This window comes from Apus apus, chromosome 1, assembly GCF_020740795.1.
Source record: "Apus apus isolate bApuApu2 chromosome 1, bApuApu2.pri.cur, whole genome shotgun sequence".
Classification (NCBI taxonomy): domain Eukaryota; kingdom Metazoa; phylum Chordata; class Aves; order Apodiformes; family Apodidae; genus Apus; species Apus apus.
In genome coordinates, this window is record NC_067282.1 from 49,735,820 (window position 1) to 50,889,252 (window position 1,153,433).

The 1,153,433-nt window shown below is 37.5% G+C and overlaps 1 protein-coding gene and 1 long non-coding RNA gene across 2 annotated transcripts; both read left to right on the forward strand.

Moving 5' to 3' along the window:
* Positions 1–152,321: 152,321 nt before the first annotated feature.
* On the forward strand, positions 152,322–165,607 carry LOC127393887 (uncharacterized). The gene is made up of 3 exons (XR_007891545.1): positions 152,322–155,084; positions 162,142–163,967; positions 164,305–165,607. It is a non-coding gene; the product is annotated as an uncharacterized LOC127393887 (long non-coding RNA).
* Positions 165,608–177,010: 11,403 nt separating this feature from the next.
* GPC5 (glypican 5) lies at positions 177,011–863,288 on the forward strand. Its single transcript, XM_051639362.1, has 8 exons — positions 177,011–177,179; positions 188,554–188,715; positions 288,054–288,748; positions 310,713–310,846; positions 315,515–315,640; positions 417,661–417,781; positions 567,514–567,676; positions 862,946–863,288. The coding sequence occupies exons 1-8, from the start codon at positions 177,011–177,013 to the stop codon at positions 863,101–863,103; spliced, it is 1,728 nt and encodes a 575-aa protein (XP_051495322.1). The 3' UTR covers positions 863,104–863,288.
* The last annotated feature ends 290,145 nt before the right edge of the window (positions 863,289–1,153,433 follow it).

Below are 1,153,433 nucleotides of genomic sequence, written 5' to 3' on the forward strand. Positions count from 1 at the left end.
CTGATGTTTTAAACAGTAGACTGAAATTTAGAAAACCTGAAATTAATTTCTGAATTCAATTTCGGAATTCAACACTCTTTAGGGATCAGTTGAGTAATCTGGACATCCATAAATTGATGGGTCCGGATGAAATGCATCCAAGGGTGCTGAGGGAGCTGGCGGAGGTCATTGCTAGGCCACTCTCCATCATCTTCGGTAAGTCATGGGTAACAGGAGAGGTGCCTGAGGACTGGAGGATAGCAAATGTCACTCCAGTCTACAAGAAGGGCAAGAAGGTGGACCCGGGTAACTATAGACCGGTCAGCCTCACCTCCATCCCTGGAAAGGTGATGGAACAACTTGTCCTTGGCACTATCTCTAGGCATATCAAGGACATGGGCGTCATCAAGAGCAGTCAACATGGTTTTACCAAGGGTAAGTCATGTTTGACTAACCTCATAGCCTTCTATGAGGAAATTACTAGGTGGATAGATGATGTGGTCTATCTTGATTTCAGTAAAGCATTTGACACCATCTCTCATACAATCATAGAATCATAGAATCATAGAATCTTAGGGGTTGGAAGGGACCTCGAAAGATCATCTAATCCAACCCCCCTGCTAGAGCAGGGTCACCTAGAGCACACCACACAAGAACGCATCCAGGTGGGTTTTGAATGTCTCCAGTGAAGGAGACTCCACAACCTCCCTGGGCAGCCTGTTCCAGTGCTCTGTCATTCTCACAGTAAAAAAAAAATTTCTGATATTCACCTTGAACCTCCTATGCTCCAATTTCCACCCATTACCCCTTGTCCTATCACTGGTCAACACTGAGAAAAGCCTAACTCCATCTCCCTGACACTCACCCCTTACGTATTTGTAAACATTGATGGGGTCCCCCCTCAGTCTCCTTTTCACCAAGCTAAAGAGACCCAGGTCCCTCAGCCTCTCCTCATAAGGGAGATGTTCTACTCCCTTCATCATCTTTGTAGCTCTGCGCTGGACTCTCTCAAGCAGATCCCTGTCCTTCTTGAACTGAGGGGCCCAGAACTGGACACAATACTCCAGATGCGACCTCACCAATGCAGAATAAAGAGGTAGGAGAACCTCTCTTGACCTACTAACCACACCCTTTCTAATGCACCCCAGGATGCCGTTGGCCTTCTTGGCCACAAGGGCACATTGCTGGCTCATGGTCATCCTCCTGTCTACCAGGACCCCCAGGTCCCTTTCTCCTACACTGCTCTCCAGCAGGTCAGCCCCCAACCTGTACTGGTGCATGGTGTTTTTCTTCCCCAAATGCAGAACTCTACACTTGCCCTTGTTGAACTTCATCATGTTTCTCCCCACCCAACTCTCCAGCCTGTCTAAGTCCCTCTGAATGGCAGCACAGCCTTCTGGTGTGTCAGCCACTCCTCCCAGCTTGGTGTCATCAGCAAACTTGCTGAGGGTACATTCTGTACCCTCATGCAGGTCGTTGATGAAGATGTTGAACAACACCGGTCCCAGTACCGACCCCTGAGGGACTCAACTGGTCACACACCTCCAACCAGATTCTGCCCCATTGACTACAACTCTCTGACTCCTTCCTTTCAACCAGTTCTTGATCCATCTCACTACCTGATCACCAAACCCATACCTGATCAACTTATCTACAAGGATGCTGTGGGAGACGGTGTCAAATGCTTTACTGAAATCAAGGTATACCACATCTACCGCTCTACCATCATCTATCCACCTAGTAATTTCCTCATAGAAGGCTATGAGGTTAGTCAAACATGATTTACCCTTGATAAAACCATGCTGACTGCTCCTGATGACCCCCATATCCTTGATATGCCTGGAGATAGTGACAAGAACAAGTTGTTCCATCACCTTTCCAGGGATGGAGGTGAGGCTGACCAGTCTATAGTTACCCAGGTCCTCCTTCTTGCCCTTCTTGTAGACTGGAGTGACATTTGCTATCCTCCAGTCCTCAGGCACCTCTCCTGTTACCCATGACTTACCAAAGATGATGGAGAGTGGCCTAGCAATGACCTCCGCCAGCTCCCTCAGCACCCTTGGGTGCATTCCATCCGGACCCATCGATTTATGGATGTCCAGATTACTCAACTGATCCCTAACCCAATCCTCATCTACCATGGCAAATTCCTCCTCTATCTTGACTTCTTCTGGGGCTATATGAATCTGGGGCTCATGGGGAAATCCTGCAAGAGTAAAGACAGAGGCAAAGAAGGCGTTCAGCACCTCTGCCTTCTTTATATCCTCTGTCACCAGGGCTCCCACCTCATTCCTCAGTGGGCCAATATTGCCTCTAGTGTTAGATTTGTTAGCTATGTATTTGAAAAAGCCCTTTCTATTATCCTTAACCTGACTTGCAAGGTTAAGTTCCAAGGAGGCCTTAGCTTTCCTAGTTGCCTCTCTACATCCTCTGACAACAGACCTATATTCCTCCCAAGTGACCAGCCCCTCCTTCCATGATGTGTAGATTTTCCTCTTCCACTTGAGTTTGCCCCGTAGTTCCTTTTTTAACCATGCAGGTCTCCTAGCTCCCTTACTAGATTTCCTAACCATTGGGATGCTCTGATCCTGTGCTCGCAAGAAGTGGTCCTTGAATGTTGACCAGCTATCTTGAGCCCTTTACCTTCTAGCACCCTGTCCCATGGGATTTCCCTTAACAGTTGATTAAGGAGGCCAAAGTTTGCCTTGTGGAAGTCCAGGGTTCTCATCCTGCCGGGTATTCTGTTCCTTCCACACAGGATCCTGAACTCCACCATCTCGTGATCACTGCAGCCAAGGCTGCCATTGACCACCACTGCTTCAACAAGGCCCTCCTTGTTGGTGAGCACAAGATCCAGCAGCGCTCCTCTTCTAGTTGGCTTGTCCACCATTTGCATTAAGAAGTTATCATCAATGCACTGGAGGAACCTCCTAGACTGTGAAAGGCTGGCTGTGTAAGTCTTCCAGCAGATATCGGGGTAGTTAAAATCTCGCATGAGGACTAGGGCCTGTAGTTGTGAGGCTGCTTTCAACTGCCTGTAGAAAGCCTCATCAACTTCCTCATCTTGATCTGGAGGTCTGTAGTAGACCCCCACAACTGTATCACCCACACCAGCCTGCCCCTTAATTCTTACCCACAGACTTTCAACTTGCCCCTCATCGGCCCCTGCACAAAACTCAATGCATTCTAGTTGCTCTCTCACATAAAGAGCAACTCCACCACCTCGCTTCCCCGCCCTATCTTTCCTAAAAAGCACATAACCATCCATGACCACATTCCAGTCATGTGAGCTGTCCCACCATGTCTCTGTTATTGCTACCAGATCATAACCCTTAGCCCGCACACAGACCTCTAACTCTTCCTGCTTATTCCCCATACTGCGTGCATTAGCATACAGGCATTTCAGGAAGCAAACAGAGCACTCTGGTGGGACCAAATCCTCCTCAGACCACCTGCCTTTGGGCCCTGGTGTGTTCCTCTTGGGCTTGTCCCTAACAGACTCAGTTTTCTCCCCTTCCCCCATCACGCCTAGTTTAAAGCCCTCTCGATGAGCCCTGCTAAGTCCTGCCCCAAAAGCCTCTTCCCCCTCTGGGACAAGTGCATCCCACCTGCCACCATCAGGCCAGGTGTCTCATATATCAGCCCATGATCAAAAAAACCAAAACCCTGTCTTTGGCACCAGTCTCTTAGCCATTCGTTGACCTGTAACCTCTTCCTATTTACCTCCCCACCCATTCTTGCAGGAGGAATGGAGGCAAACACTACTTGCGCTCCAGACCCCCTAACTAGCCGTCCCAGGGCCCTGAAGTCTCTCTTCATTGCCCTTACGTTTTGTGTAATGATTTCGTCACTGCCAACCTGAAAAATCAGCAGTGGGTAGTAATCGGAGGACTCTACAAGATTAGGGAGTTTCCTTTTAACATCCCTAATCCGAGCCCCAGGGAGGCAACAGACCTCCCTGTGGGATGGGTCCGGTCGACAGATGGGCCCTTCTGTTCCCCTCAGAAGGGAGTCGCCCACCACAATTACTCTCCTTTCCTTCTTGATTGAAGAAGTCCTAAGGACTCGGGGTGACTGACGAGTCCTAGGTGCTTCATTAGATAAGTCTACTCCTTCAACTTCATTTTCCTGTCCCTGAATTTCTAAGGCCTCATATCTATTGTTCAAGGGCAATTGGGAGGGCGGAAGAGGTTGGGAGGATTTTTTCTTGCCTCTACGAGGTCGGACCTCCTTCCATTCCTTCATATCTCTTAAGTCCTCTGCTTCTGTCTGGTGACAGGAGGGGAGAGGATCCGTCGCTTTCTCAACCTCCTCAACCTCTTGCATCTGCCCCTGCCTCAGTGTACAACTCCACCAATTTATTTCTCTCTCACATTCTCTAATGGTCCGTAGTCTTTCAACCTCCTCTGTCAGTTCAACCACCTGCCTGAGGAGATCGTTTACTTGTTCACACCGCACACATGTGTTCTCACTGTCTCCCTCCGATACCAGTGTCAGGCTCAGGCATTCACTGCAGCCAGAGACCTGCACGGCTGCGTGCCTGCTTGGGAGCTCCGTCTGAGTCCCCACATTCTTCTTCACTATGGTTTTCGGGCGCGTTGCGACCATGATCTATCTAGCTACTAGTTTGCCTGTCTTGCTATGAGAAGGCACCCACTGCTCCCTGCCTGCCCTCGCGCCTGCCCTCGTGTCTCCCCTCTGGAAGCTAGCTGCCACTCTCTGCTCTGCCCTGCCCCGTGCTCAGAGGAGGCTGCCAAATGGCCGCTTTTTAAACCTTGCCGCCGTTCACAGCCACACCTCCTGCCACGTCAGCCTCCCTTTTCTCTCAGGATTCCCGCTCAGACTCGGGTCTCCTGGCTCTCTCCTGGCTCTGCCCCGGCTTCACCATCTCCAGGAAGCCCGGCTCCCTCTCAAATCCTCAGCAATTTAAAGGAACAGCTCCCACCGCTGCCGGTGCCACTGCCGCTCTCTGCTCTGCACTGCCGCGTGCTCTCACAGCATCCTTATAGATAAGTTGATCAAGTATGGGTTTGATGATCAGGCAGTGAGGTGGATCAAGAACTGGTTGAAAGGAAGAAGTCAGAGAGTTGTAGTCAATGGGGCAGAATCTAGTTGGAGACCTGTGACTAGTGGAGTCCCTCAGGGGGTCAGTACTGGGACCGGTGTTGTTCAACATCTTCATCAACGACCTGGATGAGGGTACAGAATGTACCCTCAGCAAGTTTGCTGATGACACTAAGCTGGGAGGAGTGGCTGACACACCAGAAGGCTGTGCTGCCATTCAGAGAGACCTAGACAGGCTGGAGACTTGGGCGGGGAAAAACCTGATGAAGTTCAACAAGGGCAAGTGTAGAGTTTTGCATTTGGGGAAGAAAAATGCCATGTACCAGTACAGGTTGGGGGCTGACCTGCTGGAGAGCAGTGTAGGTGAAAGGGACCTGGGGGTCCTAGTAGACAGGAGGATGACCATGAGCCAGCAATGTGCCTTTGTGGCTAAGAAGGCCAATGGCATCCTGGGGTGCATTAGAAAGAGGGTGGTTAGCAGGTCAAGGGAGGTTCTCCTCCCCCTCTATTCTGCATTGGTGAGGCCGCATCTGGAGTATTGTGTCCAGTTCTGGGCCCCTCAGTTCAGGAAGGACAGGGAACTGCTGGAAAGAGTCCAGCGCAGAGCCACAAAGATGATTAAGGGAGTGGAACATCTCCCTTATGAGGAAAGGCTGAAGGAGCTGGGTCTCTTTAGTTTGGAGAAAAGGAGACTGAGGGGTGACCTCATCAATGTTTACAAATACGTAAAGGGTGAGTGTCAAGAAGATGGAGTTAAGCTTTTTTTCAGTGATGATCAGTGATAGGACAAGGGGTAATGGATACAAATTGGAGCACAGGAGGTTTAAGGTGAATATCAGAAATTTTTTTTTTACTGTGAGAATGACAGAGCACTGGAACAGGCTGCCCAGAGAGGTTGTGGAGTCTTCTTCACTGGAGACATTCAAAACCTGCCTGGACGCATTCCTGTGTGATGTACTCTAGGTGACCCTGCTCTGGCAGGGGGGTTGGACTAGAAGATCTTTCGAGGTCCCTTCCAACCCCTATGATTCTATGATTCCCTCTACTCACATGCTTGTTAATTTGATCATGATCTAGTCACCAGTGAATTCTACCAGAGCATCCCAAGAATCAGCCCTGGATCAGGTACTTCATATTCTGGCTGTGAGAACTGTGCTTCACTGGTACCTTTAGCCTTGCAAATCTTGTTTACCTGTGTTTGCAGGGAGTGCATTTTCTACAGTTTTGTCCAGAATAAAGCTGCACTCAAATCAGTCTGCTGGAAACAGGTCCAGCACTCAAAAAGGCTGCTACCAGGTGTATCTCCTACCTTGGGTGTAGTGGGATCCCTCCCCATCAGAAGTTGATAGCCCTCAGTAAAATTTGGAGTTTCATTTCCCTCTTGGGCTAAAGGCAGATGGCATGTGCTAGCACCACAACACATGACAAAAGGAAATACACAGTAGCACAGCCTAGACTTCAGCTGTGGTCCCCCTGGCTACACCCAAAATCACAGAGTTGTGTATGCACCAACATGGACTGAGCATGAAAAACAGTGAGTTACTTGGTTCTGCTATTCCATTTATCCTGTGATTTCATGCATGAGGTGATTTGTGAGGCTTCATTCTGTAACTGTGCTTTGACACTCCTTTTTATGACAAAACTGAATGACAGATTTTTGGTACTGAAGGAATACACTCAGTTACAGCATTACAGAGTTCCCATGCACCTATGCTGCATGTTTCTGCATCTGAGCTGTGGACCTCAGTGCTGCCAAGTCCTGGTTGTCCCCAGGTTCATAGAAACAGGCATGTTGCAGCACTGACTGAACATGAAAAGAGGCAAACAGGAGAAAGCAGTAGTGTCCATTATGGTCATTTTGGGGGTTCCGATATATAACCATTAAATGTGCTCCTTGAGTTAGTATTGTCATGATAATTTAGGTAATATATACTGTTCTTGTTTTTTCATGGTACTGTGCTCTTAAATTTCCAGTGTCTTACACAGAAGCATGTGCATACACACACCCTTACCAGAAAGTATTATTTTCAGATCCCCAGTAGATAACAAGCACTTGAGCCACTGCCACTTGCAGACACTCATTTGCAGTTACCAGCCCTACAACAGCAGTGGTGAGAGCCCTCTGTGACAACTCCTTACCCCACTTCAGAAAAAAAAATAAAATTAACCAAAGCATAAAATAATCTTTGTCACCTGTTTAAACTCCACTGTATTTGACATGAAGGAGGCAAGGAGTATTCACATGATCCCTTATTTTCCTGCCATTAAGAATCTTAGAGGTAAGGATTATAACATCCCTGAAAGAAAAACATTTTATCTAATATCCTTCAAGATTTCTTATGTGACTCTGAGATTCAGAGCCTGTTCTATGTGCAGACACAGGACATTCCCTTCGGCTGCCAGATAAGGTAATGAAAGACATCAAGGCATAGGGTAAGGCATAATATCTGCCTGAATGCTGTAAAACCTGTAGGAAATGTAAAGTTGTTCTGACTGTGATACATGACAAAAATGCACATGGCATGCCACGGGGTATCTGTAAAGTACAGTAGCCAAAAATGTTTTGAAGATATCAGATCAAGGAAACTACATTTCCATTTTATTGGAAACATTTTCAAATTATAGTGCTGTCTCACTGTCATGAATATAAACTTGTGACTTACTTGGGTTTTCTGTGTCACTTTGTGCAGATTTTCTACTAAGTGCTTGTGAGACATAAATGTTTTCTGAGAATAGCCCTATCACAGAAGCTCCAACTGAGCTTTCATGCAGGGTAAAAACAAGTATTCATTTGAGCAGCTTGGACTTTTATCACATTTATTATCTATTGTCTTTTCTGCTGCAATCAATAAGGTGAATGTCTGTGCAAATGAAACATTTTCAGAGCTGAGGTAAGATATATTATTGCAGGAGGTCACTGTACAAGCTTTACCTATCTGATACAGACTTCAGCATTATGCTGTTGAAATACAAGGTAGCTCTCAAACTCTTCGCTTTACCAGACCATGCTGTTGAATAAAGAAGTAAATTTAAAGCAACACATACTTTGTCATAGTCCAGAAAACTATTGCAATTTAATCTTGGGAATAATAGATTATTTCTAACCTGGTGTAAAAATAGTCACCAAAAACTGCAATTGCTCATTTTCAGGGGCCTGGTGGAGATGAAGGGAGATAAGACATTGCAAAAGAAGTAAATAAATAGAAGATCAAACTTGAGGTTTCTTTAAATCTTCAGAGAGGACTTTCTGAGGAAAAGAGAAAGGAAACATTTCTTGATTTATGTCCAATAAGATGTGGCTTCATTTCCTCTCTTACATTACGCGGAGTCAGAAAAACAACTTATTTAAATCTTCTATGATCAGTCTGTGATGAGGGATCTTGTTTTCACAAGGCATGGTTTCTAACTAAAACCCTAAATTAGTGCATACTGCTTCATACTGTGCTTCTGAATATACGTTACTCTATAGGCATTAGTATTACATGCTAAGCTTTTTTTTCCCTTGTTCTTTGCAAACACAAAAGATCTAACAAAAGCCACTTTTCAAATAACCACACTGCACTATATCCTCCACAGGCTCACTCAGCTCCATTGAATATGCACTGTATCACCTGAGGATATGATCAGAACTTTTCAGTGTGTTTTTTTCCAATTTTTCTTGGTTTTCTCCTATCATCTGATTGATAGTTTGACTGCTGAAAACTGGTAAATCTTGTACCTGTGGACTTTTATAGGTAGCCAAACCAAAGTCATATTACTGAATTAATATCTTAATCTCAAAGTGAGAAAAATACAAAGCAAGTTAATAATTACCTCCTATATTCTGGAGCAATGCAGAAAAGAAAAATAAAGCTCAACTAAAGCCAGAGTGACTTGCATTTTATAAATCATGGCCTTAGTCAACAAAAATAAATAATTAATGTTGTGCTTCCTAAACATCTCCCTCTCCTAATCAGATCAGACTTGCAGCTTTGTAAGTTTCACATCTGTTTATACTGAAAGAGAGGAAGAGTCTGTTGCTGTGTAATTTCATAGAGCCCTGCAAAATGAGACTGTGAGCTCAGCTGGGGACTCCAAATGTTCTTGAAATGTTTTTCAACATATTGTTGATCATAATAATTTCTGACAATAATAACGGGCAGTAATTAATACCAGTGGGATCTCTATACATACAAGAACTCAGGAAAGTATTACAAGCCATTCTTGTAATTTATAACTATAAAAATGATATAGATAATTAACAATAATATTTATAACAACTACTAACAGTAATAGTAAATAAAATGGTATGTCTAGATGCCACATTTAAAGAAATTCATCAAATATATTTGCTGAGAACTAAAATACAACTCTTTTAAAATGGCAAATAATTGGACCTGATGCCTAAGAAGATTTGTATGCCCTGAAATCTTCAGCAGCTGCTTAAAATTTAATGGATGTAAATATCAAGAATGTAAGAGTGCCCTTACCACTATTATCATAATTTACATGGCAATTGAGGGAAATAAGCTGTCACCTGAAAACCCTTACAGAGCACTACAACTTGCAAACTGAAGACTACTCTGCAGGCTACATATGTATGTAGCTCTTCTGACTTGTATTTTGCAACCAAGTGAATCTTGTGTCAAAAGAAAGTGCAGGCAGCTTCTCTCCAATATTGGGATTTCACTTAAGTCTGTTATTCTCTTCTTGAATTAAGTCTAATTGACTTTCTAGCTTTATATATCTGCCAAAAGACCAGAAACACTTTCAGTTCCTAAGAGAGACTGTTGCTGGTGGTGGTGAGATGGGTGTGAGTGCATCAGCTAAGAACACTGTATAAAAAACTGGCTACCCTACTTTCATGTTTCAGACTGTATCTTAGAGGACTGGACACCTGTAACCAGGACTGAGTAGTGTTTAATAATAGCCACAACACCAAAAAAAAAAAAAAAAAAAGAAAAAGAAAAAAAAGGCTCAGATTTCTTCCATCTAACTTTTATTTCCTAATTGTAAGTGGATATTTTGTCCATGTTTCTTCTGTTTTCAACAAGGAGGAATTTCCATAGACCAGATTTTACTTGAGCTGAGTTGTCCTCTGGAAGTGCCTCTCTCCATTGACCATAGAGAGATCGTGCACCCTTGACACCCAAAAATTAGTTGTCCAACTTCAAGTAGGTCAAATATCTGACTTATTGAATGTATGTTATCTTCGAAGTTGATCTTCATTTTTCCTTTCTGGTGGTATAACTGTCTTTCATTGTTTTAAACAACTTTTGGATGAACATATTTTTGTTTTCTTTTATGATTTAAAAAAATGTGTCTTTCTAAAAATACAAAAGTAACAAGTATTAATTCAGGCTCACAGTGAGGTCCTGGGAGTTAAATTATACATGACTATCAGGTCATGTCTGCTGTTTGTTTCATTTCATTTCCACAACATGTAAGAGCATGCCCACAGTCCACTGTGAATTGTAGAGGAAGCAACTTGGGCTCACCCTGCCCTTAAATGTAAGTCAAAGGTTATTTCTAGTTGCAATTTAGACACATACACAGTCTGCTAAATTGACTATGTTAAGCAGACATCCACTTAGTGTAATTGCCCTGCTCAGCAGAACAGCAATGCATAATGTATCTTAAAAAACTGAAACAAAACAAAGTAAAACAAAACAAACAAACAAAAAAACAAAACCAACACAAAACCAACAAAACAAAACAAAAACCCAAAACCAAACTACATAAACAGCTGAAGTATTTTTCAAGGCCTAATTCAAAATGATAGCTCAAGATGCTTTCAGCTTCAGCAGATAATTAACTTCTTGCTTGAAGGATGACCATGAACAAAAGACATTCAAGACTTTAAATACAGTGAGCAGAATTAAATCAGCATGACTGCAGAGTCAAAGCAGATGGACTAGATCTACAGGAATCTCAGTGTTTAATTTGAAATAAATTACATAATTCAAATATATTTTCACAATCTCAAATTAGTGCTGAGTGATTTTTAACATATGAATACAAATGGACACACAGTTAAATACAAGGAAGGATCCAGCTATTCCACTGTTCATGGAAATGTTTATCCTGTGATGACTCCAGCACCCCAGTAAATAGTTAGCAGAGTGCCAACAGAGGTGAGAAGCAGCCTCTCAGCCTAAGTGGCTCATGAAGGAAAGTTTCACATTATTATAGACATCATTTCTACTGAGTGTTTTTGGTGGGACTTTTTTCCATTCTGTGGATGACCCCCCCAAAAAAAAAAAAAACAGGACTGCAGTACCTTCTTGTAATTAAATCTAAAATGTGCTTTACATGCTGTCAATCCCAAATAGAGCCTCTATAGTGTATAAAGACAATTTTACATTCAAAATGTAACCCTGATTTTTCTTTATACAAATTCACTTCTTGTTCCTTATTTTATATACTGATTGTATGCTCTGAGAATGATTTTTGCTTTGTCTTTACAGTACTATGCTGAGTGGGAATATTGGGACTGCAGTTCTTAGATTCTATGATAAGACAAATAATTAGCTGTAAGAAAAACAGAAAACAAAAAACTGATTCAGTTATTCCTTTTTTCTTATAAAGGATGAACAAGAGATTTGCTTCTTTGTTTGTTAGCGGAAGGAACATAATTAGATTGAGATTCCAGGCTCCAAATGGCCCTCTAATGGGACTAAGGCATACAAATGGTCACAGAATTTGCTATTGTGCTCTACTTGGTGTTGCAAAACATTGGTAATTGATGACAAATACATTCAACAAATATTAACTACTATCAAATAGTCCAATCAATTGGAATAATCTGTACTTTGCATAGGAAGAAGGTATGGTGAAGAAGGGAATATATAAAAAGGAGGGGTAGCATGCTCTTTTTTTTTTTTTTTCTTGTACTAAAGTAGAAAACATGTTAGGATAGGATCCAGCATCACTACTTTAACAGATTTTGTTCTTGGTTGCAAGAAAAGACTTCTCATCCATTCCAGTGACAGTTGTAATTGTTACATAAAGTGCTCAGGCTATTACCTAAACAAGAAGAATTTATCATGCGTAGATATTCCAGCATTTATCTTTGATTTCCAGCAACAGCAATCATACAAAATGTGTAGCACCCTTGGCTAATATGACAACAGAGCCATCTGATGAGCAAGGACAGAAGGAATGATGAAAGAAAAAAAACAACTATACTTGCTTTCTGCAGTAGAATTCTAAACAGTTCTTTGAAGAACATTTGCACAGCAAGACTGCAACAATTACTGAAATATAAATTGTATAGAGAACAATATAGAAGATCCTTCCAATCCCCCTTGTAATTCTACTGATTCCATCGCAAGCCTATTAAATAAGCAACCACCATTTCTGTATTCTCATATATGAGTTAAAATGTCTATAAATGCGATCTCTTGAGACAATGGTGTTTCACCCTTTTGCAAAAGACCCAAATGTATGCAAAATAGAGCTAATAAAAAACTAGAAGTCCTACCACAGGAATTCAGGACGCATCAGATCTCTCTAATTACAAGGCATATTTCTTGGAGTGTGCCTTTTCTAGCTCATATCACTGTGTGTCTGTGCATTGTTTTAATTGCCAAAAGAAACTCACACACATACTTGTCTCCTTGGGAGAAGCTGACAGTACAAATGTGCAGTGGATGTTGATTATTCAGTGCACTACCATAAGGCACTCGGGTATTATGATGCTAAGTACAGTGTAAGAGTACACATAAAAAATATTGGAACTACTCACACTGCAAGAGTCTGACAAAGCTGGAATAAATTAAAAGCCGAAGAAGCAAACAAGCATTAATATCGCTCTTAGAAAATGTTCTTTAAAAGATTTTGAAAACTTCATGCCTGTGCTTCTTTCCTGTCATTCATATTAGCACTAGCCCTCACTATTTTTTCAGACTGATTCACTTTTCTTGGTCTCTTAGAGTACATTAGAATTATGTGCCTCTATGAGGTCATCTATGGCTCAACGAGACACGTAGTGTCTACCATGTCTCCACTAGCTGCCACTGAAAATGTATGTGTAATATGTTAAATTGTTCTTTAAAATTCTGCAGCTGCAACTCTCTTCTAATCAACAGTGGTTCTGTATTGTTGCATATAGCTACCAGAGGAAATTAAATGAGGTCAGACAACATACTCAATGCTTGATCAAGCATAGTGCTTGTTATATATGAAAGGCACTGTTCTTTTACAGAAACATTTTTGCTCTTACTTAACTCCAGGAAAATGAAAACAAAACATGAACAAGTTTGACTTCAAGGTTAATGTGGCAGAAATCCATTATCATTCTAACCTGAGATTTATTATTTTTCAGCACTGTAACAGTTTAGTGATACCTAGAATCTTTTAGGAAGAAATAAGATTTTTAATATGCTGATACTCCTAAACACTGATACAGATTTTTAAAAAATAGGATGACTCCTGTTTAAATACTGACAAATAAAATTACGAATATGTAGTCTACATCTGCCATCTACTGGAAGAAAAAATATTGCAGGTCTTCTACTTGAACCAAAAATTAAAGCAAAAAAGAAATATTATTAGATTCTCTTTACCGTTTTGACCTATTTCTGAAATCACAGTTTATTTAAATATACATCAACGGAAAAGAGATTACAGCATATTTGTAACAAATAGATAAATTTTAGGCCATTTTCTTAAAAATGCCACATTTTCAATTTGTTGTAAATTTAAAAATGGGGATTGAAACAGCACAAAGAAAATGAGGTTATAATTTTAGAGTTTTTGCACTGCTGAGAGACAAAGCATGAGTAACCACTGTTACTCATGTAACATCATAGTGAAAGTATCAACTATTGGACTTTTTCCTCAATGCTTGCATACTTAAAGTATAAATACAGTTCCATCTTTAAACTTCATTAATATGTCCAGCTTCCAGAAATAGTGGGCAAAGATAACTTTAAAGTTGTTGTATGGTTTGGTTATTGGGCAGCCACTATAGATACGTCCATACTCCAAGGAGAAGTCCAAGGAAAGGTTTCAAGCACTGCTGTCTCTATTATCTATACCATTTTTTAGCTTTCTCCCTGGACCTCTGCTGGATAGAGTCCGACTATGTATCTACAGGTATATAAGCTTTGATCTTTTTCTGACCATCCTATGTAGCAGCAGAAACCAAACGTGTGAACTGACTGCAGTGGCACATAGTTCACACAGTGTGAACTGACTGCAGTGGACATCTCCCACTGGAACCAGGTTGCTCAATATATTAAATATGTTTAAATGTTACACATGGTTTATGTAAATATACTACTGTTATGTAATAGTGGGTAGGAATAGATTCATAGAATCATAGAATCATAGAATCATAGAATCATAGAATCATAGGGGTTGGAAGGGACCTCGAAAGATCTTCTAGTCCAACCCCCCTGCCAGAGCAGGGTCACCTAGAGCACATCACACAGGAAGGCGTCCAGGCGGGTTTTGAATGTCTCCAGAGAAGGAGACTCCACAACCTCTCTGGGCAGCCTGTTCCAGTGCTCTGTCACTCTCACAGTAAAAAATTTTTTTCTGATATTCACCTTAAACCTCCTATGCTCCAATTTGTATCCATTACTCCTTGTCCTATCACTGGTCATCACTGAAAAAAGCCTAACTCCATCTTCTTGACACTCACCCTTTACGTATTTGTAAACATTGATGAGGTCACCCCTCAGTCTCCTTTTCTCCAGACTAAAGAGACCCAGCTCCCTCAGCCTTTCCTCATAAGGGAGATGTTCCACTCCCTTAATCATCTTTGTGGCTCTGCGCTGGACTCTTTCCAGCAGTTCCCTGTCCTTCCTGAACTGAGGGGCCCAGAACTGGACACAATACTCCAGATGCAGCCTCACCAAGGCAGAATAGAGGGGGAGGAGAACCTCTCTTGACCTACTAACCACCCTCTTTCTAATACACCCCAGGATGCCATTGGCCTTCTTAGCCACAAGGGCACATTGCTGGCTCATGGTCATCCTCCTGTCTACCAGGACCCCCAGATCCCTTTCACCTACACTGCTCTCCAGCAGGTCAGCCCCCAACCTGTACTGGTGCATGACATTTTTCTTCCCCAAATGCAAAACTCTACACTTGCCCTTGTTGAACTTCATCAGGTTTTTCCCCGCCCAAGTCTCCAGCCTGTCTAGGTCTCTCTGAATGGCAGCACAGCCTTCTGGTGTGTCAGCCACTCCTCCCAGCTTGGTGTCATCAGCAAACTTGCTGAGGGTACATTCTGTACCCTCATCCAGGTCATTGATGAAGATGTTGAACAACACCGGTCCCAGTACCGACCCCTGAGGGACTCCACTAGTCACAGGCCTCCAACTAGATTTTGCCCCATTGACTACAACTCTCTGACTTCTTCCTTTCAACCAGTTCTTGATCCACCTCACTGCCTGATCATCAAACCCATACTTGATCAACTTATCTACAAGGATGCTGTGGGAGACGGTGTCAAATGCTTTACTGAAATCAAGATAGACCACATCCACCGCTCTACCATCATCTATCCACCTAGTAATTTCCTCATAGAAGGCTATGAGGTTAGTCAAACATGACTTACCCTTGGTAAAACCATGTTGACTGCTCTTGATGACCCCCATCTCCTTGATATGTCCAGAGATAGTGCCAAGGACAAGTTGTTCCATCACCTTTCCAGGGATGGAGGTGAGGCTGACCGGTCTATAGTTACCCGGGTCCTCCTTCTTGCCCTTCTTGTAGACTGGAGTGACATTTGCTATCCTCCAGTCCTCAGGCACCTCTCCTGTTACCCATGACTTACCGAAGATGATGGAGAGTAGACTAGCAATGACCTCCTCCAGCTCCCTCAGCACCCTTGGATGCATTTCATCCGGACCCATCGATTTACGGATGTCCAGATTACGCAAATGATCCCTAACCGAATCCTCATCTACGTGGGCAAACTCCTCCTTTATCTTGACTTCTACTGGGGCTATACGAAACTGGGGCTCATGGAGAAAGCCTGCAGGAGTAAAGACAGATTGTCTCCTAAGGAGTTGTGAAGACAGTGGAGAGTGCTCAGCAGGAGCCATCCCTTTCAGGCAGGTTGCCTTCAGCATTGTCTGTGCCAGAGATGCTCAATGTGGGGTTCTTCAGCAGTACTGGACACCAGCTAGGCTGCCTGTCTGATATGGCCACTGGCTGCCATTGCTTTCCTCCCCGGGGCAAGGGCTTCCAGCAGGATTCACCACTGTTCAGCACAGCACTTTTCAGTGTCACCCATAGAAAGAGAGGCAAATTGTATTAGAAATTTTCCTCTTACCTGGATATGTTATAGCACTAGGATATTTCTGAGTTTATCCCATCCAAACAGGACATGCAGGAAAGCTCGAGCACTTGAAGCAGCACATTACAAAGCAGTGAAATAAAGTCATGTAGCTGGAAATTTTTAAATAATAGTCATGAACACCCTCCAACAAAACTAGCTGGCTCTAGCCATTACTTTTTTCACAAACATGATTAAAAGGAGGTTTGCTATGTTTAAGCACATTGGGTTAGGCATCCTTGAAAATTCCAGGTTGGTGCGAGATAGTATGTGAGTTGCCACTTGCCCACAGTAAACTCACAGTCGTCAGCTTCATTTACCTGGTTAGGCCAGTAATTACCACCTGGGAAAGAAGATGGCATGAAAACTGTATTAGTGCTATGTTAGTAGAGCTTTTTTTTAGAGCACAGGCAAATTTTAGTGCCTACCTAGGCAGATTTGGGCATGTTCCCTGTTGCATATCCATCAAGGGACCCAGATCCTGAGCAGTGAAGAAGCTTCCTCAGCTCCTCCTAATAGCTTCTCTCTGTCAGCTTTGGAGAAAACTAAAATTACTTTCTTAGGCTGCAAAGATAATTTTTTAGAATCCCATCTGAAGAAGAGCACTAGAAAATCAAGTCAACCTATAATAAGATGGTGACGACCTCTCACAGAGGTACTCTTCAGTGCCTCTTCTCTGCAGCATTCAAAGGCAGATATCTTCATCTCACTGCACAGCAGAAATTTGAAGGCTCCCCTTTGACAAACTAATTCCTTAATAAGACCATCTGCTAGATGAATTAAGCATCTTCCACACCATAAATAACAGAATTATTTTTTTTAAATCACAAAAATTATTCAAATCTATTTCTACCTGGGGAGAAAATATTATGCATTTTCAAGGTATCTGTCTGCCTGCCTGCCTGCCTGCCTGCCTGCCTGCCTGCCTGCCTGCCTATCTATCTATCTATCTATCTATCTATCTATCTATCTATCTATCTATCCATTTATTAAAATCCGTAAGATATTTCTTATGGACATAATTGTAAGACTTAATATAATTATTTATTTATGTGAATCTCTCAAAAATGAGCCCTCTATCTTGAAAATTACAGTTTTGAAAAACTGCAGGTTTTATTGAATGTATTTAATTTGAAAAAATGTTGACTGTTTCAGGAATATATATAGAATATATGTATTTTTATATAAGCATCTAAGATTTATACTCCTTTTTTTTCTTTTTTTTATAGTTAATATTGCTCAGAATGCTTTTATATGATGAACATACAATGTGCCGGTTGTGGGGATTACATCAAACAAAAATTAGTTTGTTCTTTCCCTTTCTACTCTTGGTTAAATTTCAGTTCCCATCCTCCAAGTCCAACTATCACACTCGTCTTTTTTCAGGAAGCAATAAGACTCACTAAAATACCAGAATGAACAAAGTTACTTTCATTATTTACTTCAGTTCTGCTAGTAGGGAAAGAGACACTGAGGATTTTGCTTTTGGTAACACTGTTGGCAGTAAGGCAGATGAACGTGACAGGCTGCTTCCAGAGTTATCTAATGGGCACTTTGATCCTCCAAGGTGCTTGTTTTCCACTTTTTGGGATCAGGGAGATGCTGGCATCCAGTCACAGCTCAGATACCCATCTTACTCTTCCATGGAGACTGGGGAACAAGAAAGCAGAAGGTGATGTACACTGCACATCACACTTTCTTACAAAATAAGGACATGACAGAAGCAGTCACCTGGACTCAAAAAAGTTGTCACAGGTCTGGCAGTTCATTTCTGTCCCACTTGCTGCTTCTTCTCAGGTATTCAGTGAAAATCCCAACCCCTCTTATACACCACTGCACTCATTTCTGCTGAAAAAATAATGTGAAGAAAAAAAAATCATACTAATATAAAAAGGCCTATCTTTTGCTTAAAGACCAAATAATTCTGCATGACAAGAATCCCTCCCAAACATGACAGTGAGCTACATTACTCAAATAATGAGGATTCAAGCCAAAGTAAGTCAGGGAAACGCATTGACTAGTATATGCATATTCAATGCCTCATTTAATGTCTAGAATATACAGACAAGTGCAAGAAGGATCAGTGTTAATCAAAGCATATTAGAAGAGAATATTCAAAATCCGATCACATTTTGCAACAGACATACCTGTCCTAGAAATTCAGTATAGTCTTTAAGGGATTTACTGTATATTTCTGAGCAGCAGAGCAAGTACAACATGGTTTGCAAAGATTTGCTACCATAAAAATGGAGAAAGTAGTGACCTGTGTAACTGCATAGAAGGCTGCTACCCAAGCTTTGCATTAAGAGAAATATCCTCTCTCCCTGTGCCTGTACATCTGGGGAAGGGGATTTGAATGGCACATAGCATCACTCATCATAATAATATAATAGCTATCTGTGTATTTCAGGTACTAGACCTTAATTTCAACAGAAAAACTGCTCTAACACGAAATGTAACATCTAAGAAATACCCCCTCAGTTTTCCTTATTTGGAGGTCATTTTCCCTGATCTTTCAATTTCGGAAGAGTCCTTAACCTCTGTGCTACAAGGCACTGGAAACTTCAACACTTATTGGAGAGGGTTGCTTTGAAAATCAGAGATGAATGCTGTTGAACTGCCCAGACTCATGGGAAAAGAGTGCCTTGATCTGTTCACAATTCAAATGAAAATTGTATATGGGAGAAATTACATATGCCCGGACTTTTCCCTCCTCACATACACAGAAACTGAAAAGACATTTATCAATTAAAAGTAAATTTTTCACTGCCGTTGTACTTTGAAGACTACACATTTGATTTTTTTTCCTCAATTATTCCCCCCAAAATAGTTAAAATGGTAAGACTACATAAGGTAACTATTACTTTATTTACCACTTGAAGGGCTCTTATAGCACATCTTGGTATAAGTACCACCTACCACTTGGTTTTCTTAATTTTAAGTCTGCAGGGTGAATATACAAACACCCTTTCTCACATACCGTTGCAGTATCCTCAGGCAGCCAAACAGCTGCAGTAACTTCCTCACCCCACTGCTAAGTTGCTTAATAATTGAAGGAGTTAAACAAGAAAAGCAAGAACAAGTTGATGTATTTCTCACTAAAAGAAGTCTGGTTTACAGTTATTTCAACAACTGTCAATGAGTTCAGGAGTATATAGTAATACATAAATAAATTTAAAATGCTATCTAATACATATTTTAAAAAATATTCCTGATGTCATAGAAACATAACCCTCATGGTAACTGCAGTAGAAGGTAGAGAGGAAAGCTGCTGCAATATTTATCTTCCAGATATTGATCCAAAGCTTGATTTCTATATTTCTGACACAGAACTCAAGTTCATATCTTACATGTATATATAAACCTTGCTACAAATTTTGCCCCAGAGATCTGTTCTTTAGCACAAAAGGGCTAAATTTGGTGCAGTACTTTGCTGCAAATCATGGCAACTAACTTTTAGAATAGCTGGTGAGCTTCTATTCACCACTTTCTTTAGGGCCCTTTATTCAAAATGGAATATAAAACAAGTTATCAATCCAGGAAAAAAATATATTCTAAATAAATAATAATTAAAAAAAAAAATTAGGCTTCTGAAGCCTCTGTCCCAGACTGACTTGTGGTTTTAATATGTCACTTAAATTACCCTACAACTGACGAAACCATGAAAAATAGATCAACCCACTGAGTGTCGTGGCCTCACAAAGGCAGGACTATGTTATAAAAGGACTCTTTGCTAAGAAATTACCAGGTCTCAGGGTTGCCACTAGAGAATGCAACAAAGACACAGATCTTTCGAAAATAAAAATGTCCATTGTTAGAATCACAAAGATGGGACTAATTCCCTTCACTCTCTTCTCAGTAATCCTGGGTCAGTGAAACATTCTTGCTCCTAGTTACACGGGCAGTATTGCAAAATCATTCACTTAAGGTTGTATGAGGTGATAAAAAAAGAAAGTAAAAATTTGGATGCTTTACTCTATTTCCACATATATTGATAAAGCAAGCCATACAGCTGCTTTCTCACCTAGCATCCCTGTGTACTTTATCATTCAGATTAAATGGATTATCCCAAGCAAAACACAGACACGCATATGAATCACAGGTTCCCTCTGAAAAAAAAAAAAAAAAAAAAAGCTGCTTTGTGCTGCGCCTGTGGAGCAAAATAGTGATTAAGTCAGTGAATCCATCTTATTTAGGAACCCTTCTTTCCTCTGCATTGCTTTTAAATGAGAAAACTACCTACAAAATATTATGGCAAAGGAAAAATAAAATGCATTTTTAAATACCATACAACAGGTTCTCCTGATCCTGAATTTCATAGCACTCTTAGCCATAAAGTATCGATTTCAGATGCTACCCACTGGGAAACAAGGCTATATAAAATATGGTCCTGCCTTTACCAACCCGCAGGAGGGGCAAGATGAGCAAGGGACATTTGAACTAAAGTCAGTTTGTCTGTACTTCTATTTTTAGGGACAGCCATGGAAAAGTTACTTTGATAAGTTTTGAAAAAGAACTAGTTCCTATAACTAGTGATGTCTTCTCTGTATACAGTTTTGATAAGAGTACACTGCACTAGCATATGCACTTCTTTCAATGGAAATGGAGAGTAGAAGTGATGGATTCTACATAATATCCATAAATCTGTCACACAAATGAACCAACTTTGTAAAAGCATATGAAAAAGAGATTAAGTAGTCATACATAGCCCTCTCTGTGCATTAAAACCTTGGAAAATTCTCTTTTACTTGAAGTGATCTTTTCAGGTTTTTCTGTTTTAAAGATAAGAATTATGGCATGACATGTTACAGTTAATGCTAAAATTAACAAAAAAAGATTGTGAAATTTCACAGGAAATACCATGTAAACTGTCTCAGAATTAGTATTTTTGTCATTCAGAATTAATATTTCTCTTTGTCATTACTGATTAAAAGTCAAAGATACAAGATCTATGTGTCTTACTCCTTCACAAAGACATTGCGAGTGAGCACAGTGTAAAATGTCACACAAAAAAATGTTGTTAGTATATTTTACTGTGCAAATGCTTGCACACGGAGCAAATCAGCAAGGGGAAAAACCACATCCAGCTTGGAGCAATGGGTAGATATCACAAAAGAAATCATGTTTAATACTATTGCATAGAGCACTACAATAGTGTAGCCTGCTCCTCCACATTGAGAACTGGCCTTTGTGTGCATGATGCTCTGCTGTACAGACACAAAGGACAGTGTTTGTCTCACCTAACCTGAGATCCCAGCCTCCCTAGCTGTTCACTGCAGGCTGCGTATAATATTCGGGGAGACAGATAGGCAATTCTAGAGCACAATCCATCTAATTTATTTTAGACCTACAAATAGGGTAAGATGAACAGCACCCTAGAAAGAGGCCTGGGGGGATTAGATCAGCTGCAGGAGTCTGCAGTTGGTAAACCAACCCCACCCACGCTGTCTGCTTCAGAGGGCCAGTTGTCTCAACAGACAAGGCAGGCAAAGGGCAGAAGCTGAAGCACTGGCAAGCTGTAGCACTGCTTGTATGGCTTACTGCTGTATGCACTGAACACACTGGCTTTGGAGGGATTTTGTGTCCATAGTTTCCTTCTTGTTTTTAATTAAAGGATTCCAACTTCAGTGAGTGAGTTTGTCCCAAATCCAAAAGTAAAGAAATAAAAAAAAACTAATAAACCAGTATTGTCTCTAAAACTGACCTGTGCCCTAAAGCTGTCTTTATGCTTCATCTAAGAGCCTCTGCCTAGAATTTTGTTCCAAGCTGGCTCATTTCCTGATACAGCTGTAGAGAAAGATTACAAATATGGTCACAATTTGCACTGTCATTATCCTTCTACAACCAGTACATTAGGGTCGCAATTTACCTGCTATTGTGAGACTCAGAACATTTCAGCTACTATTTTAGCAAACTGCCTTAATCATGAAAGTGATGGAGTGATAATAAATTGAAAAAGTCTGGCATTTGGGGATTCTGATGGTCATTTTGAACTCAGACTGAATCACAGCATGACAGGCAGGCTTAGAGTGGGCGGAAAAATTTTATCTATTGCTGCAATTGCAAAATATAGGAGCTGTAGACTGTATTAAAGCTTTTTTGGAGGATCAGAGGTTATATTTTATGCTAATGTTGAACTAATAGTTTTGTTCATTAAATCTTCCTAAGATATCCAGACATTATATTAATCTCTGCTGATTCACCAGGGAATTTTAACAGGTAGCTAACTACAGGCACACACTCTCTAATTTCAGAGGGACTATTTGAGCATATTTGCAGTAATATACCTCCTTCAGTACCCTAGTATACTGGGACCTAAATGAATAAAAAGCTATTATGAATTCAATATACCGAGGCTATTATGCGTCCTTATTGAATTGGTTTGGGTTTTGAAGAAGGCGAATACTCTGCTCTCCCTAAGATCAGTTTAGTGGATGTTACATCCACAGAGCATAAGTGGTCTATTACAGCTCTTCTAAAAAATCTGGAATTGAAGTTTTGCTCTAAGGATAGCAAAATCCTTTCAATTTCATGAGGATAATTAAATGTTCAGTGAACTATATTCTTAAGGTGGCATATAAGGAGAATTTAGCTTTAGTGTGCACCACAATCATATCTGTATGCATATCAGACAGATTGAACTTCACTAGAAGCAGTGACTCATTTAAATTAGGGCAGTTATAATTTAGACATACATCTACAGACACATTCCACTAGGGCTTTCCACTAGGGCTTTCCTCAGACAAAAGCACAATACTAAGCAAGTTCCTCAGGCAACGCACTATGCACATCGATACATGCTACTTGTCTAGTCCAGTAATTCACATATAAGCTCTGCTTTTGGGATACCAATCAATCCACTGTTAGCTTGAATTATTTTGGTGCTGGTTTAGTATCAGAAAAACCTCACTGTAAGCATCAAAAAAGTTCTTAGGTACTCATGGCTTCAAAAACCTTCAAAAATTATACTTTTTCACTCCTTACTCTGGTCCTACAAAAGCATGTCAAGCTTACCCATATAATCAATTTTTCTTGCCCTTATCTAAAAGGATTCCCTGCTGCAGAACAGTCCTGTACTGCAATGAGAATGGCAGGAAACTGAAAATAGTCTCTTTTATAACAACAGGAGCTTCATTTATAGTGTACAAATACTGTAAGAGCAGTCCTGGGTTTCCTACCAGCATGCCTGAGCCTAATTACACCTGCTGTAGTCCTGAAACACTAGCCAAAGGCCCAGAGTAGTACTTCAGTGCCTTGCTGAATTCAAAGAACAGCCGAGATGGAGCCTGCAGACAACTAATGTGCTCTAAGAACAATGCAACAGTCATTTCATGGAGTGAACAGAGGGATTTTGAGGGACCTGCTGCAGAGACTACACATTGCTTTGGAGCAAGAGGTACTGTTTTGTGTACTGCACTTCGCTCTAGCATTTACACTTGGAAACTAAGCTATTCAAACACAAATAAAACACAGAGTGTCTTGGACTAATTTTTAACATCAGGGGGTTTGTTTGTTTGTTTTTCGGCTGCTGCATTTTTTTTCTGTATATACATCTATCATTTTTTTACCTCGTAAATAACAGTCTCCTTCCAGTTTTCCTTCTTTCTGCAGTTTCCTATGTTTTCTTCATCTTTTGTGTGTTTGTTACAATTCCTAACACACTTGCTCGTCTCAGCCTCAGTTGCTGCTGCACAGCACAAGTGAAAATTAGAGGCAGCATTCTGGTTTGCCCTCCAGTTACTTCTGTAGTCCAGAGCATCTGCTTCTTTTGGATTTCACCTTTCTTGTAACACAGGGGTGGAAAGACTCTGGCTCCTGGGTAATTTCTGACTCTTGAGACATCCAAGTCACAAGACTTGCTGCTGCCACAAGCAATATACCTCGTTTGTGAAGGCCAGTACCTTTTGTGAGGCCAGGATTCCCATCTGCCCTAGCTTTAGATGGGAGAGGATCGCTTTTTTCACGTAGCTGTTGCTATCTCTGGTGTCCCTGAAGATGCATTCAGCATCTGGAATGTGTTTTAAGGCTCTCAGCCAAATAAAAATATTCATCTAATTGTCAAGAAAGCTGCAAAATCCTGCTCTACTGTGTCCTTTTTCTAACTGCCTCTTGACCTTTTTGTGCTAGGTCAGACAAATGTTTCATTTTGTCCATGTTTCACTCACACAAGCTGTTAAATTTCTCAGTTCTTCATTCCAGTAGAACACTAGTTCTGCATAAAACACACTTGTAACTGTTGTAATTGTAATCCCTCTTCCACGTCCTAAAATAAATGCAAGAGAATATAAAGGGAATAGAAATACCACAGTGAAAGTCACTAACAGGCTGTGCTCAGTCCCTGGTTTTGTATGACATTATAGACAGACTGTAAGGTACTCCAGCCAGGACAGCATCCCTTACATCTCCAAGGCACAGAAAACTGAGCAGATAGCATATCAAATACATTTTGCCTAGACAGTAGACCAATAAAATTAAACTTATATATTCTAGAGCAGAAACAATGAAGGAGTAAGGGAGGGTCTTCATACAAGGATTTAAATATTTAGGGAGAAAGAGCTCCCTGATTAGCTTACTCTAACCTGAAACAACTTCAGGATATAAACATGGCTTTATAATAATAGAATACACAGCCATGCTTGACCACACCTTAAAAACTTACACAGGGATTTTTCTTTGGATAAAAAGTCAGTGCATCACATTTTTAAGTTCCCCAGAACCACAAACAAGCCATGTTATAACCTCAATGAGAAAACAAGGTTTCATTTTGTCTGTGTGTGTGAATTACTGCTAATTAAAAAACACTCAAGGCAAGAAGCTTGATCAGTGGTGGTCTCATAACCTAAACTGCTTACCTCCTAGCTACAGAAGTCAGTTTAACTCTCGCCAATTAGCAGTCTCTGGGACAGGGCCTGGGCAGGTTTCAGGGGACTGCACGTGCCATCTATGCCATTCCCAAAATGTAGTCTGATCTAGACTGCACTAGGTTTGGTTCCCTTCACACTCCACACAAAGTACAATTTGCAGAGCCTCTGGCATTCCTTCTGGCCCTCCAAGATTTCTGCTGAGAGATCGTTGATAAATTTCAGCTCAATTATGTACATATAGGAGGTATATCAATAGACTTTTCTGTTATCTTTGTATCTTTCATCATCTGCTTTTACTGTCCACTTTTAATAACCTGTAAAACAAACTCAGGAAACTAATAAGTAGGTTAAAAATTATATCAAAGTAAAAGAAAATAGAATCATAGAAGCATAACATTGTTTATGTTACAAAGGACCGTTAAGATCTTCAAGTCCAACTGTTAACCTAACACGCTACCAATTCCACAGCTAAACCATGTCCCTAAGCATCACATCTACCCGTCTTTTAGGTACCTCCAGGGATGATGATTCAACCACTTCCTTGGTCAGCCTGTTTCAATGTTTGACAATGCTTTCTGTGAAGAAATCTTTCCTCATATCAAAACCAAACCTCCCCTAACATGTGAGGTCATTTCTTCTCATTCTATTACTTGTAACCTGGGAGAAGAGACCAACCCCCATCTCCTACAACCGGTTGTTGTAATGTTAGGGTCTCCTCTCAGCCTCCTTTTCTCCAGACTAAATAACCCCAGTTCCCTCAAGTGCTCCTTGTAGGACTTATGCTCTAGACCTGCTTTGTTGCCCTTCTTTAGACATACTCTAGTACCTCAATGTCATTCCTGTAGCAAGGGGCCCAAAACTGAACATGGGATTGAAGGTGTCTTATAAAATTACATGAAAAATATTTATTTTCTTCATACTACCAACTTCATTGAACAAATAATACTTAGCTACAGGAAGAAAATATACACTTTAGCTCATCAGTTACACTTCTAACTTTTTCAGATCTATGATCCCATGTTCTGCTGACACCTCAAGGCTGATTCTGCACTACGAACAAGTTATAAATCTTAAAGCTCAACGAGGACTAGTGTAAGGTCTTGGACCTGGCAAAACATAATCCAGGAATTCAGCACAGACTGGGATCTACTCAGCTGGGGAGCAGCTCTGTGAAAAGGGACCTGGGGGGTCTTAGTGGACAACAAGCTCAATGTGAGCAAACAGTGTGCTGCAGCAACAAAGAAAGCCAACAGGATGCTGAGTTGCAACAACACGAACATCACCAGCAGAGGAAAAGAAGTCATTATCTAATTATTCAGGGCTTGTCAGGCCACACATGGAATACTGTGTTCAGTTTTGGTGCCCTCTATGCAAAAAAATGTGGACAGGCTGGAGAGGATACAGAGAAGGGCCACAAAGATTGTCAAAGGACTGGGAAGTGTGTCATAGGAGGAAGGGCTGACAAAATTGGTTTTGTTCAGCCTTGAGAAAGGAAGGCTTAAGGGAGACCTTATCACCATGTTCCAGTAGTTGAAAGGTGCTATGAAGAAGATAAAGTTTCCCTTTTTACAAGGAGTCACATGGAAAAGATGAGGGGTAATGGGTGCAAGATACTCTTAGGGAGATTCCAACAGGACACAAAAGGAAAATTTTTCACAATGAGAACAGTCAGCCATTGGAATAATCTCCCCAGAGAAGTGGTGGATTCCCCAACATTGGACACTTTTAAGATATGACTGGACAGAGTGCTGAGCTATCTTCTATAGACTGTGCTTTTGCCAGGAAAGGCTGGACTAGATGATCCTTGAGGTCCCTTCCATTCAATTAAATTCTATGATTCTGTGAAATCAAGAGCAGAATAACTTGAACAGTATGTCTAGTCAAACCCAATATACAAGCTTCTACTTACAAAATGCAATAGTGGCTATACAGAAGCACAATTCTTCATCATTGTTTCTGTAGCTGCAGCTGCACCTATTTATTTCTCTATATTACTCATAAGAAAACCGTAGTGTTTTCTGTCCCCTTTGCATGCATACAAATTACTTCATAAGCAACAAGCCAATGATGAAGCCTCCTTTTTCTACTATCTCCTCCTCTATGTCCCCTGGGACTGTACAAGACAAGCCTTTTGTCCCGCATAACTTACTTTTAGATGGAAAAAACAGTAATACATTTAAAAAAAATAATGAAATATTAGAGAAGATTGTGTGAAGTAAAGATTTTTATTTTCAAAAGGTAGAAACAAAAAAAAAAGAACCTCCCTGTCATATAAGCATTTACATACATGTAAATACAGTAGTTCAACAGCAAAAAAATAACAAAGCAATTCCATGTGGCAACAGTTTTCCAAACAGAAGACTAAAGAATTCCCTATGAATCTATGCCATGTATTCCTGACAGACAATAGTAAATTAAGATGTATTTAATATAACTGAACAGAGACAGCATTCAACTTTTATTCAAAACAAATTCATAATATATTTAATTATTCATTAAATCTTTTTCCTTATCAAACTGTCATTTCCTATTCTCAGCCTATAATTCAAATGTAAAAGAAAAGGCTACTTTTAAAAAATCATAATTCAACTATCATTTTATTTCTCTTCTACTGAATTACATTCCACAGAGCAATAACTGTCTTTATTTGTACTTAATAACTCATTTTTCATATTATACAAGTGCTTTCAGGGCTTTTATATTGTGTTTCTGAGGTTTGATTTTATTCATTTGTAATGTAACCATTTCAGAGTCTAGAAAGAATAATTCAGACAAGAAATTGGCACAATAATGTGCCTTGCATTGAAGAGAGCTGACTTATGGAGAGAGGGCCACTCTGTGAGATGTGCAAGTTATCATTATCCTTATAGGGTCAATTCCATTTAAAACTTCTCAAGTTAGTTATGCACTTTAGAAGGCCTTCCAAAGAACAGAGAAAAGACTATTTAGAGCCTTCAAAAAATGGTGATGATGTTAATAAGAGAAAATGCCCACATAATTTAATATCTTTTTTTCAGCACATTACTGTTGTGTAAATAGTGCACTTAATTTCTGTTTAAGAGCAGTTAAATACTGAATAAGATCAAGTCATCAGAGACTGAGTTTTCTGTTAAGTTCTAGGTGACTTTGTAGGATCTCAAGATATATAAAGAAAGGATCTAGGCAAAAAGAGTGGGCTTTAGTTCAGTTTTTTTCTTTCCCCACTCTTGCTTGTATTATACAAATGGGCTCATCATTGTAGATTGGCACTACCAGTTGCTCTTGCAATACAGTGCATAGACTCGTCATGTATTTCTTAATATTGAAAAGAATATTAAGAGGATCAAAGCATAGGGGAATTAAGTGCTGAGGTCAACCCATATGTGTCCAGTAAATCCTGGGCTTCATTTTAGTGCACAGCCTGAGAAGAAACCCACTGCTTGTTCTCATCTGAAGATCACACCTTAGTACATGATACACAGTCCTGTCTGTGGAGCAGACCTAGTCTGATCCTAGGCTATGGATTACAGGTAAAGATTTGCAGGATCCTTACTTTCATTTCTGCATCAGAAGCTGTATGTCATCTGGTATGTGCCATTTTTAGGTACACAACGTTTGAATGAGGAAAACAGTTGCAATGTATTAAAATTCCATTTTTTACCAACCTTAAGACATATTTTTGTGCTATTTTAAACACTACAAATCTAATTAAGCAGAATCATGAACATGATTTTAAGCTATGCAAAGCTTAAAAGGTACATAAGAGGATATTTTCAAGCTCAATGATGCTTAAAACTATGACAATGTACCACACTCCCCTATTTTCATTGCCCACAACAAACAACACGGTTTGGCTGGAAAATGAAAAATAAACTATTTCATAGTAGTGGTCTCTATGAATTTGGTGGATAAAGACCTAATTAGTGTGAAGCTGCCCTATTATGTACAGCATGTCTACAACTTTTCAATCACTGGAAAGTTAGTTGGTCACAATCTTGTGCCATGTAGTTTATACAGATCTTTTAGCTTTTAAACACATTTAAACACTTAAGAGCAAATCCATTTATATAATTTCTTCATAAGAGAAGAGAGACAGTTTAGTGTCACCAGCATTCACCTTCCTCTTCTTTCTAGACACACAAATGCAAAACCATTTAGGATGGTAAATTATGAGCAGCCTGACAAATGCAGGCTCAAATCTGAGACCAGGAAGCTATTTACTTTAGTTAGCTACTATCTGGCTATGTAAAGTCAGATACTGTATTCTCCCTGTCTGCTGAATCAAGTACTAACTTTCACAGATTTTTTCCTGAGTTAAATGGTTAAATTATCTGACTCCACTTTGAAAATTTAGTATTTATGTACTGGCATCAGGCTTTTCACGATATAGATTAATAGAAGAAAAAACCTGCCCAGACATAATTGCTGTATTAAAAGACAGCAGGTAGCAAGTTTTTAGAAGCATTTTTACTTAGAATGCAGCAGAGGGCAAAATTAATTTCTCAATTATCTTAAGCCAGCCTGTTATTATAACACACTTCTGAGTCATGGGTACACTTATGAACAGCATCAGTTTTTCACTAGATTTCTCCATTTTTTCAGTCCCAAAAACATTAGCTAGACCTACTGGTGAGCATTAATCACAGTTAGCATTGTGCATTTTTCAAAGTATACTTTTTCAAAGCCAAACTGTATTGCTCAGTAGTAAGAGTGAGAAAATGTATCAAGAGGGGATTTTTGTTATTCCCTTTTCTCACCTCCTCCTTTTCTCTCCTATTTCCTTTCTCACCCTTCCCCTCCTCTTGTTCCAGGAAAGAATCACATAGAAAATTCCACAAGATCTCAATTAAATGAAACTCTGGCTGATCAGAAATTATTTTTAAAAATAATATTACTGAAAAGTTTTAAATATCAAAATACAGCCACTTACATATTTAAATATTTCTATAGTTGATCAAATTATTTTATATTTTTTTTTCACAACAAAGCCCCGTATACCACAGGGCAAGATGACAGACTTACTCAGTATGTTTGTGACTTACTCAGCACCCTGTTCATCGTAGCAGTCCAATTTAGTTTGTGAGTTTACTCAAAGAAGTGAGCACTTGGCAAACTTCAGTGTTGAACTGTCCAGTAATTACCTTGCAGCATCTAAAAAAATAGAACATCTGAACACCTGAATCTGTCACTCTCTGATTTAGACAAACAGAGTGATGAAGAAAATAGTTAAAGTAATCTGGCTCTGGCAGTCTTTATGGAGAACTCTCATTCAGTTCATTAGCAGCTATGTGACCATGAAAAGCCACAGAGAAGGAAATTAACAAATCAAATTATTGTCGGAGTCCCCCACAGGCTACAGCATTGTGACTTTGCCAATGTTAGCTATGATAAAAACTCAACTTGTCTTTCATAACTACAATATTAAAGACTTTGCAATTTCCTAGTTATAAATAATGAAACTACCATTAACATCTTAAACAGAAAGACAGAAGAGGAGGAACAAATGCACCTCTGGAAGGAATTAAACACATGTGAAGATGATGAAAGAAATGGATGTGAAGATTTATATTAAAAACACTGAGACTGAACTTTCAAGTACAGCTTATGTTGTTGTTTTTTTTCTTGATTAATAAATTCTGTAACTGAAAAAAAAATAGTAGCAGTAATTAAGACAAAGTAGAGCTCAAAAACAGATTGCCAGGAGTAGAAAAGGGACAAACACTTTGTATATTCATTTAGAAATTTAGGGAAGCAAAACATTAAAAAAAGACCTGAAAAGAATTAGTACCTCCTGTATTTTTCTTTTTCCTGATAATATGTGAAGGCCATCATCTTAGTTGCATGTATTGGTAAAAGGCAAAAGTAATTAAGACATTAAACAAGTGATGTTATTGAACTTAAGCTGGTGAACCCCTGACTTCATCAGGATTCTGTGGCTGTACGTGAAGAGCTTCATATGCTGCAGGCCCAGGGGCAGGGTCCTGTATGATCTGTGGCTTGCATGTCTTGTAACTACGGACTCAGCTCCACTGTGTGTGTTGTGGGGTGTCACAGATGTGTGTCCATGAAGCCTGGCACAGGCTTGCCCAGGCCATTCCCAGAAATTTGCTGCTCTCAGCCAGTGCTCTCTGTGCCTATGCCTAAAGCTGGCACTGCAAAGACTCATTATTGCAATGAGGACTGCTAATGATTTAGCTTAGAGATGAAACTCTTACACCAGTTTTTCTACTTGTCTTAGAGCAAAAATGTTAACATTTCTTTAGCTTACCTTTACCACATGTAATATGGAAGTTATGCCATCCTTTGGTAAAACACTGTAAGATCATCTGAGACAAGCAACTATAGAAAGCAACTATAATGATATTATGCATGTTGTTTTTCTGCATAAATTTCAGAGGCATCAAGTGAGGAGATAAAAGGCACATGGCACTGAAAACAGTGTGCCACAACTGTAGCCAAAAAGCCTTTTTTATTGCATGCCTTAAATTTCAACAGTCATGAAAAATATAATGGGAAATGCAGCAGTCTTTCAGCTAAACGGAGATATTAATGTTTCACATTTTTAGCTTGTGGAATGTTAAGTCTGAATACAGTATTTTTCTTCAGATTCTTCACAGTTAATCACTGTATGGTTACTTATACCCTGCTACTTCTGCTTCTCTAGAGTTCCTCCACACAAGAACGTGGATGCACACACACACACCACAGAGACAATCTTGTTTCTGTACCAAATTTTAAAAAAAACACAACAAAACAAACAAACAAAAAACCCCAACCAAAACCAAAAAACAAAACAAACAAAAAACCCCTGCCACAAACTAACAAAAAAAGACACACTGCGTGTGGTGACTGAAAGATTTCCTGCATCTAGTACCTAAGATGACCCAGAATAACAATTATACCATAGGTACAATTAAATATGATACTTCCTGTGATCCCAATCATTCATATAAGCAGGAAAGATCTAGCTTTTGTTGCTATGGGAAAATAAGTAAGTAATTTATCAGCTTTTTTTTTTTTTTTTTCCTCACACTTACCAAAGGGTAATTATGTACAGTAGAGAAGTAGTCTTGTCAAATAATCGCATTTGGAACACCAATATTTTATCCCATGCCATGGGTTTTGATACAGAGCCCAAAATTCACAGTTAGCGTGTGACAGAAAGTGGGAATAAAATGTTATGAACATGTGAGAATAAGAAGCTAGGGATTCTGTTTCACTGTGGCTCTTTATTGAAAGAAATATTCACCTTAGCTCAATTTTATTTCTTACATTGTATTTTTAATACCCAGATATTCAATGAGCTCAACAATGAGATGCTACAGCGGCAGTAGTTTGAGGAGCAAAACTATAGCTTCGTATTTTTCTGTGATTATCACTGCAAATAAATCATTATTCTCAAGACACATTGTTTTGTTTTGTTCTGTTTCAGAATGACTGTAGAGCAATATCTTGTTTAGACTATGAGAGTGAAACACTACTTCCCTGCACGATTAACCCCATAATAATTTTTAGAGTTCTCAAGTTTAAATAAAAGAATTAAATTAATAAACCACGTAAGTGACAATTAGAAAATGATACATTTTGAAATACAGAAAATAAACTGAAAATTAAATGGAATGAAGAACTGCTAACAAATACAATAAAAGACAGGTGTTTAGCAATTAGAAGGAGTAATTGCTATAACTGGGGCAGCTGAAAATGGTAAGGAACAGCTGTTCCTTAACATTATTTCTATATTAGTTCTGCATTTAAAAATAATGCTTGTTTTTCATTTACTTTCCTCAAAATATGACATTACTGCTAATTCAGAAAAGAAATAAGAAGCTAGTGATAATATTTGCATATTTATTCAGTAGACTGACTGAACATTAAACAATGCTTCTCAGCTAGACTTTCTAAAGAAATCATCATATAATGGAGGTAACAACAACCAAAAAAAGTCTGCTATAGAATCATCTGTTGCCTTAATTAATGTGCTTTCCTCCCTCATTCTTTCTGGTCGAAGCAAGCCAATATCTCACCTACATTCACAAGGAAACAATGTCTCAATATTATTCTCTGTCTCCAGAAGACTTCATAACCACCAAGTGTTTTGCATTATTTATTTTCCAACTGGTGAAAAATTTAGAAGAATTATATTGCCATATATAGCACTAAACTCATAAGAACGATTCACATTTTATCAGGGTAGTTTGAGAGAGATTGTCTAATGACCAGTGCTGACATTATATATATCCAAACATACAGCAGATACAAGGTTGGATTTCATAGCCTTAGCTTCATATTTCTGTAAATGGCATTTTACACACACAGAGCTTGATTGAAAAGGCATTTTTATACTCTTGATTGACTACCCTACTGCCAAAGAACCTGACAGCAAGCTGAAGACTTCCTACTTCTGTAGAAAGGAAGACTGATTTATGACTACATCCAGAAGTCATATGGTAGATAATGTAGGCATAGATCACACAGATTATGTCTAAATCCTCTTTAAAAAAGAAGTGAAATGCAATGATGAAAAACACACACAAAAGAAAACATTTATCTCAAGCTTAACTGTACCTTATGAGAATTTATCTCTTTTTTTTTCCTTTTTTTATCTAATTCTCCTCTGCCTTTGGTATTCCTGCCCAGTCTGCTTTTAAGAATTGTGTGAACTATACTGGCAGGACTGAACAGACTGAGAATAGGCCTGTGCTGTTCTGTGACAATGTGATCTAACACCCAATCATTAAGGGAGTAAGTACAGACATAACCTGCTGATTGTATTGGCTGCTTCAAAGGAGAGGGTTCACAACAACCATTATTGGTTCTCCTCTGAGCTCGTGTTGCCAAAAGCACAGCCCTAACAGAGGCAGAGCTCCTTGACAAACCCCTAGCAACCATATACCCCTACACTCTGGGATGTAGTCACTGTGTGTTGATGTCTTCACCATTGCTAAGCAGTTTTAAGATTATATACTGTGTTTCGTCTTTCAGTTCTAATTGTGTGCCTATGAGGAAGTGGGCATGCTCCTTCTCTGAACTAGCTTGACTTGCCCTAACACTTAGCATAGCAACTGGACCAATTTTTATGTTGTTTTTTTGGTTTTGTTTTTGTTTTTTTTAAATCTTGCATTAAGATGCATTTTGAAGTTGCCTTGTTTATTTACATAGTTATTTCATTACTTTTGTGCATATGGTTGTTTACAATTTTGAGAGAACTACCAGCAAACTGTATCTGAATGCACTTGTTTATTTTTATGCAGTTGGAATTAAACATGCATGGACTAGGTTGAAGAAAAAAATACTAATATTTTTACAAAATATACTAAACATAGATGTTCAGAAGTTAAATATCCATATCTAGTCTTAGCCTGTTGAAGTGTGTTTAAGCTAAACTGAGATTTCTGTTTTCAGTGTCATTAGTTAGACCTAATACAGCATGTATGTGCCTAAAACCCAGAGATTACAATGCATAGCAATTAAATGCCTCTGGGGTGTTTTAAGCTTATATACCACACCAAGAAAATATTGGGACAAATGAAATAACTCTTGTGTCAACGTTGAGCAGCTATATTATTTAATTTCCTGAAATGAGATTTCAAGTGTCATTATGAAAAAAAATATTCAGTTAGCAAATGGTACCAATGTCACTTTTTAGATGGGAGCTAAAAGAAAATGATAAAATAATGGAAAACAAGGGAAATGCCCAAGACAAGTGAGAATAATCTAATACAGCATATAGATTTTTCTAATGCTTGAGGCAAACCTTCAGAATGACATGGATTTCTCAGTCTACTTAGATGGATGTGGTCAAAGAAAATGCATAATAAAATTGAGAGGTCTTTTTGTTTTCAGTAATTGATTAGAAATAACTGCTTAATGCAAAGCAGCAGTATACTGTTTACATCTTAATTAGTAATACAAGTTGACATGTAATTTAAACATTTAGAGGTGCACACATTGTTCAAATAGTATAAAAAGGATTTTGGTATGAAAAGTAACTTGGAACTGAGTTTAAGTATTTCACAGAATCACAGAATTTTTTGAGTTTGAAGGGACCTTAAAGATCATAGAGTTCCAACTCCCCTGCATGGGCAGGGACACCTTCCACTAGATCAGGCTGCTCAGAGCCCCATCCAACCTGCCCTTGAACACCTCCAGGGATGGAGCCCTCACAACATCTCTGGGCAGCCTGTTCCAGTGTCTCACCACCCTTACACTGAAGAATTTATGCCTGATCTCTAACCTAAATCTCTCTTCTTTCAGTTTACAATCATTGCCCCTTGTCCTCTCACTGCAAGTCCCTGTAAAAAGACCCTCCCCAGCTTTCCTGTAGGCCCCCTTCAGGTACTGGAAGGCCACTATGAGGTCCTGCCAGAGCCTTCTCTTCTTCAGGCTGAACAAACCCAACTCCCTCAGCCTGTCCTCATAAGAGAGGTGCTCCAGCCCTCGGATCATTTTCCTGGCCCTTCTCTGGACATGTTCCAACAGGTCCACATCTTTCTTGTGTTGGGGGCACCAGAGCTGGATGCAATATTCTAGGTGAGGTCTCACCAGGGCAGAGTAGAGGGGCAAAATCACCTCTCTCGATGTGCTGGCCACACTTCTTTTGATACAGCCAAGGATAGAGTTGGCCTTCTGGGCTGCAACTGCACAGTCATGGCTCATGTCCAGCTTTTGATCCACTAGTACCCCCAGGTCCTTTTCCACAGGGCTGCTCTCAAGTGTGACCTCCCCCCAGTCTGTATTCATATCTTGGGTTGCCTCGGCCCAGGTGCAGGACCTTGCACTTGGCCTTGTTGAACCTCATGAGGTTCACCTGTGTCCACTTCTCTAGCTTGTCCAGGTCCCTCTGGATGGCATCCCGTCCCTCTGACATATCGACCACACCACCCAGCTTGGTGTCATCAGCAAACTTGCTGAGGATGTTCTCAATGCCACTGTCAATATTGTTAATGAAGATACTAAACAACACTGGGCCCAGCACTGACCCCTAAGGGACCCCTGAGGGACATTTATATTGTCTAAGACTGCTAAGTTAAAACTGCAGTTTAAAAAGAGAGATTAATATATTTCAGTGGTTCTAAACAACATATAAGTTACAAAAGCAGTATGTTTTTCATTGCCATGTCCAATGTGTTTGGCATTTTGTTAAAATACTTAATAACACATTGAATTTAAAAGGCCTCTCATGCAGTGACTCCAGTGTACTCTGCAGTTAATAATAAAAAAAATAATTAATTACAACATAGGAACTAACAAATATCCTGAGACAAAGCTGTTCCTTCAAATGCATAATTGACTTTGCTGGGTTTGTGCCTAGATGGCTTTTGGACCTAAATGGGACAAAAATGTTACACTTGTGATTATCCATACCTGAGGAAAAAGAATTTACTCCTATTCAAACTGAGTGTCTATCACAGAATCAGAAATTAGTGTGGGTCTTCCTCAAACTATTTTTAAGACAATTTGCAATCCGAAAGCAATGAGAATGAGACTTCTCAGCAACTGTATGTCAGCATGGTGAGTTAAATGTTTTAGTGATTTTGTACTGTTACTTTCTCACAGTGCACACAATAAAAATGAGTCTATGCCAGCACAATATTTATTTTGATTCACCAAGACCCATTCGCTTAACAGCAAGAGAGATGCCTATATGAGGTATTTGGAACAAAACTTAACTCTAGAGTTATGCTTTGTACAAGGAATATCTTAATTAAGTTCCATTACAATATTGAAACTTGAGAATGAGTTTGTAGCCTCCTGTAGCATGAAAGCCTTTAATTTGCACATTTCTGTTCTATTGAATAATCAAGGAAAGTTTAATTGAGCACTCCAGAGCCCTGGGTGTTCAGAGTCTCTGTGTACTCATATTGTGTTCTCTGTGCTGTGGTTTGACTCCACATAGTTATTTAGGAGCCTATTTAAGGCAATTAAAAACTACAGCTGGGGTTTTGTTGGTCTGGCTGTGCTCAACCTGGTTGGGTAATTAGACTCAAACGGATACCTTGCACCCACTTCAGCCCAGACTAGCAACGCTTTGTGCGTGAAACAGAAAAGCTTTTTTTTTTTTCTGGTTAGTGTTTTTATTCTCCCAAAGAACAAACAAATTTAGTGTGTGCTTTACACTAGACTCATAAAAATTATTTCTTCACTTTTGATAGCAATTCACACTAAGGTGACATTTTAAAAAGAATCCAAGGTAGTGTATATTACAAATATTTTGGCACTTATTGGGACTTCTGAGTATTGTCCTAAATCCCATTTTAGATTATTTGAAAAGCTTACTAGCCTTAGATCTCAATAACTTGAATTGTTAGCTGGTGCTCATAAAACTACAAAAATGCCATTTGTCTGTCAGTATTTACTAGGTCTAAAAAGTAGTTCCTCAGGAACCTGTCTCAGCTGCTGGGCATCCTCAGGGCTCTTGCATTACTTACGCAAACAGCTTCTCTAAACCAGGTAGTAGTAGTGGAGCCTCTGCTTCCAGCCATGCCCACAAATCCTTGGGTAACACTCTGTTCATAGCCATCCAGATTATTTCACAACTATGTCCTACAGGAATTAAAAAACTATATACTATATATATATATATATATGTCCTACCTGCTCTTCCTCAAGCAGCTGGGAGGTACAAAGAGAGAAGCACTCCAGAGACATCTGTGCTACTAGGTATGCAAGAGCCAGGAATCCAGGTCAAGCGCTGGGCCCTTGAACATCTAAACTGTCCCTTCATTTATTCCCTGGCCATGTTTTGTACCGCTCTACTCCCTTAAGGATAAGTCTGCAACATAGGGCTAGCCCTCCCTAGCCTGGAGGCAATCTGTGCCACATAACTTATAAGGCCAGGGGTCAATTTTTGACTCAACAGTGACTGGCTGTAGCCAGAAAAACCCTCCCTGATGCACTGAGCTTCCTCCTTAATGCAGCCAGGGAAGGCAGCTGGGTCCACGTCATCCTGTGATAACGTACAGAGGTTTAATTCCCTAATCCAGTGGAGGAGATGTAGAACATCCTCAATGCTCAAATACCAGCCATTTTAAGGCAGAAGACCCTTCCTGAAATTATTTAGTAGGGAAGGGAAACTTCATCCAATAAGAAAAACAAAAAGGAACACAAAACTGATTTTAAAATCTTGTACCCTGTCCTTGAGTTGTCAAGCCTCAGCTGGAACACAGGAGGTACAAGTTTAAATCATGTCCCTCAGGTGCTGCATATTTTGTATGAAGTGGAATAAATTCATCCAAGAAGAGGCATTAAGAATAAGCTGCCTCAAAACACCCCATAGCTTGGCAAAGAGAGACAAGTTTTGAAAGGCTGGAGCTGGGATTAAAGAACCTACTCCAAAATGGTCAAGATAAAGGCTGAAAAACAATTTTCTGGTCTTCAAAACTACCTGAAATCCTTTTGTCCTGCTTCATTGAGGAAGAGCCTGAGGGACCTCTCCTCTTCTTTAATATTTCCTGTTGAGTAGTTTAGACATCCTCCTTCTCAGTATAATGACCTCTGCTAAACTCATCCTCACAATCTTGCTTTCCCCAGGCATGTTAATACACAGATGTGTCTTGGAGTCTTCAAATGGCAGAAAATCTGCTTGCACCAATTCAGCACACCACCATGGCTACCTACATTGAGTACTGGAAGCAGTATAGGTATTTTTTCCCCCATTAGGATTCACACAATACACTTCACAGGGTTGGTTAGTCTGTATGGATGCAGCAATGTCACTATACTGCCTTTTGATCTGAGCTCCTTTGTATCTTTCCATTGTATTGTTATAAGATACATAGAAATTTCTACATAAAATTTGGGCTTCTGGCTTTAGCTTTTGGAAAAGTATATATTTAGATCTAATAAAGGATGTAGATGCCAATTATAGCTAAGTATAGAGGCAAATATTCAAAGAGATGACAATGAGAAATATAGTAAGAGCAACAGAAAAAAAAAATCTCCTCCTAATTGCATATTTTATGTGTTCTAAAGAGAAATAAATTTTGGCGGTCTAGGAGAAAGAATAAGATAGTTGAAGTAGTAGTACAGAAAGAGAGAAACTACTTGAAAAATACAGGAGACAATGTGAAAGTTCCCATAAAATATTTTTTTTCTGTAAAGTATTGTAGTTGTGACTTGCATTGGAGAGAAAGTTGGATATTAAAGCTTATTTGCTTTATGAAGAGGTTTAGGCTTTCTGTTCCATTTAGTTATTCTGTATGGTGCCAAACTCTGAAAGAAGAGCTCAGACTGATAATCCTATTATGCAAGATAGTAAGAGTAGTAAATGTCTCCAGTAAGGAAACTACATAAATTTTTTTTAAAAAAAATATCTTTTAGTGATTTCAAAGAAATATAAATAATTTGTTTTCTCTCAAAGGCACAGAATTAGTCTAAGTTTTTAGTAGTAAAACTACAAATGTAATTTTGCTTAATCCTTCTGCTTCATTCTGGACCTGTAAAATGCATCAGTTTTCATTGTGGGTTTTTTTTTTATCTCAGGCAATCTAAGAAAATTCTGATTCTAACTTCCACTTCCATGTAAACAAGTCAAAATTAAAAGAATTCTGAAGGGGGATTAAAAAGGATATGTATGTGCCTGCATATGCATTCATCATGACCTATCTAGTTATGTTAATAGGAAGGAAGGTTGCAATAAAACTAAAGCAGCCCTAAAGTCCGCCCAAATTGTTGTTAGTAGCAGACTCATGTATCACTCATTTTCTTTAGTAATTTCATACCTCAGTAGCGTTGGACATTTAACAGTATTTGGACACAGTTGTGAAAGGGTGACTAAAAGTACACAACCTCTTGGATTTACAGATAGCCAAAGAGAAGCCATTAAGAAACAAAAGTTTTCTATGGGAAGTTTTCACAAAAGAGAATTTGACCTTCATTCCAGCACATTTGTTATTCAGCAGTAAAATAGCATTTTTAAATTTACTTGTGACTTCTTTTCAATTTCCTGAAATTATGTTGATTGAGACAGTTAAGATTATAAACATGTTTCCAATAGTAGCTGATAAATTACCTGTATTATTAATATAGAACATTAGAATTAAAATCTTAATTAAATAGGCACAATTAAAAGACAGTTCGTGTATGCCCCAGTGTTCCACCAATGAAAAAGGAATTTCATTCAATGAGGAAGAACTTGTTTTGAGAAAATATTAGTTCAAAACATGATTAATAATCTTTAGAGTTTAAAGTTCTTGAAGGTAGATAGTGTAAAACCTTCACAGATTCTAAGTCCCTTTAACTACCAGTTGGTTTACTTCTCATTCATGCCTTTCCTCTACATGGTTTAACATCTCTGTATTTTATTCCTATTCACTTTTGGCCTGTACCCAGAAATGAACTGTCCATTAAATAAACCTGGGTTGTTTTTTTTTTTTCATACTTAAGAAAAGCAAGCACTCTATGAATTCCCACTTTCATACTGGTTCAGAATTCATTTATATGTATTATTTAATATAGAGGACAGCTGGATGGCTATGATAAAACTGAAGGGAAAGAAAGCTCTTCCATTTTATAAAGTTTTTGAGAATACTAGTTCACACCAAAGCAACTGACCTGCTCAGGACAGCAGTCAAAAATTTGTAAATACTATATAATGAGTACTAGATAGAAAAAAAAAAGAAACAATGCAAAATAGGATGCCAGCATAGTAACAGTTTTCTGGTTTGCTACTCTTTATATTGTGCTCCAGTGAAGTTAGTCCCCATTCCTGCCTCAACCCTATCACATCCATTGGTCTGAGTTTGCATCCTATACTTCCCTGTCAGTAGCGTTAACTTCAGCTCCAAAATGTGAGAGTGAATTCAAAAGATTTAATCTTTCAAATAGGAGTTCAGCACCAATGTAACTCTATGGTTTTTGAAAGAGTCACAGAGTGAAATCTTATGACCTGCTCTGTGTCAGGGGTCAGGCTAGTTGGCCTTAAAATCTATTATTCCTAGAGTTATTCCTATCAGGATATATTTGAGACATTATCCAAGGTGCAGAGGTCAGAAATTTTTTGATCACATCTTTTCTTTCCTTGGGTAAGGAGAATACTCTCAGCTGTCATACATCAAGTCTTGTACAAGTACAAGGTATCTCCAGACACATTCACCAGAAAGCCAAACCAGCAAAAAGTCCCTAGTGTATCTTGAAGATCTGTTGCTTTACAAACTTGAGAGAGCAGAGGGCCAGGGAGCAGTCACACCACTATGTCATCAGTATATCTGCAAATATATCCACTGTGATGGGAAATAACTCATAACAGCACTGCTCACACAGTGCATTAGGGCAGAAATGCCTGAGCTCTGAGCATTTGCAGTTATTCTCCCCAGTTTCCAAACAGACAGGAGGTGTGCTAGCTCCCATTCAGAAGACTAATATCAGCATTAACTTTATATGCTCTGCCTCTTTGTGTGTCAGCCTTGCTGATGTCAAGTTTTTTATTATCTTAGAATAACCCTGCACTCTCACCAGACTCACGTCTTTGGCTACCTAGGGAATATTTCAATGAACATTAGCCAAAGAGGAGAATAATTCTAATGCATCTTCCCTCATTAACTACCAATGTAAGAAATGTCACAATTAGGAACATACTGAATTAGATCAGCACTTATAGAAAGTTATAATGATTTAACTGGAAGGGTATATAGCCAGGAGCCACATGTAAAAAAGAAGTAAAGCTCTTGTTGAATGTCTAGAAATCCTAGTTGTGAAACTTGGATAATGGTGAAAAAGTGAATGAGGCAAAGCCCATAAATATTAGGAGCAATGAATATTTGCAGTGCTAGTGCAACCTTACAATAGCAGACTTACTTTTACTAAGATAGAAGAATTCTGCAAGTCAGGAAGGAAAAATAATGGCCTCAAATATGTCAAAGCTATGAAGAAAATTGATGCAGTTATCTTAGAAGTGTCTGAAACTTGATAGCTGAATAATAATTAAAGTAATAAAATTAGAAAATAAACTTGTACTTAAATGTGCTATAGCTAAGGGCTGTGCTAGAGCAGAAGACTGTACTGCAATCTTCACTGTTTGAAATACACAGGAAGACAAATTTACATTTCAAAAACATTCCCCAATCATGGCTATAATTCCTGTAATGTCCTTTGGTGTAATAGTAATAATTACTAAGAAAGTCATAACCCGAGAGAGAGAGAATATTTAATAAGCTCATTTTTTTAGTTAGTATTGTCAGCTGGAAATGAACAAGAAAAAGACCAATATTTGGGGAATTACAAAACATGGCTTCCTGGGTATTCTTGTCATGAGCAGTCATCAAAATTTAGATCTGTAATGTGACATATGTGACTGTGGTTGAATATACTATATTATTTGACAAAACTAGAATTTGTAGTAAGGTTGCAAGGTCTACAAGCCTAAAATTTTAAGTACACACATAGAAGTCCTAAAAGAAGTCTAGGAAGTATGCTTAGAGTGCTACCAAAACATGTAAATCCCTTTATTATAATAATTTCCTAGGGTGCTTCTTTCTGCTTCATCTGAACAACTCAATATTTTATCTGACAAATTTTACTGACATTTCCACACTGCCTCTACAGAACTTTGAGAAGGGGTAGCTCATCTAGGTAGATCAACACCTGGTCTTCTCAGGCAGTTTGTAACAGCTGGACCACAGAAGTGACTATCCACAAATACCAAGCCATCAAAGTTTGATTGGCTTTGCTCTTTTTCCCAAAATACAATTAAGTTCCTGATGCCCCTTGGCAATGTCTGGTTAACTCATCCCAATCTGTAGATTCCTACGCTGTTCAAATTATTTTGTAACTGCTAGGATTATTAGTCTATGTCAAATGCCTCTCTGATACAAAGTTGCCACAGGGAAAAGATGAGAAATTAGACTAGAGTGCTGGAGGCATGAAAGAATAGAAGAGGAACAGTTGAGGGCCGGTCTGCACAGCCTGTAACTACCTGGTGTGGTACGGCTGTGATGGGTGCAAGCTGGCTGGTTTTCAAGGGGCATAGTATGAAAGACTTAATCGACTTGTTCTATTGATCCACATGTGACTTTTTGCCTATTAAAGCAATTCTCAAAATGAGTAAAATGTTAACAATCTCTTTTTAGCTTAGCAAACTGCTCTCTACAGTCTGGACCTAAATTAATCCTTTGAATGTTTTAGTGCTTCCTACCTTCTCTGTGCACTTCCAGTTGCATTTTGCATTCTGCTCAGCAGGAGACTCATATTGAACTGGGCTTAAGGATAGACTTTAATTAGAAATACCTCAGAGAAGACACTCTAATAACAATCCCCAAACATCACTGTAACAAAAATTAGAACGCTTTTTCGTTTAAAAGTATCATCTGATTCTACCTCTTCCACATAATTTCTGACCTGCTGGAGAGCAGTGTAGGTGAAAGGGACCTGGGAATCCTGGGAATCCATGACCATAAGCCAGCAATGTGCCCTTGTGGCTAAGAAGGCTAATGGCATCCTGGGGTGCATTAGAAAGGGTGTGGTTAGTAGATCAAGAGAGGTTTTCCTCCCCCTCTATTCTGCATTGGTGAGGCCGCATCTGGAGTATTGTGTCCAGTTCTGGGCCCCTCAGTTCAAGAAGGACAGGCAACTGCTGGAAAGAGTCCAGCACAGAGCTACTAAGATGATTAAGGGAGTGGAACATCTCCCTTATGAGGAAAGGCTGAGGGAGCTGGGTCTCTTTAGTTTGGAGAAAAGGAGACTGAGGGGTGACCTCATCAATGTTTACAAATATGTAAGGGGTGAGTGTCAGGGAGATGGAGTTAGGCTCTTCTCAGTGATGACCAGTGATAGGACAAGGGGTAATGGGATCAAATTGGAGCATAGGAGGTTCAAGGTGAATATTCAGAAAAATTTTTTTACTATGAGAGTGACAGAGTACTGGAACAGGCTGCCCAGAGAGGTTGTGGAGTCTCCTTCTCTGGAGACATTCAAAACCCACCTGGTTGCGTTCCTGTGTGATGTGCTCTAGATGACCCTGCTCTGGCGGGGGGGTTGGACTAGATGATCTTTCGAGGTCCCTTCCAACCCCTAGGATTCTATGATTCTATGATTCTATGATTCTATATATTCATACTGAGTTGCATCTCAGGTTTCCCTTTCAGAGAAGATAAATTTTCTGTGGATTGTCTAAAATGTTTATTTGGATTGTTTAAAATTGTATGATAGTGCAAAGGCAACATAGCTGGATAATGGTAAATATTGTTTAGTGAGGAAATCTTATATCTGGAAGAGGAGATGTATGCTTGCATGACGTTAATATATTTCTGCAATTCATGGAGTATGAAATTTTTAGGTTTTCTGTTGTAATGCATTGTTTATTTATTTGAAAATATCTAAGAAAGAAAATATTATAAATAAACACTGTCTTGCACAATATTGTATAGAATAATGTATTTCTGCCTCAAATAAACCTAAACATCATTAAAACAATGCTTTGTATTTTGTTTGATTTAGAGTGTCTATAGCCTGATTCATTAAACATATCTAATGTATGTCTCCTCCAAATTATTACTGCAATTATTTAAAGATAAAGGCTCCCTGAAGGTACACAATAAGATAAACTACAATAAATCCTCTAAAATGTATAGTTTGAAGATATTCCACTGAACTACAGGTAATGATTTATGGTCTGTTGGTAAGGGATGCAATTTAATTGCAGCTTGGAACATTCCTAAAGCAGCAATCATCATGTCACAGAGTACCTGCAAAATGTCAAACTCTAATTATTTCCATGAAAATGTTTCTTGGATTTTACTCTGGTAATCCTTCACTCTGAAGGCTTATCCACAGAAAATGAAACATCAAATAAATTATGCTAAGCTGTCATCTTTACCATGTGCCATTTTGTCTAAATTCTGTCAGAGTGTGAAAACAGGGAGATGATCTGATCTGTTATGGGGCTAATCCTAATTCCCTTCATACCTGTGTTGATTCAGTTAGCTTAGAAAACTATGCCTGGGGATTGATAGGTAGACACATAGAAAACATATTAATTTGGAAAAAACAAAAGAATTTTTAGCCCTGTGGTCAGGTTTCAACCTGCTTTCCTGTTTTTTGACACCTATTGAGCTGTACTGCTTTTAATGGCATTAAGGTATATGCTAATATGCATCCAGTCAGAATGAAGTCTATCTTTCTCAGTTTCATCAGGAAAAAAAAAACAACAAACAAAACTCACATCAAATAAAATCCCACAAAAAACAAACTAACAAACAAACAAAGAAAAAACCCACCATATTACCTACTCTATGTAATTCCCATACCCTTATCTCAAAGTCTGTTTGCAAATAAATTAATTCAGTCTATCCTCTTCAAGTAGATTCCCTGGATCTCTCCCAGTATTTCTTTACTGTTGTGGTGAAGTCTCTGATGCTTTTTTTCCCATTTGGAAGGGCCCCAGAGATTTTCCCTGTTATCTTTGATCACAAGATTAGCTCTTCAGCCAGTGCTGCAGGTCTGCACTAGGATTACCTCTTGGTATTGCTCCCATGCACAATCTACATAGAGATTGTTCTTGGCTGTCCTAGAGGCATGTTACTCACATCATTGGAATTCAAACAGGAGCCTGAGGGCAGTTTGAACTGTGGGCCTGCATTAAAATATTATTCATTGTTATATTCGTCACATGCCTCCAAAAATCTCTACTCATGGGCACACAGCACAAAGTTAGAACACAAATAACAACCTTGAAAGGCCTACAATCAAAAGAAAATGGAGTAAGGCAGGGATGAAAAAGTGTGGAAGAAAAGTGCTATGACTTTGGTGAAAGCAATGGTATTTTGTGTCTGAGCAGTGCAAATGGCTCTCAAATGAGACACTGCCCCTGTACATACTTTACCCAGTAACTGAACCACAGATCTGAAAGGAAACTGAGAATTACTCCCTTCTTTAAAGACAATGCCAAGTACATGTAATGTGATTTATAAACTACCTGAATATTACATAAAAAAACATGTGGAAATGCAGAGATCATTGCTTAAAAAAGTTTAGGCAAGCAGGTCTCCAAGAAATCCCAGAGAAAATTTATATTATGTGCCTCATTGCATGTAATGCAGCTTGGTTGCAAAGGCTTTAAAGTTACTTTATATGTAAAGTTTTTGTAATCAAAAATTAGCAAAATAGTCTCTTTGAGGGGCTTAATGTTTAGGTGCCCCCTAAGGATTTTGAAAGAATTGTTTGCATCACTTGTTAGTGCTCTGCCACTGGGAAAGCAGCCTCACTTCACATTTATCTGAGAGGTGGGCTGATTCACCTCAGGCTTGCAGCTGAGAGGACTGGAGAAAGTTTCCTGTTTCTGTATTCCACAGTGTTTTAGGCACTGCACTGATCCATAGTGAACTGCAGAGCAATAGAACTGAAGAAGCACAGAGAATTTAACTGCTGGGTGCATATTGGGTATTCAAAGTGGTACAGATGTTAAACAGGAATTTTGAGAATCTATATTTTGCACATATATTGCCTCATTTTTTGGTGATTCTTTTCCGTATTTCTTACTCATGGCACTCTACAAAGACCTGGTCTTGCTTGACGTATATGTATAGGGAGAGAGAAACAAGTCAACATTCCCAGCTGTATTAATCAAATGGCCTTTTTATTATCCTTTTATCAATGAGCTACCGTTGTAACTCTTAAAAAAAAACAAAACAAAAAACAAACAAACAAACCAAAACAAAAACAAAACAAAACAACAACAAAAAAAAGAAAACAACCAAAACCAATTAAAAACAGTTTGAGGAAACAGAGGTATGTTGCAAGACAAGAGGATATGTCACTGAAAAGTGTTCTGTAATGTAATATTAAGCTCTAGAATTTATGGCTGTTTTCTTCCTTGTGGTGTTTTTCAATACACTTTTATTACAGGCTCTAAATTATACTTTCACAGAAAAGGTCTCTCTTTAAACCTTTAGGTCAGAATTGTTCAGATCTTTTCACACTGAATCAGTCAGTTTTAAAGCTGGCACAATCCTTGGCAGGCTTGTAAATCTTTCAAAAGATCTTATCCAATTACCCTTCATGGTCCACAGGCTTCTATGGTGTGACTGTTTCCTTCTATGTGAGGAATTAAGTGCTCGTGAAAGGTTAGGAACCAATGGAGTTGAAAAGTAAGCCAGCACATTTTTCTGCAGTTCAGATACTACAGCTGTACCTACAGAGACAGTGTGGAGATGTATAAAGAAATTTCATAATGGTCAAGAAAACTGTTGGTCTTTTGAGACAAGAAGGGTAGGATTGGAAAATTTTTATTTATAAAAGACAACCAGTTGTGTTAAAACTGGAAAGTTATGCACACACGTTCAAGGTCTTAAATCTTGCCTAGGACCACAAAATATATTTCATTTTAATTGTTGTAAACCTTGGTCTTTGTTGTATACAATAAAACTTCTTCAGGAAAGGTGGCAAGAAGTCATAGACATTCTCAGTTAGTAATATGAAAAGGCATATAGTAAAGAGGCATTTCTGAAGAAAGCAGGGTTTTTTTGTTATTTTATAAACTTATTTAATACCTATATTAACTAAGGGAATAATAATAAAAAAATGCTAAGATATACAGAAAGAATTTTAAATATCAGCAGTTTTTAAACTGCAATATTTATCCCAGTGACATATACATTGAAATTATGAGGCCATAGCAGAAAGGGAAGAAAAGCATTATGTCAGTTTCACATGTAGTATAAAAATATTGTTTTATCTCAATCTGTGGGTCAGGATTATTAGAAAAATGCCCTTCAAAAATTTGACATTGGTAATAACATCACAGTTGAGAGCAAATGAGAAAATGCATGTTGTCTCTTTGAGGGAAACTTAAAAATAGAATTTTCTTTGTAATGCAAAAAAAGGAGGTTGCCATGAGAGCAATCCAGCTGCATCTCAAACCTGTGTTAGTGACCTGCAACTTTGACATGCTGTGATTTCCCAAATTTATATATATATATATATATATATATATATATACACATACATAAATATACACAGACACACATATTAAGAGATAAATATTCATTTTGTTGGTACATATATATTTTTTCCGCTTCACAGGAAGGAAGAATTTTTGTTTCTCAGTTGAACATCTGAAAAGTGACATAGCAATCAACTGCTACTCAAGCACTTTTATGTTGGTGCAAGACAGAAATGATGTTGAAATTTGAAACTTCACATACTGGAACTAAGTGAAAAGCAATCAAGTCAAGCAGAATTAGGCGCTTGTTAGTTCAGTTGTTTCTAATACACTTCAGTTCTGAATAGGGAAATTAAGTTAAAAGGAATTTTCATATGCAGCTTTTAAAAAGCATTCAATTTTACATTTTGAGTGCTTCATCATATTGTTACCTCAACAGAACTTCTACTCATTTCAAACAACAATCTGAAATAGAGAAAATAAAATAACACTTAATATTATCCCAAAATCTGTAATTAGAGGGTTTATGTATATGTATGTATGTATACACGCACATATACATTTATGTATATGTATATAAATAAAATCACAGAATCATAGAATGGTTTGGGTCAGAAAGAACCATGAAGATCTACTTCCAACCCCCCTGCATGGGCAAGGACACCTTCCACTAGACCACGTTGCTCAGAGTCCCATCCAATCTGGCCTTGAACATCACCAGGGAGGGGTTCCCTAGGCAACTTGTTCCTGAGTCTCACCACCCTCACTGTAAAAACTTTCTTCCTTATATTGAATCTAAATCTATTCTCCTTCAGTTTAAAGCCACTACCCCTCATCCTTACACTACATGTCCTCCCCAGCTTTCCTGTAGGCCCCTTTCAGGAAATGGAAGGCTGCTAGGTCTCCCAGGAGCCTTCTCTTCTCCAGGCTGAACAGCCCCAACTCTCTCAGCCTGTCTTCATAGGAGAGGTGCTCCAACCCCCTGATCGTATTTGTGGTCCTCCTACGGACTCACTCCAACAGCTCCATGTCTTTCTTATGTTGGTGGTGACAGAAATGGACATAGTATTGCAAGTGGGGTGGGTCTTCCTTGACCTGCTAGCCACACTTGTTTTGGTGCAGCCCAGGATACAGTTGGCTTTCTGGGCTACAAGTGCATGTTGCTGGCTCATATTGAGCTTTTCATCAACCAACAATCCCGAGTCCTTCTCCTCAGGGTTTTTCACAATCCATTCTCTGCCCAGCCTTTATTTGTACTTGAGATTGCCCCAAGCCAGATGCTAGACCTTACACTTGGCCTTGTTGAAGTTTGCTTGTGCCCACCTCTCAAGTCTGTCAAGGTCCCTCTGGATGGCATCCCTTCCCTCCAGTATGTTGACCACACCACACAGCTTGGTGTTGCCAGCAAACATCCGATGGTTCACCCAGTTCCACTGTCTATGTCACCAACAAAGATGTTAAACAGCATGGGTCCCAGTACCAACCCTTGATGAACACCACTCGTCACTGGTCTTCATTTAGACATTGAGCCGTTGACTGCAACACTTTGAGTGCGACCATCCAGCCTATTCCATAACACTGTTAGTCATAAAAGAAATATGGAGATGGTGTAGGTTTTTGCAAAGTTCAACCTTTCTGTGGCTTTCATGTTTACAGATTAAAAAAAATATTCCATTTAGTGAAAAATTGTCCAGTGTAGATTCCAGAGAGCTTGTCAATGTCTTGTTTCCCAAGACTAAGTTGCATTTATAAATTCATCTGTCAAATAAATAAAAGTTCACTGCTTGGTTTCCAGCCTATTATTTAAAAGGAAGTGGGAGATTAGTGCTACATTCTGAACAGAATAAAGTGCATTACTAATTCTGTTGCTCATGGTTATTTCACAAAATTACAAATTATGACACAGAACCAGAATGACGCAGGCAAGATCTTTTCTACATGTTTTATTTACCAGTCCTGTGCTTTGAATTTTGAGTAGCCACCATAAGTTGCTGACACTTGTATAGAAACTTTTTTGTATATGATGTTTAACCATAACCTTGGAATTTTTCATCCCGACCAAAGGATAAGAACAACAAATTGAGAAGTCTGCATAGGATCACTAGACACAGACTAAAAATTCCATGCTCATCATCTAGATGAGGCAACTGAAACTTCTGAATACAAATGCACTTCATTCTAATCACTTGCAAAAAGATTTCACCTCAACTAGTCATGTGTGTTACATCAGGATCAAGAATTATGTTTATGATAAATGTAATTAAAGTCTGGTAGAATTTTGATATTGTTAAAGAAAAATTAGGAAAAATATTTCACTTTATGATTCAGAAAGGAATAGAATTTTTTTAAATGAACAAAAATTAAAATATTTCTCTAAAAATAATATATTGACACTTTTATTCTTCCATTATTTCCATATTTTTTTTTACTACAGCAGAAGAAAATCAATACTATGTGTGTTCCATAAACATTTCCCCAACATTTGTCATGGCTTTGATTTTTGACAGATCGTTTGAATTATATTTACTTAAAATAAATGACTGAACACCAAATAATGAGTTTGATCTTGACACTATTGCAGTGTATAAAATACATTCCATGTCCTCCATTTTGAAGGCCAGATGTAACCACTCTAGCCTCTCATCTGACCAGAGATCCTCATTACTGAGACAAACAGCCTTGCCTGATACTCTCCATAACAGAAAGAAGCACTTCCATGAATGTGAGATGGGTTTCTTGATCTAGTAACTCATTTTACTGTCTTCCATCCTACTGACTCTCTTACTGCTTCTCCAAGTGTAAAATTATAACAGACTTAATCCCTGAGGAGTGATTTGCTGAAGTCAGATGTATCCCGTGGACATTTCAGCAGTGTTCTTTTCCATAGTAAGATATGACATATAATGAAAAAATGCAGAATGAGATGACTATATGAAGAAGGCTTTGCTGACTTCCTTATACATCTTTTCTTTTTCTTGTTTAAGTTTGTACTTGGTTTTCATGACAATGGGTCAGCTCAGTTTATTTGAACAAACTTCTTAATTTAGTCAGAAAGTGAGGTAATATTTTAAAATATTTTCAGGAATATTAATATATTTATTTCTCTTATCTAAGCCTTTGGATATTATGACTCAAATCCAAAATGGTGTCACAGAGAAAACCATCAGAATGAAGTGAGAAACTGAATATTCTGATCTATCTTTTATGTTTTCCTGACTCTCAGACTCTGACTCAACTGATTTGAGTAAATATGGAAGCCTCAAGTATAAAGAAAACTTTTGTTTACATCTTGTATCTACAGTTGCTCTAGTTTCTTTATGAACTGCCTATGTTAAGAAGTTTACAAGGCTCAGTTATCTAACTTTAGCTATGCAGATGGCAAGATTAAGTTATCATTTACTAGATATAACTTTGGGTAATAGTTTTATTGTTATTTCATCGCTTTTCCTTGCCTTGATTAGGCATTGCATGAACACTTGCTACATAAATTTCCTGGAATAAAAAAAAAAAGTCATACTTCCTCAAATCACTAATGTTTTATGTAAAATCATCCCATTTAAAAGATTATATAGCCATGTTAGTCATAAAGATGGAAAGTGCCTGCTCTTACTGTTATCTCTTGCTAACATCTTTAACAATTTGAGGTCTGCTCTTTTATTCTTCTATGGGCTGACAATCATTGTTGATGCAAATGTATAAACTGCCAGCTCAAGTTACATGCAGATATCTGTATGTCATCAGAAATACTCTACACAAAGTTGTTATGAAGAAGGCATGCACAAGACAAGCAGAGGCATACCTGGCCAATCAAATGAGATATTGCAGTTCCCAGTATAATTCAGAATGGTTTTCGAGCTAGTCCAACTTCTCAGTGGCTACATACAGGTCTACAGGCATTCAGTGATGGCTGGGTTTTTGGAAGACCTATTGGCATGATCCCTGGCCCAGTGAAATAATAGAGTTTCATTTCTGAATTATTTCTCCACTGTGAACATTCACTGTGAAACTGAATAATCAGGTTTTTCCCCAGAGTCTGCTTAAGAGGGACGAAACTTTTTATTTGCATCTCCTACAATTTCAAACTGAGCTTCTGACATTTTTTTATTGTCAGGTTTGAGTTAAACATAATATTAAAAAGGATTCCATATTTTGCCAAAGTTATGACTGACTTCAGTAATTACTGTGTTCATTTTTATTCTTTCACTTAATCTGTCATTTTGATTTATTAAACTGTGACTTGTGCAAAACAGAGTAAAATTTTTAAAATGTTGAACAGATTTTAAATAACATCATTCAGGTAAGCTCAAGATCATTCATTTATATAGTTCTTACTACTTCAGAAAAGGTGAGGTAAATAATTTCTGTTTTTAAAATGTGCATTTCTTCTGAAATTCTGGTCCTCTTCATCATGCTTGTCAACATTTACCATTTAGATTTCCCAGGATTCATGCGAGTAAATGCTAATCTTCACTTCCATCTCACAGAATCACTCAACGGTTGAGGTTTAAAGGGCCCTCTGCAGGTCCTCCAGCAATCCTCCTGCTCAAAGCAGGGTCAGCTACAGCAGGTGGCCCAGGAGTTGAGTTTTTAATATCTCCAAGGATGGAAGCTCCACAGACACTTAGGAACCATGTAATTTGTATTTCCATAACAGACTCGTAATTATTGGCTATCTATTCTGAGATCACTCCTATCCATGTTTTGCTGTTGAATAAAAAACCCAACTAATTTCAGTCTTATTTATGTATATGTGCAAATTTGTATTAAAAAAAACCAACAACACAGGGATTCAGGCAAGTTTTTCTATATTGTAATTGTATTTATTTGATACTATTCTGCTAATATGCTTCAGTATCAGAGACAGCAATTACTCAAAGTATCAATCAGTGCAGCAAGTTCTGCTCCTGCCTTGATGCTGCATGGGCAACATCATATTAAGGAAGTTAAAAAACAGTGCAGAGCTAAGAAGTCCTGCAACAACTGAGGTTTAGGTAATCATTACTTCACCTCCTACTGGCTTTCACTACTTCAAAGGAAAAACTTCTAAAAGAACTTAGCTAGGAATCCTTTGTGCTGGTCAATGACTTCCTTATGTGTAGACATGGAAATCTAGAGTTACAGACATATGACCCCTTCATTTCAGTCTTGAACCTAATTTGTCTGTTGCCAAAAGAGTGACTCGAGTAAGCAGCTTTAGCACATACTGGTAGCATAGAAGGTGATACTAAGGCTTTTTGAGTCCCAGAAACTTCAGCTGAAGAACATGGAAGATGAATGTTCCTCATATTTGGGAAAAAAAAAAAAAAAAAAAAAAAAAAAACAAACAAAAAACACCACAAAACAAAACAACTTTTATTGTGGCTAGCAACGGAAATGCTACGTATTAGGATTTGCAGCTCCCTCAGTGTCCAGCGATGCTCACACATAAATACAGATTTGTACAGGATCACTTAAACCCTCCAGAAAAAAACAGGAAAATGATCAGTCAATATTTTTGTGACCTTACAAGCTTTCTAATGGCTGTGTCCGAGTATATAATCAGTTATTTGTAGTACTGTAGTGTCTAAAAATTCTCTAAGGGTTATGAAAGAAGGAATCCATTGTGTTAGGAGCAGTCAAATTAAAAATAAAATGCAGTCACCATTCCAGAGATTTTTGTATTATGAAGATTAGATTAATAACTTTTCACCTACTTGTCTTACCTTTGTAATTCTGTTAAAAACATAGGAAGAGGAATTATGTACTTACAGTACTAGCTTTAAACCATCTGAGTTAAAAGTATCTCATGGCATGCCAATCATTTTCTCCCAGAAAAGAAATAACCCACTGCTAGACTGTCATCTGTGATCCAGGAAACTACTATCAAAAAATGAGGCACTGAATATAATACATCACAGACGACAGGAGTCATTCAGAAAAGGTTACCTGAGAAAACACAAATGAGCCTCAGCAGAGGTCATCACCTTCACTTGATCTGATGAACTTTCCTCCTTAAACCCATTTATCCTTGGCTAAGTTATTTTATTCCCCACTGGACTTAAAAGAGATCCAGCTGGTATTAAAAGAGAAATGTGCATTGTTTGGTGACTTGAAAGTCCTGAAGTGACAATGGTCACATTGGGTGTAATGAGAAGGAAAAGTTTTTTGTCACTGATCACTTCAGTAGGATAAATTTTCACATTAAACCTTAAATTTCATCAACCAACAAAATGCTATCACTAGGGGTTACTTCTTTATATGATCTTTTCCAGAACACTTCAGATCTTCCCTGCACAGTACAAGATAATCATTACTGAATAGTATATCTTTTTTTCTCAGGACAAAACACAGTCACATCTCAGATTACTTCATATTAATTATCTCTCCTAGTTGGCTGTACATAATTCATATAGTGGCATAGAACATGGCAATAGCACTTTACTTCCCCTGGATTTTTTTACTTAGCCAGCTCTAGTATTTCCCTTAGGTGCTGGAACCCTTTCAGATTAACAGGAATGGATAAATCCCATTATTTTCAAGAAGGCTATAAAAGTCATCAGAAGATTTCATTAAGATTGACAGGAGTCTTTTCATTGACCTTAATGGAAAACAGATTATGCAGAGAAGCAGGTGATGCAGATTTGCAAGATGAACCGTACCCTTTCCACACACATAATGTGTGGAGAAATACTTTAAAGGTAGAGGACAAATGCTCTGGGAATGCATTTGACTTTCCAGTGAAAAGCTGTGGCAAAGACAGTTTATACATGACCGATTACAATCATGACTTAAATCTATGGTTAGCCCTTGCAGCACAATATTGCTTCCCCATCATTCTGTGATAATCTACCCTTTAATTCCATTTATCTCAATGTTGCAATAGTCCTCAAATATTTTGATTTATCAGAAATGGGCATTGGGAGATTCATACATTTTAAGTCCTTAAGTAATGACTGGATACAGCTTTGATCTTTCCTTGACTGTGGGCCACTAATTTTCATCTATTTGTTGCTGAACTTAATATACCTGCCTTCATTATACTTCTCTGGGAGTTCATTCTAGTATTCATCCACTTGTGCTATCAAAATCTTCTGCTTCTCCCTTTCCTTTGGGTTTTCCTGATAATCTCTAATATGAAATTGCTGAGTATGGGCTAAAGGACTATCTTCCTTCATGTGCCTGGGTGAACAGAGCCAAGCACTATATCCATGATATCCACTGCTGCAGGCCTACTATCACCAACAATAAAAACTAAAGCTCAGAGTGTGTGCACTACTTCCGATACCAGCATTGCAATTTTTGAAGGGTTAACTGAAGCCAAAGGAGCCTAATTTAATACAATGAAATAATGGGTGTGATCAATTCCTGGTGTTGTGCATCCTCACTTAAGCTATTTCAGTGAACACAAGGCTACATTCAGGATTTCTTGTGATCAGACCAGTTCTGGAGAGGTCAAGCACTGCTGCAGTCTCAGCCTTTGAAATTGAAAGTGCAAAGGAAGCTGCAGAGAGTCAGGCCTCTCCTGCAGTGAAGAAGGAGAAATGGCCTTTACTCTGTATCTACTATCATTTGATTATTGTTTCTTTTGTTCTCCTGTTAGTGGGCCTGGTCCTACCCACCTTCCCAGGGACAACTAACTTGAAGTCAGAGGACTTTCTGATTTTCAGGACCAATACATTTGGGCATAAACTATCTTAGTGGAGTGAAAAAAAAATTATCTTGCTTTGCAACAGAGTGATCTGCTTTCTTTATCAAAATGTAGTGTTATTTTCTTTTTCTTGAGTATATGTTAAAACAGTACATAAAGAAGAAGCAGAATGATTAAAAAATAACCAAAATTGTTTGGATCATGTGTAGATTCATTACTTTCAGGAAATGTATACATTCTGTAAAATAGAATAAATCAAAAAATCATAAGTACACTGAGATCTTAGGAAAGCATGATATTAAGCTTAATGATCCACTTATATATATACATATGAGACAGTATTTGAACTCAAATTTATTTGTCATTCGTCATTTTCTGTTACCTTTGTAACAACCAACAACAAACACTCAAGAAGTGAGAAGCCACTATACCACCCCTAACCTCGTATTTTAGAAAGGGTAACTCTTCGTTAAACTAGTAGAAAGCAGTAAACCATGCTATTACAGATCATTAAATGACAGTGATTCAGAAAGTTTATTGCAAAATTCCTGTTAACTTGTTGGAAATCCTAAATAGTTTTACTTCTAATGCTGAATTTCTAAAAAAGTCTAAATTTTCAGAAAACAAACAAACAAACACAACAAAAAAACAATGTACAGAGGGAATGGGAGGTTATGTTGAAGTATATTTGAAACTGTTTTATCTACAATATGAAAATTTGCTTTGTGCCTGGAAACAAAGTACTAGTATAGTAGGTTTTGTATTTCTAAGTGTAATGCAAAGAGATTGCTGCTAACATTAATGCAATTCAGAAGAGAGAGCATGAATAAAAATGAGAATTAAAAAATGGAAATGTATTCTACCTAAACTCACTAATAATGTGGTTTTGCTTTTAGAATTCTGCTTTAGAAAAGATTAAGAGCATGATTCACCTCTGTAACTGAGCAGAACTCTGTAAAGAAAAAAACGGTATAAGTACAAAAGTAAATTTATACCTCATCTATAGAGGGAGGGCCAGAGGCTAAAGAGTGTATTTTGAGATTCTCTTGGCTCTGGGACCTCAGATGTTGGGACACCTAAGGAAGTCAGCAAGGTTGAATCTAAGCCTTTTTGTCTCTGCTTCCCCAAATGGGAAAGCTGCAAAGGCTGCCACCATCGCAAATCCTGTTTCCAAAATCAAGAGGATCACACCATGAGGACCCCAAGAGTAAGAGGCTTAAATCTCAGTCAGATGTGAGCCAACAGTGCATATTTGGAAACAGATAACTGCACCTGAAAAATACATTTGTTACCTTTTTTTCAGCTGCTAAAACTTTAGAAATGACATTACTACTCACCTGAAGTAAAAGCATCTTGAAAGCATCTTGAACTTGATCTTGCAATATTACAGAAGATCCAATTAGCAAGGTATTAGGAACCTGTTCTTACATGGAAATTTTAAAGCAAAACTTCTGTGTCTTAGTTCACCACCACATGTGCCCCATACACTGACTGAATGAGAGAAATAAGCATTTTCAGGAGGTCATACATCTAATTTTAAGCCAGACATGTGAGATAGATGTACTGCCTTTTGGAAGTGACATTTTTTTCTCTCCATTGATCACTAAGGTCGACTAGGATGAACTAAATCATGTTTTGATGTCTTCTTTGTAGATAAGTTGAAAGAGAAAAATGTTTCTTGACTTAGGTTTTTGCCACTTCTTCCTGAAATAAAAAGTTCCAGTCCCTCCAGTCACAGAGGAATCATGAAAAATATTTTCCTTTAAGACTTATATTTCACTTTCCTGGTAATATTTTTTCTTATCTATTTGAACATGAATCAAATCACATAAATTACAAAGACTGTGACAGAGTCCTAAGATACTACACTTGTTTCCCTCATTCATTTGAGAAAACATAAAGGATTCTTATCATGATTCTGTGTTTTCATTTTATCTAGAAGTATATAAAAAATAGAAAGTCCCACTGAATAGGTAATTCATTTAAAACTGTCATAGATTCACCAAAAAACCCATTTTTAAAGAAACATATGCTTCCCAAAACAAGGAAATGTATAATATATACTGAATATATACATTTTTTTGCCCTTAATTTATTTGCTGAAAAGTTGGTAAAAGAGAGCCAAGGGATTTATTTCTTTATTTTTATCTATAAATTGCCAAAGGAGAAATTGTGAATTATTTTTCTATGTTAGTGTAATGGGGTTGTGTGAGCAGAGTGACTGTGATCACTTTTTAGTTTTCCTCCTCTTGACTCCATTATCTAGTTCTGCACTGGGGTGAAGTGAACACTAGATCCAAAACACAATTCTTGATATTTATTTTTTTAAATATTTTTGTTATTGTTGTTGAAAATGACACTTTAAAATTAATCCTACTTCTTGTCTGAGACTGTTTCTTTTGAAATCCTAGGATCAGGTGCTAGGGCAAATTACGGCAACAGAAAGTGTCTGCTGGGAAGTCAGAGAAGTTTTAGATTGTCATTTTCAAAATTAGTTTCCAGGTGAGCTGAGAAGAAACTTTTGGTAAACATAGTATAAACTTACCATGAACAGGAGCATGAAGACCTTACCCAGTATAGCTTTAAACTTGAGGTGAAGGTGTCCTAAAACAAAAATTAAACAAAAGCCATTTCTTGCCATTCATTATATGAAGAACCTGAAGGCTCCATATCAAAAGCAGACTAGCAGACCTTACTCATTTCCTTCATGGTGGTCACTTTTGTCCATGCACAATGTCTCCATGTCAAAATGCTAGTGATGACAATTACAGCATTCAAAATTTATGGTGTGAATCATCCACTGATGTAAGTATCACAGCTAAGCAAAAAAAATTATGAGCATTTTTAACAGCAGAAGAGCTGCTTAAAGTAAATAGAATGTCTTTCTTTAAAATGGCTTGCTAGCATGGTTGAACCTTGTAATTTCTTAAATTCCAAAATGGATGGGTTTTCCACTCATATGAACAATTTATACAGGCCTTAAGAAAGAGAACTGGATCCTGTCTTGACTCAAGTTTATATGGTAGGTCTTCAACGTTTTCAGAAGCCTTAACTTCTGAACAATTTTTTCTGATTAGACTATTTTGTTAATTTAGAAAACTAAATACTGTAGCTAGTTGCTTTTTATTTATTGATTTAGAAGTTCATTTCATTGTATTTAGTGCAGAAGAGTACTTGCTATTCTGACGGGTGAAATATCCAGAGGAGAAACAGGATAAACAAATGTTAAATGCTTCCTTTTTCCTTAAGAGAGCTCTAAAAAATATCAACCAAATGCCTATGACACTCTCCTCACCCAGATACTGCTTTTCTTAAATAAATAAATAAATAAATAAATGTGTATAAGTTTGAAGAATTAATTGCAGTTCTTGGTATCTAAGTGGTTATGTTCAAATACACTCAATATAGTATTCCAAAACTTTAGGTTTTAGTTTGAAGATTTGTGTTCCTCAAAGACTAGGCACTTTTAAATGGAATTAGGATAGCACATGCAGGTGAGCTCTTAGTTTGACTGAGAGAAGGGAAGAAAAATAAAATATAAAATAAGGGAGTCAGTAGCAGGAAGGAAGGACCTAAATTCTTACTTTTTTTTATTTCGCCATGCATTCTTCCTTTTCCTTAGCCAGAGACTAAGCGGAGGCATATGGTTCAAATAATGAAATAGGCTTTTTTTCTTTTCATAGAGTAACCAAAACTGAAGGAAAATGTTAATACTGAATTTTAAGTTTTAGAATTTAGACATGAAAGGTTTTATTTGTAAAAGGGAAATTACTCTGCAGTGTCAAGTCATCCTAAATTAGCCATTTAAAATGGGTCAGCTAAAAATAACCCAGAAAGTGTCAAAAACTCATGGAATCACAGAATGGCTAAGATTTGAAGGGACCTCTGGAGGTCATGGAGTCTAAAATCCCTGCTGAAGCAGGGCCACCTAGAGCCAGTTGTCCAAGACCATGTCCAAATGCAATTATTTTTAATATCTCTGAGGAGGGACACTCAAGAATCTCCTTGGGCAATCTGTGCCAGGGTTTCAGCCACCCTCACAGTAAAATACTGCTTCCTGATGTTCAGAGGGAACATTCTGTGTTTCAGTTTGTGCCCATTGTCTCCTGGTCTGTCACTGGGCACCACTGAAAAAAGCCCAGCTCCATCCTCTTTGCACCCAGCCTTAAATTATTTACATACAGTGATGAGATCCCTCCTGAGCCTCCTTTTTGCCAGGTTAAGTGTTCCCAGCTCTCTCAGCCTTTCTTTGCATGTGAGGTGCTCCACTTCCTTAATCATAAGTCCATTTTCTCTGTTTTCACTCCGCTTTTTCTCTGAGGATTGTAAAATTAGTAACTGAGACACACACAATGGGGACATCTACGCTTAGTCACACTCAAGAGCTGAAATTACCATACTTCTTAAGACAACATTGACTTGATTGTATAGTGCAACTATTCATTTCTACTATATACTTCAGACCTATTATCATGTTAGATAGGGAAAGCTTCACTGGAATCTTTGGCATACATAACATAAAGCTATTTGAGCAGTTTATGTTTTGAATGTACTACCTTATTTCCTGTCTCTAGAGAATTTGTTTTCTCAGTGTCTCAAGATTATATCTTTTTATATGATTCCTTCTGATTGCCATAAAGAATTCTCAAATACTTTATTCCAAAATCCTAGTTTGTTCTGTATCAGTGCATGATCTGGTCCCTTCCTTGAAGCTGATAGGCTGAGCTTTAGACAAAACCTAACCAAGTAGCTTAACATGACCACTGACCTTTCCAGCAGTTTCGCTGTAAAATCCTTATAGTGAAGACAGTGTGAATCCTGACATCTTTGGACTTAACAGTCTGTATCAAACAGAAAGAAGGAATACATGAGTCCAATATAGAACCTTTTCAGTTTATAATGTATTTATTTTTTTAAAAGCAATAATACAAACAGAAGAAAATAAATTGCAATCAAAGAACTTCACAGACATGGGGAAATGAGATTACTAGCAATTTGATTTTACATTTTAAAAATAAGAATAATCTAAGAATATTAAATCTCAGTCACATTGAGATCTAAACATTAAAATTCCACATTTTTATTTTTTAAATCTTTATTTTAATTATGAAAAATCAGATGAGGCAGTGATGTGCTTTTGTCTCATGCCTCATTACACCGATAAGATGTGCATAAATCTGCACTACCTGATGCTCTGCCTGGCCTTGCCCTCATTGCTTAAATGAAGGTTTATTGGAGAAAGTATAGTGACAAAGACTAAGCTGTATCTCTGAAGTAGTCCTGCAATGTATGATGTTATAGAAAGAGGATCTCAAGTGGTTTTTATTTGTGGTTTCTTTTAGTGCTGTTAAAAGGAAAAAAAAAAAAAAAAAAAAAAAAAGTGTTTAAAATAAGAAATAAACGAATGTATAGAAATACACAAAGACTTACAGTTTCCAGCAGAGCTGCAAATATACTGTCATATGAACAGTGCCATCTAATGGGCTTTTTGAGACCAGCCCAACTATCAGGTACAACTATTTACAAAACTGACTAGCAGCATTCTCATCATGTGGCAGAGCAGTTACCTGAACATGATTAGGAACATTAGCAATTCGTTTATTGGTAGAATCCTGCATTGTCATAATTGAGCTAAATTACATTTATATATAATCTTACCATTTCAGGCACTGTTCTTCTTTTAATATGTCATGCTTACACTTGATTTCAACAGGAAACAATCACACAGTTATTTATGTTTTAAAAATAAACTGCAACAGTTTCAATACTGAAACTATAAAAAATAAAAACATTTTTGAAACAGTAAATTATTTTTTTTCATTGAGAAATAAAAGGTCAGAATGGAAGATATAGGAGGTCTTGACGAAGCAGGAGAACAGTGAGAAACCTCTGAACTGGAATGTTTTATGCCACTCTTAGATAAATGTAAAAATTTAGTCAGAATCGCTTAAGAACTCCTGCTTCTTCTCTAATCCTCTCGATCTCCGGCTTCTTATTCTGTCTTCCTTTAATCTTAAAATACATATAGGGGTGTTCTTACTTCATTACTTTATTTCAAGTTGATTTTGGCCATGCAACAACCTTTTCAGTGTAGTGATATTCATGGAATTTAATATTGAAAAATAACTTTTATATACAGCAAGAATTCCACAGCAGGAATGTGTCTCTGTTATATTATCTAAAATGGCTTAGAATAAATAGAAAAAGAAGCTATAAACACAAGTTTCAGCCACAAAATAAGCTAGCTCTCTTTAGCCTGCCCCGCAAACAGATATATTTCCAGACACTATAAAATATCTCTGAGCTTCTAATTAATATAATTCTAAGCTATAACCTGTGCAGTTCAGGTAACTCAGTGAATGTCTAATAATGATGTGTACTCAATGCTACCCATAACAATGTTGCAATATCTAGTGGAACTTTCACAGCATTTAGTGAATTGTAATTATGGATGACCTTGCTTGTGAGGGCTTGAGTTGTGCATGCATTGTGCATGCATTGTAAAGCAAAATTCCATCATAGCATTTCTATTAAGGGAAATCCAGTACCCTCCTCTCCTTAAAATGCAGATTTGCTACCAGTATTAGACAAATATAAAAACAGATATAGATATGAAAAAAATATTTAAATCTGTTGTGTTTCATATCTGCTGTACCACAGAAATGAGGTCTGGAAGATATTTCAAGAGACCAGAAAGTATAGAGACAGACTTGTCTCTAAACTTATAGTACAAATATTCAGCAAAGTACATTTCAGAGTGTTGCACCATTCTCAAATGTAGAATAATATTTCTCATACTAAATATTAAGCTGTTTTTTTCCTTCCAATTAAACTAATGGCATACACCTCTTCTCTATACTTACCTGTTAGACAGAGGGAACAGCTGGTCATTTCCTAATAATGAGAGTCTCAAACATCTGAAAAATCAAATTGTGCAGACAGTGCTTTTTCCCCCATTTCACACTTACCAAATCTTTTAGTATTTTTTATTTCTCACCTCTGAATTCTGCCTAAATTGTCTATGTCTTCTATAATATAAGGGAACCAAAGTGGAAAAAGTGCTGTCTAATGTCCCTACTATGCTGGTTAAAGTGTGATTATTAATTTCTCCCCATGGTTCATGTTGCTCCTAATGCATCTAAAAGCGAGAACTGCGCATTTTGCAGCACAGTGTATGGATGACTCATTTTTAATTTGTGTTCAAGTATGATTTCAAAATTATTTTTCCTAGTACTGCTGCCAATCCAGGTTTTTCTCAGGCTGGGGCTCTTCACAGGGCAGCAGAGCAGGGGCTCACCAGCGAAGCATCATCCCATGGCCTCAGCCTGGAGGGTGCAGACTGTGGGGGCAGCTGGGGCAGCTCCAGCCCCAGGCATTAGGCACCTCTCTGCTGACAGAGACAGGCAAAGGCCAGACCAGGCCACCAAGACAGCAAGCTAGGGACAGGCTCAGGATCAGCAGAAATAAGGCCAGGCAGACTCATGGTAGCTAAGAACCAAAGGCCTTGGCTCCAGTGCAGCTCCCAAGAGCAGGAAGGGGGAGCACCCCCACTTCTCCCTAGTTTCTTTTAGCCCTTTCTCCTCTCACTCTCCCCTTTAACTCTGGTTAAAGGCCACAGACCCATGTTATATTAGAGTTGGCTTTGTGTGCAGGCTGCTAAATCCCTTTCTAGGGCGAGTGCAGCTGGCTTTGGTGGTGCTGTTTGACAGACCTTGGGCCCAGGACACAACTGCTCACAGTCCCGCCTAAAACTAATTCCCACTTTGACCAGAAGTGACCAAAACCTCTACTTTGTCTATGGTTTGGTAACCATGCTGTACATTACCTTAATGGCAATTTCATCACTGTAATGAAATTTTGATTCATCACCACGACTCATATTTTTATTGAGAAGAAAGAAGATCAAGAGCCTTGGTAAGTCAATACTGGGCATTTCTTGCTTGCCTTCTATTGAACAAACAGGTTTTGGTCACAAAGGAAGTGACCTGGTTACCCTGGACTGCAGTTCAAAATTCATGGAGTTTTGACCACATTATTAGGTTTCAGCTGCTCAGAGGCTGATGGCTTAACAGGTTGCTCTAGTATCTTGTTAGGAATTGAAATGTGACCAACAGTTCTGTGGCAGGTATGCAGTCAGATGGATCTCAAGGTAAAAGGTTCTCTTGAAGACAACTATTGCTGAGAGTTGGGAGTGACTCATCTGGGTGAGTCGTTTTGCTGTCAGGCATCAGGATCTCATGAGTCAAGAAAAAAAATTGTAATGACGCATTTTGAACACCCAGGCATTGAACAAAGGCTGCAGAGCTCATGGCTTCATCATTGTCAAGTATAGAAACAGTAGTGAATGCAAAAAGACTAATTTTTTTTATTATTATTATTTTTAATAGCAGTAGGTGAGTCAGTTAAGTGATCAATACGTCACTAATTCAGATACCTAAAAAGTGAAATCTGTTGTTTGGATGCCCGGATTCTTTGCTCAAAACCCTGTGATTTTTCTACTACCCTCCACTGTTTTTTCTGTCATACCCTGTGACCTCTCCAAACTTTACTCTCCCTTTAAAAATTTGTATCTCCTTTATTCCTTCCACCTATATTACTCCTATATCAAGACTTTGTTCCTTTTCCCTCTCTTTATTTTCATGAGGTTTTTTATTCATCTCCACTATGGAAGTAATATTTGCCCTTGCCTGTACCACTTACATGAACAAGTGATTATTTTATCAAGTCATACGCCCTGGCACCTTCATATACATGTAATACATAGTTAAACTGAATTTTCCTTCAAAACAGGAAAAGGATACCTATAAATAAATGTTTCACACCATTTTCGGAGGGTCTTTTTTAGTTCCTTAGTAAAATACAGTAGCGTAATGTCGGCTTGAAAGTCTTGATCAATGCTGCCATCTGGCGTTCTTTGAAAAACTTAAACATTTAAATATTCCAGCTCCCTGACCTATTGAAGATCTACCTAGCTCTTTCCTAGGCTCAGTTACTTCAGAGCAGACATTCAGTGAAGTATGTAAGGAGTTAGCTCTGAAACTGTCATTTAATATTATACTCTGGTTTCATGTGATGAATTTAGGTTTTGTGCCAAATAGTTACTAGAAATACTTTTTTTCTTTTTCTCCAATAAAGGAATGTATATAGACAACATGAGAAAAAAAAAAGCACAAAAAATAACAGTTTGCTACTTACCAAGTGTATTAATATGTTTATCCTAAAACTTTGTGTGTACTTGTTTTCTTGAATACTTATCTTTGCCACCATTACTTTATATAAGAAAGATTTGGTTTAGAATCTTTAAAAACAAACAAACAAACAAAAAACCCCATGCAAACAGGTAAATATGATTGATCTCAGGGAATCAAAACCAGACGTATTTCAAAAGATCTACAATTATTGCAAACATACATTTTTATTTTAGAACAAACTTAAAGCATGAGAGCTCAAACATTTCATGGTAAGAAGTCCATCTTGACAATTCATGAATCATATTCTTTTTCTCCCAGGATAGATTCATTCATGTCTAAATTAAAGGTAGAACACTGAATAAATATCTCTCAGGAGTATTTTGTCCCTTGATTTTATAGATAGCTAAACATGAGATTTAAGAGGACTAGGTATTAAAACTTGAATTGCCTTCTTCCAACAAAATCTCTGTTAGACTGTTTTTACCACTAAGAACCTCTGTCATAGTTTAAGAGCAAATTGGTAAGCAAATATGGCATTGCTTTCATATATATTTATGTCAGTGCATGGATTGGCAGTCAGATAGTTTGGTGGACTGAAGGGAGATGGAAGTGCTGTGCTTTTTGGGCACAAGCTGGCTGAAACATCACAAAAAAATGTTACATCTCTGAATGACTATGAAAAGCGTGAGCAGAATCTACTAATTATCCTCCTAAAGAAGTTATAATTTGTTTATTCCAAAAGTATCTCATCACTAAGTATATTATTGGTCTTCCTCCTACATTTCCATGATGACTTCCCTAGAAATCCAATCTTTACTCCAATTGCTGAATTAGTAAACAACATAGATATTGCCAGTGCAGCTGCTTGTCATCAAAAAGTCATCTTCCCTAATTCATAAAGTTCTGGAATGGAAAAGCAATTTATTTTCTAAAAGCTGTGTTTCCATACACTTCTGTAAAGCAAATTGAACAGTTTTATAGAATTATACTATGGCTTAACTCAGCTATAAGCATAACTATTTTAGATACTTTCAGACCTAGTCATAATACTGTGAATCATTATCACTGTGCTAAACAGCTCCTAGAAAATAAGAAGAGTAAAATAGTTCAGTGCATTTAATAACTAGGCTTTCATTCAGATACATTGTTTTATTCCTTCCTCTCTGACAATCGTCAGTATGAGTCTAGCATTAGAGGCAGTTCATAGGAAAGGGGATGGTGAAATGGCTGTTTCTATTCTTAATTCCATTATTTGATTCACAGTGATGACAATCAGCTGCCAAATGAGAAAATTGTGACGGAATCAGACAGAGGATGGGTGGAAAGGGGTGAAAAAGATCCCAACTATATAAAATCTAATAAAACCTTTCATGTGATGCCATATTGAAAAGTTGTTCATCTAACTGAGAACACTGAAATTAGTAGATGCATTAGTGCATTAGTTGAGCTCAGTAAATAAATTCATGAATTAACTAAGGGACTGGACAAAGTGGAGGGAGCAACAGGTTATGCAGCAAGGGAAGTTTCACCAGCCAGATTAAAAATAGATGTAAAATAGATTCTTCCAGACCATTCTTGACATTGATTTTATTTAACATTTTTTATTGTGGGAGCCTCACACTAAAAGTTGGGAGATGTAAATGGAATCTGAACATGATGTAGGGGCTGGAGATATTCAATACTGGTATCAGTATCAAAGGCTGGACTAGCAAATAGGAAGAAGTACAGAAGTAAGAAATATTGGTTGGAGCATGCATTTTGAGACCCATGCTAGAAAACTTATATCACAAACTGAAAATTTAGCAGCCTAAAATGACAGATGAAGGAAAACAACTATGTTTCCCTGGATCCTGTGCATTGCCAGCCAAAGCATATATAATCCTTTTCAGCTAAGAAGCTATTAGTTCTTCTGTCCTACTGAGAATTTGAGCTACTGTATATTATTCTGATGAAGCCACTGGAGAAAGATAAAATTTCAGACAGATATAGAGGACATAATGCAAGCTTCAGAAGACAAAGAAAGAAGCCCAAAAGACCAGGCTTGCCTAGTCTAGTGAAGCAAAGGCTGAGAAAGGATGTAACTCATAGTCCTTTACTTCTACTGGAAATAAAAAAGTGAACAATGAGATTTTTTGGCTCTCCTTGTGATTAAAACCAGATATATACTGTCTATTCTGCTTTGATATGTTCTACTGAAGAGAGAATTCCAGGGGAAAAGAGGAAGTAAAAGGCTAGTGTTTTGGCCTGACAAAATGATACCTGAGGGATCATTCCACCCAGCATCACTTCAAAAGTAATTGTATCTTTTTCATAAAACTATTTTTTGCACTGTATTACTAGGATCATGGGGCTTTCACTCTTCAACTGTGCCTACCATGAGCTGAATCACAATGTAAATGTCTAATTATATCAACTAATGTCACACATTCAGATTGCAGATCTCTCAGCTGTCACTTAAGGCTCCATTTACAGTCAACAGAAAGGAGTGGGACTTAACAGGCACAATTTATCTGCCTTATCTTAGATTTGTTCTGCAACATCGGATAAATGGTGCCCCAGAATTGCATACTGAATAATTAGATGAGAAATGGACTTCTAAACTCCAGTAGGTGAAATTAATCTTCTGTGTTTCTTGCACACATATGTTAAAACAGAGTCTGTGTGGGGTACTTCCCTCCCCAGGTATCACAATTTCAGGAGAAAATTAAAGCCATTCTGTGAAAGAGATGCAGAAAGAACTCAAAACAGCTGTGGTTTGAGCCATTTATTTAGTACACATTATAGTAAGAACTGCACATGCTATCTGCAGTTCTCACAGGGTAAAAAATTAGCAGCAGAATTAATGCAAGCACCGAAATTATTTAGGGAGTCCCTTTATCATCGTAAAGTAACATCATGAGAATAGGACTAAAATAAGTTTATATTAATCAGCAAATCTAAAGCAATGAATGTAGCTCTGCACACACTTTGAAACTGCATTATGCCTTTTATAATTTCTTGTTTACAGCTTGGCATTCTGAATCATCATATAGAACCACTGGCCTTCACCATTCACTGTACATGGTTTGGAAATACCATGAAATACTATGATGAGCAGGAATGAATACTGTCCAATTAACATCATTTATAGACACATTCTGCCCTTGCAAGCCCATTACATACAGACTATGCTTTTGGTATTTCCCTTCTTTTATGCACAGATTGCAAAGGGATGAACATTTTTCTGTGTTTGTAGCTGTGATGATAATTATTTTAACCTCTTTTTGTTAGCTGTATGCAAACAACAATGCTAATGACTGTGGGTTGACAGACAAGCAGATAAATGAAAACTCTCCCCTGCTATTACCAGTTGGTTAATCAACTCTCAGATGAATTAAAAAATGACACGGAAAAACATAGCCATTTAATATTCTGAGGACTATCCTTTACTAATAATTGTTCCTTTGTACATGCATATAGAATGTAGGTCACTGCAATTCTCATTTCATGTTGTTTTTTCTGACTTCAATACAAAACAAAATAATAACAATTACCACTGTGAAACCAGCACATCCAACTGCATACACCTGTAGATAAAAGTTTCAGGAATTTGAGGGGTTGTAAAGCCATATTTTCGAACACTTTATTTTCTGTTTTGAGTAGCACATGAATTTCCCATAGACAATTTATTTTGATAAGTTTATTTCTTGCACTGTCCAATGAACCTCTGAAAGAAATCTTACGGTGTTGTGAACACAGTGACTACCCAAGACACCTATGATACTTTTCATTTAATAAAATCCCATAACCTAATAAATAACACAGCTATTCTTAAAATGATACTCATTGAATTTTAAATATCTTACTGCCTTTACTGAATGAAGTGCATTAAGAGATACTATTTTATGGAGTTACAAAACTTGACATGCAACAGAGGAGTATGTGACATCTGAAATGGAAAAAAAAGATATCTTCATTATCAATTTTTTTATAATTTAAAAAAAAAATTTGTTTCTGGTATACTGACAACATAACTAAGAATTCTGCCATCAAAACAAAATACGTCACTGTGAGATACTACTGTACTGCTGTAGACCAGTAAATCTCCATATACAAAATTACCCAGGCATTTAATTACTCTGAGATCAATAACAAGGTGCTTGTCTATGTCAGCTGAGGTGTTGATCTAATATATGAAAGTCATAAATAAAAATACTCAGTTGTCTTATCTCTTTCAATTTGTCTAGTTAACAATGATCTCTTATATTTAAAAAATAAGAATGTTATTCCCTGCATTTCATGAGATGAATGTGGTAGGGTTTTTAAAAGAAAACTTGTGGGAAAGCAGAATGGATCAGAGATGGCTAGTAATACCCTTTTTAAATTCCTAAAATCACCAGCTCCTTAGCTTCAATGAACTTAAAGACCAGCCATGCTTCTTATACCAACCTGAATGGATTTATATGCACATGTCTTCAGACTTCCTGTTGATCTAAGATGGTGGTTGACTGGTTTTGGTGGGGGTTTTGAGAGTTTTAAGAAAAGTAACAGTTTGAGTGTGGGGATTTTCTTCACCATATAGTATTTGCTGATTAATAGAAGAAATGTAGGGGAAAAAATCCTTTATCTGGTAAGTAAATTATTAAAGAGTAAATTATTCAAGAATCCATCATCAAATAAAATTTTAAAATTATACACTTATTTACATTTTGGTGTCCTGAACTGACTGTACTAAAGCTATTGATACACCTTTTTTTTCCCACGTCCTTCAAGTTTTGGTGCTATGCAAATTAATAAAACTGTAATTGATGTAAAATGTAATGTATTATCTAACTTCCATCATTACTCTGTTGCTTCTGTATGATTTTCCCAAGTCTTAATGGTAGGTCAATGTTAAAAAAAAAAAAAAAAATAGTAAAAGAGAGGGAAGAATATTAAATAAGCCATGGATCAAGTCAATTGCACTCATATTTCTTAAGAGATCAGAGCTGAATTCTAAACAAATTCCCCTTTGATCTACTTCTTTGTCCTGTCTAGAAACTATGTGAGCAGGAACAAATACAAGGCAGTGATGTGGCTTATCAAAGAGTATGGGCCATGACTCTACATGACTATAAGCAAGTTGGGTTGACTTTTTTAGTACTTGGTCTGGAAAACAGGAAATACTTCCGTTTCTCTGCTTCTTTTCAGTTCTTATTTATAACTTGGAACAGTTGGAAATTATGTTCAACACAATCAACTACAAGTATCCAGTTCAGGCATTAAATTGTTATACTAGCCTTTCACACCTGTAAATGTGATTTTAAAGTCCTCTGAGACAAAACATGAAAACGAATCAGTAGACAGATCCAATTACTATTTTTACCCACATTGCAATAACGTTTATCTTTCCGGTGTAATGGAGTTTTGAGTTTTGTCAAGTCGAGACTCAGGAATAAAATAGAATTCAGTTATCTCAGGACTGTTAGCACAAATTGCCAGCTGACAGCAGACAAGGCCATATTCATAAGAACTCCACAGTCTGCCCCATATTTTACTTGTTTCCTCTTATAAGATAGAAATGTATTTTGAAAATATTACAAAATAGTAAGAGGAGCAGTAATTTTTTCTCCAAAAAATGCTTTCAAATTTTCTATGACACTTGGTATCTGTATAAAACTATGATAACATAAAATATTGTATCCATTGAAGCCAGGACCAGCTTTTCAGCAGCTCTCAACAGTGTACTTTCCCTGGTCTTCAGTTAAAAAAAGACAATTTACAAGGAAAATGTGTTTCGTCTAGTTGTCCCAGATGTTCTTGGTACACAGACCAAGCATGAAACACTTCAGCTCCAAAAGGAAATATTTCAGAGAGTTGTGAGAACGCTGGGATATCAAGGGAATTCTTCTATGACCTTCACAACAGTGGAAACAGGTAACAGTTGCTACAATTAAGGACTTCAGTGGAAGCAAAGTCACAAAAATCAAACTGTGTATCCTTTTTGATCTCTCTACAGTCCTGATGAAGAGATAAAAAATGTGTGGACTAAATTCTATCACTGTGATGTTGAGTTTCAGAAGAAACTCATGTTATACATATCTGCAAGATAATAAACACTTTGAGTCATACTGCCACCATCAGCTCTGACTTTAAGATAACTATTTGTTCTATTATCATGTGTGTGATGCATTATGTTCACTGCCATGAAAATGGATTTCTACATTGACATATCAAAATCACATTTCTGGTTGTTGTTTTAGTTGTACTCTGAACAAAACTGAGGGTTAAATTTTGCTGTTTAAAACAATATATAAATTATCATTAAAATTGCTAATTATAAAAATTCTGACAAGTCAGAAAAACATTAGAATATGGAATAGATGCAAAGCAGGTATTTTAACATCTTGTCTGGCTAAGAAATTATGAATGTCCTCTACCTTCAAGTTCCTCTTGTTTTGATTTTCAGTAATTTGGATAATTAAGATTTTTTAATTGCTAAAGAATTTAAAGTCGAACTCTGACTCTTTTTTTTTTTTTTCCTAATCCATTTAAACTGAATCCTGGAATGACTCATGTTATTTTCTTTAACCAAATTTTTTTATATTTTCTTTACTCCACTTCTTGGATTTTTTATCACATGTAAAACAATCAAACCTATCCAGAAATATTAGGCATATTTATTCTCCACATGATAATTGTAAAGCTTTCTTAACCACTTAATTGTACTGTTCAGCTGTCTATCGAAACTAATACCTCGTATCACTATCTAAACCTGATCCTGGTATCTCTCCGTACAGGCAGTGCCTGAATGATACTTAGTAATGACAAGGATGATTCTGGATGTGATGAATACTTGTGCCTTCATGAACAACTCATTAATTCTAGAAAATTGTCTCTTACTGGCATTTGTAAATACTAAAAAAACCCCACCCCAACGTATTTGCAAATACTTGTAAAAATAGTCTAGATTCCTGATCTGACAAATAGATTTTTCATCAGTGATAATCCAGAAGCCATTCCTAAATTTCATGGCAGACGGAGGAATCCACCTAAACTGTCTTGGAAAAAGAAAATTTAACAGTTATGGCACTGATTTAATGGTTTGCCCTGCTGTGTGATTCAGCGTGTTTTCCCTCTGTCTCACTAGGTGGCAGACTCAAGTATCTCTGGTTTGTAAGGATCATCCTTTCAAGGGTCAGAACGTAGCTTCATTGTTACATTAAAGATTCTTCAAATACCCAAATGTAAACTATTTTTAAGACATCTACTTAAGCTGAACCAATTCATGAATACTTAGCCTCGGGTTACTGTAAATTATGTAACAGAGTAACTTCCCAAGACAGCCTATTACATCTGGTGGAATTTTGGCACGTGTCCACTCCACAAATCCTGTGCAAAAGACACACTCTGTACTACGTCTTACACAAAATAGTCAGTTTTACCCTTAAAATAGCTATATGTACTTTCAGCATTATATTACAGGCTTTAAATCCCACGTGTAGAAAGACTTGCCTTAAATGACACGGAAAGAGTAAAATAACTGTGACATCTCTATTAGCTGGGAGAAACAAACAGCATAATTTTTTATTATTTTTTTTTTCTATTACTACATCAATTTAAAAAATATGATTTAGGATGAAGAAGTTTTGAAAAGAAAATGCATTATGGACAAAGGAGGACTAATAAATTAGTTCCATACAAAGACTATGGGTCTAAAACAATACCGTATTAATTAGTGCTCCCATGTTCCCACACTGGGCCTACAACCATTATGACAGCATCACTCTGGTTGGAAAAGACCTTCAAGATCATCTAGTCCAACCACTACCCTAACTCTGCTACATCCACCACTAAACCCTGGTCCCTGGCCCCACATCTGTCTTTTTAGATGTCTCCAGGAATGGTGGCTCAACCATCTCCTTGGACAGCCTGGATCACCAAATCCAACTCCCACCCCAGAACAGGACAACCCCAAAGTTCACACCGTGTCCCTGAGGGTGTCGTCCAAATGCTTCTTGAATATTGTCAGGCCATTACTGCTTCCCTGGGGAGCCCATTCCAGTGCTCCAACGCCCTTTAGGTGAAGAAACTCTTCCTAATATCCAAACTAAACCTCCCCCTGCACATCTTCCTACCATTCCCTGGGGTCCTATTGTTGGTTACCAGAGAGAAGAGGTCAGCGCCTACTCCTCCTCCTTCCCTAATGAGGAAGCAGTATCTGATAAATAAGTTTTAAACTGAAGATTCTGTAAGTTGTGAATGTGCTCAAACTGCCATTATTGCTAGCGGAAGGTGCCTACACACTCCCTAGCTTTTTCTTTTTCTTTTTTTTTTTTTAATTTCCTTGAAAAGTACATTATCTAAAGCACTTAGCACTGTGGTAGCTAATAGTAAACATGATTTAAACAGAGAAGCACTAATAATGTGGAAAAAAGATCTGTTTGTCTGCTCTATGTGATTCAGAGCTTCCACTGTCTTCTCTCATTTTTTTCCATGATGTGAAACATTTTCATTTACACTGAATGTATAAATGACACAAAAAATCCAAAATTGCGATGAGAAATAGGTTATTGTTCAGCTGGGGAAAGTACTATAGTCATGGCTCAGATGTTTCATGTTGTCAGCTCAACTGACAAGAAAAATTTATAGCATTATCAGTGAGATGGGAGCCTGACCCTGTTTGTTTAAGCAGAAAATAACTGTCCTACCAGCCTCTGCCAGTCTGACCCAAGAAGCTCTATCTGCACAGGGAATCTCCTTCTAGTAATATGGGGCATTACCCAAAAATTAAATTATAGAATCATAGAATGGTTTGGGTTGGAAGGGACCATAAAATTAATTTATTATTGTATGGGCAGGGACACCTCCCACTAAACAGGTTGCTTCAAGCTACATCTAAGCTGACCTTGAACACTTCAAGGGAAGGGGCATCCACAGCTTCCCTGAGCAATCTGGTCCAGTGTCTCACCACCCTGACACTAAAGAATTTCTTCCTTATATCCAGTCAAAATCTCCCCTTTTTTGGTTTTAAACTCTTACCCCTCATCTTATCACTACATGCCCTTCTAAGAAGTCCCTCTCCAGCTTTCCTGTAGGCTCCATCAGGTGCTAGAAGGCCACCATGAGATCTCCCTGGAGCCTTCTCTTCACCAGCCTGGGGGTTGTCCCCCAGCTCTCTCTGCCTGTCTTCATAGGAAAGGTGCTCCAGCCCTCTGATCATCTTTGTGGCCCTCCTCTGGTCTTGCTTCAACAGTTCCATGTCCTTCTTATGTTGGAGGCCCCAGAAACGGAAACAGTACTCCAGGCAGGGTCTCACAAAAGCAGACTAGAGGGGGAGAATCACCTCCCTCCACCTGCTGGCCACACTTCTTTTGATGCAGCCCAGGACACAGTTGGCTTTCTGGGCTGCAAGTGCACATTGCCAGCCCATGTTGAGCTTCTCATCAACCAACACCCTCAAGTTCTTCTCAATCTATTCTCCACTCAGCTTGTATTTGTGTGTGTGATTGCTCTGACCCTGTACTTGACCTTGTTGAATTCCATATGGTTTGCACAGGCTCATCTCTCAAGCCTGTCAAGGTCCATCTGGATGATTTTCCTTCCCTCCAGCGAATTGACCTCACCACACAGTTTGGTGTCATCAGCACACTTGCTGAGGGTGCATTCAATTCCACTATCCATGTCTCTGTCAAATATGTTAAACAGCGCTGGTCCTAGTATCGACCCCTGAGGAACACCACTTGTTACTGGTCTCCACCTTGGACATTGAGCTTTTGACTGCAACTCTGTGAGTGTGACCAGACATGCAATGCCTTATCCAACAAGTGGTCCATCCACATCTTTCTAATTTTGAGACAAAGATATCATGAAGGACAATGTCAAATGTTTTGCACAAATCCAGCTGGATGACATCACTTGCTCATCTCTTATCCACCAACTCTGTCATAAAAGTCCACCAAATTTGCCAGGCACAATTTGCACCTACTGTAGCCATGTTGGCTGTCACCAATCACCTCCTTGTTTTCCATGTGCCTTAGCCTAGTTTCTAGGAGGATCTGTTTCATAATCTTGCCAAGTACAGGGGTTAGACTGGCCTATAGTTCCCTCAGTCTTCTGTTTTACCCTTTCTAAAAATGAGGGTTATGTTTACCCTTTTCCAGTCAGTGGGAATTTCACCAGGCTGCCACGACTTCTCAAATATGATGGATAGTGGCTTAGAAACATCATCCACCAGTTCCCTCAGGATGTACATCAGATCACAGAATCTTAGGGATTGGAAGGGACCTTGAAAGATCATCTAGTCCAACCCCCCTGCCAGAGCACAATCACCTAGAGTACATCACACAGGAAGGCGTCCAGGCGGGTTTTGAATGTCTCCAGCGAAGGAGACTCCACAACGTCTCTGGGCAGCCTGTTCCAGTGCTCTGTCAGTCTCACAGTAAAGAAGTTTTTTCTGATGCCATGGTCTTATGCACCTTCAGGTTCCTTAGAGGTCTCGAATGTGATCTTCTCTTACAGTGGCTCCCAGTCCCTGCCTTTGCCTTCTGTGACTTGGGTGGTGTGATCAGAGCCCTTGCTGGTGAAGACTGAGGCAAAAAAGTCATTGAGTACCTCAGCCTTCTCCATATTTTGGGTAATCAAGTCTTCTCTTTTTTTCTGGAGAAGGCCCACATTTTCCCTAGTCTTCCTTTTATCACCAACATAACCACAGAAGCTTTCATTTTTGTCCTTGACATCCCTGGCCAGATTTAATTCTATCAGGGTTTTAGCTTTCCTAACCTGATCCATAGCTGCTTGGACAGTTTCTCTGTATTCCTCTGAGGCTATCTGTTCCTACTTCCACCCTCTATAGGCTTTTTTTGTGTGTGTTTGAGTTTGTCCAGGAAAGCCTAGTTCATCCATGCAGGCCTCCTGCCATTCTTGTCTTCCTTTTTGTTGGGACACAACATTCCTGAGCTTGGAGGAGATTATCCTTGAATATTATCCAGACTTCTTGGGATTCTTTTCCCTACAGGTCTTTATCACATAGAACTCTGCCAAGCAGGTCCTTGAAGAGGCCAAAGCTGGCTCTTCTGAAGTCTAGGGCAGTGAGCTTGCTGTGTGTTCTTCTTGCTGCACTCCACCATCTCATAGACACTGCAGTCCTGGCTGCCCCTGAGCTCCACATTCCCCACCAGCCTCTCCGTGTTAGTGAGAACAAGATTCAGCATAACACCTCTTCTCATTGCCTCCTCCATCACATGGAGAAGGAAGTTATCATCAATGCGTTCCAAAAACCTTCTGGATTGCTTATACCCTGCTATATTGGTCATCCAACAGATATCAGGATGGTCTAAGTCCCTCACAAATATCAGGACTTGTGAATGTGAGGCTACTCCTACGCATCTACAAAGGACCTCAGCCACTCAGTCTTCCTGGTTGGGTGGTCTATAGTAGACTTCCACTGCAATATCCCCTGTTCCTTGCGCTCCATCTTCCTACACCTTGTACAACTTTTTCTTCAGCCAAGCTGCATGACTAGAAATGAATTACATTCCTGTCTCATTAACACAGGAATATGCCAAGGTTTTGTTTTATATCTTTATTTTATCCTGGACTACATTTGTGTGATGTCTGTAGACATATCAGCAGAGGAGACAAACTACTGCATCACCTACAGGGAGTCATGTCTTCGAGAAACCACATTTTCCAAAACTTTTATATTAATATAGTTAGCTTACATGTGTGTATGGATGCCTCCTTATAGTACACAGTTTTATCTGTGGTCTTCACATTTTCTAAAGGCAGCCGGAGTCAGAAATCCCTCCTCCCAGGGCCATGACTGATGTTTCTTGCATGGCTCAGCAGAGATGGTAGTCTTTTATTGTGTGGCATCTTCCCATATAGATCTTTGTTAGACCATCACACAAACTGGGCTGGCAGGCTTATACCACTTCAAAAGAACATTGCATAGCTCTTTAAAGAAGCATGATGTAGGATCTGTATAAGAGTGGAAAAGAGGTACAGAGACAAAAGGTTGTTTATTCAAAGGAATTGTGAATTATTTTATAATATGCAAGAATGTGCTTTGATTCAAAGTGCGATCATCAAGTATGTAATGTTAAGTATAAATCATTTTCAAGTCACATTCCTGAAAAGTGCTCTTTTGTGTCTTAACCCAAATGTAAGTGGATAATCTCAAGATATGTAAAGTTATTTACAAAGATAACTTGTCAGATGAGCTGTTGTTGCTCCTGGAAATGAACCATTATTAAGCACCTTGGCAGGTTGTTCCCAACAAAACAATATAAAACAAAACACACAAAAAGAAGAAAAACATTTTTTTTATTATTTCAGGCATCTCTAGTACAACTCTTTATTTTCAAAGGAAGGTTACAGAGTATCCTTTCTTCAAAGAGAATAAACAATAGGAGACCATCTCTTTATTCAAAAAAACAAGTCTGTTTTTACAGTCAGTTCTATCCCTAGAATAAATTCTGTTTATCTCTCTCCTGGCTTCCTAGAGGTACACTCATAATGCTTCCCTCACTGTTGAGTTGCTTTCATAGGGGATTAGAAAGTTATTCTGTGCATTCAAGTGGCAGCAGTATCTTTTAACACCACAATTTCCAACCTCTGTCTCTCCACATTATCTGTCTGAAGCCATGGATTTAAAACTTTTTGTTTATTGCATGACACGTATGAAATTCAGTCAGTATACAACAAAATAGCTGATCTAATTTGTGTTTTGTTATGAATAAAAAGGAAAATATATTTACTGGAATTGACAAAGAGGTATTTTCTTATGAAAAATTCTATCTCATTTGCCTTTGTGTCTTTCGTTACTTTTGTAGATTAACAGGAAGAAGAAAGGTCACAAGGAGTTTATAATATTGCTTAGCTCTCATTTAATATCTTTGTCTTTTATCTAGAATTAGTCATCTCCCGTGTTGACCTGTACAAGTGCCTGAAATGGACACTAATTGGGGGACACCTCCCTTGTCCTGTTCCCATTTTCCTCAGCTTTTTTTCACATGCTGCTGTGACGGTTCTGTTTCCATCCTACTGCTGAAGTCCCTGTACTCATGCAGAAGGCAGTGGTTTCTGACTCTGGGCATATCTGCTGACTTCCTAGCCTAGCTATCCTGGAGCTGTCTTTATGAGGCTGTGTAAACTTGTATGCCTTTTGAGGAGGAATATTTCTGCATGGGATAATCTTGTGAGTTGTAGATTGGGGTGCACTGAGACACGGACCCACAAGGGGAAAAAGACAATTTACTGTAATCTGTGTAAAAAATAAAAATAAAATAAAATAAAATAAAATAAACAACCCTATTAACTGGAGCCCCAAAACTATTCCTTGCACAGCTGACTTTAACATAGGCTTATTTGCATTTTAAGGTTTGTTTTATTTTTTTTTACTGTTTTAAAAGTGCCCAATCTTGGTTATAGAATTAAACTATTGCCTTGACAATGTTACAGCTTTTCATAAAAGAAGAAAAAAAAAATTATGACAAGTAATTTATTTTTTAAGTCAGTTTTTAAAAAGGAAGTTAAAAAAGGGTCTAAATTATTATGTTAAGAATACTTCAATTAGGAACTAAGGAGCAAGAGACATATTTACCTTTTGTTATATTCACCTTTACACCTTTCTTTCAATTTGTCTAGTGCATGCTCATCTCTCCTATTCAGCATATCCATGAAAGCCAGACACTTTCATGACCTCATTTCAGACCTTAGTACCTCTTGTTCTATTGCTCTACAGCTGAGAACTGTGGAAAATGGATTAGAGAACACGGATGAGAATTGTTCCGTGTCTAGAAGCAGTGATCTGGCAGTAAAAGAGGAAAGAAGCAGATTATTAGCAAGTAACCAGGAAAGAGATGACAATCAGCTAGTTGTTTTTAACACTTTGAGTGTGGCTGTGATGCATGCATCTTGCATGTGATGCTGTATTGATTGTGCATTCTCTGCAAGCAAACTGCAATACAACACACTTTAATAATCTACCTGCAGGTAATACTGTACTTCCTTTGATACCCAGGGCTTCAGAAATTCTGGAAAGGTATGTCCTCCATCTTGTCAGTGAAAAAACCAGCCAAAATCATAGCAAACATCCTTAAAGTAAGTTGTCTGACAAGGACTGAAATCAACACATTTATTTCTATGACTGACTGAAATGTTTATATTATCTCTGGTACCACTCTGTTAGGAAAGCCTGACAGAAGATGAGCACAACTTCTATCCTTCAAATAAATGTTCTTATTCAGTTATCAAAACTTAAAATAATTGTCCCACCCATTCTTTGAAAGTGCCATTATTTGTCTTTAATTGCCTTTTTTGTTCTTTCTCTTTTCTTAAAGATCAGTTATGCCAAAAAAGTCAGTATTATAATTCATTCAGTTTCCAAGTAATTACCAGATATCCTGGTACCATCTCTGGATTTGTGCCTGTACTATATAGAATCACTCAGTGGTGCTAGGGAGAAGTCCATTTGGGCCCAATTCTATTTAAACTGTGCCAGACTGCACCTACATAGACATACACCTATGTTTTTACATGCTGCCATCCCCTGTTAAAATAGAGCAACAATGGGACTGGATATAATGTGCCAACTCACACTGAGATCGTGCAGATCAAACGTGGTCTTAGAAGTTCAGCTTTATATAGATGTAGTTGTTATTGTAAGAGTTTCCTAATGAAATACCAAGAGTTAAATAGATTATTCTGAGAGTCAATAAAAGACTTCACATTAAGATACTAACGTGTATCTCAAATACACTTTTCCCAATGGAGTTCCTCTGAAGTGTATGTCTCTTTTTTCTGTTCCTATTAAAAAGTTTCCATTACAATATTTAATTTTTCAGTACTATATTCTGTTCATTTTCACTTCTTAGTGTTCCTAAATTATATTTTTACTCTCTTTCACAAGCTGGCACTGTTGTTGAGGACAAGGAAGTTCACAAAAAATGGGACAAAGCCATTCAAATTAAAATATATAAATGGTTATTTAACAGAATTTCCATCAGTCAATACTAATCTATAGTAAGTGTAGCATTTAAGTCAATAAAGACTGTTGCATCACCACAGGTAATTTTAGCATGTGAACATATGATCATTTGATTTAACCTTCAGTGATGAAAATTTTCTTTTGTCCCTTAACTTATCTTGGAACTGGTCCATGGATAAAATTGTGATTAAGACTATCCTGATGATCTCTTGCCCTGTCAATCATTTCCTGTATCCTTGCATACATTATGTGTATACACGGATAAATACTTCCTTTTTTCATCTGTAAATTGTAAGAATCTATACCTACTCATTTCTTGTGGCGCTGGAAAAGTAGGGCTACTTCTGTATTTGTAATTTTATTTGAGAATCATGGATTCTAGCCAAGTAAATTTAATTACTGTGAGTAGCCGACATCAAGTAGGTCCTTAAATTGCTGTCATCAGGCCTCTAGTGATGACATAAGTAGCTCTCTCTATATAAAATGTGTCACTCTATAAATAACAGGATGTACACCGATGACGACTTTAAAAAATCTGTCATCCTAGTCTGACTTCTTGGCATCTTCACAATGTACAGTTGTACTTGTTCTTTATAAATCAGCTGCTTTTTGTGAACTAACACCAGTGTAGTGATTTGGGTCAACACAACAACAAAAGGAACAGCCCCATGGCTGCTCACTCAGTTCCCCCCCACACACAAACACACACACTCTGGGATGAGGAGGACAAAGCTCATGGGTGGAGACAAAGGACAAGGAGGGTTCTTCACCGACTAAGGTCCTGGGCAAAACAGGCTCAACTTGGGGAAAAAAATAATAATTTAATTTCACACTCATCAGACACACACAGGACACAGACAACACAAAGAGCAGGGCTTGCATATGTTACCCCACCCTTCCCTTCTTCCCGGGCCCAAATCACTTTGTTCCTGGTTTCTCTCCCTCCTTCCTCCCAGCAGCACAGGGGGACAGGGGATGGGGTTTAGAGTCAGTTCACAGGCTGGTGGTTCTTGCCGCTCCTTCCTCCTCAGGAAGAAGGATTCCTTACAGTCCTTCCGTGCTTCCCCTTGGGTTCCTCCTATGGGAGAGAGTCCTCCACGAACCTCTCCTTCCTGAGTCCTCCCCACGCTGCTCCAGCCTGGGCTTCCCCGCCTCTCCTGGCGCCGGGGTCTTCCAAAGCTGTGCAGTCAGAGTCCACTGGCAGCAAATCGTCTGGCCACAAAATACAAGTCCACTGGCCAAGTTCACCCGTCCTGGCGCCTTCAGGGAACGCTCCACCACGTTTCTCCACGAGTGCAGGGGGACAGCTGCCATCTCGCCCTAGGTTGCAGGGAAACTTCTGCTTGGGCACCTTCTTCACCTTCTTCCTCACCAACCACCAGCACCGCTCTCCTCCACCAGCACAGCTCTTCTCCCCCCTCCTTCTCTGCTAAGGTGTTGTATCAGTTCTTTCGTATGTTAATCACTGGGGTGTATCTATTGTCCCTCTAATGGCTCCTTGGCTGCTTTTGGAGCAGGGGAAGCTTCTCAGCTTCTTACCAGAGCCACTCATGTGGCTCTTCCCCCCCTACCAAAAAACCCACCAAACCAAACCAGAACAACCAGTAAGCTATAATATTTTTATATGCTGCTGAAAAATAAACATTCATTTAGTTACTGTAAATAACTGTTGGATGCTATATTCATCAAGAATACTCATTATCTGAGCTGCGCTATTTTTACACAGATAGACTAAATATGCTGCTGCTTCTTTTCCTATAAGCTAAATATACAGGATGTATGAGTTACTAATTATTTAAAAGAATGAGCAATGTTAGACTTGCTTCATTTCATGCAGAGATAATAAAACACACAGTTCTTAACAGCTGCTGGCTAGTTAAGTATGGAGAGTCCAACCTCACTTTTATTGAGACAAGTAAAATAACTGTTCCTTTGATATGCTGTGAATACCCCAGCCTATGTTCCATCAGGACTTGTAAGAGTAGGGGGAAAAAATAAAAATAATTTCTAAATTTTGATCGATTTTTCTTCTAAATTTTCTTGGCAAAATAAGACTAAAACCCTGCTTTCTGAAGATATTTTAAAAATGAAATAGTTTTTCAACAGAAGAAAAAAATCGAATCGAAGTGCTTATACAAAACTTTTGTCCTTTTTTTTTAATAGAATCTCATTATTTACTTTTACTTAATGTATCTATAGAAAGCCTGCACTTATTCATCATTGTCTAATTCTGAACATACAACACAGGGTGAAACAGGAGTGCAGTACCAGATACAGCTGAAAGTCTCCATTTCATCATTGCTAACTAGATTACATAACAAAAAAATATATTTTCTAAACATCTTTCTCTAATTACAGTCTTATGTATTCTCCCACCTTTCAGGACTTTGAAATGTATGTTACTTTTGCTTTGTCTATAGAACATACATATGTAAATTACTGGCTTTCAAATATTTCATTTACTCTAAAGCAGCCAAATGTCCAACACGCATACACCAGGAGTGATTTGGAGCATTAAAGTAATAAATTAAAATCTTCATAAAACAGGAAAAGAAAAGCTGTTTCTTTGAGAATGTCTCTGGAAAACCCGTTCTGTACATCCAGGTCATTGTCCATGTCTCAGTTCCTTCCAGCATTAAAAAATGAACCAAAAGTTACCACAGTGCTACCCTCAGCTGCAAGTTAAAAAGCCGTTTCTCATTTTTGCCTCTGCTACTGTATCTAAGTTTTATTAAATGCACAAATATCTCTCCAGAGGTTGTAAAAGGTTTCCTTCAGAGTCAAAGAGGTGTGACCTGTATGTAATATAACTGAACTGAAATCCCTTGTCCTCCTGGAGACAACGGCCAGCAATAATCAGATCCAGTGGTATTAGTGGTCTTCTGGTTATGATTGACATGTCTCTCACCACATCCTTTACCGTTTCCAGGATATAAAATCACTTGGTTTTGAGGGTTTGGTTATGAAACTAAGCAACAGTTTTCTTTTGTATTTATTTATTTTAGATAGAGATGCTAACTAAGCTATTAAGCTAACCAGCTAAGACCTAGACTGTTCTTAACATCTTCATGATTAAGAGAGTCAAACAGTTCATGGATACATAAATAATTATAAGTATAAATATATAAAATTCAAAAGCAATCACTGTGGTACAATGGAGAGGACATGCTTAACAAGACCAATTAAGTGTACTTAGCTCTAATTTATTAAGGATAACAGAGAACAACCAATTCTTGTTTTTTTCAGCTAGTTCTAATTACAATAACTAGAAGTGGGGACAGGGAGAAAAGAGCTAAATGTCTCCAAGGACAGAGAGGGGAATATACCCAGATCTTATTGGCAAGTAAACTGTTTTCAGAAACAAAATATAACTGTAGTAAAAAAGCTGAAGCTCTAATTCTTTAATGACTAGGAACTTTTCAGCTGTGAAAAACTGATGGAAAGCAGTACCAAAATGGAAATGAGCTGATTTGTTTCATTACAGTCAGTAAACATAGCAGCCAAAGGTTTCCACAGAGCCATTAACTCATCAGATGCACACACTATTAATTGAAGCACACAGTAGGCCAGTCGACAGTTGCAAACTCTTCAGATCTGCAATACTGGTAAACTGCTATTGCTATGGAAACCTTCATCTGCATTCTCAATTTATTTTTACGTTAGTTTTACAATGTAAATAGCCTACAATACCATTTTCTATTGCACGGTTAACTAAAAAGGAAAACAAAAAAATTACTAGAAAGTGGTTTGCTACAGCAAGGTATGCAAGTATTAAATTTCCGTACACTTTTCTTTGGCGTCAGCCCACAAATATTAGTTTTTCTATTCTTTATGGATTCTCCTTCTTAAAATGCACATATTTCTTCCACTTAAAAGAAAAAAAAATAAAGTAAGATTTAGAGAAATGAGACAAATGGGAAGCATTTCTCTAAATACAGAAGAATCACAGGCTCATGCACACAGAAGAAATTGCCAGCTGTCATACTTATAGAGGCCAGGAAAAAACAATGAAAATGCTATTCCACCTAAAAGGTAGAAAGATGGCCATAGCTGGAATACAGAATCAGTGCAGAATGTAGATTTATGTTTAGATTACCACTGATTTTCCCCAAATTTTGTTCAAGAGCATTTTCAAGGATTTTTCACATTTCAACATGATTTCAGATAAATTACAGGTAATGAACAGTAGCTTCATCAACACATGGCAGACCCAAATATTCATACTAGGCAGGTATTCCCACTAAGAGATCATCAAAGAAATAGCCTAGCTGTGCAAGTGCAGAGGTTGCAAAGTTAAAGACTGATACTCCCAGGGAATATTTTTGTGTGTGTTGTCTGCACATGCACTTGAAGTTCAACACATCCAAGTTTGGATTTGAAGTTCACATCCCAGTTTGGATTTATCAGCCATGAAGAGAAACACCTATGTGCTTCATACATGATACCATACATTAAACTAACACCTTCTGTAACATCCAGATGAATTGCATGGGATTTTTAAAAGTGTTCTCAGCACAGGAAAAGCATAGACCTGTTGGAGCAGGTCCAGAGGAATGCCACAGAAATTATCAGAGTAGACTTACACTAGATACACATAAGAAATTCTTTACTGTGAGTGTAGTGAGACACTGGAAGAGGTTGCCCTAAGAGGTTATAGAAGCACCATCCCTGGAAATACTCAAGGTCAGGTTGGACAAGGGCTTTGAGCAGTCTGATCTAGCTGAAGAGATCCCTGCTCACTGCAGAGAGGTTGGAGTAGATAGCTTTTAAAGGTTCCTTCCATCTTATCTCATGAATTAGGGCACATCCTTAATGCCCACTAAAATTCAACAAAAATTTAAGATGGTAAATCCTTATCACACAAGTTACTATAGCACAGTATACCACTTATGGACATCTTGAGCCCAAAGCAAAACAATGAAAAAAAAATTACATCTCTGGTCCATGTTCCCAGCACTTTTAGTTTTGGCTTTGGTCTCTCTGACTTGGTCAATGATATCTTTTGTTTCACAGAAAACTGCTTACATTTTTTTAATGTTAACTAATCATTAATAAATGAAGGACCAGTAAATCTAATGCCATTACAGAGTGATTAAATAAAATCATGGAATAAAATCTGAAAGTCTTATGCAAATCTTACAGTCTTATGCTTACAAGAAAAGCCTTATTTATTCAGTTAAATCAGAGATGCCACAACTGTGAAACTGTCATTTTATTATGACATTCTGTTTTCCAGCCAAAACCAAGAAATCTACAACTTGTGAAAGAGAAATTAAAATATATTCCAGCTCTTTGGTATTTTTGTTTATTTTATTCACATGAAAATTCACCAACCAGTAAGAATTCAGTTCTACCTAACTGCCCGCTACTTCTAATAGTTTCACAAGTTTCCTTAACTTGGAATGTCATAAACAGGAAATGCCTTGCCACTCTTGACTAAATATGTTATCGTATCTGAAGGCAATGATGTTAGCAGATAATACATCAGAACAGATGGCAGTTGGTGTTCAATGCAAACCACAGGGCAATGTGGCATACTGTTAGTAGCCATAATAAATCAGTAAGAGGAACTACCTAGGACACTTCCAGGATGTGTGTTAGCCCCACATGGAATTTTTATATCACAATCCATAAATATCTTCTTAATTACATGAAAACTGACAAAATAATGTGCAACAATCTATAACTGTTTAGGTGTTAACTAGAAATTACTGACGGAACTTAAAAGTCTTTTGGGGTTTTTTTTTCTGTCGGTTTAACTTTTCAGGCTCATATGCTTGACTTAGGCAATTCATTTTAACTATTGAAATGAGTTCTTGAGCTATGTGCAAAATGTACAGTCCATCTCTTAACTTCTGCATGAAAACTAATTAAATGCAAATTTATAAGCAAATTGCCAGTAATTCATATAAAAACCTTGGATATAAGTTCTTCCAAAGCTGCTGTCTCATTTCTGTTAAAATTAAAAGGGTCCATTTTAACACCAGGAAAAGACATTCTAATGGTCTAATATTGTAAGACATGATATTGTTATAAAATAATGCTTTTTTTGACCAATAGCAAACAATCAGTAGGTTCCTAGACATTAAGCATCTCAACTTTATCATTAGCCCAACACAAAACAGGCACTCTTCACATAAAGCGCTTTCCAGATATAAATCCTTGTGCTGTTAATGTAGCAGTCAGTCTGTATGATCCCACATGCATACTGTAATCCCATCTGTGTGGACTATTTTGCTTTCTGAAGAACATCCTGAATCTCCATGACTCACAGGGGCCAACAAGCCCAGTGCTTTTTGATTAGCTCTTTTAATGGATAGAGAAGTTACATAATTTTGGATTAGTTAAAGCAACTTCAGGCATGCCACTTGAATTGTACTTAGTTATTACAGACATTTGCACTTCAGTTATATTCTGAGGTACAGCCTCTGCTCATAGATCAAGTAATCTAGTCCCAGCCATTGCAGTGGCTATCCTCCAGGTTTGCTCCAGTCTGACAATGCCTTTCTTGCTCTGGGAGAGGAACTGTATGCAGTAATCTGTATGTGGCTTGAAACATGGAAGACAAAAGGGATTATTGAGTCTTCTGGCTATGGTCACACCAGTACACTGTTAGCCTTCACCGCTGCCAGGGCATGCTGTTCACATCTGTTTAGTCACTTCCAGAGCTCCCTGATTTTCCCAGAGACCAAAGGAAGGAATGTTATTTAGCCAAAGGACCACCCTCTAGTTTACCATATATCATTCTCTTCCTCTTTTAGAATATAGCTGTAACAGTTACCTTTTCCATGCACTAGGCACCTTCCCCAATCTTCACAACTTTTCAATTACCACTGAGTAAAAACATCCCAGATGTTGCAATGCAACAAAACTCCCATGAAAGCATGTCTGGCTGGCAGATGGGTGCCTCCATCTCCTGCAGGAGGGAATCTCTGACCTCTATCACCCACCACTTCCTTCTGAAGCTCATGCTGGCAGAGCACTTTGAAAACCCTAGACAGCATGTTAAAAATTCTAAGTAGAATTTCTTTTAAAAGCCTTCAGATGTGGCATATATTGGTTGCTTTTGAAACTGAATTACAAAACGTACACTGAGCATGAGAAAATGAGCTAGATCAAAACTAAGAGCCCTTTGCAAATTCGACTCTGTGTGCAAGCCTCTTCTACCACTTGAGTAAAATAGTTAGTGATTACTTCACAGAAATTACTATTATAATTTTGGTTTAAAAGTTTTAACTATTTCTCATTTCAATTATTTCTCAGTAAAAAAGTAAAAATCCCATTTCCTTGCTGTTTGTCAATGTGCTGTGGCTAAGTGATGTTTCTCCATGCATTTCATTTCCAGGTCATACTGAATCCACAATGACTAGCTATTCAGACTTTGCTCCTATTATACTATCATTATCTGTATCTTTTACTTTAAAAATTGTTAGGCTCATAACTTCAATGTACCACAAATTTTTACTTTATATTCTCCATGGTGCTGAATGGTTCAACTTCAATGGTCTGTAGAAATCAGCTTGAATTCTCTTTTGGAGAACATTCTATTAATCAAATACAAATACTTTATCAGCACAGGTTGTCCTAATAAGATCTAGGAGGCCATTCATGTCATTAAAAGAACTTATCCATGTATGCTGATATGAAATGAAAAGTATCTATTTTATTGTATACATTCAACAAACGTATAATCTATTATAAATGGTGCCTATTAATTACTTGATTTGATTTTTTCCCTCTTTTTCCCCACAAACTTTTTTACAGCTATCCATGACTATAAAATCTCTTAACTAAAGCAATGCCAGTTTTCCCACTTGATAAATATATATTCTGTCACACTATCTAAACCTTTCTAAACTTCTAGGGTTTTTCTACATTTATATTATCAGGTGTTCAAAATAAAAATTTCCTTCACTGTGTGTACACCTAGGGTCTCACAAATTACTGCCTTAAAAGTAGTAATTTTTTTTCTCTGATCAGACAAATCTCCGTGAAAGTAAATACACCCCACAGATAATGATGGGCCATATTTTGTCTTCAGTTTTTACAGTTATTGCTCTATCTCAAAAATATCATGATACAAATATATTTAAATTGGAAGCAAAGAGGATGTTCATATGAGAAATTAATCTTCTTGGCTCCATAAGGAAGCAATTGCAGTGGGAAACAAAATAAGGAAAATAAGGGAATAAAGAGAACCAACCAAAAAAAACCCCACAGATTAATTTTAGGATTTTGAAGATAAAACTTACTATAAGTCTTCTTGGTGACATTGTCTCAAAAAAATTAAAACTATATATAACCAAAGAAGGAGACGGACTATTTTCCTACGTCTTAGCCTTTTAAAGACACCTAGAGGTATATCATCTGGAATGTCTTGTAATCAATATATAGAGAGTTTTTCCAAAATAAGGTCTTTCCCATGACTGCTGAGTTTTCCAGAGGTAGCCACAGTTTTAAGGTCACATTATAACGTATAACTAGAGATTAAATGGTCCAGTTTCTTACTGTTTTTCTTCATTTCATATTCTATTTAATATTTAACCTTCAGATTGAAAATATATTTTTAAGACTTCTTCAATTTCTATTGATATTGTCTTCTGAAAAATAAAAGGAATCTTCAGAAAGGAGATGTGTGTTGGGTTAAATACTACAATTAAATGTTATATGTTCTATTAAGCAGTTTATGAGCTAAACAGATATATTTCACCAGCTAAGAAATGGACTCCCAATTTTAGAACACTCCCATTTGCCTTCATAACTATTACAGATAATGCTGTTTTTTTAATATGCACAAGTTTATCCAGATATTTTCATGGACTCTAAATTGATTGTGCATACACCAAAAACATCATGCTTCTTAGGGACTTCCCTGAAAATCATTATTACTTTTTTGTATCTCATTATTTTATTATTCTGAACCCATACATTTGTCCAAGGTTTGCCTTTAGCTTAATTTTCTTCATATCTGGAGCAAAGGTATGCAAAGGATAATGATGTAAAAACTACAGATGTTCCAGAACCACTGGAAATAAGGCTGAGCCTTGCTTTCAGTGATTTTAGTCTTTTGTGACTCACAGAGACAAAAGATTCACACAATAAATACAGCTAGTGACTGAAGTCCCAAACTCATTGTGTTCTTGCAAAGACATAAATATATTCTGTCTTCCTACTTGCTTACAACAGGACTACTCATATAAGTGAATGCAAGCACATGCAGTTTCCTAAAGCTCACTCATTGTGTTAACCTTAGCAGCATATTTCCTGCTTTTACAGGACTATTTTCCCTCATTACTGTGACATTCAAACTGAAAACATTGAGCTTTTGCATTTGTTTGCACACAATTCAGCGAACCTCTAAAATCTATTGAACTATGTCAATAGGCTTTGGATCACATAATTTGCTCCCAGTCCTAACTAAATTTTGTATCACACACAATACATTGTTTTCCTAAAAATCCCTGTCCAATCAGTAAAAGCAAGGTACAATGTCAGAAAGAGTACGTTTTTAACTGAAGGGGTTTTGTTCCTTAGTCCATACGATGGGCTTAAACAAATAAATAGAAAGAAGGCTGAAGAGCCTTTTCAATTTGCTCCAGTTTAGCTAAAGTGGCAGATGGCAGCTATCTCTGTTCTTCTCCCAGTCCTGTGCTCTGTTTGGCTTCTCTCTGCTGTTCAAAGGAACTCCACACTCCATACAAATTATTTCAGAAAAAGGAATATTAAGGTGCTGGCTGAAAGAAGGGCTTTCATGAAAAGCAGGAAGCTGCTTCTAGGAGAAAAAACAGCTCTTTGTTGATGGAACAGGACAGGGCAGGGTGCAGAGCAGCTCTAGTTTGAGTGGCAACAGAATGCACCAGAATTTTAGTATCCCCCTACAGCACTTTCTGGTATTTCTGACTAAGCCTAAACTACAATAATATCGAAATAAAAATTGATGCAAGCATTTCTTAGTATTTTGCAACATTAAGAACAATTGGTCACCTACACGATGTTTTGATGAAAAGGAAATTCAGCTTTTTAATTTCTCAGGACAAATTGTGTGCTAATTTTTTTGAATGTTCATTTGATTAAAAAAAAACAAAACAAAACAAAAAAACAACCAAACACCTAAACAGTTCTATGTGGTTCTGTAGTCCTTCTTAACTAGCATCACAAATCTGAATTCACGGCATTTCTTTCAAAGAAAGTGTAAAATTCTGACATGAATATGTAGTGCCTTGAAATACTAACTCCTCAGAATTTAAGTAAAAACAGATATTTCTGTAAATGTAAATTATTTCAAGTATTACATAACTTTTTCATATACATTTTCAATAGCTAGCTTCTACATTAGTATTTCTACCTATTTTTGTCCACTGCAACATAATTAAAGATTGTATTACCTACTGTTGTTTCACCTACTGACAACAGTTTGCTTCTGGCATGCCTAAGCTTTTGAACATCATTCAGATTCCACTGTGCTGGATGCTGTACAGATGCAATAATAGGACATTCTGAACTACCAGCCTTAGTCTGAACAGAGGAAAAAGCTAAGAGAATGGGAAAAAAATATTTTTAAGTTAAAAAATAATGGGGCTAAATACGTACTATGCAAAATGAATTTGCAAAAGATTATTATTTTGAATTACTTTTAATTTTTCTAATTTTGAAACAATAATGTTTCAAAGGGGATATTTTTTTCCTTCCACATTCACTTTCACTTTTCCATTAGACAGGTATGAGACAAGTGTCATAAAGATGAAATTAGAGAACAAAACCAAACCACTCACTTTTTCCCTTTTTCTTCACTGAAAAAAAAAAAAAAGTGCAAAGCTCAAAGAAAACTGAAAGAAAGGATAAGGATAAAAAGTGGAAGGCAGAAGTGGGATTTGAAAGGAATGTTTATAATCAGTTTTCCAGAAGATAGAAAAATAAGCTAAAAGCATGGAAAGAACATTTAAAAGCTTCAGTTTTTTCTCAGGTTACTTTTTCCCCACAAATGAATCTTCTTCTCTAAGAGGAAGAATAATAATCAAAGGAAATACAAAGAATGCTGGCTCCTATTTTTTTCAGTTACCTATTCCATGAACCAACGTATTTATGCCTCACATTTGTTCTGAATATATGGCAGAAGTTACATTCATAAGCTTCAGAAACATTACTATTGACCCTGTGGGGGAAACATCCAGTTGCCCACATTTCAGGATATGGTTTTGCAGCATGGTCTGAATTGAACAGCTTTCTCTCAAAGCAGAAAGTTTTGCTTTTCCCTTGCATCTGCACTACCCCACACTCCTACAGCTTACGTAGAACAAGTGCCGGTGTTAGTCTGATCACAAGATAAACTGATTCACCTCCTTAAAATAGCAAAAATCCCCTAATTTTCCAGAAAAGAAAAAATAATGGGGGCAGCAGGGTGGGGGTTGGCCAGAATTTAATCTGCTGCAATCACACAAAATGATAAAGCCAGAATGATGCAGGAATAGATGATGGAGCTGATAGCAGGAACAAGTAGAAAGAACCAAATAAAAGATTCACTAAACAAACTGATAAAAAGTGAAATAATTTATTTTTCACTTCTGTTTTCTTTTTCTGCTACTGCTAGCCAGTAATTTGGAACAAATCTAAAGAGAAATCAATACAAATTAAACTGAGGAGGTGTCTTCTATTAATATTTAGCTTTGAAGTCTGCTGCTTCTACACCAGACTGTTTGGCTTGGTGAGTACAATAGGACACATAAGGCTGCTTGTAATACATTAATGTATGGACAAAACAATAAAGTTGCTCATTTTTGTTGATGCTGTCAGTTTCAGCTGACATTAAGACAGTGGCAGCTATTTCCTTATGAGAGACAAACCCTATGAGTCAGATTTTTTAGGATTAGGGACTGCAACAGTTTGCAGAGGCCAACCAGGCACTGATTGGGACTTCTATGAAGTGATGCAAATAATATTTCCAGTGTGTTAGAGAATTCCAGGCAGATTACAGGTTGTTAATACTTTTGTAATGAAGCTTCAATACTCTCTGTAGCATAGAACATTTGCAGGTGACTAAGAAAAAATAGGTGTAAAAAGGTTGAAGATGCAGCTGAGGTATGGGTTATGTTACAAATGGGGAGCTAACTGGGAAACTACAATACAAAAAAGTGTGTCAAACAATTGCAGAAGTCTTGGCTAGCAGACAAGACCTGCCAGTCAAGCTCACCACAGGGAAAGTGTTGGTACTTTTCTATGGGAATATGTTAGAAAAACTGCTGTCATGCAAAAGAAACTGATAGCTCTGCTCTCATTGACAGGGACATAGAAGCCTCACTGTAGAGAAACAGTGACAGTCTCAAGTCATGTCTAAATTATTTTAAACAACTGTTCAACTTAACTATGTTGCCACATTGATATATATTCTGTACCTCACAATGTACTTCAGGCTATGGAGAAGCATGCCAGTGCATGCCCCATTGCTCTCCACCTATAGCATAAGACCAAAAATGTTTCAAGGTTCTGAAAATGGGAACGCCAAAGGTCATTTCTGGGAAATGCACATTTGAGAAACGTTTCATTAATGAATTCTAAAGCAACAAAAACAAAGGAGAAGAGAAGGAAACCTCAAGGTTGTTGATGTGGGAGAACAACAAAAAAAAGCAGTCTTAAAGGACCCAGAGAGAGTGAAAGAAACAAAATATTGCCAGATTCTGCTTATTTTTTTTCAGATATCTAAAAAGCCTCTTTGCTCTTTTTGATTTGGTTAATTACATCCATGTTATTTTGAAAATGCAAAACTCACCTGGATAGTGTCAGGATTGTATTATTTGCTCTTAGTTGAGCAAAAGATACATGCTGGGGCTAGTGCTACCAGAAACTGAATTCCTCAAGCTTACAGGATAGCATTTTGGGTGACAGTTATAGCTTTTCTGCTTGCTCAAGAAGTATTGTTTGCTACGATACATCTATTACGTATTTGCTGTACCTACTTTTAAAAATACCAAGTATTTGAGTTTTCACTGCTTCCCTGGAGAGACAGTCTATAGCCTAATATATTGAGCTGTCAAGAAGTAAAAGGCTAATTCTGAGTATTTTCCGTTTTGGGCTGAATCTTGTGTACAATTCTGCCTACTTTCATACTCAAGCCTACATGAGCTACCTTTTATCCTGAAAATTTGGTCCAGAGTTTTACACAGGCATTGCAAGTCTTAAATAATACATGAATAACCCACATCAGGGACCAACTACAAGTACTAAAGCTGGAACTGCTGATTGTTTCTAAATATTGTATAATCTTGAGAGAATGAGAGGAAACACATTTTCTTTCAAAGGGCTCTGCAGAGGTAGACCTCTTAGTATGTGTCAGATTACATCTCTGACATCCTTCTGGTTGAGCCTCAACACTGTTTGACTTCCTTCCAGATCAGTATGTAGTTTGATGTAGATGTTTACTTTTTTATCAAACCGTGTGAAGTTTTTTTTAATAAATTTCATTGTAGTGCTTTTTCAGTGTGTTATAGATTTTATACTTTGAAAATTCTTTGGAAATTAAATTCAGTCAACTTGAATTAATTGCTATTTTGTATTTTATTTCTTCTCAATCCAAAGAGAATAATAAACATTTTATACATATATTCATCATGATCTTCCATAAGTCACCCTTTAGACAGATTAAATACTCAGAACAATTTTTAAAAATTTTATTTTTAATTCTTATCTATTTTAAATAGCTTCATTCACTCTGTGCTTAGCTGTTTTGCCTTTTACAATTTGGTGGCACCATTACTACCTACTCATAATCTGGTATTATGTCTTACAATCTCAGTGTTTAAATGGAATATATATTTTAGTATTCATATTTTAAAAGTAAAAAAAATAATAATAAATTCCGTCATTGATCCTTTCAACAAGTAAGAAAAATACATCAGAGAGGCCTAATTTTGTACCATTTAATATCTGTTTTGCCTTAATTCTGCAACTTCAAGCTATAAAATGTATTTTTATATCCATGAAATACTATTGCATTAATCCTTTCAAAGATTTCTATCTTGTTCTAAATGCAGAGAAGATTGTTTTATTACCCTTTTGTGAAGAAGCTGACCTTGTACCTTCCTAAATATGTCACTTTGGAATTAGAGCTCATTTTTAAGTTTAACTGGAGGAAACCTAAAATACTGCTATAAAACAATCTGTCCTAGTACCTTGTGAACAATGGTAACTCAAATTATTGCCAGTAGCTGATATTAAGGTTAACCATCTCCTCAGGAACTGCATTAAGCCTGAGGTTGATAGATATAACCAAAACCAATTTAAGTAAAGTAATTTAACAGGCAGCAGATGATATGCACAGATGGGATTTCCCAATTGTATCACTTTGGGGATAGAACTAGGGTTATGAAAAAAATCAGTCATGCCATTTTGTAGATGATTTCCATAGGAACTCCCCTAAAGAACACTGGAACTGACAAGATTTTTGTTTCAATGCATTTAATCAATGTTTTTTAACCTGGAGGGGAGTGAAAGGTAGAGAACCTTTCCAAACAAATCAGCATTTAATCCAACTTAATTTATACCTTTATTTTTTGACAGCAATATGTCCAAACTACAGCTAAGCAGAAAAAAAACCTATTGATTTAGTTGCCTTCTTTTATTACTTTTTTCAAGCAACTTGTTCACCCTTGCTTCACACACTAATGAGCAGCTGTTCCACTTAAACTACTAGCAGATCATCTGTGAGTAAAATTAACACCTAAAATTACATAGTTTAGATGTAACAATAGAAAAAAATGTGTTTAAAAATGGAAACTCATATTTTATTCTATGTGTATAAGTACAAATACAGAAAAGTTTACAATTCTCATTGAGTTTCAGTGCCCTTGTTAAGCAAGGGTGTGAATGTAAATATGAAGTGGGAATTTGTATCATCAAACCAAATTATAAAGGACATAAATATTTATGGTCCTTATTTATATAAATACAATCTTGTATGATTTAGCAACAGAAGATCAGGGTCCCAATGTACTTAGTATTCAATAAATACAGAAGAAATGTAAGGCATATCCCCATTCCTCAGAAGTAAGAATAAGATCTCTCCTTATAAATTGAGTATTTACAGTTTTGTCAGCAGCAGTGTTTGTTTGTTTGTTTCTAAAATCACATATATAAGACAAGAATATTGAATATAATATTGCAATATATCCTCACAAAAAGACACACACACACACATTTCTCCTTTAGCTGAAAACTACACGTTCCCAAAAACTTACAATCTAAGGCTTGTTCACACTGTAGGTCATGCTTGACCCCAGGCCTCACCCAAGAAGTTCCAAAGAACATGGTTGGAACCTACTCAAGCCATAGCTGAGATTAAAATAGAGTAATATTTGGTCAACAACAGTTTGCTGGGTTTTTTAAAAATAATTAGCACACTCTGTTTTACAGCAATATTGAAAAACACACCAAACCATGGGAAATCTAGCTTACCATTACCGTCAGCAAACTGCACCTGCTCAGGAACAAATGTAATTCTGTTTAGTACAATACCATGAGAATGACAGACTTTGGGAAAAAAAAAAGTGGGCTAGACCCAGCCCAGCTAAATCCATCCCATAATTAAGTCACTGTCCTAGTAGTTACAGCTAACTCTCTAGAACTCAAATTAAATCTCTCCCATTCTGATTCTCTTGCATGGAGCCAGAAGCTTCTTTTTTAAAAAGCCGTAATACCCAGATCACCATTTGGTGTAATGGCTAACACAGAAATCTATCAAGTTAAATGTTGGCATATGGAGTGTGTAATTAGAAGGTAATGTCTACAAACACTTCATTTTATGACATTGAATCTTACTATGTTTCAGGTATAAAATGAAGGGGAAATAGAAAAAAAGAGTTAAAAGAAAAAAAGGGTTGAAATTGATAATTGAAAACAACAATGAATTAGCAAATGTTTTCACTGTATTGTCTTCATAACAAGAAGAGAAAACATGTGCACTTGATTGAGGGATTCATTTTGCAGACCAAATGATGTTAGGGATATTCAGTAACATTTTTGGTTTCAACGACATTGAAACTGGCAGTAGCAATAGACAGTACTGCACTGTGCCATTGCAGCTGGGTATGAACCCAAGTGCAAGCTTTTTGAAAACCAAACAAAGCTTCTTTTGGACTCTTCACATTTCAATTTAACTGAACTGAAGTACTGGCACATTCCAGTGTATCTGCCATCCTTTCTGCCAGTGCAGGAGCTTTAACAGTAACGGTTATTGCATTTTCGCTGGGTAGTCGATGAGAAAACATTCACATTTTCACTAAATTTGGTCTTTAATAACTACCATATCATCCAAATACATTAGCATCAAGAACTGCTTTAAAAAAAACAACCATAACATCTCCAAATAAAACCCACAGTGAAATTCTGTGTGTACTAAACCTATAAAGAGACAATGATGCTAGAAAATTTACCCTCTCCCTTAGCTATATCATAAAGAATTTAATATGCACAATCAAAAAATTGTTCCTCCAATCATTTTTCCCAGAGTAGTAATAAAAAAATATCTTTTTTTTTCTTTTTTTTTTTTTAATAAGCTGTGGAAAAGATACATATTAAGGACAAGATTACAACAACCTTACTCACTCTGAATAGTAATGTTCATCATAACTGGTTTCACTGTAGTCAAAGGGATTGCCTACAGAAAAAAAAAATAATAAAAAATTCTGCTTTCCTAAACTCATGAAATAAAGGTATGGAGTATAAACTTCACTTTTTCAACAAAAAAAGGTGGCTTACTAAACACTTAAGTTTAGGAGGTTAGGCAAGAGAAGGAAAGGAAGGAAGGAGAAATGGAAAAACAAAAAAAAAAAGGAAAGAGGAATGGAAAGAAAAACAGGAGGAATGGAAAAAAAAAGGAAGGTAAGAAGGAAACAAGAAAGAAAAAGAAAGAAATAAAAGAAAGCATGAAAGGATGGAAGAGAAAGAGAGGAGAGAAAGGAAAAGAGAAAGGGTGAAAGAGAGGGAGAAGGGGAGAGAGAAAGGGAGAGAGAAAGGGAGACAGAAAGGGGGAGAGAGGGGGAGAGAAAGGGGAAGAGAAAGGGGAAGAGAAAGGGGGAGAGAAAGGGGAAGAGAAAGGGGGAGAGAAAGGGGGAGAAAGAGAGAAGGAAAGGGAGAGAAAGGGAGAGATAAAGAGAGAGAGAGAGAAAGAGAGTAAGAGAAAGAGAGAAAGAGAGAAAGAGAGAGACAAAGAAAAGGAGCATAACCTTAGCTAAGAGGAGAATCAGGTTGTCTTTAATTGCACCCATGAATATACTTTGAAGAGGAGAGTGCTTGTAAGAGCTGGAATACTTGACACCATGAGGAAGGCAGTCATGCCAGAAGCCTAAAGGTAAGGAGATAAGTCAAGTAACTGAAGCAAAAACTTTACTGTAACTAGATTAAATTAATATTTTGTTTAATGCATTCCTTTAAGTCTTTTATAAAGAAATACTCTTTTCTCACTTTTTTTCACCTTTCTTCACTGAAAGGTGCAACAGACATGCAAAATGCAACAGACATGAAAATTCAGAGTGCACCAGCTCCCCAGCACATCTCACACTGTAGTCAAAGATGAGAGTGGCATCTCAATTCAATAATGTGGGCTAGAAGAACACCGGGTACCATGGGAATGCTAGAGAGCACAAGTGTCTTCCAGTGACTATGGCAGCGACTGGAGAATCTCCAGCATGCAGTGATGTACTCAGATTTCCCACTGAACCCTGAAGACTCCAGAGGAGATAATATGGTATATCTTATCTGCTCAAATTTCCTTTCAAATATTAATTTTCAGGCAGACCATGCTTTTTCTGCTTATGAACAATCGAATGGTTTTCTTTCATAACTATTATTTACTAGCTCATTAATAAAGCAGGATCTAAAACTTTCAGTTTCTGCACTGTCCAGTATTTTTTATTTTTTCCAAGATGCCTCTGTGTGTTCCTATCATTATCATTCAACTATGATTACTTAATAAACAAATAAATAATGTCAGAGGAAATTTCTTGGCCAGCCTTTGTTCCTCCAGGTTTTTCCTGCTGTAAGAGTTCTTAAAATCTAATAATATTCAAGTCTTATTGACTTTGTATTTTTAACAGCCCTTTTTTTGGATATGTTTTCATCACTTACCAACTCTCAACTATTATGCTTCCATTATTGCTACCCTCCCTTGTTCCACAAATTGAATTGAACATGATTAGTCAATTCACTCAAAAAGCCAAAATAATTTTCTGTCACAGGATTCTACTTCTAAGGCTTGTAGCTTAGCAAATTTCACAAGTCAGGGTGAGCTAATCTTATTTGCATTCAATTTCAAGTGCAATTCCAGTTCTACCTAAATATTTAAAATTAACTTCAAATTGAACCTGCTCCATCAATGTCTCCGTTTACAAAAAAACAAACAAACAAAAAAGGATAACTGCTACAAAAAAAACCAACCAACCAAACAAAAAAAAAACAATTCTATGCAAATTATTTGGGTAGTCCGAATGTAAAACCAAGTAGATCTTTTTCCATTAAGTCTATAACCATCTTATTTTTCAACTATGTCAGTCTTTCCTACAGCTCATCTTTGTTAGCTATTTGACCAAGTTTTCTTTAGAAAAAAAAATGTTTTCTAAAGGGCAGTTATGTTGCTGGCCAGTTGTTCTATCTGCCTGTTTAATTATGGAAGTTTTTCTGTTGTGTCTCCCTGGCCAGCTAGAGCTTACAGTGGGCCAGAACTTCCTAGATATTTTTCTTAAAGAAAATGCATCTCCAGTCTCTCTGGAACACCAAGTCAAACAAGATAACTCATGAAAATTCAGAATCTATCCAGTAGGACAGGTGAAACAAAGTGTAGAAAAGCATTTTGTGTACATCTTTCCAGTCTTTCTCTCAAACTAGCAACTTTCAGTTGTTCTTTCTGGTTGAAAAAAAAAAAAATGCACACTTCATCTAAGGTCTTCATCCCTAGGAAAAGGCTCTTGATACCTGTCTGAAGTTTGGCAGAACTTGCTTCCAAGTCTGTTTTTTAAAAAGAATTCCAATCACTGACACTTTTGTTATCCCTTCTGTGAGCTAAATAGGTATAAAATATTAACAGCACATAAACTGTTTCCATTCAGAAAAGAAAATGAATCAGTCACTTCTTTGGTATAATCTTATTTTTGTCTTTTAAAGGATGTACAAAGGCTTCCTCTCTACAGTTGGAAAGTTGGAACTATTAGCATTCAACATAAATAAACACTTTTTCTTTAGCTTTTCCACAATGGCAGATACATTACCAGAGGTTTTACATCATACTTTGTTATTTCCTTCTTTAATGTTCTTGGTGATTTTCTCTCTCTAGGAGTGTAATTCAGTGACAGATCTGAACCAGATGCTGCTACAGGAGGTGGCCATGAATGGCTTCTGCCTGCACGCCCCACTATGCCAAGGACATCCCTCTTTTGCCACGTCCCTGGCTCTTCCTGGAAGTTCCCTCTTGGTGGATTTCAGTCTCTAAAAGAGCTGAAAACTATTTTCCTCTTAATCACATTAATTTTCTGTTATTTTGTCAAACAATTTGTTCAGCACGTCTGATAAGTGACAGAGTGAATGCAGGGCCTGACCCTGTGGATGGGGGTAGGAGTAGGACTGTCCCACTTTGGTGGCAGCTGCATATTACATTAGCCATTTTGTTGATCTGTATCTACACATAAGCAAGTTTTCACTATAACAATCTTTACAACCTCTAGACCTTCTTTATTTACATTTCTGTGAGATAACCTCATGTGGAGAATGCCACTGCTTCATGACACCTCACAGTTGTGTCTGTTCTTGGTGCTGACATGAAGGTTTGTTTGAGCCGTGGGCTCTTTCTCTTTTATTATGGGGAGGTAATTATGAGGGATTTTAGAGGGCCCTTAAAATTAAAGCAATTTTAAATGATCACACCTCATTCACTGCACATTAACATATCCAAAATTTGTTGGGCTTTGATTGATGAGGCCAACAGTAGGCATATGTTACAAACCTTTGTTGATAACAACTCTCCACCACCACCAACAAAGACATTAAAAATTTAAAATAGTACCCTCAAAAAAAGCACAGAAATAAATCTACAATGCCAAAAACCAGATAACGGTGAATGCACAGTGGTATTTGCTGGCAGTATGAAAGTTAATTTGCAGAATTCTCTACTTGGCCACAATATGAGATACAGTACGTCTCCCACTTAGTCCCACTGTGAATATTTTATGTCCAACCATGTTTTATAACCTGTTCTGGTTTTGGATGCAGTCCCATGTCTTTTATTCGTTTTTGGACCATGTTACTCCCTCCTTGTTGTTGTTATTTTCTTTGAATGCTATAGTTTTTCCTTTTCTGCCAGCTGTAGCTCTTGCTTGATGCTAAAATTTCCGTTTGGTTCTTTCTATTTAGCAATAAAATAGAGCATTTAGCTAATGTGTTTGTGCCAGACATAGGTGGAGAAAGATAGCTGCAGGCTGCTTTTTTGTTCCCTGAACTCCTGACAAACCAAAGGCTCATCTGTGTGATTTTAAGCTGTGTGGTGTTATGCCATTATGTATAAAATGATGCACAAATAAAATTTTGGCACAGCATTTCATCCATTGCTTATGTCTCTGATTTACCTTGTCATGAACAGTACAACACTATAAAAATTAAGTAGATCTCAATATCTAGAAAGCCAACTTTTTAATTGGGTTTTTGTTGTTGTTTTTTGTTTACATTCTCTATTTTGTTGGGGTTTTTTGCTTCTTAAAAGCAGGCAGAACTTGTTGCTACAATTGCTTCCTTCTCTTAATAGGTAGTATTTTACATGACATATTTAGCAACTGAGGCACCGTGTTAGGATTACAGTCAAACATAGAAAGAATACAAGTTCTCTGTACACAAAGTAAACAGAAACAGGCAGATTTAAAGGGTAATTCAACCCATTTACAATTACTTCTGTCATGAGAGATATTAACTTATTTTAATTGGATATTCAGGAAGATTTGAACAGTTACACTCTCAGGCATTTCTTTTAAAGTTAGCTAGGTTGATCTTTATTTAAGCACTGAGGCAAAATGCATCTTTGCCTGTTCCTTTGCTAATCAAGGCACAACTCTTGTTTTACAATTGTGTGTTCAAATCTTTTCCCATAATGGTCTGTTCTATAAAGAAACTAACTTCTTTACTGTCTCTGAAAAGAAAAGTCAGTTCTCAACATATGGAAGATGAAGTTTCCTTCATAATAATCACATGTCAGGTAGTTTCTGTTCCATATCAGATGCATGCTATTCCATTTGCTGTCAATTAGTTTCCATGATGTACAGAGTTTTAGCAATTCTGGATTTGTTTTCACTTTTACAGATTGATTGATACTTACACATTTGGCAGAATATTTTGGCAGAATATTATCTGAGTAACATACTCAGCTCTTTGGAACACTATTTGTATAGCATGAATGTGACAAATTTTCCATCTGTGGATTTCAAAGTATTTCCTAAATATTAGTTAATTATGTCTCTTTATACCTCTGTGAAAAATTATTCCCATTTTACAGCTGAGGAAATTCAGGCCTAGATCATACAAAAAACTTTCAGAAACATATTCAAGTATTCTAACTTTTAAAATGTGACTTAGAAATAACAGAATGTTTTTTCCCTTCATTAAGTAATAAAGCAGCAACAAATAATAAGTCAATGAAAATAAATTTAAGCACTCCAATACATTTTATTTACTGTCTCTGTCTGACAGAATATTTTATCTGGTCAAAAAACAGTGCCTCTCTCTTACTGATGGAAACAGAATCCCTTGGCAAACAGTGTCTTAAAAAATATCTGAAGCTATAACATTTTCCATCACTCCTTTTAGGCAGTCCTAATGAAGTGCCATATAATTAGCCCAGAGAAGTAAGAGCTGAGTACTAGTCAGTATCTCCAGGCAGATGGAAACCCAAATGGGAAAACAGAGGAAGAGGTTGTGATCTGACCCACTGGGTTTCTTTTTTTCTTTAAATTATAAATATACTGTCAGAATATTTGACTGATTTATCTTCCTTTCAAATGTGGAAACGACATTATTCTGGAAGTTTTAACATTTTTTTCCACCAGGAACTTTAGTAATATGATGAGAAGAACACACTAGCTATGTGAAACTTTGAACTATAGTGGTACAGACTGAAGACAGTTACCTTAAATAAATTAGTGTTGCTGATGAGACGGTCATCCTTCCCTTGCTCCAGGTGTCTTCCTTAGGCATACACAAGGATTCAGGCATTGACACAGCTCTGGGAACAGATAGTGCTGGGTCCAACAACAAATTTTTTCTATATGGTGCCAGGTCGCTGCCAGAGTAGCTCCCTGGTTTTTTAATGGTCTTGAAAGCAACAGTACCAGAAAAAGCAAAGTGATGGAAATGGTGGTGCAGGCAGGAGAGGACAGACACCACTTTTGCAGGAGGAGAAAGGCTAACCATCATTTTCTCATTAAATATCTTAAAGAAGAAAGCAAGCACAATTCAGTCTAAAACTTGCACAAAGCATACTTCAGATTTAAGGACTCAGAGTACACATACTTGGCAAAAAGTGGGCCATTCTGTATCCTACTTACTTCACTGCTGGGGATAACTGTGTGTAATCCTCTGGCTCAGAAGCTGGTATCCTCTAAAGCAGCTCATTTGTGAATATTGTTGCTCTAGACTATGGATTTCATTAAGATTCTAGCCAAAGACAAGTTAGTCCCCTTCTAAGTTCAGTGACCAGATCAAATGAACCTAAATTTGATGATGATGCTCCCTGAGGAGCACCTGCTCCTCAAAAGTTATATGGAATTTTCCTAATTCCTGTTATTTCAGCTGTATACTAGTTTTGCCCATAGTGTTCTGGCATCCATCTTACTTTGATTTTAAATTAATCAAAGATGTTCCATCCTTTCTGGAAGTTGCAACAGGTCCCCTACATTTTTATAGATACTAAATGAGATCTTTAAAAATATAGGTTGTGAATTTCAAAAATTATACATTCCTTGTTATGTCAGAGGTGTCATGAGAAAAGAGTTCTTGAAAGGAAATCTACAAAATGAAATAATCAGAAACAATTTTTATTTTTTCAACAGGACAAAAGTTAAGTTTCTCAGTGAACAATTAACTGTATGATTATGATTCTAGCACTAACATTAAAGGCTGGATTTCTTAAGGAATAGTTCATAAGAGTAGTTTCTCCTCCAAATGGGGGGTAAAAAACCAATTCGTTAATGAATTAATTCAATTTTCTACAGCCTTTTGCAATGAAATAATATCACTGTTGTTATAATCCATGCCCTTTATCTCATTTACTACCTCTCTTCAAAAGAAGTGCTGACTAGATACTGCTGTTTTACAGCATTTTACATTCAAACTTAGCACAGACGGAAACGAGCTGAAAAGGTTCAGGGCAGTAGGGGTATTATTTTCAAGGTATCTCTGGATCTGTCTTCATTAGAGAAATTTCCATATGAAAATATCTAAAAAAATCAGTTGCCTTAGTGCAAACCCCAATTTAAAACAATTGAGCAAGCATATATTCCAAACTGATACTATTCCAAATAAACTAGGGTAACTTTACCTAATGCAGCCAGCACTGTAACCACATTGCAAGCTGGCTCTCCCCCACTTCAAACTGCTCTAACTCTGATGTAGCTTTGTTGGAGTTGTAATAAAAGTCCTAATATGTATAGATCTTAGAACAGTTACAGGGTTTTATTGCCAACACATACCAAATCAGACTAGGGCTGTTCAGAGCAGACAATTGACTGAGATTCCCTTTGCCTAACTTTAGTGCCTAAAACTAGACAATGGAGATAAATGGTCACTTTCTGGTCAAATCTGTCCTAAATGCTCAATTTAGGATCAAATTAATTACTTTTTCATTGTTCTTGGTTTTTCATAGCAACAACCAAAGAAGACTGAGGTAGACAGTTTTGACAATGGATGGCTACCTCTTAGAAATCTAGTTTAGCCAGATGAATCCCAACCATTACTCCTATGCAGCCACCTCCAATTTATAGTTAAATTTCAAATAACATATATGGTTTATAATTACTGATCAACTCTTTGGCATAATAATTCCCCAATTTAATATTTCTAAGTAATATAAATGCCAAAGATGGTGGTGAAAAAGACAATCTGATGTTTTGTTAAATGGCTCACTAATTTTAGAGAGAGACAAAGATTTCAGTAGTGACAGGAGGAGCCTGAGACTTAAGAGTTATCCTATAGGTCTGGTCTAGCATATGGAGATCATAAAAACACCGCAGATTTCCAAATACACTTTTCTTAGGCTACAAAGGCAAGTAGGGAATTGCTAGTGCAATGCTAGTGCACTAGAGTTTTAAGGAGTTTGAGAAACAAGTATTGCATGAAGCAACAAACACCAACACCTTCTGTAGAAGATGCACCACTGCAGCAATGTCACAATAACACATCAAGGATTACACTACAGATCTCAGCCCCAGTGTTGCTTGGACACCACAAACAGGTTCCAGAAGCCTGAGTACACCATAGTAATTAATTAATTAATTATATTCAGTAGTTTCCAAAACTGCTACCATTAAAAGTGGGGTTTTGTACTCCAGGTAGCTGAGAGAATCCCTGGAGTTCTGACTTTTTTCTTTCTTTCTGCATTAACTTTCCTGTTTCACCATCATTTGTCCACAGAAAGATGTATAGCTCTCCCTTTGCTATTTATATCTTACTCTGAACAGCTCAGCTCCTCCACTAGTCTTTTAACCTTCAGATTTCTATCTCAAAGAAACCAGCTAGCAAACTCCTCTACTGCACTCTTAACTCTCATAAATCTGTAGCCTTTATCTGTTTGCTACAGTGAAATCAGCTAGCATTTTTTCTACTATTTTCCTAGCTTGAGTCATCATAAAATCTGTAGAGTCAACAGTAAGGTCATCTTCATCCTTTCACGATCTCAAAGGAAATGCTTTTCCACTACCAGTATCCACCAATGCCCAGCTGCCTTGATCTGTGCCTTCCCTTCTTGTACTTACTAGCTTCAGGTAACATCCATCTAATCAGATCCAAAAGGCAAACAACACCAGTTCAATACAAGGGTTTTAGATACATACTTTTCAAGAGAGCAAACACACAGTGATGAGAAACCAAGCCCTAAACCCACACAATTTTTCTGAGGCAAAGTATATGACTAAATTACATAAATTTGCAGACATGTTGCCATAAAACTGCCCTTTCAGCCCTCTTCTCCACCCCCCCAGCGCTATTCTATCTTATATCCATATTTCACAGCTGGTTGACTGCCCCAGCTGCAGAGATTATCCTCAGTGTCCTCATGATCACACCACCAGAAAAGTGAAGTAATAACATTTCTTTTGAGTAATTCCCCACGAACTTGTATCAGAAGTTTCAAGGGATGATAAAAGTGTGAATAAACCTTCTGGGCTGATTTACTGGTCTGTTAGATTCTGCTGAAAAGAGTGAAGGTGAAAATCTTCCAGGAAAGTATCAGTATTTGTTTTTCTTTTCATAGAGAAAACAAACAAACTTATGTATGACAAAAGGATATCTTAAGTGGGTTAGTTTAGTTAAATTCAAATATTGTCTCAGTTAATTTATCTTTCAATAGGTGCACACACTGTTTTCTAAAAACACATAAATAGATAAGTTCCTGATTTCTATATGCTGGTGCACTGCTATCATGAAACCCCCGAGTTTCTATTTAATGTTTTCATCTTTTTAGTATAGTATGCTAGAACAGAAAAAGAATAGCCAGGATTAAAATATATGGATGGGGGAAAATACAGTATTACTATTTTTTACTGAGATACTTGGAAACATGTCTGGTTTAGTGCCCTCCTTATATCAACCAGTGTAAGAAAGATATTATCTCTCCTGACATTGGCTCTTGCTATATCCTTCAGTCACCAAACCTACAACAACATTGCTACCTTTAATATATTGTACGTCATTTTCCATTTTAGTGTTACTCACAGTTTGGGAATATTATTTTGGCTATATTGTATTGAAATTAGTGATCAAACCAGGAAATTTAATGTCTGAATATGAAATTTTGAAATCTTCATATGGCAATGTAAAAGCCCCATTTCTTACAGTAATGCACGTTAAAATTACTAATACACTTGGGAAATACAGACTACCTTGATATGAAAGTCCTTGTGACCATCAATTATAGCAAAGTATTTAAGTACTGTGAGTACTATAACTGATTATTCAGCTCATTTACTTCTTCCAATTTCATACCTATTTATCAATTATGTATTGCATTACACTTAGCAACCCTCAAAAAAAATCAAGTGAAAAGAAAGTAATTTCACTTTAAATACCTTCTGGATACTGTCAAATTCAATGTTTAAAAGACTGCAAACAGATTGACAATATTTCTTGCAATATATTGCCATCTAGAGGAAAACAATGTTTCTTGCTGCAAAATAAATATGAGGTTTAGGTGTTCTTTAGAATTACTATGTTTTAGCACAAAAAAGGTACTTTGTGGTTTTTAGGCAAAGTGATATGCCATATTCACAAAATCAGCTGGACATAAATGCATAAGCCCAAAGCATTCATAAGCCCAAAGCATGCATTAAGACATATGTATACATATATTGAATACTGTATGTAACCAAATCATGTGTGTGTGTATATATATATATATAAGCTAAACAAATGTTATAGGAATTTTCAGTCCGTTGGAACAAATAAAAGAAAAGGGATTTTAAATAATTCACTGTGCATCCAAAATCTGTAACTGAATTTCTAATTAAGGCTAAGTAGCACTCTTCAGATAATGGCAACAAAACCACTACATTTGTTGATTAGATGGATGGAAGTAAGTCTGATGCACCGCAGGATAGCTGTGTACCTACATAGTTGATTGTACCTGGAAATAAATGGGATATAAGAGTCTAACACAAATAACTGAAGGTATTATGTATGAGTTCTGTCTCTTGTGTAACATATACTAGAAATATAAAGCATATAGTACTAAAGCAGTTTACACACTGAATTCATTTGGACTATCTAGGCCTCAAAACTAAATTGTGTATTTAAGTACTTTTCTGAATCTGGACCTTTCTTTTCAACTGTTCTTGATCATAAATGTGACTGCCTCAAGTATATTTACATATGAACTAATGGCAAAAGAATTATTATTTTTTTCTTAATTTACAATTCCTTTGTATTAAAGGCTTCTACTTATTGTTTTAAATGATTGAAAAATATGTTCAAGTATAACAGAGCATATTAGGAAGACATCAAATTGAGTGTAAAAACCCCGGAATCAGTATGAGGTCAATTATTGCAATCTAACTCACGTGTAGCAAACGTCATTGTTTGTACAATGTACTCTTTATCTCAGATTCCTAAAGTGCAGTTAAATACAGGCTGATCTGTACGTGCAAAGCAGTGATCTTACTTTTTAAAAAAAAGTCACAAAAAATATGAGTATTAACTCTCTTAAAGAAGTAGGATTTTGAATTGTTTTTATATTAAAAAAAAAAAAAAAAAAAAACCAAACAGCAGCAAATACTAATATTTAGCCTCATGAGGCCCCACAAGGGAAAGAGCAAAGTCCTGCAGCTGGGGAGGAGCAACCCAATACAGGCTGGGGGCTAGACCAGCTAGAAAGTAGCTTAGCAGAAAAGGACCTGGTGGTCCTGCTGGACACCACATTAAACGTGAGCCAGTGATATGCTCCTGTGGCCAAGAGAGTTAAAGGTATCCTGGGATGCATTAAGAAAAGTGGTACAAGCAGGTCCTCTGAGATGATCCTTTCCCTCCATGCAGCACTGGTGAGGCCACACTGGAGTCCTGTGTCTAGTTCTGGGCTCCTCAGTACAAGAGAGACATGGACATACTGGAAAGAGTCCAGCAAAGGAACATGAAAGTGATGATGAAGGAACTGGAGTATCTCTCCTATGAGGAAAGGGAGAACTGGGATTGTTTTGTCTGGAAAAGAGAAGGCTCAGGAGGATCTCATACCTGAAGAAGGGGTGCAAAGAGAAGGGAGCCAGGGTCTTTTCTGTGGTGCCCAGTGACAGGACCAGAGGCAATGGGCACAACCTAAAACACAGGAGGTTCCCTCTGAGTGTCAGGGAACACTTTTTCACTGTGAGCACTGGCACAGGTTGCTCAGGGAAGCTGTGGAGCCTCAGTCCTTGGAGACACTCAAAAGCAGTCTGGGCATGGTCCTGGACAATCTGCTCTAGGTGGCCCTGCTTGAGCAGAGGTTGGACCAGATAACCTCCAGAGGTCCCTTCCAACTGTTGCCATTCTGTGATATGAATTCACATAGCTGGCATTCTGCCACTTCATGAAGGGAAATTACATATATTGACAACCAGTGCTGATAGTGGGGGAAACCTCAGTTTCCACTGTTTTCATTATGGTCTTAGTATCTCTCTCAGAAGAGGTAGAAAAATCACTAATTTTCACTTCAGGTTTCCTTCTGAGATACATGCTATAAATTTATTAAGTTATTTTTCACTGAGGTAAAGCAATACAAGCAATATACAATATAATTTTTTATTTTGTCAGGAAATCAAGCAAATCATGCATTCACAGCATGGAGCTTGGTCGAAGGTCATTTTGCTCATGAAAACCACAAAGTGATAAAACTTGATGTCTTTTATGTATTGCTTACTTGCATTGCAAGCTATTTGATTTCCAAAATTACAAACCAGGCCACAAACAAATGTAGACCTGAGTAGTTTAGCAAGGGACTAACTGAACAATTTTTTTCACTTAAAGCACTTAGACTTTATTAAAATAAAGGAAAATAAAAAGTTTTCTTTGCTGACATGAGTATTGCTATTGGATGGCCTCTGGAAACTAAATTATTACAGTTATGTCTTCTTCACTTTTCCTAAAGCTGTGCTTTCTATAAGATTATCACTAGTAACTTAGGCAAGGATATAACAATAATATTTGTAACAGAGACAATTTGTCAGCAGATGTTTGTAATAAATATCGATAATACTAATTGAAAAGAATTTATTAATAAAAATCTAATTTTATTCTGTTTTAACTTTAAATTCAAAGTCAGGTGAAGTCAGTTTTTAAGTTTATTTCTCTAAAAATATCTCAAGAAATTACTTTTGATGGGAGTTTTCAGTGAGCAAAAATTGTAGCTAGTAGAGCTACCAGAAAAAGTGGGAGAACAAAAATTAAAAAATAGAAAGTCTAAGTTTTACTGATTTCTTGGATTAATACTTAAATAATAAAAAAACAAATTTAGGACAAATGACAGTAAATAATAGACTTCAAGAAAATATCATAAAGAATATGGAAACTGAAACTGTTAAGCTATTTTTTAGACTATCTGCAGAGACTTACTGGCTGATGATTAATACGTATTGTGATAAAAACAGGCAGTCTATGAGACTAGCAAAAGGTGCAATTTATCTGAAATAGTTTATCCTAATTGTTAGATTTTGTGTATACTGACATACATTAGACATAGTTTCTGTTACAGTCCTATGGACATAAACAAACCCAGCATCCACCTGAACAAGAGGACAAGACAGGGCACTTATCTAAATAATTTATATAGGTTTGTTATCTTGCCTACGTGTGCTTTGGCATTGCTAGGAGCTAGCTTAAACATGCCCTGACAGCAGTTTTGAAAATTCTGGAATTGCCACATTTTGAGATTCTTCAGAGCTTTCCATAATATTCTTGACTTGTTTAGAAAATATATCTCATATGCACAATTTATTTATTCCTGTGTTGCTGTTACTATATAGAACTTACAGCTTTATCTAAAGTGAATTGCACTCACGATGTACTACTACTCTGCAGTCCTGACCCTCCATCCTCCAGACCAGGATGCCCACTGGAAAACACTTCCAATTACACAATTGTTTTAAGATCACCCAGAAGGACGTTAGGAGCATACTCAGGGGTAGTGTACAATCAGTTCTTACTGTACGTGTCATTGATCTACTGAGACTAGTTAAAGAAAACATTGTTTGTTTGGGTTTTTTGGGGGTTTGTTTTTGTTTTTTTTTTTATTGCAGTAATTTGTACGCACAAAGAGAAACGTGAAGAAAATAAGTGGTTTACAGTCTAATCCTGAGTGAATCTAAGATTAAAGATTGGGTGATCTTGATAATATCCATAAATTTGAGATCAGTGGTGTTAGATAAAAACCAAACCACAGCCAAATTTAAGTATTCATTGCTTACAAGGCATATTCTGATAGTCAAAATGAAGTTTTTCAGAAGTGGTTTTTGGCTGTATTGGTGTGGCAGATCAATGCCGAAATAGAGATGCTGTGACAGAATCTAACTGGAATAGACAGAGAATCAATAGACGCAGAATTAATTCTGAAAATTAATTCTGAAAATCCTGCCTACAGGCAAGCCACCAAGCTTACAGAAAAATTAGCATCAGCACAATGTTTAAAAAACTTATACACAGACACCTTATACATTCCTGAAAGCAAAGATGTATATAATTATATATACATTCAGTGTGTGACTGCAGCACACTGAGAAAAAATGTAATGTCAAGTTCCTTCACCTTATTCAAACCTCATCTCTAAACCTGTGTCATTATACAAGGTCTCCAAAGGCACCTCTTACTTCCTCATCAGTATTTGAGTGATTTGAAGCAATGAGAGCTAGCATGCTTTACATATAAAAAATAAGCAAATGTATTACAGTCCATATATTTCTTTTGTCATACCAAACAGAGAATAGCATAGAGGTTTGTTGTTTGTGTTTGGTGTTGTTTTTTTTAATTCAATGCAAATATAATAGTAATTAGCCATTTAATAATTAATAACTGGGTATCATGTACAGTGCCTGTGAAAGAAGTGACAACCAAAAACTTCAAATATTTTTCTAACAAAATCTTTCTTCCCAAGACTCCCAAGTAACTTACGAGGTCTTACTCCCTCACAGGCCTGTATGTCACTACAAGCTGTCCCTGCATAGTTTTCTTCAACGTGCTTCATGGCAACCTGTATTTTGGTTTTGGCTTGATTTCTGTATCTTGCTCGCATTTGTTTACCACCTTCTCTTTGCACCGTCACTCTTTCTCCGCAACTCTGTTTGCTGTAAAATGCTACCTGCACTGCTGTGCCTGTAATTAGCCTGCTTCAAATTTACTGGAAACAATTGACTGTAGTAGCCATTTTTTTCATAGTATAAAATTAATTTCCTTCACCTTTATGGAGTAAAAAATGTGTCCCTTTTCTAGTTTCAGTGCAATTGAAAACACTGCAAAAGTATCTGCTCTACTAAACGCACGTAAGAGACATCCTGCCACTTCTGTTACTACAATGAAGTTTAAACAAAGCAAAAACCCCAAAGTCTACAAAAAGTAATTTCACTCATCATAACACTGAAACATTTTCCAGCCGTATTTTACTATTTTGCTACCTGTTATCATTGTAAGCATGAGTACCGATCACTTCAGAAAAAATCTTGGGAATTTCATAATCAACATGAAAGCGCAAAATAGAAATGTCTTCTAGATAGACAAATACATGTAAAATTAGTACTTATATTTTACTGGTGTTTTATTTAGTACTGTTATTTTAATTGCAGTTTTTAAATGACCAACAAAAAGCTGGTTTCAATACTACAGCTGAACTCACCCTTATTCTTGCTTCCAAGTTAACTGACATTTGTCTGCACCGTGAGAAGAACTGTAGGTGACAGGGGTCATCTAGAGTGAAAGAGAACATGGAACTAAATTACCTGACTTTAATAGGCACATATTAAAAAAAAAAAAAAATGTCCACGACAGGGATGAAAGAAAAAAAAACAAACACCACAGAGATTAAAGGAGATCATACCAGAAATATCAGTTATGTTACTTTCAGTGGTGTTTTAACACTTCATGCATGCTCTTGACTCCTTAAGGAAAATCTGATTTCCCACTTTTAACAGTTTAATCAGGCCTTCTTTGACCATAGCTACAGTATCTGAGCATCTGGCCCTATTTTCAAAGAAAATTCAGTAAATAGTACAATAAATTAAATAATCAATATTTCCTTTAGTGATAAGGTAAGTGAAACCGCTGAAGAATACTAGCCTGTAAATTCTGTGCAAACTTAACCTTAGTACAAAAGTTATCCCAGCTACCAGTGCCCAGATTCTCTTTACTGGGCAAGTGTCAGTGACCAGATTTCAGTAGCTTCTGACATTAATTTTTGGTCAAAGTTGAAATTGGGACACACCAGAATGAACTTGTGTTGCACACTACAGGTGTGGAGGAACACAGTCCTTCATTATTGCAGTTCTGGGTGTCTGAGCAACTTATACAAATATATGGGAGGAAATTAAGAAATACTCTGGCTTCTGTGATTTGTTTTGCTTTGCTTTGTTAGTTTGTTTGCTCGTTTCAGGTAGATCCCAGAATATATGCTTCTATGTGCCAGAATTCTCAAGTTGCAAGAGTATTAACATTTTACACATTCCCACATACAGCATCTCTGAGAGCACATGCAATCTAAAAAAATAGTTTTAATGCATCCATAATAGAGTGGATTATGCCTTTTTTATTCTATACACTTCTTGTATGTTCTTCAAAGACATTTATTGCCTGAGAGAAACGCACAAAATCAAAATCAATCTTTAAACTTAAGAAGTGCTATAGTTTGGACATAGCTGCCATCCTATAGGACAGCTGCAATTGCAGTTACACTTCCTAATAAAACTGGAAAGCTTTAGGGAAATTATAAATGTCCCAGTCTTAAAAAGAATATATTTCATGGTTCGGAAAATAATCTACTTTTCTAAGATTTTATTTAATTCCTAAACAGAGTGACACTAAACTTACCAAATTTTAAGCTCACTGAAAAACTGGGAGAGAAGGAAAGCTGTTTCCAAAGTGAAACACTTATGTCCGTGGTTCTGGGAGAGTCAGTAGGTCTGCTGTCCTGGGGATATAGGAAAACTGGGATTGCACCATGGTCATTTTGTAGGGCTGCTCAACTGCTGTTTCTTCAATTCTCAGTCAAATTGAAAAGTCCTGTTACTCAGGATCCCAAATCAGTTCAGGACTAAATAGTTGAGAATCTACTTGCAAAATTGCCAAAGAGCTAAACCCCCAAAGTTGTAACTATTATATACCCTGGGGGAAAAAAAAACAACAAGTTCCAAACGGCAGGACACCTGTTACACAACTATTTACCAAAGCAAGTAAAATTGGCTTTTATCTTGAGTGTATTCAGATCAAGAGGTAGAACCCACCCCCTTTTTTCTTCTGGTTTCCTGTTATTGCTGCTGCAGCTGTATATTTCTTCCATTTCACATTGTTCTTTGAATAAAGAGCTAAGTTGTGGCTCGGCTTAAAATTGTGTTAAAATTGTGAATATTGGTTTTGAATTACTTTATTACCTGGAGATCATTATCAAAGTGACTGTTTCTTCTTAAGAAAGGAGGTAAGAATATATCTGTTCTACCTACATCATGCTCAGATTCTTGAGATTGCAGGAATCTCTCTTGGATTTGACAAATTAAATTTGGAGTAACTGATGAAAAAATAAGCTGAAAATAAAATGCTTGTCTCTCCTCAAAATATTTAAAAATAATTTCCTTAAAGTTTTCCGTTTTTTATTAGAGCAAGTTAAAGCTTCCTTCTTAAGAGGATTTTTTTTGATCTTACTAGAGAACCATGAAAATCTGAGTAGGTTGCTAATATCCATAGAATATCCATTTCCACTATATTTTACTGGCAATTTTTCTGGAAGATAACAGATTTAGTTCTACAGCAAACAAAACATGCATATGTTATTTTTCTTACTAGAAGTTTTTTCAAGGAAAATGGTTACATTTCCTCCTAGACTCTTCTAAAATAATCTAGAGAATTTCACATTCTTTAGGTTCCAATGCAGACAAGTAAAATGGCCAATAACTGAGAAACATTTTTTTCTTCTTTCACAGTACAATTGAAAATACATCTTTCAGTTGACACAGTTAGAGCATACCTCTGCAAGCACACACCCATGCACAAATACATATCCACATTATACAAATGAGAATAGCTTTCACACTAAAAGTTTAATTATTGTAGGAAAATATTTGTTATACTTTTTCTTGGGTGTTTTGTTTTGTTTTGGTTGGTTGGTTTTGAGTGTTTGTTGTGGGGTTTTCTTGTTGCTGTTTTTTGGGGTTTTTTTTTTGCTTTATTAGCTTCTTTGAAATTCATCATACCTGGAGCTTTTTATATACTGTTCTCAAATTAAGTAGAAGCCATTTGCACCAGAATGCTGTGGAGTAAAATATTCCAGGTTTGTGACTGGTTGAAAATAATTTTGGAAGAAAATTAGTTGTATTTTTAGGGAAAAAAGTATTATTATGTACTTTATCAGTGATTAGGAACATGAAATTTGGAAAAGCAGTAACACTGGAGTCCAGAGGAAAAAATATACTGCCTCCTGTTTGGTTACAACTGAGCACTCAAAATTTAGGTTTTTTTCTCATTCCTTCAACATCTATGACTTTGTTTCCCTTCCAGATGATTCATCCAAGGGGAAAAATACAACCCTTTTGAAGTATAATTACAATTTGTTCTCCTACTTCAAATGCTATCAGGCATAATATGACTTCCCCTAAAGAAAACAAACCCATTGAAATCACCATTCCTCTTGTCATTTAACACTGGTCTGGGTTCGCATTAGAAAGCATACTGTGAGAAGGAATAATGTTCAATCTTAATAGTTATTAAACTATTCTGAAATTCCAGTTCCATTAATATGAACCTCAAGGGTAATTAATATGATGAGGCTGTTCTGTATACTACCTGTGCTGCTGATACTTTGTTAGGTGCATAGTAAGTGGTACCTACAGCTGATACGGGTAATGATGACAGAGCTAGGAATATTGAGACACGAGAGACTAAATAGGTTTTTTCTCTGACAGGCAGCTGCCTATGAATTGTGCTTAAACTGCCTAGCCTAGACTCTTATTTTTCATTTTGCAGGACTTGATGGGCAGCCATCTAAAGCCAGCAACCTGATTCTTAGCACATGAATTAGAAGCCTGTATTCTGAATATAATCAGTAGGAAAAAAACCCAACAAAACAACAACAAGAAACAAACAAAACCCAAACCAAACCAAACCAAACAAACAACAACAGAAACAAACCAAACCAAACAAACAGCATAACTGGTTCTTGAAGAGGGTTTGGTTGAAATTCATCACCCACTATCACAGACTACGTGTTGTTTGTTAATGTCAGAAGCTGCGATGACTGAGACATTTCTCCTTCCCTCAGAAAGCATTTTTCCTGAATGTTTTTCTCCAACCTGTTGCCATATAAAACACTCACCAGATAGAAAAATTAATTCAAACTCTTTACTAGCATATCAGTGAAGAAAACTCTACAGCCTCCTCCTAAGGCATCTCTGAGATCCTACAAAGAGTAATTGGCTGTCTAAATTAGGAGACAGTTCCTCTGTGCTTATTGTAAGCCTGGGTGTCTCTGCAGAGGGATGGAGTGCTACTGTGCTGCATAGTGAGTTTCCCAAAGCAGGCCAGCAGATGTTAGAAGCAGAAGTGCAACCAAAAAAGGTCCTGACCCCAGGCTTCACAGCATTTCTCTTCATTCAGGAAGCAAAATCTTCCCAGGGTGCAGTGCAGGAGAAGCAGGAGCATTGCAGGGGGAGGTGTTGATGGTAAGAGCACCCACTTGGGAAATGGGGAACCTGTGATACTGGCCAACCTCACAGAATCACAGAATCACAGAATCTTAGGGGTTGGAAGGGACCTAAAAAGATCATCTAGTCCAACCCCCCTGCCTGAGCAGGATCACCTAGAGCACATCACACAGGAACGCGTCCAGGCAGGTTTCAGATGTCTCCAGTGAAGGAGACTCCACAACCTCTCCGGGCAGCCTGTTCCAGTGCTCTGTCACCTCCTTCAGAGGGGATTTCAATCAGTAACTTGGTTTTCCTGGAAGGAGTCTTAAGAAGCAGGTATTAAAAGGCTGCTGGGTCACACCACAGGAAACAGCACCATGAGCTTGAGAGAGAACACCAGCAAGAAGCAGCCTTGTTCTCTGGTCTCTGTGGGAAAGCGGAAGCCCTGGGGTCTGCTCACAGTAACTGAAAAGAGCAAGTAGCTTCTGACTGGTGATCTGGGGGTATCATGGACCATAGGGCAGATTGCAGTTGTGATTACAGAGCTCCAGGAGCTAGAGTAACGGGTGAGTTTTGGGTTCCCTGGGTTCCTGGGTGTTGATGAAGTACTCCTTTGCATAGCAAAAGGGTGTTACAAGAAGCTGTGGCCCCATGGACAGTGAAAGCTGTGTTTCCTCCCCCATCCTGAAGCTCTTTCACATCACATCAGCAGCTTGCATGGGAATAAAACAAATCATGATGAACTTTTACTCCAGTCATTCTCAAGGGTTTATGAAAAAAGGGGGAAAACACAACCCTAAAACAGCAGGTATAAACAAACTAGTCCTCAATGAAAATTACACATTTTGCTTACTTTCTTGAAAACTAGTTTTTGTCTCAATTGTATACATTTTTCTGGATGAAAAGAGATTTAAGTGTAGGTAGTAGGGCAAATCTGTGACTTCCCTATTACAGAGGAATAGGTATCATAAAACACCTCCTACTCACTTGCTGGGAGAACTAGAATATGTGAGACAATTTTGGGTTGGCAAGGGGAAAAAATAGGAGAAAGACTGACTGATACAATACTGAAAAGGCAAGATAAACAACATAGGATAAAAAACCAAACAAAACACCAAAAGTAAAGATAGACCAATCTGCCTAGTGTATAATAGGAAGAAGAGAAATAATCCATTAGATAACTCTTTTCAGGCAGTTACCAGAAGATTTAAAACTTGAATTTGTTAAATAAAACAAAAAAATTCAATCTATTTAAGAATTATAACTGACTTAAAAATTATTTATCCAGCCACTTCAGAAATAAAAAACTGTAATAACTGAAGCAATATACCACATGGACAAAATTACTCCAACGAATTTCCTTATAAATCATTGTGGTATTCAAAACTGATGTTGAGTAAAGTACTATACCGTAACACCAACCTTAGGCAGGATTTGTGTTGACTGGTTTATGCCATCTGTTCACAACTCAGATGTCACTTTCTCTAGCTTTCAGACAGGGAAAATAAAAATGAAACTTGCTCTTCCCAGTATCAATTAAGGTATTTAGTGAACTTAGTTGAATTTTCAACATTTTTTTTGAAAAACAGTGTTTATTTGGAAAATAGGACTGAAAGTGTAAGGTTCAGCTACACTTAAGCAAACTGCTCACTCTTCAAGGTATCAACGTCTCAAAGAGAATGAAGGAACAAGTACTGCAATCAGCAAATGTTTTGCTAACAGCTAGAAAACATACATCCACTCTGTAGACATGTTGGAACATAAAACACTTTTTTTCCCTACATCTGGTATGCATTAAAAAAAAAAATTAAAAAAAAAAAATCTTGCAACCAAACTTTACATATAGCAGTTTGAAGAGGCAGGACACAATAAACTGTGCCCCAGTTTAAATAACAGGAGAGCCTTTTCCTGAAACTATAAGCAGAATTAACAGACCAGTGCTTATTTGAAGGGTCAACCAATTTAGACAAAAAACCGCTGCAGACTTTCGTTTTTCGGACAGCAGCAGGTTGAGTCCGGGATTACTTAATTTGCAGACGAAATTCCCATCTGGCTCAACTTCTCCGACTTCATTTAATTCCCCTGGTTTCGGCCGAGCTGGTCCCTCAGAGAACAGCCCGCTGCTCTCCGCAGCCTCTCTCCCACCGGGGCCGAGGCTGAAGCCAACGATTCGTTACCGCAGCCCGCAACGGGCACTGCCATTCCCTTCGGCGCCCTCCTGACCGCACCAGGCCTGCCGGCCCCTTCCCCGCCGCTCCCAAGGCCGCTCCCCGCCCGGCGTCCGGGGACAGCTCAGCGGGGCCCCTCCCGCCGCCCGCCCCAGCCGGCCCCGCCCGCGCTCCCGCGGCGGCCGCTGGAGGGCAGCAGAGGGCGCGGCGGGGCCGCCCTGCGCCGGGCGGGGCGGGGCTGCGGGCCGGGGCGGAGGCGGGGCCGCCGCGGGGGGAGGGCGGGGGCCGGGGTTGCCGTTCGAGGCAGCGGAGGGGCTGGTGGGCGCCTTGTCCGGCGCCGGGGTGGGCGGCTGCACGTCGAGGCCAAGGAGCGGGCGTCCGGGGAGTGGGGCGAGCTGCAGGGAGTGGGACTGCGCTGCCCGGTGGGCAGTGGGTGGTGTTAGTACCCGGTGACGCCGTCTCGGCAGGTTATAGCCCTGGGGAGCCAAGGGCGAGGGGAACATCTGCCTCAGCATCGTGCGCTCTGCAGCAGCACCGTTCCTTGGTGCAGGCCCAGTGCTGACATCGCGCTACTTTCTGTTTTGAAAACAACTCTTTACTTTCAAACAGTCATGGCTTAAATATTTCCCGTCTGGTAACGCTGCTGGAGTAGTTAGTTGTTCCGTGTTAGGTGACCCAGAAGAAAGCTCTCAAGCGAGGCAGGGCCAGCAAATACCACCTGAGGTTCTCTCAGGGGAAAGACCAAGGTTTGCACCTGGGATGGCATCACCCCATGGGCCCCCTGGTCCCTGAGCAACTAGCCCAGGCCTGGCATCCAGGAATGCACTGGGCTTTATTAGCCATGCCATGGCAAACATGAGCCCTGTGTTTTCATGGGTCACCCACCATGAGAAGGATGACCAACGGGTTGAGGGGGGTAATGGTCACAAACTGGCACACAGGAGATTTTTTTTTACACTGAGGGTAACAGAGCACTGGATCAAGCTGCCCAAGGAGGTTGTGGAGTCTCCATCCCTGGAGACGTGCAAAACCCACCTGGATGTGTTCCTGTGTAATCTGGTCTAGGAGATCCTGCTCTAGCAGGAGGGTTGGACTAGATGATCTCCAGAGATCCCTTCCAGCACCTACCATTCTGTGTGTCTGTGATTCTGTGAAGTTACTGTTCCACTCTACTTGACACTGTAGGCAGGAGCTGGACACAACAGTCAGCGTCAGGTCCCTCCCAGTTACAGGAGAAACTGGTCCAGTGATGGCTGGCAGAGATGGCCAGGGCCTAAAACATAGCCTGCAAAAAAGGGATTGAGAGAGTGGACTTTTGTGGACTTGGGAAAAGGAGGCAAAGGAGGGATCTAGTGATTGCCTGTAACTACTTGAAGGGCTATTGTGAAGATTACAATAGTGCTAGAAGAGGTAAAAAGTGGTAAAATACTACACATTTAATCTTGGGAGGTTCAGTTTGGACACTAGGGGAAAAAAAGTCAGGAGGGTGGTTCAAGATTAGAAGTTGCCAGCAACATCAAGGAGTCTGTCCTTGGAGGGTTTCAGACATCAAGGCTGACCTGGGAGGAGGGTAACTGTTTTGTTTCAAGTAGGAGGTAGGACTCAGTGATCTCCAGAGACCTCTTCCAACCAGTCTTTAGTGATTCCATTATTTGTATGCTTATCAAGTTTAAGAGTTCTGGCTTTCTACACAAATTAAGAATATACAAAAAGCACAAAAATGTACTGTAATTTACCAACAAGTTTTTGTACTTTTGTTGAACAAAGCATATGGTGTAACACATGACTTGTTACTACTGCATATTACTGCTATATGTCCCAGCATTTAGAATTGAGTGAATGAGATTAAATATTCATTTATTTCTATGGTGGAAGAAAATTCCTCTGGGATAAACTTAACACAGGAATTATTGGCTTATAAGCATCCCTCTCCTGCAACTACTTATGAAATAAATTAGTTTACCTCTTTTGAATCTCTTGGCTCAATAAGTATGGGTAGGATTTTTCAAGCACTTTAAATATAAAATATAAATATAAAACAATATTAAAATATATTTAAATATAAATACATTAAAATATATTATATAAAATAATTATATAAAATTATATAAAGTATATGACTATACAATTATATACTATATATAATTGTATAATATATAGTATATTAGAATATAAAAGATAATAAAATATAAAAAAGAACACAACTTTGCCTTAGACATCACATGCTTTTAAAAGATATTAATTCCGTGAAGTAGGTGTTATGTTATACCTCTTGCTTGTAAGCTGTAAATCTCTGAATCTATATTAAGCGTAATCAAATAATAGATCTGAATCTAGACAACACAGAAATTTTACTTCAATATCACCAAGGACCAGTATTACCAATGAGAAATCTAGCTATTAACTCTGTACTACAGAGCCTAATTTATCAAGATGCCATATAAAGCACAAAATTAATTGGATTTTTGATAATACACTTGACTATATTCAAGTGGCCTCCTCCAAAAGTAGACATGCATCTTGAACAACAAAAACCTAATCTAGCAAATCCCACTTTAGTCCTGAAAGGTGAGGTTTTTCATGCTTTTCACCTTATGAAGCAAAATCGAGTTTGTTTCCTCAGAAACTACAGCTTTAGTCAAAAGTAAAAAAATGAAGCAATACTATCAGCACCTACAATGAAAAATATCCAAATGCAGTATTTAGTAAGGAGGGAAAGGGTGAACAGCTGAAATCATCTTACATTTTTGCAAATACTGTTTAACAGTGAAAGTTAAGAAACTAGAGTGTTTTTATCAAATTGTTACTGATTGGTAAGTAAAGGTCAATACATGAAAAGAGGTTCCCAGGTTTGCTGCATTTTAGCCAAAGGGAAAAAAAGTGCTTTTTTGTAAAACCTAAAAGTGTGAGGATTCATGATTGAAATAACAAAGATTTGACCTGCAAAATTATGATTCAACATTCTTTATGATTCAACAGTCATGGGCTAAACATACACTTCAAGGTGTTAATAAAAAGACACTTTATAAATGAAATCTACAACTCAGAATATTTTTTCTTTCATTCTTCAAAAAGCTCAGCTACAGAAGAAGTCACTTCAGACAGCTTACAATATTTGTTTCCTCAATATCAAGATACCTGCTGAATTTTTTTTTTAGCATTAGTGTCTCTGTATCAATTAGAATGACTGGAACTAAAATTGAACTCATCCTACATCGGATCTCGTGCTAAAATATGTTTACTATTGCATCCTACATCATCTCTATGCTCTAAGCTATCAGCTGGCTTCAGTCAGAAGGGCCATGGCTTAGTCTGTTAACTTTCTCCATAGAAGACAACGAATAACACGTTTTCCTTAGGAAGCAGATACTACCTATGCAGGCTTCTTTTCCAACATGTAAAATAAATAAGTGAAAAACTTGTATTAACACACTTCTAAGAGGTGAAGAATGGCTTAAGCGAATTCCTTACGCATGGATGTCATGCCAGTACTCAATTCTCTCTGAAAGCAAAGTGATAACAGAAAAAAGTAGTATGTCTGAATGACATTTTTCTTCACTTTACTGACCTTAACACTGTTCTACAGCCTGTGCCAAAGCACAAAAAAATGCTCGCTGATTTTATTCAAGCACTATTAGTGATGTTAATTATTTCTGAGGCAAGACAAAACCTTTAATATCACCAACATAAATGGAGAAATATGGGAATGTCTGAGAGCACCAAGTAGCATCAGAGGAGGAGAAGGGGAAGGGCTGTGGTCCCATCTGTACAGCCCCCTCAGTGAGCAAGGGGGTGGTTCTTCCTTCGCGGATGGTGGGTCCACCCCCTTAAACCTTCTTAAGCCCTGTTAAAAACTTTATCAGTCTTAGCTTCCCTCTTGTGCTAAGTGTAGACAGTGCATGTGCAACCAGCAAGCCTGTCACAGCAACACATGGGGAGGAGATATACACACCAGAGTGGGTGTGTACCATCCTCCATGGGGATTTCATCAGCTGTTGTCAGTGCCACAGAGACAGGCACGCAGCAGCTCAAGCTAAACGTGGAAAAGGGAACATAGGAATAAGTTACCAAGCCTTTTACAGGATAAAGGCCATTTTTAATGTTTTGTGACAGGAAACAACTGAATGTTCTCTTGTTAGTGTTGTGATAATGAATAACCAGTACTGTTTGTGCTTTGTACAGATCTGTTTTATCAAACCTGTAGTGTGGATATGCGTTTGCATGTGTGCACAAGTCGCCTACAAAGCTTTCTGCTAAAAGCCATATAGTGTTACATCTAAAACACATTAGAGCTGCCAGTAGCCTGAACTGTCCACCAAACTGTATCTAGTTTTGTTACAGAAGAAACTGGGTTAGTTTGGTTTTTTGTTTGGTTTGGGTTTTTTGTGTGTGTTTTGGTTTTTTTGTTTTGTTGTGTTGTGGTTTTTTTTACAAAAGAAAATCTAATATTTATGTTGTGAGACTGATGAGGAGATGAAGGCTCAGGAGTCAACTGGGCAGATGTGCAGTTTGATACTGCTGATGTACTTTTTGAGATTTTAAGATTTCCACAAGCATCTGAAAGTAAATTAAAATAAGGTTTAATGGTTTATATATGGATTTATTTTTTTTTCAGCTTTTCAAAATGGTACGGAAATGACAACACATGAATGATCAAGTTAAAACATAACTTGTATAATGGAGAATAGAGTTGAGCACTTCTGGAATTAAACACAGCTGACCTGTAAGTAGCCTTAGACAAGTGCTTTTAATGATATTTGAACAGAGATCAGTTTCCCAGTTTCATCGAGTGGGAAATTTGGTTATTAATAATGTTGGATCCTACTTATTTTTATGAAAGTGCATTTTTGAGGCAAGGCTATAAACAGTGGTTTTATTTTAGAGATGTTTCAGTGGTTACTTAAAAATTGCCATATCCAGTCATACATCAAACATTGAATAGCTTTCTGATAATCAAAGGATTATTCTTCATTTTTCAGAGTGTACCCAAGGCCTTATGTTTAAAGTTTAAGAAATTAATGAAAAAAACACCACTTTACTGGTTTACTAAAAGACAATATATACATACAAAGATGGAAAAAAAATAGGTTTAATGGGAAGTATAATGTTGGATCTCTTCAGAATATAAAGAGAATATAATGAGTTTTAAAATGGTAGGAATAATTTTACAGATTGTAAAATCTATTAAGACAGGAAAGTGGTGCTTGTCAAAATTAGCCATAGAGTCCTTATTCATTATGTGGACAAAGTGGTAATTAAGAAAGGAATTTTCGAAAAAGACATATTTAGAGAAATTATTTCAGCTAAATTTAACATTGCATTGTTAATTGTGTAAATAAAACAAAGCTAATACCCTCACTTTATCCCAGCTGCATAGAGACCATGTTTATGCTCCATAGATTATATGCATTACTTCCAAAACAGCTGGAAATAGTATCAGTTCACGGTACTTTTTAAAATTAAAACTGGAAGACAAGCTATTCTTTCTGTTAGTAGCTTACTCTGCATGTTAAATTAATCTCTGAATTAATAAATAGAGGGTTTCAATTTTTTACACTTAAAACTTTCAGGTATACACAAACAATGAACCTTGGTTCCCTAGTGATTTTTAGGGTAAATTTCATCTCAGCAGATTTAATGCATCCATCAGGTAAACAATTGCATCTGAGCTCATCATCCTAGGCTCTAATTGCAATCTCCGTGTAAGAGAGAATAATTTTTGGGGTGTAATTTGTCTGGCCAGCTGTAGGTTTCTTCATTAACGTGTGATTAATTACATCAAAGAATCACCTGTTTCTTTCCACTGATTGCCAAAGAAATGACTGTCACACGTCCTACCCTTTGTCACCCAGCCGTTCTTTAGAGCTTTGCCTTGTATTTAAATATAACCACTAGAGTAGATTTTGCCTGCATTCCTAGAAAGCTAGATTTTTTTGTTTATGTATTGTGACATATAAGTTTCACCATCATTTGAGTTAAATCTATTGGAGACTAAATTACTGTGAAAATACACCAGGATGAAATTAATGTACAGTACTTTGGATTACTGAATATTAGCCTTTCTTTTCTCATTTGTCTTCGTTTCTCTTTTCCTCCGTTATTTTTGACACTTCTTATGAAATATTTACAAATACTGTAACGCTCTTTCTATGTTACAACCAGAAATCTTCATCACTTCAAGAAAATGAATGCAGGCTTGAAAACCAAAATTCACACAGAAATAGCTGAACAGGCAGATCTGTGTATGTAACTGGAACTGTGTTATATGAACTAGCAATTGAGTGTGGGTTGTACTAAGTATTGAGTTTGGGAAGGGTGCAGTGTAACAAGAGCATGTTCCAAAGATGCATTTATCCAAAGCTCCTCTATGCTTGGAAGATGTTAACACTACCTCAAAATCATACATATACAAACAGTACAAGACTCACAGTCTGTGATTTTAAGGTATATCTAATTAGTATTAACTGACAGCAATACCAGTTTACAGAATTTTACCTCATAACTTTATCTTATAGGCAAAGCTAGAACATATGAGCAAAGCCACTGCAAACTGTTACAGTAAAGAAGGGTTATATATATTAATGAGAGCTTTTGTGAACAGTCAGTATCAACTTGTGCATTAGTGCAATAAAATTCCTTGTAGAAAAAAGAAGCCTGAAAATTAAAAGATTTTTGTCTTGCGTAAACGTGAGGTTTACTTCACCAAAACCTAAAAAAACCCCAACAACAACAAAAAACAACAAACAAACAAACAAAAAAACCCTTGTACAATGATCAGACTTAAAAAATATATATTTTAAAAAAAGGTGTTATTAATGTCACCTGAATTTCTAACAACTAATTTTGAACAGATTGTATAGACCTTTTCCCTCCATACAGCAGTATGCAGAGAAGAGAGAAATATTCATTTAAGTAACTCTAGCCTTGCAAATTAAACATCCATTGACCTGACAATTATTCCCTTTTCTACTGTCTTCTCACTGCTATTTCCATGTCTGAGGTTCTGACTATGTTGTCTTGCTCTGCTCTTCTGTTTCATCCATTTTACATCAGAATTATTTCAACAAAATCTTGTGCCCCAGCTTCCAGGCACAAAAAGTTCAGATAAGTATCCATGATTTTTTCTGGCCCTTCAGATTTTTAGGAGACTCACTAATTGTGTTTAGCTATCTGCTAATCAGCATGAGAAGCTGTTTCAGTCTTTGTTTTACAATACACCCGTTCTCTTAGTATTTCCCCTAATGGAAAAACCTGCAATATTGGGTGATTATAGACTGAAATCTACTGCAAAGATAGTCATAGCAGGTGTGGACAGATCCACCAGATGTCAATGTGAAACACTGATTAATACATTATTAATATTTTCATAGATAAATATATAGATCTTCTCCTTTAATTTCCTACTCTTGCAGCTCTAAAGTTTTCAGTAGCACTGTCACCTTCAAGTGACATCTGTATCAAAATATTACCAATAGAAACTTTAAAAACCCCTATTATTTAACTTACTAGCTTTCCTATTTTTAGAAAGTAAAAATATAGAACGGACAAAGTATGTGCAGAGACTGCTGCTATGTCTGTTTGGAAAAGTACTTTCATTTTGGCTGGCTTTGCACCCACTTGCTTCACTTACTTACCCTAAAATTTCTGTCTGTCTGAAACAAATTTTTGACCAGGAACCAAAAAATACATGTATCAGTTTTACCCCACTTCAGACTGCTTGAAATTTAAATGGTGGCACTCACAAATAGTTTTGACTTAGGAACTGACAGCCTAGTATCACATGTATCTCTTAAGGATGCTTGAACTCGTTAGAGAAAGTATTGCATATGTGACTTTACATACAACACTTTGCCAACCAAAACTGAATTAAGTTGAATTATTTGTTAGCTATTGCTTTCCAATGAGTAAAAGAGATCCCAGATATTATAGATTGGAAAATCTACTGAATCCTTATGTAAGTGTCGAGTAAGATGAAATCCTGCCTTCAAACAGGGTTGATAGTGGCAGCTCATCTGAATTAGATTCTTTGGAAACCCATGATGAGCTAAAACTCTTGATTCCTGGTTTCAAGCCAAAAATTGCACTACTGAAAATACAGTGTTGAAAACATAGATCCACTTCCAAACGTGTCTGTTCCTTTACTTATTTAATTACTTTTTTCCTAAGGTATAAAATTTGATGAATGCAACAGCTTGTGAATACTTTAAAATATTTTAGGTATGTGGCATATAATAGCTAAACCAAGTAATACATTGTACATCATTAACGAAAGTAACTGATTATTCTGAATATCTTAAAAATTTAGCTATCTCTAATGTCATATAATTTAATTTGTTTGTTTGTTTGTTTGTTTTCTCAGTATCACAAATTAATAAAGCTGGTCTTTTTTATATGTTTAAAGTAGGATTTTCTACATAACTCCACTGCTGTATTTGTGGCTTGGTTTTGGTTTTATATTGGAAATGGTGAATTTAGTATGAAATGTTGCTGTTTCCCTCTTTTTTTATTATTTTTTTTTCCTGGCAATCCTTTTGAGGAAGGAGATGGTGGAAAAACAAGCTTGTAAAGAGCCCTACAATACTGAGGGGTGAGGTGGAGGGTATTGTTATTTTTCTTTCAGCTCTACTTCTCGGCTCCCAGTATGGGGATCTACTACCCAACAGATACAAATGCTGTAAAAACTTAAGGAAATTAAGGAACTAGAATTATTAAATATGCTATCCCCTGAATCGTGCTTGGACTCTGTTCCTATTCTATAGTAGTAATGAATGTGGTAAGGGCATTTTGCTCAAGTGCTACCAGCGTGTCATCTCCCACGCAATGTGACATGCTAGCACATGAGCTCCGTAGGCTCTTGGTCCTTGCTAACTAAGGCCCTGTCAGACAATGTTTAGGTGCTATCTAGGAAATGACCACTGGACAGAGACTGTTCTCTCCTAGGCGGTAAGCTTGAGGCCATCCTGTGTGGGACTGAGAAATTATTTTAGCTTTATGGGTGGTTTTGCCACTGTCATCAGGGCCAGCAGGCCAGCCCTCATCCTTTTACTTATTCATAGACATGTAGCCTCAGGGTTTGCCCGAGATGATTGGTAGCCAGAGGATAAGCAAATAAAAGAGCATTGCTTTAATGGGAGTGCTTGTGACTTGCTTGTTATCTGAAATTCTGCTAAAGGTTGCAGACAAGCATAAAGAAGGAAAGTCCTAGCAAAGCAGAAGGACAAACTGCTCAGTGAGGGAACTGGAAACAAAGTTACAAAAGCCATTAAAAAAAAAGAAAAAAAAGGAAAAAAAAAGAAGGAAAAAAAAAAAAGCCAAATGCAGATTATGCCTTAAAATAGCTCCTTAAAGTCTGTTCATGATTGTCCATAAGGATTTCCTAATGTGTATGTTACCCATAAAAACTGAGGAAACAATTCAGCTACAGCCCATCCCAGAGTATTGGCTTTTGGAATCAGTTCCAAGCCTCCCAAGGGACAGGAAAACGCTACCATTTCTCCCAAGCCTCCACAGTACTGCAGCCTTGAGCAATTTTATTTCCCTATGGTACAAATGTATCCTCTTTTATTTAGTTATTTATTTATTTTCATCTACTATTATTCTCAGCCTGACTTATTCTGCTGTTCAGAGCAAATTCATCACATAGACCTCAACCTACTTTCAGGGAGGTTGTTTGTTTCCTACAATATTATTTATTTGCACATTGCTTCTAGCTTAAATGACTTCTTAGTTAACAAGATGTTTTCAAACCTCCTATAATGCTTCACGAATATATACTAAAATAAGTATTTGTTTTAATATATATGTATGTGTGTGTGTGTATACACACCCTCCCACCCCCAAACTGACCTTCTTCTGTTTAAATCTTCACAGCCTAAACTATGAAGTGTGCAAAAAAGGGCCCTTCTTGAACATAACACAGCTTCTTCTCATCCAAAGGGCTGTAATCAATGTCATTCAATTAAGAAGCAGCTGAATTATACACCTGGACCCACTAGCTGGGAAATATTCCTAGGTTCCCCAGTTTAGACAACTTCATAATGTCAATAATACAAATTATTTTAATAATACAGGTGAAAAATCAGATGTTTTATAAAGTTTTGTCTCCTCCTGGATGCCTTTTGTCATTTTTTGATCTTCTGCCATTGTAGTAACAGATGGTAAAAAAATGACAGTATAAACATTAATTTTAATACTAGGTATTAAACTTTAATGGCTCTAACGATATTAAGGTTCTTCGCTGAGCACCAGAGCTAATGAAATCTGAAAGATATATCAGCTCACCTATATTAGACACCTTACACATAAATGCCCCGAGTTTGTTGAAGCTATTTTTCTAAAACAAGTGCTTAAGTTTCTTGGATAGTCAACAGTAAGAGTTTGTTTCACGTAAAGGCCTCAAGAGGGTGATTCTGCCTGCTGCAGTTTAACAAGCAAAGTTAAGCTAATTGGATTTCCTTATGGTATCTTAAAAAAAACACAACCTGGGCTTCCTCCTTGACTATACAAGGAACTCGGGTGCCCTGAGAGGGGTTCAGTAGCTTACAGGATGGGATTAATCATACCTAATTTAAACTGTTTAAAAGCTGATTGTCTAGTCTAAGCTTATTGCTTACATTTCCACTATGATCAACAGCAGAGGTAAGTCTCTCTGAGGGTAATTCATCTCATCTTCTGCAGATGCCCGTTAGCTCCACCGACTATAGATGTCCTGCTGTCCAATAACAGATTGTCAGGGAATGAGCTCAGGCACTGGATACCTACTTACTCACACTATTTAATTGCTTACCATCTTCCTGGAAGTGCCTTGGATTGTTAAAACGTGTTTTCTCCCAGTCAAATCAATTGCATAAAATGCAGATGCAATTAATAATATTCAAGTTGTTCAGTGAGCACTAGAATCAACTAAAATCTGAAGCAGACCTCAGTCCGTCTTTATTAGATGTCTTACACCTAAGTTTCATGTGTTTGTAGAACCAGTCTTCTAACAAGTACCTAAGCTTCCTGGAAAGCCCACAGTACTATTAGTCACTGCTAGTCAGTGCTACTCACTTTCAAGGCCAAGGGCTTGTCCAGCACTACAGATGTAGCCTGAATGACTAGTTTGGGGTAAATAACTAACTTTCACATGGCTAGTGCTGGTGAGGTAACATATCTGAGCTGTAGGTGGAACTAAGAGGTCTAAGTCAGGTACATGGAATTATCTTATTGACAAGTTTGTAGCTGGCAGTGAATTGGGAGCCCTTATTGAAGCTGTTGGTTTGGTTTGGTTTTGTTCCCAGTGGTACATACATCTCTAGTCATACACCTCTTTTCCCTCTCCATTCCCTGGTCTTTATGATAGGCTGAGTTCCTGCTGAAGCCTTTCTTTTAGTTAGATTAATATGGTCTTCTCTATCCAGACACCAGCTTTTATGAAAACTAAAAGAACTTACATATTTTTGATGCTTCCAGCTCTGTCAGAAGTGACTAATGCTAAGCAGTAAGTGACTGAAATTAAGCTAGTAGCACTTACACCACCATACCCACACAGTGGATGTTGCCACAGGAGTCTTGTTTACTTAGGGGATCATCTGAAAACTTTTAAGCAATGTTCAGTAAAGGCAATGGCAATGTAATATCATGCTAAGTATTTCAACTCTTTTATTGTGACAGAATAAATACCCTTGTTCATTTCAGAAACTTAAAAAAGGTTACAAATGTAACTATTAAATGACAGTAGTCAAGAATCTATGGCCTTTTGTTGGGAATGATGACTTTATTTCTGGCATTATCTCTTTATTGATAGCCGGTTTCAAATATTTGTGAAGAAATAAGTGTTCTTTCAGGATGCCTTTAACTTTTATGAGAATGGATGCAGAGTTGGCCTGACAATAGTTTATTGTCATGTAACATGCTTGCTTATTAGTACCAGTAGTTTTATAACTAGGTTTATTAGGAAAGAACCGAAGAAGAAAAATTATTGGAATAATGAAGCATGTTAAACATACAGAGATGTATCAGACATTATATTATTAAATTTTTCAAAAGTTATTGTCGTCCACCTCCACCCTTAGAGTCACAGGACTGGTATTTCTGAAGGTTTTCTACATATATTCCCTTAGGTTGAGTGCTCACAAACTATTACAAGTGAGAGCCCAACAGGGTGATAATAGGCTTAAACAGCAGTACATTTTTTCCAAGAGTTACAGCAAAATGAAGTCTTCATAAGTATAGTTGTTTCACATATCACAAAGCACACAAAAGCCCAAAAATGTGCTTTTCTCCCAGCTTATCGTGCTGTGAGGTTACTGACTCTCTTTGAGACCTTTCAACTTCAGCTAGTGTAATTTTTACCATTTCATAAGACCAAAGGCCTAAAATGTTGTAACCAGCTGGAAGCAGCAATATCCTATCATAAACAGAATGGAAATTTTTTGTTTGTTTGTTTCCATTCCTTCCCATAAAACTTTTGTCTAAAACAATTAATTTAAAAATCTCTTACTTTCAGTTTCATGGTTTCTTCTATGCTGTCCATTATGTCTGGAAGAATGAATCCATGTCACTGAAATGTTTGTTTAAAACAAACTTTTATGCCTTTCAGCAGAAATCCATGTTATAATTGAATTTAAAATAAGATGCACACCAATTTTAAACTTGGTCTTTAAACTGGACAGCTGGGAAATTTTCTGTTTGGACTGTGTTATCTGTCTAATTGAACTGCTTTCTGAGCAATGCAGATTGTGGTGAAAGGTGCCCCCTAGCAAGATGGCATTTCCAATTGACTGATCTGAACTGTAGCAGTATTGCTGTCTTTTATTTGCTTGGATCATTGTGAGTACATCATGATTCTTATGATCTTTAGGAAGGATGGATCACCTTCCTAAATTTAGGATGTGATGAATTATGGGATACAAAAGTATCATTTACATACAAACAACCAACTGAATTCCTTCCTGACATGTTCTGGTACTACAAAGACAATAGAGATGCTATTTTAAGTCACATGTGCAAGCTGTCTGGCTATTATAATCAGGTTGAATTATCAGGTGGCATGGCAAATTTGGACTGTTGTATGGTACATTGAGTCCCCTGTCTTTGTATTCAACTCTAATATTTTTCACTTGCTGGGGAGATAAAATCTCCTTTCTCTTCACTTGCATTTAAATTCAGTTCATCTAGAAAAGTGGGTACATATTTGAACTGAACACTTGTCAGTTATGTGCAAGCATCAGATATAGGATAAAACCTTGTAACTAGGGACTCTTGTAAGTATTATTATACTGCATCTGCTCTATTTTCAGAGCCTTGAATAAAGACACAATGAAGTCTGTGTTGCTAATGGTTTATTGGTTTGTGGCTCATTTGCTAGTACTCCCTTTCCAAAATATTGCTTGCATATTTTCTAGTCCATGATTATGCAGAAACAAAACCACAGATGTTTATATTACTGAGGTTTCCCTCTTCTAACTGCATACTATCTTAAGCACATCCCATAAAAAATATATGTCTTATCCATTCATTTCGTAATCATGTTAGAGATCTTCTGGAAGCAGCATTTTATGGTCTTTTTGTGATTTCTCCTACATCTCTTTGCCTCCCATTCTTCATTTCTTTCCTTCCTACGTGTCTTTTTCTATCTCACTGGCATATCTGACTGCTGGTGGCACTGTCAAGTCATCCATCCTCTTTTGTTGCTGTGCTTTAGATTCATTATACAATCACTGGAGTGATTATCCAGTGGCCAGACCTTGGCTTGATGTTCCTCACAAATTAGTCCTCAGTGGCACAGTCATACCGATGGCAGACACTTTGGAACACAAAAGTATTCTTGTCATTCTCCAAAAATATAATATGAAGACATATGGTATTTGTTTTTACCTTCCATTTAATCAAAATATTTCTGGAGGGAAAGGAGTTTGGATAGGATAACTAATGGGAGTAAAATTCTTGAGGACAGAATTCACATGGTACAACTGCAGCAGTCTAAATCTGTAGCTGGCCCGTACTAGTCATCCAGGCTTGTCAATGAGAGAAACAAGAAATCCTAGGGGTGCTGCAAGAAATTGTGGAGGAAAGGCTAATTATTCCAGACACCTTCTATGAACCTTGGGGAAAAAAAGTAACAGGAAGGGATTTCAAGTTATGACAACAAAAGGATGCTTGCTTTATCAAATAATTTCAGAAATCATGGCTCTCTTACTGAGTTAAGAAAGCATATTTTATCACTGTCCAGAATCTGGCTAATGTGAGAATAATGAAAGAGCAACTGCTATGCTAACAAGAGGCTGTTGCATTATTCAAGGAGCTTGAGATAATACTGAATGTATTTAACCACACTTTTTTGTAATTTATTGTTTGCTGAAGACATAGCCATATACTCATAAACATCTATATAAATATTGTTGTGCTGTATAAATATTGTTTCTTCAATTAAGGTGCTATTGTTCTTTTCAGTTTTAAAATAGTCTTGAAATACATTTTTCTTTCTCTAGCCTGAACAGCATAGCTGAAAGAGAGAAATGAGAAGGAGTGGGGGTGAAAGGACAAGCTTGTTGGTACCACGGCTACCTTCATCTGATGTTAAGATTGCAGGTGAGTACCATGCCAGATTTTCTCTAATACTGTCCATGATAATTATAAAGAAAATATCTTCTTTTTATGAGAATGAGCTCCAAGCCCTTGTAATTCATTTTCAGTCTGAACAATTTCTATCAGGTTATGTTGTATTGAATCTTTAGAATCATTCAACTGACAAAGCTACCTATTTCCTTACTTTAAGTGAAGCTAACTGTTCACATCAACGTTCTGCACAACTGATCATAAAACTAAAAATCGTAGGGCACCAGAAGATGATTATTTCTGCCTCTGCGCCTTTCTGTTAACATACCTTGAGCCTTTTTATCTTCTCTCTACAGAAACATTCTGTCTGTGTAGTCCTAGACTGGAGTATACTTTGACACAATTCAATACTGCTCTTTGAACTTTTAAAGCTGCACAGTTTTCTCACTTCATTTTGAAGCTCTTCAAAATTCTTCTATATTCAAACAGTAAGTACACTGAAGTTGTAGTAATAATCCTCTTGTTTTAAACTCTAGAGACAAAAAAACTGGAGGAAAGACTGAGCAAAATGGGAATGTAGGCACTAGGGAAGCTGGAAGTTGGAACATATTTTATCAGAGTTCAGATCACATATTAAATGCCAAAGCATAAAAGTGTGTTGTTCAACAGATGTGTTGGAAGAGTCTGAAGATCCATGATGTATCAGTTATTGTGAATGACTACATAGAGTGTTAACCTTTTGGAAAAAGAGTGTGATCTGGTACTTGTGGTTTGAAGGGCTGCAAGCTACTTTTGTTAGATTAGATCTTGGTGGCTGATATTGAGGTATAATAACACGCTATTTGGAGTGGAAAACAGAACAAGACATCTTCCCAGTATGTAGTAAATACATCTCATGTAGCTTTAGGTCTCTACAATATCTAAACTTGAGCTAGTCAGGGTAGACTTCCTTTAGAGTTTAAGCAAAGGAAAAGGCAGTCTTCAGATATTTTTTTTTTTTTAACTTTAGTATGCAAAAGCCTACTCTACTGTGTAAAAATGCAGCCTTGATGATTAGATCAGGTGTAGACATTTACAGTTTACATATATGTGTTTAATAAGGTGAATTCCAGCAACAGTGTTGAAGATTTCATCTGTGGCCAACAAAAGTCCTGACTTATATTGGCTGATGACCTGATAGTAACTAAACACTGGACATGTTTCTTGGTTACTGACTGATGAGGAAATGGGTTGGATTGCATATTAACTCTTTGGTTATTTTTAGGTATGGGAAGTATTTAACAGTTCTTTTGTTGGTCTTTTTTTTTTTTGGTCTAGTTTGCAGCATGACCATGGAAAGATAGTCCTTCTTAAAAAAAAACAACAAATCAAACATGTATACATCATATTAACTGCACAAGAATATTAGAAGGTAGAGATAAACCCTATAGACTTTAGAGAAAACTTAAGATTAATTCTGTACAGGGTGGGAAAACATCTAGACAAAAAATATTGGAATTTATAAAAAATACAATATGTATTAATGGCCACAATAGGAACCACATAAAAAAGACTACAGTACTTCTTAATTTGTGCAATTTGATTAAAAAATGGACAGTGTTTATTCAGTATTCAGGATCCACATCCAAAAAGTAACTTTATGTGGTAAGATCTTATCTAACTATTAAATGTGTGAAATGGAATTGAATGCACTCAGCTAGACTCCCTTGGTGTCAACCAGAAGGACCTACTCTCCTATGAATGAGCTAAACTCTGCTGTACACTGAGAGGGCATGTTGACAACAGAAGTGAAGGCATCTCATGCCAGCACTAGTCAGTTATGTGACTATTCTTTTCTTTTTCTTTACTTGTATTTTGTTTTGTTTTTTCTTTTTTTTTAATCTCCAGAAAGCTGAGGATTAGATTCTTCTTAGACTTAAGGACACAAGTCAGTCAGTCTGTAGTCAGTGATAAATTAACTTAGCATTAGCAAAAAGCAGGAACCAACAACCATATTGAATAACAGAAATCATGTTGATTGTAATCACATTCATGTGTTATTCTGGGATGTAGCTGTGGAGATGCTTAGTTTATGAGTCCTAAATAGCTATAGGCAAGACAGTTGAAATTATTTACTCCAAAATTCAGCATTTTCAGGCTTTAGAACTTCAGCTATAGGAGTACATCTGGCAGCAAAACAAAGATGCATTTTTGGACCTCATGCTTATCTCTGATGGAGCTTGCAAGAATTCTATTCTATTTATTACGTGTTGTTCCAAGAAAATAAAGATAGGATTTTCATGTTGGGACACCCAAATTCCATTCTGTGAAGCTTGTCTTGGCAAAAGACATTGTCTTTTGTACCAAACAAAAATGTAACATGCCAAAAACGAACATTAAAGTAGTACATTACATGGATACTTACAACCAGCTCCATACTAACCATGCTAACACTGTGGGAAAGCAGTCATTAAGAGCCCTCCAGAATTCCAGTCTTGCTGTAGCCTGGAGATGTTAACCCTGGTGTACTGAGTCTATGCATTTCCACATGCTCTGAAGCTTTAAGGGTTAACTTATTTTGATTGTCCACTTTTTTATCCACAAGTAAAAATGACTCTGGCACTCTTATTTTCAACACATCCAATGTCAAGAGAAGACAATAGATGCTTTGTAAGTGCTATTCCACAACTTAAATGCTATATTTGGACTAGAAACTGTTTGGACATCAGTTTTTACTGTGTACTTTAATAATGAACACATTGTATTAGATAAGTGTGGACTCATTCTTGCATATTTAAACTAATATTTCAAATCAAAGAAAGTTTGTAGCCATTAAATCACAATCAAAGTGTCAAGCATCTATAAAAACAAATCAGATGTGCAATCACCTATTTAGTTTCTAGTCGAGCAGCTGCTTGAAAATGTGAAAAAATCTCGTAAAACAGTCACGTGTCTATTCTATTTTTTTAAAATGTAGAAATATATATTATTGGAGAGCATTTATCCTCTGTCATCCTTGTGGATTCTTCCACTTCATTTCATTTTTATGTGGCCTTTATGTTCTGTATTTATAACCATGAATAAATAATCTCTATATTCTCAGGGTATGGGAAAGCATTTGCTGGATCTTCTCTGGCAACAATGGTAATTGTTTTCTGGTTAACATCAGTTAATAGCACACACTCCTCCATAAGCAAAGAAATAGAAATAGTTACATGCATGAAAGAAAACCAGAATTTCCTCTCTATTTGAGCTTGCTGATGCTCAGGTATTGTTAATATTGACGCATAAGCCATGTGTTATATTTTATCCATGCAAAAAGAAGACAGTTTACTAACACTCCTGGAGCTATCCAACATCAACTCAGAGAACTGCACACACTGTTGTATCAGCATCTGGGCATCTAAATTATGCCTTCAAATTTTCAGCTTTTCCTAGCTGAAGATGCCAATCTCACTATTTGCCTTTTCATTTTTGTTGGATATCTTTGTACAGAAACAAGCTCTGGTTGCCTATATTAATATTAATTTTGCTGCATAGGTTAACATTGCAAGGATTTACATGTAGCATCCAGATGTCATACAGTGTTTGAAGTGCTTAAGAGTTATTTTTTTAGTCTAGCAATTTCCAGATATGTACATTTAAGGACAGGGCACTCAAGCAGGCTGTCCAGCATGTCTGGGAAGCTCAGTCCTTAATGGCAGTCTCCAGTATCATAATCAGCAGCCTTCTCTTATTTTTTTAATAAGTTTTTATCTACTATCAAATTAGATATGCATGTCTATCTATCAATTAAATCATCATTTATGAGATGAGACATCAAAACCCAAAAAAAAAAGAGACAAACTAACAAAGATGAAACATCAGTCAACACTTGAAATTGTACTGGAAGTCCAAATTGTTAAAAAGTCAAAATACAGCATCAAAATACAGCCCCATGAAACCAACCCAAAACACCAATGCAAAGTAATAAGAATATTATTTTCTTATTTACATTCAGTTTCACAGGTTCCAAGTTTTATTCGGCATCCAGGAAGACAAAAACTTTTAAAAATGAAAGTTGAACTATCATGATTGAAGAGGCACCTAAAAACTTTCCACAGAAAGGTGTCTGTATTTGGTAAGACATGGGAATCAAACAACCAGATAGCACACTATATGAATTTCAAGTTCAGCTCTACCTAGCAGCAACTCATAATTGGAGAAAAGCTAATTCTCAAAACCATGGACTGAGAACAAGGGAATTCAAAGAAAAGCTGTAAGGTTGCTCATACAGTAACTTCAATACATTTCAAGGAAATAGGTGAAATGGATTTTATTATGTAAATGAAGATGCAAGAACAAGGAAAGCAAATTTTACATGTGGGAAATTAAAATATATTTTATAAAATTTAGTCTTGAAAACTTTAACAAGTACAGGATTGTCCATACTAAAAAATTCAAGGCCTTCAAAAGAAACAAGATGAAGATACCAGGAAAGGTAGCAGCATGAACAAAAAGGGCTAAAGGTGCTGAGACAGTACTTTCTGTTGATGTAAGGAAAGATGACAAAAAAAAAAAAAAAAAAAAAAAAAAAAAAGAGGACTCTAATAGATAATTCTGTTTACTGGCTTTTAAGGTCAGGAACTTGTTTTTAACCTCCATGCTTGCAATGAATGTAGCATTTCTTTGTTCTGAAGATTTGTTAGAAAACTGTAGGCAAGCAGAAGCTGGTTTTGAACTCCAGCAGAAGATCAAGCCAGCATGGCAAGAAAATAGGCTGTTCGTAAAGGTCAAAAGATTTGAATTAACAAGACAAAAATATGTTTAATTGCTTGAATATTAACTTAATTTACAGAAATGTACATTGATTTATAAATTTGGAAACAAAAATAGCACTTTCTAGAGTATAATGACATTAAAGCCAATAGTATAATAATATAATGTCTGGTGCCTTTAAATCTAAAAATATATGTGCATATGAACAAACACAATTTCCTCAATGGACTATACTTGGGGATTTGGTTTCCATAAACTTATAGCATGGCCATTTGAAAAAATTCCACCCATGTATCATCTTTTTTTCAGAGAACAGTATAGTTTAATGTCCTAGTGTATGTAGAAGTCTACGACTGTTAATTTTAATTGTATATAGACAGTATGTATAGCAAGATGCTCCATCTCTCAATATGCCTGCCTCAGTATCCCTCTGATTCAATAGCTTTTTGTCTCTCAATTTTGCAGGCCCACACCTGTACATAGAATCTGCCAGTTCCAAAGATCATTTTTTGAAATCCACAGGTCTGGATAAAAGTACATGCCAAGTACTTGCCAAGAAAAATACTTTCTATTGTAGATCTCTTTACAACAGACTCTGTAGCTCAGTCCTGGTCTGACATTTTCATCTTGGTGTCGTATCTGGTCACCTCTGCTGTTTTCCTGCAATGTGGAATTTTTTTGTAAGGTTGTCCTATCACATTGTTTTACCACATTCTAACCAAAATCAAGGATTTACAAATGTAGCGCAACTCATTGGAAAATCCAGTTTAATTAATGTATTGACCTTGTGCTGAGGTCAGAAGTTTTGGACTGGGTTTTTTGATGTTTGTTTTTTTGGTGGTGGTGGTTATTTTTCCTCTTTGATATGTATAAAGACAAATCATTAAATGCTGTTTAAAAAAAAATATCTGTAATTAAGTGGGAAATTTCTAGAAGACAGATTTCTACAGAGTTTTCCAAAGAGCTGTCTCTTCATTCCTCCTCTCCCCCCAAATCAGCATATTGGAAGTATGCATTTGTTCTGTAGTAATGAGAAGTTAATTTACAGTTTCCTCACTCCTTATTTGGAGAAATGCATATGAAGAGAGGAAACTATTTTTGATATAGGAACATATGGAAAGAAATGAGAGAAATCACATCTCACATTAACCACAATCTTCTAAATCAGAATAAAGACAAAGATATTAAAGGTTAACTAACCTAACATCTTTCTATCTTTTGAAAGTATAGTTAAATATAATATTTCTCCCATTGTTCTCTCTAGTTCTTATTATTGTGATTACTTCTACAACATTCTTAATCTCTTCTGCTATGAAAGTTGATTCATCAGTTTGATAGAGCATAAGGACTTGGGTTGTAATTCACTTGATATTGTCAATATCAGTTTGACTATACCTTTTTCTACATTCTGGAAGGAATTTGTTTTTATCTTCAGTCTTGCATTTGTTGGATCAAGTTACTAGCTACCATAAGGTGTCAAAAGTCTACTAAATTTATGCTATTGATAAATGTGTCCCACTGTTTCCAGCCAGAAAAAGCTATAAAGAACAGTCAATGTTATATTAAATAAATATTTAGATACTGGGCTGTGGAAAAAGATAGTATTGCGATTTTTTTTATTTTTTTTTTGTAAAGCAGTATCTTAAAATAGTTTAGATTACAAACTGGACATTTGTACATATTGTACATATTGTTATTTCATATTGCTTATGCCTCTTATCCACAAGAGTTTGAGCCGGAAGTTCTCATTTCAGAGGTCCTAAAAAAATTCTTCCTCATTGTGATAAAAAATAAATCTTCTTGCAGTGGCCACAATAGCCCAGGTATATTTCAATCCCCAAATATATGCAGTTCATCCTACACAAAATGCAAGAATTCAGATTACTTTTAATCTGTTAATATTGCTTGTCTGCTCACCAGATACACTGACTGGAGGAAGCTGACTGGTGTAACTGACTGAAATAAAAATAAAAGTTATGGGGAATTTTCTGTGCTGCATTCATCAGAGAAAAATGAGGAGATCTCTAAAGAAATATTCAGCTTTCTAACCACAATTATCACTGCAGATTTCTTGTCATCAGTACCATTTTATGTTGTCATCAGTATCATTCTATCGATAGCACATACATATATGCATTTGAAAATACATCTGTATATTTTTCATTTTGACATCACATCCAAGCATCATTTTCAGTCTTCAAGACTGACAGACACAATAATATATGCTGGTCATATCAGTGTGCAAATACAGCTATAAGTAGCTTTCTGAACTTCATAATAACGAAGTAAGATGCCGTGGTCAAAACGCTGCACTCCGATTTCTGGTTTATTCTTATTTGGGCACACAGGGAGGCAATGAGTGCATTTACACCACAGCGAGAGCAATCAGGAGCAGGGCGCTTTGAATCTTGCAAGTTACTTACACTCAGCTATTTGGGGAGGAAAAGAAAAAAAAAAATTACTTTGCAAGTGTGTCCACAGGGTACTACGATGCAGTGTGATGCTGCAATACCTAAAGTAGCTGTTAGGGAGCTTAGTTTGTGTACCAGAAGCAGTATCACTATGTTAAATATGCTGAGGCTAATTATAGGGCTGAAAAGTCTCTTTGAGGGAAAACCTAGAAAGTGTGATGCAGATGGAAGGAGAGAAGAAGATGGAACAAACTAAAATGAGAAAATATTTTGAGGATAAATAGAGAAAGTATATACTTGAATCTCTTCTTGAAAATGTTTTCATTGAAACACTTATCTTACAAGGTGGAACAAGAATTGCTCATTTTGATACATGGTTTAAAAAAGAAAAAAAGGAGGTCAGGACATTTTTAGACAATTAGCATTTGATCAGAGCTGAAAATATAAAATATAATATTGTTTGCAGATGTAGGAAAATAGTGCGGCTGAGCTCAAAACCAGCTTTACCAAAAGGAACATGACAAAGCTTAATGTGTAACTCAACAAAACATTTTTAAAGGTATATCTAACAGTCATAAACACTGTGTCTTAATTCCTGTAATTTCTTAGAGAATTATGAGATATTTTTATTTATTTGTCTTCTCTTTTTACCTCTGCATTTGTCTTGTATTTGTTTCATTTAAATCATGTGTTAAGGTAAAATATTTAAAACTATTTGGCACCATCCAAATTATTTAGAACACTTTTAATTTTTAGTGTATTGTTGCACAAGAAAAACACCAGATTTCTTCAGTGTCTAATGTCTACTTTTTTTTCATTTTAATAATTCTGAGTGACCATAGTCTATTTATTAAAATTAATGCTATTGACAAGATTTTTTTTCATTGTAAAAATGACCAAACAAATAACTGAAACCACAGCAGTTTATTTTCAAAGCTGCTTGATCTTTGTTTTTACATGCACACCTGTATAATGCTGACAATTTAACACTATTGGCTTCAATTTTGAACTTGCCAGTTAAGATTAACATAACACACTGTTGTGCAAGTCCCTAACTGTATTCATGTGCTTTCTTTCATTTAAAGAAATTAGTAACTTGAAGTATCTGTAGTTGAATTTCCCTACATAAAAGGATGAAGATAGAAAATCTAACTGGTGGCATAAAAGTTTGGGGTAGTTTTTTAATCCTACGATAATGGCTTCTGAATGTTGAAATATATGAAATCACACTGTTGGTGTATGTCTTTGAAGAAGTAAACAGCTTTTACAAATAAAACTCGTTTAACAGCTCTGTTGATGAAAATAAAATTGGGAAAAATATACTGCAATCTCCTATGGACACTTTTTTTTTACATTTAATAAATAAGGATTAGATCAAACAGATCTTGTTAATCAATAGAGTAGATACAGATTACATACAAGGAGATTCACTGAATAAGCAGAGTAAATTTCTACAGTCACACTTCACACTATAAAATAGCTTGGTCAAACAATCCTACTGCAACAAGAACTCCCCAAGTGTCAGTGGAATCTTGCTTCTTCCACTAAAACAAACTATGTGCTCCCTCATTGCCTTTGAAGACACACATAGCATATTTAATAGCAAAATGTTACACTTATGTTAAAAAAGATATTACTTGCTATAGAATTTGGAGGAGTCTATTAAAGCAAAGCCATTAACAGTATGCTTGAACAAAGGAAACTTTTTTTAATTAAGTCCTATTATAGCATTTAATAAAAAGGTATCTGTCTCTGAATATGGAAGTTGTGCTTTCTGAATTTTTAATTTAAAAATATCGTTGGATACTTCAAAACAGCATTTGTTTGTATTATTGTATCTGTATTATCACTCACTCAGTAAATTCAAATTTATATGTATTCATATAACTATTCCTATACTTTGCTATTTTCAGATAAATTTATGAGTCTAGAAAAATGTGGATTTATTTTGTTCTGAAAAAACAGTGAGATCCAGATTCAATTTTTTTCAAATTTCCTCTGCTAATAAACACCATATGTAAAGGGCGTGAAAGTGACTTGTAGTATCTGAAAGCTTGTGGAATGTAACATTTGTTTTGCTGTAGTTCAATATTTTAAGTTCCATGCTACAATTTGGCATAGGTCTTGAACACATTCACTATATTCAATTAAGTTGAATCTCTGCTTATGAAAGAACCTGGACTAGTTTCAGACTAGCTGACTGCAGGCTGCACTGCAAAAATTTAACTGAGATACAACAGTGATGTGCACAACTGGAGAAGGGTTCACTGACAAAAAGGTGATGGAATTTGCCTAAATGTAGTTGAAAACACGTCTTTATTTGCTTCTGATATGTATCCATCTATCCGCACTATTAGACTGCATGTCTAAAATATGTGTCACAAATGGTGGTCAAACTCACTAATCAAAAGTGATGTCACAGAACCATTTTTTCTTCTGCTGCTTTTCACTCTGATACTGCAGTGTTAGCTGACCAGATACCTCTTATCCAAGCCTCCACCTCTGGTAGACATATTGTATTATCTTTGCTACTAAAGCAATATGAATCATAGAAAAAGAGACACAGGGAATTGCGAATTGTGTGTTATCAGCACAGAGACAGCATCTCACTTCTAAACCTCTCAGGGTTTCCCTGTTACTTTGAGTAGCAGGAAAGAAGAGGGCCAAGGAATAGTCATAGAATTAGGCAAAAAGTTCTCTACACTGACCGAGGGTTCTGGGCTAGTCAGGAATAGCTTCCAAGCAGCAAAGCATTCAAGTCAGGTGAACTGACTGATACAGACAACCTGTTGTTAGTAAAATCTAGTGAAAATTACCATTATAATAATGACAATATTTTTAATTCAGTGCCCGAAGCTATCCAAAATGGGAGTTAAGCAATTCAAGAGAATTCCCTTATCTCTTACGGAAGGTCCAATCATCCTTCTTCTAGAACCAGTGTATTCAACCCAGCTCGCATCAGTCACAAATTCTCACAAGCTGCTGACCCAACAAAGGATATTCATCTATGTGTGCACTGATGTCACCAAGAACCATTAGTTTCACTGACACAAAGCTGCTGAGAAATCTAAAATCTTGATCAAATATTCTACAGTTGACTAAGGGAAGCTGAATGATTATGGCATCACTATCATTTTTTATTAGTGTCTACAAGCATTTGTACATATGTTTATCTTAGTATAGTATTTTAAGGGCAGTCTCCCAATAAAGGGTAACTTCACTGTGGGCTTCAATAGACACAGAAAGAGTGCTTTTTAAAAGTCTGCACATACCTAGCCCAGCTGCCCAGGAGATACTGGAAAGAATGAAATTACTATATGCTATATGCTGTGATAGATAAGAATAAGATGGTTGAGTTAAAACTACATTAAAAGAGGAAATAAATACCTGAAGTTTGTGCCTACCTTGACTAACATCTTAAATTATTTAAAATTAGAAGAAAATACAGTTGTATGTGTATCTTTTAATCTATATCTTTCTCACACTTCCTCACCTTAGAAGGGACAATTGCATCACAGGGCTTTGTAGGAGCTAATGATGGCACTAGAGACGACAAGAACTGAGTATTTGCAGAAGGGCAAAAAAGAGCAAGGGGTGACATTGATGGGCAGCATACAGCTCACAGAGGCTGGACAGATTCATTCTCCCTTGGGATGAGGACACCCCAGATCTATCTAGCTCCAGATGCACCCCTAGGAGAGGATATCAAAGGATGTCTCAGATCTGTAAAAGTCATTGCCTGTAGAGATGTGTGCAATAAGTGGAAGTGTAATATTTATTACTGCACATCATCCCTGAACAGATGTGTCTCAAGCCACCTCAGTCCATTGTGCAGCACAAATATTCTGGCCTCTGGTTAGACAGAAGGATTAAGTTTGGTCAACAAAGTTGCCAATTGCTTTCAAAAACATTAGCATTGGCTCCTCTCAGTTATTACTTTGCTCCAGGTGTCATGGTGGTGCTTTACTCATTGACTAACTTCAGGGTCAAAGGCCACCAATGGAGTAGGGATCTCAGAACACGACCTGACATGTAGAATTTAACATTAGTTCTGCAGATTCAAGGACAGCCAGAGGTGTAAAATTATTTCATTTTTTCACCACTCATAATTGGCTCGTCATTACACAATAAGTCCCTCTTCCATTCTAATTCTCTCTCTCCCTTAGTCTATTAATCCTCATATTCCCAAATCCCTACAGCACATATGTTGTCCCAGTCCTTCCATCTACCATTTTAATCCTTTTTCACTCCTTCATTGTTCCATCTTAATTCTCTAATTAATCCAGGAGACAGGTAGCTGCATGAAGCACTTGGGTTAGCTAACCAAGGTACAGGAATCCCTAAAAGATGACCGTGTAAATGCATGTATTTCACTAACTGTTTGTAAACATCAGTGCAGGCATAATACATTATTATATGAGTTCATGTGTTAATGCACCAGGATTCATTCCTATATAACAGTGGAAAAACTATCCCATGGAGCATGGAGAAAAGAGCACAACAGCCATTTTGCTTTATCTCTCCCGGCACTTTCTTTTATGTAGCCTCAATAAAGCACCATGAGGCTTGAAACCATGCTCTTAGCCAGTTGAAATGCTTGCAAAGCAGAAAAAAAAAGCACATGCTTTTTGCATGGATGCAAAGGGAACAGAAGGCAAGAATTACTTCTACCACTACGTAGCAAGGCTAAAGTATGGATGGATTTATAGGACATCTGTAAAAACAGTGTCAGAGCACAACTTCATCCTGGAGAGATGTTGTCCCTATTTCCCACAAGTTTTTCTTCCCCTTTTTTTCCAGAGCCTCTTCTTTAGCATCTTTTCCATACTTTGCAAATCTCTTCTTTTTCAAAATCACAGACCTGTGCTTCCCCTGCTGCCCCCCCATGTTTTTATATCTGATTTGCTCAGAAGTAAATCCCATGGCTTCTCCTGTTTTCCAGCTGTTCAGTTATTTTCATGGTGCCTCCCTCAAGTGCACATTTCAGAGAGCACAGGGATGATACTTAGGAACTGAGAAAAGACAAGGCAGTGAACAGCTTGAAACAGTAAACAGTGAAAGAGTTTCAGCAGCCGAGAAAAGTAAAACTGGGAGATGGAGGATAGCACAGTTGAAGATGAAGCAGTTTATCTTCAGTCTCTTTCCCCAGTGACACGTTTGCTTCCTGTAGCTGAGTCTGGATCACACCGAGTCACATGCCTCCAAATTATTTCAGAATAGCCCAACATCCTAATGAGGAGTATTTGTAGTTTCTTGTTAGCATTCTCAAGGCACACTTTGCAGCAAAACCTGGCTCTATAAAAGTCACAAAAAAGTAGGTGCTTTTGGCCAGTTTGAGAGAGAGGGTGATAAGAGTCCTCCTGCCTGTACCCAGCCAGTCCAGCTTCTCAGCGTGTGCAACTTTTGAGCCACAGGGCACAGAGGCAAGGGAAACACCTCTGCAGATATAACACTCTCCAGTTATAAACATTCCTTCTTTCCATGCTTCTTCAGCTCTGAAATTTTAATTTCTCTGCAGATGGTGAAATATATCCACAAATTAGAGACTTCTATATATCAGATGAAACTAACATATAAAGGAGAACATTTTTACAAGTTAAATGAATAGGTAGAGTCTGTGCAAACACTCATCTCCAGATAGGATAACATCATAAACACTGGGAAATAAAATTTATGGTTAAATGATAACAGTACTAAACTCCCAAGAATAATAATCAGATATAGATGTTTAATTGCCTGTGACTGAGGACTCCTGCATCTTGTTATAACTCACCTCCCTACCAAGTACATGCCTCCTTCTAAACATAAGTATTTGAAATTATGATTTGTGTGCTCAATTATGACAAAATGTGCAGGAATTCAAGGCCTGATTCTAAAAAATTGTAGGACTAGAAAGTATATTTTAATCCTACAAAGAGAAGCATCTTTTTACCATTTTCTGTTTGCCGTTCTGTCAATTTTTTTTAGTGTTCTTGAAACTGTAAGTGTAATAATAAGAATTAGCTCTGAAAAATCAGTAATTGCAAAATGCTTTACTTTAGAAAAGTTCTTTTTTTTTTTTTTTTAACTGACTCATGCATTAGCAACAATAGTTAAATATAAAAAGGTATTTGTGGGATTTTTCATCCTGTTTCCTTATTTCTGACTGAAATCTACTAAATCTGCCACCTCTGCTACACATAAATCCTTTATCAAGTTTTGAAATAATGATACTAATTTTGAAAAAAGAGAATTTTAAAAGTTGGGAGTAAAATACCAAACTAGAGCAACTTCTGTTGGTCTGTCACTATTCACTTGTTTTTTGGTTTGGTTTGCATTTTTTCAGACCCTAAAATCACCAAGAACAATGTTGCAAACTCTTTTTTTTAAATACTCCCCACTCTTTAGTTTAGGACCTGCAAATGGACCTAGTAGGTGGCATCACCACAGCACATCTTGTTAGAAAATGATGTTTAACAAACTTAGAAAACTCAAGTTTTATTTCAAGTATTTTCTTTTTAGGGGCTGCTTGCTAAATTAGCTACTTCTTCATATTTCTTAGTAGTGTGTGCATTGCGTGACATACACATTACCTGTGCTCTTGAGTGATGTATAAAAGATACTGATTTATTCCATATTCTTTCTATCTATTAAAACAGAGAAAACTGGCCTTAGCTTAGGTGTCAGCCTTGGCTTTGAAAGAGCTAACTGCTGTTCCTTATTCTGTCAGATTCATCATCTGTAACATGGGAATAGTAATTGCCATGCCACAGTGTTGTGATGGTAAATATGATGTCATGTGCTCAGCTACTGTAGTAAAGAAAAATAAGATGGGCAGCACTCCATAAAGGATAAACAGATGAGTTCGTACATGTTAAAGGAGAGTGACCTTAGGGCCTTCACTTCTGAGTGTTTTCTGCAAGATACACAACGGTATTTACTACTTAACAAATTTCCACTTTAAGGGAAATCATAGTCATGTCACTTTTCCTCTTAGGAAATCTGTTCTCATTTAGTGGATTCTACCCTGAAGCTACATTGAAATTTATCTGTAGGAGAATCCAGTGGAGCTTTTAAACACAAAACACAGTGACAGGTTGGGCTCGTGGATGACCTATGTGCCCAGGGGTTTTATGAAGACCACGCCACTGGTTTCAGCGGGACACAGATTGGATGCTATGGGCATAACCATTTGGATCTGTGAAAGAATACATTTAGTCTTCATCAGTGACATGTTTTCTAGGTGTGGTGAGAGGAGCACAGTCACTTAGGTCCTGAATTCCCTTATTTTGCAAATTAATAAAGTCAGTCTTGTGTTCTTTCTTACTTACGCTTTTGTTGGCTCTTTTCAGCCAGTGGACAGCTTGGTATAATGTGTTCCCTATCACTTCATTTACTCCAGATACTGAGATGAGATTCTTGCCCAACCTTGTGAAAGCAATTTGGAATCTTTGGCTATAAAAAAGGATTGAAATCTTACCTGTTTGATCAGCAGGACTATGGCAACCAACTTTGCTAGAGCCTGGAGTTCATCCAAAGCAATAAGAAAAAATATTATGCTTATATTTGCATTTTATTGATTACCTTTTGTTGGCCTTTTTTGTCAAAATTTAAAGGAGAACAGAAAAAAAAAAAAAAGAAAATAAGATTCAGGAAGGGGGGTAGCAGAGAATAGCTTTAAGGATTGGGAAAGGAGCCTCAGATGCAAGACAGAACTTCAGTATTACTAACACACAATACAAAACCAACTTATTTTTTAATTACTTTGGTTTTAAAAGGCAGCTATAGTTTTCAGCTGAAATGGTCCTCTACCAAATATAATTTTTTGTGTGTATGTTAGTAAATATATATTTAAGTTAAGCTTAAGGGTGTGGATGAAAAAACCCAACAGTCCACTTCCATGACACAGAACATCACCTCTAAATACTAAAAATACTGTCTGATGCATTACTTTCTGAAGGCTCAAATATAGCAAAGCTACCTAAAAGATAATGTTGTAGCTTTCATGAATTGTCACTATGAGCTTAGGAAAAATTAGCGTCTTCTTCTGAACAACTACAAACCAAGAGAAACGGAGAACAAACATACTTTTTTCTGCTATATACTGAAGGTAACCAGAATTGATAAAAACACAAATACTCTGTTATCTGCAGGCATTGTTGGAATGGTACAAAAAATAAATCCTCCAAGTGCTTTTGGAAATGGCAAATGCAGACTACATTTTTCTGGTCTTTTTATTCAGAAGACAAAGTGATTTCTCCATTTCTAGTAAGGAACGGTAGAAATGCTGATCTATAAAATATCAGTGTTGTGTAAAATATACTCTTTGGTAAAATAAGCATCTGTGTCATGGAAAAGTATGTTGAGCTCCAGCTACAATTTTCTACCTCAGTCCTGAAAGCTGCGGCGAAAAAGCAACGATGCCCACTGGATAACCTACTAATTTTTTTCGCACACGTCACTTAAAACACTTTTCCCTCGATCTACGCAGCTTCACTGCGAGCATCCCACAGGTCCTGGTACTTTCTGCTCCCGCCGCACCACGCTGCTCAGCCTCTGGCGTCCCTGGCCTCGGCTCCCCGCCCGCGCCGGGGGAAGCCGCAGTTAATGGTGGCTCGGGGAAGGGCTCATCTGCTCGGGGAGCCCTCCCGGAGCGCAGCTGCGGACCGCACCGGGCGGCACCGGTCAGAATCCAGTGCAGCCCCCCTGGGACCCCCGAGTCGCGGGCGGGACTCGGCCAAAACCGGCGCCCCTGGAGCTGCGCGGGATGCTGCTGCTGCTCCCCCGCCCCGCCAGCTTCCCGCTCGCATCCCTGCCATCTGGGTTTCCTGTCGCCGCTTTCGGCCAGGCGCAAGTGCAGGAGTTTCCCTAGGACAAGTGCAGCCACACGCGGGACCACCCTCTCCGCTCCGCGTGGGGCCGGACACACGGGAAGGAGGGGAAGACGCGGGCGCGCCGCTCCCGCTTTCCCACCGCGCTCAAGTTAGCGGGGCGGGCACGGCCGGGCCGGGCCGGGCCGAGCCCGCCCCCCGCGGCCAGGCCTGCCCCCGGCCCTCCCGTGAGCGCGGGGCCACCATGTGCATCCCCACCCCGCTCCTACCCTCCCCTTCCCCACCGCCTGCGCAGGCAGGATGCGCGCAGCACCGCCATCCCCCACCGGGAGCCCTGCGCGACGCGGGGCGGCGGGCACCGCGCTCCCCCTCCCCACCCCCCCCGCGGCGGCCCAGCCCGCGGCGGAACGGCGGAGACAAAGTTTTTGCGGCGGCAGCAGAGGTGCCCGGGCGGGCGGCGCGGGGCAGGCCGGGCGGCTGGCGGTGCATGCCTGGTGTGTGGATGAATCGCAGCAGGCGGCGGGCGGGGGCGGGGGCCCGCGGCCGGCGATTGGGCGGCGCGGCGCTCGGAAGCACTTTGTTTTCTATTCTAATGAGGGCGGAGCGGGGCTTGTGGATATTTACGTTGAGGCGGGAGCCGCCGCCCTTCATTCACCCACATGGTCCCCGAGCTCAGCCGCTGCTGCCGCCGGGACCTGCCTTCGCGCCACTTCCCTCCCCCCCCGCCCCGCCGGGGAGCGGCGCGGCTCCGCTCGGCCGGGCTCGCCCCGCCGCGCAGGGCGCCGGGGGCGGCGGGAGGAGGGAAGATGGTGGCGGCGGCCGCCGCTGGCTGGTGAGTGTCGCTGCCGCGCGCGTGTTGCTGACAGGAAACCTGTTGTGAGGCGCCGGCGGCCGCCCGGCGCGGGGGGCGAGCCCGGGGAGGCAGCGCGGCGGGGGGCGGGTGGCGGAGCGGGGCGCGGAGGCAGCGGTAGCGGCGCGGGGGGTGCTGGCGGGCCGCTGTGAGTGGCCGGGGCGGCGGGAGGGGGTGTGGGTGGGCGGCGGGGTGGGTGGGGGGGAAGCGGGAGCAAGGCGCATGGCCGCGGCCGCCGCGGCGGCGGCGCCTCCCGAGCTCGCACACGGGGCGGGAGGGGCCGGAATGAGGGAGATTTGAAAAAGCGTGCGCGCCGCTCGCTGCTGCAGTGAGTCCCGCCGCCCCCTTCCCGCCCCCCCACCCCCCTCCTGCCGCCGCGCTCGGGGCCCTGGGCGGCCCACCGGGACGGCGCGGAGAGCGGCCGAGCCCCCGGGGCGGGCAGGGCGGCGCGCTCGGCACAATGGCAGCTGCCGGGGGCCGGGGGTGGGAGCGGGCGGGCGGGGGTTTGTGCTCCCGCGGCCCGCGGGGGAAGGCCCGTCCGGGAAAGTTTGCGCTGTGCCCGCCGCGGCCGCGGGGGGGGAGTTGGCGGCACCAGAACAAAGCCGCACATGGGGCAGAGGCCGCGGCGGCACGGGGGCTCCGCTCGCCGCCCACGCCCAGCTCGGGGAACGGCAGCGGCGGTAAAGGAGGCGGCGGTCGGGGAGGGGGGGAAAGAGGAGGGGGGGAAGCTCTCGCCGAGTTCCCGGTGGAGGCGCTTTGTGCTCCGCGCTTCCCCCCCCCCCCCCATCTACGGGGGAGGGGGCGCGGGGCCCCGGGGAGGGGGCAGCCCCGCGGGCTGCGAGCGCGTCCCGGGCCCCTCCGCATGGGCTTTTGTTCGCAGGAGGGGCGGGGGCGGCAGGCCCTCCTCTTTTCCGCCCCCCCCCCCCCCCGCCGGGACGCGTGCGGCCGGGCGCGGGCTCCCTGCCTCTCCCGGGCAGGCGGGCGAGGGGCAACGGGCGGGCCCCGCGCCGCCGCTCAGGAGCCGCGGGCTTCATTACGAAATCGGCGCGGCGGCAGCTGCGGGGCCTCGGCGGCGCCATGTTGCTGGGGAGGGGGAGGAGGCGGGGGACATGGCGGCGGCTGCGTGCTGGGGCCGATTGTTCCCTGTTAGGCCCGGAGCCGCGTGTGGGCAGCGGCGGCCACGGGGAGCCGCTTCCTCTCCCCCCACCGCGACTCCTTGCCGGCCCGGGCAGACCCCGGGACCGTGCGGGCCCGGCCGTTCGCCCGACGTCCGCGCTGCGGGGCTCGGCGGGCTCGGCCGGGCCGTTGGGGGCGGTGGAGTGGGGGGGGCGTCACGCCGTAGCCGGGCTGTGACCTCCGCGCTGCCGGCAGCTGCGCCCCCTGGCGGGCGCGGCGCGCGCAGCCGCCCCTGTGTTCTCGGCGGAGCACGTGCTGCGCGGTGAGGGGAGCGGGCCCGGCCCGGGCTGGGCCTGCGGCGGCCACTCCGGCCCGGCCTGCCGGGGCCGGCCCGGGCCGCCCGAGCAGCTGCAGCAGCAGCCGGCCTTGGGGGGCGTGGGGGAGGTCCCGCGGCAGGGGGTGTGTGGGGCGGATTAGTTCTTGGGGAACGGAGGGAGCCCGCGTGTGCGCTGCGCATGGGGCGATTTCTTGGTGCCCGCGGGGTTACCGGAGCGTTTCGCGCCCTCCCTGGGTTGGAGAGTGGATGGGGAGCCCTGGCGTTAGGGAACTTGCTGGGTGACTTTGTTCCCTCCTCGGCAACAAAAAGCAAATAACTTGGTGTGATGTGTTTTTTTGTGGTGTTTTTTTTTTTTTTTTTTCAGTATCGACACGTGCAGCGGGAAAAAATGAAGCTTTCTGTGGATGCTGCAGTAGCGTGTTTGTGGAGGAAATAGCCTTTTACAGAAAACGGTAAGTTTTTATATTTTAAATATTTGTTTTTAAAAATGTAGAGGCAGAAGCAGTGCTTTTGAAGCAGCGCCTTTGAAGCTGAGCCTGAGACTTTGGTTAGGAGTACAAAATTCCAAAGAGTTTCTTAGGATTGGAGGCATGTGTAGCAGTCATTTAGAGAAGAGTAATGCACGTTTTTAAAGCTCTTATTTATCCAACTAAAGCACCTGGACAGGGAAAGAGTCTTAAAAATTTTTAAATTAATTTGCTGGGATTTTTTTCCTTTTTCCAGAAAGTTTATTTTTTAGTCTAACAGAAATTACAGTTTTCTTGTAGTTCCAAAGTATTACACTAAGCTTGCTATAAATACTGAGAGAAACCTTACATGATCCTTCAAGTCTATATTCTTATTAAAGAAGGCACAAAATGTGGTTTCAGATTTCAAATAATAGTTGTTTCCTGCTTCATTGACCCTTAAGAATGTAGTAAGTAGCTGTAATTTGCTTGTGGTGGTATATTTTATAGCTATCATTAGAAACTGTTTTTTGTTGCTAGATAGAGCAATCTAAATACAGTGGTAGGAGCTGTATTTTGAGGCAGGGTGTCTGTGGCAGCAGCAGCAGATTTTCTAATCTGCTAGCAAAGGAACTAATGGGAAAACTTGAAAAAGCACTTTTAATGTCATAAGGTGCTTTCTGAACTTCAGAAACCTGATGGTGTGATCTGCTGAATAAAATTTTTGAATTTTCAGTTACCTACAGTTGGGCATAAACTTTGTTTATACTTGCGGAGAGGTGGTGGGAGTTCTTTCTCTATTCCAGATTGGTCTTTGGAAACTTAAGTTATTTTTATCTCTACATGTTCTAATGGCTTTCTGAAAATGGTATGGGAGAAGCAATTAACTAATTTTTACAATTGGGCTCTTATACTGTGAAGCAGTCTTGATTTTGATACTCCTAGTACTGTGTATGAGAGTCCTGGATTGGGCTAATGCTCTGGTTCAGCTAACTTCCAGGGAGGTCTTCAGCCCAGAAATGAAGTGTGAAAAGTTTCAAAGCTTTGTTGTCCAAGGTGTGCAATTCAAAACCTGATCAAATACTCACTTTGTTCTTTTTTTTCAGCAGGTGCAAGGTAGACAACATATCTTGAATTACTAAAAACGTGGGTTGCGTCAGAGTAATGTCAAAGTGCTTACAGTGCAGGTAGTGATATATAGAACCTACTGCAGTGAAGGCACTTGTAGCATTATGTTGACAACTGCCTCAGGAGATCTTGCAGGACTTCAGAGATTGGAAAGGTACAGTGTGGTGGTGTCAAGTGCTTTTTGTACTAAGGTGCATCTAGTGCAGATAGTGAAGTAGATTAGCATCTACTGCCCTAAGTGCTCCTTCTGGCATAAGAAGTTATGTCTTCATCCAGTCACTCAGGTTAAGACTGTAGATGTTCCCGTAGTTTACTGCTTTGCAGTCTTCTGTTAGTTTTGCATAGTTGCACTACAAGAAGAGTGTAGTTGTGCAAATCTATGCAAAACTGATGGTGGCCTGTTATAATCTACATCAAGGAGTTCGAATGCTTTCTGCTGGTTCTGGGATGTTTTGTGGCCTGCCTTATTTTAACAGCAGTCTAGTGAATGGACAGCTCTTGTAGCACTAAAGTGCTTATAGTGCAGGTAGTGATCACTAATCTACTGCATTATAAGCACTTAAAGTACTGCTAGCTGTAGAACTACATACTCAGCGTGTCTTACAGTTTATTTGTTGTTTAATTGAACACTGTTCTCTGGTTAGTTTTGCAGGTTTGCATCCAGCTGTATAATACTCTGCTGTGCAAATCCATGCAAAACTGACTGTGGCAGTGACAAGTCAGTCAGTCAGTGTGGAGATACTGTACCCCTTTCTACACAGGTTGGGATCAGTTGCAATGCTGTGTGTGTCTGTGGTATTGCACTTGTCCCGGCCTGTTGAGGTTGGTGGGGATAGAGGCTGAAACACCTTCATAGTTTTAAGGAATTTCGCCTTCACTGATCCAGGAAACTTAAGATTTTAAGTTTCTTCTTGAAAAAAATGTCATGTAATTTTCCGTGTAACTAGATTTTGGTTTTCTGTATTTGGCTTTTTGTTTGTATGTACCGGATTTATTACTGATAATATGTATTTACTGAAATCTTGAGTTTGGATTTTTTTTTTTAAAGGCTGTTATGAGCTTTCTATTAAACCAAGGTGGATACTTATTTACACTTTCTTCATGAATTTGTTGGTAAGAAATGGATCTTGGGTATTAGAAAATCTGAATGAAAGTTCTGACTTGTTCAGTATAAGGTTGCTTTTAAAATTAAGATTACATGAAGAATTCAGCAGCTTTCTTTTGTAATGCTTTTTATTATATTGAAACTGGTAATAGAGTGCATTTTTAGCCCTAGTTCCTCCATCCAGAACTTGTTAAGTTAAAGAGTAATAAATCAGGTTACAAACAGGTTCTTAGTAATTTCTTAGCTATGGAATCTTTAATACTAGTCAGGTGCCCACTTCTTCTGGGTTATCTACATCTGTGGTGAGCATAACAGTGGTCAAATCTTAACCTTTAGAGTGAATCACTTACCATGTGATCCATACCAAGAAAATGGGACATCTCTTGAGCTACCTGAATAACTTTACTTATGGGAAAAACTTGTGTGTATAACTGCTTCAGAGAAGCTGAGGTTGCTAAGGGGAAGATGTAACTGGCTCCATGAGGAAGTGTTGATGTAAAATCTAGAAGTGGAGCATTCAACATGAATGAGTAGTGTGTTACTAAACTTCACTTGCAGCTTAAGCATTAAATGTTTTGTTTCCTAAAACAGCCTTCTAGAGAACTAATGCTGTAAATTCAAAGTACTAAATTGGTTGCTTAGTCACCAGACTATATAGTACTCTGAAGTACCTTTGTGGTAGGAAAATTAAGAGTATTTGGGTCAATGCTGCCCTTGCTATTCTTGTGTTAAGTTAAAAGGGAATACTAAGCTATATGGGTCATTGTTCCTAAGAGTGCTGAACACTATCCAGAGTCAAGCAACAAGCACAATGTTGCCTTGGAATATTGCTCTGTCCTCTAGCAAGACATGAAGAATTCTTAGATGGGTTTGGTGTCTTGTAAGTTTCTGAAGTAGCCAAGCCAACTTAGGCTTCTGTGTGCTACTCAATTTCTGCCTGTTTTTTCTACTCCTGTTACTTTAGAATGTATTGCTCAGATAGCGTTCTTGACCAAAGTCATCTTTCCCATGCTTAAAATTTGCTTTTTAGTTTAGCTGATTAGAGAAGACTTTTGTCAGTAAAGTCAGATGAAGATGTGTGTTTTCATTCTGATTTCTATACAATAAGCTTCTGTAGTAATTTGGTGATGGCAGTTTAACTCCTTTTGAGTGTAAAAGCAGGAAGCGTTTTAATATGCGTTCATATTTACACTGCCATGTAGGCAGTTGGAGTTGTATATTACAGTTAAAAAAAGAAGCTTGTTAAAAATGAATGCTTGCAGAAGCAGTTTTTATGCCCATGGAACCTTAAATTAGCTGTCAGATAAGTTGAAGTGTACAAAGTTCTAATACTTTGTGTGAAAACTAACTGACAAGAAGTGTTGCCATCATTTATTATTTTAATTACTTGGACTCCAAAAAATACTTTTACATGGTGCAAGTGTGAGGAATAACTTTGTGACTGTCATACAGCATTCTAAAGACACAGTAATCTGTGCTTAATTCAAGGGACAATTATAACAGTGCCTGTGTAAACTGTAGAATCAGTCTTACTTGTATGCTTTCAGTACAGCTTTGGCATATTAATAATATAATTTATGCTATCAGAAGTTTCAGGTTAATTACGCATGCTCTCTTCCGAAAGTGTCTAGAGCTTTTTTCCAACTCATTCTAATGTATCATAGCTTTCTAATGGATATGTGTGAATAGAATATTGCCCTGTACATCAAGTTCAGTGTAAATTGTTTTTCTCCTGTTTTTTATAGTCACTTGAGTATCTCCTAAGGAATGATGGTTAATCCTGTGTATGTTAGTTTCAGTGTAGCTGAGACACAGAACTGTAGTTGACATAAAACTGTAGGAAGGGAAGTAATGCTGCTGAGTTCAGCTGGGCTTAAAGAAAAAAGCTCAGCCTTGTCCCTGATGTTTCTTTAAAGGTTGACTGGAGTTGGAGTAGTAAGGCAGCTAAAACAAGTGCCAGTTTGAAAATGCTGCAGAAACACCAAGAAGCATTTTCTGCAGATGTGTTCAGCTGACTATTAAAACTGCCATGTGGATGAGAAACTTATTTTTTTCTGCTGGCTTTGATACAGGTAATAATTTTTAACATAAACTGCTGTGAATTAGTCTGAGGCATATGAACTCCTGTGAGCTTATAGGAATTGTCTAACATTAAAATTTTAACAGATGTAGGAAGGGCGTAACTTAGTTCGTCTTTCTAAACAAAAAGCAGTATTAACACTTGCCTGAAGTTCTGGTATAGCACAGTTACCCTTATAAGGAAAACATTGTTAACTGTAGAAAACTTCTGTGTACACTCCTAATATCTGAAAGCATGCTGGGAAATGAAGCAGTTTTTCACTACAATTTGTTAATCGATGATACTGAAAAAACTGCTCAGTTCTTAAGAATTGACTTTCCTGTGTTGATTTCAGCATATCAAAGAAACTAGTGAGATGACTGTCAGGAGCAGACATTTTGAGTAACAGCTAGTTCATAAGCCTTAACTGAACATAGGACTAGAAGGGGATATCCCTTGCTGTGGTGGTGCAGTTGTATCTCTTGCATAGCTTACATACTACCATGAGGAAATTAATGCAACACTCAGTGTTCTGTTTTTCACTAATTTTTTCTTTATAATGTATCACTTGTATTTGGAATTCATAAGTGGTTTTGTTTGCAAAGTCTTACTGACAAAGACCCACAGCTTTCTTCAAATCTAGGGTTTGGCTTACAGGATTTGTTTGCACACCATCTTTATCCTCCCTACCTTCCCATCACTAAACTAGAATTTGTTCTCTTGACACCTCTTTAAAGGTTTGGTTTTCGTAGCTTCAGACAAGTAGGAAAATAGCATGCAGTATATAAAACAAGGAAATGTCATGGATACTAGAGATAGAGCAGCTGATCATAAAGCAGTGGACTGCATCATGTTGAGTCTTCATTATAGCCTTGCTGTGAAATCTACAGTTTTGTCCTCAGGAAGTCTTAAGTGCTGGTCATTCAATTTCCTGTTCACTTTTTTGGATGATGTCTAAATGAGAACATACTGGGGGGAGAAAAAAAAACAACGTGCCATTAAGATTCTTCTCTACTCCACTGACTACACATTGCTCTTCCTGATGGATTATCTGCTATGCTGGTGTCTTGTTACATCTGTAGCAGTGTTAACAAGCATCTGTCTTCCCCTCAGTTGAAAGCAGAAGAGTTGAGGCTGGTAACTGTTAATATAGTGCATGAGAGTTGCCAGTCTGGAATTGGAGAGGCTGGATGTGCATTCCCACCCTGATGTCATTGCACACTGTTGGTTTTGAAGCTGCCCATTTTAAAAGGTTTAAACAGGACAAAAAAAAAAGGCATAAATAAAATTGGGTTTTTAACAAGGTTATTGCTTGCTACAGCCAGTAGGATTCCTAGATGGAGGAGAACTGACTACTGGCTTTATGAGTAGAGACTGAGAATTTTAAAAACTGCTGTTATTCTATATTTTTCCACCTTCCTAATAAAAATTAAAACACACAATGAAACACAGCATTTCATTCTTGCTGTTTAATACAACTTAATTTCTCGTAGTTTCCCAGAGTGATTTAATGGATGAACAGTTCTGTGAATTAAGTCTCCATTTGAACTCTCCTGGGTTTTGGGGGCTTTTTATTGTTTAAGGTTTGAGTTTGTTTGGTTTGTTTTTTTGTTGTTTGGTTTTATTGGGGGGGTGGGTGGGTGAGGCATTTTTTTTCATTACACTTGAAATTACCCATGTTTTATGTCATCCTAGTAATTTTAAGTTTCCAAATGCAGAATGTTTGGTTTAAAGTTGACTTCAGACTCCTCAGAAACTGAGTCAGGTTCTTTAAATGGGTAGCAAACTACAGAAAAAGCTGTAAGTGTAACTAGTTGAGTAGCCATAGGTGGTTTTCTGTGACTTGAGGAGATTAGGACTTCTGTTCGTCACTAGGGCTGGTTCCTTCAAACATCACAAATTGTACCACATTAAGACACCCACTGAAGTTGAGGAAAGGCATCTCCCTAGTTCACAAAAAAAAAAAAACCAACAAACAGCTTTTATGTGTGGTCAACATGCTTTGCATGGAACAGGGTTATTACACAACTTTGGCGAATAGGGCTAGCTGAGACTTTAACTGAATAAATGCTTATTTTGTTGATGGGTGTATTGTGCATATCTGGGATTCAGACCACGGGTTTGTTTTCTGTTGACTGGGCTATCTAGTTAATGCTAGCTGTTAACATGGATTCTGAACACTTAATGGAGCAATGACATTTGAAAGGCAAAAAGTAGTCCATGACAAATGCTTGAGTGCTAGTCTTTGCATATTGTGGTCAATGGAACATAAGCCTGCTCTCGTGAGTTCAGTTGAAGAGATGTGTGTTTCAAGGAATCTGACCTGCACATAAATGGTGGCAGGTCATGTCTTCCTTGCAGGAGAAATATGCAAGCCTTTTTCCTGCTGGAAAAAATACAATATTCCCTAGGAGATGGGAGGTGATCATGGGTGTGATTAAAGGTAGGGAAGATGAAGTTGGGAGGAGAGAGTAGAAAGTTCAGTTAAGGCAGGAGATGGGTTAGGTTACTTAATCTGTATTTTCTATGCCTTGTATGCTACTGTGACTGACAAGAATGTTACAGCAACTGTCCTGCTGTGGGGCATGTCAGCAGTTTGGATAGAAATGGTCTGGATTTTAACAATGGATAAGGCATTGTACAACAATAAGAAATCCTTTGGGTGACATGTTATAGAATCTTTAAAAGATTCCAGATACCCACATCTTTTAAGTGCATTTATGGCAATGATTTTTTTCCTGCAATAGAACAAATTAACTAATTCCTGCTTAGTGTACTTGATGCAGAAGGAAAGCTGCCTCTACTGTTGTACAGGAGAGGCACTTTTCTAGTCACTTCTATCTTTAACTGTCTTCTACAGAGGTGTAAAATACGAGCACTTAGGAAGTATTGAGTCACCAGTTAGTTGTTCTGATACGTGTGTAGCTTTTTTTTTTTTTTTTTAACTCATCCCATACTACTTTGGCAAAGGCCTATGTTTTGTATGGGAAATCAGCCTTAGCTCCATAGTTTGAGTATTACTGTAGTACTTGGAAAGCTTACACATACTTTGAAGTAGAAAGTCTTTGTGTTAAACCCCTGTAAATCTCTGCAGGCTTCAAGGTTTTTTTTTGTTTTCCTAGTTTTACAAAGACAAAAAAATGCTGTGTCTTAAGGAGAGGCTTAAGTATTTCATTCTCTACAGTCAAACTCTAGAAATTGCCATTATTAGGTGGCTGATCAGATTTTTTGTATCATTCAACAATTGCATTTAAAAAAAAGGTTTCATAATGAAACAAGGCATTAGGGGCAACTTCCTCATCTCCATGAGAGTGTTGGTGTGTGTGATAAGTCCTGCTAATGGATTTTCAATTTAGGGGAGAAAAAGCAGGAACCCTTAATTCTTACCTGCTAGAAGCTTTTGAAAAACATGCTGGTTGAAGAGTAATTGATAGCTAGATTATATGACTGGAAGTTACTGTATGTGGGGTGGAGCTGTGTTGCTGCTTTGTGTTAAATAGTTCTTGATATAATGTAAAATAAGCATGATAATACAGTTGTGGGATTAGTTTAATTTGTGTCAATGTGATCAGATTAAGTGTAAAAGCATGTCATGAGTAGGTATCTGTACGTCTGTCAAACAAACTTTTTCACTACAAGTAATGAAATTCTTTGAAATTATATCATGCTTATGTTTCAAAGTCTGTGGCAGGAAATAGACTTTCTTAGTATTTTGTGTTAAGAAGTGCCCCCTTGCAGCCATCACAGAAATTCTGCAAGTAGAAAGATACCAGTTTGACATTGCACAGGGTGGTTCATTTTCATGAGCATGTTTTGCTTTCTGAACTGCTCGGTTCATAGTTCGATTCCAGTCTGAAGGTAATACAGCTGTTTTTTAACATTCTGTTTGTTAACAAATACATGCTCCTGGTATTTGTCAGCATCTTCTGGTGGAGATTTAGCCCTGATCTTCCAGTAACAGATAGCTAGTGTTTCTAATAGTGTTGGACTGGACTTCTGTTCAGGGGAATATGCTGATTAGGTGTCAGAAAGCTCAGATATGCTTGCTGACATAATTGCAAGAATAATGTGTGTTTTGGAGTTGTCATGATTAACAAACACACCAGAGCTCCTTGGAGTGTTTTCCACAGCCAGCCTGCAAGCTTGGAACATCTCTGACTTTGTGGCAAACTGGGACTAGAGATGCTGAAAAAAAATGGCTCTTAAATCTGCATTAGTCTCTGTGCCTTAATATCTGAGTCTCTAGGGAAGTAGTCATGGAAGTAGTTCTTTGCCATTCTCTCCATTCAGATGTCTCCATTTGCAGGAAACTCTATGATCTCAGGTGAAAATCAAGTGGTTGAATTATGAATAGATCCTAGGCATTTGAGAGGCTCCTTTAGCAAGGCAGTGAAAGCAGGTTTTGCTCAGGGAGGCTGCATGAGGGATCTGTAATACAGATTATCCAAGGAGATCAGCACAAACAAAAATAAGCATGCTGTTTGGCTGGGTCTGAGTCAGCTCCTGTTTGAAGCTGTATTCTGAATAAGGATGTTTCTTTTTACCTTTATTTCCTAGCAACTCATATCTAAGGATTGTACTGATCACTTTGACAACTGATGTTCACATCTTGGTATCTAGTATTCAAGTTTTGTTCTTTTTTTAAAGGTATGTTTATTGAATACAGCTAGTAATTAAGTACCCAGTCAGTAGAAAGATGCAGTTCTGTATGGTTTCAAACATGTATTGCACTTAGAATTTGGAGGAGAAAAATACCTTTATTCATACCATATTTGTGTGACTAAAGCATTTCTAAACATGAGATTGACATGGATGTAGGCTAAAACTTAGGGCTAGAGTAGGGGAGCAAAGAGGAGAAAATTGATGACGAGAAGAACCGTATATGTTGTGAAGGCTAGAATTTTGCTTTCCCCAAGAAAGTGCAGAGGTAGACTGCTGGGAGTGATAAGCAGTGTTTTGCCACTCGGGGCTTATAATGCTGCAACAGTTGTATTTATTGCAAACCTAGTTTCATTAAAAGTGAAATACATTTTTGTGCTTTTGTGGTTTTTTGTTTGTTTGTTTGTTGCATTTGCCTGTGGTGGTTTTATTGTGGGTGTTTTGTTTGTTTGCCTTTTGTGTTCTGCTCCAAAGAAATGAGAGGTGAAAAAGCCTGCAGTGCTTTGTCTGCCCAACTAGTGGACTATTCTCAGTTTGTACTCATATCCTAACATGGCTATTGGGTGTGTCTGACATGATTCTGACTTTTTCAAGATATCCCTTTCTGCTCTGGCAGTGTATTACACATAGGGAGACTTAGAGTTGTGGGGCTTTTGTCTTACTGCTTTGTTCTGTGGGGAGTTTGTTTTTTGGCACCTAGAGGAGGAAACGTGTTAATAGTTGTGAAGTATTGTAAGCAGAGGGTGAGTGAGGAGTTTCACTTGTGACTTGAGTTGGTTGTAGTTTCTTGCATACTGAGTATCCTTACTGGTTGCTACTTCAAACTGGTGGTTTTCAGAACACTTCACAAAAGTAAAAAACTTTTTTCTTCATAATTTTTCAGTGTGAGAATGGATAGTAGTGGTTAAAAAGGAATCAAAGCCTTGGATAGTCCATTCTGTGGTATCTTCATAGAATCACCGACTTCAACAAATCAATTTTGTGATGGTGTGCTCTAACTCTGTCCTGGATTCCAGCTGGAGATTACTGTACCCATGTATTAACACTTTCTACCCAAATTGTAAAGTTTAGTATTAGGCAGCATAGCCTAATATGTCAAAACATAAGCCTTCTTACACTGATTGGGTGCTTCTCTGGATTACTTTCATGTAGCAATTGTCAAAATGGTGTGTTGGGATGCACTCTGAAATCTGAACTCTACCCTTGCATCTATTGGTATAATTCCCACCCAAACTCAAGCAGCATCACTGACCTTGGCAGACATACTTAATGCTCTGACATGTTAGTGGTTCCCTGGGGAAATATTCTATAGGAGCTGTGAACATTACATACCAAAGCATTTTGTATTAACAACTGAGTAAGTGGTGTCAGTATCCTGGAGCCACGTTTGGGTATGTGCAGCCACATGGAGTTACACTTGGAAATTACATGCTCCGTCCATGTGTATGTGCAGTTCCACTTGGTAAGTGCTTCTCTGGTAAGAAATTAGGAGTTCAAAGTTTAAAATGTGTATTGATTTGTAGGCCTCTTCCTCTTTGAGGATAGGGAGAGTATAGTAGTACATGTGGAATGCCTACTAGAAGTCTGCAGATTTTGAGGACATCTAAATTGGGTTACGTTTCACCTTGTGCGTTTTTTTAATATGATGCATGGGGAGCCAATAAGAAAAAAATAATATTCTTATGGTCATTGCAGAAACAAAATAACTGTCTAGCATTCAAGATAAATTTAAGGAACATGCTTTGTTCATAAAACATGGACTACATATGAGTTCTGCTAGTGCTAAACTGAGTGGTCCCTCTGCACCCTGAAAGCTTGAAAATTCTGCTCCTCCCCTCTCCTTTCTAAAAGTTAACTGTGACAGAGCCTTTACCAAAGAATCTAAATAACAAACGGGGGGGGGGAACCTGTTTGCGAGTGATACTCTGGAGAGTGCTGATAAAGCACAGTGGAACAAAACGTAGATTTAAGTTGTTTTAATACGTATATCTGCATTTCTTCTGTCTGCAGAGAGAAGGAAACAACTGAGAGCTAGATGCTCTGGGAGGAGTACCAAAGTAGTGTTAAGGGTTCTTTAGTCTCTCAACCACATACTCCATGCAGAGCAACTTTTTGAGAGTTCGGGGGAGGAAGCAGGGAGGCATAGTAGAACTCTCCTTGGTAAAGACTAGAGTTTGGTTATAGCAAGTCACCTTAACATGCTGAAAGGAGAAAAAGCTATACAAGTGAAATTAAGGTGGGACATAAAATAACTTTCTTTGTCTTCAGGTTTGTGGTTTGGTGGTGGGTTTTTTTTGTATTGGTGTGGGGCAATGAGCAACAGTGAGAAATGTGTTGTTTTGCTTTGTGCCTGAAACTGAAAACTCCAGATCAAACACTATTCTTACAGCCTTTGTTCTGGCTTCCACCAGGTGGTACTCTTAGACTGAGATTCTGGATTGGTACAAGGTGGTGCTATGGCAGAAGCATTCCTTGGAATTTAATGGTCCTTACCATTGTGATGAGACCAGTCCTGTGCTTGGAAGCATGACCTTTCAAAGTTTCCTCACCCAGGTTGCCTAGAACCTCTTTGTGAGTATCTGGTTTTGGCCTGATGTCCAAATTCACCACTCCTTGGAGAAATAAAAGCAATATATTAGTAGACTGGTGGGGAGGTTGCCTTGATGATCTCCTGAAGTCCCTTCCAACCCCTACCATTTTACGATTCTATGACTTCAGCTGATACGTAGTGTGCTAAAGAAATCAGTGTTGCTTCTATAGGGCAGTGACACCACTGTGTGTTTGGCAAGGCAGGGCATGTAAGGTGTTTTTTCATGTGGTAGTTTTAACCTGTAGAACTGGTGCATTAATCAGTTGAATCTTCTGTGTGATTTAAACACCCTGTCAGCCGCAGCTAGCTGCTGCACTCTTCTGTTCTCAAAGGAGAGATCTATCCCTCTTACTCAGAATGGGAATATCCTCATCTGTTTACTTTTCATGGTCCCAACAAAATCAGAACATCTCAGGTCTCTGGTGTGCTCTCTACAGTTGGGAAGTTCATGCATACCTTATTCTGAGAGCGTGGTGAATGGTAAGGACAGATACTGATAATCCTGATTTACCTGGTCTGTCTGTTTTAAGTTTTGGGGTAGTTTGCCTTTTACTAAAGAGTTCTCAAGCTCTTAGATCTCCCAAAAAGTCTGAAAGTGCAGCATTTGTGCCAGTCTTCCTTGACGTCACGTTTAAAAATGATGCTACTGTAAAATGAGACTTTTGACCTAAAATATCAGAATGTTAAGCATACTTCTTGGACATATCTGGAGGGAGTACTAAGGACAAGGACTGTTTTGTGTGCAAGTGGAATGGAATGTTGTAGCACTGTTTTAACAATAAAAATTAGTTACATGGGAAGGAAAAAAACTTAGAACATGATAAGTAGGAGAGTGTTAATAAGGAGGAGTAGCTGTTTAATTTCTTATTTTGCTTAACCTCTAACAAAATATGTTTTCAGACCTGTAAGTGATGCTCGGATTCCTTCATTTAGGAAGCCTAATAAGCAGGTAAAACCACAGCTTATTGGTGTCTATCTAATGTGTTGCTTCTAACCTAAGTGCCTTTTGGAGCTTCCAGTCTTCCTGACTAATATGTCCAGGGATACCAGAAGTGAACTCAGAAACTTAGCTATGATCTCACAGATTAAACACTGTGACTTCAAAAAATACATGCTTTTTTGGATGTATAGATACAAAACCACACTCTGATGAAGATTAACCTAAAAAGATGTGTATAGCATTTGTTGTAATAGACCTACTTTTATTTAATGAATCTCAGTTACTTCTAAACTAATCAATGCTTTTGATGAAATGTTTGATAGAAAGCTTTTCTTTTACAGCTGCCAAATTGTCACGTTCCAATCCCAAGTTGTCCAGTTTTTTGAGCAGGTAATTTTGTATTCATGTATAGAACTTGCACAACAATGTAAGTAGCAGGAGTCAAGGTACAATTTGGAAGGTTCTTTATCCACTGTATGGAGGTGTGGACTGTTTCAGCTTCTATGGTAAAGGTATATATTGCTTCCCCACAGGTTGCAATTTCAGTATTCTAGGACTGAGGCTGAAGGGTGTAGGTAGATGATCTTTCTGATTCTCTATTGTGTTTTGATTTTTTGTTTGTTTGCTTGTTTTTTAAGATGATGGGAATCCTGTTTTAAAACTTGAATACAACTTTGGAATTTCGCCTTGAATTAGCCTCAAGTGAGGTAAATCATTGGACATAAGCACTGCTAATATTTCATACATTTGTTTGTGTAATCACACCACAGCCATGCTTTTCCAGAGTTAGAATCTGTCATTGCAAGAAGTGTAGTGTTGCTCCCCTTACCTATAACTATCCATCACAGTGTTAATGTATAGATCGTTAATAAACTTCTATAGCATTGCTTAGTAATTTTAAAATGTTAGTTTAAACTGGCTGTATGTTAGGATTTTAATAAATACTGTGTATTCCAAAGAACATTGTTGGGAGGCATTTAATAAAGCTTCAGATATTTGCAATTTCTGTTAAATTTCTCTGATTTCCCTATTTTTCACTACTAGGCTTTCCCTGAGCATACAGAGTAAAAAACTAACTATGCTCACAAATGACAGTACATCTTTGACCTTGAGGGGCCTGAGAAATGTGTTACAAACAAACCAGGAGCTTTCCTAATTTCATCAAACTTCAGGAAATGTTTTTCTTCACAGCTGCTTCTTGTTTCTTCAGTCTGCACTTTTTCTCTCTTACAATATGTATATGTGGCTCTGTACAAGTGTGTATACCTATTGTGTGTGTAAATGTATGTATATTGGGAATGCTACTAGTACACAAATACTAGTCTGTATTTATGTCCACACAATGTAGGAAAAAAAGCCAGTTCATTAATAAAATTACTTCCTGCATAATACCTGCTATAAATGATCCGGAAACAGAAGGAATCTCTGTAACCTGGCAAAACTTCAACCTTTCTTCTGTATTCCCTCAGTCTCATTGGTGGTGTCTAGGAAATTAAATTCTTCCCAAAAAACCTCTGTGTTAGGAAGGGGAAGAAACTGTTTTTTGCTTGAATGCATTTTCTGATTACTGAAATCAGCTGTGGACACTACAGGTGCTGTACCTGGAAGCACCAGAAGTTTTCTGGTTTTTAAATCCTGAAATACTGGCAAGGTTGAGGGCGTTTTTTCCCTAGCTGGATTGCAAACGTGGAAATGCCCAGAAGTGTTAAAGAGTAGTGGGGGGTGCAATTGGACAAAATCAGGGGAAACTGACTTAGGGATGTTTAAAGAAAGTGTGACTGGTAATTCAAGTAGTTGAGAAGTCACAGATGGAAGTACATGGAGGAGGAAAGTAAGGCTTTTCCCTAGGACTCTGCTATTACATTTCAGATACTGAGTGAACAGAGCTGTAGTAGGACCTTGCTACAGCCCTTATGTGCTCATGGGGGAGGATTTTTTCTCCATCAGGGAACTGGGTGTCAATACAGTCGCAACAGAGTTAGGATGGCTTAAATATCTGAAGAAAGATTTATGTAATAAAAATTATCATAGTGGATCTAATAAGGTATTTCTTGCTGTGGAGTCTGTCTTAGTTATAATGGTTTTCTTAGATGCTTCAGCTATTACTTCATAGTACTGTGTACAATATTGTGTTAATACAAAGAAAAAGTTATCTGCTTTATAAGAAGTTCTGGGCTTCTCACAGTTGAGCTGTGTGCTTGACTCATCTAGTAGCTTGCTTTGTCTTGTGTGCTACCTCAGGACAGCTGTGCTGTATTATAAATTCAGCTTGTTCCAAGATGCTTTGCAAACTGAAATTAGTACTAGATAATGTTGTTAGCTGGTCACAATTCTCAATAAACTTAAAAGCTTGCATTGTCCAGGTGTTTCTTCACTTGCGCTGATTGAATTCAGGTGAAAGTAGAGTAGTTCAGTTGGAAGGGACCTACATTGATCACCTAGTCCAACTGCCTGACCACTTGAAGAAGTTAAAGCATGTCATTAACAGCATTGTCCAAATGCCTCTCAAACACTGATGGGCTTGGGGCATTGACCACCTCTCTAGGAAGCCTGTTCCAGTGTTTGACCACCCTCTTGGTAAATAAATGCTTTCTAATGTCAAGTCTGAAGCTCCCCTAGGTCAGGTTTGAACCATTCCCATATGTCCTATCACTAGATACCTTCCTCTCCATTTTCCCTCCTCAGGAAGCTGTAAAGAGCAATGAGGTTGCCACTCAGTCCCCTTCTCTCGTAACTAGACAAGCTCAAAGACCTTAGCTGCTTCTCACAGGACATTCCTTCCAGCCCTCTCACCAGCTTTGTTGCCCTCATCTGGACTCATTCAAGGACCTTCACATCTTTATTAAATTTTCAGCCCCAAAACTGTACACATGCCTTAATGTGAGGCCACACTAAGGCTGAATTCACCTCTTGTGACTGGTTGGTCAGGCTGTGTTTGAAGCACCCCAGGATGCAGTTTGTCCTCTTGGCTGCCAGAACACAGCTGATGTGTTGTCTGCTGCCAAGCAGCACGCCCAGATCCCTGTCTGCAGGGCTGCTCCCCAGCCATTCTTCTTCCAATTTATACTGGATGCAGAATATGGTATTTGGACTTGTTAAATTTAATCCCACTGATGACTGTCCAGTGCTCCAATCTTCTCTAGATCCAACTGCAAGGCCTCTTGTTGCTTGTGAGAGGCAGCAGCACCTCCCAGTCTGATATCAGCAAACCTGCTAATGCTGCATTCAACTCCACAGAATGGCAAAGCTTAGAACAGCTGAGACATTTGGCCACATCAGCTGAGTTGGTACTGCTCAACAACATCAATTTATGGTTGAAGTATGCACTGTGAGGAAATTAAATAGGGGGAATGAATACATACCTGGGTTTGAAGATGAGTTCAAGATAAACTTTAAAAATCAAGAAAAATTATTTGTGATTGTGTCAAGATATAGTTTGAGCAGAAAAGTATTATGAGACTTTCCATTTTGATAATTAATTTTAAATATTTGAAAATTATTATAATTATTTTTAGTAATAATTGTGAAATTCTTTATAAAAGGTTTGTATAAATTTGGTTTTAGTAACTGGTGCACAAGGAACTGCATTTGCTGTATACTTTTATCAGTAACTAATTTGAGTGTCTAACTGAAGGGAGAACTGGGGGAGTTTCTAGGGTATTAAGTTCACATCATGTCTTTAGAGGTAGCAATATAATAATTTGTGACTATATACGTTTTTCATTAAATACAGAGTTTTCAAAATTGTAATAGGGTAAATATGATAATAGTGTGTCTTAAGTAATGAATGAAATTCAGCAGTGACAGAACTTACATTGCAGGTTGTGTTCTATATAAACTACACCCGAATACTAGTTAGGTAGCTGTTGCCATGTTTGAACAGTTGGTGGCTCCAATGCTTTGCAGCTGTCTCTATACATAATGCCAAAACAAGTTAATACAGTTCTAACTGTATTGAATTAGAAAATTATAAAGAAAATCAAAATCAGGAATTTAGTGAGTAGCCAAGCACTTCCAACTTGCGTTTTAAGCTACTGTGTAAATACTGTTCATAGTTCTTAAACTCCACTATTCCTGTACAACTTCAGTTGAAATCTAAGGGGCTCCTTTTAAAAGTTCCAGTTCAGAATCAATAGCAGTGCTGTGTCTAGCTGAGCAGTCCTGCTCCATATTGCAGGATTATGCTGGCAAGGCAAATGACAGCTCTCCTGACCAAAAAATAAGGAGGAGGGAATAGTCGGGAATCCATTTCTGGAAAAGAGGCAGAGATGAACAAATACCACATAGATATTCTTTAAACTGAGACTCACAAAACTGCTTACGTACTTAAAAAGCAAAGTGCTTTCGTAAAGGATTTAGTGGGCAGTGGAGTTAGAGCAAGATGATAAATTATTAACAGAAGAGCAGGTGCTGACAAGCTGTGATTTTCAGTGATTGCAGGGACATGTAATAAATACAGGATTTGAATACGATGGACAGCTCTGTAGAAGTGTAGTCCTAGAAGTCTGGAGGAAGGCTTGGATAAACATGTAGAAATGAGACTAGAGACTAGAAACTTGCAGTGATTAATTTTTCCAACTTTTTGATCCCAGAAAATGTTGGACAAATGGTAAATTCCTCTTAGAGTTTTCCTTGTTCTAGGGAAAAGTAAAATGTAGCCTTGCTTTTTTACTACTAGAAAACTAAAGTTTGTCTGTTTTAACTGAAATATTTGTATTAAAGCATCCCAAACTACTCTAGGCACCCTATATTATTACCATTCTTCATGCCTTCATTCTCATCTGGATTGTATTACCATGCTTTGTTCTCGAAACTTCTGTAGCTAGCAGTGGCAATGGTGCTGCAGGACAAAATAATGGGGAATGCAGCCTTGCAGGTACAGTTTAGCCCTGAGAACTAGAGCGAGGCAAAGAGCAGCTTGAGATGACACAGGGCAATGAAATAATGTAGTGACTGCAAGCTACGTGTGAGTGCAGTCTCTCTGTAGCATTATATTTCTATTGCATTGAATGTTATGTGCTGATGAAGATCTGTTCAGGGTTGAAAAAAGTGTGTGAGAAGCCTTTGCAACATGCAAACAAAATTCCTTACCAACACCCTTTGTTGTTTTTTTCCTTCTGTCTCCTGGGGGACACTAAAGAACAGAAATAGCCCTGCTGATTAGAATTTATATGTCGTTTTTCATTACCATACAGCATCATGCTATCTTAGTGATGTTTCCACAAGCAATATATTCTAGCAAAATGAAACCAAAAAAGGGTATCATTCCAACACCTACACTCACATACCTTTTTCATTTTGCTTTTAATAAGCTTGTTTCCATACAGTGGTTTCACTTATCTTTTTAATACAAAATGGGAAGTAAACTTGAAGTACAGCTTCACAGGTAATTCAGGGGCAGTGGAATTAATAAAACCTTATGAGGTCATTTGCTTTGGTATCTATAGTAAATCAGCTTCCACTGGAAGCTTTTTCTGTAACTGAGGCATTTTTGATACCTTATGCCTATAACACCATAGAAATACCCATTAACAAGTTAATATCAGCAGACAGGTATTAACATCATTACACAGTGTGATTTTTATTTTCTAAAAATGAAATGTAAGGTTGGAAACTGACTTTTTGCATTGTGAATTTCATCCGCAACTATATCAAGGTTTTGTGTACTGATGGAAATTACATCTTGCTAAATATAGTGTGATCTATAAAGAAGAGCATGGGATGTAGTTAAGGAGATCTGACAGCCTTTCAATAGAAAGTTATGGCTGTATGTTGCTTCAAGTTGCACCAGGAGAGATTTAGATGAGCTATTAGGAAAATTTCTATACTGAATGGGTTGTCAAGCACAGGAAAAGGCTGTTGAGGGCAACTGTTGAGTTACTATCCCTGGAGGTGTTAAAAAGATGTGTAGGTGTGGTGCTTAGGGACATGGTTTAGTGGTGGACTTGGCAGTGCACTAGGTTAACTGTTGGACTTGATTTTTAAAAAGTACCAATATTTTGCCAAAGTTGCTGCTTTCCTTTTGCTGCAGTCTCCTCTACTGGGCATTCCCTCTTAGACATTCTTTCTGATAATGTCTTAACTGTACAGGCCTGAGTTAACTATCTTGCAAGGAAGATGAGTGATATTAATGAAAAGAAAACGAGATGAAGAATGTTCACACTAGAGTGTCTGAGGAAGTCTCCATGGAAACAGAGTACCTAGCAGTAAGAAATACTTTTCAAAGTAAATGGCTGACTGCTGAGTTATGCTTGAAATATAAATTAATAAATAACCTTTATGGAGATACAGGTGGCATTATGTTCTAGGTACAGTACTCATAAGTGAATGCTAGAACTTAGAATCATAGAATGGTTTGGGCTGGAAGGGAGCCTAAAGATCATCTAGTTCAAACCTCCTGGCAGGGGCACCTTCCACTAAACCACATGGCTCAAAGCCCCATCCAACCTAGCTTTGAACATTTCCAGGGAGGGAGCATCCACAACTTCCCTAGGCAACCTGTTTCAGTGTCTCACAACCATCAGACTAAATAATTTCTTCCTAATATCTAACCTACATCTTCCCTCTTTCAGTTTAAAACCATTATCCCTGGTCCTATTGCTTAATGCATTTGTAAAAAGTCCCTCCCCCAGCTTTCCTGTAGGTCCCTTCAGGTACTGGAAGACTGCTATAAGATCTCCCGAGAGCCTTCTCTTCCTGAGGCTGAACAGCCCCAACTCTCTCAGCCTGTCTTCTCAGGAGAGGTGCTTCCACCCTCTGAACATCTCAAAAGGCCCTCCTCTGGACTTTGTCCAACAGGTCCATGTCCTTCTTCTGTTGGGAGCTTCAGAACTGGACACAGCACTCCAGATGGGATCCCACAAGAGGAAAGTAGAGGAGAAGAATCATCTGCTGGCACACTTACTTTGATGCAGCCCAGGACATGATTGGTTTTCTGGGCTGCAGGCACATATTGCCGGCTCATGTTGAACTTCTCATCAATGAACACACTCAAGTTGTTACTTAGAATTACTTGAATCCAACTTGGAATTACTGTGAAGAACTGAAGCTCTTTTCATGCATGTGTGTGTTTAAAGCCTTTTAATTTTAAGGACAGTGGCAGCAGTGCAGAGCTTCTAGCAACATAACTCCAGGGGGAAGTATGCAGTTTTCCCATGGTCTGTCCTGAAGCTGAGGGAACGCTTGTGGAGCAGGGGTTGGTGAGGGCCCTGCCAGTGGGGCGAGGCGTGTCTGTCTGCTCCTGGGTCATGTTGGGCACACAGCAAGGGGCAGCTGTTGCTGAAATCCTGTGGGAACTGATCCTGCTAGCAGCATACAGGAGGCAATTGGCAGATAATGGAACAAGCAGGAGCACTGCTCATGTCTGCCAGTATTATTTTGGTTGGCCCATAATGGTTTACTGATATTACTGGGAAGATGAAAAACGTGAGGAGTTACACAGATGAAAAAAATGGGACATAAGGGGTGCTAGGGCCATAGAGCACTGGTGGAAGCAGCAAATTAAGTTTAGATTAGGACATGGAATAATAGAGTACCATTTGTTAAGCACTTACATGTGGGAGTAGGCAATGCTGATAGTGTGTGATAATCAGAATTGTCATGGTTGGAAAGGACCTCTGAGATCACTCGAGTCCAATCATCAACACAAAGCAACAGCCAACAAAACAAAAAAAACCAAAAAAACCCACAACAACACAATGCAATCCAAAAACCACACACCCCACCAAGAGACACCCACAAAAAACCCCATGACCTCGACCACTAGAGCATGCCCTGAAGTGCCACATCTACACATTTCTTAAATGCCTCCAAGGATGGTGACTCCACCACTTTTCTAGGCAGGCCTAGAAAAGTTCCAGTGCCTAACTACTCTCTCAGTATTGATATTCTTCATAATATTCAATCTAAACATCCTTGCTGCATCTTCAGGCCATTTCCTCGTCCTATCATTATCCACTTGGGAGAAGAGGCCAACACCCACCTCCCTCCAGTCTCCTTTCAGGTAGTTGTAGAGGGCAATGGGGTCTCCTCTCAGCCTCCCTTTATTCAGACTGAAGAACCCAAGTTCCCTCAGTCACTCCTCATATGACTTGTTCTCTAGACCCTTAGCTAACTTCATTTGCTCTTTTCTGGACACACTCCAGCACCTCAATGTCCTTCTTGTAGTGAGGGGCCCAGAACTGAACACAGTACTCAAGGTGCAGCCTCATCACTGCTGAGTACAGGGGCACAATCACTTCCCTATACCTGCTGGCCACACTGTTCTTGATGCAAGCCAGGATGCTGTTGGCCTTCTTGGCCGCCTGGGCACACTGCTGGTTCATCTTCATCCAGCTGTCCACCAGCACCCCCAGGTCCTTTCCTGCTGGACAGCTTTCCAGCCACTCTTCCCCAAGCTTATAGCATTGCCTGGGGTTGTTGTGACCAAGATGCAGGATCTGACACTTGGACTTGTTGAACCTCCTGCAATTTGCTGTAGCAAATTGATCCAGCCTATCCAGGTCCCTCTTTACAGCCTTCCTACCTTCCAGTAGATCCACACTCCTACCCAGTTTCCTGTCATCAACTCATTTGTGGCCTGAAGCTTCTTCCCCAGCATTCTGTCATCTGTCCCTACCTGAGGTCTCAGCTGACAATTCTTTGTAACTGCAAGCATGAAACACAATATTGTATTCTCGTTACGATTTCATAAAGATTTTAAGTTAAAATTAATAATTCAGTAATTTAAAAGGAGAAAAAAAACTAAGCTCTCTTTTGAGAATTTATTTCCAAATACAAGCCAAAATTTTGTAATACTAGTATTGACTTTTCTTCAGCACCACAGTTAATGGACTCTGAGATGTGTTAAACTTCAGAGTTGCATGTGAAGTTGTACTGCCCTCACTGTAAATTTATGGGGTCATTGATAACCATGTAGTAGTGTTACAAATCAAAATGCTTCATCACTTTGTACTGGTCTGCAGCCCTCAGCACAGGAAATGCATAGAGGTGTTGGAGAGAGTCCAGAGAAGAGCCACCAAGATGATCAAGAGACTGGAGCCCCTCTGCTGTGAATGCAGGCTGAGAGAGTTGGGGCTATTCAGTCTAGAGAAGAGAAGGCTCCAGGGAGACCTTATAAGCAGCCTTCCAGTACCTGGAGGGGGCCTACAGGAAAGCTGGGGAGGGGCTTTTCATCAGATAAGATAGTGGTAGGAAAAGGGGTAATGGTTTTAAACTGAAAGAGGGGAGATTTAGGTTAGACATCAGGAAGAAATTCTCCACCATGGGGGTAGTAAGGTGCTGAAATAGGTTGCCTAGGGAGACTGTTGATGCCCCCTCCCTGGAGATGTTCAAGGCCAGGCTGGATGAGGCTTTGTGCAGCCTGGTCTAGTGTGACGTGTCCCTGCTCATAGCAGGGAGGTTGGAACCTGAAGATCTTTAAGGTCCCTTCCAACCTTAACCATTCCATGATTCTATGACCACTTTTTGTCCTAGTTTACTACCTTAATTATCTCAACCTAAAATAAGAAGACTTTATTTTTCTTTTTTATGGTTCTGTATATCCGAAGAAAAAGTTGGTGGTTGTTGTTTGCTTGTTTTCCTGTGCTGTAGCTGTAGCTTCAAGAAGGTCCACTTGAGTGCTAGGATTCCTGCTCTGTTCAAAGCTGTATAAAAAGCAAAAGGATAATATCAGAGCTTACAGAGATCATGTTTTAGATGAGAAATAGATGGGTAGAATTTGCCAGTGAGTCATGATGTGAATATACTAGTCAACACAACAGTCCATGTTATTAATCAAAACCTTTAGTTGTAAAAAAAATAAATCAATAATAGTTTAAAGATTCATAGTAAAGAAGGCTTTGAAGAATGACACAGAAGAATGAGACAGCTTAATGGATGTTTGAACTACTTGCAGGTATAGAAGACAAAATAGGAAACAGTGTGAAAGTATTTGATCATTTCAGAAGCTGGAAATGGAGACAGATGCTGTAGTCCTCTGGAAGTGGAAACTATGCTTTTCATCCTGAGATGGGAACAGTAAAGGGATATGCAATAGAAGCCAAGCAACTTGTCTTTGACATGGAAAAAAAAATGTGACTGAAGTTGATGTGGTCAAAGTGACAAATCAAAAAGGTTATTTTTGTAGTAGCTGTCTGGAAGGATACAAACAGGGAAGATGTCTGTTGTGGTTTAGGCCCAGCCAGCAACTAAGAGCTACTTGCTGACACCTCCCCCCACAGTGGGATAAGGAAGAGAAAGTCTAATGAAAAGCTTGTGGGTTAAGACAAGGAAAGGGAGGTTTCACTCACCAACTATGGCCACAGGCAAAACAGACTTGACCTGGGGAAAAAATCAAATTAATTTGTCACCAATCAAATCAGAGCAGGACAAAGAGAAACAAAATGAGATCTTAAAAACACCTTCTTCACGTCTCCCTTCTTCCCAGGTCCAAATTACTTTACTCTCGATTTCTCTACCTCCTCCCCCACAGCGGCACAGGGGTAGGGGGAATCAGTTCATCACACTTTATCTCTGCTGCTCCTTTCTCCTCAGGGGAAGGATTCCTCACAGCCTTCCCCTGCTCCAGCATTGGGTCCCTCTCATGGGAGACAGTCCCTCATGAACTTCTCTAATGTTAGCCTTTCCCATGGGCTGCAGTTGTCCACCAACTTCTCCAGCATAAGTTGCTTCCAAGAGGTGCAGTCCTTCAGGAACAGACTGCTCCAGCATGGACTTCCCACAAAGTCACAGCCTTCTTTGAGTGCAGTCACGTGCTCTGGCATGGGGTCCTCCATGGGCTGCAGGTGGATATCTGCTCCATCGTGCTTCTCCATGGGCAGCAGGGGGACAGCCTGCCTCACCATGATCTTCATCACAGGCTTCAGAGGAATCTCCGCTCCAGTGCACCTTCTCCTCCTTCTTTACTGACCGTAGTATCTGCATAGGTGTTTCACTCACAATCCCACTCCTCTCTATGCTGAGGGTGTTTCAGTTTCTTTTTCATCTTCTTAAATATGTTAATCATAGAGGCATTATCACCATTGGTGATGGGCTCAACCTTGGCCAGAGGTGGGTCTGGCTTTTGGTGACAGGGGGGACTTCCAGCAGCTTCGCCTAGGAGCCAGCCCTGTGCCCTACCCAACACAGAGACTCAACAAAATGGCACAGCCAAATAAACTGTTTTCAGTAGTTAAAAAATGAAAGTCCAAAGAAGAACATAACCTGTGTAGATGAGCAGGAAACTTAGTGCTGTGTACCAAAAATAATTGAAAGTTTCATTTAAGCTTGATGTGATTCAGAGGGATGTGTTGAAGGTGTAACCCCCAATATTGCACCAGCATTTCAGGTAATATGTTGTTTGTGATAACTAAGTAAAGGCAGCAAGGGAGGATTTGTGGAAGTAGTATTCTTCAATCATCTTGAGCTGATAGCTAGATATCCATGAAAAGCCACGAAGGGCACATGTCAAGACTTTTGGTACAGCAAAAAGATGCATCTGTAGCAAATGTTAATGTTGTCTCATCAAGTTCATATATGTATATAATAATGTTAAAAATAGCAAATCACTTTCTTCAGCATATGGTTGCATGTATGCAGTAGCCTTTTCTAGAATATTTGATTAACGAAACTAAAATACACATTTTAGCTCTAAAATTATGGAAGCTTTGAAGCATAATACCCGCAAGAAAATTGAATTCAATCTTAGAATTAAACAAAAGTTAGTAATTTCCTTCACAGTCCCTATGCTAGAGTTATTTGAAAACAAAAAAACCAAGAAAAAACAAACCCCAAATACCCAACAAACAAATACAAAACCCACCCTACTTTTTGGACTAAACTGGCACCTTCCTCATTTTGAAAGAGCTACTTAAAACATGTATATTCTATGTCTTGCCAAAAAGCTCTATTTTCCCATGGCCTATAGAATTGGAAGGTGCAGGTTTCCCTAACTTGCCACTAGTGGATTCTAAAGTTTTTCCAACATAATCTGATGCTGTTGGCAAACTTCTGTATGTTTTTGAGGTAAGCAAGAAACTTACTTTTTAATTTATTATTTTTTTTAAGTAGGAATGCCTGTCTGTATTTTTTAGACTGCAAGAACTTCTCCCTATCTCCTGGTACTTTATTTTAATATGCTTATTGTGAGTGTACCCGGCTTGTGCTAGATGTTTGGCTTAGCATTTCATGATTCCCAAACTTTATCTACCATCTTCAAGTTGCTGAGTAAGTTCCTACATTGTCTGACACTCATATTCAGATTGTTCTCCCCAGTGATGTATTTCAATTTTTTTGAAAATGAGCATTCTGTTTAAGAAAGAGTGTTTTACTGACTCTCAAGGGGTTTGCTGCCTGCTACCAGCTTCCACATGAGATATTACATTTTTTATTATTTGTATTTTATTATCTAAAATGAGACTTTTTATTTGCAATGGGACTCCCTGTTCTGTTTTTCTCATGGAGGGCCTAAAATGACTTTTGCTGTAGTTTGCTTTAGCAAGAACATTGTAACCTGTAATTTGTGTTCACTCTTTATATATCAAAGTATAAGAACAGCAGAACAAATTGTGTTACATGACATCCCATATAATATACGTTGGAGCTTGCTGACAGAAGGAAGTTGCCAAGTCCAGGAGTAGAGATGGCTCCAAAAAGGGAAACATAGTCCTCTCCACTTCTTATGAACTAAGTTATCACTTTGTAGACTACGTAAAGTTAACATAATGCCATCCTTGAATTGCTTTGCTCAGCAGTGAAATGGTTGATCTCTAGTGCAAGGGTTAATAGATTACGTGTCAGTTTGTACCAAAATGGATACATAGAATAATTCACACTTAGAACTGTTTTTGCAGTCTTGTGCTGAAATGGCTGCCATAGATAAAATAAATATTTTAAAGTGAAAGCTGGAATAGACTAATGTTGCACAATGCTGAATGACCACCAGCAGATTCAAAACAGACCAAGAACAATTTCCAGATATAAGGGTAAGGTGTGCCATTTACATTTGTGCATGGAGGGGATTCTTAAATCTGGCATCAAGGAAGCTACTTAAAAGATAACCTGGCAAGTCCCAGCTGCTTCCTTGGCTGCTCTAACAGACACCACTGGATTTTGGCTTGTAGACATGACAGGATTTTGTAAACTGGTCCTTTGTCACTCTTGCTTAATAAAACGGATTTTTTTTTTAAATCTCTTGTAGATGAATCATTGGAGACTTTTGTCAGAAAAACAAAAGTTGAGGCATTTGAAGCTAAACTGATTTGTGTGTGTTACTGCCAATTATTAAGCCTATTCCGAAAAGCATGACAAAGTTGTTTGTTTGTTTTTGTTTTTTGTGGGGTTGTTTTTTTGTTTGTTTGTTTTTTTCAGTCACTCTCTTTGGGGGTTATTGCTTACAGAGCCACGCACCGCTCCCTTTCCTTGTAGCTCTCCCCCCGCCCTGTACCCTCACCACCCCAGGTGTAGGTGGGGTCTCCTCCCGCCCCTCCGTTCCCCAAACAGGCTGTGCCCATCACCAAGCCCCGACGGGGCGTTGTGAAAGCACCGTGGGACCGACGGTGGGCAGCGCCCTCCCGCCGTCGCCGTCGGGGGGCCCCTCCTCGGGGCGGGGAGCCGGCGGGGGCCGGGCCGGGGGAGGGTCCCCGCGGGGCGGCGGGCGGTGCTGGCAGCTTCAGCCTCCCCCCGGCGGCGGCGGACACGGGCCCGGCGGCGGTAGCGGGTCTGGGGCGGCTCGGCCGCGCTCCCTGAGACAGCGGGCGGCAGCCGGCAGGCCATGGGGGGGAAGAGCCTCCGCCTCGGCGTCCTCAACCTCGGCGTCCTGTTGCTGGCCGCCGCCGCTTCGGGGGGTGCGGAGCCGCCGCCGAGCTGCGAGGGTGTCCGGAAAGTTTTCCAGCTGCGGCAGCTCGGTCCCCTCTGGAGCATCCCGGAGTCCCCGCGGGCAGGTAAGGGAAAACTTGAGGAAGGCAGGATGTGGGATGAGCGGAGGGCGCCGGGGATGCCCTGCCCCCGTCCGGGGACTGCGGGTTTGAGTTTGGTGCCGGTGGCGGTGACGAGTGGGTGGTGCCGCGGCGGGTGGGTCTCGGGCACTTCGTGTCATCCTTGCCCCGCCGCCGGACCTGGCTCCGCAGCCGTTACAGGGGCTGACAGGGTCGTTCTCGGGGTGGGACGGGGTGGTGTCTGGCACCTTGCTCGAGAGAGAAAGTGCTCTTCCCGGGGGTGTGGGCTCTGCCAACACCGGAGCACCCCGACACCTGCCTAAAATCTCTTTGCGCCCACTTCACGCCGTATTGCGTGCGGCGCACGGGGAGGCAGGTTGAGCTGGGGGGGTGACCCAGCTTCCAGCCGCCCGTGGGCAGGCACAGGCGTCTTGGTGCCAGAGCAAACCCCGGAGGAAGGGAAGAGCCACCGAACTGCGGCTTGGACTGGTGGAGTTACTCTTGTGTGAGATGAGAGCGACTGATGCCACTGCTGGATCTGCACCTTTTCTCTACTGGATGCCTGCCTGAAGCTGTAACTGAATAAAATTCCCCGGAAACTAATGTCTTAAGTAATGGCAGTTTGAGTACATCCTAGCGCTTATAGCAACAATGAAAATAATGAAGCGAATAACAAATGACAAAGCGTGTATGTATATGTAATAACCGGATCTTCTTAGTTTTGGCGTTTGTTTCGAGTCTCGTGAGAAACTCAGCTGATTTCAGTGGTGCTCATCACAAAATTAAAATGCAGATATTTCCATGGTTGGGGTTGTAGGGCTGGATTTATTTATTTTTTTTTCACACACATCTGCGAAATGTGTTCCTGTTTAGATGGCAAGTTAACTGGTAAATGTGTGTCAGTGCTTTCCTGACAGAAAATTACATCTCAGTGTGACAAAAGCTGAAAGAACACACCCTTTACTTTAAAATATCAATAGCTGCTTTTTTTTTTCCCCCCTTTTTTTTTTCGCTTTTTAATTTTTTTTTCTCTCATTTAAAGTAATCTGTGTAGTTTTTATTAACTCTGCAAGTTGAGATAAGGCATGCTGTCATCATTTTGAATCACTTCAAAATACAGCTTTTCAATGACTCTTAATTTTAAACACAACAGGACATCCTAAACTTAACACACAATATTGCAGTGTGCAGTTTACAAATCAAAATACTATATTCAGGCTATCAGTACATTTGACAACATTGCATTGTTTTCTTATATTGTCCTTAGCTAAAGATTTTATTATTATCTTCACTAAAAATGAAATAAACACTTTAATGGGAAAGCCTGATTTGATAGGTGTGGTGAAAATTAAGATGTCTGGAAAATAAAATCTGAGTCAAAGCCCCATCAGTGATTTGAATTTTTTGTGTTGTTTGTGTGTGTAGCATCAGTAAGAATGTTACAGTATCAGCTTATCTATGTTCTTCTCATCCAGTAGTCTCGTGTAACTATTACACTTTCTCTGCCTTTGTAATTTATTTTGATACTGTATATTCACTTGTATGGGATACTGCTTGTATACTGTTCTCTGATTTGCTCCTTTCCCCTGTAATATTTTTATGACATCACTGGCGTTTTCTTCTTTTGGCTTTTCTGTATTTCGTGTTCCTGAAGTAGAAGTTGTTTTTGAATTGTAAGGGTGATAAAATAATTCCTTTCTGTGCTGCTGCCCCTGCAAGCAGCGGTCAGCAGGAGGTGCGGTGCAGCTGCGTGGTCAGCAGCCTTTCACTCTTCACTGTCTGAAAGAGCTGCGTTCATGCGGGCAGCCTGGAAAACACCAGCCCTCCTGGAACTGAGTACAGGCAGCAGAGTTTTGCTCTGAGCAGCTTTGATCTCAGAGGTACATTAAACAAATAATTGCGAACAGTAAAATCTATTCAGAATTGGAGATGACAAGAAAATGAGGATTTAATTAGTATTTTAGAAGGTTTGGGTGTGATTAAAGGTATTCATAGGCTGGAAACATAATGTGAGGAGGAAAGAAATGTCACTTTTGCTACTAATCTTCTATATTAAGCCTTCTTTTGGGGCAAAAAGTGAAAAATATTTCAAAACCTTTTCTGGTGGCACTTAGAAATGTGCTTGGTGTAATGCTGCATACACACATATAAACACTTTCTGCAGGTGTCAAGCTTGCCTTTATAAAGTTTAATTTGGTTGCTTAAATGTAGGCATCTGGCACCATTTCCCTAGGGCCTCTGGAATATGCCCTCGGGGCTTGCAGATACAACATCTCTGGGAGTCCTCCGTCCTTCTGGAGCAGTGGTGGGTGATGTGTGGGATACCTTTGGCATCTGAGGTGCTCCCGGTGAGTGCAGCCAGTGGCATCTAGGAGCTACTCAGCTATCAAGTGATAGATGTCTACTGCAGAATGAGCTGTGTAGGTCCATTGCCTCTATTGTATTGCTTACATTTATTTATTTTAGACTTAGCTTCTGTAAGGACACCTTCATTTGAACATCTTAAGCTGAACCACATCTTTTATGTGGAGAAGGGTCATTAGGCGAAAAAGAGTGGGAATGTTAGTTTATGTGTGGATTTGTATCCAGTAGAAGGCTATGTCTACAGCCAATAAAATTACAGGGAAGAAGTTGGCTTATATTAGTCTTGTTTTCATTGCATATAGTAAAAGAAAACACTGTATCATTCACCATTGTATTTTTTCTCTTCTTAGTGGTAATAAAAACTAAACAGCCATGTATGAATAAATCATGCAAATTGTAATTTTGTTTCATTTGGGGACTGCCATATGTCCATATTTTGAATATATGTTAGCTCAAAAACCTCCATTATTTTATATAACTAGTTTGGGATCAGTTGTATGTAGTTCCTGTATCTTTAAAAAGCAAAATGTCTCTATCATCACATGCAAAAATGCCAGGTATATGCAAGAAGGTGATCTTGAAGGATATAGGAACCACAAATTTGAGTTTGCTATCATCCACATAACACAGGATATCATGGTGTTGAAATTGTCAACTAATAAACAAGATAAATTAATATTTTTAACAAAACCAATACTTTTACTTCTACCTCTAGCAATGAAGACACTTGACTAACCATATTTAATCTTTTGTAGCAGAGATTTGTGCACTATAGTACAGACTTATGGTCAGCCCCATCTCATACTATATTGAAATATTTATCACTTCCATTCTGATTTTAAATGTTAGTTGCAAAAAATACTTAATTTTTTCCTGCCTGGTTCTATGTGACAAGAGTTTTTGGATCTGTAAAGAAAAACCTTAATAGTTAAAAATCCTAAAAGACCCTTTTCATTGAGTGGAGAACCAAGCAATATGCAAAGCAGGAAATAAATATAAAGTGTCTCACTGTTCAAGCAATCTTAAAAATAGGAAGGCTTTTCTCAGGCAGTGAGTGTATTGTAACATGAATATGTATTTTGTGCCATGAGCTGTAGCGTGGGTGTATGGATGGATGCTTGTATCTTGCTAGGGTGCCTGCTAGTGGTAGGATAATCTTAGAAGATGTTGGGAAGGACCCAGGCCTGTACTATAATGTTGCCCATGGTGTCCTCCAAAAGCAGTGTGTAGAATGCACCATCTCTAGAAGTGCAGCTGCGCACCTCATTGAGTGAAGTCCTGGAGACATCTGAACAGAGCCATGTGCTTGAGGATGATGCCTCCCTCTTTTATTTAGCAATGCCTAAGTACTTTACAGCAATCACTGTGATGACAATTAATGCTAAGTCTGGAGTGGCACTTCTAACAAAAGTGAGTTAATAGATATTGAAGGGCAAGCATGAGAAGGACTTATGTCTAATACAGGTTGCAAGTCCATTTTGCAGTAAAACACTGGTTTGAACAACTGCTTTCAGACCTGTAGTATTTCAGTGCTGACCTTTAAAAGACTGTTTATCATTACAATCCTAGGTCTGTTTTGAGATTTTTCAGATTTGGATCTGGATTTGATCTCACGGAAGTATTTGTCTAAGTGGACAGGAGGAAATTTACCACACATCTGGTATTTTATTTTCCTGGTAATTAACATCCTCATCTTGTCAGTTCTTGTTTATCTCAAGGTAGAGAAAATGTGGATTTGTACGGCTGAGACCATGAATGAAAGTTTGAAATCAGTTCCAGATCTTCTGGAAACAGATAAACCCATACCTCAGAATAATTACATTTTATTCTTGTTGAACTGTCTTTTCTATGCCTATCTAGATGGTTTTCAATTGTAACATCTTTCCTGTACTGTAACTGTTTATGTTAATATATATTTATTATAGGCTAAGTTAATTCACCTCTTGTTCTCTTATGACCTTGTCTAAAAACAGATTGCAGTGTAGAACCTTCAGAATTTGGTACTAAAAAGATACAATATTCTTTATTGGAGTGGAAAAATGTTTTCTCACTGTATTTCAAAATAATTGGTTATTGACAAAACAATTATTGTGGAAGAAAGGAAGATTTTTAGACGTGAAAATACAGAATATAAGTGTGTGGGGTTTTAACATTGGTTATGTTGAAATGGAATGACCTGTTTCACCAGCTAGTTTATATACCCTCTTCTGAAACATTATCTGTAAGCTGTTGCTTGTTCTGTAACTACATAAAGAAACAGCTTCAAAGGCACTCTGCGGATTTTGAGCAACAACTTTTTTTTGTCAGTTGGGTTCTTTTGCATATTTTTGGTTACCTGGCCATTAGAAGCAGCTGGAACAGAAGTAGGTCAATAAAATGCACTTTATATGTACATGATTATCAGTCCTAAAGTATAAAGCAAAGTTCCCTTAGGTTTGGGGGTGATAAGATGCTACTTAAAAAAAAAATAATAATAAAAAAAATATATATACCATAAAAATAAAGAGAATAAAATAATATTGAAGAGTTAGCTGAAACTGTAGACAAATACTTAATATTAGAGTTTTGCTAAAAGCCTAAATGTCTTCCTGAAGCTATTCTAAAACCCTTAATAAGCCTAGATAAAATTTCATATTAAGTCCTGCTTTACAAAAGCAGGTTTCAGAAGGTTTCAAAGTTAAGTATTGCCTAACATTTGCTTAAAAGATTAAGAAGTTTGGACAACAGAGCAAATCTTTAGGTTATTTAATTTTAATACTAAAAAAGTATTATGGATATCAGTGCTATATACATATGGAACTGCATGTGAGCAGATGCTGTGTATATTATTTGTTAATAACTAAAATGCAGCAGTTTGAAAGTCATACATATTGGAAAAATGACAAAAGGTTTTGTGCAAAATCTATTTTTTTCTGAATGTTGTAGGAAGAAGGAGAGCATAGTTTCTGAGAAATAAAGCTTCTGCTTACCTGTTAAAGAGACGCATATTAAGTCTGTAGGAGAATGAGGAATAGTACTTACCAATTCTAATTTTTGCTTGGTTTGAAAGCTCAGCTACACACTTCTGATCCTAAAATTATAGTTTATTGTACAACAATGCCATTGACTAAAACAATGCTAAATGCAACACAATGTTATCTGAATTTGAGGCAAATTGATAATAACACTTTTCCAAGTTTTCCTCTCTTAAATGTTCAATTTAAAGCAATGAGAGGAAATTTATATGTAGTTACTATCCATTTGGAGGCTAAGGTAGGTAATCTTATTTGTATGCAAGTGACGTGTTTTCATACTGCTTTTAAATATTCCATGAAACAAATCAAAACTCCCCAAACTCACCACAGCTATATTTTCATTGTGAATAGTTGCAAGTCTGCTGCTGGCATTTTGGCCCATATTTATGCTGTGTTAAGTTTGAAGATTGAGCAGTTGTACTGGGGAGGCTTCTGTAATGCACAAAAATGTATAATGTCTTTCTAATAAATCACTTATCAGGAAACTGTAAGACTATAGTGATGTAAGTGAAGGAAAATATATCTCGTTGGGAATTTTTCTTTTTCAGCCTTTTTAGAGTTATTTTTATTTTAAATTATTTAGTATCTAGATTGTGTAATAAGTTTACTGAAGAGCTTAGCACTCATCCTCTGTAGTATTGTCTGGAGTAGTGTGAGGACTAGTAACGATTATGTCATGTCGTAGAAGGCAAACTCCAAACTTTATTTCCAAATCTAGAAAGAATTCTGGGCTTGTAGAAGTCTTTAACACTGAATTATCAGATCTGCTATACAGTAACAGAGTGTAAGACCAACTGGCCTGCAAGTTCCTCAATAGCATTCTTGCTGTTTTGAAGCTAGGTGCAACATTACTTTTTCTCTGTCACTGGGGGACTTGAACTGGGTCAAGAGCCTTTAAAAACAATAGGGAGTGGTCTCACAGTGACCTCAAACAGCTCTATCAGCACCTTTGGATACAGCTTACCTTGTATTGGCCAAGATTTCACAAGAGATCCTACACTCTTTCACTACTGGTTCATCTCCTACTTAACTCTTATTTCTAGGCACAGAGGGCTGGGAATGTTGGTGAATACTTAGGCAAGGAAGGGAGAGAGTACCTCAGTGTAATCTCCATCTGTGGGTACTAAATCAGTGGCACAAACTCTTGCCCATGATATGTTCTGCCATTTTCAACTCTAGTTGAGTTTTGGCTTTCCTAACACCACCCACACCTGGGCAATATTTCTGTATTGTCCCTTATAACCTGCCCACATTTTGACCTCCAGTTACATCTTTTTTTTGCAATGAACTTCAGTAATGAGTTCCCTGTTTACTTGAGCCAATCCTTTGAGAAGTCTACCCACTGGAGTGTCAGAATGGACTGGAAGGGGGTAGATTTAGGTTAGACATAAGGCAAAAATTCTTTACTGTTAGGGTGGTGAGGCATTGGAACGGGTTGCCCAGGGAGGTTGTGGCTGCCCCCTTCCTGAAGGTATTCAAGGCCAGGTTGGACAGGACTTTGTGCAACCTGATCTAGTGGAAGGTGTCCCTGCCCTTTCAGGGGAGTTGGAAATAGATGGTCTTCTAGGCCCCTTCCAACCCAAACCATTCTATGATTCTATAATTCTATGATTCTAAGAAGATAAGGATAGACCAGGATGCTCAGGTGCAGCGCTCAGTGAAGCAAGTGTATTAACTGGCTTTGCTTACATGCGAGCAACACCTTTTATCTCCCTTTCCCCTCTAGTGTTCCATGCTTATTTCTCCTCTTAACCCACCTTTTCCTCACCCTTGACTCTTTACCCTAAACTTCCCACAGTAAGTTTTGTACAGTCCCACAAAATGCTTATGATATAACAAAGTAAGTTTTCCACAATCCCAAGTACATAAAATACTCAGGTTAGTCTTACTTCCCTTCCTCATCAGCTACAAAGTTCAGGCTCTTAAAAGATCCAATTCCCTTTGTAGCCCATCAGTCAGTGGCTGACAAGTTCTGGTCTTTCTTACCATCCCTGTTATAACCTGCTTCTTAGTGTTTGTGTGTCTGTGTTTGTTTAATATTGTCATTTTTCTTGTTGATTACCATTTCTTTCATGCTGAATAGTCCATACCCAGGCAACTTAGTGGGCCAGATAGCATTACATTTGATGTAGCCTTACACATGGGCTGTGTGTATTTGTGTACCTGTACTAGAGGTGAGCCCTTTTCAACCTAATTTATCCTTCCTGAGGGGTCTTTTGCACCTGTCTCTGCGCCACATGCAGTCACCACCACTGACCTCACTTCCCATGCTTACTTGCAAACTGTTGCCAATGTCCCCCTGACATGCGTATTTCAAAGCCCTCTTTGCCAGGCTTACCAGCCTCTTGGCAAAGCTGCTCTTACTGCACTCTGCCAATACAGATCCCATCTTTTACTAACAACGCTTCTTCTTTTAAGAGGGACCCATGGTCATAAAAGCCTAAGTGCTGTGTATGATACTTAATGGGAAAAACTTCTCAGTACAAGTCATCTAAGACAAATGAGGATGAAAGTAATTTACTGGTATGTGGGAGATGTCTGAAAATTGGTTAATTACACATGAATCATAGAATCATAGAATGGTTTGGGTTTGAAGCGACCTTAAAGATCATTTTCTTCCAATCCCCCTGCATGGGCAGGGTCACCTCCCACTAGACCAGGTTGCTCAAAGCCCCATACCACCTGACCTTGAAGACTTCCAGGCAGGAAGCATCCACAGTTTCTTTGGGCAGCTTGTTCCAGTGTCTCACCACCTGCACACTGAAGAATTTCTTCCTAATGTCTAACCTAAATCTACACTCTTCCAGTTTGAAACCATTTCCCCTCATCTATCCCTACATGCCCTTGTAAACCAGCTTTCCTGTAGGCCCCTTGAGGTACTGGAAGGCCACTATAAAGTCTCCCCAGAGCCTTCTCCAGGCTGAACAGCCCCAACTCTCTCAGCCTGTCAGTAATACAAGAGGTAAACACAGTATTAGACAAAAAATGTTAATAAACACCTGCACATTTCGAAGCACCTTTCTTTAACCAATTCCAAAGCTTTCAAGTCTTCTCTCCCCACTGGGGCTACATCAGCCCCCACACTGGCGGTGCAGGCTGTCCTGGGTACACACCCATCCTGCAGGACATGTGTCTGCTCCAGCTTTGTGAGCACCCCTGCTGCTCCCAGCACCCCACTCATGCACCCCCCCAGTGAGGAGGTATATCTGCAGTCCAAGGTAGGGTCCTTGTGTGCTGTCCCTTCTCTGCCAGCCCACTTCTGTGTACAGGTTTTTCTTTGGAGGTTAATAAAAAGAAAGGGTATGCACAAATAATTGAAAAAACCCAAACAAACTAGATAATCTATTTTTAAATAAGCAAACATAACTAAAACTTTTAATAAAAGAAGAACTTATATAGGGGAATAAAGAATACAGTAAGTCTGAAATTAGTATCGTAGTGAAATGTATCCAAACAACATAATGACTTGGTTCCTCTTTTACAGTGTCTGCTGCATGATTAAGTAGCTGCTTGTCTTTTTTCAAAGGTCATGAGTTGTTTTTTGTTACAAGCAGAGGATAATATTCAGTAAACAAAAGGGAAAAGGCTGTTGTAATGCAATACCATAAATATTGCTATCAGAATAAACATTTTTTCACTTGGTGTTTGTTGGATGTGTTGCTGCTGGCATGCTACAAACTATGCCTTGGTTTATCTGGTACTGCAATATTCTTGTGTGATAAACTCCTTGAAAAAAAATAAAATGGGAGAGAGAGAACTGCATGTTATACCTGTGGGTAGACCTTTCTGGTATGATGGGTAAATATTGCTGCAGGCTTATTTATCGTTCTTTTAATTTGTTTGTAGGTGGGTGGTATATTAGTCCAGTTTGGTGCTTGCTGTTTTAACAGGATGTTATCTTAAAATTTGTGTTTACTGTAGCTAATATTTAAATTCATTAGTATTCAGTATGACAGCAAATGTATCTAATCACAAGCAAGAGGTTCTAAAAGGTTTAATAGAAACTTGCAGTGCTTTATTTCCTTAAACAATGTCAACTTAGACATGCTTTGCATTAGAGTTATTGTACCTGAAGTTTTATGTTTGATACACATGCAGCATAACTCACCCCAGGAACAGGTAATACTAACACAGCTTTAATTGATTTGAGTCATGCACCATTGATCTGTTCACTTGACCCATTCCCTTGGGTCTGTCTCTTTCTAGAACCAAAGTTTGCTGAAGCTGTCACCATTGCCCTGATAAAATGTTTTAACTTTTAAGCAATTGTTATATCACTCTTAAATGATGCAGCATTTTCTACACCTGCTTTCTTTTATCATGGGCTGCAATTTGGACTATTGCAGGTCATGTCATTATTTTGTGAGGAGAAATGGGATGGGAGCATAGGAGTCTTGAGGAGTTTGGGTATGGAGTTGTGATGTCTAAGACTGGGAGTGTGAGAATGCTGTAGGAAGGTAGGGATGGTCGGCAGTGCAGGGACCTCAGTTTGGAGACTGGGAGGTTGAATTAAGTGGGGTCAAAGGACTGAAATGTGGTTTGGGGAAGCAGGGAGCAGGTAGTGGAGATGGAAGAGAGGGAGGCTGTATATAGGTAATCACATGGATTCAGAGGTTGTAGAGCACTGGCGAACTGTATTTTTAATGCTCATAATAAAAATTAATTTTAGCTGCTCATTAATGTTGCTTGGAGGCAAGCAACTTTGTTAAAGGCTGGCTCTGACACAAAGTACTTTCTTTGGCATGCATAACGTGAATACTAGAGTAGCTAATAAAGAGATAATTTAATAGACTACCTTAATTTTACAGCTTTATTTTCATTCTTCAGCTGAATTGAAACTGTTGGAGGATGGAAAATTAAAGTCTTCACATGGCAAGAGGTTTGTAAAGGCAGCTGGTCAGGATAAATTAATTCATTTGTAAATTGTAAAAATGTACATATTGAAGAACATTGACATTCTATTTTTAAATAAATGATGAGGATAGATAGCCTTCAAAGACATCACACCATATGAGGAAAAATATATCTTGTAGCAATAGTGCATCACTTAAGAAATACATTTTCATAATCTCAGAAGTTCAGTGGTTCATACTTGCGTTTGAATAGAGTTTTAACTTTCCGTTGTGATAGTGAACATGTTAATCTTCCTGGAGAGTGGGTTGTATGTGTACTACTCACTATGTGTTAATCTGTAGTTACAGGGATATCACTTGCCTTAGTTCGTTTTCACATCCAGAGGTTACATTCTTGCTTGGCATGCTACCATGAAGGCAATCTCAGATTTCTGAATGGTAGTAGGATTTCTAAAAGTATCTACTGCTTTTTGTTTAACATAATGATATTCACTGCTCCTCATGTCTGTGAAATGGATTTATTTCAAGGTACACATTTTTACTGTGGGCAATAAACTGTTCTTGTGTATATGGAGTCAAACTTTTGTCTCCGTAAATCACAGAATCACAGAATTGCTGGAGTTGGAAGGCACCTCTAAAGGTCATCTAGTCCAACTCTCCCACTGAAGTAGGATAACCTAGAGCACTTTACACAGGACTGTATCCAGGCAGGTTAGGGAAATTTAAAGGTGATCTAGTCCATGTCTGTGCAGTAAGCAGGGACATCCTCAACTAGATCAGGTTGCTCAGAGGTCCACCCAACCTGACCTCAGATGTTTCCAGAGATGGGGCATCTGCCACCTGTACAATAATGTACAATACATATTCAATGTATGTTACCAACATTATCAGTATTCACAGCTGGAATAGGGTTACTGTGTCAGGGAAATTATATGACAGTAATTAACTGTTATGAGTATAATCTTCCAACAGAATTTTAGTTAGTATTCCTTTCTATTTTTTGTTTAACAAGACCAGATGTAGTTAAGGCTTTGAGTATTCCTCTTATGTGTCTATACCTATGTAAAAAAAAACCAAACTGTTTTCTATATATTTGTGCATTGGGTACTTCTGTTTCATAGTAATCAATGTAATTACCTCTTTCTCTAGGGGTTGATCTTCAGGTTTGTACTTCTAAAAATCCAACATGCTGTACCAGAAAGATGGAAGAAAGATACCAGACTGCAGCAAAGCAAGATATACAGCAAGTGCTTCAAACATCAAGTGCTACATTAAAATTTCTAATATCTCGCAATGCAGCTGCTTTTCAAGGTAAGACTTTCTGCTTTTTGTTTCCAAACTTGTTCATGCTTTTCTTGATTTTCATCTTTGATTAGTTTATGCATGTAATAAAATTTACCTGTTAATTTTTACACTCTCTGTTTGCTTTTATGCTTTCAAAGGAAGGTTATTAGAAACTGCATTGCTTTTGGAATTTGTGACTTAAAAAAAATATATATTTGAGGGAAAACAAGAAACTGTTTCAGTAAGATGCTTTGATTTGAATTGTAAATCAGTAAGTTGGTGTTTCTCTTGAACTTTTTTTTAATTTTGGCATTACTAAAATGCAAAATTATTGCCTTTAGTAGTAGAAGAAAGAGATTTTGTTATTCCATTATTTCTTCCCACCACGCTTTTTGTCTAGTTCTAATATAAATACTTGGTTAGTTTGTTTTTGAGGTTCATTTTTGGGATCTGGTTTTGTAAGCTTTTGGGTTTCTAAAAAATTCCTGAGTTTCTAAAAATGATTAAAAAAAAATAATTACAGGTCAAGTGAGATTTGCTTCAATACAGAATAGGAAGCTACCTGACAAATAAATGAACAAGCAAACAGTTATTTGGGCTGGAGGTAGGATTGCTTTTTAGCAATTACCCTGTATACTAATCAGTTTTCTCTGAATTAATAAGGCATAAGTTAATGCAGAAATTGGTTGGGAGCTGGGAAGATGTGGGAAATAGTGGCAATATGAGGTTATATCTGATAGAAAGGAATATAGAGTTCACATGTGTTGAGGACAAAACCCTACAGTCCTGTCATTTGTCTAGTAATGTGTACCTATGGCCTTGATGACCACTTGACTGAACAGGACAAGATGGTAACTTCTTGCAGGCTTATGAAGTTGTCCTTCTGATGACTGTCTTTGTTTTAATCTGTAAAACTAAACCCAACTGCCTAGGGTCATTAAATGGTCAGCAAATTTAACTTGGGGGTCCTAAAACCTTCATTTTTTGAAATTTAGGCTATCTGATGCTAAAAACAAGTTGCTGTTGCTCTCTACCTTCTGGGAGTATTGCCATTTAGCCTGACTAACACAAATGTCAATGATTGTCATGATGTTTCTTGGGTTTTGAGCTCTAGTAACATAATAAGAAATTATACCTGGTTTGAATTTAGTTTTGACCCTGCTTTGAGCAGGAGTTCGGACTGGAGACCTCCTGAAGGCCCCTTCCAATCTGAATTAGTGAATGACAGGGTGTCTATTTCAGCATTCACCACCAAATTTTCAGGCATTCCCTTTACATTTAGCTGAGGCTGGACTGTGCAGCTGGGAGTGCCATTACCTCTTCTGCTACTTTGGCATCTGGAAAAAGATCTCAGCAGTCCCAAAGAAAGCATGAACGGGATTATTAGGGTGTTCACAGAGGGGAGCAGGTGTCCTGGACATTGCCATTGTTGTCACCTGCCTCTTTTCAAAGTCTATTGAGTTTTGATACCTTGGCCTAAAGGAGGTGGACTGGATCCAAACAGAACAAATAGGTAAAGTTATCTTTCCATTTCTTACATATTTGGTAAAGAGAAGGAGGTAGGTAGGTAAGTAATGTGTATCTGCCTCTGGAGGTCTTCAGGGGTGTGTTTTCCCTCTATGTTAAATACAGTCTAGAGATACTGTGTACTTCAGAATGACTGAGTACTTTATGATGTCTGTGTCTGTGAAATGAGGCATTTGTCTGCCTATCTATCTATTAACTGTGTGTGCCTGTATCTTTCTATGAGAGTAAATATAGATATATATATTGACATATCCTTGTCACCTTACGTTTGTTAAAATCCTGTGGTTCTATGTTGTGGTAAGTGCTGCCTGCTGATAGTAGCCCTCTATTGACAATTTTCAACTGTTGCAAAAATCCCATGTGTCTTAGAACACGTCAAGTTACATGGTGCAAATTGCACCACTTGTGTACTGCTTCCTAGGAAGTACTGTTTCAGGCTTTTTCTTTACATGCAAGTGTTTCAGAGTCCCTGTTTGCTTTTTTTCTGTGTATCTTGTGAGGAGTGGTAAGGGAACAGAAGGATAGATAAGAGTTAATCTGGTGAGTGGGAGATATATTATGGAGAACAAAAAGTAATTCTTCCCTTGGGAAAGGCGATTAGAGAACTTAAACTGTATTATAATCATGTTTTGAGACAGTTATTCTGATAGGATAACCCTCTTGCATATCTCTGCATTTTTAGTATTTATTTTCTTAATAACAACTGAGAAAAAGATTGTGAATTTTCTGCAGGGATTGCCATTAACATCTCCATTCTAGTGGAAACCATAGAAACAAATGTTTTTTAAACTTTATTTTATATACTGTAGACACCCCTCTCCCTACATATATATAGCTATACATATATATACACACACAGTCCTTTTACACAATCCTTAGATGTTACTCAAAGTTCACACTGACCTTTGTCTATATCTCCAAACAAAAGACAAACAAATGCCACCAGGGTCAACATCTGTGTAGTCACAGTGCAGTGCCAGTTTTTGTGTAGGGAAAAAAAAAATCAAGGTAGTTTGTAAAACCTTGCTGAAGAATTGAATAGTCATCTAAGAATCTGGTGATTTGGAATGGTATGGAGCTCTGTGCAACTGAATAGCAGATCTTGTGTCATTTCACTATTTTTCCACACAAAGAGCTCATAACCCTTTAAAAAGTGACAATATATGACATAGAACAAGACAGCAGCTTGTCTGGTGGAATAGGAATATAGTGATAATAATTAGGTTGGAAAGTCTGAAAGTTAACAGACTTTTTTTGTGCTATTACATTTGGCAACTCTAGTACTGTACAATTGATTTAAAAATACAGAACTGTGAATCATTTATGAATGGGGCAATGTGTCACCAAAACAGTGGACTTGACAAGTGTGCCTCTGTAAGAAAGAGGTAATAAACTGCATTCTTCAATACAGCATTTCCTGAGACTCTTCCTATTGTGTAGGAAAACTCTAATAATGCCTTTGTGATGTAAGTTCTGGAGTATATTGAAGCAGGTTTTGCTGATGCAGTTTCATGTTCTTCTGTGAAATTATTACTGCACAATAGATCAATGCTCACTTTATCCTCAACCAGAGTTAAGCGAATTCATAGTCAAACTATTATATCATATTGTTTGAGGTCACAGTACATTGACTACATTAAAATATGATAAAGTTGTAGTCAGTAGCTAAAATAAATGGTGTGAATTAGAAAATATGTTTAAATCTTCTGAGCTGCTTTCTCTGGTTGCATGTTCAGAAAGAATGGACTATCTGCTCATCCTTGTAAAAATACATCTGCTCTGGCACTGATTCAATTGTGTTCCATTTGTGAAGTTTTCTGAAGAATGATTTGAAGATCAGAAATCTTTGAGCAAGACATGCTGTGTCTCAGTTTTGATTGATACATTGCCCTCTAGATCATTTGCAATGCGAAGAACTACTTTGAATTTCCAACATTTTCTTCTTTCTTGGCTCCATAATCCTTTGTAAGTCTGGTATAAATAAGCTAAAATCCAAATACCTATAAATCCCACCTTCTATTAATTAAACAAAATTGAGGGATTCTATTAAAGTCAAAAAAGTGGACAGGCTAGGAGACCTCGTTGTCACTCTGTTGTTATATTGAGGGATAAAGGGTCTCAAAAATGTCTCTCGTTCAGCAGAGTTATGCTTCTAGTGCTCTGTTGCTCTGCAGACCTTCCCCGCAGCTACAATCATGTCCCCCTATGGTCTGAGGAAGTAGGGAATTTTAGTAATGCAGAAAAATCATTATACCCCCTGGTTGGTTTAAGGAGAAAAGCTGTTATACAAACCCTATTAACTTCAGGAGTAATCTATTCCAATAGTATTTTAATTCCTTTATAATACAAAAGCAGGATAAACAGTATGTTAGTATAAGTTAGAATTGGACCCAGTATGTCTAGATATACTTAAAACACAGTATTAAGGGGCTGTTGAAAGTGCCAAAATCTGGAGATTTAGATTAATACTTAAAATTTCATTATTAATCCTGAGTTTTATTTCTGTGTTGCAAGCAAGTCTTTTATAAATCTAGAGGGATTTATTTCCATTGTATCTCATTCTTATTTTTTAGATCCTTATTTACAGACATGTATCCTGTGCTACAGGCATTTCTAGCATATATATACACAGGGATTTAATGGGCTTCTGTAATAACAGTTTTTACCACATCAGTCTTTTCTGAAATTATACTTTTTTAGCGTGCACTTGAGCTTACAGATTCTTGTCTCAGCTTATGTTTATTTACCATCACTTTCTCCTAGTTGCAATAATACCTGAGTTACAATTAAGCTGACATATGTACACTGTTCAAATGGACATACTTGGTGAAAGTCTGATATTTTTTCATGATGATATTCTTTTTAGGATGGAGCTAACTACTAGTTTGATTTACCTCTGTGTAACACAGTGATCAGTGTAGACATATACAAATTTAGAATTTTTATACTTTATGTAGTGCTCATACATTAAAAAATGAACAAACCCATGAAGTACAAATTTAAAGCATCATTCCCTTGGGAGCAGTGGCTATAGAAAGTCTGCATTTTCACAGAACTCTGGATGTCTGCTTCTTGCTTGTTCTGAGAATTTTGGGAAGCTGCTGGCAAAATGTAGGAATTTGAAAGAAGACTGAACTCCAACAGAAGTAGGCCATATGAAGTTGGTGGTTTCAAATTAATATTAGGGTTTTTTTTTTTTTAAATATAGCATTTTCTGTAGCCTTTTAGATTTTCAAGATTTCCAAGTGCATGTAGAAAAATTTTCACTTAGCATTTTTAATCTCTCTGCTAAGAAAATGGAAAGAAAAGTCAGCAAGTCTTATTGAAAGAACTCAAAATAATCTTGACAAGTTGGAGACAAAGTCTGAAAAACTTGTTGTTCTGTATGAATAAGTGCAAGGTGCTACGTTTAATTTGGGATAAACAGTGGAAGGCAACAGGATGGAGGATAACTTGTGATAGATCTGTTCTATACAAAAGTTCTGGATCAAAAGCTGACAGAAGTTAGCAGCTTCGTGCTGTTGTGACAAACAACTATTGTTGTAAGATTCTTAAACAGAAGGACAGCGGAGATTTGTGAACTGAAACTTTTCTGTTTTGCACTGGTAAACTGGAGAACTGTGTTCAGTTTTGGATAGCTTACTTAAAGACCGACATGGACCAATTGGAAAAATGAGCAGAAATGTGCTCTGAAATCTAAACATATAACTTAAAAAAATGGAAACACTAGTTCCTTTAAAATGAGAAACCTACAGAAGAATTACTATTTCTTAAAAAAAAATAAATAGGTGACAACTGCAGAGAAGAAAGTACTTGTCTGTGCTCTGTCATGTGACAGATAAAACCAAATGGTTTCATACTGCAGCAAAGAAAATTTAGGTTCAGTGTGAGGAAATAGTTTCCAATGACAACACTAAAATGGTTTTGATTAAACCATGGGAGGCTTCCATGTCCACAGGTCTTAGAAATAAGCTAGCTGCCAAGAATTATATTGTAGATATGACTGATTCTGCTTTGGGGTACAGGTAGACTAGACTGCTCAACAGACTTTTCTCAGCCTTATGACAGGTTTAAAATGTGATTTACAAAGAAAGGTTAAAGGAATTGAAAGTTTTAACTAGTTTTAAGCTTCATCTGTGGATGCTGTGCTCTAACAAAGAAAGGGTTTATTAATTAATTTATCTCCAAGAAGATAATACAGTTCTCTACTATAACATAGCAGGATTGACTGCTTCAGTCGTAAAGATGGTTGCAGAATGGATTTTAATTTAGAATACTATTCAGTATTAAAATAATGTGAATTTATTCAAAACTTTATACACTTTTTTTTTCCTTCCAATTATGTATTATTCTTAAAGTGGAACTGTTGTGTATAGAGCTACTAAATCTGTACACCGTCACTTGAATAGATAATTATCAATTATGCTGTTATGAACTACATACTCCACATTTTGCAGTTTTTACGATATAGACAGTATTATTTTTACCTCGATTTATTTCAAATCACGTGTCAGTGAACCCAGCATATTGCTTAGGAAAAATGGAGTAATATAATGCATTTTCAAAGGCTTTGTGAGAGGTAAAAATTATTTTATTTTCCAGCAAATGTGAACTAAAATTATCTGGCTTTAGGTGGAATTTTTAGTGGTAGATACATTTACATCCAAACCAGGTAAATCTGATTGTATTTTAAGAGACTTTTAAAATTAGTAAACTGTCATGTGAAAACCGCAAAAAGGAAAAGTGGGGGAGGGTAGAATTGCATCAACTTGGAATTTATCAAATAAACATTAAAAAACATTATTACAAAATGTAATGAAACAATGCTAACTTTTCCTGTAAATAACTACACCTCTACTTAAAAAAAACAGGTGATGTGTAGAGAGAATTAAACCAGAAAACATGCAAAAAACCCAACCAAATCCTGTGCAGTAAATTAAACCTGGGAGGAGAATTTTCCTCCTGTGGAGAAAAAAATCCAGTTACTGGTAGATGCCTTGGGGCTTGTCAGATGTTGCTAGAAACTTATGGTTAGACAACTGAGCTGAGCCTAGCATCACCTTTGACTGTAATCAAAGCCTGGACACTTGGTTAAATTTCAAATATTTAGATACCTACGCTCAGGTGTCTGAAGCTGGGCCCCAATGTCTATGTTATACACACCATAAGTAGCAGCTCTCAGAAGTTCCCGACTCTCTGAAACCTTACAGCCACCCTGTCTAATGTAGGGCATGAATAAGATCTGGGAACACAAGCAGGTTGTTAAGCAATAAGCTAATATTTGAGTTTCCAGCCTATCAGCTGCTTAGAGGTGAGTGCTTTTGTCCTCAAGTAAAGGAAAGCTGGCTTACTGGTCAACGTGAACTGCTTCCTTCCTGCCAGAAAGTAGGTTCTGTGCACGTGATGTGAAATCTTGTTTGCTTATTTGGCAATTCACTTATATGCAAACTAGGAAGTGATTATCTGCTTTTCTTTCTGTTCTTCTGGAGTGAAGCAGAAAGGTATGCCTGTGTCATGCAATTAAGTAGTGGCACAGTGATTTTAACAGTGGTAATCAAGCAAACTTTTACTGATATTAAACAGGTTATCAGCAGGCATAGGTAACTGCACTTTGAGTCTTTGATACAAGTAATGTCAATTTTTAATAAATCTACAAATCTTAGCTTGCGTTAAGGGCTTGAACTTAGGTCTGTGCAGACTAGACAAGTGGGATGATAGAGATCTGCTGATCCTGGAGTTCCAGAGAGAACGTTTTTTATTCACTATTTAAGTGCATATAAAATGCATATGCATATGCAGGTCACAATGCAGAATGCTACACATACACTGTAGATCAGCTGCACAGCCATTCAGCATGTGTACAGTAGCCAGTTATGTAGGGTTTTTATATGGTGTCTAAAATACAGCAGATTACTGAGGAGAGGTAGCTGTCTACTGGGTTATTTATTTTGCAGTGTGTAACTTTTAGTCTTCCTGTTGCAATGGTGCTGGTTGTTATAACTACTTAATATTCACTAGGACAGAAGCAAAGTACAAACTTAGCTCTGCAGGTCAGTGGTTAGGATACTCATCTGCCACAAAGGAAGGTTGCATGTTGCTGCTTCTCCAGTGAGTAATCTATGAATATAGTCTGCATGGGCATAGTTTCACTTGCCAGGCCTGAATCATTTCAGAACAAGTGTTTTTCAAGGCATGTATGAACCCTGGGCCAGACATACTTCCAGTGGTCTGTATCTTCTCAATTTTGTTGTCCTTTTCAAGGGATTCTCTACAGTCACCAGGACTTTAAAAAGAAGGAATTATGTGATGAATGGGAGCCAATTAACTTATCTTAAAGAATGAGGACAGAAGTGTCTCAATTCCATTGGATATTTCCCTCCAGTATTACCATTGTGATAGCCATGGGCTGGCTACTTGTTTTGAATGAGAAACTTGTGCTAAGTATAGCATCGATGTTCTTCAGGATCAGGCTTGTCATGTGGCTGAGAAAATTTATTTCAAATAAAATTAATGTGTTATTTTTTACTCGTGTATAGCTTTTTTTTTTTTTTTTGTTCTGTGCTTCTGTGGAAAGCATGATGTATGTATAAATGTATTTATTTATTGTTAGAAATAATTTATTGTCTGGAAATAATGTATTGTCTAGAAATAATTACATATTTCAAGTATTTCTTGTTCTTTATGTTGTATCTACAAGGTCTCTGTGATTTGAAAATGGGGTAATATAGCTGTAATTTTAAGGTTTGTATATGTACAGACTGGGACTTGAAATTTTAAGTAATAGCACAGCTTTACATTGTGCTTCCACTATGTCATGGCAATTTTAAGCTTATGTAGCTTGTAAGCTAATTTTCTTGCTTTTGCCCAACACAGTTTTAATCTCATGTTATTTTAAACAAATTGCTGGTAATGTCAAATATCTGATTATCACCAATGAGTATTTAGTTTTGTCACTTCTGATATGTTACTTCAAAGCTGCAAGCAAGAATTCTGTAAGCAAAAAGTAAGGCCTAATTCAACCATATTCAAATTCTGTTTACATTTTAATTTGCTTTCTAATGTGTGACTGTGTTGTACTGTAGCTATGACTTGGCTCAGTGGTCCCCAAAGACAATTTCCCTTCCTCGTTTTGGTTTTATTGTAAATGATTGTCAGCATAGTACAGGAAACTGCAAATTCTGTTTTGATCGGTCTCATGAGGGACTTGATTATTCATGACTTACTTTTCTTGTTTTAAAAATAAATAGAAATTGCCATCTAATTTAAGGGTTTCCTTCAGAGTGGAGGAGTAAAATCTGTGATTTCCTTTATGCAAGGGTTTTCTCTTTACTGTGTAATTATGTAGAAGCTAATATTTAAGGAAATTTTGTAGTTATTATCCCCTTGGGAGAGATTTAGTTTTTAGTTTAATATTTCCATTTTATATTTAATGGTTTATTAAGCTGGCTTTTTTCCTTTCTTTCACACCTTGTGATCATAAACCTGCTGTTTTCTTTTGAAGATAGCCTTCTTCAGTATTTATTATAATTTAAGATTTAAACTTCTTGCACTCACTGCACACAGTCATTACTGTGAAACAGATTAATGATGCCTTTGGTTTAAAGAACCTTAATTTTGCTTCCTCTCCCTGTGCTGTGTTATTATGAGAGAAAATAGCCAAGATGTGGAAGATGAAATAGTGTGAAGTCAGAAGAGGACCATGAGAAGATATGCAGGTGACTGCCTGCATAAGAACGTAAAAGGTTAGTGTTACAGTGCAGCATGTCCCTCCCAGAGGCAAAGGTGTTATTCACTGGGATGAGAGTCAGGGCTTGATTCAGCCGCACAGCAGACATCTATCTAGTGCTGTTTTAGCTGTCACAGGGTATCTTCCAGGTCTTCTTCCAGGCCTACCTCCATAGAGAGGTGTTGGTCCTGTTTGTCCTCTGTCATGCCTGCTGAACCTGTGGACGCTGTCCTGCATAACCTCAAGAAAAGCAAATGACACTATGGTTTAGGCAAAATATTGAAGTTCACTCTTTTAGACTCTAGATGTCTGCATCCAGTGTGTACACGTGGAGGGGCATTTGGTCCCATAATGGTCAAAGGCAGTAAGATCAAGTTTGTCTATTTTAAATGAAATTAAGTAACTCCAATGTCTACATCTATATTAACAGGCTTTACTTACATAAACTGTATATAGTTTATATTTTAAAGTAAAGGACTAAGTTATCTTAAAGCCTTGGACAATGTCACCATTACAGAGCAGTCACTGCAGCCTGAGGGGGAAAGGATTAAAAAAAAATCAATTCAAATTGCTGCTACTCAGGAACATCACACTTTTTGAATTAGATACAGAACAGAAAGGTAGTAGGGTGAAAAAAAGAAATAATGATCATAGGTTTGTTCTTGCTTTTAACTGCAGATTTGCTTCCCTAGCTGAAACAGTTCTTTGATACTCTGCTTCCTTCCCCACAGTTGCTATGGTACCTAATGCAACTGGAACAGAAGCACACTGTCAGGCAGGTTTGGGAACATGCACTGAGGCTCAAGCTTTTTGCATATCTTCTTAAAACTCTGCTCCTCTTGCAAAACTGATCACGAGCACTTCTACTAGTGACATAAATAATTAAAAATATCCATGTTAATTAAAGGTCTTAAAAAAAATGACCAAGCATAACCTTATGTCTGTGTACTGATCAAGGCAATCCACAGGGGAATGGATTAAAAAAAAAAAACACCAAACAAATATACAATTCCTAAAAAACCAAACCTTACAGAAGTAATGAATGTATAGAAATAGGGCATTAGGAAGAAAGAGAAGAGAAAAAGGGGAAAAGAAGTGTGGCCTTTTTAATTTCTTCTGTTCTATAGAACTTTGTCCCCTCAGTTCCCTCACCTGCACAGTACGACCATAACCAACAGGCATTTCTTGAGGGTATTACAACCTAAAATGACTCTTCAGAGCATCAGAAAAGAAGGGGGAAATCAAAGACATAATTAAGAATTTAGCACATCCAGTTAACCAGACAGTTTTTATAGAAAATCTGGAAACTTCTCTGCTCTCCAAATGAAACAGTACTACTTATGTAATACAAAGAGAAAAAAATACAATTGTTCTTTAGAGACTATTATTCCTATCTTCTCTGCTCCATCTAGGTTTACATTTCAGTGAAACACGTTAGAGCTAGGAGCTGCACAGAGCAGTTCCTTAACTTCATCCATTTATGTGCAGTATCTTCTGTAACACTAAAATAAGGCCAACCATGGCATCTTCTCACTGTGTATGCTGAGGCTTCAGAACAAGAGATAGTTTTCCAGTTTATCAAATGAAAATATAAAATCTCATGCAGCGTGAGAACAACATTATAACATTTTCCTGAAAAGCTGAAATACAAATTCTTAAGACCCAGAAAAGTCTGTTTGATATTATGGCAAAATGAAGCAAGAAAAAGCATTCTAAATAGAATGTGTCAAGTTTAATTCATTGTGTAAGTAGTTTCTCAAAAAAAGGCTGCTAACCTGCTTCTTTTCCCATAATAATACAGGAAAAAGGACAAGTGGTTCATTTTACTGAGAACTTTAGAGCTTGTACAGATGCTGCAGATTTTCTATTACCTTAAAGTAGATTTTCCATTACCTTTAACTTCAGAACTCATTACTGTTTAATACAGAGATGCAGTGTTAGTTGCATCCTTTTGCTGTCACTTTGTATCCAGTTTCACAGAGTAAATACACAGTTGGGAAGGACCTGGCATATGAAACCAGTCAATGTGAGCTATTGAGCAAATCTATACTGGAAAATGCATCTTACAAGCAGAGTGATCTCAGGCCACAAGGAGGTACCCAGCTTGGCAGAGGTGCATATGCAATATCGTGGAATCAGAACCATAGAATGGTTTGGGTTGGAATGGAGCTTAAAGATCATCTAGTTCTAACCCCCCTCCTGCATGGGCAGGGACACCTCCCTCTAGACCAGATTGCTCAAAGCAGGGATAAGCAGTTTCTAGGCCAGTGCTTCCACGGTAGACTAACAACATCTGTATGCATAGCATTGAGCTGCACCATTTCCCACCCTTATAGTCTGTGATGTGATTATTGTCAGAGGTTTTATTTTAATTTTTACTTTTTTTTTTGCTTGATGATGTCTGAAATAATGATGGTAACCTATCAGAGTAGTGTTTTTAATGCATGACACTAAACGTGTGTGTTGCATGCCCTTGGGTGAGGTGCTGGGGCAAATGGTGGTGCTTGAGCGGCAAAGGCTGCTGGAACAATAATAAAGGACTATATAGGACTATAAACACATCTATACTTCTTTCTAGTCACAGGTTCCTGGCGTGAAGTGGGGTTTTGTTTCAGTGGGCACAGGTTGGCTCACATCTATGTCAGGAGCAAGCCAGCGTTTAGACAATACAGATGATTAGGGTAGATGTGAATGAACCAGGAAACTAACTTGCTTGGCCTTGTAGACATAACTATACTCTTATTAGTCTTCCAGGCAACTTTTGACAAAGTCCATCACAGAAGTAGTTAATAGTCAGGATAAACAAGATAAAAGATGAAATCCTTGTATGACTGACTTATGGAGGAAGAGGGGTGGGGCTGAAAAAGACAAGTTCACAAAAGAGTATGGGAAGAAATGGTTGACTCTTACAGTGGAGGGAGGTCACCAAAGCATTCTTCAGGGGTGTGTGCTGCTCATTATAGAGGAAAAAAAGCCTGGAAATAGGAACAAAAAATAAAGCAACACTCAAATACTCATGATTTTAAGTTAAACAGGGTAATACAGAAGAGAGCCAAATACATAAAAGTTGCAGAAAGGCTTTACAAGGTCCATTTCCATTATGCCACTAATATACATAGCCTATGGGATCTTAAGTAGAGTAGCCCAATCCAGCAAGGAATTTCCCATCTTTATTACCACTTTTGGAAGTGAGATTATGTACCACTTCTGGGGATCACATTCTTTAAAGTCTTCTCAATTTAATTCATCAAAACATCTTTAAGACTGATGTCTGCCTTTATCTTACTGTGTGTTATATCATGATGGTAAGATGGCAGAAGGCCATTTAAGATATCTTCTAGTACTCCAAAGATAACTTTAAAGCAGGTTAAGCAGTTCATGTGTTTTGCAGTGACCCTTTCACAATAATAAATGTTGTGCATTATAGAACTGTCACAATTCACCATTAGGGCAACAAAGCTGGTGAAGGACCTAGAGAAAAAATCTTATGAAGAATGCTTGAAGGAGCTGGGAATGTTTAGTTTGAGAAAGAGGAGGCTGAGGGGAGACCTCATCAGTCTCTACAACTACCTGAAAGGTCATTGTAGAGAGGCTGGTGCTGGTCTCTTTTCACAGGTAATTAGTGATGGAACAAGAGGGAATGGCTTCAAGCTGCAACAGGGGAGGTTTAAACTGGACATTAGGAAATTTTTTTTCACAGAAAGAGTGCTTACACACTGGAATAGGCTGCCCAGGGAGGTGGTTGAGTCACCATCCCTGGATGTGTTCAAGGGTCCTTTGGATATGGTGTTGTTGGATATGGTTTAGGGGAGAACTTTGTAGAGTAGTGATGATGGTTGGACTTGGTGATCCCAAGGGTCTTTTCCAACATGAATAGTTCTATGATTCTATGATTCAATATCTTTGGGTAAAATTATTGCTACTCAAATAATAGAGAAAAAATCCATTATATTTTATATACATTATGGAAATGAGAAGGATGTATATTCTAGCAGGAATAAGGTAAGTAGTTTTCATAAAACTACTTTTGCACAGAATCTTGGGATATTTAATAACTACTAGTGGCCAGGATGTTGATTTAAAATATTTTCCTTATCACAAATTAGGATATTATCTTGTTATAATATCTTGTTATAAAAATAGAGTTACATGAAGAGATAAGGCCCTGGATGGAAGAAAGCAAGCCAGCACAAGAAAGCCTGTTGATACTCAAGGATCACCTCCTCCCATCTGAGGAGCATTTCATCCCAAGAAGCAGGAAGTCAGGCAAAAACTCCAGGAGGCCTATGTGGATGGACAAGGAGTTCCTAGTAAAATTCAAACACACTAAAGAAGTGTGCAGAGGGTGGAAGCAAGGATGAGTAACCTGGGAAGAATATAGAGAAGTGGATAAGTATGGACTGAATGAGCAGCCAGTGAGGTGGGTATCCCTGGTCCAGGCACTAGGTCCCATCATATCCCTGGCCCAGGCACTAGCTCTTCACAACAGACCTACAAGTAAGTATAGATTTGGCTTAGCTCAGCATAAAACAAAGGAATTTTGTAAAAGGAAATTTGTCGGAAAATCAAAGTATCATCAGCTTCAGAAAACACAGGACATAGCAGCTGTCATTTTGGGAGAACACAGCTGTGATAGTGGTTTATTATATAAAACATGTTAAGGAAAGGCCTGTGAGGCACACAGGCAGGTAGAAACATGACAAGGCTGATGTCATGTTGATGTCATGTTGTCATGTCATGTCATGATGACCAAGGCTGATGGCAATGGTCATAGGGACTGTAAGATATTTTAGAGAGTCATGGAGCACTTATCCCTGAATTTGGGATTTGGAAAAAAAATATATTTTTAAAATCAATACTTAATCTATAATAATTTTGTTGCTTTTCCTCTGAGTTGTGTCTTGATCCAGTTTTATTGATTTGAATACATCTTTGAGAAAACAGGCAATGTTTTAGGTGTTAGATATTTTAACAACATAGAAATCCAGATCTATTCTATTGCTGCTTTTTTTTCTGTTTATGTACAGCACAGATGTCATATTCTTCCTTGCCGGAGGAGGCCATAGACAACTGACTTGGCTAAGGAAAAAGCTAGTAGGGCCATGCAAATAGGAGAGCTTTAACAACAAGCTAAAAATTTATTGAAAGATTTCTTGCTAAGCTGGAGGGAGAAATATATTCTTCAGGGAAGAAAATTAAAACTTCATTCCCAAATATTGTCCTTGGACGCTCTGGCATATCTAACTTCAGGAGAATGCTGCAGTGTGTGTACAAGACCTTTTGTTTCAGTAATTTTCCTTTGTCTCTATGGATATGTTGTTTAAAAAAAAAGAGAGATTATGATCTGTCTCTGCATCATCTTTACACCAATTTCAGATAACAAATCTATTACAAAGATAAACTGCATTATATTGCCACAAAAACATAGGTGATAATCATTCTCAGGTTAAAGTGAATCCTTGGTAATGCCTTTGATCGATGTGCTGAGTTCCTCAGCAGCAAAAATGGGGAGGAACAAAGACATATCCAGTCAAAAAAATGTAACTGTTTATAGCCAGATCACAGAACATGAGGAGTCCTAGTTCTTTTTTAACTTACTTTCATTTTTATTTTTTTTTTTATCAGTCTGTCCTGGTTTGTCAATCATAAAGAGGTACCATCTTACTTCTTCAAGTTGAATACTTCATCCTCTTGCTTGTGCATGTACGCATCCTGTCTGATCTATGTGGTGTTCCTTCTTGTGCTCATAACTTTCTTTCCTATATTCATTTTTGTTTTAGTTATTTTTAGTTAATACTTTCATTTGACTGTGAGATTAAAATCAGTAGTATTGAAAGCAAAGCTGCTCTGTTCCTGTGCATTAGACAAATGAAGCAGTTTTGTGATTTGGTTTCCTAAGCACAAACTTCTATTAATATACTTGGTGATGTGGAAATTCTTACCTGACTTCAGTGGCTCTTTGGGAGGAGTGCAAGTCTCCTGTGGATCCTGTGCCAGGTCTTCCTGGCTATCACAGGTACTCTGGGGCTCTTCCAGTAACACCATATGTTTATGGCTAGGTAGTTGAATACTATTCAAATTTGCTTTAAGTGGATTTTATTGACAGTAGTGTCAATGGCAATAGAACTGATGGACAACAGCATTTTTAACACATATATTTAGGAATTAGCTGAACACAGTAAAAGTGAAAATATAACCTGTTCTTTACTTGGCAGGCATGAAAAGCTTAGTCTTTAGTTTTCTGGAATGCATACAGGAATTTGGCTTCCCAAGGAAGAACAAGTAAGATACATGATATAGTGGCATCAATATATCAATATGTGATATAGTGGCATCATAGAATCATAGAATGCCAGGTTGCAAGGGACCTCAAGGATCATCTTGTCCAGCCTTTCTAGGTAGAAGCATGGTTCCTTATTAAACACGAACTAATGTGAAAGATTGAAAACTCAAGCAGGTTTCCTTTTATATTTTTAAGGTCAAGGAAAGAGAACAAAACTGAGACAAAAAACCTCCTTAGAAAGAAACCTAACTTCATTGATTATGTCAGTGAAGAGCAGATGCTAAAAAGATGCTGCTAGCAGAAGACATCCAATGTATCTGTTGAGGAAAAATAAGATGGAAGAGAGGATAACTGGTTTAGGAGGTCTCTGACTATTAATAATGCAAAAGCAGTTTTAAAATAGTGAGGTTTTAACTGTTATTAACAACACAAAAAAACCCCAACAAAACAACAAAACAAAACAATCAAAAACCCAAACAAGTAAGGAACAGGAGTTCATTCAGCCAAAAAGAAAGGACATAACTTGGTGAAAGCCCATGCAGCAACAGGCCCCATATGGGTGGGTCACTCTCCTCATCCCGAATGTGTCCTTGGCATGAAAGCATCTCAATCCCTGCAAAGAGACATTTGCTGTCAGAGGTGGAATTGCACAGACAGGCTAATATCTAGTCACATATTTTATTTTAATTTTCCTTTTCTGGATATTGTGGCTCATTAAAATAGCTAGGAGCCAGATCCAAGTCCTGTCAAGGGCAGCGTTGGACAATGCCTTCATGTGGATCAAGACTTGAAAGATGAACCTGTTTGGCATGCCATATGTAGATACAGAATCATATGCTCTTAATGTTTAGTGTTAATGTATCAGAAACTGAAAATAGCATAATAAATGTACATTCATTATTTCAATGTACTTTTTTCTAACCACACACCATTTTGTTTCATAATTTAAATTGGTAGGTCTTATGATTGCATTTTCCTGCATCCTGTACCAGAAGGGTTTAGAAGTCAAAAGAAAGATAATTTTCTTAGGTGTCTCTGAACCTCTTTAAAGAAAACAAAGAGCTTTCTTTTTAGACAGTGAGAGCATTTCATTCAAAACTAACTTGATCAAATAAAACTGATGACAGAGATTTTAACTGTGCTTTCAAAAGTCAGCTTTGTTGATAATGTGAAAGTTAAGCAATTAGTTTGCTTTCCAGACTACTTAGCTGTTATTCACAAGGAAAGTACTGTGAGAAATTCTACTCTTGCCCTTGACCCTTTCCCTCACACTTATAAATACATGAAAGTGAAAGCAAATGTTCTCTGTTCTTCATGATTTTTTTACTTAAAGCTCTCTTAAGAATAATCATGAAAGTCTACATGTTATGGTTTATAAATATAGTTTCTCTAATACTTCTCTTTCAAGAAGAATAAAGAAAACCATTTGGTTATATTTGCTTCAAAAATTAAAACTATTTGTATTGAAGGCCTGCACTATCAGTCTGAAGGAAAAGTAATTTGAGGAACATTTTATAGCTAAACATTTTTTCCTATTGTACCTCTGAATAAGCACAGTTATCCAGCAAATTTAAATATATGTTTTCTCTTTCTGGTAGAGAAAAAAAACAGGAGTTTTTGCAACACAAACAATTAATTGTGTTTGGGTTGTAATTTTTTTGTGTTTTATAAATTCTCATAGAAAAGCAAGGGTTTTGTTTCACCTTCCTGTTCATACATTGAATGTGTGAAGAATTTGAAGTCCAGGATTTATATTTTTTCAGCTGAGATGTGGTAAGTGGAGGGTACACCTTATGGAAATTAGTTTGATAGCATGGTGATGTGGCATTGAGGTACTTAAGACAGCTGAGTGGTGAAACTACTAAGATAATTAATTCATCTGTTGAGGATGTGCTGAAAGGCTTTTCTGAGATAAGTCATCTGAATTTGCCTTCAAAAGGTGCCTATTTCTTACTGTTGTCCACTCACACTTGGTGATTATATGCTTTAGAAAATTTGCTGAAAGTAGTTGTGTCCTAAATTAGGCACTTTAACTCCCAGTGCCATGTGCATAAAGAGAGGATTATGCAGTGTACCCAAGTTAGGCTCCTGGAGATACCTTTGTCCATTAACAACAGAAAGAGCCTAGGGCCATGAGACTGTGTACTGACTGTACTTAAGTGGAGTGCATTTGAATGGCTAGACTAAATTTATGAATTTATAATTTAATTATTAATTAAATTAATGAATTAATAAAAAAGTCAGCTTCTTTCCAGTTAACTTGGATACCTAAATTAGAAACCTAGCATTCCTGGGCTCCTTTTGGACAGCAGTGAGAGAAAGGTATTTGCAGAGGAAGATTTGCCTGCTTCTTCACCTCCTGCATTAGTGCCTCTATTGGTGCTTGAAGTTAGACAATATGAATTCAAGTATCGAGTCCCATTGATTTCAGTAGAAATGAGGTTGCCATTGTGATTTTATGTATTAGGAGGAGTATTCACTATCTTCAAATATTATGGTTTCTAACATCTGTGTTCAGGTTTCTTGTGCAAACAGAGGTTCAGCCAATTCAGTTAGGAATCTGCTTCTCTCTGTTGGCTTTTTGGAGTGCCCTATAATCCTGACCTGATTGCCTTATTTAACGTTGGTTCCTACATTGTTGGTATGAGTTTCATCTTTCTGTGAGCATGGCTTTGGCTTTAAGTTTCCATGCTTGCATATAATACCTCCTTACCTTATAAGTATTTGTGGTACTGGAAGGATAAAAAAAGGCTTGTAAGCCAGCTGAGTATTGGAGGTGTTTTTTAACAAAAGTAGCTAGTTTTATCTTGTTTGACTTGCTACATTTCATTTTAATTGATTTGTATCACAAACATTTATGCTAAAGGACAGTATTCTGTTGAAAGAGGATGGGATAGCTTCATAGGGCAATTTTTCAGCTAATTACCAGTTTTGATCGTGGGTATTCACAAAGCTCTTTTTAATTTTCTATTTATTTGTTTTTAGCATTGATACAAACTTCAAGGCATTCCTTTTCCCAGTTCATACTCTTGCCTCTTTGGCAGCATGTGCTGTCTCCTCTACTCTTTGTAGTAACCCAAGAACTTTTGTGGTTGCTTTGTGAGCTAAAGTGGGAAATTAACACTGGATATTTTTTTCCTTCTATATTATATTTAAATTGGATACTTTCCCTAATCTGCTTCATGGAGCAGCTGCACAAACAGTTGTGTGTCTGTCTGGTACTGCAGACAAAGACTTTTGAAACCATAGCCTAAGTCACAGTGCTTTTTGAGCTACTTCCAGTGCTTATAATTAAAAGGCAGCTATGATTACAAGTCTGTCATAACTTCTGTTTTTGCAATGTTTCTTATTAGAACAGATATTCACATTCATCCCAAGATTAAATTTAATTATTAATCACACATGTTTTACTATAAATTAAATGTGCTACTTTAAGTTCAGGGTAGGGAGAAGCAGGGTAGTCTTGCCCCTTCATGTGCTTTGTATAACTAAAATGTATTAAGTTAAAAGATTGACATAGTTTGTCTGTAGCATGGTATAATTCATATTGGATATTTATAGTCAAGTAAGTGCATCAGAACCATATTCTACTTCATAAGGATTTGTTTGCAAATTTGTTCTGTACAGAGTAGACTGAAAATATAGTAGCATTTAATTAATAGACAGCAACAATTCTAGTATAAAATGTGAGTGATCCACAAATTACACCTCTAAGTTACAGCTGAATTTTTGAACTAAACTCTGAAACTCATCAGAATTTGAACTGGGAATTAATGCTAAGGTGCATTGAAGTTACAGTGATGGAGGATATAATAATATTTCATTTAATGTATTTCTTCCATCCATAAAAGTCACATCCATCTGGAAAAAAGCAAAATTTTGAAGTTTAGCATCTATCTCATCTTAAAAGTAATAGATATCTGGTTTATCCAATATAAATATCCAGATTTAAGGTGATAAGTAATAATTCAGAAGACAGTTATTAATCAAAGGAAAAAGGAAAATGTTTCTTTACTCGTGGCTGACCAGAAAAATCTCAGAAGTGGGAATTAATCTCTAATTGAATATATATTTAGAAATTAGCCCAAGTACCAGTAATTCTGTGCTTTGACTTAATTTCTATTTTACACGTTTCTTTTAAGTCTTGCCTATCCAACTCTTGGTTCACATATACTCCAGACATTCAGTGTTGGGAACTTCTGGAGAGCAGAAGCTTTTGAACAGATATACGTTGTCTTCACCTTCTACATGAGGATATTAAAGAGTTCCTGCATTTTCATTTTATCAATAAGTAAGCACATATATGTTGTCCTTAGTCAAGGTATATTGCATGATGTGACTACCTCTCAGCAGGTTTATAATAATAAGTAGTGTTGTACCCTGAGTCTGCTTTAGTATTGTTGTTTCTTAAGATTGTATTTTTTATAAATGATGAGTGTGAAAGATAGTTATTTTTGTCCTTTTGCCAGGGAGCAAGCATTTCACAAACTGTGGTGTAGGCAAATCTTTTTCTAGGAAGATTTTAAAAGTGAAGTAAACAGGCAAATGTTAGCTGCTGTCACAAACATCCTTTTTGATCCAGATATGACAGGTCCTTCTTAGATGTCTGTTGTCCCAACCAAGAAAAGTTTCTTCTGCTTGCAAGTGCATCAGCTCTCAATTCTTTGTAAACAAAACGGTAGCAATTGAATAAAATGAGAAACCTGCAGGCTTCCAAACAGAAAAAGAAGAATAATTCATCTGGAATCACAGAGATGTGGCATCTGTCAGAGACCGTCCACTGACCTGCAAGTGTACATGGAATCACAACATCCCTTGTAGTGCCTCAAACAACTCAGGACAGTCCTGACAAGCACAAACAGTGCAGGTAGGATGGCAGGCCATCCCCTTCACCCCATCTCTCCCTCCCCCTGCAGCTGCTCTGCGCATGTACCAACCAGGGCTCGCCTTGGAAGAAGCTCCCTCCCTCCCCCCTTCCAGAACTCTCTGGAATGTCTGACTGTGCAACTGGACCCCAGAACCTTCCAGAATTACGAACTGTGTAAGCAGAAGCTCAACTGTGTGTCTCTGCCCCAAGGGTGGTCTCTGGGGAGCAGCATGTTTTAAGGTGCAGGACGTTATAAAGGGGTGGAAGCGCGTCAGGTGTTTGCTGACCCAGCAGCTGCAAAGCGGTAAGTTAGCCTGGAGGTTGGCAGAGCAGGATGATGCACCAAAAAAGACCTCGCCTGAACGAAGGGTGGTGATATATCTGTACTATCTTCTCATCTGTTTTTCTGTTCTTTTCTCCTACAAGTTAGAGGGTTACAACATCCTAGCCTTTTGCCTAGTTGGATCCATTGACTGGTTACAGGAGTAGTAATTCTGAGTTAACCTCATCTCGATTGCCCGCCATTAGCATCTGAGTAGTGAGCTCTCAGTAAAGCATTTGTTATGGTTCCTCTAGGCCATTTGCCGTGGCTTCTTTTTCACCCTGCACTGCTGCTGGCATGGCACTCATGTGCTTCTGGAATATAGAAAAGATTCACTTGCCTTGAAACCCACTGAGTGCGGTGAGACAACATCACACCATGACCATGCCGGAGCACCTGGATACTGTCACCCAGGGTGAAAATGCTACGATCTTATGCTGATAGTCATCCTCTTTTGCTTCAGTTTGAGCTGCATCTGTACTGATACACGTAGCCTGTGAGGCTACTAGTATTTTCTCTGATAAAGTTTTGTGCTGTGTTGCGCTCTCTGAAAAGGTTCATCACAGACACTAATCCCTAAGAGACCATTTGGATGAGGTAAGTTTGGCTGTCTTCACCCTACATGGATCTCAGACATAACTGTCAGGACACACTATACTCTGTTTTTTGCTATGAAAGGCACTGCAACTGTCTGGGACACACCTTAAGACACTTTTGAACAGAAAGTGAACACTGAGAGCTGATGCTATAGGGTTCACTAGAAGGCATGTGCTTCAGACAGAGGTGGTAAAGCCCCACCCAAGCTGACATGCTCTCCAGGCTGCCTCTCTTCCTTCATTGGTGCAGAGGCTGGCTGGTGTGCCTATGATCTTCATTTTGGCACTCCACCCCAAATTTAACGTAAGATTAACTCGCTGAGTTTTTACATAGCTGAAATTCCTGAGCTTTATGACAGTTTTTCTGAATACAAAAAAAGTGAAAGATGGAGTGATACTTGCACATTTTTTATGTATATACTTTCACTCTATTATGTATAAAAGCTTTCTCATTTTCTATAGAGGCCTGTACTTGAGGTATTGACGAAAGAGGAAAAAGTATCTCAGTGTGAATACAGGTTTTTCAGGATGACAGCTGGAGCTTGTCAAACACATTAGATTGACTTAAACTTCAATTCCCAACATTTCACACACCACCCCCAGCCTCCCATGTTCGCCCCTCAAAAAAAGGCTCAGTTCCAGTCACCTATGCTGGAGGTGAGTTGAGTTGCATGTTTGTTTCCATTGATTTTGCAGGGTCTAAAATGATGAGGTCAGATGTGGTTGTCTACACTGGAGACATCTAAAATAAAATGTGGGGGGTCTCATGTGATATATCTGGGCATAACTTTTTGTCATCACACTGGAAATGTTGTTGCTAGTGAGAAAAAAAATCCTGTAGTGGATAATACGGATTTGCACTTAAAGTTTCAGTTGCTATGATAAATAACCTAGCAGTAAACCTGGGAACAGTTGCATGGTATTTGGCGTTTATCTTTGCAGATTAAATCAAAGGGACTTTACCCTGAAGCAGTGATAGGTGGAGTTTAATTAATTAATCAGTAGCCAGTTTGTGTCAGTATTTGTGCTCTTAAAGTTATAAGCAGGTTGTGAGTTTTTCTAAACACAAAGGAGTAGTGCTAGATAGAACAAAAAAAAAAAAAAATAGCAGTGGAAATTAGAAATTACTTATATACTGTGATGATGAGAATGAATAGAAAGAGAACCTGACTCATTTTTAATTTTTTTTTTTAATCCTTGCTGCTTTTTGTGGCTGGCATATTTTAAGGTACTCTTTTTATTATTTTTTTGTTAAGTCAGGATAACCTGGTTTCTTGCATTTACGACATATTTTCCTTTTCCACTTACGGTCACGTCTATAGAGATGCATTGTGGTTTTTATTTCTGTTAAAGTTTTTTTTTCCCCTACTCAGTTTGCTATATGTGACTTTTGGTAATGCACATTAAAATTATGGAGTCTAGAATGTTAATCTTCCTGGTCTTACTGTGCTGTGTGGAAATTAGCTCACACTGCAGAAATGGATTTTAGAGCTGTCCTTCAAGTCACAAAATATTCCTAGAATAGTTAAAAATACATAGAATCTCTTTTTGTTGTGTTAAAATCCCATGGATTTAAATGCATGAGCCAGTGTTCCAAGGAATGAAATACATTAGAATAAATATTATGAGATTTGGATTAAAGGTAGTAAGAATGAGGAGCAAATTTCCATTTACTTTTGTAACAGTTGTGTATATTCATTCCATTAGAACTATATTATTAATGTACAGCTTCTGGACTGTGAATTTGAGAGGATATGCATGCTAAATGAGGTCAAGCATGCAAGGCTGAGTTATACCTGTTGCGCCCATTACTGCTTCTATAGAAATCCAGGTATTTTAAGACACATGGACACTACTTCCTGTGTCAGTTTGGATGTCTTTCTCCACTGTAGTACTAATGCATAACCCTGGCGTGTAGCTGGTTCATACTTTTGGGTGAACAGCTGTTAAGTTTTGGAGAGTCATCATTGCTTTTGTAAGCTGCATGCAAAGTGTATTATTCTCCCACAGACCTGTTCATGTAATTCCCTACTTGTAGTTTTTGACAGCTGGAGCTCTGTCTGAACTGTGATAAAGTCTTTGTCTATGAGATAGCAGTAGATAATCTAGTCAAAACACTATGCTTTTAGATTTATATTGAGTCATTATGTAGAATTTAGCTAAAGATATTTTCCACAGAAATATCAAATGTTGTTGCTGGGAAGAGTCAGGGAGAGATGAACCATTATTTTCCTCAGTAATTTGATCCAGTAGGTAATCACACTGCATGTGAACATCTTTCCTGTTAGTGTCTTGTAATATCCAGCATTTTCTCTGAACAAATGCAATAATATTTCTCAGTAAGAGTTCCAGTAAGCTAAGCAACTCTCGAGGTGCCTTATTCTAATGCATTTTATCCAACTGTCAAATAGTTTTGCTGTTATAAATTATCTATGATTTTATGCTATAAATCACCACAGTGCTATATACAGAAATTAAATTCTCTCCATACTTCTCCTGCATTCTTATGTATTTGTGTATACCTGGTCTTTTTCCTGAATTGGCCTGTGATACTTGTTGCCATATCTTGTATTGCAGCTTTTCCTTCCATGATTAGCTTAATGTGATGAGAGGGGTGATCGCCCATCTTCCTCCACAGTGTCACCTATGGTGTTTTTGTCCTAAAATCTTGAAACTTTAAGTTACTACTTAGTGGAGCTTTTGGGGGAACTCTGATCCTGAAAATCTGCAAAGTAGGGCTGACACTAATAAAAAGTTAAAGGTAGAAAGTTGAAAATCCAACCGAGCTAAGTTGCGTGCAAATGAAAGCTAAGCTGCATACAAATAAAATTATCATCCGAAGTACAGTAAGATGTGTTTTTTCCTATAATCAAGAAGTATTAAGCCATCTGAAAACACAGAAACTCTGTGTTTACCGAAGTCTGATTGTGAGCTTTGTGCATCCATGACGAACGCACGATGGGATGATGGTGTCCTTTTACTGTTGTTAGGGGCAGTAATTCCCATCATCACTTCCTGACATGAGAAATTACGTGCCCTTCTAACCCATCAGTCTTTTTCCAACAGCAAGAGAATGAAGGGAGTTCCTTGTTTTTTTCTAACTTTTTTGAAAATAAACTAGCAGAAAAATGGGGTTCACATCCTTTTTTCCATGTCCCACGCTGGATGAGGAGAGGAAGGCAGAGAATCTCCAGGACTTTTTACTTGAAAGTATGTCACAATTAATTCTGACATTTCAGAGGTATAAAGGAAGTGTTGGTATCCATATTGCTGGAGTTTTCTGCAAAGGTGGTAGGTGAGAGGTAAGAAGCATTGCATTTTTTCTACATTTTATGGAGGCCATGGAGAAGAATATACAGTAGGGATATAGTGAGAAATCAAGTTGGAGGTCAAGAATTTTGAAATACAAACAAGTATGGAGTGCAATGAAGGGTAACCCTGGTGAGAGACTATACAAGTAGTTGAGCAACTTTTAGATAGAAGCCAGCTCACGTTGTGCATATATGGGCTCAGTCTGGAGGCAAAGCAAGCTTAGATTACTCTGTGGAGTCCTGTGTAGACATTTCCTTTGACTCAGATGCTTTCCTCCTGATTCTAGTAATATAAATTATGAGTATAAACACAGTGACTTATTCAGTTCACGGAGAGAAGCAGACAGGGCCTTTAGGGCTGCAGGCAAATGACTAGTCCCTGATCTAAGGCTGAGATAATCAAACAGGTTGTTAAAACTACTGGATGTGACATGAGAAATAGGCATTTGTGACAAAAGACAGTGTGTGAAGCTGACAGAAATTGCGAATCGGGGATGGCTGGATTTGCTACATCGTTAAGGGGGAGCTATGTGAGAAATGGCTGTATGTCACAGATAATTGGAGGGAAGCATTGAAGACCATTAGGGGAGCAGAGTCTCACCAATCTGGCAGTACATACCAGTTGTGACTACCTAGGTAATGGTATTAGATGTTTGAAATCTGTGTACAAATGTAGCAAAATGAGGACCAAAGGGGAAAATCTAGGGATAGGTTTTGTATGTGAGAGAAGACTGGGCTGGAGAAATGGAGACTCAAGAATGGTGAAATGGGAGGGGTAAAAAAATGGCAGAGGGGATAAGAAGCCAACCTTGTACCACGTCACCACAGACAGAGCAGGACAGTGAACCAAAATGCTTGTTCTCACCATACCACAAGTCAAACCTGTGGCAAGGGCTGGATGAGAGGAGCGTCCTGTGTATAATTTTTATTTCTCTCAAATCTTTCTTAATATTTACAGGCTTTGTATTGATAAATCCCTTCTGCAGATTTGGCACACTGAATTCTGATTAATTTGATAACTGAAAGTGGTCTGCCTCTGAACAATTATGCATCTATGCATATTGGTCTTGCACGGTAATACTTTACTGAAACCTCTTCTTTTTATATGCCTATTACAATTTTTTCTCCAAATAATATATTCTGTCTGCATCTAATAAATTAATCTAATTCTCATTCATTTACACGTAGTTTATTGAAATGAAACTGTAGCCTTTGCCCTTAACTATTGCTCATCTTCTTTTAGCAGGCTAAATGCAAAGTATTTATGCATACATCATCCTAAATTAAGAAGGCTTTATTTTGTAGGGGAGTATTACTATCTTCTATTTATTAATTTACAGAGCTATTCTAATTCCTTTGGGTAAATATGATCTTTTATTTTCATTACAATCTTGCTGGATCCCTTTATCTTCTGACAGCTTCAATCTCCAGGGAGGATATGGTATAACAGAATAGTATTTTTAAAACATTCTAGTAATTTCATTCTGGAGTTTCTGATACTCTATTTATTTGTCAGATGCTGGATGATTTACAAACAATTTGGATCATAAGCTATTTTATATTTCTGATAACATACCTGTTTTTATGTGTGTATGTGGGATTTTAAAATTTATTTTAAATTTTTAGGTTATTTATAGTAACCAAATGTCTTGGTTTTGCTCTTTTCACACAAAAGATAAAGGTTTTGTAAGGATTGTACCTTAAATGGTGCATTTATGTTTCTGCTTTGCATTTCTGGGAAGAATTATTTAGGTAGTCAAGGCCATGGACCACTTATTTTTACAAAGGTTAATGAGTACAAATGCTTCTCCAGCATCTGGCATCCTCTGAAAAATTACATATGCTAAAAGTGACTGTGGTGTGGCTGTTCGTGGAGATTTCTGTCCTGGTTTGTCAAACCATGACAATGTCATTTGTTAGTTAGCAGTAATCTCAGATATTAGCTAATAATTATTAAAGCCAAGCAGGAGGGAAGAATCTAAGGTTACATAGGATGTATTTGTACAGGATGTATGTGGAAGATCTTGCTTTGATTTGAGCACACATATATTCTGTGTGTACGTCTTTTGTTGAGGTTGATTGTGGCAGTGTGGGCAGTTTATATGAAAGATTGCTTACAGTCATACACCAAAATCATAATTCTTTACCTTAGATCTTCCCTGTAAGATAGACCCCTCTGTTCCAGTGGATTTCTGGTTCTATTTCTTTGAACCCCTAATGACTGAACAAAGTAACTTCTGGCTGAGATTTTCATTGTTTGGAGATCTCTTCAGTTGTTTCCACAGAAGACTAATGGATCAATTTCCAAAATAATATTTTTTGGAAATAATTTTTCTTGAGATGAAAATCAAATTTGCAGTGAAAGAAAACAGTGCTTGAAGATGAGTTGATAGTGGCAATTGGGAGTTAACATGGGAGCTCAAAATTCATCTAAGTTTGTCCTATTTTTTATAGGTTAAAAGGCATTAATTAATAAGAAAATGTAATGCTATGAGTGTTCCTTTTTATACCAGAAGATACGAACATAAACAATGCTGCATTCTAATGGAAATGTGCTATGTGAAGTCTTGACAAGTTACATTTATTAAAATATTTTTCAGTTACTGTGGAAGTTAATTTGGACTGAGGGACAGGATTTCTGAAACCAGTGATAGTGTGACCAAGCTGCTGTTAACGTGAGACACACAGTGTAGTTTTCCAGAAAATATTGCACAGGATGAAGTTGGTGGGAAGGCAGCAGATTGTGGTTGGCAATATGAAATCTGATTTAAAAATATGAGAACTTTAAGGTAGAAGAGAAAGAAGAAAGGGGAACTTGGTTTTCCTATTAAGGTTTCATCAAGAGGAGCTTCAGGAGCTATAAGGAAATCAATGTCAGAACTGAAATTCTTGTTGATTTCTGTTTTCAGTCCTCAACACACTTGTATTTTGTTGGAAATCCATTGCAATATTTTTCAGTGATTTATAGGATACTCTTGTTCTGGAAAGCTGGCTGCTGCTACCAGTTAATGAAAATATGATTAAGTGCTGATATACATTTTTATAATATAAAATAACACTAGAAAAAAATTCTCCATGTCTTTGTATTTAATAAAGTACTGTGGTTTCCTGACAAAATTACAGCTGATTGTATATTGAAATTTAAAATTACCTGAGGTTTCTCATTGTAAACCACCATTTTATTTATAGATTGATTAGTGACTTCAATCCTTTAGTTTGAAAAGAAGTTAGTATTTTCTTTTAATATGGGAGTACAGGTTATAGCTGCACTGAGGGAATTAATTAAGGGTAGCTTATGTAACAAGCCTTGCATCAAACAGTATATTGAGTTATCAGTGCAATTCAGAACACATTGAAGAAACAAACACTTTACATCAAAGTGTAAAGAGAATCTTGGATATTTTCACAGAAATGCTTAACACTGTGCTACTACAATGAACAGTTTTAGTATTTTAATGCTTCTCTAAACTTTTTGGGTTTTTTTGGTAATATTTTGTTGATTCTCATGTTTTTTACAAATACTCAAAAAATGTGTGCCCTTGAATTATGTGTTGTAAAGATATGTGATGTATAAAAACATGTTGACTCCATAAAATTGGCTTTTACTTATACTTCTGGATTTCAGCTTGTTCTGTATGTCACCAGAGCTACTATAATTTCTGTTACACAAAGAATCAAGTATCATACTACTGATCTTGGAAAGTTTTCCGTGCATTTGGGTGCTTCAACAGTCTTTTCTATTCAGTTTAGGGCTTGCAGCTGAGAAAGGATTTACTGAGCAAATGAGTAGATGCTGTAGGAAAGAACAGAGTTATTAGTGAATACATAGATGAGTAACGTGAGAGGAGAGTCAACATGGGTTTGTAAAGAGGGGTCATTCTCCACATGTATTGCAGTTTTTGGAAGGAACCAGCAACTAACTGGATAACCAAGACAGACTGCATATGATCTACTTGGATCACCAAAAGATTTTTGACAAAACACCCATAAATAAGATGCTGCTTCTTGTATGGATAAATAATTGGTTAATATAAGAGGAATGGTGAATATTAATAAATATTCCGTTCTCAGAGTAGAAAGAGGTCACCAGTGGAGTTCTAGATGGGTGTGTTTTGCGATATAGTTCATCATATATTTAAGTAACCGGTAAAGGGGATAGCAAACAAAGTTTACTTACGATACTGTTTCAGGGTAGTAAAATAAAGACTGCAGTAAAAATAAGGGGCTGCAGAGGTATCTTTTGAGAAGTAGCACAGCTGCAAATTAGAATGCAAGATGGCACTCGGTGTAAGTTTAATGACATTATAAAAAAAAAAAAAAGAAAAAAGTATTTTAAGAAAAAAATCGTGGCTCTGAGCTGTTTTCAATTAGTGCTGAGTTAATTGGTTTATGATAGTTCTTGAGTATGTCAGTTCAGTGCCCTGTAGTGGTCAAAAAAACAAAGTACTTAGAAAGGGGCAGGGAGGAAGGAACCCCGAAACAAAACAAAGAAGGAAACAGCATTAGGATACTAAAGCAGAAAGCCATAGTATACTTGAATCTTTAAAAACTAAGCTTTTTTGTATCCATCTCAAAATAGATACTGTGATCTGTAGAATGGGAAAGGTTCAGAGAAAGAAACAAGGTGGTCACAGATGCAGAAAGGCATCTATCTGTATGACAAATGACAAGGTTCTGCAATAATCTTTAATAACAACTCTTTGGCCTAGAAAATTGATTAGCAAGGATGAATATGATAGAGATATCAAAAATCTTGAGTGGCTTGGAGAGAATAAACAGAGATCCATTTTCCACTCTTCTGCACGAACTAGGGGGCATCAGATGAACTTCTTAGAAAATGGTTCTCACAACACATAAACTGTAACACTAGTAGCTTCAGGATGGAGTAGTTGCGAAAATTTTACATCAGTTCCACAGAGAAGTTCACCAGTAAATACAAAAATACCAGCTGTGGCTAAGGACTTCCAGTCTCAAATAGTTGGAAACTCAGAAAGTACTCTGGAGAATGACTGCCCTATTTTATGAATTTCAGAAGGGATCTATTTCATCATTTCAGACAGAGTATTGTTATAGCTGGATCTTTGTACTGATCCTGTCCATATAGTTTCATAAGCAGATGCAATTATTTCCTTTGATAAGGATCATAAAATTACATAAACTTTAAGGAGATTACATGTAAAATTAAGATAATGCGATTGTGCTTTTAAACTCAACTATTTAAAGACGGGAAAATAAAATCCAAAATGATGATAATTTGACAGAGTTCTTTCTTGCAGAGAATCATTAATAGATAATTTAAAAATGCAGTAATTTTTAATAAATAATGAAGTGTCACAAGGTACACAAGAAAATTTTGTATATTCGTTATATAACTATTTCCATACTGTAAAAAGTATTTCCCATCAGGGATTTCTAATTACTCTATCCAACAGAATAGGCACCAGCATCATTAACTTTTCTCCAGAAACAGATATTTTTGCTTTATTTTGAAAGACAAGCATGTAAAATCTTGCAAACTCTAGCCAAACCTAGTCTATTCTAGTAACAAGGTATGTAACATCTTGCAGTGGCATGTTGCCAGTGTATGTCAAAAACAGTCTTTTAGAAGTTTTTGCAAAGTATAATAATCTGAAGGATTTAATTTAATTTGGTTATTGATACATACTTTTGGATTTTAAAATTGAAATATTTATGGAAGTATGACTTGTCAAAAAACTCACTTAAATTTGTAGAGTCAGATCAAATACTGTGTGCAGCCCCTCCTTGCAAATCAAGTTCCACAGTGCCTAGTGTTTTTCTTCTGGTCCTTAGACAAGAATCTTAAATGCAGATTGCTCTAGGGAGTTGAGAAGGTTAATCTTGAAAATACAGGTAGTGATTTGGACTGCCTCATATTTTTGCTGTGCCAGTATAAGGTGACAAAAAATAGGAAAGAGGTGTGTCTGATCCTGTGTGCCTTTTAAGTACCACTGGTAAAATAAAAAAAGCAAGAGATAATCTCAGTCTAATAAGATGCAGTTTAGATTTCTCTATTTGCAGCAGAAAATTTAGATTTTTTTTTTTTCATAAAAATCAATAATTATTTTTAAAGAAAACCAGAAATAATGAGAGGAAGAGCTGAAATTCTGCTTTATGGTTGGGTGGCCTAACCTTAGGCATTAGCTCCCCTTTCTGTTTGTACTTGCTGTTCTGTGAGGCTCTTGTTCTTTCTCTGAAGCTCCATCCAGAAGGGTGAAGGGAGTTATCCCTGCCTCCACTTTTTCTTTGGCTCTTCAAGTGTCAGAGGTAAGAAATGGATGTAGGTTTTATCATCCACTTCACTGCAAAAAAAATATTTCCTGTTGTGTCAAAAATAGTATGTTTTTCTAATAGACCTGTAGAAAAACAAAAAGCAATGGCTTCATAAGCAGGAGCTGTATTTTCTTTGTAATATTATTAGCTTATACATTGAAATACAGTAATTTTAAATATCAATACTATGAACTAATTTTCTGCTGTTCGTTTTATCTAGGATGACTTGTTTCCATAATCCTGTAGTATTTTTTTTTTGTACATATCCTTGCATTTAATAAAAGTGAAATGGGTAGTCTTGTAAACCAGAACATAATAAACAAAAAAACCCCTCCATTAGTTTCTTACTGGGACAGGATAATTTATTCTAAGGTGAAGGATCATTTTGTCAGCACAGCTTTATGGGAAGGATCACATGCCGGATGTTGAACTTTCACATCTTGGTGATCTGGCCAATATCCTTTAAAGCTCATAAAACTCTTTTATTGGAAAAGCAGGAGAGCCTAATTATTCTATTCAGCTTCTACATCAGCAGCAATGGGAGCATTTCAACAAGGGTTTTTTGTGTTTTGTTTTTCTCTGTTAAAAAAAACACTTTTCAGAGCATAGAGTCAAGTAGTTTCCCCCCAACATCTTTATATAAGTGTCTTAAGATGGAAAAATATTTTAGCAGCAAATGTTCAAAAAAGGATAGCAAGACAGAAATGTTGCATTCTTACTAGCAAATTAGATGGTCCACAACCACTTCAATTAGGATAGAAAAAGACTGGAGCCAACAAGACTCTTAGGAAATTAAATGCCATGTTACTCTGAGTGGAAAAATCATTATTTTCCTGTAAGTATCACATTTGTGAGAGTTACACTAAAAGATGAATTTAATTTTCTTACAGTTTGAGTGGTCCCTTGATAACGTGTTAGCCATGCCATCTAGCACAATATCAAAAGCTACTTGTGTATACTTCTGTGGTTAGACTGGGTCAAGAACATACAGTGCTGGCAGTCAGCATGCTGCTTCAGAGTGGATGTGGGTCATTCCACATAAATGGTCTTCTTTGACAAATGGCAGTCACAGCTGTGCCTAATTTGTTAGTAAAGATGAAACTTACATGTCACAGGTATCTGTAGACTTGAGGTTCTGGAAATTATATGACTTTGATCAATCTGCTCATAGTCTGCTTTTAATAAAACACTATTATACCAGCACATAATGATTAAAATTCTTAGAATGTGTAACTGCATTTGCATTTGGAGTTTGTTGGGTTTTTTGTTGAGCCACAAGAGGAGGCTTGAAGACGTATTTTAATACGTCTGCTTTGTTCTCACCTGTGATATCTAAAGCAAAAAGCTTTTATATAGGAATTCTATCAGAAGCTGCATCTGATTAGCAATTGTGCTAATGTGAGTTTCAGATTCAGTCTTTTTTTCCTTGCCTTTTCTCTCTTGACTCACCGTGTTAGAAGTTGACTGTAATGATTAAATGCTCTAGTTCAAATCTTCCCTGTAAGAATCAACTTATCAAATCGCTACCAAGCAACATCTTGGTCAATTGAGTAAGTCTCCTAGACTTGGCAAAAGAATGTGCTGAGCAAATGTGAAGGGTTCACAAAGCCATTTAATAGCAAAATGTTTGCAGAGCTGTTCATTTTTGTTTGAAGGAATCAAAGTATAGTAGTCATATGCTTTGTATTTCATAAAGGCTTTTAAAACAATCCTCAATCCAAAGGTGAGCCAGACATAATTCAGAGAAGATTTGTGAAATAGCATGTGATAAACCATAGCTCAGAGCTTCAGTAACTTCACTGGAATCAGCCTATAATTCGTTTCTAACAAAAGTGATTAAGTCTTAAACTTCTAATGAAAAAGTAGTTAATTAGCAATGGCATGACAGTGTATCTCCTTCAGAAATGAAGAACCAGTCATGGCTCAGAAAAGTAGGGAAACAATCAGCTTGTTTTTTTCTGATAAGTTCTTGGAAGTCTCTATTTATTTACTTAATACAGGTTTAAATGTTAATTTATTTACAATTTTTTCATTATTTCTCAGTAATTAAATGATGGCTTAGGTGATTCTTGAGTCTCCCAGGAGGCTAGAATCTCTGTAATAGTAACTTACTCTGCAGTCTTTGCTCTTTGTCAAAGAGCTAGAAGAAGAAAACTTACACTGAAACTATAGAAAAACAAAGATGAGAAGAACTTTCTTTTCATCAGTTCTGCAGCTTGTCTAAAAAGAAAGCATGTAACAATGTGTAGTAAAGTTATCTAAGCTTCAGCATGTGTAGCATCCATAAATGGTTGCTTTTGCACATACTCTGTTCTCCATTGGAGTTAGGTGTGAAGTATTGGACATGACTCAATTAGGATGAACATTGACATTTTATTTATAATCAAAGGATGTGATCTCTCATAGGATAATAAATAAAAACTTAGAACTGAAAATATTTGCACTTACATGAAGGAATGTTATGTATACTCCAGGTATATAAAAGCAAAAACATATGCTTCAGCCATTCTTGAAATTATGTATTTTGTATCCTGTAAGACTTATATGTGGCTTTTTTATTAGCTTCTTTGCAATGTACTTGTGGCATAAATATATTGCATAATTGTCGCATCTCGACATTTTATCAGAACTCACTTGTTTTGATATTTCAGATTACTTTGCAATTAGTATGGAAGCATAATACTCAGAAAATAGCAACTAGAAGAAAGTGTAACCAAATAGGATGAACTTCATAAAACAGTATTTACACTCAAATTGATTCTTATTGTCACAGTTGATAAAAAGTGGCTGGGCAAGGAGATTTTCAGAAAGATGATTTTCATGAGATTTGTTTACACTGTTAGAAAAATCAGCCCCTCTAATAAAGCAAATAAACATTTGCTAATGACAGGAAGCATAAAGAAAATAAATTTGATTCTTTAAATTGAGGTAAGATTAGAAGGAAAAAAGCATGAATAAAATGAGCTTAATCACTAATTGTGATCTCAGTCTTTGTTTCCCTACAGACAGAAAAGATAATGACTTAAAATGTCTTGCTTGTTTTTGTTGTCCCTGAGATGGTGAGACAATGTGTTACTGCTCAGAGTAATCTCTCCCTGTCTCTGACAATGGTTGAAGCAGGTATTTCTGTCACTATTAAACACTCTAGAGAAAATGTTGCAGGAGAGAATGTGAGGTATATGTGTTATATCTATTCCACCTCTCAACCTTGAACTCACAATTTATTTGTAAACTTTGTGATTAGTAGCAAAACTTGGGCATAGCTGATACAGGATAAATGTGATTCCTTCTATTGTAAATGAAAGTTCTTGAATTGATGATTTAGGTTACCTAGTTGTAAGTACTTTATCCTAACATTATGTTCTTGTATATGCACATAAAATCATAGGTTACCAATATTAAATGCAGCTTATAAGAGCAGACATTTCACAAGTTATTTTGTCAGTAGTTGCTGTAGTTGTCATTGTCCTTACACAAGCAGAGTCATGTTTTTTTCCCTTCTTCCTACAATCTTCTTACAAAGGTTCTATTATCTCATTACCTGGAAAAAAAGGTACTTTCAGTTCATGTTATACCTTCATTCCTATCATTTTTATGAACTTGCATATTCTTATTGCAATCTTATATCAAATAATACTGCAAAACAAGAAGCAGGAAAAAATAGGAAACAAAGACATCTGTTTTATGAAAAGCAGTAAGATACAATTCCATTGAGTATGCAGCCATTCAGATATATGTAATACATTTTGGAACCAATTTGATGTTCCTTAAGGATCTATTAATCTAAAGGATTTATACAGGGAGCTTTAAAAAACCCATGGTAATCTAGTGTTAATAGCTGCAATATAGTTGGCATCAAATTTCACCTAGTAATTTTTGCATAGCTTGTTTTTTTTGTTTTGTTTTGTTTTGTTTTTTTTAATTCCCCAATAGCATATCTTATAAAGAGCTCTCCTTTCTTGAATGAAAAACTTCAAGTTATGAAGGATTAATGGTATTCTTTAGGTAGGTTACCTCAGTGACCAACACCCTCAGTACTGAAAAATGTGTACCTTATTGCTGATGTAATGTAGCCTAGTATTAGCTTATTAGCTGTTGTTTGCCCCGTCATTGTTTTTACTGCTTACTGTGTCAAGCATCTCTTAACCATGTAGGTCAGAGTAAGCCATTTCCTAGGCATGTTTTTGCCTGTGCTGACAGTTTTTAAGATTTTGCACTTTTACCACTGTATTTTGGCATTTGGAATTCTGTGCATTATGCATGAGGAAATAAACTGTTAATGCACTGGTAGTGAGTAACTGTGATGACTTAGTGCAAATGTCCTAAGCCATCACCCTCGTCTACTCCTTAAGTTTGAGGAATTCAGTAGGCATAGCAGTCACTATTCTTGTGCAATTAAAGCTATAAAAATATGGAAAACCCAATGGAATTGTATTACTCATGGTCATGTTATCTCTTGACTTCTCTTCCTTGATTTGGGCTGTACTTATTAAATCTCTCAATATAAAGGATGGGTTGTAGGTTTTATTTGATCTTGCTGCATTTTTCTGAACCCTTTCTAACTATCTTACATTCTCCTTAAAAAGATGGCACAGGATTTTAATACTGGTTTTACTGATTTCTATATGCATGCATCAGTTCTGACTTGATGTGCTCCCAAGGACTTGGTTATCCTTTATAAATGCACTGTCCTAAAAGCACTCTTAGCTCAGATTTTATGTATACCAATATTCCTGGGTCCCTCAGTATCAGTTTAGTTCAAATAATTGCATGACTTGTCTTAAATTCCTCTGATCCTGCACTTGACAGCTCTATTTTGTCTTAGGCTGTGTAAATAACTGTGTATTACCAAAATATCCAGATTTAGCTGATGCTTGGCCTGACCACGTTGCTATTTGTATCTACAGATAGTATCAGCAATGATTTTTTTTTTTTTTTTTTTTTTTTTTTCCCCCTAATACATGCAGTTAGTTGCAACACAGGGTCATCAAGAACTTGGTTAATCTTAGTGATCCAACAGGGATATTTACTCCATTTTTACTTCAAAGAGTGCTTGTTCTCGTTTGAAGTATTAAATGCATAGATTTTAGTTTCTCATCTAATTTACCTTTATCAATTAAAAGATCTGTGATCTCATTAAAAAATAGCAACCTTGCCAAGATGATCTATTTTTCATTAAGTCATTCTTCTTGGAATTAGTAGTGCTCTTATTCTGCACCTTCTAAGAACATTCTGGTTTCATTTTTCTAGAAATACTACATATTTTTGCCTGCACTCAATATCAGAGTACTGTAAGTTATATGAATGAGCACTTTATTTTTTTTATAATAATTGTCACAATACACTTTTTTAAAACTTTCAGAAATTCTGCAGAATCAAATATTTTATAAAGATCCAAATTATTTGGTCCAGAGGCAATTTGTAATAGCCTTAGATGAACACTATGTAGTTCTGTTCATGTAATAAAGTGTAATACTTGGTAGTCAGCTTAGTTATTATATAGAAAAAAGTGTCTTTATCACAATATTGTTTCATTTTTCATTTCTATAACAGAGTTTTCCTTTTTCTGACAGTTTTCCTGAAGGTTGTCAATACTTGTCTTTAACTGATGGGTTTAAACTGGTTTGATGGTGCTCTCACAGAGGTCAGTCCTTCACAACAGGTCTGAGTTATTTTGTGTGGAATCATACAATGGTTTGGATTGGAAGGGACCTTAAAAATCATCCAGTTCCACCCCCCCCGCATGGGCAGGGACATCTCCCAATTAGACCAAATTGCTCAAAGCCCCATCCAACCTGGCCTTGAGCACTTCCAGGTATTGTGCATCCACAGTTTCCCTGGGCAGCCTGTTCCTATGTCTCACCACCCTCACACTGATAATTTCTTCCTGATATCTAACCTAAAGCTGTCCTCTTTCAGGGTAAAGCCATTACCCCTTGTGCTCTCACTGCAAGCACTTGTAAAAAGTCCCTTCCCAGCTTTGCTGTAGCCCCTTCCAGTACTGAAAAGCTGCTATAACGTCTCTGTGTTAATTTATTTGGTACCATGGACAGAAATTTCTTTGCCAGTTGAGGCTGTCATGCAGAAAAATGTCAACAACCAGAACAACTCACTTTTCAATTTGGAAGTCTCCAAATAATTATGAAGGATCTGAACTGAGTGCTGTCACTGATGTCAAAGAGCTGTAAAAAGCTTCTGCACTTGAAACACGCCAGGCTTGTCATTAAGCACTGATATGTTACTTCCTGTGTGCTGTTTATCCCAACAGTTTGAAGTATTTCTTGCTTTATTTATTACAGGATTTAAGTGTGTGTCTTGGAGGTATAATGATCTTAATATCTTTCTCATTGATTAACTTGGTATCTTCTCTGTTAAAAACATTAAGTATTCTCTGTTCAAAATCTGGTATTATATATGATGTAAATCATCACCTCTATTATCTGTGGAATAATTCTGTGTAATAGTGTGAAGAGGGAAAATATGAACAGCAGGTTTGCAGTATGCTAGACAGTAAATTTTTTTACATCTTATAGGTAGCTTTACCTCCCTGGTAGTATAATATTTGAGGTAGGTGTCTAGTTAAAATTTAGATTGTCAGGACATAGGGTTTTCCCACGACTTTTAATCAGGCCACAGTTATCTTCTAACTCATCCTTATTAATAAATGAAGTAGAGATATACAATATTCAAATTTGCAACAGGTAAAGAAAATTTGAGAGCAGGTAATTTCAGAAGAGAAATTTTCAGGTTCTCTGCTTTCACTTCCACATTGGTAAATGTTTTATCCAACACCAGTGATGTTTTATGTTTCCTAATGATGTTGAGTAGTATTTGTGCAACCTGTGTACATATCAGATTGCACCTTTGCCTGAAATTTTGCTATAAATTCTCATGAGTTTCATAGCTTTTAATATTTCTTGTAATATTCCTTGCATTATTTCACAGTATTCTCAGCTGACAGCAACCAAGCATTACAAGCACTTGGGGCTGATACACATATGACACAAAAGTTCACATAGATGAGAAGATGCTGACAACTAACCTAATTTCAAAAATGGTTCCTGAATTTCATCTGAAATGTTTCATTTTGTATTTTCATTCTGAAGCTACACTCGATGTCAAGAGAAGTTGTTTGTCCTGGTAACTTTTAGATTTATATGAAAGGTCAAGGGATCCACACTGTTCAATAGTTCATGCTCAGTTTTTTAGCTGAAATTTGACTTTTTGAATGTGAGGTCATATTACTTTAGATTGTTGAAGCACCAGTTACAGTTTAACCTAAATTTGCTTGTTTTTGAGCATCTTCCCTTAGCAGATTTGCTGTCCCAGAACTCAAACATTACACTTTGGACTCAACTGAGATGTGAGATGAAAGTGTAAAAAACCATTAAATGCAAAATTCACAGTTCAGGCTGCTGCAGCCTCATTTTATCATCTTACTGGGTACTGTGCAGCAATAGCCTATAGTTAAATTCACTTTTCTGAATACATCTTGAAGAAAGAAAAATGGTCACCTCTTGTATCAGTGTGGGTCTTCTGTTCATGTTTTTCGAAGTCCATCACCACTAGGTTTTTGAATAAATAAATAAGGGACACTCATGAGTAGTCTGTTCTTTATACTTTCACAACGGCACATGAGGTTGTTATGAAGACCTATTGCTACTCAGAAAACTGTGATCAAATTATTTAGAATTCACATGAGAAGACAAATAGTAATTTATCAGAACAGTGATTCCCTGTAGGCATAATTAGTGTTGCGATCACAGTGAATCAATTGCTGTCAGGAACTGACAAAGATAAGTGCTCTCAACTGGAAGCTCAGGGACAAGGTTTACTGTATTTACATGCTCTTGTACTTTTTGGTGTTAGAGACATCTCTATTGCATGCTCATTAACTTGAGAAACATTAAGGACTCTGTCTTCACGTGGTAGCTATTTAAACAGAAGTCTTCACAGTAAAGCTTTGATGTTAGGTTCTGGTCCATGCAGTTCTTCAGAAAAATAACATGCATTTGGAAGCTTATATATGAGGAACATACCTAAATTTACTTCTCACTTGGCAAGAATTACTCCACAAAGCTATTTTTAAATTCATATTAGTGGTCTTTTTCTCTCATTCATGTCGTAAATAGAGGCTTCTCAGCGTTCTGTGAAAGAAAAGAAATACCTGGATTTAGTCTGTAGAAGAGAGTTTTGAGATGAATTAAAAATCAAGTAATTAAGGGAATTTATGCTGTTTCATGTCACTTTTATCTGACTACAGTTCATTCCTGAGTAGCAATAACAAACTTTGAAACCAATGAGATTTTTCAGCAATGACTACACAAAACCAGTGACATCTTATAAGACTTTGATGTTAGATGAATTTGTTGTACAAAATGTCCGGAAAGTTCTTTGATCCACTTAAAATCCAAAGAGAGTTAGGAGCACTGAATGTCACACAAATATATTAATGCTCTTATTTCCTTCCCTTGTGCTTTTTCTTCTTTGTTCCAGGTTTCTGAATTTTGTGAGGGGGCAATTTAAGGAAATTCAAATGGGAAAAAAAAAAAAGCTATGCATATAGCAGATGAATAAAATGAGGAAAAAACAGCTTTGGATTGATTCTCATTGTATTTTGCTTCTCATGCCTTTAATCATTGCAGTTGAGGGCAGGAGAAGAGAAGAATGGCTTTAACCAAAAGTATCAAAATACTACACATTTGAAAGATGGAGACATTCCTAAGTTGTGGAAGCATACAATTAAATTAAATTTTAATCTGCTCTTTTTTGTGATCCTTAAAATGTTCAGTGGCTGTACAAGTACTTAACTTCCTCTGGGTTGTAGGTCCACTTTAGATCTGTGATTTTAAATTAGTCCATATCTTCAGAATTAGGCCATTATCTCCAGAATTCACTTGGTCTTAGAGGTGGCACTTGTATTGGCCTTAAAATGGCTTTCTTATTTAGCTTTGGAGAAGTGATTTATGAATATGACATTCTCAAGCATTAATTAAAATATTCTTTAATTTAAAATTATAATTTATTAACATGGTGGTGTTATTAGGCTAAGTGATTAACATGGGTTAGTGTTTGTTTGTTACAGAGTTTCTTAGTTATAAAACATACTGTGTTGCAAAACTTCGAGAAAAATGAAAATTTCTAAAATCCTTTCCTGACTTTTTGGTGATCATTATGGATTAAACATGGATTGATTAAGATTTGTGGAAGCTGTTCTATTTGCTTTTAAGGAAATAAAGAGCAAAAAAGATTAATAAATATGTTGACCTCTTTTACCGTGAGTCTGTATAAACCAAGGTTTGTTACATATTTTTTCTACCTAAATTATATTACAAAATAATGATAGTGAAAAATCTGATTACTTGGTATTAGGTAAGGGTGAACCTCCTGGAACATGACTACAGAGTGCTTCTGACCTAGAGCAGCTGAGCATTATCAGCTGAGTGAGTCTTTCAGGATGCAGGGGAGGACAGGTTGAGAAGAAACAATGAGTATCAGAGAGAGTAGGAAGCAAGAAGCAGGTATTTGACCAGGCTAAAAAAAAAAAAAAAAAATGACCAAAAAAACCCCAACAAACCTTTCTTGAAGAACTGTTGTGGTGGCAGAGATTTCTTAACCAGTTCTTTTTTGCTGTTCTGTCTCACTGAAGAGTTGGTCTATTTTAAGAAGTGCACTGCTGTAGTAGAACAGAGGTATTGAGATTCAAAGTATTTTGGTGCCTTTGGAGTGTTTGCTTTATAGAAAGAGTACTGGCAGACCTGTCTCAAAATTCTTGATAACCGTGGATTGTCTTTGCTAGAAGTCAGGTGCAGTCTGTCTGCTGGCATGCTGGGATCTGTTTTCACCTAAGTTCACCTATTAAGCTATAAAAGAAAACTGCCTTACTAAGGGGCTTACAATACCATGTTGTTGCAAAATTGGCTGCAAATACTGTGTTAGCCTTCTGTATTTTCATTGTCAGTTATACATGAGGTTATATATTCAGTACTGAATTTGACAGTGTAATAATGCAAGTATCTTATTTTGCCCAACTTGTAGCCTTTATATTTTTGTTTCTTGACTTCCCTATTTTCAACTTCAGTTTTCACTGTTTGTCCTTTGCTATTTTCTGTGTTACTCTTAGAGAAGGTAAGAGTTAATCAGTCTCATACCTATACTTGTGGGTTCGAGAAGCTATTGGGTACACTCCAACCTGTGTTGTAAAGGACTTTATGGGTATGGTATGTTTTTATAAAATGAAATAATTCCAAATGTTCAAATATTTGTTACCTTCTTTACACAGTCTGTATATGTATCTTTTAGATATGCTAGAAAAGAACTTGGCATTTTCCTACTGTTCTTTTTGTGGTAATGCTGAATTAATGCATTACTGATTCTCATTCCTTGGATAATAAAATGAACCTGGACCCCTTCAGCTCTTCCTGTAAGCTCACTCAACACACAGGTTGAAGTTTTAATTAATTAAGTAACCTCATGGAGGTGAAAAAAAAGGTCACAAAAGAATACAGTTTGGAATACATTTTGTTAATTTAAAATGTTAAACTAGGCATTTTCTCATTTCGTGTTTAGATTACTGGGAATAATCAGGTCTGTGCAAAACTGTGTGATTCCTATATGGTTAATGGATATGATGGCTTCAGGCAAATGGTCCAATCTGCCTAATTTAGATTCTTTCTTCAGCTGAAAATACCAAATCAGTTTCAGTGGTCAGGTTCCAAAAAGATTCATGTTCCTTCAATTTGCACAGGAGTTAGAACCTGTTTCTGACATCAGAAGTATTATGGAAAATGTTGGTAATACCTGTAACCCATCCTGCTGCAGATGACACAAGTTTTTGGGATTTCTCTAGCAATCTTGGGTGTAGCTTGGAAGCCTGTCTACCTAAACGTGTATTGAAATGCTATTCTAGGCAGGAGAAAAGAGCAGGTCTTTCAGAAATAAGAAAATGCAGCAGATGGCAAAGAAGCTTCCAGAGCAGAGGCCACTGCATGAATAGGCACTCACAAAGTTAGGCAGACCCAGAAAGTAGGGAGGTGTATAATTTCCTGGAATATTTTTGGTAACTCTGTAGAAACATAAAGAGGATTTACACAAACTAGTTTGCATATACTTTTTCTATTATTCAGAGAAAAATTTTCATTTTAGAAGTGGATGAATTCACGTCTGGTAGGCTTTTTGCTTTAATTTCGGGACTGGTCACTTGGCTAACGTGAGCAATAGTTAGTATTCATGGCCATCCTTTTAGTAAGTGACAACTTTTTAGTTTCCAAAGACAATAGTGCCATGAAAAACAATGTCCCTCACACTCTCTTTGCCTTCCATCCTCCTTCATCAATTTTCAAAATATTGAAAGTGCATTTAGAAGCAAATAGTAGATTTTATTACCAAGAGAATCGATGAAAAGTACCTTATAATGAGAACAAGCTAGATTTTCTTTTTTGTTACTCAGACTGATGTGCAGCTATCTGCAGCAACCATCACTCAATAGTCAGTTGGGTCACACAGCTGTAGCAGTAACATGTTTGCCATGCCATTACTTACACTTCTTGTACCTTGTCTAAAGCTAAATGTGAAAGAGAAGAGCCACACTTCTATCATGAGGATCTCTGTAAATAATTTCACTTCCTTGCAGACTTACAGATGTATGCTTTCAAATATATTTATGATAATTATTGCTATATTTAGTAATATTACTCACTTTGTTTTTCACTATGCAACATGTGATTACACAGTGTATATTTTTTTAAGCTATAAAAAGTACACTTCAAAAGTTGGTGATGACAAAAGGCTTTCAGTTTGCTACATTGTAAAAAATAATGGGTTAGGCAGCAATACACAAATACTGTTCTTTCAGGATTTGGTAAAAATTTACACATTTAATTGTTAGTGATTAATAACTGTAACATTCTTCTATCACTTTCTTGCTGACCTCAGGCCCCAGTGAAGCTGAAGTGTGTCAGGTTTTGTGAATAACGGCAGTGGAAGACATTAGTACAAAGTTTCCTTAATCCTAGGACTGAAAACACCAGCTTGAACTCTGTAGCATTTTGTGTATGTGTTCAACATCAAGGCAGCTTTTTAAGAACCAGCTGATTCTGTTCCCAGCAGTGTGTTTTGCTTCAGCTAGTGGGAAATTATTTCAGAAGGATTTAGATGGTGAAAGAATAAATTGGTTTAATAAGAAAAAAAACCCCAAACAACACAGTTAAAGTAAAGCACATTCATGCATTGCTTCTTGCATCAACTGTTTGTTAATAGGCAAGTGTTAAACCCTATTTTGTTCTTTCTTCCTGCTAATTCAATGGCAGCAATTAAAAAAATGGACTACATTATAGATGTCTTCTCAGTTATTACAGTATTACAATTTTAATAATAATTTTACTGGTGCACATTCTGTAGTATTTTAATGATCATTTGTTTCGCAATAAGGAAGACTTTCACATTTCAGTTTCCCATATTCTACAAATAAAAAGTTCACAATTATTTATGTTTTACAGAAAATTAATCTTAAATACTGTTTTTAAAAATAAAATAAAAAAAAATAACATTCTAGAATAAAATATAGAAAATACAGTGTGCTGGTGAGGCAGAGAGTTACTACAAGCAGAGATATTAGAGAGATTAGTACAGCTAGTAAGGAGTATAGGAGCAGATTTTTAAATTGGGGAGGAATTTCTGTTTCCCTTGTAGAAATGCATTCTTCTTGTAACGTCTTTTTTCAAACAAAAATCACCAGAGATTCCCTCTGCCTGAGAATAGAGGTTAATTCTTTAAGGACATCAATTGCACAGTATGTTAATCAATTTCAAAGTATACGAGGACACAGAAGATCCATTTTCTGCATTTATTCCAATTGGTAGTTTCAGGCCCCTGCGTCATCCAAAATCAAGTGGTATCACTGTTTATTTAAAAATACTCATCTCTCCAGTCTTGTTCATCAGAAATTCTTGAATAGAGAAAACTGAAGAGATAATTCTAATGTTTTTCAGGATAGCATTGAAACTTTTGTAGAGCTGGGAAGCCTGAACAGAGGTGCCTGTCCACAGCTTCTTTTTTGCCTGAATGTTAGTGCTTTTTTTCCAGTGGCAACTGTGTTGTGGCAGTTAGGACAACCATGGAATGCACGTCCAGATCTCATCACAGCATGCACCGAGGACACAGCCATGATGTGTGTCCCTGGAGAGCTGGAGACTCTCTGGAGCTTGCCCGCAATTTGCCCATAGAGACAGATACCGCAGCCTTCCAAACAGCATCTTCTCTGTTTGCAGAGTCGCCCATGCACTACAAATGTGTGTATTTGAAGAACAGTTTTTACTGAGTTTATTCACTGTAGTGTCAGTTATACTGAATAATGAGTTTATTTGAAATTTGCAAAGTTGGTTTATATATATATATATATATATATATGTAATTTGCAAAGAAAATTACTCTCTCCTCTGTGGATGCCAGGCTTTGTGGCTTCTTTGTGGAACAGGTAAGAAGTGTCTTACTTTGTGGGAGGTCAATAGCTTTTACCAGTTGTAAATAAATAAGATCCTTACATGCAGGTATTTTTGCAGTTATTTATGTCTGACTTTTTGTATTAATTGAACCTTCAATTTAAAAGTTAAGTGTATTTTGGGAGTGAAAGCAATGGAAAATTTTTGTTTTGAAGTAACTTTCTAGAACCGTCTTGGTCAATGGACTGTGTGCATACTGCTGTACAAAGTTGTTTGCTGTCTGGGATTTCTGTAAGAGTAATTTTTGGTGGGTGAGGTGGGTACTACAGTTTCTAGATGGTGTAAAGGGGTGTGCATCAGTTTTATTCTTCTCATGTCATGTACAGTATAATTACTTATACAGTATTTATGCTAATGAGTCACAATTTTAATTTCATTTAACCCTCCCATGATGACAGTTACAAAATATCTTCATATCCCATTCTTTGATCCTGCAGTAGATGAAATATTCAATTGGATTACACACAACAGTCACAGAAAGCTTAAGTTTTGGTTCTACACATGCAAATACTTAATCCATAAAGTTTATTTAAATACCTAGATTAATGTGTTACCAGTACAGAAGGTTCTGTGGTAGCAGAATTTTCTGCGGTTTTTAATAACGTTGCTAGCAGGAGTCTGAAATACAACATTCCCCAAGATTCATACTGATTCCAGCGTGCCTGATCATTGCGTTTTTTTGGGTCTTGGACACCTGCAGTATTCCTAAATCCCAGCCAGCAGCTCAGTCTGTGTCCAACATTCTGTACCAAATAACAAATTCATTAGGTGGTTTCAGATTTTGGCTGAAAATCACTTCTTAGCTCAAATTTTGTCTGTAACTAAAGAAGTACCTATTCTAGGAAAGGGAAACACCTGCCTTGTTCCATAGTGGATGAGTTCTACAGACAACTAGAAGCGACCTCATACATATTGGTCCTGGTCCTCATGAGAGACTCAACCACCCCTCTATCTATTGGAGGCACAACACAGCAGGGCATAGAAATGTAAGAGGCTCCTGAAGAAAGTTGATGACAACTCCCCAACACATGTGATTAAGATACTAGTGAAGGGAGGTGCTCTACTGCACCTCATACTCCCAAACAAGGAAGGGCTTGTTGGGGACATGAAGGCTGAAGGTAACCTTGTCTGCAGTGACCATGAGATGGAGGAGTTCAGAATCCTGAAAGGAGGGAGCAGGACAAAAAGCTGTGTGGAGAGGAGACTTTGGCTTCTTCAGAGATCATCTTGAAAGAGTCCCATAGGATAAGGTCCCAGAGGGCAGCAGGACTAAGAAAGCTAGTTGGTGTTCAAGGACTGCCTCCCCAAAGTTTAAGAGTGGTCCATCCCATTGTTCAGGAAGTCAAGCAAAAATGCTAGGAGGCCTGCATGCTTGAACAAGGAGTTCCTGACGAACTCAAATGTAAAAAGGAAGTATACAGAAGGTGGAAGAAAGGGACATGTGACCCAGGAGGAATACAGAGTTACTGTCCAACCTTACATCAATGGAGTTAGGAAGGCCAAAGCCCACCTGAAGTTGAATCTGTGGAAGGATGTCAAAGGCAATAATAAAAGACTCTATGAGTACACAAACAATGGAATGGAATGATGACTAGGGAAAACCTGTACTTTTTGATGATGATCCTGGTGACACAGGACATGCAATACGGTGAGGTATTAATTTCCTTTTTCTTCTCAGTCTTTACTGGTGAGACCAGTCTTTAGAAATCTGATGATCCAGAGACCGGGGAAAAGTCTGGCTCTGGGAAGACTTACCCATGGTGGTAGAGTGGGTTAGATTAGAGAACACTTAAACAAATGTGACATACGTAAGTACATGGGCCCTGATGGATGCATTCGTGAGTGCTGAAAGAGATGACTGATGTAATTTTGAGGCCACTCTTGGTTATGTAAGTGATCATGGAGGTTGGGAGAGAGATTTGAGGAAAAGAGAAAAGCGTATGATGCTCCTATCCTCAAAAAAGGCAAGAAGAATGATGTAGAAATCTACAAGTTGGTCAGCCTTAGTTCCATCCCTGGGAAGATGATGAAACGAGTAGTCCTGGAAATAATTTTCAGGCTCATTAAGGACAAGACAGGAGTAATCAGCATGGATTTACTAAGGGGAAGTTATGCTTGACCATCTATCTATCTATCTATCTATCTATCTATCTATCTATCTATCTATCTATCTATCTATCTATCTATATCTATGTATATATATGAAATTGCTGGCTTGTTAGATGAGAGGAGAGCAGTGGGTATTGCCTTTTTGGATTTCAGTTAGGCATTTGACACACAGGATCCTTATAGAGAAGCTGATGAAGTATGGGCTGAATGAGCAGACAGGTGGTTTGAAAACAGAACATTCGGACCCAGAGGGTGGTGATCTGTGGCATAAAGTCTAGCTGAAGGCCATTAATTTGTGATGTATTCCAGGGTTTGATACTGGGTCCAGTCCTGTTAAACATCTTCATTAATGATCTGGATGGTGGTGCAGAGTTTACCCTTCTCAATTTTCTTGATGGCACAAAGCTGGAAGGAGTAGCTGATGCACAAGAGGGTTTTGCTGCTATCCAGCATCCATCTCGTTTCTCCAGCCTGAGGCAGAGATATATGAATTCATCTAATTACAACCTGAGAAACCCAAAAGTTAGATGTGGTCAAGAGTATAAACTATTTCAGTTAATTTTCTTTACATCCTACAAGAGGTCTGTCATCCCTGGACTAGCTTATACTGAAGATAGTACTTTTCATCCTTTTTTCTTGTGTATTTTCAGCTGGCTATTTTTATGTGGGACCTAGTCTAGTATAGGTAGGTGAGAAGCTGTTTTCAGTGTAGATGCAGAATTTTGTTTGGAAAGGGAAGTCTTAAGTTTCTGTTCATAGGAGTACTTTTGTTTTCAGAGTATATGTATTCAAAGAGCAAATATACAAACCCAATTCTATTTTGTCCATACTGAATGCTACAACTGTAGAATTACGGACCAGAAGAAGTGCTTTACATTGCAGAAAGTTTATGATGAGGGAACGTTATTGTTGGTGTGCCAAAGATACCTATAACCTTCTTTCCCTAACCTCCTACAGTGGGGGGAAACAAATTTTCCACCATGAGGATGAAGGTGTCTGACATTTTCTGTTCATTCATTATGGCCTTAGCAGGTCAAGTGTTACTTCATGCGACCTCTTGGCAGTAAATGGAGGGAGGAGATCAGTGGTGGCACCTCTGCACTGTGGGTGGGGGTCTTCAGTCTCCCAGAGAGTCCATAGGTAAGGGACAGACCCACACAGTATTGGGTTCATCTGGAAAACAGTATTTCCACAAAATAAAATACCACTGGGGTATTTTATTTTGAACTTATTATTGAGAACTGAGTGGTTCTCAGTTTTGTTAGGAAGCTGTGTAGAATGAATCCTGAGGAATCACATATCCCTGGTGTAATAGGTCTGTTTTGGAAATTTCTGCTTAAAGTAGTACAGAAGGAGAAGGTGGACATTTGAAATGCTGCATAAACCAGTAAGTTGTAGCCCAGCTGAAAAGTAGAAGAAGTTTGGAATTTCTACTGTTTGCTTAGCTCGTTTAGTAACACCTGCATTGTGATTTTCATGAAGATTTGTTTTTACTGTGACAGCTAATCATCTTGGCATGAGCCAAATAGTATATGTAATTTCTGATTTAATGAGATAAATTAAGAAGAGCTACATTTGTTGCTAGCTTGGGAGCATTTGTGTGACTTTTTTAGGAGTTTCTTTATGTTGAATAATAGTAACAAAAAAACCCAAAACCCTCAGAAGAGGCCACAAATGACACTGTGGTTTTATAACTATACCTAGGGATCTTTATAGGCTCTGTCCTGCAGATATCTGAACTCTGAAAAAAGAAAGCCTCCTGGTGTGAGTTGAGGGCTGCACACCAGGTGCTTCTGGTAGAGCTCTTCAGTGTCTGACACTTAAAAAACCTCTTCAAATCATTATATGTCTTTGATTATGACAACTAAACAGCCAAATATAATAATGGAATAAGTTACTTTATATGACTTCAGAAATGTTTAGAAGAGCTTGTAATATAAAAATGATTTAGTACTTTGGATTTGCACAGATTATGTCATGGCACACCAAGCATTTAACCATGTGCTTAAATCCATTCCAAGGCAGCAGTATACATAAGTCTGTATGTAAATGCTCAGTTTAGTTGGAAGCTTTATCTTGCCAACTCAGTGACCTTAGCAGACTAATATAAGAGTTAATGCAAGCCAGACACGTAGTAAAGGTAATGCACCTGAACAATGTTACAGGAGGTTTCCAGGTGCAGTTTGGGGTGTTGGCAGTTTGGGATTCTGCTTTCCATAAGGACTGCAAACACAATTAATGAGTCCCCTTTGTCAGTGGTCTCTCAATAATTTTAAAGTTCAACTGTTAAAGAAAAAGTGAGAGGACCAAAATTTTAACTATTGTTAGTCAAATGGGTGAGTTTTGGCCACCAGCTGAAGTCCAGCTTGGCACATGGAGGAGACAAGTGGCAACCGGTCCAAGTTGCACTGGAAGATGTTTCATTTCATTAAAAGAAAGAATTTTTTTTTTTTTACAGTGAAAACAGTCAATCACTGGAGCAGCCTCTCCAGGGACATGATGGAGTCCCTATTGCTGGAGGTTTTCGAGATGCATTTGGAGGTGCTAGATAATCTTATCTAGGGTCCCTTTCCTACAAAATGTTGAACCAGATGATCTTTCAAGGTCCCTTCCAACCAGGCTGTTACATGATGATGTGTCTTATTTAAATCTTCTCTTCCTTTTATGTTGCTTATTCGATCTCATCCAAGTCACGATCTTAATCACAGTGAACCAAATAAAAAAATGATTGTATTATCAAATAGGACATGATATTTTTGCAGTTATCTCAAAAATCCTTTCTGAATTTCCAGGATGATAAATGGTAGAGTGTCAAAGATTTCTTTCCTGAGGCTGAAATGAAGAAAAGAAACCTCCCTTTTTCTTTTCTAAGCATTGGCAATTTGAGGGAACTGAAAATAGCATCCTTAAAAGACTGTAAAGGAAATCCTTGATTTTCTATTTGTTGATTTTAATTTTCAATTCTAAGGTGAAGTTGATCTTCCTTGTTTAGCTTATTGCAACATACCATGCATAACATGAACGTTTACAGTCCTTGCACAAAGAGAAAAAAGATGGTAATGTTTTAAAAATATATTGTTAGTGTCCTGGTTTGAGCTAAGATTAAGCCAATTTTCTCTTTACTGATTTTTTTTTTTCTTCAGTGAACTCTCTTAAGCAGCACACAGGTTTTCCAGCTAGTGGACTGATAATGCTTGGACATTTATAGTTAGTGCCAAGAGACCAAGGACACTTTACGTTGAATCTACTACTTTGGATACTAAGGGATCAGAAGACTTATATCTACAATGCCCCTATAGGGAGGAGCAGAGTAGACAGACAGCAAAGTTGGTGAATCAAAGTATTGCATTCCGTATATCTACGTAAGACTTGGTATAAATTCAGGGATAACAGAAATCAAACCTCTCTCTTTCTTCTCTTCCATTCATGGCCGGCATCCAGAAAGGACTCTGTCTATCCATCTCCTTTGGTCCCCAGGCCCGTGCGTTCCTGTCCATCATAACTCTACCCTCAGCTTCTGTCTGCTCTGCTGCTATCTCTGAAGTAGTCCAGGACATTTCAAGACTCCTCACAGCTAGGGAGAGTGCCATGGGAGTTGCTGAAGTTGGGGAGAGAGGTGATAGGGGTTTTGCACATTCCAGCACATACTAGTGTATATTTGTATATGTTTTCTTTTAGCATTAGTATTTAAGGCTCTCTAGTTTAGTTTTAAATCTGGAAAGTCTCCTTATTCTCTCTCTTCTTTCCCTGCCTCGATGGGAGAGGGAGGGGATTGAGAGCATTATTGTCATGGGTGTAATTGCGGATCCAGAGTCAAATTGTGACAGTTAGTGCTTTGCATATATTTGCTTTTGATATTTTTGAAGTATCTGGAGGTTCAAAAGCTGATGTATATTTATCTGAACTAGGAGCATTATTTTGCATGCATGTATGATTTAATTAATTTATGCTAAAAAGATAAATATTAATTTTTCCCTCCCTCTCCCAGCAGACTATAAGCAGCTAAAATATACTTTGTGGATGTTGTAACTTAAATGTTTTTTGTTTACTAAATTCTTTTCTATCTTTTTCATGACGAGTCATTAACATACCAAAAATTTAAACTGAAAATGAGAGCTGTAAGATTAAAGATTTTACACTGTTGCCAAAAAAAAGAGAGAGAACTTTCTAGGTATACATTGCTGCTAACTAGATTTCATTCCAGGCTGAGTGCAAAAAATTACTGTGTTGATAATCTGGGAAAAAAAAAATACATCAAGCAGTTAGAAAAGAAATAAGCCAGAGGCAGATACAATTTCTCTTTGTGGAGCACTTAGGCATTTTACATGAATCTCTGGATAGAAAGTAAACCAGAGTTCTAGTTCTCTCCCTTTCAGCTTAGTGTCCTTGTGACAAAGTCAAAGTCAGATTTCCTTCTTCTTGCTCTCCTTTGACACAATTATTGTTGCATATCTGCCCTTGTCTCCAATGTCAAAAGGAAGGCTGACGAATCATCTGAGTCAATACAATATGGTTTAGGGCTGCTGGGTGTTGTTAGGTTTGCAGGTTCAACGGACACATACATGTGGGAACACACATGCACAGGGGACACTGACACAGCTGGTCACACAGGCTGCCACAGAAGGTCACCAGTGCAGCACACACACCACACTGTCCAGGTTCACAAACACATGCACATTCTTGAATTCCCTGAGTATCAGCATAGCCCCTCTGCCTAGCCCCTCATACCTGCCTGAGTCCCCAGCCCACTGCCTGGTCCAGCTGGGTGCATGCTGCAAGCATGCAGCACTCTCACACACGTCCCACAGGCACCCCACACTCATGGGTCCTTCCACATACCAGCACAGACCCCCTGCCCATCTGGTATTCCGGCAGGGACCTGAGGCCCTCCTCACACTCACTGGTGAGACCAGCTTGGAGTTTGCCAGTCACGTTCCCTCATCATCCAACATCATATATCCTTATCAGTCCGGGTTTGTTTTTATCATAACCTTCCTTTATCATGTGTTGGTCAAGTCTTTGTGGCTTCTTTGACTAGGCATTTTCAAAGGAGCAGATACCCTCTTCCTTTCGTGTGCCCTGACAAGGGCATCCATCTGAGATAGAGAATTTGTGTTAAGACTTTATCAAGTTGAAGATCTAGGTTACAGTTGTTTTTCTTTCTAAGAAAATGGTTTAAACGCTTGGAAGTTAAGCAAAATTATGTCTAACTCACATAACTTTGTAGGAGATGCAGGTAGTTGCAGTGAAAACTGTGAACAGTTTTGTGGGAGTTCTTTCAGGGATTTAGGCAGGAGGAGGATGTAATTTGATTTGAGATTAGATTAATTTGGAGTGTAAGAGGTAACCAGCCAACTATGTTCTTGGTTCAGGCAGCTCTGGTTTAGGATGTGTGAATATCAAATGATGGCTATGCAGAAAACTCTTGGGACAACTGAGGAAGTATATAAACAAGAGTCTGAACTTGTAAGATTAGGCAATGCTAAAGAGAAATAGAAGTGCTCATTAGTACTAAAATAGCTATTGGATCACATCAAAGTACCTATATCTCTGAGACGTCCATGCTTCTGGTGCTGTGCAGACGTGTAGTCAGGGAAATCTGAATCATCATAAGTTCACAGTGTAAGTAAAGAAGAAAAAGAAGCAGAGTGCAAGCAGTAAAATTATTTATTTTAAGCCTCACAGGTCATTAGTGGATGATTCAGAAGCAAAGCCAGTCTTTCTGAATTTTGATCTAGTGTCCATCAATTATATTTCATTACATATATGCTATTACTGTTACTCCATTCTACACCTCATACTCTTAATGAATGATGCAATATAGTATGAAATGTAATAGAGGTTCCCCCTAGTGATACTGAGTCACTTACTTCTTTGGAAATGTTGTTGCATGCATATTAAAAAGTGATGTTTTAATAGCAGCATAGTTTGGTGTTTTGCATGTCTTTGTGGTAGGATTTTTCCTAATCTTTCCTGCCAAATCTTGGATTATACCTGTCATGCTTTATGTAGATCAGTAAAGACATTCTTGTAGTATTGTAGAATCCCTAAGCTTTATTTGCGTCTTTTGAACTGCATTGGGCTGGTTTTTTTTAGTTCTTTTGTTCTTCAGGTTGTCTATCGAGTGTGGAATTCCTTGAGTAAGCAAGGACTTTTGTCTGATAGCCAGGGGTAGCTGGAAAATTCATATCATTGTGGTTAACCGGGAGAATATCCTGTAGCAGTTTGTGACTGTGTCACTAGAAAAAAGTCTTACTTTGAAAACGTTGATGTTAGTAACTTGTAAAGAGCAAGCTGCTTATCAGGTTGCCCTTTACATCCCCATACAGCATGCATGAGGGTTTCACTGTAGGGGAACATGTAGAGCTGCCCAGTCCCATCCCCTGCAAGACATGAGAAGGTCACCTTCTGAAACTGCAGAGATAGGGAAATACAGAATATTTATGGTTAATGCAAAAGTAGATGTAAAAAAAGGTACTTAAACCAGGTATAAATGGCTAGACTGTAATGGACATGACTGCTCTAGGCTGTGATAGGCTGTTTGCATTTGACAAAGAAGAGGAATATACTGTGACCTTAAGAATAATTATCTGTTAGCTTGTTTGAGGTTTATTTTTAATATGTAAGTGAATTGCTGAAAGTAGAGTTTAGTGTTTTCATTATAGAAATATGAAGGAGGAATAGAATCAGTTTTCAGTTACTGGTAACATTTTCAGTGTTTTTGTGATACAAAATATTTTCCCACTTCTGCTGTTAACTTTTCATCAACCATGAAAAACCAGGAAGAAATATTATTGGAAATGAAATTAAAGTATATATGTGAAGGAGTTCCAAAAAGTACTCAAAGTGATAAATCATGTCCAGACTCTCCTAGAGAGTCAAAATTACTTTGAGCCCTGTACCCTCTCTATGTTCCTATGTGCTCTGGAAAAGAATATGAGAAGCAAAATTATTTACAGATTCTTCCTATACTGAAGCCTCACACCATCTGGCAAGTGATCCATAGGCAGCATCCAGAAATTTCCACTGGTGGATGTATTCTTCCTGATTTCTGTAACTACTTTAGCAACTAATTTTTTCTTTTGGTCTTAGCAGCATCCTATAAGAATAAGATAAACAGAAGCACTTGCTTCTGTTTCATTATGTTCTGTGAGATATTTCGTGTCTGTGTTAGAAGTTATGAACACCTATTCTCTGTTAACTGTCTTGGTGGTTTTTTGTGTCTTTGTTCATTCCCACCCTCCTTTCATTTCTCTTTTCCAGACTGAAGAGTTCTGGTCCATTTAATCACTATGGAGGAGCTAGTCCATACTTGCTCATTACTGCCTTCCTCTCTCCTTTTACCAGTCCTACTGTTTACTTCTGGATATGTGGCAATTAGGGCTGTGTACAGTATTCATTATTTGTAATGCTTCATGCCTAATCATTTAGGCTGTGAAAGATGGTATTAGTTTTCTTCTGTTTCTCTTTCACAGTAATTCCTAATATCCCATGTTCGATAATTGCTAAGACAATATTCAACACTTCTGGGAAATTACTCACTATGATTCCAAGATTTCTTTCCTGACTCCTAATAGTTAATTTAAACTTAAAATACTTAATGTTTAATTTAAATTTCAAAGTGTGTTTATTTGCCTACGTGCATGCATTTGCCACTTGGATAAATGCCACTAAGATTTTGAGATCGTTATACAACTCTCTTGTATTAGTCATGGTTTTGTTCTTTGAGTGAAGTCCCAGGGACCTGGACCAGGCCATAACACATCTGTAGAGGCTGCAGCTACAAGCATTTGTAACTTCATTGAACTCAGATGTGGTGCTTAGTCCCACCAGTCTGGCACAGGCACACCCTGCAGCAAGGGCAAACCCTCTGTTTTTATGGGTCTTTGGAAGAAGAGGTGGAAAGTGCATTAGCTTGGAGTCATGGGAGTAAACCAGCCTGAATCCAACTTTGCATGACTCCTATCATTAGAATATTTTATTTTGAGGTGTTTTTATTTGGCTCACTTTTCTAGAAAGAAAGAGTGATGCTTCATCTCTGCAAAACCAGTATCAACATTTTGTTTCATGAGGAAATAGTGTAAGGGCATGGCTAATTTATGCTGTAGAGATATACTAGTAATGTAAGATTCCTACCTACAGATTTTCTGTCATCTCTCATTTACATTCATATTTTCATCTTTGTACATTGACATATAAATCTCTCGGCTAGAATTAATTCTTTGTACTGTTACTTACAATGTGTCTTTTTAACCTTTTTTGTCTCACCTTCACACCAGTTTAATCTTGTCCAAGTGCCATCCTTTATACATCCTCTCACTGTTAATCCTATCCTTCTGCCACACAGCTGTATTACACTGTTTTTGTAGCTCCTTATGACAGCAGCCTACTTACTGGTTAGAAAAAGTTACTTTTGTGTTCTTCTCATGTAGGATATGAAGTTGTTTCTGTTAGAGGATCTGTGTCATCCCACTAAAACTACTTCATGCCTTTGAAGAAAATGTTAAATAAAAAAGATAAATAACAGAAATGAGACAATAGTGCTATCAAAAATACATCCCTAGTGCTTCTATGGTAAAAAATGAAATACGGCTTTGAAGCCCCACGAAGAGGACACAGGATATAGTGGGTCATTCCATCTCCACGTGCCTTTGCAAAAGCAGTGCAGCTGCAGGGCACTGCTGACTCTGGAGCTGAATCTGTTCCAGTAGAATAGACCTAGCACAGAAGTTCTGTCTGTCAAGAAGTAACAGCGAGTAAGAGTATGTATTTAGCTAGTTCTTATCTCTTACAGAGATTTCACTGGTTAAATTCCCAGCAGAATAGAAGTTACAAGAAGTATTACCATTTCAAAATCTGTGTAAGAATCATGCTAAGAATATGAAATAATCTGTGTAAGAAGTATGATAAAATTTTTGATAAGAATATTAAATACAGCACAAAGCTAGATTTTAGAAAGAGCAAAAGGTCAGGTAATTCAGACCTATTAAAAACATAGAAGAAATATACAGTTCATTCTCATTCTATGTAAAAGAATGGGAAGAGAAATCAAATCTCTAAAATGTTTTAAATTAATGTTTTATTGTAGTAATAAATTAAGTCAGCCCTCAGGTTAAGTAAACTAGTTAAAAACAGCAGAAAAAAAATCCATAATCAGCAAATCTATTACTTATTGACAGTACTTGTTTCCTTTTAAAGATTACTGCATTGGCAAAGGTAATAAATCTCAGCAGGAAGTATACCAGCTTACCTCAAAAAACAGACTAGCTTTGGCATTGATGATAACATTCCTCTAAACTGGATATATTTTTGCTTATTCTTACATGACACATAAGCTCTTAATTATGTAGGTTCTATTTATCAATTAGAACGTAGCTTGTATTTTCTACAATGATGCTGTGATAGTCACGTTTATAGAAATTAGAATTGTTATTTCTAGTAGGAATATGGTCTAGTAGAACTGTTTTTGAAGCTATATGTGAAACTCCTATGTGGCTAATTCTGCACATGAAATCTCATGTTCCTTTTTTGTCATTTTCTGTTCAAGGTTTACACAGCATTATACTTAAGTTCTTTGCATCAGTTAGGTGCAATCATCAGGGCACACTGAGGGACAGATTCTCCTTACTGCACTTACAGTTCAGTGCTGTGAGTTTTTTTTCCAAAGAGCAAATAATGATTTTATTGTCTTGCAAGCTTCTGCAAGTATCTCTTAAAAACGGTGGAAAAGAAAATCTCGTCTTGCATCAAGCGGTGGGCTCTGTGCCCAAAATATTCCAGATGTAAGAATATACTTCAAAGAATGACTATTGTGTAAAAAAAAAATTAATTCTTGGAATCAGCATACATTTAAACCTGCAGAGTTGAAATCTGCATGAATTTCATGTTGCTTTTCATCACTTATATGCTTTATTTTACCTGTAGTTTTTTTAATCACTACGATTTTGTATTTTATTTGTTAAAAGATGCTGCTCATTTATTTATAATTGAATGAGATAAGAAACTGCTGTAACTGAAAGTTGATCAAAGCTGAGCAACCAGACTGCAAGCTTCTTGATTCACTGTCATATTTCTCAGGGTATCTGACTGATTTTATAATTCCACAGTCCCAAAACTACTTTGTTGCACATAGGCTTCTCAACCATCTGTATCTGCTGCTTTCAGCTGCCCAGGCTGCAGCTGTTTCAGGAAGTACCCTGCCAGGTGACCAATAAGAGGATAATGGGGGTAGATGCTGAATGTGTGGAGCAATAATGCAATAACTATATATGCAGTCTTTCGCTCTCTTATATAATATGTAAACATGATACTGTGCAAAAAGAAAGCAAGAGACATTTAATTAGCCCAGTCAGTTTCTGGGGTACCTCTGAAAGGACACAAGGTCCTTTAAAATTCAGGGAAAAGGTAAGGATAGCAAAACATCAGTGTCAAATGGAGCAGTTAGAGTCAATACAATTTTTAAAAGAATATCAAGGGAAAGTGAAGGACTTGAGAGAAAGTAAGCTTATTAATAAATTAAAAGGTAGATTTAAATTAATGATTAATGACTCTGAGTAGCCAAGTGCCTAAGTGATTTTAAAAAAATCAATCTTGGAGGTGGATGGGGAAGAAAAAAGAAAGTAATGAGCAAGTAGAAGCTGGCTGGTACACTGGGATCTATCTATCCAAAGTCTCAGGCAAGAAACAATTTTACAATCCTGGGCAGAAAGCAGGTACTGAATCAGGAGGCCCAGATCTGCAATCTGGCCTTGGCTTACTTTTTGTTCTCAAAGCACACTCAGTTTATCTGCCAGTGGACACCATTTCAGCTACACCGATTTGCTGCACGCTGTGCAGCAAGGAATGACAGCTGATGAGGAATCGCTGCCTCTGTGGTGGCTGGCTGTTCGATACCTGGGTTTGTTTGATCAGTTGAACTCCTTACACTGCTTTTCTCTCTTACAGCCCGAGTTATGATCTGGCCCTTATACAATAAGAGAGCTGAATGGCAGTTGGGCATAAGCCAAGTCAGACAAAAAGAAGTTTGAAAGTTGTATAAATATGAACGGACCCTGTGAATGTAAACACAGTTTATTAAAACTGTAATTTTTTGTAAAAAGTTAAAAAAAAAAACACTTGTGAAAGCACTGGAGGATTAAGACAGAAAGCTAATGTGGCATTGACCTTCAAAAAGGGAAGAAGGTGGGAGGGAAATGATCCTTGTAAATCTGTTCTGTCAGTCTAAACGAAATCCTTAAAGTTGTCCAAAGAAGAACACCCTAAGAAACAAACAGTAAATGAAAGAGTAGTAGGCGACTATTTTAGAAAAAAAACAAAACATGTGCACTAAGTAGAATGATATTTTAATTTTTTAATCAAATTCACAGAATGTTACTAGCTTCAGTGATTTAAAATGAAAAGAATGAAGGGGGGATAGAAGTATTGTACATAAAAGTTTTCTTTCTCAGATGGTGATTTGTGTTACTCATCTTCAGAACCCTAGGCAATCTATAACAAGACAACCAGAAGGCATCTCTCACCCTGCATTGACTCACAGAATCACAGTGTTAGGGGTTGGAAGGGACCTCTGGAGATCATCAAGTCCAACCCCCCCTGCCAGAGCAGGACCACCACAGAATCTAGGGCAGGTCACACCAAAACACATCCAGGTGGGTCTTGAAAGTCTCTGGATAAGGAGACTCCACAACCTCTCTGGGCAGCCTATTCCAGTGGTCTGTAACCCTTACCGTAAAGATGTTCTAACTCTTCATGTTGAGGTGGAACTTCCTGTGCTCTAGTTTGCCTCCATTGCCCCTTGTGCTATCACAGGGCACAACTGAAAAGAGGTTGTCTCTTCTTTCTTGACACCCACGCTTCAGATATTTATATACATTAATAAGATCCCCTCTCAGTCTTCTCCAGACTAAACAGCCCCGGGTCTCAGTCTTGCCTCATAAGACAGGTGTTCCAGCCCATTAATCATCCTCATAGCCCTTCATTGGACTCCCTCAAGTAAATCACTGTCCTTCTTGAACTGAAGAGCCCAGAACTGGACACAGTACTCTAGGAGGGGTTTCACTAGGGCAGAGTAGATGGGGAGGAAAACCTCCCTCAACCTGCTGGACACACTCTTAATGCACCCCAGCATACCATTGGCTCTCTTGGTCACAAGGGTACATTGCTGCCCCATGGATATCTTGTTGTCCACCAGGAGTCCAAGGTCTTTCTCCGCAGAGCTGCTTTCTAGCAAGTCGGCTCCTAGAATGTTGTTTTTCCTCCCCAGGTGCAGGACTCTATGCTTATTCTTGTTGAACCTTGTTAGGTTCCTCTTTGCCCAGCTCTCCAGTCTGTCCAAATCTTGCTGAATGGCTGCACAGCCTTCTGGTGAATCAGCCAATCCTCCCAGTTTTGGATCATCAGCAAACTCACTGAGGATACACACTGTCCCCTCATCCAGATCTCAAAACAGTTGTTTTGTTTTTTTTTTAAATACAATTTATTTTTGCTTTTATGTATGCATGTGTATACTTACATTATATATCTACACATAACTTAGCTCTGTATGTTTGCAGTATTATTTTCTCTTTGTCCTGGTTTGAGCTTCAAAATATTTGTTAGGCTGCACAATTGAAGTGGGACAGTCAGACTAATAATGTTAATTCGAGTTAATAACTTACTAGTCTATTAGAGAGGGTTTTTTCTTTCTGTTTCATCTTCAAATACCAAAGGCAAAAGTAGGAATTACACCTATTGTCAAGTCTGTAGTTGTTTCCTCTTTAACAGATTCTGGTTTTGCTTGCTGTGGGAAGTGCTCTGATAACCAGCAGCAGTTCACATGCTGATGAAACTTAACAGTATTACAGGCTTAACCTCACTTCAAAGTACAGCATGTTATACTTGCCACACACGATATTATACATATGCATTGAATGACTGAAAAGCCTTCAGGCACTTAGTTCTTGTTACCTTTCTTGGTTTGCTACATCTGGAGTTCCTTCTAAATTTTACTTGTGGACTTAGGGTCATTACCTTAAGATAATATGCTTTCACAGTAATTTAGAAATTGAAATAGACAGCAAGCATCAGAAATTAAAATAACATTTGTGTTTAATATACTTAAACACACCCCACCCTCCCCCCCCTTTTTTTGTGTGTCTTTCTTTACACTGCTGTAGTTCAATAATTAGCTGTTGAAAAAGCACAATGAAGTAACTTGAGAAGGAATATATAAATTGGTTTCCATACTGAAAATTTCTTTTAAACATTCTTCTGGAAAAAAACAGCTGATCATGGCTTGCATGTGTATTTGCTTTGCTGAGTGAAAACCTGGCTGGATGGCTGGGCCCAAAGAATTGTGGTGAGTGCAGTTAAATCCAGCTGGTAGTTGGTCACAAATGGTGTTCCCCAGGGCTCAGTATTTGGGCCAGTTTTCTTTGATATCTTTATCAGTGATCTGGATGTGGGGATTGAGTGCGCCCTCAGTAAATTTGCAGATTACATGAAGTTGGGGGCGAGTGTTGATCTGCCTGAGGGTAGGAAGGCTCTGCAGAGGGTCTTGGACAGGCTCTGCAGAGGAAAAGGACCCCCAGGTGTTGGTCAACAGTTATCTGAATGTGAGCCAGCAGTGTGCACGGGTGGCTTAGAAGGCCAAGAGCATCCTGGCTTGTATCAGAAATAGTGTGGCCAGCAGGGTAAGGGAAGGGATTGTCGCTGTGTACTCAGCACTGGTGAGGCTGCGCCTCAAATACTGTGTTCAGTTTTGGGTCTCCCACTAGAAACACCTTGAGGTGCTGGAGCAAGTCTGCAGAAGAGCAACAAAGCTCCTAAAGGGTCTGAAGAACAAGTCTTTTGAGGAGCAGCTGAGAGAACTGTGATTCTTCAGCTTGAAGAAAGGAGACTCGGGGGAAACCTTACCCCTCTACAACTGCCTGAAAGGAGGTTGTAAGGAAGAGGGTTGTCAGTCTCTTCTCTCAAGTTACAAGTGACAGGACAAGAAGAAATAGCCTCAGATTGTGCTAGGAGAGGTTTAGATTGGATATGAGGAAATTTTTTTTCTGGAAAGGGTTGTCAAGCATTGGAACAGGCTGCATAGGGAAGTGGTTGAGTCACCATCCCTGGAAGTATTTAAAAGATGCATAGATGTGGTGCTTAGGGACATGATTTAGTGATGGACTTGGCAGTGTTAGGTTAATGGTTGGACTTGATGATCTTAAGGGTCTTTTCCAGCCTTAAATAACTCTATGATTTTTTTTTTTTTTTTTTTTTTTTAATGTAGGTAAAAAGTGCATAGATGTCAGTGATCCTGAAAACAAGCATCCTGGGATACCAGGATGAAGAATAGCTCATGCAGGTAGTCTGCAAACAGCAGTCTGGCTACTGAAGAATGTTTAATAAGGACATAAATGCTAATGGATTAAAACTTTTCCCAGAACTATATTGACTAGAAGAAAACAATCATGAATAGTTTGTTTACTTTAAATATGTTGCTTTACATTAACATACCTGGGACCAGACTCTGGTCCTTTTTCTTGGAGTAGTATTTATTTTATTTCTGCTGCAAATATTCTTCTATAGGCATTTTTGTACAAATGGCCTCTACAGTTTGAAGGACATGAGAGATCTAAAATCGCCCCCTTTTTGCCTTTTCAAATGCTATAGAATCTAATCAAGTACACATTGTCATCAAGTGCGCCATCATTTCATAAAGGGGAGCAATCTGATCCCACAAAATCAACTCAGATGCAGCAAACGCTGCTGTGTTTTCCTCAAAATAATTCTGAATGAAATTATATAATATTTTAAAATAAATACAGCATTTAATATATGTGAATATGTAATGCATAGATACATGTCTTATCTATGAAGGTAGTATTTATTTAGAGTAGATAAAGTGTTTACAATTGATATGGATAGTGTCGAAAGTTAGTCTTTAGAAATTTCATCAGTATTCCTCTGAATTTAAAACTTCATTCTGTGTATCAACCATGTATTTAATACAAATCTAGATTTCTGTGTATGTAGTATGTATAGGTTACACATACTTTATGTGTAGACCAAAAGGGTGTGTAGCATATGCCTGCAATACTGGGAATCTTATTAGTAGCATCTGTTGGGGCCAATAAACAAAGATGAAGAATCATACATAATAGGATGTGTTATGCATATCATAATATCACTGTTTTCATAAAGCCACTGTTTTCATTGTAACTGAGAACATTTTCCAAGTCATTTCTTATCTCAAATTCAATCTTAAATATCTTAATAAGTGTATTTTCCCATATCAGTTGGGTTTACATAGCTATTACATTTATTCAGGAGAACCCATAAAATCTGAGGACTTGAGGAAGAACTCAAAAAGAAGCACAGACCTCAGTGTTAGATATATTTAGATTATATACTGCACAGTATTTAGAGAATGAAGTATATCTAATGTATATTTAACATTGCTTAGGATGGCAAGACTCATATTCTGATTGTGGTGAATGAGTGTTGTAATAAAGTAAAAACTATTTAAATAGTACAAAACTACCAGTGAGATCAGTTTTGAGTGAGAAGATTGAACCATGTTTCATCTTAAATTATAATATTGAAGAATAAAAAACATCGATATAACATTGATATAAAAGAAGAAACAATCCTTTTTTTTTTTTTTCTTATTTTATTATTCGTATTTCCTCAGTGATCTTATTATTAAATCCTAGTTCTGAGGGCTTGAAATTCATATTTTTTAACAACCGTAAGCAACCTTGTGTTAAAAAAAAGTCAAATAGATGCCTGTTCATTTATGTAATAGGCAAGCAGATTCTTACAGATCTACTATACAACACTATACCTATATACCACTGTAAGTGGTGTTTTCTCTAAAATAACCCAGAGAAACCAATAAAAGTTTTAGATTAATGGCCTTGCTTAATTTCTGTGTGAAAGCAAAAATCTCATTTATATTATAATTATGTTACTGAATTTATTACAAAGCTGTTAAACTGTGTTAACTTATTACAGGTGGTTCCTTAGAGCTACTGTATACAAAAATATAATTATGTGAGTAGGTATTGTTTTCTTTGCTGCATGGTATTGGAATTTAAAATGAAAAATGGAACACTCCCTTTATAATTTGGTTTTCTTTTTATATGTCTGTTTGCTAAAATCTGTTCTCTGAGATTTTTTTATGATTCAGATTTGGGGCAAGGGGACAGTGTATAAATTTGCTGTAACATTATGATCAACATCAGAAGACAAATTTTTAGAAATCAGGTTGTGAAAGTTGACATAATGACTTACGCTGCTCACTGAAATGTAATACATTTTCAATATGTAATTCGTAACTCAGCTTTACCTGTTGAGAGTGCTCTGTAGACAACAAACTGTTTATTTTGCCCTGGTAATTGAAGATGTGAACAGTCCTGAGTTTCTGCATTATACACATGCTGTATACATTTTGTGGGATCCTAGTTTCTGATACATACTTTATGAAACAGAGAAATTCAAGGGACCCAGTTGTGCACTGAATGATAAACCAGGTACTCTTTTACTTGCTTAAAAACCTGAGTCTTCCAACACCTAACACCAACTTACTTATTTAATGAGAAACTCTACGTTGGCCAAAGTGACTAGAAGATGGAAAAACCCCTGCAAGCTAGAGCAGAAAGAAAAGAATTCTATTTTCCTAAGTAAAATAACTTATTTTAAATTTTGGCTTTTCAGTATGTAATTGAGGTTGTTATAGCCTTGGTAGCAACTTGAAAGAGTGCACATAAATGCAGGGAGATGTAGGTGGACATAGGGGAGCACTAGTATGTATATATTTGAATTTTGTCCCATCTCTGTATCAGAATTCAGATTCTAAATCTGAAGCACTAGCTGGGTAATATGTAACAGCTAAAACCCAAATAACTCAGGGAATACACATTGGAAGGAAAAGTTATACAACAATAGTATAAACTGGAAAAACAAATAGCTAAAAATAAAACAACATAAACAATTGAAGTTCTTTAACTTTTTGATAAAAGCTAGCTACCAGGTGGACTTGAAAAGTTTATTCACATGCAGAAGGAAAGAATCCAATCTTATGCTTAGAATTATACCTTAGTTTTGCAGCTTGTAATCATGCAATCAGCTCATGCAAAGAACTCATCTAAGTTAATGATACGGCTCAAGAGTTCTCAGGATTAGGACCCTAATCAGCATTTTCCTGCTTTCTCACTCTTGCAGCATGTGTGCAGCTAATTGGTGTTTTGACTGAGTCAACAAAAGAATGGTAGCACCAATGAATCAAAGGAAATTGTTCTCATTAGAAAGTGAAGCTAGAGAAAGAAGTACTGCTTTCCAGAACAAATATTATCCTCCAAAAATATTCTCATTAAAACAAATTGCCCTTTGTGGCATAGTAAAATTTGTGTAAAGAGAAACATCTGGCAGAATCATATAACCTACTGTAGCATGACATTTGGAATGAATTAATTTATGTTATTGTCAAACTGATTTTTGTGCTTCTCCACATTTTATCCAGATTTAAAAGTGTTAGTTTGTTGCTTTATGTTGCTTTATTATACTCAGCTTGTATTTCCTTTAAAAGTAATTTTATTTGGCACATAACAAACCCTGGAAGATGGCTTAAGTTGGAAATGAAGTTCAGACAAAGTTTGTAGACCTTACTTTGTATACAGTAGCACATTTCATCAGTCAGTGTTTTACAAGGCTTCCAACATGTGGAGGCACTAATATGCAGGTGTCAAAGTGTTGGGAAGAAAGTTTACCTTTCAGTAAGCAATAAGGAAAATAATGTTCAGAAACTTAATCTAGATTTTTTTTCCATTTTACCCTGCATATTTATAATATAAGCAGTCCCCACTCCTTTTACAGTGAACGGAAAAAAAGAAGCATATTCCAGACATAGTCCACTGGAACTGCATTGGATGCCACTGTAAAAAAAATCTAGAATTGGTACCTGGAATATATGTCTACACTGCAGATGTCTATCTTTGCTTAGATTAGTCATGCCATGAGTTGTGTACTTAGAATTTGATGAAGATATGAGATAAAGAGGTGACTTTGCTTTTCGACATTATTGTGAAATGTGCTCAGAAAGGTCACAGATTTTTCGCCATGTACAGTTGTTGAAAATCTGTAGTTCCTACAGATTTTAAAGATAACATATTCTGAGTAGAGATTTGAAGCGTTTACACACACAATAATATGGAATGTAAATAATATAAAATAATACAGCTGCCAAAGAGATGCCAAATTAACTGACTGAATTTCATACCTAATCTTTGCAGTGTTTCAGACCTGAGCTTGTAATCATCAGACCACCCACTTCAGAAGCAGGAGAGTAGGTCATACATTGCTTATCCATCTCTGCTATATGAGCCAGTGGTTTTATGAATTAAGCACTGGTTCATTGTACTAAGTACCAAGAGAAGAAAAAAAAAAAAAAAAGCTGCTTATTTAAAAGAAACAATTATTGATTGAGAGAGCAAGAGAAATTCAGAAAGATTTAAATGCAAAATCTAGAAACTCAGAGCCCTCTGCCCCACCCATACCGAAGGACAAGAAGCATTAGCTACAACTGTTAAATGGAGTTCAAGGGGAATTACTTAGAGTAAAAACACTGTAAACTAGTAGGTTGTCTCAGAATAAATTATGCATAATGAAACCTTTCACACAAGAACAGTATTTATAACATGTAAATTCAAGGGTTGACATAATCAGGATGTATACAAAGATATTTCTCAACACAAAATTAATTTCAGTACTCTGATGCTCTTATTTTCTTTTAGTCTGTACCTTATACCATTTTTTCCCTAGACCAGCCTGTTTTAAAAGTGAAACTGTTGCTCAAAACACATGAACATAAAAATGAAGCTGCACAAAGACATTTTCTTAACTACATTTTATAAAAGTTCATTTGCTCATCAAATTAGTGGTGTTTTAGTTCAGTAAATAGTGTTATAAGCTGTGTTTCCACTGAGTATGTGTACAATAATATGTTCAGATGTTATGTAAGTTACACTTACAAAGCTGTTTTTTGAGAGGAAGGAAAGGGAGTAAAATAACAGTATTACATTATATGAAATAGAGCACTTCATCTATTGTATTTTCTAACAGTCAGATAAGACCACCCCACCAATTATCTTCTTTGTTAAACTGGTCATCTGTTTTCCATTCAAATATGTTAAAAAAAAATCCTTGTGAACAAATCTTCAAGCACCAGAGAAGTTTTTCATAATTCAAAAGATTAATATAGTAAAACATTTATTAAAAACAATAATATATATCCAGATTCTAAGTTACTTTTCATCTGATAAATGCCTTTAGTTTGCTGCAGCTGGCAAAGCAGAAAGTGAATGTATAATTTCTCACAGTTGCTTTCTAGCAGGCTGCTCTGGGCTCTTCAGACAGCCATGCAAGAAAATGAATAAGCATGACATTCATAAAGCAGCTGTGATACAAAAACTTAAGGGTAAAAGGAGTTCCACTAAAAAACTCACATAGTGATGACATACTTCTAACTGTAATGTCCTTTATATATATATATATAATTTCTTTTTGTGTGTGTGGTTTGTTTTTGTGTTTTGTTGTGGTTTTTTGTTTGTTTGTTTGTTTTTGTGAACCTAAAAATTAGTTTAATGCATGAAATTTTGTGCACTTTGCACTTCAAAATTATTTTGAAGTATATTATTGGAAGAAAATTTAGTCTTCCCATAGTATTCTTCGATGTGATATGTACTTACTACATAGTTAGTGTATACAGAAGATAAAAGCAGGTTTAACATGTGGTCCAAAGTCCGTTCAAGTCAGCACAAAGAATTCCATTGACTTGAATAGGCTTCAGGGAGAGATGTCTCTCCACAAAAATGTGTAATCTGCCTAGCTAGTTTATACAAACCCTATTAAAAACATGCTTGCTAGGAACATGAGTAATTTCTCTAGGAATTGAGTGGGTTTTATTTCAATTAATGATAATTTGACTTTAATAATCCCAGTAATTGTCCCACTCTCCATCTTCAAAGTTGTAAGGGGTATTGTCAAGTAACTGGGATAGTATGAATACTGTGTTATTGGCAGCTTTGGTAATTATAAATGCTTTTAGCAGTATCTGGCTTTTTGTTCAAGCATGTTATGTCAGCTAATAGAGTTACAAGTGAGTCTGAAAAAGTTTGAGGAGAAAACAGATACTGCTTTTTCAGTAATTGAGTTATTTTAAAGCTAATTTTGTTATGCTTTTAATATTACTTCTGAAGCAAGTAGTAGTATTTGAGACATTTAAAAAGCGAGCTAATTATGTTCTTAATTTTTTTTATTATGTTCACTGTTACTATATTTCTGTCTTGGCATCAAGATTATGACTGCATTACATAGAGAAATGAGGAATGAAGAACACTTATTTAAAGTATCTTGGAATATGAAAAAATTGCAAGTATAATATTGAAAATCCTGTCTGAAAACAGCACCTGTGCTTTGTGATTTAGCTGTTGTAGAGAAGTTCTAGAAAAATAATTTTGTGAATTCAAGATGTTTACTTTCAAATGCCTGATACAGAGCAGTAATTTCAGATGAGACATTGTTACATTATGTTACATTACATGTTACATTATCTTGCATTTTTAAAGTACAGATAAAGTAATAATAGAATATATATAGTAAAGTGATTTAACATAATATTGTGATGCGCTTTCATAAGCAATTATGATAATTCATAAGAATAATGGAATCATAGAATGGTTAACGTTGGAAGGGACCTTAAAGGTCATGAGGTTCCAACTTCCCTGCTGTGAGCAGTCACTGAGACCAGGCTGCACAAAGCCTCATCCAACCTGTCCCTGAACACCTCCAGAGAGGGGCCTTCCACAACCTCCCTGGGCAACCTGTTCCAGCACCTTACTACCCTTATGGTGAAGAGTTTCTTCCTAATGTCTAACCTAAATCTCCCCTCTTTCAGGTTAAAACCATTACCCCTTGTCCTATCCCTGCCCTCTCTGGTGAAAAGCCCCTCCCCAGCTTTCCTGTAGGCCCTTCAGGTACTGAAAGGCTGCTATAAGGTCTCCCCAGAGCCTTCTCTTCTCCAGGCTGAATAGCCTCAACTCTCTCAGCCTGTCTTCATAGCAGAGGTGCTCCAGCCCTTTGATCATCTTTGTGGCCCTGCTCTAGACCCTTTCCAACAGTTCCATGTCTTTCCTGTGATGAGGGCACCAGAACTGTACACAGTACTCCAGGTGCAGCCTCACCAGAGCAGAGTGGAGGGGCAGAATCACCTCCTGGCCCTGCTGGCCACACTTCTTTTGATGCAGCCCAGGATGCAGTTGCTTTCTGGGCTGTGAGCACACACTGGTGGCTCATGTTGAGCTTCTCATCTACTACCAGCCCCAAGTCCTTCTCTTCAGGACTGCTCAGCTCTGACCCAGGTGCAGGACGTTGCACTTCACGAGGTTGGCATTGGCCCACCTTTCCAGCTGTCACCGTTTGACTCAGGTCCGACAACAATGCTCTCGATCCCCTCCCCCCCCCACCCAGTCAGGGAAGGAGAGAGAGAAAAGGAGAGAGACTTGGCTGGATTGAAAACTAAACTACACAGCTTTAATTAAAACACTAATGAATCACACAAGAAAATATATACAATTATATACAGATATATTCAGATATGGGCAAAAGCCTCTCGCCTCCCCCCACCCCCAGCAACTCCCACAGCACTCCCCTGAACTGGCAAGAGTCCCGAGAAATCCCGGAGCCGCTGCTGGAGAAAGCTGAGAGTTATGAGGGTCAGGAGAGCTCGAGCCTAAGGGTCGGCGGTGATGGATGAGCAGAGTCCTCCCCGGACGCCGGCCATGGACGGAAGAGAACAAGAAGAAAGAGGAAGCTGTCTTCTAAGATCTCTGTCCTTCCTCTGAGCTTACGTAGATATATGGAATGGAATATCTTTGGCCAATTTTGCTGTCTGTCTAACTCAGCCTCCCACGGGGGGGTCAGAGATCTCCCCATAGTGTCTGAGCCGGCGGAGTGAAGGTGTAACCTTGAAGCCTCAGTAGTTAGAAAAACATTCCACTGTCTTATCAGCCTAGCAGAACACACAGTTGCTAGTTACAAGAAAGCTTACTGAAGGAAAAAAAAATCAGTGAAAAAAAAAATTGGCTTAATCCTGGCTAAAACCAGGACACCAGCCTGTCAGCACCACTGAGGATATGCTCAATCCCACTGTCCATGTCTCCAATAAAGATGTTAAACAGCACTGGTCCCAATACTGCCCCCTGAGGGAAACCACTCATCACCTGCCTCCACTTGGACACTGAACCATTGACCACAAATTTCAGAGTGTGGCCATCCAGCCAATTTCCTATCCACCAAGTGGTCTATCTGTCAAATCCTTGTCCTGTAAGTTTGGAGACCAGGATGTCATGTGGGACAGTGTGAAAGGCCTTGCACAAATGCAGGTAGATGATGTCAGTTGTTCTGCTGCCATCCACCATCTCTGTAGCCTTGTCATAGAAGGCCAGAAAATTGGTCAGGCTTAGTGAAGCCATGTTGGCCGTCACCAGTCACCTCCTTATTTTCCATGTGTCTTAGCAGATTTTCTAGGTGGATCTGTTCCGTGATCTTGTCTGGCACAGAGGTGAGACTGACTGGTGTGTAGTTCCCTGGGTCTTCCTTTTTTCCCTTTTAAAAAATGGGCGCTATGTTCCCTTTTTTTTCAGTTGGCGGGAACCTCACCAGACCGCCATGACCTCTCAAATATGATGGACGGAGGCTCAGCAGCTGCATCCGCCAGCTCTCTCAGGACATGTGGATGGACCCCATCAGGTCCCATAGACTTGTGCACCTTGAGTTGTTTAGATGGTCGTGAACCTGTTTCTTCCCTACTGCAGGCGGTGCTTCTTTCTCCCAGTCCCTGCTTTCACCTCTTGCGGCCTTTGTGATGAGGATGGAGCACTTGCCAGAGAAGACTGATGCCAAGAAGTCCTTGAGAACCTCAGCCTTCTCAATATCCTGCTTAACTAGGTCTCTTTCAAGACAGGGCCTGCATTTTTCTTGGTTGTCCTTTTATCCCCAGCATACCTATAAAAGATTGCCTTGGCATTCTCTGACAAGAGTGAAAGACAGGTGTGTAAGTGTAGAAATCTAGCTTTATAAAGTGGTTGCCATCCATTGATTAACTGTTTGCATACATGACTGATTTTGCAAAGCCCAGCAGAGTAGTACTTCCAAATTACATCGATAAAACAAATGACATAATGTTATTAGTTAATAAAGGAAATTTCAATCCAGTATTGTAATAACAAATGTACATGGGGAACACTGGCAGCTGCTGTTGGAATGCAAAACAGAACAGCTTCTGAAGCTTGATCTGCTTGCCATCATTGTCTTTCCTGGGTGATAAGCAGAAGTTGTGTTACATTCTTATGGTCTTGCAGGGTTTCATTTATTGACTGTGTGAGTTAAAAGGAACTGCATTCATGTGACAAAGAGTAGTAGTAAAGTTTTATAAATCACCTTCTTTAATACGAATTTTAGGTATCCAAGTCTGAAGACAGTCACTATATATAACCTATATATATATATATTTAATTCTAGCATGAATTAATCTGTTTTTTAGGCACATAGCTGAAGTACTAATGTACATGAATGGTTCTGAGTGACATTTTTAAAAGTGGTTTTATAGTGCAAAGAGCTGGGATTCAGCTAATCTAAATACAGATTTTTTTAGTCTTGGTTTCTACAGCTAATGTAATATTTTTTACAGCTGCAGAGAGAAATGGACATCTGCAGGTCATGACTGATCTATTCCATATTAGCTGTAGATTTTAGAGTGGGAAGATTCATACAGTGGTATATTTCACTATATTTCTCTCCATAAAGACAAGCTATACAGCTAACTCATGTCTTGATGTTTACACTGAAGATACTCAGAGACAGAAATAGTCCTCATAAGTTTAAAGTTCAGCAGGGAAGCTTTTGAAAGTGAGGCATCCATCTGAGCATGAGATTCAGGGTTCCATAGGAGGTAAAATTACCATAATCTCTATTAAAAAAGGAGAAAAAAATAGAGGAACATGGAAAGAAGGTTAAACAATACACAGTAGTTTCATGCCAGCTCGAGAAGGAGCTGTGTTTTTTTTGTTCCCTCTTCATACCAAGGTTCTGGTTACAAATGATTAGAAGGAGGAGGGAGTTTTTGAAACTTGTTCTCCTGACCCAGAGCCTTTCACATGCTAAATCAGAATTATTCTGCCCAGAATTGAATTATCACCACAGCTGCTCTTGAAGACTTTTCAGTTCACTAAGTCTCATATAAGCCTTCCTATCCTGCTAGTTCTAAGGCCTAGGTGTTTCTAAACCAAAGTCCCACAAGACTTCTTAATCCCCTCTGTCTCACACTAGCCCAAATTCCATCCTTTCTGAGACTCCAACCTTATCCCTACCAAGTCCCTCAGTATGGTATGTCCTTATCCTGCTTTTTTGTGAACCCTCTAATACATCACAGGGCTTTCCCATTATTCCAAATCCGTACCCTGCCTGTGCTGATTGCTCACCTAAGACCCTTAGCAGGGCTGCTCAGCTCCTCCTGACCGATATGGTACTACCATCCATGTCTGTGCCCCCTGTGTGCCACTGGCAGCTGCTGTACTCCCCCACTGGTGCAGCCATTGGGAAAAATAATCCCTAGGTTGATTCTTCCAGCTGAAATTTTGAGGCAGGTAAGGAGTACAGAACCTTTGGGGTGAGACAGTAAAACATGATTGACCCATGATCCAATCAGTCCTGTAATTAGTTTCACATCAAAAGTGATGTAAGAGCACCAAACATTAATAGCCAAAAATTCTCTCACAGTTCTGTACTCAAATGTTACTCACATTCACTTAACTGAGATTCTTGTTATATCTGAAAATAACAAAAACTTCATCACTCCCTAACATAAGTGTTTAAACAAGAAACCCAATTCTTTTAACAAGAGCCTGTGAACTGGTGTTTTTCAGACAGAGGAGTGTTTCAGTGTTTCTTTTTTTTTTTTTTTTTTTTTTTTTTTAAATTGTGTAACAGTTCTTAAGACCTAAGCAGTAGGAGAAACAAAGGTCCCTTGCAACTTGCTGAGATCTCTTTCTGTTACAGAAAACTGCTTTTCAATGTTTTGTTAAGGGGAGCAGTTTCATGGGAAAATGCTGATCTAGTCAGTGTCAGTCTACACATTCAGTAGGCATATATTAGAATCATAGAGTAATTCTGGTTGGAAAACATTGAGTCCAACTGTTAACCTAACACTGCCAAGTCCACCACTAAACCATGCCCCTAAGCACCACATCTACACATCTTTTAAATACCTCCAGAGATGGTGATTCAACCACATCCCTGGGCAGCCTAATGCTTGACAAGCCTTTCTATGAACAATTTTTTCCTAATACCCAATCTAAACCTCCCCTGCCACAACTTCAGGCCATGTCCTTTTGTCCTATCACTTGCTGCTAGAGAGAAGAGACCAACCCCCACCTCCCTGCAACCTCCTTTCAGGCAGTTGCAGAGAGCGATAAGGTTTCCTCTCAGCCTCCTTTTCTCCAGACTACACAACTCCAGTTCCCTCAGACACTCCTTGTAAGTCTTGTGTTCTAGACCCTAAAGGAAGGTTCCTGCAGCCTTTTCCTCATTCTATGTCACTATGTTTTCCCTTGAATCCAATAAAAAATGGAGATTCTCCTTAGCCCTTGTGTTGCTAATGTATTTAAAGAAACATTTTTATGGTCCTTTACAGCAGTAGCCAGATTGATTTCAAGTTGGGCTTTGATCCTTCTAATTTTCTCCCTGTGTAACCTAACAACATCTTTGTAGTGCCCCTGATCATAAATACTCCATTTTTTCCTGAGTTCCATGCAAAGCTCTCTGTTTAGCCAGGTTGGTTGTCATCCCTGCTGGCTCGTCTTTCAGCCCACAGGGACGGCCTGCTCCTGTTCCTTTCAGGTTTTCTTCTTAAAGAGCATCCAGCCTTCCTGGTTATCTTTGCCATTTAGGACTGCCTCCCAACGATTCTGTCAACCAGCCTCCTAAACAGGCCAAAGTCTGCCCTCTGAAAATCCAAGGTAGCAGTTCTGATCCCCCTCCTTACTTTTCCAAGTAGCAAAAACTGTCATCTCATGATCGCTATGCCCAAGATGGCCTCCAGCTGGACACCTGGCTGGCATCACGTTCCCACCAGAGTTGTCTGGGAAGCTGCATCGGTGGTGGGTGCTGAGTTTAGAGCAGACATGGCTTTATGCCTTGGCGACAGATTGATTGAAGAAAAGCTTTCCACATAAAACCCAGCAAGTGTTTTCTTGAGTTAGCTTGTTTCTGGTCCCAATTGCTACAATTCTACTGCAGTCTCTAGGTACTTCAACTTTTTGATCTTGTGTCTAATTTACTCCCTCTTCCAGGCTCCTCACTGTCCTATGATTATCCATGTTGAACAGTTCATTTATCAGATATTCTGGCTATCACACTGCTAAGCTCAGGTAGACCCATGGTCTATTTGCTGGGACATTTGCTAGCCCATCTATCAACCTCAGCTTCTCATCTCTCTCGTCTTTTCGACCAACAGTCAGCATGTCCTCCTTTCCTTCCCATCTCTACATGATCTCATGGATCACCAGAATCCTGGTTTGTCATGAGGCTACTGAGCATCTCAGCCAGCTCAAGAAGTCAGAAAACTGTAAAGTCTGGGAAACAAATGCAGCATCATGCTTTTAAGATACAAGCTTTAAAAATTTTGTAGGTTAGAGAAAACAGCAGAAAAAAACAAGACAGATTTTTTCTGTATTGATTTTTAAAATCTCTCTGATGGGTACTCTGCACCCTCATAAGGCAATCTGTTCCAGACCATAGCTGTCACTTCTAGTAAGCTTTTCTTAATGTTTCATTAATCTCCCTTTCCACAGTTAAAGCTTATTCTTACTTGTACTGCCCATGATGGACATGAAGAATAGTTAATTTTATTCCTCTCTGCAGTTACCTTTTATCATGTCTTTCGTCAGTTTTAGGCTGGATTCAACTTTTATTACTTGCATTTTTCATTACAAGTCACTTGTAAATCACAATCTCTGATTATTTTTTGTTGTGCCCTAGAAGGAACACCTTCTAGACAATCCATATTTGAGATTTTGGTACCAAAAATCAAATATAATATTCCAGGGAAAGGAGTCTTAAAGCCAGCTATAGCATGAAGATTATTTACATATTTTATAAACTATGCTCTCTTTTTTATACACCAATAGCATAGTCTTTTCCTTTCCCACATGCCATAGAAGACTTATGTTAAATTTGATATCCACTAAAGCCCCTGGAAATTGTCTTCCCTGCAGGCAGTTAGTCTAGAGTCTGAATTTGTGCCATTGGCCACTTCAGTCTGAATGTATTATTTTTCTCTTTGGGGAAATTCGTCCTGTTTTTACAGAAATGTATCCAGTATACAATGGTCATTTTGAATTTTAGTTCCATCAGCAAGAATGCTTACAGCTATCTGCAGCTTGGCAACGCCTTCAGATTTCAAAATTTTGTATTTCTTAAAACTTTTTGGCCACCTGGGCACACTGCTGGCTCATGTTCAGCTGGGTGTTGACCAACACCCCCACGTCCTTTTCTGCTTGGGAAGCTTTCCAGTCACTCTTCCCCAAGCCTGTAGCGTAGCCTGGGTCTGTTGTGACTGAAATGCATGACCTGGTACTTGGCCTTACTGAACCTCATACAGTTGGCCCCACTCATCGATTCAATTTGTTCAGATCCCTTTGCAAAGCCTTCCTACTCTCAAGCAGATCAACACTCCCACCTGACTTGGTGTTGTCTGCAAATTTACTGATGAAGCCCTCAATCCCCTCATCTAGATAATTTATAAAGATATAGAACAAACCGGCCCCAAAACTGAGCCCTGGGTGACACCTCTAGTGACTGGCTGCCAACTGGGTTTAACTCCACTGATTATAACTCTTTGGTCCTGGCCATTTAGCCAGTTTTTTCCCAATGAATAGTACACCTATTTATGCCATGAGCCACCAGCTTTACTAAAATCCAGGTAGATAGCGTCCACAGCCAACTTAGACCATTTTTAGTCAGCTTATGAGAGCATTATATTAGTATCAGAAGCTTCACTCAATCTTTTTTTGCCTACTAAACAAGTAAAATCTTGCTTTTCACTCTCTCTCTTACTCACTCCCCTTCACAGCTACCACCAGCCTACCCCCCCTTAAAGAAATTTTTTTTGAAGAGTTGTTTAAGTTTTTAGTCATCATCCTTTTTGCTGAGGCTTGCAGTCTTTTTGTTTGCTAATAAATTCCAGTATTTTTCTAGAAATGAGAAGTAGTTTGACTGATGTATAGTTTTCCAGCTCTTTTTACTTTCCCTTTTTTAAGGGTAGATAAGTGACTTGTTTGATTTTTTTTTTTTCCAGTCTTCAAAAAATCCCATTCATCATCTGAGTTTTTTAGTGCTTCTGAAATGGGTTCAGCAAATTCTCTATACTCCCTGAAGTGTATCGTGTCTGGATGATTTAAAGCCAACTAACATGTTTAAACCTGTTCCCTCTTCCTTTTTTTTTTTTTTCCTTAAATGCTTTGTTTGTGCTAATTACATTATCTGCCTGATTGTATCTAATCTTTTTAGTGAAGGCTGAAGCAGTAAATGCATTACATGTTTAGGTTTTTGTTAGTGCCATAAATTGAGAGCATCCTTCACAAATGAGAAGTGGACCAGCTTTTCCTTTTGTCTTCCTCTTGCAATGAATGTACTTATTGATCTTCTTTGTTTATCTTGTGTGTACCTTGCTAGTTGTTTCACATTCTGTGCCTTCGCTTTTCTCAGCGTATCTTTCCATGTTCCTGGTAGTTCCGTTATTGTTTTGTTCTTAATTTCTTACCATAGTGATTTGAATAGTAGTCCTTTTTTGTACGTATGCTTGTATATGAAGTAACGATTTTGTGATTTTACAAAGTTGGTCTTGTTCAGTGTCCGTCTTTCTTCTGTCCTAGATAATTTGCAGTCACATTTAAAATAGAATTTCTTTAAGGAAGACATTCTTAGTTGTGTTTTTTTCCCAAGGTATCTTGTAATTTGAGTTTCTGGAATTCTTGCTTTTTTTTTTTTTTTTTTTTTAAATGTCTTTTGTGTTTTGTGTTTATTTTATATTCCTCCTCCTTGCCATTCTAAGAATTGAAAACACTTTGAATCTGTGGACACCCACCTAACAATCTCTTTTCTTTCATAAGGCCTAGGTCTTCTTGCTTTCTGTTTTGTGGAACAAATTGCTAACAGTCCATCCAAAAAAATTCTTGGATAGTCTGCATTTCAGTATATTCCTTTTCATAAAAATACTTAGCTAGAGATCAGAATTATCTTTGTTTTTGTCTTTCAGGTAATATTCCTCAGCTGCTTGTAAGAATTATAATTATCTGTTAATTCTTTCTTGCTTGACACTAGCACAATAGCCCCCCCACCTTCCTTTCCCCATTGTTACAGAGGATAACAGGTAACAGAGAAAGCAGTCAATAATAGAAAACATGATAGTGACATGCAGCAAGTCATATACTTTTATCTCTCTTTTTAATGTGAAAAAAAGATGCAATATTAATGATGCTTCAGACAAATTTTATGGCTTCATGTAGTCATAAAAAATATCTAGAATATTTATACACTTAATATATGAAACATGCTGATAAAATAATAAATAATCCTCCCAATCTTTTTCTAATTCAAGTAAGTATATTATCCTAACATTGCAAAGGAATAGAAATAAAGGGAATTACAGGACTTCTGAGTCTTCACAGCCAGTCAGCCTCAGGTCAGTTAGGGATTCCTGGAACTTGAAGCTTCGATTGCTAATACTCTTCAGCGATCCAAACTGCCTTGCATTATTGTGGGAAATATTATTTTACTTCTGTTTCCATATCCTCAGTACTAAGTAACATAGCACACATCCTAATCTCAGAATACAGCTTCCTGCTATAACTTAACTATAGTGCAGTACTATGAAATAGATTCTGTACAATACCCTATCATAACAACATCTATGTTGAGCACCTACTAGTTTTGAATGGAGTCTGCTAGTATTTTTGTTACTGAAACACAAATGGATGGCAGTGCTTTTTAACAAAGAGCTATTAATTGCTTTTAACACAAATAAGGATCTAACATCAAATTTTACATTGGATAGCTTTTAATAGCATAAGCAGTCTTACCTGTTTACTCAATGAAATACACAGTTCAGAGTGCCAGTTAATCACTTGCTATGCTGTAACTTTGACTGACAGGCCATTTGTATGCTGCATTCTTTATTACTGCACAAGAAGAAAAATGGAAATTTTTTTTTTCAGATTTTAGTGCTTGACATTCAGTGAAAATAAACTTCTAATTCTATAAATAATCTTAAAAAACCATTTGATTATTAAGAAGCTAAGTCCACAAAAGTAATTAAACACCAAACACGTGACAGCCTGCTGAAGCATATATTCTGTATCCACCCACAAACTGGCAGACATTCTTAATACAACTGTGTGAATAGGCTTAATGTGTACAGTGGATAACTGACTTTCATGTGATGCCAGGAAGAAGTCAATTATATTCAACGGTCATGATTTTGGATGACTTACTTATTCACAAACTTATATTTGATAGTGAATGCAAGAAGCTGAATAAAATGTTGATTGTCTGCATTCAGAACTGCAATCTGAAAACCTGACATTTGGCTGTTGCCTAACTCTATAGGTGCTGCAGTTTGTAAATGCCTGATGGTGCTCAAAAAGTGTGCTTCCATAAATATGTAGAAACACTTTAATATCTATGGTTTTAAAAAGTTTTACCCTGACAGAAGTGTCATACAAAAGTTAGAGGTCCCCATTGCAAAAACCTGGTTCTCACATAATGTGCAGAACCAACTATGAAACATTGTAGCAGCCCTGGCTCTTCTTGAAGGCTCCTGCAGAACTGATAGACTTATTTTGTGTACTAATCTGTAACACTGAACAGAATATAGGAGATCCAAGTACAATTGATTTGTCCCTGAAGGAATTAGGTAAGTTTCACTATTTTTGACTCATTCAGCATGAAAATTAAGGCTGAAACTCAAGCAGCTTTGAAAACTTTTCAAACTCCATTCTCCAGAATAGATTTCTTTCCTGCCTGCTAAATAAAAGAAGAGCCCTGTTCTCACTATTAATACAAATAATTGTTTTCCTTCAGAAAAGCATACTTAACACATTATTTGAAAATGCAGTAGCTTTGCTTGTCAGCATTTGATCCAGGATCTCTGGCTAGCATCCCATGCACAGTTTTTCATTCCTGGGAAGAAGTAAGCACCAAGTTCCACTAACACACAACATGAATTAATTTTTTATGTTTCACAGTCAAGGATCAAACCACAGCTCAACAAAACAGATCAAGGACCGGTAACACCAATAAGCAATGACTTCCTTATCAGTATGAACAGTACGTGATTTCCAGGCTCATTCTCCCCTCTGGCCTTTGAGATCAAAGATCAACAAATGATTATGTGATAAAGAACAAGTAAATTATCCAACCCAGCAAAGACTTGTATCATTTTTCTCAGAGAAACTTAGAAACTCTTACTGGTCTGAAAACCATTATCTCTGGAGCATTAGTGGAACAAGGTTATTTATTCTGTCCCGTGCTGTACAGGAGGCCACTGTGTGAGATAGATGGATGCTGCAACCTTGGTTGCACTTACACATTAACAATACATTAGGTTGTGTCTTATTTTCAACTGGTGTACATAACTAACTGTCAGAATATCTTTGAGATATTAGCTTTTAAATAATAAATAATCTCCCTCAAGAAAGGCAGAAGTGATCATCAGAAAAGGCAGTACTTTGAAGGATTAGGCTAGCTGTTTTATCCATCTTCTGCTGAAGGCAGAAATCTCTGCTAGCCCAGGTGTTAGTAAAACCCACAGTCTTTGGATTTCTTTTAATCATTCTGTGATTTTTGCTAAGTTAGAAAGACTGGAGAGTATCAGTTTACAAAAAGGTTTTATTTCACCCTCAGTATGCTAGGATGCTGCTTAGAAATCTGTCTCTATAGCTGGCTGAACTGAGTATACCAGCATTCTTGAAAACTTGAATTATTATGTAATAATCAGTGGCTTCCTGCCTTCAGGTCTTGCTCTCCTGGATATTTTGATCATGGGCCTTGTTAGGGAAATAAATTGAAGTTTATTTTCTGGGATGGGGAATTGCTGCGTACGTGGCTTTTACCTCAACAGAGATTCAGGAAATGAACTGGTCATGCAGCCAGATCCAGGAAGACAATAATTCTGGAGTCTTAATGCACATGGAGATAAAGATACTTAGAATAGTTAATTGTAGGTCAATTTTTAGAAGTAAAGATGTAGTTCAGAAAGTAATTTCAAATTGAACTGCAATGGAAATAATTGTTTTCTAGAAAAAGTATCTTAAGAAAAGTCAGCACAGTGCAGCCTGTTTTCACTGCAGTATTCCTTTTCCAGTTTGCTATTTCTATGGGATGAATCACAAAAAATAATACAGTAGCATATTCTTTAGGAAAAATATATTGAAATAACAGTGTTTTGCATCTTTACTTTGGGCATGAAAAATGGGAATCATTAAATTCTTAAATGAGTGGTAACAGATCTGGATATTGAGCAATATGCATTCATTAATGTTAAAAATAAATATATTACTGGTAGATATATAGTAAATGAGTACAAAACACTAAACATGCTAGGATATGTTTAATAGTATATCACTGAGTCTTACACATTTAATAGGGTTCCAGTAAGAACTTCCCATGCCCTTTCTCCAATGCTAACCAAAGTTTCAGGGTTTGACCAAATAAACTGTCAGTGGTAGCATATCTTATTAGTGTTGGACAGTATCAGTACAGCCAGCAGGAGCAGATTTTACTAGGGTGGTTTTTTTCCCCTTATGATTCCTGAGTTTTGGGGATTCTTTGCAGAAAATAATTAATTTATGTAATGGGTTAGAACTTTTAGGCTTCATCAGGAGTTAGCATATAATCAGGTGAAAGGCAAATTTACATTTCATTATTGTGTTAGCCATTTGCACTTGAAGGCCCTTACAAAATTGTTTTAACACTCAAAGGTTCCCAAACAGCAGAGAATTTTATAGCAAATATTTATTCTTTTTTGTCTTTTCTGTACATTAATAAAAAGAAAAAGACCCATGAGGTAGGTAAACTTGGTACTAAGTTCACTTGATTGTATTTGTAGAAACCCTCTGAGTGAGATTAATCTTTTCTAATTCTAGCCCCCTTTAAAGTAGCTAAAACAGTATCTAATCTATTGCCTCATTTAGGCTCAGCATACTTAATGAAGAAAGAAAAGGAACTCCGAAGTGGAATTAATCCCATCCTAAGGTAGATGGCTGCCATAAATAGGATGAATTGCACTTCAAAGGTGTATGTCTGAGTGGGAGCTATGACTTGCACATTTAAAGCATCATTTTAATTAATAAATAATCTTAGATTTGCCTCAGAAGTAAAATGTGAAATGTCTGTCTGAGCCCTCTGATTATCCAAGTAGCTAGGGTGGGTGGAGTATTTGACTTTAAATGGCTTAAGTAAGGTGAAAGGAATACTGCTTTATACTTTGAAAAGGCAACACTTTGGCAGGAATTCTCTGATTATCATGATACTACAAATAATCATTCTTAAGCATATAGAAAGGAAAAAGTATTACCCACTTTGTTCCCCCCCATCTCAGAACATCAAGAAAAAAAAACAACACAATTGCATTGTTGTATTACATACCTATATATAAACTAAGCCATCAAGGATAAATTTGAAAACAATATTTACTTATTGAAGACTATAGATTTGGTGGAATTGTAGCAACAAGTTATTAATGATGCATAAAGTAGTGCATCAACAGTTAAAAGAATAAAACAAGACTGCTAGTTGGGGTTTTTTGCCTTTTTGCATTATTCCTCAGTCTTTTTTTTTGCATGTACCATCTATAAAGACATATGACTGTAATATGAGTGTTCACAGACCTGTGTCTGCTCAGTGGAATGGTTACATCATGGTGCATTTTTTCACAAAAAAAGTTATGAGTGTCATCTTGCTGTCATGTAGAGGAAAGTTTCCTAAGCCACATATTTCCTGTTGATCCATAGTGGTTCTTAAAATGTTACTTTCTTCCATGGTTCCTAAATGACCAATGATTATTGCTCACACCATACCGAAAGTCAGCTAATTTTGCAGCTGAACCAAACCATGCAGAAAGATGTCAAGTGAAAAAATAATAAATCCTCATGATAGGAATAAATCAGAGAAGATAAGAAACAGATGTTTAAAAAATCCTCTGATACCTTCAAGTAAGTAACACTCCTTGCAGCTTCAGACTCACACTTCAGTGCTATTCATTGCACGTGCTCTGTTCTTGAGCCTCCTAGCATGTGACTACTCATGGATTTATCATAGACAGAATTAAGTATATTAATTTACGTTATCTGTCAGCAAGGGATACCTTCCATGCCATTTGCTTCAAGTCAAGTTATAGCTTTCTGAGGGCAATTTCCCATCCTCAAGGAGAGTCCTTCATCAGCAGTCAAGCTGGTTCAAGGTGTGTTCTTGAACCACTGGCCGCAATGTTAAAGAGTCTTAAGAAACAGCAAGATGATCCTGTATCTCTTCCATAAATGTCATCCCACTGAGGTCCACAAATAGAGGAAATGAGTTCTCACAATGGAACATTCCTGTAATATTTAATATTCACAAACTTCTGGTAACTTCTTGTCACAGAAGAGAAGAGCAAGGCACTTTTAAGAGTCTCAGGAAACTGAGACAGCATGCATGGGATATAGGAAGGGAGTATTTTGTTGTTTTCTTGACAGGTGATTTTCATGGTAACGGAGAAAGCTTTTGCATCTGTTGAATACCATGTGTTCAGAGAAATAATCTGTGTTCAAAAGCTGCAGTTATCCCTTATCCCTTAGGATTAAAGTAGAACTAATTTACATGGTGTTCTTCTATGAGAAGCATATAATTGGAACGCCACGTTGGGCACCAATAAAGTGTTGTCACTGTTTGACTCAGGTCCGACAACAATGGTCTCGATCCCCTCCCCCTCCCATCCAGGTAGGGAAGGAGAGAGAGAAAAAGAGAGAGACTTGGCTGGATTGAAAACTGAACTACACAGCTTTAATTAAGACACTAATGAATGATATAAGAAAATATATACAATTATATACAGGTGTGGGCAAAAGCCCCTCACCTCCCCCCACCCCCAGCAACTCCCACAGCACTCCCCTCAGATGGGACAGTCCTGAGGAATCCCGGAACTGCTGCTGGAGAAAAGCGGAGAGTGATGAGGGTCACGAGAGCTCGAGGTCGGGGGTCAACGATGATGGATGGACGGAGTCCTCCCCGGATGCCGGTCATGGACGGAAGAGAAGGGAAGGGAAGAAGGAAGGAAGTTGTCTTCTGTCATCTCCGACCTTCCCCCCGAGCCTACGTAGATATATGGAATGCAATATCTCTGGCCCATTTTGCTGTCTGTTTAACCCAGCCTCCCATGGGGGGGCCACAGATCTCCCCGCAGTGTCTGAGCCGGCAGAGCGAAGGCGTGACCTTGAAGGCCCAGCAATTACAAAAACATTCCAGTGTCTTATCAACCTAGCAGAACACACAGTTGCTAGTTAAAAGAAAGCTCACTGAAGGAAAAAAAAAAAAAAGAAAAAAAAAGAAGATCAGCAAAAGAAAAACTGGCTTAATCCTGGCTCAAACCAGGACAGATGGTCACAGCAGATCAGTGTTCTTGGTTTTCCTTTTCTCACCTCATTCTCCATGGACTGCAGTCTGGAGAAGAGTTGTGGTGACATCCATTTTGTCACTGCTAGACAAGTGGCCAGTTCAAGAAATAATAGTGTGTGATCTTCTTGTGAAACTGGATTTGACAGGGGATTAAAAGGCATCTGCTAAATTGAGTGGAGGATTGGGCTACTACTTTAAATCTTTAGTAGGCAGCACACAACTTCCATTGCTTTTCTCTCCTGTACATCTTTTATCTCTTTCATCACTATTAGTAGAGAGTGGGGGAGCCCCATCTTGGTTTCTGGAACCAAGTACAAAATTTGGAATTGAGATGAAAAGTGCACAAGAGGGAGAGAATATTACAGCACTGTCTTCCAGATTATAGAAGGAAGCTTGCCCAGAACTGGACATGTTATCTATATCAACATTGATAACTAATTAAGTCTAGGGAGGCATTATCAGACTGCAGGCCAAATAATATGGTATGTTTTGTATCCACACCACTTAGCCCTACCTCCTTCTAGAGCAGAATGATCGCATCCTTTTCATGTACCACTTTGCTGTATGTGTACTCTTGATTTTACATAACCTTTCTCTTTTTAATGCATTTTTTTCAGTCTGCAAAAATGTGAAGGATGCACTGCACCCACCAAAATGAACCCAAGGTGCTGTGCTATGTGCCCAGGGGTGTCAGAGGGATGAAGGGAATGGGAAGCTTTCTGGAGAGATATTGGAATAGTGTGGAGGGTGCTGAAGCTCACCCTGTTTCAGCCATACTGTTTTTTTTTCTGACTGGTCGCTGTAGTAGACCTGTCTGTAGAACCACACAGCTTGTCTTGGAAGGAACCACTAGGAGCAATTATAGCAAAAAAGGGGAGTTAGCTATTAGTTATGAGTCCACTGGTCAGTATGCATATATAAAAGGAGATGCACACACATTTATTTTTGTGTGAATATTAGGTCAACGCTAAACTTAACTTCAGACATCAAAAAGAAAGGGGATATCACTTGCAGAGGTATATTGTTCAGCATCTGTACAGGATATATATTTGCTTTAAGAAGTCATTACTTTCACCAGAAATTTGTTCTGTGTTACAAATTAAAAACATAGCTAGTTGTAAGAAAATAATCTCTGGACAAACAAATCTCTGGAGAAGACAGAGTATGATATGATTTTCCACAGTGGAAATTCAGATACAGCTGTTACAGGTCAATAATACAGGAGTTGTAAGTAAATTTATAACCGAGATAATCAAGCTATATAGGTGAAATAGCTAAGATAATGATGATAAGTACAATAGAGTGGATTGTTGAGCTTGTCACCATCAGCTACCTCAATAGAAAACTAAATGAGAGAGGCACGTTTTTTTTTGCATGATTCATCTTCCCATAAATATTTTGGCATGATTCATCTTCCCATAAACATTTAAATAGGTCAGATGAATCATGCTTTAAATATCTCCATACCTTTCTACTGTTATTTAGAGGTATTAAGGAGGTATTTAGCTGAGGTAGTTGCCGTGATGAATCTGTGTACTTGTGTGATAGGTGTGATAAACTGATGAGATTTTTTGCCTCCTACATCCTTGTGTGTTTTGGGTTTGGCGTTATTATTATTTAGTAAACATCACTTTCATCATAGGCTTTCATCAGTATTGGCATGCATCTATTGAAGGTTATATATGAACTTAACAGTATAAACTTGAAGGCTCTATAGTGAGCCTTATACTTTGCATTGTAAAGGTTTATTAATAACTGACATCATAGTTTATGCTACTCCAGGGGTAAATAATATGAATGAGATTTTCATACAGAGACATTTAAAAATGCAGAAAAGGGCAAAATGTTCTCAAATGTCCTACGAGGCTTCACTGGAAATAGTTAATTCTGCTCAAGCCCAGCTGTCACCAATGCTGATCATGCTGTTAACAGATAAAGGATGTCTTTGCACACCTATGGAGCAGCGTTTTTTAAGATCTAAAGGATGTTCACTTCAGAATTGTTTTTGTTTTCACCAGTTGTTTTCTAAATGTATGCATTCTCAAGTGGACTAATAGTTGTCCTTGGATTATAGAGGCAGCAAAAGACTGAAAAGGGCTAATTTTTGTTATTGTTGTTAAACAGAAAAGGGGGAAGGTAGAGCATTTTGGACTGCTTAGCTTAATTACAGTTACTGGGAATGTAAAACTGAAATATTTAGAAGCCAAATGCAAGAACATATCAAGTTGATGACTAGCAATTAAACTGTACTTAATAGGAATAAGTTGGGTCAAGCTAATACGATTTCCCTGTGTGGAAATGGAACAAATATGTGGGTATGTGAGAAGCACAGATATTAAGTCACTTGTCTTTCCTAAGTCAATTTTAGGCTATTCAACATGGCATTCTTATAAGTAAGCAGGGAATTGTCTTGATTAAATTACTGCCAAACAGATGCAAAACGCTTTGGAAACTTGCATTTGAATGGTTAGCAAGTCTTCACGGTCAGAATAGAAAGACACTGCAGTATGGTTCTTCAGAAAGTACAGCCAACACTTTCGCTACTGTGTTGAAAGGTGAAATAATCAGTGTGCTCTCAACAAGGGAGGCAGGACAATAAGAGCTCATTTAAAGGCTGGAAAATAGAGCTAGAATCCAAAATAGCGGGACACCATTTGATGGGGACATATGCCAATTCTATATTTAGGTAGGAATAAAATGAGTTGAAGATTGGAGAAGTTGAAATGATGTAGAGAGCTAAGTGGTTCCCAAAGTAAACACGAGTCAGAAGTGATGCTATTCTGAAGTAGGTTAACAAAACATTTTTCAAGTACCTAATCAGCCAGAGCTATTTATGAATATGGAACTCCTCCTAAACATATAGCTTGCCTATTTATACACATAGCTTGTCTATTTATACAGATCATTTAGGCAATTTAGATTTTCCTTTGGAAGTCTTTAGGATTAAGTTCTACTACATAAAGGCAGAATGGACCCGCTTTGTGACTGAATGAAGTGGGACTGCTCTTTTTAATAAAAATAAATTTATAAGTTTTCCGAAGTAAGATTCATCGCCAAGCTACTGTGAACTAATCACCTTCTTTCTCTGTATAAACAGAGGAGAAAAGCAGCGTGATTCTTCTTCTTTCCACATGGACACCTAAATTAGGTCAGATGAATCATGCCATAATCCACTCTACTGATTAGTTGAGTTGTAGACTCATCTACATCTGAAGATGCATTTGGTCTTTGGAGATGTCTACAACCAGGTGGGGAAGATGTAATTTGAAATATTTAAAAGGAGGAAGAAGCAAATGCAAATATTTTGTTCTCATTGGTGAGAGCAAACAATAGTATGATGAAGCACTGGAATTATTTTCTTGGAGTTTGTGGCCTCTCTATTACTGAGCATTTTTTGAGAGTAGCTTAGATAATTGTGTTAAAATATGAGATCATAAATCTAGTTGTGCCCGCCCTGGGTTCAAAGCATGTATTAGAGAGTCGCAGGTTCCTCCTAACCCTATGTTTGTGTGTGGTTTCATTATTTAGTGAGAGATATTCCAGTAATACCTATAAGTTAGGCTATAGAGCTATAAATGTATCAGGGAGGTGACTGTCTAGATTGGAGTGATACAAGAGATGTGTACCCCTTGTCACATTGCATGATGGGACAAATTGCATGATGTATAGTTTGGAAGAGGCAAATATTTCCAGCAAATACTATCTTCAGCTCCTTCCTGGAAAGCATTACATGCCTTGAGAATTTGTGAGTCAGTACTGTTGCAGCAGAAGTGGCAAAACAGAACTTAGCATCTACAAATCATGGTAGGGTGAAAGGCTATTAACACCCCAGTAAAGCTGTAGAGTAAAAGTAGATAATGTACTGGCTATATTCATGATATCTCTGAAAATAATAAAAAGAAGTAGGATTTTAAAAGACAAATTATCTTTTGTATATTTGGAAAGAATTTGATGAAGGTTACGGAGCATTAAGATACAAAGCTTTTAAGAGGATGATTTAATGAACCCATATTTACATAACTATTCATACTGCAGTGAACATAATATATTTATGTTTAAATCTAACATCTGTTGTTCCTTGGTCCATTTAATGAGCTCTAACTAAACATTGTCATTAAACAGCATCTTGCCAGACAGAATCAGAAGAAAAGTAGGTGAGATAATATAATGAAAAATTTGTATTGCTATTAAAGAAGAGGATTTAAAAAAAAAATCATAGAGCAGACAGATTTTTGACAACATACATAGACTACAGAAGGAAATCCACACTACAGAAAGAAAGCCAGGTTTTGACTTCTTCATTGGTGCTGTGAGGTCAGAGAGGTGGATGGAAAAAGCAGATGGGATATCCCTTGGCCAAGGCCGTCCTACCTGATACAAGCTACAAGGGCAAAAGCTCTCCCAGAAAGTTTAAGGAGAAACATTGTTCTGCCAGGTGTTTTAGTTTTTTTGTCCTTGTTTTCTATTTTTCCCTACAGATATGCTCAGTGGGAGCATATTTAGCAGCCTTAACTGACTACATGGGAACCTTACAATTAACTGTAATGTGTTTTTACCTTTTTCATCGTAAAAGCTGTTCTGTTAAAATAGCTTGAATGTCATGGAGAGTATCCAGAACTTTTGCCTTAAGAGCTTCTGTTGCAGGCCTGAATAATGCATAAAGTCCTGTAAGAGTGTTAGTTGGAAGCAAGCAGAATATAAGCAAGTGGAGGTTGGAAGTGGAACTAAAGGCAAATCTCTCATAGGAGACACCCTTCTGAAGGGAAAATAAGGCCCCAGTATGCTGACTGGACCCACTTCTTGCAGAAAACTGCTGCCTCAGTGGGGACCAGGTTAAAGATGTTGAGAGAAAGCTGTCTTCCCTGGTACAGTCCTCAGATTATTATCCATTATTGATTTTTCAGATGGGCAGCAATGAAGTCCTCCACTTGGGTCACAACAACCCCACGCAATGCTACAGGCTTGGGGAAGAGTGACTGGAAGATGCTAGGTGTAGAAGGACCTGGGAGTGTTGGTCAATAGCAGCTGAACATGAGCCAGCATTGTGCCCAGGTGGCCAAGATTGCCAACAGCATCCTGACTTGTATCAGCAGCAGTGTGGCCAGCAGGACTAGGGAAGTGATTGCGCCCCTGTACTTGGCACTGGCGAGGCTGCACGTTGAGTACCGTGTTTGGTTCTGGGTCCCTCACTACAAGAAGGACATTGAGGTGCTGGAGCATGTCCATAAAAGCCTTATGAGTAGCAGCTGAGGGAAATGGGGTTGTTTAGCCTGGAGAAAAGGAGGCTGAAGTCAGACCTTGTTGCTCTCTACAACTACCCAAAAGGAGGTTGTAGTGAGGTGGGGATAGGTCTCTTCTCACATGTTACAAGTGATAGGACAAGAGGAAATGGCCTTGAATTGTGCCAGGGGAGGTTTAGATTGGATATTAGGATAAAGTTCTTCCCCAAAAGATTTGTGAAGCATGGACGCAGACTGGCCAAGGAAGTGGTAGTCGTTATCCCTGGAGGCATTTAAAAGACGTGTAGATGTGTTGCTTAGGAACATAGCTTGGTGGTGTACTTGGCAGTGATAGGTTAACCACTGATCATAAAGGTCTTTTCCAGCCAAAACAATTCTATGATTCTAAGTGCCAAAGCTACTAGCAACAGTGAATCATTTAATATGTATTGTTTAGTTCTTAGTTTATAGAGAATGGGTTATGAATTGGAGTATAATTTAATTGTATTAAAATCAGGAGTCATACTGGGTAAGAAAGGGTCACAGTGGAGTGGACTATTCCAATCCATATTGGTATTTAATCTGAAGATGTTGTCATTGAAAGCAGGTACACGAAATATTCGGTGCAAGTGTCATAGAAAAGTCCTTCTACAAACAATTTATCTAATTTGAAATATCTTCTGAATTTCACTTAAATTTGGTAAGTGTATATATTAAGACTGTGTCTTTTCCTAACCAGTTTGGAGAACTGGATTTTGTTGCAGTCAGGTGCTGTTTTCTCTTGTAACTGGGAAAGTGTATTTGTCTACCTGATAATACACCTACTGAGATATTCTATCTTGTCAAGTTAGAAATGGTACATTTATTAACACATCTGAGACTTGAAAGTGCATACTTAAAATTAATTCATTTTTTTCAGCATTCTACAAACTAGGTACCAAAATATATGGCATAATCCAAAATGCTTTTGCATTACCTACATTAAGCAGAATTTTGCCCATGTAGCTAATCACTAATATTGATTAGTTCACTAATGACTAACATACCAGAGCTATGCAGAGGGACATACAGTTTTTGTTCTTGATATCCAATAATTATAGAGTAGAATAGAACTGACTTCATCATAATACAGATCCAGTAATAAACTTAATTGTTCCTGAGTCTTCTGTGGAAAACACGAAGAGAAAGATGATAAATGCATCTAATCCCTTTTAAAATTCATCGGAGGCTTCTGGAAAGCCGTGAGATGTAGTCATATGTTATGTAAACAAACTCCTCAGGTTTCTTTGACTGAGTGGTGTGATGATTTTTTATGTGGAATTCCTCAAAATATCAGATGCAGGAATTCACTAAACCTCAACCAACACTTAGAAGAAAGTTGTCAGATTAAATACTCAGTGATACATAATTAATATATTTATTCGTTTGAAGTGCAAGAAGTGTTGCTCTGTAGTCTTGCATCTGCTAGAACCAGATTATCATTTCACTTGTATAAATCAAACAGCAGCTCACTGAAGTTGAATGAATATTGCCAGCATAAATCTGGGATAATTGGAAAAATAAATAAATAAACAATTCAAGTTCTAGACTTTTAAATATAAGACAAAAGTTTCTTTTGATATCAGTCATCATCATAGCTTTAACGGAAATCTTCCTGAGGTGGTTTCTTTCTCTTCATATGTAATTCCTCTGTAATTCCCTGATAATTACTTTTTATAAAGATAGGATGTAAAGTCATGATGCTCAGGCAATCTTCTGGAAACCGAATATATACTTTATTTAATATATACTTGATTTAAATCTAAGAAAAAGATGTTTGTTGCAGAATGGCTTGAGCAGCAGGGCCATGGGCCACTGCTATCTCCTCGAGAGGCCTTGAGAGTGTAGCACAAATAGCAGCTGTACAAGCAATCTCTTTTTTTAGCCTAACACAAGTATAAACAATCTCTGTTAGCTTACACTAACTCAAGGACAAGGTAGAGAAGTAGAATGATAGAAAACAAGGAAGAACCCTGGAACTCAGATGTGTGTTACTATCCAGTAAAATCACTGCAAGTAGTTGCCGTCCAGTGAAATCACTACAAGTAGTTACTATCCAATGAATTCACTATGCGTGGTTACTATCCAATGAATTCACTACATGTAGGTTTGGAAAAGGGTATAAAAGTAACACTGTGTATTCAATAAATCGAAGCTTGCTTTATCAATCACATTGATTCTGGACTGCTTGCTTCCCTCGCCGCCGGCAGATGTTCCCAGCTGTACAGAAAGAAAGAAGATTTACCTAAATATATTAGAAGTTTGTAATTTATCTCCCATTAAGAACACTTTGTAGAAGCATAATCATCTCAGCTCTTTATTTGTATAAATTGTGATACAGTATTACATTTGATGACACTTTATCATAATACTGTTTCCTTACAAAAATCTTAAGAATTCACCTGACTAAATGTAGATCAAATAATGTTCTAACATCCTTTTATTGTCAAGGAAAAGGAACAAGCACTTCCAGAGAGCAGTTCACATCAACCAAAAGTAGTCAGAGAAGTAATCTGAAGTCAGAGAGATGAATCATGCCTTAGAAAAGCTGGGTTTTTTCTTACCTGAGTTTTAGGGAGTTTCGGTTAACTAGCTCACATACATACATTTGAAGTTATGTGAAATAAATTTTACTCTTCTAATCAATGAATATTCTGGCCCTCCTAACTTAACATCATCCTGCTATAAATTCCATATTCCCCCTTTCAAAAAATACCCTTTTCATACATCTGAGATTACTTGCCTTCCTTATTTATTATGGAAAATGTGTTAAAATGTGTATCATAAATAATTATCAATTTAATTTCCTTTTGTAAACCATGCACACCATTTTATGTCAAAAGGTTTTCAGAATACTTTGTTATACAATACTAGTTTTAAAGCTATGATGTCCTTTAGTGTTCTGCTTCCAACTCTGAGTTTATATTATTCCAAGATAATAAGCAATATATTAAGAATTTAGAAATCTTTTCCACCAATTGCCTGGAAAATACACAGACCAATGCAAAATTGGAGTGAAGGTAAGCAGAATCCAAGAAAAAAAAAAGGTTTTGGTTGAGCTCTTTTTATTGCTAGTTATTATTTCTCCTGGCAACACACAAACCAATCTGCTCTTGTTGCTTCCAAAATGGCAAGATGAATGGTCCCATAGTTATCACTATTAAAAAGATAATAAGAAATTGGGGAAAAATATGCAACAAAACAGTTTTGGGAGAAAACTGTAATCACTGATTATAACTAGATAAAAGAAACCCCTTGAACCAGGACAATGTGATTATTATTCATTCTTCATTCATTCATACAACAGGCATTCAATATTGAAATATAATCTATCAACATATGATTAAATACTTTACATTCCAATTACAATTTAGGGGTATGTTAAATAGCAGATTCTAAGGCAAAATATTTTAAAATCAACAGTAGTAAGTTTCACTGAAAAGTTTAAAAAGGAATTTTCTGAACTATTGGTGATGATTTGCATTAAGTTATAAAAAGTAATGAATGGAAAAAAGGTATTTTTATTTGGATATTTTATAAAAAGCGAGTACAAGATTTGGAGATCACAGTGTCAGTTCAGCTGAACATGAGTTCTGTTGCATTGTTGGGCCTGTTCTTGAATGTATAAATAGGAAGATGGAGAATGAAAAGAAAAACCCATTAATTTGTTGATTCAGAAAGCAAATTCGACATGGCTAAACATTCAGTATCAGGACTGTTAAGCTAAGTTGTGTATTAAATGAGTGATTACATTAAGTAGACTATAAAATAAGAGTAAGAAGCACAATAATCAATTCAGATTATTGAAAAGATGTAGCACAATTGAGTGCAATCAATCTCACCTGGCTTTGGGATGTGTTTTTCTAGATTCCTCAGCATACTAAATTTTGAAATAAAAGTTAAATGATCTTTTACATCAGTTAAATTAGGAATGAGTTTCTTTTGAGTCCTCACAGTTTCATTATAGGCAAAAAGGAGAGCACGCCTTACATACGGCTCTCAGATAATTGGCTGTTTCTGTGGTTAATATTTTAACAGCCTTTCAAAGTGCAACAGTTATTTTTAGTGTAATTGCAGTGGCACTAGTGCTCATAGCCCAGATTATCTATGATTGCTAATTCCTATTAATATTCCAGCTAAAACTGTCAGACACCAACTTGCTAATGTCAATGATTTTCTCTGATGCTGTGCTCCTGCCTTCTGGGTATTGCTCAGATGAATCATCAGTTCCGAGCTCTCCACTGGGAAGAGTATGGTGCTGCTGATAGAGGTTTCTTTCATTATGGTCTTGGGCCCTCTCAGGCTTAACTTTTTTTTTTCAATCCTATATTTGCCAAGGGTGTACACTCTGACCTTGGGCTTAGTTACACCATGATTACTTCATTTTTTTTTCAATACTCTATGTAATAATTTAGAAAGAGTTAAGGATTTTCACAAACCTAAAAAAACCCGCAAAGCTAAAACAAATTGAAAAAAAACCAACCCTAAATACATTTACAGTCTTACTAAACCTAACTCAAAATCACAGGATATGCAAGAAAATCCTGACATCTGAGTATCTTGAGTAATTTCCCACTGAACACAGGAAAACTTAGGCAATGGTCAACTGATTCTAGTTCAAGTTTCCTAAATTTATTTTTTTTTCAGAGAGAAATAAGATGAATTCTAGACCAAACAAGACCTGACAAATTCTGAAGTTTGTTATGAGTATTTATGGCCATAAAGCCTGAGGTGTATCACTAATATAAAGCAACATAGTCAGTTAGGTTACAGGTTTTATCTGTTCTGCCTGTTTTCTTACTGGCTTCAATGGTGAGTCTGTAATCTGTGAAAAGGATTAATTTGAAATATGTGTTAATGAGGAGCATTTTTAGTGAGTCTCAGATATCTTCTACTGGCGCTTATCCTTTTGATCTTCCTCCCATATAATTTTCACAGGCAATGCCCTAATGAGTTCATTCCTTATAATTCATGTAGATGTCTTGAAGACTTTATTCTTCCAGCTCATTTTTCGGATATGATAAATGATTAGGGGATTTTGCAGGATATCTGGCACTCTGCATTGCTTTGTAGTTACGAATAATTACACTGAATTTCCCACCTATGCATATTTTCCTGTTTAATAGATTTTAAACAAAAATATTATGTATGTAATACTGGGTGGATTAATTTATTTGCCATTATGATTATTTTCCATAATTTTTGAATGACTTTTGTTTGCTAGGCTGTAAGCTGTACCTGTGATATTCCCCTTGACTCCAACCAAGCAATGAATGCAAGATACACTTATTGGACTATAAATCTTTAGTAGAGATAGTCTGATGCATCTGGATTTTTTGCACTGCACATACACAGAAGGAAAACATAGGAGATCACTGAACATTAAGGGCAGCTGGCAACAGGCTAATAGTTTCCCACAGGATTCTTGAAGTCATGATAAATTCATAATATTATTAGGTTTTTCAGCTTTTACTTGGGTTTAGTTATCTGGATTCCTCTATATTATGGCCTGACACTTAAGTTAATGTAGGCTCAGCAGTTTTGGACTGTGAAAGGCATTCTTGCTAAATACTATGTCTGTAGTTCAAGGATTGATTTTAGCTTGTGTGATTATAATTTGTTGGGTTCTGTATGTTACCATAAGTGTGAATTAATTTATAATATGTAAAGTAGGCTGGTGAATTACGACTGAATTACAAGTCTTCACAACTTTTTTGCCCACTACTAACACTGGATTTTTAATTTATTAGACTGTGTTAAGTGCTATAGGTATTTCAAATGGTAACAGTCAGAATTTAGACCATGTGTTTTCTCATGTGACAGCTTGTATAGAACCTGTATTTGTGTGAAGAAAGGGTAACTTAAGAAAATACAGCTGCTTTTATAACAGTGTGATTCTATATAAATGTAAATTAATTTTTTAAGGTACCTTTAGCAGAAAGACACTTTACCAACACTATTAAGTATGAGAATTGCAGAGCTGGTTTTAAGTCAAACCAAAATTCTGTTTCATTCTGTGCAGTATTTCCATTAAATCTGATTAATGTTCAGAAAAAAAAAAAATAAATTAAAAAAATATATATTTTTTTCTGTTTGTGAGTTCTTGTAGTAAATAAGGCATGTATATACATTGTGTTGTCTTTTAAAGCCAGTAATCCACTGGACTGATTACTGCCTTGTGATATCTTTATAATATAAAACTACCCGTGACTCTCAGGAGCAGAAAGGTTAAAAAAAGTGAATGAAAGTTTGAGGATCTTTTAAAGCAATGACCTAATAGTTATTCTACATCACTTTATAATCACTTTGTTAAATACACTATTATAAAAAAGGAATCTATATATGTACTGATATGAGAAACCAACTGAACAAATGCAATACATTAAACAAACAAGTGCTTATCTACATTTTTTTCCTAGCCATGTTTTTTGTTTTTAGCAAAACCAGGAAGAGAGATACTACTGTTCTTCTGAAAAATTAATGGGCTAATATATTGACAGCCCCAAGTTTTGACTTAGGAGTGTACAGATAATAATTTTAAGTGCAGTCGAAGAATGAAGTTGACATGTCACCCATGGTAAATGCTAGACATCATTCACCATAGTGCTGCAGAAGGTATCTGTAGGATATTGTAGAGCAGTTACTACAAATATATCATAAAGGATAGAGGCAAAAATCACTGAACCTGCAGATAAAAAAATCATTTAGTACTAATAAAAAGAGCTTGTTTGGCTCATCTTTGTGATATTAAAAACGTTTTTAAATGTATTTGATTTATACTGATTGAAAACTCACCACTTCTGTTATGTGGCTGGATGTTATGTTAGTCTGGGCCCATAAACCTAAATGACGTAGAGCTGTGATACTCTTACAGTATTGAACTAGCATAATTTGATTGGTCATTGAGTTTCTGAAAGTAGTGTAAATTACATAGATTGCCATCATAAGGTGTTTACAGGAGCTGTTCAATATTTAAAGTAAACATAGGTCTGCTTTGCTGTCATTCTTCAAGTTGTCTGAGAGCAAAACAAATCTTTGGCATAGTTTTGGTGATTATAAAGTCAGAAACATACCAATAGAATAAACCTGATTAACAAATCTTGTAAAAATTCCTAAAATGACAGCATAATGCAGAATCATAAACACAAGTGGCTGGTGCTATCATATGCTGTTTAGAGATGCAAAAATAGCCAATAAATCAAGAAGCTGATTATTGTACTCATTCATCTGTGGGTTGCTGAGGCACTAGCAATGTAGTTAAATCTTAAAGGTTTGTTATTGTTTAGACCACATTGTAAAATCTATTGATTAGACATGTGCAGCATGATTTATTATTTTGTCTAATATTTGTGCTCTTGGTAATAGGATTCTGCAGCCATGGATCATAACCGACATTTTATATCACATACTTTATGATTTTCATCTCGGAAAGAGTAATAATAAAAAATTGAGATGGGTCATAAAAAACATACTCATGTCATTCTAAAGAGATTTTTATAACAGAATTATTTTACTAACATTACCTACTTTAACAAATTTCATCTGAATCCTTGGCAAAATTTGTGTCAAAAACTGAATCTACAGTTACAAAAATAGCCAGTTTCCTAGGGGGCGTTCATATTCTTCACACATTATTTTAAAACTTCTAAACCAAGAACCAATTTGACTTAAATTTTTGTCTTTGTTGTTTTGCCTGATGCAAGCTTTTATACAAAGGGTTCTTGAGTCAGTGATAACTGGGTATGTAGAATTTAGTTTAATTGTCTGGGCACAGCCATCTAGTACCATTTTAAGTAAAAATGCGGATGTGACATAGGACCTAAAGGATATCCATGCTCTTCTGGACAGGCACATAAACAGCATCTACCATTGAAAATGCCATTAAACATTTTTAAGCAACTAAATAAGGCCTCCATAGTGGGATTGTACTTTTTTTGCATTCCTTGCTCCTTCCAATAAAAATGAGATGTAACGTACAGTTGGATATTTAGGGCTGTAATTTAGCTGTGTGTGTATATGTGCCTCCATGTGAGCTGTCTCTAAACTGCCTTTGCGGCTGGTAGAGATCTTATCCTCAGTTCAGTTGCCTGAAAGTAGGCATCTTGGTCAATCTAATATGCCCTGTCTGATCTGTTACATTCATCTGCTGCTCTAGAAGGACATGGGTCTGGGTTATAGCCCCAGAAGTAGTCAAGATAGGTGAGGACATAGTAGATGAGGATTGGGTTAGGGATCAGTTGAGTAATCTGGACATCCATAAATCGATGGGTCCAGATGGAATGCATCCAAGGGTGCTGAGGGAGCTGGCGGAGGTCATTGCTAGGCCACTCTCCATCATCTTCAGTAAGTCATGGGTAACAGGAGAGGTGCCTGAGGACTGGAGGATAGCAAATGTCACTCCAGTCTACAAGAAGGGCAAGAAGGAGGACCCGGGTAACTATAGACCGGTCAGCCTCACCTCCGTCCCTGGAAAGGTGATGGAACAACTTATTCTTGTCTCTATCTCTAGGCATATCAAGGACATGGGGCTCATCAAGAGCAGTCAGCATGGTTTTATCAAGGGTAAATCATGTTTGACTAACCTCATAGCCTTCTATGAGGAAATTACTAGGTGGATAGATGATGGTAGAGCGGTAGATGTGGTTTATCTTGATTTCAGTAAGGCATTTGACACCGTCTCCCACAGCATCCTTGTAGATAAGTTGATCAGGTATGGGTTTGGTGACCAGGTAGTGAGGTGGATTAGGAACTGGTTGATGGGAAGGAGTCAGAGAGTTGTAGTCAATGGGGCAGAATCTGGTTGGAGGTGTGTGACCAGTGGAGTCCCTCAGGGGTCGGTACTGGGACCGGTGTTGTTCAACATCTTCATCAACGACCTGGATGAGGGTATAGAATGTACCCTCAGCAAGTTTGCTGATGACACTAAGCTGGGAGGAGTGGCTGACACACCAGAAGGCTGTGCTGCCATTCAGAGAGACTTAGGCTGGAGAGTTGGGCGGGGAGAAACATGATGAAATTCAACAAGGGGAAGTGTAGAGTTTTGCATTTGGGGAAGAACAACACGATGTCCCAGTATAGGTTGGGGGCTGACCTGCTGGAGAGTAGTGTAGGTGAAAGAGACCTGGGAGTCCTGGTAGACAGGAGGATGACCATGAGCCAGCAATGTGCCCTTTTGGCTAAGAAGGCCAATGGCATCCTGGGGGGCATTAGAAAGGGTGTGGTTAGTCGGTCAAGGGAGGTTCTCCTCCCCCTCTATTCTGCATTGGTGAGGCCGCATCTGGAGTATTGTGTCCAGTTCTGGGCCCCTCAGTTCGAGAAGGACAGGCAACTGCTGGAAAGAGTCCAGCGCAGAGCTACTAAGATGATTAAGGGAGTGGAACATCTCCCTTATGAGGAAAGGTTGAGGGAGCTGGGTCTCTTTAGCTTGGAGAAGAGGAGGCTGAGGGGTGACCTCATCAATGTTTACAAATATGTAAGGGGTGAGTGTCAGGGAGATGGAGTTAGGCTCTTCTCAGTGATGACTAGTGATAGGACAAGGGGTAATGGGTGTAAATTGGAGCATAGGAGGTTCAAGGTGAATATCCGAAAAAATTTTTTTACTGTGAGAGTGACAGAGCACTGGAACAGGCTGCCCAGGGAGGTTGTGGAGTCTCCTTCACTGGAGACATTCAAAACCCACCTGGATGCGTTCCTATGTGATGTACTCTAGGTGACCCTGCTCTGGCAGGGGGGGTTGGACTAGATGATCTTTCGAGGTCCCTTCCAACCCCTAGGATTCTATGATTCTATGATTCTATGATTCTATGGGTCTCCTATACACATGTGCACACCTACAAACAGAGTGTGGTGCAGGTTTCTTGGGTATTATCTGGCATGAGGTGCTGAGGTTGAAAAAAGTCACAGAGCTGGAGGTGGTGCAAGCAGCTGTGATCTACAGTTACACAGCAGGCACTTCTACATGTCAACTCGGGATAAAACGAAGAGGCTTTGCTATATTGAAGAGGTCTCCACTGGGGGGAGCCTAGCTCTGTGCAGAGTCCTGACTTCAGGATTCTGACTTTTTAAACAAATCAAACCCTTTGCCAAATCACTGTGATATTTGGCAGATATGAATTATCATATCAGAAGGCATCCACATATGTATGTGCCATTGTAACGGGGAAAAAAAGACAAATAGGATGAAATACCCTTCTATGTGGACAGTCAACAGTGTTTTCCTTACTTATGTGAATGTTAGAGGAATGGAAAAAAAGACAGCAAAGCTGTATTAAGCATGCTGTGAAATATGAAACTAAGAGTTAACATAAAATAGGTAATAGCAGAAGAATAGAGGTAATGACTGATTTGTAAGCATGTATCTCATTTTTATTGGAGGAACCAATGCTAGAAAATATAAGCAGATTAGATTTGTATGTCTTCTCTGTGATCTTTTCACAAAGTGCGCAATTTCAAATTCACTGAAGTCCATGAGAATCATTTCACTAACCTGAACAAACTTTTTATCAGAATAGAATACTTTTATTCTCACACATAGATATGTATTAAAGATGTGATAGCTAGTCTTGGTTATATTAAAATTACTCTGAGGTTTTTCCAATTCCTTTCAGTCCGTGACTTAACATCAGATGTTGGATTGCTTCAGTAATTGCCTGATACTGTTTGACACTGTTTGATTCTGATTATTTTTAACATCACTGTTTGGGAAGTATTAACTGCTTTCCCTCAATTAATTTCTATAGAATCTCATTAAAAAAAAAAAAAAAAAAAAAAAAAAAAGTGGAAAAATGAACACATGAGAACTTGTAAAGGTTGAATGAATAAAATAAGGTTACTGAGTCATAGCCATTCAGTGGATAAAATGGGTTAACAGTTATAATGTGTATTTCTATGTATTATTCTCAGTTCTCAAGGTAAATTTTCTTTTGATCTGCATATTGCTCCTTTGCCTTCCCTGAAGTGCAAGCTTCTCAGGCAAATCTAGGAAATTCATCAATGTGATCACTTTTTGTGTTTTGAAAACCAGCATTTTTCCTTATTTGCAAATCACCAATCAAGTCAGGAGAAACTACTTCTCCACCATACTTTAACTGTTTTATCAAAAGCTACTCAGTGTACTTATGGATTGTCCACAACACATGAAACAAAATGTAAGTTTATCCATTCAGGCTTTACTGGTTATGCAGATCTTGAGGCTTAGAGAGGGTGTATCCATCACTGTGCCTGAGGAGAGAAATTCTGCACGTTCCAGCACTTTGCCTGACCGCAGCAATTGCCGGATCAAACAGCATTGTTTAAAAGCATGTTCTCATGTGTGTTAGATACATCTTCTTCCTTTGGAAGACAAGACAACAAAACTGCTTGATCTTTTAAAAGTTAAGTTTTAATGGAAGATTTGTTTAAATTTTTTAATGTTACTTTTGCCCATCCATTTAGGATGGTAAGAGGAATGACTTGAAGTGACTGAGAGCATTTAACTCACTCTTGCAACTTACAGAATGAGAGGTGAAGTGAGAGCTAATGTATGTATATATTTAGACTGATACAGTAGGGCATGACTGTATTTTGTAACTTAATAAATCAGCTTATTATCAATTTCCTTTTATTTTTTTTTAGACTGTGATTAATGTATCCTGACAAGAAACGACATGGATTATTAATTGTGTTGTAACGTGACTTGTAACGTGTTTGCCCACATACAAAAGACAGTTGTCTCAGTTTTGAGAAGTTTATCCTCATGCAAAAATACATTTGGGATAGATGTAAGATGTCCTGATGTAATTGTTTTATCACTCTAATATCTTGGGGTTTTAAACCTTAAAAATAATGAATTTTTACATTTATTACAGAAACCTTTGAAATGCTTATCAGACTGGCTGAGAATTACACAAGCACACTCTTCTGCAATGCATATAGGAACATGGCTGCTGAGGCTACTACACATGTCCAGGAGTTTTTCACAGATGTTGGACTCTTCCTATTTGGCACAGATATTAGCACAGAGGAGTTTGTCAACAGATTTTTTGACACCCTGTTCCCAGTAGTCTACAACTACGTGATTAACCCTGGTCTGACTGACATTTCACTGGAATATGCGGAGTGCCTCCAAATGGCGAGAGGAGACATCAAGCCATTTGGTAATGTTCCCAAAAAGGTCCTAAGACAGATGGGAAGATCACTGTTACCCAGCCGGACTTTCTTGCAGGCTCTGAATTTGGGGATTGAAGTGATCAATACAACAGATCATCTGCATTTCTCTAAAGACTGCAGCAGAGCTTTACTGAGGATGCAGTACTGCCCCCATTGCCAAGGGCTGACTTTAAGTAAGCCCTGTATGGGCTACTGCCTCAACGTCATCCGAGGCTGCTTAGCTAACGTGGCAGAAGTTGATCTTCATTGGCGGGGATATATTCAGTCCCTGGAGGAGCTCTCAAGCGCCATGAGTGGGACTTACGACATTGAGCACGTGCTACTAAACTTTCATTCACTTGTTCATGACGCTCTAGTACAGGCTCGTATCAACGGGCCAGAATTATCTGGGCAGGTAAGAAGCTGTTTTTGTCCATGCTCGGTGCGAACATGACGCTAAAAAAAGTAACAGTAACCAAGATCAGCTTTATTCAACAATGCATTTTTCCAGCACTGTCAGTTGTTTTTTTTTTTTTTTATCATGCACACAACCTGCTAATTTCCCATAATCTACTCACAAGTTTAACATCAAGTGTGATTCAACATTTTGGCAGCATTTACCGTAAAGGCTTTTCAAAAAGATCTCATATGTGGAATTTTCTTTTCCCATTTCCCACAGCTTTTATTTTACTGAGTGAATTTTTTTGCAGAATCCAATGGAAGTTCTATTCTTTCACTCTTTATTTAGAAGTTAACATTTTCAGATGCACTGAATAGCTTTAGATTCAACTTCACAACTGTGTCTGTTAAGTTCTGCTGAACAAAGCTGAACAATGGAATGTGTCATTAACTTTTGAAGCTTGAAATATTAGCAAGGGGAAAGTAAATTATCTGGTGAAAAATGAATTCCACAAATATTATATAAAAACAGATTAACAGCCTCACACTTGTGGAAATGAGAGTGTTGAATCTTAGTAGTAATACTTGCTTTCAGTAGTAACGCTTGGAGATTGGAAACTTGTTAAACAGCATACTGAGAATAATTTCTAGGAGCACATGAACATGGGAAAATTGTTTAACCCTTTCATTGTTATCTTATATGCACATAATGATAAATTTAAACAGTCTTGCTTTTAGATACCAGTGGCCTATCTTAAAGAACCTGTAACTTCACATATATTCTTTGCATAATTTTATTGATTTCAGAGTAGCACAGTTCATTTGTAACATGGATGAAGTCCTTCCTTACATATACTTAAGAGAAAAAGCAAGTTATGTGAGAGCTATGGTGGCTGTGAATGCATGAAGTGATGAATTTTAGGATACTGGTATGAAAAATACACATTATGTAGTTACACAACAGAAAGCAAGCTAGTATATCTGCAAATTTATGAAGGTCATACCCGTAGCAAGATTTGAATTCTTCCTGTATTTTATTGAATCCACAACACATTTTTAATTATATTTTTCTCTGTATTCTTACATGCAGACTTCACTAATGGTGACATATTTTGTGCTTAATAATGGATTGGATATCTTGGTCTGGAGAAGTGCCTTTAGTTTTACAGTATACACAGGTCTAAAAAGGGTATCTGGGTGTCACTGTGGTGTGGCATCAGCTAAGGTGCAGTAATACTTGTAGGACTAGCACAGTCCATCTCTTTATGTGCCTAGCTGGAGCTGAAGCAACGTCTTCTGCTAAGCAGCTGATATGACCTCTGACAATAAATAAACTTGACCTAAAATAATAAATAGAGGATTCTTCATTTCTTACTAAAACCCACAGTCTATTAAAATCACTTTCCAACTTTAAAAACTAAATATTTTATTTTTCAATCAATCACTTGATCTGTATGTTATAATTGACCAGTCCTTTCTGTCTTTGAGGTATAATGTAGTAAAATAAGACTGCTGCAGAGATCCCTTAAGAGATGGTGATCTAGTCAGTCAGTTCTGATTTGCTGAGTATGTCTTGAGTATATTTCATTTTTGCCCCTATATTAGGTAACAAGACCAAATTTTAACATGTAACAAATACAGTCTTTTCAGCTTTAAGAGGCAGAGGACATGAATTCTGTTGAAATTGGCTTATTAATATTTATTTATTTTATCTTCAGACTGACTCATGAGCTGTTTCGAATTTTGATAAGCAATTAGTGTATCAGTGATTCTAACAGAAACAGAAAATATCATTATAAGCCAGCAAGTAATGGCTTGGTTAAGCTCACACTAGTCTCTGCAGTTTTAAAAGTTAATTTCATCACAGTAAGTACTTTTACAAGTTTTAAAGAAACAGACAGAGAAAAAAAAATCTTTAAATGTTTGGAAGTATGATGTATAATTTTAATATATAGATATACATGTCAATCTACATGTATATTTAACAGGCAAATGTTAATATGAGAATCCACAGAGTATCTTGCTTAGTGATATATGTATTTGTACAGTTCTTTATTCCTGTGTATTTTTCTGTTAATAACTATATGTAAAAGGTTTGGTTTTGGTTTTGTTTTTTTAAGAAGTTTCATGGATATCTATTTTTAAATCTAATGAGTGCTCGTACTTCAAGATCTCTGGGGTGTGGAAAGACCACTAATGCTTATATAACATGGATTAATTTTGCAAAACTCTTTTTCCAGTAATTTACAACTTACTCCCTTTTCTGCTTGGGTCAGTGGAGCAGTGCCATGCTGTCTGCAGCTAGAATTTATCTCTTTCCCTTTGTTCTTGCTGTTTCAAATTCACACCTTGAATTCCTGCCTCCCATAGCTCTGCTGACGGACAAATAGCTGCAGCACCCATTCATCACCTCTATACCTGGAAAATATGCTATGTTATTCTGCAGAATCTAGTGGAGACGTGTTGGTTGTGCAACTGATATTCACATATTTATCTTTGTTCACATACTTATATTGACATATATTAATGGCACTTCTGTTCTGTATTCCTGAAGTCCGTGTATGTCCCTTGTTTACTATTTTTGCTCAGTGCATAGTGGACCCTAATCTTGTTAGCTGGTAGAAGTTGGAAGAAACAAATCACACAAATTCTGGCACTTTTTAGTTTTGGAAGTGTGGAATTTGTGCTATAGGTTTGGTAAAAATCTTGGATTTTTTTTTTATGTAATAATGCACCTACAAAAATTTGGAATGAGATTTTTGAAAGTGCTGGCTTCACTGTGTTCTGAGCAATGTGGACTTTCAATGGAACAGTTACCCAGACAGTTGAAGGTAACAAAAACATCAGACCTCTGAAAGTTTTCGGTTCCTTTCACTGAGCTTCATTAATCTTGAAAGAAAATCCAAGTTACACGTCTCTTAAAAAATATGCATAAGTATATTGATTGTATTAAAACAGACTTTTTTCTTGCTCTTTTTTTTTTTAATCTTTAATTTTAATCTGTTATCTAGGAAAAAAGCAGGATTACTGGCTTAAGCAGTCATGTTACGGTGCTGTAATACAGTGATGGTTTTAAATTCAATATTCCTATGATGAGACATATTCACAAACATTATAAATAGAATTATTTTCTTTCTGTTCTTTCTAGGATCTGTTTTATGTAGCTACTTTTTATTGGGGTCTCTCTAGCAAAAAGTCACACATTATTCCATGCCATTCCAGAAAATTAATTGCTGTAGAAGTGCACTCAACCAATTAATTTTTTAGATTTAAAAAAGGAATGGAAAGGTGATGAAAAACATCAAATCCTAGATATGTACAAAACATACACCTACAAGGTACGTACAATTGCAGTTTTTATTTTTTTAACAGAGTAAGCTTGATTGTCAACAAAATAGCAGATTAACAGCATTGTTAATTCTGGGCAGTCCTGTGTCTGGATATATTTGGTAACTTTCATAGCTTTACAGGTTAAGGCACTTACAGAGATGCAAGAGAGATGCATCCTTTGAAGTAGCTATCCTGTTAACCTACTTCCTTGTTATCTATAATCTATTTATTTTTCTATGATTATATGCCTCTAAATACAACAGCTTAATGCTTCGTAGCTACTGCATTTTGGTTGCTTGCTTAGAGTGCATTAGCCAGTCATGTGAAGTAAGTTCACAAGCTATTTGAATTTATATTTTAAAATAAATTAATTTTATACTCTATTTTAAAGAAATATTAAAATTAGAATATACTTATTATAAACCTTCTCTATAAACCAGATCATGAGAGACCTCTGAAATTCATCCTTAAAGTTGTAACCATCACAAAGACCTTTACTCAGCACACCTGAAATGGACTTCTGTCTCAATTCTATATGAATATAAAATACACAGTACAATGTAAACAAAAAATTATTATTGATTTAATAAGATTCAGAGATATAATTACAGTATTTTTCTGTATTGAAACACAGGACAGAAATATTAGGCTGTACTTACATCCATTATTTGTAATGTGCATCCCTGGTTTTGTTTGAAAAACTTGTGATTTATCCACCTAACAACATTTCAGGAAAACAATACAATGGAAGAAAAAACTAAACATTTACATTAAAACCAAAAAATCAGGAAAATAGTGTAAAGGAGAAAAGTAAGAAATATTTTCACCAAACTTACTCAGTCTGCCTAAACAATATCATATGAATGTCTTCTCAGGTTATTTCCATGTCTTTCAGTGCACCCAACAGTGTGTACACAGAAGTGTCATACCTTTATTATTAATTTAATGACCATTTACCACTAGCTTATTTTATTTTACTTCATTACTGGAGGAACCTTTTACCATTCTTTGATTTTAAGGACTATGAATGTAGCATACTTTTTAGCAAAACGGTTAAAGGCTTAACCTTAATTTTGCTTCTTTGGATCTTGTTTTCTTGTTTCACAGTTACTTTTAAAATAAATATTGAAACGCTATTTTACAAATGGGCAGGTTTAGAGTCGATGTTATGAAGCATTTATCAAAAGGGTGGTCAAACTCTGGAAGAGGCTTCCTAGAGAGGTGGCCAATTCCGTAAGCCTGTCACTGTTTAAGAGGCATTTGGGCAATGCTCTTAACAGCATGCTTTAGTTTTTGTTCAGCCCTAAAGTAGTCAGGTAGTTGGAACAGATGATCACTGTAGGTCCCTTCCAACTGAAATTGCTCTATTCTATTCTATTCTATTCTATTCTATTCTAATTTGCCTTTATGAAATGTCATAGTCTGAAAATCAAACCCTGGTTAAACTGAAACAAAAGCTCTATACATAAGAACTAATTATGTGAAATCATAGGTTTGCAGCCTAATTTATTGTATATCCTAGAGTTACAGAAAACCTAATCACTTATTTTACAAATTAAGCATATTAAACAGCATTGTATAATTTATGACTGCATTGGTTTATTATTCATACTTTTTAGATTTAAATTGCACAGTAAATTTATCTATTACAAACATTCTAGGTATACCATATCTGATTGGAAATAGGTACGTTTAGACAGATATCTAGCTGGCTCTTCCAAATAGCTGGTTGCATTTGTCTGTGATTCATCTGCTGTTGTGTATAGAACTTTTTCCAGCATTTGCACAATGCAGAGGTGTGCAGACAGTGTTGTTCTGAGGGACTCCTCCAATGCTGCAGTAAAAAAAAATCAACTTGAGGGCAGGGACAATTTACCATATTCAAATGCCTGACTGCCCTCTCTTTCATGCTTATTGCTCCTGCTGCTTCTTCATGATTGCTGTGATTACCTTGGAGGATCACACAGTCTCTCTTCATAAAAGAGTCCTGTGTAGCACAAGGCTTCAAGTGCACTTGGCATGGGCAGAAAAGAGAAGCTCTGTCAGTGCTGGACACAGAGTTTTTAATGCCTCAGAATGGCCCCAGTATGGGCAGCTGACATAGCTCTACTGACTCCTCCCAATCTTTGGTCCTTTTGCCAACCTGTATTTTGGCATCAGTCAAACCACTCTGTCTATATATAAGTATGTATGTATGCCCATGTAGTGTGTATGTGGATTACTAGCTTGCAGTTTCTCTGGGGAAAAAAAAAAAAAAAGGAAAATGTAACTCTAAAAGAGGATTCTCTCTGAAATAAGATGCAGAGAGATGGAGAGAAAGGGAGTGTCAGTAAGGGTGAGATATATGGATTGGTGTCCTGACTATGATCTGCAGAACCTCCACACTCCGTCGACCGTCTGCTCTTTACAGGCTTAGGTTACATCTGTGTCACTGGAGCCTGATTTCACTGTCAACAACAACCCCTAGCTTATCAATAATGCAGTATACATTGCAGGTGGAGAAAGTTGAAAATATGAGAGAACTTGTGGATAGAGCATACTCTATCTTACTGATATTAGGCAAGGTAGGTGTGCTGCCTCTCAGTATTTGTTTGCTTCAGGTGTTCATCTGGAAGGGGCACACATCATGGGGGAATTATAACCACCCTGGTATCTGCTGGAAGGACAACACAGCAGTGATAAAGCAATCTAGGAGATTCTTGGAATGCATTGGTGACAACTTTCTGGCATAGGTGATTAAGGAGCTAACAAGGAAGGGTGCTCTGTTGTACTTGATAATTAAAAAGAAGGAAGAATTTATTTGGGTGGTGAAAGTCAGGAGAAGCCTTGAGATGGTAAGAGTTCAATATTCTAAGAGGAGAAAGCAGTGCAAAAAGGAAGACCCCAACTCTTGGATTTCAGGAGACCAGATTACCTGTCTTCAGAGATATGCTTGGAAGAATCCCGTGGGGTATGGCCATGGAGAGCAGAGGAATTTAGGAGAGCTGGTTGATACTCAATGATCAGCTCCTCCAAGCTAACCCAGGAGGAGTATAGAGTTGGTGTCCAGTATTGCAGGGGTAGGTTTAGAAGAGCTGGGGCTGACCTGGAGTTGAATTCTGCTTGAATAAGGTTATTGGACTATATGACCTCAAGAAATCTCTTCCAACTTAAACAATTCTGGGATTCTGGGAAATTAGAAGGTGGGTCCATCAGAGAAATATTCCTACTGAGGAACCATCAATTTTTTTAATCAGTAGCTGTGTTGGAATAGGACCCACATATGGACATCACGGACAAGGAGGAACCTGTCATGTTCGTGGTGTTACTCTTCTAGTGAAGGATACGGGGCTTTGGCTTCATCTCATGGCTAAAGAACATTGCCATGCAAGGTATTCACTACAACAGTATGCTGACTCTGCACAAGACAGTACATGTTAACTATTTCACAGGTCTTGGGTCAAGGCAGAAGTAAATTAACTGCTCCTTATACAATCTCAGAGCATGGGTGAAATTCCCCAGGACAGGAAAGATAAAAATTGGGCCAAGAGAGTGGTAGCCCAGAGATTCTCAAAGGAGTTGGTTGCAAAGCTATCAGTAACAGGTCCTTTTGCTCTCAAGAGAAGTGGAGGTATTGAGGATAAATTGGAGAGAAAATTAACCTTGTTTTAGAGATTGCACAGATACAACCTGAATTTGATAGTGTGGGAAAATTAATTCTATTGTTCCTATCAGTAAAATATCTAACCAGAGTCAGCCTTGTATCCCTTTAACTTTCAGCAAGTGTGTATTCCCATTACCAATTTGTAAAAAGCAAACCCAAAGTGAGCAACATGTCATATAGCTCTTTCATATTTTATTTTTTTTTTTTTAAGGAAAAAATGAAATGTGTAATTTTCAGCAAAGCAGAATTTGGAATAAAATTGTGGAGTTCTGCCTGAAGCGTCTGACATATGTTTCTACCATCATTACTTTGCTGATTTTTAATTCCTTGATAAATTGATGAATTTAAATTGCTTCACAAGATCGATATAAACTGATTTGTGGAAAGTGCTGAACAGTAATTGGTTTTAAAGTCCTCATCTTATACATGCCTGCATTCTAATATAATTTTGTTCTAAAGGAAGGTTTGATATCTAACGTAACATAGAGCTGAACACCGTTACCTTCCATTTCTCTCCCTTCAGAGATATGTATCCAGCTGTAGCTGTGAAAAATGGTGGTGCTTATATAAGAAAGGATGGCTTTTTTTATATATATATATATATATATATATATGAGTAATTTTTGTTAATGTAGCATAGAATGAGCGTACTGCAGTCATGACCTCCATCTAATTCAGATTCCTCTAGTGTTTCTTTTTACTTCCCCCTCATTTCAAAATGGAAAAGCTCCTTGCTGCTGTCAAAAGGTTTTGTTCTAAGGCTAAAATAGTCTTCATTCATCAGGAAAGAGAATGGAGAACTTTGAAAATAAAGCGAAAATCAACAAAGCAAGTATTTATGTCTTGTTTATAACTAGTGAAAAGTTGTTTTCCTTAAATAGCAGGCTTTCTTCCTACCTAAACATACATAGTGGTTTTGACAGCTCTTCCCATCTTTTTTGGTTCTATCCATCTTTGCTATATATTTCAGTAGCTTGCACTTACTGAAGTATCACCCTGGTTTCTGTAATCTTACCCTCTATACCACACAAAATATACTGCTGTTATAAATGCCCATGCTGTTTTATAGATTTTGTAACTAAAACCTGTTTCCCAAATAACAACAAAATCCTCTGCTACAATATTTTACACTAAAATAGTGGTAATCACATCCCAGAGGATCTCATGGAATCCCTGTTGTAAGCTCTGTGCTGCAGAATTCTTCTCAGAACCTGTCTTTTCCCAGTGCAATTAGTTTTGAATGTGTAGAAAAAGGACTTAAAATCATTAATAGAATGTTAACAGAGGCAATAATACTGACATAGTTCTGCACACGTGGAAAAATGTATGTTAGTGTATGATCTGCCCCTTTAGCAGGGCATTACTGCTAAAATGCACAATGGAAAATAAATTTGGTACATGTTGGTGGACATGCACTTGCAAATATCCTGCTAGTGTGTTTATTTTAAGGTTAATGATACACTGGCAGATGTGCAGCAAACACTGGAAGCACTGAGTTCTTTTAAGCGCTTCTTAAAACATAATAGCAGAACATGAAGCCATGAAACCATGTCTGGCTAAAGTAAAGTCACTTGCTACATTCCTCAGTTTCTCGGTGTGTGACTGTATGGAGGGACAGTTTTTGATACCTGTTTCAAGACACATCATTTCCAATTCCTCTTCTTTCAGCCAATTGCTGAAAAATTCGTGCTGAATTGCACAGGTTCCTGCAGCTGCTGCAGTGGAGTTATTTGTTGTACAGGGTGCTGGTGCACCACTGCTGGCAGTGGGGCCTGCAGAGGCCTCCGTGAGGAGAGGCTTGGGCTGCCCTGGCCTGACAGAGCCATTTTCAGCCAACTCATACCAACCCACCGCAGGGCACTGCTGAGCCACCAAGGTGGTCCCCTGGGGAAAACTTATTTAAGAAAGCTCAAAAGTGATGTATGACAGTGAGGAGTGAGGGGAACAAAAGTGAAAGAAACAGACCAGCAGATACCACAATCAGTGAAGGAGTAGAGGAAGGAAGTGTTCCAGGCACTAGAGCAGATATCTTCCCTGCAGCCTGTGGAAAAGACCATGGCAAAACAGTTTGTGCCCCTGCAGCCCATGCAGTAGACCATAGTGAAGCAGATATCCACACTGCAGCTTGTGGATAGCCTCATGCTGGAGCAGGGGAAAAGTGTGAGGAGGGAGGAGCAGTAGAGACAATGTGTTATGGACTGACTACAGCCCCCATTGCTTGTCCTCCTGCAGCACTTTGAGGGGTTGAGGGGAGGCAGAGGAGTTGGGAACAAAGGAATGAGGTCAAACCTGGAATGAAGGGCAGGGGCAAGGGGGAAGATGGTTTTTGTTTTGTTTCTTACAATCCTACTCTATTTTTAATTGTCAATAAATTAAATTAATCTTCCCCAAGTTGACGCTGTTTTGCCCATTACAGTAATTGATGATCAATCTCTCTATCTTTAAACCCATGAGCTTTTTCATCTTATTTTCTCCCCTTGTTGAGGAGGGGGAGTGGGAGAGCAGCTGGGTGAGGGTCTGGCAGACAGCTAAGGTCAACTCACTCCATTTATCAACACACACACAGAGTTTTGGCAAGCAATGCTGAGTAGTGCAGGTTTGCATAAGGTATGTTCAGTGCAGACTGCTGAGTAAGTAATGTAGGAACATACCATGGTGTGCATTAGGCACTCCCAATTTAGTGTGTTTAAAGCAAATCCACTTCAGAATTTGAAATTACCTCAGTCTGCTGGTAAATCTTTCAGTTTACTGCACTTCCTTCTTAAGATTGAGATCTTTTCAGGAAAGCACAGGATCTTTAATGTGCCTCCCTTTTTTTTTTTTTTCTTTTTTTAATAGAAGGTTAGGCAAAATTTGTGCAAAACCCATAGGTCTAAAAAGCCTTCGTCTTTTGACTGACTTTTTGACTGCATAGTGACTCAGAAGTCAGAAAAATGTGGAGTAAGCAGTCTGGTCTGCCATCACATTCTGGTTTTGGGTGACATGCTAGATGTCTAACTCTCCTTTGGCACCATGGCAGGCTTGCCTGAATGTGTCTACTGGGAAGCTGAACTGAAGGTAAGAAAGATGCTCCAAGAGACTGAAAATACTGCAGTCTGGTTCTTCGTATTTGCAGAAAGAGAAGAAAGGAGGCTTTTCACTCCTTCCTTAAAGCCAAGTAAAAAGCACAAACAAGTGTAAAGGAAAAAGTCAACTGAGAATCCTTTCTTTAGGCTGTATATGTGTTTTCTTTTTTCTCTCTTTATCCTTTTTCGTTGTGGAACAGAATAACTGTTCACAAAGAGAACTGTTTTGCAGAATTCAGGTGTCTCAGTTTGCCCTTAAATCACTTAACCAACCATTTGTACTGGAAGAGAAAAACTTTGTGAGGGCAAATCCAGAGAGTTTGAAGCAAATGAGTTTTTCAGATTCTTTTGGTCCCTGAAATGATATGAACATGTATGAATAAGTGACTGTCTTCTACATCACAAAAGTTCTTAAAACTGTTTTGTCCAGGTTCAAATAAGAGGGTTAGGAGATACTAAGAGACTTAACATGAAGATATAGGAAGGAAAACAACTAATCTCATATAGTTTGGAATGGGGGAGAAACAACTAGGTTCTCTGAAATACTAACTAGATAGTTGTTTCCCCACCCTTCTCCTTTTTTTTTTTTTTTCATTCAGTTTTTTTTATTGTTTCTTTATTACCATGGAAGGTGACCCTCCTATCTGAAGAATTGTTGACAGTGTCTTATGCTAAATGAATTAATGCACTATGACTTTTTCTGACAGTCTGTATGATTTTATTGGCTTACGTACTTTTGTTGCAGATCTTACTTACAAAACTGCTCTCCTCTTCAGCATTTTGCAACAGAAACTGCAGCCTGCCACGAAGTGTAAACACATCATGCAGATATGCTGACACAGCCAACTTCTTTGCTTCCATAAATTCCTTATGTATTATAAGTAGTAATACATTTTTTGTTTAAAGTGAGTAGCATGCCAGATAAAGGTTCTAGAGCTCCATTTCTGCTTCCACTGACAGGCACATTCCTCCTGAATTTCTTTTGATTTATGCAGGTGACCCTGGATAGACTTAGATTTAATGAAGAATTCTACCTGCATCAGACAAAAAGGCATAATGTTAGCCCTCTACATCAGAGTCTACTTTCAGGGCACACAGAAGTAAGGAGCAATAAAATATATTTTAACCACTAGAGAGCATAGATAAATTAGTCTAACTACACACGGGCTGCTGATCTTTGGAAAGGGCTACTGCCGGTTTTATATAATTGCTTTTCAGAGGAGAACCACAGAGTGTTTTCACTGAACATAAATGAAACACCTTGGCATCCACTGAAGCAGACTTGGATTGGGAGAGCTGGCAGCCTCTCACAAGAAGCAGTTTTGTTGAACTGCCTTTGAAGAGTTTGAACTGGCAGTGCTATATTCTGGCTGCAGGGTAACTTGGCTGAGAACATTAGGATTTCCCCTGACATTAAGCCATTAAAAAAAAAAATTCCTTCCCTCCCACCCCCATTCAGAAGGAGAAACTATTTTTACTGCCAGACTTGCTGAGTGCTAGTCCTCATGAAAGGAGCAGCAGAATTAAAACCATTTAAGGTTTTGGTAATTAAAGAGCAGAAGACAAGAATTAGAAGTATATTGACTAACTCATATTTAATGGGCTATTAGATTTTATTTTACAATCGGAATATGCAAAGTTATGAAAGAAATCAGAGCTAATTAAAAATGGACAAGATAAGAGAATAGTCTTAAGAACTTGGGCTAGAACACTGCTTTTGATAGATGGAGGGGTAGGAGAAGGATATGAGTCTCAGTCACATGAAAGTTTTGAACTGTGACTCCCGGAATCCCAACAGCTTGGGCAGTAGTCTTTTGCAAAATCTTATTTTAAAATTCACTGATTAAAACCCCCTGTTTTGCAAACACAGCATTTGTATCTCTTCCTTGGTCCTCCATCTTGACTGTAGATTTCACCAAAAAGGTGTACAGCAAAGACATTGATGCCACACTAGTGCCAAACAGAGGGGAATAGTTAGTTCAGTATCTCCCAAGTTGTGTTTTTATTTATGTATCACAGAAAATGATTTTTCTTTTTTTTTTCCAACACGCAACCCTCTAATTTATTTCTGATAATGGTACCACTGCCTTGCTGGTGGGTCTGGATTTGGTATATCTAGAGTTTGCGTTTATCTTTGCTCAACACCATCTCATTGGATGTGGGGAAAACCATTACATTAAATGAAGTTGCTTTGAACTGGATTTTTTTTTTTTTTTCCCTGAGCTTGAAACCACTTCCAACTCACTTGAAAAAGTATAAATGCACTTTTTCATGTATCACCTGAGCTTTTATTTACAATTTCTAATATAATTGCTTTGAAGTTGTCATTATTTGGCAAATCTCTTTAAGATTTGTCTTGCAGGTGAGTATAAATTGTTTAATAATTTGTGCAAGCATTATTCTAGTATCAGCTTTATTCTGTAATTCTCTAGACTGTTGTTCACAATGTCACAATGTTTTTCACCCTTTCAGCTGGTCTTGGACTTCTCTTGCAAGTTTTGTAAAAGGATTAAACCTGTGTATGAAACTTATAAAATTGTAAGTTGCCACTTACAACTCTAACTCTGGACTTTGCTTAGAGTTCTTAACATGTATTGACAAAAGTACTGAGGCTACAATGAAGAGACTAGTCACAGATAAAGAACACATTTATAAAGAAAGCAGAGGAATAAATTTCACAATTTCTTCATGATTTTCCCGTGTTGTAAACACTGGTGGTACTGCACCCTTCTGTCCTAAGACATTCTCATTAGGTTTTCTTTCTCTTCTGAAGGAAAAACGGCCCATTGTACCAAATGCTTGCTCTCCTTGTTTTCAAGAACTTGCATTTTTTCTTAATTCTTACATGGTGATGTGCGTGCTCTCACATATCAAAATACTTGTTTTTTGTTTGTTTGTTTGTTTGTTTGTTTGTTTGTTTTCAACAGAAGTTCAATACTAAGTAAGCAACTCTTACGAGTAGCAAAGGATAAAAGCCTAGTGCTTGGAAATACCGTGATACTGGTGCTCCCTCTTGCGGTTTGGCTAAAATAAGACAAACCAGAGAAGCGACCGCAAAGTGTTGTATTGGCTCCTGCAGCAGGAGCCCAGCTGGAGATTATTACAAGTTAAAAGGAGACACGAGTCTTACTATGATAAATCTTCATTTCCGTCTGCTTAGATGATCAGAAAGTGCCCAGCCCCTGCATTGCCCGGTGACAGAGAAGCCATCCTCACTTGCTCTGCTCGTAGAGGCTGGCTGGCAAAATGAGGTGCAAAAAAGAGCATACTGTATTGGTCATTGTCTTCTCTGACACACAGCCATCTAACTGAAAGTATTGCAAATCCACTTGCAAGGATTATCTCTGAAAGAAACTGAATATTTTTTTTTTTTTTTTTTTTTCCTGGATTCATAGTTCAGGTAGTTTAATTAGTAATCTGTTCCTGGAAATGCTTATGACTCATCAATAATTTATATATTGAAGAAAGTATTCACTTATGTATTCATAGAAAATAGAGTAAAATTATTTTTATAACAAGTGTGTTTCCAAGCAGTCCATTCCTGCCATCTAGTTCTAGCTCTGTTTTAATTCCTAGACTTCAGCTGTCCTTTTGCTTCTGAGTGTTTGAGGAGATGTAACTTCTTCTGAGGGATGGTGGCAAATTGATCTGATAGCTAGAACTGAAAGCCACCATTGTAATCACTAAAACATGCATTAAATAAAAGCATTTTAAAGTGCTTGAATGTACTACGGCTACACTGATGACTTACAGGTCTGAGAGACTTTACCAATCTAGCGAATGCCTGATACATACCTCAGTTACAGGAAGCCTGGAAATCCTGGATATATTTGTATATAAAAAAAAACAACTTACAGTGCTTTCTAAATAGAAAAGAAAAGGGAAACGAAAAGGGAAATGAAAAGGGAAAAGAAAAAAGAAAAGAAAAGGGAAACAAAAGAAAAAAAGAAAAGAAAGGAAAAGAAAAGAAAAGAAAAGGAAAGGAAAGAAAAGAAAAGAAAAGGAAAGAAAAGAAAAGAAAAGAAAAGAAAAGAAAAGAAAAGAAAAGAAAAGAAAAGAAAAGAAAAGAAAAGAAAAGAAAAGAAAAGAAAAGAAAAGAAAAGAAAAGAAAAGAAAAGAAAAGAAAAGAAAAGAAAAGGAAAAGAAAAGAAGAAAAGAAAAAGTGTGAAACAGTTAAACATAAAAGAAAGGGCAATTTTCACACTCCCGTTTCTGCTTACCCTCTAGAGCTGATTCTAAACCCAAGAGGTTTTTTTATCCAGAGAAGTGTGTCCTTCCCTCTTAGTCTATGCACAGCAGTAAGACTAGTGAAACAGACAGTAGACACACTGTGAGAACAGAAGATGCTCATCTTTTCAGTGTATTTCACAACAGCCTATAACCCAAAGTGGAGCAGAGACTAATTTCTGGCACAGTGGCAGCATTTAAAGGATATGGCATAGCTAATCACTGAGACTTGGCATATCTACTGCAAAGTGCACCACAGGATGGTGCATTCAGTTTGCTTCAGTCATTTGATGTAATTTCACTAGAAATGCTAAGCCCAGAAAGAACCACCTCTATAGTGGAAAAAACAAAACAAAACAACACCCCAAAAATGCGACTGATTTATTCTATTGACCATTGAATTTAGAGAACAGTGTCCCACCATTAATGATACAACGCTTGCATCATTGTCCAGTCCTATGTAAATGTAAAGCTTATGATGCTCGAGTTTTCCAAACTGTAAGTAACCAGGAATTGCACTGAGCAAAATCAAACTGCCATAAAGTTCATGTGTGGCACTAATTGCAATTTAACTGCATGGTTATTACAAGAGCTTTTAATTAACCCAGTCATCATACTGTGGCATACAAATTGTGCATAATAACAGCATGCTGAGCATAATGACAATAGGTTTGTCTGAACTGTGAAAATCAGGAGTTTTATTATTTTCTGAGGTTTCTTTTTATGCCCTTAAATATTATGCAGTATTTAAGATCATTTGACCGAAAGAATTAAAAAAAAACACCCCACAACCACCCAACAGAAAAACCCTTAGCAAGCTGCAGAGTCTTGTCTTTTTTAAAATTTTATATCAGTCTTAATTCTTCCTGAAATTCACTGAGATGTGTAATTCTCTCCTGAATAGTATTTTTGGTGGATTTTTTCAGTCTCATTTTTCTCAGGGTATTTTCAGTCCCCTTCAAAAATCATTTTATACATTCTTTAAGGTTTTGTGTTTGAAGTCAAGGAAAATGCTCAGTTGGTGGAAACAGTCAGTGAGAATACCCTTTCAGTGAAACCGGATGATAGTAAGCATATATTCATATCATATTGCTGCAAAATGGTCATTTGTTAGATCATTAGTGTAGTGAGACCATTCCCCATCTCTCAAAGTTATGGCTTCAGTCTGTGTCTCTCAAGACTGGTGGCAGTAGCATTGAACAAATTTTTACTTGGAAGGTTCATTTTGCAGCCCAAAGACAAAAACTAAGAATCAGCATGGCTAATGGATATAGTTGAAGTCCTTCAGGAAACATCAGAAATACAACTAAGTGGTGTTGCACTTTTACCTTGTACTTACTCCTGAAGATCTGAAGAATTCATAAAAAATACATGTATATTAAAAATGCAGACATTATTATGGAAAGTGTATTTATCTATTTTTTAGACTTATCACCAGCCATGTACTGAGAAATGAGATATGGACATTTTGGATTTAAAATGTGTCTCACGGACAGATCAGGCACCTGAAGACAAGATAAAGAGTGTAAGAGTTTTTTGTGTCCGCAAGTTTACTGAAAAAAACAGGTGACAATGAAGACTGAGCCAGTGAGGGAGGCAAAAGTACATTTGGCCTACCTGTATGGTTAATGATTTAAAAATTATGTAAAACTGACAGTCACTAGTGAACAGTTAAAAAAATACAGATCGAGTTCAGCTGGGTGAGTGATACAAGTGTGATGTGCCAAACAAAAAAGAACCAACAGCACACAAAACCAGTTGGTCAATCAGTGGTCCCAGGGGTTTAAATAACAGCAATATGAGAAATGCAACAGAAATTATGACATTAACATTGTACATGCTGAAGTAGCAGAAACTGTGTTCGGAAGAACACAGAAGTAAGCAACTCTGCTAGAGATTGGTGAGCCAACTTTCAGCTGTGAGAGCTGTTCTTGTCATTAATGGAAATGAGTTCTAAGCAGTGCGATTGCTGTCATGCGCTTCTTTGTGTGAATGGCAGAGGTGTATATGGTGCTGCACAAAAAGCTCATGGAGCAAATCCTTCTGGGGACTGTTACAAGTCACTTGAAGCATGCAATTGGGAAAAAACAATATGGATTTGCCAGGGGAAAATCATACTTGACAAACCTGCTCGCCTTTTATGACAGTCACCCTGCTCAGTTGATGTAAGGCAAGCAGTGGACATCATCTACCTGGACTTCTCCAAGGCTTTTGATACAGTCCCCCACAGCCTCCTCCTGGATAAACTGACTCATTATGGCCTTGACAAGTGGTCTGTGCAGTAGGTGGGGAACTGGCTGACAGACCGTACTCAGAGGGTGGTAGTAAATAGTTCCTTCTCAAACTGGCAACCAGTCACAAGTGGGGTCCCCCAGGGATTGATATTGGGCCCAAGGCTCTGTAACATCTTCATAAGTGACCTGGATGTTGGGATCAAGAGCACCCTGATGAAGTTTGCTGATGACATCAAGATGACTGGAGAGGCTGACACTCCAGAAGGGAGGGCCACCCTCCAGGATGGCCTAGACAGGCTGGAGGAGTGGGTTAGCAGGAACCTTACAAAGTTCAACAGGAAGAAGTGTGAGGTCTTGCACCGGGGAACACATAACCCAGGAGTGCAGTTCAGATTGGGATCCACCTGGCTGGAGGGCAACCCTGTGGAAAGGGACCTGGGGGCCTTAGTGGATAACAGACTTAACATGAGAGAACAGTGTGCTGCAGTGGCAAAGAAAGCCAACAGGATGATGGGTTGCAACAACAAGGGCATCATCACCAGCAGAGGTAAAGAAATCATCCCAATCTACTCGGCACTTGTCAGACCACACCTGGAGTATTGCATTCAGTTTTGGTCCCTGATCTACAAGAAGGATGTGGACAGGCTGGAGAGGGTTCAGAGAAGGGCCACAAGGATGATCAGGGGACTGAAGGACCTGCCATATGAGGAGAGGCTGAGAAAATGGTTCATTCAGCCTTGAGAACAGAAAGCTTCGAGGAGACCTTCTTCCCATGTTCCAGTACTTCAAGGGTTGCTGCCAAGAGGATGGAGACTCCCTATTTACAAGGAGTCACATGGAAAAGACAAGGGGTAATGGGCAAAAGTTGCTCGTGGGGAGATTCCAGTTGGACACAAGGGGTAAATTTTTCACCATGAGGACAGTCAAACATTGAAATAGTCTTCCAAGGGAAGTGGTAGATTCTCTCACACTGCATAGTTTTAAGTCTCAGCTTGACAGGGTGCTGAGTAATCTCATATGAACTTTAGTATTACCTAGAGAGTCTGGACCAGATGATTCTTGAGGTCCCTTCCAACCTGGCATTCTATGACTCAATGAATTCTTATAATTTCACTAACGTTTTCAGAATTTTCCAGAAATGTCCTATGGGAAAAAAAAAAGCAAACAACCACTTCTTAAAAAGACATTTCAGATAATGGCTGGATTTTGATGGTATTTATAAAGTTTATCCAAACTAAATTTTTTTTGGAAACATTTTATATTTGAAACTAAGGTTTATTTTAAAATGTATCACTGAATGCAAATTTATTGGGATTCCTGCAGAATGTGTTTCTTGCGACATTGACTCAAAGAGAATAAGCAGACAGAAAGATCATTAGGCCATATTTTGAAGCAACTGACATATAAAACTGACATATAAAACAAATATGAGCCATATTCCAAGTGACTATGACTGTAAAAATACTTTGTTTTCTTTATTTGTTTGGTTCAAGTGGAGTAAAATATGAGATTTTATTGTAAATTCAAGAAATAAAGCTAGGTGTGGATTCTCTTGCCTTCCTAGTGGAGCTGAATGCATAAGATAGGTGTCTTTTTTGTTTGTTTGTTTTGTTTTGTTTTTAAGATTGCTGTAACTGGAACCAGTTTATTTATTATTTTCTTTCTTTTTTCCCCTGATCCAAAGGCTTGGTACTCATCTGCTTAGAGTCTCTATTAGGCAGCGAATCATCTCCACCATATTTCTTCTCCTCTTACAGGCTCCCACACTACAGTCAATCTCTGAGACTGCCTGGACAGCTAAGGTGAATCTTTCAGATATGCAAGGCATCTAACACCTACAGCAACCTACATACCTAGCCCATGCCTGTCATGAGACAGACCCTCCTTCCCAAACATCTGGATGTGACTCTTGTTGTCTGTTAAGTCCTTATTTTTATTCTTGGCAAGACAAAGAGCTTTCTAAGAGTGTATGGCATGCTGGGACTGAGGCAAGCCAAGCCACAGATTTCTTTCTCCTAAAGGCAGATCATAAGCATAATGCTCCCCATGCCACATCAGTGAGCATTAGAGAATATAAGCAGAGACAAGTAACAAGACAAAAGCATTTTTTGCCTCTGGTAGATCTGCATTATATATATACAGTGGCTGATGGGATAGACTGCTGCAGAGGCTGGCAAAATGAAGCACCGAAGGAGCAGACTTGCACAAGGATGGATGAAGCCTAAAAAGAGTATACAGAAGCAGAAATGGGACTCCAGTTAAGCTGATGAAGAGTGTGGGGTAATGCACTCTGAAGAAGAACTAATGGGGTCAACAGTAGGAAAAGTGTGAGAGAGTTTTGAAACAGAATTTGAGGACAAGAACAAATGCAGTAAGATGCAGTCCAAGGACACACTGCCCCTTATAAGACATGGTGAGGTGAATGCTTTAAGTCACATTCAAAGTATATCCCATTAGGCCCCTGAAAGGACATTAGCCATATGTCCAAGGACAATTTTTGTACAGGTAAATTAATGCACCTCATTTGAAGGGGATTCAAACTATAACTTGAATGCCTAAATTAAATTGTCAATTACAGCCAAAAAGAACTTTACCCCCACTTTCCATTCAGAAGGTGAATGCTTATTCATGTGCAGTAATAATGCGGATTCTTTCTTCTTTTGACTGGCCTAAGGAAGTACATTCAATGAGCCTACATTATCACTACTTACACCATGCACAATAACAAACTCATAAAAATTAGATATGTTAATTTTATTTTAAATTTTAAATGTATTTCACAGAATCATAGACTCATAGAATGGTTTGAATAGGAAGGAACCCTAAATATCATCTAGTTCTAGCTCCACTGCATGGGCAGGGACACCTCCCACTAGATCAGATTGCTCAGAGCCCCATCCAACCTGGCCTTGATCACTTCCCAGGATGGGGCATCCACAACTTCCCTGGGCAACCTGTTCCAGTGTCTCACCACCGTCACCCTAAAGAATTTCCTCCTAATGTCTAACCTAAATCTATCCTCTTGCAGTTTTGATCCATTCCTTCTTGTCCTAACACTACATGCTCTTCTTAACAAACAGTGCAAAGTGGTCCCTAAGATTTGCACCTTTCTCTTTAATATGTGTGTTGGTAACTTGAAAAATGAGTTTTATTTGCTTTCTCTGTTCTTACATTTGAGGATATAAAATGCAACAGGCAACAATAATCCTTGTTCTATAACATATGTATGGTTTCCTCTTTCTCATGGGAGCATTTTGAATGTTTCTGCTTCAAAAGTTAGATCCCTGTCTTAAAGCCAACAGCCATCTCCTCTTTCTTTTTTTCTTTTAAAAAAACTTGACTACCAATTGAAAGTATGTTTTTATAAGTCACATAGAATCATAGAATCTTAGGGGTTGGAAAGGACCTCGAAAGATCATCTAGTCCAAGCCCCCTGCCAGAGCAGGATCACCTAGAGCACCTCACACAGGAACGTGTCCAGGTGGGTTTTGAATGTCTCCAGCAAAGGAGACTCCACAACCTCTCTGGGCAGCCTGTTCCAGTGCTCTGTCACTCTCACAGGAAAGAAGTTCTTCCTGATATTCACATTGAACCTCCTATGTTCCAGTTTGCACCCATTGCCCCTTGTCCTGTCACTGCACATCACTGAAAAAAGCCTGGCTCTGTCCTCCTGACACTCGCCCTTAACATATTTGTAAACACTGATGAGGTCGCCCCTCACTCTCCTCTTCTCCAAGCTAAAGAGACCCAGCTCCCTCAGCCTTTCCTCATAAGGGAGATGTTCCATGCCCTTCATCATCTTTGTGGCTCTGTGCTGGAGTCTTTCAAGCAGTTCCCTGTCCTTCTTGAACTGAGGGGCCCAGAACTGGACACAATATTCCAGATGTGGCCTCACCAAGGCAGAATAGAGGGGGAGGAGAACCTCCCTTGACCTGCTAACCACACCCTTTCTAATACATCCCAGGATGCCATTGGCCTTCTTGGCTACAAGGGCACATAATATTCAGATACAAAGATATAAGATATATAAATATATAAGATATATATGTATAAATATTCAGATATTTATAGACATTAATAAGATCACCTCTCAGCCTTCTCTTCTTAAGACTAAACAGCACAAGTTCTCTCAGCCTTTCTACATAGGAGAGATGTTCAAGTCCCTTAATCATCCTTGTAGCTCTCCTTTGGACTCTCTCCAGTAGATCCCTGCCTCTCTGGAATTGGAGAGCCCAAAACTCGATGCAGTACTCCAGATGAGGTCTCACAAGGGCAGAGTAGAGAGGGGAGAAGAACCTCCCTAGACCTGCTGGACACACTTCTTAATGCACCCCAGGGTGCCATTGGCTCTCAGCCACTGGGGCACATTAATTTCCCAGGGATAACTCCAAGGTCTTTCTCCACAGAGCTGCTTTCTCACAGGATGACCCCCAATCTATACTCATGCCTGGTGTTATTCTTCCCCATGTGCAGGACTTTACACTTGTCCTTATTAAACTTCATGAGGTTCACCTTCACCCAGCTCCCTTGCCTGTCTAGATCTTGTTGGATAGCAGCACAGCCTTCTGGTGTCTCAGCCACCTACATATAGTATTAGTTTTTCAGTAGTGCATGTGTGCTTGGTTACACAAAATATGCACTGTTCAGTCTGCTTAAAATCTTCTATGATGTGATCCCCAGCATGTAGTATCCCTTATTTAATAAATATGTATGGCTCTAATTGTTTTTATTGGGTGACAAGGAAGAATAATGAGCTATGAACATGAATTGATACCCTCTATCATACAAAATGCTCAGTATCACATTTTACAAAGAAGAAAATCAGAGTTCATGTGAATTTGTATCTATTGACATCTGGTTCAAAAAGCCAGACATATAAAATCCCTTGATATTTTCAACATCTATGCTCCAAATCATTAAACTTACATCTTGGATCATTAAATTTACATCTTACAAGGTAGTAATGTGAGTTTCGACCATGCAAACTGTTCACTATATGCTCTGGGTAACTGTGCTGAACATGCCATAATAATTCATCAACCCTGAAAGAAATCACCAAGTTCAATGCATATTAAAAATATGATTTGGGCATATTACAGAAAAAATGGAAATATGCCACTGTTCACAACACATCAGTTCTCTGAGGTTAATGTTGCTGTCTGCATAACAATACACTTTACTTACAGGAGGTAAAAAAACCACCCAAAATCCATGTTGTGACTTGCTTATACCCTGGGTATTCCTTTAAATGGATGGATTTTGTTAGGGTTTTTCCCTGCTATAAAATGACTAATTACGTGTATACTGCTTTCATTATGGGTATAGTATTGTAAAAGTATGATCATTAATGACACTTTTAATAGTTTTATGTGAACAGAACAAGCTTTCTTTTTAAGGTAGACTTAAACTGAATGAAGAGATACATAATAATTTTCATTTACATGTGTTTTTCCTTCTTCATGTCACTATTTTTCCTTTTAGGTGAACAAAGTATGTGGTCCTCCTGTAAGAAAGCCTGCACAGTCTCCAGGTTGCTCCTTTGATCAGAACAAAGATAATCAAAGACTGAAGATGTTCTCAAGAAACAGTGAAGAAACCCTCGCCAACAGAAGAAAGTAAGACATTAGTTTTACAGCCAGAAAGAAAACATAAAGTAAGCAATTAATTTTACAACAGAATAGAGTATATTCAATGCAATGGCATGCAGTACTAGACAATAAATGAAGACTGGAAAGAATGAAGTGTTTCAGCAACACAGTCTACTCTCTTGCATTTTGGGAAGAGTAATATCATTAGTAGGTTTTGTTTTCTGAAATAAAGGACATATGACCAGAGTAATTTGTTGTGGTCTGAAGTATTTAAACAAGTGGTAACATTGTAAAAATATTATCATTATCTCTATGTGTAAATTTTAAAATTACATTTAATTGCACATCAGCATGCATTATTAAATCTGTCAAGAAATGTTTGTGACTTTTTCTCAGAAGAGCTCAACAAATTGAGCAGACTGAAAAAGGTGAATGATTCTTTCTACTGTGAAAATTGAAACAAGTACACATTTATGGCTAAATCTTTAAATCCTCTTTCAAGCAAGTCCAAGTGATTTTTTTTAATTATTATTATTTTTTTCCCTCTGGCTCTTTTGCCAGTATATAGTGGATTGAGGTGACTGCAAAGACTTGAAAGTTTGATTTATACTTGGTTCAGAATTACAGGGTAAAATCTGCCTAGCTGCATATGAGCTAGGTGTTTCAGCTGCTGTTGTACTCTAGGGAGAGGCAGACTCAGCTCAGCTGCCCACACAACTACAAGCATCCAGTGCCACTTGAGAATACTTTCCAGTATCCCAACTGATCTGCTGGCAAGAAGGGTGAAGGTGTCCTGTAAGTTGTATCATGTATTCCAGACTTCTGCCTGTATCCTCGCTGAGGGCACCTTAAAGGCCAGTCTATCTTTGGACAAATTAATCAAGTCTTTAATGACTGTAAGGAGTAGTAGCACTGTAAGGAGTAGGGATTGTATGACAGTTGATCAAATAAAAGTACAAAGTTAAAATCAGATATTTTATTTCTATCACAGTCTTTGCTAAAATACACATGGGTTTTCTTTATCCTCTTTTTCCTTTCCTTTGACTTTGCAGCACAGAAGGAAATGGAAGTGAGAGAGTTGCAGAGAGTAAGTTCTCAGTCCTAGTGCTTTGAGAAGAAAAAAGTCCCTCTGTACTTCAAAGGCAGACTATTCTTATTGGTGCAAAATCCTTCAGGTTCCAAACAGTGGAGAAAAACAAACAAACAAAATACCCCCACAGGATTTAGAGAACATTGTAGGAATGGAAAGAGATGCAAAACAGAAGTTTGCTTTAGCCAGCACAGTTTGTCAGGCAATACCCATTATACAGGCACATTTTCTTTGTGTTGTGTAGCTAAGCAAGTTCTTGATGCTTTCTGATTCCTCACACTGCAAACATTAAACCATATTCTGTCTAGAATGTTCATATTTTGTGTCTATTGACCTCAGGGAGATTGCCTGAGAAAACCTTAAGGGGCACCAGAGGCAGTGGGCAGCACAAAGCGATGTTGTTTTCCTGTTATTTCCCCTTGCCTGAGATGCTGGAAAAACTTTATGGCATGAAACAGGTGCTACACCAAAAATGAGGAAGGGGCAAAATATTTGAGATTCACTGACAGAAATTTCAGTTTAACAGCTTCATAGTTGCTATCATCTTCATTTGCTGCCTCCTGGATTGCCTCCCTCCTTAATAGTCACAATCACTTTATATTTCACTTTATATTCCCATGGCAACTGTAACAATTCCTCACGTGGAAGAGAGACTTCAACAAATGCTGGCAGCCTGCTTTTAAGGAAGTGCTTTTCTCTGAGTCTAAATCCACTTTATTTACCTCCCATGCACTTCTGGCAGCAGGTTGCTCTCAGCAACTTTCACAGGTTTTAGCAGAAACGAAAAGGCTTCTCCCAAACTGTGTAGACTTGATCAATGACAGTTATCTTAGGGAAAACAAATGAACAAAAATACTCCATTAAATGTGTGGCTCCAAAAAGTTCCCTAATTTCCTAATATTTTTCAGATATCTCCAGATGAAAGTTTACATTTCAAAGAGCTTGTTGGACTGTCTCTGCCTGAACTTTGCCTAAATTATTTTTACCATTAGATGTAAGCTGGTGTTTTCTAGTACTGTGTGGTACAAGATGACAAGGAAATTTCTCTGCGGCTTTAACACCAAAATTGTCAGATAAATTTTTAAAATTCTAAGCAGAACCCTCTGTAGTAACATATGAACTTCAAAAATGTATAATGCTTTTTCTTCCAGGACTTAGCATTGCAGGCAGCTTTTAGCAAGGAGAATTAAATTCTAAAAAAAGAATGAACATTTCCAAATAAATGATAAGAAGTATCTGCAGCTTCCACTGACTGTAATTGCACATTTGTGCTCAGCTGCCTATAATTACATGCTATCTGGTCTAGAAGATGATGATGTGAAAATTGACATTCATACCATCTGCCCTTTTAACTACTTTGGTCAGACATCAACAGGGGCTGAAATCAGTTATTACTTCTGTATTAACTGTTTTAGCTTTGCCTCAGGATGTATTTACTAATAAACTGAATAACTGACTTTTCTGCTAGAATGCAGTTTTTCAAAAGATATTATGGTAGCTTTATTTATTTCAATTTCTGTATTATACATGGATTGATTTGTGCAGAAGAAGAAATTCTAAATAATTATTTTGAGAAGACTCTCTAAACACTAGTTCTCATTCAGACTGTAAACCCAAAGCAAAGACAAAACCAAAATCAATCCCACTCAATGTAAAATGGAGGAAAATTGCAAACATACTGTGCACAGTAGATGCAATTTTGGGGATGGAGAAATACAAGATATGAAAATTCATGGCTGGGAGAGTGTGGATTAATCATATTTATATTTTAAAAATATATTGTGCCTAGGAAAACATATGATGCATAGTTAAAATTGGCCCTACCTGAGATTTTCAGAGCTGCAGTTTTAGATGTATTAGGACACTCATTGCACATTTAATAGGCATAGCAAATCGAAATCACTGTAGTTTGTGTAAAATACTGCCCTACAATTGCAAAAAGATGTGGCTTTTAAAATCACAGAATCATAGAATCATTAAGGTTGGAAGGAACCTTAAAGATCATCAAGTTCCAACCTCCCTGCCATGAGCAGGGACACCTCCCACTAGACCAGGTTGCACAAAACCTTGTCCAACCTGGCCTTAAAAACCTCCAGGGATGGGACATCAACAACCTCCCTGGGCAACCCATTCCAGTTCCTCACCAACCTTAGAGTGAAGAATTTCTTCCTAATGTCTAACCTAAATCTCCCCTCTTTCAGTTTAAAACCATTACTCCTTGTCCTATCGCTATATTCTCTGATGAAAAGCCCCTCCCCATCTTTCCTGTAGGCCCCTTTCAAGTACTGGAAGGCTGCTATAAGATCTCCCTGGAGCCTTCTCTTCTCTAGGCTGAACAGCCCCAACTCTCTCATCCTGTCTTCATAGCAGAGGAGCTCCAGGCCTTTGATCATCTTGGTGGCCCTTCTCTAGACCCTCTCCAAGAGGTCCTTATCTTTCTTGTGCTGAGGGCACCAGAACTATACACAGTATTCCAGGTGGGGTCTCACCAGAGCGGAGTAGAGGGGCAGAATCACCTCCCTGGCCCTGCTGGCCACACTTCTTTTGAATGATGGACTATGTATAATCACTCATGTTTTATCTGGTTTAAATTGGAATAAACAATACTTATCAATTTAATTCCTCATAGCATTTTAGGTTTACATTGACTAAATATAGGGGAATTTATAGAATATTTCTGGCATTTTTTCATAACTCCAGACAACATACAAGAAGTTAACATAAAGTGAAGTTTGCTGGCTTACAATTACGATGAATAGAGCATTTGCTGGTGCCATTCTTTGTGCCTGCAGGTCATAGATAACTCAGCACAGTGTGATGTTCTAAACCAGAATGAATAAATATTTTAATTTTTCACAGCAGGAATGGGTCTTCCAGAAAGAGATTTTAAATACATAAGCGAATGATTTATAAGCATAAATATCAAAATCCAGTTAAAGACATGCTAATTAAAAAGTAATTAATTTATTTTGATTTAAGTGCAAAACCTTATCATTAGCTCTGGGCATTGTAGCAATTATTTAAAATAGCAATACATGATCTAATAACTTATGAGCACAGCACATGATAAAACTGATACAATTTTTCAGACAGTAATTTAAATATCCACTAAATATTTAACACCTACATCTTAAATACATCTGGCCTAAATCTGAATTGCTCTAACAGATACTCTTTGCAGTGTTTTTAACACTGTGTAGAGTAGCAGTTGATAGCACATTTGAGAAATAAACAACTTATTCATATACAGTTATTTTTTATTATTTGCTATGCTTTTTTGGGCAGGGAAGAGGAGGCACATTTGTCTGGGTATTTCTACAAGTGTAACATTGCAAACTGTATCACAATTGTGCAAGAAAATTTCAGTTTGGACAAATATAATTCCTGTTCAATGAGAGTATCAGCTTTGTAAACTACTGAAGTGTACGTGAGAAAATCAAACTCATTTAACAGGAAATTGACAAGGTGTTTTAAAAAATGATTGGAACCAATGGAGAGTAATAGAATAAGCACATTCTTTATCTTTCTGTAGAAATGCCCAACAGCAATACTGCTTAATGTTACTGATTGACACTGTCAATTATTGCCTCTGTTCCCCTGTGCAGAGAATTTATCAGTCAACTCCGACTCTATAGAGCTTTTTATGGTGGCCTGGCTGATCAGCTGTGCAGTAATGAGTTGGCAGCTGCTGATGGACTCCCTTGTTGGAATGGAGAAGACGTTGTAAGAAGGTACCTCTCTGACTCACTTTTGTCTATTATTTTGTATTTCACATTTCTCTAAAGTAGCTTCCACCTTGAGCCAAGTACATTGTTGACCTTGTTATGTGTCAAGTTTAGTTCAAAAAACAAATCAGCAAAGGTTTCCTGATAAACAGTAAAAAAATATCTTCCCACATCTGTATTTTGAGGGAAAAGAGAATTCTATTGTTCTTCAGACATTTGCCCTTCAAATTTATGACATCTAAACATATACTGGAAAAGAAACTGGACTGGCATTTACAAAATGCAGTTGGAGAAAGAGAATATGCATTTTCATTTGAGCCTTATAAAATGCTCCTTTTTATACAGTGTGTGATAACAGACTCAAGCTACTTGTTTAAAACCTTCTCTGACTCTGAAGAATTGAATAATCTCTTAATATGTATCGTTTCTCAGGAGAGAGCTAAAAGTGAAGACACAAAGATAAAACATTTTAAAGGTGAAATGCATGTACAGTTTTATGTATGCAGTGGCTTGGGAGACATCATTCAGCAGCAACGGCAAAGAAGTGACAATAATAAACTGCTTTGCTCCTGGATGTGTATCTCTGGAATCACTATTACAAAACACTGGTTATTGTGGATGTCAGAAGGATTTTCAGAGAGCTGGTATCTGTATTTTTACTTTATTAGTCTTATCACCAAATCAGTCCTTTCTCTGAGCAGGAAGTCCTTACGATGACAGAGACCAAAATATTAAAAGGTTAATTGCCGTTATTTTTTAAATAAAAAACGTGCTGTTAATACAGCATGTATTAGTAGATTGTATCAAAAGTTGTATCAAGGAAGCTGGCTAAAGGGTGTGAGGTAAGTTAGTAAGGTGGGAGATAGCTAGTACCAAGTAGAAGGAACAGTGACAGCCTGCGCTTTCAGGTATCTTTAAAAAGGTAAGGTAGGTGCTGTAATTTATTGATTATAATACCTAAGGAAATTTAATGAATACCTGTTCAGCAAACAGGTACAGACCTACTTTGCTGTATTGTCTTGGGTAGTCCAATGGTTTGCCAGCACCAAGGCCCAAAGTTGACTCTCTTGATAGTCTCATTGGGCATCATTGTCCTAAGATTTAATGATCTCCTCAAGATGACGTGTCCTTTCGTTAGACATCTGTATTTGAAATTTAATCTCAGCTTTACTTTCTGATGTGTTTTTGGCTGCCCTTCCCAAAATGATTTACACTACGCTTTGGTAACAATTTCAATTTAACTTCTTGTAATTACAGATTTCTTTAGAACAAGGATCTTGTATTATTACTTTTGCCTGCATATATCTTTGCAAACCTGTATTATTATATTATATGGTACTGTCATGGTTTAAATCAGGATTAGGAATTAAAAGAGTTACAGTAATGCTCTCGATCCGCTCCCTCTTGCACCCAGGTAGGGAAAAGGAGAGAATAAGGAAAGAGGCTTCTGGATTGAAAACTAAACTAGACAGCTTTAATTGAATACTAGTGAATACTAGTACTTGGAATTTAGAGTTACAGGATTCATTAGATTCAATGGAAAAAGAGGATTTGCAATTAATAAATTACGTGTTACCAAAGCATATGAGAAGAATTGCAGGCAACAGTTCAGAATTTCTGTGGCATCTTAGCATTAGAACTAAAATAATGGTAGTTGTGCAAGTAGACAGAGATTGTTCTTGTTCCTGAATGTAAAGTGTTTTAACTGACATACATCAGTTTTGGTAGTCCAGAGTGCCTGGCTAGGATGTGAAGACAGATTGATTAAAAATTGACAGAGGAGAGCAGAATATGTGATATACATCTTGAGAACTGTGATTCCACTGAAATAAAAATACATGTGAGAGAAGGTAGTAAAATGATATATGTTGAAGGATTGAAGAGTAATAGAAATTATTATAAGCAGCTAATCAAGTTTGGAAGGAAAAATTTCATATGAAACATATTTAAAGTATCCAAATTAAGACTAATTAACCAGCATGATTGATTTTAATTGCTGAATAAGTTGTTAGAAAGTTATTATAATAAGCATCTATCACCAAATAAATGCTTAGCTTTAGCACAGCTTTTAGGCTGCAGTAAGGAATTTTCTCTTATTATTCTTAAATATTCTGAAACAAGAGTACAATCCTGAATCACAGAATGGTTTTGGTTTGGTTGGAAGGGACCTTAAAGATCAATTAGATCCACCCCCCCTGCTATGGGCAGGAATACCTCCCACTAGACCAGGTTACTCAAAGCCCCATTTGTCCTGGCCTTGCACACTTCCAGGGTGGGGGCAGCCACTACTTCCCTGGGCAACCTCTTCCAGTGAGTCACCACCCACACAGTAATTAATTTCTTCATGATATCTAGTCTAAATCTACCCTCTCTTTTTAGCCAACAAAAGAAGATAAATGGTGATATCAGAAGCTTTAAGGAATTTCTGGTAGTTTTCTTCTTTTTGAACTAGTCAGCCCTTTAAAATGAGGCAGAATGTAAACTGCAATCAAAGGCAACCCTTGCCACCTACCTGAAAGATTTGCCTGAGCAACTTGACATGTGGGAACAGCCCATTATGGCTGTTACTGCTTTGCCTAATATACTATTGCCAGCAGGGAGCAGCGACAGGTACTCAGAGAAAAATAATTAGTAGTATGTGCTTCCTCACAACCTGCAAATTTGGAAATGCCTGACCCAGAACTGCTAATGTTTAGTCTTCCAATGAACTCATAAAATATTAACATCAATAGCATTCCACAGAAAGCTAAACAGAAGTTTTCAGATACCAAAACACTGGGTCAATGGAAGAGGTAAGATATGTGTAGGCTGAATGATTTACAAAGAAAATAAAAATCAAATCAGTTGTTGAACCCAAATGCCTGAAAACAGAAATATTTTTGTTTTGCATGCTGCTTCCCCTTTAGCAGTGCTTGGAAAGTCACGAGCATATGAGACCTAGGCTCTAATGAAAAATCAGGTCATCCAGCCTGTAAGACCCTGTTGTTCAAGGGTCCTCCCTGAATTCAGGAGGGTTTTTTCATTAAAAAAAAAAAAAAAGCATTTGAAAATCTGCTGATATCAAGATATAACCAGTAGTTTTACCACTGCCCCCCTGCTTTAATAATGGTTATATCAGTTCTAAATACATGCTTAGATAAACCTCATGACATTTCAGAATGGAATTTATTTAATTATGTAAAAACAGCAAAATATGTATTGCATTTGATTACTTCAATACAAATTATCTATTTTTTCTTTTGTTTTCTTGAGCAAATACATAATTTGTTGTTGTGTTCATCCTAGAAACATTTCAGTTGTTTGTCATGCACAACAGGATTTAAAATAGAAATGTTCTAACACTGAGGTAATTAATTTTTATTAAGCTGGCAATAATTTACTAAATGTATTGAGTTTTAAATTGAAAAACATTATTAGAGCCACATTAAATTAATAAGAGCACTTACATAGTCACAGAGGGCTGTTGAAAGATAGGCATGAAAAAGAACAGCAATCAAGGATATTCTAAGAATTTGAATTACGGCATCATCATACCTTTATTTTGGAGTGTTTTTTTCTTTCATTTTATATAGCAACAGAAAAACAGGCTTACTCCAGAATTTAGTATTAGTAATCCAGCCTGTGATAGTGTTTCAGGACTACTTTACCATAGTTTATGACATGAAAAAATGGAGGCAAATAAAAGATAATCTACCATCTCCTTTTTTGTATAATAAGGTTTTGTATTGTTACCAAGGGAAACTCATGGAAGAGGCTTTGATGCACAGTTCAAAGAAAAGCCTAACATAAAATAAATAACTAGGAATGATAGTGGATTATATTAGACAGAAGATTTGTGTATTTGTGCCTCACTGAAGTTCTTATAAAAGAAATATGATCTAAGTGCATTAAACTTGGATATACAGGATACTTTTCAAATATTGTTTATTGATATTTTACAGTGAGGCCCCTTTCACACAGTGATGTTCCTGAAACATTTTATATTTCTGAAACCAAATTATTTCTCACCTCTAGCCATGGCAATTTAAAACAACAGATCTCAATACATTATTTAAACAATATTTTGGGTTGTGAAATATTTCCTTGGAGGTCCTCTCTCACTAGTGTTTACAGCAGTCCTCTGTAAACATTGCAGACTTACTAGTCCAGACAGGAAACAGATCCTGAGTACTGATGTTCAGCCCCACAACACTGATGGGTGTTCTTTCAACCTTCATATTGCTGTGTTGCATCTGCTCAAAGCTTTTCTCTTGACAGCTATAGGTCAGATTTTCATTGAGCATCCTGCACTGACTGTGAAAATACACTTCTGAAGCTTAGGTTGTGCTGGGGTTTTTGTTTTTTACATTTTTACATTTTTACTTAGATACACAAGCAGGATGATTTCAGAGATCTGGAAATTATTTGGGAGTCTTACGTAAAAGCCACTGATTTTTCCCATGTGTATAATTGTGCAAGTTTGTGGTAAGTTTTTCTCTATATAAGAAATACATTGCTTTAGACAGTCTTGTTATGGTAAACCTTCTGTAGATTATTTTGTATATAGCTTGATTTTGTTAATATAGTTTATGTAATATGTACAATAAACTTTTAATATTCGTATAATATTATTATTAGATCTGAAGGATTAGTTCACTCATTATTTTTTCTAGAAATTATATATTAACTGTGTCAAAATCTTCTTGCTCATTTGTAGTCAAAAGAACCATTATGTGCTTTTTAAAGAATTAAAACTAATCTGCAATTCATAACTGCAAGTCTATGAGCATCTACTCCAAAATACCATATCATCTGTTCTCTTTAATAAAAGTTATGGTTTCTTATCTTCCTTAGCAGCTCAGCTCCTTCTTACGTTTATATTATATGATGGGATGCACAAGTTGAATTATATTAATTAAAATGATCATTTTGTTCTGTTTCTGTTCTAACACTGTGTTTTCAGGGCTGAAGTTTTTTAGCACTTGTCTGTATGTGGACACTCAGGAAAATTAAGATGAATTAATGAAGACTATGAATTTAAAAATCAGTGATGTTAGCTCAGTTCATTGAATGGATAAGCCAAACAATCTACTTTGATTCAGAAATAATTTTAATTAAGAAAATGTAGTATCCCACATAAAAGTTTAATGGTATGTTGCTAGCCTAGTTAACACATTTGCATCTTTAATATGTTCTAAGAGATGTTTTGAGTTTAGCCACACAGACAAGCACACATCTGCTATGAGTGCTTCAGTGATAACTGTCTCTGAAAAGGCCTGAAGCAAAAGCTACTGAAAAGGAAACATGAACACACTTATATATGCCATGCTGCAGGTTTAGTAAATGACCTAGTCAAGCACTATTGTGAGTAGCCGTGTCCAAACCTGAAATGTTTTCATGTTCAGCTAGTGCTTAAGATTTCAGATGAGAAGTTATTATGAAGAACAGTTTAAAACAGCAAAATTAAATTGTTACCTTCATGTAACAGGAGATTGTGCAGATTCTTCGTAAATACATACTAATACCTATGAGGCAGAGAAAGAAAATATTAAGCATAAAACACTGTTTAAACTCACAATTAACTGTTTTCCTTCCACAATAAAAGAAGCCCCTCTGCTGCTTGTAATAGGCAAAGTACCAACAAAACCTTCCTTTAAAATGTTAGAAATCATAGAATCATTAAGGTTGGAAAAGACCTCCAAGATCATCAAGTCCAACCATCAGCCCTACAACCCCTAACTACTAAATCATCATATGAAAAACCATGTCTACCCCTTTTTTGAACAGCTCCAGGGACAGTGCCTCTACCACCTCCCTTGGCAGCCTGTTCCAATGCCTCACCACTCTTTCTGTGAAGAATTTTTTTCCTAATATCCAATCTGAACCTGCCCTGGCACAACTTGACCCCATTTGCTCTTGTCGTATCACTGGTCACTAGGGAGAAGAGGCCAACACCTGCCTTACTACAACCTCCTTTCAGGTAGTTGTAGAGAGCAATGAGGACTCCCCTCAGCCTCCTCTTCTCCAGGCTCAACAGCCTCAGCTCCCTCAGCCTCTCCTCATAAGACCTGTTCTTCAGACCTGTAAAAAGGCTAGTTGCCCTTCTCTGTACCCTCTCCAGCACCAAGATGTCCTTCCTATACTGTGGTGCCCAAAACTGCACACAGTGCTTGAGGTGTGGCCTCACCAAGGCCAAGTTGAGGGGCAGGATCATCTCCTTGGTCCTGCTGGTCACACTATTCCTCATACAGGCCAGGATGCCATTGGCCTTCTTGGTCACCCAGGCACACTGCTGGCTCATGTTCAGCCAGTTGTCAATCAACACCCCCAGGTCCCTCCCTACTGGGCAGCTCTCCAGCCACTCCTCCCCAAGCCTGTAGTACTGCTGGGGGTTGTTGTGGCCAAAGTGCAGGACTTGGCATTTGGCCTTATTGAAACTCATGCCATTGGCCTTGGCCCATTGATCAAGCCTGTCCAGATCCCTCTGCAGAGCCTCCCTGCCCTCAAGCCGATTGACGCTCCTGCCCAACTTAGTGTCATATGTGAACTTACTGAGGGTGCACTCTATCTCCTCATCCAAATAATCAATAAAGATGTTAAACAGGAGGAGCCCCAGCACTGAGCCCTGGGGAACACCACTCATGACCAGCCGCCAACTTGATTTAACTCAGTTCAACACAACTCTTTGGTCCTGGCCATCCAGCCAGTTTGTAACTCAACAAAGTGTATGCACATCCAAGCTATGAACAGTCAGTTTCTTTAGGAGAATGCTGGGGGAAACTGTGTCAAAGGCCTGGCTAAAGTCAAGGTAGACAAGACCCACAGCCCTTCTATCGTCCAATAAGTGGGTCACCCTGCAATAGAAGGAGATCAGGTTAGTCAAACTGGACCTGCCCTTCCTGAACCCATGCTGACTGGTCCTAGTCACCTGGTTGTTCTGCATGTACTGCATAATAGTACTCAGGATTATCTGCTCCATCAGCTTCCCTGGTACCGAGGTCAAACTAACAGGCCTGTAATTTACCAGATCATCCTTCCATTTCTTCTTATATATGGGGTTTACATTGGCTGATTTCCAATCCCCTAATATCTCTCCAGTCAGCCAGGACTGCTGACAAATGCTGGAAAGTGGCTTGGTGACTATCCCCACCAGCTCTTCCAGCACTCTTGGATGCATCCCATTGGCCACATAGATTTGTGCACATCTATTGAGCGGCTCACTGACCATCTCCTGCTAGATTGCTGGGGGGTCATTTTGTTCCCAGTCCCTGTCCCCTAGCTTAGGGAGTTGGATTCCCTCTATAACTGGACCTTTTACTAAAGACTGAGGTGGAGAAGTCATTAAGGAGCTTAGACTTTTCCTCATCCTTTGTCACTATGTTTCCTTCTGCAACTAATAGGGGATGGAGGGTCTCCCTGGTCTTTCTTTTGTTGTTAATGTATTTATACAAGCCTTTCTTGGTTTTCTTTACCATAGAGGCCAGATTCATTTCTAGCTGGGCCTTGGGCATTCTAATTCCCCCCCGCTTAGCCTCACAGCATTTTTTCTAGTCCTCATGAGTCGCCTGCCCCTTTCTCCAAAGGCCATAGATTCTTTTTTTCTCCCTGAGCACCAGCCAAAGCTCCTTGTTCAGTCAGACTGGTCTTCTATGCCACTGGCTTGCCTTACAGCAAATGGAGATGGCCTGCTCCTGCTCCTCCAAGACTTCCTCCTTGAAGAGCATCCAGTCTTCCTGGACTCCTGTAGCCTTCAGAGCTGATTCCCAAAGGATCCTGTTAATCAGGCTACTGAGCAAGTTGAAGTTTGCCCTTCAGAAGTCTAGGGTGGCAGTTTTGCTGGCCCCTCTCCTGGCATCTTGAAGAATAGAGAACTCTTAACAATTCATGCTTGCTGTGCCCAAGATGGCCTCCAACCATCACATCTCCTACCAGCCCTTCCCTGTTCACAAAGAGCAGGTCTAGCTGGTCACCTTCCCTGGTTGGTTCCTTCACCAACTGTGTCAGGAAGTTATCTTTGACACCTTCCAGGAACCTCTGGGAATGTTCCCTCTCTGCTGCATTGTAATTCCAGCAGACATTAGGGAAGTTGAAGTCCCTCACAAGAACACGGGCAAACAACTGTGAGATTTCACTCAAGTGTTTTTAGAACAGCTCATCCACTTCATTGCCCTGGTTGGGAGGTCTGTAGCAGACTCTCACAGCACTTTCAGGCTTGTTGACCTTGCTTCTAATCCTGATCCAGACACACCAAACCTTGTCATCACTATACTCAAGTTCTAGGCATTCATTACAATTCCTAATATATAGGGGCACTCCACCACCTCTCCTTCCTTGTCTGTCTCTCCTGAAGAGCTGGTAGCCATCAGCTGTGGCACTCCAGTTGTGTGAGGTATCCCACCATGTTTCTGTGATAGCCACTATGTCATAGTTTTCCTGTTGCATCATGGCTTCCAGCTCCCTTGTTTGTTGCCCATGCTGTGTGCATCGGTATAGATGCACTTCAGCTTGGCTAATGATCCTGCCATGTTTTTGGAGGGATGAGCTCTAATTCCCACCTGACCACACTCAGATGCAGTTACCAGCCTATCACTAACCCTTGTGTCTTTGCTGCTGCATAGTTCAACATTCCCCATCTCCACTGAGACAGCAGATTAAAATCCCTTACCAGCACACTGTCCCACAAGCACATGCATTCTGCACAGGAGCTCCTCTCCAGTCAAACCAGTCCCATCCCTTTCCCCCTTCAAGTCTAGTTTAAAGATCTTTCTGTGAGCCTGGCCAGTTCATGCACAATTTGAGATAGCTGAATCCCATCTGTTGCCAGTAGACCCAGTGCCATGTAAACCTCCCCGTGGCCAGAAAACCCCAAATTCTGTTTGTGGCACCAACCTCTAAGCCATGTGTTAATAAGGTGTCTTTGACTGTTTTATTCAGCACACTTCCCTGCCACTGAAGGGACTGAGGAAAACCCTACCTCTGCTCCTAATCTTGCAGTCCATCTCCCTAATGACCTGAAGTCCTTTTTCATCCCTTTTGGATTTCGCTCTGTAATCTCTTCACTACCAGCTTTGATAACCAAAAGCAGGTAGTAGTCTGAGCACCACACCAGACCAGGGAGTTTCCTACTAATATCCCTGACCTGGGCCTTAGGAAGGCAGCAGACTTCACTGTGGGGCCCCTCAGTTCCCCTCAGAAGGGAATCATCTATCACGATTACCCTCCTTTCTTTCATGATTGAACTAGTCCTAAGGTGTGGGGGTGACTGATTCATCCTGGGTGTCTTTCTGGATGGGCTTTACTCTCCACCCTCACTCACCTGGCCCTTAATTTCCAAAGCCCCATAACTGTTGTGCAACGGTAACTGAGGAGGCAAGGGAGGTTTTCAGGAGATTCATCTGCCTCCCCAAGGAGAGACCTGCTTCTGTTCCACCAGTCTTTTAGGTCCCCTCTTACCTCGTGGCAAGAGGGAAGGGGATCCTGTGCTTCATGAGGAACCTGTTGCATTTTGCTCAGGGACAGGAGGGTCTGACTCCACCAACCTGTCTCCCTCTCACACTCCCTGATACTCCTTAGCCTTTCCAATTCTTATGTACATCTGAGAAAATCCCATACCTATGGATGGGGAGATTACAGTCTAGCATACTGCTGTGTAATAAGATGTAGCTTTTCCTCCTAAGGAGTGTGAGGCATGAATTTCTGTCATGTTATTTTTTAAACACATTTATGTCATTTTAGTAAGACCTTGCCATGTTAAGACTTTTTGTATTCTTAATCTCTTCTACTCCAGGTATTTTTGTGAAGAAATACATATTTGAGTGGACCCTTTGGTTTCTTTTTCAGTAATGGATAAAAGGACGCTTGTAGGGTGCAATTCACTTAGTATTTAAATGGTTGGATAGGACTTCCTAGGAGAACTTGTTTCTCCCTCTTGGCTTTAAATGGCCAAGAGGTCTAAATGTAATGGTAAAAAGTATCTATGCTGAGATACAAAACAAAAATGCCCTAAACACTACGTGTTAGACCTGGGAGACTGATCCAGAACCATTATGCCTAAGAGTTTGAGACACTTCACCAGAAAACTAAGTATGCATGTTGTTCCATATACCAAGGCTAATGTCATATAGTAGCATTGATCAATTTTTGCTCCTGATGATCTTCTGGTCAAAGTGATGTATGATGCTAACTGGGTTAATCTGGACAAAAGATCGTGCAGGACCAAGCGCCATTCTAGCTTTCTCAGTGCCTTTGGTCAAAGTTGGAACATATTCTTGGATAAGGTATAAAACTTTCTATTTTGCGTAGTTTCATAAAGTTGTTTTGCTTTAAAGGCTAGGAAAAAAAAATATTAATTTGGAGAGAGGGTGTTTATGGAAAGAGTATTTTTCTTTCATTTTCCTTGTGTTTTCTAAGCTTATTTTCACTGTAGGAGAAGTTATGGCATGTATAACTCCAGATTTTAGATCTTAAAAAGTCTTAAAAAATTGGTATGTTCCTGTCCTTTTTCCAAATATGATGACAACAATATTTGAGAGAAGCTTGTGTTCCTGTACTGAAGTATATTTCTACTAATTCTTCTTTTAATGTCTCACTTTTATATCCTGATGTCTTAAACCTCTGACTCACATGCAAATACAACAATAATAGAGGAAGTAATAAGCCTATCCTATGTTAGAGTCTAATAAAAGTGCATTTTTTTTTTTTGTTTCATGAAATTATTCTGCAATCTGCAAATACCATGATTAGATGCCAGATACCTAATATTAATACTTCCATTTCAAACATCAAAGCAACATGTTCTTTTCTATGTAGGAAAGAAAAATACATTATCAGTGCTTCCTGAAATCCTTGTAATCCTTTTTAAAATAAATAAAACCTAATTTAAAAATCCTAACAAACAATGTTTTCTTATATAAGGATGTTTCATTTTCCATTGGAAATTATTAGACATGGTCAGTTAATATGCTGCAGTGCTGAACAGTAGGAGTACTGAGTGGTACAGAAGTTCTAGACAACAGATAATGGAGAGAGACTACTTAAACCACTATAGCTATTTTTTGAGCAAAAGCCTCTTGTATTTGCGGATTTTTACTATATTTTATTTTATTCCTTTAATAGAATTCCCAAGATAAGGGCAACTGGCTCTTGATTGCGTGTATTTCTAGCAGAGGAAAGATTTGACTATGATCCAAACCAATGAAAGCTCATTCTGGAGCACTGCCCTTCAGCCTTTTGACAGCACAGACTGTATTCACAGACAGCTTGGCAGTAATAATTTAATTTTAAATCCAGATTTTTATATCTAGAGAATTAGTTTCTCAAAGGAAGTTTTTTTACCAGCCAGTTTTAGAGCTGATAGCTAGACTCTGCCACATCTTCTGTACTTCTTCTTGTTTAGTAAAGGGATATATTTGCAGGAAAAAAAAATAAAAAAAGTTGTATCAAACAGCCCGAAGTTGTTTCTTTGCTTAGACACCTGTGAAATATTTAGAATGAAAAGTGATTTAGTTTATGTTTCAGTTTATACAGTTGATTCTTTTGGATTCATGTTTTTAAAGCCACATTTAGTAAACACAGAAGACTTCATTTTGGGGGTGAGATTCAACTGACATAATGGCTGCTGGAAAGAAAGTCTACAAATGGCTCACTTCTACCCTGTGCCTCAGGTTGCTGTAGTTACAGGTGCACCATTGTGCATGGTCCTAAGGTAAATGTCACCAGAAGATGACCGCTGAAAGTAAAAGAAAAACAAGTTTTCTGAAGTTCAGCAGAAGCTCACTGAATTGCATTTCACTGCTTTCTTCTTTCAGATTCCTCTAGGCTTTGAGCTCTTCTGTAGAGAGAGCGTACATGGCAGATGCTTCAACACTGCCATTGGAACAGACCACAGTGATAGATACAGCACATATGATGAGTCAAACAGATGTCATGACTAGAAGAACTCTTGTCACAGCTGTGTACACAAATTGTAGTGGAATATATGAAGAGAAGCCATATGTAAAAATATCCTACAGTTGTTCAGATGAGCAGTTTCCTCTAAAACTACTATCACCTCCAGAAAGATTTAAACTGTTTGGGATTTTCATTGCCCTCCCCCTCCCAAACCTAAAAATAAAATAGATTTTGAATAGATAATATTATAATTTTGTAGGAAGACAACAAATTCTTTCTCAAGGGACAGAATAACTGTGTCCTAGGAAATCTTACCTTCCCATAAATAGGCAGTGTAGTAAGTTCTTTTTTCTCATTTATATGTGTGTATCATTATGAGCTTAAGTTTTTAAAGTTGTGTGCATCTGTAATTAATGCTACTTCACTTTCACCTAGCTGCCTGCAATGAAGAGGTACAGATACATACTGTAGTCAGATTTAATTTTTCTGTCAGTTATGTCTTGAACACAACTAAATTCACTCCTCTGGGCAGATTTTTTCAGGGAACATGAAGGTAGATGATTTTCTCAACTGTATTAATTTGGGGAGCTAAACCTGGGGGATAAATCAAATCCATCAGCTGAAATCAACTGAGATGATAGGACAAAAGTGAAGATTTCACCCTAAAGTTATCTTCCATTTGGGGGAGCTCAGCCTCAGGACAGACATTGTCAAATGAATATATCCCAGCTATGGGAAATTGTATTAAAAGTCTTGAAGTCATCTGGTAGTTGAAGGGAACAACTGGAAAGCAAGCCAAATTTCCAGTAAGGCATGATATTTTTATTACCCACATCTGTCTCTAAATATCATTGCTGCTCTATAAAAATTTGCATTTAGTAAAATTAAAATACATTTTTGCTTTTATCTTAGTATTTTTTGTGAGTTCAAACTAATTACAATACCTTGATAACATAAGAAAATTTGGGAAATAGAAAAACTTTCTGCTGGAAAAATTTGTTTCCAAACAAACAAAAAAAACCAACAGCAGCAATGTAATAAAAATTAAAATAACCCATGATGAATCCACATTAAAAAGTATTGTGTCATGGTATGCAAAAACTAGCAACCCTGGAGTATATTTTTCATCACAAAAAAAAAGGAAAAAAAGGGACATCAGGTTAATATTGACAATAATATGTCCTCCTGTGACTGTGGTTTCTGTTTAAATGGGACCACTTTCCTATAACACTTGGAGATCTGACTCCAAAATAGACTTCAAGCACATAAACTTGAAAAAGTGAAGAGGCAATAGACCTTCACAGTTACCAACAATAAATGATGCCTGTCCAGCCAACTAAAAAAGGAAGGTCCTTATTCACACAGTGAAATAACAGAATCTCTGTCCCAGGATGTTTGGGATGTCAAAATGTATCTGCATTCAAAGAATGACTAGACAAATTCATTGAAGTTACAATAGAATTCTGCTTTCTATAAATTGCCAGAAACTGGGGGACTGTATCCTAGGAAGAGAAGGGAGAAAGTGTAGCAGTGTAAGTTTTATTCCAGGTCCTTGCTGGCTAACATTGGAGAGTGGTTGCTTAGAGAGTGGAACTTCATGAGTGGAGACATTTCTTTATTTGAACAGTATTGCTGAACCATTTTCTTCCTAAAAAAAGAAAAAAAAGATATTGTTGGGCACTCAAATGAATATAAAGCAACTGTAATCTAGTGATCACTCACACTTGTGCGTTCACTTCAAGCATTTGTACAGTGGATCCACAATGTCCTGCTTTGCAGCGACCCCTCAGAACTAGGAAGTGGGAACCAGAAATTATAGCAGAAATGTTTTCAGGTTTCACAAGCTTCGCCACTGTGACAGAAAGATACATGTTTTTTTTTCTTAAGTTCATAAATCATGAAGAACTCAAACTTATCATTTTCTGTTATTTCTCTGGAAGAAAATACTAATATGATTTTTTTTTTCCCTTTCTCTCCCTCTAATCTGTCATCCTCCTCTCATTTTTCATAATTCTTTTTTGGTTTACCTTGTGTTTGCACACCTTTCTCATCCAGAATTTGTCACCTCTTTTTCCCATTGATTTCCACATTCTTCTCTCTAATTTGTCTTCCATGTCAAGCATTTTTTCTTTGTATTCCATTTCTTTATTTTCACTTTGTTGGAGTCATATTAATCACAGTACAACAGTGACAAAGTGGACTTTGTAATTTTATTATTCATGGTTTTTCTTCTGATATAAAAAACTTAAGAAAATAATGAGTCTGTTTGCAGGTATTTTGGAAAGGAGTCCTTGTTTTTCTTGAGAGTTTTGACAGGGAAAATGCATTCTGCATTTTAAACTAATCAGAGACATCATGGTAGGGGTTTTTTTCCCTATTTGTGTGTTATGTTTTCGTACTATGAATTCAAGTGACTATTAAAATAATTCTAAAAAAATTGCAGAACTGTGATCATGATGCATGTGAGAAAACACTTACCAGAAATCAGCATTAGTTTCAAACACTTCTAATGGCAGCTGTAGTTCATATTTCATGACCCTATGATGATTGAAGAGAAACAAACCAAAAATTGGAATTTTTGGGGGGCTATGTTAATACTTGTTTGAACTGCAGCCAATCTGATTAGGCCATAACCAGTCAGACTTCCTCTTCTTTTGGAAGTCATTCGGAGAGAACAGTTCTTTTCGTTGCTGCATCCTAGATTGCCACCCAGTGGATAAAACTGTAAATTCTCTTTGTCCCAGGCTCAAAAAGAGAAACCTTGCTACTCACCGGCTGGCAGTCCTGTATTCTGCAAGGAAATACCCTGGATAGTCTTTTGAGAAAACAGTGCTTGCTTTTGTTGTTTTCAGTTGCTTTAATTTAGATTTAGAAGGGGAACTAGCAATAGCATGTAATCTTAAGGTGAAAGCCTTTGAGGTTTGCCTCTGCTCTCTAGATATTTGCTGGTTCTGACAAGGTAGCTCCATTTCTATTACTATAAAAACTGATTAATATGACAGCAGATTGCAACTGGAATTTGCAACAGTGTCTTGAATTCTCCAAAAAGATTACTTTATTTTCATCTTCTTGTAAGTCATGCCATGTGCTGTTAAAATCTCTTCTATTACAAACTCAATTTGTTTGGCCTTAGCTATGTTTAAACATGCAGCTTAGAGCTTTGACGACAAAGAAGTCCAAAACACTCAATAACCAAAACCAGTTTCTGGTGTATGTTACTGAATTATCTGGCTCATTCTGTACTTATGTCCTCTATGTATTTGCAGTTGCTATACAAAGCTCATCTGGGCAAGTGGTGGGAGCCAACATGTTTAAGTAGTGTATCAAGAGGAAAACTTTGAGACTTAAGGGAAGCAGGACAATTCATTCAACTTTTCTTCATAAGTCAAGTTCTCTAGCTGTCTAAATATCTTGATGGCATCTTAGTGGATTCACATTGCTTTTCAGGCTTGTAAAGGCCCGTATGTTGCCATGACATTTGCAGTTATGGTTTCCTTGTTGCTTTTTTTTTCCTTCAGTGTGCTTCTATCTGTCTTTAGTGTAATTTGGGGAGGGTAAAAAAAGCACACTCTAAAATCCACTGTTCACCTTTAGCACGACCTCTTTCGCACTTTAGACATACATCTTGTCCTGGTTTGAGCCAGGATGAAGCCAGTTTTTCTTTTGCTGATTTTTTTTTTATTTCATTGAGCTTTCTTCAACTAGCAACTGCGTGTTCTGCTAGGTTGATAAGACACTGGAATGTTTTTGTAATTGCTGGGCTCTCAAGGTCGTGCCTTTGCTCTGCTGGCTCAGACACTACGGGGGGATCTGTGGTCCCCCCCCCCGTGGGAGGCTGGGTTAGACGAACAGCAAAACTGGCCAGAGATATTCCATTTCATAGAATCATAGAATCATAGAATCATAGAATCATAGGGGTTGGAAGGGACCTCGAAAGATCATCTAGTCCAACCCCCCTGCCAGAGCAGGGTCACCTAGAGTACATCACACAGGAAGGCATCCAGGCGGGTTTTGAATGTCTCCAGCGAAGGAGACTCCACAACCTCTCTGGGCAGCCTGTTCCAGTGCTCTGTCACTCTTACAGTAAAAAAATTTTTCCTGATATTCATCTTAAACCTCCTATGCTCCAACTTGTATCCATTACCCCTTGTCCTATCACTGGTCTTCACTGAAAAAAGCTTAACTCCATCGTCTTGACACTCACCCTTTACATATTTGTAAACATTGATGAGGTCCCCCCTCAGTCTCCTTTTCTCCAAACTAAAGAGACCCAGCTCCCTCAGCCTTTCCTCATAAGGGAGATGTTCCACTCCCTTAATCATCCTTGTGGCTCTGCGCTGGACTCTTTCAAGCACTTCCCTGTCCTTCTTGAACTGAGGGGCCCAGAACTGGACACAATATTCCAGATGTGGCCTCACCAATGCAGAATAGAGGGGGAGGAGAACCTCTCTTGACCTACTAACCACACCCTTTCTAATACACCCCAGGATGCCATTGGCCTTCTTAGCCACAAGGGCACACTGCTGACTCATGGTCATCCTCCTGTCTACCATGACCCCCAGGTCCCTTTCACCTACACTGCTCTCCAGCAGGTCAGCCCCCAACCTGTACTGGTGCATGGCGTTTTTCTTCCCCAAATGCAAAACTCTACACTTGCTCTTGTTAAACTTCATCAGGTTTTTCCCCGCCCAAGTCTCCAGCCTGTCTAAGTCTCTCTGAATGGCAGCACAGCCTTCTGGTGTGCTTCATATATCTACGTAGGCTTGGGGGAAGGTCGGAGATGACAGAAGAAAACTTCCTTCCTTCCTGCTTTGCTCTCTCGCCGCTTCGCCTTGCCTATCTGCCTTCCTTTTTCTCTCTTTTCCTCTTTCTTTTGTTTGTGGCCGGCGTCTGGGACAACACCATCTGCCCATCATCATCAGACCATCGACCCCAAGCCCTCCTGACCCTCGTAACTCTCTGCCTTCTCCAGGAGCAGCTTCGGGATTCCTCGGAATTGTCTCATCTGAGGGAAGTGCTGTGGGAGTTGCTGGGGGTGGGGGGAGGCGAGAGGTATCTGCCACACTTTTGTATAATCACTATATATATATACACTCTAACATCACATATTAATTTTCTAAATAAAGTTGCACGGTTCAGTTTTCAATCTAGACAAGTCTCTTTTTTTTTCTCTCTCTCCTTCCCTACCTGGGTAGGAGGGGGAGGGGATCGAGAGCATTGTTGTCCAACTGGGTCAAACGTTGACACATCTGGGTATTGTTTTTTTTCTAAGACTAAACATTTTATTAATCTATTTTATTAATCACCAGAACTAGTTAAATAATTATCCAGCTTTCAGACAATTTTTAACCATGTATGTTCTTTAAGACTACAGTATGGCATAACGTAGTGGGATTTGGCTTATTTTCTTTGTTTTGTGTTTCCCCTGTGTGCTTATAATCACAGCTGTCTAAAGTATGACCAGACATTTGATAAGTTTGTATCTATTTGATACACAAATGTATATAAAAATTGGATGCAACTGAAAAATAAAATAGTCAACAGCTGAAATGTGGGAGAGTTCTCAGAGGAGAAAAGAAAAAATTAATCCCTCTCATATGAAATCCTGAGTAGATGTGCAGAAACCGGAGAGGAATTCTTTCTTCCTAAATTACCACCGTGTTCTGACCTGCTTCCTAGTTGAAGCAGATACAGATGTATCTACATTAGCATTTTAATTTGGATCAGGAGTGTGCTTTTGAAGCAAATCTCTCAATCATCTCCAGTTGCTGCACTTCTGTTCATGTTGTGGAGCAATCTTGGGGCAAATAAATGGGATTCCTTTCTGATGAAACTTCATGGTAAGATGTGCCTGAAGATTGTTCTTAACACACCCTAACAGCTAATGGACGTTGAGTTTTTTCAGATCAGAGTAGATCTAATCAAGAATCCGCTTCCTTCCAAATTTCTATATTGAGCATAAGCACCAAGTTTTTACAGAAACCGATCAAATATCTGTACATTTGTTGGTACAGAATTTAACTACTTACTGATGTTGGTCATGACTTGTTATGGCTCGCCACAGGGATCTGTGTGTGTATGTGCGAGGAGGGAAGGCTGACAGCAAAACCACTGTACAAAACCTGGCAGACCCTGGCACATGAGGAGAATAGTCAGAATTTTGTTTAAAAAAATATATAAAAAAATAAAGCAAGCAGGTGAATGTATTTCCTAAATATATTTGTGTTCAGAATATTCCCTGATCATTATTCTAAAACTAATTATTTAAGTGGATTATGTGTGACAATTAACATCCTTTTAAAAAAAGAATAATGAAATTTGTATTGAGAAGGGAATTGTTAAATTATATGCTTGATGTAAAAGCTTGTGATTGGTTAAAATAATCAAGTTTATAGCAACACAAACCTTTTTAATGAGGCATGATGAACTGGGACATCTACTTCAATGGGAGAAAATAAAGTGAAACACTTTTCCTCCAAACAGAATACATGATCTGTTGTTTCAGTGGGACAGTCATCATGTACAAACCACTGTATTGGAATGTTTTTTAGCCTTAATTGTCCTGTCAGTTACATTAGAGGTGTTAATGTAACTGTGAAATACTACAAATTACTTGTGACTTTTGCTCCTTGAGCATTCTCAGCTTGTCTTGCACAAAAAGATACCAGAATGACTGAGATCTCTTGCTGAGTCTGTTATTAAGGTTTGCTTGTTGTACTCTCTGGGCACAGTTTTCACTCAGTGAGGAATCAGTATTTTGGGTGTAAAGCTGTCCACAGCAGAATGGTTTAATCCGTTAAAATAAGGGGTAAAAATCTTCATGTATTAGGCATTTCTTTCTGAAATAGCTGCAGCTATAACAGGAATTTGTATAGCTGTACATGTTAAAAAGTCACTGGTTTTACCAAAGATATTATTAGGATGAAAACCGATGATTTTCACAATCTTTTGTGTGCTCACTGATCTGTAAGTATTTGCCACTGTTTTTACTATTATAATCAAGGAGTTGACATTTTTCAAAATCCTGCCCCTCTGATCATCTAGAACAAAGAGATCATCTGAGTAGAATGACAGAAAAAAATTTTACTGTTAGAGAAAACATGAACTCAAAAGTGGGGCACTGAGAATAGTGATTTGCTAGTCCTTTCATTTCAGTAAGCAGTATCAAAAGGTTACCTGGTCCAACACTAATAAATAAAGCAAAGGAGACAAATCAAATGAATGAATGAATGAATGAATGAATGAATGAAAGAATGCTATGATGCTATTCTCTGTGACATATGGAGGAAAAGATGAAGTTCAGGAGTTTCACAGAAAGATGGCCAAATGCTCCTGGCTGTATGGTAGGTTAGATTTTGTTAGCTTCTGCTGTTGAAAAGCTACTAAGTGCAGTTGTTGAGTGGACTAACAGACTTCATCTTGTTTTGAAAAAGCTGCTCTGCATTTCTGCATTTTTAGACATTGCACTGCTTTTTGAAAGTAAAAATGTGTCTGACAGTCATTTAAACTCCTTAATGTTTGCTTCAGAGCTGGAAAAATCCTCAGACTGTGGGATGGCTTTTCTATTGGCTGAAATCTTGGAACACTGAGTAAATTGTATGCACTTCAGGTATAATCACAAAGTGATGGATGATGAGGTGAAATGACAGATCACGTTTGTTCAGTTTTGAAGTGCGTATACTGCTTAGTGAAGTAATTTAAAATATCAGTAATTGTTATTGGCTGTTTCTCATGATTAACAACTGATTACTGAAACCCATCATTTGTAACACAACATTTTAAATGGGATTAATCTAGATGAAATAATTTCTCCATAAAATGCTTTTTTCTTTCATCTGTGAAGTACAAATATCCTTCTAAAATAAATGTAAATTCAATTACTGTAAAACCTGAGTGTTAAGAGCTTTTCTTTCATCCTGTGCTTACAAGGGGAAATGTCAGGTTTTGAGACTGTTTTGAAAACAGGAAAAAAGAAATGAATCATTGGTCTTCAAAGACAGGAATGATTTTCGGAGACATTTTCTTTTGTAAATTTTGAGGGTAAGCACTTATTTGTATGTTAAGGAAGTTTTAATCTTATACCATTTTTCCTATTGCAGCTAAACAAATGAGCAATTGCTAAAAATACGTCATTGTTAGCAACTGTGAAGACAAAATTGTTTACAACGATTATTTAAACCACAAGATATAATAATTCTTTTATTAAATTAGTAATTACTAAAACCTTATTTTTTTCCATAATCACAGGTATGCATTATTTTAGAGATAGATTGGCACAGAGTTATTTACATATGTTCTTTGCGTGCCTGCTGACACATCTGAGGTAGGAAAAAATATATTCTGTGAAGTGAAAGTGTTGTCCCAAAAGCAGGGTCTGTTACCTGGTGTGCAAGAAGCCAATCCACACAGAGTTGGGAGATTTGCTTTAATATCCAGTTCTGCGCAGAAAAGGGAGCAGGGTGGGATTCCAGAAAGCAAGCTCAGTTTCCCAAAACACAAGTGCTACTTATATACCCAAAAATGTGAGAAAGAACTTTATCTCTAACATTATTCTATCACTGGCACTCACGGTTGGTCAACTAATTCCTCACTTCTATTTAAAATGGCAATGCTCAAAAATTTCACTACTCATGCTCAGAGTAAGGGGCCTGTTAGTAGGGGTCCCTCTAGCCTGTGGGTGTGAATTTTAGTATGCTAATGGCTCATTAATATATTAATATGTTGATCTCAATTACCCAATGTGTTTTTCCCAAGTGCTCAGGGCTGTAACCAAGATAAGCTATGGGGAGTGCTCCTTTCCATCCCTTTCATCTGTCTTGCAGGTCTGTCTCAAGGCTGGGCTGTTGACTACTTGGGAAGTGCTTTTCTATAATTGGAATCTAGTTTTGTCTACTTCTTACTGTTCACCATTATCTAGGCCTTGTTTTTATTCTGTGTCCCCTATGTTCTCTTTTATATTATTATTTTTTCCCAAATGTGATTTTCCCCCCACATTTTACTTATTTCAATTAGTAACTGACAACAAAAGCATTAATATGTTCCCAAAGTAGACTACAGAAAATGTATCACTGGTATGTGACATAGTATATAAATGAAATCTAACATGTTACTTACCATCAAAAACCTTATTAGATTAATATATCATTCCCATATATGTGTGCTTGAGTGTGTGTTTCAACTTAGCATGGTATTAAAGACCAAGTAGCAAATTTGTGTGACCTACAATATGCAGGAATTAAAATCACTTAACATTGTAACTTTTTATGTCTTAACAGTTTGGGTTTTAGTATTTCTTAGCTATAAAAAGTGTTTTGAGGGCTAGACTGCAATATTATCACCATAAATATACTTCGTGAAATATTTTTCTTGCTGAAGAATGTTTCACTAACTGGCATCACTGCATGCCTGGCCTGTAGGAGAAAAAAAAAAGCATAACCATTTTCCATTCTAAAATATCTTGGGGATGAAGCTAGTCAGAGAAGTGGACTGAGTCTAAAAAAGCTATATTTTTAATGATGCCACAACGTGGTTGCTTATGTGCTTCAGTTCCTGGTCTGCAAACACTGCAAATAATGGAGACTTGTTTTAACCTGTGTTTAGGCATTTCTCCTTGGTCGTTCTAAAAAACAAATAGACTCTGCAGGAAAGTGATTGGGAAGCCCTGAGTTAAGCTTCTCTAAGCAGCTCTTTTGAAGAAGCACCTACCCCTCTCCTGTGATAACATAGGAAGCCTTGCCTAAATCCCTCTGATTCATCTTTCCTGCAGGCCTACTTTCCCTTAACTTTGTCAGCTGCTTAAACTCAGACCATGAAAAGGCATTTTGGAAGGTAACTGCAGTCAAAGGAATACTGCTAAAGTCAAAGGAACTGCTTATGTGTGTAACCACACACACAAAAAAGCACTTGCAAAGCTGGGGTGTTAGATAATGAAGCCTTTGAGGAAGAAGAAGCTCTCTGTTTGGCAGAATTATTTGTTAAATAAATACTAACCAGCAGTCTCTACTTTTGCAATCAATAACTGTAGTATTTCTTTTCATGTTTGTGTTTAGATAAAAATGTATTAATGTTGAAACTCCTGCAAAGATTGACTGAAAAAGCCACACAGTCACTCAAATATTTCACATGTGCTTTTCACCAGAGGATGACAGTTTTACTTTTGTGTGAAGGGCCTTATGATAAACAGAGACAGAATTATGCTGCTGTATTGCATAGATATGGCTGTATTTGTAAAGAATTTTCAACTATATTGCCATATCAATGTGTATATACATGAAGACATTATTTCTGTTTATTAAACACTACTGTTTCAGATATTGGACAGTTACACATGACCCGTTTCTGATCTCTATAGCAGAAGATGCTTAACTGCAGCTTTTGTTCCCCATCTTGCTTGTAGATACCTAGAAGAAAGTTATAAAAAGGCTTGTTACTGGAAGGAAAGAAAGAGGGTCAGACACTCAATCAGACTGCAAGAACTGGGATTACTGTCAAACTAGAATTTTTTTTTCTATAAAATAATATTTTTTCTAATATAGTTTTTTTTTCTATTATTCGTATACAATTAGCATAAGCTCTATACCAACTCATTCTCTATTCTGAATCTGTAATTCAGCTAATAACCTGCTGACAGAAACAGCAGGTTAGGCTGTGTAAGAGCGAGGGCACTCTGAAATAGGATGGAAGCTGCAGCATTGGTGTGTTTCTAGACAAAAGCCTTGTGTTGAAAACATAACTACTATGGATGTTTTGCTACTGTAAGAACTGGAAAAGTTGATCAATCACACACACACACAAAATTAGAATGATTTATTGTTTTACTTAGTGTATCTCATATAGCAGACATTTACATCCTTCTCAGTTTTTCAGATTTGCTCATTGGAACCACTGGGTGCTGCAAGCAGAGTGTAAAACAACTAAGCCCTGATATGACACAATATGAAAGAAAGCAATCCCTTTCCCCTCAAAAAAATGAAAATAATGAAATAAAGTAGTTTATTCTTAATGTGGGCTACTTTTTTTTTTTTTTTTTTTTTTTCATTCAATAGTTGTATTTGCATATCTGGAATGAAATTAATAATAGGCAAATGAGTTGTGTTCATAAGATTCTAACCTGAAATTCTCATATCTACTGAAAAATTCATGCAGAAACACAATGTTTATACTATGCCCATGTAATATGATTGATCCAGGAAAGTGAAACTAGGAGTAAGCTTTTCCAAGCCTGCCCAGTAATTGGGTTACTTGTTGACACAGGAGATAGAACAGAAATTCTAAGTCATAGTGAAATAGAAATTTTACTGGGACCTGTCTTGCATGAGTATTTGTTCCTCAAAGGTATCAGATTTATGTCAATCAGTTAAAGACTGTTTGTCGCAGTGCTAATCAAATAGATAATATTGAATGGAAAGGCTTGTGGTCCTAATTATTACACTCTGAGCCATCCTTTATTTAATTCCACCTCACCTCTCCCTTCAGATGGGCATTTCATAACTGATATTTTGTTTTATTAATTTTAAAATGCTACATTCTTCACACATAAGGTAGGATCTCCTAATCATCAGGCTATATCTGATGTAGCTACCTTCTTCTGGTATTTTTACATCTACACATTGTCCACACTTTTTAGAATTAGTGTTGGATCCCTTAATGTCTCATGGAGCAGTGAACAACACTAACATTTTTAAATTATCTTTGCATAAGGGAGAAAAAAGAAAATAAATTGAATACATAAAAGTCCAAGGAACTGTAGGAGGTAGGCAGAAATAAGTGCTGTGCACTTACTGGAGGAACTGATTAGGTAGTAACTCTCCAAGAAAAGTTAAAGAAGTTTTGCTGGATCACAGTCAGAATGTATTCTGAATTTGAAATGCAGTTGGGAGCATGGTAAGCATGTATCACAATGTGCCAAACAGTACCATATTTTCAACTCTATTCAGCCTTAAGAAGGCTCAGTCAGAATATCGTGGCCAGCCAGGGTAAGCAGGACATCAGAAGAGCAAGTTCCTGCTGAGTTCTATAAAATGTAGTCTTCACACAGCAATGTCAGGTTGTGGCATGCTCACAGAATTTTGGGTCTATTTAGTAGTTAGTACTTCTGTGTCATTTTGTTATGGTATTGGTACCATAGATACTGACAAGTGAAGTTGCAATAAGGTGAACAGGAAAGGATTAATGTGGGAAAGATGCAGAAAGAAGTAACACTGGTTATGTCAGAGATAAAGAATGTTAGTTATGTCTGAGAAAAAAGTGGTGATTTATGGAGGTTTCAGATATATTAGTTCCATGTAATTAATTTTGGAAGCACTCCGTTTACTCCACAGTAAATTAAGTATCTCTGTAATAGAATTAATAGGTATAATGTCACACTCTATAAAAGGCAGAAGTCTTCTCTAAGTTCTGTGATATACAAAACATTAAAGGTTCAAATTGCTGGGGTTTTAATTTTTTATTATTATTATTTTTTATACTTAGTATTCCACAGGCATTTGCACAGTTCAGAAAACTCTTTATCTGATTTAGGATAAAAGTCGTTGTTGCTTCACATTTTCTTTTCAAAAGAAAAAGCCAGCAGGGAATCCTGCACTGTGAGTGATTCCTGGGGAACAGAAGTTATTTGGAGTCAGGCATGACAAAGGGATTTTACAGCTGTACAGCAGGTGAGTACCCTGGGGTACTCATCATATAGTTGTAGGATGGTTGGAGAACACCTAGTCCAGTCCCCTAGTTAGAGCAGGGTCACCTAGAGCTGGTTGCTCAGGGCTGTGTTTCATTCAGTTTTGAGTATCTCCAAGGTTGGAGACTCCACGATCTCCAAGTCTCCATATATTTAAATGGAATTTTGTGTGTTCCAGTTTGTGCCCACTGTCTCTGGTCCTGTCACTGGGCACCACTGAAAAGAGCCTGGCTGTCTATTCTTTGCACCTCCCCTTCAGGTATTTATATACATGGATAAGATCAATGGCTGACAGTGAACTGTCAACCACTCCTCCCACTTCTGTCAGCAGACCTCTTGGAGGTCCATTCTGCCTCATTGTTTGGAACGTTAATACAGATGTTAAGGAGTATGGGTCCTAGTATTGACCCCTGGTGTGCACCACTAGTGACTCCTCTCCAGCTGGACTTTATGCCACTGGTAACAACCCTCTGAACCAGTTCAGACAGTTAAAATTTCTCCTGACTATTCACTTACCCTGCCCACACTTCTTCAGCTTGTCAAAGTGAATGTTATGGGAGACAGTGTCAAAAGCCTTGCTAAAAGAGAGATGAACAGTATCCACTGCTTTCCCCTCTTCCACAAAGTCGGTCATCATAATGTAGAAGGCTGTCAGACTGGTGAAACACATTTTCTCTTCATAAATATATTGAGAGTGGAGTGAAATCTGCCAGCTCCCTCAGCACCTATGGGTTCATCCTGTCAGGGCCCATGGATTTTTGTATATGCCCAGTTTGTTTAAATACTCCCTAATCTGCACCTCCTGCACTGAGGGTAAGTCTTCTTTGCTCTAGATTTTTCCATGGGCCTCAAGGACTGGGATTGCAAAAGGCCAGTGTTACCAGTAAATTTCAAGGTGAAGACAGCATCGAGTACCTTTTCCCTGTCCTTTGTTACCAGTCTCTCACCTTACTAAGCAGCAGGCCCACATTTTCCCTGGGCTTTCTTATGCTGTGCAGACTTTCCTTGTCTCCAGATTCAAGTCCAGATGGCTTTTGACACTCTTACCCCCATCCTTACACCCTCTCTCTGTATTCATTCTTGGTGACCTGACTCTGCTTCCATCTCCTATAGACTTTTTTTTGTGTTTGTGTGTAGTCAGGTGCTCCTTGTTCATCCATGTAGGCCTCCTGCCACAATTTGCTCAATTTCCTGCACAAGGAGATGGACTTGAGCTTGGAGGATGAGATGCTTGAAAATCAACCATATTTTCAGGACCTGTCCTTTCCCAAAACTGTTTCCCAATAACAGCTGTCCAAGCAGATCTGTGAAAAGGCCAAAGTCTGCTCTCTCTTCTTTTCTCCTAAGGTAAGCAAGGCTCTTGAGATCTTGAGAAAACATGTTTTAAGCTACTTTGTGATTTTTCAAGGCCCATACATGTGAGCTGAGCTTCAGACATTGCCACACAGCTTTCAGGATAATGAGTCTGTGTCCTATTTATTCTTGTGCCATTAACAACCTCACATTTAAATTATATACTTCATGTCTGTTCCTGGTTTTGAACAGTGTATCCACATTGAAGCAACCCTCTTCCCTTAGCCAGTGTGTTGTTCTCCTAAACTAATTAAGCTCTTTAAGGACATGTCTTCACTGCTCAAAAGAGAACAATGCAGGAAGTTCCCAAGCAAGTTCCTAGTCAAGATGACATATTCACCCTGCACTGTATGGACACGTCAATCTCCATTGTAGCAGTGTAGCTTAATATAGTATTTCTTAAATTATGTCATGCCTACCGATGTTCTTTCTAGTGATGTGTCTGAAGGTCATATTTTCATGGCTGCAACATTTTGCAGCTTATTGTGATTGTGTGATCAAGTTCACTTGATAGGGTTTTTTGGTTGCCGCGGAAGGGTCCCAGGGGTGGCTCCTCCGAAACCAGCCAAGGAGCCATTAGAGGGACAATAGATGTGCTTCAGCGATTGACATACGAAAGAACTGATATAAGACCTAAGCAGAGTGAGCACAAAAAGGAGAAGAGCTGAGCTGGAGAGGCACAATGGTGCTGGTGGTTGGTGAGGAAGAAGAGGTAGAAGGTGCCCAAGCAGAAGTTTCCCTGCAACCCATGGCAAGATGGCAACTGTCCCCCTGCACTCGCGGAGGAAAGTGGTGGAACATTCCCTGAAGGCACAAGGAGGGGCGAACTTGGGCAGTGGACTTGGATTTTGTGGCCAGAGGATTTGCTGCCAGTGGACTCTGCTTGCGCAGAGGAGGTGACTGCTCCTGAAGCAGCCCGAAACTCTGTGGGAAGCCCAGGCTGGAGCAGCTCTGGACCTCGTGGGAAGGACTCATGAAGGAGAGGTTCATGGAGGACTCTCTTCCATGGGAGGGACCCCATGTGGAAGCAAGGAAGGACTGTGAGGAATCCTTCATTCTGAGGAGGAAGGAGCAGCAAGAACTACCAGCCTGTGAACTGACTCTAAACCCTGTCCCCCTGTGCCGCTGGGACAAAGTGATTTGGGCCCAGGAAGAAGGGAGGGGTGGGGTAACATATGCAAGCCCTGCTCTTTGTGTTGTCTGTGTCCTGTGTGTGTTTGATTAGCATGAAATTATTATTTTTTTAAAATATTTTTTCCCAAGTTGAGTCTGTTTTGCCCTTGATCGGTAAGAGCCCTCCTTGTCCCTTGTCTCAACCCATGAGCTTTGTCCTCCTCACCCCAAGTGTGTGCGCGTTTATGGGGGCACAAGTTGAGTGAGCAGCCATGGGGCTGTTCCTTTTTTGTTGTGTTGGGCCCAAACCATGGCAACGGTAAATCTGTTTCTCTTTCTGTTAAAATCCTGTCCTATTCGCTCTTGTCACAGAAAGCAACATGAGTTTTCTTCAGCAGTTTAGCTAGTAGTTAGATGACATCCATAAGGTTAATTTGATTTTTTAAATTACTGTTCATGGTCAAAATATTAAAAGACAAAGCAGCTTTGAAGGCAGATGAAATAAACACAAAAGTTATGGAATTCAAATGTCAGTATCCTGGAGAAAGAAATGCTAAAAATACTAACTCATGTGAAGAAGCAATTGAACTCTTGAAGTGGTTCTAAGTATTTTCTATGTGGTTGCAGGGAGTGAGGTCCACAGAGTTGTAAAATGTTACCTCAAAAATCACAGCAGTGAGCATTATGCCCAAATCACATGCTTGAGAATATTAATATTGAAGTTGGTGATTTGCCAATCTGTGAGCAACAGCTTTTATTTAAACATATGTCTCAGATATTTAAATGTGCTTAAAAGATTCCTGTAAAAGTATTTGTGTGTCTGAAATCTTTAGGTTTTTAACAATTTAAGCTAGGTTTTTTAATGTATTTTTGTGTGTGTGTGTGTGCTTAATTGCAGTACATTGCTTTTAGTATTTTGCTATTAGTATTTTTAAATTTTTCAGCTATTGGTTTTCCTTCATTCTAGAAGGACATATCAATCATTAACTTCTAAAGCCAGTCCAGCAAGCATTCAGTCACAGCATCCAGTTCTTAAACACATTTTCCTCATCTTCTTGACTTCTGAATCTATCCCTTTTCCTGGAGGAAAATACATTTTGATGTGTACTAATATTTCAGATTTTCAAAAAAAAGCTAATTGTGATGTCAGATATTTTTAAAAAGTGTAAACAAAAAAACCAAACAAATAAGAAACCACGAAACCCAAACCTGCATATTATCATTTTCTTCAATGTACTTGTATTCAATTGTATATGAACATTGGGAATGTGCATGAAATGAAAAACAGTTGCTTGTTTATAGCTGAAATAGTAAAATATTTAAGTGTAAAATTTTATGCATATATATAATTATTCATGCATTTATTCATGCATGTAAATTATTTACATATTATTTATGGTTGAGCTTGTAACTGTCAAACATGCTGAATGGGGACCGATACTGAGTTCCAGAAATGACTGGATTAACTGTGGTTTAAGTCCATCAGTTGAACAAATAGGTTAAAAATTACTCCCAGATTCACTTGTAAATATCAGCTGTGTCCTGCCTCCCTAACAATACCATAAAACCCTGATGCAATTACAGATTTAGAGCAGCAGTCACACAGCTGCAAAGCTATTTTTCTATCAATTTGCAATAATTCAGGATTGATCCACTGAAGTTTTTTGAACAGCTGGACATTGCATCACATATGTTTATTTGAATTATGTTTACACAAAAAACCTTTAATTACTCTTACAGAAACTTCCATAACTTTGGTTTTTACTAGATACCATTTGTTTCAATAAAGTCTGGTACAAAACAAGCTGTTACAAATGGACTGAGCAGAACCAGAAAGCATATATATAGTCCAAAACCCCTGGTTGGCTTCCAAAAACCTTGGAGTAGGATGATGTGTTCATCATGGTGTTACTGAAATAAAAATGTTGCTGATGAAACTTCAGGGTGGTGAAGCAATCCAGATCCTGAGGATCTGATTGGCGGATCAGCTGTGGTCAAGCCTAGCTCCAGGTATTGGATGGAAATACGCTGTATAAAAAGGCACTGAGTTGGAGCAGAACACAGGTTGAAAGGGAAGATTAGAGAGTGGAGTTAGAGTAAGGACAAAGCTGGAGACCATTGTCCTGTTGTAGAAGGCAGGAAAAATAGCACTTATCTTGATATGTCACTACTGTTCAGGTAGGTGTACAAAAGATGGAAGATGCCTTATGACAAATTATTGAAAGGACAGATGGACCAACTGTATGAAATGGTGTAAGAAGATGAAAGGAAGTTAAATTGGAAAAGGTCTAGAAAGTCGACCTCTGTATTGAAGATGGTTGTATACTGGCAGCAGTTCTTTAAATCAATTTAGTTGTTGTTTTCTAGGGAGTATCAGAGAAACAGGAAATGCAGATTGAGCAGATTTCATGACAGCATTCAGTAATGCCTACAATGTACAACCAACCAAATACTTACACTTTTCCTTAAATGTCTGTGTCAGATAATATTTCATAATGACTATTTTTATTTCTCCCTCTACTCAGACAAAGATTCCTAAAAAGTAGAAACAAATGTCCCAGAATGTATTTAAGGGTTCATAAAGTACACTAACTCTTTTATATTAGCCAGGCCAGTGAAAGGTGAATTGCGTATTACCTGGAAAAATGAGGGAGTTTGTTTCCTTACTGACTTCAGGTCTATTAATTTATTTATCAGTTTGAATCTTTTAGAAGTAGCCTTTTGACAGTCATCACAGCATTTTGAATGTCTATGTGTTTTGCTTGGTACCATCCACTTTTACCTTAGACCTTCATGAATCATTTAAGATGACCATTCAATCAGCTTTTAAAAACATATTGCGAGAGATTTTTAAGAGCATAAAAAGTGGTTCTGACTATTTTACCTAAATATAGCATGACACATTCCATACAGCAATTTAAAATGCGATGGGTTAATATACTACTTCTGAGGATTTGCAGAGATGGGTTCTTTCAAAAGGCGTGTAAAATCTAGTTGTTTCTGCAGCATGTTTGATTTCTGTGTGGCTTTCTTTTCTGGGTGCTTTTTCCTAAGCATTTTTTTTCTAAGTTTTATAAAAATCAGCACTTTTTTTCTAGTTTTATTTTTCAGTTCTAACCTGAAAGGTACCACCATGTGAATATTAATTCCTGTAATACACTACATGTATGGTAGAGGAAAGCTTGTCCATATTCAAGGATCACTTCCTCCATGCCCAGAAGCTAAGTGTCCCAGCAAAGAAGAAGGCAGACAGGAGAGCCAGGAGGCCTGAATAGTTGAGCAAAGAGTTTCTAGGCACAGTTAAATGTCAAGACAAGGTATACACAGAGTGGAAGCAGGGACAGGTATCCTGGGGGGAATACAGACAAGGTGGCAGAGAAGCAAGGAGTCAGCTATATCAGCAATAAGAGGAAGGTGAGGGAAAATGCAGGCCCACTTCAGAAAGAAACTGGAAACTTAGCCATGCAGGACATAGAGAAGGCTGAGGTACTCAATGACTACTTTGCCTCAGTCTTCACTGACAAAGGGTCTGGTCACACCATCTAAGTTAGAGAAGGCAAAGGCATGTACTGTGAAAAGGAAGATCTTCCCACTGCAGAAGAGCAGGTTTGTGACCACTTGAAGGACCTGAAGGTGCACAAGTCTGTGAGACCTGAGGGGATTAATCCACAACTCCTGAAGGAACTGGCCTATTAAGTTGCAAAGCCTCTGTCCGTCATATTTGAAAAGTCTTGACAATCTGGTGAAGTTCCCACTGACTGGAAAAGGGGAAACGTAACTCCCATTTTAAAGAAGGGAAAAAAGGAAGACTCAGGGAACTATAGACCAGTCAGTCTCACCCCTGTGCCCGGCATGATCATGGAACAGATCCTCCTGAAGGCTCTGCTAAGGCATGTGGAAGACAAAGGGTTGATTAGTGACAGCCAACATGGCTTCACCAAGGGCAAATCCTGCCTGACTAATTTGGTGGCCTTCTACAATGGGGTCATGGCACTGGTGGACAAAGGAAGAGCAACCAGTGTCATCTACCTGGACCTGTGCAAAGCTTTTGACCCTGTCCAGCATGATATCCTGGTATCAAAACCGGAATGGTACGGATTTGATGGATGGACCACTTGTTGGATAAGGAACTGACTGGTACTTGGGCAGGCAAAGGTGTTCAACATCTTTGTCAGTGACATGGACAGTGGAACTGAGTGCACCTTCAGCAAGTTTGCCAGCAACATCCAAGTGTGTGGTGAGGTTGACACACTGGAGGGAAGGGGTGCCATTCAGAGAGACCTTGACAGGCTTGAGAAGTGGGCTCACACAAACTGGAGGAAGTTCAACCAGGCCAAGTGCAAGGTCTTGCACCTGGGTTGAGGCAATCCCAAGCACAAATACAGGCTGGGTGGTGAATTGATTGAAAACAGTCTGGGGGAGAAGGACTTAGGGATGATGGTGGGCAAGAAGCTCAACACGATCCAGCAATGTGAGCTTGCAAGCCCAGAACACCAACTGTGTCCTGGGCTGCACCAAAAGAAGTGTGGCCAGCAGGTCAAGGGACTTTTTGTTTTGTTGTACTTTGGTTTTAGCTGTTTTGGTGTTTTGGTTTTGTTTGTTTCTTTTCACAAATAAAGAAAGGGTTAAAGGACATAAACTCAGGTAAGACAAGGCAGGATAAAGTCAGATGTTGAGGAATAATGTTCAAAAAAACCAAAACAAAACAGGCAGGGTATTTGTTAGTGTAAAATTCTGTAGTGTATCTGACAACCTGAGAGAGATGACGCTGCTGAAGTTCTAAGCCACAAGTACAATGATTAGCAAGGCTGAGTGCGTATTTCCTGTAGGCACAAATGTGCAGAACACATGTATACTCTACATATATTATAGAATCATAGAATCATAGAATTGCTAGGGTTTGATGGGATGTTAAAGATCAACCAGTTCCAAACTTCCCTCCCACTAGAATACGTTGCTCAAAGCCCCATTCAACAAGAGCTTGAACACTTCCATTCAACAAGAGCTTGAACACTTCCAAAGATGGGGCATATATACACATATATACACTGCAACCCACACAGCCTGCAGGCAGACACACAAATGACTCACATGGACACAGGTAGCACCAATGGCCTCATCCTGGTCCTCCCTCTGGCTAAGCACAGTAGAGCTATACTAGTGAGAATACATATATGTATATGTGTGTGTGTGTTCTGTACATTCATATACATGTGTATATGCGTGTGTACAAGGCAAGCCCCTCCAGCAACTGGGCTCAGACACTCAGTCTGCTCAGTGGCTTCCACCTTTGTTGCTGGTACTTGGACGAGTCCCTGAGGTTTCAGCCCCACTCCAGCAGCCAGTGCAGACCCCCTCCTTTACACACATACACACACACACACAGAGCTCAGCAGGACTCTCCTGATCATTAATAAACCTTTTTTCAGTGTCATCAGGAAATATAAAGCCTCTGGGAAGAAGCTTGGGGGAGGGTTGGAGAGCACAAAAATGATCCGTACACAAAGTTGATTCCAAGGAAATGAGAGGCAGAAAAAAAATATGAATTTCTTGTGTGTCTTAGTTTCACAGTGGAAGAGCAGAGTATCCACCCTGGCACTCCAGAGGAACATTCATGTGAACGTGCTGCATTGCAGGTGGTGCAGTTGTACCTGTTGCTCAAGGCTGTCCTGGTGCCAGATAAATGGAATGTGGCAAACGCAGTTTTATAAATGCTTCCAAGCTGGATCCAGGGCCAGTTCCTCAAGGGGTGAAACCAAGTCTGTGCGAATACCTCAGTGCAAATAAAGGAAAGCAAATGTCACAATGCACTTTCATCTTACAGATAAATGCAGACCTTCCTAATCTTTGTGGGAACTGCTGACATTTGTCTACAAACTGCTTACATGTATACAGTTAGATACAGAAATTTATCTATTGAAGGGCTAAATTAAATTCTAATATAAATGGGTACAGCTCTACTGAATTTGCATGTTTTAGTTTTTGTGGGTGGTATTTTTTGTTGTTTGGTTGGTTGGTTTTTTTTTGTTGTGGAGTTTTTTTTGTTTGGTTGGTTGGTTTTGGTTTGGTTTTTTTTTAGATGCTGGCTTGTTTCTGAGTTTCATTTTCTGCTTACTCACCTAGACCGTTCAATAAAACGTGCTTTCAGTGATATTGTACATGTGGAAGTCCAATAAGCAAATACCCATTTTGTTACTGTGTGTGAATCACACCACATTTATTTACTTTTCAAAATGTATTTCACGTGCAAAGATAAGGTGTATTGAATAACAGAAAGATATGGTGCTGATATTCCAAAGCTGGTTAATTGTATTGTAAGATGTGTTCTGAAATCAGCTTTGAAGTATATTCAGTCTATTACTGATGACAGCTTTACATTTTCAAAAAGTTAACACAGAGAAACTCAAGACTCAAGATGTTGGAAGGAAAACTATTCATGCTGGTATTTTACCTTATGCTTTATATGTTAAATAATCTAAAAATGGAAAGGTGGTGGTGTGTTTTAAATAGCCTCTTGTTACTGAAATCTCATCTTAAAATTAAAAATCTATACCACAATATCATTAGGACACTTAAGGGCATTTTTATAGAAATGTTAAAGTGCTTCAGCTGGTTGAAGACAGCTGTTTTGTTACTTTATGTCTCAGAACCTACCCAAGGCATATATAAATGGACTAGCAAAACATGCCTTGGGGCATCCTAAAAATTTTTAGATGGCGCATTAAAATGCTGTTGGGGGAGCAAAATTATTATTGATACTCAATCCAGACGTTGCTCAAAAATTGGTGTTATTTCTTTGCAGTCCAACCAGTGCTGATCATTGCTGATGGGGCAATATTTACTCCATAGGAAAGAGATGGGATAGGGAGATAGGTGGAGAGCTGTCCAGCAGAAAAGGACCTGGGGGTTCTGGTGGACAGCGGGCTTAACATGAGCCAGCAATGTGCCCAGGTGGCCAAGAAGGCCAACAACATCCTGGCCTGCATCAGGAATAGCATGGCCAGCAGGAGTAGGGAGGTGATCATGCCCCTGTACTCGGCACTGGTGAGGCCACACCTTGAGTACTGTGTGCAGTTCTGGGCCACTCTCTACAGGAAGGACTTTGAGGTCCTGGAGTGGGTCCAGAGAAGAGCTACCAAGCTGGTGAAGGGTCTGGAGAACAAGCCATACGAGGAGAGGCTGAGGGAACTGGGGATGTTTAGTTTGGAGGAGGCTGAGGGGAGACTTCATTGCCCTCTACAACTACTTGAAAGGAGGCTGTAGGGAGCTGGGTGTTGGCCTTTTCTCCCAAGAGAATGATGACAGGACTAGAAGAAATGGTCTGAAGTTGTGGCAGGGGAGGTTTAGCTAGGATATTAGAAAGAATTTCTATACTCAGAAAGTGGTCAGGCACTGGAACAGGCTGCCCAGGGAGGCGTCTGAGTCACCATCCTTGGAAGTATTAAAGAAATGTGATGTGGCACTTCAGGATATGCTCTAATGGCCGAGATTGTAGGGGTTTTTTTTGTGGGTGTTATTTGGAGGTGTTTGTGTTTGTTTAGGATTTTGTTGGGTGGATGGCTTTTGGGGGGTTTTGTTTGTTTGTTTTTGTTTTGTTTTGTTTTTTATGATGGTTGGACTTGGTGATCTCAGAGATCCTTTCCAACCATGACTATTCTGTGATTCTGTGACATGTATGGGATAAGAAACATTAATCTAAGCATACATTTTTCTTTAGGTAATGTAATGAGAAATAATAGATATTATATGATTTGCCCTCATATGAGCTCCCTTTTTTGAACAGTTTCCAAGAATATTATGTGCTTTCTGTAGTATATAGCGTGGCTCAGCAAGCTCAGCTGAGTGCAGGTATAGAAATATTAGAATATTATAGAATACTATATTCTATAATATATTATATTATTATATATTCTATAATTTATTATAGAATATTATATTAGAATATTATAGAATATTATTTTAGAGGTGATTATATTTTTACTTTAAGGGAACTGGGGGAAATAGAGCCTACGTGTATTCTGTGGGCTCATTTTGAACTCTACAAGATTATTTTTATTGGTGAAAATAGTTAGAGTGCAATTGAAATCAGAAAGTAGGATGCAGAATTACAATTAATTTCATTTTATCACTTTAAGTACCCATTCTGCCTATGAAAATGGAGATTTTCAGTAAAGGAATTTGTGAACACTTAGATGGAAAAAAGTCAGAATTGAAAAGAAGTATCCAAAGGCACTTTCAAAACTAAATATAAATACAAGAAATGCACAAAATTAGTAACATAAGGTAGGCAAGTTTTCTTTGGCTTATACTCAGTCAGAGACAGATTTTTAACAATTTGTGATACCTTCAGGTCCAGGTAAAGTCAGTGCAATTCTCATTAGATTCCACTGCAGTACCACAAACCGGACCTTGGAAGTCTGGTGGTGAAGTTATCAAAATATTTTATCCATGAGCAGTTGATTTTAAAGTCAAATAGAGTTAAACCTCTAAGGGCATTTGAAGTCAGATGAACAGAACAAAAGGCAGTGACTGAGAAGAATCTGAAGTATCTAATAAAATAAGAGCTAGAGATTTTAAAAGAAAGTGAGGGAAAGCAAAGTCTCAAAGGCAACAAGAAGTCCAGAGAAACCACTGGATGTCATGCAGTGAACCAGGGATGAGCTGAAACCTTTGTGAGTTAATGTATGAGGCAGGAGAATAAAATTATGAAATAAACATAGAGAAGGAAAGGTAATCTGTTAAACAGATCAAACATTAAATTACCTATCAGTAGCATACTTTTTGCTGTTTGGAAAAAATACTTCTCTACATTCACAAGAGGACAGAGAATAAATATGCCCATTTGCTCAAATACATCTCTCGTCTGGCCTCACTCATATCCCCAAGCATGTAGAGACACCTCAGCCTTGCTAATTCTATGAAAAATATTTTTCACTGTTCAAGCAAGATTGTCATTTCTATCCCCCTGCCAGCTGGCCCTCAACTGATATATTGAAATAACCTGTCATCTGAATGACAGCTGGCAGTAAGAGGACTTCTGGTGATGGAGCTGATTACTAAGCTTCGTTGACAGAAATAAGTGTTTCTGCTCAGTCTTTCTCCAGTTTCCCTTCTGGGCAGGAGAATAAAGATAAATATTCATTGACAGACTTTGAGTTTAATGAGAATCCTCAGCCATGTGGATTTTTTTCCCCTCTCATTTCTCCCTTTTTCTCTCTCTCTCTCTTTTTTTTTTTTTTTTTTTTTTTTTTTTTTAATTGGGTTGATTTTTAGGCACAAGGGCACAAGATCAAAATGCTCTAGAGATTTCCTTCTCTGATGCTGATCTTATATTATCGTAATAAATGTGGTATGTTATATGATAGTATAATATAGGCAAAGTTATCTCATCTTTTTCAATACATTACTTAGATGTTTTCACTGTCTCTAAAACACAGAAACAAAGCCTGAATTGATAGTTTTTCATGCTTTCAGACAAAAAATTAATTATACAAACTAAAATACAGGGGATATTCACAGCCCTTGAAGGCATGAAGTGACAAAGGAAGATAAAAGGAAAAGATCCATTCCTTGTCACTGAAAGATACTCCCAAAAACATGCAAGCAGAGAGCTTATAAAGAAGGGTATGCTGCAATTACCAGTGGAGCTTTAGAAATGTTAGACACTGTTTTAAATTACTTCAGCAGCTGATCTTGGATGAGTAAATCCACAGATACACAGATAATAATACTTTAAAACTCAGAAAACCTCTGTGTTTCCATGGCTGAATATAATGCTGGCAACTATTACATACAAAAGCAAAAAAACACCCCAAACCTCAGAAAACCCCACCAACAAAAAATTTAGTGCATAATTTTTAGGATTTTCTTTTAAAGGAAGGTCCAATATGTTTATTTTTAAAACCATTTCTCTTTCTCTCACATTCTTCTCTATCTTCAAAGAATAATTGATTCTTTCTTTTAGCAATTCTAGACTTTCCTAAAAGCCTTTCTAAAATTGAAATGTTCAAGGAAGTTCTTTGAAATGAGACAGGTGGGAGATGTCCGTACACCCCATAAATAAAGATGGTGTGCAGAGAGAGTCAGGCCATAGGGAAGAAACATTCTGCAACATGGAGGATAAACAATTCTTGATAAAGCATAAGTCCAAGACAGTCAAGTGGTATCATATAAACTCAAGTGAAATGTATTCTATGACTGTGTTCTCATGGTCTGTTTTTGTCCAGCACATACTTGTGATGACTGAAATTTTCTTAGGTATTTTTTTAAATGAAATTTTAAAGTTTGGGCTCATATTGTGAGCTAGTGTTTTAGGACCTTGGATGTCATTCTGGGTATTCAATACAATATAATCATAAGAAGAGCAGGAAAGGGGACAGTGGGAAAGAGTCAGCATTTTGTTATAAAGCTCCTGCTAATGGTATTTTCAGTGACTGAGAGGATGTGAACAGGTTCTGTAACAGCAACTAAACCATTAGTACCTAAAGTGCTCTCAGAATGAACAGTCTGAGTTAGAAAACAAATATTCCTTACAGTCTCTTTCATAAACGATTATTTCAGATGCTTGATGACTGGAAGGAGTGTATATTCTATGTTGCCAGTGTGCCTTTATAGGGACATTTAAAACTGTAATTCAGGCCCAATTTTTAATCACAGAAATAAATATGAACAAAATAATTTTAACACTAATGCACTTACATGCATAAGTTTTAAAAATATTATTCCTAGTATAAAGACCATTAATATGCAATAATTCTGTAACATTGTAAGAGAAACAGAAGGCAAAATTTACTGTTGTTGCATGTAATTCATCATTGTGCAAAAATTTAATACCATAAACGAGAAAAAGTAAGTTTGCTTTATAAAATTATTTGCTTTTTAATAAGAAATATTAAAAAGTTGTGAATTAACAGTATGATTTAATAATACATGTGGAAGGAACCAAAAACCAGAAGAATGGATAGAGGTTTATGTCAGAAAAGCCCTGGTCTTAATCTTGTTGTAGCATTAATTCATTTTACAGCCTTTTGCAAGACATTTTTCCTTTCTCTGTTTCCCTAAATAAGAATAATAACACTTACTTATCTCCCTTATGGGGAAGTAATGAATGTCAATTAAAACATGCTTGTAAAGTATTCTGACAAATTATCCATATTGTTTTAGTTGTTGTAAAGATAATCAAAACCGGATTACCACAATTTTACAAAGCATTGTTAATTGATATAAGAAAAGAGAGGATAAAGTTTGTGATTGGATCCTTAACTTCATACCCTTGTCAGACTGCAAGCGGACTTGGTATAATGTGTGATATTTCTTATCTAGACATAGCAAGCTGAATAAAGAACAGATTGTCAGCCTAATATGTATCACAGTAGCCCCAGGGCAGAGCGAATCTTTATGGTCAATTTATGAATGCCTGAAAGGTTTAGCTAGGAATAAAATAATGCAAACTGGCAACCTTAACTGTGTTGTAGTTTCCCAGTTTAAATTTTTTCATGCTTGAATGAATCAGTTCAGGCATGGTAGCACAGAAATAACTGTATTCCTAAACTCTCAGAACTTTCATCACTTTTGCAGTTAACAGAGAAGGAACTTCTGATATGTTTATTCTAATAGTTCTTTTCAATATATACTTATATTGAATGAAGAGTAGATCTGTATTGTCTCCAAACACCCCTAGGGAATATTAGAATCTAGATCTGTGGTATAATTTTAAATTAAACAAACTTATGCACATACATAGATACTGTAACAAATAACATGAATGGGTCTACCTTTAAGCTTCTAAAATAACTCACCATAAGAAAATAAATGTTTGTAAGATAATTTAATGATAAATTTTGTGTAATTCAAATTAGTATATATATTGCTTAGCAGATTGTTCCAATGGGAAAAAGCAAACGTGTTTACAGTGTTAAAAATATCCACAGTTTCTCTTCTGATCAGTCAATAAATTGGTTAAAAATTGAGAAGCTGTTCTGCTAGAAAGATCCATAGTTTGTCTTTCTCAATACTTAATGAATTGTATTTACTTATTCATTGTGCCATGGTGTTTTGTAAAGTAGCTATCATCTTACAGGATATAAAAAGACATTCAGTTTTCTAAAGTTAATACTGCTAAGTTCTTGAAGTTAATACTGGAAAAAAAGCCCATTAGTAGATTGCATTAACCTGTATTCTTTTCTGGTAGGAGACGAGGCAATGGACAATGCTGTTGATGCCTAACTGGGTTATGCATGCACATAGTAACTGGAAAATCATTGGAACTCTCTCTTCTTCAGTATATGCTCACATTGGCCACATTGTGGAGCTACAATTAAATGAGTCAGAAACTTTGAAGCATCCTGCCAGGTTCATCGAAACAGCAGTATGTGAGGAAGAGCATTAGATGATGTGTAGTGTGTGCAAATTCATTTTAATTTGTTTACAAAGTATCTTTTTTTTTTTTTCCTTCAAAAACATATAATATAATACAAACATAATATAATAATATAAACAGCTTATACTAGTTTTAAGACTGAAATAAAACCTTATCTGGAAAATACGATGCATCTCAACTTTGCTCCTAACTCATGCAGCTATAGTTTGAGAATAAAGCATTACCATAAGCAAGCTTTATTTCAGTACCAAAAGAAATATTCCATTTTATCTTTAGCTTATGCCCAGAGCAAGAGAATTAACAGTCTCCTTGATTATTGTAGCTACTGAAATTGCAGCTACATTTCTTCCATTTGGTAATATTTTTAGAGAGGAATTAGGAAATTTTCCTAGATAATGTCATAGCCAAGTTTTGGGGATTCTTTGCTTTTTCTTTTTATTATTTGTTTTTTTACTCTATTTCAATATACGTGTATTAGTGATTTTTGTAAGGTGTATGTGAGATCTTTAAATATCTACTTCAGCTTTCAGTAAAAAACACTTCAACCTAAGAAGCCCTGGCTCAGTGGCCAGGTTGTTGGGTACAGTGGTAGCATCTTGAAGAAATTTGGGTCTTTTAAGAAATGCAAGGTGCTTGTTTGTTTTCAGAAGGCTCTCAGTTTTGATCTGGGGGTGAAAAATAAAATATTTTGACTGATCAGACAGGTTTTCTGATGTATTTGCCAGGAAAAGTAATTTTTCCTGAGGCTGACCGCTTCAAGACAGATGGTTCCCTAAGCAAGCCCAGCTTGGCTTGACGTAGGTGGTTTTGTAAAGATCATAAAAGATGCATGTTATATATTTTCTGTTGAAATAAGTAACTAGGCTTTTGTTTCATTTTTGTTCCTTCCTCCCTTCCCTTCCCTTCCCTTCCCTTCCCTTCCCTTCCCTTCCCTTCCCTTCCCTTCCCTTCCCTTCCCTTCCCTTCCCTTCCCTTCCCTTCCCTTCCCTTCCCTTCCCTTCCCTTCCCTTCCCTTCCCTTCCCTTCCCTTCCCTTCCCTTCCCTTCCCTTCCCTTCCCTTCCCTTCCCTTCCCTTCCCTTCCCTTCCCTTCCCTTCCTTTCTTTCCTTTCGCTCTCGCTCGCTCTTGCTCTTTCTTTTCTGCCAAAAGTATGCAAAGTGGTGGAAGTTCATGAAAACAAAGGGGGGAGCTCTTGCTGCACTGGCTGTGACGCAGAAGCAGCTGCAGGAAAGCTCGTGTTGCTTCTTAAAAACATCTATCAGAAAGGGAGATTTAGGAAGAGATTTAGTCTCTTCTATCCCTTCCCTTGCCCATGAAACTACTGGTAAAGATTCATGCTTGAAAAGACACCTTGGACCAGACTTAAGCATGCGAGGCAGAACTGAGTTTTCCCTTCTCTGTTGCACTCCTTCCTGAATCTCACTACTTTGTAACTATTGTATAACGTGCATACATATGTAAAACTAAAAGCATTGGTTTTGATTTTGTTTGTAATTTGTATTTTCCTTTTCAAAAGTACATACACAAATATGTCATCTAATTCCCTATGTGTCTGTACGCTGAAAATATACCTCCCTTTTTAAAGACCTGACTGTGGAACAGCTAAATATTTGCAGTTTGGGAAGTATTTACACTGCAGGACACAGAATGCCATCCATGTTTGCATGTTTACACTTTGTCTTGACATGATTTTAAATGTTTAATGTGAGAGGTATTTTTTCTGCCCCTAGGAAAAAATAAATCACTTTCCCTCCTTTGCCAGTTCCTTTAATAGTAACAACAACCTGGCCATTGGGAATGACTTCTTAAAATGAGTACAGTATTTGTAAACTTGACTTTTAGCTATATACAGATACAGATTTTTTTTTTGGTTGTTTTCCTTTTTACTTGGATGCTTTTGTTATGATACTACTGAAAGCCCTGTCATTTTCTGCAGCTCCAAGAAGAGCCTTGTACCTTTGAAATTTTCATTACCTTTTGTCTGGCTGCCAAGATTTCTGCTTCTGTAGTATGGTGATGCAATAGCAGTATCTTGTACTGCCAGCCCAGAGACTCCAGATCAGAGGGAGAGAAGCTCCAGAATGGAGCAAATGTATTAGCATTATTCATTTTTATGTATGTTTTCACTGGCTGATTGATTGCATGGAACTGTGGCAGAGCAGGGACTCAACTTACTGCTGGCATGGAGTTAAACTATATCTGTGTTACATTCAAAGACATGCCTGCAATCCAGTGTACAGTATATATGTTTGTATATATACTGAACTGGTTTAAAATCAGGTAGGGTGGAGTCCAAGTGATGCTGAAGTTATGTGGGAACCTAGGTGAAAAATCAAGCTCCTAGCTGCACAAAACTATTACAACTGCATTCCTGTCAAGTTGTCAGTCATCTGAGTCTATATGAGATGTAGACATGTTTCTGATTTCTGGTAGCATTAGTTTAGATAGCTTTTTGCTAAAAAGCATCAGATGCAGATTGGTCTCTGTATAATGCCATAAATGTGAGTTGCTTTAGAGTACTTTGTCATTCAGAGGAAATATAACCATTGTTTAAAGGAGGGCTATGTCCCTACTTGAAAAGGAAAGTGTGGGACATAGCTGGGGAAATGCTGCCTGCAGTCGTAGTGCTTTCATCTGTACATTATAAGGAGTAATTATATTGATAAGAAATGCCTTGCATGTGGCATATGCAGTGCAAACTTGGGGAAATTACTCTTATTAAGGACACTACCAGCAAGTTAATTTTTGTTTTTCTGTATTTTAAAAAAACTTTATATTTTTTAGTTTTATAAGGTTCTTTTTAGAGATTCCCAGTCCAGGGTTTGTGAATATCATTTTTCAAAACACAAGAAAAAGGTACAAAACAAACTTGATCAAGCCTGCAGCTTTTTGTTTTCCTTCCAGCCAGATGGTACTCATTAACAGTGAATGGACTTATAAAAATTCCCACTGCATCCCTTTTTTCCAATAGAAGTTCCACCTCAGTGCTGGCTTGAGAAGATGGGCTGCACAGCCTTTTTAAAAGTTTATGGGCTGTGTTATATCCAGAAATAAAAGGATAATTTCAAAGGGAAGAGGATCACATGTGAAAAGCTGCCTGGCAGCCCCCTTACAAATACAGGGAGCCTTCTGCCCCCACTGCTTATCATAGCAGTGCTGCTTAAAGTGAGGACATGAGCAAGTGAATTGCAAGACATTAGTGAACTTATAGATAAAAATGCAACTATATGATTAAACTATATGATCCAGATACTTAATGTCTCCATATTCTTGTAGAAGCTGACCTGCACCTCTCCTGCAGTTCTGTTTTTTATTTATTAACAGTGGTTGCTGATTTGTTATTTATAATCCACAAACCAATTAGTTTAAATTATTGTTGTATTTTACACTAGTCACTCAGATCCATATCCAGATGAGCTATGCATCTATAAATACAAGTTCCCAGTTAGAACAGGCTGATGTATCTATTGCCAGGTGTTCTGCTTTTCTGTTGCCAATTCCCAGTACAGTCTGACAGGAGAAGGCAGGTAAAGAAAAATAATCTTTTGAAGTATTTCACTGGAGTTTTGGGCAATCAGGAGCTCCTGGCCAAGCAAAAATTCTGGTCACATGAGCAATATACATATTTCTATATTTTTATATGTATGTATTTATTTTATATGTGCATATATAGTAAATAGTGTTCAGGAATGTACTTGGGCACTGGAAAATTATAATCTATCCTGCTGTGTTTTTAGAACAGGCCCTGAAAGAGTTTTTATTTGTGTCAAGTGGTATTTTCCCAAAAAATTCCCAGGCATAATTTGGGAGTTAAAAGGTTCTAGGCACTGTTCCCAATAAGAAATATGCTGCAGTCACTCTGTTTTTAAGGCTAAGAGATTTCACTAGGCAAGGGCTGTTCCACAGCTGTTTATCTTGGTGTCAGGGAATATTCATAGCCCACAAATATCAATTGATATAATACAGATAGATCAGGTATACCAGAGAGTTAACTGTAATATTCTGGCTCTGTGTGCGTTAGATACTCACCATTTCAGAGTAATTATCTTTCTTTCAGTAATTTATGTCCCAAACTGACAATGTCTTTGCTGGAGAGTTTAGCTTTTAGTTTTCTCGCATGCTCACTAAAGCATATTATTACAGTGTATACTGAAATGAATATATATAAATAGATGCATTCTGAATTATATTCTAAATTGAGATGTGGCAACACCATGTGGTAACAGCAGCCATGGTGTTAGGATTAGAAAACACAAAATCTTGTTCTCTCCTTTTTTAGTGATACAGAGAACACAATTGTATGGTAACAAACTAATGTAGTGTGTTTAGAATAGGGAGCTACTTTTTGCTTTGGAAATTTTTATATTACACTAATCTTTTCAGTTTCTGAGCTACATTTATAGCAGCAAAATGCCTGTCTGCATCTGGAATTTGCTGAAACATGCCATGATTGCTATCTTAGGCAAATTCCTGGACTTTGGGAATCATCCTGCAGAGGAGTCAGAGAGTGAATAGTGTCCCCTTTTGTCTTACCAATTCAGACAATGACTCAAGTGCACATGAGAGCCCACCAGTGTTTGTGGCTTGCATAATCAGTTGAAATATACTTAGGCAGTCATTTATCCATTAGCTGATTTGTTTTCCCACCATTTCTGTAACAGAAAGACAGTATTATTGCCACTCCACAGATGGAAAATAGAAACATCAAGAACTGAAGAGGTTTTCCCAAAGCCATACATCTGCCAACATCCTTCTGGAATTTAAACATGAGTTTAAAGGAATGTGCCTGATATATCCATTTTCTTCTTCAATTACAAAATCCTCTACCCTCCATCCAAATACTAAGTTCTAGTCTGATTCTCCTGCATGAGCTTTTGTCTGTTTAGCTTGTGATGTAACTTCAGAGGCTGCAGTGTACCATGTGTGCTCAGTGCAGACTCTATGCAATGCAGGTAGAGAGCTGAGCCTTAGATTTGTTATTGTATTCCTTAATCAAATATTGAGCTTCAGCTATTTATTCCTATTCCTATTTATTTTCTCCCTAAATTATTTCTTTACTCTTTTTAATAGGCTAAACAAATTATTTCCAGCTTCCCATAAGCTCTGTGATGTGGTGACCTTTATATCCAGCTAGAGATGACTTCAGTTTAGTGATACCTAGGTAGACTTTAGTTTCTTTTCATGCATCGTAATTCATAACAGTTTCCTGCTTCCTGGAGTGTGTCTGGATGACCCATTCTCCTAATTTATCTTTTGGGGACAAAACTGTCAGTCCTTCTTCTGGCTGGCTAGTTGTCATTCCCATGTCTAGGTTGTGGTTCTCAGCACAAAAGAAACCCAGGTCCTAGACAGTCTGAAACAACCTATATATATATATATTCCTTACATTCCTCTAACCTGCTTCCAGTCTCTTCCTCACAGTCAAAATTACGTAGGCTGCCCATATTTTACATGAGTTCTGTAATCCTCACATTTTTGGGTGACTTTTATTTGTACATAGGTCACAATGGAATGTCTGCTTCAGAGTTATCTTTTAGTAACACAGAGGCAGCACGAGTTTTCCAGGTTGCATCAAGGTATATCATCATCATTGAAAGGACTCTTATCCAAATTCACTTTTCCATTTTCATGGCAATGTAACTTAAACAAATGTTTAAAATAAAATTTATGTTTAAAGTTAAGATCTTTGAGGTCTGTAAGGTGAAGAAAAGTGATTTCATGGGCTAGAAGATGAGCACCAAGACAGACAGACTTAGCATCCTGGTGTCACCATGTTGATGCCTGTTCCTGGCCTGATGGCACTGGTATCTTATGGATCACTTCCTAGCAGCAGGATATCCAAGGGAGTCAAGCATGTTTCATAATAACACTGAAATTAAATCAGAAGATTAAAAACCTACAGAAAAAAAAATGAACGAGTATTTACCTCTGATTTAGAAGTCAGATTCATCTGACATTAGATGACTACCATGTAGAAATTACACAAGGAGACTAATTCATATACAGGTGTCTCTGGTAATATATTGGATTTTCTATATTGCATATATACTAAAAAACCCAGTATGTCAGTTTACTATAGTATTTACTATAGCTGAAATGTTTGGTATTATTACTTGTACATTATTGAATCAAGGCTTGAGACTTTTGGCCTGTGCCATGCATGAGTGTTTCAGGTCATGGCTGGACATACTTCTGATATATTTAGGGTATATATTTGGTTTAACGAGCGTGGAAAGGACTATTCAGAACAGTGAATCTGCATATGGCCACCTATGTCTTAAAGCTCAAGGTAGCTTCATCATACAAATCTGACTGGTTCCACTCTAGATGACCTCTTCTGGTAGGAGAAATTATCCTAACAGTTTTCCTTTCTGGAAGTGTTCAAGGCCAGGTTGGATGAGGCTCGGAGCAACCTGGTCTAGTGGGAGATGTCTCTGCCCATGCAGATATGTTGGAACTAAATGATCTTTAAGGTCCCTTCCAATCCAAACCGTTCTATGATTCTGAGATCTTTGAGGTCCCTTCTGACCTGAACCATTCTATGATTCTATGATTCTTTGATTCTGTTGGTGCTACCCAGGCACACTTACTGTTCTTGTATGGATACAGTTCTGCAATACCATTCAAGGTACCTATTTCAGATGACTACCTTAAGCTAAGTTAAATTGAACCTTAAAATACTCTACAGATATTTAAATACTTTGCTGATTTGAAGTTAAATGCATCATATTTAAAAATAATACTAATGCAAATGGTATATAATGTCCTTGCGTTTATTAAGAAGGAAACATGTAATACTTAAATTTACTCTGAAAAATATAATATAGAAGTAGATAATGAACTTCTATTTAAGAAATTCAGTTGTGTTGCATGTGTTTTGGAGGGCAGTTAGTATAGTGATTTTTATAGTGATGCTAATATTTCCTCAGGGTATTTTAGGCACTCCCATTAATACTGATTCAGACACATTTCCGAAGTGATATTCGTCTGAATGGTTTTAAATAACTTTCCTACAGAGGCATTTACATATTTTTTACAAACATTATTCAATCTCAATGACATTCAGCTTCAAGACCTTTTAAATCATATTTGTTCAGGACTGGAAAATAGCTGGTGCAAGAGTTATACTTATGGCAGTAATCTCCTTAAGAATTTGAAATATAATTGAAGGTTTACAGTAAAATGATCTCATATAATAATATGGTTGTGAGAAGTCCAATTGTAGAAATATCTGTCTTCCATTCAAATGTAAAAATATTTTAATTTGGATAGAGAATGCTGGTTATGGTCAGTAGCAACCATATGAATCTATGGGGTTTTAGTGATTTTGAATTATGAACTTGTAGACTTTGGAAATAATCACATATCCTTTTTTATGTCGTATGTTTGTCTTTTTTCTTTGTTATTTTGCTACATCTTTTTTGTTTCACTAATAAATTAAATGCAAAAAAAAAATCTGAATAGGAAATTTTCTGTGACTTTTCATGATTTACTGACTGAGGAATTTCCTGCCTAAAAAAAGGGTGATTCTTGTAATGTGATTTAAAACATTGGATTTAAATATTACATAGCAACTTAAATAATTTGAATTTCAGAGAACAAAACTGCCTATATTTTCCTGATCATAATGACAATCTGAGAAGTAGAAATGTCAGTTTGCAATCTGAGACTGCTCAGTGCAGTAGCTTCAGCCTTTACTTTATCATTATGCATTTCACAAGATTATGTTGCACTTCTGTCTCTGAAAAAAAGCTAACTCCTTTTTAAGTTCAGTCCACATTTCTTGGATTCTTTTGTTTGTTGTATTGTTTCATTTTGTTGTTTTCACATAGTTTGTTGTGCATATGGGCACATCGGTGCTCTGTTCTCGATATTGCTCTTTATCAATACTTTGAATTGTCCAACTACATTATAATTTTTGTATGTTTTTTAATGAACTGGCCAGCCACTTTTTCTTTTCTGAATGCAGTTAATGAAACCAGTCACTTCACATTTGTGCTATACTAGAATTTTATACACGCACACATCAACTGAGTCTCTTGTTTCTTTCAGTAAATACATCACAGTTGCTTTAAATTGTAAGAGCCCTGACAGCTATATTTACATCTTCTTGCACAATATAAGGTGGAAAAAATAGGAAGATTATATATGCTAGTACCCTTTTCTTTGATAATATATATTACAATTGCATCTACTAAAATACATCTATTTAAAAAGCTTCACCAAAATCTATCCAAACTAGGAAAATTTAACTGTTTTCTTCTCTGCTGTGCCATAGGAGACAAAGAAGCCCCTTTCATAGCTCGATCATTTAGCAACTATAAAAGAGATGTATTAAGAAGGCTCACACTTCTTCATAATAGAATGATATAAAGAAAGCAAATTGTATGGTTCATAACTACCTGGATATTATTTTTTCTATGTAGATACACTTAAAGATGAAAGGTGCAGGAATTTTTTCCTTTCCACCAATTTTGACAGAATATTAGTCATCATCATCATCAACACACTGAGGAAGTTCAGGGCAAGGGTAGAACAGCTGGTGTCTCTAGCAGTGCTAAGCTCTAGATAACTCCCACTTTACTTTGAAGTTGTGGGCACAGATGTCCTGTGTTACATAGAGTGTATTTAAAGAAAAATGTTACCTTCACCTGCCTATTAGGTTTGAGTTTTTCTGTTTGTATTTCACTGTACTGTCTTTTCAAATCTTTTTTATTTAAGAACATCTTTGGTCTGTCTCAAAGATTCTGTCTTTACAGCTCCCTCCATAGTGAATGAAATTCACATGAAATTCTATCAATCCCTAAAAATGAACATCCCTGCAAAGCCAATATATGAGCGAGATCCTATTCCAGAGCTAACCCCTCACCTAGGTATAGGTAGCCATTCTGCCTTTTTGAAAAAAACACAACAAAATACCTCCAAAAACTGGATAAAAGAAGGCTTCAGATTTGGAGTTACTTTGGCAAAACAGCATAAGAAGCATAGTATCCTTCCAGTGTGCTGTTGGCTTCCTTGTTGCAAGGGCATGCTGCTGGCTTGATCTTCTTGACTACCAGGACTCACAGGTCCTTTTCTGCAGAGTTGCTTTCCAGCCCAGCATCCTCCAGCCTGTACTGAGACACGGGATTATTCTTCCCGGAAGCACAATTTTGCATTTGCCTTTCTTGAACTTCAAGGGATTCCTGTTGGCCTGTTTCTCCAGTCTGTAGGAATGTCTCTGAGTTGCAGCCCTGATTTCCAGTGGATTGGCTGCTCTTCCACAACTTGACATCACCCACAAATGTGCTGAAAATGTGTTTCCTTTCATTGTTAATGTTCTTAATAAAGCCAATTAACAGCATCAGCCCCATCATTGACTCCACTAAAGTGGTTTCCAATTAAACTTTGTTCTACTGATCACAACTCATTAAGCTTAGTGACCCAGCTGATTTTACACCTACCTTAGAGTACATTTACCCAAACCATATCTCACCAGCTTGGCTATAAGGATACCATGAGAGGTCAGCTCAATTTTTGCTAAAGTCAAGTTACACAATATTGCTTGTTCTCCCCTCATCCACAGAACCAGTCATCTCATCACAGATGACTACTAGGACAGTCAGGCAGTTTGCTCTTCATATACCTGCTCTGCCTGTTCTCAGTACTGCTGCTCCTTTCTCATGTTTCTATCCATACAGAAATAGATGTGAGTATAATGACTTTGAAAGTCTTATTTTGTAAGTAGCTCATATCATGATTAGTAATGAAGAATGAAAGATTTATTTGCATAATTTTATTTACAACCTCAGAGCAAGGAGAACACTGCAGCTGACATTCACAAACGTGGCATTAATGCAGTCATGTTTCTGATATTTCAGCTAGAGCCTCCCTCTCTCGTCAGATGCTGTACACACACAGTACATTTCCAATGCCAATTTCACTAAAAATGCAAATAAAATGCACCTGTTGAGAATGAACTAGTGACTATGTCTGGATTCAGGGTGATATTTCCAGAAATAATCAGTCAGACTTTTTGCAGTGTGGAGTATAACTTGGACAAAATGTTAGTGACAGCTGAGATAACAGAATTGCCCAGAATAAGAGAAGGAAAAAAACACCCCAAATATAAACCAAAATCCAAACCATATCAGACTGCATTTGTTTAATCTGAACACAGAGGTGAGTGGAAGAATCTTTCAAAGGTTTGGGTGATCTGTGAATATAAGAACTATGCAGGATTATGCCTCAGAGTGTGTGTTACAGTGCTAGTGTTTTCTTGTCAGGTAAAACTGTTTTTGGGATGAGCTCAGGTAAGAAACAGTGTGCTGAAATGACATGCTATATGATGTTTACCCCTCAGAAGGGTTTGGTCAATCTGTCTGAATGAAAGAAAATGAATAAACTGTGCATGAGGGAACAGTTTGTCTTGTACAGCAAAACTGGGGAAATAATTTGCTTTGCAGAGGAAAGAGGGGAATTGTTATAAGATCAAAAAACTGTTTCAGGGCTTGATTCATTTTATGCTGAACTGGTGAGAACCTTGTCTTTGATGTCAGTCAAGGGGATCAGTTCTCTGGTGGCTAAGCTATTAGTATTCCAATCATAGTCTGTGAAATAAATGTATTAATTAATATCCAGGAGAGAAGTTTAGTAGACTGAATTGGATGCACTTAGGAATGCTTTTACTCGTGTCTGTAGATGGCATCAGTGTACTGTATGCAAGGCAAAAATAATTAATTATGCTGATAAATCTTTCTTTCCTGATTTCTGTAACCAAGTAATCGACATGGAGAGTTGAGCAAGTGCTCTAGTGTCTTGGATACCAATTTTCTGAGACAGAATGCAAGGTAACAGGAAAATAAATGCCTTTTTTTTTTTTCTTTTTTTTTTTTTTTAACAGATAAGCATGGAGTCCCTTTATATTGCTGGTGTCAGCATTTTTCATAAACATTGTCTATCAGGCACTCAAAGAGACAAGTTTAATGTTTATTGATTTTTCCTTGGTTGGGTTATAATAGCAAATTCTTCCTGGATTCTGATTTACAAAAGCAGAAGGTGGACTTGTTCTCAACTCAAATCTACACAAATGTGTTTATAGAATCAAAGGAAAGAAGAAATACTGTTTATGTTCTTCCTACCTCCCAACAGTGAATATTTTTTACAATGAGTAAAATACGAGGGAAGAATATTTTTTTTAAGCTTTTGAGAGTAGAGATTATGTCAAGGTACAGCCTATATTGCCCCCTGCTTCAGGCTCTGGGCATTAGACTTTTTCAGTGGCAGCTGTGAAATGTCTTGCAGAGCACATAGTACAGTTTACTGGTTTACCACCAAGTGGGAACTACTGTCTTGTCAGGATCTGCACTTTTGACCTGCAGTGCAACAAGAAAAAGATTTGCAAGGTTTAAAATATGCTGAAACATGTCACTTAACCTTTAAGGGTATTGAGCATATGGCTTCTACAATTGTGGGTTTAAAAAGTATGCACGAATGTGCAGCTCATCTTAAATAGGTCTCACAGTGTGGAAGCTGTACTGTGAGATCTACAGACCAGATTTTCTTAAGGAGAGGGTAGATACTGTAAAATACTGGAAGAAAGAATCAGGGTTTTTTGTATTAAATGGATTTTCTGGGGAGTCTTCTTACACAACCCTGTAAGCCTTTCAGGCTAGAGACCACAATGTCATCATTGTTCTATATTAGACTGAACACAGTTAAAGAACATAATTTGTAGTCAATAGTCAGCATTAAGGCTCTTTGCAGACTAGTATAGCAAGGACTTAAACCCAGTGCAGTGACAGTAAGGAACCAAGTGGCACTGGAGAAACACTAAGGTCCATGCCTGCACTGTGGACTGCCACTTCTGGGAACTGCTTGAGAAGGAGAGATGGATAGCTGTGCAGACGTGTGTCATGCTACATTTTCATAGGACCAGGGATGGGTCTTGGTCAATTTTTTTTACTAGTGGACAGACAGTCAAGATGGTCTGGGATTCCTGTATACTGTCAACTGCATCAAGGAGCACATACTTTTTTCTCTTAAGTCTTTTAAAGGCATTCAGTAAATCTAGTTGCTGTAATTAGGATGAACTTTAAAGGTAGAAAAGTAGGTATCTGTAATTGTGCTAAACTCTTACATTTAGGCAACGTAATCAAACCCCAGGTAGCCAGACAGGAGAACACAGAGCTGGAAAAAGTGTGCTGTATAGTGAACTTCAGCCGTGCCCTGCCAAAAAAGCAAAATCACATAACCACCCCTACATGTTTATCAAGATCTGTGCTGTGAGCAGTTAGTCTGTGCAGTCCCTTTGCTCTCTTGAAAAGGTGTTTTCAAAATTTTCTCTTTCAAATTGTTTGCAGGGATTTGCCCTCAGCAAATCAAAGTGTACTAAAACACAGTATTACTGATGCTTATTTCAGTGGTAAGAAACACTCATATTTTTAGCTTTTCTTGCCTCCTGTGCCTTTAGCTTTTCTAGTTACCCACCATTTTGATTAATTTCCTTTGCAGACATGAACTTTACTATTTCTTTTCAATAATAAATACTCAATGTTTTAACATGACTTCAGTCATAAACCTGACCTTGGTTTATGTGGCACCAGTGACTTTGAATAGATTAAGGTGACATTTTCTGCTGTTTCAGGTGGTGATTTTTAAAATAGGTCCCTGAAGTAGTAAACCCATAACCTTTACTAAGTTTACCTGCACTAAGTGAACTAGATTTTACCCATTCCTTTTTCTATACTAGGGTTAAACAATATTGTCTAGTGACAGAATTTCTATTTATACTTTCATATAGTTTGCCATCCTGAAGTGTCTGAATGGCTGGGACCACTTTAATCTGCTCTTGCTTTTCCCTTACCTGGCAGTTAAGATACATTATTATAATCTATCAAGGGTCTAGTATAAGGTAAAAGAATTCCTAATAGTCAGCATTTGCTGATTGAAGTGAGGTGGTGGAGACTCTATTTTTTGTTGTTGTTGTACCTTGCAGATATATTAGGAGTCTTTGAAAACAAATACCATACCACTTTCTCTTGAGTACTGTAAATATACCTGCTCAGTGTAGTGTCAACAAATGCCCAGTGGCTTATACAGAACACCAGCTGTGCTATATAAATTTGTAATAAGGAATTTGGGGATGGAAATTACTGCAATCTTTGCAGAAAAAAAACCCACAAAAAACTTCCATGTGATCTCTGCATACACTTTGGTGTAATGGAAATACAAATATTTCAGTCCCGAGTTTCAGAACATTAGAGACAAACACAAAACCAAATGAAATTAATATGTGCATTTATTTTACATTTTGTCATAGCCTTAACTGGCCTGCAGCTATCAAAATATATGTTGTCCTAGAAACTGTCTGTTTTATTCAATACACTCAGGATTTAAAAAATGTCGCCATTGCAGGGAAAGGAATCTCAGTCGCACCTGCCAGCCTGTGAAGCTCAGAGGGGATTTCCCAATACATTACTGCCATATTTTCCATAGAACACTGTCTTGCTCCATTTTCTATTTAGCGGCTTTATTCACATCACACACTTCTCTGTATCCTGAGATAAAGGACTGCTTTCACAGAAAAGCAGACAAGGTCATAGATCTTCTATTCCTTACTAATAAAAGGAATGGAATGCCCTCAATGCAACAAACTAGGCTAGCTAGGTTGAAAGAATTTGCTGTACTAAATGTGCTAGATTCTCACTTGGTATAAACTGGCAACGTGGGTTTACAGCAGCCCAGAAACTGGCTGAAGTATTGTAAAACTCTCTCAAATGTAGTTCCAGATTGCTGGTGACACAGTAAGATTAATAAAATAGCTACACTAAGTGGGATGATGTCTAATTTTGCCCCAGTCATTCATTCTGCAAAGACTATTTTTTTTAGATCATCCTTTGGCTTGGCTACTCTTTCTCAGTCTCCTGCTTGCATGTCAGGTCCACATCTCAAATGATACATGCGTTCACTAGTGCTGGTGTGGAATTTTATAGCAAAACTGAATATGCTGATTCTAGCAGAATAGCAAAATCCTTTAAATGAAGCATATCTATCAAACCACTTGAAAAAACAAAGTTCCAAGGTTAATATGTCCATATTTGGTCTTTTTTCCATAACCATACCAATACCTTGCTAATGGCAAATCCATGCTGTCTTCTCAGTATGTCTTGTGTGAGAAACCAATACAACAGTTCCCTCAAAAATAAACCTATGGATGTTACCCGGATAGGCATAACAATGCACACAATTGCATCAGTGATCTGAGTAGCCAGGGACATGTCCCACTAGACCAGGCGGCTCAAAGGCGCACCCAACATCCTCCCATAAAATGTGGTAGCTCCAAGAAAGCCTATTAGGTTGCTATCCAGTCTCCGAGTAAAATGAAAGAAAATGTGAATTAGGACTGAGGGGATATGAATCTCATTCATCCTTTAACAACATAATGGTTCTACTGCCGTCCACTCTCTGGTTGTAAGGCAAAAGGAAGAGCATTTAGTGTTGTTAGTGTCCTCATTGCTCGTGCTTAAAAATCCAGGTTTATGTTTGCTTGTATGTATTTTGGGTGTTCTCTTTAGCTCTGTCTCCAGCATTTTGCAATACTGCTGACAAGACTATATATGGCTAATGAAATAGTGGATCTGAAAAGTGGCAAGTATGACTACTTGAGTGTTTGTCATTAGCAGTGAATGGACTGTCTAGGCAACGTAGAATATAGATTCTATGTTTAGGTAAGTTTTTTCAATAAGGCTTTCTGATAAGTTAAAGTTTTATCATAGCAATGACAATATTTTTAAATCTTTTACTATATAGTGAGCACGCGGCAGCGCAGAGCGGAGAGCGGCAGTGGCACCGGCAACGGTGAGAGCTGCTCCTTTAATTACTGAGGATTAGAGAAGGGGCTGGGCTTCCCGGAGACGGCGAAGCCAGAGCAGAGCGAGGAGACCCGAGTCTGAGCGGGAATCCTGAGAGGAACAGGAAGGCTGATGTGGCAGGGGGTGTGGCTGAGAACGGCAGCAGGTTTAACAGCGGCCATCTCGGCAGCTCCTCAGAGCACTCGGCAGCGGCCGTCACAGGAAGTGGCGCGAGGGCGGGGAGCGCGAGCGCGCGGAGAGCGGCGCGAGGGCAAGCAGGAAGCAGAGAACACCGGTAAATTTCTCTAGCATGGTGACAACACGCCCTAAAACCGTATTGAAAAAGGATATGGGAACTCAGACGGAGGTTCTGAGCAGGCACGCAGCTGTGCAGGTCTCTGGCTGCAGCGAGTGCCTGAGCCTGGCACCGGTAGTAGAGGGAGCCAGTGGCACCGCGTGTGTGCGATGTGAGCAAATCAATGATCTCCTCAGGCAGGTGGTTAGACTGACAGAGGAGGTTGAAAGACTTAGAATCATCAGAGAATGTGAGAGCGAAATAGATTGGTGGAGCCAAACCCTGAGGCAAGGGCAGAAGGAAGAGGTGCTAGAAGAAGTGACGGATCCCCTCCCCTCCTGTCCTCAGACAGAAGGAGAGAACGTTAGGGACATGGAGGAATGGAGGGAGGTCCGTCCTCGGAGAGGCAAGAAAAAACCCTCCCAACTCCCTCCACCCTCCGAATTGCCCCTGAAGAATAGGTATGAGGCCTTGGAACTTCAGGGACAGGAAAATGAAGCTGGAGTGACAGATTTGTCTAGTGAACCGCCTAGGACTTGTTGCTCAGCTCCACGCCTTAGGACTTCTTCAACTAAGAAGGAAAGGAGGGTAATTGTGGTGGGAGACTCCCTTCTGAGGGGAACAGAAGGGCCCATCTGTTGAGCAGACCCATCCCACAGGGAGGTCTGCTGCCTCCCTGGGGCACGCATTAGAGATGTTAAAAGGAAACTCTCTAGTGTGGTAAATCCATATGATTACTACCCACTGCTGATTTTTCAGGTTGGTAGTGACGAAATTATTACAAGAAATGTAAGGGCAATGAAGAGAGACTTCAGGGCCCTGGGACGGCTAGTTAGGGGGTCTGGAGCACAAGTCATGTTTGCCTCCATACCTCCTATTAGAATGGGTGGAGAGATAAACAGGAGGAATTTACTTATCAATGAATGGCTACGAGACTGGTGCCAAAGGCAGGGCTTTGGTTTTTTTGACCATGGGCTGCTCTACAAGACACCTGGCCTGATGGTGGGGCTTTTGGGGCAGGACTTAGCAGGGCTCATTGAGAGAGCTTTAAACTAGATGTGAAGGGGGAAGGGGAGAAAACTGGGTCTGTTAGGGACAAGCCCAAGAGAAACATACCAGGGCCTGAAGGGGGGTGGTCTAAGGAGGATTTGGTCCCACCAGTGTGCTCTGCTTGCTTCCTGAAATGCCTGTACACCAATGCACGCAGCATGGGGAATAAACAGGAAGAGTTAGAGGTCTGTGTGCGGTCTAAGGGTTATGATCTGGTAGCAATAACTGAGACATGGTGGGACAGCTCACACGACTGGAATGTGGCCATGGATGGCTATGTGCTTTTTAGGAAAGATCGGTCGGTGAAGCGAGGTGGTGGAGTTGCTCTTTATGTGAGAGAGCAGCTAGAATGTATCGAGTGTTGTACAGGGGCTGATGAGGGGCAAGTTGAAAGTCTGTGGGTAAGAATTAAAGGGCAGGGTGGTATGGGTGATACAGTTGTGGGGGTCTACTACAGACCTCCTGATCAAGATGAGGAAGTTGATGAGGCTTTCTACAGGCAGCTGAAAGCAGCCTCACAATTACAGTCCTTGGTCCTCATGGGAGATTTTAACTACCCCGATATCTGCTGAAAGACTTACACAGCCAGCCTTTCACAGTCTAGGAGGTTCCTCCAGTGCATTGATGACAACTTCTTAATGCAAATGGTGGATAAGCCGACTAGAAGAGGAGCGCTGCTGGATCTTGTACTAACCAACAAGGAGGGCCTTGTTGAAGCAGTGGTGGTCAATGGCAGCCTTGGCTGCAGTGACCACGAGATGGTGGAGTTCAGGATCCTGTGTGGGAGGAACAGAATACCCAGCAGGACCAGAACCCTGGACTTCCACAGAGCAAATTTTGGCCTCCTCAATCAATTGTTAAGGGAAGTCCCATGGGACAGAGTGCTAGAAGGTAAAGGGGCTCAAGATAGCTGGACAACATTCAAGGACCACTTCTTGCAAGCACAGGATCAGTGTGTCCCAATGGGTAGAAAATCTAGTAAGGGAGCTAGGAGACCAGTGTGGTTAAAAAAGGAAATGCTGGGCAAACTCAAATGGAAAAGGAAAATCTATAGATCATGGAAGGAGGGGCTGGTTACTTGGCAGGAATATAGGACTGTTGTCAGAGAATGTAGAGAGGCAACTAGGAAAGCTAAGGCCTCCTTGGAACTTAACCTTGCAAGTCGGGTTAAGGACAATAGAAAGGGCTTTTTCAAATACATAGCCAACAAAACTAATACCAGAGGCAATATAGGCCCACTGCTGAATGAGGTGGGTGCCCTGGTGACAGAGGATTTAAAGAAGGCAGAGGTGCTGAATGCCTTCTTTGCCTCTGTCTTTACTCCTGCAGGCTTTCCCCATGAGCCCCAGTTTCATATAGCCCCAGTAGAAGTCAAGATAAAGGAGGAGTTTGCCCAGGGAGATGAGGATTGGGTTAGGGATCAGTTGCATAATCTGGACATCCATAAATCGATGGGTCTGGATGAAATGCATCCAAGGGTGCTGAGGGAGCTGGCGGAGGTCATTGCTAGGCCACTCTCCATCATCTTCGGTAAGTCATGGGTAACAGGAGAGGTGCCTGAGGACTGGAGGATAGCAAATGTCACTCCAGTCTACAAGAAGGGCAAGAAGGAGGACCCGGGTAACTATAGACCGGTCAGCCTCACCTCTATCCCTGGAAAGGTGATGGAACAACTTGTCCTTGGCACTATCTCTAGACATATCAAGAAGATGGGGGTCATCAAGAGCAGTCAACATGGTTTTACCAAAGGTAAGTCATGTTTGACTAACCTCATAGCCTTCTATGAGGAAATTACTAGGTGGATAGATGATGGTAGAGCGGTAGATGTGGTCTATCTTGATTCCAGTAAAGCATTTGACACCGTCTCCCACAGCATCCTTGTAGATAAGTTGATCAAGTATGGGTTTGATGATCAGGCAGTGAGGTGGATCAAGAACTGGTTGAAAGGAAGAAGTCAGAGAGTTGTAGTCAATGGGGCAGAATCTAGTTGGAGGCCTGTGACTAGTGGAGTCCCTCAGGGGTCGGTACTGGGACCGGTGTTGTTCAACATCTTCATCAACGACCTGGATGAGGGTACAGAATGTACCCTCAGCAAGTTTGCTGATGACACCAAGCTGGGAGGAGTGGCTGACACACCAGAAGGCTGTGCTGCCATTCAGAGAGACTTAGACAGGCTGGAGACTTGGGCAGGGAAAAACCTGATGAATTTTAACAAGGGCAAGTGTAGAGTTTTGCATTTGGGGAAGAAAAATGCCATGTACCAGTACAGGTTGGGGGCTGACCTGCTGGAGAGCAGTGTAGGTGAAAGGGATCTGGGGGTCCTGGTAGACAGGAGGATGACCATGAGCCAGCAGTGTGCCCTTGTGGCTAAGAAGGCCAATGGCATCCTGGGGTGTATTAGAAAGGGTGTGGTTAGTAGGTCAAGAGAGGTTCTCCTCCCCCTCTATTCTGCATTGGTGAGGCCACATCTGGAGTATTGTGTCCAGTTCTGGGCCCCTCAGTTCAAGAAGAGCAGGGAAGTGCTTGAAAGAGTCCAGCGCAGAGCCACAAAGATGATTATGGGAGTGGAACATCTCCCTTATGAGGAAAGGCTGAGGGAGCTGGGTCTCTTTAGTTTGGAGAAGAGGAGACTGAGGGGTGACCTCATCAGTGTCTACAAGTACGTAAAGGGTGAGTGTCAAGAAGATGGAGTTAAGCTTTTTTCAGTGATGACCAGTGACAGGACAAGGAGTAATGGATACAAATTGGAGCATAGGAGGTTTAAGGTCAATATCAGGAAAATTTTTTTTACTGTGAGGGTGACAGAGCACTGGAGCAGGCTGCCCAGAGAGGTTGTGGAGTCTTCTTCACTGGAGACATTCAAAACCCGCCTGGACGCATTCCTGTGTGATGTACTCTAGGTGACCCTGCTCTGGCGGGGGGGTTGGACTGGATGATATTTCGAGGTCCCTTCCAACCCCTGTGATTCTATGATTCTACGATTCTATGAATATTTTTTCTATTTGCTGACCATTTTTTCTTTCATATATGGAAATAAGTCAAAAGATGTGAAAATAATGCTGTACAGGTGGTGTCACAATGATTTAGTGAAAAGAAAAATATTGCATGTTCATACTTTACTCAGCAATGTGTTCTATATAATGGATTTTTTCCCCTGCTTCAGGTAGCCATAAACAACTTCACAACAGAAGTGATGAAAAAGGGCTGGATCAATCTCACTGCATATATTTTAGCTCTTTCATGCTTCTCCACCTTTTAAAAAATTGAGACAATAAAAACCTGTAGTATCTAAGCATCTAGGTGGATTAAACTAGAAAATTTTCTATTGAAAAGTACTTGCGTCTACTACTGTACAAAATTTTCAAAACCCTTCAGGCACCTTCTTCTAAGGTATGTACTGTGTCATTTTCCAAGCGAGGACTTAGGGTAGTGTACCACTTGGACACGTCTGAAAATTATTCTTGGATTTGGATATCTTCTAATTTTATTTTTACAGAACTTTCAGTTCTAGCTTTTGCTCTCTTCATTCCATGATCAGGTCTCTGAGGAATGCCGAATGCAAACAAATGTCTGGACATATAATTTGACTGGTACTGTGATTTAGAAAGAAGACCACAGTTGAGGCCTTTCAGCAACAAAAAAAAATACCTTTATTTATTTATGCTTGTATTTTTCTTTATCACCACTGTAGCTCCTGTGATTATTCTTAACTATCAGCATGATGTTTCAAAAGAACATTCATTTTTTCTCTCAGTCTTCATGTGTTGAGCCTGATTTAATCAAATATGATGAAGTAGCAATAATCCAAATATTTTTTTTTCAAGTGCAGTAGATGGTTTTAGATAATGCTGTGGTGAGTATGATCAATTATCAAGTTGGTTTGGTTTGTTTTTTTTCCTACTGTGATATTTGTTAAAGGACAGGATCAAGTAAAATAAATTCTGTGTTAATGCTAGGTACTGATTAAATATCATCTTCTTACATTTTGAAAAGAAAGGAGGCATTACAGGTATTCTTATCAGGAATGCACTCATGCTTTGAACATCTTCCCTGGCTTGAAAAGCTTTTTAATTTAACTGACAGATCAAACTGCACATTTAGCAGTGGAAAAGGTTACTGTACATCATATAAATTAAAGGCCATCTCGCAACTTATTCAAGAATGAAGTTTGATACTATGTTTATATAGGATTTTGAAAAGTAATTATTTCAGTTGACATTAATGTTTCAGCTATATGTAAATTATGCGTTAGAATATAACTGCAGAACAGGGAGAGATCAACTCTTCAATTTCTGCTGAACATAAATTACATTTACACTCACTGAAAGTCCTCTTAACCCTGCCAGTAATGTGTAAATGGCCTTCAGTATAAATGAGAAACAAACTCACTATAGAATTTTGTCATAAGGAAGTGAAATTTTGCTGCTTTGTGATCGATGCTAGAACCTTAGAGATAAATATTTCAGATGAGGAGTTAAGTCTATAGACACTGCTACTTGTTTAGGGGGTGTTATAGTTATACATAATAAAAGTACAAAATACAACCTTTAAATGTTGTCTTGCATCAATAATGAAGTATTTTTACTTTCCCTTTCTCCCCTGCTAATTTACAAATTGTAACATTATTATGGAAAAAGTATTTTAAGAGTCTTTTAGGATCCTCATTATATATTACACAGCCATCTGAAAATTTTTATTTTGAAACTGAGAAAGCCAAACTGAGTAATACAGTACTACATTATAATATGCAATGATGAAACTAGACCTTCATGTGTAGCCTATCAAGTTGTTATTGTAATCTATCAGGAGTTATTTTTCTTATGCAGTTTTAATGGAAGAGAAGGCATCTTTATTCCTCCAAAGATTAGAGCAATTCAAAGTATGACTTTCCTCAACTTTGCATCCAAAGACTCATACTGTTTTACTACTTCTTTCTATGGTAAGGATTTATGGATTATTAAATGCAAAAGTACATTGTGAAGCACTTTCAATGTAGGGAAAAGTTTGCTAAAAAGTGTATCTATTTGTTAGATAATTCCAAGAGGACTGTGCCTGTTCACCTGCTGGGTAGGAAGATTCACCAAGGGTAAATCATGTTTGACCAATCTGACAGCCTTCTGTGGTTTCATAACTGTGTGGTTGGCTGGGTGAGGGGAGAGCTTCAGCAGTCATCTACTTTGACTTCAGCAAGTCTTATGACATTTTCTCCAATAACATGCTCTTTAGGAAAATGAGGAAGTATGTGCTAGATGATTGGACAGTGAGGTGGATTGAGAGCTGGCTGTGTGACAGAGTTCAGAGGGTTGTGATTAATGGAGCAGGGTTGAGTTGGAGGCCTGTAACCAGCCATGTGCCCAGGGGTCAATAGTCAGTCCTGTCTTGTTCAACATAATAATCAATGACCTGGATGAGGGGACAGAGTGTATCCTCAGCAAGTTTGCTGATGATACAAAACTGGGAGGGGTGGCTGACACTCCAGAGGGCTGTGCTGCCATCCAGAGTGACCTGAACAGGTTGGAGAGCTGGGCAGTGAGGAACTTAATGAAATTTAACAAGGGGAAGTATAGGGTCCTGCACCTGGGGAGGAAGAATGCCAGGTACCAATATAGGTCAGGGATGGGCCTGCTGGAAAGCAATTCTGAGGAGAAGGATCTGGGAGTCCTGATAGATAGTAAAGTATCCATGAGCCAGCAATGTGCCCTTGCTACCAGGAGAGCCAATGATATCCTGGGGTGCATAAGGAAGAGTGTGGCCAGTAGGTTGAGGGAGGTTATTCTCCTCCTCTATTCTGCCCCGGTGAGGCCCCATCTGGAATACTGCATCCAGTTCTGGGGTTCCCAGTTAGAGAGAGGCCAGGAACTACTGAAGAGTCCAGTGGAGAGCAATGAATATGACTGGAACATCTCTCTTATGAGGGAAGGCTGAGAGAGCTGGGACTCTTTAGCCTGGACAAGAGAAGGCTAAGGGGAGACATGAATGCCTACAGGTATCTAAGGGATAGGTGCAAGAAGGATGGAGCCAGACTCTTCAGTAGTTACCAGTGACAGAATGAGGTGCAATGTGCACAAGCTGGAACTTAAGAAGTTCCACTTAAATATGAGGAAAAACTTATTTACTGTGAGGGTGACAGGGCCCTGAACAGGCTACCCAGGGAGGTAGTGGAGTTCCCCTCTCTGGAGATATTCAAGACCAGCCTGGATGCAGTCCTATGTAATGTGTTCTAGGGGATCCTGTTTTAGCAGGAAAGTTGGACTAGATGATCTCTAGAGATACCTTCCAGCACTGATGATTCCATGATTCTGTGATTCTGTGACTGAGAATTATTTTAGTGATTGCAGTCCACATATCATAATAAATATATTAATTTAGAACAAACCCAAATTTTCAGAGTGATATATAAATGATAATATGCTGTACTGATAGCAGTTTTAAATGGCTTTCCTAGGAGACTCTAGTTGGGCCAACTCTTCTATTTAATGTGAATCAGAAGACTTAACATTGGATATTCACTATGATGTGTAGTGTGTTTTACAAATAAATAGTATCTCAGGTGAACAGGTAAAACCATCATTCAAAGACTGATAAGACAAAGTTTGTGGGCAGAAGTAATGTGCTGCATGAAGTCAAGTTTATACATGAAAAAAAAGACTTTTTTTTGAGAATACAGATCTGAAACAGTCGGTCAAATAGAAGTTTTGCAGGACCCTATGGAATAACTGTGTCTGATATGCATCTGGCTGTCTTGACCTTAACCACACTAGCACTACAATGTGGAGATAATGATACAGGTTTTTTTAAGAATGTTCACTACCCAACTGGTAGAAATGTTCTCCTTATTCTTGTTATTTAGAGAAAGAAGTACTTGGCAGTAAAACTTTAGGGACTTCCCTTTCCTGAACAAAAAAATAAAAAATTAAGAGTTGCCTGTCTTTTAAGTATTCAGAAATACTCAGAAGTACAAATCTTTTCTCCAAAATGTCAATACAATCCATTATATGGTGAAAATCTATTAGCTAATTGTCTATCTATCTATTTATATAGACATCTATAATAAAAAATGAAGAACCATTTCACAGAAATTCTTCTGAAGAAAGATTTAACATTGCTGTATTTTTTATTTAAAAATTCCTTCTGTGCTGACTTCTTTCTGGTTCTCAGAATTAACTCTTTCTTCTGTGAATTATCATCAGCACTTTAAAATTTCATTTTTTGTCTTGTGGAAATAGATTTAAACATTTAGAGACAAATACAACAATTGTGAGCTAAATAACTGCAGATATTTAAAGTAGATGCAAACATCACACTTCTTTTAAGTAGAACACACATGTTTTTTGCATCGTGGCTACTTTTCTAAGAAATATGGGCATCAAGAAATTCATCATCTGCCAGCAAAAGAACTGCCAAATATTTCAGTTTTTCACTGTATGAGGAACACTTGGGTTTTGGAATGTGGTTATGCATATAAAATTACCCATTAAGGTATGGATGGAGCATCTCAGAAACAGATGAATTAAAGTATTCTCTGACAGGGTTGTTGCTACACTTTTGGTAATAACATGAATTTTTAGTGCAGGTTTGGAAAATGCATGTTTTTTAAGATCATAGATTAGCGTGTAGAATTCAATGAATCTTGTCATAAATTGAATGCAAACCACATCTAACTATATCTTGCAAATAGTTGAAGTGAAGATAAGGTTCTGCAACAGTAAGCATAGTAGGTAAAGAAAAATGTGCTATATTTAGCAGAGAGGGTTTTGGAATGAATGTGGAAGTTCAAGCCATATGTTATACTCTACTTTAAGTGTCATGGAATGTACTTCATAAATGCTGCCTAAACACTTTTGGATCCTGCATCTAAAAAGCATATTTGATGCTTAAGCAATTTGATTAATGCTGCCTAAATTAGAAGCCTATGCTCACCTATTTGGTTTGTTTGTTGTCTTATTTTGGCTGGAGAGTGAAGCAACTCTGAGGACATTTCAGAAGTAATTCAGAGAACATGAGGCGGGAGCTTTTTTCTTCTGGTCATGTTTAAGGGAGCCTGGGATCTGTGGGAAAATTCTAAGCTTCCTTTCTGTGTGTCTAGGAGCAAAGTGACACAAGACCTACAGTTCAGTAATGATGATTTTAAGCCAACTAAGCATTTAACCCTGAGCTACTGAACAGGATGTGTATATTTAATAAAAAAAACTTAACAGAAGTGGCCAGCACATACCTATGGTAATTTATGGAGAAGGATATATAAATGGGAGATATTTATCTATGGTTCATCAAGATGGACAGCACAAACTGCACTTACAGTGTTAACTTCTCAAGGCTGTGGAATGCTTGTACTAATTGAAAATTTAATTAATCTGTTGGAAAATTATTTTCACATGAGCACAGTAGTCTATAGAATCCCTTATTGAGCTGATTAAATACATATATACACATACAGATATACATAGATATATTTATCTGAAGAAAAATACTTGGATATTAAATTCTTTGGCTTGAGGTTTCCTGTTGTCTAGTCTTCATTTTTTAGAACACGGTGGTATGCTCGCTATTTTCCATGTGGCCTTTAATAAGGAAACTTGTGAGTGGAGTGCTGTTTAATATGATACTCAATTTAGGTATCTATATACATGTCTACAGGTAAGTTCAGTACCTGAATTTCTGTTGTAGCCAATGAGTCTTCAGCCTGATCAGTACCTGAAGAATGATCCAGCTCATCAGGCACCTGAAGCTCTATCGTGTTGTCCAAAGAGAGGTGCTTAGCACCTTTTGAGGGATTATAGTGTTTTCTATCAAACTTTTAGCTGCACTTCATAAGGTGTACCCTTACAGGTACAGGTTAGTTCTGGGTCACATTTACCAGCCCCATGTAGATGTGTTGGATATACTAGGTCTCAGATAATGCTTAATACTTGTATTTATTTACACAGGTGACTAGAGTTCCTTCTATCTATAACATACCCTACATATAGACAGTTGGGTGTCCTGACCTCAAGCTGAATCCCAGCCTTGTGAAGACTGAGTTATGCTTCAAGCTGAATCTGATCCCTAAAAGTGGTGAGATTGCACATATACAGTGAAGAAAACAGTACTGACAATGGATTAACAGGCACATCCTGGAATGCAAACACAGGACTGATTGCAGAGTCTGTAGTGCTAAAAGTTTCTTGCAACCCTTACAAAGCTGCAAAAATCAACACCTTGGATTTTAGATTTTATTAGCAAATGAACAAACAGTGTTGTTAAATATAATCAATAGATCACTCACAGAAATACTTATAATATGGTAATTAACTTTCATTTATTCAGCAGAAGCAACCTATAAGAAATAGCTTTAAGAAGTTTTTCATTTAAAAAAAGAAAATTGAAACAGTGGTGACCAGGTAAAAATTCAGGTTCCATCTGCAAGGACTTTTGTGAGATCTTAGTGATAATAGAATTGTCTCAGAAAAGCCTTATTTTCCTAAACAGTGAAGTTCATTTATTTATGCTGATTTCAAACAAGGATTTTTAATGCTTTAGTTCTCTGTTTACTCAGGGCAGGATTCTGCTTTCATTAAGAGGATATCTTGCTCTCGAGTAAAACTGTCTTGCCTTTACTTTGAACTGGAGGTAATATAAATTTAAAGATTAAGAGCTATATCTACATTTAAAATATAGTAACATATTTATTTTAATAAATTCCTTTTTATCCATGTAGTAAACATACAGCTGGAATTTAAATTAATGTGTTGGGTTTTTTTCCCCATAATGTAGAACAACTCTGTTCTTTTGACCACAATTTTATGTGGAAGTGGGGAGATAAATGCCATATCACATTTGATTGAAATAATTAAATTTGCGATGGAGAAAAACTTGGTTTTAGATGTGGGAAAACATGCCAAGACCAATGTGCCCAATTGTATAAATGGAATAATTCACTCTACCGCTGTATGAATTCACAAAAAAGCTTTCATTTCTAAATAAAAAATGATGAACACATTAGTTATAATGAGTTTGCATTGTAAGGAGTAATAATTAATTCATGTATATTTCATCTTTATAAATATGCATAACATGGCTTATGGAAAGTACTATGCAATAGATGATTACTAAGTAAAATATTCTTTACAAGACTTTTTAATTTCAAAATACCAGCTTTTTCTTGAAAGTGGCAACTTTATTGAGGAACCCACCAATTTTTCAAAAAGTTATTTAAAAGTTCTAAGGATGTTTTTATAAATAATAATTAGAAAGATGTTTTCTTATTTAAGGAAATGAATAGTTTTAATTTAATTTTACATCTTATTTAGAATCTGAAAACTTGATTTCATACTGGTTCTTACAAATTAAATGGAGCGAAATGGAACAAACCATATAATGATCTCACTTTCATTATCTATGGCATTCTGATTTTCAATTGGCCGTTCAAACATTGTGATGATGTTATTTACGGACCAGAGTATGGTAAACACAATCATGCTGAATGGTATGTCTGTAGAATATAAACCTTCCATTTATTTTTCTAAGTATTGTATTGTGCAGGACTTACAGTTGTGTTCCAGTATGTGCAGAAAAACAAAAGCACGATTGTTCCACAAACTTAGGTTTTAAAAGTGATATGCTATACAATGACTACTCTTTTTAAACCCTAAGTAGAATCTGAAATGAGAAAATATAATAATCAGAAAGATGCAATTCTGTGGTTTTTTTTCAGTTTTGACTGTTTTTTTGCATGGATGTTAAGGATATGTTAGGTTGAAAGTATTTTGATGTGCATTAGAAAGGGGGTGGTTAGTAGGTCAAGAGAGGTTCTCCTCCCCCTCTATTCTGCATTGGTGAGGCCGCATCTGGAGTATTGTGTCCAGTTCTGGGCCCCTCAGTTCAAGAAGGACAGGGAAGTGCTTGGAAGAGTCCAGCACAGAGCCACAAAGATGATTATGGGAGTGGAACATCTCCCTTATGAGGAAAGGCTGAGGGAGCTGGGTCTCTTTAGTTTGGAGAAGAGGAGACTGAGGGGTGACCTCATCAGTGTCTACAAGTACGTAAAGGGTGAGTGTCAAGAAGATGGAGTTAAGCTTTTTTCAGTGATGACCAGTGACAGGACAAGGAGTAATGGATACAAATTGGAGCATAGGAGGTTTAAGGTCAATATCAGGAAAATTTTTTTTACTGTGAGGGTGACAGAGCACTGGAGCAGGCTGCCCAGAGAGGTTGTGGAGTCTTCTTCACTGGAGACATTCAAAACCCGCCTGGACGCATTCCTGTGTGATGTACTCTAGGTGACCCTGCTCTGGCGGGGGGGTTGGACTAGATGATCTTTCGAGGTCCCTTCCAACCCCTAGGATTCTATGATTCTATGTATATAAAACTGTGATGATATAACTGTTGCTGAATACTCTTTAAAAAATATATATTTTTTATAAGCAGAGTTATAAGCAAAAGGTTTTTTCCTGGTTTGAGCCAGGATTAAGCCAATTTTCTTTTTACTGATCTTTTTTTTTTCTTCAGTGAACTCTATTCCAAGCAGCACACCTGCTGAAATTAACAGCAAGTTTTCCATCTAGGGGACTGATAATGCTGGAATGTTTATAGTTACTGCTGACAGACCAAGGACACTTTGCTCTGCTTGTCAGATCTGCTGCTTCAGACACTAAAGGAGCAGAAGAGTCATATCTACAACCCTCCTGTTAGGAGGTGTGGATTAGACAGATGACAAAACTGGCCAAACAAAATATTCCATCCCATATATGTCATATTCAGCATAAATTCAGGGATCATGGAAGTGAAGCACTGGCCAGAGTCCAGGGAGGACTCCATCTATCCATCTCCTTTGATCCCTGGGCCCATGCATTCCTGACCCCTCCTATCTCTACCCTCAGCTCCTGTCTTCTCTGCAGCTAGCTCCAGCAGTTGTCCAGGACCTTTTTGGGACTCTCTGCAGCTCAGGGAAATGCAATGGGATTTGCTGGGGATTGGGGGGGGGGGGGCGGGGAGGGGGGGAAGCACTGATAGGGGTTTTGTACATTCCTGAACATATTTGTATAGATTTGTATATTTTTCCTTTATTACTACTATTTAATTAAAGGTCTCTAATTTTCAGTCTGGAAGCCTCTCTCCTTATTTTCTCTTTCCTTTCCCTGTCTAGGTGGGAGGGAGAGGGGATAGAAAGCATTATTGTTGTTCACTTAATTGCTGGACCTGTGTTATACTGAGACAGGTTTGCAAAACAAAAGTTGGTAGCTGTTGGGGCCCTAAGGTTTAGGAATACAATTGAGAAAAAACAAGTTCCAGGAGATCATTCAACCACAATAGGATATAAAGAAAACCTTAGGGGATTATGTTGAAAATGGCTCATCTAGGCAGGAAGTGGTTGTTGTGCTTTGTGACCATATTCGTTTCCCATGCGGTCAGAAATTCAGGATTTCCAAAGGCTGCTCATGTGATATCTCATGTAATTAATAAGTCAGAGAAAGACAGAAGAAGCCTTTACAATTCAGCACCTCATTGTAGTGAATCCACCATCAAACACTCTTGATGAAAGGTCTAAAGACAGAAAAAGGTCTCTGCAGGCATTTGAAATGAATAGAACTGGAGGAAATTATAAGTTTGCTAAAGAGGAGATTGCAAACTCAAAGTCTTTGTTGAGGAACAGTTCAAAATATGATTTGACCCTGCAGGATAGAAATTTTCTCTTTTCTGTTACATTTCCTACCTAGCTAATTATGTATTACCTTGCAGTTTGACATGGCAGAAGGAAAATTCTATTGTGATTTTCCAAAATGCATATGAAGAGAATATGAACATGAAGCAGGGAGGCTGTATCTATCTTTATATAATCTAGTGATATTGTGTGTATTTTTCAATACCCAGCCATTAAAAAGACAGGACCAGTATACAGAGAATTCAAATTAGTTTTCGCTAATTGGGTGCGATAACAAACTTTTGTATTGGAAGGTAAAAGAGATCCTTTTTTTAATTTATTGCAAGGAACATAAAGGTGATGAAAATAAAAAAAATGAAATGTATTCCTGTTGAGAGAGGTATCTTGTTATAATTTATAACAAAATGGAGGAATTTAATCAAGTAAGATACTGTTAATTAAGGTCAAAATGATTGAAGAAACAATATAAAAAGAGTGTTCTTGCATTAGTTGGGAAATATAATGAAAGTTATGATAGGCCTGTCCTATTACTTTTTCTGTCATTCTGCTCCTCTTTAATATTTTTGTGTTTTGTCCTTAAAAAATAATTAATTTTACCTTCAGAAAATCCAGAAAAATTGTTTCAAATGACATGTATAAGGGAAGAACTGTTATAATTCACTATGATTTTGGCTGTAAAACAGGTGACCACTCAGATTTCTGCTGAAGCACTGAATGCAGAATAAAAGGCAAGACAAAAATCAAATACCTCCATAACCAATAGAGCACAGTCTCTTTTAAGCACATATAATTCCTTCTGAGTATCTAAAGGAAAAACATGTGATAAATGTGTTTTGGGTTAAAGATACACTGAAGAGTTGCTTTGCAAAAGAAGCACTTTGAGATACAGACACTACCTCTAGTTTTGGCAATATTCCAAATACTTGTTTCAGCCCTTAAAGATTTTGTTGCCCGTAGAACCAATTTAGTTTTAACTTTCAAGTACTGGAAAAAAAAAACAGATGAACCCATGATGTGTCCAGTTATCTCCTGCCTTAAATAACTCTATTAGTTGAAATTATAGCAAGAATACTGTCTGTTCTGTGGAAGCTCTTGCTTTATGAGGAAAAGATGGTATACTGAGACAATTTGTCTTTCCCAAATAAGACTCCCAAACTTTAGTGTGGGGCTAGAGGAGTAGTCAATTGCTATGGCTTTTACATAATAAAGAGGGTAACATGGGCTTTTTTAATTATACTGGATGACACTATGGCAATTGGACAAAAAAAAAAGCTCAAGATTTCTAGATAAAAACTTTACATTTTTATACCATTCATAAAAGTCCATTCTGCCATGTTTCCTGTGTGCAATTCAACTACAGATCATGTTGCCATACTATTGTTGGCAACCTCTATGATTTTACCATGGCAAAAGTAGTGCCAAGTTACCCCCTGTACAGTATTCAGTACAAAACTGGCTACCAGATTGGAAATTATTATGGAAATTACCTGACAAGCACTATGGAAACTGGAATTCTTAAAAGCTGGCACTCTTTTTCAAAAATATTTGTCAACTGATGAGCCTGAAAAATTCAGATTATCACCCTTATTCTGTAAAATGGCAAAATAGCAGAAGGAGAAGCAGCTGGAAGAGGAGTAGCAACAGCAGGAGGGATCATAAAGCACCAGTTTGGGGCTGATTTACACCCTGCTCCTTGGCTTCAACCTACTAGTAATTGCAGAGGGGACTTGAAAGAAGAACATGAGCATGAGAAGAGCAATGGGAAGCATTAAGCCATGACCATATGGATAAGTGTTTTGAACTGACAGGTGATACCGAAACATTTTCTTAATGATCCTCACGGGTGCCTATTCTTAGTCATATCTTTTTTCAACATACCTTAGCTGTTCTTAGCTTGCATGGCAAGGTTGGGATATACACAAATGAAACCTTTCTGTAATTAGAAGTTATAATTATTTGGGGTAAGGAAATCTCAACAATTCTTGATTAATTTTGGAACACGCGGAATCTCTATTTACTTTGTAGCCTATGAAGTCTGAAAATAGGCTTTCTCTTGCAGTAGGATGTGCTACTCTTTTGGCTTAAAAACAAAACCAAGTGATTTACAGAGCAATGGGAAGAATTTGAGGGGATCTTAGATAACATGTAGATATAACTCAATTATATTTAAAAAAAATAATAAAATAAAAATTGAAAAGCAAAAATACACAGACAAAATGTGTCATTTTCTAGCCTGAAATACTTATCTGAAAGTAATAATAAGCAAATAATCAAATTAGGCTAGAAAGGCATAGGGATATCTGCCTTTCACGGCAGACAGTGCTTCTAACAAAGGATGCAGAGGCGAGAGATGAGAAGTGAACCAGATTCACTCAGCTGTAGATCCATGCTTGAACACTAGCAACTTTTTCTACTTGCTGTTTGACTTCAGAGACAGAGGTGAAGTATGAACTATCTGGAGCAGTCTGGTAGGCACATTTTAAAAAAGAAATAATTAGAAGAAACCACAAACAGTCACTGTCCTTTTCTACACACAAAAAGAGCTTACCAAGTCTTTTACCTAGCCTGGGCAGAGACAGTGAGCCAGAAACCATTCTTCACAAGCTGCAGAGCAGAGTATTTACTCTAGATAAGAGTTTGTGGGCAGGGTACAAGTGATGGAGGAAAGTGAAGGAATGTGCAGTTTTTTCCCTGAAAATTCAACAGGATTAAGGCCAAAATGAATAGCAGCTCATGATGAGACATGGATATATTCCATCCAGGCAAAAGCTGCTTTTGTGTTTGAAACCAAAACACATTTAAAAAAAAAAAGAAAATAACAATTGTAGGGTTGTTACTTTTCAGTTGTTCAGCTTTTTCTGCCCAGGAAATGAGGAGTCCTGAATCCTTGATGACCATATAGCACTTTATCAAACAGGTAACCTGTCTCAGATCCAGGGTTGCTTCTTTACCTGTTTAACTTCTCTGTACAAAGATCCTGTGCATGTGTTCCATGTCTTGAATGTACCAGGTACAGTTTTGTTCCATGTTTTGAAACTGTGCTTTGACATTCACAGTGTGTTCACAGTGTCAAAATAGGCTACAATAGAGCTCAGGCATAATCTGTTTTTTTCACAGCAACTGATAGAGTAGGCTATTACTGCTTAAGAATTTTACTGAGATGTGTCTCCAAGCAATAGGAGTGTTTGTTGGTTGTTTTTTTTTTTTTTTTCCCCTTGCTGACTTTAAGTTAATTACTAGCATGGGAACATGCATGAATTACCTGTGACAACCAATAATGTCTTTAACAGCTAATGAATGAGCAGAGGAGTTTATTTGGGTATGTTTTAAAAGGGTCTTATTTAGTATGTAAGTGCCCATTTGCAACACAATTTTCCTTGAAATATTAATTTTATTTTGTCTTTATAATATTTTAGGCTCTTCAGCCTAAAAGGTTTTTTTTTGTTTGTTTTGTTCTTGGTTGTTTTTTTTTAATATGTTAAACATTTTATCTTATATGAGTTTCATAATTTTATGAAATAAATTTGACTCCACGATGGAGTAAACACATTAAAACATTCAAAGGCTTGCACTGTAGAGAGCTGTTTCTAGGTCACAATGTTTTACTGTGTACAATCACAAAATGTGGTGTGGTTGGCAAACCCTACATTGTTTTTTGAAATGACCATGCTGCCGGTACGTTCCAATCAATGAGAACCTCTGAGCCATGAACTCTTATTGATTTGTTTTCTCCTGGGTAACAGGAATGGCCTTCTTTAAGTCTTCCAATTTCACTATCATGACTCTTTCTTTCTGAAAACACAGCTGAAAAGAATGACAGGTTTATTTATGCAGTTGCTTTGTTGTCCAACTCTTGCAGAGCCAGAAACAAAAGTACGTGCTACAATGGGAATAGAGTTGCAATGATAACCATGTTTTTGATTTCAAGACCATTGGTTGGGACACCTATGCAGTTATGTCTAACTTTTGGAAATAGGTAGTATCACATTAAACCTGGTCAGTCTTTTTTGAAGTGTTTAATTTCAAGACAATGTTCTTATTACTTGAAACTGAAGAAATAGCAAAACAAAATTTTAGTCATCCTACTGCATTTTTAAATTAAATATATTTGAACAGCAAATTTCAGCATCTTTGATATATCTTGGATAATAATGCCAAAGACCAAGGGAACCATGGCTATCTACTATGGGAATGAGCAACTTGCTGTCCTGATGTACAGGACTCATTGAAGCTAAGCTCCCATTTGCTAGATGTACTTTTCAATACTGAAGTAGCAGCTCTGTTAGGAGTAAAATTTAACCAGAAATACCATCTGTATTGTGTCTGGATCAGAATATGGAAGTCTCTTCAAATAAATATTTGGTTCGTGTTAAGCAGAAAAGAAGCCGATTATATTGCTTATTTTGTCATTCAGAAAGATCTCATAGCTACTAAAACTTAATTATTTTAGATATTTTCAGTTTTGATAGGAAATACTGGAAAAGAAATGCAGTGGGTTAGTTTCCAGAGAGCTCTGTGCTGCCCAGGTCTGTCTGTGTGTATGTGGCTGTGCTGCTTCAGAGACTGATGCTGATTCATTTAAAAGAAACCTGGAACTAGCTACACATATTAATAGATATATCCAGCAGGACTTGGTGAAGGTCATAGAAAGTTTGTGACAGAGCAGGGAATTAATCCAGTCATTCCCTTAGTTCCAGATCAGGTCTATAATAATGAATTGCCTTTGTTTCCAGGTATCCAGTCAGTCCCTTCCTTTGTCAGAGATTTTCTGTATCATGAGTTATTCAATAAATTTGGCTCTGATCCATAAAAGAGATTATGTGCACATGTAAGAAACTGTGATCATCAAAATACCTACCTTGGCATCAACTGTCATCAGAAAACATAACTGGGAACCAGAAGTTCTGCTTCTGGTAGGCAAAATTATCTCAGGCCATTTCAAGCTACGTGATTATCCCATGTCAAATCCAAACAATGATAAGGAAATTAGGTTTTGTTCTCACTCATAAATCCCCCACGGGCCCTATTTGAAGACAGATGCTTGACACACCTTTCAAACACTTTTTGGATGATATCCACACCTAACATAACAGTGAGAGCCAGTTTTATTTTTAAAATGTAATGACATCTGTTTTTAGTTTGGTAATAAAACTTATGGTATTTTCCCCATTCACTGTTATAACAAAGCTCAGTCTTGCTTTATTTTGCTTTATGTTGTGTAAAAGAGAACAAAGACCCAGTTTGCTTTGAATTATTTAAGATGCTTTAAATGGTTTGCTGAAACACACTATGACAGTAATGCTTAGTCTGAAAATTACTTGCTTTAAGATGTATAAGGCAGCATATATTCAGAAGCCTACATAGCGATACATTTAAAAAGATAGACAGAGTTTCTGTGGCTGAACATTAGCAAAACTGAAGGTAATGTAATAAAAAGATTTAAAAAATCTTTAATTACGTATTACTGGAGTCTTGAGATAATGCCACAGATAAATATAAGTTGCTGTAGATTTTGAACAAGAGAAATTTTAAATTTTCTTACATTGATGCCATGTTTTTTTCAAGTATTCCAATACCATTTTCCAATACAAGGTACGGTTGTTCTCATTTTCATGTCTATCTTTGGCTTTTGAGTTCTTATACAGACCAGCTTTGCTTCCATTACTATTAAAGTTCATGGTTTAGAGTTTATTTTAAAAAATATATAAAGCTTTATTTTTTTTTACTTGTTTGGTAACCATGCTGATAAATCTTACATAAAATGTAGAGTTCGTCATACCATAAAGGAGAAAAAAAATGTATCTTTATTCTGATTAGCATTTTAGCTGAATTATTTGCTTCTCAGTTCAAATGGATTTTAAAGATATTTTTAATGGAAAAGATAAATCCATGTAGAAAAGGTTTTACATCTATTTCTTCATCTTTCAACCTTTTTTTGAGGGTTTATTTAAATAAGAAAATATTGTTTATGTATCTGTTTTCTCACCCAATAATCCCAGCCTGCTCATAGGCTTGGTGCAATCTTTAGAAACACGAGCTCACAGAGCCATTAAGTTCCATTAAGCCCTATACCTGATTTAGCCAAGTGAGTGTTCTGCTAGATCTTAGTTGTATGAAGTATAACTAAGAATTGGAGTGGCATATATGTCAGATAACATACAATGCTCACATGAACAACAGTAGTTGTACTGACAGTAGATAGAATTAAAAATTCAAGAACCTGGGCAATCAATTCATTGGTCTGTAAATTACATGACATAGCAATGATTTTTTTTTCCCTGCATAATATATGATTGCACTTTTTCTCCTACCTTGAATCTTCCTCTTAGAATAAGTTACTTTGACAGCCAGAAGGGATTACTGAAGTGCAATTCCTGTACTGATAGTAATGTCTATCTTTTTTTATCATAACATGCTGAACACTTGTATTTTCTTTAACATAATTAAAATAGTTGCGTATTTTACAGTGTGTATATTGGCCACCATGTGCTTGCAAAATTATCAGGAAAATATCTGTCTGTCAGATGAGCAAAAGAGACTTTTTTTCCTCAAATAAGTGGGGTTTTTTTGTTTGTTTTGGTTTGGTTTAGTTTTTTACTGTTTGCTAAAAGATAATAACCTACATAACATAAGCTCACCAACAATTCTAGTATACCCAGTATATAGGGACATACCCATTTGGAAAAATGCAGCTCAAAATGTGGTTATTTTCTAAATTACAGCAGTGTACTTTATTGATCAAACTCAGCTATGCATAGTGCCTGAAATCCTATTAGGCAGCACTTGAAATCCAGTGACCTGAATTGTGAACATCTCATTTAGCCCTCATTCATCAAATCTTAATTAAAAGTCCTGTCTGTCTCCTAAACAGAAGCCTATGTGTCCTCCTGCATCCTATGTTCAGTGATGTCAGAGTCCAATACGATCTGACCTGGTCTTTTAGGTATTCCACATGAGAAATGTTTAATGTTTAATGTCAGATTTACTTATTTGAGGATATTTGGCAATACATGGGATTTTTATTTACTAGAGTGATAGAACAATATACTGAAATCAGAACAAAAGCCCAATATAGCTAGTTTAATCCCAATATCAACATGATACCCATTACTTGTTCCTGTGTGCTCACTGTCATGGCACTAAGTATATCCACTCTGCAGGAAGGAATATGTAGGTTAAAACCAGCTCCAGCCGATTTATCTCTTCAAAGTTCCTTTCATTAGTTGTCCAGTTTTTATGCTTTATGTGGGGTTCATCCACGTATGTTTCCTCCTTGCCCCACACTGGTCTGACTAGCTCAGGACTCTCTCTTAATTATCTCAGACAAGGCTATCTATACAACCTGCAAAACCACTAGTACAGCCATATATCTGTGACAAAGTTTACTCTCCAGTCCCCCATGTGTTGAGGCAAGTTGAGCTTTCTCTACATTGAACAGTGATCATTCCTCACCTTCTTCCCTAAGCTCATCTTTCTTGCCCATCTCCTCTGAATCTTCTTCTATTGTGTGGGTGTGTTAGTGTTCACAAATGTAGAGACAGAGACATTAATGAAAACTGAATCAGATTAACATGGGATAATTTTCCCTTCAAAGTCACCTCTGTCTCTTTACTGGGTACAGAGGGACACATGGACAACCTTTAAACAATTACTTAGTAAGGTGGAATTAACATAGGCCTATATAGTTCCAGATAATGACCTCCCACTAGAGAGCTGTCTAATAGCTGATAATATAATTTCTTTAAGGAGACGAAAAATCCTTTTTTTTCCCTCTATATTATGATCACTGTTTGACTTCTTTATTTTACAGTTTATTTCATGTACATTATAGCAGACTAATCCAAGAAATGGTGTCTAACATCCCACTTTGGAGATTTGATCAATTGTAGTAATTTTAGTTTGTTAGACATACGTGTCTGCTCTTGAATATAAATAAGCATTCACTGGGCATGTACATGTACCCACCCCATGTATGTGTGGGTATTGGACAGTTTGTGTATTTGCTAGGTGGTGAAAATACCACAAAATTACATGACAATATAGCAAAAGCTTCATTGTAAAAAGTTTGTTAGAAAAAAAAATAAATAAAAATGAATATCTCTCTGCATTTACATAGATGTGTATTTAATTTGGTACACTTCCTGAGATTATTCACTTAAATAGTAGCCAAAGTCTGCTGGGATTTTCCTTTCTACTAAATATGAAATATTGATTGGCATAAACTTACATAATTTTGCACTAAAGGGAGCTCTATTCAAATAATACAAAATCCAAGAGTTTTACCATCAGTGGGAAATGAACATCGTTTATTTGTTTTTATTTCTTTCATACCACATTGACTTTTTTACTTCATGCTTACATAAGAAAAAAAAAATATTAAAAATCTGTTGCCGTTTGTTCCCACTACCCAAACATACATACTTGAAAACCAACAGAGAATAGGAAAACTGCCTCTCTATATGTAGTGGAATTGGCAGCATCAATAGAATTGATTAAGAATTGATCAATAGAACTGATTAAGTTCTTGAGTGACACTGATTATGTTAGATAGAACTTAAATTTTTGCTGGATTAATCTCTTATAAGTCACTAAAAGTATTGTAAAGTGTCACAAGTAAGTAAAGTAAGTAATGAGTAAACATTATTTTGAGTGTCAAGCTGTTATCCTCCATCAAAAAACAATACACAGAAACAAAGGAAACCTTCTCAAGTCCTGTTTTTTATGATTACTTACAAAATCTTTTTTTCTCCTGTAATGCGGCTTGACAAAATGTGTTGTCATGATGGTATAAATGTAATTTCTCATAACTGTCTATATCATATTTTGTCTCCTGCAAAACTTTCATGTTCCAAACATTTGTAAACCACATAAGTATGAAATTAGTGAATTGAATTTGTCTCAGTTACACAGATGATTCAATTATATATTTGTCAAATCTATATAAAATGTTGTCTAATCCAAATACATTATTATTTTAATTTAGGTGGCTTCTAAAATGCACACTTGTGCAGTATTCTAAATATCACGTCTACACGTTCTAGTGAATAAACATTTTTATCTTTGTAATTCATCCTCATTTAACACAGTCTCTCTGGGTAAAAAATTCCTGTATATCTAATTCTTATACCAAGTAGCCACTTTCAAGATTCCTAGATCTTAGTGGGACATAATTTTTCCTTCTTGAATTTCTGTAAAGTTAAAATTCTTATTATGTCAACAAAGGCCTCTTGATATATGCCATATTTATTAAACATTAGCCACAGATGTTTTCAGAGATGTTGCCCTTCAAGACCTGGCTGTTCCAATTACTTCCTGATTTTGTGAAGTGCTGTGAATCTGCTTTATTGCAACTTAGAGCATATCTTCATGGCATTTTGCAAACAAACCTACACTAATTTTGCTTGTACTCAGAGCTGGCTAAAAGCCAGCAAGCTTCAATCCAAAAGCTGTGCATCTTTGTTACCATGGTGCTGTACTCTCATTAGGATTACCAGAGCTCACAGCCCTCAGATCAGGGCTGGCTGGCATCCATCCAGCTTGGAGCACAGGCAAAAGAAGTAAGCAAGACCCAGAGGGTAAGACATACAATTAGAGAAGCTTGCATGTGAAGGGTAATAGATAATAATAATAATAATAATAATAATAATAATAATAATAATAATAATAATAATAATAATAATAATAGTAGTAGTAGTAGTAGTAGTAGTAGTAGTAGTTAATATATATAATAAATATATATAATAAATATATATAATAAATATAACAATAAAAAAACCCCAAACAAACAAAACCAAAAACAACTGAAAAAACCCACCAAAACCCAAAACCAATCAACCAAAAAAACCAAGCCAACAAATCCAAGGGTTAAATTCTTGTAAGATGTATGTCAAATTGTTATTTGACTGATCTTTTTTTAACCAATAAGTAAAAAATCAACTATGCTGTTCAACATAAATGTCAGAAACTGCTGAATATATTAACATTAGCATTAGTTTACAGCTATGGTTAGTTATGTCAGGTTTTCTCACTGTCGTTCAGTGATTTATAATATTAAGTTTTCATTTAGTAAGGTTGTAGTGGTCTGTTTGCAATACCCAGAATAACTGCCTGCAAGGAGCAGGCAGATACAGGTCAGGAGATCTACACAGTTCTGGAGCAGCAGGTGTTGACCAGATGTGATACCTGACAGCACCTGAAATAGTGCTACACATGAGTTTAGATAGTTCAAATAAATCCCTAATCAGTACAGTTAGTGATGTGTACAAAATGGTTCAGCTAATGAAATGCACTTTTGAGGTAAGTTGCTTCTTGACTCCTTTGAGCATGTCACTGGATCTCCAGGGCACAATTTTTTCCCCTAGCAATATGATACTGGAGGCAGGAACAGGCTATCAGGTGTGGCACAGAGCCTGTAAGGTAATTCTACTTATCTGAAGCAGCAGCTGGGAGATAGTCTTCATATCTAAATTTGGGTGTCTCCTTCAGGGGTTGACTTCCATTAAAATATTTTAAAACTATATTTTAACCATTCTATTTGTATGCAATATTTAGTTTCATAGAGATAATTTGTATTATGGCTTGCATTTTCAATGTAAATTTGTTGACCCTAGTTTAAAAGGTTAACTAAATTCATTAAATTGAGAAGAATTTGGGATTAACTTGAATACTCTTTAATGAACTAATTGCTGTGACTTTCTTTTACATTTCTTGTCAGCTCAGCTTCAGGCACTGGAAATGACTGTAGGCTAGGAGTTCAGTTCAGATATGTGAGCACATATGGCTCAAAGATGATCCGAGGCCTGGAGCACCTCACCTCTGAAGACAGGCTTTAGAGCTGGGGTTGTTCAGCCTGGAGAAGACAATGCTCTGGGGAGACCTTATGGTGATTTTCCAGTACCTCAAAGGGGTCTACAGGAAAGCTGGAGAGGGGCTTTTTACAAGGCTATGTAGTGATAGGACAAGGGGTAATGGCTTAAAACTGGAAGAGGATAGACTTAGATTAGACATTAGGAGGAAATTCTTTACTATGAGGATGGTGAGGCACCGGCACAGGTCACCGAGAGAAGCTCTGGAGGCCCCATCCCTCGAGATGTTCAAGACCAGGTTGGATGGAACTTTGAACAATCTGGTCTATTGAGAGATTTATTTGCCCATGCAGGGGGCTTGGAATGAGATGATCTTTAAGGTCCCTTCCAACCCAAACCATTCCATGATTCTATGGCTGGTGCCTTTTTATCACCCTTCCACTAGTCTGTTACTTATATTGATGAGTCTCACACAGTGTTTGCTTGAGGTATTTAAACATCCGTGGTTTGTGCTATTGTGGGGCCACTGAGTAGCTTGCATCCATGTGCCGTGCCAGAAGGGTGCAGGTGTCCCCCAGCACCTCTGTCAGAACTGGAAACTAGTCTGTTTATCTAAGGTATCCAAGACTTTCAAAATGACACTAGACACTTATGTGTGAAGATTCGAACTGCATCCCAGATTCTGCAGTTGAGTTAGAGGCATCCTAGATAGTCCATATATAGTTAAAGGAAAGAAATAACACTTCTGAACATGGTCAATCTTCTAATTAAAGGAATAGAAAATCTTAACAATTAGTGGAGAAACAGTTAAGTGAATTGACCTGAAAGCTTTTCACACAGAATTTAGCTCTTTAGAAAATCAAATCCTAACCCAGTGTGCGGTCAAGATTATGGCTGCATGATCCCTGCAGTTTGAAGGATAAAACTGTAAGTGTTAACTTTAGAGACTCTGAAGCTCTGAGAACTCTTCTGTTCCTTCTTGACTTCATTTTCCATAGATCACAATGTCGGCTGCAATATAATAAAGCAACACAGATGGCTGAAACCATTCCAGAAGCAATTAAAAATTAATGAATAGCCACAGATTACAGAAAGGCAGCAGAAATGCTCATTCCATAGTTGGGAAGAAGAGTTTGTATTAGTAAGCAGTTCTTCATTGCAAGTTTTTCAAGTCTGCCCCTCAGTAACCAAACTTTTTAATGTACACTTGTCAGAGAGAAATACAGCCAGTATGACCTTATCCTTCCATCAGATTCCATCTCTGCTTGCTCCCATGGCAGATCTCTTTCACATACAAAACTTGCTATTGGTTTGGCCCTTGGCAATTTTGTAAAATGTCCCTTGGTATTATTTATTGATCACAACCTATGATGAATACTTTAACAGCATGAATCACAAAGTAAAATAAAAAGTTTCATTCATTAAGCTGATGTCATCCTTAAGAGCAAGCTGGCAAAGAAAATTTGTGCTTAGTTAATATTATATGCATGACATATTCCTGCAATTCAGTATATTACTTAGTTCAAATATGTTTAGAAATTACATAAATGCCTTTATATCATCATCATAAAAATCTCGATCCATAACTTATTTTTAAAATTTAATTATATTACACCCAGGTTAAAGATTAAAAAACAACAACAACAACAACAACAAAACAAACAAAAAAAAAACAAAAACAAAACCAAAAACAAACCCACCACAAAACCACAAGAAAGAAAGACAAAGTTCCTCAAAGGAGATAGAAGAAAGAAAGCTAGGACATCTCACTGATTTGGCAGTAGGTTCTGTTTTCATTTTTTTCTGATATGTGTCCTGAATACTTTGACCCAAGTGTTGTTTCTGTGACTTATTCACTCTGTTCCTTCCACGTTGGTTTAAAATATATATTCTAATGAAAAATATGTCCCAATGCTCGCTGAGAATTAAGTAGGAATTCTGGCCAAGAAGGTTGAAATAGTAGATGACAATAATATAATTCTTAGAAGAAACAGCACATTGGATTTTTGCCTTATTGTCTTGTGTGTAGAGCTCAGCTGTTCAGATGAAATTGCTGCTTCCAAGCCTTGTTGGAGTGTTTACAGCAGACTCATGGCAGTACAGGATCACAAATGGGAACTCCAGAACTTTTCCAGATCAAGTCCTTCACAGTATTTATGATAAAGTTCCCTAATAACTCATGTTGGCATTTAGATTTTAATCTACTACATATTAAAATGTCTTTTGTATAATTAGTCAAATCAGGCCTTATTCTACAAGGGCAATGCTCAAGGGACAAAAAAAAAATAAATCAATAATTCTTGACTTATATACTAATACTTTTAAATGGCCTGAATACTGTTGTTTCAACAGGTATTTTATTGGCAGACTAGAGACTCCTAAGAAAAATAGAAATTTTGTGGAGGAAACCCCAAAGTCTGAAGAATGGCCTTAAGATGGTGGAACTAAGGCCCACTTCTGCAATAATTCTGGCCCCCAGGGAAAGGAGAAAATTGTGAGCAGCACAGCATTTAAAGAGTAAGACGCTGCAGTAGATAAATGTAATCAGACAGAAGCTCCAAGTCAGGAGAATAATAATGGAAACAGTAACTGAAGTAGTCACAAAGACAATTATTTTTTTCATGAATTATGACTGAAGTATGTGTTACCCTTGTCTGAAAGGTCTGTATTAATAGGGTTATGTGAGTGAGTAATAAGACAGATAGGAAAAAAAAAACAGTTGGATGGATCTATCAGTCTAAGAGTCTATCAAATAGTAAGAATTTACCAGACATAGTACTAGATTACATTAACATGATTATATAAAAGGTATAAAAGGTATCAAGCAAGCTTGAGCACTATCATGGTTCATCCTCACACCTAGTTTGTTAGCCCAGTCTTTCAGTTTATTTTGAACAACTCAATGCTATGCACAATATACAACAAAGTTCTCTTCAGGAACCATTCTTAAAAGACAGTATGGCAGCAAATCTGGTTGTGTCCACCCCATACACCTTCAAAGAACTACCTCATGAAGTATTGCATCCTTTAATGCCTGCAGGTATCACCATGGTAAAACAATTGCATGCCCTCAGTTAATAGTTTTCTGGCAGGTTGCTACATAGTACTCACAGTGTGTAAGTCAGTCTTATTTTAAAAATCACACATAATAGATTCTAAAAAGAAATATAATTTGAACATGTTTTGGTTTGTTGTTTGCTTTAAAAAAAAAAATAAAAAATTTGAATTCCTTCTGTGTAGTTGCTCTCTATTTAGATCCTCAGCATATTCACAAAGCTTTTGGGTTCAAACATTGTTTTTATCTTTTATGTATAGAACTTGCCATCAGTCTTTACTACCACCAGGAAAACTGCTTTCAAGTTGGATGAAATGAATCACACCTCATGTCTGCTTTGCTGGAGGGCTTAAGGTCGTGTTTGACAGCATACAGGAGATTTTAAGCTAATTTAAGGAGAATTAAAGAACTATGCTTAACACTGACCTTCAGGTATTTGAATGTCTCATTGAACTACAGCAAAATAACTTAATTCATCCACAGCATCTGGCCCTCTTAATGACCAACACTGGAGGTGTATTGGAAAGCTGGCACTAGAGCTTTCTGCTCTGTGCAACCTGTTCACCAAGATCTGTTCACCAAGGTCACTGGTGATGTTCACACTCCTGAGGGATATGGATCAGCCAAAGAGTAAAGTCAGGACCCAGAATTTTAGGAAAGCAAACTTCCAGGTTTTTAGGGAGTTGGCCAATAGAACCCACTGGGAAACCGCCCTCAGGGACAAGGAAGCAAGGAAAGAGCTGTCAGATCTTTAAGGATGGTTTCCATAGTGTGAGAACTCTCGGCCCCTATTTATAAGAAATCAGGCAAAGAAGGCAAAAGACCAGCACAGATGAGTCGAGACCTGATGGTCAAAATGAAGGGCAAGAAGGAAATGCACAGAGAGTGGAAGCAGGCCCAGGTATCCTGGGAGGAGTATAAAGATGCTACTTGGTTGTGTAGGGATGAGGTTAGGAATGCCAAGGTGCAGCTGGAGATGAATTAGAGCAGATATAATTTTTTTTATGATGCGGGTGGTGAAACACTGGCACAGGTTACCCAAAGAGGTAGTAGATGTCCTGTCCCTGCAAACATTCAAGGTTGCATGGGCCTCTGAGCTACCTCATCTGGTTGATGAACACAGGCCAGCCCCTTGATCCGTCACTAGGCACCTTCGGAAATAGCCTGGCTCCCTCTTCTTGGTACCTTCCCTTCAGGTATTTACATACATTGAAGAGATTCCCCCTGAGTCTTCTCTTCCCAAGGCCAAACAATCCCAGCTCTTTAAGCATTTTCTCATGGGAGAGATGATCGAGTCCCTTCATAATCGTTATGCCCTTTACTAGACTTTCTCCAGTATGTCCATGTCTCTATTGTACTGGGTAGCCCAGAACTAGACACAGTACTCCAGGTGTTGCCACACCAGCGCTCAGTGGAGAGGAAGGGTCATCTCCCTCAACCTGCTGACAACAGTCCTGCAGCAGCCTCATTTGCAGCAAGGGTACATACATTGCTATTTCATGTTCAACTCAGTGTCAGCCCCCAGGTCCTTTTCAGGGAAGCTGCATATACGTTATCTTCTGTTAAGAAGTACTTGCTAACAAAAAGGGATGTGTTCCTAAATAATTGTATATTCTAGACAGATTCTGAAGTGTTTCTGAAAACATTGATGGTCAATCCAGTTTATTACAAGATATTGAGACAGTTTATTGTTCACCTCAGTGGATTTTACAGATAGCTGATTTAGTCACATCAGACTTTCAATAAAATGAAGATAGAGTGCTCCTTGAGATTATTATCACTTAGATTCATATTCAAATGATATTATGTTCATTTTAAGCACTATAAAAATAATAAAAATGTTACATTCTAAATGGAGGCTGCATGTGTATTATTTGAAATAGGTCTAAAGTGGCACTTCTCAAAATTATAGAGTAATAAGGTCATCTCCTTTAGCAATCTCATTTTTTAATGTCAAAGTAATTGCCTCTGAGTCATATATTATTGCTGACCCATATGTTGGCCTCTGAACCAACAAGTATGCGGAACTACTTATCTCATTGTATAAGCTAGAGACCTGGAGGGGTGGAAGGGATATTTGCCAGGAACACAAACCCAATATGGTTATCTTTGTGCTCCGATAATCTGAGTACCTTATATTAAGGACTCAAAATTCTACTTTTAATTTCCTTACATTTTTACTATTTAGATTGAAAACTATAATGATGAAATGTACCATCCTGGTTTTCAAAAATCTCCATGAACTTAACTTTTGTCTTGCTTCTGTGATGAAACCAGATTATTCAGAGCTGCTCTGTTCTCTTCCTCAGTTTCTAGTTCAACCCTCTGTACTTCAGAAATTTGCGTGGCTCTCCATGCTGCTTCATATATTTATTGCTTGCCTTTATATGGCACTTTCTCGTGAACTTGTTTGCCAAGCTCTGTTTCATTCTTGGCTATTAAAAACCTATTTCATGGATAAGAGTGTGGAATAGCTGAATTCCTGCTCAAGCACCAACCTCTTTGGACTTCTTCTCAGGAGACTTCCAAGAACTGTCTGGATGCCTTTCTGAGTGATCTGCCCTAGCTGTTTTGGCCCTGCTCTGGTGGGGGGTTTGGACTCAATGATCTTCTGATGTCCTTTCCAACCCCTGATATTCTGTGATTCTGTGACTTCACAACTTAAATTATTTGGCTGTTTTATATGCAATATGCAATCTGTCAAGTGTTACTGGAGCATGTGTAACTGATTAAGAATGGATATAAAAAAAAAAAAAAGAAAGAAAAATAAATAAAAACAAATCAAACCAATCCAAAGCAAACAAACAAAACCAACAATAACACAACAAAAGACCTGCAAAATACTGAGGGGAACTTGATGTTGTTAAAAAGGTAGTTTCCTGCTTCCTTTAACTGAGCAGTTGGAGCCAGGCCACTAGGGTAGGGAGTACATGTGGTTTCTAATGCCTGTGGGTTCAGGGCCACTGCTCGTCTCAAAATCCACAGGGTTATAAACCATTACAGGCAAGAGAAAAGGCAGCTCTCTCTCTGTCCCACTGATATTTCTTCAGCTTGTGTGGAGAAATTTGAGATTCATGAGTTGAAATTGTGGGAATGGCTATGGGCATCCAGCCTAATGATTAGGATGGCTTACTAAGAGCTAGATGTCAAAAATCACAGTCTCTGCTGCCATGGATATTTAATCATTTTATCCAGTAGCTGTAAAACAAAGAATATGTACCTTTGTATAAAGATATGGAAACTTTAATCTTAATCCATTTCCTTCTCAACTATTAACAACAAATCACAGTCCTCTTTCTCTCTGGCCAAATTAATCATAGAATCCTAGAATCATAGAATCCTAGGGGTTGGAAGGGACCTCAAAAGATCATCTAGTCCAACCCCCAAATTAATCTATAAATGAATGACCTACTGATGTGACTCACTGACTAACATGCTGTCAACAGAGAGGAAAGTTTCCTATATCCAACTATTTATTGTGATACAGTATAGAATAAATCTGAGGCATGTCAGTCACCTGAATCATTATGTTGAATGATCTCAGTTGGCAATGAAGTAGCCTAAATTCCACAGAATCAATATAATTTATGTAAAACAGCCCAGTGAAGTGAAACATTTTTTAGGCAGCTTGAAATTTATATGTATAGATAAAGAAAAAAATGTGTTTAGTTAAAGAAACTTAACTCCTGTTTGCCAAAACTGACTGTGTTGGCCATCGTTAGTTGCTTGCTTAGACTGCTCTCTCCTCAGACCTGAAAGGCTGTGGCTTTTATGACAGTGGTCAAAGATCTAAAACTTATGACTAAAATGCGACTGCAACACTCCTGTAGTGCTTAAGACCTAGTTTCCAGTTGTTAAACCAGGAATGTGTAGAGACACAAATGAAACAATACTTTCCCAAGTCTCATGATACTGAAGTATGTTTTTGTCTCTTATTGAAGGTACTCATTATTACAATGTTTTTAAAATCCAGCCATTGTTTATAAACATTCTGATCATTTCATTAGGTTTATGATACAGGACAGAGATAATTAAGTTTCGCTCAGTATGTAGATCAGAACAGAAATGTGCACATCTGTACGCAAATATCTGTATATACATACACATACAAATATATAACTAAACACAGGAATTACATATATTTTCTCTACACAGGATTCATTTAATATTTTAACCATGTAAGACTTGCTGCTGGGTGCTCTTTCTCTGAAGTATAGTTTTGGCAACACTTTGACCCAATTTTCTTGTCTTCTTTTGACAGCTTTTCCCATAGGGAAGATAGTATGTTTGACTTACATTATCCTTGAACCCCTTGATACTTACTTGACATTAATTTCTGTAACCAAGGCAATATCACAACTGAAGTTAAAAATGAAGTATCTGGGAATAGCTTTGTTTAGATTGATTCTCCCCCCAGACTGCATACTAAGCAGTCACTCAGAGCTTCTAAACTTAGAACAGACTATAGACTTTCTCTTCTTTCCATCCCAAAAGGAAGAAAATGGAAACCTTCATTTCTGAGGAAGACCTTTAGCTTCCAGCAGTCCATTATAATCTGTATAATTTTCTCGTAAGTTTTGTCTTTCAGTTTGTCAGGATCTACTGAACATTTGAGTAAATTAAGTACTTGGAGCTTCTTTAGAAATGACTAGAAAAATCAAAGCTTGTAATTAGATGCATTGTACTGAATGTTCCAGAAAAAAATGGAAGTCTTTGACATCCTACTGATGCTCAGGTGTACAAGTCTCATTCCTGTAATAACTAGACAAATAATAATATTTAATTATTGTCTTTTCATAGTTTCTTTCATTATAAGTTAAGGTGACTTTACAAATGGAAAATTGAAAACCAAAGAGAATAATAGGCTCGCTGCAGGAAGCTTATTATTTCAGCAGTGAGTACCCCAAGGCTAACACAATCTCATCTCAGTTTAGTTATTTAAAAGTTCAGTATTGTGTCTAGACTAGTTATCTGGAACGCAGATGGCAAGTCATCATTTCATCATAAACAGGTGCTGTATTTCCCCTGTAGAGGCCCTTCTCTCTCTTTTCTTTCTACTCTGATTGTAGGGGAAGCTTAAACAAGAGATACTTAGTCAATAGATGTCTTAATTTTAAATAGCTAAAGATAAGTAAGTAGAATATAATTTATAGTAATTTTGTCATCTTCCTTCTTCTTCTGGAGGTATTTTCAGGGGAAAATAATGCCACATTTGTTTAAAGTCTCTATTTTATTAGGATTTGGTTGAATGTGAAGAAACTGAGAGACTGCCATATCTTCATTGTAATTTTGTCACAATGGAGCCAAATAAAGAACAATTACAGAGATTTATTTAACAATTAAACTGAACCAATTATTGTTATTATAAATTGAAAGTATGGTCTTCTTTATCGTTCTATAAAAAGTATTTTAGTACTGTTGGCCTGTGAACTTTTGTCATCTGAAGAGTAAATAAGTGTATTTAAGTCTGCTCATTTATATATAAAAGAAAAAAAAAAAATTAAATGTGATCTGTGGAATTCATAAAAATAAAAAAAAAATATTGGGAAGAAAGGGAAAACCAAAAGTTCATTAAACATCTTAAGCTTCCAGTACAATCCCTATCTTTGAATAATTTAGTATTAGCTATGAATGCTTTTTTAATGTAAAGTGTAAAGAATGAGTGAATATTTTTAAATAAATGTTAAATCATGGCGCTACATTATACATTCATTGACAACTCATTGGGCTTAAATATTGCAGAAAACACTGAAACATTCTTGAATGTGTTTTTAGCCTTTTTTACATCCACTGTACCATGACGTACTTTGTATACAGTGTTTACATTTTTCCTATTCTGTCTGATACTAAGAATGTGCCTGTAAAGTGTGCTATTGTAGTATGTGTCTTAATACACCAGTTCAAATAACTTCCTAATGGGTCAACAGACAACCCTTCAGCCTTCTACAGATGTTTCAGTTAATTACTCTGCAAGTAGTGACTTCTGAAATTGGAAATATTAATGCATATGCCACTATCTTCGAGTATTACTTTAATTAAAGCCCATATACTTGTGAATTGTCCTGAAATACTTTAAAAATTACCCAACATGCTTATAAAGGAGAGGGAAAAGCATCCAAGGTTAAGACAACGATATTTATCTTTGGTATAAAGCTCTTTAAGGACCAGCACAAGTGAAACTTTTACTCAACTGTAATTGGTAAAATGTGGCATTCTAAAAAATACTTAATTTCTAATAAAATAACATTATCACAAAACTGATACTACACTGTAATGCTTGCTTCTGTTATATAATACAATACAGCATGCTGAACAGCTTCTGATCCGTAACTCTGTATTTGTTCTTCACATGAGCTATTCACTGCACACTAAGAAGAGACATTTTTAATAAAAATTAAGCCAATCCAAACTGTCTAGTAATACAGTTGTGGACTGATTTTCCACCTATCCAAATGTACATGAAGTAAGCATGTTTGCATAAATGTAAAACTGGTTTGAATGAAGAGGGAGTTAAACCATATATCTTCTCAAGATAATGTTTTATTCTCTAGGATTTTTCAATATTGAAACAGGAATGGATGAGAGCATTTCATTTGTGAAAACAAAACAAACCAAACATCACCTCCCACATTAATATCAAGGAGATAGAAGTTATAAAATGTTTAACATGAAAAGCATTGTGTGTTTGATATGTGTCATTGATTCCTAGTTTTCACCATTGTCATTCATATGCATTAGGACAAATTAGGATGATACAATGAATCCAAAGCCACAGAGATGGGTTGGCCACTTACTTTGATTTATTATTAATCCATGTATCTTTTGCTACCTCTTAGAGTACTCTGGCAACAATAAAAAACAGTATCACTCCCACAGGGAATTTCACTACTTAGAATAAACAGGAAAAGATCTGTTGAGTGGCTCATGTCAGTGAACTTGCTGAAATAGCATTTCACTCTTGGCTTTGCACAGCAACTTAGGTTGATTCCTTCATTTGACCTTTATTTGCTGAATGACCTTCTTTTCTTTTGTCAATAATGATATTCAGGTTTATTGTCTGCTTGGTAGTCCTTCACCATAACTTCACTGTCTTTTTGTGCTAATTTTCCATAAATTACCTCAGAAAAAACCCACAACACTTAATAAAAAGAGTGGATTGTGAGATTGCAGCTTTTGACATAATTTGTAGTGGCATAGTCCCCATGGGACTGTGAGGTAAATATTGACCATGCCAACATTGTGTCAGGTATAAGTCCTAAAATTATCAGGTATGTTCCAAGTCCCTGGAGGTTTCTTTGATTTGTACACTGAAACTTTACCTTGAACAAAATATAAAATGTCAGGCTTCTGTCTCCAATGTTTGGTGTCCTACATAGTGCCACATGACCCTTTTGCCATTTTGAAGAAGATAATTTGGTGCCCTATACAGGAAGCAAGTTTCTCAGTTTTAGACTAATTAGGCTCAACAGCTTTGTGTTTCCAATGTGTTGGATTTATTTTTTTTTCTAAGATAATTCCTTTTGTTTTACCAGCTATATGCTGTAAATATGTATGTCCTTGTTTATGATAATTAATATCTCTCATTTAATTGCTCTGTTAAATGAAGGTACAGTAGAATTATTAAGGTTGTATGAAGATTTCAAGAATACTGTAAGAAGATGTTTTTATCTTTATCTAGATTTAGTGCACTTGCATATGTCTGCTGTTTAGTTATTTTCTAATGTAATAAGAATTTATTTTCTCATTTTTATACATGTGACTTACCCAAGGCACCTAGTTTAAATGAAATATGTGTCTCAACGCTCCCCTTCAGTTCTTTTCTCTTCAGTGGAGCTTGCAATACCAGAACACATTTATTTGTTGAGGTGCATTACAGATTGATATTAGCTCCCTCTCAGATGCTTTTTTTTTTTTGCCTCTGTGGAGAGTATGAGACAGTTTTGGAGTAATGAATTCCTGCCACTAGTCAGTGATGTTTGAGAGAATTTAAGTTTCTGTTTGGCAAAACACAGTTGTTGTCTGGGGTGTATTTTCTTGCTCTTCCTGACCGTCATTTTATATGACATATAAGAAGAGTGTCTCTGGAATTTAGCAATGTACTGCTGAGATATGTAAATAAATGTTAAAGTGGTTACCATTGATGAGACAACTGGTTTCCTTGGTATCTTTCAACAGAGAATTTTTCAAAAGTTCTTGAACATGTAAGAGTGTCAAGATTAAATTCTGAAGCAAAACAAAATTCCCTGCCATTCATAATATGATAAAGACATTTTCTTTACAGCTGGAAATAACGGCAGCTTCAGTATTTAAATTTTCATAACATTTGAGTAGAATTGAAAGACTAGAAGTCTTTGAGTTAGTGTGAACTACTACATTCAGAAGATTTCCAAGAAAAGGAGGAAGAAACGTTAGCAGAAAAATATATAATTTAAAAAAACATTTTATATAACCTTAGCTTTAAATAGATTACCTTTATCAGCTAATGCAGATACAAGCAAATCTGGTATATTTCAAAACTTTCATAACTGCTACTGATCAATTTTAAGTGAGATCAGAATTTATTTGCATTGCTAGAAGAAAGCTTCAAAACATGATTTTTCAGTGTGTAGATTATACCACTTCTAAAGAAGAAAATTTAGCTTTAGTAGTTTTCACTTAATTAGAAGTTGCATTCTTTGCAAAAAGGATAGTCTTACTTAACGATAAGACATTCTGCACCGAATTTCAAGTCTTTAGTAAAACAATCCATCTAAATACATCTTCCACATATAGCAAATGGAGAGAAGTTGGTGCTTTTTGAAGTCTCCAGAGGGAGAGCTGTCTATTTAATGAAGCCTTTGGGTCATCCAGTTATTCCATTAGCACTACTTACTGCTTATTGAGAACATATTTTTGGAAGACAGAGCTAAGATAAAAAGTTTTATGAACTGGCTTCCAACTACTACATATAAAATCCTCTCAAAAATGTTGGTGTTCGAATTAAGATCAAGAAGGGTTGTTGGCATTTTTTTGAGCTTTAGAAAAGCGATTGTAGGATTAGAACATAATAGAAATTTTTGAGAGGATAGATTTTTGTGCTGTACAAAATAACAAAGGCCTAGGTCACACTTGGAAATTCATTAAGAGAGATATTCTGAGAGGCTCTATAATAGTTACATAATTACATACTTCAGTGTGATTTGTCTTATTCCTGTGAACCTAGATCTAAATAAGAAAGTTTTACATTAAGTATCTCTTTAAACAGGAGTATTCCGAAGACACATCACTTAGTTTTCAAGTGTAGAAAAGCCCAAAGGGTGACTGTCAGTTTAAGCTTTAAAATTTCAGGTCTGAACAATGATGAAAATCAAGTATTTATCTTTTATTAGATACTTTTTAGCTTAAATGATTACAGGAACACATTTTTGTTGGAAGTGCAAGTAACACAGTTTTTATTCCATTGTTATTCACACTTAAGTGTTTTCTGTGAATTTAACAAGTTTATTTGCAATCAGTTTTTTTCCAAGTATATATATCAAATTACAGATTAAAAATAAATTCTCATTGAAAAATCCAAAGATATTTTATTATCTTTTAAAATAAATGTTGATCAATTTAAAAGTATTGAAAACATCTAGGAGAATTTGAATCAATCCTATATTTACTACAAATACTGTCTCTGATAACTAGGTGTAAAACTTTTTTGACCAATATTCTGAGACTAACTTAAAAATATCAATTCTTAAAATAGTATGCAAGAGTAGACAAACACAGCAAACACAACTGTCCAAGCTCCAAGAGTGTTTTATGAAGGCAGTGATCCTTTGATTTGTTCAGCTTTGCTAATTAAAATTTGGACCACTAAACATTCTCACTCATGTGTTGCTGCACATGCTTAATTTTTACTAGTATTGAGGTAATTGTTAATTTCTCAATTAACAGTTAGCCAGGATTTTTAAATGTCCAGCAATGATGAAGATGCTAGCAGTAGCAGGTATAAAATAACAGTTTTCAGCAATCTGAAAGCAAGCTAAGAAGGAGTTATTGAAAACCATATCCCAAGTTCCAAATAAAACAAAATGTAGTTGGCACACTGTGCTATCTTACCATTCTCAAACACAGTGAGACTATATAAATACAGGTGCCTGCTTGTAATGTGTAAGTGCCAGCAGCCTAAGCTGTGAAGTAATTAAGATTTCAATTAATGTGAGAAGCTGAACAAAACAAATCCCTTAGCAATATCAGTACATGAAGACCTGCTTTTCCAAAATAGAACATGAAATTAAGAAAATCCAGTGAAAGAGGAGCGTATTGTAAAAGTTTCATCTTGGTTACTGTAACAATGCAAGTTAATGGAGATGAATACAGGAGAACAAATGCGGTAAATAATTACATTCATTTAAAATGTAAGCTTTTTGGTCTCTTGTACATTATATTCTCTCTGTTTGGAGTTTCCCAAAGAATGCATAGGAAGGAAACACCTGGTTTCAAACTACTTCCCTGGCATTTCTGTGCTTACTTAAAATGGTCAACTGATGAAAATCAGCATTGTGTCAATTATACCAAATCAGTTTCAAACGCAGAACATTAAGCCAATGGAGATAATTCTCCATTGCTACCAGCTGACAAGTTAGGGGTGGATGCCTGCTTGCTCTCATTGAGATTACTCTAATGCTATCAGTTAAGATTTCACTTTGAGTTGAAATATTGCAAATGGAGGTGAGAATCCTGTTGCCACAAACTGATAAAGAGAGTAATTGTCAGGCAATGTCTCTGTGCAGTTGAAGCAGCTATGAACCACCTAAGCCTTTCACAGCAGTATGGCGACCTGATACACATGAGTATTTCAGAAGCAAGGCAATATACCCCAGTGATTAAGCCCTTCACAACTAGAGCAGTTGTCTCAAAATCATGATCCTGTAACCTGGCAACTCAGACATCTCTGAGTAGCTCTTGATAAAGTAAATGGGGCCAAACACTGAAAAGCCCAAGAAGTGATGGTAGAAGGTGATGGTAGCAGCTGACAGAGAGACACCAGGCTGAGGCCAACAGCTGAACTTGCTAAAGAGCAGGACATAATCAGGCTTCCTGGAAGAGGCTTAACTGGCAAGACATGTAGGGTTGTTCTAGAGAATAGCATTAGCTGTGATAATAAACCTTTTGATATTTAATCTTCCCACTTGGAACATAGTTCAAGTGCCTAAAAGAAGCTCCAAGCAATGGAAGAAGCAGCAAGTTTGAATCCCACTCATTATGTTCAGTTCTTCTTTTTCTGGATTTCCTTGCTTGATGTCCTAGTATACCTGAAAACATTAAAGGCAAAGTTAGTCCCTCTGTCTTTCACTTCAGCATCATCAAGAAGAGTGTAGTTCTAACCTGCTCCTCTGTCCAGTGTTTCAAGCTTACATATAAATAAAAAATGAATTTTACTATTACAAACTTGCCCCCTCAGTAACTGGAGGAAGTGACTATCTTGACCTGTTACTACTTTTTTGTCTGCTGAAATTCCCAGGACTATGAGGACATGCAGAAACATAATTTTCTAGAAATGTACAGAGACTTCCTTAGTTCTCCAACAGGCTGATCTATGATGAAAAGAAACTTCAAGTCTGTAGTGGCTCTGAGTTAATTTGTTTTTGTTTCTTGGGGTAATTTTCACTAAAAATTACAATAAGAAACCATGGTGGTTGGTTGTGTGCAGTTCCTCTTCAAACCTGTCATTGGTTGCATGTAAACCAATAATGTCTGTGTAACAGAAAAGTTTTCTAAAAATCACAGGGTATTGTGTTTCTCCTGTTGAAACTGTGCTCTTCTGTAACCTGGAAAGTGAAAGACACCTCAACAGAACAATTAGGCAAAGACGATCATGTGTATTAGACCTTGTTCAGACTCTATACAACCATGAAATCGTAGTGGGAGACTTATGGCTTTCAGAGGCATAATTTCCCAGTTTTTTGGAACTGCCTGAAGAATATTCCTCTTTTTTTTTTTTTTTTTTTTTTTTTTTTTTTTTTTTTGCGGGGGCTAAGTGGGGGGTGTGTGATGTTCTCTAGGTTTTGATGTGGATTTGAATCCTGTCAAACCTACAGACAATAAGAATAATTAGACAGTCCCAGAAGGAAAAAAACCTTGATGTTTCAAAATTTGCATGTACTTATACTTTTTACTTATAACTCTGTACATATTCTGTTTTTTCAGGTAAAATAAAAATTGTCTTTGAGTCTAGGTTTAAATCAGTTTTAAAAAATATTTGACTTTTGTGAATATTCTGCATAGTTATTTAAGGATCTTGGCCCACATTGCCATGGCTAGGTAATATTTACTATTCTGATCTAACAATATGTATTTTTGGTCAATATTTGGAAGGTATTTAGCAGTTTACATCTGTAAAACATGACACTGAGGTACTTTATGTCAGATTATTACAAGCAGGTATATCTTAACTGTATCTCCCTCCCAGTTTCCCCTTACTGAGGTATCTGTTTTCCATCTCTGGTGAATTATTGCACTATCTGTATGTCCCTCAGACTCACCGTAAGTCTTCAGGGCACATGCACTCATTTTACCTGTGTTCTTAAGTGGCAAGGCTATGTCATGCTGCTGTGATCCAGAAGCCATGTTGCTGTGCCCTGCAGCCATTTTAGGAAGCCCTCTCTGCTCCTTACTTCAGTGTTCAACTTCAGGTTGTAACTGGGCAAAACAACCCAATCAAACCAACCTCCAAAAAGTCATAGACTGGAAAAAAGACTCCAACGTTCCAGAATATGTATCTGGGAAAGAATGTTAAGGATATCTTTGGGGCCCATGTTGTGCAATGGGCTGTCCACACTGCAAGATTGGATCATCCTTACCACCTATCAAAATTATTGACCCTTCAAGCTGAGGCTCATGTCTTGAAACTCCTGATGAACTCAGCAGTACCTCTTCCTAGCAGGTCCAATTGTCCAGCTCTGTGTTGCTCCCCAGGCAATATGCAGGCATTTTAGCTTTCAGTTATGATGAGATTAAACTGAAATGATTGTACTATTTACAGGCCAGATGAAGCAAAGAACTTTGATGTATTTCTACTTCTGCTCAAGTTCCAGTTCTAGTGCACATCTGCATACCTCAATTCAAGTTTCACAAATTGCAGGAATTCTTATTTGAAAGTACTGAAATAGATTTTTCCAACTCAAAATTTTCCCTGTTTGTTTCCATAATTAATGTTTCTTCTTTTTGTAGTTAGATAATTGGTTTATTGAAAGAGTCCTTTATTAGCTGTATGAAAGACTGCTCTAAATAAGGCTGGCTTTATTTGAACTTCATCTGTTACTAACCAAGAGTTGAGTTACTGTACCAATAGCAGAGATAACTAGCACCAAATTTAAAGAGTTACAAGTCTGAAGCAAAACACTAGTAGCACAGGGAGATGAACTCTGGAGAAGTTTAGATCAGACCCACTTTTAGCATTGATTTCTTACTCCATTTTGTATGTTTTATGCTGATGTCACTCTACAAAGTAAGGATGAAGGAATAGAAAGTCATGGTGTTGTTGTCATATACATTAGAAAGTATCAGTATTTGTTGTCATCATAATATAATATAATTATAGATTATTATTTATGTTGGAGACATATAAAGGTACAGATCTGCCTTAAGCACCATGTCCAAAATTATTTATTCTTATGAGAAGGAATATATTTGTTAATTCTAATAGCTTTTCCAACTGCATGTACCAAGAAATCAATGATGGCAGCTAAAGCATGATCTTCTCTTTTAACAGAGATTTCAATACAATCAAATGTAAAACCCACCAACTGTTTTCATAGCTACAAGAGAGAGTAATAGGAAATTCATATGAATATTCATATATTGAGCTCAGAAAATGGGCACCTTGTTATTCATCACTTTTAAACATGTTTATAGAATACAAATATATTGGTACTTGTTTTTTTCTCCTAGTGTTGATGAAAATGAATAGTACTTGGGGACCAAGTCTGCCTATTAAAGCAGTGTGATACATTACCATACTTGCAAAGAAATGAGCACAGATGGTAGGTCTATAATTTCTCCAGCAATAAATTTGTCATCTTTTTTTCCCCAGGATTCAAATCTGAGCAACACTTGCTCAAGTCAGGCTACCTCTGTGGGAATCCTTGAAATGTTTTTCTCCATTACTTGTACATTAGGAGTAAAAGAAACAGAAAGTGACTAATGGTGTATTAAAACTGTATAATGAATGAAGTATCTCAAATAGTCTCAGCTTTTTTATGTTTTTCGCCCAACGAATGGGAAACATATTTTGCATGAAATGTAAGTCTACAGGGATGAAGTTTTATGTACCATGCTCAGATTCCCAATTGCCCATTTAGCTCTGACAGATCATTTAGTCCACATTAGAATGTTTGAAGATGCTAGATTTATAGACATTTCTTAATTAAACACAATGATATGTGGAAAATAAAACAACAACTTATAAGTAAGGTTATAATTTTTGTATGCAAAAGACATAATTTCAAGCAGCAAAAGGGTAGATTAAACAAAAAGAGATTGACTTCCATAATCTTGCTTTTATCATAAGACTCAATAAAGCAATACTTCAGAAGTGTGACAATGCCTTATTATACACCTGAAGAAATAAAAAATATTTTCAACATGCCTTGTGACTTGTCAGAGCCTGTAATTACAGAAGATTCAAGGTTAAATGGTAGATTTTATTGTAATTTGATCAAAGCCAGATCACTTTGCTGTGAAAGCAAATTTAATATGGCTTAGGATTTCCAATAACAGGAAAAAATGCTAATATATGCATTTATTTACTTCAGCATGTTGAGTTTGTTCACATTTGGGGGTTGTATACTGAGACGGATGTCATTTAGCATTGCAGCATCACATGAAAAATGTTATTTCACCTTTATGCTGTGAACTGGTATGCAAAAAGAGTACTGTGAAATTTGGTGTGGTGGGTTGACCCTGAGAGGATTCCAGGTGCCCACCAAGCCACTCTATCACTCCCCCTCCTCAGCTGGACAGGGGACAAAAATACAAGAGAAGGCTCATAGGTCAGGATAAATACATGGAGATCACTCAGCAGTTACCATCACAGGGAAAACAGACTTGATTTGGGGAATTAATTTAATTTGTTACTAACCACATCAAAGTAGGACAATAAGAAATAAAACCAAATATTAAAACGCCTTCCTGCAACCCTTCCCATCTTCCCAGGCTAAGCTTCAATCCCAGCTTCCCTACCTCTTCCCCTTGAGTGCTGCAGAGGGATTGGGAATGGGGGTCGCAGTTAGTTCATCACACATTGTATCTGCTGCTTCTTCCTCTGCCGTCTCTTCCTCTGCTCTAGCATGGCGTCCAACCAACAAGAGACAGTTCTTAATGAACTGCTTCAGCATGGGTCTTTTCCATGGGGTGCAGTCCTTCAGGAACAGACTGCTCCAGCATGGGTCCTCCACAGGGTCACAAGTCCTACCAGAAAACATGCTCCATCATGGGCTCCCGTCCATGGATACACAGGTTCTGCCAGGAAACTGCTACAGTACAGAAATGCCATGGGGTCACAGACCCCTTCAAGCCTCCCCATGGGGTCCTCCATGCAGGTGGATATCTGCTCCACTGTGGACCTTCATGGGCTGCAGGGGGACAGCCTACCTCACCATGATCTTTACCACAGGCTGCAGGGGAACAATGTGCTCTGGTGCTTGGAGCACCTCCTCCCTCTCCTTCTTCACTGACTTGTTGGCAGAGTTGTTACTCTCACATATTCTCACTACTCTCTTCTGGCTGCTGCTGCTCATCATTTTTTTTCCCCTTTCTTAAATATGTTATTACAGAAGTGCTACCATCCTAACTGATTGGCTCAGGTTTGGCCAGCATGGTTCCATCTTGGAAAAAGTTGGCATTGCCTCTATTGGAAGATGCTTCTTGCATCTTCTCACAAAAGCCAGTCCTATGTGGCTTCTCCTTCCTTGTAGTTGGAAAGCTCCATGGTGGAGAAGAACCTGGGGGTGCTGGTTGACAGCTGACTTAACATGAACTAGCAGTGTGCCCAGGTGGCCAAGAAGGCCAACAGCATCCTGGCCTGCATCAGGAATAGCGTGGCCAGCAGGAGTAGAGAGATGATTGTGCCCCTGTACTCAGCATTGGTGAGGCCACACCTCAAGTATTGTGTGCAGTTCTGGGCCACTCACTACCAGAAGGATGTTGAGTTGCTAGAGCATGTCCAGAGAAGAGCTACCAAGCTGGTGAAAGGTCTGGAGAATAAATCCTATGAGGAGAGGCTGAGGGAACTGGGATTGTTTAGTTTGAAGAAGTGGAGGCTAAGGAATTTCTTTACTGAAAAAGTGGTTGGACAGTGGAACAGGCTGCCTAGGGAGGCAATGGAATCACCATCCCTGGAAGTGTTTAAAATAAATATAGATATAGTGCTTAGCGACATGATTTAATCACTGAACGGGTAAATTAGGTTATGGTAGGAGGATTTAGGTTATGGTTGGACTTGATGGTCTTTCAAGGAAGTATTAGATAATAAAGCTCCTCTACCTGGGTAGCAGAAATGTATTTTGCCTTTGAGAGAGTCTGAAAAGAATATGGACTATAGCAGAATGACTAGCAGTGGGAGACACAGAACCAAATTAATTGGTAACACTTTTCCTGGGTCAGGGCAATCCCAAGCACAAATTCAGGTGGGGTAGAGAATTAAGTGAGAACAGCCACGAGGAGACAGACTTGTGTGTGTTGGCTGATGAAAAGCTCAACATGAGCCAGCAATGTGTGCTTGCAGCTCAGAAAGCCAACTGTATTGGGCTGCACCAAAAGAAACATGGCCAGCAGGTCAAGGGGGGTGATTCTCCCCCTCTACTCTGCTTTTGTGAGACTCCGCCTGGAGTACTGTCTCCAGTTCTGAAGCCCACTATAAAAGAAGGACATGGAGCTGTTGGAGCAAGTCCAGAGAAAGGCCATGAAGATGATCAGAGGGCTGGAGCACCTCTGCTATGAAGACAGGCTGAGACAGTTGGGGTAGTTCAGCATGAAGAAAGCTTCAGAGAGACATTATTGTGGCCTTCCAGTACCTGAAGGGTGCCTACAGGAAAGCTGGGGAGGGACTTTTTACAAAGACTTGGAGTGATAGGATGAGGCAGGATAATTTCCAGCTGAAAGGAGGTAGATTTAGATTTGATATTAGGAAGGAATTCTTTCCTGTGAATGTGGTGAAACACTGGAATGGGTTGGCAGAGAAGCTGTGGATGCCTCCTCCCTAGGAGCATTCAAGGCTAGGTTGGATGGGGCTTTGATCAACCTGGTCTAACGGAAGATGTCCCAGCCCATGGCAGGGGGGTTGGAACTAGATGATCTTTAAGGTCCCTTCCAACCCAAACCATTCCATAATTCTGTGATCATCAATTGAATTAAAAAAAGAAAAAGGACATTATTTTTCTCATAGTTATGCAGCCTATAGGCACATGTGTAAAAGCTGGGATTACAGCATTTGAAAAAAGTTGTTTAATTGAAGAATTCTGAGTGACAGAAAGTGAGGACATAGGTTTTGCATGCTGTGAAACAGAAAATGAGAGCACTATAGAAAGGACAGTCATAACCTTTAAGGTGTTTTGTTTTTTATTGTGTTGTAGCATGAAGAGAAACTGCTGTGCTGCATTAAACCAATGTGTTGAGTTAAACCAGTTGTCCATCTCTTGAGTGCAGTATTGTTCATCTTGAATGGTGAAGGCAGGAATTCCATATTGAATTAACCACTTTGAGACAAATGACTGTGAAAAAAGGATTTCTGAGGAAAATCTTGGAGAAGGTTTTCAGGTTCGACGGGTTTTTTAATTTTATCTTTGGAAGCTACTGTAAGATTTGCTAACTCTGCTGAAATTGCTGCATTAAATGTTCCTCCAAGTCTAGCAGAAAGGCTGCAGATTTTGTACACATCCCTATAAAAAGCTTTTCCTCATTACTACAAGCTGGCAAATTGCTCCATCACTACTAGACAGTACAAAAAGCTGTCTCCTATAAACCAAAATACCACTTTGTGATGAATATGAACAGTTCATATATCCAATGTATTCAACAGTGCTATGAAGATTTTTAAAAAACTCATTTCAACTACAGTGTTCCAGTGAACTACATGAAGTGCATTAAAGCCTTGCTGTACTGATTGTGTATCATGAACATCTGTTCCAAGTAATAGTATGGCTGGTGAATCAGTAAAGGGTTCCATAATGGCTTCAGGAATGAGCTTATTATTTTTAGTATTTACCATAAGTTCATACAGTATGTCCTGAATATTGGATACAGCTTCATTTTCTCAAATGAAGATTGAATAAAGCTGGAATCTTTAACTTGTGACTAATTCTAAGTGATCATTGCTGTGATATCTGGATACATAATTGAATTGAAATTTGATATTATATCTGCTTCCAGTGAACTTCATTGCATGCAGAAGAAATAGAGTACACTTGCCCTTAATAGCACATGCAGAGCTGTATGTAGAAGGTCTAGAATGTTATTATTTACTGTGTGAAATCCAATGCTGTAAAGGACTTAAGTGATGAAAGACTGCTGGCTCTTAATACCTTAAAAGTTGGGCAAAATTTTGTTGAGCCTCAGAATTAGTTTACTTTTGAAGCATTTTGCAGAACTTGTAGTCCAAAAAGTATCTTCTCATAATGCCGTGAGGAGCTACTAATTTTTGTCACACAATATAGAAGGTAAATTGTGCTCTCCGGGACCTATGGAAAGCTTAGAGTAATTTGGTGTGACAGGGTTAACTTATATCCATGAGCATGGCCAATGTCATTATAGAAATGATATCTGGGTCTGTGTATGCTTCCTTAGAAATATGCTCAATCTCACTTAAGGTGATATGTAAGCAAAGATCAAAGATGAAATATTGCTGTTATGTGGCAACCCTGCTTTAATGAACAGTGTTCATTGTTTAGCACACATGGAAGGTTTTCTGCAGAGCTAAGAGGAGCTGCAATATTTTTCATAAAGCAGAGTCTGCAAAATTTGAATCTGCTGTGTTGTCTATGCCCATATGCAGATCTAATAAGCAGGAATTAGGCATTTTTTACTCCATTCCTGATAGGGTTCTTTCCTTTCTTTGTCATACAGTGTAACAGCTGGCAAAATATTTTTGAGACAGAGATATATAGACCTATCCTCTTGTAGTGTATTCTCATAAAATCTAACATATGGAGGGTATTTGCATAATGTACAGAATCTGTGATGAGAAGGTAGATATTAATTTTTTCTTGCACAACTTGAGGATTAAATATAACATGGGAAGTTGAATTAAGAATGGCATTTTAATAAGCTACAGAATTCTGATAGATGGTTCATTTTAGTCTCGCTATTTTGAGCTTTGATATATTAGAAACAATGTTCTACTTACTGCAGCAGTTCTTTCTGAATGAACATATATCTGGTTTACGTTGCTTCTTTTTACATATCTATCTATTATGTAAATTTTGGCCTACTGTGTACTTGTATCAGTTATGTACTGTTAAATAATTTTTGCACAATTTGTCGTTTGTCATGACATAAACTTTCTGCATGTTTATTCACAAAAACAATAGGAAACTTAAAGTGTAGTTCTGAACATACTGTGTGTGTAGAACTTAGAGTTTGTTTTAAAAACCTGAAATGTCATGTAATTTTAGACAATCATCACATAGTTTGTGTTTCGCAAAACCAAAATGTCTTTGCACATACAAAAAATCCATGCAGAGGGCTGAATGTTTCTTGCTTCAAAATGTAGATAACTCTTTTCTTGTAGTAAACTTAAAGCTATAATAAATAATACAACCTTGTGGAATGTAGTAATTATATTATGGTGTATTTTTTCTCTGTGAAAAATATATGCACAAAATTAATGCATCTCATTAAAGTGAATGTTGGTGCCATGAGAGTTAATATGAACTAGAAGATGACTGAGAGTAGAATAACTTACTAAGCCATTTTCGTGTGTATGTTTGTGTATTAAACTAGCTATACTCATCGTGTGGTTGGCAATGGAATCAAAGCTCAGTCTTCAAATCCAGAAGTAAAAGTGAAGGGAACAGATCCTGCAATAAGTCAAATTATTGACAAGCTGAAACATGTTATTCAGGTAAGCTGCTTTTATCCATAGATATAGTACTAAAGACCACTCCAGTAGTGAAAGTATTAATTTACTGTAAACTAAAGGTTAATTAATGCTCGATACATGTCAACATCAAAACAACACCTACTCTCTGTCTCACTTCGGTTATTAAAAATTGTTTAGTTAAATTGTTTGCATATAGTAGACACATGTAGGAAGAAAAAATCTTACAGCTCAGTCATTTGTACCTGTGAGTACCACAAGTCAGCTTTGCAGTAAGTGTACAGAAGCACAAACAGTACAATTTAGGGTTAATAACTAGGTGCATATGTTTTTAAAAGATTAAGCATAATTTCCTTCTTCCCTCTTCACTAAACCTGAGTTCTTTTTTAACTAGTCCTGATGAGAAGTTTTTTGTTTAGATGCCAGATAGAAAAAGCTGAACAAGAATAACCTGCTTGCTCTAAAGAGCTGGTGTTTGTTACCTGATAATACGTATTTGTGACTTACTATATTTAAGGCGTACAAGGCAGCTAATTTCAATATCGTTCTGCACAATCATAGTATTCTAGTCCATTTAAATGTTTACAGTTTTCTTTTGTTACATGCGGTATCTATATGCACAGATAGCCAAGAACTACAGCACAAAAACCTGGTTCTATTGAAAACAACAATTATTTCACTGACAACTCCATATTCAGTTTAAAAATACAAGTTTCCACTCTGATCTGAAGACTCGGAGATAAGAAATGCTCTACTGGCATTCATTGTCAGTGATCCATCTAACCCAGTATGGTCCCATCTGCTCTTTTAAAAGGAGAGCACTCTTAGGGAGAGCAAACAAGCTTGGCACCTCTATGGTCTCCACTCCCCTTCTCTACCTCGTTCCTCAGACATGAGAATCCAAGAAACTAGACAGCTTTTCATCGCCTATTGCATTTAGCTTCATCTAAGGACTTGCTTTAATTTTATTTTTCCATCTCCCTGGCAGCTTTTAAATACAGTTTCCAACATTGTTTCTGAAGTTGAAATAAGCAAGGCACTCGAACCATGCTGAACATTATTATAGTAATTCTCTATCTGTAAAAAATAACTGTTCTTGACAACAAAGAGCAGTGAAACAGGAAAAAGAAACCCTAAAAAATATTTTCTGCCAGAGGATTATTTTCTGGGAGAAGTGTCATCCAGATTAAAGCTCAAAGGCAATCATTATTCCTTCCTCCTTAAAAGAAATATCTTTTGTAGCCCTCCAGCTTCAGAATGCTTTTGTCTGTCTTTCTTTATTAAAATGGTGACTACAATGGTGAAAAAATGAATACAAATTTCCCTCCAAAGAGATGCTATGAGTCAATTAAGAACTACAAATTAAAAGAAAAACATTGCAAATCTTACTGGGTAAGTCTCAAGGTCTTTCATCCATCAGGAGTGCCCTTTGATATTAAATTTGAACTGTATAGTTTATTGTGTTGTTTTCCTCAGAGACTTGGAATTGTGTTGATTCCCCCTTGAGAGAGGATCTAAAAGAGTGGAATAGAACAATTCTGTTATAAGGTATTTCATTTTGAGAGCTTATATGCCCTTGTCCCAAAAGATTAGAGTGGGTCTTGAGGAGAAGGGCATATAATTTACATACTGCAAGTCCTACTGATCTCCAAATATGTTAACTTTCTATGGGATAGTTTCCTTTCTTTCAGAATGGAAATAGGGTCAGGGAAATAAGAGAGCATCAGATTCCTTAGGGACATGACATGTAACTGCTTTTCCTCAGATAAAAGCACCCAGAAACTGCAGAAAATGCTTTCTTCTCTACCATTTACTGCTTAGGAAAAGAGGATGGTGAGCATAAATTAGACATTCAAATACAAAAGTTTGCGTATTTGTCCTTTGTGATATGAAAATTATGAGTATCAGGCTTATGATGGGGGGATTAAATAAGGGGACCTTAATAAATTGTGATGTTGCTTCAGAGATAGACAGTCATACTGAACTCTATCCAGGCACTATTACTGTACTACAAAAGTTAAAAAAGCTACGATTTGTTCTGGTTTTTTAATAATTCCTTAAATCTGTAAAAGTTTAGATACTTTTATTTAGCTTTAAGGGAACTCAGATTGGCAGGGTGATAAATAACTTGCAATTTGTGTAGACAAATATATATATTTTAATATAAATTCCATATTGTTTTAAACTTGCTTGCTAAACAAGTGCCTTTTTTTTATTTAATTGTGTTTTCTATGTTGCCACTTGATCTCTGTATTAGGAAAAAGGAAATGAGTGATAATTCAGGTTTATATGACTTTCCACATCAGCTTTTAAGTATTTCAAGATGCAGGGTATTGAAGTAGCATTTCTCTCTGTCTCATGATGTCATGATAAGATATGATTCTTCCTTCTCAACCGAAGTCAGAGCTCTGTGTACCAGTGGTAAGTATAGCTGGATTTTTTTTTGCTTGTGCAGGACTGAAGAAACTCTACCACTTTGAAAAAATCAATACATGACAAAGAATCAGAAGCTCTGCTTCTGGTTCTCACAGTACAAATCGTGAAGTGCACTGAAATGTAATTTAATCAGTGATAACTTGTGGCATTTCTTTGCAGGTAGAATTCAGTTCTTTAATCAGACACATGCACATTGTTTTTGGTTTTTGTTTTTTTAAGCTTCCCTTATATGTAGATTTTGTCCATGGACTTTAGAGAACTATTCATTTGGCCATATGTAAATGCATGCTTCCAACCAAGAACAACAGCAGTTCTTTAGTCTTGCACAATATAAAAGGCGTTTAGGTACACTGGGATGGGTTGCCCAGGGAGGTGGTGGAGTCACCATCCACAGAGGATTTAAAAACCGTGTAGATGAGGCACTTCAGGACATGCTCTAGTGGTTGGTGGGCTTTTATTCTTGTTTTTTTTGTGAGGAGGTAGGCAGGGGTTGACAGTTGGACATGCTGGTCTTAGAGGTCTTTTTCAAACCATGAAAATTCTGTGTGATTCTGTGTGATTTTGTGATTATATATATTTTCTAGTGGTTAAAAAAAAAAAGAAAAAAGAAAAAAAAAAAGGAGTAATTTGAAGAGGATGACCAGTTTTGCATTTAGAAACATAATCTAAGTGAGATTGAAAAATGCACCTTGATGACATTTTGTCCTTCCATACCAGAAAAAGTAATTCCATCTAGTAAATCCATGGTAGAAAAACGCTCTTAGAAAGATTCAGCGTTTTCTGGAACCACCTTTCCTCTTTGTCGTCAAAGCAGGTGACCCCTTTCTCACCATTTACACTAAATTTCCCGTATTACTTTCAAGAATTCCAGCATGAGGGTGTCACTATCCAGTATTCGGATACGTGGCAATTTTTTATGATCTTGCCAGGACAAAACAAAGATCACACAACATCGGGTGCACAAAGAGGCACCGGGGCTGGCGTGCGGTCTTACAAGAGATGGGGCAGAACCTCCTTGCTTTCTAACACTCCTCACTGCAGTGGGAGGCTGGGGCGGCTGGATTCTGCCTTCCCTCTCCTGGGATAAGCCACACAGCAGCTGCACCCTTTGTTGCCCGGCAGGACCTGAGAAGAAGTTTAAAGGTGATCCCAAATGGTGAAATTAAGACGCAAATGACGTCAGATATCACACGCACAACAAACTTTTATTAGAGTAACACATTGGAAATGGTGATGGAATACACTATCTGAGTCCTCATCTGCATATACAAAGAACAATGTTTTAAAATAATTCATATGCAAGATTTGGCACTTGCAGTCATATTTCCCTTTGATCACTGATATCAAGTTTGTGCTTGTTCTGATAATCATCTAATAGTTAAAATCCCTCTGCCTCTTAGAATAGTTCAAAACGCTGTGTAAATTTAATGAATTACACCTTCTGATGACCCTGTTGATGACTGAAATGCAGTTCTTTCTCATGGAATGAGAGATTTCTCAAGAGTACAACATTTAACAGTCTCAGATATTTCGGACCTTACTTTGATACACACTTCAGTAACACGCTTTTGGAGATTCAGTTTCAATTTTTTTTTCCCCTTTCTTAATTTTTTTATATTTTTGATAACTTGTATCCTGCACTTTGCCCCATAGAACTTTGCACGATAGCGGTAATTGGTAAGCAAAATTTCAGTGCACTTTATGCAAAGCCATTCAACATTCCCTGGTGGTAGAGTTGCTTTCATCTGTGTTTGCTCCTAAACTGCCTAGTTATTATTTTGGTGCAATAAGAAAGACTGTTTTGTAAGTTCTGTCCTGTTTATTTGTTCATGCTACAAATGCATATCTAAATGTTAATTTTGCTCTAGATTTCATTTTTACTGCCTTTTTCACTTTTTAGTGTCTTCCAAAGTTAGAACAATCTGCAGGTACAGAACAGCTCAGTATCTTTGATTATGTTATTTTTTTTCCCAGTGATTTGTTGGCTCTCCCTTTCATATTTGATATGTTGGCTCTTTCTCTTATTTCTGGAACTGATACAGTGTTGCTGTCTTTGAAATCAAACCCTTGGACAAATCCAATTTTTGGCAAGGTGTGATAGCACTGTATTAGAATGACATGTCATATTCGGATATTCCTTTTTGACAGAGAAACCTATATCATATATGTTGTGTGAGTTGCTTCTATATTTTGGCACATGTACAGAGAGCTGCCTTATCACTCTGTATTGACTTGAGCTCCCTCTGACTTCCAGCTGGTGCCAAAGAGATGTTAAATACCTGAGTTTTACCACTGCATGCAAGACATTGGCATAATTTCTGTAAAGATATTGAACAGCTAGAAATAAGATGGGAAAATCTTTTCTGGGTTTCATCCTTCTCCTTTTGAAATACACTTCAACTGCCAACTTCAAAAATACAGGTTAGAGTGCAGGATCACTGATCCTTTTGTATCTCCTGAGAGGGAAAAGGTTTTCTTTGGTTTGGGGATGGTAATGAAGATATATGCCCTTTTTGTTGCTCACAAAGGTGGTCTTTCTGTATTTTTAAGTCATAGAATCAGAACGATCAAGGTTGGAAAAGACCTTCAAGATGATCAGGTTCAACCATTCACCCTGTAATCCCTAACCACTAAACCACTACACCATAACAGTCAAAATACCAAAAGCTATACCAACATTCTGAGATGACCATATGACATAGGAAATTGATATGTAAACTCAAGCCTACTTATGCTTTACAGGTGGAAGGCATTGACAGAAAATCTAATTAGGATCCTGGGCATGAAGTTGAGCCCATGCATCACAGTGTTGGAGTGCTTAGGGAGTATATTGACAACAGGTCACCAACTACAAACACCAACAACCAATTGCTTTTTGTCAGCAATTTAAATAAAACCTGAGTAATATGTTTTTTTCTTGTTTGTTTTGTTTTTCATTAACTAGTTTACCCAAGTTATTAAAGACTAATCAGAGTCTCATTCATTTCGCACAAATGATCCTCATTTTGGTATTGTGTCTTTTTAAGTAGGATTTGAGCCTAAATGAAAAATGTTATTTATTTCTCTTAATGTAATTAGCAAAAGGAAGTGAGCATACACTTTATAAAACTTTCTGGAACTAAGTTTAATTTTCAAATTTGTGTAAAATTCTACATGATGAGCTAATTAAAAAAAAAAAAAAGTTTAAAACCCTGACATTTGTATTTTTGCTTTTTTCTTCTTCTGTTGCTTAAAAGCACTACAGAGTACACAATGACAAAACATACACATTGATGCAACAGAGAGATACTATCAGTTCTTCTCCATTTAGTGCAGTGGTACAGAAAACAAGACAGCCTTTTCTGCCTACTTAGGTGGACAGTGACACTAACTGAAGTGTTCATTATGGTGCAGATGCTCTCTACAAAAGTCTATTTTGCGCCTAAATTGCTTGCTGCAAAACAGGAACATGGTTCTATCTTCTCATTTTTAAGTGCAATATTAAGTTAAAGAGGATTTTGAGATTTTGGAAGAGTTATAGCTATGACAATCAGTATGATCTGGGGCACAGATTTACTTTAGAAAATCTGATTAAATTCCCTATTTGCAAAACTTTGGAAAGGATTTCATTTTTTTGTCTTTATATTTTATTTTGTATACTCCCTGATTCTCTTAAAAAATGATTTTTATTTTAATTTTTAATACTTTCTTTCAAACTTCCCATAACTTTGGCTATAGATCTCAAAGAAAGCAAGTGTTTTTGTTCCCCACCCCATGGAGGTAATAGCACTTCTGGAAGTTAAAAGGAGGAGATTCTGATGGCTTTCATTCCCAATCACAATTTAGAAAAGAAAGGAATATATATATTGATAGGTAATAGAGACAAACTAGAGAGTTGAAGAGGGCTTCAGGGGCCTAGTCACAATGGTATTCTCTCAACTTACTCATTTTGCTGAGGTCCACAGAAGCATAGGGGTCAGTCTGTAAATGTTGGACATTTTTGCTTTCTTCTATAATTTGATCAGAGAATAGGAAATCCCTTCTTTTTGCAGTGAGGTACTGCCTCATAAACAGTACAAATGGATGTGAGAAATTTCGTAATGTATGGCAGCTACCTGTTATGGAAGAATCTCTCATCCAAAATGTCTTGGGATTTTTTTGGGCTATGTGTACTTTTTAACTGTTAGTAAAAAAAAAAGGCAAAAACCTCCTTAAATTTATTGTCCATTTCATTTATATTAAAGGGAGAAGAAGCAGTCAATGCCTAATTTCATATTTTAATTGAATAACATCTAAGTCCAGTGAAGTCTTGTGAAGAGTGAGAAGAATAATGATACAGGAAATGTACTTATTTTTCAGTGAACACCAATTTAAAACTGGCTTGTCTCTGAGTACTTTCAGTAGTGGATTGTTTAGGGAGTGGTATTGCAGATTACTTTTGCTGTTGGCCTTCCTTCCCATTTAGAGAATCAATTATCATGCATAAGCAACTATGCCACTTAGTATATAATCAGCTGTAAATAAGTTTAGGAATTCAGCTTGCAAGTGACCTGCCTAATGGGATCCCAATTTCTATAGTCTTTCTTCTTATGCCTGAAGAACCACATCCTTTTTTTCTCATGTGGAACAATAATTGGACTTTGTAGAGATGCATACAAACCTTAGCTACTTGCAGTACAAACAACATTTCTCATTCTGTCTTTTGCATTCACAGGTCAGGTTGACAATGAACCAAAATGCAACTGATGTGTTTATAACAGAAGGGCATATCCTATGAATAGGCATTTTTATTACATTAGTATTGACTGGTATTCATCACATTAGAAATTATAAAACTATTACTAATCTGATTAGACTTCAATACAGTACCGTTAATCTTACTATACTAATAAGTTTTGGGACTGCCCTAGTTCATTCAGCTGTAGTCTGATAACTACACTGGAATGCATACATGTCCAATACTGTGAAACATGAATATCTGTTAGAATAAGAAATTGTTGTCATACTGGCTTGTGCTGTTCTTGTACCACAGCAGAACTACCATTTAGTTAGTTTCTTCACAACATGTGTTTTGCAGTGTGATGCAATTTGCTTTAAAAATCTTCTATCCTAAATGTTTTCTGAAATATTAAGCTAGTTTGTTTTGCAAATATTTTATATGCAGCTTTTAATAAGCATGATTACTATTAAAAATGATGAGTTAATCACATGAAGAGAGTTTAAGCGTAAGAATTAAATCAGTCTTTACATTTGAACATTTTTTTCCAGATTTAAACTGTAAACTACTTTAACAGAAGTGATTCTGAAGGAAATTGGTTTAGTTGAAGCTGTTGTTTGCATCCAAGCTTGCGGTGGGTTGGCCTTGGCTGGCTACCACGTGCCCACCAAACTGCTGTCTCACTCCCCCTCTTCAACAGGACAAAGGGGGAAAATAAGATGAAAAAAGTCACAGACAAAACTGACTTGAATTGGGGAAAATAAATTTAACTTATTCCCAATTAAAAGTAGAGTAGGATGGTGAGGAAAAAAAAAAAAAAAAAAAGAAAAAATTAGAAACACCTTCTCCTCAAGCCCTCACCTCTTCTTCTGAGGCTCAACTTCATTCCTTCATTCCCAGCTCTTCTATCTCCTCAGCCTGAGCAGAGCAGGGGGAGAGGGAATGGGGTCTGTGGTCAGTTGATAACTCTGTCTGTTATTCCTTCCCCCTCACACCTTTCCCCTGCTCCAACATGGATCTGTCCCATGGGCTGTACTCCTTCTGAAACATACTGCTTCCATGTGGGCTCCTCTCCTCCAGCCATAGAGCCAGGAGCCTGCTCTGGAACTGGCTTTCTGCAGACTGCATCTTCCTTCAGGGCAGCCACTTGCTGCAGCATGGGTTCTACACAGGCTGCAGTGTGCGTATCCACTCCACTCTGGTCCTGCATGGGCTGCAGGGTACAACCTGCTTTACTACAGCCTTCACTTAGACCTTCATATCAAATAAGACTTCAAAAGATTTAATTAAAGCAGGAGATCAACTCTTCAGTCAGAAAATCAAATTAGTGGCTTTAGTTTACTAAATATCACAAAACCATCCCATAGTTAGTTGCATTGACAGCCTCTTTGGAGTGGAGACTCAGCAACTAAATATCACATCAGGATGGAAGGTATCAACAAAACTTTAAGAAGCAGTTTATTATTCCTGTTAGTACTAATTAATGACAGATATAGTCTGTCAATACCATAAAAACAGTAACAAAATGCTTTATATGCAAACAAAATCATTAAAAAGGAAGGAGTGGAGCAGTAACTGGTATTATAGTAGGTATCATTAAGATCTAAGTGGCATTTAGATGGCCTCATAGTACCAATATCACCAGTACTTTGGAAATTAATGAGTGAGCAGTTCCTCTAAGCTGACATATTAAGGGAATAAGCAAGGTGACTGTATCGTGCGTACATGCTCATGTTAATGCTGGCTGATGGCTGCATTCCCCAAGTTAGTTTACTGAGTGTGGATTCTGCACATCAGCAGAGATCAGTTCAGAAATGCTCACATTTCTGTAAGTATTGATAAAACAGAAGTCTGCTGCTTCTTGCCAGTTCCAGTGTCATGGCTGAGGAAAACACTACTGTGCAAACTCATGCTTTATTAACATCAGGTAGAACACATGGGAATAGCCACTATAAATGCTATGGCCATGGAAAGAGGTTGTCATCAACTACAACTAAGAAAACACTAGGAAAAAGTCTCCTTTACCATCAGTGATCATAAGACAATTTCTTAGAATACATGCAACACTTACTGTACAAAACTATGATATCTAAAACAAGTACTACATTAGCACAAAGCACTACTGCAAAAAAAGGCAATGCAGCAGTATTTCAGTGGCATGTAGTTAACTCCTGAGAGAAAAAGGTTGATGTTCACAGATTTTCTGGTCTGAAAAGTGATACGTTGTTTTTGAGCATATAGAATGTTTCCTGTTTGAGACAAGCTATTTCCTTTTAGTCTCAGTCCCAGGAAATCCTCCAAATCAGTGGCCCATGGACAGCAATACAGAGCAAGTCATTTGCTGCAGGCATCATCATAATTTGTTCTCCTTGCTAGTCTGTGCAATAAGCAGTGCTTTCTGCAGGCACAAGAAATATCAGACTGGAAAACAATCTGCTGCTGTGAAATCTTATAAACAGGAATCCCATGTTATCTCTGAGGGATATTTATTGCCTAAAGAACTCATATACCTAGTCTTTTGCTTCCTTAAAGTGCAGGAAATTGTAGAAAACATCACTATAGTATGGTGCAATTAACTGCTTTTCTCTCTTGTAATGTGCATGTGAAATCTTTGTGGATAATGAAGTCCATATTTGAAACTCCACCCTATCTTTTAAGGGCATTAATTTTGCTCAGCGAAACCCTTGTGTTATCCTGAGGGTGTCAGCCACCAAGTGATTGAAGACTCAGAACCAAAGGGGAAATACATCATTTGCCTTAGGCCTCAGCAAAACTGATCAGCATTATGGATTAAAGAGAAGTGTCAGAAATAAGCCATGCTACACAAAAGCAAATACAAAAATGTCTGGGCAGATTATGGTTGTTTGTTAGATTTGTGATGAATATTCCAGAAAGACGAACATTACACTGTTCTGTATTTAATTGACTAATATATTTGAAAAAATAACCCAAACAAAACCAAAAAAAGCATGTTAAAAATGCTGATTCTAAATTCCTTCTAAAATAAGCACACAGTAGAAAAAAACACATTCACAGAAAAAAACCCAAAACTTTTCAAGATTCATTACATATACATCTTGGTAACCGAAGATATAAATACAGGCTGGGGGAGGTCACACTTGAGTGCAGCCCTGTGGAAAAGAACATGGGGGTACTAGTGGATCAAAAGCTGGACATGAGCCACCATTGTGCAGTTGCAGCCCAGAAGGCTCCATCCTGGGCTGTATCAAAAGAAGTGTGGCCAGCAAATGGAGAGAGGTGATTCTACTCTGCCCTGGTGAGACCTCACCTAGAATACTGCATCCAGCTCTGGTGCCCCCAGCACAAGAAAGATGTGGACCTATTGGAACGTGTCCAGAGAAGGGCCAGGAAAATGATCCGAGGGCTGGAGCACCTCTCATGAGGGCAGGCTGAGGGACTTGGGGTTGTTCAGTCTGAAAAAGAAAAAGCTCCGGGGGGACCTCATAGTGACCTTCCAGTACCTGAAGGGGCCTACAGGAAAGCTGGGGAGGGTCTTTTTACAGGTGCTTGCAGTGAGAGGACAGGGGTAATGGTTTTAAGCTGAAAGAAGAGAGATTTAGGTTAGAGATCAGGTGTAAATTCTTCAGTGTAAGGGTGGTGAGACACTGGAACAGGCTGCCCAGAGATGTTGTGGAGGCTCCATCCCTGGAGGTGTTCAAGGGCAGGCTGGATGGGGCTCTGAGCAGCCTGTTCTAGTGGGAGGTGTCCCTGCCCATGCAGGGGAGCTGGAACTCAATGATCTTCAAGGTCCCTTCCAGCTCCAAACATTCTGTAATTCTGCAATAAAATAATCATAACTTCAATAGTAATATGATTAAATAGATATTTATATATCTCTTTACAAGGCAGGTTAGTTACTTTTTTTGAAATATTGTTGTCTTTAAATTCTGTAATCAAATGAAGCTTAATATATTTTATTAAACAGATGGTGCTGTCTCATTCAAATATACTTCAATGCATCCATTTCTTTAAATTACTTTCTGAGACCTTACATACTGAAAGTAATAATATCTTGTTGGCATAAAACCAGTATACTTGCCAATTTGTTAATGTTCATAAATATTCCCATGTTGTGACCTTCTTAACCTTTGTCTGTTTCTGATGGGCCTTATATTCATAAGCAGACAGATGAAAGTTTTGAGGAAGATCTAGTCATTCCGCTGTCAAGGACCCACCCTAATCTGATTGCAAAGCTCATTGTCTTCATCCTTGTAGGTCAGACTTTGTAGAGAAAATGGAGAAACTTCTTTCTCCTTCCTAACCTTGAGCTGTTGATAATTGCATGAAGTGCTGTTTTGGTAGTGGGACATTGATGAGGCACCTCTGCTTCCTCTTTTCCCTGCACTTCTTTTTCTGTCTTGAGGAATACTTCAGCTTGATCTATAGACTGCCTTACTGCACTGATAGAAACAGCTGCAGGAATAAAAAAACCCAACAACAAACAATGAACTGAATTTGTAAAATACTTGCAGACAGCTCTAAAATAATCCTGTTACCTATAATTTCTTGAACATAGTATCTAGAGCCAGTTTTTCATGGATGATAACACTTGGATCAGAATTTTCTCTTCTTGTAACTTCAAAATCATTAAAAGCAACTATTATCCATTTCGGGTGTTAGTTGACATCTGATTAACAGATATATATATATAATAGGCACACTGGCCCATAATCCAGGCTGTGCAAATCACAAAAAAATAAAAAACTTGTGGGGACAAAAGAGTTTTACAATAGAAGTGTTGTAAATTAATTTCATACTAAAGGTTTTCTTTCCATTCTTTTCCACCTGTTGATGTGACATATATTTGCAGTGAAGAGAGATTTGTTCTACCCTTCTTCCACACTCCTCCTGAAAGTAGTTTTCTCAGGTTCAGTCTCCCCTTACCAGCTTCTTGGTTTTGTTTCCTGACCCTCCCTAGTTCCTCTTCCCATCTTTAAGAATCCAATGGTTTTCACCTCATCCCATAAAATATTTGACTGTCTTTTAAAGGATTTCTGCCCTTCTCTGTTCTCCATTGGTATGGAGTTCTAGGACAGTGAAAGCCCCGCTCGAACACAGAAATGTGGCACTCAGTCAGTCATGGCTATAACAGAAAAGAACTAGTTTAAAATATCTGAATTAAACTCTTACTGTTAGCTAGTAACTACTTATACAGGAAACTTGGAGAGAAAGTGTGTTATAGCCTCTGTAAGACCTTTTGCCTTGATTGTGGTGAGAGATAGGGAGGCATTTAAAGTGCAAATAATAAATTACTGTGATAAAACCACAGTGATTAGGCTGAAAGTGATTACAAAGTTCAAATTCTGCTACATTAAACTGTAATTTCCTTCTTAGCTGCTTTGCCTTGACTTTGTCTTGCAGGAGAAGTATTTACTCAGGTCTTTGCTAAATTTGTTCTGTTTGAGCTTCAATGTAAAAGTACACAGATATGTGCAAAAAAAATAATAGAAGAAAAAATTGCAGCACAGTATGTCAATAAATACAACAATATGAATTTTAGTGAGAATATGTAAACTTCTATATTACACCTGCATCACAGTAAATCTACTGTTCACAATTACTTTCTTTATTTCTTCATCCTGTGATTTAATACCCTTCTAATATGCAGACACGTAACAAGTAAGTCTCACAGTGATTTTGAACAGTTAGTTATAATCATAACCTTGGAGCATGACATTCAATAGTGTCATGGAAGCACTTCAGGAAGCATTTTATTTATTATAATAATTGGATCCTTTCACTCTGTACTTCTCCAATTTCCATTTGACTATTGCTATCCTCTGTCTATCCTTCACTGGAAGTCCTCTGAACACCGCACCTCTGTGCCACAGTTCAACACTTTGTATCTAGTACATATTTTGTCACAGCTGTCAACTTTACCCCATTCTTCTGTTTAAGAACTCCTTTACAAGCTTTTTGAAGCCTTGTTTGAAATGCCAGCCATCTGGTTCCTTTACAGTTCATCTGCATTTAGTCCCTCCTGTAACAGCGCCATTCATTTCAGAAGTGTCTACTTCTCTTGATTAATCTGAATGTTTTTTTACTTGCTCTCTTCCTTCAATTATAGATTAAAGCATTGCCTCTGTACTTCTATTTTTGGCCCTATGTGTGACCCTGAAAATATTTCAGTGAATGCTACTATGCATGGCTTAGTCTTCAGTTTTCCTCCTAAAAGCCTAAATGTTGTCTCTAGAGCCTTTTAAATTATCTAATTTTTTCATTTAAAATCTACATGTACCTTCATCTCCAGCACTTTTTAGATATCTTATCTACATGACTCACAGAGTTCACTGCACACAGGTAATTAAGTGTGATTTCTTCTCTTGATGAACTAATTGCCCACCATTGCAGTCTTCCTGTAGTCCATGTAGGGATCTCTTCTTCCAGTGAGAGGATGACTGCAAGAGGATGAAGAGGATCTCCAACTGGGATTACTTTTCCCCTCAATAGCTCACTGCTGTTCTGCTTGATTTCTGGTTTTGCTACCATGGAGATAAGATTGCTATATCCAGGTGTTCGCTATGGGTTTCCTATGAGCTGCTCAGCAGCACTGGAGATGAATGTTCAGAGTACTGTTGATAAACCTCTCTGTTTCCCTGAAATTCTTAAATTCAACAGCTTGGTCTCAAGTGTCAGTACTTTGTCTCTCAGGTATATGGGCTGCATATGCCACATATGTCCATCTGGTGCCTGCCCCAAAACAGGTAATCATGCAGATGTATAATGGATACTAAATGCAATTAATTGTGGAAATCTGCTCACTCTTTCTGGGGGTCTGCCTGAAGGCATGAATGGCTTAATGTGCTTCTGTGATTCAGTTGACTTCTCTCTACATGACTAGCCTTTGAGTTTAAAGAGAGAGAATGTTTTTGCTGAAATCTGTTTACCCAGTTCCCAGGCTTTGGAAGTGCTGGAGCACTTCTTACTCAAGGAAATAAGAAGGCAGGTTAGTTTTCTGCCTTCACATTTCTGGCAGCTTATCAGTGTAGGATCAATCTAAACAGCTACCTCTCACATATCCTTTTTATTTAAGATGTTCTGCTTTTTTATTTAAAATGTTCTGCTTTCCTTAAAAGTCCTTTTAATCTTGTTAACTCTGTTATGGTTAAGGATACATAAAGCTTGTGATCAGGCAGACATATGGATCATCCTGTGCATGTCTGGTGAAGATCTATGCAGATACTGGAATCACCTGGGCATTTCAGGAATATTTCTTATTTTCTTGATTGTTACTTTTATTAAATGGGCCACTATGACTAAGGTTCAAATGAGCAGTGAACCTTTCCTGGAATTCTTGATGTTTTCAATGAAGAAAATGCACTTGCTCACTTTGTAAGAGGACTACCAGGTAAGGTAGAATATGAACCACAAAATACTTATCCTTCTGAAAACAGTCTAATTTTCTTTTTTTTCTTTTTTTCCTCCACACAGAGAAGTCCATGTTTTTAGTCAAAGGGGCTAAGATCAAAAGGAACTTAGGGTGTTCAAATCTATTGAGCATCTCCTATTAGAACTTCAATAGCTGCAGCCTATAGCTGGAAAAATACTTGGAGTGTCCATTCATGATATTCTAATTACAGTATCACAATGCAAAAAAATAGCATTGTTTAGGTATCACTGGAATACAAAAAAACCCCAACAAACCCAACCATATTTTATTTTTATATATATATATATATATATATATAAAAATGGTGAAAGCCTTGATTGCCAAGGACCAATTAGTTGCTACACATAATATTAAGATTGCATTTGTTGTTTCTTATATTGCTTATATTGTCATTCTGGTCAGGTCTTACCAGAAACCACTCATAATATTTTTATATTTTTTTTTTCATCTCTTTTAAGGTAATCTTGTTTAAGAAAGTTGCTAAGATCAAAGTGTAAACATGCAATTTAGTTTCTGGAACCTATTTTTAAAATCAAGGAACCAACTTACCTCCTTTGGCAGTTCTAGTGCACTGGACTGGCCACATTAAAGTATTTTTTTTCTCTTGGATGACTGCAGTAAAACTCTGAAGGTGTTAGAAATGGACATTTATATTTTTGGTGTTTAGAATTAGGTAAAATTAAACCTGAGGGCATATATGTGAAGAGGTCACCTCAAAAAACTTCACTTGTAAGAAAGCTGTTTTCATACACATCAGTGAAAAGGTTTTTATATTCCTATATAGGAAGACATCTTCAGTTAGCAGCATTTGGAGATCAGAAGTTTTACCAAGAAATGATGGTATATAAAAGCATAGAAAATGAAAAAAAAAAAAAAACAAAAAAACACCAAAAAACAGTTTTGGGGGATTTTGAGAAAGTTTTTTTGGGAAGTTTCAAAAATAGAAAAACTACCAGTTTTAAATTGCTCTTTTAATTGAAAAGATAGCTTTAATTTCTTCTACTTTTCACTGCCTTCTTCTGTTTCCTGTTTCATTCAATTTATATTATTTCCTAATACTCTTCAACATGAAGGGGATAAAACTTCCTAGAAATATATGAATGAACAGAAAGCAAAAGGTATTTAATATTTTTCTTGAAATAAAATTGCAGTGTTAATAATTGCAAAATATGAACAAAGAAGATGTCTGTATGCCATTTTTATTTTTTATTTGATGTTTGCTTAAAAATTTCTCTTAAAAACTTTTTTTCATCAGACATCCATTCATTTGATTTTTTATTTTGTATTCAGTTTTTTAAAATATGTAATTGAAGATTTATAATTTTGACAAATTTGCATATATTAGCCACATCTTATAAGCAGTAAGTATGATTACCTTTTTGTCTGTGTTTTGATTATTTTCAAAATGATTTTTTCTTTTCAACTAATATTCATGAGACAGATATTATTGCTTCCCTTTGGGAGGATAATGTTTCTGACATAAAAAAATTGAATCTGTTTACTGGCACCAGCATCACAAATTACAGGAAAGTGTTTTAATTACTAGATTTTTTTGGTAAGATTTATAACTAAAACCTTATTTGTTTACTTTCAAGGCTATTGTCCATAAGACTTTTGGTTCCTGTAGATCAACATGGCATGTTATCTGCAGATGCTGACTCTACGTTCTTTACCTCTGTCCTTCTGTATTATATTAATTTTATAAAATTCTTTTATGCTACTCAACTTCTTTATCTTTTCCCCTCCCCCTTCCTTTCACTCTCTCTCTCCCTATTTTTTTGCCAGTGCATTTAAAATAATAACAAGTTTCAAGCACTATAATAATTATTTTTGAGCCTTACCTTTACTGCTCTCGAACTTGTGTGACAATTCCATTATTCAGTGTGTGAAATGCGCAAGTTACTTCAGGATATGAAAAGTGTCTACTGGTATTGTGTGTACTTCTAGAAGAAAAAAATAACAAAATGTGAATAGCTATCATTATTTTTTGTTGAAAGCAAAGTTGCAGGCTGGGCTCAAACCCACTTGAGTCAGATAGATGACTGAGGCTTGCCCTGAAACAAAGGAAAAAAGGCATCTCTAGAGGTAATTCAGGCTTGAGACAGTCTGAATCCTAGAATGTCTCATTTTTCTATTTTGGCATACTAGTATGATCACAGTCCAAACTGAGATATCTTTCTTAGCTGTATTTTGACAAAGGCACAGAATGTCATTAATTGTGGGCACCACCAAGTTCTGTTTGCATTTGTTTGTGTGAACCTTAGGCAGCTGTATTTCAAGAACAGATTGACCACTTTTCAGCACCAGAAAAATTCTGCAGGTTCTTAAAACCTATTAGCAGCTCCCCAGACATGGAAACTTCATTAAAAACCCCTGATGAGCTGATTTCTTGGGAGTAATTTGAGAGTACTTAATTAACTCAGGACATATTTTAATGACACAAGGCTTTAGCAGAAATACCAGTCTTAAAGATTCTCATCTGCCAGACCTCTCAGTGCTCTTTTCCTCACTCTTGTTTGCAGAGTCTTCTGTTTTAGAGTGATTTGGAGGGACAAATAGGTAGGAGAGGATTCCTTTTACCTGGTTCTGATCTGTTAAGCAGTGTGGGACACCAGTTATCTCAGGACTGCTGAGATAAGAAAACATTTTATTTAAAACAATAATGTTGCATACTACATCCTGTGATTGCAGTGGATTCATTGCAAGGAGGAAAACCAGGACTGGGATCACTTTAGATAACTTTTGCTAATATGTAGGCTGTTACAGTGCTTGCCCAGGAAATGGGGCACCTCAGTTCTAGGTGATTGTAAAGCTGGGAAATAAATTCTATAAAGATTTTGGGATTCTCTAAGTCCTAAGTGGAACTGATGGAATGTCTAAATTATAAATTTAAAAACCCAATGATTAAAAAATGTTAATAACAGAAGTTTACATAGCAATCCAGTAATGTATTTATTTAGAGTGGAATGTGTCATCTGTTTCTATAGAAAGAATAATTTGACTATGGACAGAGTAAGCAAAGATAAAATGTTGTGTCACTTTATTATGGTTTTTGTACAGACTAAACCCTGTTGGCCTAAAAAGATGAGTGTTGTGGCTTGGGCCTAACACTACAACAAAAAACCAGCCATGTGGCTGCTCACTCACCTTCCCCCCTCCCTGCACACATACACTGTGGGGAAGACAAAGGTCAACTAGAAGCTCATGGGTTGAGACAAAGGACAAGGAGGGTTCACTCACCTATTAAGGTCACAGGCAAAATGGACTTAACTTGGGGAAAGAAACAATAATCTAATTTCACACCAATAAATGCACACAGGCCACAGACCACACAAAGAGCAGTGCTTACACGTTACCCCCCACCCTTCCCTTCTTCCCAGGCCCAAATCACTTTGTTCCTGGTTTCTCTCCCTCCTTCCCCCCAGCAGCACAGGGGGACAGGGGACGGGGTTTAGAGTCAGTTCACAGGCTGGTGGTTCTTGCTGATCCTTCCTCCTCAAGAAGGATTCCTTACAGTCCTTCCGTGCTTCCCCACTGGGTGCCTCCCATGGGATAGAGTCCTCCATGAACCTCTCCTTCATGAGTCCTTCCTAGCAAGCTGTTCCAACGTGGGCTTCCCACAGAGTCATGGGCTGCTTCAGGAACAGTCACCTCTCATGTGAAGAGCACAAAAGCTCTGTAGCTAACATTTATTTTTTTTTTCAAAGGGCAAACTGAAAAATAAAAGGGATATGAAAAAAACTGTGCTGAGGATTAATGATTTTTAATACAAAATGTATCTGAATTGTAGAAACTGTCTCTTATTTAAATATCAAGAAACATAAGAAAAATAATATAACGAAGTTTGGATCCAAATAAAAAAGGATTAATAAAAACGCAAAAGCCTATTGGAAAGAAGGGACCTGATGGAAGGCTGTTGTTAGAAAGTTCAAGGATTGCATGGAATTGCCAGAAGTAAAGCTGACTAAAACCTGCAATGGATAGTAAAACAAATAGTAATAAAAATCTTCAGCGAGATTAGTAAAAAGCCAGTTACAGAGAACTAAGCTTCAGCACCATTTCCACTAACAAAGGTGATATTGAGTAAGGAACCTAAAGGGGGTGAATTATGGGAATAAGGTAATAGAATTAAAATGTAGGTGATGAAGGTTGCCCAGGGAAGTTGTGGATGCCCTATCCCTAGAAATGTTCAAAAGCAGGTTTGATTGAGCTTTGAGCAACCTGGTCTCGTGGGAGGTGTCCCTGCCTATGGCAGGGGGATTGGAACTAGGTGATCTTTAAGGTCTCTTCCATCTCAAACCATTCTAGAATTTTAAGATTCTAAGATCAAACAAAAACTGTTAAGCCTCAATTCAGGCTTCTTTATACCTAAAAGATGGACCACATCACCATTAATCAATTTAGGAGAAAATGGGAAGAAAACAGAAAATGTACTAAGAGACAGTGTGACTTTACAGAAAGCCTATTGTGGCAGAACAATGTATCTTGCTAATATGCCAAGAAAAAACATATTGCAGAACCTTTTCTTGAAGAAATATCATAAAATCATTTCCAAGTGTTAGTAAGGCAGTAGCTAAAACATTACATGAATAAAGTTTGATCTAGTTGGAAAGATAAAATTATAGAGTTTGTAGCTAAGAAATTATCCTTAAAAAAAAAAAAAAAAAAGGCAATAAATAAAACAGCTCTGAAAAGCAGTTATTAGGCTGGAGGAAGATGACTAGGAAAGTTCCTCAGAGGTTGGCAGTGCAGCCAGTATTAAATTATCTTGGCTTTAAAAGGTTGTGTTTTACAAATTTGGAAATAACATGAATTGTCAATCAGAAACAAGTCAGATCATACAGAAAAAAGTAAGTGCTTTAAGGACCACAGCAACAGAAATAAGATGAAATATAAAAATGTGAAATACAAGCTTGTGCCTAAGAGATATCCTTTCAGGGACAATTAAGAAATTCTATGAGGCTGAAGCACATCAGCTGGAGATAACTGAGCAAGGTAAAGACCTGGGGTAAAGACTGATCAAAATGTGAGTTTGACCTTATTATCTTTGGAACACCTACAGATCCAGGGACAGATGATTTTAGAATTATAAACTGTAAACAATTAAAATTAACTGAATTTTCTCTGCAAATTCCATATGCTTTTCCTTATAAATTCTTACTTTTGTAACTTATTTTGTAAAAGCTATTATTATTGTTAATAATAATAATTAATAATTAAATATAAATAATAATTAATAATAATAACAATAATATAGTAGTATATTTCAGTGTGACTTATGATTCTGTCCCTAAACTTATTAACTGATAATTTCATTAACCCAGTTGCAGTACAGAATTACTTTCAACATGTTCTATTTTTTTTTTCAGATTTTATATTGAATTTTAGAAATTCATATTATTATAAGAGATGATAGTGTAAATTTATGTTTTCAGTTATTTATGCTTAATTTAAATATTTTCATTAATATATAAATATTAAACTGTTTTGATGTATTTTAAAGGTGTTTATGATAGCCTGCTTCCTGGAAATAAGAATTTATGAATCTTTTATCTGCATTTTACAGTGTTAACAATGAAAAAAAAGTTCATGCTCTTTTTTTTTTTTCCCTTTTTTAAAAAAAAAAAATTCAGGAAATGATGATTGTGTTATTTTCATTAAACCAAGAAGACAAAAATGGCTGCTTCCTAAAGAAAAGTCAATACTTTAAAAATTACTATAATTGTATCTCCCACATTCTACTGAATGTTTTTGAGATGTTGTTGATTATCTGATTTTATTTCAGAGTTTATTGCCTTTACAGAATCAATAACCCAACTATTAGTAAATTCAGTAAAGCTAAAAGGCTCAGTTTATTCCCCATACTCCACACACCCCTCTAAAATATATAGAAAAGTTTTCATTAAAATGGAGTATCTACTCACTCTTGAATAGGTGTGTAGATTTATTTTAACAATTTTCTACTCTACTGATATTTCTACATGTAATCTCACAATTACATAGGTAAAAAAGGGTAGAATTGAACCACAGGAAACTCTTCTTTCTCTGTTGAACTTTTCATAGAGAAGAATTGCAATCAGAAATATCTCATGGAAGCTTTTTCTGAACATTTAATTTATTTTGCTATTCTGATTTTAAATTGTAGGAGTGGTGAAATTAGAGTCATGTTTCTTAAAGAAGACTTGTAAGTGAGGTGTGAATAAGTAAGATTAAAAAGAAAGAAAGAAAAAAAATCATTCTTTTGTGCCATGTCTTGGTAAGCCAATACATGGTTTTTCCTAACTGAATACTGTCTCTCTAAAGGCTTCAAATTAAAAGAATATTTGTATCTTTGTATAAAAAAATTATCATCTAAGGAAAAAAAAAATACATCTGTTAAACTCCCAAGATACTTTCCATACTTAATTGTTTGCTTAAGCAGTTTTGAGAGGAAAAAAGTGTAAAGAAGCTTTGAATTAATTGTTTTAAATATTTATCTCTGTCTTTGACATTCACATCAGACTCAATCAAAGGTTTGTCTTTTTCTCCCCTTATTTAGCATAAAGCTTAGTAACAATGAAAAGGATTAATTACAGTATCTGCTTTCATTAGCCATGGCATTCAATTATTGTTTTATTTTTCAATGGATTACGCTTAATGCAAATCTGAATTTCAATATATATATATATTTTTTTTTTTTTTTTCCCCAAAACCCTGCAAAACTCTACTAATGATGTATTTACTTTTATGGAAAAAAATTGAAATGGCAATTCTGAAATAATTGTTTTGAATGATTAATTTCTCAGATGTTGCAAGTTAATTCAAATATCATTATGAATACTGTAATGAAAAATACTCAGTAGTAGTCTTTGTTTTGGTTTAGTAGCAATTATTCCTTAGGCATAGATTTTCACAAAATCAAGTACCAACATTTATGAATACTAATGATTCTTACCAAAACCAATTTTCACTGTTACACTATTACATTTTTTTCAAACTACTGGTGAATTTTTTTGTTTTTAAAAAAATGCATGAAAGTCATTCAGAAATCCCTTTGCGGCCAAAGGTCTCCAGACTACTGTTTTGTAAAATTAGCATAGCTCAAAATCAGTGGTTTTACAGTCTATTGTTAAGAAGACCCCTAAATCTGAAATAAAAGGGAAGTGAAAAACTTTACCTTCTGTAATAGATTTTTTCAATTAGTACTGACTTTCTTGCACATATTTTTACATGTGCTGGAACAAAAATTACTCAGATGGATCTATATAATTATACTACTTTTATTATTTTTTTTTGAGAAATAATGTTTGATGTTGTATTTCACTTTAATACAAGTCAGTTATAACTAGAAATTTCATTTTATTTTATTTTACAAAATGGGAATATGAACCCATTATTTATGAAAAAGCACTTGCTTCTTTATCACAATTAGTTGTCTACTGTCAAGAACAAACTCAATGTTTGTCTTTTATTTCTTATCTTAATGGATTTTTTTTATTAAAGCGTGTCCAATAAGACAACATAATGTGTGTGTGACAAAAAGAGGCAGTGAAGGACAGTGTTCTTAACATGATGAGGAAAATGGGAATTTATGGGTTCATAATTGTTTGTGGAATTTGGTTTATTGCCTGTCGGTAAGATTTTGATCTCTTCTGCAATATATTTTAATTCAAGCTTAGTTCTGTAAGTACTATAATTTAGCTTAAAACTATATGGTATTCACTCCACAATATTTTATATTTACCCTTCTTTCTCCTTTGTTTGGTTGATTTGCTATTCTGAGATACTGTTTTTCATATTAAATTGCCATGGATTTTGAATTATGTCTTTCTGCCCTTTGGATTTCTATAGGGGCTTTTGGCATGGATGGCATTGTAACTTTGAAAACAGTTACTTCATTAACATAAAACTAAACATTGATGACAATGTTGACTAGAAAGCAGATAAGTCTTTATATTCCTCCCCTGCTATATTTTTAAGGTGGGCATGTACACATGAGTGAATTAGTATTAGACCGAACTCAAAAAAGTTACACAGAAGGAAAATTACAAGTCAACAGCTGAGAGTGCATTTTACTGTTGCTTTTCTTAGTTTTTTTGTTTGTTTTATTTTGTTGTTTTGTTTTTTTAATGCATCTTTCACAGATGTTTTGGAACACGGTATTGCTGGGAATTCATGGGTTCATATAGTCATGTCTTAGAAGCATGTTTAGTTGCACCGTGTTACTAGAAATGCATCCACATACTTAGACAATAAATAACACATACTTGAATACTAAATGGAACTTATTTAAAATAGATTTTAAAATATTTTGGATATGGTGAATGTAGATTTTGCATCCTCAAAGAGAAAATATCTCGGTCAATCTTTGATCTTTAAACTGCAGAACAAATAGCTGTTCTTAGCAATGGCAGCTCCACTTCTCCAGTCCATTGCAGTCCTGCAAGAAGAAGAAAAATAAAATAAAACTAAAAATGTATGCAATTTTCACAGCTTTATTAATAGAAAATACTGAGACAAATGCTCAAGAAGTCTTTAGCAAAACAGGTTTCTGTGCCATATACTGTTGGACATGCAGAGGGAAACAAGTGAGTGTCCAAGTGTTTATAGAACAGCTCTCTCCTAGAAATATCCAGATAAAACTAAATTGTTAACTTAAAAAGACCTTTATTACAGTGATCACAGAGAACAGTCTATTGCTGTATAGGCAGCAAGAAACAAATTAGAATAAAATGACCAGTAGAAAATAAATAAGATAGTGAAGCTATTATTAAAAGATCTTTGAATGTATTCAGTCTGACAAATCATTTATTCAATACTTCGTGCACTCATATTTTCATAAAATGTACATCTGCTTCAGCAAAAGAAGTGAATTTGATTCTTGTCATACCATTTTTTTTCTCTAATATTTTAGCCCTGTTTTTTATGCTTTTTTGATAATAAATCTGAAAGCATTAAAAATATAGGTTACATTTTGCATATGTTGTTAATAGGAAACCAAGCTCTGGTGAATACTGAGGTGGTATCTGACCTAACCAAGAAATTGCCATCAGTGACAGCTTGCAGAGTGGTCTGCAAGGATAAGGTTGTGACATTCCCAGTACAGCCTACCTTCTATGGAGTGCTGCACTGCATGTAGTAACGGGAAACCAAGGTGACAGAATGTTGAGAAGTGGGAAAAATGACGCCTGTCCAAACAGTGTACTTGACAGTTTACCAGCATTACTCTTTGATCTAGAGTTTGGAAGATCCCCTAGACTGTTTCTCAGTTGTCCAAATGACACAGTTTGACAGAATAGCAGAGATCCACAGCTACTCGGCAAGAAACCTGTCGGACCCTTAACTAAGTCCTCTGCCTCACCTGCCAGCTCTCTGTAACTTTTGTATTGCTGTTTCTAATGCAGTCTCTACATAAACTTTCAAACTAGTGTAGCTGACTGGCACGAGATTTGTAAAATATATTGACAGAGCAGAATAAAGCACACCAAGATCTTCATGTAATTCTTGTCTTTTTGGGGAAAGCTGTTAAAATAGTTCCATTGTCAGGTATACATATTTATTCTACCATGTTCTACCATTTATCTTAGCATTTTGTAATAACCAATAATGTCTTAAATTCTACCTTGTAATAAACAAAATGTATTCAAGTTTTTAAAGAAAATGCTCTAAAGATCTCTTCCTTTTCTTTTATAGACATCTGCAAATTATTCTCTTGTTTTAATCCAGAACCTCTTCTGCATAGGTCAGCTGCAGTGCCAAATAAAAGTGATTATAGATTGGCAATTACCTGATATGTTCATGGGAAAAAAGAACCATTTTCATTTTTGTTTTTGTGATTTCCTACAGGAATATGTTATTTTCATGTGTGAACACAGAGTTCTCTGTTTTTTTTCCTACCATTTTCTCATGATACATTAATGACGGTGCTGTTCATGACTTTTTCTTTGGAACACAGGAAACAGTGATCAGTCATCCTGAAAAATCTGATGCTAATGTTTGATTGGTTTTTCTTTGTGCTTGTTTATGAATCTAAATGTATCTGTATCTTGTTTCATTACATCATTCTATTACCTAACCATCTGACTTGGAAAGCAGAAACGACCATAAGCTGACCTACTCCCGGGTGCCTAACCGTGACCTTTTCAATAGAAAGTAGGAAATAAAATTTGTAAGATCTGTGGAACCACCTGGAAAAGCAAACAACTGACCCTCCCTTCTCCACAGATGTAGTACTGCATTCATCGCAATTACTGAATAATTGTTCTTGTCCATCTTTCTGATTTTGTGTCCCTTCCTCATTACAGTATAGACACATTGGTTATTTTCTGTGTGTTGTGTAGGCTGTTTGCCAGGATCAAGATTTCTATTCAAATGGTCTGATGTCACAATATCACACTTCAAGATCTTGAAGCCATACTTTACCATTTTTCTTAAACTGTGTTGTCTTTAAAAAGACTAATTTCTCAAAGGGACTAGCTGCTCATCAGCAGTTAATTCAGCTCCAGGAAACCGATGAAAATTCCATTTGAAAAGCACAAATTCATGAATCATCACAATATAAGCTACTATCAACAAAGTCTTATGATATAAAACTATTTAATGATGGTTATATTATGTTTCATTTAAACGAGCTATATCAAAGACACTTATGGGAGAAAATATGTGGTAGTATATACAAGAATAAAAAAAAGTCTAGTTAATGTCTGTTTATGTAAAGGTTGTCTTCTCATGAAGTTACTTCTTTTTGTCAAGTTAGGTATGCTGCCGTCCTGTAACTGTGCCAATCCAGTAGCATGAAAGTAAATTTGTCTTCAGGAATTTTGACACATTACTCCCTACAGTTCATTTTTTTCCTGAATAACTATTTTTAATCAGAGAAGGAAAAGAAAAAACTCTTTGACTACTTGTTCAGCTCAGCATCCAATAACTTCTGTTTCAACCACAGCTTTCTTTAGCAAGCCTAATAATATTTTGCACCTTGCCAAGATAACATTATTTACATTGGAGGAAAAAAATAACTCAAACACCGGTAGGGAACAACTTTAGATATTGATTCTTGTCAAACCAGTACTATGTACACTGGAAATGTGTCATTTACGAGAATGTTTGTCACAAATACCTCAATATCTGTCTTTATGTATTGTCTCTTAAACCATTCTTTCTCGCTCTGAATGTTGATTTCTGAAATATTTCTGTCTCTTTTCTGAGCTGTTTTGGCTGGAATGGAAAATATTTCAATTTCTGCTTACTTACTACATAGGTTCCTGCATACTTTCTGAGATTTTTGCATTTAATTTCAGAAAGGCTTTAATTCTTGTGAGATGACCTCACTTTTCAGTCACTCCCAGTAACAGTCATTTAATCATTCACCTCCATGCAAACAGTCCACCAGGTCTTTAGCAACAGAACAATGACACAAAAAAATGGAAATCCATATTATGAAAAAGGTCCTATATCAGCTCTTATTGATTAATTCCCCCTTTATTCACAAAGCCTAACTCATCCTGACTGAATCAATCAAAAAGCTATTACCTTCATACTTGCAAGTGTTGCTTTCAAAATCAATAAAAACTGAGTTCATTCTTAAGATGCAATATATTACCAAAATAAAGGTTCCCATTTACTTAGGCTAGAGATTTATCAAAAACTGTTATATTTGGAAAAATCCTGTTCATTGGCCCTGTATATTTCTTAGTGTTTTGCACTTTTCATCTTTGTCCATTTTTTTCTAGTTTCATTTACTTCAATAGCTGCATTACTATTAGTTTTGTGAATTTACTTTTTTCTTCTGTACAAAGAAATTTTCTTTATGATCAATAATTGCACAGGAATTCTTTCTGCCCCATATACCATATTTTCATTCTGATTTTTAAGAAGGCCACAGAAAAAGTGGGCAAGATTTGAGGACTAATAGGTGAAGATAGGGCCCATCTGGGAAAGTAGACAAAAGCATCTTTGCCAACAGACTGACTACCCTGGTGAAGAAAGCTTTAAACTAGAAGAGAGCTGATTCCCATGGGATTCCACCAAACAGTGTGAATAAATTAAAGTCTGTTCAACTGAAGTTCAAGATCTCTATTCTGCTACTGTCCTTATTCCCTTCAGAATCCTGAATTCCTTGATTTCATGGTGTGTGAAGCCAAAGCTGGTGCTGTCATATCCCTGGGAGGTTCTTGTTATGGAATATCAGTTCCAGCCTGGTTAATTTAGTACCTGTACCAAAAAGCTATCCCTGACATCCTCTTTTGCTTGCATTTTGCTGTGTTTAAACTGTTTATAGGGAGTCTAAACTAGTCAGGATCTATGATACAGTGACTTTCTCTAGTTATTTAAAGGAGAATTTATTTCCTGGCTCTCATCAGGTGATTTCCCACCACAATGCCAAGCTCACTGACCTCCAATTTCACATTACTACAACCTCACAACCAGCCTGTTACCTGCTGTATACAAAAGCTACACACCTTCAAACTGCTCCTTAATATAAAGAGCAACCTCTCCTCCACTTATTTCCTGCCTGCTCTTCTTGAAAAGCCTGTACCAGTGCATTGCAGCATTCGAGTTATGCAAGTTATCCCACCACTTCTTAGTAATTGCAGCAGCAATATGGTCACAATTCAGCATGTGTACATAGAGCTTTAGTTCTTTCTGCTTGTTTCCAAAGTGACATTAATCTGTTTATATTTCAGGAGGGCTTTTACCCAGTTTTATTGTTCCTGGAACATTTACTAGTACTGCTACTCTTGGAGCATTACTCCTATGATTGGAGTGTGTGAATGGATGGGTACAAGCTCTTTAGGAAACACAAGCTGGGGAGACAAGGAGAGATTGTTGCCCTCTGTGTCAGTGATCAGATGGAGACCATGGAGCTGCACGTGCGGATGGATGAGGAGCTGACCGAGAACTTATGGGTCAGGGTGAAAGGGAAGACAGGGGCAGGTGATTTCATAGCGGAGGTCTGCAACAGGCCACTGACCAGAAGACCAAGTGGATGAGGCTCTCTATAGACAGATAGGAGCAGCTTCATGTCCAGGATGTTCCTGGAATTCTTGATGACAATTTCCTTCTCCAAGTGCTAGAGGAACCAATAACAAAAAGTGCTATGCTGGACCTTTTTCTCACCAACAAGAACGGACTGCGAGGTAACATGAAGCTTAAGCATGAAATGGTGGAATTCAGGATTCTTAGAGTAACAACATGGGTATGCAGCAAGCTTGCTACCCTGGATTTCAAGAGTGCAGACTTTGACCTCTTTAGTGATTTGCTTGGTAGGGTACCATGGTATAAAACCCTGGAGGGGAGAGGAGTGATGGGTTGCATTCTTCAGGGGCTGGTACTGGGACCAGTGCTGCTCAACATCTTTATTGGAGACGTGGACAGTGTAATTGAATCATGGAATCATAGAATCACAGAATGCCAGGTTGGAAGGGACCTCAAGGATCATCTGGTCCAACCTTTCAAGGTAATACTGTAGTTTATATGAGATGCCTCAGCACCCTGTCAAGCTGAGACTTAAGACTGTCCAATGTGGGGGAATCTACCACTTCTTTTGGGACACTATTCCAATGTTTGACTGTCCTTATGGTGAAAAATATACCTCTTGTGTCCAGTCAGAATCTCCCCAGGAGCAACTTGTGCCCATTACCCCTTGTCTTTTCCATGTGACTCCTTGTAAATAGGGAGTCTCCATCCTCTTGGCAGCAACCCTTGAAGTACTGGAACATGGGAAGAAGGTCTCCCCAAAGCCTTTCCTTCTCAATGCTGAACAAACTCAGTTTTCTCAGCCTCTCCTCATATGTCAGGTCCTTCAGTCCTCTGACCACCCTGTGGCCCTTCTCTGGATCCTCTCCAGCCTGTGCACATCCTTCTGGTAGAGCAGGGACCAAAACTGAATGCAATACTCCAGGTGTAGTCTGACAAGTGCTGAGTAGAGTGGGATGATGACTTCTTTATCTCTGCTGCTGATGCCCTTGTGAATGCTGCCCAGAATTCTGTTGGCTTTCTTTGCTGCTGCAGCACACTGTTCAGTCCTGTTGAGCCTGTTATCCAAGACCCCCAGGTCCCTTTCCACAGGGCTGCTCTCCAGCCAGGTGGATCCCAATCTGAACTGCACTCCTGGGTTGTGTGTTCCCAGGTGCAAGACCTTACACTTCTCCCCACTGAACTTCACAAAGTTCCTGCTAGCCCAGTCTTTCAGTCTCTTTAGGTCATCCTGAAGAGTGGCTCTCTCTTCTGGAGTGTCAGCCTCTCCAGTCATCTTGATGTTGTTAACAAATTTCATCAGGGTGCTCTTGATCCCAGCATCCAGGTCACTTATGAAGATGTTAAACAGCATTGGGCTCAATATTGATTCCTGGGGGACTTCACTTGTGACTGGTTGCCAGTTTGAGGAGGAACTATTTACTATCACCCTCTGGGTACGGTCTGTCAGCCAGTTCTCCACCTACTGCACAGACCACTTGTCAAGGCCATAATGAGTCAGTTTCTCCAGGAGGAGGCTGTGGGGGACTGTATTAAAAGCCTTGGAGAAGTCCAGGTAGACAATGTCCACCCTTTTCTCTGCATCAACTGAGTGGGTGACTTTGTAGTAGAAGGTGATCAGGTTTGTCAAGCACGATTTACCCCTGGTAAATCCATTTTAGCTTTTCCCAATCACGTGCATCAATTGAGTTGTGCCAGTAGCCAGAAGGATTTGCTCCATGACTTTTGCAGGAACTGAAGTGAGTCTAATGGGTCTGTAATTACCTGGGTCCTCCTTTGGACCCTTCTTATAGATGAGAGTGACATTAGCCATTCTCCAGGCCTCAGGGATGTCTCCCGATCTCCACGTGTTCTCAAAGATTACGGCAAGTGGCTTTGCAATGACATCAGTCAGCTCTCCCAACACCTGAGGGTAGATGGCATCTGGGCCTGTCAATTTGTACAGGTCAAGCTCCTGTAATACTTGACACGTGAACTCTTCCTTCACTGACAGCTGGTCAGTGTCATCACTGGACTTTTTGTTCTTATATTTTTTTTCACAGGAATATATTTTACTTACTTATTATTGTTCTATAAAGGAAAAAATAATCCTAAAAATTGAAAATAAAACCCAGAATATTTTGTATTATCTCACCGCTCAATTTACGTGCAGTGTTTAGTGAGAATTTTTTTTTTTTCTACACAATAATAGGAAAAGCAGGTTATTTAGTCCTATATAAGAGTATATGTGGACAGGCATCCCAGAGGAGAATGTGAAGAGAAGCTTCAGATTGCTGGCATCAGGTCTTCTTTCTGTTGGGCTTAGACGAGATGTGAGACTAGTTTCTCTTCCACTAAATACATACAGATAATTACTGTTCTCATAGAACTAAATTGCACTTAGAACACTCTAGTCAGAACACTCTAGGCTGTATTGGCCTCATTATATGTTACTATTTAAGAAAGCTATTTTCTACATTATATTGTGTTAATAATTTATTTTTAGGGAAATTTAATCAGCTATTTCAAGGGATACATACATTTTCTCTTTGCCTGTTGTGAGCACTTAAGGTCTTTAGTCATACAGGTTACAAATGGCCACACAATGCCAGTTTCAAATCGAATGAAATTCTGCTCCCTGGGATGCAAATGGATCTGCTGTGCTCTTAGGCCTTTCTAGTTGGAGGAACAAGAAATACAGTCAAGCAACCAAAATTAGTTTTCCTGCAGTGTGCTATGAAAAGAAAACACAATTAATATATCCTACACATTCTGAAAAAAAGTATTTGTGACTGTGGTGAGTGATTTCAGTGCATGTTTTAAAATGAAAAATCAAAAATAATGGAAACTATACGATTTTTAATTTGATTTTATTAAAAGCTGTAACTTCTCAAGTGAGGAACTGCAGATGTTTTTTGAGAAAGAGAACACAAATTTTATCTATCTTATTACCTCTCAAAAAAACCTGGAAAATACATAAGATGCTACACACAAGAGTGTGCTAACTTCCTTGGGTCTCAAGCAGGGAGAAACAGCTTAGAGTTTACTTATGGTTTCTGCTTCTTTTACATTCATGCAACCAATGAAATTTCCACAAAGACCCACATCAGAAGCATGGAAAACTGAAATTCAGTATCCTTTGACCACTTACAAAATGTTTAGAAGCCGTTTCATCAAGTGACAGTGCTAATTCTTTTGTAGCTGATTGTTAATGGCTTATTTTAACTGGAATTGTGAAATGTATGGCCTTACCAAAGCTTCAGAAATAATTTTGTGCAATTCTATGGAGTTTGTGGCTTCTTCCTCTTTTTCTTTCTCTGCACAATAGTGAGCAAAAAGCATATAATGAAAGCAGAGTTATTACTGTTGCCTTTTCTCCTTAGATGTGAACTGTATTCTCTTTCTGTTGTCTTGACCCTGATGAAATCTCGGGACTTTTAAAAGAAAATAGCTGCTGTCTAGTACTCAGGATCCGCTGTCTTTTAACTGTCCTGTTGGTTTATCTGCAATGTCTGAAAAAGAGAGAGTATGACAAATGGGTTCTCCGTAGGTAAGGTTTACTACCTCTTACACTGAAGTGTTTGGGTGAGGGTGGGGGAGAAGAAACAAAGTATCATTTCCTTGAGAATGCACATGTTCTGACACCAAATTATCTAAGCATATCTAAAAACTAGGGCTGGCTTTAAGGCTAGAGAACAATCCTGCAATTTGAAACTCGAGGTCATCACACTCTTTTTCTTCTATTTTCTTTAACAGTACTAAGGGCTTTTTTTTTTTTGCATATGTATGTATATGTACATATATGTATATAAGTATCCATATAAGTATATATACACATAAATATACTTGCAATACTAACAACCTCGTCAAAGCTCTTTTTTGCCTTATTTTGAAATAGCAATCATTTATGTCTCTATCATTTAAAAGCAATAAACCACAGAAATTACAGTATTGTCAACATCATTAATATCCTGTAGTCCTGGTTCTACACACTGTCTTTATCCAGAAGTGTAATCCTGTAAAGATGAAATGTGAAGGCCTTAACTTAGTTCTCAGTCAATAGAACTTCCATTAAATTCAGCAGGAGCCTGCCTAGTACAAACTGGTAAGAATCTTGAAATTTTTGTACCTGTGCTAGGAGCATTTGTATGATCAGACCTTTGTGCAAAGAGATGCAAAGTGAATTCTTTATTTATTGGCTGATTAAATGAAGTTATGTACAAAAGAACACTTGTTTGCCTTTTGCTCTTAAGAATTTCAATTTTACTTTTATTTTATATTCTCAGTTGTAATTTTAAATAAAAGAAAATGCTTTTATGTTTCAGCATCACCATGCTATGCTCAGATAGAGATGTATCCCATAAGCAATAACAGCATTATACATGAGCTACTGTCTTATGTATCCAAATTACTTTATATAGCTTATGGGATAGTGAAACCATGTAGGAGACAAACAAAGTTGTGCTATAGGAACAAGCATACATGATACTGATGACACAGCTCATTGTGGTGTTAAAGGAGCAAGTGACAGAAATATACACCAGATGTTCCTTTGTTCTGTAAGAGTACAAATGAATCCCATGTCGCAGTAATTATTCTGTCACCTAGCAGTATTCCTGAATACAATTGATGAGCAAGACCATGCATTTTAGGTTTCTGAAACACTTTAGGAAACAACTGTTCAGGTAAACAAAACTATTCCTTCTCCTGAGTGAAAAGCATGTCTGATTTCCAAACCCCAGGCAGCTCAGAAGACAGATTTTTTTAATTAGCCTTGATCAGGCATCTGTATATTTTTTACTGAATAGCTCTTTCGCTGCACTGGTGTGGTAGATTTGTAAAGTTACCAATATTATTATTATTACTTTTATCATTTTTCACATTACATTTGAAAAAAAAAAAAAAAAGAAAGTGAAGAAGAAACAGAATTTTACTTTTTTTCCACCTTGTTAACAAATGACTAATATTTTGTGGCATGGAGTAATGCTTTATTGGAGGAGTTTAGGGTATACTGGAAAGGAGATCTTGTGGATAATGCATGGCCAAAAAAAAAACTTGAATAAAAAAAATATTTTATGTATTTAAAAATCCTATGCAGTCAGAAAGGAGAGGGTGAAAGAAAGAAAAAGAAGAAATATTACCACCTTAAACAAAGAGAAAACCAAGCTGGAAGAACTCTACCACTCATTTTCCATAAATGGAAATATTTGAAGGCTGGGGGTTTTTGTTTGGTTGGGGTTTTTTTTGTTTGGTTTGGTTTGTTTGTTTTGGCTTTGTTGTGGTTTTTTTGTTTGTTTGGTGTGTTTTTTGTTTGTGTTTTTGTTCTGGTTTTGTTTTGGTTTTGTTTTTCCAAAATAATAACTTGTACAGGAAGTGAAATAAGATCTTGTGACCAAAGCTTCAAAGTACACCAAATTCTTGCAGAACCTGGATTTCAAGCTTACCTGTCATCCCCTGCCTCATCATTGGTACATATCAATGAGGTTCTTCTTCTGTTACATGGGACTTGATTATGGCTGCAGCTGCTGCAGGTGACCAGAAACTACATTTAAATTCTAGATTTGTAACTTTCTATCTCTGCTGGTATTGGCCTAGTGAGGATGGCAAGAATTTTTTTCCCTACTCACAAGAGACTGTACTGAAATACACTCCACTGGAAGGAAACTGGAGGCCTCACATCTGCATCTCCATTTATTTTCAAGTTCCATGAGTATCACTGAGGAGAGTATTCCCCAAGGGTTTGCCTGTGCACTACAGGCCTCTGTTTTCACATCTGCACTTATATTCAAGGCGGCTAAAACATAGGCAGCAGATGACTCACATTTTGAATATTTTTTTAACTATTTTTAAATAGAAAATGTAGAATTTGGTGGAGTTATTAATGTTTATATATGAAAAGCACTATATAACCTAACAAATAAGATAATTCTAAGTTTCCTAGATCAGATACTTAATTTCATTCCAATTTAGTCATATTAAAACCCAACTGGCCTTTTGGCGGATCCTAAGAGGCACAAATTAACATTAAATGGAGACTTTATTAACATGATTGTTATCCTTTTCCTTTCTTGTCTCCATGACTCATTCTGAGAACAAAGTGACTCCCCAGATGAATTGAAACTTTTATTCTAAGCATTCTGATACTGAATTGATAGTGCTTAAGTCTAGCCTTCTTCAGAGCATTAATCTGAAAACTTAGAAAGACTGATTATATTTATTAACTAGCATTTACTATAGTAATCTTTATGTCTACCTTCTGTTTCTTGATCAGAAATGGCTTGAGTTGCATACCTTCAGGAATGATTGCAAAGTGTGTTTATCTGAAGACAGAGGATGGGGGAGGTAGAAGGAAGGATAGAGGGATAGAAATTTTCGTAAGAGATCTGTGGTTGAGGACATAATTTCTTGGCTAAGCCAAGTCCTATATTGAGACTTCATTAATGTCAAGAATGGGTCTGGATATTTTAGAAGATAATGGTGCTTTTCAGTAAATAGAAACATGAACAATATATACACCTTTTTTTTTTTCTTTGGGTATCTGGATTTTTTAGTTTAGGAGTCTACTGGCTTAACACAAATATTTATGTAGATTTGAAAACTTTGTAATACTTCCCATTCTAGAAGAAAAATAGTATTTTTTCTTATTTATTTTGCACAATGTCTAACTCACAGATTTTTTCATACCTCTAGTTCTATTGTCTTTCCCAGTTTCTTGTTTATTATGACTGATTTATATCTTCTACTATATTCAGTCAGCATTTTGCAGTATGTAGAGGAAATATAGAAAGTGACATGATGACATTACACAGTGATAAGCATGTATGTCACCTGTGTCAGAAGAACTGTGCAAAAATCAGAGCTGCTTTAAAGAGCAATGTTTTCCTATTTGTGTGCCTGCCTATTGCTGTGGAAATGTTTTAATCTAAGAAAAAAAAAAAGAGAGAGAGATCGTATTAAATTTATTTTCATTCTGGGGTTCTTTTGAATGACAGCACTATAGCAGAGGTTGTCTTGAGTAAAATTAAACAGTGACTGAGGTTTATTTTATTAAGTAGCAGAAACTCCATCAAGTTTGTTTTCCTTCCCATCCCAGCGTTGTTCTGGTTAACTTTAGTTTCTTAAATTCTAGATCCTGGTATGTCTTATCAATGCTGCCTTTAACAGAGACTGTTCATTCATTTGCAATTCTTTTGTGTCCCTAGGAAACATTATTCTACTTATAATTGTATACTAGTTTCTATTGTCACTTTAATATCACATTTATTATCTATAAACCAGATTTGAGTTTATGTTAAGAGCCAGTAAAGTCTTGGTCACTCTTTATTTATTTAAAAAATATGGTTTTGCCATAAAATGGCTTTGATTATTCCTGCACAGAATAGTGTCTGAGTGTCTTGGCTCTTCCTACAAGCCTGTTCAGAAGAATTATGAAATATGCAACAACTAGATGTATTCTTAGATAGTGATATGTTTCAACCAACGAATTAGTAAAAGCTAAAGCACACATTTGGTTTGTACATAGGGGATTTTAGCCAAAGTAAATGAATCAGGATTTTAATTCACTTGGGCTTAAATTCATTTAGGCTTGTCATACTGAACAAAGGAAAACCATAAGCCATAAAGGAGCAGTCAGGCATGATATTAAACAGCTGAACTTGTCAAAATAATCAGCACGTAGTTATGAAGTTGTATTCAGTACATCACTGCTTTACAGTTATTGCTATTGTGTTTGATTTTTACATGCTTTAGACAAACTGATGTAGGGTGTGTTTTTTTTTTCCTTTGGTGTTGTTTTTTTCCTTTTTTTTTCTTTGTGCAATCATCATGGGAGGCAGCCTTTACTCAGTTTTTGTTCACTGAGCTAGGATATTGTTAACTGTTCTAAATTTGTTCTCTTTGAATAGTTCCTCTATTTCCCCAAAGGCACACAGATGGGAAGATGCCATTTTGTTATTTATTGACAGCTATGGCCAGCAGATAAGGTATTTACAACCAGTTTTTCTGAGCTTTCCATTTACTTGTCATAAAGCCATATTACTCCGCTGCATTTTCCAATGAACTGAAAGTATATGTGCAACTCAAAATGAACACTGTATTCTGTGCAGCTGTATGAAAAAAAATTCAGTCCCAGGTAATTAATTAATATTCTTTTTTTTGTTGTTTGGTTGTGTTGTTTTTTTTTTTAAATGTCAATGCCCTGATAAAACCTTAACATTAGCATTTTCTTTTTAGTACCATACCGAGAATTTAATACATAGAAAATTATTATTAATAAGTTACTTCATGAATGGCAAATGGCTTCACTACTGTTCCAGATCATGTATTTTCCTGTCAATACTGTTTACAGCATGTTGTGCTCTGTCTCTTCAGGAGAAAGGAGGACAGCTTATGTAATATTAATAAGGAACTCATTTATAGATAGGACATTGGTGATCTCTGAATATTAATTGGAATAATTCTAAAGAAACAGTTCTAAAAAAGACACAGAAAGAAGACACTTTCCTCTGAGTGTTGAACAGTGCATTATTTTTGGACTATAATTTATTTATATGGAAATGCTGCTTAAAGCAAGGAATCTTTTATCTTTCAGTCCTTGTTTTGAACCTGATCAAGGAAATGAAATCTAACTTCACGTTTCCCCTAGAGCCTGACATTCATGAAAGCACAGCTATTTTTAGGAAGATGTTTACAGTTGATAAGATGCATTAAAGCATGGACCATTAGCTGAACTGTTGTGTAAGTTGTCAACGATTCAGATTGTTTAATAAATTGGTATCTGTGCAGAAACAAGAGACACAGAAGGTCTATGCAATGCTGCAGTAGTTCTTATTGACTGTCTCTGAGATCAACAAGAAGTGCTACATTGGGCAGAGTACCAACAGAATGACAACATGGAGTGTTTCAAAACAAGCTTGAAACAGAATCAAACAGATAATTTATTAGAGCAATATAATCCCTCACTACTACTCCCGAATATGCTGAAGCAGATTTTTTTGTTTCTAGTTTCATCAATTGCTGTTATATTTAAATGAATTATAGTATAACTTAAGGTTTGTGGAGAAAACAATTCTGAAACTATTATGTGGTGCTTACATGTGTGTCCTACATGCAGTTTGCAACTACACAGGAAGACCTGCACAATCCCCCTAAAAAAAGTCTGACCTAAAGATAAATATTACAAATGGAAAGCTGAATAGTAAGAACTAAACAACTGAATAGAGGACAAACAAAAGGGAACAGGATGTCTGGAACAGAATAAAAGATGAACAGGAGTGAAAAAGACTCACTGAAAGGCAGATAGAACTGTGGCAAAACTCAACAGAAGATCTAAGGAAATAAAAGGAAATATGTGGTAATTGATAGTAAATATTTTTGGGGGCAAGTCAGGGAAGAAGAAAAAAAAAAATGGAAAAAAATAGAAGACATTATATGCACCAGAAAAGGAAAGGCAAAGGCAAAGGGAAAGGGAAAGGGAAGGGGAGAGGGAAAGGGAAAGGGAAAGGGAAAGTGAAAGGGAAAGAGAAAGGGAAAAGAAGAAGGGACGTTTTAGGTTAGACATTAGGAAGAAATTCTTTACTGTGAGGGTGGTGAGGCTAGAACAGATTGCTCAGAGAAGTCGTGGATGCCCCCTCCTGGAAGTGTTGAAAATCAAGTTGGATGGGGCTTTGAGCAACCTAATCTACTGACAGGTGTTCCTGCCCAAGGCAGGGGGATTGAAACTAGGTGATCTTTAAGGTCCCTTCCAACCCAAACCATTCTATGATTCTATAATTCACATATAGTTCCACGTTGATTTGTGTAGATAAACAAATGTTTTCCATTAGAACCGACCTTTGTAAAGAATGGAACTTGTTAGGATCTTTAAAAAAATGCAAGGAAGTTATTTCTTTGCAATTATCATAGAATCATAGAATCATAGGGGTTGGAAGGGACCTTGAAAGATCATCTAGTCCAACCCCCCTGCCAGAGCAGGGTCACCTAGAGTACATCACACAGCAAGGCATCCAGGCGGGTTTTGAATGTCTCCAGAGAAGGAGACATTCACTCTGGGCAGCCTGTTGCAGTGCTCTGTCACTCTCACAGTAAAAAACTTTTTTCTGATATTCACCTTAAACCTCTTATGCTCCAATTTGTATCCATTACTCCTTGTCCTATCACTGGTCATCACTGAAAAAAGCTTAACTCCATCTTCTTGACACTCACTCTTTACGTATTTGTAAACATTGATGAGGTCACCCTCAGTCTCCTGTTCTCCAAACTAAAGAGACCCAGCTCCCTCAACCTTTCCTCATAAGGGAGTTGTTCCACTCCCTTAATCATCTTTGTGGCTCTGCGCTGGACTCTTTCAAGCACTTCCCTGTTCTTCTTGAACTGAGGGGCCCAGAACTGGACACAATACTCCAGATGCGGCCTCACCAATGCAGAATAGAGGGGGAGGAGAACCTCTCTTGACCTACTAACCACACCCTTTCTAATACACCCCAGGATGCCATTGGCCTTCTTAGCCACAAGGGCACATTGCTGGCTCATGGTCATCCTCCTGTCTACCAGGACCCCCAGATCCCTTTCACCTACACTGCTCTCCAGCAGGTCAGCCCCCAACCTGTACTGGTGCATGACATTTTTCTTCCCCAAATGCAAAACTCTACACTTGCCCTTGTTAAACTTCATCAGGTTTTTCCCTGCCCAAGTCTCCAGCCTGTCTAAGTCTCTCTGAATGGCAGCACAGCCTTCTGGTGTGTCAGCCACTCCTCCCAGCTTGGTGTCATCAGCAAACTTGCTGAGGGTACATTCTGTACCCTCATCCAGGTCGTTGATAAAGATGTTGAACAACACCGGTCCCAGTACCGACCCCTGAGGGACTCCACTAGTCACAGGCCTCCAACTAGATTCTGCCCCATTGACTACAACTCTCTGACTTCTTCCTTTCAACCAGTTCTTGATCCACCTCACTGCCTGATCATCAAACCCATACCTGATCAACTTATCTACAAGGATGCTGTGGGAGACGGTGTCAAATGCTTTACTGAAATCAAGATAGACCACATCCACCGCTCTACCATCATCTATCCACCTAGTAATTTCCTCATAGAAGGCTATGAGGTTAGTCAAACATGACTTAGCCTTGGTAAAACCATGTTGACTGCTCTTGATGACCCCCTCATCCTTGATATGCCTAGAGATAGTGCCAAGGACAAGTTGTTCCATCACCTTTCCAGGGATGGAGGTGAGGCTGACCGGTCTATAGTTACCCGGGTCCTCCTTCTTGCCCTTCTTGTAGACTGGTGTGACATTTGCTATCCTCCAGTCCTCAGGCACCTCTCCTGTTACCCATGACTTACCGAAGATGATGGAGAGTGGCCTAGCAATGACCTCCGCCAGCTCCCTCAGCACCCTTGGATGCATTTCATCCGGACCCATCGATTTATGGATGTCCAGATTATGCAACTGATCCCTAACCCAATCCTCATCTACCTGGGCAAACTCCTCCTTTATCTTGACTTCTCCTGGGGCTATATGAAACTAAGGCTCATGGGGAAAGCCTGCAGGAGTAAAGACAGAGGCAAAGAAGGCATTCAGCACCTCTGCCTTCTTTAAATCCTCTGTCACCAGGGCACCCACCTCATTCAGCAGTGGGCCTATATTGCCTCTGGTATCAGTTTTGTTAGCTATGTATTTGAAAAAGCCCTTTCTATTGTCCTTAACCCGACTTGCAAGGTTAAGTTCCAAGGAGGCCTTAGGTTTCCTAGTTGCCTCCCTACATTCTCTGACAACAGTCCTATATTCCTGCCAAGTAACCAGCCCCTCCTTCCATGATCCATAGATTTTCCTTTTCCATTTGAGTTTGCCCAGCAGTTCCTTTTTTAACCACGCTGGTCTCCTAGCTCCCTTACTAGATTTTCTACCCATTGGGACACACTGATCCTGTGCTTGCAAGAAGTGGTCCTTGAATGTTGTCCAGCTATCTTGAGCCCCTTTACCTTCTAGCACTCTGTCCCATGGGACTTCCCTTAACAATTGATTGAGGAGGCCAAAGTTTGCTCTGTGGAAGTCCAGGGTTCTGGTCCTGCTGGGTATTCTGTTCCTCCCACACAGGATCCTGAACTCCACCATCTCGTGGTCACTGCAGCCAAGGCTGCCATTGACCACCACTGCTTCAACAAGGCCCTCCTTGTTGGTGAGCACAAGATCCAGCAGCGCTCCTCTTCTAGTCGGCTTGTCCACCATTTGCATTAAGAAGTTGTCGTCAATGCACTGGAGGAACGTCCTAGATTGTGAAAGGCTGGCTGTGTAAGTCTTCCAGCAGATATCGGGGTAGTTAAAATCTCCCATGAGGACTAAGGACTGTAATTGTGAGGCTGCTTTCAGCTGCCTGTAGAAAGCCTCATCAACTTCCTCATCTTGATCAGGAGGTCTGTAGTAGACCCCCACAACTGTATCACCCATACCACCCTGCCCTTTAATTCTTACCCACAGACTTTCAACTTGCCCCTCATCAGCCCCTGCACAACACTCGATACATTCTAGCTGCTCTCTCACATAAAGAGCAACTCCACCACCTCGCTTCACCAACCGATCTTTCCTAAAAAGCACATAGCCATCCATGGCCACATTCCAGTCGTGTGAGCTGTCCCACCATGTCTCAGTTATTGCTACCAGATCATAACCCTTAGACCGCACACAGACCTCTAACTCTTCCTGTTTATTCCCCATGCTGCGTGCATTGGTGTACAGGCATTTCAGGAAGCAAGCAGAGCACATCGGTGGGACCAAATCCTCCTTAGACCACCCCCCTTCAGGCCCTGGTATGTTCCTCTTGGGCTTGTCCCTAACAGACCCAGTTTTCTCCCCTTCCCCCTTCACATCTAGTTTAAAGCTCTCTCAATGAGCCCTGCTAAGTCCTGCCCCAAAAGCCTTTTCCCCCTCTGGGACAGGTGCATCCCACCTGCCACCATCAGGCCAGGTGTCTTGTAGAGCAGCCCATGGTCAAAAAAACCAAAGCCCTGCCTTTGGCACCAGTCTCGTAGCCATTCATTGATAAGTAAACTCTTCCTGTTTATCTCTCCACCCATTCTAATAGGAGGTATGGAGGCAAACACGACTTGTGCTCCAGACCCCCTAACTAGCCGTCCCAGGGCCCTGAAGTCTCTCTTCATTGCCCTTACATTTCTTGTAATAATTTCGTCACTACCAACCTGAAATTGTAGATTGGTGAGGTTATTATGGCAGTTGTGCCAAGCTCAGCAATATCAAACCAAGGTTTCCTGTTTATTCCGCTAGGTTTTCGATTGGAGCCCATGTCTGGTAAATAATATATGCTAGATCTGGAATTACTCTTATCTTTAATACTTTACAGTTTTTCTTACTTGCCTTTTTGCTACTAGAATTCATTATTGTAGATAAGGGGATAGATGTATTACATTGGTTAAGCATTCATTAATACTGACAATAGTAATTTACAATGCCTGAATTTTACTGCTACTTTCAGCAAGAACACAATGGGACCCTTGCACTATTGCTGTGAAGACTTTGTTTACTGTAATAGAAAAATACTTTTAAAATAACTTAGAAGGTTGGTTTGTTCTAACTTAGAGGCAAAACAAATTAATTCTGTGGTGTTAACATTAGGAGAAGAGCCAAGCAGGATGGGAAGAAAGTTCAGTACAGGGTTGCAGAACTGTGTTACGCCCTTTCCTTCCCCCTGCCCTGTTTTCAAATCTGGACTATTCCTACTCACACAAATGCATAAATCTCATCCAAGTCTATATTCCCCTCCTCTCCACATTTTTTTTTCTTACATGTGCTATGCTAAAGCTTCTTTAGGCTGCTGGTAGCTGCCTGCCTTCCTGCCTCAGTATCTTTTCTACGGGAATTCTTCTTCAGTTAAAAATTATACTCAGATTTTATGCCCTTCACATCGCTCCAGTACATGAAAGTGTATTGGTCACACAAGGTAGTTAAAGACATCTGCTGCATTAGCTGATTTTGTCCTAACTCCCAGATCTCTTTGAAAAAGGTTTTCAGTGATGTAAAAGGCAAAGCTCCTATTAATCTCAGTCACAGAACACTCCATTCTAAATAATTTTGTTAATGAGTTATGAAGTGGTTGGGGGAAGTTTTCTATACACTTTTAAAGATTTTTAATGTAATTTTCTGTTTGAAAGTAATTTGTGAAATCAAATAGCTCTCAAGCAAATGGTTGCACTAGACAGCTAATTACTATAGCAAGCATCTTAAGGAAGTGCAGAGAGAAACTTTTTGTCTAAAGCATTATTCTTCTGGAAAAATTTAAAAGATAATGAAATAATAGCAGAATCAGATGCAGAGTAATGTAGTTGTGAACGCAGTTAGTAAAAACTGCCTTGGAGTAGATAATATGCAAGCCTATGTGCCAGCATTAATTTTATTTGTATAAAAAGAAAAACCCAAATGAACAAAACCCCCCAAACTTTACATAAGTTTTAGAATATTTTCCTAGAGACTTCAAGATCAGTAGCTGACAAGGGCTATACACTATGTATGTATCAGGAATTAATCATCACTTTGTGAGCAAATGAGATAACAGACAGGCTTGCACAAAAATTAGACTGTCTTAAAAAATAAATTATTCTTTGGAAAGCATAAAAGAAGTGATAATCAGGCAGCTAGACTTCAGTGTAAAGAAATAGGCTCCTTGAAACATCTCTGTACAACCAAAATGAATCTTAATAAGCTATTATAAGCTTCAGCAACAGAAAAATCAGCCACCACAAAAATGGTGTAATCCAGAGTGATCATCTTAGTCCTGACTATGTCTAGAGAAATGCAATAGGGATTCCTCGCCATTTTTCTTGTCCCCTCCTTTAAATACATAATTGGAAAGACAGTAAGTTGCTTAGCTATACCAGAGCAAGACTGTTTTAATTCACTGGAGTTTTTACTACTCTGGCATAAAGTCATTAGCATTGCTAACAGTAGATGTGTCAGAAGAAGGTAGAAATTTGATAGCAAGATAAAATAAAACTTTTTTTTGTTTAACATCTGCAATGTCATTATATGAATCAGCTTAGAAACCAATATGATTCTATGACTACTGGAACTTACGGGTCAAATTCAGTCTCATTGAGGCTCAATATAAACCTTTTTCCTGGTTTGACCTAAGATCATAGATTCATAGAATGTTTTGGGTTGGCAGGGACCTTAAAAATCTAGTTCCAACCTCCTGCATGGGCCAGGGCACCTCCCACCAGACCAGGTTGCTCAGAGCCCTTTCCAGCCTGACCTTTAACACTTCCAGGAAGGGGGCATCCACAACTTCTCTGGGCAACCTGTGCCAATGTCTCGATATCCTCACACAAAATATTTTCTTCCTAATATCTAATCTAAATATACCCTCTTTCAGGTAGTAGCTTGAAACCATTCCCCCTTGCCCTGTCACTACATAACCTTGTAAAAAGTCCCTCCCCAGCTTTCCTGTAGGCCCCATTCAGGTACTGGAAGGCCACTATAAGGTCTCTCCAGGGCCTTCTCCAGGCTGAACAACCCCAAATCCCTCAGCCTGTCTTCACAGCAGAGGTGCTCCAGTTTTCAGTCTTCATTTTTGTGGCCCTCCTCTGGACTCCCTCCAAGAGCTCTTTGTCCTTGGGCCTCCAGAGTTAGACACAGTATTCCAGATAGGGTTTCACAAGAGCAGATTAGAGGGGTCAGTCACCTCCCTTGACCTGTTGGCCATGCTTCTTTTGATGCAGTCCAGGACATGGTTGTTTTTTTGGTCTGTGGGTGCACAATGATGGCTGAAGATGAGCTTTTCATCAAACAACACCTCCAAGTCCTTCTCGTCAGGGTTGCTCTCAATCCATTCGCTGCCCAGCCTGTAATTGTGCTTGGGATTGCCCGACCCAGATGTAGGACCTCGCACTTGGCCTTGTTGAACTTCATGCATTTTGCACTGGCCAACCTCTCAAGCTGTCAAGGTCCCTCTCCATGGCATCCCTTCCCTCCAGTGTGTCAACCACATCACACAGCTTGGTGTTGCTGTCAGACTTGCTGAGGGTGCGCTCAATTCCACGGTCCATGTCACTGACAAAGATGTAAAACAGCACCAGTCCCAGTACCAGCCCGTGAGGAACACCAACATCACAGATCTCCATTTGGATATCAAACTGTTGACTGCTGCTCTCTGAGTGCAACCATCTAGCCAATTCCTTATCCACCAAGTGGTCCATCTATCAAGTCCATGTCTCTGCAATTTAGAGACAAAGATGTTATGTGGGACAATGTCAAATACTTTGCACAAGTCCAGGTAAATCACATAATTTGCTCTTCTTTTACCCACCAACGCTGTAATCGTGTCATAGAAGACCAAGTTTTTCAGTCTGGATTTGCCCTTAGTGAAGTCATGCTGGCTGCCACCAATCACCTTCTTGTTATTTGTGTGGCTTAGTAGAGTTTCTAGAAGTATCTGTTCTATAATCTTGCCAGGAACAGAGTTGAGAGTGACTGACCTGAAGTTGTATGAAGACCTTTAATGCAGTTAGTTCCCAGAAAAAAACAGCCGCCTTTCCCTCAAACTCAGGATGGTGTCACCTCCTGCAATAAAGGCATATGCTAGCAGTCATATAAAAAAAACTTTCTTTGACCATTTTTATGGTGCTCAGTGCTTCCCAGAAAACAAAAAGAGGACTAAAAAAAAGGTAATAAGACTGCAATACAGAGAAAGCTAGGGAAAAAAAATCTTTCGGACTGTTGCCTAAAAGAGATTTGCTACTAAATACAAACAAGTGTCTCCTTTAAGTTCTATTGTGTCCAGGGAAAGAGAAATATGTATATTTTTTTATAAATAAACAGATTTGCATAGGGATTGTTTGACCTCACACAGCCCCAAAGTTTGATTAATGAAGTAGGTAAAATGTGTAGTATTTCTCAGGAGACAATGCATAAGCTTTTGTGTTGCTGACCCAAAATTAAAAAGAAAACGAGGGATGGAAAATTCAAGTATGTCCCATAAAATTTAAAATGGGACTTAAAGTTAGCTGAAAGGCTCACAAAAACAATTAAAACAATGTGTGGACATTTTCCAAGAAAAAGGCAATAACTCCAGAGAAAATCTTGTTCTTCACAGAATTTTAAAGGTCATTTCCCTCATCTCTCTGCTGTAGCTTTCTCCAGAAGTTGCCCAAATGAAACCAGAGTTGCTGGAAGCAAGTATGTGCCATCTACTCCCAGTTCATGGCCTGCTATATTTTTATTTAAAAGAAAATCAGTCACATAGGAAATGAATGTGCCAAGCTGTGAATTTGAATGCCTCAGCAACCAGCACACATTTTTCAGTTGCCAGTAAGTTAATAATGGTAATCTCTTGTACAAAACTGAAGAAGTCTGGGGTAGTAGTTATTCCAATCAGAGAAATCAAAGCTTGCCTGGTAACATTCTAGTAGATAATTTACAGTCAAATTTTTTGTTGAGGCAGCAGTCATAAAATTCTAGTCCCTTAAGGATGCTGTAGTGGCAACAATGTCAGCAAGGAAACCCGGGTATCTGTAGCAGGGACTTAAAGAATTGAGAAATCACTGGCAGAAAAATTCTAGAGCCAGAAGGAAACATGGGAGTCAGTTTTAGGATGAGAAATTGAGTCAGATAAGAGACACAAGATACACTGTTCAGAGCAATTTGTTATCCTCATAGTCTCAAAAAGAAAAGCTTGGCAAAGGTCCCCAACTTTCGAGAAAAAGAACATACAATGTTTGAAGTATGTTAAATTGATTTAAATAAATAAATAAATTATAAAATGTTTGATTTCTATGAAGCAAGTTTTTAGTGTTGGACCAGAGGAAACAGACTGTGCTATCTTGTCTACATACAGGTTCTCGATATATGATGTGAAACTAACCATCAGTTGCCTAACTCACTGATACCTGATAGGAAAACAGGCAGGAAAAAAAGAATCCTGAATAGGAAGACAATTTCTCATACAACCTGATGCTATTGGGGACTTACTAGCTATAGATAGCTAACTCAACTTGGATATGCAGCTGAAGATAACAAAATAGAAAAAAATCAAGACTGCTGTAAATTTTTTATTAGACACTGAACCAGCAAAGAAGCAGTGATGAGTGAAGAAGATGGAAGCTAATGTGCATGAATGTTAGAGATACAGCTGTTAAATCCAGTATGCAAGAGGGGGCTTCAGAAGCCACTTACATTGTTCCAGGCCATGATAAGGAAAAACAATTAGTTTAATTTGTGAAATAAAGGAAGTTGGCATTAATCCAAATATTAAGATAAACAGTTCAGTGAGCTGAAAATTCAGCAATTCAGTAGATATTTTAAAGAGAATTCCACATGAAACAGGATTGTAAGTATGAGCTCTTCCCAGATTACAGAGCTTAATGACATTTTCTTTCATATTGTAAAAAAAAAACCACAACCCACCTCAAACCAAAATATAAACAAAAAAAAAAAAAAAAAAAAAAAAAGAATAAGGAAGGCCAAAAGAGCAACCTTGGTGCTTACAGAATAAGTTTCAGAGCTCTTATTTTGATCACAAATCTTAAGCAACATTAAAAGTATTTTTGCTTTTGAATATGTAAAATAGTGCTGGCACCAGTTCAAATATATGTAATTTGAATACTTATACTGCCAAAAAATGGCATTAAGACATCACAGGCTGTATATCCTATTTGTGTGCAACATATGGAATGACCAAGAAGTTTTGACTATCCAGACTGAGACCCTTGTCAGCACACAGTGTCTGGAGAACCATCTGGTCAAATGTCAATGTCTGGTTTAACAGTGACACAAATAGCTCTGTAGGCTATTGATTGTACTTATCAGATCATAATTGACTGTAATGATAGTTTAGATTCCTAGCTTACAGAATTCTTGCATAAGTGAATTTCCTCATGTGGATGATGGAGCGAAGACTGCTAATCTAGAAAGGAAGGTGTTGGCTTCTCATTTGAGTCTCCATCTTTTGCCTATGCTGTAACACAAGAATAGGCAAAAAAACCCCAACAAAACAACAAAAACACACACAGAGTTTTAGAAGTTCTCAGTGACACCCAAAACCTTTTTGATTAAATTTATCATCTTGTAAAATTCATTTCTGACTGGGAATGTGAAAGTTTATGTGGCAAGGAACTGAGAGATGCAGGTTAAAGAGTTCCTTTCATTTTCTCCTCCCTCTCACTTTGCCTAGGAAACAAACAGAAAATTGTTGCACATTAGTTTGCAATTAGGGTTTTTTTTTTGTTTGCGGGTTGTTTTTGGTTATTGTTGTTGTTGTTTGGTGTTTTAAATGATGTGGTGACCTAAGCAATAATATATACAACCACCCCGAACAGGACTGAAGGATTAAATTAATCTTAAGAGGGTGCAAAAAGGTAATTAGTCAGTTAGCCTTAAAACACATGCCCTTATGTATTACTGCTGCAAGTAATCTGTGAGTGAAAATGAATTGCAGTCTTTTTACTACCTAAGGTTGTTATATTCATGGCTAATAGGAAGACAAACCCCAAACTATGCCCTAATGTGTCTTGGTTTCAGTAATATTAAATGAAAAATTAACTTAAGCCAGTGAGTCACTTCTATGTTGCATAATTATTACAAACAATGAAACAGATGTGCATATATTCTCAGGAAGCAGGCCATACCCACACAACACGTGACTACACCTTTGCAAGTGTTTAGAAGTCTTACATTACAGTAAGTGCAAGAAGGTTTAATGCCATTCACGAAAGAATAAACAAGACTGTGTACAGTAAAGACAGGATACATTATTTTTCATTTAAATGTGATACTACAATGCAGAGCTGAAGGCAACATTTGAAAGGGGTGTGGAAAAGTACAGAAGGATATGTAGAAGTTAGAACCTATTATTTAAACAGACTGAACATGTTATTTAAAGCAAGCTAATATGAGGATGATTTGGGAATTCTTTTCCTGATTCATAATAATTTTCAGTAGGAAAATCTGGAATTTATGATGAGAGAAAGAAGCCAGACATATTTGAGGGAAAAAAAAATGATGTTTAATAGTAAGGGTGGTTGACCAATGAAATAAAGTGAAGATTGATTCTTCATCCCATGAGATCGGGATGTTATGAGTGAATGCCTTTCTGCATTGTATACTTCAGTTACACTAAATTTAGTGGATTTATTCCAAGCTCAAGTGGTTGAATCTAAAAAGTGTGTTGAAATGAAGTTTTTAACCACAAACCTATGCATTATGATGCTGTAACTATTGGTTGCCAAAGCTACAGAAGTGACTGTATGAAAAAAAATCCGAAGATATGATCTCTCTTGGTTTTACAGGAGTTTTCTTTCCTTGTACTTCAGTTCTCTTAGCAGTGTTGGATTATCCAAGAACCTTCATTGTCCTATTGATAAATCATTAGGATTTCTTAACTTTTAAGTGGTGTGGTTAATTCTGAGATCAATGATCCTTGAGTTGGAGCTCACCCATATAGCTCTTTGCATTTACTGCAGGAACCAAAAAATGTAGGATGTGAAAGGTTAATCTAAAAGCCCAGGTAAAAGAGAACAGTAAGAGAGCTATCTGAACTCTAAGTCAGTGTTCTAAATTTCCAAAATCCTTTTGCAACCCTTTTATCTTTTTGAAAACTGTTTATCATATTTAATTTAAAATATAAACCACCTTTCCCACCACCCTCAAGAAAACAGATTACAGCATTTTATAAAATAAAGTTAGTATTGGTAGTACCTCTGGAAAGTTTTATTAATTCTCTTTCTGGCAGTTTTGTATATATACGTTTTTCAAGATCTGTCTTTTCCACTTCCTCTTTCAAGTAATATTTTTTAAACAAACTAGGGTTTGTTTTTCCCTTGTCCCCCCGTTATCTCATGCCTACTTTATTTTGTAATGGTCCATGTATTTTCTTTACATATTATGAAAAAAGTACTTCTCTCAAACACCACTATTCACAAATCCACTCTTCTAACATTCACTTTTCTCTGGCATTACAATTTTGTTGCATATTCAGTTTGTCTCCTATTTAATATATGGCCTTGCACTTAATACTCAGATTGGTCAAACACAAAGAGTGTCTTTTGAAACTGCTGGCCTCTCAACTTCTCCTTACAAGTCTGCAAAATGCACAAGAATTCCAACTTGAAAATTGTTGACAAAATAGAAGCTGAAAAAAGTAACAAGAGTCCACTGATAAAAATACTTAAACTTGTAAAAAATAATTTAAAATACATGAAACAGTGCTTGCCCCAGGAGGCACCGAAAATTTATAAAACCATAAATCTTAGAAACAGCTATGCAAAAATCCAAGGAGCAGACAACTTTACAAGACACCACCTGTGTATTCAGCAAGCATGAAAGATTCGATTTTATCAGATCAAAAAACACAATGAGGATGACACATGGGGGATGCCCTTGGGAGTTCACTCTATTTGGCGACAAGAGAACAGGGTTTTCATTAAAGTTAACATTTCCACAGCTAACTGCACACTGCAACAAAAACAGTTGCTGAGCTCTGATACATAAGTAGAAGTTTCATTTTTCTAACCTTGCGACACTGAAAATTCTCCTGTTTTTGAGAAAAAAGAGAAATAAAGAAAGAGAGCAAAACTCCATGCTTATGACATCTGACACCTTTTCAAATACTTTGCAAATTATTTTTGGCAATTTCTCATTCATTTAGAATGTGAACTGACTGGTTTTAATAAAACTGAAGTGTAAAGACCTTTGCAACTATAAATTATTTTTCTTTTTTTCCTTGAAGGTGCTAATTTTTTTCTACTTTGTTTTTTCAAATGGGAAATATTTTCTGTGCAAAGAAAGAATATAATTCTTGAGGAAATCTTCCTTTTTCTTTCACAGCTATTAAGTTACTTTCCACATACAAAGATGTAGAACAGTATCATGTCCCTTTTTCTGTCATGCATAAAAGGCAAAATCTTTAAAATGTTCATTGATTAATCAAATTTAGCTTACAGTTAGGCACCTAAAACAGAACCCCAGAAGAACAGAATTTAAAGTACTAATAGGTTAAATTCTCTAGGCAATAAAAATTCATAGAGCTAGGACATTTAGCAGCAACTAAAATTCTACCCCTTTTCCCCACTTCTTTATCATTGTAGTCACGATTGACTTTACCTAATTTTTTATGTTGTTTTATTGATCCACAATTTTGAGTTTCTTCTGAGCATCATAGATTGAATGTATGCCCTAAGAGTCAAAGTAAAAGTAACACACCACTTTCCTTTTCTATTACTACATATATTTAATGCATTCTTGCTGTCCTAACTACGTATATAGTTAGATTAATCAAGTGGTTTCACCCTGCAATACATAAACACTATGAGAGGGATCATAAATTTTTAAAATAAATGCATCTCAATACTCTATATAAGCAATGAATCTTTGTCCATTGTTTATGTTGAGTTTTTTATTAAAAGTATTAAATTACTAGAAAACACTTAAATTTCTTATGCCATACACCAGATTTCATGGAAACAGTTGGCTGATTTCACTAAGATCTAGACCAGAGCCATAAGGAATATATGAGCATGAGTACTATGTTTGTGTAATATGTATTCTGAACCTAATGGAAAGTTTTATTGTGTATTATACCATCTGTCAGCTCTTATTTATTCATGCAAGTATTACATGGAAATTATTCCCTTCTATGTTATCACCATGGGGAATTTCTAGTTGTAAAATATGTAGGATTTTTTAAAAGTAAATCAAAACAGAGTATCAGTGTGTTTTATTTTAAATTACGGTGGTTTAATAAACATCTCTTGATGATCCAGCAAAAAATACGTCTGAAAGTTTCCCATCTCCTTCACTGTGATGCAATATAAAAACAAAAGCAAACACAGTAATTACTTTTGACTGATGTGCTTCCAATTTTTGTACCTTATGTGATAGGGTGACTTGTGGCATAAAGATTAAGCACCCCTTGGAGGAGGTTTCAGCTTTATTATGACATACAGATGAACCATACCATAAAACTCAATATGGCTATCCTGGGTGAGACCAAAAGGTCTGTGAAGTCCCATATCCCATCTCCAATATTAGCTAAAACAAATGCCTAAAGAAGAAAAAGGAAAACATATTTCTTCAACACTCGTTCAACTGCAGTGTCATTTTTATATACTCAGTAACCATTAGATTCTATTAACTGGTCAAGTTTTCCCTTTAAATCCGTGGAACCTTTAGCATTTACATCACTGTATATTAGGAAGCTGTACAGTTCTATAATTCATTCCACAAAGTGCCCCTTTGCGTGTTACGAGACTGGCTCCAGCGAACTTCATCTGATGCTCCTGATTCTTGCTTTGGAAGAGATAATGAATAGTCAATTTCCAGCCACTGTGTCCATGCCAGGCATTTTTAAAATCTCTATTATATCACTCGCTTGACAGTATCTCTTTTCTTTTTTGAAAATGTCTGCCTAATTGCTCAGGGTATTAAAGTCTTTGTATACTTTTTGTCATGCCACTGCACCCTCCAAATCTCTTCTGTTTTGTTGGTTTTGTGGTGTTTTGTTGTTTGTTTTTTTACTGAGTGACTCATGAAATACGAATTGATGAACAGTGTTTTCTATGGCTCTCCGTGTCATTTGTTGATTCTTTCCTAATAATTCATAGTATTTGGCATGCATTTTTTATTTACATTAGTTATTAAATTGATAGTTTGGTGGAACTAGCTGTCATAAGTCTAATACCCTAAATTAGTAATAATCATATAAAAACCTGTTGTCCTAGATATTAAGTTAGAATTCTTTTTTCCACAATATGAACTGATTTCCATTTGCCATTAAATTCCATTAAATTCCATCAGTTGTTTTATTGGCAAGCAACTTATAAGATACTTCTGCAGATCATCACAGTTGAGCCTTGACCTTATTATTCTGAGTAACTCTGTAACATGAACAATCCTTAACTGCCTGTACCCTTTTCAAGGTATGTATTCATGAAGACACTGAAAAAGGTAACTGTAATAGAGGATGGCAGAGTCCTCTAGAGGTCTGCTCAAAGGAGGTTTAATTAGACTGGGTTGTTCAGGTTAACATCTAATGGAGTCTCATACCTACAAGGTTGGAGATACTACAGTCTCTCCAGGCAGTTTGTGACAGTTTTAACCACCCTCACAGGCTCGGTTTTTTTTTTACTATTTATCTAATAAAAACTTTGTGTCTTTCAACTTCTGTCCATAGCCCCTTGACCTATCATCATAAACCCCTGAGAAGAGTTCAGTTTCACTACCTCTGTATCCCCCTGATTAGATAGCTGTAAACAGCAGCAAGGTCTTCTCTGAGCCTTATTTTCTCTGAGCTGAAGTCTCTCTTCCCTTGTATGTCATGTGATCCAGCTCCCTGACCATGTTGGTAGCTCTCTGCTACATTCGTGTCCTTCTTGTTCTGGATAGTCCAAAACAGTGTGTAGCACTCTAGATGTAGTCTTTCAAGAGCCAAATAAATGAAAAGTATTCTTATTACGGACCTCTTGACATTCTCACCAGTACAGCCCAGGACACATTGCAGGAAATGTATCTGCATTCCTCCAAAGCAAGCTCTTCCTACTTCCCCTTTCTTTTATCTTTGTGCTCAGTCAGGAATTGCATGTTTACCAGTTCTGGTCCTCTGTCATACTTGCTCAACTTTCTACACAGAAAAATTGATGCTTCTTGTGCTCTGAAGAGGTTATCCTTGAAGATTAAGCAGCTCTCCTGGGCCCTTTTGCCTTCTAGGAGTTTCGCACAAGATTCTGCTAAATGGGCCCCTGAAGGGGGTAAAATACTTTCTTTTCATGTCTGGCGTTGCGATTCTGCTGTTTTGTCTTGCTCACTCCTCTCACGATCCTAAACTTCACAGGCTCCTGATTGCTGCAGCCTAAGTCGCCCTTTCATCTTCACATCTCCAACAAATGTTACCTTGTTTGTGGTTAGCAGGTCCAACAAAGCATCTTCCCTTGTCAGTTCATTGATTTCCTGCATCAGTAAATTGTCATCAACACATTGCAAAAGCTTCCTGGATTGCTTGCACCCCGACAAATTGCCCTCCCAGCAGAGATCATGGTAGCTAAGAGTGACCGGAGATAGTAAGTCCTGTGACTGTGAGGCTTTCTCGAGCTATCCAAAGTAGGCCTCATCTGAACTGCAGCTCTAATCAGAGAAGCTGCTGCTGCCCCTCAGCTCCAGGAAGAAGCCACAGGCCATATGTGCCATCCAAGGTGAGTGCAGTGGCCATCTCATCCTGGAGCTCCAATTGGGTGCTGGAGCTGCCTGGGGAAGCTGCACACACTGAGGGTTGTTCAAACTGCCAACAGCCAAAACCACCAGGCACACCATTACTATTCCACTGCTGCTGATTTCCTTAAAATTCTTTGTTGAGGAACTTGTTCAACAGCTTTTGGGAAACCATCTTTATCTGCATGCTGGAGAGAAATCAGGATTACAGATTTATGTTCTCAGATCATCAGAAAGAGGGTTGTTTTTCTTTAACACTGGCATTACTTTTGTCATTTTGAGTTCTCAGGTACCAAGGCTGTTGTAGGCAATAGATTACATGTGATTGTTGTTATTTCAACCATAGTTTTTTTTTGTATTCTTTTAGATCTCTTAGGGAAATATTATCTGGTTGTGGCAGTTTATAACTACATCCTGAAAGCACCTCTTTTTCTCCAAAGCCAACTTTGATGTCTAGCTGAGATATGAACAGATAATCCACCCTAGTATTTTTAACACATTTACTTATCCAATGTAAATATAACATACTGTAACATGCAGAATGCAGTTAGCTGTGCAGCTACATTTGCATTTCCAAAGGTGTCTAGAAATGGTTCCAGTTCATTAACATAGATGCATGGTTTAATGAACATAACCTAAAGATCAATGAAGTATTTCAACGCTAATACTCACATAACCTCCATCACCCTGCACGATATCCTATAGTAAAAATACTGTAATTCAGAAATAGACCCCAAAATGTACATAAAAATTGTGTGAGTACAAGGGATGAAATAGTGGGGGGGTTTAATCTTTCTTTTTTAAAAATAAAATGTTATATGTCTGACATATAACTAAAGCTTGTATTTATTTATTGATTGATTTTTATAGCAATATTCTTCAGTAATAAAAATAATCTAGAATAGATCAGCAGTAACAATCTGTATTAAATGAACACAGCACAAACACATTGAATAAGGAAAATAACAGCTGATAATCTATTGTTAAGAAGCAGGTTTAAACTAAATTAAAGAGAAAAATGATCTAGCTCTATTTTTGCTGCCCAGGAAATACTTTCTATCTCATATAGAAGAACAGATTCAGGCATAGACAGAAAAAAGTGTCTGTTGTTGATATTTTAAGGACTGTATGAATGGAGAGGGAAAAAAAAGAGTAAAAAAAGTGGCAGAAACTCCACTGATAAACAGTACAGGTAGAAGAACTTTGTAGTCTCTAATTTGATTCACATCCTAATGCTCTCCTGTTTGCTGTCATGGAAACATTTTTAATACATCCATTTTGAATAAGTAACATCAAAACAATGTTTGGATATTCCTTGGAGAGCTGCGATCATGTGACTCTATAAAGCTTGAATGAGATCAGTTTGGTTTATTAACAAAGCTTTATTATATAAGGGAGGAAAACTCAAAATGAGTCTTAATTTCCTCTCCTTTGTAGTTGTATGGGAGTCAAGATGTGTGATATAAACCTTCTATTTATGATGTGTAAATAATTTGTATTATTCATGCTATTTAATGCCCTTAGCTGTGAATAAGATCAAAAGGGAAGAAGAATGGGAAAGAAAAGACAATAACTAGGCAAAAATTGGTATATTTGGTATAATACAGTCTTTACCACTGCAGTCTTTACAGTCTAATACCATTGAATAAATTATAATTTGGAACGAAAAAAATAATGGTTAGTTTTAAGTCATTTAAACAGCAGATTAAAAAATTACTGAAAGAAATTAAAGCTACAAGATGAAAAAAAAAATATAAAAAAATATGACTCAACACATTACAAAGGTTGGAGTGCTTCAATCACTTCACTTCTGGATTTAGGATAAAAATGGGCAATGGTGTTTCATACCAGGAATCATCCTGTACTACCAATTTGCTCTGAATGAACATAATGTTTCATTTTTGTTCTGTGACAGAAAAGGTTTAAGTAAAAAACAGCTAAGGGCTTTGAGTTGAAATTTAAAGTAGGAAAAGAATGCTTTCTGGGAGCCTTGAGGAATATAACTTTGTTTAAAGAGAGGACTGAAGATGAGCAAGAGGTCAAGGTGAGTAAGGTGGAGGGTTTCAAGAGAAGAAGTTATGTCCCTTGGTGTTGAAAGTATAGAACAGGAATCCCGTATTATGAAGGTATCTTCTTGGCCATGTCATGGACTCTCATTTTAGCTTTTATAAGATGGTTATAATAAATATGCAGTAAGAAACTGAATTAAATCAATGTGGCAGCCTTAATTTTGTTTGACATTTCAACTGTAATATTTAACTAAGGTTTCTAACGTAGAATGTTCTATACAATACTGGCTAAAAAAGCAGGTTCAATACCTGACTGCCAACTCTGTAGAAAAGCTAGATAGTAAAAATGTTAATTTGTAAATGTGAAATGTTTATTAAACTCTGCAATGGAGCCAGTCTTGAAAGAATAGATGAATTGGCCAGAGTGATGCATTGAATTCTTTTAGCGCTTTTCCCAAGGAGTCTGGAAATTTGCCAGGAAAAAAGCAAACATTAAAATGTCTTTGCTTATGTATATTGCAACTGCAGGTTCACTACACCTTGCAGAACTATCACAAAACAGTGTTGACATAAATTATGTAGAGGCCCAGAACTGACTGTTATTTTTCTCTGGAACTTTTTAAAATTAAAAATAACTCTTTCCAAAATTAACTTTTTGGGTCTGACATTCTGGCTTTTGTCTTTTGTGTTTGGTTTTGTTGGGTTTTTTTTATGTTAAACTATCACTTGATGTCGAACTGTTTCTTACTCTATAGAAAGCCAAAGCCAGTGGCTGGAGGTCATAGTAATGGACTAAAAAGACTCTCCAATTCAGTATAGTTTGTACTATAGAATGATATGGTGCATACTGATGGAGGTGCCCTTGGCAAGTGAGTATTGTGTCTGAGATATTAGACTATTGAAATTCAATCCCTATTCCATCTACAGATTTCTTTTGTATTAAATTGGCTTCATCTCACTCATTAAAGTTATTGTTTTAATGGGCTGAACGTATCCATTACAAGTATAAAATTTATTACAGAGTATTAAATGGATTTAAAGTATAATTAACTTTAAATTAATTTGATGATTAAGATAACTTTAAATTCAAATTATATTTTACAAACAGCATGATTTGTCACCATTTATTTTAGCAGTAGAAAACATCTAATTTCCAAAGGTTTTTTTTAGTTAGTTTTTGAGCTAATATCAAACAAGACTGCAGAACACACAGTTTCATCTCCTTGCTTAGTGAAAACATTGGAATTTCATCAGAATTGGATGTGATCCAAAAAAAAAAAATGGAAAAATGCTTACAGGCTAATTAAGTCAGAGTATTGTAATAGTTTTGTCAGACAGAGACATCACCTATGTCTATCAGGGAACATTCAGCATTGCATGTTCATAAACACAAACTAAAGTGCAGTAAGCTGTAATAAAGCATACTTGCTTAAAATACTCTCAGCAGAGACTTCAATCAATCAGGTCTTATCTCTCCTGAGAGTAAGTTCTTTTCCAAACAGCTTGACTGTCTGTGTATACAAAATGTTTTCAGAAGTGGTGATTGTGAAATGCAGGATGGTTGCTGTAATTGCCTCATTGTTCAACCTATGTCACAAAATTATGCTAATCATGCACCACAGGTGCTTCTGTGCGTATCGTGTGCACAACACATTGGTGCTTCATTCTTTCCTTTGACATATGACATCAAATATATTTCTGTGCTGGCACCATTAGAGCTGTTCAGGTAGTGGACTAGCAATGTATTGTAAAAAGGCAGACTGATGAAACTTTTTTTTTTAATGCAGAATTCATTTGGATTAACACGTTGACTGGCTTAAAGGATGTTTGTTTGGGTTTAGGGAGAGGATAATTATTTGATGATGCTGTTTCATATTAATCTGTCCTTGTATTGACTCTTCTCTGGTTTTCTCAGAAAAGGAAGGTATATAGATAATAGCTGAATGTGCTTCATGACTTCTTAGTTGCCACAACCGTATCTAGGGAATTACTTTTGGGTGCTGTAAATCTGAAGACTTTTAGCTGCTCAAGTTGATGCTGAGCTGAGCTGCCTTCAGGTAGCCTCAGAATTTATGGGAACATAAACCTTATGTCCATTTATTCCCTCAGCTATGCCAAGTGGAATAAGTAATTCTGTCTTTTCTGGTGCCCTCCATATAATTTTCTACATGATGACACAGTAGAATCCAGGAAATATGGGCTACAATATCACAAAATACAGTGAAGAAGTGAAGTACTACTGTGTGTTGTCTCAGTTATTGAGAAGAGTAGTCCAGAATATTTGACAGTGGCTTGGATTATTCATTGCATCTTTCTGTGCATATAGTTTGGCAGTTTTGGTCTTTTGTCCTCAAATTTGTTATATGTCTTTGTGGAGCACAGAGAAAGACTAGATACTTCTATGGCACCTTCTGGATTTAATCTCTCCTGCCTTCTCACAGTTCAAGAGAACTAGTGACATTTCCTCAGGATAGACTCAGCTCAGAAATAAGTGGGCACAGCTGTACAGCTGTGTGGCTATGCCTAGGACAGTTGAACACCAGAAAAAGTAAGTGCTTATGAAATGTAGGGCCTTCACTCACAACTTTTGCAAGTAAGGTTGTATTTGACCTTTTATTTTTGCTGTTCCATACAGATCTGACTAGATACAGAGAAGTTGGCTATGTTACTTAACATTTAAACTGCTGAAACTACTGAAATGCAATAATACTACTAGTAATTCTTCATGCAGAACAAATGTACCTTAGACAATGCTGATAAAGGAAATAGATCTTATAATGAGTTATTTCACTGATTTACTGATAGTCATCTTTCATGTGGACCTGGGAGTTACACCAGATTTTCACCTCACTTTAAACTGATCTATCAGCCACCACATTTTGCTTACCATCAAAAAATTCTTTACCAGGACAAAAAAAAAAAAAAAAAAAAGGTGTTTTTTTTTCTCTTCCCTCTCATCTCAATGAAAATCTTACTTTTGTGATTTTAAATCCTGGTTTGGGATATCTGGTCTAGATCCAATTTATTAATCTCTAGTATGCTATGATACTTCAACTTCTGAAATAAAAATAAACAAACATGCACACATATCATTTAATGTGTTAATTTACTAGGCTATTCACAAACTTTGGAATAGATAACTATCTCTATCACACAAACTATAACTAAAGTATAAGTATGTGTGAATGTACTGGTTTAGACCCAGCTGGCAACAAAAAGCCATGGGGCAGCTTGTTCACTCCTTCCCACCTTGATGGGATGGGGAAGAGAAAACATAATGAAAGGCTCATGGGTCGAGACAAAGACAGGGAGGGTTCACTCACATAATACAGTCACCAGCAAAACAGAATTAACTTGGGGAAAAAATCAATTTAATTTATCACCAATTCAATCAGAGCAGGAAATGAGAAAACAAATCCAGATCTTAAAAACACCTTCCCCACTTCTCCCTTCCTCCTGGGCCCAAATTACATTATTCCCGATTTCTCTGCCTCTTCCCCCTCAACAGCACAGGGGGACAGGGGATAGGGTGTTGAGTCAGTTTGTCACACATTGTTTTCTGCTACTCCATACTCCTCAGGGAGGAGGATTCCTCACAGTCTTCCCCTGCTCCAACATGGGGTACCTCCTTCCTGAACTGACTCCTACGTGAATCCCTCTCAGGAGGTTCAGTCCTTCAGGAACAGACTCCTTCAGCATGGGCTTCCCACAGAGCCAGAGCCTGCTTTGGGAACAGTCACCTCCCCTGGCTCAGCTCCTCAGCTGCAAGTCCACATCTGCTCCACCATGATCCTTCATGGGCTGCTCCACTCTGTTCTCCATGGGCTGCAGGGGACATCCATCTGCCTTCCCACCATGATCTGCCGGGTAACTTCTGCCACTTCTCCCTCATTGACCTTGGTATCTCTGCTTAGGTATTGCTCTCATCTCCCCCTCTCCTCTGCCCTGCAGAACTTTTTGTGGTTTCCTTTTCCCCATCTTAAACATGTTAATTACAGAGGTGTTATTTGTCACCATGCTTTGGAGCCAGGGAAGCTTCTTGCAGCTTCTCAAAGGAGCCATCCCTGTGGCCCATCCCCTGTGTCACCGTTTGACTCAGGTCCGACAACAATGCTCTCGATCCCCTCCCCCCCCCACCCAGTCAGGGAAGGAGAGAGAGAAAAGGAGAGAGACTTGGCTGGATTGAAAACTAAACTACACAGCTTTAATTAAAACACTAATGAATCACACAAGAAAATATATACAATTATATACAGATATATTCAGATATGGGCAAAAGCCTCTCGCCTCCCCCCACCCCCAGCAACTCCCACAGCACTCCCCTGAACTGGGAAGAGTCCCGAGAAATCCCGGAGCCGCTGCTGGAGAAAGCGGAGAGTTATGAGGGTCAGGAGAGCTCGAGCCTAAGGGTCGGCGGTGATGGATGAGCAGAGTCCTCCCCGGACGCCGGCCATGGACGGAAGAGAGGGGCGAGAAGAAGGAGGAAGCTGTCTTCTAAGATCTCTGTCCTTCCTCTGAGCCTACGTAGATATATGGAATGGAATATCTTTGGCCAATTTTGCTGTCTGTCTAACTCAGCCTCCCACGGGGGGGTCAGAGATCTCCCCATAGTGTCTGAGCCGGTGGAGTGAAGGTGTAACCTTGAAGCCTCAGTAGTTAGAAAAACATTCCACTGTCTTATCAGCTTAGCAGAACACACAGTTGCTAGTTACAAGAAAGCTTACTGAAGGAAAAAAAAATCAGTGAAAAGAAAAATTGGCTTAATCCTGGCTAAAACCAGGACACCCTGCTACCAAAAGACCCAACATAGCGGATTAAGTTACAACAATTTCATTTTATAAAGAGTTTTTCTGTTTAATGAGGTATTAACAATTCATCTTATCTTAGTAAATTTCTTTTGAAGGGTATAAATGCATTAAGGTATATTTATAATTAAAAATCTGGACTACTTCAAATAAATGTACATACACAGAATTCCTGTTTAAGTCTTTATGCGACTCAGTAAATAGCAGTTCTGTAACTGTCCCATTTCTGTGTGGACTCTGTTTTTCTGTCCAACATGAGGAGAAAACCAGGGCCCCTTCTCCTATAATCAAGTTGCTAATGGGTTTGCAGTTGTAGTCAACAACAATCAATAAAACAAATGTGGGTAAGTCTCTTTTTTGTCCTTTTAGGCCTCAACTCCCTGCTATTCCTCACTCCTATCTGAAATCGATGATACGTTTTCCATTGATTTGCTAGAACAGGGAAAAGATCTAGCTGCCTGTTAACCAAGGGTGGTAAAATGAAATCAGATGGGGTGAATGAATTGATTAAAGAGATGTTATGCAAAAACCCTCTTTATTTTTCAGTATGATTTTTAAAAGAACGATAGTTTTCTTGTCATATGTCTGAATTATATTTTTTATTACATTTTAATTTTTTTTTTTCCATTTTGCTGAATTACAAAAAAACACTTTTGGGGAAAAAATTGATCTTGCTGTTCTTATTTGGAGTTTGATTTGAGCTCACCGAAGTTAAGTTTTTCCCGTTAGCTTGAATGGTTTCAGATCCATCAGATTTATGGACTTCCTGGAGATTGTTAAGAATCTTGTAAATACAGGAAGGTCTATATGAAGGAAGAAGGTGACACTTCCAAAATACCAGTCTAGATTTGCCTAAATTGAGACACTCTTAACACTCACTGTAAGCCACAGTGTATCTAATAAATGCTCCTGTCAGATGAGCCTAAAACTGGAAGGCAATTACATGATGAAGGTAACACCTTAAGTGGTGTTACTATTTGGCTTATAGAGAAACAATTGAGGTTAGGTTTGCATGCATGATTATTCTCTTCTTATCTTTAAGGTGAATTAAAAAATACTATATTAATTCAAAGTTAAAAGGGAATAATTAGTGGATAAAGTGGTTGAATGCATTGTGAAGTGAGTAAAAGATTACATTACTTAACATAAATATTGCAATGCTTAACTGGGCTGATTTCTCACTTTTGTCAAAAAGAAAAAAACAAACAAACCAAAACTGGAAAATTCATGGTCTAAGGCACCACAATTAATTTTCAACCATTTGTTTACACTCTTTAAAAAACAAACAGGTTAAAAGCAGCCTGAAAAAGTGCATCGGTTTTACAAATTATTTTACATTCTGTCTATTGAAAGTGCACATTCCTTTTTCCAGTAAACATTTTATCACTTATGGTGCTGGTAATGAAGATTTGTTTGGCCTTGGAGCATAATGATCTTGACCGTTTACTTAATGATAAGGAGACTACCCTTGAGAATACATATTTATTATTGCATGGCCCCTTCTTAGTCTCTGTCTACAGTCAATATGATAGAGAAATTCTTCCTGAGTATGGGTAATTTACTACCTTTACAATTTTTATAGATCTGTGGAGTTTTTTCTCCCCACCACTGACCTACTAAGCATTTCCTCATGCCTCTGCAACAGGATGAAAAAAAGGGGAGAAAATAATGTTTTTGGTTTTTTATATATGAAAAAAAGTACTTCCATTTCAAATGTCTTTTTTATTTTTAACAAAAAGTCAAAAGCTTGAGTTATTTCAATTGAGTCCTAATAATATTTTGAACAAAACTTAAAGGGTTTTGTTCTGGTCTGATATTCTAATGATGACAAGAGTACTGTAATATGACCATCTTGTTTATATGAATTATTTTCACTGTCCTTTTTTTTTTCTTCTTTTTTTTCTTTTCAGCTGATACAGTTTTGGAGAAACTACTACATTGGCTTCTTCTAATAAAGACAAATTTTTGAAATGAGAGCTCTGCATCAAACTGTACAATTTTAGTCTTTGGTAACCTTCACAATGTGCAAAGGCTGAACTGACATTGCCAAAATCAGCTGTAAATCACCTTTTTACAATAGTGCCTATCAAATAAAATTACCCAAGTAGCTCTGCATGTGAAACTAGGTGCAGAAAAATCAGAATATACTGATGTAGTCACTGTTATTAATTATCTCATTTAAAAATCTGAACTAAAAGAACACCTTAATGAGCCATATAACTCTTTCTTAAAAATGTGATATTCCTAAGAATAGATTTTGGTTTGCTACCTTCTGACCTGTAATCCTGATGAACACAATACTGAAAAGACCCAATTTTCAAATATTATTTCTATCTGCAGTTTAGAAAGGATGTTAATAAATTTAAAAAACCACTGTCAATGCCACCGTGTAACCAGAGGTATAAGTCTCACATAGAAGTTATCTCTGTTTGTGTTTGTCATTAATTGTTGTGATAAGTACGGTGAGTGTTCTTTTACTTGCAAAATATTTACCTTTTTAGTGGGAGTGCTTCTTTAAATTGCAAACGTTAACAAAATTATTGAACTCTGTTAAAATTACATAACGTGTTTTATCACAAAATTAACTATATTATTAAATCTCTTTACCCATGGTATCTCACAGTATAACTTATGAATTACACAGAATACAAACTAATGAAAATATACTTTAGGGTGGATTTATATCCTACAACTTAAAATGTCTAAAAATTAAATATCTGTTCTAGCACCTCTCAGCTTCTTCTATAACAAATGGAAGAAATGGGAAACTGAAGAGTATGTCCTGAGAGTGGTGGAACACCTGTCTTAAAGGGGTGAATTACCACCTGCAGATTCATATTTCTTTCCATTGTCTGCAAACAATAGGAATGAAATAGACAGTTAGGTAAGTTAGGATGAATGACATTGTTATCCATTTGTGATTTTTTTTTTTTTTTTTTAACAAAGCTTCAAAATTTCAGGAGCAAATAAGGCAGCATAGGCATGAAACATTAAAAATCATTAACTGGTTGAGGTTGGAAGGATTTGTTCTCATGAGATAGTCTTTACTTACATCTTGTGTCAAGTCTTTATTTATTTTTTTTATAAAGCAGCTTGCTTGCTGAGTGAAAGCAAGTTGCCTGAGCAAGATCTTCTGACTACTCCTAAAAGCTGAGTAGATAGGCTTTGAGATGATTGAAATCTGCCAAAAGTAGGAATTTCTATTTCTCTGATAAAAAATTAGAGTGAAAAGAGAGAAAGCAAAGGGGGGATAGGCTGGGGGGAGCAAAAGCAGATTGGGCAAGAGAAGAAACTAATAGTTTATTTAAGAAACTGATTGAAAACCTAAGAAATACAGAGTTAACAATGGGCTATATTTAATATGCATCTCTGCTGCCTTTGTAACTCTTGCTGTTGATTTTCAGGTAGTGGTTAATACAGCACATATAAAAAATTCAATCTTCCATAATCTGTGCTAATGCTAAAGGAATATAGACATAGAAAAGAGATGAGAGACTTGACAAAATAATCTGCAGATCACACAAATGGCAACCATCAGTGAATATACGTAGTACAGTATGTGGTATTGAAATGAACCTGGGGTCAGAAAGTAGTATCATTTTCCTTCTTATTTCCTGAGGACCTGATCTAGTAGGAATGCTAAAAATACACCTAACAGACAAAAGAAAAACCAAACCAAACAATTTTCCCATCACTTACTTTTTAAAATAAATTATCATAACCTTAAAAGAGCTTCACAGACCAATGAAGAGGGAGGTGATCAGTTTTTCCTCTGTCTAAAGAGGTTCAAAACCACCTGTCTCATCAAGTAGTAGATTTAGAGACAGTCTTGTGGTTAGGACTGAGAGACATCTCTGACTATGCTGTTTGAAGTGCTTTACTGTTCCACAACTAACAGCAACAAAAAATGAATCAGTAAGTGAAAGAAGCTACCTTTCTCTATCCTACTGTTTGTACCTAGAAGGAGGATAGGACTTGGTTCCTGTCCCAGTTTCACTGTAATTTGTTTTAGATGAAAGATCCTTTGGATAATATAATTTATCATCCATTAACATAATCTAATATTTGGAAATCTATTAAAAATAAATGCAGTGCAATGAATCTGAAGGGGAAATAATGAATTTTGAAAAGGAAAGTAAAGCATTCTTCAGAGTTTTCAGTTAGCACAGTATTTTTAGTAGTTCAAATAACATATTTTGTCATGCCTAAGATAAAACTGAAGAACGAAGCAAAGAACACCCTGAGCAAAATCCTCCATCCAACCCTAAACACAAGCATTATCCCAATATTTAATGTTATCATATAACGTGCTTACAAGGCATTCTTATTGATGTGTTGCTTAATAATAAGATATTAAAACAGCCTAAAAAAAATCTTGAAATATTTTAGGCCTAGGAAGGGTATCACAGCTTCTCAAATCAACAACTTGTAATCATAAGAATTTCCTTTTACTTCTGCAGAAGTTGGAGCTGACTTATGTGAGCACAGAACTGGGCTATGCTCATGGAAATAAAACCTGAGAATACAAGAAATGACAGGTTTTGTTGCATTTGTGGAACAGAAAAGTACTATGAATGGTATGTGGAAGGTACTGAAGAGCTTGTAGATTAGTATGTCTATAATGTAGATAAGATATCAAGCCAAGGATAATTCCTGGTCCTGGAAGGAGTTGTAGCCAGTCTGCTCTAGAGGAGTCTAGTAATGGTTAGTATGGAAGCAGGCTGTTCAATTGCAAAAAAGAGATCACTCTATAGATGTTGCTAGGAAAATATGGATGGAACCAAAGAAGCATTTATTTAAGCAAAGTGGGTTTAATAAAGAAATTCTGAAGTTCTGCTAAACCTAATACTTCAAGGATTTCATTTTACCTTTAATGATACTGAGGGATTGTTAAAGAGAAAGGAGTTATAGTCACGCATTAGGTAGTGGAAAAAAACAAAGGGAATTTACAAGACTACACAGGTCTATCCTGTAAATGTAAATACTGAGTTGAAGAACTGGACATGGCTTTTTATTTAATAGTAATATGAGATTGTGAAAGATGTGCCATATGAGATTAATCTTCAATATGTTCAAGTGAAAACATGCTTGGAAGTCTGTTACTTCATCATGCCTTATTTTTTTTCTTCCAAAAAATTCTTAAGCAGAACACTGATGTGAGGACTGTAGGGGGGCAATTACACTATGCCACAACTTTATATAAATATTCAGTAGACATGTTTTGCCAGCCATTTCATGAAAGGTTGTAAAAGTAATCTTAAAAAAACCCCAAACAAACAAACAAAAACCCTACCTGTACACATTATGAACAAGATTTTTGCTTTTTATGAATGTTTGTTGGCTGAAAAGGGAAAATTGGAAAAGATCATCTGTCCTCCTGCTATTATGAGTGAGTGTATTTTCATTAAAGACCTTCCCAGATCAGTTTCTCAACTCTATTAAAAAAAAAAAAAAGAAAAGAAAAAGAAAAGTTTAAATTACCTTTTGAGGCAGATTGATCCATTATGCAAAACACTATTTTTTTTCAGAGGGGAACCAACTACAGCATGCTACATAGGATTTTGAGGCATAAAAGGAACCTTGCAACATACATGACTGGGTTATTTTCAGGTTTACATAAAATTATTACATTTTTCTCATGTAACTCACACATTCTAGATATGAAAAATGCTTTATTATTTCTAAATATTCACTTAAAAAAAAATTGAACATCAACCAAAACTTAATGAGAAGGAAAACATATAATGGCAAAGACCACGTGGTCAACTTCTACTTAAAGTTTCTTACTCAGGCTGCATTTCTTCTCCCAAAGCTTTATGTGTCAAATCTTGATGTATAAAATCCTGGCATCTTGAAATAGAAATTTGATATGTACTTTTAATGAGACTAGAGTTTGAATCTGTTTGAGCCATTTAGTGAGAAAAAAGCAGGCTCAACATTCTTCTAAATGTGGATTTAGATCTAGTGTAGGGTTTAGAGGAATACTAAAGAGAAGGAAATTAGCACCTTCCTTCCTCCTGCACTGACTTCACTGTAGAGAACCAGTGCTTGATGAGTCAGCATACATACTTCTCTCTTGAGCTGATGATTTTTCTCCATATCTTGTGAGAAGTTCTGCACGACTTGTTGTCTACATTCCCCTTCGTTCTAGCCAAACTCCAAGTTAGTTAGTTACTTCATTATAAACAAGAAGATTATCACCTAAATTCACAGCCTTCATTCCCTGTTCCTGTTTCACCTGGTCCAGGGCAGGAAATTCTGAAAAACAACTGCCGTATTAACTCTTTAGTAAGCAAATAATGTCTGGCCTCTACAAAACTGTCTTAAAGTTTTACTTTTCTAGCAACAAATGGATAAAATATAAATTTACCACCTTTATACTCTATTGCTTTATGAAAGTAAAAAAAGAAAAAGAAACATAAGTCCATAGCACCTTTCCCTCCTAAGAAAGAAAATAAGCACTCCTTATAATTATTACACTGGATTTCTTTTTCCTGAGTCTCAAAATAAAGCTAAAACACTTTCCTCCTTGAGGTATCAGTATAACAACTTCTAATGACATATTGCTTTGTTTGAAGAGATAATTAATGGATTTTAATATGACAAAAGAATTATTTAGTATAAGCCACTCATTTTTATATCATGCAAAGTTGAAATGAATGGTATGAAGGTTAATACATACTTTTAAAACCTGAGTGGTTTATTTTATGGACATCTTATTTTATCAGTAGTTTTCTTTTTCTTGTATTATGATTATGCATATGCACCAATATAAATGATCACACCTGCACATAAACATGTGTGTTATCAGAATACACATATGTGTATATCTTGTCTGAGAAGACATTTATATGTAAGCTGTGTTGAACTGGCAGTGATTTCACTGCCATCTGCAAAGTATTTATAGACTACATGGCATATTATTTTTTTTTCTTGTTGGTTTTTGGGTTTTTTTATGAGATTGATGTGAAGCTAACAGTTGCCTCGGTCAACCAATTTTTCTTTTAAAATGCTGGGGAGAAAATTAGCTTGTCCAAATTCCCCAGAACCTACACTGCAGTCTGAAATTTATTAAAGAATCAACATCTGTCATCCAGACTCATTTGTAATTTCAGTGTTTCTCCCTTCAAGTTAGTCTGCTTAGCTTGCATATATATTCTGACTTACCTACGACATCTTTTGATTTGCACTGTAGTGAAATTGAATGCCCACATTATGTCATTGAAAAAAAAGGATCTAAACTGGATTTAAAATATTTAACAGCTGTCATTTAACATGATTTTATTTAGTGATGGGGTAGAAAGTATTTTCTTATCACTTATAGTGGAATATTTAACCTGACTTTTTTCCAAAGAAAGAAATATTCTTATACTGCTTTGACATTTTGTATTATGACTGATTGATGAATTGGCCACCTCTGTCAACTTTAGGTCATTTATCAGTGCTAGAATGGTTTTGTTTCCAATGTAGTGTTTTTAATATTTGACTTACAAGTTTAATGAATATATTTAGTTTCCTACAGCAATTTATTGTATTTCCCAGTTTTCAATGCATACACATCTGTCAGCTTCTTCATTTGCTGTTGGTGATGTATGTTGAAGACTGTTCATTATCATTAAGTCAAAACTTCATACAGCTTCTGGAAGAGAGTTTATTGCATGTTTCTCTGGTCATGTTTTCCCTACAGAAATCCTGGAGAGTAAATATTTGTTCGTATCAATATTTTGATAACTGGGATGAAATTTAACAAGTTGGAGTACAGGATGCTTAACCCAGGATGGAATTATGCCAGTCACAAGTATAAACTAGGAGAGGAGTGGCTGGGGAGCAGTCCTGAAGAAAGGGATCTGAGGGTGCTGGTTGCCAGCAGGCTCAACACGAGTCGGCTGTGCCCTGGCAGCTGAGAGGGCAAACCACATCCTGGAGTGCTTCAAACACAGCATGGCCAGCTGGTCAAAACAAGTGATTATCCCTCTATATTCAGCATTGGTGTGGCCTCACCTGGAGTAGTGCATGCAGCTCTGGGCCCCACAATTTAAGGATGTGAAGGCCCTTGAGTGTGTCCAGAGGCGGGAAACGAAGGTGGTGAAGGGCCTGGAAGGAATGTCCTGTGAGGAGCAGCCAAGGACTTGGGGTTTGTCTAGCCTGGAAAAAAAGAGGCTGAGGGATGACCTCATTGATCTTTACAGCTTCCTGAGGAGGGCAGTGGAAAGTGAGGTGCTGATCTTTTCTCCCTGGGATTCAGTGACATCCTCGTGAGCTCAGTAAGTGAGGGGTAGAATAGTGGACAGTGAGATGGATTAAGAACTGGCTACACAACAGAGCCCAAAGAGTTGTGGTCAATGGAGCAGAGTCAGCTGGAGACCTGTAACTAATGAAGTCCCCTAGGGATCAGTGCTGGGTCCAGTCTTGTTCAACATCTTCATCAATGACCTGGATGAGTGTCTTATCAGCAAGTTTCCTGATGACAGGAAGCTGGGAGGATTGGCTGATTCACCAGAAGGCTGTGCAGCCATTCAGCAAGATTTGGACAGACTGGAGAGCTGGGCAAAGAGGAACCTAATTATATTCAACAAGAATAAGTCCTGCACCTGGGGAGGACTAACAACATGCACCAGTACAGATTAGGACCTGACCTGCTAGAAAGCAGCTCCATGAAGAAGGACCTTGGAGTCCTGGTGGACAACAAGTTATCCATTGGACAGCAAAATGCCCGTGTGGCAAAGAACAATGGTATCCTGGGGTGCATTAAGCAGAGTGTATCCAGCATGTCAAGAGAGGTTATCCTCCTCTTCTATTCTGCCCTAGTGAGACCACACCTGGAGTATTGTGTGCAGTTCTGGGCTCCCCAGTCCAAGAGAGGCAGAGACTTACTTGAGAGAGTCCAAAGGAGGGCTACAAGGATGATTAAGGGACTGGAACACCTGCCTTATGAAGAAAGGCTGAGAGACCTGGGGCTGTTTAGTCTAGAGAAGACTGAGATGGGGTCTTATCACAGAATCAAAGAATTTTTTTAGTTGGAAGGGACCTTAAAGATCATCAAACTCCAACTCCCCTGCATGGGCAGGGACACCTCCCACTACAGCAGGCTGCTCAGAGCCCCATCCAACCTGCCCTTGAACACCTCCAGGGATGGAGCCCCCATAACATCTCTGGGCAGCCTGTTCCAGTGTCTCACCACCATTACACTGAAGAATTTATGCCTGTTTAATGTATATAAATATTTGAAGGATGGGTGTAGAGAAAGAGGGGCCAATCTATTTTCAGTCATGCCATGTGACGGGTTTGGAATGGATATTGTGAAACATTTCTTCACTGAGAGGGTGGTCAAACACTGGAACAGGCTTCTTAGAGAGGTGGTTGATCCCCCAAAATTTTTAGTGATTAAGAGGTATTCGGATATTGCCCTTAACCACCTTTAATTTTTGGTCAGTTCCAACTTGGTCAGGTAGTAGGACTGGGTGATCATTGTACATTCCTTCCAACTGAAAGATTCCGTTCAATTCCATTTGTTTCTGTTTCTGTTTGTTTCTGTTTCTGTTTCTTACCAGGCTTCCATAAAAGCAGAGTATTGGAATGCATGCCAACGGAGCTTGAAGAATAGTTGGACTTAGGATCAGTGTTAAAAATCTTGTATTGAAAGAACACTGCAGGAATTAATCTACCAGTGTTCCACAATTCCATAGGTTCCTTTTCAATTGTGATGCTGAGATTATTTTTGTAGAAACAAGTACTATAAAATTAAACATTATTGTTATTATTTATTGCATTTAAAACTGTTGTGGTTGTGGAATGTGTATGCAGTCAATAGAAAACTATTAACAAAAATTAATCATGTTGTCATAACCAATGATAAATTCTATTTCTAATATAGAAATATGTGTGTATTTCCAAGAAATAGTCTGCACAGTTTTCATGAGATATGATTAGATAGTTATTCCAGTTAGCACTTGTCTCTGTGTTCTGGTTTGGTTTTTGGTTTGGTGTTCTGGTTTTTTGGTAGCAGGGAAAGGGCCCCAGGAGTGGCTCCTGTCAGAAGCTGAGGAGCTCCCCCTGCCCCAAAACCAGCCAAGGAGCGATTAGAGGGACAATAGATGTGTCTCAGCGATTAACATACAAAAAGAACTGAAATGAGAGCCGAGCAGAGAAGAATTTGGGGGAGAAGAGCTGTGCTGGGGAAGGAAAGCAGTGCTGGTCATTGGTAAGGAAGAAGGGGAAGAAGGTGCCCAAGCAGAAGTTTCCCTGCAACCCATAGCGAGATGGCAGCTGTCCCCCTGCACTTGTGGAGGAATGTGGTGGAACATTCCCTGAAGGTGCCAGGAGGGGTGAACTTGGCCAGTGGACTTGGATTTTGTGGCCAGTAGACTCTGATTTGCTGCCAGTGGACTCTGATTATGCAGCTTTGGAAGATCCCGGTGCCAGGGGAGGTAGCTGTTCCCAAAGCAGCCAATGACTCTGTGGGAAGCCCAGGCTAGAGCAGCTTGCCCTGGACCTCATGGGAAAGACTCATGAAGGAGGGGTTAGTGGAGGACTCTCTCCCATAGGAGGAACCCAAGGGGAAGCAGGGAAGGACTGTAATGAATCCTTCTTCCTGAGGAGGAAGGAGTGGCAAGAACCACCAGCCTGTGAACTGACTCTAAACCCCATCCCCTGTCCCCCTGTGCCGCTGGGAGGAAGGAGGGAGAGAAACCAGGAGCAAAGGAATTTGGGCCTGGGAAGAAGGGAGGGGTGGGGTAACATATGCAAGCCTTGCTCTTTGTGTTGTCTGTGTCCTGTGTGTGTTTGATTAGTGTGAAATTAAATTATTTTTTCCCCAAGTTGAGTCTGTTTTGCCAGGGACCTTAACTGGTGAAGAACCCTCCTTGTCCTTTGTCTCCACCCATGAGCTTTGTCCTCTTCATCCCAGGGTGTGTGTGTGGGTGGGGAGAGTTGAGTGAGTGGCCATGGGGCTGTTCGTTTGTTGTGTTGGGCCCAAACCTCGACACTCTGAAAAAAGTTCCACGGAAATACAGGGAAAACACTATACAGAGGATGGTACTCAGTTGTGATCACACAGATTACAATCTTGTTTTCTGTTTCAATTTGCTCATTTGTATGAAAGAGATGACTTTAAAATACTGTTTTGTGAAACTTGGAAATATTGGAGGAATCTGGGCGGATTCACATGTCATATACTGTCCTGAGCTTATTCTGTTTACATGCACGTGCCTATATGTATGTGTGTATATATATATATATATATATATATATATATATATATATATATATATATATATGGAACTTGAAAGTGAATGTGAAAAGCAGACATGAATCATAGATATTAAAGTTATGATTTAATTTAATTCAATGTCTACTATTTCTGATTAGGAAAAAGAAGCAGCAAAAAATTTGTGGGTTCAGTCATTTTAGCCCTTTGTGCGTTTTACTTGTAGGAAATCTTAGCATGAGAGTTAGCATACCTTTTTATTTCTTCTTTATTTGAATATTAATCCTATTGATTAATGATGGACTCTTGCAAATTGGCTAACTAACTGGATTACTTTTAAAAAGTGAAGGACTAGGCATATTTGTTATATTATTATTTCAATCGCCAGACGGAATTATGTTATGCAAGAAGGTTGTTATTGTTCTTTCTGGTTTAAATTATAGTTGTCCCATAAGTGATGGAGAACAAGGCAGTTTAAAGTAGTTTAGCAACCTCCAACAGGGAATGGACAGGAGAAGTACAGAATTTTAAATATTTCTGGAATATCAGCAAATGCATTTTAGACAATGTGAAGCACATTGGCTGATGAAAAAAAAAGAAAAAAAAGACAGAAATAGCAGGGAGTATAAATTGGAGGCAATAGATTTTAATGTGTTTTATTGCAAATGAAGTCTTATGATCTGCACAGTGATGTCTTCCATTGGCAATGATCTCCTTGCCTTAGCATAAAACATCCAGTGTCAGCCAGGATTTTCTGCTGGTTTCTACCTGTTTCTACATAGGTTGCAAGTCTCATTTTCCTCCTGTGTCATAGCATCCAGTTCAGAGTACCCTGCAACTTCTCACATAGTACTAGACACTTAGTTTGGATAGCTGAGCCCAAAATACTGGACTCAACAGTGCTAATGGTTTATACCTTTTTAGATTTTTTACATGAACAATTTTAACAACATAAAAAGAAAAATCAAGGACATGAAACATCACATTATCTAGATGCAATACTGATGGAAGCAGTTCAGAAGGCAGTAGTGACCTGCAAAAAATGAATTGTATAAATCATGAAACATTCTTTAGCTGCAAAGGTCAGTCTAGGTCAGAGTAAATATAGTGGTGAAAAGCTAGCTAAGTCAAGGCATGGAAGTATGCTATATAGTCCTTCCAAATCCCTTCAGGGAAAGGAATTAATTCCATTCATAAGGAATGAGCTTTTTAAGGTGAATTGGAAGGATTTTATTGTATTTATTAACTTATTTTAATAAGATTACAGAAGACTATATACAGAAAGTAAAAAAAAAAACCCTAAACGAAACAAAACAAACAAAAAAAAAATTGAAAGAAAACTTTTACTGTAGTTAGTGAAAACTAAGATAGTCATGAGGTCTGAATATACACCTGAGATCAAAACTTTCCACAATTAGTGATCTCAGAACTACTCAAGTAGCTAGTCTTGACTAGTCTTTTCTCTATATTTGTCTATAAATACCATAGCTTGTTGTTATTCTTGAAGTCAGAAAATTTTGAGAGCTGAATTCTGACAAATTAGGTCTTCAACAAAAGAAGACCTGTTTTGTTTTAACAAAATTTGTATTATTTTTCTCTGCCTCTATTTTATATAGGCATAGAAAATTATTTTAAAGGTTTTATTTTAAAAGTGTTAATTCCATGCTTACCTGTCACAGTCCACTCACTGTTGTAATTTGTTCTTTTGAGGTAAAGTTGATTAAATGTATATGCTGGAAGAGCAAAACAGGTAGATCCAGAAGGCAGGGTTCAGTGGCATGTAGCCTACTTGGAGGCCAGTAACTATTGATGTACACTAGGGGACAATACTGGATACAATCCTGCTCAACAACTTAATTAATGACTTGGATGATGGGGCAGTGTACCTTCAGCAAGTCTGCTGATGACACGAAACTGGGAAGCATCAGTGGTACAACTAAGGGTTATGCTGCCATCCAGAGGGATCTCAGTAGGGCAGAGAAATGGGCTGGCAGGAACCTCATTAAGTTTAACAAGGGGAAGTGCAAAGTCCTACACCTGGGGAGGAATAGCCCCAGACAACAGTGCATGCTGGAAATCAACTTTGTAAAAAAGGACCTGGGGCTCCTGATGGACACCAAGTTGAACAATGTGCCCTTGTGGCCAAGCAGGCTAATGATACCCTGAGATGGATTAGAAAGAGTGTTGCCAGCAGGTCCCCTGAGATGATCCTTCCTCCCTGCTCAGCACTGATGAGGCCACGCCTGCAGTCCTGTGTCCAGTTCTGGGCTCTCCTGTACAAGTAAGACATGGAAATGCTGGAGGGGGTCCAGTGAAGGGCCATGACAATGATGATGAGGAGACGAGCATTCTCTTGTGAGGAAAGGTTGAGAGAGATGGGCCTGTTCAGCCTGGAGAGGAGAAAGCCCAGAGGGAACTCATTAATATCTGCAAATACCTGAAGGGAGGGTGCAATGAAGAGGGAGTCAGGCTCCTTTCATTCTTTCCCAGTGAAAGAACTTGAGGCAGTGGGCACAAAATGAAACACAGGAGTTTCCCTCTGAACATCAGGGAACACTTTTTCACTATGAGGGTGACTGAGCACCAGAAAGGTTGCCCAGAGAGGTTTTATATTTTCCATCCTTGTAGATATTAAAAATCTGTCTTTCAGCATTACAACTTGAATTCTGAAACTCTGATATTCTAATCATAAGAAGCTTCAAAGTTTATAGGCGTTATGCTCCTAAACTATTAGGTGTTTCAGAAAAATCCCACATTGTTCCTTTTGTTCCACATTGTTCAAGCACAAGAGGAATGTACCAGGGCCTGAAGGCAGATGGTCTAAGGAAGATTTAGTCCCACCAGTGGGCTCTGTTTGTTTCCTGAAATGCCTGTATGCTAATGCACGCAGCATGGGGAATAAACAGGAAGAGTTAGAGGTCTGTGTGCGGGCTAAGGGTTATGACCTGGTAGCAATAACAGAGACATGGTGGGACAGGTCACATGACTGGAATGTGGCCATGGATGGTTATGTACTTTTTAGGAAAGACAGGGCAGGGAAGCGAGGTGGTGGAGTTGCTCTTTATGTGAGAGAGCAACTAGAATGTATTGAGTTTTGTGCAGGGGCTGATGAGGGGCAAGTTGAAAGTCTGTGGGTAAGAATTAAGAGCCAGGCTGGTGTGGGTGATACAGTTGTGGGGGTCTACTACAGACCTCCTGACCAAGGCAAGGAGGTTGATGAGGCTTTCTACAGGCAGCTGACAGTAGCCTCACAATTACAGTCCTTAGTCCTCATGGGAGATTTTAACTACCCCGATATCTGTTGGAAGACTCACACAGCCAGCCTTTCACAGTCTAGGAGATTCCTCCAGTGCATTGATGATAACTTCTTAATGCAAATGGTGGACAAGCCGACTAGAAGAGGAGCGCTGCTGGATCTTGTGCTCACCAACAAGGAGGGCCTTGTTGAAGCAGTGGTGGTCAGTGGCAGCCTTGGCTGCAGTGATCACGAGATGGTGGAGTTCAGGATCCTGTGTGGAAGGAACAGAATACCCAGTAGGACCAGAACCCTGGACTTCCACAGGGCGAACTTTGGCCTCCTCAATCAACTGTTAAGGGAAATCCCATGGGACAGGGTGCTGGAAGATAAACGGGCTCAAGATAGCTGGTCAACATTCAAGGACCACTTCTTGCAAGCACAGGATCAGAGCATCCCAAGGGTTAGGAAATCTAGTAAGGGAGCTAGGAGACCAGTGTGGTTAAAAAAGGAACTGCTGGGCAAACTTAAGTGGAAAAGGAAAATCTACAGATCATGGAAGGAGGGGCTGGTCACTTGGCAGGAATATAGGAATGTTGTCAGAGAATGTAGGGAGGCAATTAGGAAAGCTAAGGCCTCCTTGGAACTTAACCTTGCAAGTCAGGTTAAGGATAATAGAAAGAGCTTTTTCAAATACATAGCTAACAAAACTAACACTAGAGGCAATATTGGCCCACTGAGGAATGAGGTGGGTGCCCTAGTGACAGAGGATATAAAGAAGGCAGAGGTGCTGAACACCTTCTTTGCCTCTGTCTATACTCCTGCAGGATTTCCCCATGAGCCCCAGATTCATATAGCCCCAGAAGTAGTCAAGATAGGTGAGGACATAGTAGATGAGGATTGGGTTAGGGATCAGTTGAGTAATCTGGACATCCATAAATCGATGGGTCCAGATGGAATGCATCCAAGGGTGCTGAGGGAGCTGGCGGAGGTCATTGCTAGGCCACTCTCCATCATCTTCAGTAAGTCATGGGTAACAGGAGAGGTGCCTGAGGACTGGAGGATAGCAAATGTCACTCCAGTCTACAAGAAGGGCAAGAAGGAGGACCCGGGTAACTATAGACCGGTCAGCCTCACCTCCATCCCTGGAAAGGTGATGGAACAACTTATTCTTGTCTCTATCTCTAGGCATATCAAGGACATGGGGCTCATCAAGAGCAGTCAGCATGGTTTTATCAAGGGTAAATCATGTTTGACTAACCTCATAGCCTTCTATGAGGAAATTACTAGGTGGATAGATGATGGTAGAGCGGTGGATGTGGTTTATCTTGATTTCAGTAAGGCATTTGACACCGTCTCCCACAGCATCCTTGTAGATAAGTTGATCAGGTATGGGTTTGGTGACCAGGTAGTGAGGTGGATTAGGAACTGGTTGATGGGAAGGAGTCAGAGAGTTGTAGTCAATGGGGCAGAATCTGGTTGGAGGTGTGTGACTAGTGGAGTCCCTCAGGGGTCGGTACTGGGACCGGTGTTGTTCAACATCTTCATCAACGACCTGGATGAGGGTATAGAATGTACCCTCAGCAAGTTTGCTGATGACACCAAGCTGGGAGGAGTGGCTGACACACCAGAAGGCTGTGCTGCCATTCAGAGAGACTTAGACAGGCTGGAGAGTTGGGCGGGGAGAAACATGATGAAATTCAACAAGGGGAAGTGTAGAGTTTTGCATTTGGGGAAGAACAACACGATGTCCCAGTATAGGTTGGGGGCTGACCTGCTGGAGAGCAGTGTAGGTGAAAGAGACCTGGGGGTCCTGGTAGACAGGAGGATGACCATGAGCCAGCAATGTGCCCTTGTGGCCAAGAAGGCCAATGGCATCCTGGGGTGCATTAGAAAGGGTGTGGTTAGTCGGTCAAGAGAGGTTCTCCTCCCCCTCTATTCTGCATTGGTGAGGCCGCATCTGGAGTATTGTGTCCAGTTCTGGGCCCCTCAGTTCAAGAAGGACAGGCAACTGCTGGAAAGAGTCCAGCGCAGAGCTACTAAGATGATTAAGGGAGTGGAACATCTCCCTTATGAGGAAAGGCTGAGGGAGCTGGGTCTCTTTAGCTTGGAGAAGAGGAGGCTGAGGGGTGACCTCATCAATGTTTACAAATATGTAAGGGGTGAGTGTCAGGGAGATGGAGTTAGGCTCTTCTCAGTGATGACCAGTGATAGGACAAGGGGTAATGGGTGTAAATTGGAGCATAGGAGGTTCAAGGTGAATATCCGAAAAAAATTTTTTACTGTAAGAGTGACAGAGCACTGGAACAGGCTGCCCAGGGAGGTTGTGGAGTCTCCTTCGCTGGAGACATTCAAAACCCACCTGGATGCATTCCTATGTGATGTACTCTAGGTGACCCTGCTGTGGCAGGGGGGGTTGGACTAGATGATCTTTCGAGGTCCCCTTCCAACCCCTAGGATTCTATGATTCTATGATTCTATGATTTTAATAGTGCAAGGCTAATTTGGCCAAAGTAATTTTTTTTTTTTTTTTCCTGGAAATAAATATTTCTATTCTTTACAACTTTTCCAGCACAATTGTCAATAGCTGAGATAAAAGGAAAATAACATGTCAAAGCAATTATGTTTTTTTATATACAAAACTAGATTTTTTTTTGCCATGTCAGTATATTTTGCTGAATCCGCAGTTACTGCAGCCTTATGCATAAAGTCCAATGGTTAACCCCAGACATAACAGCATAACTACTACACAGAGCCACTCCAGATGTAAAGCCTTTTCTATGATACCTGTGTCCAATCAGTACATCAGGTATATTTTGGTCAGTGTTTTTTCCGCTTATCCCTGGAGCTCCGAGCTCTAGTCCTTTCAATTCTTCAGCACTATCTCAGTTCCTTGTGCCGGAGCCATTTCTGCTTGCAGTTCTAGCTACTGAGAAAAACAATTTTTTTGGTGAAGTGAACCATAACACCTATGCAGTGTTATCCCAAGATCTCTGAGCTAGCTAGTAAATCCATACGGCACAAGGTAGTCTCATAGAAATACTCATTTAAGTACTCAAGTCAGAGTAGCTAATTGCTTTCTTCCAAATATTAACAAGAGCTAATGGCATGTGAAGCAACTTCAGTTAGCAAAGCTTGTATTAAAACAACAACAACAAAACACCAAAAACCCCCAAACAATAGATAAACCAGTGTGGCATTTTTAGTCTATGAATACATTTAGATTCATTTTTCAAGGGCTTGTTCCAGTATGAATTTTAAAAGCAATGAATAATTAGAAATTATGCAGGTACCTGCTCCTATCTTCTTCCTGAATGCATGCATTTGATCAGAGAGGGAGAAAAAGGTTCTACAACCCAGAAGTTAGATAATTTTACCTAGCAAGCATGGAAGTCAACTACTTTGCCCTTTTCTGGATGAGGCAGAGGACAATGAAAAGAAAGAGAACTCAATGACTGGGATAATTTTCTGGAGATGGAAAACGCTGGTTCTCAATTCAGATTAAAGAGGCCATATCAAAACACGGATTCTGAAAAAAAAATACATTATCTTTTGGTTTTGGGTGGGAATCCTGAGCTGATGCTGCAACTCTTAAATTTTACATTTTTGGACCTTAAGAAAACAATATAGCCTGTGGATACTAAAGTGCCTCAAACTACACTTTGTTATATGCAGCACAGCGACAGAAGTGCCTAAAACTAGCGAGAGCAGAATGTTTCTCTGCCTATGGAGGGGGGTTGGGTCCCTTTTAACCAAAACCATTCTATGATTCTATGTGGGCTGACAGCACTGTGGTTTCAGTATTCTCATTCTCAGAGGCTGGGGCACATTATCTGTAGGTGGAAAGTTTGCCCTGGAGATAATGCATGTTCTATCTCTCTAGTCAAGAAAGAAAAATGGTCCTTTATTTCTTCCAAAAGACAACTCAGCTTCTGTGGAGGTCTCCTGGGGAACTGTAGGCAAAGTTATTATTTAATACTCTGGATCACAAAACACATCGCAACCTGCAAAGATGAAAAGGTACATTTAGCCTATCTGCATTTTAATCATATTTGCCTTTCAATAGAATTACTCATCTTTGCATACTCTGCAATGCATGCTCTAGTATGTGACTATATTCCTACAGTCATGAATATTAATTCTTTTGTCCTGAGAAATGCGTGTTCTCTTTAGAGCTACCAGTTAATAAATAATTCTCAGATCTCATTTTTATCTCGAGCCCAAGATTTTTTCTAGAATTTCATTAAAGAGAAACTACTAAAAAGGAAAGGCCTTCTTAAGAAGTGTTCTTTGTACCCTGAATGAATAGATTTTCAACAAGTCAGGATCGTAAGTTCCTGAAAACTTATTCAACTTTACATGAACCACCAAAAATTTGTGATACTTCCTCAGCAATTTTTGTACACTTCTCTAGTTTCTGCCAAATACTATGGGAAATAAGATGCCTAAACAAAAGTAAAATCAATGCATATATAGAATCATAGAACTATTCAGGTTGGAAAAGACCCTTGGGATCACCGAGTCCAACCATCCCTTCTCTACAAAGTTCTCCCCTAAACCATAACCACCAACATGCAAACGACCCTTAAACACATCCAGGGACGGTGACTCCACCACCTCCCTGGGCAGCCTATTCCAGTGTTTGACCACTCTTTCTGTGAAAAATTTTTTCCTAATGTCCAGTCTAAACCTCCCCTGTTGCAGCTTGAAGCCATTCCCTCTTGTTCTGTTGCTAATTGCCTGTGAAAAGAGACCAGCAGCAGCCTCTTTACAATGACCTTTCAGGTAGTTGTAGAGACTGATGAGGTCTCCCCTCAGCCTCCTCTTTCTCAAACTAAACATTCCCAGCTCCTCCAAGTGTTCTTCATAATATTTATTCTCTAGGCGCTTCACCAGCTTTGTTGCCCTCCTCTGTACTTGCTCCAGCACCTCGATATCTCTCTTGAATTGAGATGCCCAAAACTGGATGCAATACTCCAGGTGTGGCCTCACCAGTGCTGAAGACAGGGGGACAATCACCTCTCTGCTTCTCCTGGTCACACTATTTCTATTGCAAGCCAGGATGCCACTGGCTTTCTTGGCCACCTGGGCACACTGCTGGCTCATATTCAGCTGCTTGTCAATTAGAACCCCTAGGTCCTTTTCTGCCAGACACTTTCCAGCCACACTTCCCCAGGCCTGTAGCGTTGCATGGGGTTGTTGTGGCCCAATTGCAGGACCCAGCACTTGGCCTTGTTGAAGCCCATACTATTAACAGTAGCCCAATGACCTAATCTATCCAAGTCTCTCTGTAGAGCCTCCCTATCCTCATGCAGATCAACACTCCCACCTAGCTTGGTGTCTTCTGCGAACTTACTGATAATATACTCTATGTACTAATTGAGATCATCAATAAAAATGTTAAACAGAAACAGTCCCAGCACTGAGCCCTGAGGAACACCACTTGGGACTGACCGCCAGCTGGATTTGACTCCATTGATCACCATCCTTTGGGCCTGACTGTCCAGCCAGTGCTTGATCCAACAGATCGTGTGCTCATCCAGGCCAAGAGCAGCCAGTTTTTTATGAGAGTTCTATGGGGAACCGTGTCAAATGCGTTTTGGAGGTCCAGATAGACAATATCCACAGCCTTTCCCTCATCCAATAGTTGGGTCATCAGATTATAAAAGGAGATCAGGTTCATCAGGCAGGACCTGCCTTTCATAAACCCATGCTGACTGGGCCTGATCCCCTGAATATCCTCTATATGTCTTCTAATAACAGTCAAGATGATCTGTTCCATGAGCTTACCTGGTACCTGACCTGAAAATGAATCATGATGGATGTCAGTACATGGCTGTAACTATACCTCAAATATGCTATAGCTTGCAATATGAATTTCACTTTTCTGATATGAACCAGTTAACTCACTGACATTTCTCAAGGATGAACATTGTACTGTGAGCTCGTTTTTCATAAATCTTTGCTGGGTTCTGCTAAGTAGCCATTGGATAGATTCCAGCCATCCAGCTGGAATCTCAGCTTCAATGAAGGAACAATTGAGCATGATTGTGAGATAACAACTACTCAAGAATTATAGTATTATCTATTTTGAATATTGAGTGTGGTAGGAAGTATGGAAACTTTTAGTAAAGCTAATAGCTTTCTGCAAACAAGAAGATATTTTAGTGTCAAAGAAACTTATCAAGCATTTCTGTTTTCCTGTATGGAAGTCCACTGATGTTCTGCAAGTTAAGACTTTTTTTCAAGTTCCTAATTGTGGAAGAGCTAATTACATACAGTGTATTAAAAATATTCTCATTACCAAGTAGGGTTACAGTTGGAATAGGAGTCCTCCAAATTTATTAAACTGGTCTAGTATTTAAAAACGTACTTCATGGGAGTGAGCTAGAGCTTAGCCTATTGTTGTGGGAAATCTGATTTGCAGAGAAGCATAGAATCATAGAGTTACTTTGGTTGGAAAAGACCTTTAAGATCATCAAGTCATACAGCTAACCTAGCACTGCCAAGTCCACCATTAGACCATGTCCCCAAGCATCACATCTACATGTCCCTTAAATACCTCCTGGGATGGTGACTTGACCACTTTCCTGGAGAACCTGTTTCAGTGTTTAATAACCCTTTCAGTGAAGAAGTTTCTTCTAACATCCATCTAAACTTCTCCTGGTTCAATTTGCGGCTGTTTTCTCTTGTATCACTTGTTACTTGGGAGATGGACAACCACCTCACTAGTGTCACTCAGTGTCCTGGTCACTGAGGAAAATTGATCCTTGATGTTCATATATTCATCCCAGCTTTCAAAAACTACAAGGATTGTAGGTCTGATTTACAGATGTCAGAACAGATTTCTTCCAATGCATGTAGAGCCTTTATTTTGAACACCAAACTGAGCACAGAATTGGAAAATTGGGACCTTACTTTGTTCTGCTCTGATTTAATGAAAAGTGTTTCACTGAGAAAGTTGTTAGTCTGATCATCTATGTTAAAAACTCTTTTAGGCAGGAAGATGTGTCTTGATTGTGGTCTGTTGCTTTGGTGTTTTGTTTTTTTTTTACTTTTGCTTGCTTGTTTGTTTCATTAAATTTCTGGATTGACACTTGAGCTGCTTTATTGCCTTTTTATTCTAAGAATGACAGGTAACTGAGGATGGAAGAAGATTTAAAAAATCTATGACAAAAAGATATAGATGATACAAGAAGCTAAAATTAAAATTTCAATTATATTTTCAAAATTAAACACATTAGTTTCACATTTTTTAAGAAAAATAACTCCATTAAGAAATATTAAAATTACTTTGTCCTGAAATGAATTACTTTTCTTTGCAGTTTCTGAGTTTTCAACATAGATTCAATTACTATATTCTCTCCATATCCTACCAGGCAAAAAAAAAATACATAAACAAAATGTAGTAAAAAGCAAATCATACAGTGATCCCCCCATTCCTGGAAATCAAAAGAAAAAAAGAAAGTTATTCAAATTTTCATCTTTCTTATACCAGTAAGGAAACACATTGCATATGTAGGAAATGTATTATTATTATCATTGTTGTTGCTGTACAGAAAATGCTTTTTTCTACAGTTCCATTAAAAGTGTCACAACGATACCCAAAGGATGTAAAAAGAGTAACAGACTGAAGCATATTACAGATGTTTGAGGAGAGGAGAGAGACTCCATAGAAGGAATGATGATCAGAAAACTCGTATCACACAGTGATCACAGGAGAGGATTGAGCTGACTCAGAAATCCAACAAAGCTGTGCTGAATCACTAACATTTACTTATTCTGGATGTTTCTGTATCTAGATATATTTATATATACTGACTGAACTTCTTTGCATTATTTGTTAATATTGCCCAAGTCTTTTTAAGTAGTCTTTTTTTCCCCCAATTATTACTTCATCAGTTTGTTTTAATATTCTGGTGAGGACTGTACCATAAGTTGTTGGGTTTTGTTGTTTTTTTTTCTTTTTAAATTAGTTTCAAAATGGAAATTTAACATTGAAACACCTAAAATTTAGCTATCATGCTGCTAGAAATTTCAGGTCAGTGATTGCAAGCCTATGAAATACAGGAAATATAAGAAATACAAATGGGTAAGATGTGCACCTAAGAATGGGAGCTGTTGAATCAGGTCTGTAGGTGAAACCATGTAGCTATCTATATGAACTAAAAGCTAGCTGCCTGAGAATCTGTCCAAGATCAGATCATTTAAATTGTAATTAATGTATTTTATATGTATAAATATATATACATGTATTTATATATATGTGCAGTATCAAATCCCATCTCTGTCCATCTTTTCTACAAGGCTCAAAGTTACAGCCTGTCTGTATTCCATACTGCAGCCATGTGGAAAAGACATGTTTATGAGAAACAAGCTGTGGCTTTGTTGTGGTTTCAAACCAAATGGTGGTGTGGAGACTGAGTGGATATAGATACACAAACACTTTCTTCACAGACATACACAATTTTACAAATTACAGGACTTTCCTGTTCTCAGTGAGAGAACATGAAGTCCAGGACAGACTGGTGGGTCACCATAGGGATTCCAGCTGTGCCACGCATCCTCCTTTAACTTCAAGTGCTCTTCTCCTTTCAGGCATCTCTGGAAAGCACAGAGATTGTTCTCACCCTGTTGTAGGTCTCTAGGGTCCTTGAGGTTTTCTCCCTGAGCAACTCTGGGCACTGTCCATGCTGGGTTGGGTAGAGAGTACCCAAGTCTTCAGTGGTCCATTCAGATTCACTGGCTATCCAACAAATTACTGGTGCTGGCATTCGGTCTTCCTGTTTCAAAGGATCTCAACAGTCAATTTACCCCCTGTTGCGAAGGTTTATATCTAAGTTACTTACTGCTTAGCAGCTCCCTTATCTTATGGGGTCAGTTAAAGCTTATCCACATGTGCTAAGACTGCTTTCAGCCAGGCCTAATATTAACTGCTACAAGTTTCTACATCAAGCAATTAAATAGTGTAAAACATCAATGTTGGTAAGAACTTGGGACATAATTCATCTCAGTTGGTGTTAAAAATTTAAAGGTCAGTCATCTAAGTTGTCTTTCCAATAGATGTTTCTCTTTACTGACTAAAAAAAAAAAACTTTTTTAAGGTATAGATAACATTTAGGTCACACAAATCCCACTTTCAGGCATTTCTTAAGCTTAAGAGAGAACTCAGTGAGGTTTTCAGCTTGTATCCAGGTTTCTAAGGAAACATCTGGACTTTTTTGTTCTTTGCAGAAAAATAAAACCATAGAATTAACTTTTTCAATTCCATTGTTTTCTCTTATTTGAAAGCATGTGCTTCATATAATTCATCACCTCTTTATATATTCAGCTGTTGACTGGTTTGTAGAAGTCCAATGTTTTCCGAAACCATTTTACCATACAATTAATTCTTAAGTAAGTTGACTGTTTACACACTGCTCCCTCTTAAAAATACCTTCTGACAGTCTGGGACTGCAACAAAATATGCATAATAATGCAATAATTTGTCACTGATACACATGCACACATTTGTCATAACCTAAAAAAGAGTAAGATAAAGCACATGAGCTTTCTAACCTCTGTGGCCAGCACTCACCCTTTGCCATTACTGGTAGATAATCTTCCTCCTGAGTTGCTGAAGTCTTTTTCAAAGCTCTTAAGTGGGAAATATTTAAAATGTTTTTCTTCTCTGGATGGAGGTATTGAAAGCTTATGCATAAGAGCTTTCATGCCATACCAGAGCCTCATTTACTGTATTCTCCTGAGCATAATTCACATTGTAGTATTCAACAAGGACCTTCTCTCACTCTGCAGTAGTGCCATATTTTTGCACATTAAAAAGTGTTAGTAATTTATTTAAACAGCTTAAGGCTGAAAATGTCTGGGCTCATGTTATATTGCAAGAGCATGATTTGTTATTGAATCCTTACCTTAGTTCATAAGATTTAACCTTATACCTTGTGCATATATTATGAATTTGCTGCAACAGAAGAGAAGTTAATGTCTTTATATATTTGATGTCTGTGGGTGTAAAAAGTACAACTGCACACATTAGCATTTAATTTCCTCCAAATGTCTGCCAGCTAAAGATCCCTGAGGATTTTGTTTAATTTGTAAGTGAAAGCTGGAAGCCATTCTGCTTTCCCTGTCTGTCCCCCACACCAGAGTGCAATTAAACACCTCCCCTATGGTTTCCTTCACCTGGAAAAACAAAGCAAATGTACTAACACAAAAAAGGACCTGCATATGAATTAGACAGGTGCCTGTCGGTTAGGTAGATATATATGCAAGTGGGCAGCCAAGCTGTCATTCTTCACCCTTGCCTCCAGTGAAAGTAAATCTCCTTGATTTACTTTTACTCATTGAATCAGCCAAACCTGCATTTTTCTGTTGATTATAAACAGCTAAATCTTTCTTCTTTAAGTGTTGGCAGGTCATGGTCAATTTTCTTTTTCTTTTGTATTTGTCGTATGCTTTCTTAATCAAAAGAAAAACATAAAAACATTTTCAGCATGAAAGTACAGCACTTCCGCAGATTGGCCTTTTGTATCTACAGCTGTTGAGACAGAAGTGAAAGTTGTTGTAGCAAGCAATGAAAAAAGAAGACAAAAAATACATACCATAAAGCTAGAGACATTTTAACAGTTTCAAAAATTACGATGAAAATTGAGTAAGAAAAATAGATGTAATTTTAAATGAATTTAATATAGCTTTATTATATAACATTAGGTTAGAAAACTTCATCAGCTAAAATATAATCTGATTCAGCCAATAAGAAATAAAAATAAAACTTGTAAGATGATAAAAATATATCTATATGAACTGACAAACCATGTAGCACTAGCAATCTCCTAAGTCACAGAACGAAACAGAATTGCTTACTGTTGTTTTGTCCTCTGATGGAGCTACTGTCATGCTCAGCATTTTGAAGTTTGATTTCAAAAACTGTATGCATGTAGAAAAGCAGAATTGTGTGTAAATATATAAATAGGAAAATAAAGAAAGAAGTTAATGTAAATAATGATTTGAAAAATATCATTAATGAGGCTTAAAGATAATCTTCAGAAATATGTGGTCAATATGAAAAGGGGCAGGAACACTGAAACAGTCATGGAAAAAAGATAATTAAGAACATATTGCATTAGGAACATATTACATGCACATTTTTGTACTGAAAGAAGAGGGTAAATTGATAACTTTACATCAGAATTTTTCAAAAACCTATTAGGTTCTGTAGGCAACTGTCCTGATGCTGAGTCTGGACAAGGACTTGAAAGACTGAAAACAGATATAGATATAATTTGAATTATTTATAATAATCAGTAAGTTTTGAGTAAAAGGAGGTCTTCAAAAGGATCTTGGAATACTTTAGGAGATTAATATCACTGCTGGAGAAGGTTATTATGTTGCATATGCCAAACACTGGGTTTAGGTGCTAGGTTAGAGTGATGATTTTTTCCTTCAAAAAAGTTGTCAGAGGTGAGGCTTGAACAAAGACTTTTTCCCAGATTCTCAGAGATGACATGCTATCCAAAGTATATTGACGCAAAATACCAGGAATGCAAGGCAAATGAGAGCAAATTTTCGTTCTTCTGTTTGATCACTTCTCATAGTTTAATGGATACTTTGCAGTGCACAGTCATCTTGTCTCCACTCTTTCTTAGACAAAGCTGCTCTTCTTCGGGGTATCATAATCCCAATTAAATTCTTATTTGGATTACAATAAGAGAAAAAGATGTAATCTCTTAGTGTTTTTTTATTTGCCAGCAAATAAGTGTTCCAAAAAATCTTACCATCTCTGTTGTTTTTTTTGTTTGCTGTACCCCTGCAGAACCAGAAAACCCAGTGCCAATTATTGTGCTCTCCCTACCAGTTTTGCTTAACAATTGCATGTCTGATGGAGATTTATCATCATGTTTGCTCACCGCCCTTGACTAAGGGGCAATATTGGCCCACTGAGGAATGAGGTGGGAGCCCTGGTGACAGAGGATATAAAGAAGGCAGAGGTGCTGAACACCTTCTTTGCCTCTGTCTATACTCCTGCAGGATTTCCCCATGAGCCCCAGATTCATATAGCCCCAGAAGTAGTCAAGATAGGTGAGGACATAGTAGATGAGGATTGGGTTAGGGATCAGTTGAGTAATCTGGACATCCATAAATCGATGGGTCCAGATGGAATGCATCCAAGGGTGCTGAGGGAGCTGGCGGAGGTCATTGCTAGGCCACTCTCCATCATCTTCAGTAAGTCATGGGTAACAGGAGAGGTGCCTGAGGACTGGAGGATAGCAAATGTCACTCCAGTCTACAAGAAGGGCAAGAAGGAGGACCCGGGTAACTATAGACCGGTCAGCCTCACCTCCATCCCTGGAAAGGTGATGGAACAACTTATTCTTGTCTCTATCTCTAGGCATATCAAGGACATGGGGCTCATCAAGAGCAGTCAGCATGGTTTTATCAAGGGTAAATCATGTTTGACTAACCTCATAGCCTTCTATGAGGAAATTACTAGGTGGATAGATGATGGTAGAGCGGTGGATGTGGTTTATCTTGATTTCAGTAAGGCATTTGACACCGTCTCCCACAGCATCCTTGTAGATAAGTTGATCAGGTATGGGTTTGGTGACCAGGTAGTGAGGTGGATTAGGAACTGGTTGATGGGAAGGAGTCAGAGAGTTGTAGTCAATGGGGCAGAATCTGGTTGGAGGTGTGTGACTAGTGGAGTCCCTCAGGGGTCGGTACTGGGACCGGTGTTGTTCAACATCTTCATCAACGACCTGGATGAGGGTATAGAATGTACCCTCAGCAAGTTTGCTGATGACACCAAGCTGGGAGGAGTGGCTGACACACCAGAAGGCTGTGCTGCCATTCAGAGAGACTTAGACAGGCTGGAGAGTTGGGCGGGGAGAAACATGATGAAATTCAACAAGGGGAAGTGTAGAGTTTTGCATTTGGGGAAGAACAACACGATGTCCCAGTATAGGTTGGGGGCTGACCTGCTGGAGAGCAGTGTAGGTGAAAGAGACCTGGGGGTCCTGGTAGACAGGAGGATGACCATGAGCCAGCAATGTGCCCTTGTGGCCAAGAAGGCCAATGGCATCCTGGGGTGCATTAGAAAGGGTGTGGTTAGTCGGTCAAGAGAGGTTCTCCTCCCCCTCTATTCTGCCTTGGTGAGGCCGCATCTGGAGTATTGTGTCCAGTTCTGGGCCCCTCAGTTCAAGAAGGACAGGCAACTGCTGGAAAGAGTCCAGCGCAGAGCTACTAAGATGATTAAGGGAGTGGAACATCTCCCTTATGAGGAAAGGCTGAGGGAGCTGGGTCTCTTTAGTTTGGAGAAAAGGAGACTGAGGGGTGACCTCATCAATGTTTACAAATATGTAAGGGGTGAGTGTCAGGGAGATGGAGTTAGGCTCTTCTCAGTGATGACCAGTGATAGGACAAGGGGTAATGGGTGTAAATTGGAGCATAGGAGGTTCAAGGTGAATATCCGAAAAAATTTTTTTACTGTAAGAGTGACAGAGCACTGGAACAGGCTGCCCAGGGAGGTTGTGGAGTCTCCTTCGCTGGAGACATTCAAAACCCACCTGGATGCATTCCTATGTGATGTACTCTAGGTGACCTTGCTCTGGCAGGGGGGGTTCGACTAGATGATCTTTCAAGGTCTCTTCCAACCCCTAGGATTCTATGATTCTATGATTCTATGATTCTAAGTGGCACTTGATCTCTTTCCTCACCTCGGGTCCAAAGGATGAAAAGATCTCATACAGAGCCCTTTGCAGTCTTTGTGATCTTTTCTACAGGAACCCATCAGGACCGTTCAGAGTGTGTTGTGATCAACTCTATCAGTAAATGTATCTCTGACCTCAGTGTTAACACCTTTCAGTATTGTGGTCTTTCCTCATTTACAATATCCCTGACAACTTCGGAGTTGTTTTAGACATAATAATAATAATCTTTGTTAACTGAGGTTAGCAATCAGCAAAGCAGGATCTGTTTGTATCTGAGGAGTGGAACGAGATTTTCATAAAAGTGATGTATGTCCTCTATAAACATACACACTAAGTGGCAAAAAAATCCCTGCTTATATCCCTTAGTTCTTTAAAAAGGACAAAAACCTCACAAACAACAAGTAATCCATTTTGAATACTACCATAAATTATATGAAATACCGTCTAAGAGGAAAAAATAAGTTACATAAAAAATTGCATTCTATACCCTGTAATTCATAAAAGATACACACTGGGAAGTAAAGCAAGATTCATCCAGAATGTAGATGGAGGTCTGCAGAGTCACAGAATCAGTATCGTGGAATGCTATTAGAGCATATTCAACTAACAGGGGAAATAGGACATGATTTAAACTAGCTTGCCTGCTACATACATTCTTGAGGAGAAATTAAGTGCAACTTTTACCTTGAAGCCTGGCAAAATTACCTGTATTGATTTTTATTCACATCTGCATCCAAACAAATTGGCACATTAAACTCCATATTTGCAGACATTAGTTGTTAGTATGGCACTTGGGGAGCCTGTGTTATTTGCAAGTAAGGTGTCAGTCTTAAGTCTGAGTTCTCGTGCCTTCTCAGTTCTTGACAAAGTTGCTTTTTAGCATGTTATTTTTGAAAAAGAAACAGAAACAGCTCCATTTGCCATCTCCTTAGGAATCAACTCAGATTAGCATCATTGGATTCTTTAAGTCTACATATAGCCTCTCATGCAGTGAACTACCTATGTGGCAGTAACAGAGAGTAGGCTGTCCTCTTCTCTGCATACTTTTAAGACTTAAGCTTTGCTAAATGATTTCACAGTTAATGAGTGACTGCCAAGCAGAGGAACATTTATCTCCAGGATTCCTGGATTGAGTTGAGATGCTCCTGTTTTCTTAGGGCAGTCTGTACCTAGAAGTGACCAGAGCCTCAAAAGTTTCTAGGCACCAAATTACAGCAGATCTTAGAAATTCAAACATGGTCTTTAAATTGTCTTTGAACTTTTTTTTTTTTAACCTCACCTCACAGAAAAGAAGAGACATCCTGTGGAGTGAAAGTTACCTTTTAGGAGCTATTTTTTTGACAAAATATGCAGTAAAAGTGGTTGAAATGTATTAATTTTTTTTTAGAAACATAAGCAGCAGCAAGGTCCGTTGGAGCAGTATGGTTCTTTTTCTTTTCCACCTTTTGAAAAATCATTAAGGTACATCTTATTGTCATGTATTGACTTGTTATTCTTTCTTTTTGTCCTTACACACCAAGCTCTCATGTATGTATGCTATGAGAGAATGAGAATATCCTCTGCTGTGGAAAGAGGAGAAGTATAAAGAAAGGCCAGGAGAATGTGTGATGCTGTAAGAAATAGAGCATTTTCTGTATCCATGAAGAAGCTGCAAAATGAACTGTAGGGAAGTGCAGAATAAAATACTACATTATTCATTCTGATGTGGTAAAAGTACAGTTAATTGAAAATTAGAAGGCAGTTAAGTGTTGATGATTTAAACTTTAAAATACCTGACGAATTGTAAAACTTATTGTGATAGTCTGAGATTGAACTTGGGTATTTTTTATTATTTATATTGTCATATCCAGTCTAGTCTGTGGATTTTCAGTCTGAAGGATTAACATTTGTAAAAGTTATTAGTGCTACTGAAAAGTCATATATTATCAAACAGAATGTGCAAGAGGTGTTAAGGCCAACACTTACTTTGATTATATTTGAGTAGATGTAATCCAGATATCTAAACAGAAAAACTTTTTCGTTTGGGAGAATATGTAGACTGCAGAGAACACTGTCTGAACCCATGGCATATACATTTTCCTCATGTCTTGAAAATCATTCATTCTCTCCAGCTAAATGATGAATGTAAGTTTTGAACTGTGAACACATCTGCTTATTTTCCTAGGGATGCCCTTGAAGAAGAGAAATTTCAGTAAATAAATACTTGTCTGCCAGCAGGTTAGTGAAATTTAAAATGAGCTAAATTGAATGATTGAATTTGTATACAAATACCACACCAGGTAAATAAGAATGGAGAATTTTGGTTTCTCTCTCTTTTTTTTTTTTTTTTTTTTTTTTTTACTGTCCGGAATATAAATACAGTATATGTTATACTAGAACTGCATACAAAACTTCTGCTACTAAAAAGAGAAAGTCTGAGAAAGACATAGCCCATTTCTGATGAGATAACTATACACTTTTGAATTTCCCATAGGTCTTTTTTTTAATATGTAATGTAAAAACTCAGAGTAAATTCACCTTGCCTAAGTTTGGCAGCTGGAGATTTCTATGTATAGTACAAGCTAGTCATTTAAGCACAGCAGTAATTAGTGGTAGAGACAGACATCCGCAGGAGAACATTCATTTTATCCTAGTACTGATGTGACAAATTGTGTTTGGAGGAGCCTTCTTTGTTTCAACTGAGATGTAGATAGTATATTAGGAGGCACAGCTCATATGCTGGGTGTTTGCACTGTCCTTCAGGAAGACCTTGACAGGCTGGTGAAATGGACTGACAGGGTTCCCATTAAGTTTAACAAGGGCAGAGAGAAATTCCTTTACCTGGTGAAGAATGACCCCATGTGCCAGGACATGCTGGGGAAAGCAGATAGGCAGAAAAATACCTCATGTTATTGGTGGACACAAGCTAAACATGAACCAACAATTGTGACACTGCAGCAAAAGCCAAAAAACTTCCTGGTCTGCATTAAGAAGAGTGTTGCCACCTGTTCAAGGGAAGTGATTGTTCCCTTCTAAGCAGCACAGGTGAGGCCATATCTGCAGTGCTGTGTCATGTGTACAGTTCTGGAGTCTCCATTAGAAGAGAAATATGGACATACCAGAGCAAAAGAGCATGAGGGTGATGAAAGGAGTGGAAAATCTATCATATGGATAGAAGATGAGAAAGGTGGGACTGTTCAGCTTGGCTAAGACAAGGCCCAGGGGGATCTTCTCAGTATGTATGGATACCTGATGTGGGGGTACTAAAGAGTCAGACTCCTTGTGACACTTAGTGACTGAACAATAGGCCCTGTGCACAAAGTCAAATAGGGGAAGTTTTATTTAAACATAAGAAAAAAGGTTTTTTGCTGTGAGAATTATTGGACATTGTAACAGATTGTCCAAAGAGTCTATGGGTTGGTACCGTTGATATTTTTCCCGAGGTGGGTTGGTATCCTTGAAGGTATTCAAAGCCTAAATGGACAAGGTACTGAGCAACCTGCTCTACCTGTCCCTATTTTCACATTTCCAGAGGCTTCTTCCTGAACGATTCTCTGACTTTGTGAAACCTCTGCAAGAACCCAAAATGAAACACTTCTTACTATCTAATGTGATTAAATAAATTTCTCCCTTAGAGGCTAAGTTGTTAAACTTACCTAAGAGAAAGTTACTAGTAAGGAAACAAATTATAATACTCACATTTATGTATATCACTCATAATTTACATAGAGCTATATAAAACCGTATATAAACTTTTTTGTGTTTACAGAATTACATACATTTTATTTATTAAATACTCTTCCAAATTTTTCCCGTTTCTTTGGGGAACTGTGTCATGCTTCACTACAGCCTGTCTTTTGAGTGAAAGCTTGGGTGTGGGCCAAGAGCTTTGCAGCAATTATAACACCACCAAAATTGACAAGATTTCTTGCTGCTTCACCAGAGTTATTATGAGTGGAGAATTTCCTGAAATTTATTCAGTCTTAATTGAATAGGAGTGAAATTCATGTGAGAATTTATATGCCTACAGCAAATAATGCTGCTCAGCCTTTAGAAAGCCATGAAAGCTAGGCTTTTGTGGCACTAAAATGTGTGCAACTTGTCAAGCCATATTTATCTTGTCTTAACTTGTGACATAACAGAATACATGATAAGTTCTCAAAGGCATGAGTCATGGAATAATGAAAGGTTTTCTAACTTCTCAGTTTGGAAAAAATATAAAAATGGAAAATCTTTACACTCTTAATGCACACTTACAGAAAAACTATTCTGTAAGTTATTTAGAAAATTGTTTTTCATGGATAACTTCACGTAGCATACAGTATTTTTTATTTGGAGAATAAAGGTAGTAGGCTAGGTGACCCTGCTTGAGCAGGGGAATGGACCAGCTGACCTCTAGAGTTCCTTTCCAACCTCAAGCATTCTGCAATTCCGTGATTCTTCAGTGATATTTTTTTTCTTATCTATTTTCTAATAATCCCACCTTTCTGTTTGTCTTCTTGATTTCCAGAATCAATCTATCCATAAACCCTTTACATCTACTTCTCAATCTCATAATAGCTAATGCAGATCTCAGCGTGACTTAGTAGCAAGGTTTTTTTAATGTATATTACTTTGTATTTTTCAGCACGTTCATTAGCAGTTTAGTTCCTCAGTTCCTCACTGTCTTCAACGTCTTCTGAAGGTCTTCATAGTCAGTGGTTTTGGCTTGACTAATTCATGAAAAGTTCAAGAAATATGTGACTACTAAATATTTTAATACTAAATATTTTGTCATTTCTTAGTGTAATAGTTTTACACTCAACATATGATACTTACAAATCTTACATCCTTCCTACATTAATCAAAGTGGCTGGTTCAAATTTTCAATACATTTTTCAAACCATGATAGTATTCCTTGTGTTTTTCAATCAAAATTTGAGGTATTCCAAACTGTAAAGGAGACACCTGGAGCTAGTTTTATACTACATTATTAAAAAAAGGTTTGGTTTTCTGACTATTGGGTAACTTTTTTTTTTTTTTTTTTAACATATGTACATATTATGCATTGATAGAAAGAGAGAAACAAATGAAAAAAGAAAAAAATAATAATTGTTTTAATTATTACTAATAGTACTAAATAATAATAAATGCCCTTCTGTCTCTACGTGTTTAGAGAACAGTTGTTTATTTTAACCATAATGCACAAAAAATAGTTTGTTTGAAGAAAGATTACTCTTTTCTTTATGAGTAAACATTGAATTTTTAAAAGAGCACACATCCATATATCTCAAAGAAGGAAAACTCAGTTTTTCTTTCAGGTACAAAGCCAGAATCAGCTGAATCTTGAATGCCTAGGATAACACACACTTCTCTACCTTTGAATATGAGAAATAATCACTGCTGAGTTTTTGTTTGGGTTGTTGTGTTTGTTTGTTTGCTTTCTTTTTCCCATCCAGAATTGCATAATAGTTTAAAATAGCTAACTAGAGCTGCCAATATCTAATTAAATGCAGTAGGGTTAAACGATTTCTTCTCTTTCAACCACACAGGAAATTAATTCAAAACATTAATATTTTACTGTGATTCTATTGATTAGTGGTTTTGTTTTGTTTTGTTTTCATCTTTTTTGATACAGTTTCGTATGAACATAGTATGAGAAGAAGATATAAGCTTGTGAAGTAATTAGCACACAGTTAAAGTAATTTGGGTAATCCCTAAGCATTGCTTTCTTATGTGAGATGGTGTGTTTGCACAATTTTTTTTTTTTTAAATAAAGGTTTTATTTCATTTTTCCCCTTGCCTCCGAGAAATTACAGAGCTATTGGAGAAAAGAATTTGCTGATGGAATAATGTATTCAGCTCAATGCAGTTGTTAAAGCTGTGGTCTTCTGGTAAATTTTTGCAAAACACAAATGAACACCTGAAATTGCCACCTTCATTGTGTGTTTGGTTTTGAGGTGCTGTGGGGTTTTTTGGTGTACTCTGTGGTCAACTGCAGACTTTCTACAGTTGGCTTATTTATTATGCTGAATTAATTTAATTGTCCCACAAACCTATAACACAGTTCAGACTGGTTATGGATAAATCTGAGAGGGAGGAACACATTCTTCTTGTAAAATAAGTGTTAATGGCCCTGCTACAAATACTGATGTAACCATTTATGGTGAACCTTTTCCTGTTCTCTGCCTTCCCTCACCCAAGTCAATTAAGTTTGAACTTATGAGATGTCTCAGCAACACACAAGGGTGGCCGTTTTTCCTTAGAACAAGCCATGCTGATTCTACCAGAAAAAAAACCCAAGCAATACTTGTCTTCTAGAGAGGAGATTGATAGATGTATACACTTATATTAATAGAAAATTTATTTATACAGCTTTTAAGGAATCATCACAGACTTTAATATCAAATGCATTCATTTTCCACAGAGTTAAGGTTTCATATGAAAAGGTGAGGGATTAGTGGTTGAACTATTTGTTTGGAGTTCAGGAAACACAGGTTACCAAACTTAAAATTCACATTGAAAAAGGCCAGAAAACATTAAATGTAACGTAACTACAGTTTAGGTACCCACATTCAGGTATTTACTTCTCAAATTCATACCTAAGAATATTTCTTTTTCTGTGTATTCTGAAACTATATAAACTTTGCATGGGTTGTATCCTCACAGTAAATGCTACTATATACTGTTCTGGTGGCAATCCTTAAAATACGTATGTCTAAGAACCTAGACTCAACAAAAGGTTAGACCTTTCTTCAACATCTCTCAGTGGCTGATTTCTGTGGCATAGAATGTCTTTGGTGATTTTCAACCTCTACATTAAACTAACAGTCTAATGCATGAAGGGGTAGATGTCATGGTACCCCAATGTTTAAAGCTCTTTATGGATCCGGCATCTAGGCCAGGATGATTGATCTTTCATTTGTACTTACTGGTATGAGTAATGCATCGTTACTGTCCTATTATGGTAAATGTATAACTGGTTACAGAATCTCACTGGTTTTAAAATTAGGATTCTGAAATATGGATAATAGCTATTTTTATAATCTTTTTTCTTTGTTACATACACATATTTTATGCTTTTTGAGGTGGAAATTTCTTTACAGATAATATATTTTATTTTTATGTCTTTAACATCATAGAGTTCCAGTTTTGCTATCTGAGGTCTACCTTTGGAAAAAAAAAATAAAATCTAATTTACTTTGTTTAATTTCTTGTGCCTTTGGTATTTATTACAATGACTATTGGTGCTAAGTGGTTGGGTGAAGTTTCTGCATTATGCTTGCAACTGAGTTTATGATGAAAGGAAGCTGGAAATATTGTCAAACATAACACAGGCTGTTAGGATTCTTAAGAATACCTATTATTTACCATGGTATGCTGTAGAATAAGCCTTTTTAATATCACCACTTGAAAGGCTCACAGATGCAATTAAAGCATTACTAAGCACTGAACACCATGTACCCCACAGGGAAAATAAAAATCTATGTTTCACATGCTTCCTACAAGGCTGGTCTCTGCCACTTTCTGTAATGCTTCACAGATAGCTAGGCCACTCTCTACAGTGGGCTACGTTTTTCTTGTCAGTGAAATTTAATCAGTTTTAATAACACTAATAGAACTTCACAGTATGCTTTAGAAAGAGCCTGCTTCTTGTGTGTGGTTTTAATAAGAATAGTTTTATTTATTTTTCTGAGTCTAAAACCGAACAGAAGGGGATTATTATGTAACTGCAAGGACAAACTTCAGGGAATACTTCATTTTGTTGATAATGAACAACTGAAGGTTCATGGTCACTGACCCCATGTCTCATCTGGCAATCAAGTATTGTAATAACGACTTTTTAACCTATGCCATGTTACAATTCTTCTAAAAGTCTTCAAACCAAGACTAATATTTTTTTCCTTTGTAATCGAAAATAAACCGATTTCCTTGTTTTGGATTTTTTTCATAGACTGGACTTCACAGACAAGGAAATACATCTCCCAGTTATGCACAAGTCTGAAATATATTTTACTTATTTTTATTTTTTTTCACAGTACCACAGTATTTTTAGAGAAAAAATAAAATAAAAATACAGGCTTCTGCTATAGATTCTTCTTATATGCTGAGGCCTCTAAAAGAAGCATGCTGTGTAGAAGAGGTCTCTGCAAAAAAACCTGAATTATCCTGAGGTCAAAACATGCATTATTTTTGAAAACTAGCTATTTCTTCAATATACTGAGGGGTAAATATCTTTAAGTAGTTCACATTGTCTAAGACTGTTAGTTTTGGAGAAAATCTTGAGTCTACTAACTGGGAAAAGTGTCTGCCTTTGAAGAAGTGCAATAACTTTTAATTGTGCAATATCTTTTTAATGTATTTTACATTACATTTGCTAATTAATGAATTAAAGTTGTGACATCTCAGTCCCAGCCATCTTTAGCTAAGGGGTTGTTGTAGCTAACTGCTTCACTGCATGAATTGTTTTTAAGGGAAATGATTTGTTATGATTTATTAGTTGTTAACTGTCATTTAAAGAGAGACAAAAACATTTTGTGATCTAATGAGCAAACTGAGATTTCTATGGTGGTTTTTTGCTGTTGTTTTTGAAATAGGGACTTTAAGCACTACAAAAGACAGGAGAATTCTGCAAAGTAAGTGTGAGCTTATCCTCCAACACAGCTGAAGTGTAAGGCCTATTTGGCCTATAACATGTCCTACAGGTTAGCTCTTTCCTCTCCTGCCTTCTACATGATGGCCTCTGGCTATTTTCCATCTCAATACAGATGTGAAGCAAATGGAGGTTATGAGTTCCAGTGTGTGGAAATCTAACCTGAAATTTAAGGCATTAGAAAGCCTGCAAGAGTAAAGCACAGAACTGCAGTGAAGTTAAAAAATAATTAGGAAGGAGACAAGAATAAGAATTCAGAAGCTTAATTGTGACATTTCTCTTTGGCCCCCAGCAAATCAATAGCTGATCTATAGTATCATTCTGCTTTTAAGCTTCCTTGTGATTAAAGAATTTTACATTTTTCATATGTATAGGCTGATATTGTAGAACAGGTTTGAAGGCTATAGGTTATAGGAGGTCAGTTCAAATTATGCTGTTGGTAACTAGCTTTCATCCTGAAAAGTCATATCCTCAATTGCTAAGTATTCCCTTAGGTTTTCTTTTTTTCCTACTTGTTGTAAAGGGAGTTGTAATCTTCAACTGAAATTTGGCACTACAAAAAAACCACTTACTTAAATTTAAAAATAATTATTAATGGTTAGTAATCTAATAAGTACTGTACACCATTCCGCAAGTTAACTTAATTATTCTTCTGTTAAGTTTAGACCACACCTGCGAATACCCATTACATCACTTCAGTTCCCCTTGTGTAGACTCAATGAAGTCAGCAGAATCTGCCTGTTAAATTGCCAGGGTTTAACTAAGAGACTTATAAGTAAATGTAGCAGTTAAGTTCTGTAATCTACTTTCATATGTCACAATAAAATTAGTCTTTTCCAAATAAAGCTCAGCTGATATAAACACCTCCAAATAGTTCATCAGGACTGTGATTCTCTAACAGCACTGTTACAGCATTTTGATTTCAGTGTCCATTCACACTGAACTCTGTACTATTTTGTTCAGTACGAATATACTTCTAATAGAAATAATTTTTATATAATAATGTAGATTGAAATGCATTTCCACTTAAACAATTCAGCATCACTCTCTTCTGATCTCTCTTTCCATGTTCCAAAAGCCATAATGCAAAATGTGTGGCTCAATATACTAAGGCTTTGTGGTTGTAAAAGTTCAGTTAAAAAGTGAGAATTTGATGGAAATAATCTATTGTGAGATGTTTGCATTAATTTAACAAATTTCTACAATTTCTCTGTCCCGTATGTGTTACACACAGACTGAAAGTCAGAACAGGTGTATTACTTCTTTATTTGCAAGTAAATCTCTCCTGTATTTACTAATTTAAAGCTTTACAAGTCTTTCATATGCAAACTCTATTCCATTCCCTGGTGATAATCAAATGATCTTTGACTTTACAACCATAATTTTTTTTCTGTACAAAAACATAAGCTAGGAAGTTGTCACATGGATCACTGAGTCCTGATGCCCACAGTCCACAACCATGCAACAGATGTCTGAGAAGGATCCCACAGAACATCCTTTCCGCTCTAACAGGACCCCAATACCATATGAGAAGCTAGTGTTTTCTTCTGTAAAGTTCAGAGAGTAGCTCTATGAAATAATTTTTTAAAAAATCTATTTCCCAACAGCTACAAGTGGACTGGATTTCTTTATGACTCACGGAAAGTTTCTAAGATTTCAGGAAACATACTTACTTCGTAGATCTTCTGATTATTTATTCCTTATTGTTAACCAAATAATACAAACCACAGAGCTTTATCGGATACTGGAAGTGTTAGTACAAACATACTCCAACAGTATGAATAGGTGGCTTTAACAGCATGGAGCCTGCCTTGCAGCTCTGCACAGTCTAGGGAAAATCTTCAACTGAGACAACCTAGTTTAAGAAAGCTTTGATTGTTTTGGTTTAGTTTTTATCCACACATGTTCAAACAAAAAGCAATGTGTGCACAAATATACCAATTAACACAAGGACTATCTTATTCTCTTTAAAGTCCTGTTTGGTTTTTTTCTTCTATTATTGTAAGGAATTTAATACAAGCTTAGTATAAATTTCTGGGTTTTAGTGTTTCTAAGTATGTGAATGCATAAATTTTTTGAGAAGTTTATGTTATAAAACACAGTCTGTTTAGCATTGTGTTTTCAAGTTTAGGCAACAGCTGGGAATCTCTGTCATTTATTCTGTTTTGCTTTACTTGACACCATTATCAGAAGTTAGGAGATGGAATTTGTTGCTAAGTAAGCTACTAACATGTTGAATTCTCTGAAATGAGACTCCATGAAACAGAAATAATCTTTTGTTTATATTATGTAATATTTTATTATTATCTTCTTCAGATAGAACTGAAGAACTTTACAAGAATTGAATCATAGAATCATAGAATCATAGAATCCTAGGGGTTGGAAGGGACCTCGAAAGATCATCTAGTCCAACCCCCCTGCCAGAGCAGGGTCACCTAGAGTACATCACACAGGAAGGCGTCCAGGCGGGTTTTGAATGTCTCCAGCGAAGGAGACTCCACAACCTCTCTGGGCAGCCTGTTCCAGTGCTCTGTCACTCTTACAGTAAAAAAATTTTTCCTGATATTCATCTTAAACCTCCTATGCTCCAACTTGTATCCATTACTCCTTGTCCTATCACTGGTCATCACCGAAAAAAGCTTAACTCCATCGTCTTGACACTCACCCTTTACATATTTGTAAACATTGATGAGGTCCCCCCTCAGTCTCCTTTTCTCCAAACTAAAGAGACCCAGCTCCCTCAGCCTTTCCTCATAAGGGAGATGTTCCACTCCCTTAATCATCCTTGTGGCTCTGCGCTGGACTCTTTCAAGCACTTCCCTGTCCTTCTTGAACTGAGGGGCCCAGAACTGGACACAATATTCCAGATGTGGCCTCACCAATGCAGAATAGAGGGGGAGGAGAACCTCTCTTGACCTACTAACCACACCCTTTCTAATACACCCCAGGATGCCATTGGCCTTCTTAGCCACAAGGGCACACTGCTGACTCATGGTCATCCTCCTGTCTACCAGGACCCCCAGATCCCTTTCACCTACACTGCTCTCCAGCAGGTCAGCCCCCAACCTGTACTGGTGCATGGCGTTTTTCTTCCCCAAATGCAAAACTCTACACTTGCTCTTGTTAAACTTCATCAGGTTTTTCCCCGCCCAAGTCTCCAGCCTGTCTAAGTCTCTCTGAATGGCAGCACAGCCTTCTGGTGTGTCAGCCACTCCTCCCAGCTTGGTGTCATCAGCAAACTTGCTGAGGGTACATTCTGTGCCCTCATCCAGGTCGTTGATGAAGATATTGAACAACACCGGTCCCAGTACCGAACCCTGAGGGACTCCACTAGTCACAGGCCTCCAACTAGATTCTGCCCCATTGACTACAACTCTCTGACTTCTTCCTTTCAACCAGTTCTTGATCCACCTCACTGCCTGATCATCAAACCCATACTTGATCAACTTATCTACAAGGATGCTGTGGGAGACGGTGTCAAATGCTTTACTGAAATCAAGATAGACCACATCTACCGCTCTACCATCATCTATCCACCTAGTAATTTCCTCATAGAAGGCTATGAGGTTAGTTAAACATGACTTACCCTTGGTAAAACCATGTTGACTGCTCTTGATGAGCCCCATCTCCTTGATATGTCTAGAGATAGTGCCAAGGACAAGTTGTTCCATTACCTTTCCAGGGATGGAGGTGAGGCTGACCGGTCTATAGTTACCCGGGTCCTCCTTCTTGCCCTTCTTGTAGACTGGAGTGACGTTTGCTATCCTCCAGTCCTCAGGCACCTCTCCAGTTACCCATGACTTACCGAAGATGATGGAGAGTGGACTAGCAATGACCTCCGCCAGCTCCCTCAGCACCCTTGGATGCATTTCATCTGGACCCATCGATTTATGGATGTCCAGATTATGCAACTGATCCCTAACCCAATCCTCATCTACTATGTCCTCACCTATCTTGACTACTTCTGGGGTTATATGAATCTGGGGCTCATGGGAAAAGCCTGCAGGAGTAAAGACAGAGGCAAAGAAGGCATTCAGCACCTCTGCCTTCTTCATATCCTCTGTCAGCAGGGCACCCACCTCATTCAGCAGTGGGCCTATATTGCCTCTGGTATTAGCTTTGTTGGCTATGTATTTGAAAAAGCCCTTTCTACTATCCTTAACCCGACTTGCAAGGTTAAGTTCCAAGGAGGCCTTAGCTTTCCAAGTTGCCTCCCTACATTCCCTGACAACATTCCTATATTCCTCCCAAGTGACCAGTCCCTCCTTCCATGATCTATAGATTTTCCTCTTCCACTTGAGTTTCCCCAGCAGTTCCTTTTTTAACCACGCTGGTCTCCTAGCTCCCTTACTAGATTTTCTACCCATTGGGACACACTGATGCTGTGCTTGCAAGAAGTGGTCCTTGAATATTGTCCAGCTATCTTGAGCCCCTTTACCTTCTAGCACTCTGTCCCATGGGACTTCTCTTAACAATTGGTTGAGGAGGTCGAAGTTTGCTCTGTAGAAGTCCAGGGTTCTGGACCTGCTGGAAATTCTGTTCCTCCCATACAGGATCCTGAACTCCACCATCTCATGGTCACTGCAGCCAAGGTTGCCACTGACCACCACTGCTTCAATAAGGCCCTCCTTGTTGGTGAGCACAAGATCCAACAGGGCTCCTCTTCTAGTCGGCTTATTCACCATTTGCATTAAGAAGTTGTCATCAATGCATTGGAGGAACCTCCTAGACTGTGAAAGGCTGGCTGTATAAGTCTTCCAGCAGATATCGGGATAGTTAAAATCTCCCATGAGGACCAAGGACTGTAGTTGTGAGGCTGCTTTCAGCTGCCTGTAGAAAGCCTCATCAACTTCCTCATCTTGATCTGGAGGTCTGTAGTAGACCCCCACAACTGTGTCACCCATACTACCCTGTCCTTTAATTCTTACCCACAGAATTTCAACTTGCCCCTCATCAGCCCCTGTACAAAACTCAATACATTCTAGTTGCTCTCTCACATAAAGAGCAACTCCACCACCTCGCTTCACCGACCGATCTTTCCTAAAAAGCACATAGCCATCCATGGCCACATTCCAGTCGTGTGAGCTGTCCCACCATGTCTCTGTTATTGCTACCAGATCATAACCCTTAGACCGCACACAGACCTCTAACTCTTCCTGTTTATTCCCCATGCTGCGTGCATTGGTGTACAGGCATTTCAGGAAGCAAGTAGAGCACATCGGTGGGACTAAATCCTCCTTAGCCCATCCTCCTACAGGCCCTGGTATGTTCCTCTTGGGCTTGTCCCCAACAGACACAGTTTTCTCCCCTTCCCCCTTCACATCTAGTTTAAAGCTCTCTCAATGAGCCCTGCTAAGTCCTGCCCCAAAAGCCTTTTCCCCCTCTGGGACAGGTGCATCCCACCTGCCACCATCAGGCCAGGTGTCTCGTAGAGCAGCCCATGATCAAAAAAGCCAAAGCCCTGCCTTTGGCACCAGTCTCTTAGCCATTCGTTCATCATTAAACTCTTCCTGCTTATCTCTCCACCCATTCTTGCAGGAGGTATGGAGGCAAACACGACTTGTGCTCCAGACCCCCTAACTAGCCGTCCCAGGGCCCTGAAGTCTCTCTTCATTGCCCTTACATTTCTTGTAGTAATTTCGTCACTGCCAACCTGAAAAATCAGCAGTGGGTAGTAATCAGATGGATTTACCATACTAGAGAGTTCCCTTTTAACATCTCTAATGCGAGCCCCAGGGAGGCAGCAGACCTCCCTGTGGGATGGGTCAGGTCTACAGATGGGCCCTTCTGTTCCCCTCAGAAGGGAGTCACCCACCACAATTACCCTCCTTTCCTTCTTAGTTGAAGAAGTCCTAAGTCGTGGAGCTGAGCGACAAGTCATAGGCGGTTCACTAGACAAATCTGTCACTCCAGCTTCATTTTCCTTTCCCTGAAGTTCCAAGACCTCGTACCTATTCTTCAAGGGCAATTCGGAGGATGGACGGAGTTGGGAGGGTTTTTTCTTGCCTCTCCGAGGACGGACCTCCCTCCATTCCTCCATGTTCCTAAAGTTCTCTCCTTCTGTCTGAGAACAGGAGGGGAGGGGATCCATCACTTGTTCTAGCATCTCTTCCTCCTGCCCTTGCCTCAGGGTTTGACTCCACCAATCTATTTCGTTCTCACATTCTCTGATAATTCTCAGTCTTTCAACCTCCTCTGTCAGTCTAACCACCTGCCTGAGGAGATCATCGATTTGCTCGCACCGCACACACGTGGTGCCACTGGCTCCCTCTGGCACCAGTGCCAGGCTCAGGCACTCGCTGCAGCCAGAGACCTGCACGGCTGTGTGCCTGCTCAGAACCTCCGTCTGAGTTCCCATATCCTTCTTCAATACAGCTTTAGGGTGTGTTGCCACCATGCTAGAGAAATTTACCGGTGTTCTCTGCTTCCTGCCTCCACTCACGCCGCTCTCCCCCTGCCCTCGCGCTCCCTGCCCTCGCGCCACTTCACTTCCTGTGACGGCCGCTGCCGCTCTGCGCTCTCACCGCTGCCGCGTGCTCTGAGGGAGCTGCCGAGATGGCCGCTTTTAAACCTTGCCGCGGTTCTCAGCCACACCCCCTGCCACGTCAGCCTTCCTGCTCCTCTCAGGATTCCCGCTCAGACTCGGGTCTCCTCGCTCTGCTCCGGCTTCGCCGTCTCCGGGAAGCTCGGTCTCTTCTCTAATCCTCAGTAATTAAAGGAGCAGCTCTCACCGCTGCCGCTCTGCGCTCTCACCGCTGCCGCGTGCCCATATTTTTAGCCAAGCTTATGTGAAAATGCCTGAAATTGAAACACAACCTGTATAAAGTAATTGTTTGTTTTATTTTCTGTCTCCAAGTGTCCAGTCAGTTACTTCATTTGGTAAAATTCTTTATGGAGAAAAACTGATTCACCTTTCGTTATACCAAACAGTTCATCACTTGGTGCACAGTTCACACTGACATGTTATGTTTCAATTTTTCTGATGTTACTTTGCTCATGGATTATTGAAGTGTAAGGGATGGGAGGAGTGCAAGCCTTTCTGAATCGTTTTTCTCGTGTAGGAGCAAACTGTTAGCTCAGACATATCTTGTACCTTTCTTATTTCAAGTCTCAGAGGAAGCAAAGCTGAAAGGCTGTAAGAGCAGTACCATGACCCTGCTTGTGTGCCCTTCCATTTCCCTGGCTCTGGAGCTGATGATCACAGGGCTCCAGAAGAGTAAATCCAGCTGAATAAACTCCACCTCCACCCCCAAAAAACCCTCTGTCAGCACGTGCTAGCTTCTCCCCGAAGTGGCAGGGTCCTCAGTGGGGCAGCAGGGCAGGATCCATCTGACCCCCAACCCAGGAGCAGGGTGTCTGGGGGCTCTGTGACAGCCCAACCCGGGCTCTCTGGTACCTCTCTGACTTACAGGTTGAGAAAAGCTGCCCTGATATCTCTGTTCTGGTTTGGTTTGGTAACAGGGGAAGGGCCACAGGAGTAGCTCCCGTAAGAAGCAGAGAAGCTCCCCCTGCTTCTAAAACTCAGCCAAAGAGCCATTAGAGGGACAATAGATGCGCCTCAGAGATTGATATATGAAAGAACAGCTATAACACCTGAGCAGGGAGGCACTTGCGGGGAGAAAAGCTGAGCTGGAGGAGAGTGGTGCTGAGGAAGGAGAGCAGAGCTGGTGGTTGGTGAGGAAAAACGGGAAGAAGGTGTCCAAGTAGAAGTTTCCCTGCAACCCATGGTGAGATGGCAGCTGTCCCCCTGCACTCGTGGAGGAATGTGGTGGAACATTCCCTGAAGGTGCCAGGGGGAGTGAATTTGGCCAGTGGACTTGGATTTTGTGGCCAGAGGATTTGCTGTCTGTGGACTCTGAGTAGCTGTGGAAGACCCCAGAGCCAGGGGAGCTTGTTCCTGAAGCAGCCCGTTGACTCTGTGGGAAGCCCAGGCTGGAGCAGCTCTGGACCTCGTGGGAAGGACTCATGAAGCAGAGGTTCATGGAGGACTCTCTCCCATGGAAGGGACCCAGTGGGGAAGCAGGGAAGGACTGCAAGGAATCCTTCTTCCTGAGGAGGAAAGAGCAGCAGGAACCACCAGCCTTTGAACTGACTCTAAACCCATCCCCTGTCCCCCTGTGCCGCTGGGGGGAAGGAGGGAGAGAAACCGGGAACAAAGTGATTTGGGCCCAGGAAGAAGGGAGGGGTGGGGTAACATATGCAAGCCCTGCTCTGTGTGTTGTCTGTGTCCTGTGTGTGTCTGATTAGTGTGAAATTAAATTATTATTTTTTTCCCCAAGTTGAGTCTGTTTTGCCAGGGACCTTAACTGGTGAAGAACCCTCCTTGTCCTTTGTCTCCACCCATGAGCTTTGTCCTCCTCATCCCAGGGTGTGTGCGTGGGGGAGTTGAGTGAGCGGACTCCCTAAGGGTCCTTCAGCATTTAGACAGTTTCCTGAAGCTATATACCAATCTTCAGCTTCAAAGGAGTTTAATCTTGGATGAAAAATGCAGGTATCCAGACAGGGTAGATAGCCAGAAAAGGCTGTACAGTTTACAGTGTCACTCTGATAACACGGGCTGGTTTTTTTTGAGGGAGATGGATACTGAGATGTCTCTGTTGGAAGACCTGAGAGCTCAAGGAAAGCAGCTGTCCTGAATCTGGTAGTAAGTTATTTCCATGTGTGCCCTACTGCCTACTTAGAGTTGAGCAGTTCAGTTTGGGTGGAGAACTGTCTGATGCTCTGGATTCAAACCATATGAGTCTAATGAGATGACAACTTTTTTAGGTATTGACTACCACCATGCCCAGGTTGGATTTGATCACATCAGAAGGCTGTCCTTGCCTATCAAGAATGTAAGTCTGATAGATTGCAACAGTAGGGACCATTTTCTGAATAAGTAGGCATTCTTGGAAAGTGGATGTCAATGCCAGAGAGTGTGTGTTGGCTCCTAAAAAGGACCTTGAATGTTGCCATTCCTTATTTAAAGCCTTTCAATTGCTACTCTTCTGCGCATAATACTAGCACAGAATGAGATCCTACATGTAAGTACAGGTGTCCTTTGTCCTTCTGTTAAGAAGAGAGGGACTTCCCAACAGGGAGATAGTAGGCAGCTGTGCAAAAGGGAAACTGGTTTCTTGGAAGGGGCTTGGGATGTACTCATCAAAGGTTGAGGAGATGGATGTGTAGTAGGACACTGGAGGTGGGACGCTAGACATCAAGCTCTAGAATGTTTTGGGAAGGTAATGATGTGTGAAAATAGGATGATTGATATGGTGTTCTATATAGAGAGAGCTCAGATGTGATTTTTAAGGGAAAAGAGGAGGCTAAATATTTCAGAAGGAAAAAAGTAGAGCTTTACCTAAGTCTTGCTTGTGGCCTCACATTGTCTTGCATTGGCCCTGATTGCCACAGTCATTTTTCCATTTATGTTGCCCAGAGCAGTTTTTATGAAGAAAATGCTGTTTATTTTTGGGAGCAGAGTTTTAAAAAACATTTCTGTGATAGAGAGACCAAACTTTATCTATAATAAAAAAGTACTCGCTTCAAGCATAAATAAGTTGAAGATCATTATTCATTCTTTACAAACTATTGTAACCCAGTTGTGTTTCTATAAATGATTACATAGTGGCAGGTTTTTTTTTTAATCAGATCTGTAGTTTCAGTTTACTTCATGTTGAGAGGATGCAATCAAATATATAATACAGTCTCAGATTTGTATCAAAGGTGATCCAGCAGATTGAAACACTTAACTCTGTTGTTCAGTTGTGTTTGTGGTTAAGCTGTAAAGCCCTATTTGAAATGATAATAATTTCAAAGCTTTCTTCAGGATTTATGTCTTTGCCAGTAATCCTGATGAATTGATGACCGGGAGTTAAAACTAATAACCTGAGCCCTAAGATCATTTAAAGCTATTTATATATCTCTATTTGTTTGTTTAATTTTATGCACAGTGAACTGATAAGGAAGGTGTGCACAGAACATCAGGAAAAAATAGTTCTTACAAAAAATAAATGGAAGTGAGAGGGGCAAGCATGGCTTTAATTTACTTAATAACAATCTCAGGAGAAAAATCTGTTCCTCTGCAGTTCTGGTAATGTGAATGGGAGTTATTGACATGTATTAGGAGGCCTGTTTTCCCCAAAGAGATCACACACTTTGTATCAATTTCTGCTTAAATAGGCATCTTAGAATAGTTCTTTCTCCTTATTTAGATACGGGAAGGCAGAGAGGAGAATTAATTTCAGATGGCTTTAAGCAAATGTTAGAAAGGTTAACATGCACAGACTTCCAAATATCTTTTGGGCAGCTGACATTTTCAAATACTAAGCTTTTCCTTTAGCTGAATTACAGTGTTGGGCAGAAAGCAATGGATGTGTGAAATGAAATATGCCATTCAAATACAGAAAAGAAGGTGAAAACTGCTTGTAACTATTACAGAGAATAAAAGGTAAAATTGAATGTCTCTGCTACAAGCTGAGTGTTCTGTTTGAGGCATTTTGAGTGGTCTTAATATATTTTATGTATGAGAAATGCTTGGAAACTCTTTTCTCTCACCAAAGTATCTCCAAGAGTAATTTATTTTCAGATGAGGAAACTGCCTATTCAAATGAGAGACAGATACGGTTTAATAATTCCACAAAACCACATTGCAAACTGAACCTGAACCGACATTGATATGTCTATAGTATGCATCCCTATAGCATGGAAACTAAGTATGCATTGCCACAATGCCTCTGTATATACATAAGATACATATGATTATTACTGGACTATGGTACAGATACAGGCCAATCATTGTCCTAATTAAATGCAACGTGATAAAGAGCTCCCAGTAGCACTGCATCAAAATATTTTTATTTAATAAATTTGTACCTTTTTGTACCATCAGTCCAATATGTCTTTGCAACAGAAAATAGTTTTACTTAGAGAAACATGTATACGAACGTTGATTACTCTGGTAACATGGATTTGCTAGTCAATCATGAACACTTTTGCAGCCTGCTAACAAACTGGAGCCTGTGCAGTGACATTATGTCTACAAATGTTCCTAGTAATTTCTGGACCTTGTAACCCTCTTCAGCCACATTTAACAAAGGAATAGATGTCACTCAGCAATGGGACGTTGCAGTGATTGTGACTAACTTCATTCATGTACCAAAAAGAAAGGGAGGCAGGTAATATTACTGAAATCAGAGGAAACTGCTGCAGGTATTGTAGGGAGGTTTTGGTGATGAAAGTCTGCTGAAGTATTATAAATGGGATGTTGATGTAGGGAAAACCTGATGTTACTGTTACTGGCTGGTGAACTGACAGAGAACAGAGGAATTACAGTGTGGTTTTTGGAAGGACAGGGTGGAGGTGAGATCTTGTTATATTTGAATGAAAATAGGCAGAGGAAGCATATGAGAAGAATCATAGAATCATAGAATCCTAGGGGTTGGAAGGGACCTCGAAAGATCATCTAGTCCAACCCCCCTGCCAGAGCAGGGTCACCTAGAGTACATCACACAGGAAGGCATCCAGGCGGGTTTTGAATGTCTCCAGCGAAGGAGACTCCACAACCTCTCTGGGCAGCCTGTTCCAGTGCTCTGTCACTCTTACAGTAAAAAATTTTTTCCTGATATTCATCTTAAACCTCCTATGCTCCAACTTGTATCCATTACCCCTTGTCCTATCACTGGTCTTCACTGAAAAAAGCTTAACTCCATCGTGTTGACACTCACCCTTTACATATTTGTAAACATTGATGAGGTCCCCCCTCAGTCTCCTTTTCTCCAAACTAAAGAGACCCAGCTCCCTCAGCCTTTCCTCATAAGGGAGATGTTCCACTCCCTTAATCATCCTTGTGGCTCTGCGCTGGACTCTTTCAAGCACTTCCCTGTCCTTCTTGAACTGAGGGGCCCAGAACTGGACACAATATTCCAGATGTGGCCTCACCAATGCAGAATAGAGGGGGAGGAGAACCTCTCTTGACCTACTAACCACACCCTTTCTAATACACCCCAGGATGCCATTGGCCTTCTTAGCCACAAGGGCACACTGCTGACTCATGGTCATCCTCCTGTCTACCATGACCCCCAGGTCCCTTTCACCTACACTGCTCTCCAGCAGGTCAGCCCCCAACCTGTACTGGTGCATGGCGTTTTTCTTCCCCAAATGCAAAACTCTACACTTGCTCTTGTTAAACTTCATCAGGTTTTTCCCCGCCCAAGTCTCCAGCCTGTCTAAGTCTCTCTGAATGGCAGCACAGCCTTCTGGTGTGTCAGCCACTCCTCCCAGCTTGGTGTCATCAGCAAACTTGCTGAGGGTACATTCTGTGCCCTCATCCAGGTCGTTGATGAAGATATTGAACAACACCGGTCCCAGTACCGACCCCTGAGGGACTCCACTAGTCACAGGCCTCCAACTAGATTCTGCCCCATTGACTACAACTCTCTGACTTCTTCCTTTCAACCAGTTCTTGATCCACCTCACTGCCTGATCATCAAACCCATACTTGATCAACTTATCTACAAGGATGCTGTGGGAGACGGTGTCAAATGCTTTACTGAAATCAAGATAGACCACATCTACCGCTCTACCATCATCTATCCACCTAGTAATTTCCTCATAGAAGGCTATGAGGTTAGTCAAACATGACTTACCCTTGGTAAAACCATGTTGACTGCTCTTGATGACCCCCATCTCCTTGATATGTCTAGAGATAGTGCCAAGGACAAGTTGTTCCATTACCTTTCCAGGGATGGAGGTGAGGCAGACCGGTCTATAGTTACCCGGGTCCTCCTTCTTGCCCTTCTTGTAGACTGGAGTGACGTTTGCTATCCTCCAGTCCTCAGGCACCTCTCCAGTTACCCATGACTTACCGAAGATGATGGAGAGTGGACTAGCAATGACCTCCGCCAGCTCCCTCAGCACAAGAAGGTGGATGTAAGTCCATTACACACCGGGTTTAACCATAGTTTTATGGCTAGCTGGACAATTTAGAAGTCTTTCGGTCATAAGATAGTGATAAGCACAGTAGTGGTATCAATAGCCTTAAAATTTCCATCCTTAAGATATTGCCTATTGCCTTTGGTAAACAAAGATGAAGTTTCTCTCCTATATTCAGGCTGTAACAAACATGTCAAATCTAAGGAACATAGAAAATTAAAAAGACCTTAAGATAAACAGCTCAACTTGGTGTTTTATTTCAGAAATGATAAGTCCTTGTAATTGTCACTGCATGTGATGTTTACAGAGCCCTTGCTCTGTACAGAGCCTTTGCAGTAAGAACTAAGTCTATTTTCAGCCATAACTACTAGATTACCAAAGTGAACTTTTTCCTTAAATTCTTTGCTGAACAGTAAAAGCAGTTCCAAGAGGAGAGTGAGGAGCACTGTACACATAGGATGTGATATCACAGTAATGACCTAAGAGTGGATGGGTGCTTTGAATACGTCTTTGAAAGAACAGTGATTCCTGGTGATGGAATCTACTGTGGTTACTTAAACTCTGGAAAAAAAACAAACATATGGGATTTCACACTCCATTTTTCTCTGCAGCTTTCCTCTATGAGTTGTGCCTTTTGCGAATGGGCATCTCCATGCTTGGTGTGTACAATACAAATTATTACTATGAGCTCTATACAGAGCCCAGTCACCCAGCTTGGTATTGATTCTGGTGGAGGCATACAGAGTTTTGTTTCATTTGGTCCTGTACATATTTTTCAGAACTCCATTTCTAGTAAAACCAGAAGAATCTTGTGAGAAGAATATAGTTTTCTATAAATTCACAAATGATTCCAACTACTGTTTATAGGAACCTGTTTAGATTATTAAGCTTATGGCACCAGAGACAACTTTTTTTCCTTCCTTGATCTATGTATCAAAATGTAAGACAAATCATTGTATCTATAGGTGTGAGTGCAATACAATTAACAGTTGCCCAGACTTAATCTTCATTAGTTTGTACATCCCTTCTTTTTATGTCTGAACATGATACATTGTTTGTGCATTGACTTTTTTGAGATTTAAAAATAACCAGCTTCTGGCTGTGATATGACAGTATGTCAGCTAGTATTTGCTCTTCACACTTTCTTCTCAACAGTGCTAACTGAAAGGACCAGATTTGATGAAAACAGTTTCATAAACCAGGTATTTAACAAAAAAGCTGAGAAATTGTATCTGTAAAAACCTGAAAAAGTTATTTAAGTACATAATTCATGGCAATATATTTAAACATACACTTAAATATTTTATTGAATTATGCTCTAAATATAACTGAACATATGTCTGGTTCTTTGGAGCAGGAGCATTAAAGAGTGACAGCACGCTAGACTCAGAAACTGAGTGCTAACTGTCTGAACAGCTCAGTGAAAACAATGTACATGTAACATCAAAGCGGGGTTGTGTGACAAAAGTCTCTGTGGCTGTTGTTAGTGATTAGAAGAAGTAATCCTTCAGAGTATTTTGGTCCTATGGCAAACATAGACTTTTTAATAACCTACTGAAATTGAAAGACTTAATGACAAAATGTCCAAGATGAGAGAGTTGCTATCAGTTAATCTACTCTTAAAAAAAAAAACAAAACAACACAACAAAACAAGTTGAATTTTCAACATTAAAATATTTTCTCTTTCTGTACTGGAATAAAACCAAATCTTTTAATGGAATTTTTTTTCAGTAATATGACATTGAATGTTTGACTTGCAACCAGTGATGCTAATTAATAGAGCACTCAGCTGAAGAAGGCCTGTTCACCTTCCTGTCTGTCTTTGCTCTGCTCATCTCAGAGGAGTCTGAGATAAACACCATAGTTAGAATCTGATTGATTATTGTAATTTTCATTTTTACATTCCATGGTGAAACCTGAATAACTTACTTGTTGGAAATTATACATTTTTTTTCCATTTTTAAAAAGTTGATTTGATACAAAGATGAACAAGAGAAGTTGCCTATCAGGTGCCTGCAATTATAATTTTCTTTGTTGGCTCAGTTGCTTGTTATGGCTGTGATTTCATTTCTTCTCATAGTTGTGTATGGTGTGGAGGTCTATTTTTCCATTTTGGGAAATCAGACGTATGTCAGATGGTGGAGACATGAGACAATCGAACTCTATTTCTAAGAAAACAGTGCAGCTGTATCATGAAAATTAAATATTTATAGTCAAAATACTATTTTTGTGTTAAAATGTATATTGAAGGAAAAATCTGAGATTAGGAAACAGGAGTAGAATCAGACATGAAGTAACAAAGGAATGCAGGAAGGACTGGATAATCTAAAATGGAAATTTTCTGATTGTAATTAGAAATCTCTGCAGATACAGCTGATCCAGGATCACATATATTTTTGTGATCTTTTTAGAGATCCTTGAATGTATATGTTTAATATATGTATATTAATCTCATGCTTTTATATTATTTTGTTGTAAAATTATTAATTTTTATAGCTGAATAGTGATTTGCCTGAAATTTATATTGCACAGGAAGGATCCGATGAGACAATATGGTGGGAAATACCTTCAAAGCAAAAGTATTGTCATGGGATTAATTTCTTACCTAGTCTCAAAAGAGCTCAAGTAAATAATTTATATCTTGACTCTACATCATCTTTAGTTCCAAGTCTCATCTGATCAAATTCATCAGTGCTACTCTTTAAGAAATAAATGTGCAGTTCATTTTGTGTATTGTTATATCTAGCATTGACAGGAAGCCAGAAATGTGTCTTTTTGAAATAAATTTTAAAGCAAGGTGGCCATAGCTACCTGTTGAGAAACCTAATGAAAAAAATCACTGTTCTTAAGCCCTGCTCTCCAATTTTACTTTGGAGATGAGTTTGTGTAGTGAGGGCCTGAAGCCAACATATGAGCACTGAAAGCTGACTGTCAACTTGTGTTTATTTTCACACTATTTTTAAACTTAGTTTACATTGTTTATTATAAAGACAGCTAATATAATGTGCAACAAATCATGACGATATAAAGTTTTAATAAATATTTTTTTTTATAGTGAATAATGTTTGTGATTCTCAGCGTTCTCTCTAAAGCACCTGAGAAAAAACTGTTCAGAATTTTTTAAGAGGAGTGCTAAACAGCATTTACAGGAAGGGAAGGAGAGAGGGAGGGATGGAGGAAGGAAGAAAAGGAGGAAGAAAGGGAGGAAGGAAGCAGAGCTACACGGGGGATAAAACTATGATATAAAAAGAGAAGAACAGAAAGGAAAGATGTGTACCATTAGTCTGAGCTGTTTGGGACAAGTAGAGCTTTCTGCCTGGTGTTTTGAGAGAGGATTACAAAAGAAGAGAGAGGAAAGAAAATAAATTAACTTTGATGTTATAATGAATTGTATCTATACCATTTTGCAGGCTCAGAGCAAGAGTGAGCAGTAAGGACAGAACAATGTAGGGAATCAGATTTTTTTTTGCTGTGTAAGTAAATGCAGCGTTAGTAACTACAGGGAATGTACAGGGAGGTAAGCATTACAAGATGTACTTGTAATGTTAATTAAGATGGAGAAGGCAAGGATCAATACAGTTCTGAGAATTTCTCTAGTAGGTCAGGTTGCATTGTTTTAACAGTCATTTTGTGACAGTAGCTAAGGTTGTTTATAAGTTCTGTGATAAAGTCTTGCATCCGGTTTATAAATTCAAGGATATGAAAGTGCTTGGTGACGGAGGAAGTCTTGAGTTTTGAGTGTACTGTTTGAGGCTGCAAGGCAGGGAGTTATCAATTTTTTTTCCAGTTGCCTTTGTCCACTGTCTTGAATTTTTCCTTTCCCTGTTCCTTTTGCGGATCTATTTATTTGCTTGGATTTCCAGAACAACAGTGACCTTGCTTAATGCCTCAGAGCATCCTCTGTGCTCAGTGGTTCTTGTACTTTGTTGGAACTGCTCTGCTCACCTGTAGTACTTGAGTAAAGAAACTTGGGGCTTGACTTTGCTGTACTTGTTTCTAAAATTCTTTCTGACATCAGTGAGAACTGATGCATAGAAAATGCAGCCTCAGAGAGAAAATGACTTTCACTCTGCACTTTTTTTAAAGCTGTTTCACTGTTTCCATAGCTATGCTAAGATTATGGAAACTGGATACATGTTCTCCTTTGCTGGCAAGAATACACTGGCACTGCAAATGTGAGATCAGTTAGTCATTGTAAAGTATATTCTGCATAGTTTTAGGACCAAGCTTACTGTTTTGTGCACTTTCTGTTTGGCACATATCTCTTGCACAGCCTATCATGAGGCTTTTACAGTGAAATAACCAGTAGAATGTGCTTAAAGCTTAGCAGGATACTGTCACTTTTCAAACCTTTCCCCTGCATTTTACTTCTACCTTTGCCAACAGAATTGCAAAAATGCCATAATTTTACAAGACTAAGGGAACAAGAGTTCTCTTTGGAATAAGTTTTTATTTCTTGAAATATATATTGCATCAAATTAATAAAGTCTTGGCTGACAAGAATCTTCTAGATGAGGCTGGTAAGGAATTGACACACAGTGAATATACTCTTTTATTTAATTTTGAGTATAGTGCATTATTAAAACAAGTTTAACTCTTAATTGACTGACCATCTGACACAGGATTTCTTCCTGTTACATTTTACTTAATTTACTTTTTATAGTTTTATATTTCAGTTGTGTTTATTATAGCATATTTACACCACCTAAACATTTCCATCCTTCTTTCCGTTTCTATCTCTGTTTAGAGTATTACATCTGTATGTTATCAGGAACAGTTTGTGGAGACTAGAACAGTTGAAATGCTAAGAACCAGGCGTTATATTTAAGTTTTATTTTTATCAAAAAGACTGCAATACGCAAACCCGGAAAACATTGTTTTACAAACAGCATTGTCTTCAAACTGATTTCCTCCAAGAATATTAAAGACCATTTTATTCTGTTATAATTTGTACATTCACACTTTTGCTTGTCATTAAAAGTTATTCCGATGTTTGCCAGGCAGGATCTGAATGGCACTGGTCAGTGGGCTATAATATTAGGATGCCTGGAGAGTCTTGACTTTCCAAAAACTTTTAACTGCCAGAAAGTATGTATGCCTTGAATGCTTTGTTTATGTGTGTGTGTACAAAATTTACCTGTGAGACGAAAAAAGAACAAAAGACATTAATCACCTAAGTGGGAGTGTTGCCCTTTTTCCTCTAGAACATAATGTGGATTAATTGGCTGTACAGGCTGCCATTCATGTCAATACAAAATATTCAAAAGGAAATTTGTGTTTTGATCTAATTGCTGCTTAGTGATAAGCCAGAGACCCTGCTAACTCTATTCTCAATATCACATCGTGACTCAGTCTCCTGCTCCATGTTTTTTATGTTATTACAGAAAGACATTGCTATGTATTCTAATGAATTGTTGATCAAACGTCTTTGGAAAGTCTATTTCGGCTCCCACCAAAGAAAACATCTTGGCTTCTGGGCTAAGGTTATAAGAACATGCCTCTTATGGTCACATTTTTTGTATTATTGTCCCTCGTACAAAAATGCTTAGCACTCCAGAATCCTGTAAGCACAAGTGATAATTTCTTTCCTTTACTTTAGTGTTCCAAGTTGGTATTTGACATATTTCTTTGATTTGGTATGTGCAATTGCTAGCACTTTCTTAGGCTACTAACCTATATGGTATAATATTTTAATTCTGGCACTGAGCTAGCTCCCATGTTGACTCAAGGATTATGTGTTTAGAGATTACATGTAACAATACACTCATTTTCATTTTGGTATTTAAGCACTGCTCAGATTTTATTTTTCTGCCTTGATTGATTTTGAGCATGTAGCACACCTGCCTGATAAATCTTTGTAAGCCTCTTCTAGTCAGAGTGGTTTTATATTTCATTCAAGAGAAAATTATATTTCAGTACGAACACAGATGACTAATTCAAAATTTTGAAAATCTGGGAACATATGGCACCAAGAATTTATAGATCTTTTATAAAATCTAAGGATTTGACTACCCTACAAACTTTTCAGCCTATTTGAGGCCTTAAATGGTATCAATATGTTCCCACTGCCTACGTGGAGAATCTCGCTCTAGTTGCAGGGTAGAACCCTTAGATAACAGAGATATCAGTAATTAGTTATTTCCTTTGTGAAGGTCCTAAATCTGAATCTGTGAGACTCAGTAATTTCCGAGTAATATCTGACTGTCTGGAGGAGCTAACTTCTGCCTGTGGGATTACATACCTTCCCACAGATGATTACAGTTATCAGTGACAAGGATGTTGGCAGGAAGTTAAATGGATGGAGATGGCACCAGTTTGAAGGAGCAGCAGAAAAAACTGGTGGCATGGGGTTAAATTGCTACTTGGGTTCTGCAAAGTGGAGGCATGGTTAAAGTCCTAGGGCAGGAATCAGAGAGTGTAGGCTATGAAGGTTATGGATTCCTCGTGTATGGAAGAAAGAATAAATTTGGAACCCATATGCTTTGCACCTCTCAGTACTGTGAGCACCAGTGTTACCTAGGAAGACTGTAGTATTTACTGTGGGTTTCTAATTTAGAGGAAAACTTGGAAACACACATTAAAATAATTTAATCTAACAAGCTTTGTTTTTCTAACATTTCTGATTACTTCATGGTTTGGCACGAGAATTTTTTGACACACTGGAATTTAATCCTTGCAATTTTCAGATTTGCTAGCTGACAAAGCAGATTAAGCCAAATGATTGTAAAAGCTGCTGGTTGTTTTATAAAAGCTATTCTAAAATAAATATTTCCACTTTTACTCATGGAATAGGAGGAAATTCTCAAAAACTGTGGTAATAAGTGTCTTCTCCTGAATCAAGACTAATGCAATAAAGGTATGACAGGGAGTAAGATTTGGGATACAACATGAAGACAAGACCTCAGAGTGTTCTTATACTCCTACATGCATTTTCCCCTACACAGTATGCTGTGCAGCTATCTTGTAAATTATGACCATATAGCAGATAAATTACTGTTCAATAATAAAAATCTGTTTTCAAGTGCATGCAAAGTATTGACTGTAATTAGGAATAGTGGTGACACTGGTCAGAGACAAGCTAAAATAAAGACATAAAAAGGAAAAAAAAAGTTAAGACCAGATATTGTATTATAAATTTTAGGCATTAGCTAGCAGAAAAGGCATAGTAACACTGTCTAGTGCCCTTATGTGACAGTGATTCCATTTGAAAATCAGTCAAATGGGAAAATGTAAAGTGAATATGAGAATGCAGAGGTTGATTACATTGTTCAGAGTAAAAAGACATAAGCAGGAGAGACTCACTGAACAATCTACTAACTTTTTCTCCTCTCTTTCCTTCAACAGTAATGGTTTTAGTTTCCATTTTGTATTTTACATTTTATTTTTATCTTTTGTTCAAGAGAAGCAGTAAGAACTCTTCTCTCATTTAGAAGTGCAGAAGCTGTGATCCTGCTGGGGAAAGGTTCCAGACCTCAGCTCCTGCTTACTTGGAGCAGTGGCTGATTGATTGCTCGTCAAAGTAAGCTGTATAATGGTGTTAGTCTTCTGGTAGTACAGCAGACTAAATCAATTAAAATTCACAGGAGTGCTATCTGTTGCACAAGGCAGCTTTCTGCTAAAGTGAATTAACAGAGCAGATTTGCTCTTCCAGATTTTTAAGATACTAGTTTTAATATATTAATAATTTTTAAAAAATTATTGACTGGTTAATGGGTCATTTCAGATTTCCTAAGATGTTTGGCTTACTGGTTTTCTAAATAGTGATCAACATACAATTATATTAAGCTTTTTATTGGGCTATACTTTACAACCTTGTAGAACCCCGAGGAAAAAAGTACAATCAGAGACATATTGTCAGAAGCTCAGTCTTTTAATCATAGGGATTATCTGAAGTTTAAAATGAGCTGTAATATATGAAAATAAAATCCTGATGTATGGTTGCTTGGCAGATCCCTGAATAAAATCCACATATCATGAAGATTAAATTTGTAATCTGCCAATGAAATATGGAAACTATTTTCTCCTGAAATTGAATATCTGTGCAGTTTCAAGCAAGATATCTGGAAGAAGTAGTTAGGTTGTTAAAATAAATAAATGTTCAATGTAATTTCTTAATATACCTTCCTAGAGTAGTGGCATGTAGAAGGCTGTCAGCACAAATGCACTCCCCTGCACCCAAGTCTGAGTGTATTGTTACTATGCACAAAGAGCAGCAGTATCACCTGCTCTTTGTTAAGTCAGAGTCGTGAGTCTAGAAGCAAATAATAGTAAGGCTACTGCTGTGTTCATATGCCAGAGCTGGCAGAGACACAACAGATCTTTGTCACCAGATGGTTCCAAATGAATGTATTTTCCATTAAAAGGTTTTCCTTCATCTGTAGAATGATCTCAACAACAGATATCAACTCTTTTCAACCCAAGGATGGAAGCAGTATGCCTGTTGTTAATGATTAAGTCCAGGATGTCAGAAGTGCTCCTACGTGACATACTCTTGATATAGCCTGAATGTCTGTGGACTGTGTTGAGAAAAGATAACATAAATAAAACAGGTTTGTGCTCTTCAGCTTGCTTATCTGATAAAGTATAGGTCAAAATTCTCAAAGTGATTGAAGAAAAGAGTTACAGGGTTCAACTGCCAAGATAGCACATGATGCAATTTCTTTAAAATAAGTATATATGAAGAGTAGATATGCTTTAATCTTTATATATAAGCAAACACCTGAAAAACACAGTTGCAATACTCATACAACCTTCTTAAGTAGCTGTCATTCAATAACCATAACTTTTTCAGTGGTTTCTATCACTGTTTATTCTCATTACTTGTTCTGGTAGTTTCAATAGGACACACCTCAAAGGATACCCCAATACTTAACACTTCAACTTCACAGAGATTACTTCTCTGTTCTTTGAGACCCAAAGTGTTCGGATTTCATCAACAGCGCAGGGATAAGCCAGCAGTCCTTCAGCTTTCCTTCATCTCCCTGAGAAGCTCCACAGCAATCTGTCCAAAATGGTAATGCCAGATGTCCTAGTCCCTGGAGCCATCCAGGGCTCCTCCTCAGTAAATGGGCCAAGCAGGGAATCTTATAAAATTTCTCAGATGCTGAAGTTTGGTCTCCCATGTGCCACTTCTGCATTGTCTGGTCACTGGTATCACAAGATGGTGGTATGTGCATCTCTCCATTCTTTACACTGAACTCCAGCTGCTCCACGAGTGGGGACATCCTCTTCGTGGAAATTCTTCTGCACAATTTAGAGACAGAGCTACTGATATTTCCCAACCACACAGATGTAGTAAGAAATTTTCATGCCTCATTTGGATTTCCCAAGATGGTTCCTCCCTCTCTGATTAACTTCCATCTGTTGCTTTCTTCTCCTCCAGCTCCTGCTTGCTACTCAATTCACTTTATGGGAAGAAGTAATAGGATCTGGTGCTATGTTGATATATTGCCATATTTGTACCTTTTGCATTAATTCCTGGGTTCAGTTTGTTACCTACTCTGCTGCTCACAGCTTGGACATAGAGCAGTCAATAGAAAAACTTCCCCCCCCCCCAGTTGTTGCTTCCCCTTTTTTTAGTTTTAAAACAAACAAACCACAAACAAACAACAAAAAAAACCAAACCAAACCTGTAATGTTTAGCTCAGCATTCCACTCCTGCCTAATTGAGACAATATTTGTGGTAATTAAGGAACTCAGTATGGATCTACTTCAAAACTTTTTTCACCATCTCTCAGCTCACTTGAAACGGTACATAGCACCTTATTTTTAAAGAAAATAAAACTTTCCTAACTGTGATAATGGCATTGGGCATAAAGACCCTTTTCCCTTCTTTTTCTTTCACTACATGGATAAGAGATTTTGGCTTAAAAGGCTGCTGCAGTTCCATTATGGCAGATGCCAGCAAGAGCTTTTACTAATGCAACTTTCCAAATGATTTTGTTTTTGAACTTTCCAGAAAGGGACCTCTGTGGGTGCTGTATACTTTTCCTGGTTAGTTCACTGGTGACATAATTATAGTGTGTTTATCTTGATGCCAGCAAGGTGCTCAGTATGTGTGGCTTTAGAAAAAAAACACAGTATCTCTTTAATGACTTGAGGTCCAGAACAGCCTAACTAGTGTTCTTTCTCCCAGGCTTCTGGACTGAAACAGGAAAAACAATGATAGTGAGGTTTTAGGTTATTGAAAATCCCCTAAATATTCTTTCTACCTCTTCTCCTTGCCAACCAAAGTTTTTAATTGAATTGATCTAATTGTCATTATTATTTTCAAATAAGAAGGTACCCTATCCAGAAAAAGAGTAAATCCTCAAATTCCTGCAAGCTGAGAGAGAATAAAAATGAAGATTCCAAATGACTAATATACTTATACAGTAGTAGTCCCTAGATTTTTGCTTCATAATTTCTAATTGTATAACAAAAGCAGTTGTTTCAAATCTAAAGGTATGATTAAGACACATAATTAATGCATTAGGTTGAAAGGAGGACTGCAAATTTATAACTAAAATAACAAAAATGAAAATGCTCTGAATGCCTCACCTACTCACTGACCCAATGTTTTGAAGGATGCATACCAGAAGTGAGCATTACAGATAAATTGTAAAGAATGTTTGCATGCAGAGTGATGGAGAGAAAATGCTAAAGTGTCATGTTTTCTACAAGTTACAGTTCTTAATTCTTTTTCTCCTGTATTAATCTTATAAATTCTTATGAAGCAGTATATTATGAAAACAGAAAAGCAAAAAAAAAAAAAAAATCTATGTTAAAATATATGAAGTTTTATTATTCTCATTTTTTTAATATTTTACTGGTTTAGAGCATTACTCTGTTGAATGGGAGTTAATTGTGGTAAGGAAAGATTCAAGTGTCACTTTGTGATTATTCAAAAACTGACACTAGATTTTTACGTTCAAATCAAATACAGAAATGCAGAATTTGAACCAGAATCTTTTTTTGTTGTTGTTTGTGGGGTTTTTTTGTGGTTGTTTGGTTGTTTTTTTTTTTTCATCATAATCTTTTGGACTTTTCAAGGTTTATATATCCCATATGGGAAACCATTAATTAGGGTTTTGCTTGCATTCCTCTATTTGATCACACTAAACAAGGATGTTCAAAGAGGATGTTCATGCTACCTAGGAGGGAACTTGTAGTATACCTGCTAACCCAAATCCAGAAACACTTTTCTTGTAGTATAAAAATCAGTAATTATTGCAAGCTATATGTAAAATTTATTTATTAAGTTAATTTACAGAGTTCTCATTACTGAAAGTCACTACAGGTGCCATGCATAAAACAACCCAGTAATTTACTCAGACCCAGTAGTACAGCTGGTGACACAGAACTTATTTGTCTCTTCGTACCCATCTGGCAACTAAGTAAATCAGATAAACTGCTCATGAATCAATTCTTTCAAACTGGAATAATTTAAAGTGTGGCATGACTCAAAAAGCAGTATTTTAAAATGTCAGTAGAAGCCAGTTCGTATATTAAATCAGAAAACAGGAAAGCAAGAAAGGAATTCAGAATAGATTATATTCTCTAACATGGTTCTGCACGCAATTTATTTTAATGTTCAAATAATGTCATTTTCAAATCCCTTTTATTTTATTTTTGTATCTTGCTAGGTCCCTAAATCTTTTCAAATCTCTGAGAAAAAACTGAGATGACTATTATTTGTTAATAACTTAACTGTTTTTCTTGATCTTACTGTATTATGAAATTTACATAATCTTTTAGCTCACTTTTAATAGGTTATTTACCTCATATGCTATACATGAATGGAATATTATCACAAAATGTTGTGTAACCATGGCTTTATTAATAACTTTCTAAATTATCTTCCCACTTTCTTAGAGAAAAAAAACATCATTAAAGGGTTGCAGTTCTTCCATATCTTGCATTTAAACAGTTTTTAGTCTCCTCGTTCTTCAGTGGCTGTAAATCTGTGTAGTTGAAATAAACTCAGGGGATAGTAAAAATTTACACTCAGTGAGAAACAGGTTCAAAATGTTTAGGCCACTCATTGCTCTAACTGATTGTTCAATGGTAAAAAATGTTCAACATACTTATTTCATCCTAAAAGCATTTGAATTATCTCATTTACTTTGATGGAAATATTCAAAAAGCTAAACATGTAGACAGGCATTTTGCTATAGTAGGGTATGTATTCAGCCTGCTTAAAATCCTGCTCTTTTCATAGAACTACCAAATGGCTGTTTCCTTCTGGACTTATTCTCTTTTCTGCCTGGAAGGAGAGTAGATTTTTGCCTTTCAGTTTTGTTGTTAACTACAGCAAAATCTCACAGCAGACTCTTTCTTTCTTTAAGTCTTTAAGGACGCTAGCTATAAGTATGACGTCTTTGCTGAGTTCTGCATGAGCTACTACCTGCTGCATTTGTACCTAAATGCTGTATGGCTCTAGTTAAATTAAGATTTAAAGCTCACAGCAGAAATGAATTTTAATAGAAACATTTTACCTCAGGTGGCCATTTCACTGTGTGGCTTCTGTCAAAGCAAAATTGGATCGTGTGCCTTTTTCATAAATAGCTACTATGCACAAAAAGTTTTAGTTTCTCAGTGTAAATGGGTTCTTGGTATTGCACAGAAATTTGGCTATCTTTCTATGACTGAGGGTCCCATTATGCACCCTTAGAGACAATGGAAGCTTTGTTGTGGAATCCAGAATCTCATTCATTTGGATTGTTTTAGAAAAAGGCAAGTGTTTGATTCTAGGTTTTGGGTTTTGTTGTTGTTTTGTTTTGTTTTGCTTTATTTCGGTTTTGTTTTTGTTTTTTTTTTTTCATAAGTGATACTACTGGTCCCACTGATAACTACTACTCTAGTGTTACTGACAAGGGAAAATATTTTTGCTTATAAATGCCCTACAAGCTTAAGCAAAAGCATAACCTTGTTTCCTGTCTTGCATGTCAGGTACTGCCACTCAGCAGTAGACATGTTTGAAGGGTCTACTTGAATGTAAAGCAATACTTCATCACCTCATCATGAATGGTAGCAGTATGTTCTGTTTGCATTTTTAGTATTATTATCAATATCACAGGTTATCCCCTACCTTTAAAAGATCTTTGGTCAGCCCTTACAGATACCACCACAGTGGATATAATTTTTAGTCTGCAAAAGGTTTTGGTTTATATTGAAATGTTTTTTCACAGAATCACAGAATACTAGGAGTTGGACAAGACCTCCAAGGATCACCAAGTCCAGCCCCCTGCCAGAGCAGGACAAACTAGGGCAGATCACTCAGAAAGGCATCTAGACAGGTCTCGAAAGTCTCCAGACCTGGACACTCCACAATCTCTCTGGGGAGCCTGTGCCAGTGCTCTGTAACCCTCACAGTAAAGAAGATCTTTCTCATGTTGAGGTGGATCTTCCTATGCTCAAGTTTGAGTCCATTGCCCCTCATCCTATCACAGGGCACAAGTGAAAAGAGGTTGTCCCTGCCTCCTTGATGCCCAGCTCTCATGAATTTATAGACATTAACTAGGTCCCCCCTCAGCCTTCTCCTCTCTAGACTGAAAAGCCCCACGTCTTTCAGCCTTTCCTCATAAGGCAGGTGTTCCAGTCCCTTAATCATCCTTGTAGCCCTCTGTTGGACTCTCAAGTAGATCCCTGTCCCTCTTGAACTGGGGAGCCCAGAACCGGACACAGTTCTGTTGTTTGCTATGTGTGTGATGTATATATGTGAAGATGGCCAAAAGCAAGCTGAAGGATGCCAAAGCCAGGATTTGAATTTTTCCATCCATATTGTTAGCTTTTAATCTTGTTGAAACCCATCTGCATTGTAGTTACAAGAATAAAGCTTAGGATGTCTGCTAGTGGATCAGCTGTACCATGCTTGACCTTGCAGCTTGCTGCCTGAATCATCCAGAAGGAGCCTACAGATAGGAATGTGTGAACTTTCATTATTCCCAGTGCAGGGGAAGGCAGGAATTCTCAACTCCTGATTATTGTTACATGACAATTATTTCTAGATGGTAGAATGAATTTTGGTAGGGATTTTTTTTTCTTCTTCATTGTTGTATTGCATTAAATCATGACATATATGTGGGAAAATAAAACATGATCATTTTTTAGTATGGCTAGTCAGAAGTTTTTTATAATAATACTACTGAATCTGACCCTGCTTAAAAATTGCAAGAAACTTTACTTTTATCCTGTTACTTCTTCTGGCATTTATTCAGACTTCTTGTGTAATGGAGGTGTCCAAATAAATAAATGAATAATGCTTTCTTAAAAACATTTCAGCTAATTGATGCAGTTATGAATGCTGTAATGAGGTTTATTGCTGCTTTTTTTTTTTTTTTTTTTTTTTTTTTAAACTTCAGTTGAAAAAGTGAAGATGGACAAATGAATTTGAGGAAAAAAGCAATTTTCTTTTTTTGAGGAAAAAAATATTAAAATAATGGAATTCCTGAGATCTGATCTTTTCCTTCAGTTTTTTGTTTGTGTTTTTTTTTTTTTTTCAAGAGATGATGTCTCCAGGGTAAGTTATTCCTAGAATTCACAAATGCTATGGTTATGCACCTCAAGACATATTGCTGAAAGTCAGCTACCTCTGGTCTAATGTCTTTATCCCTCCCACTCAGTTTTGGTTCTTAATCCAAATGCTCAAAAATACAAGTGTTCTTACTGAATCACTTCTATGCAAATGTTTGCCTTGTATTTCTGTCCCCATGTAGTTACAATTCAAATGTCTGAAGCTCAGTAAGGTACTTATACACACTGATATCTATGTCATCAAATGCTATCTACATTTGGAGAAATGCAGTATAACAAGCCTGTTTATATCCCCAGGCTGGAAACCAGAATGTGATATTACTCAGAAATAGGCTAGTTAAACTGACAACTTTAAATATTAAAATATATGGAAATACAGCATAATCTTTATTCTAGCCCTAAATCAGAGAAATTCCCTTGCATTTCAAAGTTTCTGTCTTTGCTTTTTTTTTTTTTTTTTTCTTCACCACAAACTTATATAATATTAAATAAACTAATTTATAGAATTTTCTGTTCTGATATTCCCTCCCCTCCTGAAATGGCTAATCCTTCAGTGCCAAATGGTTAAGAACACAAGACATACTCTTTCCATTTAGACCACTGGTCCACTGAATCCAGTACTGTATCTCTTGCAGTAGCAATACGAGATACTGTTTAGGAAGAACATGATCCTGATCATCATCTGTGCTCAATTCCTGTTACACTCTACCAGTATCCACAATAGCTGTATTAGAACTGTTAGAACAGACATTCCTTCCTGTCCCTTTCGACATGGGCACTTGGTCCGTTTCAATTCACTCATGAATTTGTTGAATTCCTCTATTAAACTTTTAATATTGTTCACCTTCACAGTCTCCTAAGGCAAAAAGTTTCCCAAATTAACCTTTTTTAAATCTGCTCTACACAAAGTATTTTCTCCTATCTGTCTTAAATTATCTATTATTTGACTGCATTCTTGTTCAACTTTATCATTGCAAAATTTGGTGAATAACATCTTTGCATTCAGCATATCCACCATCCTTATGCTTCTGTCACCTCAGCCACCTCTATCTCTCTAACCATAACACATCTCAGTCATACTTCTGTTCACCTGCCCTTCTTGCAAATTGCACAGTGCCAGATTATCTGCCATTTACTTAGTCTTGTGAAGTCTTTATGGAAAGTCTTGCCATTGACAGTACATTTCAATTCTAGAAAGGGCTTAGTATTATCTACAGAACTGAAAATTAAGATTTTCCATTATTTGCTTTTGTAGGAATTGACCGAATGAAAAAACAACAAACTAAAAAAAAAACAACACCAAAAAACCCCCACAAAAAAACACAAAACAAAACAAAGAACACAAACAAACCACAAAAAACCCAACCAACCAAATAAAACAAACAAAAAAAACCACCCAAATATGCTATTTTTCTGCCATAAGATGATACCTGCAAGGTCTCATGCTTTGATGAACAAACATGATTCTTAAATACACAAATGCTGAACGCTGTTCAGTTTTCCATCCTGGCAGATCTCTGATACATATTTCTAGCTTTATATTTCAGTCATGAATATACATTCCCATGCATTTTCATTGCACTTAAGAGTTTTAATTTTGAATGGACAATATTCTTTAGCAGTTTTCACAAGAATTATTATATCTGGGATTCTGCTTACATTTTCCTTCAGAAAGCCTTTCTAAAGAATCTTTTCCTTAGGCACTTCATGTTATGCCTGCTGGGTACAATAAAAGATAAGGCAATTCCAATATCTTAAGTGAAACCTTGCAGGGTCTACAGTAATCTCAGATCAGTTTTCTTGAAGAATGGGTAGCAGCTGTGTTCTTCACACAAACCATTCATGATCTGTAGAAACTGAGAAGTCCAGAGGTACTATTTCTTATTTTAAAAAGTATACCACCATATGTCATGTATATATAATCGAAAAGTGTGCTAAGTAATGAAGACCAAAACTTGTTCCTTTCACACAGATGACCCTTGATGACTGGTCTTGTTTTCAGCCGTGTACTGGACTATACTCCTTTATTATGGAGGCTGTCTGTGAGGACTATTAAACGCAATAAATATATGTGCAATTTCCATTTACATGAATGTATTTTTTACATATGTAAAAAAGTCTCTCTCCAATATTATCAAGATCACTGTAGAAAGTGCTTTGTTTATTTACCTAAGTCTGGTTCCTTGGGATTCCGTGGACCTTCAGCAGTGCCTCAACAAGATTTGCACCATCAGGCACTACCACATAGTCATGTGTCACAATCAAGAAGTTGCCACGCCTATTTACCCTTTAATGCATAAAAGAGCATTAAATCTGATGGGTTGGCACAGCTCCCTCATACTATTCTGGTCATCGAAGTGAAAAAAATCCCATGGCAGAGTTGTTCTGTCTTAGAGTCAGAGCCTACTTTAAGCCACCTGAAGCTCAGATGAGAGACTGGTGCCAAGAACAGAGACGTATCTCTTTTAAAAATAATTTATCAATCAGTTCCCTTTCCACGGAAGATTCCTACTCTGTCTTTTCATGCGTCCTTCAGAAAAAAGGTAAACTCAAGTGAAGAAGTTACCTCAGTCACAGTCAAGTGGAGTAGGAAAGTGTTGCAGCTGAGACCCTGGCAAGGGAAGTTCTCTCACATGAGTTGCTTACATTATACTGCACTGTCTGTGCCATGTGGTTCCCAAAACCAGGTCAGTTCAGAATAGGGTGAGAAAGTAATTCTGTCTGCCTTGGCATACACCCTGTGCCCTCTACTCATGCTTCTGACCTTATGCAATCACTTAACTGGGGATTTCTGAAGTGTGGATAAACCAAGAAAACTAGAAGTGATGGTGGTTAAAAATTTGTATTTGCACTAACCCATAAGGTTAATGGCCAGGTCAGTTTACTAAGGAGTTTATTCAGAATGTGTCTGAGTGAGTGATTAGACAGTTGTTTCAGTTGTCAATGTCAATACTTGTGCGTTCATTTTGAACTGTGCGTACATGTACATCATGAGAGTTTTTGGTTCCTTACAGTGGGTTTTTTTCTGCCCCCCCTGCCCTCTTGAGCACTAGCAGACATGTAGAAAAAAACCTTAATATCTTGGAAGGCAATTCAGAATATGCAGAACTCTGGAACAGTAACTATAGAGCTTGCTCTTACATTTTGAGTGTTTGCCTCTTTCCCTCTGAACTCAGGAGGCAAATTGCCCTTGGAACATGTTTCTCCCTGAAATGGTTTTTTTTCAGTAGTAACATCACCAGCGGCCCATACTTTTTCCTTAACTGAAGCAGATGGTTTAAAGGTCCTGGCATTAGCTGTACTGATTAAAATTAGCAAATAAATACATTCTACTCCTCTGATTTCTTTGGCTTCATGCCTATAGGCAATTGCTGATTAGGAAGTATTTCACTGAGGGTATTATAATCATGAATTCCAAACTGAGTTGTACTGTGGTTGTTACTTAGAGCTCAAACAATGGATTTGAAAGTGAAAAAGCTTATTTGAAAGTTAAAAAAATAAGTTAAAAAAGTAAAAAAAAAAAAAACAAAGGTTAAAAAAAATAAGAGCTTTCACTGGTATTTTCTTACGAATCTTTACAAGATTCACATAATACATTTTTCAACTTTTCTCAAAGGAGACTGTTGCACATTTTTAATATAAGGTATGTCACACTCTGTAATGTCTTTCTGGGACATCTCTCCTATTTATTGATTTTTATTTCTGACAATTACTTCTAGCCTGAGTTCTGCATACAAAAATTAGCTTCCGTAGAAGATAGATTTAAAACAATTATGCTCTACTTTAAACTTTCACTGTGTCAGACTTCCACAGTTTTGGAAACTGTTTCAGAAGCCTCTGTAATCCGATTAAGTCTTTTGATTGATTTCAAAAAGCTCTGCACCAAGCCTTTGCTTTTAATTTTTGAGGAATGGATCATCAATGAAACTTAGTATTGCAATAAAGAGTGTAAAAATTTACAGTTGTAGACTTTTCTAATAAAATTTACAAAATCCCCTTTTGTATGAATTTCAGGTTTGAAACTTTGGGCAGTCTAATTCTAGATATCAACAACTATGTTATAATTATTGCCTACCTTAGTGACCTGTTTGTCCATATTATTTTTGTAACATTAGATTCATGTTGATACATGAAATATCACCCTACTAGACTAGATGACTGTACCCATATAGGTAATTGCACAGCAACAACCTAAGCACTCACATGAGACAACTACAGTGTTTAAATGTTAATATGCTCTTTGGAAGTTATGGCCCTTGCCAGCTGATACAGTCTGAAGAGTAAAGCAGGACTGTCTGCAAAAGCAGTATTCTGGAAGAAGAGGGGGAAATTATGGCTGAAGACTGAGCAATGGCCATAATTTTTTTATTAAATGGTGAATATCTTTGTGTGGAGTCTACAGAATAAAAATACAAAATAAATCACACAAGTAAATCCTCACAAGATGCTGACTTGGGAGAAAATTTCTAAACCCAGAAGCAAAATAAGTCAAGACACCTATTTCCCAGTCTTCAAGATACATTTTTTTTAAATCACCAAAGTTATTCACATTTTACTAGTTTCAGCAAAATCCATTTCACAGATTTCATGGCAGTTTTTGAAAGTTTTCTGCTTATTATCTGTGCCAACATTAAAATGAGTCCACAGTGTGTAGCCTAATATATCTGAAATTCAGCTTTGTCAATATGTGGTGAGTTTTCTTTTATATTTAGAATAACAAATGTCTCTACTTTCTACTTTTGTCTCAGTCAAAAATGGGATAATTTACTTTCATGACCTGCATTCAAAGCAGAGAAAATAAAGTGGTTCTGAATTTGGCTGCAGTATTTTAATTGTTTCCCATGATTTCCTGAAAAGTAAGATTAGTTCTGTACTTACTTTTTCTGTTGAATCTGTCACCATGCTGTGTTGCAGAAAGACTTTGAACTGAATGTGGGTCACTTTCAGGAATAAACACAGTTCCCCAAAAAGGTATTTGCAAGGGTTAAGCCAAGGATCTCTGTATGTTTTGTTCTAATGGCACATCACACAGGTATGTTTGGCTGCCTTTTTATAATCCTCAGGTTGCAGGAATACAAACAAAAATAAAAATCTGAATAGCATGATAATAATTTGCCATAGAGATATTACCAAAGCAAATTGGTGGTATTTTAAAGATAGATAATTACTGAGAAATAACCGAGTAAAACAATATGTGTATCATCTTGGATTTGGGGCTGCATTTGCCCTTGAGGTACTACTATAATGATTGAAATCAATGTTCTGCTGAAGTAATTGGTGACTATTTAGAATTTTTTTTCCTGTTTACTCTAAGTTTTCTTTGATTTTGTGTTGAATTATGAGTATTAACAATCCAGAGCTAATATGCTAGACCGATTTCTGTTAATCTATTCAAGTCCAGGGAATATTCTGTTGATCTTATTGATGAAAGGTGGCTCTAACTTCACTCTGCAACTTTGGGAATCTCACTAACAGTCTTTTCTCTGTCTTTTGTGCTTGAAAGTACAGAATTTGTGTCTTTCCCTCGATTGTCCACATTTACTGCAGACTCTGAGGGTATTAGTATGCATTTATTACTGCTTCTCAAGCAGTCTCTAGGATTCATTTAATGATAAAGCAAAACAAACTGCTGCGTAATCTGTTAATATCAGCATTTACAATGTAATTAAGATAAAGTGTTTGAAAATGAATGTCTTATAGTTTTATGTCTAATTAGTTTCTGCTGATTACCACAAAACACTTAAAAACTGTAGTAGCTAAACAGTACAGTTAAAACCGTAAAACGAGACCCCAGTGTCTGAACTACATAGGTGAAATTATGTTCTTCTAGATCACTTATTGTTCTGAGGTCTTTTGATAGAAAATATGTCTGCTGTAAAATCTAGCTTTTGTTTTGATATTTCTGACTTACATCACTTGCAAGTTGTGAATCAGAGTAAAATTACTTAGTAAAAGAAAATAAGATAGTGACTAAAATTAATAACAAAAGTATTAATAGGATGAAAGTAGATGTTTTTTATTATGCCAGAGTAAATTGTATCTCAAAATGTGGTGGGCTACTGCAAGCTGCATTCTTTACCACATCTGTGATTGCTCTGTTCACAGAATCACTATTGCAGCTGAGTACTGCCCCAAATGAACAATTTTTCTATGTATTTTACCATGCGTATCCTCACCATCCTCCGTGATTACAAATTGGAGAGTAAAAGCTTTTTGTCTAAACAAAGTAAAAAATGGCAAAACAAATATTTAGTCCTTCTAAATTGTACCTGTTTTTGGAAGAAAGGAAAGACTTAGATAACTGTGCTATCATTTCATTCTTCTCCTTTTCTTTCCTCCCCCAGTCAGTACTACAAAACCACCCTCTACCTTCTGTAGATGGCTTCTGTAAAAATCTACAAAATCTATCTACAAAAATCTAGAAATATCTATTTAATGGCTACTCATGTTGTTATTACAAATAGATGTATACTCACTGCTATTAAAAGGATTTTAAAAGTACACTTGCATTAGTGTTTAAATGTCTAATGAAGAGTTGCCTTAATTTTTTCCAATGCACATGCAGAGGAGTCTCAGAACATACAAACTTGATTACTCTTAGACAAAATTTAATTGGAAGATGCATTCCTGGAGTAAATCTAATGCCATGCGTTCACAAAGGGAAATCCGCTCCTAGGGACTACACTAGAGCTTCATTGAAGTAGAACATTAAAGGTATGAACAGTGAGGAGTAGGTCATCAGCACCAACTACTTTGTCATTCCAGTCTGTTTCTCTTGATCCACAGATCTTGCTAATGTAGACGAAACCTTATAACAGCAACTATAATCAAAGTTGAGGACCTCAGGCTCAAATACAGGATCAAATTGTTATATGCCAACTGTACAACTTACTGTACATAGTGATTATCAGCATGCATATTCTTAATCCTTGACAACAGTGAGATAATGTGTTAGTATAGCCTTTAGTGACAGTAAGCTAACCTAATTCAAGTAATACTGTTTCAGCTAAAATCATTCACATAGACACTTACCATGGACTTCCTGACACTTAGGGTGAGATTCCTCTCAATTCAGCATATTGAAATTGTTGTGAGATGGAGGCCTTGATTACAGCAGCAGTTATCACTTAAGAGAAACAGATGCAATCTTTTCATTGGCTGCAGCTCAAGGTCTTGCTACTGCTGTGATGTCTGTAATGTAATAAAATCTAAAACATTTAGGTATTATCACTTTGCTGATCTAAATATAATTGCTCACAGTTTTGTGTTGTGGAATTTTTTTCCCTTTTCTATTATCATGTCTGTGATAATAAGGATAAACTTCAAGAAGATGGTTTTTTATTTTCTCATTCACCCACAAATGAGCTGACATTAACTCTAACTAAGCCAAATGGGACTTCCTATTGCCTATTTTTACAGTATTGAGGCACTTAAACTGAAAGAAGCTCACAGGCATATTAAAGAGGTCTTGTGTTTATCTTGAAACCTAGGGAGGTAGACTGTAGTTTTAAAATTGAAAAGTGTGTGTAGCAAGTGTCTTGAAGATATAAAGTTGACAGGAAAGAAGCTCTGGCTGTATGTACACTAACAAAAGTAACATGCTTGAGCTTGCTCTCTAGTACTGAGGCTAACTGCCATGGAATAGCCTGGTCTCATACTCCTTCTTTCCCCAAACCAGGGAGACTACATCCAAACCGACAACTGGGATATGTTTTCTGGGTGTCCTAACTTCTGAATGAACCCAGGGTTGATTCAGCCTCTTACCAAAGAAGATACTTGGTGATTGTAACGAACCAAAACCACAGCAACAACTACAATACACAGACAACTGCATTCTAATGCCACAAGTTGTTTCCTGGTCTGCTATAAATGTGTGCTATGAATGAGTAGTAGCACAGATATAATAACCTTAGTGTCCCATTGTTTGCTTCTACTGGATATGGGACAGTCAGGCCACCAGGACTGTGGGGTCTAACATGCAGTATATCACCTCTGCATTTTAGAAGAAGCTACTGAGAGTAGAGTCCTGATTTACATGAGTATATTTCAGAGATTGTGACAGTGTATAGAGTATTGTCAACCTTTATTAGAATTAATTGTGTAGTGATAATGTGCTTTACTTTTTTGAAGTTACCTCAACCATTTTTAGTTATTTGCTTTATATTTATTCATCTAACAAAAGAGCCACTTATAACTAGTAAATATGAAAGTTGTTATGTCATGAACACGGAATAAATGCCCAGAAGAAAATAATACAGTATTTTGCCAGGTCTGCTCTGTGAAGTATATTTTCTTCATATGTCCCTAAGTATAAAAGCATGCCATGCCATGCCATGCCATGCATACATTTATAGGCATTTAGAAAGTCTTTTTTTCCCTCCAATACCTTACTATCAGTAAGGGAAAGGACTATTTTTAATGCCTTCTATTGTTTTATAAAATCCAATTCTTAAATCACAAGTTAATGTAACCATTATTATAATATTGATATTATTTAGTGATTTATTTCTTCAAGAAATATAATCTTGTTATTTATGTAACTGGTGGATGAATTACGGTATTTGGATGGCTGATAAAAAATTTGGGCTTCTTCCCACTACAGACTTTATCTTACATGGAGGAATCATTCTTTGTATATTAGAATCCACAGTAATTCATTATTCATGTTTGCATAACCAAAGGACTCTCCAAAGCAGAACTGCTAAGTTATGGTATAGTAAATTAATTCAGATGCTCAGTAACATGGTGTCTGAACTGAACTGTGGATGTTACTAAAACTACAGGACTAGAAAACTTGTGCTAAACAACATGGCTTCACATGTCAATATATATTTTTTTATATAATTCACTAGACAAAAAACACAAATAAGAATTTGGAGCCCTTTGTAATTACTTTGTTCTTCATTTTTTTGACTTAGAAATTGAAGATGTATTCAGTCATGCAAAGTGAAGTGCATATGTACGCTAGACTCCATGATCTTTAGATCTCTAAGTTGTATCCAACCAGGGCTTTGTTTGATCACATCAATAACCACTATTTAATGACTTTATTGTATATTATTGTATATATGCCATTAAGTATAAAAGGACTAACTACTTAATACATGGATAACTGCATTTTATTTTTCTCTATTGTAAACTTATGATTTATCAAACATCTGAAATATGCTTAGAGAACCACTTACAGTTAATTGATAGTCAAAGATTTTAGGAACTGGCATGGGCAGACCAGAAGTTAAAGAAACATTTTCCTTAAGCTATATCTGTTAAATCATTGAGTAGGAGGGAAGAGAGGAAACCTATAGTAAATGTTTGGAACCCAACTGTGAGGCAAATTGTTCAATTTGTAGACAAAAGAAAAAACTTATAGCCACTGTGCACAGGAGCAGAATGTGGAGTAGACTTTCTAGTATATTATTCCATCTTCAAAATGAAGATAAACAGTTTTAAACTGAAATAGGGTAGATTTAGATTTGATATTAGGAAGAAATTCTTTACAGAGAGATATTTTGCTCAGTGAGACACTATAACAGTTTGCCCAAGGAAGTTGTGATGTCCCTTCCATGGAAAGCCATGTTGGATGGGACTTTGAGACACCTGATCTAGTGGGAGGTGTGCCCTACCCATGCAGGGGATTGGAGCTAGATGATCTTTAAAGGTCCCTGCTAGTCCAAAGCATTCTATTGTTTTGATGATTAATGAAATTGCTTGGACTGTTTAGGAATTGTGTAGCAGAACATGTGAGTACATCCTCTTACATACAATGTCCGGAAACCAGTTTAATACATGTGGGGATAAGACTGTGTTCCTAGAGCAACAAACAGAAAGTGGTCTGTCCTGAAAACAAAGGCTTAAGTTTGCCTGACTTTGCAACATCTTCCATGGGATGGCCCCCAGCTGTATATAGCAGAAAGAAAAATAAAAAGTTATAGAATACTTCTTCCAACTGCCCACAGTGCTGGAATCATGAAGCTCCAAGAAGAGAAACAGAGGATTCATTGTAAAAGTTAGGCAGAGCAAAAACTAGACTTTGAGAAGGAAGTAACACCTGAGATCTTTAGCTTTTATTTCAACAGTGTGCTAACTCTGGAACTCTGCCTGTCTTTGCCCAAGAAATGTGAAGAGCTAGATACAGACTAGCCTGTCTCCTTTTGAAGGCTATCATCCTCTAGGTGCAATAACAAGAGCTCAAATTCATTAATGGGTGAAGAGGAAGGGAAAATGATAAGTAAATCCTACTACACATTTTTTCTTGTATAACAATTGCAAACTGTTGGCCTTTTAACAAAGTCACATCTTCAAAGAAAATTTGTACAAACAAAGCCAAGTTTAAGAGAACTAATTTTTCTTCGGTAATGAAGGTATCTCCTGGGCTGCATATGACAAGTATATTTTGCAAACAACCTGAGAAAAAAGTGTTGAAACACGTGACCTGTCTATCACCTCCCTCTGACAGCTATGACTTGGCCTATAGACCCAGAAAGCATTATTATACTTTTTTTAAAAATAAGAACTTTTTTCCTCTATTTTGGAAAAGTATAGTTAGACTAATATCTCAAGACGTTTTGTGAATCTTTGAAACGTTTGAATGAATTTGTACTAATACCTTGTTACAATTTTTTTAGCCGATAACCAGGTGACAGATGCTCTGATATCCCCCCACCCCTGCACTATCCTCCCAGGGGAAAGTGAGAATAAGGGAGAGACTTTAAGGTTGGGAAAAAAAACAAAACAAACTAGAATAGGTTTAATGAAGTAATGATAATGATAGTGAATTACAAATACGTGAATATGGAAGCCACTGTCTCTTCCATTCAGTAGGTTTTGAGGAAGGTGGATCTTTTTATACCCCAGAAAGTGCAGAGTGAAAAAAGCCACGGCAAATGGCCTAGAGGAACCACACCACAAAGCTTTATTGAGAGCTCAGTACTTAGGCGCTAATGGCGAGTAATTGCCAAGACATTAACTCACACTAACAACTGCTCTGGAACAAGCTAGGGTTTCATAACACTTTAACAGGTAGGAGGTAAGAAGAGAAGAGGAAAGGAGAGATGGAGAGACACATGAGAAGAAAGGACAGATATCTCACCATACATTTATGCTGTATGTTTCTCTGGTCTTTATGCAAAAAGAAGATAATGAATCATTTCACACTGAGTGATAATACAACAAGAGTGATGGTTTACATCAAAACTGTTTTAAACTAATAGAGATATATTGAAGAGGATGATGGGGCTACCAGGCATATAATCATGGATATATGCCAGACTTGCTAACAGCTTGTATGAACTTTTCAGAAATACAGTTTTCTATATGCATTTCATTTGGAGGTTCAGGACTTGAGCCCTTGCTTATTTGTTCATATTACCGGGAAATAAAAAAGAGGAAAATACTTTTGAATTTGAATCTCAACATAAAGTCTCAAAAGTGAAATGGAGTCTGACAAATTTCTGGAGGTCAAGCCTGGGGGAAAGTCATGTGCCACACAAAGAATGGCCATTTTTCTGATGTTGACTGTGTGCTGTCATCCTCTATTCGCTGATGTACACAGGGCTGTAACAGAATTGTAGAACTTGCACAGCCTGCTAATCAGGTGTGTGTATCTGCTGTGATCAGGATCTGCATTCTACAGGGTTCTGTTCATCTTCTCTGAGGGGTAGATTTCCCTTCACTCCGGGGAAAAAAAAAAAAAAAATCAACAGAAGGTGAGAATCTAAATAAAATTTTGTTTCCCTTATTCATTTTCTGTTTGCCTCTGAAATACCTAGGCTACATCGGCACTTCAAAGTTACCCTGGCTTCCAAGACAAAGTTTTTGCATTTCTGAAGGTGCCCTGCCCTGAAGGGTTTTATGGCTACCACATAGCTTTGCTAATGCAGATACAGAAAGAAATAAGGCATCCCTTTACGTAACTGTCTTGGAAAGCTCATTTTAAGAAGCATTCTCAAAAACAGGAGAACACACATAGACCGAGAGTGAGATGGCCTAAAGAATGTGAATGCAACTGCATTATACTAGAGGCTGTCAAATCTGCTGCAGCATCATGTCCCCAGGTCCAACCAGTACCAAGACAAAGCATATATTCTCAATATCCCATGTGCATATACACACAACAGGGATAAATGCATTTTATCAACACAGATGGAAAACACAGCAGTCATGGAAACACAAACAACACCAATTGCCTGGTCCTTTTCCCTTCTCTGACTGGTCTGGATGAAAGTATATTAGTGGCAAATATATATGTGTGTATGTATGTATATGTATAATGTCCCTCTAATAACTGGCCTTTGGACACATAGTCTGTCCAGTAACTGGCCCTGGATCTTTGACTGACTCCAATCTGTCCACTAACTGACCCCAGATGCTAGCACTTAGGCATGCTAGTCCACCCCCACCCTCACAGCCCCACTCCAGCTGCTGGTACGGATGCCCTTTGCCCACACACATCCCCAGACACACAGAAATTGCCCTCAGACACCCGCCATGTACTCAGAAGCCTCTGATTCTCCGGTGTCTTGTGGTCTCACACACCAACATGAATATAAAACCTGGTTCTTGACCCCTCCTCCACTAGCCAGCTCACAAACCTTCTTAGCTCTTCAGCATCCAGTCCAGATTTATGTCTGCTTCAATACCTGGCTCCCAAGCCTCTTATGTGACTCTTGAACTAATCCAATCCACCAATTGCACACTAGTGTGTGGACCCAGACAGTACCAATGCACTCCAGTCCCTTCAATTGTTAGCATGATGGACACATGCAGGTGTATGATCGATTGATCCTCACATCAGCAGCTTGCTCTCAGACTCATACATGCACACACTCACACACATACTGCCTATAGAGTTTCTCACCCTAAAGAGCAGTTACAGATGAAATTGAATGAGAATATAGGGCATGCTGTGGAGGTCATATGTAGAGCATGGCCAGACAAGTATACCCTGTTTACTAATGACTGGCCATCTTCATCCCTTTATCCCTTTATTTTCCCATGCTACTTCCTCCCCAGACCTCTCATCTCTCCCTTTTCCCATCTTTGATTCTTCTTCTAAGCATCTCTTACTTAGTTTTGTAAAATCTCAAAGTGCTCTTTCTCTGCATTGCATAATGTGTCCCACATCCCCTAGGAAGTAATTCTTTCAGTTTGTAAAGTGATGAACGGAGATGTCCTCCATGGAGTCAGGATGACAAGTGTCCCCCAGACCCTGGGGCTGAGGCTTTTGTGGGAGGTCTGGGGTAGGGACTCATCTCTAGCTGGCTTATTTGAGTTCCCCTCCAGACATTGTGGCACTGTGCTACTTACAAAAATTCTTCTAGGCTTTATCAATGATTTTTTTATTTTGCATTAGTCTTTAATTCTAGAAATTCATACTTTCAATAAAAGGAAAAATATACAACTTCACTGAATAGGAGTTTCTAATATTTTCTCAGTTATATGCTCTATGTGAGAGAAAATAGAATAAACATGACTCATTTAAAGGAATTCAAGATTATAATTTACTCTCAGAACTTTTACGGTACTTTTCTTTATCTTTGAGAAAATGTAAAGACTGCCATCAAATGGCTAACATTTACTTTCTTTCCTTTCTTTCTGATTAATCCCTTTGCCAGACTTTCAAGGGAGAAATTATCACACCACCTTGAAAGCTCTTGGTATTCTATCACTTTATGGTAACAGTCTTTCCAGTCAAATGCTAAGGTTTCTCATGTTATTTTACATAGTCACACTCCTTTCATTTTCTGAAGGAGAGAAATTTTTGCCAGAATGAGCTTTTGGTGCAAGAATCCACGGCAAAAAATCAACACCCTTTAGAATGTGTAGTGCCAGCTAATACCCTTCCAAAATCAGTAATGCCTGTGTCCATGTGTTCTTATATGGTTTATTTTAGGATGTCAGTCTGAAGAAGCTTGTTTCTTTCTATTGGCTATAAAAGGTCTAATGACTCTGAAAGCTGACTAGTACCATTTAACTAGTCTGCATATGTCTAAATCCTGCAGTGAAAAAAAATTAAAATTCATTCATGTGCAGATGCTTTTTTTTGGTTCAAAACTGAGCATAAAGCAGGGAATCTGACTTTTGACTTCAATAAACATCTTTCAGAGATCAGTTCCTGGATTTGGCTGTCTTTCTGGAGAGACTGACGAGGATGTTTTGATTGCTAAAGCTACATGAAGTGACTTCCACTCTAACAGCTGGAAAGATACAGAAACAGTTTTTGTAGCTTATGTGACCCCTCAGTCTGCACCTTATTCATTAGCTTAAGAATACCCTAGGATATCTTTGAAAAGCTCAGGTCATTGAATCAATATTTTATATGGTACTTTTTGTAAATGTTGCCTATTTTCTGATTGGTTTGGATGTGGTTTCTTTTTTTTTTTTTAATATCCAAGTTTTCATTATATGTGATTTAAACAAGGATTTTTAAATTCTAAAAAAGAGGAACATGTGTACTAGATTAACATGTCAATGAATGGTGTTGCTAGATTGATCCTGTTTTTCTGCACTGTTCTTGAAGATTTGAAGGTTTCTATTGGTATCTCTTATATAGGTGATCAAACTAGGGAAGGTGTGTGGTTATGAATAAACAGCACAATGACAATATTTAATAACTGTGAGCACATGGGCTAACAATATACAATAAACTGCTGAAAAAGTACTCTGATTTCCAAAGTAATCAAAACTGTCAGTAATCTATCCACTGTTCATTTCATTTTAAAAAGAAAATAAGATAACCTAAACAGTAAAATACTTACAGTGATGGAAATCCTGAGTTAACATGTGCATATAAAAAGGTTCAGTAAAGACAAACTAAAATACCTGGAAATTTTTTGTGTTCTAGCTGCAGGAGTACTAGTGACCTTATAAATATTTACGCAGGGTTCAAAGCCATCTGTCAACAATTAAAGTATAGGTCAGATTTAATAACAGAGTAAGCATACATTAGGATTACTGTAATTAGACTGTGGTGCACGTATTACGGCTGCAAAATGCATGAGACAGACTTTCCTGGGAATTTCAAATAAGGCTTCTTCTATTTGATAATATTCTGCAAGGTATTTGATTGCATCTGAATAAGTAATGTCCAAAAGAAATAGCATAGGCAGCTGTTTGAACCTGAAGCTAGCTTTTTTGAGAAAAGTTACAGTCTTATCATGTTTGCAAAGACCCAATGGGATCTAGAGAACAGTTCAATCAAACCTTTCTGAGAAGGGTCTGACTGTAAATGGCCCACTTGTTTACGCACCAAGAAACCTGTTCTCAACTAGTATGTGTCCCCTCCTCCACCACTTCCATACTTCAAGGATACCTTAGTTCTCTTGAAGATTTTGAAGAACAGGCATGATGCATTTTGACAAGACTAGGCACTAAGAATAGTTTGGAGGCAAAGAGGCTTTAAAACTACAGTCTTCATATGTGGTAAGTCTCAGTTTATGCAAAGCAGACTAACTACACGAGTATAACCAGAGGAGTATAATTATATAGAAGTTAATTTAAAAAAATGACAAATCAAGAAGGGAAATGGGGGTAAATCATTTGACAGGAAGGCCTCGTTTGAACCTCATTGAGAACTGACTTTTCTGTAAAGTGCCGGCACACAATCTCAGCAGCTGGAAAACTTGCAGTGTAAGGCATAATGGGGCAACTAGAGTTTGTGCTAGCTTTCTGTCTGAAAGATATATGCTGGAAGTGAAAAGTTTTATAGGACCTTAAGAAAAACTTGGTAAATAATGCAGAAGACTCTGAATGTATGTTTTTCTGCTGTGGTGTTCTGTGACAAATCTTTTTATAAAATTTGACCAGACAAAGTCACAGATAAAGACTGGTGGTATGTTTTTTTTATCTGATACTTGATCTAAGGAGAATCCTGCTTATTAAGTATTCTAAGGTCCTGCTTAATGTCTTTTGGATTGAGATAGAAACTATTTTTGCATGGAGAATCTATCCCCACCAAAACTTTGCTATAGACAACATTGTTATAGTCCACTGTGAGATAAAAGAGTACTGAAGGGTTTTGCTTCATACTAATAGCTTTTTTTATTAAATTTTATACGTGTCTACTCCAACATAAAGTTTAAGATAAATTTAAAAATTCTAATCTCAGGAAAAAGTACATGTGCAGCTGCTGAAGAGGGAAATGTGTCTTTAATGTTTACATTTTGTTAAGAATGAGGGACCATTTTTAACATATACTAGCTACAGAACAATGGCTAAAGGAAAAGCAAAGATTTCCTTCTACTTTCATCCTTTATTTTACTTAGTTTCAAATGTTTTTATAAAGATACATTGTTTAAAATATCTTTTCTCTAGCTGAAAGACTTTTACCATTTGTTTAGAAACTTATACATTTCTGTCTTAATGGATTGCAATGTCACAGGTTTTTGTTAATAATTTGGTGATAACTGCACTAAGAATCTCTAGGATCTCTGAGTGCATAAATCACTTGTGGTAGCACTTGTTATCTGTATATGCCTTAGTTTAAGTGAAGGTAGCTGAAGTCTACACGAAGTATTATTCTGTAAACTCTCTTCTAGACCTGGAGACTGTAAAATCAATGCTTCACATGCAGATAGATTAGAAAAAAATAAATAAATCTGTATTTCCTATGAAGTGCAGACCACAAGTAGACCTACTATACTGCAGCAGTTACTAGTCGGTGGAGGAGTGAGGCGTGTCTTGGAGGGCATACACTGTCATTTGTGCAAGATTTCTAAAATGCTGAGAACCCTACAAGCTTGTCTGCTGGACCAGCTGGCTGTTGGCTTGAGCTGTCCACTTCCACTCTTCTGCTGTGGAGATCAGCTGTGTGCATGCATATCAAGTCTACCTTTCATATACCACTTCCTGTTACATTTCCAGTATGCATTACCCAGGGCTAAGAGCAAGATGTTTTTGTCTCCTTGATGAATTAAAAGGTTTAGTATATCCTGTTTTTCAAGAATTTGTTAAGTATTCCCTGTTTTATGCTAGGCACCAATGATGTTGCCCAGAGAGGTTTTGGAGTCTCCTTCACTGGAGACACTCAAAACCCGCCAGGACATGTTCCTGTGTGCTCTAGGAGATCCTGCTCTGACATGGAGATTGGACTAAGATTCTGTGATTCTGTAATACTTCCTATCACCTCTCACTGATAGTACTGATAAGCCATGGGTGAATTATTTCACAATTTCATCATCAGTTCCATTCAGTGAAATCAGTTCTCCAGATAAAACACCAATTTATCCAGTTTCAGTAGAGTAGCAATAGGGAATGTAACGCACCTCTAACAGTCTGGTAATACTTCTGCTTCTGATGGCACTACTGATTATTACAATACAGCTTTTTCTGTATTATTTTCTAAATTGCCCTCCAGATGAAATGTCAAGTAACATGTTATTCTTATGAAGTGAAAAGCATTTCAGAAGGTGTTGATATTTTTAAACTTCTTGCCTTAAATGGCTTAATATGATGGATGCCCTTTCACCTGCAGATCAGTGGAGTAGAAGACAAAGTCAGACCATGAAATAGTTTGTCTTCAATTTTCATTATCTATCATGATGTTTAATTCACTTCAGCGCTAGCTTTAGTCTAATGTTTTCACTGATACTGAGAGGAAACTAGGTTTTACAGATTATTAACTCTTCTTAAGTAACAAACTATGTCATAAAAATGAGCGAACTACTTCTTTTATAGATATAAGCTCAGAATTGCCGGAGACTGGAAATACGAAGATGGGCAAGTGATGCTGTGGAGATAATTTGCTGTAGAGTCATATCCCAACATATTATTCACTAGCAATTTTATATAAACATGTCTGTTGAAGAACTAAATATATAGTTAGTTCTGAAAATAATAGTTCATTCTTAAAAGAATAGAAGAAACATTAATTGTTTTGCTGCTTTCATGATTTTTTGTTTCTGGCTGATAACTGTTACCAGTACAAACCAGTGCATGACAATGAGATAATGTCCATATACTCATGTCCATATACATGAATTCTTGCATGTTGGTGAATTCGCTTCCATTCCACATCTTCCTTGGAATGCTTTGGTTTCTTCTCTTATTTGAAAAAAAACACCTGTCCTGTCTAATGATAGTCGTCAAATTAATTGAAACTGGCTGAGTTAAGTACTTGTAATTGTGATTAATTCTCCATGTGTTTTAGTAAGTTCTTGTTGTTAACACTGAAAATGTCTGCTTTGAAACTTTTTTCAAGATCTCCAGAAAACAAATTATTAAGTTATAATCAGCATTTTTAATCACAAATAGCTTAATCTTTATTCTTGCTAATAGTACACTTATATATAGAGAGAACATACAAAGAAATTATGAAAATGTCCATTTTACAGCTATAACATCTAGTTAATGGTTGGGATCCCATTGTGCTTCTGTTCAGTTGGTCTAGTTGTGCTAGGAACTGTGTTGTTACCAAAGAAACAAACAAAAAATGTAATAAAAGAATGAAGAATTAACTTGGAAAACCTTTTTTGTAATTAGTCTTAGACACCTGCCATTGCTCATTTGAGTAGCTCCCTTCATTTTTTTGGCTTTGTTGGCTAGGATTATGGTTCAACTGCCTGTACACACATGCTTGGATCCATTCCAACAGCTCAGTGTTTCTTGGTCTCCAGCTGCTGCTCCAGAACGTCCTCTCTCCACTCATGTAGTGCTCCAGGTACTCTAGGCCATCTCAAATGGCACTAGACAACCACGTCTAGAAAATGAAATAAAACCTTTAACACATAAATTACTACTGAGGACCATAGATAACTTATAGAAAAAATTCCTACATTTTTTGACATCTACATTGAGATGTATGAATCTGGAGCCAAAAGTCACCCAAAATCCTGTGTAAGCTTGTTCAGTTGAGCTTTATCTGATCACAGTATGCAAATAGATCCTTTTTTTTATTCTTGTTAGACCTCAATTGCTCATTAAATGACTTGATAGTAAGCTATCTACTGTTTCACATAGTCTGTCCTGAAAGACTGAAATTCAGCTTCTCAAGAAGAGTGTTATTTCAGTCTACTATGATGACAGAAAAAAATGGCCTAATGTAGGTCATATCTGTTAGTATCCATCCTCACCAAGGGAGAAAGGTCTCAAAGTGCATATGAGGATAAGGTAAAGGATATATTTATTTGCAAAATACCTGGAAAATAATTTGTGATTGTAGTGGAAGGGGTTATACTGGTAACCTTCAAGGGAATACAATTAAACCAATGAACAGAAAAGAACAGCAAAATATAAAATCCAAGTAAATCCATAACTCTCAAGAGCGAATAGTGAAGATGCTCCCACTGTAGCTTTGGAAATATTTTAAATGAATTTTTGCTGGTGATGGGTTTGGGTTTTTTGGTTTTTTGGTTTTTTTGTTTGGTTGGTTGGTTGGTTTTGTTGTGGTTTTTTCTTTTTGTTTGTGTGGGGTTTTTTTTGTTTGTTGTTTGTTTGTTTGTTTGTTTTTCTGAAATTTATATGATTCTCTTTCATTATTCTTACCATTTATTTCTTCTTGTACCTATGCTGTCTTCATTGATGGGTGAAATGCACTAAGAACATTAGTTTCTAAACATTGATAATCCATTATGTGACTTTATTATTTCAGCTACCTAGACAGAAATAAGGGTGGCTGAGGGAACTGGGGATGTTTAGTTTGGAGAAGAGGGGACTGGGGGGAGACCTCATTACCCTCTACAGTTACATGGAAGGAGGTTGTAGGGAGATGGTTGTTGGCCTCTTCTACCAAATTAATAGTGAAAGGACCAGAGGAAATGGTCTGAAGTTGTGGCAAGGGAGGTTTAGATTGGACATTAGGAAGAATTTATTTACTGAAATAATGGTCAGGCACTGGAACAGCTTTGCCAGGGAGGTGGTGGAGTTACCATCCTTGAAAATATTCAAGAAGTGTGTAGATGAGGAATTTCAGGGCATGCTCTAGTGGCTGAGATTGTGTGTTGGGTTTTTTTTGGGTATAGTCTTGTGGAGTTTTGTGATGTGTGTTTTTTGGTGTTTGGGTTGGGTGTTTTTTTCGGTTGGACTCTGTGATCTCAGAGGTTCTTTCCTACTGTGACTGTTCTATGATTCTGTGATTTTATGGAGTAGAATGAGTCTGCAGTCTTGGAAGGCAGAGTTTCAGCCCTAGATCTCAGGCAGAAAGCAGTGGGTTTGACATAGCCACAGGACATTATCATGAGGGACTGATGTAGTTGTAATTCTAGTTATCTAAATGCATTAACATTTTTGTTAAGGATCTTTCACATTATTAGAAATGAAACCCTGCAGGAGGTTCTCTCCTACAGAGGCATGAGCAGTTTTTTAATGAGATCACTAAAGAGCAGTGTTGCATTTTTAAGTATTCAGGTATGCAATGATAAGCAGAGGAATGAACTTCAGCATAGTTTATTTATCTAATTTGAAAGAGATCAAAATAGTCATACTTCTAGGAATAATTCTTCTAGGTTTGATTTGATAAGGTAAATTGGATTCACTGCTGGGCAGGGCTCCTCTGGGATTCCCTCCACAACGTCTTCAAGATCTTACAATACACACATAAATGAAAGAAGGTGTTATGACTGAGCTTAGTTCACATTGACTACAACAGAGTATCATCAAGATATTTTTATTGAAAAAGAATAAAATAAAATTAATAGAAAATAAATGTTTTCCCTGAAGGTATGTGATGTGTAAGGTAAGTAAATAGGATATTAGATTTTTGTTGAAAGAGAACCAATATCACATCAGTTTTCATAGTGTAAACATACATTCCCCTGCCTTTTAATGTTCATCGCTTATGAGAGATGAAATCATTTGTAACTTCCTGAAACCGAAGAAAAGTAAAAAAGAACTTAGTCTTCTGTTTTAAGCTATTATTTCATTCAGCATTTTGGTTATTTAGTCTAACCTCCTGCATACTCTGTCCCTGAACCTCTTAATTAATTCAGTCTTTAAGACCAAACCATATTTGATCCAGAACATACATACATATCTATGTATATACATATGTATATATATATACACACATATATGCCTGACCAGAATTGTTTGATTCACTTTGAATGTGTAAATAAAACTTTATGATCCATTTGTTATTTTCATATGCTTACGTTTCCTACAGAAATCCGTTAAATCCATGTTTCCCATATAGATGCTTACAAGGCTTGACAAGTTTCTTTTTTTGGTGCACTAAAGGATGAGCTTCATGGTTAAGAACAAAAGGGGATTTTTGTTCTTTTTTAACGACAGTAATAGAACTAAATTTTGTGCCATCATTTCTGAACAGAGGAAACAAGAGCTGGATTTAAGAGTAATATAATATTCCTACTCTGACTTAGTATTCCTGTTTCTGTCCCCAGAGATATCCCATTAAAATCTTTGGCTAGAACACTATTGATAATTCATAGTCTGCTGGCTATCCAGGACATCCACAATTATTTTACATAACAGAATATTTTATCTTCTAATATGCATGTAATATAAAATTTAGACTTGCAAATTTACATTTGTCTGCATTTTATTATGGTATGTGTTTAAAAATTCATTCTATTGCCTGGCTTACCAGATGAGGTATTTTCTTAGAAAATGTCTCACTTCTCTTTGTTATTTAGTACTTGTTCAGTTCACCTAGCACTGAAAGGTTTATTGTTACTGTTTTGTGTTAAACTGCTTTTGAGGTCATTGATAAAAAATAATCTGGAAAAATTACCAGACCCTGTAGGACTGTACAGCAACCGTACACTCTTAGTGATAATTTTCTTAATTATGCTTACACTCTGAGATGTGTCAGGAAGCTTAAAATATGCCTCTGTGGCTGCTGTAAGCAGTTCTTTTTTCTTACTGAAATACTATAAAGCATTGAGTCATATATTTACAGAACCCTGTAAGTACTTTATTACAACAATGTCACTTCTGTCACACTAAGCCATCAGTGAAAATCAAAAGGGGTTTTTAGGCAATTGAGTAGTGAGAGAGCTAAGCTGGAGGCCCAGCTTCCCAAAGCTACATAGGCAAGGTGTGAAGTTGAAGGCTCCCAAGGACCTTTCAGTTGACTTAAGCCCAAATCATTCATCTGTGTACATCTACCACAGTAGTGGTAAGAAAATACAAAAAATAAAATGCCATTAGCAGAGGACCTGTTTTTCTGGTATAAAAATCTTAGCTCAGCAAACTTTCACCAAAATTAAAGAAGCGATCCAGAAAATCTAGCTTGGAGTATTGGTATGCCTACTGCACTTTCACAATACTGGTGATCTATCCCTTGCTGTAATTTAGTTAAGCTAACATGGTTGTCAGTAATATAGTCATGGTTTGACTCAGGATCAGCAATTATACCAGTGACAACAATTCTCTCCATCCCCTCCCCCTTCCACCCAGGTAGGGAAATGAGAGAGAGAGAACAAGGAGACAGACTTTCCAGATTTAAACTAGACTAGACAGCTTTAATTAAATGCTAATGATAAAAGAAAAAATGAACAAATATGTACAAGTATGTGCAGGAATGTGCAAAACCCCTATCACCTCCCTCTACCCCCAACAACTCCTATGGCATCTCCTGAGCTGTGAGCAGATCTGAAAAGCCCTGGAGTGCTACTGGAAAGGGCGGCAGAGCAGACAGGAGCTGAGGGGAGAGTGATGAGGGTCAGGATCGCACGAGTCTGGGGATCAATGGTGATGGATAGACAGAGTTCTCCCTGGATGCCAGCCATGAACAGAAGAGAAGAAAGAAGGGCTTGACTTCCATGATCCCTGAATTTATACTGAGTGCCAAGTATTTTATCAGATGGAATGCTGTCTTTGGTCAGTTTTGCCATCTGTCCAGTCGACTCCTCCCTACGGGAGGGTTGTGGATATGACCCTTCTGCTCCCTTAATGTCCAAAGCAGCAGATTCAACTAGTAGAGCAAGGTGTCCTTGGTCTTACAGCAGTAACTGTAAACATTCAGGCATTATCAGTCCACTGGCTGGTAAACTTGCTGCTACTTTCAGCAAGTGTACTGCTCAAAAGTGAGTTCACTGAAGAAAAAGAAATCAGTAAAAGGAAAATTGGCTTCATCTTGACTCAAACAAAGACAAATATTTGCTCCTATTTTCATTATAATTCAAGGGCAGTAATACATTATTAACCCCACAATATTTATTTTATATTTTTTTAAGACATAAAAGTAATGGAAAACCTTCTTTGTCATCTGAAAGAAAATATATTATTTTATCCTGCAATACAAAGGCAAGAACATTACTATTTTTTTGAGGTACACAGTATACAGCTAGTAAACCTCCTTATTCAGCTGAAAGACTCAGTATACAACAAAATTCTCAAGTTATAATCTTAAATAATAGCTTGATAAAAACTGCAGCATAACATAAGTATATTTTTAAATGCCTTTTGTCTCCATTTCTAATATGAATCAAGCTAGCTTTGAGAAATTACCTGGATTATATAAATTTAATAACAATTTTTTATTAGATCTAAGCCATGTTTAGTAGACAACCAACACTGAGATCTGTGAATTTATACGGGGACAATATTTTTCTTTTACAATTAAGGAGACTGAAGAAAATAACAAAATGCAAATTACAAACAAGATCTTTAATTGCTTAATCTCTATTCTTTCAGATATAGTGAAAAGTGTGGAAAAAGTTGAAGAACACTTCTTCAGTGTTGAAACTACATGTAAAGAAATTTAGTGGGATCATCTCAGACTTTAGGTTTCTAGTCACAAGTCAATAATGCACAATAAGTAGAAAGGTAAAATATAAAGTGGAAGGAGACTGAAACTACTTTGGACTGAAATTTAGAAAAGCAGCAAAATATAGAGACCTTATTAAGCCAATGAATTCGAAGTCTGAGACAGAGACACAGAAAGTAGAGAGGTTTGCATGTTCTTAGGCTGCAAAATGTATATATAAACAGCTCAATACTATAGAAACTTTGGCAGCATCTCTTGTTTCAAAATCTGTCTTACTGGAGGTTTGTTACAACATTTTTCACAAAATCACAGAATAGTAATTGTTGGAAAGGACCTCTGAGATCACTGAGTCCAACCATCATCACAAAAAAAACAAAACAAAACTAGCAAAACAAACCAAACAAAAAAATCCACCCAACACACCACCCAACCTCCCCCCCCCCCGCCCCAAACCCCAAACAAACACAAACACCACACACTCCACCAAATGACACCCACAAAAAACCCCTCTGCAGTCTCGGCCACTAGAGCATGCCCTGAAGTTCCACATCTACATGTTTCTTGAATTTATGCCACAGAATGCAGGGATGAAGAGTACCCCATCATACAGCTAGCTTTGGAGCTGTGTCATGATTTGGACTGGCGAAAAAAAAAAAAAACAAACAAACAACCAAAAAAAGTGGCTTGTTTAACTGGGTGTAGTTCATTTAACTGGCAGAGGGTTTTTTTCCCATAAATACTGTGTTGGCAGAAGTATGTCATGTATTACACAGTGAGCAGGGAACAAGGCTTGTCTTAGCTAGATAGTTTCTCTTTCAGATAGCATATAACTGTCTAATAAAACTTTTTAATTCAAAGTTCTGCTTAAATTGGTTCTGCTGACTTAGGGGTGAATGGCATTCTGCTGTTCTTAAACACTGTTGCAAGTGGCTTTTCTAAAGATACTGAGATTTATCTCAGTGATATCTTTTTAGCAGTGATTAAAATATTTTTGCTGGGCACTGTACAGCACTTAACAGATCAGGTAGTTTGGGAAGGGACTCCATATTCTGTAAATAAACTGCATATATCGTCCACAAATACGAACTCAGTGCTTTGCTTGAACAAAAAAACAATCACATTTTTGAATGTATAAAACATTGTTTGTTTCAGGCTAATTACTATCTACTTTCAGGAGAATCATTCATCTGGTTATTAGTTTAAAGAATCTGAGCCACTTAAGTTTGAGCCAGTTTAAAGAAGTCTTGCTAGACTGAAGCAAAAGCAATGTATGAGTCTGCACCAGCAGGTATATTTGAATAGATAAAATTATAAGAATTCTTAACATTTGTAAGAACCTGCTTCATTAGTTATTATGAGGTTTATTTGTATCTGATGTGTAAACTGAACTGAACTGGATGGAGCATAGGACACATTGTGTATGTCTGACAGTCCTACCTCTTAGTATTTAAAACACTGGGTGACACCATTTGTACATTTGAATGCTCAGCTCTGTTCAACAGAATGGAGAAATGAGTTAAACCGTGAGTTCCTTACCTGTTGTCTAGTAGACCATGCTGGCATAATTGGTCATGTCTATAGTATAAATAAATAAAAAGGAACTAGAAAACAAGCTTGTACACTGGACCTAAATCACCTGTACTGCTTAGGTTGGTATCAGCTATCCCTTTAATTTGTTTTAGGTCAACCTAATTAGTTCTTCCAAAACAATGTCTGAATGTGATGTGGGAAATAATTGTCTCCAGGACTGAACTCTTGCACTGGGTTGAACTTTACTAAGTTGGTCTGCTGCTCCCTGGTCAGGCATCTGATATTGTCACAGTACAATTTTTTTTTTTTTTCAGCTTCTACCAGATGCTCATATGACAGGCCCAGAGCATACAACTTTTATGTTATGGATTCACCAATAAAGACCTGCAGCACATTCTATCCCAGATATTTCTGAAAAATCCACACTAAATAATAATTGTATCTTAAGGCTATGTGGGCACCACATGGGTCTTGAAAAGGTCCAGGGCCAGTTGATATGTAGCATGGATGCTGTCTGTCTGCTCTAACGGGGATTAGCCTGAAGGAATGAGGACATGTCTGTATCCATTTCTCTTGGCCTTTGGGCAAGGAATTGATGCCTGATCATTTTTAACCTAGCAATAAAGACAGAGACATATAAGATTTATTTTTATTTTATTTTTTTTTAATTAGAAATGAAGTATATATCTCCAGATACCACTCTTAAATCAGTCTGTAAGCCAGGGAAAAAAAATAATTAAAAAATTCAGAATTATCATTCTGTGTATCCTGGTGTGTTCTTTTAAAATCAGATAATTATTAGAGAGACATACATGAAATTTTAGGTACTCACTGAAATTCTTCATGTGTACAGTTAACTTGCATACTGTATATCTTGTCTTCAGCTGTTACAGGGCAAATCATTTCCAAAACATGAAAAATGGGATCTCCAAGAAGCAGGCAGTGGTGAAAGTGTAGATGAACAAATCAGTGGAGACTGTGATGATGAAGATGGTTGTGGGGGATCAGGAAGTGGAGAAGTCAAACAAGTCCTGAAAATTACAGACTGTAAGTATGTTTAGTTTCCTTTGTGCCTTTATATAGTGAATTGGTGTATTTTCCACTAAGAAATATCAGTGAATTACCTTGGGAAAGTTGTGGAAAAGTTATCTGTGTAATGTTTCCAAGATTTACAGGAATAGGGCTGCAATTATAGAATTTCTATGAGCATGGTATGAATATGAGTATCAGTTTCATCGTAACACATAAATACGTATTTAGCATAATGTAGACTGACCTCAACACAGTATTTTAGTAAAATAAAAGTGTTAAAATTACATATCCCTGTGAATCACTACTTAAACATAACAAGTTTGGCAGTTAAGCAGAGAAATTGTTCTAATTTTTCATGGAAGTATGCTAACATGTAAGGTTTAGTTGTGGTAGCTGAAGTTCATGGAGCACTATTGAAACCAAGGTACTGTGGCCCACTCAACGTCAATGCAGTTGCTACATCTTGCACTTCTTTCTGCTTTTTTCACTGTTTTGTGTGTTGTTTGGGGGTTGTTTTTTTAATTGTTGTTTTGGTGTTTGTGATTTTTTTTTTATGTTTTGGTTCTTTTATTTTGTTTTCTGAACTGTATGTGGCACGATTTTCTTCCAAAAATAATTTGTTTATGCACTGCAGTGGTGTGGAACTGTGAGCAATTGGATTGAAGCACAAGTAAGTTAACTGCTTCTCTGAGCAAGGATGTTATTCTTCATCTCTTACTTCCCTTCCTAGTATAGAAATGCAGGCAGATATACCTGGTATAATCAAAATTGCCTTTCTGTATTTGTTTTGGTTTTGTTTGCTTCCTATTTTCTTTCTGCATTTCACATTTTTCTGCATTTTGCATTTCAAAATTCAATATTAATAGATAAGAAGATAAGGTTGGTGTTAATCCCTGAATTTATCTATATTTACTGAATTTGTCTGCACTCTAAGTTTCCAGACGGGTAGAGACACAATGGACTAAGCTGTCCAATACCAACATAGCAACTTAGAATCATAGCAGAAGGAAAATTACACATATTAAAAATGTCAGTGGTCTAGTATTTCATTGCTGTTAACTTCCAATTTGTGAAAAACTGTAACAAATAGTTAATCCTTACATTGCTTTCAGTGTTTCAAAGCTCTACAATTGTGCTGACTTCTTCAGTCTTCATAAATACTTCTAAAATATAGCAAATTGGTGCAGTTATTTGAAGGAATGGTACTAGGAAAGATAGTGTACTTTAAATGTATAAAATAAACAGTAATATAAAGTCTTGACACTTCATTTGCTAGTTTTATTTTAGTCTAGCCCAGGAGCTCCCAAGGGACTATTGCATGTGTCACAGTGAATTACCTCCTCAAAAAACCATGCAGAATGCAAGAGGTAAGAGCAACAAATACTTATCACCTTTATATTGATTTGAATCTCTTTTGAAATAACTCTGTGAGGAAGGGCTAATCCTGATATCAGTCCTCTGAGGTGCTCAATGTCATCTATCAAAATTCTCCTAAGACCTTTAGCAAGACCACTAATTTTCTGTAAAGTGCTCTACCATTGTTTTATCTTTCTTTTCTCATTTTAATATGCAGCACAGGTGTTTCTTTACTGCCATCAAAGATCTCATAGTTCAAGGCTCATATAAGTAGAAATATCAAGGGTGAGTTTCTGCTTAGGGTATATAGAAGCAAACCTTGTCTCTCACTTGTTTGATTTTTATCTCACCTGATATTCATCCTGTCTGAAGCAAAAAGTCTCCAAAATGTTTTATTTCAAGGACTACTTTATCTGCAGAGTATTAGTTTCTTGTTCAGACTATGCAATAGAAGGAAAATAGTTGGAAAAAGCTTTATGGTGTGATCTGCATGTCAAAAGAGGATACTATGTCTGTCTATTACCTGATGCTATACTGCATTCTCAGTACTCAAACATCCTTTCTACTCTTTCTGCTCCTTCACCCACTTCAGTATAGTTTCTTTTTATCTTTTATCTTTTTTAAGGATTTGGTTCTGATGGTATCTTCTGTGACCAAATTTATTTAAAATTGGCACATGTGTAAAACTTCGTTTAGCCTCCCTAATTCAAGGACAGCCAATGTCACTGACCGCTATACATGGAAATCTGCAAATCCTATAGAAGTTTTTCCACCTTGCCACTCACCGCTGGCAGGCCAACGCAGGGATGGGCATAGTCTTTTCTTAAGTGAGAATAAGAGGAGTAGTATCAATTTGGTAATACCAATTCACATGCACAGGTGAAACTGGAAGAAAGCACAATGGCAACAGTGATCGTAGTATCACTCATTTGTACAGCTCTTTCCCTCTGTTGGTTGATCAACCATTGCTGCCCTAAATGTGCTGGAATTGAACAGCTACTGTTCACTGAACAAGATAACGAGTCTGAGTACAAAGCTTAGCTATCCTGTAACACGTGATTTCACTGAGGTAATGCTCATTCAAAGTACTTGACTGGGACACAAGAAGAAGAAAAGACTGTTTTAGGCAGCAAAGGCTAATGTGACAAAATTACTGCATATATCTTGAACTGTGTTTCTTATAAAAATCCATCTGCCATTAGGCAGATAGGACTCAAATAATCACAAGACTAGATTGAGATAAATTCACTGGAGGAACTGAATGTGAAGAAGGAGATTCACATTTTAAAGTAGAAGTGATAGACAACCACACAGACTTTCAAATACTAAATGAAGAGCCCTTGGATTATTTTAAAATATCTTAAAAAGTTATGTCATTTGATCTTTAAACAAACTTAATCTCTATATTAATTCATTAGGAATCACACCGAAAAATACATGTATATTAATAAAATAGAGTAAACATGCTAATGTGCAATAATTCCTTTAATGACTTGATATTCCCCCAAAGTATTTTTTAGGGTTTTGTGTTTGAAAAGTCCGATCTGGATCTGATGATATACTTAAAAATATTTCAGTGTTTCTACCACAGCTATTTACCAATAGGGTTGTTATTGACCAGTGTCTTTGAGTACACCTTTATCCCAGTGTAGCGGAAGGCCAGTATCTTTGTCTCAAAAAATAAATAATTAAAAAGAAAAGTATGAATATGTTCCATAACTAGAGTTTCTGGCACAGTTCATAGCCCATTTCCTTAACCATTTATTGCTTAATTAAACAAAGAAGATGAAGACTAATAAGCAAACAACTCTGAAAGTTATACTTCCAGTCTTATAAACTGTTAAAATGGTATCAGGCAACACAGTTCATATGTTTCTGTGTGCTCTGGGCAACCTTTTCTGCTACTTCTATGCCATTCACCATCCTCAGCTGGGATGTACTGCATTGGGATCCAAACCATTGTGGAAGTGATGTGAAGGGCTTCTCATTAGATTTCTGATATTTGTGAGGGTCTCAGGATTCAGAGTCTTAAGAAGATTGGTGGAACGTGACAGGTAGTGAAAGCACTAAAATCTCCTTATGATGTTTGCCATCAGTTAGATTGTTTTAAACTCTCATCTGCATTTCATATTACCTCAGTAAAGGAAGAGATCTTTTATGTCTGGGTAGGACTTCAGGCTTTATTTTGTTCACACACAATAGTATTCTTTCTAATCCTCTGTTGTTAATCTGAAGTGTTCTTATTCAGGTATCTTTGGAAGGATTACATTAGTTCACTCTTTACATGTTTACTCAGTTCAGAATGTCTCAATTCTATTAAAAATGAATTAAAACCAGAAGTTCTTGCTGTGAACCCCAAACTTGGTCTAGATATTGCACTAACTTTTAACAATTTTATGCTCAGGTTGTATGTTGTGCTTTGTGGAATGTGTTAGCCTTTTCTTGTTTAGCTGGAAGAATTGACATTTAATCATGGTGCTTTAAGTATTTCAGCAGAATCGAATGCAGACTCTTTTTAACATCACAAAACTCTCCAGAAATAGTCTGTCTCATAATTCTGTCTATAGTTGGTGGTTTGTCTTTGAGAGAACAAATCTGAAAGATGATTGTGCAGGAGGAGGAGGAAATGAGGGATCTTACAGAACAATCCACCCCATTTTGAAATGTGAGAACAGAGTGCCTTGCACCACTGTAGTGCCTGCTGTGACTTCTGCACTAATTCCAAGCAAAAATGTGCTTTCACATAGAAGATGTTTTTACCAGCCACATTTCATAAGAGTACCATTAAGAATTAATTTTATAGTCCACAGTAGGAGACTTGTCTTATTATTCACTTGGCCCTCCAGTCCTCTGTGATAGTGACTGCTTTTTTGGCCTACAATTAGGTGAAAAAAGTGAATGGTGTATCACTTCTTCATTCAGTATGCAACTTGTAGGTTCAAGCAGCTCAAAAGTGTCTATGTATCTGGAAGACCAATCAGAAGTATTTGGGTTATTTTCTCCTCTCTGTCCAAGGAAACAGTTTGAAGGATACCTCTGCTAGGAAGAAGGAAGTGAATGAATCCTCGGAGATGAGTGAGCCCTGTCCCTTCCTGTCCCATTAATTGGAGGTCCCGTATTCTTCAGACTGATTACTTACCTTTTTTATTACTTCAATACCACATGAAGTGTCTATCTCCAAGCTGTCAACTTTATTCCCATGTATAGTCAGTTAGTTTAAAGATTGTTTAGGAGATACCCAACCTGCATCATACCTTGACCACACAACAATATATTCTGTGTTTCTTTGATTGTTCCAAAAAGGAGCTCCTGAAAAGCTGTAACCTTCACAGGAGAATCCAGATTAGAGAAGAACATAACAGATGTAACTCTTCTGTGCTCAAGTTCAGGTGGCACAAAGCAGCACACAAGAAGGTTTGTTTTTGAAAGCTGCTAAAAACTGAGAAGTAATAAATCAGAATTTGTTCAACAGGCAGGTGATGTACGCTAACATTTTGTAAGAGTGGACTAGCTACTTTCTGTCTAGTGTTGTGGAAATAAGCATTTAGGCCATTCTCTACCCAGATAGATAGCTATAATATCTACTATCTCATTCCTTTTCCTCAGGAAATATAAAATAATGAAGGAGAAAGCAATATACATTGATACTTTGCTGGAAAATTTGTTTCTTTTCTGGTAACTGTGAGTTTGAATATTTATACATTGGTTCAGATAAATAATACATGCGGTAAAAGGCTCCAGTTTTCTGGTAACTTCAGAATTAGTTGTATTTTTATAAGATAATTCCCATCAAAATATAACCTCATGTTATTAATGCAGGTCATTTGTAATAATTACACTACTCTGATGTGCTGTGTTTTAGACGTTGCTCATTAAATGCCTTTTGATAACTAAAAACATTTGAAGAGTAATTGTGCTTCCTTGTTTGTGTTTGTGGTAGGCTCTGTCACAACAATCTTCCTGTTGAGCATAAGATATATTAATACCAGGCAATACACTGTTGAAAAGTAGAAAATTTTATATTAGCTGACTTTATTTCTGCCTCTGTGTGAATTTCCTTAGCAAATGTTATGTAAACCTTCCCTTTATTTGTTTTTGAATTAATGATCCAACCTGACAGCACAGATTTAATTTGTTACACAGGTTAAATTAATCATTCAAAAAGTACAAATGTTGAATCCTAACAAAAAGTTGTGTTCAAGAGAGAGAGCTGATAATCTTTAAGTAGGAAACAACTACAAATGGAAATGTCATATTCAAGTCTCAACTCTTTGCAAAATAATATACAAGGAACTCGTCTTGTAACTTCGCTCAGTTACATGGTATTTCAAATGGAATTGCTTTGTTTTTTTCTCTCCTTGCTTCATATCACTACACACCCAGCAACTTTACCTGTGCAAACTTCATAGGCTGGTTAGTCAACAAGTGCTTTTTCTTTTTGTGGAAATCATTGGAATTTGGGTATCACTGTAGCTTAGTTTATGCTTCAACAATTAATATTTATTATGCATTTCTGTGCCAACACTTGGTCATACATACAGAAAAATCTTTGAACCTCATATGTGTTGATAATATGTATCTTCTTGCTGAAAGGAGTATACACTGATTGCAGTAAGTCATCCTCTTAACATGATTTTCAGTTCTCCAAAGAAGGAAAAGACAGAAGACCTCAGATTTTGACAATCTTCCTGTGAGAAGCAAGAGTAGGATATCCCTAGCCTTCCAATTAATTTTAGCCTATGAGACATATCATCAAAACTGTGTGATTTACTAATCCAATACCCTCAGTTTAGCCAGTGGAAAGCTGGTTGTTAGTTCTTCAAAAGCAGCATGTTATGCCCAAGTATGTTGACTCCTATATTTACCTGTTATAAATCTGTCTCTTTCTTGTCCACTTGACATGACTCTCGTTCTTCCAGTGTATTTCTACTCTGTTGACATAAAGCCTCAAATTATTTTTTTGTTTATTTGATTTTTTAAAAAATATTTTTAAAGGTTTTTTTTTTTGTAGAGATTGACTGCCTGCTACTTTGACAGAAAGAAAATAAAAAGCTAACTTCTATGCAGTTTGAAAGGATTATCACATTTTCAGAATATTTCCCTAAAATTATCACATTAGCTACTTTAATGTTAGTGTAAAAACCCTACATTTTCACCAACCAAAATAAAAAACTGCATGTTGGAAGTCAGCTATGCACTACTGTGCATTTCTTTATTTTCCTCAGTATGTAATCTTACTTAAATAGATACAGAGACAGGATTTTTCTTCATGTTAGCCATTTATAATGTCGACATATGTGCTTGAACTAATAGATTTGGTTGCCTTTTACAGTCACTGGAAACAAATAAACATGTCACTGGAAATGAATAAATATGTGAGTGCACATTTCATTAGTGTCAAGCACCTTTATCAGGATGAGAAGAGTTGTGCCCTACAATCCTTACTTCGCTCAACTGATTGCAAAAGGACTCAAGCTTCAGGGCTAGTACAGTTGTCTAAAATTAGTTAGACAACTCCATCCCTAGGGTAGGTTCTTTTGCTTTTGCTCTGGTTTTGATACAATTTTGCCTGGTTTTAGGTAAAGGTTAAGTGTTTGTCAATATACTTTACAGTCTTATTGTCAAGATCACTAATGATTTGTTACAACATAAAATTGAGGGATTACTTGCAAATACAGTCAATAAGGTCTGTAAAATGGAATTCAGGTTATCTTTAAAGACTGTTTTGCTTAGAGAAGAAATCATAGTTTTTTCCCATAGTTTATGTTGGAGAAAATGGTTTCTGGTGCAAAAAACCATGTAGGAATAGCAGTGAATCCCTTGGTGTGTTTGGTAATCAAACAGCCTTGGTATCTGTTTATCTTTTTAGATCTGGAACACAGAAAAATAAATGTTAAAACTACAACAAACACAAACTTTCATAACCATTATATTAAAAAGGAATTTAGTTCACTGAATTAAAAATAAACGAAACAACTTTTTTAACCTAAAGAAGAAAGAATAAAAAAACCCATAAAGAATACACTTCTTTTTCAAAATTGTGAATCACATTCAAATTTTATCTTTCAACCTATTTTTAAGTAGATTGTAACCATCATAAATGTCACACTTCTGTATACTCAAAGGTGGCTTATAATCAGAAGTAGTTCTTCTGCCTGTCATGTGTCTCCAGTCTTTATTATATTTAAAAAAAATCAGTGTGTGATCTCATGAGAGTTCCCTTTGCAACCTGTGCAGAGACTTAAATTAGATTAATTTCATATTTGTGTCTTCCACTATTAATGGTTATAACTCAAATGCCTTGAATAATCTGTTTCACAGTAATTAATGTTCAGATCATTTTTTAACTGTTAAAAGAGAATCAATTAATTTCTGTTTGTTACAGAAACTATTTTTTTCCTAGAAATAATTTATATGGGAGATGTGACTATGCAAGATCTATTTCTTAAAATCTGCAAAACGTTTGTGAATATTAAAAAAGAAAAAGCAGCCAAAGCAGCAAAACTTTCCCAAAGAAGGGTGGATGTATTCTAAAATAGATTGATTCAATTGTGACCTGTATTCTGTGAAGCAATGTATCCTCAGGGCAGCAATTAAATTTCCTTTTTCTCCTGTTATTTTAAGGGGAAGTGGTTAAATATCTGTATAATTCCTATCTGGTCTACAAATGTGATTCCTCTTTTCTAGAATTAGTCAGCTAATAGGCACAAGAACAGTATTTTGCTTTCTAGGAAGAAATGTAATGGAAAAAAATGCAAAGGAAAAAAGTATTCTTTGTTGCCTGATCCTCTTAGAAGGTCCCTCTCTGGATCAGACAGCTAATGATAGAGGTGGGACTCAGATGCCGAGACATGCTGTCATTTTAGCAGATCATTTCAGGAGGCTGTTTCAGCGTGTGCTCACTAGTTTCTTTTGACTGTATGAACTGTGTCTCCAGTGACGACATAGCAGGAGCTAACTCACATCAACCCTTGTATTGTAGATACCTGCATTTAGATAAGTGAATCTGGAGATAAATTCCACTCTGTATTTTCAAAAGCTGCCTAACTAGAACAACTCTCTGCCTGATGTTGGCCAGGAGCAGTGAGTTTAGACATCTAAACATGAGTTGTTTGTTTTGTTTTGTTTTGTTTTATTTTTAACTTGGAGCCCCATTAAGCAGATTCTGCTCAGGGCCAGTAGATTTGCTTAAGGAAGGGAAGGGAAAATCTCCTGCTTCATTGTGATTTATTCAGTTGCAGAAACTGAGAGTTATGCCACAGATCACAGCAGACTTCAGCAAAGGCATATTTTGTGTCACCATAAAGTCACCAGTATTTTTTATGTCAAATCCATTAGGTTTCTGAAACATGGATCTTTTCTCCCATTTGGCTTCCTTTCTCAAGTATATGTTGCATGCAGTCATCCCCAGGTAACTGCTTTTATAGTACAAGGTTAAATTAAGGGCCTCCTGAGTAGCTGGTACATTTCTCATTCAGACATGTGATTTGGGCTTGGACACTTACACAGGTGATAGTGATATAGAAAGCAAAGCACCCTAAAGAGAGTCTTATGGGTTACAACAGTGACATTTAGAAAATATGTCAGTTGTTAGACAGAGTTGATACAGATGGCTGTTTAAAAATACTGCTTCTGAAACACCAGGAAGCAAAATCAGAATATGACTGTTGTTTTTAAAGGAAGAAACTACATAAAAGTTACATAGCTGAAAAATAATAGCTTAGTACACATTCTTTTAGTGCCTTACATAAATAGATTCAGTCATTAGCGAAAAAAAAAAAAGCAGGAACTATTAATTAAAGTGAAAGTTTCCTAATGAAATTGTTCAGCAAAAGCTAGTTATAGACAAAAATATTGATCATACATTGTGATTTGCAGAAGTACTTGAGATACACTAAAACATTTATTGTTTGTTTAATGTTGGCTATTAAAAATGCACATCAGGGATCTTGTAATCAATAATTAAACACGTGCTCATATATTTAAATTAAGATAGTAAGGAATAGTTTTCCCGTTCACAATGTGCTAGTCTATGGTAATTCCAAAACTTAGACATCCCCTAAATATAGGCAAACTAAGAGCAATGAATATTGTTTGCAAATTGATTTTGCTGAGAAGGTGGCCTCTGCTGCTGGCCTGGCCTGACCTCTGAAACTGTATCTCTTCTAGGCAGTATAGTTGAGCCACACCATCGTTGTTCAGAAACCAGTATGTTAAGGCAAACTGAATTTGCTTCTGCTGTATGGTGTGATAGTTGTGGGTTGCTTTAACTAGTTGCCAGCTACCCACCCACCTACTCTCTCACTCCCCCTCTTCAACAGATGGTTAAAAAAAAATCATAAGATGAAAAAAATCGCGGGTCAAGGTAAAGACAGGGAGATCACCTATCAATTACCATCATGAGTGAAAAGAAGACTCATCTTGGGGAAAATTAATTTAATTTATTACAAATTACAATAGAGTAGGAGGGTAAGAAACAAACAAAATTGAGAAAACCGTCCCCCATCACCCACCCTTTTTCACTCAAGTTTATTGCTTCATTCCCAGCACCTTCACCTCCTCCAGCCATCGAGTGTTGCAGAAGTGGCAGGGAATGAGGGTTTTGGTCACTTCATAAATGCTTCTCTCTGCTGCTCCTTCCTCCTCACTTCTCTTCCCTGCTCCAGTGTGAGCCCTCTCCATGGGCTACAGTCCTTTTGGATAAGACTCCTTCAACACGAGGTCCTCTCCACAGACTGCAGCTTCCTTCAGGGCACATCCATCTTCTCCAGCATGGGGTCCTCTACTGGCTCCAAGTGTGGTTATAAGTTCCAGTATGGTGCTCAGCATGAGCTGCAAGAGACTTTTTGATCTGGAGCCTGGAGCACCTCCTCCCTCTGCTTCTTCTCTTAAGTTGGTTTCTCACACCATGGTGTCTCTTTTTTCTTTTTATTTTATTTTTCTTTTTCCTCATTTCTCACAGGCTGCATTTTTACCTGTCTTGATTACATTTTCCCTGAGGCACCACTATCTTGTCTAGTGGTGCTCAGCTGTGTTCTATGGTGGATCCAGCTGGAGCTAACCATGTCCAGCATGAGGCCTCACAGAACGTGCCCATGCAGCTCCTGCTGCCAGCATCTGGCCATCAAAACCCAGTGCAACAGTATGCTGGGCACTGGGGTGTCAGGTACCACAGGGGACTCCTCTGTCCCTGCCAAGGGGGATTTCTTTCAAAAGTGATTCCATGCAGACAGGTTGAGGAATTAATCAGCTCATCTTAATCACTTGCCAATTAATCCAACTCTAGTCATGAGCCAGCACCCTGGACAGCCCTGTGGGTTCAACCATGAGTCTACTGCTGTATTCACACCACAGAAAGGGCAAATTTTGGAAGGTTAGGCCTGCCAGGTGGCAAAAAACTGTTGTTTTTTTACAACTCTGTATGCAGTAAGTTAACAAGTGTATTGCTCCATTAATTCTAATTTTAATTTACTTCTGATTTGATCAGATTTTTAAAAGTAAAGATCAGAGAGAACATTTTGCTTGTATATCTATTTATGAGTAGTCAGGACTTCAGCTGCTCCTGTTCTATGCTAAGTATTTTCTTTTGAGACAGTCACCAACGACCAAAATCCCAGTGGCTTCACATTGTGAAAAATGGTCTGATGGTTGATAACCTTTGTTAACAACTTTCACATAGAAGGGAAAAATTCAACAGCTGCTAGAAATAAATGGTAACTTCTCATGACCTGTGCTGAGCTACAGTGTCACAGGACTGAGCTGCCAGTGATTACACTTTAAGGCTCTCATCAGTGGACTGTGGAGGTTGCTGTTTCTTCACAAGCTTCACTTATTTGAATGCAGTGCACAAGATGTGTGATGTATAATGTCCTAGCATATATCATAAAAAAGAAAAAATATATAATTAAAGAGATTCTGTTAAAATCTGTGAACCTAGTAACATTTTATGAAGTTATAAAGTAGTTTTCTAGTAAAATATCAAATATAATATTCAGTTCATTAAAAACTCCCATTATCCCTATATCCATAAACATTAATTAATTTTAGTGTGCAGCAATTTTTTAAAAATGTAAGTATTATAATGTAAAATAAAGTGTTTAGAGAGATGGTTTTAAAAAGAGAATAATACTCTTTTCCTCTCTTTTAGTCAGTCCTATCTATTGCCTCTTTATTTTGTATTGCTCCTCCTTTTTCTAATTAACTACCATTTGTAATCTTATGTCAACTGATGCAATTATAAGTCATTATTTAGGATACTAATAGCCCTAGAAGCAGTTGCCTCGCACATAAACTCTCATGCTCAAATGGCCACTTACCAAAGAACTAGATTTTAATTTCTCATCTTCATTACTGTTTTGATTGGTCTGAACAGAATATTTGAAGAACAGCAGGTGCTTTTTATTTCCATTCTTTAAGCTTGTTTCTTAACTTACTCTTTTAATAGCAATGTTCCTTCACAGTGAGAAGGCAATTAATTCTTCTGTGTGCCAGAAGATGCCACTGTAGCACTCACTGACAAACAGCAAAGACTGATGGCAGGGGAGAAGGGTAAGAGTATTATCAGGTGCAGCATCTGATTGATTGCTCCTGAGCAGGTATTACTATGAGTATCTTAAAAGTATGGGATCTGAATTTAGTAAGAGAAAGAGATTCTGAAATATATATCTATTTTATTTTTACAAAACGAAAGAAAACCATCTAGATACTGGAAATTAAAGGAAATAGTTATTTTATGGCATAATTTAATTATGTGAAATCCTAGTACAGTATTTGCCAGCTTGTATATTTATGTGCTACAAGACTGTAATATGACTACATGTTCTTTCTCCAAAGAGTATTTCTAGAGAGGATTTCCCCCCTGTTTAATATGCTGTAGAAATTACTTTAAAAGATATTCTCCTTAGGTTACTATTTCATTTTCTTCTACATTCTGTTAATCGCAGAGAGGTTTGATATAATCTATCTACTGCAGTGTTATGCTACTTTTTCTGTATTTCTGTCTTTCTGTCTTTCTCTCTTTTTCTCTTTCTCTCTTTCTCTCTTTCTCTTTTCTTTAAAAACATGTTAATATTGAGCAGCCCATCACTAGATTTAGAAACTAGGCTTTTCCCATGGCAATAAAGAAACAGGGCAGACAAAAAATACTTCCCCAAAATGTCTATCTAAAAAGATATTTTATTTTTGGAACAATTTGAACATTTAACATCTTAACAGCTATGCTACTTGCTAGTGACAGGAGAAGAGGATGGAAGGTTACTGTGAAACCCCAAAAAAGCTCAAATTGATAACCTATATAGAAATACAATAGGTAAATGTAACATTTTAAAATAGAAATACAACACTTTAAAAGCACTTCTTTGAACAAGTTCTTTATTAATTAATTGTTTGTCCTCAGTCATAGGGTGGTGCCTGCATAAGAAAGCAAGCAAATATATTTGAAGTGTGTGTGCATGTGTGCTTCCTGTGGGACGCTGCAATGCACTGTCAAATGTGAGTGTGACCAAATGCATGACTAGAATGCTTTCTTAAAGTTTAAGCTATTCAGGGTCTTCTGCTATAAAATATGGGGGCAGGGGAGAAAGTATTAATCACAAGCAATGTACAATGCTTATTCTATGGCATATATTATCAGTGAAAAAAATATTCAATTATTACATATGAACTTCATGTCTTGAGGTCAAATACATGATCAGCTAATGTTCAGAGTTTGCAGTACTTCTTCCTGATTAGAAGCGGGTCCAACTTAACTCAATGTGGGACTGGGGTAAATAGGAAGGATTTTTCTGTCAGACATTGAATATCCTGAGTTGGAAGGGACCCATGAGGATCATCAAGTCCAACTTTTGACTCCACACAGGGCAACTTAAAAGTTAAACCATATCTCTAAGAGTATTGTCCAAATGCTTCTTAAACACCGACAGTCTTGAGACTATGACCACTTCCCTTGGAAGCTTATTCCAGTGCTTGAAAAACCTCTCAGTGAAGATCTTTTTCCTAATATCCTTTCTGAACTTTCTATTACTCAGTTCTAAGCTATTCCGTTGCATCCTGTCACTGGACACCAGAGAGAAGAGATGAGCATCTTCCTCTCTGCTCCCCCTCATAAGGAAGTTGTAGACAGCAATGAAGTCACCCCTCAGTCTCCTGTTCTCTAAGCTGGACAAATCTAGTATCATCATATCCTCAGTTGCTCCTCATAAATCATGGCCTCTAGTTCTTTCACTACCTTAATTGCTCTCCTTTGGACACCTTCTCTAGTATTTTTATACCCTTATATTCTGGATCCCAAAACTGCACACAGTACTTGGGCTGAGGCTGGGTACAATGGAGCAATCACTTCTTTACATAGGTTTGCTACACTGTAATTAATACATCCCAGGATACAGCTGGTTCTTTTGGCTGCCAGGGCACCTTGTGGACTCATATTGAGCTTACTATGATCCAAAATTCCCACTTTTCTTTCTCCAGGGCTGCACTCCAGCCTCTTGTCCCTGAATTTATAGGTCCATTCCATATACCATCTTAGGTGGAGAACCTTGCATTTGTCCCTGCTAAATTTTATGTGGTTTGTAACCACACAGGACTTCATTCTGTCAGGATTTCTCTGTAATGCCTCTCTATCCTCGAGGGAATCAATGGCTCCTCCTAATTTAGCGTCATCAGCAAATGTACTAAGTGTGCACTCAACTCCTATGCCCAGGTCATTGATAAAAACATTGAGGAGAACTGGCCCTGAAATTGAGCCCCATGGGAACACCATTAGTGTCTGGCTGTCAGCCAAATGTTGCCCTATTTTCAACAACCCTTTGAGCCCAACCTTTCAGCTAGTTGTTCACCCGTCATATTATGTTCACATCTAGTTGTGTATCCACAAGGATACACAAGGATATTGTATCCACAAGGATACTGGGAGAGACGGTATCAAAACCTTTGCTAAAATTAAAGAAAAAACAAACGTGTCCACTGCTTTCCCTTCATCCACTGGTCAAAAGTGATGAGTTTCCACATCCAGCATGTCTGTTGAGCCTGTTCGGTGTGCTTAGTAGCTCCTTTGTTAGGAATACTTTTAATCTCTTTAGCTGCAATAACAGAATTTGTCAGAAAAATTCAGAAGTTCCTGTGTGGAATAAGCCTGGTCCCTGTGCTATTGTTTTGAAAGGCACATTGAGAACAGCCAGCTTGTGGGGAAATTGGGGATGTCTTTTACACCACTGAGATTTACGTCTTCTTAGCTATCTTCATAAAATGTTAGTTGATAACTCTGACCTTTCTTTCAAATTAGTGAAGGAGTATGGAAGGAGGAAGAAGAAGGTCAACCAAGTGACAGTATATTGAACAGTTAATTACTACGAGACACAACTACAATTCACGTATTATCTGCTTATTATAATTTTGATTAAATATTCGTACATCAGATGTTTTTTCTAGAACAGTCAAATTACTTGAATGCGCTTACGAAATTAGTCTAATAATAGCAAATCTTAGATGATGGCAGTCCTATGGACTGAACAATAGCCTTCTTACTAGACTAAGCATAAAAATGTTATATAGTAATTGCACATGGCAAATTTTATTTATTTTTGCTTACTGTAATTATCAATCTTTCTTCAGTGCTTCTCCATAGCATTTCTTCTTTATATCTTTTGGTTTTGTGAATACTAAGCATGCACTCTAAAGCTAAGGCTATAAAATGCATTTATATTCTTGAGTTATATTTATATAAATAAAGGCAAAATTATGGCTTAAATGCACCAGCAAAAATCTTTCAATTCACAAAACTTCTTTGCATTTTGACAAAGAATGTAAAGTAAATAAATCTTGTGTTTCATCTGATTCAAACGTAGGGTCTTCTTAGCAGTAACTGTGACAATTTTTTTTCTGGAAAACAGGATTTATTCAAAATATATCTACCTTATATACAGAAAAAAAATATATGTCTGTGAATAAAGGCATATTTGGAAATAAAATATAACCCCCCAAAAATTATTATTGACAGTAGCAAACACGTAACAATTTCTACCATAGCCCGTGGGTTCCATGTTTACTGGCATTCAGTGACCCATCTACTACTCAGAAGTGCCAAATAGTAGGTACCTGTGAGTCAGAGTGCTGTGTGGCTTAAGCATTTAGTGTAAAATAGAGAAATTTTTGATGGCTAACTAAACTACTAAAGATTTAATTGAATAAACTGTAAGTATTTATTTGGATTATTTTATTCTCTACCTTGAAATTTGTGTCCAATTCATAGCAGTGTTTTTGCAGCATATATACAATAGCATACACTAACTACATATATCTTTCTTTTTGCTTATATTTAGTTTAGTTAAATACACGGAAATAATTGGTATGATGCCTTGTGATAAAAATAAGAAAACGCCATTTTTTTTTAAGCCTGCATTTGGAATATATTTTCTACAGGAATGCAGTCAAAGCCTGAAAATAAGAGTTGCTTTTTCTGTACTATAAAAATTACATGGATTAATTTTTATCATCTAGAAATACACCGTGTCTAAAGAAGCTATATGAGAGGAAACTGACAGTAAAAGATAATTCTGTTCTACTTGCTGATTATTGAAAAGATATCTTGCTATAATTTTGTCTTCTACAAAAGTTTCTTTATCATGGTTGTTACCACTGAGTCACTAGTTACCTTAAGCAGCATGATTTAATATTCTTTCACATCATATTTGTTTCCCCCCTTTCTCTTTGTGGAAGAAGAATGTGTGCTTCAAAACAAGGTTAAAGAATTACATCTTACATCTGAAGTGCAAGAAGCTGTGCTTCTGGTGATCTTCATCTGGCTTGGCTAAGCACTTCAGTAGTGCCTGTGCTACTGAGGCATCAAACTAGAACTGCATATTTCCCTCTAATTTCTCTCTCCCTTAAACAAAATGAAAAAGAAAGCTAAACAAACAAAAAACCCAAACAAAGTTAAGTGTTGCGCTGGTTTTGCCTGGGATAGAGTTAATTTTCTTCAGAGTAGCTTGTATGGTGCTAAGTTTTGGATTTGGACCAAAACAGTTTTGATAAAGCAAGCATGTTTTTGCTACTGCTGAACGGTGTTTGCACAACATCAATGCTTTTTCTACTCCCTCACACTGCTCCACCAGTGAGTAGGCTGGGGGTAAGCAAGAAGTTGAGAGGGAACACAGCTGGGATTGCTGACCTCAGCTCTCCAGTGGGATATATCATACATATGACATCATGCTCAGCAATCAAAGCTGGGCAGAAGAGAAAAAGAATTTGCTATATGGTTGCACTCAAAAGTAGTGGTCAATGGCTTGGTGTCCAAGGGGATACCAGTGACTAGTAGTATTTCTCAACAATCAGTACTGGGACCGGTGCTGTTTAACGTATTTGTTGGTGATATGGACAGTGAGATTAAGTGCATCCTCAGCAAGTTTGCTGATGACACCAAGCTGGGTGATGTGCTTGGCAGTCTGGAGGGAAGGGAGGCCATCCCTTCACAAGTTTGAGAGGTGGGCCCATACCAAACTCATAAAGTTCAACAAGGCCAAGTGCAAGGTTCTGTACCTGGGTCAGGGCAATCTGAAGCACAGTTACAGGCTGGGGGGAGAATAGATTGATAATAGTCCTGAGGAGTCAGACTTAGGGGTATTTCTTGATGAGAAGCTCAAAGTGAGTCAGCAATGTGTGCTTGCAGCACAGAAAGCCAACCATGTCCTGCAATGCATCAAAAGAAGTGTGGCCAGCAGGTCAAGGGAGATGATTCTTCCCCTCTGCTCAGCTCTTATGAGACTCCACCTGGAGTACTGCATCCACATCTGGGGCCTCACAAAAGGACATGGATCTCCTGGAGTGAGTACAGAGGAGGGCCATGACTGAAGCACCTACCCTATGAAGACAGACTGAGGGAGCTGGGGCTCTTCAGCCTGGAGAAGAGAAGGCTCTGGGGAGACCTTTGTAGCAGCCTTCCAGTATCTGAGGGGAGACTACAAGAAAGCTGGAGAGGGACTTTTTGTGAATGCATATAGTGATAAGACCAGGGATAGTGGTTTTAAGCTGGAAGAGGGGAGATTTAGGTTAGACATTAGGAAGAAATTCTTCAGTGTGAGGGTGGTGAGACACTGTAACAGGTTACCCAGAGAAGCTGTGGGTGCCTTATCCCTGGAAGAGTTTGAGGCCACCTTGGATGAAAGTTTGAACAACCTGGTTTTGTGGGAGGTGTCACTGCCTATGGCAGGGGGGATGGAACTAGATATTCTTTAAGGTCCTTTCCAACCCAAGCCATTCTATGATTTTATGATTCTAAGCATGAGGGGACCTTTGGAGTTATGGCATTTGTCTTCCTAAGTAACTGTTACAGTGATGGAGTCTGGCTTTCCTGGAGATAGCTGAACACCTGCCTGCTGACGGGAAGTAGTGGATGAGATCCTTGTTTTGCTTTGCTTTCCCTGTTGAACTCTCTTTATCTCAAGCCAGGATTTTTTTCTTTTTTATCCTTCCCATTGTCTCCACATCCCACTCGGGAGGAGTTAGTGAGTCGATGTGGAGCTGTGTTTGATGGCCAGGATTAGACCATAAAACCTGTATAAAATTTAACTCTTTACTTCCTTAATGAATACAATGATCTTCTCTTATCTTCTACAGTTAGCTACAACATTTATGTGGATGATTTGAAAGCTCAAAGATTTATAGGAATTAATGCATGAGTTGTAATTTTTCTCCAAAATTTGAGTTGTCATTAAGGAGAACTTTTCAATGGAAGCATGTGCTTAGTGCAGTTCTCTCAATTGAAGATAAAATTGTACTTGTCTCACTTGTATGTATGCAGTACTTAAAATAAAAATGCTTAAACTATACTGAGGCATGTTTTCCATCAGCTCTTCACAGGACCTGAGAAAGCCCAGTACATAGATTATCTTCCAAACTGAAGGTACCCATATGCTTTTAAATTCTCTCATAGCAGAAAGTTCATTAGAGAAAAAATGTCATTCAGATGAGATCATTAGACATGAGAATGTGTAAAAATGGATATGAGGAAATACTAAGGGCACGCAGTTTTTTATTTCAGTTGAAATGGCTGTTCCTGTCAGTGAATTTCCTATTCAAAACCAAACCCAACCGAATCCCTCAAATGAGTGGTACGTACTTGTCCAAATGACATAATTAAATAAATACAGTCTTGAATAATATATTTTAGATTTATCTTTTCTGAGCAGGTCTGGAGAGTTTTTCAAATCTTCAGTTACACAAGTGTTAATATTCATTGCCTGTAAAACACAGAACTGATCTTTCCTTGGTGAATAATTTAAATGAAATGCCTACAAAGGAAAATGAAGAAACAAAAAGAGGTTAAATTAAGGAAGGGGTGGATTTCTTCTAACCAAATCACTGTACATCTTTTCCTTTAGTGGAATTTATAAGTCATCTTACAGTTTTAGGAGCTCGACACAATATCACTTGCCAGCTGAGTCTCAGCAAATATTACTCAGTATAGGCTCAAAGCCCTTCCCAATTACAAGATACTAGTATTTGTTTTAAACCTAGACTAGGTTCAGAGATATGCTTCCCCTGGCACATCATCTTTTTAAGTCAATAAATAATCTTCTGGGTAGATCTGCTGCCAAAAAAGAATGGTTCCAAAGGCCAGAAATTCTGTCTTTTCAGGAGGAATTTTTGCTTTTTCTATGCAATAACTTCTCTCTGCCCTCCCCCATAAGAAAGTGTCTTCAGAAGTTAATCAATTAGCATTATGAGGTCTCTTAGCCTTTCTTTTTTAAATTGATCCTTTTATTTGTTTGGAGTTTTTCAATCCATTTATTTAACAAAGGATGTGCAACAAGGCACTGGTGCAAGTGAGGCAACTTACTGCAAAGTTGTGAAAAACTTTCTGGCCAGAGTGTGGGCTATTGCTGATGCTGAATCACTTCATGGATCTCACCATCTCATCTGTAATTCCAGTATCTGTGAATATAGTCATATTGGTCCTTCAGAAACTGCTGTGCAGGTACACATGAACACGTTCAAACTAAAATGCAAATAAACTTACTTCCTTCTCTGTTACCTCTTGTTGTCTTTCAAGTACAGTAAATCAATACCAATCTTTTACTCCTGTGATATTAAATAATATCTTCTACTTTAAACCTTTGTGAATCACCTAATGCTCAAATATCCTGCTTTGTTTGTATTATCTTGTTCTGCCTTATCCTTAATAAATTGCTCTCTTTTTTGCCAGACTTTTTCTTAATCCATCTTCCCAGCTTACTCTTAACAAAACAGTCTTTATTCTTAAATCCAATTAAAAGAGTTCTGAGTCTAAGTTCCCATTTGTTTTATCTTGGATTTGTGGTGACTGGTGAGCTTTTGGCATTCTGCTAATTTTGTTTTGCTAAAGCATGGCTAGTTAGAGAATCCTAGGAAGGAAGCATTTGCGAATTAGTGAGAAGTAACATTATAAAGGAATGGAAGCACTGCTAAAGAACACCCTATCTTTCCAATTTACTTGATCAGATAAACTGAATTATAACACTCTAAAAGAAACACATGGTGTACTTCTGTAGCAAGATTTTATTTCTGTAATTTTTGGAAAGTAAAAATCCAGCATTGTATCTGCTTGTAACTCTAGTTAAAAAATATGAAGATGATGCTTTCACAAGAGCTTCCAGAAAATGTATTTCATAACAAAGATTAATTAAGTTTAGAAGAGTTTTTTTTTTTATCCTGTACCAGTACTTTGAATTAATATATTGAATATTTGGTAAATCTGGGATTGCATGCATGTTTGTATGATATTAAAATCCTCTTTTCCATCACTGACCAAAGAGTACTAGGCAGCTAGATCAGTTTGAGAGGCAGGAAAAATCTTCTAAATACAAGTAACAAATGAACTCAGTTTATCTTTTTTTTGTATATTTCTATATAGCTTTATCCATACAGAAATGTTATTTTATATCCATACCAGAGAGAAAGGTCTTGAAATAAATGAAGTTACTGAAGTCCTGAATGATATCGCAGACTATGGAGTGCCACTAACATGTTTTTCCAAAGTAATCAAACACCAGAAGAAAAAAATGCTGACAAGCATAACAAGAAAAATGAAAAAGTATTTTTTAGAATGAAACAGTTTCTTGAGATTGGATAACCTGAAAGGAGTTACAAAAGTCATATGGATATGAAAAAGCTCTCATTATTTGAAAAGAAACAGTATTACTCTTCAAAATTGTAATCAGACATAATAGTTCTATTATACTTTAGAACTTGAAGCCCATTATATACTCAGTCTTTCTTTTTATTATTTTTTTTTTTTTCTTTTAGGTAAGCATAAGAACTAAATTTAAATTATAAAACATATTACAGTGTACAAAAAATCTATAAATAAGCATAAATTTCAGGACGTAAGTATTTTGTATTTGGTTGAGAAACACAAAATCATAAATGGAGAAATGTTCATATTCTCATTTATAGTTTTTTTCCTCTTCTGTTTTTAGGTGCAATGGATTATATTATAGAAATGTGACATGACAAACAGTACATCTGTTTTTGTACAAGACTTTATAAATTCAATGCTTCATTCTTAAAACTAAATAGCAGGTCAAGAAAGTAAATAAATCTGTATGCTTTTTGAAGAAAGGGTCATGTTTTGTTTGTATTTGTTTCCATTTTGCCTGGAGTGTAGCATAATGTATATTAGCTTCAGATGTTAATGCAAAAGCAAAAATTATGTAATTGCAGGTTAGAAATATGTGACACACTTAAATCAGTGACAGAATTATGCATTTTCATGTAAAAATTTTAGTATGTATGGATTGCTTGTCATTGGGAGTCATGCTGATCAATAGACTTTATAGACTTAAGGACCCTGATATAACGTGTATTTTGCAAACATTACACAGAATCATGGAATCTTAGGGGTTGAAAAGGACCTCAAAAGATCATCTAGTCCAACCCCCTGCCAGAGCAGGGTCACCAAGAGTACGTCATATTTATAAACATCAGTTATAAATACTGCACATTTAATCTTAAAATCTAATACAATTACATTTCTAAACAAAGTTTCTTTTATCTACTATTCAGCTTGTAAGGCTATTTGTCCCACAAGAAAAATTCTGACCTTTGCATGTGCTCAACATTCTTGTTGCATGATTTTTTTGTATTAGTAATAAAGCATGAGTTATTAAAGAGTGACTTAAAACCCTGTCTGATGTTATGCCATGTCTTTGGGTACAGGGAAAAACTAATTTTCTTGCAGGTTTTATTTGGCTTACTGAGTAAATAATGCCATGTGTTAAATCACTCCTGAGTTTAACTCTGTGTAGCCATAGGAAATGGCGCTTTTGGATACTATGCCCTTATGAACACCTGCAATATAAAGACCTTTTCCCTGTGCTGTAGAAATGACTTTCTAAGTTGCAATGCATCACATCATACTAAAAAAAGTTCCAAGTATTTATACGCAGAGATAAATTTTACTTCTTTCATTTATCAGCCTTTTTAATAATCCTTTTCTCAAAAGTATAACTGAAATACATGCTCAAAATTTTATTAGTCAGCTTATATATAATTGACCTTCAGTTCAAGTATGAAAGACCCAAACAATTTTTTTAATCTATTCATTTTCAAAGAATGAATAGAAGTGATACAAAGTGGAATTTATCTCACTTTAAAAGTTATTTCCTAAATTTACAGTAATCTATATTCACTTCATATTCTATCAAGAAAATTGGATAACTCCAAAGGATTTTTTCTTCATCAAAAGTAACTAAGAAAACTGGGGTAAATTTTTCTTCATATGGAGCTATCTTTCTGTGATGACAACAGAGAGATTCTAGATCACTCAGAAAACTAAAAGATACCAAAACATACTCAGGTACAACTATAGATAATTATTTGCCTAAACATTATTTACTTTTCAATAAACAAATCTAATTTATTTCCATAAGCTTTCTTGTGAATTAACAGGTAACGTATAACAAAATAATAGAAAGCACTGGAAATAATTTATTTTATGTTCTAATGAACCAGAAGAATCTAATAAAAAAATAACCTGTAAAAAGGTGAAATTTAACTGATCAATACATTATAGATATGTGACACAGAAATGCATTTTTAGAAAAGATTTGGAAGATTTAAGATTCCAAATATATGATGAAGTTAGCAATACCTACTACTGGGTTGTTTTTTTTGTCAAAGGAGTTAATATTTGTGAAAACTACCTCATTTTAATTCACTGTCTAGTGGGTCAGTGAAAATGATACATCTAAGAATAATGTATGTATTGCTCAAAGACAATTCTATGTTTTAAAAAATATATAAAAATATACCTTTTATGCAGTGCTTTACATAACTTTGTACATGACAATACTTTCTTCCTTTTTAAAAAAAATCAAACACCAAAACAAACAAAACCCTCCCCCCCAAAAAAAACCCCAAACCAACAAAAAAATCCAACTATGTATTTAGCTTACAAAAATATGATAGTGGACATACTTGACAAGTTTTCATTACTAACATCTGAGAATTCCTTTGAGAACTTATTTTTAATGTAAATTTTCTTAGCAACACTAGAAAGCTGAATCTTTAGTACATTAATAAAGAAAATTCTAAGAGCATAAGTAAACAGATGGCAAATTATTAATATCTTGCATAATATGTAGCATAATTGCTGTATGTAATACTCTAGGATAATTTTTCTTTATTAGTTTCACAGTCTAAAGATGTATACATTCTGTCTGTTAGAGTAAATACAACTGCTGCAATAAACTAATAAATAAAATCCAAAGTCCATTCCATTTCTTATTGTGGACAAAGGCAATCTATGCTCAGAGCTAAAAGTGCTCACATAATTGATTGGAAAAGAATTTTTTTACTTAAACAGGAAGCATAGTCTTTGCCTCTTTGCAAGGGTAAACTAGGCATTGATATTACAAATATAGAAGAATGTTTTCAATCTTTGAGTGGCTCCTACAGACTTGACCTGTCAGTTACCCACAGACTATTTACTATCCAAAACAGTTCCTCAAAGAAAATGTCTGTCTTTTCTTAAGAGCTAGCATGCCCAATGAAGACAGTGAAAAGAAACATACCTTCTATGAGTAACATGAATTAATTTAACAACAAAAGAACTAATCTTGTAAAATGTTTCTTTTTTTCCATAATATTTAATTTACTTTCAATTTACCTTCAAGTATTTTTTTTAACTTAACCTGTACTGAAATGGTTTCCCTAGTTACATAGACATTATGAACTTTCAGCAAAATAGTTTTGCAAAGAAGCAATATATTATATTTCTGCTTAGAAATTACTTTCCTTTTGAAATCTCTGTCTAGAAGCAAAATCTCAGACAATGATTCCATACTATGAGATTAGGAGACAAAGAATATTTATTGATAACATTTACAGGTAATATTTATACTCTAGTCAGAATTTTAGCTGTTGCTCTGTAACCAGGAATTGATTTAGGAAACTGTTTTTAGAATCAGAGTGATTTTCTGGATAGAAGCTTTATTTTTATTGTATTTGCAAAGGTTTGCTTTGCTTTATTCTGGATTATCATGACTCTTTCATAAATCATTGCTCTGAGGATATTGTTCTAAGTCTTGTCATGTTCCTCAAGTGTTCTGTTTTAAAGTGAGATCTTGACTAAAATGGTCTTTAGCACCCTAGCCCTTAATGGAAGCCCCCCAGCTCCACCTCCTTGGGACTGGTTTGAGAATTTCTCAATGGTCTTATTAAATGAATAAAGGTGTGAAGACTTCATCCCTTCTGAGCAAGTCTATAGCATTATTATGGGTCAGAACTTCAGTGACCTGTAACCCACAGGAAGCTGACTAGTTTTTATGTGATGAATATGCAGAGTGGAGATTATGGATTTGGTCAGTCTGTTGTGCAGTGAAGAACTGTCATTTTTAACTCTAGCTATTAATGAATCTGGGAATCTTGTTTCGTTTTGTTTTGGTTTTTTATCCTGAATATTTTCTAGTCACCTGTAAGAAAAAAGGTCATCAACTTAAATATATTTTTCTCCTTTGTAACTTCAGTGTTTCTTCTTGAAACTCTAGATTTGTTGATGTGGTCAGTTTTGGGACCAGCCTTGTTTAATATCTTTATCAGTGATTTGGATGAAGAGATTGAGTGCTCCCTCAGTAAGTTTGCAGATGACACCAAATTGGGCAGGAATGTTGATCAGCTCGAGGGTAGGAAGGCTCTACACAGGGGTCTGGACAGGCTGAATTGATGGACCAAGACCAACTGTATGAGGTTTAACAAGGTTAAGTGACAGGTCGTGCACTTCAGTCACAGCAATCCCATGCAACACTACACGCTTGGGGAAGTGGAGCTGGAAAGCTGCCCAGAGGAAAAAGACCTGGTGGTGGTGGTCAACAGCCGGCTGAATATGAGCCAGCAGTGTGCCCTGGTGGCCAAGAAGGCATGTAGGCATGGCACTCTGGGACATGGTTGAGTGGTCATGTTGGTGTTGAGTTGACAGTTGGACTTGATCTTACAGATCTTTTGCAGCACTCATGATTCTATGACTTGATGTGATGCCATCCATCTAGCTATTCTTAGAAACTATTCTAGCTCACCAGTTTTCTGTATATTGTTGCAAGGAAAAGTTTGATAACACTTAACAAAGTTCTAAAAATCTAATCACATTTTAATTATTTTAATCTAAGGGTCTGTTCAACTGAAGTGAAATTCCTGTGCTCTCCAACAGTGTTCTGTAGTAGATATATTTATTATTAGAAGCATTACTGCTGTGTAGAAAGTCAAGAAACTATATGGAACAGAAAACCTTTAGCTTGTAACCTGTTTAGTCCAGTGCTTGTCTTCTGTATTCCCTTCTTAGGATTTGCTCTGTTCAGGTGCATCTCATTTTGGCTGGAGCCAGCTATGCTTTGCAATGAAACTGTAAACAACTTTGTTGTGCCTGTGCCTTGCTTACACACTCTTGCTGCGCTCCAGCAGCACTGGTCTCTCTATATTAATTCTTTCAATTTTGTAGCCAAGTGCACCTGCTGCCAAGAACTCTCACAACTGTCTTGTCGCGCTGTCATCTTTTCTGATACTTGTAGTGACTGCCTTAACTCTTCAGTGGAGAAAGCAGTATTTAATATGATAGTAGCTTGACATTTCTGGACAACAATCTAAGGCACAATACATGTTTACTGGTTGTTATAACAGATAGTTGCTGTCTTCAAGGTTACTACGTAAACACTGAACAACAAAGTGAACTATTTTATTTGTATTAATTATTAATTATATTATTAATCTACATACTATAACATCTACATACTATAGCAGAATAGGCCAATTCTCCACAGCCACCTCTGTGTGGGACAACTCTACACAGTTTGGCAGATGCCACTGGTCCTCCTCAGCCCTCCGGTGCCACTGGTCGTCCCCAACACGCAGCAAGCTCCGCTGTCATGGTTTAATGCTGGGCCGTCAATTAAAATTGGTTCTGTGCTTGCTCAAACCAGGACATCTGCAAAGCCCTTGAACATTGGCAGGGGCTCTGTGTGGCAGTACATGGGCATGGGTTCCCACCAACCCAGTGTCCTCCTAAGCCCCAGACAGTCGGGAATGCAGGGAGCCAGCATTTCCCACTGCCACAATGCTCCTTCCACATCTGCAACATGCAAATGGCAGAACCAGCATCCAAACTGCCACAGGGGCTTGGTGGCAGGCAGCAAGGCAGACATCTGCTCCCCAGCTTCCTGAGCAAAATCCTTCTGTAGTTCTGCCCACTCACCTTGCATCCTGTGAGCTAGCTAGCAGAACTTATTCAGCCAAAATTTCAAGCTTTGTATTTCATGTTTGGTGCAGTTGCCTGTATGTCATGATTGCCTTTATCTTATTGCTAATTTTAATATTATCTCCTAGAATTTCTGTGCCATTGTTTTAATTTTTGTATTTCATGTTTAATGCATTTGACGTTATCTCATAATTGCCTTCCTCTCATAGTTCATTAATGATTACTTCAGTTAATTAACAATTGGTTGTTAATTAACCATTAGTTAATGTTTAGTTCATTATTAATAAACGATTGGTTAACAATTAATTAATCATGTGCACCCATGTGCTCAGAGATGCTCCCCCAGCTGCTTTATGGAGGGCTCAAGGGCTTTGTGGAGCCTGCTGTGCACTGGAGTGGTCGTGAGCTGATTCACATACTATCAGATGCAGGTAGAGACTGCACTGTGAAGAGGCTGACCTTTGCCAATGGACAACATAAATGGTGAAAATTAAATTACCTTTTCCTTTATCAGTCATATGAATCTAAAGTTATTAATATCAAAGGAAATGACATCCACTTAAAAAAAAAATGACATTTATCCTGCCAATGTCCTTTTAACTTTGTATTTTATAATTTTTTGTTTTTGTCTGTATTGCTAGCAGAAGGTAAGTCTTGTGACCTTTCTTTGGGTTATTTTTTAAGAATTAGTTTAATGCAATACTTCAAATTGAAACTTACAAAGTAGCCTTAAACAAAAAAAATACTCTAAGCAATATCCCTTCTTCAACACTTCTGAGGTGCTCAAAATGTTGTTTCCTCTTATGCAATTAATAAATAAACTAAAATTGTGAAGCTCTTTATTTCTCTGGGGAAAAAGCAATGTAAAACTATTTGAGGATGCAATGACTTGTGTATTGTGACACAGCATCTCAACAGAAATGAGACTGTCCTCTGTATATGATATGGCACTTTGAACTGTGAGCAAAAAAATGAGTTCACCTGAAGTCCTGCAGCAGACACAGGCCTGTTGTAGCAAGTGATCAAAATCAAAGACTCACCAAATTAAGAGGAGGTCAGAGGTACATCACTGAATGAAGCTACCCAGTGCTACTGACTACAACAGAGAAGTCACTAGGCATTTTGCTTTGGCAAATTTTTTTCTTTGCCCTAGAAAAGGTCTCTTAGTAGTTGTCAGAAGGTATGAAATAGGACCATGCCTCTTCACTTCCTTCCCAGTGGAAGGTTCTAGCGCAATCAAGACATCCATTCCTTGGACTCAGTGAGGAATCAAGGCTGTTTCTAATGCCTCTTAAGGTAATATTAATAATGTAATAATAATAATAATTTAATAATTTATTTGTGTTGAGTTCTCATCTGTGTTTTTGGTATATTGCATGTTGTTATATGATGAGGCTTCAGCAGCTCTTAGAGGGTCAATACACAAAACAACAGGATTAATTTTGAAAAGCCATTATTCCTTCTATAAAGCATTACATCTATATCTTTGCATTTACTTAGTGCTGTTCATCTTATTTTATGGATAACTGAACAAAAGATACATTAGACACTTAAAGCTGTTACGGTTAACCTTGACAAAATATGCTTTGTACACATGGGCATTTCTTAAAATGCTAAAAATCACTACTGAATATTTGCTGACACAGAATTGGACATGTGGATGTATGTAGAGGATTACAGACAACTTAAAATGCTTCTGAAAACTTTGAAATACCATCAGTCTGTCATAATGAACCTTTTTTCATTAAAAACCAGGCCAACTACAAAAAGGTACATTAAAGCTTAGCATGTTTCTTTGTTTTGAAAGAGGAAAATAATTTTTAGACAACCACACTTATATGAACTCCTTTCCCTTCAAACTTGTAAATGAATGAATATTTGAGTTCAGTCTGAAGCACATGTTTACCACAGGGTTATGAACCTGTGAAACCAGGGGTTACAATAAAACTGCTGATGCAGTGTTAACTACAGCAGTGTGAACAATTTAATTATGATTTTATTCACTATGAAAATCCTTCAAAGGAATTCCTAAGACATTTGTAAAGGTATCAGACCAAGGACTGTGGGCCAAAGCCATGAACTGAACGCTCTTGCAAACTGCAGCAACACCTTTGCTGGAATGATGATGTTTGTTATGTTGTTTCCTGATAATAATTTTTCCTAATCATTAACCGTCTTGTATGTTTTGACAGTAAGTAAATTTTTATGCTACATAATGAGATTTCTTAGAAGTCTTTACATCAGCTTGCTTGGTCAGAATACCACAAAATGTATATCTGTAATTTTTGCCTTTATGAGACATAAGAAAAAAAACTTTCAAAGATGGTAACTTAGCTAACTTAAGGCATATTGTCAGGTAGGAAAGGCTATTTTAAAATGAGATATGCATTCATATTATTCTAGATGACATTATAAAAAATGGACTATTCTTTTAATTTGGACAAATGAGAAGTTACATAACAGGGAAGTAAGGATTTGTATTCTCAGTGCCTAAATTATCCTATTAGTACTCAGAATTATATTAATTACTTTATTAATTTACAGAGTCAGTAATCTGTTTGGATTCTAGAATGTGGTACATAAAAATTACACATTGCCAGTTGTTTGCAACTCTGGTTTTGCCCTAACTATTCAGACTGCTTTTCTCTCACATATATTCTGCTGGTTTTCTTCTGGTTTCTGTAAGGCACGCTACTATATTAATCAATCTGTGCTGGTTCAAAATAGGTACTCTAAAGGCAAATAAAACTAAAATTAGAAAGAAAAGAAAAATGAGAACAGTGCTGGAATAGTTCTGGAGGGAACTGTGTGGTCAGTAAGGTGTTTGAGTGGAAGTAGGAAAGGAAGATGAGGGGAAATGAGCCATAAAGATGCAAATCTGTCTTACACCAGGTGGGAGATTATGGATATGTTATTAATCAGTCTTGGAAATAAAAACAGAACTAATTTCCTTTTTTTCCCCCCATGTTTCTGTTCCTGTTTGTAGTTCGTTAGCCTATGCAAAAGTATTTTAGCTATAGTTTTTTTAACTTAATTTCAAAAGGAAAAAATAACAGACTGCAGAAAAAACAACAGGTGTTTTCTGAGTAAACACATATATGTCAATGGAATAACTCTCAGCTCTTATTTGTATTGGTGCCTCAGAAATATGTTATTTAACCTTAAAAAAACCCAAACCGTCTTTTAAGGCTGTGGCAAAACTTCACTGGTGCAGTCAGGGCCACCCTAAATATAGATAGACGTAACGTCCTCATGCTTATAGGGATAAGGCAGATCTAGATTAAGGTAGTAGTAAACCTGTGCCTATTTTGATTACTTTATCCAAAAGAAGGAGGACAGAGTGCTTGCAGCAATAAATAAATAAATATATATATACACCTTCTGCATAAGCAGCTAAATACATGTGAGGATGTGACTGGTTGATGCTACTATGATTTCAATTTCTCAGCCCTTTCTGTCTTTTATAAATCCTTCTGCCAGGTCTTTGATGCAGCCTATTCTTCCTTCTCATTGCCTTGAACACAAAATCTTGAACCAAGACCTTGCTTCTGTTTCTAACCCTTCTGTGTTGGGAAAGGTAACTGGAAAATGTCAGTGTCATCTATCGGGCAGGTTTTGGAGAAGAGTAGGCTTTTGGGAGGAAGTGGATCTTGGGAGAGGATGAAAAAATCACATGCCTTGGAGATGCAGGAGGAGGCAAAATAAGTCCTGGGAAAAGGGTACCCTGGGAAAAGAACTTCCATAGCCTGGGATCTGGCTAGTACCTCTGAAGCATCTCATAGCTCTATGATATTCCAATTGCCTCAAGTAAAGTTAAATAGAAAGTAAGAAACACAATCTATATAAGCTACATGCAATGGCACAGTTCTCAGAAAGAAAGATGCAAAAAATAAACTACCAAGAGAAAAACAGTAAAGAAAAATGAAAACCAGAAACAGAAATGTAGAGAAATAATATAAATAATGAGCAGTAAGGATCAAATTGTTAAATGCAGAGGCTATAAAAAGAAAGGAATAGGTCTCTAAAGAAGGTCAGAGATTGAAGCAGCTGTGAGAATCTGATTTGCATCTTGAAATAAAATTCTGTTTTGTATGTTCAAGACCCCAGTTTGTCCATGCCGATGAGGAAATTGCGTACTCAGGAGTGTGTTTATATGATAACAACTGATTTGCATTCAGTAGCAGTGATTCTGAATACATACCAGGTGGCATACACTTGGGATATAGGCAATATTTCACCTCTATTACTAGCTGGATGATGCACTAACTCTTGTTTTTTTCTAAACACTTTCTTTTTGTGCAAGAGGAAAGTATTTCATACATCATATTTTATATCTATATTATACGAATCTCCTTCAGTTAGATATAATTATTGTGGGTTTTTTGGAAAACAGAGCTGGACCAAGGTGAATAAAGGAAATGAAGTAAAAGCAAAAGTGTTTTGAGTTTAGCTTTTTCTATTTAAGCATCATTGTGCTTCTTCATTGTAATTTTATTTATTCAAGAAGCATTTGCCCTGAAACATGCCAGTCTTCTCACTCCTCACAGTCATGCAGTACTTCAGTCACACCAGTGAACTCAGTAAGTTAAGTTTGCAGCGGTTTCAGAAGTCCTGCCCTTCAACACCATCTCACATTTAAATCATAGAACGGTTTGGGTTGGAAAGGACCTTAAAGATCATCTAGTTCCAGCTCCCCTGGATGGGCAGGGACACCTCCAACTACACCAGGATGCTCAAAGCCCCATCCATCCTGGCCTTGAACACTTCCAGGGAGGGGACATCCACAACTCTTCTGGGTAACCTGTTCCAGTGTCTCCCCACCCTCACAGTGAATAGTTACTTCCTAGTTTGAAATCTAAATCTACCTTCTTTCAGGTTGAAACCATTCCCCCTTGTCCTATCACTCCATGGCCTTCTAAAAAATCCCTCTCCAGCTTTCCTGTAGGCCCCTTCAGGTACTAAATGTGGTTTAGTATGTTGTCATAAGCTTTGCATGTTTTTATGGACTATGTCAGATGTAAGCAGAGACAAAAACCATAATACAGTCCCAAATCCTAATAGGCTAATTTAAGCAGTGACAACAATTACCCCAAAACAAAGCAAAATAAAAGCAGTAACATAAGGTAAATGTGAGGACAAGAATTAGGGAATTTTTAGTTTACCTAGGTTCACAGACATGCCAGTTGCAGATATATCAGGTTGCGAGGTACATTTTTTTCTGTCTTTTAACTATAATAAGAAGAAATATGAATGCAATCAAAACCACAATTTGGCAGAGTATTTATAGTTTCAAAGATCCCTATATTGCTTTTGATGCACACTGACAATACATTACTTCTCCTAAAAAAACTTACAGAAAACATTTTGAATAATTTCTGAATATGGTAATATTTCAGTAAGAAACTGTACTGCAGAAGTAGACAAGATAAAAGGAAATGAAAGTTACTGAACACCAAAAATATTGACAGTGGATGGGGTATCAAGTTATTTGCTTTGGTATTTCTCTATTGAGGTGATGTATTAAGTGAATATACTTGGTTCAGTGTCTCAGATGTCCCATTTTCAGTGTACGATCAGGATTTATATTTTCTTCTCATTAAATAAATCACACTATAATTTTTTAGTTTCTACTTTTCACCATCAGATTGTCTGTGGTTTTATGCTGTCTTTTGTCCCCCGCATCCCAACAATTGCCACAAAAAAACTAAATGAAAACACGCAATCCGAAAAACCCAACCTGACTGTAAGTGGGTTTATTGTAAGAGTTAATAATTTTAATATATTCCAGTAATGGAAATAATTCTACTTTCTTGGTTTTAAAAATAAAATTAAACACAAATACTTTTGACAAGGATCAAGTTGAAAGTATTAAATATCTTAGACATGAGAAAATTATGTAGTTCTAAATAATTTTGTCTGTCTCCATGCCAATGTCGGAATGTTTCTTAAAGTATATATTAAATTATAAATCCTGCTTAGCTTTAATAATTTCAGTAGTGTAATTCCTACTCCTTCTCTTCAGGGATCACAGCATAACATGAGAAACCTCTTAGGACCTAATTCTGCCAGTTTTACCATGAACAGCCACTTAATCTACCATAATCCCATGGAAATAATTTGAAGGGTTTGCAGAGCAAAGTGTTACTCAAAATTAAAAACCTGTCCGATAAAAAGAAGTTAATTGTTGTTTTTAACTTTTGAAATTATTTGTTATTTCTAATGCATACTCTTAATTCAGAGCATGTTGGTGGAAGAGAAGAAAGACAGTTTATTATCCTCGATTATTTACAAATCTCCATAGTTGTCACTTTGACAAATTGCAGGTAATCAAGATTATCATTTATGTAATAAAAAATTGCTCTTTCCATTTAATAGGTTTGAAAAAAAAAATTACTTCTCTGATTAATATTATTTTTTTCTATGTGTGGAAATTTGAAGGAAAAAAAATATCCTGGTCATTTTCAAGACAGTGAAAAAATATGAGAATTTCTGTTTGCCTCATTTATTCCTTAAAGATGTCTTTGAAGAATCTCCACAATATGGAGCAGCTCATCTGTTGATTATAAGCAGATTCAGTTTGTCAGTCCATGCAGGTCAAACCTGTGTGAAATATTAAACACTTAGAACCTACTGTGTTTCTACCAGTAAATGTCAGCACAGTAACATGAGTTTCCTGGTCGTGCACTGTTAATATGTAGTTAGGTGCAAAGCTGATTCTCCACACAGAGCATGGTGCAATTTCAGTAGAAATACAAGCAGGAGACTGAATCAAGATACAAAATAAGAAAATTATATTTGCATTTCTCCCTTTTACTACTCATCAAGAGCTCATCTTCTTTCATTTGAAGAGGTAGTAGTAGCAGTCTCACATGTTATACACTTTTGGTTAGCAAAAGCCTCTTCTTAAAGTACAGGAATAGAGCCCTATTTCTATTGCAGTAGAGGCAGTTATCATTTTAATAAAATATCTTTGAAATTAACATGGTCATTCAGGATCTTCTAGAGTATCCATTGATTATATTCCTTTTTAGAGCCAAATAAACTTCATTGACAAAATTCTGCTTACTAAAAACATTTCTAGTTTAAAACATCAATACATTTGCATATTATGTACAGAAAGGAAGATGTCCTCAGGTAATGACCCTGTTTCACCAGTTAAATTACAGAACACATTTTCAATTCTATCTCATAAATGAAGAGGAGACAAAAAAGCAGGAGACAAAAAATCAAGAGTAATTATTTTTTTTCTTAAGTATTTTTATTTATTTTTGTTTCTGATATTGTGAGGTTCTGAGGGCTTCCTGAAGGAAACAAATGTCTTAAATATTCATTTAATTCAGCTGACATTTTTCTTCCAAAAGCGATACAGCCTACTTATTTCTTTCAGACTTGAGCCTTGCTTCTAGTTTTTCTTAGTACAGTGTCTAATTGCTTTTAAATAACTACAGTAATTTCCCTCAAGAATACCTTGTGGACTGCACTTCATGTTTATCTATCCCTAGAAATGTGTGTAGAATTACACTTTACCTATATGTGCATTCCTATATTGCACTACTCCAATGTGAGAAGTTTCCCCAGATACCCCGTAGAACTTATGTCTCTGTCAGTTTTAAATACACAGCAGACATCGTGAGCTTTTTAAAAATATGACACTTGATTGGAAACAATGGCTATTCTAATTTTCAATACTTGAATTTCCAGACCTTCATAATTTAATTTTTCATTTCAGAGGCTTTCTTGCTGAAGTCTTAATATCCATTAATCAAATCCTGCATTATTTTCTCACACAAATAGCAACTGAAGTCATTAGTAGAGGAGAGAGCAGTAGAGTGAAAAAAAGGATCAGAAGGCCAGCAAGTTAGAAGGTTAAAATCATGAAAAAGCAGTGTAACTGCCTGTGACAAATTATTAGAATGAAGCTCAGAATCTGGCCTTCTTGTTTCCCAAACTCAAGAGAGCTTGTTAAGAACTTCTGTCTGCGGAACTGAAAGACAAAAGTTTAAGGCTGTCCTGTACCCACAGTTCCAAAGATTGCTAAAGCACTGCAGTGCTGGCTTTACCTGTCTGCTTTTCCCTTCCATCTTGTCACTTTTAGTCATAGGGCCTACAAAATAGGTTTTTGATTAAATTAAATTAAATTAAATTCAACCACATGTTCTTTAGAAGCTCTGTGATTTAATTATACATGTTCTTTACATAGACAGCTTATATCCCATCTTTCAGACAGTAAGTGGCATTGACCATACACTGGTCAGTGCATATAGTTATTTTCTCTCCTGCAGTATCCAGAATTCAGGCAGATCCTACACCCTCCCTTCAAACACAGGGAGGATTAGAAGTATTTCAATTGTTACTTGAACATATGGAGGGATGTAGGAGTGGAGGGAGAAGAAAAAACACCAGTGTTTCTGAATAACTCTTCCAGGTTATTTATTTCCCCACAGTATCTTGGGTCCAGATGATAACCTGTTTAAGTGTTGTCATCCAGAGTTGATTCAGTGAAAACTTACCTCTGTAAGCATAGCTTTGTTACAACTGTAATGATCTAAGGACTTAAAAAAGACAGACTTGTGGGTAGAGGTAATGTCTTTAATTAGATCTATTTTGTAAGTTATTCATTAACTGGCACATCAGTGATAACAGAAAAGCAAAGACTCAACTCGAGACCTACTGTATTTCCAAAGAATAGTAATTTCAGATTTGTTAAAACTAATCTGTAGCCAGACCTTACTGCTGTCTCACTTGGTGAGGACAGAAAGTTTCCTTCTTCACATATCCATGGTTAGATGGGGATCCATCTCACTACCTGTGGGTTTTGGTTTCGGTTTGGTTTGGTTTTTTTGAGTGTTAGTGCCTGTCTTGCATTTAGGTAATTGAGAGAGCAAACAGGTCAACACACTGAACATGGGAGTCTAGCGACAACTTAATTTCCCTTAATGGTTCATTTGCACTGGATCAATGTTCATCTAGATGTCATGTGTGCATTTTCTGTCAGACAACCAGATGCCCAAAATGTGTCTATATAGCTTGCTAGTCTGCCACTGAAAGAGACCAGTCACTACTATCATTGATCTTACTTCAGATCTCGCAGAGCTTGGGAGTTTTTTGTCTTTCTCTGCTGAGGATGCATGAGAAAATCAGTTTTCCTTTGAAGTGAAGAGGAAATAAAGCTTCTAACTGTTATAAGGATAAGCTAAAAAAAAAATAAAAAAAATCCTTTGAGTGTCTGAAATGGAAAATAAGTAAATAATTCAAATGTAAAGATTTTTGAATGCTTGCATGGTAATTTGATAAATCAAATTGCTTATTAACAGTGGGCTGCATTCAGTAATATGGTGAGCTGTCCTTGATGCTGTAATTAAAAAATTACACTGCTTCCACATTTATATGTGAAGAGTGCCCAGGAGCAAGACAGTTGCAATGATGTTGTTAACTCCTTTCTGATTTAGTTACTTCCTTTATAATATATCATATTAAAAAAGAAATAATTTAATTTATATATGCAAAGTCAAGCACCTGGAATTTAATAAATAATAGAGGTGAAACTTAATTTTTATCCTATGTGCATGAATGTGTTTGAATGTGCTGGCATCCTGTGGAAATGCTCATGAGATGGAAGCTTACTAGCCCGCACTGCATAGCTTTTATAATGTAGATTTTTAGGGCAACTTCTAAACATTTATGCTTTCAGGAAGATAAACCAAAACACTTCATACATGTAATTTAAGAGTCTCCTCACCCTCTACATCACATTACTTTTTACATGTATAACAATAATATGGCATCTACCATTTGAGTTTCTGAACCAAAGGACTACCCTCGCAACACAAGCAAGATGGTCAGAAGAATCATAGAATCATAAAGTCATCAAGGTTGGAAAAGACTTTCAAGATCATCAATTGTCCGCCCTACAACCCCTAACCACTAAACCATCTCCTGACACACCATGAAACACCACGTCTACTCGTGTTTTGAACAACTTCAAGGATGGTGGAAAAAGAAAGTTCAGTCTTCCCTAGTTTTGGGTTTGGTTTTTTTTGTTTGTTTTTTTGTTTTTCTGACATATGATTTAGAGGAGTTCCAGCTTCTCAAAATCCCAGTGCAAACTGACTGAAACCTATGATCCTTGGAGCGAGCATGGTCTTCCATTTGGACCTTGCCACCCTCCCCCTCAATGGGAGAGGGGAAGGTACTGCCTTACCCCTACTTTATTAGACCTACTTTATTAGACATCACTGTTATTGTTTTATTGGAAATGCAAATTGAATCCATAAGGTGTGATACGTTTTGTGTTGCTTGGCATACAGGAAGCTTTTTCTATCAGTACAGACACCAGGAAACAAAGATGGTGATTTAACAGCTTACATCTTAGTAGAAGCTCATAACAAAATGGAGGAAAACAGGTAACAGAGGATCTTCATTCAAGACACAAAAGACCGATGAAAATATTATTGTGTTTTGCTACATTCTAGAAAGGTATGGCAAAATGAGCTCCATCATCAGGCTGAAAAAGAGAGAGGAAAAAAAAGTCACTCTGTTATAGTGTTATAGTGAAAAAAAGAAACATACTTCATTCTTATCCTGTTGGTAGATATACCTGAAAAAAATACCTTTGATTTCTCTGGAGTGCTTCTTAGAAGTAAAATTCCAAGTTCATTCAAACAGTGAGATTTTTACATTATTTATTTCTTTTACCCTGTTTAACTGCACTAAATGTGTACTTAGGGAAGGATAGGAAAGCTGACACTACATGCCTATATGTATCTAACTTAGATACCTTAATTAACAACTGTAATTTCTTGTAAGATTGATGGGGCTTTCCAGTGATTCCAGCTCTGGTTCATCATTTTTTGAATCCCTGTCCCACCCCAGCTACCTCTTCCTGCCTGTGAATCAGTTCTGTGCAGCTGTGCAGAGATAGAGACTGAGAAACTGACCTGTCTGAAGTGGAAACTGCAAAACCATGTTTTTTTCTATGCAGTCACACAAACAGCTTTTCCAGGTGAAGACAGGGAACTTCACCCAAGTAAACAGTTGAGAGTTAAGGGACAACTGTTTAAACTAGCCCTGAATGTAAGCCTATGGTTTTGCAGCATGTAGGATATATCTAGAGAATTTTGAATTCCTAGATTTGTATACTTAAACTGTGCCAATATCACGATAAGTGCTATTAGCACTTGTTTATTTTATGCTTATTTGTTCTTCTTGATATCACATCTAGAAGCTCAGTAAAAAATCCTACTAATATACTTTTACACACAAAAATGTTTGCTTATTTGTATTTTCACCAATTCTCCATATGGTGTAATGTCTAAAAATTAATTTCAGTAATGAAAATTGGTAATTCGTGTTCTTAAAATAAGATCAACATTTTGTGTGATGTTACATATACAACTTTAAACTCCCCAAATGTTCTTTTTTTAAAAATTCAAAAAATGCTAATTTATAAAATCTTTAGTTAGAAAAAGGTATTTTCCACTACATTTCAAGCTTATTACATTACTTTTCCTCACTGATTTTTAAATTAATTCATCTTAATTATTGAAGATTTGGTTCACTAATTCTTATCTTTTCATTTACTGACAACACTAAAATTCTCAGTGTCTGGTGTATAGTTTAGTCTTTGTTATAATGGCATGATGTGAATGTTCCTTTTCTGTGAGGATGTTTTCCTGAATAGTCTGTTAAATTGTATTACTTCAGTTTAATTCATATGTGTCAAGAATGTTTAAAACTATATTACATATGATTTTTCATGGTTCTTCTATACCAACGCAGTCAGCATAACATATATAATTATTCCTAAGCTTTAAACATTCTTATTCTGCACTCTAATTTTATGATTACTTAAAAATATAAAAAGTGTAATTCTTCAATGGTTGTTTTAAGCATCTTAGAAATTTATGTAAACAATAAGGTATTATGAAGAATGATGATAAGGCATATCATATCTTCCTCATTGAAGTTTGAATTCCTTTGCTTTTGTTAAAAAAATTATTTTGTGCAAAGAAGCAAACTAATAAAATGCTACTCTATGTATTGGAAAAGAAATTGAAATTAGTAATTCAGAATGGTAACTTTGTTTTATTAATCACCATTTACCTGAGAGAAAGAGATTAGAATCTTTATCAATCCAAACACTACTGCAGCTGTGTTTCACTTTATGAATTGTTGCTTTCTGAATACATCGTTATATGCAGGCAAAATCATTGAAAATCTAATGCAGTTGTTGGAAATACCTGTTTCAAATGCATATATTTTTATCTATCTTAATACTGTATTCTGTAACTTCCAGAATATAGAGAGCTTGAGCTTAATGTTTAATATATTACAAATGAAACTGTAAAGCAACAGAGAAGGAAACAGGTAACATGAAGATAGTTCAGTATTCTTGTTACTCTAATTTCCAGTATACTTGGTACTATAGTATATGTATCTCTTTCTGCTTATACTATTTAAAAACAATATTAGAAAGACAATAAAAGAGTCCCAGCATTTTCTTGATTGGAGTCTTGGCTTTGTAGCTGGACCAGTATAATCAAACTTCATTCAAAGAATAGCTCCTCATGAAATGGACGCAAGTTTTGAAATTATTTATTATTCTCTCTAGCTTCTTTGTAGTATGAAACTGTACCTTTCAAAAATAATCGGCTCTGTGTTGATGCAGCAAACTAATAAAAGCAAATAAAAGCGTGTGACTAGTTCTATTTATGAAGGCACATGGCAACCCTTATGTTTTTTTAAGTTAACAAAACTTGCTATGAAGTTCATATATAAATAAAAATTTAATTCCAGGAAAATATGAACAGTTGAGCTGAAATAAAACATGGAACAGCTTAGATATATAAATTATGATAACGTATTATCTATATAAAAATGTGGAAATGGAAACTATATCACTTCCTCGCTCCGTGATTCACATACATTTATATGTTCCTGAATAAATGATGAGCATATACCTTCTAATAACTGCTCACCTATTAATAAAACAGATATGCTGTGTAAGTTAAAATTAGAAGAATTTATTGTCCATCACCCTAAATATTTTTGCCCATTTCAGGTAAATTAGTGAGGCATATTAGCACTTGAATAATGGAAAATAGAAACTAGATAATCAAAAGGTAGAAAAGAAATGGAGGTTGCTGAGATTAAAAGCAATAAAAATCTTGGTACATATTTCCATCCACCTGTGATATGCTGATGATGGCTTGGATGGACATGCTCTCTGTTGGATAAAACACTGGCTGGATGGCCAGGCCCTTAGAGTGGTGAAGCCCCACCTCAAGTGCTGTGTTCTGTTTTGGGCACCTCAATACAAGAAAGACATTGAGATGCTGGAGCAGGTGCAGAGAAGAGCAACTAGGCTGGTGAAAGGCCTAGAGAATGTTTTGGGAGACAGTGTCAAATGCTTTATTTTACAATGTTGGATGAACCTTGGGATATTCTAATAATGTGGAGTTTAGAGCTTCAACAATTTATGTGATTTAAATATTAAATTTGGGTAGATGTCTGATTGGTAATGTGATATTTTTTAGATTCTAGCTATTTATGTATTGCACTTAATTTTCCTTATTTTTATCTGAAAATGCTTTAATGATTTTATGAGTGAGGAAACCCAAAGAGATGTGTTGTCTTGTGAGTTGTGAAGTTAACCAAAATAGTATTTGCCTGAGTGGAATAATGAGTTATGATCGTATTTTATAGGCAGAGTTTGAGCTCATTTTAGAGCCATCTAATTTAAGAGAAGATGCAAAATGGTGGGAAAGCTGGCAATCTTTCTACATGCTTTTGAGAGTTGTCCATTCCTCTTTTCCTGCAAGACATTTTATCTTGCAACTGACATATCTGTTAGGAAAAATCTTGAAACATCTTAAAAGAGAGAATGTCAGGTTTTTCTCCCTAAACACAAATATTAGGAGGGAAATGTGGCAGTGAAAGGGTTAAATGAGTGAAAATAAGTGCTTAATGGGTAGACTTTAAAAACAGTGCTTCAAAAACTTGCTTTGTTTTTAACACACATCTATTAAAAAATTTGGAGTAATTTCTTTATAGCAATCACAGTTCTGGTTTACAATACTTTGAGAACAAATTCAAAATTTCATATTTATCTAGTAGAATAGTACACTGGAGCAAATATACTAAAATATTCTTAAGTTATTAGTATTGCAAAATGTAATAGAGCACATAATGAGAGGAAAGATATCAAGCAGATATTTTATCCAGTGTCTTCTTTCAGCATGCATTCTATCTAAGTCAGTTTGTTCATTACTTCTTGTTTCTCTTAATAGGGATTTTATTATAGCAACTCAAATACTTATCGGGAGTACTTGCTCTAACAAAAAAAGGCCAAATATTAATAATGCAGGTAGAACTCATGGGCTGCAAGATATTAAAAAGAGATTTATTCTTTGCTTTACAACAGAAGTAATCTTATCTGTAATGAAAGAGGCTAAAGCAGTTCATGTTCTTTAGAGCTGGAAGTTCATTACCTATACTGTTCGACATGTGTTCCTAAAATAATATCTCACATTAGAATTCATTGTCAATTGGGCTTCTCAATATCTGGGTATCAAAACCAGGCATCCAGCATGTGTCTGGTGACAGAGAAACACAGCTTATTTCCTTTCCCCGTTAAGGGTCCATCACCCCCTATCACTCATGGGTTTTCCCAAATTACTGGATATATTAGTACCTTGTCAGATATGACCTTCCAAGAATCGTCATTGGAACTATCCCAGAATTTTTTATAACATAATGAAGGAAAAATTATCCTGCTTTATGATACAGGATCTTTCATTTAGGTACAAGCTGTCTTCTCAGACAAGGGCTTTAGAAACTTCATATGATAAATGGAGTTCATGTTTCTCTGAAATGCAAGTGAATCAAAGATAAAAGCTATACACTTTTCAACATTGCAATCCAGCAATGCATATTTTTTACCACAGAAAACAAACAGTTATTTCAATCACAGGACTGCCTAAAACATAATTTGGTGGGTCAAAGTGTGTTTTGAGTGTCAATGTCCTTAATAAACACAAGTGATCTCTTTTGAAAGACTGCTCTTGATATAGTTCATGATCTAATACTATAGTTTACATTTCTGCAACAGCAGATTCAGAGAGAAAAGAGTCTACTGAATGTAAACATCTCAGCCTTTAATATTTTTTATGAAGATGTTATTTCTACAAAAGATTTGATGTATCTATTTTTATTATTATTTATTTATAATTCAGAGACATTTTGCATATGGAGTTCCTGGAGCCAATAAGAAAACAGAACTGTGTCACTTAAGAAAACGTTGTTTATTGGTGCCCTTCACTGTACCCATATATATGTATAGCTCATTTTGACTGAGCATGTCCACTTGTGTGTATGTACTTTTTTTTTCTGTTTACATCGTGAACATGTTGTCCTCATCTTTTGTTGGAAGCTTTCCAACTAATTCACTGGGAAGAAAAGAAAACTCAAACAGCAAACCATGGCTGACATATGTCAGCAGTTTCCCCTTTTCCTTCCTCACCAGGGGGAAAATAAACAAACAAATAAATAAATAAATAAAAAATTGCAAACTGCAGAGTACCAAGCTCATATAAGCAAGTAATTGGCAATCTGGGATATGAAGTTTACTTTTAAAAAAATTAGAAAAACCCAAGATTCACTGAATCTGTACTGTATCCTAAAAAAATATTTAAAACTGTGGCTAGGTAAATAATTAAATGTCTATGGTAGAGAATTTATTGAATATTTAATTAACAATAATGTAATTGTATCTCTGAAAGTCATCTTACTGCGTGATTCCTAACAAATCAGTGTGTTGTTGCTGACCACTGAGTGCATTAATTAATTTCTTTTTTTATTAAACGTAGATGACTCCCAAGGTTGCTTTGATGCAATATATTTTTGTTAGGAAATAAATGCTTTTGACTTTGAAATACAATTGGAAAAATAATCAACAGCATAGCTCTCTGTCCCTTTGTAGAATTATAAACCAGATAACCAACATCAAGCAGGGCTTTGGAAAGTACTGAAATTATGCCCAAGACATGTTTGATTTCATGATCTTCTTAGGGAATACCTGATGGCACAGCTAACTGCAACCAAAATTAAATGGGAAGCTTCAACTGAAAAAGACTCAATACATGAAAAAATGGTTTGTATTTTAATTGTCTCAGCTACTGCCTGCAGTATAAAAATCTGCATTCTAAATAAGCTAGACTATTTTCTAACCTATAAATAAGCAATTCAGAGAACGATTCATCTAACCTATTTAATGTATTAAGAGAAAGACTAAATTTTCACACAATACTTGGAAACTAAGGTCTAAAATTGCTACATATTGTGATATGGGGCAAATTGCTTGTATCCTCAGTTTTTCTCCTGCAAAATAGAAAATAATTACTTGCCATTTAGTATTTTTGTAAAGTGTACTATATATTACTACTGTAACATTAAATACTCTGGCAAAGTATTAATTTGTTATCTCTGGGCAGCCTGTTCAAGTTCTCCGTCACCCTCACAGGAGAGAAGCTTCTCCTATTGTTGGGATGGAACTTCCTGTGTTGCAACTTTATGCTTGTTTCCCCTTGTCCTATCACAGGGCACCACCGAAAGTAGATCGGCCCGTTCTTGACATCCACCCTTCAGATATTTGTAGACGTTAATAAGGTCCCCTCTTAGTCTTCTCTTCTCAAGACTAAACAGCCCCAGGTCTCTTAGCCTTTCCTTATATGACACATGTTCCAGTCCCTTAATCATCCTCGTAGCTTGCTGTTGGACTCTTTCCAGTATTTCCCTATCCCTCTTCAACTGGGGAGCCCAGAACTGGACACAAGAAGATGTGGTCTTACTAGGGCAGAGCAGAGGTGGGGGAGAACCTCCCTTGACCTGCTGACCACCCTGTTCTTAATACAGCCCAAGATACTATTGACTCTCTTGGCCACAAGTGCACATTACTGTCCCATGGATAACTTGTTGCCCACCAGGACCCCAAGGTCCTTCTCCATGGGGCTGCTTTCTAGCAGGTGAAACCCTAATCTTTATCAGTGCATGTTTTTTTTTTTCTCCCCATGTGCAGGACTCTACTGTGTTTTTCTGAGAGTGAGACAGCTAGCTGGATTTTTTTTTTTTTAAATTGTATTTGACAGAATGTTGTGTATTCCAAATGTATGTTTTTACAGAATATGCTGGAATGACACTTTAAAATATTAATTAGCTGTTAAAGCATGTTGTATATCAAAGCATATCTGGTCAGTGGAAAAACGTGAAAAGAAATGGCACATCAGCTTTTAAGATAGGTTGATAAGGTCACACAGATCAGCTTGTTCCAATCTCCGCTCAGGGAGTTTCATCAGCATCTCACTTTTTATGACATAATTTGCATTTTAGGAAGCATTATAATGTATGCTGACATACCAAAATTTTCTCAACAAAGAGTTATTAACCGAATGGTGGAATAGAGCTCCAGAACTGGAATATCTGGAACTTCCTCTTCTTGTCCGCAGGGGGTTTAAGCTTGTATCCTCGTAAGAGTCTGGCAGTTCTCAAGATACAGACCACATATAGTGTCTTTCTGTTAAAGCTGTGCAACTGCACAGGCAGCAGTGTTAGGCAGAATGGCAAAACTGAAATGAAGAAACAGAAGTTTTGATAGTTCAGCTGGATAAACTGTTCACATGGGAGAAGGAAAAGCCAGGGATTTGTTTCTGTTCTCATCATAACTTCTTTGTCTTGTTTATCCAAAACCTCCCTAGGTTAAATGAAGGTGAACTCTTGGACTTTAATCTACTGAATGTTACATAAGCCCATTTCCAATCTGAGATCCTGATATTTAGATCCCTTGGAGCCAAAATAATTCCCATAATCCTTTCACTTCCCTAGGTCTTCAGAAAGTTTCAGAACAGGTGAAACTTTTAAGCGAAGTCAGATTTTTTTCACATTAAGTGGAACTGGTGCTTTGCAGTGATTTTTCAACTCTGGAAATCCTTGTAAGACGTGCAACTAGAAACTGCATAAAACATAGGCAAAGACATATCTGAAGTAAGGCTGCTACTACACCAGTACTTTTGAGAGAAGTGGTAGATGATCACACCTTTTTGGAGGTGATATTCTCCAAGACGATCTGATACTAGCAGAGATATTTCACATAATGTCTTTATTATCTAAGAATCAAAATTAAATTCTAACATGTTAGAAAGAAAATACTGCCTTTGAATAAACATTTCTTTTCCATGAAGATTATTTAGCATTTGATGCTAAGGAATTAATAAAAATTAATAAAAATATTCTGAATATTCATGGAGATTATTGCAATTTGCTTGTGAAAATAGCTTGAAATAGAGACAGCAAAAGTGTTAGTGGCAAAGACTAAAAGAACAGGAGTTTACTTTACAAAATTCAGCAATAATAGCACATACCAGAAAACCTTCAGAAACTGATAGTTAATTTGCTACTACAGTAATAAGATGTCCTACAGTAGAAAATAGAGCTTTTAAATTGTTCTTTATATTTTCTTATAGTAATTTTTATGCATAATGTTAAGGTTTCTGCCAAACCTCCATTAAATCAGACAGGGCAGGGTATTGCATACAAATGCTTATTCTGATCACATTAAAAACATGTGTGGAACAATAGCAATTTCTCAGTTCAGGTGAAATCTTAAGAGAACTGCTAATGACAAGTGAATTACTTACTCAATAGCCCAGTAGTTTTACTAACTTTATATATCTTGTGCCACATATCCTTACAAATAGAAAGATAAAGTAGGATTCAGACTAAGAAATAAGAATTATGGTAGCTCAGTAAGTCCTATTTGAGGAAGGTTATTTCTGATTATTAGAAAATTGAACACATTGCAATACAGCTGAGTACAAAATCTGCTCATAATTTTGGTACTTTATGGACCTCTTAATTCGATAGCCACTGTTCTCCATGACAGTAAATCACTTCTTGTACTTTTCTGAAAACTTAAAAAAACCCACAATTGTTTATCTTTTTTTTTTTTTTTTAAATTATTATTTTTAAGTGAATAAGCTCCCTTTTTTAAAGTGCAAATTATTATCAGAGTACTTTCTAAAGAGCTGCAAATTGCATTTACACATTGACACTCCGGTGTTTCATATGGTATTTTCAGCTTAAATTAACGGAATGTTTTGAAATGGGTGCTCTTGGTGAGAAAAATGAAAGAAAACCACATTTACACTACCAGGTAGAACTTCAGAACTAAGAAACAGAACATCACTGAGTTTTTCTTAAGGAAGTACTATTTTTTTTTTTTTCTTTTCCCACTAGGAATAACATTTTGAGGGCAGGTATTAGCATTAAAATATATATTTTTTTTTACTTCTAATAGTGTGAATGTTCCAAAAAACACACTAGGTACTTTTTAAATAAAAATGTCAATATTTTGGATTATTGGCCACTTATTTTGCTGTTAATGAGTTGTTGTTTGTTTTGGTTTTGTTTTTCCCCCAGATGCTTGGTTTGAAGAATTATGGTTGAAGTGGTTATTTTTTCTTCTCACTTTTTTCTTCTACTCAAGCACCATATATCACAGCTGTCATTATAATGAGAGAAAACATCGTGATGTAGCAGAACTTAGTCAATTCAATTATATAGAAGGTGCAGTCAAATTATTTTTGATAGAAATGCACCTGCTGAGACTGCCTGCTAGGCTAGTCCTCAATTAGATGCTGTGTAAAAAGTTATTAAAAAGTTCATTGAAACAATTTATCTCTCAAGTGTGTCACGAGAATATTTCCCTGAAGGAAGGGTAAAAACTCTGGAGAAATGTTTATTTCAAAAGTTAAGATCAGATACGCAGCCTTTTCCTAGTAAAGGTAAAGGGAACACACACAATGTCTTTAGAAAGAATTCAAAGGTCTGAAAGATTTTGTAGATAGGTGGGATCAAACCACCAGTGAACTATACAGTCTTGGTCTATGGATCTAAGGCCAACAGAAAAAATATGATGGTTTCTTAAAGAAAAAAAAAACAAACAAAAGACCTCAGTTCAAATATCAGAGCCTCTGCCGTTAGCACTCCACTGACATTGGATTTCATTGGTAGAAATAAAAGAATAACAAAAGGACAAAGAAGCTTACTAAAGAAAATATCCCAGAAAAATGAGTGAAGGCGTAATCTACCTTCTATAAAGAGCTGCACTGATTGCATTTTGGAGACAACTCCTCCACCCCAGTATTACCAGGAAGAAGAATATATTTCACATGTGAATGACCACCTGATGCAGATCTGTTTCTGGTTGGTTGTGTCACATCTAGCAACTGAGTCAAGAGCTTATTGTGCTAGCATGAAGAAAAATCTTTCCATAAAAATACTCATACTCAAAATTATTTTATCACAAAGTGCCCATTCACTCTCCCAAGAAGTTAATAAATCAGTTCTGGAGCTTAGATCTTCCTGACTGCTAAAGCCATTACTGTGTGATTTTTTTTACAGCTTATTTGCTTACAAGTTATGATAGCTTTGTGCCATTTTCCTCATAAATGAGAGTGATTGAAACAGTAATATGACAATTTTGTGCAGTTCATATATTGAGTTTAAGAACTGCTTCATTGTGTTAACCATTAGTTTGTAAAACTGCCCTTTTATGTTGTTCCATCTCTGAAGATAGTGGTTCTCAGTAGTGGTTCTCAGCAGTGTGAAAAAATACACAAAACATTTTCTGTACCATGGTATTGTCAATTACATGTTGTAAGTGAGTTTGAATATTGTCACTGTAAAAAATTGCTTGTGCCTTTGGGAGTAGTTTTAAGTTTTCAGGAGCATTTGTCCATGAATGTTGTATCAGCAGAAGAGTGGTATCTTCTTAGTATTGAGGAATGGCAAGTAACTTCTTAAAGCTGGACAGCAGATGGCCAGTGTGTCATTGGTATTATTCCTCTATAAAAGCATCTATAAAAATCTAGTAAAAATATATACACATGATTCTTCAGTAGCTTCCTAAAGATTATTATACTAATAACTAAAGAAATTTCTCACAGGAGACTTTGTAAATAACCTCTTTTCATCAAGTATATTGAACAAATGATTACTTAATATATTTTAAAATATATACATAGAAACATATTTTAGGTATACATTTCGAGAACATATTATCTGTATGTGGTTTACATAAGTAAAATTTCAATGTGATACCTCAAAAAGGCACCTGATAACTCATATTAATATGTCGTCTGTAGAAATCAGTCTCCTCTGGTATATAGAGATGTCAAGAAATTGAGAAAAAAATAATAAGTCTTGGATTGATTTATTTAGAGAATCTGACTTTGAGTATGTGAGTGGAAGATGGAGTCTGACTTCGTAAACTCTGTTCTGAACCACTTCCCAGAATAATTTTGGTTCCATTTCAAATAAAACATGGCAAGTATTTGAACATCACCTTTTCTTACCTTATTTCTTTTTCTCCAGCTGTTGGCTCAAAGTGATGTTATTCTCACAAAAACTAATGAACTTTGGAGATATTTGTCTTTTGGTGCTACAGTTATGTAAGAAAGTATAACCATTTTTGGAGATATTAGAATGCCTTTCTGACACCTGAAAGGTTTCAGACATAGGCTGAGATTTGCAGTTAATTCATATCAGCAAAATATCATGAGGGCCCATATATATTTATATATTATAAAATATTTTCATCTTTGATTGAAAATGAGAAATATCCACTTGCTGATTAGCCCAACGTTATTTAGCTTCCTTTTGTAACAAATATAAAGGTGCACATAATTGAAAAGAATATTCATTTATGCTACTGGATATAGGAAACATAGGAAATAGGAAAGCCCTATTTCCATGTAGAAAATAGCAATGACATTTCTATTTGTGTGTCACTGAATCATAGAATCCTTGATAACCCTTTGGTGAAGAAATTTTTCCTAATATCCAAACTAAGCCTACCCTGGCACAACCTGAGGACGTTTCCTATCTCATCCTATCTTGTTCTGTAATACATATATGAAAAAAGATTTGAATCATTATTTGTGCATATGCAGAATCATAGAATCATAGAATCATAGAATCCTAGGGGTTGGAAGGGACCTCGAAAGATCATCTAGTCCAACCCCCCCTGCCAGAGCAGGGTCACCTAGAGTACATCACATAGGAACGCATCCAGGTGGGTTCAAAAGGCAGAGTTCAAAATCATTCCTTCAAAATAATTAACAGTCTCCAACTGGCCAGTTAAAATAATTATGCAAATGTTGTTAATGATTAAATCATAGTTTATTCAATAATATGAATAAATCAATTAAATTTAATGGATTTTTATAGCACAATGTATGTCCTTGTATGCATGACTAATTGCTTAAGCAGCAGCAACAACAGTGACAAAAACAACAAAGATAAAAAAATAAACCCATAATAAATGTTGGTTAACTCCTGAAAAGGTTAAGAACATCAAATTTTCAAATATCATGACCTGACTTTAATGACCCAGTAGCAGGCTGACATTTGCAGTACCGTTTTTATGTAACAACACATCCCATGCAAAGATCAGCAAGTGCAATGTAACTGCTTATTCTCAAAGGAGAAAAGTAAGTACTAATGGTACAAGAGAGGTTAATAACAGGTACAGGTCCAGCCTGGCTTTTATCAGTCTCTTTAGAAAATGAACTGGGAATTGCTGTCAACTTGATTGGAAAATGGAGAGGAGAAAGAGATACATATGGGAGGCATCAGTCAGAGTGAAGGGGACTGGTCTGTGTGAAGGTTGTTTGCAAGGTTACTTGCTCTGATGCAACGGAAAGCTGGAATTTGCATCTCAAAGCTTTGTTCCTTTCTCAACATAAATTGTCACATAAATTGTCCGTCCTGGGGTTTTAATTTCACAGATGTCTAAGCTCATTTAGAAATTAAAGTGCAATAATCTGTGATCCACACTGTATCTCATCATTCTGATTTTCCTCTGCAAATACTATATGGTGATGGTTTTGTTTACATGTCAAAATTGTACTCACAGTTTAGGGTTTGATTTTTTTATTTTAGTTTAGTACATTTGTACATTTATGTGAAGTTTAGGTCTATTTTTTCTCTAAAGTTTCTGTTTTATTTTTGTGTGTTAATTTATCTTTTTTTTTTTTTTTAAATTATTCTTATAATCTCTGGTCTTTTAGAATCCCCAGTCATTATAGCTGGATGACAGATGCTTTGAAAAGGTTTTAATTATCTCTCATTTTTTGTTAACAGAGATATTATCCTCTGAGGTACTAGTTCTCAGTAAAAAAAAAATAAAATTAAAATTTTGCTATTCAGAACGCTTTTCAACATTTTAACTGTAGTGTGAATTCTAGTAAAATAGTTCATTATTTATTTACTAAAGCAAAGAATTTGATTAATTGTAGTTGTTTGCTGTGTTTAGATTTGCATAAAAATATAAACTTGCTTCTTCCAGCTCATGATTGGCAGGACTGTATACAAAAACAAGCAAGCAATTAATCAACAAAACTTGAGACAAGGTTAGCATGTAAGAATGTGGTTGTATCCTCCCCACATTAGGGGTATAATTGAAAAAAAATATTATATATACATATATATATATATACATATATATATATGTATGTAGCCTTTGTTCATGGGTGTCCCAGCTCCACAAGGTCCAAGGAGATGATTCTGTTTTGAGAATTGCCTTTGAAAGTCTCTTGATTTTGCCTTTTGGATTAAGTGCAACAGTTCTGATGCTCTCAAAATTGTCGTCAAAGGAGCCCTGCTACTTTGCAACTGGTGTTCAGTTTATGAATTCCTGTATTGCAAAGTTGCACAGACAGACCTGATAAATGTGTCACTCCAAGTTACCCTCTAATGTTTTTGTAGACACTAAAGGCCTTTTTACATGTTTTTAAATAGTCTTACAAATAGTAGAAAACAAAAAATTCCATCATTATCTATAAGCAGCCCCATTAAACTGGGTATGTTTGAATAAATGCCCTTTTTTTTTTTTCTGTCCATATCGTTTGTTGATGGCTGGCCAGACAATCTTATTAGATCAACCGAATTGCACTAAAATACAATGCTGAGTCAAAGCACCAGTGTTCTCACATTTGCTGCTCATTTACAGTTAAATTAAAAAAGATAAGGAAGAAGTGAGGGTGTTCTGACTGAAATTTTTATTGCTTTGTGATTGCTATTCTGGCATATCTGCAAATGTGGTTCACTTAATAAAACCTTTCCTCAAAAAAGAATAATGTACATTAATTACACATCTCATGATATGATTACCGTAAAATGAACTGAATTGCCCTCAAGCCAGTTTATTCAGACACCACTTGATTTCCCCTGCATAAAGACCTGGAAATCCTGCAGTTTCAGTCTCCACAGCATAGCTACAGGCAGGATAAGAGAATAAAGTCTCCTATACTTTTTGTAGTCAGTATTTTTCAAAACAGTATCTAACTACCACTGAGAGTGGTATACATCTCATTTCACTGCACTCATCTGTAGCTGATCTGATTACCCTTGACTATCTTCACTGGGGAGAGAAATAAGCATTCCTAGGGCACATCTTGTTCTAATATAGATATCCAGGGCTAACCTCAGTTGTGTAAATTCAGGCACTTAAGGCCATTTGAGATGCTCTAAGGCACCCAAAACTTATGCATTGGCAGATGTTTGAAACTGCTTTCCTGATGTTTAGAAAAAAAAAAAATCCGATCTTAGAGGTTCTGAAATAGATTTTTGCCCCTCTGGCACATCAGTGTAAGGCCATGTGGGATATCCTAGATCACCTCATATGTTACTAGACATGTCTAGGAGATTTAATTGAGTTCTTGGAATTGAGGTGAATAATTTTCTAGATGAGCCCCTTTCTCCCCACTGTTTGTTGAAGAAACCTTGGGAGTTAGCTTTGATGCATATTTGATCGGATGAATCCTCATTGGAAGCTGCAGAACGGCCTTCATTAGCACTGCTGGACTAAGTGTTAACCTGGAGTATGTGGGTCCTCAGTTACAGGCCTTGTATTCCTCAGAGTTTCCTTTGTGTTTCTCTCTGACAGTTGAGCTGAACTGTAAGAGTACCAGTGGCTGGACTACAATGGGAACCTGGCAAAAAATGAGTACTAGAAAACCTTTGTAGTTGTAAAGTGGTGATCTGGCAGTTCAGCAGGATGGTGACAAGACAGGATTAGAAAATAGTAATCTCACTAAATGTAAAAATAATGAATCAGGCCCCAACCTGATAATAACTGCATTAAAGACTTTATTTTGAGCATCTCAGTTTTTCCCTGACTGTACTGACAGCTGTAAGACTCCTCAGGGTATAGTATTGTGTTGAAAAGGCTTTTCATAAACATTGCAGCAACAGCTCCTGCAAGACTCTGAACTGTGACTGGAATCTGTGAAAGAAGAGTGCTGTGAGAAATGAGTTTAGCTTACCACAGGATCCTCCTACAAACTGAAGGATCATTCTTCTATTTTCTTCCAAAAGATTTATTGCATTTGAACATAGGAGATTCTCTAGGAATTAAAGAAATATTGAGTAGGACTTTTGTGTACTTTGGTGTTTTTCATTTATACTGAATATAATAGTGAAATCCACAGTAAATGGATTGACATAAAACTAGAAAGAGGGGATTACAAGTATAGCAGAGTACAGAGAATATGCTTCCATTCTCATCGATTTCAGCATGACCCTGATGAAGGTACAACACAGCATGTTGGAATATATGTATTTATATATTTTATTCAGTAATTGAACAAGCAGATATTGCTGTGACAGAAAAGTACCTGCTAAGGCACAGAGGTTAAGACAGATGCATTTAATTTATATAACTGATGGTTGAAGGAAGAATTCAATAGGATGCTCACAGAGAAGAATAATGATTGTTTTTCATATTCCTGAAGAGTTACTGGAATAAATGTAAAAATTAAATAAATTTTGAAAACACAAATAAACACACATAGAAATATATATATATGTGTGCTATATATATGTCTACAATACATAAACCACATAAAATAGGGAAGACTTCCACTTAAAGGGAACCATTCCCTTGTATCAGTGTATGTACATGCACAGTGTATATACATTTCACTGTATATACAGTGTACATATATGTATCAGCTTTTGTCCCCACACACAAGATCCCATACAGATCCCAGCAGCCTTACAAGTTTTTCCAGTTTCTTAACAGTTCTTTTTCATTAGGAAGGAAAACAAGCATCAAAATTTTTAATTATAATTATCTCTCAGCTTCTTCCCAGTCTCCAGATTTAAATTAATAAAGAGCAAATTTTCTCCAAGTACATTATGCAAGTTGTCAATATTCCTTTCTTTTTACACACTGTAATAGAGGTCTCTGCAAAAATACACTTTAAATTATGCTAAACAGGACTTCAAAGCCAACTATTGCATGTTAGATGTAAGTTTAGCTTAATCAATGCTTGGTGTAGTAAAAATCTCTTGACAGAAGTTGATATACTTAGAAATAAATATCTGATACTTCATCATGTATTCATAGAAAGGTGAAATTTTTAGTGATTATCCACACCTCTGAAATGTGTCATTGGATTAACAGCTATAGTTAGCATTCACGTTTATGAAAGCTAGCTTAATAATATTACTTTTCCTACCACAGACAATATTCTTATTGTTAATAATGTTTTATTCCATGAGTAGAACTATACAAAATACTGTTATTTTTGCAGAATATAATTTACTATACTTAATCTATCACTGATTTAAAAAGCCAAGCTTTTCTGTCAGTCTGAAAGCCTGTGCTGATCTAAATTCGCTGTACATATAAACACACAGATTTTCCCCAGAACCATCCCTAAAATGTTAGGGAAATAATTTCAAAGAGCTACTTACTATGCCAAAGACACTAGAATTAGGGACAATCACAGTAAATTTCCATAACCAAATCTGGAAGTGTATACATTATTTTATACATTATTTTAACCAACAAAATAAACCTGACCTATGATAAGCTTCAAGTAATGGCTACTGCTGAGCATAGGTCAAATGTCTGTGTAATGCATTCAAGAAATAGCCAGTGACATAACACTAGGTCACCATGGTGTGGATTCAGTGGTCCTGAATTATATGCCTAGTAAAGGTGTTTTGGAGGTATAAATCTAGAAATTTGGTGGTTTATATGTGCAAATGCTAGTTTGGTTTTTTTGCTTGGTTTGCTTTAGTTTTCGAGCATAGAAGTTTATTGCTGAACTATAGAGGCTTAGCAGATTTCCTAATAGACACATTGTTGTCTTACAGCTGCTCGGTTTAGAAGGTCACTGCTGGAGTAGCAGCATCTTTTTATGTTGCAGTGTTAGCTATAAAGCTTCACAGTCTCTACTCATTATTTCTATGTTATTACATTAAATAAAAAAATAAAAGCTCAGGCTGGAGCACTCTCACTTGACTGTCCATGATACTGAATTGCTAACATGGGATGGCACAGTTTTTTTCCTGAAACAATTAATACTCAGGGCATGCTTTGCATGTTAGCACAAGTGCAGCTTAAGTCTGAATAGGCCATTTGCATTTAAGTATTTTTGGGAGAAGGGAGGAGAATTTCACTATGTGTGGGTGAGCTGTAATCAGAGCTGGTGTCTGTCCCTTTACTCCCAAATGTGTAAGTAATGTATCAAGGACACTGGGGAAGACAAAGGCCACCTTTTATTCCACTCACGATGCATTGGTTTTGTAATGCAAGTTTGCATCCACCAGCTATAGCAGAATTTTTTTGCTTTTCTAAGAGGCATTTGATTCCCAAATTATGCTCAGTTATTAATCAGGTGTTCTTGTAAGAAAACTGATTTTTACCTTAACTAGATTTTGGCTGTTAATTGATTTTTATCCACTGGATGTGTTCATAGAGATCAATGGCATTCCATATAAGCCTGTCTTTTAACTGACCAAAGAAGTCAAACTCTTAATTCTTTAAGTAAAATAAGTATGTTAATTCACTCTTCAGCAAAGTACCTTTTCTCTACTAACTCCAATCTGAAATAATACTTCTCTGTTTCAATGTGTGTTTTACAGAAGCCTGCAAAACAGTACTGAAAATATTTCATGTGCTGCATCCAGAATAATACTTGTTATTCTCCACTATTGCATTTTCTTGAGGGTTCATAGTAATCTTGCAGTTAGCTAATACCCACAATATTTCTTTATTGTTTCTTTTCAGTCCCTAATTATGTTAGTCAGTCTATACTATTGATGATTTTAATCCAACTACTGTTATTCAGTCTCTGGAAACATCCAGTTATTCCTGGGAGATACTCCTATCTTTCTCCATACTGATGAGAATGTCACGAGCAGATCTCATGAGTATGGTCCTGGTCTTTGTGCCAAGGTCATTTAATCATAGATATTTAATGTCTTCAATCATCAGAATAATTGCTGAGACCAAACTTGACCAAACACTTCCCTATGGGCAAAGCTTTGTATACATATGGCACCCAGTTGTCTTCTTTATGTGTTATCGACTTGTTTAGACAGATCAGATGAAAAGAAGAAAACTGGTAAGTACATGTATCTCCAGTAAGTCACTGATAGCGGATTTTTAATTAATTAGCTACGGAATGAAACTTTGAGGCTATAGCAAGGATGTACTTTAAATAAGATTTTTCAGCATCACAACTTTGTTGTTGCACAGAAATTAGATGATAACACAGAGAAATGCTGGGGTGCCACATGTATGCATTTCTACCTCTATTGTTCATGTGTAATGGAGAAGCAGAAGTTCAGATACTCAGCACTGAATTGCTATCACAGTTATGCTTTTATTACAGTATCACAGTATCACAGTATCACAGTATCACAGTATCACAGTATCACTCTGGCTGGAAAAGACCTTCAAGATCATCAAGTCCAGCCACTACCCTAACTTGCCGTGTCCATCACTAAACCGTGTCCCCTGGTACCACATCTGTCTTTTTAGATGTCTCCAGTGATGGTGGCTCAACCACCTCCTCAGACAGCCTGGATCACAAAGTCCAATTCCTGCCCCAGAACAGGGCAACCCCAAAGTTCACACCGTGTCCTTGAGGGTATTGTCAAAATGTTTCTTGAATATTGTCAGTCTTGGTGCCATTACTGCTTCCCTGGGGAGCCTAGTCCAGTGCTCCACCACCCTCTGGGTGAAGAATCTTTTCCTAATGTCCAACCTAAACCTACCCCTGCACACCTTCTTACCATTCCCTTGTGTCCTATTGTTGGTCACCAGAGAGAAGAGGTCAGCGCCTACTCCTTCTCCTTCCATAATGAGGAAGCAGTAGCTGTGATGAGGTCTCCCCTCAGTCTCCTCTTCTCCAGGCTGAACAGACCCAGTGCCTTTAGCTGTTCCTCATACGGCTTCCCCCATATACCCTTCACCAATCTCGTGTCCCTCCTCTGGACACTCCTTAGTAGCTTTATATCTTTTTTGTACTATGGTGCCCAAAACTGTACTCAAGATGGAGCCGCACCAGTGCAGAATAAAGTGGGACAATCACCTCCCTTGACCAGCTAGCTATGCGATGCTTCATGCCCCCCAGGACTCAGCTGGCCCTGCTGGATGCCAGGGCACATTTTATTAAGCTTACAAAGGGTTAGTATTGGCTTACAAAGGGTTAGTATTAGCTATATTTCCAATATTTTCCAGGGAAAAATAATTTCTTGTTTTATTCCAGGGTTCCAATCGTTCAGGTTTGCATTCAAATGTACACACTGGCAGTGCTTCATAAACCTTTGAACTTTATGGTTCATATAGGACAATTTACCCAAGTGCTTCCTCAAATAAAGGTGAAATACATCAATTATAGTACTTCTAGTTTAATCTTTCTTTTGAGGCACTTTCATGAGGACTCTCTGTTAGAACAGTTTTTCTATAAGCTTTCCTGTTCTGGCAGATCTCATTCCTAACATAATTTTATAACAGTACATAAAAGTTAATCCTTTTTTGTTTATTTGTTTAAATTATTTCAGTCTGGTAATTTTTTGTCAGTGATATAAATGCCACAGGAAACTTTGCAGGATTTTGGTATAAGTGCCACTTAGCTCAGTGGCCTTCCTGATATTCAGCTTTTTAATACATCCCGTGTTGTTCCATTTGCAAGTCGGATATTACTCTGTTGGACTGTGGTTTTACATACAAATTTATTGGTCTTTGTTTAATATAATATTCACCATATAAAGATATATGTTTAAAAGTCAGCACCAAAAAAAGCCATCTTGAAAGCCTAAAGTTTTGAGATGCAGTTACAAAATAGCATATTTGGGGTAGTGTTTGTCACTTTAGTTCAAACTCTAAAAATGCTCATGGTCTATGAACAGAAAAGATTGATGGTGTGCTTAATCATACTGAATTGGGAAATACTTCTCAGTCCCTTCTCTGTCAGGCATTTCTGGACCCCCTGGAACACCAATGTGCATCAAGGTGCATTTAAATTGCACATTAAAGCCACCATACAGAAAAGAGCTCTCATGATCTCTGTGAACGGCTTGTACTACTTATCTCATTAGAAGAAAACAACTCCCAGATGGCTGAGATGTGAAAATAATGGTCTTTCAAGACCAGACACAAAGGATTAGTTTTAGATTAAAGTTTTAGGAACAGTTAAAGTAGGATCTGAATTTCAGTGCCTGATTTTTGCTATCACTTTTTAATTGTAATGGCTTTGTAGTATGGAATTGTAACATAAGGAGTAGGTTGAAGTTTTGTATTTTCTATCCTTTGGAACCATTAATATAATACACTAGATAATTAAATGACCATGTCGTATAACAGTTTCTTTTTGCACCTCATGTGTGCATTCATCTAAAATAACTGAACTACTGGAAACATATGCAGTGTACACTCACATTAAACTCAGTACAGTAAGGATATGATAAAGCAATTATTGTGTATGGCAATTTTTTATTTTCAGAGCCCAAAATGGCCTGGTTTTTTTGCATTTCTGGATTATCTCTCTCAGTACATTAATTTGGATACTTTTGCTGTCTTTAAGAAAACTTCCATGATGGTTTTGGTTTATGTCAAATGTGATTTATTTCATATAACCTTGTAAGTATCTGGCATGACAAATCATAATAGCTGCCCTTATTATCAGCTATTCATAAATGCCTGTTTAGTAATGATGACTATATGATTTCACATTCTCCCAGTACTACCTTAGGAGTTACAGATATTATACTCCTGTCAGGCATTGCAGACTGTTGAAGACACTTGACCTTCTTGACTTAAAACTATCATTGAACTTGGAAATCGGTGAACTCCTAAAGCAGTGCATGATAAGAATATATAGAGGGTGGGTTTTTTTTTCATTTTGTGTGCAACTTATAAATTAGAGTCTATGAAGACTTTTTTCCAATTAAAATGTTCAATGACATTTACAGAAAGAAATGCTTTTTTTAGTTGGTTTTTTTTGTTTGTTTGTTTGTTTTAATCCTGGTACATCTTTTCTTGTTGCTTTCTGGTACAGAATACATTATGATGAAATTGACTTTCTGTCAGTTTAATAAATATTAATGTATTGGATGTAGCCAAGCATCAACGTACATGATCCATCTTTAAAGGTAAAATCATTTTGCAGGAAGGTCACAATGTATTTATTGTTCATACATTCTTTCACCTGTGGAAAGGAATAATTATATAAACACTGTGCACATTCATGAACTGATAAAAAAATGCTGTGGGTTCTCTGCTTACAAGCTCAAACTGGTAAAATCCTTAAAGCTGCCAACAATATAGCAAGGTATTTTTTTTTCCTTTTTCTCTAATGACTGATACTTCTTTAATATTTTTTCAGCATGGAATGATTACATTCCATTAAACATCTGTGGAGACATCTAATGATGTGCTTATTTAAGTATATTCCTTAACAATTATTTATCAGTAGACATGTAGAAGTGCTCTGAAATCCATCTTGGATCAATCCAGAAGAAGGATCATGACAGAAGGCGTTTGTGATATGCTTGGTAATTTAATTTTTCAAGGGCCTTCATGAATCCATATCAGACTTAATCAAAATCAAATTAATCCTGAGAGACAGAAACAAACTTAAAACTATAATATAACAGCACTGTTACCTTTGGCCAGCAGTCTTAAAATAAAATTTCCTGCAAGGTTCTATTAAAAATGACCATTAGAGTTTGTATTTCTTGTTTTGAGTAACAATATTCCAGGATAAATGTGAACATACGTTAAATGGTTTGAGAAGGACAAAAAAAATCTGATTTGTTGTTGCTGAGATGAGTTGAGCTTTTTGCAGTCATTTACTAGTTTTGGACAAAGAATTTTAAGTTGTTTTAACAGCTTTCCACAGAAAACCCAGCAGTATTCCCTTTTATTTTCTGCACACTGAATGAAGTAATCTCACTTACCTGGTGTCAAATCCAGCTCAGTTTTCAAGTGCAGCTCAAATTATCATAAAATGCTTGTTATTGGGCAGCTGACATTGTCCAGTCAAAAATAAGTTTATTTGAAAGTGTATTGCAAGTGAAGACAAAGTTTTCAAATGAAACTTGTTTTCTTGCTATAGAATTCTGTAAGATAAATAGAAATCTTTTTTCATAACTTTAGAATAAATCAGAATACTTTGGTTTAGATTTTTAAGAATGTTTTAACAACTTCTGCTGTAGACTTTTCCTTAAAAAGTATTGTTCCTTAAAGTCCCATTTTATAACCAAACAGGACCTTCCCCCAGTTTACAAATGCATTGTCACCACTGCTATCAGCAATTTCCTTGGAAATAATAATTTATGATGTATCAGGGCCTTATATCTCCGTCTTAGAATGGTGTGTGCCCACTCTGGTCCAAAACTGAACGGAAAGAAGATTGGTTTCACCTAAATGTGCAAGCTAGAAGGATACAGCAGCTGCAGAGTAACCTGTGTCTTTGGAACTTATTAGAATAGTATTACCAATATCCAGTACAGAACAGTGAGCTACTGAAAATAGTTTATTAGAAATTGCAAGGAGCATGACAAAAGTGTTTGCAGCTTCTCTCCAGGGACCTTAGTTGGCAAATCATATATAACACTTATTCCTTGCCTTAGTGTAAGCATTTTGGCCCTTCCTGAGAAGGAGAGAAGTATTTTATTTTAAAACAGACTGAAAAGAGGTGAAGCAAATGGTGCTGGAAGCACCCTTGTTTGCACAGTAGGTGCTGGAGACTAACGGTACAAGAGTTGCCTCGTCCAGCTCTCAGGGGAACATGCTAACCTCACTCTTTTGCCCTTCGTATTCTGCCTTTATTAGTTGCAACTAGACTTTTCTCCCAGGCCTAGCATAGCCAGCATTTTCCAACTACAAGTAAGTTTGCCAAGTATTCCCAGCCAGTTCATTATTACAGTGCTTCTTATACTGGCAACTGTCTGGTTTTCTTTCTGTAAGAAGCAGGACTGCACTATTCACAACAGAGTTTAAGTTGCAAACGTTTAATAAAATATTGATTTTCATGTCATACTTAGAACTTATTATGCACCAAGTGCCATGATTTAATAACTTCTTTCTCATTTAGGTGAGGTTTTTTTCTTAGTTACTGAAGTAAAAATACATCGTCCACAGCAATTTAGTTAGGCAGATTTTTTCCTGTAATCATTGCTCACTGAACTTCGTAGTTTATCATCATCTGAAAACACTGACTGAAAAATATTTGGTTATAATGTCTTATCTTAACTGGTTTAAACCTGGTTTCTGACTTTCTCTGTGTGCAGTTAGACTGCAGAAGAGAGGAGAAGACAATTAATTCCTCCCTTTTCCCCAACAAAAAATTGGTATTCATTCAGTTTGCTGTCCAAAATTCCATTTTAATCCTTCACAAAATGTGACCATTTGTTGTGATACTGCCTTGCAAATATTTGTTTTATTTTTAATTAATATATTATATCCTGGTGTATATGGCCTTACTGTTCATGAAATTGGGCTTCATACTAAACAGTTGTAGAAGAGCAGGTGTTGCGAGCCAATGCTCACCTTCCCACAGCAGGGGAGAAGAACATTTTTTAATTTGGAGACAGAAGATATCATAAAATAGTAGAATGTCTTGGGTTGGAAGGGACCTATGAAGGTTATCTAGTCCAACCCCTCTACAATAAGCAGGGACATCTCACACTTAGAGCTGGTTGTTCAGAGCCCGATCAAGCCTGACCTTTAATGTCTCCAGGGATGGGGCCTCTACCACCTCTCTAGACAACTTGTTCCAGTGATCCATCACTCTCATATTAAAGAACTTTTTCCTAATGTCCAACCTAAATCTACCCTTTTCTAGCTTAAAACTATTACCCCTTGTCCTATTACATGCCCTAGTGAACAGGTCTTCCCCAGCCATCTTACAGGCTCCTTACATATCAGACTCAAAGGGAAAAAAAAGATATGTTTATGTGAGAGAAAAAGGACATACAGACCTTAATAATGGTTGAACAAATATACCAGTTTCATGGGGAGTTCAAAGTAAATAATTATAACAAAATCTGGGGTAGTTATACATTTATAAACAGTTTTTAACTTGTTTTCTTTAAATAGATTCTGTAAGAAAAAACATTATATAGAAGTTGAAGTACCAGGTTTCCTAAATATATGACATAAAAATATTTTTAACAGAAATTTCCATTCAGTCTGAAGTTTAACTTAAGTTAAAGGTATTTTCATCTTGCCAACTAAATGTCTGATGTAAGTTTTTCTCAATGCCCTTCCTGCTTTTTTAGTGTCTCATTGACTTTTATCTCATGTTCCAAATACTGAAATACCACAAATGTGGGGAAAAGAATCATAAAACTTCTTTTGCATGAGATGTAGTTCCCTTGTGAGTTAAGACTAGATACATAGTAAATAAATTAAAGACCTTATTTCCTCAGTTAAAATTGCAAGATAGCCATTAATGGTACTCTTAACTTCTCATTGTAAATAAATCAGTTTCTCTTCTTACCAATCTTTCCACAGCTTTCTAGATGTCATAGCAATTAGCAGTGTTCTGCATACAACTATTAAAGATGTTCTTTCTTTTCCTACTTTTTGAAACCCTAGGAAGACATGTAAATCTGCAGCTCTTGTTTGGCCTTAAAATAATTGCTTTCTCATTTTTGGAACATATTTAGTTACAAAATGTGGTGTTACCCTTTCTACAATGAATGTACATATGTGTTAAAAAGTGATCCTTGCTGCTTTTTGATGTTCTGCTGCCTGACCCAAAGAAGAACACTGCTTCATTTAACTTACCCTGCCAGTTTTTCTCACATCAATTTGAGTTACAGTTCTCCAGCAGAGAAAAACACAGCTTTCATTCTGATCTAATTAGCGGTATTCTGCTTTTCAGCAGAAAAATGTTCCTCCCAGACAAGAATACACAGAGTGAATGAACTTGATTACACCTAGATTAGAGTCATAATCATTTAGACTTTTCCTTGCTGGGACTCAAAGCAATTCCTTCCAGGTATGAGGCAAGGCTGATATATCATGATATTTTCCTTTTCCAAACTGCTAATAGGAAAAGAGCTTTTAAAGACCTTCTTTTCTAATATGGTGAACAGATTTGCATGTTCTTTTTCTACAGAACAGGAAATTGTATTGATATATGAAAGAACACAGATGCATAAATTGGCTTAAATATGGACATTAACTAAGTATGTTATCAGAATATAGTATATTTTGTTTGCCCTAAATCTCTGTAGATATGCTTTTTGGAATATGGGTAAATTTTGCATATGTGGTTTTCCTAGCTAATTTTCCTTCTTCAGTATTTCTTCCAGATTACCTTTAAATTGTATTACATGTGTGAGTTTAGTTTTTGAAAAGACTGCGGAAGTGTACTCTTTACTTGAATAGATTTTTTTCTTCCCTCATAAGTATTTTATTAGGGTCTTAATGAGTTCGAGTTTGAGTGCTGTAAGAAGCTTTTTCTTATATATTCACTCTTGATGCACACAAGACTGTATTGTCCTGAATCCATCTTTAATCAAAGTAAAAGCCTCCTCACCTAGTTATTTGCCAAATAGTTGTATGTGATCAGCAGCCAGATGAGCCTGAAACCAGTGCTTCAGACAGATGCTCTTAAATGCTTGCCCTCATCAAGGATCTAGAGGGTGCCACTCTCACATGCACACACACACATACCCTAGCCCCAAACCAGTCAAAACTGATTTTAAATGCTGAAACTGAAGTGAGAATCTAAGTTGTAGGATGCTTGTTCTACTTGTTTATAGGAAGAAAACCAAATCTTACTCTCTTAAATCCTGCCTACCTTGTATACTGGGTAACTAAATCATCTTTTGGGTCTCACCACCACTTGGTTCTATTTACTTTCCAGCATCACCCAACCATTTAAGCACCCAGATAAAAAGGCACTTACCTCATTAGCCCAAAAGTTTCCCAGAAACCAACTTTCAAATACTAGTGTTACAATGTGGGTAGGGCAATCCAAGGACATTCAGATTAGACCCCCTTCCTTTCTAAGCATCTTCTCAGAGGGGATCGTAGGTTCAGCTGGATCCAACCTTAGTCTCAGTTCTATTATTAGCAATTCTGAAGCATTCACATTCCGATCAGTCCATTCCCATGATTTGAACCTCTTGTGCTGGTCCTTGATTCTTAGACTGAGGAATGTCCAGTCCTGTTAACTATCCTCATATATTTTCCATAGTATGCTTGACCTCCTCTGGGCTCTCCCCTCCTACTAGTATATTGTCAATATATCGATATATTCTAACACCCTGTAAGGTGGGAATTTTTTGCCAAAACCTTTGCTAGAGCATTATGAGCAACAGTGAAGGAATGCTTATATCCTGGGGGAAATCTGTTAAATATGTATTGCAGCCCTTTTCAGGTAGAAGTGAATTGCACTATGTCACGCTCCTGGAGTGGAATCATAATAACCCCATGTCTTTTATATCTAGGGTTGCCATCCATGACTGGGATGCTCCCTGAGTTTGAGTTACCAATTCAGAGGCATTTGGCACTGCAGTGGTTAAAGGGATGATGTGGGTAAGCACTGCTGGTCTTTGGCCTTTTAGCCAGCCAGCCAGAATTAAAAGGAAAGTGCATGAAAGTGACAATACCTTTTCCTTCTAAGTCTGCTACCACCCTATCAATGCCCTAGCTTATGGCAGATGACAGAGGGTACTGCTTTATATTTGTAATGTTTGAGGGGGTTAGAGGCATACATACCTCTAGCAAATCTATTATTTCAATTGCACTCTTACCAGCCCACATCACCCCTAATGCTGTCTATGATATTTTACACTTTCTGACAAAATTCCAGACTGTACCATCAGAAAGTTTTCATGTCTACAAAATCAAACATTCATTGACAGCGAATCAAACCCTAAGATGTTAGTACTAGCAGCTCCCACCAGCACTTCAGCACGGGTTAGCCTCTGTTTACTAAGCAGCCATAAAGTAATTTTTACTCTGGGATACTCTTTTGTGACCCCATCAATGTCTCTGTAGCTCACTTTTCTGTGACTGGGTTCTGTTTTTAAGTCCTCTGCCTTTTTTCTTGTAATTACCAACATTTGGGCCCCATGGTCAATAAGGAAGTCTACACACACCTTTTTTTGTCCTATTGGGATGCAAATCCTCACCTTTATCTGTGAGCCATTGCAATACCAACACTCTCTGAGCAGGGTGGCTCACTTTTCTGCCCAGGAAAGCAAGTTTTTTTTCTGCTTCTTCCCATTAAGAAGATTTGGTCCCTCTCCATGGGGAAATTCACCACATATATTCCATCTCAGATTCCTCCAGACACCTGGAATTCTTTTCTTGTCATTTTAATACAGTGGCATACCATGGGACAGTTTGTACAGTAGCACAAATATCTTCTCCTTTATCTGCAGTTTCAGTTTTGATCAATGGACAAATAGGTTCAGGTTCTGGGGCACAGAATCTTCTACTAATTTATCATTGTTATTGTCATCCCCAAAGTCTCTGTCCCAAGTGTGAGGATCCACACAGTGTATTAGTTTGCAAATTTGTTTAGCTGAGATTGAGGACAGCATTTGGTGTGTCCCAAATTTCTCTCTATACTCTTTTTCTAAAGTCAGTAATGTCTTCAGTACTTCACTTTCTGATTTCAAAGTAGTATATTCTACATCTGTGATGTTTTCAGGGGAGCTGATTGTTGCCGCAAACCCCCTTTTCCTTTTCCTGACTGCATCTTTTGTTCCTTCACGAGCATCATAATTCCATCTGCTACAACCTTTAGATCATGCCAGTTATTTTGGGCCTATGCCACTCCTGGTGGTGTAGGGTATGCTTTATATTCCTTCAGTTTTTCAATAACAGGGGAGCAGTTCTGCAGCACCTGCTTGAACCTCTCCCAGCTTATTGCTTAGAGGTCACTTCCCCACTCTCCGTGCCCGTATTTACCAGGTGGAGAGTCAGTATCCCTTAGGAGCTTCACAGTTTCTGATGCTTTTCTTTCCAGGCCCCCATTAATGCAGCTCCCAGAACTGCACATCCTTCAGCTGTTTAATGATCAGGGAACAACTGAGCACAGGCATTTTCCAGGCAGCCATGGCTCACCACTGTTCAGATCTCTCCCATTACAAGCTAAAAGATCACATAGTGGGCTCTCTTCCTAAACAGACAAGGAGGAGGTCCAGTGCCCCACCAGACCTTCTGATACAAAGGGGTATCCTGCCGCCGACACCAATTATATGTCACAACCCAGACAAGACAACCTGGGGAGATTCAGCTTGGATCCCCTTGCTTTCTAAACACCTTCTCAGAGAGTAGACTAGGTGCAACTGGATCCAATCTTAGTCTCAGACTTGATTCTTCTGGGGAGAGTGATTAAAATGTCATGGTCCGAGGAAATGTTTGACAGTTTGATACCCCTTGATCGGTTTAAGGTGAAACAACACTCCAGGTCTGTATTTGAACATTACCTTTAATCAACACTACAGAAGGAATAACTCATAAAAGCTGATATTCTCAGGCTGCTCAATCTTAAAGGCTGATTATTTTGATCCCAGAAGTCACAATACATATATGTTCAAGCTGCATGATCTGAGAAAAAAATGGGTTAGGCCTTGGGTTACTAAATGATTCAGGAAGAAAGAGGAAGAGAGAGAATAGGAGAAGAAAGTTAGATAAATAAAAGAGTATCACCAGTCCTGGATCCAGTGCTAGGCCAGCCAGTGAGGGAGCTTCATTGACACCAACCTTTCAACAGGTTGGATGGGACTTTGAGCAACCTGGTCTAGTAGGAGGTGTCCTTGCCCAAGGCAGGGGCGTTGCAACTAGATGGTCTTTGAAGGTCCCTTCCAACCCAAACAATTTTACAGTTCTGTGATTGTGCATTTCTATGACCTCATATAAGGGAACACCTTAAGTCAGGATATAGGGTCTTAAAAGCTGCATAACAGTCATAATAGTTTAGCAAACAACGGCCTCAGTGCCATCCTTGTTATCTTGCTATCAATATCCAAGCTAACTGGTTTATTATTAGTTGAAGTAACACTAAGGAACCACTGTCCCATCTACTGCTGCAATGTAAGTTATATACGCAGAGTAAATCTGTTGTAATACATGGTGATTTCAGATGACCATATTCTGTTTGGCTTTTATTAGTATATAACACCATATGAGCAACTGTGCAGTAAGTGACACTTAAATCCCTTCTAGCAGATTGCTAGTGAATGGAGATGGAGAGCAAAGATGGTTTGTGGGTGTTCGTTTTATCACCACACAGCTTACAATCCACACCCAACTAAATGATAATTACACATAAGCAATATATCTTAAGATAGCTAAGCATAAAGGTCTGAAATCAGTGAATTATGCCTGCTTAAAGTATTTGTAGTCACCTTTAGGAGCTTCTGAAATAAGTAAGCAGATTTCTTATTTTCACAGTTTTTAAAAACAGAGAAATATAGAATAATTATGTAAAGAAGAAATTTAATAATATCTATTAAAGTACTTGTGCCAATTTTTCTTTGACAGTAATAAATTGTTCACTATAATTTCCTAGCTAATTCTCTAGTGCAGCAGGTATTTCTTAAAAACATATTTTATGTTCTCTCCACTGTACTCTTCAAATCAGCATTTTTCCCATAATATAATTTCCCGTGGTTTATGTAGTTTCTTGAAAATTCTGTGGAGTTCAATATTGGTTTAGGATATTCATTGTTATTACTGCACTTGTCCATAAAACAATTTTAAACGAAGTATTATCCTTTACATTTCACTTCTATATTTATTAGGAAGGGAAACTATGAAGCATGATTTACTGACTAGGTATTCTGTGCAGACTAATTCACAGACTTGGGACAGAAATCTGAAATCCAGTGAAAAGACTACTAATCTCTCTTATTGCAAAAGGACAGAATGTATTGAGTTACATTTTTTTACTGGGAAACCCAGGTGACATTTTAAAATTCCATGATCACATATTTAAGCTACATAAGAACACCATATATTTTGTAAATCTTATTAATTGCAATACAGTTGTAGCATTTGTACTTTCTGCCCATTTTGCAAAATCGTAAATTAATCTAATATTATTCAGATTCTCTTACTACAGCTTTTATGATGGTATGCAAGTCAAGGTTAATGTGCAGCAGGGAGATAATGCTCTGTCTTTCCACATTAGCTTCCACCACATAATCATGCACATTTTAGACTGGAAAAAGAAACTGTGATTTCAGAGAAACTGCAACTAATAAATCTGAACTAACTACATAAATAAAAATACTCAATATGGTGGAGTTTTTAATGGTTAGCAATACTCTCATTTTTATTTTACAGAAGTAAATGTAATTTCTGCACTACTTTTAGTAATATATAACAGTTTGTATGGTCTTAAAAATGTTTATTATAAAAACTGATGTTGCAGGTAGAAGTTATAGACTGATTGTCAAAGTTCCTATAAATCAATAGATCCACATTTTATTACACGTGTTACTCAGAGCAACTGAATTACTTGAAAAAATGGTAGTAAGAGCTAGTAATCTCTAATGGCTTAAAATATGTTATTACTTGTAAAAATAGAATTGCTTCTTGGCATTTGTGTTAGGAAAACTTTAAATTTTATTGAAAGAAACTGAAATGTCTTGTTTTTAACCAGCTTTAATGAAGAATTCTCATTGTGGCAGAGCATATCTGTGCATTTGCATCTTTAGTGAAAAAAAGCCTAGGGAGTGTTACTGAATCTAAAAATAAGCAGCACTTTTCACATGGTCAACATATTTAAAGACAGGTTGTATTTTTGAAGTTCCACTTCATATTGTAAAAAAACTATATCTGGATTTTATAGTATTTTATTTGTGTCTTTTGAGGCCCCTTTTTGCTATTTATCTTTATTTTAAAATAAGATTTTTAAATTTCAGACTCTGATAGAAAGGTTAAATCCCATGAGAAGCTGGTTATTTTAAAAGACATTTTCTTTTCCTACACCATCTTTTTTTTTCCCCCTCTTAATCTTTTTTGGCTTAGCATTTTAGACTCATACAAACTAATAAAAAAAACCCAAATTCAGGAGGTAGTATTGAGACATAAACCCCTGGCCATCTTAATTGCTGAATTCTTTGGTTTATGATGTCATTTTGGACATCTTCAGTTGGCTCTCCGTAGATGAGGCTAGTTGCAGGGGCTCTTAGCAGTTTGGACACAAGCCAGCCCAGGACCCTCTGTGTAAGGGCCACAGGCCTTTGTAGACATAGCTGTATTAGTCCATACCTCTCTTTACTGATTATTTACTATTCTTTATGCAGTTAATTCTTGAAACTTTAGGAGTTTTTTCACTAATCTAGAGTATGCAGTCTTTTATTCTTTTTCACTTTGGGCTTTTTCAGTCCTACAGAATTTTTTCTTAGAACCTTTCTTTGTGGGAGAAGGAATTTAATAGACTACTGTGAAGTGCTGAGCTCTGTTTCTCTGCTCCTACAGATATCCTGCCATAGAAATATTCCTGTTGTGTGTTATGCTTTTGGATTCTCATAAATTACTCTCCCATGGGAGAATACAGTATTTGCCTTTTTCAGCTTTATAGTAGCAGAGGACTCCCAGGAGTCAATTCTGAACTTCTTTGTTCAGCTACGGGCTCTTACATGAGAATGTTTATCTATCTATCTATCTATCTATCTATCTATCTATCTATCTATCTATCTATCTATCTATCTATCTATCTATCTACATCTGTATGAATGTGTGTGTTTATATATTTAGTAACATTTAGCAACAGGGAGTTCTCCCAGGTCTTTGACTCTAGCAATCGAAAGCAGTCTGGAGGAGAAAAACTCGTGATGGTATTGAAAGTTTATTATTATAGTCTAAAATTACCAGTCTAAAATTGGCTTAGAAGATCTTTTAGATTGTCATGGTTTAGAAGATGTAATATCCTTGGGTGATCCAATAAGCCAGTAATGGGAGAATATGCTGTCAGTATCTGTAGGGCTCTCCATGAAATCCAGTCCAGGTCAGCAGTGGTTAAGAATGTAAATTTATGTAAAAGGAAAATGAACTTTAACCTTTATTTCTTGAACTGTAATATAAAACATGATTCTTTAGGAGCTCTTACAAAATGCGTAAATTGTCTGCCCTTTTATTCACAGATGATTGAGAGTCATGACCCACCTAACCTTTCCTCTGAACCCTGCAGCAACTGCTCTTTTGACCTTTGTGGATTGCGGCTTGGCTACAGAACAAGTAGTGTGGCTTGTTAGGAGGAGATTTGTAGAGAAAAACATTTGGTTTGGAGGACAAGTACTATACATATTTGAGGGGCTTCAGTGCAGTCTAGCTCCAGTCTGATCCTGTGGACTGAATGGCAATTAGCATTAGGTGCACTAGTTTCTTCCACCTGAGCTAAAGCCAAGCAAAAGCAGATGACTAGAAAATCCACTTCAAAAAAGCATCCTGGGTGTATAAGGAAAAAAAACGGAAAAAAAAGGAAAAAAAAAAAAAAAAAGAAAAATAAGCTAATGGTGATCTATCCTTCAGGTCTCTAAGGTCTCATCTCAGCTCTCCTCTCGCAGTGAAGTAGTGAAAAGGAAAAACTGCATTTGAAGGACATAATAAAAGCCAGAAATTTTCTGCTAACCCTTAATTAGAAGGAGTAGGATGACTATTCAATTTCTGATAAAATCTAGTTGCAAAAATGGGCACACCTGAATGAGAGCAAGATTTCCAAATGCATTTTGTGATATAAGCTCCTTGTTTTCTAGCTACGAACACTTGCCATTATAGAAATCTTGAAGGACAGAAATAGGACTGGATAGAACAAGGAGATCAGCTGGATAGAGAAACATAAATGAATATATTTTTTCCACTTCCGGACTGGTGAGTTTTATAACAGAATCACAGAATGGTTGAGGTTGAAAGCAACCTCTGATAGTCAGTGTCCAATGCCCCTGTGCAAGCACAGCCACCTAAAGCCAGTTGCCCAAGACCATCTTCAGAGAGTTTTTGTGTATTTCCATGGAGGGAGACTCCTGACAACCTGTGCCAGTTGTCCTCACAGTACAAAAGATTTTCCTGTTCAGAGGGAACCTCCTGGGCTTCAGTTCAAGCACATTTCCTTTTGCCACATCACTGAACACTGCTGATAAAAAGACTGTCTCTGTCTTCTTTACATCCTTCCTTGTGTATATAGAATAGAATCATAGAATCATTTTGGTTGGAAAAGACCTTTAAGATCATCAAGTCCAACCATTAACATAGCACACTGCAAAATCCACCACTAAACCATGTCCCTAAGCACCGCATCTACATACCTCCAGGGATGGTGACTCTACCACTTCCCTGGAGAAGTGCCTGACAACCATTTCAGTGAAGACATTTTTCTTAATATCAAATCTAAACCTGGCCTGAAGCAACTTGAAGCTGTTTCCTCTTATTCTATCACTAGTAGCTTGGGAGAAGTGAACAATCCCCACCTTACTACAACCTCCTTTCAGGTAGTTGTAGAGAGCGATTTCTCCTCTCCACTGCTCTCCCCTTGTTTATGAAGCCTGTAATTTCATCATGTAAGGTTATCAAGTCAGTCAAGCATGATTTTCCTTTTGTTAATCCCTTCTTACTACTTGTGATGATTTTATTTTTCTTCATATGCCTGGAAATGTTTTACAGGATTAGTTATTCCATCAGCTTCCAGAGATCAAAGCGGTGGTTACCAGCCTATAATTCTTCCTGTTTCAAATAGGAAAGTAGTGAGTTTATTTAGCTTAAGGTTTTTTTTTGTTTACCACTGCACTGGTGAAGAACCTAGTGATCAGTATTGGAGACTGGATGTAATCAGTAACTGAAGTATAAACAGAGATTTTTAGGTGTTTATATAGCTTTTGTTGAGGTTCACTTCTCAACAGTAGTACCAGGTATTTCACAGGTGACGCTGAAAAAGTTACTTGCCTTAATACATCTGTGTAATAAACTGAATTCCATTTAAAAAAATGTGCCAAGATGGAGAATCTGTCATTTTGTGAATTGACTTAGAGTTAGCACTAAATATTACTTTCTGGCCAGGTTTTTAAGGAGTTGGGGATGGGGGGGGGGGGAAGGAAATAAATTTGAAATTTGGTATAGGACACACTACAGAGTTATAAACTGGGACGGGGAGGGGAAGCATTATTGTTATGTCAGCCCTCTCTCCCATTGTGCTTATTACTCTTGTAGATAACAGTTAGACTTTAAAAGCAGGTCTCCAGGTTTCCAGCATTTTCAAGTACTTTTCAAGTATACCGTTTAGTTTAAATAAAGTGAAAATCACCAAGATGGTAAAATTGAACTTTTCTTGTCTCTAAACCAGATAGTATAAAATAGCTAGGAGAAAATGCTTCATATCATACAGCTCACCAATGTCCAATAACATACAGGATATAATCTGAATTTATTGATTTAGGCAATAAAACTTGTAAGTCATTGCAACAGAGGGAATATTTTTATTCATCTTGTTTGAAACTTATCAGCAGAATATCTGCCAGATATTGAAAGAATTGTTTTTAAAATAGCAGAAATAAAACACTGTCTAATCCTTAAGGTGCTGTAAGAAGAGTTCTGAATGCATCTGTAAGTGTTCTGGACACATAATACAAAGGGGAATACTTTTCTTTTTCTACAGAATAATAAAAAAGAGAAAAGAAAAATAATGAAATGAGGAATAAACAGGGGAAGCAATAAAATTAAGACAGACAAAATTGTTTTCTTATCTCTGGGGATAACACTGGAACCCCAAAGAAGTGCAGTATTACTGTGTAACAATATTTTGTTTCCATGTGTATTTCATATATGCATTTTCAAAAGCAGAATCTACTCAAAATGCTCTCTTTTGGTAATCTGCAATTTTAAATATATTTTTAGAAAGTAATTTTTAGAAAGTTAAAACTGTAACTTACCACTCTAAAAAGTAGTTATTCTATACCCAGTATATAATAAACTTAAAAAAAAAAATCATTAGTGAGGGAAAAGCAATTAAATTTAATAGAAAATGGTGTGTATACTCTTGATTGTTTTAGTATTTCAAGTGTTTACTTTATAATGTAGCAAGTATGTTTAAGCCAGTCATTCCTTCCTTTTTTTACTAGTGAAAAGTTCTGATATGGATCCATCAGAATATTAAATTAAATACAAGAATGTATTGAATGTTTAGAACTGCGATTCTTTATAAAATGAAAGCTTTGCTTATGCATATCTAGAAAAAATAAATATATTTAGATATTTTTAAAAGCACACTTTTAGCTTAGTGTGTAAAAGTAATGAAGGGAAATTTACCTTAGAATATTTTCCTGGCTTAGAAGTCTCTTTGCATAGACTACTCAGTAATGAAAAATGTAATAATGCAGCTTTGTCTTCTGCAGATCTTCCCCATTTCTTTTGCTAGTGTGTGTCTCATGTTTATAACTACCTTCTGTTAATAAGCTTCCATCTTACGCTATCCGACCTTTTCTGTTAAAAGCTCATATTATGCTTTTGTTGAACAAATGAAATATCATTCCATATTACAGCTGCATGTAGTTTTTCAGAAACAATAAAAAATCTCCATACGCAGAAATGATGTTTGGGATTTAGACATATAAATTAGAATTTTCAAATTTCTAAATTTGATAGCTGAAGGCTTTATGAACATTTATCAGACACAATTTTTTAAAAAACATTATGTAATCTTTCTTCTATGCCTTAAGTTTATAGACAGAACTTGTAGCCAAATTTATTTCTATGTAACTTTACTCTAGTAATACTATGAATGTGACTTCATATTTCCTAGCAGATGATTGACAGATTAATAGATTTTGAATAGCTATGCTACTTTTGGGTTTTTTTTCACTCTTTCATGTAAAGCAACTTCAGCCTTCTTAATGCTTCCAGATCGGTTGTTCTGTTATTAAGAACGGAGATGAGACTGCCCTGAAAGACTATACAAGAACCTTTTGAACATGGGGAAGATCAAGGTTCTAATTTAAATTTTGTAACTCGGGCAGATTTTTTAGTCAAGTGTGAATTTATGGATATAATACATAAAAAAAATGAGTTTCATGTCACATTGCCTCCTATAAATTCAATTGCTTAGAGCAGAGCATCAGAACTGCAAAACATTTTTTTGCAGAGCATTAGAGAAAATTCTGTGGAAAAAAAACCTTCTGAAAAGGAAGCCTTTCTACAAACTCAGTATCTGAGCCTTGCAAAATACTAAAAAAGAATTATTGAAAGATCTCTAGGCTAAAGGTTTTATTCTGCCTCCTGACTATACAGAGGACATAGCTGATGCTGATACTGTGATACAAATTATAAAAGATTATGATACAACTACAGAATAATAAAATTAACAGTTGATCAGCTTTACAAAAGCTATTTGTTTGCCTGAGTTTTGATGCCCAAATAAAATGCACACAGTGGTACTCAAAACCAGATTGAAATGAATGAAGGGGGAAGTTGAATAATGAATGCTCTTTGTTATGGATTTAATATACCTCGAGTATTAATCTCAAGGACAGGCAGCCAGTCTGAGCTACGTGTGTAACCTCACTGTATAAACAATGAGAAGAATGGACAAATCTTGGGACAGGATGAATTGGTCTCTGAATTGTCTCCTTCTTGCTGTGGGGGAACACCAAAAGATTATACACGTAGAGTACATTAGTTCTTTAATTGGTCACTTTGTTAAAGTATCTAACAAATGGCAGATACTTAATGCACTGAAAATTAAAGTAATTAGAAGGAAATATTTGCCTAATGCCTGTGTTAGCAGGTTTCTTTTTTCCTATTTGGGCTTGTTGCGTTTGTGTTGTTTAAACAAAAAGCTGGGAGTAAATACTGCTTTGTTCTCCCAATTGGTATGTCCAGAATCATAGAATGGTTTGGAATTATCTAGTTAACAATCATCTAGTTCCAAACCCCCTGCATTGGCAGGAACACCTCCTACTAGACCAGGTTGCTCAGCACCCCATCCAACCTGACCTTGAACACTTCCAGGGATGGGGCATCCACTATTTCTGTGGGCAACCTGTTCCAGTGTCTCACCACCCTCATGCTAAATAATTTATTCCTAATATCTAAACTAAAATCTCCCCTCTTGCAGTTTTAATCCATTACCCCTCGTCCTCTCACTATAAGCCCTTGCAAAATGTTCCTCCTTATCTTTCCTGTAGGCCCCTCAAGGTACTGGAAGGCCACTGTGAAGGCCACTCTCCTCAGAGCCTTCTCTTCTCCAGGCTGAACAACCCCAGCTCTCTCAGTGTGTCTTCATAGGAGAGGTGCTACAGCCCTCGGATCTTTTTTGTGGCCCTCCTCTGGACTCGCTCCAACAGCTCCATGTCCTTCTTATGTCAAGGGCTCCAGAACTGGACACAGTAATCCAGCTGAGGTCTCACAAGAGTGGAGTAGAGGGGGAGAATCACCTCCCTTGACCTGCTAGCCACATTCCTTTTGATTCAGCCTATGACACAGTTGGCTTTCTGGGATGCAAGTGCACATTACTGGCTCATGTTGAGCTTCTTGTCAACCACTACCCACAGGTGGTTGTGGTTTTTCTCAATCCATTCTCTGCCCAACGTGTAATTGTGCTTGTGATTGCCACACCCAGGTGCATGACCTTGCACTGGGCCTGGTTGAACTTCATTAAGGTCGCTATCAGAAGTATCTTAGCAATAGTTCATTCAAAACAGGCCAGGAGGTTTACCTTATTATCTGTCCTCAACACACCAAGATGCTGTGCAAAAAGTGAGAAAGGTGTAATGTAGGATCCTGTAACTCAGGTGGGCCCAGCTGTTACTGGGGTTGTTGACTTACAGTTCTTGCAGTTCATGGCGTTATAAACACAGAGGATAAATGCTGGGTTTTTACAATTAGTTAGTTACAGAAATACACCAATATTAAAGTAACATAAACTGTTTAACCGCACAACTGTACAAAGCTAAGCTAAAGCTAACACAGTTTGGGAGATAGTCAACTCTAGTTGTTTTTCAAGAAAACCAAGAATATCCTACTCAAAGCCCATGGACTCTTGAGAACTGATAGCAATGCGAAGACTGCATTTTGAGGCTCTCAGGCTGCAGAGTCCAGCATCATCAGTGGGCTGGGTTACATTTTGTACTTGGCTTCTGTCTCTGAAGTCAAAGCAATGGAAGAAATCACATTATATTTTTTCCTGTTTTTTAATTGCTTGGAATGTTGATCTTGAAAACCATGCTACAGCTCTTCACTTTTTGAAGTACAAAAACATATAAAATATGGTTTAAAATTTCTTCTCTGTAATGTATCTCCTGTAAGATTTTGCACATAAAAAGTAACTAATTTTTTTCCCCTAAACTTTTGACTTATTTATAAAGGAGGGAAGGAAAATACATTCGTTTATTTCAGTAAAACGATGGTCTGGTAGGAAACTCCTTTCTCTTCCCAGCTCCCTCTCCATCAGATTAAAAGGGAAGAGTGTTGAAACACCACTCAGACATCACTTGTCAATTAATGCTTTACTATAATTTTGATCAATATGTCTGTCTCTTTACCCCAGTAGCCACAGAAAGTAGGAAATTGCCAATTGGTGATGTACTAGAGTGGATCACTTAAAATTCTCTGCCGTAGGAAAATGGGCACTTGTTTCACTGCTGCTGTGAGATTTTCTTGAGATTTAGCTTCTCCAAAGCTGTAAAAGGCTTTTTCTTTTGTTTGTTTGTTTTATTTATAAGTGTAGATAGAAGTTTTTTTTGTGTACTTGACCTTGTTTTCTATGGTTTGATACAAGGAAAAATTACATGATAAGCTGGGCACTTTTCTGACACTGAAGCTCCATGGATACAAATTAATCCATAGGTCTTAATTTAGAGGCATTTCCTTAGAAGTGCTGTTGATGTTTATTTGTTATCGACACAACAGAGATGCTTCAGTAACAAACAATTAATGTCATAAGTGTTCAAGTGCAGTGCAAATTCATTGCAGTGATTTCATTCTCTTTTATGTCAAATTTTCCTATAACAATTTTTTTATACATAAGCCGTAAATAGACTAATATTTCATTACTGCACTGTAAATTTGGGGATACCTGGTGACCTGAAATCTTGCCATGAAAATTAGATTATGTAATTGCATAAAACAATTAGTTAATTATAATGATATACCAGCATATATCAAAATGCAGTAAAAGCCTTATTATTCCTTAATTTCAGATAATATTTCAGCAAATAAATGCTACTTGTGGGATTGCCTTAGAACAAACTCTGAAAATGGCAACCGGAAAACAACCTACCCACTGTTATGTTTTTCTTCAGAGATAATCAGATTATCAGATGATCTAATACTTTTTTGTCACTGCATTAAAAAAAAAGGTTTTAGTGTGAAGAAATTGATTCGGTTACTTCTCCAGTGCTTGCTGATAACTCTGTCTCAGTCCATAACAGTTATAATTCATTTCTGAAACAGAAACATTGAGCAAAATCTGCATCTCTTTTACTGTACAAGTAATGCAGGGGTTTCATTAGGCTGGATCAAATCATTATAAATAGAGTGGATCAGACCAGGGAATCTAGTATGAAAATTTAACTTTGATTGATATTATGAATGTTGTTGCTCTTTATGTTGCCCTGCAGTCTGGCTTCTAGATGGATTCCACACTACATAATCTTCTATTTATCCATGTATTTACTTATTTATTTGTTTGTTTATTTTGCCTACCTATGTTTCTTCTGGACATAGTCATTCTCCACAGCCCCCACATAAACACTGTCTTCATGCTTTCTCTTTTTGTCTAGATATTTTCTGAAATATGATGATTACACATACAGCATTTAGTGGTTTTCCATTAATAAAGAAACCTGCTTATATAAAAGTGCAAAAAAATATTTTTCCTTTGAATTATACTCAGCTATCTATTTGAAGAAATCAGATAGCTAATTTGATCTAAAACAGGAATCAGTCTTGGTTATCTTAACTTATTGGTCAGATTTATTTTGGTTTTGTTTTTTGTGGGTTTTTTTTGAAACTGGGCCCAGAAGAATTATAAGAAAGCTAGGTCAAATTTCTTAGAGATTGGGTTGTGATGGAAGGTCTTTTAATGACAGTCTTTGTCTTCAAAAATCTAGCACAGAAGGTGTTCACATGGCTAACCTTTTAATATTCATGTCTCAGATCAAGATAATTGTAAACTGGGACTTGAACACTGAGTGTGTGTGTAAAATTAACTACTTAAATATGAGTCACACAGTGAAAAGCCTTTCATGGCTACACCTCTGCCTCTGCCCACAACTATACCTACACCTAGACATATTTTACCCTAGAAAATTACTACTGGTTCATTTGTCACTGCTCTATTTAAAAATTATCATGAAGGGGAACTGACTTAGTGTTCCTTAGGTGACTGAGAGATAACATCAGTGTATGTATTAATTGATGCAAATTCTTTGAGTTTTGTGGCATTGGTACCACTTACTTTTCCTCAAAGGGAAAGGAGAAAAGTACAGATTGTTACTGACGTGGGGGAAGAACGATGTTGATCCCTGCCGAGAACATTTTACCATTGATACTTGTTAGATGTCAGCTGTGCATTCTAGAAGATGATGCCATCTCCTCGGTGTTAAGGCCACATCAGTATGATTGTCTATACCCATATTTCAAAATTACTTGGAGATCATAGTTGGTTTTAGCATTTTCACATCATGAAACACCATCTCAGAAGTGAGCCAGAAAAACAGTATTAATGGTTTTGTCTACAGAACAAACCTGGATGGGTAGTTTAGGACAGAGGATTACATTTGGACATAAATCCCATCCTATGCTGCACATGTATTTTGGCATAGTTCTTCCCTGAGTTATGTGGTACTCTTATACTCGAGTGTTAATGGGTGCGGTTCCTTTCACTGTATCATTCTTTTCACAGTCATACAGTCTTGCTCTGTAATCATAAGGAAGAAATAGACCCTTTCAGAGAATGATTCCTCTCAACTATTTTAGACATTTATCTTCAGATGGGATGAATCACCCTCTGGAGGTGCTTCTCTGTCTTTCTATAAAAGAGAAAAAACAACTTATAGATTTAAAGTATGTTGCTTATGCTCCAGCAGCAAAATATAATTGTGTTTAATTCCAATCAAGGTGAAATGGGCCTGTATAAGCATTGGTATCTAAAATCTGAATGCAACCTTGTTGTTACCTGTAGATGGAAAGATTACCTTAAACCCTTGTTAGGAAAGAAAACTTTGTTTTCAAAAATATTATGTTTAGTTACACATTATACTGTATCACAGATACTTATAACAATGCTGTCTGATTCTTTTTGATTTCCAATTTCTCAACTTGTCACCAAGGGTTTATACCAGTCTTAAAAATTTACAGCTACCAGTTATTTCTTGAGACATGTCAAAAAATAGCAAGAGCTATAGCTTCATGACCCAGGCCTCTTCACTGCTGCACTTGTATACCTTTGAGTATTTGTTTTGTGCAGATTGCTTTTGGAACAACTCTTGTAACTGAATGTTGTTTGTTGGTTTTTTGGTTGTTTTTTTTTTTTTAATAATGCATTTTTAACTTGTTCATAGTTCTCTGTGTAGCAGTGAGAATATTGGATTATGTAAATACACCTTTAATATACACAATTAAACCTAGTCATGTTGTTACATAAAATATATATTTATCATATTTAAAAGTGACATTTTGGAAAAAAATGAAGTTCTCTAACCCGAATAGTTTTGCCAAGTCATCATTAATCACATTTGCTATAGACACATATTTGAGAGCTTTGCCACAAAACTAAGCTGTGAGATAGATGGTGAGCTGGAATTACACTGCCACCTTCACCAGGAAATTAAGATGCAAACCCATGACATTTATAAATAAAGAATAAATAATTACTTAATTTAAATAATTTCTGAAGGTTGAAGTGTTGCTTACCAAGCAAACAAATGTGGAAGGCATATGGAAGAGACAGAAAAGGAAGTTACACTCTGAAAATACTAGTTGTGTGAATTATATTGGTAGCCGTATACTACAGTGAATTTTATTGAGATACTACAGAGTTAGGATTAGCCTTCTCCATCTGAAAACATGTGCCTTTCTCGCTGAATCTCCAAAGAGCCTAAGGCAAATACTAACAGAATCACTTTTTTTTTTTTTTTGACAGATGAAGTTGGCTAAGTCTCACCAAAGATAAGTAACATTCAAGGTTTTCTGAAGCTGAAAGAAATGAGTAAATGTGTTCATATTTCACTCAGTTATATAAATAATGACTTTCCCACCCTCCTTCAGCCTTCTCTTCACTATTCTTGCTCAGTTTTTGAATCCTCTAGAATGTCTCAAATTAAATGTTGATTAATGGCTCTGTGAAGTGTGTGCTGATTTTTTCCTCCACATCCACCCTTCAAATGGAGCAGCACAGATTTGCCCAACAAAATCTTGTCTCTCATCTTTAACCTGACAAAAGACTGAGATAACTTGGAGTAGTGTCATGAAAATCCCATCTCCAGAGTCAAAGAAAAGGACCATGACACAAGGATATAAAGGTTCCTAGATAAATTGGTTGATTCCTTAACATTTTTCATTCTCATTATGGTATTTATAACAGGTCTTTTTAACAAGGCTTCCTTTTGAATATAGTACTCATGCTATTATAATCGCAAGGACAAATAAAGGTTGCGGTGTTCTCTTTTTTTACTGCAATCATTTTTCGTCAGGAGAACAGATCACGTTGGTACCATTTGTCAATTTAACCATAATCTTAGCTCTAGGATAAAAGTACATTAAAAGGTGCAGAAGGATCTGAAGTTTTCTGATAATGGTATATTTCTCTCCTGAGAACCTTTTTTTTTTTTTTTTCCCAGTTTGCAATGGGAGCAATGACGTAATTCTGACTACCATAGCCACACTCTGACAGTGATCTCAAATTAAAATAACTTATTTATCTTTTAAAATGAATTATCAGTTGTTATCCTTTTGATGTAACAATCAGAAACTGATTATATGTACAGCAGGTGCAGCTTTCTTCTCTTTCTCTATTCCCCAGCTCACGTGGCTAATTTGCTAATTCTTTTTAATCTTATAATTTTATCTCTGCTTATATGGATCTCTTAATTTAATCAGTAGACATCACTGCTAAGACAGTTTAGTATCCATTTCTGCCTCTCCTTTTCCACTTTTTAAAAAATTTCTTCAGTGAATGCACTGGTAAAAGACATATTTTATGTAAACAGCATTTGATATGGATTAAAAAAGCATTAGAAATGTATCAAGCCTTCTGACAGAGTACACAATACTAATTTTTTTATTATTTTTTTTTTTCTGAAAAGGTACACAGTTCACTTGCCTACACAAAAAGTTAGTAAAATTTCTTACTTAGTAAGAGGTGAGAAGAAGTTTTTATGGAAGAGATACAACTCCAGATTTGTAAGATCAATACTTGTCTGATCTTCTGTGTATTGGGTTTGGCTGGAATGGAGTTAAACTTCTTCAGCACAGCCGATATGGGGTTGTTTTACATTTGTGAGTCAAATACTACTGATAACACACCAATGTTTTAGCTATCACTGAACAGTGCCTGGACAGCTCCAAGGCCTTCTCTGATTCTCACTCTGCTCCGCCAGTGATTAGGCAGGAGGTGGGCAAGAAGTTCAGAGGGTATACAGCTGGAAAAGCTGACCCCAACTGTCCAAAGGTGTATCCCATAATGTACGATGTGACGCTCAGCAATAAAATCTGTGGGTGGTCTTTCCAGGTAGCAGCTGCACAGGTATCAGCTGGGCATCATTAGTGGGAGGTGCTGAGTGATTGCCTTTGTATCACTTGTGGCTTTTTTCTTTCCTTCACTTATCAAACTGTCTTTATCTCAACCCATGATTTTTTCTCATTTTTGCTCTTCTGATTCTCTTCTACGTTCCACTACAGACAGTGGGCTGGTCAAGCTGCTGGCTAGGGTCAACTCACTCCATCCTGCTATAGTCAGTTAAGATCAACAGTGTAGGGTGGGATTTAGTTACTTAAATGTACCATCTGAGATGCCCAAAGATATCCTGGCCAGACCCTGCTGGCTCTCCTGAAGGATATAGACATGCCATACCTCTTCTGTCATGTATTGAAAAGGACACATTATTTTCACCCAAATTACCCAGAAAGTAGAAGGAATTTACTGAGGAGGTGAAGCAGAGGAAATGTTAAAGCTCAGATGAAAAGTGAAAAAAGCATGGTCGATTGGATAACCAAAACTGAAACAAGCCATAAAGCTCATCAGTGTGCTGAATGTAGAGGGAAACAATGAAATTACTGAATATTTTTTTAAACAAAAAGCAATAAACTAATATTTACATATGAACTAGAGTGGACTGGGCAAACAAATTACCATGTAGATCAGTCGTGTAAACAGAGGTAAGAGCACTGGATACAGCGATTATGTCTCTTGTTACTCAAGTGAAAAACAGATGAGGTGGTGAGCTCCCAGACACTCTTCCCTGTCAGTTCATATGGATTCTGTTCAGAGACTGGACCGTGATGTGCTGGATTGTGGGTAAAATTCTGCCTCCTGGTCTGTTTAGGCAGGATAAATCATTAGGAATTAACTCATGATCTGGACAACATAGACAAAAATGTGACTTGTCTTTAAGCTGAAGATAGACGGCAAAACCAAGACGATACTAAAAAAACTTCTGCTTGTACGGAAGGGTTTCTTTTGCTAGAATTACAAAAAATCTAGCAGGTTTTTGTTTGTTTGTTTTGTTTGGGTTTTGTTTTGTTTTGTTTTGTTTGGGGTTTTGGTTTGTTTTGGTTTTTTTGTTGTGTTTGTTTGTTTGTTTTCCCCTGAAAAAAAATCAGCAGAATTCATCATCTTTTTCTTCCAAAATGTATTTACTGACTTGCTGGAATATAAACTTCATCCATGAGGGGACAAAGTATCTATTATTAAAAATGCATTAATTTGGTTAACATGTAGTACTTTGTGGTCTCAAATTGCATGTTCACTATGCACAACTTTTTGACCTTTGAAAATGTAGCTAATAATGCATCGAAAAAACCCTTGCAATAATTCAAACATTTTTTGTGCCATTAGTTTCTTTGGTGTATCCCTGTGTGCACTGATAAATGTTGAAGTGTCTTTTTCTAAGGCTATCACTCAGATTTCACTCTCTCAAATGTGTGAACAGATAGACGCTGCTTTATAGTGCTACTGCTGACATTTCAATTCAGAGCTAAGGCCACAAACACTTACAGCTACTGCTGTTCTATTAAATATTTGTCAGTGAAAGAGGCTGAAGATTGCTTCTTTCATATTTCTTGTACATGCTGGGCTACACCAAAGACGAAATGTCAGGTAAAAATCAGTGCATACCCTTTTTCTGATAGCAAAACTCTTAGCTTGCATACAGAAAATGTGGCCTTTCAAGAATGCTATTGCAGTGCATACTGTGATCCTTCAATTGAAAAGCATTGTAGGTAGATAATTGTGCAGATTAGAGACATATCCACAATGTGTGCCAATTATGCATGAGAAAAACTGAGGCTCCTTATGAAGGCGAGGATAAAATCAGTTTGATATAATCACAGTAGAGACAAACTTTCTCCATAACTCCACATGAAATTAGAACTTGTAACTTTTAAGTGACGCAGTGGGGGCTGGTTCATTGCTAATGCTTTTGAATAGGCCCTGCAGGACTTCTTCACTTTTAGTTTCTTGGTAAGTACTTTGAGCATAAATGGAGCTTAAATGAGCTGGCATGATAGACTCTGAGTTCTGTAACACCTGTAAAATTTCCACTGTAGTCATCCCCTGCTCTGGCTCATTCTCTTGCTTGATAATATTGTGCAGGACAGCATAAAATTCAGAGACAGGATTTGTATGTTTATTTTAAAATTGGAAAAAGAGGAGAAAGGGAGTTTCAGAAAATAAGTTATTTAAAAGTAGTAACCTTAATCTCTTCAGTGTAGTAATAGCCTTCTAGTGAACAGCTCTGCTTTCCCCAGCATAAAGCACTGAAACTAATCCCAAGTGCAGTCAGCTAGAAACACCAAGTCCAATACAGTTAAGTGTGTCTGTGGCAATGATAGTGTGTACCACTGCTGATACTGAAGGGTTTGGAAATAACTTATTGTTCGTATTGCTTCCATTAAAAAAAAACAAACAATAAATAAATATTGCGTTTTACATTAGAAAAAAGAAAAAACAAACCAAAACAACAAAAACCCAAAACTTTTATTGTCTTCATCAATTATTCAGATAAATAGATAGATAGATAGATAGATAGATAGATAGATAGATAGATAGATAGATAGATAGATAGATAGATAGATAGATTTTTTTTTCTCTCTGTTAGGGAAAGAAGGCTGAGTTTTACTGTCTGCTCTCTCAGAGAAAGATTGAGTGAGGAGTCTTAATGAGGAGAATGTGCAAGAACCTGTGTATGAGAGGTTTTTTGGGGAAGAAAACTCTAGAAAGACCAAAAGATTTATAGTGTTTCTCTTTGGCACAGTTTTAAGTGGGTCATTCTAGGGGTAGATGGGAAAAGGAAGTTTTTTCTCCTAACTTTATGCTGTAATTTTGGGGAGAAAGTTGGATGATTTTCAAATGCCAAGAACTCTGAATTTTGTAATTTTCAGGATTCTTCTTTATCGTTAGCTACAGTGGACTTCAGGTATAAGCTTCATGTAGCTTTGGGAATGTTCCGATCCTGTGCTTCAGACTTCATTAGATTGCCTTTTGCATAGTAAGATGTAATATATTTTTCTTAAGATGATTCTATTTTGCTAAAATTAATGTTATTTTCCATGTTAAAGGGCTTTTAGGAATTAAGATACTTTTCTGTAGATCCAAACCAGTTAAAATCTGGTATTGCATTATAGTCTTTGAAATCTAACAGAATGTGAATATTTGTTCTACACTGTAATTCAAGTGACTGCTATTTATGCCTACCAGCAAGTTATGTACCCTTTCTTCAGAGACAAAGAGAAAATCAGGCACTTGGAAGTAAAATTCTGTCAGTTTCATCTGAGCTAACTTCAGTACTCAACTGAAGTACAAGGATGGGAACATATTATTTATTTCCAGTACTTACCTGAATTTCTTACAATTGGTCTAATTACTTGTTCTGACTTTGTGCTTCCACTAATATTTGTTGACACATACACACAGAGTTTCTTGTATTATTTTATAGTTATAAGTGGATGAGCTATTAAAATTATAGGTGGCAAAAAAGCACTAAAAAAACGTGCAATTTTTATGTGAACATCAACCTTAAAATCAATGCAGGCTGAAAACATCATACTTCTGATCTATAAGGAAATAAAAGTTCTTTTTTATATGCATGCATGATTTTCCAAAATGTGCATGAAGATCCCATGGCCTACATTCAGATCTATGATTGAAGCTTTCAGTGGGTTTGCTGCTGTTATAATTTCAGGCATGATCATGCCGAAACAGTTACACACACCCATCCCTATCCAAGACCAAAATTGACAGGAGCAATCACGTTTACTTTTTTACTTAAAAATGAAAATTGCTATGTATATTCTATTATGTAACAGCATTTTGTACTCCTTTTAGCATATTTTGCTTTCATTTTATGTACTTCTAAACAACAACCATCACACAAACCTGTAATTAAAGCATATTTTCTGGGGAACTATGATAGCTCTTGAGTCCTTTTCACATAAATTGTTTATCAGTCAGTTCCCTCAGACGAAGTAGTTTAAAATGAATAGACACAATGAATCATTACCTAGCTGTGAAAAAAAAAAGTCATGTAGTGCATCACACTGTTTTGTACACAGGCATTCAATTAAACAGGTATTACAAGATTTTAATTTGTCTTCTGAGAACCTAAGTGATACGTGTCAGTATGCAGCAGCAGAATAGCTGTGTATTAGTTAAAAACTATTTATCATATTACTAGTCATGAAATTAAACATTTTTAGATATTTTATTTACTTAATAAGTAGTCTCTAGGACATTTTTCAGTATTTTAAGGGGCAAGACTTTTTAATATTTAGGACAATTTCAGTTATACAATATGTAGATGAGAAAATCACGCACAAAACCTCTGCTTGCAAATAGTGTGATAGTAGTGCTCAGGCGTGTTTGGGGTTGCCACAGAGAACATTGTGTTCTCAGTGTTTGTTTCCATTATACTCATTGCTGTGACAATATATGGTGTAATAGCACTAGTTTTAAATGACCCACTTTTCTTATTGAGAGTCAGTGGCTGTGGTGAAACAGGACAATATCCAGAGTGAAAAATCTAAACAGAAACATAATAAATACCAAAGTGGAAAAAGGAACTTCACATAATGTTGCTTGGACTATCATTGTTCTATTACAATCATGGAATGGTTCAGTTTAGGAGGAACTCAGGAGCATTCCAGTCCAACCCTCTGCTCAAAGCAGGGACAGCACGAGGTCAGACAAGCACACTCAGGGCTTTGTCCTTGACATTCAGTGAAGGCAAAAGGTCTAAACCTCTCTAAGGTCACTAAAGAAAGGTAGGACAACTAATTAATTGTCCAATAGTTGGTTGGATGAACCTCAGATACTGGCTCACTACAAATTATGAGTTTAAAATACTAGCAGAGAAGTTTTCATGATTTAAAGTAATATACCTTCTTACCACACACTTATCTGTCAAGGCAAAGCCTGCTTTTACAGATCTAGGGAATATTTGAAAAATATTTAGTATTTAATTTTTTTTCCTATATGTAAAAAAATATATATATATTTAAAAACATATAAATGCTTTAAAAAAATATCTTGCAGAACCAGTTGAGAGCTTTCCAAACAAGTTTTCTCATTCACTTTTCAGTTTGAAAATTAGATAAATATTTTTGGTTTTTATTGAAACACATCACATCTCAATGTTCTGTTTTATTCTGTATCATTCTGTTTGATCTCATCAAACTGCAGCAGCGTTAAAAGTTAGAATGATGTATAGCAGAATTACTGTAGTCTCTGAGGAAACATCATGGAGATGAAAAATTGACTTACCACTCACATACCATAGCCAATCAAATTTTAATTAAAATTGTTTTAAAATAATTGACATCCAGTAACATTTTAAAAATCTCATTTAAATTAAAAGAATCTCATCTATCTGTGTCATAGATCTATGAATTAAAGATGGTTTTGTATTGTAGTCACAAATAGTACTTTTAAAATACAGTGCAAACTCCATTTTTACCATCTTTTCTACTGTCAGAGGTAGAAAGTATTCTTGTGAAGATGCTCATTAATCTGAATGCAGTGAACAAGGTCCTGTGGGAAATTGCTTTTAAAGTGTAGCACATCCATTTTCAGGAATCACACATTCACAATTTATCTTTGATAAATAAATATTTACTTCATTCAGGAAAGTAGGCCTGTCAAACTGCAATTCTTAGGGCTAGCACTTCTGAAAACTGGCTTATGCATATACAAGTTCACTGGACACTGCTTGTTCTCTTTTTTCCATTACATTATTAAAAATAGCAATGTTTGACACATTTGGGCATAGGGATGTTTATGTTACCATGGCAAGATAAAAGAGCTGACACATATCTGTTGCTGGAATCTACTCTCAGCTTTGCTCAAAATGTGAAAAGGGCAAAATGCCTAGAAAAGCCATTTTTACAAGAATAAAGAGAAGAAAGGAGGTTCTTGCTATTGCCTTAAAGGGCCTGAGTATTACAATAACACTGGAACACATTTTAGCTGAAATAAGAGGATCCATATCGTGTTTAGGAAAAAAATAAACATTTCCTTACATATTTAGAGAGTATACTACACAAGAAAAAAATAAAAGAAAAATTAAAAGTAAGCATCCTGTTTACTTAAGTGAGGCTTACTCAGGATAAAATTGGCAATGTTTTGACCTCCATCAAATTTTGTTTACAATAGACAGGACTGAATGAGGGTCAGAAAGTCAGAGGGCTTGCTCTTTCTTTGAATACTCCTGTGAATTTTCATTTCTTGGAATGTAGTTCTAATGCATTTTTTACAATGGATTTCAGGTTGGTAGGTTCTTTAGAGATGAGTTTGAAATGTTGAGATATATATTTTCTTCTCCACCAGAAATTTTTGAATCGGAAAATCCTAGTTTGGGTGTTTTGGGCTGTAATGTTAACTGCCAATGGGAGGTATTACAATATAGTTCAACAGAACATGTTGCATTATCAAACATGACAGTGAAACAAGTACATGCCTTATAGAAACAAATACATGATCACAGTATGCCAATATCCTACATTTCTTCAGTAAAATAATGGTTCTGATCCTAATTTTCCCGTATTTTTTATATATATATTTTTTATTACTTTTTTTTTTTTTTTTTTTTAACCAAACATTTACAAAATTCACTTGCAGAAAACTTCTGGCTATTCTAATAATATCTGAATTGGTTTAGGATTAAAGTAGGAGTGAGCAGTCAAAAAATCCATGGTCACAGCATAAAGAAGTACGATTTTTTAACTCCTTCATCCACATGGAGAAGCTTGGAGTGAGTCCCAGATGAGACGCAAAAAGCATTAGAGATTTTGTTTCAAATTGGAAAATATTACTGGAAGACAATGCAGAACAGATTGACAAGAAGAGCTACAGCAAATTACCAGGACCACATGGTAGTCACCTATAAGTTTTAGAGTTTTCAGTGATAAAATAGGCACAGACATTTTTGCTTGAATCTAGCTTGGCAGTGGCTGTCATAAAGGTGGCAAGTGCCAATTTTTTAGGAAAGGGTTGAAAGAAATAAGGTCTTCAGACAAAAAAAGCTGGTCATGTTTGTTAAGGAAAGTGTAGAGACTATTTAAAAGAATGGGTTAACTAGCACACAAGCTAATATGATACACTGAGAATGAGCTGAAATGCCTTTTTTAAAGGGAACCCATGATTACAAATGTCTATTAGAGTACCCTTGAATTTTCGAAAACAGTTGATTAAGTCCAAACTAAAGACTTGTAAAAAGCCTAGTAATGGAGTTAGGAGAACAGCAACAAAAAACATAAGGAAAAATTGAGGAGGTTGGTATGGATTTGGGTGTAAATATCCCATGCTGTTCAGCATATTCATGAAAGATTTAGAGAAAAGCATGAAGATTGAAGTGAACACATTGATTAATAATACAAAAAATGTTTCTCACAACTAAGAGATGCATAAGGACCTCATAGAACTAAGTGACTGGTAATATTAGTCAGGAATTATATCTGAAGATTTTGATAGGTAATTCTGTAAAACTAGCAGTGCTTAGTAGGAACGAACATGATAGTAAACCAAATACTAAACAGAGCTAGGAAAGGAATGTAGAACAAAGCAGAAAATGTTCTTAAAGGTACTGAATAAACCCAATGGATGACTGAGTGTAGTTAGGGAACATTTCCCCACATTCCCATTGCAAAAGGCCTGGATAAGGTTCATAAAGGCAGGCAGGCTATCAAAGATATGCTGTGTCTTCTCCATAGGCAATCAGTAAATACATGAGATGGGGACGAGGGAAAAGGAGAGATGAAAGAAGACTAAAATGGGTCTCTCTAAAATAATGAGTGGCATTGAAAAGTGAAGGGCATTACTGTTAATTTCTCTCCTACACATAATGCAAATAAAAGACTAGCATAATTAACTTGTTAACTCTCAACTATTTATGACTAAAGCATACATTCCAAGAAAGCCTGAAGTTTTAATCTGAAGACTGCAATGAGTGGAGAATCTACCAGTTCCTTTAATAATAGCTAAATACTTACACAGTAAAAACTATGTTTCCGCCTCCTATATGAAAGGATGTTTTACCACTGGTTAGTTTCCCTGTGTGAAAGTACAAATGCATTACAATTGGGCAGAAAAAGTTATCATGATCTCAAATATAGAAAGATATCTCATAATGCTGGGAGTGTTACAAATAAGTAAGAATTCAATCAACAATGGATGTAAGTGTCCTCATTAAAATTTCTTTCTTTCTTTCTTTCTTTCTTTCTTTCTTTCTTTCTTTCTTTCTTTCTTTCTTTCTTTCTTTCTTTCTTTCTTTCTTTCTTTCTTTCTTTCTTTCTTTCTTTCTTTCTTTCTTTCTTTCTTTCTTTCTTTCTTTCTTTCTTTCTTTCTTTCTTTCTTTCTTTCTTTCTTTCTTTCTTTTTTCTTTTTCTTTCTTTCTTTCTTTCTTTCTTTCTTTCTTTCTTTCTTTCTTTCTTTCTTTCTTTCTTTCTTTCTTTCTTTCTTTCTTTCTTTCTTCTTTCTCCTTTCTTTCTCCTTTCTTTTTTCTTTTTCTTTCTTTCTTTCTTTCTTTCTTTCTTTCTTTCTTTCTTTCTTTCTTTCTTTCTTTCTTTCTTTCTTTCTTTTTTCTTTTTCTTTCTTTCTTTCTTTCTTTCTTTCTTTCTTTCTTTCTTTCTTTCTTTCTTTCTTTCTTTCTTTCTTTCTTTCTTTCTTTCTTTCTTTCTTTCTTTCTTTCTTTCTTTCTTTCTTTCTTTCTTTCTTTCTTTCTTTCTTTCTTTCTTTCTTTCTTTCTTTCTTTCTTTCTTTTTCCGAATGCTACACAAAGAAATCTTACTTTCAAAGACTTCTAGAGTAATGCCATTTGCCATGGATATCTATGAACCATACCAGTTATTGAATTATTGCCTATAAGTACCTATTAGTTCCTTTACTTCACTAATTCTCGTGTGCTACATTTCTCTAATAGCAACAGTGCATATTTCTAACCTTCCAGTGTTTCAGTTTTCATCATCATAAATGTGAAGTACAAATGGTATAGGCACCAAACACAATCTTTGCCTCATTCATATATCCTCATTCTTATATTAAGTATATCCACATTTTTTTCAAAAGATTTTCCCTTCAGAAAGAAAATGTAAAACAAATTCATAACAGTTAGAAAACTGATCAAGTTGATAATAATGTGAGAAAGAAGACAAACAGAAATTCAGAAATCTCCAGGCACCTTCATGAGTTGATGGGCAGGAAACTACCTTTAACAAAGTCATGTTTCAGTTCATGGTCAAGGATATTAAAACCTGAGAGAATTTTATCAAAAGTCTGCTTCCTGTACTCATGCATGGTTTAATACAGGAAATGTTTTTCAACAATTCAGTACCTGGCTTTTTCATTCAGTCCAAATAAATGAAAAGAGAACAGCTTAAGATACTCATCCTAAGACCTTAATAACAAAGAGCCTGGACATTTCTAAATAAAGCTGTCTAATGATGTGCAACTCACTGAGCTAAAAAAAAATCAGCAAAAAAGTCAAGAATAGTCTCAACAAAGGTAATACACTTGCTATATAGTCCCTAGGTGATAACTGTGACTGATAGGCAGATGAAGGGATTTGTACAAAGAACACAAAGGCTTGCATTCATTATGCTTTCTGTATATATACTTTTATATACAGAAACTTTAATCTTTGGTGTTGTCAAGACTGGAATTTTGATTGATTTCAGCTAATAGTAACAGTCACTAGAAAGATCCGACTTTAAGTCAGACATTGCAAGACTTAGTACTTCACTACACCTAAAAAGGTCTGTCCTATGAAGACTTGGGATATTTAGATAAATTAATTAGGACTTACCTAATGGCTACAGGCTTAAATTGGTACCATAAATTACTCTTTGAAAACAGGATGGATAAACCAGGAGATCAAGTGTCTAATGCTTGAAGAGATCTTTTACTTTTCTGATATGACTGTGACTCCTACTACTATCAGTGTGTGCTGTGTAGCTCACACCCCAGCTTTGTGTCTCTTTCTTTGTTGTTTGTAACTGGTTTTGTGTCTTATGTTTGCTGGAGCTTGAAGAGATAAGTTTGTAAACCAGCAAGTTCCTATTTCAGGAAATCATCTTGCAGTGTAACACTGATCTTTCTTACATAGAAAAAAGGCAGATTAGGAGTTCAAAGTCTGAAAAACTTTCCTGTCCAAACATGTATAGCAGACATGAGGGACAGTCTTCAACTAACCATATGTGTGTGTCTACAAAGTAGTCTTTTATTCATGAGCGAAGCATTTGGACGCTCTTTACAGGCAATGAAAAGAAACTGGTTCTATGGAACATGATCCATCTTCTAAGGCACACTTAAAACTGACTGTAGATGTATGAGAGGTATCTTAATCAAGCTTATTACAGGAAATTGCCTAATACACTTTAATAATATAAGGTAACTACAATTAAATTGCTGGAGAATATGTCAAGCTTCTTGCCAAGAACTATTAGACTTCAAATGATCTTAAATTTAGCAGCAGTCCAGTTGTTTTAAGGGTTGAAAGAGCCATTCTGGCTGTTCACTGTCTTTCCTCAGCTCTTTCTGAGACAGTTTTAGAGCTTATTCTATGTTATCCTGTATTCAAGGGCTGATTCTGCATCCTTAACAATCAATTAGTCTTGTGGTGTGCAAAAGCACCTGTTCAACTAGATGGAATAAGAAACACATTCCATTCTGCAGAAAAATTAAAATCTAAAATTGTTCAAAGTCAGGTCATTAAATCATAGAATATCTGAAGTTGGAAAGGACCCATGAGGATCATTGAGTCTAAATCCTTGCTCCTCACAGGACTACATAAAACTAAATCATGTGACTAAAAGCATTGTTCAGACACTCCTTGAACTCTGACAGGCCTAGTGCCATGACCACTTTGCTGGGGATGTTGTTCCAGGGACCAATCACCCTCTTAGTGGAGAACCTTTCCAAATGTCTAATCTGAATTTGCCTTGACCCAGTTCCATTCCATTTCCTTGTGCCCTATTGCTGGTCAACAGAGACTCCCTCCACTGCCTGAGTTGAGGAAGTTGTAGACTGCAATGAGTTCACCCCTCACTCTTCTCTTCTCCAAGCTGAACAAACCAAGCTAGCTCAGCCACTTCTTGTAAGTCTTGCCCTCCAGACCTTTCACCATCTTTGTTGCCCTCCCTTGGACAAACTGTAATTGATTGATGTCCTTGTATTGAGGTGCCCAAAACTGCACACAGTACTCAAGTTGTGGCCACACCAACGCAGCATCGAATAGGACAATCACCTCTCTTAACCTGCTAGTTATGCTGGTTTGATGCACCAGAGGACACGGTTGGCCCTTTTGGCTGCCCAAGCCCGCTGTTGACTGATATTCAACTTACTATTAACCCAGACTCCCAGATCTCTTCCCTTGGGGTTACTCTTCAGTGCCTCAATTTGTGCTTACAATCAGGATTACCCCATCCCAATGGAGAATCCAACATTTGCTCTTATTAAATTTCATATTATCTGGCCGCACCCAGAGAGTTGTGGTCATTGGCTCAATGTCCAAACGGAGGCAAGTGACGAGTGGTGTCCCTCAGGGGTCAGTATTGGGACCAGTGCTGTTTAACATCTTTGTTGGAGACATGAACGGTGAGATTGAGCGTATCCTCAGTAACTTTGCTGATGATACCAAGCTGTGTGGTGTGGTTGACCCCCAAGAGGGAAGGGATGCCATCCAGAGGGACCTTGACAGGCTGGAAAAGTGGGCCAGTGCCAACCTCATGAAGTTCAACAAGGCCAAGTGTAGGGTCCTGCACCTGGGTCAGCACAATCCCAGGCAAAAATACAGGCTGCAGGAAGAATGGCTAGAGAGCAGTCTGGACGAAAGGACTTGGGGATGGTAGTAGATGAGAAGCTCGACATAAGCCGCCAGTGTGCACTGGAGCCCAGAGAGCCAACTGCATCCTGAGCTGAATCAAAATAAGTGTGGCCAGCATGGTCAGGGAGGGGATTCTGCCCCTCTACTCTGCACTGGTGAGACCCCACCTGGAATAACTGTGTACAGTTCTGGTGTCCTCAGCATAAGAAAGACATAGACCTCTTGGAAAGGGTCCAGAGAAGGGCCACCAAGATGATCAAAGGCCTGGAGCACCTCTGCTCTGAAGACAGGCTGAGAGTTGAGGCTGTTCAGCCTAGAGAAGAGAAAGCTCCAGGGAAACCTTATAAGCAGCCTTCCAGTGCCTGAAGGGGGCCTACAGAAAAGCTGGGGAGGGGCTTTTCATCAGAGAAGATAGTAATAGGACAAGGGGTAATGGTTTTAAACTGAGAGAGGGGAGGTTTAGGTTAGATATTAGGAAGAAATTCTTCACTGTAAGGGTAGTGAGGAACTGGAATGGGTTGCCCAGGGAGGCTGGTGGTGCCCCATCCCTGGAGGTGTTCAAGGCCAGGTTGGACAGAGCTTTGTGTGACCTGGTCTAGTGGAAGGTGTCCCTGCTCATGGCAGGGAGGTTGGAACTTGATGATCTTTAAGGTCCCTTCCAACTTTAATGATTCTATGATTCTATGATTCTATATGGTTGGTGATTGCCCAGCTCTCTGATATATCCAGGTCTCTGTAAGGCCTTTCTACCATTGAAGGGACTCTGCAGCTCCTCCTAATTTAGCATAATTGGCAAATGGACTTAATGTACACTCATTTCCTGAAGCCAGGTGTCACGATCCGGTATTAGGATACGTGGCAATTTTTTACGATCTTGCCAGGACAAAACAAAGATAATGCAACATCAGGTGCACAAAGAGGCACCGGGGCTGGCGTGCGGTCTTATGAGAGATGGGGCAGAACCCCCTTGCTTTCTAACACTCCTCACCGCGGTGGGAGGCTGGGGCGGCTGGATTGTGCCTTCCCTCTCCTGGGATAAGCCACACGGCAGCTGCACCCTTAGTTGCCTGGCAGGACCTGAGAAGAAGTCTAAAAGTGACCCCAAATGGTGAAATTAAGATGCAAACGAGGTCAGATGTCATGCGCACAACAAACTTTTATTAGAGTAACACAGCAAAGTCCCTAGAGCGTATAGGACAGGGAGAAAAACAGAGACAGAAAAGAAAGGAGAAAGCAGAAATACAGAGGACGGCAAGCGAGAGCATAGTTGCCATCACGGTCCAGCGATGTCGTCAGTGGGGAAGTGGTTCCTGGTGGAGAAGTGCTTCAAATGCACCCATAGTGTCCCAGATTTTTATACAGTTCTTGCCCACTGCACCCCCACTTTTCTCCCTGAATAAGGGAGAAAATCCTTCTATCTTCTCCATGCTGGTCGGAGGTAGCAGGGAGCAGGTATGATGCCAGGGGCTATGTAGTCTTTGTTTGTCTAGTTGATGAGATCAGCCATTACAAAAGAGGAGGTTGAGTAAACTGGCACCACAGGATTAGTTTCTTGCAGTGGAATTTCGGTCCTAGGAAGTGGCTTGAGACCAGCACTCTGTCTTGTCCTGCTAAGTCGGTGATTTTCATATCAAGGCCTGGTTATCACTGGATATTCTGCTCCCAGTGCCAGCTGTAGAACTCCTTTGTCTCCAATCTCAGCATGTCCCACACTAAACTCCCCAGTTCTCGGGTACTCATCGCAGGAGGGGCAGCAAAATGGTTGGGTGGGTTGCTGAGACATCTCTTTAGTCCATCAGCAAATGTTGTTCAACTCTCAGATGCCACAAGACAGACAACAGATGATATCCTGAGTGCCAAAGTCCATCACATCTCTTGGATTGTTCGAGACAAGCACTATACATCCTGGATGCCACACCAGGTAGTTTATAAAAATAGTAAGGAGCACCGGCCCTAAAATGGAGCCCGCAGGGAACCCCACTGATGACTGGCCACCAGCCTGTTGCAACCTCATTTACTATAAGTCTTTGAGCCTGACTTGTCAGTTAGTTGCTCACCCAAAGTATTATGGTCTTCTCTTGTTGTGTTCTGGACATTTTGTCCAGCAGGGTATTGTGAAAGACAGTATCAAAAGCTTTATTAAAATCCAAACCTACCACATTTACTGTCTTCCCTAGTCAACTAAATGGGTGACTTGTTACAAAAATAAATTTAGTTAAGTGGGACTTTCCCCTCATGAACACATGCTGGCTATGACCATTGGCTGCATGGTTTTTCAATAATTCCTAGAATACCTTTTTTCATAATTTTACCATGCACTGACAAGAGACTGACAGGCTTATAATTACCGTCTTCCTTCTTACTAGTCTTGAAAACTGGGACAACATTTACCAGCTTCCAGTCCAGTCACACCTCTCCTGACTCCCAAGACCAGTGAAAAATAATGGAGAGGCATCTCATGAAGATATCAGCTAGCACTTTCAGTATCCTGGGATGAATCTATGGGCCCCGTAGATTCACATGCATCCAGCTGGAGCAGAAGGTCTTGAAGAAGTTCAGGGACAGCTGGGATTTTGGCATACCTTATGCCACCCAGGCATTTGACTGGAATATGGCATACCTTATGCCATATTAAAAAATATGTAGAATTGGAGAGGCCCTTCTTCAGTCTTTTATCATATAGAGCCTCCATTCTCCATTAGAAAAGCTTTTGCTACAATGAAGTAAAGATAAAAAAGGTATTTTAAGAATGTGATTGTGGGCAGTTTTTAAATATGCACTTTTTAGAGGTGCTTAGTTAAGCATCCAAAAAATCATGGCTCCCAAGTATCTTAATATGTTTCAGAAATTTAAACCAAATTATCTTAAATATTAATAATAAAGATTCCTTAAGGGTCCCTTATATTTATTGGAACTATATAGTGCTTGAGTTTTCTTGGGTCATTAATTGCTTAAGAATACAGACCAATGAGGAAATTACCAGGATTTTTTTTAGGCACTGAATGCAGTTTAGATTCAAGCCAAGTGATTTTGTCATGAAGCTTGTACCTTTACTACACACACCCTTTTTTTATCTGCTTCCTCTCTGTAAAAACATTGCCTCACAGATATCTCAGTCTGTTAATATCATGCTGCAAATTCTAAAATGTTACAAAAATATTTTAAATGGAGGAGAGAATAATTCTGCCCTTTTGTTGTCAGATTTCTTTTTTTCTCATAGCAGTATGTCAATCTGATGTAACCCAACTGTAAGTGCTTTCTTTTTCTTGACTCTTCTCGGTTACTTTTAACTGTGAGAATCCTGTAAGCATTTGTATCCTGCTTTGTTCTTGCTGGCATCACAGGATCCTAAGTAGTAATAAAGAAACATTAAAACACTGAGGAAGGAGCTGAGAGTCATCACAGTGTTTCTGTAACAAAAGAGATATGTGGAAATGAACGTATAATCCTGATATAATTAACTTGTATAGCGGAGAAAAAGGATTAAGTAGTGTCAGCCAAACAGTCAGTCTAACAATAAGTTGAAATTTAAAAATTATATTTCTTGCTAACATAGCTTAACACTTTCTGTCAGAGACAAGTGGTGCTGTTGTATTTTCTATAGGTATGTCTATTTTCTTACTTGACTCATTAGTAAACTCAACTCTTCTTTTGTTTTTGTTGAGTTCCACCTTTCTCCATCTCATAGTGTCTTTGGCTCTGAGAAGTTCTTAATGTGCTGTAAAACCCTTGTGATTATCTATACAAAAATTAGGATGAAATCTGTATCTCAGTTTTGTGTATTCTGTTCTTAGAACACTTAAAAAATAACATTTTAAGGCCACTATTTTCTGTTTTCTTTGGGAAAAAAAGTTTGGGTTTTGTTTGTTTAGTTTTAATAATTCCAATTTATTTTGTAGCTCCTCTATATTCAAATAGTACCCAATCCTGTACTCCTTATACAGCAAAATGTCTACTAGCTGTACAAGACTTCTGTCTGTAGCTCTAGCAGTAACAGAATTTACAAGCTGTTTGACATTGTCATGTAATAATTAAATTACAGTGTTAGCCTCTTAATAAACACAATCAATCCCTTTCAAAATGTGATGAGTTTGGTGTGGGTTATTACAGTCATTACTGGTTAACTGCCCTGAGTAAATATCTATGTAAATACTTCATTTTAGAGTTGGAATCAATTTTATTTTTATATACAAATCTATTATTTGTTTGGCTTGCTTGCTTCATAATAGAATACCTTCCATTTACGTGTTACTTTAAATTGGCAGTCTTTAGTAGAAATTTAATTTTGGAAGCTATATTTTAAAACAAGTCTGTGTTTCTGTGCATTGTGATATGGTGAGTACAAATTAATCTCCTCTCACTTGAGGCACTATATGGAAGCATATCTCTACACTCCTTGTACTTCTGAACCCTTTCAAAGGATGTTCATTTTAAAGAGTTGCTGTCTCTACAGATGATTTGAGTAACTTGTATCCTCAAACAGTCATCTAAGTCTTATATCTAGAACTAAGAATAATGAATCTGGATCTAGTGCCTAATGAAATATAATCCTTATTCCATAGGATTTAGCGCCAGACTGGGATACATAAATGTTGTATTTCAATATATTAATTATTTTTCCACTAATCAAAGAGTATCTATTCATGACCATGGTGTAGAGTTTGATCTTAGCACTATACTGAATTTTTAATTATTTACTCCTTGCTGTGGCCAAATGCTGTGAGGTTTTTTTATTCCTTTCACTCCAAAAAAGGGCAAAGTTATAAAGTGACTTTAGGGACCAGTAATGAATCTGTTTTGAAAAGTGATCATTGGTGAAAACCAGCTTCTTCTACAGGGATTTAAATACCTGAGCACAGCTTCTAAGTCAAAAGGCACAGATTAAGGAGCTCAAGAATAATGGATGCAGGAAATCCCTAAGGGAAGAAAACCCTCCTCTACTAAATTACAGATTGTTCAGAAAATAGAAAAACACTGAAAAGAAGGCCTTGAGTTTTGGAAAGACCAGGAATATAGATGGATTTTTGACGGCCATAAGCTTACAAATGTAGGAGATTATGAGAGTCACTAGGGAGAGAAAGTTATAAAATGAAATGAAGGGCATTAGAACATAAGAGTTTGTACACAATGAGCCGACAAAAGGAGAGAATGAGAAAGGCTGAAAATCTGAGGAGGCTTATGTCCCTTTAACAAAATACATGTCTGTTAATGAAATTTCTGGATCTATTGCAAGGTTAAATTGTGCAGTTACATTAAAGTATACTGTCATTTACATTAACTTGTAAGTGATCATTGCAGAAAATGCTTATGATCACTCAAGCAAGAGAAAGAGTAAAAACATAAAAAAGAAACAACCCAAATCCTCAATTATTTGAATATTAGAGCAACTATTTATGTTAGCTGAAATGAAGTAATTTGGTTATTCACTTTTGAACATGTGGTGACAGGAAGAATGTAATAGATTGTATTAATAGCACCTAAGGACTTGAGGCTTGTCTAGCTTGGAGAAATGGAGGTTGAGGGTTGACCCAATTGCGCTCTACAGCTTTCTGAGGAGAGGAAGTCAAGAGGGATGTGCTGAGCTCTTCTCCCTGGGATCCATTGATAGGATGTGTGGGAATTGTTCGAAGTTGCACTCGGGAAAGTTTAGGCTGAACATTAACAAGAATTCATATATTGACAGGGTGATCAAACACTGGAACAGACTTTCTAGAAAGGTAATTGATGCTCCAAACCAGTCAGTGTTTAAGAGGCATTGGGTCAATGCCCTTAGAAACATGCTTTAACATTTGGTCAGTCCTGAAAAAGTCAGGCAGTTAGACTTGATGAATGATGTATGTCTCTTCCAACTAAAGTACCCTATCCCATCCTATCCGATCCTATCCTATCCTATCCTATCCTATCCTATCCTATCCTATCCCAGTCATACATTTTCAACTTTATCTCTTAACATTTTTGTTGGCAATATGGACAGTAGAATTGAGTGCACCCTCAACAAGTTTACCAATGACACCAACCTCAATGGTGTGGTCAACAAGTCAGAAGGAAGGCATGCCATCCAGAGGGATCTTGACAGGTTTGAGACATGTGCCCATGCCAGCCTCATGAAGTTCAACAAGGCCAAGCACAAGGTTCTGCATATGGGCTGGGGCAATCCCAAGCACAAATACAGGTGGGGCAGAGAATGGATTGAGAATAGCCCTGAAGAGAAGGAGTTGGGAGTGTTGCTTGATGAAAAGCTCAACATGAGCCATCAAAGTGAGCTCGAAGCCCAGAAAGCCAACCAGGTCCTTGACTGAAGCAAAAGAAGCATGGCCATCAGGTTGAGGGAGGTGATTCTGCCCCTGTACCCCACACTTGTGAGGCCCCATCTGGAGTACTGCGTCTGGCTCAGGAGCCTTCAACATGGGAATGAAATGGTGCTCTTGGAGTGAGTCCAGAGGAGACCCATGAAGATGATCAGAGGGCTGGAGCATCTCTCCTATGAAGACAGGCTGAGAGAGTTGGAGGTGCTTAGCCTGAGAAGAGAAGGCTTTGGAGAGACCTTATAGTGGCCTTCCTGTACCAGAAGGGACCACAATTCTTTTTGCCACACATTGCCTGCTCATCTTGAGCTTCTTAACCACCATCACCCACAAGTCCTTCTCCTCCAGACTACTTTTGATACATTCACCACCCAGCCTGTATTTGTGCTTGGGATTACCCCAACTCAGGTGCAAGACCTTGCACTTCACCTGGTTAAACTTCATGCAGTTTGCATGACCCCACTTCTCAAGCCTGTCAATGTCCCTCTGGATGGCATCCCTTCTCTCCAGTGTGTCAACCTCAGCACACATTTGGATGTCATCAGCAAACTTTCTGAGGGTGCGCTCAATGCCACTGTCCACAGTTGATGACACAGATATTAAATAGCACTGTTCCAAGTACCGCCCCTTGGGGAACCCCACTTGTCACAGCTCTCCATCTGGACATCAAGCCGTTGATCACAGCTCCTTCAGTGCAACCATCCAGCCAGCTCCTTACCCAACAAGTGGTCGATTCATCAAATCCATACCATTCCAGTTTGGATACCAGGATGTCATGCAGGACAGTGTCAAAAGCTTTGCACAGGTCCAGGTAGATGACATCGGTTGCTCTTCCTTTGTACACCAATGTTGTGAGCCCATTGTAGAAGGCAACCAGATTAGTCAGGTAGGATTTGTCCTTGTTACCAGTCACCCCTTTGTTTTCCATGTGCCTTAGCAGAGCCTTCAGGATGATCTGCTCCATGATCTTGCTGGGCACAGAGGGGAGACTGACTGGTCTATAGTTCCCTTGGTCTTCCTTTTTTCCCTTCTTGAAAATAGGAGTTACATTTCCCCTTTTCCAGTTAGTGGGAGTTTCTCCAGACTGCCAAGACTTTTCAAATACGATGGAGAGAGGCTTTGCAACTTCATCTGTCAGTTCCTTCAGGAGTCGTGGATGAATCCCCTCAGGTCCCACAGAATTGTGCACCTTCACTTCAGATGGTCATGAACCTGCGCTTCTCCTACAGTGGGGAGGTCTTCCTTTTCAGTTGATGCCTTTGCCTTGTCTCACTTGGATGATGTGACCAGAGCCTTTGCTTTGAGGCAAAGTAGCCATTGAGTACCTCAGCCTTCTCTATGTCCTGCATGGCCATGTTTCCAGTTTCCTTCTGAAGTGGGCCCACAATTGTCCTTGTCTTCCTCTTATTGCTGACATATATGTAGAAACCTTTCTTATTATTCTTAACATCCCTGGCCAGGTCCAACTCCATCTGTGCTTTTGCCTTCCTTGCCTGATCCCTTGCTTCTCTGACAGCTTGTCTGTACTCCCCCCAGGACACCTGTCCCTGCTTCCACTCTCTGTTTACCTTGTCTCTAAATTTAGTTGTGTTGAGAAACTCCTTGCTCATTCATACAGGCCTCCTGGCACTCCTGCCTGCCTTCCTCTTTGTTGGGATACATAGCTCCTGGGCATGGAGGAAGTGATCCTTGAATATGGACCAACTTTCCTATGCTGCTCTTCCCTCCAGGTCTTTGTCCCACAGTATCCTACCAAGCAGATCCTTGAAGAGACCAAAATCTATTCTGTTGAAATCAAGTGGGACCCTGAGCAACCTGATCTAGTGGGAGGTGTTCCTGCCCACGTGGGGGGCTTGGAACTAGATGATCTTTAAGGTCCCTTCCAACTCAAGACATTCTATGATTCTATTATTCTATGAAGAAAGCTGGGGAGGGACTTTTTACAAGGGCGTGTAGTGACAGCACAAGAGGGAACAGTTTCAAGCTGAAAAAGGGTAGATTTAGATTAGATATTAGAAAGAAATTCTTAAGTGTGAGGGTGGTGAGACACTGAAACAGGTTGCCCAGAGAAGCTGTAGATGCCCCATCCCTGGAAGTGTTCAAGGCCAGGTTGGATGGAGCTTTGAGTAAACTTTTCTAGTGGGAGGTGTCCATGCCCATAGCAGGGGGGCTGGAGCTAGATGGTCTTTAAGGACCTTTCCAACCCAAACCATTCTATGATTCTGTACCTCTATGATTCATAACAGAAAAAAAGCAAAACTACACTAGGTACATGTTACATGTTAAAAAACACACATTATCAATCCCTGTAATCTGGTCATCTTTTCACATTGAAATGTGCTTGTAAATGCAGTCAATCTGAAAGAGGTTAAATTGGTATGTTCCCAGATAAAACAGCACATAATTCATAAAGGATATACAGTTTCTAATGAACATCCTGTCAGTGAGCTACCAAATAAACCAACTGCTGAACAGCAATGTCTATCTAAGCAATATTAAATAATTTTGGAGTCAATTTCTTGCAGCATACTTTCTACAGGGGACACTACAAACATATCAAACAAAAAATGGCACTAATGGAATGCAGCAAAGCATAGTTACACATATAAATTGTGATTAATTCACTTTCTGAAACTGATACAATTGCTCCATTTTCAAGCACTAGATGGCAAGGGAATTGTATTTATTAAAGTACATTGAAGACAATATTCTTTTTCTATCAAGGAAAAACTTCCATTAGCTAAACAAAAAGTAGAGGTGAGCAATAGTTTTCCCTGGTGGGGAAACATCCTGATAGACCATGTTTGTCTTGCACAACTTTAGCTGTTACAAGATTTCTCATCTGTATATTTCCCTGGTTTATTATTTAAATGTTTATACAGTCTGGTAAAGTGTTCTTGGTTTTACAAGTACCGTGTTCTGGAAATTTCTAGAAGACTGGAGAGCTGTCTACCTGTCTTTTAGGTACTGTATAGTTTTTATCTATCTTTCATTCAAGTTTTTTTTGTCAACTTACTACTCCTAAAAACCCATCTCTATTCTGGCAATATGACATGGCCTGAGTGCACTGAACAGGAGCATACAGGTGTGCTCTTCATGGTGGGCATGTATTAGGGTTGGTTTTGTTGGCACTCTTTAGCTGTATCTTACCTGTCTTTGAGAATGTGTCTCTTCTGATACAAGAGTGTATCAAAATGCATATTTCATTGTTTCATTCTTTTTCCTCAATTCCCAAGGAACTGATAAAATGGTGTGTCATGATCCTTGAGGAACTGGTTCTAGGAGCTCTGTAGTTATTTTATTTTTCTATAACCATGAAATTATTTTCAGTGTGAACATGCTCCATTTCATACTTATTTCAGACTATCTTGTCTCTCAGGAAAGAATGAATATACTTAGACCCAAATGAAAAGAAATGAAATAATTTTATATATTTGAAGAATACATTATACTTTAAATCCTAAATGCATCTCATTTCTTATAAATCTTATCTTCCAAGAGCCTGGTTTATTCTCAGTCTCTCTTATATATATTGTATACTGTATCATCTATCTATTTTTTTATTAATTCACACCTCAAGGCTCCTATCTCCAATACAGCCAAATACAATTCTTATTTAAGCCCTGTATAGGATGAGAATTTCTATTTGAATCTTGTTAAATGACTTTGTCCTAGTGGAATGTTCCCTGTTTGTGAACTAAAAACAAAACAAAACAAAACCAACAAAAAACCCCAAACACACACAAAAAAAAAATCTAAAGAATCTTGGCGTCAGAAGGTTTAATTTATGCTGTTTTAATGTTGCTTTAGCTGTTTCTAGAACACTTCAGTATTATTTGCTTGTACTTCGATCTTAACTTTATACTTGTCTTTAAACACCGTGCATATAACTTTAAGTTAAGATAGCCTGGCCTTCTCTCAGAGAATGAGAGCTTGAAAATACCTGATTTTCAAGCTCAGAAAAATTCAGAGATTGAAAATTACTGGGTTACATCATGCCAAATTGTACTAAGCTAGGGACTCAGATAAGGAATCCATGCCATGAGGAGTCGAAATAAGAATGCTAGGTGAGAAAGAGAACTCTTGAAAAAATAAACCCCAAATAAATAAATCTCAAACAAATAATTCCCTCTGATAAGGAGACATAAAATTACTGACACTGCTGTTGGATTACTTTTCGTTATTGGATAGCTTGGGAATCTAATGCATGAGGAGATTATGCTCTGAAAATAATATTAAAAGATTCTAACAGATTTGTTATTTTTTGTTTCTGAAGAAATGTAAAGCAACAGAAAACAAGTCCATATTTTGAGCCTGATTTTTTTTTTGCATTATCTTTTCTTCACTACCCAGACCGTGGTTATAACAGTGGAGTAAAGAAAATACTAAACTCAAAATGAAGATTGCCTGCACTATGTCTGAGGAGTTGTGTTAACCAGAATACCACTATACTGCCAAATCTCTGCTGCTAAAGCCCAATTGCCTACCACCACAAAAATTACCAGCTTATTTTTAGCTCTTGCCAGCATGGTCTTCTGCTTCAGTACTGAGGGAGAAGTTGGGCAAATGGGAGGACAAATACTATCACAAGAGATAACCCTTTTAGCAGAAAATCCAATTTTCCAGGCCTCTTTTTTTTTTAAAAAAAAAGGTTTGTCTAACCTAATAGAACTTCTTTTTATTTTTTTTTTCTATTATTTGTCCATGCAGTGCTCTGCTGATAACTGTCACTTTCCTTTCCAAGTAGGTCACATAGGTGTAGCATGGAAGGAGGCAGAAGGGAAAGGGAATTGCTTATTAAAGGGTATATAAGATGAAGCAGTCACCCAATATCAAGGCAAGGAGTCATTCTTATATCTACAGTGAGCAGGTGAAAGGGATTTTGAGAACACATAGTCTGAAGGAGATGAATATTCCCAATGCAACTGGTGATGTGTAAGCAAAATTCCAATACATCCTTGAAAACAGAAGTGATAGCAACTGGAAATCTAATTCATTGTTGTGTCATGACCAATTTTTATGGGGGTACCTGTAACATAAAGGGACTGCATTCAGCAATGCACAAGATCATTTAAAATCCTATGATCATGGCAATTGCATAGAAAAATTACCTGTTGATATTAAATTTTATAGGATATTTCCTTAGACGTATAGCATAATAAATATTGATGTGAAGGGTGTCTCAGAGATTTCATCAAAATTCAGATAGTGGAAGATAAAACCTTTGCTGAGTGTAATGTTATGTTTTCAACCAAATACTGACCATTTTAATCTTTTATAAAATATTCTTTGACTTTTTATTCTAAGAAGACAAGAAATCTTTAGTATTTTTATTATAGTATGTCTGCAGTCCTTGCCTTGTCAGAGTTTAAATTAATATGGATTATGCTTAAATGTTCTTCATACATACTGTTTACAGGAATTAATGTTTTCTGAGAGGAGGGTTAATTTTTGAGTAACTAAGATTATTGTAATGAGCCAAGTAAACTAATTTTCCTAGATAAGTTGCCAAGGTTGTTCTTTGGCATCTATATCCAAAAAACTATATTGTTAGTAAAGTGTGAATGAAAAATAATTACATATATGCTATGCTGTGGAAAAATAATCTGGTACTCATTACTCTGTAGGCTGAGGCAATTGGGGAGGATAAATGAATGCATTAAATAAAATATCACTCTACAGAAAGGGATATATTCACCTATTCAAAGCAAATCTGTACTAATATTAAACCCATTTAAAGTCAAATTATTCCAGAAAGAAATTACTCTAACTAATTTTTTTCATTATGGAAACTGAACTAAGTGATTTCTGCTGCTTCTTTACTTCCTCACTTCCTCATTTTGCTTTGTATGAAAAAAAAAAAAAAAAAAAAAAAGGAAGAGGGTTATTTATTTGCTTCTCTAAAAAAGAAGTAAAAATAAAAATACCTATTTCTGATGTTGAAGGGCTTTCTTAGAAGCATAACAAACTCAGTAGATCCTTATTGGTAGACATGGATGAGGGTTGGTTCATCCTGCTGAACTTTTGATGCTTTAGTAGCAACCTGTTATGGGAGGTCAATCTCCTTGTGTGTTATCCTTAATGACAAAAAGATAATTAAGCTTTCTTAAAGCTGGAATTACCTTACTAATTATATCCTTTGACAATTAAGAATGAAAAAAAAATAAAATAAATGAATGAGAAAAACTCAGACTTTAGGTGCTGATTCAGCAGAATGCTTAAGTGTATCCTTAAATACTTTACTACATAAGGCCCAGATGCCTGAAGTTATTTAGAACCCTAAATGACGTTGAAATCCATGGTAGTTGCACAGTCACCTTCTTTACATAGCTCTGCCTTATGACAGATCTTACAAAGAGATAAAATACTTCAGCATAGAGCTAAAGTGCCTTAAAGTTATGTGACTCTTGACTGTTGTAGATCTATAAAGCTCCAAAAATGGGCTGAGAGCTGGTGAATTAACATCTTAATGTAAAAGATAAAGGTTACAAGTACACTAGGGCAGATCCTGTGTATTGCCTTATAGCATTTAGCTGGGTGTAAAATGCCTAGTCTTTATCCTTAGAGCTGAAACCACAGATGTTAAAACATTTCTCTTGCCCTGCTTTTGGAGTCAATTAAGGTTTTTTGGGGTATTTTTGTTTATTTGGTTAAGTACAATGTTTGGGAAACTTAGCCAGAAAACTTTATCGAAGAAACTAGGAATCTGTTACCCAGTGACAATTTAAGGACCTAATTTCATAATTCACTCGGTAATGACACCCAGAAAACATAACACAAGTAAAACAACCATTTATAAAATTTCTTTAGAGGTGTGTGCTCAAAGCACTTACAGGAAAGGTGATAGATGGAAGGAGATGGCTTTTGTCAAATGTAATACTATTTTTAATTCCATCTGAGAAATGGACAGATTATTTACCAATAAGAGCTGATAAGGAAAGGAAAACACCTCAAAGTCGTAACTAAATAAGATATTAAACTAACTCGGATTCCAAGTGTTGAAAACAGACATAATTTTGTATTAAATATATGAAAAGCCTGAAAATAAAATCTAGACTTTCTATAAAACATCTTGAAAGCTGATCAAACAGTAAATTAAGTACATCTAAATACTGATGTAAGGTAACACTAGATGTATTGCTGATAGGGTATATGGTATAACCCAGCAGTATCTTTGTAAATAAAACATCCATCAACCAGTTGACCATTCAATATTTTGGTCAGGATTTTGTCCCAAAATAAATATTTTTCCTTTATTGGTTAAAAGGCAGTGTTATATCCACATTCAGTAGGCTAAGAATGAATCTCTTTTACAGTACATATTGGCAAGGTGCAGTATGTGCTGCAGCTTCCTATAATGCCTGAGAACAGCAGACATATTTTTCATGGGAGCAATTATACTCTTTACTTTTTTCCTTCTTGTTTCTCCCACTGAGTATTTCAATATCTACACAGGCCCAGAAGGAGGTAAAAAAAGTGAGACTCACAACTGATGGATGTTTTCTGTTTACATTATTCAGTCTCAGGAGTCCAATGTACTGACTGCTCTATACCACTGAAAATGTACTACCCAAGGGATTGTCATAGATAGGTGGTTATTCCTGTGGCAATGCCCAGAAAAAGCCAAATGGGACTGTATTTCCAGTTTAGATCTAAACATACATCGTTCTTCACCTTAGGCTCTGGTCAGATTACTGCTGACTGTTTTGTTAACACAATATCATCTTCTGATCACTAAAGTACCTGACAGCACAATTACCCAGTGTGAGTTTCTTACTGTTCTGCTTTTGTGCAAATGAAATGCATTTATTTAAATGACCTTGGTAGTGCTCTGATCATTCCTTAGACTTACTTTAAACTACCAAATACAACACCAGACTCATTTGATAATATTCTAAATATTACTTTTATTAAGTTCTACTGACAAATTCCTGGAGGTTCCAGACCAAATTTGAGGTATAAACCATATCTCTTTGGATCACTTGCATGTGTGCATCTTGCTTCTTAACACACTGAAGTGTCCCAATGGTCTTAGCTGCTTGCAATGGAAAGGATTTATTTCAGTGTTGCCTGCCAGATGGAATGAAGTCATGCAATACAAAGTGCTTCTTACTCTCACAGAAAGATAATGAAATCTAGAAATCCAGTGTTGCTCTGAAAGTGCATTCTTTAACCAGTTTTTCTTATTATTTTTGTATAATTATATGTAAACTGTGAAGTTACCTACATTATACGATAGATGTAATTTGGAGGACCATCTTTCTTAAGCTACTTTGTGAAGCAATTTTATCTTTTGGACAAAATAATAAGAATGTTAGTTTTAAATTTACAAACAGAAGAAATACTTAAAACATTGTATATAATGAATACAGAAGTAGAAGCAGATAAAAGCTACCTTTATTTTTTTTCTCCAAAATAAAGTACTTCCGTGCTACTAAGCAGTACTGTTCAAAAATTGTATTTTTATTCAGTACCAAGATTCATATTACTCTGCCAAATAACATTAATCTGGAAAAACATGAGGATGTTTCTGTCAGATCAAGCATATCTATATTTACAGATGAAGTTACAATTAATCCATCTTAATTTCAGTATCCAAAAGTTAGATGGCAAAATCTGAGCCCACAAAAATATCTTTATTTGCTCAATAGAAAGATACAGCCATTTCCAGAAGAAATTTTGTTCTTCGGAGGGTCAGATGAAGAACCTACTGCAGTTTTCTCCGTTGAATGTAAAAGGAGACTTTTTTCAGACTTAAATATTAATTATTTGGTACATAATAACCGGTAAATTCCTAATAGATAAAAATACAATTTTTCAATTAAAAAAACACCTAAACTTTAAATATGGAAGAAAATAACTGCATTGCGAGTGTGATTTCTTGTTTTTTTTCCTTAGTAAACACCTTAACAGTCTGGCAACACATCCTTGGATCAAATGCAGTTGCAGGAAGATAGCTATGAAAGACTTCGAGAAGAGCACTTGTAGCTATACCAAAGGGTTCATCTGTTAAAATGTTCTCTTTCCTCTTGAAGTCATGTTGTGTTAGGGACACCCTGGATAATCAGCTGTGTTGCAACAATATCACACAGCAATACTGAAAATATTTTTACTTGGACTTCATCTCTAGGGAAAGATGAAGTAATCTGACAATGACTTTCATTTATACTAAAGAAAATGTTCCATGTTTCAACTTGTGGAAATTCTTGATGAACTGTCAATAAAGTTATGTAATTATCACTTCTTGCTGTAGAGTATTGCTTGAAATGGCAACAAAATAGGTAGTCTGCAAGGAAATTGGTAAGGACAGCCTTACTAGGAAGCTATTGGGCTGGAACTTAAAGTCTGGTTCAGTTCCAGGGTCTGATGTAGCTTTAACTGTGTGGTCTTTGGCCACATCTGTAGAAATGGAGATGACACTTTCCTGTCTCCATGGGATTTTGTGATAATAAGTGGATTAATGTTTCTGCAAGATGGAAATACAGTATTGATGAGGGTCATGCAAAGTGCTATATCAGTTTGCTAGAAAATTATTTAGATCTTATAAAAATAAGTATCTACATGAAACCCAGGAAGTAAAAAATTAAAAATGTTTGTGTATTGTCTAAAGAATATAGACAACATAGATGGAGTTAATTTGGCTTTGTATGGTTATCATATATTCTATAGCTATTACAATCTTTTGTTACCACAGTGAAAAACAACTGCCTTTGTTTTGTGTAACGGTGATGTTAGCAATCAAGCTCCTTAACTGATATAACTGTATTAGTATTTCTTTTAAGAGGTTAAAAAAAATTTAAAAAAAAATATCCTGATAAGAATTTAAATGTTTCTTCACATTGTACGTAACTTATACATCAAACTTTGGTGGCATACTTGCTTAAGCTTATTGCTACAAAAGGTAGTAAACATTTGAAAAGGAGTAAATATTTTTATGCAAAAAGTGTAGCAGTGAGCCACATTCCTATCAAAGATATACTCAAACAGAATGATGCTTGCTAAGCATTTCATGTAAAGTTGGCCCTTTCCCTTGACAAAGATCTGAATAGCACAGAAAGAAATTACCCCATGGTATTGTAAAAATGAAAATATCAAACTTCTCACAAAGCAAATACAGGTACTTTTTTTCCCGTGAGCATCAGAAACAATGAAGCCTATCTCCCACAAATCTGTGTCTTGTGGTTGATTGCAGTTTCTAATTGAAATTTCCATGGTTGGATGAAGTATTTATAAATTGTCTCTGGCTGTGTCTAGATGACATCTGGTGCAACAACCAGGAGAGCTTCCTGGATTCTTTCTTTGCCTCCATCAGGGTTTTGTCCCTTCTTCACTGTTGTGGTTTCTGAATCAAATACTCAGATAAATAGAAATGAATGCTTCTGGGAAAGACAAGTGCAAGAGTGGTGGGATTCCATGCAAGAAGGACAGAGTTTTTACAAGCAGATGTTGATGTTGCTGAAACAATAGCATTTTCCTAGAAGTATCTGTCAATACAAGACTTCTATTTATTTATTTGACTAGAATTAACAAGAAGATAGGCAAAAGTATATAAAGTACAGAGTAAGCTTTCCTCACCATTGTACTCCATCTCTAGAAATTCATAATGATAAAAAAACTTGTAAATTATTGTAGGTAAAATAAGATTATGAATAAACTGTCTGACAAGGTGCACACATGGAGTTCTACCTACAAATTCTGATGATTTGACACTATTCCTGATATATAACTCTCTCTCTGGAAAATACAAGCAGGTTTTTTACTTCAAAGGGAGACTCTGACAGGACTGTTTGAGCCTACAACCAGGATTTGGTCCATACAATTTAAAGAAGAATATAAGGTTAAAGAGTAACAAAGATCAAAAGTGAGATTTGGAAAGTGTTCTTCATTCTCCTAATCTAACAAACATTGACAAATTCTAATTAATTTTAGTAGAAAGTGAGGTAATGAAATCCCTAACACATTAAACATTGTGCTAAAGTACTTTAACACTGTTCTCAGTGTTAATGTTTCTCTTTCTTCTTGAAATAAAAAGAGTTAAAATCTGTGGCAGGAAAACTGTTTATTTCCCCTCAGAAAACTATTAAAGTCCTTTCCCCACAAATGAAGAAAGTGAAAAAGGAAAGGAAATTTGTCAATTCCCATGAAAAATAAGTCAAATATTTATTTCTCTGGACAGGACAATACATTGCCACAACACAGTTCTCACCAAATTTTTGTGGAGTCAACCTTGAGAAAAAGACAGGAAGTGTGCTTGTATAGGTCTTGACAGTCTCTATGATGATACTGCTTCTTGCCAAGGGTAGGAAGAACGCTCCAAGGGCATATATTTTAGAGGAAGCTGCTCCACATTGAATTACAATCTGTGACTGTCCAGCTTCTTTTGAATTGCTTTCGTAATGAATTCACAAAATCTATATGGTACTAAGACCATATATTGTTATATCACAAGAAATTCTGGTGGAGTCAATGAGATTTGATTTTTCTGGCCTTATTAATGGCTCCCCCAGCAAAAGCTGTATTTGTTTCTACTATTTTTTAATGGTTCTGTCAGTGATACTCATGTCTGCAAACAGGTTCCTCTTATCCTTTCTATATTTCACTCAAAATTTTTGTTTCAACTCCTCTATTGCTAGTGAGTGGAAAACATGTGGAAGCTTTTTTAAAGATTGATATTAGAAGGACATATTTTTTATCAAGTCTGCAATCACAAACACGTACATTAAAGTTCATACATACGCCACTCGTATACACTTCCACCTGCATCATCTTTGCAAGCAAATCAAGTATTATCACTACCAAAAAGTCCATAGTTCTCATTAGAACACATTATAAACTGTACCTCAGTACAGAATCTGAACCATACATAAAGCTTTCATGTAGTTTATAGGAATTAGGATTAGAGTCAGTGCAGGCCTGTATGGTTGTCATCTAAATTTGAAAACAAAACAATTACTTCTTTGCTTTGCTTCAGAATCTAGGCAGAGATTAAGATAATCTTTCAGATTAAGATGTTCAGATTTAGGTGTCTACATGTAACTCAGGTGTCTAAATGAATGGAGATCTACAGTTTAATGCAGTAGCTTCAATTTAGATATCTAGTTTTATTTGAGAAGGAACCTCTTAGACCTCATGTTGACCTAAGGTAACCTCCAGTCATCATCTCAGAAAGGCTGAGGTTCCCCAATAGGTCTTTATCAAATTTATGTGGATGTCTTGAAAACCCAATGACTTGTCCAATATGACTATACTTAGGCAACAACCATTGATGTAGAGCAGGAATATGGCACCTGGGGTTCCCTTTGACAACTAAGTTTAGGGTCTGAATCAGCAATTTTTCCACTCTAATGCCTTGCCTGTTGTGTATGCTTTGAATGCTTAAAGAAGATTGGTGGGACCAGGTTCCACAAAATGTTGCAATTCCTGCTTTTTTTCCCCTAAAGGTGGCCAGGTGATGTGATGTTGCTCCTCTTTAATATAGCACCCTAATGGCCAGAGTAATAGGAAAGACAAAAGGAGAGCTTCCTGCTTCAGTACTTGCCGGCGGCGAGGGAAGCAAGCAGTCCAGAATCAATGTGATTGATAAAGCAAGCTTCGATTTATTGAATACACAGTGTTACTTTTATACCCTTTTCCAAACCTACATGTAGTGAATTCATTGGATAGTAACCACACATAGTGAATTCATTGGATAGTAACCACGCATAGTGAGTTCATTGGATAGTAACTACTTGTAGTGATTTCACTGGACGGCAACTACTTGCAGTGATTTTACTGGATAATAACACACATCTGAGTTCCAGGGTTCTTCCTTGTTTTCTATCACTCTACTTCTCTACCTTGTCCTTGAGTTAGTTTAAGCTAACAGAGATTGTTTATACTTGTGTTAGGCTAAAAAAAGAGATTGCTTGTACAGCTGCTGTTTGTGCCACACTCTCAAGGCCTCTCGAGGAGATAGCAGGGGCCCATGGCCCTGCTGCTCAAGCCATTCTGCAACAAGTACTGTCTTCAGTATGTAGAAACTTGTGTCTCCTACTTCCTAACTGTGCCCTGACCTCCAAGGGATTGTGGGGAATTACTCACCCATCCTCTTTAAGATGTAATACAGAATGAAACTTTGACTTGGCCAAAGAGATTTAATATTTCAGTTAGGGAGCTCATCTGGCACCTATTCCAGATATAGCAATAGATATTGCTAATAATGAAGGGGTTAAATGCCCTTTCTACCTTTCATTTTGGAAGAATATACCCACAGCTGCAGGAAACTGTGTGTTACTGATATGTATTAGGCATTAGGAGAGAGGCAGAATAACCTGTAAGGTGATATTCATCGACCAAATTTATGGTGTAAATATCCACATTAAAACCAACTACCTGAAGTTCTCTTTGCAGTCTACAGGAAGAAATAGGTTGGTCTAAGGAATAATTCGTCTCCTGATAAAATAGGTATTTTAAAATAGATGATGATAGTTAAGTTACCCCACAATGAGAACCAGTTCACCTGATTTTAGGAACAGAAGTTATGAAAATAGAACCTCCCTCTGGAAGCTTTAAGGGCAATCCATTAGGCTGATTGTGCAGGGAGTGTAAAAATTTACTGTAATAATTGTCTTCATTAAGCTTCTAAAATCCAGGCACAAGTTAGGCAGTATTCTACTCCCCATTTATTCATCTTAATGGAACCCATTTAGATAGGAAATTAATATTAAAACTTTTAAATTGGAACAACTCACATCATGTTCAGAAGCATAACTCAATGTTTCCTAGGAAATTCAGTGAAACAGCAAGTTTTTTAGGAGAGAACTTTTCAAGTGAGAAATGTTTTGGATACAGTTTTGGACTTTTGTTTAGGACACAGTTCTCTCTAAGGATTTATTAGCTATCACCTCACTCTCTCAGTACACTACAAAGGGGGTTTACTGCCTAATGTAGGACTCTAGATTATATCCCAGTGGCTGACTGCCTAAAATATGAAATGTTGATTTTAGGCACTAATGTCCTTGACTGGCTGCATTTCCAATATCAAGAGACTGATGTGAAAAGTTTAAGTCAGTAACGATATGAAATAAGACTATTACATGCAAGTAAATAAAAGAGGCTCATAGAAAGTGTAGCTTTCACTATAATTTTTATTATCACAGTACATAATGTCTTTTGTCTGAAAATATGAACGAGTGTGTCAGTTTCTTCCTTTGGAAGTCAATCGTGAGTTTGATGATAGAACAGTGCCTATTACATTATATATAAAGGAATTTTAAATGGTTTCTTCAAAGTTTCAGCTGCTTGTAAGAATACTAAGACTTGCAATAAATTGAAGTTGGCATGACAGTCTGTTTCTGTGGTAATGTGCCTTATATGCATACCTGTGTACAATAGGTTGAATACTACTTAATTTCTCTGCTTACTGTATTTCAATAATCCTTATAAACCAGAGCTACAGTGTAGATTTGAGGTTGTTATTGCCACAGGTTGGCTGATGATCAATTAGTATTTACTCTGGTATGTATTTTGTGACCTCCCACCCACTTGTAGGTTGCTAAAATAAGTCTTGCATAATTTTATTCTGGAAGTAATGCATCTTGTTTTCCAAAATGCCCACCACAGTCTTACAAAAAGCAGGAAAAAGTCCGTTTTCCAGTGCACAAGTGTATGAAAATAATAGATGGACTTACTGTGGTTTTGGATCATGTTTGCAATTTTTTTTCTCTAAGTAATTTTGCAGTGAGGAGGCTCTTTGTTGTAGCTGATCTCTGCTGTAAAGTGTCCTAGACATTAGATCCACCTGCATTTCTCTTGATTCTCAGTATGAAGCACTAAGATACATTAATTTTGCCTAGTTTTAATTCCAATAATTCCTTGTGTATCCTTGAGGATATATCCTTTGTGGCAGCAGGAATGAAAATTGCAAGCTTTCAGAACAGCCAGACCTAAACATCTGTCCAATTAACACAGAAGATTATCCATCTCCTCTTGTTTCTAGTAGTTCTGGATAAATTCATAAGATGAATTTTTCCTCTAGCACCTGGAGTGCATTTGTAACATTAGATATGGCTATGTTGCAGCACTGCAACTACATTATCTTAGAGAAGCTCATGGAGCTAAATGTAACTGCTTCTGATAATAAAAAATGCCTCCACATTTTTATTGGAACCATTTGTGTATACAACATTCACTTCTGTTGATGTTCAGATTAACCATACCATTATTTAAAGCCTTGGAAATGTTTCCTTTCACACTGTATAATAACCTTTTGGTTGATTTGGCCCCAATGGAAGATTCAGCTCAAAAGTGTATACTTGGAAAATATAACATCTGTGCATGTAAAACCCTTGCAGAACAACATTGAGAAAAAGGCAATTACATAGTGTAGAACATTTGTGACTCTGTAAGCTCCATGAGGGATTCCTAACAGAATCAGGACTTTTGTGACATGACATTAATGGCAATACATAGTAATTTCACAAAAGACTCTGAGTTTCAATAAAGAGGCAACATTTTAAAGGAGCATTCATCCAAGAATTTAGAATTTTAAAGAGAAAATAGGAAGAATTAAAGTATTATAGTAGGAAGACATATTATTATTCATCTTCACAAAAATGATGACTTAAAAAAAACATCTGATCCTCCTGACAAACCAACTCAAGAGTGGGTGTTCAACTTATTAACAAACTGATTCACGCCTTTTAAAATATGGATAATATTTGAAAAAGTATTAGATTTAAACTTACTTCACATAATTACAGAACATATGAAATATTAAGACTTTTTGTCACATATGGCATTTACTTTGATACTTGATGCTAAGAGGAGTTAAATTTTAGCATATCATGAAGAACTTTGACCTCATCATTTCACATAACATTTAAATAAAAAGTGGCTTTTTATAGCTATAGTTCAATCTGGTGGTTCCCTCATCCTAATTTAGATTTGAACAGAACAGGTCTCAATCTTGTAACATTTTAAAAAGGTGATCACCTTTAAGCAACAGTACTCGTGTTACGTACAAATACACAAATGTGTGTATTTAGGATCAAGACCTGAATCAGTACAGTGGGTCAGATTCTGAGTACTGATTTGGCACACAGGATATTTGCGTATAATGCATATTCTATAATAAACCTACATATTATAGGTATATTATTTTTCATAAATACATGGTTCTAACTAGAATTTTCCCAACTAGTTGATAAAAAGCATATTCTAGGATCAGGGTTATTTGGCATCCCTTTCCCCCATCTTGCTGTTTAATTCAATCCTGTTTATAAATAAATGAAGACTTAGACAAGCCTATAGAACAAGAGGAAGTGGTCTCAAGTTGTGCCAGCAGAGGTTTAGATTGGATATCAGGAAAAATTTCTTCACCAAAGGGCTTTCAGGCACTGGAACAGGCTGCCAGGTACCATTTTTATTGCCTTCCACACTCCTGATTATCACTTTCTCATTTGACTACATTATGTCCTGATCTGTTTTTCTAAAACTATTCCAGAACTTTCCTACAATTTATGTGAATAAAATCAGATCAGAGAAGGGTCTACAAGTGCCTATTAAAGATAAAAGAAGGAAAATATTGCTTGGCAGGAAGGAAGAGGGAGAAGAGCAGAGCTGGAAGGGGAAGAATGAGGACCAGAGAAAAGGAAAGAGCTGGGTTCCAGGAGGAGGAACAAGGCTTCCTCTTTTGGCATTGATAGTCCATGTGTCTGAATCAAATCCACACAAAATGATAGACTATACTGTCTTGCCCTAGTTTGTGGAACTTCTTGTTTTTGATGGCAAAGTAGAGAGAAACTCATTGAGGAAACATTAATTAGTCACCATATTACAGGAGATGCTATCTAATCCAACAAAGAGACATCCTTAAACTAGGAAAATAATACTTACTAAGAATAAGGAAATTGTCTTCTGAATAGAGAAAATAGAAATTTCAGGAAGAAAGATTAAATATGTTTGGACTCTTGGAGGATTTCTAAAGGGAGATTGGTTACCACAATTCAACAAGAAAATCTTATCTATAGTTAATGCAAACTGTGCAGAAATACCTTAAAGCCATGGAAAATGGCAGAAATTCAGATAGATAAAGGGGAGACAAAGTGCATGCAGGTCAATTTTGTTGCTCTTCCATTTTTTAATTTACATCTTCCATTTACACTTGTAACACTGATGTATTTTAGATGTTATGGATAATTACTTTTATTTGTACTTGATACTAATTTATTTTGAAATTGGAATAATTTTACAGTAATTACATAGCAGCATTTTAATACAAGAATCTGGCAAATCTATTAATTATGATTCTTGAACATTGTAACAAGTAACTGAAGTACAAGTTACTTAAGTAATATAATTAACAAAAATCAAACAACTTTATCTAGTAGAGTTTCTATAGAACTCAGAGTTCTTGAACAGTATTCCTCTATTTCCCTTGTATTGGCCAGTTGGATAGCTGTCATTATGCAAATCTGGAGGGTCAGATGACCAGCAATAACTAAGAAAACAGAGTGGCATATGGGGAGATGATGTGCTGCATATGTGAAACCAAAGGCTCCCCTAGCAGTTTGCTACAGACTTCATTTTTCTTTCTCAAATTTAGTGGAGAAATAGTACATGGAATATGGAAATACTAGGATGAAGATTAATAAACAGGAATATATTTCTATTCAGCTTAGTGCTCAATATTTATTATACCACAACTCAGATGCTGTCTTGACCTCTGAATAGGTCTTCCAGTTTTCAGACATCTGGCCTGCTGATTTTGTTATGAAAGCCTATAAATTGTATCAGATTCCCAAGAGCAGCACTCCACCCATTGTGAAAGAAGCCAATAACATTAAGATCATTATTCTTCTTCATTACCTACAGCAAGATATGCCTGAAGAGGACTTCATTACATGAATACATCATCCATACATAGTTTACAGGATATCTAACATGACTTTTACTTCCTGAAAACAAATATTAAATGATACTCAAGAGCTGATCAATGGACAAGGCCAATGGCATCTAAGAATTTCACACTGAAAATCAGGGCAGAATTTTCCAGAATTCTGGCACTCAGAAACCTTTCAAAAAGGAAATAATTTTTGCTGGGTATAAAATCTGGAATTAATGCCTAGTGGAGTCAGGAGTTGTCACAAACCCTGGCAACCTTTACTGAAAATGAAAGTCACCTGCCTTCCAGAATGACTACTCCAGTCTGATTTTAGAGCAAAACAAAACCAGATATGTTCAAAATAGAGCAGCATGTCCATTTTCCTTAAAAAGAGGTTGAGAGAACACCTTTGTGAACAGCACATTTGTGATCAATGTTAGTATTATTGCATAGAATACTGTTGGACATACTGTGATACAGCTAAAAATAATAGAAAATAGGAATGCTAGAGTACAGAAAAAATGTTTTTTATTAGTACTACTCAGTATTATTTTTTTTATAGTTAGTGGCCACGTTTAAAACTTAAGATAATGCTCATTAATGAACTTACATGAAAATTAGTTTATTTCACACAAAATTCCCTTCATGCTCTACGTCCACTTTAAATAAACACTTGTAATATGTCCTGACAATTCCATACCTAACAGTTGCTTGTAAAAGCTATTTTACACATGTAAAGAAATTAACAGTACTTGCAGGTGTTTTTAGGAGAAACAAACATCTGTGATTAGGATTATAATTGGATCTCACACAAGGAAACAGGTTAAAACTGAAAACATATCCACCTGTTTGGAAAGCAGTGGTATATTTTCTTAATTCTTTGTTATTCTTTAATACTTTTATTTTACCCATATCCTGATAAAATTCTTCACCAATTATGATTTATACACTGCACCAAGAACTAATGTTTTTCAAATTATAGATGAACAAAATGTATCATAAAGACAATGACGTTGCTTAATTATCTTACAGAAGAGAATTTCTTATTGGTTGGTAGTCAAACCCTGCATCAGTGGGTATGTGAAATCTTCAGAACTCTATTCAGAAGCTGAAAAGGAGGGCTCATGCTCTTTTGTAATTTCATAATCCAACTAATTTTTAAAAATAATTTTTAAATATAATATAATGTGTTGGGTTGCTGGTTTGTTGTCTTGTTTTTTTGGGGTTTTGTTTTGGTTTATTTTGTTTTTTAAACTGTGGCTCACCTCAGATAGATTTCTTAAATTTTTTAACCTGTACTTCAAAAAAGCCTATACTGCTTCTTCAAGTGGCTAAAATTAAAAAGCAAGAAGTAAGTACTCCAGGTTCTTGGCTTGCTCTTTACACTGTTTATCCTTTTTATTCTAAACAGTTATTTGATAAAAAGCAGAAGTAACTGAACTCACAGCAGTTTAACACAGTGCTGCATTTCTCTAGTGGAGTTTTTTAAATATTACATTACTAAGCCTGTGTTTTCACAGCAGCCTAAACTGATGGCTGCTGCTGCAGTCCTGTCCTCTGCTGCACCTCTCATTTGTGTGTTCTACCTCCTTTTTTGAGCTGGCTTTGACATTTGCTGGCCCCTCATTCACCTGTTTTGTGTTAAAATGCACAAAAATCACTATTTTCCTCTCAGAAGGAGCCAGTAATAACTGAATTGAGTATCAAGAAAAATCCATCAACCAGCTGAGATTTGGGTTTGTGCAAAATTACAATAGCTGGTTATTATAGACTCATAGGCTGCATCTTACTTCCTGATTTTACTTCACTCCCCTTGAATTTTTTTAATCTATGCTGATCAAAATTCAGCCAAAAGGGACAATATTTTATGTGATTAGGGAGAATTACCTGAATCTCTCTAAGTAGAGGTAAGAATTTAGCTTATTTTATCCTCTAAAAAGCCGATCTTCTTTCCCCACAAAGATTTTAGATGAGAAGGACTGTGCTGAACTTTGCGCTGAACTTTGTGCTGTCAGGTTGCTAAGCCTGTTCAAAGTATGCTAAGTGGATTACATCCCTTCAGATATTTCGATATCTACCCATACAGCCTTGATATCATACCATAAAGCCTGAACACCATCATAGCTCACATGAGAGCACCTCTCTTCTCAGACATTATGGAGCTTATTTATTTAGATATCTGATGCTCAGTTTTGCTGCCAAATGAAATTGGCACTAGTTGGACATAATTTCCTCCATGATCATGTGAAATCAGACAGTAAATATTCTGACTGTCTCTCCAACCTAGGTACCTAATTCAGTCTAAGTATCTGAATCTTCCCTATGTTTTCTCAAAGCAAACAAAAAGCAGTCTTGGATTTGGGATGGGCTGCATTTGCTGCCCAAGAGACCCCTTAGAGTGAAAGCCATTGGCAGTGTGAATGCTTTGCACAGTGCTGCTCTGTGGGTTGGCTGAAAGCATTGGTCTGAAACAGGTGATACTTTCCTTTCCTGGCTCATCCAGGCACAGTTCTGGGGGGAAATTGTAGCAGAGATTATACCAAATTACTTTAGTAAAAGCTTTATTAAAAGCTTAAAGGGAACACACTGGAATTACCGAACACATAAATCTTTGAATGATCAAGTAGTTTTCTGTTCCATTCGTGTAAGTACAGAATAATTGCATAGGAGACCAGTATTACAGGAACCCTTGCAAGCAAAATGTTGACAGGGTAATTGATATTTTTATACAGATTGTTCTTAGCTTAATCTCTGATATCTCTTTCTAGACTTTTTACAGTTCGTGCCAAAAGTTTGCTTTGTTTCGGTTTTGGTTTTAATCTACCATCCATATAAAGAAAATAAAATTGTTTGAGACAATTTCACTGAACTATCAAAAAAAAAAATAAATTTAGTGATTTAAGGAAATTAAATGGTGGTTTATACAGCAGGATATAAAACAATGGTGATGAGCAGACAAGTTAATTCTGTTTTAATGAGATATCTATCTATATCACTGATATTTATTGTGACATACCGTAACAACCATAAAAGCTCACTGAGCTGCTCATGTAAGTGAAATCGCAAAAAACCCAGCACATACACAGATATGTAAAACAACTCACAAGCAGTCCTATACATGTCTTTTTACATATATATATACATATATATATACACACACATAGATATGTATATATTAGAAGACTGTTGTTGTTGCAGTGCTCATTGCATCTGAACTCTGTCTGAACTGTGTCTGTGTGGTTCTTATGTTTGAGGACAAAGAAAGTAACTGCTCACAGTGTATTGGTTTTGCCTTTGAAAAAATACCACAAAACTATTGACAAAAGGCTCACCTAACAGCAGAGCTGAGATTAGGTGCTGAGGGTTATTGTCTTCCTCTAGTCTCAAAGCTATGTGAAATGTCAGTTAATTGAAAATGGTAATTGTTCCACATAACAACATCAGATGTTTCATTCCAGGAAATGTGCTGCTCTTAAATTAATAGCCATCGATCCAGAGGTATTTCATGATTCTTCTCCATCCTTTTCTCAAATTATCCAGCTATCAGTCCTTAGGAGAAAACCTATTTCACCATTTTTATTGACCATTCTTTACTGAGTGTCCTAGCTTCCTGTTCAGATGGACTAAAATAGGTCTATCCATCTGAATGTAAGTCAAGCAGTCTGAGACACCTAACTTTCAAAACACCTGCTGCTTCTTACTATAAATACTCAAAATGAAAACAGTTCAGTAACAGCACAGAGCAGTTACATGGTTATTACTGGTTAATACGATGAACTACTCTCTCATGCTGGCGAATACCTTTTGTGATAGTAAAGATTGCTGAAGTTTCTATCAGTAGTGACTATCAGTCAAACTTAAATCTCGTTTTGATATTATTTGTTTTTTATGAAGGAATATAGGATATGTAGGGGTTTTGTTTGCCAAAGGAATATGCTACTATTACAACCTATTTGAATAAGAAATGGCAATGTGTCATTATTACATAGAGAGCAATCACAAAATGTGCTTTACTTAGCTGTTATTTTGGAAGTTTGATAGAGAAATTAGGGGGTGCAGAGATATTTTTTGTTCCATTGGAGACACAGTTTGCCTTCCTTGTGTAGCAATAAAGTTGTCATTTTAAATATGCAAAGATATCATTTACATAAGCTGTTGAAAACATTTATAGAGACATAACTCATAATAACTTCTGTTTGTAACTTGTAAATTATCAGTCTAATATTCTTAAGTTTTACAATAAATTGTAAATTCTATTAATCTAAGCAATTATTGGAATAGAAACATTTAAAAAAATAATATCAGAAGAGTCATATTTTTTCAAAGCTCACATTTTCATTCTAACTAGGAACAGTTTCACATTTCTCCATGATGCTTAAATTCCAGAATAAAATTTATATGAAAAAAAATGAATGATGGAAAATAAGTAGACAGAAATGTAAAGCTTTTGAATAAATGTATGTTAATATCTGGTTGTGCAGTGGCCTAGAAAATACTGCCTTTAATCTCAGAAGCAAACACTCTACATTTCTGTACTCAAGGGCTTTTACTTACAGGGGGTTGCAATTTAATGTAAACTCCAACAAATACCAGCAGGAAAAAAAAAAGAAACTTTGCATAATATAAGATACATTTCTCTTCTTTCAGAAATAATATCTTGGTTGCTAAGAGCTTCCAGGTGTGATTGTAAGCTGCTGCATTTTTGTCCTCTCATTTATTAATAGACTGGTTTATATTAGAAATGGAAGAGAGAAATCTGATTAAAGTTTCTAGGACAGCTAGAGTATAAAATCAATTGAAATTATATTGCAATATAACATAAATAACAAATTAAGTTCTGATATACCAGGTTTGATGCTCTATCTGGTTTATAGTGAATCTAATCAAAAGGTAAAGGAGCCAAAGAATATTTTAAGAATGAGTTTTCAGCAGCTTAGAGGGGCTGGAAAATATCTCCAGGCATATGGTGCTAAGTAAATGAAAGTGAAAATGACTGCTGTGAAAAAACATGTAGGAGTCAAAAGAACTCTTCAGAAAAGGTGGGCACCTCTTCGCATCTTTTATGCCTGTGACAGTGAGCACGTGCACAGTTCATCCCATTTCTTGCCATTTTATGCATACTTTCTCCTTGAGCAAAACTCAGATGCATACTTACAAAGTGTGAATCAGATACAACTGAATGAAGAAAGTGGTTTGGTGGTTATGCAAAGCAGGGAGCAGTTTTGCATCGTTTACAGAGACAAAAGTTTGTTTTCAAAATCAAATATTATGTTTTCTGGGGTTTTTTTGCAGATCCTGTGTCAGCTATTTGTCTCTATGCTCTATTTTATTCTGTTTCAAAATTTAAGCTTGACCACATTTCGTTTGTTTAGTTGGCTAACAGTGTTGTTTCAAATTATTAAAACTTCAGTATCATCCCTCATGTGTCAGTTTAACTTCAACTTATTCTATCAGCTTGCCATTTTATTGAGGGCTTTTGGAAATACGAAACACTTATGCAAATTTAAACAGCCTTGGGACTCGATTCAGATTATCTGAAAATATTTGAATATGTAAGCACAGCTCTAAGTGTGTTGCTCTCATTATTAAGCCTTGAAGATCAAAGCCATTTCCAGCTTTTGGAGCTTTATCTCTTTAAAGCTTGTATTAGCAGTAACGGATGTCTTTTTCAAACTGATTTCACATTAAAATATAATAAAAATATCACTAATTATAGAGATGAAGATTACAGATGTAGACAACATTGAAAGTGCTAAGCAAATCTACATGATAGCAGTAATGACTTAATTAAAACAAAAAGCATCTGTATTGGAGCATGGTATCAAAGGAAAAGTGGCAATCCACAGCAAATAGTAACAAAAAACCATGAACAATTCAGCCAAAATACATAAGAGTAGCATGTAATAGATTGGCTTGGGTAAGTATAATTTATGCCAGCCTTAAATATTAGTATTCTAACAGCTGCCAGAAACTTAGAATATGTTACCTTTTGAGTGCCAGGTAGTTTAGAGGGTAACTACCAATTACCCAAATACTGAGTCATATCAGAAATGACTTAATGTTTTATTTCCTCCCACGGCCAAGCTGGCTGTGATACATTTTCAATATATTTCATTAACTCTTCTCTCTGATTTGAAGGGAAGCTGCACTCTCCCAGTTACCAAATGAACTGAAATGACCTCAGCAGAGATCATTGCAAAGCTGGTGCCAAGAAGCTGTTGCAATGAGACCTGTTCACTCCTGGTGATATTCTCTACCTGTTCTTTGGCCCCTGCACAATTTATCTCCTGTTCACATATATTTTTTTAAGAAATCCTTTTATGTCTTATTCTGAACACTCCAAATATTAAACCATTGATAATTTATATGCAACAATATTAGTTTTTTAAAGAAATAGATTATATTCCTGTAACAAATGTTAAAGGGAGCAGCATGTTTTCCTCCTGGTGTGAAGGGAATAAAAAGCAGTCTACTTTTGTGTTAACCATTTCTGCGTAGTATTTAGATGGAAAAAGAGGAGGGACTTTTTACAAGGAATGCAATGATAAGATAAGGGGTAATTGAACTGGAAGAGGGGAGATTTAGGTTAGACATAAGAAAGTAATTCTTCAGCATGAAGGTGGTGAGGTACTGGAGCAGGTTGCCCAGGGAAGCTGTGGATGCCCCCTCCCTGAAGTGTTCAAGGCCAGGTTGGATGGGTCTCTGAGCAACCTGGTCTAGTTGGAGGTGATCCTGCCCATGCAGGGGAGTTGGAACTAGGTGATCTTTAAGGTCCTTTCCAACTCAAACCATTCCATGATTCTATGATTCTACACTTTCAAACATACACTTAGCTTCCTGTTAAAGTCAAAGAGAGAGGGTAATTGCTTGACTTTCTGAACTATGGGAACAAATGGCTTGTGCTGCATCAGTCCACACTGTATGTTGTCTGTAAGCAAAAGAGGTATCCGCTTTATGTCTCATGTTAATGTTGGTCATGTAGAATGGACATAATGTAGGAGCATCCAAAATGCTTTATTCTGCATGAAAATGCATTGGTTTACACAAACATTAATATAATTTCTAGAAATATTAGAAATTAAATTAAGATTAGGGTTTTACTCTTTGTGGAACTTACATCACTTTGATGGTGTTATGTCATTGTTTAATAATAACAGAGAAGAAAGAGGGGCTTTAATTTACTTGTAGTGCACAGGTTGCATTATTTGCTATGATTAGGAGACCCACATTTAATATTAATATTAATGTAGAAATCTTCAGTGGCCAAGACTAATTTTATAAATGAAAAAATTATACACTGTATCCAACTCATAAATTATTAGTACTATGCTAATTAATACCTTTCTTTCCCTGTAATATTTAGATAATTTTATCTGAGAAATAAAAAATCATCTTTGTTTACATCTGTGTCTACCTATTCAGGTTCTTGTATTATTTTCTGATATTATTTTTTTAAAAAATCTTACTTTGGGAAATATCTAATTGCATTTGCAAAAGATAATATAATTTTCTTCCCCTGCTATAAAAAATAATCATATTTCTATTTGCAAATTCTGGTCTGGAAAATATCAGTTTAAAATAATATTAATGAAATGTATGTGTCTTTTCTTAAAAGAGGAAATTTTGGTCATTAAATTGTCACAAAGGTTGATCTTGCAGTCATTACCTGGATTAATACACAGTCATTTGTAAATTCAGAGAAAAACTCCATGTGAATGCAAAGGAAGTTAAGATGACCAATTAGTGGAAATAGTGCAGATGCAACCAGGACAACAAGATCTGAATTTAGAGAAATAAAAGAGCAAATTAGAAAGAAATATTAAAATCTAGAATAATATTTTTAATAATATCTGTAGGTGGATTAAAAGGCAATGACATTAGCTCTATGCAAAAAAAAAAAGAGAATTACTGGTAGTACCCAGCAATTCTGAGAGAAACTGGATATGCAAAACATGCAGCATCACCACTGCCACTGAGAGCACCCTCTGTGGAAGCCACCTACTTTCAAGTTGACTTTAGGTTTCCCTCAGTCTTTATTGTTCAGCACAATAACTTCACCAGGGTATCTGAACTGCATGTTCTTTTCACACGAAGTACTGAAGTCCAGTTTTCCTACTTTTTCATATTCAGAGTGTCATCTTATTGAGAGAATTAGGTTTATGCTGCAGTCTACTTGGATGGAATGTTAATTAGATTCCATTCTATATCCACTTCAGAGCTACTTCATTTCCAAAATATCATAGAGGCATAAGTTAATTAAATTACATAAATTTTAGTCAGTGATGGAAGAAGTAATATTTGATATAAATAGCTGTAAGTTTTTACTGAAATCCTTATTAGGAAAAAAAAGTGTGGTGATATATCATCAATGTAATTAATTTTTTATCAGTCTAGGAGAAAGACATATCAAAAGCAGGTTAGCTGTTCCTGGCTTGGGAAGCAGGATCATTGTTGTTTCTTCATTCCACGCCTGTAGGGCAGAACTCCTTCATAAGTCAGACAGGAAAATTTAATGATGTACAATCGGATATTAATTGTGCATATACTCATGGGTCACAGTAACGAGTTTGTCAGAGGTGGCAGTTTGCCACAGGTGTTTAATGTCACATGATTCATAGTAATGACTTGAAGCTCCCAAGTATCTTCAACTAAAAATAATTCTGTTCTGTGCAAGTGCCCTCCAGAGCAGACCAGCTATCTGTCAATACAAGACAGTGGGTAGCAATTGGCTCTAGTTAGCACCATGTATGAGCCATTTCTCAAGGATAAAAAAGTGATAATAGCTAACTTCATTATTAGAAACCATGTTCTTTACACACTGCGTTAATTTTTAATGTTTTTCCTTACTAGCAATATAAAAAACTAGTATCTATCATAAAATTGCAAAAAGTCCCACAGGCCAGACTTAGCATTTTTTTAAGCTCCTTCAGCTGTATTTTCAAAGATAGAAGCTCTTTTCTTATTCTCATTCTCTTTTTTGAAACTTGAAGCTTTTCCGTGGGCTTCAATACACATCATGGCCCAAGAAAATGATGGGATGAGGGACACTGGATATTTTGTCTAGTTGAGAGTGCTAAGCACATTTGAAAGTCCATTTCTTCGAGATTTCACATGTGACTAATGACAACTGACTTGTTTGTAAAATTTTTAGTACAACTTCTTGCTTCCAGTCCTGCTTAGCTCAATTAGAATAGCTTAATTGTTTGAGTAACAAAAGCTGGGGGAAAAAATGGTAGAAAGACGTTAAATGTCTATTGATTTGAAAAATATCAAACCTTTGTTACTTTATTTTTTTAATAAGAACCATATTCTTATTTCACATGTGCTAGCTTGCTCAGACCAGCACAGAGCACGGAAAAATTTCCTGAATATATACCAAGATCCCATTTTCTAATTTATCTTTTTGAATTAAAAAGGAGGCTTCTGAGCATACAGTAAATTTGAAATCGTAACTTTGCATGCAGAAACAGCACAACTGAATTTAACAACATGTCAAATGACAGAAGGGTGTTCAGTGGGAGAGTTTATAAAGCACAGTATAGTTAACCTGATTTCAGTGATATGTCTGTCTAAGGCAGACGAGGATTCCTTGGTGTTCAAGCGATATGAACCTTCCAGCACCCACCTCTGTTCTGCCAACACTGGCAAGTGGAACACAGTAGAAGTGCTACATTTTCTGACAGACTCAGTGTCTGCACCAAGTACAATAAACCCAGAAAACCCTATAGCAAGACTGCATATGGTATTTGCAGTGAGGTTGCATGTCAGTATCTCTGAAGCAAATGAGGTTCCTCCTTCCACCTGTGCACCATTTTCATTCACTTACGGCTTCTGGAAACCTGCTTGCCTGATTTCCACTGGAAACCTAGACATCCAGACATCCCCTAGACAATAAGAAATCTGGAAGATCTCTGCTCAAAGTAGAAGGACCACACATGGTAGTTGACAACGTTGTCTACATGCATAAAGCTGACATTATCTTAAGACAGCAAAGGTACTTGGGGCTAGATTCAGACACTCAGATTTAGGTGTCAGAAGTTGAGTCTTATCACAGGTGTCTCAGCCACAATATTTGCATATGTAGGCTCCAGTCAATGGGAAAAAGAAAGAAGCACCACTAAACAGTGACTTGCAAGTCTAGCTTCAATGCCCTGAATTTCTCTGTTCTGACTCTCCTGAGCAATGTTTTAGCAGTTGCTATGGTAAGACTAAAGAAACAGATTATTGACAATAGTAAACTGACTTTTTCCAAGTGTGAAGGAAAAATAGAAGTCAAACTTTGTTCCACAAAGCTCTTTCAATCAGAGCAGACAAATAGATTAATGTATTACTTTTAATACAAAACCATGATTTCACCCTACTTCTTGTACACAGAAAGTAATTTAGAAAAGCTTTCTCTTTCAGTTACCCCAATAGTCAATGAGAAGTGATAAACCACTCCAGAAAAAGTGGGCTAAATTAGGTGGGCTAAATTATTCCCTGGAAGGGTGAATGGCTAGAGAGGAAAACCTTGGTGATTAAGATTCTGAATTAGACACTTCATTGCAAGCAAGCTAAGGAAGTTTTTTGTTGTTCTTGGGTTTTTTTCTGTGGGTTTTGGGTGGGGTTTTTTTGGATGGTGTTATTGTTTTGGTTTTGTGGTTTGTTGGGGGTTTTTGTTGTTGTTTGGTGAGTTGTTTTTTGTGTGTTGTTTTTTTTTTATAAAACATTGCAGGTAAGAGAAAGTATTAATACTGTATCCTGATGGAATTTTTTTTCCTAGTATAAGCATATTGCATATGTTTTAAAGGTCTCTGAGGCTGCCAAAATTTTGAAATTATATCTGTATGTGTACCCCATTTTTCAACTGATTTATAAACGACTTGTGACTGGTTAATCTAGATATTTTTTCCTACCACTGTGTGTTGCATCACACAGACGATGAAGTAGTTATGGTCTGACATTGAGTGGAAAGGCAAATAAGTACTACTTGGTCTTTCCTAGTGAAGTTGATGACATGAACCATGTTACATTTTTTGACAAATTTTGTATGTGTAAATACATATATATATTTAAGAAAAGGTCTTTTTTGATGTGAAACTAAATGTGACCTTTTTTTAAAAAAAGAGGGAAGGTGGGAAGAGTGATTAATGGTCTTAATGAATATGTATAACAGGAGAGCTGGAAAGGCTACAAGTAAAATTATTTTTCTTCCTGTAAATGCAAATAGTTCCTCATAGACTTGGTTATGCAACACTGATGCATGAATATTTGCAAATATTTTCACAAATCGTATCCAAAAGCCGCAAAATACCAACACATACTGTCAGTAAACAGATTAGAAGACACAGAGGGCAGTGTGCAATTACAAGCTAAGGAAAGAGCCAGAAGGCAGCTGAACTCTCTTAGCTGCTGTTAGAATAGAGAAGTGTGGAAGGATAGGTTAACATATTAGAGATGTATGGTTAAAAATCTTGACAAAGTCTGCTTTCACAGATTTTACATGCTAAAAATGTGCCCCAGTTATGGGACTGCTGGTCTGTTGCTGTTGGAGTACTCACTCCATCTTATAAAATCTTGGAAACTGTGTAAAGATGAAAGCCTTCTTTGTTCAATGAAACAGCTGAAGCAGTTTTTGATAAGCACTATCTAGTGAAATGAATGAACATGTTTTGCCTGGATCTACTTTTGTTCTAACAGTTTGTAATGTCTATAGACAGGCTTTGCAGGTGTGCTAGTAATTTAATATCAAAACGGAAGCAAAAAAGTTGCATAGAACAGCTGTACCATAGAAATGTATGTAAAACTTTAGTGGCTACATTAGTATCTGGAGAAGTGTATGACAATTCCAGAAATATTCTGAAGAAAGGAGTTAGGAAGTAGAATTTTAAGGGACATTGTAGACTGTGATTTTGTCAGATTCTTCTACAAACACAAAATACAGAAAATATTTAAAGATAATTTTGTAGATGACCTTTAAGGGTGCATGCCTTTGAATAACTTTAATTGAGAGATACTGGGTATATTACTTTCTGCACTAGAAATGAGCTATATCTTCAATTAATATAGTGATTCTTTTCATAATGGATTTACTCTGCTTGCACAGGTCTAGCTGCAAGCATAGTTCAGTGCACCAGCATTTAATAATTGGGTGAGAAGCAGATCATTCTAGAAGATCATTCATAGTGCTTAAGTGTAGTGTTAAACCTGACTTTTCAGAAGTCATGCAGGCAGTTTTTATTTGGAAGATGAAATTCTACAGCCACCTAGTCCATTGTTTAAGAAAAGCTGGAAGGAAATATGTAACCCTACTCTGGGTGCAGAAAAATCATCTGGCAAGGAATATTATCTGAGAGCAGGTGTCTACTGGTAGGAAAAGTAAAGACAGAAAACAGAAGGCACTATAATCTAGAATTCTGACAGATGACTGTAACAGATCATTAATGTCTTTGATTATGTTGGGTATAACCTTACCTAGCCCACATCTCTGAGTGGTCAGACTATTGATTTATCCTTGTACATTTGCCTAAAACAATCAGGTTAGTCTGACCAGTAATCCTAATAAAAAAATAATAGAAAGTTTACATATTCAAATAATTTATCTTGTTTCTTAAAATTTGTATTCCATTTCCTTTGTGGTGAATTTTTGCACATGACCAAAGCAAAATAATGTGAATTCTTCATAGAATCAAGCTGTCCCTTCATGTAAAAAGGACAAATAAATATCCACAGGAAATTTATGGTGTTATGAACCTCTCTTCATTTTTGAACATCAAAAGAAGAGAGCTGTATAAATAATAAATGCCTCAAACTAGATATTCCCACTTGATAATAGTTTTGACTTCACAGTTACTGACCATGGCTTTCAGTGTCAATCTTCAAACCCCACAATTCGAGAGACACATGAAAGTGGCTTCAAGGGACATCATGCATGTGGACAGAACAGTTTACTCTTTGGATGTCCTGATAAGAAAGTTACTTTTCTATGATGGTGTACCGACTTTTGGAACCACTTCACCTCATAAACATTTTGCAGAAGAAATAGATGGTTAAAACATTATACTTGTAGTACCTACCTACAATCCATTAATTATTGTATTACATAGTCTTGACTTACCCTGCAGATAGAGCACTGAACTTTGAACTTTGTAATGACTATGTGGAGGAGTTATAGAAATCACAATTATATGATGTAAGAACTAAATGAGGAATAACATTTTCTATTATTATTTCTCCTCACATATACACAAAGTAAAGTCTCAAATGCAATTAATGCAGAGCACCCTAAAGGGAAACACTGATTTCTTCAGCTGAGGGGAAGTTATGCTAAGCAAAAAGCAGCACAAAAACCAGAAAGTTTTTATAGATATATTTTCTGTACTATAGCTTAACATATCAGCAAATTAATGGTTGCACAAAGTCTTGGAAATGTCAGTTTAATAAAAAGAGTTTTGCAGACTGAGGGCAATTCTAAAAAACTTAATTCTGATGAGAGCTTAGAAAACTGTCCATTATAATTATTTAAATAATTTTCTAATTAGTTAACAGAACTAGAACAGATTTTAGTGGATGTTAGATATTTCATTTAATAGCATCAAATCATACTGTAAAAAAAAATAAATCACTACCCATTGCAGACATTGTAACTCACTATAAGCTGTTCATTCATTAAGCATTCAGAGGTTTGGCTACAATGCATTTGCAAAGTCTTCAAGAATAAAGTGGACCTACCATGGTCCTCTATTATTATGACAAGTAGCCATATTTTCCTTCTCACTCAAGTGAGCTTATACATGCTTTTACAGTTTGTTAAGAGTTTCTTATGCTTGGCTGAATTTACATATATAAGTAGGAATCAGTCTGAATCTTAGCTTATACCTGAACAGGACCTCTTGCTTTTCTTGATTAGATTAACTTAGATAAGATTTTCTAATCTGTACATACTATTAATGGTGTGTATTTATTGTAGAATCTATGCTTTTGTACTTGTTAGCATGATATGTTTTAAATGGCTACTCAGCAGATTTGCCACTTGAGATCTTTTGCTTCAAATTTGCTGACATCGTGGTTTAAAAAATATTGGATAAGCCCCCATGTGTGTAGCAGGGCACTAACAAGAATTCTTAGAAGATATAAGTCTTTCCACTCTGCATCTGCATATCAGTGTATGTCCTAGAGCACAAATAACAGGAAATCACTTGAATGCTGGCAGATTTCCCATGTGTCCTAAGTTTTGCCAAACAGAAAGATAACAACCCCCCTGTATTTCCTTCCTGAAGGAGGCAGAGGGAAGGGTCTAATTATGATCATATAAATGAATGGCATTTCTGCTTGAGTTATTTTCTAGAGAGCACTATGGACATGTAACAAGCTGGTATAACTGACTGTAGTCTATAATTAAAAAAATTAATACACTGTAAAGTAGACCTAACTTCCCTTCTAAAATGGAAACAAGAGGTCACCGATGTAATTTTCTCTAATGAAGTCTGTGACAGGTATTTTTTACAGTGAGCAAGAAATATCACCAAACCCAAATATTAACTTTTAAGAGAATAGACTAAATCACCGTCTTTTCTTTTTCTCTTAAAGATCTATTTCTTGTATGCAGTTTTTAATCAGCTGGGACAAAAAGTAGTCTCTGATGCTATAGGATCCACTACCACTTATGCTCCTTTTCAGCATAATAACTTTAAGGGAGACATTTCACTATGTAGTGAATCAAGCATTTATTTCACTTGCTATTTCCTAGCAGCTACAGAGATCTTATTTCCTCCACCACTTGTAGATATCCTTTCCCAGCTTCATTTGAACCAGTACAGGCGTGGGGGGGCTTCTGCTGTAACATGTTGAGGGAATCTATCCTTTTTTTTGTCCCCTGTATACACTTCTACATTAAATCACTTCAGTTGCCTGATACTGATTTACTGCTTAGCAATTTGCACAAACTGTAGGGACTACTAAACTGAGGTGGTCTCACAAGTGCAGTAATAGAAAAAAATGTAGCACGACACTGTCTGCAGATTTCCCGTCTTGAGACAGGGCAGTAGTTTTTCTGCAGTGTTTTTAGATGTCATGATGAAAAGCTCTTTGAATTCAGAGGTATTTTCAGAAGACAATCAGAAACTAATTGTCCAATTTTGTGTTACACTCAAGTTCTTTCTGTAATAAAAACCTGTGAAAGCATCTATTATTATTATTATTATTATTATTATTATTATTATTATTATTATTATTATTATTATTGTTAATTAGTTACTTATTATTAGTATTGACATGAAAGTACAAGATAACAGTATTTCATACTAATTTAAGTTCAGGAGCTGGGGCTTTCCAGAAATGCAAGCCATAGTCACATTATCATTGAATGAGTTATGGACACTGGATAGGTATTAAATGTCAAGTATATTCCTTACCAGTAGCTTTGATGTTGGTTTTTTTTGTTGTTATTGAGGTTTTAACTAGCTAGCCACAAGGTAGTCAAATTCAGGTAAAGAACTCCAGGAAGTATAACTCCACTGCTACACTGCTTGATAAGGCATTTAACTAAATCACTGTCAAGATCATGAGATCATGAAACTACTACCATGTCAGGTGAGACAAGGACACTGCCCACTGTGCCTTTTTAGAATCTCTCAGCTGTTGTCCAATCTATGTTTGCACCTTTCACACACGGTGTTTTGGATACTGTGTTTCTGCTTTGCATCAGATGTTTAATGTAAACAGAATGTGTTCTGAATCATCTTCTCTGCCAGTTGCAGCATCCACAGTGTGCCAGCTTTGTTGATCACCTTCTGTAAGACTTAGCTAATGGGTCAGTGACTGCAGCCAGTTATTCTTAGAGCTCATCATCATAATTCAGAAGTAATATTTGGCTAGAATGTTCCATAAGCAATTAATATTTTAAAAATTTATTTTCAGTTTATCTTCTATGCCATAATGTACTTCCTTAGAATGTGTCTGTTTATTCCAGAGATTGCTCCTGTGCCTTGCAGCCTGTTGATGAGAATATGCAGCCCCTTTTAGAATCATGAACCATGTAGGACAGTGCTTATGTCAGGATTAAACTCCCAGACTAATGGCTGGGCAAGGAGTGCCAAGCATCTTGATGCTTTCTGTCAATTGGGACCTCATTACCTTTTCTGAAGATACAAGACCTGTTTCAGAGTTCTTATTTATTTGTTATTTTTATTCCTCGGAGAACTTATCATTTAAATATATTCACCTTTTTGTGTGTGTGTGTTGTTACTGACTTTGAAAATTCCATATCTGGGGTAAGTTCTGTCATATTAAAGGGCACAGGAAACTATCAAAAAAGGGTAAATGTGCCTGATACATGTATCATACATCTGCATAGGTATACACAGACTAAACAAATACTAAATGGAAATTTTCTGGGATAATTTTCAGCAGAAAAATCTATTTGATTACCCCAAAATGTTTTATTTTTATTTCTATATTTTATTACCATATCTACTTCTGTGGATTTTATAGTAATCCTCTGAAGTCTTTCCTGGCTACACTCTTGTCTGGCTACCACACAACCAGAGACCTACCGCCTTTTTAGGCTAGGGATGTATTTGCTTGCCACAAGTCCTTGATTTTTGCAACCCAAAAATTCTGGATCTATGACTGTAGGGCAGACCACCTGGACGGATAATTTTTGATAAATATGTCAATTGATCCACTTAGAAGGTGTCAGAAGCAAATATGTCTAGTACAGCCAGGAATACCAGAGCATATTTTGTCATGGAAATGGACACTTGAAGTGCATGACAGATTTCAGTTTGGCTATGGCTTCTGTCACAGGGAGCTTGGACATAAAAAATTTTCTTTAATTTTCAGCATGTTATGGAAGGTATTCAGTACAGTTATATATGCAGCAATAAGGAAGTGGCCATAAAATATATGGAAAATGCATTATTAAAGTAATGCTACTGCTCCAATTGATTAGTGTTAGATTTGTGTACAGCTTTGTGGGCATGATTATGACCAAAAATCACTGAAAAAGTAGAAGGGAAGTACCAAGAACTTTGTTTTTGTCCTACAAGGTTTGTATATAATTCAGCTCTTGCAGGGAAGAAGCAGAATGCCTTCACTAAACTGAGCAAGATTAGAGGACAGACAGCTCTTTGTAAAAACAAATTAACAGACCAGTAGCAAATATCTTCACGTATTATTAGGATTGTCTTGATAATGGAAAAGAACAAATAGCACTCTGTGAATTTGAAATTACTTTCCTAAAGTTACTTTCCAAATGTACCTGTTTATCTCTTGAGTGTAAGAATGAACACCACACTGCTTAATAGCAAAGGCTGGCCAGCTGATTTATTTGGGGGATTAAGGCCAGTGTTACCATGTCTTTTGCCACAAAAAGGATGATGTACAGGAGTAGAAGAAAGACTTGCTATCCTCAAAATCATAACAAAGTAATCTTAAAGGTACTGTAGTCATTGCTATGATAGTTCTCATGGCCCAAGTTTAAAGGAAAAAAATTATCTTTCCAGGATTGGCAGTCTGTTAAGAAGTGAAGACTTGTTCTCCTCTTTAATTTTTTATACCAGGCTATCTAGATTGTTTGCTCTAGGGTGGTTTATTTAGAAGAATTTTAAATTTATGAGGAAGAAAAAGTTTGTTCTTATATATGTGGCCCCAGAAAAAATCTCTAATACCCAGTGGGATCAATAAAAAAAGCCTTTTTTGAAGTAATGAGAAAATGAGGCTCTGAGGGTTTATGTATAACAAAATATTATACCCACATGTAGTATTTAGGATCTACAGTGGAATCCATGAAACCAGGTAACTTTCTCAAAATCCTTGCCTAGGAGGATTGATAACAACCAGGTCACTCTGGCAGCTAATGGCATGTTAGTACAGAGAGGCATAGGCATGATATATGGTCTCCACTTACACTTTGTGGAGGCACAGTATATGAAAGATCCAGTCCAAAACCAGGTATATACATTACTCCAAGTCTGTGCCTGCATATAGTTCAATCAGACATACCTCAATGAGTCACTATCATGGCTAGCACCTGTAAGAGTGCAGCTAATGCATTTTCAGAATGAAGCTAGTTTGTCTTCTACCAGTTTGAGCACCTGTCATCCTTACTCTGCTTGACCCGTACTGGTGTACTTCAGATATTGACAGCTGGTTCTCTGCATTCACTAAGTAGCCACAGAGAAGGACCTTGTGCACAAGGCAAACTGCCTCCACTTCTTACCTTCTATATTAACACTCTGATTGAGGGATTGAAAGGTCTGGGTCCAATGCCTTCTTTGGCTCAATCACATGCAATCCTGCCTCGCTGGCTGGAGTACAGGCTGGAGCAGATGCACAGCTCAGGTTGAAACTGGGCCATATTGCACAGCCAAGAACAACAGGAAGGTCTGGACCAGGGAGAAGATTAGGAAAGCATAAATAGGACATCATAAACAAGTCTTGTGGGCATAACAGGATCAGGAAAAGGTTCTGTGTTGTGAGTGGTTCTTTTAATCCATATATAATTTTATCTGGTGGCGCTTTTGTGCAAACTATTCAAGTAATTTGACACAGGAATCGGGGCATCTGCAAAAACTCAAAGAGAATATAATGTGAAGAAGTTTGTAAGACATTTTAAAGTGTTAAATTTTGTTTAAGTTACACTTTATGATTGTAACATGCTTTTGGATCTGGGCCTAAAATTCTCCTGAATGAAGCAGTGCTCAGAAAATATTTTTTTGTTATTTATGTTCTGAGTACTGTTCCCCTATTCCTCCCTGCCCCCCACCACATATGCTTCTTAATTAGGTCTCATTCTTTTAGAAAACTCAATTTTTTTTGGCCTAAGATTTTGATTTTTAGGGGAAAAAAAATTTCCAGAGTTATTATTCACTGATATATATGAAAGTGTTCTGTAATTTGGTGTGACTACAATTTTAATAAAAATTCTTTTAAAGTTACTACAATTCTTGTAGTCCATAAAACGTAAAGTCCTTGAGATTTATTGTCACAATTAATTTTAAACCTCTGCTTAGCTCATTGGTTATTTGATTATACTATCATATTGGTTATCAGGTTATTTGTGCTTGAAAGTTAAACGTGAGTATTTTGTGTAAGAACAAGGCAATTACTCACTACAGCTGAACAGGGTTAAAAAAATCAAAAAAGTTTAAAATATAACAGCAGTTGTAAGAGCTACAAGAGCTACAATAGAGTAGGTTACAGTACAATCTAAAGTAATTGGAAAAAATTGCTTATTTAGAAGTGGAAAAGCTGTATTTCCACTTTTTAAAAAATAAAAATGTAAATATAAATTTACAAACTATGAGTCTAAAATGTTAAAGATAATTCATACAGATGGGTTATTCACACAATTCTAAGAGCTCAACAATTTCTCCAACATTCTTTAGGTGAAAATAAGGTTTTTTGCAATATAGATGTATATAAACACAGACATATCATAAAAGTGAACATTTTGCTTACTTTATTGCTTGGGGTTTCTTTCATTACACTTGTTTTGGGTTAAACCCCATAGTCATCTAAGCCCTACACAGCTGGTCAATCACTTTTCCCAGATGGGATGGGAGAGACAATAGGAAGGCTAAAAGTGAGAAAACCCATTTTGAGATAAAGACAATTGAACAGATAAAACAAAAGCTGTGCTCACAAGCAAAACAAAACAAGGAATTAATTCACTACTTCCCATTAGCAGTCAGATGTTCAGCTGTCTCCAGAAAAGCCAGGCTCCACCACTGTAGTGAATTACTCATGCTCTTCCCTTTGTCGGCTTCTATCAGGAATTATTTTCCCCTCCTCTTCTTCTGTCAGAGGACAATTTGAATCATGTTGTGAAATCTACCTTAAATGCTGTGAAATCCGCCCTGAGAGATGTCCCAACTCGGGGGGGGGGTGGGGGGGTGGGGGGGTGGGCGGGGAGAATATGGGGTAGCAGCCTGCTCTGATACCAAAGGGCTCAAAGGCCCTTAGGATCTGTTTTTATAGGATTGCAAGATGGTTTACTTTGGTTGATACTTTTTTGATGGTGGCCATAATTCTTGTCAGGTGAGCTTGGCAGCTTTCAGAATGGGCTTGTGATCAAGGCAGGAAGGGTTTTGGGTATGTTTCCTAGGCAACAGGAGTTCCATATACTCTTAGGGAGTGCCTAATTGCCCCAGCTCATTGTGGTGGTACTAGTACAAGAAAGTACCAGGTTTTCTCAACTCACTGCAGCAGTAGGTAAGATCAAAAACTTCCAGATTGTCCAGCCCACTGCACTTGCACTTAAAACAAGAACAATGCTATGCCCATTGTGCTTGTAGTTAAAACAAGAACAATGTTGGCTGGTGCTGAGATCACACTGCAGCTTAAGACAGTGGTCTGCACCCACAACCATAAAATATAGTCTCAATAGGACTATGATGCATAAAGACAAGTGATTCCATTAACATAAATTTGATTGTCAGGCAACTACCCAATCCTGGTTCTTTTCTTTTGCAGCATTTCAATTTGAAGGTCATTTGTTCTTTCTGCAGCTTTGGATGGGAAGCTTCCAAAGAAACATCAGATGTGTCACTGCAAGATCTGGTGCCTGTCTTGCTCACACCAGTGGCACAACACCAGCTGGGGCTGGATGTGGCTCTCTACAACATGTGGATATAGGCAATCCTGTTGTCCCCAAGTGCCATGATAGTGTCTCATTTACCTAGGCGTGTGCCCTTCTCCCATTGAGTGCCTTCAGCAGCCTGCATCCTCTCCATGGGGCAGATGAGTGTTGGAGATTGCACAGGGAGAGGGAACCCCTCCCTTTTCAGTCACTTGTGGCATTTCTCTGTGGAGAGGGCACAAAGCAAGGATGATCTAGGAAATGGTATCAAACTGAACTTTGCATCCAGGAGGACTAGCTTTCTCCACAAGCAGCATGTGTCCTCAGCACCAGGCATTAGGTATGGTCAAATCCTCCCCGGTGGGCACTGTCCCTCAGGGCCTCAGCTTTGCAGGCAAAGCTGGGACCAGTAAATGGGCTACTGACAGCCCCTGACAGTCAAATATCTTAAAATACTTAAAAATCATGTCAGTTTTCTCAGGTATGTACAAAAGTCTGACCCAAGTGAACATTTCCCTATCTATGGGAAAAAATTCTACGGAGGGTTCAGAAAAGTCTTAGTCATGTGTAGCTGTACCTATCTGGGAGAGTCCCTGTGACTGCCTGACGGTGTACCCTGGATGTTGATCAGTATTTCTATCCATACAAATGGTGCCTATCCATTGGTCCGGGTCCAGCAGGAGCTTCCTAGAGGAAGGATATGATGCCAGGACTGTCTAAAATTCCCATCTGAAGAAGTTCTGTGACAATTAGTCAAATGCATTATTTTAAAACCAATTAGCAGCTCAGTAAACCACCTTGTCTCTATCAGTCCCTTGTCTCACCTTTGCTGGTACTAATGTGGATTTCCTGAACAACTCAGGGAACTGATGACTGAGTGTGCTGGGTATAGGTATGTAATGTATACAGGTACAGACATGACACTCTGCTACTCCACAATTGTAACTTTAATTTCCTCATTATACAATTATAACTTTGATTCTGTACAGTTTGCTAGAGGGTCAGCCTGTATGCACGTAGAACTTTGTTTTCAAAAACTCTAATTTTTTAAAATGTAAATGAGATAAAATTTATCCCCATGTAAATATATTCATTCTCTTTCATGAAACCTGAATGGTTGGTAGTGTTTAAGCATTAATTTCAAGCATGTACAATTTAATCCCAAGTGAAATAATGAGCTACAGTTAGAGTTACAGCAGTTGGAGAGGTATCCTTCTACATAATTGAGTTAATCTTTATCAACTCTATGAAGTTAATTTCTGACAGATTTTGTTAAATCTGTTCTTAAGGGCTACCAGCCTTGAGTCTACAATTTAGCTCAGTAACATATTTAATTCTTAGAAGCCATTCTGAATGAAACGTCTTCCTTAAAGTCTAGCCTAAATTTTTCTTTCCTTCCAACCCAAAGTCTATAAGTCTGATACTTAAGATCTTCTCCACTAGAATAATTGAGAACACAAGCTTTTTACATACATTAAGACTGCTATAATGTCTTCAGTTTTCACTCAGGCTATAACAACTCTGCTTGCTAATACTCTCAGACTAAGTCACATGGTCTAGAGGTCTGTCATCCTTATGGCTTTTGTCCTGGATTTTCCCAAACTGAACTCTATCTTGGATCTGCAAACATCACAAGCATTCTATCATTACAATGAAGGAAATATATTTTGAGAATAGGAAGCAGATTTCTAAAAGGTTAAATTGCTAAAATGAAACTCCAGTGAAAAATTCATGGAGTTTCACATGCAGAATTATCATAAAATGTATGGATAGAAATAGTGTGGGTTCTGCCAAATACAGCTTTGAATTTGAGTTTCATTCAGTGTGACAAAAATTCAGGGAGCATCATTCTGTAGGCACAGATTTGGTAAGTTATATAATAATGTAAATCAAAAGTACTGTGGGAAAAAAAAAAAAAAAAGCTTTCATTAAACAATTGAACTGATAAACTGGTTAAGAAAAGACGAGGTAAAATGACTCCTGGATTCCATATTTCCATGGATCCCAAGCAATTTTTTTCTTCTCACATCTTTACCATCTTTGCCAGCCCAATGCTCACACATCATTCTCCCACAGCCAGTTGCTGGTTGCACATTCTGATTTAGAATTGAGTTCCTATAAGGCTAGTATAGAAGAAATGAAAGTTAAAGATTTGCATTACTGTTCCTTTTTCCTGCTCACTCTCTCTGCATTGTTTGGGATCACAAAAGCGCCAACATCTTGCACAGCAATAATGTCAAGCATACAGTTTATTGCATGAAACTCTTACACAGAATCACAGTATTACAGAATCTTAGGGGTTGGAAGGGACTCAAAAGATCATCTAGTCCAAGCCCCTTGCCAGAGCAGGATCACCCAGAGCACATCACAAAGGAACACATCCAGGCGGGTTTTGAATGTCTCCAGTGAAGGAGACTCCACAACCTCTCTGGGCAGCTTGTTCCAGGGCTCTGTCACTCTCATAGTAAAGAAGTTTATTCTGATGTTTATGTGGAACCTCCTGTGTTCCAATTTGCACCTATTGCCCCTTGTCCTGTCACTGGACATCACTGTAAAAAGCCTGGCCCCGTCCTCCTGACACTTGCCCTTAACATATTTGTAAACACTGATGAGGTCACCCCTCAGTCTCCTCTTCTCCAAGCTAAAGGAACCTAAATCCCTCAGCCTTTCCTCCTAAGGGAGATGTTCCACTTCCTTAATCACCTTTGTGGCTCTGTGCTGGACTCTTTCAAGTGGTTCCCTGTCCTTCTTGAACTGAGGGGCCCAGAACTGGACACAATATTCCGGATTCGGCCTCACCAGGGCAGAATAGAGAGGGAGGAGAACCTCCCTTGACCTACTAACCACACCCTTTCTAATGCACCCCAGGATGCCATTAGCCTTCTTGGCTATCAGCACACATTGCTGGCTCATGGTCATCCTCCTTTCCACCAGGAGCCCCAGGTCCCTTTCTCCTACACTGCTCTCCAGCAGGTCATCCCCCAACCTGTACTGGTACTGGGGTTGTTCTTCCCCAGATGCAAGACTCTACACTTGCCCTTGTTGAATATCATCAAGTTTCTCCCTGACCAACTTTCCAGCCTGTCTAGGTCTCTCTGAATGGCAGCACAGCCTTCTGGTGTATCAGCCACTCCTCCTTGAGGGTTGGGTCTGGCCGGCACATAGGGCCCTCAGTTCCTCTCAAAAGAGAATGTCCCACAACAATTACCTTCCTCTTGTTCTTAGCAGAGGCAGTCCTAATGCATGTGGCAGACTGCCTTGGCAACTCCCTGGATGGACCTTTGTCAGTAACCTCAGTTACCTGATTTTCCTGATCCAGGGCCATATACCTGTTCTGTAGGGCTACACATGAAAGTGAGGGAAGCCAGGAACGGGTTCACCTCTTGTCTCAAGCAGGGACCCACTTCCAGTTCCCCTCTTCTCTCAGGTCCCCTGCCTCTGCCAGGTGACAGGAAGGCAGAGCATCCTCTACTTCTCATGAAGCCTCCACCTTAAGGTTTTGTCTCAAGGATTGTAAGGTATTACTCCACCAAGCTATTTCTCTTTCTCAGTCCTGGATACTCTGTAATCTTTCAGCCTTCTCTTTCAGCTCAGCCACTAGGCTCAGTAAATCATTCACCTGGTCACAGCGTATGTAGGTGGTCTCTCTGCTATCCTCTGATATGACTGACAGGCTGAGGCATTCTTTGCAGCCAGAGACCTGGACAGCTGCATTCTTACACATACTTACTGTTCTGCTTAACAAGTTCTTAAACTACCATTTGTTTGGTTTTGAGAAGCCATCCTGAGAAGTATCAATTTATACTTGCCCTGTGTCATATTTTTTATCTATGTATCTGCAACTGACTAAGGAAAGTATTTTGTTCTAATCCAGCATAATGGTTATTGTATTTTATGTTATACATTTTTTATGATCACTTCATTTTGTCTCATTAATTGCTGCATTGCAAACATCAGAACCTTTATCTATTGCATGACTTAATATCTTCTTGTCATCCCTTCTATTACTAAATCCCTTTCCTCATTCTTTGCTATGTTTTGTCTTCCCTCTACCAATAGATTGTGTTCTCAGTTTCCCTTTTTTCACTAGCACTCCTCTGCTTTGTTTCACAGATAAAGGATACAGAAAATCACTTTTTGTTTGGGCTGCCGTGTTTATGTAATGCTCTTATAGTCCTTATTCTTAATCTGTTTATATTTCTCATGTGTTTTTAGGTCAGTTTGTTTGCTAATGTTGTTGATATTTATAACAACATGTCTAAAGTTTTACTTTCCCTAGTTCAGTTTCTATATTAGCAAAACCACACTTCTACTGCTTTTTCCATCTGGTATATCACTGAGATTCCACTCAGACAACACTTAGAAAAGCATTGGCACAGTGCATAAAATTCCGCAGGAACCAGTATTAATGAAGTCAATATTGTTTATTTCTCTGATTATAGTATCTTTATTATTGTTCTGCCAGTGCTGGGATTATTTCCTGTTCATGTGTTCATCCTCTCTGCTATTATGATTTTGAGTAACTGAGAGAATATTTTGTGACTATATAAAATCAGACAGGAAGAGGTTTATGGGTTTTTTTATAATTAACTATTGCCAGTATTATGTCCCTCATTTTATCTAAAAGTTTGTCCTTGAACAAATTCCAGGCATCTTCTGTTCTTGTGCTTTGTGATGATCTTTGCCTTTTCATTGATTCAGCACTTACCTTTGAGCCTTACTTTTCAAATATGTTGAATTTGCCTTTTATCAGCTTAAAAATGTGGATCTCATGCATATTTACATTGCAAGCTGTGACAGCTCTGGAAGAGGTCAGTTGTGTCAACTGCACTATACACCCAGAAGAAACTCTATTATCTGTTGAACAGACACAGCTTTACAGTGTGTAAAACTAAGCATATTTTTCCAATAACATTACTTCTTTATTTTGAAACTAATAGTTAGGGACTTTAGTTATACAGTTTGAAATAAGATTGGCCTTAAATTAATACTGAAAAGAAACAGAAGTAAAGTTTGAATGAGAAACCTGTGTTTCGCTATAGCTTTGTGGCTGTCACCACTGATTTACATTAGTTTTTAAATGATAGTTGTGATTTCCTTGTCACAATAGTATCAGTTTTTCTGATCATGGGATAAAAATGGCAAAGATTTTTGACAAAAAAATCAGACTTTTTTAGTGTTGGTTAATAGGGTTGTTGAAACAGATATTTCATAGGCTATAACTTGATTCAAAAATCTTACTTGCAGTACAAGGACATAAAATATTTGTATTTTCTTTGAATTTTACTTCTCCTTTTAAGCAGCTGTACTAATTTTATGATCTCATTAAAAAAAAACCCAACATGCATTGGATGATGATGATCAACACTAGTTTCAATTATTGGTGAGACTGTGTTATGTCTTGAACTGGATTTAAAATCATAGGGACAGTCAAGGGAAAAGGAAAAAAAACACCACACTAGCACAGATGATGAACCCGGCCCTGACCTTCAACATTTCAGAATAAGAGTTGCCTGAAAGAGGAGGAGATGAGGCTAGGACACTGAAAGCATACAAAGTTGAGAAAGAAGGCAAAGTTTTACAAAACTAAATAGTAAAACTAACTCCTGATGGGAACTGTTTTCTTTGTTTTAGACAAGGCCAAACTATCCATAGAGGTGTTCTTAAAGCAATTGCAGAGCACTATCTGCAGTGACTTTGACTTGACTCAAATATTAGTTACTGTAATTTATAGTTGCATTGGCACTACAGTTGCTGCTATATTGTGCCTCTGTATGGAGCTCTTGTGGGGCCACATCTCAAGTACTGTGTGCAGCTCTGGGCCCCTCACTACAGGAAGGACATGGAGTTGCTAGAGCATGTCCAGAGGAGAGTCACTAAGCTGAGGGAACTAGGGACGTTTAGTTTGGAGAAAAGGAGGCTGAGGGGAGACTTCATTGCTCTCTACAGCTACATGAAAGGAGGTTGTAGGGAGGTGAGTTTTGGCTTCTTCCCCCAGGTGAATAACCACAGGACTAGAAGAAATGGTCTGAAGTTGTGGCAGGGAAGGTTTAGATTGGATATTAGGAAGTATTTCTATACTGAAAAGGTGGTCAGGCACTGGAACAGCCTACCCAGAGAGGTGATTGAATCACCATTATTGGAGGTATTCAAGAAACGTGTAGATGTGGCACTTCGGGGCATGTTCTAGTGGCTGAGGTTGTAGGGAGTTCTTTTGTGGGTGTTTTCTGTTGGAGTTAGTGTGGTGTTTGTGGTTGTTGGGGATTTTTTTTGTGTTGATGGTTGGACTTGATGATCTTCAAGGTCCTTTCCAACCATGACGATTCTGTGATTCTGTGATTCTGTATTTCTGTGTTTCTGTGATGTTTCTTATGATCATTCTGAGTGATATTAGTCTCTCACTCTAATATGTATCATTCTATCCCTTTTACAGTGGCAGAATCTTTATTATATTACAAGGGAAGTTATACAACTATATTTTTGGAGCCTTATGGTGTTCTGATTATGACAGGCTGAAATTACCCTGAAGGAAGCTCTACCATCCAATGAAAAAGAAGTTCCAGCTATTTCTAATACTGAAAAAAAGTATTTAGAACAAAAGAAATAGCTGTTATTTATCACTTATGTCAACATCTGGCAAACACTTTAAATACTTTAAACTTTGTTCCTTAGCTTTAAATTCTAGAAATAATTTTGTTTTAAAAAATAGAAGTTACTGTCTTACAAAAGGGGAAAAATGGTAATATTTTAAAGCAAAAAACATTGGAAAGTGATTCAGAAGGAAATAAGGCAGTGCTTGACATTTTTTTTCTCTGAGTTAGAACAGACCTGGGACAATTGAATGCAAGGTTTTCATTGGAGGAAAACGTGAATCAGAATTTTATATTTTTTGAGTTTTTATTTATGCATGCCTGAGTCTCTAGTTAGGCTATAGAATGCACTGTTATAGGAGAATGCAGTGAAATTCAGTAAATTCTCAGCTTTAGGTCTTCCATTTCTCCAGTAAAAAAAAAAAAAACAAACAAAAGAAAAAAAATAACAAAACAACAGAAAGAGAAAAGGGATTTTACCCATGCTCTAGAATAAAAAGATGGTTGTGTTTTGAAATGCATTTTTCCCTTCAGATTTCCTTTTGGTACTTTCCCAGTCCAGAAGATGCTAGAAAACACGGTTACTAGAACTGAACGTAAGCTCTTTACCCAGGAACCATCAGAGCACTAGGTCACCCCTTCTGCAGTCATTCATATTCTGACTGTTTTATCAGTGACTGAGAAGGCATTCAAACTGATAAAAAACCCTAACCAAACAAAACCAGAAACTTATATATTTCTTTATTTTCCCTCCCAAGGCTTCTTCCTGACATGTTCTGTCTTTTTCAGCTTGCTTTAAAGAATAACAGATAACTAGTCTTGGTTTTTTACATCTTATAATTATGCTCATTCTTACAAAATTATAGTTTTCAGGGTTTAATATGTATGAAAAAATAGAAGTACTTAAAACAAACATACAAAAATTATTCCAAATACCCCTCATAATTCTGCATATCTTAGAAAAAAAAAATATTTGCATGGATTTAGAGACTCATTTGAGGCAATTTTAACATTTTTTCATATTGAGTAAAGATGGTCAGTGAAACGACCACTGAAGTAAAGATGCCTTTCAGTATCATTAAATTATAAAAATCTAGTCCTTATATATCTGGCCATTGTTTTAAAACTTCTTGGTGCTCTTCATTACTATAAAAGATTATGAAACTTTTACAATTTTTGTAGCCTTTTAATTTTTAAAGAAGTGATTCTGAATGGTCAGATAGCATATGGGATGCTGTTGTTGCTAATCACATGTACACTGCACCATAAAAAATAACATAATGAGCCAAATGCAGCTTAAGAAGGACAGCTACTTGAAAGTCACTTTACTTCTTCAATATTTATAGACACCTCCACTAATCCACCTGCGTTAGGGGAAAGAATAATAAAATAAAGAAGTCATATTTTTGTTTCTATGTTAGGAAGATGGTGGAAGTTGTATTGAAAACTTCGTAGATCTCTAGTAAAGCCTCCAACTGACTACTGCATCTTTTCACTCTGTTTCTTTCTATATTTGTATTTTTTTTCCATTTTTTGACATGCTGTGAAATTAATACTTCAGTGTGAATTATTTGTCTGTTGGACTTTCCACATTATAACTGCAGTGAATATTGTTGTTTGTAACAAAGGCTCTATCACAAGGCAAAGGAGTTTTATTTCTTTTTGTGTGTGTCAGCTGAAACAATTTATTTGAAGACTTTGAGAGTGAATGAAAAAGCTAAAAGCAAAAAGAGGCTAATAAAAGTCAATATCTCCCCTTTGAGCAGTGTCAATCAATGTGAGTGAAATGGGTTCCCTGTTTATTCGATACAAAAAGTACTTTGTGTCACAAATGACCTGGAGAATTCTTGGGTGTCCTCATTATTGAGAAAGACCTGGTGTTTTAGTCTTGTATTACCTATTAAATTGGTAATGGTGTATTTTTATTAAGCTATCTGTTTCTGCTAGACAATTTAGAATAAATTATAATTTTATTAAATTATGTTATACTGCAAGATAAGTAGAAGTTCCCATAACAAAAAAATGCTATGGTAACTCTGAAATTCATTTGCATCAAAACAGCGTTTAAATTGAAAATATATAGTGGATGTTTAATCAACTCATCAAAGACATACAATTAAAATTTTTGTACTTCTTTGTTTTATCCAAAGATAGTTTCTGTTATACTCTCACTCTCTTTTATCTGGCTCATATTTTAGTAGTAATTGTAGTAGTAAAATATAAATAGGGAAATGTAAATTTACTTTAAAGGTCTTTCTCACTTAAATGGTTTTGAACATTCAGCTTATATATTGAATCATTTCAGTGATGTCTAGTGATAGAACAAGGGGCAATGGGTGCAAACTGGAGCATAGAATTTTCCATGTAAATATAATAAAAAACTTATTTCCTGTGAGAGTGACAGAGCACTGGAACAGGCTGCCCAGAGAGGTTGTGGAGAGTCCTTTGCTGGAGACATTCAAAACCTGCCTGGACATGTTCCTGTGTGATGTGCTCTGGGTGATCCTGCTCTGGGAGGAGGGTTGGACTAGATGATCTTTCGAGGTCCCTTCCAACCCCTAAGATTCTGTGAATCCACCTTTCTTGAAAACATTAATCATCTAAGTCACATCAAGCCTTTAAAAAGTACCTAATAAAACTTTATTTAAACATAATATATAGTTAACACATCATGCTAGAATGGGCTTAAATTCGGGAATGCTAAAGATAACTTCATCCAAATTTTCATAACAGACTTGTTTTATCTGGCTTTTGACTTGCTTTCAATTTCTAATATTTAATTTTTTTCCCCCTTTTTACTTTACTGACCAATAAAAACATAAAACTTATATGCGAAACAGTCTTAGAAAAGGTTGCTTTGAGGCATCTAAAGAGTCTTTTATTTGTTTTTAAGGACATTTAGAATTATTTTTTAATCTTTATTCATACCAGTCTTCTTGAAGGAGTCACATGTTAAAAATCCACACCTTTTTTTCAGCTTCTGCCATAAATCATAGAATCATAGAATGGTTTGGGTTGGAAGGGACCTTGAAGATCGTATAGTTCCAACCCCCCCTTCATGGGCAGGGACACTCTCCACTAGATCAGATTGCTCAGACCCCCATCCAACCTGGTCTTAAACATCTCCAGGAATGAGGAAATATTGTACAAATATTGTACAATACACACACTCTGAATCAATACACAGCTTCACCATAATTTGGTCACTTGTTGATGACAGGCTCCAAATAGCCTGCTTCTGCCTACAACCCTTTGACAAATTGTCCTATTCCTAAATAGCCAACTGCTCTGCCAAATACAATACTACTAATACTGGGGTTGGGGTAGAAAAGAAATAAATGTCTTATAAAATTTCCTTATAGAAAGGTGAAATAGAACAGCATGCCTGCTTTCAGGAATCATTAACATAACAAGGGTAATTGCAGACGAGACTTCAGTTATCAAAGATACCAATGCTTGTTGGTGAAGCACTAAAAAGTATATTGCTGTGTGTCTTTACACTTTATCTTCCTTTCTTGTGGTGCTGCATGAAGGTTACTGCATTCTGGACTACTTAATTACTATTGGCCTTTTGCTTTGTTATTCTTACACATTAAAATCAGGGAAAAACAACTGACCTACTAAGACCTTTTTCTACAGAACAAAATTAGATTAAATATATCCAACTTCAAAGCATTGCTAGGAAACTTGACAGTTACTGTTATGGTTACAGTTAAAACAGTAGCAGTAGATTAATGAGAAATTCCTATTTCTCAATCAGCATCCATCTAAGGAAAATTCCAAGGTGACATTTTAAGTTCCTCTTTCTCTTCACCATTGACAATGCCTTACCAAAAATCTGTTCTGTCCTTAGCTTCTTCACTGAGAAATATGGATGGAGTTTGTAACATGGGTGCTCTAAGTTTTCATTTGTATGCTTCTCTATGGGTAATAACTGGAAATTGTATTTGATCCCTCCATAAGTTTAACGAACATTGTAGATCTTACTTCTTTATTTTTCTTTCTTTTTTTTTTTTTTTTTACATTCAGCTGAAATATCCCAAATATCCCACAGTGGATTTAAAGTCTGTAGAGAATGAGTGCTCAGTGACAACTAACTAATTTAGTATGATGTGATAACATTACTTGTGATGAGTATATATGTTATTACTGTAATTGTTCTCATTATTGTAGGTAAGATTTGCAGTATTATTCCAGTAAGTATTAATTAAGTCAATTCATGTTTTTGATAATCCCGTGATACACTGAGTATTTAAATATATTGGAAAACATAAAAATCTTCAGCAGAGCTGAACAAATCTCTTGTCCAGAAAAATAATTATTCGGAAAGGGAAATAAAGAAGCAAGTGCAGAGTAATCCTTCCTCCCTTCTATGCTCTGCTTCAAATTCACAGGGAGTTCACTGGAGTAGGCATTATGTTATTTATTTGTGATGATAATAAGGTGGCATTCATGGCTGAAATACAGAAAGAGCATCTAAGTCAATGCTGTTGCCATAGGGTGTGCTTGCAACTCTACTAGGTCTTACTGACAGATAAGGATCTTTCAATGAAAACAGGAATACCAGCATGGGTCTTTTATTCAGTAAATTGTACAAGTGATTTTTCTTTTCTCACATTGAGACGTAAAACAGAAGACCTATATATTTCTTTGAATGTTGTTGAATTTTTTGTTAATGCTCTCCACGCTTTTCACAACCAGAAGGACAGAGTTTTACTGGCAGTCTAGAAAAAGTCAGAATTAAACTTGAAATACTTCAACTGTTGTCTTAAAAATGATAACCTGCAACTAAGTAAACAAATAAGAAACCCTAAAAGGGAGAAAGATAAGGGATACTTTTGCACTCTTACTGTGAATAATATGAGTATTTCAAGGAGCTATTAATATGCGGAATCAAATCCTTGTCTTTAGTCTAGTTTTCATTAGGGGGAAAAAAAAATATTAAATCCAAACAAAACAAACAAAAAAGCTATCATTCTGCAGAACTGTAGAGGAGAAAGTTCCTTTCCAATAGTCTCCACCGACATTTCCCAGGGAACTGAGACATTATTTGCTTGAAGTGAAAAAAAAAATAATTAAGCTTCTCATGGTTATTATGCTGGCATATCTCAAGCATTCTTCAACAGCAAACCCCAAAGTATGGCACATCATCAAACTTGAATTTGTATACTTATATTTAGTATTGGCTTTCTTAACTGTAGGCTTCAGTACTTTAACTTTTGTAACAGGGGAAAAATAACAGGTTGTTTTGTTACGTTGACTCCATTTCACAACACAAAGTGATGAACAATTGAATATACAAAATTAAGTGATCCAGTTAGTATTAGAAAGTTAACGATGACTCTGCAACTTTCCATAAAAACAAAAATACCTTTGTTCTGGTCCTTTTGTTAAGACACTTTTTACATGGATTCTAAAAAAATGAACTATGGGATAATATTTACAATCTCTCTGGCTGGAGCTCAACACACAGGCATGTTTTAAAATATCTCAAGGTATCATTAAGCTTTGCTTAAAGAAAATAAGCAAAGTACTTGATATAGGAGAGATGGTATCGTGCAAAATGAAGTGGATAGAAGTAATGGATTTTCAAGGAACTAGAAATTAAGAGATTCATGGGAATTCAACAAAAGATTCCAGGAGGCAAGTCACATATCTCTGAATGCACCTGAGATGTGTGGGATTATGATGAAAATTTTGAGGGTGACTGCAGTGAAGACAAATGCAGGTGGATTACAATATATCCTTATCAAGATGATAACAGAGATAGAAGATAAAATATTGGAGGATGAGTGAAAGATTGCAGAAGAAATAAATTAGAAAAATTAAGTGTGCTTTCTGGGCAAAGAGTGTGTTACCTAACACTGAAGAGAATAGAGGATTATGGTAAATGAACTCAGGAGCTGAGAGTACATGGAGTGATAGTAAGCAGAAAGAATAAGAACTTGGATATATTACAATTACTTTAAAAGACTTATGCTAGGCAGCTATTTTTTTTTAATGTTATTTATTTTTTTCCTTAAAGGGACATAATAAAATTACAATTTAGTGAAGAATGCTGGCAAAGTGTAACTACTACTTGTTCTTTGTTCAACTGGCTTCCATCCAGGGAGCCTAAAAGAGACACATGGTGAAGGCTCTGCATTTGATTGAGCTTAGAGCCTCCCTTTTGCAGCTATTACACTATATTTCTCTGCTATCTCTCCTTTAGAAGGCATTGTATGACCCTGGGTGGTATTTAGAAGTGTTATAAATCATGGAGATGAATAAGGAATATTATCACTGTATCACAGAATATGAGAACCTGGAAGGTTTTAAATAAATGCTTGGGTAATGGGTTAAAAACTAGTAACTTAACACTTTTTCACTTAACACAAGATATTACACCTTACAAAAAAGTCAAGGAAGGACTCAACAAGTTTGTGGAGGAATGGTCCATCTATGACTAGCAGATATCACATTTCAGATACAAGTTCCAGCTATAGAAGTCCCACACTGTTGATTTTTTCTGGAAGTGGAAGAGTAATGCCAGCCCTATACAGAACCTTTTTTATATTCTTCCACACATATAAGTTATGGCTTGATGTTAGAAGTGCTGTACTTTACCAAGCCTGCTCTTTCTGCTTTATATTCTTAACTTGGTAAAGCTCAGGTAGTCCAGAATCTGTGAAGTAATCGATTTTGGAAATAACCAATCTTTGTTTTCCAGATGACATTTTTCTGGTACAACTTTGTCTACTTCAGCAAGTTTTTCTCATTAATGTCTGATCTAATTCTATTCCTGTTTTGACTGAAAATGAGCTCTGTTTCAGCAGAGAATGATCTCATGTTTAAACCCTTTTTTATTAATAGCTGTGTTTGTATGTCTGGAATGACTCTCTGCATATGATTTTAGAAAGGAAAAGCCTTATGTCTTTCACAGGTAATATCTGAAATCTCTAAAAGAGAAGCCAAATCAGGGCAAGCTATAACATGCAGGCAGAAGTAGGCTTCACAAAGTAATATTTATAGTTGTAGTATTAGAGGAATTTATAGCATAGAGTTCCGATCATTCCTAGGGAGATTCAAATGCATATTTGCAAATATTCCAAGGACTATGAAATACTTAACTACTCAATAGAGGTTATTCCTATCTTATGAGTTATAATGTAATGATTTAAATTTATAAAAAATTGTGTCTGAAGGATTCATGTTAAGAGTAACAATTATTATTTTATTCAGATCTCTTCCAGGATTATGAATGAATGGCTTTCTTAAAACAGCAACAACAAAACAAACCAAAACCCTACCACATGCATTGTATTTTTTGGAGCTCACATTGTCTTTAACGAACCATTAAGAAGATTGGGTTTCCCTCATACCAAAGAACAAATTAATGTACTGTGAAAGTGGCTAGACTAGATATCCTATAATGTAAAAGAAAAATTAGATAAGGATCAGCAAAAAGTTTGTCACACGAAACTCACGGTTATGTGAAGCTGAAGTGAAGAGAGTGAAAAAGCAGTCTAACTAAACATTTAATTTTATACCTAATATTGCTAAACTGATATAGAGAGAATGTTTGTTGTTGTTGTTGTTGGTTTTGTTTGTTTTTTGGTTTTGTTTTTTTAAAAGAATATCTCATTGCCTTATCTCATATTTTCCTTTCTTGTAGAAAGATCAGTTTCAACTTAAATCTTAGCAGGAAAATAAGTCAGTTGACTGTACATTTTCAAATTATTTTAAAAGAACTATGTGTTCCAAATCAACATCTATTTCCCTAAAATTTTACATTAAACCAGTCTTCATAATAACTTTCATTATGCCAAAAAGAGGAATGCTTAACTTAAAAATAATTCAAGGAGGAAAAATGTACAATGACGTTCTAAAAATGGTGAAGCAAAAGATATAGTGCATGATTGGGAATTGTATTGTAAATTATGCTCATATAACCTCTTGCATTTTTGGTTTATGCTTTTTATTTCTGTTACTGCACTGTCCTTGAGAGCTAAAAGCCAGCATTTTTGTGTGATGTTTGTAAATACTAGCAAGATAGCAACATATTTTGAGTTGTTTTCTGAATTCAAATGAGGTTAGATATCCAAACACATAAACACACAAAAAGGCAGGGAACAGACATAAAATTTACATTAACTTTCTCTTTACCATCTCATGATGAGCAAAACTACATGCATCTGCCTGAATTATATTTATTTTGCTTTTCCTTCGTAACAATAACCAGCAATATACAAAATCCTTCCTAGCAGTGTTGGATAGAGACAATCTCTGGTATCCTAACTGTGTATTTGAGTTGTACAGTAAGTTCAGGATTGGTTTTGGGTCCTGCTGCATTATATAACTGAGAAATATAGGGTAAATATATCTGTAGATTTCTTTCAGTATAGTCCTTCCTTTTTAGGAGAAGACTTGTACGTGTGCATAGCCAATGTTTAAACAAATAGTAATACAAACACCACAGATGTCAGCAGTTTTCTGCTTTGGAATTCTGTCTACCCATATGTAAGGCACGATCAGGGATGTTTATTATAAGAAACATAGGTCTGAGAAGCCAATAGACCTCTAAACCTTGTGGTACCCTTTCCAAGGAAAGGACTTCATAATGTGACTTCCTCTGAACTGTAGAACATGATCCAAAATGAAATAAAACTCCTTGAGATAGATCTTTAAAATTAATACTTGCCCAGAAGGCCAGGCTGGTTATCCCCCTTCATGCAGCTTTGTGTAGGGTGTGATTGTCAAGGTTATGGTAGCAGGTGGGCTGCAGAGGGGTCTCAGAATGGCCAGACAACCCAAATTCTCTCAGTTTTTCTTCAAAGGAGAGGTGTTCTAGTGCTCTGAACATTTTCACAGACCTTTCCTCAAGCTGTCTGTTTTGCTCATGACTGCAATTTGCAGGTGATCTCCCTTTGTTTATCTCAACCCACAAACATTTTCATCCTATTTTGTCCCATTGTTCTATTGAAAAGGGGGAGTGAGAGAGCATCTGAGTGAGCATCTGGCATACTTCTGCATGTCAGGACATTAAAGCTAACAAAGTCTCAGTGCTGAGTTTCCCCACTTTTCCATTTATTATGTGTAGCATAGCATTATTTATAAGCACACATGAATCGTTGTAGTAACTTCAGCCCCAGTCTCAAATACAGCTGGAAATCTCAAGGAAAAAAAAGGAAAGCAAAAAACCTGAACAAAAAAAATGGTTAAAGTCCCCACTGTAAGGTAAATGTTAAAGATTGTTCCCTGTGGATGAGAGTTACATGTTTTCTGACAGTGCTCTTTCCAGGTTCTTTCACCACCTCCCCTGCACTTAATACAGACTAACATTATATTTCTGCCAGCAAAAGATTAGGTGGGTAAATCAACATATTTTATTTGAAAGTAGAGGCCATCCAGGGACAGGGAGACAGATAACAGAGCCTGTTTTTTATTAGAGCACTTTTAAGTTGAGCCTTCAGTGAGAACCTTATTTAAATAGAAAGATTTTGGATTCTCCCTATGGGAGTCATAAAATGCCTGTAAATGCACAGAGTTTTACAAATGAGAATGCATGGGAACTTCCAAAAACTTGAGGTAGTTTTCTACAAAACATGCAGAATATTCCTTTTACACATTCTTTGAACTTAAAACCTGCCAATTAAACACTAAAAATTGATAAAACTCACACTACAAGGAAAGTGATAGTAAGTGAAACATAAAATTTCATTCTAGTTTAAATAATCTCATTGCTAGTTTAATAAAAAATACTTCCTCCACCACTAGCTGTGTTTCAACCAACAAGAAGTAGAGAACTTGATAAGTTACACTATAAACTGTACTTCTTCTGCTTGCAGGCATTTTCTTGTTTTTGTTTTTGTGTTTTTTTTTCTTTACTATGCATATGCTAGTTGTAAGAGGATGCAAGGGGAAAGGAAGTATAAGCAAAGGCTAAAGGCAAAGACTTTAGTTAGCCTGTTAAGTGATCAGCTGCGAGGCTACATGTGACTACAGGCAGGTCAACATGTGGCTGAAAGCCTCAAAGAGATGATGTATGTCTGTCCAGAGTTTTCAGCCTTCTCCAGCCTGTAAGACTAGCACATTTTTTCTGCAGTGTTGACCTCAGTCCAGACATCAAGAAGATGGCAACCTGCAGGAAAAATTATCCTCATCCTTTCCTCACTCTCTTCCTCTTCACCTGCTTCATGCTGTATTACTGAATTACATTTTGTGTTGTCACAGCAGCTAACATGTTGCCACATATTTTCTAGTCCTACATTTAACATTTTGCCAGCAGTGTTCTACATTAAACATTAAAGCATTCCTACATGATTTATAGGAGGGTTTACATGCTATGGATCTCCTCTAATGTTAGAAAGGCTATCAATGGCTGTTACTATGGTTTCACACTCTCCTTTCACTGCCAGAGTCAGTATAATGGTACTGCATTGCACTGATTTCTACCCATCTGTCTTTTCCTATAACATGCTCAGGAATTACTGCTCACCTGAAGCTGTAATAAATCTAACTACATATCACCAAAAAGGCAAGACTGATTTTTTCGGTTGCCACTTTTCATACATAGTGTTACGTCTTTTAGCTGCAGGAGGATAAAAGGTAAAGCCTAGTTCCAAAACAGATTAAAAAGTAGATCCCAGCTGTCCATCCCTCTTAACTACAAATAAAGAAACCAAATGTCTTCCAAAAACTAAGTAAATTAGTTTCTGGATATGGAACTTAAATGGCAGACTTCAGTCCATTTCACCCTGTTTTAGGTGCTAGGATAGGGAGACAACCTTCTTGTTAGTTGGAGGGGTTATTTGGGAAATTGCTTCAATTGTGTCAGGAGTATTCAATTCTATCCGAATTGGCTGCATTTGTGAAAATAAAACTAAAGAAAATCTATGCCACATCACCCTTTCTATATTGCTTAATTACAGCTTATAGCCTTATAAGTATTTCAGGTGAACAACCTTCAGAAATATCCTCTGTTAGATAGATATTACTCAGCCAGCAATTTTCTGTTTTTCTTTGTTTCTGTCCCCATTGTCCATTTCCATCCCATGAGGACATCAGTAGATATATTCATTGACATGCTATTTGAATTGCTATTCCTAGGCAATATCTATGATTATGAGGAAAAGCCAGATTAGTAATGTGATTTTCTAGTTGCTATGTGAAAAGCAACCACTTAGAATCAGGTGCATATTTTTGGTGGAAGCTCCATCCTTATTAATACATGTTTCCTTTTAGGTATGGTTGAACTACTAACCTGAAATCTAGAATAATGAGCAAAATGTTGTGAAATAGAGAATTTTTACATAATTAACATCTCATCTAGCAGCTCTGTAACATACTAATTTCTAAATAACCTTCAATTCATACCACAACATGGATGTTAATGGTAGAAATTAGAGCTGAAAATACCTATTTGGTCTTCTATTTCATGTAGTCACTTGATTGTTCCCTGAAGAATACTTTCCAGTGCTTTGTCTCATCTAGATTTAAATGTACTTAACAATAAAGCTTGTACTGCTTCTCTTTAGAGACTATGTCACTAGGTAATAGATTTCACTATTGGGAACCTTTACCCTATTTAATCTTGGTAAGGTATTTCACCTTTGCAGAAATAGGAAACAGGAAAAACATAGCAAAAGTGAAAATATTTATTGGCTAGAAGCTAGCAGGAGACTTCACTACAAACCAGGGACATTACTTCTCCTAAAAGCTCATTCTTTCTATCATGGTATTTTAATTTCCTTTAGTGTGAAATCTACTGTTGCACTTTTCATCACATTTTTCTTAGGCAAAGGCAAATCCTACCTGTTCCTTTTGACTGTGTCATTTAGCTCTCATTTAGCATTTCTTCTTTTAGTTGCAAGATTGTCTTGCCCTTGAAAATTAAGTGCTGAAATACATAACTATTGAATTTCTCTAAGTCTTATTTATTAAAAACAGAGAAAATGGATTGAAGATTAATAAAGAGACTTCTTAAGTGTTTTAAGATGTTGTAACCTTAAATCTTCTCAACCCCCAATGAGGGAACAAACTTCCATAAGCAGCAGAGCAACTCCTTTCTCTGATTGACCTGTGACTTGCAAAGGAGGGTTTATGAAAATAAGTTATTTTTCAAGTTAATAAGTCATGGACAAACTTGAGGTTACTGGTTACATGCATTACTAGATGATACCAACCTGACTGGTGGACATACAGTCACACATTCCTAACACATTCCTGTCATACATTGGGTAGGGTATTTTGACTGGTGCTAGGATTCAAGAGAATACGTCTCCTGAGATGTAAAATAGCCTGCTTACTCTCAAACTATGTAAGTCTTCATGAAGACAACAGAGCCAAGAAAAGGACAAGCAAGGAAACAATGTAATCGTATTTGGGTTTATACATAAAAAACTTTACTAACAAGCAGGAGAGTTACAGAGGATTAATGCACAGCATTTGTAATAAAGACACACACAGACACATATATACACACGCACACCCACAAACACCCCTCCATGCACAATCCTGGACAACTGACTTAATAGATCAAAGGTTCTTGAGGAATTAAGGGCTCCCTGAGAAGGTGGAGAGAAGAAGTGCTGCTGATCTTGAAGCAAGTAAGGAAAGCACATGGCTCCCTCACTGCTCCAGCAATCTCACACCAATTCTGCAGAGGCAGTTCCTGTGATACCTACTTCTTACTTCTCTTTACCCCTATTCCAAATCCTGTAATTTTATATAATGTTTGCACTCCTAGAAAGTTTTATCTTTCACCCTGTGCACAAATATTCATGGTTTGGGTTGGGAGGGACCTTAAAGACCATCTAGTTTGAACCCCACTGCCATGGGCAGGGACACCTCCCACTAGACCAGGCTGGTCAAAGCCCCATCCAATCTGACCTTGAACGCTATCAGTGATGAGGCATTCACAGCTTCCCTAAGCAACCTTTTCCAGTGTCTCACTGCTGTCACACTAAATAATTTCTTCCTAATGTCTAACCTAAATCTACCCTCTTGCATGTTTAGAGACATTACCCCTTGACCTATCACTATATGCCCTTGTAAAAAGTCCCTCCCCAGCTTTTCTGCAGGATCCCTTCATGCACTGGAAGGCTGTTAGAAGGTCTCCTGAGAGCCTTCTCTTCTCCAGGCTGAACAACCCCATTGTCTCTGCCTGTCTTCATAGGAGAGGTGCTCCAGCCCTCAGATCATTTTCATGTCTCTCCTCTGGACTCACTCCAAGAGCTTCATGTCCTTCCTGTGTTGGGGACACCAAAACTGGACACAGTACTCCAGATGGGGTCTCACAAGAGCAGAGTAAAGGGAGAAAATCACCTCCCTTGACCTGCTGGCCATGTTTCTTTTGATGCACCCCAGGACACAGTTGGCTTTCTGGGCTGCAAGTTCGCTTTTCTGGCTCATGTTGAGCTTTACATCAAGCAACACCTGAGTCCCCCTCAGAGCTGCTCACAATCCATTCTCCACACAACCTGTATTTATGCTTGGGGTTGCCCCGATCCACGTGCAGGAGCTTGCACTTGGTCTTGCTGAACTTAATGAGGTTGGCATTGGCCCACCTCTCAAGTCTGCCAAGGTCCCTCTGGATGGCATGCCTTCCCTCTTGGACATCAACTACTCCACACAGCTTGGTATCGTCAGCAAACATGCTGAGGGTGCACTCTGTCCCACTGTCTATGTGGCTCACAGTGGTGTTAAACAGCACCGGTCCCAGTACCGATCCCTGAGGAACGCTGTTCATCACTGTTCTCCATTTAGATATCGAGCCATGGATCACACCTTTCTGAGGGTGACCATCCATCCAATTCCTTAACCAATGAGTGGTCCATCCATCAAGTCCATGTCTCTGGTATTTAGAGACAAGGATGCCATGTGGGACAGTTTCAAATGCTTTGCACAAATCCAGGTAAATGACATAATTTGCTCTTCCTTTATACACCAAGGCTGTAACCCCATCTAAGGAGCAGTGGATACTTTCTCAAGCAGGTGCTTTATCCTGTTGCTCAGCTGTTTCTTCTTGCTTACTGTTTCTTTCCTTTAGTATGCTGACTTTTCCCCACACTCAAGGTTGTACTTCTTCAATGGCCAGCAATAAATTGACCATCTGTGGCTTGCTTACAGGTCTAGGTCTTCTGTTTTCAACTGTATTTTCAAGGCACTTGCTGTTATCCCATGCTTAAACTCTACGTCATACGAAATGACACCTGGTACCAAGCTTCAGTTCACACAGCAAGTTCTCATAAAAAGTTGATAAAAAGCTTAAAAGGTCAGGACAGGGTCTTTGCACAGTTGGCATAATCTTTCATTTGCATTTTTACTGGGTCACTCTGTAGTGTCTCTATTCCCTAAACCAGCATTTCTTTTTTGTTGGATATGTAGATGTGGTAAAGGATGATGATAAAACTGAGAAGAAAAAATAATGTTTGCAAAACTTAAACAGATGCTTCATTTTCTAATCAGGTCAAAATATTTCTGGTCTAAAGAACTTATCTCTGCTCTAGGAGAAGGCAGTTTCTTCAGGCTGAAGCTTTTCTATTCTACACAAGCCTTATACTTTGATTAAGAAGTTAGGAAAGAAAAAGTGGTGTTTCAGAAATGTGTATGGTTCACATTTTCAGCTTTCAAGATATTAACAGACAGCCCTTTGTTCTCCTATTATTTGCATTATTTTGTTTTTCAATGCAGATCAGACTATGGGACAAAGCCTTCTATTGCTTATGCTCTTTCATAAATCTATTTTTTTTTTCTTAGTGGTTAAATAGAAAATTAAATTACAGCATTCCAAATAATTGCATCCTAGCCTCAATACTTTTGTGGCTATCAGTCTAAGCTCCTTTGCATAATGATAAGCACATCAATGAAGTTAAGGTAAATGTGCATGTTTTCTTTTCCCACTTAACTATTGTATGGTCATGAGTAGATACAAAATATATATATACATGGAATATGTGAAAAAATTCTGACATTCAAATTATCTTTCTGACAGATATTGAAATAATTAAATTAATATTTTTAAATGTCAAATTTCTTGGAGAGTTGTTTGTTACTTCACAGTTACATTTCAGTGTATTTGGGTATTTGTGACACTTTAATTCACAGAGCAAGGTTTTTTCAATATAGTAAAAATGCTAATACCTATTCTGAAAATAATATAACTGTGGTTTGGCTTTTCAGATTTTCTTTATTAGGCTTTAATAAATGTATTATTATTTTAAAATATCAATCTAAGTACTTCTGTAAATTGATTCCATCTATATGGTTGCTTATGAAATCCAGACAAGCTGGATAGAATCAACCAGACCTGACTTGTATCAGCTGGTGACCTTTTTTTCCCCAAGAATTAAAAAGTTAAAGACAGAATTAAATAAGTAGGCTGCAGAATTAAATAAATATGAAAAAATCAGCTGATTCTTATTTGTTATAACTTTTAGGGGAATTTATTTTTTTTTTAAGTAGCTGCTGTAAAAACAAAAGAGATTTTGTCAAGTGATAGGATCTTATCTCTCTTATCTGCAGAAGACAGTTATAATCTATACAGTACAAAACAGTACAGATCGTGACAGTTCAATTGTGGTCTTGAATCCCTAACACTGCTCTCAACTTGAAAGAGTATTATTTAACACATTAACCTAGTAGCTGTGCAAGATTGCCAGAAGATATCATAGTCTGAGGGCACCAAATATACCAGATTTTAATAGAGTGTTAGATATGGATAGGACATAGTTCTATGGGAATGAGATTGGCTGTGCTTTTTAAACAGAATGAAACTATTCTATGCCTTCAGAGGCACAGCATCTGGGGTTTATAATAATGTATAAAATAACCTTATAACTCCTCAATTCTAGATGGTTCTGGCAAATTTGATGTGTTGGGTAACTAGGTCTCCAGAACAATCTTTGGAGTACACCTGCTAATTGTCTCTGTGATTCAAAGCGCCAGAGCAGATTGAGGACATTTTGTTCCTGAGGAGTTTTACAGTCAACATGAATGAGAGAACACTAAGACTGATGTCCTCTGGATTCCAAGAAATACCTCCAGGCCTTCCATATACATGATATGTCTTCATGCCACATCTCCAGTATGTAATTCAAGTCCACCTTTTCATGCTGTAAAACCCATCCTGGTAGGATTCAGCACACTGCTCCCAGAGTAACAGAGCATTTGGACAAGCACACAAAATAATTGTTATCTTGAACCCAGAAGAGTCTGAGGGAAAGAGCTGGACAATAGAGAAATACTTTGTCCTGAGCAAGGTGATGTGATGCTTTTTGCAAAGTTAGAGCTTGAACACTGACAGGTACTTGTAGCATAGATGACGTGCAACTTCATCTTCTATAACAGGTCTTAAGAGCAGAGGCACTGTAGAATTTAATGGGTATGTTTCATAACTTAACAAGGGACCAAAACATCTTGAAATATTACTTATAAAAGCCTCCTAATTTTCTCACTAGTGTAAAAAAAAAAAAAAAAAAGAAAATAACAGAAACAGTTTATATGCACTATGAAAAAAAGAGGAAAGTTTATGAAACTGTGTAAGAAAACAGACCTTTTCTATTGACATAAATGAATGGTCAAAATTAAAAAGAGTATGCAGATCCTAAATCATATAAGATTTGAAAAATATTTTTTTTTCACAAGACTAGTGTTTGGCAGTTGTAAGAAGGGTATTTACCAGTTTTAAACAACAGTTATCCAACATGTTTGCTTTTAATAGGAAGGAATTGAACTTGGATATGCCAGACTTATTACTAAATACCTTTAGTATAAATGATTTTTCCACAACAATCTGCTGTAACATTTCTATTGAAAAAAAAAAAAAAAAGTAAATCTCTGACATTTTTTCTTAATTTGAACTCTATGATACCACTTTATTATCTAAACTGTTACATTTCAGTGGGAGATGTTTCTATTATGCCATTATACTAAATCAAATATGCTTTTTAACAGAGTATAAACAGAATCTTTGATTCCTAGACTACAACTTTAATGGTATCTCTTTTTTTTTTTTCTTCTCACTTAAAGACATGGTGCATGATGTCTTTAAAGTTCAAGATATGTAAAACTGCATGGAAGATTAACTGAAGCATGAAAAAAAAAAATAAAATAGTGTGGCCCATGTATATTTTGTGAAAAACTAGAGTGCCTACCAATTCCAAGCAGAAAACATTTCTGGTTTGATGATCAGGCAGTGAGGTGGATCAAGAACTGGTTGAAAGGAAGAAGTCAGAGAGTTGTAGTCAATGGGGCAGAATCTAGTTGGAGGCCTGTGACTAGTGGAGTCCCTCAGGGGTCGGTACTTGGACCGGTGTTGTTCAATATCTTCATCAACGACCTGGATGAGGGCACAGAATGTACCCTCAGCAAGTTTGCTGATGACACCAAGCTGGGAGGAGTGGCTGACACACCAGAAGGCTGTGCTGCCATTCAGAGAGACTTAGACAGGCTGGAGACTTGGGCGGGGAAAAACCTGATGAAGTTTAACAAGGGCAAGTGTAGAGTTTTGCATTTGGGGAAGAAAAACGCCATGCACCAGTACAGGTTGGGGGCTGACCTGCTGGAGAGCAGTGTAGGTGAAAGGGACCTGGGGGTCATGGTAGACAGGAGGATGACCATGAGTCAGCAGTGTGCCCTTGTGGCTAAGAAGGCCAATGGCATCCTGGGGTGTATTAGAAAGGGTGTGGTTAGTAGGTCAAGAGAGGTTCTCCTCCCCCTCTATTCTGCATTGGTGAGGCCACATCTGGAATATTGTGTCCAGTTCTGGGCCCCTCAGTTCAAGAAGGACAGGGAAGTGCTTGAAAGAGTCCAGCGCAGAGCCACAAGGATGATTAAGGGAGTGGAACATCTCCCTTATGAGGAAAGGCTGAGGGAGCTGGGTCTCTTTAGTTTGGAGAAAAGGAGACTGAGGGGGGACCTCATCAATGTTTACAAATATGTAAAGGGTGAGTGTCAAGGCGATGGAGTTAAGCTTTTTTCAGTGAAGACCAGTGATAGGACAAGGAGTAATGGATACAAGTTGGAGCATAGGAGGTTTAAGATGAATATCAGGAAAAATTTTTTTACTGTAAGAGTGACAGAGCACTGGAACAGGCTGCCCAGAGAGGTTGTGGAGTCTCCTTCGCTGGAGACATTCAAAACCCGCCTGGACGCCTTCCTGTGTGATGTACTCTAGGTGACCCTGCTCTGGCGGGGGGGTTGGACTAGATGATCTTTCGAGGTCCCTTCCAACCCCTAGGATTCTATGATTCTATGATTCTATGATTTTTTTTCCCAATGGTATGAGGTACCCATCTGGACTATTGAGAGTTAATAAAACACAGTCATTAGTGTGAAATAGCTGGAACTAAAGAACAGTTCAAGCAGAGTTATGATTTAATCTTCCTGAAAGCTAGAAGATTTTCTATTCATCATTTCTATACTTACGTGAAATTTGACAGCATTACTTGCTAAATCAATGGGAATTACAGTACCAGGGCAAAAGTGGTATAGCTGGACTGAGCAGTAAATATTGTGTTTCCTTCAGTTTTTGTGAGATGAAAATCCAGTTATTGATTCTAAAAGCAAAAGAAGTGCAAAATATTTCTAAATCCACACTTTTCCAAGCACTTGTCTATTACATTCCAGTGTTGTTTCTATTCAAATACTGATTTACAGAGACCAGTCACCTGAGTTTAAAGAGAAATATTAAATGAACTTTTATATCCGGCATTCTTAAACCTAGATTTTGAAGAGAGGTAAAATTTTACTGTAATAAAAGACCTCATACTTAATATAAATCCCAGCAGTTATGATTATTTTTGTTTTTAATTTCATCAGGAAGTGTCTTGATGAAAACACTCAAATACTATCATGTATACGGTACCATATGATGGAAGGCAACGAAAAGTGGCATACATCATGGGTCCATATTGGGACTAGTACTATTTAACATCTTTGTTGGGGGCATGGATTGTAGGATTGAGTACACCTTAAGAATTTTGCTGATAGCACCAACCTGTGTGGTGTTGACATGTTGGAGTGAAGAGAGGTCAACCAGAGGGACTTTGACAGGCTTGAGAGGTGGGTTCGTGCAAGATCATGCACATGGCTCAGGGCAAACCCAAGCATAAATATAGTCTGGGCAGACAATGGATTGAGAGCAGCCCTGAGGAAAAGGACCTGGGGGTGTTGCTTGATGAAAAGCTCAACACGAGCCAGAAAAGTGAACTTGCAGCCCAGAAAGCCAACCATGTCCTGGGCTGCACCAAAAGAAGCTTGGCCAGCAGGTCAAGGGAGGTGATTCTCCCCTTCTACTTTGTTCTTGTGAGACCCCACCTGGAGTACTAAGTTCAGCTCTGGAGCCCCCAACACAGGAAGGACGTGGAAGTGTTGGAGGGAGTCCAGAGAATGGCAACAAAGATGATCAAAGGGCTCTCATAGGAGAGCACCTTTCCTATGAAAAAAGGCAGAGAGAGTTGGGGTTGTTCAGCCTGGAGAAGAGAAGGCTCCAGGGAGACCTCACAGTGGCCTTCTACTACTTAAAGAGGGCATACAGGAAAGATGAAGAACTCTTCATGAAGGAGTGTAGTGATAGAACAGATGATAATTGTTTGAAGCTGAAAAAGAGTAGACTTAGATTGGGCATAAAGAAGATATTTTTTACAATGAGGGTGATGAGACACTGGATCAAGTGGATACCTTGTCAGTGTATTTAAGGTCAGACTGGATGGAGCTTTGAATAACCTGATTTAGTGAAAGATCTTCCTGCCCATGGCAGGGGGCATTGGGTGTAAATGATCTTTAAGTTCCTGTCCAACCCCAACCATGCTATGATCTATGATATGTGCATATTTCCACCATAAAAAGGCCCACTCTCTCAAAGCAGATTGAGCATGGGAACTTAGGGTGTCATCCTACAGAATAAAACAGGGGTGTTAAGTAGCACTGGCTATGTCACCAAAGGAGAATTCTCAGATGTCATTTTTCAGAAACTCTAGTGCTGGTCTCTCTACCTGGTCAGGCTTTGAATTGTCTCTGAATTTAACTGAGGTATAACCAGTTCTGACTTAGATACACCAAAGATGCCATGGACCAAAATCCACTATTTGTCAGTGTGAAACGGTGGAATAATATAAGATATTGACATCTTGGAGAGCCCATTGAAATACCTCTATAATTTCAACATTGATTAATATTGATACCATCTGTCTTCACAAAAGCAATGCAGTTATGTCAGAAACTGACCATTGTGCTATCTTATACTTACCTTTTTTTTTTTTTTCTCTCATCTCTCCACCTCCAAAACCAGAAATATACTTCAAAACCATGGTCAGGAATAGACGGCAACTCATTGCATCTGTAGAAATTTATCATCAATGTGTTAAAATACTCACAGGAAATGTAGAGTAGTGAGGAAGAATAAAGCATGCACAGTAATGCCAATGAAGACAGATAATCTCCACTTAGTGTATTAGTTCTAAGCAGCAGCTAATTCCTCCTTCAAAATTCTAAATTTTTCTCTGTTAGATGCTTATGAAAGGATATATAAGAAAATGGTAGCAGTTGTTACTTATACACAATTACAAGAAAATAAATACTTTTTCTGTTGTTTTGGTGTGGGGGGTTGGGTTTTGAAAAAAAACAACAAACCTATTCAACATTTGATCCTGTAAACTCACATTCCATGGTTTTAATTTAGCTGCTCATCTTTCTCTTCATGGAATATTTTTAAATTCCATTTTTTTTTTATATAACTGACATTTTTGAAACTTCATTTCATGAAACACTGTACTATGAAGAGCTCAGTATAATTTGGATGCAAAACATTAACTGGAACTTGACACATTGAAGTGTTTTCTCAGCATGTGACTGAATAGAACGTGCTACTACAGTTGCTATTCCAAAGTGATCATATCCTGCATCATGGCCATCTAAAACTTCTTTTAAACCCAATAGGCAGTAATGTTCCTTGACCTAGTAGTCTTCATAATTTATCATTACTAAAGTTTAGATAACGATTTTAAGTGATTACAGTTCACTTCCTTCTGTAGTTTAAGACCCCTAGTGATTTCTTAGCAATTTTTTGTGCTTTGTTTTTTTTTCCAGACCCTTCATTAGCTTCAGAAATTATGAAGTTTTTAGATTAAATTATAAGACATACAATGTATTGCAGATATATAGCAGACATTATAAATAAATGGGTAGATTTTATGACCTTGACATAAAAGTACATTTCATGCTGTGTTTTTCACTTGTTATCTCTAAGAGTTTCTATCATTTGCATGAAGTTGGAGGATTTTAATATAAAAATCCAAACAGCATCCCAATAACCTTTGTGTGGATAATGCCTACCTGACAGGGCCTAAATTTTATTAGTGTAATCTTTCTGCTGAGTTTGGGATTAACTCAGAATTTCATATAATATTTTTTGTAACCCTGTTGATTCTATAAATAGCATTAGGATCCCTATAGCTATGCAAGGTATGAGTTTTAGTTTAATTAAAACTGTGACATTTACTTCTCTCATAGTGTGTGGAAATAATGCTAAGGTCCAAATGCATTTTCATAATAGTGGATGTGTACATTTGTGTATAAAAGAACATAATGCAAAGAAACTCATTGTACCTTTAAACTTTGCAGAATATTAAGACTATAAAACAATATAGGACACAAAAAAATTCAGCTTTCACATTCTGCACTAGTGACTGTTTAAAAGGACATAAATCACATTGTGTTGCTGCTCACACACTATTCAGGAGGCATATATTTAAAAAATACTTTCATGTCTTCTTGGTGACGAAAACAGTTTGTCTGATTCTTGCAAAAAGGAATTACCTACTGGATTGTATTAATTTATCTGCTGACATGTCAGAAGGTGAATATTTATAATGGATTTCAGCATAGTTCTCTGAGGAAAAACTGCCTTGCAAAGCATCAGGCATCAGGCTGAATATGCATGTAAGGTAGATTTTCTATTCCTCAAGTCTATGCTGTTACATATAATTTCCTGGCTATGAAGAATATGTCACAGGTTTATCAACAACTGCGCTTGTTCCTTCATCTTCAGTCTTAGGATGTTTATTAATTCATTCTAAGGTTTGAGAACTACTTTAACTCACCAAGCACCTAACTAAGGTCACCAGCAAATTAGCTGAAATACTTTGCCTTTAGCCTTGTGTTTGCATCTTTTGCAGAAAGCTCTGTCAACAGTACCATGATTTCCTCCAAATTCTTTTTTTGCTAGCATACTTAGGGGCAGTTCGAGCTACAACACTGGGAGGGGTTTCCAATAAAGCATGAAAGTCCTTGTCCAAATGTTTGAATAAATCACTGGAAATGCATAAGGGGGTAGTTATCAGATATATAATACTTGCCTGCGTTTATACTGCAATATAATAAACTGCAACACAAGTGAGATGTAAACTGAAAGAATTCTCTAAATTTAAAACACTTCTGAAACCAAGTCAGCGGTTTTGTGTGTGGAGTAAGGGGAAATGAAAAAGGCTGGAGGGAAAGCAAGAGGTTCTTGCCATGGTAGGGTTCCTGATTTAGGAATAACTTTAGGATGAACAAGAAGTACACAATAAGGCAGAATTCTCTAAGGCCTGCGAGACCGATAATTTGCTTTCCAGGCTTGCTCCTATACTGTAAGCTACCCTCTTTCCAAAAGGGCATTTTTTCCTCTGGGAAAAACCTGAGTGGCCTTTAAGCTGCACACATGACCTTCTGGAGGCTACAGAAATTATGTGATTTACAGGCCAATAGGACTTAGGCAGACCTTTGGCCTTAAAAACCTTTAATCACAATGCTTTGGTATTTTGCAGCCAAGACTTATTTCCACATCTTCCTCCTGTTTTCCTGGCACTAGGGAAGGAGGATGGCAAAGGGTGTTATATGTCATCTTCTGTGCCTTATTCATGAATGGGAATGCTCTACCTGAACCTGCCTGTCAAAACTCAATAGCCCAGAAGCACCCTGGTCATATATCTCAAAGCAATCGTGCAAAATTTGGTCCTAGGAGTTTCTGTTAGAACAAATATGCTCTTTTGCTAATTAGCACAATACATAGCAATTTAATTTGTAGGTGTCTTTAACAATGAAAATGAAATACAGATTATTGGCTCATATTCTTGGATGTATTGGGGTTTTTTTGAATTTGAAATTATTTTTGCTCCAGTGAGTCTCAAGACTACATGCATAGAATGAACTAAAACCACATTGAGACTAAGAGCAACAATACATCTCCCACATGGATCTCTAAATTATTGAACACAAAGAAGACTGTTTTGCAGCTTTGATTAGGGAATTGTTAATCAGGCCCATAATAGTATGTAGGTCAAAAACCAATTAAAAGAGCCTGATTAGAATTTATGATTAGGCAACCATTAAAAAACACTGCTTATGAAGGAAAATAAAAAGATGGAATAGATCCATAAGTAAGAATTCTTTTTTTTTTTTTCTTTTTTTTTTCTTTTTTTTTTTTTTCTGTAATCTGAATACAGTATGACAGTTTGAGGAGCCATAAAGCAGTTAAGTTAGTGATCAATTACTAACTTCAGGAACAGAGAAATAGTTTGCCTGATTAAAAGCTTGATCAGTCCTTGACAAATACTTGACTGTCACAATATTTTATTTAGAATACCATCATAACAACCCCAGCTCTGGTTTTTATTTTTGTATGTTCCAAACAAATAAACCATATATGGTGTTTTTAGTCAGGCTTTGAAGTTCAATCTGTTCTGGCAAGGCATCAGTACTTCACAAATAGTAAAAATACAATTCCTTCTGTTACTTATCCTGCAGAACCTTTTTCTAATCAGAAAGGCTTGAAAAATGAATGAGAGGTTGGATCTCTGCTAACTGTAGAGTTTTGTAAAACTGCACCATAGTGACAATAAAGAATCTTAGCAACCAATCCAACACTTCAAAATGCACAAAAATTCCAAAGAAAATATTATATATCACATCTGATTTTTGATCAACAAAGAAAATTCATTACAAAATATCTTCATCCCATCTTCACTTTTATCTGCCATAAGGATACACGTAATTTCACTGTATTAATAGCTGGTTGCAAATAAAGCTTTGCCAGTCAGACATGCCTGTGTATGCATAAACCACTTACAATTCTGTCTTTGAAATTTAGTAACCCCATGCTATTAACTTAAAAAATCTACCACCACCATCAAAAAAAGGCCACAAAAGAAAACAATTTGTTGTTGTTGTTGTTGTTTGATCAAAGTTTTTTGAAAGAAAAAAAATTAAGGAGAAAAGTATGCTTGATATAGGTGAAGGATATAAAAGATGAAATATCTTGAGCTACGAACTGAAATTGATTTTCAGGTAAATCCAGATTAAGAAATCCCAGTCAAGGAGGAGACACTGAAGACATTGTCATGCATGAAGCATACTCAATTTAACAGGATTATCAATAACAAAATGCTCAAACTGTGAAGGGAATATTTCAGAGGAAACTAAGGGAATCAAATAGGCATTGGAAGAATTACAGGGTGCAACATGTGCCTCATCTCTTTCCAGTATAGTCTGTTTACACTTTCTTAACAATCCAATAAGGAAGGGTGGCAGTGTTGTCTCCAGATAGATCAATTGTCACAGTAAATATATGAAACTTCCAAAAAGGTTCTGTTTTTTACAGAAATAAATGTGTAAACAGGAAAAAAAAAAAAAAGTGTTCTGGAGCAAGGGAGAGAAGAAGTACATGCCTGTTGAGCTTTAAAAAGCTGTTATCATTTCTAAGGTAGTGATGAATTCTGTCTTGTAGCTCATCACACTGAGATTTTTTACAGCAGGAGACTGAGGACAGACATGTGCAGGATGTTCTAGATATGGCATGAGACATACTGGAACAGCTGAAGGATGTGCAAAGCCTGCTATAATAGTACTAGAGGACTGGCAAGAGCAACAGGATGGCAGCCTCATGGAGTCTTGACCAAAATTGCTCATAGATATTATGTCCTTCTAAGTAGTTTCCCCTAAACTGTACCTGTTGACAAGAAGGGCCTGGGCAAAGTCAGGAAATTTGATAGAGTCAGTATGGGCAATGTCAGCTTAAGATTCCTTCTTCTTTTTTTATTTATAATTACAGACATGACTAAAGGGTCTAGGGCTAATCTCGATTATCAAAACAATTACCCAGGCTCCTCCTTTGATTAAAAAAGAAAGAGATCTGAACTTTTACAGTAGGTTTCTACTCTGAATCTCCAGAAATGTCTGTCTTTTTCCATTGGTTGTAAGGAACAACATTTGAAGGCATTTTTTCACCTCTAAAGTGGCCTCAAGACAAATGTAAATAAAACATGTACAAAACCCCAAACATTTTGATAGTAACAAAATTAAATTAATTTAACTTTGCAGTAACAGTCAGACGAGATGGGTGAGTTTTATAGTATTTCCTGATTTACCATGAGGGAAGCAGGGGGATATTTATGCTTTTAGCCAGTTCAGCCATCATAACTAGCAGGCTGAAGTTCAGTGAAACAGTTAATTTTTTATACAGTTTCAAAAACTTTGTCTATATTAGCACTTCCTAGCACAATTCTGAACAGGACATGGCTTGAGTTACTAGGCATGGTCTTGAACTTGGGTGTGATGCTTCCAGCACATTATGTAAATCCAAGTAAGACATGTAAAAATAGAATATGCTTCACACAATTTAAAGATTATAGATGTCTGTGTGCATTTGAGAACCTCTTGATATTTGGTTTCTTTTTTTTAAACATAAAATGATGCTATATAAGCTTGAAAATACACAATTTTCATTTTAATGTTCCCCAGTGGTGACTATGAACTTTCCTTTTATGCCCTTCCAGAGACACAGCTGGAGGCCATGTGGACACCCCAGGGCATCTAAAATGTCACTCAAAACCTATTCTTAGGCAACTGAAACCACTCTTGGATTCATTTTATTCACAATTAGAATTTTACAAGAGGTGCCAAACAGATTATAGCAAGCAGGAGCTCAGAAAATGAGCTATATACCTCTACTGATCCTCTTCATTTACATGCACTTTTTAAGGGAAGTGTTTTGTTTGCAACCTCTTGGCCACGTATGTGACTTTCCAAAGCAGATTTTGGCTGCCTTTGACCTCATAGTAAAATGAGAGCTGCCAAGTCACACAGAACTCTCTTGCTCTTCATTTAATAACATTAACAGCAGAAATATTTTTGTTTCCTGAATTATTTATCATATCATTTATTTTTGCCTTAACTTAGTTTATTCTTTTTATTATTTCCTCCTCCACCCTTCTAAACAACTGCATTTTTTGGTCTTTGGCTATGGATCCTTACCTGTAAGAATCCACAAATTACCTTTCTGTTTTCAACTACCATTTTTAAAAGTCAGCTTGAAGGTTTGCTGTAACAGTCCTGGAAAATATGTGTAACTATTTCAGAAATAATTGCACTTCCTTTTCTAGGTATTACATTCTCTCTTTAGTCAGCATGGTCTGAATAGATAAATAGATAGTGGTCTCTAACTCTCACAGTTTGCATAGACTAAATGGAAGGATGAGGATAATATATCACCTGATTCAGTGGGACTCAATTTTTTAATCCTCAGTAAAGATAAATGCATGTCTGTTGATTCAGAGAGTTATTAGTCAGGAACCAAAATCAAGCTAAGGCACAAACTATCCAACTTCAAGTGTCTTCAGTGAACTAAGCAATGAAAAAATTTCTGATTCCTCCCCATACTCTTCTTATTAAAAAAGTAACTTACAATTAAAATTTAACCTTGAAAAATCAATAAGTATAATTAGTTTTATATTTAAAATATAAGACAGAGTGCCTAAAACATTTCTGTTCCAATGAATTAGATGCAGAAAAAAATTATTTAAGATTTGATATAGAAAAGAGCTAAGAACATGATTAGGAGACTGGAACATCTCTCTTATGAGGAAAGGCTGAGGGACTTGGGTCTTTTTAGTCTGGAGAAGAGAAGACTAAGATGGGATCTTATCAATGTTTATGCTTAAAGAATCCGTATTAGGAGGATGGGGCCAGTGTTTTTTTTCAGTGGCACCCAGTGACAGGACAAGTGGTAGTGGGCACAAGTTTGAACATAGGAAGTTCTCTCTAAACATGAGGAGGAACTACTTTACTTTGAGGGTGACATGGCACTAGAACAGGCTGCCCAGAGAGGCTGTGGGTGGAGTCTCCTCCTCTGGAGACGTTCAAAACCTGGCTGGACACCATCCTGTGCAACCTGCTCTGGGTGATCCTGCTCTGGCAGGGGGGTTGGACTAGGTGATCTCTCGAGTCCCTTCCAACCCCTGCCGTTCTGTGATTCTATCATATTGTATCTCTTCTGAAGTCTGCCTGTAACAAGACTGAATGCTCAGTCAGGTCCATCAAACGGTGCAAGCTGAACTGGCATCATGCTACTAGGTTCCTCAGCTGTAAACAGAGGAGAGAGATGGGCCCTTACCCTTCTTAGGCAAAAATGTCTGGTGGTATCTGTATTCATTAAAGCAGAAAGGATGGAACTGAGCCAAAAAATGTATCTGTTGCCCATGAGCGAGCCTACAGAAACACTGACTACTGTTCTTGCTTCTGCTACATGCTTCAAAAATTCAAATTTTTGAAAGTAGCATACGCACAAGTACACATTCAAAAGGTCAAGAATGCACCTGGCAATGATGTAAATTGAACAGCTTGGATCCATCTAAATAATGTGTATCTTGGGGATACTAAAAAAAATTATTTCTGCTTAGTGTTATGCAAACTCCCAAGTCACAGTATGGTACTATTCTACAGACACTTTAAGCCTTGCATTTTCTGAGTTAGAAGAAAAGGTAGGCACCTGTAAGGCTTGAAATAAATGCAGAGGTATTACAAAATCAATTTTTGTTTTAATAACAATAAAAGAAGCACAGGCAAGTGCAGGTCACAATGCTCCCTATCTGCTTTATTTGCAGTTATTTACACCTATCCAAAAGCTGTTATTTGTCATACTATACTTAAAACCAAAATGCTGTTAAAATAATGATTCTGAGTCTGGTAGATGCATGGTATGCTTTGTGTGTGCTTTAATACACACACTGGAGCAAACTATAGTGCTACAAATATAGTATGAACAGTTAGGATCCTTGTCTGAAGTTGGTAGGATCTGGCACAAATCCCAACGACAGGCAGCCCATATGGAACCAGGAGTTTAACCCTTTAAAACAGGAGTAAGAACTACTTCTTATTTGTAGCATTGCAGAGATAATACTGATGTGCAATCGGGAATGAGCTATTACCTGAGTACATTCACATCTTCATCTGCATTGAGTCATTCACTCTCTGTATGTGTTCTTTGTGCCTCCCACACCCATACTTGCTCATTTGTTATTTTCTGTTGTTGTATTTTCGTTTGCTCATGCAGTTTTAAATAGATAAACATACCCTTATGCACACCAACAAATACAAGAGTGCCTATGAGCCATGGCACATACATTTGTAAGGCACTAATGGAAAAACTATGAAGATGCCACACATATTTAGAAAAATTGCAGTGGGCAAGATCTGACAAAAAAAAATAGATGTTGTTTTATATACATCATTTTGCACACCATCCCACAGATTAATTAACTAACTAATCATTTTTACTTTTCAATATCTATTAAAGATCTGGTAATTATTGTCTAAATAAAAAAATATAAATAGGAACACTTAGCATAATTAGCTTGAAGCTCTCATTTTTTTAAGTGCTGAAGATGCGATTAAGCTCTTCTATTCTGTGTCTTGTGTTTTAGGTTGGTTTTTTTTTACAAGAAAGCTGCCACCACTTGCATATAATAACAATCAGATTGTATTTCTGTATCATGTACCTCCAAAAAGCAGAACATCCTTCTCACTGTAGCCTGAAGTATACACACATTTTATCTCAGTCATAGCTGTCAATAGCAGACGATAGGTACCTGGTTTAGATGTATTTGCTTAAATTCATGCATGTTTTTATCATCTGTCTCTAGCTGCATTGTCAGCAGAGTGTGGCCCTACTATAAGACCTGTGTGATGTCTGCCAGCTTTGGGCAGATGTTTTGGGTACTATGAAATTAACTGACTGTGTTAAGATGCATAAATCCCACCTCTGTCATCAAAACTGATACTATGTTTAGCCAGAAACAAGATCTTTTGTCCAAAGATTTTCATGGAAATCAGCTACAGCTTGTTAATTTACACATAAACATATTTTTTCTTCAAAAGGAGCCAAACCTATGACCCTAAGCTTGCAGAAATATTTCCTTCAATGAAATATCATACTGTATTGAAAGGTTTTGCCTGGCACTTTAGTCTTTATTTCTGAGAGTCTCTTAAAAAGCTTTGTTGCTTTTATGGCAAACAAGAAGGAAGAACATTTTTATCTCAAGCCATCTTTGTAGATATTAGACTGATAGTAACTCATCTTTGCTCTAATAAAGTCCTATATCAAGGCTGTCCAATGTCCAGTCCTCATATAGCCACATCCAATCTGCACAGTGTTATCAAGGGACATACTGATAACAAGATGAGGATCAGGTTGCTCAGAGCCAAATCTAACCTGCCTTGAACACTTCCTGGGATACAGCTTCCACAACTTCCCTGGACAACCTGTTCCAGTGTCCTTCCACCCTCCCACTAAAGAGTGTCTTCCTACTGTCTAACCTGAATCTCTCCTCTTCCAGTTTTAATCCATTACCCTTTGCCTTAAAGATCATCTAGTTTCAACTCGCCTTTCACTAGACCAGTTTGCTCAGAGCCCCATTCAACCCGGCCTTGAACAATTCCAGGGAGGAGGCATCCATGACCTTCCTCGGCCAGCTGTTCTAGTGTCTCACCATACTCAGAGTGAAGAATACTTCTTAGTATCTAATATAAATCTACCATCTTTCAGTCTGAAACTGTTCCCCCTTGTCCACTCACTACAGGCACTTTTAAAAAAAGTCCTTCTCCAGCTTTCCTGTAGGCTCCCTTCAGATAATGGAAGGCTGCTTTAAAATTCCTGTCAGGTCTTTTCTCCAGCCTGTCTAAGGTCCCTCTGGCTGGCAGCATGACCAGGCCATTCACTTAATCATATAAGTTTATTATGTTAGTCAGGCATGACTTCCCCTTGGTGAATCTATAGTGATTACTGATGGTTTTCCTGTTCTTCATGTGCCTGGAAACGGTTTTCAGGACCAGTTTCTCAATCAGCTTCCCCAGGGATCAAGGTGAGGCTGACAAGCCTGTAGTTCTCTGAGTCCTGCTCCTCACCCTTCTTGAAGATGAAGGGTGACATTTGCTTTCTTCTAATCATTGGCAAGATATACTGTTGGACCTAAGCCTAAAGTAATATGAACAGATATAATTCTGAGTGCAGTATACTCAGACACTAAAATACTACAAAGCTTAATGTTTTGTAGACATCACTTTGTCATAAGCAAAAATTTTTGTGTGCTAATTTGCATTTCAGTGCCTTGCTTGTCCCTATATATCCAAATTATTGTCAGATTTCTTTTGCAAGCCGTTTTGTGTCACTGAATGCATTAAAAGAAATCTTGAAAATAAATATATTTAGAGTGCTCTAATGTCTTAGGATCTATGAAAAGTACACTGTATTTAAATAATTTTGTGTTTAAAACCATATAAAGAATAGAGCAAATATATAATCCTTGCACAATATAAGCTGAGATTTGCTCTTGCAAATGTCTGCATGTCCCTAGCAATACTTTCACAAGAACAAATATTTATCAACTACTGAAGATCAATTTTAATGTCAAATTCGAAGATTCTTTTCTGAACAAGCAGGTTCTGAAACAGTCTTCTCATCAAATTAACAGAGACAACAAAGGCTGTTGGTTTTTAAGAGTCTAGATGCTTTTCAGATTAACTAAAGTAATTGCACAGGCCTGGAAAGCACAGAACTGTGGCTCAGGACATGTCCTCTGCTCTTATTTACCAAGACTTATGTACATAAATAGCAAATAGATTTACTTTTGGATGTCAATGCTGGCAGGATCAGAGATTAAATAGTTATTGGATAGTTCATTTTATAGCAAGCCTGATGTCTTAACTTCAATAATAAATTGACAAATTTGTCCTTGCTTCTGTATGTAGAGATTATCTCATTACATTTGGTAAAATATTTCTCAAGCTACTTCCAAAAAGGAAGTATATAAAAGGTTAATACAGTACTTATTTTTAGCTTCATATTCCTATGAAAAAAAGGCAATTTTACTGTATTCATTGTGATTTGAAACCAGATAAATAATGAATAGTTCAAGTGATAATTACCTTATTTCTGTATTTACAGAAAACTGGCACTTCATCATCATCAAAGCACACTGAGAATTGTCTTATTATCTGCACAAGTGCCTACTTTCTATAAATATTGAAATTTAGTGATTATCTCCTTCCCTTTTCCTTCCTTATCTACTTTACAGAATTGAGCAAATGGAAATATTGTTTAGTCATTAACATTTTCCAAATACATATCTGGTTTCTTCTTAATGAGAGTGCATAAGTAAGAAAAGTAAGTTGCGAAATAAGGTCAATGAAATGCAATGAAATATCTTTGTATCAGAGGCATCCAAAAGAATGAGTTAAGACCATGTTATTAAAGTATCAGGATTTAGCCTGAGTCCATTCTTAAATGGGAAGTCCACTTCACTAACAAGAAAAGAACAATTAGATAATCTAACTTCCAAAAAGAGCCATTGGCATACACACATCATGACATGAAGACCTCTCTTTTTTTCTCTCTAATACATATATGGTCCAGGCTGTGCAGTGCCATACTGCCTTCTTTACTGACTCAGGAAACAAAACAACATTTTCCCAGGTTGTTATCCGTTGTAAGTCTACTTGGGAGATGCTAGACAGGACCAGAGTGAAACTGTCTGCATGTTTCAATTGTTTTTTTCTCTGATGTTAATTAATGGTCACACTGATCTGAACCTCAGATAATCAAGAAGAATTAATCCATAATAGAAAACATGTGGAGATCTTTTAAACTCTCACCCTCCACAATATACTGTGAAAACCCAAGTAATGGGACTTTGTGAAAGGAATTTTGCATGAGCTTTAGGGTACTGTCCATAACCTCGGAGGCAGAGTACAGGTTACAGCACGGTGGTGTTAGCAGAAGTTTGTTCCATTCAAAGAAAGGAGGTATCAGTAAACCCATTCAGGGTCCTAACTTCAAAATACGTTGTTTTGGCCATGTATTTGGGCATGCTATGGAGTCTAGTTCTAGTGGAGAAGAAACTTCAGCTGTGTCTGCACTAGTATACAAATTAGGGCCTGTGAACAGGCTTAAGGACTGTCCAGTGATTGTTCTTATAATTTGTTTGCCTGCTCCCTAACAGGTTTAGGCCATGCCAGCTTGTACTCTCCCAAACACACTGAGGCAAAATATGTAGAGAATGCTTGTGAGGGATTTAGATTATTTTATTATCTTTCTTACTGTTTTATTTATTTATGGTCCACATTCACTTGTCTCCCTTTTAAACTAGGTGCATTATCCACTAGAAATTTTTAATTAGACTGGTTGGATAGGATTCACATCATCTAGCCTGAGATGCCAAGAAACTTAATTATCTTAGCATGGTATGAACTATGACCTGAAGTGCTTGTTTTGCTTTAGATGGAATCAAAACAATTAATTCATATGTAGAGGTCAATGAGGTGTATTATATCTGTAATTGACCTTTTGAGGGTGGATGAGCTGAATCCCACCCTTTGCTGTTTTCTTAGCTTCTCCTTTTATATGCCAAGTCTTATTATGGTACATACAGTCCTTAGAGATTAATACCCTGCATATGCTTCAAATAATCCCTAATCCTCTGCGTTAAACAGAAACTCAGTCCATCTGAATTTTTCAAAGGCTTCTTTACCTAAAAAAGAGTAACTTGAAATAAAAGAAGCATCTGATATTTTTTTTTACCAGCTTCCACTACATAAATATCATAAAACAGTTGTAATACAGTCACAGCAGAGCTTGATGCTATTGGAGTTCAGTATGAAATCATGCCATAATTAAGACCCTACAAAATAACATTAATTCGCCTCCTTCTCTAGGATTCAAGTAGCTGCAGACCCAGCTAAGAGAAATATGCATTTTTGGCATTTATTCTATCTTCCTGTTGGAAAGAGCAATGTAAGTAAAAACCCCATTCTTCATAACTCAGACATGCATGGACAGTCTAAGCTGTCTAAAGAGATAAAAATGTATGGAATTATTTTCCCAAATTGTTGTCATAGTGAAAATAAATTAGAAGTCCTTATGCAAATATTATACTTGGTATGTCTTTGCTGTAATTTAATTTTCAGTCTTCGACTGAGGGAAGGCTAAAAAAAAAGTTACTTCCCTAATTATTCAATATATTAGAGAAGATAAATACTAGTGTCAGTTCCTGCACACTTTTCTGAGGGCAATAGGAAAGTTATGAACCCTCTGCATTCTCTTCGCTGGCCTTTGAGGTAGGAAGAAGGAAATCAGGAAGACATAATTTTGACCAACTACATGGAGAACAAGATCAGAGGTGTCATTTATTAAAGGAAACTAGAAGTGCAGAACATGAAGGATGATAATTCTATGAGTAGATTTGTTTATTAAAAATTACTTAAATATATAAAGCCAGTAATATAGCAGATCTAGGGTTGTGACCAGTTTAACAAGGAATAGGGCTAAAAGTAGAACACTGTGAAATAAAATACATTTTACATTTTTGTGAAAGCCCTTTTTTCTGCCATTCTGTTGGCTGAAATAATCTGGGACTGTTATCCTATAAAACAGAAACAACACCTTTCTCAAAATGTGTAAACATCCTTCACATCCCCTCCATCTTCTCTGCCTTACTGTGGCCTTTATCTCACAGTCCCAGAAACAAGCAAAAAGAGGACTCCAGAAAGAAAGTAGAAGATGGAAAATAACAGTAAAAAGCAACTGACCAGGTAATGGTATATCTTACATGCAACAAACAGAACTTATGTTATCTTTGGTAGCATAACATATAGTGGTTGTCTGTCACTATACTCCCCAAAGTTCCTTGGTCTTAATTCTGAGTTGCTTACATCTGTTACAGGCAAGTAGTTGATCCAACACTCAAGCATCTTTGCTGGGCCTCTTAAGTGGGGCCACACAAACATAATTTCAACACTTCAAGGGATTGGTGAGAAGAAAGATCTATCTCCCACCCAGGTAATCACATCATAGAAATTTAGTCCTGAAGCACATGCACATCATCAAGTTCCTGAGATTCTGCATCCACCATGATCAACAAAACACTTTTCCAGTCCTCCTAATATCTATAGTAAAGAAGTGTAAAAGCCATAGATTATAATGTGTCATTGAAAATGACAGGAACTTGGGGGTATATTCAGCAAAGTTACCTAATAAACTGCATCGTATTCCAGATTTCTATAATATTTTACAAACTTCTCAAGGCAGCTTTACAAATATTGTGGGTTTATTACTTTGGCAAAGGAAGATGGTATGTGGAAATAAACATTGCAAACATTCTATATTTTTATAAGGCATCAGGAGATATTCTAGAATATCTTGAGGTCAGAATGTCAAAATTTATCATCATTCTGTTTATCTTTCAGAAGTGGAAAACTGGATTTATACCATGAAAATTATGACATAATAATTTTTTTTTTCAAATTACAACTGCATTATCTTTCTTTTAATAAATAATACAAAAGGTTGTAGGTTTCATATTTCATAGATTTTTAAAATATTGAGTATTAGTTTCAAGTAACTGTGCCATTTAAAAATATTATACAAGAAACAATCCAGCTTTAACTGCAGAAGATAATAGACTTAAAGAGAAATACATTTCTCAAAGTATGTTAAAGGATTGTCTGTCAATGACTTATGAAAATTTAATACATTTATAAACATGCATAACTTATAACAGATTTACGGAAAGGAATAATTTTAACATATTAACTACTGCTAATGCATTCTCTTTATTTAAAAGATGTATATTTCATTCTAAATGGCTTACTGAATTATGAGATTACTTTTATATCTGTCCTTATTTCATTTTGAAAGTGTTATGGCTTATTGTAACCTGACAGTAACCAACACAACTCTCTCTACTGCATTTCCAGAAAGCTCCATTTTCATTACACATAGATTCTTAATATATTTAAACTACTTACAGTGAATTTTAAAAGATGAAAATACATATTATATTATCACAGTGCAATTATGTGTCAATTGTAAGTGCACTGTAGATGTTTGGAATTATAGTTTTTAGGTTTTTATATATTTTTACATTTATTTGCAAAAGTTAGTGTTACTAAAACTGTAACTGCTGTGCGAAGAACTGGCTGAAGAGAAAGGCTTAAAGGGTTGTAATGACTGGGGCTACATCTGGCTGGCAAACAGTCACCTGTGGTTCTCCTCAGGGTTCAATTCTAGTGCCAGTCCTGTTCCATATATTTATCAATTATGAGGATGTGGAAGTTGAATGCATCATTAGCGAGTTTACTGATGATACCAAACTGTGAGGTGCTGTTGACTCTCTTGAGAGACAAGAGGTCTCACAGAAGTATCTAGATAGATTGGAGCATCGAGCAATCATTAATGGGATGAAACTTAACAAGTCAAAATGCTAGATTCTGCACTTAGGATGGAGTAATGATGGGCAAAAGTATGAACTGGGAGAGGAGTGGCTGGGGAGCAGCCCTGCAGAAGGGGATCTGGGGGTGCTGGTTGGCAGCAGGCTCAACACAAGTCAGCAGTGCACTGGCAGCAAACCATGTCCTGCAAAATCAAACACAGTATGAGCAGCTCGTCAAAAGAGGTGATTTACCTGCTGTATTCAGCTTTGGTGCAGTGTCACCTTGAATATTGTGTCTGGTTCCGAACACCAAAATTTAAGAAGGGCATGAAGGTTTTTGAATGTATCCAGAGGAGAATAACAAAACTGGTGAAAGGGTTGGAAAGGATGTTCTTATGAGAAGCAACTTTGGTTGTCTAGGACTTTGGGCTTCTCTAATTTGGATAAAAGGAGGCCAAGGAGTTACCTCATTGCTCTCTACAGCTTCCTGAGGAGGGAAACTGGAGAGGGAGGTACTGAGCTCTCCTCCCCGGGATCTTGTGATAGAACATGTGGGAACAGTTCAAAGTTACACCAGGGGAGGTTTAGACTAGACATTAGGAAGCACTTCTTTACTGAGAGGGTGGTAAAACACTGGAACAGGCTTCCTAGAGAGGTCGTCAATGCTCCAAGCCTGTCAGTGTTCAAGTGGCTTTTGAACAATGCTCTTAACAAGCTTTAACCTTTGGTCAGCCCCAAAGTGGTCAAGCAGCTGGACTAGGTGATCATTGTAGCTTCGAACTGGAACTATTCTATTCTATTCTATGAAATGAAATGAAATGAAATATAGTTGATATTGTTGATGCTGTGCAGAGACTGATCACCTCAACCTCACAGAAACACACAGGATGTTATTAAGTTGCTTAAACATCTGAGACACTTTCATGAATGCTGCCAGGCTTCTAGCTGTGTATCCAGAAGAATACAGTTCTGCTGTAGGTGGTTAAGTGTAGTATCTGTTACTTCTGAGTAAATTCTTTTAGGCCCTTCAAATGCCATGAGATGCTTTTGCTTACATACCTGAAGAAAACTCGCATTGGTTAAATAATTCCCTTAATCCTCATGGAGGTATTGAGTCTCTGTTGGCTATAGTGGTAAATCAGGCAAGCATAGCTTACATGTAAACATCACTTTAGGGCAGGTTGAATCCTTATACCTGCTGCTGGCCAGTCAGTCATTTTTCTAGGATTATATTCTGCCATGTCACCTACAGCTGAAGTTAGAGGATGTTTGGTTTATTTGTCCTATGTATACTGCGCTAACATTCTTCTCCCAAATTCCTACCGTACAATGTAGTTGATTGAAAAATTTGGCTGGGTAATAGCAATTGCCTGCATTAGATCACAAACTTTTAGCCTTAAAGCAATCCTATAGGAACAAAGTGACTTGAAGATAACCTTAGATGAAACACTTCACCAAAGACAGTGCAGAAAGAATAGAGGAGTTTTAATTTTTTTCTTTTGATAAATGCTTTCATTGTCTTCATTCTTTGCTGGTAGCTGTTTTGCTAGATTTTGTAGAGTTTGGCATCACTGGGACACTTGCAACTAGAATATAAAGGAAGATTAACCAAAGGTTAAACCAGCACAAGAGCTTGTTTCCAACAGTAATGTCCAGAGCAAAAAACCTGACAGCATATGTTAATATTTCTTCTAGCCTACAAGGCTACCTGAGGCAGAAATAGTTTGTATGGATTTTTCTGAAATGAATTTGTCTAGTCTTCCTATAAGCCTGTTTCATTTTCATCATCCACAACACTCCGTGTCAAGGTGATGCACAGTCTATCTGTAACTGTATTTTGAACCTGACAGCTGACAGCTTCATTTGATGCCTGCTAGTTCCTCTGCTGTCAAGGGGCAGAGAACAATAGATCAATTCTCTATATGCTTTATAATTTCCCCCTCAGTCATTTCTTTCTCAAGCAGAAGAATCCCTGACTAGTTATTTTTTTTCTTCTACAGACACTGTTTCAGACTTTTCATATTCTTTGTTGTCCTTTTCTTAACCTTATTCAGTTCTTCCATATCCTTTTGTATTCTGGGGACCTACACTACAGTAGGCAGTACTTTGCAGTAAGCAAAATTATTTATGCAGCTTTAAAATGTCATTCTCTGATTTATTCTGTGTTTAATTTCTAATAACTCAGTAGTTATTTTTACTGACATTCACCTAATATCTTCATTATTTTCTCTGTTATATCTTCAAGATCTTTCCTCCGATTAATAGTGGTTGAATCAGAGCTCAGAGTAGAAGATGACTCTTTTCTGTGAACATTGCTTTATATTTATCTACACTGCATTTTTAAAGCTATTTTCTTCCCCAGTCCAATAAGATTCTTTGGTGCATCACTCACAGTTAGTCCTGGTCTTCACTACTTCAGATAGCTTAGTATCCTCAGCAATATATTCACTTTGCTTTTCACCTCTTTTCTAGGTCATTTATGCATATATTGAATGATATGGGGCCCAGCACAAACTCTTACAAAACTTCATTTATTACCTCTATCCACAGTGAAAATACTTGCAAAGACTGCCTAGGGAGGTGGTAGAGGAACTGTCCCTGGAGGTGTTAAAAAAACGGGTAGACATGGTGTTTCAGGAGATGGTTTAGTGGCTAGGGGTTGTAGGGTGGATGGCTGGACTTGATGATCTTGAAGGTCTTTTACAACCTTGGTGATGATTCTACGTTTCAATGATTCCATGATTCTAGTTACGTAATAGCTTTGGTGATAGACATAGTCAGCCAGATCTTCTTCAGCACTTGTTTGTTATAGCCACAGAAAGTTAGTCAGTTGTGACAACATAAGGGTGATGTTTTGTGGATATCCACCTCCAAGAAGTGAGGCTAGGTGATATAAGGGGCTCCTTGGCCCAGGACTCTGTGAAGCTCAAAAAAGAGAAATACTGATGTGGTGTTTAGGGACATGATTTAAGCACTGAATAAGTAGATTAGGTTATGGTTGGTGAATTTAGGTTATGGTTGGACTTGATGTTCTTCAAAGTCCTTTCCAACCAGGATGAGTCTAATTCTGTGATTCTGTGAAATGTGCCCTTTTGGTCAAGAGGGAAAATGGTATCCTGGGGTACATTAAGAACGATGTGTCCAGCAGGTTGAAGGAGGTTCTCCTCCCCCTCTACTCTGCCCTGGTGAAACCACACCTGGAGTTTGTGTCCAGTTTTGGGCTCCTCAATTCAAGAGAAACAAGAATCTACTGGAGAGAGTCCAATGGAAAGCTAGGAGGATGATTAAGGGACTCCTTGTTTATTCATGCAGGTCTCCTGCCTCCTTTACTTGATTTTTATTCAAGGGAATATATTTATCTTGCACTTGGATGAGGTAGTGTTTGAATATTGACCAGCTTGAAGCTTGAGAAAAAGGATCATATTTATAAACTAAAAAGCTCATAAAAGTATTACAACTAGCACATTTTATTATTAAAATGCAGTAAAATCTTTTGAATCCTCATGTTTTTCCCCTCATGTCCCAGCAGGCCTTCTACAGAATGAATACAAGAACAGCTATGAATCAAGCATAATTCTGTCTGCAATAAATAAAATCAACAAGCAGCCCTAAGGATAGCTCCAGCACAGCAGTTTACCATCTTTTTTATTAGTTATATAAACAGCCTCAAGATATTTTGTCATATGATATCCCCATGGCATCTTTAAAAAACCCCAAACCTTTTAATCTGCCTGTAAAAGCTTGTAATGTGTAGTTCAGCCTTGCATCCCTTTGCCTTATCTCCATGTACAGCAAAGGTTAATTTGTGCCTTTTAAGCCTTTCAGTGCAACCTGATGCTCTTTTAATCACCCCCTGAAACTCTGCCCTGTTTATTCTCTTTTACCGAGACAGGTGCAAGGGATTTTGTTAATGCAATACCTTCTTAAGTGGTTTAGTTTTGTCCTTTACTATTGATCCAATGGTTTAAATCCATTAAGAGGGTGCAAACAGACACTTTATTATTTGCTTAGTAGAATCCACTCTAGAAAATATAGGTCATAGTATTCTGTCCTCTTCTACACCTTTATTTTGTTCTGTAAAACCTGAAAACAATAGCAGATTACAGAGCATCTAGCTGCTATGTAATTTTGGTTGACATTTGTTTGTGTGTTAATCTTTATGTTCTTTATTTAGATTTTTAAAATTAATATTATATATTTTAATAGTTGTAATATTCTAAATATCACTACAAACTCAAAACCTACTTAACTTTTCAAATGGGCTATATGTTACACTTGATCCCTATGTTTACAAGTGATAACATTTGCAATAATCCTATTATAGTGCTTTTCAAATACATAGCATATTCTGTATGAGGAGATTAAGGATAAACTCAATGATGTGTCAGACTGCAGACAGCAAAATAAGAGGAGTGGCTGATGCCACAAGGTCATACTGCCAACCAGAGGGACCTCAAAAGGTTGGAGAAATGGACCAACGGGAACTTCATGCAGTTCAACAAGTGGAAGTGCAAAATTCTGCACCTGGAAAGAAACAGCCTCAGGCAGCAGCACATTCTGGGGGCTAACCAGCTGGAAAGCAGCTTAACAGAAAAGGACCTGGGAGTGCTGGTGGATACCTAGTTGAACACGAGCCAGCAATGTGTTTTGCTGCAAGAAGGCAAATGATATCCTGGGCTGCATTAGGACTGTTGCCAGCAGGTCTAAGGAGATCATCCTTTCCCTCTACTCAGCACTGGTGAGGCCACAAATGGAGTACTGTGTCCAGTACTGGGCTTCCCAATAGAAGAGAGACATAGGCATACTAAAGAGACAGTAGCAAAAGGCCACAAAAGTTACTAAAAGTCAGGAGCATCTCCCATATGAGGAAAGGCTGAGAGAGTGGGAGTATTCAGCCTGAAGAAGAGAAGGCTGAGGAAAAATGTCATCAGTGTATACAAAACCTGAAGGAAGGGTGCAAAAAGTAAAGAGGCAGGCTCTTTTCAGTGGTGCCCAGTGATAGGACCCGATGCAATGGACATAAAGGGAAACACAAGAGGTTTCCGCTGAACATCAGAAAACACTTTTTGACTGTGAGAGTGATCAAGCACTGGCATAGGTTTCTCAGGGAGATTATGAAATCTCCATCCTTTGAGATATTAAAAAGATGTCTGGATATGGTCCTGGACAATCTATTCTAGGTGACCCTGCTTGAACATGGGAGTTGGACCAGATGACGTTCAGAGGTTCCATCCAACCTTCACTTTTTTTTTTTTTTTTAATTCTATGATTTCAGGAAGGAGTTAATACAAATTCAGTCTGAGGTACTCTGAATATGTATTGCTAATCACCTTTTTTAAAGAAAGCTCTGAGGTCCAATCCAATCAAGATATTTCTGTATTTTGTCAGCCTGCGGAAGTCTTTAATGCATAGTTTCCACATGAGTTATGATACATAGCAGAGTCAATCCAAACTTCTAGTGTGTATTGCCCTAGAAAGTACTGATAGCTTCCTGCCATGAGCATTTTAGCAGCTAAAGTAAACAAGTATAGTAAGTGATGGCAGTGAACAAGACAGGAGTAATTTTTCTTAGATTTTTTAATACCAATAAATAAAAGTAACGAGGTTTTGAGTAGTATCTAAGCACTTGCATGTTTAGCCATGGAAAACACCACATCTTTATAGCAGTGGAACCAGCAAAGCATACTCTCTCCATTAGTATGACCTCAGGGATGCAGACTGCTTCACCCCCTTCCTTGAAGATATTTTAAACACTTGTTCCAGCAGGACTGTCAAAGACTGATGCATGTATGTGTGCAAAGGCAGATTTTCAGAACAGTCCAGCCTGTTCTATTGAAAAGCAATATTCAATAACAGCAAAGAATAACACTAGTGTGCTATATACATATTCACTGGAGATGTATGGGGATGCACAGTTGTTTACATAACAGAGATAGGTCTATTAACAGTTAAAACAGCCTGAATACACGGCAGTAGGGAAATAGCTCAACGATGAATCATCTACGCTCTGAAAGCTATTTTTTCAATATATAAACTCACTGTGTGGAGCAGAAAATATTTTTCTTTATCCAAGTTTTGTATTTATCTAAATTTTCCAGGAGTTCTAAAATTCTATTTGTTCTATAAGGAATTTAATGTCCTCTAGGTTACATTACTCAGAAAAAAAAAAGGTAGTTTTTACACTGAAAGAGTAGTACTCCCTTCCTGTTGGACAAGAGGAAGTTTGCAGTCTCTTGCACTTCAGCACATGCTCTCAATGAGGTTATTATGCTGCTGTTGGCTCTGTGACAGACTAAAACCTGGATAAGCATTAAATAGTTCACTTCAGCTTGGTCTGTGGAGCTAGATTTCTAAAAGATAATTTGGTGGTATTTTACATCCCTGCTGTTCTCACTTTAAAATCCTCTCAACATCTTACATTCTTACCGATTAAATAGACATATATTTATACAGGTGTTCTCAATGCCAAAGTATAGAAAGTACAGAAAGGCCGGCAAGTACAGACAGAATCACAGAATATTCATGGTTGGAAAGGACATCTGAGATCATTGGGCCCAAAAAAAACCCCAACAAAACAACAACCAAAACCAAAACAAACAAACAAACAAAAACAACTAACAAAACAAAACCAAACAACCACAAAACTCCACAAAACTACACCCCCAAAAAAACCCCACAATACACAACCTAAAATCTTGGCCGCTCGAGAATGCCCTGAAGTTCCTCATCTACACATTTCTTGAATACATCCAAGGATGGTGACTCAATCACCTCCTTGGGCAGGCTGTTCCAGTGACAGACCACTCTTTCAGTATATAAATTCTTCCTAATATCCAATCTAAACCTCTCCTGCCACAACTTCAGGCCATTTACTCTGGTCTTGTCAATATTCACTTGGCAGAAAAGGCCAACACCTACCTCCCTACAACCTCATGCAATTGGCTTTGGCCCATGGATCCAGCCTGTTCAGGTCCCTCTGCAGTGCCTTCCTACCCTCTCACAGATTAACAATCCCAACCAGCTTGGTGTTGTCTGCAAACTTTCTGAAGGTGCACTCAATCCCCTCATCCAGATCATTGATAAAGATGTTGAATGAGACTGGCCCCAAAACTGAGCCCTGAGGGACACCACTGGTGACCAGCCGCCAACTGGATTGGACCCCATTTACCACAACTCTCTGGGCTCAGCCATCCAGCAAGTTTTTTACCCAGTGAAGAGTACACTTTTATGTGCCATGATTTGCCTGTTTCTCCAGGAGAATGCTTTGGGAAATGGTGTCAAAGGCCTTACCAAAGTCCAGGTACACGTCCACTGCTTTCTCCTCATCCAAAAGGTGGGTCATATGGTCATAGAAAGAGATCAGTTTGGTCAGGCAAGACCTCCCTTTCATGAACCTGTGTTGGCTGGCTCTGATCCCCCGACTGCCCTGCACTTGCCGTGTGATCTCACTCAAGATGAGCTTCTGAAGAAACTGAATAAGATGACAGACAGGCATCATAAGATATGTTCTTCTTCCCTCTCTCCAATTCCATCTTCTCACCTTGTGCTCTGGTTAATGTCAGCATGAGCTCACAACACACAAGTGGCACGTGAATACTGCCATGGAGTCGCTCACGTGACAGCTGAGTGCTGAATGCAATTCCTGATAGCTCTCACTGAAGGCAGTAGAAAGACTCTTTCCAGCCTTTTTCTCTTTAGCTTTTCTGTCCTGTGAGGATTCACATACTTCAAGCAAGTCCAAAAAGTTACAAAAGAATGTCTTACAAGGACAGTGCAGATCTGAGTCACTAATAGACAGAATAAAATATGCATAGACTTATGCATAGACCAGAGAGTGAAAAGGATTAAGGAAGTGAAGCTTTTTTCTTTCTCTCAATATATTTCTTCTCAGGTTTCCAGGTTTTACTCCTGCAGTATTTTTGTGAGGTGCTGACAACACAGCGCTAGTGCAACTATATGAAATAATTTTAGCTAACGCAGGAACCAAGCATTTTATCAGCTCTTTCTTTATCAGATGTCAAGGGTATTTGGTTATGCTCCCAATTATTGAAATTGGAGGGGTTACCGCTTAGTGTAATTGCAGTCCTTCTTCATTCTATTATGGCTGCCAGTTTCTACCGAGCCAAATCAATCCTGACAGTTGGCCAGATGCTTCTTGGGCCAGTCAGCAGAACTCTGGTCTCAAAAAAGCATCTGATTATAAGGAAATTTTGCAGCCAATACTACAGCCAATATTGTTTTCTAAAAAATATTGTCATTAACATTGAAGTTATTTAGCGAATTCACTAATATACCTTTTTTTAGAGGAAAGGATGAGCACTTGATTTTTTCAGTACACATTCTGTTTATATAGGGTTAATGGAAACTTGTAAAGGACATAATACATTTATTCTAGTCTTTTTTTAGTGAGGTCACAGCATTTGTTATAATTTTGAAGCTCGTTGGGTCATGGACTCTTTAGCTACCTTGAACATTTTTTTTCTATTAAAATATAATTAGCAAATAACAGGGTTCCTCTTTTATAAAGGGAATAATTAAGAATAAGCAAGGAAAAAATCCTCCTTTTTCAATATTACATTAATTGCTTCTTCTTGATGAAGAGGTGTATATATATATATATATATATATATATATATATATATATACCTATGCTTGAAGATTTCTGAACAGAGAAAAAATGCTAAGTATGTATAGTTTCTTTGTTTTTCATTTAATCTTCTTCTTTCTTCAATGGGTACGACTGGGGTTATGGTCTGAAAATATCTCTATTCATTCAAGGAATGAAGAAGAGAGAATAAAAGTTCCACACTTGCCAAAGGCTACTGATGTAGTCAAAATCAAGGCTATTTGTTTTTCCTGCATGTAGGTCCATAAGTGAGTATGCCTCTCCATATGCTGAAATATAAACACGTGTTTCTTGCAAAACTGGAAAGCAGGTATAACCAGTGAAATCCTACTAACGCCCCAAAGAGGCCTTTCACTGTCTTTTTGTATTAAATTGTTCTAACAGTACTACATAAAATGGCTCGTTATACTGTTACACAAGCTGATATTGTCTATATATAAACTTCAGCATCTGAACTCCACATGCTGGATGTAGCTGTCTCTTTGCTGAGAATATTTGCATTGAGGAAAAAAATGATGACACAAAGTCAGAGTCTTTCTGGTGCGTTTTTTTTTGTTTTTTTTTTTAATTGAATTAATATGATAGCTCTTTCAAGAAAAGTATTTACAAATTTTAGTCTCCTTCTTACGGGAACTTCAGGTTTTCAGCTCTTCCCTCCGTTGTATTTTCTCATTTTGGCAGTATAAAAACATCCTTTAGAGTCGTTAACCTAGAGAAACACCCAGGGTTCATATAAGTACTTCAGGTCAAATTACTGGGGAGAGAAAAAGGGTAAAATAGGGAATTAAAATTCCTGACTTCTCACTTCTTAGAAATAAGTGCAAGTGCTACTGAATAAAAATAAGACTTTTGTTATAACCTGAGTTCTATTTTCTCTCAACTTATTTTTAGGACATTTAAAAGGCAGTTGACATATGTCCTCATTTTTTTTCCCTTTTGTCACAGGGCTTATAATGATACCATATGTTAACTGAAATTTTTGAGGTTTTTATTGGTTTAGTAAGTGCTGTCTGGTATTAAAATTTATGTAACTATACAGTAGATTCCTTAACACTCATTGCTTTTTCCAAGTATTGGAGTGTCTTGACTGGCAAATTTTAAATAGATTTTGTTTTTACATCACTTTAGAAATAAGTGGCACAGGAGTCAAGATCCTATTAACTTAACTTTGTCTTTATTTCTCCATTTTCATCTTCCAACTGGAAGGCTGGAAATTTTACATCTGTTTACCAATGGCCACACACCGTTTAACATGATAACACCGGCCAAATGAATCTCTCTTAAGTGTAATGCTGTTATGTATGTTAGAACTGAGTAGTGGTTATTATTACCCTTAGTTTAAAGGTAGTTAAATTAGTTCCTGGGGATAAATTCCTGTTAAGCAGCAATTAGTGTCTAGCTCTTTTCTTTGCCATTGCCAATGCAATCTAGCGTGACCAGTGGACGGCAATACAGAAGACCTAAACATTGGCCCAACCTTTCTACCTATTGCCTCAGGAAATAGTGATTAATCTCTTTGCTTTCTCTCTTTTTCCAACAAAGTAATTCTGAACATTTCTCAGAAAAAAAAAGCTTCTTATGAGCTATTTACCCTCATTATTAAGTTATCAGAAGCCATTTCTCTTTAAATGTTTAGTCTACAGTACATTTTCTTGTTTGTTTTTTCTATGCCTTGGCACTGCACCGCCCCTTCTGTTTCACAAGCAGGTTCCCTACCCATCCTGGGATTAATCTATCCACACTAATTGGATCAAAGCCAGCAGCACCAAGAGCAGTACCAGGTGATTGAAAAGGCTAGAATTTACTGCTATGGAGAGCCAGCTGAGGAAAAAATATTAGTGGTTTGAGGAGCTAGAGGAAGACCTATGTGACAAGATTACTGGTCAAACCAGCACAGGGAAAAACAGAACTTGTGACTTGATTCTGAATTTGAGGAGGCTAGGAGGTATGGATTGACTGCTAGGAATGCTATGCTAGTACCCAACAAAGCAACCAGTGTTTGAGAGGACAGCTTGCAGCCTTGAAGAAATAAAAGGAATCCTGAGTAAAAAGATGAGCAGGAGGTTTCAGAACTATTGCAACCAGCTGAGTATGGCTGACATATATTTCCAGCTTCTTAACCATTTTCCAGCTCTCTTCTCATGATCTCCACTAATCATAGTAATTTTTCAGAGTGTGGTCAGTGAGGTGGCTGAGCTTTCTCTGTATATTTCTGTCTCTGGATTCCCCAGGGCTGTCTGATTCTGGCAGATAATCACACATTCTCCCTCCCCTGTTCAGTCAACTGGCCTGAGCATGGAGGAAAGTTTCTCTGCAGCTGTCACAAATGCTTTGTACAGCATCAGACAGATGTGTTAATTTTCTTTCTACTTCAGCTTTTGACTGCTTTATAGAAGTTTGGTAGCTATCTCTGCTCTATGGAGCATTCTCAACAGTGAAGCAGCATGCATAGAGAACTGCTGAGGATCATTGCTGAGCCAGCTGAATATGAGCCAGCAATGTGCCCAGGTGGCCAAGAAGGCCAATAGCATCCTGGATTGTATCAGGAATAGTATGACCTGCAGGACCAAGAAAGTGATTGTCCCCCTGTACTCGGCACTGGTGAGGCTGCATCTCTAGTACCGTGTTTGGTTTGGGACCTCTCACTACAAGAGGGACACTGAGGTACTGGAGATGTCCAAAAAAGGGCAATGAAGGTGGTGAAGGGTTTAGAGCACAAGTCTTATGAGGAGTAACTGAGGGAACTGGAATTCTTTAGTCTGGAGAAAAGGAAGCTGAGGGGAGACCTTATTGCTCTCTACAACTACCCGAAAGGATTTTGTAGTGAGGTGAGGGCTGGTCTCTTCTCCCAAGAAACAAGCAACAGAAGAAGAGGAAACGAACTTAACTTGTGCCAGGGGAGATTTAGATTGGATATCAGGAAAAATTTCATCAGAACAAGAGTTGCCAGGCGTTGACACAGGCTGTCCAGGGAAGTTGTTGAGTCACCATCCCTGGAGGTATTTTAAAGATGCGTAGATGTGGTGCTTAGGGACATAGTTCAGTGGTGGACTTGGCAGTGCCTGATTAATGGTTGGACCTGATGATCTTAAGGGTCTTTTCCAACCGGAATGATTCTATGATTCTATTACTACTGTGCACTTTTAACAACTACGTAAAACTTCCTGCCTATGGATATGGCATATATTTTTTTAGGAGAAAAGCTAAGTGAGTTACAGAAAGACCTAGACAAATTATCTCTCAAATCACAGGGGAAAAAAAAAAAAAAATAATGAAAGAAAAAAAAAACTTTCCTTCTTTCTGGGTAAAGAACCTTCCTCTTTAGTCTAAATTGAGGTATAAATTACTAGTATGTTGTGTCTTGAGATGAGTCAAAATGTATGTTTCACCTGCCCATCTTGGTGTTTTTTTCAGTAAAAGTGAGACTGAGTCAAAATTTTCAACTTGTTTGCCAGTTGAATGGCTGATGAAAATACAGAAGTGTTGAAACAGACTTTTTTGTTATCAGTGCATTTTATTTTATTTTTTAGAGGCTGTTTCAAGTTCTACTAATTGATCATCAGCATATTATGATCTTTATTTGTAAATTTTTATTTTAAGTTATAACTCATAAGAGAGTTTAAAATTACAGAACAATAAAGATTTTTTTTATTATTGGTGAATATAACATTTAAAAGCAGCTGTCCTATAGAAAAGTTTTCAGATATATATATATATATATTTAATATGCCTTAAACATTTTTTTATATTAGCTACTTTTGTTATTTCATGAAATTTATGTATATATACATAATTAACTAACTCCCAATATTGATTTTAACTCTGACTGAAGATGAAAGAAATGTAGAAAACATTGAGGAAACATAGCTAAATGTAGAGGAACCTACCCAAGCTAAAGCATAAATCTTTTTTTAAAAATAAATCAACTGTTTCCAGTTTATTTCTGTGCTTAATAAAGTTATACAATTTAAACACATGGTTTATAAAAATTATTAGTTACAATCCTACTTAGTTCTGTATGTATAACTTTGTATTAACATACAACCCTTGGTTGTTATTTTTATCTCAAAATATAATTTAGGTTAAAAAATAATTAAGATTTGTCACCCCCTAAAAAAAGTTATAAGAAAATAAAAAGGTGTGACTCAAAGTCTTATATCCAATGCACACAAAATTTCCCATTGACATTAATGTTAATTGACTGCTGATGATGTGATAGTTGGGCTTCTGTAACTGAGGGAAATAAAATGCTAGGCACAGAGAGGATTGCAGATGGGCATTCACTTTCTTGTTATTGAGTTTCTTCTCCTTGATTTGTTAGTTTATGTCTACCGCTCCTCTCCTTTTTCTATTGAAATTTTTCTTAGCATGTGGCTTGTCAGCAAGGTATTCAGTTGTTGGACTGAAAATAATTTCAACCCTGAAGCTGTCAAAGTGATCGTGCAGCTGTAATCAGGTTGCTGAAGTGACCTAGTGAGCATCATAGCCCCCATAAATTGCAGGATCTAGCAGAACACGGGGTTACAAAGCTGCTGTTGTGATCCAATTCATGCAGAGAAACAGGCACCTCTAAGAAGTGGTTCCCTTGTGTGTGACCGCCATGAATTTACCAACAGCAAACAGTTGAGAGCATGTTTGACTGGGGGCTGGTCTGAGGTCTCCATGATGTCTGCTGCCATCTGTCTGGGGTCCAGGGAGTTGAAGTCTCCTTGTCAGTTTATAGCCACCAGCTTACCTGATGAAGACAGAAGTGAAAACCTCTCCTCATGACCAACTGCTGTGGTGGAAGCATTGGTTCAGGAAGAGGAGACAGGATGTTTGAATCCCCAAGAGGGATGCTGCAACCACTGGCTAGGCAGTAGTTGAATTGCACACAGTGAAGAGTTCAAAAAGTACAGAGCAGAAAGGGAGAATAGGATCGGTGGTCAGACAGTATTTACTCTGCAGCACTTACAAGTCAAGCTGTGCTTCTTCCCATGACAGAATGCCTGGACTATAGTTTATTTCTCCTTTTGCTACTTTTTTTATGATGTATGCCCAGCTCACTGAAACAAATTCAAAAGCAGGAATGCTCTGAATTTTATATCTTTATTTTAGCAAACATTTTCAGATGTTTCTGCTAATGACCTGTTTTATATCAATCAAGCAAAAAGTGAGTTTCCAATTCATACTTAGATATGTTAACACTTCACATCGCAGGATTTGTATCCATCTCATCAGAGAACAGAAACACTCCATGAGACCTATATAATCTCTTAAAAATAACTTAGAAACTTGCTGAAATTCCCACAAATGACAGAGCAAGAATTATATTCTGAATTCTTTGGGTAATGATTTCTGTTAATATATATGTTAAAAAAATACAGAAGATTCATTTAGCCAAATGGTGACATTTATTGAATATATTTTGGGAATCTCATCTGTCTTAACATAATATGTCATTTGATTAAAGTCATATGCTCACAGACTGCTAAAACAAGAACTTCATTTTTAGAAAAAGGAATTCTAGCAAACCATTTATTCCTAATATAATCCTTGCTACTTTTTTCTGTAAGTATATTTTTCTTTGAAGAATAAGATTTCATATAATTTCAGAGGTTACTGACTTATGTTCAGTTCATTTCACCTGACTTTGGGTATGTAGATGGTTCTATACTTCTACAGCCAGTGGAAAGGGCAATTACAAAGCACCTAAAGCATCCAACCTATCTTATGCGTACTTCTCGAGATTAATTGTTTAGTGAGACACTTTTCTCTACGTCGACATAAAGTTCTCTAGATAAAGTTCTCTAGATAAATAGACTCAGGTATGTAACTTTTACATGCCTGAGTTAAATCTGATTCTCTGCTGCGGTTTATGTACATTCCCTTGACATTAATGAAATATTTTTTTTCTGTTTTGTAAACAGGCTGGACATGATCTCAGTTGTTGAAGAACGTAAGAGTAGGATGCGAAATAATTATGCTGTGTTTGATTCTCCTTCGCTGTCTCCATAATAGATAAGAAACTTCCTTTCCTTGCCCACTCTCCTAGGATATTTCATCTACATTCAAATGTAAGATCAGTTTGTGTACTGCTGCAATAGGGATAGCTTCTGTAGTGTGCCTTTCATAAAGCTCACAAAGAGGCTGGGCCATGCACAGATGTCAGGTAGAAGGACAAATGTATAGTCCAAAATCTACACATATTTCCAAATGATAGGAGAGAGAGAACTTCAGGACAATGCATGAGAGAAAAAAAAAAAGAAGCAGTTTTTCATGCCTTATTGTGGATCTATCTAAAGTCTTATGATGCTATACTGAATCTTTTAATATGAGTTTAATGACCATCTAGACATAATGGAGGAAAACTCATTGAACTGGAACTCAGCCACCACTTTCCTGCACAGCAAGACAATAAAGGCCTGAAGTATAAATTCATCTTAACTAAAAGTATTGTTTGACTTTATTAGCACTTAGTTCTCATTTTATTTGTTATAGCCTTTTCTACTATAATTGAAAAAGTAATGAACATTAAGAAATAGATTTAGAGGGTTGACTCCTTGTCTCATGGAAAAGGGCTGAAACTTGTCTTCAAGGATCTCATGCTACCTTTGAACACTGAGTACTATCACTATCAAACTTCTTACAGGTTTTGAAATAACCATGATCTATCTCTGAATTGAAACAAATAGGCCTCCAAGCAATTGGGAATCCTTGTTCATGTTGATAATATATCTATACAGTCTGTCTATATATATGTATACATATATATATATGTATATATATAACTATAGTTTGGTCAAGAGACGAAAGTAGGTAAGACAAGATCCAATTTTCCATTTTCCAAAAGTTTAATATACCGGAAGATCACAAGGGTAAATGGCAACCTGGAACTCCAGAACATGTTTACTAATGTTTCTGCTGCTGCACACTTGCTGTTGATAGATTTGTGTTCCAATTTTAAACAGTGACAGAGGCTGATTTTTTAATAGATATAATTAAAGGAAGTGTTCACTAACATTTGTAAATCCACAGACACCTCACCGTATATAACTTCATTTTTTCAACAAGCTAACGCAAATTATTAAACAATATTTTATAGAACAGGGTCTGTTGCCCCACACTGGCCTTAGATTTTATAAAAAGTGCAGCAATGGATATAATGAGATTTTAGAAAGTAGTAATTATGCTTAGTAATGTTAAATAATCTTTCTGTATATCATTTTTCCATTGTTCTTTTTCTACAACTAAACCAGTGGCTATATAGATAGCTACATCCGTTGCTAGTAAAATGAACAGCCTAATGCTTCATTACTCTAGGTTTATCTAGATATATCCTTGCTGCTTCCAACTAAATTACACCAATATAAATCTGGTTTATAAGCAGCATGAATTATGCTCACATTTCTAACTTAAATCTTATGGGACTGTATTCATAGTAGAAAGTACATTATCTCCCATTAATGGTAAGCTGCTGTGGATCTGTATTGAACTGATTTTCATTCTGGCTAGCAATACTTAAAATTCACTCAACACTCTCTAAAGTTTTGTTTGTCTGCTTCTTTTAAATTTTAGTATTGGACATTGCTAGACTTAATTTTATAGACTCATTATAGTGGGATATTAATTGTTCTTGCTGAGAAGTATATGAAAAGATTAATGGTTTGTGACTCAGTACCTGCTGAGGCTTCAAGGAAAATCATTTATGCATTCTTAAAGCACTCATCTCTAAATTTACTCCCCAGCAAAGACTATTATCTAAGGTGAAGGCATTCATTGACTTGTAACAGTAACAATGCTAACTGGATTTCTAGGTAATGTTATGCATATTATTGGTGTTGAGAATAACATAAAGGCAGCAGATAATCAAAATGTGTTGAGGCTAACCATAGAGGTCAATGTGAAAGAGACAGGCTTAGACAAATAGCTCAGTAGCAAAAGAATTACTGGGGAGAAAATAGATCTATTAAAAGGATAAAATAGTGCAGACAATGAAAAAAATGGTAATTTAAAAATAGCTGACATGTTATTTTAACTTGAAAATTCTCTTCAGAAAAGAAGTAATATGAGTAATTAGCAAGGAAAAAAACCTCTGTAAAGGTAAGGTTGAACATGTGCAAATCAGCCAGCTGAGATGCTCTGCTTCTCAAGATGTTAATGGATCTGTTTAATAAGAAAAAGAGATATTCAAAGGTGTGAAGGACAATGTCATACTGTGCAAGTCAACAATAGTCAGCAATAGCCAGCAATAGTGGAGTCACCATCCATGGAAGTTTTTAAATAAATATAGTTGTGGTGCTTAGGGACATGATTTAAACACTGAAAGGGCAGATTTAGGTTATCGTTGGACTTGATGATCTTCAAAGTCTTTTCCGACCAGGATGATTCTGTGTTTCTCGAATAGCCAAAATCCTAATGCTTGGATGTTTTGGTATACTTAATAAGTTACCAGTTAGGTCATTTCACCTTAGAAACATGAAGGTTTGAGGGGATCTTGTCAGTTTTCCAGTATTCACAGGGTAGCTACGAAGAGGACAGAGGTTTCTCTTCTCAAGAAGCCACATAGAGAGCACAAGGTACAAGTTGCACTGGAAGAGGTTTCATCTTGATATAATATGGATTTTTTTTTACAGTGACAAGAATCAGTCACTGAAACAACTTCCCCAGAGATGTAGTGAGGTCCCCATTACTGGAGGTTTGCAAGACACAGCTAGACAGGATGCTAAATAATCTATCTCAGCCCCCTTTTCCACGAAAAGTTGAACCAGGTGATCTTTCAAGGTCACTTCCAACCTGGACTGTTTCATGATTGGAGTACTATGTACAGCTCTGGAGTCCTCAGCACAGGAAAAACATGGAGCTGTTGGAGAGGGTCCAGAGAAGGGTCACAAAGATAATCAAAGGGCTGGAGCTCCTCTGCTATGAAGACAGAATGAGGGATTTGGGGCTATTCAACCTGGAGAAGAGAAGGCTTTGGGTAGACTACATAGCGGCCTTTCAGTACCTGAAGGGGACTAAAGAAAAGCTGGGGAGGGGCTTTTCATCACAGAGGGAAGAGGGAAGTGATAGGACAAAGGGTAATAGTTTTAAACTGGATTAGGTTAGACATTAGAAAGAAATTCTTCACCATGAGGATAGTAAGGTAACGGAAAGGTTGCTCAGGGAAGTTTTGGAAGCCCCCTCCCTTGAGGTGTTTAGGGCCAGGCTGGATGAGGCTTTGTGCAACCTGGTCTAGTGTGAGATGTACCTGCTCATAGCAGGCGGTTGGAACCTGATGATCTTTAAGGTCCCTTCCAACCTTAACCATTCCATGATTCTATAATTCTATGATTCTGTGATTACATTTCTGTGCAGCCATGGATAATGAGGAGCAGTAGTATCAAACTAAATGCAAACCTAAGTAGTCTTCTTTTTTCCTTTTTGTTTTTAAAAAGAGGAAGGAATTAACATGGTGCGCAGAGTCCCACACGTTACTTCTATTCCAGCAACACTAGAAAAATGCTCTAGGGTGAGAATCATAAACAGCTCCAAGATAATAGGGTCCTGGTAAGGCATCAGCATGGAATTATAGTGTAATTTCATTCTGCAAATTACATTAATTTGTTATACAGGAATTGTAGATAATGCCTTCTTATTTTATGAAATTATGGAGATCAGCAAAGGTTGTAGCTGAATAAAACCTCAAAATTCAGTCACACCAGAAGGAAGATAAGTGAGAGAGGCAAATTTTACCTAATCAACCTAGCGGCTTTCTAAAATGGAGTGTCTGCATCAGTGGACAAGGGAAGACCTATGGGTGTCATCTATCTGGACTTCTGCAAGACCTTTGACACAGTCCCCCACAACATCCTTATGAAGATGATAAGAAGCTGGTGCACTTCTCCTATGAGGGTAAGCTGAGGGAGTTGGGGTTGTTCAGACTGAAGAAGAGAAAACTTCACGGGAGCCTTATAGCAGCCTTCCAATACCTGATTGGGGCCTGTAAGAAGAATGGGGAAGACCTGTTCACAAGGTAGTGACAGGACAAGGGTAGACTTAGGTTGGACATTAGGAAAAAGTTCTTTAATATGAGAATGCTGGATCACTGGAACAAATTGCCTAGAGAGGCAGTGGAGGCCCCATCCCTGGAGTCATTCAAGATCAGGCTTGATTGGGCTCTGAGCAATCTGTTCTACTCGGAGATGTCCCTGCTTATTATAGGGGGGCAGGACTACATGACCTTTAAAGATCTCTTCCAACCCAATACATTCTATGATTCTATGACATAAAAAACATCTTTTATGTGTGGCATACTAGTTTGAAGAGCTTGTCTTTATTTATATTTTAATAAATTTTCTTTCATCAGTTGAATGTGTGCCCAGCATTTTAGTACTGATTGCAGTCCATGCAGGTGGTATCCACATCTTGCTCTCAAGAGAGCATTTACTTGTCCATCCCATGCATACACCACATTTATAGCACTGCTCTGGATATGAGTCTAGCAGGGGATCTTTCTGAGAGGAGGAGATGAATTGTCACACAAATCATCTCCTATCACACCCAAAGGTCTCATTCTGAAGAGATCCAGAAACTAATGCAACCCTCAAGATACTTTAATGATGTATAGTCTGCTTATTCTCAGGCTGTTCATAACTTCTCCACTGAAACAGTTGTCCCAGCAATCAGGGAGAAAAACACAAAGGTATGGGTCCAAATGACACTGTTGAGAACAAGACAAATGTCCTGGAAATCAAGATCTCAGTCCATGGTAATCCATCTTCCTGCAGGTCTCTGGAGTGCACACTTCCAGAAAGAATATGTAGAAATATTTAGAAGATTCCAAGGGGGGAAATATTTAAGTTATTTAGACTGATAAACTTAGGAGAAGCTGAAAAACTTGATGTGTGAACTTCATAGTAATTCTAAGTCATGTGACAGTCTTTGCTGTGTCACCCTTTTGCATAGCGGTAAACCGAATAGCTGGTGACATCCCATTTGCTTGAGGACAGGGTTTTTTTTAACATGGGCATATCTACATCAAATTATATGAGATGCATCTCTCCTATTTCTGCTAATGTTTCTTTCAGGGTATGTGATGTACAATGCACATATAGTTAGCTTGACACATTGGGATGCACTTGAGCAATTGCCCATGAGCTGCAGAGATGACCAGAAGGTATTCAGTATGCTTTAAGTGTTCTGGATGCATTGTACTGATTACGTATGTTCAGCAGTCTGTTATTCAGAACATTTAAATACTCAGCCACCGATCAAAGTTGCAAGCTACTGCTCAGACCAGGTCATCAGTGTTCAGAAATCCTGGAGAATTGTTCTGCTCTCATTGATCTTAAGAGAAGGTTGAAGCCAACCTGCCTGCCTTTTCCTCACAGGTATAGTTGAACAATAAGAACCTATGGAAATTGTCACCTCATGTCATAAGGTCGTGGTGCTTTCAAAGTGCTTTCAAAGATTCAAGCCCAATGTGTATCTTAACCACTCTCTCATGGACTCATTTAACTTTATTTTACATACTAGACACTGGCATTATTATATTGGTATCTCCACAGAAAAATGCAAGTGGATACTGAAAATTGTGCCCTACAGATATGTATCTCAGTGACCACAAGAGTACTGCAAGACAACTCTAGGCTCCAAACATCATTCCTTTAGCTAAGTACTGAAAGTGATGATGGTGAATCTGATTAGATATTAATAATAAAATCCTTTGCATTTAAAGTAGAAATGATCGAATTTTGGAAAAAGAAAAAATAATAAAATAAAAAAAGAGCATAGAAATTTTCCCTTGTTCTCTGTTTTCTGTGTGATACAGGAAAAATAATGTTCGACATGTAGGCATATGTGTTTCTCTTTTATGTTGTTCAAAATCTCAGAAATGGCTTCAGTTGGACATGACTTATCCAGGTGGATCACTCCCAACTCTGCAGAAATGTGGGGGTTAATGTAGTCTAAAATAATGAATACTGTTTGTCAGTTGTCTTGGTAAATTTGTTCCTGATTTATTTATAGAAAATAGAGAATAAAGATTAAAGTACATAACACTGTTATTGAACTCAAGTCCTTTTTGAAATCCCAGTGAGAAAAGTACTGCTGTACCTTTTATCTATTGTGATATAATCTTTTATTATATCTTTGCTCCACTTCACAGTTCTTTATTAACTCCCTCTACAACTATTTACTGTTCAGAATTACTTCAGGTGCCTTTCTGAATACAAGTATCCTGGCTCTAAAGAAAAAAATCAGGAAAGTCAAAGAAGGTTGTCATTTGTGTAAGGCACTTTGAAGAAAGATACTGAGGCAACTGGCACATCAAACATTTTTATTGGAATATAAATCACTCAAAACAAGCATTTAAATATTCCTAAGTTAATAATGAGTTAAGATAAGGAAATTAAGGGGAAAAATTGTGAAAACCTTTTCATTACTTATGATCAAATTAGTATTTTAATAATAAACCTGCTCTTCAGTATATTTTTTTTTCCGTTTTGAATCTAAAGAACACTACTGATTCTGAAGACTAGAGATTAAAGGAATTAAGCGTTTTGTCATAAGGGCCAATTCTTTAACTTCTCCAGTAATTACAAGATTGAATGCTTGGCTGTGAAAATTTTTATAAAGGTCAATGTAATTCGCAGTCTAAGAGCACCAGCATTACACTAATGTTTTAGTTAATACCTTCACTTATGATTCTTGAAATCAGCATTGTTCCAAAAGCCACTGGTTCTTTTTACCTCTCTGATGTAACATGAAGAATTTTTACAAAAGGCACACTAAGGGACAGATTAAAAACACTAAAAACACAATAAAAGTAGAGTTTTATTCTGCCTTGTTATGCAGCAGATTTTGCCTCATCTAGTCTTACTTTAAAAGATGGTCATCTGTCCCAACATGATATATGATTCCCATCCTCTATCCTAGACACCTTATTTAACACTTTACAGTCATCTGGATATCTTTTAAGAAACAAAAGGATCTGGTGTTTTGAGATTATTTTTTTGCTGAATCACTTATCCCAGACTAGCGTGATCAAATATGTTATTGATCAATTCTCTCCTTCTACCCAGCTCCCTGGTTAAGGATGTTCCAGGACTGAATTTCATGGCAGTACCAGAACTTTTGTCTTTTGCCCACACATAAAAACCCAATAAATTTATTTTCATCTCTGGTTTCTTTGCATGATATCAAGTACACATTAAAACCTATGAAGGAACTGTATCTAGGATCCAATCCTGCATGGAGATGTGCATGACTTGCAAACTGATTACTCCTTTAAGATCTATTGACAGTGGTTCTCAGGGTGTTTGACACATAAATTTTTAGGGGTGGGGAATGAAGGCTGCATATAATAATATCCCACAGGACAACTGTTAATTGTTTTTTTACTTTTATGTCTTCATTGAAGATATATAAATCCCCGTGCTTAGATAAATCTATTAAAAGGTGACTTGCTAAGTTTTTAATTAAAAAAACCCCACACAACTGCTGTCCCCCACTCTCTCATTTTAGGATCCTCAACCAAGAGAATATAATGCACTTGGGATTAAGAATATCATAATTACCTTTTAAATACAAAATTAACACCAGAATAGATTGAAAACAGAACAGCTTCTTATAAGAGCCCAAGTGAATTACTACATAAATCATAGAATCCTAAAATTATTTGGGTTGGAAGGGACCTTAAAGATCATCTAGTTCCAACTGCCCTGCATGGGTAGGGACACCTTTCACTAGATCGCGTTGCTCTGAGCCCCATTCCCCTGGCCTTGATCACTCCCAGGGAGGGTTCAGCCATAACTTCTCTGGGCAGCCTGTTCCAGTGTCTCACCATCCTCATGTTAAAGAATTTCTTCCTAATATCTAATCTAAATCTACTCTCTTTCAGATTGAAACCATCCTCCCTCATCCTATCACTACATGCCAGTGTAAAACATCCCTCCAATATCTCAGTCCAAGGTCAGCACTACGAAAAAGAACATAAAATAATCTATTTATATATTGAGAACATACCAAAAAATTGATTTATTTATCTATACTGAAGTATCTTGTGATCCAAACATTGAGAATCACACTATCTGAGATAGTAAATTCACAGAATCTGAATCCTTTTTGGGAAGAGTAGCTCAAAATCTCAGAAAGAAGTTGAAAAAAGTTTTATTGATATCATTAATCTTTTGATCTGTCCTTGCAATATATTTCTATTCTTGCATGCTGTATTGTAGGTACTGTTTATATGCTTACTGTTTTTTACCAAATAAAACAGTGTTTTTGGAACATACACAAGACAACATTTATTTTTTGTTTGGTTGTGGGTTTTTTGTTTGGTTGTGGGTTTTTTTTGTTTGTTTGCTTGATGTTTTTTGTTTGTTTGATTTTGGTTTGGGTTGGGGTTTTTCTTCAGTTTTGGGTTTTGGATTTTGGTTTGCTGTGTTGTTGTTTTTTTACTGAGGCATAGATGCAAATCTGCACTTATTAATTATATTCCTGGACTTCTGCATATTGCATTTATTTTTTTACAATCTCTCAGCTTTAGTGAAAGGCTTAAGAATCATCTCATTTGAGTCTTCATCTTGGTGTAGTCTTGTTCATACCAAAGAGGAGGAGACTTGAACCTGCTAAGAAGAGAAAGATGTGGAGCACAGGTTTTCCCACTTGTAGATTAGCACTATGCATTATTACTCCTTGTTTCTTCCCCTCCCCAGACACTTTTATTATGCCCCTTTAACAACTGATAAAGCATCTTCAAAACCTGCCTTTAGTCATCTGATCAGGCCAGTCAAGTACAGGTATTGTGTTACTTGAATGGCTGCATTGAAGCAGATACTGAAAACTAGCTTGAAATGCCTTAGCTGGATGTCACATAGATGACTGAATGAACTTTCCTTATAGCTCATATAACTACCAGTAGAAAAAAAAAAACTTTGTTATTCAGTCCCTTTGTCTTCATATTCTGTATAGCTCACTGTGTTTTGTCTCTTAGTGAGTGAAACATTAGAGTCTCCTTCGCCTCCTTTCTTTTCGTTTTTACTGTATACTCTATGAGACCAGACTTATCTCCAGCCAAATAAGGGGAGATAACGTTACAAGATACTAGAATTTGGATGGAATCTTCCAGTTGTAGTAGTGGACGTCCTAGTGACAGGGAGCTGCTGTGTGTGTTTGTGCATGTTTTACAAGGGAGGAAAGGGAGGCGGCCAAGCAGCAGGATCCTGGCTTCCTTCCATAGTAAAACAGGAGGTAATTCTGGTTCTGTCCAATTGATTTTCTCAAGGCGTCTGCTGGAAATGGCTGCTGTCTTACCCATATATTGCACAGCGTTAACATTTACCATGTGTACTTGTCAGAAAGATTATTCTGGCTTTTCACAGTGCAGCATGAACTCTTTCCTAAAACAACTGTCTTAGTTCTCCAAAGCAGATGGTACCATTTTATTCAAAGTTCTGCGTGTGGACTCTCACTCATTTTATTTCCTGTTAAGTAATAACTATTATTTCAAAACAGATACCTGAAAAGGGGAGGTAAAAAGATCCACATCAAAATGTTATTAGTCAGTGCAACTAAAATCCTTTGTGCCAAGAAAGTGATCAGATCATCAATATTGTAGGCAAAATTTGATCCTTTTACTGGATCCAATACAACTGAGAGCAAATTCAGTTACTGTTCTCATTCTCCTTTCTACTTTCTTAATATAATTCAAAGAATTCAGCTTAAAACCACAAGTGATGAAGTGGCCTCTTTTGAATGTCATGCAAATTAGGCAGGGGTTAGAGACATATTAGTTTCTGTGGAGGAAATTCCCTAGTTTTTGTGAATGTCTTTAATGGAAGCAATGAAATAAAATGAAGTTTCAAGAAAAACCACAACTTGGTGAAGGGTTTAGAAGGCATGAATGTAGAATAAAGAAACAAAATTACTTAATGGGTCTTGCTTCTCCAGATGCTAATGAAAAGTGGATATAAAATATTTATAGTACAGATATTTAAAACAAACCTGAAAGTACAGCTCTACAACAGCTTAAGATTATTTAAAGTGGTGCTGCTGCAATTACTTCTTCTCTCCTGTACTTGTTTGTGCATTTTTTACTCCTCCTTTGCAGTAGTTGACACTGTTCTGTCCTTACTTGTGGTTATTTTGGAGAGCTAAAGCTGAAGAAAGCTATTCTTTCTAAGCAGCAAACAGAATACACTCTGAAAGTATTTAAACCACTCAAAGAAAACTAGTCATAGAGTTGAATGAAGTTATTCTGGATATGTACCGATACAATGGATTGCCAAAGAACACAAAGAGCTTGGAATTTAGCCACTAAAATCCATCTGCTGAACATTAATTTCATTCTCAAAGGGGAAACCTAGGAAATTATACCAAAAGGGAGTGAGATGATTCCTGTGTGAATACGGACAACTGAGAAATGATTGATCAGGCTGTCCTTGAAAGGAAAGACTTACAGAGCAAGAATTAAAGAGTTTAGCTGCAGTTGCAGGCAGGGAACCACTGGCAAGCTCAGATAATTTAGATGTTTGTAAATAAAAGACTTGCCATTTTTAGCTGTTCTTTTTCCATTCCTATTCCTTTCACTATCTAAGTACCTTCAGGGCTGTGCCACTACTGAGTTCTCCTTGCTGCTGTGCACCAGGTGCCTTAAGGGGTACCTCAGGCATGGCTTCAGTGCCAGCCTCCTGCTAGATTCCCAGCAGGATTTATTCAGGATGGTGTCATGTGTGCATTATAGACTAGAGTAATGCTTGTGCAGAACAATTATTTCTCTTAAGACTCAGGAAACTGGAAGGGAATAAGTAATTAATTTAAGATTAGTCATTCATTTCACTTTCCCAGTATCTCAAGGCACCATTTGTTTTATTCCAGATACCTTCACTTGCCTATTTTTTGCATTACAGAAGGAAGTGTCTTATAGAACTTTCCTTTTGTCTCTAAGATTTTTTTTTTTTTAGGCTACATTACCAGCCTCAGAAAATGCTGCAGTAAGAAACTAAGTATATCACATATAGAATAAATATTTTCTTAATAATTTTTAAGCAGATCTGTCAATAATAAATGGTTAACTCATTCTGCACAGTTTTAGCTACTCTAAACTCATCAGCAGTAATGAAGAGCAGCTAGATACCATGACTTCTAACCCAATCGTGTTCTGATTTAATCAAGTTCAGATTCATAGTTGCGGCTTTTGAATATTCCACCTCAATAATACTGAGAGGTATGAATCATTAGTCATCAAGGCTAATGCAGAGAATAGTGAAGAAATTTTATAAGTTAGAATATTCACAGATTGTCTACATTATCATATGCATTTTAAGAGAGTGACTAGGTTTTAGTAACAAGAAATTAGCTTCAGCTGTTATTAAATAGTTCTCTTGGGTACAATATTGATAATGCCATATGGGTTTTTTTGTGCCACTCTCCCTCTCAGTGTTTTTAATTAAGGGTGCATGGGTGGAAACAGTGAAGTCTCATTAATGTAATTAATAGATTCCACAGGACCATGAAGCAACATTAATTACTCTACAGCGTCAACATTATTTTTTTGAGGAAAGAAGAGTTTCAATGGCCTCTGGTCACCTAAATAAAATGAGTAGCAATAATCAACAGCCAAGACTTGCTAATTAACAGATTAGAACATTTAAATCGTCTTTCAAACTGCTTAAACCTGAATGTCTTCTAAAGTAGATACTTCAAGGTGTGGATATTTGAAGAGATTTATAATTTCATTTCAGTTATCATTTACTACTCAACAATGTATTTGAAAAGGAGAAAGAAAGATTGTTCTATAGTTGGGCTAGGAGAACGGAAAACAAGATATCTATAGGAATTGTTGTTGTACTTTGCCTGCTAATAAAATGCGAGGCTTGGTGAGAGGTTTTTGGTGCTTTAGGTTACTCATATGAAAAATGAAGTCCTTTCTTAAGCAGGTTTATTAAGCACATACTAATCAACAATGCTATACATATGGAAAAAAAATAATCACATTTTAGCATATAAATGAGGGCTAGAGCTAAAAAATTGCAATTTTTAAAGAAAGTACTTGAAGGATTTTCAGAACAACCAAGACACCTCTTTCTAATGTATTGGTTGATACCAGTGTTTGACCACGTAGCTAGTTTGGGTGTTTTGGTTTTTTTCTAAAATGTTGCATAAAAATGTGGCTGCAGAAAAAGAGACAATTTTTTTTGCAACAAATCAATATATACCAAAAAGTAAAGTGAATTTTTTAAATGCTTACTTAAAAAGAAGAAAATTTGCAGCTGATCAGCAGTAGGTTATAATAATGTTTGGGGTGTACAAAGTCCTGAAGGATGAGTTATGTATTTGCCTTCTTTTTGTTTGATTTTTAAAAATAAATATTTTTATGGGATTTAAATTTTATTGTTTTATATATGTTTCATTTGTCATGGATTATTAGAGGTGAATGGATGCACTGTTGTCGTGGTTTGGGCCCCAAATCAACTCCACACACACACACTGGGATAAGGAGGACAAAGCTCATGGGTTGAGACAAAGGACAAGGAGGGTTCTTCACTGATTGAGGTCCTGGACAAAACAGACTATACTCACCTTGGGGAAAAAAAAAAAAAAAATTAATTTCACACTAATCAAACACACACAGGACACAGACAAAACAGAGAGCAGGGCTTGCCTATGTTACCCACCCCTCCCTTCTTCCCGGGCCCAAATCACTTTGTTCCTTCCCCTCAGCAGCACAGGGGGACAGGGGATGGGGTTTAGAGTCAGTTCACAGGCTGGTGGTTCTTGCCGCGCCGTCCTCCTCAGAAAGAAGGATTCCTTACAGTTCTGCCCTGCTTCCCCACGGGGTCCTCCACGAACCTCTCCTTCATGAGTCTTTCCCACGAGATCCGGAGCTGCTCCAGCCTGGGCTTCCCACAGAGTCATGGGCTGCTTCGGGAACACCCACCTCCCCTGGCGTCGGGGTCTTCCAAAGCTGTGCAAGCAGAGTCCACTGGCAGCAAATCCTCTGGCCACAAAATCTAAGTCCACTGCCCAAGTTCATCCCTCCTGGTGCCTTCAGGGAATGCTCCACCACGTTCCTCCACTAGTGCAGGGGAACAGCTGCCATCTCGCCATGGGTTGCAGGGAAACTTCTGCTTGGGCACCTTCTTCCTCTTCATCCTCACCAACCAACAGCACTGCTCCCCTTCCCCAGCACAGCTCTTCTCCCTTAAGTGCTTCTCTGCTCAGATGTTATATCAGTTCTTTCGTATGTTAATCGCTGAGGGGCATCTGTTGTCCCTCTAATGGCTTTTTGGCTGGGTTTGAGCAGGAGGAGTTTCTCAGGTTCTTACTGGAGCCACTTGTGGGGCCCTTCCACCACTACCAAAAACCCCACCAAACCAAACCAGAACAACTGTTATCTAAGTGTTTGCACAGTAGTTTTCTGTGCATCTGGTCACTTGTTACATGAGAATATATCTGAAGTAATACAAATGCCACAGACATTAAATTTATATAGATATAGTGTGTATGCCTGAGTCTTGTTCCAGAAACAAAGCACAGTCATATATCTAATCACACAACAATAAGGAAGCATCTTTTTGGAAGCCTGTTAAAGTAATTCTTCTCAATTTGTCTTACTACATGAAGTACCTGAAGTGTTTGAATTGGCTTTTATCAGAATGCATGTGCTCTTGATGCAAGGATGTGTTCGGGGTTTTTTGTTTACCAAATACTCTCAGAGTTACTTCTGGACCACTTACAGATATGTACAACTGAAGTTAAATCTGCATCCAAAAACCATGCAGAAAGAATATTTATAGAAAAATGCACTTGCTCTGCTACTAGCAGCATTTTGTGTGCAAAGAACTGTTGCACCATTCCTGCAGCATTTTCTTTATATTCTTGGTTTTCTCGAAGTACAGTTTGAGGCACTGTATTTTGCTCACAAAACCTTTTAATGTTTGACTCCTAGGTGTCTTAGAGGTCTGTTCTGTCTCTTTGCTTTGTATCAGTGGCTGAAATCAGCTGGGACATTTAAATTGACAGCCTTTAGTTTAAATGTCATGGGGCTGGTGACACATTCTGCTTAGAACAAAGCCATGGATTTCTATACTTCACTTCTCCAGTTGTTCTACTGGAGTTAATGTTAGTCAGACTTCACTAGCTGTATTCAAACAGAGAATGTTGCTTAGGAAGACTTTTAATGGACTGGGGAATTATGTCATTTTCCTTTCTCACTGTCAATCTATATTGTTATGAGTCATGTATTCAAGATTTTTTGCTGTATTTGAGCCCAGTTTTTTATCCATGTCCAATGGAAAAAAAAAAGCAATGACACTGGGGGCTTGCCAGGACAGCAAGAAAGGCCTCCTGAGAGGCTACAAAGAGCCTTTTTTTTGAGACCTTTGCTGAATGGAAAACAGCAGCAAAAAGTATTTCATAATTTTAAATGTATAGAATAACTCAAAAGATTGTCTGCAGTAGGCACAGAGTATGCCTCATAAGAATGAACCTGTCAATTCTATTTTGATCAGATTTCCTTATCTATAATACTTTTTATCCTCTCTTGTACCTTCCATTAGACTTTGGAATATATGAAGCTCACCAATGTGTGAAATGTTCATGATACCCACTGAGATATTTTAGTTACACTATTTAACTTTCAGCTAAAATACAAGAAGCAGACATGTTACATAGGATTTTGGAAATTCTTTATGCAGTCCACCTCTTACTAGTCTGCAGAATGTCTGTTAGGTTGTCACTTCCCAAAACCCATTAAAGTAAATGAGGATGATTTGGGTAAAACCTCACAGATTTGAAAGTTTATCCCTGACTATATTTCTGAACTGCAGTTGAGGTTATGACTATGTTTTAGGAGTAAGTCATCAAAACAAACAGCATTTATCTTCTCTGTCTGCCTGTGTAATTCAACTTAGTTCTACTTGTTGTTATTTAATATATTGAATCCCTACATGAGCTCTGATTTTTTTTACTAAACAAAGTAAAAGTTATTAATATTAATTCCTACCAAGCCATTTACTCTCTGCACTTAAAAGACTTTGACACCCTAAATCTTTAACAGTTAAAAGGGAACAATGTTGGGTTAGACCAAAAAACCTGACATTTACACATCAATCTGAAGATCTATCAAGTCATTGGAGAAGAAAATATCAACAAATGCTTCAAAACCTTCAACTACTACTGAGGTTTTTTGTTTGTGGTTTGTTTTGGTTTTTTTTTTGTTGTTGCTTTTGACATCATTAATTTTGTCCTTTTATTTTCACTGTTACATTGGCCCACCTACATTGTAAATTTCCACCTGCATTTGGTCCCTCAGACATCACAAGTTCATGCTGATTCACAAAAAAAGTAGAAAAAAAAAGGAAAGGAAAGAAACAATGTTGATCTTTGCTTTGCTGGCAGCACAGTCTAAAACCATAGAAACTAAAATCAGGAAGGTTGAAGTGTTGTTTAACAAGTAAGTTTACATATCTGTATGTGAGTATACATAAATATGTGTTTAAGTGATCCACTCAAAAAAATCTGAAGAATGTGTTTGTATAAAAACTGTACAATACCCAAATATGTGTACTTTATGTGAGGATTTTATAATTAATAATATATATTGCATAAAGTATAAAATGCAGTTAAATAAAATATACACATATATAGCCTAGTGACTACACTTTTAATCACAAATTCATTTGTCAGTGTAAAAATGTGATTTGTTTTCTTAAATATCCAAGGTAAGACAAAGTTATAGATTTTTAGATTATAGGGCAGGTAAAATTGAAATTGTGCCACAATAATGCACATGTGGCTTCAAATACAGTCTGCATGTATTTCTCCTCTGAAAGACAATAAAAAGTTTTGTTGGAAAGTTGTAACACAATCACAATACTGTAGTGGTTAAGAAGTTTTTTCGGATTTCCTGTTTCCATTATGAATAGTCCAGTTTTCCTTATGTTCTTCAACCAAAGTAAACCTTATCTGAAGTATTTACTTCTTTTGCATTCCAAAATATCTATAGATAGCAAATATGCCTCATATTTTTTGTTAGTCTAGAAAAACTAAATTATTTTACTCCATTTAAAGATGCTCCTCATTCAGACATCCAATCTTCTGAATCATCCAGGTTGTCTTGCTCTGCACCTATGGTAGTCTCGTTACTCATCTTTAGCACAAGTAGCCATCAGTGCAATACCTCAGCAGCAAGGTGTATATAAACACGATGTACAACACTATGGTTTTCACCTGAAGTAATAACACTTCCTTCTGCAACCAATGAAGATAAATAATCCAAATACATTCTAAATCAGTCAGAGCTGCCTGTTTCTCTACTGTGATAATAGTGGGAAATTAGAGCAATTACAGTGCTAAATTACTCACATTCATTAGGTTTAGCAAGTTAGGAAATTCAGGAAATGAATACTTACACTTTGGGTACTGAAAACTCACTTGCACGCCTAACAAGGCAGAGGGTAGGAAGAAGCTACAGGAGGACCTGGACAGGCTGGGTTGATGGGCTGAGGCCAGCTGTATGAGGTTCAACAAGACCAAGTGCAGGGTCCTGCACTCTGGCCACAATAACCCCAGGCAGTGCTACAGACTGGGGGAAGAGTGGCTGGAGAGCAGCCCAGCAGAGAGGGACCCGGGAATACTGGTTGACAACCAGTTGAACATGAGCCAGCAGTGTCCCCAGGTGGCCCAGAAGGCCAATGGCATCCTGGCTTGTATCAGGAACAGTGTGGCCAGCAGGAGTTGGGATGTAATTCTCCCCCTGTACACAGCACTGGTGACTCCTCACCTCGAGTAATGAGTCCAGTTCTGGGCCCCTCACTTCAAGAAGGATATTGAGGTGCTGGAGCGGGTCCAGAGGAGAGCAACAAGGCTGGTGAAGGGACTAGAGAGAAAGTCTTATAGGGATAGGCTGAGGGAGTTGGGGTTGTTTACCCTGGAGAAGAGGAGACTCAGGGGATACCTTATCACTCTCTTCAACTACCTGAAAGAAGGTTGTAGTCAGGTGGGGGCTGGAGTCTTTTTCCAAGCCACTAGCAACAAGACAAGAGGGCATGGCCTGAAGCTGCACCAGGAGAGGTTTAGGATGGATATTCGGAAGTGCTTCCTCACAGAGAGGGTGATTAGACATTGGAATGGACTTCCCAGGCAAGGGGCAGAGTCACCATCAATTCAAGGAAAGGCTGGATGTGGCACTTAGTGCCATGGTCTAGCTGATGTGGTGGTGTTGGTCATAGGCTGGACTTGATGATCTTAGAGGTCATTTCCAGCGTTGGTGATTCAGTGATTCTCAAAACTCAGGATGAGGATGCATGAGGATGCAGATGGAAAAAAACACATCTCTCTTCCATGTCAGGCTGCAAAAAAAAAAGTAACAATGAACTTTACACATTTTAAAGTAAATTTTGCTTTTTTCTCACCCAGCCCTATGCTTGAGTGATTAAAATAATAATAATAATAATAATAATAATAATAATAATAATAATAATAATAATAATAATAAATAATAATAATAAAAAATCACTACATGTAACATTTTTAATTTGTTGTTATTCTGAATGTGAGAGCAGGATAAGAAATCTCTAAAAATGGAGGAAAAAGCATAATTAATGAATAATGCAAAATCTAACCAAACATATTTTTATGCTGGAATAAAACTTATTTTCTCTGCAGTGTTTCAACTTCCTTTGAAAGAAAGTGTTGCTTTATCAAGCACAGTGCTAGAAGTTATGATTCCCAGGATAAAAACTTTGCTTTTTATTTATTATCTAAACCACAACAGGGTTTCTAAGCTGTTTCCTTCTTATCCTCCATTCTAATACAAAATATTATATTCCAATTAACCATGAATGCCATGCGATGCAAGAAGAAAAAATGTGGTATTTTAGTATTTTGCTTGAGAAAAGACTAAGGATTGCAAGATTTGTCACCAAATTGTCAGATTTTGTTGTTTATTACAATGTAAGTAATCTTGCAACTAAGCTATTCTGGAAACCTCAAAAACAGTCCCAGCCCTAAACCATTAAGCTTACTGTCATGAAGTACATTTCATTCATCATGGTTTGTAAAACAAGAAGACTTGAGCTAGCTCAGCAGCATTCTGATGGCAATCACTAGTGAACTGACTCTAGCTCAGAAAGAGGTTGACTCTGAGGAGATAAATGAGTCTACAGAAAGAAAAAAAATTGACATCAGTGACACTCCCTAAACCAATATGACTGTTTGACCTATGCAACACAAGAGGCATTGTGCTTCAAGATTATTTGCTGTCCACTATCACCTCCCAGAGTAGAAAGCTTTAGAGAATAATCATGAAGTGTATTTTAGGACACAACTCCAGACTCTGCCAGTGGGATTCATACCCAGTATGAAAAGGTTCACTTCAAGTTGCTTTCTCAACGTTATGTACAAAAGATATGGCAGAATCTGGGACAGAACAAAGGAGTGAAACCTTGAGTAATTTTAAAACAGTGGCAAAGATCAGTTGTCTTTAATATGTTTATTATTAGTATTTCATACTACGTCTCCTTGGTTTTAGACTGTATATGACATAAGATACATAAAAATCATTCCGCAAAAAGGAAAAGGCAGTAGACCCAGACATAAAATGAAATTACCAATCTGGAAGTCCTCCCAGACCCAATGTGGAAATGCCAAGGTTGTCAAAACCTGCTGATAGGATATTAAGAAATCTTTCATTTTATATTTCCATACTAGCACTACCAAGTGTCTTCAAGGTATCCAGGGAAACCGTAAACACATGCAGTACAATTTCATATACCAAAAGAGTGACAAAGAGTACCTTCTGCATTAAATTAACGGTGAAACCATGTTTTTGTACATTTTCTAGATCTTACCAGGTGCAACCTTGAAAGTCGGTATCTTAGAAATCATTAATTATACCCTACGATAAATTATAATCTATTGCCAAGAAAAAGACATTGAATTGGACTGTATGAATTATTCATCATCTCAAATTCAACATGAACACTGTTCTAGTTGAGTGTTAATAATTTTTGAATAGTATCATAGAAGGTGAACACTTTTCTGACAACAGAGAACCAGAAACTATGACCTGACATTTATAAAACACAGCTCCCAAAGAAGGAAGAAGTTACACTTCAGAAGAAGCAAACATACAGCTAAAGATAGCCTTTTTTAATAGGGTCACATAAATATTTGCATAACATACTTCAGATCAAATCCATTCAGAAGGGATTAAGATCTTCAAAAATAATGTTAGAAATCTCTTAAAACGTCTCTCCACCCTTCCAACAATGTTTTTTTTCAATTGTGTCTTCAGAGTTAATGTACATAGACTGTTTTGCATGTGTCCTTTAAGAAGACTCATTCCTTCCTTCTGTGAAGATTGCTTGAGCAATTGTTTACTGCTCAGATTTGATAGTATTTTGCCTGAACTTTACTGGGGGAGAAAAATGGTGAAGTGGGCTGTGACTCGTTATGTTTGTGCATTGTTACAGCAGCTACGTTTCCCGAGGCTAAATGTTTCATGTTGCTTAGTGAAGGTGGTATTGGAAAAAACATTATTGTTGTATGACAACACTATGAACCTTCAGATTTCATACTGCACACTTCCCAAGCTCCTTTGCTGATTCAAATAGATTTGGGTCTCATAGATCTCACTTTCCAGACTGATAGTGTAATAGTAAGTGTTGGCATTGAAGGAAAAGTAAAAAGAAAGCAAAAACATCAAAGAAAAAGAGAAGGTAAGTCACTGTTGTCAAAATCCAGTTACTAAGTGAGAAACGGAGTTTAGAAATCCCATGGTGACCTGATAACCTGAAGGCATGAAATTTCTTACCCAATTTAAGTTTTCTAAGGTTATGCGACTTGTTTGCTTAAGCATAATTTAATATTATCAGTTTATGTTTATTTTAGCTTCTATTTAAAATGTGTATTAATAGAAGTCTAATAAGTTCATGTATATTATTATTGTATGGGAAAAATATTAAGTGTCCGTAGTTCGCCATAGTACATACTGTTCCAAAGAAGCTGCTTCACGTACTGTTAAGAAAGTGACCATCCTCCAGTTGACCTTTGAGTTTAACAACTGGGAGAAAAAACTGTAGAGAAATGGAAGAATACAACAACAACCATATGAAGTATGGCAAGAATCTTTAATCCAGGAGAAAGTATCAATGTCCCCCTAATGCCTGTGCTATTTCTGTGCCGTACTATGCACTACCCAAGCTCTGAAATTTTCAACACTTTTTCTACTAGTTGGTATTTATCTTTTAATTCTCTGTTATTTTAATACAAAGTTGATCAGAAGTGTTAGTGTGATAGAGTTCTTTCTTTGCTACTCCAGATCCCATGCCCAGCACATGGTCATTGCCTAATACTAATGAAATTTTGTTGTGAACCTTAAATTGAAATGAGTATTTTCACATCAGTTTGGAGTAGACAGGAAACCAAGAAAACTTATGAATAGTCACTTTCCACAACAAAATCAACAATCAGCTATTCTCAACATCTAATTTTCTGGTAGAGAAATACAGAGACATAGAGGAGGTACACGCAATGAAATTGTTTTCTCTCTCTCTTATTTTTCATTCAAAGCATTCACACAAGCTTGTGGTGCCTTCAGCTTCCTCATGGATGCACACACCGGTACTGCTAAGTAAAAGAGAATCTGGGAGTGAATGTGAGCACTGTATGCTTGATTGTACTTGCTGTTTAATGCTTAGCTCCCTCTCTATCTTTATTTTGGACCACTTTGACCTAGCTCTTGGACAAAAAATTTGTTATAGAAGCAAATTGGTATAAGCAGTGTGGGTAAAAGAAAGTAGTATGGTTGGATCAAGCCTCTTCCATGTGACTTCAAGCCCTAGGATTGATTCTGGTCCCTTTTTCATTTAATGGGTCAGACATACTCACCCTCTCTACTTAGATTTCTAAGTGCAGTAGCTGCTTGAAACCAGCACTTTGAAAGCTAGATTATAATGGTCCCCTGTTCATCTTAGAGACAAGCACCTCCAGAAGGCAATATATTTACTTACTCAGGAATCCTACCTGAAGAAAGTTCTGTGGTTAAAAGATGTTTATCTCTAATTTAGTGCCTCAAATGGGACAGTGGTGTTAGTGTTTCAAAGAAACTCAGCTTGTAAGGGAGATAAGAAAGGAGTCAAATTTACTAGTTATTAAAATTAGAACTTTTTTTAAAAATACAAAATAAATTAGTTCAAAATTATTATAATTAAAATTCACTTGCATCTATTTTATAATAACTGCTTACTGACACTGTAATTTATGAAAAACTTCCTAAAATATTTTCAATAAATCAAGAAACAGATACATAAAATGAGGGACTGTCATTCAGATGATAACCAGGCACTGAAGGGTGTATACTGGTGAGTTCCTGAATCTGTTTTAGATGATTGTCTGAGACCAAGGCTATGCAGCACAGACTAATAGCTCATTTGCTATAGTTTATAGCTATATGGATAAATACTTATCTACAACTAAATTCTGGTACAATCTGAAACTTGAACAGTGTGGAAGTGAGAGTTCTATGTTAGAAGGAAAGTGCCAGAAAATACATTAAGGAGTAATTTTTTTTTTTTTTTTTTTTCTTTGAAAGGTCAAGGGTTTAAAACAGCAGGCATATATGAAAAAAAAAAAATCCTTATGATATTTCAAGTGTATCCTGAAAACTAAAATGTGTATACTCTGATCTTAACATGATAATACAGCAGTTCTGGTTGTCCTGACAGAACTTCTGTTCAAAAGTGAAATTAAAACATTCAGTTAAGGAGGAATCTGGAAATTCCAAAATCATGAGAAATGAGTGCAATATTCTGCACCTACTATTACCCAAGAATGGCTCAGAAAGGTAGAGAATATTTTCTTATACAATATTGAAAAAAATTTACCTCTATTTTCACAAGGTTTACTTTCCTTATGGAGGACATTTTATGGATAGGTAGACACAGACTCAGCTGTCCATATGTAAGGATCTGGTATTTTCTGAGATGGTCTAGAGAAGATGGGACAGATGCATGAGACAGCTGCGACACAGGGCCTTTAGCAAAACCTACCACCATTGGAGGACCACTTACTGCCAGCCAGGCTCCACTGGGGATCTCAACTGTTACCATCACCTCTGCACGGGCACCTGAATTGAGTCCAGGGTTATGCCATTAAATAACAATACAGTAATAAAAGCAAAATTTAGCGGGGGCAATTTTGTTTCCTGAGTTAGTGTCTCATACATTTTTAGATACTGAGAGTTTTCCCATGTCTAGAAAACCTCAGGTCTCCTATAGGCCTCAACTCAGATCATTAGTAGATATTTAAACAGCCTTGGATGCCCAGGGACTGTAGCGATAGGACAATGGGGCAATGGCCTTAAACTAGAGCAGGGTAGATTTCTGTTGGATATTAGGAAGAAATTCTTTACTCTGAGGGTGGTGAAGCACTGGAACAGGTTGCCCAGAGAGGTGGTGGAGGCCTCATCTCTGGACACAAGATCAGGTTTGAGGAGGCTCTGAGCAACATGATCTAGTAAAAAAGGTCCCTGCACACTGTAGGGGGATCTGGACTAGATGACCTTTAAAGGTCCTTTCCAACCCCACACATTATATGATTCTGCGATTCTGTGATCCATGCACAACTGAATACAACCCCTAAAAGCCTGTAGTCATAGTCTGATTTCATTCCAGATCATCTCTGATGGCTTTTACTTTCACTCCCTGATTATTCATATGGTCAGTTACTCATCTGTGTCTATGAATATTCTTTTCTGAACTGAGACATCACTTCCACTAAGGCAAGGGTACTACAGGGCATTGCACTGCCACTGGCAGCACTGTCATTTGTCCCAGATTAAGACTCTTCATGGATCCAGACCCAAGCAAATGGCAGACGGCAAGAGGGTGCTGGGGTGGAAGGACAGCTCTGCTCACTGCCTCTTCCACAGGACCTCAGCCCTGGGGAACGGGGCAGGCAGGCGTGGCTGTCCCACAGAGGCTTGGGACATGTTGGGCAGTCTCTGAGCCTGCATCAGGTGTCCGCTGCAAGAACTCTATTCCTTCCCCACCCTGGCGCTAGAGGCAGAAGAAGTGAGGCTCATGCTCAGCATCAGAGTCTCCTTCTCTGGAGACATTCAAAACCCAGCTGGACATGATCCTGTGCAACCTACTGTCAGTGAACCTGGTTTCACAGGAGGGCTGGACTAGATGATCTCCAGAAGTTCCCTCTAACTCTACCCTTCTATGATTCTGTGATGCTATGATTCAAGAAGACGTGCAGATGATACATAAATATCCCAACCACTACAAAGATTAAATCTTTCTCTGTTTTAGGTATAAAAATAATTGTATCAAAACCAACAGAAATGAGAAAAGTGAAAAATAAAAGGCAAATTTATCTAGAGAGCTTTTCTATTTCATTCTCCAAAGGATTTTTTATAAGTATGTTGTGTGTTTTTATCCAGAATCATTAGAAAAAGACACAGAGATACGTGTTTCCCATATCAAACAGTGCTTGTTATTCAGTTCTTGAGGCTGCCCCAGCAACCAATGACCTGCACGAGAACCTGTGCTGACAAGCTCCACAGGTATCCAAGCTTAATGTAACTCTGGAGTGCCTTTAATAGATAAGCAAACTCCATCTGATTTGGCAAAGAAAAATAGGGCAGACATCAGACAACCACCTCCCCTAACCTGAGTGGAATATTTAATGTAAGTCAAGGGTAAAGAAAATTATCTTCCCAGGGCAATGCCTTGAAATGCCACTAAAGGAAGATCACCTGTGTGTGTGTGTATATATGTATGTGTGTTTGCATGCATTTATAGCAATAGGAATACAAAAATGACAGATTGTTCCTTTGTTTGCTTAAATGTATTACCTGACAAAGCAGAAGCCTTTTCTATGGAATATTTTAGCTACTGTATCTAATAAAAAGACTAGGAAATTTCATATAAGCCAGAAAAATGTAGTAAGAAAAAATGTGTTGACCCATGTGAAAATACAGTTTTCCTTAGTCATTTTAACTGTCTAAAACTGAAAGTTCTAATACTGGATAAGACAGCACACACAAAAAAACCAACCTCGTAAATTTTTTTTAACACATTTTCCCTTTTATTGAATTGTATTCCCTTTTTATTGCCAATAACAATCTATAGTAAGATGACTGTAGTGTAATACTGTGTATTGCAAATTCTCTGCTACTGAATTGCTTGTTTCTTTCTGTTGATTTATACACAGACACATCTAAGAATAGAGTACAACAGGGCTTTGTTCTTAATTTGTTAGACTTTTTGTTGTTATTGTTACAAGATTTAAGACATAGACACTAAAAAGTTACCTGTTCACCTTGAAAATTTGTCAGTTTCAAACAGGTTTCTGTATGGAATAAAGTCTACTACCATGATTTTAAAAGACCAAAAGACAGATTATTAGCCAGTGGTTACAGAAGATTTAATCACTTTTGAAATACAAGACATCCTGTGAATTAGAAAAAATATTTCCTTCAATCAATAGAGTTGGAGTACCAATAACCTGATAAAAAGACAGAGAGGGTTGTTCAGGTGTTCCCGTCCTCTTTGAACTGTCATTTCAGATCACACAATCCATATCTTAGTAACACCAGTGTGAATGTAAGATGAATAATTCTGTAGAAGTGGATGCTGACACCCAGTCAAGATTTTTGAGTGTTGCTGAAGGGAAATTACATACGGAGAAAAAAAAAAGTTTTATTGGCTGAGAAAGAAGGCATCCAGGAAAGTGGAATTAATTTAGAGTCCTATGGAAATAGACATTATGATGTAGAGGAAGACTGTCCAAGTAGTCAGCATTCCTGATTCCAAATATCTAAAAGTCATGAGATTTTAGAGCTAGCAAAAGGATTTAATTCTTCCTTGTGAAGTAGGGTTTACTTCAGAGTCCTAAAGATTAGATGCTAGACATGGTTTTCCTCTTTAATGAAATCTGAAATATTTATATAATCATCTCTCTCAAGAGCTAGATATTCATGTAAAACATTTGCTCTTAAGAGATTTATGACAACAGCATGTGAGCTGACTATGCTGTCCATGCAAGTTTGTTGAAAAGGATGAACAACAGGAAAATTCTACATATAAGTTGTTAGGGTCCCTTTGCTGCTGTAATATGAAAATCAAGTCGCATAGAATAGTGTTCCTTAAGCTCACAGTCATTCATGCTTACTTACTACCACTTAGGAAGATATCGTGGCAAAAAAATGTATGCCATCACAAACAGAGGTGTAAGAAAAAGGGATGTGAATAGTACTTTATTAAAAAAAAAAAAAAAAGAAAGAAAAAAAAGTGGTGTTGTTTTTTTTTTTAATACTTCTCTGGCGTTTTCTTTTATGATCTTCCCATTATTTTAGACTCCTTTTTAGTGCTACATTCAGTGAAACATATTCTGAGATGATAAAACAAGGATAAGTTAAATATTGATAAGTAAAAGAAAGTCTGAAACCTGCATCTGTGAAGAGCAAAAGAAGTGTTTAATGTCATGCTCTTTAGTTGTCTCATTAAAGTAGTAATGAAATTCACATTCTGCAGAAATCAGACAGAGCTTTGCCATTCCTTTGCATGATGCCAGCATTCCACTTACAGATTCAACACCCACTGTATTTCAGACAGGACGTGTTGGCTCCTTTGAAAGATATGGGCTTAATAACTTTATCTATTTCTGAAGACATTCTAGCACAGTACAATTTCCACATGGTATGAGATGGAAAACATGGGAGTGCTAATACAACTTGCTGCAAAAATATGATGCAGTATAAACCTGGAATAAAAATTGCCCAGAGTAAAACATTAAAAGAATTATATTTTTAAACCGGATAGTACTTTTTTGTTTGGTTGGGTTTTTTTCACGAACATCACTTCCTGTTCCTTTTTCAGTGACAAAAAGAAAGACAAAGCTGAAGCAGCAAAAAGGAGAGCAAGAATATAGGAAGAAGAAAAGACAAGAAGAAAATATAAGAGGTGAAGCTATCCAAAATAGATAGATAAGTAAAGAAATAATTCAAATTTCGAGGAAATGAAATTTTAAAAAGGAAAAAGAAAAACCCAAGCTGAAAGCAAACTCTCTTGTCTTAAGCTATAACTCTGAGGTACATCTAGGCACTCAGATGTCACTATTGTCCACAAAATTGCTCTGGTACATGATTTGCTATACACTAAAATCCAACAGTAAAAATATTCTCATCATGGTTTTCTAGCTATGGCATATATTTCAAGCATAGAGATCCTGAAATGTAATCATTGTTCTTTGGTGAGACTTCCAAGGAACTGTCATGTCTTCTCACTCATCACTGGAAGCTTGGTAGTGAACCCCATGCTGGCAGTGTGCTGTTTTCCAGGAGAGTGGTCCCACTGTGTTTAAAACTAAGTATATATACTGTGGGGTAAATATCCTGCAAAGTTTCTATATGTTAAAACCCTGAGACATTTCAAGAGCTCATTTGCTTATGAATACAATGTCTGCAGGGATGATGAAAGTTTATGTGTTTTTTTGCAAGGAACGGGAAAGGTGCCACCAGATTAATCCTTGAGAGGTTTATTCATCCAGCTTATTTCCACTCTGTGCGTTACCAGGCTCTCTATCTGCCTGCCTAGTGTATGGTTAGTTTTAAGCCGTCCCTCGTTACCTATCTTTTCCTATAACAGTTTAATCTTAGGTTATCCAGAGGTCAAACTAACCTATATGTTCCTGAAATAAGGCTATAAGGCATATGGATGAAACAAAACGCTAGTTTGTGATTATGGAAAAACACAGTATACTTTCTTCCTGTTACTCTTTCTTTCAGCATTAATGAAGGTGAGTGAACTGGATTGATAAGAGTTACATTTTAGGTTTCTCCTTAGGGAAAGAAGTGGAAAAGAGCATGGACAAAGTGATTAATCTAAAATCAACTAAGAAAATTTTTTCACTGACTTACATGGCAGTCAAATATTAATGTTTAATTGTGATGTCTCTGTTTTATATGGTATGTTATCTTAAGGATTTAAGATTCTTGAGGTGTGTAGTTATCAACAAGCCACATAGAATACGGAAAAAAAAATATTATGGTATGATTTTGTTAAATTATTCTATAAAATATATATTTAAAAAAGAGCAAATATAATTTTATTTCCATATGAGTTTAAAGTTATTGATGTAATCTGTAGAGCAGAACTGATCCTGAATGTAGATCCTCTTTTGGTATGTTTTTCTTAATAGCCAGGCAAATTTATTCTGACACAATATAAAAAAGAAGCTGGCTATCACTATCATTTTATCTTTTAACTAAATTGTGTAGCGCCTTCAATTTTTGTTTTAAGTTCTTTCTCTACCAGACATAGTTGAACAGATATTGTTATTTATCTTGCTGACATTAGTATCCTTTTTGATAAAATGCAATGCATCCTACTTTGGACAGTGAAACCAAGATAAACCTCATTTAGCCACCACTGCATTCTAACATTTGAAATTATATATTCCAAGTTGCATTCTGCAAACCCATCATGTTCAGAAATTGAAAATATTGGTTTTTTCCTCCAAAGGATATATCCAGAAACTGATTAAATCACATGCACTGCTCAATTAGTTAATTCTGAACCATAACAACAACATATACTTTCTTGTCAATAAACTCCTTGCAAACCATCAAGTCACTCACTTGGACTAAATGATTGGTTGAGCTCTGATAGTTGTGAAAGAAAAATCTATCAACACAAAGTTACCACTTATGCCTGAAGAAGTCCCTGAACTGTAGGTTGTTTAAAGGTGAGAAAATAGCCTGAAAAGTATATTTTCTATACTTTTGACTAAATATCATCTACAAGCCATTATTAGACAAAAGGTCCCAAGCTACATTAACTTTGGTCTGACCTCCTTCACTTATGTTTTTGCTGAGAGATTTGTTCTATTTTCAAGCCTCTGTTCCTTTATTTATTAATGTAAAATTGGGGCAAGGTGGGGGGAGAATTAGATCCAGTCCAGGAAGAGAAAACTAAAATTTTCCATGGTATGATGAAAGAACAAGAAATATGTACTTCAACTGCACCTACTAAAAAATGCAAACAATTAAGGCATCAACACAGTTGACCATACACAGGAATCTAGTGCTATTTGACATTTGGTTCCTTAAGGCACCCAGAACCCCACAAGGGACTGGCAGATACGATACAGGAGGCCTGTATCCATCTGGAATTGCAGCCTAGGGTCAGGGAGGGTAGCTCAGGGTAGCCCAAACAGCATTAGGCATTTAGCTAGTCAATGCAACTAAGCAACAGGCTCAGTTGCAGCTAAGAACCTCCTTTTACTCATTTATCACAACAAACTTGGAGTTTTACTCTACAATCTGCCACTAAACAGCTTCTACCTGAGCCAGGTCTTCATAGTTTAAATGTTTTCCTGGGTTTTTTCTAGCTTCATTAATTTACTATTATTCTTCCCTACAAATTTCACCTCACTTGAATCCTTGTAATATCATGTCCACAAGATTAGTCCCGCAAGAGTACTGCATGTTGCTATTTTATTCTCCATGACAAATGCAATATCCTGCAGTCCTGAAAACACATTCATTTTTGTCAGTATGCATTTCAAAGAAGGACCAGCACTGCTAGAGCTGTGTGTTTGTCTTAGAGGAGGTGACAGTGATAGTGGAACCAATAAGGAATTGTTACTGACCATTTGTATCTGTTAAAAGATGAGAATTCTGACATTATTATGCTGCCAAAACTAAGTGCAGTTTTAGAGACTTTTGGTTGACATAGGTATTTCTATACTGAATAAGACTCTTGCAATGTACATATCTTTACAGAAATTAACTTCAGCATGTTGTGTAAATGTTTTGTATAGCTAGCATTATTCCTCTGAAGAGAAAATTAACTCCATTACAAATCTGACATGCAGGAATCTATATTGCTTTTTAATTTCAGGTTACATTTCCCCATGGTTTCCTTTACTACTTTATTGGTTTTAATTGTCTTTTTGCTTAGCTCAAAACGCCATGAGATTTACAACAGACAACAACTTTTAGTGACAATATTGTTCTCAGTTTTACTTGAATAAATGGTGGCATTTATGTTCTATTGAAAGCAAAAGGCCAGAGGAGATAAGGAGCTTTTGTTCACTTATTTGCTTTGTTTATGTTTGCTAGAGTCCATTTCGGGATGCAAAATACAGATCACAGTGGTAGAGACTGCACTGACACTATGGGGTGCATTATGAAAACCTTTTATCACATAGAGAAATGAAGGAAGATGATTGTGTCACAGTTTAAAGGACATAAAACAGTCAGACATCTCACTGTGATTGAGGAAATACAGTTTACAAGAGCAAGTTCTTGCAGGTCTGTGTGCCATGCTCTCTGCTGGAATACCTTGAGCACTGGGAGGGAGCATTCATCCTACAGAGAAGCCTCAAACCCTTTTGTGACTCTCCCGAGGCCTGGTGAGCTAATTTCATTTTCCCTTTATGTCCTTTTATAGAATATTCTATTTAATTATGTTTTTTCCGCAAACAAACAATAATACATTGCACTAAGACACTGCCACTTGAAATTGCTGCACAACCGAACAGAGTGGGAGTATATAATCATGTTTACTCACCCTCTGCTGCTCATATATGGGTAAGGTCAATGATGAGTCAGACTTGGGCATAGATCTGCTTAAATCCTGTTTTCTAATGTCAGCTTATTTAATTCTTAGTTAAAAGACAAGCCAAAACTGTCTTTTCAGGGCTTATCAGAAACATTACATGAAATTAACTTTCGTGGATATTCTCCACAAAACTCTGATAAACATATTTTAATAGTTCACAGTCAGCTAGAGTAAGACAGTCACAGAGAAAAGCATCAAATCATTTCTCAGTAAATTAATGTTCACTGTAGATAGATAGCATGGAAAATACCGGAAAAAAACTAGCATGTGGAATTTACTAGTTGTTCTTTAAAAGAAAGTATGGTCCTCTTTGAGAAAGTTTTAAACTCAAAGTTTGTTGGTATATTTATTCACGCTCCACCTGCATTTTTTGGTTAAGTACAGTGCACCACTGCATTCTGTCAAATGTTTAAAGAAGGAACAGTTATATACATTTACATCTAGCTCAAAAACTCAACTGTTCATTTGATGCATTATTTTACTTTCCACCTATCAGTATTCTGAGAAGGTATGTCTTTTGCCTTCAAATCTTTTGAAAAGCTTTGCTAGAGAATTTGACAAGTCATAGATATATGCCATCTACTGTGTATTTGGTTCAAAATCATGTTAAAACACCAAGTTTGTTAGCTGAGTTGTATTTCCTTTTTGACAGAGAATGTCAATTTTAATTTTATTTTTAAAAAAAATTATTTATTATTTTTTTACATGAAGAATGTGCTACCTTTTTTCTTTGAATTAATAAAATGCTTCATGGGCCACTGGAATATCTGAGATTTTGTGGGAACTGTAGTTCACTGACTAGGATTTTTCTACTTTATTAATTTAAATTAACTTTGTCAAAAAATTATCCTTTGCTTTATCAGTTATTGCAGGTTCTGTTAGAAATGTACCATTCTGTTTCATCGAGAAATTACTTGAGAGCTTTGCAAGCAACTCAGCTGTACAATTTCTCTTGAGACAGTTTGGCTTTCAGAGACTGTATCAGCACAGGGAGCTGTATTCAAATTAAAACACAGCAGTAGATTTAGTTTATAATGACTAATGACAAACTAAAAAGCTAAATAGAGAACAATGGAAACACATAGGAATGGTTAACCTGAGGGCATATAATAACTATGGATTAAATTCTCATGAACTTTGAGAATGAAACAACCTTGATTAAAAAGTCCTTCTGATGTGAGAGATGTCATGTCATATGGAATTCATGTATTTATTTTAATGAAAAGTGAGATTGTCCTGATTATGAAATCTGGAGCATTAAGGAAATAGCAAACATCAGGATCTTGATATTTGCACTTAATATTGCTGTCCTAGAAGAGGGATTGTATGTGATTTAATGCCACATCTTAACTTGAGGTGTACCAGCTTGCTCGTTTCAGGATGAAAGTACTTGGGAGATAAGAGGCACAAAGGGTAAGAGTTCATACACTTCCCTGGGCTTAATTTTTTGTCATGAATCTGTAATATTGCTCAAATAGATATATCATTATAGAAGAGCAAGGTTAAGGGATTAACTACAGAAAGAGCTGCTTTCCTCTAATAATTGCTTCTTAATAGCTCAGTAGTGTGTGTCTCCCCCTCCTTTTTTTTTTTCTGTGATACAACATGAAGGTTTTCTGCAGCATGTGTTTTACATAGTGTTAATGTATTATACTCTAAAGACTGATAGCGATTTGGTACTGCCATATTGGTACAGGGGACTCAGCAGCAGAAATGTTGCATGCATAGCTGAACTAAGAGTATATTAAGTGTGAAATATCTGACTTTCAGTTTATATGGTAACATTTAAAAAACTTTTTTTTAAAAAGTAAAACATTTTGCTATAACATGGGCATCATGAGTGAAGTATAAATAAGGAATTTGGTGCATAAAACAGATTCATAACATTAATAGGGTTTATGGTAGCACATAAAGTGGGTACGTAAAAATAAATGCAAGATGGTGCCAAAAAAAAAGAAGCCTATGAAAGTACATTACCTTCATTTTTTTTTATTATTTTTTTTAAGTAGTTCTTGTTTGTTGGGGTAAAAAGATCAGCAACACCTATACTGTATAAGAGAATACGGTACAACAGCAGCTGATTGAAGTTGTTAGGCTCAGTGTTACTCCAGGCAGACTTCGCAGTGAGCACCTTAAATACACAGTGACAGCACCATCTTATTGCTGTGCCCTGGCAAACACTGAATTAGTTATTACCTGGGCACTATACCAGGCTACTATCATGTTAATAAGTAGGCAGCATGTACATCTTATATTTGGATGCAAACTGGTTCACAGTTTTACATATCCAATTTTATACTTCCAGTCTGGGGTATCTTTATCTGCTTTTTGCCAGTAAGACTGTAAACAGATTGGTCTACAAGGAATCATCGTGTTGCACCAAGTCTCAGTGCAAAATTAGTGTGAGGTCAGACTGTCTTGCCCTTAAGGAACTCTTTGTACTAAAAGGGCATAAATCCTAAATTGCAGCAGACGTTTTCAGAGACCAAAGTAGGTGTAGTCTCAAGAAAGGGAATTTTTGTGTAGTTTCTGAACAAATTCCACCTGTGAAATACAGAAGTAAATGAACTTAGTCTCCAAGTTCAGCTCAGCCAAGAAACATGTAAGACCAACCTTCCATCACAGGTCTGTTGCAGAAGTATACCAAAGCAGACCATTTATATTAAGAGCATGGATTCGCTATCTGGAGCTTCATTTGCTTATCTTTCACTTGATATATCCATATATTTACTTCAACAATCAAGCATATATATATGAAAAAAATAACCCGAAAATGGAAAAGTAGGAAAATCAAACACCATTAATGTTAAAGTAAAACAGTGTTTGTATAATAAACATAATAAAATTGAGTCAGTGAAATAGAGGTATTAATTCTTGGATTTAAAACAGAATCAAAAGTAAGGCTTCCTGCTCCGGTTTCTGCCTGTTATAAGTACAGTTAAAGCAATTTTGAATTAAGATATTTTTCCAGTACAAAGTCAGGCAAAAAGGAAGAGCCATCAGTTGTTCTCACAAAGCAAGAAAGACTGCATTTTTTTTACCCTGTTCCTGGGCTGTAGTGTTGCTGTCTGTACCACCTCCTAGTTAATAACATGAGACGACTCTTTCTGAAAGGGAACTTGCTTTTTGTTAAAAGAACCAGCATTGAAAACACAAGTAGCTCTCACAATGTTTGCAATCTGCTTTCTGTTGTGTTTGCTCCAAAATAATTGCTCCCATAATTTGCCAGGGTTCCACTGGGAAAGCTGTTGCTGACTGCATTCTGCAAACCCTGTCATCCTCCAAAGAGGGAAGAAGAAATCACTGCATCCAATTTCTAACATGAGTTCTGATATCTTTCCTAAAAGATGAGAACTATGGCAGTCAAAGCACTTTAGTATTTTTCTTTGTGCTCATAAAAAGGGCTAGTGAAGCCCTTTAAGGGGGTCTCTGCTCCAATAGAACACAGCCAGCAGTATGAGGCTGCACAGCACTCCAAGCCTCATCACTGGCATGGATTTTGTAGGACATATTAATGCTCTACAGCTGCCCTAAGAAGTGCAAGATATGGTTTCAGACCAGGGCATGAGGTTATGAAGGCAGCTCAATATCACTTCCTTCTTTCCCTGTTCTGAGTACAGATCTGATTTTGTCTGGGGTGTGGGTGTATTTAGACAAGTAAATTCTGTCAGGGCTATTATATGGAAATACATTATTTCAGCTCAGAAGTCCTGAAAACCCAGATTGCCTGAGGCTGACAGGCTATTCCAGGGAAGCAGTATCACTAAATGCTTTTTTTGTTATTTCATTCTTCCTTGAGCATCTGCTTTCTGCAGACATCCGATTCTTCACCTGGGGACCGGGGAGACTGGCGCATGTAGAAGAAAACCGAACGGTCCTTCATCTCTTTTAGTCAGAAATCCCACTCAGTGAGCAGGAGCAAACAGGCCCAACCAGCCTTCTTCCCTGTAATGACGACTATATTTTCCCTTCTTCAACGAAAAGCTCTACAGTGTTCAGAAATGAAAAAGGGATGAGGATCAAGCACTGAAAAAAATTAAAACAGGGAGATTGAGGCTGACACCAAACAAACGGGTCTGCCCCTGACTGTGTTTCATTCCTGTAAAGCCTCCAGGGTGCTGGATCTCCCCAGAGATGTGACAAAACACATGAACCAAAAGTGGCCACTTCATCATCAGCATCTTTTTCCCTCCCCTGAAACTCTCTCTTCAAAGACAGAATTTTGTGCTGTATGGATTTTTGGTCTAACTCTACTATTGCAATAATTGAATTATTTTTTGAATCCAGGTGTGAAAGTGTAGGAGGTTCCACAGCAACTCCACCAAGTTCATAGCTTTGCACATCTAATCCAGTAACTCATCTCTTAAAAGAGTCCCCTATGCAAAGTTAAGGTATCACAGAATCACAAAATCATGATGGTTGGAAAGGACCTCTGAAATCACCAATTCAACCATCTATCCAAAAAAAAAAAAGCAAACAAACACAACCACCACACACAATCCACTAAAAAAAAAAAAACAACACAAAAACAAACAAACAAAAAAAAACCCTACAACTTTGGCCAGTAGAGCATGCCCTGAAATGCCCCATCTATATGTTTCTTGAATACATCCAAGGATGGTGACTCATCCACCTCACTTGCCAGGCAGTTCCAGCGCATCACCACTCTTTCAGTATAGAAATTCTTCCTAATATCCAATCTAAACCTCCCCTGCCACAACTTCAGACAATTTCCTCTGGTCTTGTCAATATTCACTTGGGAGAAGAGGCCAACACCCACCTCCTTACACCTCCTTTAAGGTAGTTATAGAGGGCAATGAAGTCTTCCCTCAGCCTCCTGTTCTCCAAATTAAAACATCCCCAGTTCCCTCAGCTGCTCCTCATATGGCTTGTTCTCTAGACCTGTCACCAGCTTGATGGCTCTCTTCTTGATACTCTCCAGCACCTCAATGTTGTTCTTGTAGTGAGAGGCCCAGAATTGAACACAGTACTCAAGGTGTGGCCTCACCAGTGCCGAGTGCAGGCCTAGTTCTGGTGGCCATTTCTGATGCAGGCCTTCTGATGCTGTTTACCTTCTTGGCCACCAGTGCACACTGCCAGCTCATGTTCATCTGTCTGCCAACAAGTACCCCCAGGTCTTTTTCTTCTGGGGAGCTCTCCAGCCACTTCCCCAAACCTGTAGCATTGCTTGGGGTTATTGTGACTGAAATGCAGGACGTGGCACTTGGCCTTATTGAACTTCATACAATTGGCCTTGGCCCATGGATCCAGCTTGTCCAGGTCCTTCTGCAGTGCCTTCCTACCCTCTAGCAGATCGACAATCCCACACAGTTTGGTGTTCTCGGCAAACTTACCGAGGTTGCACTCAATCCCCTCATCCAGATTGTTGATAAAGATGTTGAACAAGGCTGGCCCCAAAATTGAGCCCTGAGACACATCACTAGTGACTGGTCACCAACCAGATTTGAGCCCATTTATCACGACTCTCTGCACCCGGCCCTCCACCCAGTTTTTTACCCAGTGATAAGTACACTTGTGTATGCCATGATTCACCAGAGTCACCAGCTTCTCCAGGAGAATGCTGTTGGAGACTGTGTCAAAGGTAGATGAAAAGGAGCAGAATGTACTGTGATGCTTGCCTGCATGAATCAGTTCCCATTTCTGGTGACCTGAAGCAGAGTTCAAGGTTGTTTCTTAACATTTAATAGCTGCTAACTTATTTTTTGCTCCTAGATTTGATAATTTCTTAACATCCTGGAATGATGGGTGCAACAGTTTTTAAAAGAAGGTCCACTGCCCCAAAAAACCCTGTTGACTCACTTCTTGAGCTTTAAGAAACTGAAAACATATTTCTAATTTAATTCCTCTTGTGCATGATTATATTTCATGTTCTTGATCTCTCTCTTTCAATGAATTCTATTGTATTTATTTAGTATCTCCTTATACAGAAATCATTATATAGAAAACTTCATCTGTATCTTCTTGAGTTCTGTGGAACTCTTCACCAAGGGGAAAGAGAAGTCATAGATTAAAGTTTCAGCACATCGTGATATAAGGTTGCACTCTTCTTCTGTTCAGTGTCTGATAGTTCTTGAAATGGGCTTTTTTTATACAATGAACTTTGAATAAAAATGTTCATAGAACTATCTTTAGTAAATCATACCTCTCATTCCTTTGGGCAATAGCTGTTTAGAATTAGTCATTGTATATAGTTTAGCTTGTTTTCCTATGTGTACTAATTTGCACTAATCAACACTGAATTTCATTTGCCACTTTATTGCCTAGTTAGACAATATTTTGACATCCTTATATACATCTTCAAAGGATTTTTTTTATTTTTATTATCCTGGATAATTTAAGATTATCAGCAAATTTTATTCTCATTACTTACCTTCTCTTTCAGATAATTAATGAGCATGCTGAACAACACATACTAGAAGAGGGACCTAATTTGAATGCATTCTATTGGGAAAAAAGGCTTTATTTTATGGTTTGTTGCCTAATTTTTAAATTGCTGTGACTGACATAATAAGGGGGGTTGTGTTTGGTTTCAGTTTTTAAAAAACCTTTCTAGGATACACTAATTACACTTTGAAAATTTGAAATACATTATGTCAAATTATATAAACAAGCTTGTTTATATATATTTTCATGCAAGATGTCCTCCCTCTAGGAAAGATTTGTTGACTTATTCTTTTTCAAACATTATTTTTAACTGTTTTAAACTGATTTTTCTTAGTAGTCTGTAAGAGTATTCAGGTGTACTGATTTGTAACTGTGAATTATATCTGGTTTAAAAAAGTAGAGTTATATTTATCACCTTTTGTTCTTCTTATCTCAATGGTCATCTAAAGGTTTAGGTTACACATAGCAATCAATAGGTGCGTTAATGTCTGATTATTTTTTAGTGTTAACTTTGTCAATTTTTTCCTTAAAATGTATCCTGATTTGCCAGTTTGGCCAACTTCTTCTGTTTACTCATTTAAAAAAAAAAAAAAAAAGACGGAAGCATGGGCCTAAATCTCACCACAGATACTTGGTGCCAAATATTACCCTATGTTGTGGGATAATGCTGTTTTGTCCATGCAATGTCCTGCTGTTAGATCAACATTTCAAGACAGCCGACCTTTCAGTTTTCAGGACAAAATGTTGAACAAAAATAGTTAATAATTACTTGGTATCCAGAGTTTCATTCCAGTGGGTCCCAACTGGTTTTCTGTATAGTCGTATATTTTTAAATATATATATATGTATATATGTGTGTGTGTATATATATATGTATATATATATGTATGTATATATATATATAAATGTCATTATCCAGTTTCAAGGTTATTATTTGGTAAAATAACACAGCAGTCCTGTAAGTATAGGTATTAGGTATTTCTTTCAAATTTTGCTCAAAAAGTTTGAAACATGACAATTTCAGCAAAGGTCATTTAATGTAGATAACCAGTGGTAACAGCTACTGAATACATGAAAACCTTCTCACATGATCACATGAAGTTATGTTTAACTTACTGACAAAATAAATTCTGACCACTATTCATAGATACTGGTAGTCATGCACCCTTTGAACCTGCACTACTATATTTCTCTGTACCTATTCTAGTTGCCTAATAGCCTTAAGTGGTGGAATGGGTTCAAAGTTTAGAGTTAAAACTGAATTTGTGTAGATACAGTCAGCGTACTTGTCTTCTAAGCAAAAGGTAACCTGTCCCTGACAAACTCATGTTTGCTTAGTAACCACTAAAGGAGTGGGAAAAAAATCCCCATCTGAATGAGGAGGGAACAAGCTAAGAAAAGGAGACTACTCTGTTCCCATATAGCTGGAAAAAAACAATCAGAAAATAAGAACAATATATTTAGAAAAACAACCAAACACATTTTTTAATTGTAAGACAAGTAAAGTACTGGAATAGGTGGCTGAGAAAGCTGTTTAGCCTCCATCATTATGAAGCAGACTAGGCAAGTCTGTCAGGACTATTTAAGTATATTTGAGCCTACTGTGGACAGAGGGAATGGACTACAGGATTACTTACATTTCCTGTTGACTCAGTTTTTTTTCTTATTCTAATATAACTTTTAGTCACCACCAGTGAGCTCTCTTTTTTAATGTTAAAAGTAGAATTATTGCCTTAAGGTAGTATGTTAACAAGGACCATGTGCATGTCACTGCTTCTGCTTTTCTCTGTAAGGCAGATGTGATTATGTTAGATCTATTTGTTTTGCAGTTTAATCTTTTAGCATTTGTTTCAAATTGCATACACCAAGCTTTTAGAGACTCTTGTTCTGTACATGTATTAAGCAAACCAAACTAGAGTTTTATCACACAGCTGGAAATTCATAGACTCATTTTAGTTTTGCAATTTTTTTAGTATTTGTTCAGAATAATAGACTGTGGAATTCCAGACAATCCAAAATCTGGTTCAGGTCATTTTACTGAGGACTGAGTTATCACTCGAAGAAAACATTTACCAAAGTTAAACCCTTGCCAGGATTTCTCCCACCTGCTTTCTTCTAATATTTCTCCCCTACAGAAGCATACAGGGTGCAATTCATCTCAGGTAACTGAATTCAGTTGCATGAATGGATATGCCATGTACTACTTCAGATATCATAGTGTTTCTAAAATATCTACACAGGGCTGGCAAAAATGACAGATAAGCCATGGGAGTTCTGCACCCTTTGGAAGCAGCAGCTGACAAGCCAGGGAGGATGTCTTAAGGTATTTGAAATAGTTGGACATCTGTGATTAGACATCAATTATCTGACAATAATAGAGACATGCCCTTGCCAACTTTTACTATAAAGTTGGTAAACAGCAGTTAAATGGCGAATTCTATAGCTGACAGAAGATCACTCACCGATTTTTCCTCTGCTTACTTCACACTATTAATAAATTCGTATTTTCTGTAACTAGCCCACGCACTAAGAGTTTACAGGACTTCCCAACATGTCAGGGCACAAACAGAAATGCTTTTATGCCTCAAGCTGAAATGTTTCATGAAATTATCCCTTTCAGCTTCTTGTTATCAGCCTCACAGCTGAGATGCCATAACTGATCATGTTAACTTCCAGTCCATTTCTGAGTAAAGTGAAATAGATTAGTTTAATCTACCACTGAAGCTGTTTTAAACAGATTTACTTCTTTGCATTGAAATGGAGGCGGTTTATTCAGTGAAACAGCTGTGACTCATATTATCATTACATGGAAAAGAATAAAACAAGGAGAAGATGAGTTGTTTGGATAAATGGCACACTTCAAGCTGAGATTTAGTCAAAAAAAGTAATGAAAATTTTGCTTTAGGAAAAAAAATCTGATTTCTTGCATTGTTTGCCACACGTTCTGTATTGTCTAAACTGTATTTTCTGTTTGAATAAATAAATGTTTTATTTTATTAAGCCAAAATTAACTCTGAAAAGTTCCTCACCCCTGCAGTTCCTTAACACAAGTAACATTTGCTAAGTCAGAGAATTATTACATCAGAAATTTTTCAGAGCTGAAAAAAATTGCCAGTAGGTGGCCTGAACAACTAGGCGTCAATTGCCTTGAAACATGTAGTAGAACAAATAAATCCTCAGGGAAGAACCTCATCAGTATTGTTCCACATTTTGCTTGTTTTTCCTTTCCCTCAGGCTGGCATGAATCATGTTTCCAATGCTAAGGCTATGTATTCAATTGTTAACTTCTCCATCTAAGATCAAGAAGGTTAAGGGAACTGATTTCCCTGCTTTCCTTCTTCCTGGCATATTTCATATGCTCAGTGACTTCCCTTTGGAAGCTGAAATTCAAATGTTTTTTGTGGAGGAGGCAGCAGGGGTTGTATATATCCTTCATGGTCTTAAAGACTCTCTCTACGGGCATGTATTTATATTCACAGGCATGAACACACGCGGCAGGGCAGCCATGATAGCACCAATGGGCACTGAGCAGGTCTGGCTTTATATAACATCTAACATCATCTGCATTGTGAAGTACTCTGGAATCCAATGAGAGCATCTCACACCCTCCACAGATACCCCTCTGGTCTTTGCCAAAAGTAACGAACACCACTAAAATAAACCAGTCCTTACCAGCTACCAGTTGCCAGTTGAAATATCAAGCAGCTGATACTGATGGCAAACAGGACAGAGATTATGGGAAATGCAGAAAATACTTTGGTGTGCTTGCAGGTACAGCTGGATGCTGCATGAGCACAGTTAATTAGGTTGGGAGGTCTTCTGCCTTGCTTTCCAAGAAACATCAGCAATTGTAAGAATGTACTGTATCAAGTTGCTCAAAGCCTAGAAGGTTATAGAATCACAGAACCATAGAATGCTTTGGGATGGAAGGGACCTTTAGATGTCATCTAGTCCACCTCCCCAGCAGTGAGCAAGGACCTCTTTAACTAGATCAGGTTGCTCAGAGATCCATGAAGCCTGATCTTTAATGTCTTCAGGGATGGGGCCTTCACCACCTCTCTGGGCAACTTGTTTCAGTGTTTCAGCACTCTACTAGTAAAGAACTTCTTCCTAATGTCTAATCTACATCTACCCTTGCTCTAGTTTAAGGCCATTGCCACTTGTCCTATCACTACATATGCTTGAAAACAGTCCCTCCCCAGCTTTCCTGTAGATCCCTTCAGGTATTGGAAGGCCAATATAAGGTCTCCTTGGAGCCTTCCCCTTTCCAGGCTGAACAACCCCAACTCACTCTGCCTGTCTTCATAAGAGAGGTCTTTCAACCCTTTGATCACCATGGCCCTCCTCTGTACTCCCTCCAATAGCTCCAGGTACTTCTTGTATTGAGGGCTCCTGAGCTGAATACAGTACCCCAGGTGGGGTCTCATGAGGGCAGAATAGAGGAGCAGAATCACTTGTCTCGATATGATGGCCATGCTTCTTTTGATGCAGACCAGGATGACACTGGCCCTCTGGGCTATGAGCATGCATTGTTGGCTCATGTCCAGCTTATGACTTGCTCTCCAATGTGTTTTACCATCTAAGCTAAGAGAATGCAACACACCTGGGCATGAAACTATCACCCTGTAGGAAACTTTAGCTGCTTCATGATTTATAGCACATCCTCTCACCAAATGAATCGGCAACTGAAAATGCACCAAATTTTTTCTTCTATCTTTGCTTTTTCAGGATACTGAAATATGATGGAGCATGAGCTATGTAAGCAGTAACTCCTAGAATTCCAAGAGAGATACTGCACCTGATAAATTACTTTTTTAGGAACATACTGTAACAGAGCTTAAATGACAAAGTTGTCTTTTTGGATGCAAAGCTGTGCATTTTAGTCTACATGTTAGTGATTCCGACAGCATTTTTGAGAAGCTGTGAATTTTGCAAGAGCACTGGATCCAATGGGCTGTAATCTGCATAACTGTATGGGATGTATATGCTTAGGATTTTGATCATTTCTTTCTCTGAAAATTTATTTATCTATTTCATTCTTCTGTGAAAAAAAAATAATCATGTTCACTAGAAATATCTACCAAGGGAATAATAGTAGTAAAAAGTGGTTAAGGTTATCTAAACATTGATGTTGGTATTATATGGATCAGCTAGGTGAAAAGGGCTTTTTGGAGCTCCCTTATCTTTCTCTTCATTTTTTTTTTTTAGTTTTCTAAAACTTTGGAATTCAAACCAAAGATGTTAGACAGGGAGTGAGCCTAATAAAATGTTTTTTTGGTGGGGTTTTTTGTTTGTTTGGGGGAGGGCTTGTAGTTTTGTTTTGGGTTTTTTGTTGTTGTTGTTGTTTGTTTTTTTTAATGGAGCTGCTTTGAGCATTGTTGAGCCTTGCCTCCTAACGAGCCTTGGCAGATGGATTACAAAGACAACACTAATATATTAAAGAGATATAAATACATTCCTTTGAAGTCTACATCAATGACCTCAAGAATGAGCAAGCAAAAGGTTCTTCTGAGCACAGCTACTTTTCTCCTCTAATCTAGTTTTTTGACTTCTAGGTTGCATCTGCTCTATGCTAACCCAGGAATAAAGAGAAACTGTCTCTAAAATCAAGCATCCACTTTTGATACACCTTTGAATAAAAGCACCCTAACTATTGTATTCTGTTTCTCAGGCTTGTAAAAGATTCTGTGATGGAGCTTTGATCTTGAAATTCTCCTTTCCCAATTTGTCTGTCTACTTTCATTCTAAAATCAAACGCAGTTATCAGGCAAGTCCAAGGCTGCTTTTCATCTTGGATATAGCAGAGCACTCAATCTGCATCTAAAAGCATGTTCAAACCATACAGTTTGTTCCCATTATAGAGACAGATACTGAATTATGCAACAAGCTTCCAGTGAGCAATTACATTTTAATCACTGTAAAGGGTTTTGTTGTTTGTTTTGTTGTGTTGTGGTTTTTTTTTTTTTTTGCGGGGGTTTTTTTGCAATCTGTAGATGATTTATTTCAAAAGATAGAAATTGTGCCCATATAGCTTAACTGGGAAAGGGTTCATTTTCCCCCGACAAATTTCCTGGCAGACAGAGTGTTTGAGGAGACCAGTAACTAATATTTAAACCACTTTTTTAAAATTTATGTCCTTTTTTTATTATTATTTTATTTTACTGTTACAGTAAATCTTTAACACTGCATGACCTATAGTAGCTAAGTCTCAGCCTCCAGTTCCATTTGGTCACTCACAGCTTTCTTTCTCAAATCAGAAACTCTAAATTATTTTTATTTTTTCTTAAATGGATTGTGGTGTTTACAGTAGTTGCCTTCTGTGCTGCTAAATTGAATAACCATATAGCACTTCAAAGAATGGCTGAAAATAGAAGTGTATTATAGAAGAATGTTGGACTGCAGTTAACACAAAAATGTAGGTTTAACCTAGGTATATAGATGTGATATTGTTCAGAATTAGTGATTTACTTACCATCATATATAAGATACAAATTGTGTAAGCTAAGACTTAAATTAAAAAATACATTTAAAAATGCTTATAAACTACATTAATTTATTTATGTTCTACCGTCAGATAAATTTCAAAGTGTGCAACCACAGTACCAGTAGGAATATTTGGTACATTGAACATGGAAAAACTTAAGCTGCCATAATCCATGAAGACATGGTTAGTGACCTACTACACCACTTAGATATGCACAAGTCTATGGGGCCAGATGGGACACACTGAGGGGTACTGAGGGAGCTGGCAGAAGTGCTCACCAAACCACTTCCCATCATTTACCAGCAGTCCTGTCTCACCAGGGAGGTCCCAGTAGATTGACAATTGGCAAATGTGACCCCAATCTACAAGAAGGGCAGGAAGGAGGATCCAGGGAACTACACGCCTGTCAGCCTGACCTTGGTGCTGAGGACGGTTATGGAGTAGATCATCTTGAGCGTCATTACACAGCACGTGCAAGACAACTAAGTAATCAGGCCGGTCAGCATGTAAGGCTGTGGATGTTGTTTTCCTGGACTTTAGTAAAGCCTTCAACACTGTTTCTCACAGCATACTCCTGGAGAAACTGGCTACTTATGGCTTAGATGAGTACACACCTTGCTGGGTAAAAAACTGGCTGAATGGCCAGGCCTAAAGAGTTGTGGTGAATAGACATAAATTCAGGTGGTGCCCTGTCTCAAGTGGTGTTCCCCAGGGCTCAGTTTTGGGGCCAGTTCTGTTTAATATCTAAATTGATTATCTGGATGAGGAGATCAAGTGCACTCTCAGTAAGTCTGCAGATGACATGCAATTGGACAGGAGTTTTGATCTGCCTGAAGGTATGAAGCCTCTATAGAGAGTATGGACATGCTGGATAGGTGGATTGATTGGTGTGAGGTTCAGAAAGGCCAAAAGCCATGTCCTGCACTTGGATCACAACAACCCCGTGCAACGCTACAGGCTTGGAGCAGAGTAGCTGGAAAACTGCCGAGAGGAAAAGGACCTAGAGGTGTTGATTGACAGCCAGATGAATATGAGGCAGCATGTGCGCAAGTGGCCAAGAAGGCCAACAGCATCCTGGCTTTTATCAGCAGGACTAGGAAAGTGATTGTGCCCCTGTACTCAGCACTGGTGAGGCCAGTCCTCAAATACTATGTTCTGTTTTGGGACTACTAGAAGGACATTGAAGTGCTGGAGTGAGTCCAGAGGACAGCAACCAATCCGATGAGGGGTCTGGAGAAAAAGTCTTATGAGGAGCATCTGAGGGAAATGGAATTGTTTAGCCTGGAGAAAAGGAGGCTGAGGAGGGACCTTACCATTCTCCACAGCTGCCTGAAAGGAGGTTGTAGTGAGGTGGGGTGTCTTCTCCCAAGTTACAAGTGATAGAATATGAGGAAACAGGCTAAACTTGCAACAGGGTAGGTTTGCATTGGATATTAGAAGCAACTTAGTCACTCACTGAAAAAGTTATTAAACAGTGGTATAGGCTGCCCAAGGAAGTAATTGTATCACCATTCCTGGAGGTGTTTAAAAGATCTATTGTTGTGGTGCTTAGGGACACTGGACTCGGTAGAGTTAAGTTACTGTTCAGAGTTGATGGTCTTAAAGGTTGTTTTCCAAACAGAACTTTTCTGTGATAGGAGATGAATGCATTAAAAAAGAGATGAGAACGCTTTTTTGTTTTTATTTTTTCTTTCCACTGAGAAACTGAGCATAGTTTATAGTTATTTGTGTTTTCCTAGTAAACAGAAATCCTCACATTCAGTTGCCTGCACAGTCACTGAAACTCAAAAGCTTTGGTTTTGGGTGAAAAATAATTACAGACCATGGTGAGAAACATGACAAATGAAGCAGTTATTTGCATAGAACATGTTTTTATAACAAGCTGAAGCAAGCTTGGCTGTGATTGTTTAATCCATCTCTGGCATTTTCACTAGCACAAAGGAGCAAGTTCTGCAATGGCAAATGCCAGTTTACTTAGGGATTTATAGAGCAAACCCACAAATTTCAGCTCTGCTTGGGAAACCACTGTCCAGTGAGTGTTGTTTGTGGAATATGGGTTTCTGCCAGGCAGCTGCAGCCTGCACCACCCTGAGGCTGCAGAGAGCCTTCTGTGAAGTACTTCTTTGCTACCATAGGTTATCTAACTAGTTGCCTGAATCCATGCATATGTTTAGTTAAATAAATACATAAACACTTAACAATGTGATGCATTCCATAACTAGGCAGCTTGTAACACAAGAGGGTTCAGGATTTACATTTTACAACCTGCAACCAACTTTATTAAATGCTATAAAATGTAAATGGATAAAATAATTTTATACTCTGGACTGCAGGATGTCTTCTGATCTTCCTTAAAAGCTCAATATTGCTAGTGTTTCTGTACAAGGAAAAAAAATAATTAAAAAAAACACAATTAAGAAAAAGAAGAAGAGAAGCTTTGATTGTTGCAATGCCTAGCTGTAAACAGAACACACACTAGGACATTGGGGAAATCACTAAATCACTTAGCACAGCTTGTTCCAATTCTTTTGTATTCTGGAAGAAGTAGGTAGAAAGTGCAACATAATAGATATTATTTTAGCATTGCTTTCTACAATGATCTCAGCATGTATTTTTCAAGAATACTATATTAATATTCAGTAATAACTATATTTTAATTATACACAGATGTACAATAATGTCAGGAAAAAACACTTTTAGCAGTACATGTTGACCTTGGTCCTTTCCAAACAATATGCTTGGCAGCTGTTACCCAAAGTATTCACATTTTCTTGTTTAAAAACCTTAATTATCTCAAAGTACTACCCAGGAGTAAAAATAAATTCTTTCAGTAATCTATATAATCCACAATCACAATTTTGATGTGTCAATAAAATTAACTATTTTTCTTCAAAACCCAGCTGCTAACACAGTAATCTGAGAATCTCAACTTTTATCTGTATATTTGTTTTTCAAATACACTTAGAGCTGTCATGATTATGAAAAAGGCCTAACGTATAAAGCAAGTGTAATGTAACAGCCCAGAAATTATACAGCAGGCTACACAGAGACCTCACATTTATTTATATCATTTATTGTCTAATGAAAGTCCATGTTATGATTTTGTGCTAGTTTCCCTGTTTTTGTAGTGTTTGAGGTTGTCAATATGAAGTTGCAACAGAGCTGTGGTTAAAGATTTTGTTGATGAGACCCATGAAATTTGGTGTGCAAAATAAAAATAAACAAAACAAACAAACATCAGGAGCTAGAAGTGTAATCCAATTAGGTGGATTGAAGCTAATACACTCAGATGTTAAGCAGGGTTTGTTATGATTAGAAGTGTTGAAATTCTAAATTACTCCCATTTGCTCAAACTACTTCTCTCATATTTTTTCTTTCCTCTTCTATGGTCAGCTTCTCCATCTTACTTTTTTAGGGCCCCCATTTTTGACCCTCACACTACCATGGCAATTTTCCTTCCTAGTCATTGCCAGAAAAGTTGTTTCTTCTCTTAATGCAAATTTATCAGCATACCTAGTGTACTTAGTGTTAGTCCAAGACTTTGAGGATAGAAGGTGGTATGCAAAGTCTTAGTGCACCATATTATGCAGTCAGATTATATTTATATCATGTATCTATTGTATTTATTAAATAACTAAAAGATGCTTGGGTCCTTGAAATAACAGAAACATGTTTCATTTTCCACTCTCCTAATTAGGTTATGTTATATTATTATCAGTGAAATATTATTTCACCTAAATGAAAAGAAACCTCAAGTGTGAAGTCAACACAGAGATTTGCATTAGCATAAAGCTCTGATACAGGGTTATATTGCTAATGGTACAGGTATATCAGCTTCTCATTATGTTTCACAATATGAAACTTCTAAAAGGTCAGTAATAAAGGGTAAAATACCAGCTTCTCTATGATTGATGGAAATTTTACTGTTAGATACATAGGTGTAGGATTTCATCCCAAATGTTTGGCTGTGGGAAATGAAACAATTAAGATAATTAACAGTTCATTCTATTTATAAAATACATTTCCATTACAAGTGTGCATTGGATTAGTAACTACAAGAGTTGCAGTCAGACAGACAACCCTAATGGGCATAACATTGTTGTTAATTTATTGTATGGAGAGTATGAGGTTGTTAGCTCAGAAGGTACTCCTTAGTTTTGGTTTGTTTCTCCATAAATGCTTGCCTGTATCAAAAAATAGCCTAAGGGAATGGACATTTTATTCTAAAATTAAAAGTTAAATAATTATTATCTTCATTTCAGATTACTTATATTTTTCGTCCTGTCAACTTACGAAGTCATAGTCACCCACCAGAAAATTTGCCCTCATCTTGGATTTTTTGTCCTCAAGATCTGCTGTATTTATTATATTCCTAGCTATCGAGCCCTTTAAAATTGTATTCATAGGCACACAAGAAAGCAACAGGGAAATCTCTTTATCTCTTCCCCTGCTTTCATTTTGATCTTGTAAATGCATCTAAGACATACTTGGATAACACCATAGGAAGTTTCTGGATCTGTACTTTTTCTAAACATTTTAACATTTCAAAAGACAGCATCCCTTCACTTGCAAAGATTATTTAGAATGAAGTGATCATGTCACTAGGCACAGCAGTTTTTGATTAACAGTTAAAACCCATGAGAATAACTGTATGGATTTCATTTAAAACAAAATCTTGCCCCCCTAAACAGTCAAAACTCCAAGGTACATAAAAATATCTTTTGAATCCCACATAGACATGTAAAACTGGTATGGGGATAATTTGTAATAAGAGGTAGAGTAACCATTAAAATTAATTTACTTACAAAATTCCATTGTGAGTTTCCTTTTTTATGTTGAAGTTAAGTGCCTTTACTCTTTGGTCATTATATCGGCATGGAGCAGAACATAGCGTAATTTTCTCAACCACCTCAAAGACTTTAAATGAAACTCTTTCCTCAAGAAAAAGTGTAAGAGTTATACAGTCAAAATTTCAAAAACTGTATATGGAAAGGTCATGAAAATAAACATAGCCATGAAAAGTTGCCATTCCTTTTTTTAAAAACTGAATACAACATTTTTTTTAAAATAATTTCCCAGCTATTCCAAGCCCTGAAAATAACGGAAAGAAATTTTTCAGTTAATTAATTCACCTTCCTGAAAATTCCAAAGCATTGTTTTCAGATATCAGGAAAGTTTTAAGAAATGCACACTTTTAAAAACTCTGTCAGAGGGCTTGGCTGGGCCAGCATTTTGGTGCCATGCTTACACAGAATTATTTTCCAATGCTGTGCATACTACTTGAGGGATTCTGAAATAGTTTATTTCTTGTCCATTTTCCTTTTAAAATATTTCTGAGTTTGTGAGCAGTTTGGATTTCAGGGCCACTCTCTAACTTTTAAAATTTGCTTCTCTATTTTCATTATGAGATCAGCAATAAATTTACAGATCACTAATAATGCAACTATGCATATATCAAGGTAACAAATCCTGGAGTTTATAATCACTTTTGTTTTCTGATACTCTTGCAATTTTGTTTTTTTCATTTAATGAGGAAATAACCCACCCAGGTCACCCAGAAAAGACTGGAGTAAGAACAATTAATATCATGTTTCACATTCCTGTTCAAAATCTCTTCTACATGCTAAGAGCAATGGAAAATGCACAACAGTACCTCTGGAGAGAGGACCAAGACCTGGTGCTATCCTCCTCCATATAACATGTCTTAGCAGGTGACAAAATCAGGCTCCTTATTTATGGTTACCCACCTGTCCTGGGCTGAAACGATGCCTGTCTGAAGTTAGAAAAGGAAAGTATTTGGGCTCTACACATGCAGTTCAATGCACTCTCGGTGACCATGAATACAAGTTCTCTCAAGTTGAAAGGTGGGGCAGAACACAGATTTTCTGTTTCTAGAATACTGACCTAAACTGATTTGCCTGAAGGTACTTGTAACAACTGATTTAGACACCTTTAATGGTGACATTTGAAAAAATAAACAATCTGAATTACCTTCTGCAGCTCTGAATTTACTTTGCCTGATTTCTGAGCTGGCTGGACTGAAATCAGGTCTGGCTTATGCTCCAGACACATTAACAGGCTGTAACAGTCAATATTCTTTAACAAGAGGCAAGATACATTAGCTCAGGAGCAGCATAAATGCAACTGTATGACTTCTGAGCTAGGTAGTATTTGTTCAGCTCAACCTGTAGAGAGGCAAAATGTATCTAAAGTCTGCCTGAACTAGTCTTGGGCAGAATATGGTAGTCTAAATGTCACCTCTGGAGTTTTGGGATAAAATTTATCCCTTTGTCGGAATCAATAGATGAAAACCATGGCTTCAATTAAACTTTTAAAAAATATGAGTATTGGGAAAGGATTAATGGGATTCATGTCAAATGGTGTGAATAATTTCACTCAGAAATTATGGGAGTTGAACTTTGAAATGGAGGAGAAAGTACTGATATAGTTCAGTGTTACCTACAGCATGAAAAACTAGGTATGTGTAACTGACAGAAGTCAGAACCTTGGTAAGCTGAAAGAATTGCTAATGTGGTTCAACCTAGATTTAATTAGAATTCTATAATATCTATTTTTCTCTTATAGGAAAAACAAAATCAGGAAAACTTCATTGTAGAGTAACTCAGGAAACAAGGAATTATTAAAAATGATCCGATTTTTTTCTTCACTTATATTTAATGAAAATATCTATAATTATAAAGATGATTTCATTTTTTGAATAGCACTTTATAATTACATACTATGTAGACAGTTGATACCACAAGTGCAAAATCAGGCTTTAAGAAAATGCAGCACTGTAGGTGTTGCCTAAAAGACAGATCATTTTTGTTTGTTTGTTTTCATCTTTCAAGTACTAAAAATCTGCAGCAAATTGTGAGGTATTATAACTATACTGACACCTCTACAACTCATCTTGCTAAATTGCATTAGAAGCAGCAGAATACTCATATTTTAATGGAACACCTTGCTTAACTTATAGAAATTTCATAGGTTTTGGGTTTTTTTCAGAACAGAAACACTTAGTACTGTACTAGAGAAGGATATATTTATAGCTAATAACATAACCCTCTTTATAAACCTACAGTAAAATCTTTGTAGTATGTCCGAGATGACATATTCTTAACTATAGCATTGTAAACCTTCCCTTAATTTACTGTAGCAGTAAATACCTAATCAATAAAAGCTCATTACAAAAAAAAAAAATCCAACAACAAGAACAATAACAAAAACCCAACAAAAAGAGCAGTGTAATTGGGCAAATCTGCATGTTTTAAATAGCCCCTTGAAGGTCTTGTCCATCAATGTCTATTTCAATTCTGAAAGCACCTTCAACAAACAGCTCTGTGCTCCACTAAGAGACACTGGTGTGCAAACTGATTTGGAGGTCACCTGTCATTTAAAAAACACAATCAATACAATCCTGAAATGGTCCTCAGGTTCATTTAATAAGTGAGAAAGGAATAGGTCAGTGATGCCCCAGTGAATTGCCTGTTATTTTCTGAAAGGCTTTGCGTTTTTATCCTTGTAAATCTGGTTCTCTTTATGCTTTTAAAAATAATATTTGAATATTTTCATACTGAGACATTCCCTAAAAAAGGTGTATTAACACATTCATTAATAAAATATGGGTGAAACTTCCCATACTTTCGCATTCCTAAACTTGCTTTTACTTCTAAAGTAAAACCAAGCCCTTTTACTGATTTCCAAATGCTTTGTGAATGTTACACCCAACATTAAATGAATATGAGGAAGGAATGAGAACTTACAGAATGATATTTCTGATTTTTTGGTTGAAACCACTAATTATAATAAGTAATAGTTGGTGTTCAAAATAAAGAAGAAAATACCTTGCTTGACCTATAGTCAAAAACATGATTTTCTGTTAAATGCACCTGATAAAAAAAATTAATTTTTTTCAGCTGCAAAAGTTAATTGAAGCCCTTTGCAATAAAATATTTTTGTTGCTGCTTTGTGACAGAAGGAAATAGAAGTTGGCACAATAGTGATGAAAAGGGACTTTTCACCTGTGACGCTTAACCATTAAGTTGATTACTTTATGTATTTTTGTCTGTAGGTGGAGATTTTAATATTGCATTTTTTCTTGGAAACATGGAAACTATTTTGGGGAGTACTATTAGAAAATGCAGCAGTAGTGCCTAAATCAAGGTCAGTGGCCTCACTGGGGGCAAGGTCTCAGCAGCGACAGCAGCCTTGAGCAATGACATCAGCAGCACAGATGGTCTTAGTTGAGGAGAAGTGATAGTCCTCCACTCCCTGGTGGCTCTGGGTGGTTCAGTAGGATCCAGGCATAAGGAAGACACTACTGAAAGATCATTGCAGTAGCTGGGCACAGTATAGTTTCCTTCCTTCTTCCTCGCCGTTCTCCTTTCAAATATAAATTAATTGAAGCTCGTGTGCCCATAATCTTGGTAGATGCCAAAACTCAATTGCAGCTAGCTGTTAAAAACAGCCTGTCTTCCACTTGAAATGCAGCTGTCTCCTCTCGAATCCAATGAGATTTCTCCTCAGCACCTCTTTAGCTAAGTCAGATCTTGTACACATCCATCATCCCTCATCTCCTGTGGCACTTGCTCCCAGCAGTTTGACCAGCCCTGAACTCCTGCTTGCTCGAAGCTTTGCTGGATTGCTTGCTACACATCAAAGGTGGGAATTTACTATGGCACATTGTCACACCAGTCCTCATGCTGCAAAGACAGCAGTTTAGTTCTGTGGAAGAAATGATGGCTTGCACAGCTTGTCTGCCACCAGTGCTGACTTTCCTGGCCTCTGTTCCTCAGAACATATGTCTTCAGTCCCAGTGACAAGTGCTGGAGCAACTGACTTGCCCTCAGTAGCAGCGGCTTCATTCTTTTGTTTTCTAAAGGCTTTTGCTCAGCCTGCCCTGTAATGCAGAGCCAATGGAGGGGCTGGAGGAGGCAATCCTGTTCAGTAAGCCCAGTACATGGCCACCTTAGTTGGTGAAAATGTCCCCTGCACGTGTGGGAGATTAACGACATAACTGCTAAGAGCTACTGACTGGCTCAGGACTCCTTTTACCTTTTTTCTGAGCCACTTCATGGTGTCTGGGAGTGTATTGGAGTGATGTAAGAATTTAGGACTAATACTTTTGTTCTGATTTACTTAGCTTTTTCAGACACATCTTTTTGTTTCTCTTTTCTGCATTACAGCAGCATGTGCTTGATGGCTCAGGGGTTGCTTCAGATGTACTGAGGAAGTTAGCTTGACATCCTTATAACTTGCTGGATTCTCTTCATATCCCATAGGCTTTGCTGTTCCTTTGCTGTTCATGTAAGCCAGAACTTCTCTACTATGTAACATTAATAAGCATTTGTCCCAAATATGATCAGAGTCTTCAATGGCTGGCAATGAAGCAGCACTTTTTCTTTATTGTTCTATGAAGTGGTCTTGAATCCATGCACATCTTTTTATCACCTGTGAAGTTTCACACCCTTTGTAGTCTTCCAGCTATACCATGGTAATTTTAAAAGGTGAAATAGTGTTGTTTCTTACATTACCCACATAATAATCTACAAAGATGGTGGTAGGAGCCATGGGATATTTCTCCTGGCCCGTGTCTAACTCTTCTCTCTTGCAGCCTTCACTCTTTTTAGTTATTTCCATTTAAGTTGCCATTCAAATAAAATAAAAAAAATTCCAAAGAAAAAATAAACCATCAATTTACTGAAAAGTCTTTTATTTTAAAAAAACTTTGCTAAGTCAACTACACATACAATCTTGCAAGTATTCCCAGTAGCAAAGTAGACTACGGTTGCTTCATAAGAAGAAACTTGTGATCTGACTCCAATACCCAGGCTTCAGTCATTGGGATAGGACACATGGGGTACTGTTGCCTTGGTACACCAGCTCATGTGGGAGCTGAATGAGGTAGACCAAGAAAGATGAGGCAGACTCATGGCCAGGGACAAAAATTCTTTGGTGTGTTGAACAAGATAACAACTCAAATTGAGGCATTGTACAGTGGATCTAGTAGTATTTCTTATTTTATATTCATGTCAGTAAACATGTGAGACTCCATATGGCAAACCACACAGCTTGCTTTCTGGTCCCACTTAATACAGACACATATTGCAAGCAGGTGTTGGGTCAAAACAAAAGTTCAAAACTTTTGTCCACATGCAGCAATACATGGTTTGCTTAGGCCATTTAAGAGTAGCTGTACTTCAAGCACCTTCCATATTTTAAAATCTAGTATAAATAAGTTCTGTGCCCTTTTACTTTCACTTAAATTAACCTCCTATTTTAATAGGAAGACAAGAAAATCAATCTAGTGGGGAATTTTAAAGTTTCTTCTGAAACTGCTGATACTGGTAGTAATTTGGCTTTCACAAGGAGAAAAAGAAATAGAAAATGCAAACTGACAGTTCAAGTGAGAGTTTTTGATTCTCACAGCATTGGCAAGAATATATTGCTTTATGCTTGTAGATCCCCACAGATTGTGTAGCTCTTTTTCATTGTTTACTAGATAGGCAAAGCTGAAAACCATATTCATTTTCTGAATAAATGGATTTCTTCCACGTTCAGCTGGAAACTTTCTTGTCTTGGAAAGCCTTTATCAATTTCAAGAGCTGTTCATATTGCTAAAGTAGTAACCTTTCTTCAGGTGACTAAAATATTCTCTTCGTTATTAAGGAAATAAATGTGATGCATATTGCCATATTTGTACTTGTGACATTTCTATGTTGTACAAGTATTTTTACTGACAAAACAGCTGAAGTCATTTGCTTTTTTCTGCATAACATAACTATCTGTAGACGCACTTTCATGACAGAAGTCATGTCTTCTCAGCTAGTGGTTTTCCCAGGTAAGAAGGCAGGATGAAAGTGTTCCCTAAGGAGGGACAGCTGCACCAGGAGCAGCATAGCAATGCCTCCATCTCAGACCTATCTGATTAAATGTATTTGAGCTAGACAGAATCCTAAAGATGTAGTAAAGTTCTGCAGGAGCCAAAATAGCTGTTCAGACAGGCAGAAGTGAGAGGGAGAAAAGGGAGTAAAAAAATCTCTGAACATAACTGTTGCGGATTTCTCTAGTCTGGTCATTCTTGTGATTTATCCACAATATTAACACTCTAAAATATTTGGGAAGATCCACTTCTGTTATGCTCTCACACCCATCTCTACTTCATTTTCTTCTCCTTTTCCTAGCATCCAATATATATTGACAAATTACCCAGTTACCAGTGTTTTCTGCATAGGTGATGAGCTTTCCTTAGAACACTTGCAAATTTATTAATGAATGCCTGATTCATGGAAATAAACTCTAGCTCAAAATCTGAACACTTTGTTCGTAAACAAGATTGTATGAGATTGAGTGAAAATAATTTGTTTTGGTTTATGAAAACTCCAGGTGGCACAGCGTAGCCACCTACAAACACATTGCAGAAGTTTCTCTCACAGCTTAATATGTGTGGTACACATGAGAATGAGATTGTTATTCTCAAACCAGCATGTGTTAAATCAGCATGGATTTTCTGGTGTGAAGCATGGGGGTTTTATGATCGTGATGGAAACCTGGAGCCTCTTAATGCAGCTGCAAGCCTATCTAGACTCTTCCTTGCTTTGGCCACACCTAGACTACAGGAGGAGCAGCATTTGAGTGCATTTGCCCCCACTAAGAAAGCAGGACTGCAGGTCCATAGCAGGAGGCTGGCTGCTCAGACCAGGAGTTACAACAAGCTCCAACACAACCAGCAGATCATCTCATGTGCCCTCCAGCCAGTGCCCCTCAGCATCTCCTCTACAGAGCTGATGCTGGTAGGTGAGGTGCTCCTTGGGGGAGCCTGAGCACCCCATTTGTCCAAACCCTTAACAGCTAAAAACGATGCTCAGCTGGTGACCTTACACCAGTGCCTCTTGTTTTCAGCTGCCTAAATTGAATAGAACAAGGAGGAGCTGAATAACTTTCTCAGCACAATAATATTTTCTAGTAATAGTGTTAGTTTAGCTATGATAATATAAACATAAATACAAGGTTGAAGGAGGAATATCTGTTACAGTGCCAGCTGCTACAGTTGAAAAAAACAAAACTGAAACACAGAAGCTGCCTGCAATCTCTAGTTTTGAATTATTTCACAGAATCTAGTTAATCTAGATATGCAAGCAATGTCATCTGTCCTTTATATTAATTTGAAGTTATTATAGCTTATGCAAAATGGAGAATGCTCAAAATAAAAAAGAGGTGTTTAAGTTATATTCTTTGGTTTGATTATCCTACCAAAACACCTAATTTCCAAAATAAACAAAGCAGAAAACACCTGTCTTGAAATAAGCCAAATATTAGTAAACAAATATTAAAATGCTTCTTTTATTCTTTGTTTTTAAAAAGGCCAAAGGGACTGGTAGTCAAAAGCAACACTGAAAATGGGAACAGATCTTGCAGTTACCAAGTAAAATACCTTTTCTTGGCCATTTACTGTTTTTCCCCACATTCTTTTAATGTTGTGCTCAGTTTAACTCTAGTTTTGAACCACTGTAATTTTTTAAACTGTGTTGTGCTTTTCATCTCATGTGTGACATCCAGCACCATATGAACATTTCCCAACTTCCCAAAGCAATTTTCACTTCAAACATATTTCATGAACATTAGTGTTATTTTACAAAACTACTTTAATGTTTTGTCTTTGATTTTCAAGGCAGGTGGGTTGTTTTTGTTTGTTTTTACTGTTTTTGCTCCTCTGCTTTTAAGGTCTAATGAAGTATAACCCTGGCTTTTTTTTTTCCCCCCTTTTTTTTTTTTTTTTACAGGAGAATTAACAGATTGGAAAAAGGATCAGAAGTACTCATTTTAAACATTTTCTAAAAAGCTCACTCCTTTGTGGTGCTCACTTAAAATTAAACTGGGATTGTTCTCTACTTTTTTGAGGGGTACCAAGAAATAATCAATCTTTACACAAGTAAAATGGGTTACCAGACCATTGCTAATTCCTCCATTTGGGCTTTATCTTTTTTATGTTAATATTTCTAGTAATCTGCTGAATAGCCTCATTTTCCACCACATTCAGAAGGAGCTGAAGAGGCTCCACATTTTCCTGGACTGATTACTTCTTTGTGAGGCTCTGCCATTCTCACTGAGCAGCATTAATGCCATTCTGGCTGGGGATTTGAACATATATTTGCCAACTATTTTCTACTAACAAGGTATGTCTAGGCTACTTTTAATTTGCCAAACATATCTATTTACAAAAAAAAAAAAAAAAAGAGCTAAGTTCCTAAGTCTAACAGCCTGAAATTATTTGTGTATTTCCTGAGTATAAATCAATGCTTCGGTTAAGAGAGGATGGGCTTCAACACACACTGGCAGTCAGACAAGGAAACAAAGCAGATATTCAATGATTCTTTGCACTCATCCTGACAGTTCATGGTAGCTACCTTGCTTTTAGGAAAAAAATAAAAAATAAAAAATAAAAATGAATGGAATTAAAAATATGAAATTAATCAAAGAGTATCCCTGTGCATATATATCCATTTATTCATAGGTGTGTGTAGATTATATAAAAGGATTTTATGGATATGAACCAGAGGATTTGTTTTCATCTTCTGTTTTTCCAGCCTTGTTGCTTTGAAAAACAATAGCATTACATATTAGTAAATACATTTCAGACACTTAAATGTCTGAGTGTATTCACACATTATCAAAATACAGTACTATGGTGAGATTGCTTCAGAAAATACATATTCAGGTAAATATATTTCCAGCAGTGATCAAGAAGATATAGTTTCATCAAAATCTCTGCTAAAAATGTTGTATAAACTATTGTGACTTTCATATCTGGCATTAATGTACCTGAAAAGATTATACTTTAGATTGAATCAGCTTCTGCTAAAAGACATTTGCAGTGCAAAAATATAACAAATACATAATAGAAGTTTATTTTTCTCCCTTTATGTCATAGTATAAAAATACTATGTTTTTATTTGCAGTTTTTTAATTTTTCATTCTAACACAAATAGGAATACAAATACTAATACTAATGCAAACAAAGCAGGAAAAAGCAGTGTGTACGTAAATATTCTAATATGCACACTATATGGTATTCTTATTATTCATATAGTGATGCATTATCCAGACAGTTTATAGAAATCTTCTTGAGAAGTCTCAAGCAAGACATGATATACTTGCAGTGATTTTAGCCATATTCAGAGAAAATCCCTTACAACAAAATAGACATAGTCCTACCTCATAGAAATAGCTTAGGTCAGGAAATATAAAGGTCTTTCCTCATCAGTTGAAGATAAATCAGAAGAAAACACAAACCAAGCAGTTACTAGTGCATTAATACAACTTTTCTATAGGGATTTCACTTAGGATTGCAGTCACATTAGGTTCTTAGAAAAGCAATAGAGAAACAAAATGCACCATTGCCTAAAACATTTTTTTACAGCATCTTAATTTGCTCTGGAGAGGTCTTTGCTGCCTTCCATTAATTATAAATGGAGTTGTGGGTGACTACATTCCTGCCCTAGAAATGTATGTTAGGTGCCACAAGTGGGTGGAATGAATCAGATCAAAACAGTCAAGTACCTGAAACAGTACATGAGATTTCTGAGAATACTACATATATAAAGCACTCATGCATCACTTTTGGGGAGTATCAAAAGCAGACAGGCAAGTAGATTAGTCCATGGGGTCATAGAAAGTTTTGGAAAGTGCTAGTGAATAAGACAGAGGCCAGGGCAGCAGTATGACAGCATCACAAGAGTGAATTTCTGCCGTGAATACTGCAGTACCAGAGCAAGTATTAAAATGGTGGAATTTACGTCAATATGTGAGGAAGAACAGCAAATATCAAAATGCTGCAGAATGTGCCTGAACAGCCAGGGAAATGTTCAGTATCGTTACTTTAGTTAATTTTGAAGTGGGCAGAAGGTACAAATTGAGAGAGGACACACAGCCCACATTGACAGAAGACCATGAGCGGTGCAGGAGCACAGTCTGCAACAGAGGGCTCCTTCACAACTGCAGTCAGGAATGAGCCGGCGGGACTTTCAGAGGAGAAGCCAGCAGTGACTGGCAAGCGATTGATTGCATGCTCTAACCTTTTAGCACTGTCCTCAGAGTAAATAGCAAAAGCAGCTCTTCAAGTCCCATGTTAAGGAAATAAAACCTAGAATGAGACTCCCTACACAACTGGTATGCTTATAGAAAAGAAGTGGGGTTTTATGAGTGCAACTTGAAGACTGTATTGTGTAAAACAGGCAAACAACATTACTTGCAATATAACATACTGACTTCAACATCAGTTTGGGGTTTTTTTTGTGAATGAACAGCTCTAGAACAAAATATTGAATTAAGAATACTCTGACTAGATTCGCTTTTGGACTGTGAAGAGTTAATTCTTTTTCTTGACTTTAAGCATGATTTTTTGGTTCCTTTGCCTAGTATTGATTGGGCTGATATTTGTTTTCCATATTTTCTGAAATTTTTCTGTTTGCATTAAAGCAGGCAATATCTTCCCCCTCCCTATATCATCTACCCTTCTACTCCCCCACAGCAAGAGGCTGACTAAGAGAACACTGTTTACAGGGAACATAGGTATAAATCTACTTTTAGTGAAGTATCCTCAGGAAAACAAGTAGAATGCATAGAAGTATTTTACCATCAAATGAATCACCATTTAAAAACAATCTGTTTAGCTTTTTTTTAGAAGTAATGAGGCTACACTTTTCTGCTGCCAACCTCTATTGCAAATAAGAATGCTGGAAACAGAAATCTTTTGCAAGTGTTGACTTTCCCCTAGTCACATCTATTTAACTGATACCAAGACGTACACACTGTCAATAGCAGGAATCATGCCCCAGATCTGCCTTTGTCACCTTTGCCAGAAGCTTTGGGTATCAGATGTTTTAGCATTGTGCACTGCCTAAAAAGCTGATATCTGTTTCTCACTGGCATGGTCCTTTGCTTATACTGCTGCTGCCAAGGGCAACACATGACTGTTTTGGAGGACTGGAAAGACCAGAGGGCGAGGCTATGCTGAAGAAAGAGCCCTGTGGCTGTAAACTGTTGTTATGATTAGACTTGATGATTTTAAATGTCCTTGAAATATAAATGAGCCTATGATTCTAGGACAGAGGTCTCAGGGGAGGCTTAGTGCCTCAGAGACACAATGCCCTCTTTCCCTGCTGTGAACATCCTTAGTCTCCACAGAAGCTTTCCAGCTCAGCCACATACTTCTCAAAATCTGCTTGTTTCCTTTCAGCCACTCTTCGCCATCACCCACTGCCTTCAACTCTATGCCTTGTCTGCTGCCACAGATTTGTATTTTGTTTCCAAAAAGAGGAGAAAAAAAGCTTATTTTCCCTTCATGTCAGGGAAAGCAAAACTCAATTTTGTATCCTGGTGCTGAAAGAAGTTTTGAACTGGGTTTGAAATTAAAAGTAATTGATCTGAATCTTGAGTAATCACTTCAAGGTTTACCTTAAACAGTTTTCAGCAGAGTAGACACAAAAGTTCTGGGCCCCTCAGTTCAAGAAGGACAGGGAACTGCTTGAGAGAGTCCAGCGCAGAGCTACAAAGATGATTAAGGGAGTAGAACATCTCCCTTATGAGGAGAGGCTGAGGGAGCTGGGTCTCTTTAGCTTGGAGAAAAGGAGACTGAGGGGTGACCTCATTAATGTTTACAAATACGTAAGGGGTGAGTGTCAGGGAGATGGAGTTAGGCTTTTCTCAGTGATGACCAGTGATAGGACAAGGGGTAATGGGTGGAAATTGGAGCATAGGAGGTTCAAGGTGAATATACGAAAAAATTTTTTTACTGTGAGAGTGACAGAGCACTGGAACAGGCTGCCCAGGGAGGTTGTGGAGTCTCCTTCACTGGAGACATTCAAAACCCACCTGGACGCGTTCTTGTGTGATGTGCTCTAGGTGACCCTGCTCTAGCAGGGGGGGTTGGACTAGATGATCTTTCGAGGTCCCTTCCAACCCCTAAGATTCTATGATTCTATGATTCTATGAAAAGTAAAGTGTGAAAGGTTACCAAAAAAAAAGAATTATCTTGATTGAACAAAACATCTATAATTTTTAAATAACTTGAGTAGGCATGTTAAAGCTCTTTCTTGGCTGTTTCAGATACTATTTGACTGTTAAATAATAAATACAATTTTCAGGGATACCAACTTTTCTGAAGGATCATTTGTTACATCATATAAGCAGGCTTTCCTGAAATACTGGGTTCTAGCTTTTCACATTATAAACAATTTCCTGCAGCAAAAATGCTGTGTTGCTGAAGGAATATCCAGCTTCCAAAATATACCTATGGACTCACTTTTACAATATCCAGATTTAATGATTCTGAATTAATCATTTTATACAGTCTGATCTAACAGTTCTTTCAAAGGTTCTGGTAATGTAGAAAGTATATCCTGGGACTAAATTCCAAAGAAATCAATTGGGAAAGAATAAATAATTTAATAGGGCATACACCTCCCCTTAGGAGTCAGTCTTTTTGGAAGATTTTATGACTTACTTTGCGGGAGCAAGTATTGATTCCTTAGTCAGTGCTAACCCACAGAGTTCTCTGTAATCTCAAAAACAGTCTATGATTTTGAGAGACACATGAAAGAAAGATGAAAATTCTAGTAGAGTAAGAAAACTATCAGTATAATAATGCTGGGGTAGGTCTCAGTAAATACAGCCAGATTCAGCTAAATTGAGTTAACAGCAGCTGTGAGCTTTTGAGAAATTATCCTGTGCTTACTCTTGCGTCATTAGAAGCAGGAATCAAACCTCAGTTGTGCAGCATCATGAGTCTTAGCAAAACTCGAGACTGCCCACCTGGCATCTTTCAGCTGCATATGCCTACAAAGAGGTTACATCTGTTTTTGTTTGTTTTTTTTTAAATGGAACAAGGGTTGAGACTTCAAAGCACTATATCCATCGTTCTGCCCTTCCCACCTTTCCTTAAGTGAGGAAAATTTTCTACAATATTAAGCCAGTTTATCCTGATATCTCATTGCCAGTAATCCTATGTTCTTGCACTTTAAAGGTTTATTTTGCTAAGTAACCTTCTTCAGTGTTGAGGTATATATAGAAATCTAACAGGTGGGTTTTTTTCTATAAATATCACTAGTTAAGCTTTTCCCCCTATTCAATTCTAACACTTATTAGCTTTTCCAGTCTTTCCCCATTAACTGTTTCCTGCAAACTCTTCACTGTATTTCTCTTCCTTAGGTCCTTACCAGATGCTGTTTTAAATAAATTTATTTCCTGTGAGCTTAAAATTACATGGGTGCAGATAATATAAATCCAGTAGTAGGGAAATTCTGGAAAGATAACAGGATACTGCTGTATTTCTGTATTTGCATCTGTTTAGTGTGCATGTTATGTTACGCATGTCTTTAAACAGAAATTAAAAACAATCCAGATGTTACAAGTGATGATTTTAAAAAGGAAGAATTCTGTACTACCTAAGTCAAGCTTAATTGGATGGTTAAAGCATTGACCAGTTAGTGTGAGATACAGAAAGAAAGGCTGGCTCTGTGACATTGATAAGAGATTCACTTCACCCACCTTCAGCCTTCTAACATTAGTAACCTCTGGCTACACTGATAAACTATTGATTAATAAAAAAATCAAGATGGAGCTAGAGGGTGATTCATGCTCCTTGTCTAGTAATTATGTTTCCTTCTTTTCTTTCTTCTTTATTCTCATGGATATCAAGCATATGCATTAGTATACACTTAAATATGTAATTTTTATCCAGCTGAAAGTGATCTGAGGAATGTTCTAAATATCAGGCATTCAGCATTTGGCTCCTCTTAGGTCCATTTTGGGCACCAGGGTTCCAAATAAAAAAAACAAACAACAAAACAACAAACGGGATGAATTATGCCATTTCTAGCAGACTTGAACCAGGTAGGTGGTTGCTGCAAAATGAGCTGCAAATGATGGCAGCAAGAACAAGAGAAAGATGTGTTTCCTAATACAGGCAACAGAGCTGAAGTCGCATGTCAATTTACTGCCAAAAGCTTTCACCTCTTCTGCTGGTTTGGGGCTTCATTTTAAAAGGTGGGTAATGGCAAGTTCTTAAAAATATTAGTAGCAGTCCTTCTGTACACCAACTGCAGGAAGTCTTCCCTTCTCCAATTGCAACATTAGCATTTTATCCAATGGCTACTGGAAACAGAGTCTGGGTTACTTCCCCTTTTTTCCACATGTAACTGTAACTGACATTGGAATCCAGGAAAATATTATTAGCACTTAGGCTAGATGACCACTCTAGGTCCTGAAACAGTCTAGTCTAGTTTAGTCTTGTCTATTCAAGAGATGTTTGGGTTTTAGTGTATTCTTTGAGCATGTCTATAAAATCATGTTTATAGAAACAGAATCATAGAATCAAATGGTATGGGTTGAAAGGAATCTTCTAAGATAATCTAGTCCAACCCCTTTGTCACGGACAGGGACGTCTTTCACTAGATCACATTGCTCAAAATCTCATCCAGCCTTGAATGTGTTTCCAGGGCTCGGGTATCCATAGCTTCTCTGGGCAATTTGTTCCAGCCTCTCACCACCCTTATAGAAAAAAAAAAATATTTCATCCTTATGTCCAATTTAAATATACCTTTTTTCAGTTTAAAACCATTTCCTCTTACCCTGTCATTACAGGTCTTGGTCTAAAGTCTCTCTCCATCCTTCTTATAAGCCCCCTCTGAATAGTGAAAGACTGCAATAAGGCATCCTGAGAACCTTCTCTTCTCCAAGCCAAACAACCCCCAGTCTCTCAGCCTTCCCTCACAGGGGACGTAATCTAGCCCTCTGATCATTTTTGTGGACCTCCTCTAGACCCACTCCAACAGGTCGATATTTTTATTCTACTGGGGACCCCTAGGACTGTATGCAATCATCAGTTAAGCTCAAATCACACCTTACTTTTGGGTCAGTTGCACTGCCTGTAGCTGGTGTGACTCCATTATCTCTTTTGGTAAGGATATTAAGGATGCTATGGGACGGACTGTCTAATGCCTTGTCTTTAAGTGTTTCCAGGACACAACTGTACTGCACCAGCCTGTCCTATGAGCCAGAAAGACAGTAGACAGCCCTCAGAGTTTCCTCTTACCTGTGAACCCTAGAGGTGAATGAGACTCCAGTGGAAGGAATGCACAGAAGCACCTGACCTCTGGAAGAACAGATTTCAGATCTTGACACAGATTTCATAGGTTTTCCAGTTACTGATGTGTCAAAAACAGAGTAAGGACTAGGATGGGAGGAGAATAAGAGGTCTTTCGTGTGGTGCCAAAAAAACTAGGAAAAATCCAGTGGTGTGCTTTTTTTTAGGTCCCCACCTTCTCACATAGGTTTGAAAAAATTTATATGATTCTGACTAGTTATTTCCAAATTACACTATCAGAGGCTTACAGCTGTTGCAGCTGATCAGTAAAGTCCTAATAAAGATGAAATGACAGCATTCTTCATGTTCTTGTTAATAGGGAAACTGAACAGATCTATGTCTCTAACTCATTTTGCCTTTTACTTTTTCTTTTCTTTTTTTCTTAATTTGTGTTGAGAACAGAATTTTATTAGCTATTATTTTTTCTTTATTGAACACATTATTGTCTTTACTTGTGAGAAGATTTAAGAAAAACCCACATCATTAACTGAATTCCTGTAGGTGTTTGCCCTTGTTACCCACCTTGTTGAGATTCATGTTTCTTGCATTGTGAGACAGGGCTCCCTGGGGCAGGCATTGACCTCTTCCTAGTAAAGCATAAGCAAGCTGTTCATTGAAATTTAAGTGAAAGGAGCATCTTTTTCCTTTCTTGTGGGATCACTTTTACTTAGGAGGAAGCAAACACAGAAGTATCTATGTTCTTTGAATCAAAAAAATTGTTGTAGTTCTGTGCTTGCCAACTCTTAAGTAGAAACAGACTGAAAACAAGAAGAAAAATTAAACTGTTTTCCTCACATGTTTTTAACAGTCTCCTAAAATAAGCCATTAATTTTTGTATTTTTACCAGCAGAACTCACAGCATTCTTCTAAAAAAAAAAAACACAAAAAACAAACAACAATAAAACATTTTGGGTGTGGCTTCTCACATTTTTTCATTACCACAGCGGCAAATCTAGTCCCCATGCAAAGTCTGGGAAGTCCTGTGGTACCAGTCAAGATAGGTTATCAACAGTTACAAAGTGTAACATTTTCATCCTGTTCTTTCTATGATGGCAGTTTTCCCCAGAAGGCCTTTTTTGAAAGCATTAAATTCTCATTTGGATATGCCTAGGCATGAAGGTAAGGAATTTTACCTTCCCTGCCAGCATTCTTTTGCAGCCTGGGCAGCATTTTAAATGATAGGAAAATAAGGTAGGACACAGCTGCGGTAGGCTGCAGATGGCTCCAGCAGAGCTGGAGCTCTGGCAAAATGTTCTAGCAATGCTGCTGGCCAAAGAGGGTCAGCTCACTGTAGCATCTTCATTTGGGAGTGCAGCACTGGGCCGCAGGCACAATGGCCTTAGGTCCCTCCCAAAGTGACATGGAACAGACCAGGGAATCAGGGGAATAAAGACCAGGGAATAATCCAGCTCTATTCCTCTGAGCCTTATTTTAATCCAACAACAAATGAATTCCTGTGCCAAAGGTTTAGTGGAAAATAAAGCCTCGGGAGTCTCTCTGAAGTATAGCTGCATCAGTAGTGATGCAGATTAATCACTACCTATGGCTCTGCCTAGAGCCTCCACTTAGCTTTGCAACATTTTTGTGCATTCTTTAAAGATTATAGATTTGTTTTAGTAAAATATTGCTTTGAGTTAGAAACTCTGTTACCTCTGATGTTACTGCAATCTTGCATGAATAGTTAGGTAAAAGACTGAATACACAGTCCTGCTCACTCTTCCTGCTGCAGAGCTCTACCTAGCACTGCAGGTACAGATGCCCATGGACATCAAGTGCTACAACATGTAATGTCTTTGAATCTTCAGAAATATTAATGAAGCCGGGAAAAATTACACATGGGACCTCGTCATTGACAGAATATGGCATTGCATTGTATGGCACAATAATTCAGAAGTTGTTTCAGGCTTTTAGCCAAAGTTTCTGCCTTTAAATGAGTTTATGGGAAATCTGTCTTTTGTATTTTTACTTTTCTTAGAGTATCTCTAGTCTAAAAAAACCCTTTATCCCTGGGTGCTGTTGTCAATATTCAGTAGAAATTACTGCTATTCGTTACTTCCAGTTCTCTGCACAACCAAACTTTTTCACTGCTAAGAAAGAACACATCATAGCAAAAATATCTCTTACATCTCAGTACTGATTCACACATCACAATAAATTGAAAGTATTTTATAGAGAAAAATCCTGTTAGTTGCAAGTAAAAACTGAATATGAACTGAATTACACTGGTGTCAGCACTTTGTACTGCTAAATTGTTTTTAATTCAAAGAGACAGGCAGTACTTTCAATTAATCTTTACTATATTAAATAACAGTGAAATATATAATTCTATTAAATACCTCCAGAAAGCATGAATTTCCAGAAATACTGAACTCTGTCATTCTCTAATTTGCAACAATATAGATATAGACATAAACAAGAACTGTCCAATTAAACATCCATTACAATTTAATGCATCCTGTGGCTAGAGGGAGGGTAGTGTTGTCATACATCTTTATTTTACATATGACAGACTTATAAACAATCAAGGGAAATACTGTACAAATTAAACAACTGTAATATGAACATGAATCTGGTGGAAAACTATTTTAGGAAAGAAGTAACTGTGGGTTATTGTCAGAGTGAAAGTATGTTTGTGTGATATCACAAAAGTCTATCAGGCTCAGCAATAGTTTTCAGCCATGACAGTGGAAGAAAGAGCATCTTTATTAAATTTTCAGATGTTATTAAACTCTAGGTCTGCAAGTACTTCAGAAGATAAAATTTTAAAAATTTACCTGATGTAGTAATATGTTTAAGTAAAATATACCTCAGTGGGAAGATAGGATTGTACTTAGGCAGGGACAAACTATGATAGAAATGCAAAATAGGAAAAAAACAAGTTTTTCAGAGAAAACAGGTTTTGCAGAAAATAACCTGAGGATTTTTATAGACTGCAAAATGGACATTTGTCAACATTCATCGCAGTTTGTGAAGAAAGAGCTTCTCTGTTGGGACGTAAAAGCTACAATGGCATACAAACTATTTTTGAAAGCATTCTCACCCCCTTCCTTTTTCTTTACTTCAAGCACTGGGACAAAGAGACAAAGAATCATTCAGATTGGAAGAGATCTGCAGTTGAACTTCCTGCACAAAACCAGGTGTCTGGTAAAGGACCAAAGTATATGATATGCTGCAACCTTGTTGGCATCCTCCTGGTGTTAGTATAAATTCCTTATTGATGAGACATTTGTTCTCAATACCAGCCACTCTTGCAACCCTATGATGTGCAGTTTCTTTTGGTGCTTTCAAACACGTATTTCCATCCTTACTTCAGTCGTAATAACCTCCATATTTCTCCAAAAAAATCTCTAGACCAAGTAATAAAATGTTGCATTTGTGCTCTCTGTGGATAGGGAAAGAAATGATGGGCTTTAGGTTACAGCAGGAAGAGTTAAACTATACATCAGGAACAAACCCAAAATCTCTCTAAAAGCCAGCCCTAATCTAGGCTGCAAATAAGGTTTTACAACTTCATCACTGGAGGGTCTAAAACCAGTTCCTATGGGTTCAATCTGTCTAGCAGCTAAACCCCCACCCAGTTGCTCAGTCATTCCCCCTGTAGAGGTATAGGGAAGAGAGTCAGAAGGGTGAAAGTGAGTATAACTTGTGAGTCAAGGTAAAGACAGTTTAATAAAGTGAAGAAACCACCTCACAAGCTAACAAATTATTGAAGAGCCATTATTCACCACCTCCCATCAGCAGACGAATGCCCAATTCATGTCTCAGCAATGGCTAATTCAGAAATACTCCTTGTCCTGCACCCACTCAGTTTTATTGTTGAGCACAATGTCATATGGTACAGAATATCCTTTTGGTCATTTGTCAGCTGTCCCAGCTCTTGCTCACCCTGAGCCTACTCTCTGGGCAACAGCGTAAGAAACAGAGAAAGCCTCAATGCTGCATAGGCACTGTTCAGCCAGATCTAAACCAGCAGTGTGTTATCATCACTGTTTTGGTTATGAACCTCAGGCATGGCAACACACAGGCTACTGTGATGGAAATTAACTTCATCCCAGCCAGACCCAACACCAGTTTACACAAATATATTTAAGAGATACTTTAGATTTAGCTGTTTTTTCTTTAGGATGCAAAGGTGGAAAAGACTATCCCTCTGGCTATGTTTACACTGTAAATTGAGACTAAGAGCAAGACAAAGTCATAGATACAGCTTGGCTCACATCCACACAGCTAAACCCTCCTGCATCCAAAAGTGATGATGACTCTACCCAAACTTATGAGAAGTATCCCTGGCATAAGTTACCTCAGAACTTATGCTCAGACATTGTTTGGAAGTGTAGTATCTGCCAAAGACTAAAAATATTTACAGGGACCGTGTTAGGAACTAAACAACATGAATACTCTTTTATTTATTATAATAATATATATTATATTATATATAGTATATATACATATATATATTTAACATATTCTGTATTATTATATTAACTTATTATTCTTCCCAACCAATTTTTTCTATAGATAAAGTACATTGAAGTAAGGATTCAGTATTGTGTTCTCTTTTGATAAAAAATAGGTGGGTTAAATAGTTCTTCTTTTGTCAGAAAGCAAGTCTTTACCTTAATACACAGAGTAAAATAATGTTGCAGAAAAAATTACTAAGTCTGAAAGAAAAGTGAAACAAAAAAAAAAAAGGAGAAAAAAAATATTGCTTTTCATAGATATGGGAGGCAAAATATAATTTTATGTGTTCTTGAAAAAGTCTGCACAGAAGCTAACAGTACAACACAGAATTCCTTCTAAAGGCACATTTTTACCACTGTGCATTCTGCGGGTGGCATTAAAGTATATCAAGGAAACGCAGGTAAGAAGTTCCCTCTGATATGAGGTGACAATTACACAATGCTTATTTACGGGTACTTGGTTGTTTTAGTTTTAGTCATTTTTTCTAACTTTTGGGAAGGACTTAAATTTATATCTCCTCTAAGTATTTTATCCATGGGACAGTTGTTTGATAAGAGAGATTCAGATTGTTAATGTTTCTAAAATGTCCTAACTCCCTAGACTGAATAGGACAATCAATACAGCATACAGAAAAAAAAAAAAAAAAAGGCATTACAGTCCAAAATTAGGTTTTTCCTCATTTAGCAAGTTAAGTAAATCTGTTTTTAAACTGGAGACATTTAGACAATTTAAATATTTCTGACATACCTCAAAGACCAATAAGCTTACTACCCTTTGTATTAATTTGTCACATATGTACACACCATCAGTTTTCACTGTCTCCTTTCATCTCCAAGATCTGTTTTCTATGATTAACATCCAAATCTTTATGTAAACTAACATATGACAGATTAATTAATGCAATTTCATGTGTAACTTGCTGTACTTTGCCTAATCACATTTTGCAGTGAAAAAAATGAAAGCAATTTTGGATATACTCTGCTAAGCCTTGCTGTAAATATAAGCTTTCTATTCCATTTTCTTTAGAATTCATCTCTGGCTCATCTTAGGTCAACTCATTTGTTGACTTAATAGGCAGTGTGTTACCAGGAAAGAGCACACAAATAAATTAAATCACTATATATCATTATTTAAATGCAATTTACTTATTTTAAAGGGCAAAAGACTATGTACTGTAGCCTACCTGTCAGCTACACCAATAATACAATTGAATGTTAGGATAAATGTTCCTTAACTCTAAATTTCCTGGACTAGATATTGTCTACAGGAAATATAATTTAGCTACTTTTCTACACTGTTTCTTTTTTTTTTTTTTTTTTTTGAAATCTCGTTTCCCATAACATAACTGTCACAAAGAAAGAAACAGTAAGCCTCTCTGTGAAAGTAACCCAAGTTCCCTGTGGATTTAAAGTGTGCTTAATTAGTCTGACTGCATAATTTGTAAAAAAAAAATAATTATTCTAGCAGTGTAAACGAAGGTTGACTTGCAATTTACTGGGATTTTCTATCTCAGAATTTTAGTTATAACTGCTAACAACTTTTTCTTTGCATGGGCTTATAGACCTTGCTGAATCTAAAACTGCATGTAGTTAGATAACTATTAGCAAAACTAGAGGAAAAAAGGATTCTGACTTCCTTTGTGTCAATACTTTCTAAAATATTTGCAACTTGCAATCATGTGAGACATAGTTCAAATCACTTACCATACAGAGTCAACCACAGACCCCTTTAATATTTTTCCTTTAGGGCACAGAAGGCCATAGAAATCTTTGTATATAGTTGGGAACTTTTGCAAAACTAATTTATGAAAAAAATAATAAATCATACAGTAGGACCCTTAGTGTGAATTTAAAAATGTTGTCTTATATCTCCTAATCACAAATTCCCACATTTCTGAGTGAACAACCTGTGGCTTATGAGAGTGTTCTTGGTGGCAATCTGAGAAACTGCTTCCATGAGGTCAGGTGTTTAAGACTTTAAATCCTTCTTTACACATTAAAACTTTTTGGGAATATAAAGATTTCTTTCTTACAATCAAATATGTCCATGATGATTGCAAAAATGTAAATATACGCAGGCAATGGCAGTCTATTTAGCAGATTAATGATCAGAATTCTCACTGCAGCATACAAAATATGTACACCGTACATAGAACGTAGTGTAGATATCGGTGGTGTAACACAGTTAATGCATTGATTTGTTTCATCTCCATTCCAATGGACATCAGTAGGTTAGACAATTTATGGGAACATGATAAAAATATGTTGTTTCCCCAAAGAGTTTGTTCTTTGTACTTCTAAAGCTATGACTTCTTGGTGCACACTTTCCTGAGAATCCATGCATTATTTACAGAAAATATCTTGTCTTTGTACTGCATTGTGATGCGGTTGTTATTAAAAACCATCTACCCCTGTGGGATGAGAGGATTACAGCAGCAGAATTCATAGGATCTACATCTGAACTAGTTGCGTCACAGAAACCACAGTGGGGTTTTGTATGAACACTAAGGTTGATCTAACCAACTGAAGCTCATGATAGGTTCAGTAACGGAGAATAGTTAAAACATAAATGTGAAAATAATCACAATAAGTACAAAGATAAGAGAGAAAAGGATAATTAACTTGTGATGTGAGGTACCCTGAGGCAGCTTGGAGGTTTGCTTGAGGAGCAGTTTAAATACTTTCTGGGGAAAAAAACTTCACTCAGTTACATCTGCATTACTAAATAAAACTCGACAGGTTCTGATTAGAAGATGAACGCCAAGCCACTTTAAATTCAGTTGGGTAAACTCCTCCTCCTTTACACCCAAAGAAGATAAAGGTTTTATTCATCCTGCCTGTTGAGAATAGCCTATTGTGCATTCCTTCATTCAAATGACTCTTAGACTCCATCTGGAAATAGGCATCAAAACCATGCCAAGGAATGTGCTAGCCATTACAAGGGATAGGTAGACGTATGTCAATGATCAAACTTGTGTTCCTGCTCTGGGTAAATTGTTGCTATAAATGGAGCTTGAGAGAACATGTAAATAAAGTGTTTGAAATAGCTTTGAGGCAAAGACACAAAGGTTTTCAGTGCAGAGATAACTTATAAGACAGAATGAGGAAAGCAATCCATTTCACATATGTAGCCTTAGTAGTAGCTTGGTATTACATGTGTTCATGCCTTCACATAAAGTAGATCAAACAATTCAAGGCAGTACTTGGAACAAATAGGTCCTTTATTTTAACAAACGTCCCATCATTTCAGAAGAAACAACTTGTTTAAAACAGAATGCATTTGAAAACTTTTCTTCTCCACTGATCTCATTTGAATTTGATAATCCTTCCTTTTTCTTCATTTTTTTTTTTTTCTTTTTGCTATGCTGACATGATCTTAGCTCCTACAAAACACACAACACACTGTGTTCCCAGAGAACAGTGTAAGAGCATCTTTGTTGCTATACTAAGACATTTTTGGGTCAATCAGTCTCATCTACTTTACCTATCATCTGTCTCCACTGCTTAACAATACCTATTTAAGTAAAGATTTACAAAAATAACAAAAATACTGTAATCATTGATGATTTTCTGGAATATTTTCCCAATTCTTGTCACACTGCAAGTCAGGGATTTCTTGAGCCAGAAGTAGTTACTTTTGGTATCCAGCAAAACATTAATACACTTTCATTAGGATGTCTCCATGCAACTGCTTAGACGTGAGCTAGATGTCTAAGCTTTAATTATAGTTAATAGACTGACATATAGTAATGAACTGTCTAGCCCAGACAGTCAATAGAAACTCAAGAGAGATTCAGTTCCTGCTAAAGAGAATATCCAGGGTTGAGATGCATATGCGTGAATGCCTGGTGTAATTTGAAATACCCATGCTTATCTCAATCACCAGTTAAACTTAGTCTCTTTCCAGCTGGAACAGGTTTCTTTCTTTTCTTTCTTTTCTTTCTTTTCTTTCTTTTCTTTCTTTTCTTTCTTTTCCTTCCTTCCTTCCTTCCTTCCTTCCTTCCTTCCTTCCTTCCTTCCTTCCTTCCTTCCTTCCTTCCTTCCTTCCTTCCTTCCTTCCTTCCTTCCTTCCTTCCTTCCTTCCTTCCTTCCTTCCTTCCTTCCTTCCTTCCTTCCTTCCTTCCTTCCTTCCTCCTTTCCTTTCCTTTCCTTTCCTTTCCTTTCCTTTCCTTTCCTTTCCTTTCCTTTCCTTTCCTTTCCTTTCCTTTCCTTTCCTTTCCTTTCCTTTCCTTTCCTTTCCTTTCCTTTCCTTTCCTTTCCTTTCCTTTCCTTTCCTTTCCTTTCCTTTCCTTTCCTTTCCTTTCCTTTCCTTTCCTTTCTTTCCCTCACTATGTTTTGCATCTATCGATTACTCATTTCATTTCTTTCTCTCTGACTTGTTCCTTTAGCTGGAAGAGTGAAAAACCAGTTTCTATTAAAGTAATTGTTATTTTGTAGACTGTCTTATTTTCCAGTGACTTCTCCAGCTACTATGAGTCCATAGTGATGACCACATCTAGAACACCCCAGACAAAATTTTCTATAAACTTTGAAACACATCTTGTAGGTTCAACAAGAATGTTTCAAAAAACTTAGTTACCCAAATATTCTGTTCATTCAGTCTTGGCCAATTTCCATCTATTTGATTTTTGAGACTTTAATCTCCTGCCAAATTCAAACTGTCTTGGGATCTTTTACTTCTACATTGTCTCATGCCCTGTCTGCCTTGAATGAAGTGACTTTTTTTCTAAGAGCACATTTAAGTGTTTTTCTGAAATGATGCCCAAACTGCGAGTGTTTTCAACTAATGTGCTTTCTTTTTCTAATGTTATTCTAATATTTTATTTGTTTCAATAAAATTCTCACTACAGTCACAAATATCAAAGCTATAAAGACATTTTAAATTAAAATGGAAATAATTTAAAACTCAATTTTGACTAAGATATGTGCTAGCTATTGGGCATAGTTGAAAAATGAAATTTTTGAAGGCTATGCATCTTGAAAAATCAAACTATGAAAACCATTTTCTGACTCTTTAAAGGAGCATATAGTTTAGAAATGAGACATTGACTTCCCTAAATAAAAAATCAGAAAACATGGTCAGCAAATCTTAATTAAATTAACCCAGACTGACCATTAGGCATTCTCATGAAGTCTTGTATTTAGGTAGTTAGAAAACTTTAAGCATAAGTTGAAATTTAAAAAATAGAATCTGTGATTATGAGAGAAAAGAAAGGTTTAAAACCCAGAAAATTTTTGTACAGATCTAGAAAGAATTAATGCTGATGTTCCTTTGGATGCCTATAACCCAAACTCCAAAAAGATTTTAAGGATAGACTATTCTGTCAAAAGGAAACAACAACAATCATCTAGTCCAACTGCCTGAACAATTGAAGGCTCACCAAGTAAAAGCATGTTGTTTAGGGCATTGTCCAAATGTCTGTGATAGACTGACAGGCTTGGGGCATTGACCACCTCTCTAGGAAGCTTGTTGCTGTGTTTGACCATGCTCTCAGTACAGAAATGTTTCCTAAAGTCCAATCTAAACCTCCCCTGACACAGCTTTGAAGAGCTCATCACCTTCCTCTCTACTTCCCTTCTTCAGGAAGCTGTAGAGAGCAATGAGGTCAGCCTTCAGCTTTTTCTCTCCAAACTAGACAAAACCAAAGTCCTCAGCTGCTCCTCATAGGACATTCCTTCCAGCCCCTTCATCAGGTTTGTTTCCCTTCTTTGTACTCATTCAAGGATCTTCACATCCTTCGTAATTGTAAGGTCCAGAAATGGACACATTACTCTAGGTGAGTCCTCACCAAGGCTGAATACCGTAGGATAATCACCTCTTCTGATTGCCTGATCATGCTGTGCTTGATACACCCTATGATGCAGTTTGACCTATTGGCTGCCAGGGCAGAAGTTTTCTATTTTGTGTCAGTCTGATTAAATATCTGAAATCTTGCAACAAGAACAGGGCCGTTGCACTCATATTCCTGTATATAGATTATATATATATATATTTAAAGAAATAAAAAACAATAATAAAATAATTTTCAAATGAAAAAAAAATTTACTAAATTATGAAAATGTGTTGCCTAAAGCAAAAATCTAATGCAACACACAGAGTAAATGGCATCTTTACACAGATGTGTATTTATATATATATGTGCGTGTTCATATTTACATGTACATATTCATATAAACACATGTATGTACCTATACAGGCATATATAAATACTTATATTCACATAGATTGGTAGGTGGTTGGTAGATAGATTAAAAAAAAATTCATTGCTGAGACAGATAGGCTTCCTTTATTAAACATGGGTATTTTTTCATATACCTTCCTCTGCAGAAAAAAATTAGAGAATTCTAAGGGGCCTTCACAACAAGTAGTTTTTGCCATGAAGAGAAAGAAAACACTGCTATACCTAACTCCTTAGAAATGAATCTTGGTTAGCATTTTGTATGAGAACTTTTCATAAAAAACTACTGCAAATGTAATGAGTAAGTCCTCTAGTTTGGAATGAGATGTTCTATTGACCAATGTTGAATATATTTCTCATCTACCATTCTGTCTGTTGTAGCACTAAAATCAATAGAAACACTTTTATTTCACATAAATGTCTAAATTTACCTGGAAAAAGATGCTTGTTTTGAACTGTAAATGTTTTGCTTTAAATTTCCACATACAAATTGGATTCCTCCTGATGAGTAAAAGTGAGAGTAAATGTTGTTCTCACATGTCCAACAAAATACTATAAAAAAATACATCATAGAAGCTTTTCACAGCTGCAAAATATCCATTACTGCATATAAAAACCAGTCTTCCATGTTCATTTTGAATATGACATAGAACTGTGATTAGCTGTATTTTTTAAGAGTACACTCGGTAAATGAACAGAGAAAACTGACAACAACAGCTTGAAATATTTCATAAATAGTAGAAGTTCCTCCATTCAAGAATACGACTGTGGCAGAATGAGAAGTATTACAGACTCTAAGAACAGAAAAGATTGATTCAGAAAATGTATTTTTCTGAAATACTGACCAAGTATTCAAGCCACAGAGCACATAAAAAGCTTAAATTAGTTCTTCCAGTCTCCTATTTCTCCTATAGCCTCATATTTCATCACCTGAATAATAAAACAATAAAAGGAAGAAAACCAACACAAACTTAAGCAAGCTTTCATTATAAGTACACAAGTTTCCTTTCATGAAAGTGCTGTGTACTTTTCATTCTCACCAGAGATTGAGTTATATTATTGAGAGCAATGCATCAAACTACTCTAAATCTTTGAACACTTATTATTACTGTTCCATGAAGATGGACTAGAGTATAGAGGAAGAAGTTTTGAGTGGCTTTATTTTTTTCCAATTCCCCATCTGGGACAATCTTTGTCTTTTTTTCATTCCTGTAGCCTTAGAGATGGTGCAAAATATGACTCCATAATTCTAAAAGCAACTGAATGATGTATTCATTAACTCACTTCTGTGGCTGATAATGAAAGAAGATGCTTTCAAGATTCTGGGTTTTATGCTGAGGGCCTATGCTTGTTAATGTTGTCATCTATCTACTGCTGCTGTATGATTTGTTGGAGGTTTTTTTTAATCTATTTGAATTAAAATATATTTTAGATTCCAGCACATCTACTTATATCTAATATCTGCTTGGTTTTTAAAGTCATCCATCTTTACTGGAATATTTTTCAGATTATGAACCTTCTCAGAAATAGTGAGACAATGAAAACTACTCCCTGTCATTGCATTATGATTTTAAGATGTCATGGCCACAGTAATCTGTTCCTCTGTGAGGTTTAGTTGCAACAGTATTGCTCATGTTGACTGTTAACACTCTGTTCCTGAGGGAAACGTGAATCTAATATAGTTTCTTCGGTATGTGCAGATAGCTCAGCCTGTGACTTGCTTACTGGACAGGCTGACCAATTAGGAAGCTGAAAAATTATTACTTCTCTTCCTGGAACAGCATCATTCAGTGTGACAGGGGAAATGATAGTTCGTACATGAGAAGGTCCTTTTTACTATATTAGGGAAGGTGTCACAACACAACTTTTGAAGAGCAATGTAAAAATGATACAATTAAAATAGGCATGAAAAGCATTCCCTAATTTTCTGAAATATTTTTATTCAGTTATTTAAGAAATAAAGCATTCCTCAAGCTGTAATGAATAGCAGAAACAAGAACATTTATTTCTAGAAACCTCTTATCAGTGATAATTTGTGGGAGCTTTAGGCATATCTTCTATATTTCTTTCTGAGTAAAGTGGTTTAAGATTTTCCATGTTTCCTTAGTTGCAATAAAATTATTCTCCATGGTAAATGCTATTGTTATAAATTAAAATATATTAGAAATTTTATTACTGGAGTTTTCATAATGGTTTAGAAGAGAGACAGAAATTGGAAGAACAATAGCATACAGATAAGGGCTCTGTATGGACTGACAGATGCTAAGCTTCGGATCCCTGTTGTATTTTGGACAGATAATTGAACTTGGATTTCCTCTTTTCAAATAATCTACCTACTTATATTTACCCTGGTATTTATGCTTTTGCTACTTTTTGTGGGAAAAAACCCAAAGTGTAGAATCATAAAATCATTTTGGTTGGAAAAAACTCTTAAAATCATCAATTCTAACGGTTAATCAGGCACTGACAAGTCCACCACTAAACCGTGTCCCTGAGCACCACACCTACACGTCTTTTAAACACCTCCAGGGATGGCAACTCCACCACTTCCCTGGGCAGCCTGTTCCAGTGCCTGACAACTCTTTTGGTGAATATATTTTTCCTAATATCCAATCTCAACCTTCCCTGGCACAACTTGAGACTATTTACTGTAGTCTTATCATTTGCAACTTGGGAGTAGAGACACCCACCTAACTAAAACCTCCTTTCAAGTAGTTGTAGAGATTGATAAGGTCTCCCCTCTTCTCCAGACTAAACAACCCCAGTTCTCTCAGATTTTCCTCACAAGACTTGTGTTCTAGACCCTTCACCCACCTGTTTGCCCTTCTTGGGACGTGCTCTAGCACCTCAATGTCCTTCTTGTAGTGAGGGGCCCAGAACTGAACACAATACTCAAAGTGCAGCATTGCCAGTGCCACAGAGAGACAGCCACCTCCCTACTCCTGCTAGCGATGCTGTTGCTCATATAAGCCAGGATGCTGTTGGCCTTCCTGGTCACCTAGGCACACTGCTGGCTCATATTCAGCTGGCTATCAATCAACACCCCTAGCTCCTTTTGCTCTGGGTAGTTTTCCACCCCCTCTTCCCCAAGCCTGTAGCATTATATGGGGTATTTGTGACCCACGTGCAGGACCCAGCACTTAACCCTGTTGAGCCTTTCATAGCACAGTAAGGAAACAATGTTAAACTTAGAATTTTTTTAAACAAAGGAATATTCTGATTGTAGAGACTGCCCTACAAATTTCTTGTCCACCTTGAACTTATAGCCAGATTTTTAAAGGCATTTAGATGCCTAAACACTGTTATGCCTGCAGGGGAGAGTTATTGCGTATTTTATAAACCTATTCTTAGATTTCTTTTCTTCTAAAGTAACAGACTCAGTTGGATAGCTATGAGCAATTATTCCTTGCTGAGTTTAGAAAAAGGCTCTTGTCCAATTTTTGCAGTTTGCAAAGAATGTCCAATCCATGCATTCTGTCACTATTACGGGCATATTCAAACTGGGTGCATTTTTTTTGGGCACAATGGTGTCATTGTTTGTCACCTTGTAATGATATACAGGGGACTGTTGCAAAAGGCACATAGCATAAGAGCAGATTCATTCTAAGTGCTATAGAAAAACTTCCAAATTCCTGATCTGACGTTTAAGCCTTTAGGATTCTTCATAATTGTCATGCACATCTGAAAACTAGTACAATGTGTTCTGCTGCAAATACAATTTTCCTTGTTCTTCTGAACATATTTCATCATTAAAAATAAACATGAATTAGTTTATTAACAATGGAATCTCTAGAAGCACATTTGTGATAAGCTGTATATAGAATTGACTACTGTTAAACTTGAGATGTCTTATACACTTAAAATCAGCACAATTCCAGAAAAATAGTGTGCAAGAGAGTGGAAAATTAAATAACTTTTACCCCCTGCAGAGACTAAATTTACAGGAAATATTGAAGAAAACACTGTAAACACAGGTTTGACCTCTATGTGGAACCAGTTGGAGCAGAAATAAAATGAGAGCCTTAGACACTCACTTTGCTCCTAACAGTCCTACTATCCACTGTTCTTGATGGATAAAATATTTTTGAATGTGTTGTAGAGGGAGAAAGCAGAAATTAAATCAAGTACTCTAATACATGCATCACAATGTACTTAAAAAAAAAAAAAAAGGCAGATGTTTCTTCAAGTATAAAATTCAAAAGGATTATAAAACTATGAAAGGAAGTGTAATGAAGTGTAGATTAAAGAGTGAAGCCTTGTCACTACAATATGTATTTTGAACTTTCATGTTAAGATTGTATAACACTAGACATTAATTCATGAAACCAGGAGATTGAAAGTACCTGCAAAATAAGTGTTCTCTTTATGTTCTGAAAGGTACAACATACAGAAGGGGATGAATATAGCACTGATGTGTCATCTGAGTTGTAGAGTCGGACTGATGCATGAACAAGCATTATCCAATTCTATGCAATTGAAAGTCACTTTGGATTAAAGTAATTATGAAAAGATACAAGTCTCAATAGTTCTTGCAAATTCTTTTGGTAGAAACAGTGCCAATTCTGTAATCTATAAGTTTATTTTGATTAGCACATAAAGGAAAGGATCCTTTTCAGCTATGCATTTTTTTTGGTGACCTTTTGGATAGGATTAATCTCAATTTCAAATGGAAGGATCTGCCACTTCTTTATTATAATGCCTAAACACATGCCCTCATGTAGTTCTTTGTTAACTAAACACAAATTAACTGTCTAGAAAAGTTATGGGTATTGGAATAAAATCCAGGTTCCAGTAACACATGTACAATAGAATATCATTTGTATCATAATCACACACCACGTAGGAAGATTTAACAAAACCTGAGTGTCCTGGTGACACTGAGTTTCTAATTAATATTAGTGTTTTGTCGATACTTACATGATCATGGCGGTAACTGTGTGATGTGTGATTTACAGCAAATGATCATAAACTACATATACAGAAAAATAATATATAATTATAATATAAAATATATAAAATGTATACATATATTATGCTATTATATATTATGTAATATCAAAGAATCACAGAACAGAATCACAGAATTGTAACAGTTGGAAAGACTTCTCAGATCACCAAGTCCAACCATCCACCCAGGAAAAAAAATCCTCACAACCCCAAAAAAAACATTATGCCCACTAAAGCATGCCCCAAAGTGCCACATCTATATGTTTCTTGAATACCTCCAAGGATGGTGACTCATTCACCTCCCTGGCCAGGCTGTTCCAGTGCATCCCCACTCTTTTGGTATAGAAATTCTTCTTAGTGTCCAATCTAAAGCTCCCCTGCTACAGCTTCAAGCCACTTCCTCTGGTCCTGTGGTTATTTACTTGGGAAAAGTGGCCAACACTCACTTCTCTACACCTCCTTTCAGGTTGTTGTAAAGGCCAATGAGGTCTCCCTTCAGCCTCCCCTTCTCCAAACTTAACATCCCCAGTTCCCTCAGCCGCTCCTCGTATGACTTGTTCTCTAGACTCTTCACCAGGGTAGCTCTTCTCTGGACCTGCTCCAGCACCTCAATGTTCTTCTTGTAGTGAGGGGCCCAGAACTGAACACAGTACTTGAGGTGTGGCCTCACCAGAGCTGAATACAGGGGCACGGTCACTTCCCTGTACCTCCTGGCCACCCCGTTCCTGATGCCGACAAGGATGCTCTTGACCTTCTTGGCCACCTGGGCACACTGCTGGCTCATCTTAGCCAGCTTCCAACCAGCACCCCCAGATCCTTTTCTACTGGCCAGATCTCCAGCCACTCCTCCCCAAGCCTGTAGCTCTGCTGGGGGTTGTTATGACTGAAATGCAGGACGTGGCACTTGGCCTTATTGGACCTTATACAGTTGAACTCAGCCCATTGATCCAGCCTGTCCAGGTCTCTCTGTAGAGTCTTCCTTTCCTTGAGCAGATCAATACTCCCACACAATTTAGTGTCATCTGCAACCAAATTTGATGTTGTCAGCAAAAAATATGAGCTAAAAAGATATGAAAGAGAATAGCTTTGTTATTTTTATGAAACACTAGAAATTCAGAGTCCTCTTGTACACACCTCTATGTGGATACAAGTGAGTATCTTCAAGTCATTATACAGTCCATAGTGATGACCACATCTAGAGCACCCCAGTCGTAATTTTCTATAAACTTTGAAACACATCTTGTAGGTTCAAGAATGTTCATCAACACTATTTCTAACTGCAACAGGCTGCTTGGAAAATGTAAGGTACTTATGAAATTAGAATCAATCACTTTGGAAGTGGCTGAAAGTGAGTGTACAAGTAAATTAAGTAGAAAAAACATAAAAAAGAAAGAAAAAAACAACAACAACCAAACGAAGAAAACACAACAAACGAGCAAACAAAAAAACCCCACCACCACACAAAACAAACACAAAAACCAGCTAGCAATGAAACTAGAGAATCTAAGTGCAGCTGGAGCAGATATAAAAGCATGTAAGTCTAATGCATCTATCACGTGCAGGATCAAATAGATGAATTATCAAGAGAATTATTTAAAAGCACTAAGACTTTGTTCAGGAATTTCAGGAGCTAAAAGCTTCCACTGCTAGAGAGGTCTGGCAGAAGGGTACGTGGTACTTTTTGGCATCGAGGTATGAGAACATTCAGGCTGGTACCAAAAGCTTAAAATAATTTCTGAAGATCCTATTCATCTAAAATATTCTCATCCCAAACCAACTCCACTTGACAATTATTTCCTTTTGCTGTGAACTATTATTTCCCCTTGTATGGCCCCAGCTGTTCTCAGAAGCATATTTTGCTTGAATTAGGCTTTTTCTTCTGCATATGCTAACACTTAATTTCTTTTTATTACACTGGTTGACCAGCATGGTCTTTCCGTACTGTCTCCACAAATCTGAAAGATGATAAAAAAATATCTCATGTTTTGAGAAGAAATGCTTTAAGGCTCTATGTTCTCATCTGGATTCTTTGGCGACCAAGATAATTCAGCAGTAATCAGCAACAGCGCTGGGCAGTGGAATTCAGAGATCAGTATTGGTAAATTGTCTGAACAGTACCCAAAACATTTTTAGCCTGTGCTGGACTTTACCAGTAAATCCGCAGGTACTGGGTTGGATGTAAGGTGCTGGAAATGCAGGAATTACCTGTGTCATGGAAGAGACCCGTGGACATGGGAGGCTGAATCCATTCTCACTCCCTAGAAATGATGTGGATAGTGCTGGGCTTCTTTGCACCTGAACACATCTTCCAGCTGAATAACATAAAGCTTCAACTCAAGTTTGACATGAGCCACCAGTGTGTGCTGGAGCCCAGAGAGCCAACTGTGTCCTGGGCTGCATCAAGAGAAGTGTGGCCAGCAGGGCCAGGGAGGGGATTCTGCCCCTCTATTCTGTTCTGGTGAGACCCCACATGGAATACTGTGAACAGTTCTGGCTCCCTCAGCACAAGAAAGGTATGGACCTCTTGGAGAGGGTCCAGAGAAGGGCCACCAAGACAATCAAATGCCTGGAGCACCTCTGCTCTCAAGACAGGCTGAGAGAGTTGGGGCTGTTCAGCCTAGAGAAGAGAAGGCTGCAGGGAGACCTTATAGCAGCCTTCCAGTACTTGAAAGGGGCTACATGAAAGCTGGGGAGGGGCTTTTCATCAGAGAAGGTAATGATAGAAAAAGGGGTAATATTTTTAAACTGAGAGAGGTGAGAGGTTAGATATTAGGAAGAAATTCTTCACTGTAAGGGTAGTGAGGAACTGGAATGGGTTGCCCAGGGAGGTTGTTGGTGCCCCATCCCCGGAGGTTTTTAAGGCCGGGTTGGACAAGGTTTTGTGCAACCTGATCTAGTGGTTGGGTTCCCTGCTCATGGCAAGGGGGTTGGAACTTGATGATCTTTAATGTCCCTTCCAACCTTAATGATTCTATGATTCTATGATTATTTTTTTCTGTTAGAGTTGTAAAGATGCCTTCATTGCTCAAGGTCTCTAGGCACAACTGATCCCATCATTCAGGTTGTCTTTGAAGGCCAGAAGTTTTGAACCTGTCAGCTGTTCTGCTGTCTCCCTAGTCTGTAAAATTTTTATAGTGTGGATTGAGTCCTGTCCCTGTTATCAAGCTGGTACAGGTGGCAAGCAGCATGGTGGATGTTCATACCCAGCTCTCAACAATCTAGTGCAAAAGTACATGGCAACAAGCTCACATGTAGCTTATCAGTTTCTGTCTGCAACTATTTGAAAGCCTATTCCTCAAGAAAAACAAAACAAAACAAATCAAAACAAAATCAACTCACTCCCCAAAAAAAACCCCAGAGAACAAAAGAAAACCTCAAACTAAAGAAAAACAACCATTTTTTAAGTTGAAAAATTACTAAATTTGTATTTTGGTCAGATAATGTTTTACATTCAATTATACTTAGTATTGAAACAAATGTAAAGGCCTTTCCCCAACTATATTTGTATTTCAGCCAGGTATATAATTCACCTAATGTACATGTTTACTCCCAGAAGACAAAATTTACATAAATTTGCACAATTACCTGGATTAAATATTAGAAATCCCTCTTGTTCCCAGAATTTTTCTCCAGATACTCTAACATAATTGCATTCAGCTGAAAATATCCATAGCTGTCTGTTGGCTAAATTGGTTTACTGCGTATTTTGAAATAATTGAATATTGTCTCTTCCTCTGTGTGAATCCTTGATTTTATATTACTCTGTGCCAGAAACAAATTGAAATAGATATGCTGAACACATGGATATGAAGCAGTTTGCCCAGTAATAATTGCTTCATGACAGTTTTCTGTTCTTCCAGTTCTTCTCCCTCTGGATAGTTTAGCAGTTTGGATCGCATTAGTAAGTGAGACACAAATTAATGTCTCAAGACAGATATTATTACTGTAGACTTGATAAAATCTAAACATTGTTGAAACAATGGTTATCTGAATAATTAAGTGGATTCTGAAAACCTCCAAACATTACTGATTTTTACTACATTCCACTTTTTAAAAGACCATAAAAGAATTCCAGTCTTGGAGAGAAGACAGCGTTGTACTGGAATTGAAAATATTTTGAGAGCAGCAAACACTCAGGACAAAATTTAATTCAAATACACTACTTTTCAACATCACCCATTCATAAACAATTACATTAATTTTAGTTATAAATAATTTTTTTCTTAAAAGTAACTTTTCAGCTTTCATTGGTATCGAACGGAAATATTGTAGCCAAGAAGTTTTCTTCTTTAGATTTCAGTAAAAGACAAAAAGCAATCACTCTAAATTTATAAATAAATAAATAATAGGCAGCTGTTACTAATTCTTGCACAACAGCTAGTCATTGCTGTGTAAACCAAAAATACATTTCGGCAGGAAACTTTGAAATCTATTTAACGCAGAAAAGTTTTAAAAATCTTATTAGAAAAACTGCTTTTCGTTTCACTAAGCTGCCTTTTGGCACCTTCACAACAAAAGTCTGTTTGTCTAGAGAGCTGACAGTGAATTTTTCAGGTGTCACGTTTGCTCTAGCTTTAGGTTATACTGTAGATGAAAGGGTCATTTTAAAATATATTCTTTACAAATAGCACTGAAATTCTACTGTAAATTTTCTGTCAGCAGTATTTGTCTTACAATTCAGAATGGAAAGGAGAACTCAGTCCAAGTTTCCTCGTGTAATGCGAGAAATTCATTATTCCTAATAGATTTAAGCTACTCAGATTTAATACAATTGAGAGTTCTATCTTACATGATACTATTTCTTAATTACAGTGAATCTACAATGAAAGGTGTTAATTTTAACATTACTGTGATTTACCAAAAATTCTTTCTAAAAGAAAAAAAATCAAGAAAAAAAATCTATTTTTATTTTTTTTGAACATTTTCTCTGAGTACCTTTTTTTGATGTCTGTTAAGAATTGGTGCAGAATTTTACTGCTGTAACAATGAAACACAGTAGCATGTACGGAGATGGCTCCGGCTGAAACCCGTAACAACATTGCTTGTCTATTTTTATTTTTCTTTTCTTTTAATTTTGTTTACAAAACCTATTAAAAAGTGCATATAATAAATGCAGATACATTAAAAAATGTACTGTGCAGAGAAAGGGCTCCATAGTAAAGACTTTTAAATGTTGATATTTCAATAGTTACGGAAAGATAGATATTGAAAGCATATATACTGGCATAAAAGTGTATCTGCTACTGATATAACTTTAACTGAATATGAGCCTTAAAAAATATATAAATTTACTGTATTTCTGCTCCATGGTAAATTTGCAATTTTGATCAGGGAAGTATCGAAAGTGCACTTCACCTGAGAGTAATTACATATGCCTTTATAGGATCAAGATTTACTAATATATCAGCATTTTCATACTTAACACTCAGAAGCAGCAAGTATAGCACTGACCTTGTATACCCAGTCTTGCCATCATTGGTAGACTCACAAGTGGGTATAATTAATCTTATGGTATAGCTCTGGCACATACACTGCTTTCCCTGACTTTCTGTAGATGCAGGGTGACCACTGGACTAGCTTTTCTGGGTTTTTAGTTTCTTGAATGTCATGAAGAAGTGTTAGAGCCAGCCCATCTGTGATTGCCTGTGCTGTTTTTCTATGGCAACAATGTTGAAGGGGGTAGCCATAATTAAACCAAGTGATGTAAACATGAGCAAACTAGGTAATCATGCAAAGCTTGCACCTTCCAGTGCTTACCATTCTTAAGATTAATCTTGCCCTATATTAACATGTCTAACTTGACAACTGTAGATTTATTTATTTATGTATTTATTTGTATTTTTCTGTAATAAGAAAGATGGCTCCTTAGTTATCTTGCAAAATATCTGGAAGTATGTCTAAAACCATTAATTATTAATTTATTATTTAGAATAATGAAACTCCCTAAGGCAAATTATCACCTCTAATTACATTTCAATTTGAGCCAGATATTTCAGAAAACCTGGGCCAGAGTCTAAACCACACTGTTATGCTGAGGTATCAATATGTTGGAAAAGATATTAAGAAAAATAATAATTGCATACTTTCTCTTATACAAGCTGTGAGTTTGGTCTAGGAAATGCAAAACTGGGTAGACTTTTTTTTTCGTTCATACTTGCTCCACTGGGCAAAAATGCTGAGCACAGCCTAGCTGTAGTTTTAATACTGTTATTGAACATTTAGACCATGAACTCTTTTAAAATACTCCTTTAAAAATAGAGAGAAAGATTTAGAACAGTTACACAGTGGGCATGGAGGAAGGCTTCTCATATTCAGGTTCTTAACACCAATAAAGAACCCACAGAAATCACTTACACTCCCAGAAGCACAATATCTTTCTGAGAAAAGTATTTGCACAGAGGAACACTTTGAAAAATGTCATCTGAATACAAAGCATTGGAAAGAGACTAGGTACAGAATTTCTAGTGGCTAGGTTGTGCTTGGGGACTTGGCTATGACAGTGCTAAGTGCAGTGCTTCAGGTAAGTGTCTGCCAGCACTCAGCTAGTAAAACCCTATTTTCAGGAATTTCTCTCTTATGAACTTATGAATTCATTTTGACATGAGAGTTCTCCTGTCACAAATAGTGCCTCATTATAGGAATGATTCTGGGGGTTTTTCGTATTAGTTTTTATTTTCAATTTTGCATGGTTTTTGAAGACTGTTGTCATTTGCAGATTAGAAAAGTTCTACAAAATGCAGAAAAGTGAGAAAACAAAAATAAATTTATGGTAAACATTGAGCGTTTTAAATCTCTGCATCACATTCAATTACAAAAAAGTTGTTTCAAAGTACACTAAGGATTAAAAATCAGCTTGATGAGTCTGCTCAAGACAAGTTCATCAGACTACCCCATTTGTGAGCATTTATATCTGATTTCATATAATTAGAGAGTTTTCCGTTAGATAACGTGGAAATCTGGCTAATAAGTATTAATTCCAGTTCAATAGGATTTCCATCTGCACATTAATTAACAGGCTTAGAGGCCAAAGAATTCAATTTCAGTCATGTAGTCTAACTTTGTGCGTAACACACACAACTATATTTCACTAGCTTCTCACTATATTAAGATATCCACACACATTCCAGATGTGTCATCTAAAAATATGCCTGAGTGTGTATCATTATTGAAGTCTGTGTGTCTTAATTTTCCTCTTTACAATTTCTTTGCATGTCACACAAAAATTTGAATGAGATTGACTAACGGTCCCTACCATGCTATTTTGGGTATTGCATTTCAAGTGTAAAAAAAATAGCCAGTTTTAAATACCACACAGTCTTCTTCCAGATAGTCAAAACAGAATGCATCTATAATACTGTTTTTCTTGAGTTTTCTATGTGCCAGCTTAAAAAAAAAAAAAAATGTTTTATTGATGTAACTTAAAAGAATACTAAGGTTTCGATTCACTGAATATAGAGGTGAAAGAATTTGGGTTTATGTTCAGACTTAAATTAGTCCTTAAAGTCCCAATTTTGTAACAGTGCCTAATCATACTTTGTTAAGATTTTTGTTGATATAAGGTAGTAAAATGTAGTAGTTGTCTACTGTCTATTTAGAAATCAGACCACCTGTGTGAAGAAAACTGTTGTAACAAGTCCTTTATGCTTTCACCATCCATATGCAGTGACACCCACTAAAACTAGTTTGTATCTGGAGAGTTGATCACTGCAACAATAAAGGGATTAAACAGCAAGATACCTCTCTGTTTTCAGTAATGTCTAGCAATGCAGAGGGTCTATTCTGTTCATTATGGGTACATCATACAATGTTTTCAACCGTTATAAATGAGCCACAGTTGATGGCTACCAGGTCTTCAGGAGAGACAAACAAGGAAGGAGAGGTGGTGGGGTGGCCCTGTATATTAGGAATTTTTATGAGTGCCTAGAACTAGGGTACAGTGATGACAAGGTAGAGTGCATTTAGATCAGGATTAGGGGCAAGGCCAACAAGGCTGATAGTGCTGTGGGAGTCTGTTATACACCTCCTTAACCAGGGTAGTGAGGTGGATGAACTGTTCTATAAATATCGGCTTGAAAACTCGCAGTCCTTTCCCTTGTGGGGGACATCAACTTCCTTAATGTCTGCTGGAACTACAACACAGCAGAGAGGGAACAGTCCTGGAAGTTCCTGGAATGTGTCAAAGATAACTTCCTGACACAGCTGGTGAGTGAACCAACCAGGGAATGTGCCCTGCTAGACCTGCCCTATGTGAACAAGGAAGGGCTAGTAGGAGATGTGACAGTTGGAGGCCATCTTGGGCACCGTGACCAGGAATTGTTAAAGTTCTCTATTCTCAGAGATGCCAGGAGGGGGAGCACCAAAACTGCCACCCTAGACTTCTGAAGTACAAACTTCCATTTGTTCAGTGGCCTGATTGCCAGAATCCCTTAGGAATCTGTTCTGGAGGGCATAGGAGTCCAGGAAGCCTAGACTTCCTCCTCTTCAAGGAGGAAGTCTTGAAGATGCAGAAGCAGGCCATCCCCATGTGCTGTAAGGAGAGATGGCTACATAGAAGACCAGCCTGGCTGAACAGGGAGCTTTGACTGGTGTTCAGGGAGAATAAGAGTATCTATGGTCTTTGGTGGAAGGAACAGGCCACTCATGAGGAATACAAAAATGGCCAGGTGCGTGGTGGATGCACCATCCCTGGAGGTCTAAAAAAATGGGTTGACGTGTTTCAGGAGATGGTTTAGTGGTTAGGAGCTGTAGTATGGACGGCTGGACTTGATGATCTTGAAGGTCTTTTCCAACTTTGATGATTCTATGACTCTATAATTCTATTCTACCACTTAAGCTCACATGACATTCCCAGACTTGCAGTTTTATTGACTTATTAAAAAACCTGAGTCTGCCTTTTCAGCACTTTCATTCCTCTGCTTCTTATGCTGAGCTATTTTAGGAGAATTCCCTTTGTAATTTAATTTACATTAGCTTTTGAATGCATTAATTCACTCTGCTCCAAATCTGCCTTTTTAGTTGTATAAGAATTTCCATCTTTTCATGTCCAATGTTTAGTTTATGTAACTTCAGTCCTGGTCTTCTTACACTGGTTGCAGCTTTTGATAGTACTAGTTCAGTAGACTACTTTTCTTAATGTCTCCTTTGCTGCCTTATCTTAAGGCAAAGGTTTCACCCGTCAATTTTGCGAGAAGTCTTTAAATAGTATCTATCAGTGGTAAAATAAAAATAAACCCAACTTGGTTTCTTTTTATTATTTATATTATCCCAAAATCAAATGCTTTAAAATATACAAGAGGGTATTTGAACATCAAGTATGTAAGAGAAGGTCTAAAGAAACAACTCATTTTTTCCTAAAATGTAAGCTTTTTTCACTGTATACTGAAGTTTTTTTTCACTTTAGGACTCAGACACTCTATTCCTTTGCCCTATACACATGCTAATTTCCTTCATGGCTCCTATTTGGAATTCCTCAAAAAGGTAAGACCCAATTGCCCTGAGAGATGCCTTGCTTCTGAACTGACTGTATTGGTTAAAATTATTTGCATCACACTTTGCTTTCTCCATCTTGAACAACCACTCAGATCTATGCCAGTGAATTTATGGTTTCCAATCCCTCCATGAACTCACAAATTCATGGTGTCAGGCTGAAAATCAAACCTCTGGTGGACCGTGAAACAATCCTCTCAGGATTTAGCTGTCGTTTTTTTTTTTGGAAGAGGACTATTTAAAAACTGACAGAGTTACAGGCACCAAGAGCTATCATAGAATCATGGAATCATAGAATCCTAGGGGTTGGAAGGGACCTCGAAAGGTCATCTAGTCCAACCCCCCTGCCAGAGCAGGGTCACCTAGAGTACATGACACAGGAAGGCGTCCAGGCGGGTTTTGAATGTCTCCAGCAAAGGAGACTCCACAACCTCTCTGGGCAGCCTGTTCCAGTGCTCTGTCACTCTCACAGTAAAAAAATTTTTTTCTGATATTCACCTTAAACCTCCTATGCTCTAATTTGTATCCATTACTCCTTGTCCTATCACTGGTCATCACTGAAAAAAGCTTAACTCCATCTTCTTGACACTCACCCTTTACATATTTGTAAACATTGATGAGGTCACCCCTCAGTCTCCTTTTCTCCAAACTAAAGAGACCCAGCTCACTCAGCCTTTCCTCATAAGGGAGATGTTCCATTCCCTTAATCATCTTTGTGGCTCTGCGCTGGACTCTTTCCAGTAGTTCCCTGTCCTTCTTGAACTGAGGGGCCCAGAACTGGACACAATACTCCAGATGCGGCCTCACCAATGCAGAATAGAGGGGGAGCTATCATATGTTTTAAACAGTCTCATAGCCAGGCTCTACTCTGCTGGAAGGATTCCTTCCTCTACTAACTCCCAAGAAACAATAGCTGTGTTAAGGGTAAGCACCTCAGCTTAAAACACTTCAGGAAACATAGAAGGGATATGAGTAATTGTTCTGTTATTGTCTGGCATATATTCATAAGCCTTTGAGTACAGGTTTCTTACAAAGCTTTCCCTGCTGCACTCCCTGAGGGATCTGAGTTCCACCTTCCTTCTCTTCATCTAAAAGAAAGAAAAAGTGAGTAATGTTGTCTGCCAAGGTCAGCGTCTCCAATTCTGCCAAATGCTGATGCTTCAATAGAGAATGAGTGTAGTAGAGGAGGTGGTCTTGGTCTGTCAATACATATTTAAGCTCATTAGAACATTTACACTTAAAGGACAGTGAACAGTCAGAATAAGAACTCAGTAGCTTAAAATGAAAAGAAAGCTCAAAGAATGACTCCAGAATGTACCCCCTCCTTTCCCATTACTCACCCCTGCGTTAAAAAACTGTCTAGCATTTTCACATACCTTTTCACTGACAATGGTACAGTTTCATTTACTATGCTGGAAGATCTGAAGGCAAAATTAATGCCTCAAAGAAACAAACAAAAAAACAAACCAAAAACAAAGAAGTGCAGTGCAAACTTACGATGTCTTTAAATTACAGGTCCACTCAGAGTTATGTTAAATAAAGGCCACCTTTCTGACTTCTCTTTGCTTTTCAACCCTCATTCATTGTTTACTCAACTTTTACTCTCTTGGATCAACATCTTCAGGCTAAAAACCTAAAATCTGGAAGTTCAGGTGTTTCTCATCCATCTGTACTCCTTTCCTCTTTTAAGATCTGCATTGTGACTAAAAACCTGTTTTAAAACATCTAAAAACTATCACATTAACCCAAAATAACACTTTGGTTACTTTCTTCATGTTTAAGTTAGTTAACAGTTAGATGGGCTTTCCCCTTCAGTTAAAAGTAAGGAGCAGACATGGCTTAGGTATTTTTAAGAAGAAACTCTTGAAACTATATAGTTTGGGGTTTTTTGGCTTCCTTTGTATCTACACTACTGATCTAGAAACAAATTAATATTCTTTTCCCTCAATCACTTCCTTTTCTCCACATATTATCTTGAGACCTATTACTACATTACTTGTTTTTTTTGTTGCAAGCCTGTAGACTGATACGTTGATTTGTTAGAAAATACTTTCCTCCAGTCAGTCAACAAGAGCCAATAAATAATTTGCCTTGTTAGGGTGTGAGAGCATGAAGGGGAGTGCAGTCTTACTTTCAAGTCAGAGGCAGATGCTTGTGAGACAAAATGAAGCATCCTTATTTGTGTGTTGCAGAATGGGAAACGTATATTTGTGTGAAACCTGCATATTCATATGAATTCTGCAAGGTCAGATTTCCTAGGGAGAGAGAAAACTGCTACAGGTACCAGGTTTAGTCTTTTAGTTGCCTGCTGGTAATCTCTGAACTTAAAGAATGCACTTATTTTGATGTTTAACTGTCCATTTTTAGTGACTTCAGGTCAAAGGTCTTGTACTTGTGGGATGCACTGAAATGCAAAGCTTCCTGTGGTGTTTCATAACACTAAACTCACTGAGGGATACAGATCAGTATTAGTCAGCAAGCATCATAGTATTTATCACAGATATTAATCTAGCATGAAAGAAAGTGAAGTACTCTGCTAGAAAAGACTGAATCTGAAATAAAAATCAGAGACCAAAAATAAATCTATGAAAAACTGTCATTTTAAAATTTCATAATCTGATTGCAAAATGCATTTCTAAGCAAATATTAAGAACTAGACTCTTTTCAGTCATATGCTTTTTATACATTCTCCACATAACAGCTGAGCTAAAACTTCAGGAACCATAAGTTATTAAAGAAAGGAAGGGAAATCAGCAACTTAAGAGAATCTCTGCTGTATTCCTTTTTATAAAGATAAAAGCTGTGCTTTTATTTACAGGGAAGGAATAGAGACAAGGGCGTCTACCTTCTTTATTGTAGCACACTTCCTTTCTTTGTCAGGAATCCAGTCTTTGATGTGGGTTCAGGTCGTATATCAATAGTAAATCATAGGTTTTTCTCAGTCTGTTTCTGGGTGCTGTATGGTGTTATGGTTTTCTGACAGCTTAAAACCTCTCCCAGATTATAACAGCATGATCCTTTTTCCTCTTGCCAGAACTTATCTGATCCCACTCTGGGGTTTTTCTAAAAGTAAGCTCAAGCTGCAGGAAACCTAACTCAGCAAAAAAAGTCATGGACTTGATGGCAGATCTCTGGGAACAAGTTCACCATGGGGATCTTGCACGTATCAATGCATGGCAACAGGTGGGTTTACAGCCCTCACCTGGCAAATGTGATAAGAAAATGGCTGCAAAGAGTCCTGCCTTAAATCAGCTTAAATTGTGGAAATGCATCATTAAATATGTTTTACAGGAAAAAGTAAGAAGGACAGTTTTATGTATTAGTGTTTTGGGGGATTAAGCTAATCCACTGGTTATGTTTCTTTTAACAGAAAGTGGAATGACTGGAATTCCAGGTTGACTGACCTGAAAAAAAATGTCAAAGTTACTCTTCCTCTTAACAACAGAAATTGGTTTAGTTCAGATTCTGTTTCTGGAAAAGATAAATTTTATACTTTCATTTTAAAAACAGCTTCCACACAAACAGTAAAATAATTAACTGCTGCAGTGCCATTAAAATGTAAAATAAATCTTGGGAATCTGAATTTTTTTTTTTTTAATTGAAAAATATTTATTTTTCTTAATGACCCTTATTTATAACATTCTGCCTCAACCCAAGTTCACACAGTACTTTCAGGAGTTTCAGTTCAAATTAATCTCCTTCTTCTAAACAGTATTTTTGTGTAAACCAGAATTGTTGATTATAAGTCTCCTACAGCAAATTGCAAAAAGATTAAGAAATAATCACATGAGTAAATTGTTTCAAAGGGAAGTATTTTACATGGGACATCTGACTGGAAGGAATTTAGTACTGATCAGATGAAAATTTGAAGAATAAAGAATTTGCTTATATTTACCCAGTCTGATTTATGGGACTTTAGCCCTACTATAATTTTGCATTGATTGTGAAGCCTTTGCATAGGCTAATGATAAAGGTTAAAAGTCTCTCAGTAGTGAAAAGGATGGAAAAGATGGATTTCTTCATTTAAAACAGGCATTATTGACCATGCTGATTCCAGCACCCTAGAGAATTGCAGTTATAATGAATATGTCTTATAAGGAACATGAATTTAGAAGCTATTGCATAAGAAAACAATAGGGACAGATCTAATGAAGGTTACTATGGTTCTCTCTACCTCAGATGAAAAATCCAGTTGTGTTTTCGTCTGTATGCAAAACAAGTCTTTGAGTCATCTAACACTTTTCTATAAGCTAAAACAGACCTAGAAGTATACATTAAGTACTTCAACAAATAATGTTATCGCTTTCTGATTCTTAAGAATGTTAAATAAATGGAAATATTTGGAGGTTTGACACCATTTGTTCGTGCTACGCTAACTCATAAAAGCTTTGTTTTCCAAATGGAAGTACTGAGTTCATAAATGTATAATGTGAAACAAATGCCACTGTCAATTTTCAAAGAAAACTTTCAAATACTAGACTAGAGACTTTGTGTCTGCTGCTCTTGTAGCTAAAATAACTTGCCAGACTTACGTTACGATCATTGGTTACACTCTGTTTCTCAAATATACAGATTTCATAAAATACATGCAGTTAAACATAATTTGTTGGATTCATTTCCTAATATACGGTTAACCACGCAGAATTCTCATAACTAATGCCATTAGGCAGACTTCTTAATTGCTTTCTAACAATAACAGTAATATTATTATTGTGTTTGTAGGTGAAATTACTTGCATCTTGATATTCCCTGTGCATTTATAATTGCTATTTGTGTTGATTTGTGTATTATTACAATGATAATTAGAATATATAAAGTAAAAAAGGAGGATTTTAGATCAAATTATTTCCTCCAAATAAGTACCAATTACCCATTCCAGAGACTTTCTTCATAATAGTATCTATGTTTGGTGCATAGGAAGAGAGCAAAAACTTACCACAGGTTTTAACACAGAGTTTCAAAGAGTTCTTCCCTGCATCATGTTATCGCATAATGCATTATGTGGACACAGATTTCCCTGGGAAAACTGGTGAAAGCTGTCACTTATGAACAGAGTGAATAAAGCACAAGTAAGTTACTCTGAGAGATAAAGAAATCTCATGGTGGCTTGATTATTACCACACTTCACATAGAGACACAAAAATTCCCAGTCATTGATGATCTCCCTTTGTGCAGGCAAACTAAATGTGAATTTTCTGCTGGCTTGGCTCCTAATTGAGCACCAACTCACTGTTTCACATCACCTCGTGGCATATACATCAGCTTAGTACTAAAGGACCTGCCTGGGATCTGATAAAGGTTTCCTGAGCTACTTTTCTTAGCAATGGACTTGAAAAAACACATTATTGCATTTCACTGAAATAAATGGCCAATTTTCAGAAGTGAGACTCAGGAGATTAGAAATTTGCTGCTAGAATTTATATCACAGTACAGAACCTTCCTATGATGCTGATTTCTGCAAATTTCAGTGATTTCATATCTATGCTGTCAAGTAACTTAGCTTGTGAGTTGAGTTGTCTCCTGGTTTCAGTCCTGTTGTCTACTTTGCATAAATGTTAGTTCACTCCATGGCTCAGTGTTAAAGAAAAACTTCTCCTTTCCTCCAAAACAAACCTTAGGTTCTGTCGGTAATTCATTCCAAGGACTGCTTCCAAAAGGCAACACAAACCAGACTGCCAAAGGCTTGGATTTCTCTCCCTTAAAATGTCCCTCAACAACATGCTTTTTATTTTCAAAACACCTTCCCATGCTTGAATATCATATCCCAGAGCCTGTAATACACTCCTTCAGTTTCATGCTAGAAAAACAGCACCTGGTGAGTTGCAGCACAGCCCTCATGTTTTTTATCAGGCACTTTGAACTAAAGGAAAACAAACAGAATGATAACTGCATATTTAAGCTAAGGAGTCCACTGTGTGTAGCTGGAAAGAGATGCAGAGCATCCTACTGTGGAGATTCGTTTAGCTGTTTCTTCTGGTATTGCTATCTCCGAGCACATTAGACATAAAAAACTCAACACCACTCTGCCTGAAGGATCTCTTTCTGGGATGTGTATTTAGCTATGTAAATATAGCTGCAATGGCTTTTTCTGTACTTGAGCAGAAAACACTTTCATGAAAAACTCTTCTCAAATATGTTTGCACACACTTGACATTCACTGTTTTCATGGCAATATGATACTCCTGTGTCCTTCCCTTCAACACCATATGCAGAAATCAAAGAGTGCTTAAAAGTAGGCATTTAGGAATAAAACTGAAAAGATAAGACTACAGGTGAAACAAGTACAAACTAAATCTATATCCCACTTTTTTTCCCCTTAGTTTTCCTACCCAGAATTTCTAAAATGTAATCTATTTACCAGAGCTACATTATTCTGTATTTAATTTTGTTTTTCCACCAAAGATATAGTGACCGATATTCATTGGTCACTCAGTGGTGAATATGTTATGTGTAGGATTCATCTGTCCAAATTCAGACTAAAAATCTCTATCTGAATACTTCATCTCCTGCTTCTGCATTCACTTTTTTCCCTACATTTACAATAATGGCAGCCGTGGTAACTAACCTTGATGCAGGATAGGATTCAGTTTTCTAAATAGAAGTGCCAAAAGCCACTGGAGGTGCTCTAGGATGTCCAACACATCTTTAAGGGTTTTTACATGAATCAGGCTTCTTTTGGATGGGCAGCTGGATGCCAAGCATGATATCCCCCTCCCTTGCATCTAAAATGGCTGTAGATGGCTATGTTTAACCAACCGAACCCTAGCTGTAGATGTAGACTGTACAGATACGAAAAACTAAATGGAATTAATCATGCTTTACATATCATCACTTCAGTATCAACATAATGTTACTTTACACCACATTTGGGATGTTGCTCACACTTAAGCTTATAATTTCTGACACAACCTGACCCATATAACCACTATAGCAAAGCAGATATGAAATTCTGCTCTGCTGAAATATGAGCTCATTGTGATTTAAAACAGCCATACTTAATTTATTTTAATGGATGTATTTTAAGCATTCTGGCCTTCATAGTTAAAAAATATCTCATACAACTGAGAAGGTGTAAGGGTATTTTCAGTTTGTAATTTTTTTTTAATTTTGGCTTTTCATTGAATTTGGTTTGGTTTCTTCTTGCAAAAGGCAAAGCAAATACAAAAAATAGCATAAATGTAAAAGAATGACGAGAATCAATGGCTCTACTTTATAAGAATAATAAATAGGTGACCGTGTGCTCCAAGACAAACATTAATCATAGAACACCAGAAATTAAGGGTCTCAATGGACTGATTATTTACATTTTTCACTGTTATTTACCCCAACTCAAAGGCATCAGGCAATGGTCACAGGCAGACTCAAATAGTGAAACAGAAACATTACCTTTTTGGGAATATCTATTCATTTTGGTCTTGAACCTTATTTCTCTTTCACCCTACTTTTACTGAAAAACTACTGGAATTGACAGAATCAGAAAAATAATTTATTGCACCCAAATTAAGATTTTAGACCTCGCAGAAAGACACAAGGGAATAGGACTAAAAACTATTTTACAACATGCAATTTTAGTATCTGTGAAGCCCATTTTATGTGTTAATTAATTCATTTTATTGATAGGGCAGCAATTCTATGTATGTTTATGCAATAATAGGTTCCATAATGCAAAAGCTTTCATTCATTCTACATGAATAATATTGACTCTTTAGGTTGTTTGTTTGTTTGTTGTTTGTTTTTTTTGTGTTTTTTTTTAATGAACCATGAGCAAATGGAGCTTCACTGAAAGACAGATGTGAAGCAATTCAGCTCAGTAAGCTGAATTTGTATTCAGATATGGCGAAAGAATGTGCAATAGTAAATAATTAATTTTTCTTAAAAAATTAAACCCTAAAAATCCTAAAAGTTTTATTAGAAATAAGCTTGACAATATTCCTGAGCATCTGTGGATCAGCTGTCAGCTCTCCTTCAGTAAATGAAAACTAAAAAAAATATAGCAGGGATAGATTTTTCACTAGATTGATTTCTGAGTTCATTCTCAGCAGAGGTATCTCACACAGAATCACAGAATCTTAGGGGTTGGAAAGGACCTCGAAAGATCATCTAGTCCAACCCCCCTGCCAGAGCAGGATCACCTAGAGCACATCACACAGGAACGTGTCCAGGCTCCTTTTGAATGTCTCCAGCAAAGGAGACTCCACAACCTCTCTGGGCAGCCTGTTCCAGTGCTCTGTCACTCTCAAAGGAAAGAAGTTTTTTCTGATGCTTAGGTGGAACCTCCTGTGTTCCAGTTTGCATCCATTGCCCCTTGTGCTTTCACTAGACATCACTGTAAAAAGCCTGGCTCTGTCTTCCTGACACTCGCCCTTGACGTATTTGTAAACTTTGATGAGGTTGCACCTCAGTCTCCTCTTCTCCAAGCTAAAGGGACCCAACTCCCTCAGCCTTTCCTCATACATCTCATATCACTGTTCACATCTTCAAAAACAATATAGTCAAAGAAAGGTAAAGCAATGTAGTTTCCTTCCCTCTGTACTATGTGTAAGTGAAATCCATTGAAGTTTTGTTTGTTTCATGACTATTGGTGAATTGTGAAGGATTTAATACCTATAGAATCACAGAATCACAGAATTGTTAAGGTTGGAAGGGACCTCTGAGATCATCCATTCTCTTTTTGGTTTCACTTACTGTGCAGTGGACTGGGCAAAAGTTGCATTACATCATAAAACTAAACACCAATCTTTTGTAGAGGATGAATACATGCACTACTACATGTGCATTGTTAGAAAGGCATACGTTCAAGCATAATATAGTATATAGTTTCCTTTTAGGGACATCCCTTAACTTTTACATTAAAAAGTTAGCTGCAAATTCCTGAAACCATTGCTTGGGTATCACTGTCCCTTCATTTTTCTTCATCATTATGCTATTTTTCTTTTTGCCTTTGCCTACAGATTCTTCAGTTTGCTTTATCAGTAGCATCCAAATTAATCTTCTGCTTTCCCAAAATATTATAGCTAGTTACTGACATCTATAAATTCATTACAAACTACCTACATGTCAACCTTTTTCCGCTATCTCATTATTGTAAATTACGTTTCCAGCTTCATACATAAGCATTCATCTACAACACATCAGGTTTTTAGTTTATTCATCTGACCTTTATGTATTTCTTTAACCTCTCATAAAGCTTCTTAATGATCTTACAAATTTTGAGACAGACCATCAACTGGTTATTGATGCTTCTCTTCACAGTTCTTGTCTTATAAGATCCTGAAATGTAGCTTACATATAATGAGGTCAATGGGACAGAATCTAGTTGGAGGTCTGTGACTAGTGAAGTCCCTCAGGGGTTGGTACTGGGACCAGTACTATTTGATATTTACATCAATGACCTGGATGAGGGAACAGAGTGTGCCCTCAGCAAGTTTGCTGATAACACTAAATTGGGAGGAGTGGCTGACACACCAGAAGGCTGTGCTGCCATTCAGTGAGACCTGGACAGGCTGGAGAGTTGGGCGGGGAGAAACTTGATGAAATTCAACAAGGGCAAGTGTAGAGTCTTGCATCTGCAGAAGAGCAACCCCAGGTACCAATATAGGTTGGGGGCTGACCTGCTAGAGAGCAGTGTAGGAGAAAGGGGCCTGGGGATCCGGGTGGACAGGAGGATGACCATGAGCCAGCAGTGTGCCCTTCTGACCAAGAAGGCCAATGGCATCCTGTGGTGTATTAGAAAGGGTGTGGTTAGTAGGTCAAGAGACGTTCTCCTCCCCCTCCATTCTGCCCTGGTGAGGCCACATCTGGAATATTGTATCCAGTTCTGGGTCTCTCAGTTCAAGAAGGTCAGGGAACTGCTTGAAAGAGTCCAGCACAGAGCCACAAAAATTATTAAGAGAGTGGAACAGCTCCCTTATCAGGAAAGGCTGAGGGAGCTGGGTCTTTTTAGCTTGGAGAAGAGGAGATTGAGGGGTGACCTCATCAATGTTTACAAATACATCAAGGGTGAGTGTCAGGAAGACAGAGCCAGGCTTTTTTCAGTGATGTCTAGTGATAGGACAAGGGGCAATGGATGCAAATTGGAACACAGGAGGTTCCACGTAAACATCAGAAAAAACTTCTTTCCTTTGAGAGTGACAGAGCACTGGAACAGGCTGCCCAGAGAGGTTATGAAGTCTCCTTTGCTGGAGACATTCAAAATGAGCCTGGATGTGTTCCTGTGTGATGTGCTCTAGGTGATCCTGCTCTGGCAGGGGGGTTGGACTAGATGATATTTCGAGGTCCCTTCCAACCCCTAAGATTCTGTGATTCTGTGATTTAAGTAATTATTTGCCCTTCTAAGAGGAATTTTGCATACAACTTTACAGGAATGTTGTCTTGTAAAAGCCACATTCTGCATTTTTTCTTATCTGAAACTCTGTCTATGCTTACTCAAATTCTTCCCCATATTTCAGTCTAATAGAAAAAGCTTGTGCCATAAAAGCTGTAATATGAATCTTCCAGAGAACCGTAAGAATTACGCACAGAGATAAATCCAGTTCTTCCCCATCTCTAAAACTTAGACAGGGCTTGTATCTGACAAGATTCCCACAGCAGCTCCTTTGGCAACTTGCTTTTCCCTTGATGAGCCAGGTTAGTTCTGATATGTTACTCAGGAGATAGAAGATAATAATGCAAAGTGTTTGAGGTTAGACTACAGTTCCACAACCACTTTCTGTTTTGGTTTCTAACTAGGCCATTATTACATGATTTTCCATTTAAAATCTTAAAACTCTTAAAGTCACAAGATGGCCCTTTTTAGGCAAACATCTACTGCTCAAAAGTCATAGCTCATTTTTAAAATATTTTTACAATGTCAATAGAAAAGCTCCATGTCAAATTAAAATCTACAATTATTTTAGGTTTTGACTTTCCAAATCAAGGTTAAAGGCTCTTCTTGAATATTGGAAGGAAATTGTACTGTTGCTGTAGCTATTCTGGAGAACATAACAGTTCAGCTTTTAAGGCTGCCAGTACTATTATCATTCACAGCCTTTAAATGCCTTTAGAAGATGTTAAAGACCATTATAAATACTCAGCAGCTGTTATAATATAATGAAATACTGTTTGGTGAAATTATTTTACTGAATTTTTTTTTTTTCTAAACTGAAGAATGACAATACTTTAAATTGCAGCCATTAACTGAGTTTCAAGGCTGATGCTGGGGGCATGCATGCCATACTTTGCAACTTTGCTTTATATAGGTTCATAAAAATGTTAGTTTTGGATTTTAATTCCCTATAGATTTACCTTCTACTCTGTTGAAATTCTGGCTTTTCTTCAATAAAAAAGAAGACAAACAAAAAAACCAAAAGCAACAAAAAAAAAATAGCACAAACTCTAAATCTCAGCTGAAACACTCAATTTATACCATTTTCTGTTCAAAATGTCACCTCTAGTGTGATTTTCATATTAAACTAGACATTTGCGAAACTTAAATGCCTGTTCTGTAACTTTCTTTCAGCTTCTAGGATACGAGGCAACCAAAATCGATGAAGTTTGGTTTTGGTTTTAGTTTCTTTTGCTATAAAGGTATGGATAGCTTACATTGTAGGTTTCCTGTCAACTATGACATTTAAATTAATTTAGAAGAAAGGGTTATTTCCATTACTGATTATGATATATGAAAGGTGACACACATGTTTAAAAAAAACCCAACCAAACAACACCAGAAATCTGACTCTATAGGGAAAACCCCACAGTTCTGTTAAAATAAGCTATTTTTAGGAGTGCTCTGTTCAGTGATTTTTTTCCACAGGAGTGTGTCTATGTTTCTTGAAGTTCTCATTTCAATGAATCCTAAATTATGGCATAGACTGAGTAAGTGAAAGATGTATATTTGCATTACATTCGTAAGAGTACATGCATTTAGCATCAGAGATTATATTAGATAGTTTATACCATTTTGATTGATGAAAGGAAAATGTATTGGTAGGTTTGAACATTTTTTTAAAACACTCTTTTCATGGGGGTTTCAAAGTTTGCAGTGTACATTTGAGGTTGTAAAGAAAAAACAAGCAATCAAAAAAAAACCACAACCATAACAGTTACATAGAAAAATTCCTATTTTCCATAGCATTGTCAAGAAAATTCTCACCAGAAATTAAATAATTGAATCTGACTCCCCAATCACTAGTTAATACGTAGTTATATTGCCTTTAGATTCAGATCACATACTTTCACTGAAGCCAACTTTTTTTTACCTGCATGATCTGGGAATGTTTTTCTTTTAATGACAATTTTCTTCCATAATAAGTGATATCCTGGATGTTTAAGATAAACCATATATATTACTCTTTCACTGCTATGATAGTGTATCTGTAAATACACTGGGAAAAATATGCTTCATTGTATCTATTGCACTTGGTGAGCTGCTTTGTTGTATAGATAGGAATTGAATTTTTCACTGTCTGTTAAAATTAGTCTTTTTAAACTTGGAAAATCCTCATTATTTCTCTGGAGATATGACACAAATACATTTTTTTCATTCTTCTACTTCCACACATTCCTTTATAAAACACTTTGATATACCCTGTTTGGTGATCCACCAAACATCCATGCAGTGAAGCGCTGTGTAACCGATCCTTTTCTAGACAGGTTACTGAATGTGCATGATCAGGAGTTGTATTCCCTCCTCAGCATCTCTTGTCACTCTTCCTCCTTGTATGTCCACTTGCATTGTACACATAGGGCTCATTTTCACAAATTACAGGTAAGAGCACTGGATCAATAAATCCACACCAAATACCAGTATATTCTGCTGTCTGAGTACAGCAGCAAAGAAGACAAAATTCATTCTAGCAGGTTTTTCAGACAGCATGATTTACTTCAGCTGACTCTACTCTTAATGCTTTTTTTTCAAAGCTACAGGAAGGAGATTTGAGTACATACAGCAAGTTCACAAAGAGCAGCTGTCAAGCTGCTTTTAGAGAAAAGTGTATTTTTAACTTAAGCATCAACAAAGTTGTTCCTTTAAAAAAAGAAGATTCTCTGTAGCTCTAGTTAAACCAACTTAACAAAGAGGATAACACCATGTCTAAAATATTTACACTTGATCACAGTCCCTTTGAATAAGGAAAAAAAAAAAAAAATTATCACGAGTTTATTAATCTTTCCTAATGATACAGAGTGGAAAGGGATACCTAAACTATTAATAATAATGTAGAAACTCAGACTGCAAAATCAATACATCAGCTCAGTAAAGCTGAGCTTCTTTCAAATGCTGCTGTTCCAACAGTAGAGCTTACCTTCTGAATTATATATGTATTGACCTAATTACATAAATATTGACTTTGCTTTATATGAAGCCTTTTTCAGTCTCAGTGTAATTACAATGTCAATATTTGTTGCATGTAATAACACCGAATTTAGACTTGTTAATTTTGATTGATAGTGACATGCCACAAGTTATTATATGGGATAAGACAGTTAGTCTAGAAGTATGCACAACAAATACAAGCAGCTGGCAATGCTGAATGTGACCAAGACATTCTGTTTCTGATTGTTTAACTAGACAGAGGAAATACACTGGGTGATTACAACCTTGTTCTGTACAAAGCACCATTTTGAGATGGAGAAATATTTACCTTGGTCTACCCTGGTCCAAAAAAGTAAAAATATTCAGCCAGGAACTCAGTAAACGTGCTCCTGTTTAAAGTTAACTTGACAATTTTGCCTTACAATATTGTAAAGTACATTTAAATTGTGCCAAAGTGGAGGCTTTATGTAGCAATAAATACACTTTGCTGCACACCTTTCACCAGGTACATGTCATTTTTTAATAACATCGGGACCCAAATACAAGCAATTTACATTAAATTATTTCCCTTTTCCTTCAAATCCAAGAAAGATGTAAGCAGTGGACTTTTAGATACTGCTGGGATTTGCAAAACTGTTCATTACAGTCAGGAAATGTTTGTTGATTTCTACAAGAACAACTTTGTTAGAGCTGGCAGACCTCTGAACTACTTTCAATGATGAATAGCAATGTAATACAGTGTATGCTTATAGATGCAATTATACAAGATTTTGAATTTGGCAGTGACATGAGAAACAGAAACCAAACTGTGACAGTCTGTGCGTGTGCTGAGGATATTTAAATTTGTTCTAGCTATAATGTGGTGCCAGTAGAGACAAAGCATGTACCATACTGTATTTTCTCATTTGTCTCAGCAGGGATGCCAGACAAGACAAACCTCAGTGACGTAAAGCAAATCCATCAAACCAACGATGGCAGCACTTTAGACACAACTGGAGCAGGATGTACAACAATGGCTGGTTATATGACATTTATGCTGATTAGTTTGGTAACAATATTTCTCAGTCTTTTATAACTGTTAACTTTGCCTTGATATATGTGTCTCATTGTCATCTGTTTATCCCCACTCACAAGCCTGGAATAAGGGATCAGATGGATATAGCAATATTTATGCTAGTTTGTGTGATATCAACCTCTCTGAACTTCGGCCTGAACATTAACAAAGTTGTTTGTGTAATATTCTTCTTGGGGGTGTTTTGTTCGTGGTTTTGTTTGGTGTGTTGTTTTTTTTTAACACCTGTATAGTCATGTAAAATCATGTATACTTTTATAACATTTTATGTTAAAAATAAGCTGACTATGATAATCTTCCTACTAAAAGCGATTTGTTAAAACGAGAACACAGAAAACACCAAGTGATGGAGGGGGACTCTGGAGATCATCTAGCCCAACCCTATGTTCAGAGCAGAGTCAACCAGAGCAAGCTGCTAAAGTCAGTATTTGAATGTCACCAAGGATGGAGACACTACAACTTCTCTGGGCAACCTGCTTGACTGCTTGAACACTCATTGCAAAAAAAAGGCTTTTCTTACATTTAAATGTTATTTCTTGTGTTTTTGTTTGTGCCCATTGCCTCTTTCCCAGTCACTGAGCAACAATGAGAAGAGTTTGGTTCCATCTCCTTAACTCCCCTTATCAGGTACTTATGCATTTTTATAAGATTCCCCCTGCATCTTCTCCATGCCAAACAATCCCAGCTGTCTCGGCCTCTCTTTGTATAAGATTTGTTCCCATCACTTAAAAAAAATTCATGGCCCTTTGCAGGACTCTAACCGATACGTTCATGTCTCTCCTGGGAGCGCAGACCTAGACACAGTACTGTAGATACATCTCACCAGTGCTGAGCAGTGGGGATCACTTTCTTTGGCCTGCTGGCAACGCTTTTCCTAATTCAGCCAAGGAACTGTCCACCAGAGCCTTCAGGTCCTTCTCTGCAAAGCTGCTTTCCAGCCTGCCTGCACCAGCATGCACTGGTGAATGGGGTCACTCCTCTCAAGGTACAGGCCTTGGCATTTCCCTTTCTTGAACTTCATGAGGTTACTATCAAGAAATTTCGTTAGTCTGCCCAGGTCCTTCTGAATGGCAGAACACCTCTTCGGTGTATTAGCTAGTCCTCCCATTAATGTATCCTCTGTGAGAACTTGCTGACTGTGCAATCAATTGCATCATCAAGGACATTATGAAGACATCAACCAGTATTAACCTCTGGAGTAAACCAGGAGTATCTGGTCTTCATGTGGGCTTTGTCCTGCTATTTGCAAACTTATATGCAACTGATAACAACTGATGACACAGTTGCTTAGCACTTAATGAGTTTTGTATTTAAAGTCCTACTTTCTGGGATGTGATCTGTGTAAAAGAAAAAATTCCCTTCTGTTTTTCTCCAAAAAGGAAAAAAATCCACAGTGTAAACTTAGCTAATTTTAGTAGGAATTACTTTTCATAGCTCAGAAAAACTGCATATCAAATACAGTGTATGTATATGCAGGCATATGTTTAACTGCATTTTATTGAGAGATAAAAGCAAGGTTAGGGTTCATTGTTGGACTAAGGTATCTTAGTCTGTACGTCTACATACAGATATTTACATATGAGCTATATATCTATTACATATCAGCTCTATAACTCTAAGCTGACACTGCAGTCAGTGGAAATACAGGGCAACATTCCAGTGCTAAAACAGCAGTAACATGTGCCAGTTAAGATGCTGTAGAAAAACCCTAACTTGTGTCCAGCTTCTTCTCTGAAGGACCTCAGGTCTTTTTCTGGGCCCTTTGTCAAGACAGTCTAGGAATTCCAATACATTATTCAGCTCATATGAAGACAGACACCTATGAAAGCAATTCAGTTGTCCAAAACTAAGTGTCTGGTGGCACTTAAGATTTCTTGGAATATCCAAGGCTTCCTCATGGGACCAATGTACATGTTGTAATACGGGGAATCCAGAGGCTTCCTTAAATGGAAGCCATCCGGAGTGGCAGCTGGTAGCTAAGTGGGATATTCTTGTGTATCTCAAATAGATCTAAACATGACCGTGAGGAGAGCGAACAGAGGCAGCAGCTGCAGCTGGTGCTCTGCCTTAATGGCAAACTTCACAGATTTAAGACGTACAGGGAGGTTCCCGAAGCCAGGGAAGCCCATGGGAGAGACAAGTGACCCAGAAGGGCTCAGCAGATCTTTTGAGAGAGAGTGATGTGGCAGGGGCATTGCTGGGACAACTGCATGGCATTGAAACATGGCCGCACGTGGAGGCTCCTTCAGAGAGTGAGGAGAGTGGACAGAGGCCGCAGCTGCGGCTTGTGCACTGCCTTAATGGCACTGAGGTAACACCATGGGGAGCGGCACGAGCAGGGCGTGTGGGCGGGAGTGAGAGGAGGTGTTGGGGAGGGCTCAGCAGGCAAAGCAGGAGGAAGATGGTCTCCACTCTTTCAAAACGTCAGTTAAAAGCAGTGTTGGAAGCCAGGCTGATCTGCTTCAGACGCATGCAGCTGTCCAGGTGACGGGCTGCATGGAGCGTCTGAGTCTGTCAGTCTTACAGGGTGACAGTGAGGACAACATCTGCGTGCGCTGCAACCAGATAAATGATTTACTCAACCTGGTTGCTGAGCTTACGCAGGAAGTGGAGACGTTAAGGACCATATGGGAATGTGAGGGGGAAACTGGTGGAGCTGCACCCTGCCATACTTAGGGGAAAGGCAGCAAGTGGCAGCTTCACAAGAGGTAGAAGATCCCCAGCCCTCTTGTCACCAGGAGGAAGGATGGGAACTAGGAGAGGACAGGCGGGGAATGGAAGCAGGTCCCTGCTAGGGGTAACAGAAGAGTTCTCACCAGACACTCCCCATATTTTCAGGTGCCCTTACAGAACGGATACAGGGCTCTGGAGATAGGGGACCAGTCAAACAATGATGCTGAAGAAGGCCCATCCAGGGAGCTGCCGAAGCAGCCAGCTCGATGCAATAGGACTCCTCCTAAGAAGCTGCCAAAGCAACAAGCTCCTCAGACTGGGACTGCTTCTGAGAAGAGCAAGAGGAGGGTGATAGTGATAGGTGATAACATTCTGAGGAGAACTGAAGGTCCCATATGCCAAACAGACCCTTCCCACAGGGAAATATGCTGCCTCCCTGGAGCCAGGGTGAGGGATATAACCAGAAAAGTTCCTGGTCTGATACAGCCCTCAGACTATTATCCTCTTTTGATCTTTCAGGTAGGTAGTGATGAGGTGGAGAAAAGAGGTTTGAGAGTAATAAAGAAAGATTTTAGGGCATTGGAACAGCTGGTCAAGGGCTTGAGTGAACAAGTTGGGTTCTCATCTGTCCCTCCAGTCTTGGGAAATGATGAGTGGGTTAACAAAAAGACCTCACAGATCGATGCCTGGCTCCAAAACTGGTGCTACTAACATGACTTTGGGTTTTTTGATCGTGGTTTGGTTTACAGGACACTGGGCCTGCTGACATTGGATGGGAAGACCCTGTCCCATGGGGCAAAAAGGGTACTAGGGCAGAAATTAACAGGACTTAATGACAGGGCTTTAAAATAGGTTGGAAGGGGCTGGGGGATAAAGCCAGGCTTTCTACAGAGAAGCCTAGGGGTGGAGTGGTGGTCAGGTCAGCTAGTCAAGCAGCCTTCCTGGACACCCAGCTTAAATGCCTTTATACGAATGCACGCAGCATGGGGAATAAACAGGAGGAATTAGAGATGAGGGTGAGCTTGCAGGGCTATGATCTCATAGGCATCACTGAGACCTGGTGGGATGGCTCCTATGACTGGAGCGTAACTAGGGACCTACTTTCTACCCTTTTTAAGGGTGTAATCTTCTACCCATGGGCATAATGTCTCCTTTCTTCCAGTAAACCAGGGACTTCATCTCACTGCCATGACTTTTCAAACCAGGGAGTTCTCCCTGGTGATGGATGAGGAGGCCAACAGAATGCTTATGGGTTAAAATTAAGGGGAAGAAAGACAAAGTGACATCATGGTAGGGGTTTGCTCCATGAAATGGTAGAGTTCAAGATCACTAGGGCAGCAAGGAGGGCTCACAGCAGGTTTACTACTCTTGACTTCAGAAGGGCAGATTTCAGCCTCTTCAGGGATGTGCTCAAGAGAGTGTCGTGGGATAGCATCCTGGAGGGCAGAGGGGCCCATGAAAGGTGGTTAATTTTTAAGGATCACTTTCTCCAGGCCCAAGAGCGTTGCATCCCAACTAAGAGAAAGTCAAGTAGAAATGGCTGGCATGGATGAGCAAGCAGCTCCTAGAAAAGATCAAACTTAAGAAGGAAGCATACAGGGGGTGGAAGCTAGGGCAGGTACCCTGGGATGATTACAGAGAGGTTGTCCAAGCAGCTAGGGATCTGATTAGGAGAGTCAAATCCCTGCTAGAATTACATCTTGTCAAGGATGTGAAGAACAATAAGAACAGCTTCTTTAAGTATGTTGGGGAGAAAAGGACATCCAAGGAGAATGTAGGCCCTCTCCTGAAGGAAACAGTCTAGATAGCAACACAGGATATTGAGAAGACTGAGGTCCTCAATGACTTATTTGTTTCAGTCTTCTCTGGCAAGTTCTCCAACCACAAAACAAAGGCCACAGAAGGTGAATGCTGGGACTGGGAGAATGAATTACCCCCCACTGTAGGTGCAGAGCAGGTTTGTGGGTGATCCCTGATGGGATTCACCCACGGGTCTTGCAGGAGCTGGTGAAGGAAATTGCTAAGCCTCTGTCCATAGTATTTGAGAGGTCATGGCAGTCTGGTGAGGTTCCCACTGTTTGGAAAAAAGGGAACAGAGCCCCTGTTTTAAAAAGGGGAAAAGGAAGACCCAGGGAACTACAGGCCAGTCAGTCTCACCTCTGTGCCTGGCAAGATCATGGAGCAGATCCTCCTGGAAAGTCTGCTAAGGCACATGGAAAATAAAGAGGTGATTGGTGACAGCCAACATGGCTTCATTAAGGGTAAGTCATGCCTGACCAACCTGGTGGCTTTCCACAACAAGGCTACAGAGATGGTGGATGGTGGCAGAGCAACTGATGTCATCTACCTGGATTTGTGCAAGGTACAGTTTATATTTCTGTTACAAGATTTTAATATTCTGTCATGACTAATCTTGATATCATTTTAACCAGAAAATATTTAAGAATGTTTTGTAGTTATTTCTCTTTTACGTTCCTTTACAAGAAGGGAAAAAAGGTACAGTATTGTACGCATATACTGTGCCTAGAACTTCTAAACTGTAAAATAATACATTTATAGAAGATTAATGAAAAAAAAAAAAAACCCACGTGTCAATATTTTTACTCCCAAATGCATGCATTAATCCTTAGTGCACACAGTATAACATAGAGGTAAACAGATATAAAATTTAAAAAAAATGTAAGTGAACATTTCTAAGAGCAATTCCATGCCCAGATAAACATAATTAGTAGGCATGTGTGCTGATGTGTACATTTTACTTTACCTCTTTTTTCTCCTGCAGGTCTTGTAAACCAGTCCTTCAAATTTACTTGTCTTGTTTCTCAGCATACACTGAAATTATAACATTGGTAATTCAGGGAAAGAAAATGAGATTTTGTTCTTTTCCTTTTTTATGCAAGCTGAAATCAGTAACCAATCTAGTCCAACAATGTTTTTTTTGAACAATGACCAACACCAGTCACTTCAAGAAAAACAGAATAAATCTTTGAATGGGAGATTCAGAAATGAGGGAAAGAAATTTACTAATACTTGTTACTTAGAATTTTATTTATGTCCTAAAGCATTTTGGTTTTATTCCTCAGTTTTATGTGCAGTTCAAGACATTGCTGATGGCACCAGGTAGTCAAGTATATAAGATTTTATTCTATACCACCACAGAAACCCAAGCCCACTTTCAAATAATGATAGTAATTAAGCCCTAGGGCCTCTTCAGATATGTTACTTATCTCTGTTACTCCTTGGTTTTTTCCTGGCCTGTTCACCTTATTTTATGCACTGCATCTATGCAAAAAAAAATGTATAAGGTTCTTTCTGGAGTGCAAAATTAAGTCTTTTCCTCCCAGACACATATGAGCAATCCAGGTTTTGGGACCATTCCCAAAGACAAAATGAATTCAATAGTGGTAGGTCTGGAGTCCTCTCACTCAGCTCTCAGACACAAGACCTTATTCACTCTCCCATCCTATCCACCTCTTGGCACCACCACACACTGCATGTCATTGCCCAGACTCATGCGTCTGTCAGGATGCATCATAGTTATTTCATCATCTATAACATGCTATAATGGAATACTTCTGTTTCTTAAAGAACTGTAAAAAAATCATTAAAATGTCTCAGAGCAAGGAGAGGACACTTGCCTCATAGGGAGTCAAGGCTGTTTGGCAGTTTGTCTCAAGGTTACTTTGCAAGTGAGGCATGTTTGCAAGAAACTGTGGGACTATGGCAGGATGTTGAAGTGTAGTTCCAAGTTTGGCAACTGGGAAAAAAAAAACAAACGCTTATATGCTGCCTCTGTTAAAGCTAGCAATGAAATGAGAAATAGCACTGGGCAGAAAAGTACAGAGTAAGTTAGGGAAGCCAAAAGGAGAAATAATAATAATAATAAAGGCTAAATATCTGTATCCACATAAAATTGTGAACTTTATGCACTAAGTATGTGAGCCACTCTGGGTCAATCATCTTGGAATGCAGAGGCGTTTCCCAACAAGTCAAACAGACTGCACAGGACTGCCATTGAACTCCCTAGATGACCTGAGAAGTGGTACTTGGGTCTAGGTTTCTCCAAGTACTTTTGTTTGCTCTTACTCAGACATTTTCTAAGTCTATAGCTTCTCTGTATCTCACAAAAGTGTTGTTGAATTAGATCTTTGTTTTGTTTTGCTTAATTTTAAATAAGCTTTCTATATATTACAGCTGTTACAGTTTAAGGTACGAATGCTGTACTCAATGTGTACCATTTTTCAGACATTTATTCAAATGCTGTTTATACTGACATTGCAATGGATATAATTGGTAAAGATGTGTAACTGATCTCAGTACAATTAAGAAAAAGCATCAAGTATAAGGTGAGAGAGATTTGTAGAGAACAGTTTATTAAAGGACAGTGTAGTTACTTATAAAGCAATATTTTAGAAACAGAAGAATTCTAAAAATACAACTTGTCAAAAATCCATACGCTTTTTATTTCTTAAGATTGAGCTATTCTTGTTCAATATCTATTTTTTATTTTCTTCAATGTACCTGTACGTTCAAATGTACCTTGTAACTCCTAGGAAAAAAGTACCACAGTACTTTTTCTCATAACTAATGGCCTAGCACTTTAAACACATATTTTAAGGTGACACCTTTCCTGAATGTAACTGGTGGAAGATAACAAAAAGCATTTATCTCCTCTGGAAACAAATATAATTGTTCCTTTCATGACTAATAAAAGATTAAACATAACTATAGCCATGTAATAGACTATCTTTGTCCTTTTTGTAGACAGATATATAAACATATACACATTTTATTTCTCTATATCTGTATTTTATACACTTATTAAAATAATATTCTTTTCAGATTATAACAGGGTTTAGATTAATTTATCAAAGACTTCAGATTAACTTTAGTGTTTCCATAGCATCCTCTCCAGAGCATATCTCTGTTTAAGTTTCTTTGTAAGTTCAGGTCTACTCTGAAACAATTGTTTAAACGTGAATCTTATTCAGCAAATGGTGTCTTTTTCTATGTGCTATGAATCACAATTGATTATAACAGGAATAAAAAAAACAGTTGTTGCTAACTACATTAGACTAAAAGGCTAATGAAGTTCTAGGTAAACACAGATTCTGCTCTTTGAAGTATTGAAAAGCTATTATTCAAGTTCTAACTCCTAATTCTTTTTTCCTGGTGATGCGTGAACAAAAAATCTAGCCTGACAGATTTTGCCAGACAAAACTTCCTTGTCTGGCAGTTAGGAACTTTAGCTCTTATTTTATTTTGTAACTTGTAAGTGTGAAATGCTAGAGACAATATACCTGGTACCCCATGTAGCTCTTTTACCAGCTCAACTGAAGAGTAGTAACATGCTGAGCTTCCGTAGTTGGGAGGACTCGGTCAATGCATCTCATCACCCCTTACCGTGCAGAGGGCTGTGCTAGGATCACCTGCTGTGCATACCTAATTTAGGTGTCAAAACTATGTCTCTCAAGGTTTGTCGGGCAGCCTAAATCAATTGTCAGTCTCTTGAATTTAAGTCACGTGGAGGTTTTTTTCTCAGTAGCAGTTTGTTATTTTCCTGCTTCTCTCAGTGTCACTGTGTCTTTCATTGGTGCTGGTACAAGAGTTTACAGGACCATACAGTTAAATTTCTAGGGCTACTTCTGACCCAAAGGATCTCCTTTATCCAATTCACTTTGCATCTCCACAGACAACATCACTGGCATGGCAGTCCAGGAGGTCATAATGCTCACAGTGCTTTTACTCACACATTTGTAGCAAGCGGACACAACACTTGTACAATAAAACATTAAATAGCATAAGCACATCACAATAAAAATTGTTTTCAGAGTTGCACCTCATGCAAGGATTCACAATTCAGTGTCTGAAGTGGGATATGGCCATTAAAGAAAATCACAGCAAAGACTGATTTTACTCATACACTTGCGACACACGAAAGACTACAACAGATCTGCTATACCAATAGGCAAAAATATACTGCTCAATGCATACTTCAGAATACATTACCCTGAGACATTTCCCTTTTTTTTTCCCTGTTGGTATTATATAACACGAGAATGCATTTACATATAAAGCTCACACCTTTGCGATGTCTGTTAAAAATATTTTTCATGTTTGTCCAAATTCCTACTTCTTGGCAGACAGGTGTTTGAGAAATCCTTGTCTTCACCTTTTTATCTTTTAAGATATCAGAAGTTTATGAAGTAAAACAAAATTTAGGATATCAGGCCTTCAAAAAGGTAAAAGTGACATGATTCTGAAAAAAATAAATGTTGCTTATCCTGTGCAACTTCAGTAGCTACAAAAAAGGATGTATTTGTAATTTCAGAGATTCAGTAGGACTAGTAACTAGTGCATTGGCCAAGTTCTTTTTAAAAATTTTTGTTACAACTGCAAGCACAGCTTCACTTCATATTACCTACATGTAAAACTGGAGTGATATATTTAATACAGTAAGACTATTTTCAGAAAGACATCACATTACAGACACTAGCCATTTCTCTGCTCTATACTGTTTATATGTACACCATGACAAATACAAATTTAATTTAGCAAATAAAATATTATATTGTGAACCCTTACCTAGGTGACTTTAAGAAAAAAGAAAAAAAAAAGTGTCTTTTTCTTTATGCTGACAACACCAAGCTACGTGGGGCAGTCAACATGCTGGAATGAAGGGATGCCATCCAGAGGGATTTTGACAGGCTTGAGAGGTGGGCCTGTGCAAGCTGCATAAAGTTCAACAAGGCCAAGTGCAAGGTCCTGCACCTGGATTGGAGAAATCCCAAGCACAAATACAGGCTGGGTGGAGAATGGATTGAGAGCAGCCCCGAGGAGAAGAACTTGCTGGTGTTGGTTGATTAAAAGCTTGACATGAGCCAGCAAACTGCACCTGAAACCCAGGAAGCTAGCTGTGTCCTGGTCTGCATCAGAAGAAGTGTGGCCAGCAGGTCGAGGGAGGTGATTCTTCCCCTTTACTTGGCTCTCATGAGGCCCAACCTGGAGTACTGGATCTGGGTCTGGATCCCCCAACATAAGGGACATGGAGCTGCTGGAGAGAGTACAGAGGAGACACTTGCCAATTTGAGCAACAATCATTCCTTTTTCAAATTTATCTAGTTCAATAACAAAGAAAAGAGACCATGTCAAATTCTAGGACTTGCCAAGGAAATGTGTATTAAATTTTCTTGTTTCAACTGAGATTTTGCCTTCAGTTTTCTGTTAATTTAATATAAAACTTCGAAGCCATATTTACTGATTGTAACTCAATAAAATCAAAGCCAAGGCAAATATTAAAAAAGAGAATTTTTTTTTAAAAAAAATAAAATAAGAGCAAGAAGATTACATTAGTCAAATAGTTAGAAAACTGTGATGGAAGTTCATTCCTGTTTCCTAAGTGGTTTATGCATTTTAAATGTAATTGTTCCCAGATAAAATACTGATACAGTCCAGAGAGAAGACAGTAAGATTTCAGACAGTCTGTGAGTAAACCTCACTGTCTGGGAGCTCTGATAGTGGAGCAGCTTTTTTTTTTTGTTATGTGCCTCTAAAAGCTGTTGTTGCCCCCTAGAAAACAGCATGTCGGTTCCTGAGTTGTCACAGCTTACAGACTAGCAATTTGCATAAATATATTATGGTCTAAATTGCTGTGGCAAGGACAAACACTTATACCACTGCTGAAAAGGCAGCAATCTCCAGGAGAGAAGGGCCAAGACCAGTAATAGTTTTCCTCGTCCTAATGGAAACTCTCTGCTAATTGGAATCTGAATTCTGAGTGCTGAAACTCTAGCCAAGTACCACTTTCAGCAGAAAAGAGAATTTGCATGCTGAATTACATTAATATATATATAAACATGCATGTACATATAAAGAGGCATGTACTAATGTATCTGCTAAGGATCACCAGCTCTATATTTTGTCTTTTTTTTTTTTTTTTTTTTTTTAACAGACTTCAGGCCAGAAATTAGAATAATCCTCTAAATTCATAAACCATGAATTTCTTCATCAGATTTCCTGATGAGGCAAGAGGGAAAAGCAATAAAACCCAAACCTCAAACTTCTTGCTTTTCAGAAAAGCCTGGATATGCTTAGGGAATAATTATGTGATTTGTATCACTTGAGATAGTGGGTAATTGCATTTCATTAATCAAGAGGTCCCTTCCAATCCTGTGTTCACAACTGCTTTGCACTCCATGGTGCAGCACCCATTTTGCCATATCTGGTTCTTCTACAATGATTGCCACAAAATGTTTTATTACTCAGAAGTGCTAAAAAACCCCCATAATTAAATAGGTATTGAACCCTCAAGGGCAGACCCAGTAAGGCTGAGGAATTTCAATGGGTTCAGAGACTTTTCAGTCTCAGAAGGAAAATAACATTCCTCAATCCACTGCTAAGTGACTAGATAGGCCACACTCTCCGTATATTCATCATACATATCTTTGTAGGCAATAATGTTTGGCATTTCAATTTATATAAACTATCTTCCTCATCACAGTTGTCTTTTCCACTTTTGCTCCCCTTTCATTTCTTAGGGTGATAAGACATATCTTATCAGAGACTCTACTGTCCAGAAGGACAAATTTACTTCTATTCTATGCCAGCCTTTTCCAGGGAGTTTACACCAATTATCAAAAGAGCTGGATAAGCCAAGGTACTGATAAGGTGCTTATGAGATGTTTCAGTTCCAGCATGGTTGAACAAGTCTAAGCAAATTAGCAGCAACATTGTTTGCTTTATTTGCTAGGGGGTTTTTCTTATTATATCAAAGAACACTGTAGTTTTAGGCATGTTTCAACTAGTATATTTGATTGGCAGTTCTAGCAAAGAGGCTGAGGCTTCAGCAAGGAGAAGCTGAACTGCAACAAACTCTATCACTGATTCTTCAAAAATGGAGCTGAAGATTGTGTTTTGACAGGGCAATGTCAGGAAACCTGCAGTGCTGCTGTGGATGTTGTTTGTTCAGTGTCTAGATAAAAGACAGTAGATTCTTGTGCTGTCATTCTGACACATTTCAGAAACAGAAAAAACGGATTGTAGAAAAGACACACAAAGCTATCAAACTTTAAGGCAAAATTAAATCTACACTTCATGAAGGTTAGTAATTATCATTTCTCAAGCATTGTTAGATAGTTTAAATCAAATGTTTTTGAGGATTTGTGAACTACCGTTTATTGTATTGAAATAGCTTCACATCAAAGCCTGACACTGGCTTTGTATGTGCATGAAGAATCTCTCAGATTGAGAGATTAAAAGCAAAACTCTTGCTTGCAGACCAGATTCTTCACTTTACTTCTCTACCCTTCAGGCTGTATCTCATTTATTCAAAAACCTTTAAAACAGCTACTCTCTGAATGAAATTGAATTTGCCAAATTCAAATGTCCCATCTAAATGCCATAGCCTTTATAACACAGTAAGTACATTGTAAGATCCTATACTCTCTCTTTCCTAGAAGGAATCAAGCCACTCAAAAGAGAAAATCCAGAGTGCAATGTAAGCAATGGCCAATTTCTTGTGCAGAGAACCTCTAGTAGAGAAAAATTCCTAGAAGCCTCTGTCTTCATCCCTACAAGAGAAGAAACTCCTTGATATCATACAAATATATGGCCCAACTTTAGATGACTAAAAGACTTATGAAATTACTCCAATCAAGCATTCGGGAGGACATGCAAAATATTATAGCAGGGTTTTTTTCCCCCACAAATTGAAAATTATTGTACCAATGAGTTGCAATGCCTTGTTTAAGAACCTGTTCATTTCAGAAAGCATGAAGTTACTAAAATGTTATGTGTGGGATTTAGGATTTTACTTAAATAATCAAGTCTTTAGGTATAAGTATGTAATACTTGGTGGTTCCTCCTGTAGAAAGATTGAAAATGTGTTATTTGTGCGTCTGTTGTGGAGATCATATCTAATCCTTAACACTGCACATGTGTAGTCAGCACTCAGGAATTGTACTGTACCTCCTGACTAGTTTTATGTTTCATGTTTTAATTAAAACTTCAAAAGTATGCTAAGGCTTGTCTCTACCTTTGCATGTTAATGTATATTCGTTAGGATATTGCAAGTGAGTGCTCATTTTAGAATATCAGACTATTCCTTATTCCAGCTACAACTAAATATTTTTTGAAAAGTAAAAATATTTTTTTAAAAAAACCTTCATCCACTGCTTCCTTGGAAAATAACTTTATAAATAACTTCCAGGAACAAGATCAATGTAAAAAGTTTCTGGCTTCCAGTCCTACGTACACTAGATCATACTACTTCAAATCTTTCCAGCTGTTATTAAACCTGGACTTTCTCCAATGCACAAGATGAGCCCAGCTCACTTTGGACCTTCTGTCTGATCTATCAGCAGTGTATATGAGCTCTCAAAGGCATATAAGTTTCCACTGGCACACCTGAAAGAGGAGTAGTCACAAATAAGAAATGTCAACCTAAATTATAGCTTGCTGGTTTTTTGTGGGTTTGTTGGGTTTTTTTCTTCTATTTTCTCTTCTTTTTCATAAAGAGAAGTTAAGAAGACTGTTAATTTTGAGTTCCAAGTGGAAAAAAAAATATCTCAGCCTCAAGTGTTTCAGCAATACCTCATTCTATGATAATAAGCTTAAAAAAAAAAAAAAAAAAAAAGTGGCAGTGGGAATTAGGTAAAAGGTTTTTATTCTTCTGGTAATCTTCATAATACAAAAATTGAAATGGTCATGAGTAAAAGTAAGTCTCTGTATAACATTCCTGGTTTTACTGGGACAAATGATAGGCCAGCCATGGAGGGCAAGCTATTGGTAGCCCTGGGTCAGGTGGGAGCTTCAGTCAGGGCAGGTTTATCGCATACCACTCGCCTCAGGCTCATTATAAAGGGGGCAGGTGCAATAAGGGTGGACAATTCTGTTTCTTAGGGCTTCTCCTTCTTGGCCTGCTTGGCCTTGAAGATTAGGCTGAGTATAAGCTGATATACTTTATGTTACTCTTTGTATTAATATTGTTATTTTATTAAATTTATCTATATTTCAGCCCGTGGGGTTTCTCTCCTCTTCCTCTTTCCCCTTCTCAGCTGGGGAGGTGTCACTGGTGAGAGAGCAAACTGGTTTAGTTTAGCCAGAGATAAAAGATAGATTAAGGCAATCTCCAACTCCATGCAGTATGAGATTTCTATGAACTGGAGTGTGTCACATTTGCAAGGAAATCCCTAAGACCGTTCCATAAAACAGACTGATGCTGATGTCTTACTGTAACCTTAAGAACTTGCTTGTTGTACCTCCATAATTGTTGACAGTTATAAATTCTACTGTAAAAGAAATAATTATGTATTCTGAATAACACTTATTTTCCAAGACTGTACAGAAAAAGTAGCATCATTTGAAATCAAATTACTTATTTTGTTATTGATTCTAGAAGTAATAACTTGTACAGATTCAAGCCTTTATGATCTGTTTTGTAAAAAAAAAAAAATTAAAAAATTAAGAAATACACAAGATAACAAAACTGACTACACTTTATGAGTTTTTAATTTAAAAAGAAAAAAAAAGAAAAAAAAGTTAAAAAAACTAATAAATGGCAATCTAGTAGTAACTTAGAAGATAAGTACCACTCAGTGCACAAAAATTTTGAGGTGTTGAACAAAATCAATCCTAAAAGGCAAAAAATCTTAATTCTTTTCCACAAATTAAACACTTAAAATGAAAAAAATCCTGTTTGGATACATGTGCAATCAAAGGAAGCATACAGGTCACAGAAAACTGTCACAATAAACCTTGTAATTTGAAGTCTTTGCATGAATACTTAGTCAAAGACCTTGCTGGGAATGTATAATTGACCTTGTAGCAAAAGACACAGAAGTCATCTCACTTAAGCTCAACTTTCTAAAAAGTGTTTGATCCAAGCCTGTCCAGACATTCTCTTAGTCCTCTGTGAGACATTTGCAATACATCTCATTTTATTATGACGTCCTATGACAGGAAAAAATAATTGCTCTTTGGAGATGTATGTCTTCCTCTTTGTAAAAGAGCTTGGATGACTAAGTTACATAAGGTGTATTTGCTTTTAGATAGCAAATAACAAGTTATCCCAACCTCGCGTGTCAGGTAAGAGTGAGAGAAATCACATTGCCTTAATCAGCTCTTTTCCTCACCTAAAGGTGTTCTAAATACAGTTTTGATTATCTAAACCTTTATTAGAAGGTTATTATATTATGTAAGGAAATAACATCGATGTTAAAAACAGAATAAAAATTTTAATGACTTTCCAAGGTCTAGAGACTACATACAAAAACATAGTCTTAACTGCATCTGTCAATACAGTTATTTTTCCAATGTGTTGATTCCAATGAACCGACACCGCAGTTATAACGGCCCCATGTCAGGAATGAACTGGCAGGACTTTGGAGTAGTTATATTCATCAAGTCTTGATTAGACCAGGCAAAGAAAAAATGTCTTTAAGATCAGAAAGTATCATTACCTAGCCTTCCATCTAACAATTAGCATTGCTACAAATTCAATTTGGCAGGAGCACACATAAATTCAGCTTTCTGCTACTAGCTGTAAACTTCAAAACCAACACAATCATTTCCAAGGAATACTAATGGAGATGGTCTGGACCTAAAAGGAAAGGTTGGTGCGTTTTAGATCTTTGCTAATGAAACTAATGAACAAAGTCATAATCTCTAATGGATTAAATATTACATTAGCAGTCCATTTCCAAAGGATTGATGAGTTCCTTGCTTATTTTAGATGATATTTGAAAGAGACATATAAGATTGGTTGGCAATCTGAAGATCTGAGCATCTCCAATTTTGTTTACCAAAATGCAATCAAAAAAGCACCAAGCCCCCCACAATCACGACCACTACCAACAAAGAAACAGCAATATAAAAGGGTTTTGTTGCTAAAGCTCTACTTGAAGGCAAGGCTACAGAGAAATGTTGCCTCAGGAATTGACTTGGTATCCCAGATAGTTTAAACAAAGTCTAATGAGTCTGTTGCTGGTACTGAAAACATTACTTGCCAGTGGCAAAACTAACAGTAACTCTATATTACCACTAATTTGATGGCTATTTTTCATCATTCACTAGCTCATAAATTCCGACAGTTTTACTTCTAGGGAAATATCAACTGCTATGAAAAAGGCATTTAAATATGCCATAACTCTAAGTGCTTTTGTGATAGGATTGTTAATATTTGCAATTCACATGTATCACTGAAGATATGGAAGTTAAATTTTAAAAAATACTGAGTCAAGAAATCTGTTTGCTTGGGTTTAGAAATTAACAGTAAAGAGGATTAAAACACAATAAACAATCTAAGATTGTTGTAATATCTTTAAGCGGTTTCTAGTTTAGTTGCTTGAGAGGAAGCAGAGCTAATGGCTTGCCAACTTGTAAACACATCAGTTTTCCTGAAAATATTGCTGTACAAATATCCTCTAATAATGGTCAGCGTGTAAATAAAATATTTATTTCTGTGGTGAGTATTTTTGTCAACTATTAATATATTTGTTGACAAAGAAGTCCCCTTAAAAAGAATATAAAAGTTAATGTCAGGAAGTTTTGGCTGTATTGAATAATTGTTTTTTAACTATGACAGAGCAGAAGAGAGCAAAGGGAGCCTCATAGCTATTTGCATTAGATTCTGTTGTATCTCAAAAAAGTTTTCTCTGAAAACGCTCAAGATCAGCTTAGATAACAAGCATGATGTGAATTGAATGATACCTAGTCAAGTATTTATTTATTTATTTGTTTGTTTGTTTGTTTACTTGTAAAACAGCTTGCTTTAAGTCTAAATTTAGAGAAATGTCTCTGCCAAAAGGTACACCTGACAATGTGTTTTTTTCCTTAACATAAAAGTTACTTTATTTTTGTAGGAGGTATTGATTTTAAAACTAATTACATTTTATAGGCAATGCTAATTTTTCTTGATTTTACATTTCTACAATTCCAGATAATGGAGGTAAACCTCTGTTTTCCTTTTTCTGCTGCTTTCAATGGCAGGTCGGCGTCTTAATGAGCATGTTCTCACATCTATTAAGTCCTTCTTTTTTTATCTTCACTGGCTGGATAATGTTGCAAGATATCAAGTAACATGTAACTGAGAGGAAGTGCCATAACATGAGGCATTTAAAAAATACAAAATAAAATATAGCAGTTTGTAGAAAGAGACTCTGTTTAATATTTTTGAGGATTAATTTAGCATGTTTATTACAGATCATGTTCCAAACTCCTGTAAAAAGCAACTATAAAATCCAACAGTTCCCTAATGAAAGGGAAGCACAAAACTCTTCCAGAAATAACTGCAATAAAAGTATTTATCTCTGGATGATAGGGGCAAAAAACTACCATATTCATTTATTTTCAGGTAAAAGGAAAAAATCTATTGAATTGCCCAACACTTAATAGGCAAAGCAACATGTGCTTTGCCTATTTTCCAGTTACTTATATAATGGATTTTTAAACCTTTGCAAATCCTTTTGTTTGGATTTCGTGCATGGACTATTCTGATACAAGTAAGCTGTGCTGGATAACATGATCAATCTTATAAATGCCCTCTGTTTCTTGCAGGAAAAAAGATGTCTGGTGACTCCTCTAAACAGTAGGCTAAATGGAGATCACTGGTTTGATTGAAAGCATATTTGAGCAAAATGGACTACCTGGAAATACATCATAAGTGACACTAGTGAAAAATGCTGCTGAAAGCATTTCTTTCTCCAGGGTGTCATCAATTCTTCCACTAGTGCTGGTCAGCACCCTTCAGTAGATTCATCCACTGATCTGTTCTTCTTGGAAGAGCCAAGCTGACATATATTAAAGACCTTGCTTAATAAATCTAGCTAAGGAGACCTCACCTTCAAGCTGTTTGTTTGTTTGCTTTATAATGCATTTTTCTGGTTTTGCAAACATCTGGATCTGACAATAAGGACAGCATATATTTTGCAAAGATATTTTGAATCTCTCTTATCTTCATCATTGACTTTGGATGTTAGGAATCTTGGGTTTTTTCTGCTGATCCATATCTGTCTTTATGAGATGCTGAAAAAATGAAATGTGAAATAAAATGTGGTATTGGCATGCAATTGAGGTATGTAGTGTTTGTTTACTTTTTTTTTTTCCCCTTTCAAGTGTCTTTCAGAAGGAAAATTTGAATTCTGATTATAAAACCAGAAGTTAAAAGCAAGTGGCAAATTAAAACAAAAAAGATTATTACACAAGATATTACACTAAGTCAAAACTAACTAGATATGCTTAGGGTTTCCTAAGACAGCTGCCATTTCATATAACAGCTGAAAAATAATTTTTATATTACTTCAAATTTCTCATATATTTAAATTATGTGCATGCAGCTGTTTCATAAAAACTCAATGGCCTCTAAGCAGTCTTATAATGTCCAACTTATTTGGAAAAACACCTTTGTTTCTCCAATTAAATCTTGATTTCTTTGGGAAAAAAAAATAAATGCTATCAATATAATATGAACACTATGCAATTTTATTATCTAGTAGAAGACACAAATCAAGCACAGTAAGTGAAATAAAATTGATTTTCAAGTAAGAATGAAACACAGGATCTCAAGTAGTAAGAGCTCATGAATATCGCACAAATATTACCACATACTTGTGTATCTTCATATTAATATATTTCCCTATAATCCAGTTGTGAGTTTCCCTATTACACTGTGAAAGACAATCTTCATTCTCTGGCTTTCTTTAAATCATCCATCAGAATATAGCAAGATGTATATTTTTGCAGATATATCTCAATTTCTGATGCACAAACATAAAGCATTCAAGATTTTTTGGCTTGTTCCATTTTCTCTATAAGTCTTCCTCACTAAAGATTTCAAGCTGTGTGACACTATCTTCTGTGTTTACCTCTATTTGCAGCCATACCAGTCATTCCCGGTAACTATCCAGCCATCCCACATGTTCTTCCACATGTTGCTCTGTCACTCTTCATCAAAGTATAACCCAAAATATTTTTGTTAAATAAGTTGTTCAAAATACACCCACTTCTAATGTTTGCTTTGTTGTTTTATTTCTGTTTTATTACTTACCTCATTTTATGTTTTCCTCTCCCTGCTTCTTCAACATAAAACGTAATCTGCTCTCTCCCTATCCCCACTGGCAGCGAGACTTCTGAGCATCTCAAGCCCAAATGGGACAGTGCTATGTCGAGAGTGTCAGTCTCCCTTCATGTCTGCAACTGCACATTTCCAGTGCTTTCTGCATTTCAGTTATACATGCAGTGAGGCAGATCAATCTGTCAACCCTGCTGGAAATTTATCCAGAAAAAAACCAAAAACATTTGTTTTCAGTCCTGGTGTCACTTGGTTCAGCAGCAACTGCTTGCAGGAGCACCACTTCACATCAAGAAATGCACAGCATCCCCATCTTAGAAGTTGCTCTAACCTGAAAATTAAGGTGATGAGAACACTCTCCCAGATCTTAAAAAAAAAGGAAATTGAACACTCCTGGCCTGTTGGGTTAGAGAACTGTGACTGATCAACCATTCTAACCACTTCACTGTCAAGTAAGAGCAAACAGGCCTGCCATCACCACAGACTATTTAGCAAAGTTGTGCACAAAACATCAGTGGCTCATGAAGAGACAGAAGTGCACACACACACAAACACATAAACTTACTGTCCTACAGTGTACTGGGATTTCTGATATATCTCTACCCTCATCATTCCCATCAGGCAATTCCCTGCTAAGTGTGTGGGACCTGAGGTCTTCATGTATATTGCATGGAGAAATTAGCTATTCGACAAAACCTGCAGCCTTAAATGTCAGGTCTTATAGAGAGCTTTTAAATCCTTAAATGAATATTTTACTCCCAGACTCAAGAACTTGATATTATCTTTTGCTTGTTTCATTATTATTTCTCATATCAGTTCCTTATTAGAATGTGAAACAATTTTCTTCTAGAGTTCCTTCAAAACCTGAGGGAGAACACATCACAGCAAGAGCTCTGAATGATACTGTAGCTATTTTCTGTCTCAAGAACAGTGATCTCTTCATCAGTGTCTATCTCGTGAGGGCTGACATGCTGCCACTAAAATTGTCTTCCATTTTACCATTCAAAATTTGTTTTCTATCTTTCTGGAATCTGGTCAATGACTCCCTTAAGTAGTAGAGAATCTCCTCCTGACACAATCTGCCATACACCTTCTACTAAACAACCCTTTGTGCTTGCAAGAGAATTTGACCTTCTTCTCTGACAAATTGCTCCCTCAACCCTACTTACACTGTGAGAACTGTTCTCACTGCTAAGTACATTGTTACAGGTTTTCATTGTCCATTATTTGCACTCACTGAAATGAATGTACCTTAATGTTCTATACAGCAACCCTATAATGAATGCATTTTTTGCATTTTTTGGCTTTTTCCATGGTCACTAAGATCAGTATTCTTTTTTCTTTTCTTTTCTTTTCTTTTCTTTTCTTTTCTTTTCTTTTCTTTTCTTTTCTTTTCTTTTCTTTTCTTTTCTTTTCTTTTCTTTTCTTTTCTTTCTTTTCTTTTCTTTTCTTTTCTTTTCTTTTCTTTTCTTTTCTTTTCTTTTCTTTTCTTTTCTTTTCTTTTCTTTTCTTTTCTTTTCTTTTCTTTTCTTTCTTTCCTTCCCTGGGATTTCAGTGTTTCAAATTGGCTTTGAATTAGGACCCTATTTTGAGTTTTCATGAATGGCAGCTTTGTCTTCAGATGTGACATTTGCACTCAATGTGATTTTAAACACTGGGCATATCATCAATGTAGTGGGGGAAGGTCATCTTAACGAGAGAGAAGGAAAGGGAATGATTCTCTCCACATTTTGAATGAAACCTTGTTAATGAAATGGCTGAACTTGCAGGAGGTTTGTAAGGGCCTGAGAACATGAAAAAGTACTGTATGGTGAGTAAGAATGATTGATGATCAAATTTATTATCAGACAAGTTAACAGCAGCCATTTTAGAAGAGAACTTTTTCTGTAAAAGTTAAGCATCTTCTTGATATACCAGCTGGTAACACTGCCTCTTTTCAGCTGCTCATGGAAGTGATGTTATTATTCCAAGTGTTAATACAGATGACGCTGCAGTAAGTGCTACTGTTTGTAACATTACACCATGAAAAAGTAAGGTGTTCATGAGAAGACTGCGAGAAAAGAAAAAAATATCAAGAGGAAAGAATAGTTACTTAACAAAAATGTTAATAAATATTCTATTACAAAATGATTATTTAAATGAGCTATTTCATCATCATCATCATCATCATCATCATCATCGACATAATTTTAGCTATAATGATTTCTGCTCACATCATCCAGAATTGTCTACAAAATACAAAGGAGTTGTGCCCAGTATCTATTCCTAGCATATGTCCATTAATTTTTAATACTTATAATTATTTTTAATTGCATTTTTGGGAAAGATTTATTTTATATTATGGTTTTGCTTGTTCTCATACTCACATTTTAACAAGGTTTGGACTGGCACCCAGTAAATTTTCCTTCCTTGAAACATTTTTTACTAGAAGGAGTGTTTTTAATTGATGCTTTGTCAGAACACAATTTAAAGTAAGCCCCAAAGTAAACTGTACTTAACTTCAGAACAATTTAGGATCAGGCTTAAGCATTTGGTCAATACTGGAAGACAGTTTATGCCTCATTTACAACAGCAGTAATTTATTTAAATTGAATGTAAAATGCCATGTGTGCCCATAAGCATCTCGAGTAAATAGGATTGTTTATCCAAATCACTGTGTTTTGATTGTTTATTTTATTTTCCATTCTTTTGAAACATTATAATGTACTGTTTTCTTGAAGAGTGATCTAGTTAACATTTTATGAGACAGATAACTTTCAGAAGTCCTTTGGAGCTTTACTAAATTGAACATATGAAAATAAAGTTGTCAGATGTAAGAGTAGCAGAGCACTTTGCTAGTTTGGTTTAGAGGATGAAATCACATGGTGCTGTCATGGGAACACTGTTTTTAGTCACCATGAAGGGTATCATTGTTATTCAGTCTGATTGATTAAGGAAAGTAATCCCTTCATTTAGATCAAGCAAAGTCACAATTTAATGTCACTACTAGATTATTCTGTATAGTCTATATTCTGTATACAGAAAAATGCATGCCATTTGTCTCATCTAAACCTATCTAATACACTTTTCCATTTTGTTATAAAAAGTAGGCTGGTTCCAGCTACTGAGAATTAGTAAGTGGATGATAAGTAGCTTGATGATTGTCAGGCTATATGAGCAGAAGAGAAGGAAAGAATAAATGACAACTTTTGAATCTTGCAAGTTACATGGAAGGAAGGATGCATTTCAGTTGATTTTTTTAAAATAGTGTTGGTATCAGATAAATTAGATCTACCTTCTGCCAAACTGTTCACTCAGTTCTGCAAGCCAGTGGAATATTTTTGTACTGTAAGACCAACTGGGTGAGACATAGTCCATTCAAGCTATTTGTAAACACCTCTAATTAGTTCAATTATTTTATTAGACAACTGTTGAGAGACTTAATATGTTATATGTTTTGGTTTTGGATATTAAGAGGAAATTTCTGAACTCCTGAAATGCTGGAACTAGGAACAGTTGAATTTACAAACACGCTTTTACAAAATTTTGTTTCATATGATCTTTACATTCGCAAGCAAGACAAATAAGTGTATTCTGAAATCCATACTGCTCTATCTTTTGTGCTTCATAAGAAAATTTAATTTTCATTTGTATTATTTAAAACAAGGCTAAACTGTGATGATACCCGTGAGAAAATTTCACCGGTGTGGCACCTGCACATGCATTTTCTGAACTCTGTTTAAAATTCAAGTTTTAATCTAGAACGGTAGAGTGTAATAAACATTTTAATTTGGTATCTATTCACTCCAGACCTAGTGATGTGTGATAGAGAGCATTATTCATGCTCTGAGAAGCTTACAATCAATGAACTAAACCAGATCGTGAACACAGCCAGTTTCTGAAGAAAGAGAAAATGTCCATCGATCTACATGAGGACTGATGCCACATTTCTATCCACCTGTAGTAAGAACAGTGTTTGAAACATTTGATTATGCAAATCTGATTATGCAGATTTTGCTTTTCTGCATCAATAACTGATACTGCTACAGACTGCAAAGAAGCAGGAACACAAGCTCACTTCTTGCACCTCTTCAGGGTTCATCATGGGTATTCCATGTAAATAAACAGTGCTGGCCCTCACCCAGGGTTTTTTAGGTCTGCATTTTGAGACAAAGATTATAATATCCCAGCTGACAGACTAATAATAGAACAAGCACAGAAATGAATTGTAGCAGGTACTAGAAAGTAATTATCTTGTTTTCAGAAGAAGGCTGAAATAAGTAGTAAATGAGGTATAGGGCACACCCTGAAGAACAGTGGGAGTAAGATGAATTACCAATGATGTGGGAGGTTTGTTGCTGTTGCAGTAATACAATATTATTAGGACTGTGACAGCTGAGAGGGTGTGCCAGGCACAGTGAAACTTTTGTAGGTGCTTATCCACAATGCTGGCATAAACATCTTTGTGTAAAAATTAGTTTCCTAACCTAACTCATTAATCTTCTCTGAAAATGTGGCCAATAAAGAAGGATTAAGGGATAACAAAGAACTTCATAAAATTGGAAAAGTCATTCAAGAATTTTGAGGAGATTGCTCTTTCTCCTAAACTTCAGTTCTATTCCACACCATCTGCCATCTCTACTACTGAAGCGAAGACATTGTGGAGTTAAGAGAGCAAGATTTATGGTTACAGAATAAAATTCAGGGCTAGAAAGATTCTGAGTATCCTGTTACTGACCCCGAGGTTGCTACATACTTCATAGGAGACAGTCACTGTGTGCAATACAGTTCTACCTCAGAAGTAAAGACCAGACTTCTGTTTGCTATGCATGTTCAAGCCCATAAACATTTTTTTTTTTTTTTAAATAATCTCAAGATTTACTACCCAAACATGAAGATTTGGGCATTTTTAGTGGGATTTTAGATTGGAATTTAGACATGAAGTTCCACTATTAAATTGCTATATTTCACATTAAGCATCTTCATGAAAGATAACTTTTCTGAATAATAGATGACTTCTTGTATGATCCATCTGTTGAAAGTATTTACCTCAGTATAGGCCACCAAATGATAACCCACAGGCAGCTTTAATTCTAATAATTTGTATTTTCTTGAGATCTTACTTTTGTAAGTTCAGCATTCCTTTAACAAAAACTTATAAAATAATGTACCTATTTTTGAATGGTAAATAATATTACCAGAAGGAAAAAAAAACACACAACAACTAAATTATTACAGGAACTAAATCTGAGAGGGACTGAGGGAGTCATTTTGTAATGCCATATTAGAATTAGAGAATTTTATCCATACAACATATCTTTTATCCATGCATCATATTAGCAATTCTCTCATTAAATGGGAATATAAAACAAAGATACATCAGTTCTTTACTATTGTGGGCAATTTGCTAGCATGGTATTTTGTCATGGTTTAACACAAGTTAGTAATTAATCACCACACAGCCACTCACTCACCCTGCTGGGGGATAGGGGAGAAGAATGGGTAAAGAAAGTAAAACTAATGGGTTGAGATCAAGACAATGTAATAGGACAGAAAAGGAAGAGAAAATAACAGTAATAGTAATAAAACAAATAATGTACAAAACAATCACCCACCACTCACTGACTGGTGCCCAACCAACCCCTAAGCCATGGTATCCCCTTGCAAACACCCCAGTTTTATTGCTCAACATGTTCAACATGATGACACATGGTATGGAATACCCCTTTGGTTTGTTTGGGTCTGCTGTCCTGGCTATCTCCCCTCCCAGCTTCTTCTGCACACCAGCCCTCTCACTGAAAAGGCACTATGAGAAGCTGTAAAGCCATTGACTTTGGGTAAACACTTCTGGGCAACAACTAAAACATCAGTGTGTTTTCAACATTATTCTCTTCCTAAATCCAAAACACAGCACTATACAAATGCTACTAAGAAGAAAATTAACTATATTCCAGACAAAACCGGGACATGGTTCAAAAAGGGAACTTCATAAATAAATTATTTCTTCATAGAGACGAAGCTCAATGAAGCAGAGAAATACTGCTGATGGAGATAAAAAGGAAAGGATTTAGACTTCATAAAAGGGCTTATAATGAAAATGTCTGGGAGATTTTGGATGGTGGTTATACTTATAGGTGAAATTAGTAACACAACTTTTATTTATGAAAGCATGTAGGACTAAGCATCCTCGTAGATAAACTGAGGAAGTGTGGTCTTGATGATCGGATAGTGAGATGGATCATGAACTGGTTGAAAGGAAGAAGTCAGAGAGTTGTGGTCAATGGGACAGAATCGAGTTGGAGATCTGTGACTAGTGGAGTCCCTCAGGGGTTGGTACTGGGACCAGTACTATTTGATATTTACATCAATGACCTGGATGAGGGAACAGAGTGTGCCCTCAGCAAGTTTGCTGATAACACTAAATTGGGAGGAGTGGCTGACACACCAGAAGGCTGTGCTGCCATTCAGTGAGACCTGGACAGGCTGGAGAGTTGGGCGGGGAGAAACTTGATGAAATTCAACAAGACAAAGTGTAGAGTCTTGTATATGGGGAAGAACAAACCCATGTACCAGTACAGGTTGGGGGCTGACCTGCTGGAAAGCAGTGTAGGAGAAAGGGACCTGGGGGTCCTGGTAGACTGAAGGATGACCATGAGCCAGCAATGTGCCCTTGTGGCTAAGAAGGCCAATGGCATCCTGTGGTGTATTAGAAAGGGTGTGGTTAGTAGGTCAAGAGACGTTCTCCTTCCCCTCCATTCTGCCCTGGTGAGGCTGCATCTGGAATATTGTGTCCAGTTCTGGGTCTCTCAGTTCAAGAAGGACAGGGAACTGCTTGAAAGTGCCCAGCACAGAGCCACAAAAATTAGTAAGAGAGTGGAACATCTCCCTTATGAGGAAAGGCTGAGGGAGCTGGCTCCCTTTAGCTTGGAGAAGAGGAGACTGAGGGGTGACCTCATCAATGTTTATAAATACGTCAAGGGCGAGTGTCAGGAGGACAGAGCCAGGCTTTTTACAGTGATGTTTAGTGATAGGACAAGGGGCAATGAATGCAAACTGGAACATAGGAGGTTCCACCTAAACATCAGAAAAAACTTCTTTCCTTTGAGAATGACAGAGCGCTGGAACAGGCTGCCCAGAGAGGTTGTGGAGTCTCCTTCACTGGACACATTCAAAACCCGCCTGGACATGTTCTTATGTGATGTGCTCTAGATGACCCTGCTCTGGCAGGGAGGTTGGACTAGATGATATTTTGAGGTCCCTTCCAACCACTAAGATTCTGTGATTCTGTGATTCTGTAAACATGCAATTTCTTACAGATATTTAAGGAAAGGAGTGCTTATTTATTCTCCTCTGCTTAGTCTGGAATACTGAGAAAAGAGTTCGTCTTTTTCCACTGTGAGGATGATGATGTAGATTTGACAGAGAATGGATGGGGAGGGGCCACCAACCAACCTTATAAATGCTAGAAGGTGTAGATGGTATTATGTTCAAAGAAAGTTAACTAGTCCAGGAAAGGACAACCTCATTTATTTCCACCCAAAACATGCAGGAAAACTGGGGTGAACAGTACTGGCTTTATTCCAGGCAAACAGTAAAGCTTAAATCTATAAACAAAATGCCTACTTGAACAATTAGTTAATTATTAGCCAAGATTATTCAAGAATAACTAGGTGACTGATTTTATTTAGTTGTGGTAGAGATGCTATCTTCTCCCAGCATTGATTACTGTTTGTGATCCATACACAGAATTATTTTGTTTCATCTAAGGATGTCTTTTAGTGTACCTCTTCCCATACAAATTACCTTAAAACAAAAAAACAAAACAAAACAAAACCAAACACAAACAAAAAACCCAAAAAGTTACACCAAATCAGGTTTATATAACCAATACAAAAATACCCCGGAATACACAGTTCTACAGAAACTAACCAAAGATAGACATGGCTTACAACATATATTGTTTAAAGATTGACAGTCTTTCCACACTTAACATTGCCTTTTATCAAGATGAATACATAAATCACTTCATGGATTATTTAACTTTTCTTGGTCTTTTGGCATGACATGACTATTGTAAGATATAGAGCTTCTGTTAAAGGACTTAATCATTCTGAACTTGCTGCTGCAACTGCTGGCACTGCCAGTGAACAGCGAAATTGAGAATGATACAGCTGATAGGTTTTACCCTTTATCAGCTTCATGCTAATTTAATGCAACACAGAATATTATTTGCATTACTTCAAAAGTAAAAACATGTGTCCCATGGGATTACATCACTATTAGACATTTCTTACTCTATTATCTGTGAGTCAACACAGCATTCAAACGGGGATTGTACAGACTTCATTTGTAATAGTAAACTTAATGAGTAGCACTGAGAAATGTCTAAAGAACTGAATTATGATGACATAGTATTTGCCAAATAGAGCTTTTTATTTTTTTATGTATTGTTTCATTAAAGACACACCAGCTCTTTTGGCACACAACTGAAAACAAAAATAGCAATGTGAATTTTAAACATCTATTATGCTGGACAATCACTGGAAGTTAAACAATCTCCAAAACTGGTATAAGAAGTAAAAATAGAACACTGAAACTTGTTCCTTATGAAAAAAAGCGGTTATAGTCTTTTGTATTTTCTGTTGCCAAAACAGTAGAATTCCCAGTTTCACTCTGAATCACAATATAAAACATCTATTTCATTAAGATATTTTAATATAATAGCTCAGTTATCAGAGGGAAAGGCTGAAAACAGTGCTACACCAAAGTGAAGAGCACCTAACTTGGTCCTTGTATGCAACCACAGAAGAAACTGAAGAAAAAGCCTTAGAAGGTTTGATAACTATAGACTGAGTTTTGCCTGGTACCTAATAACCCCTCTGGACCCAAACCTGAGAAAGATCCTCTTTATTTGATACTTTCCATGTCTGACAAATTTAGCATCTAGAAGACACCATTCTGAAGAGCTAATCTAAAAGAAACATAGCCCAGGAAAGGAACAGAAACAAAACCTTAAACATTAAACCAAGACTTCATAGGAATTACATTAGCCTGAAAACAGACATTATCACTTTTTGCCCTAAGAGTGTCTGAGCTTTCTCTGTGGGTCTAACAGTTATGACAACAGATGTACAGGAGACTCTTGCCTTTCCAAAGTAGTTTTTAAGAGCAGGATCATGAAAAATTATAAAGAATTCTTAAATGTGAAATTATGCAGATGAGGGGTGGAAGACACAGAGACAAGATATATTAATTCTGCTATGGACAACAAAAGTGTCTATAATCTCTCTGGATAATAATAATGGATGTTAGGAACATGATAAAAAGACGGGCAGATATGCCCCATGTTTCAGAATTCATACTGAAACTATCTAAAGCTGAGAAATTAAAATTATTTTGTTTCTATTTTTCATAAATTGGGACATACTTAAAAAAAAATCCATTTATGTTTGGTTGCCAACATACTTTTTTTTTTTCCTAACCATGTCTGATAATCGTTCTTGTGTAATTTTGTTTTCCATTTTGATTTTTATTATTGCACTCTCAGTGTCCGCATCCTTTTGTTTCCATTTCTGTCAGTCTGCTCACTATAGACGTAAGCACATCATCACCTATTTACTCTGAATGAAACAGCCAACACAGTGGGCCTTGGGCATCCCAATAATTCATATTGCACAGCAAAGAGGATTTGAGAAATCCTTGTGATCTCTGTAAATCACCTTCAAAACTGTTTACATCTAGAGTGACAAATCAAAATTACCTGAGAAACTCTGCATTTGGAGACAGAAAGGTAAGAAATACATATTTGTTTATTTAGTTGCATTGTAGAAATGCTGGTGCAATTTCACCCAGTACAGCTCTTTCTCCAATAATTTCCATGACAAATATTCTACTATTTCTGAAGAACAATTTCAGGCTACAATGTTTACCTGGGATTTTGCTGCTGGATAGGAACGTCTTCACTTTCTCTATTTGTGCTAGCATTGCTCCACAGAACTTTGACAAGGCTTTATATGAAGAATCAGTGTCTGCTTTTGGATGCCATATGTTTCTTAAAACTTTTTCTTTTTTCTTTCATTTGTTAAATCCTTTAGGCAATTTGCTTAAAACAAGCTGGTCAGTGTTATGTAGAACATGCTGAATACAAAGAATCTATGAATGGGATTAACAAAAGTCCTCTTCTACTGAAATATAGTAGAAATTTGTAGCAGATAATTGATGGGGGAAACTGTAATGAAGTTGTGAGTTAATGGAGCTGTGATCTATGTGATCTTTAATAATGTTCTACAAAAGCAGAAAGAATATGTCTTATAAAATAAGTCACAACTGACACTACATACAGTAATCACAAAAGAAAAGCTAAAAGCTAAACTGAATTAGGGAAAGTTTGCTTCTCTGATTCACAATTGAGAAAAAATGTCCCTTGCTATTTGTATTGTAAATACCTCTGTCTGTGTTATAGCAATAAAGGCCCCGAACTACAAATTTTTCATTTATTTCATCGCCAAATTCCATCAATGTCAATCAAATAGCCATAGTTATCAGTATGTAATAGCCTTTTCCTGTACTCCCAGTTGTACAAGAGTGCATCTTTGGAACACCAGAGACTTCACCTTTGTTAAATGAATACAGGTTTGGATGTCTAGGATACAAGGCTCAGGAACACATCAACAACAAGGCTAGTGACAGCCGTGGAAAGCTAAAGACAAGGAGCAATGCTGAAAAATACAAAGTTTTATTGTTTTGTTGTGTTTTGTTGGTTTTTTGGTCAGGATTTCTACATCAGCTTTTAAGAGTCTGTAAGACAGTGAGATCAGGAGCTCTTCAGATCTCCAGGCTTAATTAGCTTCAGTCAGAAAGTAAACAAGGAATGGGTATAGTGTGACAAAGAGCAGAAGTTAATGTATGTCACATGGCAGTCAACAACTGTGAGCTGAAGGTTCTCTAGTTAATAAACTGATAGTTTAGAAAGACTGTGTTGAGAACTTCTGTGGTGTTTTTGCAGCACAGTTTTTCTCTAGTGAAGGTCTCCCAGGTGCATGAATGTGAAAAATACTGATGTTTTTTGTCAAGTAACAAACCATTTCTGAGGGGACTCACTGTATGAATGTCATACCTATATCACTAATTTTACTGTAATGTGGTTAAGTGAAAAATAATTGTGTCCTAGTCCAAATTTGTCGTATTCAGTGAAATACCGAAGTAATCCTTTTTAAACTAATATTTATCACTTGTTTAACAAACATCAGCTGCCAAAACACTCTTGTCACTTTTTTGTTCTCATATTCTTTGGATTAAAAAGTATTTGTATTGAAAAAAATTCTCACCACTGCAGAAATCACAGAAGGAAGTTCCTACTTGTGCCTACCTTGTTCTAGGTGATGGTGTTTGTCCCTGCCAATGCAGGAGTCTTGGATCTAGATGATCTTTAAGGTCTCTTTCAACCCAACCATCCTATGATACTATGATTCAATGACTCTATGAGTTCAGGATTCTCTTTTTATTGTTAAAATTAATAATGGTGTTCCAAACACCACTTGTGGTTTAATGCTGGTAGACAGCTAAGCCCCACAAAGCCACTCATTTACAGATGGATGGGGGAGAGAACTGGAAGGGTAAAACAAGAAAACTCATGGATTGAGATAAAGGCAGTTTAACAGTGAAAGCAAAAGGTGGGTACAGGTGATGCAAAAAAAGCGTTCATGAGATCACAGAAAAGTTTTCCTTGGAAAAGACTTTGAAGATCAAGTCTAACTGCTAACCTAGCTCATTGCCAAAACCAACACTAAACCATTTCACTAAGCATCACGTCTACATGTCTTTTAAATACTTCCAGGGATGGTGACTCAACCACATCCCTGGGCAGCCTGTTCCAGTAAAAAAATGTTTCCTAATATCCAATCTAAAATTTCATTTACTGTAGTAAACGCAAGTAGGTGTTTAGCCATATTTAGGAAAGCTGGGCTCCAACACGCAGAAGTTATTTGGGAAGACAAGTGTCCTAACTATGAATTTCTCCCCTTCCGCCTTCTTCCCCCAGCTCATATTGCTGAGCACAAGGTCATATGGTATGGAACATTCTTTTGCTTACTCAAGGTCAGCTGTCCTGGCTGTGTCCCCTCCCAACTTCTTGTGCACCCCCAGGCTGCTCACTGGTGGAGCTCTGTGAGAAGCAGAAAAAACCTGACACTGTGTAAGCTCTGCTCAGCATCAGCTAAAACATCTCTGCATTATCAACACTGTTTTAATTGCAAATCCAAAACACAGCACTGTACAAGCTACTATGAAGAAAATTAACTCTAGCCAAACTCTGTCAGCCAACACCAGCACACCACTGTACAGTAGTTAATTATAAGCCCTTGCTCTTCAGTAGGGAGAATTACAATGCTGCATTACCAAAAAAACCCACCAATTTTTGCAATCTACACCTTTCTTAGGAGCTCTTGCTATAGTCTACCAGGAGAGAAGTGTTCCATATTATATACAGCTTATTAACTTCTTGGTCCATCTTCAAACCTGGTTAGGGAAGTAATTACAAGAATATGTTGTATTGCTCTGCTGCAGCCCACAGAGCTGTTTTACAACAGCTATTGTCTGATTTGAGGCTGCATTGTTCTGCTGAACTGGTGAAAGAGAAAGATGAAAAGAAACAAGTAGCTATAAATCACTTCAAATTCAGCCTAATCTTTGTAAATTACATGTAAAAAGGTTGTGAACATACAGAAAGTTTAAATCCTCTTTGAAAAAAAACAAATAGGTAATTACAAATTTTAAAAGAAGGAAGTGATGATCTATTTCAAACTATTTTAAAACATTATGTCAATAACTCCTCATAAGGTGTCTGAAAGAACCTTAATGAAATGACACAAGAAACATTTATTTTTAAAATAACCATAATAACACACTTCTTATAAGGAGTGTCTACCTAACAAAACATATAGTCTTGTTTTTTGCTATAAACAAACTTCCTCTTCTCTGCTCTACAACTGATAATCTAAGGGGGGGAGGATTAATATAATTAACATATGTAGAAGTATTTAGATAATCCTGATTTTTGCCAGTTGTTGAAATCAAAATTTATGAGGCTGATTTTTTCATTCTTGGCTTTTTTGAAGTAATAATAATAATTATACCCAGCAATCTCAATACCTCAGTTTATAAGCTTTTTCTTTCTAGCACATCAACCCATATTTTGGTCCACATAAGTATATGAAAACTGAGCTACACTGTCTCAGTATAATGCAATTCTGGGAACTCATCCAAATCTAGAAATGTTGTTTTATGATCAGCGCATCAAAAATGGATAGATAACTCATCTCACAGTCAACTAAGAAACACATACAACCAAGGAATTTGAAGCTGAGATTTTGTATTTTATAAAAATGAGGCAAGAGACTTTTCTATTTCCTTACTGAGAGTGCCAGAGTTCATGCTCTTTGAAAGACCCTTTTCCATTTACAGTTGTTTTATTAACAAGCAATATAGTTCAAATAGTCTTTCAGGCAGCCAATATATCTTCCATGCAAACACACAGAGTGGTGTTGCCTACTGTTTAAAATCTACCATAGCAAAGCTGCAATTAAGCAATGTCTCATTACTTGCAAAATCTTTCCAGTCTAACAGTCTTTCTGCTTCAGTAGTTTACCGGTTCCCTCACCCTGGAATCTGAAGGTTATTTGAAAAGAAACAGACAGACAATTTGTCTTTGCAGGGGGACTAGATTAGGGAAACAGTTTAGAAAGGATGAACTCTGGAAGTAGAAAACAGAGTATCTAAAATAATATTGGAAATTGCTTTCCAGTGCTGTTTATGTTCTCTGGCTGCAAGAACATGCGGTGCAGGATGATGACTGTCAGTTAATAAACATGAAAACTCCAAGAGGAAGTCATGAAATGACAACAAAAAACACCTGGTAAGTTCAGCAGTACCCAGAAATCCCCAAATTTTGAAATCACAGATTTGTAGTGGCTATAGAAGGTGGTAAGATATTAGATGTACAGCCATTCTTTCACAGGTCTGTAGCAGGTTACTTGCCATGGGAAATAACCTGCAAGTCAGGTTTTCTTGCTGTCAGTTTTCTGTCTTCTTGATTTTGAGACTTGTAGGATACCCAGAACACCATCCCATTTTTCAGGTTATGATAACATTTATAGAGCCTTTATCAGTGAATCACCTTAAATAATATACTTTTTAGGTACAATACACACTGATTGCAACAGTTCTCTTAAAATCTTTCCTTTAACCTGCAAACTATTTCTTGCAACTAAATGGGTCATTTCAAGAGCAAGGTTCATTATTATATCAGGTGGAAGAAAATGCTCATTTAATCTTCTCAAGTACAATTTGCTCAGTGCAGATCACTCCAAATGCTGTCAAAGTTGAAATGTGCCACACAATCTGTATTATTTTTTGCTAAAGATCAAATGACTAACTCCAGCCTTAATTACAGAGAATAAAGTCCTCCAGAACTGTAAAGGAGAGAATGTCACAGGTCATCTATACCCATGTATTTTGGAACCATGTGTTGAGCATTAGAAGCACACATACAAATAATACAAAAACAATAACTCCTAGTAAAGACAAAATCTGAAGTCTTTCTCTGGAGAAATTTAATAGAACAGAAAAGAACAAACCAGTTGGATGAACTTGATTCAAAACATCCTTCACCCCTTGTCATGGAGTTTAAATTAAATACAAATCAATTTCTGCTTTCATCTGCCCATCACATTCTGTGCAGACACTTCAAACCTAAGGCTAAAATTGATGAAACCAATCTTTTTGTAGAACAACTTGCTTTACCTTTAAGAAGACTCATGCATATCAAAACAATAAAAATAAATTGGAGTAGGGCCAGAGTCAGACAGGAAAAATAAGAAGCAGGGCAAAAAGATGTGTACACTGTGCTTAAGGAATGTTGTTTTTATATTATTTTTCATCTCCCAGAAACCAATGTCATTCAAAATACTGAAATTATGGACAGGTAATGAGAAGTTATGCCAGTTGAAAGGGCAATATGACTAAGACAAAAAAGGCAAGGGGGGGAAAGACAGGAAGAGAAAGGAAGGGAATAGGAAGTATTTTTTTTCCAAGTGAGAACATCTATTGCTTTTGGGTTCTACTTCAGTTGAATTCTGCACATAACAAGGTACATCTAATGAAGTAATTTAATGTACTATTTAAGTCTATACAAGATATTCTGACCTCATTAGAGAGGAAAAATCATGCATTAAACATCTGCATAATGAATTGCAAACTTGAAGAAAACTGTGGCAAATGCTGTACAGGATAACATGGATGGAATATGATTTTAGCAATATAATTACAACTACAGATATTATAACCAGATGGAAAGTTAAGTATGCCAGTTACAATTTGAAAGGGACAGAAAGAAGCTGAACCTGAAGACTTTATTGCACATTAATTTTGTAGTAGTTATCTTTACACTGCCAGGAGTATGCATGAATACAGGAGTCTGAACTTCGTGTTATGAAACATTGCAAGTAAGGTAGAGATTGTGACTAATTATTATGTATAAATATATGTCTTTTTTTAGCAATGACAGGAAAAACACAGATATTAGTGAGAATATAGGTTGTCATGTGGAAGACATGTACATCACTAAAGATAAATGACAATGGAAGTTACAGGACAGAAGGAAAACATGACAAGGTACAATAATGAGTAAAATTAACAAGATAGTAAATGAACTGAGTACTCTAATAGTAAAGAATATAAATTATATCCCAGCTGCCATTTTCATATAATCATAGATTCATTGGGTTGAAAAGTCATATAGATCTGGTGCTTAGGCACCTAGTTTAGCAGTGGACTTGATAAAGTTAGTTTAATAGTCAGACTTGATGATCTTAAAGGTCTTTTCCAATCTAAACAATTCTATGGTTTTATGACCCTTAAGATCACTGAGTCCAACCATCAACCCAGCCCTGCCAAGTCCACCACTAAACCATGTCCTAAGCACCACAGCTATACATCCTTTAAACACCTCCAGGGATGGTCACTTAACCATTTCCTTGGGCAGGCTGTCCCAATGCTTGACAACCCTTATGATGAAGACATTTTTCCTAATATCCAATCTAAACCTCCCCTGGTGCAACTTGAGGCTATTTTGTCTTGTTCTATCATTTGTTTCTTGGGAAAAGAGACCAACACCCACCTTGTTACAACCTCCTTTCCTTATATGACAAAACTCCTCTTTCTCTCCCTATGTCTTCCAAACATGTATTTATCCAACATTCAAGGTGCTGAAAGAAGATTTTCAGACTTTTCTTCTGGAATCAACTTCAAGATGCAATACAGTAGTCCAGAATATTAATTTGTATAAATTAGCCAATGTTCCAGAAAAAATGTAAACAAAATAATTGTGTAGTGTGTACTTTTCTTCAGGAATGCTGTTTTTATATAAAATCTTAGCTCCCAGAAATTATTGTATTTCAAAATATTGAAATGTTGGTCAGGCAATGAGAAACTCTTCCATTTGAAAGGGAAGCATGACTAAACCAAAAAATATATGGACTCTTTTAGCAATTTTGTTGATTTACAGTACTGGAGAATCTGATCCAATATAGAATTTTTTATTTCCATTTGTTTGCATTTGCTTGGGCTATGAAGAAGAAAGCACAGCAAGCAGATGGGGAAAAAAATTACAAGTCATCCAGACCCCTATTTTCTCCAGATGTTGCTCAGAAATGCAGAAGAAAAAGAGAAAGAAACAGTTTGTTAGCAATAAGGAAATAATTTACAAACAAAAGAGACCAAACTTCCATTCCTGTGTAATCCTACTGCAGAAGTTTGGCTTGGATACAAAACTCTGGGTAAGCTGAGATTGAACAGTAACTTAGGAAATACAGAAATAAACATCAAAGTATACTTTGAGGCCACAGTGTTAATCATGCTACCAATCACATTTATATTTGTCTGCTGAAAAGCTTTAGTGGGATGGAAGCTATTATATTCGAAGAGACATTTTAGAGAATGGATTCAAAAGCAGCTGAGCTTGCTAAAATTACTACAAAAATGTCTTTTCTTTTTTTCTGAAAGCAGTTTCAATGGGTATGCTGTTCCCATGCCTTGAACACATTACAATAACTAGTACTAGCAGACAGAAGGAAATGTTGCTACAGTCAGGAATCACTTCTCTCAGTAGGAACACTGTCCCAGTTCAGCAAAAGCTAGCTGTGAAACCAAACCCTGGAACATCTAGGGAGAACTGTCTTCTGAAAGTGCTTAAATAGCTCTATCAACTATCGAAAGTACATAAATGTCTACATCAAAATAGTGAAAATAATCTAATTCAGGTTTCACCCAAGATTAACTGAGCAAAATTTGGTTTTTGACTTCAAAATCAAGGCTTAAATGGTTCATAACTGAATTGCATTTTTCCCCTTTCTGTCCTGTTTGTCTTGTCTTCTACAGCAGAATAACAGTTCAGACATCATTCACAGCCCTGAAAAAAGAAGGATTTAAGACATATTCTCAACAATATTTCCTATTAATTAGTTTAGGCTACACATTTAGAACTCTGACTGCTGTAGATATCAATGCAGGTCATTGATAAAAATGCTTCTCATTTAAAAGCTTTCTTTCTACATATAAGAATGGACTAAGCTGATGAAAACTTAATGCAGTCCATTTTATGTTCCTAAATTAGGTGCTACCATATTTGGAAACTATATGTTAGGGTGAGCTATAGTGACTCTGACGGTCTAACTCTGCTGCCTAGGTTTCCTGTAAGAGTCAATATGCAGAAAATACAGCTTTGATCATTGACTGGTTTAGGAGTCTAATCACCTAAGTTAGATTGCTAAAATGGAATGATGTTGGCAAACACCTCTAATAAATTAAAACTCAGAAATTATAAAGCTTATTAAAATCACAAACTGAAATTGTGCATTTTGGTGAAAATGGTTTGCTCACTTGTTTATGGTTGGAAAAAAGCTTCTTTCATATTACTCAATAGTTAAAGCATCAGTGAGGGATATTATATACCTTCATCAAAGGACTTCATCTTGCTCTCTTTCTGACCCTGAAAGGTTTATAGTTGAGATATACAGTTATGCTGCTTTCATGCATGTCACGTAAAGGATGCTCTATGGCGTCTGTTGCTCTACAGACTACTACTCAAGTCATCACCTGTGAAAACCTACACTGCAGTTTACTTGAGCCCCTCTTAAATTTCCCTGCAGCAACATGAGAATTTTAAGGTAGAAACATTTCCTGGATCTAGCTTACTGGAATTAATCCATTTGATGCTGAACCAATTCACAATTCAGAATTCTTCTGGTAATCTGGAGTTGTTCTGAACATTTTTTAAGATATCCAGCATTTTACAGGCAATTTATTTTGTATTATTTGTTTTTTCAGAAACTGGAAGGATGGGCAAAAGAATAGTCAATGTTTTATTTCAACCTGCTGTTCCTACAGTGCATGGTTTTCCTTACTTACCCAGTGCAACAGGAAAGGAAATAAAATTATAATCTCTCATGTCTCTGAAGGATTCTCCTTATTCTGAAGGTATAATTACAGACTCATATAAGTCAGATAAGACCTCCGGAGGTCATGTAGTCCAACCTCCTTCTCAGAGGACATGCAGAAGGTTGCTCAAGCCCATGTCCAGTTGATTTTTAAATGCATCTGAAGACCCAGGTTCTATAGCCTATCTGAGCAGCCTGTTGCAGTGATTGAATACCTTAATGGCTTCAGTCTGGTATTGTTGGGGTTTTTTTCCTCAAGTAGAATTTTATTTCATTTCCTTACCCTGTGTTCAGATTATGTCTGTTACCTCTCATTTTTCACTCTGCATGTCTGAGAAGTTTGTCTCTGTCTTTTCTACTTTCTCACATTAGGTGCTTGTGCATAATAATAAGATCTCCCTTAGCATCTCTTCTCCAGGATAAAGAAGCCCCTTCTTTCAACACTTCCTCACAGGACATATGGATCAGCCCCCTCCACAATCTTGTTATCATCCTACTGATTTCGCTCCAAAATGTCTTTTTTTTATGCCAGTTCTATAAATAGAACCTAGTACATACCTTTGGCCTATTTTATGTATGTATCCACAGTTCTCTTTCCTTAATTAGAGTAGGAAAAAAGTGAATAAATCTGTATTTTCATTTCCATCCTGGATTGCTTACCAGAAAGATACTCTGCTCACCACTCTCTCTAACAGAACAAAGGTCATACATGCTTGGTTATTATACAATCAACAAATGTTACAGAAAACTCTGGGAGTAATTGTCTTTTGAGCAAGTGATGAATTAATAACTTCTCTTCATAATGCATACTTGTAATCCTCCAGTTGCTCAGGTATATAGTGCAGAATATATTATTTCCTGCATACATACATATGTGGATGTCCTCATTTTGTCTGGGATAGAGTTAAATTTCTTCCTAGTAGCTGGCACACTTTGATTTGGACTTAGGAAGAGAATAATTTTGAAAACACACTGATGTTTTAGTTGCTGCCCAGCAGTGCTTACACTAAGTCAAGGGCTGTATAGCTTCTCTTAGTGGCCTGCCAGTGAGAAGGCTGGGGTGCACAAGAAGCTGGGAGGGGACACAGCCAGGACAGGTGACTCAAACAAGCCAAAGTCGTATTCCATACCATATGACGTCATGCTGGACAATAAAACTGGGAGGAGTTGCCCAGGGACGCTACTCAGGGACTGTCTGGGTATCGATCAGCGGGCAGTGAGAAATTGCATTGTGCATAATATTTTTTTAATAACCTTTTATCATTATTATTATTTTCCCTTCCTTTCCTGTCTTATTAAACTGTCTTTATATCAATCCACAAATTTTATTTTTTTTTCCCAACTCTCCCCCGTCCTACTGGAGGTGAGTGAGCAAAATGCTGTGTGGTGTTTAGCTGCCCTGCTGGGTTAAACCACAACCATGGACAACTTTAATTTGCATTTTCCTTTCTTCCCAGTGCAAGTAAGCTAGAATAGTTCAGACTCCTTGGAGCCAGACTTAAATGAAAGGTTATTGCTTAGGCTACTTTGATCATTAATTCTAAATTTAGCCCTAATTTAGTATTAAACTAAACACTGAAGCAATGGGGGTTTTTTTATGATATTACATCTTAACTCCTACAAAATAAATTATTTGTACCAGTCTACTCAGAATGTAAAACAGAAAACAACTAAAAAGGCTCCTTTTCACAAGTCAGAATTTAATTTAATAACCATATTTCTTCAAATCAAGACACTACACACGTTTTTTAAAGATTTGTCTCTTGCAAATGCTTGGCATATTTAATGAGTTATAAGACTTCATAAATTATAGAATGGAATCATAAAATCACAGAATGATTTGTGTTGAAAGGGACATGAAAGATCCTCTAGTCCAACCCTTCTGTAACAGGAAGGGACACCTCCCACTAGACCAGGATGCTCAAAGCCACATCCAACCTGGCCTTGAACACTTCCAGGGACAGGACAGCCACAACTTCTCAGGGCAACCTCTTCCAAAGTCTCAACACCCTCAATGTAAAAAAATTCCTCCTTATACCCATTCTAAGCCTGCCTTCTTTCAGTTTAAAACTATTTCCCCTTTCCTATGACTGCACGTCCTGGTAAAAAGTCTCTCTCTTTCTTATAAGCACTCTTAATATATCAAAAGGTCACAGTGAAGCTTTCCCGGAGTCTTCTCTTCTGCAGGCTGAACAACCCCAACTTTCTCAGCCTTTTCTCATTGGAGACATGTTCCAGCCTTCTGATCATTTTCTGTGGCCCTCCTCTGGACCCCTTCCAACAGGTCCATTTCATTCTTGTACTAGGGGCCCCAGAACTGGGTGCAGTGCTCCAGGTGCAGTCTCACAAGAGTGGAATACACAGCAAGACTTACCTGCTGGCCACGCTTCTTTTCATGCAGCCCAGGATACTCTTGGCTTTCTAGGTTGCAAGTGCACAGTGCTGGCTCATATCCAATCCTTTGCCCACCACCATTGCTCTCAATCAATTAATCTCCCAGTCACTATTGACATCGGCAGTCACCCAGACTGAGGTGTAATATCACTTAGCCTTGTTCAACTTCATGTGATTCACAGGGGCCCGCTCCTCAAACCTTTCAAGGTCCCTCTGGGTGGTACCACTTCCCTCAATCATATCAGCTGAACCACTCAGCTTGGTGCCATCTGCAAAGTTGCTGAGGGTGCACACATCACCATTATCTATGGCACTGATGGAGATATTTGTTAAATATTGGTCCCAGTAAGTATGTATGTATGTGCCTGAGAGCATCATCCAAACGTTTTTTGAACTCAGGCAGGATTGGTGCTGTGACCACTTCCCTGGGGAGCTTATGCCAGGGCTCAACCACCCTCTGGGTGAAAAACCTTTTCCTGATATCTAACCTAAACCTCCCCTGATTCAGCCTGCTGCCATTTCCCTGAGTCCTATCATTGGTCACAGGAGTGAAGAGATCAGTACCTGCCCCATCTCTTCCCCTCATAAGGAAGCCACAGAACGCAATGAGGTCCCGCCTCAGCCTCCTCTTCTCCAAGCTGAACAATCCAAGTGACCTGAGCCGCTACTCATAAAACATCCCATCTAGACCCTTTACTATCCTCATGGCTCTCCTTTGGACACTTTCCAATGGTTTGATGTCCTTTTTATATTGTGTTGCCCAAAATTGAACACAATGCTCAAGATGAGTTGTCCTATACCCCCTCACAACTCTGGGATCCATCTTGTTGGGTCAATAAAATGAAGCAGATAACAGGATTTTTAGAAAATATTTTTACTGCTGTGTTCTTTAAACATAGCTAGAATTTAGACCCTCATATTCATAAGACTTCATTTTACTGCTGCTGTACAGTTTCTGTTGAATCTTTATCTACTCTCTGCTGTGATCAATGTGTTATTGCCTTCAAAGCAATGCTTAAAATTTGTTCTGGATTTGTAAGTTTTGATGCATATGTGTTTTTATTAACTTCCTCTACTTCTCTAATTGTTATCTGCATGAAAGTTTTGGGGTTTTTTTCAAAGCAGCACTTTGCTTCCTTTCAGTATATTAGATACCATATCAGGCAATGAAGTAGTATCATCACCCCACAAGATTTTCAATGAAGTTCTGGATCCCAGTCAACACGTCATTTTGATCACTGGTTATAAACATCTAAGTATTGACTATGAATCAAATATTGGATTGATATTACTAAATATATAATCTATCATACTATCTTCAGAGAGTTCAGACAACCGTAGAAAATCCAAAAGTTTTATTTAGATCTTAATTTTAGATGAGGGCAGGTATAAGATTTTATTCCTCAGTAGCAGGGAGCACAAAGAATTCATTACCAAATGTAATTATTTTTCTTTTTTTAAAGTTAATAAAGCTGAAAACAGTACAAAAAGCAATTGTATCTTCATACTTGATCAATCTCTGAATAACCTCTAATGGCAACATCATTTTTTATGTGTTTTACTCTTCACTGGACAGAAACTTGAAGCACTGTCAAGTTAAGTTGATTATATTTAGAAATATCTATCAGTTCATTCCAGATGGTTAGACTGGGGTATATTCTGTCTAATTTTGGACAGATAATCAAGATCACCCTCTTTAGTAGATGACAATTCTTTTCATATAATACATGAAGCGAGCACAAATCTGATGTTATCAGAAAATGTTGACTACCTTTGGTTTTTTCAGTGGTCTTTGACAAAGCAGTGGAGCCCTGAACACTAAACTCAGAAAAGTATGATCTATAGACAAGGCCTGAACAAGACAGATCAGGAGCATCCAGTTTCTAGGAAAAGAATTTAGAAAAACAACATGAAAAGGAAAATTAAATGTAATAGAAGTTTAAGAACCTGATACAAGAGCTTGATAGTCTTGGATATCAAAGGACATCTCAACTTTTCTTAAGAAAAAATTGTTTCAAGAATATAAGCCATATAAAAAAGGATGCATCTTCAAATGTTCTACTTGCTCTTAAGGTCAAAATGAAAAATCCCTAATTCAGAGACAAAAATAGTAATTCATGAGACCAAGAAATGAAAGAAGATATGATAATAAATAATAGAATCATCTGGGTACACAACAGTTTCAAAGCAGTAATTCTCAGGCATGAGTCAGAAATGCCTCTGAGAGAAGCAAACCTTTCAATTTTTTACCCCTTTTTTTCATTTCAGATTTAGGAAGGACAAGTCATTAAGTACAGAAGGGAGATGCTATATTGTAGCTACTCCCACTGGAGAAATAACTAAATCTAGTGACAAAGTACTAAAGCCCAGTATTTAATCTTTGAAGATCTTAGTTAATGAAGCGAAAGAGGAAGCTGAATGCTTGATCTAGCTAAATAGTAGGTTACTGAGTCATGGTTGAGTATATATATGTAATTAAATATAGTGCACTATATATTGCATTTATTAAAAGAATTATAAAAGTGCTATGAAATGGATTAAACAATTAATATTCATGCTGAAATGATAATTTATGTATCTAAGTACTGCTAAGGGATGATAATAAAAATCTAAGTCAAGCAGACTTCTTTATTTAGGAATAAACCCTCTTGGAGATTTCCTGGAGTTTCATTGCTTGTTTTATGGACAGATGTATTTTGAGATATAAAAGTAAACAGACATGAAAAGCATTAAAGACAATTGGTATTTTATGAAACATTAGTTTGATTTTAGTATAATTCTGTCAATTTCATCTAATAAAAAATGTTTTTTCTATATTAGATTAATTTTTATTTTGCAGAATTTGCCATCTTATAATTTCAAGGGAAAACATAAGAGAGCTTAGCACTAAGGAGTTTTTTAAAAAGCAGTCAGACAAATAAACTAGTCTTTGTTTTTTATTCCCACCTCTCTTCCTAGAAATACCTACGTTTTTTCAGAGCGTTCTATCTCACTACACTACGTTTGCTTCTGTTTTGCTCAGTTTAGCAATGAAGTAATCATATAGGACTGAAATCCTATCTATAAGCTGCCTGTCATGGGTCTTCATGTAGACTGGAAGTAACACTATTTAAGATCAGTTTTGCGGGAGGAACAAGAAGGCAGCTTCCTTAAGTGAAATATAAACATAACATCTTCTTATTTTCAGGGTCTGTGTGGGACTCCCTAAGCAAATAAGGGTTTCCTACTTGAATACTGAAAACTTGCAAAATAAATCTCTCTGTAACTTAATATGGTATCAACTGAAAATTCATAATTTCAAATTAAATTAATTTAAATTACTTCTAGGCTAATTCATATAAATTGTTATTACTCTGTAGATCCTATTTGAACAGGCTTTTTTAAGAATTTGGGCCTCACTGACTAAGTTTTGAAAGGAGAGAGTTACTAAGAGAATTATTTTTTTCCCCTCAAATGAACACAAGTAATTAATATAACATTGTTTCCATTCAAATATTCTAAGAATCAATCTCAGCTTTATTGTTATTTACTGTCAACCCTGCTTGGAGCAGGAAGTTGGACTAGATGACCTGCTCGGATGTCTTCCAACCTGAATTGTTCTATCATTATTATTCTATCATTATACACAACTATACATGCTGAGATTGGTCCTATTGATATAGCATGTGACTTAAGTATGAGTAAAAATATGCAGCAACATTTCATTATTTTTTTTTTTACACAGAAATGCTATTACAAGTTTAATTCAGAAGTTTTCTTCCATAAAATCTTCCTACCTACACCTATTTCCAGGCAACATATATGAAGATGAGTGGGAGATAGCTCACAGGGACACAAGAGGTCAATACAGAACAATCAATATTATTAAATGATTAAAAATTAATATATGTATCGCACATTATTATTTTTCCCAGTTTCTATACTGTAAGCATCCAAATAAATGCATCATTCAATCCAGAGTTTTAAAATATTACAGTTATAGTTACATTTTTTCTTGTATGTTTCTGTCTCTTCAATTATTGGCAGCTCTTCAATTATTACAAACATTGTTTGTTTAAATGAGTGATCTGAATGTCTAAACATAACTTTAATTTATCTTCTTACAAGATATAACAATTGCATCTATAGTAAGAGGCTTACAGTTTCATGCAAGAGCTGAAAAGACATTGATGTATTGTTTAAAAGAGCAAAGCTTTAAAAATCTAAGGCATTCAATAGCAGGAGCAATCTGTGGATTTTTAAGTAGGATGTAACATATTTTTATAATATTAATATTTCTGTATAGGAACAAGGTGAATATCAAAAGAAATGAGATGAAGTATGACAAATAACTATGATTATTGACTGAAGAAACAAGGAAATAATATTAAAAAATAACACAGCAATTTTTAAATTAAATTAAATTAAATTAAATTAAATTTAAATTTTTAAATTAAAAATTTTTAAAGCAATTTTAAAAGTAGGATATATTTTAAATTGCCCCTAATTTGCATTTCCCTGTTCTGAAGAAGACATGTACAACTATTGAGATCCCCAACTAAGAAATAAATGTAATACTTATTGCAGAAGTCTTCAGTTAGATAGCAAAACTGAAATCCAAGTTAAAAAACCATGAGCTTGAAAAATTTACAAAATATGTTTTCAGGGGTAAAGAGAAGTTGCTAAATGTCTTTATAAAGAATGTTTTGTTTATGCTTAATAATTTTTATTCTGACAACCTCTAGTTCATATTTTTTAATTATTTTTTTTTATGTATAGAATTACATATCTTATCATATAAGTGGAAAAGTTTTATATACATTTTTTACAAACAAAATAAACTTTCTAGTCTGTGCTTTGATTTATTTTATTTTATTAGCTCTAGGGAAAGGAAATGTGTTCTCACTGCTGAGACTTTTTTCCCCAAACAATTCCAGTTGAACCATTATTTGCGTGAAGAGCCTGCAGCCGCTGTGCCAGAATGCTCACGATCCTTTGCATGATTTTCAATTAGACAAACAAAAATTGCTGCCTTCACGCTGTGGGTGGGACAGGGGGTACCTGACTGTAGCTGGCTCAGGGCCCTGCAGTGCCTGGTGATCAGCTGTCACCATAGCTGCACTTTGTCCACCCCTCAGGAAGATCCCATGTGGCCATTTTCAGCTTCTTTGCAGGGGAGTTGTTGGAAGTACAGGGTTGTAAATGGTCCTGACCCTGCCAAACAGCTGGTTTGCCCTTGGTAAAGCCATTTGGGCTGTTCCTGATACCTTCTTGTCTTTCATGTGCCTGGTCAAGTTTCCCAAGAGAATGTAGCCCATAACCTTCTCAGGGATTGAGGTGAGGCAGGTGGCCTCCTACTCACCCACCCTGAAAAGGAGTATGAGTGGTCTGCCTTTCACCAGCCACCAGAGGCCTTCCCTAGTTACCAATTGCACTTGAAGATGATGACAACCACCTTGTGATGGCATCCAGGTCCTTCGTCTGGATTCTCTTCCAACATGGGCAACTGGACTTTAAAAAATCTGGTAACATCATAGCTATGACAAAATAAAATACTGTTTTGCAGTATTTATTCTGTTAAAAGACCAGGGCTGTCAGATATCCAGAAAATCTGGGGACTGCAATTCTACTTGAAGATTCTGTGACTGGCAGGCAGGAAGCCTGTGAATATAAAAGGCAGAGTAAGTGCAACAAATAGTTCTGACTGAGTAAGCAGTCTAGTCATTCAAGCAGCTTACATTGAAGTAAAAAAGACAAAATAGGAACTTGATTTGCAAGCTTATATTTCTGGTTTACAAGACCCAGTAGCCACAGAGGTCATATTTGAGCTGTCTGGGAATCTGTATTGAAAGCCCTCGATGCCCTATATTGATCACTACTCTAATGCAGTAAAGTTGTCCTTTATTAAAACCTCCTGAAAGTTCAGAAGCCATTTCAGATTCTGCCAGTACAAAACCCTATCAAAAAATGTTTCCAAGCTTAAAAAAAAAAATAAAATGGGAAGTTTGATTTGCCTCACTTTTTTCTTGCAGTGGATAGTAAAGGTGAAAGGAAAGTCTCTCTTTTCTCTGCCTGATGTTATAGTGTCCTACAGAACACTGTCTTGATGAAATCTTTATGAATAATTTTTTTTGTGGAAAAGTACAAAAGAATATCCCTTTCTTCATCTTAAGAATTAAAAATTGAGATAATTCTTAGCAATGAACATCACTAAATCCTTGATTTCAGCATTAGAGCTATGCTTTACAGGTTTCAATAAAGCAAGAATTCCTGACACTTTTTATCTGAACTTCAGAACTACCTTAAAAGAAAAACCAGTATTTCAGAAAGCTCCACTTTGATCTGTGAATGAGCCCTTTGTGGTAACTTTGAAGCATGTCAACAGAACAGAATGCAATTAAGTTATCTCCATTGTATGTCATGGCTAATTAAAACAAACAAACAAACAACAAAAACCCAAGCAAATCAAACCAACCAAACAAAGAAAACCCACAATCAAATAAAAAACCCAAAAAACTCTAATAACATGCCAAAAAAAGAGGTATTTTCAAATAAATATAGTCTTGTCCTATAAGTTATTTTCCTAATGAACTTTGGAAATAAAAGCATCAGTAACACTTTGGTCATCTGTAGATGTGTCAGGACATCAGTTCTTTTCAACAACCTCCTCACTTCTATAATGGTACATCTAGAATAAATGTTTATTCTACATATTTATGTTTTTAAAAGCTGCTCTAAAATGTATGTACTTAGGTAATAATTTATTATATTTTATACAGAAAATGTAATAAAGGAAATGGAATGCTTTTAAATCATATATAAATCAGCAATGCACTCATTTACAGATATAATTTTTAAGAAAGTGACAGGACACACATATTCTGTCTTTTAGCTGTACACTTTATTTTTAAAGCAGTTACTCATCTAAGTGCCGAGAATACTTAGCCTGATTTTACATCTCAATTTATTTCAAATATCAAAAAAGTTATGTCTCATAGTAACTCTCCTTGTAGGGAGTTAGGTTGGAAAATAAAGCTGATTTACTTCAGACAGATAGAACATCTCAAATTGGACTTTGAAGACAAATTAATATCTCAGGCTTTTGTGTGTTTCAAAGCTTTCTACAGGGCATTTCCTGGCTTTAGACTCTTCCCTGTACAGTCCTCTTTACATCTGACACATTGTCCTCTGACACTTCTTGATGTAGTTTGACTTCAGCAGCACACTCTTACAAGAACTGTTATCATTCTCATCAACTTTATAGATAAGCCTATATTTGCTCACTGTGGTAATGGGGTCTTATGTCCAGTCATTCTTCCAAAAGGCTTGGTTTAGCAAAATCTTGAATCACATGCATAACTGCAAATATTAATCAATTCGAGTTCTGGAGCTTGGTTAGGTTTAAGTTTTCCCTTTTTTTAATTATTTTTTTCCCTTGAAATGCATTTTTGAAAAAAAAACATGCTACCCAAGTCACAAACTATCAATAAGTTTACAGCACTCTTAGTGAGCAGAAGTAAGCTACCTTTTAGAAAACTGTTCACAGAAGAGAATCAAATAAAAGTTGCAGGTCCTTGAAAATAGGATCTAGAACGTATTGTTATTTTTAGTTACAGACTAAACTGATATTGCTCAGTTTCTTTTTTCTTTTACTTGATTTCATTTATTTATGAACTAAGATTACACAGGAAGAAAATGTGGATAATGAAGATAAAAAGGTAAGGAGCAGGAAAGAGAATCAAAGAAAAAGAAGAACAGACCTTTGAGTCTTTTTCTTAAATAATAAAGTACAGGTGAAAACTGAGAGAACAGAAAAACAAACAAAAAAAATTATGCAAGTGGAAACTGAAAAAATCCCAAACCATATTTATTGTTGGTCTTACTGACTGCTAAACTGAGCAGTTGCACCAGCAGTAAGGGAACTTTCTACAGTATGCATTACTTTCAGTGTGAAACATTTGTAAGATTTAATCCGGACATTTCAGTTCCAAAATTTAGTTGCAATTTCACCTTACAGACCTCCTCTGCAGCTACATTTTCGAAATGGCATTAGGAAGCAACTACAAATTCCAATATTCAAGATATAAATAGAAGAATAGCAAGTTAACTAAAAATGCAGTAGAGAGTCCTGGATTAATCTGTAAAGGGATTGTGATAAATAAAGAACGATGACTGGTTTTTGCTGCCTGACACAACACGGAGTGGAAGAAACTCACTGAAATTTCTAGTTGTCTCATTCCCAAGCAGTTTAAATTTTGAAGAGTATAGATCATCGATACATAGTACACCATAAATAATTTCCGCCTTGTCTGTATCTTTAAAAATAAATAAAACCTCAAATAGCTATAAATATGGAGGCCAATTGAAAAAAGTCTCACCAGATTCTTAATTTCTTTATATGCTTTCTACAGCACATCAGAAATGTGAAGTGCTGAAGAATAATTCCCCTGTCGAAGGTCTAAATCAAATAATCCTCTAAAATATGACTTCTACACTTTAAAAGACAGTGTGTTTGAAAGCCTGAATCACTTGTTATATTTGACAAGTATTGTGCATAAACCTCAATAAAATTTGAAATGCATAATTGTGCTGCGATATAGATGTTATTGTCTTTCTAAACTAGTTATCTTCTAAAAGAAAAGGTTGTCCATTTGAATTCCACCACTTTCCGTTGGCAAACTACATCGTTTATATGTCAAACTCCTAACCAAAAAAACACAGGAGAAGAAAATGGGAGCTGTGTTTAGTTTTACTATAAATATTATGTCTTTTCTTACACATTTTCAATTGTGCCACAATTGTAACAAAACGAGAAAGCATTTCTAACGACGAACAGTGTTTCCTTATCCAAGCAGTGAAGGCTTTTTAAGATTTGTACACAAAGCCATTAGAAGCCTCTTGTTTCCTTGTGTAAGAGGCAGTTTGTTTTCTCCATTTGTGTTTCAAGGCATCATTTGTGTGTTGGTGTATATGTCTACTGACAATATGAAAGGATTTCGAACTGGGTAGCACTCCCTGAACTTAAAACTCTCTTCTATGTGTACTAAGTACTTGAGACACCAAGACTTCCAAGGGAATTATGGCAATAACGATGTGTACTGTGAATACATAGACTTATTTAAATTACACACGTTCTGACATGATGCAAAAAAAAAATTTCTATCAAGATAGTTCAAACAACTTATTATAAAGAACTACGGATGACAAATACAACAAAGTAGCAAAGTGCAAAGCAGCATATCACTAAGCTCCTCTGCCCACAACAGTTAGGAAAGTACAGCAGGAAGGCAGGAAGCTAGCACCTGTTTACAGGACAAAACCCATTTTATTTCAGTAATTTAATAATTAAATTAATTAATAATAATTATGCCATCAGAAAAATATAATGTTAGCAGTCTGTATTTCACATATACTAGGCTGATTTTTATGAAAACCAGCTGATGTCCAGGTTAATATAGCATACATCCTCTCAATGAGATAAAAGTTTCTTCCCTCTTTGCATCTCATAGAAGTACTGTATATTGTGACATCCTAAAGCAACACTGTAAGTGGAAATAGTCACAAATTTTCATGTGGAATTTTTCAATTTAAAAAGTCATGATTTATTGAAACAATCTTTTAGTAAGAGAATGCCACAGAAATTTCTGAGTAAAAATAAATGTGTAACTGTCAAAAATTTTATAGATTTTAAAAATCTATATTCTGCTTTTCAGAGGAAAAATACTTCTAATATTAAAATAAACATACACTTATAAGGAAAAAAATAAAAGCCAAAGCTGAGATGAAGTGTTTTAGAAATTGCTGCAGCAGAATGTTTTGATTAATCTTTACAGATATTTTTCTTTCTTGCTTTTCCATTAAGATATATCTCTTATTTATTCAATGTTTCCTTCCAATTAAAAAAAAAACAATTTAGTTGCTTTACAATGGGCAACTAATGCCATTATACATGTTCTAATGTGGTTTTTTTTCAGACAGTTGAATAGAGTTAGCATATCTGACCAAGGATCACAGTTGGAGAGGTGCAGCAGGTGAGTACATCAAAGCAACCCACATGTCTATATTTAGGCAACTGAATCCTGCATTTTGTGATGCTGCAAGCTGAAACTAGTTGATGAACATATCCTCACATGCAATTATGCTACTTCTTTTCAGTTTAAAACTTTCATATCTCACAGTATTGTTCTTTATAAAATAAGAGCGTAAACAGGAAATAAGGAGAAAAAAAATATGTAGCATGTATTTCACAGATTAATGAAAAAGAAAGAAACAAGAGCTAAACTCTTCTGAAGACTGTTGCTCTGATTTTATATTTCATATCTATCCCTAGTACCAAGTACCAAGTACCAAATCTGAATGCACAAGAAAATCTGATGTTGGACCTTTCTTCAGTGTTTATGGGGAGAAAAAGCAGTATAAATACTTGTATTAAACCAATTAAAAAACCCCAAATCACTGACATGTTTGGGTTTAGTGGCTGATGTTCTGATCCTTTGTTTGTAAACCATATTTTCCTTACGAATATCTGAAAATAAAATTGGGATACTAAAAAATTTAGATTTTATTCTTACATTTATGCTTGCAGCAAATCAAGATTGCCTGAGACCCATAATGATATTTCAGTCATAGCAAAGTAGAACACAAATGCAACATAAACTGTAGAAACTTTTTTTCAGTTTATCCTTAAAGCTACTTTGTACTATCTTATCTTTTTAAGGTTTTGTCTAAACCTAATTCTAAACATATTCTTTCTTCATTAATATATATGTCTCAAATACAGACATGCACACATATATACTACATCAGGAAAACATTTACTTCCCCTTCAATCAGGAGTTAAAACAGTATCCCCAGAGTATCTAGATCACTCAGGAGAATAATGTAGTTGCAGAGACCAACAATGAAGTGCCTTAAAGCTAGACAGCGTACTAAAACCATGGGGGGGGAAAAAAAAGTGAATAATTTTTTAATTTCTTTATTATCACTCCTTGGGAAAAAATATAATTTTTAAAAACACATTATTTATTTATTTATTCTGAACACTTTGAGGTGATCCAGTGAATTATGCAGTAAAAAATGAAGTTTTTCCTCCAGGTAAGTTTCACTCAAAGTAATGATTACTCTGAACACAAATACCAGATCTTAATATGTATTTTTACTTTGTACAGATTTGCAACTTAAAAACATAGTTTCTAATCTCCATTATGGTACAATCTACAGTTCTGTATCTCAGCTTTTACCAGCTTTGGACAAATGAGGACACAGCAGAACTTTGTAGATCTAACTTCCTTTGCAAATTTGCAAACTTTACAGAAGACATACATGTATTTTCCAAACAAATAAACTTTTTATTTGTTTGGGGTTGGTTTGGTTTGGTTTGGTTTTTGGCAAATATAACCCCTTTTCTAGTCAGAGGAACATATTTTCAACGCAACTATAACTTATGTCAGGTTTTACATATTAACCCTATTTTCATAATGAAAAATCTTGACCGTGAACAATAAACTAATAAATGCTTGACAACGTGCACAGTTCCATCTGTAATGACTAACAAATGCTCCTGAAAATGTGCTGGAACTGAACTAAACTGCTGAAGGCTTGAAGGCCTGTTTGAGAAATGGGGAAGGTGTCGTGTTGCCCACAGAAGTGCCCTATCATACAAAGTATTTTCTTCCAGAACTGACTCAACGACAGATCCTTTCCAATGCAATGCATACTTGATTTGTCAGGAATGTGACATGCACTATTAAAAGTTGGTATCGGTAAGTGTCTTCACAGAGCCAGTTCTGCTGAGCAGGCTGCAGAAGTATCACATTGTGTTAGAGCTACTACCCTGTCCTCATGCCTGATTATGTGTGGACAACTATATTGGAGGGTATTCAGTTGATGAAATTAATACTGAAAACGAAACAAAACCTGAGATGACTGCATGACAATGCCACAATACATCTGTCCACTGTAGAACATGTTAAAAAACGAGGTACAGCTCTCACTGTTTCAACTGGCTTCATTACATCAAAATTGCTCTTGATCGCTTTAAATAGCTGTGGAAGGAATGTATTACTTCTGTTGTTTAGTTTATGAAAATAGGTCTGAATTTATTAATTTATTAATATTCTCCTTTCCCTCTCCCTTACATTACTCTGTCTTTTTAACCTCCTGTTATGACCTATTAGACAAAAATTTCTTTCAATATTTGCTTTCCTTAACTTGCCAATGCTGGCTTAAATAATCTAAATCTGAGATGCATTGGAACCCACAGGCAGTACTGACAATATCAGCAATAGGTAACAACAGATTGCAACTGAGAAAATAATGCAAAATACAGGGATTGATGTCTGTTATACAGTTCCAGTGACACTACTGTTGTTTTACCTGAATATTCTACATGGTTGTTACGGAGTATTTCATTCTTGAAACAAGGATCTGTCATTGAGGCATCTAATAGATCACAGGTAACACAACATTTATGCTGTCTCTAGTAAGTAATATCAGAATATTACCAAGTTCCTAAATAAAGTGGTGTTGAGCAATAGCCATTCTTTTGAGCATCTAGGCAAGAATGTGTCCTCCAGTATCTCTAATACAACAGCAGGATCCTGGAGGGGCAGAGGGGAGTTCACTGGTAGCACAAAAGGAATTGGTTTGTACCATCTACCTAAATGACAATTTCTTCTGCTCTTGGAGGGAAACATTGGGCAAGATGAACAATTGTTTTGACTTGGGGATGGAGAGAGGGGGTATTTGTTGTGTTCTTGTGATAGGGCCAAACCCAAATCCCCTGAGATCACTTCCTCTTTCCTCTACCGCACCCTCCATTTGGAAAGTTATATGGAAAGGAAAGACAACCATACAGAGGAGTTTCTTGTTGAAAACCTAGCACTCAACAACTAGGTGGAAGAGATTTACAAGATAAAAGAGACTTCACAGTCTAGTGCTTAATGCACGCCATCAGGCTGTGAAGTCCTGGATTATGCTCTCTGTTTTGTGTTTTATATTTAAGAGTAATTGATTTTAAAACACTTGTAGTATAACGAACAGATTCCTATCTGGGCTTCCTAGCCACTAGGGTAGTCAATAATGCTTTAGGCCTTTAGCTCTGAAGAGAGGCAATGAAGTATTCTGGGACTGTTGTTAAATAACAGTACAGATTCTTTAAGTTCTAAATTTGGATCTTACATGGCTCAGTTCTGCAGAGATAATAATTTACGATAGTCATAATCTTTGTTATCATCATGCAATTCATTTCATTTTCCCCTTAGCTCAGCACTCATGATTATAACTTTTATAAAGTAATTTCAGTCAATATTCAGTGGACTTTGATTCACAAGGGCACACAGGGATAGGGAAGAGGATATAATGCATCCCATAAAAAACTCCAGACATATTTTCTTTGGTATTGTTCAGCTCACTGCTTTTTCTACTCTGCCAAGATTTGTATTCTCCTGGATATTTTTCTCTCTTTGTGTCAGGTAAAACTAAAAGGAATTAATTTCACAGTGTACAACATATTTTCACCTGTTGTTTCTCAGGTATTGAATAAAGCTGTGCACATTTGGCATTTGTTTAGCTTGCTGATATGTTAGATTGAAGTTTCTTGAATAATTCATTATGCTCCTTACACTAATGCAGACAAATTAGAACGGGCAAGAGAGACATAAAACTGTTGAGGAGGTGTTGTCATCTGAGCAGAGGTTATGAAACAAATCTGAAACTCTAGTAAACTAAATATGTACAAATGGTGCAGAAATGTAATATTTTTCCTATAAAAGCTATACATTGAGGAATTATCAATATAAAACTTTCAGGATGCAATTATGTTAACAGAAAGGTAATAAGATATTGAAAGGTGGCATTACAGAAACGCCGCACTATAATTGTCATACCAGTGTCTCACAATCAGAGCCTTTTCGTCAGGAAGCAATCTACTTTTCTAAAAATACAAAGACTATTTTGTGCAATGTTGGCAAAAAAAGGTTCTAATTTACATCCTATTAAAAAAACTAAACTAAGCATGGAATGCTCAGTTATTGTTTTTGTATTTTCCCATTTTGATTTTTTTCCCTGCCTGTATACGAACAGGTGTAATTTCACAAAGCACTTGCTCACATCCTACAGACCACCGATAATCCAGAGATCATGAGATGAGAAACAGCCTTAGAGTTGGCTGCTCCAAGAGGTTCTTTGATTAGTTCTTCTACTGAGACAGTGTCACAAGTACTTTAGGAGTTAATCTGTTCATTGCTAGCAGATGTCTGATAAAGCAAGGGACCAAAATCAGTGTTCTGTTACATCTTTAATATATATTGTCCATCTTCACATACATACACAAAAACACATGCACACGTGCACATATTTTGCAATGTTTTCTCTTGAGCTTTGATAGACATTCGCTAGTTAAAGACGTTTTCTCTGTGGATTGATCCTAAGACATTAATGGAGTCTCTGAGGGGCTTAAAAGTTGTACAATGCATTCATATCCCATGACTCCTAATCCTGTGTCTTGAATTGTATTTCTGCAGCTGTGAAATGTGTGATTTTTCTTGCTGATCTCATTGGAAAATGGACTGTACCTTTATATAAGTGAACAGGGTTAACAGGAAGACTGTAATTCATGTGAATTCATAGATGAAACTATTTCATTCTATACTCAGCATACTATGAGATGGGGTATTGTACTGTTTTAACTAGTATGAAAGAAATTGTGTGAGATGGGCAAAACAGACAGTGTTAAAATCTCTATGGAACTTATGAAGATAAATTTATTGTAATACTGAAAAAGAATGTAAAATTAGACTGAAACCAAAAGTCACTATCACATGGGTTTTCGCCTTATATTTTAGGATGTTGTGGGGGTTTTTTTAATACTCTCTTGTCTCATTGTGTTTTGACATTTCTGTTGTTTGGCCATCATTGAAAATTAATTTGTGGTATCAGAGAGGATTTGGAAAACAGAAGAAAGTCTGAGAGAAGTGCAATAGAACTTAACAAGCTGAACAGATAGTTTGGGGAAAAAAACTGACTTTCTTGCTGCTCTTCAGCAAAACCTGCATTTTGTAATTCTACAAAACATGATCCTTCTTGTAGCCATGATGTCAAAATATGAGGAAAGAAATGAGAAAAATAAATTACAGGTCCTACTGGATTTTTCAAGCACAAAACACTCAAGTGATAAGGGTGAAGTATTTACAAGCTTTTTTTAATTATTTTTTTTTCTATTTGTATGTTATTCTATCCAGCCCATACTGAAAGACATGGGACTTCCTTAGATCTTGCATAAGATCTGCCAATGTGTGACACCTCAAAATGTACCAAAAGCCTTTGAGCAGGCACTAGAATCAAGTCTAAAATCTTCCACAAATACAGTGACATCTTGAATACTAGCTTACAAGTGGACTCCTAAATGTAGGTGTCTAAATCTGCTTTGCAACTTGTCTACATTGGCAATTGTCTTGCTTTCACCATAAAGGAAAGCACAAACAGCAACTTTTTTAAAAAATTCAGGATATTTCATTTAATTTTCCTACCATGCACTGGATTTATTTTACTTTTGGGTAGTTGTTGGCTAGCAAGACCCTATGAATTGAAAGTATAACACTGAATGACATTGCACGGAAGTATCTAAAAGGATGAAAAATAAAATAGTATCCAAAACAAATGATAATAAAAACTATTAATAAAAATCTATCTTTGCAAAAGAAAGCTTCCTTGTAATGTAATCTAAATTTAGATGCTGATGATTGCAGATTCTTGATTACAAGAAACATCACAGAGAGACCTTCTCAATTACTTTGCATTAAACTTCTCAATTACATTGCCTTGTAGTCCCTATTTATGGCTCATTGTATACGTGCTTAACAATATCTTGTATCTGTTGGATTAAAAGCAAAACTACTCATTTTCTTTTTCTATTTTAAATAATTAGAATATAAAACTCATCATCTAACATTTTTAATTTCTTGTGTAACTGGAAGTAGATAGGAATTTTAATTCTTTTATTCATTACGCCAGGCAGTCATCACTTTATATGCACCACAGAAGCTTAAGTATAGTAAGTACTTACAGCTGTTTTGTAGCAGATGGTTATAGTCAGCTTCTGATATTTTTTGTAACACTATGGAGTGCTATGCACTCGATTTGATGGCCCAATTTAAAAAAAAAAAAAAAGAAAAGAAAAAAAAAAAGAACCAAATTACAAAACCAAAACCCACTGACCATTTAAAAAGATATAATTTGTCTTTTCTCTCCTTTTCCCTTATAATTTCCATATGTGTTCATCATACTACTTCCTCAGCTTGGTTAAGATTTTGGGTTTGGTATTTTTCAATTTGGTATTTTTCAACTGCTTGACAGTTTTTCAATTATCATTGTATGTACCCCCTGTAGACATTCTCTTCTCTAAGGAAAACTTATGCTGGTAGTCTCAAGGCCTAATTTCAAGGCTCCAAAAAACTTAAAACATTTCAATATTGTTTGGAAAAGGGCTGGGAACCAGGAAGGTAATAATCAGTGGAGAATTTTCCAAGTACATTATAAACCTAAAAATTATCACTTGGTGAATTACTTCTAACTTCATAATGGCCCTGATTTTTTAAGCTAAAGCTGTAGAGAAATATTTTTTCACTGAAGTTCCACATAACACAGGTTTAGTAGGTTCTTCCTGGAGGAAACTGCTCAGGTCTGGCACTTAGAATTTCTAAAGCTTTGCTGAAGGTAGTAATTTCTGCACTGCACTAAAGAAGGAATTGTTGGAGGCTTTGCATTCAGGAGTACAAGGAGATAACTACTTCTAAAAACCTGTTTTACCTCTGTAGATTTTAGGACCTTCATAAGAGCAAAGTCAGAATAAACCATGAGGACATATTATTGAAATCTTCATGGATCTCCAATTAACATATAATTTCTGTTAATCAGAGCTTAGTTAGTCAGTTGTCTACTTGATTCTAAAATTACTCATTCTAGGACAAATTTAGAGTTGTCTAAGTGTCTTTGAAGTATCTTAGAAACCACTCACACTTTGCAGGTTGGTTGGCAGACACATTAAGCAGCTTTAGGCTTGCTGTTGGCACCCTTGTGAAAAATTTTTCCCTTTTCCCATTTATACTTTACAAGTTCTTCTAATACAGTATAAACTAGTGTGAGTATCATAAGCCAGAACAACAAAGGGAGCACTTCCAAATGAAAATTCTGCATTTGTTTTATTTTAGTCTGTAGTATACAGAAGTAGAGGGTCTGATAAACAATGTTAAAGTTGGAAGAAAATACCAAAAGACAGAAAGTCATAAGATCTATAAATCATACAAAATAAAATATCAGGAGGCTTGCTTTAATACTGGTTCTTCCATGCAGACTATTAAATATAATAGTATCTTGATAGCTGGAACCCAAGTTATCTTAATTCTATCCCTAGTTTCAACAGCATCTTTCATAGTAATTTTAAAGTTGTTTGGAGAACTGAATTATTCTTCCGCTTTCCCATCCAGCAGATGATCCAACCTAATGTGGAGATATCAAGATCAGGACTCTATTATGAAAGCTGCTTTAACTAATTTGGGAAGAACTACTTTAAAATACAGGTTTTGTACTATCACTTGGGAAAACTTGGCCCTGCTTTGAGAGGGTTTTTGGAGAAGGTGACTTCTAGAGGTCCCTTCCAACTAACTAATCCTATGAATCTTTGATTCTAAAGTTTATTTTATCTTTCAGGGATTTTGTGGCTTAGTTGGAGACAGATCACAACAGCTCATCTTGGAAAGAAAGTAAAGACCAGAGCTAAACAAAAAAAAAACCCCACATACTACTGAGAGCTGTCAGGCTTGTTGCTTCAGTGACAAATCCACACAAACACAGACCACTGCTTCCAACTATGTAAGTACCCTGGTAGACATCACTGCACTGGCTGTCCTTGATAGAGGTTTTTCATGCTTTCTTAACTGCTGTGTGGGCTAGAAACTGAGCTTGGAGATTTTCCCTTCCCTTCATAGTTTTCTTTTGCCTTAAGCAAAGGTAGAAAGATCCAAAATACTTCAGACCCACAAAGTAAGGTCTAAATTAAGATTTTAAGCTCACCTTAGATTTTAAAACATTAAGAATATAATAGAAACACTTTTTTTCTTTAAAGTACCTGTCATGCTGTTCTAATGTAAAAGACAGTTCACTATCTTGCAAAACAGCATGAAACCGCATTAACCTGCTTGCATCTTCATTCTTTTAAGATAGTTATCAAAGGATACAGCTAGATGATACATGCTCTGTAATGACTGCTTTCTCAGTATCTTCCAAGAGTATCAGTTAAGGATATGTTACATTTTAATATATCACAGAATATTGTCCTCTCTGCATCTGAAGAATTTCCATTGTTTCAGTCCAAATTGCCACCTATCTCCTTTAGAGCTCCTAATGCTTAACTTTGTGTTGCTGTACATTTGTTAAAAATATATATATGTGATTCCCCATCACTGTCTAGTTAAGAGTACACTGAATAATTTCCTTCTGTAGGAACAGACTGTTATTTGAACATGCTTCTCTGAAATTGTTATGGCTGCTTGAGTGATAACTGATTGGATGACCTACCTACACTCTAATAATGAACAGAATATAGAAAGTAATACAACATATTAAATTGAGGTTATAAATCTCTTTCTATTACTACTGTCTTCCACAACACTAATGGAAAGTTCAGCTTTTTATGGCAGCTTGAATAAGAACTGGAAAATGACGAAGCAGGCAGGATTAATTGAATGCCAAGGAGACACTGCTGTTGCTGGTCTGGCTCCTCTCTGTTGGTCTCCTGCACTCACCCTACAGTACCTCTATGTTTTCACCCTCCATTTAAGTTGTTTATTTGTGATAGACAGGGCGTAAGGGGGTTTTTGCTTAGTTTGATGAGAATAATTTTCTGCAAACCACAGGGGCTTTTCTGTGTTGATGTTACTTTTTTGTGCATAAAGCTCAAATTTTGCAGTTAGAATACTTGCCTGCTCTGTAACTATGACAAATCAGCAATGGCAGACCAAAAAGCCTTGTTGCTAAAAAGGAAAAGGTTGTTCTGGTTCTGAGTCCAGTACAAAATTGTGTCTCAGTCATTTCCACTAACCTCAGATGTATAAACTCTCTTCACACTCAATGTTCTTGGGTTTACTCTGCATTATATCCCACCTGCATATAAATTATACTAACTCTGTGAATAAAAACTCAAGAAGTTTAAAATAAACAACTATATCTGCTGTTGACAGTTTACTGTTTTATATAAATCTTGCTGACCTGTTTATTTTAAGTGAATTCAGCTTTGGTAATAAGATAGAGAGGTTTTTGTTGGCTTATTAAACTCTTTTGTTGAAGTATATTGATTTAGGGTTTAACATCAACGGTCAAGATTACAAGTTAATTACTACTCAGTACCTTTAAGTGCAAGCTACAGCTCAAATAATTCAATATAAGATAAAGCAAATAACACTTGTCACCAGTAATTACAGGCAGTTTTCACCACCCTGCCTTGAAGGCACTGAGCTGCTGCTTTATGAAGAGGTCACAAAAGATAAATGAGTGAAAAGGAGATCACACTTTAAAAATATCTGAATAACACTTCACTTCGAGACGTCTTTTCTTTATCCTCAAATGTTGCTTGTTTTTCACCTGTAACATTGTTTAGACCCAAAACCATTTAATTTCTGCTCTTACATTTTTAGGCATTTCAGGAAGTCTCCATACAATTTACTTTTGCTTACTGTGTAATAATCACAGTCTGAGGTTAGAAATGAGTTGATGGTTGTACTTTTTTTTTTTTTTTAACTAACTCCTAGAAAGACCTGTTTGGCAAAGTACACCCTTGTAAGCAAAATGTGCAAGAGAAAAATAAACAAAAAGGTCTATAAAAATGAAATGGTCAAAGGGAGACTGTGATTACATCTAAAATTCACAGATGTTTCTATTTGTCCTATGCAGCATTTGTGGAAAACATAAACAAGTAAATGGAAGAAGAAAATTTACATAAAGCTTTCTTCTTAATTGAACTCTAATGGATCCCCTTTGAGATGCATCAGAACAGAGAAAATCATATGTAGTCTGATTTGCATCTGTGCATTAAGCTGGCTCACAGGTGTTTACCTCTGCTATCTAGCAATAACAGCCAGCTTTTAGGACTGGCATGAGATCTAAATCCTCTTCTCATCGCTTCTAAGCAACACAGTCCAGAGCCTCAAAAATAGGTGTGCTGATAACTGCCTGTGAAACTGTAATTCCCTTAAATATCTGCACCTAAGTACTATTTTTGGCTTTGCCTCACAAAATTTCTATGATGTATAGGTGAGATTGATAGTTAAAAGACAGAAAGCATAAAACCAAGAAATGTCTCTGCTAGACAGTTCTTACCACGACCACCAGCTTTAGCTTCTTTCTAACAACTATAAATTGTCACTGACAGAAGTGAGGTGAGGTTTCAAGAGAGTGACTAGTGAATTAGAAAGTATATCACAAAATTCTATTTTACAATATATTCATATTTTCCCTGCATATGTGTTTGCACACACAGTAATGCAACCAGTTCTCTGAAATAAATTGATATGGGAAATCTTTGGCCCGTTGAGAGATGAAATACTGCAGAGATGAGTAAAGCTTATATTGCCATTGAAACTATGCCTAAATGGAGTACTTTGTTTTGGGTGCTGTCAGAGAACATTCGGTGACTTGCAAGGGTTTGTGGAACCACAACATCCCTTGTAGGGTCTCAAACAACTCAGGAAAAAGTGCTGTGTTAGGCAAGCATGAACAGCGCAGGCAGGATGGCAGGCTATCCCCCTGCTCTGGCTTGCCTCCTCTGGTAAATTTCCAGCAGCTACTTTGCACAGGTGCTGACCACCAAGGCTCTCCTTGGAAGAAGCCCACCTGTTTCAGGACAACACCCCTAACGCCCCATTCCAGAACTCTCTGGAATGTCTGACTGCAGCTGCAGTACCCACAGCCTTCCAGAACAATGAACTGCCAAGTGCAGAAGCTCAACCGTGTGTCACCACCCCAAGGGTGGTCTCTGGGAGGCAGGGCATTGTAAAAGGGGTGAAAGCGTATCACAGGCTTGCCAACCCAGCACCCGTGGACCAGTACCGGAGGCTGGAGACTGGCAGAGCAGGACAACACGCTGAAAAAGACCTCGCTGGTACAAAGGGTGGTCATGTATCTGTCTTATGTTCTCAACTATCTTTCCATCTTTCCTTTTCTTCTTCTCCTTTTCTCCTAGGAGTTAAAGAGTTAAAACATCCTAACCGTTTTCCCTAGTTCGATCCATTCACAGGTTATAGGAGTAGTCCCTGTGAGTCAACAACTTCACGATTGCCCGCCATTAACATCTGAGTAGTGAGCTCCTAATAAAGCATTTGTTGTGATTCCTCTAGGCCATTTGCTGTGGCTTCTTTTTCCACCGTGCACTGCTGCCGAGGCGGTACTATTGCACTTCTGGGGTGTGGAAAAGATTCACCTTCCCTGAAACCCACCGGGTGGGATGAGCTTCACTCAGTGACCACAAATGCCTGAAATTATTGGCGCCTTCCTATGAGGTTCTTCACTGACCATTCATATCACTCAAATAAGTTATGATATTCTAGGATAAACTCTAAACTGCTGCTGTATATAAAAGGAATACTAGATTTTGGACTGATTAATGCTCATTCTCCTGGGTTATTTTTTTCAGTGGCCCCTACTGCTCAGCTGTAGACGCAGAGGAGTTCATTGCAAGCAAGTTCAATGGATGTGTCTTTCTTCCTGACTGATGTCCAGAAGGACATCTTCATGAAGCCTGCGTATGCTAGCATGTATGAATTTAAGAAGAGTAACAAGACATATTGATGGCTTCAGAATCTAAATGTGGTGTTCTCATATGTTCAAATGTACAGCTAATACTTTGTTAGAAAAGAACTAATTTATTGAACTTAAATAATCCCTATTAAAGTTTAATTGTTACATACATAAATTGAATGCTCAGAAGAATTTCTACCCTTGGACTCATTTCATAAATGTCACACTAGACCTGGGAGTTTGGCCTGGTTTGAGCCAGGATGAAGCCAATTTTTCTTTTACTGATTTTTTTTTTTCCTTCAGTAAGCTTTCTTTTAGCTAGCAAGAGTGTGTTGGAGCTAAGGCTAATAAGACACTGGAATGTTTTTCTAACTGCTGGGGCTTCAAGGTCGTGCCTTCACTCTGCCTGCTCAGACACTATGGGGAGATCTATGACCCCCCCTGTCGGAGGCTGAGTTAGACACACAGCAAAAGTGGCTAGAGATATTCCATTCCATATATCTACAGAAGGTCAGAGACCACAGAAGACAACTTCCTTCCTGCTTCTTCTTCCCTTCTCTTCCGTCCATGGCCTGCGTCCGGGGAGGACTCCATCCATACAGCACCGTCACCCTTAAGCTCGAGCCCTCCTGACCCTCATCACTCTCTGCTCTTCTTTCTCGGGGCTGTTCCAGCTGAGGGGAATGTTGTGGGAGTTGCTGGGGGTGGGGGGAGGTGAGAGGCTTTTGCTCATACCTGAACATATTTGTATATAATTGTATATATATTTTCTTATATCATTCATTAGTGTTTAATTAAAGCTGTGTAGTGTAGTTTTCAATCCAGCCAAGTCTCTTTTTCTCTCTCTCCTTCCCTACCTGGGTGGGAGAGGGAGGGGATCGAGAGCATTGTTGTCGGACCCAAGTCAAACAGTGACAGAGTTGTGGAGCTCAACAATTTATCCAATATGTATATGTATGTATATATATATATTTATGTATATATTCTTATATATGTCGTACATGTATGTTCTTCTGAATATATCAAAGTTTCCCATCAAAAAAATGAAAATGATGGTGGATTATCTGGGGACAAATGACCAGGATAAAACACACATGAAAGTATGGGGAACAAGGGAATATCTGTTTGCCTTAATCAGCATTTCAGTTGTCATTTTGGGAAGCGGGCAGATGATCAGATACTTAAATATCAAGTGTGAAGTATTCAGTTTACTAAAACAGTTCCCTTCAAATTAATTCTCAAATGTAGATAATAATGATTTTAACTTCAGTGGACAATTGGCAGTCATATTTTCCTGCTATGTCTGAAAAACCCAAGTATTGAATCCATGAATATTTTTTAGGATAACTACTGTATCCTACATGTATTTTGAGTCCTTTCCACTGTCCTGACATTAAATAGAGAGACAATCATGCATAAATTGCCAAGATCTGGACAAATGTCAGATTAAGAGAATGAAGAAATCCATGAAAAATAGCTATAAGATGGCAAGCTAGTCCAAGACTACATCTTAATTCTCTTGTATTTTTACACCGTGTAAGTTTCTGTGCATCACCTTAGCTGTGCAAGAGTCCTCAGCACCCACAGCAAGGTAAAAACTTGGGGTGGTGGTGGCAGTGTATCAAATGTGAGCAAACAACTGACATCAACAAACCTGAGCTGATGTCTTCATTACTGGTTTTGTTATGCCAAGTGCTTTGTCAGCAGAATCCCAAGCCTGTATGCAGAGCATGGCAGCAGAAAGTGCATTTCTGCCATCATAGTATCAAATCTTCTGCAGGACATAAACGAAGTCTAGCAAAGACTCTCCTCTTCAGCATAAATGTCTCTGCATGAGATATTTTTCTGACATCATAATGTCAGTAGGGTGAGATTTTTTCCACACTCTACTGATAAAAATTTTAAGTGTAATTTAGACTAAGACTGAAGACTAAGCAATCAACCTTAAAATCCCTAAGAACCCTCTCTCCTTTATGTCTGTGTGGTGAAAAAGCTGAGATGGCAGGAGCAGGATTTGTGAGCCACAGAAAGATAACATCAGGATGAGTTTGATGTGGGGCTGTGAAATTAAGTAAGTGTTCCTGTCACCCTCATTTAAAGATGATGTCAAGGAATTTGGTGAGAACTAAGTAGTATTTGGGGACTGCAGCGATGTTTATCTGTGATGTGGTTGATAACCACATACTGTAAAGATGTTTTTAGGAAATAGTCCATGTAATGGAGGTTATTTTCCTTTGTTTTCTAGAAGATGCTACTGCCATTGCTCTTAGTCCAATGTCAGTGAGAGTGCTCTACAATATAAACTGTATTTATTATGAACAATGTCAGAAGTTATAAAATTTCATATTTTCCCTTCTCAGCTACCAAAAATGTGCTGCTCCAATGGGTATGTAACAAGATAGACAAATAATATGCCTTATATACCATACATACATATCTATCTAGATTTACTATATACTACTAAAATATATAGTATATGTAAACATTCATATTGTATCTAACCCATGCCTTGAGATGCGAAGTTTTAGCTGATTGTTTAGACTTATTTAGTCAAGCATAAAATAAATTTTACTGGAAAAACCCTGATATTCTTCTCCCTGCTGTGACTGATTCTGAGACCATTAAAGATATTCTAAAAATCTGATCCACAAAATTTATGCATGTCAGTGAAATGTTTGTTTATCATTACCGCTATACAGAGATATAGGGTCTTGCACCAGTATATTTAAAACAGTATTGTTTCTTTATGAAGGCAAGGCAAGGTCTAAGTTCAGGATAGCTTATTCGCATCTAATTGTTGCCTTTTTTAAACCTCAGAATTAGTCTAGCTAAGTTCAAGCATTTTGCCCTGTTTGTTTGCAATTATAGTTCATAATTAATGGTACTGATATAAGGTACTGCTTTATTCATAGCATTCATTACAAATTTCAGTTTTCTCCAGTGTTTGGTTTTAACTTCAGGTGCCTCCTGTTACCTATTTGTATTTATTTACTTTGGCATGGCTGCTTTATCTGCAATTTGTAAACACTTTTTTACTGCAACTGGGTAACTGAACTTACAAACTTGAACTTATCATGTAGGCAGTTAAGTAACAGAGATTTTCTGGCTTGAATATTTTCTTCTACGAGTACTTTCTTCTGCATATTTATTGCCTGAGTTGTCATTATCTTCAGTTCCATTATCATTAGGAGTCTTAAAACACTACTGGAAAAAGTTCATTCATGTCACCGTTTGACTCGGGTCCGACAACAATGCTCTCGATCCCCTCCCTCTCCCACCCAGGTAGTGAAGGAGAGAGAGAAAAAGAGAGAGACTTGGCTGGATTGAAAACTAAACTACACAGCTTTAATTAAACACTAGTGAATGATATAAGAAAATATATATACAATTATATACAGATAAGTTCAGGTATGTGCAAGACCCTCTCGCCTCCCCCCACCCCCAGCAACTCCCACAGCACTCCCCTCAGCTGGAACAGCTCCGAGAAATCCCAGAGCTGCTGCTGGAGAAGAGCAGAGAGTGATGAGGGTCAGGAGGGCTCGAGCCTAAGGGTCGACGGTGATGGATGGACGGAGTCCTCCCCAGATGCAGGCCATGGATGGAAGAGAAGGGAAGAAGAAGCAGGAAGGAAGTTGTCTTGTGTGATCCCTGACCTTCCTCTGAGCTTACATAGATATATGGAATGGAATATCTCTAGCCAATTTTGCTGTGTGTCTAACTCAGCCTCCGACCGGGGGGGGTCATAGATCTCCCCGTAGTGTCTGAGCCAGCAGAGTGAAGGTGCAACCTTGAGGACCCAGCAGTTAGAAAAACATTCCAGTGCCTTATCAGCCTAGCTAGAACAGAATGTTGCTAGTTAAAAGAAAGCTCACTGAAGAAGAAAAAAAAATCGGTAAAAAGGGAAATTGGCTTCATCCTGGCTCAAACCAGGACAATTCACATGCAGATCTGGCTTCTCATTCACGTTCACTAAGCGCTCTAAACTTCAGACAGTGCCCAGTTGCATATAATTTTTACTAGTTCTCTTTCCATGCTCCAGTCAGATCATATAATCAGGGCTTTTCCCCTTGCTTTCTGTCCCTCTGGCTTAATATCTCTTGTATTGCTGATTACAGAAGGAAACACACATTCTCAAAAACGAAAAGAGTTATTTCTCCAAAATACTCTGATACTTAGGGTGCTGCCGTAGAATCACAGAATCATAGGAATTGAAAGAAGTGACTGACACTCTGCTATGGAAAGCTGTTATTCAAAAGGTAGGAACTTAATATCTTTCATGAGAGTTATCTCAAACACTTACACTTATGAGCATGTCTAATTCTCTAGAGCACAAATGATGCTGAATTAACATCTCTGACCTGGGATACTGAATCAGGGACAAGCCTGTACACCACCAGTCCTGTCTGTTGTGTGATCCTTACTCAGCTGGAGGAGGTCCAGCATCCTCTGAAGGAGTCTCCCTGTTCTCTCCCTGGCCTGTAAATGGCAGCCTAAATACCAAAACTCTGAGGTCTGAATCATCAACTAGTGTCAGGTTCCTCATACCTGTGTCTGGTTAGATAAAAATAATCTCACTTTTGGCTGAAAGAATACACTGTATAGTGTCATATAATGAGACTTAACTGTAGTATTCATCCAGTTAATATATTGTTGCAAAGAAATTTATTGCCTTTCAGGAAAAATGTATGATGTGGAATACAATACCTAGAAATCTTGGGTAAAATTTTTATTTTACTGCAGCAACTTATTAAATCTGTAACTGTACTTGCATTATTTTCATGTTGTATTCCTTAATTAATTAGTTTAGTAGGATAGATAATAGTGCTTTTACTGTTAATATATGATTCTTTTAATGAAATGCTAAGAAAAGCTAATTACTGAAGGCTCAGCACTTGCACAGCTTCTTCAGGTGCTTTATCTTTATTGGGCTTATCAATGATTTTAACATCAATAGAATCTCAAGTGCGCCAAGACTAACATTAAGTTGCTGTAGCCTGCATTCCAGGTCCAGTTTAGAACTAATAGAAAAAGAAGAGAAGGTTTGAATCAGTATTCTCTGAACCTGGGAACAGAAAGAACAGGGAAGGGCTGTTGTTAGATCAGGTGTTTCTGGTATTTAAAGACTGAGAACACTACTGTTGCAGCTTGTAAGCACATTAGCATAAAGGGCATATTATATATATATTCCACATCCTCTGAAACCTCTATCTGGCTGTCTTTCTGAGTGATCTGCCCTAGTTGGTGTGTGTGTTTTGGTTTTTGGTTTGGGGTTTTTTGGCTTTTTTTTGTTTGGTTGGTTATTTGTCCTGCTCTGGCAGGGGGATTGGACTCAATGATCTTCAGAGGTCCCTTCCAACCCCTAAAATTCTGTGATTCTGTGAAACATAGCTGAACAGGAGGATCCTGAAGAGCTCCCCACATGTGAGAATTTGTAAGGGTATTTGGACAAGGCAGCATAGTACAATGCCAGGTAGAAGCTGCTTCCCAACTAGTTCTGAAACTGGAGGCAGCCTCATGCTGTGTCTGTACCTGCCAGGCATTACCTTGTTGTGCTTATTGTGCTTCCCAGATCTAATGAAGCATAAATCTGCATTTGTGGTATTGTACTGCACTGTACAGCCACACGTCATCATCTAGAGCTAGCTGAGGTGTTTCTAACACACTGTGCAGTTACTTCCTGTAAGCGTGTCCTTAAAGCCCTAAGAGCTCAAACTAAAATCAGTTCATCTGAGCTACTTGATGCCACTTTTGGCTACAATAACAAAGTTCTGCTGTAGTGGTTATGGTATTGCTAAACGCAATTTCTTCCCAGAAAACAGAAATGGCAGTACTGTGGACAGACTTTGCTCTGTGGTTCCCAAAGGAACATTAAGATGAATCTTCAAAATCAAGAACTGTCAGTGCAAGAGTGATTTCCAGACAGTGCAACAAGGATTTGAAAAACAAAATTCAGCGAATAGCTTGCCTGTGACTGAGATCAGGCACATTTTTAAATCCACTTCAGTAATTTCTCAAGTATATGTAGATTTTATCCTCTTTTTGATGTGCTTGCAGCTCTGAGATGTCCATTTTAACAATGTCTTTTCTATTTCTCAACTTTAATAAATTAATTGGACTTGATTATCTATCTGTTCTGGCATCACAATCTCAGTATTGCAAGAGCATTGTGATTTCTTTTCAAATCACAGTTTTCTGAAGAATACCCTTGTTACCATCTTTGTATATGATACAGACTGTATTGTCTTGAATTACGACAATAACATTTCAGCGAGTTTTCTTTCAATACTGTCTCTCAGGCATCATTTATTGTAACTATTACTTAAACAAATGTAGTATTTGGTTTCTAAGTTTATCTGTAGAGCTTTTTTCTTTCTTTTCACCCAGATGGACTATCGTTCTTGTTTCACTAGTATTGGCAATGTATTTCTAAGATTATGAAACTGATGATCATGTAATAGATTTTTGTATGCATAATTTCAGACAATAAATAGCTTAGCAGCTACTAAAACCTTAATAAAAGTTTCCCAATTGTTTCTCAGAATGCAGTGTAGTATCATTTTTTAAGTTACTGTTTCTTCAGAAAACTGAATCACTTTCATTATGGCTAAACGTCGAGGACTACTACCGTTTGAGACTAGTTGAAATATTTGCACAGAGTTGGCAGGCAGAAAGATGGGAAGGTGAAGGATGTATAGCAAACCTGTGCTTGTCTGGAGTGGCAGCAACAAACTGGGCAGCATGCTCTAGGATTATAAGAATGGCTTCAGATACTGATCTTTAAGCAGCTGAAACTGAACTTTTGTCATGCATATAAAATATCACACTAACCATAATGTCAAAACAAGATTTAAAATTTCTCATGATCTCATCCATTCAGATGCATTACCATTAAAGAAATTTTATGAGCACTTTCTATGCATTTTACTCTTATTTTTCCTACAGATTTTATTCAAATATGCTGGGCAATGTGTGGGAGGGTCTTGTGTGAGTATATGTTAGCTACTTCATGGAACAAGACACACAATTTCTGTAGTAAAAGAAATTGCACATTTGAAAGGACATATAACTGAAGCCTGTATGAAAATCAAAGATAAAAATAATGTATCAGACTTAGTCACCCTTTAGATCTGTGTGACTTCACTTGTAGAGAGACAATTCCAGCCTAGGCCCAGTCCTCTCCAACATCTTCATCAATTACTTGGACACAGGACTCAAAATAATTTTAAGCAAACTTGCTGGTGAAACAAAACTGGGAGTAGCTGTTGACTCCCTCAAGGACAGGCAGGCCCTGCAGAGAGACCTCAGTAAGTTAGAGAGATGGGAAATCACCAACCACATGAAGTTTAACAAGGGCAAGTGCCAGATTCTGCACCTGGGACAGTGCAGTGGTGGTAAGTGCAGACTAAGGAAAGAGTGGCTGGACAGCAGTGCAGCAGAGAGGGACCTGGGAATCCTAGTTGATGGCAAACTGAATATGAGCCAGCAGTGTGCCCTGGCAGCCAGGAGGGCCAACCATGTCCTGGTGTGCATCAAGCAGAGTGTTGCCAGCCAGTCAAGGGAGGTGATTGTCCCACTCTGCTCTGCACTGGTGCAGCCTCACCTTGAGTAGTGTGTGCAGGTTTGGGCACCACAATATGAAAAGGACATCAAGCTTTTGGAAAGTGTCCAAAGGAGAGTCATGAGGATGGTGAAGGGTCTCGAAGGCATGACTCACGAGGAGCAGCTGAGGTCACTTGGATTGTTCAGCTTGGAGAAGAGGAGGCTGAGGAGTGACCCCATTGCAGTCTGTGGCTTCCTTATGAGGGGAAGAGACGGGCAGATACCGATCTATTCAATCCTGTGACCAATGACAGAACACAGGGAAATGGCAGGAAGCTGAATCAGGAGAGGTTTAGGTTAGATGTCAGGAAAAGGTTTTTCACCCAGAGGGTGGTTGAGCCCTGGAACAAGCTCCCCAGGGAAATGGGCACAGCACCAATCCTGCCTGAGTTCAAGAAGCATTTGGATGATGCTCTCAGGCACATGGTGTGATTCTTGGGGTGCCCTACACAGGGATAAGAGTTGGACTTGATGATCCCGATGGGTCCCTTCCAACTCAGCATATGCTGTGATTATATTATTCTAGGAACTAAGTATAAAGTCTTTCCCGTGCATATTAGTCACAAGGTGATGAGATGCATTATGAATTTAAAAATATTTCCATGAACTAAAAAGAAGCCTTCAGAAAAAAAAAAAGATTTTATTTTTTTTTTTTGCCTTTAGTTGTACAAAAGTACACCTCTCAGTTCCAAGAAGAAGAATTTCCTTGCCACAATAAATTCAGTGTTTGATCTTGTCCCAGTACTGCACTGAATTAAACTCATGGGTCACTACTTAGCCTTTCTGAAATGAACAGCATTTACCTCTGCAACAACAGTCTGTAATTAAACTATTCCATGATCTCTATTATGTGACTTACAGAAAGAGTCAGAAGAGTAATTAACACTCCACTACAGCAAAAAGAGCTATTAACCAACATTAAAATAAACAGATGGAAGCACCCTAGAGGGAAGGGACACCATGCAGAGGGACTTTGACAGGCTGGAGAGGGGGCCAGTGCCAACCTCATGAAGTTCAACAAAGCCAAGTGCAGGGTCCTGCACCTGGGTCAGCACAACCCCAGGCACAAATACAGGCTGGGGGAAGAATGGCTGGAGAGCAGCCCTGAGGAGAAGGACTTGGGGATGGTAGCAGATGAGAAGCTCGACATGAGCTGCCAGTGTGTGCTGGAGCCCAGACAGCAAGTGCATCCTGGGCTGCATCAAAAGAAGTGTGGCCAGCAGGGCCAGGGAGGTGATTCTGTTCCTCTACTCTGCCCTTGTGGGACCACACCTGGAATACTGTGTACAAAGTTCCTGCTACTCCGCTCCTCCAGCCTAAGTTATTCTGGAGGAGGACTCTTCCTTCTGCAGTGTCACCCTCTCCACTCATCTTGGCATTGTCAGCAAACTTCATCAGAGTGCTCTTGATCCCAATATCTAGATCACTTATGAAGATGTTAAGGAGCCTTGGGCCCAATATCGATCCCTGGCAGACCCCACTTGTACCTGGTTGCCAGTTTGAGGAGGAACTATTTACTATCACCCTCTGGGAACGGTCTGTCAATCAGTTCCCCACTCACCACATAGAGCACTTGTTAAAGCCATAATGAGTCAATTTCTCCAGGAGGAGGCTGTATCAGGAGGGCACCGTATCAAAAGCCTTGGAGAAGTCCAGGTAGACAATGTCCACCACTTGCCCTGCATCAAAGTATCGTGAGCAGGTTACTTTGTCATAGAAGCTGATCAGGTTTGTCAAGCACGATGTGCCCCTGGTAAATCCATGTTGGCTTTTCCCAATCACGTGCTTCAATTGACTTGTGACAATGGCCAGTTTCCTCTATGTCATATTTTTAACATTATGAATGAAAACATGAGGAACCTTCCAAAGATTTCTTTGAAGTACTTGGCTCACATATGCACTGGCATTCAGCTCACAAAATGGCTGGTATTGCAAATTATTCCCTATGTCTCTACAACTCAGTCTGAGTCCAAATCAGCTGAGTAGACCACATACATGTAGATCAGCTGGTGATGTTGGAACAAGGGAACTTGGTTTTCCTTTCAGCCTCAGCTCATATGTGAGGTTGCAGCAGCTCTGCCAGCCAGTACAAATGTCTTGGAAATGTGTGTGAAACTGACAGTTTTTCCAACATAAGTTGCCTAAAATTGTCCTTCCGTAAGCAAGAAAAGATACACACAGAAATAAGATGTTAAATAGCTTCCACTACATTTCTCTGAACATACAATGTATCAGTTTTACCTCCCTGGAATAGAATAAATAAAAAAAAAAAAGCATAAAATAGTTTTAAAACTCAGACAAACACTGTAGATTTAATTACTTGACTTTGCAAACACTATTATTATCCATTATGAATGTGTCATCTTCAACAAAGCATTCATCCCTCTTTTTTTTTTTTTTTTTTTTTTAAATAAAGGCATGCATTTTAAAAGACATGGGGTCATGTTTTCTTCATTGTGTTTTTATGAGCACACAAATAGTTAAATTTTTACTTTATTATGGAGACCTAGGAAAAATGATAGGGAAAACAAGCTGATAGAGCTGGGATTTTTCAGCCTGAAAAAGAGAAGGCTCCAGGGAAACCTTATAGTGGCCTTCCATACCTGAAGGCAGTCTACAGAAAAGCTAGGCAGGGACTTTTTACAAGTGTGTGGAGTGATAATGGAAGGATAATGGTTTCAAGATGAAAGAAGGTAAATTTAGGTTAGATATTAGAAAGAGATTCTCTACTGTGAGAGTGGTGAGACACTGGAACAGGCTGCCCAGGAAAGGTGTGGCTGCCCCCTCCCTGGCAGTGTTCAAGGCCAGGCTGGATGGGGCATTGAGCAACCTCGTCTAGTGGGAAGTGTCCCTGTCCACACATGCAGGTTGGAACTAGATGGTCTTCAAAGTCCCTTTCAACCCCAACCATTCTATGGCTATGGAAAATGGCATGTCTCCCACAATATCTTGTAGAAGCTTCTCCATTACCCTAAAAATGCCTGACAAAACAACCAGAACTTTGATCACTCTTTTTTATTTTTTTTTTACCAGCAACAATAATCCAGCATCCTGGACTGCTTTGGGAGAGCTGGATTCAAATTTTCAAGGCACACAGAGATCAACAGCAAGTCCACAATGAGCAGTCACTGAACTGAGAGGAGAAAGAGGAGCTTCACATTTCGATCCACTGGTGCACTTAATTTCTGCAATGCCATTATGGCCTGTGACTGCATGAACATGCTCCCATTTTCTCATCCCTGAATCTAGGTCAAGGCTGTATCTGCCTCTGCACTGTTGATTACCAGAAATCGAAGCTGGATAGCGAGTCCTAAAGGATTTGTCATTGAGATTCACTGCTGAAAGCAAATAAATACATGCAGAATAGAAGAAAAAGTCAGTAACTGTAATCCTAAACAAAATAAAGTATTACTTATTAATCTGTGTCTAAGGATGAAAACACTGTGCCATGATTTAAAGTATTTAGACTGTGATGTATTCCTTCCAGGAGTTTTCATCACTGCAGTCCTCTCCGCTCAATACCAAATTTCCAAACACTGTTCCAGATTGCTGAATTTTCTGACTAGGGTGTTTTGTTGTTTTTTCAAATGTACCTTTTTCTGGTAAAAAGTATTCAAGCAAATGCTTGCATCTATATAAACTGCTTTGGTTTTGGGGGGTTCTTTTGTGTTTTTTTTTTTTAATATTTATAGACATTTTTTGTTAGTAAAGGTGGGTTTTTTTTCTGGGAAGGTTGTTTTGGTTTTGAGGTTTTCTTTTTGTTGAATGATCTAAAATAGTTGAATATCAAAGTTACTTGTGAAATACTAACTTTTGGTTTTCTCTACAGAATAATTTTCTATTTTCTACATGACTGTTTCACACTGTATTTTAATTTTTATCATGATAATGATTATGATTATTATTTTAGAAATTACCTAAAAGCAATATAGTACTTATGTGGAAGTTCAATTTAGAAAGGATTGCATATTATTTCATATAATTAATTCTTGAACTCTTTTTTCATTAATACAAGTAAAACCAATGGTAAGACTCCTAATAAAAGTAAATCTGATTTAAATATGAAACAGAAAGTTTATGATCCTATGACTTTTTAAAACATAATCTGTATGTCCAATATACCCAGCTTTGTTTGATCTCTCAAATTCATTTTCATTACCAGACAAGTTCCTTTGATATCATAAGAAGTTTAGAGATAATTTAATGTCTTATTTTACTTGAAAATCTTTAAAGAATTACTCAATTTAGTTCCTTAAAAATCAGTTGATGAGAATAGATACAAATTTAAATGATTAATCTTTGTAAAATGCATGGAGTCTGAACTGTATCCACAAAATGTTTCTTTAATATACCAGTCAAGAAAAAACTCAGAAAATTATTCTGACTGCAGTTTCGTTACAATAAATTAAGAAGCAGCTGTCCCATTTCTACAAGTTAATAAGTGAAGAAGTACCTTTCCAGAATTTTCATGTCTAAATTCAGATTTAAGCTTTCTAAAATTTCAATATGTTGCCACTTTTCCTTAAAAATCCCACCTTCATATAAAAGGTGTGGATAAACATTTAAAACAAGTAGCAACAAAGGTTAAAAAGTGTCCTGCAAATTTCATAATGCTAATTGTTGCAAATTATAATCACCTCGATGACTCTATTCATACTTCTCTGTTTACTGCCATACTAATTAAGTCAATTGAACAGGCCTTCACTTGATTAGGGTATTTTTGGTGGCTTTTTTGGTTTTTTTTCAGATTTTTTAATGGTTTTTGTTGTTGTTTGGTTTGGGTTTTTGCTTTTTTTTTTAATGTCTCTTCTAACTCTGTAGATCCACGTAAGGTATCTGTTTCCAGATCTGGAATTTTCAGGGTCCTCTGACAGAAATGATCGAGTGTTTCTGACTTCAGACCTTGTACCATTGAGTTTTACTCTTCGTGTATGAACATGCTCATATTTCCATATGCTGTTCTCCACATGCTTTATAGCATTTTCCTGAGAACAAATGAAGGAGCAATTGCATTCAATTCTGGGCTCCCCAGTTCATAAAGGATAAAGAACTACTGCAAAGAGTCCTATAGAGGGCCACAAAGATGGTTAGAGGGATGGAGCATCTGCACTCTGAGGAAAGGCTGAGAGAGCTGGGTCTGTTTAACTTGGAGAAGAGGAGACTGAGGAGGGATCTCATAAATGTTTATAAATATCTAAAGGATGGGTATAAGGAGGATGGGAGCAGTCTCTTTTCTGCAGTGTTCAATGACAGGACAAGGGGCAATGGGTATAAGCTGGGGAATAGAAGGTTCAAGCTAAACATAAGAAAAAAACTTAACTGGGAGAGTGACAGAGCACTGAGACAAATTTTATGGAGTCTTCTTCTCTGGAGACATTCAAAACCTGCCTGGACACGTTTCAGTGTGATCTATTGTAGGTGATCCTTCTCTTGAAAGGGGTTGAACTAGATGATCTTCAGAGATCTCCCTTCCAACCCTTACCACGCTGTGATTCTGTGAGGACAGCATACCTGCTTTGGCTGAGGGCAGTGCTAATGCAGTTAAACTGCTTCTGGTATAAAAGGTAGCTCTTTCAAGCTGTCTTTTTTCTTGATTCACAAGTATTTATAAAGTTAAAGTGTTCTGTTTTGTTTTTTTTTCTTCTTATGACTTTTCTTTCCTAACTAGTATTTTTACTGCTGGTAGCCTTAGAGTTGATTTTTCAGTCAGGAAAGGCCTTGATGCCTTTTCATGAGATTTTTGCAGAATACTGAACATTCTTTTGAATATGAAGGAGTCTTGGAATTTCTGTAAATCAATACCCTTTACTCCTCTGCGCAGCATCACTAACTCCCTAAAGTAATTGAAATCTGACCACTTCAAGACAAGAACACTTGTTACAGAATTCCTTTTTTTAATAATTAATTTAAAAGGAATTCTTTAAAGTTGTTTTCTACTAGATCCAAGAAAATACAAATCAGCATGAACTTTGCACCACTTCTTGTTGATTTATGATTTAGCAAAGAAATCTGCCAGCTGTCAAAAATCTGAATAGCTGAGGCTATTCATTACTAATACCATTATTAGTCACATTTGTTCTCCAAAACTGTATTTAAGAAGTTAAATAGTTCATAATGATACTGTTCCCAGTTCACCATCTCTTTAATGATGATTGGTCTTTATACAACACTTAACAAAATTAACATTGAATTCTTCCAAAGTGATTAAAATATTAGTTTCCTGAGACATGGGCTATACAGTTTCACAATGTATCTTCAGAAAGATAAGAGTGAGAAAACAGCCTAAAACCTTTAAAAAGGTTGTAAAAAAACTTAAGAGTACAAAAAAAAAAATAAAAAAATCAGGAAATGCTTGTGAAAAAGCTGAAAGATCCAGCCTAACACAGTAGGATTATCTGAAAGTCCAAACATAGAAAATCAGGAATCAAATTCTTATAACAGCAATTTGAAGAATTTAGATTAAAATATCTTAGAAAGAATGACAGCTAGCTTCCTAAGCACTGAAGCAGCTCAGGAACTACTTTAAGAATTATCTGCATTTAATTTTTCTTGCCCTGTCAGGCAGAGAGCAACTTTGAGGAGGTCTGGCAATGATAACTGGATAAATGAAGTCCAGTGTCTGGGTAAATGGTGAACCCGTTCTCCAGTAGAGGACTGACCAGCACACAGCTCAAGAGTCTTTTCCTAGTTCATTTCTGTGTATGCTTGCAGGCTTGCATGAGAAAGGGAGGTTCTACAGATCCGGCCCACCCACGTAGAGCTGCAAAGGTTGATTTTAGGGTGGGAACTTCTAAATGTCCACATTGTGGAGGGTTTTGACATCTGCTACAAAAGGCAAAGAGTATCAAAATGACTGTGATGTGCAAGATTGTCATGGTGGTCATCATACCCAGATCTGACTCAAGGAGCAAGAAGATTCCCAAAACAAACCAGTAAAATCTCCTTCATTATTTTGTTTCTGTTTTGTCCCCAAAAGATTATCTGCTATTCAGATTTGGGTTGCTGATGTTTCTATGGCAATTAAGATTCCTACATAATAGTTTCTGATAAAAGGAAAAGAAATATTTAACAGAAGCATTAGTTGGAATCGGTGATAAAGGAGTGTCCATATTTTCCAGACCTAAATCTTTCAACATTAAAATTCCTGGAGCAAGCTAATTTAGCTTCAAGAGATGCATAAAACATAAGCTTGTACTTATTTCAGGACTCAACCTCTGTGTCAGACATAGATTTTTCAACCTGCTGTGATAAAGCAATTACCTCAAGTTTTGAAGTCAGCTATAAGAGAAGTTATTTAAGGATTCCGTAGTCTGGTGGAGACATCTGGCTGGAAGACAGAAATTAGTGCAATTTTATTGCACTAAGCTAGGATACATTCCAGCCAACAGTCTCAACAAGGCACCTGATGCTTTTTAAGGCTGAAAATATATTTTAAGTAGAATGTCTGTTTAGGCTATAAAAATAGATTAAACTATCCACTTCTTTTAAATTGTCTACTCTGTCTTATGTTAGACAACAAAGTCATTGAGAGGAACTGCTTAATGTAATTTATTTTTTTTTCATTTTATTTATCTTTTACATGTAGGTAATTGTCCTTCATATTTACTGAAAACAGGCCAAATTCTTTTCATAACATAGTTGAAAATCCTATGAAAAGCTTTCATATGTAGCTTAAAATAAATACATTATTTTGAGGAGATTGAAACTGAGTGAGATTGTACCTTTACTGATTAATTTTATATTTCTAAATTTTGTCAGCTTTCCTTTTACATTTCCATTAGCATTTTTCAAGATGCTTAAAACATTGTATCTTGATTATTTCAAGGAAAATTAAGAGTCAAATGATGCCATCTGTAATAGGCAATTTTCAATTTAACCTATAACTCCCTTCCTTACTTCTTAAAAATAAATTTCAGACTGTGCAAAGGCATGAAAAAAACCCCAAACAAAACTAAACAAACAAGACACAAAAAACCCAACAAAAAAAAATCACAACAAACAAACAAACAAAAAAACCCCAACAAAAACCAAATCACACAAAAACAAGCGCCCAAAATTGTATTTCAGAAAAGCAAGTTTATACCTGCTTTCTTAACCTGCAAATACACCCATATGGAAAACAGAAAGATTTTTCTGCAAAAATCTAAGTAAATGGATGGAAATTATGATACTAGTAAATATAACATGCTAGATTTCCTCTTCACCTTCAGATTTTAACACTTCATCAATCATTAGTGTAATCCTAAAATTATGCCCTTTAACATTTTTTTCTATGTATTTTTAATATGACCTATTATTTTTCTATAATTAATTACTAATTAAATAAATTTTACTATTTTTGCATTAAAATATTTAACTTATTTATCTTCTAATGCTTGTACTGACACTCAGTTATTGTGATAGGACTGCACTAGAGCAGTCGAAGAAATTATTTCCTTTGGGTGGTTACCACTTCAGAAGTAGAATAAATGAGTCTTCAATTTTTTATTTAGTGATTAACCCAAGGGGTTTAGATTGGAGTTTTTTAAAAGGTTAATTTGAAGTTCTGGAGTTTGTTCTATTTCCAATGCAAAATAAACTATGCAATCCTATAGTTCTGACAGTTTTGATGGGAATTATTCTTTCTTGATTAAAAAAAAAATATCAATTTAACTAAACATCATAATATTCATAAAGTGCCTATTTAAAAATCACATTTGTTATTATATGCCAGCTAGGTGGTACTGGTATGCTGTAAATGTGCTTCTTTCTTTCTGATAACAAATTATTTAATGACTTTTTCCACTGAAGATTTAGATCATCTGTTTTTTACTTTGAGTTCCTTTTACTTAGTCTTTGTTGGTGCAGAGAGCAGTTCATGCTCAACTAGCTGTTCACTAAGAGCACCTTCGAACTTATTACATTGCTATCTTAATGAGACTTAAAAGACAGAATAATAAAAAACTGTCAGAGATTTTTATGCTGTTCATAACACTGATAGTAACAAGAGAGAAGCAGAAACAGAAAACTGTGAAAGGCTCCCTGTTTTCAGAAGTGACTGTGTCTTGAATCACAACTTAAAATCACAATTTCTAAAGAGAAAAAGGCAAGATCTTGCTCTGAATAATTTCCTAGAAGAATCTAACTTCGTTGACTAAATTGGTGGCTGAGAAGTCTTCGTCTCTCTCCACTAACTATTAAAGAAACAAATTAATATCAACCTCTCTGTGCACAAATTAATCCTTAAGATGACCTTTTGCTTAATTGAATCATGGCTCTAGACGATGATACATTGCAGGATGGTCCTCCAATAGTTCCTTAACACAGGCAGCCCTGTGTGATAACTGACTCTAGGGACAGAGCTGCAAAGGCAGGGGGTAAAGGGAGCAGATGGCAAGCTATATCTTGGATAGAAAGCAAGTGGAAATCCCAGGATATTCCAGAAGCAGGAGAAAGACTTTTCAATGGAACACAAGACTCATTTAGAAACATATGAATTTTCTTGCTAGAGATTTTCAAGCCTTTCTGCAATTTTATTCCAGGGAGAAACAGGACTGTGAACATATTTTTTTCTAAACAACCAGTATTTTAGTGAAGAAATACTCTGTTTCCAGTTAAATATAAATAAATTGTATAGGCTTATGACAAATATTTTCAAGATAGTTGAAAATCTTAAACTTGTGTTCAATAAGATTTTATGCTCTGGCAGGAGGGTTGGACTAGATGATCTTTCGAGGTCCCATCCAGTCCCTAAGATTCTGTGATTCTGTGTGTAACTTGGAGCTGTATGGAGGTAGGCTTTGTTTTCCTGCTTGTTTGGACAGTTTAAAAAGCTCTGCTTTGGAGTTTGTTTTATTCTGAGGCATCTGGAATCAGATGTATTTCTGGTATCTGGTATGCAGATATTGGAAATTAACTGAGCATGCGATGCAATGCGTTTCACGGAGAGGTGAAAGATGCTCTCATATGGGAACAATTTTTCTCTAGCAGCACTCAATTCTATGTTTATATGAAAACACAGAGGTAAATGCTTGATGTCCATAACCAGTCTCCTTAATCATCTATGTCTCTGAAATAGACACAAAGCTTAGAACAGACTACTTCACTTGAAAGGAACCTACAACAATCATCTAGTCCAACAACTTGACTACTTCAGGGCTGGCCAAGTTAAAGCTGTTAAGGTCATTGTCTGTTTAAACACTGACAGGCTTGGGACATCAACCACCTCTGTAAGAATCCAGTTCCAGTGTTTGACCACCTTCTTGCTAAAGAAATGCTTCCTAATTTCCAGCCTAAACCTCCCCTGGCACAGCTTTGAACCATTTCCACACATCCTATATCACTGGATCCCAGAGAGAAGAGCTCAGCATTCCCTCCCTATTTTCCCTCCCCAGGAAGCTGTAGAGAGCAAGGAGGTTGCCCCTCAGCCTCCTTCTCTCCAAACTTGACAAGCCCAAAGCCCTCAGCTGCTCCTTATAAGACATTCCTTCCAGCCTTCTCACCAGCTTTGTTACCCTCCTTTGGACACACTAAGAGACCTTTACATCCTTCTTAAATTGTGCGGCCCAGAGCTCTCACACACTACTTCAGGTGAGGCCATACCAAGGCTGAATACAGCGGGATAATCACCTCTTTTGACCAGCTGGCCATGCTGTGTATGAAGCACCCCAGGGTGCAGTTTGCCCTTTTGGCTACCAGGGCACTGCTGACTCATGTTGAGCCTGCTGCCAACCAGCACCCCCAGATCCCTTTCTGCAGAGTTGCTCTCCAGCCACTCTTTTACCAATTTAGAATTGTGCCTTGCATGATCCTTCGACATGACTGGATGACTTTTTATATATATTTTTCTCTGTTACCATATCTTGTCAAGACACTCAGTGATAACTTGCTTCCAGAAAGCAGGCATTTCACTAACAGCAAGGTCACTTGCATAGAATTGTCTGTATTTGGTTAATCAATGCTACTGTAGGCAGGCTTCAAAGCTCTATTAGCAAGGTAATTTTGTGCCAAGAGAATAAACTCTTGCAATGTAAGTTGTATTCACAGCTATTTAGAACACATTCGTACCTATTTAAACTCTAAAATATACAGGAGATATATACACTACAATATGATTATTTTTATACTTTTGATATTAGTTATCTAAGAAAAGACCAAGTAATTCACACTTCAGTTTTAAAATGTGTAAAGGATATAACTAATGGTGTTTAAACTTCATTACAATTATTTCATTGGTGAGGAACTTATTATATTGTGCAGTTCTTTATGTTCCTCAATACATCTCTGATTTGCTTATAGTAGGATGTTTGCCCTTTCATCAGTAGAAAAAATAGTGCAGCAAACTAGAAAAGGTAGTGTATATATGTGTGTGTCTGTGGTATTTAGCCCAGCAATAAACACTCCTACAACAAATCTCAAGGGAAAATCTCATTTATTAGTAATGTTACTATTTATGAGAGGATTGTGGACTTCCCTTATTAATGTCTCTGTTTCACTGGAGTTGGTCAGTTAATCCAAGTGTGTAACCGTGGATAAAGCTGTGAAGCCTTGCACATAAAAAAATAGTCCTCTTCTAAAAAGATAGTGCTCATAATTAACTGATCAGCTAGGATCAATTGATCAACATTTTATGAATTTATTTATGGACATTGATTTGTTTATCTGTTTCAAACATCTAATGACCACTCATTTCTTAAGCAACTAAACAGCATTTGAATAAAGAAAGTAATATTTAGACTATGAAAAGGAAAAAAAAACAAAAAATACCTAAATTCTCATTTCCCTGACAGAGTATACTCATTGAAATCTGGATGTTTGTATGAGCATAACTGAGAAAAAAATTAGACAGTAAGGTCAGAAATAATGTATGTAGAAAGGAGGAATATAATGTGATAAGTGAGCCTTGGTTATTTTATCAGATATATACTTATGCCAAAGCAAGAGCAGTGACAATGACCATATTAAAGTAGCAGTATATCCCATTTGTAAATTCATATGTTAACATTTGTATTATAGACTATCACTTTATTCCTAAATATTAAAACTTTCATAGTGTATCTTTAACAAACTTTAAAAATACTCTGTATTGAAGCTGGTTTTGGACTGACTTCTCTTTTCACAGCTGCCACAATCCACTTTTTAGGAATTTATGAGTATGAAAAAAATCATAAAGATAATAAAACCTGAGCATATCTCAGTGGAGATGAGAAAAAGTTAAGTTAATGCAACAAACATTGCATTGAGCTAAGCACAAATTCAAGTGGCTGCATGATGGAAACACTTGGAAATGCACAGAAGTACTTCAGTCATATTTTAGTCTCTGTTGAACTACCCTTGATGATGGCAGAAATGTTCCCTTTCATGTTATTGTAGGATGCCAGTTCTCATCCAGCTGGAGTCAAAATGCTGTTGCTGACATGAGGATAACCCATTTGCAAGCAACCATTCACATGCACATCAGTCAAGTATGTTCTCATAAGGGAAGACAACAATGGCCTGAATCTCTCTGTTAACATCTCCAAGCCATGATTCAACTCACCCTAACACAAATGTCAAAACCAGGTGAAGTGAATTAATTCTAAAACTGTTCAGCTTGGTCTTAGAAATCTAAAATCAGGAAAAATGTTTCTCATCTTATGTGATTTTGAAACAAGTTCTGTTTAGGTTTTTCTTGTTGCTGAGTATCTACCAACAAGGAAGCTTTCCTTGGTAATGAAGAATTTTGTCGTCATGGGTAGGATACATCTCACTTAGCTTTAGACAACTACAATTGAACTAGTTTGCAATGCCCCCCTTGGAGTTAATAGAGATAAACAGGCTTTTTGAATCAGACTAATTGTGTATGAGTCTGGACAACTAATCAAATGTAGACATCCTAATTCACTTATTTGAATCCTAAAATACATTTCTAATTCTAGATAAAATGTTTTCAGTGACAACCAAACACATCTCTCTTTTTCCCTTTTTGCTCCCTCACAATTCTTATTCTTCACTATATTATGAAGATACTTTGCAGTCCTATTAAGAGTGATTAAATACTAGTTTAAGGAGATAATCAATGTCTGCTAAGACAGATCACCTTATTAAAGAGAAAATTAATTTTAGCCATCTTCAAAAACAGGAACATAGTATATAATAAAAACTCAGAGCAATTCATCAAGGTTAGGTTCAGAACAAAATTAATTAGATCAAGCAAGAGCAGAAATAACTACACACAAATAGACAAAGTAAAATCACAGACGCAGGGGGTAATTTGTGTCTCCACATAAACAGAGCAGGACTATGTTCTGTGGATTCCTTGCTTAACCTGAAATGACCTGACTGCATTTAAATTATCCAGAAATAAAGAATGTTTACTTCATTATAAGAGGGATTTTTTTTTTTGCTATGTTAATGATAAAGCGTGTACTGAGAAATTACCAGTTATTTCAATTGCCTGCTTAAATTCCAAGTTATTTTGTTCCTTTCTGATCTGTCTTTTATATGACTTCATATATCAACTGATCTACTTTTTATTATGCCAAATGGATTGGATGTTTTGCCCCCCTCTATTGTAGAGGTGGCTCCAGAAGAAAACTTTCTAATGATCCCTAGGTTGTGATACATCATAGAATATTTGTTAGTAAATTCAATAGAAATATAGCCTAATAAAAGTTTACTAAAATAATGAATTTCTATACTAAGGGTTGCTTTTAAAACAAGGTGCTTTGTGAAACTATCAGTCAACTATGCCAAGTATCCTGTAGGTTGTGATAACATCAAGTCTTCTAAGACCCTGGGCGCCTACAGACACACTGATGTGGATTCTGACCCACCTGGGCAATCTACCAGCGGGAGACTGGAGACAGGACCAGGACAGAGACAGGACAAAGACGACAAAGGACTAGAATCAACAAAGAACCCCACAGAAGACCCTCGAGCACGCATAATTAAAGATAGCCAATTCCAGGAAATAAAATGACTATGTAGAAGAATTCTGGGAACTCATTGACATGGAACTGAATATGCATGTTTTTGGTGTATATTAGTAGGGGTGTTTCACTGACTCGTTGGAGCACTCATGGTGGATAATTCCTCAGTGCTTCCCAGCGCTGCAATAAAGAATGCCTGCTCAATAACAGCTTGTTTGTTGTTATTGGGTCTTGATCTCGGAATCCTTACCCAGCCGCACCTAGCCTCCCACTGCGGTGAGGAGTGTTAGAAAGCAAGGGGGTCTGGAAGCTCCGAATTTTTTTGTTTCAGTTGTATTTTAAAAGCACACACCAAATGATGGATAAAATTTTGTGCACCATGAAAATGGAAAAAAGCTGACATTTTCTTAACTCATAATCCTTGTGGGCATTAATAATACTACCAAGGGAGACCTTGAGCAAACAGGGTGGCTCTAGAGGCTAACATTAAAGTTATAGCTTTACCAAAGAGTATCCTCCTTGGTCCTAATGGTTAAAAGGAAAGGGTTGGATCACAGAGGATGATCCAGAAAGTCAACTCATAGCTGTTCATCTGGGAGTCACTGGCAGATCTTTTTCTGTTCTAACCAATGAGCACTCTTCAAGGGATGACAACTTCTTCATAAAGAAGAGACAAGATCCACCCAAAGATGGCAGGAGGCAAGAGTATGTTTATCAGCAGGATTGCTGACCTAGTGAGAAGGACTTTACACTAGACTCAGTCAGGATGGAGGCCAAAAATACCCTAGAGAAATGGGGGAACAGGGATGAGGCACTGGGGACAGCATGATGGAAAAGGGTCTCATACTCCCCTTGAGAGGGGAGTGAACAGCCTGTGAACTGACTCTAAACCCCATCCCCTGTCCCCCTGTGCCACTGGGGGGAAAGAGGGAGAGAACCTGGGAACATCTCTCTTATCCCAGTGGGATCAGAACTCAGCAGATGCTGAGATGTGGCAGGATCGCTCCATCACCGGGAGTGTGGCAATAAATGTACTTGGACAGGCTCTTAAGTGAAGAGAGAAGGAAAAGACATGCAGTGTGGGTTGCTCCAGACACAAAGGAGGAACTATGGAGTGAAGGTTTCTGCTATATAGCAGCCTATTGAGAGCCTGGATCAGAGAAGACCCTGTATTGGGTCTGGCTGGGAAGAAGTTATTTTTCTCCGTAGTAATCCTCATAGTGTTGCATTTTGTACTTGTAGCTAGAACAGTGTGGATAACACTGATATTTTGGCTACGCCTGAGCAGCACTCACATAAAACCAAGGCTGCCTCTCCAAAGGCCCCATCCCAAAGGCCAGTAGGCTTGGGTTGAGCAAGAGGTTGGGAGGGAACACAGCCAGGACACCTGACCCACACTGACTAAAGAGATATTCCATACCATATGACGTCATGTTCAGCAACAAGCGCTAAGAGAAAAAGGGAGTGTAAGGCAGGGGAGGAAATTACACATTCATCGTTAAGAGCTTCCAGAGCAACTGATACACATCTGTTCTGGTTTGGTGGGGTTTTTTGTAGTGGGGGAAGGGCCCACAAGTGGCTCTGGTAAGAAACAGAGAAGCTCCCCCTGCTCCAAAACTAGCCAAAAACCCATTAGAGGGAAAATAGATGCACCTCAGTGACTAACATATGAAGGAACTGAGGTAATACTTGAGCAGAGGAACACTTAAAGAAAAAAAGGAGAGCTGTGGTGTAAAGCAGAGCTGTGAGGGTGGTTGGTGAGGAAGAAGGGGAAGATGGTGTCCCAGCAGAAGTTTCCCTGCAAGTCATGTTGAGATGGCAGGCTGTCCCCATGCATTCGTGGAGGAACATGGTGGGCTTCTGTGGGAAGACCACGTTGCAGCAGCTTGCTCTGGACCTTGTGGGGAGGACGCATGAAGGAGATGCTCATGGAGGACTCTTTCCCATGTGAGGGACCCCATAGGGAAGCAAGGAAGGACTGTAAGGAATCCCTCTTCCTGAGGAGGAAGGAGCAACAGGAACCATCGCTTGGGAACTGACTCTAAACCCCATCCCCTGTCTCCCTGTGCTGCTGGGGGGAAGGAGGGAGAGAACCTGCGACAAAGTGATTTGGGCCTGGGAAGACAGGAGAGGTGGTGTAACATCTGCAAGCCCTGCTCTGTGTGTTGTCTGTGTCCTGTGTTTGATGAGTGTGAAATTATTTTTCCCCAAGTTGAGTCCATTTTTCCCAGGACCTTAATTGGTGAAGAACCCTCCTTGTCCTTTGTCTCAACCCATGACCTTTGTTCTCCTCATCCCAGAGTGTGTGTTTGGGGTGGGGGGGGAGTTGAGTGAGTGGCCATGTGGCTGTTTCTTTATTGTTGCGTTGGGCACAAACCACAACAACATACTGAGGAACTGCTTACCAGGAAGCAGCTGGACATTGACTGCTGCTGTGTAGCACAGAATAAATCTTTTTGTTTGCTTTGCTTTGCTGCACAGCTTTTGCTTTTTTATATTAAACTGTCTTTGTCGCTACCCGTTATTTTTATTCACAGAATCATCCTGGTTGGAAAAGACCTTGAAGATCATCAAGTCCAACCATAACCTAAATTCACCAACCATGACCTAATTTACCCATTCAGTGCTTAAATCATGTCATCATACCATATCTGTATTTCTTTCAAACACTTCCAGTGATGGTGACTCCACCACCTCCCTGGGCATCCTATTATCTCACCCTGTCCTGCTGAGAAGGATCAGTGATAGTGTCTGGGTTGGCACCTGGCAACCAGCCAAAGTTAATCCACCAAGGAGCCAAAAGGCAAATTGCTTTGGTAAGCATCTCATAGTCTAAGCAAATCAAGAAGAAAATGTAATGATAGAGATGTCTTCTTAAACCAGCAGAAAAAGAGTCTCATCACAGCCTCTGGTTATCATAATTGAGGAAGAGTAGTCTGGAAATGTGGCTGTTACTGGAACCCTTGGCTGTGATCTCCATAAAATGGAGGAATTTAAGATCCCAGGAAGAGTAAGAAAATCAAGTAGCCAACTAAAAAACTGGACTTTGGGTGACCTGATTGGCTTGTTCAGTTGAAGAATATCTTGAAGGGGAAAGGAGCCCCACAGGTCAGGCAGTCTTCAAAGAAAGCTTCCCTAAGGCATAAGAATGGTTTATCTGCATTTACAAGAAGAATGGAAGGCAGAGAAGAAAGCCAGCTTGTCTCAGTTGCTGACTGAGCCCAAACCAGAGAGAATCCTAGAGGATGGATGGGCTTTTCTGGGATTAATCGAGTGTGCGAGTGCATGTAGATGAAAAAATGCAGTACTTCTCATATGTTCCTCTTGTGTCTACACTGTTAGGGTGCATCTACCTTAGTAATTTACTTCCCAGTAAGAGTCTCTTTTGATGAAAACACTCTTGTGGCCTTTCTTGCTGTATGTTCATAGCACTTACATGCACCTCAACGTGCAGATACTCAGGTTCTTTTAGTCTAAGAAAGTCAGAATGTGTGCATTTCAATGCCATGTAGCTAGAAGAATTGCTGACAGTGACACAAGGTACAGAAACATAAAATGGATCATAGAAGTGCTGAGGTCCACCAGTGTTGTCTGATGGCACATGACTTACTCTTCCACAGGACTTGAGATTTTCTAAAAATCAAAAAGATTAGTCTTTTGCCACTGTTTTGGCATTTTGCATGAGACAAAGCATTATATGTATCTGTTATAAGCCCTTTCTCTGGTTGTGTTTTTGGAATTTATTGTTACTCTGCTCAGTACTGCCAAATTTCATTTCCCAAAATTCTCCTCTCCTGTCCCCCTCAAAGCCTTGCAGCTTCTACCTCTGCAATTAGATGTGACAGCAAATGAAGAAATTAAACTTAGAAGTATCTCTGTGGTGACACCTAAACATCATCTGAGATTCTCATACCTGTAAACCTTTGCAGAGAGAGTTCAGGGGTATCAGGAGAAGGGAACATAGCTCACAGCATAGGATGCCAAAAACACAAAAGAATTACTGCTATAGGTTACCTGGAGGCAAATACTACATAAAATTTAGAAATAAGAAGGCTGTTTTTCTAAAGTCAAAAGATAGCAATCACAACCAAAAAATGTATTCTGCAACTTCCCTGCATATTTTTGCCGTTGCCAACACTTTTTAAAAGATCAAGGCAAAGTCATGGAAAAGCCACCTTTGCATAATCAATATTATCCTAGAACACAGGTAGAATCATAGAATCATAGAATCATAGAATCCTAGGGGTTGGAAGGGACCTCGAAAGATCATCTAGTCCAACCCCCCTGCCAGAGCAGGGTCACCTAGAGTACATCACACAGGAAGGCGTCCAGGTGGGTTTTGAATGCCTCCAGCGAAGGAGACTCCACAACCTCTCTGGGCAGCCTGTTCCAGTGCTCTGTCACTCTTACAGTAAAAAAATTTTTCCTGATATTCATCTTAAACCTCCTATGCTCCAACTTGTATCCATTACTCCTTGTCCTATCACTGGTCATCACCGAAAAAAGCTTAACTCCATCGTCTTGACACTCACCCTTTACATATTTGTAAACTTTTAAAGAGTGAGGTGTGGAGGATAAATGGGGTGTTTTTGTACCTGGCTTCTGCTCCTATAATTTATTTCTGTAGAGAGTGTTATGTTACCTGTGTTTCTAGCTGCAGAACTACCACCTTTACACAGATTTCCATTATACAGAGATGTGTTAACTGGTGGACCCATTTCCTTTCAGGCTCATGTACAGCTGGAACAGAAACTTCTCTTTTGCAAATTTAATGTTTAGAGTAACAATCTTATCCGAGTCGCAGAATAATGTGGCCATATAGGCACTAGAATACCAGCATCTCCTTCTCCCCCTCTCCCTGCCCCCAGCATTTGTCTAATTTATTTCTGTATAGTTTAGTTATACAGTTACCAAGAAACAGACTGCCTGCTTGTAGAAGGAAGTGGATGGGAGAGGCAGGAAAGGCTCAATTTCTACGACAATCAGGCACACAGAATGATTTTTCATAAAGTTACCAAAAGGAAATATTTGAACACATTTTAATATCATTTTTTAGTAGAAGCATGTTGAGCAATAGACAACTATGGTCTGTTGTCCAACAAGTGAATAAAATAGAGGCAGATGGCAATACATTAACTCTAACGTGTTTATTCCAAAGCATTAAGTGACAGCTGCACTCACCAGAACTCCCCAATATTAACTTCCTTCTCCTTCACTGCCACATGCCACCTAGTGACTTAACGCTGAATCACAGCTTTAAAGCTATTGCTGCTGACAAGGAATTAGAGTATCATGAAGACGGTCTCGTTTCTGAACATTTAAGGAGGTAAAAATGGCCGTGGAAACTGCCAACGGCACAGCATGAAGCACACCCCAACTTCTGAGTGCCATTCCCTCTTAAAGACCTGCAAGGACAAAGAAGCAAAACAAAAAAATCAGATGTGTCTGAGTGATCCAAATTTTGTCTTCCATTATTTGTGTCTGTGAAACTGAAATATCATTCAGACATTAAAATAAATAATAATTTAAAAAGTCATACCGTATGTTTTCTGAGAGATCAAGCAATTAATTCAGGTAATGTATAAAAATAACAAATATTACCTTATTCTGACTTAGACTTCTCAAGCATTTTACTTTACTTTCTTTTTTATCTCTGCATATTTTCAACTTTTTAGAAGTCATGCTTTTACCTGTATAAGTTCTGGGCTTTTATATATTTGTTTTCTAAGAAAACACAGGCAGTGGAAGAGATCACCTCTTCCTGACTGCAAGCTAAAGCCATGTTACAAAGATATTTTGATTTTTGAACAGAGTATCACATTTCTAATGTAGAATAGCAAAAGGATTGTCTTTGTCTCAGAAATCAGAGATCTGTATGACATTATTTTAACAGCTTTACCAGTAACAGCAGCTGCTCTAGAAACTCAGTGAATGATGTAATTATAAGTTTAAAATCAAAACTTTTGTGCTTGAGCAGACGTTTCTAAAGAGATGTAGTGATCGCTAAGGATTCTTCTTGCTTAGGAAACAGAGAAGCAAACAAAACAAAACTACAGGGTACTCATAATGCTTCTCAAAATACTGTGTCTGCTTTCTCTCAAGTGTATTTTGATTGAACACTGTCTGAGAGGTTCTTCATTACACAAGCAGTCCAGACATTAGAGATTCAGCATGACTTTATGTAATGCAGATCAGAAAGCATTCGATGGCAACTTAATTTTTTGAAATGTAATGAATAATTCACTATGTGGATCCAGAACATCAGTCTCTAACTTGTTACATTAATAAAATCATATTGCAAAGAAGTATCATCTCAAACCAAAACAGGGTACCAGACCAAATCAAAATTACATTTATCATACAAGACTGTTAAAAGATGTTGTAAATGAATACTGCAATGTATTAATGTATTCTCCTTTGAGGGAGGGTTACTGTGTGACTGGTAACATAATAATATGCTGTGTTTTCCTATAGTATCTTTTCATCTGATAACTCTTGACCTGTTTCCCCAGAAGAAACTTCCCCTAATAAGCATTGGGGAAACTAAAGTAAAAAGAAACAAAGAATACGTTCATCTGTTGCCTTATTCACCTGCAATCCTACAATATTCAACAAAGCCTGTCTTTCAATAACATTTAGGAATTCAAGTCTGAAATGTATTTTCCTGCTCTGTGGATTTATTTTAAAGCTCATAACTCATGTGACTCTACAGTTTTAATGGTACAAGGTATTCCCATACATAGCAGTTGAATGTTTACAGAGATTTCAGGCTGCATTCAATGAGCAGCATTATCCATAATCCTACCCTATGTAAAAGATCATGTGTAACTTCATTTAGGAATTTGATCACTTGGTCTGTTTGCACTGGATAAGGCCAACCAAAATTTCTTTCATTACTGTATTTTAACTCTAATCTTCCTCACTTATGAAGTCTAAGATTTACAGACATAATTCAGATGTGTAATTCTGAGATTAACTGAAAAAGTAATGCTGATATTACATAAAAAAAAAAACCTGGGTGGGTGCTACAGCTCTGGGCTGGTGTTTCAGACCTGGGCTGGTGCTTCATCAGTGTTTGACAAAGGACAGAGCGCAAGAAAGGAAGTTTTGGGTAGGCTTAGGCATTGGCTGCAAACATTTAAAATGTTATTTTAATTCGGGGGCTAAGTATTCTACAGCTGCTGATTCTCCTTCAGCCTGTCATGGATATCAGCTTTGATAAATGGGAAGATGGGAGTGATTCATCCTTCCTAATGCTGTGCACTACAGCTGACCTCAGTCTCTCCTGAGAGTTCCTGGAGTCTGCTGAATTTATTGGTATAACTTATGGTTCATAACTAAAATTCAGAAATATTTGTTTACTTCAATGTAAGTATATTACATGTACGTATCTTGGAGATAAGTAATGGTAACATCAGTGATATCAGGGATACCAGTAATGAGGGCAACATACACTGTGTTGTGAAGGGAATCAGCCTTTGAAAGGCTATGTGTTCGTTTGGTGTTTAAATATCATCTGTTTTACAGGGGAGGAAAGGAACACACTGGTGTCATACACCATAGGCTGTCAGTGATATATTTACTAGACAAGGACAATGCTTGTCAAATGCTGATGATAACCTATTCTGGTTGAAGCTAGACAGAACAGCTTCCTCTAGCTTCTTTACAGGTGTGGTAGTCTGGAGAAAATCTCTCAGGGTTTGGCAAAGTAACTTAGTTGTTAATTATTATCTCCTAGAAATGTCACTGAGGCAAAGAGGAAGAGAGGAAGAGGAAGAGGGGAAAGGGAAGGGGAAGAAGAAGGGGAAAGGGAAGGGAAAGGAGAAAGCAGGATGGTAGGACTTTGAGCTCCTTGAAAGATATGGGTAGTAGGTTAATAGCATGATTCACACCACATATATTCTCCTGAGTTCTAAAGAAGAACTGCGTGTTGTCTACATTGCAAAGCAAAAGAGGCTAGAGAGCAAATTTAAGCACTGGCCACTGATCATCACACCACATTAACTGCAACTCATCCACTAGATCACTATTCAACTGGACCAGCTAGCTTTTTCCAAGATTAAACTTGAGCTGGATGAGAGATATAGTCCATTCCCCAAAGCATTAAGACTATATGAGCATAATAAATGTTATACCACTGCCATGTATCATTCTACCTACACATCAGTAATCTAATACTAAACAAAATTAATATAATTTTGTTAAAAACTTCAAGTGAAGTCAACATAACTCAATCATTACTGGATTTTTAGTTATTATTTTTTTTAAAGCAGTACTTCAATGCAGTTCAGGCAGAGGAAATTGAACAGTAAAAAGTAAGCAGAGAAGTAGTTTATTAACTATGCATTTACAACATATGATGCTTACTGTATCAAAATACAGTAGGTTTCCAAGCACAGTCAGGGGTTTAACAAGTCCAAATTTGCAGTTCATTGTGGTGCAACAGCTTCACACACCTCCGCTGATTTGTGGCAGCTGACTGTATTCAGCCTCTTAGTTTGTGGTTAAGTAATTTGAGCTAGCTTAGCCTTCTTTCATTAACTTCTTACCCTATGGGAACTTTTTCATGTAGTTAAACTCTGGCTGACATCTAACTTTCAGACTAATGCACGACACTAGAACATCAAGGCCAGACTGATGTGAAAGCCTATCTGGATTTGAAAATGTGTACGTCATTTTAGCCTACGCTGATGGAAAGACTTCATGGTATCACTCAGTTCTCTTTGCATTTGAAGAACATAGTCAAGCCTTATGAAAAAGTGAGACATCCAGAAGAAAGTGAAAAAAATCCAGATGTATATACTACACATATTTTACCACATGAAGGGATAGCTTAGTAAGCATTCTCAAACACTGTTAAAACTCCTTCACTTTATGAAGCTGTCTGCAAGGACATATCTTCTTTTAATCTTTGCCTGTCTATCTGATCTGCTGAGAACCTTTTCTCCTGATCCCTCCGTAGCCTTTTGTCAAACATTCATGAAAACAGTAACAACAACAATAAAAATAACAAAAATAATTACATAAAATATTACTTTTTAAATATTCTTAACCTTAGGAGAGATGGAAAAAGCCCCCTTTCCCCAAAAGAACCCAATACTTCTAGTTTTATTTGTATTGAATACTTATAAATATTTCTATTTCCTAATATTCCCTCAAATTAAAAGCTGTTTCCTGCTCAGTGTATCCTGTTCTCATAAATTACTTACTTATTTTGTTCAAGTTCTGCTCCTTTTATCTGGTTCATGGAAAAACTAGAAATCTTGAGTCCAGTTAAAGCTCTTTATTCACAGCTCTGCTCCTCCTCCTTGCTTCATGGTGCAACCAGCTTTGGAAGGGTTGAAAGCAGAAATGTACTTGATAAAGGAAAATATCCCACTTGGAAGAAAGAGAAGGGTGTGCATACAGGTCTTTATTTTGTGAATTTGAGTCAGAGATCTGGAGGGAGGAGTAATATTCTCACCTGACTATAGGCATCCAAAATGTTACTTAAGTCTGTCATCAACAATTTTTATTGTTGGCAGACAGAAAAAAGGCTCCAGTTTATCTTACCCAAACACAGATACTTAAAACAGACCAGATTAATCTGAAGATGCCTGTTTTTTCCCATCATTACAAAAAAGAATTTAGGAGTACTACTTCAATTTAGACACTTGAATTTCAGACACCTAACCTGTGAAAGAGGCAAATGTTGAACAAATTTTTCAGTAAGAACAACTCCCCTTCATAAGCATTCTATAATGTGTATGAGCCCAAGTGCTGTAACTAGCCCATTGTTTTCATAATCTATCTAGACACATTACCACCCACTTGCCTTCTAGACTGATTTCTATAGCTTCCCTTTCTTCCCTTATAAAAGTAGTCCATTTTTTTCTATCAGACTATTACATGTGAAATATTTTTTTATATATAGCACCCTCATTTTAGCATCCCTCAATTAAAATGCAACCTGTCTCATAACCTATTTGAAAAGAGTGTTCTCTCTGTAATATTCTAAAATTAGTTTCTATCAACCAACCAAACAAGTTTGGAATATTCCCGTCATAGCTAAACTATTTAAATATGGCAATTAGCATTAAGTTAACAATATTTAAAAGATGTATTATTTAAACAACTTCCTCTTATAGTATCAAAACTATTTTTCAAATGTAATAATGCTTTAATGTTACCTCTGTAGAACATTTCTGTAGCTATTCTGCGGGAGGATTCATGGACAGACACACTGGAATCAATTTGATTTAATGGCTGACTGAAAATTTATTCTACACGCCGAGCTTTCTTATATAGCCTCTTGTTGTGTACACGCGACCGAAACCACTCTTGTCATTGGTCAATTCTCATAAGGCCTGCCACGATCTAAACAGTGACTGGGTTCCTAGCACCCGCATGCGCAATCATGACTCTCCGACTCACTTCCTTTTTTGGCACATCCAGAAGTTGTTTCCTCCCTGCTCACTTCTTCAATTGGTATCCATGGGAATGTCCTTGCTCAGGGGGCCCAGGTGTTATCAGTAAAGGTTGGATTGCTCATATATCCACTGCTCGCTACAAAAGCCCTCTACACTATTCCTTTAAGTAAACTGGACACCGACCAAATGAAATTTATTTATGTATAAGCAGGACCTCACAAAAATATATTACATATGACTAGGAAAGAAAAAATGAGCAGGGCTTGGAAGAATAACAGCAACAAGAGATACCACTATCAGAAATAAAATAAAATGTAGACAGGAACATCAAACAAGAATGTTGTATTATAAATAACCATGGCCTTAACTGAAACCATAAAACAGACTTTACATATCTTTAATCTCTCTCTGGAGCATTGTAGATGTAGCTTCAGCTGCCTAACAACAGCCCTGACTGGCGTTTAATCCCTGGGACAGTCCAGTCAGCCTTGAAACGACGGATTCTGCCTCACATTAATCCAGACCCTGGACCAGATTTAGTCTTCGTTTCCACTCTAAGCCATACCTCTTCCCAGGTTGCATTTAAACTGCCTCCCTGGTTTACCTCAAGGAAAATTTTGAGAATACGCATTCTGTAGAATTCCCCGGCAATGTCATATAGCCAGCATCATGTATCCTGGCACTCACTCCAACCCTGTCTTCAACGTCCCAACTTTTTCTCCACTTCACCTTCAGCTCCCACTTCAGCCCAACTGCCTCTGCCAGTTCCATGAGCCTTGAAGGTCACATGGTCAATAGAAAGATCAAAAGCAAATATTTTAAGGCAGGTAAAAATCACAAAGTCTAAATGTACAAAAAGGCAATGGAAGAAAGTAGTACTGGAAACTGCATGTCAGTCGTAACTACTAAATATATGACTGCCTTTACGACTTACAGATTTCTTATGTATAACATTTCTAATTTAAAACCTTTCACTGAATCATAGAATCATAAAATGGTTTGGGTTGGAAGGCACCTTAAAGAACATCTAGTTCCATTGCCCTTGCATAGGCAGGGACACCTTCCATTAGACCAGGTTGCTCAAAGCCCCATCCAACCTGCCCTTGAGCATTTCCAGGGATGGGACATCCACAGCTTCCCTGGGCAACCTGTTCCAGTGTCTCACAACTCTCAAAGTGAATAATTTCCTTGTAGTGTCTAGCCTAAATTTACCCTCTTCCAGTGTAAAGCAATCATGCCTTGTCCTGTTGCCCTTGTAAAAAGTCCCTCCCCAGCTTCCCTATAGCCGCTTCAGGTACTGGAAGGCCTCTATAAGGTCTTCGCAGAGCCTTCTCTCTCCAGGCTGAACAAACACAACTCAATCAGCCTGTCTTCATAGGAGGGGTGCTGCAGTCCTTTGATTGTCTTCTTGGCTCTTCTTTGGCCTCACTCCAACAGCATTGTGTCTTTCTTGCATTGGGGGCTCCAAACTGTGGTCAGCCACTTGGAATTCAGACTTTATGAGTAAAGTTTGGAAGGTGTGAGTCAAAACCCAGACTTTTTAATATTTATTAAGTTAATGGAAGATAGATAATAATTATACTTTGATTTTCTGTTTATTATCTCTTTTAAGAAACATTGTCAAAAGACACTGTTGGAAAATATTTTTGTTATTTGTGCCTAAGGCCTCTAGTTCCAGAATTTCCTATCCAGCACAAATGAAAACAACTCAATTTCATTGTTTTAATTGCTTGCTTTGATTAATTTTTTACCTTGAACATTGCAATATCAACCAAACATATCTAAGTGCTCTTGCAAAGAACATTCTCCTTGTGTTCAGTCTGATCATATCGTCTGCTTTTCAGAGTCCCTTTTCTGAGTGCCCATTCTTAGCTCAACTATAAACTATTTGTCTTTAAAAGGGTCATATATATTCATACAACTGAATATTGTGCTTTCTTGAATACTTACCCCTTAATACATTCAGTGACTCAAGTTAACTTTTAAGATATTTCTTTTTGTTTCTTAACATCATCTCACTTTCAAACCAGCAGTTATTTTTTGTGGAAATGCAATCAATTAAAAAATTAATACTAAATATGAAGTAAAATTGTGGGAGAGTTTAGAAGATGGTAGAGCTGAGGAAAAGTCAAATCCACATATTTTAGCTCCCCTGGTACTATGTCTATTGTGAAGACAAACGACACTGACAGGCTCTTTTTACATGCAAAAAAGTTGAATGCTGCACAGCCTTTGGTATACAATTATTTGTACCAGTTGCACCACAATTTTAATAGTAACACATCTATAAATAACCATATGGAAATATAATTCTGACTTACAAAGTCTTTAACTAACAAACTGCTATAAAGTCATAGAATATAATATTCTAGAATAGTCATCAAGCTACTAAATAAGAATGTCATGTTGAAATTTAAGAGATGAAAGCAGAATGAAAAAAGGATTAGATATACTACATCTAGGCTCATAAGTTTTTAGTTTAAATTGTAAAATATCATATGCATGGCTTTAAAGCAATAATTTTCCCAAGTAAAACAAACAAACAAACAAATCTGCTAAATCCTGGGGCAAAAACTATGTACTTTTATCATTTTTCAGTTATTCGTCTCTAATGTCCCAACTAATCTGAAATATTTTTATGATGAATGACTCAACAGAGGGTAATATAAAATCAAAGTTTTCATTTCTGAGGAGTGTAATAAACAGAAGTCACAAGAAGACTGTGACATGTTGATGAAAGAATTTAAGAAAAAATGTAGAGAGTGTCAGTACTCAGAATTTTCAAAGCTTATAATGTTGGGGGATTGAAGAAAACAGGATGTACATCAACACTTAAAATCTCTTAGCTTTGTCAAGCCAAGTGCTAATGAGAAACAGACAAACCATGACAGATGTGTACTTCAGCTTTATGTATCAAGTGAGAAAACTAGCAGCAGGTTTACCCTGTGGTATGACCTTCAGGGATTCTGTTTAATCTCATTCTAAAGTCAAGTTAGCCATTTGCTTTCCTAAATAAAGCTGAACCAATCTTGTGCATAGCTTCTACACAACATAAATCAAAGATGCATTTTCCCAGTGTGTTTAACTGTTTCTAATAACAAACATTTATTCAGCGATCATTTTTCAGTAATCCTTACTAAAACAATGGTAGGAAGAAAGGCTGCCAGCAATTAAGGTGTTTCATCAGTAGTTGGTTAGAAATAAGAGCAGGAATAAGGCTTCCAGAACAGAAGCTGTTGGTGCAACTGATGCCCAGGGTTGGACAGGATTTAAAAACGAACTGGAAGAAAACTTAGCGTCCCTTAACAACACTTTGACACCATACATACAGACATTTGCTAAATACTTAGTTTAAATTAGTCTTCACTTGTTGCACAGTCTATGGATAAGATGACTTTGTGCTGAAAGAGTTGAGATTTTTGTCAATAAATTAAAAAAAAAATGACTGGTCACCTGACAGCTGTATTTTTAATTGCAAAATGTTTTTTGCATAAAGCGTAAGTAGAAAAATATATCTTTATATATTTATATTTATTTATTATTTTAATTTTGCTTTTATTACTGCAAAGTCTTGCATCAGTATTTGAGACAACAGACATCCAGAACCTTTTACCCAAACAAGTAGTCATGGCAAAGAACTGTAAGAGAGTTTAACCCCTTCATGGAAAAAGAACACAAAGAATTAAAGATTTGCAGGAAGTTATTTGAGAAGTGAACTGCAATGAACTACCGAACTTGGAACCCAAACATTGTAGCTGCTGTCTGGGCCTTAACATCCATGGCTGCTGAGTCCTCATTCAGTTCATTTCAGAAAATTCAGGACAAAAAAATAATTCAGTTCCCTTACAAGCACTTTTGACAGTTGAATAGGTTTTATTCCAACACAGACATCAAAACAAACTTCTAAACTGAAAAAAGAATGCTTTTGACAGTTACATAGACAGTTGCTTTCTTATGGCTCCAGTTCTAATTTGCAAGCGTGTGTATTGCAGACATTCCATTTGTTTACAATATTACTTTGGAGATAACTAAAAAACACACATAACAAATGCATAATTAATAAATGCATTGACTTTTATGTGAGAGTAGGTACCAAGCCTGAGGACAAAACCATAAGTTAATTATAAACTATATGGAACAAAAGTGTAAGCACGTACTCAAATGTCAAAAAATACTTTCGGTGTGTCTCAAGGCAGTTTTAAATGCCTGCTTTTTGTTAATGTGATTAATGTGCTACCTTTGAAAAGACAGTGACAGAAGAAAAGTGTGGCAATACATTTTGTTACAAATAATCAGAAATATTTCAGGTTTTGTTCTTGATTTTCACTAAGAGAAATGTTAGTTTTTATAATTCTTAATCTTATGTCCTTTGACATTTCTGGAATGGAGATTCTTTAGTCTCCCCAATGTTCAAATGCACACATGTTCATACTTTATAAAATCTTTCTTTATTTTCCTTCCTTTAAAGCCCACATAGCCTTTGTAAAACAAACATGAAGAACGTTTTTCTTCATATCTAGCATTCATAGTTGTACCTGACCATGTTTCCATTGCATTATAGAAGCATTTAATTATCAGACCATTACAACTACAACCTTCTGGACATTCTCTACCTGGTGTTTATCTGCCCCACACTGCAGGGGAAAGCTTTTCATCCAAGACCATACAAGAAGAAACTCTACCAAAAAAAGCAGAAAGGGGTACACCCTGTGCCTTTGACACAGTGTCCCTATTTATATATGCTGATAATGATGATAGTTACATTTTTTGTTGTTGCATGACACTAATCACTGTTGTTTAGTTTTGATCCTGATCCTTTTTTTGTATAATGCTACCAAGCCCATCATTCTTATATTTGTGAAGTAGTGAAGAAGTTTGCATTTGTATTTGGAGAATTGCATCCTGTTCAGATTGAGGATCTTTTTTTTCAGATTATTTATTGAGTTTATCAAGATAATTTTGGATTTTAATCTTATCCCACAGTGTAATTAGAGTGCCTCCCAGGTGATTAATTTTCTTCCATCATCAAGTGTTTCAAGGCCTTCAAATGTAAATACTTCGTAATTTATTTTTTCAATTTGAAATATTCAGAAAACGTTCTCAACAACAGAGGTAGAAATTAATTCAAAATAACTTTGCTGAACAAGGGATTCTTCTGTTGATGTATGATCATTGTCAGTGCTAGATAACATTTTTTTTTAAAAAAAAAACCCAACCTTATTCAGCAAGAACTGACATTTGGGGGTAATCAAAATAATTTGAAAATTCAGTGAAAAGCTTAAATTAAAATACTAAAAGATATATTTTGGGAATATGTTGTTCTGTCTTAAAAATGAATAATCATTTATCTTTGGTATTTTTAAATTAAACTTTTTAATACATTGTTTCTTTTTAGATATTTATCTCCACTATAACCTGAAAGGGCTCAATAACTTGAAAATGAAAATCAGTATTTTCATACCACAAAAAGGAAGTGTTTGACAATAGTCAGACTGGCAGAGTTTTCACGTTTCAAAAATAAAACGGAGGAAGTGTGGTAGTTTAACCCACAAGAAGTGCATTTCCCACAGATATTTGGAAAAAATATTTAGTATTAAATAAAATGAAAAAGAATTGCTATCTTATTCATGTTAAATATTCTACTTTCATTGTCAGATCATAGTGCTGAAATCAGAACATTTCCTTTCACATTTTAATAATCCTACATATTCTTCTCCTTAGCTTTCCCAATAAATATTCTGCCACTGCTCCTCCAGAATTAATGTCATTGTTAATCAAATACATGTATAAGAAATTGTAATGGATTAAACTGGAAGAATATAATAAAATCAATCCAGTGTGCAAACACTGCTGCACCTTTCCTGGCAAGTCTTACTTAATTATGGGCTGACTATTCAACTCTGGACAGTGATCAACAACAACCGATTCACCACAGCAGTAGTTAATTCCTCCTCATTAGTTCCTTTCATTCCATTTCCTCTGATCTGAGAACTTAACTGCCTGAACGCCTGAGCAACTATCTCTCTTTTCACTATGACTGTTAGAGCCGCAAGGGCTCTTTCAACTGACAAATTACAGTGCTTTTCCCTCACCTAAGCACAGTCACACCAGTGACCCACTCATATAGGCTACAATCCTTTTGCAAGACCCAGTCCAACATCTTCCAGTTGCACACATGGACTTGCTCCTAGTCCTGGGTCCCTATGATTGCCATTGGAGGACCATCTTTTGCAACCACAGGTGCGAAAAGAGGACTCCAGTGTGCTCTAATAGTTCTTTTGGAGAGAGGCCAGGACTGCAAAGTGAGCCAGGGAGCTACGCTACCAAACAGCTAGGAAGCAATCACAGACTTTGGAATTGGTCAGTGCATTCATTTCTATATTTTAGTTTTATAATTTCAAGACAGCATTTTGAATTTCCAGTGAAGTTTGTCTATATGTAATAGGTTTCAGATGTTTGCAAAATTACTGCAATGTTTCTCTCTGCTGACAGTGAAGTAAGGTAGGCTGTAGAAGTACCAGCTGGTACCACCACTACTGTCTAGAAAAATGTACTGCAACTTGTTTACAAGAACAGATGTTTATCAAGATTTTAGGGGACAAGTCCTCACAGAAAGGCTTGAGTAAAGGCCTACGCCACAACAACATCAGCTGAGACTTGACCTGGGGCTGAGCAGTTACTGTATTATAGACAGTAATGTACGGTTATTCCCAAGAAAAGCAGTCAGGGAGCTTGGAGACAAAATGCACAACTATGCAGCCATAATTTATTCAGCTAGTGTCTTGTCTGAATTGATGTCCCATTCCTTTTTCAGTATTGCTGATACTGACTGCTTTGGGGTTGTTGTCAGGAAAAAGACAAAGGAACATTTATAGTTAACCAGTTACAGAAACAAGCATTGTGAAGCCATGAAATGAATTGCTGAATTCAACAGCACCCTCTTTTGAAGCTACCATGAACTATGTAAGAATTTGTAGCTATCATCAACAGATCTTATTCCTACGTAAAAGGCAGAACTATCTCCCGCTACTATTTCCTCCTGGAAATACTCCCTGCAGGAAGATAAACATATGGTAAATGTGAAAAAGTTAATTGGCTATATATTGGTTGTAAAAGTTAATTAGCTGCATAGTGTTACATCTATTGGTATTTTAACAATTTACCTTCAGATGTCAAAACCAGTCCTTTCATTTTCCTAGGTCTGTTACCTCAAAATTAGCTTTTGAAAAAGTTTGATGCAATAAACAGATCTTTCTGTCCAGAGACTGGGTGTAACTTACAGAGAAGTGTTATACTCTTTTTCAGTCATCACAGTGAAAAAAAAAGTACATCCTTGGGATTCTAGTCATCTGAATTTGCATATGGCCAGACAAAAGCTAACCTGGCAAATATGTAAGTTTTAAGCCAAATCATCTGACTTAATCAATTAATTGTCTGCCCACACAAACACAAGATTCAATAAAAGGGGTAGGGAGATCGTGTCAGAGATTATTTCCGTGGCCTTGACCCACCAAGGAACAATAGTATAAGTCTTCTCATATTCTGTCACTATGACTATACTTTTTAGCCTCCTGTGCTCAAGCTTTGATTGTCTTGTATTCAGGCTTTGAGCAAGCTTCAAAACATGATGTATGGGAGAGTGAGGAAAGTTTGAGGTCCAAAGACCACTAAGAACAATTCATGAAGGACCTAACTGAGATCTGGTAATGGCCATAGCCACATTCTGTCTATTTCTACATTTCCTATATTCCCTACAGATGCAATACATAGCTGATGTCAGGCAGAAAACCAGCTGCACTTGTTCATAAGAGACCCAGGAGGACAAACCACAAATTCTAGGTAGCTGAACAAAAACTCTCCATATTACCATGCCCTGTCATAGTCCTGATTTTATGCTCCTGTGAAGAACTGCTTATGTATAAAGATGTGCATTCTATAGAAGATGCTTAAAAATCAGATGTCAAATTATCTAACACTAGGCCTTTAATTTGGTTTAGGCCCTACCATACTCCAAAGTCTGATTTTGCTACAAGGTTGGCACTTCAAAGTTTGGTGTCATGCTGAATGTCACACTAGTCGAAACCCTGGGCACTGCTAAAAAGCACTGTCAAGACGAAACTTAGGACCTGAACCCACGAGCATCGACAAGGCTTATATCTTAACTTACTCGTTCACGTCTGTTATGAACTGCTCTAGTGAGCTGCTTCCAAGGCAAAGCTGCTGTAGAGACAGATACAGCTAAACAATCTGGAGGCAATCCAGCCTGCATCACTTGGCTTTGAGGTCCTTTTAACTATTATAATAATTTATCATAATACTAAAAAAATAGCTTTTTGCTCTCTTACTCATTAGGGATTCTGGACATGACCTTGAGACCACCGAAATATTCTGGTAGCAAAAACTGGACAGCCTTGGGGAAGCCTGGTAATATTAGACTTACAGAAAGGTTCTTCATATCTCTCTCTTTTGGGCAAAGGAAAGGTAGAAAGGGGACTGCCATTAAAAAGTGAAATTATTTTTGCATTTACAGGTTGTTGTTTTTTACGCAAGAACCTTACTGTATTTATGAAATTCATGTACTCGTGCAACTTCCTTGTGAAAGTGGACTTTTCCAGGTAGCTAAGGGCTCAGAAGACAACTAGCCTGTCAGGGATAGTATAGGGACTAGATCAACAAAGACATTCTCCCTGATTCCTTCCGATTCAGGACTCTTCCCAGAATTATTTCAGAAGGAATAAAACAATGGAAGGTAAAAGTTCTTAATTCAGACTGTAGCTCCATCAAAGCTGGAGCTACATTTATAATAGTATTTGTAATATTCATTAGGAATTCCCCTCATTATGTCATCAATATTTCTTCAACTTTACATATTTGATTTCTTACATTATTCATAGATGCTTCTGCAGTTACATTTCAAATAAAAGCATCCTTCTATCAGAATTTGAAATCACAAAGACTGAGAATCTTTTTGTTTTCATTAGGTGACTTTGTTGTTACCGAACTGAGAATTACTATCCGTAAATGACTACCAATTATTACCCAGCTCTTCTCTTCACTACCTCTAGTCTGACTTAATTGGCTAGTAATTCCATGATGAATGCTCTTTTCAGATTTTAATTCCTTCTTTCTATGCAGATTATTCCCAAAGAAATAGTAGAATTTTCTAAAGCATGTTAACTCTGTTTATTTCCTCATATTTGAAACAATTCTCATTGGATTTTATCTACAATTCCAGTAAGCTTTTAAATCAGAATTTACATAGCCCAGAAAATCTGCCTTTTTACTGCTCCATTGGCAAAACTGGAAGAGGCTGAACTGATCTTGTGATGGTCAAACAAAGCATTGACCTATTTGTTCAACCGGTGTTTGTCTTTGACAAAAATCTGAGGAACAGTTGAATAAAAAGACGAATCTGGACCAGCTTCAAGAGAGGCTTATGCTTCTTAAGTCAGCATAAGACAAATTTTAAATGCCCAGGTGCAAAACTAACAGATGGCCATCTCTACAAGCATTACAGCTGGGCACTTCTTTGTCTACGTCAGGCGGTTTCACCATCAAGTTTGCTTTGCAGCAATAGCACTTTAGATCCCTGCAAGCCTGATAAACTATGTGTGCTTTAAACACATCTAGTACACAAGCCTCCCTAAAGGCAAATTATTTTCTTTTATAAATACTGAGGATGAACATTCCCACTATCTTATAAAATAGATGCAGGTGATCTAAGTTCCTGTCCCTCTTCAGACTAAGGAGCTGTAAATCCACATCTGAAGGCTACTATTAAAGCATCAAGGTAGCAACTAGTTGCCTTTCTATGCAATGAGGCTGAAGCACTGTGTGTTGAAGAATATAAAGTTCCAGGGGCCAGAAAAAAGCAAATCGATGTGCCCACTGGGAGATGAGGCTCCAATTTCATTCTAGCTGAGCAGGGAATAGAATCCAGGCTTTTTATTTTGCGGTTGAATGCTTTATTAATTTTTTCAACAAGTCATTTAAAGTGGAAAGCATGTCACTGACATGTTCTCCTGAATTATCGTCAGCTTATTTGATTCTTTCAGTACACAGCTGTACATGTGGTTTCCAGGATCTGGATGCTAAGTGGTGAAGCTGTTTGTGGTTTTTTTTCTTTTAATTTTGTTTTCCTAAGAAACTGGGGATTCTAAAGTAACTGGGATTTCAGTTATGCATAGCCATTGGCTATCTTTAAGCCTTTCACATCTTGTCACAGTTTTACTCGGGTCAGGCAATTAAAAGTACTACAATAATGCCCTCTATTCCAACCAGATAGGGAAAGGAGAGAGAGAATAAGGAGAGAGGCTTCCGGACTGAAAACGAAACTAGGCAGCTTTAATTGAATACTGGTAATAAAAGAAAATATGTACAAATATATACAAATATGCTCAGGAATGTGCAAAACCCCTATCAACTTCCCCCACACCCAGTAACTCCCATGGCACTTCCTCTGAGTTGTGGAGAGACTTGAGAATGTTCTTGACCACCTCCAGAGCTAGCTGCAGAGCAGCCAGGACCTGAGGGTAGAGATACAGGGGTCAGGAATGCATAGGCCTAGAGATCAAATGAGATGGATAGATGAAGTCCTCCCCGGACACCAGCCAGGGATAGAAGCAAGGGAAGAAGAAGGAATGCAGCTTCACTTCCACGATCCCTGAATTTACACTGAGAGTTACATATATTTGAGATGGAATTATCTGTTTGGCCAGTTTTGCCATCTGTCTCCTCCCTACAGCAGGATCATAGACATGACTCTTCTGCTCCTTTGTTGTCCAAAGAAGCAGATTCAACAGGTGGGATAAAGCATCCTTGGTCTCTCAGCAGTAACTATAAACATTCAGGCATTATCAGACTACTGGCTGGAAAACTTGCTGTTAATTTCAGCAAGTGTGCTGCTTAAAAGAGAGTTCAGTGAAGAAAAAAAAAACAAACATAACAAACAGTAAAAATAAAATTGGCTTCATCCTGTCTCAAATCAGGACACATTTTTAAACATTGAATTATTTTCTCATTTATTTTTTGTTTTTAAATTAAGTGAACTTTCTCCTCTCAGCTGCATTAGGATTCTTCTTTTGAGTTCCTCTCTGGCAGAGAGGAGAGAACAGGACTTCATGGGGTTTGGTCTCCATTTCTGGGAATGATGGTTTCAAGAAATATTCAGTAGTAATATGGTATCTGAAAATATGAGTGGCAGTCTTTCTGAATGAAAGAGAACTTCTATTTAGCCTGTCTCTGAAACCAATATACATGTTAAAATCAGCAGGTCACTGCGTGTACCTCTGTCCCAGTCTATGAGATTTGAATCTTCCTCCTAATCCATCCCATCTATACCCTGATCTCATCTCAGACACATGTGCCAATCTCTCTTCTCCACACCTGTTTTGTTTTTTTTCATTTGGTTTTGTTTGGGTTTTTTTTGGGGAGTGTTGTTTTGTTGTGTTTTTTTTTAATTTATGGGAAGAAGGAGTTGCACTGCATTCAAGTGAGTCCCCTGATCTGGACAAAAAGATCAAAACTGTAATGTGCTGGGGAGGGGCGGGGGGGGGGGGGGAATCAGCCTCATCCTCCTGACATGGGCACAAAGTCTGCCAGCTAGGAGACAGGTTAGGACCTTCACAAAACACTGATTAAAGAAACTTAACAACAACAAAAATCCAAGCCCCTATACCATGAAAATATATACATTTACAGAAGGAAGCTGAGCCTCATTGCCAAATCAGTCAGGCAGGCAAGGCAAGTAGCCTCAAGTCTTGCTAGGCTGGGCAGTGAGAGAAAGAGGTGCAGATTAGAAATGTTGCCTGAAGAGGCCAGAAGCTCTGTCAAGAGGGAGTTATTAGTAGACATTTGTACATTGTTTTTCTGGAACATAACTGAAGTCAGTAACATTATATACAGTCGGGCTAGTGCTTGGAGACTTTGATACTGTGAACCTCAGAAGGCTGCAAGTGGACTCTGGCTCTGCTATTTCTTTCCTTGCCTGTGTATCAGAGCATAATGTAACTATTGATCCTTGCTGGGTTTGCTTATTATGGATAAACATGCCCTATTATAAACTGCAGTATATTTGGCCTAGCTGTCTTTCCAGAGAGGAAGCTGATCTTTGCTGTGTAATATCCTTTCGCTGTCTAGACTTTTTTTGCTGCATGTGTTGGACAACACAACTGCACAATTACTTCAGTTATGGAGAAATAGTAGGACTTACCCAAAGTCATCCAGCCATAAATCAGAAAATACAACTTGTACCTATGCTGAGAAATTCTTGCATCTTCTTACACCTGAGAACTTTATTGCTGAAGTATCATTACTTTCCATATTGTCTTTTTAATTCCTGTTTTGTCATTTTATTGGGAGACAGTAATGAAATGGTTAGCAGCATTGAACCTCTGTTCCATATGCTTACACCTCATAACCACTCAAAGAAACATATTTAGATCTAATTCTCTTCTTTACTGCCTTTTGGCCTATCACCTCCTCTAAAGCAGCTACACTTTTCAAAGACATTTGTAAATATAATGACACTCATATTGATCCTCTCTTCCAAATGCTTAAATCCCTTAATCATTCTAAGGGACAAGATTAGACAGAAAAGATGTCTGCCACACCCTGATTTGATCTGGGGGCAGGTAGTCTGGGATTTTTTCAGAAACACCCACACTTCATGGATTTCTAAATAAAACACCCTCATTCTAAAAAAAAAAAGAATGTGCATATGCAGACCGCATGAAATGAAAGAAAAACATAATTTCCATTCTTCTTAGCTTAACAAACCAAAATTAGTTCACACTCCAGCTAAAACTGTTTATGTATTAGTTAGGGTAAAATCAATGCAGCACTGTGAGTAGAAAGAAAACCATAAGCTCAAAACCAGTTTCTTTTCCAGAGTTAAGAAAAATGGAAAACTGAAATAAGGGATAGCTTATCATAGACACAAAGTCAGTTTTAATTTTTTTTTTTTTTTTTTTAATTTTCCTGGAATGCACAAGGTTTCCACTCTGTTTTAAACCTACTGTCCTCAGAAGCTCACTGAATTATCACAGCAACCAATTTTTTTCAATGAGCGCTTTTTGAAGTAACTTTTTGGACAAGAGTATCCACTAAAAAAAGGGCCACATTTGGAAACATGAAGCTGTCAACAACTTCATTGTTGGCATATTCGTTTGTCCTTCCGTTTGTAGCAAAGTGAAAAATTCTATTGGACCCTACAAAAATGAGAACAAAATTCCTAGGGCAAATCTGTGAGTCTATACATCTGAGATGAAGCAGAACAAGCTGTATTTTTCTTGTATTTTTCTTGTTTAAGGATTTTTGAAAGTTCTCAGAGTTTCCAAAATACACACAACTGATACTGGAACTCAAACTGAAATTTACAAGTAGTTGTGGCAAACTGCTGATGTAAGTTTGGGTAGTACACTGATTGCTCATTTTATTGCTCTTCCTTTTTCAATCTGATTTTTTTTCCAGCTCTTTCAAACCACGATGGGATGTATTTACTCCTGGATCTTTCATCTTTTAGTTTTAGATAAATGAGAAAATTTATAAAGCTAAAATAATAGATATAAGGAAGCAGAAAAGTAAGGGATTTCAAGTTTCAATAATGTGTCTCAAGTTTTTGATTCAAATCTTCAAAGGAATGACACTTTCAAAACACTGATTTTGTACTTTCTGAAGGGCATTCTGCTTTATAATAGTTCAAGGTTCAGCAACCAAAATAATTCCTCTTCACATATATGCATAAAACTCATATTTCAGTAAAATATTCTCTCCTATTTTTTCTGCACTTCCAACTAAAGGCAATGCATGAATAAACAAGCCTGAAAAACTTATGTGAATATTCCCTGATAATATGTTTGTTCTGTTAAGCCAAGGAATTAATTCAATATAGCTATTTTTTTCATATTTTTCTTCAGGAAGAAGGATATCGTTACATACTGAACTCAGAATCCTGACGACTTCCAGCAGCTGTAAAGACTGAGTTTATTTTATTTTTAAACTAGGCTCTTCCCTTCAGAAGACAGCTTCTGTCAAAAAACTTGCATTGGTTCAAAATCAATTAGAAATGGAAGAAAAATGAAGACTTAAGGTGATGTTACGATTAATTTTCCGTGTATGCTATTCCTGCACAAAAGAAAAAATGAAAGTTTTCTCTTTTTTATTAATTTATTTTATTTTAATACAGAAGCAATGCTTTTAATGAGGTTTTCTGCTTTCTAAAGATAGGCTCAGCCTAATAATTTAGCTTAAGTTTAAGTTATGTTCTGGTTATGTCCATTGTGCATATTTGGATACTATTTGCATAAACAATGCAGCTACTTTTATCAGGTTTTCCAAAAATATTGTAAAAATACTAGTTAATCTAATTTACATGAAGATAAATATGGTTACCTGAGTGGAATTTCTATTATTTTTTCCCTTTTCTTTTACCATACCGAAATAGTTTTTTTTTTTTTAAGATTCACACTGTACCCTTATAGAACTGTTTTTATAAGTATTGTTTGTTGAAGTTTCCAATGATAGGGCTCAGTTCCTTGAAAATGGATTATTCTGTGATTATATTCCCAAAATATCAACTGGTACAATGAGCATATTCAGCTGAGAATGAGTCCTGAGCACTCTCAGTACTATAAATAGCCTCTTCTTTAGTCTTATATTCTCATATACATGCTCATAAATGAGGAATTTGTGGAACAGCTTAACTCCACTGCTGTAGTTGCCCTTAAACACTGAATTCATCAGTTTTTTTTTTCCCCTTTGTGCTTCTGGGTAGTTCTATATGCATGTTTTCTTCTCCAAAAAGGAGATGCAAGGCTATTTAAAAATTTGTGTGAGTGGAAAAGCTTTTGCTTAGTTGAGTGGCTAGCAGGGTTTGACAGATTTTAAACCCTAGGTGACTGGCAGGTACATTCATTCCACTCAGCATCATTGTGTCAGTGAGCTAAAGGGTTTCAGGGAGGGTCAAAGATCATACCCAAAGGATTGCTTCTTCCAGTATCAGCAATAAAAACCCTGAGTTTTATCCTTTGGTGACACACATGAAAAAAGGTGTATGTAAATAATTTACAGCTACTAAACATTAAAACAGAAAAATTGTTTTTGAAGGGTATGAGGTGTCAATAAAATAGAACCAACGGGAAAAGGGAATAACAGCATATTTTGCTCTACTCTTCTATTGGCAGCCAAATTGAAGGAAGGGTGACAAGGACAGAATTTCCAAAGATTGGCTCTGAGTAGTTACTTGAGTTAAAAGTGAGGGCATTAATTCACATAACTCAGTTCTTCTGTTATCTGGGATATAACTTTTTTCAATGTGGTACACAGGTCACGCCATTTTCTTACGGATTTATGGGAACTCTTATTGCTTTCCTGTTGTAATCGAATCACTGTGGCTGAATAAATAATTTTTCCTTTTTTTTTTTTTGTTACTGCTGCTCATCATACATATGAAACAATCATTGTTAGAACCTAAAAATATCAAAGGGTATGGCTATCTTATCTTTCCTTAGAGCTGAACTTATTTCTTTAGACAGTGTTCTTGGTTGCCGAAGCTAGTTCACGTGGCTTTCTGAGCAATTAAGCATGAATCTCCTAAATCTTTGGGAATTGATTTGCCTTTAAATACATCAAATGTGTTTTCTTGCATGGTGTTCTTCAAGCTGTATCTTATAATTCCTGCTGTTTTCCTAAATTTACTGTGGACTCACTCCAATACTGTGTGTAATACCATAGCATTTTAGTCTCAATCCCTTGGAGATGCTTCACTCTTCTACCTGTCCCCTCTCCCCGCTTCCCCAAATCTTCCCAGACCCCCAAAAGGAAGGTGAGAAAATTAGTTTTCAGCAGGAACAGGTCCCTGAATAAATAGGCACGCTGCATTATTTCTGCTGGATTAATGCCCAAAGAGGTAGGAGGTGATGGAAAAGTGTTCAGGTTTTGGCAATTATGTTGCAAATAAACTAGTTTTCTAGTTAATAATTTTTCCACACACCATTGTGGAGTAGCTCCATGTTTATCAAGAAACTGTTTTCTTGTCTTCTCAGTGAAAATTACTGATTATTTTTCATTTAGATTAATGTTGAATTTAACCAGCTCAAATTACTTTGTTTTCGAATAAATATAGATTTTTTTATTAGAATAAAAGTGCAGCAAGGATTTTGAGATGGTTTGAGATTGGTTTTATTTATAAGCAATGTCTTTTCATGCAGCAGATTCATTTTAAGGTTTATGTGTTGTACAAAGACTTATCTCTGAAATGTTTTCTCAGTTTGCTTATTGTTTTGCTATTTTTTTTTCTTGTTTGAAATACCTCTGTGAAGTTTCAGCCTGCACTACATGAAAAAGCCACAGCATTTGAAGCCAAACATTTCATTAAATATGAAGATGAATAATATATTGTCAAATACCAACAGGGCAGAATAAGATTCAGCTTCAATAAGATTCATTTTCTCCTGTTCTCTTTAACCATAATTTTACTTATGCTCTAATTGATGAAACATTTTAGATTTTGGTTCTTGTCTACAATATATGCTAAAATGAGAGTCAAGGGAAGTAATGCTACATTTACCACATTTTTTAGATGGTATTATTAAAAAAAAACAAACAAGCAAAGAACAAAACCACCACAGCTTCATGACTCCTTGTAGGAACTACAAATGTTGTAGTCAAGGAGTTTGGGTTTGTTTTCCTTAATGTTAAATTACAACGCTTTCAGAGCTTTGTCTTCTTTTGAGCTTTAAGTTCTTTGCAAGGTAGTACAGAGTAGCACAGTAATCAAGGCAGGCCAAACCTTTAAGCTGTTCTCTAAAACTCTCCCTGACTATCCCAATGTTGTCAGACATTCTCAGAAACTTGTCATTATCCATGTCTGTTGGGCTGCATGTGCTCTGAAGAATGAATATACGTTATGCTAGCAAATAATACTCTGCTTTTGCATGTGGACGTTACAGTCATGAAGGCCCCTGAGCAGCTGAGAATGACTACGAGGCTTTGAGATACTGAGATTCCCAGGCATGATGCAGGAACTTTGTGGTCTGAAAGCCAGAAAAAAAATGCTTACGGGTCTCTAGTGAGAAGTAAGGTCAAGACTAATAGAGAAAGAATTAAAATGTTAATTTTACTTTTTATACTGCCTTAATTTTACAGTCATTTATTTCAAAGAAGAAGAAAGAACAAGTGAGGAAAGGTCTGAAAATTTAAGACTGAAATTAATTCTATAAAACTTGAAGGTTGCTTAAACCTTGAGAAATAAGGTAAATATAAGCTTTTCAAATGTATCTGTTAAATACTCTTTTAATAGGAAAAGACAAAAGAGACACTGATCATTTTATTAATATTTTCTAGCCTTAAAAATATGAAGCATCTATTAGTGCCTCATTTACTGATTTCAGTATGATTATTTCATTTATTTTATGTGTGACTTGCACACATACATTTGCTTGAACACTGGGCAGAAACCTCGTCATCAGCTGTTGAGACAAGTTATTTCTTACAACTTGGTATGTATCCACTGAGGTGGCTGCAAGTGTGGCAGCCAGAGTGAACCTTGAGCATTAGAGTAAAATCATTGGGATGCTTGATATACAAAGTTTGAGAGGCTTTACTTAGTATAACAAAATGACTTAATAATTATTTCATGAGGTCTATTTGTAATTATAAGCATGAAAAACATAGCTTCGTATTGTCAGATTTCCTACCTGTCCCAATGAAAAATCAAGTCCTTTAACTTAACTCACTACAGATCCTGTGTATTCTTATAGAATTTGCATTTTGCAAGTAGGTCACTGATAACCTCAGAGTTTCTGTGCTGTTTGAATGCTGTTGTGTGAATGCAAAGTGGAATTTTATTTGAAGATATGCAATTTGCATAAAATCTTGCCAGGGATGTTAAGAACAATAAGAAAAGCTTCTTTAGGTATGTTGGGGAGAAAAGGACATCCAAGGAGAGTGTAGGTCCTCTCCTGAAGGAAATGGGCAAGGTAGCAACACAGGATATTGAGAAGGCTGAGGTGCTCAATAACTCCTTTGCTTCAGTCTTCTCTGGCAAGTGTTTCAACCTCAACAAAAAGGCCACAGAAGGTGAAAGCAGGGACTGGGAGAATGAATTACCCCCCACTATAGGTGTAGAGCAGGTTCATGAGCATCTAAAGAACCTGAAGGTGCATAAATCTATGAGACCCGATGGGATTCACCCACAGATCCTGAGGGAGCTGGCAGATGAAATTGCTAAGCCTCTGTCCCTCGTATTTGAGAGGTCATGGCAGTCTGGTGAGGTTCCCGCTGATTGGAAAAAAGGGAACATAACCCCTATTTTTAAAAAGACTGAAAAGGAAAACCCAGAGGACTACAGGCCAGTCAGTCTCACCTCTGTGCCTGGCAAGGTCATGGAGCAGATCCTCCTGGAAAGTCTGCTCAGGCACATGGAAAATAAAGAGGTGATTGGTGACAGCCAACATGGCTTCACTAAGGGCAAGTCATGCCTGACCAATCTGGTGGCCTTGTACAACAAGGGTACAGAGATGGTGGGTGGTGGCAGAGCAACTGATGTCATCTACCTGGATTTGTGTAAGGTGTTTGACACTGTCCCAAACGTCATCCTGGTCTCCAAACTGACAAAGCATAGATTAGACAGATGGGCCACTGGGTGGATAAGAGATTGGCTGGATGGCCACACCCAGAGAATTGTGGTCAACGGCTCAATGTACAAATGGAGGCAGATGATGAGTGGTGTCCCTCAGGGGTCAGTATTGGGACCAGTGCTGTTTAACATCTTTGTTGGAGACATAAACAGTGGGATTGAGCATATCCTGAAAAAATTAGCCGATGATACCAAGCTGTGTGGTGTGGTTGACACCCTAGAAGGAAGGGATGCCATCCAGAGGGACCTTGACATGCTCAAGAGGTGGGCCAGTGTCAACCTCATGAAGTTCAACAAGGCCAAGGGCAGGGTCCTGCACCTGGGTCAGTACAACCCCAGGCACAAATACAGGCTGGGGAATAATGGCTGGAGAGCAGTCCTGAAGAGAAGGACTTGGGGATGGTAGTAGATGAGAAGCTCAACATGAGCCGCCAGTGTGTGCTGGAGCTCAGAGAGCAACTGCATCTTGGGCTGCATCAAGAGAAGCGTGGCCAGCAGGGCCAGGGAGGTGATTCTGCCTCTCTACTCTGCTCTGATGAGAGCCCACCTGGAATACTGTGTACAGTTCTGGTGTCCTCAGCATAAGAAAGATATAGATCTGTTGGAGAGGGTCCAGAGAAAGGCCACCAAGATTATCAAAGGGCTGGAGCACCTTTGCTATGAAGACAGGCTGAGGGAGTTGGGGCTGTTCAGCCTAGACAAAAGAAGGGTCCAGGGAGACCTTACAGTACTTGAAAGGTGCCTACAGGAAAGCTGGGGAGGGGCTTTTCATCAGAGAAGATAGTGATAGGACAAGGGGTAATGTTTTTAAACTGAAAGAGGGGAGATTTAGGTTAGATATTAGGAAGAAATTCTTCACTATAAGGGTGGTGAGGAACTGGAATGGGTTGCCCAGGGAGGCTGTTGATACCCCTTTCCTGGAGATTTTTAAGGCCAGGTTGGATGAAGTTTTGTGCAACCTGATCTAGTGGTAGGGTTCCCTGCTTATGGCAGAGGGGTTGGAACTTACTGATCTTTAAGGTCCCTTCCAAACTTAATGATTCTATGATTCTATGCTAAAGGGATTTGGAGAAAATTATTAAATTTAACTAAACTATCGTGCTGCACTGCATCCTTTTTTTTAATGCTCCTTCTCCATTAGTGAAATAAGCTTGAACGGTCAGTATGGTAAATTATCTGAATCAGCTGATATTAAATTTCTGTTAATTAAACTAAAGTATAACTTCACCTGCTTATTTTTTATTAAAGTCAGCTCATATTTTTCAGTGTTGCTAGATTAATACTCTGTCTCTCCATTTACTAAATCAACTCAGGACTCTTAGTAAAAGGAAGTGTTTCAAAGTATTCTGGTTATATCTTTTAAATCCCCCTAGTCTGTTTAGCTGAATCCACAATGTATTTTATGTCAACAACTGACAGTCTATACAGCCTCACAATACAGCCAAGGATAACAAGTTGCATGGATATAAAGTAAATTGATTTGAAATATTGTTCTGCTATGGCAAGAATGAGTTACTGCTGTTTCTCTCAAGGGTTTGCTTCTGCACCTTCTCTTATGCTTCTGATGTATTTTTACATTACATGCTGCCCAGTGAGTTGTTTTCGTTTTGATTGTCTTTTTATTTCTGACTGAAACATAGCAGGGGCTGAGTTAAAATTTTATCAGACTGGATCAGATGAGTGAATAGCCTCTTTGTTGTTTTTGTTGTACTGGCCACATATTTGAACACAAATTGGTAAGAAACAGGATGAAGAAATCCCAGTCTCTAAGGCTATAGAATCAAGTCTGAAAATATCAGGTCTAGAAAAAGCAGATGAGGCTGACCAGGTGGTTTGAATCAGTTTCTTCTCTGCAAACAAAAGGAAAGCAGTACTGTTTAGGATAATGAGGAGTAGGTGTAGAAAGATGTATATCAAGCTTTCTGATTTGGGATTATTTACCACTCTAAAAAAATCTTTCCTACAAATTTTTAAAACTCTTATTATCACACTTCTGTTCAGTTGCTGGAGCTCTGCAAAGCTGTATTCCGTGAACCAATTCATCTGATAAAATCTATTTTGTAAAGGATAAGTACTTGCTCTTTTAACCTATTATCTCTAACTCTGTAGAGGTTATTACATTAATACGTGACATATTAATACAATCTGATAGTGCAAGCTGCAGCTGCTGAAGTTACAGCAGGGACAGATGCTGCACTGTGGGGAACAGGTTAGGGAAGTAGGGCATCCGTAGCAGGCGCACACTCCCTTCGCCAGACCACCCAGGGCAGGAGAGGGTAATGTGCTAGAGAGCTTCGGGTGGGACAAGAATTTATCTCCTCTCCTACTAAAATGGCTACTGTCTATCATGCTGTCATTCTGCTTGGCATTTGGTGATAAAAGAGGACCTGGAGCTGCTTGCTGGCTATGTGTGGAGATCCAGCCTACACAAAGGACAATGCATCCACTGCAGTGAGGTGTGTGCATGCCCCTATATTATTTTTATCCAAGTTTTCCTGGTTAGAAAAATGAGATGCAGAGCTACTCTCTGCTGTCATAACAGTCCTTTTCTTTGCTCCTACATTGTTGGGTTGCCACCACTTCTTTTCCAAAAACAAGGTCAAAATTTCGGTAATTTTATATTTCATCTGTGTTAACATGGAGCTGGAGAAGGACATCAGGAGGGAGAGCAAGTTATGCTGGTGACCCACAGAGTGGAAAAAACATGAACAAATGGGGTGGAAGTAATGAAAACTGCCTCTGTTAACCTTCAGTTTCAGGCAGAGTGAGCTATATATTTACATCTTCAGGAAGGATGAAAAATAGACACTTCAGAAATATTTCAGTATCTAAAAAGCCATACCTTGTAGACTCTGTCCGAGTTCTCAAAGTCTACACAATGTGACAAAAATTGTAACTGCCTCTTCTAAAACACACTGAAGTGTGGGATATGTCACAGAATAAACCACACTTTGTCTCCCAGGCAAAAGTATGAGAAAAGACATTTGAACTGTTTTTTTGCATAAAAATCACTTTGGTTTGGGTTTTCTTGAAGGTGTTCAATCCAGCATGATGCAGTGTCGAGAGCCTCTGCCACTGGCAGCATGTTTACAGTCACCAATGTTCCCACCTGCTCACTGTGAGTACATGAGAAGAGTTCAACGCCAGGTGGTGGGTGCATCTGGGAAAGAGAATGGGTTTACATTCAACCTAATAAATTACATGTATATGGGAAATTATTTTTTCTGCATGTAAAGAGGACTACTAGGTTCACTGGCAGTTTCTGTCCCAGCTCAGTTACATGCAAAGGAATGCTTGAAAATAGGCTACACATTTAAATATCAACACCCTGACCACAGTTTAACCTCATAACTGCATCAGATCCCACCTAATAATCTCTGTATCTAGTCTAAAACTTCCATTAACATTTTTAAACACACACAGCTGATTTGAAGATTTTCAAGTGATAAGGAATTTATCATCTCCCAGTGTAAGCTTCTGAGGATTAAATAACCTCATTGTAAAAGAAAAATCTACATCCTATGCTTTGTATTTTCCCAACTTCAGTTCCCTAGCATTGTACCTTGTAATGCCTTTGTCTCTTTGAGCAATCGATCTGAAATTTTTTCCTATATGGGTATAGGTAGACTGTAATCCAACTGTCTCTTAACTTTCCCTCACGTAAATCGAAGAAGAGGTTCTTAAATCTCTTATTCTGAGACATTTTTCTTCATGTCCTTTGATGATTCTATAGGCATCCTGACGGAGGAATACCAGAATTGCAGAAGGTGTTCCAGAGTAATTTATTCCAAATAACAGCTGATGGTAATTCTTACCAGAGCTCCATTGTATAAGGTATGTTTATAAATCACTGGATTAAGCATTGTAATAAATTACCCTGCATGGTTAGAAAACACAGAAGTTATTACTGATGTTCAAAAACTGCAGTTCTACTTGCAAGTTCTATTAAAGCCTGTTCATTTTATGAAAAGAGGCCTTAAAACTTCTGCTAACATACTTTGAGTATATTTCCATTTCCTTTACACATAATGCCTTAGGGTTTGGGGTTTTTACATTCCTATAGAAGTAAGTAGGTACAAGAAAGCAAGCATAGCACACCAGTTGTGGTTTTGGGTATTTTCCTGGAAATAGAAACATTAATTTATGCTTTTAGAATCTTTGTTACCTGTTTTTCTTTACATACTGTATCTCCTGTGTCACAGACATGGGATGTAATCTTTGAGACTTGTTCCTGTGTTGGAATTCTAAGTGCTTTATAAGCTGGGATTCAATACATTAAACCGTCTCATATAGGTGATAAAATGGAGATGATTAAATATTATGTACTTTTTTTGGCTTCTTTAAATAGGTAAATATTTGTCAGTAAAACTCTGTCCTTTTCCAGAATCTGGAGAATTATGCTGTGACTCAAATGGCATTACTCTACCACCCACAGTGTGTTTTTGCTCAGAGTTCACAGAGACACTTAGATGATAAAAACATATTCTAGGAATGGATTTGTTAGAAGAATGTTTCCATTGCAAGGGTGCTAAAATTTGAATCAAAAATACACCTACTTTAAGCATTGATTTTTCAAAGATTATTTCCTTCCTTGTTTTCTGTACAGTACTGGCAAAGGAAAGGATTTATTCATTGTGTATAGTATTATTGTTATGGAATAAATATTTTTCCCATTTTCCTCCTGTTATCCAAGGTTTTGATAGATTGCTGTAAATATTAATTCCATATATTTTCAATTGTACTATTGAAATTAATATTTTGTTAGCCTGTCAACATTTCATTCCACCAGCATAATCCTTAGTGAGAAACAGTGTCTTGGGACAATCCAAACCAGTTAGTTTTATAAGGTTCTTTTTGTTCTGAAAAAGAGCAGCTCGCTCTGTTTTCTTTAAGGTGATGTGGATGAAATTTGTATAGGTGTGCACTGTACCTTATGGTTCGTGACATTCACAGAATACTGTATATAAGAATAACAGAAAAAAGAAAACACTAATATGATGAGTGTTGGCCCCCAGGAGGAATATTAGTTCCACATATATTAAGTGCAGACTTCCTTCCCAGCATAGCAGGAGCAGTAACTGATACTGGGGGTTTCACAGTTTGAAACAGTTTTTAATTTTGTATTTGGTGGGGTCTCTTGGCTGAAAATGTCTGCCTTCACTCATCAACTACAATCATGAACATTCTGGATTTGCCCTTTTGGAGATTAAGATGTATTTAGAGGCTAAACAGATAAGGTAAAGCAGAAATATGTGAGGTCATTGAATAGGTCACTAATGTTTTGTTAACAGTCGTTTAAGCTGAGGTCATCATCCTTCTATTTAGAGACTTTGTAAAGCATCCTGCCCTGCTGAGCTTAAATATTCTATTTCCTTTGGAAAGTAACTCTCTTGTAAAATTCCCAAGCGCTAATAGTTTGTCCAAGATTTGCCAGGTGCTGAACATCTCGCTTACTGCTAAACTAACGCCTCCATAAATATGTCCCTGGTACAGGTCTGATGGTTATTTTACACCGAGAATATTTTTGCAGGGATCATTGTCAGGAGAAGCAGGGTCTGATTAACACTATTCACCTTTGCTAGCTGTATCTTTAAACACAGACTCTGCAATAAGCAGATAAATGTAACCAATAAAATTGCAGATGCAACTAAGAAATATAGATGGGGACTAAAAGTCTGTTGATAAAATCTGGTGATTATTTCCCATCAAGACTTTTGGCTGTTATCTTCTTTACCTGTAACACAACCCAGCAGACTGAGTATCCAGTTCTTCTCAGGTATGTTTCTTAAACCTTACTTTTATTTACTTGACTTTTTTTTTCTTAGGTCCCTTACAATGTAATTATTTGGTAGACAAATAATTTATGCACACTAATTTGAAGTTTGCATCATTCCTTATTACAATTTTATTGCAACTTAACCTTTCAGGTAACCACATAACTTAAAGCATTTCTAGAAAGTGGTCAAATATTTTCATTTTTAAAAGATCATATCTTCATTTTGTTTTCCAATTAAAAGATAATTACTGTTATTCTGAATCTTACAGTATGTAACCTTTTAATAAAACCACAATCCAATTCCCTTAGGTTAGGTAAAGTTATTAAACCCAAGTTTTCTCTTTCCCCCCTTATTTTTTGTAAAACTTGGAGGGAAAAAATCCCTAAAATCCAAACAACAACAACAGGTATTAAATGTGACAAATGAAATTTTGAGTTACAACTCCTTTGTTTCTTTTTGTAGAAGCTGCATGCAACTGTCAAGGATTTTCAGGGAAAGAAAAAGGATATTTTTTCTTAAGTTTGACTTCTTTATGATCCATAAATTTAGTAACAAATCTCTCTCTATAACAAACGCCTAAAATCAGGTCATTTTACAAAGTATATGTGTATCATATATAGAATATATGTTTGACAAATCCAAACCTAAAGCATTATTCTGAAGTAGTAAGTTTGTCATCCAAATCTCCTTTCAAAGCAAGGAATGGCACCATTGCTCTTGACAGTCAGGGAACAGACCAGATTTTTTCTTTATTTTTTTTTAATCAAATGGGATAAAAGTAAGATAAATATGTCTACTGTCCCATAAATTCATGATAAACTGTCATTTTTTTCCAAAAACTATTTATCATTGATAAATTTAAGCTAGCAACTTGAGCATAAATATTTAGGGGACAAGAATAGCTTTTCTAAAGACACTTACGCACTTATTTGCAGTATTCAATATCTGGCATTAATTATCTTTAAAACAATACAGTATTTTAATGTTCAAAAGCCTTACACTATCTCTGTCAAGTGAAAAGCAGATTTCTTTCTCACAGTATCAGTGCCCACTTCTACATATACTTTGAAAAATACGAAATTGTGGCTTTCAAATTCAGATTATCTGCAACTTTTATGAGAGCACATAAATACATTTCTAGAAGCTTTGCAAAGGTATTTCAGGACTGAATTCAAGATGACAATGGAGTTAGTGAGTGAAATCTTTCTTACCCACCACAGCAGAAAATGCACATTGCATGGTATTCATCCTGCTCTCTTTCACTCCAGTAATCACAATGTATTGCAAAATACCAGAGTAACTTTGTTGCAAACTAACAAAAAACGAGAGGATCATGTGATGCATGCATTGCATATGGGGTATGGAAATGTGCTCTTCAGCTAAATATTTGCATGTGCCTTACATGTCCCCTGTGTTGAGACTTAAATTATTGAGTCTCCTGGTTAATCCTCGCATATACGTGGCTTAGTATTCAAGTGGTGTTCAGACTTGTGGATTACTGATACGATGCATCAAAGCTCTGTCTCAGGCTTCTCTGAGAAGACTGTATGAAGTTTTTAGCTTGCATTCAGATTAAGTCCTTGGGCAGATGCACAGAGAGGAATCACCAGGACAGTGATGGACAGAACTTCAGGGGCTCCTGAAAGCTCTTGGGCTGTACCACTGGGTACTCAGGACATGGATCTTCTTCCCTACTAGAAATAAGGGCTGCCTTAGGGACTTATTTGCAACACAAAACTCAAATAATCTGAAAGAGTGCACAGTTTTACTGGAAGGAGGAATGGGCAAATTCTAGCAACAGCAAGGTATCTTCTGAGGATTTCCTTTGCTTTTTTTCTTCACATATTTTATTCTACTGACTGGTTAGATATCTAAATTGCATTAGTTCTTTCTGTATGTGTCAATTTTTCAGGTTGCTTGGCAATATGTTTTTTGCATGTTATCAGTAACCTCAGTTGATTTTTCTACTTATTCATCTAGAATTTTTTGACAGCTAAAGTAATGAGACATCAGTAAATCTGAAATTCAGACAAAAGGCCTCTGTGCATGGGTAGACTATGCATGTCTAAATGCAGTCTACTGTACATTGCTAGATCAACTATACAACATTTAACATACCCCTTTATACATACACAATCTGCATAAATCGAGGAAAGTACAAGCAGAGAGAGTATGTGTGAAGAATCATAGAATCATAGAATCGTATTGGTTGGAAAAGGCCTTTAAGATCATTAAGTCCAACCATTAACCCAGCAACTGCCAAGTCCATCACTAAACCACGTCCCTAAGCACCACATCTACATGTGTTTTAAATATCTCCAGGCATGGTCACTTCACCACTTCCCTGAGCAGTGTGTTCCAATGCTTGACAAACCTATTGAAGAAATTTTTCCTAATATCCAATCTAAACCTCCCCTGGCACAACCTGAAGCCATTTCTTCTTGTTCTGTCACTTCCTTGCTATCAATATAGGACAGGGGATGATGTGATAGAAAGCAGCCCTGCAGAAAGGGACTTGGGAGTACTCGTAGATGAAAAGTTGGACATGACCAAATGATGTGCACTCACAATCCAGAGGGCTAATCACATCCTGGGTTGCATCCAAAGAAGTGTGGCCAGCTGGGGCAGGGAGGTGATTCTGCCCCTCTACTCGGGTCTCGTAAGACCCCACCTGGAGTACTGTGTCCAGTCCTTAACACAAGAGGGACATGGACCTGTTGGAACAAGTCCAGAAAAGGACCAAAAAAATAATCAGAGGGCTGGAACGCCTCTCCTGCGACAACAGGCTGAGAAAGGTCGGATCATTCAGTCTGAAGAGGAGAAGACTTTGGGGAGACCTTATCACTGCCTTCCAGTACATGAAGGGGGCCTACAGAAAAGCTGGGGAGGGACTGTTTACAAGGGCATGTAGTGATAGGATTAGAGGCAATGGCCATAAACTAGAACAGGTTAGATTTAGATTAGACATTAGGAAGCTTGATGAGGCTCTGAGCAACCCGATCTAGTAAAAAGGTCCCTCCATTCTGTAGGGGGAACTGAACTAGATGACCTTTAAAAGTCTCTTCCAGCCCCACATATTCTATGATTCTGTGATTCTATGGCTTGTTGCTTGGGAAAAGAGACCAACACCCATCTCTCTTCAGCCTCTTCTCAGGTAGATGTAGAGAGCAATAGTCTCACCTCAACTTCTTTTTCTACAGATTGAACAACCCCGGTTCCCTCAGCAGCTCCTTATAAGATTTGTGTTCTAGACCCTTCACCAGCTTTGTTTCTGTTCTTCGGACAACAAAGAACCTTTCCTGTTGTGAGAGGCCCAAAAGTGAACACAGTAAATTATTTGAAATAGTTCTACTCTGAACAGAGTAATTTAATGTTGTGGGGTGTTTTTTTTTGTTTGTTTGGCTCTTTAAAAATAAGTACATGATGTAGAAAAACCATCGAGAGATGTTTTGTGTAGCTCTTTCCTGGGAAAAAAGAAAAAAAAGAAAAAAAAAAAAAAGAAAAAAAAAGGGGGTATCAGATTTACAAAAACATCTGCATGGAGTATGTGCCATGATACCAAAGCACACATAAGCTGACGTTAAGATACCTGTGGTTTCTAAGGAGGTCTCCACAAGCATTCTAGGAATTGTGAGTTTTGTCAGATACATATTTTGTAAATATTTATTGTTAAAGGGTTTATCCTTATTCTATCTTAAAACCAAGCAAAAATAAGCCATTTTAGCTGGACAGAAGAACATGCTAATAAAAGAAAAACAGAAAGGGTGTGAGCTTATTCTTGAGCTGAGATTAATCCAGTCGCTATACACGCAGTGAAAGACAGTAGGAGCCAATTCAAATGTCCAGGAAGAAAAAGATGCAGAATAATTGCAATTTAGGCTTAGCCCTCACAGAGCTGCTGTTCTGCTGAGCTCCAAAGAAATATGTCCCAGTTTTAGTCCTCTAAAGCCAGTTCCGTTGTTTCATTTTGACAGCAACAAGAAAGGAGTCATTGCTATCAATAATGATGCTCATGACTCCTATATCTGAGATCTGTCCTATGGAACCACAAAGAAAGATGAGGCTTGGTGTCAAGTTCTTCTCAGAGATCTTTTTGGGTTTTTTTCATTGTATAACTTTATTTCTCATGTCATCTTGAAGTCACGGAGTCATAGAATAATTTATGTTAGAAGGGATCTCAGAAAGCCATCTAGCCCCAACACTACTGAAAATAGTGATACTAATGTATAAGAAGTCCAAGTTTTTTTCTTGTCATCACAGAGAACAGTAGAAATGGGCTTATAAATGACCTTCTGCATATTCAGCGATCTTAATATACAAAATTCCCACCAGAATTGCAGGTAACTCAGGAAAATGTATTTTTCTTTTTTTTTTTTTTTTTTTTTCTTATTTATTCTAAAGGATATCTCACTTGATATTCTGACTCTGCAGAGAAACTTGTGTTCAAATATTTGAGACTGAAAGTGACTCCCAAGCCACTGCTTTCCAATCTCTCTCTCACCTCAGCACCTTCTGTCTTCTAGGGAAGTCAAGTGACAGGCCTCTTGTTTTCAGAAGGCACCATCCTAAGATTTCATTGAATAATGTAAATGTTTCAGCCAATTCTCTGCAGCTTGCCAGGTTAGGCAAATGGTCTCTCAAAGGCTGCCTGGAGGCAGCATTACCTGCTGTGATGTGCTATGTGCCCTTGGGGTCACACGCTTCTTTAGTATCACTGGGGGACAAGCCATGAGGATCAGTTAGACTGATGGATCCTATCCATATATGCACACATTTCATTTCTAGGTTCCCACAGTCTCTTTACTGTGTTTTACCTGCTTTGGAAAAGATTTATTTTTCAGAGTCACAGTTTTTTAGTTGCTACACATGAAACTGCAAAGAAGTACTTATGGTGTGAAAAGAAACTGTCCTGCTTATTTTTTCATGCTTTCTGTAAATAAAATCCTGCCCTTCCCACTCCTAGCACTTTTTTGAAATTGCAACATTAAGACTCTGGGCTTTGGAAAAAAAATAAGAAAGATGGTGATCTGATTATACTAATGATAATTCTGCTGACAGAGGTAAAATGTATCAAAGGAAGATAGACCGAAGCATCTTGATGAAGGGTTCATATGGGGGTAATAAAATAATCTCCAGAGAAAGAGGCATTCTTCTGAAGCCTGTGAGCCTGGAAATAAAAATAAAGCCTCTGAGTTACTTAACAAACACACATTTTATAATTAAAGCCAGTTACTGTCTGAAGATTGGAAGGAGGTTGAATCTGATACCTAACTTTCACAGGAGACTCAAAGGTAATGCTGGGAACTACTAAGCAGTACTGAAGCAGTATAAGAAAAGCTAGCTGCCACTGAATTAACCAACAAAGACTTGAATAAGGACATATCAATACCTGTATCTGACTTCTCTGTATCAAAATTGCAAATCAACAGAACTCCCTGAACAAGAGTATTGTTAAAAGAAATCAGACCTTTCTTTTGTAATATCTGCAAAAAGAGTCCTGAAGTAAGTGTGGTAAACTTCTCATGGAAAAATCCTTTAATTTTTGTTTTAATTTGTTGGTTTGTATGGTTGGTTGGTTTTGGTTTGTGTGGGTTTTTTTTGTTCCCCTAATCTCGGATTTGTAACTTGTTGAACACGGACATAAGGTTCTAGCAGACAAGTATTTGTTTGAACAGTAGGTGGGTAAATAACAGATGAGAGGTTCTGTGACCTTACCTCTCTCATGGAAGAGTGATCCTTTTGTGCAATTAAAAATGTGGAATTTAATGTCCTGAGGATAAAACAAACTAAGACTTTTAAACTGATATTAATAACATCTTAGCAGTTTTGCCATTTAAAGGTCAAATGGACATGCGCTGTCTTGAATCAAACTAGAAACTACTGCTGGAACTGAAAAAAAATTCACCCCCATGGAATACCACTCAGTAGAAAGTCAGGGGATTTACTGAAATGGAGGAATGGGAGGCAGGGAAAGACTGTGCTTTCCTGTGAAGCTGAACATACTTTTAGAAGGAAAATACTCTGTTTGTCCAGCCAATGATCCTGTAGCACACAGCAATTTCTGTGAACTGCCCTGACTGTGGGAAGTGAGGAAAAGTAATTTTTTTGCCAATCTCTGTAATACTTGCAGGGTGTGGTTGGTAAACCACAGGTTTGTGAGGGATTTACAAGGCACACACATTTATGGAGGGGTCTGCATGGCTTCCTCCTGGAGGTTTGAATTCATTGAATGCACTTTAGAAGCTGATATATTTTTCCAGACCAAATGAGAAAAGCATTTACCTTATTTTTAGGGTATCTTCTGTTCTAAGTACATAAAATCAAATCTAAATTAAGAATATAACATACAAACGGCCATACTGGCTTTGAGCAAAGGGTAGACCTAGCAGGCCGTTGCTTCTCCAACAGTGGCCCAAAATATGTGCCAATGGAAAGTACAGAAAAGGACAAAATTACAGAGACAATCCACCATCTGCAGCAACTGGCTACTCAAGTTATACTTGAGCCAGAAGCCAACACTGTGTATTTAGTGATTCACAGCTTATTTGTCTGTTAGCCTGTCTAGTGTCTCCACGAAGCCCATGTATATCTATATTAAACATCTGTGGAAAAAAAGACCAAATTATTCTTTTACATTTACATTATTCTGTTTGATTATTAGGCATGGCCTGTCTACCCCATGACAAGAAGGCAATGACATGATTCTATTAAAAATGCCAAGAAAAACAAAATTTTATAACCATGCCTGAGGTGTATTTTCCTTTAATCCTCATGAGAGGTTTCTTGCCTACCTTTAGCTAAGTACTTGGCCTTTATTTTCTCAACACCTTCCAGTACACATGTGTGTGCACAGGAACAAATGCTCCATAGAATCATAGAATCATAGAATGTACTGAGTTGGAAGAGACCTGTAAAGGTCACCTAGTCCAACCTTCCTACAATAAGCAGGGACATCTCCAACTAGACCAGATTGCTCAGAGCCTCATCAAGCCTGACCTGGAATATCTCCAGGGATGAGGCCTCCACCACCTCTCTAGGTAACCTGTTCCAGGGATTCACCACTCTCATATGAAAGAACTTTTTCCTAATATTCAACCTACATCTACCCTTCTCTAGCTTGAAACCATTACCCTTTGTCTTATCGCTACATGCCCTTGTAGAAAGTCCTTCTCCAGCTTTTCTGTAGGCCGCTTTCAGGTACTGGAAGGTTGCTCTAAAGTCTCCCTGGAGTCTTCTCTTCTTCAGGATGAACAACCCCAACTCCCTCAGCCTGTCTTCAGAAGAGGGGTGCTCCAGCCCTCTGACCATTTTTACTGCCCTCCTCTGGACATGTTCCAACAGGTCCACATCCTTTTTGTGTTGGGGGCTCCAAAGCTGGACACAATACTCCAGGTGAGGTCTTACCAGGGCAGAGTAGAGGGGCAGAATCATCTTTCTTGATTTGCTGGCCACACTTCTTTTGATGCAGCCCAGGATATGGTTGGCCTTCTGGGCTACAACTGCACATTCAGCCAATTCCTTATCCACTCAGCAGTGTACCTATCCAACCCATATGTCTCCAACTTAGAGAGAAGGATATTGTGGGGGACTATGTCAAAGACCTTGCAGAAATCCAGATAGATGACATCCAAAGGTCTTCCCTTGTCCACTGATGCAATCACTCCATTGTAGAAGGCCACTAGGCTGGTCAGGCAACTAAGGGTTGGCTGTCCTGAATCACCTCCCTTGTGCCTTAGCATGTCTTCTAGGGGGATCTGTTCTGTGATCTTCACAGGTTTAGAAGGAAGGATGACAGGTCAGTAGTTCCCAAGGTCCCCCTTTCTACCCTTTTAAGGGCATAGTCTTCTACCCATGGATGTAATGTTTCCTTTCTTCCAGTCACCAGGGACTTCACCTGACTGCCATGACTTTTCAAATATCATGGTAAGTGGCTTGGCAACTACATCAGCCAATTCCTTTGGGACTCTTGGATGTGTCTCATCAGGGCCCATGGACTCGTGTATATTCAGGTTCCTCAGATGGTCATGAACCTTGTCTTCACTTATGGTGGGAGAGATTTTGTCTCCCTGGTCTCCATCTTGTGGGCCATCAACTTGAGAGTCATGAGAAGAGGGGTTGCCAGTGAAGACTGAGGAAATAAAGTTGTTGAGAATCTCAGCCTTCTTCTAATTTATTGTTACTAGTTCACCACTCTTGCTCATCGGGAGGGGTATGCTTTCTTTAACTTTCCTTTCTGGCTGTAGAAGCCCTTATGTAAAGTTCAGCTTTACATGCAGCTTTACCTTGCCAAGTTCAGCTCCAGCTGTGCCTTGGCCTTCCTAACCTTGTCCCTACACAACTGGGCAACATTCCTATACTTTTCCCAGGATACCTCTCCCTACTCATCTCCCTACTTCCATTGCTTGTGTAGGTCCACCTTGCCTTTTAGTTTGACCAGCAGGTCTCGACTCAGCCATGCTGGTCTCTTGCCTTCCTTGCCTGATTTCTTACACCTGGGGATTGAGATCTCTTGCAATCTATGGAAAGCATCCTTAAAGATCTGCCAGCTCTGTTCTGCTATAATGTCCCTGAGGGCTGTTTCCCACGGGGTCCTGCTTACTAACTCCTTGAAGAGCTGGAAGTTTGCTTTCCTAAAATTTAGGGTCCTTATTACGTTTCTCATCTGCCTCATACCCCTTAGGACGGTGCAGCCCAGGCTGCCTTCAACTTTGACATCCCTGATGAGTTCACTTTCATTTGTGATTATCAGATCCAGTAGTGCATCCCCTCGGATAGGGCTGTCAATTTCTTGTCTTAAAAAGTTGTCATGGAGTCTCCTGGATTGCCTACAGCTCACCGTGCTACTTTTCCAACAGATGGTGTGGTTGTAAGCACCCAGCAGGATGAGAGCCTGTGAGTGCGATGCTTCCTCGAGCTGGAGTAAAAAGGCTCCACTTGATTGGGCGGCCTGTAGAGACTCCAGCCACAAGGCTCCCTTTCTTGTCCTGACCCCTAATTCCTATCCATAGGCTTTTGACCTGCTCGTGGCTATTCTTTAGGGACAACTCTTCACAGAATCATGGAATTGTCAGAGTTGAAAGGGACCTCTAGAGATCATCTAGTCCAACTCCCTTGCTAAAGCGGGATTGCCTAGCGCACATTACTCAGGACTTCATCCAGGCTGGTCTTGAACATGTCCAGAGAAGGGGACTCCACAACCTCTCTGGGCAGCCTGTTCCAGTGTTTTGTCATAGTAAAGAAGTTTTTCCTCATATTTAAATGGAACTTCCTGTGTTCCAGCTTGTGCCCGCTGCCCTCATCCTGTCACTGGGAACTACTGAAAAGACTCTGGCTCCATTCTCTTTGCACCCACCCTTTAGATACTTGTAGGCATTAATAAGGTCTCCCCTCAGCCTTCTCTTCTCCAGGCTAAAGAGTCCCAGCTCTCTCAGTCTTCCCTCATAAGAGAGATGCTCCAATCCTCCAGCCATCTTTGTTGCCCTCTGCTGGACTCTCTCCAATAGTTCCCTGTCTCTCTTGAATTTGAGGAGCCCAGAACTGGATGCTGTATTCCAGCTGTGGCCTCACCAGGGCAGAGTAGAGGGGGAGAATGACCTCCCTTAACCTACTGGTCACCCTCTTCCTTATGGACCCCAGGATATCATTGGCCTTCTTGGTAACAACGGCACATTGCTGGCTCATGAATAATTTACTGTCTACCAGGACGCCCAGATCCTTCTCCTCAGAACTGCTTTTCAGCAGGTTCATCTGTAGCCTATACTGGTGCCTGGCATTCTTCCTCCCTGGGTGCAGGACACTACACTTGCCCTTTTTGAACCTCATTAGGTTCTTCTCTGCCCAGCTATCCAGCCTGTCCAGGTCATGCTGGACAGCAGCACAGCCCTCTGGAGTGTCAGCTACCCCTTCCAGTTTGGTATCATCGGTGAACCTGCTGAGGATACACTATGTCCCCTTGTCCAGATCACTGATGAATATGTTGAAATAGATGAGACCGAGTATTGACCCTACTCATCTAGAGCACAATTCCTGAGGCCTTTACTGTCACTCCATCCTTCCAACCCTGGTGTGTCTTCCTGTTGCTTGCTGCAGACAATCTTGACATGATTATCCCATTCCCCCTTCACATCTAGTTTAAAGTCTTGTCAATCAGCCCTGCAATCTTTTGGGCACAGACCCTCTTCCATTGCACCTCCTCCTGCACTTCGGTTGCTGATGCTCCTAAAGGATATTTTGTTTTAGAAAACGAATACACACAATAAAAAGCTGACAAGGTGAGCATGCCAAGAAATGAAAATTTACTCTCCCATAAAATCTCAACTACTATCATAATGAACATTCCAAGTCAAGTCTAAGATGTCCCGTATTTTTTGTTGAATGTATAAGCTTGAGACTCGCTACGCTCCCATTCATTACGAAAATAGACCAGTAAATTGCATCTCTTGCAAATGGAATCATTATAGCTGTAATTTACAAAATATATTAAACCCTTTGATCTTTGTCAGAGAACATATACTATACTTTTAAACACATTTCTCAGAATTTGTAATTTAAAAAGTATAAACCTTGCATTTGCAGCTTAAATGCATATATTGGAATATACTTTTCTACCAAAAGTAATGTACAAGTTCTATTACATAACAATGTCCCAGCTTTCAGCTGAAAAAAGAAATACTGAAGATTGGTAAGATATGAACAAAAATTGTCACTAGTGAACACCTGTTGGCTTTTGCATTACTCAAGCCTATGATCTAAATAAAGCTAGTGATGTTCTATCACATATTTAATATTTTCAGCTCTGTAATATTGTTATAATGTAACTTGTAATTTGGTATCTGGCATGTACATGCTTAAGTATAAGTAATAATTATAAAAATATTAATCTACAATCTAAATGCTCTTGAAAATTAACATTTTTCTTTGACTTCGTATTTTAAGTCCTTTTTGTTTTAATTGTTACTTTCCAATGGTATTAAGGCGGTGCTTGAAAACAATGATAAAAAGATGCTTAGCCATTTTAAAGCATCTTTAAAGTAATTTCCTTGTACAGTCAAGAACCAGAACAGATGTTGCATCCTACCCCTGGATTAACTAGAGAGGAGCAGATTCATAAAAGTATATGTTTGAAAATGAACCTAATTTTGTATATATTTGTTCTTATGAAAAATGGCGTTTGCTCTTAAAAGATCTAATATAACGTCAAAATCCCACCTGGGCTGGAGACCAGTCACTTAGAAGGAAAGCAACATAACAGCATAAAAGAAGCAGTACAGACTATTTACAATGCTGTTCCGTGGTCAGTAGAAAATCTACGCAAACACATAAATAGATGAATAAGGGAACTTTGCCAAAATTTGTTCAAACTTTAAAAATGTTTTGGAGTTCAGTGAAATTGAGCATAAGAGCAGAATTCATCTATACATCTGCACTTAGTCTGATGGTTTCATTGTTTATTGTAATGAAAAGTTATGGTTTAAAAAATAATTTCATTTTTCCTTTTTTTTTTTTCCAACTGCCATTTTCTAAGGAAATACAAACTGTAAGCATTTTATTTAAGACAGACTGTCACTGTGGTCCAGTGTTCCTATTAAAAGTGGGTAGATTAAGTGACACTACCTTTAATAAATAGATATGAAAAATACAATTTTTAAAAATTATTTTGTGACCATCCCTGTACTGTTTGCTGTCATTTTCATCTAAAAGGAGCAATGGTTCTGTCCAGCCTTTACATGCTGTTTCTGCAACGCCCAGGCATTTCGACTTGCCCGTTCAGTTGCTATACATAAACTTCTAGCATTTGTGCACAAAAGATTTCATAAAATGGACAGCTAAAATGAAATGCTGTTATTTGCCCAAAGTAGCATAGCCTGCAGATTTCAAGAGCAGTCACTACTGCCTATAATTAATATGATATCACTGATTACCACTTATAAACCTTTTTAATGGGAGCCTAAGCCTTTTATATTGTGTGTAACTGAGCATATGGAATCTTAGATAATTTTTTTTACCTTCTGTCTCTAAAAATTTTCAGAGGAAAGCAAGCTAGTTGTATTTCATTATTCTGTATATTTAGCAGGTCTGTTTTCTTGGCCATGAGTCTCAAAACCTTTTCTAAGAGGACTTACCTAGCAGCTGTGCTGACAATTCTATTTTTTGCATGCAACTTCAAGAGCAAGATGATTTCTTCACACCTGTGCCTCTAGAGCTTACTTTTTGGAAAGAACTGGGCTTTGCATTAATTTTGCAGGAAATACTATAGAGTGCAAAGGATAAAACAAAATTTTCCTCCTCTAGCACAGAGCGATAAAGAAGAGAACTTTGTGCTGTGTGGAAGTTTTTCTAGTAATGCTCTGGGCACAACATGAAAAAACAGTTAAAAGGGACCTTTTGATGCTGCAATGTATGTCCTTCATTGAACTGTTCTTTGGGAGTTTTATGGGACAAATTCATAACTCAGTTTCATTCACAGAGTGTTACCTCATCACCATACTATTAATTATTTCTGGGCTTTTGAAGAATCACGTCCTCCAGGAGTAGACAATAAGTACTCTGTTTTTTCATGTAATTTCTTCATATTTGCCCAGACAGTTTTACAGAAAAATCAGCATGTTCAGATTTCTCTGTTAGGACAGCCTGGAATGTGGGTGACTTGATCCTCAGTATCAAGGATATTGCTGTGCTCTAAAAAACAATGCATTGGAAACCTGTGTGGGGATAGATGTCTCCCTAAGGTCAAGTCAGGATCCTGTCAGTCCCTGCAGACAGAGCTATAGGTTCTGCATTGCTTCATGGCCTGATGGTGCAAAAAGGGGCTAGTTGCACAGAAGCAGTCCTCCACCTGCAGAAATAACTGAAACATCAGAGTCACTACTGCAACAATAAGTCTATTGGGCATCTGAGAATCTCACCGATTATTGCCTCAACCCATGAAACCTTCTAGCCAGAAATCCATTACATGAAAGCTGCAAATCTGCAGAGCACATGGATTTAATGGTGAATCTAGAAGTCAGCTTTTCTTTTTTGTGAAGGGGAGTTACAGAGCATTTTGACACTTGTCAAAGCCTTATTGTTGAGGCAGGTAAAAGATGATTTTGTCTAAGCAGTCTTCTTAATACCCATTACATCAATGAGAGGTTTTTTTTATAACAAATTATTATCAATCAGTGTATCTTTCAACATAACACCATTTATCCTGTTTCTAAAATGAAACAATTCAAAAACATGAAAAGAAATGAGCAGAACTTCCTTGTGCAATCTCCATCTCATGCCTGTACTACATGTAATGTTTAAAATCCATAATAATGTGTTTTTCCACCGTGTCCTTGAATCATTCAGAGCTTGAGATGATGGCTGCTTGGCAAATGATGCAGCAATTCAATATTTATTTTTGTCCTTATTGTTTAGAGATTCCAAAGCTCCTTTACTGTGCACCATAAAGCTGCCTCAGCCATGTGGGGCAGAGTGTTCCAGTGGTTGCAGGAATTAACATTGGCTGGTGCTCCACTTTGCACTGACATTTTTATTATGATAGGGTGTGAATGATTACTTTTAATCCATTTTTTATAGAAGTAGTTGGAAACAAAGGTTAAAAATCATTTGTCTTCCACATTTTTGGCACAACTGTAGGAAAAAGTTTGCAAAAAAATAAATCAGTAGAACTTGATACGAATGAACACCTCCTATTTGGAATAACTTATGAAAACTTACGAAAAATAACTTATGGGGAAAAAAAAAACACAAAAAAAACTTGTGGTAAACTTGGCCAGTAGATGCACTGCAAAACCTTCATTCTAACCAATCATCTATGCCACTACATTGAATATATTTGGTGGAGGGGGCTCTCCAAGAGTGTAAATGTTTGATTTTAAGTCTGACTGCCAAGGAAACAAAAATATTATTTATTTATTTTTTTTAAAGTGCTAGTTCTGGGCCCCTCAGTTCAAGAAGGACAGGGCACTGCTTGAAAGAGTCCAGCACAGAGCCACAAAAATTATTAAGGGAGTGCAAAATCTCCCTTATGAGGAAAGGCTGAGGGAGCTGGGTCTCTTTAGCTTGGAGGAGACTGAGAGGTGACCTCATCAATGTTTATAAATACATTAAGGGCGAGTGGCAGGAGGACGGAGCCAGGCTTTTTTCAGTGATGTCTAATGATAGAATAAGGGGCAATGGGTGCAAACTGGAACATAGGAGGTTCCACGTGAACATCAGAAAAAGCTTCTTTCCTTTGAGAGTGACAGAGCACTGGAACAGGCTGTCCAGAGAGGTTGTGGAGTTTCCTTCACTGGAGACATTCAAAACCCTCCTGGAAGTGTTCCTGTGTGATCTGCTGTAGGTGATCCTGCTTTGGCAGGGGTGTTGGACTAGATGATCTTTCCAGGTCCTTTCCAACCCCTAAGATTCTGTGATTCTGTGATTATTTCTTTCCACAGAAATGCAAAACAAGCAAAAAACATCCCCTGGTGATCAAAATATTCCATTTAACTAAAATGAAATGTTTCATTTTGGTGCTTACACATTTAAACTGAATGTGTTTCTTCTCAAAATTCATGTTTGGGAACAAACATTTTAGCAGGGCTTGTAGCTATAGGACAAGGGGTGATGATTGGAAACTGTAAGGGGGTAGATTTAGACAAGATATAAGTAATTTTTTTACAATGAGAATGGTGGAACACTGCCACAGGTTGCTCAGAGAGGCGGTAGATGACCCATGCCTAGAAACATTCAAGGGTCAGGTTGGATGGGGTTCTGAGAAACCTAATCTAGTTGAAGATGTCCCTGATCACTGCAGGAGCGGTGAAAAAGATGAACTTTAGAGGTCCATGATCCCATGCAGGAAAAGCCAGCCTTTTACCAAACAAAGAAGTCTGAGTACTTACCAGTATGTTGCAACTCACAATCAAGGCTCACGCCTGTGATGTGCCTGGCAGAAGGTGTTATGTTTCTAAGGGCCTGCTAAAGCCACTGGCTTAGAGTGGATTCCAACCTGGGCTTTCTTTGGAGCTCTTCCACTTTGTACAAAACTAATTACATGTGTACTGAGAACACACAGTGGTTCTCCCATGTGATGATTAGGAGATGCCTTGAAATGGCAGAAATACTTGTGTTTAAATGTGAGTTCTGGGGAGAGAGTAGGGTGTTCCTTCAACATGCACAACAAGGATGCAACTGGCTCTCTAAACCACTTACTTCAGGAGCAGGGTTCAAGGATGGAAATGAGTCTGATTTTCCCATAGCAAGTTTGCTATGCTATATAAAAGTTACATTATGCTGTCATCACCTTATGTGAAAGTGCTATCATTTTACCAATGGTATGAATTCAACTGATACTTGCAAAAAAAAATAAATAAAAAAATGCAGGGGTGAATAAGCCCCAATTTCCCTAGAAAATATATGTTTTTCTTAAAAACAATTAGGTAGATGCCCTCTTGAGTTAATCACGGAATCTCTTTTGCTATTTATTTCTTCACTTCAAACTGAATTTGCTGATTTTCTCTTTTGCATCTTTGAGCTTGTGTCAAATAACTTCCCTGTGAACTGAAGAAATGTTGAAGAAGATTGGATTGTGGGGGAGTCTGTCATGCTTGATATGTGGTAAGCTAATTCTTTTCTTTGACCACAATGCAAAGGAAAGTTGGAGCAATCCAGAAGAAATGAAGTATGTGTAACATTTGTAACACCCTCCAAATTCTACTTCAGGGTGAACCATATGTATCTTACATACAGTGAGGTCTTACATACTATCTGTCAAAACTTTTCCACATAGTAAACGTACAGACTTTGCCTCACTTTTAATTAATATGGGGTTACTAAAAAGTACTAACAACTTATTATTTATAGCAGCCTCATAGCACATGGAGGTCTCTGTTTGTGGGTTGCTCAAGAAGTGACTTCCATCCTGTCCTCCAGGAGATGAGACTGGGGGATAGCACTTGACACTGTTAAATACATATTCACCAACTCTCCCCAAAACAAGTGCTAGCAAAGATTGTAGTATAGAATTAAGCCTTTCAAGCTAGCAAGTCCATGGAGCTTTAAAAGGCTTGTGGACTGGGAAAGTGAAAAGAAATATTTCTCTTTTGCCAACCTCACCCCCTGCAGCCTTTTTCTTCCAACCTCATCTCACTGGGGTTTGGCACTTTTCCACTAGAGACATCACACCTTAGGGTGAGAATGTAGGAACAGGTACTAACACCATCTTTCTAACCAGATTGCAGGACACTGATAAAATTATTAGCCCACTTCTTTCTGGCTCTTGGCCATGCACATGCAGGAACTTTGCTAGAAAGAGGGAAGACAAGGGCTGCACACACAAGGGCAGTTTCTCTGGTGTGAACACAAGTTGTGTTGGATCATCATTACTTGGTTGGTGGGGAAAAGGGAAGGAAGAAGGAGTGACAATGTGGGAGAGAGAAAATGGTAAGGGAGGCTGGACGAACAGACAGTATCAGGTGGGACTAGGCTGTGTACACTGGCCCAGACCCAAGGGTAATACTGCAGTTACTGTGATACTGCAGCAGTATTGGCATCTAATAAATTCCACCTAATTTGAATGCATCTGGGATTATCATAGTGGCATGGTACCATTCCATGGCTCCTCACTGACAAGTGGATCTCAAAGTTGATGGTCTTTTATGTCTTCTTTTGGCCTTCTTCACTTCATCTTGGGTCTGACATCTCTGTCTGTATAATTCTGACATAATATCATACCTCTCGACAGTACTCATAAAAGGCACTGCAATAAATCCTTTCAAACGGTAACTTTGGGTTTTGCTATCAAATATGAAAGAAGAGAGTATTTTTCTTTCTCCCTAAGCAGAGACTAAATTCACCTTGCAATATCTTTCTTCACTTTCTGCATTCATTTCTTCACAGATGCTCATCTGCAGGAGAGAATTTATGGTTTTGTCCCCTGCTCTCCTCTCCTAGGGTTGCACAAATTACCTGGGTCAAGGATTGCCTTTCTTGTTTCATCCTCATTCTTCTTTGCATGATGCACAGAAACATCCTTTCCTTCTCTCTCCGTTAGGCTTACAGACTCGTGCTTGCTCTAAATCTTCAGCTGAGGCATTTTTGTGTGCAACAAAGAATAATTGAGGGGGAAAATCAGTATTTACGGGGCCCACTCCAAACTTAGCATTACGTAGAGCAATGCTACCGAGGAGTATCTTTTTAGACTTCCCGCTAGTAGGCAATTTGTAATTTGGGGTCTAGGAGCAGCTGAGCAGGAAGCGCTGAGGGTGCTTTTCCTTCCTTCTGCCAGCAAACAGCGATCCACGCCAGGATTTGCTTTCTGCTGCTGTATTTCGGCGATGCAATGTGTAACACGTTTCCCTCTGTGTGTGTATGTGTGTGTATGTGTGCGTGTGTTTCTCCCTCGCTGTGTCTGTCTCCAGGATTTCTCCCTGGCTGGCTCAGGCGGCTGCTCCAGCGCTGCGCGGAGCAGAGGTTTCCCCGGATCCCGTAAATACAGGCACACGCATCCAGTGCACCACACGCATGCACACGGACACACACACACACAGACACCCAGGCACGCACAGAGCCGCTGTCCAGTCCATCCCATCCCCACGCCGGCTGCTTTTCCCACCACCTCCAGCCTCTCAGAGGCGGCAGGCACAGCTCCGCGGCGGATCGCTCAGCCCCTGGCCCGGGACTCCGCTGCCAGCAACGCGCCCGCGGTTTCAATCTTCATCACCTACAAGACAGATTTTTACTCCCCTTTTTTAATTTTCCTTTTTATTTTTATTTTTTTCTAAAATATATATATATATTTTTTTTTTTTTTTTCCGGGGGCAAGAGCGCTCTGCATTTGGAGAAGGAGCCGGGGGGACGAGGCTACCGCTCTCCCGCCCCCGCCGTGCGCGCATGTGTGTGTGCGCGCACCCATCTCCCCCTCGCCTCGCAAAAGTTTGCCTCGGCGGCCGGGGGGCTCCCGGGCCGCCACCCCCGCAGCCGGGGGGCGCGGCGCCGGCGGCGCGGCGGTGCGGCGGCGGCGCGGGACTTGCGCGCCGCGCGGGAGTTGCGCGCCGCGCCATGCCGGCGGCGCAAGGGGCTGCGCGGCGCTGCGCCCTGGCGGGGCTGCTGCTACCGCTGTTGCTGCTGCCGCCGCCGCCCGCGGCCGCGGGGACCGATAGCAAGGCGCGGAGCTGCGGCGAGGTGCGGCAGGCGTACAGCGCCAAGGGCTTCAGCCTGGCCAGCGTGCCCTACCAGGAGATCGCAGGTAAGAGGCCGGGCGGAGCGGGGCGGGGGACCGCGGAGAGGGGAGAACGGCTGCCGCCAGGCTGCGCGCACTCTTCGCGGAAGCGGGGCCGTGACTCGCCGCGATGTCTGGGCGGCGTAGAGCGGCTCTGCCGGGCCGGGTGGCACCCGGGGTCTTCCTGGCGGGGCGTGTGGGTGTCCAAATAAATGATTAAATAAATATAAAAGCTAAGGTGAAGAGGGTTTTTAAAAGAAAAAAAAGAAAATAAAGGGGAGGGAGGGTGTGAGCCTCAGCCGCGGTTCTGTTCGCCGGCAGAAACTTCTTCAGAGTTGCAGCCGGGCTGCGAGAGGCAGCCAGCAGTTCTGCAGTGGCTGCTGCCCCTGCTGCCGCCGTGCGCGGGGGAAATAACTTTGGCCTCTGCCAGCGGGGACCGGGCTGGAGGGAGGAGGAGGAGGATGGGGAAGGCAGTCCTGCTCCCTCTCCCCCGTCCTCCTCGGACCCCGCCGCAGCCCTGGGTTGCGATGTGCCCCTCCGAGGGGGCCAGCCCAGGCGCGCATCCCCGGGCCGGGCAGCTCGCCCCTTGGAGGCGCAGCCGGGCGCCTCTGCTGCAGTCCGGGTCGAGCAGAGGTATCGGCTGCTGGGGAGAGGCAGCCCCGCACACACACATACACCCTGCTCCGCAGCCCGAGTCGCCCCAGACAGCCTGTTACTTAGCTCTCCCTTCTGCTGAAACATGCCTACAACAGGTTATATCTCAATCTGCCGACGAAGGTGTTTGGGTTGTTCTTTGTTGTAATTTTATTAACTTGCTTTTTCCTACAACCTTACCCCTATTGCGTCTTTGGTACTGAAAGAACAAAATGATGTCCCAGGCAGTTCATCCTTTATCAATCAGAGGGCACGACAAAAAGAAAGCAATGATACGGGAAGGCTGCTTAAATTGGACTGCTTGAGCTCTCGAGAAAGATTTCTGGCACTTTGCTGTTAGGTTCTGCTGTTTGTAGAGTGAATTAGATGCCCCTCAGTTTGCTTGCTTCCTTTTTTAGAGTTGGAAGCAGTAGATTTATCTTCCTTGAGGTGAAATAAAAGCACAGTTATTCACTGTGCAGTATTTAGTGTTTTACATGAGGAATGATAAATGTGGAAAATCTCAGGACAGCAAGGATGTAGTTCACAATAATACAGGAAAGGTTCTATGCTGCCAACGCAGAACACACCAGATCTCTGCATAGCCATGTTGAATCTTTCGGACACATAGGTCTGACCCACTGACGTGCTTTAGGATAAGGCAGGAGAGTAAGGGGCCTGTGGGTGTGTAACTGTTCCACAAGCACCTTCATCCCTCAGGCTCAGCAGTTCTCTGGTCTTTCTGTGCTCTTGTTTTAAAATTTCACTTCAGATTGCTTGTTAGTTATATGAAACCATGAAATCTCTCCTGTGAACTACAGATCCTTTGAATATGCAGTCATGCTTTCCCATCCTTCCCTGTTACTCCATCTGCTTTGAGACAGAGTGGTGGGATGTGCCCTGTCCCATTTAAAAAGTAATAATAATTTCCAGAGAATTTCAGACTTGTAATAACTTTGAGTAAACACTTGTTGCTTTCAGCTCACAGTGAAATTTTTTCTCATTTCTTTTCTGTATGTACACTGTAAAGTTGCCATGCAATTTTTAAGTAATTCTAGCTTTTGCAAGATTCTGTTAACATGTATCAGTACATGTATCAGTACTACTCATGGTAGTTAAATATTTATTAGTACTTCAATCCCAAATTTCTCTTCAGTTTCCTGCTAAGCTTCATAAGTAATATCTACTTCTATGGTTAAGAAGTACATTATTTATGCAGGTCTGAGGTTTTTTTTCTGAGCTGCTTCTTACAAATTGCTTGTTTTCTTTGTGGTTTATCTGTCTTGTTACTAGCTGTGCATGACCTTTTAAGCAGTTCTATGTGTAGCTATTCGAGTTACTCAGCTGTTGGAAGACTAGGATTGTTTTAAGGTGTGTTTCGGAGTATTCTTTTCTTATACGGTGCTGAGAGGTTGTGTAATAGCTGTTCATGCAGCATGTGCTCTTGTTAATGTGAAAGTTACACATTTGCAATCCGGTGTGATGTTGGAAGTTTAATTGAAGCACTCAACCTGCAGGTTTCAGAATAATTTTATTCTCATTCTGTCTTTTTCCACCATGCTGACTTAGTTAAGGAAGCAATTTGTTACTGTTATGAAGCAGTAGTCCGTCAAGTGCCTCATGATTTAAAGAGTTCAAGGAACTTTAATTACAGTCATATTTCTGAACAAACTTTAGTTTTCGAAAGATTTTGCATCAATGTCTTGATAATATGATGGAAAATAGTACTACACAGTATGTTTTATATGTTTGGATTTAACCGTAGCCATATGTTTTCACTTTTCATTTGTTTAAAAGCTACTTTCTAATTAGGACTGCTGAAACTTGGTGTCAGCTGAAGAGGCTGTGTTTATGTACTGCTGCGAGGTGTGTATGTACTAATGATGAACTAATGTGCTATGATTCTAATGCAGAGAGCTGGAGTCTGTTTAAATTAGAGAGGCTGTGGACACAGGGCTGCAAAGCCAGACTTGTTAGATAACTTGTAAAAGTTATTTCTACTGGCACTCACTTTTGAATGAAGAAGCCGTCAGATTTTGTGCTGTAAGGCAAGGTTTTGCTACAGTATTTTGTTGCATGTGAAAGGTTTGAAGATGGGAGTACTGTGATTATGGTTGTATGCTGTGCTTTTACAACAGTGCCAAATTGTTAGGTGTAATTGTATAGTTCTTGTAATAATCCTGCTGTGTCTGATGTCTTGTCTGATCACTGAGTCCTGGTGCTGTGACTGACGTTGGAATACAGCATATAAAGTTGGTTTCCAGCATAGGTTTTCAAAGGAAGGCCTCAATAAAGGAACTTGCCTGGGAATGGGGGGGAAGAAAATTTGAAGTATACAAGTGCTACTGTGGGCTTGATGCTGTACATCAGTCACGTGCTGGGTGGGCAGCAGTAGCTTGTGATGTCTGCTGGGCTATCCATGTAAAGTCTGCCCTCTCATAGAGCTGCTGTGAAAGTCCTGCATGTGGAGAGGAGTTGAACTGTCAGACTCGCACTGCCATGACCCAGCATTTATGAGCACTGATTGGAGCTTCTGAGGACTTTGCAGGAAATGTTCTGCTGTAGGAAAATGTGTCACTTGAAAGTCAATACAAAGGAGAAAAATCTCAGCACGTTTCTGTTAGCAATACTTGTTTAACTACAGCCATGCTTTCAATTACTTATGAGTAAGCCTTGAAAATGAAACTTCAAAGTTAAAGGTGGAGCACATCCTTGCCTCAAAGTTTTGTGAGTGAAAGTGGTTTTTTGACTGTTTAAAAGCAATGGATGTGTCTTGTTTGTGCCTTTCCACTTCCAGCTGATCTAGAGATTTTGAAAGGGGAAGAGTGTGGGGTTTTTGTGGGTTGTGGGTTTGTTTGTGTTGTGTTTTTTTGTTTTTGGTTGGTTGGAGGGTTTGTTTGTTTGTTTGTTTTGCTTTGTTTTTTACTAAATGCTAAATAATAGTGTGTTTAGAGAAAGACTACAAGTGTTCTGGTAAAGCATCCAAGTGTAAATATGTTGAATTTTAAATAGTGCATTAAAAGTTAGTGAGCTTTGTTATCCTGTGCAGATGATGAACGAGGTGAGATGCTGGCAACACAGAGACACCATAGTGAAAGTAACTGAAATGAAAGCAGAGCCTTCATTTTGAAGGTCAGGAGTTACTTGAAATTGTGCTTTGATGAATGGGCTTCATACTGGCATAATACAGAGGTGTTGACTGAAGAAAGCTAGCAAACATAACACAGTTGCTTGTAGCTCCAAAGTGGTAATAATAATAATAATAAGAATAAACTCAGCAGCCACTCATGCAATTGAGCTATTAGTCCATGTCAGATGTTCCCAAGATACTCTTTCTAAATGCTATGTTTTCCTTTAAGTACCTCTAAAATGTAATGATAGATTGACAGGAGAACAGCAGAAAATCCTCCTGACTGAGTCTGTATCAAAGTACTTGTTAATTAAAGCCTCTTTTACTGTTTCTCTATTGCTGTCATTGAGAGTTGTGTGAATAAAATGTCTGTAGACCGAGAGACAAGTGGGGATTCACAGGCACCTTGAGCAGTTGTCTCATGAGTGTAAAATAGGAATAGCCTTACTGAAATCAATAACATAATCAATGTGAATTTGTGAAATCTGAATTGGGCCACTAGAGATTAATTCACTCCTGATCTCAGTAATGACAGTGAAGATGGATGCAAAATTTCATGTAAGCATTGCACTTCTGTTGTTTTAGCGCTCTTGCAGTTGTATCCTCTGCACTGTATATGACTGCTCCTCATCTCTGCAGTTTCGGTAACTGCAGCATCAAGAGACACTCTGGTCACCCTCCCTTATGGCCTCCCTTATTTCCTATTGTGAGTGCATGGTGCGTGCTAATAAACTGGTGTGTGCATTTAGCTAGAAGTACAGCTTTTCGAAAACCTGGCTTTGCTGTCACATTTCTCCATATTTAATGGTTTTATGTGATTGATGTCATTAAAGGGAATACAACTTATGTACGCACATCTAAACTTAAAGGTGCTGTTTGTAAGATCAGGGCCTTTGAGGAGAAACAGCATGTTTTTAATGCTTATAAATAATTCATTTCTTACTGAGAATTTTAACTCTCAGCATCTTGAGTTTTCCGATGTGATTTTATGGTACAGTATCTTGGAAAGAGGGACTTTAAAATAGAAAGTTAGTGCTTTAATAATCAGTGTAATGATGAATTTCAGTGTATTATAGTCTAATAATCTTATCTGTTTCTGTCATTTGTCTGATTTATAATCAAATACCATACCTGAAGCTATAATATTTTCTACACTTCAAAGTTCTAATGTATTAAACTGTTCTAATGCTGTACTAGTACTTATTTTATCATATGCTATTGTGAAATACTCCTGAGATTAGGTGGTGTTCAGACACCAGAGAGGTCAAGCACTATGTTAAAAGCTCAGGCCATTCTTTTTATATTACTGCAATAAAGAATATATTCATTTCATTTATATTACCACTTGGCTCTCATAAAAGGTCAGTTTCAGCTGAATGTACAATTACTTGCAAATGGCAAATCTTATAACAAGTGATCAACAATAAAACCTTTTCTGGGTAATTTGTCTTTAAAATTACCACCTGCCATTTCTTTTGAATGACTTGTGCATCTTGCAGTATCACTTGGAGATCTCTGTCTTATTCCCCACAATACATGTAAGAAAACAGTGCATACTAATTGTCCTTTCTGCTTAGTAAAGTAAAAATGCGTAATTACATTAAAGTTTCTAGTTGAAATAACAAGCTTAGTGCTTAAAGCTCCATTACAGTATCAAAGTATCAGCACTCCCATTACTAGCAAAATTAAATTGCGTTTTCAGTGAACTATGACTCTGTGCTCCCCTTCGTACCTGGTTAATGGGTGCTGTCTCCCTGGGAAGGGAAATCTCAATCTGTGATTTTGACTGTTCATACTACCAGGCATAATTATTTTAGCAGCTTAAATACGTGTAAAAGAATTAACACTTCTCCACAAATTCCTTAGAACAGCATATAAAGGTTGGTGTTTAAAGGCAGAATAGTTATTATGCTAAACAGAAAGAATACATTACAAGATGCAAAAGGAGTTTAGAATGTGTTGCAGATGTCAGGAAAACATATGCCGGGTATAATTTTTAGCACTTCATTCCTCTGTATGTAAAACCAGTCTAATACCTACTGAAACTTGGGTTTGCTTTCTTCACTACCTACAGCTGCAAGAGCTCCTGCACACACCCAAAAAATACGCTTCCCTAATAAGATTTTTTTTTAGCTGTCATTATAGGAGGCTGTCACAAAGAGCAGCAGCTCTCTCCAGTGAGCTTCTTTCAGTTAACATGACCTTTTCTTTCCAGCAAAGTGGAACAATGGTACTTCATTCTGTTGAGTGATTGCAGAATGCAGAAATCGGGCAGCATGTGACGGCAGGTGCTGCGAAAAGGCTTCCTGGGCCCCCTCCCACTGACTGCAGGGGCAGCAGCAATTTGGGCCCTGCAACTGCACCCTGCCCAGCCACTCTCCAGTAGGTGAGCAAAGTCAAGGGTCGTTGCTAGTTCTGGAGGGTTGTTGCCTGGCCAGCCTGCTGTAGAGACCCAGGTCCTCAAGAGGAGGCTCTTCAGCCCAGCACCAGCCCCAGGATGGACACCTGCCAGCCTCTTGCCCTGGCCTTGCTTTTCAGAGCTCGGGACAGGAGCTGCTTTCCATCTGTCAAAAAGAAGCAGCAAGGGCTGATATTCCTAATGCAAACAGCAAATTGCTCTCTGACTGGCCTAGCCTGTGAGATCTGTCACCTTGCACTTCTAATGGGCTTTTAACCATGTCTCCAGCTGAGCAGCAGATGTATAGGGTCCTGAGCATCCTGAACTGTTTTGGTTTTTTTTTGTTTTGTTTTATTTATTTATTTCCTGAAAGAAGCTAGACTAACAATGGAGCTTCGGACCTGCTCGCTGACCTGTTGGGTTTAAAATAGCAGGGCAGATCTCCTGAAGTAAGTGGAAGTCTCAACTACTTTTTAACAAGAGGCTCGGAGGGCTGTTACATTGTATTAGGTACACTTAAAGAATAATGTAGTCACACCCTTGCACATGCATGCGTGTGTGTGTGGGGATAGAATAATGGCTTTTGCCTGGAGTGGCCTCAAAATCACGTTTAAGCACTGAAAGAGCTAGAGAAGTTGCACGTTACCATGATAGGTATTTGCAAATGAGGTTGAAACTTTGTTTTCTGGGCCCCGTCTGAAAAACATGTGTACAAACACACATGAATGTAAACACATACAATAAAAAACAACATGGGGCTTAGTTCATGTATGTTAGAAGATAAAAGTCTAAGTCAGCCACACTAATCCTACTGTTTGGTGAATACAATTAGCTCAAGCATCAGGCTGCTAAGCAGTAGGTAATATAACCTGCCCTCTAAAGCAAAAGCTGGACCTCTCTGTTGCCAGAAATAGAATCTTTGACAGCCTCTGTAGCTATAGCTGTTGCCATGTCCATAATGGTAGCCATGTATTTCTCTGATATTTTTGGCCATGTCCCTCTGACTCCCTCTGACTTGTGTGTTGAATTTCTAATATACTAGAGATTACGGGGACACCCATCTGGCTTTTGTCTGAGTTTTTCTTGGAGCGAAGACAAATACATGGTATGAGGCTTTTGCACATCTGGGTATCAGACTGCAGCATGGTAGTGTGAGGATGTACATGGATACTGCTGTGGTTCTCAGAACTATGGAGGTATTTAGAAGTACTCCATATCTGGCAAAATGCAGTCTTTGAATGCCTCACTGCTGTTCTCATGTCATATGTCTGCAGCTGGCTTTTGAGTTACAGTGTCCCTTATGACCTTGGAGTTCTCCTTTGAGAGCCTACAAGCAGTAATTAATAAAGGAAAATCAAATGGCTTCCTTAAACTGAATTATTTTTTTAGTAAGTAAAGCCTAACATTAGGGAAAGGATCTTTATGCACAGCTACCCTATGTCTGGTGATGCTGACTGATGGACACAGCCAAGGAGGCTCTTGTCGGGTAATGTAAGTTTCTTGTAGGTTCTTTTATGTTCAGGATTCAGTTTTCTTCATGAAATGCTTCTTTTACCTGCTCTCGTCTAATTTTTGTGGTGATATGAATCAAGTAGTAAAGGTAACATTTGGGACGAAGTGTTGGTATTTGTGGTTGCAGCATTTGAATCTGGATCAGCCATTTCTCTTGCCCAGTAGAAGCCACATTGTGTTTTTGTTTCGGAATAGTCTTTTGTGCAGGTAGCAGTGCCTGGCTTTGGACTCCAAATACACAGCTCTAGATAGAGGTAGTGAGGCTAGGCAAAAATCTGACTTGGAGAAGCAGGAAGAGAATATAGGGTAGCATGAATTGCTGGAGAAGGTTACTGGAAGATGAATTAAGCATAAATGGGAACACTTCTTTCTCTCATTGCTTGAGTCACTTTGCATTCGTTGTGTTAGGTATTAAGACCTTTCATGCAGGCAAAGCCCTAGGAGAAGGGAAAAAGACTGTAAAAGTGTTTTCATGCTTGCATGCAAGGATTTGGATCAATAGGATTCAGAGAAGGAGGGAGGGAGCAGAGATGGACTATTTATTTATTTATTTATTTATTTTTAAATGCATGACTTGGTCTTGGTCTACAGTTGTGTCTTTTTTTCTCACCGTCTAAGTGGTTAAATATCTCATCTCAAACAGGTTGTGGTGACCTGACTCATCACGTGCCAGAACGGCAAAAGTTCTAATTAAGGTGTATTGGTGTTTCTATTGTTGAATAGTTTCTTCAGAGCTTGTTGCTCTGCTAAGTGGGCAGTTCTCAATAATTCAAACTCAGTATCTAATATGTAATTGTCTCACTCCTGAGAGAGCAATGCAGCTTTTGCACGGTTCTGTCCTGCTTCATAATTTTACATAACTGTGTTCCATAACCTGAGAGCAGCCTGTGAGTTTCTGACTTACACCTCCTGTCAACCTAAAAAAATTTCTAAAGGGCATAGGTCCAGACTAGTGAAGCATGTTTTCATTTACACCTCACCCCACTTCATGAAAGCTGGCTGGTTCCCTTTTCCTGACTCTTGACTGCTCCCCTTAATCAGGTCTGACATGCTGACCTGGACCAGTGAGCTAACCTGACAGCTAACCTGCTGTCATGGTTTGGACAGTTGTTCTATTACCCGGCCGCACTCAAGAGGAGGAATTGGGAAAAGGGAAGGAGAGCCATGGGTTGAAATTGAAACAGGTTTAATATAATAATAATGAACCCCAGTACTAACATAAGGTATAAAATTATACTCAGCTCCAGGTAGCAGTTGTGAGCTGTGCACTTCTAGCAGTGCAGGATGAATGTCTAAAGCTGCCACCACAACGGCTCCAGCGAGAACGCAATGGTCACAGCAAGCAGAGGAGTGGGCCTCAGGCATGAAACTGCCAATGAAACAAACAGGATCCTCTTAGCAAGGCAGCCATGGTAGAAGAAGAAACATCCCTTCCACCTTCCTTGTATATAGTGATGGTGACGTTCATGGTATGGAATACTTTGATTGACGAGCTTGGGTCAGCTGCCCCACACTTCGCCCCTTCCTAGCCCACTGCATTGGCCTGGCTCTAAACTCCCCAACCTCAGTCACTACAGAAACCTACATACCAGAGCATCTTATCTCTTTTTTTCTCACAGAATTGGACTCTGCATCCTTTCAAAGCTACAGTTTCTCTGAGGAGAAAAATGATTTTACCGATCTGTCCCAGCAAAAACAGGACACCCACCAGAAAAGATTTTGAAGTTCCTGAAGATGGTATATGGGAACATGAGCCTAAAGTAATGATTAGAAAGTGGGGCTTACAATTTGATGGTAGATGTCTTAAAACTACCATGAAACTGCAAGAGGAAAGACTGTCTGTCTTTTCTCACATGGCAGCAAAATGCAATGTGGCAGTAGTATAGTATTCTTATGGTATAATTGAGGAGAAACTACCAGCAGCTGAGCATTCTTGGCTATTATCCCTACTTTTGCACTTGACTTTTCTTACTGCATCTTGAAAATTCGACAAGCCATACTAGCAAAGTCATTTGTTCTCCAAAACTGAAGGGGCTGAAAACATCTGCCTGGGATGAGGTAGTGCTTCACTACCTTAAGGAAACTCTGCTTGTTACCATGTTGATATGTGATAGTTAATATGGTCAGTTTAGTGGGTGTCTGCTGATTTTATGGCATATTGAAATTTGGGGTTTGTGAAGCAAATGGATTGGATTGTTAGACCGCAGGTTTATATACTTCTATTTATTGTTGTTTTCATGTTTTAAATATTTTCTTCACCTGAGGGCACCCATTCCCAGCTATATGCAGCTTTGACACATAAAATAAAATTGCGCTCATAGTAGTGCTGAAATATAAATTGTTAAAAGCAGTGTTAGGACACTTTGCGTGTTGTAAGTATCCAGTTGTCAGTCAGTAGACTTCAGAAGCTGTTTAATATGTCTTTTAATTTCTGAGTACCCTCATTTTTAAATGTGTGCTAGTTCCTAAGAAATTTAAACAAGGCAGTGACAAATCAAAGGCAAGGGATGATGAGCACTCAGTGTCCAGTGGCTAAACTTGATGTGTTTTCTGTCTTTTCTTTTAAACGGACATAATGTTTCACAGAGAAAGGAGCTGTAAGAATAAACACTGACTGCATCTTATTTAGTTACACAAAGTTGTTTCACAGCATGAATACATAATATAAATATTTATTTCTCTGATACTAGCTTTTGGTTTTACAACTTTAACATGTAAGATAATACAGTGCATGAGCAATGTTGTTTTCTTGGATGAAAATAGCTATATATCATTATGTCTGTCAGCATTACCTGTGTTGTAGAGAAATTTGGAAAATACCTTTTGAATAGTTTCTGACTTAGACCGTCTTTAACCAGTTAGAATAATTGCAATTTACAGTATTCTTATCTGATCCAAACTTTATGTAACATGCATGTATTTAAAGCAGTTTCAAAAATGTAAAAGCAGATACCAAAGCTGACCCACAGTAAAACTTCCTTAATACAATTTTTTAAATTTATTTTGTGAATATCCAATGCTGCTGGTGGTTCAGCTGCAAAAAAACAAACCAAAGCAAACAAACAAACAAAGAAACTAGGGAGGACAAACCATGCAAATAAGTTTTGTTGGCTCAACAGAGATTTAGGTTTTTCAGAGAAGAAAATCAAACTCTAATTTAAAAATGAAATTATTTAGAGGACTAGCACAGGGGTAAGTCATTTATTGAACTGGTGAAAAGCCAGGAGCAATATTCCTTGACTGCTGTTGTTCCAGGATGGTCAGTCATGCTGGCCATGGGTGGCAATGAGCATTGTTAATTGAATACCTGGAACATAACTAAAATACATTGATTAAATACAAACACCTGTCTTTTCAGTGTAGCATGGCTGATGAAGGGGAAGGACTCCCGGAAAAGATTTCCTGAAATTGAATGCTGAAATAGTGATTAGCTTGTTCTTAAAGCTGATCTTCAGAAGTCCTGTGCCATTCTTTGAATGAGAACACCAAAGCCTCTTTCTTCTTTAATTACTGAGGCAGCATACTAAATGCCATGTATAAACTGCTTGTAATAAGATTGGTTGTGGGGCACGTGCACACTTCTGTTACCAATTTTTTGAGTTAAAAACCCCCAAACCTGACTTCTGCCTGTCTATCTCCATTGAATGCAGCTGATGGCAGAATTTGATTGAGAATTAATTGCAGGTTTTTTTTAAAAAAGTAAGTAAAGCAGTAAATTACCAAAATTCAAAATTACCATTTAATTGTCTGAAGCACTTGAGGAATAAAAAGAAGGGATGGTTCTGTCTGCAAAAAGCTTCCATTTTATATTTATGTCAGTATTTCTTCATGAGACACAATTGTAACATTGTGGTTATTTCCATACTGTTTAAAGCTTTTTCTATTATGTAAATAACAAATGTAGTTCAAATAAATATGCTGCTTAATTTTTTAATTGTCCTTTTAAAGGGCAACAGCTTCACATCCCTATGAGATTACTGCAATAATTGATGGATCCTTTGTGGAAGCATCTTTGTACCTTGTTAATTAGCAATTTAGAGTCTGAGTTTTCTTTTTAAAGCAGCTCCAGCTGGACACTGTAAATCATTGTCTAAAGCACAATCTATGCTCTGTACAGAAACTGGCCAAACCACAAACTCTTTGCACTTTGTATACCAGAATCTGGTTGCTGGTGAATACTTAAACACACAAAGACAGATACTTGCTCAAGTGGAATTTTTCCATAGCTGATGAATGGATTTAAATTGCTCTTCTCTCACAATTTGCCCAAGAGACTAAGGCCTCCTCTTCTACTGAGAAGAATGCAAAGAAATATTATGTCCCCACTGTGTGGACATATGTACATGCACTCATACACTTGTGCACCCAAACAGCCCCTTATCTTCAAAAAGTCTGCTGAAATTGTATCATATATCAGCCAGCTTTTTTCCAAGGTGTGTTATAACATTGTGAATAACTTTTGGATTATTAGTGGTGTCCAATTTTCCTTTTAAAACTTGCGTGGTTTTCCTTTAATTGTTAGTTCTTGCTTCTTTGAATTCTAGAGTAATTTCCATTTTTCTAGTGATGGAAAAAGTTTCTATGGCCATTACCTTCACTCCTAATGGACCTCTCAAGCCAATCTGCTTTTGACAGAAGAGGAAACTCTACAGAATTACACTGTCCTGTTTAGCTGAAACACTAGCAAAAATAAAATTCAAGATTAAGAAAATTCTATAGTTAAAAGCAGATTTATCCAGATTTTAATCTGTAATGCTGAGCAAATCTGATGCAGCTCCATAAACTTCAGCTGGACCGAAGAATCATAGATGTATTTTTGGTATTGATTTATGTACTTTTAGGTTACTTTTTTATAGTTCTTCCAACATTATTATTACATTTATTGTATGGCACAGACAATAAAAATTTCTAGAAAGACTAGTGTAGTTGGCAAATTAGAATCATCATCATTTTAAAGGCTGATATGTAAGCGCTAGTATTTTTGTTCCATTCCGTGGCTTGGCTCCCTGATGTTGGGAGCTGATCAAACTGTTAAATGCAATGACTGCTCAGCTGAGTCACGCTGAAAGGACTCATGTAGCAGAATAAAACTTCTCAAAATGGTGCTTAGAGTTTCTGTGCCTTTGTGTTAATTCCATGTAGAGGTACAGAGGTGCAATCTTAATTACTTTAAATCAGCAAATATTAGTTATTTACAATTTTCAACAATAAGCATCTTGGGGAGATAACAGTAACAGCAGCCACATTTTTTGATTAATAGATCTTTGTATTTTTAACATTCTCATATGAAAAGGAAATTTGTAAACATTGCTAATGCTTATTCCACAAATATTTGTCCCATTTTTCTTACTCCCTGCTGTGATTTGCAAGTGCTAACAATTTGGATTCCTAAAGGTACTTACTAAGTTGTGTTAGATATAGCACAAACTCAATATTCAAACCATTTTTTGTTGAAATAAATCTCTTGGTTGGTCTAGTTTTATAGTGATCGCGCATGTAGGCCTTTCAGCAGTGAGGAGTTAATTTGCAAAGGCAAGCTCAAGAATATATTCTGAATATTTTCTCCATTGCTTATGGGGGACTCCTTCCTTTTCTTGCTAAATCATTCTTATCTGTTCTGTCTAGAATATTTCATGATCATGCTACTCAGACACATACCTACCTCCACATTTCAAAAGAAGAAAAAATAACAGAGAATTCATTTTTTAACATTACTTAAGTTTGCTGAAATAGTAATTGCTTCCACAAAGAGTTAGGCCATAGCTGTGTTTACTTATACAGCCCCTGATTTTTAGGCAGTTTCCTGCCTTGCAGGAGAAAGTTCTCATACAGGTGCTATGGCTGCTGGATACAACACATGATGAGAGTTAGTCACAACTGCATAATCAGCTAGTGAATGTAACCTAGGACAAGAGTGCTGGGAGTGATGCTGATGAGTGACTTGTCCTCACTTCTCACCTTTTGGGAGAACATCTTCAAGGCCTTTTTTGAAGGGATGCATGTAAACTTTCCTGTTGATGTGATTCCACCATACATAAATCATAGCATGTTCACTAAGCCAGAGAGGGTGTTTGGTTTTATGCCTGTTTGCTAGCACATTGGAGGACACCATTTTGAAAGAGCTGAAACATTCTCTCCTGCTCCAGTCCAACAAATGCATGAATATTTTTGTGCAAGGAAAACAGGTTGAAACTAGCATTCTGGATCTGCAGCTCCTCTGTGAGATGAGGGCAGGATGCACTCAGCTAGATGGTTTCTTCACTCTGCTTCTGCCCAAGAAATAATTCTTGCATGGAAGGGAAAGTATTGTAATGTAAAAGATTGAGAGCAGATTGGCAAAATTAATTTTCTTTGCCAAGGAGAACCCTCTCTATAGTAAATCTACTTAAAAATAAGGTAGCTTTGAAGTAGGTTGGCAATGCTATTAGATCTTGAAGCTTTTCTTAATAAAAAACATAATCAACCTGAAAATCGGTCTGCATAGATGGGTTTTTTCCCCTTGTTTTTTCCCTCTTGAGGAATATTGAAACATTTGCAATTTTCTTCCTGTGCTGATAATATTATTTAAATGATTAGTAATCAAATATTAGATTGCAAGCAGTCAGCATTAATCTAAAAGATGTTTGTCAGACGCTTTGGTTTATGGTGTAATCTTCCAGGGGATTTCATGGGAAGCTCATTGCTTGGGCCATTATATCCTAAATTAAACAAAGTACAATGAATTACATATTTCTGTCACCTGTTACAATTTTTTAGTAGTGGTAGCAGGCGCTTTTTCTTTTTTTTTTGAGTACTCTAAAGGAACAAACCACAGTGAAAACAAACATCTACACCTTGAAATGCGAGGTTCTGTAGGGACCAGTTTGGATGAACACGGTTCCTGGTATAGGTGGCTGCTGGACCTTTGGCTCACAGTTTTTCAGGTGACATTTTGATATGTCAGTTTTGCTCCGAGAAAGTGCGAGGCCTCCGAAAGGTTCTGATTGCCTGCTCCCACCAGGCAGGATCCTCAAAAAGTGATGCCTATGCAGAAATATTTCCTGTTTTCTGCACGAGTGAGTCTTTTGTGAAAAAGCAGTAGGTGTAGCTATTGGAAGTGCACATGAAGAACATTAAGGGTGAGTTTTGGGTAGATTGTAGTTCCAAAAATGGTTGATTCTTCCTCAGACATGTACACAGAACAGAAAGCCTTGTTGGAAGATGTTTTTATCTTCCTGTTAGTGGGAGTGAGCAGTGGGGCAGAGTGGTTACTCATAGATGCCTCCCTGCCAAAGGGTTTAATGTTTTGCAACCTGTGGATATAGATATAGATATAGATTTTTTTTAAAGAACAATATTATAAAACAAACAAAAATATTCCATGGAGAATCAGCAGCAGAATTCTTAGTGTTCTTTGATGAATATTAGGGCAACTAAGCTGATTAGGGGTCTTGAGAACTGGCCCTATAAGGAGAGGCTGAGGGAGCTGGGGCTGCTCAGCCTAGAGAAGAGAAGACTGAGGGGACACATCATTGCTCTCTACAACTACCTGAAAGGAGGTTTTGGTGAGGTGGCTGTTGGCCTCTTCTCCCTAGTGACTAGTGGTAGGACAAGAGGAAATGGGGTCAAGTTGCTACAGGAGAAGTTCAGATTGGATGTTAGGAAAAAAAATTATTCACAAAAGGAGGGGTGAGGCATTGGAACAGTCTGTCTAGGGAGGTGGTGGAGGCTCTGTCCCTAGAGGTGTTAAAAAAAACTGGGTAGACGTGGTGTTTCGGGAGATAGCTCAGTGATTAGGGCTTGTAGGGTGGACAGTTGGACTTGATCTTGAAGGTCTTTTCCAACCTTGATGATTCTGTGATTCTGTGTAATATGAAGCTATTCTCCTTCTAAGATGTTCCACTAAGGTTAAGGTAGAAGAGAGAGGTGTTGAGCATCCTGTTGGGTTCTGTCTGCTTTTGCTAGAAGTTTTATTTGCTTTCAGAGCCTAGATACAAACTCAGCAGTGGGAGTAATGGCCACTGTAAAATTTTCTTCTAGGGATATCGCTTGACTTCAGAAGCACCTTAGAAGGTTGCAAAGGTGTCTGGCCAAAAAGCACAAAATAATTGGTTAGAAAACTGAGCTCTAAATTGCTGTTGGAAACCACCAGGATAATGAGTCAGTTTCAGAAAAAAAATAAGTTCATTATTTTTCAATTGAGTTGCTTTTCAAGAAATCCAGGGGCTGCTCATCAAAATGCAAAAGGTGTTCCAAATACCATAATGTTTAAGGAAATTAGGTTCTGATGAATGCAGCATAGCTGACATGATGAATCTATTGATTGTACATTTGTGACCTTCACTAGCAAGTTTTCCTACATCTTCAAATGTCTTTTTGTGTGAAAACAAACACAAACATCAGTGTAAGCAGTAAATAAATATGAACTGAAGTAAGTACTTAAAATGAAACTGTATCAGGAGCAAAAAAGAGTTTGGCAAAATTATTTCAGGAAACAGTTCAAATAAATGAGAACAGCTTTCCTTTGTGATTAACACCATTACACTCTCATTCGTTGAGGACATTACATTCATTCATGACTTACACAGCAGTTTTCAGAGGAACTTTGTAACAACAAAATGAGAAAAGCAATGAAACACATAGAACTAACATATTTGATTTTCAGAGAAAGAAGGATGCAGAGAGATAGGAAGACTGCTGTAGGTCTACATTCAGCTTGCTGCAGAACTGTTGTGTAGGCAGATGTGGGAACAAAGAAGTATTTCACATGCAGTTCCATAGATATAACTTTGTCTGAGAAAGTGGCTATTTGACAGAATGCTGTGGTGGGCTTAAAAGGCATTCTGGGTTTGTTTTTTTTGCTTTCACTTTAAATAAGAATTCTGTTCTTATTGCCATCACTCTCAAAAATAACACTGAAATCAAACCTCCCTTGCTAAGAAGTTTGTAGTAATTTGATAGGAGCTTAGTTAATACTAAACTAAAAAATGAATGTGATGCATTTGTCGCCTATCTTTGACTATGTGCTCTTGAGTGACTAAAAAATGCAGGAGTCCCTTGCCTTAGTTTCTTCCCTTTCCCTTCCTTAAACATCCAGTAAGTTTCTAAATCACAGCCCCCTCCCTTAAGCACATTTCAAAAAACAGTCTCAGAATGGTCTTCCCTCAGCACCGATCCTATAAGGAGTCCTTTACCTCTCTAGACAGTTGCCGTGTTTTCTTTGCACAAGATTCTGGGGAGAGAGTTTCTTGCCTTGATTTATTTTTGGTTTTCTATTACATACAACAGTCTCATCAACTGACCCTTCCCATTGGGCTCAATAGCCAAAGGAGTAGCCAGATCAGTGTCCTCTGGTTACTCAAGTTTCTTCACTTGTATTTTTTCCCTGGTCTTTGCCAAGACATTGTATTTCATTTGTGTGGTTTTATTATAAAGATAACCTGGCAGTAAATACTCAGCAGCTTCATTCCATGCTGCTTTTTTTCTCAATTGCTCAATTTTTTTTCTATTAAAGAAACAAAACAAAACAAAACAAAATATTCTACTTCTTCAATTCCAAACTGTAGTTATAGCTGCCAGTACTCCAAAATAAGTGTAATTGAGTGTGGTCTTCTTACATTCATGATTTAACCTCCTCTCAATGCATTTACTGTCAGACTCTGATGGGAGTACTTTTTTACCTCATCAGGCAAAAGTTTGGTTTTATCTGTATTTCAGGAATCATCTCTTCATATAAGAATATGATCCATCATTGTAGCTTTTGCTAACTGATGAATTAAGTGCTAGTTTTACCAAAGTCTATGCCAAACTTTGTTGGATTTCAGTAGGACCAGGACTTCTTTCTTTGCCTGTAATTTTATTTTCTGGACTGCTTTTTTTGTGAGATTTTAGTTATTTGCTCAGTTGTTAAATGAATATATATAAGAAGCTTTTTATCCTTCAGAATATGGAGAGAAGAGAAGCCCCTTCAGAGGAGCAAAAGCATGAGGCACTCCAGTTTGCTTCTGCAGAGCTGTGTGAAATTAGAGGAACACATTCCAAGTCCAGCAATATCTGCAAAAACAAAATAAGCAATAACTAAATAATCTTTTGTTAGTTTAGTGTATGTTGCCATAGCAGTTTTGCTTAAATTTTTACAGCACCAGAATCTTGCTTACAAACTCTGATTTTATGACCCCTCTGTATTCAGACCCTGTATTTTTATTCTTAGACCATGAGACTCCAAACCAGGAAGTTCCCATCCTTTGTCAAAAGGCATCTGAAAAGCCATGCAACTCACTTGTAAATGATGTGGAATAGCCTAGGTAGGGACATCCCACCTGAGCTGCAGGACCTGCATGTATGCCAGACCTGGCATATATACATAAGTGTGTTTCTGAACTTCACAGAATGTCAGGAATCTAATCATAAAAATGCCCTTAACCACTCCTGTGCAGAACATCTTTACTTAGGTTGAATAACAGCACCTCTTGCCTTATGCATTAGTTTGACACCGTGTGAAGAATAAAGCTGTGAGTAGTAGAAGAGGGTGTTAGAATTGGTCTGAATCTGGACAGGACATCAAATGGAGATGTTGGGAATGAGAGGTTTGTTGCATATTTTTTTTCCTCATGTTTGCAGGAGGGCCAAGTATTTATAGCAAATGGCAGTGTAAATGTATTTTTACTTCTCAATCATCAGCACTTTGGGAAAAATATATACAAAGGACAAAACAAGAAAAAAGCTTGGCAGAAGTGGTGCGGTGTGTTGAAAAGGCACTATCTTTGTCATCCTGCTCTAGTAAAAAATGTCAAAATGCACATCAGACTACAGGAAGGAAAAATGAGTGTCTGCTAGACTGAAGCCTGACAAAATTGCTGTGAAAATAAGATAGCTCCAAGCAAAACACTGCTCATCTACTGTTTACCATGATATTGACTTTTAACATAAAGAGTATGATACTGCATTTAGGTAGTGGAAAATTAATTTTTTCATTATCACAGTAATTTTTAATGCTATTATTTTAAAACGACTCCACCAGATTTGGAGCAGAGACATCTAGCATTGTCAATAGCTTTTTCATCCTGTTGAGTGACACTGAAAAATAATCAGCATAATCAAATCTAAATGTGAAATTAATATGACATTACCAAAGCTTTGGCTTTTTATGTTTTGAACAGACACATGAGCTTTGAAAAATCTTCATTAAAAAAAAAGAAATAAATAAAAAGGGTAGTATAAGTTCTCTCTTTGTATTACAAAAAGGAAAAAGTGGAGTTTTTGACCCAAAGGAGACAGCTTCAGAATAATTCATGAAATAAGCCTTTACTACCTCAAAGTGTGGGACATAAAAGGCAGATGCAATCTCAGTCTAAATGAGGACTGTGCAAGCTTGTAATGTGTGGCACCACAGTGCTAACTGATCTGCTTCCTCGTATTTTAACTTTAACCTTTGTGAACTTTTATTTGTTGACATCTTTTGTGTTAAATCTGTTTTTAGTAACAGTGAATAAATCCAAATTTTAGGAAAAAACAAAACAGGTTTTATTTTAATTGTACAAAAAATAAATGATATTTTAACATAACACATAGCGATTACAACGTACAGCAGCACTTGGAGCGAAGTGCAGGTGAAGGAAGGGGCTTCCCTTGGCTGTGAGAGGATGATGCCTTTTGCTGGTTTGGCACATGAATTCTGTAGAATTGTATTTTCTTTCAAAATCAGGCAGAAGTGCTTGTTAGAGTATTTTTGACAGTATTCTAGTCTCTGAACTTCATAGCTGTGATTAGTTCCTTCAACAAATCTTCCATGCGGTTGCTTGGATTCTCATAATTAATCACTCAATCAAGTACATTTTTCAAAGACTGAAATTGTAAAACATAAATTGTTTGTGATCCCATAAAGAAAAGACAGTTTGAAAGGTTTTGATTCCCATTATGTGATCCTGCTGTGAAGACAACATGACTACCTGAAAAAAAACAAAGAACCACGTTCCAAGACTGTCTCCGTTTAAGGATAGGTTAGAGGATTATTATTTTTTTTTTTTAAATACATTCATAATGTGTTAAGATCCCGGTAAGTTTCTAAGTACTTGCAAATTCTTGGAACTAATTTCTTAAAGATGGACATCTGTGTTGTAAATATGAGGTGTGAGATGCATATATGTATATTTATAGCAATTTATAAGTGATAAAAGCAAAGCTGCTGATTTGCTGGCATTTGTGAAACAACATTCTTTTACTATGTGTGTGAGATCAAAGGGTCTCAGCATATGAAATGATGAGTGATGCTAACAAACAGAAAAGTAAACTAAGTGAAAGTTGTTGTTCCACTGGGAAATAAAGGCTGGAGTGGAGACTGTATTGCAAGTGCATGCAAAGGAAGGCTTCCCATTGTCTCTACTTGCTGTGCTTGGGTGCACATCACCGAGCAGTCTTGAACAACACAAGATAGACTTTTTTTTAATAACTCGAAGATGTGCTCCAACCATTACCAGGTATGCAGAGAAGCTGTGGATGCCCCATCACTTGAAGTGTTCGAGACCAGGTTAGATGGGGCTTTGAGCAACATGGTCTAGTGGGAGATGTTCACTTGGAACTAGGTGATCTCTAAGGTCCCTTCCAACCCAAACCATTCTATGATTATATGATTCAGATCCACAGGCCTAGGTCAGAATAGGTCCAAAGCCTTCAACATATATAGTGTGGATGTCAGGTTCTCAACACCAGTATTTTACCCTAAGGGTTTGCTCTTATTGCACTGCACTGCACTGCTTGCTGATGTAGGTAAGAGCACAGATTTTTTCAAAACTTTGTCTGTTTTAGCTACTGGGTGAGTCTAGGTCCTCAGCACAGGCTGTTTGAATCACTCTGCTGCAGTATGGTGCCTAAATGAGAGACACTGAAACGTTCCCATTAGTTGTCTAAAAGCAGGTGATATAAATACAGTTCATAGTGTTCTTATCATAAAACAGAGCAAGGCAGTGCAGGCAGCAGCTGTGTATCACTTTTTCCTTCAGTCCCCTTCAGTGAGTTATTCTTCCTGGGGGAGAACGAGATGGGCATTGCATCCCATCTGTGCTAATCCAGTCCTTGATTGTTTGTTGTTTTAGTGAGACATGATACTATTACCAAAAATATGAACCAATAGAAAACAGGAAAAAAAAAAATTACTTTTTTTTTGAGACACACCCTTTTCTACACTTGCATTCAGCTGTTTGTAATCACTTGGGTAGAGTGAAACAAATAATTTGATGTTGTACTAGCACTATTAAGTAAAACATCTAAATTGTTACTAGCATTAACTCCTGTTTCCTAGCTTGTTCTCTCAAAAGCTGTTTGGTAAATCTTGTTTCACTGTCAGTTTAGATACTGTTCCTCCCTCCCAGAAAACACAGACCTCTCCATTCATTCAAAGAATAGTTTACCACTATGCATTTTTCACGTCAAAGCTATAATAGTTAAATTATAGAATGGTAAAGGCTTTAGTGATGCAGCTTTCTACAGCTTACTGATTCTCATAAGCATTTGTAGCATATATTTCTACTTAAAACACTTAAAAATATTACATTAACTCATATGCAGGAGAAAAATAAAAAGGCAATTTAGTAGCATATTATTAGAAATGTAGAATTGTAACAACAAGCATTAAAAATTTAGAGAATTAAGATTGTTACAGGAGCTTCAGTTTAGGTCCCTTGTATGTATGAGCAAAGATAGTCCTAATAGTATGATCATGGCCAAATCCTCAGAGATGATCAATGGTGCTTATACTATTAATTATTTTCTTTGTCTCATACTAGATTTAATTCAAATTTTGTTTTGAACACAAGACTATAGTCTCATAACCTCTTGTCTTACCAGTACAGTATCTGGAAACTTAATTATGCCCTTTTATTTTCACTTTACTTCCTGTGGTGTTATTTTCCTTTTATGGGTGAGAAAGAAAAAATATTTTTCAAGTTTCAGATGCTCAGCTTGTGTTGTAACAGTACTTAGCTCTTCATATTTTAAGAGCATCACTAACACTGGTTTCAGCTGCAGCCACCAAATAGATCTTCTGAATATCAGGCTCCATTGCATTTGGTTTTGGACACTGTAGAATGATTAATGCAAATGGAGAATCACTTATGAAAGTTTGGCTGGAAGCAGGAAACTATAGCTAGAAGAATGGTACAATGCAATTCTCCATGGAAATGCTTTAGCCATCATACTCATGAGATTATCGTTTCTCTAGCTGCAACTCTCATCTCCATTCACTAAATGCTTTCCAGCTGATGCACAAAAACCCAAACAATCCACCTTGTCCTACAGACTGAATAATACTCAGTCTCATTCATTCTAAAACCAGTTTCACCATATACCCTTCCCCATTGTGATGCATATGCACACAGGACAGGACGACTGGTTTTATTGTATGAATGTTTTATTTCCCAACTTTCATAATGATCTTTAAACAAGATTCCTTAGATGCATATAAAAGTTACAGTGAAGGTGCCTGAATTCAGGCTTTCTTACTGCCATGTGATCTTTTTGCATAAAATTCACTCCACATCTGTCTCCCTGTGGTCTTGGTTCACATCATATCACATCTTGTTTCATTAAAAGAAAAGTTGTTTATAGACCCTTTGTATTGTGATAAGTTTCTCCAATATTCATGTAGTAGTAGCTTAGAGAGACTTGTATTAAAGTGAACAAGGAATTCGAAGACATTCATTGAAAAATGTGAGATGAGCTGCACTCTTAAGTATTCTGTGACTTTTGACAGGTTGATGAAACTGGGAGATTTGCTTCAAGTGAAACTTAAAAACAGCACCGCTGGATACATTATTGTACTCCTGCTTTAGGAAGGTTAGGAGGAACCTTAAAAGGAGACTTGGGGGGGGAGGGGGAGGTGGAAATAAACAGATGGTGTACAATTTTATACTTTTGAGCATCTGAGTGGGGTTCAGGTCCATGCATGCAAGAAGAGGGTGGGTTTGGGATTGTACTCACAGTTCCTTCTCTTTGTGAAACCTATTCTACTCCAAGACTGTTTGTCACTAGGGGACCAAGAAACAACTAATGAGAAAACAGATTTTGCAAGGGGAGCCAATTTATCAGCAGGAAGGCCGGGGAGGGCACAGTTGAAGAACAAGTGTTCGGTGTGTGCCCGAGCTCTTCTGGGGGTGGGTGTGTGTGTGGAAAAACACAGTTTGTTCACATCAAGCAGCAGCTGCTGAAATAATGCTCTAAGTCTATTGAAGTGCCAGGTTCATCTGGGACGCAGACTTATTATGAAGAGTCCACAAAAATGAGAACAATTCTTCAAAGTTGAAAGCTAAGGCACTCGTTTATTTTGAATGGTTCTCTAAGAATGATTTACTTCTAGTAGACTAGACTCTTCAGTCTACTCTTCAGTAGTTCATTATTGTTTCTGTTGCCTTGTGAGAGTTACTTGCGATATTGCACTGCAAAGTTCAGAATATCCCTGAAAAGTCCATGAGAGAGAGAAGCCTGGTTTATCTTCTCACTGGTTAGTAAGGTTACAACTACGGTTGAATTACATGAGATGAGCAAGTGGCAAGGTTTAGGAGACATACGATATTGTGGTATTCCTCATTCAATGCATTTCACTTGCTGCAAGCCTCTCTTGTGTTAGCAGATTAGCACTTTTCCCATTTCATCTATCTGCTGTGAGATGTTTGTCTCCTATTCTGATTTTGGCTTCACAAAGATTTTGTTTTCATAGATCTTAGGAATATTTTCCATTATGCTGAATCTTGCAGCATGTAACGCAGCTTCTATCTGCAGCTCCATGACCTTGTACCAGCCAGCAGTATGGTGTCAGTAAGAGATATCACTCACTGGCAACAAATGCTCCTCCTTATCCATAATTTTACCTGTCTCCACAGCAACTAACAGCTCAGATGGATTTCCCAGAAGCAGATCTTTCATGTTGAAGGCTTAATTTCAGGGCTTAATTTTAAATTCTAATTCTAAAATGTGTTCACTGCCCACATTTAATTCCATTTGTGCCTTCCCTGTGTGCTGAAAAAATTTCATCTTCTGTCTTCTCCCTCTCCTGTCTTCTGAGGTAGTTGCAGTAGCTGGTGCCCTGGTAGATTTCAAAGAACATACTAGGTGCAAAAAATCCAAACAAACAAGCAAAGCAAAACAAAATAACCCCCGCAGCCTAATATGTTTGACTCCTATTTAACTTGCATCATCCATCCCTACAATCACATGTAACTGAATATAGACAGCATCTGCATCATCATCCCAAAAGGGCAGGATGAAATCAGACAGAACAAGGTGGTCCACTCCAAGATGCTCATACAGCAGTCAGTATTCCTAAAATAAAATCTAAACATATCTGGTTTTTTTTTTTCAAATTAAATTTTCTTTATGTATTTAATATTCTCAGATATTAAGTACTTGTGCTCTTCCTTATGTTGATTCATTCTGCTCTCTCTTCTCCATACCTTTGCTAAGCATACCATCCTATTGAAATCATTGTGCAGATGTGCATAGTAAAGTTATGTAGTAAGTAATTTCCTATTTTGGTGTTGCTTCAAAATAGTTCCTACAATTACTTTTTTACGTGCTGCTGGGCATGAAGAATAATAATCAAAAGGTTTACATTTACTGTTAATACCAATGAAATTTACAGGAGTCCACAAGTGTTTACCTGCAGTTAGTGCTGCCCCATCTTGCCTTGCATATGCAGTACTTTGCAAATAGCTTTTTTGAATTTCATCCATTATTTTGTTGCCAAGTGACTCAGTATTGTGAGAGTCTTGTACAGCTCTTCAAATGCAGCTTTAAATCTTCCTGTTCTGGTTAATGTTTTATCATTATATTTTCTCTTCACTCATCACTCTCAAATGCTAAAAAAGGAAGTTCAGTGGCACAAGAACTTGAGAAAGGTTGTTGGGAGGTCTTCCTTCTCTGTTGTGAATGCTGACCATTTATTTCTAACATGCTTCCTGCTAACCAGTTATTAAGCTAGAAGAGACTCTTCCCACTCCTCCCATGATAATTGGGTCTAAGGCCCTTTGAAGGAAGTTATCAGAAAGAAGGCTTTTGGAAATCCAACAATTTTTATTTGTAAATCCGTTGCATTTTATACACATACTGTTTATTCTTTCAGAGAACTAATAATTTGTGGGACGTTACTTTTCTCGTCATAATGCATTCAGCAATTTTCTATTAATTTGATTTATTAGAAAAACTCCTGTTGGGATATAGGATACAGAGGCTGGAATTCCTCTTTCTACTTCTTAAATCCTAAGGGAGATAAAAGATCCCTCTTTGTTGGCAACTTCAGACTTTCTCTAGCACAGAGCTTGATTTAACTGACAAAACTGGTGTGTTATGTGCTTTCCTGTGTCCTAGATTAGTTTGGAGTGCAGTGCAATTTATAGGAAAGCAAGAACCAGAGATGCCTCAAGAATTATGAGAGCACTGTTTCATGGGCTGAGCATTACCAGAGGTCTCAGGCTGTAAAGTGAAACTCTTGATTCAGAGCCATCTTAATACAAAAAGGAAACTGAGCTTATCCTAATTGGGAGTCCTAGAAAGGCATAACAAATGTAACTGTTCATAAAAACCCAGAACCGTGCACTAATTGCCATGATAAACAGAGATACAGCTTTTAGAAGACCAGTAGGAGGGATGTATAAGTGTTACCAGCATATTCAAAGAAAAGCCTCTTTCCTAGAAATGACAACACTAAGTTCATTCTTAGGGTTATGTCTTTTTTTTTTCAGACCAGAAAAGTTGAGACCTTGGAACATTATTCTTGCAGACCTATGAAGATCAGAGAGAGAGAGTTTTCCAGGGATAGCACTGTAAGGATGTATATTTGACTAGAGAAGTATGACCACAACCTTCAGGCAAACATCTTTTTTGAAGCTAGAAGCACTTACCAGTAAGATATGGGATCACATTATTAATTCAGATGAGTACTTGTTATAACTCACATAGCATTCATTCTCAAAATAAATCCAAATAGCATTCTTCCTTTCAGGTAAGCATCAGAGCTTTTATAACAGCACTATCAATCTGAGGCAGAGAAGTCATGCCTTCTATTTTGAGATCCATGGAAATGAATGCATGGTTATCAGGGCATAAATTTACCTTTTATGATATTGGTCATACAAAGAAATTATATAAAATATATAAGGTTTGTTTTGGATTTCTGTATTTAGACTAAGAACTTACTTTTCAGGCAACATAGATCTTTCCAACCTCGTAAATATGAAAAATTGCATTGTAGTTGATTTATGGACCTTAGTGTGATGGAAGGTAAAAAAGTGTAACCATGCTTACCTGGAGGTTTCCTTTCTTCGGCCATAAAAGTCCTCAGATCAGAATATTGTAGAAATGCTATGTAGTAATACAGAGATTTATGTCATTATGGTGGATTCTTAAGCTCTGCAGTACTATAAATCCTTTTTTCTTTTTCATTTATTCATTTATTTGGAACAATCTGTTATTTAGAAATGTAACATTGAATTTACTTGGTTGTGAAAGTTTGCTGATACAGACTGAAACTTCTGAGAACAAGATGGGGTATCACATGTTTGATTTTTTCATCTTGTTGCAGGGACAAATCTGTGCAAGTCTTAACAGATGCGTGTTCTTTGCAAGAAAGGGAAATTTAAACCGTTTACTGTGACTTCAATTCAGAAAGATGTAGATTTCTAGTCTTTAACCTGCTGTTGAAGAAAACCAACAAACTCAGATATGTATGAGGACCATTAAATTGCCCTAGGATATTCTGTTTTGTTTTTTTTTTTCCTAGCAGCTGAAATGTTATTACTAGAAAATGCATGAAACTTTCAAACATCCTTAGCTCTACTTTCTTTGTTCCCATTTCCCCTAACCCCAGGCCCACAGCTCAGCTGAGACATTTTATTACAATATCCAATTACAGTGTGTTTGGGTTGTTGGAAGTTCTTATGAAATGGTTTGCATATATGGTGTTTTATCACCTTAGACTCCTTGTAATGCAGTATGTTAAACTGTAGGGTTTGTTAGCCAACATTAATGGTAGCCTCCTTTCCGTGTGTTTTTGTGACCACACTTGAAGTACTAATAAAAAGTTATGAGTCCCACAAGATGAGGACATAAAAGAGGCAAAATTCAATCCTCTACCTCATAGTCTTTTAACCGCAATTTTATCTGAGTCAAGGAGACTATGTGCCATAAACCCCAGTATTTTTAAAGAGTGTTTCCCAAAGTAATTCTGACGGATATGACAGATGTGATCTTTTCACCTGGTCATCACCTGCCTCAGTTTTTAAAATACCTATTATGTTGTAAGAAAATAGTAAAAACAGGACTTATCACTGTAGTTACTAGGACAACTAGCATGCTGATCTGGACTCTAGATGAGCCTTCCTCAGTAGTATTTTAGCACAAACCAGTTGAAAAAATACTGTTCTTACCACAGATGATTGACAAGCAACAGCTGTGCCTTACCTGTGTCCTTGTACAACAATCAGGGATGCATCATAGGCTAACAAAGAAGGTTAGGTAAGGCAGTTTAAAATATTGTTGGAGCAAGATGCTAGTTAAGCACTGTAGACTGTTGTAGAATCAGTGCTTGAGCTGATTACATAACCCTCTATTTTTTGGTTTTTTCAACATAAATGCTAAATCCCAAATATTTAGTTAGATTTGAATCACTACAAGGTGATTCAATGGCCCTCATGTCCTTTCCCAAGCTGTCAGCACTGAAAAATATCCTCCTTGCTCAACACTGTGATAATGCTCCCTCTCTGCACTCCCTTCCTGGGGAGGATATCAGCCTCGGGGGTTCTCTTCTGTGGGTATCAGTATTAACTCTTCCCTTGCAGTCTCTTTCTCATGTTTCTTTTCTGTCTACCAGTAGGTATAACCTTGGTGGGCATCCGGCCAGCCCATTTCCAACAGGCCTTCTCTCAGATTAGGACTTCCTTTAACATCAGCTCCTGGTGACAGCTCACTGTGCCTTGTTTGTAGTCTAAAATCAGTTTAAAATCACTGGAACTGGTCGAAGGTGGTTTTCGGACCACAAGACGGCCCTTGTATATACACCTGTCCTGGACCAAAATATCCTAGCTCTAATCCTAGCCAGCAGAACCACATAACTCTATGATTCTGAGGCTTAGGCACAGTTATATATGCATTTGCATGTGAATAGATAGCTATATATATGGATATATATATATGCACCTATATCTCTATTAATTTATATATACGGTAGTTATATACTTCATCAAAGGATCTGGGATGCCTCTAGCAACATATCAAATACAGTCTGAGAAAATAAATGGCTATGCATCCTTTTTTCAAAGTAGAGAAAATGTCAAAGAAATTCCTCATTCTTTCCTGCACCCTCTTTTCCCTTACATAGGGGGCTACTGTGCCTCTTTTTCTGATGCAGGTCCCTTGCAGCTCCTTTAGCAGCCAGTTACAGTTCCTCACTGCTTCCCAAAACTGGCAAACAGTTTGCTATAGGATCAAACCTGGCTGTTTCCCAGTCTTCGAGGGATGCCTGGGCACTGCTGCACTGACCATTACTGAAAGCAAGTTAACTGAAAAGACTGGGTCTTCCTCAGGAATGAAATTACCAGTTTTCAAGTGTATGAATTCTTTGATAAAAAAATTATTTCAAGCTGGAGTGTTTCTGTGAGCAGTGTGATGCTTACATGTGAGAGGGACGGTGCTTGCAGAGTGAATTTAGCTGATGTCTTGTGCTCTCAATGGAGCAGCATGGATGATACAGCTGATGACTACAGAGCAGTGTAGTCAAGTGAAGTATTTGAGGTCCAGTAGTGGGACTGAGGTCAGAGAAGTTAAATCAGGTTAGATCTTTTATTATGTTGCTTGCTAAAAGGCTAGATAGGATTTAAATTTCTTGGGTGTGGGAAAGAAAAAAAAAAAGCTGCGCACATTTCAGAATGCTCCTAGTTCTTTTTTGCTATTTGTTTTAATCCTTCTGTTATATGCTAGCTTAGTCTGAAGTATGCTCTCTGCTTCTCTGCAATGAGAGAGTTTTTCCTCATTGCCTGGAAACCAGTGGAAAATGCTTCTTTCTTTCCTGTATTTTGTTATGCTGATTCTTAAAATATCCCATCTGAAGAAATGTATTTGTTATTCCCTGGATGCCCTGGAAATAGTCTGTTGTAGGGCTGGGTACTTTCAAGTATTTCACTATTTGTGTTTAAATATGTTCCATGTACTTTCATCAGGAATGTCTTGTCTGTCAGGTCATCCTGGCAGTGTTCCCTATTTAAGAACTATAGAGTGTGTCTTTAAAATACACGTTTGCATTGATAGGTCCTAAATACGGAATGATACAACAACAGAGTTAAGACTATGCTTAATAATAACCACCTTTATTGGCTGGTCCAGCCTCTCTGAAAGGTTTAATCTCTCTTACTTTTCTGTCAAAGCAGTCTCCTTGAAAAAGCTAGTGCTTTTCCCCTCTGCCATCCCTGAGCTGGAGTGCTCCTATCTATTTACTTATTGTTAGAAAGGCTCTTTCTTTTTTCCTCTTTGCTGAGCACTCCTGGTGATGACTACCTCTGGCACTGAGAAAGAGGTGAAGGGATTACTTGGCTTCCTCCCCAAGGTTCTCAGTGTAATGCTTCAGTAACTGCTTACTTCAAAGCGGTGAACAGAGCAGTGCCTGATGGAGATGTGCATGCTTAATCATATGAGAACCATTCCTAACAAGACTTATGAGGATTTGTCTAGGATCAACAGACTTATAATATGCTTCTCATTTACAGAACAGTGAATTTTGTGCCTTTTCTTTTGTATTAGAAATAAAATGACTCAACAGGTGTTTCAAGCTTTGGGCATAATATGTGATTTATTAATTTTTTTAGAACACTCAGCTTTTCTTGTGTCTGAGACAAAAAGATGTTAAAATGTACAAAATTTCAGACTGGAAAAAATAAAACAGAGTAAAAAAAGTCTGAAGCACAAAATGTGTAAAGATTTGTGCAATGTATAGAAATGCAGAAACAATTTTTAATAGAATCATAGAATGTTAGAATGTTAGAATGGTTCAGGTTGGAAGGAATCTTAAAGTCCAACCTCCCTGCTATGAGCACGGACACCTCCCACTAGACCAGGTTGCACAAATCCTCATCCAGCCTGGCCTTAACCACCTCCAGGGAGGGGGCTTCCACAACCTCCCTGGGCAACCTATTCTAGCACCTTACTACCCTTGTAGTGAAGAGTTTCTTCCTGATGTCTAACCTAAATCTCCCCTCTTTCAGTTTAAAACCATAAATTTAAATCAATAATATTTATGAACTATCAGAGGTGCAGGTGTTGTGACTGTTATTTTCCATAACTTATTTCTGAATATCAATAAATCATTTTAGCAATTGAGAACTCTCACCTTTAGCCACTGAATTATAGAATCCTAGAATCCTAGAATCCTAGAATCATTAAGGTTGGAAGGGACCTTAAAGATCATCCAGTTCCAGCTCCCTGCCATGAGCAGGGAACCCTACCACTAGACCAGGTTGCACAAAACTTCTTCCAACCTGGCCTTAAAAACCTCCAGGGATGGGGCATCAACAACCTCCCTGGGCAACCCATTCCAATTCCTCACCACCTTTATAGTGAAGAATTTCTTCCTGATGTCTAACCTAAACCTCCTCTCTCGGTTTAAAACCATTACCATTTTTTGTATCACTATCTTCTCTGATGAAGAGCCCCTCCCCAGCTTTCCTGTAAGCCCTTTCAAGTACTGGAAGGCCACTGTAAGGTCTCCCTGGAGCCTTCTCTCCTCTAGGCTGAACAGCCCCAACTCTCTCACCCTGTCTGCTCCAGCCCTTTGATCATTTTGCTGGCCCTTCTCTGGACCCTCTCCAAGAGGTCTATGTCTTTCTTGTGCTGAGGGCTCCAGAACTGTACACAATTATTCCAGGTGGGGTCTGACCAGAGCAGAATAGAGATCATTGATCCTACCAGTTTAATTCATGTCATAATAAACCATTTAGGAAATCCACCTTGCATCCCTTGTGTATTTATTTAGGTTAGGCAGATTCTGGTACAGTTCAGCTTATTCCAGTGGGCATCTAAATGTTAATGTCACCCAACAAGCAATATTAAAATAAAAACAAACAAAAAACAGCCAAACTTCCTTTTCCATCTAGGAACATAAATTTATCACAAAATGGGATTCATGATTGAACAGTAGTTTTTACAACAAAAGGGAGAATAAAACATACCCTAGAGGTATGTTTAGATCTTTTTCCAAACCACCACAGAATGTATATAATTTCAACAGTATATTCTGGTATTGCTCATGCTGAGTACACTTCCCTCGCTCTCCTAAATAGGAACAAACTCTGTCCCTCCTCATATGTGTGCAGTTTCCAAAGAAAGTAATGGCTCTGTATAAAGTGGTTTCTTGAAAGGGTTTTCAGCTGCTAAGAGGTTTAGAGGGAAATGGTTCTTGTACCATCACTGGTGACCTAATAGCTGTACTTTCAGGATGGATTTTTCAAAAGCTCTTATTGAGGTCCTCCATAAAACTCATGGGAACAGCCAAAGATAATTCTGTGCTGTTCTGAAAATCTACCCAAAGCATCTGAGCTCTCCAGGTGCTACGTGAGAATGAGAATTGGGCTTTCCTTTCCCAAAGAAAAAGGACCACTCTGGATATGCCCTTACTCTGTCCTGGGGGCGTTTCTGTGTTCTGCAGGCAGTGCAGAAATGGGAGTTAACCAGAACATCCAAGGAATGACATAAAATTAAAAATTCACAATTGAATTCATGTGGAATCAATCAACTCTATTTTCCTTTATTTAGTTCAGTTGTCTGCTTCTGTCTAACAAAAAAAAAAAAGTGTTATTCCTTCATGGTAATGTATTTTCACTGTAAGTCCTTTAATTAAATGGTACTAGATAGATCCTGATATAGGATAAGAACACTGCTAAATTAGACATTCAGGGGCATGCAGGCATTCCAAAAAGCCCTGGGCAAAAGTTGAAATTGTGGCCTTTTCTAAATTGGGATTTATTATTAGTGTCATCACACAAAGCTCACTGTGCCTACTCAAAATATTGTGAACTGTCTTTCCTGCTTCCTCAGCCTCATCTTCTGTGCAGCCCTGGGCTGTATTTATGAGATGCCTCTTTTTTTTTCTTCTTTTTTTTTTTTCTTTTTCTTTTTTCTTTTTTCTTTTTTTTTTTTTCCCCCCTGTTTTAAACTTTTCTGTATCCTTTTTCAAACTCCGAATGTGGTCATTGCTACAGAGACAGTGGAGTACATAGAGGAATGGTCACTTGTGGTTCGATTTAATAATAACTGGGAAGACAATGTGAGGTCCATTTATAAATTACAGCAGCTTGAAATGCGTTGTGTGTAATAGCTTGGGAAATAGAGCAGATGTATTGCCCAGGTTCAAGAACAATTGATTAAAATACTATCAAGAGAGACATAGTTATGAGAGTGCAGTAACTGAGTCAGTGCTTAAATTCTGTTTTCCTGACTGCTGGATCCAACTGTTGTCTCTCATTTTCTATACACATCATGAAAGCTACATGAAGGCGTTGCTTTTTCTCCAGACTGATGAAGCCCTGATCAGCAACACCAGTTTTTATCAAGATACAGATAATAAATGTATTGCACAATGAGAGGAGCAATCAGTAGCTGTTGCAGCATTGATTTCGTAGAGTTGTCATCATTTTGGTGACAGCCAGCTCATTCATTTCATTCCTAGACTATGCTTCCTGCTTATCTTTTAATTCCTTCTCATACTACTGAAGTATTTTATCTCCTGTATTATACATTGGGTTTCAAGTATTATACTAATAAGTATTTAAATATGTTATAAAAATAAGAGCTTTATAGTTAATAATGTTCCTGCTGTTTCTGCTAGTTTACTCATGCTACTCATTTTTTCTGGGTCTGAGGACAGTTTAAGTCCTCATTAGACACGTGAGCTCCAGTACTCAAAAGAGGTCCCCAAAATGCAGAGGAGGTTCCTCAGAGCTTGGTAAACCTGTCGCTTAATCACAAGGAAAATGTACTGGCAGTGGACATCCCAGCAGCATCCATCTCTCATCTATCCTTCCTTTCTAAGTTAGGGTAAATTGAGCATGCAGTGAGTCAAGGATGGGATCTTACAGACATCAGAGCCTGTAAAAATCCTGTCTGCAGGTTCCTCTTTCAGAAGCCATTTTCAATACCACCACTTTTATATTCTTACCAGCCCTGCAAGTATATATGTCATTCCAAGCCTTCTGTACTTTCCATAATTGCTATTTTTGTCTCTTTTATAATGTTGTTTTGTCATCTGTTTCTTTGGATGGCCTTTTTAAGGTGGTTGGAAATAAAGCTTCTTGCACAGTGAGGAGAAGAATTTAAAAACAAACTCTACTAATAAAAATAAGATTTAGCTACTGAATGCTGAGTGTAAGCCAATGACTAATCTTTAAATGCCAAGACTGGAAATTGCATTAGGCATCTCAACTCTTTATCTTGCACATGAAATTAGTATAAGGTTGCAAGGGTGAGCACCAGGTGCAAGACAGCGTAGCTGCTCCAGGGCAAACAGGGAGTTGAGAGTTTCAAACCTGCCTCCTGAGTGGTCTTGTTCCTTATGTTAACCAATTTCTGAATAAATTTCATAAACAGTTGCCACAGAAGGAACTGGAACACACTGTTCTCTCACCTGGCTGCACTTCCCTTGAAGCTACAGAATCATGCTCTTTGCTTTTTCTTTCTCCTCTTGACTGAGGAAACAGCTGGAGCAAGCTTTTTCCCAGCCAGAATAATGTACAACCCACTTGTGAAGACACATTCCAAGGAAGCTGAATGTCGGAGATAAAGCTTCAGCTTTCCCACCTCAAACAAACCCTGAATCCATTAGACAAGTGAATATAGGGGAGCTGGAAACATCAGATGGTTTTTTACTGGTGCTGCTCGAAGGAGAAGAGCACATTCTTATCACTGCGTATCTCTGCAGAGATCATAGAGAGGAATAGCACTTAGGGTATTATGGTATATATGGGTCAACTTCATTAATTCTGGGTACTTCCAGGCTGATTTCAGCCCTATTCCCTGAGGTCAATTGGATCCTCCATCAGCCTGGATTGAGTATCTCACTTCTGTGGTAATACTGTACAGTGTAAGCAGCCTTACTGCTGATACCCGAGTCACACAAACTGATCCTTTGCATAACCTGCAGGGTAATGGAAGGCAGGGGCATGAATTGCAGTAGGCAAAGAAAAGGGCTTAACTGTCATCTCTTGAAAACATCGTGAATATGTCTTTGACCCACTGAGTAAAGAGTTTGAAATATAGATTGATTTATTTATTAAAGACTATTCTGGCTGTGATGTGAATCTGTAGCAAACTTAAGTCTACTGATTATACATGTGCTGCTTTTAGGATTTTTTTTTATGGGTTACACTGCGATAGTCTGTTCTTTTCTAATGCCTGCAGGCATCAAACTGAGAATAGGTTAAGGTACATTCACCTATAGAAACTCAGGGAAAGCTAGCACTTTGTGTTAGACTTTAAAAGTGCTGGTTAAGACTGTATTTCAGGGGTGCTTGATCTTGGTCTGATGTGTCACAAGAATATCTGATGATTTCAAGTAGGAAGGAGATTATCAACCAGATATTTATGTTTGGATTTAGTTAAATGCTGACTTCTCAGCATTCACAAACCTGGAGAAAATCTGGGTGTATGCTAAAGTAAAATTGTAGGCACTTAGGAACTTTTCAAAAAGTAGATTCCTTGAATAAATTTTCATGAGAGTTCAGGTCTTCAGGATTGCATTTTTTAATAAGAGCATCTCTGTTTTCCCTGAACCTAGTTTCAGCGCTTGATTTTCTTCTTTGCTTCTTTTAGTTGTTTCCATCTGGACCAAAATGTATTAACCTTACAGTGTGCCTACAAGTAACTTGAGTTAATACCCAGGCTCTGCTACTAATGGTGCTGCATTTACTGTTGAACTAGGAAGAACAGCTACCTTAGTGTCTGTCTGACTGTGATCTGGCACCAAATTTAATTGGACAGCAGTAGCTCCTCAAATTAACAAGTCCTACTGGCAGCATGCACCTGATTCCCAGCATGAGGAGAGGGGATGCAAAGGAAAAAGATACCTGACACTATGAGAAAAAAAAAAATAAAAGAAAAAAAGAAAAGGGGGACATTGCCACAAAAATGAGTGAAAACAAACCTGCAAATGTCATACTTTTAGATTCTTTTCTTTTTTTGAGAATTGACAGGTAGAGATCAAATTGGTTATATTTCAAGAACTACTAGCTGAAAAATACTTTTTAGATTTTTAAATTTTTTTGGCAGAGAGCTTGGAATTTGTATCTTCTGTCTTGAGAAATCTTGGAACAGAACAGCCTTATTTATAGTAAATACTGGCAGAATATTGGACATATAATGAAGAATTATGCTACTTCTTTAAGAAACAAATAACTTGTCATGCCACTTCCCCTAGTCAAGGCACACATTTCAACAGTGAATCAGTATCTGGTGGTATTTTTTTGAAGTATTTTTGAAACAGGGAAGGAGAAATCATGACACAGATAATTGTGGGAAACCATCTCAAACTAGTCACCAAAAAGCTGTAAAAATAGGTTTGGTGGTGGATTCCCTGTTCTTTACCATTATGTTGCTGCTTGGCTGAGAAATATAGAAAATGAAAATACGATTACTTTGAGTTTTACCTCACGTATCTGCATGGAAAGTTGGATCATTCAACATGTTTAGTTCTTAGTCTCAGGTAAAAAGTGAAGCTTACAATCTCCTGTACACTTACTCGTGTGCATGTGTGTCTAGGACTTCTGAACCTGGTAAAATTTGGTTTAAAATGTACTTTAGTGCAAAATGTTAAAAGCTGTCCATCCTTGTACCATAGTAGCTGATAAACTCCTCATTGTACTTACTTACTCTCCTCTTTTGCTACAATCTAGATTTTGAATGATTTTGGGTTTTGATTGAACTGTTCCTCCTTTTTTGTTTTATTTTACCCTCATCAGCCTGGTATCTTGGCTATTTAGTTGAAGGAGAGAAGTACTAAAAGAACAGAAACTGAAGAGGACTAGTTTATTTTGGATTTATGTCTCTTGGTTAATAATTGAATTATAGAGGTCTTCTTTTATCTCTGAATATGCATATATTCTGGTAATGGTATGCAGGCTGCCACACTTGACAGCAGAAATGGGCTGATAAGATTGTTAGCACCCTGCATGTTAATGCCAGGATCCTGGTCTCTCTTCTACCCAGCAGCTGCTGCTTTCAAAATTTATAAGAGCATAAGTATCTTTGAGATTTCTATCCTCTCAGTCCCATTTGGTTGAAAGCAGGCTACTTAGATAAAAAATTACAAGGAGAGGACACACAGACTGTATTATACTATTGTGGAGCCTTGTTTCCATAGGAAACCAGGCTAAAAACAGCCTGATGAAAGTCAGATTTATCTTCTGGAAAAAAGAAAAAAATCTCATCCCAATTTGTACACTGTAGATCTGTAACACAGTCAAAGATACTCTGAAGCAGCTACTTTTAAGGAAGACAGTTTTCTGAAGCACACGTGGCAATGCCAAGTGCTCTCACCTTCTTTTAGAAAGAAGCTTTTCACCTGAGCAAATGTAGAAATGAGTCATTCTCTGCCCAAACCTTCCTCTACTGTGTTCTCTGGATGGGCATTGACATCTTGTTCCTTGCACATGTAAGGAGAAAAAGTAGATGAAGGCAGGGAGAAGAGGACTAAAGAAACGGTAGAACATTGTTTCTTCCCTACCTGCTGTTGAGGATCTAGGTAAGTCTCTTCTGCCTGTTCTCTGCCTTTCTGTTCAAAGCTTTATTTCTCTACCTGTGTGCAGGAACATTATGAAACTAATTGAAAGTACATTATGAAAGAAATTGGAGGTACAACCTTCCATTTGTATATTGCAGCAAGAGGAAGCCTTGCTTTTAGAATTTTAACTGAAATATGACAAAGGGAAACAAAGAATATTTGGCCAAATTGTAGAAGACCTATCCAAACCTAACATCCTGTAGAGATACGTGATTCAGAAAACAGAAATTTTTAGGAATAATTTCACCTGAAGTGTACAGTATATACAAAACACTATTGAATTGTTTAATAACATGACTTCATATGTCTCAGAAAATATTATCACGAAAAAAACCGCACACCACTATTTCAATGATAAAAATGAAACTAGATTTAAAAGCAGTCAGAGTCTATTCAACAAGTACAACTGAATAAATAAATAAGAGCGACTTCACTTGGACAGTGCAAAATTTGAAGAATTTTGGCTTGGCAGACTTGTCAGAAACGTGATTAAGTGTTTGCTAATTTGTTCTATATGCTGAACACATATGACAAGGGAAAATATGTCCAACGTTGATCTACTCATGAATTATAGAGACTTTGGGGTAAGTACTGGTTAATTAAATCTCTAAAAAATAACATGTATGTCCAGTACAAGTGATAGGCAAGGTATACATCTACCAACTTACTACCTTCACGAATATGTGCATACAAAAGGCTTAGTCAATAGAAGACATCTATATATTATTAGAAATCTAAATAATGATTGCTTATGTAGTAATATGTTCAGAAGAGTAAAGTTCTAGAAATTGCATAGTCCATGTAATTGAAAACTCTCTTAAATTGAGTTCAGCCATAAATGATCCATCTCATTTGTACAACATATGTAGGATGCAATAAGTTGTTTAAGGGTTAACCATAAAGCCCAAGGTTATTTACCTCAGCTCCCTCTGCAGTCAATGGAAAGAAGGGGGCATTTTCTGAGTACAGTTCATCCCATGCTAAGTGTGTGAGTGGCATAAAAGGGGATAAAAATGAAGGAAGGAGATAAGGAGAGGTTAAAAAAAAATAAATCCTTAATCTTAATCAAAGCATGGCTTTCACCTTCAGACCAGCACTTCGGATCTTGCTAATTTTTATTGTGACATTTGCAGCATGTGATGTAGAAGCAGTTTAAGATGTGTTTAGGCAGTGGCATAGGAGCTGGGCTAGGTATGGATTCTTTTTTTCTACAGCATTTTGCAGATGGACTGAGGTTATGACAAGATGCAGGTAGGATATATCTTTCCCTCCCGATTGCTCAGAGATCTTTTGATTGGCTTCTTGAGTTCTAAAAATCCTGTTTTCTTCTAGCATTATTTAATTAGGCTTAGTACTAGGAAATATATTCCAGAGCAGTTTTACTGCTGAGTAGCAGACTCTGATTGCCGATTTCCAGAGTAATGTATCCAAAAGATGATGTTATGACAACCACCATTTTTATTTCATTGATTGAGGACAGTAATGAGGTCAAAATCATGCATCTAAAACTGGTTCATTTAAGCCTCTAATGAGCTGTGTGATATGAAAGCTTTTTTCATGTCTTATAATATAGACACATACTGTGCAGTATACGGAAAAAAACAAAATATCTGAAAGAAGTACCTAGTTTCTAAAGGCTACAGAAATAGCAAGATCATAGTAATGTTTTGAAATTGTTAATCATTCTGACAACATAAAGGAAGTGTATGGTTGATTAAGGAGTTGCAGTGCAGTAACTTGAGGCTGCAATGCCATGTTGGCTGGCAGCCAGAAATTATTTGCCATTGTCACCAGAGGAAGGTTTGTACACTGAAACATGTGTTTATGGAGTTTGTTGCTGCCCACAGATCGCACTGTGGATGGTCAGGGGTCCATTGTATGAAGACCTGTGGAGATGTGGATCAGGAGAGCAATGCTGATGAGAGTTGCAGGCTAATTTCAGATGCAGTTGAAGAGGTAGAATATACTCCTAGAAGCACAACTGAGAGCAGGAGGCTTCCAGTACCCAGAGTACAGAGCTGTGGAAACTATCTCTGTTCAGCAATCTCATATGCATGCTTTTATTCAGTTATTTATCGGTGTTCTTATGCTGTTATAAATTATTTTTCAAAGCTTACTGTAAAATCATAGGAACTTACTTTTTTGTATCCACTAAGAGATAAGTGTGTTTACATAGCAAATCCATATGTATGTGACTTTTCAGGTATATCACTCATCTTTCACAGGACTATATTCCTTTGGTTTGCAGCTCCTAATGGGCTTGCATACCAGCTGCTGATACTTTCATACATGCACTTTAGACTGCAGTAGTTTGCAGTGGAACCACAGATGTGTGCTACTATATTAAAGCAGTTCTTCCTGTAATACCTTGCTTCACACCACTGAATCTATGGGATGGAAAAGTCTGTGAAATTAATCACAGCTAAAGAAGTTTTAAATGGGAAAAGGGTAGATTTAGATTAGACATTAGTAAAAAAATTCTTCACTGTGAGGGTTGTGAGTCACTGGCACAGGTTGCCCTGTCCCTGGAAGTGTTCAAGGCCAGGTTGGACGGAGCTTGAACAACTTGGTCTAGTGGGAGGTGTCCCTGCCTGTGCAGGGGGTTGGAACTAGATGATCCTTAGGGTTCCTTCCAGCCCAAACTATTCTATGATTCTATGATGTTGCAATTCAGCTTTATTGTGTAGGCTAAAACCAGAAAATATTTTTTTGAAGTCAAAGTTATAATTATTATTTTTTTTAATTCTATTTTAGTCATGCAACATAATGGCTATACAAGAAGTCCAGTCTACTAATCTGAACGTAATGATGGTTTCATTCACGTCTTCTAAATCCCATGAAAAACATGACCAGAAACTAATTTTATTTAGCTAACGAATTACTGAACTTCCAGTCCTAATAATTATAAGAATGATTAAAAAAAAAAACAACAACAACCCAAAACCTCCAGGCTTGAGATTTCGCCCAGTCATACACTGTTAATGTCACATCTACCTTTATTTGTCTATGTTTAAAATTATTTCACACGTTTTTAATAATGGTATTTTGTTCTTTATTCTCTTTCTCTTACTGTTTCTGTCTGTATTCTAGGGAGGTCACAATCTCCTTATCCAATGTTTTTTCATAAGGTGGACCTGACATTTTCCTTTCTCAGTAACTCTTCTTTATAATTCTTTTCAAAAAAGGTGTTCAAGTAGATATTTTTAACCTATGTTGTTTTCCTCTCAAATGTCAGTTGTAGTGTGGCCATCAATTTAAAAAACATCTTACTTAATTCATGTCCATAAATGAAGGACAACAACTGTTTCTCTCACCTATTCAGATTATATACTGTAATGCAGAATGTTAACTGTGTCAGCACTGCAATTTAAAACAATTGCATTATGTTCCCATCCTGAAACTCATTTTTCACATTTTAAAAAAATTCCATTAAGTCAATGCCACATTGACTGGAAATAAGTATTCAAAGATGTCTCCTGAAAGACTGTCTACCAGTGTAGAACCAGACTGTCAGTGTTCCCGTTACACTTACCTCTTACTGATTTTCATGGGACCACAAGTCATAAGGCACTGGAAGATTTCTGTCCTCAGGGAGCATGTATGCCATTATTACAGGATCATTCTACTTATTTCAGCCTCCTCGAGTACTTTCTTCTCTGAGTCAAAGTTACCAGCCTGACCTGCCATGGAGATCTGGATACAGAGAAGAGGAAAAAAGCATGCAGCCAGTACCAACCGTGACAGAAAGCAGCAAGACCAGAAAAGCTCTGCAGTTCAGATGGTGGCTTTCTTTTCCCTCTTTTCTTTTTTTCTTTTTGAAAACACATGAATATTTTAAGTTCATTGTCATCCCTACCCTTGGCTTTCCATGCCTGGAAGATGCAAGGGAAAATTAAGACTCTTGAGCCACCTTCCCTCTGTTCCTGAGAAGAGGTCCAGGATGGGTATGGATAAAGATGGATGTGCTGGGCATGGAAGCAGATGGATGTGCTGAAGGAGCAGATCTTTTCAGGAAGTTCCCATGCATCAGCTACCTGCTTTCTTCCCCTTAGCTTGATGATGTAAGGCTCTCCATCCCTGCCCAATATGTTTAGTGCTCCTCTTCATCTGTTTCTCCTACTCCGTCTTCCCACTTTTTTCCCCCCACCTTTTTCTTAGATGTGTTTATCAATTGATTATCTGTGTTGACCCCACACACCTTTCCTCCCTCCTATACCTTTCTCCAGTTTACCAGCTTTGTGTCAGCTTCTCTGTGGACTTTGCACCCTGTTATTCCTAATTCCATACCTGAAAGCCTGGCCCAGTGACAGATAGAGGAGTTTTTTTCATAATGTTGGGCATTGCTCACATCTGCCAGGTGCACTGTCTAACCACGGTAGCCTTGAACCAGGACACATTCAGGCACTGGGGGATTTCTCACAGCATCTAGCTGCCAAATTCACTGTGTCAGGAGAGAAGCCTTCCAGAAGAGTTTGTGTTTTGTTCAGAGTCAGTTCTTTTTTTCTAGGAACCACAAAAAGGCAGCTTTGTTTACACATTTCAGTTTGCTGCTCCAGAATGTGAAGTGACAAGTTATCTGATGAAACTGGAAAGGAAAATGGAGAAGGAATTCATAAAGCCTTGGCAAAGCAAATATTTTCCTGCCTTTCTCTGTCCCTAATTTAATTCCGGAATAGAATATCTGATTAATTGTTGCATACTTAAAAATACCCAACAAACCTCAAATTGATAACCGGTAGAATAATTTTTTGTTGAAAAATTACTGGTAAAATTGGAAATTCCTGAATGTAGGAGATGTAACTGAAAATTTGGAGCAATACAAGTGCTGAAACTTCCCATCTCCTGTAAGTGGCTTCAAGGTTTTTCTTTTAGCACTGTCTCTAGAAATAACGAGAAATAGAAGATTAATGACAGTGCCATTATCATAATGCTGATTATAATTGGATACACATTACAATAGCTTCACACTGTGTTCAGATTAGGATTATTGTAGGTTTAGAGGTTTTGAATTTTACAAAGGTTTACCATGGTAGTTAGTTGCTTTCTGTGACAGATTTTTTTTATAGCTTTACCAAGGTTTTACAGGGAGAGGTGAATAAATTGTTCTTCCTTTATGCAGACTGCTTTTATTTGATACTCTGTTTATACACTTACAATAGTGTCGGAGTAGCTAAGCAAGAAAAACATCTTTTCTATCTTACATTTTAAAGACATTTGTAAAACCACTGCATGCCAAATCCCTCTTAGTAACACTATGTACGAGGCATAACAAGACTTTTACAATAGCCCACCTTCCAGCTCCTTTGAACTTGCTTGTAACATGTGGATATGCATATAAATTGGTACCAGAAGAATCTTTCCTGTTTTCTAAGAATTGCTGGAGAGAGAAGGAATGACAGAAACAGACAGACGGGTGGTCAGACAGGTGGCTTTATCATTGCACAGTTTGTGTTTGATATTCACATACTCTCCAGCACAGATCTGGGATTTATTTTTTTAATGTATTCAGCATAATACAGAGTAGATGCTGTTTAATACACATAGAAATGCTTTTTATATCCTTTCCTCAGATGTTTCCTTGCAGAATTTTAATTTAGTTATTCATAATCCCCTGAGTTATTTAGAAACCAGTATGTTTTCAGCTACCATAAATCTTTACCAGTTTGTCTTCAGACTTCTGTGTTTTTCAAGGGAAGTCCAAAACCCCAGCATAAATTATAGCAGCCTCATTGAAAAACTAGTCCTGCAAAATACGGTTAATTTTTACATAGAGATATCTCCACCAAAGTGATACTTCATAGGAAAAAGTATAATAAACTAGTAATTCTTTAATGGAAAGAAAGCATGTTTTCATGCAAAACCACTTTTAAACAAAAATACAGTCCTTCACAGAGTTGTAATTATTTGTTGTATAGGAGTACAGGGAATGCCTATGGGGAGCAAAAAGGGTTTTAATAATTTGCTAAAACCACTGTAATATTAAAATACATCTCCTGAATAATCATGTCTGGTATCTACCACAGTCATAGCATCTTGCAGTCCATTTTTTAAAGTATACTCAATTTCATTTTAAAAATAAAGAGTGCTTTTTGCTCACTTACGGTTTTTATCCTTCTTGCTTATCCCATCTACCCATGCACTCGGTTCCATTTTCACTTCATCTCACATGGATATCAGACAACAGTGTTCCAGACAGGGTGCATTATCAAGTAGCACTTTTCTCTTTCTCCTCTGGATTTCTACAATTCCTTTTTTTTTTTTCTTTTTTTTTTTTTTTTCCCCTTCATTATCTTGTTGGCAGCTCTTGATCTTCTGGGATGGATTTCATAACGTCTAATCTGAGTCATGTAAAAGCTGAGCATCCAATCTAAAATAGTTGTTGGAGATAAAAGACAGGCATCTAGTGTGTATGATTCCTCCCACCTAAGATATCAATTTTAGTTCATTTTGAATCATGAGCTAAAGATACTCTCCACTAACTGCAGATAAATCCTTCATGACTAGCTTAGATGAGATCTTCTAGCTGTCTGAACTGGGTTAAGTTGAATGCTAGTCTGTGATCACTTATGCACAAAGACTTTTTCTTACTTCTCTAGGTAACAAAGAGAGTTCCCTTATGCAAGAAAGCAATAGTTAAGCTCATGTAAAGCATACTGTCAAGGAAAAAGCTATGCAGGAGCCAGAGGATCATTGCTTTTATTCTTGCACCTCTCTTCCTTTTTCACATGGCCGTGTGAGACCAGGTATGCTGGAATTAAGTGTCAGTACACTGAAATCAGAGTTACTGACAGATCCTGAAGTAGCATGCTACTGCTCTAATAAAATGATTTATTCTGTCCATATTGTTTCCCTCCAAAATTAGTCTTGGGATAATGTGGTGGATTTAACAAAGAATGACAGCCTGAAAAGAGCTACATGGGAAGATCAAATACTGGTATCTCAGCAAAACTGATTGAGATAGCAGACTTCTTACTGTGAGAGCTGTGAAAAAATATCAGAAAGAAATTATATTAGTAATGTGGAAAGCATAGTTGGGAACATTGTTGGTATGCACATGCTGAATCACCAAACTTATTAAGAAGAATCTACATCTAGAACTCTCCCATGGTTTTCACATTTTTCAGATTTTTCACTCTTAGTGATAGCTCATATTGCAGAAACATCGCTTAAGGAAAATCTGAATTTTCTCTAAGACCTTATGTAGTATTACCAACCTCAATTATAGTATTTTAAACTTAAGTAATTGTTAGAGTGTTTAAAATAATGTTTTAAGATTAATAATTATTGAATAAGTTACTGACAATTTTTGATTGGGTTTTTTTTGGTCGTTGTTTTGTTTTGTTACATTTGGAGAGCTCATTCTTGTCTTTATGAGCCTGTCAGCTTAAACATTACCAGATGATCAACTTACTTCTGAAATAAAATGAGCATGTGATAGTTAAATGCTGATGCTACATTGATAACAAGTTGTAGCATGAAATGACTTTGCATTTTTTATACATAAACCGCCTTTTTTTTGTACCTAGTGATGGTACTAAAACTTGAATATTATAGACGCCAACAGGAATTACAGAGCACAAAATTGAAGTCATTGCCTACTTTCACACTGTGGGATGTATTCTTACAGGTAAAAACTATAAGTACTATAAGATTTGATTATACAATATCATTATTTTGGGCCATGTGATGTACAGGTTATCTAAAAGTTGCACACACAAAAATAAGTCCATCTTAAATATCAGCCTTAGAGAAGCTTGTGGTAAGGTAACTTAGAAATTGGTAGAACTGTAATTTTTAGCTGGTTTTCTTGTCATATATTTGTTATCAGTGTTACCACTTACAAGGGTCATCTTATAGTAACCAAAAAGGTCCTATTTATCTTGTAGTAGCAAGAGATAATTATGTGCTGGTATTTCTCTTTGATCTGGGAAATGCTGTCATTCGCAGATGTAAACAGTCTCTTATCTATACTGTTGTAGATTTCCACAAGTACTTTTCAAATATTGAGGACAAGCACACCGTTTAAAGAAGCCATAGTTACGTTTCTTGAATTTTTATGCTCAGGTAATGGCAGATCAAGACACCAAAGATAGATGACTACTGCCTGTCAAACAAGCTATGGGAACTTATGGTGACTCCATAGCCATAAGTGAAATACAGGGGCCTAAGGCAGGAGCAGTCAACCTTTCTAACTTGGTGCACAATAGTTATTACATGGCCCTAGTGACTTCTGTCAAGAAGCACTCATAGAATCATAGTATCCTGGAATCATTAAGGTCAGAAGGGACCTTAAAGATCATCAAGTTCCAACCCCCCTGCCATGAGCAGGGGGCCCTACCACTAGACCAGGTTGCACAAAACCTCGTCCAACTTGGCCTTAACAGTCTCCACAGATGGAGCATTAACAGCCTCCTAGGCAACCCATTTTAGTTCCTCACCACTTTTATAGTGAAGAATTTCTTCCTGATGTCTTAACTAAACCTCCCCTCTCTCAGTTTAAAACCATTACCCACTTTTTCTATCACTCTCTTCTCTGATGAAAAGCCCCTCCCCAGCTTTCCTGTAGGCCCCCTTCGAGTACTGGAAGGCTACTATAAGGTCTCCTTGGAGCATTCTTTTCTCTAGGCTGAACAGCCCCAACTCCCTCAGCCTGTCTTCATAGCAAAGGTGCTCCAGCCCTTTGATCATCTTGGTGGCCTTTCTCTGGACCCTCTCCAATAGTTCCATGTCTTTCTTGTGCTGAGGGCACCAGAACTATACACAGTATTCCAAGTATGGTCTCACTAGAGCAGAGTAGAGGGGCAGAATCCCCTCCCTGGCCCTGCTGGCCACACTTCTTTTGATGCAGCCCAGGATGCAGTTGCTCGCTGGGCTCCAGCACACACTGGTGGCTCATGTTGAGCTTCTCATCTGCTACCACCCCCAAGTCCTTCTCCTCAGGGCTGCTCTCCAGCCATTCTTCCCGCAGCCTGTATTTGTGCCTCGGGTTGCTCTGTCCCAGGTGTAAACCTTGCACTTGGCCTTGTTGAACTTCATGAGTTTGACATTGACCCACCTCTCCAGCCTGTTAAGGCCCCTCTGGATGGCCTCCCTTCCCTCTAGGGTGTCAACCACACCACAAAGCTTGGTATCATAAATAAACTTGCTCAGGATATACTCAATCCCACTGTCCATGTCTCCAACAAAGGAGACATGTCCTGGGGGACACACTCGTCATCTGCCACCCTTTGGACATTGAGCCATTGACCACAACTCTCTGGGTGCGGCCATCCAGCCAATTTCTTATCCACTGAGTGGTCCATCTGCCAAATCCATTAGGTGAGCAATATCCATAGAAACTGGGACAGAAGAAGGCTGAAGTGCTGGAGATGCCCTGATGGCCATAAAACATGGTCAATTTTGTGATGAGCCAAGTACTTGCTTGATGGTGTCAATTTTAAGACTGACACCTGAGTAAATTAATTTCTTCTGACTTCCCAGCAGTTTGGAGGTGCCACCTTTCTACTGCCAAGCTTTTTTTTTTTTTGTGTTGTCTTTTGCTGTTCACTCAGAGTGAAAAGAATCTTGCAGACCTTAGTCTTACTAGCATAGGTAAAATGCGGTGGTATGAGTTTCAGTGTGTGCAGTGTGAGGCTGGTGGGATCTCTGCCTGCTGGGCTTCCCTGCCAGTACCTGGCATGGTTACTGCTTCTTTACTATTGCTGCAGGATCACCTGGATTAATGTGAGTTCTCCTGTCTCGATTGTAAGTACAGCTGTGTACACTGTGTACAAATGCTTTGTTCCCAGCCTTGGGTCAGCAGCTTCTCTTTTATAGTACTGTGGTGGGGAGAATCATATTAGTACATGGGTAGTTGGTATTCATAGGATATGATAATAAACCCTTCTCCAGTTTCTGCATCAGAAGTTACTTATCTTTATGAAAGTTTTGCATGTGCAATTGAAAAGCTTCCCTGTACCTGGGTTTGTTTTGTTATTGTTGGTTGGGTTTTTTTTTAAATTTCTTTTGAAATTTCTTTTATGCTTGGAAAAAGAACCAGTATGTTTTATGTACTAGTGATATGGTTATTATTTTGATATTAGACCATGTCCTTGACATTCATTATTCAGTATTCCTGTTTCACAGAAAGGTGAGCACACTCATACTTGGAATAACCTGCTATTCAACTAATCACTTATGTGACAAACCGTAAAAGAGCTCTGTTTTGTGTTTTGTTTTGGTTTTTTTTTGTTTTTCTTAATCCACTCGAGCACTTGAGTGAAGCTGGAACCTCCATAAAGATATATTACATATCCTTTTAGCAAGAAGATTAAAGTTCTGTTTGGACTTCTTTTTTTTTTAGAGAGAAAAATATAAATATACCCATGCATAAAGAACCACAAATTTGTTTGCTTAAAAGGCCAAAGCCTGTGTGTTTTAGTTCATCTAGACCATCTGCCTAGGTGACAGAGAGTACTCCTAGAAGACTGGTTTGAGGCAGTTTAAAAACTAAGAAAGATGAATACTGTACTGATAGTGAAAAATATAGGAAAAAAAACTATAAAAGAAAGCTCTGAATGCTGACATTGGTGTAAATGGACGCGATACTTGTTTGCTACCAGTGGATGAGCAGGGAAATTACTGGTGAGTGTGATATAGAACTGAGGGACACATGGAGAAATATAAAATAGTGGAGAACATTCAGCATGACTTTTGTGGAAGGAAGTTACATCACTGTTTGCTAAAAGTCTTCTGAAAGTAAAGGAGCATGTGGACCAAGTGAGACTTAGTTAACATAGTCTGCCTGGACCGACAAAAATCTTTCAGCAAGATTCCTTACCAAGTCTTTAATAATAAGCTAAGCTTCCTTGGAATAAGAGGAAAGATCTTTTTAGTAGTTCTATGTTTAAGGATAGGAAGGAAAGAATACTGATGAAATTAAAGAATACAAATGGTTAATATTTGCAATAGTAGGATAGAGGAATTTCACAGCCATTTATCCCAATATAGGAAAGTGATAAAGTTTCCTAGTGATACTGAACTATTCAGGGTAGTATACTCAGAAGTGAACTCAGGTTTTTAAGATACCGATTAAGTAGGTGATAGAACAGCAGGTGAAGTTCAGTAACACTGATAAATTTGAAGACAGGCGTGCTGGGGAAGATAAGTCTTAGATATTCATGGATAGGGATTGTCTCTAAGCTGGCTGCTAAAACTATGACAATGCATTTTCAAGCTTGATAGTTCTGTAAAACATTGGAGATGCATGACAGGCTTGATCATAGGTATAGAGTGGTGTCTGCGCAAGGAGGTCTAACCAGGCTTCAGTAAGAATAAGGTAGAAGTGTATTAAATCATGCTGAGATTGAGAAGATAAACGATTATTCACTTTTTCTCATAAGTATCATTGATCATTAAATCAAATTATCAGGTTGCAGGTATAAAATGAGGAAAAGGAAATATTTTTCATACAGTGCATAAGGAATTAATGGATTTCCTTTCCATAGGAAGTTCTGGAGTCCAAAAATACATAGAGGATCAAATAGTGATTGTGTTCATGGAAGAAGTTTCCCACAAGGAGTGTGAAACCCTAAGATGCAAAGTCTAAAAGTCCTGAAATCACACATTTCTAGGACCTGGGAGCAAATGTTGTGGAAGTCTTACTAGGGGATTGTTCCGCATTTAGTGGATTTGCAAGGACATTATGTTCATTATACTGTTTCAGACAGAAGATATTTTGAAGAATCTTTGTTCTGGCCGGTAGTATCTCGTATCCCATGCTTTTAAAGTGTGTGATAACCCTTGACTTAACTCCTGATCAAAGCCAGTGTCTGCCTGCCCCAGTGTCTTGTGTTAAACAAAGCATAGTAATTAATGCTTAGAAAAGTGTTTATGGTTTGCATCGAAGTACAGTTATGCTGCCACTCCTATGCATTTAAAAAATGCTTCTATTGGGTATGCATCTAATTGGTTTTGAACTTACACTTTTGGCATCTATAATCACCTGTTGCAATTAATTTCTACATTGCCCAAATGCTGTGAGAAGTCTTTTCTTGTGGGTTAATGACTTCATAATATCATTTGCTATCCCTGTACTGTGGTGCGTAGCTCTTCAGGTAGGTGTTTCCTATTCACCATCTCTGTAGTGCTGTTGATTTTACATTTTTCCTTTACAGTTTTCTCTTTATTTATCTCCTCTCAAATAGAAGCTGATCCACACCTTTGCTTATCTTTGCTGTGACCCTTCAGGGTCACTTCAGACAGATCCTATGATGGGTTAATATTAGACAAGTTTTGCAGTTTTAGTAATGAACAAATAGAAGTCTCACAGTGTGTCTCTTATTATTTCCAGGCAGGCCCATGGACTTCACTAGGAGTTCTTCTAGAGCAAAGTAAAAAAGTGAAGTAAATTAAGCAACGTAAAATTGCAGGGATATCTTTCATTATTCTGGGTAGAGATAGCCCAGTACACATACAGTGCTGTCACCATGCTGAGCTTTGTGTCAACAACAACAGAGAGGAATGCAGGAGGAGAATACAAATAGCTTACTTGTGAAAACAACTCATGAAAACAAATATTTGGAAATAACTTTTGGTTTGATTTTTGCAGTTACTTCTGGTGATATAATTATCATGATTTGAAATGTAAAATGCACTCGGGTCAGTGGAGATAGAAGTCCAAGGAGTGTACTCTTCTGTCCTCATATTGCAGTGTATTGCCCAGCCATGGCTTCAGATTTTAGCAAGCTCAAATATAGGAACTTTTTTTAGTCTCATTTGCAGAAAGGCAATGGTTTCCAGTGCAGCTGAAGAAGAGACTGATGAAGGAGGCTGCAGAAGTCTTCTGCCCTTCTTATACCTGCACAGGCATGGCATGGGGAGGTTACTGAGATCCTTTCTCCAGTCCACAGCAGAGAAGCTTCTGTTTGTTGAAGCAAATCCTGGCAGATGTGAGACTCTAAATCCAGTGTTTCTCAATCTTTTGTTTAACTCTGTGTTAGGTGTTTATGATACCTGAGCTGGGATTAATGTTGGCCAGCTGAAGAATAAAAATGTTCTTATATTTCCAGTTTTCATCTGTATTGTGAGCTGTATTTATCTTCAGGCAAAAGTATTATTCTTTCTTCATGTTTTTGTTTCTTCAGAACAGTATCGCTCTGGAAAAAGAATTTTTCTTTACCTTTACACTGTGCACCATCCTTTGCTCTTTAAATTATTTTCTTCTAATCTATTACAGGATTCATAAAATCCTTCATTGAAACATTAATCCTTTTGTGGCTTCCTTCTTCTGATTTATTCTTCTTTAAATTTTTTATTTTCTTACATCATAGGTTTTGAGATCTAACAATGTAGTCAAAAGTTATAAATCAGGATGCCCTAATTATGAAATTACACTAAAAACAACTTCATTGTTTGTAGTGAGCCTTTTTTATACATGGATCTTAACATTTTTTGGGTTTTTTTCCTTATACTAAAAGTGACTCTTTTTTTTCAGATAAAGGTTAGGTTTTGAATATATATGTGGGTTTTGGTTTGGGGTTTTTTTTGTTTGTTTGTTTTTATTGAAAACTAAACTACACAGCTTTAATTAAACATTGATGGTGTAAGAAAATATATACAATTATATACAAATACGTTCAGGTGTGTGCAAAAGCCTCTTGCCCTCCCCACCCCCAGCAACTCCCACAGCACTCTCCTTAGCTGCGAACAGTCCCAAAGAATTCTGGAGCTGCTGCCAGAGAAAGTGGAGAGTGATGAGGGTCAGGAGAGCTCGAGCCTAAGGGTCAATGGTGCTGGATGGACGGAGTCCTCCCCGGATGCCGGCCATGGATGGAAGAGAGGGAAAGAAGAAGCAGGAAGTCTTGTGTGATCTCCGACCTTCCTCTGAGCTTACGTAGATACATGGAATGGAATATCTCTGGCCAATTTTGCTGTCTGTCTAATTCAGCCTCCTACAGGGGGTCATAGATCTCCCCGTAGTGTTTGAGCTGGCAGAGTGAAGGTGCGACCTTGAAGCCCCAGCAGTTACAAAAACATTCCTCTCTTACCAGCCTTAGTTAGAACACACGGGTGCTATTTAAAAGAAAGCTTGCTGGAGGGAAAAAAAAATCAGCAAAAGGAAAACTGGCTTCATCCTGGCTCAAACCAGGACAATGGATATCTAAGGAAAACAGTAAATAATGAAAGACTTCTGATGACACTAAATAAGCTTAAACCACTGATGATATTTCATTATTTGTTTGAAGCATATTTTACATTTTACACTGCAAATTTTCCGTATTTGTGTAACATAATAAAAATCATGGATACAAGTGGAAGCTTAAGGTTTGCAGCTAAGACACTCCTCTTAATCAAGATCTTTTAAATTTGGACATTCAGAAGAATTCAGATAATGTAAAGATGTTCAGTCACCTGAACAATGAAAAAGGGAAAGGCTGAACATCCTCTGTTAGATCATTTGCTCCAGAGTAGGTTTTCTGACTGACTTCAAATGTTGCTTGTGTCTTTTACCCCTGAGACATTGGAATGCTTTCTCTATTAATTTTTATCCTTAGATAGAAATAACATGATACGTAGGACACAGTGGAAGAAAACAGACATTTTCATCTGTTAAAGAAAGGGTTAAAGATTTGTTGATTTCAAAGGCTGGTGTTTTCTTAAAGACTCCTTCATTCCATATGTGTACTTTTACCGTAATAAATATATGCATTTTTGATATTATAAAGGCAAGAAGCCAAGATAGGATTCAAAATTTTAAATTGGTTATTTTGTGTCATAGCATCATCAATTTAGTTACAAAAAATTACAGTGAATATTTTTATATAGGCACAGCACACTTGCTAAAAATGTAAACTAATTATATTCCACACTAAATTTTTTTGTTTCTTTGCATAAATAAGACTACATACAGAAAATGTATTGCTATATTATTGTAAAATTATTATTTTTTCTTTTACATTTGATTACTGCATTTACTCAAACTGACTAGGTACTTTAAACATGTAATTAAACAGTATTTTTAATGTGTGCAATATAAGCAAAAAGCTGTAATGATTCCCAGTCCTCATTGGTAAATACCTACAAATATTAATTTTTAAAGGATAAATTATCACTCTGAAAAAATATTTTCCAAAATATTTCAAGTGTGGTATATGTTTTATTGCTTTAAATAATGTTATCTGCAAAAAGTGAAATAGAAAAATTCAGTAAATCTAGTGACAAGACTCATGTCCTTTTTTTTTTTTTTTGTGATATTTCCTATTCAATTATATGTAAGCAAGTTTTTCTTCGAGATTGTACTGATTTTCTAGGAATTTAGACTGTGTTCTTTATGAAGCAGTTTCTGTGAAAGTATCAACCCATTGCACTAGTCCATCCCTTGCTGACCCTTCTACTTACTTTACCTCAGACTCAATTTGAACTGAACAACAGAAAACAGATTTTATAACATGATTAAGAGGAAATGACACTGGGGGAGGGAAAGGATTCTATTATCTGGAGTGGTACCAAGAAACACACTTGTGGTATTTTCTTCCTTTTTTTTTTCACCCGTTAGGTTTCACTGCTTCATGATTTGTATCTTTGCTTCCAAAAAACCCCCAACAAACCCAAAAAACCTTCAGAAAAATAAAACCCCCAAACCTTAGAAGAACAACAAAAAAACCTATAACTGCAAGTTTAATAAATTTCATTTTGTACTGCAATAACAGTTGTTATTGGATATGGTTAATGCTCTTAGGCAGTTGACAGTGATCTGCCAACATCTCTGTTAGTCCAATGCAAGTTTGAGAACACAACTGTTATTCTGAGCAAGTGGAGGGAAATTAAACACTGGCTTTTCATAATTCAGTTGCAGTGAACTCTACTGAAGGAATTTAACCTCTAAAAAAAACCCCTTGTTTGGATAGGTTATATGAAAATAAACACTACATTTTCTTGAATTGCTTACAGTTGTTGCACCTTTTCCTTTTTCCCAACTGCAAAAATCACAGTTGTTAAAATGTATATTGGACTGCATGTGCTGGGAGGTTGTACTCGGGGGGGAGCTGGGCTCTTTTCCCAGGCAACTAGCAACAAGACAAGAGGGCATAGCCTCAAGCTGTGCCAGGGGAGGTTTAAGTTGGATATTAGGAAGTACTTCCTCATAGAGTAGGTGATTAGGCATTGCAATGGACTTCCCAGGGGAGTGGTGGAGGCACCATCCCTGGATGTGTTCAAGAAAAGGCTGGATGTGGCACTTAGTGCCATGGTCTAGCCAATGTGGTGGTGTTAGTTAATAGGCTGGACTTGATGATCTTAAAGGTCTTTTCCAGCCTTGGTAATTCTGTGATTTCAAGCTGTTATGCTTAGCGAAATGGTGAACCAAAATGCAGGGACAATATCATGTCTCAGTGGCTAGTCTGATGGTCTGATAAAATAGGATGGCTTCCACATACAGAAGATATCCCACTGGAGGGCTCACAAAGTGTTTGAAGACACTGAGTTTTCTTATACCATCTATTCTTTGCTGACAGTGAGCCCGGAGCGCATCTGCAAGCATCTGGAATATAAATGTAGTGAGTATAAGCAGAGAGCTTCATAACTGTTTTAAGGATTACTATAATCTACAAATTCCCAATACTTTAATGTATGCACCAAGCCTCTGTCGTATTGTTTTACAAACGTTGCTCCCTAACAACCAGATTCTGCACATAGTTGTGCATATGTGCATTTTCATTCACCAGGAGCAGTTCAGTTTTCTGCTCAGCCTCCTAGCACACTATTGAAAATTCAGTGAAGATTTGCTCCACATTCAGAATGAACATATAAACATCTAAGTGCGATCTTGGGGTCCAGGCTCTCCATACAAACAATGAAGTTTCGGGTGTTCTATCTGCCAGCCACCTTGGAGTTGTTTGGATGTGCTGTAAAACCTCAGGTGGCACAAGGCTCCTGTGCAGGCAGCTAAATTAATCACCTTTGATTAGCTGAGTAACTCTCAGCCCAGGTTAACACATTTCTAACCCATTATGATTAGCAGAATATCAATATGGTATGCATACATTTTATTAACTACAGGCAAAGCAATTTCTCGTAATTGATTTCTACACCCTTATTGCTTTCTACAGAGAATAAATTATACATGTGCTGAACCACAGAATCACAGAATCTTAGGGGTTGGAAGGGACCTCGAAAGATCATCTATTCCAACCCCCCTGCCAGAGCAGGATCACCTAGAGTACATCACACAGGAATGCATCCAGTGTGTTTGGTATAATTCAGTCTTTGTATATTATCAAAGCAAAAATTACTGCTGGTAGAGTGAGAGGTCTGTAGCTCCTTATCATGCCTATGCTGGGCTGCATTCCCCGCAGTACCCAGATTAAGATTAGCAGTTCTTTGGAGACTTGCTATTTCATTCACAATGGCAATCCACAATACAGTGCATTGGGCTCAGGTTAACTGACAGTATCCTAGTACCTTTGCATTGTATATCAGCATAGTTTGACTGTCTTGACAAAGAAGGAGTTGCTAACCAGGAAAACTCAGTATATCCTTTGAACCTGGAAAGCTGGGATTTGTTCGAGTAGGAAATTCTGTCATAAATTTAAATGTTATATATTATATGTATACTACAATAGTTAAGTTCATTAGTAATATTCTGCTCTAGCTGAAAAATGAAATGTTTGGAAAAGCTGTACATGCTGTTGATAATCTAAATATATATAATCTCATACACATGGGTATGACAATACAGATATCAAAGTGAGATACAATAAGTCATAATTTCACAGAATCACAGAATTACCAAGGCTGGAAAAGACCTTTAAGATCATCAAGTCCAGCCTATTACCTAACACCACCACATCAGCGAGACCATGGCACTAAGTGCCACATCCAGCCTTTCCTTGAACACATCCATGGGTGGTGCTTCCACCACTTCCCTGGGAAGTCCATTCCAATGTCTAATCACCCTCTCCATGAGGAAGTACTTCCTAATATCCAACCTAAACCTCGCCTGAAGCAGCTTGAGACCATGCCCTCTTGTCTTGTTGCTAGTTGCCTGGAAAAAGAGCCCAGCCCCACCTGACTACAACCTCCTTTCAGGTAGTTGAAGAGAGTGATAAGGTCCCCCCTGAGTCTCCTCTTCTCCAGGCTAAACAACCCCAGCTCCCTCAGCCTATCCCTATAAGACTTTCCCTCTAGTCCCTTCACCAGCCTTGTTGCTCTCCTCTGGACCTGCTCCAGCACCTCAATATCCTTCTTGAAGTGAGGGGCTGAGAACTGGACTCATTACTCGAGGTGAGGCCTCACCAGTGCTGTGTACAGGGGGAGAATTACATCCCAACTTCTGCTGGCCACACTGTTCCTGATACAAGCCAGGATTCATTGGCCTTCTGGGCCACCTGGAGACACTGCTGGCTCATGTTCAACCAGTTGTCAACCAGTATTCCCAGGTCCCTCTCTGCTGGGCTGCTCTCCAGCCATTCTTCCCCCAGTCTGTAGCGCTGCCTGGGGTTATTGTGGCCAGAGTGCAGGACCCTGCACTTGGTCTTGTTGAATTTCATGTCATTGACCTCAGCCCATCGACCCAGCCTGTCCAGGTCCTCCTGCAGCTTCTTTCTATCCTCTGGCAGATCAACACTCCCCCTCCAGCTTGATGTCATCTGCGAACTTACGGAGGGTGGACTCAATCCCCACATCCAGGTCATCAATAAAGATATTGAATAGGACTGGGCCCAGTACTGATTTGTTTTGTTCTGACTGATAGTAAAGATACTATTTTAACTTTTTTAAGGTTTTATTTACGTTTGGGGTTTTTTTGTTTGTTTTGGGGTGTTTTTTTTTTTTTTGTTGGTTTTTAGAGGTGGCTGCTGTCTATGTAGGCGGTAACACAGCCCATCTTCTTAAATATCTTCTCAACAATTTCTACTTGAGGATGAGAAGGATTTCCAAGCCATGAAAAAGCTTTTGGAAGCACATAGCTCAAATTAAAATGAAGTCTGGGTAATCCTCTGTCCTTTATTATGCAGCAGGTCAGATTATAGGATCAGAGAGATCTTTATGGCTGCATAATCTATGATTAACATATTAATTTTTATCTGTGTGCTTTGATCCAGTTCTTTGCAACAATACATAAGTGTGTCTTTGGAGCAGGTGGATCTGAAGCAAGGGGTTAAAATTAGGCAGACATTGTAGGACTTAACATCCTGGATTTTGAGTTCTGACTTCCTGGGTTCTTTTTGACATTCAGAATGTTTTGGTGCAATGTCCTTTTTGACATGGTGGTCTTCAGGCCTTCCACTTTATTTACAAAAAAAACCACCTAATACTATTAAGGTTATAGAACTTTGACTAAAGAAACAACTTTATTAATTAAGAAATGCATTTCAGTAAGTTCTATTTAGATAATCTCCTTTTCCCTAGGTTTATTTTTTTTAAATTTTACATTTTGAGACAAAATACATATCACTTGTAGAAATATTTTAAAATAAATATTTTAAAAGAAATTAAATCTATGAACGGATATAACATAACTAAATATATCTTACATTTCTAATAACCTGTTACAGTTTTGAAAATAAAACTGAGGATATTAGTGAGATTTATAGAATTCTTAGCTATTTAATTAAACATCAAGAGTAACACTGACCTTAAATATACTGACCCCTGAATAATATATCTTTGACAGTAGTAACATGAAGTAGTTGCCTTACAAAGTGCCACTAATTCTCCAAGTATGTGTTTGTGTCATTATTTCTATTACAAGCTGCCTGTGCCAGCTAAAGTCAGTAAATTCGTAGCAGTGCGATACACCTTGAAAAATGTTGAGGAGAGAAATAATAAATACATATGCCTATAATAAAAAGGACCTACATCTTCCTGTAGGAAGGATTCTTCTTTCCATCTCTCAGCCCTGCTCCCTTTGGTACTGTAGTTTACATCTCTCTGAATGTTTGTTACAGGAGGAGTTGTAAATGTAATTCATAGATAATGATATGATCAACAAATTTATTTCCATTTGCAAACTTACTGTCAAGTTTTCCTGTGTTGATTTGTTATTCATTCATCAGTACTTCCAATAACGTTTTCACATGCTGTTGTCATCAGTCTTCCGGAATCTCAGATGTGTTGGGTTTACTGGTTCTCAGCCAGTTTTTAGCTGCCATTCTCAGCACTGCCAGTTTTTCTGTAATCTAGATGCTATGAGTTTTGCTGGTAGGGTAGCTGGATCTATTCTTTTCTGCTGGTGAAACAGTCATTCTGACTGACTTTGTGATTTCTACCACCCTACAATTCCCTCATAGTTCTTTTTCTTCTCCACTGGTCTCCCTTCTTGCCGTGCCTTTTCTTTCTTCCATATTCAATCCATTTCTTCCCTTCAGTCTCTTGTCTCAATTCTGAAACCTCTTTTTTCCTCTTTGCTTGTTGAATAGTTACCTTTTTGTGTACTACTTAGCTCTCTTCTTAATTATCAAGGTGTAAATTGTTTCGCCACAGACAGCTCTAACTGTTGATCAAACAACTGATGACTAAAAATCAAACCCACAGATGACCAGCAAGAGAATGACCGGAGTTCATATAAATGTGCAGGTGATTCCAGAAGGCTGGTTGATTTGGAAAATCACCCTGTGAGAGACTTAAGACAATATGGTAATTAACACTTTTTGAGGTCCCATTTCTCCTTGTATGAGCAAATTCTGAGTTTGAGTTGGTGAGCTGTGCAGTTGTCACCCGAGATGTTATTTAGTAGTATGCACAGGCAGTGACAGGGAAAAGAAATTGTAAAAGCAGCAAGAGAGTTTGTCCCATTCTTTGCATGCCTTTACGTTTTCGCAAAGTTGCACTTTTACAGATATGTGATTGTACATTGGCTGTCCAAAAGTCTACACCAGAGTTAGGGTTGCCAAGGCCACTTTGGGTGGTTGTTCAATTTAAATTCTCATGCAATATAGTAGTACATTTTAGAACACCAGAAAGCAATGAAGTAATGCTGACTTCAAATTATAAAAAACACTTGCAGCTATGCTACAAAATATTCTAACACTGCCCTCTTGGATCAGGCAATAGGTGCTGGGAATAGTAACAACTGTACAGTAGTACATCTAAGGAGCAATGGAATTACTTGTGTTGTATGCCAAGTATTTGAGCTTGCAGCATATGCCTTCTTGGTGCTTCATCTTCCATTCATAGTATTAAGTACAAATGTACTCAAGAGCAGAGGGTTGGTTGAAGGAGGTTGTCAGTGCCATTAATGATGTATTAAGACCACAGTGGAAGCCTGAGGCTTGCAGTTGTTGTCACCTAAATATAGGTGTCCACAAGTGAACTTTGTGAGTAAGGATGGAATTGTACTCAGTTACCTCAACTTAGGTGTCTAATGCTACTTGAGAAGTATTCACTTGAGAGGTATTTACAGAGGGCTAGGGAATGTGACCCAGTCTGAGATGGAGATTGGAGCAGTGGAGACAGATTCTCCTCTGTGTCTTCAAGAACATCGGAGGCAGAATTTGTTTCCTGAGTGCCATTTGAGGTGATCTAGTCCATCCGACTGATGGGAAACGAATAAATACTAATGAAGCTTACAGGTCTTCCATACAGCCTATGTTTTATCTGTGTTGTATCATCTCCATGCATGTTATGGGTCCCTTACAACTTCTCAAGTGACCTTACATGCTTATATTGAAGTAATAAATTCCATACATAGCTCTCTGATGATATCAGTGGGAACTTGTTCATAGACAGGCTGAGAGAGTTGGGGTTGTTCAGCCTGAAGAAGAGAAGGCTCCAGGGAGACCTTATAGCAGCTTTCCAGTACTGGAAGGAGCTACAGGGAAGCTGAAGAGAGACTTTTTACAAGGGCACATAGTGAGAGGACAAGGGGTAATGGATTAAAACTTGAAAAGTGGAGATTTAGATTAGACATGAGGGGGAAATTCTTCTCTATGAGGGTAGTGAGACACTGGAACAGGCTGCCAAGGAAGTTGTGGCTGCCCCTCCCTGGAAGTGTTCAAGGCCAGGTTGGATGGGGCTCTGAGCAACGTGGTCTAGTGGGAGGTGTCCCTGCCCATGCAGAGGGGGTTGGAACCAGGTGACTTTTAAGATCCTTTCCAACACAAACCACTCTATGATTCTACGATACAGATAAAAGCAGTAACAACATCTAAATAAAGCCATTTTAGAAAAAAGATTAAAATGTTCTGGTACAAGGGAAAGGCTTGCATGGGCTGTTTGATGAGTAGAAGATTCAGAGACAGAGTGGAAACCGTATTTAAAGGAGTATATTCACTAGCAATAAGGGACAGGGAAATTTGGAGGTCTTTACTGCAGAGCAACAGAGGTTCCTCACATGAAATACTGAAGCAGATGCTGAAATAAAGAAGGAATTACAGAAAAACAATAGTTGTAAAGAAGTTTGTAAGTAGATGAAACAAGTCTTTCTTCTCTTTCTTGGTATTTGTAGTTCTCCTCTGCCAGAATTCCCAAAGTGCAAAGGGTATTTCAGATCTTTATTCATTGATGGGTCTTAGAAATACAGTGTTTTAAAAATAAAATTGTTAAGTAAAGCTATAATAACCTTATCAGATTTTCAAGAACATAATAAGGAATATCCCTATTGCAAATGCTCTTGAGGTCTGCCTAACAGCATCAAGGGGGGAGCTCTCTGTTATCTCCCCACTACCCTCCCAAGGGGAGTATGGGAGAGAGACTTTAAGATGGGGAGGGGGGGGGGCACAAGCATAGGTTCAATGAAGTAGTAATGATGATGGTGAGTTACAAATATCTACAAATAAGTGAACATGGAACCAACCCTCCTCAGTTGGTAATTCACTCCCAGCCAGAAAAATCCCAAACTGGACTTGGCAGCAGATGGGGATGCTTGGGTCCAGGGTCCCAGCCACAGTCCACAAAAGCTTCAGAGCAGCTGAACTGGTCCTAACCAGGGGAGCAGGAAAAGGTGACCAGTCCCAGTGAACAATATTCTCTGGCAAGAAAGCAGGATGCAGGAGCAGTGTGAGAAATGGTAAAACTAAACAAACTCCAAAACAGGCAGCCCACTAGCCAGAGAGACCAGCAGAGGGCTCTCTGAGGAGCCATTTCATGCTGAGTACCATGGGCAGGAGCCCGGTGATTGGTCTATGTTAGTCCCCTGACCCACTCTCTCCCCTCCACTATACCTGAGACAGCCACAGCCCAGCAGCAGCTGGGGAGGTCCTACAAGATCTCAGGTCACTATGACTATAAGAATTTTTTTATTCTAGTTCTCTCAAGCCACTGCAGCTAGTAATTTATGCTTAATTTTAAGGCCTTCTCAACGTCACTAAATTCCACTGAAAGTATTCTATCATGTGAGTATAATCTGCATTATCTGTTTTGAGGTGTAGCCTTGAATTTAAAACTCTGAAATTCACATTGGTCTGGATACTTCACATGACTAAGAAACCTGTGTTTTCTTTATAGTTGACCTGTTTCTTCAATATTTTATGTCTTCAACAATTTTGTATTACCTACAAATATTTTCTGTACTGAATTTTTTAATTAGCAAACACTTGTTCTTAACCAGGAACTACTGTGATGACTTCTGACATTGTACTGGCCTGAATACCTAGAAAAACACCCAAGTTGAGGAAAAATGAAGTATAATGAAGTAGAAATAGGTGTTTTTTTCAAAACAAATAGATTTTCTGTATTCATGGTGTGTCATTTGGGTGTTTTTCTTAAAAAATATTCTTATATGTATTCCATTTGGCTGTAGAAGTATTTTGTATTTATGTGGAAAGAATTTATGAGAAAAAAATTAAAAATCGTAAGACAAATCCTGATTTTTTTAATCAGCTGTTTAAAATTTGAAATTTCAGATACTTGAACATGTATGCAACATTGAGTACAAGAATTGTTTCCATGTTTAATTATTTTCTTTACTAGAAGAAGTTATCTTGTTGAGAACAACAGTATGTTTATGTACATGTGAGAAAAGGGATAAAAAAATTAAATCTAGAGAAATAAAACCAACACATGAGTACAGCTGTTGCATTTTTGCTGGCTGTGCCTTAAAGTATGTATTTTTGATTACATCTTTCACAAGAGTGTTTCAGCATCAGTGCATTAGTCATTTATACCAGTTGAGGATATTGCCTATAGTCTCAAGTGATAGCTGGCATTTTTCTCCATACTCTCAAAGATAATACAGGGAGCTTCAGTCATTTACTTTTCACACAAGCAGGATTTTCCCATCAGTAGCTTTACAAGGTTATCTGTTTATAATCCTTCCTCACTTCTTGAACATAGTTTTGCTCTTAACGCTAATGTGGAATTGTCTTGTAAGGATTGTCTTCATCTTTTGTTACAGGGGTTTTAAGTACGGTAATAAAATCTAGTGATGTGGTCATTGTCGTATACTAAGAGCCTATACTCAAGACAACTTCTGCCAGTAGTGAAATTGAAAGCATTATCAATGATGATGTTTTGTGAGATAAGATCAGTTTAATTATGTTTTATAAGCACCAATGAGAAAGAAGTGTACTTGTTAACTACCTTTTCATCCCTTTTATTCACTGCACTTCCTCCAATGTACAGGATATGTTTCACAGGAAGCTCTCCAAAGACAGTATTGTGAAATTAATTATTATTATGACTTGTTTTTTTTGCCTTTTCTTTTTTATGGTTGTTAAAAAAAAGAACTGCAGAGAATCCCTGGACTTCCCAGAGGCACAGTACTGGGAGGGTCACAAGACACAAAGAATATAATTTGCTCCTTCCCCTGTTTACAAAACATACCAATGAAACTATTGCTTAATCTGCATTATCTGAATTATGTCCCATTGACGGCAATTCCTGTGCCTCAGAATCACACAGAATCACAGAATCTTAGCGGCTGGAAGGGACCTCGAAAGACCCAACTAGTGCAACCCCTCTGCCAGAGCAGGATCACCTGGAGCACATCACACAGGAAGGCGTCCAGGCGGGTTTTGAATGTCTCCAGAGAAGGAGACTCCACAACCTGTCTGGGCAGCCTGTTCCAGTGCTCTCTCACTCACAGTAAAGAAGTTTTTTTGATGTCGACAAAGAGCAACTGTTTTGTTGTATTTGATTTCTGGGAATTAACAATGCTCTTCTTGGTTGTACGTATTTTTATTTTTTTTCCCTTTTGCCCCTGAAAAAGCTAGGTACATTCACTCTTATTCAGTGAATACCCTTGTTACCCTCTTATGTTCCACATTGTAAAGCTTGCAACGAAAGGTCCTAAATCCTTAGATAATATAAAACTTTTTAGTGGGGATAAAAACCCATTGGACACTAACAGTAAACTAAAGTCTGGGTTTTTTTCTTTTTGTAGCTTGAAAAGTGGGTTAGATTTTTAATTCTGTCCTTTCAAAATACGCCCACTGTGTTAGTGTTTATACAGCACTCTTCAGAAGTACACTGCCTTTGCCAGAAACTCACCTTGCTTTGGCTAAAGTTGTGACAAAGTAGTGCTTCAGAAAATTGGTTTTCAACTTGTTTATGGGAGGATTGATTGAGCTCAGCAGATTCTGCATTTCATGACAAAACAACATAAAGTAGTAATATTTTAATTCCAGTGTAAGCCTACTTGGTAAAATTTTGTATATGATTGGAATCCTGAAGGAAGATATTATTAAATTAAATGGAAATGTTTTAGTGATACAGGAGAATTCGTTACTATGTGTCTGTTTATATGTAGGGAATTAAACCAAGATCCAGGCTGTATTTCAGGATATGTAAAACATTACAAGCTTCTCAAGTTCCAACGTTTATGTATTGAGTTAAATGCAGTATGAGTGTAAATAAATCAGCAAAGTTTATGATTCGCATCTTGTGAAAACTGAAGGCCATGTTTTAAGTATATGCCAAGAAAATGTCATATTTAACTTTGAATTTGAAAAGATATGTCAGCATATTGTGACTTTGAAATCACTTATCCTATTCAAAACTTTTTTTGAGAGAAAGAAATGGTTTTGGTATGGAAGAATTTTAAATTAGAATGTTTGAATTGAGTACAACAGATTAAATTCCAATATACTGATGCTTACAGAAGGTAGTAATAATATTCTTCAAACAGAAACTATGAACTGAAACATGTTTTAGGGAAGCTATTAATCCAATTGGTAATGCTATTCATGTGTAGATAATAGATACCAAAAAGGTCATGTTTCCAGAGTAAGTTTAGTTTAATAGATATGTCCAACAATTTGCAATTTGAAAATTTCAAATGCTATTTATTATAGAGTATTTCTAGTCTGTCAAGAATAATCAGAACCCCTACTGCAAGAAAAAAAAATGCTTAGCTGCTCCTAGGCCTTTCTAGCTGTCCAGGATAAACAGGGTATGAAACAAAGGCTATGAAGATTATCAGAAAGATTTCCCTGTAGCTCAGCATCTTGGATTTGGTATGCTGCACCTTGACACATCAGACCTAGCTATGTATTTTAAATTAAGGCTTGTTCACTGGCAAGAGGGTTTTCTGTGTGATGGAGAAAGAAAGTGGCAGCGTTATTTCTATGGCAAGGCCTGCTTTGCTATCCAAATCATACTGAGTGACTCACCTTTTGGGAGCTGTTTCCAAGTGAAGCAAAATGGTTGTAGTGCTGGCAGAGGCATTGGTTTTCTTGTCTGACTGTGGCATGCATCTGTTTTTGGAAAGAGAATAATAGATGGACGTGGAGTTTTCCTTCTCTACTTCCTTTACACCTTCCTTGGCTTTCTGGTTGGTAGCTGACTAGGTTCTAAGTTGCAAAGGGGCATAGGAATCTAATTCAAACCTCAGCTTGATGGTTCATGTTTGATTTTGTCTTTTTAGAATCACAGAATGATACAACAGCCCAGGTTAGAAGGGATCTCAAAAGACCATCCAGCCCAGCATTGTTAGTAGAATCCCAGATTGATCCACTTGATCTTGGTAGACCTGTGTCATTCTCTAGCAGTTAACTATAAACATGGAGTGTTATCACTCCTAGAAGCAGACACTGGCTGTAAAACATGCTGTTAATTTTAGCAAGTGCAATTATGCAGAAGAGACTGTAACTGAAAAGTAGAATTACTAGATAGGATATTGGTTCTGTCTTGTTTCAGACAAGAACTTTTTGCAGTCCTGATCCTTATTAAAAAAAACTGCTATGGACTGATACTGTCTTACCACTTGTTGGAAAGATCAAGACTGTTTTCTAGGGCAGCATCAAGGATCTTTTCACAAAGTCACAGAACGGTGGTTTTCCACATCACAATGTGGAAGCATGGCCCTCTGAAGCCTGTGGTACCCAAACTGACCCAACGTGAGTTGGTAGCATCCTATCAGATTGTGTAGCAGCACGTGGCCATACTGCTTTAAATCTAAAGCCTCTGCTGGGTCAGTTATGTGCCTTAGCTGATAAGTGCTAGTTCTTCATTGCTGGTCTCACCAGGCAGGTTGTTGCAGTTGCAACATGCTACTTCTGCCTCTACGCCCTGTGTAACTGCTGTGGTGCTTGGCTTACCCTGACCATTGCGTTTTCCTTCATCTCCTTTTTGGTATCCTCAAGCATTTATTTATTTCTCTATCTATTTAGCTATTTATTTATTTTACTTTGCATGTTGCCTTTACTGCTGATGGATGTATGATTTTCTAAGCCATGATTACTTTCATTAACAATTATGTACTGTAAAATGGCAATTACTTAAGTTGTAACAAAACAATAAGTATCAAAATGTTACAATGTATGTGTTTTAACTTACTTTAAACAGCAGTAGTTGATGGATAGAAATGTTATTGTGTAATTTTAAATACAATAGTGGAAGTGTAGAAAGTTTATGTGGTTTGTTCAAGGTGACATGACACTAGATTTTACACAAACCTGTATCTAGGATTCAGTTAACCCAGGAAATGGTAATAATGCATCTCTGATAAGTTTTCTGCTCAAGTGAAAGACCAGAGAAAATCTAATAGATATGAAATCCCTTACAATATATATAAAGTAAATATAAACACAAAGTGTGGCTAACTATTCCTCTATGACATACAAACTGAAATATTCAAGAACACAGTAGCCACAATCAGAAAGCTGTACAAGAGAAAACTGATTATTAAGCTTGTTTATAATAAAAGTGTAGGATTATGAAACAGCAAGAGAAAGTCTTATCAGGTAAATAATGGTCTCTATATAGTGTAATTTCATATGATTAATGTGACATTCTGTTGGCTGTGATAACTATATTATGCTGTGTACATTGCTTTGGGGAATATTTGCATAAAATGCAAAATAATACCATATGAAGGTGGTTTTCAGAGGTTACTCAGACCCTCTATTGCGTATTTTGTTTATTTTTCTGTGTTCTTATATATTGCATAAGAATAGATTGTCACATTTGAGAGTACAGGGTATCATTATACCATCCAAATATTTCTGTAAAATAGATTACAGTATAATAACCAAAATATTAAAAACTTTTTTTTTTTTTTTTGTGGTTACTAAACTATGAATAAGACAAAGATATTCCACCTGGAAGTGGAAATTATAAGAACTGTGCACTTACTGTGTTGATTAAGTTGCAAATTGAACATTTATTTTTGTTTATGAAAAATACCTGTTTTTATCAGCAGTGTTCATTTAGAAATAATTGTGGAACAATTATGGCTGCTAAGCAGGAAGTTCCCTAAATCCTTAATACAAATAAAAATATTTAGCCACAAAACCGCAAGGGAACTGAAATTAAAAGGTTGATGCTGTCTGATGAAGGAGAAATTCACAGAATATTAAATATAAGTTTAGCTTAAATTTTCTTTCTTGATTATGCCATTAATGAAGGGTATATAAATAATACTGTATGCAGTCTGGGCAAGTGAATGAAAAATGTACCTTAGGGATCATTCTTGACCCTTCCCCCAGCACCAAGAAAAGATTGATCATTTTTGATAGTTACTGTGTTTTGAGTCAGCTTCCAAATAATCATGTGTATGTAGCCATACATGTTCTCACTTGGTTTGTGTGAAGTTTTCTAGCGTTGATCTTGTTCATATATGGGCTAACAATAATTGGTTTAAGGAAGGAAAGGGGCATCTCATCTCATTGATGAAAGACTGTTGATTTTATTAACAGCTGAGTACTTCATCTGCTTTGGATGAATGCTGCCTTAATTCTCAGTCCATTTTACTGATATGAATAGGCTTTCCTGCAAGAAGATAGCCAATGTTAGAAGGCAAACCTTAATTTTGCCTGATAAGATGAACATTTATAATTTGTTTTATAGTTATTACTCTAATTCTCAAAATATTTTGTGAAATAGCAATAAACCATGCATCTTTTAACAGATTTTACTAGTGTATATGTATGCTTTGCATGTATATTTATGCAATTAGCTGCTTTCAGTGGGCAGTAATATGGCTATTACCTACTCTCCTCTCCATATGGGGATGAATTTCAGAATTAAATTTGGCTTATTGCAGAGGAAATGTGCTCATCCACTGGCAGAAGAGTGTCATCTGTACCAATGAGTGTCTGCTCTGGGGAGAGCTGGGCATGTGCGTGTGTGTTTGTGTGTGTGAGAGAGAACTTAGCAGCTGTTTTGTTGTTGTTTTTTTTCCCAATAATTATTTCTCTTCTGAGATCACACATGAGAAGAGTAGTTAAAGCATACTTGAGCCCGAGGAGAAAGGAGAGGAGAGTCCATTTATTTGACACTTATCAACAAAGGCACTAGAAAATGGACTCTTAAGGACTGGAAGCAGAAGCTGCCTGTTTGTCTGCATCCTGCCTCTGGTATTATGCAGGTCCCTAGGTTAGTGGCACTTCTGAAAACCCATTTACTTGCCTTTATATTGAGTTAGCCTATATTGTGTACATCTTGGCCTTCAAAAGGTTTTATGCCTTTTTCTCAATCTATTCAACTCTGGTTTGTCAAATCAGAGTGCCCCGCATTTATGCCAGTGACTCCTAAAAACCTTTCCTCCATCAGGCAGCCTCAAACCACTAACCTCAGCTGCTGCTCCCACTAAATTCAAGGAACTGCATTGCTGGAGATCCCCATCTTCTTTATCTTTGAGGAATGCATTTGGAATAGGAAGATATATGGTTTATAATTGATAATGTTTTCATACTTTAGCTACTTCCTCAGAAATTCTGCTTTGAAAAAACCACAACATACCACAATGATGAACAGAGGGGATTAAGCACGTTAAAAATTGTGTAGCTCCAACGATGGCATAACCCAGCCTTGCATAATGAACTTTGTAGTGGTGTTACTTTTTTTTAATTTATGTGTCGAGCGTTTATTATGACAGTACTGACAATGTTTGTCAACAGAAATCCTGCTTTGGCATATCCAGCCAGACGTAAGGCTGAATGGTCCACAGGATTATGAGATAAAGAACAGGAAGCTTTGCATTCCTGATTCAGGAATGTCACGTTATTGGTACCTATTAATTGGGATCCTAGAATTTGGTGTTGCGGCTAATTTGCAGTAGAAGCTATTTTTTGTAAGCAAAGATTCATATCCAAACTCAGAAGTTTCTCAGACAGCTGAGATCATTAAATCATGGAAATGTAAAACTCAAATTGACTTGAAGAGATATCTAATTAATCACCTATACTGAAGACAGGATCAAGTGTGTCCATATGTGACGGATGCTGGGGTATACTCTGCTCTTAAAGTGAGAAAGCTTTTCCTGAGATCAGACATAAATCTTCTTTACTGCAAATGAAGATAATCTCTTCTTACCCACCATGGCCAGTTGATCTCCATGCTTTCTATTCCAACTTCTGCCTGCTCTAGTGAAACACTTCTCCCCTTGCTGATGCCACTTTCTCTTGGCTGTACCTTGTGGGTTCCTTTCAGCTTTCCTTAATTTAAATTATATATTTTGGTCTGTTAGTAGCTTCTTTTTTTTCTTTTGGGCTCTCCCATTTTTTTTAGACTAACTTGCCCCAAAAACACTGACAAAAAAACTTTCCAGTTCTCTGGAAATTCCAAAGTCCACTAGTGCAAACTAGGAGAAAATAAATATTTCCAGTATCTCACATAAAATCTTTTGTTAACAAATCCAAAGTGTTACTGTTTTTTTTCCAGCAGTGGTGTCATGTACAGTTAGTGATGAGTCACATATATTTAAGGATGCATTATAAACCTTTTTTGAACATACTGCTGTGTTTCCAGGCTTTTGTAATTTTTGTGTTGCATTTGACACCTCTCACACCCCCTTTTTAATCCACTTAGGTTTTATATCTCGTAGATTTGTAATTAGTTTATGTCAGTAGATTTATTTGACTCTCCAGATTCATGTGACATTCTGTTTGTCTGCACATCTATTTAGAAACTCCCAGAGTGATGTCATGCCCTGTGAGTGGTGTAAGCAAAGTATCATCTCTCTACAAACTTTGGATGAAGCTGGGTGCAGGCCAAACTTCTGTAGAAAGGTCCTACAGATTGTTAAAGAAACAACAGCAATTTTTAATGTGTTTTTTTTCAGCATGTTTTGCACTATCTGGGACTCAACTCACGCGTCCCATGTAGGCGTTAGATCTGTTTGATATGTCCTGTGTTTTCTGCCTGGCTTCTGGCTGCTAGGTCTCATGGTCAGGCAACGATGAGGTGCTCCCAAAAGGCCTGTCACATCTCTAAGCTTTGTGTCAGAAGTCTTACTGTGCCTGGATAACTCTCTCTTATTCCTAATGTCTTTTCAGACGTTACAGTAGACTATTGCCTAATTCTTCCTTTTCCCTCTGACCCTATTTCAAAATCAAATTGCTAGCATAAGCAGACTTCTGATTTGTCACAGTGTCAAAATATATATAAAAATGTAAAAATTCCCTGTAGAATCTTTGTACTGGGTGTAGTCTTGTGGTTTTCTGGGAGATTTAGCAGATGATCATGTTTTCTTACGTCCCTCAGAATTGGACAGGTTTCTTTTTTTGTGTCTTTTATTAAGATTCATGAGTAAAGATTTTCCAAAGACATTACTGCATTACTTTGTTAGTCACATTAATCCCAAGTAAAAGCAATTTGGTCTAGCAATTAAAAATACACTTTTTATCTCCTCAGCTGTAAAGGGGAATAATCCTGTCCAATAGCTGACAGTAACCTAACTGGAATATTTTTAGACTACGATATCAATGTGTACATAGATGTCATACATGCAAGATTGGAATCATTGGTATTATATAAATGTCTGTTTTTCTCATTTTAATTTTTCTTTACAAAGGATCAAGTGCTTTCAGAAGAGATCCTTTCAAACTATGTATAAGCCCTGTGTAAAGACAGTCAGCAAAACTGATAAGGATAATTTTAGAAATGAAGCTGAGTGGCTCAGTTTTTGCTATGAAAGAGATGTGTAACTTCAGTAAATGAGAACATTTGTATTTGGCTTGCGGGAAGAATAATTTGATTTAGTTGAGGCAGTTGTTGCTGATCTTACAGTTTCATTTTTTAGTATAAATTGAAACATTTCCAGTAATGACATAACATGTTGATATTAAACCTTTCACTGAAGATAGTAATCATATTGATATAAATACTTTGCATGAGGATAGTAACACTTGGTAGTAAGATATTATATGTTAATCTGAACTGGATAGCTAGAAATAAATGTAAAGCCCTTCTTGGGTGTCATTACTTAACATTATTTGAAATACTGGGGATTGTTTGAACCTTTTTTATCACTATGACTCCAGAATACATGCATTAATTTTAGTTCCCTTTGAAGATGATTGCCGCAGGAAATTAGTCTTTATTATTGCATTGGGCTTATGCAGCAGAATAAAGCTTGAAAAAACAAAGTGGTTTGTTTGTTTGTTTGTTTGTTTTAAAAAAGTACTTTGCTTACTACACCTTCATTTTTTTTTCCTCTTTTTTTTAAATGGAAATCATTGGTTAAGTTCTTGTTCAATTACTTCTCGCTTGACAGTGTTTCTAAATGATGGTTGGGATTAAATGAACTAGCTATAGATTGGGCAGATACTGCTGAGATTTAGAACTTGCATATGGATTCTTTTAAACATTTAAATGAACTCCTATTGAACCTCTGAAATTCTTGTCAAACACTTGGATTTGCCATCCACATAAAGAATTTTTTACCTTCCCAAATGATTTTGTTTTGCATTCAAGGGTTAAACCTCTGTGAAAACTCAGAAAGAAAAAGAATCAGGAACATACAAAGGAAAAAAAAAATGTTTGCTCTTGTTAGGTTTTCAGTGATGGCTGAAGTTTTGCTTGCAGTATTTTTATTGTATCTTCTAAAAAATGAATGTTTACAGACATTTTAAAGCTCCTGTACAACAGACACAGGCCAGTATATCTAGACTGTTATAAATTTGCAGATGCTGAGGACCACTCTACAGTGTGCAGGAAAGCCTTAATGAAAGAAAGAGGGACACCAGCTGTAGGTCAAAAAAATTCTAGCTGCCTTGGCAGGCTCCAGTCCTGATTTGAACTATCTGAGCTGCAGTGGAAAAGTATGATTTATGACTGATGAAAATGGATTAAGGTCACTGTACCCAGAGATAGCCAACAATCATTTTGTCTGTGGAGATGCTGAACTGCACAGTCAAGCATTTGCTGTTGGCTACATGGTTAAAAAGTACAGGGATGCGTCTTGTCCTGATGAAGAGTTAAGCAGCCTCACAGGCTGTCTTCAATTTGCTGGGTCCACCCCTAGCACCCCAGACCCTGTCATTTACTTTGACATGTGTTCTTTATTAATTTATTTCCAGTGGTTGACAAAATCCTTGGAAAATATTTAAAGATGTATATGGGTGAGGAAAAAAGTAAGTTCACATGGTGCCTCCTACAAGTAACCACTATATCATGGTTTTACAGATCCTTTATTTTGGTTCTAGTGCCAAAGAGAATATCCAGTTTTATAAAGAAGATAAAACATGTTTCTATTATGAAGAAAACAAAATTTCTTTTTATAGCAAAGATAATTAAGCATTTTAGGTATGGGCACCTCAGCTATACATCCTTTATGTCAAATTATTCCTTAGAGATTATGTTTTAACAGGGATGGTTCTATAGTAGTCTTTTTGGTGTTTTACTATTGATTTAGCTTTCAGATGGAAGTTAGAAAATTAAGTTTCTCTTTGCCATATCAGGAGCATTTTTATGATGAATCTTTAACTTACTAGCCTCTGGCAGGTAATGCAGTTGCCTGGAGGAAAGTTTTAAAGCTTTTTAAAGTGCAGTGTTATCAGTAGATGGTTTGCAGTATCCTAGTTTCCCTTTTAAGACTTGACTCAGAAATGTGCAATATTCTGTCATTATGCACAAGAATATATGCTAGTTTATCTCTAAAGCAAATGAGGTTATATAAAATGAGTTAAGCAAGAAATCCAAACAGACAACTAGGAACTTCATAGAACTGTTTGAAACAGAGAGGGTGAAAAGAGAAGAATGAAGGAAGAGTTATCTTCCTGTAATAGAAACAATCTCAATTAGTCTAAAACAAAGTTTTGTACAATGAGTGCCAAATAATAGTAACAAAAATATTACAAGGTTTACAATTTTATACCATTATGTGTACAATGAAGATTAAAAGTTGATTAATGTGACATCCCTCCCTGTGGGAATAAGGATGTTTTGTGAACAACTGTTTGAATTATGCAGAGCGTAAATTTTCAGCTAATGGCAAACTCCAGCCATCTGCTAGGAGATCAGCACAGCAAGATGCGGAAGTGCTTGAAACAAAACAAGTTAGGCAGCATGGTGATGTGGAGTAGGGAAGAGACTGGGGTCTTCACTACCTTCTTTGTGCCTGATCTAGATTGGTGAGGCTTATCTCAGGTCTGTCAGTTGTAGGAGCAAAGTTTTTGGAGAAAGGTGCTATCCATCATAGGTTAAGGTAAGGACTATTCAGGTAAGCTGGACAGGTACAAATCCATGGAGGGCAGCTGGTTGATGTTATTTTGAGATTGCTGTGTTTTTGAAGATAATTTGGAGCAGCTGGCATGGATTTGCCAAGTGAAAATCACATTGGAGTAGCCTGATTGCCTTGCATGATGAAGTGGCTACCTCTGTGTACAAGAAGCGAGCAATGGTTGTTGTTTACCTCAATGTTAGCAAGGATGTCTGTGCAATATCCCATTAGCCAAGTCAGGACAGTGTGGACTGGAGGGGTAGACTAGAGAGTAGGGGGAAAGTTATCATTAGGCTGCAAGGTCTGGGACTAGCGGTACCAAGTCCTCCCATGCACTGTCTGAGGGATGTTCCTCAGAGCTGAGGCTGGGCCTGTTCCTGTTTAGCATCATCACTGGCAGCAGTAGGAAGCACATAGCATCATAGCCTGCTGGTGATGGCTGAGATACTTAATGCCTTCTTTGCCTCTGTCTTTAATAGTCAGACCAGCTCCCCCCAAGATGTTCAGCCTACTGAGCTGGAAGATAAGGATGTAGAGCAGAATAACCCCCCCATAATCCAGGAGGAAGTAGTTAATTATTTGCTTCTGCACGTAGATGCACAAATCTATGAGGCTGGATAGGATCCACCCTAGAGTACTGAGGGAGCTGGTAGTGCAGCTCACTAAGCCTCTCTCCATCATTTATCAACAATCCTGATCAACAGGGGAGGTTTCAGATGATTGGAGGGTGAATGATGAGATGCCCATCTACAGAAAGGGCCAGAGGGAGGATCTGGGAAAGCACAGGCCTGTCAGCCTTCACTTGGTACCGGGAAAGATCATGAAGAGGCTCATCTTGAGTGAGCTCACACAGCAAGCACAGGGCAACCAGGGGATCAGGGCCAGCCAGCATGTGTTTATGAAGGGCAGGTCTTCCTTGACCAACCTGATCTTTTTCTGTGACCACGTGACCTGCTTATTGGATGAGGAGAAGGCTGTCGATGTTGTCTACCTAGAATTTGGTAAGACCTTTGACCCAGTCTCCCACAGCATTCTCCATGAGAAGCTGGTGAATCATGGCACACACAAGTGTACTCCTCACTGGGTAAAAAACTGGCTATATGGCTGTGCCCAGAGAGTTGTGGTAAATGGGGTCAAATCTAGTTGGCACCAGTCACCAGTGGTGTCCCTCAGGGCTCAGTTTTGGGGCCAGTCTTGTTCAGCATCTTTATCAATGATCTGGATGAGGAGATAGAGTGCACCCTCAGTAAGCTTGTAGATTACACCAAATTGAGTGTGAGTGTTGATCTGCTTGAGGCTAGGAAGGCTCTTCAGAAGGACCTGGACAGGCTGGATCAAAGGGCCAAGGCCAGTTGCATGAGGTAAAATAAGGCCAAGTGCCAGGTCCTGCATTTCAGTAATAACAGCCCCAGGCAGCACTAAAGGCTTGGGGAAGTGCCTGGAGAGCTGCCCAGCAGAAAAGGACCAGGGGGTGCCGGTTGACAGCTGGATGAACGTAAGCCAGCAGTGTGCCCTGGTGGCCAAGAAGGCTAATAGCATCCTGGCTTATATCAGGAATAACATGGCTTTTTGTTTCTTTTTTTTTCTTTGTGTTGGTGGTTGGACTTGATGATCTCACAGGTCCTTTATAACCATGATGATTCTGTGCTTCTGTGACTGGTCAATCCCTCTGCTTGACACCGGTCAGACTACATCTGGGTAACTGTCTGGTGTTGGACTCTTGCATAGGAAGTACTAGCTAACTGGGAAGAGTCCAGCGGAGGGCCTTGGAGACTGTTGGTAGGCTCGAGAATGATATACAAGGAGTGAGAAATGTTTTATTCAGCCTGGATAAAAAAATGCCGAGGGTGATCTAGTTGCAGTTTGCCAGGATGTGTAGGATATTATAGAGAAAATGAAAGCGCAGTGTTTCAGAAGTATATAATAGGACAGCAAGCAGCTGTCACAGCAATACGAACTATTTCAACTGAGTACAAGAAAAAGCCATAATTTAGAGCAAAACTGATTTATTATAAGAAAAGGCTACGGTCAGAGAGGTGGTGGAACCAACTTTGACCTGTTCTTGGAGATTTTCAGAAATCCACTGACTTGAAGCCCTGAGGAAACTGATCCAGCTTTGCAATTAGCCTTGCCTTGAGCAGAAGTTTGGACTAAGGGCCTCCAGAGGTCCCTCCCAACCTTAGTTGCTCTGTGGTTCTTTCAAGGCAGCTAGCAGGAAGCCCCGAGAAAAAATGTAGTTGAAAATAGAAAAGGGTTTTACTCTTACTTTCTTTAACCTGCTTAGTGAGAATATAACATGATTTATTACATGAAGGGACAGAAAGTGCAGCTGATAATAAAACCAATAAATTACAAGAGAACAAACTGATGGTGCTGATGAGTCAGATCACATTTCATATAGGTCTAAAGAAAAAACATTTACAAGCACTGGCAGTTTCCCCTAGAAATTTAATTTAAGGGAGAAGGACAAACCATCTCAATACTTGTGAATCCTAGGAGGTAGCTCCCCTAAGCAAGCCTTGAATTCAGTGTCCTAAAGTCCAGGAAAGCAAATACCTGAGAGAGTAGAAAGTAGGTCAAGTTACCATAGTAGTGTAAATTAAGTAGCACTAATATAAAGGGTGAAAAAACAGGAGAGGCCAAGACACAGAATAATACATGGCTTAAAAAGGAAATTAACAGTCATTTTATAACAATATTTATAATAAAAATGGGGGGGGGGAAAGTTGATATGCTATCAAACAAGGAAGGAAGGAAATTGAATATAGTATTAAACCTGAAAAAATGTTTATTATCTTTTTCAGTTTTCCCTAACTGGTGATACTATGCTCAGTTAAAACAACTACTAAGCCTAGGACAACGCTAAGATGTCAGATTGGAATGATGAAAGAGCTTCTGAAAGAGCATATGGAGAAATGAGATATTTTAAAATGAGCTAGGTTTAATGATGTTTATTGTATAATATTTAAGTGACTAGATGAAGCATTCTCAAGATCCATTAACAGTCTCTGTTGTGGAGAATGGAGGAAGTTTCAGGAAACTCAAAAAGAGCTGACTCAGTGCCTGCCTTTATAAAGGAGAGGAAGGAAGAGTTTGGTAAATTAAAGACTCATCAGTATAATTTAAATTTCATAAAAAAACCCAAACAAACAAAAAAAACCACCAAAAAAACAAATTGGAACAAATAATCAGATCAACTGAACTGTAAGCACCTGCAGAATACCAAGGAGATGAGTAAGAGTGAAAATGAATTGATCAAGGAGAAGTCATGTAATACCAGTCTAATGTCCTTAGAATGACAGAATAACAGTTCTTGAGAGGAGGATGAACTGGGAGATGTCATTTGTCTTGACAAATAAAGCTTCTGGTATTATCTGACATGACATTTTCATACAAAAGCATTAAAAAAAAAAAAATCCTACTACTGTATGAGTGTGTAATTAGTAGGGAAACTGTGAAGAGTGTATCATTCCTTGTCAGGCTGACGTGTTCTGTAGGAATCCGTCCTCAATCTTGTACTGTTGCACGTCTTTACTAATGTCATGGACAGTGGATTAAAGACTAGTCTAATTAAATTTCCGCCACAATGGGTGGGAGGGGAAGATGAGCTGAATCAGCAAGCAGGATTAGAAAACTGGAAAGTCAAAAAAACCCACCAAGCAACACAATTCTGTGATAACAAAGGCAAGTTCTTATTTTAGATGAAAAAAATCCATGACACAAATAGAGGAGAAATATGTTTAGAATTGAACCTTAGCTGACCTGGGTTTGTCCTTTATGATCATTGATGTTATTTCCTTTATTGTAATAGTAACAACTCTTGTTCTCATCTTTTAAAGAAAAGTTTCAAATTGTGTAATTGAGGTTTTACAGTACATAGTTCATTATGAAGATAAATATGTGCAAATTTCATGTAGATCTTCCAATGTCCTTAACTTTTGTTTCTTTGCAAAGTTGTTACAAGTAAGAAAGGCAGAGCTTGCACTTTTGAATTACAAGAAAGCATATTTTCCCTCTTTCCAAAACTTAGAACCCAGAACATTTTCATTCTACCTTCATAACTTCTTCATTTCTGGATAATAATTACAGTTTATCACATGTTCCTCTGGAACAATTGGTTTAGTCCATGGTCATTAATTTAAACTGCAGTGTCATAATAATATTTTTGGTGACTAATCAACTAATAAATCATGCAGCTTATAGAATGTTTTCATACAAGGCTTTTTTAGAATATATCCCTGAAAAAATGTTAAGGGCCCAGTATTCCGACCCAATCCTTATAGGTGCTCTAGAAACTCTCTCTAGTGGATGCAAACCTGAGTTCTAGGGCATGAATTTTCACCATTAGTAAAACATTGTAATGATCTTCTGTATGTTTTACAAAGCCATTGAAAAGGAATCAGTATTAATGTTGTTAAAATTATATTTAATATGTGTGGTTATTGTAGACCAGTATTTACATTTTTATTAACATTGCCTCAATTTTCCCATTTCTACACAGATAAATTTTTGCATTTACTTTTGCTAATTTTCATCCTGTAGCCGTCTTTGCCATAGATAACAAAGTGTACTTCCTAGAGATGTCTCATATAAAATACAACAGGGAAAGTAAAAATACATATTATGTTTCTCTAGACTGAAATAGGTGCATCAAGTGAAATTATGCAGTTTATTGTTGGTCTTAAATTTTATTGAAACTGAGCTAACGTTACTCTGAGATGAGTAAACTAAGAAAACTTTCAAACTTGGGAATTTTCAATCTCTGCTCAAAATACAAAGGACTGAATGATAAATCTAGAAAAGAGGCATTATCTCCAGTTCATATTTGTTAGTTAAATACCATTTTGTTCATGAAGAGGAGAGCAAAGGCAATGAAATTCCAAATGCTTTATTTCAGACAAAGCGTTTGGCCCTAAGTGCTTCAGATTCAAAGCTCAGGCGGTGGTGGGTGGATGCAAGCCAGTCAAGACACACTTGCCCTCTTAGTTTCATTTTCCAAAACACACATATATATATATATATATATATGTACAGAGAGTTTAACGTTTTTAAAGTGTGCACTAGGATACGCAGAGGCATGGGAAGGGAAGCAGGGAGCTCACCTCTGAAGTCAAGAAGAATTTTGACAGATTAGTGACGTTCAGCATAGACTCTGGGGCCTGGATTTGCCTCACCTAATTTTAGACATCTAGGTATCACACCTCATTTGAGTCAGGCTAGGTCACTGTCACAAGAAAATACTTAAAACAGTTCACCTAGATAAGATTCTGTTCTTAATACAGCAGCTCTTGAGTCAACAGTAATTTGATATCTTTTATTGCATACTTTGTATTGCAGTTTGTTTTGCTACATCGCATTGTGTACAAAGTAATGTGACTTTCAGGTCTATCTGGGATGAGGTTTCAAAGATACAGCATAGAAAACACGCAAAACCCACACATGCATTAAAAATCCTTACCAGTTCCTTTGGAATTCACTTTAATAACACTGTTCACGAGGTATGCATTTGTGATAAATGTGGATGAAGTATTTAAAGGATTTTGGTGTTAATTGACCATTATTTTGAAACATTCCTACATGAATTTTGAAGTTGGGAGCATCATACACTGAAGATGACTTGGTTGTAAGGTAACTGCAGAGCTACAGAAGTATGTTCTGTATGAGCATATGATTTAGGTGTGGGGATGGTTCCACGTCCTTATTGCACAAAATGAAAACCACATACAGCATCTTCTGTGATTTGTGGAGCTCTTCAACTTCATTGAAGTTGCTGAATCAAGTACTGTAGACCTATTTAAGTCAGTGAGTACCTATGAAGTATTTACAGCTGAACTGCCTACATTTGGAAAAAATTACCAACTACTGGCTTTTGAACATTGCTTTTTTTTTAAGTTTATCTTGAACCTAAGCTACATAACTTCAGTAAAGATTTTTGAATCGTTAAAAATGTGCTTTTGTTTCAGGACAAACTTATACTGAGCGCATGTCTATGAGGAGTAGATTCAAATAATCTGAAACAAAAGGAACAATGGTGGTAGTAGCTGCAAGTGATAATGGTTGAAGATTTTATAATCTAATTCTTACATCTTTTTGTAACTATCATCTTTTGGACTTCCCAAATCTAGGTCTTCCTAAAAATATGTTTTCAATTTCTGTTTTGGAAAATTTTCAGTGAATTTAAGGTGTCCCTGTGATGTGACTCCTTTGATGCCAAGGTTATCATTCATCTTCTTCCATCTTTTACAATCCCTCGTGAATTTAGAAATGTGTTCTGTTTTCTGAATTAAATCAGTTTTTGTAAGGTAGACCTACACTGTGCAGCAGAATACAGAACAAAGTTTGCTAACCTTAGTCTGACTTGCCTCTGCTGTGTGTCACAGTGCAGTACTCTAGAGTAGAGATGCTGGTTGGTGTCCCAAAATGCATATTAACTGAAATAAATAGCAACTCTGTCTAACAGAAGTATTGAAGGAGAAATTAGTTTTTCAGAACTGATGTTGGAAGAGGGTGAGGGGAAGAGCTAAAAAGATTCAATCCCCAAATTCATATCTAGCGAGTGTTTAAGCTAATTGCTGGAGGGTGATAGAGAAGCAAACAGAAGAGGTTATCAACTGTGTTGACCGGAAGTCAGAATTTTCTCTCTCCAGTGTCTGGAAGATCAACAGTTTGTGTGTGAGCAAGCATATGTATGGTATTCTACATTTTGGGGCTGAAGTAACAGAATCTTGCATTTGTAAGTGAAAAAAATGTAGTAAGCAGACTAAAACTATAAAGCATCATTGTTGTTTTGTTTTAAAATCTCTTAGTTTTAATCATATCCTTTGTGATTGACAACTGAGAAGAAACTTGAATGAAATTCAGCTCTTGCAAAGTTGTAATTAAAAAAAAAAAAATCAGAAGCTGAAAATTACACTTGCTCAAGTTTTCTCAGTTATCAAAGTCCACAAGCACAGCAAGCTAAGCTGTCTGTTTTGTCAAAAGACAAATCAATAAATTACAACTCTAGTCCAGGGTGACCAAATTAAGTTTAGAAATTTTAGACAAATAATTCAGGTCAGATATGGAATTTAAAAGAAAATGTCTTATGTTATTTCACTAGAATGTGAAATATTATTTAGGAAAGCAGACAGCATTATTTATAATTTTGCAGACACTACTTATTTTGCTAAACTCCTTCTCTACTGTAACATGTAACATCAGATATTCCTGGGTGGACTTTATGAAGAAATGAACCGGTAAATTGCATTATGTTTTGTATTATCTCTGTCTGCTGCTAAACAATGCAGCATCAAACTGAGCTCATATGTACAACAACTTTTACTAGAAAAAACATCAGTTCTGATAAACTCATTCTGTAAATAGCAAGTTGTTTTTCTCTGCAGTCTTTGAGTGTGTTGCACAAGATTGTGAGTCCACCTTTGTCACTTTTTGAGGTCTGCGAAGATACATCATTTAGTCCATCAAACAAGTTATGTCCAATTCCTGGGAGCTCCCTGAAATGGGGAGGGAAGAGGTAGTGGTCTAGCTGTGCCTTGCTGCCTTTGGCACCAACCTGAATTCCCTCTTGCTTCTGGGCCCCTCAGCAGCCCTTATACTGAGGGTAGCACACATCCAGTTTAGGCATCAGTCCTAACAGCTCCAGTACTGCACATATGCTACAGCCTTGGTCATGTGTCAGGAAAGGGGCTATAACCCATAATCCTCAGCTTCTGCTAAGAAGATATGTGTCTCTGAGCAGCAAACCAGCTGAGTAAGAATTTACAATGCATTAGTTGGGGAATGCTAAGTCAGTATTTGAGCATTATGATAAATTAAGTGGTCTTTCTTCATTAGAAAATGGTCTACATCTGTGTGGTCACATATACACATGTATTTAATACGTATTAAAGAGATACCCTTAGTCAATTGGTTTCACATCCCATCTAGAAAAAAAACTCTGTTGTGGAAGAGAAACAGTATAAAATACCAGACTGCTGGATGATTTCTCTTTTAAGTCCCTGCAAAGGACAGAGTAGTCGTAAAGCGATTGTTTGGAGTTACTCCTTTATCTGCCTCGAAACCGGTCAATCTCTTCTGTAGTTAAACTACAATGGTCATCCTGATGGCACTAAAACCTGAAGAAGATCAGGACATACTCTGGGCAAATACATATATAAGAGGAGCTGGAATTAAATGCCTGACTGTGATACACTGTTTAAGGCACACTCTATTGTTCATGATGAGTCAGAAGTTAAAGCTGACCAATTCCAGTCACCACAAAGTTCATTAGTCTTCATTACCACCCATTTAAAGATCATTACAGTGAAAGTAAAAAGCACTTTTGGAAACAAAGAGGGATGAATGAAGCCCAGAGGTTTTTATGTTTCGCTGCTGTGGGCTGTTTTTTAGTAGCCCTTGTGGCACTTTTTCTTTCATTAAACAGATCACTTGTAAAAATTTCTTACATCTTTCACCTCTAAAAATGAAGATGCAGTGCTCTGTATCATATAGCTCATTCAAAAGTACCTTGAGGGCTTTTTCTTGACAAGATAACTTTCAGCCTGTGGGAGAGGAGGAGTAGGAGATGAAAATAGATGTTCTGTTTCATTGGTCTTCTAAGAATTTGAAGGAAGACTTAGTTTTTCTCTGTCTTCTTGCTGTGTATTTCATTTCCACAACTTCTTTATGTCTGTTTTAGAAACTTCCATGCTTTAACTGTAAGGACTTTGAAGCTGATTTACTGCTTTTATTGTTTGCAGGTAGTTAAAAAAATTCTGAGTAAAGCAGCCTGTCAGAGCAAAGAGACTGACCAGTCATTGTACAGGTATTATTAAAAATTAAATATAGAATTTTAGAAATAAAAACCTTGTTAGAAGAATCTTGCTCCAGAAGCTGCAGTACTTGCATAAAAAAGACTACTGATGTGAAGCAGTTTAACTATAAAACAGCTGTGTGCTCTGATGGCTGAAGAATTTCCCATTTTAGTGTAATGGCTCATATTGTTGAAAAACTCCACTAAAGATGATGAAGAAAAAGAACAGTAAATGTTTTTTATTATAAAATATGATTAACTTTTCACATGATTGGGCCATCCGAAAGAAGTGGAAGAGGAAAAGGTAATTTAAAAAATAATTAAAATTGATATTTGCAAAAGGTTTATTACCTGGATTTTTATTAAGGTTTTCTGCTAGCTTTTCTACTCCCTGCTGCTCCAGATCGTTCTGCTAGAAATCAATCACAGATTTTAACAGTAATTTGACTGTCATCAGGAATTTTAATTGTCAGTGTGATTATTTTTTTAAAAAACAGAGGTTGATCTACCCTCTGCGATGAAGCACTATTTCCATAGATTCAAGTTAAAAGCAATTGTGCAAGCTTGTGTTATACAATGGCAATAACACTACAGGAAAAAAAGCTGCTGTGTATAGTCAGTTCTCTTGGGCTAATGCTGTAGGTGTAGGTGCCACTGCAGGGTTTAGTACTATGGGTTATGGTATGTACTAACTTGGAGGAACATCTTTTGTACCACTAGGAATATTTGAAAAGATTTTTCACCGAAGGAGCCTTTGCACTAAGAAAAAGAGTCTTCTAAAGGAACTGTCCTTTGTTCCAGCTCTGCTCCAGGCAGCAATGGAGCAGGGGCTGGGTGGGAGCAGCTGCTGCTCTCCTGGAGTGATAGACACTTGTGGTTGGAAATGAAAACACATGATCCTGTCTAAAAAGTCACATGGTTAAATTTACATAGAGCCTCCCTGATTAAGACTGGAACTAAGTTATTTTATCAGCAAGGAAAAAAGAAGACGACCCATAACGAACAGTAATTATCTATCATTCAGGAATTATGGCTTCTGTTCTTGTTCTTTAACAGTGGGAAAATATTGTTTTGCCTTTTTGTATCTGAATTAATATTTAAAAAGGAATTTTTATGCCAAACCTACGTGCATAAAGAAACATGAGCTCTTAGTTTTTGGCAACACAGGCCATTTGCAATTTCACTTTAGGCAGCTACTTGAGGCACTGGAGCTAGGGGGGTAGTTGGCTACAAGCCCTCTACCATTAGAAGAAAGTGTTAAGACCTTGAATTGCTCTAAGGAAAGTATGTTCTGCTTCTTCGTTGGCTCTAGGGGGAACTTCAGGTCATTAAGCTTCAAACTTCAATATCTCAGATTTCATTAATATTGGACACTGTAGCCACAGTTGGGGCACCTGACTCTGTGGCACTGTATTCAAACTTCATCTTCTCTGACATACTTCACCTCTTTTACCTAAGTTTGCCTGTATGGCAAGGCATAAAAATCAAGGAATGAGGAAGTCAGAATACAAGAATATATAAGTGAAATCTTATTTACTGATCTCAAGACAACATATCTCTGTACAGAGTGATGAAACTGAAAACTATGCAAGTAGTCCTTAGTGCAAAGTGTCACCTTGCTCCCACATGAATGGAAAATCCAGCATGTAAATCCAGCCATAGAAAGGCTGATATTGACACTGAAACTTGTTAGAGCATATAGATTACTGGTCCCCCATTAACATTTTCCTTACACTGCTCTGATTCTGTTAAATTGAATGGATTTTGACTGAAGTGAAACTGCAGTAGGTCAGGTAGGATCGAATACAGTCCTGCAAAATCATACAAAGATACTTAATTAAGCAGATCACTTTGTATTATGCATGCAAAGTACAGGCATCATTATTTAGGGACCAAGAATGGCTGGTCCTTTTAGCATAATTCTCTGTACCTGCAGATGTAACTTTATCTGGAAAGGGCTTCCTTTCATTGTGGACTTGGTGGAGGCCTTCCCGTGAGCCAGAAATCTGCACTGGGACAGTAGGAAGATGTTGGATGTAAATGATGAAAGCACTTTTGACAAGTCCTTAGAGCTGGGTATGTCAAGAAGAAGTAACCTGGACCAGAATTCATTGCATGCCTACTTTGCAATATCTGGAAGTAGGAAATTATGGGGACAATGTGATGTTAAAGCAGCAATCTCATTCAGATCTAGATATGGGAGAGAGCAGTGCTGCAGCCACACCATCAGCTAGGACAGCTAGCATTTGATGTCTTTCAAACACTGTTTACTAATGAGTTCCACCAGGAACTTCTTTCAGAGGTTTGCTTTCATCGGAGATATTCCATCTCTAGCAGGGGGGATTATCTAGGCACCAAAACGCAAATGCTGGATGAAATGCAATAAAACTTGTTTCCATGTCCTGCTTTTACCAGTTTTAGCTAGCAGGATAAACTGGGGAGTTTAATACATCTTTCCAACAGAGATTTATTTTAGTGTGGTGACATGGATATCCAAATAAAAAAATACTACTGTGCAGCATGAAGCCTGGAGTCCACAGAATGCAGAATGATTTCAAAGAGCCAGGGCTGTAATTTTCCCTTTTCCTCTGCACACTAACCAGGTTTACATTTCCCTCTCTGTTGGTGGACACTCTGTTTTGTTGTTATTCTTTTAGGCCTCATTAAGGTTTTCCTTCAATATTTGCTGAGGCCAGGTTCCCACACGCTTGGGTGACTGCCAAGAATTCAGAATTTCACTTAGCACCAAAAATTAATCTCATTCTGATCAGGAAAAAGACTTTATTGATGGAAGAGATAGTAGTGTTTATTAAACCCTCTCCTTTTAAAAGGCTGGTTTTAAATTAAAAACAAAGGATTATGTAATGTATTTTATTACTTGTATGGAACATTGCTTCAGTTAAAATTAAAAGGAAATGCTATTAAACTAAACAGTAGTCTAAGTCATTTTTATATGACTCCTAGCTCTTAATAAAAAGAGAGCTGTTTGTGCAACTCAGTATAACGCTGGATAGCAATAAAATGTCTTCCTCATTACAATCAATACTTATGAATAGCAAAGACCTGCAGTGTGCCACAGCCTTTCTCAACAGGCAGCCTCACTTGGTGGTAAGGAAAATTGCTGTCGTCTTGTATGAAACCATTTTAGCATCACCCTGAGCTTAATAGAGCAGTCTTTCATTGCTTGCTAACAAGCTGAGCTATTGCCAGAAAGCGTTTAGACTGACAAATGTTGTCAATACTCTTTCCTTGCAAAGATCTTTTTTTTTGGGGGGGTGCATTTAGTGTGTTAACATTATGTTGAATTCTTTCAAAACATATGTTGATTATTTTATTTAACAAGCTAATCAGTCCGTTAGTTTAGCGTACAGAAAGTCTCTAAATAACAGTAGCCAGGTATCAGCATGCTGGTGGTAAGTTGGAGCCTGGGTGCTTACAGTTAATTTCATCATGATTTCAAGTGTTTGAAAATGTGGAGCAGATACAAATGTTAAGGGCTGTATTGTGTAGCCTAACCTGTTGCTTAGCAGTTGTCACTCCCGTGCAATACACAAGACATTGCTCTTCTAGCAACAACTCACATATATCAAATGTAATGGAATGACAGATGTCTTATAAAGGCCAGATGTGCTGGTATTCTACAGGCATTTATAGTTGTATACATGCATGTGGCTGCATATGATGCATACGGATAATAGCATGGAAAAAAGAGGGCAAATTAAGGTACATGTTGCTTAGAGGTTTTATGTAAGGTAAACGGTCACGTGAAAAAATTCAATACAAGGATCATTCTATTGCTTTGTATTCTGGGAAGGAAAAGAGGACACTCAAAACTGTCCAAATGTATTAACAGGAGAAAAACAAAACATGAAGACTTTTTGGGGACATACATCAAATTGGGAGCAGTCAGGAGTATAATAAAGATACATTCTTTGTGCTGCAGTGACATTTCAATTGCACAACAGGTCAAGCTGGCTTTGACCACCTGCCCTCCATTTTTGTAAAGCTTTCACGGGCAGTTAGAGACAGGAAGAGGCAAGAGGACACACTGAAGAAGGAGACAGGCCATTGTGCACTGCTGTTGGCAGCTTCCTTCCTTGTTGCACTTCAACCCTGTAATTTCCCACAAGGTAACCTCCCCCCCGCCAGCTTTGTCCCTCATGGCACAAAGCTATACTGTAGTGTTGTACTTACCCTGCTGCCTACTTTGTTGAGTGCACTTCAGGTAGACCTTGTGGGTGATATGGGTAATTTTTTGAGTGTCATAGAGCTAGTAGTGGTTTTGCTTGTAAGCCTTACAGTGAGGATTTTACTTTTCAGTAAGCCTGACAAAAGGAAGTCATCATTTTAATTTATACAGTAAATTAACTATTTTTATTTTTTTTTTCTGTACCTCCCTGGGAGGCTGTAGGTTCACCAGACTGTAAGTGGAGTTGGATGTGAAGGGGAAGGAAGATGCAATTGTTAGTCTAGACCCTCCAATTTAAAATGTTTTTTCAGGAAATTATTATCTAAATTAATTAGTGTCCCTTGGTTTGAGCAGGAACAAGCAGTTATTAGGCTCTGTAGATAGACTCTTCTGTTTGCCTGAAGTCTGGAATTGACCAAAAAGACCCTTGAAATAAATTAATGATCTTTCACTGAGGGTTACTTTTTCATTCTCCTTCCTAATGTAAACTAAGTTGTAGCCTTTCTGTGACTTGTGGTTAATGTGTGTGGAACAGTAATTCTTTAAAGATAATTGTTTTTCTTTATGCTCTAAGGAATGGCTGGAATACTGAAGTGATTAAAAAGGAGGAAAAAGAACTAATCATATACCCCTCTTATGCCAGCTGTGTGTTTAAATCCGTATTTCTTGCTACTTCTCTCAAAATATGCAGACGTAGAAATAAGGCTTCAGAGCAAGAAAAGAGCTACACCAGAAAGAGATACAGAATCTCAAAAAGGGGGGAATTGTCTTTCTTTCATACTTGAAAAATCACACAGAGTCAAAAGGAGGACAGAGCAGTGCTGTGCCCTGAGAAACAGTCCTCCTCTGTATCCTGGAGAAGGAAGATTGTGCATCAAAATCAGCAAGCCTCAATACAAGCACTGTATTAGTTGAAACAAGGGAAAAATGAGAGAAAGGGGGTAATCAAAAGGGAAAGATACATGAAACTCCCACTTCATTTAAAACACTTCCAAAATTGCTAAGTTGCTGAAATAATGTTTGAGACAGCTCTGAAATTGCATGTATTATAAGTACATAGAGCAAAATAAGATACAGGTTTTTCAAGAATCTGATCTCCATTTTTTCCTTTCCTTGTTTGTGAAATGCCAGTAGTGGTTGATCATACAGCCCGCTAGATCAGGGGACCAATTTAAATTGAGTTCTCTTACTCCATAATAACTATGTTCTTCTTAATAAAATTCTTGTGATACTGTAGGCCAGGATTTTCCTTTTTTCCCTGAGCACGGTTGCTTTAGTACTGAGAATTTTATGCAAAGCCAAATAATTTTCCATAGCTATGCTCCTGGTATCATAGAGATATCGGAAGTTTTGACAAGATACGCTTTGTGCAGTTTGTGGAAAAAATTGGGCACACGTAATTTAATTTCTAGTTCTTCTTCCTAAGCAGCGTTTGGAAGACACTTTCTAGACTGCCAAACTGTTTTGATTTTTCGAAATAAAATATATTTTTATTAGTTTACTTATAATCTTTTACCTGAGTTACCTAATTCTGAATGTATAAATGAAAAATGACATGGTCAAAAATAGTGCCTATGGGCACATCAAGCAAAAGGAACATAAAACGTTAGTACTATGGTAAATTTACATACCACTAGGGATGAGACCAATGTTTTTTGTCATCTGGTCCTCATGAGTATTATAAAAAAATGCAGAAAACTTTTATATACAATGTACCATTAACTAGTTTGGAAGTAGAAATCTTCCTGTTCATAAAATTCTACTTCTGTTGCAAAATATGTTTATCCAAACTCAAAAGTTTGTTATAAGTTCTGAATTGGACTTGTAAACATTTACATTTAATTTGAGCAGATTTTAATTTTTGGAGAAGATTCTTAGTGCTGAACAGAAGCATTTTAATTGAAGATTACATCTGCTGTAGGAGAACAGCAAATGAGTGTTAATACCAGTGAAGATATTTGGACATGAGGGCTTTTCTTGCTTTTTTTGTGAAGTTGGCATAATATCTCTGAAACTTTATTGCCGTACCTTCCTGCACCAATATATTAAGGCCTTTCCAGAACAGCAGGAATGCTTTCTTAGACTTTGTCTTGCATTCATAAAATAGTAATCAGATGCCTTTTGTTCAACTAAATCTCACATGTCCTTTTGAATAGCTGCAGAAATAAAATCAAGCAGCTTGCTGACCACAAAAGGAAAGGATTTGTTGGAAATCTGAACATGGCCCTAGCAAAAGAGTCATGCTAGGGAGTCCAAATCTACATCAAGTAACAATTTCAAGTGTGGGGAATAGGAACAAATATAGGAGCTCTGTCTTCTGAGAATTGGACAAAATCCTTTTATGAAAGGCTGACATGCTAATTGTTTAATAAATGGTTGGTAGATTGCTTTTGGCTGCATGCAGGTGAAAATTTAGTGTTTAAAAAGCAACCAACCAAAAAAAGCCCATAGCAGTTTTGAGTACTTTGTGGTCAGTCTGTGGTTTATACTGTTTTATACATTAAACTATAAGCAGTGTAATTGGCTGAAGAGAGGGTTATGCAAACAATCTGTGGTTTGGAAGCAGACAGCTGAAATCTACAATACTCATTTATTTTCCTGATTCAGTCATTCAGTCTCTTTTGCAGAAATATTTTAACAGTGGGTTTACAGGACAATGTATGCACAATTTCATGCTAACTAAGGTAATGCTGAGATCTGCTGGGAAGGAAGAGGATTTATTTTGGACTCTGCTTATTAAAAAAGTGTCCTAATTAATATCTCAGGACTGTGTTTGGAATTTGGTTTCCAGTTTCAATGTCCAGTTTTACAGGATCTGCTTGTGTGAGAGCTGAATCTCCCAAAAATGCTGACATTTATTTACAGGCTTTGAATCTAATTCTGAGGGAAGCTTTTACTATGGAGAGTAGAATTAGGGCCTATAAATTGTATAGTCTGTGATGACACACCAAAAAGATGCAGTAATTTAAAAAGGGCTTGTGTTTTCAAATATTTGACACTTTTTAAAGCTTTATAAATGCAGTCTCTTTTTTTAAAGTGCCCTCTGATTATTGCTACTGATGCCAACCTTACCTGGAGAAACAAAAATTCTTACCCTCTTTCTTCATCTGGAAATAGCGAATGGGAACCGAAGCCCATGTTACTCATTGGTAAATGTCTGGGCTTTTGAATAGGTTGTAGGGAGAAGCTTAAGGGCCAGCCTAGTGCTTACAGTTTGGATTTGCTGCAGTTAAGGAACACACTATTCTGTTGCATTGCATCTAGAAATGAGATTGCACTAACAAGCCACAAAACCTGTGCTGCTTTTCATTTTCATTAGAGTTTTGCATTTCATTGCTATCTGAAAGTCTGTAGCTTTCAGTTCTTGAGCAGATCTTTGCCCTTCATATAATCTGCAGTTTAGCTCTGATAGAAGAAGTATAATTTATTAATATGAATATGACTTTGAGCAATGATCATGCTGGAATTCCTTGGTGGAACTGTGTGAATACTGGGCTTCTGAAATTGCTATCTAAAACCAGGAATTCACAGCTAGCATCTACAAGGTCAGACATTTAAATCAATTACAGCTTTTTGATGAAATATTGCGGTAGTTGTATATGAGTGATTATTAAGTGTTAATAACAGTATTTGTTGAATTATTGGCTTGCTTTTGCTGCCACTACTAGAAAACTTCAATATCTGTAATCTTACAGAACAGGTAAACAGTTTTACATAAAAATTCAGTGATCCATAGGGGGACTGCTTACAAATATGTTAACTAATGGTTAAATTGCATCTCATTTATAAAATACGAAAAGGCAGTATTTTGTGTTGTGTTGAGATTCATCCTTTTTTCTAGGGATTTGTGGATATGAATTCACAATGTTATCAGATAGTTTGCTAAACATGCTAGCAAACAGATAATCTTATTTCAAGCACAAAAATAAGTCCTCCTTCGTGTTGGAAAACTGCTTAGTTCAAAGACTGTTAAACTCAATGGAAGTAATTTTATTGACTTTTAACAAAATTTACTTTTGCTTCTTAACCTTTTCAGGTTTCCTCCCCAAACCTTCCACTTCCCAGACTCTCCATGCTTACCAAAAATGCACTGCATCTTCCATGAGTGTGAACAGATTCACATTCTACATAACAAAATATTCTCCATTCCTCTTCTGCCTGTCATCTACTCTTCTGTTATTCTTGGAGTCTCCCAGAATTATACATTTTCTGGGATTTTCTTGTCAGGTCACATTTGTTCTGACAGCTGTGATACATCTGTACTACAAGTTAGTGTGTTGAAACCCTTGCATGATACAGTTAAGTTTCATAAATGTAGATGCTTTTGGGAGAATTAATCAGTCAGACCTACTAGATAAGTTAATTAAACACATGCTCATACAAGTGCAGCGAGCAAATCTTTATCCATCTGTCAGCAAGGAGGTCTAAAACCAGCTCCTTGGGAATGCTTTGGATTCCCCAATGCAAAGCTGTTTTTTATGGTCACAGAAGATAAGTCTTCATCCTTCAGCCCTATCTTTGCAAGCCCTGAAGTTGATCCAGGTATTTTCTAAGGAGAGAATGGTTTGTTGTGCTTTCGATATTCTGGAAATTGTGCCTAGGAGATAAAGGACTTGTTGGCACATTGCAAAGCCCACTTACAAATCTACTAACTATGATGACAGGATGAAAAATCCTGGCAGTCAACCCTACCTCAAATCTGTTGAAAATAAAAATGGAAAGAAAAAAAAAAAGTTTGTTACCAAGGTATCTATTTTTTGTGTTGTAAATGTTTCTAAAAACAGATCAGTAAGTGAAAGAAAAAAATGCTTTATTTTCTGATAAAAAGATTTAAACTGAAAGGTGTCACTATGTCTGGATGCATTACATAAAGAATTTTATTTCCTACAGGGTCTTTTTGGGAAATAACTGCTTCTTGGCCAAAGTGTTAGCTTTGTAACTAATCTCCTTTCTTGAATGTCAGTAAGACTTTGCACAGATTTCTGTTCTCCTCCAGTTCTTTCTGCTATATTAACTCCTGTTTTTGTTAGGACTTAATTTTACTGTTCCTCCAATAAAGCCATAGTTTCACTTAAGCAGTAAGAGCATGAGGGAATATCTCTATAAGAAAACAGATGAGGTAGCGAAATGCTGAATAACACTAAATACAGTAAGTTTCAGCAGGAGAGTGAAAGAGAATTTTCTCAATTTTTCCATCTGGTTGCTATCCATTAAAATTTTTGTTGGTCAGGAGACTGATGACTTTATATATGATGCTGAATTTATATAACAAGCAGATTATAACTGTCAGTAAGTCAAGAATATTATATTATGCTATTCAAATATATCAGAGAAAGTTTTTGGAACCAAAGTCTACTTTAAACTGATGTTCATTGTTTCTCTCCGTGATAGATTTGTACCTTGGAATGTTTTAATGAAAAGTTTTTAAAAAGTTACATCTTAACTATGTTGCTGAAATTAATTTTTCTGTAAATGGTGTAAGAGTGCTACTAGATCCAATATTACTTCCACAGTGGGTTTTGTGTGTATGTGTTTGGTTGTATTATTTTGATTATTATTATTACCATCATTATTGTTGTTATTATTATTAATGTTTTCATTACTATTAATATTATTTTCTAATAAGCATGCTGAGGTAGATCTCATTTTCATTCATTAGTATTCCATGTACAAGACACAGTGTAAAAAAGTGCATTGATCAAAGAAAGGTACATGGCTTAAAAGTTTTTGAATAGCAGATAGAGAAATGCTATGTCATTTAAAAAAAAAAAGGTTTTTTATTAATAAAAAAAGTTGAGTCAAGTGGCAATAATTAGACTGTTTTTTTTTATCAATCTAATGCTTCAATTTAACATGGCTCACTTGATAAAGTAAGTGTGATAATACAGTTGTAAAAAAATACTTTCTCAACCAACTATGCAGCATCATTTTCTAGATGCCATAGTAACATTATTTTACTTCTAAGGATTCAAGTGACCAAAGAATACCTAAGAATGAAATTCCAATGGCATTGAAAAGGAGATGGTACCTCAGCAAGGTGAATGAAGAAAGATGAGGCTTCCCTGGAGAATAGAAGAATCTTACAGAAGCCCATAAGCTAAATATCTGTATAAATTTTTTGAAAGCATATCTATCCTATTTGAAAAAGTTGGATTAGAAATGAAACTGCAGCTTTTCCTTTCAATGCTATCATGTACCTGTTCCTAAGTAGCAAATGTGAATTTAATTTGGATTTGCAAAGGACATTTTGGTTATTGCCTATGGGAACTGCAGTCAAAGATCATGTCTAACTGCAGGTTTGGGAGGATACACTTGTCCTTTGCTATGCCCATATAACCTAGGAAGCTGGAAGATGATTGAGATATCCCAGAACTAGTTGGAAATGTATGTGATTTCTTCAAATTTATACATGAAAAGAGCAAGGAAGGAATAACGCTTCTGGTGATTTAAGGGGGAAAAAGTTAACTAAATTCTAAAAGTTAGTTTGACTTTTCATGAATCCATCAGATGCCCAAGTACTTAAATTGCGTATTTCAGGAAGCCAGTCAATCATGTTCCAGCAGTGCTTTCAATCTGTACTGTTCACTTTATGCTCTAAGTAAAGGAATGAATTTGTACTCAAAGGGAGACTATAAACATTCTGATTGCCTATAATGGGAGTGGTAGATTTTATATTGTACATCTTTTCTGAGAGTTTTCTTAGGGACCCTTCCCCTCCACAATATTTTAGGATTTTATGGACTGATTACTAAAGCTAAAAAAAAATAATAAAAATAGAGCTGTTTCAGGACCATTTTTGCTGCATCTTGCTCTTCTGTCAAATTGATCTATGGACTTTAGTAAAAGGAACTTCTGAGATGTGTGAAAAAGGCCTGTTCAAACTTTTCCTTCCCTAGTTCAAAGTGCATGCAATTATTTTAATATCTCTTTGCTTATTATAGAGAAGAGTGTTATATTGTAGAGAAGTGAATAGTCAGGTGAGACAGCATTTATAAAGGATGGAGAAAAGGATGTTGCACCAGGATAAGATGCAGGTTCAGAATCTGGGGAATTCACATGGTGTATCTTTGGATATGAAAGGCTGTGTCACTTAAAAGGTTTTCTGAAAGAGTCTGCAAGATGGACATCTATCTTGAATATGAGGAACTAGCGTTACCACTTGAGATCAGTCTTAGGTTTTGTATCTGAGGAGAATGATAAAATTATTTAAAGACATATAGAAAATAAATACTAGAGAACTCAGGCTAAACAGTAAACATAAGAGTTCTCTTTGAGTCAGTATTATCTCAAGCCAATAGTTAAGAACTTCTTGAAACATATCAGAGTGTTATGAGCAGAATTAGAAAGGACTATCTCAAAAGCTGAAAGAAAAAGCTCAAGAGAAAAATCTTGTGTCAGAAGTATTTGAAAAATAAAAGGATGAAAATTAAATCTTGATTCTTCTGCTTTTGGCTAAGAAAAAACATAGGGAACCTTTCTGGGAAAGTTGTGTCTATGGAATACAAAGACAGAAGTCATGCTGAAGCAGGGGAACTCCAGACACAAAGTATAGAGAAAAATATGAACTCAGAGAGAGCTGTAAGAGAGTATTTTAGATGCTGGTGTCAAGGGACTTATGATTTGATTATCATTTGATTCTATTGTATTTTTTTTGAAACATAAATGATTAGTGGCTTGGACAGGTACACTCTGCCTAAAGAAATAATCATATCTAAATTTTGTCTCTTCCATTCTAATGCTATAAGGAGGAATAGAAAATAGCTTATGCAAGTCTTAGTTTTCATTATATTAATATTGCAGCTCCAGGGTCCAAAGCACTATTAAATACAATAAGATTAAATAAATAAATAAATAAATAACCTTATCTTCAATAAGATCGTAGGTGTGATAGAACTGGATCAATCTGAAGAGACATGTAGTATGGTACTGGGCATCTGAGAGCCACCACTGTGGTGGTGGCTGAAGGAAGAGTAGGAGATCAAGGGAGCATACAAGGATGTCCTTGACTACTTTCTCAGACTCCAGCATTTTGTAAGTGTTGTCTTTTCTTTTTTTTTTTCCCTAGCAGTTCTTAATTTAATTTTCTTCCAGCATTGCTTTTTACAATGCAGTAAGTCTGATGATGGGCCATAGCCTGACATAATCCTTTCAATCATTTCTGTATGGAATAGATAACTACAGGTAGGAGCTGACATCTGCCTCAATTGTGATCCTACCTAACCTCTTGTTACAGCAGGGAACTTTCTCTTACAGATACTTGACTCAGTCTGCTTCTCTTTGCATTATTTCCTTGTTCCCTGTTCTTTTTTACTACTATGATTAGCCATGAGCAAAGAAGGCAGGAGGCATGACAAGATTTTAATGCATCTATTGTGCCTTCTGAGCACATGGCTCTTGAAAACCATGTATCAGCAAATTCTTCCTTCTATCTTATTTTGATGCAGGTGATATATGTGTATATATATATGGTGGTGTTTGTTTTGTTTTGTTTTGTTTTTTGTTGTTGTTGTGGCTTTGTTGTTGTTTTTTTGTGTTTTTTTTTGTTTTGTTTGTTTTTTTTTTTGTTTTTGTTTTGTTTTGTTTTACAGAGGAATTAAATGTAGTTAATTGAAAGTATCATATGGTAAAGACTAGGAGAAGTGAAGAGTAATGCTGGCTTTTGGAAGTCTGACGTCATCTTTGCTTAATCATAACAAAAACGAGTCTGTTGCCCCCAAAGTCAGGATTTACTGAGTCCAACTTAGTACCTTAGGGACTGAGTAGGATCTTCTGCATTTTGTTAGTGTAGTTTGTTGTGGAAGAGTCCATAAAGCCACTCAATCCCTTTAGAGTAAGATGTGACAGAAACAGCACTCATCTATGATATTGATAGGAGACATGCCTCTACTTGAGTGAAGTTCAGACATTCTTTTTTTGGTATTGGTAAACCTAGTCATTTTGATTATGAAATGCTTTTGAAACCATACACTTGCAATTTTGACTTTGTTCCCACTGCTTCAAAGAAGCAATATGGCTAAGGCAGTCAGAAGAAGATTACTTTGTTTTGATTTGCTTTGGTTTAACTGCCATAAATAATAATTTGGTCATGGAGTAAGAGAGCTGACTTTAGCTGAGTTATATCCACATATAAGCTATTTGGCCCAAGTTAGCTGATGCAGAGAAACACTATGTTGAACAGTAAATCTTTTTGAAAAATATACCTCTCAACCCACCACAGCCCAAATTGCCAGTTGTAATGTGGAACAGGTTATCATAATGAGAGACACAAATATTACTAAGGGAGAAAATCTTCAAATGCTCTGGGATTCAGTCTTTTGTAAACCAAACAAAAAACCCAGCAACTGCTCTTTCTGTAGCTTCAGTTTAAGAATTTTTATTTCTGATACAAATAACTCTTAATAATAAAGGAGAGAGCAAATACAGTGGAGCATGCAGATACCTTAGGGACTAAAAATTACTATATGACTAACACGACCTTCTTTAAGTGAACATGAAATATTTAACTCCCAAATTTTGCACTCAGGAGAATGCAAAATGGGCTATGTAGCTGGAAAAATACATTACCAATAGCAGAAATAAAAATCAGTGCCACAATCTAATGTAACAGTCATTGCAAAATAATTCTTAAAGCTGTCAGAAACAAAGGAAGGATAATTTCTAACATGTGCATAAGTAATGTGAAGTGCCTCTAGTAAATGTTTGTACTTACAAGAAAAATGGAATTTGGGCCCATTTATTTCCATATATCTTAAGTTCATTCTTTGTTGATATTGAATCATTTTGCAGTTTCACTATGTTCAGCCTGTTTTAGAGCATTTTTATGTTAGCTGCCAGACAACATTTTAAATTAGTTTATGCAAGTTGATAATATTTGATTTTTAAACAGCTCTGTTATGAACACCATGGCAGATATAGCCGGTATTTATGATAATCTTTTTTGAGTTATATATATAAAAAAAATTCACTGTACTGTGTACAGAATATATAAAACTACTAACCTGCAATTTAATGAAATCCTGAAATCATTAGGAAACTCCTTATAGGCATCAGAGAACCTAGCAAAGCCAGTGAAGACTGTGGAAATTGTTTCCTCAAGGCAGGCAGCTTTCCAGTTTGGTGAAAGTTTTCTGAAACTGTAATTGGGATTTCATGTTAGCTCATGCCCTTTTTGCATTATTTTATAACTTGTGGAAGTCAAAAGGGTTGATTGTAGGAGGACAGTAAGGCCCCTGGCTCATCTTTGCAAACATTTAGCAGGATGACTAGAAAGATCATTTTCTCCTATGCTGCCGTATTTAACACTTGGCTTTACTAATGTAAAGTGCTGTTGTTTTCAGTTCAGAAAATGCATGGGGCTGTCAACAACAGTGGCACAGCAAGGTTTCCCTTTCTGCTGTTCCTTGTGTAATTTCCAGCACAGAGAGGAGGGTGCAGGTGGAACGGTCACGGCTTCAGCTATTGCAACACATCTCATTTGCATCTCATTCACCATGCAAGCCTGAATTCTGGTTTTCAACTCCTTCCCTTTTGAAGGATGACAAATTCTCAGGTGCTCTCTACTCTAGTAAACTTATGTTGAGGGTCATCCTGTGTCTCTGAGGCCACCAAGAGAGTAAGACCATGTCCAGGGCATCACAGCCTGGCTCTGCAGTCGTGCATGTGCCCAGGGAAGTGGTTGGAAGGATGCTGGGTGGCACAGGTGAAAGCCATGACAGCAGCCATCCTAACCATTTCCCAGTACAGACAGTCAAATGATCGATTATTTGATAATTTGGTAACCTGAGTGTCAGGTGATAGTTATTAGCAATAGTTTCTAAACTTCAGCTTTGCTTTATATAGTACATGTGTATACTAGTCGAGTAGATGTGCACCCTACTGCGAACTTCAGAGTAATATATGGGGCACTGCTGGCTGGATTTAAAAGTTATCAACCCTGCCAGGGTGAAGTCTTGTTATCTATCACATTGTTTAGTCACCAGAAATTATTATTCTGCCTTTTTTTTTAATATATTTGGATGACTGTTCAAGGTTTAAAAAAAAAACCCAAACCAAACAAGCTACACTCAAAAGACATAACAGTAAGGTCTTTCCTCTGTTTTTTCAGTGTGCTAGCAGGTAGCAAGTTAAATAACGCCACTTTCTGCCCCAGAAACACTGGCTTGATAGTTTTTAAGAGTCATTTTATGTGTTTTGGGTGCTAAAAATTGTCCTTGAGCTCCTTAGAGTGACTAGGTTTCTCTCCATTCCTGAATAAGAACTCCTTCCTGCCTGCCTGCCCTCCAGCCTGCCTTCATGCCTTCCTCCCTGCCTTCCTCCCCCCATTCCTTCCACTTCTTATACATATACCACAAACATATGCACATATACATAAAAAACATTATATGTATAAGATGACAAATATATATACACAAAAAGTCCTGACTCCAGGCTTCTTACCCCTGTAATTCATCTTCTAGAAATGAAATCAACATTTTGTATACTGTTTCATGAGGAATATTAAATGGTGGATCTAATTCCTTTGGCTTGCTGCTTGTACACAGGAACCAGGGCAGGTAAGAAAGAGCAGTTAATTGTGCAGTAAGAAGACACTATCATCCACTTATATCTGCTGTTAATTTAGGAGCTCTTTTTGGGAATTTCTAGGAACTGGAGCAATCAAACAGACTGGATGAAGAGTGTGCTTGTTATAAACTGAAGGATAAGACATAGGACTAGGTAGAATCTCCTTTTGTGCCGTATGTTCAGACTACTATAATGAGAAGTTTTAAGATACCACAAGCTCTCCTCAATTTTCTGGAATTCTTGAAAACTCACTCCAAGTTCTCTCTCTCAAGTAAAAACACTTAGTATGAAGTTTTTAGAATTCACGTCACCTTAATCATGGATATAGTAAGCTGTGTTCTGTTTCTTTCAATTCGTTAAGGGATTTTACCTTTTGAAGTATAAAAAAATAATATTCTAAGTGGTGAGTTACATTGCCTCTGCAGGTTTCCTGAAAACTGTAAAATCACATTATTAAGGAATCACAGAAGTGCTGAAGTGTTAGAAATTACTTGTATTTCTGTATCTGCATCTTAAAACAGAAGATAAGCTTTGAGAAAATTGTCTATCATCATATTATTTCTGTTTGAAGTTGTGAGTTGTGGTATTAATATGTGGTCCTAACAAAGGTGAAGCATTTAAAGCACTGAAAATCTTTGAATAGGGATCTAGACCAGCCAAATTAATTTGTCTTGTAGACACAAAACTTATCAAGTGATACTAAAACAAATTATCTGTAAAAATGAAAAAGTATAGATATGGGGCAAGAGACAAGGCACTGAAATTGTCTTGTGAGTTCTTTATAGAACTTGAATTCTAATTTCCATTTTAAAAAATGAATTATTCTTACATTGCAACATATTCAGGAGTTGGTAAATATGTTAACTTTTTTTTTTTTTTCCAGTGTCATGAAGGAATATCCATTCAAAAAGTATTTTATGCATACCCTCTGTATGATTTTTTACATTTAATTCCTTTTTGTCTGGATTGGTATCTTTAAGTGGAATTAATCAGAATTCAGCATGAAACTGAAAATGGTTCTGCATTGGATTATACATTTTAATAACAAGAATAGAAAAAAAATAATGTTTTTATTCCACTCGAGCTGTATCTAGCTGTAATGTGCAGATTTACAATATCTGCATATATTCAGTTTTTATGAATATTGGAAAAAATAATCTTAGAATTGTTATAATGTTTAGTTCAGTACAAGGAGGAAAGGAGATATTTCAAAATGCAAAGTACTGTTGTAAAAGTATTTTCATCAGAGACAAGGATAAGCAGGCTTCTAATGCGGCTTCAAAACATTAAAGTGCCTACAGTTTATTTTCATGTTTGTGGTACTGTTAGAATTACTTTAGGGACATTATTAGACATGTGCTTAAATTGTATTTCTAGTAATGCTGCTTTCTGATCTGGTACATACATGCTAAAAACACTTCAAAGATAAGTGTCTACATGAGAGTACATTTAATTCTATGGTATTTTCAGTAAGTTATTAACGAAGTATAAGCTTTGCATCACCACTTGAAAGAATGAAGTATCCTGTTTGCTAATCATATCTTGTTAAGATCTTTTTTCACCCTTCTGTTCTTGATAGAAGTGTCCAGTGGAATAAAATTAATCCCCTCAACCATACATGTTACGCAGCACCGAGTTCATAATATGTTTTTTATTACTTTTTCAGAGTAACTTCTATGATTTTTTTCTTTATATAATTCATGATTTAGCAAGCATATGGTAGCTGAAGTATTACAACTTCTCATTTTGATTAGTTTTAAAATTAATCTCATCTTTTTGCTCATCCAAAATACAAGAGGTTCTGAGAGATATTTGAAAATGCCATATTTTCTAGTAGTGTGTTTTTTTTTAAAGAGCTAAATTAATTTCACATCTTCTAAACATATTGTTAAAGGGAGTAATATGATAAAGTCAGCTTTATTGCTAACCTTGATGTGTGACTTTTAGCAGAAAGAGCAACCATCTGTCTAACATGGCCAGGTAAAATAGTAAAAGCTATATAATAGGGTGATTTGAGAAAGGGACACTACCTGGGAGGATTAAATAAATATGAATTTATTTCTGTATTTGAAAGTCAGGTAGATTAGTGCTTTGGCTAGGTTGTCCTCTGGCTGTGAAGTCCACAAGGTCACCTCCCACTGTGTGAATCAACCCGGAGACTGGAACAGTTTGCCACCTACAAATCTCAACCTGCAGGATCTATTACCATCAGCAATAAGCTAACATAGCTGTTAGCATTTCCAAGCAGAAATTTTGTGCTCTTTCCAGCTGTTTTATTTGGAATGACAGGTTTCAAGCTCAGTGCCATCCTCCCTAATTAGGAGGCCTTGAAGATCTTAGCCTGGGGGTTGTTTGAGCAAAAGGTATTCTTCAGCACAAACATTTTATCTTCATAAAGTCTGCTTTCATGGTCTAACTGCAGTTAGTTATTATAGAGACATATACATTTAGCTTTGGGCAAACACCACAAGCAGCATTTGTATTCAAGACAATAGGCACTCATCAGTATAAATTTCTGTCTGCTATGCAAGGTGCATCTTTTGATCTTTTAGAAAGAGCTGGAAAATTGGATGGTATTTGCAAAAGTCTTTCAGCTGAGAAATGTCAATAAAATAATCGTGTTGAGACCAGTACATGGAATTGACTTCTTGGAGGGGCCACAGGGATGGTTGCAGGTGCAGGAATGAATTGTGTAGCTCTTGATTGCATAGACTTAAGTTCACAGAAGAGAAATTGTGCATAGACTCAGCACCTCCAGGTTGCACCACAGCCTCTCATTTGATGTGGTGAATTGGAAGGGAAATAGCGGGGTACAGTTTTCCACACTATTTTATGCAGTGATTATGGAAATGATTTGTAAATACTTGGCCTTCAGCACATGAGTGAATACATAAAGGCAACAATGAAGTGTAATTGCACAGTTATGGTTGGTGCATGTTAACAAATAGGAATAAATACATAACATAATTTCTTACTGAAATGTTCTTTCACAGTCTGGTGCTCTAAAAACACTCTTCCTCTGCAGATTTTTGCAAATCTCTGGTGTTTAATGTTTTTCTCTGTAGGTCACTGCTCCCTCTCCACACTACTTCCATAAATAAACAGGAATAATTGTCAGTGGTTTGAAATTATTATCATTCATCTATTGCTTGTGTTTGTTGTTAATCCATTAAATTGAAAACATTACTGTTGGTTTATTTTTTTTATTTATTCATTTTTAAATACATCTGGAAGAGACAATCTAATGAGTATGTCTTTTCTCCTCCTTAGATATCGATACATTGAATACAACTTTCTTCAAAGTTTATTCTTTTAATAATCACAAAATCACAGAATCTTAGGGGCTGGAAGGGACCTTGAAAGATCACCTAGTCCAACCCCCCTGCCACAGCAGGATCACCTAGAACACATCACACAGGAATGTGTCCAGGTGGGTTTTGAATGTCTCCAGTGAAGGAGACTCCACAACTTCTCTGGGCAGCCTGTTCCAGTGCTCTGTCACTCTCACAGGAAAAACTTTTTTTCTGATGTTTACGTGGAACCTCCTATGTTCCAGTTTGCACCCATTGCCCCTTGTCCTATCACTAGACATCACTGTAAAAGCCTGGCTCCATCCTCCTGACACTCACCCTTAACATATTTGTAAACATTGATGAGGTTGCCCTTCAGTCTCCTCCAGGCTAAAGAGGCCCAGCTCCCACAGTCTTTCCTCATAAGGGAGATGTTCCACTCCCTTAATCATTTTTGTGGCCCTGTGCTGGACCCTTTCAAGGAGTTCCCTGACCTTCTTGAACTGAGGGACCCAGAACTGGACACAATACTCCAGATGCAGCCTCACCAAGGCAGAATGGAGGGGGAGGAGAACCTCCCTTGACCTACTAATCACACCCTTTCTAATACACCACAGGATGCCATTGGCCTTCTTGGCCACAAGGGCACATTGCTGGCTCATGGTCATCCTCCCGTCCACCTGGACCCCCAGGTCCCTTTCACCTACACTGCTCTCCAGCAGGTTAGTCTCCAACCTGTACTGGTACATGGGGTTGTTCTTCCCCAGATGCAAGACTCTACACTTGCCCTTGTTGAATAATCCTATTAAAATGTCAGTATGTTTGTGAAGTAGAAATGCTAGTGCTGTACGTAGTGCAATACTGCAAGATTTCCAAGGTAAGCTGATGGTTCATTAAAAGGCTAGTATTAGTATAGGAGAGAAGTAATCAAGAAGTGGAAATGAGAAAATAATCCGCATGGAAATACAGGGCGGGGGAGGGGGGGAGGGGAAAAAAGGCCTAAGGGAACATGTAATATTAGTACTTCCTTGCTAAGAAATAGGTAGGAAGGAGAAAGTGGTAGACTGGTTAATCCACTGTAAGATATACAAAATATAAGTTTTCCTGATAGCAAATAAAGAGCTTCAGTTTTACTGATTGATGTATGTCATCATTGCTGTTCCCAGGGTAGCCAGAAGAATGTAGGAATTTAACAGTGCTTGCTTGAGCTGCAGAGGAGCACTTCAAAATATTTGTTGTTTGCACAGTGGTATCTTCCTATAATTTTCAGTAAAGTAGTTCTCAGGAAAGGTTCCTTATTCAAGGGCCAGAGAGAAGATGATGATGCTACAACAGCTGCTGAAGATACACATATCTGAAGATCATAATCAAAGAATGGTTTGAGTTGGAAGAGACCTTAAAGATCATCTAGTTCCAACCCCCCTGCATGGGCAGGGACACCTCCCAATAAATCAGGTTGCTAAGAGCCCCATCCAGCCTGACCTTGAAGACTTCCAGAGAGGGGGCTTCCATAACTTCCCTGGGCAACCTGTTCTAGTGTCTCACCACCCTCATGCTAAAGAATTTCCTCCTAATGTCTAACCTAAATGCTTGAGACTGATTTTTTTTTTTTTTTCCATTTTTTGTTAGACACAAGGAATCTTTTTAGCTACAGGATATACCCGTGAATGTACACATCAGCTCTTTGAGGTTTTCACATGTGAATTCTGGAATAAAAATATTTGACATTATGATTTTGGTTTCTGTAGGTGTTTAACAAAGGAAATTGTTAAAGAATAGCAAAAAACAGAATGTAAATACTGTTTTACAATACTTGGAGATTTCAAAGCACAAGATAGTGACATAAGAATATATGTAGGGAAATATCAGATTAAACTGAATATTTAGCCAATTCACATCTTGACTAAAACAGATAGTGTATTGACAGCCTAGGAAAGAGTCTAGGCTGAAAGCAACATTGCACAAAAGTTGTTCCAGGACTTTCAGAGCCGTAGCAATAGGTTTGTATTTAATTCTTCCCAAATGGGCTGGTTTTTGCCCATGAATGTATCCAGCCAGTTTTGGAGCCTTTGTAAAAAATGTACAGAGTTCCTTACTTTAATTTCAAGAGAGACAAGTTACATATTCCTTTTTTTCTTTTCTTTTCCTTTTTCTTTCCTTTTTTTCCTTCCTTTCTTCCTGTTTTTTGTTATTGTTGTCTGTTTTGATAGGAGACCATTGCCTTACTCCCTGTATCAAAAACAAGAATGAACACTCTGTATGCTCCTTCTTAAGACCACTGAGAGTGTGATAGACCTCTATTATATCTCTCACCTCTATTTTTCTCTCATCCAGGCTGAAGCATCCTTGACTGTTTTATAGTTCCAGACACAGAAAATCTGTAAAGAAGCTTGATATGTTAGGTGTAGTTTAATCTTCCAAAAAGACAAAACTGCGTATTTTAAGCAGCTGAGTAGAAGAAGGAGGTCTCTGTGGACTTACAGAGATTTCCCAAGCATTTGCTGATTTTACTTATTTGAAGTTTCGTCAAGATTTGATTGCTCACTTAGGAAACGAATGCATCTTTGAGTCCATCTTGTATAAGACTTCCTAGAAATATAGGTTTGATAAACTTGTCTGAGTTTGTGTGGAAATATAAATCAAAATTAGAAATGAGATTAGAGGAGCCTAGAAGACTAGAAAAAATGAACTTTATTAGCTTTTAAGGTTGAGGATTTTTTTTTAAAAGACAGAGTAAAACAGAATTAGGGAGATTACATTTGTTGGCAGATGTCACACAGGATTTGCCGTTTCCCAGCTCCTAGCTTTGTGTTGAATCTTGTTAAACAAATACTGCTCGGCTCTCAGTTTGCAATTTTGATCTACATTTTAAATACATTGTTGCAAACTCTTTCTGTGTATAATCTTAGAGTTTTATGGATTCTCTGGAAACACAAACTACGGGACGGTGAGAATTAAAGTTAGTGATTCTGCAGTTCCTGTCTTTTTGTGATTCCTTACCACAGCATATCCTTGGATGCGTGCTGGAAGAAATAGCATTAACAGCCTCCCCCAGCTGTTTGGAGAGCTTAGCCAGATCCACAGCTTCTCTGAATGATGCTTCTTTGATGCTAGGTAATTGCTGCACGGACAATTAGGGACAGAGTACTTGTTTAAAAACAAACAAAAATCTACACAATAAAATCAACAACAACAAAACACAAAACCAAAACAATAATTTTGGACCTTAGCATAAGGTAATACTTGTGTCAGGAATGAAATCACCCAAGCAGTTGATTGCTGTCTGGATGGAAATGGGAGTCCTCATTGCAAGAGTTTTTGCAATGGTATAGTTAGATTGGACAAGATTCCCCAAACCACTCCTTTACTGGCTTGTGGTACTCCTTGAACATACCAGTGCATGCATGGTCCATTTTCAAGAGCTATCTTAACACAGAAAACATCTTCTGACCATCTTAAAAGCATGTGTGAAAGAACATCCTTCATGAACATTTCTGTATCTGTACCAAGTTTCTACAGGCTGACTTCAAGTGACTTACCTTTGTATGATTTGAATAGTTCCCCAGTAGGAGCTGACTGGGACATTTGACTCAGGATGTTAATCAAGACATTTAAATGCAGACACTGAATGAGATCTGGCATCAGCTTCCTGGGGGAAATCTCTACAACTCTCTGAAATTTCCACCTGAATTGCTTCTGGTAACTGTAGCTCCTCAGTCAAATAATTAATGGTGATGGAAGATGGCTTGAAGTTCAGTCAGTCCTTACCTTCAAGTCAGTCCCTTGTCTCCAGTAAGTCCATTAGCTCATTTGGACAAATCTGAGGATCATGCTTGGAGTTTACCTTCCATAGCCTGTGCCACAGAAGAGCAACAAGTGACTCAGCTGGGAGGGACATGAAAAGACAACAATCATGGGCTTTCCTTCTGCCCCAAGCTCTGTTACCTCCTGAAAACCATTACTTAATATCTGCAACCAAATTGCCCATCCATGTGCAAACCCAAAATATTTTCCATTCTTCTACTTATTAATGTGACAGTTTTCCTGTTCTTAGTGGCAGTAAAAAGTCAATATCCCACCAAATTCTTGTAGTAGGACTCTGTGGTGTAAAGAAGAACTCTGCATTCCTGATAATACTTGCACTGCCATTACTGGAAGTCTTTTTTCAGGTTTAGGGGATAAATTAAAGGCCTGTGGTCCTTCTTGCTAATTATTAGAGTTTTGCCAGTTAGTAGTAGTAGGACTGGACCTAGTGGGTGCAGAAAACTGTGAATATGAGAAACAGCATTGAAGTCTTTTACTGCTATAAGGCCATTAAGATCATACCTCCTGGTTTGTCTTTAAAATAAATTTGGATTAAAATATCCACACATCACTCAGAAAACCTCACAGTATATCTCTCATCCTAGTGAGAACTGACAGCAACAGAGTCCTTGGGTCAATCACCAGTCTGTCTGGTTTACTTCAATAAATTTAAAATACTCCCAAAGAATCCTGCAACAGTTAGACCTACTCTTCCATGTCCGCTTGTGTCAGTGAGGATACTTCAACCATCAAATGAAGCTTTATTTTGAATCATCTGCCTGGACCGACAGCTTGACATCTAAAATGAAATGTTGTTCCATCAGAATAAATGTCTTTAAAATATATCATTCAGTTTACTACTGTCATGATTTTAAAATTTAAGTATAGAGTCAGCACTGTTTCAGAGAACTCTTTTTTTTTTTTCTTTGACTTCTTCTAGCCCAGAGAGGTTGAGACTTACATTGTCAGTATGTTTCTTTCCCACCTCTTACATTCCTGCAAATAAAAAATTAAAAAATGAATGTATTGACATGTTACACATTACTTTTTCGTTGCCTGCCAGTCTTTCAGTAATGCACAAAATGTTAGTGTGGCTCCTTGCAAGTTCTTGCAGAGATGGTGAACTTTGAAATACCTTCTTCCCTACTGAAATTTGAACCCTGTTTTATCTGTTTTTTATGAAAAACTCTGAATTCCCATTTCCTCAAGATCTTTAACTGTTAAATTAATGAAAAGGCAACACAGATGGAATATTTGGTATCTCAAAAAATATTTTGCAAACCTTCTACCCCTCAGGAACAAAAGCTCCCGTTTTCTAAGATGAGCTTCAGAAGCAGCTAGTAACATGCCACAGCTGAATTATCCTCAGACATGAATGCTGGATAAGTGCATGCCTTGCTGTCAATTTTAGTTGACATAGTGACTTTTTTTCTTTTTAAATCTGAGCAAAATTTAAGTTTAACATAACCTGGAAAGTTGACCCCTTCCTAATTGGCAGATATGCCTGGGAAATGCGGTAGTTTGTGTATCAGAGGAAGAACACAAGGACTGCCAATGAATATGAATATAAATTGATATGAACTACCACACTTTTGCCTGGATTACGAGTATGTCTGTGATATATTTAAGCAATTAACTATGTCTCTCAGTTTCTGGTCCCTAGGCCTTTATAGATTTGTCTTTTTTTTTTGTGTGTGTGTGTTGTTTTGTCTGACCAGTCTCTTTCTATTTTATTTTCTTTTTTAATAGATGATTCCATTCTTGCTGCTGTGTTACTGATTGGTTTAGTTGCTGAAGTAGCATGATCTAAAACTAAAACATTCTGTATTGCAAGCAAGGACCTCTCACTATTGCTGGCGACATACTCTCTTACATTTTTTTAAACCTATACAAACCTTTACTTTAATTGCCAACATCTTAATTAGTTCAAAATATATTCACTGGTCTGTAGGGCTTTTTCCATTATTAGCTTTGGTGTATGTACTTCTAATAACTTGCTGTGTGGAGATATTAAATCTTGGTGGCCCAGTTACAGAATATTTTTTGCAAAATGTTTAAGCAAAATCTTTCTAGAGTGTCCCATATTTCATAATTTGGCTCAAAACTTTTCAGCTTGAAGCCATCTACCTGCAGCCAGAACTCCTTGCATTCATTTGCTCTCCTCTTCCTCCCCTACTCTATATCACTGTGGTCCTCATGTGCTAGACTCTAATTCATCAGGGTTTATCCTGCAGAAGTACAGCATCTCTTCATTTCCCACCTCCGCCTCCTACGTTGGTGATGTTTCGGCCTTCACCAAGGTGAGAAGCTCCATGTATGCATCCGTCCTCACAGTGATACTTAAACCCCTTTCCTTCAATTTTCACCCTGCCCATTTCTTTTCAGGAGTCTTCTTTGTTCCCATACTGGGATGTCCAGAAAACTCAAGTGTGCCTCCTGATGGCAGCTTTCCCTGACACAGGTTCCCAAGTCTTTCTCATCCTGGACACCTGGGAATCTCTTGTTCCCCATCTCACTAGTGATGGTGGCCATGCAGGGTAGGCTTTCAATGTTTATTCAACCAAAGGAAAGTGGGTTTTCTTGTGACCATTCCTTCTTTTCTGTTACTCTTCTCCTCTTTTGTCCTTTTAGAGGGGGAGAAAAAAACCTATGTTAAAGCCTTACTTCTAGTTTTAATGAAGACACAGGTTTGCTTACTGAACAGAAGCAAAAATAATTTAAAAGACTCACATTATAGATACAAAATTTAAGATACAGCTGAATAATTGATACAGTAACTTCTTAAAAGTCACAGAAATATCATCAATGTGAGCAAAAATAAGGGATTTATTTTCCAGCTATACATATTTTGTTTAAGCTGTTTTCACTGACTACCATCATGTAGTAATATTTGAATGAAATTGCAGTTGCATTTCATAAAGAAATGGAGAAAGTCTAGTCTGGTTTGATCAGACACTTATCGCCAGAAACTTAAACATGAGAATGCCTCCCAAACCCACACATCTGTACTTGCAAATACACTAAAGCAACTATGTCAGCATATAGTACAGGGCAAAACTATTTATTTATTTATTTACTTATCTTATCTTATTTATTTATTTATTTATTTATTTATTTTAATTGGTGGAAGGGCAGGTGCTGAGAATACAGATTATCTGAAAGTGCAATGAAGACATTTTTCCAAGGCTAATCCAATCTTGCATTGACAGCACTGTACAACTGTACTGCATAATGGTAGGCACTGCAGAAATGCTGAAGCTGGCAACATCTCACACTGACTCTGGAATCATAGAATATAACTTACAATTAAGTAATTTAGAAGCGATGCAACTGCATTTGTATGATGCCATGTTCAAATTGTATTCCTGCTGAGAAACATTCTGTCTGAGAAACATGTTGCATTTTTGTTAGGACATGTGCATCATGCTGAGCTGTCTTGTGCAGACACAGGAGCTTGGTCAGCATTAGTTTCAGGACCTCTGTGATCTGCAGTGTGATGGGAGGATAGCCTGTGGATTCCCTTGCTTACACATAAGAAGAGTGCTTTCTCTGCTTCTTTAAATATATGCATTTATCGAGTGTGCCACTGAGAAGTCTGTGCATTAATGACTTCCCTTTACTTTCATGTTTATGATGACTTAGAAGTTACCAATACTCTCAACAGTTAATTGCTGTTAAAAATCTCTGAGTCATCTAAATCTGCAAAGAAACTTATTTTCTGTGCTCCAGCAGGACATTCATCTTTGGTCAGCTACATTTGGGCAAGACTTCTTGAAGCTGAAAGCTGCAGTGTATTTCACTTTCAAGACAATGTCCCATAGGGAGACATCAGCAATATAAATACTATATTGGGAAAAACTTAAACCATAATTGTTGTTCCTCATGTTGATAAGAAGTTTTGCATTTGTCTTCTCCCCTTTAATTCTCTAATTCAAATTTCCATGTCTGTAATCAAGCGTACAACGTACAGAACCTTGTAACACAACAAACTGGTATGTGCATTGAGTTGTGCATAGCACCAGGCTGTTGTGCTGGGAGAGCTGTTCCTGAAGGACGTACCAATTTCTGCATTGTGCTTGTATATGATTCTGCTGTGACTAGACAGATGGGTGGCTATAAATGAAGTATCTTCCTATTCCCTCTGAGACGTATGCGGTAATGTCCTTCTTTAGATGTTCTGTCATGGCAGTGCACACAATTAGCTACAGAATATTAGTTACTCTGCAGGATGCAAATCAACATCTTTCTCTAAGTGTAGTAAAGGCACAGGCCTATTAAATGGTATCAGAATACCAGATTTTCACATATACCCAGCTTGTATTAGTGATTTGGTTGCTCACCAGCTGAGTCAGGGGGAGAGAGTATAATGAATGGACAGTCTTATGTTTATTTGTAATGAACCACAATTTAATGTTTTCATCTTCTTGCCCATTTAAATGCAAAAGAGCACATTTCACTTTGTAATGAACCACATGCACTGATGTACAACTTCACTGAAATATCAATTTCTTCCAAAGCTGCTCATTGAGATCTAATAGCTTCACAGTGGAGACTGACATTGTGGTTAAACAGCAGTAAGGAGCTAAGTCAGAAGTAGACTATTCTTCAATGCCCTTTATATAGAAAAGAGAAATACATCCTGCTGTTAAATTTTTACAACCTGGAGGATTTCCCTGAAATTGTCACCTTAGCTACACCAATAGTTCTCTGGCTGTCTGTTATGAGCTTGCTGGGTAGATTACTTTAATTGAACAATAGATAGGTTTGATTAAACACATTAATCTGATACATGCAAATAAAAAAATATGTGATCTCTGCCAAGGGTCATTAATAGACTGAGGATCTGTCATTTTGTTCTTAGACATGAAGTTTAACCCATTTCTCTGGAAAAATCCTGCTTTGAATCTGAACACCCAGTGAGTGCCTTGCACCCCAGAGAATTAGGCTCTAAACTGGGACCTGAAACCCCGGGACATGACATAATTTTGGAAGCACAGAAGGTCTTCAGTAGCCTCCATAAAATGCCTGACTTTCTCAGTCACTGTGCAAATGTAGCAAATCTATTAACACTTATTGTGAGCAATGTCATGCAAAGATCTAGATCACTCTTCTTGCATCAGTTTTGTCTTTGGTCATCTCACATTTCTCAGTCAGAATACAATTAAATACCCTTGGGAAGAGCTAATTTCTCACTATTGATTATAAGGTAGCATAGGGATGACCGACTAGACAAAGGTGTTCAAAATCTTGTGTAAATTAGTGTTTGAGAACCTTACCCTTAAATACAGCAAAACCTTTTAATGATTACAATCTGTGTCTTCCTAATCTACTTTCTGTTGGCGTTTCATTCGGCAGAAAAAAATATTTGTTCTAAAGTGTGGTTATGACTTTTGGAAGAAGTAAGTCACACACAATTTTAAAATTGTAATATGAATTTGTATCTTCTTTTGTTCACATACACTCTTTTTCAGTATGGGCAGCACACATATCCATATAGAGCTTCCTCTCACCTACTCCTAGATAACAGTTCTGTATGTTCAGATCTACTTTATTTTAAGCTTTCTCTTCACATGTGATGAAGCATCACAAATCTGCATTCAAATCTTATAATTTATCACATTTTAAGCTCTTAGAGAAGAGAGAGAGTATTATGCTGTTAACAATCCACTTCTTCTCTATTTCCACAAAAACTTGCTGATGAGCCTTGATGATACTGTAAAAGTAGCAGAGAGAAAATATATCCATAGCATTTAAAATGAAAAGGCCTTTGAGAAAAATAGTCTTCAGCATGATATGCCAGGAATGATCTTGAGTGTCGGCTCAGTATTTCTGGAAAGCCAGAAAACTGATCTCCATATCAAAGTCAGATGGAGATTTCTTACAGCAATGCAAGCCAAATTTTAAGACACTTCAGGGAGTCTGATACTGGATTAAGCAGTTCATGTAGATATCCCTACTATACTGTCCTGTCACAGTTGGAAATTATTGTGTTACTCATGGTAGATTTCAGAGTGACTGTGTTTTCTAAGTGTATTTTCCAGTCATTTACTAACCAGTCACTTAGAGTTGAGGGTGTTTTTCTTTTGGTTTTCTTTATTTGTTTGTTTGTTTCACACTTACTTTGCAGCAAGTTTACATTTGGTTTCGAAGAATTTTCTGTTCTGTTATTGTTGAGACAGGTAGCCATGTCTGCTGGAGCACAGCTGTTCCTTTCAACAATGATTATTTTGTTCTACTTAAGGCAGTATTTATGGTTGTCCAGTGGGAAAATCTATTGAAGGGTTAAGGCTTCAGCATTACCCCACTTGAACTCAAACCTGTTACATTACTGCAACACTGCAAAATTTCAAACCATCTGTTAAGTTCCTTCTGAGATTCCTGACTCAGGGGAGTTCTTGAAAGGGAATAAAGCTCACCCTGGCCTCAAGCTTCTTCCAACAGAGATAACCCTGAAAGCAGTTCAATATCTTAAGCATTACCGTCATCTCATATTGGGTTTTACTCCCTAAAAAAGATTTTAAAAAAGAAAAAAAACACCTTCATTCCAAATTTTTATTGTAAAGAAACATGGCCTTCTCATACTCTTTTTTCATTCTTCCACTGTCTTCTTTGGTACATTTTTTCAGCTCTAGAAAGGTCTCAAAAGCAGGAATGCTAAAAGAGAAACACCTGCAAGAGTTGTCTTCAGGAATTAATTTTCTTTGCTGATAACAGAAGTGCTTTCTCATTCAGTCTATGCAGAAATTGATGTAAATACCACAAACCCAAATGTGCACTAGTAAGATGCAAATCATATAAAGCTCTTAATTTCTGCAGGGATCCACTGGACCTAGTAATTTTGTACCACCCCAGTGTTGATTTTGTAAGCATGAAGTCAATGTGAATGACTGCTTTGAAACAAGTTTGGTTTATTTCCATGCATTTTGAAGACAGGTAGATAGAGTAATGCAGTTTTTAAATATGTTGCTTTTATTATTGCTAGCATGCATTAGCTATGTCTAGGTGTAGCAACCAGGCTAAAAGTCACAAGTAATCCAGTAATTATTTGTTTAATTTTTTAAATGCACATAGGCTGGTAATGGGTATACCACGCTGAATTTGTCAGTACAGCCTTTGCATTCATTTCTCTTCTCTGATAGCAGCTTCATTCTCTTGTTTGGGCTTTGGCCAATTCAAATTAACTACTTATGCTGAAGCATGTATTACAAGTATGCCAGATCTGCATAGTATTAGGAGGTTTTGGGAGAAAGCCTTATGGCGCAGAGGTCTAACATGTCTACCCAATTTGGAGTGACTTAGGAACCCCATTTTTGTTTCCTACAACCCTTAATTCTTGCTGTAATTCAAAGAAGTCTCTTCCTCTGGCAAAAGAAAAAAAATAATAATTTCTGAATTGGAAGAGCCTTATGTCTCTTCCTTTGAGTGTCAGTATATCATGAATAGATGCCTTATGTATAAAAAATCTGTTAGAGTATTATGGCAAGCTAAATTATGTATCCAGATGACAGACTTACACTGTATTTGTGAAACACAATTTCTGTGCTTTTAAGTTTAAGTTATAGGTCATTTCCATTAGCAAATTCAGAACAAATGTTTGGCCAGATTTGGTTATTTCATGGAAAAGTTTTTAAATTATTACAGGCAGGCTGCTGGTCACTTCATCGTTTCCTCTGATGCTTTTTTATTGAAGCCTTTGATACCTTCTAATCCAACAAAGGTTTAACATTGTTTTTAAAGTCAGATTCTCTTTTTCTCAGAAACCACCAGATGCTGCTTTGATCCCTTTTTGCACCTCTTCTCTTTTAGTCTTATTTTAAATTACTGTGTCCGTTTTGGAGTTTTTTAAACATGCTCACATCTGCTCTTTTGTGGTTCATCAGAAAAACTTGCTCACAATTTTATCTTCTTCAAAATAAATTCCATGTCTCCTACCAGCATTTCCCTTTCTTGATGTGAGAAGTTAGCTAGTAATTAGAGTCCTGAGGATACTTTGTGTTAGATGAAAAAATGACAATGAGGTTGGATCCCTCTTTGTTCTTCCTTTGTGAAATAAATAGGGTTGTGTTAAAGTATGGTTCCTGAAGCACAGTATGGTAAGGAGATGTGCTTTTATTCACAGACTCTGTTCTTCCACCTGGCTGCTTTGTTGTCTGCTGCCTCTGCCTCTCACTGTATTTTTTTAATTATCCTGCCTCAGAGATAGAAGGGCCTTTGTACAATCCAGCTGAGCAGTCAGAACACCGTGCCCATGTCTGTCTGCTGTCTGCCTTTGGGCAAGGAAGTGGCCTGAGTTTGTTGTCCTGGAACTCCTGCATCAGCAGTCATCTTGTTTCCTGGAGCTGCTCAGAGGCTGTCCCAGCCATCTGGGAAACACAGCGTTGGCAACAGCTTCGCCTTTCCAAGTCATTTAACCAAAGCTTAATGTGTCTGAGAAATTATGTATGAAACACAGTTGGGCAAGATGAGCTGCAGAGGTCACTTCCAACCTCAACCAATCTGTGATTGATTCCATGATTGTGAACAAACTGTACAGAAATTCCCAGATGGGAAAACATGGTGGCCCTCGGCTATCCACATAAACAGTGGATATACATCTCCAGACAGTGACCCACTGAAGATCTAATTGCTGTCAGCAAAACATTGCCTTCCTCCTTGTTGACAATAGTGGAAATGTCCCCACTACCTGTTAACACTTCACTTAGGCAGTATGACTCTCCTTTGATCTCCAGGTATAGATAGAGGTATTGAAGTAGAATGATTTACATGAAGGGACACCTGATTTTGAATGATTCCAATTACACTCTGGAATGAACAACCTAGAATCTGTCTGTATTAATTAATCTTCTCATTTGATTGGATGACTAAATAAACATGTCTCCATCCCCTCCTTCATAACTAAACTTTTTGTTTACATTTTGTGGTATTCTACACATCTTTTGGTACTAAGAAAATCAGTTTGAGTATTGGAACAAAATAAAAGGCAATTACTAAAATCTAAACAGTAAAGATATTTTCTATCTTTGATAGAAAATGTAGAGTATACATTTACATAGAGTTAGGATGAACAGGAATTTCTTTTTCATAATACCCGTCTGAATAATTTGGGAATAAAAAGTAGATTGTAAACAATAATTTTTCTGCACATATATACAATATTCAGACCTTGAAAACAAAGCAAGAAAACAATTCTTTCACTATTAAGACATCTCTAATATTTCAAAGCTTTTCCTCAAGGGGTGTTCTTCAGGGATTGGCACTGGGACTGGTGCTGTTCAACAGCTTTGTCAGAGCCATGGATGATGGAATTGAGTGCAGCCTCAGCAAGTTTGCTCATGACACCAAGCTGTGTGATGTGGTTGACACGCTGGAGGCAAGGGATGCCATCCAGAGGGACCTCAACAGTCTTGAGAGGTGGGGCCATGCCAACCTCATGAAGTTCAGCATGGCCAAGTGTAAGGTCCTGCACCTGGGTTGGGGCAACCCCAAGCACAAATACGGGTTGGGTGGAGAATGGATTGAGAATAGCCTTGAGGAGAAGGACCTGGGGGTGTTGGTAGATTAAAAGCTCAACATGAACTGGCAGTGTGCACTCACGGCCTAGAAAGCCAACTGTATCCTGGGCTGCATCAAAAGTAGCATGGCCAGCAGGTCCATGGAGGTGATCCTGCCCCTCTACTCCGCACTTGTGAGACCCCATCTTGAGTCCAGTTCTGGAGCCCTGAATACAGGAAGGACACAGAGCTCTTGGAGCAAGTCCAGAGGAGGGCCATGAAGATGGTAAAAGGGCTGGAGCATCTCTCCTATGAAAACAGGCTGAGAGATTGGGGCTATTCAGCCTGGTGAAGAGAAGGCTCCAAGGAGACTTTATAGGAGCCTTCCAGTATCTGAAGGGGGCCTACAGGACAGCCAGGGAGAAACTTTTTACCAGGGTGTATAAAGATATGAAAATAGCATTAACAATACTTGTCTATATTTGTGGGACTTGTATCATCATTTTGTGGTTGAGTACACTGTAACACAAGATTTTCCTTGTTCAGATAGGCTGTGGCATGATCACAGTGAAAAGATTCATCAATCAATCAATCAATCAATCAATCTCTGTATGCCTATACAATGACTCATCAGTTAATCACTGTGCTAATTTAATTGCTACTTACCCCTTGCCAGGTTGGTAAAGATGCCATTGTGGTCCCCATAAATTAAAAATAGTATTGTGCTAATGTAATAGCAGTTGCAATTCATTATTCATGGATTCTTATTTATGTGATTATTCTTTTGACTGTAATGTAAATGATATTTAAACCCTAGGCTCTATTTTTGGAAAACTTAATGGTAGAGAAAGAACTGCCATTTAATCTTAGGTGAATCGAGTCCTAAAGAATAAAGGGAGAAAATAAAAGGAACTGTGATCCACATCCTATTCTTTTTTTTCAGGTGCATGGACCATTACATAGTGAAAAGGTTAACAATTTGCCTCTAGAATAACAAGCTTCATATTGGTCTGCTTTAAAAATGCATTTGTTATTTTCTTGAGTGCTGGAAACTACCTAGACAACTTTTATATTCTTACAGACTTCAAATAAGACATACACAAAAAGCAAAATGCTGGGAGTAGTACCCATTAAATATAATTTAGGACAGAAATAGCTAACTAGAGGTGACAAAGTAAGACTTTCTGTGTGGACTTTTATACTTTGCAGTGATTTTCTCCTGATTCTAGTAGCAGTATCTCTTGTTGCAAGGTAGGGCTCTCCCTGGTACCCCTACACTTCTCAAAAGGATGCAAAGAGACTTGAGGTATGTTACTAATACATATAAAGGAGTTATAAACTCCTTTTTAAAATAAAGGAGTTATAAAATATAAATCATATAATATTACAATCTCTTGCAATTCTGAGATTTGAAGTAATACCATCTGGCATGCTAGAAGGTACCACAGTTATTCAGGGTGAAAAACTGATCAGGATCCTTCATTAGTGTGGATCATTTATTGAGCAGCATTAAGGTTTCTTTCAGGCCAGGCCAGGTTCCTTGCCTCTCAATCCCAAACTGTAGTATAGCTCTACTTACAATTACCTGCTTAAATTATATTATTCAAGGAAAAATGCCCCAGTTTTTATCTAAAAATTTTGTGTCAGCTACTCAAAGTGGTACATTTTGATTGCACTCGCTTTTTTGGTCTCCCGAGTTTCTGGAGAAATATATCAGAAATCCAAATTGGTGGAGAGCACAAAGTGCTTCAATGGAAGTGTTGACATGATACAATACAGAAAAATCGCCACTAAATTTGGTAGTCGTAAAAGGAGCTGAACAAAGGGAAGATGGCAGATTATTTCCATCTGCTATTGAAATATAGTTTTCCCAACTGCATAGTCTGAACCCCAGGAATATACTTTCTCTAAGAACTGGCAAATATTCTAACCAATTTAATAAAATAGGCTCTCTTCTGGGGGAATCATCAGACCTAGAATGGGTAAATTATATTTGTGAAGAATCTGAAAAATCCTATTTATTTCTGCTGCTTTGCATTGCTATGATAAAAACATGCTGGTTTTGAAAGAAAATTAGTAATATAAGTACATTACAGAAAAAACAGGTTTCCTCATTTTAATTAAAAACAATACCTTTCATTTGTCCTGCACTGCCCCAAAGGGCAATTGCAGGCACTTCACACTGTATTTTTTGGATTAGAAGCACTACATCCCTTCCCATCAGCAACAGGACAACAGTGGGATTTGGGTTTTTCCCCTTACAACTGTTGAAAAGGAGATGAACTCTTTTCCCCAGCTGCAATTTAAGGGGAAAAAAATGAGGGATATAATGTAATTACCAGCACTGGAATCTTGCCAGGATGCTGGACCTTATTTCCCTGAATTCCTCTAAAAAGTGTCATGGGATCCGCTAATTATAAGCAATCAGGACCACAGTTCCATATCTGACATGAAAGACTCTGCCTCCAGCAACATAGAGCATCAGTCTGGGCATTTGCTCAGCACTAACTCAAAAATGCCATCTAATGACTCACAGTCATATTTTCTTTTGGTTTTGTTTTTTTGTGGTTTTGTTTTGTTTTTTAAATTTTGCTATGTACCTAGAGCTTGTCACAATATATAAATAACCAACACATCTACATTTTATGATACTCTGTTCTACAGTAAGTAAAACAAGATCAATGAGTACATATAATCCAGTCTATGCTTCTTACCACCATTTTATAAGAGAAATGTGTAGAAATTGTAGGGAAATATTTTTATCTTTGTTCATGTGATTTCATGTGATAGAAAGTAGGATGGAAATGCTGTTTTAATCCTGAGGAGTTTTAAAAACATGACTGTTTGATAAACAGTTATAAATTAATCAGAAAAGAACTGTAAATTAGAACACCATGTCCCATCATACTATCCGGGCTATAAAATGTGTCAGAGACTCTGTTTTACAACTCACTGAGAAAAGATATATCCACACTCCAGTGACAAAGCTGATCAGCATCTCCCAATGAAAAAAATTACTTTCCTTGAAATTTGAATTTCCTCAGAACATTGATAAATCAAGCCCTGTTACTCTTGTACAAAAAGGAGTCACTGGTATTTTCAAAGAGGAGGATGATAAACTAAAACAAAACAAAACAAAAGGAAATGAAAAAGGAAAGTGAACTGCCTTCCTCTCATAGAATTATTTTCACAATATACATCAAACAGTTAATGAAGACAGACTAAGTAGTTCATGTTTTATGTGTGAGTTAAATGAAATAACTTTGTAAATTTCTGGAGTTTATTTTACTAGGTGGAAGAAAGTGTGTATGTGTGAAAATCTTCCCATCCCAAACTATGAACAGCTCTAGATTTACTTTCAAAAGGGAGAGCTGATAATAGAATTTCAATTGTAAAAAGCATAGAAAAGATCTTCATTAAAGTGCTTACTAATTAAAAAAAAACCACAACTCTGAAAGATATTAGATAGAATGTATATTTACATTTTAATTTATCTCATTCCCATTTATATGCAGAGGATGTGGGATAATCAATGATCTGCATGGCTAAATGAAATGAACATCAACATGTTGACTTCATCAACATGAAAACAAAATCAACATCAGTGCTGCTTAGTGAAATAGTTTTGAAAATTACTTTGATTTCTCAGGTTGTTTTCCATTTTAGAAATCACGCTACTTAATCTTCCATTTTCTAAAAAACCTGTCAAGCTGTTAACTGTATAAAATGGAAAAATCCCAGTTAATGGATGTCTGGAGAGAAGGAGGTGGGCATCTCCATTATTTTTCCATGTCAAGGATGCAAGTGCACAAGGTTTCTTTCTTCATATAAGGAATCTGTAACAATTTTAAACCTCTCTTTATTCTACCTCACTTACTACTGACTTTAGCTTAAACCTGGCTTGTCTTTGCTTTACTGTGTGTCAGCTCCTAGGCACTGTAAACATGAGGTTGTTTAATAACCGTTCTGAGCAAGAGTTGTCACACTTTCGGAAAACTGATTTAAGACAGCTGAAGGAAGAATATTCTTGTGTCTAGTAAGATTTGAGGCTGTGTGGTTGCCTTGAATAACTCTTGGGTTTTTTGCCTGGTCTTCAGTGTAGTGAGATCCTTCTTGAAGCTCCTCCAAGGCCAGGAGCAATGCACCCCAAGAAAGAGGAAGGCATGCAAGAATGCCAAGAGAGCTGCATGGATGAACAAAGAGCTCCTGGAAACTTAGACCAAAAAGTCTTCAGAGGATGGAAGCAGGGACAGGTCGCCTGGGAGAAATACAAAGAAGTTGTCTGAGAAGCTAGGGATCATGTTAGGAAAGCTAAAGCCCAGATAGAGTTAAACATGGCCTGGGACATCATGGGTAATAGAAGGGGCTTCTACAGGTACATCAGTGATAAGAGGCAGACCAGGGAAAATGTGGGCTCTCTGCAGAAGGAAACAGGAGACCTTGTCACACAGGATGTGGAGAAGGCTGAGGTACCAACCACATTTTTTGCCTCAGTCTTCACCAGTAAGGGCTCTGGCCACACTGTCCAGCTCACAGAAGACAAAAGCAGAGACTGGGAAAAGGAAGATCTACCCACTGTAGGAGAAGAGCGGGTTGGAGACCATCTAAGGAACCTGAAAGTGCACAAGTCTATGGCACCTGACAAGATCCATCCACGGCTGCTAAGGGAGTTGGCAGATGAAGTTACAATGCCACTTCCCATCATATTTGAAAAGTCATGGCAGTCTGGTCAAGTTCCCACTGACTGAAAAAGGGGAAACATAACCCCCATTTTCAGAAAGGGAAGGAAAGAAGACCCAGGGAACTACAGGACAGTCAGTCTCACCTCTGTGCCCAGCAAGATCATAGAGCAGATCCTCCTGAAGACTCTGCTAAGGCACACAGAAAACATGGAGGTAGTTGGAGGCAATCAACATGGCTTCACCAAGGGCAAATAATGCCTGACAAATTTGGTGGCCTTTTACGATGGGGTCACAGCATCAGTGGACTAGGGAAGAGCAACTGATGTCATCTACCTGGACTTGTGCAAAGCATTCAACACTGTCCCGCATGACATCCTGGTCTCAAAACTGGAAGCATATGGATGGATAGATCACCTAGTAGATAGGAATTGCCTGGATGGTCACACTCAGAGAGTAGTGTTCTATGGCTCAGTGTTCAGATGGACACAAGTGAAGAGTGGCATTCCTCAGAGGTCAGTATTGGGACCAGTGCTGTTTAACATCTTTGTCAGTGACACGGACAGTGGGATTGAGTGCACCTTCAGCAAGTTTGCTGATGACACCAAGCTGTGTGATGTGGTTGACACGCTGGAGGCAAGGGATGCCATCCAGAGGGACCTCAACAGTCTTGAGAGGTGGGGCCATGCCAACCTCATGAAGTTCGGCATGGCCAAGTGTAAGGTCCTGCACCTGGGTTGGGGCAACCCCAAGCACAAATACAGGCTGGGCAGAGAATGGATTGAGAACAGCCTTGAGGAGAAGGACCTGGGGGTGTTGGTAGATTAAAAGCTCAACATGAACTGGCAATGTGCGCTCACAGCCCAGAAAGCCAACTGTATCCTGGGCTGCATCAAAAGCAGTGTGGCCAGCAGGTCCAGGGAAGTGATCCTGCCCCTCTACTCCACACTTGTGAGACCCCATCTTGAGTCCAGTTCTGGAGCCCTGAATACAGGAAGGACACAGAGCTCTTGGAGCAAGTCCAGAGGAGGGCCATGAAGATGGTAAAAGGGCTGGAGCATCTCTCCTATGAAAACAGGCTGAGAGATTGGGGCTATTCAGCCTGGTGAAGAGAAGGCTTCAAGGAGACCTTATAGGAACCTTCTAGTATCTGAAGGGGGCCTACAGGAAAGCTGAGGAGGGACTTTTTAGCAGGATGTGTAGTGATAGGACAAGGGGTGATGTTTTTAAGTTGGAAGAGGGTAGATTTAGGCTAGACCTTACAAAGAAATTCTTTACTGTTAGGGTGGTGAGGCATCAGAACAGGCTGCCCAGGGAGTTTGTGGATGCACCCACCCTGGAGGTGTTCAGGGCCAGGTTGGACAGGGCTTTGTGCAACCTGGTCTAGTGGAAGTTGTCCCTGTCCCTGTGGTGGTGTTGAACTAGATGATCTTCTAGGTCTATGTTGAAAGATGGTCATACAATTCTATGTTGAAGTGCAGTGGACATCAGTACTCTTAAAAACTGGTTACATATTCTTTGCTGAATTTGGGAGGATCAGGCCTCTAGCTTCATTATTCATTAAGTCCTTTAAAGAAGCTTGCATGTGTGAAAATAGGGCACAGAATAAGATGGGCTTTTGTCTGCATTTATTAATTATTTTTTGACAGAAATTCAGTGGTAGCAATGTGGTTACCTAGACAAATTCTAATCTGTTTGTAGCAACTAAATTTAGATTATACTCCTCTTTGTGGGCATGCCAAACTGAAAGCAAGTCAGGCAGACATTTACAGATGTGATTCTCAAATTTTCAGGATATTTGTAGGTAGCTTCCTTTGAGGGACACCAAAATTGAACAAGCTAGTAACATCAGAATAGGAAAAGTGGCATTCATCTGAATGTAATCATGTGTTGTACAAAAATTTTAGTAATCTGGAAAAAAGAAATCTAACTGCTTGATATTATAGAGATAATAATACCAAGGACTTGGGCATGCCTACTTGAAATGCAGGTTGTTGTTATTACTACAGTGCTAACTTTTAAACAAACAGACTGTAACCCAGCTCTGGAGTGTTACTACAGTGACACTCCAGGGAATTTTTAAAGTGGAATAAAGATATGTTAGTCTGTTAATTGTTAGCAATTTAGTTGTAGTTGTGAGATACTACTTCACTGGATGAGCAAAAGAAAAGGGCAAGTAATAAAAGCCATGCTTTTACTTGGAGGACCCACCTCCTCATTTAGTCAGTCAAAGGCTGTTATTCCTTTATTACCCTATAATTTGAGGGCAACTTCAGTGAACAACTGTAGGGGCCATTAGGAACTGTCATGGAAAATTTATTTGCCTTTGAATGGAAGGTGGAAGCAGTACAGCAGAGGCTGTGCTGCTTCAAAGTGGATAACTCTCCTTTTGCAAGCTTTTTCATACTATGTTTATTGTTTTCTAGTATGTCTCCCTAGACTGTTCTTTGTTGCATTTGTTGCTCATGTCAGGAATAAAATACATAGAAGTGTGGCCCAGGAGAACCAATCTTATTTTCTGTAGTGACTACACTGGCAACCCCACAGCCTGTCTCACTGGAAACTTGCAGAAAACAGTAAAATCCCCACCTCTTTAGAAGCTAAAGCTCTCGTGACAGTTTTTTCTTCATTGCTGTGTAATGCAGGTAGCAGTGGAAAAAAATACTCTTTCTTACAGTGTTTTAACTCCAGAGCAAATCTCATCAAAGTTAGTAAAAGCAAATTAAGTCAGTTAAATTTAACAGTGTAAGCATCTGACTTGCTATGAAAGCGGTTTTTGCTCTTGCCTTTCCTGAAGTGTAATAATCTTGAACACAAGGGAAAAATCCAGTCCTTGCTTTAAAGAATGCATTCTCTGAATTTAAAAGACATAAGAAGATATGTTAATTTAGAGAAGAACCTGGCACTTCTTCCAGTTCATCCAATTGCAAACATAGGGAACATTAATCCTGGAAGCAGCGGTGCTACTCAAGAAGTTCACAGTCATCTAGGGCTCAGTTTGAGTCCTATGTATTTCTCTTCCCTAGTTACTACTCAGTATTCAAAATCTATGGGATCTTATTGTGCTATTGATACAATTTATTCAAGTAAATATAAACTGACAGTTGCAGTGCATCCGTGCAGGTTTGTACTGACTAACTTACCTATTCTTCTTAATACTTTATCAAAATGAGGGTTTTAAAATTAATGTCTGTGCATTCACTCTCAGGCTCACTTTCTGAATTTAAACAGTGTTTTGTTTCCCGAAAAGTGCAGTTTTGTTGAAATACTACTGGATTAATATAAATCATTTAAAACTGTAGCTAAACTAATTCTTCACTATCAATCATCTGAAAAAAAGCATTTACAGATGCACAAAATAATTCCTGTTTATAGATACATTTCCTGCCCGGTAATGCTTCGTTATTATAGCATGAACTCTTAATAATGTCATTACACCGAATCTTCCAGTCCAGACAGAAGAACACAGTCCCAAGTACTTTATTAACTGATCAGCTGCATCAAATCAATTATAAAGATTCTGCACTAATTATTTTTTTCCTCTTAGTTGCTTTAGTAATAAAAATTAATTAAGCTGAACTTTCCAGTTGGCTATTTCCACAAGGCATGGACTGATACCTTTTATAAATGTCAAGACATTACAGCATTTCTTTCAACCACTGGCCTTTAAGGCATTCATTTCCATTCCACTTTTCTTCTTCTTTTGCTTCCTTCTTTCATCTGCACAGTTTTAAGCAATTTCTAGAGGCACTAGCAGACGTTTCTTGTGATGTTATTGATAGCCTAAAGGCCGGTTTATGGAATAGAAATAGCAGGGACAACATAAGGTAGAAAAAAGGTATGAACAAAGTCATAGATTATAAATATTCTAAAACTGAAATTACATGATCTTTCAAAGGACAATCAACAGTCCTTTCCTAACCATCAGTTATTGGTGGAAAGGTTATTGTTCTTTTGTTTGTTTTGTGGGTTTTTTTAAATCTATCCCAAACTCTCTGTAGCAAACAGCTGCTGTTATCCTCTGTGTTTAGTTCTAGTGAACAGCTATTCCTCAGTAAGCAATGCACTTGCCTAGTGGTAAACGATTAAATTGGTAATGGGAGAAGGAAAGAGAAATCTCTAAACATATGAACAAGCATTATCTGACACTCCCAAGTCATCATGAATCTGGCCTTACCATTCTCATACTCATTTATTCAGCTGTTGTCATTTGTAGACTACATCTACAAGGCTAAATGCATCACTTCACAAAGCATTCTCTGATTCCACAATGAAGTGATGCAGGGTCGTCTAGTCCACACTGATCAGGGCTAGGATCTGGCCCCACTGGTCATGGCCAGGGTCTGGCCCATGCTGGTCATGGGTAGGGTAGAGATTGTTCACTGATGGGTAGAGATTGTGTTGTGTGACACAGCACTTGGCTGGGGGGGGTCCTCAGGGCCCCATGTAGAGTCCATGCAATCCTGATACACAGGTGGATGGGGCAGGGGCAGCGGCAAAAGTAGTTCAAACTATTATTTTGCATTCCAGTATTTTTATAGCATGGTATCGAAAGTATGCCATGCTCAAAGCCCAGGAACCCTCTTGTTCCCCATGTTGAAAGTAGAATCCAGTTACCTATTGTGGAAGAGCTGGGAGTATTCCCTGTTAAGAGAAACAGAATTGCCTTCATGGTCTTTATGCTTTTAAATTAACAGTACTGTACCTTCACTACAGGTATTCATGCTTATACTTCCCGGGTAGGCTGCTACCATGAGGAGTGCAGTACTTTACATCCACTCACTTCCACCTGATGTGGTTAAGAGCAACAGAAAATGGACTTTCCACAGTACCAGGGGGAGCAGTGTTAAAGCTTCCAGATGAAGCTCATTTCTATCATTATCAGCAACACAATTTTTACTGATGTTGCACCATTGTGGGAGGAACAGAATACCCAGCAGGACCAGAACCCTGGACTTCCACAGAGCAAACTTTGGCCTCCTCAATCAATTGTTAAGGGAAGTCCCATGGGACAGGGTGCTAGAAGGTAAAGGGGCTCAAGATAGCTGGTCAACATTCAAGGACCACTTCTTGCAAGCACAGGTTCAGTGTGTCGCAATGGGTAGAAAATCTAGTAAGGGAGCTAGGAGACCAGTGTGGTTAAAAAAGGAACTGCTGGGCAAACTCAAGTGGAAAAGGAAAATCTATAGATCGTGGAAGGAGGGGCTGGTCACTTGGGAGGAATATAGGACTGTTGTCAGAGAATGTAGGGAGGCAACTAGGAAAGCTAAGGCCTCCTTGGAACTTAACCTTACAAGTCGGGTTAAGGATAATAGAAAGGGCTTTTTCAAATACATAGTCTAATACCAGAGGCAATATAGGCCCACTGCTGAATGAGGTGGGTGCCCTGGTGACAGAGGATATAAAGAAGGCAGAGGTGCTGAATGCCTTCTTTGCCTCTGTCTTTACTCCTGCAGGCTTTCCCCATGAGTCCCAGATTCATATAGCCCCAGAAGAAGTCAAGATAAAGGAGGAGTTAGCCAAGGTAGGTGAGGATTGGGTTAGGGATCAGTTGAGTAATCTGGACGTCCATAGATCGATGGGTCCAGATGGAATGCATCCAAGGGTGCTGAGGGAGCTGGCTGGAGGTCATTGCTAGGCCACTCTCCATCATCTTCAGTAAGTCATGGGTAACAGGAGAGGTGCCTGAGGACTGGAGGATAGCAAATGTCACTCCAGTCTACAAGAAGGGCAAGAAGGAGGACCCGGGTAACTATAGACCGGTCAGCCTCACCTCCATCCCTGGAAAGGTAATGGAACAACTTGTCCTTGGCACTATCTCTAGACATATCAAGGAGATGGGGGTCATCAAGAGCAGTCAACATGGTTTTACCAAGGATAAGTCATGTTTGACTAACCTCATAGCCTTCTATGAGGAAATTACTAGGTGGATAGATGATGGTAGAGCGGTAGATGTGGTTTATCTTGATTTCAGTAAAGCATTTGACACCGTCTCCCACAGCATCCTTGTAGATAAGTTGATCAAGTATGGGTTTGATGATCAGGCAGTGAGGTGGATCAAGAACTGGTTGAAAGGAAGAAGTCAGAGAGTTGTAGTCAATGGGGCAGAATCTAGTTGGAGGCCTGCAACTAGTGGAGTCCCTCAGGGGTCGGTACTGGGACCTGTGTTATTCAACATCTTCATCAACGACCTGGATGAGGGTACAGAATGTACCCTCAGCAAGTTTGCTGATGACACCAAGCTGGGAGGAGTGGCTGACACACCAGAAGGCTGTGCTGCCATTCAGAGAGACCTAGACAGGCTGGAGACTTGGGCGGGGAAAAACCTGATGAAGTTTAACAAGGGCAAGTGTGGAGTTTTGCATTTGGGGAAGAAAAATGCCATGTACCAGTACAAGCTGGGGGCTGACCTGCTAGAGAGCAGTGTAGGTGAAAGGGACCTGGGGGTCCTGGTAGACAGGAGGATGACCATGAGCCAGCAATGTGCCCTTGTGGCTAAGAAGGCCAATGGCATCCTGAGGTGCATTAGAAAGGGGGTAGTTAGTAGGTCAAGAGAGGTTCTCCTCCCCCTCTATTCTGCATTGGTGAGGCCGCATCTGGAGTATTGTGTCCAGTTCTGGGCCCCTCAGTTCAAGAAGGACAGGGAACTGCTTGAAAGAGTCCAGCGCAGAGCCACAAAGTTGATTAATGGAGTGGAACATCTCCCTTATGAGGAAAGGCTGAGGGAGCTGGGTCTCTTTAGTTTGGAGAAAAGGAGACTGAGGGGTGACCTCATCAATGTTTACAAATACGTAAAAGGTGAGTGTCAAGAAGATGGAGTTAAGCTTTTTTCAGTGATGACCAGTGATAGGACAAGGAGTAATGGATACAAATTGGAGCATAGGAGGTTTAAGGTGAATATCAGAAATTTTTTTTTTTACTATGAGAGTGACAGAGCACTGGAACAGGCTGCCCAGAGAGGTTGTGGAGTCTTCTTCACTGGAGACATTAAAAACCCGCCTGGATGCATTCCTGTGTGATGTGCTCTAGATGACCCTGCTCTGGCAGGGGGGTTGGACTAGATGATCTTTCGAGGTCCCTTCCAACTCCTAGGATTCTATGATTTCCCTGCTGCTGTCCTGCCCTTAGCTGTGCAACCCTATACTCCTACCTTCACATTTTACAGAATGGCTGGCACACCAGATATATACTTACACAACCAGTTCCCACAGCTTCAGTGGAAAAGAACACTTTGGATGTGTTGGCAATGTCAAATAAATCAGTTGCCTCTTTGTAAAGTGGTAGACACATTACTTAATTCCCAGACTCTCTTGTGAAGTAAACCAAAATGTTTCCTCCCTCCAAGGTGAACCCAGCTGTAGTTCAGGAGATGCTTAATTCTGAGGACTAATCGTTCCTCAGCCAGGACCATTCCAGGTTTGCCTTCTTCTGCCCTACACGGTCCTCTGTGCTATCCCAAAGGGCCATGTACTTTCAAATACACCATATGTTCTGATGCCATATCCTTCTTTCCCTTAACAGCATGATGTGTCCACAGCACTCTGTGCTGACAGATTGCATGGCACTCTTCCTGTCATTTCATGTATTCAGACTGAAACAACTTTAAAAAAATCAACATGCCTAACAACCACAAAGACACTGCATGAGGGAATGGGACTGGACTCCACTGCTAGTCCAACCAAGAAGGAGGTTATCTGTTGTGTGGCCTGGGGCCCACATGTGAATAGCAGGATAGGCATAATTTTGTCCTTAACTGGCAGATGCTGCAGGATATTTACTTGCACAGTATAACTACATTAGCAGAATGATGTGAAAAAACATATCATGTATCAAATTTAGAATAATAACCTTACAGTGGCTCGTTTTTTTCAGCTGCCCCCATTCCAGTTTAAGTGGCCAGTATCAGAAAGATCTTCTTAGACCTTCTCACCTCCCTTATATCAGTGTGAAGAAGTAGGACTTTCGATCAAGACCTGAAAGAATAGCTACTTTGAAGTCATGCTCACATATTACATCTTTTAATTGCCTTATTTTCACAGAATGGGTTGCTCTTGCATGTCCACAGGGCATATCAGTGTCACTTTATGGTGCATCATAGCTTCATAGTGCACTCAGAGGCAAAACCACTCATTATAAAGATGAACAATGCCTGCTTTTCAGCACCTATTGCTATCAAGACATGTCTGAAATATGCAGTGCACCTTTTTAATGGGTACTGATAAAGTACTTTTAAGCACATTGATGTTTTAAATGTATATTTAGACTAATGAACAAGATGTAGCTGAAGATTAACCTTTTGAGTCTATCAGATCAGTGGGATAGCCTCCTGCGCTCCTGAATCCTGCTGTTTTCTTAATGTTTTATCCATAGAGCGATACATTAGGGAGATAGTGAAGTTCCAGCTCGCCTTTAAGCATCCCAGATCACAGAGAGAAAGGGTGGTAATTCACCAGGGTAAAAAAGAACTTGCTTAGTGATGACATAAAGGACAGAGCACAGTCAAGATTATTGAAAGTATGATTTTGACCTTGGCATTGACTTTTTAAAAATGGCACTGTAGACCTCCGTATTTAATGTGCCTCTAAGATTTTTCAGCTAAAACTTGCTCAGCTGGAGAGTGAAGCAATGTTGTTCTTCCAGACATGCCATGCCTCCTGACCTTGCCCAAGTTTTAGTGTCCCTGATGAGCTCTCTCTGGTCTAAGTCCCTTTTAGCAGTAAGTATGCTTCTACAAATCGCCACCCACCCATTTGTAACCTTCACCTAAGGGATTATTTTCTGCAATTCCTGTGAAAGCTCACCAGAATACTAGGACCATGCTCCCATGACATTCAGTGGATGGGGACATGAACAACAGGATTTTGTCATGCCCTGAGTTGTGCTAGCAGATTCCAGGAATGCATAAATTGAAGGACAGGGATACTAACAGCAACATGTGATGTGAGCAATCTGGCTGGGATTGTTTCCTTTTATGCAGGCTAGACTGAGTGTTGCAAGCTGGTACTGGGGTGCTACTGTGGGGAAGAAACAGAACAGTTTGCCACACTAAGGGCACAATTTTGTCTGTCCTGGCATGCAACCCATATGCACCCATTTAGTTAGAACAGAAGATAGAATAGGGATGTAATGCAACTTGTGCCCCAGAGACTCTAATGCTAAGACTCATTGTGCTGCACACTGCCAAGTCCACCACTAAGCCATGTCCCTAAGCACCACATCTACATGTCTTTTAAATACTGTCAGGGATGGTGATTCAGCCACTTCCCTGTAGAGCCACTTCCAGTGTCTGACAACTCTTTTGGTGAAGAAATTTTCCTAATATCCAATCTAAACCTCCCCTGGCACAATGTGTGGTCATTTCCTCTTGTCCTATCGCTTGTCGCTTGGGAGAAGAGACCAACACCGACCTTGCTACAGCCTCCTTTCAGTAGGTTTGACCTCCTCAGCCTCCTTTTCTCCAGGCCAAACAACCCTAGTTCCCTCAGATGGTCCTCACAGAACTTGTTCTCTAGGCCCTTCACCACCTTCACTGCCCTTCGCTGCACAAGTTCCAGCATCTCAGTGTCCTTCTTGTTGTAAGGAGCCCAAAACTGAATACAGGATTTGAGATGCTGTCTCACCAGTGCCAAGTACAAATGGATGATCACTTCCCTAGTCCTGTTGTCCACGCTATTTCTGATACAAGCCAGAAGGCTGTTGGCCTCCTGGGCACACTGCACGCTATTTTTAGTCGGCTGTCAATGAACAGCCCCAGGTCCATTTCTGACAGGCAGCTTTCCACTCTTCCTCAAGCCTGTAGCATTGCATGTGTTTGTTGTGACGCAAGTGCAGGACCTGGCACTTGGCCTTGTTGAATCTCTTACAACTGGCCTCAGCCCATTGATCCAGCCTGTCCAGATCCCTCTGCAGAGCTTTCCTTCACACCCTCAAGCATATCAACACTCCTCAACTTACTGAGGGTGCACGTGGTCCCATCTTCCAGAACACTGATAAAGATATTAAAAGAACTGGATTAATATTAGTAAAATTACTCATAATATATATAATTACTCATAATATATAAAATAACTGCTCTAACAGTGTGGATTTTTTACATTCACTGAGATAATAAAACACAGTCATAATTAAATAACTAAATTCACATATACCTGTATATGTGATGTTCTCATCCATTCTTTTTTTAAAAGTATGGGAACAGTAGAGGCTTCAGTAGCATCATAAATACTGGGTATTTGGAACTTATATTTGCAATATTGGTGTTTCTTTAAAAAAAAAAAAAAAAAAAGCCTTGCATGTCCTTACTGAATATTTTTCTTTGATTTAAATTTAGTAAGAAGAAAATGTTTATGCCTGCTGGTATTATCTGTGTTTATAAGCTTTCCAGATTCTAGCTGAATGTTTTGCATGTCACAGCTTGATCTCCTAATAAGATTATTTCTTTCTTCCTGAAGCTATCTTCTTGTGCTGACTTTGAACTTAGATACCTGTTGCTCTTCCAAACCCATGTATTTCCTCAAGAGTGGATGATGAGAAGTAGTGGCAAAGATAGGCTTTTTGCTTGTTGTAGAATTGAAAACTTCCATAGGACTGGCACATGTCTTTCTGGCACATTCAATGCTTCAAGATAACCCAGCATGAATATCCGACAAAACCTTCTTAAAAGAACTTCAGAAAAAATGTGATTTTCCTAACAAAGTGCAGAATATAACAGGATTTGATTCCAACCCCATTTACCTTATCTTACACTGTTTAGATAAAGTAGAACCAAAACAAAATACAGAGAAAAGGGCATCAGTGAGACTGCAGATTTCATTGCAATACAATGCTATTGCAAACAGTGTCAGTAAAAGGGTTGTTATTTAGCTGAAGACTGGAAGAGAAATGAATATGAAATTTGGATCTTTCAGATTCTTCTGTATTGCATTTTTGAAAAAGTGTTGAAGTCTGAAGTTCCACTTGGAGTTTTGCATAACAAATAGTCATAGTATGTACCAATATGTCTTAATTCCGAAAAATTGCCTTTGCTTTTAAACTTACACGTATTGCTTAAAATAGCTTAATGTAAAGTCTAGTTAATTCCTTTTTTCAAACTAGAAGTCTTAGGCATTTTGCTCTTGGTGCTAATGACCATTTACTTTACTAGAAATTGGTGTTTCATTCAGTCTTCTAACTTGTGCAAATCTATGTGAAGTTATTTACAACCATCCATACTTCATTAACTGAAATGATCACCTTCATACTGCAACTATTTAGTCAACTGTCTCTTCCAGCACACTAATTAATAGATCTACTTAGCATATTGATGTTAACTCTTTTTCTTTAAGAAGAGGGGTCTTTTATAGTATCTTGAATTAACATGCCACAGGATTTTAATTAATTAATTAGTTAGTTAGTTAGTTTGTTTATTTGATAAGTGACCCTCTCACCAGATTTTGATTATTAATATTCTTTTGAATGGCCATTCTTTGTGTGCATCCTTTTCTAAAACACTCCGCTATTGACTGTAGTCTACATTACTCATATACTGACTGCTATGGAAAAATATTTTTTTTCCTGGTGCTAAATATGTAGATAAAAAAGATTTTCAATTAAATAGGGCTAGTAATGCATGGTATTTGCACAAGTCAAGAAATGGGTTTTTTGTTTGGTTTGCATTGATTTTATTTCTTAACTGTAAATACAAGAACTGCTCTGATTTGGCCCAATGTCCTGTCTCAGGAACTATGGGTGATTATCCTTTTTAGCGATGCTGCTGTTATATTCCTTCCATGATTTGTGGCTTCATGGCATAACTAAAACTGTTGTGAATAACCTTCTTACAGAGCTATCGAAGTATCTGATTTGCACTCAGTGATTTGCTGCACTTAGGATTCTCCCTAAAGATTTCAATTTCTAAGGATCAGTTCCTGAAAAATGGCTTTAAGAGAGCACAGCAAGTGATCTCTCCCTGTTTAAGACTGAGAGGAAAAAACATTAGGCACTGTGCTCATTAACTACCATTTTTTTTTGTTAGCATTTCTCTCTTTGAATTGCATTTACCATGTTTTCCTAGGAATATTAAAGAAAATAAATAAAATCTTTATTTTGCCATTAGTTTTCTTTTATTGTTTTTCTTAGTAAATGCATTTTTTATTATCTCTGCTGCTCTTGATGAAGCTGGACGCCTGTACCCTTTTTGCTTTCTCCTTTCCATTCCAGTGCTCATTAAGAATTTCAGTCTGTGCAGTAATTTTAAGGTGAAGGAGATAGGAAGAGGAGGCAGTTGTGTAAGTGTTCAGCAGCAATCTCCTTATTAAGGCAAGAGCAGAGTAAGGAAAGAGCATGTTTAGTAGTTGTTGTCATCATATTCTATTTGTTTTTGAAGATATCAGTCCATCTGGGGAACAATTTCCTCTCATTGGAACAGAACCTTCACTTGCAATGGAAGAAACACTGAACGTGCACACATTTTGTTATTGTTAACTTCCTAATCACTCAAAATCATACATAATCAGAAACCTTTAGATGGTAATTACAAGTCTAATGCACGTATGTTATGAAATTAAATAATGTGAGCTTTATTTTAGTTACCCCTCCATTCCTGAGTTTGTATTTTCTATTTAATGTGTCCTAGCTGGGGTGGGTGAAGGAGGGGAACTCTATGAAAAATACTGGACAGTTTAATGTCTTGAGCAGTTACCTCTTTCTCTGCCTTACTCTGGTACATTACTGACCTGGTCTGAGACATGGTGTTCGCATTTGTCAAGTTGATGGAAATATTGTAGGTTGCCCTAATGGTTCTGAGGCCCACTGGGACAGCAGCCTTAGAACCCACTTGGGATTCCACAGGGATCTCGCTTATGCAAGTAGGGAAGAGGCAGCAGGTCAAACCTTTTCTACCAGCTCTTTTTCAGTTTCTTTTTAGACTTGAACCAGTTAGCAATGGGGCTCATGTGCCTACATCTCCCAGTCTCTCTATGAGAACTTTTGGCAGAGTTCCTTCTGCCAGGGGCCTTTGCTCTGCTGTCACAGAGATTGAAATCTGCCTATAAATGTGACAGATGTCTCCCAGGTGTAATTCCCCTGGCTTCAATAGAGTTACACAAGGGATGATTTTGGATATTTTCAGCAGTATTTTGTGATTTTAGTAGCTGTATGCATATAGTTTGGAGCACGTATTTAATCTGCACAGGCAATTTGATAGCTGTCCCAGAAAGATAAGTCACCGTTTGTCAGAATTACTGCTCTCTATATTTCACAGTTAGGAGACTATTAGAATCATAGAATCATAGAATGATGAAGGTTGGAAAGGACCTTAAAGATCATCAAGTTCCAACCCCCCTGCCATGAGGAGGGAACCCTACCACTGGATCAGGTTGCACAAAACTTCGTCCAACCTGGCCTTAAAAACCTCCAGGGATGGAGCATCAACAACATCCCTGGGCAACCCATTCCAGTTCCTCACCACCCCTAGAGTGAAGAATTTCTTCCTCATATCTAACCTAAATCTCCTCTCTCTCAGTTTAAAACCATTACCCCTTGTCCTATCACTATCTTCTCAGATGAAAAGCCCCTCCCCAGCTTTCCTGTTGGCCCCTTTCAAGTACTCACTCTAAAAGCTTAACATTCTCCAACTTTGAGACTTTGCTTTCTTCAAGGAAAAACAATGTATTGTCCAGCATGTAATTTTTTTTCCTGTTGTTTTTTAATAAATCCTTGAGGAACTAAATAATAAAGCTGCAGTTGGTTTAGGACCTTCAGCATATACAGCGTATTAGGCCAAAGACCAGAAATGTGAAAGATCTTTTTTTTTTCTCTTGAAGGGCTGCATTTCCAGGGTATTTGTTCAATTGTGGCCTGATACCCACCAGTCTTGCAGCTATAACCAATTGCTGTATCAATTCTCCTTTATGTGACCAGAGCCAGAAATGAACTAACAATTAAGCAATTAAATGGGTGATGAGACATCCCATGCTTGAGTTTTCTCCTTGCCCTCTTTTAGTTTGCAGTATGGATATACTCAATTATTCAATCAGAGATGCTTTTAAGCTAATTGCATCTGGATACAGTCTGCATTTTTAGGTCTGCAAGGCCAAGTCTCAGGTTCAGAAATCCTTTTGGAGGCCCTTTCTAACTATGATTAAATAGCACTGCCTCAGCTCTGAAAAATAATGTCTGATACATGTTGGTGCTCCTAGAATTTGCAGCCAGGCTTTTTGGCACACTGGAAATCCGGTCTGATTTATGCGTTTAAAGATGATAGGCAACAAAACAATGCTCAGCAAAGGCCTACTCACCATGACTGTCCTTAAAACATTAGACATTTCAAAATATCTTATATCTTTCTGTTGCTGGTCCTTCTTTGACTGTGATGTTTTGAGTTTAGGCAGAGGTGACTCCTACCAGCCCATGCCTTTCGGGCAGCCAGCTGTGTTTGGCTTCCTTTGAGCAGACAAACAGACCTATTCGTAACCTACACATTCCCCTGTGCAGCCATCTATATAGCAGATACTTTTTTGTTATTGGTGATGGTGTTCGGTTGGTTTTTTTTTTCCTCTAGGAAAGTTTTAGTAGGAGAAGAACAGTAGTAGCTTTTAACCTATTCCATAGCTTCTCCATAAGTGATCAACGTGATTTTCAGGATAGAAAAGGTACTTAAGGTATTTTCATGCGCAGGCCTGTACAGCCACAGTGCCCCAACGCTTCTAAACTCAGAGAAGATACAATGCATTTGAGAGGATCTGACCTATAGCACCTGTTTCTCTCTGTATCGGTGTTCCAGCCTCAAAAGCACTGTGAGCTGTGCTTCATCCAGATACGGGTTGTGATCAGTGATAAAAAATTATTTTCTATTCCACTTTGAGTGATTTTTTCTTTGAAACCTGCAAAAGAATGGTCCTAAAAACATGAGAAAGCACTTAATGCACCAGATGCTTACTTGAAGGCAAATCCACCTAAGTAGAAGTAAAAGTTTTGTTACCATTAGCAGCAGCAATGCTAACTGTTCATTAGGATTTGCTGGCACTCTGGTACACTGCCGGAGAACAGTTTATTTTGTATTCTGGGTTTAATTACCGCATTAGACCTTAGACCTCTCAGGGAACAAAAGCTTCCTGCCATTCTGACAGCTTATTTGATAGCAATGATTGTTAACCTTGAAGGTACCTCAAATGACATTTGAATAGTGTTATGGATTTATACCGCACATTGTGCAGTTTTACTCACTCTCCGTTAAACCAAACAAGGCACCTCCAGAAGGCTGTATTGATTCTTGACCACAGATCCTGCTCTGCAGGATACCAGTCTCTTCTTCAGAAAGGTCATGCTCTCTCAGAAATCTTTTTTTGCAGAAAATACACATTGCATTGCAGCCGAGAGCTGTGCAGATGACCACATAACCTAGTTTTAATGAAGGTTACTGTCCTTCTGCTCCTACTACATCAAAAGTGCAATGCCTTTTGGAAAATATATGCATACAGGATTTTTCAAATTCAGTCTTACTAGTCTAACAAGTTGCAGACATATTAAACCCGTTGTTGTTTTGTGTATGTTTCAGTGACTTCTGCCTGAATTTTAGAAATTGAAACATCTCATTTGCTTTTAACTTTTTTCTTCTGTTGCCCTTTACCTCTGCAAGGTAACATCCCCTCCTGTGTCTGTAATCCTTTCCTGTTTATGTTCTATTTCATTGCTCTTGAGAAAATACCACTTGGAGAAGCCACTACTCTGTTCGCTTTTGACTCACAAGGGAGAATGGTCCTAGGTGTACCTTTGTATCTTCTTTATATCTTCTTTGTATCTTCTACTTTAGAGAGGTTAGAAGACTTTTCTTTTAATTGTGCCCTATAGACTTTTGCATCTAACTCCCTTTAGACTTTTTTTTTTACAATTAGAGGGAAGTCCATATTCAAATAAATAGTTTGTGGAACATGTTTTACCGTGCAGCAACCTGTGAAAGCAGACAAGGCAAAAGGAAACAGACTACAGACTATCATAATAATGATAACTATCTTTCTGGGGTTTTTGTTTCTCTGTATTTAAACAACATGTAATTCAGCCTTGTGGCCTCAGCTTTTTTTCCTTCAAGAGGTATTGCCTCACCCACTCAGACAGTTCCTAATGTATCATATTCAATATAAAGCTAACCCCTCATTTCCACAAAAAGATGTGACTGAACTCCACTGTAAACTGTCCAGATGCTTCTGATGGACAGTTCAAAAGATGGGTTCGTTTTTGTATTTCCGGTCTACACTTTCCAGTCAAGAAAATGATCTCTGGATTTGCACAGTATAGATTCTGCGGAAGGGTCTTAATAATACCATTTGCTAAATGATTTTATTGTCCCACTGCAATAGACCAATATAGTTTTCAGTCTTCAGTTGAAAACAAATTAATACAATTTTCCAAAGAGCATACTAGTTCTTGAATGATTTGTCCAGATTGATTATTCAAGTTCCTGGTAACAGTTCATTTGTATAAATACTTCTGAAACTTATTTGCAGTTACTGGAGTATTATCTAGAGGACTGGAATTAGTCTGTGGTACAGTAATATGGTATTCTAATAACCTCCAAAAAGTGATAGGAAATGGACCAATTCTGGTTACAACTCTAAGGAGACAAAAAGCCACTGACTGCACCACTGCTTAAAAAATAGGAGCAGAAAATTCGTAGCAGTACCCAAGATGTTAGAAGATTTATCTTTGGATTGACTGCACACTCTTGATTTTACCAGGCATTATCAGTATTTTTAATTATGATGTTAAGTGTAATACTAAGCTAATGATTTGTGAAACACTTCATTTTCTTTGGTGATGTACTAGCAATTTTTCACCTACTAGGCAGCAGTGGGCTACAAGCTCATCTGTTACATTTTTCTGAAAATTGTGGATGGTCCTTTGCTAAAGCAGTATCTTGTAAAAGCTCTTCTATGGATAGTGAGGCTTGTTTAAGGTGGCATTTTAGAGCCGTCGAGGGCATATCATTTGCAGGTCTCTTCTAGTAATCAATAATGACCTCTAGAACTTCCTGGCTGTTTTTATCAAAGTAAGTCCTGAAGCTTTGGTGCAAAGCAGCTATTAAGAATGAAGGCAATGAACAGAAGTTGGCAGGTGTTGATGCACAGGGGGGAAAAAAAAAAAAAGTCTACTATGCAAAAATCAATCAGAAAAGCATTTTCTAGAACATGTTCAGGTTAGTTTTCTTATTTTAATGTTACAGTCAACAGAAAAACTAAAAAAAACCCACAACTCTGAAGCTTGATGGAACATAACCCAAGAAACTAGAAATCTTCTATAGTTATTTCTCCATAGAATCATAAAATGTATTGGGTTGGAAGGGACTTCTAAAGGTCATCTAGTCCAACCCAGCTACAATAAGAAGGGACACTTCCAACTAGAACAAATTGCTCAGAGCCCCATCAAGCCTGACCTGGAATATCTCTAGGGATGGGGCCTCTGCCACCTCTCCAGGCAATCTGTTCCAGTGATCCATCCTCAAAAAAACTTTTTCCTAATGTCCAACCTAAATCTACCATTTTCTAGCTTAAAACCATTCCCCCTTGTCCTTTCATTACATGCCCTTGTGAACAGGTCTTCCCCAGCCTTCTTACAGGCTCCTTTCAGGTATTGGAAGGTCACTGTAGGGTCCCCCCTGGAGTCTTCTCTTTTTCAGGCTGGACAACCCCAACTCCAAAATTCTTCTTTAAAAATATATTCTAGATCAAATTATTTTTGACTGCAGTCTTTATCTTTTGCATCTGTTATCTATTTAAGTGTGTTCATTTTCTTTAAAAGCTAATGACATCATTTCCCTATTTATAATAATCTAACGTGATAAGTCCAGTGAATCACAGACTTTATTTCCCCAAGCTCTAGAGTTCTTTATATGTAAACTGAAGCAGTTGCTGATATAAACAGAATAATCAAAGCTACTAATCTGAACATCAGGCCTGAATTAAAGCCATTAAGTAGAACAATGACATTAGAGAGCTGAACTAGAATTTACTTTAAATTAAATTAAATTGAAAACATTAGCATTATTATACTTTGAGAAATTAAATACTTCTACCTTCCAGACATGCACAAATACTGGTGAATTTTCCTAATTGGTTTATTGTCATTTTTTTAGGGAAAATGCAGTGCAACACACATTATTTTTTAGCTCATTGTGTATAAAGGTTACAAAAAGCAAACATTAGAAGTGACTTTCTGCCATTTGAGTAATGATATTTTAAAAAGAAGTAAAAAATGGGGAATAATACTAGATTACAAATTGTTTAAATAAAATAAACTTAGAGGGAAAGAGAATTAACTGTATTCCTTTTCTACATAGCGCTACTAATTCTTGCCTAAAGTTAACCAGAGACCATTAAAAAATACACAATTATTTTTTTTAAAATTGGTACTATATGGAAATATTGAAATTACCTATGGAAGAAAATTGAGAGGTATAAGAAGTAAACTGCTCATTCTCTTATGTTTTGGTAAGTTAAAATCTTGTCTTCCACTTTTGAAATATTAAAATCTTCCACATTAGAACATTTTAGATTTAAGATGTAAAAATATGAAATTAAATTACTAAATAACAATAATGAAATACAGGAACACATTAGTATTTGTTTTAGCAGTTATTTTGTTAACCAAGATTCACAAACATTCTGCAAACACATTTCTCAGAATTTTTAAGAAAATAATTTTTCACATTTCTCAGATATTTGTTTGGGTTATTTTTCACCATCTAATTTTAATTCTATTAGCTGACTATTTGGAAGAGAAAATTATTTCCATGCAGCATTCATAACTAGCTGTTTTACTACTAGTCCTTCCCAGCTCCTCCCTAGTGATAGTGCTAGGGTAGGCAGCCTTTTCCCCCATCACTTCTGTGCTAAGAGAAATCAGTGTCAAGAGGCCTGATCCTTCTGCCTCAGACTTTGGCAATGATTCAGACAAACTGTTTATGTGAGTTGGGGACAAAAACTCCGTGGAGATGGTGTTGAGAAAAAGGAACTATTCAGCTGCTATCACAGCCAGCTCCTGCCCTCCCACTGCCTTTCCGGCTGACATATTTATTTGTTTGAGGCATCCAGTGGTTTATAAAATTCCTCTTGCCTCTCCTTGATTCTTCACAGCTTTTTCCAAATAAGCATTCAGATTCAGTTGCACACTGAAGAGGTGTCTGAGAATTACAAACAATATTCACCAAAAATATCTATACTTAAATAAAACCCCACCTCTGTTCATGGAGTCTGTGGTAATGCATAGAGAGCTTGCACGTTGCTTGGTTGAGTGGCAAGAGTGAAGACACATAGAGATTTTTGTTTTGTTGATGCCTTATAGTGGGTCTGCTTCTAATGCTGCAGATTCTGCAAACATCACTGCTTTAAAAGTACAGGTGATACTTACCTGTAAAGACCGTGTCTGTATCATAAATGCAGTAGTTATACTCTGAAGGTGGATAAAGGCAAATTTGCTGGGCTGGGACAGTAGTTCACTGTTAATAAATACTTAATTGAGTTGAATCAAAATGAATCTATTTGGTCTTTTGTGTGAAGAAGGTGATTATAATCAGTAAAGGAAGTATCAACTTGTGATATTCAAGCTGCCATGTATTGAATGGAATAAGAAATATATAATATATATATATGTAAAATTATGTACATAAGGAATAGGGAATAAGTAATCAAATTAGTGATTAAAATAATTAATAGAAGTATCCTCTTCCAAGATTTAGGCATCCAAGTATTGATAAGTATCAAGTATTATGTGTTCCTCAGAAAAAAAAAACGGAATTGTTCTGGCCAATTAGAAATCAGTCTTCTGCTGGGGAAAACAAACAAAACCAGAAAACAAAACAAAACAAAACCCAACAAAAACAACCCACCTTGTCTCAAAGAATATTTTGTTTAACTATGTATTTATTCACAGAATCACAGAATGTTAGGGGCTGGAAAGGACCTTGAAAGATCACCTAGTCTAACCCCCCTGCCACAGCAGGATCGCCTAGAGTACATCACATAGGAATATGTCCAGGCAGGTTTTGAAGGTCTCCAGCAAAGGAGACTCCATAACTTCTCTGGGCAGCCTGTTCCAATGCTCTGTCATTCTCACAGTAAAGACATTTTTTCTGATGTTTACGTGGAACCTCCTATGTTCCAGCTTGCACCCATTGCCTCTTGTCCTATCACTGGACATCACTGAGAAAAGCCTGGCTCCGTCCTCCTGACACTCGCCCTTTACATATTTGTGAACATTAATGAGGTCACCCCTCAGTCGCCTCTTCTCCAAGCTTAAGAGACCTAGTTCCCTAAGCCTCGTAAGAGAGATGTTCCACTCCATTAATCATCTTTGTGGCTCTGTGCTGGACTCTTTCAAGCAGCTCCCTGTCCTTCTTGAACTGAGGGGCCCAGAACTGGACACAATACTCCAGATGCGGCCTCACCAATGCAGAACAGAGGGAGAGAAGAGCCGCTCTTGACCTAGTAACCACACCCCTTCTGATACACGCCAGGATGCCATTGGCCTTCTTGGCCACAAGGGCACATTGCTGGCTCATGGTCATCCTCCTGTCTACCAGGACCCCCAGGTCCCTTTCACCTACACTGCTCTCCAGCAGGTTAGTCTCCAACCTGTACTGGTACCTGGGTTTGTTCTTTCCCGGATGCAAGACTCTACATTTGCCCTTGTATTTCATTACATTTCTCCCCACCCAACTCTCCAGCATGTCCAGCTCTCGCTGAATGGCAGCACAACCCTCTGGTGCGTCAGCCACTCTTCCCAGTTGTGTGTCATCAGCAAACTTGCTGACAGTGCACTGTGTTCCTTCTCCCAGGTCATTGATGAATATATTGAAAAAAACTGGTCCCAGTACCGACCCCTGAGGGACTCCACTAGATATACACCTCCAAATAGACTCTGTCCCATTGACCACAATTCTCTGTCTTCTTTCCTTGAACCTGTTCACAATGCACCTCACTGCCCAATCATCCAGACCTCACTTCCTCAGTTTAGCTGTGAGGATGCTGTGGGAGACAGTGCCAAATGCTTTACTGAAATAAAAATAAATCACATCCACTGCACTACCATCATCTGTCCACCAGATTATGTCCTCATAAAAGGCTATCAGGTTGGTTAAACATGACTTCCCCGTGGTAAAACCATGTTGACTGTGCCTATTTTATCCTTGATAAGCCTAGAGACAGCACTGACAATAAGTCATTCCATCACCTTTCCAAGGATGGAGGTGAGGATGACCAGTCTATAGTTACTTGGGTCTTCCTTCTTGTCCTTTTTGAAAACTGGAGTCACGTTTGCTTTTCTTCAGACCTCAGGCACCTCTCCTGTTCCCCATGACTTACCAAAGATGATGGAGCCTAGCAATGACTTCCACCAGCTCACTCAGCATCTGCAAGTGTATCCCATTAGGACCCATGGATTTATGGATGTCCAGATTGATTCCTAACCCAACCCTCATCAACTAAGGCAACTGCCCCTTTTTCCTGACTTCCTCTGGGCCCTCAGGGATCTAGGGATGATCTCCAGCAGCACAGACAGAGACAAAGAAGGCATTCAGCAGTTCCTCCTTCTTTGTATCCTGTGTCACCAAGGGCAACCACCTCATTCAGCAGTGGGCCTGTATTGCCTCTAGTGTTAGTTTGTGTTAGATTTTATTCACTGGACTGTGTATTGCTCTTTCAAAGGAGGAAGAGAGACGTTGCTTTAATTGTACATACATCCTGGCTGAACACTTGCTCCCCATGCAGGGTCATGGTGCTCTAGGCACCATTCCTGAACATGCCTTGTACACCTATGAGTTCCAGCTTGTCCCACCGAGAGGTGTTTATCTCCATGTGCAACACTTTGTAGTCCTGCAGATATAACTTAGGCATTTAGAAAGGTCAGTGGTGACGTTTAGGAGATCCAGCTCTTCTGAGATTAGTAGCTGCAGGCCATGAGGCTCCCTGGGATATGTTGGATTGCACCAGACATGTACATGCAAGTAAGCAAATTGAACACTTGACTACTGTTGAGGAAGAAGAAAGACCTTTGAGGCATGGGATTATTCACCTTGTGGCTGACATTGCTTTGGGTAGGAGGTTGGAACAGAGACCTCTAATATTGCTTCCAAAGTGAACTATCATGGGATCCTATGAAGAAAAGTTAAATTTTGCTTTTGCCCTGGCTCCTGAGATTTGGGTATTAGTGTTGAGTACTGATTCCCAGAGGAGTTTATCCTTGAGCCTGGCTGTCTTATTTTAGTACTCATGTTTATGCATAAGTTAAATTAGTGACTCTGAGATTATTCATGGATTCTATATTGCTTGTATCCCCTCTGCTGGGAAACTGAAACAAAGGGTTTGTGCTTTTCCACTAAGATCAGAATTATATGTTACAGTCTTTCCTGTCACTGTTGAAAGTCCACCCAGGCACCACAGAAAATGTGAGAATGACCTGATGGTCAGCCATTACGGGTTCTTCCCACTGCTACAGCAAGTTATCTGAGATAAGCAGTTTACTAAATCAATTTCTTTTTTAAGCGTCTAGAGGAAGATTGGAGTCAAACAGCTGAAAAACTACTTGGAACAAAACCACAATAAACTGAATTGAACTGTCTTCCTGTTGTGAAAAAACAGCCAACATTAGCAGTGAAATATACTTAGATAATTAATCATCACTTGATGAATGGAATCCTTCTGTTCCTTTATTTTTAGCTGAGTAATAACTTCATCAATAGTAGATTGATATTTTTAAAAACACATACCTGAATTTTGGAATGCCCACAATTGACTTGTAGCTAAAATATAAACTTAGATCTGCAAAAAACAAAACAAAACAAAACAACAAAAACAAACAAACAAATCACCTCATATCACTACAAGTAATTGAGCCATTAAAAGCAGCAAGAATGCTGCAAAAGTAAACACTGTTACACAGAGCAGTACGTTCTGGAAGAAGGCAGTAAAAAAGTCAGCAGAAACAAGGAGTGCATGCTTAACTATTTTCAGAGTAGAGATATTTCACACTCCTGGTCATTTCTGATGTCAGCAATTCAGGCTAGATGTGTATGAAAAGTCTGTGTAGGGATTGCCATGCAAAGTTCTCGGGAGGCAGACAAGATGAGCTGGGTTCATTTTAATACCATGGCTTCTGTCTTCAGAGATTTCATCTCATTGCTAGGGAATGATGACTTATGAAATAAATATTTCCTATCATCATTAAAAGCAAATTTTAAAATAGCGTTATGGAAATATGTGATTATATGTTGATTATTTGTATAGGAGAATGTCAAGAAAAAAATAAGCTCTAAACCACTGGTTGTTATATTTGAGATTTTAGAACTTAATGAAAACATTCTTATAACTTGAGAGATAAATTTTAAATAGTTATTTAATTAAATATACTATTTACATACTCATCTTTCAAATAATTTAGAGATTAATATTCATTCTTACTGACAATTTTAAAGGAAAATGTTTTAAGAATTTATATTTTCTTCGTGGTGCCCGAACTGCCCATCCAGAATCATACAGTTTTGCTACCGTGTGGTAAAAGTTAAAATGAGAGTGCAATATGATCCCTGTATAATTTTGGTTTATTTACTGTTGCAGGAAATTTTATGCAATAGTGTAAGACACATTTATGGAAGACATTACTGTTTGAACACTTTTAAAAACTGCAGAAAGTAACATAACCATTCTAGCAAAGTTTGTCAATAATATCAGAAGTTAATTTTGAATATTTTTTGTTTGTTTGTTTTATTCTGACAAGCACACTTTCTCATTACATTAAGTATTTGTATTTTTTAAATTTGAAATAGTTGTTATATAATAGTTGTAATAGTGACCTGTGGTCATGTGCTTCTGGGGTGTTTTATACCATAAAAATACATTGAAACAGAAAACTATTTTAGTAAGGGTAAATAGTTGTAATATCTGTAGCTAAACTAAACTTTTTGGGATGTTAAATATATTTTTTGCAATATGCAATTTTGAGTTCAGTGTGTCATAACTGGTGAGCAGTTTTCCCCAAGACTTAAGGTTTTAGGGATATCAATTACAGCAGATGTTGATTAGAAATGTAATATGCGGGAAATAATTTTATCCGTGAAACTGAAGAAAAAGCTGTCCTCATGCTGCAATGAAATTAAACCATGCTTGTTTATTTTTTTCCTAGTTTTAGAATCACAATACTTAATAACATTGAGCTCTTACCCAGAAAGTTCAATTAGCAGATCTCAAAGCTTCTAGAGAGGATTTAATTGCAATTATATTAATTCCACCCAAGACCTTTGAAAATAATCAAGTATTAAAAATTTGAAAACACAAAAGAATCAAGAGAATGTCTAATGAGACATTAGGTCTACCTCCTGAGGGAAATTTTTGCCTGTGACAAGTTTCATGCAGGTTTTTTTTAGAACACTGAGAAGAAAAAAACAGGAAAGTATTTCTTTCTTCTTAAAACTATTTTACCAGTGTCTTCAGGCAAACGCATGTACACCAGAAGGTCTGTGACCAGACGTTTAGTTAAGGCACTGATCAGAAGTTGCCTATGTAAATGTAACTAGCTGCTCACCTTGCACTGCTGAATGTTCTCAGTTCTTCTCTGCTGGAGATACTGTATATTATATATATATATATATATATATATATATATACATATATTATATATATATATAAAATATTATTAATTCTGTTTACTAATTACACTTCACACTTGTAAATAAATACTATCCTTTATCTTATTGCTCATGTCTTTCAGCACACCATGTTGGCAAAGGCAAGAGACCAATTTGATTCTAAAACTGTAACACACACAAAATATCCCTGCAGGGTTAAAAAACTTTAAAAATTGTGCCCTACTGTGAGAATAGTTGGTTAAGCAAACCATATTTCTGCTTGTAAATGCTGTTTCTGGAGATCTTTCATCCAATTGTCATATAAGGGACAAAACAACTAAATATTTTCTGTTGTCATATTCTTGACTTTGGTAGTGTGTCAAAACTAAGGCAAAGAAAGGTAATGGGAAAGATTCTGTTTATGGTTTATACTTTTTTTTTGGTTTTTAGGCCACTCAAAGTCTAACTCACATTTATTCCTAAAGATTATCTGACCTACATTTTGAGTAATACACACAGTGAACTATGTAGCTACTCAGGATAACTGTCTCATGCATTTACAACTCAGTTAGCTAATTTGTTCCCTTGTTTCACAGCAAATTAAAAAAAAAAAATGCAAATCAATACCTAGACAAAGATTATTTCACAATATTCCTGGGATTTTAGTACCAACAGTATTTTTAGTGCATGATAGGAGCCTCCAATAACCACCTTCAAAAATACCTAACTTGGCTATGCATTTGTGTCTACTTTGTATTAAAATTGTAGTGATTTCATTTTAAGATAATGTGATTTCAGAGAACTCTGAAAGAAGGTTTATGCATTCAGATAGTCTTTCCACTTGTGTCTGTTTGGAGCTCACTGGCTTAAAGCACAGTAGAAATAAGACAGACAAATTCACAGACATGGGGGAAAATCAGTGGTAGAAAGTAGGACTGAAACAAACATACAAACAATTTATGCAATATTAGAGAGAATTCAGCTTGACAGTGTCTGGCTATGTAATTTTTGATCACCACAGCACTGGGCTTCCTTGCCAGTGGACATAGAGAAGGAGGTGAAGCTTATTGTGGTGAGGGAGAAAGGGAAAGGACAAATATTCTGTAGTTCCTAGTGTTTGAAAACAGCACATTGCTCTTGTGCTGCTGGTTTTTATTTTAGATGTATCACGGAGGTGCAGCTGGCATCTGGCTATAATTTTTATATGGAGTATATCTATTGGAGTGTTAACTGTGTGATGGGCATAGAGCAGTTCAATTGAAGAAGGCAGTTGGCAGAGCTTTATTGATTCATGAGTGGCCAATTCAGGAAGATCAATAGGTTCCTGACCATGTTATTGATTGTGGGAGCACCAAAACCCTGTGTTTAAATACTATTTTTGTTACCATCTGCCAGTTTTAACAACACCTCTGGGCAGTTGACTGAAGGCCTCTTTAAAAATACTGTATATAGGTTGCATTCTGCAGGTCTTACACAGATCAACACCTGTTGAAATCAATAGTAAGGACAGAAATATATTTCCTCCAAGAAAAAGAAAAGGCTAATGAAGCAATGAGCAGGAAAATAAACATGTTTGTTTTAAAATGATACTTTATATGCAATAAAAACTGGCGTGTTTGAGAATGAAGCAACCTTCATACACAAATATATCCACAATAGGTCAGATAGCTGCTTCGTGTGCTGGAGAAGTAAGAAAACAATGAAAAAGTGCCTGTGCCTCTGTCAGTTAGTGGAGGTATACCTATTGGGCTATTCATAAAGCAAGTATTACTGGTGAAAGAGGTACTTACCTATTAGGGAGCTCACAGCCTGAAGACCTGGTGTAGAACTGTCATTAAAGTGAATACTAAATTAAGTTCTTTCAGCTTAGTTCGTACATGATGCCGATGATTCATTTTCAGTCAGGCTAATAGAACAGTTCTCTTCAGTCCTGCAATTACATTACTGTTGGAGCATTCTTGGGTTTTTTTCTCTGGTATTATGGTTTTAATAGAAATGTTGAGTCTCTTTTGTTGCTCATAAACTTGATCTAATTGGATCTTGAAATCTCAGCATTGCAAATGTCAACTTCTATTATTTGGAAGAAAAACTGCTTTTTTTTTTTTTTTATTCCCACCCCCTCAACTGACTGACGTCAAAAGGATAATCAATGCTTTCATGGTGGCAGGTATTTCAAAAAATGAAGTGCCTATGTGGCTTGGACTTAGTCATATAATTTATCAATGGAAATGCTTTATGAAGAAAAAAAAATCTTTAACATCTCTCTATCATTTAAAGTGAGGTTAGAAGTCTGCATGTTATATCATAATTTTTAACAAGAATGTATTTTGTCCTATTTTAGTAAACCACAGAACAAATAATGTTTATTTTTAACAGTTTTTCTGGAAAAAGCTTTTATTTTAAATAACACAGATCAGACTGGTCTCTAAGAGAAAGATATGAGTCCAAGCAAAATGAAGTAATTTCAGACTGATTAAAAAAATAGCAATAGTACATGCGGTGTTGTTAGCTCTGAAAAATCAGTCATATGCAAACAGGAAGAAAAGAGATCAAGGATGGCCAATCATGTTGTATCATCAGGTACATAGAGCTAGATCAGTACTTGCATATTTGTATACTGAAAAAGTGGCAGAAAAAATTCTGTTGTTACACTGGTATTTCATATATTGTATTCTTATTAAGAGTCAGTCAATGCTGACATCTTTTAATACATAGTATTAAAAGCAAGAGATCTCAAAAGTGATGCTTAATAATTAATTCACTGAAATAATACTGAATTGGTATTTTGATATTTTTTTTTCTACTTATATTTAAAGTATCCTTGTAATTTAAGTAGGAATATGTGGGTCAATGAATAGGCATCATGCAGCAAAGCCACATGTAGAGGCACTATCTGTAATGTCATCACAGTCCAAAGCACAATGGTTACACCCTGTGCAGTGAAAGAAGAGTGTCTCCTTTGGAGTCACTTAATCTCTGAGGTTTATAAGCTGTGAAAGTTTATAAGGAAAATGCTGAACAGGAGGAGAATGTGAGTATGCATTGAAGATAAACTCTTCCAAGTCAATACAGATTATGGACTTGCTTGTGTAAGAAGTACAAATAATAACTGAAGGAAATCTTTTCAGATACTAAAGCAAAAGTATTTTGTGCCTCACACTGCTACTACTACTACTGCTACCACTACTACTGCTACCACCTTACATGAATAAGAGAGTAAAAAAAAAGGAAGAAAATAATGTTTCATATAATTTTTAGAATAGCTGGAAGCAGCTCCTATTTTCTTCTCAGGTGGTTGGACAGAAATGGATTGCAGAAAGATTGTAAGAATGTAAATACACGGGGGGTTAGTTTGTATCATGTAAATTATGTAGCTGGTGCAAAAAACTAATAATCAGCTGTACATTTGCCAGAAGAAGTAGCATGACCTTTTCAAAAAGTATTTGGGTCTGCTCCCCAGCTGCTAAATCTCACAAGACAGTCTTTGTGTGTATTTACACATTGTGGTTAGAGGTATTTAAAATTACAAGAAGGTCATTGGTTTGAAAAATAATTCAGGCAAAGGAATTCTAATCTTCTGCATGAGGCAATTCCAGAAGGCTTAATGTGAATTAAAAAAAAAAAAAATAAAAGCAAAAAAATCAATGCATATTTTAATGATTTTGTGTCTATCAAGCAGAAATTATTGGGATTCCTTGTCCAAAAATATCTGTATAATGATGGGACACAGCACAGGTTTTAAAAATTAGGGCATGCCCTATTTAGCTTGTGTATTTTCTTGCTGTCTCTCCCTTTCTATAGGTGTCTACCCCATGAAGAGCCCTCTCTTCTCTAGCCAAGGGATACACAGGACCCTCTGTGTGTGGGCCAAGTGCGCCCACGAGTATTGTGTTATTGCTGCAGAAGGAGGAACTGTCCACAAGGACTTGTGTCCAAAGGCACAATGACTGTCTCATGGGTGTTTCACAAAGTGCCTGAAATAAAGTTAGGGTCAAATTGCAGCCCAGCAAAGTGATATTTTCTAAGCAGGATGATCAGTGCTGCCTTAAGTATCTTGGGATGTGGCCTGAGAAAGACAGTGGTTCGAGGACTGATGATGCACCGCTGAAGTCCAGCATATAGAGCAAGGGAGCCAAATCTATGCTTCCATCTGAGTGACACATAGCAAGGGTGTTGTCTGGGTTTTGGTCTCAAGGGGAGTTTGTTGCTTCACTAGAAAAGACAGGTAACACATTTAGACTGCTAATCACCACTTGACAAGAATCTAAAAGTGACTTGAGGAGTGAAGCTCTTTGAGCCAGTGGATCCTTACAGTGTTTATGACAGCAAGATCATCATAGTTTCACATGTGATTTGTTCTGAAAGAGCTCTAACACCTAAATCTGTGTCTCCTCTCTTTCTGCCTCTCTGCTCTAATCTGGAAAATTTCTCTGTGCCACAGACGAGGTAAATCTAAGAAGATTTTTCTTTATGTTGGCTTGTTTTTGCAAACTGATAAGTACTTTGAGGGAGCCAGCAAAAGTTTAAAGAATATTTTTAACATTAAACACATGATGTCATTACAGATTTTGCTAATCCCTAAAATAGATTCAGATTCAGCTTTAGACCACTAATACAAGAAATTATTGTCAGACTCAGATTAGTGATTTAATAAAAATGAATTATATAAAAATAATTTAGTGGGTCCTGATTGAGATGGTGTGTGCATATTTAATGTTTATGACCAATAAACTTGAGACAACAAAATGGAAATGTGTTTTGCAGTGCAAACTCAGGTTTTTCTATTTCAGGACCATGCAGAATCAGAAACTAGCCTGTTTTTTTTTTCAAGGCTGTGATAAATTTATAGTCAGCAATGACATCTGAAATTATTCCAAATCCTGGAAGATCAATAAAATTTCAATTTGATGCATAGGAGGGAAGCTCCACATAAAACTATTTTAGAACTTTACTAATATGCATCCCTGGTTTTGTCATTACATTGAATTGTTAGATCCAGTGATGCTAGGATGCTGTCACTTGACAATGTACAGGTCAGATTCAATTGAGCAAAACACTGTAACCATGAACGTCTGCCAGTTTGCTGCAGAAACAGACGTGAGCTTGACACACCGATCCCAGTAAATAGCCTGTGGAATAAAAAGGAGCTGCCTGCTTCCTGCTTCTGAGCTATGTCTCTCTTCTCACATGATGCCTGTTTAGGTATTTTTTTATGAGACTCAATGTCACTGTTAGAACAGCTGACAGGTGATGGATGATGAGCTGCCTTGCACTGATGAGAGAAATGCTGATGTGCTGGGGCACTGTTGGTGTTTTGAAGCACACTGGATTAGTTGTGGGGTCCAGTTCTGCCCTGATGTTGATAAAAGGCAAGAATAACTTCACCATTTTATGTAATGGTGTTAACTTTAAATTTGGGCAAGTACATCATAGGCAGGCTTCTGTGTTTTCCCTTACCCTTTTCTTAACAGTCTTCTTGATGTGCTGAATATGGATATTTGTGATTGCAACTTCTGAATATTCTAAAATGACAATTTTTTTATATGCAAGAAAAAAATAGTACTGCAAGAGTTGTAAGATTTTTCAGGCAATGGGATATTGGTTTTCATAGTATGAGACAGCTCAGTTATTGATTTGCTGTCAGATACTTTATTATTCTTATGCCTATGCATCCTTATAATATCATTCTCTCCCTTTTAGGATAAATATTCAATACAACGGTAAAGCAACATTTGAACAACTGAGTGAATTTTTGAAAAATCATATAGTAAAACAATCAGATATTTTGTGTAGACAGTCTTTCAATTACATGAAATAACATCCTCCTAACTTCACTAAGAATGGATGTCATGAACAACTCAGTGTGAGATTCTAGTCTATTATTTAAGAAACCTTTTTGAAATAAATGGGAATGCATAGCATTTGTAGAAGAACTTGCCAGTGGGTTGAAATTATGTATGTGAATTAAGAAGAAAAACCAATCATGAAGTCAGGCCAGGACTACAAATAAAATTCAAATTTTAATTAAAAATGATCGAAACACCCACTGTTAAGAGCTTTTCTCAAACGGAGCTCAGTGTGAGTTCAAGTCCTAGACATACAAGTTATGTCCTGTTAACTAGAATGAAGAACTATTTGTCATTTTTCACTTGTCAGTACTTTTTCTCTTTTGACTTTTTAGCAGTCTGCTAACTATGAGAATTGACTTAAGAACTTTTGAGATAAAATTTTAATTCCATTACTGAATCTGTTTGTCTGTAAAAGGGATTTAGGATTTACCAAACAAATATATTAGAAATAAATTCACTTTTTTAAGCCCAGTAAAAGTAAAATGCTTTAGAATATGTAATCAGTGCTTTGAATATTTTTTATATTGCAGTAAAATATTTTACTTCCTCTGAAAAACTTCAATATAATTTCAATGTCCTATTGTAATTTTGCGTTATCTGGGACCTTAAACACTGATTACTCCTAAGCTGTTTTGCATAAAGGATTTTGCACTGGTCAGTGTCTTCAGGATGGGTACCACAGGGTATGTGGTCTTCAGGGGGTTCATCTTCAAAAAAGAAAAATAAAGACAGAATCTGTTCTTCATCAGAGAGCCCAAAGTTGTGATTCCTTGCTATGCAACTTGCACCCCAGCTGTTTTTCATGACAAGAGTCACTATCCCTAGTTTTCTTCAGAGGTTTGTGCTGTGTGGACAGTGAGGGAGCCAGGATGTGGCCAAATAAATGGGGGTGCCTGTGGTCCCCTGCGGGACAGAGTGAGCCAGGGAGCATGTGGCATGGGCGCTGGTGGCACAGGGCAGCCTGCACCTGACAGTCTGCCTAGCTGCAGACACGGTATTCACCTGCCTTCATCTGGTGTAAAATCTTCATTAAGACAAAACAGACCTTCATCAGCTGGCTAATTAGGTTAAGCCCTTGGCTTCTGTTGCTCCTTTCCCCTATCAGAAGTTTCTGTCAGAGCTGAACACACTTGTCTTGAAACATTACCATCCCTTGGCCACTGTGGAGGTTATGTCCAGTTCTTGGGAGGATCCTTATTATCCCTTCTCGAGGACTGGGGGAAGAGAGATCTCCTTGACTTCACCAGCTATAGGGGCCTCAGTGGACCTTAGAGCTTTAAATAAACAAGTAAAATTATTAAAAAATTAAAATAAAACATCAATAAAAAGAAAAAGATAAAAAAAAGAGATGTGTTTCTTTGTGTAGGCCATTGTAGCCTGTAAAACTGTTTGCCATAGGTCACTGTGGATAGCAAAATTGTACAGGAGTGCAAGGATACAGAAAGCTACAGAATCCTGAAACTGTATTTTGCAGTTTTCACTGGGAATGAAGGGATGTTTAAATAAATGAAAACATGTCTCCATGGGGACTCAAGAGGAGCAAAAGCTGTGAAAGCAACAATTGGTCAGTAAGAACTCTCAGAAGCCTTTCAGGTAACACTAGTGGAAATCTGTTTTTGCAGGAGATACAAAGCAAATGCTAAGGAGAAGAGAGTTAAAGAGACCAGAATTGTACAGAACATGGAACAAGGAGCAATCTTTTTGCTACTGAATTTCAAGAAAAGTTAAATCTATGTGTCCTTCATTTTAAGTTGAGTGTTTCAATTACAATTTGAGAAGTACAATTTTGAGAAGTCCTTCAACTCCAAATATTTGCTAACAAACATGCTTTGTATACATTCATTTTGGTAGTAGTTATAGATTTAAATAGTACTTGCAGTTTTACATAATGACCAGTATTGTTTAAAATTAAACATGGAGTAAGTTTATAGTAAAGGCAAGTTTGCAATGATAGACCTTTAGAAAGAACTCTGAATGTATTTTTTTAAGCCATCCAAAAAGGAAGCTAAGATTAAAAAAACTAACAAAGACACAGTACCTTATATCCATGAATTCTCAAATACCCTGGGTATTAATAAATTTCTATAACACTATGGGAATATTATGAGTGCACAGCACACCTGAAAATCAAGTGTTTTCTTGAAGACATAATTATTTTGGATTTTTGCAGGAGGCGACATGTACAGCTAATTTATTAATTTATTAATTTATTTTTAATGTGACAGAGCTCCCATCAGGGAGACTGGTGAAATAATATTGTTCAAAATTTTCTGCACTAGTTCTGCATCCACGTATGTTTTTATAGCTGCCATTGGCCACTACAAGACACATAATGTAATTGTAACAGTCTTCCTACATGTTTTAGTACACTTGAGAGTTAAAAAAATCACAACATTAGTGTAAAGTAATCCCTGTGGTCATGGTACAAACATCTCAAAAAATTGTGAAAACAATTGACATTTCACATGTCCACATGAAAATACATGGTCTTGCTTTTGGAAGGGCTGTTCAAACATGGCAGTCTTGGGAGCTGCGTAAAAAAATTAGAGGAAAAAGGAAAAGAAACTTTCAGATTATAATTCTAAGAGCATATTTCATGCAATGAAGATATCGAGGAAAGTTGCTTTACTAGAAACCAGAAGGTAGGAGATGATGAATATAGACAACAAGATTAATAGATACAATTAACCACAGATCTGGGGGACAGTAAAGTGAATGTATATGTGCAGTTTCCAGAGCGTAACAGTAAACATCGCATAGACTGTCAGGAAGTACATGCTCCGAAGAACATGAAGTCAGAAGGGCTGGCATTAACTTTAATCTACTGCCTCACAAAATGAGCTGCTAGTTTGCGTTTAATATATAGAGATGTAGCTAGAGCTCATTTTAGGTAATGTAGATGTTCAGATAAGTTAATCATATTGAAGCCTTAGCAAAATGATAAATTATCGTGCTTTTAAAGTAGTCACTTATTTGTGTATGTAACAGAAAAACACAGATGTATAAAGGGCAGCAGATTATTGTGCAATTTAAATATAATAGCAGATATTTATTTATGAGAAAACACTTTAAAAAAAGAAAAACTGGCTTCTGAGAATACAATTGTTCAAATAGGTCAGGAAGGTTCTTTGCAAGGCACTCTGCCAAACTTTTTAATCCAGTTCAAGTCCTCGACTCTTTTTTATGAGAAGCTGTATTTTTTTAATTTTTAATATTGTTTTTCTGTAAATATAAAAAAAAATAATTGAAAATGAGAGGATAAGAGTGTGGAAGAAAGCTCCTCTGAGGCAGCTGGATCGAGAACCAAAACTGTCTGTACACCATTTCCTGTGCTTTTAAGCTTAGCTGGCTTTCGAAGCAATTTATCTAAGGTTGTTTTCATGTTTCCATTTTGCTTTATTTTGAGTAATACAATTTAGGATCCATCCAGATAGTTTTTCTCTGACATCAGAGGAGGAAAGGCTAGGTAATCATTTCATATACCAGAAGCTGAGATCATAAATTACAAACATTAGCAAGGGCTAATAAAACCACACATACTCAGACTCTGGTTCTGTATTTCCTTCCAGGACTGCAATCATAGAATCATAGAATCATAGGGGTTGGAAGGGACCTCGAAAGATCAATGCAATGCAGATGAGTTTGGAAAGTGCGTGCCTGAAAAATGCATAGAAGTTAGTGTATGTGAAACATCTACTTCTTCTCGTATGTTAAACCCTCTGTTCGTGTCTCCCCAAACCAGAATATTCAAACTCTGGCTTATGAAGGCTCTGAAGGAGGAAGGTCTCTGTTGGGATGCGAAATATTTCACGGTGCCAGTAGATTGAAGTGTAAGCTTCACCTTCTCCCTTTGCTTTGGAGCAGTCATCTCTTGTCTTAAATCCTGACAGATTGGATATTTTAGTTGAAATTGCTACTTATTTAGTGTTTTAAGGTGAGGTTTCTTTGCCCATGCAGGTTTTGCTCAAAATTGTTGTTTTCTGGGAACTGTCAATCACAGAAGTCCAAGATACCTTTTTTCTTCCTGAAAAACTATTCGGAAACTTGTCCATGTTCTCTAATACTATTTGATACAGTAAATGGTTATCTGTATTTTCATAGCATTTAATAGCATGAACTGAGCATTATGATCTAATTTTATTTGGTGCTGTGAAAACACAGATGGAAAAAAAAAGTCCCCAAAATTTGCAGGAGATAAGAACTACCAGATGGACAAATTTCAGTTGTGGAATACAAGGAACGAATTAGCCAATACAAGTACATATTGCTGTGAGTGGTTTCAGTGCACTCTTGGATTAGACAGTGATTTCAGATAAAATTTTGTGTCTAATCTGGAAGTACAGTTGGTTGGGTTTTGGTAAGTCTGAGGATTAGGCCAGTGAAGCTGGATGCAATTTTACAGTTCAAAGACTGTATGTGCTGTTTTAAAATTTCTGCTTTCTAAATTCCTGTGATCTCTCTAATTTTTTTATATGGTTCCCTTGCTCAAGTTTTGTATTCAGTTTACCACATGACAGGAATAAGTAGTAAAAAGAAGAAAGGTGCAGGTTGCCCGAGTATTCCGAAAGCAAAATGAAGTAGAAAATTAAAGATATTTATCTCCATTATTCTCTTTAAAACTAGTTATTAACAAATTCAAAATACAAAGAAAATGATAAATTATTATTCAGACTTAGAGTAATATATACTTTAATGACATTAAAAGAATGATAAATTTTAAAGGAAAAGTCAGAGATACATTAGAAGTTACACTCCTGAAAATGCAGTGGAAGATGTGCTTTTAGCTTGCATTTGGTGCTGCTTGTCTCATAAGCTTCACTCAATGAAGGGCTTTTTATCATTTGGTTGCCAGCTTTTTCTCTGCCTCAGAAGAGGAGTTGTAAATTGCTTCTCTGATAGTATATTTAAGTCACGTTTGTGTGGTAAGTTTACAAACACAGCAGCCAACATACCACACTGTCTCCATACATTGACACTCATGATGCCTATAGTCCTGCAGGGAAGTCAGAGGGAGTTGGGCATTATGGAGACAATTGGGCATTTGTCCTGATTTAAATACTAAAGGTGAATCCCAAAAACCAGAGGACAGAATGGCTGTTATCCTCCTCCCACTCCACCCTCCCAAGGGAAGACAGAAGGAGAATAAGGAAGAGAGAATTAAACTTTAGAAATTGAAACTAGAAACAAATTTACTATAACACAAGGTAAGAACAGGTAAATATCTGTATATAAAACCAATCTCAAGGATGGCAGGGATATGAGAAAGGCAGGGCCGCTCCAGGGGAGAGGTCCGCGGCTCCTCCCAGCACCCGATGCAGTTGGATTCTGGAGTGAGCACGTGGGAAACTGAAGGAACCAGCAAGCAGCCCTGGCAGGCAGAAAGAAGCAGGTAGGGAGAAGGGTCCAGCTTCCCGCTCTCCTGGCTTTTATAGATTGTGACAGGAAGCGGGCAGGAATACTGACCCTTCCAGTCTTTCAGGGTCCTATGGACCCTCTCTCTCTATAGGTGTCCGACACCATGCCATGGTCTCCCAAACCATAACAGCATTATGAGACCAGGTTCATGAAACAGTTTCCTGTCCAAGACATGAAACCAGGCCCCAAATTTCCTTTTTTTCACTTGCTGATTCCTGTTACTATCTGCAGCAGAGTGCAGTATGTTGCAGAGTATTTGATTGTCTAGTAAGCCCTGGAAAAAAAAAAAATAATCATGTTTTCCCTGAGGGATGGTAGTCATGTGGACTAGAAACACTTTGAGCTTGCCAGGACCAGGTAGCTGCTCTTTTCTGGCTCTCTGGGCTTCACTCAAAGAGAAGAGAAAGAGAAAAACTTGGATCACTAAAGTAAATAACTAGAAAAGAGTGTTGTGTTTTACCACCAGCAATAGCACTACTTTCTTTGAAAAAGAAAGTAAGTAGAAGCTGGGCTTAAAATAAAATGTGTTGTCACTTTAGCCAGCTCGTCTGGAGTGGTTTTTTTCGGTGATTACATCAACTGCTCAGCTGCAGACAATATTATTCATCAAAACAATTGCAGGAGGAACCCCTAAAAATTGTTTCAGCTCATATTATATTGATTAGATTGCTGCATCTATTAATGCCTTCTGGTGTATCAGCTACTCCTCCCAGTCTGGTATCATCAGCAAACTTGCTGCCGTTCAGCCGGACCTGGACTGTTGGGCAGGGAGGAACTTCATGGAGTTCAACAAGGGCAAGTGTAGGGTCCTGCACCTGGGTGGGAATAACCCCATACACCAATACAGGTTAGGGGTTAACCTGCTAGAAAGCAACTCTGCTGAGAAAAAGCTGGAATTCCTGGTGGACAAGTAAACTATGAGTCAGCAATGTGCCCTTGTGGCCAAGAAGGAAATGGCATCCTGGGGTGCATTAAGAACAGTGTGATCAGCAGGTCATAGGAAGTCATCCTAACCCTCTGCTCTGTCCTGGTGAGGCCACATCTGGAATACTGTGTCCAATTCTGAGACTGAGAGGGGATCTTATTATGTTAAAAATATCTACAGAGCAGTTGTCAGGAGGATGTGGCCAGACTCTTCTCAGTGGTGCCCAGCAACAGAAAAAGGGACAATGGCACAAACTGGAATACTGGAAGTTCCACCTAAACATGAGGAAAAACTCCTCTACCTCGAGGGTGACAGAGCACTGCAACAGACTGCCAGAGAGGTTGTAGAGTCTCCTTCTCTGCAGACATTAAAAACCTGCCTGGACACAACTCTATGCCACCTGCTCTAGGTGAAACTGCTTTTGCAGTGGGGGTTGGGCTAGAGATCTCCAGAAGTCCCTCCCAACCCCTAACATTCTATTAATTTTTTAAATACTCTTAATGAATTTCAGTTGTAATATTCTATATTAATTCTTAAAAAATGCTCTAAACAAATTGTTGGTCATCCAGGAATGCTGGGTTCTCAGGTAATCCTGATAGATGAATGTGTTTGCTGTAAGTGTAATGAAG

What these genes read in the sequence shown, in the direction of transcription:
- GPC5 (XM_051639362.1), top strand. Translation starts at nt 177,011, where the DNA reads ATGGGGGGGAAGAGCCTCCGCCTCGGCGTCCTCAACCTCGGCGTCCTG. An exon ending in CAATGCAGCTGCTTTTCAAG is followed by an intron (nt 188,716 to 288,053) that starts GTAAGACTTTCT and finishes CATTTATTACAG; the next exon opens with AAACCTTTGAAATGCTTATC. An exon ending in GGCCAGAATTATCTGGGCAG is followed by an intron (nt 288,749 to 310,712) that starts GTAAGAAGCTGT and finishes TTTTCCTTTTAG; the next exon opens with GTGAACAAAGTATGTGGTCC.